Genomic DNA, 1,107,152 nt, shown 5'->3' with positions numbered 1-1,107,152 from the left:
TGACTAAAACTCAACAGTTAACCATTGCACTAAATAGCTTCTGAATTGTGACTTGCTCCTGGGTTGAAGGGACTAAGAGAATCAAGGACTGAATAGAGGGGCCCTCTGGCCTTGAGGTATAGGGTAAGTAGCTTGGTCCTTGCGCCCACTCCTCTAATGGGGAAGAGCTGGCACTGCCGTGTGAAGCCCACACTACCATGTTCACACCTTTGCTTCTTTAAGTGGTCAGTGTGAGTTGCCATTCTGTGTCCCCAAATCCCTCACCCCCAGTTTGGGGACTACGCCCACCCTGAATGGTGTTGAAAGGGTTTGGGTCTGTGATAGGTTCAAGTGGACTCTTGGACAATCACTAGGAATTGGAGGTTACCTACGTGCCGTGGGGGAGGGATATTTTTTTATTCTTGGAAATAAAGGGAAAAGATGCTTCTAAAACATTTTGAAATCAAATACTATTGTAATTAAAAAATTTTAATAAAAACTTCAAACAAAGACCATCCGAAGGTCAAGATTAGAGTGTATGAGCAACTATCTTACTCGGGATTTGCTGTTGTTGTTGAGGCAGCTTGGAGCTCACTGAGAAACCACAGAATTAAATGCTTATCCTGTGCCTTCCTGATTAGGAGCAGGCTGCTCTCTGCCGTTTGATTAGTGTCGCTCGTAGCTACGGGATTACAGCTTATTAAAACTGACAGTGCTGTGTAGGGCAGGGAGCCAGGAAGGTCAAACTTACATGCTGAGCCAGCCGCCAGCAAGGCTTTGCCTTTACCTGAAGGTTTGGTGTAATTGGCATTCATTTTAAAATTCTTTTTCATTTCTTTCCTTTTTTAATTTTTATTTTATTTTTAATTTTTAGGTCTCTTTCTCATTTTACACATATTTTCTCCCTTATTTCTCATGAGTCCCTGATTTATAAACAGATAACAGTGGGCAAAGAAGAAGAGCAAGCTTAGTGTAAGCTACGTGAATTCGAATCACCATACATCCTCACCATCAACAACAACCCTGGTTTACGTCTGTGGTTCAGGCATAATTACTAACAGCACCCCCTTTCACTCTCAAAAGTGCCCTGGTTTGGACAACAAGTTATATGGCCACCTAGTGTGAGTGATAGAGATGGCCAAACAAGAGAGCTCAGGTGTCCATCCAAATCGGACAGCTGCTAGCCCCTTGCTAACTGTTGCTGTGGATCTAAGGCTGCCAGACCTTCTGGTCTCGGAGAAGCCCAAACTCTGGTTTTTCAGGTGAACTCTCACCATTTGTAAGTGCTGGATCAATTTTTAAAAAATATTCTGCTAGCCAAACAAAACCTAGGTGTGCCTAGTTTGCAGCCTTTGGGTTAGAATCTGGAGGGAAGGCATTTTAAAATTCTCAATGACTCATAAAATATACAGAAAAAGGACCTAGAGTTTCTAGCTCCTGCAATCTTATTACAGATTCCCACATGCAAAGATTCTCATGTCCTTCCCAACTTCATGGCACATCCGCACACAACTTCCAGAACCACTCTAACATGCCCAGAGGGGAGGGACGCATCATCTACTTTATGGGTGGGAACTGTTAGGCCTGGGGAAGAAACCCTAGCTGTTGCTGTTTCTCTCCTCTTAGGGAGTCTAAACAGACACACATTTCTTTCCAGTTACCACTTCAGGCTCTGCCATTCCAGGGCCAGCAGTGATTTCCCAGTACTCACTTTCCAGTGATCCTTCTGACTCCCCAAACCGGTTGGTACAAAGGCATAAGGGCTCCCATTGCACCTTCCAGCATTAGTAGCAATAGTCCTCACTGACACAGTGAGAGCTCAATTATGTTTGTCAAGCGAACGAAAATTCTGCGAGCAGCTGAGGCATTAGCTGCAGATTTTCCCCTGCTGAGCGCTGGTTAGAAGTACTCGCACAGCAGTGCTTGGTGAGACCCAGGCTGAATGTCTTGTCAGTGGTGGTTTTCTTTCCTTTATGCTGGGCGAGCTCCCAATGACCTGACATTTTTTTCCCTTCTTTTACTGGGCTCTGCTTTCTGCCATTAGCATCTTCTAGTGCTGGCCTCAAAGCAATTTCCACGCTCTGACAGGAGGAACTCAGAGTGAACTTTTCCTTTGTTCCCATTCCTCGCCATCCACTTTGAGGCCGGCCTGAAGTTGCCAAGGAGTTCAAACGGCCCGAGCTTCCCCGCGTGATTCAGACGGATTAGCGCGTCCTCTGCACACTTTCCCTAATGTTCGCCTCTTTCCCTGAACCGCTGTCCCCTGCTGTCTGCTCCTTTGTCTGCGAAACACATTTTCTCTTATTATCACCTTGTTCCCTGCCTGTTTCAGATGGCTTCAGCTGGCCTCTTAACAAAATCAAGATGTTGCTATTAATGTTCACCTTTCTGTGACGGCTCAGGCTCACCTTCTTTTATTTAGCCCTTTCCGCCTTCCCGCCTGAGCCACGTAATCATCTCTGCTTCAAGTGAAAGCTTCATAACCATTTTATAACGACTTCTTTATAGTTGCTGTCAATAAGGCAGGAGGGGGGAGATAAAAGGGGAGAGAGACTAAAAGGTCAGGGGGTGAGGGGTACTCCAATAATTCAGAAACAGCAAGTATCTTTAGGACTCTTCTTTTATGAAGAAATTAGGCGAGATTAGCCTTCAAGACTGAACGTTAGGAGCCCAGTGGTCCTAGTGAAGTTTTCCTCCAATTTTTATGGATGGAATGGGAGGTGGTCTCCCCTCAGAGGCTAAGCTCTCCCCTCTGAGGGGAGACTATCTTCCAAGTGATTAAAATATTGCTTAGAACCACCCCAGTATCATTTATGTTGGTCATAAATCCTTTCATAGACTCCACTTACATAATAGATATGAGTTTTTCAAGCCACACCTCCAAAAAGCTAAAATATTTATCCATATTTTTCACCATTTTCCATTCCCTACTCTTTTATTTTTGTTTAACAAACATACAACATTTCCATCCCAATTCCATTTATTATTCCCCATAATGGCAGCTGAAGAAAACACAACCTATGCAAATATACTCAGTTCCCCACATAATAATTCCACATCAAAAGAGAAAAGAAGAGAATGACAGAGGATGTTCAATTTTTCCTGTATCTGATTTTGGTTAAACTCTCAAATTTCATGTTGTTTGAGTATTAAAGTCTCTTGCAGTCATGATGAAAAAGTCAGTTCAACTTTACTCTTCTATTTGAACATCCAGCTACCACCACAAATTCAACATGTCATAAAACAAATTTATTATCTATCTTCAATTAAAGTAATTCTTCAACTTCCTTGTGTCTGTCCATGGCACCAGGCTTCCAGTCGTTCCAGCTGGAAAGCTTTTTCATTGGATAAATGAGATAATTTGTAGAAGCAATGAGGATAAGATATTTCAAAGGAGAGGTCAACAAGACTTGATGACCGGATCAGAGGATGCAGTTAAGGCAATTCAAGGACAATTGTGACCCATCCTGCCCTTACTCCCTTCTTGTCCTCTCCCACTCCTTCCTTCCCCCTTTAGTTCTGTACAAGGCTAGCTATCATAGATATTATCTTCATCAGGATACCCCCTACTAAAAACCTCGAACAGCTCCCCAATGCCATCCAGAGCCAGGCTCAACTGGCTGATGAATTTCTAGACCTGGAATAATCTGACCCCATGCAATCGCTTTGGACTTTCCCACTTTTTCCCCAATTTTCATATCTTAATCCTACCATCCCTCAAGTTCCAGTCCAAGAATCAAATCTTCCACAAAAAGTTGGCTTTTCTAGAAACCTAGAGTCTCGGAATTAGAAGAGGAGGGGCTTTTATTCTGGCGTCTGTTGTTCATAAAGGCACCAACAACCAGTGCTCTGGGCATCTGGTTTGCTCAGGCCTCCCATTCTGTCAGCCTCCTCTCCCAAACAAGCTATCGGCTCTGTGAGGGAAGGCTAATTCCTCAATAGTTTCCTTGTCTGCATCCCCACTCCTGCCCCAGCTTGCAATATGTGTCCACTGAAATAATTAAAGGGGAACATGTGACTAGTTTCTATATTATGCCTGTAGTATGACCTCTGCCCCTCTACCTTTTAACACATGGCTGGGCCCATTCCTTGTTTCATTATAAGTTGTTCAATATTTCCTGTACTTTAGCACACTACCTTCTTTTCTGCTCATGGCAATCCTCTGAAGTTGATAGTTTACCATTTACAAGAAAAGGAATGGAGGCTCAGAGAGGTTAAATGACTTCTTTAAGGATACAAAAACAGGAGATCCAGGATTTGAGGTAGGTACTTTGACTCAGAAGCCCAGGATCTTCCCATTTTACTCCCTGACCTCCCTAAATTGTGCTTTTCTTATACAGAGCATCTGCTCTCCTTCAAGAACAAAGGCCAAAGGTTGGTGGGGGCTTGTGGGATCACCTCTCCTGGTTGCCCTCTGGGCCACTCCCATAATTACTCCCTGATAGCTAGGGCTGGTGAGTCAGGATGACTTAATAACTGTTTTCTTTTCCTTTTTTGGTCCCAGAAATCCATAAGTGCATTTTAATTATGACAGGGCTGAGGAGTGACCCAGAGATGGTAATTTTGTTTTGGTCAAAGACTCATACATTTACATATGAATGAAAAGCAAAGGCTTCATCCAGTCCTTTGAGGGCCTGGACAGAAAAAGAAGGTAGAGGAAGGATGAATTTGCTGCTCTCTAGCCTGAGCTGGGACATCTGTTTCCCCTCCATCCCCACCCCAACATCAGTGCTTCTGGTTCTTGAGCTTTGGACTTGAATCAAAGCTTACACCATTGGCTACCTTAGTTTTTGCAGGACTTTGGGTTTGAACTGGAATTACATGACCAGCTTCTGGGCCTCCAGCTTGCAGATGGCAGATCAGATTGTAGGACTTCTTGGCCTCCATAATTGTGTGAGCCAATTCCTGTAAGAAATCTCCTTTTCTCTCTTTCTCTCTCTCTCTCCCTCCCTCCTTCCTTCCCTCCCTCCTTCCTATTAGTTCTGTTTCTCTGGAAAACTCTAATAGACATTATTTTACAACTCTTGCAGTGGCTATATTGCCTTCTCAGCTGCTGGGATAATAGTGATTCTTGAACACAGATGTCATTCTGTTTGTAGATACATTTTTTGGAGGCTTCATTGACCTCATTATGACTGTGGGCATCATGGGAGTTGACAAAAATGTCTCAAGCCCAGTTCAGAAAGATCATATAGACCAAGCCCTTTCCAAAGCATTATGCCATTTATAATCTTCTCTCTGAACTATGCCCCTCCCATAATTATAATGGTCCCCACTGCTTTTTATGGGTTGCTGGTTTGTACCAGGAAAGGGGAAGGATATTGTTCAGTCTTGTGCATCCTTACCATCTCAATTCCTTCAAATACCTAGTATTCATTCATTCATCCATCCAGTCAATAGAAATATACTCACTTCCAACTAAGTGTTAGGCACTCTCAACACTTGGGATTCAATGACAAACATCCCAAAGAGGGCACCTGCCTTCTTGGAACTTACAGATGAGGAGAAAACTCCAAAATTATATTTTACAAAGTAAGAAAGCTTCCACTTGCTCATATAATCTATCAAAATCATATGCCAACCACAAAAGTAGATGATTAATCTGTCCTAAGAGATGAGAGAATGTGGAACATCACTAGATGACAATATCTATAGATGAAGAAAATAAAAATATTAGAGGTTTGTGTTGTTGTGTTTTTTTTTGTTTTTTTTTTACTATTTATAATTGAAGGACTAGGACTGCAGGCCAAAATTGGGAGCTGAGTTTGCCTCTTAGCTGGCTGCCTGGATCAGCTCACACTAATTCAGTTTGAGTGGCCCTCACTTTAAGGCTCCCAACAAATCTATAATTCCAGTTTTCCTCCCTCACTTTACCTCCCTTAGCAAGTCCTGAGCAATTCCTGTCCTCATCTCTACTCTCCTTCCTCTAGCTCAGTCTTCTAGGTGGCTTTGTCTTTATAGTATTTTCAAAAGTGAAATAAGTCATCTAAGGGGACAGCAACATTTTTATCTCATAAAGCACTCCTACTTTCTCAGCCTTACCTCTCACCCCATGTGTGTGGGGGCAGGACAATTCTTGACTTAAAAAACTCAATGCTCAGTGTTCCAGGTTCACAATCCTCTCTGAAGACATTTCTGCTCTACTTCACACTAAGAAATTCCACTCTTGATATTTTCAGGCAACACATCTATGATTAAGCACAAGTAGCAAGTATTCTTGTAGATAGATCATGCTTTCCAATTTATATTTTCCTACACATAATTTTTTTCAACAACTCTGTAAAGTAAATGGGACATTATCCTCATTTTACTCCCAAGGAAGCAAAGGTACATTTACTCCTTAGAATCTGTCAACTGAAGAAGTGGACTTTAATTGATGTTGATAGAACAGGACAGTTAGGAATTGGAAGTCCCCAGCTTTCTTCCCTGGGCTCCACTCATAGACTTCTTTGGGGGAAGGGTGATAGATGAGTGTGCCTGGTACAACACAGGCTTGTTCCAAAGCAAGAATAGAAAGTATTCTTTTTGTTCAACAAAAGCAGAGTCTGGGGGCAGAGAAACCCAAGGGTCTTAACATGGATCCTGGCAGGAAGAAAACAGCCAGAGGGGAAAGGGACAGGAGGAAAGTGGGAGGGGGGAGGACAATAAACAACAGAGAAGGAAAAATGTGTGAAATAATTCACCCCAATCTGTCTTTATGAAAATTTGATATATGAAAATTTCTACTTGAAAATGAGATAAATAAAGAAGTAATTATTTGCATTACAAATTCACTCTCCACTTCAAAAGAGTGTTTACTGCAGGTGTGATTCTGTGATGTGAGACTTTAGAAAGGAATATGACTTGGGGGAGGTGGGAGATTCAAACAATAAAAGCCTGATCATAATGTAATAGGAAATAATCCCGTCATAAAGTCATAAAGGGGGAAGACATCTGAAGCAGGAGGAGCTTGTACAGGGAGCTCTCAGCAGAGCTAAGGGTTTTAAAGGACATGAACAAAAGACAAGCAAGGGGGTTATAGATAAACTTGAACACAAAAGTCTGTCTTGAACCTTCAAGAACAGAATAAAGGAAGCTAATGTCAGGAATAAACCTAGCTTTCCAGAAGTGCTAACAGCTGTTTTAAGAGCCCTAAAGGCTTTGCTTGGGGTAAGGAGGAGCACCAACTGGAGAGACTTGCTCTTTGAGTAGGTAAGGTGGTGAAATGTTAACAGGTAAATAGTTCTTACTTTTTCCTATTGTTTATTTTGCTTCTGTTTTCTCCAACATGCAAAAAGATGCAGAAAATTGTATTTCTCTTAGATAGTATGGAAGGAGTATATTAATATTAACCCACTTGGGCAAAGAACGGACATTCCCAGAGTCTGGGCATCAAAGACAGGAGAAGGCCTGGAAGCCCTCAGGCCCAAACTGGGGAGAAAGATAGTGAGGAGTAGCTATAGGAGAGACACAAACCAAGAAGATGTGATCCGCCCCTCCTCCCTCTCCCGTTCTACTCAGGGTAAATTCCACCAAAACTTATTGTTTCGTGTGAATGGATTTCTTAAGGAAATAAAATATGGACTCAGCTTGGTTTTCTATGGGACATGGGGAAAATGAAAACCAACTTCTAGATGCAGGAGCCAGAGGAAAGAGACACAGGATATACCACCTTTAATTTTCAAAGGAAGGTGAAGTGAGAATTAAAGTCCCACATAGGTGAGAGTGTAAGAAAACATGGAACTTCTCTAAGTGGATTTAGGTTTCTAGAGAAATTAAATGTCAGAAAATTGAAGTAATGTGCAATGCAGAGGGGTTCACAGGGTCTCTATCAGTAATCCACGAAGAATTACGGGCAATGGGAGAAGTGCCTAGAGGCTGAAGGCTTTTCATAAAGGGGAACACATTAGACTCTACCAACTATGGATCAGTAAGCCCTGACATCCCTTCCACAGCAAATGATCCGTCTAGGGCTAAGCCAATCCTGGTTTTCCATTTCCCTTGCCAGGATGGATTTTGCAATGCTACAGTGTCTTAATCCTAGTTAATAATACACAAGGGGAAGTCTGCTGGGGATACGGGGCAGAGAAATGACAGGAGGAGAAGATTGGTTCTGCTACTGCTGTTGGACAATTTTGTATCAGATAAGACTTGGAACTGCTCCATATTACCCTGTACTCATGGAGGTGCCAGTGAGAAGCCAGTTTGAGAGGAAAGACAATATTCTGAGGTTATCAGAGAGGTGAACTGGAAAGAGTCTGAATCCATGATGGCACCCCTAAACCATTGATCTGCCAGCCTGGAGCTCAGACTACCAAAGACTGCTTTATAAGTGATAATAATAAACTTGCTCACAATTTAAGGCAATTTGAGTCCGGGTTTTCTGATATTTGGGGCAAAGAAATCCTAACTGATACACTGATATATATTGAGTTCAAAAAACAGTTCAGATATTTTCATAGTGTCCTTGATATGAAAGTAAACTTGAGGGCCAGGTAATAATAACTGTAAGAATATTTGTGGATGGCTGTGATAATCTGTGCAAGTCCTACACATATTGTTTGACTGTGAGGATGCAAGCTTTCATGGCTTTTTAAAAATATATTTTTATCGACTTTAGAGATAGAAGAAGGGAGAGGAAGAGAGAGAGAGAAAAACATCAATGTGAGAGAGAAACATGGATCTGTTGCCTCCCACACATGCCCCAACTAGGACGGAACCCACAACCCAGGTATGTGCCCTGACCGGGAATCGAACCCATGACCTTTCAGTGGATAGGATGATGCTTAACAACTGTGAAACACCGGCCAGGACTTAGCCTTAATGTTTTATCAAAAACATGACAGCGTTCCATTTGAAGATAATTTAAATCTCAGAGAAAGTCTAATACAGAAGAGAGAATTAAAATTCAACAAGTCAAATAGATGACAAATATGGGATCCAGCACAGGCTCCAAAAATCTACTCCAGAAGTTCAAGATGAGTGAACTTGGCTTAGTAGAATTTTAATGGGAAACACTTGGGAACTTTAGTTGAGCTTGTATAGTGGATGCTATTGTCTGCTTCTTAGATTCCCCTTTCAGGACTAAGGCAATAATACCCCCAGGTGCGGGGGGTGGTGTATTGGTGGCTAATCTGCAGCAGAGAAATATATACCTGGTGAAAAACAGTCCCGAGTGTGCTACTGGTTCTTGGTAGAAATAGAACACTGACCATGGGATACCAAATATCCCTACAGCCAGAATTACCCATCATCAGTTTTGTCAGACCCCCAACAACGATCCTAAGAAAAAAAGTTGTACCTCTGGGATCAGGCAGGAGCAGACCAGAGAGCACAAATGAACTGCAGAGTAGGTGGCCCGGACTTCTATGTCACCTACTATTCTTCCAATGATGCCTCATCCTTAGCTCACACTTATGGGCCCATGGGGTGAGCAAAAAGCTGAGTTTGGTTTATGGATAGATAAGATCAGTACCTGGTTACAAGCCAAAAATAGACTATTGCTGTACTTTGTGGGTGCAGCCCCACTCAGGAATGTCTCTGAAAGTTAAGGATGAGGGGAATTCTTCCTAGTGGACAAAGACTCAGGCAGTATGCTTGTCAAAAGTACTTCAAGGTAAGAATATATATCACTTGTGGGTAGTGGCGAATGACTTGGCCAATAGACTCTGCGTGACCTAGGAAACAATGTCTTAGCTAGTTACTGTCAGCCAACTTCTATTACTGCTGGCATGATAGGCACATTAATGGACTAGCAGATGGGAAAGGGAGTCACTATCCTAGCAGGGCTAATTGACCTTGATCATCAGGAGAAGGTCATTCTGCTCTTACAATAACGGAGGCAGAAAAGAATATTCCCTTACCCCATTTTGTTGGTAATGGGCAAGTACAGCAACCATGGCCTGAGAAATGGTGGCAAGGATGGAGGCTATGCATGGACCCCAAACATGGACTCTCACTTGCTAAGTCTGATATAATTACTGCCACTGTTGAATATCCAGCCTGCCGGCAACAGACACCAGCACTGAGCTCCCAGTATGGCTCCAACTCTTTTTTTAAATATTATGAGTGTTAGCTTTATTTTTTTAATTTAAATTTTATTTTTCAATTACAGTTTATGTTCAATATTATTTTGTATGAGTTTCAGGTGTACAGCATAGTGGTTAGACAGTCATATAATTTACAAAGTGTTCCCTCTGATATTTCCATTGCCCACCTGGCGCCATAACATAGTTATTACAATATTATTGACTATATTTCCTATGCTGTACTTCACATCCCCGTGACTATTTTCTAACTACCAATTTGTACCTCTTAATCCCTTTACCTTTTTCACCCAGTCCCCTAGCCCCCCCCATCTGAACCATCCCTCTGTTCTCTGTATCTATAAGTCTGTTTCTATTTCGTATGTTCATTTATTTTGTACTTTAGATTCCACATATAAGTGGAATCATATGGTATTTGTCTTTCTCTGACTGACTTACTTCACTTCACATAATACACTCTAGGTCCATCCATGTTGTCACAAATTGTAAGATTTCATTCTTCTTTATTGGCTCCAATTCTTGAAGCCACCAATCGTCTTCTTAATGTACAAGTTTATTATAATGGGCCCTTCCATCTTGTGATTCATCTTGATAGGAATTGACTGGAATTTCCAGTATGGACTTACTTTTCCTACTCATACAACTTCAGCCAGACAGTGCTTATGTAGCATTTGATTCATTGGAGTTGAACATTGCCAAACATTGCATCAGACCAAGGTAATTGTTTATATCAACGGAGGTATGGCCGTGTGCACATAACCATGAGATCCACTGCTTCTATCACATATTACACCTCCCAGAAGCTTCCAGCCTAATGGAATGTGTAACAGCTTGTTGGATGCACAATTGAGTCATCAGCTTGGAGATACCTTCTGATGACAGAGTACCAGCCTTCAGACAAGGGTACACTCTAAATCAAAGCCTGCTATATGTTGCTGACCCAATCAGTAGAATACAAGAATCCGGGAAAAAGTAAGTAGAAGTGCCCCTGACCCACTTAAGGAGATTTAGAGGTCCTTGTTCTTTTTTTTTCTTAAAATAACTTTATTGAAGCATACTTTGCATAGCATATAATTCACCTACTTCCAGTGTATAATTCAATAATTTTTAGTAAGTTTACCAAGTTGTACAACAAATCAGTTTTAAAACATTTGTGTCATCTCAATAAGATCCTCACTCCCATTTACAGTTATTCTCCATTCCCAGGCCCTGCCCCAGGCAACCACTAATCTACTTTCTGTCTCTACAGATTTGCCCTTTCTGGACATCTTATCTAATTGGAATCACACAACATGTAGTCTCTTGTGGCTTGCTTCTTTCATTTAGGGCAATGTTTCCAAGATTTGTCTAGCATCTATCTCTAGTTTGTTACTTCTCATTGTTAGATAATATTTTGCTGTATGGATACACCGTAATTTGTCCACCCATTCACCAACTGATGGATATTTGGGGTATTTCCAGCTTTGCACTATTATAGATAATGCTGCAAAGAATAGTGGTGTGCAAGTCTTTGTGTGGGTATTTGTTTTCATTTCTCTTGGGTCAATGCCCAGGAGCAGGATCGCTGGTTGATACCGTGAATTTAGGTTTAACTTTCTGAGGTTGCCAAACCATTTTCCAAAGAGACTGAATCCTTTTACATTCCCATCAACAATGTATGAGGATTCCCATTTCTCTGCATCCTCTCTACATTTGCATTGTCTATCTCGAATGACAAATGATGTTGTGCATCTTTTAAAAAAAGTGTTTGTAAGTAATTTTTATATCTTCTTTAATAAAATGTCCACTAAAATACTTTGCTATTTTTTATTGGACTGGATTGTTTGCCATCTTATTATTGAGTTGTTAGAGTCTTTTGTGTATTCTGGATAAAAGTCCTCTATCAGATACGTGTTTTGTAAATATTTTGCAAGCCAGTCTGTTTCTAAATGATGTCTTTTGAATTGCAAAGTTTTGAGTTTTCAGAAGGTTCAATTTACCATTTTTTTCTTTTTTATGGTACTTTTCGTGTCATAGCTAAGAAATCTTTGACTATTCCAAGGTTGAAAAGGTTTTCACCTATGTTTTCTTCTAAAGGTTTTCTTGTTTAGTGCTTATATTTAATTATATGATTCATTTTGAGTTAATTTTGGGATATGGTGTGAGATATGGGCCTAAATTCATGCTTTTGCATATAACTATCCAATTTTCCTAGCCCCATTTGTTTAAAAGGCTCTCCTTTCCCCAACAGATTGCCTTTGTTAAAAATCAATTGACAATGAATATAAGAATTTGCTTTTAGACTTTTAATTTCATTTTATTGATCTATAGATCTGTATTTATACCATACACTCCATGGTGTGCCACTCAGATCCCCCTTTCAGGATTGAGGAATTTGCTCCCAGTTGTTTAGGAATGTTGACAGCTAAAAGCTTTTCAACTGAAGAGAGCCTCCTTGCCTATGTCACACCTCCTTCCCAGAGGTATCCCACACCCAGTTACCGGCTAGGGTCATAAAGGCCCTGCCCCCTCCAGAACTCCAGTTGGATGGCTGAGTTTTTTGTGTGACTGCATCACAGTTCAACGCCTCCCTCTGCTGAATCCCACTTCCTTCTCGTATAGGTGTTGATCGCTGAGGCCTATTCCATTAAGCTTGTCCATTAGGCATTTGAATCTCCTTAGAGTTTCAGTATAAGCCCCTAGAGTCTATGCAATTTGTGTTGGGTCATTGAACACCAAATATTCCAATCATGTGGAAAAATGAGTCCATGGCACTCTGAACTGGTTAAACAACATTTAAATGACTGTATTCTCATATTTTTAAAAGAAACACTAACAATATGGCTACATCCAAAAGGAAGCAACCAGTGAGAGAAAGCGTTACTTTCGGTAGAGATATAGGGATTGAAACCTTAGAGAACTGTTTTAATTCCACGAAGGCTGTCATTGGGAAGATGAAATAGAGGTTTCTGTGCTGAAGGAGAGAAAAGGGACCAAATGGTGAATTTTATGAGAAGGTGGATTTTGGCTTAAAGGAGGGAGGGATTCTTTTAAGGATAACCCGCCACATGTCTTGGGAAGAAGTGAGCCAGCTCCTTAATACAGCTGGTGACCATGGTCAGAGAGGTTAGAGAGAATTTCTACTAAGGGACTGGGCTCAAGTTCCTTTCAGCTCTCAAATCCCGTGATTATAAGTCGTGATAAATTGCAAGCTTTTTAAAGGTCTTTAATATGGAATCTGCTCAAAGCATAATGAACGACAATTTTACCTGTTTTTCTCAAAGGGGAAAACACTGTCTCCCTCCTTAGTCGGCCCAGAGTGGTGCTACATGGGGTAGGAGAACTACATGGTATTCCCTCTTAGCTTTCCTCAGCCCCAGTGAGTTTGCAGTTGAATTCCACCCCCATCCCCTTTTAAGACACAGAGAAGCAACTAAGATTGCCTTTACAGTTTTTACTTTTATAAGCATGTTTGTAGGTTTTTAGGACTCAAAAAAATGATTTATATCCTTCTAGAATTATTTTTAGCTTGCCTTATCACAGTGTAGGAATCCAGACATCACTCATAAGAAAGCTGAGCTCCAGGAAGTTTACAGGCTGCCAAGGCTGAAATCTGACCTCTGATATTCCCAATGACGTAGCTTTTATACATTTCCCTAACCCGTCAAGTTCCAAGGCCTCTTCTTTTGGACCACTCTCACCGCATTTTATGAATTGACTTGTGTGTCCCAAAAATATGCGTTCAATTGTCCTAACCCCTGGAACCTGGGATGTGACCTTATTTTGAAATAATGTCTTTGCAGATGTAATCAAGTTAAGATGAACTCATGCTGGATTAGGGTGGCACTTAATGCAATGATTTAGAAGAAGATGGAAATTTGGATACAGACACACGGCGAGCACACCATGTGATGATGGAGGCAGAGCTTGGACTTATGCTGCCCCAGGAGAAGGAGCACCAAGGGTTGCCGACAACCACCAGAGGCTAGGAAGAGTCAAAGAAGGACCTTCGCCTACAGTCTTCAGAGAAAGCATGGCCAGGCCAATGCCTTGATTTTGCACTTCTAGTTTCCAGAACCGGGAGAGAATAAGTTTCTGTTGTTCTAAGCCACTCAATTTGTGGCAGTTTATGACAGCAGACCTGGGAAACACACACACTATATCCAATGGACTTTTCTCAGGCAGGAAGAGATGGAATAAGAGGAAAGGGTGTTAGGCTTAGACATGGTGAGAAACGAAGATGGAGGTCTTCAGGAATAGATATGTTCCGCTCCTCATTTCCTGGCCAGGAGAGGAACAGAGGCCCCAAAGTTGCTTTTAGAATCAGGTATCAGCCATCAGCCTGGTGTTAGATCAGTGGGCACTATGTGAACAGAGAAAGGGTGCCCTGTTGGGACTATCCATTTGCCTAACGATCTGACTTACACATTCAGGCAAGTACCTTATTCAAAAGATAAGAGAAAAATCAGATTTCATGTGGGAGGCTAAACAGACTGTACCTAATAACTTGAGACAATTAGAGAATCAGCAAAGAGAAAGAAAGGTGGGCTGTGAACCAGATAGGTAGGATAGAAACAGCTGCTTAGGGAGAAAATAATAATAATAATAATATCAATTATAATAATAATCTCTTATACATGTTAGAGTTTTATGGTTGACAAAATGTCTAGTACATGATGTTACCTAAATTTTAAATGGTTTAGTGAGGAGGGCTAGGTAGGCCTTTAGGTCTCCCATTTTACTAATAAGAAAGTTGAAGTTCATTGAGGTTAAAACACTCCCTCAAGGTCACTTGCTGGTGTTAGCAGCCATTGAATTATTTCTGTCCATTGTATTTCCTATAAGGTGGTTCAGCTCAGCTCCCTCCTGGTGACACATCCATCCTCAGAGACCTACAGTCTCCTCTCCTCCAAGAACCCAGCAGACTTTGCACAGAGCAGGGACTTGATGTGCAATGATGGAGACTGGGTGATTAACTGAAGTGAGGGTGGGTGGAGCAAGAGGTCCCAGGTCTTGGGCTTGGTTCAGTCTCGCAGGTGCCGCTTCTGCCAGTGTGTGATACAGAGCTGAGCTGACATGGGCATCACCCTCAACTGAGTCTCTGTGTCAGGAGGTAGTCATGGAAACTCACTCCCTTCCTGATGAGAAGAGAATTAGGTAGACAGGAGGAATCAAGTTAATTGCCTGTCATCCCCTCTCTGCTCTTTGTGTGTTGATTTAAATTAAGCTTTTTCAGTTGCCTGATGTCAGCAGAGACTAAAGGACCAAAGGATAGGCCTGGGAGTCAGGACCTCGGGGAAAGAGCCAGTTCTGAACAAATCTCTTAAACTTTTTGCCTCTCTGCTTAGTTCCGGTCCACACATTCAGGAAAACAAATCTCTTTGCCTGACCTCCCTCGATTTCAGACCCAAACTCTCAGAACTGCCTTAATTTTAACCCTCTGCCTCAGTTTTCTCATCTGCAAATGGAGTTTATCTTGCTAAGGTTATCATTAGGGTTGAATGACTTGATGCAAAAAGAGGAGAAAAAATATTTGCTATCATTCCTCACAAATGTTAATACTAATGCTGTTTATGTTTCTATCCTAGAACTCTGATTTTGACATGGAATTCAGTGATCTTTTACCCCATTGTCCAACCTGCTTGCTGTTGATTTCACATGGAAAAACTTAGGAATCATATACTTTTACTTCTTCAGATATTTAATTGTCTCAGTGCCCAGTTTTGCTTGCACCATAAACCAGCTGAGTTAAATGGCACAAGGTACAAGACCTAGTGGACAGTCAGAATTTCTTACCAAGTTACAATATAAACATTGTTAAAGATAATAACATTTAAAAAATGCTGGCATTAAAAGCATTTAGGAGAAACAGGTAACTGACTTACTAGGGGTAAATATTATGAATTGTACACCTAGGGGCTAGAGGAATGGGGAAAGGGAAGCCTTGGGTTCCTTGTGAATTTCTTGTGCACTTTAGAGTTTAACAGCATTGCAGCAGGTACGCCATGCCAATGCACTAACAGCTAACAGTAAGTTTATTAAGGTCCAGGATGATAACATTTCATAAATTATCCATAATTGTATGCCAATTCTATAATCAATAAGAAATAGCTTCTGAAGGTGAAAAGGTAAGTGATGAAAATATTCAAGTTCCTTCTAAGTGCAATTTTGAATGACATTTACATTATTTCGATATTCTTTTAATTTCAGTTGTTGGAACGGGGATGTTTAGGATCTGTGCCAGGACTTTACAAAGACTGTTCATGTGATGGCTTTGGAAAGCTACCTTGCCTGGGCTCTCAGTTCTGAGGTCCTCTGGCAATCCAGGTGAGACCCTACCACCCTTAGACAAGTAAATGGGCAAATATAGGAGAAGGTGGTGGGCTTCTTGAGGGCAGGATCTGTCTTATTCAAAATCATATATCCAGAACCTGGGAGGTGACAGGAACTTTGCAGACACTAAATACGTAATGAGTCTTATGGTCTGAAAGTACTGGGTCTCTGTCAAACAGGAGAGGGAGATGTCTGGGAGGAAAACCTTATAGCATGATGAAAAGCATATCTAAGGCGTGTTCTGAACCACAAGATTCAAGAGTGATACTACAGTGGGAATTGTCATTCTTTTTTCACTTAACACCCCCATCTTGAATTACTCTGGAGTTGAGACAGGAATCAAAGGACCTTCTTAGCTAGAGCTAAAACACAGGGGTAGAGAGGTTTGAAAAGAAGCCTAGGTCCCAATGTGGGACAATGTCTCTCCTTCAGGGTGAGTGATGTCCCTCACCAAATGTAGCCAATCAGATTCTATGAAGAGGTAGCAGCATTGGCCTTGCCATTATATTTCAGGATACAATGAATGAAAGAAATAACCAAAAAGGAGTGGGCCCACATCAGTACAAGTTTAGCCTGACAGTTAATTAGAGGTTTGAAGGAAGAGAGGCTGTCTGTTCTGCAAGATGGCTCACTGGCTGAGATTTCAAGGACTCCTGGCAAGTTGAGAATTATGAGATCTGTTCATTTCCCCCTCACTGTAATGAATCATGCTTCTGATGATAGATTTTGTGTATGTGTAGAGTCATGTTTTATCAGCTTCTTTCTGAATTATTGCTTATCACACAGGGGCCCTCCAACCATTTGGAGATTGCCAAGATGAAGTCAGATTTTAGCTGGGGAGGAGGAACATTCTGTTTTGGAGGCAGCAGTTGGTTACACCTGCCACTCAGAGGCACCCTGGCTCCAGCAATCTTCTCCCCGCCACATGCCAGAGGTCATGGCACAGTCTTTATGAGCAGGTGCTGGCCAGTGGCCCAACGGCATGGCAGGTAAGGTGGACACATGAAGTCTTCTCTTCTCTCCTTCAACAAGACAGGATCTTGAGGAAGGCTTTGCGGAACTCGACGTTGAAGGTGGTGTAGATCACAGGGTTGAGGGCGCTGTTCACGTAGCCCAGCCACGTTGTGGCTCTGTAAAGCGCTGGAGACACGTGGCATGCTGGGCAGTGGGTATTGAGAACGTGGGTCAGAAAGAAGGGCAACCAGCAGACAATGAAGGTCCCTAGGTAACAAAGGAAGAGAAACCTGAGTAACAAGTTTGCTTACTCTTTTTGTTATAACATGAAAGTGATCCATGCTTGTTTTCTTTATGCCAGATACTAGGCCCAAATTTTACATACCCATTCAATTTTTAAGCCAACCCTGTGAAGTAGGTGTGATTAGCCACTTATTAGTATTATTTTTTTTGACGAGGAAACATCAAAATGTCTTTTGATTCATTTTAGGCCTTTGTTCCTAAATCAATTTTCTAGTTTGATCTTGAGGTAGTTCTTTATGCTAGTTGTTTTCTACTTCTCAATTTAAAACAAATATTTATGTAATGTTTAGCCATCAAGACATGATCCTAGGCACTGATAGGAAAGAAAACCCTAAAGATACAATTGATGTAATTCCTGCTGTTGAGAAGATTACATCTAGGGGTTCTCATAAAGCCCCTGAGAAGGTGAGGTTTGTCAGTGACAATGAAGAAGATGAATTACCTTCACTAACTCTGTATGGTACCTGTGACTTATTAATTTTTTAATTTAAATAAATTAATATTTGTTAAAGAAGTTATATTTTTTTACTATTAAAAACTAGCTCTGATTTTATACATTATGGAAAATTTGATAAATACAAAAAAATAGAAAAAAGAAAATAACCACCCACCACTCAAAGCCAATCATTTTTGACATTTTGGTGAATTAATTCTCAGGATTTTTTTTTTGGTATTTAAAATAATCTAGATGTTATCATACCACATGACTGTAGTTTTTTGCATCCTTATTTTTTTTACTTAATATTTTAGAGTAAGCATTTATTAAATATCGGGTATGTGCCACACACTTTTACTTAATCATAATCTTATTTATTATTTGATTTATCCATTATTATAAATAAGTCCAGGTGATAGACAACAAACACAGTGGATAAACACAGCTCAACTAGGTGACGTGCTGAGTTTCATATTTCATAAATTTCAGTCTAGGTCCTGCGATTTCCACCAGTTAACATTTACACACAAACCCTTTCGAGTTGTATGATAAACACTTATAAATATTACAGTCATTGGATTTCCAGTTTCTTTCAAATGTGGTTACCTGAACCCTCTGCCAGCTGCCCTGAACTCAACCTAACCCGGCCCAGCTCAACCTGATTCCGACTCACCCAGCACAATGGCCAGCATCTGGGTCGCCTTCTTCTCCCGAAGTGGCACTCCCCGAGGTTGCAAGGGCCCCAGCCTCAGGGATGTCGACAACCTGCCATTGCTGAGTTTTCGAACCTCTAGGCTGAGCTTGGGTGCCATGGTGGGGCTGAGGGAATTCTGAGTGCTCCTCTCCTTTTTCAACTCTTCTTCCCCTTCTTGGAAGCCTGATGGCCCGAAGGCAGTATCCTGGCAGATGCTATAGTAACGCCTCAGCCCCATGTGTGCCCGGCCGGGGGAGAGGGGCTGCGGGTGTGACAAGAAAGAGTCCTGACATTTCTGGGAATATTGTTTATTTTCTGAATGCTCCTGAAAAGAAAAGAGAAAGCAGCCAAGGAAGGGGAATCCATCATTGTGTAAAACCTGCAGAGGGCGCATCTGAGAGTGGTGGGACCATGGAAAGTTAAGGTGAGTGAAATCTGCTTCTGACTTTACACTAAAAAAAGTACCTGCCACATATATAACATTTGAGAATCACAATAATCCCTGGAGGAGGATAGCACCGGAGTATATCCTGGCCTTTCTCAGTTAGATATTGGATAGTCAAAGGAACATGGTAAAATAACATCACTGGATGTAAAGCAACAAAATCTGGAATGTGGTAAACCTTTTAAGAAAAACTACTCAGTTTCTTCAACAAATAAATTGCAATGACAGCAACAACAATAATACTTACCAGTTGCAAAATATGGATCTTATTTGAATTTTGATTCAAATAAACCAACTGTAAAAAATTTATGAGACAATTAAAATTTGCATGTTGAATATTTAATATTAGGGAAATAAGGACATTATTAATTTATTTTGTTTGATATGGTTTTGTGATTATGTCTTTTATAAAAGAGTTCATATTCTTTAGAGAGTATTACAGAAATACTTTTGGTTGAAACGCTATGATGTTTTGGATTTGCTTCATAACAATCCAGTGGGTGTATGTGAATGCAGGTGGGAGTGTAGATGAAATAAGATTGACCATGCCCGGCCTGCGTGACTCAGCGGTTAAACACAGATCTAGGATCCAGGAGATTGAGGTTTGAGTCCCGGTCAGGACACATGCCCGGGTTGTGGGCTCGACCCCCAGTCGGGGCGTGCAGGAAGCAGCCGATCAATGACTCTCTCAACATTGATGTTTCTATCTCTCTCTCTCTCTCTCTCCCTCCCTTTCCTTTCTCTGAAATCAATAAAGACATAAATATATATATATATTAAAAAGGTTGGCCATGAGTTCATAATTATTGAAGCTGGCTGATGGCTAATGAAGGATTTACTACGTTTGTCTTTCTACTTTTTTATTTTTGAAATTTTCCACAATGAAAAGTTAAAAAAATAAAGGAAAACCCAGGATTTTTTTTCTCAGCTTTTCTACTTAGTAGCTGTATCTTTGGACAAGTTAATTAAATGTCTCTAAGCCTCATTTGTAAAACAGAAAAGAAATTGGGAAAAATGGCTTTGGGATGCGTAAACTCAGAGTAGAAAACTGAAGATATATGGATGTCTTGGTATTTGGAGAGAAAGTGTGTGTGCTCAGCATCTGAGCTTTCCATGTTTGAAGAAATAGACACTGTTAATCTTGAGGAGCAGGCAGAACCCCTCAACTCCCATAACTGAAGACGTAACAGTCAGATATTCACTCTCCCCCGCCTCCTCACCTGGCAGCTAGAACTCTGGAACATGAACCAAGCCAGCCAACTGGAGATTCCCACCTAAGGACCTTGAACTAGAGCTCTTAAAGCAGGGAGACTTCAGAATTCATTTAGCAGCGGTGGCATCAATGCCCAGTGTCCTAGGTCTTCTACCCAGATTCTTCCTTAGACAAGAACAGCATCTTCTAAAGCTGTTCTTCTGCCTTCTCATTGAGTCTGAGCTACTGGATATCCTTCCAGTAAATTCCTTTTTCTAGATAAGTTAGTGTCAGCAACCAAGAATCTTCATTATCTCTCCTTAGTTTAAGGAATCACAGTCCTCCAGACATACAGTGCTGGTACACTGTACACACTCAGAAGCGTTGTTGAATGAGTCAATGCGAGGGACCTTCAAGATGGTACACCATTTTTAAATTGTGCTTCACAGAGGTATCCATAGGATTCTAGTATAACACATTTTTAAAAATTTTGGATTTCATTTTGATGGGGTTTTCTACTAATTAAATAAGCATATTGTATTTTATCTGAATGAGGATGATTTTGTTTATGATTGTGCTGGCAACTAGTGATCTTCTAAAAGGGACAATATTTAACTTCTAAAACATTATTTCTGAATCTAGGGGGCTGGGAACAAATTCTTGAAAATGCTTAGGAAATCTCAGATTTGAAAACACTGACCTAGGGTACCTTGTCTCCATTTTACAGATGTGGAAAGTTAGTCCTATAGAAGGAAAGTGATTCTTTTAAGGTGATATATTGGTGAGTGCATTTTTCAGCTCTGCGAACCCTAATCACTACTACCTAGGCTGACACGAGGATTCCTTTGGGTCTGGCTGGCAGAGCTCTCTACTCCCAGATGGCAGGGCAGAACCTGTTTCTGCACATTCCTGGCAATGCCAGACTCTTGGTTTTCTGATATCTCTTTAGAAGTGCAGCAATCAAGTTACCTGAGCATATTGATGCCTCTCTTCTCATAACCTCAAAGGCATTTAATATTTGGGTGCGCAATTGTCTTCACCTCACATTTTACAGCCAAGCAACCAAGTGGATACTCTAATAACCACTTTTTCTCCTTTTGGCCTTGGAGTCTCCTCCAACCTTGGATCTGCTATAGGCAACTTAAACCTCTTATCTCTCTCTATAAAATACATATATAGGTATTTTTTATCATTTACAACAAGAGCCTCTATTCCACCAGGCTTGTGTAAAAAGTGGTTAATTAACTATACAAAGATTGAACAAGGCTCAGACCTTCCTCATGATGGGTTTTTGAAGCTTTATTCCTCATATTTAATTGGCTGTGGAGTTCAGGGAGAGGAATACTGGTCTTATCTTTAACACCTAAGGCTCCACTTGGCACTTGGCTGGCTTAGGGAGGCAGGGCTGGCTTGAATTGGAAGGACAAGGATCAGGGTGACCATGAAATTGTCTTGGTTTTCCCCATATTAAATGGCAAGTAGGGCACTTGAAGTCTCACATTAGCCCCTGCCTTCTCTGCCTTTCTTGGCTCTGCTCATGAATATGTCACGGATGCCCATTCCTTCTAATGCAGGTGGCTCTGCATGGCATCCTCACACCACATCCTAAAGATTTTGGCTCCAGTCATTGGGATCTCACCCAATAGTCACATGCTTTCTGAATGTCATTTGGTGATTCCTGTTCTGAAACTCAAATCAGGCAGGATCTCAGATCTGTTCTGTATCTTAGATACAAGAGTGGGACTGGGGCTAGATTCCATTTGGGATGAAAGTGGAATCAAGTCAGGCCAATGTCTTTGAAAAAAGGTCTTTTATTCTTTTCCTACAATTAAAGACATGGTTTGCTTACCATTTTCCCTGCGGCATCTGATGGAAATCTGGCCCTTAGTGAAAATTGCCGAATGGGGTGCAGCCGAAGACAGGAAGACTAGGGCGGGTTGAAGGAGAAATAGTTTTGGGTTAAGCTCTACACAGTTGAGCCATATACATGACAATTAAATACAATATGTTCGTATCTTCAAAGGCTAGTCCTGACCTCTTATTTCATGAGGACCAATATTCTTGTTCTACGCAAACCTTAAGACTTCAATGCTGAGAGTTTGACTCTCACTCAGATTGATCTAGACATCCAAATGCCTTCAAGCTCAAAATCAGTTCTTACTTTGTCTCTGAACCCCTTTCCTGAGCATATTGATCTCTCTCTTCTCATAGCCTCAAACACATTCAATATTTGGGTGCTCAGTTGTCTCCACCTCATATTTGGCAAACGTCCATTCAGTTTCGGACTGTTCATTAACTTCGGGTGGAAGTGTGCTTTATTTGCTCCATGAAGGCAGCGGCTGAATAATATTCCCACCATCCCTTCCCTAGAAGATTGCAAATGATTGGTATTTATCCATTTATGCTTCAAGTACATTGTGAGTAAACTACTGTGACACTGGACACTGGAATAAGCAGAATTTAAAGCCCTATAAACTGGAAGGTCAGTGCTGAGGCAACAACCTTTTCAGAGCCTAAAAAGACCCAAAAAATGCATCATCAGCATCCCATTCTACCAGCTCATCAATGCCTGGATACAGGGACAGATCTAGTAAGGAAAAGAGATGGATCCAATGATTCTTGGAATGAATGATCTGGCCAAAAAGTTAGTCTTGGGAAACCACCAGCAGTGCATGGTACAATTCTCATATTAAAACTTTAAACCCTCTGTGACATCTGAATTTCTGGCCATTTGGGGACAATGAAAGACTTTGAAGGGAAGCAGAACAAGCCCAGGAACCACCTATCATCTTGACAAGTAAGATGTGCCCTAGGAGAGACGATCAATGAACTTTTTGGATTGGACTTCCTACCTCTAAAGCAGAGCCAATACCAGCAGACTAGAAGGTGGGGGTTAGGTGTGTGTCTCCAACGTGACAGCTCAGGCAAAAACATGCACCGCTGGACACAAGGCTGGGAGGCCGCAGGGCGGGGTGCTGTCTTCCCTCCTCCCCTCCCGCATGCTTACTTGTTGGGGGAAGCTGGGCCTGACACTGATGCACTGACTGTTCTGTCGAGTGAGAATCCGTTTCCGTCTCCTCTGCCTCAGTACCACGTAGATCCTGGCATAGACAAGGACAGTCACTCCAAAGGGCAGGTAGAAGGACACCACTGAAGAGTAGATGACAAAATCAGGGTTGGAGATGGAGCAGACACTGGGGTCTCCTGTGAGGGAGAGAAAAGGAGATAGAGAAGTAGTTTGCCAAATGTGAGACCTCAGTGGGGAGCACAAAATATGGCCCGAAACCACACATGATGTCTCCACTGTCTAATCCACACAGAGCTTTGAGAAGCAAGGATTCCTGGTCCCACCTACGCCTTCATCGTGTCCCAGTTCACAGGCTGCCTCATCCATGGAGGCTTGTTTGAGTTTCTCATTCAGAAGCAGCCCTTTTCTTTTGCCTCTTTTTACAGTTAGCACACACATCCTGATGGTTCAGTTGTGAGGGTGGGGGAATGCGATCTGACACCTGCACTGTCAGCTCGCTGAGGGTAGGAGGTCTCATTCAGCTTTGTGATGCTCACAGTTCACTTAAACAGAGAATTGACCAGCCCTGGCTGGCATGGCTCAGTAGTTAGAGCATCGGCCTGCGCAGCAAAGGGCTTGGGTTTCGATTCCTGGTCAAGGGCAAGTACCTGGGTTGTAGGTTCACTCTCCTCCCTGCCACCCCCCGTTGGGGCACATGCAGGAGGCAACTGTCAATGTGTCTCTCTCACATCAGTGTTTCTCAATCTCTCTCTCTCCCCCTCCCTCCTTCCCTTCCACACTTTCTGAAAAGCAATGGGGGGAAAAAAATCTTCAGGTAAGGATTAACAACAAAAAAGGAAAATTTCCTAATGATTACATGCCAGATACTGGGGCTGCAAAGAGGCATGACACCATGTCTGCCCTTGAAGGAGCTCACAGTCTAGACAGACAGATGACCGCTTCCACATGCTGAGCTAAGTGCCGCAGAGGAGTGCAGCCCTGGAGGCTGGGCGAGGGTCACTGAGTGCAGGCCGGAGGATTGCTGGGGGAGGCAGCCCTGCAATGGGGCCCGCTGAGCCGAGCCTGCGAGGGCTGCTGAGTGCGCTGGGTGGAGGACACCTTCTTTGCTGAGAACTCCAGGTCTCCATACTGAATCCGGGATATGGGCAGGCGGTGGCTGAATATGAGACAGGCATTTGATTTTTCAAGGAATTCCAGCAACAGTCGGGGGGAGATGGGAAGAGGGCCAGTAAGGATATTGTCATTGTGGACAACGTGCTCTATGTCCTGGAGTGCTCTTACCACTCCTTAGGAGGGCCTTGTTGCTGTGTCTTGTCACTAGCAGATGCTGAGTTTCCGCCAATGCCCAGGAGAGGGCCTGGTAACTTGTCCCTCTTGAAAGAGAAACGGGAAGCAAACTAATATCTTCTAGGGCATATGCCAAGGGCTTTATGTACATTATCCTACCTGACCGTTCTGGCAACATTATGTGACACATGTGCCATTGCTGACTCTATTCTCAGATGAGCAGACTAAGTAGGGCTCAGGGAAGTTTAGTAAGTGGCCCAACATCACACAGCCTGAAAGGGGTGGAGCCCGGATACATTCCTCCAGCCGCTCTGACCCCAAAACCAATGTTCTTGCTGTGATTTTAACACCCCACCTCCCTCGACCAGTGGGACGTGGCACATTTGTGCTTTGTTCAGCGCTGTCCGCAACAGCTGTTGGGACACCTGACCAATCTTCATAAAGAAGTGGGGGATTTTCCAACCCAAAATCTCGCCTCAGAAGATGTAGACTCAGGTGTGAGCCGGTGGGGAGAGGGCAGCGGCCACCAGGCCCCTCATTCTGCTTCTCGGTCTCTGAGGGAGAGGCCAGGCAGCCCGAGGACTGAGACCCGGGGTGCCGTTTATTGACTGTGTGATCTTGGGCAAATTACTTAACTAGGCCAAGCCTCAGTTTCATTATCTACGAAAAAGGGATAAAAATGTCATGTCGTGTCGTGTTGAGGAAATGAGAATAAATGGCAGCTGTTATTATTATCTATTCTTTACTATTATTATTTAACTTTTACCTCCTCTGAGCTTTTTGAACTGAAAAGGGATGTGTATATCATTTGGAATGGACATTTGGGGAGAGGCTTACAGGGAACAATATTTGTGGGAGAAGGAAGGGAGTAACAGCTAAGAATGAAAACAAAAGCGCTCAGCGCTCTGTGAGGACTTTAACGACAGCACTGCCACCAGAATCCTCATGAGCTACTCCAAGATTCTCTTGTTCTCTTGGGGAGGAGATAAAATTCAGGTCAAATTAACATCATCCTACCAAAGCCAGTGTCAGCATCCTTCAGGAAACAGCCCCGTAAAGCTTTGAGCAGTGGCCACAAATTGGCATTTTTCCGGTCCCTGAGGGGGACGGGGTTAGAGGTAGGAATAGGGTGGCAGTGGGTGGTCCTTCCGAATCTTTCAGTAGCCATGCTGGCGGTGGTTACCCCTCCCCTGGAATCAGCGCCCCTGTCATCAGCTTCTGACCGTGATTTAAGGGCCTTCTATGCTGTCTATTCTTCTCTACCCTTCTCTGGGTTCTGGGGGGCTGACCTCTAAATTCTACATATTAAATACTACTTTTAAAAAGCCAGGAGCAAAAGTGGGTATAGTATGTTTCTATTTGTGTAAAAATGGATATACACACACACAAACGTGTGTGCCTGCATGCATGCCCCAGTGTACGTACTTGTTTCAAGCATCATTTTTGAATATTAGTGTTTGCTTCTAGGGAGTGGGAAGGAGGAATTAGCAATCAGGGTAGAGGAGAGTGACATATAAGTATGTATATGTCTCCCATTACACCTCATGTTTTATCATGTGCAAATACTTATTTTTCCAGTAAAAATATTGAAAGCATATGTATGAGAAGCAGAGAGCGAAGAGAGACCACATGGTGATTTCAGGATCACTGATCAATGAAGGCCCTTCTATATAATCACTGAACCTACATTGTCATCCTGTCATTTCTCCCCTAAGAAATTGCTGCCTGTCCTTACACCACATTTTCCAGCCTCTCCCAGAATCCTGTGAGGACTGTCAGCCGGCAGAGTGACAGGAGGCAAGTGGCCAGTGAGTGGGGCCCTGCTCCTGTCCCCACTAGGTCTGACCGGGGTGTATGTCCTGTTTGCAGGGCAGAGTGAACCCCACCACACCAGCAATTCTGGAAGCTTCTTTCTACTGAGTCCCGAGGAGGTGAGAGCACTGAGACCCCCACAGGAGCCGAGGCTTCCCCAGGAGATAAGGTACCTTGTCTTAATTATTTAACTGAAATGGTGCTGTGCTGTCAGCCCAAAAGCTATTGAGACAATAGATGGATGATGAATAGATGAGCAAAGAAGACAAATGAGCATTTTACATAAACACATAAACAGTCACTGACTGAAAGATAATGGGGAAGGCCGGGGGGTTACTCATTCTCTGAGACTGAGATGTTTATCCCAACTAATCTCAACATTTGAGGAGGACTCGTCTACTTACTCGACACAATTTTATGGAGCACCTACTGTGTTCAAGGCACTGTGTGGGGTGATAAAGACACTCACTAGCTCTGCTAGGGAGCCTAAGAGGCTTTTGTGGGCTGGCCTGGCACCTTGATCCCACAGTGATGTGAACTGCAAGGCCAGAAGCGGGTTGACTTGAGAGAGAATGAATTTCAAGCTCATTGAAGAATTTGTCCTCAACTTGTTCAGCAATACAGGAGACCCTGATAAATTTGATTTTAGAATGAGCTTATTCTTTTAACTTTGTGCTTCTCAACCAAGATCCCCCCAGCTCCAAGGTTCAGAAGGCCAGTGAGGTGTTCTATTGATAAAATCAAATAAATAGCACTCCTCCATTTCTTTGTTTCGAAGGAAAGTTAACCAGCTGATAGGATTTTCTGAGCTTTAAGTTTTTCCTCCCTTGAAGATTTCTTACACCTTCGTCACCAGCTATTGCTTATTCACTCTAGAATTTTTAAATAATACAATAGCTATCTGATTTAGCAAAAATTGAAATACTTGTTATTTTTCTTATCTGTGAAATGAAAAGAACGGGCTGTTCATTCAGGGATCTTTAAGGTTTTCTCTAGCACCAACACTCCATGCTCCACTGCTGTTAGGGGCTGCTGATAGTGTGATATTTGGCCAGACTTCCGGGCTTCTGCTGGGAGCCGGGGCAACACTGGGCAGCCAGGCCTCACAGCCTTGAAACTCTCTGGGACCTAAGACCCTGCCTTAGGTGTGCACCCAGAAATGCATGTGACCTTTCCTCAGTCAATGAGAGCAACTCCAAAGTTGAAGCTGAGGTTCAACTTTTCACAACCTCATGTTCCCTGACAATTCACAATCCCAGTGGCAATCCATTTCATAAAAAAAATCCCACTCTGTCAGAATGTTCTTTTGTTTTGCACTTCTTAGTGAAAGTTTATTTACTTCCAATATCAGATGCTATTGGCGGTATCCTGCCCCCTTCTCCTTTGCTTTTCACAGAAAAACATGGCTGAGAGAAGTCATTTATATTGTGCTTTTGAATGGACTTGGGAACTTCTGTACAGATGGAAGAGATGCTGGAGGAACCCACATCTATCAAGATAATGATACTGTGAAGGTCAGACTGAGGCAGAGAAGGACACTGGGTCTGTCTGTCTTGAGTTCTGCTCACTAATCCCTGAACTGAGTTCTCAGACGAGACAACTGGTCTCCTCTATGACCAGCAGAACTACAACTGTTTAGATTTTCCTTGGAGCAGGTGCGTAGTTATATTTTAAGGCACAGAAACCTTTCCTAAAACATAACAACAACAATAACAACACCACTACCACCATTGGCTAATGTCTACTATGCTCTTCTATTGGACCTGACACTTTGACACAATATATGAACAGTGGAAGGCTTTCCAACAGTCTTACTGGTAAACTTAAAGGAGAGAGAGAGAGAGAAATTTCTAGAGAAGTGAGAGTGTACACACTAAGTCATAGGCCTTCTTTGCCGTCTCAATTCTATATTTGAAAACCCTTGTGGAAAGGTTTTTCTGAGTTTTGTTTCTGGAACAACAATGATCTCACTGGCGGCAACAGCCCTGCAATGAGCTCATCATTCTTCTTCACTTTAGATGTCGACATTAACTGGGACCTCTAATGTCAGATTTTGAGACAGTTTGAATTCTTAGCAGAGTGTGTGTGTCTGTGTGTGAGATTAAGACCCCTCTGCCAGCCTCCAAGACTATGAAAGAGGGCCCACCTAGTCCTGCAAACGTTGGTGGGGACTTGCTGCTGGCAGCGGTTTAAACAATGCCTCTGTCCAGCAGAGGTAGTGAGTGCCCCATACTATAAATACTAACTTAGAATGCATTTTGGTATAGAAACAAGGATATAGGAGGTGGCTTAGTTATCAGACGTACCCCAAAAGCATACTTAGCACTCATCAAAACTGGTACTTTAGTGCCAGGAAGTCTCTATCATCGTGTTGGGGAATGTTACTTTGGGGGGGGGGGATTGTACATACATACATGTGTGTATAAAGTGTCACTTAGTGAAAATAACAAAGTAACTCATGGTAAAGAGTAATGCAAAGATGATAATAACATCCTACTTTAGGAATACCCTGAGTTAACCACCAAGTCATTTGTTGGATAACTTGGCTACTTAACCTTGAACGTGGCAGAGAAACAAGCCTGGCCTTGAACAGTTGGCAGGTACTGGCACGTCTAAGTATGTTATCCCAATTTAATTCTCATTTAATTGTAAAAAAGTCTATGATGGAAGTAAAGTGGAATTATATCATATGTAGGGTTAAATTCTAAAGTCAATGAATGAGTAAAGTAAAAATTACAGAGTTGAAATTTGCTTTGAAAAATCCCCTGAATCACATATAAAGATATACATATTTGATTACAGCTCTGAAGAGTAATAGATGAATGATACATACAGCAATGTGTCTAACATTATAAAGAGTTCAAACGCAACATGTAATTTTAGAAGTGAAGTTCCCGGGCTTATTTGCAGGGAGTCATATATAAAAACAAATATTGAAAACTTCCTAACTGAATATATAGACTGAATCTACATATTTGAATTTACTCAAGTTTATGCTCCACTATATTATTATCCCCAATTTATCAATAAGAAAACTTAACTTAGAGAAGTTAAGTAACTTATTCCAGGAGACACAGCTGGTAAGCAGTAGAATTGGAGTTTGAATCTAGGTTGTTCTGACAGCCTCTGTCTATCTTCCTAAATGTGTTTTGACTTTTAAATCATCCAACAAATGACTCTTTGAAGACCATAATTTAGAATTTGTCTGTATTTATATGTAATGTAACATAAACACACAGCTAGCTATGTGACTGTAAATATATACTAGAAATCCATGAACTTGGAACATAGTAGAAATTGAATGAACCAATTCAAATGGACAAAACAAGAGATCCAAATTAACACTAGAACAAGAATCCATTAGTTCTCTCTTAGCAAAGACTCAGTATTTATTGCCAATACCTATAACTTTCTACATGTGATAATAGTTTTCATTCAACACATGAAATTTCTGAGGCCCAAAGATGGACACAGAACAGACACAGAAGGCATTTATCCATATAAGGTGTACAATTGGATTGGTGTCTTACGTCTAAAATCCCAAGTATCTCAGATATACACATTGTTCATCCATCCAATAGAAGATGTACCATGTGCCAAACATCATGGCCAGAATTTTTGTATGTTGAAATATAAGAAACACAGCCACCAATAACTTAGAAATGTATACTAGTTCCCAAATGCTAGAAATGATTCTTCCTGAGCAAAAGTTAGAAATGTATATCCTACTTGAAGGCTTAACGATATGTTACTTTGCATTGTAAGTCAATTATGAATTGTAATCTTTTCATTAGCAAATCTCACCTAAATTATTAATATGGTTTAGTTTTTTTAACTGGAACATTTCTTCAAATGAATACAATGACAATTCTTTCAAAATAAGAATAAGCCAGATTTTTCATTAATTGGGGCAGAACTTTATCCCTGTGCCAATAATCAATGAAGTTTGCTTTATATTTTACTATAATCAACAAAGGAGGTCAAAGCGTTGCAGTCTATAGCATCTTCATTTGATTACAAACTACACTGACCAGGGGCTGAGCATCACTTGCAGCCTTTCACATGTGCTCTGAGTCACATGGGTTTGGGAAGTGGGCCCATTATTGTTACCTGTGGTGTTAAAGCCGAAGAGGAGAGGGCAAGACACAGCAAAGGCCAGTACCCAGACGGCTGTGATCATGAGGGCCACACGCCGACAGGAGCTCTGTCCCGTGCCGTGTTGGTAGTGAACTGGCATGACCACTGCAGTGTACCTGTAAAAGAAAGGAGAGAGAGGATAGCCATGGTCAGAAGGGATAGGAGAGACCAGTTGAAGGAGGTTCTAGGGAAATAATCAGGCTGATAAATGTGGCCAGAGAAAAATAATTTTGATGGAGAAAGAGAGAAAAGGTGAAAATAGTGGAAAGGTTGAGATAAGCTAGATGAAGAACTCACTGAGGGGAGTGATCAGAGAAAGGGAGAAAGAATAAAGAAGTTAGCATAGCAGCATTGGGTCGCTGGAGAGCTTTACAGGTCTTGACTGATGGCCCAGCATATCCGAGCCCTGGATTTACCACCCTGAACCCTGAAGGCTCTGGGTGCTGGTGTGTGCTTTATTTTCTCCCACAGTCCTTCAGATAATGACAGAACTGTGCCCAAAGTAGATGTTTATCCCAGCTTGTATTCTAATATAAATTCTAACTCTCACAGTGACAACTATTCCAAATAACAGAGATATTGAAAATAGAGATGAGTACTATCCAATGAAGTAAAATCCAGTTTTCATGCTGACTTAGTCTGTTTGAATGGCTATATAAAAAATACCATAGACTAGTTGGCTTAAACAACAAATCTATTTTTTTACAGCTCAGAAGGCTGGGAAGTCCAAGATGAAGGCACTGGAAGAATCAGTATCTGGCGAGGACCCCCTTCCTGGTTCATGGACAGGTGTCTCCTCAGTGTCCTCACGTGGTAGAAGGGGCGAGGGAGCTTGATGGGGCCTCTTTTATAAGGACACTAATATCAGTCATGAGGTCTGTACCCTCATGACCTAATCACCACCCAAAGCTCCCACACCCTAATACCATCACTTTGGGGCTTAGGATTTCAACATATGAATTTGAGGGGGACACAAACCTTCGGTCTATAGCACCTGCTTTTACATGGTCAAAGCAGTTCTTTATTCTTGTTGGACATTGTTGTCTTTTCTGTGGCAACTCCTCACACACATTTCCAGCTGCATGTTGAACTACCTGGACATTTGTTCCATAGTTATCTCAAGCTCAAGTTATCTAAAATAGATTTGCCTATCTCTCGGAATTCCTTAATCTGGTCCCACTTCCTGCCTCTCTTCAAGACATCTACACCCAATACTCAGGCCTTTGGGCTCTCCCTTGACTTGCCCATATAATTTTCTCACTCATTCATTTAATCTTTCATTCAGTGTTTATTGAGTTCCTATCATATGCCAGACCCTATTCTGGAAATATAGAGATGTGGAAATGGGACATTGTCCCTGTCCTTATAGAACTTGGAAATGAGTGGAGTGGATGGACCAAGAAAATGTTAGTATACAGTGAAGCATATCATGGGCGACATGTTTGAGGATAATGGCAGCTGTAAAGAAGGGGTGAACCAACAGACCGGGCAGGAAAATGAGAGGAGTAAGAGGGACTCAGCCATGGCTTCAGATAGGAGAAAACCATTTCAGACAGAAGGACAAAGGTCTTGCAAGTTTACCCATTATGATATCCCTGTAGAATCTCCTCTCATTAAATGTAGACTGAACATGTAAATATGGTATGTTCTTGTGATTAGATTATGAATCAAGAGACTGAAGTGGTCAAAGGGGAGATTATCCTCAGTGGGCCTGGCCTGATCAGGTAAGTCCTTAAAAAGGACCGGGCCCTTCCTTAATTCAGAGAGATTCTAAAAGCCCGAGAACTTACCCTGCGGGCTGCGAAGGAGCCAACTGTCATGTTTTGGAAAAGATCATTTGGCAGGGAATGGCAAAGGGCCTACAGGAGCTGAGAACAGCTCTTGGTTGACAACCACCAAGAAAGTGGGGACCTCAGAGCTACAACTGCAGGGAAGCTGAGTTCTAGTGACAACCTGAATGAGTTTGGAAGGCGACCCCAGTTCCAGATGAGAACACAACCCACAAGGCTTGGTGTCAGCCTTGTGAGACCCTAAGCAGAGAACCTACCTGTGCTATGCACAGACTTCTGACCTACAGAAACTGTGAGATAAAAAAAAAAGGTATAATTTAAGCCACTACATTTGCGATCATTTGTTCCACAGCAGCAGAAGGGACTGGTGTCTTTGTTCAATCATTATCCCTTCTCCTTGCCTGGGGAGCTGCTTCCTGACCAGCTCCCCAGCAACCTTCCTAGCCCTCTTTGACTTGCAGGGACCTCTAACTTGGAGCACCCTTATGCCGATCAATCATGTTGCTCCTCTGCATGCTCCTGTCTTGCCTTATTACCGAACTTGCCTCATGGCTGGCGATCCCCACATGATTTAAGTTACTTGATGGCTCAAATAATCTTATAGCCTTGATATTCCTCATAGGTCCTTGCACAAAGCGAGTAGTAAGGAGCTATTGATTGACTGCCTCACAGATCCTGAAGGCCTCCTTCTCCATAAGAGAACAATTCTAATCTTAACCAGGCGCAAGGGATCTAATGTGTATAGCCGGGTCTACATAGATGCATTTTTTTCTTTATTTTCTCAGGGAACCTGGAGGCAAGATTGAGACAGGAGGTGCACAGAAGGGCTAAGCAGAAGCCTCCTTAGCCCCTCTGTGAACCTCAAGGCTTGGGGCTGAGGAAGGGAAGGACAGACCCCTGGGCGGAGGGCTGGGATGGTGCTCCCTGATGCTCCTCCTATACGTGCCAGCTCTGCCTGAATCACCTGCCTCTTGTGCATCTGGCCTTAGAGTTCATGTGTCAATATTTGTATTCCCCAAAAGGCAGCTTGAGAGTCAGCTCTGAGGGCTGAGATGGAGGCAGACTCAGCGGGGCTTGACCTTGGCACCATGATGTGTGACAGAGGTGGCTTCTTTCTCAAGAGGGAGAAATGGAGGCCCTTATTTAAAAAGGTCAAATTAAGAGCCCACCACTAACCCTAAGGATGGCCCAGGACAAACCCAGTTCCCTTCTGATGTACACACATTGCAAATCTTCCCTTGAATTCCTAAATGATGATGAAGGAGCAGGGCAAGTAACACCTGGCATTCCTCCAGGCCTTTTACTCCCCTCAGGACTTCAGACCCTGCTGGGGCAGTGAGTTGTGGCTTCAAGTCAAATATGTCTACCTGGGTCTGGCCCTTAGCACTGATCCCTGAGGCACCTTGGAGAAGAGACTGAGCCTTGGGCCCTGCAGATGTCATAGCCAAACAGCTGTCAGGGTTGGGAAGGAAAGATATGACCCGCTTCCTCCTGTCCAGATCTGGGCCCAGGCCTTCCATTTACATAATGTCCTTTGATGTAAAAACCTGACCATCCCATACATTCAGTGGTGTGCTGTTAAATAGCTAGCAACTGGCTCTCTGGGTAAAGAAAGCCATAGTTTTTACCATTTTTCAATTTCCATGGTACAAATACTCCCACCATTGTCCACGTTAAGATACACCGAAGGATTAATAACTGGCTCAAAAAGTTCTTAGAATTTGGCCAATTAGCTCAGCCACCACCAGCTGGTTTCAAGCACACCACTGACAGTCCCACACTTCCCTAAATATACTTTAATGTTCAGCAACTCTGTGCAGGCTCCTGTTAATTTTTAATAAGCCAGCAAGTGTAGGGAACACTGGCTCCATTTTATAAAGTTGGAATCAGAGACACAGAGAAGGTACATGATAAACCCAAGGTCCCACAGCCAGTCGTTGCAGAGCCAGGTCTCCCATCTCCAAGGCCAGTGTCTCTCCTGGGTGCCCCGCTCCCTCTCAAGGGCATCGACAAGTCTCTGAGGCCTTGTGGAGACAAGGGTGTCCTAAGAAAGGTGGCTTAAAGTGTGGTTTGTACTTATGTCCAGAGCTGAGTTTCCCCAATTAACAGGATTCTATTACTTGCCTGGGGAGTTCTGTTAAAATACATATTCTCAGGACACACCCCTGGATACTTTGATAGTTTCTGGAGTGAAACCCAGACATGTGTATTTTTAACAAGCAAGTGCATCTTATGATTAGACGAGTTTGAGAAAGTCTGCACTAGGGAAAATTTCTGTGTCAAAACTTCTTGTTAACTTGTAAGAAGTGAGAGATGAGACTACATTTACCATTGTTACATTACATTCTCTTCTAATTATTTTTAAAACATGATTAAACATTTAGAATAAATGAAGCCCCCGAATTTGCCTCCAGGGTTTTCCTTAGGGACTGAGACATAGAGGCTGTTCCCGAATTAGCCATTGGAGGGCACCATAATGCAGCGAGAACTCTGCCAGTTCTCCGGGTGAGAAGTTCATTGCTCACCTGGGGGCTCTCCAGGCCCAGTGGGAGGCAGGGAGACGGAGCTCAGTCCCCTTGTTCCTAGCACACTGTAGCGACCCTGAATTTCCACCTAACCGGCCGCTCAGCCTCTGATCTCCTCCCAAATCGATCGCAGATGACTGACCGCAGGCTAGGGCAGGGCTGGGCTGGGGAGGGAGAGGGCGGCTAGCCCAGGGCGCCTCTGAACACTGGTCCACCGTGCTCACTGCCCGGCAGGTTCCATGGCCTAGCCTGCCAGAGGACACTGCGTGTCGCCTCTGTCACTCCCTGGCCAGGCGCTCTCCTCTTGTGTTTGGGCTCTTTGCTCTCTGGGCTCTTTCTGGCTTCCCCCAAACACCGGCATTGTGCAAGCAGGGTAAGTTCCTGGGCACCAGAAACAGATCGACTAGCGTCTGAATCCCAGTTCTTCCACTTAACTGTGTGGCCGTGGGCCACAGGTTTGGCGTCTCTGAGACTCATCTTCCTCACCTGTACAATGGTGATCCAGCCCCATAGTGCTTTTATGAATAGTGACTGGGAGCATCTCTCCGAAGTTTTTATTTTATTTATTTTATTTTATTTTATTTTATTTTATTATTTATTTTATTTTATTTTTTATTTTATTTTATTTTAGCACATTGCCTGGTACATATTAAATATTCAAAAAACAGTATTACTATAATTGTCATTATTATTGTGCAAGCCCAAGAGACCTGTGATTGTTCATATCAGTGAATTTATGGGTGTCTGCCCCTTATTCCTGATTATTAGGGAACATTTTATTTATCAGGCAAGTGTATGGCACATTCTATGTGCCAGACAACTGTGTGAAGTGCTCTGCAGATATTAACTCATTTAATCGTCACATCAGCCCTTTTGCTATTATGCTAAAACAGATAAGAAAACTGAGGCCCAGAGAGGTTAACTGACTTGCCCAACGTTGAATTGTTATTAAGTGGTAGAGCGAGGATTTGCAGGCAGGCAGTGTGGCTCCCGAGCTAGGGCCCCACAGTGTGGCTAAGCGCTTCTGCTCAGTGTGCGGAGGAGAAGGCTGACTGAAACCCCTAGTCCTGCACCTGCCGGCTATGAGATCTGGGCAAGCTTATCTACACAGTCCAGCCTCAGCATTAATTGGAAAATGGGGATAATATACCTACCTGGCCGGAGTGTTGTGAGGGTTGGCAATAATGGAGAGCTCTTAGTGCCTGGCATATAGTACAAGCTAAATAAATGGTAACTATTTTTATTGTTGTTGCTTTTATCATCAGGCAAGTTAGGATGAGCACAGAGGTAGCTGGTGCATTAAGGACATAGGAATTGTGCCTTGTTTACTCCAGGGAAATAGCACCTATAGAACTGGCTGCTGGCATGGACAGAGGCCTCTCCCAGGATGCCCCATCCCCACCTCCACCAATGAAAGGTCCAGTCTGTGGAACAGATAGAGTACTGGCAGGGGAATTGGGGCGCTCAGGTTCTAGCCCCAGACCTGAGTAAGAGGCTGCAGGACTCCGTGCAAGCAGGTAACAGTTCTGCACAAATGAGCTAAACTATATGCCCTTTCCGAGTCTCAATTCTGTGACTGGGGTTTGTGGGCTTGTCACTCTACTGAAGGTCTCAAGATCCTCGCAGAATTCGACCTCCACCTAAAATGAAGCCTTGTCCCAGAGTGGGAGGTGTGCGTGGGGGAGCCAAGGATGGTGCTTCTTGAGGAAGTTGGTGATGGGGGTGGTGAGAGGCTGAGCTGGGTGGGAGGGCCTCACTCACGCCTGGGTTTAATGAGCCCCAGAGCTCTGTGAGGGCTGCTTTTCACCACCTTTTATTTCATTGGACAGGGGGCTCAATAAATCTTTAGTTCTGTGGACTCCCCTAGTGGAATTGTTGAAGAAGAAAGCTCCGTGCAAATGATTAGAAAGCCCTTTGCAGATATAAAGTGCTTATTTAGATGCAAACTAAAACTCCAAGGTGCCTGTGACTCATCTGGTACCTATTGTGCTCCTGCGAAGACGCAGAGGCTTGCCTGTGTGATGGGTGCCATTTGAGAGCCACTTAAACAGCTCCCCGGTGAATGAATTTGGTCGCATTATTCCTGGGCTTCTGGAGGAGGCCTTGAATTCTCACCGCTCTCGTCGTGTTCTCCCCTTCTGACACTTTCTCAGCCCTCTCCCCAAGTTTGTTCTGACCCAGTATGTGGCCCCCTGGGGAGGCAAGGCGCCAAGGGGGCGGGGCCTTGTGCTCACCCACTCAGCTTTGTCAAGAAGAAAAGGCTGCTTTAAGCCAATTCTTAGGCATCCAGAGCTACGCCTAAGAACCTAATGACAATGGTATTACTTGCTTTCAAAAACCCTTTCATCATTTCCCTTTCTTTCCTATCTCTCACTCCCCTGTTATTACCGACCAGGGCTTCATGACCAAAAAATGCTGAATCCATTTGGTCAAGTTTGTCAGACTGGTGACTAGCATTGTGTGGAGACCAAAGATCTGCATGAATGACTGCATCTCTAATGAGTCCCCCAGTTCTTTGGCATCGCAGGAACAGAATTTAATGCCATGTACCGCAAACCACTGTGGGTAGTGGAGATAGTTTTTGATCAGAACGAAGGCTGATTTTCATTCCTCAAATAGAAAGGAGGCTCCAATTTGAGGCTTGGTGGAGATTTGTTCATATAGAAGTTGAAGCCCAGAACGGAGCACGTTTCTCCACTGGGGTCTGAGACATAAACTGCTTGTCCCTTCAGGTTTCAGGTAGGTGAGTGCTCTGCATCCTGGGAGTTTTCCTGTATGGGACAGAGGCCGGTTCAAGGCTTATTCTTGTAGGTTGTGCCTTCAGTGGTGAAAATAGAAGTGTGCGTTAAGCGTGGTTGCTGCCAGCGACAGGGTGTTCTGTGCAGATTAGTAAAGGCACCCTCTCCGGGTGGACTCAAGGCTGGGCAGGTGAAGCCCTGCTGGATTCGGTGCCCACACCCTTGCACAGGGCACAGCCTGCGCAGCCTCACCCAGCAGCCGCGAGTGTGAATGTGTGTGGATGGAGTGTACCCGCACATTCTCAACCGGGTAGAGAGGAGGGTCAGGAACTAGGAGGCTGGGAAGGGACTGCCCCAGAGCCTCTTCTAGAAGCTCTCTTTATACAGCGCTTCCCTCCCCCTCCAAGGCTCACCTTTTCCCACTCTCTCACATCCTTTCTGAAGGTGTATATTTGTGATGTTAAGCATTGGCTACCTTGAGGCAGGGACCATTGAATTCAGTTTAATATTCTTTGTTCAAGGCTCTGTAATGGACACAGTAAGACTAATGTAAGAATTTAGGGGGTGGAGGCAATGATATAGCACACCAGATGCTGCCTGTTACCTCTGTAAATAACATATTTATGTAATAAATGTCCAGAAATCACATGGTCACAATTTCCCTTCCATCCCCCCTTTTACCAAAAACAAATAAAATAGTAACAGGAAATTTTCTTCCCGACCCAAATCAGCTCACCTTTCATCCTTGTGACCCACCCCTTCTCCCAATTAGGAGTCACAAAAACCCCAAAGGATGGTGGAAAGCAAAAACAGAATCCTCTTTGGTGACCTGGGGGAAAGGAAAGGCTAGGGAAGCTTATAGAACAATCATGTCTCTCTTGTGACAGGGGGTTCTTTTCACCCACAACCATAGCTTAAAAGAAAAAGAGGAAAGAATGTCCCAGTGGGAAGTTGTACTTCCCTGTGACCCCAGTGCCCTCAGATGCAAAGCCTGTGTCTCAAATACAGCAAGAGCAGATCCCCCACCAGGCCTAGGCCACCCCTGAAGAGGAATCCCAGCCCTACCTGTCGATGCTGATGGCACAGAGGTTCAGGATGCTGGCTGTACACATCATGACATCCAGGGTGACGAAAACATCGCAGCAAAGGCGGCTGAAATTCCAGACTCCACCTGTCACCTGAGCACCAGAGACAAGGATGTTACTGTTCCCCCCAGCAAAGGGACAAGCATCCAATCAACTCTATGCTTTACCTAGGTTGCCCCCTATAGACACTGGCATGCCCTCCCTGTTGGTACATCATAACTACCAAGGGCAGACAGACATCAAGGGAGTGACAGGCTGCCCAAGACTGGTCACACAAAAAAAGAACAAAGTCACAGAATGCTAGAACGTTAGAGCTGGAAGGGATCCTCAAATCAATGAGCTCAGTGTTTCTCAGAGTGTGGTCCACAGTGGGGTACTCATTAAAGATGAAGATTTCTGAACCCTGCCTTAGACCTGGAGCCCCTGAATCTTCACTTAAAAAGAAATACCCCCTCCACCCCCAATCACACTCAGGAGGCAACTAAAGCTCATTGTGGCTAAGTGATAGGCCCATAAATGCATGGCTGGTAGTAAATGAGCCTGAGTTACTGCCAGATGTGTGCACTGTGCCAAAGCTGCCTCTCTCCTGAGCTCTCCATCCAATGGAGAGCTCACCATGGACCCAGAAAATAAGCAGAGAAAATGTTTTTCATAAAACCTACCTCCAAAATGAAATTCTATGTAGCTTCTGGTTTTAAATCTTGGAAGCATCCTGGAACAACATCTCTTAAAACCTATGTGCGATAAGTCTGTGCCAGGGTGCCTGCCTTCAACACCAGATCCCGATCACGAGGAGTCGGGGAGAAAGACAGGGTCTAGGTCATGGGAAACGGGCCCAGGTCCTCTCTACCACTCACAGAATCAGTGAGCATGGTTCTGACCTCATGCATTTACACGTGCTTTTCAAGCTCCAGAGCTTCCAGTAACACTTGAAAAAAGTCAGGATTACAGGTAATTTAACTTATATTCTAGCACATTTCTATTTTATTAAAAATTTTTATATAACCTTATTGTACCAAAGGGATCAGCCAGGGAGACTGTCACTGTCAGAACATCCACACAAGCCATTCTTGGGCCCCAGGCTTTTGTTCCTTTGCCAGCTTCCTGCCTGTGGGGCTGCCATTCTTGGGGATCGTGGTTCTCAAGGACAAACCTGTGAAGCTTCATGTCCCTGGCTGTAGCTGGGCATCCTGGCTGGGCAGGCCCAATGGCTAATTAAGAGGAAGGGAGAGTGAAACAGGTACAGTTGCCTCTAAGTAGCTTCTTAAGGACAAAGAGACATTGTGGAAATGATAGGGCTTAACGATGGTGCTATAGCATTTGATTTTAGCTATATGTGGTCCTCTGCAGACCCTATTTTGAGAAACTCTGACCAAAAATATTTTGTTTAAAAGCAACAATGAGAAGTTCAAACTAGCTCTGATGTCATCATTTTTGCTTATTTGGCTATGGACTTACTTTCTTTTAGTTCAACCATTTGTCTCTATATAAATAAAGGTCTAATATGAATTTGTAGGAATTCTGAGAATAGAAAACTTTTTAATCTTTATTTTATTTTATTTTATTTTTATTCCATCACCATTTACCCTCCTATACCCTCTTCCACCCCCACCCACCCTGAAAAGCTTTTAAAAAGGGAGATGAATAGTCATAATAACACAGTGAATTAAAGGAGCAAGGGGAATAAAAGATGGTCTTGCTCAGTACATAGGATGGTTGTTTGCTGTGAAAGCTTCTTCCAAAAAGTTGAATTTTGTATATGAACTCTCATTTTAATATACATCTACTATGTAATTCCTGTCTTAAGTTGAGGAAAAAACACTTTCCCTTCAAATTGCAAGTGCCTGTTTGTGTCTGTGTGTTGGAGGGGCAAAGTAGATGTTAGAACAACAGAAATTCATTCATTCACTCATTCATTCACTCACTCATTCATTCATTCATTCATTCATTCATTCATTCATTCAAAAGCAAGTAGTTGTGAAGCTCCTAATAGTTCATAGGAGAAGGGTATGGTATGTGTTTTAAGAGGCTTTGCAAAATTTACTTTGGGACTTGTCATTGAAAAACTTATAAGATTATTGGAGAAGCAAGGCATTCTCAAATAAAATAACTAGAGGTCATCGTGAGAGCCTAATATTAATACATTCTAACATTTATTGAGAACTTACTCTATTATTGGGTCAGGGACCCACATGGCCCATTCTAGGATTGCTATAGCTTTAAAACTTCAGATTCTGAAAACAGAATTTGTTTCTTACTGAATGTGCTTCTACAGCTTTTTGAGGACAAAGTACACACTCACTTGATAGGAAATTAAGTGACTATTACTTAACTCCGTAGGAACAGGGACTTGTACTTGTTAGCTGCTGAATCCCTGGCTCCTAGAGCAGTACCTGGTATGCAAGCCTATTCTGAAGGATGAATGGTCTCTGACAGTCTTTATTAATACTAATACTTATTGAATGCTTTTGGAGTCTATTTTTTCTATTTTTTATTGAATTTATTGGGGTGACACTGGTTAATAAAATTATATAGGTTTCAGGTGTTCAATTCTATAATACCTCATCTGTATATTGTATTGTATATTTGTCACCCTAAGTCAAATTTCCTTCCTCCGCCATTTATCCCCCTTAGACCCTTTCTTACATGCCCCCCCCTTTCCCTCTGGTAATCACCATCCTGTTGTCTGCGTCTATGAGGTTTTTTCTTTGCTTAATCCTTTCACCTTTTTCACCCAGTCCCTTAACACCCCTCCCTCTTACAATTGTCAATAAATGTTAGAATGTATTAATATTAGGCACTCACAATGACCTCTGTTCTCTGCATCTATGAGTCTGTTTCTGTTTTGTTAGTTTATTTTGTTCATTAGATTCCACATATAAGTGAAATCATATGGTCCTTGTCTTTCTCTGACTTATTGAGTCTTGATGTTCTGCAAAGCACTTTATACACATGGTCTCCATTGCAGATTATAATCCTATGAGAGAGGACTACTGTCATCTTCATCGCAGAGAAAGAGACGAAAGCTTAGAGAGGTTCAGCACCTTGCCCGAGGTGGCACAGCTCCCAGGGGTAGACAGGGCATTGGAGGGTGGGCTGCTTCATGCCCTGCTATATGGAAGTATCAGGTGAGGAGGGGGCAGCTATTGGAAAGGGGTGGAAATGGGTGCACACCAGGGGAAAGGAGACAACCGTGTGCGCATCAAGGATTTCTGGGTGACAGGCTACATCATCTCCCCTGTAGGGAATGAGATACCCTCCTGATGGCCTCTCTCTCAGGGTTGCAAGAAGCAATGCAAGATACAGTGGTGGCTGCTGACTTTAGGGCCCAGAGAAAGTTCACACCTGGCAGGTTTCTTTGGTACCCTGTTTCTTTAGCTCCTATGGGCCAAAATCCTCAAGCTGTCCTCTGGCTTCCCCCCACTGTGCCACCCATTCTGGCTCTTTACTTTTTTCCTCCAATTCTGCCACCAAAATTTCCATTCTCTCCTTGGGCTCAGCTAAGAGACAGGAAGAAAACAATCTGATTAGCTGATTAAAGTAAGGTGCCATCACCGAACCTTTCCCAGAGTTTACTCATTAAAATGAGTCTCTAATTGGTGGGGTGTGTAATGGAAATACATATATTTTTAACTAGAGTCCTCCCCATCAAGCGAATAATAGTAAGTGATGAATAAAGAGCAGTGAAGGGTCAAGAACATGTAATTCTCATAGCAACCCAATGAGGTAAATATTATTCCCAATTATAGATGTCAAAGTGGCAACTGAGAGGGGCTGAGTAATGTGCCTAAGGATACATAGCTCATAAAAGGAGCTGGCATTTCAAGCCCCCAATATTAACCATGACTTTATTTTGCTTCTCCAAGGTGAGCAGCTTAACACTCTGCTTCTGGGAAGGGTACAATTTCACTCCATTCTAATCGCATAGGAGGAAGAGGAGCTGGCGTTTGTTCATCCATCCACCCATATGCCCAGTGTTTATTGAGTGCCTGTTATATGCCTAATGCTGTGCTTGGATAGGCGCACTGAAATGAATGAAACCTGTTTTTGTCCCCAGGGCCTCAGAATATAGTGTGTGCATGTTAGGGGAGAAATGTGTGAATACGTGTGGGCACATCGAGGGCCCAGGAGATAGGCACTAAGAAAATAGCTATAATACAATGTGATAAGTGCTGACAGTAAGATAAGTAGAAAGTGTTGGAAGAACTCAAAAGATAAAGTGATTTTTGAAATTACAGCAGGAAAAAAAAGGCCAAAAAAAATCTGATTGATTTAAGGCTCTTTAGAGACATGACTCTACCTTTCCCCTAAATTTTAATAAATAACTCACTTCAGAATAATAGAGCAGCCAGGTGTTACGCTCACGTGCTAATGAATGTAACTGTCTCCCTGTGGCAATGCAGGAGGTGGGGTAAGCAAGGAAGTGTCTTCAGGTACAGCAGCTGGCTACTGATTTTCAACAGGCACAGCCAGTGCAGCATTTCCCAAGTCACCCGAGGCTCCAGCTAAAATGATTCTTGGGCCCCACTCAGAATAATAAATCCCTCCAGTGATTCCTCCTGCTCGGAGGTTTGGGAAGTGCCTGTCTGGAGGGGGTGTGTGTATGTATATTTGGGGTGTGTGTGTGTGTGTGTTACATTATCTTTAGAAATGCTTGTCCTAAAGCAGGGCTCCTTAAGCATTCTTTGTTCCATGGGACCCTTTGGCCTCATGGTTTCCTTCTCAGAAGAATGTTTTTATGTGCATACAATAAAGTACAATGGATCGCAAAGGATACAGTTATACTGAAATATAGTTACCGAAGTATTTTAAATATATGTGCTTCTTTAATAATGCATTAAATGACAAGACCTAGCGGCAGGGCCAAAATCCTATAAAATTTTATTTCAAAGTCCTGACGAATGTAAATGGTATTTCAAGGTGTGCACAACTACAATGAGACTTGGAAATATAAATATCTGTGATTTCTACTGGTGACATTAAGGGTTTCTTCTACCGTGGGTTGATGCCTACGTTCATAATTGATGGAAGTACTAAATTTCAGCTTAGTGAAAATAAGGAGGTAATTTTATTTGCAGCCAAGTTGATGGACTCCCTAGATTAAGAATTCTTGCTCTAAGGGATGGATTTTTAGTTGCTTTGGGGGGACAACCAAGGGGCAAAGATGGAATTACTTCTCAGATTAGCCTCTTGATTTCATTTTTGCTTGCCACATTTGGAATTTTTTTTTTTTTTTTTTTTCAGGAGGGGATTGCTGCGGGGTAAGATAGGGGGTTTACTTCTCTGAATTTCAATGTCCTTATTTGTGAAATGGGGTGGTTTTTTGTTTGTTTGTTTGTTTGTTTTTTTGTTGTTGTTTTTTTTTTTTTTTTTTTTTTTTACAGATTAGTGGTTCCTAAATGCTTGTGTGTAGCAAATGGCTGGCTGGCTACACAAATCACTTGGGTGAGAGTAGGGCTGGGATGGGGGGCTGGTTATAGTTGCTATAAACGTCTAAGGCAGCCCTGGAAATTCCAGTTTGGTAGATCTGGGATAAACCCAACAGTGTGTACCTGGAGTGCATAAAAATGACGGAGGAGGCCATTTAAAATGCAGATTCTCCTTTATTTCTAATAATCTATATCATTACAAAGCTCCAAGTCTCCTCTCTCCCCAAACAGTGCTGTTCTTTCCTGTTGTCACCATCTGATCTCAGTCTCTCTCTGTGCTGCATTTCCCTGCCTGAACCCACCCTGCTCTTTTTGGCTTGTCTACATTACTTAACCCTCGAGTCTTTTCTCCTGTCCACACTGGGACCTAAGTACTCTGAGTTTAGTATTCCAAATGCTCCCCTGGCTGCTTAGGTTGCCTTTCTGTCCTGATATAAGTGCATTAAACATCACAAAAGGTGCTTAACTGAGTGGAACAAAATGGGATGGTTGTGCCTGGAGAGGACATCTCCAAACAGACTGTAGCTTTTAAAGCAGGAAATTAAAAGCTTGAGAGGGAATCCGAGATAGAACTATTTGGTGTGGCACAGAAAAGAGTTTGTGAGAAAATGCTGCAAACTGAATTCAAGAGACAGCCAGGCCAGGGCTCTCTGGACTATAACAGTGCTGAGGTCGCCTGCATGGTTTTTGTTTTTTTAAACTATGTCTTTATTGATTTCAGAGAGAGGAAGAGAGAGGGAGAGAGAGAGATAGAAACATCAACGATGAGAGAATCATTAACTGGCTGCCTCCTGCACATCCCCCACTTGGGATCTAGCCCGAAACCGTGCACGTGCCCTGACCAGGAATCAAATGGTGATCTCCTGGGTCCTCGGTAGATGCTCATGCGCTGAGCCGAGGCGGCTGGGCTCGGCATGATTTTTATCATAAACTTCTCTGCTAGGCCTGGGGACAGAGAAACTGAGGAGCGTCAGTGATTGGCTGCTGCTCATTCACCTTTATATACTGCCCGAGCCCCGGCTCCTGTGGGCCTTAATGATGAGAATGGTAACAAGGAAACCATGCGGTGCGTACTTGCTGACAGTCCTCCTACCTCTTTCCAATAGTCCTCGGATTCCACTGGGAATCCATGAGATTCCTGAGCAGTCAACGTGTTCCATGGAAGGAACACTTCTTTGCTAAATCAAAATTTCTATTCAATAATTAGCTCAGAGAAAATCACGTGCTATAAACCAGTCTAATCAAAGTATATATTGATTCATCTACCAGAAATTCGGGGACACAGATTTTCTCTCTTGCTCATGTTGTGCAGATGGGAGTCTTATAGCTTGCCCTTTGCCTATGGATAAAGCCAATATATGGAAAAAGACAGAGCTGAGGGAGTTGTAGAGAAATGGAGATGGGCCCCTGTTCCAGCTGTGCCTGCAGTCCACCTTACCACCAGAAGTTCCCGGTGTGAGAGCCAAAGCATTCTGTTTACTGTTTAAGTCAATTGGAGTTAAATTTCCTTTTACGTACAACTAAAAGTGTCTTAACTGAGATATTTATAGATTACACATTTTAGTTATCAAAACACTTCCTCAGTGGATGACAGTTGAGCCTAACACACATCCTATGAGATAAGAAAAGCATAGTTGTCACCTCCATTTTAATCACTTAATTCCCACATCTTCTAACTCCAATTTCTGAGCCTGTCTCAAAGCATGACTGTGTTAGAATGACATTCATCCCAGTGAATTCCATCAGAAGCACGATGTGATGTGATATGTGACATTTTATTGCCTACCGCACAGCAATTCCTCACCTCCACTTCTTTTTTCTTGTTGTTAATCCTTAACTGAGGATATTTTTTCCATTGATTTTTAGAGAGAATGGAAGGGAGGAAGGGAGAGAGGAGAAGGAGAGGGAGAGAGAGAGAGAGAGGGAGGGAGAGAGAAACATCGATGTGAGAGAGACACATCGACCAGCTACCTCCCGCATGTGCCCTGACTGGGGCTGGGAATCGAACCCGAGACCCTTCTGTGTGGGGGCCGACTCTCTAACCACTGAACAACACCAGCCAGGACTCCACATCTTTTTAAATGAAATCCACATTTTCACTTTCTCTGTTGTCCCTTTCAGCTAAAAGTGGCTTTATGATCCATTTCTGGCCAATTAGACTTAAGTGAAGTCCCTTAGGGAGAAGTTTCGAGACACCAGGGAAATGGCTTTTTTTTTCTGCAGTCCCACCTTTCTTATTTTTTTAAATCCTCACCTGAGGATATGTTTTTGTTGATTTTTTAGAGAGAAAGGAAGGGGGAGAGAGAGAGAGAGAGAGCAAGAGAGCATGGGAGAGAAACATCAATGTTAAGTGAGAAACATCGATCTCCAGTACACACCCCAACTGGAGATCAAACGTGAAACCTTGGTATGTGCCCTGACCAGGAATTAAACTCGCTATCTTTTGGTGCATGGGACAGCACTCCAACCAACTGAGCCACCCATTCAGAGTCCCACCTATCTTATTTTTTAATACGGCTGTGATGCTGAGGCTGTGGCAGCCATCCTGTGAGTAGCATGAAGTAAGCCAGCTTGCCACGGATGGTAAACAGGAAGGTTCTTGATGATACCATGGGGCTGAACCAGCAGCAATTGCCTTCCTCCAGAATGGTTATGTGAGAAAAGTAGCTCTTATTTGTTTAAGCCACAATCAGTCAAAATTTTCAATATTTACAGCCCAAACATTCCTAACTCATACATACTGATGTCTGGCAAAATGAGCCAATTTTTCTTTTAAGGAAGGTATCTGGCAAATATGAGCCAGTATTCCCTTCAAAGAAGATGGATGTATTCAAATCAGAGCACAGGAAGCTGTGAATTGGGCAGCTAATTTGGTCTCCCCTCATAGTGTTCTTCTCATTTCTGTCCTATCATATCGGGGCCCCTCAAGCTTACAGCGGTCTCCGTGGTCCACATGGCATCCTTTCCTCTTTCCAAGGGAGCTCTTAGGTATAATCATGCAATTACTAGACCAACTACTCAAACTGAGCGATCATTAGGACAAGTTAGTGAGAGCACATGGATTTATATATTCACAGTGCTGTTAAGAAGGCCTTTAAGGGCTCAAAGTGCTCTTTTCTCTTGTTAAGGTACTGCATCTGCTCCTGAGGGCTGCAGAAAGCAGGCAGGTATTTAAGACTAAAAAAAGTATATACTGGGGTGGAATAAGGAGACCTGGTCCTTTGGACTAGAACCTTCGACTATATTAACCTGTTAGTGATGTCTACTTTAAGTTATATTCTATCTTTTATTGACATGGCCCCTGAGTGGGCTGTTGGAGGAAGCAATGCGGAGATATTAAGTTGCATTGAGTAGAGCCTTGAAGCAAGTGGGAAAGACCAAATTGAGGTGCTAAAGCCCATTTCTCAGTGGAGAGATGTCTCTGCTGTCTGAAATCTTCTTTATATGATTATTGGACCATGCTCTTGATTATTGAACACCTATACCAAATAACCTGTTGGAAAGAAGGCATATTGGTTCCTATGGGGGGAGACCAAGAGCTCCACCAGAATTCTTCTCAGAGGGGAAAACACGTAGATCCAACCTGCAGAGTGTTCACTGAGACTTTGGCAAGATTTCATGCCTCAGTTGCCCTCATGTTCAGCAGTAGAAGGGGCATTATCTTTTTTGGCAGGTGTGGCTATAAGGGGCTGCCATGGTATCTAATGTGGAAAAGTCACAATGTACATCTCTTATACCAATATATAGAGAGATTTTCCAATATGGCCCATCCGTAGTCCTGGAAGCAATCACAAATGGACAGGCAAAGAGTGCTCCTGAACGACTTTGTTACAGACACAGGAAGCTGGGTTTTATTTCAGGGGCCATTGAAATGCTTATTAGACTGAAAGTCCTCTTCCTGCATTTGTTTCTGACATTCATCTTTCTGGAAGACTTAAGAATCCTTGTAAGGCATAGGGATGGACAGAAACACCTTGGTGGGGGATGGTCGTATTATGAATTATTGACTAATCCATACTAGGTTATAGCACCTAAAGTCTGCCTCACTTTTGAACAGAGATATCACATGCTTTTAACTCCTTTCCAGTCTCATTATTATTGAATGTAAAAGAAATAGTTCATTGTTACAATAGACACAGCAGCAACTGATATAAGCAGGAATTGACCATCTAATGCAGACAATGCAAAACAGGTTCATTTAATCATTCATATAGCAAATATTTATTTAGCACATATTATGTGCCAGCTAGTGTGTTTGGACTACAGGAAAAAAAGAACAAATATATTGTTCCTGACTTCAAGGCTGTCTCAGCCTAATTAGGATGACAGAAAAGTCAAGATAATTACAAGACCCTTTGTCGTCAGGATTATCCTAACTGGAAAGAATAAATGCATATTTTTTCCTCTGAGTATTCCCTTAGCCCAGCAATTTTCAGCTGGTGTGCTGCAAGGATTTTAAAACATGCAATACCAATTTAGCCAGGGGCACTGAACTCTTTTCCCTTAGATTGCCAAATAAAAAAATGACAACAGCCAACACAACAATAGCCATCTGGTGTGAATGTCCTGTCTTGAACCATAAATATAGAGGTCACATCTTATTGGTCATATAACATAATAAAGTTGTGTGTGATTGGTTAATTCTTGGTCCCAGAAATACTTATATACAAGTATAGGCACCTGATTTTTAAAAAAGTCACTTTGGAGCAAAAAGGATAGGTATTTAATATTGGTGGGTTATTTTTTTTGTAAATAAATCAAAATTATGCCTGTTTTTTTTGTCAGATTGGCAAAAATATATTTATTTTGGTGTGCCGCAGAATTTTAGTAATTAGTTTATGTGTGCCATGAGATGAAAGAGGTTGAAAGTGGCTGCCTTAGCCATTAAATCTATTCCTAATCACACCGCTTGTTTTCCATCTTTTCCTTTTCTTCTTTATTTTCTTTCTTCTATGTCTCCCTATTGAGATCATGAGTCTAATTTTAGTTTCCAGTCATTCTTTAATACAAAAACCAGCCTAGGCAGTCTATGTTCGAAGTTTCTGCTCTCCTGTGATATGTCATACTTAATTAACTGTCATCTTGACTATTAATATTAACTGAGATATTAATTTGATGAATTTTAATTTCTCTTAATCATAGCATCATTTTGATCCTTCATTGGATACCTCTTTAGAATGATGCACAGTGCAGAGGAGAAATATTAATAGTATATCAAGATGCCTTAAAAAACTCTTTAGTATATTGCATGTTTTCCCGGTGAGAATATCTGTTTCTTGAACAGGTATAGGCACCCCAATCTCTTTGTTAGCAAGTGGATGTTGTGTCTTGATCACCTCCTGACTCTGCTTTTGCACTTTTGAATGAAAATACTTTCATATTTAAGAAATGTTTCTTCTCCAAAAGAATTCTGCAGGGCCTGCTGCATTATCTGATTGGTGAGGGCTCTGTGCTATTAAGGGAGGCATCAAAAATACAAATTTAGGCCTGTCTGGCGTGGCTCAGCTGGTTGAGCATGGTCCCATGCACCAAAAGCTCACTGGTTCGATTCCTGGTCAGGGCACATGCCCCGGTTTAGGACTTGATCCCTAGTAGGGGGCGTGCAGGAGGCAGCCAGCTGATGTTTCTCTCTCATCGATGTCTCTCTCTCTCTCTCTCTCAAATCAATAAAATCATATTTTTAAAAAAAGAAATACACATATGTAAGTTTGGAGGTTTGGTCTGTTCCTTTGGGAGCAGTCTGTGGAGAGTTGATATCCAGGAGGAAAGAACCAAGTCTGAGGGCAACTGAACCATCTGAAGAAGCCTCATCTGTTTACAGGCTATTCTTTCTCTCCTTTTTCTCTCATTCATTAAATTTTTTTCTATAATCCCTTTTGCTCCCCCCAACCTTGTCCCAAATCCCTCCTGCACGTTCTCAGCCTCATGTGCATTGACACACTGATGAAGGTGCCTGCTGGACTGCCTCCCCCAATTGCTCACGTCTTTGAGACACGCCTGTCACGGAGAGTAAACCTGGTGCATTTTCAGGATGAGCCCCATCACTCAAGTCTGGTTACCTGGATACTGGAGCCCCGGGAACAGAATCATTCCCAGCTCCCTGGATCTGATGTCGGCAAGTGATGCTGGGGAGTGGCTGCTCTCAAGACCTCCCGTCCCTCATGAAAGGGAGGAGGACAGGGGCTGTCCTTCCTTCTCCAGTCCCCAGATCACAGCAGGGAACATTTTGAGCCCAGAAGGCCAGGAGCTCAGGGAACACAAGGACAGGCACAGTCACATGCATAGCCCGAACCTGGGCTCACTCACCTCCAGGTATACCACCCAGGGCATCACCAAGGTGGCCACCAGCAAGTCTGCCACAGCCAGGCTCACTACCAGGTAGTTGGTGGTGGTCTGCAGGGCCCGCTCCCTCAGCACAGCCACACACACCAGACCATTGCCAAAGACAATGGCCAGGATGAGCGAGCAGTAGGACAGCGCATAGTAGGCGTGCGTGCGGGCCCGGCTGGCCCCCGTGGAGTTGTCTGCCCCACAGGTGGAGTTGATGTGGCCACTCAGCTGACTCAGTGGCGCCATAGCCCAGAGGGAGAGGAGTGACCCCAATGGGTGTCCTGGGAGGAGACAGAAAACAACGTCGGTAAAATGCGCCTCTTTGGACCTGGGCTGCTTGCATGCACATTTTGATTTATTGCTTCAACAAATACGTACGTACTGAGCTCTTTCTATATAACAGCACTGTTCTAAGCACTGGAAATACAGCAACGAACAAAAGGAAAATAAAAATTCCTGTCCTCTTGCCCTGGCTGGTGGCTCAGTTTATTGGAGCATCATCCTGTGCACCAAAAGGTTTCAGGTTCGATTCCTAGTCAGGGCACATCCCTAGGTTACGGGTTCGATCTCCCAATGGGGACATGTAAGGGAGGCAACCGGTCTGTGTTTCTCTCTCACAGTGATGTTTCTTTCTCTCTAAAAATCAATAAAAATATATCCTGCCGAAAAAAAAATTCCTGCCGTCTTGAAGACACCATTCAGGAAGAGAAGGCTAATAAACAAGATACACAAAAGATATAGTATGTTTGATGATGATATGTATTTTGGAGAACAATAAATCAGGGAAGGGGGTAAGGAGAGGGAAGGATTGGGGGTGTGTGAGGAGGGTGTCTGAGGCAATTTCTAACTAGAGTAATCAAGCCCTCCTGGGGGAGGTGACAACTGAGTCAAGACCTGGAGGTTCTGAGAAAGCTAACTGTGCAGACTTCTGGGGAAGAGTCGTCCAAGCAGAAGGAACAGCGGCTACAGAGACAACGAGGCTGCTGAACGGGAGGTCAGTGTGGCTGGAGCCACGTGAGGCAGGGGCAGGGTGGGGGGCGTGGGGCTGAGAGGTGCGGGGCTGGTGACAGAACCAGGCTTGGACTCTGAGTAAGATGGGGAGGGGGGCCCGTGCAGAATCGGGATCCCAGCTCTGCCACTGCCTAACTCAGTGACTTCGCCTCTCTGAGCTTCATTTTCCGTCTCTGTAAAAGGGGGACATGATGGAACCCTTCCCATGGGGCTTTTGTGAGGATTAAATGAGCTGCTTTATACGTGAGACATTGAAAGCCATACCTGACACCTAGCAAGCTATGTAAGCATAATCTCTTTTTCTTCCATTGGTCATTTTCTCTGAGTCCCCCCCTCCTGCTTTGTGCCCTCCCTCCCATCCTCTGTTGCACCCGTTGGACTTTTCCTTTGCCTCCCTGTCTCTCGACTCCCTTCAGCCTCCCATTCTCTCTCTTGCATCTTACACAGGGCATGGTAGGGTGGGAGAGACAGTCGCAGGAGTGACAGAGTCTAGAGGCAATAAGTGGTTTTTATATTTAGGGAAAATCCACGTGTGGAATTTCATCTGAAACCTAATTTTTAAAGATTGGCTACCAATTAAAGGAATGGTTAAGGCCTATGAAGTCCTCCCCTGGCCGCCAGTCTCACATCCCTGGGCCCATGACCCCCACCCCACCCGTTTGCACCCTCTGACCTAGTCCAAAGCCCTCACTTTTCAAACAGGGAAATTGAGACCCGGAAGGACGAATGGCATGTCTTGTCACACAGTTTATTAGTGGCAGAACTAGCACATGGGCCTTCTGATCCTCCCAATGTCCTCCTCGGCTCTGAAAGCCATAACAACTGTCATGTCACTGCTCACTGGGAAGAGCCAGTCCTCAAACTGTGGGGACTTTGGACCTAGAGTGGGAAAGGAGCAGAGCCCATCAGCTGCCCCCAGGACACCAGCCTGTTGGGGCCAGCTCTGAAGAAAGGACTATGGGCAACTAGAGCCAAGTTTGTGTGTGTGTGTGTGGGGGGGGGGACGGGGACAAAAGTCACCATATCCTGAAGAAAACTGTGGCAATGCCTGTGTGCCAAGGGTAACAGTGCATTACAGCCAGTGCTGGGGGAAGGCTCTACCTCCTATAGTATGGCCCTGAGACCTGGGCATGAGTGACTCTGGCCCTGGGCTTTGTGCTTTAAAGGACCCTACTCCGGGCCCTATCTGGTCATATCCTCCCTATAGGATGAGGTCATGCCCCCCCATAGCACCAAGGAGCAGGCCCACCAAGAGCTCACACTCCCCTTTTAGAACATGCTCTGGGTACAAAGATCACAGAATTCTCAGCCCAAACTGCTTGGAGCCTGTTTCTAGGGCAGCACCGGTATCGTTCTGAATTTGTCTACCTGAGCCTAGACTGTGCCGTGTGTATGTGGGCTCACTGGGCTCACTGGGCTCACTTGGTAGCTCTTTGGGAGCTCAGATGAATAGCTTGGGTGTAGCCTGAGGTGGGGAGAGAAGAAGACAAAGTCCCTGGGACAGGATGGGAGTTGGGGAGCAGCTTCTCCTGCCCTCTCACATTTTGTATGGCACTCTTAAGGGCTCAGGAATGCTAAATTCAAACCTGGCCTTTCAGAGTAGGAAGATTTATTTGTCAAGGCAAAAGGATTAAACATTTTATTCAATGGTTTGTTGGTTATGGCTAAAATATTTAGATATGGAGCCCATGGGCCTCCATGGGAACTCTCATTCCAGGCCCTGGCAGAGGGAAAGGCTGGCTCGGTGGCCAGGTTTCGCTCTCACTCCTGATACCTGCAGCTCTCCTTTGATTAGGAGATTGGCCTAATCATGGTTGTCATTTCGTACTCTATTTTGAAACATTTCAGCCTGGAATGTGTAAGTGTTAAAATGAACAAATGACTATAAGGGGAGACCGACTTGGATTGAATTCAGAGAATTGTTCAAAGAAATTGTTCTTTATCTTGGCACACTGTTTGCACTCAATATATTTTAAAGCATAATAATAATTTTTGATAATAATTATAATTTCTTCATTATTTGGAGAAGGGCAGCTGCTACCCTGGAGATAACACTGCTGCCGCCAAGAGCTTTTGGAAAAACACAATGCTTGCTGATTGTTCGAGAGTATTTTCACCTTTGATGCAGGCTCAGACCCAGAAGTCGTTTCCCTCTGCAATGGGGCCACCTTGGAAAGCAGCGGTGGGAAATCACTCTTTCCGGGGGTCTGCAGTTGGCCATGTCAGGGAAAGAGGGATGAGGAAACCCTGGGATATTTGTTACCATCTTGCTGGACATTTTGCTCTGCAGAAGTTTGACAGCTAATTAAAAATAGTACAGCTGAATGTCAATGACTAATTATGTGAAGGGAAACCTTCAACTCTGGAAATCAATTCTGAGCCTGATGGTGGAACCACGATTTCATAGATTTCTGATTTATTTACTTATTTGGCGTTGTACTGTCGCAGGCCTTTGATTCTTTACAGCAGCAGGTGGGGGTAAGCCTTGGCTGTCCCGCAGTTCCTGATGAGATGCGGTGTGGGAGATGAAAGCAGAAAACGAGGGAGATGCTAGATTCCTCCCCATCTCTCTGCTAATTGTTTCAACATCCTCTCTCCTTAGATTTTTTTTTTTTTTTTTTTTAAACCAGCATCGCTTATATAACACAGAGCTTGCCTGGATTTTCTCCTTTCTTTCTCCCTCTGATATGCTAACAGATAGTAGTAAACTGGTCTCAGGTAGGAGAAGCGAAGAGACTAGAGAATTCATTAACTTAATAATCACTCTCTACGTAATTCATAATGATAGCCTGGTCTCCTCATCAGCAAAATGAGAATAATCATATCCACTCCACAGGGTTATTATGATAATCAAATAAAATTATAGATGCAAACGCTTGTAACTATTGACAGTTTGTGGTGGGGGGTTGTCCTGTGCATCTGTCGTAGGATGATTAGCAGCTTCCCTGACATCTTTCTACCCAGTAGATGACAGTAGCACTCCCCTTCCCCTAAATTGTGACAACCAAAAAATGTCTCCAGACATTCTCAATTGTCTTTTGTGGGGCAAAATTGCTCTCCCCATTGAGAATCACGGCTCTAGCATAATGTCTGGCAGGTAGCACTTGAAATGTTGCAGCTTTTATTGTTAAAGGAAGTGGGAATAGGTAAAGAGGTCATCAAATAAAGTACAATTGCAGAATGTCTAATGGACTTGGAAAGTAGTAGACTACTGATGACTTCAGCTGAGTGTTAGCAGTTAAGAGTGGATGGGAGGTGAAAAAGTGGAGAAGGCAAGGACTAGAAGATTACTACTGGTTTTGCTCTTTTATTATTTTTTATTTTGTTAATCCTCATCTGAGGATATTTTTTTCCATTGACTTTTAGAGAGGGTGAAAGGGAGGGAGGGATGGGAGAAGGGGGGAGAGAGGAACATCGATTCTCTCTCCTGCATGTGCCCAACCAGGGCTGGGGATCGAACCTGCAACCCAGGTACATGAACTTGACTGAGAATGGAACCCATGGCCCTGCAGTGCATGGGCCGATGCTCTAACCACTGAGCAACACTGGCCAGGGCTGGTTTTACTCTTTTAGATCCCTTATATAGAGCACCAGTTACAAATTTTAATGAGCCTTTGAATTTCTTACAAATGATAGAGACCAAGACTAATCTTGGTCTCTATCATTTATTTTAGCATCTTTTAGAGTGAGAGCATAATCTATTTTGAAAAACAGAGAGACAGAGAGGGGTCAGGCCCCCATCAGCTATGCTATACATCCTGCTTTGCGGATATTCAACACCTCAGTCCTGAACTGCAGTCTGCCTGGAACACGTGTGGGATGCCTCTTTGGCACCTGGTTCCATACCAGGCTCCCCTTGAGTTTGTTAGGAAGATATTTATTAAGTTTTACAGGGTTGTAATTCTTTTTCTTGTTCCTTAAGGATATTGAATTAAGCAAAAAACACAAGCCCCGTCCCCCACAAACACCTTTAGTTCTCAATCTCCTTCTGAAGACAATAGTCACTACCACTTCTGGCTGCTGCTGTGCGCCAAACACTAGTACTTTACACATATTATCACATTTTAATATTTATAGCAGCCCTGAAGACAGATACTGATATCTTCCTTTTATAGATTAAAACAGAGAGAGAGAAAGAGAGAGGTTTTGTAACATTTTCAAGATTACACGATTCAATGTGTAGAGGGCCATGTTGAGGCCACCTTTGATCTTTGGTTTCCTTAAATCTCAGACTTATGACTTCTTTAATGTGTTTATGCTGGGAGGGAAGTCAGTGTGGCAGTCATTTCCAGGTAAAGATGGTTTTTCCTAAACCCGGAACAAAACACTTCGATAGCAGGGTCCCATGACCAAATCACTTGTATCATAGATTCTTGTCTTTTGCCTTCTTTAATCTTTTACTCAGTAATATTATTTTCTTAAGAAATTTTTTATTTATTATTTTTTTTTAGAGAGAGAGAAAGAGAGAGAAACATCGATTTGCTGTCCCACCCACTTATGCACTCATTGGTTGGTTCTTGTATGTGCCCTGACAGGGGATTGAACCCCCAACCTTGGCCCATCGGGACGACATGCCAACCAACTGAGCTACCCAGGCAGGGCCTCAGTTACATTCTGACCTCTAGTCTCCAGAGATTTTCTGGGCTTCAATGCAGACTTGCTATATTACCTGAAAAAATTAATAATTATTGCTAACATTTCTAAGTGTTATCATATTTAAACCACACAACAACCTGATAAAGAAAGTAGGTACTGTTATTACCCCCATTTTCACAGATAAAGAAAGTAAGAAACAGAAAGGTCAAGTATCTCTCTGCAGTTGTACACGAGTAAATGATGGAGCTGATTCAAACCAACAGCTGCCTGTTTCCATAGTTCATGTTCTTAACTACCCCACAATTGGGGCGAGGGAGACAAATCTGAAATGAGGACTAGTTATAAAACCTCCTTTTTAAGAGTACCTTGTGCATACCACCTGACTCAGCTCAGTGAAGTCAATGCAGGTGTGCACTGCACATAGCAACAGTGGGAGTTACATTGTCATTGTTATTAGAGGTAGTCTTTAGCATTTGTATGACATTTTATTCTTGCAGATTGCAGTCTACTTTATTTTCCTAATGAATATTCACAGGTGCATTGAAATACATAGCATGTTTACATATGTGAGCACATTTACATTATTGGCAAATGTACAGAGAAAAACCACAGCTGGTTACTGGGATCCCATAGCTAAGGTAATATGCTTTTTCCCTAATTAAACCTGCTCAGTAAAGCAGAACATCCTCACTTTTCATCACAACCTCTAAGGACTGAACATCCTATCATTCTAATCAGAGATAAAATGGGGAACTCAATGTATCAGTCAATCAATGAGCAAATATTAATTGATGACAAACTTCAATGCATTAGAAGTTGAATTTAATATTGAATAAAATCTTTGGTATTTGCTCCAATTCTTATTTCATAATAGCAGCCATCTGTATCGATGCTTTCATATCAGGTATTCATTGGGATACTGTCAGTATTTTCCTTGTTCAACAACCCTGCACATTGCTAACCACACAAACCCTTGAAAATGTTCAGCTATAAATAAACAAGTGTCTGAGTAAGACTTTCTCATATTGTATCTGCTTCTCTTTGGCTACAAGAGCTCCAACCAATGCTGTGACAAGCAGTGATTCTTTACTTTTATCCAAGGATGGACTTCTTACTGATATTTTAGATTAGTAAGCGAAGGGTTTTACCTATAAAGTACAAACAGGTATGCAGAATAAGTTTAGAATCTAAGTTCCACTTTGCTGTTGCAGCATTATTATTTGTGCATGCATTTTAATAGTATTTGATTAAATGAAATGCATGAACTGGAACAAATGCCTAACTGCAACAACTTCATTGACCCAATAAACTACAGTAAGTAATGAAAGTCCCACAATTAAACAACAACAATACCCCCAAAATTATATGCCATCATTATAGAAAACATACACAATCATCATCTCAAGTACTGCATATCTCTGTTGGGAATAATTGAATTCTGACTTGGAAACAGCCTTGCTTTAAATAGACTATTGAAAGCACTGCCTCTCCAAACCCTCAGTCCTGGATTACCAGGGTGCTGAATTGGGGGAGTTGAAAATAACAGACCCTTACAATTAAGTAACACTGTTAAGAGGAATACAATTGACTTTCATACAAATCCCAGGGATAATAACAGTTTTTTATTTTCCATCTTTTAATTCTGCCTTTGCTTAGCTACGAGATCCCACAAGAATCTAATTTTTAGGAGGGAAAAGAGGCCAGATTTCTATTGCCCCCCTAAAAGAAAACAAAACATCGTTTCTTCAGGATTTCACATTTTTAAGTAAGAGCGGGTATGGAGTTTCAATGCATATTCTTAGAGAACCACAGAACCCCAAACTGATTAAATAAGCTTCGGGGAAAACACTGCGTATTAAAGTAGAAACAAAAAGAAAAATTACTTACCCTGCAAATTTCTTTTGATTTCTGGAGACTGTGAAGTTCAGGCACCTCAACTCCTGTTGCCATTTACTGACAGCGGACATGCCCAAGCAAAGCAAACTTTGCCTTTCCCAAGACCCGGAAACTGTGGAAACGAACAGAAAGAAAATCACCCATTTTTGCCTCTAAGGTGACATCACTTGTGTGCTGCTTTTCCAGCTTCCCTAATAGACCTTACTGCATGTGTCATAGCTGCTTTAGAACGCATCCGTTTTCTGTGGGAGATTTGGGAGGGACCCTAAACGGAATGTTGCTTGGGGCAGCCCTGCAGAGCCTCTGTCCTTGGTGCTGAAAGAGAGGAGTAGTAGGCAGATGAAGGCAGGATCCGTTTTCTACCTTGCTCTACCCTTCCCTCTCTGCTTCTATCTGCTCTGTGCAATGCTCTTTTAGCTCACGTGTGTTTCCCCCTCAGTGCTCTTTTTAATCCCACTTTCCCACTCACTGTCTTTACTTCTATGCTTTAATTTCTTCATCTTCCTTAGTTTAATTGTTCCAGCTTTTGGTGGGTGTGAAGATGATTGGCTCAGCCGAAGGAACAGATCAACAAATTCGTACCACAAGTGGTTAATAGAAATGAGTACAATTTAAAACACAACTGACAGAATAATTGAACTTGGAGGTGTAAGCCTGTGTGGGAAAAGAAGGCTATATATTACAGTGGAAGAAAAACTGAGGCATGGAATAGAACTGGTGATAGAGATGAAATAAACTTAATACTGTGAGACATGTTAAATGTTTCACTTAGCAGCACCCATTGTTTTCAGAGAAATTTACAAAAATATTTTTCAATGAACTCTTATTGCTCTTCTGGGGTATGTATGACTAATTTTTATTAACTCAACTTTAGAATTGGCTAAAGTAAGATGCAACTAAGGACAGCGTAGGTGAGACCCTGTTTCTGAAGCAGCACTAGAGCTTAGGCAGCCTTGATTCATGGTCTGCCGCCTGTTCACAGAACACTTTCCCATGGAATCCTAACAATTCCCTGTTCTCTTGTTTTGATTTCTTCTCCTTCCTTCAGACAGCGTGCTAATTCTTCCACTGCTTTCTCTGCCGACAGTGGATGTGCCTGGCAGCTGCAGTGCAGGCTGTCACGGGGAAGCCAGTCTGAGCCTGACGGCGACGGAGACCTCTGCTGGCTGAGAGAGAGGGAGCAGCAGCAGCAAGGTCTAAATGCTTCTAGCAACCATCGCTTATTGAGCATGTACTATTATCTAGTCATTTTCATGCATTCCCTCTTTTAATAGTTTCAATAACCCTCAAAGGTGGATATTATTTCTACAACCCTAACTTATAGATAGGAAAATTGAGGTTTAGAGAGGTTAAAATGATTTTGGAAGGTCACAGATAGCCAAGATTTGGATCTAGACGTCTTAATTCTGGAGCATGTTCTCTCTTTTTAAATCCTCCCCGCCCGGAGCATATGTTTTTTATTGACTTTAGAGAGAGAGGAAGGAAGAGAGAGAGAAACGTTGACCAGTTGCCTCCCCTACTTGCCCTGACCTGGGATCGAAACTGCAACTTAGGTATGTGCCCTGACTGGGGATTGAACCCAAAGCCTATACGTGTACTGGATGACACTCCAACCAGCTGAGACACCGGGCCAGGGCTTGAGCATGCTCTCTTATCCACTGTGCAATAATTATTTACAAGGTAGAAAATTTATATTTCCCAAGAGACTGACACTATGTCATAGAGATAATTATAATGACAAAAATGATATCAGTAATACAATATTTGTGTGGTGACATAATTTATAAAGCAATTTCTAATTCATGTTCTTGTTTGCATCTTACATAAATCCTCATGATGCCCAATTTTACAGAGGCTGTTATGGATTTAATTATATCCCCTCCCCCAACTTATTTATTGAAGCCTCAACCTCAGAATGTGACTGTATCTGGAGATAATGTTTTTAAAGGGGGTGATTAAGCTAAAATGGAGCCATTGTGGTGTGCCTTCCTTTGATCTGACTGGTGTCTTTATAAGAAGAGAGTAACACCAGGGACGCACATGTAGGGACATAGCATGAAGGGAACCATTTGCAAACCAAGGAGAGAGACCTCAGGAGACACCAAATCTCCTGACATGTTGATCTTGAACTTCTAAACTCCAAAACTTTGAGAAAATTAATTTATGCTGTTTAAACCACCCAATCCGTGGTGTTCTGTTGTCAGCCATAGCAAACTAACACAGAGGCTTAGAGAGTTTAGGTGCCACATTGAAGGTTGGTTGCTCGTTATTTATAGGGTATAAATGCATTGTCATGTGGCATAGCTCTATTGAACACGCCCTAAGACTGGGTGATGGGTGGTGAGGCAAGCGGCCCTTTCTTTCAGGACACCAGTTTAGGCAAAGAGCAACAATTATTTCTTTTAATCTGGCACATTTTATTCATACAACACTGAGCAAGTTTCATTCTTTCAAGTAAACAGAACTCTTATTCATGATTAGCACTGAAGATTTTGAGAACTCCAGGACTCCTACAGAACAAGCATGTTTGGGCAGAAATCAAGAAAAATACAGATTCTTTTCCTCATCTTACTTCCAGGAACCCATCTCAATAGCATGGCTGGAACATTCTCATGTACTAGACAACAGCATTCATCAGGGAAGGCTTTATCTTTTGAATCTGAAGTAGAAGGTGAGTTTTTTTTGTTGTTGTTGTTAATCGTCACCTGAGGATATTTTTTCCACTGATTTTTAGAGAGAGTGGAAGGAAGGTAGTGGGCGGGGGGTGAAGAGAGGGGGAGAGAAAGACACAGAGAGAGAGAGGCATCAATGTGAAAAAGGCACATCCATTGGTTGCTTCCTACGCACACCCTGGGATGGAACCTGCAACCCAGGCATGTGCCCTTGACTGGGGATTGAACCCGGGACCCCTTTGGTGCCTCGGCCTATGCTCTAACCACTGACTCACCCTGGCCAGCACTGAAGTGGAAGGTTCAAAGGTAGAGTTAAGAGGTATTGGTGTCTGATTCATGGGCATGCTCAGTGATTTTATTTGAAAGTAAATTGGTGTGAGCTTGTGGTGAAAAGGTTTCTTTCTAGTCTTTGTAACGCTATTCCAGGGTAGCAATTCTTTGGTTTAATCACAGGAGCCTTGCCATCAGCATCAAACATGGCCACCTCTCTAAAGCTCATACTCAGCAGGACAGTGTGGAGACCAACTGAAGCAGTGTGGGCAGCCAGTTTGCAGGGCCCTGTATAATGGAGGGACATTTGTTTCCATGTCTTACCATAACAAGCATTTGTCACTGTAAATAGGTAGATTGAGATGGATGATCTTAAATTGCATGGATACCTATATCTACTCTAAAGAAGAGCCCCTCAGTGTATTTTTCTTTGGAATTAGACATCAAGGTGTAGAGTATAAATGTAAGTTGGCAAATGCAGTAAGTGAACTAAGCAATACAGTTGCTTCTTCCCAACACCAGCCTTCATTACTCTCCAACGACACGGATGATTTTGCCATAGATGAGAGCTGTCTGAGGGGGCCTTAGATTTTATGTTTGAATTCACTCTGTTGCTGTAAAAATGTATTGAAATAAAAGAATAGCTAAATTCATTTATTATTGCCCAGTACTGGGCTCCAGTCTTGCTTCTTTAAGCCACTTACCTTTAGAGTGATTATGGATAGGTATGTATTTATTACCATTTTATTGTTTATGCTTCTCTGTTTTGTTTCTTCCAAGACCCTTTAACATTTCTTATAATACTGGTTGGGTGGTAATGAACTCCTTTAGTTTTTTCTGGTCTTGGGAGCTTTTTATTTCTCCTTCCATTTTAAAGGATAGATTTGCTGGGTAGAGTAGTCCTGATTGTACATTCTTGCTTTTCATCACTTTGAATATTTCCTGCCAATCCCTTCTTGTCTTAAGTGTTTCTGTTGAGAAACACTCAGGCAACCCCCTCTTCCCAAGGTTTATCTCAAGCCCTGGATGTGAACCTCATTTCTCCTGTGTGCAGACACAGGGCTGGGCCTGATTGGGGAGCAGAAGGTCCAGTGGGCAGAAGCAGCATCGACCGGGGCCAGGCAGAACTTGAGGCCTCCAGATCAGCAGTTGGTCACTGTCATTGCAGAGCTCAACCCAGGACATCGGGGAGCAGTTGGTCAATGGAGACCCCCAGCCCGTCTCCACCAAAAATTTTATGAAACCAAAAAAGACCCCAAATAGCCACGGCAATCTTGAAAAAGAAAATCGAAGTTGGAGGAATCACACTACCTGATACCAAACTATACTACAAGGTCATAGTAATCAAAACAGCATGGTAATGGCATAAAAACAGACATATAAATTAATGAAACAGAATAGAGAGCTCAGAAATAAACCCACACCTTTATGGTCAATTAATGCTTGACAAAGGAGGCAAGAACATACAATGGAGTAAAGACAGTCAATTCAGTAAATGGTGTTGGGAAAACTGGGCAGATACATGCAAAAAAAAAAAATCAAACTAGACCACCTTCTTACCAACAAGAATAAACTAAAAATGAATTAAAGACTTAAGTGTAAGACTGGGAACCATAAAAATCCTAGAAGGAAACATAGGAAGTAAAATCTGGGACATTTCTCATAGCAATATTTTTTCTGATATATTTCCTTGGGCAAGGGAAACAAAGGAAAAAAATAAACAAATGGGACTACATCAAACTAAAAAGTTTTTGCATAGCAAAGGAAACCATCAACAAAATGAAAAGACAACCCACAGAATGGGAGAACATATTCCACAATAATACATCTGATAAGGGGTTAATATCCAAAATTTATAAAGAACTTATAAAACTCAACACCAAAAAAACCAAAACAATCCAATTAAAAAATGGGCAAAGGACTTGAATAGACACTTCTCCAAAGAGAACATACAGATGGCCAATAAACATATGAAAATATGCTCAATGTCACTAATCATCTAAGAAATGCAAATTAAAACCACAATGAGATATCACCACACACATCTCACCATGGCTAAATCAACAAACAACACACATTGGTGAGGGTGTAGAGAAAAGGGAACCCTTGTGAACTGTCGGTGAGAATGCAGATTGGTGCAGCCACTGTGGAAAACGGTATGGAGTTACCTCAGAAGATTGAAAATGGAGCTGCCTCATGGCACAGTGATACCACTTTTGGGAATATATCTGAAGAAACCAGAAATACTAATTCAAAGGGCATACACATCCCTATGTTTATTGCAACATTAGTTACAATAGCCAAAATTTGGAAGCGGCCTAAGTGCCCATTATCAGATGAGTGGATAAAAAAATGTGGTACATTTACACAATGGAATACTACTCAGCCATAAAACAGCAAGAAATCTTACCTTTTGTGACAGCATGGATGGACCTGGAGAATATTATGCTAAGTGAAATAAGCCAGTCAGAGAAAGACCATATGATTTCACTGATATGTGGAATCTAATGAACAAACAAACAAAATAGAAACAGACTTGTAGACACAGAGAACAGACTGACAGCTGTCAGAGGGGAGGGGGTTTGGGACGCTGGGTGAAAAAGGTGAAGGGATTAAGCAAAAAAGAAAACTCATAGACAACAGAATGATGATTACAAGAGGAAAAGGGGAGGCGTAGAAACTTGACTTGTGGTGGTGGACACACAATACAATATACAGATGATGGACTATAGAATTGTACACCTGAAACCTATATAACTTTATTAACCAGTGTCATCTCAATAATATCAATAATAAAAAAGGAGAATGAGTCATGTTGAAAGTGACTTCTCCAATTTCCAATTGAGCTGTCCCATTTGATGCTGTGGAGAACAGAGACAAGCTATCTCTTGAAAGCTCTGCCCAAAGTTTAGATTTATGAGCAAAATAAATGTTTGTATTGTTTTGAGCCAATAATTTTATTGTGTAGCTATAGATAATAGATACACAGAAAGTCAACTTTTCTAGAACTTGTCATATTTAGCGTTCAGAAGAGCACATCTCAAATTCTATCAAATTCTATCACATTTTAAAGCAATTTCCATTTGATTAATTCATGTGCCTTGTTTGAATCTCAGGTGCTTTTTGTCTTACACATTTTTAAAAGCTTCCAACTCAAAGTATGGACTATGGATCAGGACCAGCAGAATTAGCTTCACTTTAGATGTTGTTAGAAATAGAGACTCTAGGGCCCTACCCCAGACTTACTGAAATCAGAATCTGCATTTTAACCATTTGCCCAAGTTTTTTGTTAGAGTTTGAGAAGCACTGGTGTAAAGAACAAATCTGTAAAACAGATGTAGCCATAGACCCTAGACAAAGAATTTCTTGTTTTCCATTTGCTTTTATTGCCCCCCTGGAAATCGAGAGGCAATATGTGTGGGGCCGGAGGATGAAGGAGATGGAGAAGTGTTATGACAGAAGTAGAAATGGCTGGGAAAGCGAGGATCTGGGGGCACAAAGGGACCTAGAGATTCTAGAATGGGTGAGGCATATTTCAACTATTTTACTCTAGTGGGCTAGGGACATTATGGGGAATAAAATAGAGGGTAGAAGGGATAATAACTTTTCATAGTTGACAACATTCTTTTATAGCTTAGGCTGTGCTTTTTTATTTTTGCAAATGTCTAAATATATATGAAAATATGTATGTTTATTTTGTAAAATATAATTTTAAAATGCTTTAGGATTTCCCAGGAGGAAATATTCTCTAAGATTAAAAATAGACTATTATTATTGTTGCCATACTTTGGGGTTTGAGTGTCCACATACCATGCCTCTCTCGGGTAAGTGTCTTTATTATGGTTTGATCTGCCCTAGAGCACAGAGGAGCCCCTTTATCTCTGTATCTGATTTTTCAAGACACTCAGCATGTATAAAGTGTATCTTCAGTCTGTTCTCTATGGGTTACATTTTTCTAATCCTCAAAACCTCAGTTCTCCCCACCAGACAAGACTTTGTAGAACTTTGTATGTTAATGGCAATAACCTTGCAGTCATTGGTAGCTTTTGTTTCCTCTACAGCCTCATTGCAAACTTTTCATTATTGTCCAGATAGCCTACTGCACTGCCACGAAATAAATATGACCACTTACAGAGTAAAGAAAAATGACAGGCTATTACGGAGGAGCTGGTTTGAAAAAAAAGACAAACTCAAGGCATCCAAACAAGGACATTTGGCGTCACGAGAACTTTTGGGGGAGTTAAAAAACTCAGATTTATTGGGATGATATCTTTCTTCCTAGAAATGCCTACTTTCTCCTCTTTCTGATCTTATTTTCTCTTAAGAGATGAGTTCTCTCTCAAACTGGTTCTAACTCTCTTGTGTTTTAAAGGGGCCATATAAAAGTGCTAAAGGCCATCAGGCTGTGGTCATATTAGGGTACGTAGTAGAATCAAAACTCGTAGTTCAGGCAAATGAATTATGCTTATATCCATCCTAACCACACTCCTGAGATGAGACACTTGAGATTTTAAATGTAGTCATGCTGTCTATGCCTCAGGAAGAGGAGAGAGAATGAAAATGTGAAGGTGTGCTGCCCTCTTCATAAAGATACCCAAGTGTGCTTCCAAAACACGGGGAGAATCAAGTTTGTTGTTTTGACTGGGGCTTTTGCAAACAACAGAAAATGGTCTTTTCAACTGAATTTAATGATAAGGTGGTGGTTATCTCGTCTAAGAAGTCCAGAGGTAGATGATTTCATACTAATTCATTAGGGATCATGTCTATCTTTCTGCTCTGCCAATCTCAGCATATATGCCTTATCCTCAGGCTGGCCTCATGGTGAGAAGATGGCTGCAGCAGCTCCGGGTCTTCATATTCTCATGGCAACACCAGAAGGTGGAGAAAGAAACTTGCTTTTAAAATTGAGGAAACTTTTCCCAAGTAGTCCCTTAGCAAATTCTCTTTATATTTCATTTGCTAAATGTACATCATACGTCCATGCTTGAGCCAGTCACTAGCAAAGGAAATGGGGACGCTGGTATTGACCAATTTATTGGGACATTCTCCCTGAGTTTCAAGGGAAAAGCCTGGATAACTGAACAAAATACAGGGTTTTGCTAGCCAGGAAAAAGGTAGGAAGTAGCAAACAGCTGGCCCTGAAATTAAAATGAACCCCCATATTACAGAGAATCATCTAAAATCCTATAAAGAATATTATAACTATATTAAAATGATTTTAAAAAGACTAACAATAATCATGCCAATCGAATTAGCTTCCTTTTACAAATTTCACTCTAGTCTTTATTCACATGCGCATACACTTTTACATAGTTGAAATCTTTTTTTTAAAAATATATCTTTATTGATTTCAGAGACAGAAACATCAATGATGAGAGAGTCATTGATTGACTGCCTCCTGCACGCCCCCGACTGGGGATCAAGCTCGCAACCCGGGCATGTGTCCTGACCGGGAACTGAACCCCGATTGTCTGGATCCTAGGCTGATGCTCAACTGCTGAGCCACGCCCGGCTGGGCCATAGTTGAAATCTTAATATTGTAGTCTATGTTTATCATGTAAAATAATTGTGAATAATATTTGTAGACACTTAACATTATTGTTATCATCTTTAATAATCAAATTCTCTTTCATTGAGTTGACGTAACATTTTAATCCATTCTCTATCATTTAAATTCCCCCCCCCCCCCCGCCATGTGTTAATTACTGCTTTTAATCTCAGTACGAGGAATAAAATTAGTGAAGGAAGATTGGGTACCCTCTAAACTGAGGTTTCTAGGTCTCAGCACTATTGACGTTTTGGAGGGGCCTTTTCTTATTATTAATATCACTGCAATAAACCTTTAAAGGGTTTGAAAAATGATGGCAAGTAGCTGAAAGATCATTAGAGTTGGAGTTGGAGACTAGAGTTTCGTTACCCTCACTCCGTGCTTGTTGTGTGTCCTTGACTGGTTTATCAATCTTTTGGGCCTCGGTTTCCTTACTTGGAAAAGATAAAGTTGAAATAAAATTCTAAGATTATTTCCAGCTCCAACTGTCCACAATTTTGTGAATTCTAAGATCCTTGGAAGAACATAAGTGCTTGGGCCTCAGGCTAGAACACTTAACAGAGGCGCAAAGATTGAACACTGGTGGTAGACACCTTTAGCCAGCACATTTTCATGTAAAGTGAATGCAAATACATTTTTGATGGAGCATGCACTATCCATTTTGGCCACAGTTTTCTCCGCTTTTTGTTGTTTCACACTAGGATCCTTTATACTTTCCTAATACCTATTTTGACCCTGAAGGGCTCCGAGTTTGCATCCTTGGGAAGGAGATGAGACTGTGACAATGAAATGAACACTCACCTGAGCCCAGCACCCGGGTTTCCATGGAAGTCTTCTTTCGGAGGATTGTGAAAGGCAGCCGTATACATTCGCAAGATCTAGTGATGGTTTCCCTGTTATGCACATAAACACCTTGTCAGGCACCAGAGACAGGTTGGAGAGGATGATTGATGGGAGTGGGCTTGTGAAATCACACCTGCTGTCACAGCAGATGGGGAAAAAGTCGGGAATAACCTGTGGAATTGCTGATCCTTTTTGAAAATTCACTCCTGAAAACATTATTTTAGCTTTTTTACATACTTTGGAAAGAGCCAGTATCACAAACCAGACTCTAGGGGAGTGACTACTGAGTTTTCAGGAGTGTAATTTCAATAAAATAGCAAGAAGCCTTCACCAACCAGGTGAACTGGTGCTTATCTCGGGGGTGGTGAAGCAGCTCTTTCTTTGCCAAACAAAAAAATGTCATTCAATCTGCAATTCCTGGCTGGCTGCCCACTGGGCATACAAGCTCGTCCTCAGTAAATGTTACCCCAGTCCATGCACAGCATTACTGTTGCAGCACAGACGGCATCCTGGAGAGGAAAAAAGAGATGAAAAAGGCTTTGTGCAGAGCAAACCGATGAATGGGCCATGGGAAACGGGAGCCACTTACACCAGCAGGGAATCCACATGGAAGTGCTCTGAGGTCTCAGCTTTGGCCTCCTTCCACGTGGGCTCTGTTCTGCACAACCTTCATGCTACCTTAATTCTACCTGATACATATTTTAAAAATTATTCAACAACTAGTTATTGAGTTTCCACTATGCTTACTGCACTGTTTTATGGAAGGTATGGAGTGTGCTTGGGTGGGTGGAAAATGCACATGTGTTAAGCTAAGAATCAAGGGAAGAGTTTAACAGGACTGGGCAGCAGGCTTCAAGGGAATAGTTTCAAGGTTGGCCATGATCAAATCCGAGTGGGCCCTTCAGGCATCGCTGTGTGTGAGGAGAAGGTAAAGGCACAGCCTCTGAGGGGACAGGAAGACTTTCCAGAGAAGCTGGGAATTGATTTGGGCCTTGCAGTGCATAGGAGTTAGGTCTGAGCTAGGGTATGGTAAGGAAGATCAGGTTCCCCTACCAGAGTCCAAAGGCTCAGACAGTTCATTCGTTCATCATTCATTCATTCATTCAACAAATACTTATTGAGCATCGATTCTATGCCAAGCTTGGTTTAGGCCTGAGGATACAGAGTATAATCATGGCAGACGGGTCTCTGCTCTGATAGAAAGAGCTAGAGGGTAAAACCAACTAAGGACGGAAAGTCTGAGGCGGTGAGCGTTATGCAGAGAGGCAGAACTGGGTGACGTGACAGTGATTGGGTGTCAACGGTAGAGTAGGCGCTTTCTTTGCGTCTCTGAGGAGGTGGTGGCTAAGCTCATATCTGAACAACAAAAAGCAGCGAGCCATGCGAAGGTCAGGGGAAGAGCCTTCCCCGCAGAGGGAACAGCTGGCGCGTGTTCCCCGAGATGGGAACATGTTTGGCACATTTGAGAAGGCCGGTGTCATTGGAATGTAGTGGATGACGGGAGAGGTGGAACAAGGTGAGACTGGGGAGGCAACATGCCAGGTGGTATAGGAGTCTGTGTTTTATTCTAAGTGGGATGGGAGCCATTTGAAGGCTTAAGAAGAGAAATGCTACATCTGCTATGCGGATCCCTCTGGCTGCTGTAGGAGACTAGATCACAGCAGGAGTGAGCGAGGGAGCAGCGACCAGTAAAGAGGCCACTGTCGCAATCCAGGAGCACACCGATGATTTTCTGGACTCCAGTGGTGGTACTGGAGGTGGGGGGGAAGGGGGTACATTTGGGTTACATTTTGGATATAGAGTTGACAGCACTTGCCAGTAGATTGGATACGGGCATGAAGAAAACGGAGTTGCTAAAATAGTGACAGAACTGGACTCATTTATTAAGAATGTGCTGGTTTTTCTGAAATGCTTATGGAACCTCTATCACAGCATCGTGCTTTCCAAACTAAAATAAGCACATTGTGGAAATAAACAAAGAACTACTCAATGAGAAAACCGAATGAGCTGACTATAGCAGGGCAGTCAGCCACTGTCACTTGAGGCTCAAGAGCAAGCAGCCCCTTGGTGGAAAAAGAGGCTTCAGGTGGGCCCCAGCCGGAGGCCATTGGCATGGAGAGCTGTAGATGGGCCAGCTAGAAGCGGGGCTTCTTATGTGATGGTTAGAGGTGCTTGTCTGGCTTTCTTTAATTGGCCTTGAGTTGGAAGTGGGGACAAAAATTAGGGAAGCTGTCAGTTATTAATCAAGCTCTGGCCATTTGGGGCTGATTGTTATGTAAGTTGTTTTTTAGCTTCCTGACTGTCACTAGAGACAACAATCTCTGTTTCTGAAAGTCTGACTTATAGCAAGCTGGCTTCCTGGGTTGTTTATTTATAAATAAGGGGTTGGATTCCAGGGCAGGTTGGTGCATATTGTAGGACAAAGTTCTATTTTTACATATGGTCTGGCCTGGCCATTTTATGATTGTATATTCAGTCTCTCAACGTCTTGATATACTTGTTTTTATTTTCAAAGCAGGTTATAAATTTCTATATATTTTGTCAAGCTCCTGTAAGTTTACATCTCCTCATATCTTCATTGTTTCCTGTGTCTGTCTCTGCTCCAACCTCAGTTTTCCTTTGGAGACTAGGCGGTCAGTCCTTCAATGGCTCATACAGTTCTCACCTCTCTTAGGTGACCACTTTATTTATTTAATAATTTAAAAAACTTTTCAATTACAATTGACATACAATATTATATTACTTTCAGGTGTACAACATAGTGATTAGACATTTATATAACTTGTGGAGTCATCCGATAAGCCTAGCATCCATCTGACACGAGGTGACTATTTTATGAAAGATACTAGTTGAGCTTCAATCCTAAGAACCAGGGTTACCTCATGACATTTTTTGAGTTTTTTTTTGTTGTTTTTTTTTTAATTAATCCTCACCTGAGGATATGTTTTCATTGATTTTTGAGAGAGAGGGGTGGAGAGAGAGAAGGAAACATTGGTGTGAGAAAGAAACATCAATCGGTTGCCTCCTATGCACGCCCGCCCGGGGATCAAACCTGCAGCCTCTGGTTTACGGGATAACACTCCAGCCAACTGAGCCACCCAACCAGGGCCCCAATGACACTTTATGTCCATCTACTCCAATTGTCAAAAGAATATTCTCTAGAATTTAAAGTGTGTTTTCCCAAGTGGTGCTGGCAGGCAAACGTTGTTACTGGTCCGAGACAGCAGAAATAAAGAAATTGAGAGTAAACATTGAGAAACATTTATAGTAATGTGACTAAATAATTTTATATCCGTTGAACTTAATATTTAAATTTTAGGCTTACGGGCTCCCCTCCCCCCATTTCATCAATTCAATGTGTGGATTGTAAATAAATAAATAAATAAAGCCTGGACTTTTATAACAGATGGTTTGACAGGTACGATGCTAGATTCCTCACAGCGGCCAGCACTTGAACAACTGCAAGGAGAAGAGGAATTAAGAGGACAGCAAGAAGGGCTGCTTTCCCAGCCTGAAAGGCCCCCTCCGCCCACCTCTCAGAGGGTTGCCCAAGTCAATGAGGTCCACACCCGGCTTCTGTTTTACAAGCTTTGCTGACACAGAGCATCCCTGCTGCATATGAGAGCCTCTTGGCCTGGTGGGCAGAAGTGGGGTGGGGAGGAGGGAGCTGAGGAACACACCTTCCGTGTATTCTAACTGGAATTTTTCTCAAACACTCTCCCCTCCCCTTATTGGGAATGATGTGTTTCTAAATCTTGGCTTCCTTCATCGGTTAAAGACACAGAGGGGCACAATATCAAAGTCTAGAAAAGAAAATCTTAAGCATCTTAAATATTATTTATTCAGTGTTCCTGGGCATAAATGAGCATGTGCACATCGTTCGATAGTGTGAACCTGCTGCAGTTAGCTCGTCTGTGGAGTCCGCCGAGTAGATACAAATTAAGTCCTCTTGTACTATCCCTTTGCCATCATACACGTGGAGAGTCTCCTGGTCAATTCTAATTTAAAACAGTCTGTCCTAACAGTAACTTTGTATCATGTGTTCTGATTTTTGATTCATAAAATATGGTCGAGGTGTCAATCAGCATCCATCTTTCTTCATCCTAGTGACCGAGAAGCACAGCCTAAAGGATATCTCAAAATGGCATAGCCAAAAATTTTTTATGTTTCAGAAGGCACACCCTGGCCGGTCCCTGAATGGAATCCTGAATCCATTGTACTTTCTGTCCTACATGATCTCTACAGATGTGTCGGGAATGCTAGTGTTTCTGATCTTACAAAACCACGCTGCATCCTGTCTTCAGTTTTCCATGTGATGAACTTGGACTTACTACCCGCTTTTCTCTGTTCTTTTGACAGCAAACATGCTGTCTTTTCTCACAAAAGTCATTTCCTACCTTGCCTTCTTCCATAGGAAAGGCTGACAGAGTGTTGGATCATATTGCAAAGAATTTTTTTCTTTTGAAGTCACTCAAGTAAAACAAAGTCTCCTCTTGCTTTCAAGTCGCTTGTCACTTACCTTCAGAGCAAAACGTGCTTCTCTGGTCCTCTACAGTGAAGGAGCAGCAACTTTCCTCAGACGGGGAAAGCTTGTCTGCTGCTCAATACTTAGGCAATTCCCCCAGGCAGGCATCTCCAATCAGCTCTCAGGTACTCATCAATGATTTTCTTTCAAAAGGAACCACTTGAGGCTGAGCCAGACAGAGGCCTGTCAAGTGCTTTGGGCCTTGTGGGGAGCTGGGGGAAGATGAGAAGGGTGGGTGGAGAAGGGGGGAGCTGGAGGAGCTTATGAATCTGCTACTAAATACCAGCAAAGCCTTTTCTAGAAGAAGACCCTGAATTCTAAAGGGAGACTGTTATTTCATGTAAGTTACTTTAGTTTCATTTTTGTCTTATTTGCAGTAACTGGGAAATGCTTTCAGAAATCTCTTACAATGAAGACCAAGTATGTGCAGCCTTGGTCTAGTTAGGAGATGCAAGCTGACTTTGTGCTGGCTCACCAGGCATGTCCAAGGATGACAATGCACCCCTGCAAAAGTGTGAACATGGAAATGAAGCCATGTTAAACATCTGCAATCACAGTCATAAAATCTAACATTATACAGTATTTCAATTATTCACAAGTTAGCTAAGCAAAGTAACTAAGTTCCACAGGGGACTTTGTTACTCGGTAGTAACAGAGACGGGCAAAGGGGGACAATTAAGACATGAAGTACTTTTAAATGTGCCTTGTGGTTAACAATCTAGATAGTTTTATTTTCCAGTTTGAAGTTAATGCAAAGTGGGAAGGGATAGCTAGTATATCACACTGTTAATGCCATTACCAGGAAGAAGATATTCCCTATGTGCTGCAGACTCTCCAGGTCTTTGGAATGTCATTGTGGAACAAGAGCACATTTTGAGCAGATGGCCACGTTGATGGAGGGATTGGTACCCAAGATGGAGAACTAATCTAGTGTTTCTTATGTAAACTATGCTTCATAATCACCCTAAAGTTCTAATGAAAATTGGAGAATAATTGGCAAACTTTACATATAGGTATACCTCGAAGATACTGTGGGTTCATTTCCAGACCACCTCAATAACGTGAATATCATAAAAAGGCAAATACATATCATAAAGTGTGTCATAATCTTTTTGCTGGTGGGGGGGTCTCCCCTTCAAATCGTACAAAATGCAGAATCTGTGAAATACAATATAGGGAAGCATAATAAAATGAGGCATGCCTGTTTTAAAGTGTGGAATTTGATGTTTTTTAAAAAAAACTTGTTTGTTAATCCCCACCTGAGGTTATTTTTTCCATTGATTTTTAGAGAGGGTGGAAGGGAGGGAGGGAGAGTGGGAAAGAAAGAGAGAAAGAGAGAAAGAGAAAGAGAAACATCATTAAGAGAAAGACACATCGATTGGCTGCCTCCAGGAGGAGACTCCGACCTGGGCAGGGAATCGAACCTGCAACCCACGTACATGCCCTTGACCTGGAATTGAACCCACAGCTCTTTGGTGTGCAGGCTGACACTCTAACCACTAAGCCACGCTGGCCAGGGCTGGGATTTGATAAGTTTCATCATAAGTTTGACGCCCTTGAAAACATCACTATGATCAGGATAGTGAACATATTCATCACCCCCCAAAGTTCCCCTGTGCCCGTTTGTGTTGTCTCCCAACCTTCCCTTTTTGTATCTGACTCATCTCCAGGCAACCACTGCTCTGCTTTCTGTCAGTATAAATTAGTTTGCACTGTTAAGAATTTCATTTAAATAGAATCATACAGCATGTACTCTTTTCTGCCTTTCACTTGGCATAGTTATTTTGCATTGTTGTGTGTGTCAATAGTTCATTTTTTAATTTTTATTTATTTATTTGTTTCAATATATCTTTATTGATTTCAGAGAGAGCAAGGGAGAGGGAGAGAGAGAGAGATAGAAACATTAATGATGACAGAGTCATAGATGGGCTGCCTCCTGCATGGCCCGGACCAGGCATGGAGCCTGCAACCCGGGCATGTGCCCTGACTGGGAATCGAACCCCGATCGCCTGGATCCTAGGCTGACGCTCAACGGCTGAGCCATGCCCTGCAGGGCAATAGTTCATTTTTTCAAATGCTGAGTAGTATTCCATTGTTTATCCATTTCCAGTTTTGGCTTATTTCAAATAAAGCATCTAGGAGCACACACCACAAATCTTTGTGTGAACATGTGCTGCTTTTCTTTTGGATAAAGACCTAGGAGAAGTGGAATGACTGGATCGTGTGATATGCATGCCTCTCTTGTCCTAAGTGGTTGTATTTCACACTCCCAACAACAGCGTATGAAAGTTCTAGTCCCCCTACCACCAACTGGTCCTTTTAATATTAGTCATACTAATAGATATGAGGCCATATCTCATTGTGATTTTGTTTCCCTAATGAATAATGTGCTTATTTACCATCTTTATATCTTTGTGTTGGTGGTCTCTTCAAATCCTATCCCCATTTTATGTTGGGTATTTGTTCTTATCGAATTTTGAGAGATCATTACACATTTTGGATACAAGCTCTTTATCTGGAACATGCTTTGAGAATATGTTCTTTCCAGTCTGTATCTGTCTTTTCATTCTCTTAATAGTATCTTTTGAAGAGCAAAGATTTTAAATTTTAGTGAAGTCTAATTTATCAAATTTATCAGTACTTTCTTTTTAATGGATTGTGCTTTGGTGTCTTATATAAGAAACTTTGATCTAATCCAAGGTCACAAAGATTTTCTTCTGTGTGTCCCCCCCCTGAAATTTCATAGTATTAGGTTTTATATTTAGATCTAGGATACATTTTGACTTAATTGTTTATGGTACAAGACATGGGTTGAAATTCATATTTTTACCTAAGGTTATTCAGTTTTTCTACCACAATTTGTTAAAATGTTAATTTTTTCCATTCAATTGCCTTTGTACCTTTGTCAAAAATGAATGTCCATATATGTAAGGTTATTTCTGGACTCTCATTCCATTCATCTGTTTATCTTGACACCAATACTACACAGTCTTGATTCCTGTAGCTATATAAGTCTTGAAATCAGGTAGGTCTGGCACAAAGCTGTTGGCTCTTCTAGGTGCTTTGAATTTCCATGGGAACTTTAAAATTAGCTTGTTCCTTTTTACCCAAAAGCTCTGTAGGGGTTTTGGTTGGGATTGCATTTATTCTATAGATCAAGTTAGGGTCTTCCTTGAAAATCAATATTGAATCTTTCAACAATGGACAAAGGTATATCTCTTCATTTATTTAGGTCTTCCTTAGCTTTTCTTAGCAATATTTTAGTTTTCAGTGTACAGTTCTTTCACTCCTGTCAGATATGTCTCTAAGGATTTCATTTTCTTAATGCTATTATAAATGATATTATCCCATAATTATTCTATAATTTCAATTTCCAATTGTTTGTTGCTAGTATGTAAAAATTCAATTGCTTTTTATATATTGATGTGGTATCATGCAACATCGTACTTATTAGTTCTGGTATTTATTTGCACTTATTAATTTTAGTAGCTTTTTTTTAAAGATTCTTTTGGATTTTATACATAGATGATCATGCCATTTAAAAATAATGACAGTTTTATTTCTTTCCAATTTGGCTGACTTTTCTCTCTCTCTGCCTCTTATATTTAAAAATTCTTACTGCTTCATTTTTGATAGTTTCCGTTTTATGCCAGCTTCACTAATCTTTTCTTCTGCGATGTCTAACCTGACATTAATTCCATCTAACAATATTTCATCTCCCATATTGTAGTTTTTATGTCTAGAAATTCATTTCATTCTATTTTGCATGCCTCAACTTAAATTTCTGAATATTAAGAATGCAGTTGTCATGATGGTTTTAATATCCTTAGCTGCCAAATTTAATATCTGTGTCAGTTCTGGGTTATTTTTGATTGATTTCCCCCCCCTCATTATGAGGAGTTAATAACTATTCAAACTAACCCCAGAATGAAATTAAAAAATTTCTTAGTTGAACAACTGATTAGCAGGCCAAAAATTAAACAGCCCAAATTATAATATAAAATCAGAAGATCCATGAAAAATGTCTTCAAAGAGAGGCATATATATTATGAATTGATCATTAAGAACCTGGAGGTACCAAGTATGTTATTGATGAGAGGAAGGTAAAAAATATCTCTATGAATGAAAAGTTAGAACAGCAACAACAAAGAAATACAATTAGAAATTCAGAGAAAACTAAGTGCATATGAGAAAGTTATGTTATGAAACTGATGAAAATTACACTCTATGATTTGAGCAATTGATGGAAATGGAAAAACAGCATTTAATGAAATAATGAAAAAAATGTCAGACATTTCAGGAAGACGAAGAGGACCAACTATTTTGTATTCGTGTGTAGTCTCTTTGGTCTTGTCATAATTACTAGATTTAATCATATTCCTGTGATGTATTTAGTTTTCCCCTCTTGAAACTAATTTGTCTTTTTTATAGATTATTTTCCCTTTCAGAGCAGCTTGTTCTTATTAATTTACTCCAAAGTTTCAAACTTTGTTTTTTAGTTGTTGTTTTTTTTACATTAAAAAAACCCCAGTTTTTTGTTCTTGCCATTTAGCCTTGGTGGTAGCTTCAGATGCTTGAGAGATGGCCGATGCATTACTTCTCAGAAACTTAAACTGATTCCCATTAAGAAACATTGAAAAACTCTCACATAACCATTTAACCCTCTTAACGTTTTTTCTTAATTTTTTTTTTTACCTCGACGAAAAATTTTTGGATGGAATATTTGTTTTGAAGAAATAGTTTTCTGAAGTTCAGTGATGCTAAGGCTTCCTTTTATTTTCTTTTTCCTGTCATAGTTAAATAAAATGATACCTCATAGCTTTTATTTTTAAAGGAAAGAAGTATATATTGATAACTTCTGGGTTGGGTAAAAAAATTATTATTCATTTACTTCTTCCCTGTCTCTTCTCTCAAGTCCCAGATTTCATTAATAAAATTAGAGATTTTATATACAGATTATTTTTATTATTATCATTTAGACTATTCATCATGTTTCTGACTAAAGAATTACACTTGGAATTGTTATTATTTTTAGAACAGTGAATAGAAATTCTTTTTGATTATAAGGTGTTGTAGGTAGTCTTCCCTGGGAAGCAGAAGTGGAGACACATCACAGTTCAATTTGTCCATCTGTCCACTCTTGTTTCCATGACACTTATTGCTCCTAAGTAGGTTTTCCTAGACCTGCCCTCTTATACTTCTCCCCCAAATGCCACATCATTCCTTTTTCCTCTAATTCCTTTTAATTTTGTTCTTTAGGAGTTTATTTTATTTATTATTTTTTTGCAGTATTCAATCTGCTGTTTCTTTGTTTTATGAGTGTTTTCAATTATCACAATGATTTGCTTATTTTAATTCTTCATGAAATCTTTCCTTCTTTTATATTGCTTCCTCTTTTTATTACTGGTTTTAGCTTCATATATAAAATGTTCTTTCTTGAGGATTATAAAAGAAACAAGAGTATTTTGGAGAAATTTCTCCTTTGAAGAAGACACTTTTTCCTTTGTTAGAGTGATCCTTTCCTTTAGGATTAATTATATATATTTTGAATTATATTTTAATTTGTTTATTGGCTTTTTAGCTATATCTATTTGTATGACATTTTATTGGTTGCTATAGGGTTGCTAATAGGCATCTTTAACTTTTCATTTGCTTCTCAGAGTTAATATTGTCCCGCTTTACACAAAATGTAGAAATCTCACAAATAAAGGTCTATTTATTTCTACCTCTGTCTTTTATGCTATAATTATTGTGTGTATTTCATCCACATACATTATAAACTCCAACAAGGTAACATTACTGTTTTTGCTTTAAACAATTTTATATATTTTAGGAAATTAGCAGGATAAATAGTCCTATGTATTTACCAGGAATTAACCATTTCTGATGTTCTTCATTCCTTGTTGAAGATTTTATTTCCATTTGGTTTCGTTTTTCTCTTAGCCTGAAGAACTTCCTTTATACTTTCTGATATTGCATGCCTATTGGCAATAAGCTCTTTGGTTTTCTATATTTTGCCTTAGTTTTCAAAGGATATTTTTTTCTGGATATAAAATCCAGGATTGACTTTTTTCTTTCAGGACTTTCAAGTGATTTTCTCTTTATCTTTGACAATCAGTGGTTTGACTCTGCTGCTGCTGTTTATTCTGTGACTCTTTGACTATAACGCTTTTTACTATTTATTTTGCCTGGAATTGAATCTGCCTAAAATTGTGTCTGTAAATTTATGTTTTTCACCAAAATTAGAAAAAGTCTGGCCATTATTTTTTCAAATACTTTTTGCCCCCCTTTCACACTTTTCTCCTTCAGAGACTCTAATTATATGTATGTTTGATGTTTTGATATTGTCCCAATTGGTCTCTGAAAGCTCTGTTCATTTTTTCTTCTAATTCTTTTTCTCTTATGCAGATTGGGTAATTTCTATTGACTTATCCTTAAATTAGCTGATTCTTTCCTTTGTCATTTCCATCCCATTGTATGTCCATGAAGTGATTTTTTAAAATGCATAACTTTTTTGTTCTTGAACTTACATTTGTTTTTTAAAATATAGTTTCTACTTCTCTGCTGAGATTTCCTATTATTTAATTCACTGAAAGCATAATTTTTTAACTCATCAATTATAGTTATAATAGCTTCCAATCTGTTAATCCAACATTTGAGTCATCTTGGAGTTGCTCTCCATTAATTTCTTTTTCTCCTGAGAATGTCACATTTTCATGGTTCTTTGTATAGTGAGTGATTTTGCTTTTGATCCTGACATTGTGAATTGTAGGTATGGATTCTGCCATATTCTTCCAATAATTTATTTTGCTTTTGTTGCTTTATTAGACAATTGACTTTATTGCAGTCAAAATGCAAACTTTATCTTTTAGGTGGCAACTCAAATATTAATTCATTTCTTTGATCTTTAGTTGGAGACTTCATCACAGATGTGTGATTCAGAAGTCAACCAGAGGGTTAGGCAGAATCTACACACAGAATTTTGGGGCTCACCCACTGTGGTTCCTTCTCTTCTGGGATTCACCTCTCAATTTCTAGTAGCTGTGGTTCCTCCAATTCTGTTCTCTGGTTTTTCCAACCAGATAGGTTCTATTTTGTTTTATTGCAGTTTTAGGTGCTCTGAGCAGTTACTGACTACAGCCTGCCTTCAAAATGAACACCATAATAAAAAAGGGAAGCTCACCATGTGTTAATTCATTTTTAACAAGTTCCAACTCTTCTCTAGAATCTACCTGCTTTTGTTCACTGTCCAGTACCTTCAGATAGTTTACTTTTACTTTTTGTATTTTGTGCAGTTTATAGCTGTCATATGTAGGAGAATCAGTCTAGTTGGATCTCACTTTGCCTTACTGGGCTAGGAACCAAACTTTTTTCTTTTGAATTACAGAACCTTCAGAAAGATCCAGCAATTTTCCTCTGCTTCCTCATCTTTAGGAAGTCAAGTGATGCTCAACAATTATTAGCTTACTGGAAAATAATAGTTAGAATGGGTTCTTTAAGAGATCGAGGTGGTTCGTTACTCAACCTCTCAGTTGAAAAATGAAGAAAAAATTATAAAGTGAATGTTTACTTAATTTGTAAATCTGTGTTACTAATGTAGAGATGCTGAAGGCTTAAGGGAGTGGAGAAGTAGCTGGAGCCAGGAGAAAACTCTGTAGGGAATTTTGTCTCTGTGCCAAAGGATATCTTTTCGTATTTGGTATGGAATAGCCTTGGCAGTGTCCCTAATTTTTGCCTGGCAGGGCAACCTATGCCAGATGCTATGTTGGAACCAAGCCTCACCTGTGCTCAGCTCAGTATATGAATTACTTTTTAACAATTAGAGCTTGCCAATACTGAGTCTGACCCTTCATAAATAGTGAGTTACTTATCACTAGGATCATTCAAGTGGAAGCTTGATGGCCATTCATACTTGGTTATTATTACCCCTATTCTTATTATGATGGATAGTGGGAGAATATGTTATTGTTTTCTTCTTGGTACACATTAGGCACTCAACAACTAAAGGTTGCATAAACAAGTATTTACTGAACTCATTGCATAAATAAGTTAAAAGAGAGTCTTCTCCATGGTGTGAAAAATGTACCTTTTGCATTCTGAAGAGTGGGAATTGAAGACTAGGGTAAATATGGTTAATATCTTTAGTTTAGAATATTTGGATGTAAGGAGGCATGGATAGGGTATAAAAATATTTTAAAAGAAAAGCAATTATTTGATTATAGTCAGTTAAAGAAAAACAATTAGCATATGAAACTGGCTATTACAATACCTGTTTTAAAATAATATCCTGGAGGAGAAATTTGAACCAGGATGGGATGGTTCACGGCATGCCCCCAGAACTCAGAAGGGTTCATAGCTTCAACACTGCATCTTTCTCTTGCTATTAATTTATGTTCTTAAAGGAAAGCTGTCTGTTGGAGTGTAACACAATTTGAACTCAAACAGGTGTTCCTTTGCCTTCTGGCCTAGCTATCAAATAATCATCACAAACAGTACCAAAATGAGTCTTATTTCCTATTAAGGAGGGTTAGAACAGACTTAGTCTTCATAATTAGTCATACTCAGAAAGCAGTGTGCTTTATTTAAAGATGTCAGCACAGTGACACTGACTTTTCAAAAACATTTGTAACATAGGTGATCTGGATACTAGAAGCTACCTGGAAGATACCAATTGCTCTAAGAATTTCATCTAATTCTTACAGTGACTTCTTCCATGGATATTATCCAATTTACATCACCCTTCCCTGCCCCCACATCTTCAATTGAGTGAAGCAAGATTGTGTAATACGGTACAATAGAATACCATTCACATAATAAATGCCTATTAAGTATTTGAATGGAGAAATGGTTTATTTTATTCACCAAATACCTGGAAACTAGGTAAATAATCCTTCCCTCACTTAAAGTTAATGATTCATTTGTAATGAACAGAATATAGCAAAAAGGATGGGATGGCACTTCTGAGAAGGTTGCAAAAAAATGTGACTTCCATATTGTTTGCTCTCTTTTGTTCTCTGGCTTGTTTGCTCTGAGGGAAGCTGGTTGCCATGCTGTGAGCTATGTGGTGGAGACTCATGTGGCAAGGATCTGAGGGTGGCCTCTGGTCAGCAGCCAGTGAGGAGGTGAGGCCTTTGGTCCAGAGGACAGTGAGGAACTGATTTCTGCCAACAACTATGTGAAGAGCTAGAAGTGGATCCTCCCTCAGTCAAGCCTTTGGACAAGACTGCAGTCCTAGCCAGCACCTCGACTGTAGCCTTGTGAGAGACCTTGAGATACAGGCTTCTGGGCGAGCTGTGCCGATTCTTGATCCACAAAAACTGTGAGATAATAAATGTTTACTGTTTTAAGTTGCTGAATCTTGAGGTAATTTGTTATACAGCAACTTATAATTAACACTCCATGTTTACTGCTCTTTTGGTAAGAACCTCAAATTGGTTTAGATGCCCGGCAAAGGTACTTTGAAAGAAGATAATGGAGTAAATACTCTCTCTGGACTTGTTTGGGCTCAGCAGCCAGGGGCAGCCTAAAAGAATAGCTAAATTGGGGAGTGGGAATAGTCAACCTTTTCGTGGTTGAGAATAGTACACTGAAGATATTCTTGTGTATCAACTTTTTGATGATTCAGTTTCAGCCTACGTTCTGGCCTCCCTTAAGATCATAAAAGAGCTATCTTCTGAGAGATCTTTACCTACTTCCCTGGCTTCTCTTTGTTCTACCACTGGGTGGAAAGATACCAGGGAAAGGAATAGATGGGTTATGATTTCTTCTTACTTTAGCAGTTGTTGGATTTCGACCACAGTGTTTATTTACCAGAGTTGTTCATGTTTTGGGAGAACTGACTCATATAAGGAAGCCAATCCATCATCATCATCATCATCACCACCAACTGTTTATGGTGCTTAAGTATTATGAGCCTCTAGTTCTTAAGTAAACCATAGGGGATTTAAAGAAGCCCTTGAAATTTTAAGCATGATGGTATATGTTTGTGTAAATGTATATTTTTTCTGCCATGAGGGGTATAACTTTCATAGATTCTCAAAGGGATCCTGAAATAGTTAAAAACCAGTGCTTGAATTTGTTTTGTTTTGTTTCAATTAGCATACCTACTCCTGGCCATAACTTTATATCTCTGTCTTGAATCTTAGATCAGAGGGACCTTGATGTCTAGAGCCTCCTGTTGTTTCTCAGATCATCATCGGGCTGAGAGCAGCTCACTTTGGGCCTAAGGAAGCCACAACGTCTAAAGAAACAGTGCCTGGGGTGGCCAGTCACCCTCTTAATGGGACCTCTGGTCCAGCCAGGAGAGTCTTTGTGAATCTCCTCTGTGTTGTTTCTTTTCTCTCTCAGGGCAATTTAAACATACCTGCTAATTCTAAGAAGACACTCTGACAAATTCTAATCTCTTTTCTGGTGTCAGAATAATAAACAATTAGCATTAAATGTAGAAGACCCCTCGCTCAACATCTATTTTATCTTATCACAGTCTCTTGAAACTCTTCAGTGTTGAGGAATTTCTATCACCCTTGGAAAAATCCTATTCCATTGTTGGACAACTTTTGTTGAAAATATCTTCTTTACTTTTAGGTTCTCTGTGTTTTCTGTGACTTCTACCCATAGGTCTTTAGTCTCTCCCTAGGACAATCTGAGGGTACTTTCTTCTCCCACATTGGCAGCAATTCCAATAACTGAAGACAGCTCTCAATGCATTACTTTAAGAGTTGTTCATGTTAGGTTTTTGACCCCTCTCAGCTCATCCAAACCAAGAGCATCTAACTGTCCACAGTTAAGGAGAGTGTTTTTCCCCTTACCTCACATGCTTATTGAAATGAGTTGCATCCATTGAGTCTACCTTTCTCCATGAGTTTATATTGTGATTTATAGGTGGGGGGTCTAGATGCTGAAGGAGATGTTGCTAATGTTATGTTTATACATATACTGTGATATATATAATTACATATTAACATCTAATATAAAACAAGTGTTAACATATAATTTTTCCATCCTATAAAGAGAAGCCAGCACTATAGTAAAGTCTGACTCTACAATCCCTGTCACAAGAGTAGTGGCAGAGGGAGTAAAGAACTTGTATTTTCCAGTCCCATGGTACATGCTTAACCTGAAGGTGTCAATAGAAATGCCTATGCTTGATGTTGATCAGGGTACCCTCAAACTGACTGAAAGTGAACTTTCTACTTGTCAGGTCAGTGGAAGCTTGGGATAGATTTTATGATTAAAGAAATAAGGAGATATAACATTATTTCACACTTGGGTGCTATGGAGTAAAATTCATACCACTAATTATGATTATCCAGTTATATTTTATTTAAGGAGGCTTTCAAAGCAGCTTGTCCAATTGAAGATTTAACATTATACTGAGGAGCTTTTCCATTTCTGACATGAGTCTAAACAGTGGCATTTTTTTTGAGACAGTGTAAAATCTGCATTCCTGTAGCTCCTCCCAGTTTATAAAACATTATTTTTTTGTTTCCTCCAATGATCTAATAAGGCAGGCAGATGTAGAAACAGAGCCTCAGAGAGATCAAGGGAATTTCTAAAAGTCACAGACTTGGTGAGTGGCAGGCAGGGTTTCAGATTCAGGCTCTAAATTCGAAGTCCTGGGTGTGATCTACTATTGTACAGAGTGGGGCATAGGGAACCAGAAATGGAACTTCTGGGCTGCTCTTTCCCAGAAAGGTAGGTTGGAGGTGAGGACTACCAGAATTCTTCTCTTGTGGCCTAGAAGAAATACAGTAGCTTTTTAATAATGAAAGTATAATTTACATGCAGTGATGTGCACAGACACAAAGTGTACAGTTTGATCAGTTTTGGCAAATGCAGACACTCACGGAACCCACGTACGATCAAGACATAGAAAATTTCCATCACTCTGAAATATTTCCATCATATATGTCCCTTCTCAATCAACCTCTTCCCGTCACATTCTTCTGGCTAAATAATCTTAGTTTGAATTTCTGTCCCATAGGCTTGGAGAACTGGTTTATGATGGTTCTATTTTGATCACCTGTGGGAAGGGCTGGGCTGGCAGCAGTGACGGTGTCATCTCTTGTGGTTGTCATAGTCACCTTGAAACTAGGCTCCGAGTGAAGCACTTCCATAGGTCTGCCAGCTTATGTGACTAAAGAGAGGTGGTGTCTCTAACAACAGCTCCTTTCTGCACTCACTAGGCAGCAAGTGACATTTAAGCAGCTTTGAGACCTTGCCTGAGGCTCTTGTTGGCTTACACATAACATATCACTGGAATCAAGTTAATGCTGAGAAAAAATGTCAGCCCCATTCCATCCTACCTCTGCGGAGAGTGGGTTTAAGCTCATGGACATCTGCTCTGGGGATCCCTCTCAAGGGACAGACTCTCCCAGTGCACACAGGGCTGGGAAGACTAAGTCACACTTTAAAACCCATTAGCCAACATCACCATCTTCAGTGGCAACAACCATTACGCCCATGTATCAGTGGTGACTCTGTGGTCATTCTGTCGAGGTGACCTGCATGTGGGGACCACTCCTTTTTTGGGAGGAAAAAAGATTTGGGAAACCAGACTGTAACCAGGAGGTGGCAGGTAAGTGACTGGTCTCAGACGCAGGAGGTGCTTCTAATGAGAGGCCTGGCTGCCCAGTACCTTTTCCTATACCTGAACCCCATTTCTAGCCAAGGAAGCTCTTTCAGGGGTGGGTTCAACCAAAATGAGCCCCTTCCCACCCCACAACTGCCTTCTTGCCAGTTCCTTGAAAGGACATTCCTTGTCTGCCCTCTTCCTTCCTTCACACACACAAAGTAGAGCTCAAGTGAGTCCACTTTGTACTTGGAGCAAGATCAGTTGATGGTTTTCCCATCCTCTGCTGAGATCACTCTCTGCCATGGTCAAGAAAAGAGGGAGGAGAGGCTGGAGTGAGGAGCACACCACCCTGCTGAGCTGAGGACAGCAGCCAGAGGGGACCCTTTCTTTGGAAAGTATCACTACACGCTCTTCTTGGTCATGTTGGTGAAGTGCAGGGGTGGGGACCAGTTCACCTGCACATTCCCGGCCACGAAGGAGAGAATGGATCCAGGCAATAACTTGTTTTCATTTGTGACTGCTCATCGTTGCCTCCACCCGGCAGGCTAGAAAGGAGCTGGCACTCAGCGACAGCAGCAGGGAGCTGTAGCCTTTTCATAAACGCGTGGAGAAACGGGGCACCCACAGGTCCAGGGCACCAGGATTTTATGATGAAAAAAAAGTTCCAGATTCTTCTTTTCTCGTTGCCAACTGATAGTCAATTTTCTCAGCTGTTTCTTTATGGCCCCCATCTTATTCAAAATTGCACAAATTCAAATGGCCCCACTTCATTCAGACAAAACACATAAAAAGACAAGCCAATCAATCAAGATTCTGCTTGATTGCCTTCTTGGGAGACAGCTAACACGAGTCTTCAGGGTGAAAGTAAATGGCGCGGGGCCTGGGATTGGCCCGACGACCTGCCACTGCCTGAGCAAGGAAGGCAACGGGAGGAGTTCGAGCCCTCGCCCCAGTGTGACTACGGTCGTGCCCTTCACAGGACATGGCGGTGTCTTCTGGGCATTTGGCTCTGTGTGCTCTCGGAGCACTCGCACACTCGCACACTCGCACACTCCCGCAGGCAGAGCTGGAGCCGAAATCATCTCAAGTGCGAATTCGTGTGCTGCATTGAAGGGGCCTGTATTTGACAGGTTGCTACCTAGTTATGGACTAAAATCTCACCAGGCGCCCCCCTCCCCCGTAGCTTATCGCCTGTCATTTCAAAACAAAGCCGTCCTGCTTCCCCTTTCTGTGTCACATCTCACTGATTCATTCTCCGCAGAATCTTACTTTCATTACAAGCTCGGCGCCACCTCTCTGACTTTCATCAGATGAGAACTTGAGAAGAAAAAAAAAAAAGAAAAACAAAAAATCCCGTTCCATGTTTTGACTTGGACTCTAGGTGTTGTTCCTCAGTCCAGCTTGAAAGGAAGCAAGCCCGCCCCGCGAGGGGCAGGCCCCGCGCCTGTCGCTGCCTGCGCGGGCTCTGAAGTGTGTGAAGAGGAGGAAGGGACAATTAACACCCAGCGCCGATCTGCATTTCCTTTTTAGCTGCCATTTGCACGCTGCTCAGGTTTTGAAAACCAGCATTTCATGCTGTTCCCTAGAGAGCCAGCACCAGCTTCAGCAGGATCCATCTGCACAGCAGTCACAGTGCTGAAATCTCCAGCCAGCCCAGAATTCATCTATTTATTTTTTGTAAAAGACGAGAGCAAGGAAGAGAGAGAGTGCGATTGAGTGAGTCAGGGAGCTGGGGGAAAAGAATAGACTTGAATCTGGTCCTATTTAAAGCACACCCCTGACCAGTCCTCGAGCTAACCCAGGCAGGGGTGAGTCAGTGGAGTTTTTCTTGGATCTTCTAGGTCAGTGTGAGCGGTGAGTGAGTGAGCAAGAGCCCTGTGACCACGGGGGTGACGGGCTCTGAGACTGGAAGCAGGAAGGACACGCTCGATGAGTTTCTGTGCTGCTCACCAGCGTGTCCCAGCGAGCTCCTGCCAATGGGGAACAGCAGGGAGGAAGCCGTCCCGGGAAGTCGCTGCTGGTATGGGACCTGTGTTGCAAGATGCTTCTCAAGGAGGGGAACGTGTATCATTGGCTCCTCGGGTCCAGCCAACTTGCTTTATTTTCTCCAGCCTCCAAAGGGTTGATAATGGAAGCATAATAGCTTCGATAACCTTTGTTATTTTATCATTATTATTTTTTAAACTGAATTCACCGCCACGGGAGGTCACAGAATCCACGGTCACAGCTGGCTTTTACAAAGGGGTTGAGTCATTTCGTGATTGGTAAAACAGAGACTCAGCCTGAGATGAGGGCAATCAAATTTCCTGCTGCAAAGCATCAGTTGATCACTACAGGGGTCAGAAAGAAGTGTTTTTCTCATGCGAGTCCTGGCATGAATATCTAGGTGAACACAAAAAATTAGCTTTTTTTCTTTTTGTTAATACAGAGAGCAGGCTGGAAGCCCATCCTTACTTCAATAGACCAATGAGGGTTCTGATTCCATCCAGCTCTGCTCAGATGGCAGTTGTGATTACAGACATATTTCTCAACTAAGCAAGGCAAGATGGCACTGTCTGCATGAGCACAGATTTATCCATGAATGGGCACAGGTGTGCTTGGATGGGGAAAATATCACAGGGCAGAGGTAGGAGATGGGGTGAGAACATGGCAGATGGAATAGAAGTTCATGAGTTAAAAAAAAAAGAAGACTCATACAATACCCACAGTGATCTGTAGATATGGCTACATGTCAGGTCAAACCACATGTTTTCAGGATACAAGGCTGTTTTGCATCTTATAGTAACACAGATGTGTGACTTGGGTTTCTGAGCCTGCTAGAGAGGGGGCAAAAATAAGGTTATGATAAACAACTTCTGTTTTTCTGACACTGCCCTTACTGGGTGGGGTGTCCAATTCTTAAAATTCTCAAGTAGTTCTTGGAGTCCCCCTTGACAAGGATGTCCCTCTTCGACCATTCTGACTCAAGGCCACTGGAGTCAGACTGCATGGGTTCAAATCACAAATCCATTCATTCAAAATACACTTAAAATGAGTGGCCACTATGAACCCAACACTATTCTGGATGTTGAAAAGGGAGCAGTTCAAACTCTCATGTGATTTAGGTTCCGCTAAAGGGGGACAAATGTAAATAAATAAGCAACTATATTTATAATATTCCAGATAGAGATAGACACTATGGAAAAAATACATTTGAGGTGGGGATAGGGAGAAGGGGTGGTGGTTTAATGTTAGATCAATCATGCAGTGAAGAGCTCACCTCTGAGGTGATAGTTTAGTGGAGCTGAAAGGAACAAACTATTTTGGGGATTGAATCAAAGAAGAGAGAGAAACAGGCATAAAGCCATGGGGACAGGAGAGGATCCCGGGAACAGCGAAGAGGCCAGTTGACTACATGAGTCTGGATGTCAAAGGGGAGGTCTAGGCTGGAACCGTCACCCAAGGAATGATTGCAGCTAGAGAAGAGAAAAATCTGAAGACTTAAACCCTAGGGGATTCCAACATCTAAATGTTGAGGGAAAGGAGGAGGAACAAACCAAGGGAATGGAGATGGTCACCTGATCAGAGAGTGATGTCCCTGAAGGGAAGGAAACATTTTAAGAAGGAAGGTGTGAGCACCTGAGTCAAATGGTACTGGAAGTTTACCACTAAGAATTTACCATGTTTAGCAATGGATGGTCATTGGTGATTTTAACAAGAGCTGTTTCAGTAGAATGGAGGGAACAAAGGTCTTCTTGGGATGGCTTCAAGGAAAGAAGGACAGAAAAAAATGGAGTGAGTAAACAACCATTTTAAGGAGTTTTGTGATAGGGAAACAGAAATGGGTAAGAGTTTGATTTAGATGTGGAGTGAAAGGAAGTTGTGTTTCTGATCAGAGAAATAACATCATGGTTATGTGCTGATGCAGTAGAGGAGGAAAATTGATCTAAAGCAATGAATGTTCTTGGGTAGGCATGAGGGGAAAAGCTCTCATGCCAAGAGGAGAGGTTGGCTTTAGATAGAAGACGGATAGTCTGTCCACAGCAACAGGAAGGAAGGTAAAGTACATGGACAGAAATGCAGAAAGATGGGTAGATGTGATGCTAGAAACTTGCTCCAGTTTTCTCAGTCAAGTGGGAAGTGAAGTTACCAGCTAAGAGTTCCTGATAGGGAAGAGGTGTTGGAGGTTTGAAGAGAGGGACAGGAGACATAGTCTTGGGAAAGTGTATGGACTAGGGAAATACAATAGGCTGCCAGGCAGCACTGGGGCCTGTGTGAGGTTTGTGATAACGTGGAAGTGGGACTAGTCAGCATGGTGTTTTCTCCAGTCTTGCTTAACTGCTCTGCTACAGGCATGTAGTAAGGGAAGTCTGGCTTAAAGCAGACGTAGGGTTTTTCCAGCTGAGTACAGTGAAGGGAGAGTGGGCTGAAGCAGCTGAAGGTGTACACAGGGAGTAACACAGTGATGGCCCAAAAATCTCAGTTGGGGAAGGAGGATAGGAGGCAAAGCAGGGGTGAGGGACAATAAAAAGGTACTAAGAACAATGGTTAATAGGTCTTGGTGTGGCCCAAGAATTGTTAGAGCTGGAAGACTAGAAAAGATGAGCTGCAAAGAGAGGAGGCCATGGTCGCAGAGGGAGACATTGAAACACTGCAGCTGCAGTTGTAGTTGTTGGTGACATCTAGGCAGGGGCGCCAACATGGCGTGGCTAGCTGAGGTAGGGTGGAACAGAGAGAGGTAGTGCAGTGACTGGGGGCCAGCACTTGGAAGCGAGCCCTTCTCTGTACGGCAGCTACACCTCTGGGGCCACTCCTCCTGTTGTAGTTGACAAGGGTGGCGCCCCCTGGAGCCCAACTCCATCAAGTCTAGTTGGATGTTGAAAGAACCAAGCATTGTGATAGAAGTAGCTTTGGAAAGAGTCTAACTATACCAATATTTTTAAGGAATGAGTGGGAGGAACACAGAGGTCAGTGATAAAAAGGGGGAGGGACAGTAAAGAGGAAGCCTAGCTTACCCCTGGGCCCAGGGGCTAGAGAAGAATTGGAAGTGAAGACAGGCTCCATTTGGGTGTCTGTAGGTTCTCCTTTTGTTAGTTATGTGACTCTGGGAGAATTATTTAACCTCCCTGTGCCTCAGTTTTCCTAAATGTAAAATGAAGATAATAATTGTACCTCCCTCACAGGGTCCTCCTGGAAGAGTCAATGAGATGTGCATGCAGTGTGCTTATCGTAGCACCTGGCCCAGCCTTTTAAAACTTTTTTATTTTATTGAAGCAGTTTTATCAGCTATCTGGGTTACCAGCACCCCGGTATTTTTTAAGGGACAGAGTGAGCCCTTTGGCAAGTGCTGAGTTGTTTGTCAAAGAGGGTGAGGTGCAGGGCCCAGACCAGACAAAGAAGCCGACTTAGCCACAAGAGGTGAGGTTCAGAGAGGAGGGTGAGGAAAGCAGGCCCACAGCCAAGACAGAGCAATTAATATGTACAGGGCTGAGGGGCTTGACAGAAGAAATGGAAGTAAAACATGTTTCTAATCAGAGCCACATCGAGGGCTGCCTGGAGGCTCTATTGGTAATTGATGTGCCTCTGACAATAATTAGAAACAGGTTCTGAGGACTTACCGGATAGAGTCACCTCATGGTATTATTTACCACAGAGAGCAGTGTCTGGGGCGAAAATGGATGTTATTGTTTCCAGCAAACACATTAGAGGTGACTTCATGGTGAATAGATTTTTCAAGATATTTGACATTCGCTAGTCTACTTAACTCCTCTTAGTCACAGAGGCCATTACCGTAACGAAAATACCTGGATTTATCTCTGTTAATGACAGAAGGCCTGTGAGAGATAAATTCTCCCCGTGTGGGCCCCTAACTCAGGAATTTAGCTGCTTTGCCTCCCAGAGCTGCTGAGACACCTAAGGGATTCTGGGAGTGCAGCAGGCCCAGAGCGAAACTTCCAGCTAAGAGTGACTCCCCCACAAAGGCCGAGGGACTGGATTAGCATGAATGGCATTGCCTTTTTCTCACGTGAGCTGTATTTTGTCACTCTGTATTAAGTGAGATAATGTATATAAAGTGCTTGGCACAGTGCCAGCATATAGCAAGCACTCAGAAAGTATTGCTCATTCATTTCCTGGGTTCTTCTGATAAGACTTAAAGGCTGTCCATATTTGGCAAGCTCTAATCCCTAGGAATGGAGTAGAGTTGGGGGTGAATCAATGCCATTATTGGGCCATGGAGCTAGTGGGTTATATTCCCCTTGGGAAGCCCAAGGTTCAGTGGAACGATTTTTTACCTTGGGTTGGCTTTTCTTTGGGCATAAGCCAGACGGCATTTTACCAGCAAGGGTACTACCTAGGGGTTTGAAGTCAAAGCTTTATTGATTAGACAATATGCATTTGCCTTCTGCCCCCTCTGTGCTGGCAGCCGAGTGAGCACTGACGGAAGGAGGCATGGAGTGGGACATCTATCACTGTAACCCGGCCTCCAAGCTAAAGGGGCGAAGGGAGCCCAACAGCTCACCCCATGCTCCAGCCCAGTTCACCCAGGATGGGAAACAATACTAATGATGTATCGAAGTCTAAGCCCTACAGATGGTTCTCAGAAGGAGTGTTACTGGCATTTTGGGAGAGACTATTCTTCACTGGGTGGAGTTGTCCCAAGCAATGCAGGATATACGGCCCCTGGGGCCCCTGCCCACTAAAGGTCAGTAGAGCCTCTCATCTCACAGGTGCTGCAATAACCAAAAAGATCCCACACATTTCTTAACCGCCTCACAGTATGAGGGGCAACATGTCTGGAATGTCCTTCCTACAATACGTCTGCCTACCAGCTAGCTGGCTGGCCTGCTGGCCTCAGCTGGATCACTTCCAGATGCCGGTCTTGAAGGGAGGAGGCTGGCAGAGAGAGCTCTCATACCTGAGTAAGTATTTAAAGACTGCAGATCCTGACTGTCCCCTCCTTGGGGATGTGACCCTCTCGGAAAGGCCTGTTTTAGTCACACTACTCCTGCCATGTGTAAATGTCCCACTCCATCGCGTGCCACCAGCCAAGGGGGACTGACACTAAGGCAATGAAGCTGAAGAGTCAGAGCCTCTTCCAGAGCTCATGTCTGAAAGAAACTTGATAAAATTACCAAAATATGAAACAATCCTAAAATGTTATATGACATGACCAGTAATACCTCCTTGGAGAAGTTTAGCTCTGGAGTAGTATTGGGAATAATTACAAATTATTATGTCTGTGTGTACCAGACACTGTATACCAGGTTCTCTCAGCAGTCCTGTGAGTTTATTGTTTCATTACCTCCATTTTACAATTGAGGAAATTGGGGTACAGAGAGGTGCAATGCCTTGCCTAAGATCACACAGCCAAAGGGGTTAAGAGTCAGGATTGGAATCCCCAAGTTTCTGATCTCAAAGTCCCCATGCTCTGCATTTGGCTACACTGTCTCTCAGGCAGGGAGAGTAATTAATACAAGGGTGTTCCAGTCAAGGAGAGGGGTTTGTGTTGATCCAAAAGTGGGTGTCCTGGGCTTGGCTGACAGCAGAGTCACTAAAAAGATGGGCATTTGTCTGGAAGGGCAGTGGGTGGGAACTGGCTAAGAGGAACAATGGGGGGGTGGCAGCAGCCAGGAGGGAAGTTGAAGAGTTTGACCAGGCCCAACTCAATCTGGAAGTTAGTCTTTTAGAAACAAACAAACAAACAAACAAACAGCAAACAAAAACCAGTGACATTGTCCTCCTCTCACTGACCAGACACCAGCTCTGGAACAGAGGCGCGGGCCAGGCAAACAGACAGAAAAATCAGCAGTAAGCATTTTGCTGAGGGTATTGAGGGAGCGGCCATTTGAGGAGAGTTCAAATACCAGTAAAGACCTGGTATTTGAAGTACATTCTGAATAGTGCTATTTAATAAAGTATATGGATGTATTTTTTAAAAAAGAGTAAAACATAGTGCTCAGTGTTCCTCGTTTCTAGTGTACTAAGACACTTTCACTGTTCCTAAGAATAAAAATATAAAATTTATGAATGGAAAAAAAACATTTTGAAGTAGTAAAGGTACTGAGAACGTACATTTTCAGAAAATCATAAACAAAATCACATATACAAGAAAGATACATCCCAGTGTGGACTCACGTGGGAGCAAGAGCAGTGCCCAGCAGAGAGGAAAATTCTAGAGGGGCCAGGAAGAGACACATGTTCTTACCCACAACAAGCAAAGGTATTTCTGCAGTTCCTTAGGGAGGAAGAGTTTGAAATGTGTGTGAGAAACCCCTTTTATATCACTTATTCAGTGTTGTAGACAATTAAGCTTAAATAAGTTATGTGTGATTTTCATTACATAATGTAGATTCATTATCAACACCATCTCCCCATTTTGCCATCATAAAGTAAAGAGTTACAACCCACTGGGTAATTGGACAATTGGCAAAATGAAAAATGCATATGCTCTGCGAGGCCTTGAAATGTATCTTACAGAACTACTAGCATGGGTACATAAAGATATATGGACAAAGATATTTATTGTAACACCAGTCGAATAAATTGTGGTCCAGCAGACAGTGGGTAAGTATGCAACCATTAAAATAGATGTCATATTAAGTGAAAAAACAATGCACAGAAGTAATCTTATTGTGCAATGTGCAAACAGCCATTATTACTTAGAAAAACACTGTATGTATGTGTGTGTGTGTGTGTGTGTATATATATATATATATACAAATATATACATATTTGTGTAAACATTAAAGGAAAAAAGTCTGAAGGACAGTGGAAACCTTTGAGAGCTAAAGTTAGACATAAGAAGGGATTTTCCGTTTTTACTTTATACCTTTCCCCAAAAGGTGGTAGTGGTGGGATTGTCGGTGATTTTTCTTTTCCTTCTTGTGCCTTTTCTGTATTTTCTTCACATTTCCCATAATGAACCTGTGATGTTTTTATGATCAAGCTTCATTTCTGCCTGAGAAGCAGTGCGGTGTCGAGGCCAAGCATATAGGCCTGGAGTTGGAATGTCTGGGTCCATGTCCCAGCCCTATTGCCCTGCCGTGGATGCCCACCGTGGGGGGGTGACATCACCTCTCTGTGCCACTGTTTCCTCATTTGTAGCAGGGAGATAGTAACAGCCTGTACTCTAAGCAGCGCTGGGGTGAAGTGAGACCCTTCGTGTAAAGGGCGTGGTCAGGATTTGGGAAACTCGGCCATCCCTGTTTGAGTGTGTCTTCCGCACAGCAAAGATTGAGCTCAGGGGCACAGGTAGCCAGGCTGATGCTGAGAAAAGGGCCATGCTTTGCTGTCTTTACCAGGGACTGAGGGACAGAACCCGACTGGAGGCAGAAACAGGTTGATGAGAGAATAGTGGCGGGACCTCACCCAGAGTGCTTTTCCTCTCTCAGTAGAACCACGGGGAAAGGTCCAGAATAACCCTTTGGTTTGGGTTCCTGCCCCCTTTTCTTGTGGCCCAGCAAGGTTTTCCTCCCTCCTGCAGGCCTCACTCTTACCCCATTATCTGGGAATGAAGTCTGAATGTTTCAGTAGAAAGCCTGCCCTCCACCCTACTCCACTGAGAGGCAGGGACAAAGGGAGCCTGCCCTTTTCTCCAAGATTTGTAATCCCCTCAGCAACTCTAGTCAGGCTGAACCAGCCACAGAGTCTTTCCTCAACTTGATTCATTCTGAAGCTTGAACAAATGATCAGACACCAGGAACTGGGTTCTTCCCACAGTGGACATTAGTTTCTCAGAATTGACTGTTGGGCTCTATAGCTGTGGTCGCTGAAAATAACTTGTGGTCCCATTTAGGACTTCTTTTCAGATAAATCATAAGCCAAACAAGTCCAGTGTGTTTGGCTCTTTGACTTGACTGGTTACTGTAACAGAAAGGCCTCTAAGTAACTGAAAATGGTCACCTGGGGGCCATCTAAGGACAACTACACACTTCAAAAAAACTGAGCATGTGGAAGCTCCATGTCTGAGAGCAACCCATTCTCTTACTAGGCGAGGCCACAGCTATGCCAGTTTGCCTCTTGAGATTCCTTACAGCTCTGAGAATGGAGGGGAAAGCACATATGGCCAAGAGTTCTTACAGTCTATTCGCAGTCATTACAGCCAGCCTCACCTCTACCAATGTCGCTTGTCCTATCTCTGCTCTCTGCCCCCTAAGCTATCATGACAGACTTGTTCACCTCTGACACATAGGACGTTTACCTCTCTGAACCAACTCACGCTTGCCCATCCACAGAGATTTTGTGTTGCTTCTCTGATTGACTATTTCCAGTGCCTTCTGAATGACTCAGTTCAACAACAATCTGCTCTTTCTAGAGCCTTCTGTGCAGAATTGACTATCTCTACCTTGGTCTTTCCTAATATTTTGTTCATACTTATCTCTCTTATTTTACTTTTTATTTTACTAATATTTAATGGATTTATTATTTGATTTTATTATCTATACTTATTTCTCCTATTGTGGTATATTATATAGCTAATCAGTAGTCCTCAAACTTCATTGGGCAAAAGGATTTAAAAGCAACAGAAGCCCTGGCTGGTGTGGCTCAGTTGGTTGGTTGTCATCCTCTGCGACAAAAGGTTGCAGGTTCGATTCCCGGTGAGGATTCATGCGTGGATTGCAGGTTTGATCCCTGGTAGGGGGCATGCAGGAGGCAACAGATCCATGTTTTGCTCTCACATCGATGTTTCTTTCTCTCTCCCCCTCTTCCTTCTTCTCTCTCTAAAAATCAATTAAATATTTTTAAAAAATAAAAGCAGCAACAGTAACAGCAATCTATTGAATACCTATGATGTACAGGCCTGGGATTGGAAAAATAGTGGATTCCCAAATAGATGGGGTCCAAGCATGTATTTTATATTATTGAGTTCTCTCTTCCAGGTGAGATCTCTGATTCAGTAGCTCTACCGTGGAGCCTGGGAATCTGTGTGTATTAATTAATTACAACCTTAATTATAACCATGGACCATTCTGATTCAAGGGTCAGAGACACACTCATTGAGTAACAGTGTCGTAGACTTATACCTTATATGAATGTAACAAATATCATTTATAATATTGCTGTAGTATAAATTTGAATGCAAGTGATTTGAGGCTGGTGTGTGAGAACCAGTCACGTAGCTAGTGAGTGAAGCCAATTAACCATGTAGGACACTTGTCTAAATGATAGTTTGTTGTTCCCTGGTCTTTGACTATATGGTGTAGTGGTTCCTAAACAAGTACACTGGGGAACTCGATTGTGCAATACATGAGAAAACATGCGAGGTGCTATCATTGCAGAATAAAGGAAGTAGTATTGGGCGACAGAAGAGGGAGAAATTAATTTTAACTGGGAGAATTAATTTATAGCAAGCAGTTGAATGGAGTGCCAAGAGCAAACACACACAGGTGTTCAAGATTGTTTTTTTTTTACACCATTTGCTATTCATTTGTATGCTGCTCGCTATAAGCAGGATCATGGGTATAACAGATCTGTGAATGCCAATCTTTAAGACAACGAGCTGCCAAGGAGGATTGTAATGTGGTCAAAGAATTTTATTTTGCATTTCAGAAATTTCATCACAATTATACCCTAATAGACAATATTGAGATATATTCAATTCCAAGACGAAGAAAACCGTAACTTGAGGAAGAGGCTTTGCAGAGCTTACACAATAACTTACCTCTATAGAATTTTGACATTCCCCAGAGGAAGTGTGAAATTATGCAATTTTTATGTGATTGACCAAATCTAGAAGAGCCTATTTATTCAAGAAGTGGACTTTTGGCAATTCTCTCTCCCCCTGTAGCAGTGTTTTATTGATTGGCTGAGGGTTTAGTCAGAGGATTTGGGGAAAGACCCTGGGATTTAGCAAGAAAAACCACATTTACATCTGACATTTATGTATTCATTACCCAATCTACAAATAGGCTCACTCTGACCTCACTCTGATGTAGATACAGTCTAGTGGAAGTTATGGAAAAGTAAACAGGTAAGTCTAATACAGTGTGACAAAGTACATTGAAATATAACATATAGCGTGTATGAAGCAAATAAGAGGGGTAGCTATTTACATATGAAGTGATTTATAGAAGTAGCTTCAGCCTTTTTTATAGCCTAAGAAGTAGGGGTAATGAGGAGTTCTTTGGAAGAGTCTATAAACTGGCTCATGGGACAGACAAAGAGGAAGCCAGTCAGTAAACAGGGATAGCAAAAAGGCAGTTAGGGGCAGCAATGTAAGGACTGACCTCTGAGTTACAAATCTTGGGAATGATCCTTTAGTCTTGTGTCCCTAAGGGCTGGACATGGGTTTGCTGTGTGATTTGGTGTCTTAAGGGTGCTGCCTAGGGACCCATTCTCACAGATGTGAATTGGCCCGGGCCCGGAACAGGCCTTCAGGTAGACTGAACAAGTTAATGCCCAGTGCCCCAGAGACTGAAAATTCACTCTTTGAACCTCATATTGGTGGATTCAGCTTCATACAGCAGAAACCACTCTAATGAATTTAAGCAGACATATTATCAGATACTAAGCGGCTACAAAATTATTTGAGGGCCGGAAGAACTGGCTCTAGGTCGAGCTTTCAAGAATACTCCCAGCCCCTGAAGTCATACACACCTAAGCCACGAGACTGCAGGCCCAGTCTGATCCAGACCACGAATCAACCATGGCAGAGACTAACAGGGAGAGGACTCCAGCCTCATCGTTCAGGAGGATTCAAGATGAAAACCAGATGCCCACAGGCCTGGTATGTGGACCACCGTGGATTCATGCCTTTACTCGCTCACTTGGCCGCAGCAGGCACGTGTGCGCTCCACATAGTGACATGAGGGCAAGCAGTCTGAAAGGCGAGTCCGGCTCCCTGACACGGAGAAATGAGGGGAGAGCGAATCTGTAGGGAGAACGGGAAGCGCAGGAGCCCTGTGGCTGAGGTGGAAGTCACCAGAGGCGGTTTGGCTGGGGATGGGGAGGGGCTGGACAAGCAGGGCCATATGGGCCCCATTAGGGACTTTTGCCTTCTCCTGAGGGAAAAGGGAAGCCATTGAAAAGGGTTTTAGGTGGGAGAATCAACAGAATCAGACCAGCGTTTAAAAGAAAGAAGGGGGAGGGGTGGGTGGGAAGAGATTAACCAAAGAATTTATATGCATATATGCATAACCCATGGGCGCAGACAATAGTGCGGTGACGGCCTGAGGGGGTGGGCGGGAGTGGGGTGGAGGGGATTAATGGGGGGGAAAGGGGGAAATCTGTAATATTTTCAACAATAAAGACACATTTTTTAAAAAAGTTGCTCTACAATTTTTCAAACACCCCATGCTTTCTTTCTTTCTTGAAGGATCTCTAGGATGGGGAGGGGCAAAGTAGATGTAGGGAGAGCAGTTGGGAAGCCTTTGCAGCAGCGGTGGAGGTAAGAAATAACAAAAGTCAGACAGAGGGTGGGGTGGCGGTAAAGAAGAAAGGGACAGGACAGACACGTTTAGGGAAGGAAAAAGACAATATGAGAAAGGAGACCAGTATTGTTCTTTTCTCTCTACATCACTTCGAACCCTATTTTCACTTTTAGACTTGGTTTTCTTTTCCCATATTTACCTTTTCAACTTGTATCTTGGTGTAGGAAAATCAAAGGGAATAGATTTATTTAAGCAAAGTCACATCACTATATGGATATGCTTATGTATAGCCTATGCTAAAGACTTTGAAGTGGTACAAAATCTTTATCATACACGGTGCCACAAGAGCACAAATTTTACAAACAAGAGGATTAGCTATTTCACCTTTGTAAGCGTCTATAAAATGGGGGTAAAAATAATACCTAACCGGGTGGGCTGCCCTGAGAATTAAATGTGATAATCCATAAAAGGCCATTATTATAGAGCAGGAGTGGGGAAACATCCAGCCCCAGAGCCATATTCGGCCGAGAAATCATTTGGTCTGGCCCTGCCAAGGCAACTGCAGGTGGGACTCCATAAGTTGATAATTTTATATGGCCCTTGAATGATGTTATAAATATCCAAATGGCCCTTGGCAGGTAAAAGGTTCCCCACCCCCGGTGTAGAGCCTGGCTAGCATAATGAAAATGCTCAGTGAATGTTAAGTAGTATTATTTCTCATAGCTTTTCTCCAGCCATCCTCTACGCGGTTGATTGATGCTCAAGCGGGCTTCGGAGCCAGCACTGGGCACTGTACAAGCAGTTGCTGGATGCCAGGCTCGTGCCCAGATTGCAAAGACTCTGCAAAGGTGGTTCCACATGTTGATTTTAATTTTGCTGTTTTCTCTCCCAGCCAGGTTCTGCCCCTGGGACGGTCAGAAGGTGTCGGAGAAGCTCTGCATGGCGGGGCGGGTGGGGAGTGGGGGCATCAAGGACGGGTGGGGGGCTGTGAAGTAGAGCTCAGGATTTCCGCTCCTGCTGGGCGATTTTCGCAGGAGTTTTGTTGCAGCTCATTTTGTGGTCGGGCTCTGATTGCTTTTCTCATTCCTCATTCAGATATTGAACATTTATCACGTGCCGAGCACTGTTACAGGCACCGGGGTGCAGCCACGAGCAAAGTCCCAGCTTCTGCGGAGCTTAAATGTTGGCAGGCTTATCTCGGGTGCCAGCAAATTTTATTCCCCTGGAAGTCTTAGCTGGCCCTCACTTCTTCCTTATGATAGGAATAGAAGAAGCCAATGGGACACATCGCCTGTTCTAGATCCATACTGAAAAGAAAGCCCTATTGTTTGGAGTTTGGCACTTACTCCTTTTGGGGGAATTCAGTTTGTATTTTGTAAGGGAGGGGAATAATAGAGAAGTTAACGACCCCGATGAACACTCCTCCTATTAGTCCTCAAAGTATCCATAGGGGTAATATATTGCTGTCACAGATGGAGAAACTGAGGCTGAGGGGCTGAGTGGCTTTCCCAAGTGGAGGTGGGACTCGGGGTTTTGACTTGACATCGCATGCTTTCTTTCTTGTAAAAATTGGGCATTATTTGCACAATTGCAAACAAATAATTTAATGGCATTCGCCCAGTTGGCAGTTGACTTGATGTTGGTAGTTGGAATTTCTGGTTAATAGATTTTATAGCGGGTACACTTTCAGATGGACTAATCTTGATGGCATGCAACGTAGCTTCGTGGTTTCCAAATGCTAGTCCCTGGACCGGTGATGGTGTTTGACGAAGTTGTCACCAATCTCAGCAAAGTACAAAATAAAGTGAATTGAAGTCATCATCTGTCTTTCCAGTATTCTACTATGGAATGATAGTGTTAGGAGGAAGTAGTTAGGTTTTCATTTGTTTGTTTATTGTTTTAAAATGTTGTTTTATACCATAAAAATTTGGCAAGCCTATGTCTGTCGACTTTTTTGCATGTGTGGATAAAGCTTACTCTTTGGTAAATTCTAAAGGCTGGGGAAACCTGATATAGGTAATTAAATAAAAAATACAAGTTCTGTTTCTGACAATATGGAATACTATATATTTAAAAAATCCTTCTGGTGCAATGCACCTAAAAAGGAATGTAAAATTGGAAAAATTATATATTTTAAAAAATGCATAGTTGCATTGGCAAGAAAGTAAAATTCCTTGAGGCCCAAAATTACAAGAAAGCACAAGTCAGAGAAAACTATGTTTGGGAGAAAGAAGACAAATCTCAAGGTGTGAGCAAGGTGGGAAATAGGATAAAGGACTCTTGCTTAAAGCTAGTACTCCCCAAAGATGACATCCTTGGTGAAAAGAGAAAATAGGGGGTGAAAAGTGCCCCTTGAAGAAAGCCCAGTAAATACAACTGCCTATCTTAAGCTTGGGATACTAAGAAGGATAAATATCTCCTGAGAAATTCATAACAATGAGTCACTCATTGGATTAAAGGTTGGAATTCCCATTACTAATATGAGCTGAAAAATCCCAAGTTGAGAATTCAAAATAGCTTGAGATAGATTGTGCCTCCAGGTGCTTGATAGGAACACCCGTAAATTTTATCTGAAGGCATGGGTTTTGATTTCCTACAGATATAATTCCAATTAACATTAGCTCATAATTAAAAATCACAAAATACATGAGGAAATAAGATGTTATGGGAAGAAATCAAGAGAAACATCAAGAAGCAGAATAAGAATTTTAAAAACTTCAGATTCTAGAAATATTGAATACAAAATATAAAATAAAATAAGTGTTGAAAATATAAGAAATTAACAATAATATTTTTTTAAAAAGAACCAATTAGAAGTTGTAAAAATGGAAAATATAACTACTGGCATTTAAAAATTTCAGTTAGACGTGAAAATTTAAAGATAGATATGAAATAATCAGAAAGTAATAGAGAAACAGACAAAATATGGGAGGTAAATTAAGAGAAAGAGAAAATGAGAAGATAAAATTTACATCTAATTGGAATTACAGAAAGTAATAACACATAGATAATAGGGGAGATGCATATCCAAGGTTATAAGGAATAGAACAATTTTCAGAATTGATGAAACACAGGAATCCTTAGAGTCATAAATCCTTATGAATACCAAGTATGATAAATTAGCAAGCCACACCTTGATACACCATATAGAAATTATAGACTATCAAAGATGAACAGATCTTTAAAGAAGCTGCAGAGAAAAGAAAAATGACCTATAAAGGGACAATGATAAGCAGATAGCTGACTTTTTAATAGCATCAGTGGACATTAAAGAGAGATACACATTCAAAGTCCTTCACTGAAAAATAGTTAACAAGCCAAATGTAGTATATAAAGAATTACATCTCCAAAAGTGTGAGATTTTATTCGCTTTAAGGAAACACCTTTTCACCTGTAACTGGAATGAACTGGCCCACAAACTTGGAATTTAAATATGGACATTTCCCTCTATTTTTCCAATTAGCCACTTGATTGCTCACTTGTCCTACATGCCTCATCCTGAAACAGCATCTTCTTCTGAGAGTTCTCATGTTCCTTATATTAAACTGTCTAAAAACCTTGGGCACTTACTCCAAAGCCTACTTTGTCTACACTTATGTGACCAGGGAGACTGCTCAGTGGATCTCACAGAAAAGAGACCTCAAGGTGCTATTTTCTCCATTGCTATAGACTGTTTGTGTCTCTCCAGATTTACATGTTGAACCCTTATTCCAATGTGACGGTATCTGGAGGTGAAGTCTTTGGGAGGTGAGTAGGCCATAGGACGGAGCCCTCATGAGTGGGATTAATACCCTTATTTATAAAAGAGACTCCACATGGCTCTCTTATCCCTTCCACCATGTGAGGTCTCAGCGAGAAGATAGGCATCTATGAAGTTTTGGCTCTTAGCAGACGCTGAGCCTGCCAGTGCCTTGACCTTGACTTTTCCCACCTTCAGAACTGTGAAAAAGAAATTTCTGTTATTTATAATCCACCCAGTTTATAGTATTTTGTTATAGCTGCCCAAACTAAGACATTCTCCAAAGCCAGTTAGGTCTTCTTATTTCTCTTGCACAATCCACTTTCAGGAACTGACCCCAAATGGGCAGAATTTACTTTCATCACAACACAGCTGCCAACTTCTCTCTAAAGGAGAATCACACTTACGGAATCCATCTCTTGAAGGGCAACTCTCTCCGGCAAAGTACCACCACTGCAACGCCTGTGGGGTTTTACTTGTGGATTCCAGGTTTGCTCGTGTGCAAATCCTACCCCTTGTCTATTTCTGAGTAGGGAAAATATTTCTCATGGTATATGATTCCGAGTGAAATGATGTTAACAAATACTGTGGGGGAGAACACAGGCAAACCCTAAGGTATAATCAGTGGATGTCAAGCTTGTTTTCCCTTACTGGAAAATTCGCCTGATGGCTCAGCATGAATATTATGTTGGAAAAAAGCAACTGTGCTTTTCTTTATTCAGAATGCTAACATATCTTACGAAGTCTGAAAGTAAATCCAGTATAACCCAACGACGTTCATTCAACAGCCAACATTCACAAATCAGCTGTGTCCAGCAAGTGTGTGTGTGTGTGTGTGTGTGTGTGTGTTTATACACAATACATTGACATTAACAGCTATCAAAGTACTTTCCTTGTGATCAATTCCAAGGAGGTGAAAACCTGACGCAGAACATAAATGCTTGCAAATGAACATTTATAAGTTACTAAGATTTTAAAGAAAATAAATTTTTCACTAAAGAGTGCTTATACTAAACTCTCACTTTTTACATGTATCGTTCTACATATATGTTGACTCATTTTTATTTTTAATTCTGGGGTGACATTGGTTAATAAAATTATATAGGCTTCAAGTGCACAATTCTGTAATACATCATCTATATATTGTACTGTTTGTTCACCACCCAAAGCCGTCTCCTTCCATCACCACTTATCCCCCCTTTGCCTTCTTCTACCTCCACCCCTTCCCCTCTGTTAATCACCATACTGTAGTCTGTGTCTATGAGGTCTTTTGGTTTTTTTGCTTAATCCCTTCACCTTTTTATCCAGCTTCCCAAACCCACTCCCCTCTGACAGATGTCAGTCTGTTCTCTATATCTGTGAGTTTGTTTCTATTTGGTTTGTTAGTTTATTTTGTTCTAGATTCCACATATAAATGAAATCGTATAGTGTTTGTCTTTCTCTGACTGGCTTATTTTACTTAGCATATACTCGCCAGGTCCACCTGTGCTGTCGCAAAAGGTAAGATTTCCTTCTTTTTTTATGGCTGAGCAGTACGTAAATGTCCCACAGCTTTTTATCCACTCACCTACTGATGGGCACTTGGGCTGCTTCCAAATCTTGGCTACAGTAAGTAACGCTGCAGTGAACATAGCGGGGCACATATTCTTTTGAATTAGTGTTTTGGGTTTCTTAGGATATATTCCCAGAAGTGGAATTGCTGGGTCATAAGGCAGCTCCATTTTTAATTTTTGAGGAACCTTCCTACTGTTTTCCACAGTGGCTGCCCCGGTCTGCATTCCCACCAGCAGTGTCCCAGGGCTCCCCTTTCTCCCTCGCCAGGGCTTGTTGTTTGTTGATTTGTTGATGGAGCCATTCTGACAGGTGTGAGGAGATACCTCGTTGTGGTTTTAATTTGCATCACACTGATGATTAGTGACATTGAGTATCTTTTCATATGTCTATTGGCCATCTGTATGTCCTTTTTGGAGAAGTGTCTTTTTGGGGTCTTTGCCCATTTTTTAATTGGATTGTTTGTTTTTTTGGTGTTGAGTTATATAAGTTCTTTATAAATTTTGGTTATAAACCCTTTATCAACTGTATCATCGGTGAATATGTTCTCCCATTCAGTGGGTTATCTTTTCATTTTGTTGATGGTTTCCTTTGCTGTGCAAAAACTTTTTAGTTAATGTAATCTCATTTGTTTATTTTTTCTTTTGTTTCCCTTGCCCAAGAAAATATATCAGAAAAAATATTGCTATGAGAAATGTCTGAGATTTTACTGCCTGTGCTTTTTTCTAGGATTTTTATGGTTTTCAGTCTTTTTTAAGTCTTTAATCCATTTTGAGTTTATTCTTGTGTTTGGTGTAAGAAGGTGGTTTCACTTTTTTGCACATATCTGTATGTTGAGTGATTTTTAAAACTACCTTACCATTTATTAAGTGTGGCTAAATAGCTCTGAATCCTTGATCTAGTTTTTTAAGGCATAATAACACCAGGACTTAAAAAATTCTGTAGAATTCATGCTTTATAAGAAATAATAGCAGTCACTTTTATTCTAAGGTGCCATTTTAATTAAAATGTTTGAAACATTTATTGCCAAAATAATACATGCTCTTTATTTTAAAAAGTACAAATAATACTGAAGTATATAAAGTAAAAACTGAGCATTCCCTGCAATCCTGGTCCATCCCATTCCCCACAGAGAGCCACTGTTGACAGAGCTATGTTCGTCTTTCCAGATCTAGATTTATTATATTCAACGTGCTCTTTTACCTAACACTGTATCTGGGAGATGTTTTAACATCAATACATACAGAGACACTTATTATTTCATAGTATTTTATTGAACAGATGTACCATAATTTATTTTCTTGTCGATGGACATTTTGTTCGTTTTCAATGTTTCATATATAAAAACAAAATTGAAGTGACTGTTTTTGTACACATACCTCTGCACATTTTTGAGAACATTTCTCTAACCTAGATTTCTAGAAATTGAATTAACACATCGAATGTAAAATGTTTTACATTTTAATATGCTGTGTTCATTTCTTTAAATTTAAAAAGCCTCCCAAGTTTTTCATTAGCTTAAGGTAGTTGTATTTTCTTCAGTTTGCTTTAGCTCTAGTTAAACCTTTAGGTAACTGCTGACATGGTTGGGAGAAGCCCCTCTACAGAGGGGGCTAACAAGCTGAGAAACCTCAGAGAAACGAGTTAAGGCTCACCTGGGAAAGCCACGCAGCTACCACCATGCCAACGTCCCTGAGAAAATGAATCGGAAGAAACACGGACATCGAAGTCAAGAAAAAAACGCGGCTGGGTGTTCAAAACAACATGAGGAAAGATTTTAAAAAAATTAAGCCTTAGTCTTCAATGATGCAGGTAGAAAGTGCCATTCATATGTGAGTCCTTACCTCCCAAATAGACAGTAATTTTACAGTATTTTTAATATTCAATAAGCCTGCATATTTTTCACAAAGACTTATGCTCCCCAAGATTAGAAACAATGTTTTGGAACAAAGAGTGCTTTCAATAAATCTGCCCTCAACTGCCCAGCTCTCCTGCCACTAGACAGAAGTGAACATATACATATATGACATCAAAGGGGCGAGGCCCCTTGGCTTTTCAGATGTCCACAAATAGAGAAACATTCAAATTTTCATAGGCTTGGCTTCAGTAAAGTGTGAAAGAAGCTGTGCCTGAATTTTTTTTCTCTTTTCTCTTCTACAGCACTCCCATTCTTGTTCTTTTTACAATACTCCTGAGATGACTTAGTGATGAGGTTTCTTCTAAGTGCACAGCAACCAAGAGGTCTATCTCCTGGATGAAATCTCAGATGCCAACTACGATGTTTCCCGTGGCCAAGTGATTTTCTGCAGTAGTTATATTCAAAAGGTGTTTTCCCGGTATAAGTTCCCTAATGTTGACCGAGGTAGGCCCACTTGCAAAAGGCCTTCCCACCCGTCTTTCTCTGCGGCACTAACTCTCCACGTTGGTGAGGGATGAGCAGCAGCTGAAGGCTCTCCCGTATTCACTGCGTTCACAGGGCTCCTCTCCAGCGTGACTCCTCAAGCGTCAGGGGAAAGAAAAGCTGTCCCTAAAGGCTTGCCCACATTCTTTGCTCTCAAAGGTCTTTTTCTCTAGTGTGGATCTTATTATGTAGGATAAAAGCAGAATGGTAGACAAAGGCCTTCTCACATTCGCTGCACTCACAGGGCTTGTCTCCAGTGTGACTCCTTATGTGTCTCGGGAGGGAGTAGCTGTGCCAAAAACCTTTCCCATGTTCTTTCCACTCACAGGGCTTTTGTGCAGTGTGGGTCATACCATGTTGGAAAAACACAAAGTGGTAAGTGAAGGTCTTTCCACATTCACTGCACTCAGAGGGCATCTCACTAGTGCGAATCTGCTGGTGGCACGTGACATGTGACCCATAGTTAAAGACCTTTCCATACTCTACACACTTATAGGGCTTCTCCCCAGTGTGAATCCTTATTTTTCTAACAAAGTCCACCTTTTCACAAATGGGAAAGGCTTTCTCACACTCCGGGCATTCCCAAGGCTTCACTCCAGTGCGAATCCGGGGATGAGGAACAGGGAGGCAATTCTTGCTAAACGCTTTCCCGTATTCTTTGCATTTGCAGAGGGTCTTCCTTGCATGAACCAAGGTGTCTTTACTTAGTTCATTTTACTTGGTGTCTTTACTTGGTTACCCTGTGAGTCACGTTCATAGAGAGTATCTCCTGCAGAGTCTTGCTTTGGTAAAACCCTCGAGCGCAGGCTAGCCTCTGTCCCTGGACCATTGTGTCCAAGGCTCATGTTCCTAAGGATGGTGTCCTTGTGGGAGAGGGCAGCTGGCCTCAAGTTCCTTCCCTGCATTTCCAACAACCTTTCCTGATCTCTGGCTCTCTGAGTCAGTCTGCCCTGGAGCAAGGCTCCTTAAGACACAGCTGGCAGTCTCGGGTTTTACCTGTCACTGGGAAAGGTGCTTTAGCAAAGGCCTCTCTTCCTTGCCTCTTACTCATTCTTTGGCTGTTTGATCAACTCTGGTTTGGGAACCACAAGCCCCAGTGAGACCAGGAATCTGCAGGCATCCAACGTCACTTCCCAGAACAGGGACCTCTGGACCTGGTCCAGTTGCTCGGACTCCTTCCAATTGAAGGTCATGGACACGCCCAACACCACTGCGCTGCAATTCAGCAACACAAAGGTCCGCAAGGCCCTGGCTTCCGCCTGCCTGTGCTGAGTGAGGGGCTGGAGACTACAGATACCAGAAAACATCACACTCAACTGCCACCAGTGGAACTCCAAGTCCCCAAAGCCTCAGTTTCACTTTTTTTTGTTTTGTTAAATATATGGGAATTAAATTTTCAGTTACCCTGCAAGGAAGTTCACCCATGTGTTTGGAAGTTTACTCCAGTTGTGTCAGTGAGAACCTCCTAAAATGCACATGAATGTGCATGTGAACATGCATGCAAGGAATTTGGTCATGCAGGGTATATGAAAGAGCCCTACTTACTACTTTATTTTTACCTGCCCACCTACATCAAACTGTACCCAGAGGCTGGGTGTTAAAATCAGTCTAGTACAACTGCTGAGTGTTGGAGAAGGCATGGAAATTCAGAATCTCTTTTACATTGCTGATGGTCCTGTCATTAGTAAAACCATATTGAAAAGATTTGCCCTTGCCTCCCTAAAAGTCTTTTCCAAAAAGAAGCTTTCCCACAATTGTCCCAGGAGACATGTACAAGAATATTCACCACAGCAAACCCCTGGGGAGAGGAGAGTCCAGGAAAGAGGATGGGTGAGCAACTTCTCCACAGGATGGACCATTAGTCAGCAGCCCAAGGCTGCTCTAGCCCACTGCTATAGTGGGGGAATCAGAAATGTCACAATTTATGTTGCAGAATCTTCCAGAATTAAGGGCCCAGCAGTGCCAAGTCCCTCTGGAACTGGTGAGGAGGGGAGACCATCATGTGGAGGGTGGTGACATGAGTTTGAGCAGGACCTTGATCCACTGCAAGCTGGAGATGGTTATTAATGTGAAGAGAGGATCTTGGGACTAGAGAAGGAGAGGAAAATCTGAAGGTTCTGGGAAGCAGGGGGAAGAAGAGGGTTGATGGTCATTGACCCTCTGAGTGCTGGGACCTCTGCCTGTCTTTGCTCTTCCTGGAGCTGTATAGAATGCTCTTCTCTGAGAATCTGACCAACTCAGGAGGAGAGAGATGCTGCTGACGTTGCCAGTTTCCCAGGGAACAGGCCCGGCAGGCTGACTTTCAGTGAAACCTTAAACTTTGTTTTACTTTTCTGTCTTCTGTTCTGGCCAGAACCTCCATCTTCAATGTTGATGAAAGGGTATGGCAGAAAATGCTCTTTTCACTTTCCTGATGTAAAAAAATTTCTCCTAATATTTTATAATTGAGAATGCATTTTGTATGGGGATTTTTGTTGCTATTACCTGCTTAATCACTTTCATAATATATATTAATGTTAGTGTCAGAGAAATGAAAGACCAAGCAGGCACATCACCTGGGAAAATCTGACAGTTTCTCACCCAAGGATTTGGTGACTGTCAGTACAGTCAGGATAAAAGGCAAAGAGCTCAGCTTTGTTTTCAGGACAGTAGGACACTCCCCAGGGAGGAGAAGCAGTAGTGGATGGTCATGACTCAGGCAGCTATGCAGGAGCTGGTCTGAATAGGCACTGGACAGTCTTACTTGGGACAAGTGCTCCCATCAGTCTCAGGATGCCTCATATTTTAGACAAAGTTCTCTCTGGCAGTGGTTCCTTAAGTGTAGTCCTTGGTCTCAGTCAAATCCACTTTTAAGAATTCAAGAAAGGCTGATCAGTATACAATGGCATAATAATGTGGGCAATTATATAATGAATTAGATGTGCTTGTTGGAAAAGCCTAATTTTTAAATGCATTTATCTTTTAGCATATGGTTTTAATGATATATGTTTCCAAAATGACCAATGTTTTCTGTAGCAATGCTTTTAAATAACCTGAATAGCTCAGCAGGAAGTTGGCATAAGTTAGGTTACATCGATAGCTATTTTTATTCAGAGTCTGCTCTCTGGGAGTTTTCAGGGGCCTTCTTACAAGGGCTCCTGTGTCAACCTGGGCTACTGCAGGTTGCTATAGAATGCTTTTCGTCCTTGGACATGCTCACGGGCAGAGTGTCTAGCACCATTCCTCTGCCTTCCTTTAGCTATGTAGTCTAAGTGTGAACATAGACTTTTTCTCTAATAGAAGTTCAGTCTGTTAGTTTAACAAGACTTTGCTGATGGCTGGGGATTGCAGAGGGACTTCCACACAGAATAACTTACAGCTGGCTATGAGCTATGGGTGTTCTTAGAACCCTCAGTGTCCAGTCTGTCCTCCTGGGAGCTCCATAGGATTGCCTTTCTGTTCAGAGCCCATTCTTCCCCCTTAAGGAAGAGGCCAGGTTTCCTCTACCACCCAGCAATACCTTAAACGTGCCTCAATTCCCCAGAGTCTAGGCCCAAGTCAAGGTTCAGAGAGAGGAACCCATCTCAGGCCTGTCTTTCCATTTCCTGTTCCCATCTTTAACATTTATGGATGATTGATTGGTGTGGTATCTACTTCTTTTAGTGGAGACTTCATCCCCATTCATACAGTATTGGCCTAACCTTATGTTTCCAATAGTAAATCCCTTTAGGATACAATAGAACAAAATTCCTATTGTTATGGGTTGAAATACATCCCCTTCCCCAAATATGTTGAAGTCCTAACCTCCAGGACCTGTGAATATGATTGTATTTGGAAATACTCTTTGTAGAAGATCAAGTTAAAATGAGGTCATTAAGGCGGGTCCTACTCTAGTATGACTGTGTCCTTATAAAAAAGTTTCAGAAAAAGAAGAAAGCTCCTTTCATTAAAAAGAATGATTATGGAGGGAAAGTGATATTTTTCTCCCCCCAAAAGAATAATACTTTTAATAAAGGGTATTAGGACAACTGAATCCACATGCAAAAGAAAGGTGGATTCTTACTTTACACTAGACACAAAAATTAACTCAAAATGAGTCATAAACCCAAATGTAAGAGCTAAATTTATAAAACTCTTAGAAGAAATCATAGGAGTAAATTTCTGTGCTCTTGAGTTAGGTAATCGTTTTTTAGACATAGCGCTAAAATCATGAGCAACAAAAGAAAAAATAGATGAGTTTGGCTTCAATAAAATTAAAAGTGTTTGTGCTTCAAAGGACACCACTGATGAAGTGAAAAGATAACTCATAGAATAGGGGAAAATATTTGCAAATTATATATTTGAAAAGGATTTGTATCCAGAACATATAAATAAATCTTACAACTCAATAATCAAAAGACAAAAAGCCCAAGTAAAATTGGCTAAGGATTTGTATATATATTTCTACATAAAGGATATATAAGTGGCCAATGGCACATGAAAAGATGCTCAATGTTATTAGCCATTAGGGGAGTGAAAATCAAATCCACAATGAGATAACACTTCACATCCACAGAGATGACTAAAATTAAAAAGACAATAACAAGTATTGGTGAGAATGTGAAGAAACTGGAAACCTCATCACTGGCGGGAATGTAAAATGGTACAGCCATTGTGGAAAGCCATCTGTTAGTTCCTCAAAAATTTAAAGATGGAATTAACATTGGGCCCAGAAAGTTTACTCTTAAAGATATGTACATGAGTGTTTATAACAGCATTATTCATAATAGACAAAAGAGGAAACAACCTAAATGTCCATCAGCTGATAAAAGGGTAAGCAAAATGTGGTGTGTCTGTACAGTGGAATATTATTCAGCCTCAAGGAGTGATATACACATGCTATGGTTTGGAAGAAATTTAAAACCATCATGCTATGTGAAAGAAGCCAGACACAAAAGAATACATGTTGTATGATGCCAACTATATGGCTTGTCTAGAATAGGTAAATTTATGGAGACAGAAAGTAGGGTAGGGGCTGGGAGGAAGGGATGGTGATTGACTGCTAGTGGGTTTGTGGTTTCCTTTGAGAGGGAGGAATCTGTTATAAATCTGTGAATATACTAAGAACCATTGAATTGTACACTTTAAATGGGAAAATTTCATGTATGGCAACTATATCTCAAGTTATTTTAAGAGAACCATATTCAAATTTTCTAAAACAATTTCATTTCAAGCATATAGACAATAATATAATGACCACCCATATACTTACCATGCAGCCTAATAAAGAAAATCCTACAGATGTAATGGAAACCTCTTGTATATTTCTTCCTGATTCAATTAACCTTATGCCACTTCTGGAAGTAACTATATTGTTTACTAGAGGTGATCTTGATATTTATCATTTTTTTAACTGTCCAGAATGTGGAGCATTTTTTATTATTTTATTTAAACTTATCTTTATTGTTGAAAGTATTACAAATATCCCCCTTTCCCCCCCCATTGATCCCCTCCACAGCCCCCCAAGGCCTTCTTGAACGTTTTATGCATTTGCTACATTTATATTTATATATGCATATATATGAAAACATATGTTTATTCATAACATTATATAATATTTATATTCATATATTACCCCCTTTATTTTTAGCTTTTCCAAAGGCTGGTTTGTTCAGTTTTGAATGACACATTGTATGGGATATCCACAGTGTAATCCAGGTTGTGTTTCCATAAGCTCTGTGGGGATCTTCTAGCAGCAGCCCTGAGAGAGGTGAAGATCTTTCTGCCCAGAGACCACAGGATCACACAGGAAACTTAGCTTCTTGGTACCATGGCTGCTCTATTATCTCTACTTCTCTGTGGTCTCCACATCTTTTAGGAAGTGTTTCAATATGGTTAACCGATGAGCTCTGTGTTTCACCTATCCTAAAAGTGTGCTTTTTTTTTGGATCTATTCTGTTGTCAGTTAGTAGAAACAAAATATTTCCATCACTATGTCTTAGAATCTGGTTCCTGAGTCCAGCTATAGAGCAGTGAAGAATCCCGGTTCTGTCACGGAGAAGACCTGGAGCAGGTCATTTCCACCTGGTAATCCCTGAGCATGGCAGGGTGCCTTTGGACTTCTTGCCCACTCAGCAGTGGGTCCTTCCAAGATTCATCTGTGCTGGTAAATCTAAGCCCTTCTCCAAATTTATCCTATATAAACGCTCAGAGAGATCTCCCCTCACAGCACAGACTCCATCTACCGTGAACCTGTGTAAAGCACAGAGGAGGAAGAGGAACTTCCAGTGTGAGCACATCCAGGGCCCTATTGTGGAGCCGCACCCTCCTCTCCCTTTTTCATTGGTGCTGGTTGAGAGGAGGGGAGTAGGGGTGTCAAGAGCAGGTCTGGAAAGTGGCAGAGAACTGGGTGACACTGGCCCTGCTCAGATATTCCCCTCTGCTGCTGCCAACGCCTACACCCAATTGCCCAGTGGGACAGCCGCTCATGCCCTCAGTCACATCCCACAGATATCTTGAATGCAGCAAGTCCCACTCCTTCTACCATAGCAAGACTGGGAAGCTGGCCCTTTAAACGCTTCTGTAAGGACAGAGTGGAAGACAAACTGAAAAATCTGATGGGCCCTGGGCTCTTAGCAACAGGGTCCCATGACATGCAGGCAGGAAAATGAAAGTCAAAATAGTGACTTTTAATAGTGACATGGGTGATATGTTTCAATGCTGCCACATTTTCTGTCTTGGAATGTTTTTAGAGGTGAGTTCAAGCTGCTTTAAGTGCTGGTGGTCTTTCGATTGCCCCCACCCCACTCCCACCCATCCCAGGCTCCTGGAGGAGTGGAGCTCAATGGGAACTTAAGGGTGTATTTAAAGCAAACGGAAACAAAGGAACAATTAAATCTCCCCAGGCACTCTGGTCATCAGCCAGATTCTAGAAACTGTTTAACTCAATGTCCTTTCTTCTCTTGTGGAATAAATCTCTTGAAGTTTCTATCCCTTCCAGGCTCAGTGGGCCTGCGGGTTTTTACCTCTCTGCCTGTGCCTTGCCCCTGCCTGGAATGTTCTATTCTTTCTCTAAATGTCCAAGGCCCAAATAAATGTCATTTCTTCTGAAAACGTGGATTCTCCTTCATTGTCCATGTTAGGAATAAACTCTCCTTTGTATTTCTCTAGTCCCTCACCCTTTCTCATATCATCACTTTCACCTACAGCTTGGTGATACTGCTAATGGTGTGCGCAGCCTGACTCTCTCCAGATCTAGGCTCCTGTTGAATTCATCTTTACATCTCCCAGAGTGAGAAACACTGTGCCTTGCATGTGGTCCATGAGCAAATACATATCTGTCTAATTTGATTCTTCTTATAACTCAGAAAAAGGTGTTTTATACCCTTTTGACTGACTGAGAAGTGCGGGCCAAAGATGAGAATGACCTGACCATGTAGAGGTCTTTCACCACCACTAACTGCTTCAAAAAATATAAAGCCCAGCCCTGGCCAGTTTTGCTCAGTGGTTAGAGCATCAGCAGGAGGACTGAAAGGTCCCTGGCTTGATTCTGGCCAAAGGCATGTACTTCGGTTGCAGGCTTGATCCCGGCTCTGGTCAGGGCGCATGCAGGAGGCAACCGATTGATGTGTCTCCCTCACATAGAAGTTTCTCTCTCTCTCTCCCCCTTTCTTTCTCTCTCTTCTTTCTAGTCTCTCTGAAAAGCAATGAAAAAAAATATCTTCAGGTGAGGATTAGAAAAAAAAGTGGTGAGACTCACCACTGTGTGACAAAAAATATAAAGCCTAACAAATAATAAACAAAAAACCCCAAAACCCCAAACCCAGAACAACTATCCATTGGTTCTCTGTGTGGGGAGCTCACTGCCTTTTGTGGGGGACAGCTCTGTTTCTGCCTCATGAGACCCCTTCACTCTGAACACAAAAGCAAATCGCTTCTGCCACAGTTTTAGGACCAGTTCTTCTTTTTCTGCTTGTGGGAGTCACCTGTGGGCCTTGGCGCTGCTGCAATGAACTCAACACCTGTCTCTCAGATGCCCAGTGGGCTCTGAAGTTCCTCCCCATGGTGGTTGCTGTGGGGAGAATGAGTTTTTGTTTTTCTCAGGAAATATTCTTTCTGACTGGAGGTTTCCCATGTGCTTTTTGTCTATTCTACTTGTCTACCATTTGCTGACAGATTGCCCGACTCCTCAATTATTCATATACAAATAAATAAATGTTTATTTCTTGGCATGTTTCCCATCACCAGGCCAACAGCAGATCCTTCAGAAGGTTGTTAGGAGATGTCAGAGTCTCACTGTAATATGGCACTAAAAAGATTCACGAGTAGGAAACAAAGAGTTTCACTGTGTCTTGGTCTAGGAGTGTTTGGTTATTCAAAGTGGGGAGGCCTACGTTTGAGATAGGACTGACTTGTTAAGCAACCTTGGGAAATTCACACTTCAGTTTCTTTACCTGGAAAATTATCCAAATTATCCAAATCTACAAATTTGCCCCTAACTGTTTTTAGGCTATCTCTGTCTGCAGTGAGAATATAGGATATGGGTCACATAAGTCCAAGAGTGGAAAATTAATAAATCTCAAGGTAGAAAGGGAATATGAAAGAGAAAATGCTGTCAGAGCAGAATTTGTTAATTCATAGAACCATAATTACACTTATAACTCCAATTTGGGATTTAAGGGACAATATCAGATGGACCACTGTGTTCTATTTTAATTCAATAAACCTCAGGATCCCCCACTTCAGAACTCTCAGAGTCCTTGCCAAAGAGTTGGGTCCAGTTTTGGCAGTCTTTAAGCGTCTGGATATGGGTGATTATGCCACCTCTAAGAACTCATTAACTTCTCCCATTTCCATCCTTCCTAGCAAGCCATTCCTAGTCACAGGACATGGGCCAAAGGGAAGAAGGGAGGATCCTGAAGACAGTCCACACTGAAACCCAAGTGGGGGGTCTCCCAAACCATGCCTTCCCATCCTGGGCTGTCCCAGTCCTTGCCCATAGCTTCTTCTTCTTTTCTTGTCTAATTAAAGGCTGTTGCATAATGTTGCCCAAAGCTGCCAATTCGAAGAATTTTATTAGTGGCTGGACATGTGTGGCTGTTACTTTTGAGAACTTAAACCATCTCTATGTAGAGTTTTTGGTCTCCCTTCCACAGGGAGAGTTAACGAAGCTCATCTGAGGATGCCCTAGAGGTTTATTGACCTTCAGTAGAGGTAGGACTGATTACTGTGGTGACAGTCTCTGGTTAGCTTTATTTAGACAGTCTGATTTATCCCAGCCCACTCTCTTTCCCCAGACTCTTCATAAAACAGTATTCAGTTTCATAGGGTTTTTCCCCTTATAAATTCCTCTCTAGGCTTTAATAGAGAATAACCCTTCACCATTCCTACATTCAGAGTACATCCCAAAACCCCAGAGCAGGGCTTTCCTTGGGATGCCCCTCTTCAATATTCTCCATAATAGAGGAGTATATATATATATATATCCTTCAAACTACCCAGCTGGGCTGGTCCCTATGTATTTCTCAAACAGCCCCTTTGATTTATTTATTATAGCTTAACTGATGGACTTTGCCTCTGGCCAAGACAGAATACCTGCTTTCCTCAGTAGTCCTCCCTCTTATAACTAGAAAATTTCCAGACATTGATAGGTGGAACTCTGATAGGTGGAAGCAAAAAGGTGTACAGCTTTGAACCCCAGGACTTGGGAAACAACACCATGGTGAATTCCCTGGGTTTTCCTTTTGATTTCTGTATATCCCAAATTGCAGGATGCGGGAGAACCTGGAAACCCCACCAGGCAAAGACCAAGAAAAAGCCCATCCCCTTCAATTCTTCTCTTTCTAGTGGAAGACCAGGAAAAGAGTAGCCTAAAGAGAACAGAAAATCTTTTTGACAATACCTGGCATACTCTAGCCAAATATCAAAGGAAAAGCAATGATCAATTTGTGGTGACAGACATACAAAGTATAAGAGCAGATGAAGAGAGGCAAGACTGAGGATGTAGGCAGGGCCTATACAGGTGGAGGGTCTTGAGTTCCAGGTGAAACACTATTGTTAAAAATCTTTGGATTCTCGAGGAGAGAAACAAGATGGCGGTGTAGGTAACAGCTGCACCCACCGCCTCCCGCAACCACATCAAAATTACAACTAACATACAGAACCACCATCACTCAAAGTCCCCTGAAATCTGGCTGAACAGAAGCCCTACAACCAGGGAACTGAAGAAGCACTGAGACAGGTAGGAGGGGTGGAGACACGGGCAGATCGGGGCTGAATCAGAGACTCGATGCGGGCCCACACCCCATGCCACGGTTTAAACCCGGGAGGGACATCTCTGTGATGGGGGTTTCCCGGAGGAGTGAGGGGTCCCAGCCCCACAACAGGCCCCTAGCCCATGGCTCCAGGGCCTGGAAGAGATGTCCCCACAACTCCAGGCTGTGAAACCAGCGGGGACTGTGGCTGAGGGTGGCGGAGGCTGCAGGAGCCCCAGCAGCTCCTCTTAAAGGGCCTGCGCATGGACTCACTTGGACATGCTCCCTCTGAGCCCAGCACTGGGCAGCAGCCTGAAAGGGACCTGGGACACTTGGGGAGGAACTAATCTGCCTGAAATTGGGGCGAGAGGTGGAGGGGCAGCTTTCTCCCAGGCAGAAAAACTGGCAGAGGCCATTGCTCCTTTGGCGAGCCCTCCCTGCACACAGCCGGCAGGCTGGCACCATATTTGAATCGCCAGCACCTGACCCACAGCTTTGGCTCCACTCTGGTGATTCCCAGAGACCCCGCCCCTCCTTACCTGCAAGCTCATCCATTTCCAGTGGCTTTTCTGTGCAAGTGGCTTTCCTAAAATCTCTCAAAAAAGCAGCAGTGTGCCCCATATGGCTTGATAAGTGGCCCCAGGCCTGGCACTAGTGGCAACTTCCATTGGTTCATAGCTTGGCCTCTCCTGGACGCCTCCAAACCCAGCACAAGTAGCAGCCAACTACAGTTTGCTGTGTAGCTCATGCTGGGTGGCCCTGGGCAAGGCACTGGCAGAGACTGACTTTGAACCTCTCGGAGGCCCCAGAGACAGTGTACCTGGTGGTCAGACTCAACCACGCTGGATTACAAACCTACCACATCCACAAGTGACACATTCAAGGGGTGCACTTGGTGAACACCAAAGCTCTACTGAAGTGAATCCTGCTCCATAGGGGTGTCTCCAGCACAGCAGCTCTCTGGCTGTAGTTGCAGCTAGTCCTCACAGTCAATTGGCCTGGGGGTCAGTTCCTCTCAATGATGCTAAGAGTAACCAAAGCTCAACTACAATAGGGCAGTGCACACAGCCCACATAGGGGAACACCTAGAAGGCCCAGCTCAGGTGACTGGGGAGGCTGAGCCACTGGACCCTATAGGACACCTACTACACAAAGCCATTCTACAAATTCCAGGAGACATAGCAGCTCTACCTAATACATAGAAACAAACACCTGGAAGCAACCAAAATGTGGAGTTAAAGAAACATGTCACAAAGGAAAGAACAGAAGAAATCTCCAGAAAAGGAACTAAACAAAATAGAACCAAGAAAGCTACTAGATACAGAGTTCAGAATTATAGTTATAAGGATGCTCAAGAATATTAGTAAGATTATTATGAAAACAAGTGAGATCATCAGTGACATAATAAAGAACCAGTCCGAAATGAAGGCTACATGAACTAAAATAAAGAATAATTTACAAGGAACCAACAGTAGAGTAGAGAACGCTGAGAATCAAATCAGCAGTTTGGAATATAAGGAAATAAAAAACACCCAACCAGAAGAGCAAAAAGAAAAAGGAATCCAGAAATATGAAGATAGTATAAGGAGTCTCTGGGACAACTTCAAGATGCCCAACATTTGTATTATTGGGGTACCAGAAGGAGAAGAAAGAGAGCAAGAAATTGAAAACCTATTTGAAAATAATGACAGAAAACTTCCCCTATCTGGGGAAAGAAATAGACTTACAAGTCTAGGAAGCACAGATCGTCCCAAACAAGAGAAACCCAGAGGCCCACAGCAAAATACATCATAATTAAAATGCCAAAGGTTAAGGACAAAGAGAGAATCTTAAAAGCAGCAGGAGAAAAGCATTTAGTTACCTACAAGGGAGCACCCATATGACTGTTAGCTGATTTCTCAACAGAAACCTTGCAGGCCAGAAGGGAATGGCAAGAAATATTCAACGTGATGAAAAACATGGAACTACAACCAAGATTGCTCTAGCCAGCAAAGCTATCATTTAGAATTGAAGGTCAGATAAAGAGCCTCTCAGACAAGGAAAAACTAAAGAATTTCATCACCACCAGACCAGCACTACATGAAATGTTGAAGGGTCTTCTCTAAGAAGAAGCTAATGAACAAAAGAACCTGACAAAAGAAATAGATCCAGAGACTTTAACACATGCAACAGATGATCATATTTCAGAGGGAACAGGGAAGGGGTGGAGGAGGATGGGAAGAGATTAACCAAAGAAGATACATGCATATATGCATAACCCATGGACACAGACAATAACAGGGTGAAGGCCTGGGGAGGTGGTAGGAGTGAGGTGGAGGGGGTCAACTGAGGGGGGAAATGGGACACCTGTAATACTTTCAACAGTAAAGATAAATTAAAAAAAAAATCTTTGGATTCTCTTTTGCAGCTTTAGGGGAACTACAGACATGACTTAAGGAAATAACAACAGGTTCAGATTTGTGTTTTAGGGGAATCATTCCAAGGGCTCATGGGGAGGCAGTTGCAATATTCCAAATGAGAGATGATGAAAGATTCCATTTGGGCAGGGACTTTGGAGATGTGGAAGCGGGGAAAGGTTCCAAAAATTTAAGGACTTGGTAACTGGATGTTGGGTGTGGCAGTGGAGAAAAACTAGGTATCAAGAACAACCTCGGGGTTTCTAACTTGGATTACTGTGTAGATGAGGTGCCACCAACTGAAAAAGAAAGCTCAAGGGAATGAGCAGGTTTGGGGGTGGAAATGTTGAGTTCAGCTTTGAACATGGTGAGTTTGAAGTGTCTGTGGGTTACCCAAATAGAGAATTTCCCCCACATCATCAATTGTACGGGTTTGAAGAGCTCTGTCAGGGTGAAAGAAGTAGATTAGTATCCAATTAGCATGCCACTGACAACCCGGGACTCCTTGTCTTATGCAAATGAGTCTAGGGTACATGGTCCAGACTCACCCTAATGACTCATCCATGCAAATGAGTCTGGGGTGCATGGTCATAACTAGAGCAGTTATTCCTTTCAAGTTTAACCAGGGCCTTTCTGTCATTTTCTTTCCATAGTACTACACATCTAAGAGCCCAGAGTTGTTTTTTAAGACTTGGGCACCCAGTATCTATGTAGTACACTTAATTAGATTAAAGTAAACTACATAGCTCCTGTTTTAACTTGAGCTCTTTGAACAGAGGTAAGGATTTTTTTTAAGACCATTCAAATGGGAATACCTCTCCCCGCCAGTACCCCCGGAGCCCCGCCAGGAGAGGGAAAGAATGAGTCACTGCTGCAACAGCAGGCGTCTAAAATGAGAACTGGAAAGGACACTAGTTTTAGTTTTAGTTGAGTTGAAGAAAGAAGGGAACTTTTGCCAATGAAGAAAAATGGTAGCATTCTACCTGTGCTCACTTCCTCAACCCCACTGCTGTCACCACCTGGGACAGCCAGAAACAGACTTGACAGTGTGCCTTTCTCTGAAGATCCAGATAATCTTAATCCACTTGGATTATGAGGCCTCTCTGTAGAGGCAGCAAGCAGCAGCCAGATCTACAGATGGGCAGACCTCAAGTTAATGTCTCAGGAACTCTGCTCCCAGACCTTTTGGAAACTCCTCTGTGCACAGGAGCAAGGAACATGTGATTCATGCTGAAACCCCTGATAATAAAGGCAGTCACTGGGAAAAGACACAATTGCTGCCCCATGGTCCCACAGAGGTGATGGTGAAATTTAATTAATCGATCATTAATGCTATGCCTTAATCCGGAAAAGAGATAAGGTGGTTGGTTATGAATTATAGAGATGCCTCATGATGAGGAAGAACGGGGTGGGCAGGTTTTAAAATTAAGTTGGCTATTAATGATTTGTTAAGTCCCAGTGGTTTGCTAAGCTCTGCAGTTGGTGCATTAAGAACATGAAGATACATAACACACTGTCCCTACATTCAGAAGGTCTGTAGTGTGGTAGGGAAAGAGATATGTGCCCAGGTGGAGGTGAAGTCTAGAAGTTGCTGTTAAAATTGCTTCTTGTCCTTTGAAGTCACAAAGGAGATATTCAAAGACATAGGATAGTTAGGATACTTACATTTACATAGCAATTCATTTTAAAAGCTTGGTTCTTAAAACAGCCCTTTGAGGTTAGTGCGCAGGTGGTGTAACTCACAATTTACAGATGAAGAAACAATTCAGACGACTCCCAGTGCATGAGGTTACAAGATGTAGAATTGGCAGGCGCTGTGCCACAGCTCCTTGGCTTGCCTCATGGAAGGAGTTTGCTGGTGACACGCAAGGAAGTACCATTGGACCAAAAGAGATGCTGCCCACCCAGGGGATGGGAAAGGGGAGCAAAGCAATGAGAAGGAGCAAAGTGATGAATTTTCTCTTCTTGAGTTTCCCAGGCCTCCTCTGTAGGAACACATGTGTGTCACTCACTGGTGCCCCTAGCTATTGGTGTAGGCCTCCTGCCCCTGGGACATCCTCCTCCTCTAGTGACTTCTTGGAATGCCCCTTTGGTTCCCATGGAGTCTTTATGCCAATGAAAACAGGCATCTCACAGGATACCTTGGAAAAGGGGAAGAATAGCCCCTTTCTCAGTGAAACACTAGTTACAAGGAGGCCTGGAAGTAGGAAGGGGAATAGATCCTTCAGTTTTTATTTGAAGCCCTGTCTCTAACCAGGATCCAGGGTTCAGACTGTGCCTAAGCCAAGGGAGCTCGGATGTATCTGAGAGACACATATCATTCGGGTCTGACAGGATCTGACAGCAGAGATGCTGAGAACTGAGGCCTTGCTTCTCAGTCAGTCTGTCAGTGCCTTGCTCTGCCTTCCTTAGGGAAGTTTCCTTCCTGTACTTTCCAGTCCCTCGAGCAAGTAGGTTTCTGGCAGGCCTGTCCCATCTAATTCAGATATACCCAAATTCCAATTTTTACAATAAAAAATGGAAGGAGAGCAAGTGGAAGGCAAGATACAAACTGGTAGCTCTGAGGTGCAGGAGTGAGAGGTCTGAGCCCAGTAAAATAGCTCAAAGAGGAAAATGAAGGGGATCACGATGAAGAGATGGGGGCATGGAGACTGTGGGAAGTCAGGACTTCCTAGAACCAGGCATAGCAGCCAACTTAGTGAGGAAGCATCCACAGATCCTAGTGTTGGGACCACTTGAAAAGAGTCTGAAAGATTAATTAGGTCAGATGGCAGATCAGGGCCCAAAAGGGACCATTGGGTTCTTATAAACCAGATCTCCCTCCACCAGTCCTCGAGAAGCAGAGAGGAACCCCAAGGGTTGAGAATAACTGTACTGTTTATCAAGCTCTTTCCATCTGGGACAAGATGAAATTTTGTGGATAATATGACTGAATTGTAAACAGTTGTGGCAGTTTTAAAAAAATGGCCCCAAATTCTTTGAGACTCCTTCCATGGAGAGGTGGGGGTCCATGTTACTTCCTCTGGAATCGGGGCAGATTTGTGACTGCTTTGACCAACAGCATGACAGAGGTGGTGCCATGTGACTTTTGAGGCTAGATTTTAAAGGTTTTGCCCAGTTTTCTTGGGGCACCAGCCACCATGTAAAATATCTGATCATCCAGGACAGCCAGGGTGGAGAGGCTGTGTGAAGGCTTCCCTGTGAACAGGCACAGCAGAGCTCAGCTTTCCAGCTGTCCCTATCAACGCACCAGACACATGACTGAAGCCATTTTGGACTCTCCAGATCAGCCCATCTGCCAACTGAGTCCTTCTGAGTGACAACAATGCATGCACAAGGAACAAAAACCTAAATGGTATAGCCTAAATTTTATCCCCTCAAAATGCATATAATGAAATTATAAACCCCTCACGCCCACCCCAACCCAGTACCACAGAATGTGACTGTATTTGGAGATAAAGCTTTTAAAGAGGTTATTATGGTAAAATGAGGTTATATGAGTGGGGCCCTAATCCAATATGATTGGTGTCCTCACAAGAGGAGGAGATTAGGACATACACAGAGGGAAGACCACGTGAAGACTCATGGAGAATATACACAAGCCAAGGAGAATATACACTTTGCAGAGGCCTGTAAAAGAAAAATTTCCACAGACAATTTACTGATCTAGTAGGTTTTTATTTATTGATGCATGAATCAGGCAGCATCCAATCTAGCAGATAGAAAGGGGCTCCAAAAAGTTGTACAAAGCAAGAGGGATTTTCAGGACCAAAATTAGGACAAGGAAGTTTTACAGGGCATTTCCTGATAGGTTAAAGTGGGGTGACTTTGCTTATGTGGAGGGAAGGGAAAGCTTGGAGCCAGGTCAGGTAACTCGTGCTAAGCAGTCAAGCCCTGATCAGCTGACCCAGGAGAGCTGAGTATAGAAACTCACTTAAGTTTTCCTTTGCTGATGTGGGTCTTAGCATGAGTGGCTTCATCTTGGGCCTAATATGATTACTTTAACAGCCCTCGGAAGAGATCAACCCTTCCTGCCAACACCTTGGTCTTAGACTTCTAGCTTCCAGAACTATGAGACAACAGGCTTCTGTTGTTTAAACCGCCCAGTCTGTGGTCCTTGGTTATGGCAGCCCTAGGAAACTAATACACTCACCCAGCCAAGAATTTGTCACCCACACAAATTGTGAAAGATAATAAACGGCTGCTGTTCTAAGTCACTGAGTTTTGGGGTAGTTTGTTCCACAGCAATGGGAATAGGAACAAGCTTGGACTTCTAAAGTTCCTTTTTCTCTAGGGATATCTGATTTTCTATCCACCATGTCCATCTAGGATGGTCCCCGTGGGCAGCTTCAAAGAATTGATTCTACCAGAGAGAGAGGCTGCTGGGGTGAAGGGCCAGAGCTCAGACTTAGGGCTTTTGTGGCTCCTGAGTACCAGGAACTTTCAAAAAGAGGCTTAAAAATGTTTTCTCATTAGTCTAAGAAAACTGGAAAAAACTGCAAATAATGCAGCTTTATGTAGCCATTTTATGGCTATGTGTTTGGCCAGGTGGGATTCCTTGGGAGAGAGAATTACAGAACCAGATTGCAGGCCAAGGGCCCTGGTCTGACCTAGATTCTGGTTTTTTAGAAGAGTGATTATAGCTCTGGAGGCAGGGGTGAGGTCTCCGGGCCCCCACCAGGAAGCGCTTTGCTTAGCCGTGGGGGATATCACATTGCAGCTAATTACAGGCTGTCTGCTAAGGTTTTCTAATTACTTCACTTACATTGTCTTGCTTTCCTAAGGAGCCTGTGAGTTTTCGGAAAGCATCCTGAGGACGGGGCACGCTTTTCTGGGTTTTCTACCCCACAGGAAGCCCACCTCTGTGCCAGCCACTGTGAAGACATCAGACCCTAGAGGTCAGCAGGAGAGCATGAGTTACTGTAAGCAAGGGCTCTGGGGTCAGCCAGGTTGGGTTCAAATCCATAGTTTACTTCTTACTTTATTCAAATTTTATTTTTACTTCAAATTTTATTAGCTATGTGACCTTGGGCAGTATGTCTAACCTTTCCAAACCTGTTTCCTTACCTGCAAGATAGGAATGCTAATAGTACCTACCATATAAAGCAGATAGAATTGTGCCTGGCACCTAGTACATGCTCCATTCACATTAGTGATACTCACATTAATAAACACTTTTTAGCCCAGCTGGGCTTGGCTCAGTGGTTGAGCATCGACCTAGGATCTAGGAGATCACAGTATGATTCCCGGTCAGGGCACATGTCCGGGTTGTGGGCTTGATCTCCAGTCGGGGAGGGTGCAGGAGACAGCCGATCAATGAGGACTCTCTCATCATTGATGTTTCTCTCTCTCTCTTCCTCTCCCTTCCTCTCTCTGAAATCAATAAAGATATATTTAAAGAAATAAATAAATAAAAATAAACACTTTTTACTTTCATATGGCTCTAAAAGTTCAAGAGCTCCTACCTACTCACTGCTGTCAGGTTTGGGGTTTGCATATAGAGAGGGCAGCAGGGAAGCAGAAGCTATTGGAGTTAAGGAGCATGGGTCCTGGAGAGGTTTAAATCCCCAGACCCCTTAGTGTAGGCTGGTGAATCTGCATAAACCCACATATTTGACTTAGGGCCAGGTGGTAGGGACTTCCAAAGCATGGCTTTCCCAGTTTCTCTCTTTCCCTACTCTCATTCCCAAGTGGACAAACCCCAGGTGACCATCTAGCTCCTGTATTAGACCTGGAGGCCACCCCTGCCCCCAAAGCCAGAAGGACTAAAGAATTACCCCAGTTATAGCAGGGGCTTTGAGACATTAAAAGGGAGCAAGTTAATTAGAAAATGCTTAATTAGGAAACCTGTTCCCGAGAAGAAAGGGAATTAACTGAAAAATAGACCTAACCAAGAAGCTTTGGGCACAAAACCCAGGGCTGGAGCTGGTTTGTGTTGGCTTGCCGGAAACGATTGTGCACCCCCCAAACTTCCCGTTCAGTGACATCATGTTGGTAGCTGGAAATCACCACGGTGGGAATATTTAACCACTGACATTGACAAAGGCTACAAACCTGGCACTTTTTTTCCCTTTGAGATCTATTGTTAACTATTTACTGTCAACAACTGCAGAAATCTAGCCTGTGCTCTTGGTCAGTGGGCCCACGTGTCTCTGGGTCTGGAAACTTGCAGTGGAAGCATGGTCCTTGCAGTGCCTCCATTTCTTCAAAGCTGATGTCTCCAAAGTAATCTGCACAAGATGAGTCATTGGGGTGGGTAAAGAAGACCTCACACTTGTTATTTAAATATTTGTCCTAATCTCTAAGTTTTTCTATTCTCAGTTTTTGTTTTATAATGTACAAACTATAACTATAGCCATATGTGTGCATACTTTATATAAATATACACACTTGGGAGGTCACTGCTTAAATTCTTTTTAAATGATGGTGTGTGTATGAAACAAAAAGGAAAAAATGTGGAGACCACTGTTTTTAGAATAAAAGAAGAGAACTGTTTCTAAGAAATTCAGACAGGGTGAATCAAGAGTAGTGTGTGTGTATATGTCGAGGGTGACATTAGAATTAGAGGTGAAGATAAAAGGTAAACTGGTGGCTTCATTGCTGTTTCAAGCTGGGATAGTTTAATTAATATGCAAGAAGGGAGGTGGGCCACTGCAGTGACCAGGCCCTGACAGGCTGCTCCTCGAAGATCTGGAGGGTGAGTCCTTACAGATGGACTTCAGCAACTGCTGGATCACCTGGGGGGCTCCTTACAATGTAGACTTCTGACACCACCTCTCCACCCCTCTCCCCGCCCCCCGGCCCCATCCCCAGAGTTGGATTCAGTAGGTCTGGGATGGGGCCTGGGAATTTGCATTTCTCTCGACTTTTTCAGCAATGTGATGCTGCTGGGCCAGACCCACACTTTGAAAACCAGTGATTTAAAAAAGAGTTTGAAGATAAAAGCAAGAATGCTGATGACAATCCATGAGATTCAAAGGGCAGAATGGGAAAGTTTGGAATGGGCGATGCAGGAAGGGAGGGAAGCTGGGTCAGATCAGAGCCTTAAAGGAAGAGGAGCCCAACCAGTGTGGCTCAGGGGTTGAGCATCGTTCCAGGCACCAAGAGCTCACTGATTCGATTCCCAGTCAGGGCACATGCCCGAGTTGCAGGCTCGATCCCCAGTGGGGAGTGTGCAGGAGGCAGCCGACTGATGTTTCTCTCTTGTTGATGTTTCTATCTCTCTCCCTCTCTCTAAAAAAATCCATAAAACATATTTTGGGGAAAAAAAAAGAAAGAGGAATCCAGGTGAGTGCCCCATCCTGTTTCTGAGGTGTCCCCTAGGGGCCCTTGAATCTGGTGTGTGGGTAAGCATTGGCCCTGTGGCTCTGCCCCGCACTGGCTGCGTGCTGAAGGTTGTTACTGCTTCCACACTGGACCTTATATTGTTCAGGTCTAGTCTCCTTGCTCTGAGATTAGACATCCTTGCTTCATCCACACAGCCACCTCTTTCACCTTATACCTGATACAAATGACTACCCTGCAAATCCTCCTCTGCTCGTCCTAGCTGGTATTTTACAGTATTTTTGTTTGGGTATTAAACTTCCTAATTAGATCAGAAACTCCTTGGGTAAACTTTTTCTTCTTCATATCAACCATCACTCCTCGCATTGCAGTTTTGCAAAATAAGTGCTCAATATTTGTTGACTGATGGACATGGAGAAATGTGTTAGCTGTTAGATTTGTTAGAACAGAGACTCAGGCAGCCTTAGCTCAGGCTAGGAGCTGCACACCCAATACGAGGGATCTGGCTAAATACAGAAAAGCTCCTTTAATTATTACAACATTTCAAATTAATTATATATTTCCAACTGTATTTTTCAGTTGCACGCATAATTTTCATTATGCTAAACAGTATTTATACTTAAATGTTGAGTAGTTCATGTAAGCAACTGAAATTAGTAATGTTTTGCCGCCAAACCAAACTCATTTTTAATCGTTGCCTCCTCACAGCCTTGCTGTTGGCAATTCCTCGGATGCAATGAGCATTCTCACACTAATCGCTCTATATCGTGTTCAGATGTGTTAAAAGACAGAGGTGCTGAAGTGCAATCCTTCAACAGGCAGGGGCCTCCCGCTGAGTCCTCTGTCTTCCTGCTCCTGCATCCTGCCTGGTGCCCTCCTTCCCCCAGCTGCATTTGAACATTTCCTTTCATTTAACTTTGCTTTTTACTATGCAGTTTGAATTTACAGAGAGGTAGAGAGATAATTAATACTCACATTCCCATCATCCAAATTTACCAATCATTTTGCCACCCTTTCTTCTTTATTTTTTTAAGGATTTAAAAAATATGGACATTATGACACTTTACACTTAAAAACTTCAGTAGAAATCTATAAAAATTTATTCCCTACATAAATTGTCATTATCACACTGTATTAATTTTTTAATGCTACTGTAACAAAATAACACAAACTGGGTGGCTTAAATAACCGAAATTTATTGTCTCATATCTCTGGAGGTTGGAAGTCCAAGATCAAGGTGTCAGCAGGATTGATTTCTTCTGGGGCCTCTCTCCTTGGCTTGCAGATGGCCACTTCTCACTTTCTCTTCACTTGCTTGTCCCTCTGCCCGTATGTTAATATCTCTGTGTCCAAATTTCCTCTTCTTTTTTTTTAAAAAAATATATTTTTATTGATTTCAGAGAGAGGAAAGGAGAGGGAGAGAGAGATAGAAACATCAATGATGAGAGAGTCATTGATCAGCTGCCTAGCCCACAACCCAGGCATGTGCCCTGACCGGGAATCGAACCCTGATCGCCTGGATCCTAGGACAATGCTCAACCACCGAGCCATGCCCGGCAGGGCCAAATTTCCTCTTCTTATAAGGACAACAGTCATACTGGATTAGGGCCCACCGTAAAGACCTCATTTTAACTTAATCACCCCTTCAAAGATCTTATCTCCAATTACAGTTACATTCTGAGGTACTAGGAATTAAGACTTCAATGTGTGAATTTGGGGAGGGGAGGGACACAATTCAGGTCATAACACACACTTAACAAAACTAACAATAGTTTATTAATATAATTCATGCTCAGTCCATATTTGATTTCTTACAGTTGTTCCCAAAATGTCTTTGTTTAAACCAAAGGTCAATCAAGGACCATGAATTTCATTTGGCTATTATATCTTCTAAATTTATGTTAATCTAAAACAATCCCCCTCACCTCTTCTCCCCATCCCACCCCAATTGTCTTGTTGAAGCAATTGCCCCCCATTTTGCCTTTTCTCTGCTTTGTAGTGATTTAACTTGTTCACCTATATGCTGTTCGGGATTTCCAATAAACTAGAAGTTAGGCCTAAAGATTCAGGTTAAACATTTTAGGCAAGAAGATTTCGTGGCTAAGACTGTACACTTCATATTGGGTCTCATTAGATAGCATAGTGTATCTGGTTGTTTAAATTTCAGTGATGGTTAGATTTAGTCCCTGGGATAAAGTGGGGACAGCTTCATCCCTCTTTTGAGCAGTTACATGTCCCCCTTTGTGATCAGCAAGTGATCTGTGAGACCTGCCTAGGCACCTTGGAACTCAACTTTGCCATCGCATTTTATGTAATGGTTTTAGTTTCCATTGGTGATTCTTAACTAAATCAACTATTTCATTCCCATTTACCAAATTTATTCTATATTTATTAGCTGAAATTATTCTGCAAAGAAGCAGTTTCCCTCATCAACTGGGGCTATTTAATTATCCTTAAATACAGATCCAAACGGGAAGACAAAATAAATGCTTTTAACTTTAATTACCGATTTTCAGAACAAGGAGTTGGTGTAGTAACTACCTCCAATGGTGACAAATGAGGCTTGGGTTTTTTGGAGGGAGTTTTCTGTTTGGGGAGTGTCATTTATAGATTTATGGCCTTTAATATATTCTTATAGCCATTTTTCTCTTTCACACTTTAATTGGCCCAACTCTGGCCTAATTGTGGCCCCTGCAAATTGGTCTGGTCTTTTTGACATGACCCCATTAATCTTTGAAAGATTCTTTATTTCCTTCGAGAATGAGATGCCCTGCACTTGCCTCGTATATTCCTTGCCCCAAACCTGGAGTCAGCCACTTCTCTCAGCTCTGGTTCCTCAAACACAGAGCAGCTTTAGAAACTGTAATCTCGCTCCTGGAATACCCATTGCTAGTGGAATAGTGTTGATTTTTAGTTCTTTCAATGGGCTTAGCTAGACAATATGACTTTATTAAATCATGGCTTTGTATTGATAGTTCAAATTCAAATTTAGCATTACAGAGTTTTATTTATTTGAATTTACAGTTCTATTTTCTCTTAGCCTGAAGAGCTTGGTTTGAAACAAATTTAATGTTATTACTTATTTGTTGTATTTCAAATAACAATACAGTAGAATGAATAGAATATGTTTTTTGTCCTAAAATATATCCCACCAAGAAAATAAAAGGGTTAAGTTTTAAATTCAGCTGAAATGATTTTCTCTGTGTGATTATTAATTTTATAGGCCATTAGATTTATTTGTTACTTTTTTCTTTTCAATTTTAAGGATGGTGTTGCTTTTGTATTTTTATACAATATGTATGTTTTGAATATGTAAAACTGTTACATATCTTAGAAGTTAAAAGCAATACCCAAATAAGTTTCTCTTCCATCCCAATCCCCTCCTCCTACCCACCCTCCCCCCACCTAACGGTAACCAACTTAAAAAATTAATTTCTGGCCCTGGCTGGGTGGCTCAGTTGATTGGAGCATCTTCCCGTGCACCAAAAAGTTGTGGGTTCAATTCCCTATCAGGGCACATCCCTAGGCTGTGGGTTTGATCCCCAGTCTAGGCGGCTACAGGAGGCAACCAATGGATGTTTCTCTCACATTGATGGTTCTCTCTCTCTCTCTCTCTCCCCTTCTCTCTAAAAAAAAATCAATAAAAACATATCCTTGGGGGAGGATTAAAAAATTCTGATTAATTCTTACAGTGTTTCTTACTATAAATATAAACAAATTTGTACTCCTGTATTTACTCCCGCTTATCCCTTTTCCACAAAGGCGGCCCACGGTAGCATACTTTAGGCACTTTGCTGTTTCATTTAACAAAGTCTCTGGATTTCCCTCCATGTCAACACATTGAGATGCTCTCTTTCTTTGGTTGTCCAGTTTTTCATTATGTGGCCATAACAGAGTTTATTCAGTAAGGGCTGGGTATCATAATTTATCCAACCAGGTCCCTATTGATGGACATTTGAGTTGTTTCATGGTTTTTTGCATATATATATATCTCCTCAATGAGTGACTTTGTGCGTATGTCATTTCATTTTTGTGCACTTATGTCCTTAGAATAGATCTCTAAAAGTGGGACTCCTGGGTCAAAGGGTAAACACACTTGACATCTGAATAGATATTGACAAATTCTCATTAAAAAAAGTTGAATCATCTTGTATTTTTAATATCAATATATGATATCACCAGTTTCTCTGTAGCCTCACCAGTAGAGTATATTGTAAAAATTTTGATTTTTGCTAACTTGGTGGGTGAGGAATGGTTTCACAAGGGAGTTTTATTGCATATCTCTCTGTTATGACTGGGATTGAGGAACTTTCCATATGTTTAAAGAACATTTGTATTTCTTTTTCTATGAATTATCAGTTCACGTATTTTGACCAGTTCAGTGTTCTTGGCCTTTTTCTTCTTGAATTCCAGGGTCTCTTATGTTAAGGAGAAGATCATTTGGTTGTGAAATAAGTTCCAAATATTCTTTTCTAGACCTTTCTGATTGTTTTAAATGCAAAAAGCTTTTTTTTAAAAAAAGAAAAACTTATGTAGTCGAAGTCCTGACAAAATTGTATTTATAATTCTAGATTTTGAATCCTTGTTAAAAAGGCTTTCTTACTTGTAGGTTATAAAGGAAGCCACCTAGGTTTTCTTTTACTTTTTGTATGGGTTCATTTAAAAGTATGTTTGGATAGTTAATTCATTTGAGTATAGTTTTGTTTTGTTTTTTAATATGGCTTTTGCACATTTCTTGTCAAATTTATTCCTAAATATTTTATTTATTTATTTATTTATTTATTTATTTATTTATTTATTTATTTATTTATTTATTGCTGCAGTTGTAAATGGGGATTCTCTTCCAAAATATCTGCTGACTGGTAATGACTGCATATAGGAAGGCTATTTATTTATATTAATTTTATATCCTGCAAATTTTGCAAAATTTTATTTTTGTGTGAGTCCCCCCCCCCATTGATTCTCTTGGGTTTTCCATTCATATAAGCGTCAATAACTAGAAATAGTTTTATATCCTTATTATTTTTTTAATCCTTACCTGAGGATATGTTTTTATTAATTTTAGAAAGGGGGGGGGAGAGAGAGAGACAGGAATGTGAGAGAGAAACATTGGTCGCTTGCCTCCTATAGGTGCCCCAACCAGGGATAGAACCCTAAACCTAGGTATGTGCCCTAACTGGGAAACAAACCAAAACCTTTTGGTGTATGGGACAGCTCTCCAGCCAACTGAGCCACCCAGCCAGGGCTATATCATTATTTTTAGTTCTTATGCCTCTAACTGCTGTTCTTACTTAACTAAATTGGCCAGTACTTCTGAAATGTTAACTTGTTGTGGCGATAGTGAGTGTCCTTGTCTTATTCCTGACTTCCATGGGTATATCTCCAGTGTTTTCCCATCAGAAGAGATGTTGACTTTGGGGCTGGTGTGTGTGTGTGTAATTATGCTAAGACAGAATTTATCAATTTTTATTTTACTGAGTGTTTTTTATTTAATCAGTGATGGGGATTGAATTTTCTTTTCAGCATCAAAGGAAATAACCATATGCTTTTTCTTTGTAGATCCAGTTTTTAATATTAATGGATTTCTTAGCATTGAATCATCCTTGCAATCCTGGAATACATTCTACCTCGTGATTATGTATTTTGCTTAATATGCTATTGGGGTCCTTGTGACAATATTTTATTTAGAATTTTCCACCTCAACATTTTTAAATGAGATTAGAATCTGATTTTTCTTATTGTGTGCAATCTTAATAATTCTCATATCATTTTGCAATTCACTTCATAAAACTAATTTGGAAGTTTTCTTTTATGACTTATGTGTGTATATTTTAACTAATATTGAAGTTATGCAAGTCCTCCTGTGAAGCCATCTAGGCCTGGCATTCTTCTTGGTGGAGGGAGAGCACTTGATGATTGAGAGGTTCTTTGAATGAATGACATGTTCACTTGAACTTCCATCCCAATCCTAGTTGTCCTCAATGCCTAGGGCTTCAGGGAGTAGGAATCAGGAAGCAAGTTTCCAGGGGTAGAGGATACTTTTCCCAAGGCAGATGGGACTAGGGCTGGATTGATAGTATAACCACATCGCCAATGGGGGAGGAATATGAGGGAGTGACGTCGGTGGGTGGGAGGGCTGTGAAAAGGTACAGCAGAGGCCTAAGTTGAGGAGAGATCAGCTGCTTCTTCTCAGAGACTTTTCTTTGGACTCTGCATTCCAACCTCTCCTGGGGGGTCTCTCTCCTGTTTTCACAGCTGGGAAGGCAAAGGAAATTTCCCATAGTCCCCTGAAGTCCTTGGCAGCCTTTGTCAGGGAGGTCCTCAGAGTCACCTCACCCAAGGGAGCTTGGACTCACAGTCAGCACTCCCACCTCCAAATTCTCTCCATTTGCATTCACTGTGAGCCAGTTTCAGCCAGCAAACCCTGAGGCTCACTGACTTATTAAAACGCTTCAGGTGACAGACATTCCTTTCACACTGAGTCTTTGATTTTCTGAGGCAGCTTTCTCCACAAGGGGGCTTCTGAACAACCAACCACCCATTGCTCAGACGGCTGCTCTGTGGGGTGGCTTTGCTATGACAAATGGTAGATGGGGGTGGGGGGGACACAGGGCAGGCTCTTCTGGATGCCTGGGAAGCTGTGTTCTCTTTTCCTTCCAGGTCCCTTCTCCCAGCTCCCACAGCCCTCTGCAGACCTGCAGGCATCAGGGGCCTCCTTGCCCCCTTGGCCACAGACAGCCGGCTGCCAGGAGGTGTTGGGCTCTGAGAGCACTTGGCTGAGGAGGTCACCAGCCCTGTGACTGATGCAAATATGCACTTTATTAGGGGTGGGAAAAGAGGTAGGAGAAAGCTGGGATATCCCTAAAGCTTCCGCCAAGGCTGAGTCAACGAGAAGACTTTGGAGAGGCTGGTGCTCAAAGACACTGATGAGAGTGGTCTGTTTCCTGAGAGAACTCTAGGTAGTGTTTCCTGTGCACAAGTGACAGGTCTTGTAGAAAGTGTGACCACTCTCAGCTCTGTTGACGCAATTCTGTGATCCCTGCCTGGCCACAAGTTTCCAACTGCAGCAAGTGGAGTGGCTGTGGGCTCCGTGGGGCCTGCAGGTGGAGTGGTTGTGGGCAAGGGGAAGGCTGGGCTGTGAAAGGACTTGGGCTGGGAGTGTTTTACCTTGCAGGCCCGCAGTTCTTCTGCTTTCCATGCAGATGGAGTCCCTCCCTCAGTGCCTGCAGCCATCTAGCTGAGTCAAGACTAACCAGGCCTGTTCAGCCCACAACCAGGAGTGAGGGCATGCATGGGACAGACTGACGTATCTCAGTCTATGGTCACAGACAATAGTGTGGTGAAAGCCTGGGGTGGGCGGTAGGGGCTGGGCGGAGGGGATAAAGGGGGGAAAATGGGGGACCTCTGTAATACTGTCAACAATAAAAATATATATATTTAAAAAAATAAAGTGAGGGCAGAAGAACTATGGTGGCTCGTTTCAGAACTTTAAAATGGAAACGTGTGTCAGTGTCTGACCGACCACAGAGGTTCATGCTGTGCTACAGAGGCTGCCAACCGGCCCCAAAGGCCCCAGTGGCCAGGAGCTCTCCGTGCAGACCTGCTCCTCAGAGCTGGGCGCCCAGCTGCTGCTGCAGTCACTGCTGAGCGGTGGCCACATCAGCAAGGTTTCCAGATGGAGTCCCACCCAGTAGGAGGCTCCAAGGGGGACTTCTGGAAGCTTCCCTGGGGATACTCTTCTGTTATTCACCTTCCTCAAAGGCCTCCTTAGGGTCTGGTTGGTACAGTGGCCACTTTTCTGCAGGAACATTTTATCCTCAGATTCTTATATTAGATGCATATGACAGAAAGAAGAGGTTGTGTAGCACCCTAGTCTTGGAGTCCAGAGACCACGGATTTACTCCTGGCAAAATAATACATTACCCAGATAGAGAGAGATACTCTTCTCTGATTTTCCTTTTACTTCCTTAATTAAATTATCAATAAGCCCAGCTGGTGTGGCTCAGTTGGTTGAGCTTCGTCCCATGTACCAAGAGATCACCAGTTTGGTTCCAGGTCAGGGCACATGCCTGGGTTGTGGGCTCCATCTCCAGTAGTGGGCATGCAGGAGGCAGCCAATCGATGATTCTCATAGATGTTTCTATCTCTCTCCCCCTTTCCCTTCCTCTCTATAAAATCAATAAAAGCATATTTTAAAAAATTAAAATATATATATTATTATCAATACTATCATTAAAGTATTGAACCTTCCTGTGTTCCAGGCACTGTGCTAAACACTTTACCAAACATTAGTTCACTGGATCTTCACAATGACCTTATGACGAGTGGGGGGAGGGGATATTATTGTTCTTATTGCTGACGAGGAGACTGAGTCTTAAGGAGGTCGAGTAACTTTCTCAAGGTCACCAAACCAGGGTGAATTTGGATCCTGGTATATCTTACTCTATAGTCTGTTAATCACCACCCTCAATTGTCTCTGAAGAGCACCATTCATCAGAATGAACTCGACTGTGTTCTTCTTTGGAGCGATTGCTTAGAAACAAATAAAACAATTCTTTAACTATTTTTTTTCACCCACTCTAAATTTCTTTGGATTCCTCCTTATATAAGACAGGTCCTGCCTCTATGATTTCCGACCACCCCTGCTACAGAAACACAGTCTGCACATTTACTGTAGCCCGAGCCCCAGCATCCACCTCTCTGTGTGCTCTATCCCCACTGGCTGCTCCTGATTTCCCCACACCTGGCTCCTTTAGCTTGGCAACCAGTTTGGAACCACCCCACAAGTTCAACCTCAACACCTTTCCTTGGACACACCTTAAGTATTATTGCTCCTTTAGCTAAAGGACTGTGATTGTTGAAAAGGGTGGAGTTGATATCTCGATGTGAGCCTTGAAGGACAGGTTGAATTCAGAAAGGCAGAGAGAAGCTGGGGAGGCATATATTGTCTAAGGGGCTGGAGGGGGGGTGAGGTGAATGGCTTATGGTATAGACTTGGGAATAGAACCCAGGGAGGGGAAGAAGCTGGTTTGAGATGAAGCATCGGGGGAGATGGGTGACAGGAGTCTGGATGGTGTGGAATGGTCAGGGTGCTTGGTTGGAATAGAGGGACCACAGTACCAGGCTTCACATGCTCCCCTGGTGGAGCTGCGCATTTTTAGCATATACACCATGGAGCATGCCCAGGGGAGCAGCGGTGAGCCCTGGACGCAGGTGAATGTGGATCTTCCACTTCCTCTCCCCAGAGTGTGGCTTCACCAGAGAGCAAGCTCTGCCTGTGAACCGTCTGAGGGTGGGGCCCTCATTATTTTCCCTGGTGTCTCCAGAGCCTGCAGTCGAGTCTGGTGCTTTGTAGGCACTATGGGCTTTTTAAATGAATGAAGGAAGGGAGATGAGTCAACAGTAGGATCTGATGATGAACTGGGAGCTTCAAGCAAGGGTCAAGCAATCTCTTTCCAGGGTTAGGCAACTGAGGCCCACCCTTCTCCACATTCCCAGTTTTCAAGGGGTTGCCATGCACAAGAAAACTTACTCTTTTGCTCTCCTCTGATGATACTGTGTCATAGAGATTGAGCCAGAATTCAACAAAGTCTCAGTCCAGATAAACAAAACAGAAAATATAAGAGTCAAGAAGAAGACCTCATTCAAGGGAAAGTGGCCGTGTTAGTCCAAGACTTTGTCCCACCCTGGTCATGTCTCCATAGTAACTGCCCCTTAGTCACTGGCTCATTAGATTTCCAGTGCAGATCCTAGCCTCAGAGTGCACAAACTTAACTTTCTCTAATCTCTGCACACATTCTATAGGATGAAGTCAGGGAAAGCCAGGGAACCCCATTGGTAACAGGTTCTATAAAGCTTGGGCATGACACAGATGCCCTGAGCTTGTTAAATAAAGGCTGTTTTGGTGTGTGTGTGTTTTTTTTTAAAAAAGGCAATAAGAGAATTCAAACCAATAGATTGACTAACAGTAATCTAAAGACCAGTGTAGTATACCTCTAACCACATCTATGCTTATTTTTAATGTGTTTCCTTCACGGTCTTTCTTGTGGCTCACCCTATGCAGTTTGTGTACGTGTTGAGAACTCTGTTTGTCTCTGGTTTTGCTGAACTCGGTTTTTCCGAGACCCTCTCTCCTCGTAGGCTCAGTTTCGCCTTGCCACCTGCAGTCGGCCAGTTTCCGTGGCAGAAGAGGCCACATCTGCTTCCTGAGGCCCCCCGGGCAGAAGCATGCAGTGGTGTCTCCTCCTGATCTGGGCCCAGGGGCTGAGGCAGGCTCCCCTCCTGGCTTCAGGTAGGAACAGAAAACCCCAGCCTAGAGCCTGAGGAAGAGGGGGAACAGAGGGGGGAAAGGGGAGGCCGGAGTGAATGCTACCCGTGTCTGCAGGAAGGAAACCACAGTGTTCAGAGCCCTGCGCCCCCCTTTTCTCCTCTGAGAAGAAGGTGCAGGTCTGTTCTGGGCGGCAGATGAAGGGTCGGGGTTTGGGGGAACCTGACTGCCACCCCAGAAAGGAAGCAGGGGGAGAGACAGGCACTAAGAAGGAGGAATGATAAAATAGCTTGTAGAAGTTCACTCATGTTCCGTTGTCCTTTCTTCTGTCCTTGAGGAAACTTCTAGAAAAACATTGTATGATTTCTGTGGATCAAAACGTTTCCTTCAAAACGATTCTAGAGATTCTACCATCATAGATTAAATTTATGTTAAATCCATTTCCTTCTATATTAATAGGGGACACAAATATTTAAAAACTGCAGTATAAATTAGTTTTTATGTTGCTTTCTGAACCATTTGAGGGGTGGTAAGTGCTGAAAGGGTGGCTTTGCCTTGGAGACCCGGTTTCTCTCCAGTGTGCCTGTCGTTTGGAGGTCATGGCTTTCCTGAAGAGTTTTCCAGGCACCCCAAAGGGCAGCCAACCAAACAGACAGATTTTATTTCAAAGGATAATACGTTCAGAACCAAACTGGGGGGCTGGGAGATACAATGAAACAGAAGCAGTGGTTGACAGGGTTGATATTTTAGGTAGGGAGACAAAGTAAGCACATGAAAACCATCCATGAGCTGGTCATGAAACTATAGGACAACCCAATATCCTGAGATGGTGAAGTGCTTCATCCTCCTGGGGGAGTGACAGGGTGGACCGAGGACACTAACGTTCCCAAAACCAATTCTGGCCGCAGAGCCCGTTGGAATTGCTACGGGGAGGTTCAAGGCCAGCTGTTGATGCCTACTTTTCCCCCTTCCCTAGGAGCTGTGGTAACCTTGGGGAACATTTCTGCAGAGGAAGGTGGCTCTGTCGCCTTACAATGCCGCCTCTCCTCCACCACCACCATGGTGACTCAGGTCGACTGGGAGCACCAGCACCAATATCTGGCCACTCATAATGCTGAGTTGGGGTGGTACATCTCCCCAGCCTTCAGGGAGCGAGTGGTCCCTGGGCCTCACCTGGGCCTCACACTCCAGTCGCTGACCAGGAACGACACAGGGGAGTACTCCTGCGTCTATCACACCTTCCCTGAAGGCATTTACAGAGGGAGACTCTTTCTGGAGGTCCTACAAAGCTCAGGTATGTCGTCTGGCGCAGAGCAGCTGACGAACCTCATCCCCTAGGATAGAAAATGCATTCCTGCCAAGCACAGTGGAGCAGGGCCTCCCAACCCCAGCTCCCACTCACAGCACCTGGGGGGTTGTAAATAAGGCAGCGCCCATCCCAGACCAGTTCAGTCGGATTCTCTAGGAGCAGAGCCAGGACATGGTAAGTTCTGCGAGCAACCCTGGCGATTCGAATGTGCAGCCAAGGTTGAGAGCCACACTTGGGGTATAAAAGGACATTTTATGTATATTTACTAAGAAGGCCAGTTGATAAGGTCATCTGGAAAATGTTCTCAGTTATTGGTTTACATGGATCACGCAAATTAGAAGAAGTCCCTATGTTTATAAAGGATTAGAGCTGGTTAAAAACAAAACTGTGCGCTAAGTGTCAATGTACAATTTACATTTAAAAAGTTTAAAATTTTTTTCAATTTCAGTTGACATGCAATTTTATATTGGTTTCTGGTGAACAACATACTGATAGACATTTGGATACCTTACAAATGTGACCAGCCTGATCAGTCTAGTACCACCAGGCATCATACATAGTTATCGCAGTATTATTGACTATATTCCCTGTGCTGTACTTTATATCCCCATGATTGTTTTTATATCTGGCGATTCATACACTTTAGTCCCTTCTCTTTTTTCATCCATCCCCCCACTACCCTCCCATCTGGCAACCATCAGTTTGTTCTCTGTATCTATGAGTTTGTTTCTGTTCTGTTTTTGTCATTACTTTGTTTTTAGGTTCCACATATAAGTGAAATCATATGGTATTTGTCTTTCTCTGACTTATTTCACTTAGCATAATACTCTCTAGGTCCATCCATGTTGTCACAAATGGCTAGACTTCATTCGTTTTTATGGCTGACTAATATCCACTGTGCGTATGTACATCTTCTATATGCATTCATCGATCAATGGACACTTAGGTTGCTTCCATATCTTGGCTATTGTAAATAAGCTGCAATGAACATAAGGGTGCTTATATCTTTTCAAATTAGTGTTTTGGATTTCTTTGGATAAATACCTTGAAGTAGAATTGATGGCTCACAATGCTAGTTCTAGTTTTACTTTATGATAATTTACGTTCCCCCATACTTCACAGTTTCCAAAATAATCTCACATTCATTATCCATCTGGACACTTCAACCAGCTGTCTGGATGGTGGGGAAGGATTCTTATAATATCAGAGAGACAGTGTAGTGGAGTGGTTACAAGCTCAGACTGATGCCAGACAGCCCATGTCCAAATCCTGGTGCCGCTCTTGACCTCAGACAAGTTTACTTAGCTGCTCTGTGCATCGGTTTTCTCATCTGTGAAAAGAAGGTAGATGTAAGACTTTATGAGGTGCTCACATAGGATTAAGTTACTTACTACAAGCAAATGCCTGTAGGACAGCACCTGGAACAGGAACCAAGTAAGTCTTGGCTGTGAATGCAATTCTTATCTGACTGACAGGTGGAAGCTGAGGCGTGGACACGCTCAGAGAGCTAGAGCTGATTTTAGTGCAGGTGTTCTGGTTCCCGAAACTGCACCCTCAGAAGTTTTATGTGCTGATTGTGTTAGAGATTAAACTTTATGAGTTAGCAAAATCTGTGAAACTGTTACCTTAAAGTTTCTTTTTGAAAATTATTTATTTATTTATTTTTGTTCAAAATATTACAGATGTCCCTTTTTCTCCCCAGTGACCCCTTCCACCCCAGTCCCTCTCCACACCATTGTCTGTGTCCTTGGGTTGTGCCTATTTGCATATAAGTTCTTTGGTTACTCTCTCCCCCTCCACCCACCCGCCCTCCTCCATCCCTCTGAGATTCGTCAGTCTGACCCATGCTTCCATGTCAATGAATCTATTCTGTTCACCAGTTTATTAAGTTCTTTAGATTCCACATATAAGCGAGATCATGTGATGTTTCTCTTTCTCTGCCTGGCTTATTTCGCTTAACATAATATTCTCCAGGTCCTTCCATACTGTCACAAATGGTACAGGATCCTTCTTATTTATAGCTGTGTAGTACTCCATGGTGCAAATATCCCACAGCTTTTTTATCCACTCATCTACCGATGGGCACTTGAGCTGTTTCCAGATCTTAGCTATTGTGAACTGTGCTGCTGTGAACATAGGGGTGCATAAACTCTTTCTGATTGGTGTTTCAGGCTTCTTAAAGTTTCTTTTCAAATGCTGCTTCCCCTCTGGCTGCCACATAGGCCAGTGAAGCACACGGACAAGAGCCTGCATCCTTTCTGGTTCTACGGATAGCCCCCCGCAACCCCTCTGGCCTCTCCATGACCTCTTTGCTCCCCATCTGCCCTCTTTTCCCACCTGCGGCCAAAGCAGGGAACTGAAACATGTGCTGGGGATTTGGGTTCCCTCTCCTACCCCTCCTGGTACTGTGTGATGACTGTGGGCACTGCCCTTGTCCTAAGGGATTGCATTCCTTAGCCACCTTCTGGGCAATCTAAGCCCTTAATTGGAGGGAATGGGGCCCAGCCTCTGCTATATCTTTCTCTTTTCTCCCTGGACGCCTGGGTTCTGTCCCTGTTCCTGGAAAGGAGGTGGAGATGAGATGAAGGGAAACCCTTCCAGCCACAGCACAGCACCCATGAGGGCAACTGTCCTGTTTCTCTCACTCTCCTGGGATCTAATATCACTCATCTCTTCAAAATTCCCTTCCTGCCTCTTCATCCTTCCAGTTACATTTTATGTGGATAGAAATTCACTTGTTCATGCTCTAATTCATATGGCAAGTATTGATGGTGCACCTGCTATGTGCCAGGTGCTTAATAAATGTTCGTGAGCCCAGCCGGGCGTGGCTCAGAGGTTGAGCATCGACCTAGGATCCAGGAGATCGGGGTTCGATTCCAAGTAGGGACACATGCCCGGGTTGTGGGCTCGATCCCTGGTAGGGGGCGTGCAGGAGGCAGCTGATCAATGATGACTCTCATCATTGATGTTTCTATCTCTCTCTTTCTCCCTCTCTGAAATAAAGATATATTTAAAAATAAATAAATAAATGTTTGCGATATGAGTGAAAGGAAAACAGTAAAAGATACAGCTCTAGAGCCTTGTTCCCACCGGGTTTCATGGCCCAGGGAAATTAGTGTTAAGGCTTAAAGTGAAAGGTTATGTGCTTTTTTCTTTTATGTAGCTTAACATTAATTTTATTTTAATTTTTAAGTTAATATTTTCTACTACTATGATTATAAATATGAAGTTTAATGAAAGAAAATATTCCTTTTCCATTTTTTTCTGGATGTGATCATTTGTTTCATTTCATGATTATTACCGAAAGTGATGCTGTTGCTCTGGCTAGTGTTGCTCAGTGGTTAGAGCATCAGCCTGTGTACTGAAGGGTTGTGGGTTCGATTCCCAGTCAGGGCACATACCTTGGTTACAGGTTCAATCCCTGGCCCCTGGGGTGTGTGCTACAGGCGATCCATGTGTCTCTCTCATCAGTGTTTCTCTCTCTTTTTCTCTCTCCCTCCCTCTTTCTCCCTCCCCTCCACTCTCTAAAAATTATTGGAAAACATATTCTGGGGTGAAGATTAACAAAATAAATAAATAAATAAAGTGATGGTGCTGAATTGAGGAAGGGAGTATTTAAAAAGGTCCACTCTGATGTGAATGTGTGAGCTACACAACTGTGTGAGGGTCAGTGGTTCAGGATCATCCAGCCGGGCAGATGCTCTGTTGTCCAGTCAGCTGGGCTGCGTAGTCGAGTCCTGTGGTTGGGAAAAGGCCTGGCCAGTCCCCACCTCTGTGCCGAATGCTCAGGCCGCCCTGGGGAAATGGTTGCCCTTTGCTTCTGGCCTTAGCCCATTTCCTTTATTTTGTCGTCCCTCTAGGGGCAGAGCACAGTGCTGGGTTCAAGATCCTATTGCTTGGAGTCATATTGCTGGTGGTCATCTGCTCAGTGGTCACAGTGGTGGTCGCATTGACCAGAAAGGTAAGACTCTGCCACCCCACCCCCATCACCTGCCCTTCCAGATTCTCTTTCTGTCCAGAGAGAGACGGAGATGGGATCTCCCCCATGGCTCTTTGTGCCTTTTTCATGGTCCTTGTTCTGCCTTTTGGGGAAGTTGTTTATATTCTTCTGTCCCTTCCCTTATCTGGGAGCTTCTGAAAGGTTGGACCTGTCTCCTCCCTCCCTTGCTGTCACCTACAATTTCCAGTTCCAGCCTGTCCCTTAAGCAGTGCTCTGGAAGTTTGGTTCAGCTGCTTTGACTGTGATGCATCTTGGGCATCTACTCTGCGAAAGGGATTTTTTGTATACTAGCTCATTTAATTTTAACAACCCTTCAGTAGTGCTGGGCTACCCAGCAATCCTGCAGGGTGAAAAATAAAATATGAGAGACCCCTGTTTTCCGATCAAGGCCCTGGTATAGGAGATTTGCCCAAGCTTAAGATCCAGCCTTCTCTGAAGTTCTGTCTCTTTCTCTCTTTAAAAAAAAATTTTATTTAAATCAGGTAGAACTAGACTTGGATCCACTTGAGTAGCCATGTCACCTGACCTTGCTGAGCCTCAGCTTCCTCACCTGTAAATCAGAAATAATCATGGTGCTGCCCTCATAAAGTTGTGAGAAAATTGAAGTCAAATAATTCAAGTAAGCCACTTGGCATTTTTCCTGGAATGCATTAATAACCATCATTCTTATAAATATATGTTATTATAATTATTATAAATTTTATTTATCATAGAACCTCATAATACTTGGTGCTCAGTAAATATTTATATTGCATGGATCAACTAGACTAAGTGAATGAATATTATTTGCCAAGCAGCTATTGGCAAAAATGCCCCCAGGGGACTGTCTGTGAGGGACAGGAGAGATGGGTGTGTCCAGCTCCAGGACCATGACTACCAGCCCCAGATCCTCTAAGAGGGCAATGCTTGTCCTGCAGGACCCAGCTGCAATCTCAGTAGCTGCCTTTGATCCTTTAGGATGTCAGTGCCTTAATCTCAAACTTGTTTTCTACACTGATCACAATTACAGAGTCCCCCAAACAGGATGCGATGCAAATGGAACAGCTGAAAGACCCACCTCAGGCATATTTCCGATTCCCAGAGGTCTTTTTGAAGCCAGAAGAGCCCTAAGGTTCAAAGGCAAAGATGGTCAGGCTAAGAATTGGAGCAAGAACACACCAGCATGAAAGGTCACATAAGTCCTTTAAGAACGAGTTGGGTATCCATGTTTCAAAAATGGATAGAGTTGCCCTGGCCGGTGTGGCTCAGTTGGCTGAGAGTCGATTCAATTCCCGATCCGGGCACAAGCCTGAGTTGTGGGCTTGATCCCCAGTAAGGGGCATGCAGGAGGCAGCTGGTCTTACACAGATGTTTCTCTCTCCCTCTCCCTTCCTTTCTCTCTACAAATCAATTAAAAAAAATTGATAGGGTTGCACCAAGGTATATAGCACTTCTGTTCAGCCCAGCATCAGCATGACCTCTGATAACTACGCTTTTTCGTCCTACTTTTGGTAGATAAGGGGCAGCCATTTCTCTGAAAAGGAATGAATGAAACACTATGTGGGGAGAGACTTCCTGACTGTGTGTGTTCTTCTGAGGCTATGGTGTCTCTCGAGGTCCAACTCCGCAGGGCCCGCAGTTGTGCATCACTCTGAGTTTTTGTATTTGTTTCTGGTGAACATCCATGCAGCCCTGTTCACCTTCCCGCACAGCCCCCTGCGTGTATTTTGCGCTGTGAGCTTGACGCTAGCTAGTAATGGTGCCACTGTTTCCTATCCTGTGAGCAGTGCAGGGGGAGAGGGTGTGGGCAGAATGAAATCTGGTTTGCTTGTTGAGATTTGCCAAGTCTGTTAGTGACTCAGATCCTGTCCCTCAGACCTACACTGTGGGTGGGTAGCTTGCTTTAGAGAAGTCTCCAGTAAGACCCAGAGGGTGTCATCTTTGCACTGGGTGCCGTTAGGCATTTCTGTTGCCATCCTGTTTGTGTCTGCCGCTTCTGATTTCCTTGCCTGAGCACATCCCTCACCTGTGCCGCCCTCATATGGATATGATGGCTGACTTCACATCTCGATTTTCCCAGACAGATTTCAGTGTTCAGGCCTATGTCCCACAGGTACAACTGTGGTTGCCTGACCATGAGTCCTTACTTTGATTCAGAAAATCTGGTTCTTTTAGGTATGTGGCTGTAGAAGACTGTGTGTGTGCATGTGTGTGTCCTACATGTACTGAGTATCTGTCATGGGCTCTGAGATTACACAGAGGAACACAGCACAGCCCCTTCCCCAGGGACCTCACAGTTTGGGGCCTGGAGAAGACAGGGGGTAAACAGAAGGTCCCAGGCAGCATTCAGAGTTACAGCAGAGAACATCCAGGACCATACTCGAGCACACGGGAGAGTGCGGCTCCCGTGGAAGGGTCAGAGAAGGCTTCTCAGACAACGTGCTGTGGAGCTGCATCTGGAGGGAAGTACGGAGGATGGACAATGGGTGCAACACACGCAAAGCTGGGGAGTCGGGAAGCAGTGCCTGGCATTCTAGAAGCCGCAGATGAGAGGCAGCTTGGTTGAGGAGAAAGAGCCTGGAGTCGGACAAACCCAAGTCAGAATTGGATTTGTCCTTGGGCAAGTGCCCGCACCGGTCTGTGCCCGTGAGCTAATTCACAGGCTTCAGTGGGGTGCTGGTGAGGTTACGCGAGAAGCGAGCCCAGGCCCTGCTCGCGGCACCTCTCCGACATCAGGCCCTGGACCAGAGGCTGGGGTGTTGGTGGGGGAAGCGCTGCAGGAAGCTGGGAAGGCGAGTGTGACCAAGTTACGTGGGACATTTTGGGGGCATCACACAAGCTTCCTGTGGGGGAATTTATGGACTTCCTGGGAGAATGCAACTCAGACCAGGTGTTTTTACATAACTTAAGTGGTTTTATAAATCCCTCGAAGTCCTCTGATGGCTTCTGTAGACAGTGGGAGACATCAAAGGGTTTGGGCAGGGGCGCGCATGACCCAGCTTGCGCTTGTGAAGGCTCACTCCGCTGGCGGCCACGTGGGAGTTGGACTAGAGGCAAGAGGGGCTCTAGAGGCGGGTGAGTGTGGAAGCACAGGCGAGAGATAAGACATGAAGGTGGGGGCAGGAAAGGGAGTAGGTTTCCTAGGACTGGATTTTACGGCCACTTGGAGTTTGACATCAGCCTCCAGGTCTCTCCGCTGGTGCTGTGCACCAGGCTGGAACTGTGGGGGGAGCAGTCTGTGGAGGAGGGCATGTGTTGGGCTCCCCTGAGGCAGGCTGAGCCTGAGCTTGCTGTGGGTCATCCCGTGGCCGTGCCCAGTCAGCAGGCAGTCATCTGGGTCCGGAGCTCAGGGCCACAGCGTGGGCTGGTGAAGATAGAGATCTGGGAATCGTCAGAGGGAAGAGGGTGGTTGTAGATGTGTAGATGTGACACCGAGAAAATGCTGAATGTGAGAAAAAGCAGAGGGCAGAACCCGGGGAAACCCCGTTATAAGGGTAGGTGTGAAAGCAGAGAAAAGAGCAGGGCTGGCTGGCGATGCAGGCGGGGCTCACGGGAGGAGGAGAACCGGGGGACCAATACCATGGAAGCCGGGAGGGAGGACATTTGAAAAAGGAGGACAGTTGAAAAAGTGTGGGGGTGGCAGAGAGAGAGAGGTGGGGTGCAAACTGCCCCACTGGGCTTAGAGAATAGGGAGGAATGGGTTCAGGTGCACTGCGTGTGTAAAAAGTTTTATTTCTGTGGAGTAGTTAGCACTGAAATCCAGCTGTGACAAAGTTGAGAAATTAAGGGTCAAGAAACGGTGTTGGTAAGAACTCAACATTGCCTCTGCGTGTGCGTGTGTGTGTGTGTGTGTGTAAGAAAGGAAGAGAGAGATCATTATAATTATGTATCATGTTGGGGAGTAACTTTGGAATAACACCCCTACATACTCTGTTGTTTGTTTTTAGAAAAAGTTTCTCAGAATCCGCTCTGCAGACAGCAGCCTGGGGAGAGTGCCGCCTGCGCCCGAGGAACGGAGGCCCAGCGTTGCGTCGTCCCCTGGAAGCCGTGTCCCGGCGGAGGCTGCGCCTGGGGGCCTCTGCACAGAGCAGGGGGCAGAGGACAATGCTGAGCCACACGACTACTTCAACGTCCTGAGTTACAGAAGCCTCGCGGACATCAGCTTCCTGGCAGAGACTGGTTAGCGGTCGGAGGCACCTTCCGTGAGACACAGCCCGTCTGTGCCATTGCCAAGGGATGCACGGGGCCTGCACCCTCTGTCACCGAGCCCCCGCGCACATGGTGTGCATGGATGCCACCCTCTTCTGACCTGCATTTCCTCTGCCCTTCCCTTCCACTCTACTGTGGCAGACGAGGGTGAGCAGCTCGAATCTTGATTTTGAATGCAGTGTTAAAAAAAAGTGTGACCTGGTTTTGCATCTGGTAGTTTGAGCCAATTCTGTGGCTCTGAGCAATGCATTTCTCCCAACTGTACTGGGCGGGGGCTCAGGTTGCAGGGTTTTGTGGTGGATGGTGATGAGCTTGTGATCGCAGAGCCACACTCATCTCATTTCTCACTGTCGTTTCCATCAACATTCACACATTCGAAGCATTTTTTTTTTTTTTTAAATATATCTTTATTGATTTCAGAGAGAGGAAAGGAGAGGGACAGAGAGAGAGAAACATCAATGATGAGAGAGTCATTGATCTGCTGCCTCCTGCACACCCCGGACTGGGGATCGAGCCCGCAACCTGGGCATGTGCCCTGACCGGGAATCGAACCCTGATCGCTATGATTCTAGGTCGACGCTCAACCGCTGAGCCATGCCCGGCCAGGATCGAGGCATTTTATGAGAAAGGCTTGGTCCCAGCTTCTGAGAGGAGGTTCAAGGATGGCTAAACCACGGTCTCGAGCCTCAGGCCTTCGAGAACTTCAGGTTAACTGGGGAGATAACATTTCCATGGCAAGGTAGTAAGGAGGTAGAGATAGAAGGCCCAGGTGTTTGGGAAGGTAAGCCGGTTTGGTGCGGGACAGTCAGGATAGGCTGCCTGTGGTGAAGTGGCCTAGGAGGAGGAGGGAACAGAGAGGCTGGGCTGCTGAGAGCAGGAGTTTTGTCCAAGGAACTTGCGGAAACCAAAGTCGGGAGCTGAAGGCCCCACAAGGAAGACCCTGGTACCAAGGGAACCAACAGGACTTGAGATTCTCCTCTCTGGGCAGGAGGTTCAAGCCTCCTCTTGTTGGACATACGCTGCGTGTAGCGATGGACTATGTGGAGGACTCTGAGCTCTTCCCGTCACGCGCTGGGGGAGCCACGGAAATGGCACATGTCCACACGGGGCCTGCGTCTTAGTCCTTGGACCATGACCCACCTTTTCTTTATCAGTCCACCACCGAGCTTTGAAGAAAGAATCTGTTTCCCACTAAAATGAAAACACAGGTTTTTAAAATAAGGACTTCCTGGGAAAAAATAAGAGTGGTAGAGAATTTTTAAAATTTACACTCCAAGCTATCTTCTCTGAACCCTTAAATTCATCCCTGACCTCTTCGTGCTGGGGTTGGGGTGGCATCGGAGCTGCTCATTTCTGTTCAGGTGGCATTTAGGCTTTTGTCTCTAGAGAAATGAGGAAGGAGATTGGTTTACAGGTGAGTGATTTTCTTTCATTGGCACAGGAACCAAGAGAGATTGGGAAGCAAAGCTGTCTCCTGCCAACTGTTAGAATAAAACATTGCCCTGCTCCCCAAGAATCAGGCTAGTTGAAGAATCAGCAAGAAGACAATTCAACTCCTACTGCTCCTTGGACTTCTATTTTTATGTTTCTCACTTTTCGACCAGACAGGTGTGTAGTTCAGAACAATGAGCTGAAATCTGTCCAGAGTGCCCAGCTTTTTGGAAGAAAGAGAGACACATGGAAAAGGCTGTTGTTTGCCATGGCAGTACACAGCATTTTTCTTTCACAACTAGTGCAAATTTGTTGGGAGTAGGACACAATTCACGGGCAGGAAATGAACGAAGATGTAATGACGAAAAGGGAGTGTTGTTTGGATTTCATGGAGGTGTCTATTGAGCCAGGGTAGACTGAGAGTTGGGTGTTATTTAACATGACTGTGGTAACTGGGAAACATTTACAAATACCGTTTGGAGTTGATAAAAAAGGAAAACCACCCAGAAGGACCCAGAGATGTCGTAAGTGGGTCAGGTTACTAAAATGAAATTGAATTCAACAGAAAATAAATAATAAATTTTAAAGTGGAATTCAATAAACTAGATTTTCCTTGGAGAAACAGAGGAGCCAATCTCGTAAAAGCCAGATTACTGGGGCCACGCAAAGTCCAGGCCAGTAGCCACTCTCCACGTGCAGCTACGAGCATGAGACGTGGTTAGTCTGAACTGAGATTGTTGTGAGTGTAAAATACACAATCAGGTTGTGGAGACTTAGTGAGACTAATAAGAATGTAAATGATCACATCAGTCACTTATAGTATTGATTTCATGTCAAAATGATAATATTTTGGATATGTTGGGTTAAATAAAATATATTATTAAAACTGATTTCCCCTTTCTTTATACTCTCTTAATGTGACTACTGGAAAACCTGAAATTGTGTATATGGCTCCCACTGTATTTTTATTGGACCCTGTAGCTCTAGATTCTAAACCGGAGCCGAGCTGGTACCTGGGGGATGGTGTCTATCTCTGACTGATGGTCTCTGTCTCTCATTCAACATAGGGTTTGATTAGACTTTTTTTCCTTTTATTATGTCTTTCTAGAAATATGTAGGGAAAAATCACAAGGGTAGAGTGAGGTCTGGGGCCACTAAGTGCAGACAGGAGAGACCCTGGGCTGTCTTGGATCCCCTCTTGAATTCCTTGACAGGAGGAGAGAATAGAAGGAGAATCATTGAATGATGAGAGTTCAGGGAGAAATAAATTAACTGATTCCCTACCCCTTATCACTCCACATTCTAAGCCTGCGCATACAGAGTTTGACCTATAATCCAAAGACTTATACTGAACAAATATGAATAAGAAATCTGAGTCATGGAGCTTTGAGGTAGAGGATCCTCATGAGTGGACAGGACCTTACCGCGCAATTTTATTTCATGACTTGTCCCTTCTCACCTGATGAGCCCCAGAATTACAATGAATCACCACATAGTCAGGTTCAGACAAGTTCCATCAGCATTGAGCTGGACAGGCAGGGCGGCTGAGCGCTGCCATATATGAATGGCAGTATTTTGGTGGGCAAACTATACCCCACAAAGAGGGAACCAGCAGCACGGCTGTGGCTGTCAGTGAGGGGTATGAGTTTTATTCAGTCTTCTGGTTCTTTCTAGTCCTGCTTCAACACTATAACTAGTGATCCCTCATCTCTACTCCATCGCATACCTGTCAAGAGGCCCAGGGGAGCCCTATGTGTGCAAGAGCTTGAGGTTTCTGGAGGTCAGAAATATATACTTCGATGTTTCAGAGAATTAATTTGCATGAAATAGAGTCTAGGCCAATACTATCCAACAGAACTTTCTGTGATGAAAGTTCTGTGTCTTTGCTGTTCAATGTGGCAGCCACTACCCACATGCAGCTACTGAGCACTTGAAAGGTGGTTAATGTGACAAAGAAATTGAATTTTAAATTGTATTTCATTTTAATTAACTTAAATTCAAATGTAAGTAGTGAGATGTGACTGGTAGCTAGTATATTAAACATTGCAGTTCTAGTAATTGACTTGCATATGGAGAACACACAGAGAGGTGTGTTTATAGGCCGCTGGACGGCTCTACAGATGTTATGCATTTGAAAGAACTATGACCAGGAAGAAACGAGGAAGTTCTCTTCTAGTGTCCTGTATCCCTCCTTTGGTCAAGAGAAAGCATGAGGCCAAAAGCAGGGTGTGAATTTATTTCTTTCAGACTCTTTCCAAAAGACACCGGAGGGAGGTAAGTGGTCCAGTTAACGTGCACAGGGTCAGGGCTGTCAAGAAGTTGCAACTCAGGGGTGTTGTGCAGGAAGAGACTTGCAGCACAGGACTTGTCCTGGTCATTCTGATTTCATGAACGTTGTGAAGAACACCTTCTCTGGGGCCAAAAGTCTGGCTGATTTTACAGTGATCAACAGAGAAGGAGCTATGGTGTCGTGGACTGGGAGTCAAAGCACTTGGTCCGAGCGCTAAGCACTGCTATTTCACTTCATGCCTTTGGAATGAGCACCTGAACTTCCCGATCCTCATTACAAATGTTTCCCTGTTTATACAATGGTAATAATAACATCTCATTTATACTGTTGGTGGGAAGATGCAGTAAGATAAGGCGGTTGACTCTTTATAAGCTGTAAAATGCTGAATTCATATTACTATTCTATCATGTCCCATAAGCATGTGTGCCTGGGACTGCTAATGCCACAGAGGTCCCCAGGGGGGCACCAAATTGTTGGGACAAACCAAGGTATCTGAAATTATCTAACTCTTAAAAACTGGGATTTAAGGAATGCTAAGAACTGCAGATGTGTCCTTGGGGTCTGCAAGTTATTTGTTAAGTATTTTAAGATTTTTGTGTTGTGAGATGATAATCTTTTAAAAAGTCAAACAGACCTGGGATATTGATGACCTTCTTGTAACAGAGTTCTGTCATTATCTTCAGTCCCCATATTTGTGTTTATAATTAAGTTGGCTTCAAGATATGGAGGCTCAATTAATAAATAGTTCATTTGCTCCACGTGGGCAGAATAGGAGAAGATTTTGCAGCAGTCGAAAGACTAGGGAAGTGGTGGAAGTGTCTTCACCTTGCCCACTGCAGTGTAGGGATGCTGCAGGCAGGACACACGCCGGAGCAGGCAGTGTGCCCCACTCAGTGAGCAAAGCGTCATCCAATATAGCAAATCCATGCTGTTATTTTAACCTATCAATTTTATAGCTTTATTAGTATTTTTTACTTGTATTTTTAAAAAATTTACCTTTATTCATTTTATTTTAGTTTTATAATTCTGTAACAGATATAAGGCTTACCTGGTTGCATGTTTGAGCATATTTAAGAAAGATGATAATAAAAATAATTATGCCCTATATTGTTAATTTATTTCTAAACATTATAATAAAAATAATCAGATTCCGCCTATGGGGGGTGGTCTGTGAGAAGCATCTTTTTTTTTTTTTGCTTCTGCCAGGGTATATACATCACTCCAGTTTGAGAAACACTGCGTGGTATACGTGTCGCTGGGTTTCCGAAAACAACTTCAAGTGCTAGTTTATGAATTATTTTATATTGGGAAAAGCACATATTTCCGAACCCGTGTTTCTATACACTGGTAACTTTGGTAACTACTTCACAATGTTTCACAGGGTAATTGCGAGGATGGATGAACTAAATGTAGGAGAACTTTGTAAACTGTTAAGTACCATGTGAATAACCTATGTGCCGCTGACTATTATTGTAGCCTGTATGTAAGCCACATCACAGTGTTTCAACAGGCAGAGAGGAGGCCTCAAGAGTTTGGGGATTGTGCACAGAGGTCAAAGGCTCTGGGTGGAGTCAGCTGGAATCATTAGGATGTTGCCAGGGTTCACAGAAATAAATAGGGACAAATTATGTGTCATGAAAATGTTTTCTTCCCCTTTATTTTCTATTTCATAGACTATCAGGTTGACTTAGGGGTTCAGTGATTGAGCTGCAAGAAGTCAACATTTAAATCCGAAGGGGTCACCTATCAGCCCAGAGTTCTCCTTCAGACTCTTCCCATCCCAAGCCCATGCCCAGGTATCTTTGTGTCCCTCACACTGATGGAAATGTCTGTCCCTGCTCACCTCCCCCAACTCAAAGTCTGCATGTCCCCAAGAATCCCAAACTAGACTGCTTATGTCTTGGATCCTTCCTTGACTTACCCTGTTCATATATCTTTGCTAGTTTATAAACTCCCATGACACTGAGAGTTGAATGGTATAATCTAGGTTTTGATTTTATACGAATCTTTATTTCTAGTGGATGGATTTTAAGGTTTGCCACGGCTGAGATAATGTGCTCTGTGTCCTTCACACACAAGTGGAATAGAGACGCTTTACTGAAGACTTGGTGAACCTAATTCAGTTGGGTTGACTTCCTCAGGTAAAAACCAGATGTAAGTCTCTATTGCACCAGAAATTCCTGCGAGAATGATGAGGTTAAGGAGCCCCATGGGCAGAGTGGCGCCTGAGAAAGGGTCTTTGTAGCAAACGAGTCCCTCAGAGGTCTCCAAAGTCGCCAAATGGGGGCGCATTCTGAGCCATGAACTTTCCCTGGGTAAAAGGATACAGGACAGATGGGCACAGTGTTATAAAGGATTGGTTATTTCCACAATAGGCAGATAGAGACTGATTTCCACGTGAGGAAGGAAAAAAAGGTGAATGATTTAGATAATAGTCAATGAGCCACGTGGTCATTTGTGAGGTTTGGACAGGAGGAGAATGCCCCAATTTGCATTATATTTCCATAAAGTGACCTCAATGTTACCAATCTTGGAATTCCTACCTTTTGTACCAAGAGGACTGACATACTGAGAATTTTTCTGGCCTTTTTAGGGATAGTTCTCATTTTGGAAGATCTCAGACTAGACCTGGATCACAGTATATAGAGGAGTGTGGAGAACTGCCTAAAGCAGAAAAACTGTCACCGTATAAAGAAGACACAGGAGGAAACCAAGAGAAGAGTTTTCTTTTTAATTATTCCTTCATATTCAAACTTCACAAACAGTGTGAACTTGTACAATACCTCGGAAAGTGAAACTTACAAAAAAAGTGCTGGTAACATTTAAAAAAAAACAACAAAAACCCCAAAAAACAAACATCATTCTTAGCAACATCAATTACTCTTCCACACAAAACAGAAACCTTGTAAAATTTATTTTCGTATTTTTAAGGCGTAATACTTCCGTATAAAGTATATGCAAGAGATAAAACTTCACAGTATTCCAAAATGTCACAATAATAATAATATAATAGTATAATGAAGCGCTACAGTTAATTTTTCTTTTTTTGAATGTTTTTTTTTCCTGTTTAAATAACAAATACAAGTCACAGGTAAATATACGTGAGAAAAATACGAGGCTAATATTAAATGGCAGGTAAGGATACTGTCACTGTAAGAAAAAACTGGCAGGATGTGTGTATTTAGTCTATATTTTAAAGCACTTGATAGAAAAGGCGTATGCAAGGTTTTTCAAAACAACTTTTTTGTTTGTTTGATAACTGACAACAATTTAAGAGTATAATGAAGAAAAAAAAAAAAAAAAGGAACAAACTCCATCTCAAAACTATTGACCTGCTCATCCCAAACCACGTATATACGGATGAATGGATGTGTGTTTGTGTTTCCATGGTTTACACGGTACACAGATTGATACAAGCAGTGTTCCACGCCCACCTGCAAAGATCGGAGGCTATCGTCTCTGCAGTCACTGAGCCCAGCTTCCTCTCGGGAAATTATTCTTTTATTTAAAGCTCTCTTTTTCTTGCCTCTCCCTCTTTCCAAACTCTTCCCCAATTCCCAGGTCTTCGGTCTGAAAAGACAAGCTGGTTAGAAAAGTTGCCCTTCCCTCGAAATTCACTGGGAAACAGAAACGGCATAAACAGTGACACCCACACAGACACCGAAAATACCACTTGGATGAATGGATGTGTGTGTGCGCGCGCGTGCGTGTGTACAGTAGCAATTGCAAAAAAGGGACCATATTCCTTTCCGTATGAAGGTACAATGTGATAAGAAACATTTCTGTGCAGGAAGTAGGGTTTCTTCGAATCTTATCACAACACTGTGGCGGGAACATCAGGAAATGGGTTCACCTTTCAGCAGTCACCACAGTAAACTTCATTGAGAACACACCTGCCCAGACGTCCGGCCTGTGCACATGTGAGTGTTAACAGCTAGCCATTCAGCCAACAGGTAACAGAAAGACAGCAGATAGCAAAACACGTCAATAAGGTGCTCAAAGAAAAAAGTGGCGCCCACTCCTCGAATGGATGGCCACATTAAGGTGCTTCAAAAAAGTTTTTTTTTTTCTTTTTTTTTTCTTTCAGGTTTTATTTCAAACATTAAGAGAGTACTGGTTTGCACATGGTAGTTCTGAGCCAGGTCAATGATTTTGAGATTTCTGACATCTTCCATTGAAAAGGGCTTTCACTGTAGTTATTTTATTCCGTTTGTTGTGGGTCACTTGAGTTTAAAAATGTATTTGATAGTAAAAAACTGAAATCAAACCAACATGACTAAGAGAAATAACAGATGAAATGGTATAGAACATTACTGCATTCCCATTGGATCAAGATGGTTTCGCCCATTTTTCCTCTTTCACTAACACTGTTCCTTTTTTTCTTTGTTACAATCCATTCCTTGTGAACATACAGACATGACCAAAGTCACTGCAAGTAGCTGTTTTTATTTTTTGTGATCTGTTGCAAGAGTCCAACCTTGTTTCCTCTGCTGCTGTTTGTGTAGTATCTGGATACAATTGTAATGAGCATCTGGATTTAGACTGAGCATCTGGATTTGTAATGAGCATCTGGATTTGTTGTGTGCATGTGTATATATACGCACATATACACATCTATACATGTATAATATATACACTGTATATATGGATATATAGGACGCGTGTATACATTTATACATAATATAGTGTATATTGTTTCAACTGGAGATAAACTCAACTGGGTTCTGACACTAGCACATGTTTATCTTTCCCCGGCTCCCTTTGCCCATTTTAAATAGGATGGAGCTTCTATTTATTTTTTAAAGTGCATTTTCAATGCAGAATAACTGTAATCCACTGATTCCTTGGAAAACATTTTTAATGAGAAAAATCTGACGGTTCTCAGCCCCAAGCAAGAGAAACCTGGGTTTGGTCGTGCCAGGGGCTGATGTGGCAGTGCCAGGCTTGCGCCTGAGTGATTACTGGGCATTCTGGACTCCGGGCACCTTAGCAGCAGCAGCAGCAGCACCTTTAGGAGGAGGCAGAGACAGAGGGAGAAGGAAGGAAAGCTCAGATGAGGAGGGGTGAGTTTGCGGTGTGTTTACAGGTCGGAATTGTTACTTTGTATGGATTTGTGCAGTTCCTGCTTGGCTCCAGCTAAGAGATGCCACCTCGTCCCCTCCCCACCAACTGACACCGGCCTCCCCACGTGCCTGCACGTTCAAGCATCGCCCATGCGTCCTCACTCCCAAGGCTGACTCCCGTGTCAGGCCCCGTGGGTATGTGAGTGCCAGCACTGAGTAGGAATAAGGCACCAGAGAAATCAAAATGTTACAGAAAGATGCAAAACCCGGTTCAAAGAGCCTCTCCCGTTGTTCCATTAAAATATTGCATGTGATACCATTCATTTGTGTGACTTAAAGTGTGTCAAATGCGGTCTCTGAAAGGAACTTGAGGCCCTTCAGCACCAGAGATCTGTAGGAATGCACCCTTTGTCTAAACACGCCCCCGCCCCCACCCCACCCATGCCACACACAAAAGCACCAGATCGGGAGAACACGGCTGCTTGCCATTGCTCACCTCATTTTTGATAAAAATCAAAGAAGTCCATGAAATAGAATTTTCAGGAACTGCTCTAAGATCAATTGGGTTTGGGCTACCATGTATCTAGTTATGTGATGTTCTAAATGTCCGAAGAGCATTGTGCAGGGGTTCACACGTTTGTGTTCAATGTTTAGGGGGAATGTGCTAAACAAAAATTACTTCTCAAACAATGCCCGAGTCCTCCACTAGCACTTCAACCTCCCCTATTTCTTTTTTTAAACACTGTAAAAGGAAGAGGTTCATCTAGCTCTAGAAGGAAAAAATGAAGGCACATGATTTTATTCGGTCCCAGAAAAATGGCATTTTGCAAGTTTGTGTGTGTGTGTGTGTGGTGTGTGTGCGTGCACACGCATGCATGTGCCTGCACACACACATGACATGGGAGTCCAGGGGCCACTGGGGCAGTCGTCCAAAGGAAGCTGGAAAAGGAGAACAGGAGAATTCAGAGACAGAGAGAAGAAAGGAGGAAGGAGGGAACAGAGGCCTCTCTTCAACTTTCTGTCATTGACAGTCTCAAGATTTTGGCTGCTGTAGGGTCCAGAATGGAATTCATGTATCTTGGTCTAGAAAGTGCCCCCAGTTAAATATCTCCAGTTAATCATGTTACAGCTTTTGGTGGTTCCCTTTTCCCTTCCCTCCAGCCAAATGATTTAAAAAAAAATCACAGTTTTTAAAGATTATTTTTTCAATGTTGAAAAAATATGGAAAAGCTATTGAACAGCCTCAGGGCACCCTGCCTCTCCACCTTCACAGTGAGCAGATGGATGGACAATCCACAGAATCAAAGAGGAGGCAGGAAAGCCCCCTTGTGCTGGATGGTCCCTTGCACTGCCATCCCCAGGGCAGGGCGCGCCTTCTCAGCACCCACGGTCATTTCTTTCAAATGAAGCCCTCCTCCCCCGACCCCATCCACGGAATGTGGGCTACTGGGAAAGGCAAAGCCATTCTGGAAAGCGATGGTAACAGGAGGACCTCAGGAGCTAGAAGCTCTCTCCTCAGGCACCATAAGCAGCGTGCTCTGGGCAGCCCAGCCACAGGATGGGAAAGCGTGGTTGCCCTCTGAGAGGCTGAAGTCCCACTCACATTTGCTTCGTAAAACCTCAGCTCTCGGGCTCACCACCTTTTTGCCTCTCTTTGAGTCAGAGCTGGCCCCAGGCCTTAAGAAGGCACTGGTCCAAGACAGAGAGGCAGAGTCGACTGGCTGTGTCATACAAAAAGGGCTACGGACAGTGGGATTTCAGAAACAAATTTAACTTTGGTTTTTCAGACTTATTCGAACCATAAAAATTAAAGCCGGGCTTCAGAGGCTTTGATCAGCTGACTGATGTTATATTTTTTTCATTTGGCAAGGCTAAGGCCGGGGGAAGGGAAAAGGGGTTCCCATAATTGGTCGAAGACACAGGGTGGTAAAATGCTTCCACACTTAAACTCACAGTCCAGTGTTTTTGACATTTCATAAATAGCTTTTTTTTTTTCTCTAAAAAAAGAATAAAACAAGAACAATCCCTTTACTTACTCATCTGAAACAAAATAAACAGCAGTGGGTACAAACTTCTTCTTGTAACAATTACAAAAAACAACAATATAATCCCAACTTTTAACACGCATCTTGAATCAGTTATTTTTTTAACCTCAAAACTGCAGCATATCCTTAAGGGCAAACTTTTCGATTAGTTTTTTTCTTTTTTTTTTTTTTTAAATAATGTCTTCACCAAAAAAACAGTCTTGTACCAATAAAATGCATTCAAAAATAGAAAATATTACACAACAAAAATATGTATCCTTCCTTTCCAAAAAAGATTCTTCACAAAAAAATGTAGAAAAAATTCCAACAATTTTTTTTCCTCTCCTAAACATTAACTTTCAGTCTAGGGCACAAGTATTTATTGATTTAAATGTCTGTTTTTGCATAAAACATGGAAGATGCAAAACAATTACTGTATTAGGATTGTAAAGTTACATCTACTCCCACCCCTACTCTAAAACAAAACAAAACCAGAAAAACCCAGCAAACACTGAACAAATGGTACAGCCAGTTGGCTAGGAAAACCCTCTCTGTCTTTCCATTTTCTGTGCACTTGTATGTTGTATGGGCTACCTGGCTCTGCTGGGAACTGGGACGACTGAAGCAGCCAGATCAGGTTGGAGTCAAGAGGTTGTTTTGCCACAGCTGTATGTTCTATGAGACATCTACAGTCTCCCACGCTGCAGGCCCACCCGCTGCAAATCCTCACGCAGCATCACGCGAGGTAGGACGTGGGCGGAGGGCTAAGCTCTGTTCATGTGTACGGTACACATACCTCTATATACAAGCCATTTTCTCAACCATAGCAGGTCTCTTTTTTTCCTTTCTCAAAATGGAGCTCAAGCATGGGACACAAGGTGATGGAGAGCTCCAGTGGTAGCAGGAAGACTGGGGTGACTTCCTCCATAGTCACCTCTCCACATTTAACCTGATTGGGCATTAACTGAAACAAACACAAGATCTCCGATCTCAGAAGGAATGCTCTATTTTCCCTATCCCCATTGAGCCTGGGGTTTCTTTTATTTTCAGCATTGTAGCTTAAATGATGTTATTTTTCTTATTTGATGGTATTTCTCTTTTGTGTGGGATGTATTCTGTATGTGTATTCAGTACAAATTGATTTTTTTTTTCATAGCTTTTTTTCCTCCCTGTTGCTTATTGGGTTGCTGGTTTTTTCTTTATGGTTTTTGTTTTGTTTTGTTTCTGATTTTTTAAACAGTGAAATGTGTCCAATTTTATTTCCAGTGCATTAAACAAATTTTAAATTAAAAGAAGAAATAAAACTTTCCCCCCGATCCTTCTAAAGAAAATGACTGATAAAACTACAATATAATAAAATCAGGCATTTCCAAAAATAGCATGATGTGCAACCTCAATTACATAAAAGAAAAACAAACAGACAAACAAGAATTATAGAACATAAGAATGAAGGAGCCAAGACTATATAATCTCAACTATGGTATGATTGGCAAGCACTGGTTAAAAAATGGGTAAGGCTACTCTTAGATTTCTAACTCAACATAGTTAACCACTGCTCTTCTGTCTTTTCCTTCAACTCTTAATCTTTAACTCACTAGTTCTTTATATCTTTAAAATGGACAAATTTGTTTTTATATTTTTGGTCTACAGTAGAATTACATATTAATAATATAATAAAAAGATATTCATGAACAGGTTGGTACTGCATCCATATGGGGAAAATAGAAAAAAGTACTCAAATAGACATAGCAAATGGACTCTAGTCTTATAAAAATAACCACAAATATAATAGAAATTATAACCAGGGCAACAGATTAAACTGAAAACAGGTGTAAAAAGATTTATTTTGGATCATACAAACTCCTGACAAACTATGCCCTAGAACTGCAGCCTCCGAATCTTTCCCATGATTTCCACCTTTCTATAGGACTACTCGAAACTCAAATGGAAATAAAACAAAAATAAAGCAGACAGGTGGTTGAACCAGCCAAAGCTTCCAAGGTATCTTAGTTGACTGGTCAAGGCCAGGTGGACAGCATCTGAGAAACTGGTAGGCTACAGGGGGAGCTGCTGATGGTATCTGGTTTTAATTTTGGAGGAGTTTCCAGCCCACTGATAAAGAGAGAAACCAAGGAATCAGATAACTCTTTCAGTAACGAGATACATGAGATGAAACATAATTGTGATAGAAAGGACATGGCCGTGAAGTGGGAAAGAGAAGAGAGCTGCAACGGGCAAACTTCCCTATTGTTTTCCACTTCCCTTTGTTTTCTTGAACACATTGCTTTCTTTTTCATTCTGAGCATCTTTTAGGATCAGCTATAGGCCCCAAAGTCCTCTGAGCAAATAGTTGTCAGCCCAGCTCTCAATATGACATCTATGCTTATTAGCCTTCCCAAGGGCCAGGTGGCTCTGGAGGATCCCCACCTCCATGTCCCAGCCTTTGATGAGGCAGAGGAGAGATGCAAAACAGTAGAGACAGAGGCCCTTTATGCGAACCATTCCTACCTGATGGTTAATTCATGCTGATGTGTGTGGAAAAGAATTGGTAAGGGTTGAGCTCAGTAATCAACAAGTATGAAGTTTTTCTTTCAGAAAAAAATAAAAGAAGAAGAAAAAAGAAATGGCATCAGTCAGAAAATACTGCTTTTGGTTTCCTTGAACTTCAAACCATCCTTGGTTTTTCTCTCATTCAGTTGCTCCAGTTTAAATAGAGTTTAGAATCTAGTGCAAATATCATCAAATCACAGCATTCCAGGAGCAATGTCCTATCCCTTCATCCTCAGTGAACACTATCCCTTCAGACCTCCTTAGAAGACTGGGGGCAATGATCCAGACAAGCACAACTGAACACATTATTAACACAGTACTCACTACAACAAGAAAGGCACTATCACAACCAGTCAGCCTCAGCACTGCCCTTGTCATGGGCATGGACATTTTAACCACTCTGGCAACCATGGTGAAACCCAGACTGGTTTTTTCAATACTTGAATGCATTGACCTGTTACCTGACTCCCCCACTGGCCATGCGGAGCACTGATCTGCTCTGTGTCCATGTGGCTCCATGTTTCACCAATGACCCTTGCTTGGTTCTGAAATGATTGAGCTCACTCTCTTCCATGGAATTTTTTTTCTCTCCATCAGTCTCCAGGTCATGATTTTATTAAAGACTAGTTTTCAGTGTCAAGTACTATTATTATTTTCCTATTTTTTTAAACCTCTGACCAAACCCTAAGTCTTAAAGATAGTTCAGTAGCTCCTCTAAGAACAAGTCTCCTATAACTATCCCTGTGAACAGAATGAAAACCGGAGTGTCATCCCTTGACCACCAAGGCATATCTCTTGAGCTCGTTGTATTACTTTTGTCTGGGGGAGAGGAGGTCAGGTTCTAGAGATTAAAATCTTTGGTGACAAAACTGCAATGGGTATAAGTTTCAAAGAAGTTGTTTTCTCAAAACCTCCAGAGAAGTATCCTAGGAGAGTTAATGTGAATATATTTTAAAAGGTCAATTACTTCTTTCTATCACTTTGGTTTGGTGCAGTGTCCTTTTGGTGTGTACCCAATGCACATCTCTAAGTACCTGTTAAGAGCTCTGAATTTAGAGTTTCTTATTTAAAATGGAGATAATGCTTTGAGTGCTTAAGGGATTGGTCATGTTAGTTCTGAAAGTTCTAAATGGAGTTCTTCTGACTAGCAAGGCTGACAGCTTCCTTACAATTTTTTAATTTATTTTATTTTTTACCTTGGAATAGTAGACTTGGATGGATCCTAAGGAGGAGAGAGAAAGAGACAGATGTATCAATGTTGTAATCTTAGAAAAGAGGCCTCCACTGACAGTTTTCCAAATTGATATCCCCACACGTGATAGTGTTCAGAGAAATCCAACATTAGCCATTTACATGGGTTGTGATCCTTTCTCACTGAACCAGAACCTTCAGAGCTGTCACCTTGGCTTCTGGAAGAGTCTTCAGCATCCTCACTCTTGTGTTATTATGCCCTATACAACCTATTGCTTTTCCTGTGGTGTAAGATTCTCCCATTAATAGACACTACAGAGCCATAAATTCTAATTCCTTTTAAAATTGAACAAGGCAATAAAAATAAATCCAATAGAAAACTGAAAATAAACCACACACACCCTAACAACTTCAAAACTAAACTTTTAGGCACTATTAAGGTCTTCTGTTTAATAAAAGATAGTCTACGACAGAGCAGCTAGTAAGTAGGTTCTGTTCAGTCCTCCAACCTTCTCTCCAATGTCAAAGTTGGCCTAGCTTGTTTCAAAATAAACCTTTCACCTCACTGGTTCTCAGTGTTTATTGCACTGTTCCCTCACCATCATATTAAAGGATTTTTACAACATGCATGGCCTTCCTCTTTGGTTAGCCTGATCTAGGTTTCACCCACGGATGGAAAAGCATGTGCAGGCTGGAATGATATCTCCAATGTGAACAAGGTTGTGTGTGTTTTTTTGGAAAGGGGGACATTCCCACTGCCCTCTGCCACAAGGAACGTGCATTGGCATGGGCCTCGGTGGTGCAGGGCAAATCAAGGGTCTTCTCATCACCTGGGTTGGCTTCCTTACCACTGCAACGCTTACTGAAAGCTTAGTTGGAAATGACATTGTCCAAACTCCTCCTTAAACGTCTTAAGTTTACTACACAAACCCAGCTTCCTTATATTAGCATGTCAGTTTCTAGGTCTGATCAAGGGTTAGCAGGTTCCACAGATTTTTACCAACCCTGCTATGACCAAGCGTGATGGAAATAACCCTTTATTTTATGATGCTTCTAGTTTCATAACTTTCTTCCTTTGTCATACTTCACACACTCTCTCCCAGCACAAGTAAATACATTTCAGTAGTGCAATGCAGTGCAGTCATATTTAGTGCAAAAAAAAAAAAAAAAAAAAAGCCCTATTACAGACCCAAGCTCAACCCTAAACAGCTCTTACTAAAGGTTACCAGTGCCACAAAGTGAGAAATTCAGTCTCTGCCTCACACTCCTGTTTGTTTCAGCTTAAAGGAGAGAAACAACTCATGCACCTATGTATTATTCTGTAAAATGTTAAGCCGATTGGCAGGAAACAAGGGAAGTCGTTGCGTTGAAACCAGGGGTAGTATTTAGAAGAAGAAGGTAACTAATGCAAAGGTCAGTAGTGGTTTTTATTGAATGGTTTTTGTCATGTCAAATGGCTCTGATGCTACAGGGGATGGGTACAGAAAAAGACAAAGCTTTCCTCTCTCTCAAAACACGGTCCTAAATTGAACAGTGCTGGGCTCTTATTTCTGAATAGTGCAATCAGCTATTCCTCCAGGGCTCGGGCAGCACCTTACCTCACATAAACAGGGACCAGGGGCACTCACTGCCTTACACTGACCACCATCTCCCTCACCTCAGTTTTCTCCTACTTACTTTTTTTTCTAAACACATATAAATACAGCTCTAAATACACAAACACAAAAATTCTCAAGGCCCCTCTCAGGATGATATCTTGAAAACTGGTACAAATAGCTCAGTGACACACACACACACAAAAAGTACAGTTACTAAATCTAAAAGTGAATTATTAAGAGTCTGCATTGTACCTCTTATGGTATTATTCTCTATGAAAAAAACATTCATAGTAGGATGCCTAATGGAGCTTACTTCTTGCTTAGTATTAATCTGGAATTAGTTTGGGATATGACAGAATTGAGTGATTCTGGGGAAATGCTTTGCATTTGATAATCCTCAGGAATATGTTTTTTCAGTCTGTCCGGGTCTTTACTCTCCAAATGTAAATCCACTCGTCTGTTCGTACCCACATGTGCCCAAGGGAAGTCCCAGGAAAATCACTGTGTAGTTCAGAATAGATGATAGAAACAAGGGTGCTTGGCATAGTGGGTTCAGTACACTCAGATGACTTTAAAACAGAGTTGGATTTTCTCAGTTCCACCGTTTTGTCTCTGTTTGCCATGATGAGGATTACTAAGACTGCTTTGCGTACTCTGAAAACCACAATTCTTCCAACAATAGTGCAAAAACAAAATTTAATATTAAGATATAGGAAAGTTACCCTTAATTTATATCTTAACAGTCCCCTCAGGAAAACAGGTTTAAATCAATGGGACTAAGGAAGGAGTTTCCCTGCTGACAACATCCTAGACCAGTTTCTCCTACAGATCGTCACTCAGATGGTTCCAAATCAAAGTTCGTCCCAAGGAGAGCAGGCGCAGAGTAATTGGCCTTATTTTTCAAAGAAGCCCCTGGCAGGGCACATACACAGAGCACTTTAGACTATGTCTAAATCTTGAATCAAATTCGAACCATTATTTTATTTTCAGTCATCTCTCTGCATATGCCCTTGAGAGCTGGTTAAATCTCAGAGCAGTCAAGGGTTTCTACCATTTCTCTATAGGGGCTTGAGAGTATCAGGAGGTCTTAAATCACAAAGAAGTGAGGTTGTCTCACTAATTATCGGGACTGTAATGGTCAGAGATGGGCAAGAATTGCAAGGGGTGAGTGGTGCTAACTTCCTCTGGTAACCCTGAAAACCGGCTTTAGGAAACCAGAACTGTTTCGGATTTAGTCCCATCGCATTGTCCTGTTTTTCCCTTGCTTTTCCTCTGTTCACTTAATTGCAATTATTTTAAAGACCGAGCTAAGAATGAAAATTATAGCACAAAAGGGCAGGTTATAAAAAGGTTGTCAGGCTATCTGCAAATTGAGTTGAAAGCAATATACTTTCAAATGAAACACTACAATTTCCTTTAAAAAAAAGTTTGTACTTTGCCTTCTTCTCGTGTGGTGGTTGGTCTGGGTGGTGAGGCATAGGTCACGCAGCCACCTCCCCCTGTGACTGTCACCTCCACCACCGGGTGGGGGGGTGAGAAGCCATGGAGAAGTGGATGTTTCCCTACTTAAGACCTCATGAGCACATACAGTTTTGAAATGAATGGAAAAGAAGTCTGAACCATTACAGAAATGGACATATAGATCAGCGGATCTTAGCATTTTAGTAGCGTCTTTTCTGTTGCTTTCCCTTTTCTGAGTATTCTTCACAAGATATCAATGCAAAAGACCCAGCGACAATTTTCATTAAATTAATTATTTCCAGCTGCATTTCTAAGATCTGAGGACACAATAAGGATTTGTAGTGTAAAACACATGACCTTCACCGGCAATCAACTCCTATTCTTTGGCCCGAGACCTATTAGTTTAGGTAAATTCAGTTTCTTTCTCATGGAATAGTTTTTTATTTTAACTACTCTATCCTCAAGGTGCAGAGAGAATTTCTCTCCATGGCTCTCAAGCACTACTCGAAAAGGAAGAGAAGATTTTCATGGAGAAAAGACTCCTTAACGGTGCATGGAAGGCTTTTCCTTCTAAGGGGGGAGGGAGGACAGTAGGGCCCACAGTTATCTAACTGCCGCCCACGGCCATCAAATTAAAGCATCAGAATCTTTTACTATTGTGAGAAGAAAGAGGTAAAGGGAAACAAATAAATTAACAAACAAACTTTATGCAAATACACATTCCTCCAGTTTCAGGTTTTCTAAAAAGTAATAATTATGCTTCAATCAAGGTTTAGAGATAGCAAACAACTGTTTTAATGTGTAAAAGTATTATCCCTTGGCTTTACTATGTCAGTTTCACTTTCTTTGAAGGAATTGCGTCTGTCACACGTGTCCTAAAGTCCAGTGCAGAAAATAAACTGGTTTGCTACCAGCCTCAATCTCAGAACACTTCCTAAGCTATACTGGTAAATACTAAAACTATAGACCTGTAAAATGAGATGCAGACTTTCTGAAATGCATTGTGGTGGGGTTTGGCGGAGGAAGCAAGCTTTTTATGGGGAAAAATAGAAAGAAATTCCTTCCTATCCTCCCACATATATATGATAATGTTTCTGACCATGACTTTGCTGCATTAGTTACTGTGAGGGCTGTTGATGCTCCTGAAAGGTGTCAGCTTGGAAAAGCAGGAGGCTCATAAGCAATAAGAAATCCACACCCTGGAGTCTCTAGAATATCAAACAGGATTTGGACATTAATCTAGACTAATGCCGATTGTGGTAAGAAATCCTAGTGTTGGGGTTAGAGTTTTTCTTGGGGGGCTAGAAGGAACAATGCCAAGAAGGTATCCTGCAGAAACCTTTCTGATGAACTGGACCAAATGGGACCTGCCAGAACCTGATCCTCTCCTACTCCATATTATACTTTAAGTGATAGTATTTAGGATTTTAAAGAGAGTTATATTCTTTCGGAAGCCAATGCCTGAGAAGAAGAGCACTTTAGATGCAGAGTACTTTAAAAAAAGATGCTGGGAGTGAGAATGGACAAAAGAAGAGAAGGAGAGAACAATTGGGAGAACATGCTACGGGAAGATCACAGTCCTGAGCTACATAAATTCTGGCTTTAAGAAATGTTGGTTTCCTACCAGACACATGACTCGGGAAAGCTTCTGAACCTGCTCTTTACCGCATCGCTCTCTGTGGTGTGAGGGGATGTTATACACTGGTTTGATTAAGAAAAGAGATGGGTCAAACCAAAAGTCCAATTAAGACTACATTTCTGATATTAAATGTTGATTCTGTTTGTTGACAGGTAAAACAAGGAATGAAGGCATACCCGATGCACTCAAAATCAGGTAACACTCTAAATGTCACAGAGTTTGTCTTCCGAAGAGTGGAGAAGCAAGGTCGTATCATGGGAAGAGTGCTGGACTGGCAGTCGGGGACTGCTGAGCTCACATCGTAAACATCCTGTACCTGGACAGGCCCAGAACAGTGTCAGTCCTTCGGGCAAGGCTCCAGCCACCGGACAGTTGTAACTCATGGAAATGAGATGTAGCTCGATGACCAAATTATAGGGTGAGTGCCTAGGAGCTGGGGAGTGTATTACATGGCCCTTCGAGTACCTCGTCTGCCCTATTATTTTATTTAAACACATATTAAGTTTATGTTTGAAAAATAGCTGGTTGCAAAATAGATACTTTAGAAACTTTTTGAATCTTTTCATTTCTTAGTAAATGACTGCTTAAAGTTCTAAACCAATTAATAATTATTTGCTTCTCCAGAAGATAACAAATGACAAAAATTCTTCCTAATTGTCTTCTACAGTGTGTTTGAATGGAAGTGGCTTTGTTTTTTTTAAAAGAGCTCACTAAGGCTTGAGAATTTGTCAAAATTATTTTGAAATGTTACCTCTTTTGCTGGATTTCTGTAAATCTAATATCTGGTAATATGTCATTTGGCTAAATATAAGCAGGTATTGAAATAGTTAACACTGATATATTTTTTCTCCCTCAGACATGGTCTACTCATATCAGGAAATTGAACACTGTGGTATTTAAAGAAAAAAAAAAATAACAGAAAAAATTTTTCTCTTTATCTTTGGCCAAATGTGAAGGTGAAAGGAATTAATAACCTTAGCTAGTACAGATGACATTTAAAACTGTGACTCAGGCCCTCCTACTCTCAAAAGAACATTGATAACTTTCAGAATCTGAAAGAACAGTGAAGACATGCTTTGCTCTGCCTACCACTCGCAAGTTGATGAACTCATGTCAATGCTCTTTTAAATACCGAAAGCTTAAAGATGGACGTTGACAATGGGGTAGGGAGAAGGGAAATGGGCAGGGGTTCTAATTATTAGAGTTCTTGGGTGGTAATAAGAAGAGGTAATTTAAAGTACTCTTAAAAGAAACAAGAAATAAAGAGAAAGGGTGAGGAAAGCAATGAAGTTGATACAATTTGGGTGTTATGTGATCATTGGAAAAGGAACAGCTTCCCTCTCAATTTACAATCATGTTTGTCTAGTAGAAATATATTTAGTTGAAAAATTTGGAGAGACAGATGAATAATTTTGCTATTAGACTCAATGTTAGCCCTTCAAAGTAGTCTAGAGTAGGCGGTTCCTTAATGAGTACCAGGCTTCATAGCAGAAGGCATTGAGGAGAGCCTGGGTAAAGGGGGTGGGGGAGAATTTATTGGAGGGGCACAGCAGAACAGGATGGGATTTGAAAATAAACATATATTAGAAAAGATGAAAGGAAGAAATTGGTGTTATTCACACTGAGAAGCCTTAATATCGGTCCAGTGTGTGAAGAGCTTTCACGCTGAGTACTATGAACAGCTGTTTTCATTTTGTCCTGAATACAGAACCAAGAGAATGGATTGGTTTCAGACACCCAGGATGGATGTCAAGTTTATCCGACTGTGGAGTTTCCAGGCATTGGGTTGAATAGCTGAAGGAAGCTGAAGAAGCTCTTTTTCAGAAAATAGTACTTGACAATATTTCTGGCTAGGAAGACAGGATGCCGGATTTCTGAAGTTTTCACGATGGCCTGGTTAAGAAGGGAACCAAATCCCCACCTCAACAGACAAATGGAGATACTGAGGGCCAGGTGCCCAAGAGCCATCATTTATTTTATTGATTCTGCAGACTAAAAAATTTATCTATATATAGTTTCTGAGTTCTATTTCTATTAGCCTCTGTCATGAAAAGTTCCTCAAAGTCTGGTTTTATTATTATTTTTAAATCTCCTAGGGAAATGAATATTATACAGCCAAGCTGCCTCCAGGGAAGCATTAAAGACTAGTTAAAATAACTGTAAGCATACTGAAAACAGAAAGTACTCAGTAAAGAACCAATCTTAAAAGTCAATGTTTGAAAACAGAGTTGGAACGACGAGGCATTTCACTGTCTGAGCTTTTCAGATGAGCAGCCAGCCCTTTGAAACGCAGCCTATTAATTGTTGGCAGGTCACATGGAGGTTAAGCAGGTTCTTGGTCATATTTTTAAAAGCAAATCTGGACAGTGACAGTCCTAGAAGGGAAAATCACAGATACATTCATATGCACTTCTTTTGTTCTTTAGATATTGAGAGGGTCAGGGAAACAAGATCACTTTGACTATGAACCTCTTTGTATCAGCCACACCAAAAAAAAAAAAAAGTTTCTTTTTTTTACAAAAAGTTTTCACTTTCCTACATTTGCTAAGTCTGAGCTTAAAAAAATTCTAAAATCCTGTAACGACAATACTGAAGCTGATAATATAAAAAGCAAACTAGAGCAGTAATGATTATTATGAAATGTACCAGATTAACTGCGGCAGGTTGATGGGTAATAAATGCAAAGAAATAACATTTCAATCAACTCATGATCATAGGCAGATTCAAAAGTTAAAATGAATATAATGCAATATATATTTCAATACAGAGTTGTTACATATAGTGTGTATGTTCTAGCTTTCAGGAATACTGCAATGTAGTGTACTGTACGAAGTAAGCATACCTTAATAGGAACTCATTTCTCCACAAAGTCACTAGTACTGTTAATTTAAAAACAAAAACACCTCATTTTTTTCCAGTAAAAAGAAATAACTATGGTTACAGTCACAGACTTCTTTTGGATATAGAAAGACAATATACATTAAAAAAAATAACAACAATGAAAAGATTGCAACTGTAAGTAGCCTTACTTAACAAAAGTCACCAAAATAGAAGAGGAAAGAAAATGTCCTCTGAATTTTGTAAGTTAGCAGAAATAATCTACATGTGATAAAAAATAATGAACCATCTAGTAAAAGAAGGACATGGGAGTGAGAAAATTGAATCTGTTTCCAGGCCACCCTTCACAGTCAGCTACGAGAGCCAGGTCCATTTAGTCAGAATGGTACCTCACTGAATATTGGAGATAGGCAAGAGCCATCAATTCTTAGAACTTACCCAAAATCATTCCCCCGAGAGTCTATTGGTTTGCTAGGCATGGTAAACAACCCACTCCTGGAAAGACTTCGGCAAAGGCCACGCTGGTTCAGGAGACACAGTTTATGATGTCCTGCAGGTGCGGACAGGATTAGGAAGCTTTAGTTTGGGAGTAAAACTTACAAGTGGGTGGGTTTTGTGTGCACACACTGGGTTGCATAGAGGAAAGACACGGAGGCCTTTAAGCCATGGAATGGCTCAGGCCCAAGTTTATATGGGCCTTGCTTGCACGGGCTCGGTGCCCCCTCCTCTCCAGGAGGCCCGGGGAGGTGCCCCAGACTGCCGCTCCCTCTTGTCTACTTGCCAGTTGAGTACTTCTGTTCTACCTTCTTCTGGAGGAAAACAGCCTGTCACTGTGTGTTTGCTGTGGATCCAACAAGCTGCCTTTGTTTCTCCCAACTCTGAAACGCTACAAAAGCAACAGAGTGGGCAGGTGACTGCTTCCCGGGAAGGGAGCCACAAGTCTGAAGCACGACACAACGGTGGGAAGAAGCAACTGTATCTATGCTCCGGGACCTACTGCTGTGTGTGCTTCGTGTGATACACACACACTCTCAGACTACAAGTGTACACACAAACACGCTCACACACACGCCAGGAAATCCAGTAGAAGTGCAGAGGTGGTTAAGTGCACTGTACTACTCCACACAAGCACATTTCAAGTTTCTCATGGAAGGGGCACATGGAGATGACCGATGCTGGGCTCCTGCAGAACGTCCTAAAGCCTTGTCACAGATGGTGGACGGCACTGATACACCCGGTTCGGGCAACAGAAGCAGATATGTGAGGCTCTTGACTAACGAGAAGTTCCAGAATCTATCTTGTCACCGGGAATATGAATTTGGAACACTTTTGTATTGGGAGCATCCCATGCTGGGTGTGTACACGCATAATGTATACTTATTTGCAGACATTTTGGACAGCAGCTGCAACATGCTGGTTGGGTTAAATCCCTTTCATTACTAGAATCTACATATAAAATGCAATGGTTTCGCTGGGCAATAACAAACTTCTGTTGCAACAGTGGTAGAAACAGATGTCTACTACGAGGTTAATTTTTTTTCTTTATCTTGGGTGTATCAGAATCTCACTGAGGCATTTTGAACCAAGGGAACCTCTGAATTTGAAAGAGGGCTAGTACGGACTTTTTACACCCTAATTAGGTATCTCAAAACCCATGACTCCCAGGACTGTGGCTGGATTTTCCCTATGATCTCAGATGAGCCTTCTTCATTGAAGACTTCAAAGTTGTGAGTTTGCATTTAATAAAGAACCACCAGGTAAACCAGATGCCCACTAAAACCGAGAAAAAAAGTTTAGAAATATACACTGTATAGGAAAGAAAGATCTTGTTGAGATTGTGCTCCATCAAGGAAATGATTAAAAATGGAATCCCAGGCCCCTGCAACCCTGTCCTATGGAATTCAGTCTTTAGCTAATATGAGGTCTGTTTCACACCGAGCCCAGACCCATGTCCCAGAAACGGGACAGGAAATAGCAGCCACTTCCTGAGAGCGGCCAGTTCCGGATAGGTTTGGTGCCTCCCCCAAAACTCACTGTTTCCATAGTCTTCAGTCATGAACAGGACTCAATTTTGTGATAATGCAACAATTAAAAAGCAAGAAGCGTCCACCCACATCTCAGCACCCGTCCAATTCTTTCTCTTCTGTCCTATCCCCTGGGCTTTCTGATTTAAGGCAACAATCATTTACTACAAGTGGCATCTGGTGAAAATACCTTAGCTGAGGTCACTTCAGATTAGATTTTAGTCTGAAAGTATTCAGTTTATGGAGCGATAGGCTGGGCCTGGAGAAACCCTGGAATCCAGGTGTTTCAGTCCGTGGTGTGGAAAGATGATATTTCTGGTTTTAACCCAGTTCTGTAAAAGAACCTATGCCATTTTCTGGGATCCACTGATGGACACCAGTGACCACCATGGATTTAGTGTCCACGGAGACAAAAATATTCAGGCTTGGAAAAATCTTTGGAGTTTTTTAGTCAGGCTAATCATCTTAATACATAGTGCTAGAAATGATGCTTTGGGTTAATAATTTCCGCGGTCTGTTCACAGGAACACTGGGTCACCACGGCTTTTCTTCCTGTGGAGGTTTCAGCTGGTTCAGAAATGGCAACTCTACACAGGGGCCCTTGGGAACAGGAAGGTATTCTTTCTCTAAAGCAAGGACACTTCTCTGTCTCTTTTCTGCCTCCATATGCAGCCTGAGCACCGGGGTAGAGATTGCTTTTGAAAGTTTGCCCCCACGTAACCTTATTTCCTGGGCACCTAAGAGAACAGCCCTTGTCTTCATTAAAACAGAGAGAAAGAGCTGTTGCGATCCCAGGCGGGAAGTTCTGTCTAGCCCCAGAAGCCCGGTGGCCTGGTCCACTCAAGCACTCTCTTCAGGCTCTGCAGACGGGGAGGCATTGGGTTGCTTTGCTTTTTCTATGGAATTAGGGAGTCTATTGAAATTCTAGTGCTCCCTTCCTTTTGTCTGTCACCAAGTCACATGGTTCTGTCTTCAGTGTCCTATTTTTCTTTTTTAATTTCTTTTTCTGGGGGACAAAATTAGCCATTTAAATAAAGTTCTTTTCTAGTGAGTAAAGAGGTTTCTCAGAGCCAGAAATCATTCAAAAGAAAGTCTGTTGACCCTATCCATGGAAAAGCCCAGAGATTTCTCTAAATACCTCTTGCCAAACTTCCTTGTACTGTGATTGGACACTTTCTGGTTTTGCATTATTGGGTGCTGAATACCTTTTGCAATTCTTTTGTTCTCTTCCCCAGGGCTTCCATTACCCTGGACTTCAACTCATTCCTAAATTAATGAATTCTTTCAGAAGATTTCTTTTAAGAGGCATGTCACAACAGAAAGGGCACTCTCCCATTCTCCTAAATCCCAAGGGTATCTCAGGTTGTGTTTGCTCTTACGTTGTACCTTCGTTTTGTTTCTTTTTGCTACAGCAGTACACTGGCTGGAGCAGAGGCAGATACGTTATCTAATACCTTTGCTGTAGACTCACATATCCTTTGCTCCCAACCTCCAACTAATTAAATAACATCTATAACAACAGAGGAAGGCTCCAGAACGGGCACGTCTAGTGTGAACCCTGGCCAGATGTATTTCATTGCCCCCTTTCCTAAGGACAACAAGTGTGGGGAGCATTATGGGAGCCACAACTAGGAAGCAACATGAACCTTCACTATGTTCTCTTGGGGATCTGAGGGATTTATAAGGGACACACCTCATTTTGAACTTCTATGCTGAGGGAAAACACTGATTTGGAGCATGGGCTGGGCACATGCTGTTGGTGTGCTTGGAAGATGGAAGTACATGTAGGTCAAGCCACTAGGACTTATGTGAAACAAACCCACCCAGAGGAAACCTCTTCTTTCACATCAGAATGCACAAATTCTAACTCTTCATAGGTTGGGAAAGGGTTTTCTTGGTCCTTGTAGAATATTGGGATGATACAAAATAAAACCCCTATGACTTCTAAACAAAGCAAATCCAAGCCATTCTTTCTAAGACCACAGAGCTAGCCTGACCTCCAAGATGCCCAGGAAGAAGGGATGGACTGCAGCTGGGACAAAAGCAGAAAATTATTCACCAGAGTTTCTTATGGCACAAACAGATTCAGGGCATTAGAAATTTGGGGAAGGAAAAGTCTATAAAACTCTCATTAGGAGCTAAAGTTTTACTCAATTCAAATATATAGAAAAAAACACTTTGATATACTTTTACTTCAGGTTTTTTTTTGGCCTGGCTTATTTCTCAATCAGATCCATGTGTTCCAATTCCTTCCTTTTTTAGGGTTATATTCGACACTTGGGGTTCGGGGAATACAAATATTGGCATTTAATAGGGAAAACTGTCCATTATGCTGAGATGCTACCAAGTTTTTAGTGCTTGAAAATTTTATTCTTCATAAACTGTATCTAAATGCCTTGGGATACATATTCCTCTTGGACATTTTTCCTTACCCTTGCTCAGCTGACCCAGTTTTAAAATCATAAATTGCTAAAAAAAATGTTATTTTCCATACCAGTTCTTGTACTCATCCCATACTTATCCTAAGAGGTGTTAAATCTGGAACACCTGCTTCTATTTTATCTATTTATTTTCCCCTGGCTACTGAAAAAAATTTTCTTAGCACTTATAGCATCCTAGCATGACGTTCTATAAATGCAAGAAGATTGTTGGATTTGAAGTAAAAAAAAATGAAAGGATTCATGCTCATCGTCTATTCCCGAAGCCAAATATGTTTCCTCATTTCCTAAGATGTTTGTGATTATTTAAAAGTAAAGATAGACAACCTGAAAGCATCTCTATCTTTTTAAAATAGGTATGACTGGTTTAGTTTCTAAAATGTAGGTCAGGTTGGAAAGCAGCCTTTTCAAGGCCAGAACATAAGGCAATGGCCCCACAGCAAGTTCATCGCTCCCCCAGGTTAGATCTTCCAGTCTAGCTTCTTCCTCTCTCCTGAGAACAATCTGCCAACAACGACTTTAGGCTGCGAGATGTTTGAGAGGAACAGACACACATGAAAACAGGTAGAAAAAGTCCACAGCTCTGCAAACCTGGATGGTCCATGCTGTCATAATGATCACATCACCTTGCCAAAAATTCTTTAGGGATCCTCTGACATTTTAAAAAAAGACATACTTCCTTTGAAGGAAAGGAATGAATATTAGGTTTTCAAGCCCAACGAGAACTTTTCCCCTACATGTTCTATAACAAAAGATGGATTTTAACTCAATTGTTTAGCTTTTGACATGGCAAATTAGCATTAAGGCAAATGGGTTTCCTTTGAATTTGAGAAACAGATAGGTAAAGGTGGCTCATAATGGCACCCAAGATCAACTTTTCTGGAGGTATTCTGAATTCTGTCTACTTTGCTAAGATTTAAATAAGAACACTGTTTTAAAAGCTACTGTCAAATAATTGAAAAATATTTCAAAGTGGCTTTTGACCTTTATTTGTTTATAAGATATGCTGAGTGATATCATGTCATTTTCGTCTAGACGAAAAAATTTTTTTTCTTAATGTCAATTTTTTCTTTTGTAGGTTGAATGACTTGTTTTCAAAATATCAAAACAATTTCATGACGTGGTTAATTAACTAACGCTCCCTCTGTTGGTATTACATGGAAATATTAGTCTTACAACATTGCTATTTTAAAAAGAAAAATTAGCAAGAGAAAAATGGGCTTTTTCTTATTTTTCAAGTTGTTTTCTACTAACTTTTAAAACAGGTCAATTTGGACATGCAGTTCTTGGCAGGCCTTCTCTTAGAAATCATGATGGGTGATACTCAACAGTCAATTAACCATCCAAGTCTACATTAAAACGTCTAGCAAAATATTTACTGAGTTAAAGACCACAGGACCAAATCAAACTCACATATACTCCAGCTGCACTAACCATACTAACATCACCAAGAAATTATGGATAAAATCTGATTTAACCAAAAGTCTAAAATACATGGGTGAAACCAATTTAGCCATTACAGAGCTGCTTCCCTTGGAAGACTTCTTTGCTATAGTTTTTGAAAATAAGTTGCTGGAAAAAAAATCAGTTAAAATACAAAATAATTTTGAAACTAAAATACTCTATTGTTTTCTCTTTTAAAATTCTAGTTTGGTGTTTCTGCTTTGTTTAAAGTTTTAATTTCCCCCTTAAGAGTGTTAAAAATATGCCCGGCAATGTAATCACCTTTGGCATGTGTTAGGTTTAAGAATTCCTGTACTTGAGTTGGAACCCCTTCAGGACACTGTCTATAAATAGAAAAATCTCTATTATAATACCTTGATCAGGACCGAGGAGAGAAATCTCAATTAGGAAGAGAGAGTGGCACCTTGGATGATGCAATGGGTAGGTGGCCTTTGAATGATGAATGCTGGCATCTGAGAAATGTTACCTTCTTTATAGCCTTTCCAAAAAGCAAGGGTTAATGAATCAGCTAGAGAATGGTCATCTTATTTCACCCTCTCAACCATGGTGGAAATAGTCGGAAGGTGATATCTGGAAGGAAGAAAGTAATTTTGGCATCGAGGCTTCCTGCTCTGTCACAGGCTTCTGCTACTGTTGCTCTCTGTAGCTGTGAAGGGTGAGGAGCTATGGCGGAGTTCTGTGAGCTCCTCCTCCAGGCTGACCACAAAGGGAAAGAACCCATTTGTCAAGACCTCTAAACTACTAGTGTTTCATCAAAGAAAGCAGTCAAGTCCATAGAAATTCTACAATCATAAGATCTCAATGAACTTCTAGAGAACTAAGAAATCTGTTTCTGAAAGTTAAAGTCCCTCCCATGAAAAAGAACAGAATTCTAAATGGATCAGTTGAAAAAAAAAAAAATTCAGTGGAGCAACCTAGGCTTCCTAAAAGTCAAAGAACTACATATCAAAATACAAAGCAGCAGTTCAAATTACAGCAGGGATGGGCGGGCCACAGAGGCCCTCATCAACCCAGGCAATACTTAAAATAATAAAAATTAAGAAAAATTAAAAAAAATATGAAGAAAATATCCTTCCTCTCTTTCAAATATAACTTTAATTGCCTTTTATTCTTTCTATCTGGAAGCAGTATCGCTAACCTTAACAGTCTTGACTTAACAAAAAATATATATATGTGTGTGAAATAAAATAAAAGAGAAGGGATTGGTGGCAGTGTATGCAAAACCAAAATGGAAAAAAAAATTACTTTTAACAATCTCACTTTTTTTTGTTTTTTTTTTACACAAATACTGTTGTAAATATATTAAAAAAATCGGCATTCTATCTGGTAAACGTCACTTTTGCCCCTCTATAAAATTTTGAATTAAAAAAGCCTCAAGAACTTTTTATTGTCCCCCCCCTTTCATTTCTCTTTCTCTTTCTCTTCCACAAGAATATATCCTGACACTTTTTTTTGTAATTTTTTTTTTGCAAAGATTGTTGGAAATAATCCTTCTCTTGTACCTATAGAAACGTAGGTGCAAACCTCTGATATCTTTGTTTTATCTGCATTCCTGCCTTTCATGAAAGTCCCTCTTGATTGAGCTGAGGCTGTGGCTCAGCGAAGACACTGAATAAATACGATAGCCACTGTTGCTTGATGCTCGTCCAAGTCTTCCTGGCTTCTGATGAACGGGGGGCCTGGAGGAGGTGGGCTGGGGTGTGTGGACAAGCAGAATCTGGGGGAGAAGCCTGCCATTCGCCTTCCCCACATCACCAAACCCACTGCCCCTTCCCACCTCCACAGCCCTTTTATGAAATCAGACAACATGGTAGGTGGAAATCAGCAGGGCCTCTCCTCTGGGTTTTCAACCAGAAGTGAGATTCCACAGTTTTAACTGGTTACTGTGAAGTCCAAGTGGCCAGAATTGTGAAAATGTCCACTGAAACACTGCAAGCGGTGTACTTAAAGACAGTCGGCCTTTTAGATTTCGTTATATATTTTTTGTAGTGCTCTTCACAAGTGAGAAAAAAAACTTTTTTTTTTTAACTTTTTTAAAAAGATTTTTTTGTAAAGAAGGGTTGTATTTAGAGGCCAGTAGCTAGAGATCCAACCAGTGGACCTCTTGAAACACTACCAGGCCTTAAGGCCACCATCCGAGGGAGGCTGGGAAAACTATTCTTCACCCGAGCCTCCGGAAATGTAATGTACCAGCAGGCAAAAAACAGTTCTTCATGTAGTACAAAATGAAACGAAACAAAAACAAAAACAAGAAAGTAAAAACGAAACCGAAACATTTCTTAAATTCTAGTGCCATAGCTTTTTTTTGTTTGTTTCTTTTTTGTTGTTTTGTTCATAAGAAAGAGAAAGATATTACTTATCCGTCAGACACGTGCATCCTCATGTGGTCGTTGAACTGCTCGATTTGGTCAAACTTTGCTGGACAGACGGAGCAGACGTAAGTGGTCCCCTCCGTGCAGGCCACCACCCCCGGGGGGCCAGCGCGGGCTCCCGGGGGTGTGCCCGCGGGAGGGGTCCCGTTGCTGGCGCTGTGCAGGGCCACGTGTCGCTCCAGGAGGGTCTTGTGGGAGAACTTCTTTTTGCAGATGTAGCACTCGTAGGACTTCTCCCCCCGGTGGAGGCGCATGTGCACGTTGAGAGAGCTCTTCTGGGTGAAGCGCTTGTTGCAGATGCTACACTGGTACGCCCTCACGCCTGTGTGTGTCACCATGTGCTTGATAAGGTAATCCTTTAAGGAGAAGGAGCGCCAACAGATGCTGCATTGGTGGGGCTTCTCGCCTGGGGATGTGGGAGGAGACAGCGAGCAGGATGGGGCGAGACAGAGCGGGGGAGGGAGGCAGAAACACAAGACAACAAAGAAACAAAAACAAAAACAAATTAAAAAAATAAGGTCTGATTCGTGAATGGGTCACTCTTGATTGGAAAGATCCAGTCCTCCCTGGCCTCTCATGCTGAGAAACCTTGCTTTAAGGTGATGCCAGGGCAGTCTAGCGTTTCTGTGTCCCTGTGTCGGAAATGGCTTCCTTGGAAAGCTACAAGATATTCCCCACTAAAAGTCTTTAAAGGCTACTTTAAGGGGGTCGTTTTCCTTGTCATCACTAGGGGATTTAACTATGTGTTTACCATTAATGTTATCAAACAAATGTAAGAAATAAGAGAGAAGGAAGATCTTTGGAGACATGGGGTTCTCCACAATCTCTGGGAACTAAGCACAGTGATCACGTAGCTTGGCTCCTTGGTGACACTCTCCATTTTCAGTATTCTATCTTGTAAACCCACTCATGTCTTGATTTTAGGTCTGGCAAATACTGGGCAACATAGGAATGAGCCATTCGGAAGAGTGACACTTTCAATTTTATCTACTTTAGACAGAAATCTTCCTAAAATGTAACTTAAGAGTTAATTGGCTATTCTGTTAATTGACTGCACTGAACTGGCCTTGTCTGGTGTGGAGGGTTGAGTAGGTGGCAAACAGCACGGTGCTCTCAAATGGTCCTGTTCCAGTCCAGGCCCCAACATATGGCCCACTACTCTGACAAATCTCCAAAAGCCTCTGATGTATACAGTCCTGTGTACCTCACTGTGCTCGTGTTGACATAAAAAAAAAAACATATGAAATCACTCTGCAGACCACCAAGTGTGGTGTGGGAATACTCGCATGGTATTCCTATTACAACACTATTCCCCCCCCCCCATTAAATGTTTCCATATGCTTTTTTTGACCTCTTGGGTCAATTTTAAAAATAGTTTTCTCCTTTAATCTCAGTCTGTTGGCTGAAACTCTTCTTTCTCCTCAGTTTACTGCTTTGGTTTGCTGTTGACTTAAGAAACCAAGCCATCAAGCTTGTTAAAAGCAGTAAGGTAAGTATGAATATTGTCACTGAATGACCACACGAGGTGCTCTGCTCTAAGTAACATCCATAGGCCTGTGACATCTCTGGATAAACAGAGACTTGTTTTTTGTTGGTGCTGTTTGTTTTCAGCTCTGCTCTTGACAGGTGAGATGAACTACATTAAGGTGCTTCCATCTCCCACCTCATTTCTGATTGGCCACTTCATCAGAAAAGAAAGTCCTAGTTCTATGGACGATTCCACAACCCAGCCTAAAGCCCCCAGGGCCTTTGAAGTTCTCTATGGTAATATTTCAACATCTGGACTATGCATCAAGGTAGGAAATCTATTTCTTAAATTTGAGTTAACTTCAATTAAAATATGCGCCTTCTGTTCCCATTCCCCCCCGCCCCCCCACTACGGAACAGAAGAGGTTTGATGTGTCATAGTAATAATGGCCATGAAAACAGTCACCCTGGATTGAGTGTTTACCATACGCCACACTCAGTGTTGGTGCTTTACGCTCTTGATCTGCTTTATGAAACTTTATCCCATCAGAAAGCTTCCTCATTGTGTTGTAAACAGAAAAGAATATGCTTTGAAGCACACGATTGTGAGAAATGGCTGTTTCGTTCAGGAATCACTCCACAAATTTCCTAATTTCATGGACCTTTGAATTTTCTCCTTTACTTATTCACAAACACTTTGGCCTGCCTCCCGTTCCTCTCAACTCCCTTCTGATTTCCTCTCCCTCATTCCCACTAATGGGATAGTCTGATCCACAGGATCACAAGGTTAGAAGAGAAACATTTATTTCACTTTTACACTAATATGAGGGCGTTTCAGGAAGCCTCCTTCCTAAATGAAGCGTTCAGCCCCTGCATGGTGTTTACATAGATACATTTTTTTGAAATGAGAGACTCTAGGAGAGAGAGTCATGCAAGTTATTTTTAGTTGAAACATTTCTGTCAGCTGTAAACATGTTTGGAACTCAAGCTGGTCTTTGCCATCCTGGTAGTCTGGGTACACTCTCTAAAGGCTACAATAGGCTGGCCAACTATCTTTAAAACATGTCCACCTGTCACCTTTCATGGGAAGCATGCCTTCTTAAGTACCAGATGGTATTTTGGCTGCTAGGGAGTTGAAACATTGTCTATATTAGAGAGATCTCACCCTTTGAAACTTTTACCTTCTCGTGTTTTTTCCCTCCAGGCAAGGTCACTGATGAAGGCTTTTTACTTTCACACCCTTCTCATTTGACTTTAAATTGATTCTTCACAGTTGTCATCTTTCCCTTCATAGCACAGATCTGTATGCGCTTTGCATGCACCAAGTGTTGGTTCGGCCATTAATTATCTGTGCAACCCTGGGCTTTCTACGTGTTCTCATCTCTCTGGGTTTGTTTCCCTTCTGAAAGTGAGCAGGACCGAGCACCTGCCATGGTCCTTTGCAGATTCGGTGGTGTTCTGTCCACCGCGGCCCACGCCCCTGAGGACTCCAGTCCCAGCCTTGTCAGTGTATGACTTGAGGGCAACCTGCTTAAATCACTCAATGCATCCGCAGTCCCACATTTTAAATAGTGCAAAGCATCCTGTTCCATTCCCTGCCATGGAAAATGGTGTGACAATTAATGAGGGAAAATGTTTGCAAAGCAAGCACTTGGGAGCCCCTTAAAGGAAAGTGCTCTCAGTAATTATTAAGGTGCTGTGTTGGTGGAGCACAGGCATTCCAGGACTGTCTTACTAAATGGGGTGTATTTTCAGGGTAGTCAGGTGTCCACAACTTTTATTTCTATGTTTGCATTTGAAACAATATGACTCAGTAGAAACACTGTTAATATTTTTCTTTCCTGTTTTTCCCCCCCTGCATATTACCTATAGCGACCCCCAAAGGGCTTTCAGAATTACACATGGCATGATGTGGTCTGCGGACTTTTGCTCTCCGTGAAGAGAAGATGAAGGTAGTGGATGGTTTTCTAGGTGTGAACTTATGGCCAGAAACGGCAAGCCCAGTTCCTTAGATTCAAAGCAAAAAAGCCCACAAAGTACAAAACAGACACTAGAATTTTAATGTGAGGGGGAAGCTCATATAAGCCCCTTAGCTTTAAAATGATCCGTTTTGGGGCTAATCAGATGCAGGAGTCAGATATGAATTCAATTTCCTTGGCTGAGTGACTTGGGCATGTTACTTAACCTCTCTAAGCCTCAGTTTCCTTATCTGTAACTTGAGAATAATACAGTAAATACCTGTCTTGTGAAGGCATTTTGAAAATTAAAGAGATAAGGCACTTAGCACAGAGTATGTGACCATTTTAAGAAAAACTCAACCGTTCCCTTCGGCACAAAGGAACTGACGATAAATGAAACCAAGGGAGAAATGACTGGTGTGGTGTGGGGAAGCCAACCCAGGATTTGAAAAACAGTAGTTTCAGATGATCGATATAGCCGCTACGTAATTCAGAGATAAGGGTATATAGACTGCTCCCAGTTGTATATGCTAATGGAAGAAGTGGTGCCATGAATAAAATGTCAGCAAATGGCACTGAGGATTTCTTAGCAACAACTGAGCTCTGGGGATGGAGAAAGCAGACAGCATGTGAGGAATCTAGGGGGGCAGTGTCCTTTACTGTTCCAAGGGTGGGGGAGTAGTGGACGCATACACTTTCCTCCATCTTTTGGCTCATGCTCTCTAAAGAGCCGCTTTTCAGCTCCTTCTCCTGTGCCAGCACTACCGTGACGGACAAGTGTGTGGGGGGAGGTTAATAGATGCAGAGAGTCTGCCCGAAGTTCAAGTAAAATACATCCTAATGGGCTAAGCCATCCCGATTCTGAATGGTGACCTCTGTCCTGGGGGCTCAGCAAGAGCCCACTAATCCTGCTGATTCTTTCTCATTCTACCCAGGCTTTTCCTGGGTTGCTGGAAGGACACTGAATGCTGTTACCAGGATGTTTTCTGAGCACTGTTTCCACCTCTCTCCTCCAATTTCTAGGTTTCTCCATCATCCGCTCTAGCACAACACCGTCCTCAGGCGAGGGCCCAGAAGACCCAGCCTGGGCGCGGTGAGGGCAGGCATCTTGGAGGGAAGAGGGGGTGCGGCCTGCGGAAGGTGGCTATGGGCAAGGAAAATAGAAGGGGTCCCTGAAATCGCAGGTGCTCTGAATGGGGAAAATCAAGATTGGAACAGAAAGTGGGAAACGCTCAGTGACAACAACGGAAGGGTGTTCAGATGGCATCAGCCTTCACTGACTGAGGGTCTGCGCTCCGCCAGGGAAGTCCCATGGGTGGGGGGGGGCTGCACACCTGAGATCCGGGTGCTGTCAGCCTTCCTCTCGGTTCCGGGGTGCCAACCCAGAGCCAGCTTGGCCTGTGAGGCCTTCTGGTGGGGGAGGGGGATTGCCTATTGGGGACACACTGCATTCACAAAACATCTCTGGCTTGAATGACAACTAAAATATTTTGGTGTTAAGCAGAATTTCGAAGATCTCGGGGAATTTCACCCTTATTACTCAACTTTTCTTCCAACTTTAGGAGTGGGGTAGATATTAACCTCCCCAGAAGGTGGTATCTCCATTAGAGGGGTACAGTAACATCCTGAAGGGGACTCGGCAAGTCAGTAAGACTGAGAGTATGGCCCCAGGGGACAGGTGATCCCCTCCTTCCCCTGCTAACAATCTCCTGCGCCCTGGGTTATGCTGCAGGATGTCTGATGCTGCTACAACACATAACATGGTTGTTCCTAAATGTCTGGTAATGTTACAGCATTTACAGTTAAGTGTTTTTACATAAATTATATTATTTGGTTCTCAGAGCAACCATGTAAAGTAACTATTATTAAGATCTGTATCTTATGTGGCAAAAAGCTGAGGTTCATATTGATTACAGAATTTACCTAAAGTCACTCAGTCAGAAAGTGGTAAAACTAAGGCTTTCTCATTCATACCTGATACTCACTCATTAGTCCACAGCTTGATATAATTAATAGCCCCGTCTCTATTTGAGAATTATCATATCATCTCGATCTCACTATTATTACTCTATTGATGACATTGTTATGTTACTATCATTGCTATAACTATTTATATCAAATTCATGGCTGAAGTTGCCGAGCTTCTCAAAGTAAACAAAATGATCCTATGTGCAGAGGACACTAATGGGCTAAAAACCACTGAATGGGCTGCTGATAAAATAATTCAGAAAAAGACCCAACCACCTACCATTTGTTGGTGAAGGAAACATAAGTAGGAACACAGACACAATATATTCTCTAGCAAATAAAAATGAAAAAGAAGGAAGGGAAAAGAAACTCAAGTCTTGCTGAGAAAATAATGCATTTATGTATAAGTCCCTTGAATTACATTCTCTTGAAAAGCATGCTCACATTTCTGAATGTTCATTCACTTACTCAACAAATTTTTTTAAGCAACTGCATGCACTAACCTATATTCATTTATAGATTTTAAAGCAAAAAGTCCAAAGATTGGGTTTTAAAGAAAAGTTCCACTGGGATAGCACTGCCAGATAAATGATATGACATCCAGTAAAATCTGAGTATCTGATAAACAATGATTTTTTAGTCTAAGTATGTCACAAATATTGCACAAGACAGACTGAAAAATACTATTTATCCAAAATTCAAATTTAACTGAGTTTCCTGTATTTTTGTTTGCTGAGGTTGATAACCCTAGACCTGGTGGTAAATAAATACCCTAAATAGCATCTTGGTCAATCTTATTATTATGTGTGCAATTTTGTTACATAGAGCAGGGTAAGAACAAATAGAACATGGTATCTAAAGCATGTTCACATCCTTGGAGAAGCACTTAAGGTATAAATGTGCAAAGTATTTTTGCATTATTTCTGTGGAGCTATCTTATACACTAAGTAAACCACTCTGGAAACAGACCACTTTTCCTTCTGGAGAAGAACTGTCAGAGAAGAATTCAGTTCCTTCACTGATCAACATTTGTTGAATGTTTGTTTATAAGGTATTATGCTGGGTATATTTGAAGTATAAGATATATATTATCTATCTTTATGTATCTTTTAAAGATATATAATTATATGTAAAGTTGTTTCTGCTCTCACAGAGTTCTCATTCTAATGGGAAGGTGTAAAGATACCCACATGATGATAATACAGGTCAGTCCTGTTACGTGCCAGAAGGGATACTTGTGCCGTGGCACCTGTGCAGTTTGAGGGACTTAGCTCACGTCTCACACGAGAGATTCTTGCTTCCACAATGAAACCAAGTTGTTATCCATTACTCCGGTATACTTTTTCCAAACACATGGATTCTTATGAGTGGAATTTTAGAGAACAATGCTATGTAACAAAAGCGACCAGATGCCATCTTCCTCCTGATCACCTAGCCGTCTAAGGAGGTGACTCTGAATTTGTGAGGCAGGGCTCGTTAAGACAGACGGCTGGGTTGCACCCCCAGAGGTCCCGATGCAGGGCGGGGTTGGGCCGGAGAACCTGCATGCTGCTGGCATGGGCTCGCACTTCCCGAACCAGTTATCTCTGAGTTTTCCCTATTGCTTCCTTTTCATCCACACTGACACTTATCCTTCCATGTCCTCTGTCTTCTCCTTCCATTCCCACTCCTTTGACTTTTGTTTTTTAATCTTGGGAGGAAGCATAGAGGAGTCCTGCTTTGTCCCACTACAGGATGGTTTGTGTTATCTTTGTTTTTTCTCCGATGCTCTTGTTTTCAAATATCTCCTTAACTCTTGGTTTCCTTTCTTACAAATTTTATAAAGATGCAGTAAAGTGAACTGAGAAACTCCTAGAAGAGATGAAGTCCTACTGTGGTTTGTCTGGCAGAAAAAGAGCAATTAGGTGAGAGATTTTCTTTTACTCTTAAAAAAAAAATACTTAAGGAGTCAGAAGGAAGTTCAAGGGAAACCCAAGGAGTATCACATTGCCTCAGCACTTGAATTCCATAGAGGAAGGAAACATGTCGAGAGCTTATTATTTAGAGATTGGATATAGAGCAAAGAAACCCAATGTCTCCTAGGAGGAGGGGGTACAGTAATGATGATGATAACCTTGTTAAACATTAAGTAGTACTTTACCTTTTATGAAAAGCTCTCCCATTCATCATACCTTTACAGCTACTCAAAAGGCAGGCAAATTATTATTTCCATTTTAAACTCAAAGAACCGGAGGGTTATGAAATTAAGTGACTTGCGTAAGGCCACAATTAGAGGAACCAAACTCAACCCAAATAATATAATTCCAGTACAATCATCTTTCACTTATGTCCCCACTCTACATTTTAGTATTGTAATAGTTTTGGAATATGCTTTATAACCAGGGCTTCCTTGGTTCTCTAAGTTAGAGCTTTGCGCCAAAGTAAATACAATAGTCTACTTATTTGTCTCAAACACTTCCTCTCAATGAATATGTGGATCATTAACATACAGATACATAGAATTTTACTTGGAATCCAATTTCAAAATTGATTTTCTGCAGTTGTTGAAAGCAAGTATCACTTACATGAAACGGAGCTACTGAAATGCTAAGCCAGTGACCATGCATAGCAGCTGTGATGCCAAGGACCCAAATGCCTTCCCTTTGAGCTCTGTTAATATACTTTATTGGTAGGATTCTTTTTGGTTAGACTATAGATAAGAATACTAAATCCATCCCTATTTTTCCAAGTATCCCCAGTACTTTCTAGAGTCTTTTTAGATCAACATTTAGACTTTTTGCTCTAAATTTTTATCATTTCTGCTGGGCTCCTGTAAAGTTGGGAGGCCCTACTTTTGTGATGTTTTCCCAAGAAATTGGTGAGAACTTTGTTTTGAAATGTAGGCCACAGTGAATCCAGGTCCTGCATTACTTCCATATGATCAGGCTGTGTTGCCTTTTGAAAATCTAGACCAGTTGTTCTTAAACATTGTTAGGTTATGGACTCCTTCAGTCAGACAAAGTCTTGATAGGCAGATTGCCCTTCCAAACTGACATGCCAAATAATTCTGGGGCGAAAGAGAAGAGTGTTGTGTCTTTTAAATGAGGTACTAGAGTGATATATGTACATTATTAATAGTTCTCAGATGTGGCTGTGTTATACACACCAATACAAACACCTTCATAATTTACTAAAGATCCTCACAGTTTACTACATATCTGAAGGCTACACTTTAAGCATTACTTAGAATTATAAAATGAATTTACTTGTAGCTTTTGTATCTATGATGCATAAATGTACAAACCCACTGCTGGTTTTCTTATGGGCAAATCTAGTTATTTGTGTTAACCAACAAATCCTCTGGTGAATCCATTGGATAAATGTGCTTATGCACTACAAAGACAAATTTTAGTAGTACACTGAACCTTTTATGTTGCAGATTTAAAGCCTTATTTTAATATGTGATCTACTAGAATGTGTGAATTTCATCTCTGCTAGGTTTACTGGAAGAGATGCACAGAAGGAGAGAATAAAAATGTTTATTCAAGACCAAGAAAGTCAACTTTGGCTAGGAAGACACTTCCACAAATAGTCTCTTTTCTCCCTTGATCCTTAATTTTATGGTTTATAAGACAGCTATTTAGAGGAGGAAAGAACATAAACTGTATGAGAGTACTCTGTAAACTATAAATTGCCACATAAATAAAAATATTACTATTTGATTAATTTACCAAATAATGATGATATCCATACCACATGGAAAATTTCCTTGATTGGTCTCAGGTTATTAGAGCATTCATGTTCACCCCAAGTAAACATAGTGACTCACCACTACCTGATTTTCTTCCTAAATTCTGTAGTGCATCTGTATGCTCTTTTAGAGGTGTGAAAACTGTCACCTTTAAAAACAACTAATTTGCATAAAGGTAAGTACATGGGTTTACATGATGTCTTGACTTCAGCTGAACTGCAAAGAAGGAAAAGCTCACCTTCAGTAATGTTCTAGTGTAGCTGTTTACTTCTACGTTGTGTACTTTGTCTCAGTGTCTGTTGCTCTCCTTCTCTCTCATTCCCTAATTTAAAATTATCTGCTTTATATCCTAGGCCCTGGCTACTCGTGCAAGGTTGCTTTGAGGATTAATTTGATTTCGTGTATTGTAGTTCAAAACGTAACTTTCCCCTGGCAACTTATTTGTCATTTAATAAGGATATTCTGGAATCAGAGGTTTACCAGAAGAGTGACTGTAATAATAGGAATTTCAAATATGGTGATCACTGATGCAATAGGTATTTTCAGGGGCAAGAGACTCCATATGAAATTATTTCACAAATGTGGTCTCTTATATGGAAGAGCATCCATGGAGTTCTTGCTTCTATGTCTGTCCCATTATGGAGCCAGGAAAGAGCACTGGCTGGGAGGTCAGATCTTAGCTCTGGAGTCACAGGATACTGCAGTGAAACACCATCTTTCCCAACTACTCACTTGATGACTGAACCCCTTCTACAACATTCTTAGGAAATGATCATCCATTCTCTTCTTGAACCCCTCTAATTATAGGAACTCGCTCCTTCTGGAGGCTGTCAATCCCATCTTAGAGCATCTCTGACTGTCAACAATCATTTTATTTAGTTGAAAGAGTCTCCTTACTGTTTCCAGTCATGAGTCCAGTTCTACCTTTTGGAACGAGACAAAACAAGCTTACTCTCTTTCCTCCCAACCATTTAAATAATGTTAATAGTGCTAATAATAGCTATCATTTATAGAGTGCTTATGCACTAGGAATTGTTTTAAGAAGTTTATATTTATTAATTCACTTAATCCTCAAAACAGCATTAAATGAAATATCTATCACTATCACCCCCATTATATTGACAAGGAAACGGAAGTATAGAAAGGTTAAGTAATTTCCCCAGGGTGACAAAGTTCAGTAGTCACTAAATCTAAATTCAAACCCAAGCAATCTGGATCCAGAGCTCCTGCTGAACTACTGTTATGCTGTCCCTGAAGCTGGACTCTTGAGTATGGCTTATATGATGCCCCAAGTCTTTTCTGCAATCGGAACATCCCAGGACCTTCAACCATGATTCGTATGCCAAGGCTTTGCTTCCCTTCATCATTCTAGTCACACTCCTCTGAATGTGTCTCAATTAATCTATTGCCCTTTTAAAAGGTATCAGAATAGGCTGTGGTCTCTAGATGTTGAAATGAAGCATAAGCAATAGGAAACAGAGTGAGTCTGTCACTCCTCCTCATTTCAGGGACCATAAGTGCAGCTTAAGCTTGCACCAGCCTTGCTGTGGCCTCTTCGAGCTAATGGTTCGTATAGAACTTACTTCAGACTAACACCCTTCCGTGCTCTGCCTAATGACTTTGGTCTGTAAAATAAGGTAAGTGGAGTATATGATCTCCAAGGACTTTTCCAGTTTTAAACGCCTTGGATCAAAGAACATATTACAAAGTGCAAAGTATTTAAGGGATGTTGTGCCTGTAAATTCTTTATCAGGCTTTTCCCCATTTGGCCCTTCTCCATAAAGGGTTTCTGTGATTTTTGTCTTTTGGTGGCAGGGTGCTTTGCTCCCATGATGGGGACAGTTGGGGCTTCTAAAGGATGGCCTACAGTGGGTTCTCCTTAAAAATCTGAAAAATGACTCTAAACCTTCCCTTCTATCTGCTGTTCTTCCCCTCCCTTCCCACTATCTCCACACCCACCCCAGCTGCCAGACTTGGGGGGGGGGCGCTGCACTCACCTGTGTGTACAAACATGTGCTTGACGTAGTTCTGTTTGGCGGTGAAAGTCTTGTTGCAGAGAGTGCACTCATAAGGCTTTTTTTCGCCCTGCCCACTGGCTGTGCTGTGGCCTGCAGATGGGGCCAGGGGCTGTGGCGCTGGCAGCTGTGCAGTAAAGGTCGACAGGCCGGGCTGGGACACTGTCACAAACTGGGTCTGCTGACCTGCCAGGGGCTGTGGCAGGCTGAAGAGGAAAGGCTTGGGGCCGCTGCCTGCGGGCTGGGTAGTGAAGAGGGCCGGCAGGTAGGTGTTGCCGGCTGTGCCAATGACCTGTGTGTTGCTGGTCAAGGTCAGAGGCATCCTCAAGTTGCTGGTGAGGGTTTCTGTCTGGCGTAAGTAGAGCTGGGTACTTGGCAATGGCTGCCCAATGGACGTGTTGACCGAAGGCTGCTGCAGGGCGCTCTTGTCGGAGCTGTTGCTGACAGTGATGACCGTGTTGTCCATCTCCACCTCGGTGCTTCTTTCTGGAGAGGAGGTACCTGTCTCTAGCTGGTGTGGCTGCGGGGCGCCCTCTGCAGGGGCTTCCGCAGCCTGCTCAGGCTGGGCAGGTTCAGCCTGGCTATCCCGGGCCGCCCCAGGGCCGAACTGCTGCTCCACCGAATCGGGCTCGGTGCCTATGGAGGAGCTGACGCCCGAGTCGAAGCTTTCGCCCTTGGGCTCACTCTCGGTGCCCTCGGCCTGGTCGGTGTCTTCCGTGCACTCCTCGGATTCGTTGCGTTCCAGGATCTGCACCCTTTGCTGCCCGTAGTAGTCATAATCGTCCTCCATCTCCTGCTTGATGTGGATGTTGCCCACCAGGGTCTGGATGCGCACAGGCCGGGGCTGCTTGCGGCAGTGTGTGGTCTCCGGGGTGGTGGACAGGTAGCGCTCCATCTGCTGCGAGCGCTCATGGATGCGCGTGATCCAGCTGGGGTCTTCCATGTGGTGGTCGCGGGGCAGGCCGAGCGCCGTCTCGTGGTGGCTGACCACCGCCCCGCTGTAGAAGGAGCGCTCGCCGCTGCCGTTCTGCATGGAGCAGGCGTAGAGCGCGGAGTAGATCCTGTCCACGCTGTGCTGCGGGTGGCCCTGCAGGTAGCCCGACTCCGTGTCGCTGCTCTGGCCCGAGGTGCCCGACTCGGGAGTGCCCCGCGGCGTGTCCTGGCCCGAGTCCTGGATCCCCGGGAACACATCGCCCACGTTCTGGGACACGATGCGCGTGCACTCATCGATGACTGTTTTGATCTGCAGGATGCTGGCGGCCGTGAGGATCTGCAGGGCTTCCGACTGCGAGACGCGCAGCACGCCACTGTACATGAAGTCAATGAGCTTTTGCACCGACTGCACCGACACCACGGACGGGATCTCGATGTCACTGTAGCCCAGCAGCAGCTTGTCCTGGAAGAAGGGGCTGCCGGCTGCCAGCACGCAGCGGTGTGCGCGCAGCATGCTCCCGTGGATGCGCACCGTCACGTCACAGAAGTGGCCACGGTTGCGCTGCTCGTTGAGGGTCTCGAGCACGGAATTGCTGAAGTTGTGAAGGTTGATGCTGTGAATGCGCTCGGTCATCCCCTTGCAACTGATGTCACCTGCACGGCAAGACAGACACAAAACGGGGCGTGGGTCAGAGCTAGCTGATGGCACTCCTAACACGTAGGTCGCAGGTGGGTAATGCTCATGGCTGTAGACCCACCCGCCCTGCAGACACAAGAGGGCTCGGGGGAGATGGACGGAGTTTGCACAGGGGTCAAGCTGAGGGTATGGTATCCTATGGGAACAAGGCCTCGCATTGTGTCCCAACAGTGTCCCAGCTGTTTTAGGGCAATGAATCCGTATTAATCCCCTAGAGCGTTAGCCAGGGTTGTCAGTCAGAGTAGCCCAATTAGCAGATGGGTCATTTGCCTGCCACTCCTACAACTTCAGTAAATAAGAAGTGAAAGGCAAATGGAAGACTTGTTCTTAAGAAACTCCTTGGGACAGGCCTAAGTCCAGGTCCTTTGGGAAAGCTTACATTTTCCCCAACTTTTTAAAGTTCCTTACTTTATTCATAGCCTGCAACAACATTCATAGTAAAAAATAAATGCCCTTCCTATTAATTTATGTGGCATATTCCCCAAATCCACACCATGTATACAAAAAATTCTTGGAAAAGTCCACCTGGACTAAGATATTCACCAAACAGCTGCTACCACGGTTTCCAGTTGAGGGGCACGTTGTAGAATGCTGCCTGCCAGCTACAGGGGCAGAACATGCTACAGGTAACATTCTTGTCACCTCCGACAATCTGAGAACTTTCTAGGGTGGTTATATATATGTGATGTGGTGATTTTCTGAATTTTCTGAGGCTTAATGAGGAAGAAATGTTAAAAAAGTCAGAGATGGCAGCATTGACCTGGGAGACTGGAGTACACTCAGTGATCATATTTAGCATTCTCACTGGGCACTTTGAGAGAGAAAGGAACACAGTAATTAGTCAGGACAGCAGGACTCAACCAGGAGTGGGACGTACGAGCATCCTAGGCAACTGGGTGCTCCCTGCACTTGCAAGAGGGAAGTATCCCACAGCTCCCAGGAGGAAGGCAATGGTCAGCTACCCACCTTTATGCCCTGGGCTGTGCAGACAAGGGATAACGTTAGTGACATTTAGGTCACAGATTGAAGAAATAAAACAGGTGGCTATAACAATCAGTCTTAGGGCTTCCTTCCTTTTCTGCCTCACCTCTCAAATGGTTCTAAAGAATCCTTCTCTCCAAACCACTCTTCAGTCACATTCCCCACTTTTGCCTTCACGACTGAACAATCACCTTGAGAGAGGGAGGCCAAGTAAGTGGGCTTTCAAAACCAGGTGGCCCAAGTACTAGTGACCGTTGGCTGTGAATGAGCTCTCGGTGCCTTGCTGGAAGGAACCCCGGAGGGAATGGCCTGCAGACGGCTCCTCAGCCCTAGGAGAGAGGACCTGCTCAGGAAAGCCTCGGCTCAGCTAGAATTTCTTCCTTGCTTCACTCAATCTCCTCACGCTGTCGGCTCAGTCGTTGTGACCACGTCATTTCTTCTGTTCCCATTTTTACATTTACTCAGCCTCACATGTAACCACTTAACTTACTAACTGCCTACAGGCTCTGTTCACTTTCAGTGATTTGTACAATTTTTTACATAAGAGAATTTCTTCTTGTTTCAACTTCCACTGGGTCTGTTCCTTGCCTAAAATAGTTCATTAGGCGATTGTTTCTATTTTTTTCACTCACGTAAAACAAATTGTCTTTGCCAGACTAAAGAATCATGGTGAATCCTCTGTAACTGGGTTAATACAAAATATGGCCCCAGAGGAAGGCCCCAATAACCCAGGAAGGAATAGTGAGGAAAGAAGTAGCAGACCAAATTCCAGGTTCTTTCTGAGTCCCCCATGCATTTGTACCATGATAATAATAACAAGACCAAATCTTTTTTTTTTTTTTTTTTTTAGAGCTTACCATGTATCAAATCCTAACTACTGTTAGAAGTGGTCTAACTACTTCATGTACATTACTTCATTTAATCCTCAGAACAACCCTATGATGTAGGTAGTATTATTATTCCCATTTTTCAGATGAGGAAACTGAGGCCAGAGAAATTAAGAAATTTGCTCAAGGCCACACAAGCAGCTGGTGGTAGAGCTGGCATTTGAACCCAGGCAGTCTAGTTCTAGAGTTCACACTCTTATCGCCATCAGTACTTTTGCATGCTTTGCCCCTGAATGAAGTCTGGCCCTTAGGTGCCCATGGGTCTGTGGTAAAGGCGTGTGAAAGGGTTTGTCTAGCATGCCCTCCAGCTACTTCTATACACATACATGAACTAGCATGCTGCTCAACTTTCTAGGTCTTGGGACTTCAACAATAGTCATCTACTAAAGAACATATTTTTTGTTTATAAATGGAACAATAAAAGAGATGAGACAATTTGTCCTGTAGAGTTTTCTATATACAATGTTACCATCCCCTAAGGTCTCTTTCATTTAAGTAAAACCGTAACCACTGAAACTATTGGACTCTGATAAGATCAGCATCTCTGAGGGAAGTGTCAAACAGCTCCCCGTAGGAACAACAACTATGCGAAAGCTGTGGGTAGCCTGACTCACTGCCATATGAAAAATAGTTTTCCCCACAGAGGTGAAAGCACTCTTTAAACACACCCTTGCTCACAGCACCAACCAAAAATGTATCACAAGAGATGTTATATCTGATGAAGAGTTGTCCTCTTTCTGATAATTCTGGGGAGAAGCTCTATCACAATGATCATAATCATTAATATTCGTGTAGTGTTTTACAGCGTACACAACTCTTTCACATGTAGCATCTCAACTACTATTTACAACAGTATTATATGCTTTTAGAACAGGTCCTACAATTACTATTTCATAAAAGAGGCGGTCGAGGTTCTCCAAGTGTCTAAATGACTTGCCCAAAGTTTTACAGAGCTAAGTAAGTGGCAGAGCTGGGATTAGAACCCAGGCATGCCCCTGACACTCTTTTCACTGCGTAACACTGGATTGCTGAGGAACGAGACTCAGATTGCCCAAAGATCTAGGGCCATCCAAGTTCTCAAGACATAGGTGAGGACATTCTTGTTCTCAGGACATAGACATAGAAGAAGAAATAGACACTAAAAATGACGAAGGAGGTTGATTTAGAGATGGAAATGATTGACAGCAAAAACTGTCGTATCACTCACATTCATACACACACAATCTCATGAGGAAAATTTAAACTGCTCGTTTGAATGAAGTGGTTGAGTCTACCTAAACAATCAGGTAGACCCTATAGAGGTAATCACACACACACACAATCTCTTAAATAGTCTCAGTTATGATTACGCAGTAATGGTGTCACCATCTGCCGGGGTCCAGCCCCAGCAGTCCAGGGGTCCCCAAAGGTGTGGACGGCGTCGGCGAAGAATGAAGGACATAGAGACAGCGTTCAGAGCATCAGGACAATCAGCTTCTTCCTTTATTGCCTTGTTACAACTGTATTTATATTATTTGACTTTATTGCTGGTTAAACAACATGACATCATGCTTTGTTCTGGTTTCTGTTTTGGCCTTTCACGGTTAATGAATACACCTTCTTATCTGACCTTTGCTAAAGAATTTACATCTGTTTAGGTGTGTTAATTTTAGTCTTACCTATTGTTTATATTTCTATAGGCTATTCTACTGGTTAATCTCTAGGTTGTTATTTATATTCTGAAATTACTATTGTATTGCTCTACCATATAGCTAAAAGGAGAATAACTGAGCCAGCTTTTCTTATGTAAAGGTGATGCGAGTCCTGAGTGAGGGCTCTGGAGCTTGCGCGTGATTGTTTTTAGCTGTGGTGACTGCCCGCCTGCCTGGCACCTGCCTCAGTCTCCCCGCTTGCATTCCCCACAGCAGTCCGTCCTCAGTGTGATATCCTGTGTATGATTATTCTGTGTATGATAGGGTTCAGGTGCAGATTGAAATAATCTCTTTCCTAGGCTGCTCTTTCCTTGGGGGGATTCCCAGAGTTTTCCATTAATATAAACACCCCCCAGTAATCTATTCCTTAGTGGGAACTCACTGGTGGACTCCCTGTGGATGACCCTGCGTCACCAAGCCAGCAGGGGCCCCAACCCAGGCCTCTTCCCTGGTGGGAAGGTCCCTGGGGTAGTGGGCCTAACAAGTCCTAACTCTTCTGCTGCCACATGATATCTTTGTAATACTTGGGGCTTTTACTGAATCATTGTCTTTTCCAGTTCTGTCCGACTCCCCTGCTAGGGAAAAGTTTCCAGCTGGGGCAAAACCCTTTTCTGGTGCAGTGACTCGGGTAAGGACACAGAGCGTCAGGAAGGGGAACAAGCATAGAAAGAGGGATATGCCACACGCCAAGTCCCATGGAGCTTGGCTGTGCAGATGTCTCCTCCTTGAAGGACTGTGTCAAGCAGCAAGGATGGAACGGCTTCCAGCAACCACCTTTATTAAAAGCCATAGAGACAAACACAAACCTGCACACATGCACAGTCTGACCTGACAAGCCTCAGTGGGTTTTTACAGACGCCCTCTTTTCACATCTCCCGAGTACCCTGGTCCTGCATGGCAGGGAGCAGCCAGGAAGGGCTGAGTCGGTTTTGCTGAAATGGGTACAGATGTGATGGGGACCCTGGCTCTCCATTCAAGCGCGCCTCGTTCTGCCAGCACACAATGCTGAAGCAATTCCTTTCCCAGGCTTTCTTTCATTTTTGAACACGAATACAGTGGGAAAAAGTTTCTGCCACAGCAAAGCAATGTCCAGGCTTTTGTGAAACATGTCCTTTTCACCCAATGGGCAGTAATGTATAGATTCCAATGGAATAAATCTGAAATACTCTACTGTAGGAGATTTGTCCTCATTGAAAACAAATCTTGATTAGATGGTTATTCAGAGACTGTATAGGAAGGAATGGCGTGAAAATGCTGACTCCATTCTTTCCTAGATTGGCACTGAATAGGCATTTGGGCTATTCAAAAAAAAACACACACAAAAAACCAAGGGAAAAAACCTCTCACTCTACAAAACCATACAACTTTACAAAGATGACGTGTATTCAGGAAGGCCACCCCACCTAAAAACCCCCACAGCAGTAAGAACATAGAACTGAGGGCGAAGTGAAAAAAGTGATTAAAAATAGTTCTCTGTGTGTTTTAAAGTACTAACCTATCTCCTTTTCACTGGAGTAAAAATACAGAGGCAGCCTGGGATGGCATCCACTAGAAATGTGAGGAATCTACCGCTGAAAGTGGCCACGCATCCTAAGTGATTACGTTCTTTGAGTGAACACAACATGGACAGGGCTGAGCGGAGTGAGCACCGGCGGGAAAACCTGCTTGTGCTGAAATAGGTGACAGAGGGCCCACCTCTCTGTTTTGTAGGAACCCAGCTGCTCTCTGTCCCTTAAACTGCAGGGGTCCGGGATGGGGTTTAGCATGAGAATAAAAAGCTGCCAGTGCACAAGGGAAAATGAACAAGAAAGGAAACAGCAGGCAATACAATCTCTTTTAATTAGGTGTGAAATCCAGTCCTTCCTCAGTCCGGATGTATAAAATGAGAATAGTGCAAGGGAGAGATGCTGTAGAGGGAGATGGGAATTTGACGTCTCTGTGACTTGGGAGGAAACACCGGCTCTCAAATTAAAACCAACAGGAATTTCGGTCAAGTCAACAGGCCTAAGTCCAATGGCAGGGCCGAAAGCCCTTGAGCTTTCAATCTGGGCCACGGCTCACGTGGGGAAAGTGGGTCAGTACATGAAATAGGGCTAGGGTGGCCAGGTTCCACAACCCAGCCTCTTCCATCACTCTTTTCCACACTGTACCCCGATACCTTCAGCATGCTGAGGTTCCCCTTTCATAGATTAGCTGATTAGTGATGACCTTAAGCTATCACATGTTGGTCACACGAGGAAAGAGCAGTTCCTCTCTGGAAAACACAGGGATGCCTGTGGTAAGTCAGATGCTTTAGTCCCTATATCAACATCTGTTGCCCTGCCCCGGGCGGGACTTTGCCTAAATTCTGAGGGGGACTTGCTGAGCTTATGGACTAGAAGATAAGACACTGGAGGGAGGTTGCTTACTCACAGTTTCCACCATCTAGAGCAGATGGCTCTCAGTTTCTGTCTCACTGGCTTCTTCACAGTGTTTAGAGGGAGGGTGGCTGGCAACACTGGGGAAATCACTTATGTAAGTGGAAAGCAAAAGGCAGAATAAGACTCCTTTCTTCTACTCTGGCTCTATACATCTAGCACGTGGCAGGCACCACTGCCGCTGTGGGTGAACTGAGAGTCATCAGCCTGTGGGAAGGAGAGCAGCCCTGCTTTACTTACCCATTCCTGAGTGGAAAGGGGATGCTGTGGGCCAGCTGCCAGGGACTGTTCTCCTCTATCTTCCAGATTATCTAGGCCCAGGGTACAAGAACCATTAGAGATCATCATGGTTTGGTTTTTTTGGTGTTTTTTTTTTTTTTAAATCATTGGTAATAGAATTCTCATAAAACATAAATAAATTGTTCAACTTTCAGAAAATTGACTTTCAAAGATACTTTCAGAAATATATCACCTATGAAAGTTGGGGACAGCCTGTATATAATTTTGTAGGCAAGGCTTCTTATGTTAGCTGGACAAAGATAATAAAAATTACTAACTTGTTTAAAGTGTTTACAATACCATTCTATCTATGATCTCAATACTGTAATTGAGTGTGTCTTTCATATTACTTAAATTTTCATTCATACGTATAACATTTCTGAAGCACATTTTAAGTATCTATAGGTCCTTAAGAAGTATATGTGGCTTTAGGGGGCATCTACATTTTTTTTTTCATGAATGGACATATTTCTACTTTCATAGGAATAAGGTCAGGCTCTTATTAGAATCTCAAACAGGTCTGTGTTCTCCCAAGTTAAGACCCATGGATTGAGGGATTCGATTCTCTCTTTAAGCAGGTCTTAAAAACTTTCAATAATCAAAGCCTTTGAAACTGATGCAACCTTTATGACTACATCTGATGAATCGGGCCTGTTGAGCTGATGTTTCCCATTTACTTAAGTTGAGCTGATGTCACTTTATATGATAAGCTCAACAACTTTAGCCAAACTGACAGTAGTTACCTTTCCGAAGAGAATGATTTAAAAATAAAAATAGGACTGAAAAGGAAGGGAGAAAAAAAAGAGAAGATAAATGTTGATAATAATAACCCTAGCCAAAATAGGGAGCAATATAACAGAGCCATGTAGTTTTATATTGTTCAAGCCAACTATTAGTTAGAAAAATTTGATCTGAATCAGGTTTTTATCAGGGTGGATCCCCTTTGACAGTTAATACAAATCTAGAGAATAACTTTAACATTTTTTTTACTTTAAAAACTAGATTTTGTGGTATATATGTTGAATAAAAAATAAATACAAACTTAACATGTGATTCTAATCCAGCCAACAAGATAAGAGTTCCCCTGCAAGCTCTGCAGTACTTCAAACAGGCCGTCTGCTCATCTTTTTTTCTCTCTCTCTCCCTTCCTTCCTTCCTCCCTCCCTCTTACCCTCCCCTCCTTCCCTCTTTCCTTCTATTAAACCATTAAGTTTCACTAAGCTTCAAGTATGGGCAACAAGAGGACACAATGGTGAACTAGGACAACATGTCCCATGATCTTCAGGCCCTTCCCCAAATCTGGATTACTTCTCCGTTCCTGACCTCCTTTCCAGTTTTCACTCTAACAAAAAGGAAGAGCTTTAAACTTTGTCTGAAGGATGGGACTAGACTGATATTACTAGTGGGATTTTCAGGTCCAAAAGAAGAACTAATTCTAGGGAAGCCTTTTCACTGAGAGCTCTGGAGGCTCCCAGTGTCCTTCAGTTAGCTCAGGTCTTTGGTTTGCCTGACTTCTAATTAGGTCTGCTGTTGTTTCCTGGAGGACTCCAAGAAACGTCTGACCATGAGTTTAACACTGCAAATACAACTGAATGATGGATGAAGTTGTTTTTGGGGTCACTTGAATTTTCACCAATTTATAAGTGAAACATTTACTGAGAATACCCCAGTGTAAATGGACCCACAAAGCCTGAGACGATCTGAAATCTAAAACAGTGGGAGAAATTCATCCTTAAGACATTTGGTATTTGAAATGTACATTAATAAATCAATTTCTCCCTGAACTCAGTACCCAGGAAAAACTGGTTCTACTTTTATCTTTTTGGACCCTGTGAATATCATAACTGGAGCTCAGAATCAAAATTTAGGCCACATCTGAGCAATTATATAGGACTTCGTGGTATGTAAAATTTATTCCCAGCCTCATTCTAGTGTCAGTTCCTTGTTTTACTTCTATTCTGATTTCTTTTTTAATACTTACATATAAATACATTTTTTAGTGAGTTCCAGTCAAGATGGCAGAGTAGGTAAGTGCTGTGCTCCTCTCCTCCCACAACCACATCAAGATTATAATTTAAATTCTAGAGCAATCAACCTGGAGAACCACCTGAACTCTAGCTGAACAGAACTCCTATAACTAAGGATGTAAAGCACAGGCTACCTCCAGACTAGTAGGAAGGTGGAGAGGTAAAACAGGCTGGTCCCACACCCATGTGTGGCAATTGAGACTTGGGAGAGATATCTCAGCTGCAGAGGTCCCCACCAAGCAACAAGGGGTCTTAGCCCCACACAAGGCTTCCTAGCCCAGGGATCCAATGAGGGGAAGAGCAGTCTCCACAACACCTGGCTGTGAAGATTAGTGGCAATTCTGTCCTGTGAGATGGAGGGTGGCTGGAAAGCCAGGCGCATCCTCTTAAAGGGCCACTTGCTCATAGGCACTCACCCTGAGCTTTAGCAAAGAGACAGCAGCTTGAAGGGTGTCAGAGACATATGCAGAGAGATTGAACTGTGTGGCTTGGGGTGGGGGTGTTAACCATTGTTCTTGTGTTAAGCCCCCCCCCCCCCCCCCCCCCCCCCGCATGCTGCCTGCAGGGGAGGCAGGGCCAAATCTGAATCTGCATTAATTGGGAAAACACTGCTCATCCCACCCTGGTGACTCCATGAGACCTCACCCTACCCAACTCTGCTGGGATCCCCCTTGGTGAGATAGAGGGCTGCTAGAAACCTAGGCACACTCTTAAAGGGTCCATGTACAGATTCAGTTGCTCACAGGCACTCGTTCTGAGCTCTAGTGAAGGGACAACAGCTCAAAAGGCACAGGTAGAAAGTTGTACAGGCAGGAAATGAATTGTGTGGCTTCAGGATGAGGGCTGTCATTGTCCCTGTGTTGAGCCCTTCTCTCACACAGCTTGCAGGGGCAGGTGAGTACCAAATTTGAATCTGTATTAACCTGGTGAATATGGCTTGTCCTGTCCCGGTGACTTCCTGAGGCCATGCTCCACCTAACTCACACACTTCCCTTGGCTCTTTTAGCGGCTGTGCCTCAAAGGCAGCCTCAGTCCTCGCTACAAGTGTTCTTAAGAACTCCCCAAGGTCTGCAGGCCCAGGCAGGTGGTGGCTGGCCTCAGTGTGCATTGCACCTTTTGCTGAGTGGCCTCAGGCCTGGTGTGAGTGGCAGCCAGCTTTGAGTTGCAGCATGACCTCTCCCAAGCATATCCAGGCCCAGCACATGCAGCTGTCAACCATGGATCGCTCAGTAACTTCTACTAGGTGGCCTTGGGTCAGGCACAGGCAGTGGCTGACCTCAGCTTGCAATGAAATCTTTCCCAAGAGGCTACAAAACCAACCACCCAGTGGCCAGTCTCATACCACAACAAAGTACCACCTAAATACCTCCAGAAATGGCACACCCAAAGGGTGATCTTGGCAGGCACCAGATTCCCATTGGGGTGAATCTTGCTCCATGGGGTCAGTACATGCTATGGTAGTGGCTAGTCCTCACAGGCAGTCAGCAGGCAGCAATGAAGCCTAAATTACAACAGGAGGGAACATAAAATCCACACAAGGGATACTCCTAGAGCACCAAACTCATGTGTCCAGGTATCCTGGGCCACTGGGCCCCATAGGACACCTACTACATAAGGCCACCCTGCCAGGACTTGCGAGATGTAGCAGATCTACCTAATATATAGAAACAGACACATAGAGGCAGCCAAAATGAGGAGACAAAAAAACATGTCCCAAATGAAAGAACAGGAGAAAATTCCCCAAAAAGAACTAAACCAAATGAAAGCAAACAATCTACCAGATAAGAGTTCAAAACACTGGTCATAGGATGCTCAATGAACTTAGGAAAATAGATCAACTCAGTGAGAACCTCAACAAAGAGACAGGAAATGTAACAAAAGATGTAGGAACCATCTTTTTAGTAACATGTTATTTAGCCAGTCAGAAATTAAAAATAAAACAACTGAAATAAAGATCATTCTAGAAACACAGGCTATAACAAGAGACAAAGAACACTACATAATGGTAAAGGATTAATCCAATAGGAGGCTATAACCTTTTTAAACATTTACCTACCCAGCATGGAGCACCTAAATATATAAAGCAAATATTGATGGACATAAAGGGAGGGAGTGATAGTAATACAGTCATAGTAGGGGACTTTGACACCCAGACAGAAAATCAAAAAGAAAACAGTGACCTTAAGTGGCATTTTAGACCAGATGGATTTAATTGGTACACTGAAAGCATTTCACAAAGCAGCAGAATATACATTTTCAAGTACACATGGGACATTTTCCAGGATACGCCACATTAGGAAACAAAACAAGTCTCCATAAATTTAAGAAGATTGAAATCCTATCAAGCATCTTCTTCAACCATAATAGTACAAAACTACAAATCCGCTACAAGAAGAAAACTGAAAAACACACAAACACATGGAGGCTATATAACATGTTACTAAACAATGAATGGGCTAACAATGAGTTCAAGGAAGACATCAAAAGATACCTTAAGAAAAAGGAAAATAAAAACACAATAACCCCCAAATCTATGAGACAGTGAAAGCAGTCCTAAGAGGAAAATTCATAGCATTATAGACCTACCTCAAGAAACAAGAAAAAGCTCAAATAAACCATGTAAGCTAACACCTAAAGGAAGTAGAAAAAGAACAACAAACAAAGCCCAAAGTGAGTAGAAGGAAGGAAACAATAAAGATCAGAGTGGAAATAAACAAAACGGAGTTTAAAACAAACAAGCAAGAAAACAAACAAAAACAACAAAACACAATAGAAAAGATCAATGAACACATCTTTGAAAGGATGAACAAACATTTAATCAAACTCACCAAGAAAAAATGAGGACCCAAATAAAGAAAATCAGAAATGAAAGAGGAGAGTGACAACTGACAGCACAAAAATACCAAGGATTATAAGAAAATACTATGAACAACTGATATGCCAACAAATCAGACAATCTGGAAAAAATGGATAAATTTCTAGAAACATACAGTCTTTTAAGATCGAGTCAAGAAGAAACAGAAAATCTGAACAGACCAATAACTACTAACAAAATCAAGTCAGTAATAAACGAAACTCCCAACAAACAAAAGTCCTGGTTTCACAGGTGAAGTTTACCAAATATTCAAAGAAGAATTAACACCTGTCCTTCTTAAACTATTCCAAAACATTCAAAAGGAGGGATGGCTTCCAAGCTCATTTTAAAAGGCGAGTGTTTTCCTGATTCCAAAACCAGAAAGAAACACAACAAAAAGAAAATCTTAGGCCAATACTGCTGATGAACAAAGATGCAAAAATCCTCAACAAAATATTAGCAAACAGAATTCAGGATTACATTAAACTGATCATACACCATGATCAAGTGGGATTTATTCCTGGGATAAACCTTGATTCAATATCCACAAATCAGTTAATGTAATAAACCACATAAACAAAATGAAGGAGCAAAATCATATGATCCTATCACAGATACAGAAAAAGCATTTGACAAAATCCAGCAACCCTTTATAATAAAAACACTCAGCAAAGTGGGAATAGAGGGATTATAACTCAATATAATAAAGGCCATATATGACAAACCCACAGCTAACATCATACTCAGTGGTTAAACGCTGAAAGCAATTTCCTTAAGATCAAGAACAACACAAGAATGTCCACTTTCACCACTCTTATTCAACACAGTACTGGAAGTCCTAGCCACAGTGATCAGAGAAAATAAATAAAAAGGCATCCAAATTGGAAACGAAGAAGTATAACTGTCAATATTAGCAGATGACATACTATAGAGAACTTTATAGATTCCATCAAGAAACTATTAGAACTGATAAATGAGTTCAGTAAATAGCAAGATACAAAATTAATATTCAGCAATCAGTTCCATTTCTATGTACCAATAACGAACTATCAGAAAGAGAAATTAAGAAAACAATCTTAATTACAATTGCATTAAAAAAAAACACCCCACGAAAAGGGTTGGCCGTACATGAAAGGTTGCAGGTTCGATTCCTGGTCAGGGCACATATCTAGGTTTTGGGTTCCCTCCCTGGCTGGGCATGTAGTTTCTCTCTCACATTGATGTTTCTCTCTTTCCTTTCCTCTCTCTCTCTAATCAATAAAAACATACCTTTGGGTGAGGATTAAAAAAAAGTGGGCAGAGAACCCGAATGGACATTTATCCAAAGAGGACATACAGACAGACAATGGGCATATGAGAAGATGCTGAACATCACTAATCACTGGGGAAATGCCAATTAAAACCACAATGAGATATCACCTCCTATCTGTCAGAATGGCTATCATCAATAAATCAACAAACAAGTCATAGTGAGGGTGTGGAGCAAACGGAACCTTCCTGTATTGTTGATGGGATTGCCAACTGGAGCAGCCACTATGAAAAACAGTATGAGGGTCCCTCGGAAAATTAAAACTAGAACTACCACATGACCCAGCAATTCCACTTGTGGCTATTTATCGGAAGAAATCCAAAACACTAATTTCAAAAAGATACGCATCCCTGAGTTCACTGCAGCATTATTTACAATAGCCAAGATACAGAAGCAACCTAAGTGCCCATCAATATACAACTCTATAAAGAAGTGCATATATCAATGGAATATTACTTGGCCATAAAAAACAATGAAATCTTACCATTTGTGAAACATGGATGGACCTAGAGAATACTGTGTTATGTAAAATAAGTCAGACAGAGAAAAACAAGTATCATAATATTTCACGTACACGTGGAATCTAAAGAACAATACAAATGAACAAATAAAACAGAAACAGACTCATGGATACAGAGAACAGACTGATGGTTGCCAGAGGGGAGGTGGGTGGTGGGGATGGGTGAAAAAGGTGAAGGGAGTAAGAAGCACAATTGGTAGTTACAAAAATAGTCGCGGGGATGTGAAGTACAGCACACGGAGTATAGGCAATAATATTGTAGTATTGTAATGGCTATGTATGGTGCCAGGTGGGTATTAGCCTTATAGGGGAAATCACTTCAAAATTATATCAGTGTCTAAACAGATGCTGTGCACCTGAAACTAATATAAAATAATATTGAATGCCAACTGTAACTGAAAAAATAAAAATTTAAAAAATGGTAAAAAAAGAAAAAATAAGTATATTTTCCTAATGTATTGAAGATTCTTTTAAGTTAACTTAAATACCTGTAGTTATGACGTAAGAATACAGTCAATCAATCAGCAAATAATCGACTATCAACTTTATGGAACCAATTCTCAATATTCAGTTTGGGGTATTACCAAGCTACATGCTTTCTGAATTCTATACTTTGAGCATCCAATTCCAGCGGAATAAAACATTGGAAGTTCAAACACCTTCTTTACTCTCCAGTGAAAGCCAAGTTTTAGCTCTGTGAACAAAGGCATTGGATAGCTATAATTCTAGACAACATTCTGAGAGAGACACCTCTGCCCTCATTCTAAAGCTGAAATGAAATGGCTTCTTGAAGAGGGAGGACCTGCTGAGACGAAGGAGAAAAGTCAATGAAATCGGAGGTTGATGCCTTTAAATCCTCTTATATCGTAAACCTTTTGAGACACCTTTTAGGAGTTTGATTTTTTCCCCCCCTAAAGCTCTTTCCTTACAAATATAGCTGCTGCCCTATTGTAACCTTTTCCTTTGTTCACTAAATCTGGGGAACAAAAACACAGAGATGCTACATCTGTGGGTGGGATACAAAAGTGAACAAAAGGATCTACTTAAATTCACAAAGTATGCAGCTTGAACTTGGCTTTGCATAGGCCTTAAAGGAGGATCCATATAGTCAAGTGTACAGTTAATAAGTTCCATCCTTTCTTTTGCCTGAAAAGAAATTATAAATTTAAAAAGTGTTTATATAAAAAACCAGCATCCTCTTATTAACCAGTTCTTCTTTTGATCTCTACATTATCATATACTTCTTTTCAAAGAAAAATAAAATTTTAACTCTAGTGACTCAAGCATAATTCCCAGGAATAGCACTCATTTTTTTAAAATATCATCAATTGGTGATGAAGTATAGTTAGGTAAGAAATTAACTGTTTGACTTAATTGAACTTCAATGAGTGAGAAAACAGAATCCTATAGTGTCATTTAGAAAAAGCTTTTTGACTAAAATAATCAGAGCCTCTCAATTCACAGAGCTTCCTCTTGTCCTCCCTCGGTTGCTGCACAGGTCGGAAATTGTTTTTGCCTGTGTCTTCCTAGAAAAAATAAGTTGCTTCCAAAGTGACAACTGGTTTTCAAGCATAGCTGTTGGTAGGAGGGGCTGCACTATTTCTCTACGGAAGGTGTGGACTTGAGACATGCTGGACTGTTTTGCTGAGGAATGAAGGCTTTATCTATTTTAAGGGAACAAAGAAAAGCTAAGAAGAAAGGCAACTGTTTTGCTGGATGACTAGTTAAGAGGGATGCACGCAGTTAATGTGGCCAGTTTAAGAAAGTAGCTGAAACTATATCTCAATAGCCCACCTAGGGTGATCCATTATAGAACCAGGCACAGGATTTCCTTAAGAAAAAAATACGATGTAAGTTCCTTTTTGGCTCATGCTGGGATGAAGATCCTAAATAAGTGTTGCCAGAACTTAAGGCCTTGGGAGGCACTGGTACATAAGTGAGGGAGAAAGCACAACTGTGTAATTATTCTACTAAGGAGTAAGGTATTTTATTTTTATATTCTCTCTATATGTTTTTATATACTTTATTATATTATTTACATATAGGAAAAAAGATATTAAGCTGTAAGAGTCCTCTGTAGTTACAGGTATTAATCTAATTATGCCATGTTATTTCACTGAAACAAAATCTCCATGCTAATCCAAGAAGCTGGATGTTTTGCCATCCTTTGCAAGTACTGTGTCCATTCTTCCTCCCTTCTGCTGAATTTGTCTTAAGTTCTGAAACTACTGTGCGTTCTCTACTTACCACATCTTATGTACCATTCGAGAAGCCTATTCAAAGTCCTTCTTTCTCTGTGGAGACTTCTTGGATTACTGGAGTCCATCCTGAGTTCTCTTTTCCTAGTTCCCATTGCTTGGTGAAGTAATAAACTGAAACATCAATCTGTGTGTGTGTGTTTACCCCACTGAATTAGAGAACTTATATAATAATAAGGCAATTAAGAAAGACCAAGACTTGTATACAGTTCTGGGCTCCCTTGCCTCTGGGAGATGTGGCTTCAGAACTCAAATCAGAAGTTAAGCCCTAAAACACCTCAAGACAAAGAGCTTTGTTTTTGGAATTCACCTTCTCTAAGGAGAATTATGCTGGGCCCTTTCTGAGGTGAGAAGGGGAAGGCTGATGCTTTTCTTTCTTTCTTTTATTTTTTAAAGATTTTTAAATTGATTTTTAGACAAACAGAAAGGGAAAGGGAGAGAGAAACATCTATGTGAGAGCAACACATCAATCAACTGCCTCCTGCACAGATCGAGCCCGAAACCCGGGCACATGTCCTAACTGGGAATCAAACTGACAACCATTCAGTGCATGGGACATGCCCAACCAACTGAGCCACACCGGCCAGATCATGATGCTTGGGAGTTAGATTGAGGTGGCCTGACAGGAAGAAAAACAACTTTCCCTTGAATGGGGAAGGTGACAAGGTTTGAGGTCTCTGCTTGCACACGACTCCAGTTGGGGTAATTGCATGCCAGTCACACATTTAGAGGCTCAAATGAAAATGCACGGACTTGAGATTAACAGTGATGATCTTGGGGCTGGGCCATGCCCGAGGACCTCCGTGAAGGGCTTCTCTAAAACCAGCGAATGTAGTAGTATCAGGCGCTCAGATGGACAAGGCTCAATGGCGTCTTTGTCCGTGGACAAGCAATGTCAATGATGGAGACCACCGTAGACTAGGAGTCTGACCCCACCCTAGATTTCATGAGTCTTGTAAAGGTCTAGGGAAGGAGAGGGGGCCCTGGAACTTCACTGAATTTCTTGCTAACTTAGTGGCCTTGGGTTTAATTTGCTTTAGAAAAATAAGGAAATGTTTCTTGCACCTGAATTTTGAAGAAAAAATCTGAACTTTTTATGCAAGTAGCACAGTTAGTTCTTAATAATAAATTACTGATTACTGTCTCCACTTTTTTTTTGGTCACCTGTGCTTGTCTTATCTCTATGAGAAGACTGTAAGCTTCCAGAAGGCTAGTGCCTTGCATTGTTATAACTACAACTATGACTACAAATTTTATTTTAAAATTTTACTTTATTTTTTTCCATCACCATTTATCCCTTCTATGCCCTCTTTTACCTCCACCCATACTCCTTATGACTGCAAACTAATGGGTCTCTCACACTGCCCAACACATTTCTTTACATTGACTAGTTCCTATCTGAGTATCGGTTTGGTCAACTCTCCAATGCACTTAACAGACATGCTGACAGTAAGTGGCCACCTCAGGGTGCATTTTTCCTCTGAGAGATGTCTACATGTTGTAGTCCCAGGGGGCCTTTACATCCCTGAAATCCTGTGTAATGTTCTTCTCTTGTCCTTTGTTACTCTACCCCCTCTCATCAGGGAATAGCCACAGTTCTATTTTCAGTATGAATTTAAAGTCTAAGTCAATTGGTTTTTTATGTGTTTGCTGAGTTTCCCATAAACTGTACTCATTTGTGTATGATTTCTGACACAGGCCATGCTGTCCCCATCTTCCAGATTCCACTTCCCCCAAGAGGCACCTCATTGGGTCCTACTGTCAGCTGAGAATTCAGTGGAACTCAAAGCTGAGCCTACCTTGTAACCAACCCTAAGAGAGAAAAAAACAATCTATGATATGTTATAAAAATGCTCGGGCAAAACTCCTACCACTCTGACCACTCTGGCCTACCTTAGGGAAGCTAAACTGCTTCCCTAACTGATAGATGTTACAGAGATATCTATCAATCGGCTTTGATCATGGGTATTTATATCTGCCTAAACAACATCAGGGATTGTTTAGAATATGTTCACTTGGTGGCCACTGGGTGTCCTCATTTACAAAGTAAATATGCAATATTTCGTGTAGGTCACCAGAGAGAAGAAAAGACACTAGTTTTCCTTTTGGACTTTCACATACTGAGTATAAATTTACTGCTGAACTCACAACCAGGTCACATATTAGTACTATTTAAAAACCCTCAGGTCAAACTGTTAAAGTTTATAACCAAAAGTAACTTCTGCAGGTTCCAGACATGAATTTACAAGACTCTTTCCTCAACAGAGGGGACTGTGATCCGGCTATTAGAACGAGCCCTTATTCATCTGAAAATTGGCATGGGATTCTATCTACAGAGAGGGCCAGGAGACAGGAACAGAGAAGGTCTTAATTTACTCTTGAAAGAAAAGAGAACACCAAATATCTCCATGGGATATTTGTTAGATTCTGTTTTTAACTCAACGTTTCTGAAAACCAATTAAAAATAATAATGAGAGGAAAAAATACGTCCTTTCCTTGGGAAACCTGAAATAATGTGAAAAGTAGTACAAGCAGCTGGGTCATATAATGATCAATCATTTCATATTTAAAGACAGAGAATTCAGTGCTTTCTGTGTGGACCAGTTATCCCACCTATAGCATAAAGATGCTGGGGCTTCACAGGGGTGCTGTAGAACAAATAAAATAGAATGTGGAGGCACACAGGGCTACCAGGAAGGGAAACCATACACTAGACTGACTGACGGTACTGCTAACATTCCAACTGTGGTCGCGCCACAGCCGTGTGACTTGTCCCTGACGGCAGATGGGAGTCAAGGACAGAGCTCCTGCAGCGGACACGTATTTCCTGATTCGACCGCTCCAAGCGCCATGCACAACCCACTGCTGAGCAATCACTCTGTGCTCCCTACAGTGAGTTTTGCACGTCTAGGATCGTCAGTGCTTCTGAATTTATATTACATACACATCTGAAGAGATTCTTTCCTTGCACAGCCAAAACGATTTTCACCTTCCCACCGTGTGCATTTCTCAGACTTGAGATACAGAACCACTACTGAGTACACAACAGTACTTGCCTTCCAGTGTCGAGCTTAACCAAGGAGCCAATCTTTTCCAAAGGCAAGCTTAACTTTACTGTAATAATTTTTTCACTAGTGTATGTCTCCCAGCTTAATTAGTATTCTCTGATATGTCCTTTCAGTATATAAATTATTGACATGATTCTGCGCCATAACCAACAATTTATACAGATAACATTAGGGAAACTAAAGGAAGCTCTGTGAGCTATTCACTGCCTTTCGGAGATGTGCTCTGGTCTTATTACCTTCGCCGAACAACCTTTTTTCGGTTGTGCCTCTAGCACACCTCCCTGTAACTCTTCATCAACTGTTTTTAAATCCGCAACAATGCACAACAGCCAGGCCACTTTCACCCCGAGATCCTGCTAGAGGATCACAGTGTACTCAGAGTGTATGCAGAAGCGTCTCCTTTCTTCTAAAGATCCTTAAATTCCTGGGATTTATAGCATTTTCCGACTCTTTAATTAGTAGATTCGTTTTGAACTGCTGTAACCCTGACGACTCACATCTGCAGAGCCCTCCTGGTTGTGTTTTCCTCTAAGCTGTTTCGCCTTTCAGCTTCCTCAGTTTGCTCCTTTAATTTCACTTTCAGAGTTTCTTGAGGCTCGCTGCCTGAACACCACACAGCGCAGGTCTTATCTGATGTGCCGGCGCCTGGTGTGGTCGAAGACACACTGGTGTTTTTGTTCTTGAAGTACAAGACTGATGTTCTGAAATCTAGACTCCAACACAAAGGAGATCATTAGCTCGTTTCAAGTGTCTCTTTTCCTCCCTCCCGGCCTCCTCCTACCCACCCCAATACTTCCTTAGCCCTATGTACTGGCAGCAGATGGTAACCATGTTCCAACGCCAAGTATACAAAAATTGTGCCGTGGAGAACAGCGTGGCTTCAAAGTTAGTCTTCTCTCCATGTAGGATGGCACAGACTCCTGGAGGCGTGAACTCATCTCTCACTCATTTCAACCACTCTTCATTCAGCCAGGAATTTGTTTTCCTAAACATCCCTCTGCCGTCCAGCGAGCTGAGTGAGGTGGGCGTGAGGAACTCTCCGAGGGCCCTTCCAGCAGGAGGGCACTGAGATTCTACACCAGGCTCACCCCCTGGGCCAGCTCTGCCTGCTTGCTGCTGGTCAAATCATGCCATTCCCAGGAGAGAGAAGCTTAAGAGCACCGTGTGGGGGTGGAGAGTTCAAGAACTATCTCCTTGCAAGGCTGACAGTCACATGCTGTATTCTCTAGACAAAGCTGAGACCTGGGAAAAGGGTGAACCCAGGAGGAAGGTGTGGGGTTGCAGAGAGCCGTGCAGGATGGTACAGTTATGGGAGGTGGGAGCGGGGAAACCTTTCCTTGTTGTTGTTTCAAGGTTTGCTGGGGCTTTCGCCTAATCATCTGTTTGAGCATCTTGAAAATAAGTATCTATTTTCATGATATCTATCAAAAACAGGCACCAGATTATACTACAAAGTCGACCTTAACCCTGCCATATTGCTACTAGAATCAAAACATGTAGCAGCCTACATCCAACAGAAAGTGATTCTGTTTTCCCAGCATAAAAGCCAGAGGGTATCTGGGAAGCACTTCATTTTGTAGGTGTGTTGAATGAAGAAAAAAAAAAAAAATCAGTGCCAATACTTTTACAAATGGGTGAAATGCTCACAAACGGACTACACTCTTACCTTTGCTCAGTTCTCCCCACCTCATTCATTCATTCAACACATTTTTGCTGAGCACCTACTATGGCTAAGCACTCTGCGGAGGACTCAGCAGGGAACAAGAGAGACAGGATTTCTGACCTCGCAAATTCTTCCGCCTGGCCAAAGTAAGTATTCAATAATTTAACCACTAGAACGTTATTTGAGGAACAGGAATAATTCATCTTACCTAGTATTTCTTCTGAATCTTCTCAAACATATTTCTTGAAGGTCCAAACTCCTTTAACCAAAAAGTTCTGTCTAAAAGCTCTCTCTTTCCACTGTTATATTCATTCCTTTCTTGGCTACAGTGTTGACAGTTCAGATTGCAACTGCTACCTTTTTTTTTTTACCCCCCCATGGGACTGTAACCCTGAGGATGGAGGATCTTTGCTTTTCCAGCTACACATATATTTTCTCTGTAAATATTGTACCATCTAATTTGTGTCTTTGGATTCCACTGATTAGCCATCAACATATGATTTCAGGAATACTGCATATGAGATGCAGAAATCATGACTCAGTAAGTTATTCTTTTAAAGCTCTCTCTGACTTGGGATTTATACAGACTTGCATACAATCTAGTTGAGCATTTGATCTGCAACTATTACTAAGAGACTTGTACCTCAAGTTTTGTACCCATGTGTCTCTGGAATTCTGTACTCAGTAGCAAAAGTGCTCAGGAGCTAAGAGAAGCAAATGTCTGAAATTATCTCCATGCATTACTCAAAATTATGTGGGCACCATGGGACAGGAAAGACTCACTAGGTACAATGAGCCAACAAGTCTTACTGAATATCTTAATATATTTCTTCAGCTACTACAACCTGCTTCAGAATGGAAGAAGGTAAGTGAGCTGGGTGATTAAGAGCAATCCTCTGTGGTGAAACATTTACTCTCCTAACTCTGCCTCTATTTTGAATTATTTGAAAATACTCTGAAGCCATCGGGCAGACTGTCTTTCAAGAAGGTAAGAGAAGCATTTCTTTGGTTGTTCGTATATCTCTTGGGAAAGGGCTCTGATGTGCAGCACGGCCGTTGCCCATTCTAAGGGCCTGATGTTTTGGCTTCTTCAGGTAGTAGGGCTGGGAGGTGACTACAGTTAAGGGCACCTAAGGGTGCATGGGAGGGGCCTGTACAGGTTCTACCATGTGTTCTGAAATAAGAGAGACACAAATCCATTCTCTGTAACTCAAAAATCTCTCATCGATTAGAATGCACTTGAGGACAAGAAGGAACTTAATAGGTTAATACTATAATATAAATAGTACTCTAAGCCTTCCCTATATCAAGAAGGAAACACTGAGAAAGGCTGATTTTTTTTAACTCCTCTGTGTCACAGTTTCCTAATCAATAAAGTGGGGTGTTTTGTAAGGATGGTGAAATGCATTTGACACAGAGTAAATGCCTAGTGAGTATTAGTCCTCTTGCAGTTTTAGAGAAAAACGAGACAAGCGGGGGAATAAATGAAGGTGAAGGGTAATGGAGAGGTTTCCCTGTCTACCCAGGCCTGACTAAAAAGGGATAAGAAGAGGGGCACTGGCCTTGTCCTGAAGTGCGGAGCGTGACGGTTCCCCACATGCTCTCCTCCCACCGACCTGGGGCTTCTGTTTGTCACTCTCAGAGGGAAGGACAGGCACCTGCCACAACATTCCTTGATGTTGCATCAATTTTAGTAAGTATTTACTTAATAATTTACAACACTTAAACTATAGCTAATGCTCAGATTCACTGAGTGCCTGTCTGGTGCTGTTTCAGGGCTTTACACGCAGCGCTCCATCTGATTCCTATAGAACCCAGGGAGACAGACACTGTTTTCATTCTCATTATGCATATGAGGAAGTGGAAACATGGGGAGGTGAAAGAAAGGCATGCAAATGCATTCACAGGCTGAAGTTCACATTAAAAAGAGCAAATAACTAGACCATGGGGGTGAAAAAACATTTTCTGAGCAACCTATGCTGCAAATTAGTCCATTACCAACATGCTCCAGAAATAGCTTTAGAAGTCTGTTATCATCGCTGCCCTGCCCTGCGGGCCCATGGAAGGGACCCGAAAGAGCTTCAGGAGTCAGTCTGCCTTTGGATGTTCTGGTCGGACTTCTCCTCCTTGCTTCCTAGTTTACTCATGGGGGCCACGTTTGAAGATGCAGATTCTGACTAGGATACATCCTGGGGAAGTGGCTCTTTCATTCTTACACTTCCCTGACCCTAATCTAAGGAAAGTTATGCACGCGTGTCCCAGGACAGCACACACACAAGCATGCACGGGTGTGGGCATGTCTTTGCAGGAAGTTCAGACTCCTAGAGGGAGGCCCAGTCATGCTACCAGTGGAGCCGAAGGCCCCCAGGTTAAGAATGCTCCTCTGAGGGAGGGGTGCCCGCTGCCTAAAGCCTCTGCTGCATCACTGCCCAAGGACACAAGTCTGCTGTGCGTGACTCAACATGCTAGGCTGGGATCCAGTCACCCCTCCTGGGACCTTCAGGTCGGGAATAAAACGGAAAAGGCTAGATTTATGGGGGTTTTCTTAAAATTGGACAAAAGCACCCAGGCCTGCCTGGAGAGACCTACCGAATTTCCCTAAGGAAAGGATATGCGTGCTCTTCCTTGGGGTTAACATCCAATGGCTGAAGTTTGGAATTTGCATGTGTATTTTCCATGAGACATGGAATTAAGCTCTGTAGCTCAAATTTATATACACCTTTCCTCCAGCATCTCTTTTATTTCCAAGCACTCAGTTGAGATATGAGGCAAAGAGATAATAGTTGATTATACAGGACGGGAAGTGATTACAGCAAAAAACTAAATGAAAGCTTGCCACACTAAGCTTTCTTAAAAATTACGCATGGCCTGGAATAATACTGCATGAAATCTTAGAATAAAAGTGGTAAAAGGAACCCACCTAAAACACTGAGAATAAATGAGTAGGAGGGAATTCTTTTTTGGAGTTGGAGAGGACAGGAAAAACTCCTCAAGGTTCATTTTGATGTCAACATTGAATTCATTCTTCCTTGTGAAATTATAAAAACTCATATTCAAAATTGTTATATGCAGTTGTTTATATATCTTACAGTAGCGAAACAAAATGTTCTTATTCGTTTTACAGGTAATTTAATAGCAGAGTAAAGAAACGTGATTTAGTTGGTTCCAGAGCACCATCCTAAAGTAGAAGTAACTGCAGATACTGTGTGTCCAGGTAACAGTGGCCTTAGTTTGGGATGTCTTCGACCATCAAAAAAGCAACACACTGTAAGTAAACACATTTCAAAAAACCCCACAAATAATGAACCTGAGGATGTCTTGTGACAATGGAGCCGTACGTGAGAACAGCACATAGGTTTGTTATTAATTACTACAGAGCCACTTGAATGGGACCTGTCATGAGTTCACAGAATGTGGCATTTAAATAAGATTATGCTTTGAGATAACTTGTTTGAAAAATTTTTAGACAATGTAAATATTCCAAGAATATGACACCTGTCCTCTGCCTAATGCGCAGAGATTGCAGAGGGTGAGTGAATGTTTGTGAAGTCATCTGAAGAAGACAGGTAACAATTCTTTCAAAACACTGGCTCTTATTAGCAAAAAGAAAGAGAAAGCACATGTTGGAAGGAAGTAGAGAAGGAACTAATAGAATAAAATTACTGATTCCTCGGGCTTGGGTAATGACTTTGAATTTCATTTACATGTAGTTATCATTCCTATTGCCCTGCAAAATGGGAGCTCTAATTCTCCCTCACCTTGCTGTTTAATGGCAGTCTCCCTCAGCACTGGGTTTTATTCTGCTTGGGATTCCTGTAGCACAAAAATATTCGCTACCCTGTTTTTGTGTTACCTGTTATTTCTTTTTAAATCATTAAACTTCTTTATAAAGTAGTTCATAACTGTTACTTTACCATTCATCTTGTTTGCTCCTGAACCCCTTTTTGTGGTGTTTCTGGGCTGTATCTGACTGTTGTCTTGACAGCCACCAGGAAGCTACCAATCTCTGGTGCCTGCAGCTCCCCACACTCTGACCTTCTCCCTCCCTGAAGGTCTCTCTCCACTCACCGGGTTCTCCTCCTTTGTCTCAGACCCTCCATTCGTTTCTTCCTTTGATGGTGCTCATTCTCTTTTTAACCAATCATTGTAAATATTCCCCAACGTTCCAGTTTTCTTTCTTCTGCCATCTTTGAATTTACTGCCACATTCATGGCCTAAAGTATTTAGGCCTCTTGGCCAAAGTTATTTGCTAGCCTTAATTTCAAATCTGCTGCTGCACTCCAGTGCCCTATCTGTGACTCAGTGTTAGCCCTCTCCTGGTATCTCATACTCAGCACTGTATAAAATGAAACTGTATTCTTTTCCTCTAAACACTTGTTTTTCATTTTCTCTTGTTGGTATCTTGGCGTAATCTTTGATGATTTCCTCTCCCACTAAACAGCTCCCAGAGCTGTCCACCCTCATTCACAGTCTGTTGACTCGGGCTCCTTCCCACCCCCCTGTCACCAGCCCCCTTCAGGTTACCAATAGTCCCAACTACCCACCAGGCTCCCAGGGCTCTCTCCTCCCTGCAGTCACTGCCTCCCACATCCACGCACACTCCACAAGCTTGATATTAAATCAGATCTTCCCGCAGCGAAGTCCCAACCCTAGCAACCCCTTCTTCAACCCTTCCACAGATCTGCACCAGAATGCAAAATCCTCACACCTTACTCTAATGCCTCACCTCTCATGAAAGTCCACTCATCATTCAAGAGAGCTCAAATGGAACCTTCTCTGATACACTGAACTGGATGTTACCGTTAACTGGATTATAATGTCTTTTATTAACTTTCTAACTTCTCTCTAAGATAATGGTGATTTGCGGACGTGTACTAAATTTTAAGGTTCCTGGTGGCAGAGTCTGCTGGGTCCCGTCTGTGTCCTGTGCCCTAGAGAACCCCGTGTGGTGCCAGGCACACAGACCCGCTCTGCACCTGCCTGCCAAGTGAGAGAATCGCTGCTCTGGAGCGGCCGGCCATGAGCACGCAGCTTCAACCACCACAGGGCGCTGTTGGTGACTGTATCTTCCCTTCTCCGTGAGACTCTAAGTCTGTGAGTGTAGGGCTCCAGCTTCTAGCGTGGTCCTCCACAGCGAAAGCATTCGGGAAACTGATGGGATGAATAGTCCTGACTCCCTTTTTACTCAGAAAACATCATTCTCTTAGAAGCAGACTCAGTAACAGGCAGTATGGTATGAATCCATACTTAACAGCGTTCTCTTTGGGGTCTTCCACACTGCTGGGAACCTTTTGGGGTGATACTTGCCCTCTTTGGGACTTGGTTTCCACATCTGTATAATAATCGGTTTAGACCAGGTAATCTTGACTCTCTTTCAGTGCTGATAAAAAGTTGTAATTGGTATGCAATCCTTAGAAAGAACAAAGGATGTAGAGGCAGAAAAAAAGCAACAAAGTAAGCTGATGGGGTGATGAGGGGTTGGAGTGTATGGTACCTGGTGTGGGGTGACTGGTGGAAGGATCTCACTTAAAATTTCCTTAAAGCAAGAAATGTCTAGAATCTTCATGCATGTTCTCGATTGATCCTAAATGACCCATTTCTGAGGCAGCAGTACTTGTGATTTTTTAAAGTCAGCTGTGAGAAGCCCCGACAGATACGGAGAAACACTAATTTTCTATAATGAAATTTGCCACAAGTGCAGGAAGCACATATGAAACTGTCACTAGCAGCTGCAGATAAGAATTGAAGATGTGCTCCAGCAAGATATGAGATGACAAGATGAAGACTAGAGCCCTGAAAATCAGCAGCCAGTCTCAACAGTTATATGTGGACAATCGCAAGCCCATTCGTGTGATATCTGGGGGAGCAGCGTGCATGGTGTAACTCGAGGCAATGAGCCATGCGGCAGATCTGCCAAAGGAACTGGGGAGGAGTTCACAAGAGGACAGATTGCTAGAATCTGGGAGACTATGAGTCAGGGACAGAGATCCGGCATGACACTTGCAGGTGACTCTGGGGTTCCAAGAATGAATCTTGCTCAGTAAGAAAAGTTACAAAATTTGTCCATCAGTAAGTTGTCACTAGGTCCCTCATAATACTCTCCTGCATCTACTGACTGCATGGAAAGATGGGCACTTCTTCCTATTAGAAAATAAGTGGGTTTCTTGTTTTATTATTTATTTAGAAAGCAAATGTCTCTAAAATGGACATACAATTCAGCTCAGCTGAATTTTGACGACAGATAACTTTACCTAAATACAAACTGTCCCGTGATTAAAATGAGGCATAACAAGGTCTGAGTACTGTAACCAGGCTATTCTGTTTCTGAGAACACCATGCTGTGTCTGTGCCTCTGTGCTTTTGCTTCTGTTCCTTCTGCCTGGAATGCCACTCCCTCCCTCTTCTACTTGCACACACCTACTGCTTCATGATCTACGTCTAATGTCACCTTCCTTGCGAAGCCCTTCCCACTGCTTCAGCTGCCTGCTCAGGATCTTGGGAGCTTTTTATGTCTCTCGAACACTTTAATATGGCATTTGTATGCCCCCTTTACAGGGTTATAGGCTTAGAAAAGTGTTGGGGACACTGTGAGTTCTTAAAGTGAGGGACAGCATCTTGTTTGTATCATCTTCACCCCCGATCTTAGCTAAAGACTTGGCACAGAAGGGGGATCAGTGACATCTGATGAATGACTAAATGAATGAGTGCAGGAAAGCATGAGGCAAGATCAGGGAGCAGAAATCATGGCATTAAGTGACGGCGGAAGACACCCAGTCAAATAAGCGGGGGGGGGGGGGGCGGCAAGTTTTATACAAAGGGGCAATTTTATAAAAAGAAGCAGACTGTGACAGAAACTTCAAGAAGTATGATTTTTAAAATAAATGTGTCCCTAAATATACTAAGAGCAAACGCTAAGAAATTAAAGCTGACGATGTATAAAGGCTGGACTAAGCACTGAAACCTCTAAACAAGAGGTTATCAAAGGGAATAAAAATAATTCCAAGGAGATTAATGTATCAACTAGCTCAGGGGTGGAAAGGTGACTTTTCTTTTTTTTTTTGGTTAATCCTCACCGGAGAATATTTTTTCCATTGCTTTTTAGAGAGAGTGGAAAGGAGGGAGGGAGGGAAGGGAGAGAGTGAAAAAACAACAACATGGATGTGAGAGAGACACGTCAGTCGGCTGCCTCCTGTACTTGACCTGACGGGGCAGGGATCAAACGTGCAACCTAGGTACATGCCCTGGACCGGGAATCGAACCCTCGACCCTTCAGTGCACAGGCCGATGTTCTAACCATTTAGCCACACCTGCCAGGGCAGAAAGGTGACTTTTTAAAAAGGGAAAGACTACCTTTAAAGAAATGAGTCCCTACTTAATAGGCAAGAGGCTTACTTGGTTAATGAAACAGCAGAAAAACCGTTTAAACGGTTGGCAATGAAAAGGTAAATGCATAGCTCTTTACAGGAAGTAGAATAAAGAGGAAGGCGGGGCATTTTGGAGACACCGAGAGCACTCAGTTATACCAAAGATGCTCTATTTACTGTTTAACTGATGGAATCGATTAGAAGTTAACAGCAAGCCATAGGATAATGGGCGTCTGTGGTTGTTTACTCCATCCCATTTTGGCTCCCTTTCCTCTGCAAATCAGTGTGACCCCAAAATGTTTTCAGGATTGTCCAACTTGTCCTACATTCCATAAATACACTCTTTCAGAGGATGCTGTTTTTTGCCATGTCTCTATTACGGTTCTTCACAGATGGACCATTTTTGTCCTTCCAAAGTCTAAGAATAACTCTTTCAGATATCAAGACGTACAAGAATCCAGTTCAGCTGCTCCTGGGGGATTCCAGTTAGTTTAGTCACATCTGCTGAGATACATGCATTTGAATCCAAATGAAGCTTTTGTTTGATTATACATTTTGAGCATTTATGGAGGTTTTTTTCCGGGGGACAAAATGTTTTTCATTTTTTGGCACTGCAAACAGACATCTCTGGTTATAAACACCGCCTTTCTAGCACCTCCAGCCGAAACCCAATCTTTTCATGTGAACAGGTGCCTCTGGAAGTTTTTGGAAGGTTTTACACTGAATCAGCTTTCTGATTGGAAACTTTCTGAGCACGCAGTCAGATGTGCCAAAGAGGCCTTCAAACGTGCTTGAGCGGTTTTCACTCACGCAGACACTCGTTCACACGTACAGACAGCCCGAGTGAAAGCAAATTGGAGCCCTGTGAAACCGAAGTGTCTTTCTCAGAGGTTAACTACCACATGCAACCAAACTGAGCAAAAAGAAACGTTGACAGGAGAGGTAATGAATAAATAGCAAGAACAGAGGCTCAGGCTCTTTGTGGGCTCGTTCCCCTTAAAGTTTTACCTGAGTTCAAGCTGCACATCCTTTTGGTAAAAGTCTATCTCACTCAGTTTCAAGTAAGTGCTCGAGCATCTGCATTTTTCAACACTGCACCTTGGAGTCCTGCTACCCATTCCTTTTACTCTCAAACTTGCTCAAACGGTGATTTGGAAGCACTTCCTTCTCCAACACAAATAGGTCAAGGAGATTCTAATCTAAAGGAAGAACAAAACACTGCTCTCTAAATTGGGGGTTTTTCAGCAAAACCCGTTTCTTACTTGATTCCCTACAATTTTTCTTTTCCAGTTTGAACAGAAACTGCGAAGTTGTTACAGAGTAAAATAACTTCTTCAGCCTGAAGTCTGAGGAGTTATTACAGAGTAAACTCACTCCCCCACTGGGCATGCCCGGAATTCAGGGGGAAATCTGCTTTCAAGTTGTTCTATGGCCCCGGACCAGATGCTCTCAGGTGGCCAGGAACCTTAGTCTACACCCACTTAGCAGATTTCTGGCTCTCTATCAGGGACTAAGAGGTCTATTTGCAGAAATGAATCATTTCCTTCTAAATATCCCTTCCCCTATTTACATGCTTGCATATCCCTTCCATTTTGTTTTCCCCCTACAGCTTTACTAAGGGAATTAATTATCCAGAAGAACAGGAACATACAGTAAGTACATCTGAGATACAGGATGAGACGCAGTATGTCATCTATTAGGCCTGGCTAAGACCAGCAGCTGATGCTAAATGGGAAGGAACATGCACCAAATGTTTTTTAATCACAAAGTTAGTAATTAATTGCTCTTTAAAATACATTTTATGCTTCTTTCTGTCTGTGTACATGAAATGCACATTTATTACATGCCAAAAATTACAACATTATGGTTTAAATGTGACTGGCACGGAAGTCCGGAAATCAGAGTTAATGTTCCCACAGCAACTTTAATTCTGTCCGTGTGCACATGCAGGGCTGTAATAGCCTCCGTTCCAGGATCATGCATATAGATGGTCGGGGAGGGCGGCTAACGACCCATATCCTCAACTGTAGTTACAGGAAGAAAACAAAGGATATAAGCTGTGCTCCTTTCCACGTATGTGGATAAAAACAATGTCCCTGTGCCCAGTGTTGTGTAATCAGGGATGAAAGAATCTGCTGTGAGGCCGGCACTTAGGGGGACAGTTTCTGTTGCTGTGGGAACCTGAACTTTGCATTTCCTGACTTTGGGGTAATTAAAATGTCAGCCTTAATGTGGCATTAATGGAGTTTGCCATAAAAAATCCTCTTTGTTTTGTTCTCTAAAAAAAAATTGCTTAGAAGTTCAAACTGAACCAAGTGTACTAAAAATTTTAATCTCGGGGACTTGGACGGCTGAAGCAAACGGTTGGGGTGGGGGGAGGCCAGCGAAGGTGGATGGCAGGAGAGAGAGAGGGACGAGCCCAGCAGTCTCCTCGCCAGTGCTCAGCCCCAGCAGAGTCATGCTACCTACAGAGCTAAAGTTAAACCCACCCACACAACAGTTTGGTAATGTGTAAAGGTTAAATTAAAAATAAATAAAAACTGTTAACGCGTAAGTGCATCTTGGCAAGGACACGCAAAAATAAGACAGTCTGATGAGACTGGTGCAAAACATGGAAGGTAAGTAACCACGGATGTCGGCTCCCAACGAAAGAAAGACAACGGGATTGGCAAGTCTACAGCCAAAGGCAGGGAGGACTGCCCAAGGGGAAGAGGCGCTCCTCCATTCCCTGCAAGGGAAGGCTTATTCTGGGGGAACTGATATGGGAGAAATCTGCAAGTAGAAGGTCAGGTTGCCTCTGTCACGGGTACGTGGCTGTGATGGGCAATAGCACGAGGTGAGCCTCATCTGCTCTCCTGAGTGGCTTAGTCCTGCTTCAGCATCTGAGGGGACAGCCTGGCTCAGCTCACCCTCAGCCTGTCCAGTGGGGAACTGTCCTGTCAGACACCTCGGGGCTTTGTACCCATTTCAGAACTCATCCCAATGCCTTCCACTGGCATCATCTGAGTCTGTTTGAGGTGACAAGCTAGGAGGTCGTGGGGGAATATTACTAAAAGAAACTGATAGTGTGTGAGCTGCAAAGCAGCACACATCTCTGTAGTGATATCAACCTCATCATCTCACAAAGGAAAGCACTCCTCAACCATAATCCTTCTTGGTTTGAACACTGCTGGGATCTGTGGCTGAATGTGAAGTGGACCCGCAGGTTAAATAGTCAATTGGGAACTCAAGGGGTCTGACTTATCCTCTTTGCTCTATGATTTGGCCTGTCCCCTTCAGAGGCAACAACACTGTGGCTCACCCACCCTTACCAGTTCATATTCAGAGCTGACTTTTCTTCTGTCGGGACATTTATATGTCGTGTTTTATAACCCACTCACCAAAATGAGTAGTTGCACATTTTCAAGATGCCCGTTTACAGCCTGGAATGCCATCTCTGGGCTTGGAATAGAGAATGCGGGCTGCCACAGCGAGAGCAAGGTCACAGACGTCCCTCAGTATCTGAATGCGCTAACTACTGAGAAAGTCATTCATCTACTTGTCAGTTTTCTCATCTGTAAACTGGGAAGAATTATACTGACTGACAGGAAATGGGCATTAAGGCATGATTAAGAATAATTTTGCTAAACACAGGACAAATGAAAAGGTGCTGTAAAAATTCAGGCACTTGTGAGAGCCTTGAAGACAACACCCTGGTGGAAGGTTTCTGAAGGGAAAGAGACTAACAAGTCATGGGCACTGTTTTTAAATGCTCCAAATCTGTTAGTTCTAAATAGGAACTGAATATGTTACCTTAAAGAAATTAGGCTTTTAAATTAATCTATGGTAAGAATGACATTTGAAAGTAAAAAAGAAAAGAAAAAAAATCCTCTTGAATGCAAGAAGAGCATCCAAAAAATTTAACAGCTTAAAATAAACCTCTTTCCTATCTTCTCTTAAGCAGTCTCCAAATGGCCATATTTCTGTGAATCTTTCCTAAAAACAATTCTCTTTTAAGTGTAAGCTCAAATCAGGACAAACCACAATCAGAATATACTTGGAGAAGAGTACAATCAATTTAAACAACAGGTTGGAGCAGAGAAGACTTTCACCTCTTAATGGCAAAATCAAAATGACTTTTGAAACAGCTGGAGATTAGGTTTCCCCTCTCTATCTGGACACCCTGCTGCCTGGCTTCATCACTGAGGAGCGGCGGCACCGTGCTTATATAGTTCCTTGCACATGTTCCATGCTAACGCCAAGGCCTGGTTAGAGGATGCTTATGGTAAAGTACAATCAAGGAAGCCCAGTGCTTCTTCTAGTCAGAAAAACACTTTGCTGCAACAGGGGATTTCTGGGCTAAGGCCATTCTATGTAATCTTCCCCATAAGGTGTGGCAGAAAGCCAGGCGGTGAAGGTCTGCATGCAGGGGCTCCAGGCCCATCTCCACAGGAACAGGCTACTTTCCTGGTAGGAAGGGACAGTGTGCACATGTCTACGGGCACCACGCCACGCTGTTTTCCAATTCTTTCTGTAATTACTATTTGAGCTGGAGACTGCCAGGCAAGAAAGGCCAAGGATGTTCCTATGACAATGGCCCGCAGAACACAGTCCCTGCTCTGACCCCCCAGGTTTCTCCAGAAAAGTAGCAACTTTGTACAAATTACACAAACTGTAGAGATTTGGATCTCCCTATTCTTGTTTCATTTTCTAGGGTCAGCTGGAATGTGGTCTCAGCCCAACCATGAACAGAGCAATCTTCCTTCACCCCAACCCCAACCCTTGGGTCTTGTTCCTCTATCTAGACTATTATGATGAATTGAGGAGGGAATGCAATCTCCCAGACTCATTCACCTCTTTCCCTCTTTGTAGAGTTTTACATTTGTTTTGCCAGAATAACAACACTAGGAAATTTAGAACCTCATTTCCTAATTAATAATTTTTGTCTTTGTGAACAGAATAAATGGAGTCCTTTTTTTTTTTTACATAAAAGTTTTCTTGGTCAGTCTATAGAAGAATATGCCAGCTCTTTACCTGTTACCAGATTTCCTTTACGGAGATGAATTCAGAATAGTTGTTGGGTATCTCAAGACTAAAAGGAATATTCTTTCAGATTGGACCCCAAACTTTTCCCATTCTTTTCCTTTGTTATCACATGTATTTCTTTCTCTCTGAAGTACTGGGTTACGTTTCAGAAAGAGAAAAAGAATCTCCTAAGTGTGATTTATCAACTTCCTTAAAATAGAATTTAAAGAAGTGACTCCCAGATTAGTGGGAAGACAGCAAAAATAAACAGCAATGAAATGATTTCAATAGCGACGATCTCATTAAGCTGCCCATTTCCAAATTTAGCCCGTAGGCAGTTTTTTTAATTAAAAAATATTTTTAACCTGAGTTCTTATTGGCTACGTGAAGTCTGGGTGGCTTCTGAATTCTTGGAAGCCATTCTCTGTTCTTCTGTAAATTTATGCTATCCTTTAACCACTTCAAAATAAATTAAAAACTGGAAAGACAGAAATTCAGCCAAGCTACATGAGACTCCAACAACTAATGCAAAGCTGATCTGTGTTATGTAATTTCAAAACTGGATGCTTCCTAGCATCTAACTGGCCTTATGAGGTCCATATTTGGCTGCTCAATTAAGTCACGGTGGAAGAGCCGTTATTCTGATCATGGGGGCAAAAGAAGGGTTAGAAAGCAGCAATGCAACTTCCCAGATTCTTCTTCTGAGTTAATGTTACGAATGGGAATGTGGTTTTTGTGTCATTAATCAGCCTTTTGAGGCCACGTGCCTGGTCACCTGGTTTTAACACTCCAGCTTTGAAAAGAGAGATGTTGGCTGAATCAAAATGGTGGTGAGTTACTTTTGGCTACTTCAGAAGACAATGGAAACGGCCCGCTCTGGAGGCCAGCAGGCCCGAAGCCGGGGGGAAGCCTGCTCCACGCGGCGCGAAGGCACCGTCACCTCGCTGGTGTACTCACAATCAGATGACCCGGTGTGAGCGTGAGAGTTTGTCAGTGAATGTGTTGAGTGGATGAGGGCTGGGTCTGGAGACAAAACAGCTTCGAAGTTCAGGCAGGGAAGGCCCGGCTTGGCTCTGGGTCCGCCCGGCTGAGTAATCTCATTCTCCTCAGATGCCTTCTGGTTTTCAGCTGTCTTGGGTTTCTTCCTGAAAATAAACAAAGGGCCCTTTGAAGGAACTGACTGCATATTTGGGAAAAGGCATTTTTAGAATCTGTTAAAGATAACTTGATTTTTTTTTTTCTGAGGGGGGATGGGAGGGAGTCCAGTATGTCCCTTGTTTTAAAACAAGCTGATTCTTGTTTTTTTTTTTCCTTTCCCTCCAGTAATGGCCTAACTGGGAACACATGAAAGCATATGGGCCAAGCAAACAGCACCACATTTGGACTCTGTTGGCTGTATAAAAAGACCCTGTCCCAGAACTTTAGACAGCTTGAGCTACGTATGGCTGACATTATCCAAGAAAGCATCCTTTTTCCCCCCTTAAGAGTTTTAACATGGTCTGGAAAAATACTAGTTGAGGTTTACCGTTCTAGCATTTGTCAGGAAGCTTAGAGACAGGACCCGTGGAGTAATGGGAGGAGCACTGGACTGGGAGTCAGGAGACTTGAGCTATGGTACTAGCTGTGCCTCTAACTTGCTGTGTGGCCTTGGGCACCTCACTTCACCTCTCTGGGCTTCAGTTTCCTCATCTGTAAAATAAAGGGCTTGGATTAGAAGGCCTTAAAGGTTCCTTCCAGCTTTAATTTCTGTTCATGGAACACATTATGAACACTCAACTTTCTTGCAGTTTTATTAGATTTTGTTTTTGATCAACACATAATTTCCAATCACCAGTAGGTAGAGGGAAGGTGTCACATAGAGATCCTCTATTCCAAACTCATTACTCATCCAAAGCTTAAGATTTCCTTTGTTGTTTTGATTTAGTGCGTGACTCTCTCAAAAAAAATTTATTGATTTCAGAGAAGGGGAGGAGAGAGAGAGAGAGAGACCGATTTGTTGTTCCACTTATTTATGCATTCACTGGTTGATTCTTGTATGTGCCCTGAGGATTGAACCTGCAAACTTGGCATACTGGGATGACATTCCAACCAGCTGAGCAACCTGGCCAGGGCTTTGTGACTCTTGAGTAGAGGAGTATGACTATGTGTCTGCGATGTGATGAAAAGATAGGCAAAGGGAATCAGAAAGTAATTATTACTATTGTTATTTGGGGTCAAGAATAGGAAGTAAAAGAGCTCAGCTATTGGTCAGGTCCAGTCTTCTCTCCCTTGGACAATACAACTGATATAAATGAATAAATCCTTAGCTTAGACACACGTGCCCGAAGCCTCAGCTGAACTGGATTCTTAATCATACTCTGAAGATTCTTCCCAATTTCCTTGGCTCTGTGACCTTTACTATCATTATACGCACAGTGACCAGAGAAAGTGCTTTATTTTATTTTTTGTTAGAGGATTACGTGTGGGAGACTTTGCCGTAAGTAGATCTGTTTCCATGTTTAGTAATCTGTTTCCATGCCTTCCTTATTTCTATAAGCATGGCGATGGGCTTGTTACTCTGAACACTTTCTATTGGGATTGTTGTTCGGGGTAGTTAAATCTGTCCTCACAGAATGTGGCGTTATAATTAGCATGCCGTGTTTCCGGTCCAATAGGTTATGAAATAAACTCTGCTTTTTCAGAAGGCAGGAGGCAGAGATGGCAGGTAAAGATGAAAAGAGAGGGAAAGCTTTTAAATGGAGGAAGCCAATATAAAAGAAGAAACAAACTGTAATGCTTTACCTACTGTTTGTTGAGCAGGTGACTGTGGAGCTAACCCCCAAATTCTGAGTGTCTACATGGACCTGTAAAGACCTGGTGTCTGGTTTTCAGTTTATTGAGGTCCCCAAGATAAAAATTTCTGGGGCTCAACTCCTTCCCCCCCCACCCTATGAAAACCAGCGCCTCCTCTAAGGTCCTTATTTCTATCACTGTAGTCTGTCACCAGGCTGGAAACCTCAGGGCTACACACCTTCCTCTGCCTTAACGTCAATTCATCAAGTCCCGACAGTTCTGCTTCCTTTATATTTTTCGCATCCATTTTCCTTTCCATTCCATTGCAATCACCTGAACACTTTATTTGGACCGTTGTTGACTTTCTGGCTCTCCATGCACCTTCACTCCTAGTCCCACCTCTTTGCACGCACTAACTCCGAGGCGACCACGTTGGCCCTCAGGTGAGCTCCGCATCTGTTCTAGCTTAGCTTGCATGCCCTGCTTGCTGGCCACCCTGAACTCTCAAATTTCGTGAATATTTCCAGGACATCCTGGGGAATCTTCCATTCTTGCTCAAGTTATTTCTCTTGCTTTGAATGCCCTTTTTTCAACTCCATCTTATAACTGTCTTGATTTCTCTCTGCCAGATAGGACTTCTCTCTCTCAAATTCTCCTCCCTCCCATCTTTCTCTGAAACCCCAAAACACTTTTTCCTTCTTTTCTTTTACTTGCTAAATTTTGTTTCAATGCTGGCTATTTACGTGCTTATCCCTCCTCTAGGACACTAAACTCTCTGAGGGTAAGGAAATGTCCTTGTAATTTTTGAATTCCCTGTGTCCATGCACTCTCCCCTTTCCCTCCCCTCCCACCATTCATTTATTCACGTATTCATTTTCCAAATACTTGTTATGTGGCTCTGGTGTGCGGACAGTAAAACAAGCCCGGCTTCTGCCGTCTAGTGTATTCAGCTACGCCAAACAGCTTAGACATAACTGTCCTTCAATATATGCTTGTTGACAGAATGGCATGGAGCAGAAATTAAAGTATATTTTGAGGATAGTCATAGTCTGAATCCCAATTAAGTTTGCTACTTTTTATGCAGCCGTGAAACCTACCTTGAGTGGCCACTTTTACTTTGAATCCACGAAGGGCACTTGGTAAGAGCAGGGGCATTTTGCTCACTAAAGTCAGGCTGATCCTCATGATTCATTTACATACAGGGATGGGACACTAATGACACATATCACTTAACAGAAAAAAAGTACTTATCTCTGCTGCTCTTAGACATACCCAGGCTAGTTTCAGATGTGCGCCATAGGAAATTAAGGAAGCCCTCTCTCAAACATGAGCGCATGGCCAACATCGCTCTTTTATTTTTACAATGGCACAAACTGTATTGTTCTTTACACAAATGCCCTTGCTTCCTCCCCTAGATTTGATCCTGCGTCCTACATGACCTCTTGCACCACACCCTCCTGCTTGTTAGCTCAGGGGTCACCTTTGGGAACATTCACAGCACAGAGGCATTGGAGACACCTCTAAGAACAGGAAATGCTGACAACTCAACCTTAATTGGTTTGTACCCCCACTTGTCCAATATCACTTTATTTGTCCTTATGTCACTGGGCTGTTTCCCAGCTGCACATATACAGAGAGTCACTCAGTGTTCTTAGAAGCAATTAATTCCCTATCTCACCTTCTCTTTTAGTCCTTTGGACTTCTTTTTCCAGAGTTGAGAAAACGTATAGCCTCAGTCTACGTCTAAAAAGGTACAGCCTCAGTCTCTGTCTACAAGGCACAGATGGGTTATTTGTGACCCCGTTTTTGCAGTTTATAGTTTGTTAAGGAAGAAAGAGCAAGTCCTATAGTAATTAACTGAAAATACCTTCTTTGGTTGTGTAAACAGAATTACACAAAAATGGCACATCTGAGGACCAGTCCCTCCGAGCCTCCGTGGCTGTGCATTGCTCCCTGGGGCCTTTAGAGGGCAGCAGCACACTGGCTGACTCCAGGCAGCATTTCCGAGGCAATCTCCCCACCAGACCAGAACCTTCTTCCTGGTCACCATGCCAAAGGTTGGTTTGCCAAGCTCTGGCCGCTCAGCCTCTTTCTTTCTTTTCAGTCTGTGTTCTCTCTCTCTCTCTCTCTTTCTCTCTCTCTCTTTTTCTCTCCCCACCCCCACTCCCCTTCCCTCCCTCCTTCCCTCTCAGTGTCAAAATTATACACTCTGATGAAGTCGCCCCTCAACCGGAAAATGAAAGCTCCAATGAAAGTTAGACAAGCCAACAACAACAAAGGAAGAAACTGGGAGAAAGGGGAAAGGGGGCTGGTGAGGGGGAAGGATTTAAGAACAAGAAAAGGGCAGATGTTTCGTAAATATATGCAAAGCAAAACTGGGTGTACCCTGAGCACTTCCACCGAGAAACAGACCAATCATTGTGCACTTCCTCCTGCCACACTGGCGGGAGCTCTGCATTCAAAATGGAAAAAAAAAAAGTGTGGCCACAGGCACCTGCCTTTCAACGGTTAGTTCTGACATTCTGACCGAGTGTCTCCCAATTGTCCAACGAGAACAAAACCATTTTCATCTCCCCACTGCAGACATTTCTGTTACGAGAAAGAGACTGCTTCAAGAGCTGGGAAGGCGTTTTAAGGTGACTGGCAGCTGGGTCAGCCAGCGGGACCTTCTGGTTTTTAACTCTCATTGTGCTGGCCCTGGCAACAAGTCTTGGGCTGAAACATAGCAGTGAGAGAGGCTGTGGGTGATGTTGGCTCTTTCCTTCCTAGACCATATTGTACGTGGAAAGAAATATGCATTAAAACACATTGATGAGATGTAGGTATCATGCATGGGAAATGCATGGAAATTAACCAGATCGGTGGCATTTGATGATACATTTCGCACGTCTTTGCACATACTGCACACGTACAGTGATGGTCGTGCTTTCTGCAACATATGGAAAATAAATATTTTATCTGTGTGAGCTCTTATCAGTCTCCAGGGTGTGTGGAGAGGAGAGTGCTCTCTTCTATCTCCCTCTCCCAATTTTCTCTCCTCGCTGGCTCCCCCACTCTCCGGCACATTAGCATGCCTTCCACTCATCAGTCTGCTTGGAGAGGAAAGAATTAGTGAGAACCTCCTTCTGATGAATAATTACTCAGTCATTAGATCATGATAATTTAGGCCAATGATCCCCCCACCCCCAATCTTTTTGAACTGGTAACCATTTCTTTACTCTCCTTCCCAACAGTACATTGGGGATGGGAGCAAAGGGCAGGTGGTTAATAAACCACCCCAACGAGGGCTGGTGGCAGGAGTGAGTTCCACCATCTAGTAGCTGTGTGCTCTAGACAGACCACTCTGCTTCTCTGGGCCTCAGTTTCCTCATCTGTAAAGTAGAAATAGTAATACCTGCCTTCAAGGGCTGATGTGAGAATTAAATGAGATAATTCATTCATGTGACTGGCATAGTCCTGGCACATGGTCAGTGCCCGATGATGGTAGCTCCTTTCACAGAGAGCATAATTTCTGTGGTTTCTGTCAGTTCAGCTATAACTGGGCACTTCCTTTATCTTAGTAATCTTTTTTAATATCTGGATTTGGGCAGAGGCAAACAGACTGTAATTGGAGCAAAGATGGAAAGAATGCTGGGACAAGCAATCTCGTCTTGAGCACTTTGATCTGACTGTATTACCCTCCTGACACCTTCTTTCTGTTCAAGTTTGTCACTGCTGCTGCTACACCAAGAGCTCCTACACTTGGCCTGCAGAAGCCCATCAAACCTGAGCACGACTGTCTATTCATGAAATCCAACCTCAGGAGCTCTCTCTTATCATGAGTTCTTACAATTTATTCTTTCACTACTTGGTCTAATGTTCTCAGATCAATTTAAGATGTTTTTGTGATTAAAACATTTTTACTCTCCCAATTTTTTTTACATTTTTGGCAAGGCTGAGTTATAATGTTTTTCAGTGTGTATCTCCCCCACTGTATCAGTCAGGGTCCTGGCAAGAAACAGATGGCACACTCAAAGGTCTTAGCTGAAGAGTGTCTAATGAAAGGACTGTATACTGAGGTTTAGGTGAGGTTAAGGGGCCCTCAGGGGATGGTGCAGCATCAGGGACTAGCAGCAGTGGAAAGCTGTTAAATCTCAGCTTTGAACTGTTAAACCAAAGGAGCAAGGGAAGGCATGGTGTTTTCTAAGTCAAGTCTGAACTGGAGTTGGGAAGGGGGCTGGAATAATAGATGCTGTGACCTCACTCTCCTCCCACTCTCACATCTCTTGCTGTCGTCTCCTTTAGGCCAGAGTCAAAGGGAAGCCAGAGGAGAAGACAGCTGGGCAACGGAGTCCAGACAGGTCAGCCTCCTGGGCCACAAATCAGGGCAGAGAATGTTCCTGGGGTTTTGTGTGTGTCTGTTGGGGGTGGTAGGAGACTAATAGGAATGTCTATTCTTTCTCTCTCCGTTTCTTCACCCTTTTCCTCTCAAGTTTACTTTTTGGAAGGAAAGACACAGCAAAATAAAATGAAATCAGTTCTCTTTTAGCATCCACATACCTATTTTGTCTACTTGTCATTTATGGAGAAGAAAACCAAATGTAAGCTCCATGAGAGCAGCTGTTTTTGTTTGTTTGCTGCCATAACTCTAGTGGCTAGAAGAGTGCCTGGCACATAGTAGATGTCCAGTAAATTTTAGTTGACCGAGTAAACACACCTCTGCTATGCCAGACACCACATGTACATTCTCTCATTTAATTTTCACAACAGTCCAGGTAAGTGGGCAGGGCCACTGGGCACGGTTGTCCAGGTGGTGTGGGAGTGGGTAGATTTTAAATCTAACACTCGCCCCCTTCCTATAGACCTCTAAGCCTTGAGACCTGGCCAAGGGCATTGTCAACCCACAGAAAGGGACAAAGTTTTATAATCAGTCCATATTTTTATGCTTCAATCACCTTATTGCTTTTTGTACCTAGCAAGTATTTTAAGTTTTATTATTACTTCTCTTTCATATATGAGGGAGCTTAGTTTCTGAAAAGCAGAGGCTGTGAGGATTAGACCCAATCTGTCCATTCTCTAGGCCCTGTGAAATGTGAAAGCAGGCACTGGCTTTCAGCTCAAGTGAAATACTTCCAGTGGCAGAACCAGATGCTCACTTGGGGGCTGCCAGTGATTTTCAGGAAAACTCAGGTCCATATTTCTGGGTCTGGGTTCTCAGCAGCACAGGAAGGTGGGTGTGGTGGACTCTTTCCTCTCCCAAAGGATACAGAAACCTTGAAACCTGTCTGCACCCTAGTACAGCTGTGCCATCTGCACCAGTACAGTTAGTCTGTGATGAAGAAATATTCGAAAATCACCCAGATGTGGGAATTCTAAGGCCTTTGAACTTAAGGATGAATGAAGGTGTTCACACAAGTACGTTCCTTGCACAGGTATGAAATGAAGAAATTCTGCTTGATCTCATGTCATGTCTTCAGTCCCCAGTCACCTGACCCCACTGTACTGTAGAGCCTGTGACAGTTCCTGTCTCCATTCCGGCAGGTCGGCCTGCCTGTCACCTACACATCCACTACCATCCATTACAATTCAGGTGGCAAAGCACTTAAGATAAAAAGCAACACGAAACAAAACAAAAACTCTGGCTTTATCCCTTTGGGTTTGACTTTTGCCAGAATAGTTAAAGACATAGAAAATATAAATGTGAAGGTCCTACCTGAAGCCTAAGATGGGTGTTAGCCTCCCAGGTTTAACATTTTCTAGTAACAGAGATGTCTGGAAATATACTATCCCATTACCTACCTCTTATCAAATAGGAAAACTTATGAATACGACACAAAGAATGAGCTTTTGTTTTAAAATGTGTAATTAAGTTATTTTGCATGCATAGCCTCTAAATAACTTAAATTCCTGGCTTTTCTAGTAAAAAACACACACACCAAAAAACCCTAAATATTCATTTGCCACTTTTAGCAATGATTAATGAATACGTGATCTCAATCTTTCACCAGTGTCTTCCTATAGGCATCCCAGCTCCTACCCCAACTTATTTCTGCACCTTGACTTGCAAAGGTGTACTTCTGCAAAAATGCCTGTTAGGGAGGGAACTAAACCAGACACACAGAGCTAGGCGTTCAGAGGCAGAGCTGAGCTGGATACGGTGGCTGAGAGATGTGGCTGAAGGAGCCCAGAGCCCCACAGGGCTGGTGTTGGTCCCCTAGAGCAGCAAGGAGGCAACAGCACAGGCACAGAGATGCAGCTCAGACAACAGGCAGAAATGGGAGAGGAAAGCAGGCTCCCCGATTTGACCGGGGCGGCATGAAATGACAAGCTCCGGTGAGGTTCAGCAGAGTGGCACAGTGGGGTGATGAGAGGCGAGCAAGCTGGGCAGGAGCTGCCCCTGCTCAGGCAGAGGCGCAGGTGAGCAAGAGGAACAGCGCCTGGGCACGCACGGTGCGCTCCGGCCCAGCCCCGCGCAGCCACCTGGAGGGCAGAGTGTGCAGCGGCTGGAAACTGAGAACCTCTGCGGGCACCTCAGGGCTGCGTCTGATTACCTCGCTGCATCCAACAGATGAAGCCATCTAAAATTTCTTCTGCTTTTACAATTGTGCGGTTGTGTGTGTTTTTTTTTTTAATTAAACAAAGTGAACTAAGAGGACTTTCTTTGGAAGCATAATATACTCACAGTAGTTTCCAAATAAATGGTGTCACTCTTCAGGTAAATCACTCCAAGGCTTGGGCCTAGTGCAGATGTTCATTGGGGCAGGATACAGAGAGCGGCTGCATCTAGAAAACAAACAAAAATCAGGCTGTTAAATAAAGAGGTGACTGAGATTATTTGTTCTGATAGACTCAGAACAGTGGGACTTGGCCGAGAGGCTGGGTGTGCAAGTCTGCACCAGAGGCCGACAAGTCAGGGAAGGGGTCTGGAGAGGACGTTGTCCAGCCTCGGTTTTCAGTGTTTCTACCTGACGGCCTGTCTGGTCCCATAGCATCAGTAGCACCCTGGCAGTGCAGATGGAACTGATTTGTGGTTCTGAGTTGGAAGCCGAGGTGGAGGGTAAGGTGGGGGAAGAAGGGACAGTGTCCTCAACTTTGCCATAGCTGACTCTTCCTCCAGTGTTCTGATTCCACTGCAGTTTCTCCCTCTTTAGTGCTCAGCTCTTACTTACTTTCAAGATGCCCACTGACCTGGCCACGTTACTGAGCTCTTACCTTCTCTACACCCTGCACAACAAAGCCTCCATTTCCTCTAACCTGTGGGGTTCAGCCTTAGGGGCTACAGCACTGACTACCACCTGTCTCAGAGCCTCGTGCTCAGAGGCCTTTTCCCAGGCCTTCCATCTTTGGCCACATTGGGCTTAAGTGATTCCTGAAACTCTCATCCCTTCTCATGGGGACCCTGCATTATTCTGACTTCCCTCCTACCTTCAGTTCTCCCTTCTGCCTCCCTTACTGGCTGGTCTTCTTTCTCCTGTTCCTAAATTTAGATATCCCTCAAGATTCTCTTCTTAGGCTTTGCCTCTACCCACCCTCCACGACCTCAACAATCACTTCTCCATAGAGAACACCCACATTGTTACCTTTGGTGTCTGCTTGTCTACAGAGCTCCAGACCAACCCTCTAAATAACTGCTGGTAATGGGCCCATTCATTCATTCATTCACTCAGTGTTTACACAGGCACTTGGAAAAGATGAATACACCATCATATAGTGCACAGGCATCTTGAATTCAGAAACTTTTAAACAGAACTTACTGCCTCTCCCTCAAAACATGTTCCTTCTGCAGCCTTCCCGTTCCCTGCCATTGGTACCATCTTCACCCAGTTACCTGGGCTTACAGCTGAGGAGTCATCTTTAACTCCTCCTTTTCTTTTGCCCCCCAAATCTAATCAGCTGCCAAGTTCTGTGGTTTTTACTCAGGCTATGCTTCCTGAATCAATACTTGCTTTCTATCACAACACTGATTTATCCGTTTACCGCCTGTTACGAGGATTTCTGTGAGAGCCCCTAACTGCCTTCACTTCCTCTAGATTCTCTTTACCATTGGCCCATCCTTCATAATCAATACTGCATTCATTTTTCTAAAGTACTATTCTCAACATAGCACTTCTTGGCTCTTTTGCTTACTTCTCAGTTTGGCATTCAAAGCGCCTGTAACATAGCCCCAACCTAATTTCCTATCCTTATCTCTGCAGTCCATTCTCCATCTCTGCAAAGTCCCACCCTTCCCCACCACGTGCATGGTGCTGCCTCCCTTTCCCAATGTCTACATATAGCTTCTTCAAGGGCCATCCAAATGCTGCTTCATTTATGCAGCATTTCCCAAAGGAAGGTGCCCTTCTTGAATCCTGAAGCACTTTTGCACTAAGTGCTTTGCATCTTCTATGGACTCTGATAATTATTTGTGTAGTTTATCTCCCCCCATAGGTGCCTTGAAGGCAGAGACAATTTTGACTTTGTATACCCTGTAGTATGCAATGCCCTGCACACAGGTTTGCGCTCAGCTGATGTCTGCTGAACCATATTTAAAAGGAAAAAAAAGATTCTTGCTTAGAGTCAAGGGAAACTGAGACTGAACTGGAAAGACCATAAAGCTCATCTACTCCAACCCCTCGTTTTTCAGATGAGATTAAAGGCACTGACTTGCTCAACGCCACATCCTTGTGACTGGCTGAGCAATGATAATTGATATAAAAACTCACAAATCTCTAACTATCTCTCAGTGCTTGCTCAGCACCAATAGGGCCCAGCAGACCATCAGCATTGACTAGACAAGAGAGAGCGAGGGGCTGGGAATACATCGCCTGCAAGAATATACGAGGTTCCAAAAAATAAGGAATTTTGTTTCACTTAATTCACTTCAATAAATGGAACACATAAATGTCTTTTTATAGTTAAATGATGTTTTAAAAATGAGGTGGATTTAAAGAACAAGGGAGCAAACCTTTCTAACATTACCAGCAGAAATAGTTATGACAATATTGTAAATACCACTGGGTAGTGATAAACTCAGGGTGAAAACCAGAATGAAGGAATTTCTCACGCTTTGCAAAAGCAGCGGGTTCAGCCACAGTTCTTGGTGGGAGCATGCCGCAGTAATTCATGACCTTATAGAAACACAGGCTACCAGCAGTTTTGCTATTAAGCCCCCTCAACACTTTTCAACCTCGCTTTGCCTGGTATTTATAACCTTAAATTTTTACTTACTTTTCTCCCACCAGATCACTAATTTACTTGTAGAAATATATGGATGACTGCTCCCAAGTCTATCTAATTTCCTTCCCTTGTTCTCTTCTTGTGGTAGAAGAAACATTGTTTAATCTCACCTCTATCCTCAAACAGAATCATTTTCTCTCACCCAAAGATGAGAATCTGAACCAAATATGCCGTGGGGGATAAGAGTGTTTACCCAGGTTAGGAAAACAGACTTTTCCAGGAGATCTCAGCAGCTTTTCTTTGGCCACAAAAACTCAGCCTTTCAACGGCAGCCTTCAGTAGCACAAAACTTCCCCTGACTCCCAGGTGAGCCCTCGACTCACTGGTACTCACCAGAAGAAAAACTTGGTACCATTAATTATACTCTTTTCAGCCAGTATGGTGGAGCCACGCTATGCCCTGAAATGTCCATTAACTCTCAACACCCCAGAAGCCACATAAACAGTAAACGAGGCTCAAGAGCTCTTCATGGTTCTGACTAGACCATCACACGCTGGACAGGTTATCAACACTTCACCAGACAGAGCAGCGGCGCCCCTTCTCCCCCGGGCAGCTACATTACAACGATAAAGGAAAGCACAGATCGATATGTCTAGTTCGCTGCAGTGAAACACTGCCTGGCCACCTACACATCCACTGTGTAATTAGATGAGTGTACATTTTAAATATGCCTAGCATTTGATTTGAATTGTGCATTTTATAATTAAATGGAGGCATAATCTCTCTGTCCTCTAATCCAGCTCCTCTTTCCGAGCCCCACATCCTGCTGTTATGATCTTCCTTTCATTTTTTTGGCAAATTGACACCTCTCCCCTTCTTCTTTCCCCTCTGCTGAGCACACACCTGAGGGTCTATTAATCAGAACTGCCGTGTGGCGTGTTATGTTTTATTGCTTAAAGGGTGGTTCTCCTCTTAAGAAAGATTCCATGAAAACGACTTCATGAAGTTTCACATTTATTCTTTTTCAATGACTTCCATATCCAATGTAGTCAGTTTTTAAGTCAAAAGATAATTCTGAGACGCTGCTGGGGCCACACAGTCTTCCCAGACTCAGGAAATACAGCTGTGCTCCCTGCCTCTTACATCATCACTGTAAATAAAGAATCTGCTCTTGGAACCCAGCTGGCAAGGCTCTTGCTGGTGTCAGAGGCAGGGACTGGGGGTCATTTCCATTCCAGCCTGTTTGTCGCTGACATCTCCGCAGCTCTGTCTTGGCTGCCCTTGGAGAGCAGAGCTGTTATGTAACACACTGCCACATATCACTGTGAGGAACTTCCTGCAGAGGTCTTATTTCAGTGTGACCCTTCCCATTCTTCAGAAGCTACACCAAGTCATTCTAAAATGACAGATGGGCCTTCATGACTAGAGCTTACAAAAATGATAATAGTGCCCTGGCCAGTGTGGCTCAGTTGGTTGGGTATTGTCCTGTGCACTGAAGGGTTGTAGGTTTGATTCCTGGTCAGGGCCCGTGCCCAGATTTCGGGCTCGATTCCCTGTAGGGGGCATGCAGGAGACAGCGATCAGTGTTTCCCTCTCCCTTCCTCTTTAAAAATCAATGAAAAAAAATCTTAAAAAAAGATAATAGTAACAATAATAGCTGCCATTTATTAGACCTCTAAATTTTGTCAGGGACTGCAGCAGGTACTTTTATGTAAATACATTCTCATTTAACCCTTACAACGTCATCCTGTAAGTGTTACCATACTCATTTTGATGAGAAAAAGTGAGGCTCAGAGAGCTCAAGTAACCACTCCAAGATTAGAAAGCTGTGGATAGTGAGGGCAGAATTCAAACCCAGGTCTTTCTGACTTTAAATCTTTCTTTTTTTCACTATATAGCAACTGTTCCAATGCAGCATGGACACGTTTCTAGTTATCACCATGATCTCATCGCAAGAAAGATGCTTATGCTGTTTCCATGATGACTCAGAGTCACTGAAGGAACTGAGAGCACAGACCTCAGGCGAAAGGACTCTTTCAGAAACTGTAAATATGTAAGGCTTCTTCCTAGCTCCTTCTTATCTGACGATGAGAACATTTATTAGACCTCTAAATTTATTAGGCCTCTCATCTACCTTACAGTTGCCTTCTCAGACTCTAATGGTCTGGGATGGAGTCTGTGATCCTGCATTTCTACGAGCTCCCAGGTGATGCTGCTGACACTGGTCTGAGTACCACAGGTCTTATGTCTGACTCTCGCCTTCCCACTGAGGGTTGTGTTTGAAGGAGCAGGTCAAGCTGAATAACTTGGCTCATAGCTCACAAGGCTCGACTGGCTTCCGATTCTGGGCCAGTGTGTCAGGTCATCAGGCATTAGACAGAATTCAAGGAGTTTCCGGCATTGAGCACATTATGAAAAAAAATCATTTCTAGGTCCCCCAGGGCTTTCCTCCCCACATGGAAATTAAAATGATAATGTCTCTAACATGTAAAGTTCCTATTTTTTACATTATTGTTATTTTTAACAATAATTATCTGGTAATAATTCAAATAACACCTTTCCTCTGAGAAATTCAATGAGCTTTACTAACCTTAATTGTCTAACAGCAATTCCCAGGTGTAGATAAAGCTGTCTCAACGATCACAGCAAATTTAAAATTGTTCCACTTCCCTCCTCTCTTCATCCCAAATGTACTGATGAATTAGTGGTGAGGGGTTACTAATTGGCAAAGACCTTCTATTTCATAATTTAAGGTATAGGGAATTTCATAAAGCAAGGGTCAGTCCAAGAAATCATCAGCAGAGAAGTTGTGGGAAACAGAATGTTGGTGAGAGGAAAAAGTAAGGAGAGTTAAAAGGAGTAGGTGTTGAAAAAGAAAGTAAAATCACAGAACTAGCAGGATGGTCTTGGGTGAGTCATTCACCTCTAGGTGGCCCCGCTTTTTAATCAGTAGGAAAGGAGGTAGATTTTATGATTTTGAAGGCCCCTTAAAACTCTAATAGTCCCCTGAGCAGAAAGACATGGGAATTAAGTAACTCATCAACCTGTTAAACCATTAAACCTGTTAAAGGAATCTATTTGACTTTTAACTTTTTAACTAATTACCTAAAACGAATCCCCAAGTCTACATCACTAATCCCACCTCTCTGGAAACTGGTGAGAAACACATTTAATGAATAAGGCACCACAGGCATCATGGCCAGACAAACCACTCTGGAGTCCCAACCTCAGCTCTCCAAGGCTATGATAAATGTTTTACTTTCAAAAAACTTTAGCTCCTTAATTAACCACTAGTTAATACCCATGTCCAGAAGAAATACCTCCGATGGCTTGAAGGCCCCTGGGATGGCCCTGCCAATAGAAGGTCCCACTGTTTGTCACATTAAATCTATGTTAATTTTCTCCATAGAGACCTCTGGATTCCTCTTTGACAATTCACAAACTCTGCTAATAAGACTTGCACATCCCAGGAGCCTTAGCGTTATCAGGTACAGTTGGTTCTTGTTTTTGAAATGAGAGCTCTTTGGGATCAGGTGAGCTATATACATATGTCTCAATATATACATACACATGAATATACACATATACGTATACATGTATACACATATGTATACATACGATGATGATGTTTCTGGTTTTAATGAATACCTGATGATAGAAACCCCTCTCTAAGTCATTTGACACTAAATGTTCCTGTTCAGGAAGGCCTGTCACAGGGTCTGGTTATAAAGTCATTTTAAACTGTGATGAGGATTCCAGCACGAGCACGATTTATGGTGCAGCATGTTATTAGTGTGTTATATCACAGGTATGTATATGTATATACGTGTGTGATATCTATCTATCTATCATCTATCATCTATCTATCTATCATCTATCATCATCTGTCTATCATATATCTATATCTATATCTATATCTATATCTATATCTATATCTATATCTATATCTATATCTATATCTATATCTATATCTATCATCTATATCTCTATATACACCTTGCCCCTTGCACTGGAAAAACATGTACCAAGAAGCATCGACATGGCATCACACCGGAGAACACACTGTCACTGTCTCCACAGGGATCGTCACTCCCCCTTTCCCGCTTTATCACACGAATCTGACTGTCATTAACGAAATGCTACTGTGTGGCAAGTATTGTGCTTTATTTCTTATACGCACCCTTTGGGGTGGGAATTATATTCTAATTTTATAAATGAGGAAACGGATGCTTAGGAAAGGTAAAGTTATTAGCCATAGATCACGAAGCCAGATGGTAGGTAGCAAGCAGGGATTAAAGCCAGGCTGTCATCGTAGTGCTCTACGTCTTGACCGACACTGAGCCTGTGGTCACTAAACCCCACGGACCTCCTGCCCTTCTCCTGTTTCTCTTCATTTGAGGCCCTCAGCAGAGGCTCATGCTGGGTTCTCCATCGTGGCCCTTGAATGCCTGCTTGAACCTGTTTCCATCCTTTCCCAAACCTTCTACACTTGCTTTATGTTTTCCCTCTCTGCTTTCATCGATACTCCAATCCAAAGGCACATTTCCATTTTTTTAAAACAGACCTTACACCCACCTGCTCCAGCTACTTCTTAGCCCTCATTTTCATTCCAATTTACTCTCCCAAGACCTCATGTTTGACCTTAAGTGTTCCAACCCCAGCTTGAGAGCCCCTCTTCCTGAATGCCTAAGGAATCTGCTCATTCCACTGGTCCCTGAGTAGGCCCCTGGTGGCTTCACTGGATGTCTCTGTTGAGTCTGACCAACCATTTTAACACTTCTCAATAACCCTCCAGATTTCCTTGATCCCTGACCTTCTATATACATGACCTCTTCTCATGTTCTTCACCCATGAATCCGTATCAAAACTTACCATTCCCTCCCACCCTCAGTACGAAACCCTACACATGCATGCTACCTGAATTCTCATTCCTGCTTGGTGTCGTTTCCAAGTACAAGTCTACACTAGTTTTTCCTTAATATGTCCTATTTCACCAAGTTCCATTCTCTTTTTCAGCTGATGACCTCCCCTCCTCCATTAGTAAGAGGACCTTGACCATCCAGGGTGGTAAACTCATTGGCTCTCATCTCCTTCTCCAATATCTCTGAATTGTCATCATTTTGTTTCCTCAAGATATAGCTATTCCTCTTCCCACATTCTCTTCCTGTCTTGGAGGTTATCTTCTCTACTTCTGACCTTTATCCTGCCCTTTGCTTCCATCAGCGATACCTTCTTCTCTGTAGCTGATGACGTATTCACTCATAATAGGGTGAGATTAATCGTCACAATATAGTGTTTGGCCTTGATCTTCAACGCCTGCCCTTCTAAATCTTTCCAGGTGGTATAGCTCAAAGTTCTATAGAACACTGGAACTTCAAGATGCACATCAAAAATAGTTCCTTGGTAAACAAATACAGGAAACATTACATACTGTATGTCCCTCTTGCAAACTCTTAATGCACATAAGAATATTAAAGGTGCTAAAGACCCTAGCATTGTTCACACTTATTGGATTACAGATCTCTCCCCTCGACCCCCACCCTTTTTAATGGAACTCTTATTAACCTTAGACTATACTTAAAACAAAGATGCTTTAATGGATTTTCCCTGGTTTCAACTCTTTAGCCTGGATATGTAAGTTCATTGAATCGATATCAAATAAGCCCTCCCAGATTTCCTTTCCATCAATACTCCATTTGGTCTAAAGCAGTTAACTTATAGAGCACATTTTATCTCTGAGCCCCTGAACATACTATTTTGGCTGCTTGGAACATCTTTATCACCTTTTTCTCATCTAAGCCTTCCCCCCCCTTCCAGGCCGATATTAAATCATGTATCCCTTATGAAACTGTTTCTTGTGAAAATTGCTTCAGCCCATATAGACATCTGCCACTCATTTAAGCACTTAGATAAATGGCTATAGTTTAATGCCTGTTTTCTCTATCATTGGTGAGACTGTAAATTCTCTAGGGCATGGACCTTGTTTTATAAACTGCAGAAACTCCAGCACCTAAAGCAGCCCTTTATGCATAGTATGGGGCTATAACCATGTTAATGGTTGCCACAGACAGAAATAGGTGACACTGGGCCCTGGTAGATCAGAACTTGCTTTCTGTAGCTATTGGGACAGTTTAGCATGTTGCAGGCTCGGGTGGAAGGTACCACCATATCATTGGGAAGAAACACCACCCACCATTCCCATCATCGCTTCTGCAAATGGTAATGTGTGTGCTTGGGAGAGATGAAGGCTACGTGTAGAAAAGCAAAGGCAGGTCCATTCTCAGGTGAAAATAAGAATTTGCATTAGCTACACCAAGTGGTGAGAAGCGTAGAATAATGTGGGAACATCAAAGGACTCATGAAAGGAACCACTGGAGTACATGTCCCCTGATGATAAGATCACCATTCATGATCACTGTGCCACGGTAACCCGATGAAAGAGCAAAGGCTGTTTTCCCGCGCAAGGAAGTCGGGGGCAGTCTTGTGCGAGGACCCACTGCCTATCCCTGTGCCTGGCACACAGAGGACGCAGCAGCAAGGTGCCGGGTGTGCTCTTGCCGTCCAGTCTGTTCCAGCCTCTGCCTATGGGCCCGTCTGAGAAGTCAAGGCAGCTTGGCCCATAGCACAGCCTGTAACCCCCAGGAGTAAATGTTTCTCTTTCCCGTAAAGCTCTTTAATGGCCACATCACATGAGCACGGAGTAGGTGCATGTCTCAGGTGAGTGTGAAACATGTAGATATTAACAGGCTCTGAGTTTCTCAGATCAGCCGTTATCTGAAGTTGGGACTTAATGGGTTTTCTGAAAGTGAATTTGTAGTGAGGCTAGAACTAGAAATTTAGTGTCTTAATGCCTAGTCAGGGAGCTTTATTATGTGAGAGAACAGAGTATAGCTTTCTTCCTTAAAACTACAAATGATTTTCATGTGTTAGCAGAAGGAAAAATGCATTTCATTCAAGTATAGTCTGTGAAGCATTTTGCTACCTTCCTGGATACAAAGTGGTTCCCAAACAAAAGATTTAATTAAGAATTATTTAAAAATGAGAATGTTTATCGTTACTTGAAACAGGTCTAGACTATATTATGTAATGTGTGAAAATAGTAGAGTAATGGTACAAATTCTGTAATAGAAAATTCTGCATTGATACTTACTTAAAACTCTTGACAATGCAGTAGAGTATTTATTAGTAGCAATAACCAATAAATAAGTATTTTTAAACTGGACTTTTTATTGTGGGGGATTACTGGGTGGGTAAAGCTAAATGGCTTAGTTATTTTTCTGTCATGCTCCTGTTTAGAGTTGCCTGTCGGGACAATTGACATATGTAGGCATGAAAATGAAGGGTGTCCTACCTTTTGGATGTGTTACGGGTCACTGGGTCAGGGTGCTGTTATCTGAGAGCCATGGGCAGTTTTTGCAGTAAAGTAGCTTGGTTTCTTCTTTTTGTAGTAAAAATACATAGTTTACTTTTATGTTCTGAGTGAACTCTGAGCTCTCTCCGTCTCTCTCCTGCGTGTCACCCACGGTGGAGATGGGGCACTATCGGCAACGCTTTACACTGATTTAGACACATTAAAGGCTGTGTGGTACTTTCACAAAGACTCTAAAAATGAGTTCTCCCTTCATGAGGTGCACAGATGAGAAGACTGAGGAGGGGAAGGGAGGTTTCAGTTGCCCAGCGAATGAGCAGAGGAGCTTAGTCTAAAACCAGAGTTTTCAGTAGAAAATCCTGTCTCCCCCCTCCTCCAAATGCCATGGTTGCCAGCAAGCTTTGCTGCAACTCTGAAAAGCAGAGTGCTGGATGGAGAATCACAAGGTCGGCCCTGTCTTCCTGGATCTGGTAAGAACTAGTGTATGATGCTATCAAGTCACTAACTTTTCTGAACCCTACACAATCTCAGGCAAGGAGTCCATGGATGATGTAATTCCCTTCCCACTGTGCAACCCCTCACCAATAAAATGGTATTGGTTAATGATGTATGCCTTGCCCATCTCATAAAGCCACGAGGCTAAAAAAGCTGATGCCCGGGAAAGTGCTTTGCGTTCTGTGAGGTTCTGAACTGATGCAGTCTCAGGAGTGGCTACTGGAGGAGGAGGAAAGAGTTCCCCACATGTGGGACTGACGGCCGGTCCACTTCCACTCAGGTTTTGGAAGAAGCTGTAATAAAGCACTGGCACCAGCTCAAACCCCACTCCGTCCCCTCCTGCCCTCTCTTCTTTCAGCAACGCTGCAGAGCATCCCTGGAGCAAAGTTAGTTGAGTGGCTGAGCCAAACACTCAGGTCCCAGCCTTTCAGAGTAGAAGCTGCAGAGGATTCTGCGCCACAGTGCAGGTGAGCAATACTGTCCCTCCAGGTGTGCCTGACGCACTGGGGACCCGGGGGGCAGGTCAGACAGCGTTGCTCCTGGGGCCCAGTGTTCTCGTGCGCACAGCCTCGGCCCACATGATTTCACCTGGCAGCCCCGGGAGACAGAGAAGCCCCAGAACGAGCAGGAGCCTCCTCTCCTGATCCCTAAGTGCTCTGATTGAAAGGCAGAGGGTATCAGCAGAATGGCTGTACCGAGTCGGCATTGATTTCTCCAGCCTTTGTCTGCGTCTGGTTTCTGTCTCGTTCGGAGGTGGTTACTGTTACTACAAGCAGCATGAATCATGTCTCTGTTAAAAAACAGAGCTTCAATTGTCTTACATAACCCCTGGTAACTGAACGTCTAATAATAGCAAGCCATTTACAGGTAGGGAGTCTGTCTTCCTCCCAGACACACACACACACACACACACACACACACACACACACACACACACACACACACACTCCCCCAATGCCTCACAGTAAAGTGAGACAGACAGGGAGGAGGCAGAGGGAGAAAGGGACCAGCACAATTGATTTTTATTTGGATTTTAAAACATATTGAATAATGATGCATTGCAGGGCCTGATGACCAATATATTTAACTGAACCAGTTTAATAAACTGTAGAAAACAAGCATTCTTCTTCAAAGTATTCTGAATAGCAAAGATTCAAAACATACCAGACAGATACTTTCTGTAACATCCTACTTACTACTATATAAAAATGCCCAAGATGGGAAGGGAGGTGCCGGGGGTTAGGGGTGGGGTAGAAGTTTCGTTAGATTGGCTACTAGCTTACACCAGCTAGGTTTAAGTTTCAAAGGTCCTTTTCGTCTGACCAGAGACAGCTATTCCACAGGTTCCTGGCTACAGTCACTGCACAAAATTCCAGAGAGTGAAAAACCATGAAAACACGGTTGCACTGCCCCACTCCGCAGGCTACACAGTGTCAGGCCCTGTTGCCGGAGCTGCTTTCTTTGGTAGAGAGAGCCCCCCATCCGAAGGCCCGTGCTTTCCCCATGGGCACAATCTCAGCCTTGTGAGGCACGATGAGGTCTTTTCATACATGATCCCCACTCAGCCACCCATTGAGGTGATTACCAAAAAAGCAAAAGAATAGGACAGGCTGAAAAAAAATGGCTGTTAGAAAATTATGAAGGTGAGTTTTTCTTTAGACCACTAATTTGGTTAAAAAGAAAATAAAAGGCTCTAGATAGCAAGTTAAAAGGTGTATGAAGGAAAGAACATACATTTCCTCTCCGCCTCATCAGATCCCACCTAAGAAATATCACGGCAGGCTGTATTTTCTGGGTGTGCATTCCCAGGAGCCCAGGAGGTGTAGCCAGGGGGAGGACTTTATGGAAATTTACAGATGGAGGCTACGCCCTGCCACTCACTGGGGCCAGGACCACAGAAGGAAGACTTGCCTCTCGGTTTCGATTGCTCGACAGAAACAATGAACGACTACTTCAGCAAAGAGTGTCCTAGGACACACCCACTTGGAAGACCAGCCCCTGGGCTCTTCTGCATGCTCTTCACTTGTTTAGAAATAGAAAAGGGCACATGGATATGGTTGTATGTCAAGATGGTTGTGTGTTCCCTCAAATTAGGACTTAGGCTGCCTATTTCCTTTTGGAATAGTCTCCAAATCAATAAGCAAAAGAATCTGGAATAGAAGCAGGAAAGAAGAGAAAGAAAAAGAATTAAAAAAGAAGAGCGAGGAAGGGGAAGGGAGATTATTCACGTCCCATTCTCCCCACCTGCAAACCTGGCTGGAGTCGGTAACAAACCCTTTACCCGGCTCTCCGGTGGTCTCTGCTCCGTGCCGCACAGATGTGGTTTCTGCAGGAAGGGAGTTCTAGGTTTTCCTCACAAATATCCAAATGCACCACAGTGGGGATCTCAACCACTAAATCACCCCACATAACAACAGAACCACAGTGGTGGGATGTGGCCGACGGGGCCAGACTCTTCCGTTTACATCGTTCACTTTGTGAATTAAATTGTTCTTCGAGTCGGAATGCCGGTGGACTGACGGTTTTGATAAAAAACAGCCATCAGATGACACAGCTGTCTTCACAAAAGGCTTTTCTCTCTAAATACTGTGCATATAGTGCCGAATGGTTCCTCTTTCTGCAAGAGTGGGGAATTTATCTTTTCTCCCTGCCTCGGCCTCAAAACCCAGGCTCTTCTATGCATCGGAGGCGGTTACCGTACCTGAAATTTCAGGGCACTGTGTCAGCCCTTCCTTCACAGTGTGTGCCTGGCACCTGAGCAAGGGCTTGGTGGGCCAGACATACTTAAAAGGAAAAACTGGATTATTATATTATCTTGCATTGCAACAATAAGTATTTCTGGGTTTTTGCTGACAAGAAGATTATAACCATGTGTGGTGCAACCAAACACAGGGCATTGCATTGGAAGCTTAGAGTTAACTTGCAAATGAAACAGACTTCTTTGCAAAAGAGCAAGGGTGGATGCTGTTTGCCTCCTTTCAGGAGGCATTTATTGAATGCCTATTGTCAGGGACGGACTCTTCTTTCACAGAAGGGAGCTGGGCTATGCCAGACTCTCACCATGTTCTTCCTCCTCTATCACAAAACAAAATATCAGTAAAACACCAAGCACAGCTTTTTTTGAACGGGATAGGCCATCGGTAGGATAGCAGGAACTGGTGATACCGATGGCAGTGGGAGTGACCTCCTTCCTTACAAAGGCACAGCAGTTAAGAACATCTCAGGCACAGTTCAGAAGTAAGTGAGCAGATCTGGTCTGACCTATTTATGTGTTCCAACAAACGTCTGGAACTACAGAAACCTTGAAAACCCTAACAATACCATCACACCACTTTTATAGGAAGGACAGGATTCTTATGAACAAGAGGCATATAAGTTTAGTTAGTGAGCTTCTCTGTATTTGTAGAATAGTCAGAACATTTCTGAGAACCCATCTTAACTTTTGGAATCATTCATAAGAATCTGACAATTTATCATTCTAAAATAAACTTCAAAGCAATTAATTGAGAAGCTCGCTGACGATGAGGGTACACAAAGCAACGTTGGTGGGATGAGGCAAAGTTGAGAGTTCTCTGCAATGGTTACAGAGAAACTGAAAAGGCAGCAAGGTCTGCTGGAAGGCGTCTGACTGTAAATCAGAAGATCCATGTCCCTGGCCACATGTCACCTGCTGCGTGATGTGACAAATCATCAAACTTCTCCCAAGTCTTGCTTTTCTCATATATAAGATGGGAGTGTTGGGTTAGATGGTCTTTAAGAGTCTTTCTGGTCATAACATTGATGACGGTAAAGTAAGCATCATCAGAGTTTCCCTCCCTACTCCAGTTCGTTCCTGTAAATACGCTGCTTTCTCCTGATCTGCCTATGTGGTTTGCATCCGGTGTTAGGTTTCTGGGTTCTAGAAGCCACACAGTAAATATACAAGTCACTTTTCCTTATATGCATGGGAAAATAATAGGGGAATAATTCTCCCTTTCTTTTTTCTTAAAAAAAATTTTAATTGAATTTATTGGGATGACATTGGTTAATAAAATTATATAGGTTTCAGGTATACAATTCTACAATACATCATCTGTATGTTGTATTGTGTGTTCACCACCCCAAGTCAAGACTCCTTCCATTACTATTTACGCCCCCTTTCTCTCTCCCTTTCTTTCTCTATCAGTGTCTCTTCTGAAATCAGACTTAGATGCCTAAAACAAAAACATGACCATTCTGGTGCTGACAAAGATCCTCCCTCATCCTTGTCACAGGCCCTCATTCATGCTCATGCAAGCTTATCTGATTGAGTTATTTCTATATTTACATCCTGGCTATTTTTTCTCTTCCAACTTGTTTGTGAATTCCCTGGTAAGCATAATGCTGCAAAAACAAAACAAACAAATAAAACAAAACAGCTCTGTTTGAATAATTTACTTCAGTTAAGGCAGTATACGAAGACATTCTAACGCTCATGGAAAAATAAAGCTTTTAAAAATGTTTCTGTAACTTACAAAAAACTGAGCAAAATGTTACTGCTATAATAGTCTAATAGGTTGTTATTGTTTTTCATTTTTAAAGAAAATGATAACATATTGGATTTATAGTCTGGTGTGGATATTTCTCTCAATGTTTCTTAGGCCACTGCATCCTTGAAGCCAAGAATGCCCAGAGCTTTCCGAGCTAGCTTTACATGGATAAAGGTGCCACACAGAAAACCCAGTACCCGGGGCTTATATCATATCCTGACTAGGCACTCCAGTTATTTGGGACTTGTTCTTTTCCATCTTTGTCCTGTTCCGTTGCTGCTTTAATTCCCCTCACCTAGAATGCCCTTTGTTTACCTCTATTTACTGCTTAAAATCCCCCCTATTTTTCAAGACCCACCTAGGTTAAGCCCTATTTCCCAGAAGCAACTTACGTTGACCCAACTTGGGACCCAGTGGTAATTTCCATGACTAGCAAGCGGCAATTAGCCCTTGTGATAACTGGAGTCGCTGAAAACACTTATCTAGATAGTGCTTAGAGGACACCAGAGAAAAAGACTGCTAAGAGTTGCAGGGTCCTCCTAAAAGGCTAAATATGCTGGCTTCGAGAACAGGCCCAACAGAAGAGAAGTGGTACATAAGAGAAAAGTTATAGCCTTGTAAAGAGAAGTTGTAGTCTATATAAATTGTTTAGGAACAGCCTGACTTTATTTTTTTTTAAATAAGGGAAGAAATATTCTTTCTCAAAAGAAGGAGTTAAAATATTGGATACAACAACATAAAGTATCATAGAATTTGACTGTCTTAATTATGAAGCTAAAATGTCAAGATTTTTAATAGGGAGAATATGGGGCATAGCTAAAAATGGCACAGAGGTATGTATATAGAATCTGAATTTCTGTCTCCAGCCCCCCTCAGTCTGAAGGCCACGCCATGCATTATAATAAACCCTGATAGTGCCTGGCTGGGTTTAAGTGATGGGCCGTGATATATTCTGATAGCAAAAGCTAGGCTGAAGCTCCGAAATGCTGGATGCTGTTATATATGTATATGATTTTATTTATGTGTATATTTTTGTATCTATATATATAAACATATATATTTGTATGATGTTTGGCAACCTCACTCGTGGTATTCCTGTGAAGTAGGCATGTGGCAAACATAATTAGCCCATTAAACAGATGGTAGGGCTCTGGCATATCTCACTATATTCTAAAATGGTGAGCTGTGAGCAGGGACTGAAGAGAGAGTGCGGTTTGATATACGGTTAACTGCAAATCTCTGTGAATTGCTACTTTCCTAAAGACAATCTGGGTAGGCTGCATTTGGCTGAGAACTGAGAATGGTTTGGGAAGCTTTAAAAATATACAAGGGGATAACTTTTCACATTCATTCAGATATAGTATCTTCATTTTTACTTACTAGAGGCATTTTTTTTGACAAACAGCTTTTTTTCTTAACTCATCTGTGTTCCAGCAAACTTCCAAATTGCTGAGCACATAAAAAACAAACAAACAAACAAACAAACAGCACCTCCATGCCAAGTAAAATTACTGGGCAAACGTTTTTTTCTTTTCTTTAAATCTTAGAAAAGTACACTATTGAAAAGGAGAGAGTTGAACAGAGGTTTGGTGCTATGAACATAAACACAGAGCAGTCAGTGTAGCATGGTGACCAGATATGCGCAAAAGCCCACGTGATAAACTCTTATCTGAGCTCTGTGGCCGTGGCATCACCACTCCATGCCACAGCTGGCTTCAGAGAGCCTGTGATTAAATATTCTAGCCCAATTCTTTGTCAGTTGGAGTAAGAACTGGCAGAAGTGAAAGAGTTACTCAGAGTTAAGACTTAATTCACAAATGTATTTGAACTGGCTTCAAGAAGACATAAAACATCAATACATCTGGAGAAGAGAACTTGCAATTGACTGTTCTTTACCATCTGGTCTCAAGAACATTTTCTGCTTGGAAGTTGCATAAGCAATGAAAAAACACACAAACAACTTCCTGTAGCATGCTTTTGGTCACTTATAATGACGCATTACAAAGTAAACCAGCTAAATATGAGCAACTGTGCCTTACTCCAGATGGCAACATATATTATATAAATAAGATCAATGACAGAGAACATCTTTATTTTAAGAAATCTGGGCTTATAAAACACTTAAGAATAAATATCCTTCCTTTTAAGGTGTTTGTCTTGAGTAGTTTTGGATAGACTGGTTTTATAATGTCACTACAAAACCATCTCTAATTTTTTCCAAGTTATAAAAGGAATAACAAAAAAAAGCTATATTGGGAGATGAAATGTCCCATATATATATATTTTTAATCCTCACTTGAGGATATGTTTTTATTGATTTTATCAAGAGAGGAAGGGAGAGGGAGAGAGAGAAACAGCGATGTGAGAGGGAAACATTGATCAGTTGCCTCCTGTGCGCACCCTGACCAGGAGTTGAACCCACAACCAGGGCATGTGCCCTGACTGGGAATTGAATCCACTACTTTTCGGTGTATGGGACAATGTTTCAACCAACTGAGCCACTCAACCAGGGGCTATATATATATATATTTATATTTTTTTGTTAACCCTCACCCAAGGATATTTTTTCCATTGATTTCTAGAGAGAGTGGAAGGGAGTGAGGGGAGGAGAGAGAGAAACATAGATGTGAGAGAGACACATGGATTGGTTGCCTCCTCTATGTGCCCTGACCAGGGCCTGGCATTGAATCTGCAACCCAGGTATGGGCCCTTGACAGGGAATTGAGCCTGTGACCCTTTGGTGGGCAGGCTGAAGCTCTAACCTCTGAGCCATGCTGGCCAGGGCCTGTATATATTTTTAATGACATAAATTTGCCTCTTTAAGCAATAAAATATATTTTACATTGTTTTTTAGTAGAAAACTTTTACATGACCCTGTTTTCTATTTTTGTTGTTGTTAATCCTCATTGAAGGATATTTTTTTTCTATTGATTTTTAGAGAGAGTGGAAGGGAGGGGGGAGGGGAGAGAGAGAAAAACATCCATGTGAAAGAGGAACATTGATTGGTTGCCTCCCACACGCACCCTGATGGTGGCCGGGGATTGAACCTGCAAACCAGGTACATGCCCTTGACTGTGCCCTTGACCAAGAATCGAACCCGAGACACTTGGGTGGGTGGATTGATACTCTAACCACTGAGCCATGCTGGCCAGGGCAATATCCCTGTTTTCTTAAATGGAGTATGCTGATATCACTTTTTTTTTCTTATGATACAGGGTCATCCTTATGATACTAATGCTCCTGTTTCTTACGAATACACTGTTATTTCTCTTGAGAACTGGCTTCATCCCTCCCCACTCAGTCTAACGGCCACGGGCTGCACTGCAGCCCACGCTGTCATAGCTCACTGGGGTCACTGTCCCGGCTTTTGAGAGCCATCTCCTTCCAGCCCTCTCTACTAGATGTATTAGCTAGCCTGCTTTGGATTGGGAAATCAGATAAATGGGTGCGATAGGGACAATATTGTTTGACAGTAGAGTTTGGTCAGAGACTTGAGGACACTCATTTGGATGTTCGAAGGTCTTCATTTACTCCTTTGTTCAGGGTTGTAATTCCGAAGCCTGAACTGCCAGAATCAGACTTCGAGGTATTATTGTGCAACACAGAGTGAGAGACATTTATGCTTTTATTGCAAGGGTTCTTATTTTCAAAGGGGTTGCCCAGAAATCCATTCCTTATTACTTTATTTGTAGGTCTCTGATTCATTCCGTTCTACTCCCTTGATTTCTGCAGGCAATGTAATTAACATGATAATGGTGAGAAGTAAAGAAATAGCACATTTTTAAGGATAAGGTGAGAATCTTGGTAATTGACTTTATCATAGGAACAGAAGCAAAAGCAAATAGTCGAGATAGAAAATGTCTCTGAATTTCCAATTTCTCCCTAGTTTTTGAACAGGACTCTGGCATTACTGGACATTAGGAAAACCAAAAAACTGTGAAGCTATTTATATTAAGTGTTTAGAAAAGTAACATCTGATCTTTTCTCCCCTTCCTCCAAAGGAGAAATAAGTATAACTCACAATGTCATAGTTAGGATATGGATTGTGTTGAAATTTACCTATTCCCTACTTCTGAAAATAGGATTGCCAAGCAAACTAATAGTGTTAAGATTGTTGGGAGGAGGGAGAAGGGAAAACCATGTTTACCCTATAGAAGAGGAAAGGAACCTTTTAGTTTAACTTTAAAATACTTACATCTGATGAGCTACTGACAATTCTTCATTTATTTTAAGTCAGTGCTCAAGAAATATGTAACACTTTGAAATCTCAGTTCAGACTACATAAAATATTCCATGATTCATACTTTCAGCTAACTCAGATCGGTTGTCTTTCCCAGTTCGTCTGAACTGGTAGAGTTTTACAAAATAAATATCTTTAGCTTCCTAGAGTTATATTTTTACTTGTTTGATTCATCTGTTAATTTCTGTAATGTGTTTATATGATTAAAAATACCACGTAACAGTTAGGTCTACGCGTTATAGATTATTTTTGGATAAAGAGAGTTGGCAAGAAACTGTCAATTTTACAGCAACCACGTTAGGCAGACGAAAGCAGAAGTTCAGGGACAAACTGGTCTTTTACCAGTTTTCCACAACAGCATCTGAGGACATGGTTAATGAGTTCTGAAATTCATTCACAACACTGCTAATCTTTTAGGAGTCGCATAACCTTGCCTGACCTTGCCATAATCATGACAGAAAAACCTTGACGAATTTAGAACCGGTCATCATGTCCTCCCTTCCTTTCCTCTAATTATTCACTTTCTTTTTTTCCTTTTTGGGATTGGAACACTCAAAAAGCCTCCACGTTTTTAAATTCCATAGAAGACTAACGATCGAATAATTTTCTCACATCTCTGTTTGTACTTTCGCAGTCTGGTTGCATTGATTTGTGTCTGGTAAGTAGACGTTTCCTTTGTTGGTTACAAATCAATGCTACAGAACAAACCTGACAGCACATTGCCACCCCCACCCCCCCAGCCCCATGCAGTCTGAAAAACAAAACCCAGTTTTCCTTTAAAAAATTAATTTCATTGGTGGCTAATGTACTAAAAGAGAAAACCCAGCATTACAAAAACAAACCCATGGGAAAAGGAGCTCCCTCCCTAGCTGGTCCCGGCTCCCTGCGCACTGCCTGAAGTGGAGAAGCACCTAGTGGGAGAGCAGCGCTCCCGGCCCCCTGCTCCTGGTGTGTTCTGTTAACCCAATTAAGGCCCTCGCCTTTACACAGCACAAGGCTGCCCAAAGCACACACTGTGATGTCACAGTCAGATAAGATTTCATGGCAGGAAAAACAAAAAGGCAGAAAAGGCTGAATGTATTCTGCTTTTATTCAAATCTCCTAAGAGGGGGCAACAGGGAAGGTTTTTCTTTTTCCTAAGAGAAAAAGAACACAAGCTTCCTCATGTGAATGTGAAAACTCAGCTCTGCAGACTCCCGGGGGCTTTCACCCCAAGCAGCTAAGCCCGAAGAAAGCAGCACTAAAGAGTACCATCCTCCATCCGAACGCATTGCCTGCACTGAGCTACAGGTGGAAAGCAAGCAGGCACCATCTGATCCACCTAGATTAAAAGAGCAATTTTCCATCCTATTTTTTCCCTTTTAAAAATAGCCAATCGATTTTGACCTAGCTGTTGCTGACTGTACCAAGTCCATTTTCATACACCACTGATTAAGTGGTATGCTCATGGCTGAAGGTCCTACAGCAGGAGCGAGCTGAAGCTGTGAAGGGACAGAGCTGGGAGACCAAAGGCCAGAGCTCCAGAAAGCAGGCGGCGGACACTGTGCTGGGCACTCCATGGAGGGCAGCCACCGGCCCTCTACCAGTGGACTGTCGGCAGCACATTTTAGACTCGAACTGGCTGAAATATAATTCTGGGAGGTTGAAGCCTGGAATTCATTTAAGTTTTTAATTCTGACCTTAAGAATTAAAGAAAAAAAAAATCAAAGTCCTTTGATTTAAAAAAAAAAAAAGTGTATGGGGGAAATATTGTTCTAAATTGCAATGACATCTGAAATGAAGATGGAAAGCAGCTATTTGACTGTATTGTGAGAAAGTTAAATTTCCATTAAGTTACAGAGTCAGAGTCATCTATCCAAAGGGGATCTAGCTGTTTAGAGACCTTGGTTGCTGAAACTGCATGAAAAAAAAAAACAAAACCGAAAGAATGCAGGATTTTTATATAGGGTGACATATGTTGGGATTCATCGGGCAGCCCTCAGAAAAGTGAGATTGCTACTCGTTCTGGGAAATAGCTGTCTTGATTATTATGAAAAAGTACAACCTTAACCAAAGTCTATGTGGCTGGAAAACAAGCTTGGGAGGATTCCTCTCAGGCCACTCAGACCCAACACCCACGACGCTTCTTCAGAAACCAGGCAAAGTGCCACTGACAGGTGAGGCTGCAGTTCAAACAGGGGACCTGAGGACCTGGGAATTGGGTCTGGGAATTAGTGAAATCCAATTTTAAAAAGTAATCCTTTTTTTTCCCCTTTCGCCTACTGCTTCCTCTCTCCCCTCTCTCCCTTTCCCCCTCTCCCATTATTGTTTACTTAATTAGAATCCTGGCCTTAATGGGGACGGAACTGTATCCAGAGGTACTATTAAGATAAGAAATTTCAGGAAGAAAGATTTAATGAGGGGTTTAGGAGTTTTTGGAGGAGGAATAGAAAATTATTTAGAGAGAAACGAGAGGAAAGCGAAGAAGTAAAATATCAGAATGAGCACGGAGGCTGCAGACTAGCTTCTGAGAGACACAGATGGTCTGCATTCCCCAGAACAAAAACAAACAGGAAGTAACAGGGCCAGAGCCCCTCTCCCCTCCGTTGCCTGCAAATTGGAAAAAACTGAAATGTGTTTACATCAAAAAGTTTTCCTCCAAACACTGGAAAGTGACCAAAGTAAAAGAAATAAGAGAGAGCTGGCCTGGCAGGTAAAATGCCAAAGGGACATCGCATTTTGGGGATGGAAGAGAAATCAGGGGTTAAACACGCACACTCTGGAGAAAAGTCGGGCTCTACAGTAACCAGCTGTAAGTGGAGCAGACAGGTGGCAAATCTGAAGTCTGGCGGGCAGGAAGGGCTTCATTTTGGGCAGTGCATTTTCTGGAGGAGGGGTGGGGGGTGCTGGGGCAAGTGATTGCTCTTGGGGTGCAAAGGGAGACAGGTGGCTTAGAGGCGGCAGGGGAGGGAATAAATTAGGGTCGTCTGGGGTCGCACCGAGTCAGTTAGGGTTTCAGTTTGGATGACGACACGCTCTCAGCTTTGACTCATAAAAAACGTTGCTGGAATCGATGGCTATTTCCAGGGTTAAAAACACACTAAAAGCTCTTCCGTTCCCAAATCTGAATGCTAAAGTACCGCCTGGAGCGGCAAACATGTACATGCAGAACATCAAAGGTCCACAAAAATGGGGGTTCAGGGCCAGAGAGGAGGTGCGTGAAATGCGCCGGTCGCCTCCTTCCCCACAGCCCTGAACAGCCCAGAGCTCTGGCAGGGTGACCTCCAGGAAAACCCGAGACTTACAAGCCATCCCACAGAGATAAACCTCCCCAGGTCCCCCTATGACTTGGGGCGGCAGTGAGGACAGTTTTCATGTTCCAAAACTAATTGGACAGTAAGGAGTGTCTGTAAGACTAAAAAGGGGTGGGAGTGGAGAATGGAAATAAAAGGGGGAAAAAAAGTGTCCTTGTTGAAAGTTTTAAATTACAGGCTCAGTAAAAAACTGGCATTCCACCACATCCGGTCTAGTTACCAAATGGAAAAATAGGGTCATTAACATGTTTATTTGAATTACATTAGCCCTTCTCTTTCATATTTAATTTATTCTGTTAGGAAAAAAACACAGCACTCTGCCTGCTGGTGAAAGGCGGGGAGTGTAATGGATCAGGGAACTGAAATGCAATGATCTTTCCCCATTATCCACCCTGCTAAGGCTTTTCAGAGTTTACTGGGATCATTCAGGGATTCTGCCCCTCAGAAGGAAGGGGAGGGCACAGAAAGATGTGAGCTACAGATGCCACTGAGTTATTAAAATGATACTGAAGCACATTTAAATTAAGGAGTGGGAGTGGGATTTTAATTTGGAAAGGAAGTTCAGGAAAAGAAGAAAAGACTGGGATAAACGACCTCTTCTCTGGATTGGCCAAGTCTTCAGGATGATCTCATGAGCCTTGCTCTTGTCCAAAATAATTCAGATCAACTTCAGTACAAGCAGGTATAATGCAGTACATTTAGGGGAAACTGAAGGCATATTTTCAGGATGTGTCTGGGGAAGCCCTGGTTGTCACTGTGGTGGTAGCCTGGAAAGGCCATAAGACTCAGTCTCATGAGACCAGTTCTTGCTCTACCATGTGTAGCCACCCTTTGCACATACTTGGACTTAACCGGTTTTCCTCATTCATGAAATGGGAATGTGAACGGTTACTGTAGAGCCGTTAGGATGCAGTGAGATAATCGATATAAAAGTATTCTCTACAGCACTGCACAAATGTAAGACATTCTTATTTCCTGAAAACTGTGGTGCCAAGTACAGGCCAAACAATGTGCCAAATATCCTTAGAAACTGGATTGGAAACAAAGCAGGAAAGGCTCCAACAAAGCCCAGGAGGACACAGCTCTCGCATCGCAGTGCTAACTGGTTGCATCACTCGCTACCTGCAGGGATTTCTCACCAGGATGCTGACCTCGGGTTCACGGATTGCCTCCACAGTAGGCTGCCACCCACTCGTAACGAGTCACATAAAGTTCAAATCTGACTTCGTGCTAGCAATGCTAACGGAGAGGTAAGCGGTTTTAGGCTCTCAGTCTTCTATTTCTGCTGGCACTGCCACAATGGTAGTCCCCACCTCTCTCTGCAGCACGGGCCAGGCAGCCCAACGGAGGCTTGGTCCTGGGCACCCTCGTTCCAGCTTCATGGGAACAAGCTGGCCAGGGAAGCGCACTACCTTGTACCTCTTTCTAAGGATCTCCGGTGAGAGTAAACGTTTCAGGCTCTACCTTTTCCTCAAGGCTCTCACCTTGCTACAGACAGAATCGCATTTTCTGTTATGATTCTTCCTCTTTGGTCCTGTTTGTTGAACATTTTGCCAGCTGCCCCCACGCTGAACCTTGGCTCAGATACAATCGCATTCACATTAAGATCATTCTGGTTTGAGCCCAGAGCATACTTAGGATGTAATTTCGACAAAGGAAGCGGGGAGTTAAATCACAACAACTCTAGCACAACATAATGGCAGCCTGTGTGGGGGACACTGTTTTTGGATAAAGTACTTCAATAAATAAACAAATAAAGACAGGAGAAAGCTCAGACTCAATGGAAGTAACCATGATATAAGATGAAGATTTCCATTTAGAAAGATCAAATCTAGGAAGGGATATGGTAAATCTCTATTAAGAAAGAAAAACCCCGGGTAGAGTGAGTATGGATTTGTTTATCAAATTCTAGTATATGTTGATAAGAAGTCATCTTATTACTCCTTAGAATAAATAATTTAAGAAAAAGTCAAAAACTACACAGTAGGCAGTAAACTTATAAAATTCATTGAAGGTTGATGACAGAAATAGCATCACAAAGGCTTAGCTAAATTCACGGGTGATAAATACGTCTATAGTTGTTTATTCAGGGAAACGAGGGTGTCTGGAGGAAAGGAACTCTAATTGTTGAAATTAGCAATGAGGACAACTGTGTCTCACATAATGATTTCCTGGCCCTGGGATCAGAAGGTGAAGGTGGGGCTGAAAGGCCCATGGCCTGACCCAGCGGTGCTCCTCTTATAACCACATTGATTATAAAAACTGTAGTGCTGACACTAGACATACTGGGGCTAGAGGTGCCACCAGTTCTCAAACCTACAGTCGCACATGTGGCACTGCGTAAGTCCTGTCATGCCACTCTTTCTCGGCAGCAATCATTATCTCCACGGTACAGATGAGAGCACTAAAGATCAGGAAAGTTCAGAGAGGAAAAGTGACTTAACAAAGGTCACACAGCTGGTAAGTGGCAGACCTGAGATTTGAACTCAGGATTCGCCGCTTCCAAAGCTATGCTACGGTATTGCTGCTGTTTTCTGCCTAGTAACCTGATCCATTAGCAGTTTAAGATGACCAGTGTAACCCGTGAAAGCTGTGGGAAGTCTTGTTCTTTGTTTCCCTCAGTATTTCAGTTGTGTATGCAGCAGCTTCTTGCTATGAAACCATGTGAACATCTACAGCTTTACATTGAGAAGTCTCCGGCTTTCATTAAGAGGGAACACAAGCAAGGAGATTATGAAAGATTATGAGAAGGTGAAGACGTATGGCTAGCAATGCAGGCAGCTACGGATTACTACGGAGTACCTCGGGCCACAATGCAATCCTTTCTTCTCTGTTGACTCATCTAAAGAGTCATTCTTAGTTTTCCTCATCTAAATTCACACATTTCAGTAAAATTAGCATCTCAGAAGTGCAGGAAAGTCACAGATCCGGCAGCCTCATGGTCATGTCCCGGTTATAAAATGGACATTGAGGAAAAATCTGGGTGGTGAGAAGCAGCATGGTGAGGAGGAGAGAAATTAGAGAAAAATCCAGAGTTTACTTTCCCAGACTCTGGGTGATTTCTTTCTTATTTTGAAGAGTTTAAATTAAATACTTTATCTTAATTTCTGCCCTTGTACCATGGGGCCAGTCATTTTTATATATTCAGAATTACTGTATACGTTTATGAGTGAGTACAATATTATTGACGCGTATTACTAAAAACTCAGGTAAAAGTAAAGTCACCTACAATCTTTTTTCCAGGGTTCTCTTCCCGTTCCTGCTTTACATTTCTGGTCCCTTTTCTTTTTTTCCCGGATTTTAGCCACAGATGTAATGGGTTTTGTAACACTGACTGGCAACTCATTGCTTTCACAAATATTCCCTTGGAGATGGACTAGCCAAATGGTGACTGCCCACTGGCCAAGAAAAAACTGGTGTGGCTTGAAATCATTTAGAAAGGACTGAAATAATTTTCTGAGCAGAAATTATTTTATTATTTAAGAACACTTCCTACCTAGAGACTTATTTTCCCTCAGTGCTAATTTGACAATCTCACTGCAAATAAGGCCTGAACCTGGCAAGGCTATGTCACGATGTCATTGTTTAACTCAACTAAAGGGGCTGATGAACTCAAAGAAGAAAGAGTTGAAAATGTCAGGGGTTATTTTCTAAACCCAGAGAGAAACTTGTTCTCAACGAAGATGTTATATGTATTAAAAGATTCACAACATCATGTATTGACTGGGCTTTCCTTTCCTTCCACGTAGCAATCTTAACTATAATACTTAATTTTTATTGCATCTTCCTATTGGGGAAACTCGTACGAAGGCTGGTCAGCTCAGCCCCTTGGATTTCATCCCGACAACGCCAAGTTGCTGAGGTTGATCTCCGCTTGGCTCAGGCCCTTTGACTTGGGCGAGGAGGGGCATGCAGTGGACGGAACATTGGGGCGATGACCAGCAGCTCCGAGCTCTGGCTCTGTTTCTTGATACCAACTAGATGTGTTGAGTTGGACAAAATGACTTAGCTGTGTAGGTGTGAATGTCTTCATCTGTAAAGTGAAGGACTCCTTTCAAGTCTAATGTTCCAGTTTTGTGAGTCTTGCCTGGCTGGTTTTCTTGGTTAGAACATGGGTTCCATGAGGTTAACATCATAAACTCAGTTCTCATAGAAAATAAGATGGCCCTGCTTAGTGGTTCACACATAGTACTTGCTCAATAAATATTTTCCCAATGAATAAATGTTTTTGGTATAAGGAAAAAACTCTATTTCGTAGTTAAGAATTCTAATTTAGGTTAAAATGGAGAGCTGGCAAGAGAGCACAGGGCTTAATACCAATGTATCTGAGCCCCTGGGCAAAATAATTAAAAACTAATGTTGAGCCAATGGCATTGCTATAGCTGTGGTGTAAGAACAAGGTTACCATTTGTTACCCCTCAAATCAGCAGAGGGTGTTCTTCCCAAAAGACATTAATCCAAAGAGAATTCCCTGAATTTAAGACTACATAAAGAGCTCCTCAAATACTCACAACATTCCACTGACGTATGAAAATTACAGATCTGTTTCCCTCCATTTTCACTTGGGAAAAGAGAAAGCTGCTTCCACTGTGGCTCGCCCCAGTTCCTACAGTGGTAGGAAACAAGTTAACCAGTATTAAAACTGGAGCCACTACTACGTCTTTGGAAAATATCTGAGCCTTGATGTTGACTACGTGCAGGGTACCCAGCGATTTAGGAGGATTCACATGCCAGAATTTTGCCTCCGATAATGAGATTCGTGTCATAAAAGAAGATGCAAAAATAAAAATTGAGACAAGAATATCAACCACCTGATCCACGGTCAGATATACCGCATTTTGAATTCTTTAACAATACTTTAAAAAAACCAAAAAGAGGGATTAGAACCCAGAGGATGGAGGGCCAAACGTTAGAACAAGAGGCCTCGGGTCATCAATGTCCTCTGACATCTTCAGTTTGCTTCCAGCATCTAGGGTTTTGTTTTGTTTTCTTTTGTTTTTGGTTCCACGGGCCTATTGTGTTCCCCTTTACCTCTCCCTCGACGGCCTGGCCAAGGACCCCGTCCCAGAGTCCCAGAGAGCTCCTCTTGTGGCCCACGGCACAGGCCCGCCGAGGCTGCCATCTCCCGCCAGCAGTGACCAGCAGACACTGGTTTTATTTCAGCAGCTCCGCTGCAGTTCCATGGCAGCTGTCTTTACTGTACACAAGCAGTCCCTCTTTTCAGGGGATTATAACTCAACCATCAAAATACCAAAATATGCTCTGGTTTGAAACTTGGTGTACGGAGTCCTAAGCTCCAGAATGACTGTGGTTTACTTCCAAATTTAAGAAAATACTGAGTTTTGTAGGTTATTTATTTACTGTTTTCAAATGTGTTTGAAGAGTCTTTTAAACTTTCCATAGGAAAATGTACTAAAAAAGACGCCCCGTTTTAGTACCATTAGTAATGCATTCTGAATCTCAGCACAACACTGAAAGTACCCAATGGTGAAGAAAAAGCGTTTATTTGTTTTATTTCCTTACCAAATGCAGATGTTTTGACCACTCGGGTCCTCATCAGTGTTCAAATATTGGTGTGTTGTAACATAATAAAGTAAAGGCGTCAACTTCTTTGTTTTGTTTCTTGCAGCGATGTGCAGAATGAATTAATGAGTTCTTGTTTTTGGCCCTCGTATAACTCAAAAACTCGTTTCAACTTAAATAAATTAAGTAATTAGTTCATAATATAACCTAATCACCTTTGGTATTTTGAAACAAGCAAAAACACAAAAATGGCTGTTGCACATTTGCACTTAATTACTTCCATATAAAATCCCCATGTGGATTTTATTACAGGTGACATAAATTTCAAATCTAAGCTTTGTTTGCGATAGAGCACCTGGGCTATGGTATTGTGTAGATTCTGTACCCTTCCCTAGTATTGTCCTCAAGGAAGCGTCTGTGACACCACATTTTTGCTCTCTTGTCAAAAAAAAAAAGCAAAAAAGCACTTCATTTAAAAAATCCAGGAGAATAGGTTACTTCCTACAGAGGTTAGAAGGATGTTAATGAAAAAAGAGTATCATTTCTAGAATTCCTGCAATGTTCAGTTTTTGCTCTTGGAGTCTGCACAGTTCTTGTTTGCACACACGTCCATCTGGAGCTTGCTCTTGGTGATTAGGACAGCCTTATAGAAATCCTTCCAGATGACTATACCCAACAGAGAAAAAAAAAAAATCTTGCTACGTCTCTAATGTAAAGGGGGGAGGAAAAGACATTTAAACAACTGTGTAATTATGAGTTTTAGCCTTAAAGGAACTTTCTTGGCTTGAATGCCTTCCACCCTCCCCCTCAGATACTTAATAATCAAAGAATATGCCAAGAAACCAATGATGCAAACCAGACTATTGCACATGAACTTGGACTTCTTTACAACTGTGTAGTGTGACCAAGCCTGGACCCAGAAAGTCAATAACAGAAAATGGACAATAGAACACAGTGTACAGCAAGGTGCCACCCCCCTGGAGAGGCTCGCAGACCCATTTCCTATCCTTTGCAGACGGGTAGAAAGAGCCCCAGGACAGGTTCTGACGCTTCTTGGCGAAGCCGACAACCAGCTGCAAAAGGAAGAAGGATCAGACCTTCATTAGTAAGAAACCAGGTCATTTGCTTGGCATGAGCCCACTGCCGTGTCAGCTGCGCACCTCACTGTTCTCCACGTGATACCTGATACGGCCATGCATTTGTAATACCTCTGATACAGAAACCTAAGCACAAATACACATTTCCCAGCACTGTGACAGCTTTATGGATCTCACTTACTTTAGAGCTCAGACCAACTTTCCTTTGGATGTCTGACCGGGGAGAGCTTCTCCTTTGGCTTTCTGACTCATGCAAACCCATCCAACGCAGTGCTGCCACCCGTCGGGTGGCCATTCATTCACTCAGTGATGCCTTACACACAGTAGGGGCTCAATAAACATTTGCTTTCCAGAATGGAACTAACCTTATTGTAAGGGAAAGGGGAGTACATAATAGAGTTCTAAATGGACTTGAAGGAGGAATAATAGATCTTGAGTACATGTAAAAGAAAAATTCAAGCAGTAAAAACAGTTGGGTTTTGATACAGCTTCCCAAGGGAAGTAGTAGAAGTTTCATTACTCAGGGCATTTTAAACTAGAATAGACAAAACACTAGTGGGGTATGTTGAAATAAAATATGCGTAGTCCGTCTGTGAATTAGTGTTTACTTTCAATATAATTATAAGTGAAGCAACACTGTAATGGGAATTTTTCATACACACGAAAGCTATGGCTACTATGTTTCCACATCGACCATATGTTGCACATATTGGTTGGTGTGGATGTGTATCCTTACTGCCCTCTAGTGGATGAAATGTAGGACCTACCTGATCAGACAGATCTCACGAGCTACTATGGCTCGGGGGTATATCAATCCTTAATCATTTAGGGTAGGAAGAAAATAGCTGTGTTGATGCATTTTCCATCAAATTATAAAATTGAAGGGCATTAAAAACAACAGAGTCAAACTCTGTAATTAAGACTGCTATTTAATGTTTGTTCGCACACGGTATTCATTTCTGTGTATCCCTGCCAAAGGCCCATTGTGTAATGTTGTCCTCACATGACATTAAAAACACCAGTTCCCTGGAAAATGTAAAAAAGAAACCGTGCTGCCTTAAAATACACGGAGTTTACTTTTGGAAACAGAAAATTAATACAGGCGCAGTAAGATAATTTGGAACACAAATAACGGCTAGAAGAAACTTGAAAATCAGGACTGCTCCTTAGATCTGAGCAAGCATATTAGCAATCTAGGGGAGTGCCGGCTGATGCTCAGGGAGGGCAGGCAGAGCGGGCTTCAGGACAGGGAAGCCGACTTGGAAGGGACGGACTAAACACACTCTTACCTACATTAATGGGGCAGGAAAATAATTTTAAACACACGTTTGCCACCCTGGGCATATATTTCAGGCTATCGTATTTAGCCTGCTTTTTAGGTGTAGGATCCAGATGCTCTGGACCACTAAAGAAAGATATAGATCTGCATATAGTTTAGCATTTTGTCATTAGGACACAGGACAAATCTGAAGGCATAATATTATTTTAAAGCATTTAGATTTTTAACCACTCAATTTTAGTCTCAAATTTAGCATGTAAAATAATTCTCCTGAAATACCGAGAGGAAACAACTGCTCAACCTGAGTTTCCAAAAGAACTGCTATACCAGGTAGAGTAAAGGAACCCTGAATGGGGGGAAACACAGCCTGTGCGTGCTGAGTCCACCGGCCAATGGCCACTGGTACAAATGTGGGGAAGGAAGTGAACTAGTTCTTTAAATATCATAAATTATCAGGAGCTGGTGATGTGGGGCTACACGTACATTTGGGAGGAGGGGGATCTGATGGGCATGGAGCCATGTTGCTCCCTTTGTGTGGGTGACAGTTTCTGCAGTTCATCATTTGGTAAAGGATTGATGGTTTAACAGTCAAAGGCAGATTCCAGAGAACTTCTTGTCAGCTTAAAACAAAACAAAACAAAACACAACACAACAGACCCACCTAGACGAAGGTGAAAAACAACCTGAGGTCTCATTACCTGAGTGCCCAGAAGAAGATATGACCCTATAAACACCCTGGAAGCTTGGTTTCAGCTCAACCAGATTTACTGCACAGCAATTAGCGTCTCTGTAGACGGATGACTGGAAGCCCCAGGAGAGCTGGGGGTAAGCAGTAGGGGCCACAGGGAAGAAACGGAGCCAACTTCCTACTTAGCACCACGGACAGAGCTGTCCGCAGACAGAAGCATCCTTGAGGTGATCCTTGGAGTACGAGAAACTCAAAGGAAATCGGTCTGCATCTTAAGGATGCCTCTCGTGGCCAGCGTGACCGGTCCGGGGAACTGTGCCGGGACATGTCGGCGGTTTCCCCACAGCCACTGGAGCGGAACAGGACCGGCTCGGAGTAAGAAGGTGTCCTGCCCACCTGCGCGCACGGAGGGGGGACAGGGGCATCAGGAGAAGAGAAGGATGTCTCCTTTCCCTGGCACTTCTTCGCTTGGGGAAAGTCCTAGTACTCTGAGGAATAATATACAGGCTGCCCCATGACAGGACGAGTCCCCACGCATTTGTCTTAGGGTCTCTAGGGTGCGGAGGCTGGGGGGGTAGATCTAAGGGAGGAGAGCAGACAACTTCAAAAGGAAGCCAAGAGCCTCCGTTCCACCCGTCACAGCAGATCACGAACGAGACCCCCCCTTCCCCTCGGGGCTGGTCTCCGCGGGGCAGAGGTGGTGTTTGACGCTGCAACGGGGTAACAGGACCTGGGAAACGAGTGCCTCTCCTCTCACATTTGAGCTGTGAGTGGGTCCCCTTTGCTGCCCCGCTGCAGAGACCCGGTTTTAGGAGAGAAGGCATCCTGGGCACAAACTGTCCGTCACTCAACTAACTATACTGCCCCTTGCCAAGATTTGGAGTCAGCACTTTCCCGACTTTGATCGTTAAAAAGACACTTATCATTTCTAAAAGAACCTGGTTGTAGGGCACTTTGGGGTGGCAGTTTCAGTCATTTTTTAGGGTTTTCTTTATATCTTTTGTTTCTTAGACCTCTATGCGCCCACAGGGGAGTTGAGGGAGGCTGGAAGGGGAGTCGGAACCTCAGGTTTCTGCCCGCTAACTACGCATGATCAGCAAATGACGAAGTCCTCACTTTAAAGCCCAGCAAGACAAGATAGGCTCTGTTTGCCCAGCAGCCTTTCAGAGGCATTAAGGGTAAGAGAGAAGGTAAGTAATTCACTATGCGTCCCCATTTCTATAATGGGGAAGGACGGCTTGATACATTTACAATACTCCTCTGGGGATATTTCATCAGTTATACCTAAACTCTAATGGACAATAATTGATTTGAACTTTCCACTTAGCAAAGAGCTGTAAACAGCCTCACTGCAGACGGCAGCCACGAGCCGGCGTTTAGTAAAGTGGAGAGAGATTCAGAAAACTTTTGTACTGGGTCAGGCCGTAGCCTAACAGCTTTTGTATCCAGGGAAGAAACAGCTTGTCCTCCTGATTTTAATAGCTGGGCTAATCGAGTTTCAAGCCTGCAGTAGGTATAGGTTATCTTTGGAAGGCGTTCCGTTTTAACCCCTCGCGATCATGATGGGTTTATAACCCAGCCGTAAAAATGCACTCTTGGTTTAGACATACATTAGGACACACTCAAAAACCTAACTTTCAGAACGCTAATTTCCTGAGGAAGGGAATAATAAGACATTAAAGTCACTTAAGACCAGAGCTGTTATTTTTAAAATAAAATTCTCCGTGGTCGGGGAACCTCTCAGGGAAAATAGTCCCTCTCCTTCAATGTCCCTCATCTGGTTGACATCACCTGGTCTCCCCCCGGCCTCCCGCCACCACCTCACTTAGTTTAGGGCCACATCCTCGTGCAATCTCTCACAGAATGACCCTGAGGACTACTCTTCTGCAAGGCACGGGCTGGGCACGAGGGAATCTATTCCACAGCTTCTCCTGTGGCCCCTCGCTAGCCCTGTTGAATGCAGAAGGAGATGACATCTGGAGGACTTCTTAATCTATTGAAATCAGTTTTTCTCTTTCCCCCAGACATGACACAGGGTCAAAAACAAAGAAAAGTGGAAGAGTAATTGCATTTTGCTTAGACCACTGCATCTTTTGCTCACACTGTGGCTTTCCTACCTTGTCCCGGGGATTCTCACAATGGGATTCAGAGTGGACCTGGCAGCCGCTCTGAGATGACAAAGGGCAGAGGTCCCTTTGGTTTGTCGCTGCCTCATCTCTGGTGTCAGAGATCTGCCGATCTGGTGGCAGTGAATCAGGACCTTATATAATCACAGGGAGAGCTTTGTAAAAGCCATTTGCGTCTGACGTGTGAGGAACACACAGCAAGAAGGCACATTTTGTGACTCTGTCACTACCTGTCATTACTCACCTATGTGAGCCTGACACAGACCATGAATTTTCTGGTAATTTAGCTGATGAGACTGCTAGAGCAAAGCATTTCACGGTCAGAAATTAGGTTTACCCTCCACCCTCAGTGGTGGCTCCCTTTCTAGAAATCTACAGGGAAAACAGGACACAATCAGACAGTTTGTAAGATGTTGTCCAGATTCTGAAATGGATTGAAATCAAACTAAACATCACTTGCTCCACTTGGCCTTGAAAACAACACTGCCAATTCCAGACATCAAACCTAGTTCTGGTCTTGAATCTACCACTGATTAGATAGGTAACACTAAGTGAGGTACTTTAACCTGACGGAACCTCAGATTTCCCATTTGAGGAGAACGATATCTGTGCATTCATATATTCATTCATATTCATTTACCGATGAGATGAATGGAATGATAGGATGAGCTACTAGACAAAAGATATATTTAAAGCGAGCCACCTTTAGAGTGGGATGACCAGTGGCTGACAATAGTTGAAGTTCACTGCGTTTATCCCCTCTTGGGTGGAATGCAACACAGATATGGCATTTTCTACTAATCGGCTGTAAGGGCCGAGGCCTACCCATGTCCTTCTCCCGGCAAACCCTTTTCTTCCATGGTCAGAAGGCAACACTTTAAAATCTGATCTCTGAGTCAATCAAGTTCAGCATCCTCAAATTTGGTTTCACCGGTGTTAGAAATTCATCTAGATTTCAGCTGAGTTGCCAAGACCCTCTTCCAGCATCAAGCTTCCATGGAACACTCTTTAGCCACAACATCTCAGATAGTGGTATCCAGCGACTTGAAATTATTTTCTCAGTGATTAACCATTTATCCATTATATGTCTGCAAGGTGTTTATAATCCAGACTGTCACAGTATCAGGTCCAGCTCTCACGAATTTCACTAAACAGAAAATGTGCTTTAAAAATAAAACAATGACAAGTTAACCAAGAAGTGGATAACTTAAATTCACTCCATGTTTTATATCAACCTTGGGATTCAAAGTTCCATAATTAATGGAAACGGGAAAAGCTTAGAGAGGGTTCAGGGCAAAGGCTAAAGAGCTTTCCCTCCTTCCTGGCGCAAAATATTTTAAGAGGTGATGTGATAATGGTTATCAGTAAGATGATGTGTTAATAGATGTTCTTCATCTATAATTCAGATTAAACATTTAAAAAAGGGGGCTTAAGAAGATCAGGATTTGGTTTAGTTATAAAATTCTGACATATTTCAGGAGATGTTAAAGCCTCACTTGAAATACTGTGATGTCCTTTTGTAAGTTCTCTAAAATACATCTGTTCTCCTTTTTTGTCTGTGACAATTTAGGTAAAGTGTTGCTAGAAGACAGAGTGGATGAGCCCAATGTGTTCTAGACCTTGGCTTTTTATAAAAGTTAACAATGAGTCGTATAGTTTATCTGGAAATACGCTTCCACACAAAGCATCTGTGTGGTACAATGCCTTAAACACCCTCCGTGCCAGAATGACTATGGTCATAGGGAACTGATTTCATATGAACCGCTTTCATATGAACCGCTTGGTCCCATTATTGATCAGTCCTTATAAATGCTTCTCAGAGGTCAAGGAAACAAATCCAACACCTATAAAACAAGTAAGAGGTTTCCTTGTTTGCTTTTAAAAATGACATTTGCTGGGGTTTTTTCTTTATAGTACTCAGCTGTATGCAGCCATATTATAATTGTCACATAATAACTTTAATTCAGGGACGCCTCTTTTAAAACAATGCATTATTCAGCAACCTTAGGTAAGCATGCAATTTAGGAGTGGCAAAGATGCACACGGAGACAAGTGATCACAGATTCAAAGCATGGAGAGTCTCTGTGCCACGCACTTCACACCCCAACTCATCTCGCAGGGAAACCGGAGAAGGGGCAGAACCATCTCTATTATGATAATTCACAAAGGGAGGCCATATAGATATGCATGCAAAGTCTCTCCCCACCTCTCCATTTACATGCCAGGATTTCAACTCTGCGACACTGAGTCCCTTCATTTAGCCAATTAGTCTTTCCAGCTTCATGTAACGCACGCCAAGGAGAAGGAGAAATAGAAGTGCTGACGTTCACTGCTTTGAAAGTTGCTATTCTAATGCCAAAGCTGCCTCTTGAGCAATTTCCAGAATGTATTAATATGGGAGCAAAGCTCTGTTCCTGAAGTCATGGATCGCATTATGCAGGGAGCCCCCTTCAACATGTCACAGTCGTACAGATCTCCTCCATCCCGCACAAGGCCTTTGTGGTGGGAGTTAGTGTGGGCTCAGGTTTATGGGCCTTACTCAGGCAAAACCTAGGAGGTCTTCCTGAAGAAAAGGGGCCAATTTAAAAATATTCAGCAGGCAAAGCACGCCATGCTTTCTGGACTATAGCACTGGCCAAGACTTTGCATGGCTGGACTGAAGAAAGCCAGTCAAGGTCCAAAGCAAACCAGCTTTCAGTTCAGGTTAGAATGAAGGATTCTTCAGTTTCAGTCTTTTTTTTTTTTTTTTAACCAACTAAGTCTAGGTTCAATTTAATTATTTTAATTTGACAGGCAGCCCCTAGAATTTTCCGTTGAAAGGAGTTGATATTTAAACAAAATATAAATATGCTTCTTCATTTGTAAAATTGCGTAGCCCTGTGTCTCTTAGTGCCCTTGTACACATGTGGTTCCGGTACTTAGCACGCAATAAGACGTTGCTCTGAAGCACTCAAAGCGATTCATTCCCCTTGTTCCGCTGACCATCCCGGCCACAGCTCAAACAGTGATAGAGATTTTAATACCACCCTCTCCTTTCCTCTCACCGATGGATTTACACATGTCAGTTTGTGTCAGCCGGGCCTACCAGAAATCCAGCCTTTTTTGCTTAACGCATGACATTTGCAAGAGGTAATAAGACAAGTCTTTCACAGGGGCAGCATAGCACAGTGGAAGGAACATTTGATCATGATCAAAGGCCCACATGTCTAAGTCCTGGTTCTTCTACAGACATTCCTGCTTCCTTGGACCACTTCTCTCTTCTTGGCCTTCTTGTCCCCATACACAGATTCTGGGTGTTGGCTGAGATGATTCTACAATATTCCTTCACGTTTGTTGTTACTGTTCTGTAAAAAGCTCCTCAAAATGGTTCTTTCTTTGACTTCAGTTTCTCTAGTTTAAAATCTTGGCTCAATCTTATCCCTTCCATTATTTCCTCAACATTTCTTTACTATCTGTCCCTCAAAAGGCACCATCTTAAGGTCCATAGTTTTTTCTTTTTATATCCATGCAGTTGAGGGGTGGCTACACTCATATACCTTTATCTATAATTCACCTCTCTTAGTTATGCCTAATTAAATTAACTTAGTTAATACTCCCTTTTCAGAATATCTCTGATTAGATGTTCTGCTAGCACCTCAGATTCCATACAGTGCATTCTCTCTTTTTCATTTAAAATCACTCTGCTATCCAAATTCTTATAATCATCTTAACTCAAATAAACATTTTTTTACTATTATCCTTGGCCAGCTCCTGATCGCATTTCACCTAAGATATAAAATTGCCTCCTCACTCCAAACATATTCTCAGTGGATTGACTGTCACAGTTCCCTCTTCAGTCCTCCAGTAGATTTCTATCCTACTTCAGATCAATTGTGAATTCCAAACTCTCGGCACTGAAAGCCTCCTGTAAGGTTGCTCATATAATCTGTAAGAAAATAGTGCCACTAAGGCCCATCCACTAAGCAGATCTCCTCTGCCTCCTAGCTTCATCTCTGAACTTTTCCCACGTAAGCCTGAGTTGGTGGAATAATCCCTCATGCACTAAGGAACATCTTTCCTTCCTTTAAATTATACCTTAACCTTGCTCTGCTAGAGAGATTTCCAAGATTATTATCAGCCAATTACCAACTCCCTAAAACAAGGTAAAAAGCATTCCATTCACCTAACCGTACTTTAAATAAATTTATTGTATTTTAAATGTATATTGTAGTTGCTTATAAATTTCACTGATAGAGGGGAAAATATAGTGGGTACTCAACCAATACAGTTTGATTAATTTATTGCCTTGCAACTTTAGGTTTTGATTTTAAATAGCTATATTAAAGAACAAAACAACTGTGAAATATGAAGCCATTTAAGTCTGATTTTTGAGAACTGTGGACTGCTATGAATGTGGTAGGTATCAGTAGACACTTGTTGAACTGGACTGAGGAGGAATCATCTTAAACAGTTTACTCATGGAGGAGGGAGTAATCAGAAGAAGACTATTAACATAAATATTCCATAACAGCATCGAAGTGTAATAAAAAATAGTACCCAAATGAGAGTTTCTCAGATTTCTCTCATCTGCTTGATTATTTAATATTATATTGATAAAAATATAGTTTTAAAAATAGCTTTGATTTTAAAACACTAAATTTACACACTAAGAATTAGACACTCGCAGAACCTCACAGTCTGATTTATTTCTCTGTAATATATCTGTCTTGAGAACATCAGCAGGAATACACCAAAGAAATATGTCCCTCACGGGATCAACTATATAAAAAGACAGAACACATCATCAGCACAAAAATCATTATCCATCTAATTTCTCCCATTCTAGATGGCTCCGGTGAGCCCCTCCATCATTACTGACTAGGGTTAAGATAGACCTTAATGGATTAATTAAACCAAAGCTGGATTGCACTGCAGACCAAGAAGGAGATCCTGACACAGACAAGGCAACAACTCTGTTCTTTCATTCAGATGTGCAAGACTTGGCAACCCCTAAGTGTTGTACATTTATACTGCAAAGTAGTCTCTAAAAATAAAATTTGGTGTCTGTTGTCTGGGTCTTCCCCTTAGCACTCATCAAAATCTAATACTACTTGGGTGCTTATTAAAATGTATCATGTAAGACATTAAATGTTAAGATTGTCTTTTTCTTGAGAAATGTGGGGAGCATCTGGAACAGAGATGAAGCAATATAGGCAGAGTGGTGATTTTGGTAATCAACAAGCTCCAACTAGGGGAGAGGTGATTGTGCAAATGCCATGTGACTCTGAGAGAGGGCCGGGCACAGAATATTCACAGAGCTGAGCGGAAGAAGTGCCCACAGCCATAAAGTCACCAGGGACACGCCCAAAGGCAGCTGTCCTGATGGAAACCTCGAGAACTGTTCATCTAAGGAGGATTTTAAAGTTGAAATATACAAGTAGATAGTAATGCACAGGACACATTTAAGGTCTTTTTCTTCTTATAAATGGAAGAGAGAAAAAACACACACAACACAACCCAGAAGTACTGTTGCATATGGGCAATTTACTCTCTTTCATGGATCCAAATCAATATATAATGATATGAAAACCTACTTTCCTAATGGGGACAATCAGACTCTATCACACATAACATTAAGTATGCAGGTTATACAATTAAAAGTTACAATAGTAAAAGAAAAAAAACAACAACCCACCAGAAACACCTTGCTCTGGAAATGGTGAGGCTGACTGAGGCAGACTGTCACTAATGCCAAGCACACTCTACAACTCTAGAAAAGCAGACACAAAGCTAGACTGGAACTAGCAGGCCTCAGCTCCACCAAAGAGGACGTGCTCTTAGATTCCCAAAGGGGGGATCTGGGCAGCTTTCAGTCTCCTTTCTGGAATGACAGGAGCAGGGCAGGCTCCTCTGGGGGTCAGGTTGGCACCAGTATGTTGAGTCCCAGTGTCTAAGTAGTAAGTAATCGAATGAAAAGACACCTTTTTCCATGGCTGCCCTGAGTTTTACAAGTAAGTACAAGTTCAAAGCCCCCTGGCAGATTTCATTTGTGAATCTTGAACTAGGGGAAAAACTTACACTTACTTCACACAACAGCCTATCTCTCAAAAACACGTCATTTCTCACAAGAGAGAAAGAGCAGAATTATTGAGTTGGGTTTTCTACCTTAGTGATTGTTTAGTCGTTTTGTAAATGAGGAAACTGAGGACATGCCAATGGTCACAGAGTTAATTTCGCAGCTGACAATTTTATCAGTAATGAATCCATAGGTGGATTACAGAATATCAGTGACCCAATAGAATTGGGTCTTTAAGGCCTTTTATTTGAACAATTATATATGTAAATGTGTATATATATATGTGTGTGTGTATATATATATATGTGTATATAGATATAAACACATGCACATACACAGAGAGGGAGAGATCTATACATAAAAATGTTTAAATAAAATGTATAGCCCTGGCCAGTTTGGCTCAGTGGTTAGAGCGTTGGCCCTCAGACTGAAGGGTCCCCAGTTCAATTCCAGCCAAGGGCACATATCTCGGTTGCAGGCTTGACCCCTGGCCTTAGTCAGGGCGTGTTCAGGAGGCAACCAATTGATGTGTCTCTCTCACATCGATGTTTCTCTCTCTCTCTTTCTCTCTCTCTCTCTTCTACTCTCTAAAAAGCAGTGGAAAAAAAATATCCTCAGGTGAGGATTAAAAAAAAAAAGTACTGCTGAGCAATAAAAATAGGACCCCGTGTTGTACCATTGTCACTGCCATAGTCAAGAAGCCAAGAAGCCACTGGCTACATTCATTTGCTCATTTGACAAACATTTATTGAGTTCCAACTATGTGCAAGTATTACGAAAGTAAAAAGTGTACAATTAGCCATAGTTTGTATTGTTTTAAAGAGTTTTTAATATAGTTGTTTCACATCTGCAACACATACCACCTAAAATAACTGAGTAGCCAAACTCATTGCCCTTGGATGAACAAAAAACATACCTGTGAGTTTTTAAATCAGGAGAGAAGGCATAGACTCTACATTACATTTTAGCCAGAGATGACTGGATATAATCTGGAATGTTTCTGGTGACCCAAATCTAAAGGTCCAGCCATTGATTTGAGCTGCTCTATGCATTTGGACATGTTTTCCCCTTCAGAATCTACCCTCAAATTCACTACCCTAAGTAACTCAGAAAAGGGGCTCTGCTGCTTGGCTTCTGCACAGCCTCTGAGAGGGTACTGAGCACAAGGATGAGGGTGCAGTTGGGGGTGAAGCAAAGAACCCAGCGGAGCCACATCTCTCAGCTCCAACGCACCTTAATCTCGGAGTAATTTCACTTAGAGTTATAATTTAGCATATGGCAGAGCACAGTGATTTCCTTTGAAGTGAATAAAAGTTGAGTGGCTAAAACCTGATTAATATGATATGGAGGAAAAAAATCACGAATATTAAGCTTAAGACCAAAGAAGTGATCATATCACCTGGGCATTTCTCCTGAAAGGAAGGGAGGAGAGAATAACACTGGAGTGCCTACCACGCTCCAGGTACTGCGCTAAGGGATTTACACCTATCATCTCATTTAATCCTCATAAAAACCTTCCAGAGTAGAGATCATCATCCCCACTTCCAAAGATGAAACAACTATGAATGTCGCCGGCACTATTTTTAGTGAGTATCTGCTATATTGTGTGCAGAAGTTCATACAAATATAAACACACATTTTCTGCCACCTTGACATTTAAATATGCTAACATGAACAAACCGATACTGGAACCACCACAAAGAATATTAACGTAGTAAATTCAAATGACTCATGTACAAAGGGCTATTTTTTTTTCCAGTTAGAGAAGACAGTCTACGGGACATTACAAACTTTTGGTACAACTAGTGCTTAAAAACATAAACAATTAAAGGAACCTAAAACTCTTTCAACACACAGAAAAACCATGTACAATCCCCACAAAGACCTTGCACAGTCAATTCTCTATTAATTGCCAATAGGTAGGGATTTACCCTCAAAAAATATTTAAAGTGAGCACACAGCCTGTGCATAAAGGCTTCATTTTCAACCCAGGGGTGACATTCTCACTGCCTCTGCTTACCTTGTCTTCGGTAAAATGTGGGAAGGGAAAAGCTTTGAGCTTGTCTTCACATATGCAGGCTTAGCTGTGGGGAAAGATTGTTTAAATAAAAAGAGTGTGTTTCTTTCCTAGTGGTGGGCTCAGGCATCAGGAGATCCCCCTTCCCTCTGCGCTCCACCATCCACACAGACTCACACCCCGGTTCAAGCTTCCCCACCTAGTTTCCTGCGGGGTAGAAAAGGAAAGGGGGGAGAAGAAAAGTGGGAAACAGAGGAGGAGGAAAGAGGAAGGGATGGGAAAAGTGCCTAAGGAAGTGGTGCGTTCTCCAGGGTGCTCGGGAAAGTGAAAGTATGCAGAGCGAGCTCAGAGAGCAGGGCACCTCCCAGCGCCAGGCTGGCTGTCCCCACCAGCTCCAGAAGGAAAGCCCGCTGTGGCCAGGAGGGTGCTGAAGGAGGGAGGACGCTGGACAGGGGTCGGAGAGGGACCCTACAGAGTCCCTTCTATGCCACACGTAACAACAACTATTCTAGAAATACTGTAACTTCCTGGAATATATTCAAATGCAAGAGAAAGGCGCACTCTAGGTGAAACGTGATGTGAGAATTCTTTATTATTTTTTTTATTACGCTGCAATTACTTATTTATAAGTTTCATCTATCTATCACACTGCAATCTTTCATTGCCACTTGGTAATCAAGAGTTGACGCCACGCCACTTTCATTGCTTTGTTGAAGAAAGAGAAAAGGGCGACCGAGGTGGAGAGAAATTGTATTCCAATAACAGGAACACGTGACCGCCATCCCCAGGGCAACAACAAAAATGTCAACAGTGAGGTCCTGAAATCGTGGGTGTCTGTCTAATTCTCCCACGATCAGAACCAAAGGTGAAATGCGGGCTCGATAGGCCCTCGATGGATGGTATTGACAGGTTACTGCAGTTCAGTCGTTTTTGAAGAAAATTTATGGCTGGGATTCCGAAGATTCACCCATGCTGAAAACAGCATTCGCATTAGCTTTGTGGGCGAGCCGCACACGGGAGGGAAAAAGGAAACATTAGCACCAAAACCCTCCAGCCATCCAGCACCTTGTCACGGGCGAGCTGCAGGCCGCGGAGAGCAGCGGATGCGCAATCATCTCCTTACACAGACGGCGGAGGGGGCGGAAACCACACACTTGTATTTTGCTAATGTAAAAGTCCCAGTGGAAACATTAGCACTCAAAGACATTAATGTGGATTTGGGACACTCCCTGAAGGATTTTGATTCCATTAGAAAAAAAAAAAAAAAGACGGTGACAGATATAATCCTGCTTTGATATGTTTAATGCCATTTAAAGGGAAACGGCACCCATTTACCTCAGGCTGGGGCGCCCAAGAGTTCAAAAAGTGAAGTATCATTTCTCAGTGCAAGGAAAAAGCTTGGAAAATATTATGTGAAAATTAATTTGGCATGCTTCTTTGAAATTTTAGAGTTCTGGGATGAGCAAATGGGTACAGTTTTCTTTTAACTGTTTTTGAACACCATGTGTTGAGAAGAAAACAACAGAATGGCAATTGCTCATCCAAAATGCTAACTTGTGGCATGGCACAGTCAAGATGGCCTGCCACAGCCAGCAAGCAGGTGTGTGCTATGCCTCTCACTTCAGTAGCGTGCGCGCCACATGTCCCCGCATGCGGCAACCTCTTGCGTTTGCTTTTGGAACCTTTCTGCGGGGGACAGCAAACATGACTCAACAGAACGTCTAGCCGAGGAGGGACTGGCTCCCCCCGCTTTCTGCGAGACAATCTCTCTGAGGAAGAACCGAAGGAAAACTGGAATAGTGTATACATTTTGGACTTCCTGGGACCTAGCACGAGAGTGACTGGTTTCAGATCATTTTGTGTGAATGAAATTTAGGCTCTAATCAGGTTGGAGAGTAAGGGTGAAGCTTCTGTGTGGCTGGAGAGGACCTGCTGAATCAGCTGTCTCGTTTGGGCTGAGCACACCGTTTAATGAAGCTGGTACAGATCATAGGCACCTAACCTAAAAGCTCAGAGTAACAAATCCCTCGCCCCGCAGGTCCATGGATAAGCACACAAAAATAGGATGTACAAAATGATTTGGTGCGCTGGGATGCCAAAGCTTCCTCAACCTGACATTATTAATCTGATATTATGTGTGTTCCAGGAATTAGATAATTTTTATGTAGATATAGGTCTCATGCAACTATGTAACAATCCTATGAGAAAGAGGAGGAGACAGGAAAAAAAACACAGATTTTCCTTCAGCCCTGTAAGAGGGCTGATAAAGATGCCAAATTAAATCTCATGACCACATCTAAGTTTAAGCCAAGTGCCACTTAGAGTGAAATCTCAGGCTGTCTGTGTGGCAGGGGTTGACTAGGTCTGAAGGTAAAGCTGTAGATGGGATCAAAATGACTATTTTAATATAAAGACATGTGAAATCACTACTTTAGTCTATGGTTCTAATTAATCAATCAGTAACTATTTATTAAAACCCTACTATATGCAAATACCGTCAACCAAGAGGAGGAAAGAATAAAGTCTATAAACACCAAATTGAAACAAATCCTTAAGGTTTAAAGATATAACTGAGTGCTGCTCTTTTCTGGGTAGGTCTTTATGGAGTTCAAAAAGATAGCTTGTTGCCAAATACTTATATGCTATTGTCATTTCATTCATTAAAATTACAACATTCACTATGTACTTTTTATTTCTGACAGTGTGTTCTAGGTGTTGAAGTGTGTACTGTGTATGAATATAATCTTGTATTTGTGAAGCTTACTATGCAGTGGTGGCAGGAACAAGACCCGTATAAATCTACTCTAGTATGGGACAGGACATAATCAGTGCCACATGAGACACATAAATATGTGCTTTAACACCTCAGAAGAAACAAGGCGTCCTGGCTGTGGAACAACCCTTCTGTAGACTTACTAAAATGGCTCAGTGCACAAAGAGGAAGAGATTTGGACCAAGCTCTCAGTCACCCAGCCATCAGTGTGCACAGGGGTTAGCTAGGCTGTGAGGGGAGGGGCATGTACTCTGTATCCACAACGCCTCTCACACGGAGTTGTCCTGTAATTCGTGTTTACCAAAAGCGTGCGTGGGTGAGAGAGGAGTCCATATGGACGGACCAGCTCAGTGGGTCTGCATTGGGCCTAGACAGGGGGGTGACTATCAGCACCTCGTAGGAAGTTGGTACTATAATGATATCATTTTCTCCCCATACTAGTGTGAAAGGTTCGGTCCTTTATCCACCCCAGAGTGATGGGAGCCATGATTCAGGGCTTCATCGTTCCAAGTGAGGGAAACTCTTTGCCCACCTAAGCTGCCCTTGGCACAGGTATCACAATGTCTTTCAACAGGAACAAATGAATTCCCTGATAGTCCTTAAGGAGGATGCGTCGGAATTCATGCTCCTTAGAAATAACGACATTGGACCTGGGGTGTGGTGGATATGTTGGGATTCATCCGAGAGGGCAGGTTCCCAAACCATAGGAAACAGAATTTGGACATCCTGAGTTCTAGGTCTGGGTCATATCCATACAATCACCTCTTGGACACTCTAGCCCTTTACATCATGAAGAGTGGCCTTCTGTAGTGAGTGTGTGCACGTGTGTGTGTGTGTGTGTGTGTGTGTGTGTCTTTCTAAGAGGGAGGATGGCATTACTGATGTGCTTTTGTAAAGGATTCAAGGTTGTCTGGATGCTCAAAGAATGCAATTTTAAAAAAAATACTGTTTCTTTGATTCAATGGTGCTTACATTTCGGCAGAGTTTTCTTTTTCCATCCTCAAATACAGTATTCGAGACAATCTGCCCACAATGGAAAGCTTTTAGAGCTTCAAAAGTGTAGGCGAACCAAATCAGAACTAATCTCTGTGAAAACGGAGACTCAGACACATGGAAAAAGTTTAGAAGAAATCCGGGCAGAAGGCAACCCCACAGAAAGATGTCTGACATCTCTCCTAATTCCAGGTCAGCTGGGGTGGGACAGGTGAGGAAGGAGCACAGAGAGTTCCAGCTGCCATATGCTCCACTGCCTCACCTCTACCCATATAACGTGGGTCTGTGTCACCAGGGGCCCAGTTGATTTGGTTAAAATGTGTCCTGTGGTCTGACTGCGTGAACCCAGGGGAGGCTAAGAAAGGGAAGTCTAGGCTAACTGGTGTGAAGGTGAACTGGCCAACAGATATTCCCTCAAAAAGGACTGATCAGATCAGTTTGCGGGATATTCATAGCAGTGTTTCCTTTTATTATGACATTAAAAGCTACGCATATTATTGGAAAAAATTAACTCTTAGGAAAAAAAAGCTTTGCAAACCGTACACACAGAAGGGTCGAAAATAACCATGATCACCTCTGAACACTTAGTACATGCCCAGCAGTTTCTCTTTATACGTGGGTTTCTTTACATATGTTATCTCATTTGGTCCTTGCACCAATACAAAAGGCTGATATTTTGCCCATTTTTTATGTGGGGCACCTAAGGTTCAGAGAGGGTAGGTGAATGTCCTCTGGTCACACAGCTCATAGGGGCTAAACTGGGACTCAAATCGGAACGGCAGGACACAAAGCCCATGCTCTTCGCCACGCCTTGTGCTTTTCATGGCATGAAATCAGCGTTGGGGGAACTCTGCCCAGCATCTCTGGTGAGCAGAGCGAATTGCTTTTATCATTTGCCAACATGTCATAGAAAAAAACCAAAACAACACAAAAATTAAAACTGCTGGCTCTGGGAGATTTCCTATCAACCACCTGAAGTTTGTCTGGGTTACATATTATTTAAGTATCTGACAACCGTATAAAAAGTCTAACAAGAATAAAACATTTTTCACGTATGCTAGCTCCTATGTTAGTTAAAAATCTCCTCTTCCTACATAACAATGTGCCTGGGGAACTCTCTCACTGCCAGAAACTCTTCTGAAAACGCTGAAAAGTCAGAATTTGGGGCCTCTACACTGACTAATGTTCCCAGCTGTGCATCGGCTTGAACATCAGTAATGCGATATTTCCCACTACAATTTGATTTGGTTAAAATGTGTTTGAAGTTCACCCTTTTATTAACTGGAATTACCACCTCCTGTAACTGGCTGGTCCCTGAGAGCAGGCTGCTGGTGCAATCCAGCCTCCCACCCACCACTGGAGCATTTCCTGGCAACAAATACTATTAAATTGATAACTCAGAAATAGGTCAAAATGTCTTTTCAATAGTTGCTGATGCTCCCTTAATGCTCCTTCGCCTCCCTTTGATTCTCGTGCTAGCATTTTCTCTCACACTGCAGGAGCAACAACTCCTAAAGAGAACTGACTGGAAGATGGAAACACTGGCTGCAGTGGCTGGAGGTGCTCTCAGGAGTTCCCCTCACTGTTGAATATAAAAGTTACCCCTCCCTGGGGGCCTCAAACCCAGCTCTGCAGGTGAGCTGGGGGACCAGGAAAAAAGCCCTGTCCCATCTGAGCTGTAATACCCTCTTCTGTAAAAAGAGGAAACTCAAAATGACTGATTATTCAAATGTGCAAAATGCTCAGTTTACAGGAGGTAGGAGCCTTGATTTACTGCAAAGCAGCCAGGTTTTAAACTTATTTACATGACTTTCAGAATCATACCCATTAGGACCAAGAGAGTGTCCATGAAAGAACATCCAATAGAAGAGAAAGTCTGGTAAGAGTTTATTGGAGCCAAACTGACAAATGTGGGGAAGCAAAGTCTCAACAGATTGAGAAAATGCTCGGGAGAATGGCAGTTCTACATCTTATTTTACATATTAGAATCAGAAGAGAAGACATAAATTGGGTTACACGAAATCCATTGGTGGTAGATTAAGAAGGTGGAAGAAGGCAAAGTGGGGAAGTCTCTGGGATTGGACTACGAGTAGAATGGAGAGATACACTTCTTTTACATTGCTGGGTACAGGACAGTTAACACAACGTATAGAGATGGTATTGGGAAAACAAGGTAACAATGAGGGGTTCTGTGGTCTCCTGCTCTGGGGAGAGACTGTGCCCTGAGGGGTGTGGGAACAAGGGGATTACTCTGACTTTCCAAAGGTATGCTGTCTTAGATGCAAAAAGATATCAGACAGGCTCACTTAAAGACTGACCTTTGTCAAGGAAGATACTGGCCTAGGATGTGACTACCACCATGACCTGCTTTTAGTTAAGAATTTGTATGTTCAGACTGTTCTATTTTGGTCTCAGAGTTTGTAAGGCCTCCCCTGAGCTTGTCAGGTGTAGTATGTGGCCCCTTTTTTGTCCACACTAGAAACTTATTTTCATATTAAAAGAAATGATACTGTGGCATATTTTTGTGACAGAGACTCTCTGCAATCATCCAGGATTAGATTATTCACTGTGTGAACCGACATTTTCCCCCCCTCTCTCTCTGAGGAAGAAAGTTTGCTTTTCTGAGTTCACATCACATATGTGACCAAAGATAACAAAGCTGGTAGGGTGGGTCCAGCTGCACCAGGACAGGGCTGATTCCATGCAGATGGGTTTGGCTCAGAAGGGGCAGCCATCTACAGTAAGAAAGGAGCACAAGAAGCCCCCTTGCTAATGAAGCACATTTCAATCTCTAACACTCCTTCTGAGATGCAAACATCCGGTAGGGGGCTAAGCCATTCACGCCTCGGTGCTCTAGGTGCTCCGAATCGCTTCCACCCTAAGCCTGTACCGCAGTGTAAAGTTTTAAATTGGAGCTGGGGGAAGGGATAAAGATAATTTTGGAACAGGGGTGGTTGGGAGGGAATCAGAGTAGCACCCGGACTCTGGGCCCTGGAGGCCTAGGAGAGGAGGAAGGGAGTGGCCAGGACTGAAAAGGACTCACTCTCCTTGCAGTTTTTGCCCTGGGCCTGGCGGGGCTGATGACCCACTGAGAATCCCCTGGGAGATGAGCAATGCTTTGACCCTTGTGCTGAGTCATGGCTGCGTTGGCACCAGACAGGAGGTCAGCACTGATTTAAAACCCTGCAAAGTTCAGCCCACCTGGTTTAGGCAGGGACAGGTTATTCTGATGTACGATTTAGACTCACGAAGACTACCCAGCCCGGCACCTCTCGGACAGATTCCTCCTTTCCTTCCTTTCCCAGAGGAGGCAGCGTGGCTGTGTGGAAGAGAGGGAGGTGGGAGAAGCTAACTCTTCCCAAGTGTCTGCTGTGAGCGCAGCTTCGTGTCAGGTGAGCATCCCTCTGGGTCTCCCAACAATCCTGGAGACAGCAGTGGAAGGAAGCATTTTACAGGATCACCTAACTAGCTTAAGGTGGCCAGTCAGGCTCTTTCTTCCACGTGACTCGCCCAGTTCCTGGCTCCTGGAGCGTATCTCCTCCTCTTCCTGGTTACAGGTGATTAACAACTGGCTCATGGGCCAGGCATGCAGAACACATCCCTTAGAAATGTTGAGGATGCCCTGAGTCATACTTGGCTGGGAGTCAGGAGGCCTGGATTCTTCTGGTTAAGGCTTGGTCCTAACAAACTGTCACTGTGGACAGGCCCGTGAACCTTGGTGGGATCTAATCTCGACCTTACAATCCTGTCACTCACACTCACCAAGGTGGCGGAGGGGATAGTGTGTTTGTACAATACAGAACTTAGCAGGAATTATTCTCATTAGATGCCATATGTCGATTAAAGAGAGGAACTCCCTCCCACCATTAGTGTCAATTTTGAATAAGAAGGATGAAAGGATATGTACGAGCTGACGGCAGAAGAGAAAACAGGACATAGGACACACAGCCAGCAGCAGCAATGGGGGCTAGGGGGTGGCCTGAGAGGGACAGGGACCCAGGGCCCTAGCGAGGAGATTGACTTGGTCTTAGAATACACTGTGTTCGATAATGGTTTGGAGGACCTACTCTGAAATAACCTGAGTGTTAGATGTTCTTTTCTAAAATCTCAATTTAATGGTTGAAGCCTATTTTCACTATGCAATAAAAGGCAAAGACTTCACCACCACATGATTTCTCCCAAGTATTAACCTCTAGCAAGAAATACTTGGCTGAGACAACTACAGAGTTTCTGATTACAAATCAAGACCATCTTGATTATAATCATCTCAAGGTGTCTGGAGGAAGGAGAGATGGGTTCTTCTTAACCACACTGAATGGACAGAAATCTTCAGAGTTTAACACAAGAATTAGCTTCTGAGGAATTAAAAGAAGGGGATCATTTTCAGTAGGAAAACACACGCGACTGATACCTTCAGCTGGCATGCCAGGGAAAGATACATCCAGGAAGGGCCAGCTGCATAATTTTGGGGGCTCAAGGCAAAAATGAAACTGTGGAGCCCCTTATTAAAAATTCGTTAGGAATTTTAAGACGGCAACAGCAGAACGTTGAACCAAGCATAGGCCCCTCTAAGTGTGGGGTCCTGGGCAACCACCTGCACAGGTCGTACACCCGAAGGTGGGCCCTGATTCCCGTTATTGTTTTCACCAAGGCATTCCCGTCCCAGAGTTATCAAAACCAAAATTAAGCAAGATGCACCATCCCTCTCAACGCTCTCAGTTAACTCTGTCTTCACAGGGTAAGGGAGCCCCTGGATTCCGCAGCAAGAATTAGAAAAACCTGGGGTCTGCCAACATGCCTGATAGATTGCAACTACACCGGCTTCTGCTACATTTGTCACAGCCACCAATCCCCAGTTCTGTCACAACCGAAAGATGCCTAGGATATCGATGTCTGGGAACTGAAACATATTTTCTAAAAACACAAATATCCCTAAAAAACAGAGCAAGCAGACGCTACTAAAAAGAAGCTGAGCTTCCTGGATGTGAGTCCTGTCCCCGCTTTCTTTCTGGCCTTACCTGGAGCAGGTCTTGGGCATGTGCGCACAGGCTCAGAAGCACAGGTGAATTACCACAATAACTCTTTTCAGGCTGGGAAAAACTAGAGGAAATAGGAGAAGCTGGTCATAGCCCAGCAGAAACTCACTCGTTTCACTAACAGTACGCTCGCTCCCTCCTTATCATGCTAAGTTGGAGCTATGACTTCACTCTCCGTGGAAGCTCAGTTTCTCTTTCATGGATGCTTGGAATGGAGCAGAGAAAAGCTATTAGAGGGTAACAGTCATGTCTAAAAAATCACATTTATTTATCTTCACCTGCCCTCCTCATGTCATTATCATTCCGCTGAGGTCTGTATATAGAAAGCAGAGATCAAGTGGTCAAAATGAACATCAGAAGAGTAACAGCAGTACAAAATAGGTAAGTGTGGCCTCTTTTCCAATGATCTTAGGGCCTTTATATGTACTGAGCCCGATTCACATTGGGACAGACCAAAGCCTGGGCATATGCTGAGAATATTTGCACAGGATGAAGCTTACTCCTTATGATATAACTTTGTCCCGTTTTCTAAAATACAAGTGTCTAATATAGAGAACCAATTCACTCCTATAGTCAGAATTATACTAGACCTTGATTTAGGATTTTTTAAAAAGATATCTATTGGCAAAACTAACCTTTTACTTTGTTTAATAGGTCTGTACTCCCTTGAGTAAGGCCACTAGGGTCCATAAGTAGATAAAAATGTGTTTGAATCTCTATAATCATGCTTAGATTAAAAAAAAAATTCTTCCGTATCACAGAGTTGATACAGGCTCAGTCATTATTTTCAAGTGTTTTAACAATTAGTAATTAGCAGAGGAGGTTTCAAAATTAAAAAGAAAGTGACTGACCTTCAAAACAGATGCATACATAAAATCCGGATTCATTTATTTTTAAACCATCCTCCCCTGCTGTAAGCAGACAGCTATAATATATACATTCACATACGTGTGCACAATCAGCCTTAGCATTACTGCTGTGAAGGAGATGAGGGTAGATGGCTTTCTATTTATTTGACAAACACACTATTACACAGACAGGGTAAGTGATGTGTTCTGTAGGGAAGGGTGGAGCTGGGCAAGCCTGCACATCTGCTCTCCGGTTCTACCACTCTGGACTTGGGGAGCCATTCTTGTTTGCGAGTGACCTGATCTGAGTGTTGGGCCAGGCAATTTCCTGAAAAAAGATTTTATTCTCTCTCCCCCTCTCTTCCTCCCCTCTAGGATGATAAACTATTAATAAATGTTTCTGTTTCTCTCTCTCTCTCTCTCTCATACTTTCTCTCTCCCTCTCTCCTCCTCCCTTCTAAGATGATAAACTATTGATAAACGTTGCTGCTCTAAGTTTATACTTGTTTCCTCATGGGCTCAGATGGGTTTTAGCTCTTAAGAGAGTACAAGAAAAAAAATCACCCCTGAAATGCAAATAACACTGGGACAGTTAGCTTGTCTTGAGGTCACTGTAAAAGTTAGTATCAGTGTATGTGAGGTCTGGGACTCCCTTTTCAGAAGAGCTAGTCCACTGGCTCTGAAGTGATGCAACGTGCAGCAAAAGCTTTTCTGAAGCAGAACTCGCTCAGTGCCCTGCTTTCCCCTGCGGTCGCAGCCAAGGGCCAGGCTTTCTGCTGCACCTTCTGTGAACTGCTTCAGCTTGAACTGTTTTCTCCTGTACAGGAGGCGGCGTCCTCTGCGTTCTTGACCTCAGATAGTCTTTCTCTATTTTGGTACCTATCTGCATGTCCCTTACAGTGCTGTATTTGATTAAAAAAAATGGGCCCAACTGTTATTTGGTCAGGGAAAAATTATTATGGTATTTTTTGTAACGCTGTATTATTTATTTTGTTGATTATTTGTGTGAATAAAAAAACCAACCCAGATTTCTTTCCTCTTGTCATGCCTCTGGGTTATGTTTCCAAACATTATCTGGTAAATGCTTAGGTAACGCAATTTTATTTTAATAAATCCTCGACATCAAATAATTGTGAGAAAACTAATAGAAACATATAATGAATTTTGAAGCTAAATGTAAGTTACTTTACTCTGAAATATCTACCACTCTTACTCATTTATATCAGAATGTAACATTGCCAACAAATTAGCTATCCATACTTAAATTTTCTAAACGAAGGGACAAAATTGTAAGTTTCTTTTCTGATGATAATAAGAACTGTAAGCCTGCAGCATAATAGCCCCTCAATACCGTCTGCTCTGTGAAACGGCCTCAGTGATTTCCCATACAGGAGGCTGTACTCTCAACAAAAGCTGCTTCTGCCCTGGCCGGGGGGCTCAGTTGGTTGGAGCGTCATCCCGCACACCAGAAGGTTGCAGGTTCGACTGGTGGTCAGGGCACATCCCTAGGTTGTGGGTTCGCTCCCCGGTTGCTGTGCGTATGGGAGGCAACCAATAGATGTTCTTTTCTCTCTCTCTTCCCCTTCTGCTCTCTCTAAAATCAATAAGAACATATCCTTAGGTGAGGATTAGAAAGAAAAAAAAATCTGCTTCTGACTAGGACCCAGACTCCACGAGGAATGTCCCAGTACCAGTTTATCCCATCAGGTACCCAGTGTGCACTTGCTACTCAGACGTGTAGCACATGTGTTTGGGGACGACACACAGCGGAATAGGGAAGGGTACAGAGCTCTGTCCTACCAGTATATTTATGGTAAGGAACAAGTTACGCTGCAACTGCTTTGCTCTTTAATATTCTAAGCAACACACCGGTGAATATAATTCATAATGAACATATTCAACATTTTTTTCCATCAGTTCAATACATTATTCATAAATATTAGAGATGGAAAAGATCTGGTAGGTTATACTGAGTCCAAACCTCCTTCCTGCCCTCCCTTTCCCCCAACTGTTGATACCAGCTCAAAAAATCAAAACCAAAAACAATGACAAATCACACTTAGAAAGCAGCAAATTCACGAGTTTTACATATAAAAAGGAGAGCTCCCAAGAAGCCTGTACTGAGCATGGTGGAGACAGAGGGCTTTCCACGCGGCTCGCTGTTGGAGCTCACCGAGGACTAGGACTACTGGCGGCTCTTTGCCATGGAGACAGGCCAAGGGAGAGAAATGCCGACTTCTCTCGAGAATCGTAATTCAAGGTAAAGCCCAAGAGGCAACGCCATGTCCTTGGCCAAGTGCTTGCTACCTGTCTCTACAATCTGGTGCGGACTCAGGCACTCTTCTCTCCAGTTAGAACCTGAGATACTGTCAATAAGGATTTTTTTAAAAAGTATAAATGAATAGAGAGTTAAAACTCCTGGAGAATGCTCCCTGGGATTATCTGTACTATCAAGATAGGAAAACTCTGCAGATGCTACTGTCTCTCTAGAGGAATAAATGCTTGCATGTTAATATTCCCAGCAGCTGGTTCCTGTTGAATGCCATCAGGATGATTCAGCCACCCACCAGGAGCACCAGGAACAGCAAGTGCACACAGAAATCTGCAAAACTTTCTGCTCTCGGTGCCAACACCGTTACTCTGGCAAAGTCAGAACCCTTTATTGAATTACCAGTTTTATTAAATGTGACCTTGTTCCCCTCACAAATACCAGCTCACTAGCAAATAAATGGAACTTCTGGCTGATTAAGATGCAACATTCTTCCTGACTTGAGCACACCCTGCTGTCAGCGTCTCTTTGGCCATGGCCATGTGATCTCCCTTTTTTAGTTTTCTCACTAGTCACTGTAACCTCGAAGGACCAGCGAGGTCCACGTACACACCGAGTCCACCTTATGTGCCGTCCTGCCTACCACGGAACCTGTGCATTTAACGCTGTGTCTCTATCCTGACATGCCTCAAGTTATCTTATCATTTTCACTTTTTAGAAGTTTCCCATTTCCACAGAAATGTGTAGATGAACTGCTCTGACTGTAGACCTCATTAATACAGAATTACCATGCCGTACTCAAGTCAGATAAAAATTCTATACTAGCCCCCCTCTTCAAACGGACCACATTAGACGCAAAAGGGAAGAAATGCCAAAGATGACAGCTAGCTATCAAAAATGTCTCATTGCCTCATTTTCAGGTCCCCAAAGAAAAATCTAAGGACATTCAACACAGATTCAGGTGCTCTCAACAGCCATGAAAATATATGGCTGGAGAGGGAATCTATAAATGTAATGAATACACAATTGGCTTATAACAGATGCAACTAAAATTAAATTCAATATCTTGACCTGCTCTCCAAAGTGAAAGTTTCTAGTTCAGGCTACAGACAGAGATATAACAAGCTCATTAATCACATGGACTAGAACTATAAGCTGACACTTCTAGGGATGCTACAAAGAACAATCTTAAGTGGTTGGAGGGTCTATGGGGAGCCTGCAAGAGAGAAAGAGTGGTACTGACAGTCAACAGGGAGCAATACTGACGTCTTTCATGGTGTACATAGGTCGGCACTGGCCATGACCATGCACTGTTCTAAACTTCCAGGAAAGAATTTAGGGATATTTGTAAGGAAGTTATAGGCTCTATGGCCTTGCATAAAAAGATTGAATGCATTTTTATTCACTTCCTAGTATGTAAAAGTCATTGAGTTTGTTGCCTGAGGAAATACTGACCTCAATAAGATCAATCTATGACCTCAAGAAGAATATTGCTGGGAAAGAACTAGAGGCAAGGGAGTATTAATAACAGCAGTAGTGACACCAACAATACTATTGAGTGATGACCAGCAAGGTAGATATCACTTTCCTATTTACAGATGTGGAAAGTGAGGCCCAGTGAAATTAAATTAAAGACATTGCCCAAAATCACAGAGACAAATTCCTTACATTACAAATAAACACAGAAATGGCTAATTTCTAAGGCAGACTATGACAAGAGCCATTAAAAGACTGAGTATGTAGAAATAAAGGAGGCAGAATTCGCTTCTATTTGGAAACACCAGGGGAAAAGGAATGGGAAGTGTTAGTGTATGTGGTGCGTGCTTAGGAAGCAAGGAGAAGCCTAGTTTATGTGTTTAAACTCATTGAATCAGCACCATCTGATTAGAACTCATACCTTGATAAGATAATACGATACACTGACCTGTATAGGATGATTTCTAAGAATAACTTCTTTCTAAAGGTCATCTCACTACGATTTCTCAAAATTTTTTTTCTTTTCTTTAACTTGTTCTTTCTTTTCTCTTTTTTCAGGGGGTAGGGGGTAGGGGGTAGAGGGAAGAAGAGAAATGAGATACGTTACCTTGGAGGGAGAATGGGGGTCAGGGGAACAGTGTTAACAGCAGAAGGTGTCCAGGGGGTGCATGACCTGGGTGCATTTTCTTTTATTTCCCAAAATGCCTTATCCTTACCACACATATTTGCTTCTACCCTGTCTAATGTGGGGTCATCAGTACAGAAATAGAAACCCCAAGGGCTTGTTCCTTTTCTCTGTTCTTCAATTACTTCTGAAATATCATCCTCTTTTTATTTTTATAAATCTGTTTTAGGGGTCAGGCTCGCGGTGGAATAGTTAGAAAACTTAAAGTGCAGTACAATTTGCCTTTCACGTCTTGAGAAAGTTTTGCTGCTTCTCAGTTTAAATTTTCTGAAGGCAAAGTGAATGTTTTAAGCCCTGAAGCATTTCTTAATCTGTTAACCTGCCCCTTTTGTTGAAAATAAAACCTTGTGCTTTTCTATAAATTCTGCCACTCTTCTTATGTAGAGCTCCTGGAACCCAATGTATAGCACCACCAGTCGGGATGAATTTATGGAGCTTTACTCTAATTTTTAAGCTTCTCTTTTAAATTGTTTCCAAATATAAGTCACTGTAAAATATAAAATACATATATTTTTTTCAAATTCTATATTGTCCTACACCAGATATTCCAATATTCCTTTCTAGAGAGTTTGCTAACCCCTCACCCATATTGAGATATCTAAGGCTCTTTCAAACTCTAAGATGCAATGATTATGATTCTATGATGCTGACATTTGCTTTGTCGATACTTAAAGCAGAGCTTTTCAACTTCAAACAATAGCATAACAGGTTCCTATAACAATTACACTTATATGAATCTTTAAGCCGAGGTGCATAACAGCTCTTTACAATTATTATCACACTGGTCAGTCAAAGCTGTAAGGTTGTTATAATTCTCTGCAAACTGAATTGTACAGTTGATTACATCCTATAGGGAAAAGTACTGTCCTATCTATCTACTTCTAAAATTGATTAACTCTTCTTTTGGGTATCTGTGAATTTTGCCGCCAGCAGTAACCTTTAAACATCTCCAGTAACTTTCATCATTAGCCCCACGGTTCCCATGTCTCACCTTTCTGACCTTGCCCACTGAGTTCACTCTCACTGATGTAATCATACATGCTTTCTGTAGTTACATTCGTCACAGTGCTTATTAGAATTATCATCATTCCTACTGCACCTTAGGTCAACCAAATTAAATGTGCTTATGCAATTTGTTGTCATTTTAATTTTTCAGCTAGCATTTCTTCATCCAGAAGGATAATTTTATTTTATCTGATCAATAAATAGCCCATTACATGACTCTGGAAAAATTGGTAGAACATAGTTCATTGGGCCAAAATCTTAAGTCTAGAGAGGTTTTTATAAGCCTGGACAGTGGCATTTCACTGACCTTGAATCCACAGTTTCAAAATTTATTAGTGTCAACTTCATCTTTCATTCCATTGCAGTAATAAGCATAAAATATGCGTGATTCATATTTATGTGTGTATTGAACTTAATAAATTAGTCAAAAGTCAAGGTATTTTTAAAGAACTATTCAGTCTGTTCCATATTGACTAATTCTCTTTCAGCTATAGCTTAAAATATTCTTTTCCCTTGTAGCTTAAACTTTTTTAAAAAAATATAGAGTTCACAGACTGTGAATGGCAATGTAGTTCACTGTGACATCCCATATATTCCTTAACTTTTGCTGTTTCTATGGTCAAGTTACATACAAATCAATAAATCCACAATAGTTTAAGTCTAGAGATTTTTGTTTGGCTAACCTCTGAAAACATAGCTTGAATAGAGTTGAAAGCTTGGCATCTCAGCATTGCTTGCTATTATAAAGCTTACCATGATACCTTAAAAAAAGGTATATTCGTTTATTTTCATATATTCAATCAGAAATGTAAGGTCTCAGGTCTGGGAATGGATTACAGATCGTTCTCTCCTGGTTAGTTTTGGCTGCAAGTATATTGATCATTTTATCATTTTCTTGTTTTAAACTGCTTTAAACACAGCACAAATGTTATTCTCATCATGCCAGAAATGGGTTTGGAATTGATTTTGAGTTTCCATCAATTTTACTCTTTGCTCTCTGTGAGAAGTTTTTCACTCGGTTAAATTCAAATGGATAGTTTTGTTTAAAAGATGTCAGAATGCAACATGTAGAGATCCCGAGCTGGACAAGAAAATTCAGGTTTTCTGCTTGAGAAATGAATAAAAAAAATTACTGAATTTATTACCATGGACTTTATTGAAATCAGTGAAGAATCATCCATACGAATGCAATGTCAGGGGCTTCCTCCCTCCTTTTCTTCGTGTAAGTGTTTGACAAAGGCATGTATCTTCTGAGAAGCCGGCCTGATTGGTCCAGGTTGGCACAGTTTCAGTGTTTGGCCTACGGCGGCTGCTTAGGAATAATTTTGTCTCATCCTCTCTATTTTCCTGGACCGTATCGGACTCAGCCACGTGGTATGCAAAGGAAATCCAAGTCCTTTAAAAATGCTATTTCTTTTCGTACTAAAGCCAAGCCCAGTTCTACTTTAGCCAAATGGTCTTATCAAGATTTAACAAGAGATATTCAGTAATATCTCCAATCTTTGAGAAGACATTCCACTAAGGAAGATAATTTATTACAGACAGTATACATGTATTTTTTCCTTCTGAAACCAGGGAGGGACCTAATCTAACTTATTCTCTTGGTACTGAGAATAATATAATACAGACACAAATTTCATGGCAATTATTAATTTCAATTAATTAAAAAAATAAACAAGTAGTTCTTTCCATACTAAACCAGATACTGCAGATCTATTTTCAGTTATTGCTTAAAATATTTTGGCTTCCCTAAAGGCACCTTACTAACACAGCTGCTTCGCCCTCCTCTGCACTGTCACAATTCAAAATCCGTAACATTTCAGCCAGGTTCTGGAGACTAATTGGATGAAACAATTGCATTACAGTATTAAGATTCCTTTGCAGAATCAAATGAGAGGAGATCTGCACAGTTCAGATAGTCTGAAAGATTTGCAATGAATAAAACCGGAATATAATATGTTCCATACATTTTTCTACATTTCCAGTAATAATCACTTGAATAATACATGCTAGGATTTTAATACTTAAAGAATATCAACAAACAGGAAGAAATCTAGATATGCAAACTCAATTTCCCACCCTGCCTTTACTTCTCCCCTGCACTGTTTTGTGTTTTAGAACAAAAGCTTCATCTCTTTTGAAAAGTGCCAGGAGATCTCCTCTCTAGCTGCCTTGATTTTACATGTGGAGTAGAACACACCTTAAAACAGAGAGCCCCACAAACTACAGTGGGACGTTAATTTAAACACAGACTTAGGGGGAAGAGCTCCATCTACTGAATCAGTTAGATCATTGTCTGCACCCTATAGTTACCCATTCACTACTTTCACCTCTTAGAGGCTCTGGAGAGAATAGAAAAGTTAGAGACCAAAACCACCCAGCTTTGAGTCTGATGCCACTTTGAATATTTCTCAGGTACCCTGAGCCCCTTTCCTTTGCCTTTCCCAATCTCCAAAGCTTTCCATATATCAATATAAAAGAAAAATGGGATGCTTTGCTGTGTAAACTATCCTTGCAAAGAGGTAGAAAGCCATTGGTTATTGAAGGAAAACCCCCAAATAGCTGAAGGGAAAGCAAGAGAAAGAAAATCACTCCACCTGGCCAGCTGAGCAGCCCAGGTAAGAAGCAAAAAGAGTAGCCTACTTACTCTTCCTGCCCCGCATCACTGCTGGGGAAGCCTGCAGCCACCCAGGGCCCGCTCTCCTGGGCTCTCCCCCGCTGCACCGTGTTGTTGTGGCATTGGGAATTTGCTGTGGCTTCGCAAGATTATGGGGATATGCTTCAGCAAGCCAAAAAAGTCACAAACAAAATTCAGAAAAAGAAAAAAAAAAAGTACGAAAACAGCTGATCTTACTGGAGAAACTCTTGGCATTTTCCTTCATATTGCCACAATTTTCTTTGGTATTTCCTGGTTCTGTGATCAGAAAAATGATCATATCATGTTTATTATTGTTGTTTTTTCAGGGTTGCTGGTGGTGAGGGGCGGTGCAGTGAGAGCAAACAGAACAGGGAGTAGCAAGGTAAAAATTACTTCTCCCACTTGTTTGAAAGCTTTCCAGGAGATTACAAGGTTAAAAAGTTTTTTCTTCAGAATACTGAAGACATATAGAAATCACATACAGGAAAAAATGGCCATAGTTGTTCTAGATTGGGAAAGTAAGAAACTTCTTAACACAGTAACAGATACGGAACAAAGCAAATTGTATCTGAATGAACTTGAACATTAATATAGCTACAGAATATTCAAGAATGTGGAAGACTTATAAAAATATTTTATAAGTTAATATAAATTATTAAAATACAAATAGATATTAATAAGTATATACATATATTAAAAAATCAGATGGAGGCAACAGTTAATTGTATTTTTAAATTACAGAAAAATAAAAATATAATAAATTTATAAACATTTGATTAATGCTATTCCTCTTTTATACAAAAACAGAATTAATATCAATGTAAAGCAGGCTTGTTTCTCTGTGTGTATGTACATGTATATCTGCACCAAGTATTAATGAATGACTTTGAAAGGTGGTATGTTGCACAGAAATCAAAACTTTAAATTATTTTAAACTGGATATTTAAAAACATCAGCATTAACCTGGCAGGTTTCTTTCCTTTTAAAAAAATACATTTAATTTTCAGGTTCTTTTTTAAAGCATGAGAAAAAAACGAATTAGAAAAGCACTACATATCAATATGTATTTTGTAAAAAAAAATTCATTTGCATTTATTAGAATATTTAGTTCTCGAAAAATGGCTAATTGGATTTTCTTCAAGCTTTCGAAAGACAAGTTCAGTTCTGAGTCAAAAATAACTATGAGCAATTTCACCTCAAAATGAAAAATTTTGGATAGTTATAAAGGCCCGAAAAACGAGATTACCTCCACCATAACTACAACAAACAGCTAATGAATAAATATTTTCTGGCAAGAATCGATAAGAATTGCAAAGCCTGAGAGGGTCATCGCATACCTGAGAAAGGTAACCAAGTGAGGAAACATCAAACGGAGTTAATGGAGATAAAGCATTCTGAAAAATGCAAAGTGTTAACAACCACTGACAAGAAAAATATACTTCAACAGCGATGACAACAGCAAAACAAAACAACTGGACATACATCTCTCCAGACGCAGAGTATGACTACTTGTTAAGCAAGAGAGAACCTACTTCTTTGTCATTCCCCTTGGAAGCCTGGCTTTTAAAAAAAAAAAAAAAAAAAAAAAAGGTTGCACAAAAGATACATGTGTTCCTTTTCTGGTATTATTATAGGCCCACCTAGATTTAGCTTTCGATTCCAGATGAGATCAGGCATGTTCAGACTAGCACATCTTTGCTCTGTAGGCACAGAGCTGCTATCATTTCACTGGCAAATACTCGTATCCCCAAATTTATGCACAATAGATGCCCTTAAAAATCTGCAAATTTTCTACTTCAGCCAAATACCTCCTTGAGTTAAATTAAAAAAAAACCCACACTTACTCTGCTAGTAGTAAGCCGAAAAGTTAAGGCAAGCGCCTGCTATAAGAAAGGAAAGTTGATTAATACTTACCCTAAGTATAAAGTGCAAGCCTCACTGGGGGAAGCTACTCCTGTTCTATGATTTTTAGAAGGGAGTCCAGGTCTACACTCAGCTCTTGCCCTTTTCCCTTCTGGAAAACTGAGAAGACTCACTGAAGGTGGCTCTGAGAAAGATCATACAAATCAACAGCCTTACCTGTGGCCATTCAGAAGACTGCACTTTGGTGTGTGTTTAAAACTATGAATAAAGTCAGAGACAGCGCATGCTCAGCAGGCAATTTAAAAATATTTATAACATTGTTGTTTCAAAAACAAATTTCCTCAAACAAAGCAAAACTCACATTTCTGATCCATGCCAAGTTTAACATTCTGTGACAAAGCTGTTTTGGAGTTTTCCGCTGGGGGAAAAAAGGCTTCTAAAATTTTTTGTTGAACGAAAAATAGTTCTCCTTTCCCTTTTGGGTGCTCTTAAAGGGGTGGAATAGATTTTCCTCCAAGTTTCAACAAAATTCACCCCTGGCTAAGAGAAGGCATTAGAAACTTTAGGTCTGAAAAAAATTAATTTAGAGAAAAGTAACAAGGTACTAAAAACTATGGGTTTTAAAGAATGCACTGGCCATCTGAATCTTCAAGGCAGACTTGCTTTTTACTATACAAAAAAAATCCTGATGCAAACAGGATATTATGTACGTATAGAAAAGTTATGTAGCGATAAGAATAATATATAGACAAACATTTACATACACAGGGAAGTTATGTTTTCCTTTTGCTAACTAAAATCTGAACTCTTCAAAACTGAAAAATAAATACATCAAAAATTTAGGAGAAACCCCGTAATAATATCAGTAGAATTCCTCTGCTTTGCACAGCAAGCATGAAGAGGAAGGCATATCAACTGGTTAAATCTCATGTTATATAAAATTTAAAAATGATTAAATATGGTTTTTAAAGTATTAATTGCAGCAGGAAAGCCTGTGTTACCCCTGGCTGGGAATTTCTTTCTCCTCCTTGAGTTCCCCTAAGTATTCCATTTTACCATCTATCACCAAACCAAACCCTGCACGCCCCACAGATCTCACAGATCTTATTTAAATCTCTCACTTAATTCTTAAGTCTCTGAATGACTTTCAGCCCCTGCTCTACTTTCCAGGGGTGCTCAGCTGGCCTCACAAAAGCTCCTCAGACACATCTCTCAGTATCTCTGATGCTTTCAAGCTCAGCAGAGAGTGTCAAAAAAAAAAAAAAAAAAGAAGAAAAATCAATGATTAAAAAAAAGTTTATTAAAGTGAAACTAGGAGTGCAGATTTGAAGAAGTTCTTCTACTTTTATTTCCCTCTCAACTCAGCACAGGTGTTTCCTAACTTACAGTACTGTGCATGCTGCCGAGGGGGAGGGTGACATTCAGGTGAGGGAGTGGGCCAAGGGCCCGACCAGCACGCATTTAGGATTCCCAGCCTCATGTGCTAATGGATGCGCTTAAACATCGACCCCCCAAAAAGCCTAGAATGAGGTTTCTTTTTGGCAAATGATTAAGCCAGTATACTGAAATAATTAAAGCTTTGTCCTTAAATAAAGCATCAGATCAACAGAACAAAAACAAAGATAAAAATTGCACACACATATGCATACGCACACACACTCTCTCAACACAGACAGATACACAAAACTAGCGGGTGAGGGGAGAAGGAAATTAAATAAAAGAAAACAAACAGAGTCCTAACAGGCCATTCTCCGAAAAGGAATCTAAATAAAAAGTCATATGATATCTGATAGTGCAGGACACGTCGCCAAGAACTGGAGCGGATTGCCTACAGGAAGAAAGGGCCAGTGTATTCCAGCTCAAAGAGCTTTTCTTTCCTCCTCCTCTATTTTTTTTCCCTTTTCTCCTCTACTGTGAATGTGTTACTCTCAGGTCAGATCCACGAAGAATCCCAGAATGACAGCTATCACCTTTCACTGTACTCTTGGCGGCACAACCAGCTGATAGGAGCTGACTGAGTTGGGATCAAGAGGGGCGAGTGCAGGTCTCAGTAGCAGCCTTTTACCATAGCCCCTCTGCTCCTTTCAGACATACCTGGGTCACATAAAAAATAGACCTCCCCCCCAAAAAAAACACAAACGTGAAAAACAACACAGAAAACAAAAATGCAAGCACAACAGCCCACAGCAACAAAAGAGTTCAAGGGGAAAAAAATCAGAAACAAGCCAATAGGGGAAAAAAAGCTCTTGCCTTCCATATAAAACTTTTTAAAGACCGAGTTTCTTTTTTCTTATTTTGGTGACTTTCTCTTTAAAGATCTTTTTCTCCTTCAGCACTATTAAAAACATTCAAAATCTCTACAAAAGTATAGAAAAGTCGGAAGGCAATACAAGAATTTTCCTGAAGAAAAAACACATAACTATAAGAAGTGAGTTACCCTTGAACATTTTGGATTTGCCAAAGTTCCCCTGATTCTAATGTCTTTCAGCGAGTTCAAGTGCAAACACTGGCCACCTAGCTCTTGTTTTTTTATTTTTCTCTGAAGGGTCATTACTGAGGTAACACATACACAGTACAGTTTCCCCCAAAAGACTCCTTGTTACCAAGTTACTTCAAACGTAAGGCGCTCACACCTCCCAGCAAGAAAGGCTTACTGACTAGACATCACACTTTGCCCTGATGTGTATTACACCCTTAAGAAGCAATTATATAAATGCATACTAAAAAATATAGGGAAAATGTATATATCTCTATTTTCCCTACAGTTTCCCTCCCCAGGGACAAAAAAATATTTTTCAGTGAGTTAAAAAAAAAAAAAAGAGTTTCTGTCTGAATCTTGAAATCAGTTGTAGCTGGTTCCCACTTACTAAAACAGTTATCTGTAGCTAGGTACTGCACATAACATACACGGATTTTTGTGGTGCTTATAAATTTCCCCCTTGTTCAGTTTTGTGTCTATTATGTACCTTAAAACAATTTCCAAACAACAACAGAAATATAAATGCATTAGGATAACTTTTAGAAAGAAAACCTTTTCTTGGGTTTATAATTCAGCAATCTTAGTATAAAGATATAAACGTACAGCTGATAGAAAAGATGGAATTGTTTACTACATTTTGCACATACAGTTCACAAGCTCATTTCTTTTTCTTTTGTTGGAGCATTAATTTGAAAATGATAAGCACTCTGGAATGTTTTCTACAAACACAAATTCACGGTAAAAATACACATCACAGGCAAAATATCGGATGGAGAACACAAAGCTACATGGCCAGGATCACTGGGAAATCTCAGTTGAACTAATGGATCTCGGATGGGGCAAGTAATCTCTCTGGGGGTTTTGTCATTTAAGTAATTAGACAGAAACAAAAATAAAATACAAATATCTACTCCCTTTGTACCTTTCATAATAACTGACAAGTGACACAAGCCGTACCTTTTAAACAGATGGATGCAAAAACTTGTGAGACCGAATGAAGTACTGTACCCCATCGGCATTTTGGGAACCCAAATTCCACGATTAACTTTTTACCCAAGTGGCAAAAGTAGAAGACGTTCTCAACACTAAATCGATCATTCGGTGGACTCTTGTTCTATCCTCGACAGGATTTGGGGGACCCAGAAAAGGTAAAGAGATGATCTGAGGAGATGCATCCTGAACAACTTTTATTGTGAGTAGAAAAATATAGCATCGAGCGAGCATAAGGACAGTGGGATTTAGAAAGATTAAAAGAGGAGAAAAGAGCAACATACCCAACTTAATTAGTCTTTTGCCTTTTTATTTTTATGTATATATATTGAGGTGATGGGGAAAAAAGATAACTGGGTTTCTTTTGAATGTCTTTGTGTCTTTATAGAGTGAATGTTCTGTTCCCGTCTCTTTCTTTTTAGGCGAAAAACTAATAAAAATAGAAAAACATATATCAGACATTAAGCTGACTCCCCCCCACCCCCCTTCCCTTTGTAAAGAACTCTTTGTTCTCTAGTGAAAATGCTGAAAAATCCCCGGGCAGCTACTCCCTGAAACAAGTGCAAAACACTTAGAGGCTTTTGGGCTGGCTGGGAGCCAGGAACCCTCCCGCTGTCTGGTTAGAGAGGAAAAAAAGAAGAGAGAGGGAGAGGGAGAGAGGGGAAGAGACGTGGGGGGGTGGGTCAGAGAGAGAGGGAGAGAGGGAAGGAGAGAGCGAGAAAGAGAGAGAGAGAGAGGAATCGGAGCTTCCTTTAATAGACATAGGAAGCAGCGTTTTTTTTTTTTTTCTTTTTCTTTTTTTCAAAACTGGCGGTCAAGCGTTAAGTAACTCCCGTCTCAATCCACCTGCTAGAAATGAACTTGGGTAACCCCCCGGGGGTGCACAAAGACGGGGAAGACAGTAACACACTCCATACTCTTTCCCACCTCCGTGTACTGCTTCCATTCTTTCTGCTCCCGTACACAAATGCCCACAGATCTCACGCCACCCTCCTTACCCCCCAACAACAAACACAGCGAAATACATGCTCCCTCGGTCTCCTAAAAAAAAAAAAAAGCCTTTTCCATCTCGGTTGCGACACAGTGATAAGGGGTAGCGAACATCTCATACCTGGTGTGAATGCTAATCAGTCAGGAGTTCTCCTTTTCCCAAGACAGGGAACTGTTTCCTTCCAAATTTATTAGAACCTCCTCCACTGCCTCTTTGAAAAACCTTCTTTGTCACCCTCTCCCAAGTCCCGATACTTCTTTAAAAAAAAAATGGCTTCGGAGCTCCTTCTATTCTTGATATTGATTCTCTCTCTCCCCCCACCCCTCCTCCTCTCTCCTGTCTGTGTCTCTTCTGAGTGGTCTATTGATAAGTCCCTGGAGGCACTGGGTCAGCCTGCCCGTAGGAAACCAGACACAATGCACAAATCTCCGAGTGCCATTCTGCCATCAGCAAGCAGACCACGTTTAGGAGAGAGAGAGAGGGAAAAAAAACAGTAGAGCAAGAGACAGAGAGAGAGACCAACCGAGGGAGGGAGAGACGGAGAGAGAGGAGGGGGGGGGAGAGAGGGAGAGAGAGACACGGAGGGAGAGAGAGAGACACGGAGGGAGAGAGAGTGTGAGAAAAGACTGATTGGAACAGGAGGGAGGGAGAGAGAAAGGGAGAGGGAGAGAGAGCGCGAGAGGGAGAGCGACACTGCCAGTCAGGTTAATCATCCCTACTTTAATTAGCTGTTCGGCTTAGACATAAAACAATTGAATTTGAATGATCTGTCAGCAGGCTCGGCTGAACCAAAGGGGAAAAGCGAATATTACAGAAAGACTGTTGGTGTGTTCTGATAAGCAATACTGCTCGTACTGACAAATCCTCAAAGGGGGAACTATTAAAACTTACAACTAAACAAAAAGTGCAAATACAAATGGCACTAGATGGAGGTCTTCTTAAAAAATGGAGTGTCCTCCCCTAGTTTTCTGAAGGGTGGATATTTACGTGCAGGTGCCAACGTATCGGGGTCTGCGTGTAATGTGTGAAAGTTTATTAACGATGGTCTAGGAGTGTAGCAGACAGATGCTGCAGAGAACAAGACAGGTACAGTCGGATGCCGAGTCTAGATCTTGGAGGGAGATGGATGCTGGAAGGAGAGGCACCGTGGCCAGAGAGCAGCACAGACAAAGTCAGTGGGCAGAGAGGCAGACAGATTTCAGGCACGGCACGATCTCCTCGAAAAAGGCAAAAGTTCTGATGCAATAATAGGTGCAAAACAATCCATCCAGCCTCCTCTCCTGGGAGCACTCCAAGGTACAGTTAAAATGGATTAATCTTTGTGACAAACAGAGCTGGCAAGGCAGACTATGGCAGACACTGAAGGCGATTCGCAGACCCAGAGGATACCAGAGCCGGGAAAAGCCACAGAGATCATTCCCTCTGACACCCGAATGTAGCAGATAAGGAAACTGAGGCCCAGAGACTCAGACTCATAAATCACGGAGGCAATAGCGATGCCGATGCCACCGGAACCCGGGGCTCCAGCAGCCCACCGGGCCAGTGCTCTTTCTAGAATACCAGCTAACCTGCAGCTCTCTCTGAAGATTCTGGCCCAACAGGTATAAAAATCACCCTTGTCTTCCGAATAACAAGATTCCTCCATCCACACAGCTAGTGCACAAATCTCTAATTTTTAAAAATGTCCAAGTAGCAATATTTTTGTCCATTTTGAATTCTAGGGATGCAAGTCCTTAATTTCTTCTCAGAAAAAAGCAAAAAAGCATAACGTGGTAGAGGCCCCGTGTCAGAAAGGTGTAGCTGGTGCCACACTCCAGTCTGATGAAGGCCAGTGCATCGGTCTACAAAGAACTCTCCTAGCATTTGCAATTCTCTCTGTGAATGTTATGTGCTCTGTATCACCATGTAAAAAGAGGTGGTTCTCTCATACAACTCATTTTTAAAATATAGGGACACTGTGGGTGAAAGAGAGTGAGTTTTTCAGCTTACAATGTTGTTTGAAATCACGGCTGAGATGTTCTACCTGAAAGATAAGCTCTGGGTGACTTTTCCTATATATTTCAATTAAAATGAGCTACTAAAATAGAAAGGGGAAACTGTCATATCTGCCCATGTACTCGATGGTATCTTTTCTGGGGACACATATGATCATATTCAGTAAGGATTTCCCTCTTGAAAACAGATAAAGGAAGGTAATTTTTTTTTAAGGGGGAAAGAGGTGCTTATGAAGACAACAGTGCCATCAGATGTTACTAGAGAGATTAAGTCTCTTGTCCTAAAACAAGAATCATGGTGTATAGAAAAGCAAAAACTATCTCTCGGTCATGCTCCAGCAATGATGTTGCTACTTAGGGTGAAAGAAGAAAACTGGAAAATGTCAGACACCTGGGAGCCCACTCAAAGGCAAGTACTCTGAGAGAAGTCACAGCCAGAGTAATTTAGTTTATTTGCACATCGACCTCTTTAACAATGGCTGCTGGACACGTGGTCCACAGTCAATCAGTTCAGAGGGAGGAGGGATTAGTGATTTTGACATCAGTAGGTCCTCCTTCGGGTCTCAAAGCACCTGAGAGGCAAGAGCCCCGAGCAGAGCAGTGAAGTGCTTGGTAAATGCATGCTGGGTGAACAGAGTGAAAAAGGAAATGAGCTTTGGGGTCAAACAGACCTTTATAACATTGCCTAAGTCACAGACACTCTCAGAGACTCAGTTTCCCTATTTGTAAAAGGTGATAAAATTGAGCCCATAAAGTTGTTTTCAGGATGACATGAGCTAACATATATCAAGTCCATGGCTGGTCACTACATGGTGACTGTCACTGAGGAAGGCCTAAAACAAGGGTGTAAATAAACAGAACTGCACACTAAGGGTGTACTGAGTGTGTTCTATTCAAAGCAGCAGGTACAAGGCATGAATGCACATAGCAAAGCAAGGATGTACGACACGACTTTTGTTAGAAAGGGCTGGCAACAGAGACTAAAAGCTTAGAACCCCAAAGGTCTAGAATCTAAACTTCAAGCATCATCTCAGGGTTGTTTGATCTCTTTGTTCCCAGACTTTGGGATATTTCTTGGCTCCTAATAATAACAATAACCGACCTATTACTGAGCACTTGATTTGTACTGAGCACTTTACACATTTTTACTGTACTTTAGGTCACAATGACCCTATCAATTAGGTACTACCAATCTTCATTTCGTAGAAAAGGAAATCAAGGCGTGGAAGGGTTAGGTAACTTGCTCAAAAGCACACAGCTAGTAAGTGTGGAGCTGGAGATGAAATCCAGACAACTATCTTTAAAGTCTCCACCCTCAGCCACGATGCCGGGCTGGCACACAGTAGGTACTGGTAAATTTGAGCTGAATAAGTGAGCAAATACATAAAACACCAGTGTTTTGACTTCAGCAAAAAAAAATAAGTGAAAATCTGTGCACAATCTCTTGAGAGAATCCCCTGCTCAGACTGTACAATCTGCACCTCTTCTCTAGCTCACTTCAGGTGGCAGCCCTTCCCCAGAGGCTGGGGTGAGCCATGTCCCTGTGTGGTGCTGAAAATGGATGAGGTGAAGATCGCTGGCTATGACCACCCAGGGCACTGAAATATCTGATGGCATTTTCGGCACTTTGAGGGTAGTGTTAGCACACGGGTTATTAATTGGCTTAATTCCAGTTCAGATAATTACATCGTGTCTCTTTAATTTTTCCCTGACCATACCATTCTTCACTTCCTGTCACAAATGTGCTCTTTAAAAAAAGCACATGAACGCACACAAACATATAGCTATATTTAAGGTTTGCATAACCCACAAGGTGTTCTTTATTCCTAAATGATTATGATTAGTGTGTAGCAGCCGTGTAATAAATGAATGAATGGGCAAAAGAATGAAACTCATTGAGAAATAAAGATAACTAGTTGAAGCTAAGATTTTCATGTGGCATTGAAATAAACAGATTTTTAAACCATTTCCTTGGTGACAGGATTCCAATCATTTTTTTTTTTTTCTCATGGGCAGACATTTCAAGAGCTGATGACCTGCTCATGATAAGCTCATTTCCTGATACTATGCAGTTTCCAGCATAAAAAAACAGCAATGAAAACTGATCTTTTAAAGTAGAAAGTGCGAACAGGTCCTGAATGGTACAGTATACTAAACTCATGGTTTTTAGAACAGTCATTAATCCAGTTATTAGACCCTGACTTATTTGGCAGGTGTGTTTTTTCTTTGCCAAACGTATCATTAAAATAGTCGTCAACTTATAGAAGAGGAGGACAAGGGATCCCAGTTTAATAGATTTAGTGAAGTTTGTCAGTCATAAACAGACAAATCATTTCTCAGTTTCCCAAAGAATCCTTGGCCTTTGAAATACCTGAAAAGACTGTGTCAACATGATACCAAAGAAAATCTCCTGGAAGCATATATTTTAATTGGGAACACAAAAGGTTAAATGCATCCATGGGAGAGCATGGTTTATGAGGCATTTTCAGAGTACATTTGTATGAACAGGTCACTGAATATAGGATGCAGAGAAAGCAAGAGAATAAAGGGTTAATTTATTTACTATGCATGAGAGTTTCTAGACCTTTGCTTCCTCAGCTTTTAGCTCAAAATTCCATGCATACTCTGCACATAATAATAAATGCCATAATTCAATGTATGCCATAATTTGATTTACTTTCAAGCACCTTTTCTGGTTCAGCTCTCAAACCTTTTCTTCCTATAAACTTCCTCCAAATTATTCTTCGTGGACCTCTGTAAATCATCATTAAAATGGGTGTTTGTGGGATGACTCTAATGCTGTAGAGAGATTTGTATCAAACTAGCCCTATTTCCTTTTGAGAACTGGTGGTCCAGTTCCATGCCAAGTTAAATTAAAAAAAAAAAAGAATAAAATGCCAGCCCTTTCCCACCTCTTTGACCCCGGTAATAGTGACAGCAGTCACTTAGGGACTGTCTTCTAGTTTGTCACTGGTGCCTTGAGACTGAGATTTTCGGGACAAGGTCTTAGCACTCTGCTTAGCGTGTTTAATGTATTGTCTGGTGTCACACCTGGTGGTAGATGATATCTCAGAAAAGCTGGAGGCAACGACTGTTTATTCTCTTAGTTCTTTATATGCAACTGCAATTTATTCTCTGTGCTTCAAGTTTCTAATACGTGAAAGGGGTATATTATTACCCTAAAACTAGTGATTTGATGCTTAAACTAAAGTAGTATCACTGGGTAGGATATTGAAGAATTAGATAGTAAAAAAACACTTATAGTGATGATTTTTATAGCCTCATCACTATTTTAACACAGGATCATGTATTTAGAATTCAAAATTTAAGTGAATTTTGAATTCAAAAGAAAATTCGACAAGATTTATATTGAGTATTAGAGGTAAGCACTTGGTTTTAAATTTAAATGTCATCTAGACACAGCCTGATAGATTTTATTTATTTTGATTTTTAAAAATATGTATTTATTTTATTTTTTTTTCCTATTGATTTCAGAGAAAGGAAGGGAGAGGGAGAGAGATAGAAATATCAATGATGAGAGTCATTGATGGCTGCCTCCTGCAAGGCCCCTATTGGGGATCGAGCCCGCAACCCGGGCATGTGCCCTGACTGGGAATCAAACTGTGACCTCTTGGTTCCTAGGTTGATGCTCAACCACTGAGCCAAGCTGGCAGGGCCAGCCTAATAGATTCTATAGAAGCATAGAAACTTAGACCTAGGAGGTATTAGGAGATTCTCTGGTTCTGTCAATTTATAGAGAAGAGCTAAGTGGCAGATATATTTTATTGAATAAACTTAAGGTCACACAAACTTGGTAGAAGCAAAACTAGCACTGGAATCTGGTTCTTCTGTCTCCTGGTCCCACACCTTCCCCAGTCACACACCCTTGCTTCTCATAGTTATCCTCCTTTAGGACATATTTTAATAAAGAAACTCTTAGATTTTGGTGCTGAGAAAGGGGTACAGTATTCCTACTGTAGTCTGATAAACACACTAAAAGGAACTGTGGTAGGCTGAATAATGACCCTGCAAAAGATATCCATGTCCTACCTCCAGAACCTACGAATGTTACCTTACATGGCAAAGGGATCTTGTGAATTTGATTAAATTAAGGGACTGAGTTGGGTAGATTATCCTGGATTATCTGGGTAGGCTCTAAATGTAATCACTAGGGTTCTTATGAGAGAGGGGCAGGAGGATCAGAGCTAATAGTAGAAGATGTGATGACAGAAGCAAGAGGTTGGAGTTATTCGTAGAAGGGGTCATGAACAAAGGATTACAGATGGCTTTCAGAAGCTAGAAAAGGCAAGGAACTTGATTATCCCCTAGAACCTTCAGAGGAACCAGTCCTACCATCAGCAGCTACCTTAATCTGAACATTATCTCACAACACAGCTGAGATACTTCTTAGCTTTTTAAAAAAGCTGATCTATAACCTGGTTGGCTCAAACTGAATTTGTGATACAAGAACTTCTTACTAGTCTTCAGAAAAATATTGACCAGGATAGGTCAAGAATGGGTCTCTCTCTCCAGCCATTAAGAACTTCCTTCTAGGTTGATATGGAGATGTCTACCTGAAGATTGTCAATTAATGGATCAGTTGTCTATAGATCCATCTAATCATATTTGCCCATGTCCAGTCTTATCGTGGCTCCTTATTGGTGGGCTGGCAATCATACCTCCAAGATAATCTACAACAGTAGTTTCTAGTTAGAAGCAAACTGAAAGGTTTTGCTGATCAATTTTGAGTGCCAGAAGATCTGAACTCATTCTGAATAATGAGATATTCTCTTACTAGCCCCCACCCCACATTTGTTCTGCTCTTTCCTGATGGAGGTCAGAAATAGAGAAAAGCAGCAGCCTAAGGAAGCATCAGGCAAAATAAACTTCCGTCTTGTATGACTATCTTGCCTTAATGTATCATTGCCATTAAGTTATTACATACAATGGGTAAGACAGGGCTCCTAAAAGAGTGGTCTTTGGCAGCATCTGCATTGCCTAGAAATTTGTTAGAACAATAAATCCTTGGGCCCTACTCCAGACTACTAAATCAGACACTTAGAGGTAGATATCCGAGTACCTATATTTGAAAAAGCCCTTTAGGTAATTCTAGAGCCTGGCTGGGAACCACTGTCCTAGAGCAAATTTGAGGTTCTGCAAGGCTACTGAAGTACATGTTGAATTATGAGTAAGATCACCTGCTCACCTGAATATAATTGAGGCTCTGTTGCCAGCTGCTTGATCTTGGATCATGTTTTTGGTCTGTTTATCTCATCTACAAAATGGGAATGATGGTGATAACAACAACAACAACAACAATAATAATCACCCTGTCTAATGCAAAAGGCTAAGGTAGGACCGAATAAAATCATAAATATGAAAATATTTGATAACTGTAGGGTTATTATTATTATGGAAAAAACATTAATTTAGATCGTGAGTGTCCTGAGACCAAGGTGTTAGGGATATTGCCTTGATATTTCATATTAACCAAGGCTCCGAAGTAATAACAGCAAGAGTCAAAAAAACTCAAGATGTCAGGTCCAATTTTTCAAGCCAAACTGAAGGCTGGAAGTCTGTAGACTGCTAAAGGACGTTATGTTGAATGGCAGACCCACTGGCCAATGTTTCTGGAACCAAGTTTCTGGAACTAAGTGCTGAATTTCTTGATTTGAAATTCTACCTTTTTATTCATCCCTCTGCCTTTCCTACTCATCAGGTAGCAAAATTTAGTGACAGCTTTGAATTCTATATTGCCAATGAGAGCCCGTGTCCTGTGGGATTCAGAAGCACACTTCTTTATCCATTCCCAGAGACACTCAGCTTTAGGAAAGTGGCCCATGATCTCCATCATTTCTACACCATATTTTTAAATAAGTAAGAAGCTCCGGGAAGCCAGCTCAAAGGCAACTGATTATATTCACAATTTTTCAACGGAAAAACACACCCCCATAAGTCCCGGGAGGTGGAAAGGACTGTCCAGATCAGGACTGAGACGTCTGCAGATATTAAAGTTCTTAGGGGGCTGAAAAAAACAACGACACACCCAGATTAGACACAACCATGCTTTTCATGGAAAATCACCAGGATTTAATCCAATCTTTAACAAAAATTCACAGTATTTATCAATGGCACTGTGTAAGTGGGGGGAAAAACACCCTATAAAAGATAGCTAACTATACCTTTTCAGTCTTGCATGAAATCGTAGCAGGTATGCCTTTTGGCCTGAGGGCTCGTCGGCCCTCTGAAGACCAGAGCCCACAGCTCCCATTTGGCATCTCTGCTGTGCCTTGCAGCGCGGTTGTGGTGTTGGCAAAGGTCCTGTTTGCCTTGCCGCTTCCTCTGAGCCAGTCACAACGTGTGCATCAGGAGAAGCGGCTGCACCTTTTAAGAGCTCTGTGCTGTTAAGCAATTCATCTGTCCTTTCAAGCTTTATATAGTTTTCATTTGTAAAATGTGGATAATGTTTGCCTTACCAATCTCACAAGTTGTTGACATCACAAGTTGAGGATCAAAAGGGAGTGATGTATCCAAAATGCTTTGTAAGAAAACAATCCCATTTGCTTGGCATTATCGATGTGATTGTTATTTACACTTCAGCAGAAGAGTAAAGGTATGTATAGAAAGATTGGGTATGGCAGCCTGCATATTTTTAAATATTTAAGTTGTACATATTTCCATGGTTTTCCCCTGAATTTACATTAATCTCTCTGTCAGTTTATAACTAAAGTGGTAACTAAAGATTAAGTCCCTGTATGATCTCTGGGTTGGTTCTGATCGGTTTATACACTAAGTAGACACTGCTGCAGAATTTATTATGGTTGTGCTCTGGCCAACTCTGCTTTAAATATATTCCCTAAGTGAAAACAAATTCAGTATTGCAAAATTGAAGAAATCATGGCATCCAAGGCTGGTATCGAGGAGTGAAAATATCTTCAAAGGCCATTCCTTGGTTGCTTAACCTCAAACCTCTACTTAGAAATGTCTATTAGCTCAACGAGCATTCCTGAAGGAAAATTTTAGTAAAGCTACTGGGCATTCAGCATTTAAAAGGAAAGGAACGTGGATTCTGCTACGATGCAAATTATTATTGCTTGAATTGCCCAAACTGTGTTTAAACAAATATATGAGTTGAGTTGAGATGAAGATTTCATGCACCTTTGCTTTTTTAAAAAAAATATGTTTTTATTGATTTCAGAGAGAGGAAGAGAGAGAGAGAGAAACAATGATGAGAGAGAGTCATTGATCGGCTGCCTCCTGCATGCCCCCCACTGGGGATCAAGCCCACAAGCCAGGGATGTGCCCTGACCTGGAATCGAACCATGAACCATGACCTCCTGGTTCATAGGTTGATGCTCAACCATTGAGCCAACACCGGCAGGGCGCACCTTTGCTTTTTAAATAGCTGTAAGTGTATATGGTACCCAGTCAGTGAGTTCTTCCAATGGAAGGGCAATTAACTGTGGTATATTTTAAAATAAATCATTAACACAATTGCGCAGAGAACATGCCTGAATATCTTGTACTGTTACTTAAATCTTCAATTGTTGTATATAATCCCACCTTTTCTGTACTGTACTCTCCTTAACTAGACTATATGCTCCCTGAGGATAAACCCTGACTTATATTTCTCTGAATTTCCCATTGCCTCAAGTACAGTGGTTTACACATAGCATTTGCTTCCAAAATACCTGCTGTTTAATTGGATCCACTTCTTATGGGTATTTCTTGGGGGCAATTAAGGCACATAAAATGCCCATAGATAAATGCATCATTATCACTGAGGTGAAGTTGTGGTTCTTAATTTTTTTTTTAAATTATGCATTGGGCCACTTATTTTTTCCCATGTGACACTTAACCTGACTAATTATAGAAGTGAATAGAAAAACATGATTCTCTTTTAAAAAGCTCACTTTCCATGCAACATTTTAAGAAATTCAGCTAATATGTCAAGCAGAGCCACTCTGCACACCGATGGCGATGGTGAGGCTCTGTGTAATACAGCTTTGATGGAAAATACTTTAAATTAAAGCAAGCTATCCATAAAATTACATAAACATAAATATGCATTCTCCCACCAACATGCATTTGCACATCCTTAAATTTAAATTAATGCAAAGGAAAGATATATTCTTTTGTTCTGGTGGAATGCGAATGATGAAGACTAATAAATGAATAAATAAAGCTCGGAGTAACCAAATCAATGTCTGCTCAATTCTGGTCAAGGAGGTGAAGTGAAGTTTCCCTTAGAGTCAGAGAATGTAGTGGATAAAAAGGACGTGAATAGCCGGGGGGATTTCCTGAGGCCATTGCAGACCAGCTCACACACTGTTAAGAGGCTCATTTTCATGAGACTTTTGGTTGCATTTGTAGCACTTGCTCTGGGTCCCCTAGAGCATTAAGTGCCACATCACAGCACTACAAGAACAGGACTAAATGTGAGAAGGGACACTACAAGGTTCTTTTTCTTTCAGATCCAAATATCCAGGAGTTTGGAGATATTGTCAAGATAGTTTTTTCCTGTGTTTTTCTTTCTCCCCTCACCCCCTACACACTCCTTTCTATAGGACTATGTGGAAAGGACTTTTTGTTTTTAGTAAAAATCTGAATTCTTGTACTTGTAAAAAAATCACCAACTGCAAAACCTGTGGATGAGTACTGTTAAATTATTTCCATAGGTAGAACGTATTTCATTAAAAAAAAGAAAACCTGGGCCTGACCGGTAAGTTTGTTCTAGATTAAGGGTTTAACCAGTTTGGTAATTGCTCTCTTTTAGACTTGGTGCATATTAATTGATCCATAGTTTAACATTTCACCACTGAATTAAATTATTAATAATTTGAAATTATTCGCTGATACTGCCACCATTTTCCTTTTTTTCTGAAGCAGTGCCACCTGTTTCTTCTAAGTTTGGTTCAAAACAAAAAGTCTGGCATTTAATTTGTCAAGAAAACAAAAGTGAAGTTCAGAAAAATAATAGGAATCACTAAAAGAAGGAGATTCCACCTCGAAATGGTCAGGGAGAACAAAAGCGCCCTAACCCTCAAGGCAAGTGTACCAGGCAAGGCCGGCTGGTTTTACAGATGAAGGAGCTGAGGCTCAGCGAGGCCGAGTAACTCCCGCGACGCGCAGTTAAGAGGTGGCAGGGCTGGTGTCAAACCCCTGTCTGTCCTGCAAAGCCTGTTCTCTTTCCTTTTTCATCTTTTTCTTTTTATTAAAGTATAGTTGACATACAATATTATGTTAGTTTCAGGTGCACGACATAGTGATTTGACATTTATGTACCTTATGATGTGATCACGACAAGGCTAGCAACCACCTGTCACAGTGCCCAGTTATTATGATATTATTGACTCTGTTCCCTATGCTGTACATTACATCCATGACTGGGAGTTTGTATCTCTTACTCCCCTTCAACTTTTCCACTCATGTCCCCATCTCCCTCTCCACTGGCCACTATCAGTTTGTTCTCTGGAGGTTCTCTTTTCTTTTACCTGCTCCATCCCCAGACACTTAAGGCCTTTGGCTATCCAGGAGTTTCTTTAGAATCTGCCATCAGGTTCACAAAGTGAAATAACAATTATGACAATTACAGTAATTGTTAAATATATATATGTATTATCTATTAAGTATACACATATATGCTTAATCTACATATTACATATACTATGTGTTTGCCACATATAAATACTTAATAGCTGACACTTAGCACTTACAGTGTGTCAGATGTTACTTTAAGCACTTTATTATTTATTAATTAGTATTTAGTACTAGTTACTCAGTTCTCAGAACATCTCTATAAGGTAGCAATTATTATTGCCATCCAGTTTTACAGGTGAGAAAAGTCAGGCATACAACTTGTAGGTGGCACAGCCCAAGTGACTTTCTATTATCCGATCTCTTTCATAGAACTTTTCCTATTTGTTACCCTGTGAGAACATACTTGACCTCTGGCCTTTACTTTTAAGACTTTATTCCTCTTAGGTGATAGTGAATGAATCTTAGAAGGTGGGGGAAATCAACTATTAACCAGTCAACAGTTTACTTGCTAGGGAACAAAAAAGACACAATTTCGTGGGGAACCCCCATTTGTAAAAGAGAAAGTCCCCAAAGCTAGATCTTATGGTCAGGAAAGCAGGGGAGACACACTGGTTAGGTGAACTTTCTAGGCCTTTCAAATCATAACACATGTACAACCATCAATATATTAACCCAATTTAATTCAATATATATTTAATGAGCACCTGCTATGAACAAAGGACTTTGCTAGGACCTAAGCTCTAGAAAATAACTACAAAGGTAAGAAACCATAAATCTAATGTTTAGAACATGGGAGGAAATAAACACCACGTAACTAAAATACAGTGCCAAATAAAGTGAATGCCACAGAGGGCTGTAAGAAAGCCTGTCAGCGCAGCAGCCCGAGGAACAGCGTTTGGCGACGGACACTGAAAAAAGTTACTTGAAGGAAGTAGTGGCTGCGATGGGCTTTGGAACATGAGAAATGTTCCAACAGAATTTGAAGAGAGAGGTTTTAGGCACAGAAAAAAAGCCTAGGGGTAGGAAAGCACAAAATATATTTGGGGTTGGTTTGATTAGGCTCTAGAGCCCTCCCAGGGTAACGGCAGCGTTTGAGACGCTGTGGGTGGCACATCCAGGTGGAAACGTCGGTCGGCGGCTGGCGACCCGACTGCCTGCAGCCCCGCAGTCTGTGGGCCAGCGCGAGATGCTCACAGCGTCAGGGAGGCGACGCCAACGTGCGGCTGCGGCTGCAGGTTCTGGGACTGCCCACAGCCGGCGAGACCGCAGTGGCCGGAGGGGAAAAGCAAACACGTCCCGTGGGCGGATGAAGGGACAGTAGCTGAGGAGGCAGGACAAGATCATTCGGATGTCCTGAGAGCAGGGGCTGCGGAGCCCAAAGGCGAAGAATGCTCTAGAGAAGCGGAGAGAGGCTGCCAACGGTCAAATCAGGAGCAGTGGAGCTAGTGCTGCCGGGGGAAGGGGCATGTTTAAGAGCCAGAGCCTTCATCACTATACTCATCTCTGAAGAACTGCCTCTTGCTCCTTTCTACTCTTGCCCCAAACTCACACGTGCACTCGGCCACCCCCATCACTCCCCCCATGGCCTTAGTCACTCTGAAGCACTCAAACTTTATCTGGAAGTCTGCTGAGTGAAGTCTGAATTTTATTTGTTTGAGTTTTGTTTAAAGATGACTGATTGTTTCACACGCAGGTCAACTGTTCCTTAATGGAAGTGCAAATTTAGTCATATGTTATTCAGTGAATACTTCTGGGGACCTTCCTATCTGCTGGGCATTGTGCTAAGTGCTGAGATCAGAAGAATTTCCATAAATGCTTCGCAGGCTTTTACCTGTGAGCTTTGCTTCCCAGGTTGGCAAGAAGTTGATGCCTTGTGATGATGAGTTTCAACTCCAGCCCTTAAGAGTTTCTGAGTTCATATTATTAAGTTGCATATTTATGTGTAATTCTTCTGTTTTAAAGATGCTTTTAAGTTTTTTGAATATTTTTTAGTATCAGCAAAAGGTGCCTTAGAAGAAGCCAACTCCAGGCCATCGCAGAAGCTGGCTCTCTTGCTTTGCCATGGTGGTAGTCTACCATGCGGGCAAGCAAGAATGCTTTTCGAGTATTTAAAACACCTATGGAAGTCTTACTCTTGACTGTATCGTCTAAAGAATAAAGGAAGAAGAATAGTCAGCTTTAGATAGAGAATTAAAAAATAGCTTCAGGGTATGTTCCAACTGTTGGGTTAAACGAAGGTAAGGAAGCTATACGGAAGGGGAGCTATAAAAGCTACACTTGGGGCTTATTTAATAACATATATATATATATTTACATATGTACACATTTTTCTAATATTGGCCTGAGACATCATTTGAGCATTTCACTGTATGTACATATATTTTTTTCTCCTACAAAATAGGAATCTTGCTGTATACACTGTTTTCTAACCTGCATTCTTTCAAGATATATATTTTTAACCCCCTACATAGTATTTCATTGCATGGATATATCAACATACATTTAAGCAATCCCCTATTTTTGGACATTTTGGTTACATTTCAATTTTTCTCATTTTCAATAATGCTCTGTTAAGCACCAAGTATGCACAGCCTTTGCTATGCTGTTATTTATTGGGAAGAAATTTTTGGAAGCTTTAAAACTTAATACCACAAGCAAAAACAGCAAGGAAAGATCTACCACAAGACATTAAAGAAAATTCGAATGGCTGTAGGAGCCAGGCTGGTAGAGTGAATGAGTGAAGTGGGTATGGCATGAAATCTGGGGTGATAGAGGCTTTGCAAACTGGAGAGGAAATGGCTTGTCTGAAGAGAACAGCCACTACTCAGTTCCAGAAATTGGTGCCATGTAAAAATGTAGGTCTAATACTGCCAGATCTTCACATTTTCAAGAGAAGCTGAAAAAATCTGGATTTTTTTGTGTGTGTGTGTGTGAGATCTCTTGATCTTTAAAGGTTGGCTCAAACTCTCAAATTATTTCAAAATACTCTTTGGATAAAAAAACAACAAACTTCTATGGGCTAGCTAGATGCAGCTCAAAGGCCACTGGTAATCTTCAAATTAAAGAGAGGGAAGCGTGGTATGTGGAAATATATTTCTAGGTGGTGAGTTAAGCAAATAAAGTTTTGCTTCAAGTTTTTCCTGTAACAAGGGACATGATGTGGAGAAACTGAACCTCAATACACAAATCTTGGAAGATAGGTCACTATTGCTCCCCATTTAATCACCCACGAAAGATCAACTAGAAACTTCCAAAATGTTTCAGACTTATCAAAGAAACATGCTTTAATTACATAAAACATTAACCCAGTGGTCTGTATGATGACATCTAACGATAATTTCCCTTCGATTTCCATCTGAACAAACATTTCCCATTACCATCCACCTGCACTACTTCCGTTTGTAAAGAGGAGGTGGTATTTGGCGATGCTCTGGTTCTGATTCACGAGAAATCAGCCCAAGCCCAACGTTTCTGTTCTTGACAGATTTTGGTTTTTAAATCTGTAGAACACAATGTTTCCCTGGGCTGAGTTCTAGCATGCCAAGTTTTGGCTGGCCACAGACTTTGACATCTGAGTGAAAAATCTTTCAACAATGGCATTTAAACTGAAGAATCAACAGACCTTTAATTATAACACTGCTTGTAATCCCCCTCCTTTTATCATGATGTTCAAATTGCCTCAAATCACTAACTGCACGGACAGCATGTTATTTCATTTGCCAATGGAAATATCATAATTTGGAAACTTGGTGGCTTGAGTATTAATTTTTGAAAAATCCGTATTACTTTATTCACCATAAATTAAAGGGGCATATGGAACGAAGGTCAAAATCACTGATTCATTAGAAATAAAAAACAAAAAACACTCAGCATACAATTTTTCAACTTATCTGAAATGTTCAAGATTTATTTAGATAAAAGAAATGTTTCTACTTGGAAATTAGGCATGAAATATATTGAAATATGGAGTCTCTTTTTTGTCAGGTTTCACTAAGTGTCTCCGTATTTCTCCATAAAATGTTGTGATCATTTTTATGGCTTTTTTTAAAATGAGAAAGCCTCAGATTACCCTATGTTTTCCTTACATAATAACAAAAGACATTTCTATACTGCAAAATACATTAAGGATCCTTTGAATACTTCCTTTTTAGAAATCAATGATGAAAAAAGTACTTAATTTATATCTAACCTGTCTATCTGGATATACGTATTAGACAAATTAGGGTTAAAAATGTAAATATGGAAAATTTTTATTTCCATGTTTTATACTAGCTAAAGTTTTTGTTTGTTTTTAAATAGAGAGCCTGGTCATATGCAAGGTGGGCATAATTTCAGTTCCTTTTCATCCTGAACAGGAACCTGGTTCTAGATTTCCAGGAAATGTATTTATTTAGACCAAACAGTATGCCAACCTTTTATACATAATTTCTATTCTTCATCATATGTGTACGAGGCAGGTATCATTAACCTTAGTAAAATTATTTTTCTGATCCTCAGCTTCCTTATTAGTAACAGATTAATAATAGGGGCTTTGGAGTCTTTTTGTCCGTGGATTTTAAGTGGTGGAGTTTGGATGTAACCCCAGATCTGACTTCAAAGGCTCTGCTTTCTCTTTGGGGGAAGAAAAATACCTCCCTGAAATGCAGACAACTTTTCCCTGCGTAATCGACCTTGCTTTCTCAACACAATGTGTTATCAGTGAGGTCTTATGCTCAGCACAAATTCATCTTCCTCTGGAGTATAAAATTTACACTGTAAGGATAGGTACGGAAACTGTAAGTCTCTGATGGCCTGTAACAGACCTGGTTTCAAATCTTGCCTTTTTTATGCCCACAAATATGCAGTATCTTTAAAGCGATGTCCTGTCTTTGTTCAGAAAACATGGTTTCTATCACTATCTACTTTGTGTGTCAACTGCAGCTGAAAAGGTCAGGTCCAGGAAACTCGTTCTGACTAGCACATAACACCCAAGAATTAGATCCTCCAAGGCAGAACCAGCAGCGGGAATCCAAATCGAAGTTGTTGACAGGAATGGAGGTAAAAAATAACATTAATGATAGTAATGACATGTATTGAACTCTTAACAAAATGTTCCCGATCCTATTTATATATCATATTTAATTCTCCTAATATGCCCATTACATATAGGAAACAGAGGCTTAGAGATGACAAAGAACTCACATGCTGAGTAAGTAGCATCTGCCTCTAGCACCTATGCTCCACTTATTTTACTAAACCACCTCCAAGAGCAGAGGAACAAAATCTAAAGAGGTAAATTTAAAGATGCTTATAAGATTATAAATAGAAGATGGAACCAAGACTTAAGGTTTGGAGTAGGAACAGATTAGGTATGGGCTCAGCATGGTGAGGCCAGCAGGTGTCGGATACACAGGGTTGTCATGTGACATTAATAGTATAGTCATACCCAGAGCTGAGAAAGAGGAGAGAGGAGCGAGGAGTGAGGGAGAGAGAGAAAGAGAGAGAGAGAGAGAGAGAGAAAGAGAGAGAGAGTGAGTCTGTGGGGGATGATAATAAGAGAAATTGGGCTGCTTCACTGATTTCCTATGTTGTTCTCTTTTATGAATGTTCGTAAAGCTTTAGGTGCTTCAGAACAGGGGCAAAAAGGATGTGTCTGAGGATGTTACTATCTGAAGGGGGAAACATACTCAGTTGCCTGTTAAACTTCTTTTTATTTTATTTTTTTCCTATTTTATTTTATTATTTTATTTGTTCCCATCACCATTTATCCCCCATATCCTCTTCTACCTCCACCCCCACCCCCGCAATCACCACACTGTTGTCCATGTCCACGAGTTTTTTCTTTTTTCTCTTTTAAAAAAAAAATTTTTTTTATTGATTTCAGAGAGAGGAAGGGAGAGGGAGAGAGAGATAGAAACATCAACGATGAGACAGAATCACTGATCGGCTGCCTCCTGCACGCCCCCTACTGGGGATCGAGCCCGAAACCTGGGCATGTGCCCTGATCAGGATTTAACCTCGATCTCCTGGATCCTAGGTCGATGCTAAACCGCTGAGCCAGGCCTGGCTCTCCTTGTCTTTTTAGCTTAATCCCTCCACTCCACCCCCAAAACCCACCCAACAGAGCTGTCTTCCTGCTCTCATAACTTCTTTTTAAAAATACAAGTATCTTCAAGAGGGTTAAACCTCATTTACACCTTGGAGTAAATGACTATAAAGAGGTTGGCAGACCACCTGAGCGTAATTAAAGTCATAAAGCCCCAGTTTGACTGTAGAGCCGAAGGGGGAAGAAGGGTAAATGAGGATGAGAGAAGGGTTTTCCTGGGGGAGTGGGAAGGTACCAAATATAATTCTGTGAAAACACTGTTAAGAGCTACATAAATGTAAAGTTATAGCGTCATTATTATCATTGGTCCTACTCTGCACTTATGTCTAGAATTCTGGCAGCAGCCAATGTGCAGTCAGAATCACAACTGGTTGCTAATTTCTGACATAAATAACTGAGCGGAATGCCCTACATATAGCAGCTCCTCGATAAATACTTGTTGAGCAAATAAGATGTGGAAATTAGTTTGGAAGTTGGAAACTTTCAGATTTGCCAAATTCCAGTCTGTCTCTCCAGTCTAGGTTAATCCAGCCCAACCCATCAAGTTCAGCACAGTGTTTCCTTAGTGGGAGGAAGGGAGAAAAAATATAGACAGTGAAGAAAAAATTGAGACATCAGTCCTCTCCTTCCCACTTGGCCCAGGACAGTGTGCCCTAGATTCTGCGGGGCCTTCAGGATGTATCTCCTATGAATGCTGAGGCAATGCTGTAATCATGGAGCTATGTAAAAGTTAAATTATGAACTATGATGAAAAACTAACAAAGAGATATGTTAAAGATGAGCTCGTTAATGAGAATTCTCATCAGCCCTGACTGGGACCTCAATAGGCTCTTTTATTCCATGCTAGATTTGTGCTGGATTTGTGCTATGGTCTGAATGTTTGTGTCCCCCAAATTCACATGTTGGAATCCTAATGCCCAATGAAATAGTGTCAGAAGGTGAGTGGGGCCTTTGGGAGGTGATTAGGTCATAAGAACAGAGACCTTATGAATGGGATTAGTGCTCTTATAAAAGAGGCCCCACAGAGATCCCTAGCCCCTTCTGCTATGTGAGGATACAAAGAGAAGTCTGTGACCTAGAAGAGGGCCCTCATGCGACCATGCTGGCACCTGATCCCGGACTTTCAGCCTCCAAATTCAATAAATTTCTATTGTTTATAAGCCGACCAGTTCATGGTAGTTTGTTAAAGCAGCCTGGATGGACTAAGGCAGCCTGCACAGGTACTTCTGAGATGCTTATGTATACAATCTGACAGGTACAACCAGAGACAGCGTAAGACTCCATGTCTCAGCAAGCACACAGCAGGAGCATTCAAATCAGCTGCAGAGCACAGGCATAGTGAATTCTGGGTCTGGGGCTAGTCCCCAGATGTGGCTGGAGAGGAGCATGCTGTATGTGTGCACAGTCCTACCCTCCCTGGTTTACTTCCCCCTCCACTTTCCCCCATATGATCTTCCACATTTTATAACATCACAGGAGCCTTCTAAATTATAGTGGTTTTCAAATATACTGTATATCTTACTCCCCATTTAAAGGGGAGAGGAGGAGTCATAGACAAACTGAATTGGACAGTAAATTTGTTATTTTGGATATGTTTTCTTATTTTTGAGTTGTGGCAAAAAAGCCCGCATTTTGTCTAAATATCGGTAACACTTTAGAATGTGAAAGCTCGCTTGTTTGCTCAGTGGTTACTAACCTAGGCTGCTGCATATCAGAATCATCTGGGAGGTTTAGAAAATACAGATTCCTGCCTCTTGGCCTCCTCCCCACCCTTCCCAAGTGATGCTGATGTAATGTCAGTTCCAGGTGCTTGCAGCGAGTTATAGAGACCAACGGCCCTATCTTCACTGAACCAAGGAGAGATCTGAGCTCTGTGGTCTCCTGCTCTGGTGGTCTCGTGGCCTGCAGTTGTGCCTTCAAGGGGTCTAGAAAAGAAAATCACTCTGACATTCCAGAGGTATGTTTTCCTAGATGCATAAGAACAATGGACATGGCTCACTGAGGGTAAAGACTGATCTTTGCTGAGGAAGCTATAGGCCTGGGACCTGACTAACTGTCATGACCTGCCCAGTGAGGAATTTTCATGTTCAGACTGTCCTGTGTGGTCACTTTTGGTTACCGAGTTTATAAGGCCTGTCATGCGGGCCTCTCCCTCAGCTTGTCAGGTTTAGTATGTGGCCCCTTCGTTGTTCATGCAGGTATACAGTGAAGGGAAGAATTGCTGGATTCTTTTATCTCTGAGGCCCAGAGAGGTACACTGACTTCCCTATGGTCACTCAGGAATATATTATATGTGAAGATGAAAACTGTGGATATTGTGAAATTGACCTCCTTAGCTATATTCCAAATCACTTCATGACTTTAGACTATATTTTGTGTATTTGCTTGTACAAAACTATAGCTCACTCATCTGCAAGCGACTTATGTGGCATCCCAAATGTGGTTAAGAACAGAAAGAAAGTAAAAAAGACCCTTGAGCATCCCAAACTGGCATCCAGTAGACCCCACCTAAGTCCCTGAAGTCTCTCTGATAAGCTCTGCCTCTGGACTCGGTCCTCTTTGCTTTTGAGACAGAGGTGACCCCAAATCTTCATGTCCAAGCCTGGCCTTTCAGCGGCACCGCAGTCTCGTGTCTCCAAAAGCCCAGCGGGTCTCTCCCGGGTGCCCAGTCAGCACCTTCACTGTGTGCTCAAAATTAAACTTGTGCACCATCCTCCCAAACCTCCTTCTGTTCTGGTGCCCTCTGCTTCTGTTTACGGCCCCACTCAGGCTCGAAACCGTGGCGATATCTTCGATGCCTTTCTCTCCCTTGCTCCCCAAATATAATGAATCCATTCTTACTCTGCCACGTCTCATCAATCAGCTCGCCGGCTCTGCGCGCTCCCTCTGCCCCTGCCCTAGTTGCCTCATCCTGCACCGCTGTGATATTCTCTCACCTGATCTGCGTCCTCTGCTCTCTCCCTGCTCCAATCCATTTTGCTCACTGCTGCCAGATTAATCTTCCTAAGGCACAGCTCTGATGATGTTACTCTCCTACTAAAAACTTTCAAAAGCTCCCCATTGTCCACTGAATAAAGTCCAAGTTCTTTGGCCAGGTAATCAAGTCCTTTCACTTTCTGGTCCCAATCTACTTTTACCACTTTATTTCCCACTACTCGCCTCTACACATTCCATGCTCTAGTTAAAATCAACTACTTCTCAGCAGAGCCTTGGCCTTCTAATTCTTCCAGAACATTCAGAAATGTTCTTTTTCCTACTTTTGTGTGCTCAAGTTCTCCTTGCCTTTCAAGGCCGCAATCCAGTGTTGCCTCTTCCAGTAAAACCCCCAGTTAGCCCTCCTCTGACCTCCAATAATACTGCCTCTGAACTACTTTCGTAGAGCACGTCGCCTTCTACTCTGGATGCTAGCGAAGCAGGCAGATGTCTTAGCTCTGCAGCTGGATTGAAACTGTCCTGAGGGCAGGGCTGGTGTCTTTTCTGTGTACCCTCTCCAGTGCTGAGTACACGGTGCACTGCTCACAGATGCTGGAATGGGTCAAAGCATGGGCTTCATATGCAACCTAGACAATCTGGTTGGTGGTCTTCCTAGTCCAAAGCAGATCAGGAGCAGGGCATGTGAGAAGGGACGAAGATCTTAGAGGCTGGCACAATAAGAAGTAACTTGATAGCTAAAGAAGATAAATAAAAACTCTAAAAAGAAGGCATGAGAACTAAAAATATTAGAGCAGCTTGGCGGTAAATAAGCGCAGCAGCAAATAATCTTATGGACTAAGGACCAAATGGTTACTGACATAATGAACTGCTTGGAAATCACAAGACAATATTCAAACATAGAGCATTATTTTTATACTTCGACACTCCCATCAGCCTCAGTGAAATGTAGCACAATTGTTTAAGATGATGACCCTGAGTTATTCAGAAAAGTTTAAATTATCTAGTAAGTATATTCTAAGAAAGCTAATATGCATATAAATGTAAGAAAATATACATAAAACTTAATATTAATAAAATAAATAGTTAATATAAACAGAAGATAAACTTCTGTTACATGGGATGCTCTGTTACATAAACTGACTTCCATTGTTAAGTCAGATACATGTAAGCTCTCTCTCTTTACATGAGTGCACCTACATATTTTTCTGAATATTAGGGAAATAATTTTTGCATCATTAAAAATAAAATATGCTAATGATATACAGTTTAGGACATATAGGAAAACAGTAAGACAAAATTCTTTTTCAAATCTTAGATTTCCAAGATCCATAAATCTATCATTTAAAAAATAGTTGTGATTAAACAATATGTATAATTATGAAAGCTGCCTTTTAATTAATATGTGGCAAAAAAGCCCAGGTTATTATAAGCTCTTCATAAACATTTTAATGGTTCAAACATTCTATTTAATGGATATGTCATAATACACTTAACCAATCCCCTAGAGTTGAACACAGAGCTCTTTCCAGTTTTATAATATAGTTATGCCTAACAAGATTTGCCATCGGCTGATAATTGTGGAAGGTGAGTGAAGGTTTACTGTGATGTTCTTTCTACTTTTGTATATGTTTGAAATGTCTATGACGAAAAGGTAAAAATATACTTTTATCTATGATAAACATCTGTGTACAATGGTTTCTGTTTGTTTTCATTTTCATTGTTAAAGTTTAAGCACTAGCGGCCTGGTTCAAAGCCTGACTCCCCTGCTGCCTCGTTATGTAACTGTGGGCACACTACTGATGCCCTCGGCTTCACTTCCTCCACCTGAAAAATGGGTACAGCAGTGCTAACTTAAACGGCTGGTGTAAGAATTATATAAAATGATGTGCATCAAATATCTTCCACAGCACCTGGCAGAGTGTTAGAGGGTAGTAAACATCACCTTGAAGAAACAAAACTGTGGTTGCATATTTATATGTGTTGTGGTTATGAAAAATCAGGCTGTATAAACTGAGAAACATGCCAGAAATAGCACACTGAAGAGTACAGCCTCTGCATCTCCAGGGTAGGCTCTCATGCCCAAGGTACTGCCAAAGCTGAAATAATTCAGATTAATAGTTACCATCAGGGAGCACTTTCTATGTGGCCAATACTGGGCTACATGCTTCCCATATATTAGCTCATTTAATCTTTGCAAAAGTTCTCTGAAGCAATCACTATTACAATTGTTATTTTATAGCTAAGAAAACTGGGGCTTAAAGGTTAATTAACTTGCCCCGAAGAACACAGGAACAGGCAGGGCCTGTTGTCGAACACAGGTCTGAACCTCTGGAATTCACCCCTAAGCTACTGGAAATGGCCTTTGGGTCTTCTGCTCTTTTGCATAGACCTCAGCATTTCTCTCCTTTGTCCTTCAGAGGCCAGATCTGAATTTTGGACAGAATTTTGGCCCAATTTTGGAAGTTTAACTGAACCTCTGAATGGAGCATATGCTTCTTTTCTTTCACTTTAATCAGTATTATTTTTAAAAATTTATTCTAGAAAATAATTTTAAGAGAATATAAAGGGGTACTCCATAAAATAAGATGTCCTTTAAGAATGCCTAGCTCATGGTGCAAAAAGATTAATATTCTTCCTTGCTTTACTTACTTATTTATTATTCCCAAATACCTGTCTCTCCTTTGGCAACCAAAAGCTTGTTCTTTATATCTATGGGTTTGATTCTGTTTATTTATTTGCTTTGTTTTTTTTAGATTCCACATATAAGTGAAATCATACAGTATTTATCTTTCTCTACCTGACTTATTTCACTTAGCATAATATCTTCTAGATCCATCCATGTTGTCGTAATGGCACAATTTCATTTTTTTTTTATGGCTGACTAGTCTTCCATTGTATATACCACATCTTTATCTATTCATCCATCAGTGGACACTTAGGTTGCTTCCATGTCTTGGTTACTGTAAGTAGTGCTGCAACGAGCATAGGGGTGCATATATCTTTTCCATCCTTCTTGGTTTTGAACAATGACTTCCCATGGCTTTGCTTATCTTACGTCTACTGTGAAAATAACTCAATATCACAAACATGCACAGGCCACTCTTTAGAAAACCTATGAAGTAGTCTATATTTAAATATTTCATTTAAATATGTAACCTATAAGTGGATGTGCGTATGTGTGTATGTGTAAGACACAGAGAGTGAAAGCTGGAATTTGGAAAATGCTGCAAAAATACGAAAAAGGTGGCTTTTCTACATATATGAAAAATTAAGTCACAGAAGAGCAGAATTGAAAAAAAATCGTCAGATGGCAAATTAAGTCTTTCTTTCTGGGTCTGGGAGGCTACTCCTGTGCAATATACTCGAGTCAAGAAACACCAAAGGGGATGCTGCAATGCCTCAGACTCAGATAGACCACTTAAGCATCTGTATTATAAAAAATGTGACAGCTCTAGCAAGCTCACAGTACTGAGCAAAGTGCTACAGTTAGAGCTAGGGATTTGTCTTTCTGCGCTGGCTCTATTTACTGGTTGTTTTTTTTTTTTTTTGTATGTGTGTCTGTTCCTTCCTGGGGAGGGGGCACAGTGGGGTGTTTTTGTGGGGTGGGGGTTTGAAAGAGGGAGTTTTTGTGAGTTCTATTTTGGATTTTGGTGAATAAGAAAGCAGGGAATTTGCCAGCCTGTTACTCAGTTATACTGAAACATGATGCAAACTGCCTCAATTTGGAGCACAGAAGGTGCTGAAAAATTTTTCTGAGGAGGTCTTGAAATATCTAAGCCTGTCTTCAAGGAAGGACTTGTTTGTCTCAAAAACCACCCTGTAAACAATAGCTATGGTGCCTCTTCTCCCATCCAGGGCCCATCTAACTCACTACCCAGAGTACCACACTCTGGAAGTTGGCAGGACGGTATTTTAAAAATTACTTTGTGTCCTCTGTTCCCAGGAGAATCCTGAGGAGGACAGGCTTGAACGTGGGCTTTCTTTATAAGCTCCTTTCTACACGTGTGCACTGGTCGGCGCGGGCTGTGGGAGCTTGAGCCAGCTGTATCTCCACATCTGCCTTGTCATTTCCACATCTGCCTTGTCATTTCCACATCTGCCTTGTCCAGTCTACGTTCTCATTTTCCTGAATATGCCAGAACATGTGCATCAGTATAAACGTGCAACTGCACGGACATGTCTATGTGTGTTTCCAGATCCATACTATCTTGAACGTGGTCCGGGTTTCTAGAAACACAGCCACATCATTTGTTTTGCTTTGAAAAACTGCTCAGCAAATGCATGCAGGTCATAATGGCGGTAACAGACCATTTATTGAAGTGCTGAAACAAACAGAAAACAAAGCCCAGGACGCCATCCCAGAGCAGTGCTTCCCTTGTGAGATCCTCTCTGCGAAGGGCTAAGTAAGGACTGAGTGAGACAATAAAGCAAATACCCTTCGGCCTTCAAACAGCAACAACTAGCTCAGGGTTAGCAACCTTTCCAGACCTTGACGGTACAATCATGTCCTCAACCTTTGCTTTCAGACAGTAGATCACTGCTTAAGTAGCCTTTATCATTTCCCCCTAATTTTTTGTTGAAGATGCCCTTGGAATTATATCATATTTATTCCTGACAAAGCGTATGCATATTGTGGCATCACTCTAAAACCAACAAATGGTTTTAACTCCACAAAGAAAAAAAATTCCAACAACCTTTCATGCTGAGATTTCTCATGCTAGTTCTCAGCACAGAAGTGATTTTTTTTTTTTTAAGTTGCATAAAGCCTAGCAAGGTTTAAGTTTTCTCAGCAAGGAGAAAGTGTTTTTCAGCTGTTAAATTTTTCAGATGCTTTTTTTGAATTTGGATAAAACTCAAAAACATGTTTGTTTTAAAATGTAAACCTTTTTATGTACAGAGGTTTGCATATAGAGAAATGCTAGTACTATGTTTAAAGATACTCGCTTTTGAAATAAGGAAGTCAGAGGAATTTAAATATAACAGCCTACATGCTGTTTCATGAACATCTCATTAGACACTAATATAAATACGGTGTTTTGGAGGACCACGGGGACACATGATTACTGACAGGACCACTCATGACCTGCTAGTGGACATATTTCTGTGTGTGAGCAGAGGGTGACCAGGTTTGAACTGAAGAGCATCCTTGCAGTCAGCTTTCCAAAGACCTTTACTCCAGTCGCATGGCATTTCTTGGCCCTAAACCTGTTTGATTCCTCAGCTGTTAACAGGGCCAAAGTTGATACAACATATGGTGTTTCAAGCACAAAAATGATGAGGGAACACACTGAGGTCTCAGCAGAGAGGCAGGGATGAGGGGATATCATCAGAAGGCCCATTGCCTGATATTTTTAATGGGTCTTGTCGCTCTTCAGTTTTAAGCAAATTGTAGATATGTTGAATGGGGAAGATACAATCTTGATCTACTGATTCCCTTTTTATTTTTGTTTTCAAATATAAGTTCATGATTCACAGTAGGAAGTATGTTTTACATTGTAATCCCCTGATTGTTTACACACACACGGAAAGTTGAAGATCAAGGTATAGAAATTCAGCACATTTCAAACTTCTAATCCAAGGACTTTACAAATTAAAAAATGTACCTGATCATCTGATTTCATCTTTGAAATGCCAACAAAATTCATTCTTTCCCTTATTCATTCACAATCACTCATTTATTCATTCTCCAAACATTTGTTGATAGCCTACTATCCGCCTTACATTATATACCTGCAATACATTTCTAGGACAATTACTTCATAGTTGTTTTAGGATGTATGGCAGGGTTGGCCAGACGGTTCTTGAAAAGGAAAATCTTCCAGAGGAAAACAACACGTTCACAGTATTTCCTATCTAGCAGCCAACAGTTCTGATAGCATCTCTTCTAACCTCTTATTATGGTTCTAGTATAAAATCATATGTCTGTTTTCATTTACTTTTCATATTTAACCTCAATTAAAAATGTTGAGTGCAACCATGAGATTTAAAAAAATATATTTTTATTGATTTTAGAGAGGAAGGAAGAGGGAGAGAGAAACATCAATGAGAGAGAAACATCGATTGGCTGCCTCTTGCATGCCCTCTACTGGGGATGGAGCCCCAAACTCGGGCAGTGTCCTGACCAGGAATCAAGCGGCGACCTCTAAGTTCATGGGTTGACGGTCAACAAGCTGAGCCACAGGGGCTGGGTGAAACCATATTTTAAATTTCAGAATATTACACAATAATTTTCCCATAATAAGGTTTTCCTCACACCTTACATGACACACAGAGAATATTTATGCAAACTTTCTCAAGCTACAGATAGGCAGAAAATTGACCACTGCCTACTTTACAGTGATTTGTAAAATAAATGAGTTGAAGCATGTGGAGCTCTAAGAAGCAGAGCAAACAGAGCACAGTAGTACCACCAGACCATGTTGTCTGCTCCCTTCTTGATGAGGATGGTATATGTACGGTAAGAAGACAGGCCCTCAATATTCATCACTAACCCTAATTTAGGAGGGCATGTCCTTCTATTCTGGAATTGCAAATGAATTAACTTTATATTTTTGGAATTATGACTTGGGCATTACTAAAACATTATACTTGGACATTGTTTCATAAAAATAATTGTAGGGCCATCTTTTAAAAAAAACTTTTAAAAAATTCAATGTATTGGGGATATTAGTTAATAAGATTATATGTTTCAAGTGTACAATTCTATAATACATCAAATGTATATTGTATTGTGTGCTCACCACCCAAAGTCTAGGTCCCAAAGTTATTCTGTCTTCTAAAGCTTCTTACTCTCTGCACAAATAACAAATTGGCGCATGCACATGGGCGCAAGAAAAGAAGTGACTGCTAAGGTCACATGAGGAGGGATATGGCAGGCACCAGAAACATGGGCAGGCAGCTTCAAACTGTCCTTTTTTAATGTTTCTGCATTGTTTCTATATGGAAAATTACATTTCTCTGGGAGTATATGTGTAAATATGCATCTGCTAGTGTTTTGGCAACTCTAAATTACCTAAGTTAGTTTTGACCAAAACTGTAGAATTTTTAAATCCACCAACATAATAAAAGCAAGTTGCAAAACACACAAACAAACCCTCCAGTACACTGTGTGCTCTGCTGTTCTGAGCCTCAGCTTCAAGACAAAAGGAGAGCGAGACTTTGTCATTCACTAGCTGTTAATAATCAAGAGAAGATCTGCCAGACAAGCTCTTCGAGGCTCTGTCTGTCTGGACCAGGTATATGCTGCTATACACAAAGGGCTGTGCAGGGGAGAGAAATGAGTGTTCATGGACAATGATGCAGCTTTCTTAATTAAGATTTTCATTACTGATACATACATTAAGTTCTGCAACTGCAAGAGCCAAAGCACTGCCATGTGCAGGTAGATGTCCCTGATTCCATCTTCAGGCAGTAAAGCTAAAACATATTAAATGTGCACCCAGCAATGTTGTGGGAGCCAGGAGAGCTCCAGAAATATTACTGTTGGAATTCAGAGAGGCCCCATTAAAAGCAAATTTGTAACGCACCTAATAGGCAGGAGAAAAGCCCACACCAATGGACTGTGCGTGTGCATGTGCACGTGTGTGTGCATGTGTTCCTGTGTGGGGCTGCTTTGAGGTCCTGAGCCACAGACAAAGGTAACTGTAGCTGACCTAGAAATAATCTCTCTATAAATACATCAATAGCTCAGGCCTCAAAAGGAACTTTGATCTTTAAGTTTTCCAATGCCTATTGTTGAGAAAGGAAATAAACGGCCGATTTTGGGTAGCTTTTTGTAAGATGGTGAAGGATCTTGTCCACAGCTGGTACTGACTGTCCCTGTGGGTCACTCAGTCTATTTTCCCTGAATCCTCAGGCTGGTCCACAAGTCAGAGTGGTTGGCCACAGGGTGTACTGTTCCCATGAAATAATATGACTGGGGTGTGGGGAAGTCTTTCTTTTTAGATCAAATTATTTTTACAAAAAGAATTTTGCTAAGACACAAGAAGAAACTAAAACCCTGCACAATCCTAGAAATGGATGAAATCTAGAATGCACTGATTCCATCTTGACTAAAGCCCAACTCATTTTCAGATGGCTGGTGCTGTTAGAACATGGCTCTGTTGTTTTCCTGGCTTCTAGTTGCATCCCTTCCAGTTTCACAGGGATGGTAGCCCACCATCCCTTTGGTGGGCTACCCATAGGACTCCGTCTCCTCTGAAGAAGGCCTCCATCTCCTGGTCATTACTGGAGTGGAGATGAATGCTGGACACTGCACTTCATGAAAGATTATTTTATCACAACAGTAAAAAATTATACATTCATTTCTTATTTGGTAAAAGCACTTATCTGGAATTTAAATGTACCCCCCCATTTTTTTCAGAAGGAATAAACTAGAATCCCAAACCAAAAATGGCTCAAAAGATATCCTTCGAAGTGTTTTGGCTGTACTTCTTTGCTATTTGGGTAAAAGGGAAAATTTCCAAACAATGGTGGCCAATAAGATTTCTCTTGGATTCCTACACCAAGACTCAGGTGTCTGTGGTGGTTTTCTGGACATTAGTGTACATTTCTGAACTCTTCCCTAGGTCTATCAGAGAGCTGGGTGGAGGGGTGAACACTGTGAGGTGCTGGCTTTTGTACCTATCCTAGATGAGTGTTGCTAGTGACCGGCGGTGATTAGATGAAGAAATTGATTCTTTATAAGTAGAGGATAGATAGTGCTTAACACTGTCAACAGACACTTCCTGCATTTGGGCAAAGTAAACACTATTAAGATTCTTCGTAACCTTTCCTACAAAGTGCAGTAGTGAAAATGCTGGAGGAGCAAACCTGTGGGTGAAGAACCAAGAAGTGCATGATATTCAAACACGGTGATGATGGAAAAGAGCAGGGGAAATCCCAGGAAAGGCTTCCAAGAGGAGATTTCCTATTACTTCTCTTATGCATCCTTGACTAGCTTGTAAGGACCAGGCAGACCCAAGGACGTTGTCAAAGAATTTACATGTATCTCTTCCTTGAATTCTGTCACGAGAAACATGCTTCTCTCATCCAAAATACAGGGTTAAATTTAGATTAGAGGGGATAGTTATGTATCATGGACCAAAAAGCCTAGAAACTGACAGGAAGGAACTAAAGGTGGAATCCATTTTAGCCTGTGGAATTGTGAGAGGTGAGGCAGCCCATTCTAAGTAAATATCTGGAAGTGATTTTCTGGGAGAAGGTAGGCATGTCTGATTTGTCCTCAATAACCCCAGGTTGGGAGGAGTGAGGAATAACAGAGAACACAGAAAGAGTGCATAAAAGAAGAATCTAGTGAAAGAAAGAAATCTTAATTTCATCACTGCACAGACCTCTTGTACAAGATGCCTCTGCAAGGGCCCCAGTAGAAAGAGTCCTTGAATAAGGAACACTCACATGACAATTAATAATGTTCAACATTAATCATAATTAATGTGTCCCCACTCGGCCTCCGAATATAGGCTATGGTATGGAGGCAGGTGTATAATATGTGAAGTTCTCTAAGAGCACATTAAGAAAGCCAGACAGCCCTGCCGCTGTGGCTCAGCGGTTGAGCATCGACCCAGGAACCAAGAGGTTCGATTCCCGGTCAGGGCACAAGCCTGGGTTTCGGGCTTGATCCCCAGTAGGGGCGTGCAGGAGGCGGCCAATCGATGATGTTTCTCATCCATGTTTCTATCTATCTATCTATCTATCTATCTATCTATCTATCTATCTATCTATCTATCTATCTATCTATCTATCCCTCTCCCTTCCTCTCTCTCTAAAAATCAATAAAAATATTTTAAAAAAAGAAAAAAATAGTTAAAAAGAAAAAAAAAAGAAAGCCAGACAGCACTGAGCCTGAGGGCACGGATCTGGCTGCGAGGCCTCTAATGGCACGGCGGGCAGCACCGAGGCCTGGAACCACATCCTCACACAGCTCGGTGGAGAACAAGCTGCTTCCCAGGCCTGCTGTCTACCACTCTCCTTGGCTTGTGGTGGCCTAAATGTCTTCTCTACCACCTTTAACATGTTCTGTCTCTCATCTTCTCCCTTTCTGGACATGGCCTATGGCTTTAAGGAACGCACAACCTCAATATACACAGTTTTCCACCAAAGGGGGAGAAAGAATCCCCCAGAGCACATGCCATCCCTTATCATCTGCAAGCGAGCGTGCTCAGGAACGCTCCAATTACCCCTCGGAACAGCTTCACGCGAGCCCTGCCCCTCCGAAAGATGCTCCCCACCCGCAAACCCAGGGCAGGCGTCTGTCACGGTTTATATTGCGGAGGCAGGACTGACGCTGTCAGTGTGACATTTCTGCCTCTCTAGGGTCTTTCACTTTCCCTGAAGTTGCTGGAAAATATCCCATTTCATTAAGTGTGTAGTAATACACATGGGAGCCAGAGAGAGAGGGGGGAAAGGTGGAGGACACTGATGACATGGCCTCTAGCACTTTATTTATGAGAACATCCAGAAATCTCTATCTACATCGGGTAGAAGAATAGTGTCAATTCTGCCCTGGAGACACGGATCAGGCAATATTGCCAGTCTGTATTTCTCCCTTCCCAATAATTTACTGGTTCTGGAGTCTGATGGCAGACTCAGATGATCCTTTTTATATTCGAGTAAGTGAACAATTAGCCTGCCCCTTTGGGGGATGGTGATGCCAAATAAACATAAATATATAAAACCAGGAGAAGTGCTAACTGCCCCCCAACCAGAAACTATGCAAGTGCTGAGATTGGTGCTTTGCTCCGGCAACATTCCCAGGAGGGTAGTGAGGTGGGTTTTGCTATCAGAGCATAGAAAACGGCACTTGAGGTGGTTTCACAGGACTTTGGGGAACACTGCTTTTGCATTAAGGAATAAGACTAAACCACGAAATATGTGTTAGACTGCTCATTTGCTCTGTCCAAATTTTTATTTTGTTAATCACCTTTTCATTGTTGAATTATAACCATTCTTAAAATATTAGTAATATGTCACAAATATATTTCCCAGTTAAAAAAAATATTTTCTACCATAGTGATTTTTTTTTCATGTAATCAAATTTAATATACTTTTCTTTCCATTTTCAAATTTTGGTTTTAAGCTTGGAAAAAAGCATCTCATACCCCCAATATGAAAAATTCACTTACAGGGCAATAACTATAATGAACAATTACAGAATTTGTGAAGATGCAGGGAAATGGGCAGTCTTTTTCTTTGTTGGTGGAGGCAGAAATTGACACAATTTCACTGGAGGACAGTTTATCAACTGATACATTTATCTTTGGCAGCTCCACTAGTAGAAATTTATTCTAATGATGTAATTAGGCAAGTGCATTTTAAAAAATGCATATGTGTATAAAAAGAATTACTGTAACATTGTTCAGTTAGAAAAATTCCAAATATATTAAATATCCATTAGTAAGTAATTGATTCAATAAATTATTCATATACTGGAGTACAATATAGCTGTCAAAAAGATAATGTAGATCTATATTTATTAAATGAAAAATGCCTATTACAATGTTGAGTGAAAAAGCAGATTACAAAACAGTAAGTAGCTTTGCCTTTCATTTTGGAAAGAGAAAGACAAAGAGAAAGAAAAAGAAAGGACAGACAAAGAGGTATGTATGAAAATATATTTGCCAAAGTGTTAATAGTGATTATCTCTGGGAGGTAAGATTTTCAATGAATTTTACCTTCTTTATACATCTGTATTGTAGCGAATTCAAACAAAACTAAATGTATACTTTTTAGAAATAAAAATTAGATCTTTCACTTTTTAAAAAATTTGTATTTTCATTGATTTTAGAGAGAGAAAGTGAGAAGGAGAGAGAGAGAAACATCGATATGACCGAGATGTGAGAGAGAAACATCCTTCTGCTACCTCTTGCACGCCCCCTACTAGGGATGGAGCCCACAACCAGGGCATGTGCCCTGACCAGGAATGAACCGGGGACCTTCTGGTGCATGGCAGGACACCCAACAGGGCAGGTCTTTTACTTTGGGAAGACAAAGAGCCTAGATGAACCCTGCAACAATTACTTAAAGATTCAAAGATGAGCTTCATGATCATTAGCAATTATGACCTCTCTTAACAGGGTGACATCATTGAATGGCCATTTTCTTGATGAGTGACATCACTGCCTGCCTCAATTTTCCTCCAAGTTTGCAATTCAAGTGATGCATTATAGTTCTGACCTTAAAGGACTTTAAAGCTCAAATACTGGAAATAACCCAAATATTTATATTTAGGGCATAGTTAGGTAAATTTGATGGATTTTATATAATAGGAAAGCATTCAGAAATTATAGAGTTTGCAATTATAATGGGAAATACTTATTACATAATATTTAGTTAACATAGGGTACAACTGTATAGATACAATGTATGCTCAATTATGTTAAAATTCAGAGAAGAGGGTAGAGAGTGATTTAAAAAATTGTTAAAGATAGTTGTTTCTGTGTAGTGGGATTTTGGATGTTTTCTCCTTGCCCTATACTTTCTTGATATTTTACAATAAGTGTGAATTATAGAATCATGAAAGAAGTAAATATTTAAAAAAAATACAGCTGCTTTGCTCAACAGCTGCCAAATTTTACCCCGGATGTATCTGCAATTTACTTTTGAGTCGAATGGCCCTAATGTCATTTCCTAAAGGGAATGTAGCAGAATGGAATGTGTTAGAATAAGGGAAAAGCCCTCACTGCCATCACCCTTTCTAAGCCACATTTTATAATGCTTAGGATAAATCCGAGGAAGGAATCCCACTTCTAGTGGAAATTAGAACTTTCCACATTCTTCAGGTCTCCACTTCTTAGAAGCTGGAATTTAATAATCTATAGCACTCTGGAACGTCTCCAGCTCTGGAAGCTGTTTCAGGGGCTGATATTACAGGCCACCATGAGAAATAGAGGCTTGTCTATTCATTTCGAATGGGTTTCCCTGAATCACAGGATGAGCTGCTCCATAAAGTCTATAGATAAATAGCTTGCTTTCCCTTCCACTCTCTTACCTACCCACTCTTCTCTTCACCCGTCTTTTAAGTAAATAGCCTTTCTGTATAGTTAGATCCCACAGCACCAATACCACACTTCAGGAAGCTTATCTAATTACTCCTAAATGATCATATTTTAGCAAAATGATGATGAAATCAGAGCTGTCACTCATATATGTATGATGTGTATGTGGCAGAGGCAATAAGGCATACAGTAGAAAGTTTTTGAGAAAGAAAGAAATAACTGGGTAATGCCAGGATGTGAGGAAGGAATAGGCATTAAAAAAAGGGGGGGTCATCGTGCCTTTTGACAAAGGTTTTCTGACCTAATGGCAACTTTCAAACTTCCCTTGTCTGAGCTATTTGAGGTCAGAGATGGTGCCTTATTCACCTCTGATTTTTCTGTACCAGATACAGTGCCTGGTGCGATGTCAGTGCTCATCAAAGACTTGGAGAATTGAACTGAGCCCATTTACTGCCCTTTCTCTCTGGCCTCAGCTAGGACCAGAAAAGAAGCTAAGCCCCCCTACTGTCTTTTCACACATACTGGCAGAAGCCCATCCTCATTTCAACTCTGAGCTTCTACCTTGGTCACTGAACCACTGGAGAAAAGCACACGAGGAGGCGGGTTGTCAACACTAACCCACCAGACACACCTAGGACTTCCACTCTGCCTGGGAGAATCCTACTGTGCTTCTCTGGTCAACGTGCTGTCCCTTTTCCCCAACAAGCACTTTAAACCTCTCCTTTCCTCAAATCTCATCTCTATTTTTTCTTAGAAGGACCTTGCTCCTTAGGAGCCATCTTTGGGGAAACTTCTCAACCTCTCAGCACCAAATCTGCAGAGGGCTTAGATCTTCCCCTCTCCTTTTTTCTTCTCTCTTTAACAACAGATGAGGTAGGCCTCCTTTTGTTCCTGTGTTCAGCATTCTAGGTCTCAGGCCGTATCAGGAATCTCATACTACCAATATCCATTGTCGTCTCGCCTCTGAACACTGAATCTCTCCTCTGTCTACCGTAATCTTCCCATGAGCATATACAAGCACCAATGTTTCCATTTCTCCCTGACCTTCCAACTTCACTCTCCCTTCCCAGGGTATCACACTCGCTCACTTTCCTTTCCTCTGCAATAAAACAACGAGTTAGCCACACTTGCTGTCTCTATTTCTTCACCTGTCACTTTTTCTTCATCTCATTGCAAACAGGAGACTGCTTCAACCACTTTCAACAAAACAGCTTTGCTAAGGTCAACAACAACTTCCAAATTAACATATTACAAGTGTATTTTTCAGTCCTTACCTTACTTGGCCTCTCAGTGGCACTTCTCACTATTGCCTAAGCTCTTTAAAACACTCTCTTCTCTTGGGTTCTGGGCTGCTGTTTTCTGATTTTGCTACTCTCTCTTTATATGCTCCTTCTGTTCATTTCACAGCCTCACTTTTCTCAACCAGCTGATGAACTATTAAGAGTTATTCAAGTCCCGTTTGGGCCTTCTTCTCAATCTAACCCTGTCCCTGGGCAATATCATCCATGCCAACAGCTTCATTTGCCTTTCCTTTACTTCTGAGTTCCAGATGTATGTATCCAATTGCCTATTTAATATGCCTGCTTATTTCAAAAGCACCTCAGAGTGGGCATCTCAGAAACATCTTATAACCCTCCCTCCACCCAATCTGCCTTTGGTGTTTCATAAAACTGTGACTGGCACTGTCCTCCATATAGTTTTATAGGCATGAAGCCAGTAGTCATAGTGGCCACTTCTTTCTCCTTCATAAGAAAATCCTGTATATTTTATTTCCAACCTGTCAGTTCCATTTATTTTCCTCCATTCCCATTGTCACTGCCCTAGTCCATCTTTTGTCTAGTCTACTACAATAGCCTTCTTACTTTTGCTCCTTCCAAACCATTCACCACAATAAAGCTAGCTTAATCTTTTTAAATTTTTTACTCTCAAGATTATTGTAGTTGCAAGAGATAATACAGCGAGATCTGGCATACCCTTTACCCAGTTTTGCCCAGTAGCAATATCTTGTATAACTACAGTACAATATTACAACCACGAAATTGTCACTGGTACAATCCCTTCACCTTATTCAGATTTTACCAGTTTTATATGCACTCATTTGTGTCTTTGTGTATGTGTGTGTGTAACTAGTTTTGCGCTTTTGTATTGCACGTATAGATTCATGAGACCACCACCACAGTCGAGATACAAAACAGTTCCATCATAAGGCTGTTTCTCACTACAGTTTTATAGCCACAGTCACCTCCATCTTTCCCCTACTCCCTAACCTCTGGCAACCACTAATCTGTTCTCCATCTGCATAATGTTGTCATTTCAAGAATGCTTTATAAATGGAATCATAAAGTAGATGATCTTGAGATTGGCTTTTTTTCACTCAGCGTAATATCTTTGTGGTTAATCTTGTATGTATCAAGATTTCATTACTTTTTAGTGCTGAGAAGTATTCCACAGTATGCATGTACAAGTTCATTTAACCATTCACTCATAGAAGGCAATCCGGGTTGTTTTCCGTTTGGGACTATTACAAGTACAGCTGCTATGAATATTAGTGTATAGGTTTTTGTGTGTATATGTCTCCATTTGTCTGAGATAAACGTCTAAGAGTAGTATATCTTCTTAGAATATAAAATTGATCACACACATTCTTTCTTAAATTTGCTTTCTTGCCCCGCTGAGGAAAGTACCTAACACAGCCTACAAAGATCCCATCATCAGGCCCCACGTATCCCTTCAACCTGGGCTGCTCTTTATCTCAATCTCTCTATCCAGCTGTATTCAGGGGCTTCATCCACGCTATTCCCTGTGCCTGGAAACCTCTTCCACCCCCTAATCTCACTTCTTGTTTTCCTTCTTCCTATGTTAGCTCAAATGCCACTTCCCCAAGGAAAGCTTCTCCTGAACTTCCAGACTCACTTAGATTCTCCTCTTACATTTGCTCTTAGAGCACCTGACACTTTTATTTCATAGTAGTAAGCACAGTATGTAATTATAAGTTTTTTGTGTGACCATTTGATTAATATATGCCTTCCATCCCCCAGATTTTAAACTCTAGTAGGGCAGAGATTATGTCTGCTTTTCTCACCATTACATCTTCAGCATTAAGTAGACACTCATTTTGTGTTTAACAAAATTTGGACAAGATTTTTAAGAAAGATAGTCTTGGATTCGAGTTCTATGTCTATTACTGATTAGGTATTTTTGGAAAATTTAATCAAACATGCAAAATCTCCACTTCATCTTCAAAATTAGGACTATCACAACATCAAATTAATAAGACTAGTTTTAAAGGTTAAATCAGATAGCCATCAAAATTATGCTGTCCAGTGCCTAAAGCAAGGCAAGCACTCAAAAGATGTTATCTCTTATTGTTATTATTAGTTTTACAAAAGGTAAGAGGGGTTTTTTTTTGTTGGTTCCCCCCCCCCCCCAATAAGGCTTTAGTCCCATTATCTTAATTTCTTGCCAGTTCCCTCGGGTTCTGGCCCTGATAACTTTGAGAGTCTGAAAAGGAACCCTTAGCTTAAAACTTCGATAAGGCTATGACTATAGTTCCAACCACAGGTATGTCCCCTTAGACAAACAGAGCCTTGTTTGGCTTCTTGGTTCTGGTTCTCATAGTCAGCTCACTCAGTGCTTCCTCCCCTTGTTCTCCAGCCCATGGGTCACAAGCTGGTAGGATTGCCTCTTCCTGCCTCGTTTTCAGAAGGAAGGTTTCTGAACACACCTGGCCTCTTGCCTCATTCCTTATACTTCCCAATGGAGGAAGATCACCTTGTTGGTGAGACAGCACTTGGTCCATGTTTCTCAGTTAGGTGGAACCAATCTATCAAAATTTATAAGTGCAGAAATGTAGCCTCTTTTTCCTTCCTTTCCCATTGAGACGAGTTGGAGTTAGTGACCTGGAGAACTGTTGCTCTTATGCAGATCTAAATTTTCCCTTGGACAGTCTTTTCCAAGATTTAGATCGAAGGGAAGGGAGTCAGCAAGTCTACTTTACCACTCAGTTTAAGCTACATTCTTCAACCTGGTCTTTATAAAAATTTTGGTTCTCCAGCCATCAGGTCTTTTATTTTCTTTTTCAATGGGCTTAGAATTTGAGTGGGGAGGAGCAATGCTATGTATTGGATCCCATCAATGATTCCAACACTTAGGTTTGTGCTTTTGCTTGGAATATCTTTCTTTTACTCTTCATCTTTTTTACATTCTAGCCATTTTCCAAGACCCAGCTCAATCATATTTTGCATGAAGCTCTCCAGGCCTCAAAATTCTTTCATGAATAAAATCCTATAGTACTTACCGGGCTGTATTATCCCTTTTGGAATTGTCATTTACTGTCTTAGACACCTATGGAACACTCAAAGGTAAAACTTCTTTTCTTTATTCAATTTTAATTTCCTTAAGAGCATGCAAGGACTGTGACCTAGATTTATGTTTTAACTCCCCACGAATCATGATTCTTTCCATATAGTTAGTGCTTAATAATATCTTATGGGATGATTGTGCTTGAGGCTGCCCCACTGACCAGGTTTTGATTTGAAGGCCCAAGTTACAACTGATACGGTTTAGTGGCTGGGTGGTTTGTGAAGGGGTGGTGGCAGTGGCCGAGTGACAACACTAATAGGAGTGCATCCCTGAGATGTGAATCAGTCCAAGTCTGGATATACATACAGGTAGTGGAGCTGTGTTTCCGTCTTAGTAATATACTCCCCCATTTTCTTTATGAAAAGCACATGGAACTCATGGTCTTGGGTAGAAAAGCTGCAAGAAATGTGAGCAGAGGAAGGCGATGCTCCTGGCTGTGGTAGACTGGTCTGCAGAGTGTTTGGATTCTCTAAATTAGCTGACATATTAAAAAAAAAAAAAAAAAAGCCACTACTACCACAAGACAAAAATAAGGAGGGGTCTTGAAAATGGTATCTGAGTAATGAAAGACAGTGAATATTTTAAAGATCACTGAATGTAATTTATTCAACCTAAATGCATAAAAGTACAGGTGGGGACATTATTTATGCAGGTATATGCAAATCACTTTATAAAATAGGCAAAGCCCTTCTGCTTTTTATAAGTTGCCAAGGTGCTTCCTGATATTTTCAAAGCTATGCACCTTTAATGTAATTTCCTGAGAGTTGGAATCCCTCTGTCAGAATCATAGTCATTGTCAGAGCAAGTTGATTTTTTTCCTCTGCTCTGGGACGTTTACAAGGCTCTCATAACCATCACAAAAAGAGTGGTTTCCACAGAGATGTGACTGGAAAAATCCCTTGGAAATTGCTGAGGAGCAAGTCACAATGTTCAAAGCAGAGAACATAGGCTTTGAAAACATGAACCCATCTGACCTCCTGAATTTAGTGCAGTGAATTCCTGAGCTCTGAAACATGGGGCCCGGCTGTGCATGCCATATTGGTGCTATAAGACTGGCAGTAGGTTGGCTGTGGCATGGTCTATTTCAAACTCCTTCACAGTGCCCAGTGTTGCATGTTCCCAGATGACATTTGGTTGGCAGAAGCTGGGCTTCCAAAGCTGGCAGTCTGGAATGCGGCCCACTGTGTTTTGACAAACACATAATTGACCATCTGATCACCAGCCTACATTCTGCACTCAGGTCACTGGAGGGACCTGGGCTTTCAGGAGGTCCCCGTTCCTTGTCTTGTTCATCTCCTCAACCCTTTCTCCAGCAAGCAATATAGAGAAGACTTAAACACACCCACGCATACACTCCCATTTGCAAAAGAGAACGTGGTACATGAAACATAAGCTGTTGAAAATTTCCTTTGAATTGTCCTGGCAGCCCAAAGTGAACAAGAGAAAAGCACACTTATGGTGAACTCTATTCAGAAAGCAGGAATGAATATACGGAATTGTTTCAACACCCGGCTGTGCATAAGTTGGAATTCAGCTCAATGGCTTGAAACTTCTGCTTAGAAAAAGGCAGCAAAGGGAAAATGATAGAAAATTGGGGCACTGATTGACTTTAGGGGGACATTCCTAAGAAACTGTTTCATTTTCAGATGAAGGATGAGAAAAGCAGGGCACTGGGAATGACTTCTCCATATCTACCTGCTCTACCCTCGAGTCCACTATGGGAGAAGGAGACACACATCTCTGGAGACAGTAGGCAGCGGCTCCGAGTGAGATCAGATTCAAATGGAGGTTTCTGGTGAAGCCCCCATAAAGATTTACTTTTATCTGAAGTTTGGCGCCACACAACACATCAGCCTTTCTCCTAGAAGGCAAGGACTTTGCATTGGGCCAGGACATGTTCGCATTATACAACACCAATGTCTATGTCAACACTACCAGACAGCCTCTCCTCTCCACTCCCACCCCCACTGCACGGTTCAGGCTCTTGGTCTTCACCTTTGACCTGGTCTCTGTATTTTCAGTCAGCCAGCTCTACTATTGCCAGAGCTCTCTTTTCCCTTTTTTAAATTTATTTTTTAATTGATTTAGAGAGGGGAAGAGAGGGGGAAAAAGAGAGTGAAAGAGAGAGAGAGAGACATGGATTAGTTGCCTCCCATATGCTCCCTGACTGGGACTGAACTGCAACCTAGGAACGTGCCCTGACCAGGAACTGAACCCACCACCTTTCCGTGCATGGGACAACACTCCAACCAACTGAGCCACACCAGCAAGGGCAGAGAGCTCTTTTTCTAAAACACAAATCTGGCTAAAATCCTTCAAAGCCTCCTCAAGCTTGCAGCATCAAGTCCAAACGCCTTCCTGTGCACAGCATACCAGGCCTCTGTGATTGGCCTCCTACCACCTTCAGCTTCAACACTCAGGCTCCTCTTCCAACCACCGAGCTCCTGCCACACTAGCTACTGTCCTCTGGATCTGGCTGCTGCTCGATGCCTCCTGACTTTGCAAATGCTTTGACTTTTCCTGACTATGATTCCCTTTTGCTTTCCCTTCCTCCACGTCTACCTAGTTAACTGCGATTCATTCCTTGGACTTTAAGGCCCAGCTTGGGCACCTCTTCACATGCAGGCAGGCATTCCTTTCTCATAACCCTCCCTACATCTTGGATATGCCTCCATTCCAGCTCCTACCACATGAGATAGCCTTTGTTTACTATTTATCTCCCTTACCAGACTGTGAGATTTCATTTATCTTGGAGTTCCAGGTACCAAGCATAGTGACTAGCTTTCCATAAATGTTTGTTCACTAAAAACTGAATAAAGAGCTGTGCATGATAATTAATCAGAACCAAACCAAGCAGTAGTATTGGCTTCTCTAAGCATGATAGGAGCCTCTTAGCAACCTAATGAAGGTAGAAGATACCAGAAGTAAGGTACTTTCTGATGGTTATCATAAGGTGAGGGTAAGAGTGAGGGTAAATGGTGCGATAGAAGAATGTCTTGTTAACAAGAGAATGTCACTGAATCAGTGAATTTTCAGCTTTTCAATATCCAAAAGTTTTCAATATCCAAAAGTACTGTCCAGAGAATGGATGAGAGTCTGAACTGTGAAGAGGTCTAACTTATAAGAACTGGTTTCCCAAATAGGGCAAGTCTGTGATACCTGCTTTAAGGCAGCGTGGCAGATTATGGAGGGCTCCTCCTCGGTTCAGCTAAGTAATAATGAAATGAAAAACTCTTGGGGGAATGTCTTGAAGCTATTCAGTTCCTATTGAAATCTGTGTCAAATCCAGAATGGGTCTTTGGACTAAATGCAGTGCCAAGGAGAGAAGGTCAAACAGGCAGAATTCTGCACGTGTCTGAAGGAGGCCATTGAGACACTGGGAGCTAGAAGCACTGGGGAGATAATGTTCTGATCTGTTCCCAAGGGACCTTTCTTTTCCCTTTGATGGGCATCTGGGGCACCACCTCTGGAGCCATCAGCTGTGTCTGTGGGGCACTTGAGGACAGCAGGGCTGTCACAGGCCCTGCCATCCTTGATATAAAGGCAAACCTCAGGATTTGGAACAATCCCAGTGAGCACAAAGCTTGGCCCAGGGGTGGGACAAGGTTAGTGGGTACATGAAGAAGCTATCAGCCCATTACAGGTCATTCTCCCAGCCTTCTTTCCGGTTAAAAAAACTAAGATCTCTCTACAGGCTGCTCGACTGATGGTTGACAAAGCATAGAATCAGTTTCACATTTTCCTATGAGCCAGAGACAGCCTTTCAATTACATTTTTATCTCAAAGGTCTCCCTCTTGCTCTGTAATCTGTGACACAGGTCTCCAGGCCGCTGTACCGCCTGTCTGAGGCTCGCCCCACAGCACTGACGTCATAATAGCCGAGCCGCGCGGGCAGGAGTGCACTGTGCTGACTCATCCCGGTGCTGGGAGGATTAATGCCTCGTCTAACACTCGGCTATTATGTGAACTGTTTTTACACAAAGAACTGTAACAAAAATGACTTGCCAGCCAGAGGACTGGAAATAGGCAGTGCGAGGTAGCTGAGGCAGGGACGCAGAGACAAGAAGCGGGAGCCACAGGCACGCACACTGACACCCTCCGAAGCACTGACAGACCCACTCTGTCAACACCGAGGATGCGAAACAACAAGACTTGTCAGGGGCAGGGAGGACCCACCCCTGCTGCATAAATGCATTACGCGCAGCACCAGTCTTCCGGGGGTTTCATCAATCTCCTTTTGCTGTCAAATAACTGTCACTTTAGACTTTCGCCTGGGCATCCTTTGGAGGATTCTGCTCCCCTAAATATACTTAACTAGCTTCTAAGAATATTAGTGGAAGCCACACATAAGTGAAAGAGCCCTGGGAACCCCCTTTCTGTGCAAATGATGATACACAAGAAATACCTGGGGGTGCGGAGTCAGTGAAGTAGGATAGGATGTTGTGAATAAGGAACCAGTTGTGCTCATGGGAAGGTGAGAAGCAGCTGGAAGGGATCATTTATTTAAGTAAATAAATGATTATTTATCACATTAGGCGATGCCACTACCTGTAGCATCTCTCGGGTGGGGTCCCATGCAGTGACTTGGGTTATTTAGATTCAATGCCTCAGAATCTCTTTCAAGCAGCTCAAGGTAAGATTTATCCAAATCCATTCAGTGCAGCTAGTTTGGGCTCCAAATAATAAATATTCTCTCTTTTCATATAAAATCAAGTATTTTTGTTTTGGTTTGTTTTTCTCTCCAAATGACTTGCATCTTTTCTAAAACAGAATGGTACCTTTTATAAGCCTCCTCGTGCGTGTAATCCTGGAGTTCTCTCTCTACCTTTTTTTTCTCTGGACTTTACAATTTCACACACAATTTTAACCTAAGTGGTGAAGTCTTGTACTTCAGTCTTGTCCTTCTTAACAAAAGGATATTAGAAATTTTGTCAATAAATGAGAGCTCTGATATAGAAGTTGAAATTAAAACCATTGAACCTAGGGATGGGTGTATAACTGAAGAATACATAATTGCCCATTGACTGACAGTGGGGAAATGCCCAACTGTTGCTGGTATCTGGCTGTAGAATGTAAGCTATAGTTCAGAGGATCAGCGACTTTTGCAAACAGCAGCTGTAGCTGAGTGAAAGGCAGTCTTTACAGAAGTCCAGTCACTGGGGCTGCTCGTCTTTTCAGCCCCCTCATGAACGGCAACTACTACCACCACCAACAGCATCGACTCCAAACACAGAACAATCTAATGCATACTGAAGAAGTTCTGGAAACCACGACAAAGTCAACCAGATAACATGCCAACAAAGACCCAGATTTCCCACATCGACACTTTTTTTAAAAGTAAAGAAACCATTATACTTACACAAAGAGAAGGGGCAGGTCACAGACTGATGGTCAAGGAACTGAAAATCAAAGAAAAAACAAGGAATTAAAAATGAACCCAATGATACTATGGGGAAAAGGAAAGCAAATCTAAGCACTGCATCGACAGGGCTGGTTGTTCCCAAAGTATGAGCTGTGGGAGCCCATTTTGTCATCTGTAGCCCGAAGGAAAAGGAGATGCAATCTCACAACATTTTCCGCAGGCGGGACTCCTGCTGTGGGACCAACACACGACTTTCCAGCCCAACAAGTGCCAATCTCGTTTTTGGTCAACTTCATTCTGATCTCAATCATATGAGTATTCTATAGAGCTGTGCTGTACGCTAGAGTAGCCACCAGCCACATTTATTTATTTAAATTTAAATTAATTAAAATTTAATGAAAAATTAAATGTTTAGTTCCTCTGTCACACTAGCGACATTTCAAGTATTCAAGCTGCATGTGGCCCGTGGCTGCCTTATAGGTGGGACACTTTTATTGTTGCACAAATGTCTATTGGGCAGCACTGGCTAAAATAGGTAAAAGCTTTACTGTGTAGTACATGAGACATTTTCGCTAATTTTGACAAAGAAGAGTCAACCTCTTAGAAACTTTGGTTCTTTTAAGGACACATTCAGTTATATTTAGTGCCCAGAAGATCCTCTGGACACATTCACCACCTCTATGCGTTAACCTCAGTTGAGGACCTGGGTTGGTGCTGGCTGAGGCCTTGGTATTGTCGCCTCTACCCCGTCTCACCGGCCTAGCAATGTCTCCTCCAACAAAATGATACTAAGATAAAGCAACTGTCTCCCCAAACCAATCTCTAACGACAGCTTCAGGTTTGGGAGAGTTGACCTTAACAGTTTCTCATTCTATATTTCAAATCTGATAATTCCCCCTTTTAACCTTCAACTCACAAGCCAAATAAGCTATTAAGGGACTTGTCTTCTCACCATTGTTTTGATAGCTTCTCTTATGGAAAAATAAAACTGAAGTAACAGAAGGTCTATGAGAAGTTAACACCCCAGACAAGGATGCTGAGAAAACAAAGCAGGTCTCCCCACCCCCATCCCACTCAAATGTTTTAAGGACTTAACACTGACTGAGTTCTTGTCTCTCTGACACCATGACTTTAACCACGTCACTGAAGGCCTCCAGAAATATGCAAAACGAACCATATTAAAAGGGATCAAGAAGAATCTGATTAAATAACTCAGCATAGAATATAGCTAAAGCAGAAAACTGGCAATAAAGAGGCTTCACTTCTCAGCAAATTTTCTGGACAAATGCACGATTATAGAAGTTCTTTCAAAGGAAGAGTGTCTCCTTTATTTCCAAGGTGAAACCCTGTCCATGCACATGCAGGTGTAAAGGATGGTGGTGTTCTCCTATGGGCAAGAAGAGTCAAGTTGACAATCTGATCATGATGTATGCTAACAGGAGTGGCTGGGGTCTCCAATGCTTTCAAATCATTTCACAAAACTGATGAGCTTAATGAAAAATTTAAACATGATAGATTATTTATGATTCATTGAAAGAACATACAAACCTGAATGGTATATAATATATGACTGACTAGTCTTCAAAGACTTTAAGGTTCTAAGTTTTGCTATATTTTAGTCTCTTCTGCAAGCCAGGATCCTAACCATTGTACTGGTGCATCTTTTAAAATATTTTCCCCTCCCTCCCTCCTTTTCTCCCTCCCTCTAGCCCTTCTCCCTCCCTCCCTCCCTCCCTCCCTCCCTCCCTCCCTCCCTCCCTCCCTCCCTCCCTCCCTCCCTTCTTTCCATTTTCCTCCCTCTCCTACAACTTTTTTGAGCTTGCTTTCTTTCTCAAGCTTTGAAGAGAAAGAGAAAAATATGACCTATGAAATATGCTCACTTATCATTTTTCTATTGCACATTATAAGCTCAATAACTTCCAATGATATATTATGCTATTTTTAAATTATACTTTGTATTTATGTTCTTATATCTAAGCACATAATGTGCCTTTCTAAATTTAAAAGAGCATTTTTTCATAAAAGTTAATCAGTCAAAATTAAATTTTTGATGTGATCAGAAGAGATCAATGTAAATTGTACCCAGATTGACTAATACATCCAAGGCCTGAGATAAAAAAACTATCTTTCTGGATGTCAAATGACACACAGGCTGTCAATGACAGGAATCCAAGATGGAGAGAAAAATCAGTGTGTTATGTCACAGTCTAAGACAAATTCAAGCCAAGTTACATGGAAGGTTTTATTGGATATAATTGTCTTTATATATTAATGAAAAACAATAATACCTATCCCAAATTTAATATTAAGGCTAAATATTTAATCTCATAGTTCTTATACAATTCATAAATGTTCATAAACGTCATAAGGCCCCGACTTCTTGATTGAATTACAATCTGTTAGGCAATTTTGAGAACATGTATTAATCTATACAGGTTTATTTTTGTTCAGTTCAAATTGTTATTTTATTGATATGCATCCTTTCTGCCTAAGTGATATTCACCTTATATGTCTGTTAGTTGTTTTCATCTGAAATGCAAAGAATTACCTATAACAGTTTTGCATAAGATTAAAAACATTTGCATTATGCATGCTAGATTCAAGGCACAGATATCTAGCAAAGTATTTATAATTGCAAAGCCCAGATGAATCAGGACCTTAAAAGATGCTGAAGGAGGCTGAGTAGAGATGGGGAGAAGGGGTGACTTGTGGAACTCTAAACTTAGTTTCATGATTTCTGAGTGGAAATTATTATATACTATCAAACTCCAAGGAACTAAAAGTATTATTAACTGTAACATAAATTTAGTCAATTCTGATTTCAATTCATGTAATGTTTTAGGGCAATAGTGATACAGATCACTATTCCCTGTGAGACTCTTCCCCCCCCCCCCCGCCCCCGAAACTGCTCCCAAACACCAAGTTCCAAGGAGCTCCCGGTCTCCATGGCCATCCAGGAATTCCAGGTTAGTAACCCCTGGCCTAAGGGGAGAGGGAGAAAAAGCTCTTTCAATCCTACTGCTCATCGCCTCTAGGAAGTTTTAACAAGTTGCTATAAGCTGAAGCCAGGAGTAAACAAAGTGTATAAGAAATACCTGGGTGAGTGTCTATGATTAGAGACACACAGACTCCATTAAAGGCTTCCCAGACTCTGACCTTCCTAGTGTTTTATAATTTCTTAAAAAAAAAAGTTCACAGAGCCTTAGGAACAATGAGGCAGAGAAGTAGTGAGCAGAGAAATGATAGCATTACTACTAACCGAGTACCTTCTGTGGCTTCAGGCATCCTGCTAAGTAAATGCCTCTCAAGTTTGATTATGGGAATACCCAGGGAGGTGGAGCAGTGGAACTGAGTACAAAAGCCACAAAATAAATAATGAAGACACGGTTGTCTATTTGGTGGGGCAGGTGTCCTGTGGTTAAGTAATTTAAACCCTTATTTGTACATGTATTCGTTTATCCAATAACTATTTCTTGAATGTCATAGAAGAAATAAAACAGATACTGCTCTTGGCCTCGTGGAACTTCCAGTTTAGTGAAACGAACGAGACTCTATTGAGACACAGAATGCAAAACTCTGTGTGTATTTTCAGGGTAAAATCTGAGACCTCACTGACAAATCTCATATGTGGCAGACTGCTTCAGGCAATGTCCCCAGCACCCTGACTACTGAGTCACTCAGTCTAACGTGAAGATCACCTACGTAGAAGAATTTGAAAAGCCTCATTAACTGTCTATCATTTAATCCTGACTATGCAAGTAAATACCGTTACTTCCAATTCACTAGAGAAAAAAAGGGAGATTTCAGACACTGGGAAACTTACCCCAAATCACACAGCTGCTGGGTTCTGAATAAAGCTGTACCATTCCAAAGTCTACATATTTTTAACCACTAAATTACACTACCTCTAGGTGGTTGCCACTTTATGTTTCCCCTTGAAATCTGGGCTCATTCAGGATTTCATAGGCTGGTTCAAGCTTCGCCTTTGGAAGAAGGCAGGTTTGGCTTGATTTGCATTCTAAATATTTCACAGTGGTAAGGGAAAGCTATTATTATACCCATTTTATGGTGCGGAAGCTGAGCCACTTGCCAGCTGAGGTATCTGGCTGGGTTAAAAACAGAATCCGGCCGTCAGTCTCCCATTCCTCTCGACTAGCTCCAAGCCTAAGTGCTAGTCCTGTCCAAGGCCTTTTCTGCCTGTGGAATTCATGCTGGCCGATAAAGAGTGAGACAAACTTTGCTAAGAGAAAATAACAGTGCAATTAAAAAAAATGGAGAAAAAACTGGTTACTTTTAGCACTGTGAATAGCAAAGGGAGAGCTCATTCATCACAAATGAATCAGAAAATTAGAATGTGTCACAGCACTGATGACAGAACTGAGGAATTCGGATGAACTGAAGTTCAACCTTATCCTTCCATCTGAAGAGGGTAAATGGAGTGACAACAGGACAGAAACAACCTCAGACAGGCCTTTAATCTTTCCAATCTTCTTTCTTCAACTACTCTCTCTAGAAGTTGGGGGGGGGGTTACATCTTTGTTTTCTATGGGTAGAGATAACATTTTAATATCCTTTTAATGTTCTAGAAGTATTGTGTTAGTTAATTAATTCTTATGTGGGAGTCATTCCAAAGAGTAGGATGAAGGTTTTTACCTTATTGATTTTCCTAATACCTTTCGGGCTCCCAGTGTTTTCAAAGGATGGGGCACTATGGGGTTTTTAGATTCATGTGTCTCTCAGAATGAGTGCCAGCTTCATAGGTTCCTGTCAATTGATATTCCATCTTCACTCTGGATACATGATTTCCTTTATCTGACAGATTCAAGAAATTTTATGCTAGATTTAATGACATTTCATGCACCCTGGATGTGGAGGCTTTTAATTCTCTGTTTTCTGTCTGACAAAGGTTTACAAGTTAAAGTCGGATGGAAGGGTTAGTCAGATGTGCACACCGCTCAGGTGCATTTGCCCCCTAGGTACTTTGGGGTTTTCTGCAGACAAGTTTCTTGAAGTATTTTCCTTCCCTTTGGTCAGTCTTAAGAAGGCTGTGAAATGCCGCAAATGGTCATTCATATCTTGGGGCCTGCTTTTCAAGACCATCCATTTTTTGAATCTATCTTGAGAAGAGCTATAAGGAAATCACAGTGATGCCTTCCCTTTCCTTAATAAGCTATGGTATCTCTGAGTGACATCTACCTTCAAAAACTTAGATGATAAAATAATGATCAGTAAAAAGAGAGAATTCAAAAACTAAAGTTCAGTAATTATATCTGGGGCTGTTTCTGGGCCTGAGACATTACTGAGATACAACTTATCACTCCATCCCACCCCATACAAATCCTCCCGAGTCTCTGATTCTTCCTGATTCTTGGGCCTGAGAGATTAGAATGAAGTAAAAGCAGTAGTGCTGGGAGGGGTGGCAGGGACTGAATTCGTTTGTTCCATTTAGGATGATTTCTTACAGCTCCTAAAATAGACCGAACTCTATGGCATGGTGACATTCAGGAGCTCTCTACAATCTGATCCCAAACAACTTTTCCCTCCATACCTCTAACTCCTGAAGTTGTAGCTTTATGGATTCCAAATGGATACAGGGACCTTTTCCTACAGTACACTGATATCCTTTAGGGGGTGCTGAGAAGGTCTGGCATTGGTATCATGTGGTACAATCAATTAGAAACACTTGGTCACAATGCTGCTCACAACCTGCCATTAACGCCATTTGGTACAAAAAAGGTTGTGCCTATTATAGGGCAAGCTCATCCTGAGACTCCTTGGTGTGTCAACACAGAAAGCAACATGTTAGTAGGGCAGACCGCTTTGGAATAAATATGGGCACAGCAGGAAAAAGAAACATCCAGAACAGTGCGAACAGAAGGCTCTCTTTACTCAAATGGTTCATTCAAATGTTTTTTCTTTCTTTTTTTAAATACAAAGAGAAAAATCATGAGACACAATTTATATCAAAAGATACAAATTAATCAAGGAGTTATACCTGATGGTCTGTTAGATACTAAACCAAGAGGACAGTGTGGACAAAGTCTGTGTTTTAAAGTCCTGGAAAGGTCTTTCCATACTATAGATTAAAAAAATGTTACTTTTGTCCTTGTACCACCAACTATTTGTTTAAGAGCATCCAAGGTCTTTCACAATCTGGCCCTGATCCACCTCTCTCAATTTTTTTGGTTTGTTTTGTTTTCTCACCGCTGTTTCCTTACATTCTGTGACAGGCTGTTTGCTCCTCTCCGAACATGCCGAGGACACCTGGGACACCGAGCCTCTGCTCACCGCGCACACTCGAATCTCCCAAGCCTAGCACCGTATCCCAAACACGGCACGGCACTTTGTTTGTTGAATAAATGCTGTCTATCTATTTTAGGAGACAAAGATGATAGAAAAAGCTGCTAAACCAGTAAATAAATAGCATCAGAGAGAGGTCAAGGAAAAGTTAATTTTAGTGAGTTTTAGGAGTGGGGGCAAGACGAGTTTAAAGATTAAGAAAACTGATGCTCTTTATTCTTGGGTCTAGCCTATGCTGTGAGTCAGTTACTTTTTTGGGAACAAGTTTCAGCCTCAAGGTTAAACGAACACAAATGCTCCGTCCATCAGCATATAATGAAAAAGCGGTGGCTATTTCCACATCGGCACGGTCACATTAAACCAGGCAATGCCGCTCTCAGAGGCATCGTATATGACACAGCTCTTTAAAACAGTCCCATTTGCCACTCTCGTACAGAAAAAGCTATAAAAACAGAAGTAAATGTTTAAAAACTGGGATAATTTCACATAGGATAAAAAGAGCTGAGGTGTAGCTTCGTAGTTTGCTGACTATAAGAAGAGTTGTCATAGAGGAAAATGATCGCTATTCTTGTCCTAGGGCAGAATGGTATTAAAGTGGCCCGTGAAGAATTTAAGTTAAGACTTAAAGATGCACAACCTAAATGTACAAGTGGTAAAATAACCAAACAGATTGCTAAGAGCAGTTAAGACATTTCTATGTTTATGTCCGTTTAAAAATAGGAAAGATCCTCCTCTATTTTGGTTGGAATAAATGCAGCTCTGCCTCCACTCAGGAGAGGAATTCAATAACTCCTTTCATCTTGTTTAGCCCTAAATGATTACAAAATCCCGGAACACGAACACGTTGACTCTAAAAGTTATACAGAATCACAACACAGTTGAATAAGATACATTCTACAGTTTGAAAGGTATTAAGCAACACAGAGAGTCTGTAAGTTACTAAATTCAAAATAGTATAAAAAAGTGCTTACGTTTCAATTTGGGAATTATGATTCAATGTGCCAAGTGGAATCACAAACAGAACTGAGGGAAAATGCACTCGAATCTACTATAGTTTTAACATAATAATTAGCTAAAGTAAAACATTCTAACAATTAATTCTTTCACGTCTGAGAAATTCAGCTGAATATTTCATAAACCTGGTATGAATCTGCATACCAACTCAATCTCCAATTTAAAAAAAAGTAAGAAAAAGACCAGCAAATAATATAAGAACTCACTATGATTACTCCCAGGACTACCTTTCGAAGACATCTGTAGAGCAGGGAACGAGTCCTTTTAAGTGACCAAAATGGGTCCCATGTGATTAAGAGCGTAAGTCTAACAACAGACCCAGGAAAAGCTCTAACAGGGGTGGCAGTTACTGGCTTTCTTGTCTTTACCTTGCAGCCTGGAGCTCAGCAGAAGTGTCCATTACATACAGCACACAGGATTAGATGAACAGTTCCAATGACCTTGTCTGAACCAAATTCATTTAAAGCAGTTTGCCACATATCTTAAATAGAAGATGAGCCCATTCTCTCTGTGGCTCAGATTTGGACTGGATCACTGAACTATTGCCCAACTCTTATAAGCAAAGCACTAACGTACCAATCAACAGGCAGCCCATAGCGGAGGCATCAGGAAGGTCAAAATACACACACATAAGAAATTGGCAGTACATTATAGAAGAAAGCTATTTCTAAAGATGGACTTTGGCTGTTGAAGCTTTTAAGTGTTGTTATTCAACCTTTGTTAGGAGGAAAAAAAAAATCAGTCCCCGTGTAACTTGTAAAGATCCAGTTAGAAAAAAAGAGATTGAAAGAGAGAAATGCCGTTTTATTTTGCAGCCCATTATTTTCATAAGAACACGAATAAAAGAGATAAACTATGCCAATTTCTTCATAGCTGACTTGTTATAGGATATTGTTCTAGTCTTCACTAATGACTGCCTGAGATTGGTTATTACTGTGATCAGGAGTTGGGAGGACAGAGGTCTAAGGCCTTTGAAAAGCAACGTTTTGTTCAGTATCACCACAGAAAATAAAGGCAGCATTAAGGGAACTGACAACCTAACTACGACAATGGCTGGCGCATGTGGCCATTGCTTGTGGTGTTTCAGTCTCAGGAATGAATGGAACAGCACAGGCGTCCAGCTAACCAGCAACTTGAACTCTGAAAAAGCTGTGCTATGATACGCTGATAATGTAGGTGGTTAGAATTCATAAACCTTACTCCTGGCCTCCCTCCCTGCCTCGTGTCTCTACATCCATCAGGCCATTGAAGAGGAAGAAACAGGTGCACTGAGACTGCCTCTTTGGGGACACTCCCAGCTCCACCCTCCCAACCCCAGCCTGCTCTCAGCTATCTGCAAATTTATTAATTTAGTTGCTTGACACGTCCTCTTGGGGGAATTTGTGTTTTTTTAACTCTCTCTACTCCAAGATCCAAATGCGAGTTTTTGCACAGGTGATGAGGGACGGGGGAGTATGCGGGGACTGTGTTTGTATGTGGCAGTGGTGGGCTCTGTTATGGACTCTTCCAATGTTTCAGTTTTACTGTCAAGGCGGTCGGTCACCTGCTTCCTCAACTCAAGAAGCCAATGTTACTCACAGTTTAACTGCAAATAAAGACATGCATATACATCATATATATATATATGTATACACACACACATTTTTTTTCTTTCAGAAGTCATAAACATTTAAAAACTTTCTATCCACACACTTTATGAAGTGTCGTTTCCACTGATGTCAGAGTAATTTAGGCAGAAACTTAAGAAAACATAAATACACCGAAACTTTACTAACATTTCTTCATTAGTGATCTCCCCGGGGTTCACCTCCACCAGTTCCTGCCTCTGTTAGCATCCATCCACTCAAGGAGACTTTTTCGCAGCATCTTTCTGCCCTAGAAAACGCTGCCTGTGAGATTTCCTCATAAACACCCGAACTCTCTCCTTCCCCGATTAACAATCTAGGAATTGAGGCTGTTCTGCGTGCGCTCCTTCACCTCCCACTCCACGGAAGGATGAGATTGTAAACAGCCTAGCGGGACCCGTTCAGTGCAAGCCGTGGCTGAGCGCGTCTCAGCGGGCAGGCAACCTGTGGCAGTCCCCGAGCGCAGTTATGAAAATGGAGAAGATTCACCCATACTTGCAGAAGGAAATGATGTTTTCCCAAGGGCAGAGCCAGAAAACAAGGCGCATTAAAAGAAGCCGCGCAAGATATGATTTTAAAAAGAGGCAGCAGAGGTAAATTCCAAAAAGTGCTGGATTTGCCAGGGTTTCCTGACACCGCAGGTCCACTTCCAGTGCCGGCCAGCAGCCTGCACTGGACACTCAAGGGAAGGCCGTTCCACTCTGACCAATGACCCCCAAGTCCTCACTTTCTTGTCTCCAAAGGCGATCAATCTGTGCCCCAGAGTCTGAGGGCTCACAGCTTCCTTTCCACTTTGTCAGTCCGCACACGCATGGTCTCTCCTGCAGGATTCCGTCCTGAGGAAGTGACCCACCCACAACTCCAGAGCTAATTAACCCCATACTGAGCATTTTTTCTCATTTCACACATCCACTCAGCACTTAAACGACCCAGCAGTACCTGAGCAGATGATTTTTTTTTCTTCTCAGTGAGGAGAGCATGGTGGTGGGAGAGTGGGGATGTAGCTGCTCTAATTCAAAACGGTGTTGTGACACTAAAACATTACCAAGTAACATTTTATCCAACGGTGCAGAAATGCCCAAAAATATTTGAATTCAACCCTTTCGTGTTATTCATCCAACTTAACTGATGTTTCTATTTTAGACAACAACTAATACATAATAAATACTGAGGTAGAAAAGTTTGATCTATGTCCAGAAATTTTTTTAAAAAAATCCCATTTTACTGGAAAAAAAATTAATAAGGTCCAGAGCCCCCTTCTTTATGTTTAGCAGTTTCAAGAGAAGGTTCCAATGAGAAGAATGACATAGCTATCTTTTTTCCATTTCAAGGAATAGGCTCATGGTTTTCAAGTTTTTAAAATTTTTGCCAAAGTGAGTGCCTTGAAAACTCTGACGATCACTGTTTTCTAACTTTTCAAGAAAGAAAAAAAAAGTGAACATGATGATGGAGGGTGATTTAATGGAATCAGCTTGTCAACGTGATGAAACGGAAAAAGCTTTTACAGAACATGTCCACATGCTAAAATAAAGAATCTTTAACATAACATATATAGTGCAGAGTGGTTTTTCTCATGGCAAAAGAAAGGAATATCATTAATTTAGACAGTAAGTATGAGATTCTGCTAAAAAGCTGTATGGAAAAATCATAGAACTATACCCTGGCCAGACAAGTGGAGCCAGACAATTTCCAGTTCTTTAGAAGCTATTGGAAGAGCCATCTGATTTTAAGTCTGTCATCTCTGTACATGATGAGAAAAATCCTGGGCTAGTTCCCTCAGCTATACTTGTACTGTGGCTTTGGAGTTTTAAAGAGTTACACATAAATGGATAAGAAAATGACCTCTCCTCTTCCCATCTTAGGCCAACTATCAGATCTCTCTCATTCTCGAAAGTATGTGTGGCAAATTCACCCCTTTTGGTAGCACTTGGTCATAGAGAGTGCAGGTCTGGTTTGAACTTTCGACCTCGCTTTCCTCTGAAAAGCGATTTAAGCTTCTCAAAGGCATGGCTGCCAACTGGGAGTGTCAGGTGGGTAAAACTGGCCCCAAAGGCGAAACATCGGGTACAATGAGGCACAGTTTGTTTTTATTTATACTGGTCAGAAATTTTATATTTGACATGCAGCCTAATTCCAGCACGTCCATCTGTGCCTCCAGCCTTTGGCTAGAAATGACTCATCTGGTCATCATGGTTCAATAGGGTTTTTATGATCCTAAAGACTCCTTCCTGTCCAGCAGACTTTTCCAGGCTCTCTGGTGCTTGGGATCCCAAGTTTTACCATGGTCTTTGAGGCCCAACCCCTCACTACCTTTCTGACCTTATTTCCCATCATTTTTATGCAAAATTATTCCAACTGGCAACAGATATGGTAACCTAAGGGGATGGGGAGGAATAGGAATGTGCATGGGGATTAAAAGGAATAAGTGAATCAATAAAAATTAGGGGCCATGCCCTTATTAAAATGCAGCTCTCTCACTGCAGAGAGAATTGTATTTATAAGTGAGCCTAACAATGTTTCTGGACTTTCCTTGAGAATTGGTTTAGATGAGGGAGAACATGCAAAGCATTGCCCGGATGGAGGGATCTAATAATTTAACGGATATTTTTGGAGTTTATTATTAATTACAGTGCTAATTTGACTTCGCTCCTGCTCTCAAGGATATTCTACTCTAATGTATGTTTTAGAGCGCTTTTGTGTCTCCATGATCACGGACAGATTATCAGTCCACTTAGGTAAGTTGTGATAAATATAACAACCCGCCCATAACAACCTCTCTTCTTATTCCTTACGCACTCTTTTCAGTTGCCCCCGTCACTCATTACGCCCTCGTATATCATCTGACCTTTGTGGCTTCAGCTGATTTTCACTTAGCTAAGAAAACCCTTCTCCACTCTCAACTACTGTTTTTCAAACAGTCAAGAAAATATTATAAAAGTCTTCCTAGAACTATTTCAGTATTTGAAATGGGTCCTTATAATTTTATTTGAAAACACTTTTTTCTTCTTTGTTTTTGGAACGATTAATGGGGCCTCGGCCCCTAGGAAGCATATCTTGAGCTACAGGCAAATTACTAGTCAATGGTCCCCCAGACACAGCACTCATTACTCTTTGGGACAGAACATTTCAGCGCCCAACAGAGGATCATAATCATATGCTAGTCATCTCCGTGTCAGAGAGGAATGAAAGGAGCACATGTCCCTGGTCCCTATGCTCCTTATAAGGAGGTGCCTCTCCGTCTATTTTCATCTTTTCTGAACCTAGCTATCTTAGGTTAATGTCAGTGAACATGGTATAAACCCTCCTCAACTTGTGAAACTTTTTATACCTCCTTATATCCTTTGAAACAAAAATGGAAGAATTTAATGTATGTGCAGAGCAGCAAATCTCTCCTTGTTTCTTTTCAGATATTTCCTTCTTACATAAACAGTGTTGATGGAATTATAAACACCATTGTTCCACCTCCACGTTAATATTCTTATTATCTTGAATAAACAGAAGTAAATAACTACGTACATGACACCAATCAATCCCTCTTTTAAAAAATGCAGGTTTCAGCTTTCTAAACAGTGGAAGGAGAATTAATGATCCAACATGTAGTTTATCTGTTTATATTTTGAATGTTGATAAAATAAAACCAAATTATTGTTAAGTTCTTTTCAAACTCCCATCAGCCATTAACACTCTCCATGCCAGCGTGGCGTTGGGGGAAGGTGGCCCAAGGCCCCAGGGTCAGCGGGTAAGGGGTGCGTAAGGGGCTTGCTTGGCAGGCAGGAGAGGACATTAGGCTGCTAGGGCAGGAGGTTTTGACTCATTGGGTAGGTGAGAGATATTTGCTGGCAGTGAAAGAAAATTTTTTGTAGAACCAATGGCTGGGAAGAGGTCATCTGGGGGCGTTAGAGAGGAATATAAAAATCAAACATCAATGCACCCTGAGGGGCCTGGGGAAAAGGGAAACCTCTTTGTTTTCCCTTTCAGTGCTTTCTCTATGCATCATCACTTCATACTCTTTCCCCCTCCATCCTTCAGGTCTTTGCTCTGCCTCTTTATAACAAAGAAGCATTTAGGAACAATTTAGGGGACAGAGAGACCAAAAAAAGGAACTTAGAGAAGACTTACGATAATACATTGCATATTTATATGTACAAGAGAATACAATCTATATATGATTGACCATGAACTAGAATCTGGGACTTTTAAGATTTAAAAAATTCATGGTATGTCTGGTCATATTAATCTCCAGACCCGTTGGTTTTTAGCATGGCAGGAAAGAGCTGTAAGGGAATCCTGAGCAGGAAAAGAAACGAGGGTGGGGGGAAATGAAATTATGTAAAGATTTATATTTGAAAGGAAAAAGGGAGTTCTTCAAATTGCCCTCCAAATTATTGAAATGCCTGCCAAGTTATTTTTTGAACTTAGATGTAAACAGTACCAAGAGAAGGAGCTTAGGAATTCTCACGGGATTTAGGGAACTACTAACCCCTGTGTATCTTGTTCATCACAGTCATTCACACAAGTAAAGGGTAAGTAGAGCGTGGTATCTGGCAGTGAGTAACATGACTGGTTACTCTGCCACCTGACATGCGGAGGCAGGGCCCACAGGAGCAGGGACCTCCTTGTGAATTCATAAGGGGACACCGTGTTCATGTGAATACAGAGGGCAGGAGGATTAGCCAATGGTGTCGTCTGCGAGGCATGGAAGAGTGTTCCCTAATTAAACATCCACTTGCTAGCCCTGTCTTCCTGGGGAAACATTCCAATACAAAGCTTATGGGAATACTTTATCTGGTCATTGGGTGGGGAAGGTTGCTGGGACATATGACAACATTCAATGCCTAAAAGTCAGGCGGAATTAAGGAGAAGGGTGCCAGCTCTGGGGACTCTCTACCAGAAAAAATAAAGTATCTTAAAGTAAGAGAAATAAAAGAGCCTGCTTTGAGGGAAATATCAGTACACTTTTGCAATCTGAGGAAAGAAGCAAAAAGCATTTGCCTCTGGTCAGTTATCATCCTTGCCTCATGGGAGGCTCCCATTTGTTCTACTTTTACATACACAAGTACATTCTTTTCCCAAGGACCAGCCTTCTGTGCTAATGGTGGTCACGATGGCAGCTTTGAGTTATCGGCAAAGTTGGGAATAAAACCTTGACCTCCAGGCTATGCTCCTGCGTCCAGTCTATGCCCGCCGATGAATTCAGTCTACTTTCTGTAGTTTCCCTGGGACCAACGACAAAAGATCTGAGTGGCAGCAGCAGGCTTCCTTCCAGGGATATATATGCCTCCAGAAAACAAGTACTTTACCTTCTCGCCATGCCTTTTTGATTTTCATTTTTTAATCATTTCTCTTAGACTAGCAATCTCCAATTTCTTCTCTACCAGTCCAGACCCTCATGGTTGTTAACTATAAAGACATCTGCCAGCTCCATCATTTCCCTCATCTATGGTTCTCGACTGTCCCTAGCCAGTTCTTGAGCCCAGATGAACCCTTCATGTATGAGCTCTGCGCCCAGACTGCTGAAAAATGACAAAACTGTACAGCCTGATGCCCCTCCAGAGTCTTGGTTTCCAACTTGAGTTGGGGGTTCAGAACTACTTTACAATTCATTTGTTCCTATTCAGTTTCCTTTTCATTTCTCAGTTTCCATTTATCACTCTAATTAACTCCTTACAACTCACCTCCTGCCCTTCATTCTCAGCTATTTACCTCACCTCTTTTTTCAGAGAAGACAGAGGCCATCTAATGGCATTCCTATCACCCCACCTCTGTCAGAACCCACCCAGAACATTATAAAGACTTTTCTCTCCAGCACCAATGGCCTCCTCCAGGATCTTACTGTATCAATTACTGCTTCTTTCTTCTATATTTTCCATTTTCCTACTGCCTGCCAATATGCTTTAGCAGCTCTCATCTAAAACAAACAAAAGCCATAACTGACACACAAAAGACCACATTCTGTGGACCTGATTTCTCCCTCCTTTGTATCACCTTCATGCTTCCTAAACTGATCTATTCCTCAAAAGAGTAAAATCTGGTTTCTCTAGCTATTTTTAATTATACTGCCAAGGTGACCCCCAAATTTCTGAATTGTTAGTTCCCAAGGTCCATTCTTTAACCTCCCTGTTTTCTTTCTTTTTTTTAAAGGTCAGGTTCATTGATGAGTAATTTATATACACTAAATTCACCCTTTTTATACCCTTCTACAATTCAAGAGGTTTTTGAATTCTGTGCTGGTTCCTTGATGACTGTAAAGTCAAGTCCAAATGCCTCTGATTCCCTTTCAGAATCTCAAGCAGTGCTCCCTACATCACCCATTGTCTGGTGACAACCATTTAACAAAATGTGCTACGTACAGTCATGCCTCTTAGACTTCCTTCATATTTCCTTTTTATAAACACACACGTTTTCAAGTAATATAGTAAATGCTGTTAATATCACCATGTCAGTTTCTATATAGAATCATAAACCTAGGTGTATTTTGAGAAGTTGATGTTTTCAATATAGAAGTTAACTTTAAAAATATTGCTACCTGAAGATCTCCATTATTTTAGTGTCATGAGTTGAATTGTGTCCTTCCCAAATTCATTTGTTGGAGTTCTAGCCTCTAGTAAACACAGAATGTGACCTTATTTGGGAATAGTGTCACTGCAGACGTGATTAAAAAGGTTAAGATGACGTAATCCTGAAGTAGGGTGGGTCCCTACTCCAATATGATGACTGGTGTCCTTATACAAGGGGAAATCTGGACACAGCATGCACTTGGAAAGAATGCCAGGTGAAGATGAAGGCAGAGAACAGGGTGATGTTTCTACAAGCCAAGGAACCCCAAAGATTTCCAGTAAACTACCAGAAGTTAGGAGGGAGGCACGGAACAGATTCTTCTATGAGCCCTCAGAAGAAACCAACCCTGCTGACACTTTGGTGTCTAGCCTCTAGGACTGGGAGAAAATAAATTTGTTGCATAAGACACCCAGTTTTGTGGTATTTTGTTTTGGCAGTCCTGTAAACTAACACAGTAAATAAACCATATTTGAGTATACTGAAATACCAATTAGCTCATTCACTCATCAGATACTTATTAGGTACCTATGATGTGCTAGGCATTGGTCTAGGTAGGATATTAAGATGCCTGGCATATAGGAAAATCTCAAAATATACTTGTTGAATGAATTAATAAGAACATGTTACTGCCTTTTTGGTGCACTAATGAGCAATTAATCTCCCAGTCAACATACGATTGATTGAATGCCTGCCATTTATTTATTCAACCAATATTTACTGAATACCTACTATATGTCAAATGCCACCCTAGACACAGAGAATAGAGTTATTGATAAGTTGTTTACCTTCATGAAGCTTAAATTCTAATGGGGGAAACACACATCAAACAAGAAAACAAGACAATAAATTATGTAATTCCACTTTGCGCCCCACACTGACAGTGATAAGCCTTTATCTTCTAAAGCCTCTAACTCTTGAACAATGCTCAGGGCATTAGTAACGCCTAAAAATACTCCTCAATGCCACACCCCCTTTGTTCTGTTACATTCCTGCAATCTCTATATAAGCCCCCAAATATCCCTAAGATGAGTGAACTTAAGCAGTTCTCTAGACTTTCTGATTTAAGCACGATTTGAGTTCACATGTTTCTTCAGCATCTATTCAATAATGGTCAACGCAATGAGGTCCGAGAGTGGGGCTGGTGTAATGCACAGGGAGGGCACAGGCAGGACAGCCCCAAACTCTGGGTTTCTCAGTCAGTCAGTCAGTCAGTCAGTCAGTCATTGATAGTGTGTTTCTTAAGCACTTACCATGTGCCAGCCCCTTGCTGAAGATAGTACAGCTGTGGACAGAGCAGGCACGGTGCTGAGCCCCGCTGGGCTCATTTCTAAAGGGAAACACCTGAAGAACTGATGTCACAGCCCATTCCTCAGCTGCGACTGCAGCGAGGCCACATGACGAGCGCAGGAGACGGCCGGGGTCAGGGCCCGTGATGACGGCCTTATGAGACGGCTTCCTGAGGAAGCGAGCCCGGGACCGCCTTGGGGCTGGAGCACGGGCCTTTGTTCAAGAGGGTCATGCAGCTCTGTGTTACCTCTTCCCCATCTCTTTTCACCCACGTGCACACATTTCAAATACTTAAAAGTGTTCTTCAAATATACTAAGAACACCAAAACTAAACACAAGAGAAGGACTCTCCAGAGGAAAGGGGCCAAAAATAGAAGGGGAAAAAAAACACCACCCTAATCTCACCATTTGTTTTGAAAACACCCAAAATGATTAAAACATATTATAAACTAAAACATATGAACTAATCACTTGCCAAGTTTCATTTTTAAATCAAAGCCGTTTTTGAGATTCATAAACTGAAAAAAAAATAGTCTTCGAATGTGAACTCGTGTTTTTCTTCTCTTGGCCCTCAGCTGGCTTGAGGCGTTTGCTGTTAGGCTGTGTGAAGGGAGAGGGATCCGGCTGGTCAGACACGTGTGGAGTAGAATGTAAGCTCCATGAGATCAGGGCTTTGTCTGTGTGGAGTTGTATCCCTGATACGCAGAGGAGCGCCTGGGGGACAGCAGGGACTCGGGGAACACCTGGTGAGTGACTAATTGTGTGAACAGTCTGGGCCTTGGAAGGGTTCCTCCGGCTCTCTGTTCTCACTCCCACCACATTGTGCTTCAGGCCAGTAGTTCTTAACCTGGGCAATGTTTGCCCCCATCAGGGGACAATGGTAATGTCTCAAGACAGTTTTTGGTTGTCAGGAGAGGAGAAATTGCCACTGGCACCTAGTAGGCAGAGGCTAGGGATGCTGCTAAGCATCCTGCAGTGACAGAATAGCCCTGCACAACGAAGACATCCCTGACCCCCAAATCCCAACAGGGCCAGTGTTATGAAACCATGCTCCAGGCCCTCTGTTTCTAGGTGCTGTGCTGGGAGTGTGGCCTTCCATCTATTTGGGAGAAAGTTCGGTCCTTGAGGAAACAACCAGAGGAAACTCCTGGCTTCATTCTCATTCCCTTCAGGACCCAGCAGAACTGTCCCCACGCTAAGCCGTGCTCAGAGAGTCCTTCTTCCTTTTGTTCTCACTGGGTCTATAGGGAGATGTTGGGGAAAGCACCTGAAAAAGTCTGTCTGTACAATGTCAGCAAGTGATTTTTATAGCTTACTGGAATTACCCAGAGCTTATCTAAGAATATATCTTAATTTCAGTAAAATTAGCTCGTTTAGAGACTAGTCATGTATCTGTAAGAAGAAGGAAGATCCACCCCTAACTCAACCAGTTTATCCATGTCTAGTCGGGATCTGCACACCAGTCTAGTTTGGTTCGTGATAACATCAACTTCCAGAATTCCACCAAAACACACTATTGTGCCTGTAGAGAGGCTGGGTTTACAGCATTTCCTCTGCTCCCTGCCCTGCCCTGCAGATAAAACAGTAGCGTCTGATTCTAGGTCCAATGGGGAAGCTCCCAAGGTACCAGATAAATGCATGTGCCAATTTCCCCACTACGATGGTTGCTCCTGTCACCTTGGTACTGGCATGTGTCCCACTGCCACAGGGACTGCACACACTAACAGTGTAGCCTTACAATTGGTGGGGAAGACATACTGCAGAAGCTTTTTTTGGAGGAATAAAGATAAGACACTAGAAAGAGAGACTACCAATAAAAAGGCACAGCAGAGAGAAGTCCCTGATAATCCCACATCCTATAAATTTGGAACAACAGAGATGACAACTACTACTATAAAACCAACAAACTTTCCTTGCAAAGGCTGCCTCTGTCAGGAAAATTGCTAGTCCAAGGAGAAAGAACAGGCATAAGGTATTCTAAAATAAAAAAGTACATAAACGAACCTACCAAGGTATAGAGGTGACAAAGTGGTATGGCAAACATGATTTCACTTATATGTGGAATCTAATGAACAAAATAAACTACCAAGTGAATACAGATTCATGGATACAGAGAAAAGACTGACAGCTGTCACAGGGGAGGAGACTGGGGGACGGGTGAGAGGGGAGAAGGGATTGAGCAAAGAAAAGAAAGTCTCGTGGACGCAGACAACAGAACAGTGAGTGCCAGAGGGAAGGGGGCGGGGCAAGTAGAAGACGTAAAGGGGGTTTAAATGGTGATGGAAGGAGACCTGACTTGGGTGATAGACACGCAATACAATATACAGACGATGTGTTGTAGAACTGCACACCTAAATAACCAGTATAATTTTATTAACCAATGTCACCCCAATAAATTCAATAAAAAATAAAAATTAATAAATGATTCCAAGCAAGAAAAAAAAGGCATCTAGGAGAAAAAAAAATTGAAAGCTACATTTCTGTAGGGTGGCTGACTTACAGGGAGGCTGGCCTTCAAGGAATAACTGAGTGCCTGTTTCCTTCCCCGCAAAGAGAGGGACAAGGAACGAAGGGGACTCCCCTCTCGCGTTTTAACAAGGGTCTTCTTAAACATCCCCATGGTTTGACGTTCTAACCTAGGAATGTGATGCACGCCAGTCAAAGGAAATCTGACAAAAACTCTTAGAGAGTACATAAATTATGGAGCACTGCTCACAGAGCCAGCAGGCTCATTCCAGAGTTTCTTAAAATAATGAGAGCTTAGGGTTCACTGACAGTGTGATTTCCAGTACACACTTCTGCTCTGTATACAACTTCGAGGTATATAGTTACCACAGAGATAAAAGCATGTCTGCAGCCTAAAGGTCCAGGTGTTGAATCGTAGACATTTTTAAATAGAAATGAAGGTTGGAGATAGGATGCGGGTTGGTGTAGGGGATGAATGGCAGTGAATTGAAGAGAGAGCCATTCTAGAAAAATGCCCTAGAACCCACTGTAAATTCCTTGATGTCCAGGTCTATATTTGGTAATGTTTTGTTATACATACATTACACATATGTCCACTGCTCATTGAAATCCCTGTCTCCCACTTTTAATTATCATCACCATGTTAATATGTCTAAAATCTATATCTTGAGCCATTAGTTCTCTCCTGACCTCTAGCTCTCTGTATCAGATGACCTAATGGACAACACCAATTGGCTATCTCATATGTCCAAAGTTGAATCACCCACTCCTTTGAAGTTTCTCTTCCTTCTGAGTTCCCTATGTACGCAAACAGCATTATCATTTGCCCATCGCCCAAGCTCCCTACCTGGGAATCATTTGTTGTTCTCCATCACCCCGCAAATAATCACCAGAGCTGTAATTCTAATGGAATTTCTTTTAATAACCAAAGGAGGTTTTGGCATAGAAGCCAATATTTACAGTTAATTGGGTTTTAAACTATTATGTATATCTATCTATACACACATATAATATTCTATTTATTAATCTAATAATTTCTGTATAAAATAAGAAATATCACTTTCAGGAAGGGTGAGGTTACTAGGTGGAAAATTTGGGATCTCAAACTATTTCAATTTTCTATCGGGGGTTGGAAGAATGAGAGTCTGACCTAGAAACATCTTCCAGAATGATTCTGTCAGAGTCACCAATGAACATACCGAGTATTTTCATGATGACTAGAACAATGTGGGGCTCTGAGTCTATATCCCACAAAAAGAATTTTACAACTCATGTCCTTGATGTTCCTCTTACATAATTCTTTTATAGTCACTTTCTGCTTTATAGCATGATAGAGGTAGACACTTTTTTTTTCCCCATCAACCAGGTTTCCTGATTCTAGTGACCTTTCACTATTAATGTTTCTCACATTTCTAGGTCTCTCATTCCCACTGCAACACATTAGCTCGGGCCTCCATTATCCGTCACTTGTAATAGCGTAATAGTACATCCTACTAAGTTCTCTTATGTTTCTGAGCCTTTGCACATGTCACTACTTGTGTCTAAAAGACCCATATTCCCCGATACACATTTACCAAGTGAAGAAGTAATAAATGTTTTAGATGTTGGTGCTTTGGGCTCTGAATAGAAACAGTAGCCTAACTAATATTCTGGATAAGCCTGCATCAAGTGCTCTTACTTTCAAAATTAATTTTGAAGAATCTAAAAATTTTGCCACGGAGAATCATGGGGCCCAAGCCACAATATTAAGTTTTACATTAATAGAAACACCTGCGAACTCAGGGAAAAAGCACTCGTTCTTTTTCTTAATTCACCCAGCAAATATTTACTGAACACCCTTTATGAACCAGGCACTGTTCTAGGCACTGGGGATTTCTTAAAGTATCAAACAGAAAAAACAAACCAACCCCAAACCCCAAACCAAAAAACCAAAACCCTTCCATCATGGGGCTTTATATCCTGGGGTAAAGGGAAATGAGTATGTAAATAAAACATGTATCTGAAGGGAGTACGTCCTATTAAGAAAAATGAATCAGAGGAGGTGGTACAATTTGAAACATGGTGTTATGAAAGGCTTTACTTAGGAGTAAAAATTAAACAAAGATCTGAAGATGGCGAGCAAACACGTTTTGTCTTGGGAAAGCATTGTAGGCAGTGAGAAAAGCAAGTGCAAAGGCCCTGAGGTAAAACAGTATATGGTCGTTAGGAAAGCAAGGGGGGTAATGGACCTTGAGAAGAGGGAGTGAGGGGTAAAGGGCTAAATGAGGACACAGGAGTAACAGGGAAACTGAATGCACAGGGCCTTCTGGACAATGTAAAGGCTTTGGTTTTTCCCCTGAGTAGGTGGGGAGCCATTAGAGAATTCTGAGCAGAGGAGTGACATGGTCTGACTTAAATTACATAATTACAAAGAGTCCCTCTGGCTGCCGTTTTGAGAGTAGACTACAAGCGGCAAGGCCAGAGGCAGGGAAGATAATTAGGAGGCTATGGCAGTAATCCAAGCGAGAGATGGTAACAGTTTGATTCAGGGTAGTAGCAGTGGTGAGAATGAGAAGTGGTTAGTTTCTGCGTGTATTTTGAAGATAGAACTGCAGAATCTGTTGATGGGTTGGATTTATGAGAGAAATAAAAGGCTGGGAAATAAATAAATTTTTAACTGAGCAACTCTAAGGATAGAGATGCTATTTGCCGAGGTGGGGAAGACTGTGTGTCTGTTGGGTAAAATAAGAAATTCCATTTGAGGATGTTAAATTTGTGATAACTATTAGATTTACAGTGAGGTACTGAGTAGGCAGTTGAATATGTGAGCCCAGAATTCAGGGTAAAGGCCTGCATTAGAGCTCCAAGCTTAAACCATACGCTTGAGTGTCATTATTAAGGGAGTGAACTGAAATAAAGAAGATTGATCCCGAGGACTCTCTAGTGTTTGCATATCGGGGAAATGAGACTGTGCCATCGAAGGAGACTGAGAAGAAAGGGTCTGTCATGTAGGAGAAAGTCAAGTGAGTGTGGGGGACTTAGAGCCAAGTAAGAAAGTGTTTTCATGAAGGGATACAGAGCCATATGGAATGCTGTTGAGGGATCAGGAAAGGTGAGGGCTGCAACTTGGTTAATGGATTTAGCAAAATGGAAATCTTAGTGTGAACAGTTTTACTACACTGGTGGGTGCAAAAGATGGAGGAAAATCGAGAGAGACTGAGAAAATAGACTTGGAAAATGTCTACAGCGATTACAGCCATTTCTTGAGGAGTTTTGGTTTAATGGGAATCAAAGAAATGGGACAACAGTGCTGGGGAGTGTGGGCTCAGACAGGAGTATTTTTTAGGATGAGAGAAATTACATGTTTGGAAAGATTTGGTAGATAGGGAAAAACTGCTAAAGTAAGAGAAAGAGGGAAGCTCTTTCGGGAGCACTGTTTATGAGTATGGAGAGGGGGTGGGATCTAAGGCACAACAAGGGGCGGGCTGAGGCAGGGGCTCGCAGATTTCTCCACAGTTATGGGAGAGAAAGCAGAGTGCGTGGCACGGATACAGACGGAGGGCAGGTGTGCAGGAGAGGGAGTGTGTGCAGGTTCTTTCTGGATTGCTTCTATTTTCTCAGTGAAGTAGGAAGAAGGGGTACAAGTTGGGGTAAGAATAGTGGAGGAGATGTTGGGAGTTTGAAAGAGGGGAAGATATGAAATATTCTTGTAGAAATATGGAAAAGTCAATGGACAGGGAAGCATAACCGAACTGCACAGCAGCATTAAGAGCCTCTTTGAGCCTGGCCGGTGTGGCTCAGCAGTTGAGCATCGACCTAGAATCCAGGAGGTCACGGTTCGATTCCCGGTCAGGGCACATGCCCCGGTTGCAGGCTTGATCCTCGGTGGGGGGCGTGCAGGAGGCAGCCGATCAATGACTCTCTCATCATTGATGTTTCTCTCTCTCTCCCTCTCCCTTCCTCTCTCTGAAATCAATAAAGGTATATTTAAAACACACACAAGCACGTAAAACCTTGGAGGCCTCCCTGACTTTTTTTTTTTTTAAGAGCCTCTTTGATTGATGGGGAGTTTAAAGTGAGAGAGGTCAGTTTACTCGTGTTTTTCTCCAGCCGCACTCCGCGGGCAGGCAGGGGTTGCATGACCGCTATAGTTGAGATCCGCCAGGAAAGGACAGCGAAGCCAGAGATCGCGGGAGTTCAGGGTGCATGCAAGGAAATGATTAAAATCATTGTCCACGGACTCTAAGCCCAGTGTGGAAGTGAGAATGTGGGGGGCTCTGGGGAGAATCAATGAATTAGTGGTCCTAGTGGGCTTCAGGAATTATTGTAATACAGGGAACAGAGGGATTGCGCTGTGAAACTATTAGGTGGTGGTTGGAGAGTGAGATGCTTGAAATTAAGTTTATGGATGGAGGGATTGAGCCAAAGAGAGAGAGAGAGAGAGAGAGAGAGGGAGAAACCTCATGGACAAAGACTGCCATGTAGTGACTGCCAGGGGGAGGGGAGGGAGGGGGAGGAGGAGGAGGGCATGGGGGTGGGATAAATGGTGATGGAAGGAGCCTCGATTGGGGGTAGTGAACACACAATTCAGGGTCTGAAACCTGTATAATTTTGTTAACCAGTGTCACCCCAATAAATTCAATAAAAAGGAAATAAAAAAGAAATTAAGTTTATGGAAAAGTTGTAATTGTTAGTAATTTTTAAAAAGGTAAAAAACACAACCATGGGAGTGAGTAGCTGTGGTAGGATAGAGGACAGATCACGAGAGAATGAAGGAATTGAGAGGCGAGGTATTGGAAGGATTATATATTTAGACACAGCCATGACCAAGAATTGTGATGAGCTAGAAATAAAAAAGGGCATTAGTGAGTTAGTGGCTAAAAGCTTTAAGAAACTGGGGATGGCATCCAGGGGTTTATAAAGTACATCGCTGCCACAAGGTGTGGTTATGGGAACAGTGGGCTCTCCTCTCTCACTTTCCATCTGCCCAGTTTATGTGACTGGCATTAGCAAGCTTCTGATTTCTCAGACCAGACAGCTATAAATCATCTGTGATGTCCCTCTGCCCTTTCTATTCGAGTTATCTCCAAGTCCTAAGAATTTCCACTTTCAAATATTTACTCTCTTTTCTCCCCATCTTGGGCCATCACCACTCTTGCCAGCCACTCTTTCCCGTCACTCAGTTTACTGTTTCTCATGGCACTAATCACTACGTGAAACTATCTTTCTCATCTACTTGCTTGCTTTTTGTTGCACGGAGGTTCTATTTTCCCCTCGCTGGAATGTAAATCCTTAAGGGGAAAGAACTTGTCTATTTTGTGCCTGAAACATGATATACTGTCAATAAATAATTCTAGAATGAATGAATGAATGGCCCCCATCACACCTTGGAGGGGATCGGCTTTCACACCTTCTTTCAAACCATCCTGTATATTTAGAATAGTTTCTCAAATAATATAAAATTTATAATATTTATGAATAAATGACACAATGCCAAGATATTCTGTCTCTTCTTTCAAATAACATCTGAAGATACACCTGCACCACTGAGTTCTATATTTAAGATATTGAATAAGTATCCCTCATCCATCTGTTTTCATTCTGTCTTGCATTTTACAGACCTGCTTAAGAGCTGTATTGTGAGGTCTCTGGGGCTGGGGACTGTCTGGTGTAGTTCACAAACTGGCCTCTGCTCTGTGTATTCATGTTTCTTTGACAAATAATAAATAATAATAAGAGCCCACTGTGCATTTCAACATTCCACTCCTAAGCCCCTGGAAAAAGGAAAACTAATAACCAGGGATTATAACAGAAACACTGAAAAAAACTAACATCTTACCAGGTTTTGCTACAGTGACATAGACTTCTATACACCTATATTCTAATAAATAATTACCTACTTAAGTCATTTGTAAATTGTCCTTTTGCCAACATTATGTACCATATTGAATGCCTATGTGGTTTACAGGACAGGGAAAAACAACTAGAATATTACAGCTATGTGGGGGATCAGAGCAAAAGCAGCAAAATAAGAGGTTTACTCTGCTGGGTGCACAGTTTGTAAGAATTAGTCGCACAAGTAGAACTACTTGACAAAATGTGTGCCTGCTCTCCAGCCGCCCCTCCTCCCCTCCCCTTCCCTCCGCCACTCCAGATCTCTTTTCCATAATGGAAGACTTTCTCTCTTTCTTTTCTTTTTTACATTGCAGGTGGGAAGTGTATCACTTTGCATGACAAATCTGTTTTTCCTGTGAATACAACAAATGTTCTGATTTGAAGCTGCACTATGAAAACGGCAGTGTGTCTAATGAAGGAGGAGGGGACTGCAGCTTCATAGGTGCAGCGCCTCCATAGTTACTGCAGATGAGACACAGTTAAACTCCAGGTTTCCCATGAAGGCCAACCTGCTCCGACTGCCTTATTACGGCGGTGGCCACTAGATGGCAGGTCCAAAAATCCGACTGGAGCCTCACAGGAGGGCAATTCCTAGTGGGAAATGGGATGTTCCTTGCACTCAATGCAGCATTAATTCATCAATAAACCTCTGCTGCTTGCCAAAATACTGGGTGGGTCAGACAGTACCCACATCACTTCAGGGGACTGCAGTGAGCAGGAAGCGCTTTGGTGTCTAGGTGTGTAGAGCGCTGTTATCACATACACACCCAGACACGGCTACATCGTTACACTTCCACCAGCTGACATTCTCGGATCTGCCTCTCATATGTTCAGTTGTATTTCATTACCTAGTAGCCTTTGCAATTCCTTGCCATAATCTAAGGGGTATAAAACGTAGTTGTCTAATCTGCCTCTGTAGAAACACATGGCGAAGGCTATCCCACAGGCTGGGGTGAGAGTATGCACAGCTGCATTCTGCGCCACTCAACAACACGTATTTACCAGCACACCTGACCCTTGACAACAGGGGTTTGAACAGCACAGCTTCACTTATATGCAAGTTTTCCCCCCACAAATAAAGTAAATGTATTTTCTCTTCCTTATGATTTTTTTTAATAACTTTTTTCTCTAGCTTACTTTATTGTAAGAATATAGTATATAATACATATCTTTTGCAAAATATGCATGAATCAACTGTTTATATCATTGTCATGTCAATAGTAGGCTATTGGTTACAGTTGATCCCCCACATCTGAAGATTTCCAACCCCAGACCAAAAATACTGTTTTTAGAGCCGCAGTTGGTTGAATCCATGAATGTGAAACCCATGGATACAAAGGACAGACTGTAGTTAAGTTTTTGGAGAGTCAAAGGTTATACTTTTGACTATGTGGGAGGTTGGCATCCTAACCCCCAGAATGTCCAAGGGTCAACTGAAATTCCAATTTAGTGTTTTATAAATATCTATATCTATATACCTACCTATATCTACACAGTTGTCCCTCGGTATCTTTGGAGGATTGATTCCAGGGCTCCTCTCCAGATACCCAAATCCTCAATACCCAAATGCTCAAGTCCCTCATACAAAATGGTGTAAAACAATGCATACGGTCAGCCCTTTCACATCGCAGATTCAATTAACTGAGGACTGAAAACAGTATTTTCAATCTGCAGTTGTCAATCCCTGGATGTGAAAACCGCAGATATGGAGGGCCGATTGTATCTATATTTTCTATACCATATATTGATATTACTTGTTTTGGAAAAGAGAATGTTTACATATAAGAGACCTATTATTAACTATAAAATATAATTTAACCCGATGATTGAAACTGATGTGAGCAAAATTTAGAACAAGTTCTTTGTTGTTCCTGGTGTTACTTCTATTTTCTTGTACTGAGGTGGGAGACTGCTAGAAGTGGATCTTATGAAACTATAAAAGAAGTCATTCTTAGGGAATTAATCTGAAGATAGATTGGATCTCTCCCTTCATAATTTTTTCTTATTTTTGGGTTACTAGATTATCCTGATATAAATAATTTGACTACATGAACAGTGAGTACTTTTCTTTATCTTTTAATTAAAGAACTGACCTTATGATTTTTAAAAGTAAAGAATCACAAGTTTTGAGATAATTTATCATTTTCACATAAGAAAATATGTTCTAAAGTCAAATTTATTTTTGTACAAAAGCTGCGACATGCATTTTGATATACATTTAAGCATCGTGCCAATTAAAATTTTATAACAATAAAAGCAACGCAAACTCAATTACAGACATACAACTCACTCATCACTCACCTTTTGTTCCCTCTTTCTGCTAATATTTAGGTAAAAGAATAGCAGTAAGCATGTTGATTTCATCTACCCTTGCTCTGGTTGTTAAATGTCCACATGAGACATGAGAAGAGGACATGTACAGTGGTCTACAGAATAAAAACAAAATTTAAAAAAATAAGAAATAAATATGGAATATACTGATTACCGCAGAAGAGATTTTACACCCCCTGACTTCCTTTCGTTTTACAGTAGAATTTAAAACACTATGACAGAAACCATTTATGATGAAGCTACATGGTTATTTCTACATACTGTGGTGAGTAGAATTTAACCCCCACCCAATACTAACACTTGTATGTCACAGAAAGAGCACCAGAACGAAGGCTGAGGCCTGGGTTCTGTCCTGGTTTTGACACTGCCTCACAGGGTCCAAGCCAGAGGGCATGGCCCCACCCGGGCCTTCTTCCTCCCCTACAATACGAGGGATTTTAAGGAGAAAGTCTGATTCCTCTTTGCTTTAACATTCAATATCCAGTAAATTGCTTTGTGCTGCAGACTTTTTATTTATTTATTTTTATAACATATCTTTATTGATTTCAGAGAGAGGAAGGGAGAGGGAGAGAGATAGAAACATTAATGATGAGAGAGTCATTGATCAGCTGCCTCCTGCACGGCCCCTACTGGGCATCGAGCCTGAAAAGTGGGCATGTGCCCTGACTGGGAATTGAACCTTGATCTCCTGGATCCTAGGTCGATGCTCAACCATGGAGTCATGCCAGTCCAGCATGTACTGCAGACTTTTTTCTCCCAAATACACTAATCGTCTCAGATGAGGGAACAGTGTTGTTAAGAAGTTTATACCGAAAGCTAACATCCTAACCAATGTTATGACCCTATAGGTGGAGGTGAAGCTGGAATCGACTCTCCTTTCAATCCGTCTGCGCCTTCCCCATTCTGTATGATTCTCCCACGGACTTCCCCATGCTCTGTGAGTCTAAATCTTACCCACAGGCCTTCCCTGGCCCATAGGTAGTGACTGGCTAATTATTCAAAAAAACTACCTTTCCTCTTGGGCACATAGCTAAACTCCATTTCCCAGGCATCCCTGATGATGGCTACAGCCTTGTGACCAAATGCTGGCTAGTGGGATGCCAGCAGAAGGGACATGTGACTTTCCAGGCCTAGTCCGTGAAAAGTTCCCGAGCAATGACTGCTCTCTTTCTCTCCAGATCCGGCTGGCTAGATGTCACACCCAAGGTGACCTTGGAAGTTACGTGCTAAAGATGACAGAGACCCTGCCAACCTGGATCCCTGACATGAGCAAAAGATAAGCCTCCATCACATCAAGCCACTAAGATTTAGAGGTTTATGTGTTATAGAAACTAATATTACCTTAACTAAGAACCCCCTAACCCAGAGATTGGCTGATTCCAGGACTGTATGTGTTTTATACATTTCCTCACCCTCCACAGAACTCTAGCTAGCTGAATGACTGCTGAACAGAACATACCTAATTTGAAAATTATGGAAGGTGGTAAAGAAATTTTGATTAAAAAAAAAATCCTAGCTTTTGTCTTGTCCTGTTTAGGTAGATGGTAGGGATGATGTGTGTGTGTGTGCGCGCACACAGACACGCGCAAGTGAAAGTGTTATTGTGACAACCATAGCCTTTTAATATATTTTGTGTACTGCCTTCCTAATAACCATGCTCTCAAAATACAGTGTAAGTTCAATATTTTGAAAAATTAAAATAGTACCAAAGGGAGGGATAAGTGAAGAGATAAATTGAGAAATATGAGAACTAAGGGATTTTTAAGAAAAATATCTTGAGTTACATGGGGCTTCTGCCACCACTACCACTTATGAAATTATAGCTATAAACCATTATCTCAAATAGATCGCTGCACTTTTGGTACTTTATTCTCAGTGTCAGTATTGACGTCTTATGAGCCGGATTCCTTGGACATTTTCTGTTTTATTTTTAGTTGGCCTCACCACAGTCCCTCCCTGAAACACTTTATCCTTGGTTTCCTCAATACCGGCTTGATTTTCCCATTCTCCATCTCTCGCAATTCTCTCCAGTCTTTTCTTTGGCTCCTTTTTCTTGTGCACTCTTTAAGTACGGGAATTTACTTGTATTCTGCTGGGTTTTTTTCTCTAACAACTTCTCCTCGAGTCATTTCACCCAGTCTCAGGGCTCCACCCTCCACTTCCTCACATAACTAACTCCCGAATCTCTCTCTCCAGCCCAGAACTTTCTTTGGAGATTCAGACCCGTATTGCCTACAGGCTCCTGGACATTTTACCAAAAATCTACACCTCTGGTGGCCACCTTATCTACAAGTGGTCTTAATCAAAAGCATTACTTACCCTTGCTTGGCTAACCTCTTCTTCCTCCCTGAGTCCCCTCCCGTGGTAGATGACATCAAGTTAGTCACATGAAGCTCCCCTGATCCTTCTCTGTCCCGTATCTAAATTAGCTAATTAAAATTTAAACACTATAATGTTTCTACAGCCTTTTTGAAATTTTTAGCCTCAGCTTGAGGACTAGAGAACTGCAAGCAGATTAATACTACTATGAACTTCTTTACACAAACATGTTAAAAAGGCAAGAAGTACACAATGACAAAAGGAAGATTTTCATACCCTCCCGTCTTACCCGGGTTAGAAGGTAAACCAGCAGGGAACTGGGAGAGCTATCCTGAGAGTGAGCACGCTCACATCCTGTTTCTCACAATCAGGGCAGCTTTGAAACAAAACTGAATCAATGGAAAAGAATTTTTGCAGAGGCGACAAGAGCTTTGCTCATGCCTGTCCCTTTGGTAACCTTTTCTTTTTAAAAAAAGTTAAGGAAAATATCCCTAATGGCTAATCCTACAGAAACTCGAGGCTTGTGGTTTTCATTCATTCCTGGGTATAACTGTTAAGCGTTCACATTTATTTTAATTGTTATATTTTTCATTGACATTCAAATAATACTTCCCCTTCATCCAATCAGTTGCTCTGGTTTCTTGGTCTTAAAACTCATTTTCAATGTTTTTCACAATTCTTCAATATTAGTAATAACTTCCTATAGCAACTGTGGTCCTTTTTCTATCCCTGGTGATATATTTATCATCTATTACACAAACTCCTCTTGGCTTCCTCCTTTTGCATCACCAGCTCTAACATCTTAAATTTTCATTTGACATACTGCTTACCTAAATTATTTCATGTGTGTTCCCATCCATGGAAATTCATTTTTGTGTGACATAAATCCCTGCCCTATTCTATTTCACAGTAATAAAACTTTATACTGAATTGCCAAAGAGATAGGTAACCAACCACGCAGTTTAAATTAAGTGCAAGATACACATGTTTGAATATTCTGCTCTCTGTCTAAGCTGGGTAGAGACAGGGCCTGTTTCTGTCTGACTGTTCTGTCATCTTACTCAAACTGTTGGAGCTAAATTATGTAAGAAGGGTTTTCTCATTTAGATTCAAAAGTAACTTCTGCTATGCAAAAAACAACAACAGTAATGAAATAACTTGTGCATTTAAAAGAATCTCTTATAAATAACGATTACGGTCAGGTTCAGTCTATGAAAGAAGCAGCTCCGTGACTTGAGCACATGCCAATGAGATTAAAGCTCACTCAGGGCTGGCATTCTCATTGATTGCTGTCCCTCAGCACCTCCAATGGCTTCTAGTGCTTGTCCACGCTAACCTTTGCTAGTTGTTGTAGCCATGGTAAATATCCTGTTTATTGGATTTTATTAGCATTTTAAATTTTGACATTTGGAAAAGCACAATCCTCCTCTTTTTCATCCTGTCATTTTTAATGAATAAGTGTCCGGGATCTTTCCAATTTTAGTTCTCTCTTAGCTTCAGAAGATTATTTTGAAAAGTCACAATTATTTTGCTAGTATGTGGCTAGAACAGATCAATTCCATATAATAAAAATTTAGTCAGAGACATCTTTCATACTACTTAAGCATCAACGTTTACTTCTGCCACAATTATTTGGCTTTTTTTTGGTGCAATGAGTTTGGGGTTGAATCACCCGTTTAACGATGTTGGTTCTCCGCCACTTTTGGTGATACGATAGTTACAATGCTAGGGGTTTGCATAGCACTATAAAGTTTTCAAAGTGCTGCCAATACATAGCTTTTCATTTGGTTCTCAATATACTTTGTGGCATAAGCAATCAGCTATTACACCCATTATAGAGATAAAGCAAGGAACAGAGGGTGCTGCTCTAGAGAACACAGTGTGAGCAGCAAGGCCACACTGAACTCCTAGTCCAGTGCTCTTTCCGCTGCATCACATTATTATCAATATTTACCCACCATTATGTGCTTACTATTGCTCTTCGAATATCCAACATCACGTCCTCCTCTGTTCTGTACTAATACCATTCCTGCCATATTCTACCTGTTGTCTTCACTAGATGGCACTCCCCCTTTCGGTCCCCCACAGTCCCCCCTAGGCTGTGAGCTCCCCCAGGACAGCGTTTCAGCCACGTTTGTGTCTCCAGCCCCTGGTGAGCTCCTACCACGTGCTTGCCGAGTGACTCCGTGCTATGAATATTCATCTTCTCTTAGTTGTAAACTGTCTTCAACCCACGATTTTTAAGAACGTTTCTGTTATAAACGTTAGTGTGATCTGAGCGGAAGGCATTTCAACCCTGTCACAAGTCGGAGAGTGGAAAAATCAGGAGAGTGAATGGTTTATTTGAGAGTATCTGGTGAGTCAGTGATTGAGACATGAAAAAAGACACACCACACACAACCCACTCAGGAGCCTCATGCTCAGGCTACATCTGCACCACCACAGGCGAGTGTACTGGGGCCTGACAGGCTGGGCGAGTCTGTGGAAGCGGCACGAACAGTTATTCCCACAGCGCCTGTGCAGCTACGATTGTTTAAAATAACCGAGGCAAGCTGGACATTCTGTTCCCTTCTAATTTATCTATGTTCCTGTAGCCATGCCTCCACTTCTAAACACTAATCACTTCTCTAGGTGAGCTTAAGTACCTAATTATTAAGAGCCCTCCAAATTTCTAGTGCCATCTTCACTACAGTTAGTGCCCTTTCTGTCCCATTTGCCCCCCGTGCTTGGTGCTGAATCAGTATCGCAAATATCCCTAATGAAGAGTCATGATACAGGGTTAAATGTACAAATTAAGCAATTCCTTGAATTTTTATGTTGATTTTTTAAATCTTTGAATCCTCACCTTCCATTTGCTTCAAATACATCCTGCTGTGAAACTAAAAAACAAAACAATGCTACTATGACAATTTTAAGAGAACTACTGAAACCTTGACCATGTCCCAGGAGCTCTGGTCACCTGTAAGCTTTTGCTACAGCATCGGCTAACCTAGGCTTCCGGGGACCGGGGGGCCGCGCATTAGCAGATTCAATGTTAATCTCTGGAATCCCAGATTTATTTCCTGTCCAGGTTAAATGCGCTTTTGATTATTATGGCAAAAAATAATACCAAAAAATCAATTACAACCATTAATGGAGGCTTAAAATATTAACTTCCATAGTCTTAACCCAATATCTATACTTAAATGCAAAAAGGCTGAGTCAGTGTAATGTTAAGGTTGAGCCTCTGACTGCACTAAAGTCATGACATGGAAAATGAAGGTTTCTAGTGCCACTCTGTCAGTTTCACAACATTCACATGATTTTCTACAATATATGTTTAATTTAAATGTGTCTGTGACAGAGTTCCTAGGCAAGATTATAAAGCACCACAGATTAGGATTCAATTTACAGATGTTTGCTTAGAGTCTTGCATAATCAACAACACTGGAAAAGCACAATTATTTTTAAATTTCAATGCCCCATTTGAGGTGTTACCCTGCTTCTGTATAGGAATGTGTCCACTTCTCCTATAAGTCCCTTGACCTTCACTTCTTATTACAAACTAGCCATCTTCTGGAGAAGGAAAGGGAACGTACGTAAAAAGAAACAAACAAAACCACCTGTGGGCTGTGACAGTACCTGTGTTCTTTCAACATATGACAAAATGTATTCAGGTGAGACTCCTGCTTAAGGGAGAAACAGAATATTTAGGCTATAACTAGGGTATAACTAGTAGAACAAGCAAAGGCTTTAGAGATGAGTAGACAGGGACTTAATCCTTTTAATGCTACTTAGTAGCCAAGATGACTTTGAGCAATTTTTTTAACCTTTCTGAGTCTTATTATCACAGTAACAATACCTATTTTTTAGGGTTGTTATGAAGATTCAATGAATAATATATGCAACACAGGCTTGGCAAAGCTCTTTTGGAGTTTATAGCACCATATCAACTATTACCATCAAGGCACAAATAACCATCATTTAACCATCATTTGACTGTCCAAAGGTATTTCTGAAACACAAAACAATGACCATTTACATTCATTTTCTTGAAAGGTACAGAGAGGAGTTTTTTTTCCGTAATAGTTTCCTTAGGTTAGGTGCCTGTCTCTGGCTTATTACTAAGCACTGCATACGCTCAATATATGAGACACTGAGGTGTGTCAGCTAACTCCGAGGGCAGGGGAGTCAAGTGAATTCTCAGATATTGTGCTACCATTCCCAACATTTCGTTCAAATTTTATGAAACATTTGTATCTAAATGACGCCATGCCTGAGAAACTCTAGTCCAACATGCAATTTAGAGAGAAAGTTATAAATCATAAATATAAGGGCTTAGAGCGAAAATGCCACCTCAACCATAACAATAACAGAAACTCCTAAGTGCATTCTGGCAGGAACAAATACAAGTGGCAAAGCCTGCTGTGGACCGTGCGGCCCAGGAAGGTAACCAAGTGAGTCTACAGCTAAGGCAGGATTATCCTCATTTGGGAGGAATCCATTCCAGACAGGAATGAAAGGGGAGGGGGAGGGAGGGAGAGTGGAGGTGGGGGGAAGGGCTTTTGCATCTGAAAGCAGCTAAGTTACTTTGTGGAATGAAAAGGAAATTTGTTTTTCCCTGTCAACAGTAATCTCATTTGAGGTCTAGCAGACTGGTACACAAAAGATACATGTGTTCCACCTACTTTACTTGGTTTTTCTCCTCTGGCGGCAAGGGACACAGGCAGGGTTGAGGCGAATCAGACCCATTCAGAACAACATAACCAAATTCCTTTCCAAAGGTATTAATACGATTCTTCAACAGCGTTCTTCAATAGGCCGATAACTTAGTGCACGGTTCTCGGCACATTCTCAGCCGGGGTTGCTGCTGGGAGCACTACAGCGCCACAAATGTGTTTAAAGAAAGGGGGATAGATCTATCCCGAAACCATGACTCATAACTGGTAACAGTTACTGAAACCAAAAAGTCTCATGTACCTACAGTACCCAGAAAAACATAAATAACCAATCATTTCCTGGTCCCTATGTTATCCATGGTTAGAGGGGATTTTGCAGAGAGGAGGAGCTGAGTTCATGAGCACAGCACCACTTACCGTCTCTGACCTCCTGTGATGTGGCCCAACGTGCCTACTTCTTGATACTTTGCTTTCTTAACAACAATTAATAAACGGGCTACAAAACCTTAACTAATATATATTTTATTAGAAAATGGGCTTTGTCCTGAACAAACCAAGGACCCTACCTGTCTACACCCAAAGACTTATATTCCCCAAGTTTTTTAAATAGCATCAGCATATATTTATAAGTATATAGTTTACACATTTAAGACCAAGGAAGAAGTTAAGGTTTCAAAGGCCATAAAAACAAAAATGAAAGCAATGAGTATTTTCTGAGATAGAAAGAGCTCTCTTTATATACTAGTTTAACTCAAATTTTTTTGAAGTTCTTTTCTTTAAAGATTTTCCTGCAAAAATTACCTTTGAGAGTAAACATGAAAAATCTCAAGAAATAAATGGTAGTTTAAACACTTCCTTCCCTGCAGCAGAAAACCTCACAAAACTAAATAACAAATAAATGAGAGGTAATTCATTCATTAATTCATTCAGCAACTATTTATTGAGCATCTACTATGCTCAATACCGTCTCCTATTACCATTAAGGAAAGACTAGCCATAGTTAAGATTAGTGGGTGGTTATAGAGATAAATGAAGTTAAGAAATATTAATCATTTAAGTTTTATTTCATTAAATAACTTTTTAAAAAGTTTATTTATATCATATAAATATTTTTTTACAAATTTGTTCTTGCTAAAATTCTGAGAATTGCCAAACAGAGCCATTTTTGAAATAACCAAAACAAACCAATAAAAAACACAATGGTTTAAGGGAAGAAATTGATTTTACAAAAAAGGCATATAACCTAAGGCCAATAAAATTACGTGAAATGTTCTTAAAAACTAGATTTTCAAATATGTAGGGGGTATCTCTCATGTCAAAAGCTGTGACTCATTCATTCAGTCTGCATTTGCTTAGGATCTAGAATGTGGAAGACAGTATCTCTAGGAGATAATTTTACTCTGTCAATAAATTTAGAAGAATTACTACCTACCTATTTCATGTGATTATCATGAAGAAACCCTGTCAGAAACCTGCAATGAAATGGCTCATGAAGCGGATGCATATATTAAAATGCAAGAATCCTGCTCACACCTCTTCTCTCTCCTTGGGATGGAGTTATCCATGAATGTTCCTGTATATGGAGGAACATTGGTCATGCTTTGGTCATTTGTGCTCCCGGTTAGGCTAGACAAAAGAAATATGGACTCTGTTGTTACTGGATGCTTCTGGATGCCACAGAAGAATAACTTATGGCCTTTTGTATATAACCAAGGGGGCTGCTAAATCTTTAGAGTGTTCAGAATAAAAACCATTTGCTGTCTTTTCAAGATAGTCTGGAAATTATCCTCGGGACTTTCTGTCTCCCACATAAACTACCATTTGCCTACCTCTTTATAGTTTGCAAAAAGCGTTCATGTGCATTGTGTCCTTTAGTTGGAAGGCAGCAGTGGTGGGGATGAAGAGCACTGGCCTTGGCACCAGAGACACCTGGGTGTTTCCCACAACCAACTAGTTATACACCATGGTGCAAGCTGCCTCATCACTTTAGCCTCGATTTTCTTATTTGTAAATTAGAGACAATAATTCCTACCTTGCAGTGAGGCAGAGGGTAGCGATGGTGCAGTTAAAATGTTACCACTGAGAACCCACAGCAGGGACACCAAGGGCTTCTCAATAATCTGCTTCTCTTTTTCAGGGTGGAGCAAGGAGGTCTTCATTGTTAAGACTCCATAATTCAAGCTTCTAATTAAAGTAGTAATCTCTTCAAATCTTAGATCTAAACTGTCTTCATAAAAAGGTTCTGTAATTCATGGCCGTAAGAGACCTTTCCATATATTCTCAAGAGACAGCCCTTCTTTGGGAGCAAGATACAACATTTAATTCTAGGTTTTTTTTAACGCTGAAACTATGTGCCCTGAAGCAAGCCATGTGCTGCCATCAGATTTTATTAGGTGGGCAAAAACTGAGTCAGCAGGAAGGTTTCCTACGTAACAGCTGTCCCTATGGGACCTACAGAGAGTCAGTTAGGATTTTCTAATGAAAGATTTTCAAGATCCATGAGTATAGGACAAATCTTGGTGGCCTCTCCCCCTTCCTGATTCATTGATAATTCTCAAACATTGGGCTGGCACAACTACAGTAAAATAGCACAGTACAGAGTGGTGGGTGTGGATGTTTTTGGAGTCAGTCAGTCTATGGCAGCTGACTGAGTCACACTTGTGCTTTGTTGCCCACTTACATCTTCAGAGAGCAGCCTGGGTGGGGATGCTCATCAGATGTGTTCATTTAAGGACAAACCCATTTGAATATTATGACAACATTTGGCAAACTTCCTCTACAGAATGGCAAGGCTGGCCCACTGCCTCTGAGAACTATTGCTTGTCCAGAAACATAGGTTCTTTGATGTTCTTCCCACGACAGACCATATTCAAGGCCTCCCGATTTAATAAGCTATGCTGGAGTCCTGAGTGCTTCACCTGGTCCGCAAACACTTCCATGCTTCTGGGCTGGATCAGTGGGGTTTGGACAGCCAGTAAGTCTTTTTACAACATACAACTATTTTTTAAATTAAATCGTGAACTAAGAATCCAAATGTTTCATTGAGACCTAGTGGTCATATGCTTCATTAAGTAGTCAGCAAACATTTACTGAAGTTCTACGTGCAGAATGCTGTACCATACTTAAGGAAATGCTTACTGCCTCAAGATGTTTATAATCTTGCTAGGAATGAAGGAGCTGCAAACCCACACAGGCAAAACTGCTTAACACAGATCTACACAGAGTGAGCACACGCAGAGGGTATAAAGACGTCAGGGTAACAAATAGAAGAAAAATAGGATGTGGAAGGGAAGGGAGTCGTAGGTAGACGTCTTCCGAAGTGCAAGAGGGGCGCATCCCAGAGTGGAGACAGTGCATAAATGAGGGCGTGGAGGTGGGAAAGGGCTAATCGGTGAACTTGGCTGAGGTGGAGAAAGCAGGGCGGTCAAGAGCAGGGGGGTCCCTGCAGGTGCATGGAGCTCTATGAGGAACTGACTCAGTTGGCTCATAAAGATTGCCAAGGGGCTAAAACAAAGCCTTGTTCTTTCTACTTTGGGGGAAACAGAAGTTGATGGGGACCTTGGCGCTGGGGAAGAAAGAGAGGCCAAGGGGAATAATGGGTAGTAGAGGAGCTTTGCAGCAGATGAGGAATTTGGATTTTAACCTACAGGTAGAAAAGCAGCAGTGTAGAATCCTAGGCCGAGACACAAGATGAGGAAAATGACAGATGAAGGCAATTATTTTGGGTGCTTAAAAGGACCGTTTTATGAAAACAGTGTGAGGTAAGGGTGGCCTGTTTCCAGTGGTTCAGGCAGGAGACGGGAGGCATCCTTCCCAAGACCTGCTGTGAGATCCTGAAAATAAAGAGAAGAAAGGGAGCAAGGGGAAGATGTTGTTTGCGGATAACCGGCAGAACCTAGAGACTAACAGAACAGAAGCAAAGGGCAAATGAAGAGACTAAAGATCCTAGGGCTGGGGCCTGAGGCAAGGATCCCACGGATGGTAAATAGGAGGAAAAAAAAAGGATGGCTGGAGCGGAAGACACTTTGGGCAGTGATGGGACATCCACATGCTTGGGTGGGGTGTGCGCGTGTATGTGTGCGCCTGAGTGTGCATCATAGGTGTGCAGATGTAGGGGCCAGGGCTCCTTTTCCCTACCGTTAGATAGGAGCTTCCCACATTCATTCCGCTACCCAGCTCTTTATTAAACAGGTATGTATTAAGTGCCTATTGTGTGTGAGGTTTACAATAAGACTCTGTAAGGCTTACAATGAGGAGGCAGAAAGTTCCACCGCTGAGTGGAAAATGGCTTAAACCTTATTGCAACATTACTTAAAGGGCGAATGTTCACTTTTTGTATTAATTTTCTATTGTTTGTAATTTGCAGACCACCGACATAGCAGTGCTTTCATCAGTGATGGATGTGCCATCTCGATACAATTTATAATCAAGTAATTTTTCTTAGTGTACTTGGATAGCATCTTTTTTCTCAAATAGCATTTATGCATTTAAATGAAGCCAGTGGATAAGCTGGCTTTGGGTTCCAGCAGGCTTCAGTTTCCTCTGAGATCAGTCCTGATCGGAAAGCTTGTGGTTCTCTGGAAGGGATACAGGCTGTGTGCATGTTCTATCCTTCACTCAGATTTGACCTTGTAGCCATGGCACTGGAACTGCCATCAATTATATTGTGGATTCCTGTTTGTTTGGGGGTGAGAGGAGAAAGGGAAATTCACACTTATTTTGCACAAAGCACTGTGCAGGAATCCAGTGGCTGTGGCCTCTATTCGCCATCAACTCAGATAAGATAGACACCTGTGGGAGCTGACCTGCAGCAGTGACCTCTTATGTCATCTCTCTTCTCTCATGCAACTGATATCTAAGGAACTGAAAGAGGCTCAGGAGACCAGTCAGGCTCAGAATTGAGTCCGCCTACAAGTGCACTGAAAAGAAATCAAGTTTTAAACACGTGGCTGAATTATTTCTTTAACATTAATTAATACAGGATGTGGCAAAGTAGGTTTATAGCTGTTTTCGTGGAAAATAATGGAGTAATTAATAAATAATATAAGACTCACAACCGTAAACCTACTTTGGCCACCCCCTGTAAAAAGCAAAAGGAATACAGAAAAATGGGTGTAGAAATCTCACTAAGACCTGAAGACCTACTTTGAAGAAAACTAGTCGTGCTTAAGAAAATAACTACTTCATAGTGGTTGAAGGAAAAAAGTATCCAAGAAACAAACAAATACATGAAAGTCTCTTAATATACCAAGGAATCACTATACTTATTTCTGACCTTTGGCCACTGAGAAGATATGAAGGATGGCAGTTCTATAGCTATCCTATAATAATGGCAGACGCTCCTCTCACTCAAGGAAACAAAATCCTTTTATGAAATGTCCAACCAAAGAGCGTTTTATGTGTTCATTTTAGACAGTCTTGTCCACCAGTCCTAACTATAAATGAGACTTTGTCTTAAGTAGGTCACCTGTGTGTTAGGGTGTTAAATACTGTCTCCAAGGTGGATTCAGTGTTAAATTTACAGTACATGACCAATTACAGTGGGACCATTATATACAACAATTCTCAGCCCTATATTTCTACTTCCTTTAGTAAAATTTTATTAAATTAATGGAAAAATCCTGTTAAATATTCAATGTATATCCTCACTGTTGACGTTTTTCAATATGGTACTCTTCCTGGTACCACAATGGTTCCTTGTGTCTTATGCAGTACAATCCATTCTCTACTGTAGCATCATTTTCTTTTTGTAAACAGAAATCTGGCTTTCACATAGCCATCTACACCAAACTATACACACGCTAATGATACCCAATTTAGGACGTAAACAATTTACTGCTGTCCTCCTTTGAGCTTTTCTGTTTTTATTTCTCTCATCATCATCCTAAGAATATTCTCTCCTAGAAAGCTGTGGGCAGGGTAAATTTCATAACAAGTTACAAGTTGACTCCTTTTTAAACTGATGCTGATATTAGACTTTTGGTGAACCTATCAGTCAAGAAGTGTACTTTGTACCTGACATTTTTCGTGGGTGACTGACCCCAACCACTCCATTTGTATTATTTTGCTTTTATCACTGTGCTTCCTCAATTTTCCTTCCATAAAATATTCTTTCTACTTCTATATAACTCTATTTTCTTTATTATTTTCTCCTCACTTACCACATTTGATCCTATTTTTCTTATGCAATGAAAATATTTCCTGAGTACATTTTGGTTCAGTGGTTAGTGGTATTTATATCACTTATTCCACAGTTTGGTTGATGATTGCATAGAACATATACATTTATCAAACTGATTCACATTCTCTGTGAACAGATTGAAGTTTAAATTGCAAGTGGATTTGTCTGTAGCTATCTGTAAGCCTGACGCTGGACAAGACTGCCATTCTTCAGCACTGTTTCCATTTCAGCTATAGAGGAAGCCCTGCAAATAATAGGTGTGCTGTTAGCTTTCTAATTTTTTAGTTTTGGTTGTCTTTAAAAACTTTCATTCAACCTTTAGGAAGAAAATTATAATTTCTTATTTTCTGGTCCCATTGTTGATCTCTTTATTTTCTTCCAGTTGTATATTTGTTCTCTTTTTTAAAAGTCATATTTTATGAGTTATCTTTTGAACATACAGAGTCTAAGATAAATTTTTTAAAAGAGGGTCTGAAGTAGAAGATGCCTGAGTATGTGAAACAAAGGGAGCTGTAGACTCACAAGGATTAAAAAGTATTTTTGTCTTTTTAATTTTGAATACTAGGGATGTTTTTTAAAAAACTAGTCTCTCCTTCTCTAAGTAGCACAAAAAGGTCTCAAAAAAATTTCCTATTTACAATGAAAGAGATTCAATTTGAGTTATATTACATTATATTATGTATTATATATACTATATTATATATTACATATATTATATTATACTATACCATATATTATATACTATATATTATGTACTACATTATATCTTATGTTATATTATAACAGTAAATATTATTTACTGAGAATCTACTCTGTCTAAGACATTATACTGAGAACATTTCTTTCACTTAAAGAATTCACAACTAGCAGAGGCATTAGGCAAATTATAGATGATGATGAAATTAAGCACTAAGGACCATAAAAGAACCACCAGAAGGTTTGGGGGGTGGGGGTGGTCGTCTATAGGGGAAGTCAATGACTTTTGCTGCCTGAGAGGTAAAAAGAAGTAGGCAAGATGGGCTTCCTAAAGGTAGTGGTATTTAAGATGGGCCTGAAGGATAAACAACATTTGACAGATGAAAATAAAGATAAGGGTATATATAAGCACCAAGTAAAGAAAAACAGTGTTTCCAAACACCCCAAAATTAATGGGGGAAATGGTTAAAGTCAAGAGTTTTTTTTCTAAACAATATAGTTATGGTTCACTCCATGGTTCTGACCTGTAGGAGCTCCCCACATAAATGTCTTTGCTGCAGATGTGGTCACTGGCTGCTACATCAGGCAATTCGATCCATGGTTGTTTAAACACACACACACCCTTATATTCGATGTACATAGGGGCTAGGTTTTCCAATATTGTTTTTCAATTTGCTTGTCCATGACCAAGGTGGGAGTCTAGAAGTTTAATGCACGTGGAGATTGTGCCTATTTCCTTGTCTTACATTTTTGCCCTCAGAACTACTGTTTTCACCATTATTTTGTATAAACACAAAAAATATGTCCAAACTGGAGTACTGATGTTGGGTCACTCCAAGAAATGTCCTCAATTTAGCTTAAAAAATTTTCCCTCCTCTCTATAAATGTAGGTTTATTTCATGAAATAGCTATATGGTGTTTTGTCAAGAGAGCAACTGGAAGTAATATCTCATGTTTAATTGGGCATTGAGATTTGAGAAGCAATCCAGTCTAAGACTTTACCATGAGATTGCCAAAGCAACTGGAAATTAGTGACATATGTAAGACTTTAAGATTTTCACCATTTTGTATCCTATATATACCTATGATGTGGTACATAAAGTATTAATCAACACTTCATGAGCACAGTGGCTCAATTTATAACAATTTCTGTCATGTATATTAAGTTACTTTGTAGGAAAAAAATGTGATAAATTAAAGTATAATTTAGGTTCCATTTTCCTAAACACTTGGTCTCTTTTTACCATCCTTCTTAAAGTATTTCTTTGATCCTTGGCAAATCAGTGAAAAGTCAGGATTTTGTGTTTGGTTATATGTGCATTTAAGCTTCCCTTTCCTGATGCTACTAGAGGTGGGTTATGGCTTTTCTAACCCAACCTTTGAATTAGGCTGGTCAAATTTATTAGTTAAAATGAACACCATAAATTCACAGTATACTCTTGTACATTCCTTCTACTTATAGCCCAAAAATGTGCTGTTCAGTACTGAAATGACTCAAATATAATCAGAATTTATCCCTGGGGAAGCAAAATCTACACTTCTATATAAGCCCATCAGCAAATAACTTTGCCCTCATGGAATTAACACAGTGCACAAGTTCAGGAATGGGTACATAAGAAGAGGAAGGGGGAATGAAACTCATTCACTCCCTTGCCAGGTTCTGCAAAACAGCTTCCCTATTCCCACAACGGAACATTTCTCTTCTGTATTTCTAGCAAGGCTAAGTCAGTAGCCCTAAAAATCATCTGCATAGAGGTTTGCACCTTCCCTCCTAAAAAGATAAAGAAGAGCTTGTGATAGAAAGATGAGGTGTCCTGCTAAGTCGCAGTGTCAGAACATCTACTAAGCGACATTCTGAAGAGGCAGCCACACCTTCATACCATCCTTCCATCCTTGTCTGAGTTACAGATTTGAGGCTGGGGGTCACGGCTAGTTTTCCCTTTCGGTCAGAAAGCCTTTCCAGATGAGGTCATCATTCTCATGACGCTGTTTCTTCCTCTCTCACTAGAGTGTCTTTCTAAAGGCAACCGAGGACCTCTTTAGTGAAATATTGAAGGCAGGGGATGTTGGGAATGATTAAAAGAAACGAAGCTCTCCCCGAGTCCATGTCCTTTCCTCTGTAAGGAGATGAGGTAATATATAAGCTCCTTTCTATATTACTACCACAAGGGCAATCTGTGGGAGGAGGAGATGGCTCTCTGGGAGTGAAATACTACTGCACAGCCAGGGCTATTTTCAGAAGGGCTTGTCTTCAATATCCTCATTTCAGAATTGGTCTCTTTCCTCAGAGCAATACTTTGGAAAACACCAAGAACCACCCCCATCTTCAAGGTAAAAGTGAAAGTTGTTGCATTGTTGTTGGAACATAGGATGAAGGAAAAGAAAGATGAAAAAATAAGAGATTCTGCCAATAAGGGTGATGCATATGAATAAACGTCAGAACCTCCTGCAATTCCTCACGTGGTTTGTGTTTGACACTCCTGTCAGCTCTTTCACTCTGGTTTCCACCTATGGGTGACTTGCCTGTGTGATCTGGACAGACAGCCAGTTTGCTTATATATAAATTAAATAGCCCCAAGGGCCAGTAGACCTTTGTATCTTGTTAATGCCCCAATAACTGCTTCAAGAAGGAACAGCTACAGAGAACCTTACCGTAGGATATGGAATTCACACTTCCCAAAGAAATCACTGCACGTGTAAATTAGAAACCAATCATCACTTCCTCCCTGGATACCGTGGCAGCTTTGCCTAAGAGTTTATGTTGAAATATACACTTTTATGAAATATTTCTCACTAGTCAGCATCAATTTAGGCGTATCAAACACCGATTCCCAGTTTCCGCACACCAGAAAACCAGAGAAAAGGAAGAGCTGAAAAGGAGAACTGACAAAGGCCTGCACTTTTCTTACAATTTAAGGAGCTAAATGTATTTGTAAATTCCTGGTGAAAAACCTGATAATTGTCACTGCCAGGCTATTTCTGGGTTTCTTCATCATATATATTTTCCCCTGAAGCCTCTCAAAGAACTGAAGGGCTTCCAGAGATGAAAATGAACTTGACAATCATGCTGCAACTAAAACAGATCCTGATTCTTTTCGTCACTTTTTAATTCACTGCAGACGGTGTAAATGGATGTTTACTGGCTGGCAGGTAATGAGTCTTGTTGTAGATAATACTGATCGACGGAATCTCACGCCTGCTGACAGCCCGGCATCTCAGCAACCGTACACGGCCACCACCCATCGTCCTGTGGCACACACAGTGTCGTGACAGGATGCAAAGTCAAGTCCGCCCACCCCAACGGAAACGAGGCCTGGGACACCCGAATCTCACTGGTTCGAGTGCGCCCTGATTTCGTTCCCACCGTCCACCTGGGGAGACAGTCTAAGATGTGATCTAATGTCTACTGCTCTAAAAGGAAAATGTAATCTGTTTAAACATCCAAACACTCCTCTTCCCAGGTACCGCCATTCATCACAACTGTCAGTGCTTCTGTGGAAGAGTAATGACCCTCAGGCATGAGATAATGCTCCGTAGGGGCCTTATGAATGCCACTGCCAAGCCCGGGAATTGATCGGTTTTCAGTGGGGCTGGTATGTGCATCATGAAAGACCTGCACTTACTCCCTAAATTACAAGTGGCTGTTTACTCCTCATACAATAAAGCCGGGGTTAGGGAGCCACAGACCCCGCTGACTTCAATTGTCCCAAACATGTGAGCACGGGATTTGGACCCATCAGTGAGATAGATTTAAACAGCTTGAAACCGAAAGTTGGATCAGAGTCATTCAAAAATACATTGGAGATAACATAGGTATTGCCTTCCACTCCTTTTCCTTTTCTTTTTTAAATCCTCTCTGTCCATGGAAGGGAACAGCATCCCACCATCCAATATAAACACAACAACAACAAAACCAGAATAGGCGTGCCAGTGGAAAGTTAACTGTTTTCTCCCCATGGGCTTCCCTTCATCGCTGAATTTGTTTGCACACTGTTTCTACAAAGCAGGGTACAGGTGAACAGTCGTTCACAGTACGAACTCGTGATTTTCAAAACATCTTCCAACAGGTCTATTTCCTCCTCTAACCTGTACTGACCTTTTCCTTTAAATCCACCCTTCTCTCCCAATCTCGTCTGCGTTTGCTATCAAATCTCCTTGGGAAATAGGATAACTTGCACTTTATAGACTATTCATACCTTGGTAAATGCTCTATCGCTATGAAAAATTAATCCAAAATATATCTCTTTTTAAAGCCGGATATTCTCTTGTTATTTTTCTTTTGATTCTGCCTCCCTTGGCTCTACTAGTAATGCTATGTCTTCAGGGCTTTTAGATTCTAGAAAAGGTTCCATATTTTTCATATTCCTGTGATGTTACTTCCTAATGTACTTTTGATTTTAAATTTCTGTCCAAGCTTTTTTGTCAGTAACCCCGATAACATTAAACACTTAATGACTACAGCTTATTTTTTAGTAAATAAGTCTTGGAAGTTCTGTTCCTTTACTAGATTATAATATTTTTATGCTTTTCTTTTTTCAAGGGAGTATAGTAGATATAGCCAAAACAGGAGGGAAAATAAGACACCCTTCAGGATGCGGCATCTATATTAAGCCAATAAACGCAAGTTGGTCTCACCTAAGACACTGTTTTCCAACTAGTATGAGTTGATTGGCTCAACATAAATGAAGGGAAATCAAATCTTTTACTCTCATTGACTCATTTCATTTTAAGGAAATTTACTAAGTATGAATTCATGAAATCATTACAGTTAGGAGAGCCCTTTCTATTTGGGAGTTCTCTTTTCCCTTAGCAGTTCAGGGCTGTGCCCAACTGAACTATACTTTTGGTGTTCACAATATTCTGATTATTAATATTTCCAGTGATGGGACTCATGCTTTCCTGGAAAGAGAAACTTACAATTATAGAGATCTTAATAGTTAATGCAATATATGAACGAGACAATGAAATTGGAAGTTCTCAGTATACTGCTAGGGATGAAGAAATCTTTTTGAGAATTAGGAATATACTAGAAGACAATAAAAAAAGATCAGGTAGTGAACTGAGCAAAATGACCTTTGATGTCAACTGCCAGCTAGAGACTTCAATCCAATTCAGGACTGGATACAAAGGGACATTGTGTTACTGAGAAGAGAGGTGTTAAGTTACCTGATTATCTTTTCTGGAAAAATGCATTACAGTTTAGACACTTTTATTACCTGAAAGATGTAGACAAATCAGGGAAGATTAACAACCAGTTTTATTAGAAATAGCAGATGAGTTGGTGTGAATAGTACTGGTTGTTAAAAGTTCTATATTCTCTTCTCAGCTTTGATATGATCTCACATGGGAATAGTCATTATTGAAATTTAGAAAGGATAATTTATATTCTGTTCCCCAGAGAAAGGGCAGTTTGGGAACTGGAGGGAGGGAAGTGTTTAAAACAGTGCAGACCTGGGGTGGCAGAAGGCCAGGTAATTCTATCAGGATTTTTCAACTTTAATTAAAACAATAATAAAAACAACAATAATAATAACCAGTTGTTAAACTAGTTTAAATAAGCTCAGAACATTCAGTATTTGCAATATGTCTTTCATATATAGTACCTAATTTCATATATAGTACCTAATTGTTTTTGGTCCTCGGACTAAGACTATTCCATAATACTATACTATTGGAAATATAATTTGCAAGGTTATTTTAGGAACTGTGATGATAAAAAATCACTCCCAGTCAGTTACCCTTAACTCTAATGTAGTTTTCTCATCTTTTCACAATTACTCTGACTCTGTAACCTATAATCAAATGTCCCTTTGGAAAAGGCTCTTGCCCCTTGCCTTCTAAATGATTTTCTAGATAAATTTTCATACATAATGGCATAGTTTACCAATTTGTATTATTTATGAATATCATTGAGAAATAATTAATTTTGTTTGTTGGTGAAAATAAGTTGTCTAAAAGCTAACTACACTATTTTTATACAGGCCATTATTCCTGGGTGTATTTGTTATGATTTACTGTTTATTAAAGATTTCAATTGGTTGACAAAGTATAAGAGAACTAAACTTTCAAGCAATGTTGGCCATTCACTAAAGCCCCAATACACTGTACTAATATCTACCCCTGGACTTACTCTTTTAATTCTACTGGGAAACATCTATAACATAAAAGGATTTCTTCCTCCTTTCCTGCTGTTCATTCAAATTACAGTACATTTGCTCCCACCCCCTGTGGTGATCTCTGCAGACTACTTTGAGGGGCAAATAGGTGGGAAGAAGCAGGACATTTAAACTTATATTCAAAAGGGGCAAGAGAAGACTTGAGATGATCAGGATCTTAGGCAGACTTCAGGTAACAGAGAAGGCAGACTTGTGATGAGCCTTAGTAAGATGGGGCCAGACTCACAACAGGTCCCTTACCTGAGGTTCCCAGTTGCCAGTGACTTTCTCCGTTAATTTATTAATCCTCTCCCTATCAAATAACTCTGCTTCATTTGCAAACACCATTGGATTGTGATCACATTTCATTTTCCTCTTCCTCTCAGGAAGAACATTTTTGGCCAAAATGATTCTTAATATACCAAAGACATAGGAGGTGCTACACTCCATAAATCAGTTTCTGCTTCTTTGGCAGCTCAAGTCCTCCATGAGGCAACGTATTACACTGTCCTGAGATTCCTTCTTAGCTTCATCTTTGGACATTTTCTTAACATTAGTTGGGATTAATTCTCTTCACTATCCCTTACTCTCCATTCTCTATACAGCAACTACAATGATTTCTTAAAGTGTAGAATTAGATCCTACTACATAAATTTCCAGAGGCGATTAGAATAAAATCCAAATTCACCGCCATGAAACCTGTATAATCTGGTTCTTGACTCCTTTTCTGATCACGTCTCCAATACACTTCTTATTGACTAACCATCTGTCATAATTCACATACTTGGCTCATTTGTTGTCTCAAGAGTCTTTGCAGTTGCTGTTCCAGTCTGCCTGAAATGCTTTTCCTCCAGATCTCCACGAGGCTGGTTTCTAATATCATTCAAGTTTCAGCCAGATGCCATCTCGTTACATGCTGTCTCTATTAGATTACCCTCTTATCTGCTTCATGTTACTCATTGGTGTGTGTTAGTATGTTTACATATTTATTCACTATCTCCTCTAATTAGAATGTTCCATGAGGAAGGAGGACCTTGTGAATCCTACTCACTATTATATTCACAATGCCTAGAACAGTTGGGGCTCAACAAATATTTGCTAAATGAATGAATCAATTAATGGCTAAACAATAAATAAATAAAAACTAAACAAGGGCAATGCCAGTGCTTTTTATCCCAGTGGTTCTTTAAATACACCTCAAAATGTTTTAAAAGCAAAATGTACTTTCTCTGCACATTAGCATCAGAAGTACTGGACCTCTGTATACTAACGACTGGTCCAAAATCATGTGCTAAATAAGTCTTGCACAATTCTTGTCTCAAATCATGTCAGACCAGTCAGTCCTAAAACATTTTCCTTAGAACACAATTATAACCCAGGGATAATTAATCTGAGGTCCACTGATAGGCTGTAGGGGGCCTATGAATTCATTAAAAAGGTACTATGTCTTCTTTTGGGGAGAGGGTCCACAGATTTCATCAGAGTGTCAAGGGAAGCCGTAACTAAAAGACGCTAGGAATCCTTTGAAGCAATACCACACTACCCCATCTTCCTCTGTGGTGGTAGGTAAAGGCTCTTTGGAATACAAACATGCTGGGTAGCAAATTTCAATCACTGTCGCTGTCTGTCTGGCTTATGCTCACTTTACCCAGTAGCTTTCTCCTAACTTTTAAACTGTCACTTTTTGGAATAGCACAAGAGACATATGCCTGCATCCTGAACTCTGCTAAAACACCTATGGCCAATTGGTATTTAATCTCATTTCTACCTGAATATGTTGGATGCAAGCATTTTATTAGCCTATACTGTACCTGACTCTGACATTTATTAATTATATTATACTGGGAATTTTTTTTTAATATATATCTTTATTGATTTCAGAGAGAGGAAGGGGGGGAGAGAGATAGAAACATCAATGATGAGAGAGTCATTGATCGGCTGCCTTTTGTACATCCCCCACTGGGCATTGAGCCTGAAACCGGGAATCGAACCACAATGTCCTGGATCATAGGCTGATGCTCAACCACTGAGCCACACTGGCCAGGCTTGTGGGAAATTTTTTAATCTAACTCCTAGAAAGTTTAAATGAGATAACATTGGGTTTGTTGAACCATATGAAATTGCCATTTTTTGTAGTTCAAAAATGGTCGAATATTCATAAAGTGCAATGTTCAACCTGTGGTAAGTATTCAAATGCTAACTGCTGTCATTGTTAGAGGAATTATTCTCACTCTACGATCCTCCCTTCCTATAAACATTTCTACCCGTGCAGGATGTGTTCCTGGTAAGTGGAGCTGGGGATGGGGTTGAATTTGCCCATGATTTTAATTTATAATACATAGGCTTTCTTAATTCTTAACATATCAGCTACCTCCAAATGACACCACAGAGAAAGCCTAAAGAGTGGGCCTTAGAAAATTAAATTCTTAGAGGCTTGTTTTTCTCATACCTAGGTGCCCTTCTAACTGGAAAACTTCTAAATGGATATAAACTCATGGAGCAGGTTCATGGGGACTGTATTGGTTTCCTATTGCTGCTGTAACAAGTACCACAAATTAATGGCTTAAACAACAGAAATTTATTACAATTGTGAAGATCAGTAGTCCTTAAATGAAGGTGTCAGCCAGGCTCCTTAGAAAGAAAGCAGACTCTAGGGGAGAATTCTTCTGCCTGTCTTTTCCACCAGAGGCAGCCTGCAGTCCTTGGCTCATGGCCCCTTCGTCCATCTTCAAAGCCAAAAGGTAGCATCTTTGAATCTCTCTCTCTCTCTCTCTCTCTCTCTCTCCCTCTCCCTCTCCCTCTCCCTCTCTTGCTCTGATTCTGCTTCCATTATCACATCTCCTACTCTGCCCTCCTGCCTCCTTCTTTCCCTTAAAAGGAACCTTAAAAATCCAAGAAAATCTTCCCTCTTCAAGATTCTTAGCTTTCACTTTCAAAGTCTCTTTTGCCACGTAAGGCAACATATGCACAGGGCCTGAGGATTAGGACATGGACATCTTGGGAGTGGGGGGGTCATTATTCTGTTCATCGCAGGGTTCAAAATATTCTAGGTATCCAAATTTCAAATAGCAAGAAAGACTGCACCTTGTTTCTTTAAAGCTCATGTCATGGCAAGCTGCACAGAGATTTTTAGGTATACCTTCATATAATTTTTAAAGAGATAGTAGCTTACAACTCTCCAGCCTCACTTTTGGCACACATGTACGGAAACCATAATCTTAGTTTTGGTTAGTGGAACCTAATTTTACCCCTTTCCCCAGTTTCAGTTAATCCCACTTATTTATTCTGTGTGTGTGTGTGTCCAGGGGTTATGCATATATGCATACAAGTTCTTTGGGTTAATCTTCCCCCACCCCAGTTAATCATGCTTATATTCCAACTTGTCCTTTTTGCAGAGTTCACACTGTTACCCCAGTCAAAGAATGATTAATAGGGTAAGTTCTTTCCGCTATACCTTCTAACTCTAAGAATAAAAGATACACATCTTTTCAGTCAAGATCCAACCAGGACAGAGCTCTAACACTTCTCACCACACCTTTCTCGTGCCCTTTCCTCACCACCATATACATCCTGTCTCAATAAGCTGACCAGCATTTGCAGGTGTTAACACCAATGACTATACCATGAAAACGTCCTCCCTCATCTCCTTGCTTCGATAAATTTAACTGTCTTCTCTAAAATATCTGCTTCCCTGACCTCCATCTCCCCTGCTCACCATCTCCAGTGAACATGGGTCTTAGAACATTTCAGCCTCATCAGCACAGACCCATCACGGCAGCAGAACATCCGTGTCCTGCTGGAAACGACTCAGCATCCAGAGGACCATCTTTATGCTGATAACACTAAAATATAAAATAATGCCAACAGCTGGTGCTACAAATGGCTTTTAAAAACGATGTTCATTCACTAAAATTCCTCTTGCTACTTTTGACATGAAACACGCAGTCTCTAATTATTCTGATCAAGACGGTGAAATACAAAAACAAACTTTAATTGTGTTTAACAGATATTTAATCAGGACTCAGTGAACTACAGATTAAAGCTGAAATTCATAAACCATAATTACCCGATTGTCGCAATCTTTTGGTCCACATTCTCCTTCCGTCTGGGCGTCTGGCACCTTGCCCCGATTTTCTTTTACTGTCTTCTCAGCTTTGTTACTGTTCATGTTTTCCAGCAGAGATTTAGCACAGATTACAAAATATCTGTTCTTGGCAACTTTCTTCATTAGCTTTTTTCCCCCTTGCAAAGAAGTTTATTCTTTTTTTTTCCCCCTACCAGAGTAGCTGGAACAGGCATAGGTTTAGGGTGCTTTGGTGACACAAACTAATTACATAGTTACCAGGAGAGAGCACGGTAGCGATAACTAGTTACTGTAGTTATCACGTAAGGATCGTGCACTTGCTCCAGTAAGCCACGCGGCGTGTCCCAGTCACCGTGCAATTACCTCGTGTCACTGCTGCACTGCTTCATGGAAAATGCTTAGCTCACCCTAACAAAACCTTTCCCACCACACTGGGGAAAAGATGGGGGTGGGATTCTCAGCTCTCACTTCCAGCTCCGCTCCTTCCGAGGAAGATGCTGTCATGTGAATTTAAGAGAAACACCTGTCCTCTCCTGAAAATTTGCTTTAACACAGAGCAAATGGAGCAACTCTGTTTTGTTTTGCTTCATTCCACCCAGGTGAGTGAAGTAATTACCAAGAATACATATATCTTCTCTTTAAAAAAAAAAAAGCAAAGAAACAAACAAAAAAACACCGGAAAAAACCCCCAAAACCCAACCCAGCTCCACCCTATTTACTTAAGATTCGTTTTGTCTGGCACGTCCCGCCCTACTCTTCTCTTTCAAATCTCAGCCACATTTGTTTTTTCCTAGAATTATGGTGTAAATCATTCTTAACAAGCTCGCTTGAAACTTGTCTCGCTCAGTAGAAACACATAACGCCAGTGTAATTGAAACATAGGACGGGAAGCTTGAAACTCTTTCTATTTTTTCGGGCCACTCTTCAGAGGGACGCGCGGAGTTTCCCTGGCAGTGCTGTGACCCCGTGTCACGCAGCTAGGGTAACATCACAGACCAAGGCACGAGGATGAAGGGGAGGCACTGGCAGAAGAAGAGGTGGGTGGTTCCTTTATTCCCCCCAGTTGGGCAGACAACCCTATGAAGCAAGGACTGCAGTTACTACTTATTTATCTCAAGCTCATGGCTTGAAGTCTGACCTCACTGAGACCTCGAGATATGACATCTCCCCGGAGAGTTCTAGTTTAAAACACGGCACAGATGAAAGCTGTGTCCAATTCTGCTTTTATTAGTCACCTCCCCATCCGATAGCTGCCCATTCAATGGTACACTTAACTCATCATGTTGGGGTAAAAATCACCCCCAGATTTAGAAGGGCTGGAAAAATTGCCATCCCATCCCAGAGTGCTGTTCTTCAATCACACAGTTCCTCTAAATACAGTTGACAGCCTTTGAGATGCAAAATGCATCACTTTAATGTAGTGGAGGTCCCCTTCACTGCATTGCCAAATCTATTTAGCAGAATCTTCTTGGAATAATCTGTCCCTAGGCCTGAGGATGCGCAGTGATTTTAAGCATTTTAAGCTAACGATAATGGTTAGTGCTGAGAACAGATGTACCTGGCTGTGATGTGATCTCCTCCAGTAGGCTTTTATGAGCTGCTCATTCCCATTGACTTAGCATTTTATGTCTGTGCTTTTGCCTGGTGTGATGGTTGCATAGGGGTGTCATGTGTGTATTTTCCTGATGTGTGATGGCTGCACAGGGGGCTCTGTGTATTTTCTCAGTGCAGTGGCTATGCAGGGTGTTGTGTGTGTTTGCCTGGAGTTACAGCTGCACGTGTTATTGTGTGACTCTTCCCCCCATTTGATGCCTGCTTGCAGGGTCCTGGGTGTATCTTTTTCCTAGTGCGATGGTTGCACTCGTTGCTCTGCTAATGATGGACATTTCTAGCAATTATCTATCTACAGGGTCCTGGGGAAAGAAATGTAGTAAAATCAATAAACAGTGCTAGACAGGCCCTTGTAAACACGAAATGACACTCCAGCATATAATGCCTTTTCCTATCATACATGTTAAAATCCAAGTGCTGTTACCTCATTGGCACTGGGATAAAATTTCTATAGTCTCCCCATCTCTTTCACATACTGCAGTCGTTTGGGGGAGTTTGTAATTACTGCTGGTTGGAGGGCTTTTACATAGGAACCTACCTGATGACACTTCTCACTACTTCGTCCTACATATCACCTCACATACTCCATCCTGACTTGCTCTGTATAATAGCTCATATTCTGAAAGTGAATACGTCTTTCATTTATTCCTGCAGCCTCACCAAGCCCTCCCCACAGGCCCCCATACATCACACACACACACACACAGCCCTCCCTTGCCCCTCTCTAGTTCTGCACCCCTCCTGTGTTCACCAAATGGAACTGACAAAGGAAAGAACCAATGGGGTTAAAGTCTTTTGAAACCCCTGGAATACAGATGAGCTGGGAGGCATCTGGAAACAAAACCAGACACTTGAAATCAAAGAGACAAGTAAATTACTATCCTAATCTAGGAAGAATAACTAAAGGTGTCAGTGGGGTTCCATTGATAGCACTTGGCCCTGGGCCAGGATGCCAAGGGTTCAAACTCCACACCAGCTTTGGGCTCAGGCCCAAGACTTGCCACCGCAGGGCTCAGCAGCATGCGCCGCAGTGTTAAAGGTGTCAGCCTTCTGCAGAGAGGTTAAGTCCAAGTCCTTCTGCCTGTGTGTCATTATACCCCAGAGGGATGCAGAGATCTCCCCGGCTTCCTCTCCAGTGCCTTTCTCCACAGCACAGGCTGGGGAGGAGCTAGGGCTCAGGAGCAGTATTTGCTAATATCAGTGTTTTGCAGAATTAGTGAAATGCTTCCTTTCTGATGAGGCTGCTTGAAAAATTAAAGCATGTGCAAGAAAATCGACTTGCCCTTCTTCCCCCACTCAAACCCTGATGTCTGTCCTAAAGATTCCTCTGTCAATGCAGAGAGCTAAGTTTGGAATCCTGAAACCACGTGTCTCAATGAAAGGAAATGTTTTCATTGGAACAGCTTACATGTCTGGTACACTTGCATAAAAACTATTGCGTAGCATTTTAGAGCTAAAATTGCTATAAAATGCTTAATACAGTAAGAATAATTATGAGATTTTGCACGCACAGCTGGTATACAACTAAAGTCTCAGCAACAGATTCAACGGAGCATGGGAAAACCATTTATAAAAATTCCTGGTATGCCAGTTTAAGTCACCGTCAACAGCCCATCAACACTTCCTCCACTCTTTAGGTGGATGGGGAAGATATTTACCTACTAAATGCTTTATTTCCTGTTTCGTGGATGTCACATACTTGATTCAAGGAATTCTTTTCATTACTTGAGAGTAGCAATTTAATTGTAACAGGACACAAATTACCTGAACATAAGGCTTCTCCATTGACTGCAATAGTTACAAATATAGTAAACAGTGAACCAAAAGACCAAATTACTAAGTCTACCTGCAGTACTCTGCCCCTTTTTGCTATTCTTTCATCTCTTCATGTCTCTTCTCTCCTTCTCAAAGGTTCAAATCCTTGAATTACTTCCTGGGTACTCTGGACACCCCCACCCCCCATCCCCTGCCACAGCCAAGCTGGCCTTGCCTAACCCTGGGTAACACCTAAGTGCAGACTCTTCCAACACTTTCTCCTTCCTCAAATTATAACAGTTCTTTCTTCTCCATTCCTTTTAGCTCTAGCTAATAATCACTTGAAAAGGAGCTAAAGTAATTTGGATGAACTGTTAATGGTTAGTAACAATTTAATATAGATTATTTCCTGGTAAAAAAAGGAATTTAAGAGTCAATGAAAGAATCTTTTCATTGTGGCCTTTTAGGCTCTATGGGAAATGCCACAACAGGTGAGATGATTGTAATCAGAGGCACTGCTGGATCTGCCATCGCATTGTCTTGGTAGAGGGAAGAGAAGCCACTGTGGATATGTGGGAACCCCCAAGGGGATAGTTTGAGGACATAAAGGGCAACATTCACAATATCAAATGAACTGGACTAGATTCTGGAAACGAAAGTTTGTGTATCAATAAACTGTACCACCAAGTGTTTGATGAAGTCATTCAGTTCCTTTAGCTGAGAAATGAGGCCCTTGGATTAGAACATCCCTAAGGTCAGTTGGCTCTTGTGGTTCAGGTGCTTCCTCCAGTGAGTAAGAGGCTCTGAATAAAAATGGCTGTTATTCCACACTGAGTCTCCTAACTAAGGGGTAGTGATGCCCATAAGCAAGTTTTAAGCTCTCTGTCTACTATGTGAACACACTACTTTTTTTTTAAATTTTATTTTTTTCCATTGCTTTTCAGAGAGAGTGGAAGGGGAAGGGAGGGAGAGAGAAACATCAATGTGAGAGAGACACATCAATTGGCTGCCTCCCACACATGCCCCGAACCAGGGCAGGGGATCGAGCCTGCAACCAAGGTATGTGTCCTTGGCCGGAATTGAACCTGGGACCCTTCATTCCGTAGGCTGATGCTCTAACCACTGAGAAAAATCAGCCAGGGCACACACACTACTCTTGAGTTGGTTTCTTTATGCTATATAAATATTTTCTCAGCATTCTGTTTCTGCTCATTTCCTTAATTCAGCAAACATCAAATAGCACTTTCTGTATATGAAACACAGAAGTAGTTATTGAACAGTGGGTTGAATAGGACACATCTCAGCTTTCCATGAATCTACTCTTTCTGTCGATTCTATCTCCCCTTCACTTCTATGCATAAACACATAGGCTACTGAAACTATAAAATTAGTATAGAAAAATACAAAGGAGTTAGACGTAACTAATCTGCACCCAATCCAAAGTACTGTTTATCTACAACAAAAGAAATGATAATTTGTACTAGAAATTACAGTCATTCAAATATATACTTCAATAATATAAAGGGAATTTCTCAACATGTTTTTGTTTTCTTAAATACATCTTTATTGATTTCAGAGAGAGGAAGGGGGAGGGAGAGAGAGAGATAGAAACATCAGTGGTGAGAGAGTCATTGATTGGCTGCCTCCTGCACGCCCCCGACTGAGGATTGAGCCCGCAACTTGGGCATGCGCCCTGACCGGGAATCGAACCGTCATCTCCTGGATCCTAGGTCAGTGCTCAACCGCTGAGCCACGCCCGGCTGGGCTCAACATGTATTTTGAGGTCACTGATTTGCACTAAGGACAACAATTTGGGTGGCAGGAAGGCTATACAGGTAAAACAATCCCTTTTGTAGAAATCCCATAAAATTCTATGGTAAAATCTGTGACTCTTGTATATAGCCGTAGGAAAGTGAGATGACGGAATATTTTTTGTTTAGTCTTATTTTCTCTGAAGATTTTGGACTCTTATCGTGCCAAATTTTCTTTCCTGCATTAATAGTAACTGCCATTTATTGAGTACCTACTAAACTCCAGGCACTCTGAGTACACTGTTGCATGTCAGGAAAATGACTCTGCAGTGTTGATATTACCTTCACTTTACAGATGTGAAGGCTGAGGCTCAGAGAGGTGAAATCATTTGTCAATTATTACAGATAATGCAGACAATGTGGAGAGTTGGGACATAAGCTCAGGCCTGTCTTTGTCTATGACACACAGCTTCATAACATTTCTTGGTTCTGCCAAATAGAACTATGTAAAAAATAAGCAATCTAGCTTGAATGCTTTGTTAGCAAACAAAGGAAGCACCCTTCCTAATCTTTGTTTATATTCGTTCATTGCATCACATATAGTACAATGAAAACAGGAGATAGTTAAGATTTTTCTCAGTGGATCTGACTGTCTTTTCATATTTATTTGACCCATGATGAAAAAATTGCATTTGGAGCTCTCAAAGTGAAAGAATGTGCTATTTACTACTTGAATAAGCATTTGCTATTAATTGATCAGACACGGATAAGGTGTGTTATTACAACTGCATTGGTGAGGTATGATTTACGTTGCTCTACTGCCTGTTACTCTGTGCTGTTTTTCATTTTCTTGCACTATGAAACTTCTTGTTTTGTTTTTATGAATTTAGTCACAGTTGGTTGTGTTTTGAACTTTGTAAAAATACAATACTAAGAAAATTTAAAAAAGAAAAAGAAAATATTTTCAAAATGATGTCAAAATCCAATCTCCCCCTCACTAATTTGATTTGTAGGAAATGGAGAACAAGGCAGTGCAAGCAGAATGCTTTCAAATACATCCTAATTACTTCAATGTGCAAACGCACTGACTAAATTGAAGCGTGCATTTAACACTTTGCACTTCAATTGTGCTTACTCATCTATGTTCCATAGAGAGCAATTCCATGGAAAAAGAAGGGATAAACTTCACTATATAGCCAGTCATTCTGCAGTTACGGGGGGGAACCGGTGTTCCAAAGTTCAAGCTTACTTCTCAAGTCAGCTCACTTTTGGACAAATGCAGACGATCATTAGTCAAAATAATACAAAATAACAGATAATTTACTGTAGTTACTCAAGTTTTCCCAATTGACTGTATCTTCCCCATTCTTCTCTGCTTTCGGTCGGGTGGGGCGGGGGTGGGGGCAGCCCAGCCATATAATATTGACTGGGATTCCCGGGGCTGGAGGCCTCGGGCTGGAGGCGATCTGCAATCAAGGCTGCGATGGAGTCACGATTCCAGGGTTAGTAAGAACTTGGTCTGGGATAAGCTACACCAGAATCTCAAGAGGAGCATGTGAAAAGAACACATTTCAGGGTCTCAGCCCAGAGCAAATAAACTGCATGAGTATGTCTTGAGGTGAAACTCAAACAACTACATATTAAAAGAGCTTCCCAAGTAACTCTTACGCTACTGAAGCCTGAGAAGCACTGGTTGCTGCATTAAGCTCTCTAATTCTATGTCCACTGAGAGCCCTGCTGGTATACCCGTATCCTCTGTTGTAGTTGTCAAGATGTGTGTGCAAATATAAGCAGCTTTCCTGGGAGGCATTAATTCTAGTAATAACAGCCCAAGGGCCAAGCCAGGCTGTTTAATATGTGAGATCTCATCCAATCCCCACAGCAAGGACTCCGAGGTAAGTATTATTACTATTCCCATCTTTCAGATGAGGAAATTGAGATTCAAAGAGATTTAGTAACTTGTTATGGGTGTCACACTAATCATCGCAAGAGCTCTTAACAACTACACTGCTTTTACTCATAGCCTTGCAGGAAAATATGTTCTTGGAAGATGTTTACTCCCAAAGATGTTCAGGATTCGGTGATAGCATCCTTGTAAAAAGACCTTGCCTAAATGCTAATAAAATTGGTTATATAATAATACATAGGGTGTGAACATTTGTATCCAAGTAACTTTTTCCTTAGATTATTTTTATAGCTACTAAAATCATCTAAATTAAACAGCTAATCTTTCATTAGATCATTCAGCGATCATGCACTTTGCCAGAACCTGAGGTAACGGAGGCAAACAGGACACAGCCTCTGCCGTCACTGGACTTACAGTTCTGAAAAAGATGAGCTTGTGTCCAAGCGGCTCTGGGCTAACTTGCAGTCAGGGGAGGCCTGAGCTAAAGAAAGGGTGGTTGGTTCTCCTGGCAGAAGAAGGAAAAGAGGGTGCGGTCTGGAAATTTTTAGTTCCCCCAGCACTTTGCCATCGGCTAGTGTAAGGAATTTAGACTTTTAAAAAACATAACATTTTTACTTATACGGTTTGGTTAGAAAAGAGGCAGACTGAGTTAATTGTATATTTTGGGCTGATAAAACTTTATCTGGTTTATTCTTTTTGGCATCCAACTGGGTTTTTTGTTTTGTTTTTTGGCTAAATTCTGGGTACAGAGCCAAGTAAGTTGTTATGTTTATTTTTTTCTTACATAGAGTGGCCAAGATGGGTGCCTGATAGATTTTATCAGTAGTAGTTCTTTCCATCCGATAGAGGTGACTCTATAGTGATATTGGCTGTGCCCTTTACTTCATTTTCATGTTTCAGTTACTCAAAGTTCTATTATTAGATGATGAACTTTTTACACAATGACAAATTTAGAAGTTCAAGCAACTGAAAACATAAGGCGTGATCTCGATTTCTTCCCTTGTGATAATCTCACGTACATGTAAATGTGGTTTGAGCATATTAATGTCAGAACTGACTGATGGACGAAGGAACATGAGGTTCTGGAATCTCCAAGTGCAGGCTGGTAACCTAAGGCAAGTGTGCAGGAATCCAAAAGGGAAAAAAAAAGACTCTGAAAAACACTGGGCAATAGAAACAATGTGATACGATTCAGAAAATATATATCATAGTCAATATGATATGACTCCTAAAATCTCTGTCTTAGATATTTCAAGAGCTTAATAAATAGGGAAAGCACAACATTTGAATCTTTTTAAGAGGTGGCAAATAGTAGACATGCATTCTTTTCTTAAGGTGAATTATTATCAAATTTGGAATTAGATGATTTGATGTTTGTTCATATTTTTATTTTCTTTATTCAGAGTATTTTTTAGGACATTTAGAAAGTTTAAGGAAAAAAAATCACTTAATTCTACCATACAGAGGTAACTATTGTTTAATGTGTTCCTTTTGATTATAACCTAATACTTTCATCTTTCTATTTTGGGATCATATTAGGTATATAGGTTTCTTTTGGATCAGATATTTTTAGTTACATTATTTCATGTGTATTTTCTAGTTTAAAAGGCTTCAAAATATCTTTAATAACTATCTAATTAATAATTATTATATGCAATAATATATATAGATGCTCCAGAAATTGTTTAATAATTTTTCTGATGAAATATTTAAAATTGTTGTTCCCTTATTTCAGTTTTATAAATTACATTGTAATGAATATTTTATGTATAAATACATCTTTGTCTAAATTTTATTTCCTGTAGATAGATTCCTAGAAGTATAATTATTGGGTCAAAGGATACATTAAAAAAAAGGTTCTTGATACTATAGTGCCATATTACTTTACAGGATTTTATGACAATATCCCTATTATATGAATGCCAGTTTTACTGTACTCTCACTAGCATTGAGAATTATTATTTTTATAAATCATGTCTTTGAGAGCTAGTGAGTTAAAATATTTTTCACATGTTTACTAGACATTTATGTTTCCTCTTTCATGATTTTTAACAATCTTTTCAGATGTTCTACTTAACAAATATATATCTCAGTATCTTTATTTCATTTCTTCTGCTTCATCTCTGATGCTATCACTGTGCTCTGGACTCTTCCTGTCTCATCCTGAACTATGGCACAATGGCTACCTGGTCTCTATTCCAGACTGCTTCCGTTCTGACCTTCTGTAGACTGCTATCTAACAGCACTTTAGAAAATGCTGCTTTTATCATGTCAGTCCTGATCAAGAACCCAGACTAGCTCCCAGGTATTTATCAATTGGCTAAATTAAACTGCCTTATTCAGGAAAAATGAATCCCATTCTTGGATATTTCCTTATAAATTCTGTTGGAAAACTTAGGATATTGATGTTTGAAACAATATATGCAGTTAAGTTTATACATGTAGGTATTTATGTATGGGAGAGAGACACACACAATGCCCAATACTAGACATATACACTGTGAGGGGCTTTACAGAGCATCAAACCTACCTCTTCACATGTAACATGAAGAAACTGACTCAGAGTTGAATGAATTACCCGAGGTCATACAGCTAGCTAATGACAGAACCAAGTCTCCTGATTCCAAGTTCAGTGCCTTATAAATAGATAGTAATAAAAATCACTTTTACAATTTAAAGAACAGAAACAGCTAGGAAGACAGTATAATTTTAATCTGTTCTTACATATAAAAGATTGTTAAAATTGTGCCACATGGAAGGCTTGAGAGTTCTTATAAACACAAATAATCTGTACTTCTTATAAATCGACCAAATGTCATTAAAATTTCCATAAAATTTGCACACCGGCAAACGACCTAGTTTATACTTCCTTACTTTTTCTGCTAATCTACATTGTTTTATTAGTACGATTTTCTACAATAGTAGCATCACCATTTTTATTCTACCATGTTGTTGATCATCATTAAGTTTCTTGGTAACACCTAGTGATATTCAATGGAAAATCAAATTTTCTTACTGACTTCTAGAGAGGATTTCCTTTGACTATAACTGGGAATTTTAAGAACTATCCTTAAAAAATAAAACAATAAGAACTACCTCAAAATGCCTCTATTTAAAAAGTTAACAACATGAACTATTCTGGAAGAACATGGGCTGTTAGCAATTGACTATGATCCAACGATTGCTATTTAATCACTATTTCATATTCAAGAATCACACAGTATTTGTCAAATGAAAACTTAACAATAGTCACTGATATGAGACTGAGAGTTGCCAAATATATTTATTATTTGTAGGGATAGGGCAGGGCAGAAGGGGCAAATGTGGAAAGAGCTATGAATGGTACTAACTTGAATAGGGGCTTATTGATCGTAAAGGGTTGTGTTTGCCTGACAGCAAGAGTATTTACTAAATCATATGGCTATTCAACCATTTACAAAATCTGAAGTTTAAGTGAGCAGGTGGGTCATCCAGCAGTAGAGGGACACTCTAAAGAGATCTCAGCTACGCTTTCTTTCTCTGTGTACATGCATGTGCACGCAAAACAGGTCCATTCATTTCACACATAACAAGTATTTACTGAGCACCTACTTTGTGTTAGAAGCTCTCTACTATTTAAAAAAATGCCCCAGCTCTTTGTGATTATCCTCTCCACAGCTGTATCATAAAAATAAATAATAAACTATACATGAGATAAAAATATAATACATTATAACAAAATATGAGAAACTGGGAGGAGAAGGGTGAAGATGCACCCTAAATTTCTCATTTCCTATAGCATACAATTTCATTAATGATGATAATTAATGGAAATAGGCCTAAATTTTTTTTAAATAAAAGCAATCATTACTAGAAGAATTATGCTTTCAAACTTTCAAATTACTAGATTTATAACAAACAAAACTGTCATCTATTGAGAGAGAAAGGGAGAGAGAAACAATGATGCATAAAAACACAGAGATTAAATAAAATTTCTGAGATAGAACCAGATTTATTTTTATAATAAATATTAGTTAATTTAATTAATGTATTAAAAATAAATTCCATAACATAGGTTTAAAAAACTCCACTAAATCTGCCCGTCCGGGAGTGGCTCAGCGGTTGAGCATCGACCTAGGATCCAGGAGACTGAGGTTCGATTCCCGGTCAGGGCACATGCCCGGGTTGCGGGCTCGATCCCCAGTTGGGGGCGTGCAGGAGGCAGCTGATCAATAATTCTCATCATTGATGTTTCTCTCTCTTTCTCTCCCTCTCCCTTCCTCTCTCTGAAATCAATAAAGATATATTTAAAAACAAACAAACAAACAAAAACTCCACAAAATCTAAACATAAGATAGGTACTTTAAGAGCACCGTTTTTGACAGTGGAGAAAACTTAGCTCAAATCTTACTTCTGACATTTACTAGTTATAACCTCTTTTCTAAAGGGGAATTATTTAGCCTATTTGCCTCAATTTCTCAGTTTATAAAATGGGAATAAAAATTACTGATTATAGAGAGAATTGAATAAAATAATATGTATAAAGTTCAGTGACTAGCACAACTAAACATTCAATAACAATAACTATTATATATAATATTTGTTTTAAAATAATGTATCTAAATATTGGAGATGTAAAAAACCAAGAGTATTGTCCAAGATATATTGTTAACTGAAAAAATTGATTCAATACAAAATAAGAAAGCTAAGAGATGGACTGAGACTTTAAAAGATGGTGATCATTTCTGCAAAAAAACTAAGAGCAGCAAAGTGGGCTGAAGCCATAAGCTTGCTGAAATCTGGATCCAGAAGCACACAGAGGTAGCTGAGTTGAGCTCTTTGGAGTAAGCAATGCGGCCAAAGAGGCTCAGTGTGAAATGGTGGACCTGAGCCTGGCTCACTATTTCACCAACAGGCTGTAAAAAATGTGTCCAACTCTGCCTGGGGCAATAGCTTATATAGAGCTGCAGGTACTGAGAGATGAGAGAATTAAAACACAGCTTCATGATCTTATGAAAGGGAAGAAGTTGAAAGCTACCATTCTAAGATTTGGATTGAGACTAGGAACCCAGGAATCCAGATACAGGCAACTGCAAAACCACTAGTTAGAAATGTATGAACAAATAGAAAGAGAGAGAGAGGAGAGAGGGCCGGAGGCAGAAAGAAAGAGAGAAAACCAAACGACAAGACAAAAAAAAGCCTATGACCAATATTAACCTGCAAAAAAAATATTGTGAAACGTAGCAAAAAATGCATTTCCAAACTGGCTTCTTATGCCTTCCCATTATTTCTGTAAGTTTTTGATGTTTTTGCAACATTCTTTTTGGTTTAAATTGCCAGTAAATTTCCATTATTTACAACTAAAGAATCTTAATAGATATAACTTCTCTGAGAATAAAAATACCTACCGCCAACAAAATTAATGAATGGCTACTTATGATAATACGTGAAAAGGACTTAACATCATTCCTGGAATGTAGTAATCACGCAATAAATGTTATAGCTACTATTAGCAAGGGTCTTAAAGATTTCATGGTTTAATTCTGAGAGCAAACTCATGTTTCTAATTTCCAAGTTCTTAGAGTACAACTCGCTGGCACTTGAGTGTACCTCTTATAGAATCAATAATTTGGCAGGTGATTAGATGTGTAGTCATCATAAGAGTAAGTCTTTGAGAAAGGTTCTGGCATTAAAAGAAAGGAAGTAGAAAAAGAAAACCATTTTGGGGGAAAAAATGGGGTTTGTTTTAAATATGTCAAATATTTGATAGAACTCTAACACTATTAATTAGACATGGACAGCAGTGGATTGGAGCATGTGTGATAGAGCTTAATATGTTGATTTGGAACATGGAAAAGAATTAACATGGCAACTAAAATAAGGAACAGGGATAATTCTTCCAAGGTTGGAGAGAAAAGTGGACATCCAAAGGGATTCTTTCATTACAAACAGAAGCCAATTCTGGCTGATTTAAACAAAGAAACAATTTATGGGAGGGCTAATAAAGTAATTCATTAGTAGAAATAGTGAGTAAAAACTGTTCAATTATCTTATCCAATCACTACTGCTAGAATAAATGCATTTCAACCATCTTTTCCCAATCCTGGGTCTTCCACTCAAATTTAAAGGTACAGGAATAGAAGTTCCATAGGTTGGGCTTGAGTCCAAATCTACTGGACCCCACTAAGAGGACAAGACATCAAAATTGACAGTCACACTAAGACTGCATACATTGGAGAGTGGGAAACACAACTATACAGAAGGCAAATGAGAAGCTAGTAGGAAGGAGACATGTATGCTGGTCATCAAAAAAGACCCTGTGAATGTACATTAAAGGAGTCTCCAATTTAGACAGAGGAGCAGGATGGTCTAGTACAAGGGAAGCCAAGGGAGAAGAATTTCAAAGTGTCAAATGCTGCTTAAAGGATAAGAATAGTAAGGTCCAAAGGGGACATACAGATGGCCAACAGACATATGAAAAGATGTTCAGTGTCACTGATCAACAGAGAAATGCAAATTAAAACCAAGAGATATCACCTCACACCTGTCAGAATGGCTATCATAAATAAATCAACAAACAACAAGTGTTGGCAAGGATGCAGAGAAAACATGCACTGTTGGGAGAAATGCAGAATGATGCAGCCACTGTGGAAAACAGTATACACCCCTATGATCACCGCAGTGCTACTTACAATAGCCAAGATCTGGGAGCAGCCCAAGTTCCCATCAGCAGATGACTGGATAAAAAAACTGTGGTGCATTTACACAATGGAATACTACTCAGCCATAAAAAAGAAATCTTACCATGACAGCACAGATGGACCTACAGGGTATTACGCTAAGTGAAATAAACCAGTCAGAGAAAGACAAACACTATATGATTTCACTTATATGTGGAATCTAAGGAACAAAATAAACAAACAAAATAGAAACAGACTCAGATACAGAAAACAGACTGGCAGTTGTCAGAGGGGAAGGATGCTGGGGGGTTGGGTGAATTAGGTGAAGGGATTAAGCAACATAAAAACAACAAAACCCAGAAAAGCCTCCTAGACACAGACAACAGTGCGGTGATTTGCAAAGGGGAGGGGAGGGAGGGGAGCAGGTGGCAGAGGGTAAATGAGGGCGAGATGCTGATGGAAGGAGATCAGACTTTGGAGGCTGAGAGCCCAGTGCAATGTGCAGAGGACGTATTATAGAACTGTACACTTGGAACCTATATAATTTCATTGATCAATGTAACCCCAATACATCCAATAAAACAAGGACAGTAAGGAAAAAAATTTAAAAAAACCACCCACAACAACCAACAAAATTAATCACTGGAACATTCACTTCAGATAGATTTTTATAAAGAATTGCCGACGATGACTTCAACATGAGTATGTTTATATTGCTCAGAAAGAAATAAATTAATCATACTATAAAAGAATAAGAATGATTAAATAAAAACAGACAGCAATAAGATAAGTGAATAAAAAACCAAATAGAAATCTAAAAATAAAAAATGTTTATTGATATAAAAATGTATTAGATAGGATAATTTAAGATTGGGCAATTTCAAGAAGAGTGAGTTAGAAGATAATGTTAAGAAATTTACTCAGGCCCCGTCAATGTGGCTCAGTGGACTGAGCATCGTCCCAGGCACCAAGAGGTCACCGGTTTGATTCCTGGTCAGGGCACATGCCCGGGTTGCAGGCTCAGTCCCCTTTAGGGGGTGTGCAGGAGGCAGCCGACTGAAGTTTCTCTCTCTCCCCTCCTTCACTCGCTCTCTAAATCAATAAAAACATTTTTTTTTTTTTTTAAAAAGATTAATTTGGAATAAAAATCACAGAAAGTAAAATATATTTTTAGAAACTAAAAAAAGCAGTTGAGATAGAATAAATTCCTGGGAAATATCAATATATATCTTATAAGAATCTCAAAAGAAAATGAAGGCAATGACAAAGAAACAATAAAAAAACGATAATAGGTGAGAATTTTCCAGAATTAAGAGTCCTGAGATTAGAAAGTATATCCTGAATTCAAAACTAATAATTAAAACTAATTTCACATCTAAACACATTTCAGAAGAACTATAAGATATTAAAGATAAGATATAGAAAAACTCTTAAAAGTTACTATAGGAAAAAGGTAGATACCTACAAAGAGATGAAAAATAGATGGCAGATTTCTTGTAAGTAATGATAAATGACAGAACCACAGCCTAAGATATAACTGAGTAATACCTTCAAATGCTGAGCAAATATACCCAGATACATTGTTATTTAATATTAGAGATAAAATATAGGTATTTTTAGATATACAAAAAAAGTGTACTACCCAGGCCTCTCCTTAGATAATTACTAAAAAGTGTAATTCCACAAGAAGAAATGAAACCATAGAATCCAAGAATGGTGGGAGCAATGTTAACTGAAATATAGGAGTAAATATAATTAAGTGCTGAGTATAAAAATCAATGACAACTACTTCTGTATATGTTTACAACAAATAGGTAAAACGAAACCTTCATTCAACAGTTACATAACAAAATTGATACTTAGTAAGTAGGTAAAACACGTTAGGCATTTTTTTTTTTTTTTAAACACTGTGGGGAAAGCCAGAAATACTACAAAGTGGAATTTAAAAATCATGTAGTTAGGTATACATATAAAAATGTCAGCAAGATCACTAAAGAAACAGATAAGTCACCTATACATTTCAAGCCCAGCAGTAAAATCCACATACCAGGGTCACAAAAAATATTTTTCCATTTAAAACCATATAAGACAAATCCCATCATAATAATGCAATTTAATTCAGAATCAGGAAGAGAAACAGCAAATAAATGTTTAGAAAGTGAAAACACACACCTCTAAAAAACTCATGCGGTAAAAATGAATCAAAACAGACATTATAAAATATTTAAAACTGAAAAAAACTACATATTAAAATCTGTTATACAGCTAATTAGAAACCTGAAGAATTTAGAGACTAAAATTCATTTTTAAAAATAATAAAAAGTATTGAATATAAATGAGTAATAATTCAAGTCAGAAACCTAGGAAAAGAAAAATCATCTAAATTATAAGGAAGTAGAATGAAGAAAACAGTGTTGACAAAAGCTGAAAGGAATGATATAGAATATAAAAAGACAATAAAATAGATGAGCAAAATCAAAAGCCAGATTTTAAGAAAAGCAAATAAAACAAAATAATGTCTAACAACTAGTAAAGGAAGAGAAAAAGCTCAGATGAATATTAGGAATAAGAGGGGGGCATAAAAATAAAATTAAAAATCATCAGACTGTTATAAACAACTTTATGCAAATAAATGTGAAAGTGCAGATTAACTGTTAATTGTGCACTTTTCTAAAAAATAAAAAAATTCCCCAAAATGACTTAAGAAGAAACAGAACACTTGAATAAATCGATAACCATGGAAGTAAATGAAGAGATAATCAAAATTCACCATATACTATCTACCTCCTGCTGACAGAAAATGCCAGGTCAAGGTGATTTTAGAGGCAAGGTTAACCAAATCTTTAGAATAGATAATCCTTATAATATAAAAATGGTGTCAGAAATAGAAAAGAAAAAAAAAAGAAAGAAAAAATGCTGCTCAACTTATTTTATGAGGCTGATATTACCATGACACCAAAACTCTACAATAACAGTTTAAAAAGGAAAACTAAAAGCAAATCTCCCCATGCAAACATACTACATAAAATATCACCAAATTAAACTCAACAGTGGTTTAAAAAACCCACCGAGACCAAGTAAATTTTTCTCCAGGAATGTAAGAAATGTTTAATATCAGGAAATATATCAACTAATATCATATAAAATATTAACACATTAATGGGAAATATTATTATATTATTGATACAGAAAATGCATTCAATATTTTTATAATTAAAAATGTTAGCAAATTATAAATAGATGGTAAAAATTTCCTTGACACAATAGTTTTGATTTATCAAAACCCTTAAGCAAATATCAAATTTCCAAAACATTTTTATTAAAGAAACAGAATAGATATTCCTAATATCACAGTTTCTATTCAGCACTGCACAGAGGTCTTAGTAATGCAATATGACAGGAAAAAGATACCAAACATTGAACAATTGAAATTTAAGGGAAAAAGCTGTCATTATTTATTGATAGTATATGCATCTATGTAGAAAACCTAAGAGAGTTTCCGGTTTAGCCTTTGAATTAATAAGAGAGTTCAGCAAAGTTGCTAAATATGCACTAATAATAACCAATAAACAATGAAATAAAAACCAATTCTATATATAATAGCAACAAAATCTAAGTTATATGAGAAGACATCTAACAAAACAGGTTCAAGCAAGACCTATAGGGTGAAAACTATAAAAAATCATTAAGGAACATGAAAGAAGATCTGATTCAATAGAGAAAGATAGTGTGTTAATGGGCAGAAAGATACAATGTTATAAACTGTCAATTCTCCCCCAGATTATTCTCTAAAGTTAAGGTAATTACAAATAAAATTCAGCAGGGCTTTTGCCAAACTTGACTAACTACCCCTAACATTCATATTGAATAGCAAAAGGCCAAGAAAAACCATGAGAACTTTAAAGAAAACAATGTAGAGAGATTTACTTCACCAAATAACAAGAATGTTATAAAGCTATGGTAATTAAGGCACTACAGTGTTAGTACAAGAATAGAGAAAAACAGTCCACTGGATGAAATAAAGATCCTAAAAACAGATTTGATGTAGGGGAAAGATGGCATTACCAATTAGTAGTAAGGATGACTAATTTGATAAATGAAGAAGAATTAAAATAGGATGCATATAAGATACCATATACAAAACAAATGTGAAGAAGATTAGAGATCTAGAAAGGCAATGCTTTAAAACTGTTAGAACAAAATATAGGAAGGTTTATAATAACCTTGTCATATGGAAGGATTTCTTAAATGACATAAAAGCACACACCATAAAGGAAAAATACCAATGAACTTAACTGCATTAAAATTAGAAGCTCTTAAAAATAAATACTAGTACAGAAAGAGTTAAAAGAGAACTACAAATAGGGAAGAGATATTTGTATTCTATATTGCCCAAAGGATGGGATTCCAGAATATTAAAACAACAAAAACCAAAACCAAAAGTCATCCAAACAATAGCAAAACAACCCAGTAGGAAGATGGGCAAAGATACAAATAGGCAACACACAAGAGCAAACCTCAATAAATTATAAGCGAAAAAACTTCTAAAAGATACTATTTAATACCCATCTGAGTGACACAAATTTTAAGTCTGCCCATTCCAAAAGCTGTGAAACATATGGAGAAGTTCTCATAGATTGCTCATGAGAATATGTTAGTACTACCACTTTGGAAAGAAATTTTACAATCCCTCGTAAAGTTGAAAATGCATTATTTCTTACAGTTTACCAATTCTTCTCTATGTTTAATCATGTATAAAAATGTTAACTGCAATATTGGTTGTGATTGGGAAACACTGAACACATGTCTAACAATGAGAGACTCAATAAACAAACTTTTGTTTTGCATATAGTAGGATGCATTTTATACAAGCCATCATATATGGCTTATGTAAACTTATTCTTGACAATAGAGGCCAGAATAGTTTTGGTTGTTTTCAACCTTTTGTTAAAGCTTTGGAGAATATCACCTGCAAGGGGAAATGAGGGAACTTTCCTAGGTATGAGGACTGTTTTGTATCTTGGATTAGATGGTGCCACATGGATGTATATTTACATAAAAGCTCATCAAGCTATCTGTGCATTTAATTTGTGCACTTCACTGTATGTGACTTGTAATGGAAAAATAAAAGATAAAAGAGGTTTAGAAATAAATGTTACAAATTAATTAAGATTTGTTTAACCCTACCCCGGGTGCTGAATTCTTGCATATACACATTATTCCTTATACTTTTATGTGTTTGACATATTTTACATTAAAATAATTGATAAGACAAAGGCTACAGCTTTTCCTAACTAGAATTAATCAAGGAACTGTCCTTGACAACAGATTCTAATATTGCAAGAATCAATAACCACTTCATAGTCAAACATACTTACAAAGTGATCATTTTGTTGAATTCAAAAGCAAGATTCAGTTCATTTCTTGACTACCTGTAGAACCTAGGCTTTTTTAAGTGAGTGATCGGCAGTATATATTGTTGATATGATGCTACCAACGCACAAAGAACAACCATCCATTTAGATTTTTCAACTGATGATGTGGGGAATGCACTGCCAAGGACTTGTCTGATGTGAATCAACAGGTGGTTTGGCATCAACATGGCTATTTGTTTGTGGGTTTCACCTCTGGTTTCAGAAAAGAAAAAGAGACAATACCTTTTCAATGCAGTATTTCAAGTCGACCATATGGACAGCAAGGTGTTATTCCAGCCAATTCTCTTTCTCTCAAAACGTGGAGGAAAAGCGCCAGTCACTGCTACTTTCGCCATCAGCCACGGTACAGATGTTTGGAAAATGCAAAAATGGAGAAATGAAACAAAGAGAAAACCCTTAAAAATAAGTTTTGCATAAATGAAAAATAGGGTATATAATTATCATAGCTACAAAAAAGTAAATACATTTTTTATTTATCCCCGTGTGTTAAACCAAAGGAACCAAAACAAACAAAACCATTGATGTTTTGACTTAATCAGTGTTTTGTCAAAACTGACAATTACCAGAACCAACCGAAACACAGCTAAAAGTGTGAATAAAGGACAGATTTCTTTTAATCTAATAAAAGGTCTTTTATCTCCAAGAATGTTAGAATATGACCTTTTTAAATGAGTACTTACTAAGGGAACAGACCCATTAAAAATATATGTTTTCAGGTGCCTAAATGGGAATGGAGTATTCCTTTGAAATCTTGTAACAGAAAAAAATTAATTGAAATTATAACAGTTCCTTACACAACTCAGATAAAATACAGCTTAGGAAGAAATGTCTCTGAACTGTTCAAGTATATATCCCTAAGTTGGCTTAGCCAGTTCACAGCCCCAGTTATTCCAAAAGCAAATATCCTATTAGACTTAAGCACATCAATGTAAATTATTCCAATAAGACTGTCCTGTTTAAAAGAAAGTTTTTACAGTTTTAATGTAATTTCTGAGAGAGTAATGTCTGAATTGAAGGTCAGGTCTTGAGTTAGGTCCAGCCCTACCACAGTCCTATTGCTGGTCTTTGCTTATGTGATTAAACGCCTTGGGGTCTCAGTATCCACATCGTGAAAGTGGGAGTGTGATACAGTCACAGCCCTACCATCAAGCTCCTTTCTTGTCCTAAAGTCTATGAATCTAATGAAATTACTCCAGCATAAGAATTTTTCTTTTCTTCCTTCCTTCCTTTCTTGCTTTCTTAAAATAAAAAGACAACTAAACACTCAAGTAAGTAAATATATATTAAAAACACATACACATACACTAATCAGCTATCCCTCTAAATAGGAAGACAGAACATTTTTTGTTGTTCCCATTATCTATTCCCTAATGTGTATTTAAAAAGAGAGTTCCCATAAAAAAGATTTTTATTTTTTCCCTAAATCAAAAATAGCATATCGTTTCTTTGCCATTTAAGTTCTATTAAAAAAGGAAAACATGAGATCATTACAGAAATCCTATTAGGAACTTTCAAAAGAAAGAAAAAGTCACTAAAACTCCATTTAAAAATCCAAATCATTTGTTTCTATGTTTTCTTTTAGAGAAATATAAGTGCCGCCTCAGACTACTTTCATTTCCTTTTTCAGGGACAATATACTTAACTGTGTAAAACACAGGACCCTCTTCTCACACCCTTCCCACCTGTCTTCTGAGGTAACAAAGCTGAGGTCTAGATTACAGCTAGAGATATTTGGGATGGGAGTAAAACATTTCATCTGGGAGACAGTACTGTGGCCAATTTGCTAAATATAAAAGAAAGTTAAGCCCCATCATTACCTTGGCAAGAAATTTGGGTTCTCATGGCTAAACAATGATAATCGTTTTTACACAAGACTTTAAAAAAATGAAAGCACCTAGGTAGAGCACAAGCCAGAAAATGTCTGAGAATGCAAATGTTTCCCGTCAATATTTAAACCAGATAAGACACTATCAAGCAGCCCTTAAGGAAGGGCCTAAAAAGAATACAGGGCACCTGACACCTTGGTGAATAAGAGAAGCTCAGCTTTGTGAAAAGGCCAGAGTCTTAGGGCAAATGTTCCATTGTTCCAGGGTCTGATATGCCTGTGGCACGGCTGAGGCAGAATACTCAAGCAGCAGGCCAGGCTCCTGTTACAGGCTCCAGCTCGGATCTGTGTGCCGATAAGCCGGAGACCCACCAGTCTGCACACTCTGGGGACACCACCGGTGGGTCTCCAGGGGAGGAAGGCTCCTTACACAGAAAGACAGGAGCCAGAAGTTGCATAGTGTATGAGCACTCCCTGCTGGCAGCCGAGGCTGGAGATGAACCAGTGGTGTCCTGGGGCTCCTGACGGTTTCTGTGGAGGCTGGTATCTCGCTTTTGAGAGGATAAGAGCATGGTTCTGATTAGGTTTAGACAGTTCCAGATGTCATGCTGAATGAGGAGCTGGGGAGAGGCTACTGACAGGAGAAACTGCAAGAACTGGCAAAAAACTACGTGTGAAGCTGGTATATGATTTACATTAACATTTCCAGCTATTAACATCCTATAAAGTATATACACCCCTATGTGTGCGCACGTGTGTGTAGGGTGGAGGGGTGCGGGAGGAAATGCATTTCTGTTCAGTTCCCTTTATCTCAGGAATCCTTGAGATGGTCCAATGTGTTTGTGACATTTACGGTTCTAGGAGGAAATCCCATCCATAACCCTGGGGCAACTGCCTGCGTCCACCACGCCACTGCACCTCCGCCCTGGACAGGTGGTCCGTGTTTATCTGGCAGGCCTGGGGCAACATCACTGGTATTTTCCGCGTGCTCTGCTCGGTTAGGGTTCTTCTGTATAATAAGTGAAGGTCAAAATGGCAGCCCGTTAAAAGCAGCAGTATTTCAGTGGCAGGAATAACTTGCTTGTCATCAACTTGTTAATGCAATAGTCAGGCATTTCTTTGACATGTACAGTATCAGCTAACTTCAGCAGATAAAGGGTCTAGAACAGGAAGATGCTGCAGATGCTTCAGCTCAGGGGAAGGCTTAGCAGAGCCAAAACGTCAGCAGGGTCTGTTTGTTCCATACTTTCCATCGGGCTCCGTGAAAGGAATGTTAGATGACTGCAATGACAAGTTTGTGACAAGCAAGTCATTTGTGCAACTGGTGCGCTCCTGTTTTTATCTGTTTACCATGCAGACTTGTGAATGCCATTTCAAGCACTCGCAGGATTTCTGGCTCTCATCAGGGGGAAATGGTTCCTCCATGTTTAGAATTTTCTGCCTCACAGAGAATCACTAAGCGATTATTTATTCCTGTGGTCACAGTGTCACACAGTGTCCCACTCTTGCATTGGTCGCTGGACGCTGAATCATGAAATGGAGTCCTGGGGACTGGAGAGCTTGGAGCATCAGAAATTTCTCATCCAGTTTATTGGAATGACTACAAAGCAAGCCTGTGAGAGTCAATAAAATTGTGGCCAGCTTAAAATACCTTGCTCTTTTGCCCTGGGATCATATATCAAGGCCATATGCTTCAGGACACATAAATGCACTTGTCATGAGTGGATGCTGAGAAGCCAAGGCCTGACTATGTCACAGACACTGACATGTGACCTCACATATGAGAGTTTCAGTGACAAGGACTGCTTTAACTGTTGAGAAGGGAATTTACAGGGCCCTCTCCCTGTATTCTGAGGGGTAACCAGAGGGCCAATCCAAATCCAGAAAACACTGTAAGCATAAAAAGTATTATAATATAAAATGAACACTTGTGATCATCCCCTCTAGATTGACTTTTTCATAGTAAATGGAGACCCTTGCAGGTCGTCACACTGGATTCTTCATCCAAGATCTAGGAGTGACTTTTGGAGAGTCACTTTTACTCCTTGGGAGGGAAAGATAAAAGAATAACCCCTATTCCTTGTTCACCTGACATAAGTGATCTCAGGGTCAACGTTATACAAGACATTCAGAACTTAAGAACAAGGTTAGCATTTCCTAAAAGTCGTGTATGTGTCTTATCTGTTATTTAAATTTTTGTCTATTGTTGGTATTGATTTTAGAAATAATTCTAGCTTTACCTCTTAAAAAACACAGAAGCATGAGGTTTGGAAGCAGGGAGACAGATGCTCACAGTATTTGGAGAAGCAGAGGGTGAAATGTCAAGAACCAGGCAGAACGTCATGAAGTGAAGTGAGGCAGAGCCTAGTGTGGGTGACAGAATGTTCCAGAAATGGACGACAGTCCTTGCTGAATCAAGATTTTATTGTTAATAATCATTTGCCAGACACTACACGTGTTACACAATTTACATGTGCAATGCAATCTTTACCTAACTCGACGGTGTACGGATTATTACTTTTTCACAGGTTGGAACTAAAAGTCAGAGAAATTGAAATACTTTACCGTAAATCTGTAAGTAGCAGAGTTTTGAAACTAGTTTTCCCTTACTCCCAAGCTCTTACACTCTTAAACAACAGAACAACTAGTCATTTCCACTGCCTTCAGAAGACTTTCCTCTAGACTGACTGGATAACATTTTAATCTGTAAATGTAGACACTCCAGAATTTGATAGAAAAGGGGCAATGAGAACACTCTGGCTCCAGCTGTGTTGCCACCCCTCCGAGGCCTCTGGGAAAGCTGAGCATCAGGATCTCATCGCCTCGGCCCGGGCCTGACCTGCTCCTGCTTTCACACCCTGGGGAGCAGGTGAAACTGCTTCTGACCCAACCCCGCACCTCCGAGCTGTGGATGCGGGGGGTTTGGCCGCGTCTCCTCGTGTCCATGCCAACTCCTTTCTCTCGCTTCTGTGGACAGCCTTTAGTTCACCCTACTCCCAGCTCCCAGGCTACCTCCAGGGATCCTGCTTTTGTCACTTGTCTGCTATTGTTTTCAGGTGGGGGAAGGGGTGGACATTTTTCTTACCATGACAAGGATTACTGAGACAGTCTAAACTTCAAACTTGGCACAGGGTGCGTCCTTTGTTCAGCCCTCTGCTTTGTTCCTCTCTAATGATAGCTTTGCCACAGGTCCCGTCCGTGCGCGGCGCAGAGCTATGCAAACCCAGCTGCCAAGCAAGACTCTGCAGCTCCTCCAGCCCAAGGGGTGCAAGCCCTGAGCGGCCGCCTTCCCAATACCACGGGCCTCATGGCGGCTCTTCTCCACCAGTGGCGGACAATGAGCTCAGCGGGATCTGTCCCGAGATTCCTGGGGCCCTTTCTAGTGCGTGTTCGGAGGAGATCACGAGAGGCTCAGCTCACACAAACGGAACGATATTGTAATGATATTTCTACGTGTGTGTTTAGTTTTGTTTTTACTCGTAGGGGTTTCCCCAAGCACAGGACTCTTACTCGGAAGGATGAAAAAGCGACTCAGAAAGATGCCATGCCTAATGTCGAGTCATTAGGTCACAGGGCAGTGTGCAGAGGACTCAGATCGCCTGGGCTCTGAGTCCCGCTCTGGTGCCTAAGTTTGTGCCTGGGTCCTGCCAGGAGCTTGGGCTCTCAGCCTCGCAGGCAACCCAAATGCCGCTTTAGGACTCTTCTATTTGCACAAAATATTCTTCCTTATATTGAACCTTCACCTGTCTTTCTAAAATTCCCCCTATAGCTTCTAGTTTTTTCTCACCCCATCTTTCAGTCCCAAGAGCTTCAGGGAATTAACAGTTTAACGGCACATTTAATGACAATCCTTGTGCATATCATATACCAACAAGTGTGTTTAGATTGTCCTGCCTTGTCCCTCTCCTTTCACTCCACATGAGTTAAATTTCCATTGCAGCCCTGCCCCCTCCATAAACCTGGGAGAAATGAAAGTCAGTCTACCCAGGTTTTCATTTCCATTTGAGGTAGATGATGTGTGCAGCAAAGCATTCTTAATCTCTTTGATTTTCTGTCCTATCTTATGGAAAATGTTGCTAGACAACCTCAGGCAGACTTGACTGCTATAGCTATTTTAAAGGACCCTATGAATAATTATACCGTGACCACAGACATAACCCAGAAATGTCCTAGGCAAATCTATATAGTACCTTGCACACACCGTTACTGCAATGCCTACTCACTGCACTGCAGTCATCTACCTCCATGTCTGGCTCTCTCACCTGTCTGCGAGCACTCCTCAGTGACGGACACTTACACACCTGCCTACTTCTAGTTCCTAGAAGAGTCCTTGGCAAGTAAAAAGAACTTGGTAGATATATATATTTAACTGAGGGGGTCTTTTTCCCTAATTCCATTCTGTGGGAGTCTCCCCTTATTTTATAACAAATACCAACACATATTGGTTTCTTATTTTTGGAGATGAATCAAAAATATTTCAGCCCTGGAAGGTGTAGCTCAGTTGGTTGGAGCACTGTCCTGTACACCAAAAGGTGGTGGCTTTGATTCCCAATCAGGGCACAAAACCAGGTTGTGTGCACATACTCGAGGCAACCAATCGATGTGTCTCTCTCACATCAATCTCTCTCTCTGTCTTTCTCCTCCCACCCTCTCCCCCTTCCTCTCTCTAAAATCAATAAAAAAGTTAAAAAAATTAAAGAAACTACTTCAGGTAATGCCACAGGAAGGGAATGGTTTAAGTTTAATGGTACTGGGTTTGACTTTGAATATTAACAGCAACAAGAAGAGAGTGATATGTGATAAATTTTCCACTATGTCTACTGCACCTTTTTACAGAATACTGAACAATATGCTCTAATTTTTGTTCACAAGTAAATTTTTTCAGCTGCTATACCCACAATTCCACGTTTGTAGTGAATCAATTATTATATGCAATGAATGTCACATAGTGCGATGGTTACATATGTGATCATATGTAACAAAGGGTAATGTAGTGTGATTCCTGAGAATTCTCCACTAAAATATTGGTGGTGCTTCTATTGCTTAACTCGGCCAAGCACATTTAGAAGTCCTGGTGGCTTCCAGCAGTTTTTGCTTCTAAATAATAGTGGATTTTAGAAAGTAAGAGAAGAAGAAACTCCTGGAAAATGTGAACCACCGAGAGAAGACAGTCCCTTGCTTCTCCTTGACACTTTTAACCCTTCCAGAAAGATGTGAGTCTATTCTAAGTTAAATAGCTTCATAAAGGACAAATCCATAACTTTAGAAGCCGCATTATCAAGAGCCTACCCCATTATCAAACCTAACGATTGTTTATTGCTGTATAAGCATATTTTGTCACTATCAAAGTCAGTGAAGGCAAGAAAGTCTGATTTTTTTACTTCCCATAACTTGCTTAAAAAGTGGTATCAACTTATAATCTCAACCTCCTTTTTTTCTAAGATGAAAAAAATCTCAATGTCTTTGACTTTTTCTTAAAGAACTTTATTTCCCCTCAAAATGTTCAATTCAAATTTTACTGGGAAGAGTTTTATAGCTCTTTCTCTAAAATGTTCATATCCAATTTTAGATTAATTCAGAACGAGCATGATTAGATGTCTGATCTATACTCAAGAAATAGTAGCAAAGTCTGTATTCTGAGTGCTTCTTACACATCCTACTATTTCAGCTATTTTTAAATTTCACTTTTACATTTCACACTCTTGATTAACTTCCTTTGCCTACTTCTAGATGTTATTCTGCCCGCAGAGCTAGTCATTCTTTATTTTCAGTTTATCAATGGCATTTACCAAACCGTAATGGATAATGGAATATCTGAGATTTGCAAGAAGACTCAAAAGAAATGAAGTTATATGCCTCCCCTGACTGACATATAACAAATTTATGGAGAAAGGAGACAAGCCCGCATAAAAGAAGCAAGCCCTCATATTCAGGTATGTGGTTTTAGTTTAGCAGCTATTAACACATGCAAGCTAATACAGCTATATGAAATGTTATCTGTAAGGGATAAGAGACCTGTGGGATGAACTGCCACTTGAGACGTTTGCTTTCTCTCCCGGGGAATGCTAACAACATTCTGCTTATTTTCTGTTTTTACTGAGTGTTCATTTCAAATGATTGTCCTCCCTCTGAAGTGGCAGTTATACCTATGTGTCAAATTGTTGCTATTTGAACACTTTGCATAAAACCACTGTACTTTGAAAACATGTACTTCCTGTCCTCCACATCTAAAATAGTGATTTACAGCTCTTTGCAATCTCTGATACCCTGGTGTTAACTCAATTTTGCATCACTCTTCCCTGACTGCTTCTTAAAGTATAATTTTAAATTAAAATGGATTTTGTTTTGAGATTTGGAAAGGCTACTAGCAATAATTTAGAATACACTGGGTTTGCTAATATTAGAAGACGTGTTCAGGTAATCAAGGTAATAAAAAAACCAGGTTCCAGGACAGACCTCAATGGCATCCCATTTCTCCATAGTGACTCTGATACCCTAATAATCATTTCCTGAGAATTCAGAAGCACTTGGCACCAAATAAATAGATTAGAATTCCCTGGGCTTTTTGTTGTTGTTTCTTTGTCATTTGAGACAAAATTAAAAGCTCTGCTAGTTAAGTGAGTGGTGTTAGATTATAACTGTAACTTTGCCTTAGTTCACCAGAGCTCTCACTGGGCTCAGAAAGAAGACAACGTATGGCACAGCTTCGTGCTGGTCATTACCCTAGTGTCTGGTGTCAGCAAAAGATTGCCAGGTCAGTTTTACCAGGGCTTTCCAAGGTTGTTTCATGACACGGAGATTAGATTTTCATGTCTATAATTTGCAGACAGACGTATTAAAATGGTTATACACAGGTGCAGTTTCCTAAATAGTGAGTTTCATTTTGGCAGAGAAGAGACAATAAAGGCAAATGTGAAAGTTCCATCACCCACAACCAAAAAGCTGAGCTAGAGCCTAACTGCAGCCTCCTGGGTGATCAGCCATAAAGCACCATTTATGTAAAAGTCTGAATGCCTATACTGATCTTATTTTTAAATTACACTGAATATAAATGTAACAATGTTGTTAATAAGCAGCTCATTTACTAAATTTATAGAGAACCTACCTCTGAAATAAATTAATTAGTCCAATGTATTGTTTTGTCCAGTCTATTCTCTATTTGGACCAATCTATGTGTCTTTGTAGAAATTTATTCTATAAAAATCTATATTATATATTTTCTACCAGCATAATCTATTCTTATACTCACCCAATCTATTTTACTCCCAGCATACAATTCCAAGAGATTCACACACATCACTCAACATTCATCACTCAACATTCATTCCTCTGGACACATAAATGATCATTGGGCCCATGACAGCTAGTTAAATTGGTAGCTTCCAGGCCACTATTACATGAGCAGGAACTGAAAAGTATATGCCTTATAATTATTGAGGGAAAAGGACTTTGATTATGGAGTAGCATATAGCTATTTCAACAGCTTATTTTTTCAAGAACAAAGGCAATGGCCCCAATTCTGGTGCATGTACATCAGAAATTCAGTACTAACATTTTTTTAAAAAATTCTCACCTGAGGATATGTTTTTATTGACTTTTAGAGAGAGAGTAAGAGGGAGGGAGAGAGGGAAAGAGAGAGGTTGCCTCCTGTACGTGCCCCGACTGGGGATCAAACCCTAGCGTAGGTATGTGCCCTGACCAGGAATTGAACCCTGCACCTTTTGGTGTGTGGGAAGGCGTTCCAACCAAGTGCACAACCCAGCCAGAGCCAATTTTTTTTTTTAAGTAGATCTTGAGGTGAGTACTAAGAAGCATTCCTTTAGTAGTTACAACACCTCTTATGTGGGATCTTTTGAGTTAAAAGTTAGCAAGTGGACTTTTTAGGAAGGTGGAGGTAGTAATCATTATAAAATAATCCAATTCTTCAAAACTGAAAACAAGAATAACAATTTATTGGCCAAAAAGAGAGGGGACAGATTTCTGAATAAAGGGGCCCCTGTGACTAGGACATAACACAGGCCTGGAACTAGATAGGCCACTTACCTCTGTGTCTTCTGGGTAGAGAGCCTGGGTCTCTATTTGGTGTCTATGACCAAGGCATCACTGGACACCCACAAAGCTCATCTCCACAATAATGGTAGGTTCCACTTTATGATAAGACAGACCCTTTCTTTAAACAACCCCTTCAAGGGTTCTGTTGATTATTAGCCATACAGTCAAGCAGCTCTTTCTTTTCTGGCAGGGCAGCCAAAGCTGAAGACTTTTTATTTGTGCCTCCCTGTTGAGGTGGGATCGGACCCACTCAGTCATCACCTTCATCCTGCTGTTCCCATTTCACTCTATGATCAGTAGTCAAAATATACACTAGAGAAGAAAGAACTGAAGAAATTGCAAGGATTTCTAAGGAGGAGAAACCCAAATCTTGCCCACTTTGGGAAGAGAACATTTTATTATTAATGAAAAGAGATGGTTAAATTGCAGCCCATCAAATTTCAAATACAATTCCAAGGTGTGTCTAAAGTGATCCACCCCCCCCCCCCCCAATTCCTTCTGTTCTTAGCCCTAAATTCTGCAGGCTTATTCTGTGTTCTCATCTCATTCCTGCTTCTTCCTCTGCCCCAGAAAGGATTCGTGTCTAACATTAAACAAACAATATACAATAAAGAACAGGTATAATGTATATTTGTAGAATTCTGAACCCACAGCAAGAGGAGAGTAAATTCTTAGCCTAGCAGATGAGTCTTACTGACGATAATAGAGACATGATTCATCCATGGGAGGTACTGAAAATGTTCTCTATTATATCTGGAGATGAAGTGGCATACTGTGGTTAATGTGGCATATTGTTGGGTTTTTTCCCCTCCTCTCTGGGACCACAAAAACAGATCTAATGATAGATGGAGGCTGGAGAGTGTGTTTACTTCTTCATTAGAAGCTGTACATGTTCCTGTATTCTATTAGAAATGAATTAGTAAGAAAAATGCCACATCCCTTGATGCAGACCATGTACAGATCCTTGTATACCTATAGTTATCTTTTTGCTATTCTCTTAATCATTCTCATGCCCATTTGTCGTTTTTTGAGTTTGAGGCACGCCCTTCCACTGCCAGTTGATTTCTGGGGGTTGGAGCGCTTGTGGCATCCCTTGGTCCGTCCATACTGTCTAGTTCAATACAAACTCTCAACAGCATGTCTCTTACAAAGATGATGACTGATTGAAATTAAAAAATAACTTCTGTATTATGAAGTAAAATCTGGAGGCAGCATTTATAATTGGTCAAATGAACTTTTAACCTTATAAATGACTCATAATTATGAGGTAAATAAATATGCATATTTCACTTTCTGAAGTATAGCTAAAGGCTCTGGAGGTCCCAAGTGTGTCTTCAGTGGCTGTAGTGAAACTGCATCATGAATGATGTTCATCAGGCAGTTCTTTTCTCAGTCCCAATAAGAGCCACTGTAATAGATATGGTGTATAGCAGATCCTGGCAGCCCATGTGAAACCAGGTACTCAAATGTTAGGGACCTGACTTAAAAATCCAGACGGGGAAAGACCCTTGGGTGACATGAAGCTTGGCTGAATTCATTAAACTCAGGAGTTATTGCTGGTCCAGTGGGTTCAAGGAAGAAGCTATTAATGATTCCATCAAGGGGGCATTAAGAGTTCCAGGATAGTCTCTTGGATATCTGGACACCTGGATTATTTAATCTGAGCATGACCCAAAGCTTGGCAAGTTCTTCCATACTTGTCCTAGGTTGAATGCAGATCTCCAAGATAAGACTGGTATCTGGTAAACTCCCACTTTTACCTTGTTTCTTTCTTTAAAGTTCAGATTCCTGATGTATTCTCGTTACAAGACATGGTAAAGGTTACACGTGGGTTGACAACACACACTAGTAGTTCAGTAACTAAAATGCTGCCCTATTGGTTTTCCTTACAAACCTCGAAAGGCCAATATGTCATTATCTGGGGGAAGTTCATGATTCAATTTAGAAATGGGCCGTTTCACCGGCCTAGTGGAGAGGACACTAAGAATCATTTGTAAATGTAAATAGTTCTGTTTCAGAGAACAACCTTGTTTCAACCAACTCATACATAAACTAGGGAAGCTTTACCTAGGAAGTATGTGTGTGTGTGTATATATAATTTCCACCATAAAATAGCAACAATACTTTTGATCCAAATATCATAACCTAAGCAGAAACACTAGAATATAATTTTAAAAATATATTGCCTAGACATGTAGCTATATACTATAAAACCCACCAAATAAAGGCTGTACAATGATTCTGTTTTCTTCAGTTTCATAACAGTATTTTTTTAAGATTCTTATTTTTTACATAGAGGCAAAATAACATCACATAAGTGAATCAGACAAATAGAGAGAGGCAGAGGGTGAATGCAAGATGCCCATGGATACTGTCTACAAAATGTTGCCAGTTGTAGAAGGGTGTGACACGCTAATATCCATTCATTCGATTCCTCACTGAGACACTAAGCGCGCAATGGCTGGCAGACACTGTATTTGAGAGTGGTTACCGAGGCCCCCAAATATTGACAGAGTGCCAGAGTCTAAGACACTATTGATGTACACAGCGGCCACAGCTCCAGACACCTCTCAGACACAGTCTTTAAATGTCACAGATAAATGAATTTTCATGAAATTGGGAGAGAGAAAGGAAGAGCAAGAAGAGAGAAAGAACATGGAATGAGAGGCAGGATAAAGAAAAAAAGAAAGAAGAAAATCACTTCCATACCACTGACATAAAAGCACGTGGCATTTCCTCTCTAAGGCCCCTTACAAAGGATGTGAGGTCAAGCCTGCCGACCGCATTCTGTTCCCAAAGCACTCGAACACCTTTAATAATTTCACTGTGTATTTATGTTTAGGGAGATACATGTTATAGAACAGCTTTAACAAACTATTTCTGAATAAAATATAGTTCAAGCATAAATACTGCAAAAATTCTTTAAAAATTTCAAAATAAAAATAAATTAAGGGAACCACAGGTGCAAATGAACATGAGGAAGTCTCCTACACAGTTCTCCATGTACATTAGAGGTTAAAACTCAAGATGCCAGGAAATCCATTTTTCACCAAGGCACAGATGTGGCCTCTGACAGCTTTCTTGCCAGAGTCCCACTGAAAGCAGTGACACCTAGTGGGTTTAGAACAAGATACTGAGAATTACCTTCGTCTTTCACCTCCCTCTCCCTGCCTTTCCACCGAAAACACCTGCCAGGGGAATATACGAGGTAAATCCATCACTTGACATGTGATAACAGAAACGAGCCATGGTTATAGCCAGAACAACCAAGTGCCCCTTAGAAATCATGTGTAATTCAATATATTTTAAATGTAAATGAAGCTTTTTCACTTGGAAAGTCTTTCATCTGCTCAGGGCACCTTCTCTTGACCTTCACACACTGTGTCATTAAAAGCAACCACGTCTTCAAGGTTAGAATATGGCTTGCGTGTGCATTTACTTTTCTGTATTAGAGCTGTGCAGTGCCTACATTTTACACAGGGCAATCACGCCAATGCCCACAAACAAAATTCTTCCTCCTCTTCAAAAGCACATGGGTTAAAAAAAAAAAAATTTAACCTGCAGCAAAACGGTTTTGAAAAGCCTCAGCTTACTTTTTACTAGCATCACATCAAGCCTTGGTATAAAGTTTTTCTGCATCTGGCTCTTTCTTGGGTACCTGGGACATGAGCAGGTACTTGGAGAATCAAGTTCCAAAGCTCAGTTATTCAAAAGGGATTTTGTTTTTGCATCAGCTTCTCAATGATTCTTAGTACTTTTCTTTTTTATATTAGGAGATACAATGGAAGGATTTAGACTTCCTGCCATGGAAAAAATAATTATTTTCTCTCCTTTTAAAGGCTTTTATTTTGAGGACAAAATCAGTTTTAACTCAAATGGAAATTGCAGTAAAATCTCAGACACTGTAATCAGTGACTGCATTAAAACTTCAAGAAGTATGCCAACTTCCATGTGAGGCCACGATTCAGCCGGGATCACAAAGAGACGCTATTCACTCTGCCTGTGGCCATTCTGACATTTCACAGTGTAAAATTTTTATACTGTAAAATTAAAGATCAAGACACTCATCTCTAATATGTTACACATACATACATATATACATGCATACAATATGTACGTACATGCATACAGTGATCTTTAATTTGTGACCATATAACAAGCAGAGAGGTTCTGGTTTACTCCAGGCTAAGGTCTAGCAAACACATTTTAAAAAAAAGGGCACTGAATTTTTCTGGTTGTAAAATTAAGAATATTTACCAAATATTCAGTGACTATTTAAACAACTGTGGTACAGTTCTATAAGAGATACTGTGAAGTTGCTAAAAAATAAGGTAGATATATGTGCTACACGACAAGATATAAGACATATATAGTACGATCCCTCTCACATGAAAAAAATGAGAACATATATGCGTATAAATATACTCACATATACCTAAAAATGCTTTTTTTCTGAGAGGATATACAAGACACTTTTGATTAGAGGGATGAAAAATATTTACTTTTAATTATATATTTTTCTGTTCTGTTTGAATTTTCCAACTATCTGTTTAAAAAATAATGCCAATAAAGATATCTGAGTGGCAAGGTTATGAGGAAATTTTTTCTCCTTTATTTTTCTCTGTATTAAAAAACTTAATATATGATATTTTAAAAGGAAATACCTCCAAAATAAATGATATAAAAGTAATTCATGATAGTTATAAGAAATCTGAAAGCGCTAGCAAAGCATAAATTAAATTTTAATAAAACCAACTTGTAATTCTCTGACCCAACAATAACTGCTGTTGAATTTTTGGTGGACTGTGTCCAGTTTGCAAAGTCCCTTCACTCCTCTACTTTGAGAGAAGGAAAGATTCTTTTCAGACCTTTAGGTCGGGGGACTCAAAACAGCTGTATGAGCCGTTCTGTTCTGTACCTTCCTGGCCACCCTTCACCACGACGCTGTTTTTGAAAGCCAGGACATTATGGGGGCAGCACAGGCTATCTGTGACACTTCTCAAAAGTATACAGGTCTCCATCTGTATTGCTCCCTGAAAAGCATGATCCCTGTGTCACCTCATAACAGTACATGGCATCTCATGATGAGGCAGAGGAGGCCTCGTGATGCCCCACAATTTTACAGAGTTCACACTGCAATAGTTTTGGGGCACTCAGGAGTGCTCTATTCTTCTGAACACAGGGAGCCTTCCCTGCAAGATACTTAGCCCTAGAACTTCTTCAAAGGCTAAGGAAGCCGAAGAAGAACACAGAGAGGTGACAGACTTGATGTGATTTCTCAGGCAACTGACACAATGATTACAACATCTTTTAATACTTTATTTGTTGAGGGTCATTTTGGGAAGAAGGGTGTTAACCATCTCTTCCATGTAAACACCTAGTGTTTAAGTACCTTATCTCCTTTCAAAATTTAAGACTTTTCTCACCTTTATTGTGCTTTCAGTGAAGATAAGATAGTAATGATAACCATTCATTTTATTATGGCTAATGTCCATTGGGCGGGGAGTTGACTTACACTATGTCCATTTAATTCTCAAAATACTTCCTTTGCTGTTATTATTATGCCAATTTTATAGGTGAGAAAATCCAGACTTAGAAATGTTGAAAAACTTGCCAAATGTCAGACATCTAGTAAGAGGAAGTGAAGGCTGGAATCTAACCTTCCTTAAGATCATCTTCCAGGTTTGGTTTACATGACTCGTTATGCGGAGGGCAAACGATGCCCAGAGCTTTCTTATCTTTCTATGACTCTGAGAGAGAGAGAGAGAGAGAGAGAGATAAAGGGGGGGGGAGGAAGGAGAAACTTAAAACGTTACAAAATTTCTCTAGGACTCCACGTTCCTCACCTCTAAAATGGATGGCACCTACCTCAGAGGTGTATTGTGAGGACCAAATGAGATAATATCAGTGAAAGCACTCAGTACACCTAAAATAAAACATTATCATTATTGCTATACAAGTTTCCCTTCTTTGCATAATGGATGTGTTCTAGAGAAGGTGATTATGAAAATGTATAGGCTTAACTTCTATTATCAAATCACAGAGCAATTACATTATAAAATCATAGGAAAGAGATTCCTAACAGATTGAAACGAAGACTTGATGTACGGCGGAGGCTCAGGTGGAGGCCGGGTCTGCGAGGACTCCCCTGGGAGCAGGCTGAGTGCTGCGGCCCTTCCTCGGTCCTCTTACCTCCCTCTCCTCAGCCTCCTTGGTCTGTCATTCCTGAATCTACTCCAGCTTTTTCCAGAGATGAGTTCCTTCTTTTCCTTTCACCCAATAAAATGTGTATGTAACAACAATACTTCACCTCATGGCCCTATCCCACACTGATACAGAAGAGTTAGAAATTTCCTTTAATCTGAGATTTCCAATCAGGTCAATTCATTAATTAGTGTCCTACTTACTCTGGTTATAAGTTTCTGTTAGATATGTATCAATAATACTTGTATTACCTTCATCATACTCATTATATCAAAGGCTTCTGGGTCAGGAACCCTGTCTTTTGCTTTCTTGGGAACCCTACACTTACAAGTAGTCCTGTAAATAAGATGAAACTTTAAATAGTACTGACTTCACCTTCGACTCATAACTAAACCTGGCTCTGGGCTTGAAGCGCTATTTTCTCCCGCCGGTCTCATCAGACACGAGTGCGTCATGTTCCTTCCGAGGCCCAGCCGTATGCCCCCAGCGCGCACTTCTTCCTAGCAACCAGCCGCATCAGGCTGCTTGCATTTTCTTGTCGTACCGGGACTTCTTCTTAAATTAATGCCTTATTTTTTTTCTCTCACAGGACATCCTTTACTTGTGGAAAATATTCAGAAAGAATGGAATTTTTAAAATAAACCACATGTTACCCAGACCTTGGGAAAAGCAGTGATGTTTGAAAACATCGGAGTCAACTAATCAGCTTTCTTATCTTTAGAGCTCAGGAAGGAAACAAGATCCAATCTCAGCATGCCAACAGGTATAAAGGGAGAGAGGTCAGCATAGTCTATACCCTCATGAGAGAGCTTGGACACATCAGCTAGAAGTATTCTTCATAAATGCTAACGGAGACCACGTTCCCGATTGTTTCACACATGCCAGCTGCCTGGGAAGCCACCACACAGCCTATCTTATTCTGGACCAATTCAAACAAGGTGCACTTATATTTTATTTAATATTTTGTCACAAGAAAACTACAGTATCTACTCAAGACCACCTTTATTTTACTGCTTGTCTGTATCCTCGTATCTGTCCGCTATTTCCCATTTCAGCACTTATTCATTACACAATAATTATCATGTACCTTAGGAGGATGGGTAGATAGATGATAGATAAATAGGTTGATCAATAGATAGACAAATAATAAATAATTGCTAGCTAGATGAAATATGAGTAATGACCTCAATAGAAGGCTAAGGAAGGAGATTCCAGATGAAGAAGCCTTTAAACTAGGTACTGAGGAACAGAAGGGATTCCAAGTACAGAGAGGAAATAGAAATCATTTCAAGCAGAATAAACTGCATAAACAGAAAGGCCACATGCACTGGGAAAAGAAAATCTTTTGGCTTGTGAAAGGGAGTAGCAAGAAGTAAAACTGGTGATTATTAGGTAAATTAGGACTAGATACCAGGGGAATGTGAGTGCCAGCCAAAGAACATTACTGTCAATAATCTAGATCTGAAGAAAGTTCATTAAATCACTCACCAGCATCATAGCTTCAGTAGAGTAATATGTCACAACTCTGAGGCTTTGGGATCCACAGGGAAGGTGCTACATTAGGGACAGAGAAAAGGTCCTTGTGGCAAATGAGTCTCACTCCAGCAGAGATTACCATGCTTCATCTACTGAGGTTAATCATAGTACATGACATGAACAAGACTCTCACCAGCTCTTAATCACATCAGCATTGGTCCTTTATTCTCAGTAACAATTCTATAGTTGCCAAAGGCTGCTGATGAGTCTGGCTCATATGAGAGAGGTGACTATCCTGAGCACGTGTGAGATGTCTGTAGAAAAGTTTGACATATGCTGTCGTCTGACCTTGAACAGAGTCAATATGTTCATGAATGACTGTTTTCTTGTACATGTCTGGTTCTGGTTCTCCCTAGGATATCAAGAGTCATTTCAGTGTATTCGGAATTCCAAGATATCTTTACATATTCTCGAAGGTTCACTGCTAAATGTGTAGGATTCTTGGTTTCAGTCATCATAAGAACACCCCGTTCCTAGCACTTCCTATCCCCACTTTATTGCTCCTACTGCACTTACTGACATCTGATATACTTAATATTTTCTGTGTATTTATTTTCTGCTCTTCCCCTCCAAATATTAGCTCTTTGAAGAAATTTTTGTAGATGTCTGTTTTGTTCACTGCTGTAACCTCAGCATCTAGAACAGATACCTGTTGAAAAACCATTTTTTAAAATGAAAGCAAACTACTGATGAAGGTAAACAAATATGAACTAGAGTGTGGGGGGGAAGCTTTCTACATAAAGCCTCCCTCCAAAACTTCATACAGAATATAACTAAAAACTATCGTCTGCTAGTAACTTCATGAATTAAGTTTCTACAGAACTTAAAGGACTTTTAAAAATGTATCTACTTGCTTTCTTACTTATTGAAATGGTGATCACACTCCTTTCATTTTATAGACATGCTCTGAGGGTACAATAGATGAATTTGGGGCTTCTGACTCCAAGGGCTGGTTTCTATGCACTGTTAGTGATATTTTAGTGCTGAATTGCATAGGATACTAGAATTTGAACCAATAAATAATGCAATTAGCTTATGGCCTCTCTGCTAGCACAGGGCACACTCACAGAAGCAAAGAAACTAATAAAAAACCCAAAACAATCAGCAGTAAAGAGGGAAGGTGAACACCTCCAAAAGCTAAGCATGGTTATTCTTAATTTTAACTTTGAAATCCAGATTGTTCTTTTTCATCATAATGGTTTCACATCCTTCTGGCAGAAAGGAATGAGAGCCAATGTACTGTGCAAATGCTGGTAGGTCAGTCACAGCTCATCAAGCTCTGGGAACATCAGGGCTTCCCTTTCCTCAGATCCCCCTTTATCTTGACAATACCTTATGGATTAAAAACTCATTCAAAGGTTCATATTTTTCAATGTAAAAATCTAAATTATTAAAATGCTAAAAGAAAAAACTGGCAAATCCTTTTATAATCTTAGCATGGGTAAAAACTTTCTACCTATGACTCCATATCTAGAAGCCATAATAGAAAAAGATTGGTAAATCTGATTATATTAAAATCAAACTTCTGTATGGCAAAAAATATATGCACCATAAACAAAGTAATTTAAAAAGTGGAAAACTGGGAACAATGTTTGCAACACATAGAGATGGTTATCTCCTTAATGTATAAATAGCAAGAAACAACATGGCAAAGGACAAGAAACCGAGAGAAAGAAAAGGAGATGAATAGACACCTTGTAGAAAAACAGACACCGAAAGCATACATATCAAAAGATACTCATTTAAAATACAGGGAGATGCCATTTTTTACTCATATGAATGGCGGAAATCCAAAGTCTACAAAACCACTGTTGAGGCTGGGGGTAAAGAGGCACTTTCGTATATTGATAATAGGGCTGCTCAGTAATAAACCCCTGTTGAGATTCATTTGGCAAAATTTAAGACGCAAGTGACCCTTTGACTAACAATTTTACTTCTCAGGATTTATACTCCAGAAAGCCTGCATATCTACGGAGTGATTTATGTACAAGGCTGTTCACTGGAGCATTGTTGTTGGAAATGATAAAAATTGTTTATAAATAGGGGCTGGTAGAATACACTGTGATACATTTACATAATGAAATACTGTGGAACTGGATAAATGATTGAGGTATCTCTCTATGTACTAATATGGAAAGATCTCCAAGATATACCTGGAGAATGCAAGATTGAGAGCTGCACTGAAAATGCACTGAAAAAATGCAAGACTAACTCAAGAACAATCTCGCAGAAAAGTGAAAATGAAAGTGTCACAGAATGATAAAATGCTTTCCAAGTTCCCCATCTTCTGGCCACTGGTACAGCCAGCATTTGGGCAAATGTGGCCAGTATTTGGCATCCTTGGGACTCCATTACCTTGGATCATAAAATGCTTCAGGTTCCTATCTCCCTAGCACGGTAGCATTCTTATGATGTTACTTAACAACTGCTCCTTTCTAAACCCAATGGTGTTAGTAGTAAAATCTAAAATGGCATCAAAACATTGCAACCATGAACTACTTGGGACAAATCCCATTTGAAAGCCTAGGGTTATTCCCGTATGTTCTACTTTTCATGTGTTGGGTGGGGAAGATCTGGTTATCCACCTGCTGCTACATAAGAAGAAAACAAACTTCTCCAAGAGCTTAAATGTATGAGATTATTAAAAATAATGAATATAATATATTCACTTATTAGGTAATATGTATCAGGATTCTAAAGTGCTCAGGTGATGTTTTCAGGATGCATAAGACTGTTAACATGAGGAAAAGAATACAGCATTAGGCTGACGATGCATGTTGAGCACTTGGGGGTTCCTAAAGGAGAAGCCATATATATTTAATAACAAATTGAACAGCAGCAGCCTAATTTTTGTAAGATAAGCAACACATTCATATACTGGTCAGAAATTACAGCATCAATCCAACAAACTGTTCCCCAAAAGTATCCTGATATTTATAGTCAGAGTGCTCCCTGCAACAACCTAGAAGCCACAGAAAAGGGCAGGGGTAGAAGTTCCTAAATATGACTTGCCATTTCCTTTGTCCCATTACTTTTTGGTAAACAGATAACCAATGAGTTGGCCATTCTATGTAAGATTTTCTTCCTCTGGGTTTTGTTATTTATTTCAGGCAATTACTTTAAAATATGGAGCCCTCCCTCCCCCCCCTCCCTCCCTTATTCTTTCTTTCTTTCTTAAACACTCTATACATTCTGGGTATTTTACTATCATTAAAAATACAGAGATAAAAGACACAATCCCTGCCCTCAAATATATTGGTGTATTGGAGAGAAGGAAAAGTAAATATATCCAACTAGTTATAACACAGGATCGTACCTGCTTTAAATGAGTTAAGTATAAATATTGTGGGAGAACAGAGGCATGGGGTGCTGGGTTTTAATGAGGGGTTTATATAACAAGTTTAGAGGTGCTGATGCTTGAGCTGAAACTTGAAGTATGGGACGAATAATCAGGCAAAGACTAGAGAGGATGGAAAGGGACACCAGATAGAGGTAACAGAAAAAAATCACAGAGCAAAGCAGAGTCTAGTCCATTCAGAGAACTGCAGGTGGTTCCAGACAGAGCTCTAGGTGACATTGGGAACAGCAGGAAACAAGGTTTCAGAGGTGGGCAGGGCCCACCCAGGTGGTGATGGAAGCACCACTTTAGATAAGGTGAGCAGGGAAAGCTGAGACCTAAATGAAGAGAGGGGGTGAGCCATGCAGAGCTCAGAGAGAAGAGCCTTCCCTGCAGAGACTGCACCGCACATGCAGGTAAGTCTATTCCAGGGAGTGGTGAAAGAACTGGGGCCACTTACTCCTGGTTGCAGAGATGAGCAGAACTATTCCAGATACTGTTCCCCTGACTATCATCTTATCTGTTTTGTTGTCTCTGGAACCATGGCTCTTTCCCATCAATGAATTCATTCAGTCCCTGTAATCAACTCTGATTAGTGTTGTTTAACATCAATCTTTTCTGCTTTTTTTTCAAAGAAAGACACCAATCAGTCCTGCACACCCCTGCTTGTTAAAAGCAGCACCTCTCCTGCTGACTTACCGTTCTCTTAATCAAAAGGGCAGGAGGAAGCAGTTGGGATTCACTTTTCTTTTTTTTCTTTCAAAGTACACAAATGTCAACTTCCTCAAGGATGTTTGGCATAGCTGAGTTCAGTCATGTAATGTACAAAGTTAGCTTGATCAAAAGGTTGCAGGCTGCCCACTGCTCAAATGGAGGGAGAAAAGGAAACCGAGGGCTTCTCTGAAGTGTGAATGAGTGCACAGGCCACTGCTGTATGTGTTTTCACAGGGAGGACATGCTGAGCTGACAAGCGGCTTTAGGAAATGTGAGCCTCTACCACTGCATTGCTCGATCCTTTCTTTGAAATGGCAGTGGCACTTTCTCTCTTTTTTATTTTTATTGTTGTGCCCAGCCAAGTACTTTCCATATAGCTTTGTAAAAACCCCAAGCCATAGCCATTTATATGTATTTAAAAATTACTTTTACAACCAGTCCCCATACTTTATCTGAAGAGTGCAATTCTCCTTGCCTCCATGGACTTGAAGGTGTTAGCACCTGGTACAGCTACCAGGTAGTCCATTCATTCATTCATTTATTCTCCTACTCCTTTTACAAATCAGTATCCATCATGTGGCTGTCAATATGAAAAGCCCTTGTCAATAATTTCCTTGGAAGATGCTTTTAATAGTAGCAGAAAATACATTTTCCAGAGTTGATCTTAGATTAAACTGTAACTTAACTTGGTTTTGGAAATAAGTAAAAGTCTATAAATAATACCAATGGACATGTCTAAACCTGAACTCACATTCCCATCAAGCACAAAAATCATCATATATGGTAATGATCCCCAAACAAGGCAGGAGAAGCCAGTTAATCTTTGTAACCATGTAGAGCTGGTATGGTTAAAAAAAAAAATGTACAACCTCATTGGTATTCTGATGTGAAATTAAAGTGATAGGAAGGTCTAAGTAACTAGCTCTGCGTTCCAGCCAGAACTAGATCTCAAGCTCCAAATTCCTAATCTAGGGACTTTTATGTGATGAGCATTTATTGGGTAGGGGTAAGGGGTGAGAAAGAGGGAATACAAAATCTTAAGATCACTGATATGGGGGGATAAAGGTGAGGTATGAGAGCTAAAAAATCAACAACACTGGTCTAGAGAAAAATTCTTCTTTTACTCATTTGAAATGCCTCTGAATTATTGGGAAGAGCATAGGAGAAATGTCTATCCACTTTTATATGAAATAAATTTATACAACATTCTCCCTCTTTATGTGATATAAAAAAATCTCTTCAAACAGTTTCCAAAACTTCCCTGATCATAACATTTGACCAGGTTTCTTGTTTCAGATACAAATGCCAAGGTTGCCCCATGGAAGTTTCTGATTCTCTAAGTCTGTGGTGGGGCCCAGAAATGTGCATATTTCGCAGGTGACCCTGTTGATTCTTGGGATCAGGTAACACTGTTCTAGAAAAATCCTTGCCACAGCACCTAAAAAATTCTTCATTCCTAATGAATTGCTCCATTTCAATGTTTCTGTTGTGCCTTTGAAGCTGGTGCAGACTCTCTCATACCAAACATTGACCTCATATGTTCCTTTAAAATAATTTTAGATACATTTAAATTTTAAAGCTTTTAGCAATAGCAAAAAGTCAAATGGAGTCTTCTTTACCTAGCTCCCTCCTGCAAAAGCATCTACTTATACTTTCCAAGTACCGATGCCCAATTTATTTTTTTAAAAAGCCTGTGCTTAGTCAACATACTTTAATTGAATACAGGATTTCTTTTCCCCCCCCACATTTATTTTATTGTCTGCCAATCTGGTTGATCAAATTACTAATTTCTACCCTGGCAAAGGTGATCTTCAGAAAAATCAGTCTGCCTGTGCTGCATCCCAGGGATATTAACAACAAAAACAAGAAGAAAGCATTCCACACAGTAATAAGCAGGGAGAGAAACCAGTCTTCCTTCTGCCTTATACATTTTGACACACAGAAACAAGCCCTTCCATATCATCTCACCTCTTTGATAAGTCAGTCTATTTTCCTTCCAAATTCTGTCTGAGACAAAACTCTACCCTTTTTTTTTTTTTAATCCTCACTTGAGGATATTTTTTCCATTGCTTTTCTGAGAGAGTGGGAGGGAGGGGGGAGGGAGGGAAGGAGAGAGACGGGGGGGGGTAGAGAGAGAGAGAGAGAGAGAGAGAGAGAGAGAGAAACATCGATGCGAGAGGGATACATCAATTGGTTGCCTCCTGCTCGAGCACTGACCAGGCCCGGTGATTAAGGCTGCAACTGAGGTACATGCTCTTGGCCAGAATCGAACCTGGGACCCTTCAGTCCACAGGCAGACGCTCTAACCATTGAGCCAAACCAGCTAGGGTGAAACTCGCCACTCTTTCTCCCATCTTTTAGAAAGGCACAACAGGAAACACTGTCTAATAGGAGTTCTCCAACTCGGGTCTTTCAGTCAGTTTTATTAAATAGATACACACAAACCAACCGGAAAACAAAAGTATTGCTGTTAGGTTTTAGCAATAATTCAAGGATCTTGAGGGAAATTAAATTAGGGGAAAAGAATGGTCCATGCCCTCTTATAAGCATGAGAGGGAGGGACGATAACTGTAAGAAATGTCTGTTAATTGTGCTTGTACTGTAGTTATATTAAGAATTGCACAATTAATTCCCACTATCAAATTAAACTGGTAAACGGGCCTAGATTAAAAACACAAGTCTGCTCAGCTTGTTTTCCTCAGTTATATATGGGCATGGGCAAAAGTAGGTTTATAGTTGTGACTGTATGTGAAACAGAGTTTATTCTTACATTATTATTTATTGATTGATTACTGTATTATTATTTATCATTATTAACCTATTTTTTCCCACCCCTGTACAAAGAAATCACAAATTCAGTTTGCCATCACTAGTATGTTTTACTTTGGGAGTGAAAAAGGTCTTTTTCCTCACAAGGTACATTGTATATTGAGATGAGGAAGGCCAAGGCTAACGATGTATATAGTTGTAAGGGTGTAACTGCTGCAAAAATAAGCACCTAGTTTAGTAGGATGTTTCCCTTAGAAGACTGAGGCATAACAATTTTTTCCTACTGGGAAAGTGTATCTCTTGAGCGGAGTAGAGGCTGAGAGGCAGTGAGGAGTCCAGGCTGTGGCAGGAAATACACCTGACAGGCAGAATCCAGGAGGGTCAGGCAGCCTCAGAGCAGCATCAGGGATGCTGGAGACAGCAGAGATGTGTGGATACTCCAGCCGTAGTCGAAAGATTACAGATGGTAGGTGGCCATGGTTTTAAGTGTCCACTGGCCACAGCATTTGCAGTCCACATTTGCAAAGTCTCTTTAATTATGTCAGTGGTTAGAGCTAGCCTCCCAGGTTAGGCTGGAACAACCACTAACAAGCTGCCCCCAGCCCCCTTCGGGACTCAAATGATGAAGCCACAGCAACCCCAGCAGCAGCAGCAGCAGGAAGAGCATGGCTTCAACCTGTAGTTCTTGCCCATCAAAGAGCTGTGCCCTGTCTGCTCCCACTGACGGGCAGATAAATACGGAGATCTGCTGGCAAGTGCATGTTTAGGTATTTCTACGGCTCCCTCATACAGGCCTACAGAGAACACCTAACAGCTTCCATTGGTGCAACACATTCACCCACTGATGGGGCGAGACCCATTACTCACAAATGGGTGAAAAGAAGCAACAATATGCAGGTCCTAAGCCCGGTTTGTGGGCAGAAACCTGTCATTCCCTTGCAGGCCGACAGGTCTCCTATTCAGACAGTCCTTGTTTAATTTTCCAAACACCCTTCCTCTAAATGGTGCTGCTCTACACTGTGTAGACAGACAGGTTTGACAAGCACAGCCATCAATTTCACATTCCCTATGCCAACTGCCAGGAAAAATTAGGCTAGTGTGTACCTGGGATTGACTGGCTCGGGAGGCAAGTGAGCTTGGCACTTAGGAGGTATTTTCTGCAATCAAGACTCAGATCTCAGGATGGGATACTCAAGGAGGGTTGTTCCTTTTCAAAACTCATGAAATCAGGAGAGTCTGAAAATATGTGTGGTAGCCTTCTGTGGGCATATATTATACTGAATCCAGAAGACAAAGAGAAAAGTAGGGCATGGTTCCAATCTAGAAGGAGCTCGAAGTAGGCAGTAAAAGGCACCCATTCAAGTAACCATAATACAAAATGGGACACTTGCCTTAAGATGTGTACACACAATTATTGGTCAACAGGAAACTGAATATAGATGTGAAATATCAGCCAATTTGTTGTCCTTCAAGAAATGTCAGAACTGTCCAGAGAAAGGCCAACTGGATGCATGATAACAGTGGGTGAACTAGGCACATGGCAAAAAAAAAAGTTAATGAGTGCCGTTTCTCATGACCAAGTCCAAGAATACTCTTGAGATTTCTGAGAATGCCTCAGGGGTAAAGAGCGAGCTTGAGATGGTTTTGAAATCTCTGCGAGCATAGAGTCTCTCTGGAGGTTTCCTTTTGGTGCTGATATGTTTCAACTAGGAAGGAATGGAGAAAATGGAGGAGAAGGGTCTGTCGCTATTCCAGGATTCAGACAGTGAGAATTAAGAACAAAACCAAAGGTAGGAGAACGAAAAATTTAGCTTTAAAATTTTAATGGTAGTCTTGATATGATATAATGAGAATGGCACTTCGCCTCTGTGGTCTTCCTCTCAAAACCCATAACCTCGGGCTACGAGAAAAACATCAGACAAACCCACAATGAGGGACACTCTATAAGATAACTTAACTGATCAGTATTCCTCAATTTTTTAGGTTGTGAAAAACAAGGAAAGTCTGAGAACCTGACAGGCCAGAGGAGCGTAAGGAGACATGACAACTAAATGTAATGGGATCCTGGATGGGGTCCTGTGACAGAAAAAGGGCACTGGGGGAAAACTAGTGATATCTGAATGAAGTGTAAAGTCTAGTTAATATTGAAGTATTTCCCAATGTTGGGTCCTTAGCTATAACAGATGTAGCATAGTAATGTAAAATGTTATCTACAGGGGAATCTGGATGTTATCTACAGGGGAATCTGGAAACTGTGCTAACTCAGCAGATTTTCTATAAATCTGAACGATTCCAAAATAAAGTTAATTAAAAAAGAAAAAGAAAAATGTTAAGAACCTAGAATGTACCCTGAATCTCCTTAAGCTGATCAGTACTGTGACATGTGAGGTTCCCCGAGTCCTGCATATCAGGAATTCATAAATGGAAACCCAGAGGGATCTGTGTGTCCCCCGAGTTTATTCTCAAGCAGTCAAACTTTGAGAGCACATTATGTTGTTCAGGAATATGATATAATAAAGCCCTCACTGGTTGGAGGCTTGAGTGAGCCCTAGAGCTCACTTCCCAACCTGTCCCTACCCTCTAAGCAGTCATAGGCTTCACTAAAATCAAATCAAAAGGCAAAGAGTATCCCACATTTAGGAAATATTTCCAGTTAAAGTTATGGTTAGGAGGGACTAGGGTTACGGTTGGTAGGGAAGAGAAATGGAGAGTGCTGTTAATTTTTTTTTAAAAATACCCTTTTAAAAAATCTCCACAGTCATGATTGTATTTGAGTTTTGAGTGTTCTACATCTGAATGATGGCAATTGCCTCCCAGCTGGCATGAGACTAGTCTCAGCCCCCTCAACTCACCCTGTGCACTGTAGCCAGGTTAACTACTAAAACACTGCTTTTATAATTTGTTTGCATCTCTGACATGTTTCAGTTATATAGCAAACCCTTATCGAGTTCTAACTCTGTGACAGCCATTGTTCTCATCACCCACAAAGAATAAACTCTGGACTCCACCTGACCTTTCCAAATTCATATCCTAACCTTCGCATGTATCTCATCTCTAATTTCATTACTTCCCATGCACACCACCTTCATTCCCACAGCCATGTCTTCTTTCAGGCTGAAATTTTTCTTCATTCTCCCTTCTTCCCTGGTTTCGGATGCCACACCACCATCTTCCACGGCCCCTTCTTTCCGAAAGGCCCCCTTCCTTCACCCTTCAACCCTCAGCTTCTACATCTACAGCGAAAGTTCTCCCTCTATTCTCAAGCCTCCCATGTACCATTAGAGGCCATCCTGATGAGGATTCTTGCAGCAGTGACTGCCTTTCCTTACAGCTCACTTTGGTGCATAATAATAGAATAACAACTTCTACCTAATTAGTTTTAGGATTTAAATACTAATCTCTGCAATAAGATGACACGAACTATAAGCTCCTTGTAAGCAGGTATCTTGTCTCCGTTAACTATTACGATAGATGGTGATTAAAATTAGCTTCATACTTGTTTCTAAATTTAAATTGTATCTTTTCCTCTTTTAAAAAATATTTTTCCTTTTTTTGGGGTAAGAGTCAAACAATAGTGACAACAAAGGTAACACAATAAATACGTCGGCATGTAATGGTCAGTGGCCTTTACTGGGTGCAACGACAGTGCTGCTAGTTCCTCTCCCTTTTATGTATGATGTTGACTATTACACCCACTCTATATAAGCCAACAATGCCCAATTAAATTTTACGATAATTGAGCTCTGATTGTTGTTAGCATCAGCCTAGGGTTAGAGCAGGTATAGGGCAACAGAGACTAAGCTCAGATACAAGATCTCATATTCATCAAGGAGCTATAACAAATAATACAACACATAGTGTGCCCAGCTTGCCGAATGCTGAGTCTTGGAGATAAGGGCTGATGTCAGCTTTCACTTGCTTATTACTGATATAAGCATGCTTTTCTCAAAATACAATAAATATAAATACAATAAATATAATAAATGTATAATGTGATATGGAGATCAAAATCAAGGCTACAACCAAGGGCATCTGATTAAAATGCAAATGGGTAATGAATCACTGGTACGGTTAAAGTTTACAAATTTCAAATGGGAAAACGGCATTGGCTGAGGCATAAAGAACACAAGTGTAGGGGTGGTGTCCATGGTTCCATGAAGGAAAAGACGAAGCAGATAGGAGGACAGGCCTACTATATATAATAACTGGATATCAGTACTGAGAATTTCAAATCAGAGATCCAAATTTTGTGAAAGAAGGCAAAAATAACGAGGAGAGTCTGGACTGGAAGACTGGGAATAATAACTAGGGATAGTGAATATAATAGCCTAGAAAGACAATGAGGTCGGCATTAGCACATCAGGTAAGTAAAGAGGCTGGGATAGGACATTCATTCATTCATTCATTCACCCCACATTTATTTATGGAGCTGGAACTATAATGGTGACTCTATCAATAGATCTGGACTAGACTAAGCATAACAGAATTTATAGTTTAGGAAGGACTTAAGTAATGAGATGAGACAGGACGTAAGTAATGAGATGAGACTCACTAGAGTAAGTATAGGTAATGAGTGAGGTCCAGCAACTGAGTAATTCTGCATTCGGTACTTGAAACCAGTGTTAAGGTTGAACTCAGTACAAAGACCACCTCATCCAAAGCATGGATTCCTCCTGTGTCCTTTGTCTAGAAAGACATTCAGATTAACATGCTGGTGATGCTTAAGCCCACAGCTGGGGCAAGTAAGCATTCCTAGGTGGATGGGGGTTGTGTCTGAGTGTGTGCATATATGTGCATGTGTGTGTGTCTGTGTTTGTGTGTGTGAATGCACACCTGCATGTGTGTAGGTTTTATCTTAACAGGTGCTAACCATGACCCTACAGCACAGCAATAAGTTAGGGTGAGGGAGATAATCATGGTGATTATAACAACAGCTAATGCTTATTGTAGCTCACTATATACCAGATCTTCGTTTAAATATTTTACCTTTATTAGATCATTTACTCCCCACAGTAATTTTATGATGAAGGTATCACCCCCATTTTATAGATTAAGAAATGGAGGCAGTAAAAATAAAAGCTTTCCCAAGGTCACACAGCTAGTGAGTTGTAGAACCCAGGCAGGCTGCACATTTAATCACTCTGCTATGCTGCCTAAATCCAGGAGAGCAAGGGGAGAGGTGTACTACCTCCTGCAGAAGCTTACCTATGTCTACACAGTATCTTCTTTACATTCCTGTTGAGAGAAATGAGTTGAGGCTACTCTTACCAGAGCAGCAGCCCTTCTCAGAAATGTGACAATGGCACATTATGTTGTTCAAGCAGATAATAAAAGCATCATGGTAACAGATGAGAGAAACTTGGCTCTTTTAGACTCTAGATTTCAATTATACTATTTAAGCATTAAAGAAATATTGTGAAGAAGCAGTAGAACAATAGACAGACTAGCATGGAAAGTAAAATTTTAGTCTCTGTCAGCTACTAAATGTAGACCCAGCTCTCTACCTCTCCGCCTTCCATTTCTCTACGGGGTGAAATAAGGGTTAGTAAGATGACTATAAAACATTTACCTTATGAGAAGTCGTAAGTTCTATTACTACTGTGATTTTCTGAACCATGATAATTCTGCTGGGATTTCTCATTAAGACAGCATGTGCACAGATGACTCCCAAGCCCAGGAAAGAGTGACCGAATAAAACATCAGCACCGTAATGACTGAAGAAGTTTGGGCTCTAGCGTCCAATTTTGCACTGCTCACTTTTAACAAAGTTGATTGTTAACACAGTGGCATGAACATGAAATTTTCATTAAAAATCAAGGGGAAATGTACTTAGCTTTGAGTCTTTCCTTGTTGGTCTCCTGGAGTCAATTCCAAAGCATCATCTAATAACTACTATTTAAGAATTTGCAATTTTATATAAATTTATTTTCCTTAGAGTATAAGCATTCAGGTCAATTATTATGGTTTCCAATTTCCAGCTTGACTATATCTCAAGACAGAACGTCCCCTTCAGACATCTAGGAAATGACTTTTTTGGGGAAAGAGTTGGGCAAGGTCTCACGATAAACCCTGCTGTACAGGTAAGTCTAAAGTCCCCACTCTTCTAGCCTCAGCATACTGGGAGACCCTGACCTTAAACTGAGTAGAGAATTCTCCAAGCAGAAAAACAGGAACTCCTCTACTCTGAATTTGTCAGGAGCAGCTGGCCCTTTTGAACATTTGACCTTCAATGAATAATAAAACTGCTTTTGTCCCTTAGCCTGTACCAGCTGCAAAGGTGACAGATACCTGTCATATTTTAGGATAGCTTATCACCTCAGCCTCTGAAGTGATTGAGTATTTATAGAAACATAAAGCACATATGTATAGGCAGGAGTCCCCCGGAGGTGGCGATTAGGACTAGGCAGTAATTTTAGCTTGAAGTTCCTATGACTTAAATAGCCACTTGAGTTCTGCTCTTGCAGTTTACGATGTCAATAGAACCCCTAAATGAAATTACAGCCTTCTGATACGCAGCAGGATATCCTTTCTTTGCCATGCAATGTACACGGCCGGGAGAAATTGCTCTGTATATGGAGTTTCACTAAAGGAGAATTTATCATAAGGCTGCTCTGCTAAAATATAATTATGCTGTTATTCACTGGATAACACATCTAATGACTCGGGGTGCACTTGATAGCCATGTTTCAGCGAACACAGACGCACGCCCTGATGTGAACTGGGCACTCCAGTGCTTCAAAGCGCTATCGATTTCAATTCTACCATAATTTACACCTGGCTTGTTTTGCCAATAGCTTGAACCCATGCTAACACTGGAAAACACACACTCGAGTATTGGAGGAATCAGAAAAGAACTGTACAGCAAAAATGCATGCAGCAAACTTTCTAGGATTCTGCCCTTATAATAATCTCCTTTGATGCTAATTAAATATTCTGCAAGACTTTCTGGTTATGCTTGGGCATTTCCTCTGTTAGCACTGTCCTAGGGTTGGTGGTGATAGTAACAATAACCTCTTATGATTGTACAAACTCCCAGGGCAGCATCTGAGCCCAGTCATCTTGGTCCACCTCCCCCCAGCACAGTGACTGGGACATAATAGTTGCTCATAGTATCTTCTCTAAGGCTCCTCTTCCTCTCTGTATCATCAATGCACTATACCCTTTCACTTTATGGCCACATATTTCCTTGAGAAAAGCTCACTCCACAATTTTAACTACCACCATGATGCTGTTAATTCAGATGACTTTCCGAACTTATCTCTAGCCCTGACTTATTGCCAGCTCTCCTGACCAGATCCAACAGCCTGCCAGATATCAGTCTGAATTCCCCCCCACAACATCTCAAAATTGACACATTCAAAAGCCAATTTATCATCTTCTCCCAGCCTACAAGCCTGCCCCTCCTCCTCATAGCTTGTCTTGCCTCGTTGTATAAGGCAGAATCCTGGGAGCAATCCAGAATTCCTTCTTCTCTCGATGCCCAGCCCAAAGGTTATTAAATTGTGTCCATTCTGTCTCTTATCTCTTGAACATGTCTCCTCCTCTCTATTCCCACAGTTACTGTCCTAGTTCAGGGCTTCATTGTTTCCTGTCTGAACAATTTCAGTGCCTCCTAATTCACTTTCCTGTCTCTATTCTCCCATTCCTCCCATCCACCCTCCACCTTTCCGCCAGGGTGATCTTCTGTAACACAATGTGATAATTAACCTTCTCTACTTAAAATCTTTCAATGGCTCCCCAAATGCCACCAGATGAAGTTAAAACTTCTTTGCATGGAAATCAAGGCCCAACATGATTGTTCCCTGCTTACATCTACAGCATCATTGCTCCCCACTCCTCTACTAAACGTCGGTGATACTGGTCCCCAACTCTGCCATGCTATTTTCTGTTTAAGTGCTTTGCCTCTGCTGGTCCTCGTACTGAATGCTCTTCTTCTTTCTGACTATCCGGGGAAATCCTTCAAGGCCCAGCATGGGTTTATTAGCTCTGCTCTGAAGCTTTCCCCGACCCTCCACTAGAAGGTACCTTCAGATAAACACTCACTATTTTGTGCCTCTGGAGTTCCTTAAACATCCTTTGACTATGATACTTAGCACAGGGCATTATAAAGCTTGTTTTCCTATCTGTCCCTCCTCTAGCAAGCGGAGAGAGGTCATGTCTGATTCACCTTTGCATTGTCAATGGCAAAGCCAGAACCTCCACGACAGCATATCAAACCCTGCGTGCTCGGGCCCCACTGTCTCGCTGCGGCATCTCCTACCACTCTCCCGCTCGCCCACTCTGTTTCTGTCACACAGGCTTCCTTGTTGCCACTCAAACTTGCCACATACATTTTTGTCCAGGGCCTTTTCCTTGGTGGTTCCGATGCCCAAAATGCTCTAACTAGATATCCATAAAACTTGTTTCTTCATCTTTCTCAACTGTTTTCCCTTCAATGAGGCGTTCCCTCTCCATCCAGTTAAAATTGCAGCTTTAACCCTGACATACACACACACATGCTCTCAGTCTTTCTCTCTCTTTCCTTTTTCATTTTCCTCCATAATACTTATCACTGTCTTATGTGCTATATATTTTACATATGTACTTGTTTGTCATCTTCCTCCTCTGCCTAAAATGTAAGCATCACGAGACTGGAGGTGTCTTTGTTTTTTTTACTGTAGTATCCCAGAACTTGGAAGAGTGTTGGGTGCATAGCATGTGCTCCTCAACAAATATCTGTTAATAAATGAATCAGTCTTTCGCTTCTAAAATTATACTTGATGCAGAATATGGGTTTCAAAAACATCCTTTGCATTAATAAATAAAATAGTGAATGAATGAATGAATGTTAAATCTATGTTTAATAAATGCAATGAAGAGAGTCTTTATAATCTGATCCCCATAACAACTCTGGTAAATAAGATGAATGGGTACTATTATCCTCATTAGACGAATGAGGTAGATGAGTCTCAGAAAGGTTAGGAGCCTAAATTAAAGCTACACGGGTAGCTTAATCTTTGCTATTCTTTTCAATTCACTATTAAAAGGTAGAAATGATTCTTTGCACTAGGTTCGGGATGTACCTCTAACAGTTATTACACTATTTTGATTCCTCTTGACTAGGAAGGCAATTATCAGGAGGTGCAAGGTGCTAACACTTTTTATTACAATGTGTGTCTTTCCTTATTAGGTCCTTTTCATAAAACAGATCCTTTTCTTTCATTTTCAAAAGTGGATTAGGCACTCATACAATTTCAGCCCACACAGTGGATTGTACATGACTACCCAAGAGGACATTGTGCTATAAATCCTGCCAGAATGAACCGGAAGGCAAGCGTGGCATTGGTAGCTTGAGGACGCACTGGTTGTCTGGTGCCAAGTCTGTGCTAATGGAGATGTCCTCTATCTGTTAGCACCCAAAGGAGAACAGATTAAACAACAAAACATTTGGGGTTTTGGCATGTCTGCAGAGAGTTAACTTTGCATTGTTCAAGGGTTAATTATCCATTATGTGAATCACTTCTCTCTCTCCCTCTGGTGCTTACCTCTAGGAATTTGGTGTACTAGAGGATAAGTAGGGAAAATAAAAAGATGAAAATGAAACCAGTACATTTCATTTATATATATATTGGAAGCTCTAGAAAAGAATTCTGTGTAGGAGACAGAATAAGATGTAGTTTGGAGATTGCCAAGTTGATTGACCACTGATAACAGATGCCATCAAAGAATATTTTACACAATATTTTGGTTTCTTTTAATTATTGTTCGTTACAGTTGGTTTGTAGTATAGGAAGTTACTCCCTGGACGTGCTTCATGACAGCAGCACACCATTCAGGGTGCTGAAATGGGCCCTGTCCTCCGATGTCCCCAGAGCACTGAAGGTGCCCTAGTGTGCTGTAGCTCAGGGACTAAAGCAGCACCAAGCGGGCCTACCAATTTCTCTACTCATCCATGAGAAACAACTGCACTTGGCTATTTTCAGCTATTACTTGCCTAAAACAGGGCATTTAATTTGTGCTTGTTAAGACAGTAGAAATGACTTGGCTGCCTGTCCACTTGCCCCTCTCTTTATAGTGCTCTCTGTCTGCCCCACCCCGCCTTATCTAGTTCCTGAGGCATTCAGAGCCAAATTCATGCCTTTCCATCGCTGACACAGCCTGAGCTTCTTAGATGCTGAGTTTGAGAAAAAGAAGAACCACTGACTGACTATAAGCAAGCATGGCAAGCTGGAGAGATCTTTGGTCAACATAATACATTGTAGGTGAGCCTTGTCCTTCAGACTGCACAAGCAGACCAAGCTGGGTATCTGGCCACCCTCACGAGTCCTGACTTCCCATGAGGAATCACCCGAGCACTATGGGGATTAGAGAAGCTACCTCCGCAAATGACTGGGAATGCTGCTGGCTAGATAAGAGATCCAATATGTGAGTTTAAGGGGTTCAGATGCAGAAGAATCTACTGATCTGTTTTCTGGACATATTCCTTCCATTATAATAAGCAAGATGTACTCAGTGTCAATGTACTGACATATAGACAGCCATTCATTCATTCATTCATTCATTCATTCACTCATCACCTGTTCATTGATCTTCCATTCAGACTGAGGCAATTTGACATTAAATAAACATAAAATGCAGTACCTGCCCTCTAACCACTTATAGTTTCATACATTAAAAAACCCACTTCAAAGCAGTATATGAGAAGTGACAAATGAAAGCTATAAATTTTTTAAATGCTATCAATGGAGAGGGGAAGGTCACTTTTAGTTTGGTTCACTATGGAAAGCTTCAGAGGAAAAGTGTGACTTGACAAAGATATGACTTGGCTGGGTATCTTGAAAGGTACTGGAAAATTGTAGTTGCTGATATATAAATCAGCATCAAAGTATTTAAAGTACAACTAAATAGCTGAGAAACTAGAATAAACTGGGTCATTTGGACATAAATTCATTCTTACAAAACAAAGCAAATTCATTAAATATATCCTCAATTTTAAGATAATTAATAGCAATTTAATTTCTATTTAATTTTAAACTACTTTATACATATAGCAATGAATACTCTGAAGTTGTGCATAATAGAATTTAGGTTTATAATCTAACATGCATATTTGATAAAGAATAATTACCAATCGTACCAGCTAACCTAATCCTACCTTTCGCAGGTATTGCTCATAAATATTTATGTAAAATTTCTGTTATAAGTGTGATAAAATATCAACTACACTTTAGTTATGGTCAATTTGAAAAATGTTTGATTAATTTCAAAGAAAGTAAACTTAGCTAATATTTGGTCATATTTTAATAGCTGAATATACGTATGTGATTATAAGCATAGATGCTTTTACAAGATAACAAAAATATGTAATCACATGATACAATGAATCAACCCTTTCTTAGGAATCAACTCTTTTAATGGAATCACATAAATAAAAAATCATTTCTATACAAATAAGAAATTTAATTTAAAAATAAGAATTTAATTTTTTTTTAATTGATTTGGGGGTGGGTGAGAGAGGAAAGGAGAGGGATAGAGAAATAGAAACATCAATGAGAGAGAATCATGGATCAGCTGCCTCTTGCACGCACCCTACTGGGGATTGAGCCTGTAACTCCGACATGTGCCCTGAGAGGGAATCAAATCAGTGACCTCTGGGTTCATGCTCAACCACTGAGGAACACCAGCCTGGCAGTAATAATTGCTTATTGGGTTAATCGTAACTTTGTTATTTAGCAATGTCATTTGTGTCTAATTGTGACTGCTTAATTAAATGACTATAACTTATAGGAAGTGCTTAAGCTAATGCGCATTCAAGATAATATACATTTTAAAACATGCATCTTCTGAAATAAAATTAAAATTTTCAAGATGAGCACTGGAAAACTGAATTCTTGATAGTACACTATAAAGATTTAAATATAGGTATTGAAAAAATTAGGTAATATTAACATAAACATTTAGGCAGAAAGAAACAGGTCATTATCTTGCCTTTCTATCAGAGGTGTACTGATCAAATTCTGACTCTAATACTCCAGCTTAGCAATGTAATTCTTCCATGGCCACGTGGAGCTCCAGGTCTTGGCAACAATAATGAAAATCTCCCTGGCAGGTTATATTTGTTAAATGTCATCTCTTAGATATTTGTGTTTACCTATTCTCTGCTTAACAACGCTGACAAAATTTTGTATACAGACATAGAAGATTTCAATAAAAAATGTCCTCCAAGTGTTAGAAATCCAGCTCGCCCTCAACGCAGTCCTAATAGACATCCCTGCCGCAGACTAAAAGACACTTCTCCTGGGAGTCCGTGCAGCCTGAGTAGTAACTGAGGGAGGCACAACCTCTGTGTATGTCTTGGCGGTAATAGGCTAAAAGCTAGTCACATTTTTTACACCACATTTAAACATTTTTAATACCATTTTTCCATTCAACTTCTCCCTTTAGAAAACAAGAAACCTATTGGAAAATCCCCAAGAAACATTATATTTACAAATAGTATGGCTATAACTACCGTGCCCTAACTGAAATAGGCAAATTACATACATTAAACTTATCACTTGCTGGTCCTAATAAAACTCGGAGCCTGCTTCCTGTCACAATGACAGCTAAGGAGTTTGATGTGCTTCTCAAACTATAGGAATTGTGATAGGAAGTGGACTCTTTGTTCAAGACACTGATGAGGCTGCAGCAGGGGGCAGTCTCTGTCGGGAACTGGGTTATATGTGAGCATGCATGAGTTATATGGTTAAGAATCTGAATTGCCGAGAGGAGCAAACAAAATTCCAAAGCTCAGTACCAATGTAATATGTTGGATGGCTCTGCCGGCCTGGACAAGAGTACACACAACACACACATACAATATACATCTGGTTAAATGCAAAATCAACTATTGCTAAAGCATTTTCAACTTTTAGGAGGAATCTACTGGCAATGTGTTAATAGCAAGGAAAACTAAAACAATAAAATAGCATCTCTTTCCAAATATTTAAGAACATCGAGTAAGTGCCCCTTAGGCTGGGTTGTGGTTCCTGGAATCTCAGCCTATGAGAACCATATTGGGGACATCAAAGGCTCCTCCCTCTCTCCAAGAGCAATTCAGTTCAGATGCTGCCACACAGCCAAATGCTTTTATGGCCACCATGTTTTTCTGTTTGTTTGTTTTTTTGTTTTTTCCACTCAATAGTTTGGAACATGCCTGATTCTTGAAATTGGAAAGAAGACAGGAAAACACATAAGATCAAATATTTCTGGGAGAGCAACTGAGTAGAGACCTGATGGGAAAGGACACACACACATTCCAACTGAAATCCCACTTCCGGGGAGAGTGTGAGTTATTAATAAGGACACAGAAGGCACATATTGACTCCAAAAGCTGGTCTCTTGACTCCTCTGTTAGTCTCATATTTGACAGGATGCAACCACCCCCATTCCATTCCTTCGACAACTTCCCAGAGCACATTCAATCAGAGTCTCTTGTATTGAGGACAATACTATATTTGGGTTTAATGCTATGAGGACAGTCATCTAGTTTTCCTATGTCAGGATGATAAATTTCCTTGAAACCAAATAAGGATTCGCATTGCATTCTTCTGCTCGATACCATGAATGCAGAAGAATAAAGAAGAGGGTGTGACAAATAATATTTTCTAAAGGTCGGGTTGGGGGAGGTTCCCTAACTGAAAAGCAACCAGTTTTTAGCAAAGAGATCTTTAGAAGAGCAATATTAACAAAATTCTTTTGCTATGCATCCACTTTTCTTTCTTGCTTAGCTGGGTACATAAGTATTCTGAGCATAATATAAATGTTCAGAACAGAGATGCATGAAAAGTTGGCAGAGAGAAACTTCAAATGCACGATGCGTCCCACTTTCACTTCCCCCTCCTGCCACCCCGAATACTGCCTCCCTCCCCACTCACTCACCTATCTTCCTCCTCCTACCAGCATGTGTGCTAGGCATGTCAAGGCTGACATCCATGTGGGCAGCGTGAAGCCTATGCCTGCAGGCTCCTCCTGAGCAGAGACTCAAAGCTCTGCCACTGTCCATAGAGTGCTCTCGGCCGTGCACACTGAAATCTTCGCCATTTCGTTGGATTGCTTGGTAGCTTTTTTAAAAAATTGTGTTTTTTTTCCTCTCTTTAAAAACACCCGTTATTTCCTGACTGCCTCAGAGACACCAAGAATAGAATCCTTGACACATCAAATTCTGGAACCTCACCACTCACCAAGACTGTGGTTCCTGATCCAAGGAGTGTCGACTGAGAATCAGCACAGTCTCTCGAGAGTGTCCAGGCCTGGCTGCTAAGCTCCCTGCTCTGATTAGCTTGTCGAGTTCACAGTGTTCCAGAGTGCTGAAGCACAGAAATTAGGGAGGGGAGGTGGAAGGAAAATCACTGGAGCCTCTTACGATCTAACTTCCACTAACTGAGAGGAAATGTCTTATAAATAAACAACAGCAACAGAAACAAAAAAAAAACACCATCCCGTCCTGCCAGAGGAATGTACATTATTGTCTCCCGACGGAAAACTTTACACCACACCAGAATGCAGCCATGTCTCCTGAAACTACCTCCCTGGAAACAGAAAGAAAAAGGAGAGTCAAGGAGAAGAGGGGAACAAAAGAAAGAGGTTTTCATCCTCTTGAATTCTGTGGGGAAGTTCATGTGCGTTCCCAGTAGACACACTAAACTAAGCAGTTTCAACAGTGTCACTGTTCCAGGATTTCGTGCGGAGGCTGCTTATTAGCAGAATTTCATTTCTGCCCAGATCATTGCTGTGCCATCCGGACATTTTCAAAAGGGAAGTTCAGGGAAGGGGGGGGGGGAGGGTTTGACTGTGGAGGAGAGGAAGAAGAGAAGACAAAGGAACACTCCTGGGGAACCCGAATGCCCCAGCCACGGCCCTGAGAGAGCCAGCCCCACCCTCCACCCAACTGCTGCTTGTTGAGGACTTGGTGATGCCGTGTGTTTAATCTACTTACTCTTTCTGCTCGGGAGGCTGAGGTTCCTACATTTCCAGCTCATGCTGGACTGTACCGTAAGCAACAAGTGAAATGAGTTCAGTGATCTCATTCTAGTCCTTCGACTCCTGTCCACATCGCTAAGCGACTGCACAGCTTGGCACAGGCCAGGATGAGTCAGCAGTCTCTGGTCATGAGAGGCCAGGCCTGGAATAGCAGGGGGGTTTAGGTCAGGAGCAAAATGAAGCAGAGAGGCAGTCTGGATGGCAGGGCTCAGCTCTGCAATACACGGAGATACTGCAGGTCAAAATGAAAGAGCTTCATCAGCTCCGGGGTGAAGATCGTAGGATTGCAGAAAAAGGGAGCAGCAAGGGAAAAATGTAAAACAGCTGCCTACCAAACACAGCAAGAACAAATTAGAGTACCACCGTCAGAAAAAGAGGGCACTGGTGGAGCCCTGGAGGAGGAGAGATGCTCATTAAGATTTCTGGAATACCTTTTTGTCCATGTGCTCCAGAGCTTGCTGTGAGAAAACAAGTGGTTACCTATATACTATCCTGGTATTCTGGTATTGCCTTCTTGATTTGGTAAGTAGTGAAACAAACAAATAAAAGCAAAGCACTCACTGCAGTTGGGTAGCAAAAAAGAAGGTTCATACTGTATAAAATCATATAAGCAAGAGCCTAATATCTCAAAAAGGTGTATTTGGGTCAACAGTGTCCTTGTATACCCTGCAAAACACTGGTTGCAAGTGGCTAAAGAGAAGCACTCCTCAAACAAAGCTTCAGTGAGGGTGGAGAAGAGCTGAGAGAGAAAAGAACGGCATGGGTTCAGTGATGAAACACTAGGGAAATATGCGGTGCCCACACTTTGACTCAGTGGGGACGGCGCAGACCTCCGTCAGGAAGTGGCACTTCCCACTGCTGGGAGTTTCCAACACCTCTCCTGAGCAGCAGCGCGGCAATGCAGCGAGAGGGGAGGGAAAATAACAGTCAGAGGGGAACACCAGAAGGCGTAAGAAATAAATCAGTAACAGCCATTTTGTTTCGGAGGAGTCAAACTGCTTTGAAGCCAGCTGATGCCGGGAAGTCTTAGTATCTGAAACAAACTTAGAGGAAACATACCTAGATAAGGACTGGAGTGGAGACTGAGAATTAGGCCCAAATAGTAGTGATGGCCCCAAGGCAAGGAAGAAAGCCATCTCAGATGAAATGGTGTGCAGCAAGAACGGTGTGGCAAAGGGAAACACCAGCAAAAGATTTCTCTAGCCTCAGTTTCCTTCTCTCTGAAATGGAACATCATCCCACTCACTGAATTATTGCAAGGGCCGAATCAATGTTTGTCCCTTACCGTGGGAGCACCTGTCACATGGTGAACACTTGATAAATTGCTATCATTTTTATTTGGCTATCGTATCTTCCTCACAAGTGCCCAGTGAAAGAATCACTTCCAGTGTTGTTCCACCCGACTGAGGGGAGCCAATACGAAGGCTCTAGTAAAATCAGTTGAGTAACACTCCTCAGAGAATGCTGCTTTAAAAAGCTTACTTCTGTCTGGGTACGTTAAACACAGAAGATGTTGAAAATCTATTATGTTAAAATCTTGATTTGGGGTATCTGTGTTGTCAAAGCAGCTTGGAGCTTAACAGAGTCCTGTAACTAGAAGTCTCAAAAAAGAAGGGGGATGTTTAGAAGCTTCTCCAAAAGCAACAAGATAAAAGTGCTGTTGGCCTTGACCGCATGATGAGGGCTTTTCACCAAAGGGGGAAACTTAGTCCAGCTGATCATCCCAGCCTAATTGATTAATTGTGGGTCTGACCATCTGGCTGATGAATGCTGACACCCAACAGTGATTGCTGTGTAACACAAATCCGGATGTGCTTTCCCCAATGCCTCCCACAATAATGGCAACTCTGAACTTAAGCTTAGTTTATTCAGGCCTCTTGGCTCAATCTTGTCATGGAACAGTGGTGTGGCAGGGAATATTTTACTAGACCTGGTCAAGCATTATCTTCTCTTATTTCAGTTACCCCTCCTTTCCAGCTCCACGCCTACCCTCTCCCGAACTCTCTCTTGTATATAATCACTTTTCATGCAAAGCATTCCATCTGTAGTTTCCATCATATTGTCTGATTCTCTCATTTCCGGTTGCTCTACTAAGAAAAATATTTGACTGGTCTAAAAAGACCTGTATTGCTATTTCACAAGGACTCCTATTGAGACATTATTATATCTCCTTTGCTACTGGTTTACTTCAAATTGCTTTGTGCTTCCCAATAAAGAAAATTGTTTTACCTAACTCATAAGCCTGATTAAAAGGCCCTCATACATATGGCCAGAGTTCTCCATGAGGTTATCAGAATACAAGGGTTAACAGAAGATATTTCTTACATCTCAAACCTACAGCTGACCCTCGGTTATTAGTGTCCCATGGAGAAGATTCTCCCTACGAGTTCTCTGGAGCACATTTCACTACTAGAGAAAGAAAGTCAAGCTCATGTAGGTTAACAGGGGTGCAATGCCCCTCCCCCCGCCAATCTACACAGAGCTAACCTGTATGTGGCAGAATCCGCTGAGCAAATCAAATCTGAATGCACAGACATAAACCCCGAGCGATTTACATCCCAAATATTCTATTATTTTTTGTGGGAAGGTACAGGAGTAAACCGACACAAACTGTCTGGCACAAGCTTTTCCAAGGAGTCACAACAAAGGAGCATCCTCTACTTCCCCTCTCCTTTCCCCAGACCGATGACCATCTCGAAATTCACCATTTTTCCTGCTCCCCACCGATGCGGAGTTCTGCGTTCCGGGCTGGGTTAGTGTTAACTTTCAGTGAGGGATGGCAGCAGCATGCTGAACTCCAGAGTTCCAGACTGGGAGTTGGGAAATGTTTTTGGCCTGACTCTCAGTAAACAACTATGTGTCTAGGGCAAGTCAAGTCCCTTAACTCCCCATGTCTCAGTCTCTTCATTGAAAAATGATAGGGTAGGACTGCATGAACTCCACGGTCTCTGCCAACACCAGGATTCTACGGTTCTATAGCTCATTTCCTTTTTCTCTCTGGCATCAACTGCTCGACAGCTCTGCTTATAGTCATTTCCCTGCTCTCAGTTCCTGATGGAAAAATATCTTCTTCATTTACAGCCCGGTATTTGGTGTTTGTAACCTTTTTTTGATGCTAGATATTTTGAGTCATAAATATGAACACATCCAGATAGATGCTTTAAATTTGAAGGCGTTTAAGGAGAATAGCTTTCCCATGTAGAACATTTAGTGCAGCTCGGCATGGAGGAAGCCAGCCATCCAAAAGTGGAGCAAAGGGGCCAATTCACAAATGAGAGGAAGCCTTTCATAATAAGAGTCTCCAGACTCTTCAATTTAGATAAAGCTAAATGCTACCAAATTCCAACAACTTTTCTAATCAATCCCAGACACCATCACAGACACTTAGGACTACAAATCTGAGGGCCAGCATTGGCAGTGATGCAGTTCTTATTTCACCTCCACCACGTATTGCCAAGTAGGATTTAGGATGGCATAGTAATAAGAGCCAAGAGGACAATCTGTCATTTATTTTCCTCCAAACTTTTTGAAATTTCCCATTTGAGCTCTGTTTCTCAGTTTTAATTTGGTAACTGCCATTTTTCAGCATTTCTTTTAACAGGTTACTAATAATTTCTGATACAGGATCTCATATTTCATTTTGTGCTGCTAGAACTGCTGTTAATATTTCATCTGCCTTCAATTCAGCTCAGAATAAAGGCTGCTGGGTTTTGATACACGGTTAACACTTTGGTTCTGGGGATTTGATCACAGTGTTCACCCAGCTTGTGCTAATCTTGTTAGGTAAAAGTAATAGACTGCCTGTCTCAGAAAGATCTCAAGGTGTGCTACACATTCTACTTTGGAGTTTCTTGTCCTGGATCTTTGATGAAAACAAGACAATTATTCTGTGTTTGTTTGCCCCGGCTACTTGCTATTTGCTTCAGTATGTAGTATTCCGGGAGCAGAGTGCAATGGTTAAAACCAGGGCTCCCAGGCAGACCTAGGTTCAGATTCTAGCTCTGAAACTTACTACATGTATCATATTAGGCTAGTTCCTTAACCTTCTGAGCCTCTGTTTTCCAATTTGTAAAACAGAAATAATAATAGTATCCACCTCTAATGCTATAAGGATTCAATAAACCAATGTAAAGTGCTGAGGACTTTCTGAGCTCTAAATAAACAATGGGTATCATTATTACCCTAGCATCAATAATCTACAAATTTGCATGAAAGGGTCATTATTTTGCAATATCTTTTTAAGACCAACACATTCCTTTTGAGTCTAGGCTTTTGTTGTTTACTTTATTCTAGTTTACATTTTAAAAAACTTTTGGTGACAGTAAGTAAAATATTTAAAAATTGGACCTTAAAATCATATGGAGAGTTAAAAATAGCATATAGCATCATATTATTATTTCACTCTCCAATCTAGCATTAAATCCTCACAAGTTTTTGTTCAGCTAACAGTCAGGCCTAGATAAGGCACACGGTAGCAATGTTAATCCATTCCATAAAGAGATGGTTTATCATATTTACTTTCCCCTACTCCCCAAGAATATAGATTATTTTAATATTCTTTGGCTATGTATCAGTCAGGGTCCATCAGGAGGAGAGAGAAACCACACAGCAATTTGAACAGGAAAAGTTTAATATAAAGAATTATTAACTATAATAGGGGATTGGAGTAATGAGGGAGCAGCTAGTAAGAAGTAGAGAGAATTCAAAATTATATAAGAATAAGCAAATATAAGGAGCATGACTATTTGTAGGGCTGAGATAGAGTGTCCAAGGAAGAGTCCTCTCCACCCCTAGACTGGGATGCAGACCTTGTTGGAGGAGGCACAGCCATTGAATGAATGAATGGCAGAGAAATGGCTGGGGAGCTGTCAGCAGGACTTGCTGGAAATCTGTACTCCAGGGGGCCAGGAAAGCCGATCACACTAGGTGTCTGATCTGAAGCACGCTACTACCTGAACCAACGGGGGGGGGGCGGGGGGGGGGGAGCGTGTGTGTGGTGAGTGCCTGAGGAAGCTGCTGGCCACCGGGCACTGGAGAAACCACCTGCGCTTCAGCTGCTGGGCACCAAGGCAGCTGAGTGCGCTACAGAAGCCGGCCCTGGAGAAACCTGCAGGAGCCTGACAAAGGAGTACATGGGAACCAGGAACAGAAAGCCTCTTCCTACTCTACTGTCTCTCTGAACCCTCTACTGAAAAGGTGCGCCCAAACCCCGGGGAAAGGAAAAGTATTTAAAGGTCCCAGATACACATTTGTGGAGTAGGCAAGGAAGGGCAAATCTGCATCTGAGAGGTAGTACATTGATTCCTGGCATAGCTATTATTGGTTCATGCACTTCATGAAATAGCTCACTTTGGAGATTACAATCTAGTGTTCTCATTTACTATACTACGGTTTGCCTCTGCTAATAAACTGGCGCTCTGCATAGCTAAATAAATACTGACAGAATTAAGGACAATAAGATTCTATTAAAGAAAAGCAGCGATACTAATATTTGTACAACAATATTCCCCCCAAATACTGCCCACATGTTTAAATTGTTTATAATAGACAGAGTAAGAAAAAGATGTACAGAAATACTAAACTATTGACCTAATTTAGGCATCAGTGATCTCAGTCCAGCGTTTCAACTAAGTAAGTAATCAGGAGAGTCGCTGCAAACAACCTATAGCTTCAAGAGTGGTAAAAGTTGCCGTGGTTATCACTTCCCTTTCTCTCTTTTTATTGTAGAGCCCATATTTGGTGTTCCATGACTGTTAACTGTGGGTTGCTATTTTTCAGAAAAATGTATCACATATTTTGTCAGGAATTTCTCCTGTGATTCCTGTCCTATATTGTTCTACCCACAATGTTAAATACAGAAGCACCAGTGGTTCATTCTTCGAGGTATATACAGTGATCACTGTTAGGACAGTTTTACATATAGATGGGAGGTATGTGTCAAAATACCTCCCTAATTTTTGCCAAATTCGTTAATTCCTTTAAGAAGAGGACAGACCCTTTTATTCTACAATTAGAGGCAGGGTTTTAAAGCAGAAACCTTCGACATTAGAAGAGGCTGTGGTGGTGAGGAGCTGAAAGCACAGAAAGCAGCTGGGTGAGAGGAGGGCCTGTGGGGCAGAGCCTATCACCAGGCTAAGACCACAACGCACTGGTCTCACTCATTTTCCATATCTCCCCGAGCCTGGCCATGTGGGTACTGTCCGTTCTCACCATCATGAAAGGGATCTACTTGTTTCCTCACAGTTGTGTTTTCTGAAAACCAGTGTTATGATCAAGCAAAGCAAGCCTCGCTGGGTTTGCAAAAACATGATTGTCTCACAGTCATATCGTAGGCATTGCTGCCTGCTGTCGGCAGTTGTTTTTAGGATTTTCTTTGGTTTGTATTGTGTTTGAGGACTGAGGAGAAACCTTGCGACCCTACATGCATTTGATCCCCACCTCCCCAGTGAACATAAGCACCCTCCTCCCCCCTGCAATTCCAGAGTTCAAAAGGAGAGGATGACAAAGGAGAGTCGCGGGTCCCTGTGCATCAGGCAGGCAAGTCCGTTTCCTTTCAGTTTGCCCTTCTGTTCAGCTGGCTTTTCTGCTCTGACCCACTATACTTACCCTGTCGGCTGCTCTTACCAGCAACATGCCTTTTTAATCAGCCTTCCTGGGGTCTGCACTTGATTACAGCATTAGTGTTCTATTTTGATTCTTTTGTACTGTGCCCTGTGGTGTTAGCTTGAAAGGTGTTATTTATAAAATGAAATTCTATTGTATTGCCACTTGGATTCAAAGAGGACATATAATATTAATGCAGAATGTATTTAATAATATCTTTAATCTATTAAATCAATTTCTTCCTGAGAACACAGAATGGGAGTGAGGCAAGTGGGCCGGTAACCAGGTAATGTGACCTAAGCATCACCTGAACTTTCCTTCGCAAGGACTCATGAAAGCTGGCAAAGAGCCGTTCTCTTAACGTCAGGGTTTCCAGAAGGAGGAGACTCCTGCCCCTCAGCCAGACCAGTGCAGCGCGCACCTGTTTAAACATTCAATTGTGAAGGCCACACATTTTCCTAGGCCTCAGATGCAAATTTTCGGACTAAGGAAACCATGAAATGAAACACGGATATGACTTTTTTTACTACCTCGGAAGATTTAGGTAAAAAAGGAAGTATAATCGCCTGTTTCCAAGGAGCTGCTTGCAAGATTTGTAAAAGGAAATAAATTTCTCATGTTCCTGACTCCTCTCAAACGCAGGCGAGGAAAATCCTAGTGATGCCAGAGCCGAGGGAGAGTGTCCAGGACAGCATGTTTAGAATGACGTCCTCACCTAGCAAGAGTGCGGGTTTCTTTAACGCTGCTGGGCCTATAGTCAAATGTTTATGGATGAGTCCCCAACTTTATTATGGAGGAGTCCTCCACTGTTCTTCACTTCTAATTTTAATGCAAACCAAAGACTGAAACAGTCTATCGCTGTATCACAACCTGCACAACAAATCTGCTGTTGCACACTTTCCATTCTTCCTCTGCACCTTTTTGTTTCTCCTGCTGATACATCTGAATTCAGCAATAGCTAAGCCGCTGTTTGGACAGAGAGTAAGGATGGATCACGTGTGGAACATGGTTTACCAGTCGGGCTCCCCAGAACTTGCTAAAAGAATCTGTCACACGTAAGGAAGCTGCCTGGGCAGTTCTGGAGTGAGACTTCCTAGATTTTCACTATGCTTACTCACTGGCTCATATCACTCCAGGAAACTTAGGGTCCAGTTATCTAATCACTAAAATGGAAATAACTATATTTATCTTTTCTACATGCACTGAGCTTCTTTAGGGATGAATGAGACTATGGTTCTGGAAAGCTGTACATTTTTTGCACTGAAGGTAGCATACAAAGGCATATTATTAAAATGATAGTTCTAACCCCTTTTTTGGTTTTCCAAATTCAAATATGAGAAACATTAATGAAAGAATGAATTTCTGTCCCTTGGGGAATAAATCATATGCCCTCATTCATAAGTGACATCCCCAAAAGAAGGAGCTAATATGTGTTGAGAAATATACATCTCGATCCTGAATCCATCAAATTATAAGCTATTTGCATGAAAAGATATCATTATTCATCCGTGTATCCATCCAGGTCCTACCATATTGGTTTGCCTTATAAGTATCCCATTAAGATTTGTTGAATTGAGCTGAAAAATGAAATCATACAACTTCAGAGCTGAAATTAGCTAGAGACCATGTAAGGATAGTTACCTCATTTTGCAGATGATAAAACCAATGCCCAGATAAATTGAGTTACTTATCCAAATGCAATATTAATAATGCTACAAGTCTTTAGAGCAGTTGTTAAAGATCTGCCACTGAAAATATATTACTCAATCAATTAAAACAAAATCGATGTTCTTTTGTCAAAATAAGAAGTACTCTTCAGTTCAAATAGTCTCAAGTATTCTAATCTAACCAGGGAGGCTGAAGCTTAAAGTCACAAGGAAATCTCATTAAGTGGCCATAGACCATGAGTGTGCTAGAAATGCCAAGTTACTAAGGGCATACATTTTAACGCTGTATCTATCCCCCAGTCTACTGGCATCTTTTTCAGGTAAAATTAAGGTCATAAAAACAAAAAGTAATGTCAGATCCTTAAAACTATATGAGACTCATGAAGGTCAATTAAAAAATAAAATTACTTTTACTTATTATTTCAGTCTATTATTAAGCTGTATCGTAGACTGTAAGCCAAATTTAAATTCTAGGGTTCAGCAAACAAAATAGGGCAAGACATCTTATCCTTTGTTAAATAAAACATAACCCAGCCTACAGTGATTAAGGCGAAGATTTCCCCTTGGGGAAGTTACTTGTGTGGTACTTGCAGAAAAAAGTTTGACTCTTGGCTACATTGTCTGGTTAAATCAGCACCATAACAATAAAAGCAAGTCAAACTATCCTTTTGACTTTTTTTTTCTCTGAACAGTATCATTATTTTTTTCCTTTTCTTTATCTTAAATCAGTAAAGATACTTAAATTCTTGATTAGAATGTAAACAATTTTTAGTCAAGGTTTGTTTTTTTAAAAATAATCTACTAAAAACTGCAGCAGAGTGACTGGCATAAAAAATGTAAAACTTCAATTATTGTCAAGTAGCTATCTAAGAATCTCCAATGAACTTTTCATTTTTCCAAAGCTCCTTTCACACTGGAAGGTCACAGTGAACAGAACTGGGAGAAAAGGGGAGAAAGTGACAGCAACAGGTTAAATACTTCTAACAGTTGGAAGGCCTATCTTGTGTATTACCAAAATCTGATTCCAGAAACATAATCAGGCTTTCACAGATCAAGTTCAAATTCTTAACTTGGTATTTCAGCCCCTATTTCTCAGTCTACCTTGCTCAGGCATCCTGGGTTCCCATACTTCTGAACAAGTACTCAGGAGTGTATCCAGACTATATTAATGCTTCCTCTCATCCTGGTATTGCCAAGGGAGTCCTAAGTTTTAAATGTTCTGTCCTATTATCCCCATAATATGTTAAATCACGTCTGGACGTCTGGGTTGGAATATTATGAATTAATTTACTATGACTCAATAAGCATCTACTATGTGTGAGATGCTAGGAAAATAAATAAGAATAAGCCTTACTTCCTGCCCTCAAAAAATTAAGGAATTCATCCACAAAGTAGTGGCTACTTTCCATAGACAGCCTGTACATTCCTGACTTTAAGCTTCTCCTCTTTCCTTAAAGGGTCCCACCGCTATGCTTTCATGCCTCTACATAACTGCTTTAGTTATCCTGTAGTTCAGCTTATGTTCATAAATCATTTTTTACTTTTTGTAGTCCACATGAACCTTCTTTTTTTCCTGACTAGTAAAACTGGAGTAGACACTCCTGCCCACCCAATATCCATTCCCCCAGTTCTTCCCAGCTACAGACCCCTATTTTCAGAGTGGCAATGTGCTCAGTCCTACATGATGAGCTATGATATTTCTAAGCCAATTATGACACATCTGTTCCCTAATTTTCTTGCCTCCCTAGCAACCAAGGGTGGCCTTGGGATCCAGTAGTAGTCAGTAAGATCTATGTGGCAATCGGTTTTGAGAGGCTGGTTTCTGAGAAAGCTTCTCCTTTTTTGATAAAGGTAGAGGTAAAAGGCAATCCTTCTCCTTCCCCTTTCTTCCCTCTAGGAACATGGACACGATGCTAGGAGTTGCAGCAGCTCTTTTGTGATCATAAAGCAACCAGCAAGCAAAAAAAAAAAAAAAAAAAGAAGAAAAAAAGGCAAACAGTCCCAGAGGTGTTGGCCCTGACTTTATCCCACACCAGCAACTCCTTATCCGTGGACTTCTTGTTACACGAGAAATACAACCTGTTTGTTTAAGCCACTCAAGTTGGGGTTTCTGCTACTAAACACATTTCTAATAAAAAAATAACTTTTATAATTTGAATGATCCAAACTGTTCTCCCTAACTGGATGGCAAACACTGGCCACATTCTGAGCATTTAATAAATATTCATTTGCTTCATATCTTGATTATATATACTGGACAGTCAATATGTGTAATAAAATCCTCACTCTGAAAGCAAGGGGAAATGTGTATTAAGCTAAGAAAAGAGGGTTAAACTAGGTCAAGAAAGAAACATTTGAGTCTGTAATAAGTTCTATGAGAAGAATTTGTTATAACCTGGCTCAGTTGTTAATACAATAAAAGTAAACTTTTAACAGTTTTCCAAAGTTCGTAGAAATATATTTTAAGAAATAAAACATTAAAAGAATGAGTCCCAAAGGGGTGGCTGTTTGAAAGAAGAGATGATATAAACAGAATTTTTATTAAATATAAAGAAGACAATGCAATGCAATTGCAGCTCTATTTAAACTAAGTGAGGACACAGCACTTGTTAAATATCACTAGCGACAAGACATTTTCTCTGTCCCTTAGGAAGCATGACTGTGACTCACCCAAACGCTCCAGACTCCTTAGCATGCTAATTAGCTTCCAAAATCTTTCACCTGAGGTTTGAACCCACGAGTGAGGAAACTATTATAGCATTTGCTTTTGGAGAAAAGACTACATAAGTTGGGACAGAAGCTATTTTCAAGGCTTCCAAATATTACAAGTACTGAGGAACTGCTGAGGAGAGAAATAAGCAGCTCTGGGTCGTTTTAGGTTAGTGACCTTAAATATAAGGTGTGATTTAATCAGAAGCCAGAGTAATCATGGCAGGAAGTGGGGAAAAAGACTCAGAGCTGCCTGGAGTTCTGGAGGACTCTGGTGGCAGCATTCAGCCTGAGCTAAAGCTGCAGGATTCTGTCAGAGGCTCCACAAACAAAGGGCTGCATTATGTAATGCATCTTGTATTCCTTTGTGAACTATTCCACAACAAAGTTCATTAGTTTCCCCTGTAGACATTTTACCACTTCCAGGCTGCAACTTGTTGTCCAAAAGGGAAACTTTCTATCTCAAATAAAAGTTTAAATTGCAAGGAAATTAACATTTTTTTTTTTACAGAAACCAAACAAAATTAATTTGAACTTTATACTCACTGGGAAAATACTTCTTAAGTTAGATGGACAAAAGTAATCTCATAGGAAGAATTTCAAATAATTCAGCAATAATTAGCAATCATTTCAAACTCTCCCTCAATCTATCATTTTCTGGTAGTGTTGTTAGTCTGTTAAGTGTACTAGTCTTACAGGGTCACCTTTCAGAACAGCGTTTTATATGTGAAATGGAAAGTCAGCAGGTTGCATGGATGGCACACAGCAATACATTCTCATAAACAGTATCTCTTTCCAAAATAAAATTTATTTTTATGCCTGTTATGAGGATATTCTTAGGTGAAGCTCAGTCCTATGCTATCAAATTTAGCTTTGGTGTATAAAAATCTATACTTTCAGCAGTTTAATTCTTTTATCAATTACTAACTTAAAAGCCTTCCATTACATAATATTACTTTGATCAGCTATAAAAATAATTTAAGTACTGAATAGGTTTTTCCCTTTTGTCATGTCAAATGCTGGGTTCATATTTGTCACTTAGACCCCTGTGAAAGTGACTTACGTTTTACTGGGGGATACTGCACAGGACATGTCTTTCGGTCCGAGAATCTAGGTTGTGCATAGACAAAGTTTAGATGGGAGCCTCCGATACCAAGTGGTACACAATATTGGGGGTTGGAATCTCACTCAGCAGGTGGCACTCTTCCTTCTGACTCGCTACTGAATGGATGCCCCAACACTGTCATCTCTTGGGCAAAGCGTGAGACTGAAGCATTCAATAGCGCCCATTGTGCTTAAGAGCCAGCCTCACTGGAACTGTGGAGTTAAGGCAGGTTCTGTGGATTTTCATTCTGCTGGCCTTTTTTATTCAAAACTCAGGGCCTTCAGACTCAGATTTATGTCCTATAAGTTGGATGACCATGTCTTCCAGTTTATCCAGGGTATTTCTAGTTCCAGTTCCAATTGTACAGGCACAATTATTAATGATAATTAATTATTATTAATAGTGGCCACTTTCACACTCAAAAGTGCCCCAGTTTGGTTGACAAATTATAAGAGTCACCCTACATACAAGCTAAAAAAGTTATAACACCATTGTTATGATGATCACTCTCTTTAGGACAAATTAAAACAGTAACTATTGGTCAACATCCGTGAAGAGAAAGATAAAGTAAAAGTGTGCTACTTTAATCTCAATGCTTCAATCAGAGAGATCTTCTCATCTCATCTTTGGATCAGAATTTTGGAAAATTATATTTCTATGAATGACTTAGGATTCCTAATTTTAGGCAGTACTGATTTTTAAAATTCTATTTCACATAAGAAGACATACCTGCCCTTAAAATTTGTTGTACTGAAAAAAGCACAAGATCTGAAATGAAATTCTTGAATTTTGGATTTGAATCCTAATTCAACTATTTGCTCAGCTGGCAAATTCAGATAATCTCTCCGTGAACGTTATTCTTATTAACCCCTTCTAAAATGCCTTTAAGGACATTTAAAGAAAAACAGACACGAACGAGCTATATATACTGTAAAAACCTAACATAATCTCAATGTAGCTATTACTCCTTTTTATTATAAAGACAGATTTTCCCCTTTTCAATTCCTAGACACTTGAATGGACTGCAGAAAACCTGCCCACAGCAGCTAAGGTTGAGCCACGCATGTTGGGGCAGGGCCTCTCACTGGACTCTCCTGTGACACAGCTCTGTGACATTTCTAGGTGGCACCTGCACATGGACACTTACGGCCCACAACAATCTAGGGAGGAGAGACTATGGATCTTGTGCACTGTGGCCAGAAAATGAAAAGGCTGGAGTTTAAAGTATATGACTTCAATAAAAAGTTTTGTTAGTGGTTACATGAGTTTCTGATACAGATAATCTTTCCTCAGAAGGAAAGGAAACTTGGGACTTGGAGGAGCTGGAGTGCAAAGGCTAGTCTGTGGAGCAGAAATATTTTCTTTTTACTTGTCACATTTTTAAATGAGTTCCTGGATCCGTACAGATATTCCCATCTTTCTTCTCATTGATGTTCTCTTTTCTTCCCTGAAATTCTAAATTCTTTGGACCAGAAAAAAATCTGGGTGTCGGGCTTCATTCTCAGTCTACCTGACATCAAAATTATACAGAAAATGTTTTTTTTCTTTTTCACCTATAAGAATGTAATAAAATAACTTTAAAAAAAGGTCTGAGACGTTCCTTCCTCACTATTTAAGAGCCATTTCTTTGGAGCTTTTAGTAACTGTAGAAAAAGCTCTTATAAATTATCCTTCACCCAAATAATTAAACAGGTAAATACACTAAATGGAGAGCTAATCCTGTAATGTATGGCATTTGTGGCTACATCAATTGACGACCCTGAGAACTAGGGCTCTAGCACCTAATTTGAGGCCTCGGGATATTTAGGTTTGTACAAGGTTCTATCAAGCAACTCTCTAAGTAATGATTCTCTATTTTAAATATACCCTACTTGCAAATGTGATAGGATAAAAAGAGGAGAGGCAGCAGAGGGGAAAGGAATGCTAACAGGACTGTGCTTGGTATCCCAGGGCTGAAAAAGAGCGCCAGAGACCTTCCCCACCCCTTGGAGAGAGAAATGTCTCTCACACATTCCATCTATTAGTTCAACTGTGTTTAACAAGCCCCCTTTTTAAAATGCAAATCTGCCTCGTGAACCTGTAAACCTCACTCGCACCTTATTGTTAATTACTTTTATGCTCTAGAATGTGATCAACACTTATCTGATATTGGCAATCTAGGAATGAACAAACAGCTCCGGAGTTTTGTCTAGGAGAGTGGCAATAGCTTGGGTACCACAGAAGGAACACTTTTCTGATTACTAATGTCTGGCTGAGATCAAAACAGGTCTGGAAACCTACAAACGTCAAGTTTTAAGCATTTAGCCATAGCAAGTTAATTGTGTTTAGTCTTTTCTGGAAAGCTTTCTAGCTAATTCTCACTATCTCCACAACTCATCAACCCTGGACTCTAAAGACTCCACTGGTTCAACCTCCCAGGTTTGAAGCTCCGCTCATAAATGAATTTTAAAAACTGCGGTCCATTCCTTTCTCATGTCTCTCTAGTTCTTCGCCTTTTTGGAGACTATGGTATGTAATCCTAGAACATACTGTAAGAAGTTTCAAAACAATATAAGGTGATATATTAATTCTGTATCTATTTTAGCAAGTGCCATTTAATCTAATATCAAAATGTTGGAAAATTTAAATTAGACTTCAGTTGACTTAAGCTACAAGTATTAGCTGGGCAGAAATTCAATGAAAAATATTTTATGACATCTTATAACATTATTAATCACCTCTCCTTTTATATGAAAAATAAATATGCTAAAATCTTCACTGTTAAGAAAAGAGGTCATCTCTCCTGCCAAAGTGGCTAATTTTAGTTTTTATGTGGTTGGATACATTTGTAAACTATTACATGAAAACATATGGTTGGAACATGCGTCTTCCTTCATGAGCATTCCTCGTTTGAGGCTGCGAAATTTTCCTCAGTTGTTGCATGTGCTATTTTGTTGTGCCGATGGCTTCTCATTCTAAATAATTTTCTTCCCTTTCCATTGTTAATGAACTGAAGTCTAACAAGGAAAAAAACAAACACCTCTAATGAAAATCCCTTTCTTGTAGGGCTGGGAACTGGCGTAGGACACAGGGGGACAGCGAACATGATGTTGCGCATCCTTCGATCAATTGATCCCTTTGTGGTTTACTCACCTGAACGCATTTTGACAAGTAGTGAAGCAATGGCAGGAAAGGGATTATCTGTGTGGCTAATTTTCAGTTATCTATGAAGTAGCAGGCACGGTTTTCTTCTTACTAAACATAAATCTACATACTTTTATTTTCCATCAGATCAGTGAATCACCATTTTAAGGCATCTCGCCCATAAGGAGGAGCGAAAAGCCCCAGCAGTACTGAAATTTCACAAAGCCTGACCTTGAAGTTTTGGTCTATGATTCTCAGTTGACCTTGGAGTGTAATAGTCAGCTATTAGGTTGGCATGGTTAAAAGTGTAGTCCTTTCAAATAGAAGGGTAATATAGAACAACTGAGAGTCCCTCCAACTATTTAATTTGAATTTTCACCTTATATTTTGCTCTTCCTTTTCTTACAATACTCCTCCTGTTCCTACATATTTTTACTCTCAGACCTTCCCAATTCTGCTGGGTAGTGAGACTCTACTGTTTGGGCACATGACAGGTTCTCTATAAAGACTTGTTGAATGCAAGAATAACCACCTGGAAGAATTATATAGTAAACCATAGAAAAAAATTTAATTAGGCAATTAATAAATCTCTATCTTTGGGGAAAAGTCCATGACGGTAACAAATGATTAAAAATTCCAAGGATATTTAGGAAAGACAAAGCCTAGAAGGTTAAAAATGAGAAATTCTATAATCAGAAAAGAAAAAATAATACAGCTCAATAGAATTGAAAGCACATGTAGAAGGAAGCTAATCTATTGTTTATTAAAAAGTTAAATGGAAACACTGAAATTGGAATGCTAGTGGGTGTTGCCTTATATCAAATGCAGAAAGTCATGAGCTTCCAGGTTGGCGAACGTGTGAAGATGCACAGAGGGTGGTGTGCCTAGAGAGGGCTTGGGCGCCCTACACCCTTTCCTCATTCCCTGCCCTATGCATCTCTTCCATCTGGCTGTTCTTTGTTATATCCTTTTATGATAAACTCAGTGATCTCTATGCTCTAGGGAGACAAAGACTTCAAAGACCATATCTTACAACAGGAGATTTTGTCCATTGGAAAATAGATCAATTGAAGACACTCTCTAGCCTCCTTGGAAGACACCTTATCAGGTATTATTGACTAATCCATGTGTAGCTAAATTTAAAGGTGTTAACTCATGGATTCACATTTTTCATAAAGGAAAAAAGGGGGGGGGGCTAACTGTGAATCTGCCTGTCTCTGACTTTTACCTCCTCCTACAGCAGACAACAAAGACTCCTAAAGGATGAGAAGCTGCCAACATTAGAGGTAGACAGCTATCCCAAGGCATCGAGAAGGCTGTATACCTACATAATTGGTGCTGAACTTAAAACGTATTTGTTTGATTGTCTTTACCTGCCTGATAATAACAACAACAACACTAGTAAGTGGGAACCCATCTCATGGTAATATTGTGAAAACTGAAAAGGTGTATGATGTGCCCTCAAACTATAAGCAAATGTGATACTAGATACGAAATACAGAAAAGTGAGACAGCAGCAAAACTTGGATCATGACAGCTTGTAGGTTAGAAATGATCCAGTGTGGGGTTTTTCTCAATGAAGGCCCATAAGACCTTACTGCCTCTCATTTACCTGCTTTTCCCTTTTGAGAAAAATTTGGCCGTGATTTCTATCCAAGGTTACAGTCTTGCCCCATCCCCAATGGTTTACCATTTTAACAAGACAAATGATGACAGTAAGACTTCCTAGGAATGAGCCTTCTTAGCACTGTGGGACCATGTTATCCCACCAAAGGTTGGTCTCATCAATGCATCCTTAAGATTGATTTATGATGAAAAGAGGGAGTATGGACAAAAAAGGGGCCACACAGTAAACCTGAGGCCAAAAGCAACCACAAAGGATGGTCTGAACATAAAAATTCCTTACTAAAAGCAGGTCATGACAGGTAGTCACATCCTAGGACTGTAGTCTCCTTGACAAAGGTCAATCTACATAAAGTGAGTCTTTCTATTGTCTTTTTGCACCTCATATAACATACCTTTGAAATGTCAGAGTAATTTCCTTTTCCAGAACCTTCAGGGCACACTCAACGCACTGGAGCAGAGACCACAGAAACCCTCACTGTTATCTTGTTTCCAGAATACCATCTCTGAGTGCTGTAAATGTTAATTCTTAACTGCCCTGTACCCACCAATGTAAAAGAAGCATACATCTTTCCATTTTAATTTTTATCCAATGCCAGAGATTTTCCCAGCTTTGTTTTCTTCCACCCCTTTAATTTACCACCACTGGATTTCATGTAACCCTCTTTATGTCTCCTCCTTTGATTCTAATGTATAAAATAAGCTGTAAAACTGCCATTATCCAGAGCATTTTCTCAACTGTCATCAGTTTGACTCAAACAAACTCATTAAAAAAAAAAAAAAAAAGCAAAAAAGTCATTTCTTTTTGCTCCAACTCTAGATAGAAGAATTCTCTGATGCCACCAATGGCAGAGTAGGGAAAAGTGTTTGAAATTTAAGAGTTGCAGTAGATAAAAAAGTTAGATGTTCAAGATAAGCCACATGGTTTGTTTTGTGTGGTAACCAGCTTCCAAGATGATCCCCTATGATCCCTGCCTCCTGGTAGTCACACCCTTGTACAGTCCTGCCTACATTGTATCAGGGTTGGTCTGTGTGACCAATACAACATGGTACAAGTAATGAGATATGAGTCTCAATGCTAGGTCAGAAAAATCATTACTGCTTTTCCTTACTCTCTGCAACACTCACTCTGAGGAAGCCAGCCCATGTGTTGTGAGGGCACTCAAGCAGCCCTGTGGAAAGGTCCATGTGGCAAGGACCTGGGAGCAGCAGTGAACACTGGCTTGGGAGCCATGTGATCCAGCTTCCTTGGAAGTGAATTTTCTAGTGCCAGCCAAGCCTCTGATGACTGCAACCCCTGCTGACATCTTGATTGCTGCATCCTGAAAGTTCTGAAACCACAACCACCCCACTAAGCTGCTCCTGAATTCCTGATGCTGAGAGTCCTGAGAGAATACATCCTTATTGTTTCAAGTCACTAGGTTCTGAAGTAACTTTTTTTTTTTTTTGTAGCAATAGATAGCTAATATAGTGACCATGGATTTTTTTTTTTTTTTTTGGTACCTCTGGTGCACAGAATTGGATTAATCATGCTAATCGTAATCCTTAGTATTTGATGCATACTTAGTATTAGTCCATGCTTGGCTTGCTTTTATTCACAGTTATTTTTTAGTGAATTAGTAAACACCAGCAAAGCGTCTCTAAAAAAAGAGCTTGGAGCTTTATAATAACCTACGTCTACCCATACAGTTTACCCCATCTCCTTGCTTCTTCCACCTCAGATAACCACCATCCTGATTCTTATGTTTACCATGTCTTTGTTTTTCTATTCATGCTTTATCACATCTTTAGCTATTTGTAAATTTATGTTTGTGAATATATTTATATGTATATATTATGTAGGCAATATGTATGCATGGGTGCTTTTAACTTATAAAATGCTGTCATGCTCTATATAATGATTTTGGGATTTAATTATTTTCAGTTAATATTATACTGTTAGAGTTTATCTATGTTGTTGCATATCACTGCAATTCATTCATTCATTCATGTCTAATTATTGATGTTGCCAAGGTGGTCAGAAAGAAAAGTGAGACTAATAGGCCCTTACATTTCAGAATTATTTAGTTGTGGGTAGTCAGGATTAAGCATATTTAGGATATAATTTAAATGAATTCACTAGCTCTAGAAATTAAAAAAAAACAACAGAAAATTAATTTAAAAATTTAAAAATCTCTTTCCCTATGGATAATGGACATTCAATAGCATATATTTTAGTAAACCATATAGGTTTACTGTTAACATTACAGTTTATTATACACATACATTCGGACACACACAAACCATGGGCCCTACTGATATTTGCTAAAGAGATATTACAAAGCTCAAAGATCTATACAAATTTGGTAAAAGTCGCCTAGATAAAAGTAAAATGTAGTGTTCTAAAGAACCCTTTGTGGAAGGCGACATTATGGGTAAATGAGTACCAAAGGTAATCTACTCTCAACAGTTCATGTAACATTTTAATATTTTTTATGTACAGAGATTTTTCTTTACTACCAACTATTCTCAAACACATATACATTATCAAAGAGTTCATATTAATGCCAATTACTTAATACCCACCTTAAAACTTCATGAATGTAACCTAAAGTATTACTGACACATCTAATTAATTACACATCTAAATGGCGAGGATCTCTCAGCCTCACCTCTCACCTTCCTAGTCACTCCAAGACTATATTCTTTTGTCTCAATAGTACTTTCCGGAAACAGGCCTCATTTGTTAATTCCAGAAATATTTCAACTATATTTGTTTCAGCCAGCTGTTTCCTGATATCTTTCTGGCTGGCATTAGCTTACAATGCATAGCATTGTTGAATGTCAAAGTTATTTTATTTTAATATTATTATTAGTTCCCCTGCATTGCCCCCCCTTCCCCAAAGCCTCAAAGAGGGATGTTGAGTCATGGATATTTAATATGACTCCTTAAGCTAAACAGACTTCTAGTACAAGTAGACCTTTGTTTTGGAGCAGCCAAATTAATGATACCCATTTAATTGGGATTTATTTAGCCATTTGGCTTTACCAAATGGACACAAACACTTCTCTCCAACATGACACAATTACAAAGAATGCATGTGAAAACTATCTAAAAAGCAGGAAATATTTCGTTTTCCTTGGTTTTTCACTAAACAACATGTGCAGGTTTGAAGACCAGAAAGAAAAGAAATATCGATGAGCGACAGCCCTCGGCGAGGGCATAAAGTCCGAAGCCTGGGCCAGGGCAGGGCAGGGCGCAGAGGATTAGGGTGAAATTCCTGAAGGTGATCGGAGTCACCGTCCCCTCCTTAGTCACAAATACCAGGACATAACCATTTTAGGAATATTTTTTCCCCTCAAATTTCTCAGGTGTCAAAAAACCTCGACACATGAAGGAAGGAGTGTATGAAAAGCAGCTAAGCGAGAGAGCTCTGAGCGTGCGGGCCAAGGAGGCCTCTCGGCAGGGCTGTGGGGGGAAGGAGTCTGGGAAACTTTTACGGGGGGATGAGAAGAAGTGGGACCCTAATTTAACAGAGTGAAAGCCACATTTCCTCCCCTGTACCGGAGTTTATATTTGGAGAAGGAGGAATCTACTTCCTTCTAACGAAACGTCTCCTTCCTAACGAAAACCCAGCAGGGGACACGTGCAACAGTCAAGGCACAAGGCACCGCCAGGGCAGAGAGGAGACCAGGTCTGAGGTCTGCTCGGGTCCAACTGACAGCCTGCGGGAGAACAAGCTATGCTGCACAATAAGCCAAAAAAAAAAAAGCATAATCTCTTTCTTCCAGTCTATTGTATAACGGGGAGTTGACTTTTATACCGCAAATGTAAAGAAAACAAAAGTTTCATTCATCTTCCTGTAATGATGCCAGTCTAATTTGCTATTAAATTTCCATTCAAATGCTCTATTTTGTTTGGTTACAAGGGGTTTGGTCCTCTTAAACTTTCCCAGGCAGTTTGTATGAAAGTCAGTTGCTAAGATTATTCCTATGGGGAACCTGCAAAACGTTGCAAGATAAATAACCTCGGTACGATATGCAGCGCAAGTAGAAGGGAAGGTTTAAGAGTTACCTTTAGAAAGGAAAAGATTGAGAATTCTGGGCTAGAGCTGCTGGTTAATCACTGACTGGAAGAAATTTAGTCAAGGTAGTTTTACTCCCCCAAAAGGAGGGCTTTTACATTTTTCCTCTTGGGAATACAGGTAAGCATTATCATGGAGGGAGAGCTGGGGAGCACTCTCCATCACCCCCCCATCTTCTCTTCCTTCCTCCTCTACCTCCACAGCTCTGCCTTCGGCAACCCAGAGATAAGGGGCCTAAGGCAGGAAGCCACAGGTGGCAGCTGGGAGGTCTCAAAGGTCTAAAGTGAGGCTACACTTCTCGGAAACGCTTTTGGCAATTTACTTAGGTTGAGTAAAAGAGGCGACGTGACATGCCAGGAAGGGCATGGGTTTGGAACAGACAGCCATGCATTTAAAACCAAATTCTCCTACTTACCAGCATCATCTTGAGCAAGTTAGCCAGCCTGCTTAAACTTCAGTTTAGTCATCTCTAAACTGATGATTAACTATGAAGCCTGTGTTATATATACAGGGTGGGGCAACAGCAGGTTTACAGTTGTGAGTACACAAAACACAGAGTTTATTCTTGTATTACTATTTATTAGTTATATTTTTCATATAAACAACTGTAAACCTACCTTTGCCCCGGCCTGCATTATACAGCCAGTTAGTAGGTACTCAGTATTTCTCTAGTATCTCTCTAAGCTGGGTCTGGTGTAAGGAGCTAGTAATCGCAACATTTATGGGAGACAAAGAAAAGATATTTGATCCTAGAGCACTATCTGGTGGTAACAATCATTTGACAATTGACCAGTGGTACTTTGTTGACATCTCTTCATTTGTTAATTGATAACCTTAGAAGAAGAAAAAGGATTATTCTCTAACTTCTATCATTAGAAAAAGAAAAAAAAAGATCAGACCTAAGAAACAGAAGACAATACTAGATAATTTTTAAGGTTAATCTTTCAGAGATTTTTTTCACAAACGTATGGTGGTCCAATGTTCCCACATTTTAGAACATGTTCTCTGCCTAACCAGTGGTATGGCTGTCTATTGGAGGAATACAAGGAGGCACCTTAAGGGTACATTGTAACTAAACGTTGTGCTATCTCTGACTAGTTCTTTTGCCTATAGTACTGAATTTGCTATGACATTCTTTCCCCCAGTTAATAAAATATTACTAAGGAACCTATTCATTAACATAATTAATATTTATTACTTATTATATACTAGACATTGTACCCATCACACTATTAGTATTTTAATATCATGAGTAGCTCTAAACATATCACGTATAATAACAATAGGAACCATTTACTGAATGCTTATTGTGTACCACATTTTATGCTAAGCATTTTATATAAATTTTCACCATTAATACTTTCAAAGACCCAATGAGTTAAGTATCGTTAGTTAAATGAGGAGAGACAGGACAAACTTCTCTCTCACCATGTCCAAACCTTCTAAGCCCTGATCGAATAGAATGGCAATATCTTCAATTTAGAAAGTGCCATTCTTAAAAGTATACTGTTAACTACTTCACTAATTTGTACTCTAAGCAACAATAATGTCACATTACACAGGGCTGTGCCCTAAAAGATAGCATTTGATAAATTTTACATAATAATCTACTAGAATAACAATTTAAGAAAGGAACGAAATTTCACCTGAAATAACAGAGAGAATTTAGAAAAATCAAACACATTAGCTTGACTGGAATTCATCCCCATGTATTACGGAGTTCATAAATATACTAGAAAATCATTGACTCTGTCAGGGGATTATCATTAAATTTCAACCCAAAGGCAACAAACTGAAGCAATGCAGATATAGAAAGTAGTGCCTCCTAACATAAAAGTAAAGCGGCAAATATCACAGTTTATTCCAGTTCCTATTCTTTGGACTTACTAGCAGCCTCACAAATTAAATACTTAAAGATTTAAAACTAATACAACTTTTAGACAGTTCACCAATATGTTACTAAATAAAATGATCTTCATTACATCTGAAGTATCTCACAGTTGAAAATTTTAACCTATGCCCATCCATTTCCTTTCTCCCCAAATAATACAGTAACTTAATTACCCAAGAGTTTAATCTGGCAGAGAAGCCAAAGGAGAAAGGATATTCTTTCAATATAAACAATATGGACAACCTTACTTTTGTGTGTGTGTGAACCACAATGGCTTTTACTACTAACTCCGATGCTGACCAAATGCAAAATGTTACCATTCAATCAAATGAATCTTCACAAAGCTGGAAACATTGTTAAGTGAAGTTCATGAAATAAAGAAAATAACTAGACTCTCGAAATTCCAGTTCTTGAGAAGCTGATTACACACAAAAGGGCTTAAAAGTGAAAGCTTTAATAGAAAATCTGTGTTTCTTTACAAAAAGAATGTGGAATTCCCTGAGATTCTTCTGTAAGTAAACTACTAACAATGTTGCTGATCTACAAAACAAAAGGCTCTATAATGGACTCAAGTCTCTGCCTTGTGACTTAGGTACACTTCATCAGGATGTACTTCCTCTGTTAGAGGGTCACACTGAGACAGAAATTCCACATGTGTCATTGGGATAAAATTATTCAACCTCAAGTTCTTATATATAAAAACTAACTGTAATCCAAGCCTTAATGAACTCAGTACTGTTGGTGGTGTTTTGCTTCTAGAATGTCTATTTTTTTTTTTTTTTTTTGCCTCTAGAATATAATTCAAATTACTTAAAATTTACACTAGTAAGTTATACATTTCTCAATTCTTTTATAAAAGGACAGGCTAAATGAAGTAACTTCTAAAGGCTAGTTGGAGATTTCCTTTTAAAAGTAGTAATAACAATAGCAATATTAAGATAATAATTAATAACTAAATACACACTGTATTAGGCACTAACTTAGTGTTTTATACGCATTAATCAATTAATAAAGCAATCAATACTTTTGAGAACCTATCTCAGACTAGGCCTATACAAAATGAATCACACACAAAAGATAGAAGCAATTTTAGTTACGCAACAGAGCTACAAAATACAATGGACAAGAGTATCGTGGAAGATTTGTAAAACTGAATAGGTCCTTTCATATTTCTCCATTGACTCTCTCCAAATACCTCTGTCTGCTTTTAAAAAGAAAAAAAAAAAAAGGTAATTCACAAAGAAAACCCCCACTCTTTTATTTAAAGCACTGATTCTTAACTTATTAAGACACATAGTATTCTCTAATATTTCTGAAAAATCACTGACAAGTAGCCATAAAATTTTAAATAATAACTGAAAATAATCTTCAGGGATCAGTAGGCCAGAAAGAATTCTTAGACTATACACTGGCCTCCACCAATGCCATGCACTTTCATGTGGAAACACTTTCTTCTTTTATGTTTTGTATCCCTAGGTAAGGAATTATCAGCATTTATTTACAGAAATATCCTAAGCGTGGTCCTACAAATACATATTCCTGTGAAGACCAAGAAACCAAGAAGAAAACATGACAATTATAGTATTCTAAGGTCCTTTTAATTTTCTTTTTTCTTATTACTATTACTATTATTAGGCCTACTGCTTATTTCTAATAGGCTGAATCTTTCATAGACCTAAAGTACAGGGCTCTTTATTTATGACTTGAACAAAAATATCAGTTGCTCAATTGTTATTTTCATGGTCATTTTATTTCAACCATAAGTGTTTTAATTCCCTGAATATCCTAAAGCTGTCTCAGTACAAATATACTCCCACCACATTCCTCTGTGCTAACCTGGAAATGCAGTTGAAGTAAAGTTCATTAAAATATGTGAGAGAAATTGGTACATTATGAACATTTAAAAATTAAGCAACATGCATGTTAGTCATAGACCATAAGAGGCAGTCGGGCCTTCAGAACTTCTGAAGCATCACTTTAAAGCACCATTTATCATTGTGATAAGGCTGAGGTCAAGTTTCTAAAAATGCAACTTGTTAAAAGCAGGAATAAATGAATGAGGGATGAGTCAGCTCATTTGATGGAAAGGGTAAAAAAAAAACTTCAAAAGCACACCACATGACTTGGTAAATATTCAGTGTATCAAAATGTAGTTGCCATCTGGCGTTGATAGACTTAGAATATGTGTTAAAAAAAACACACACAAAAACACACACAAAAAAGAAAGGAAATAACTCAGCCAGGTTAATGTGCTCTTGTCTACATTTCATAATTCAGGTATTAAGTGCTTTAATAAATATTCACGACAAAAGAAAGGCTGCATTATAGTCAGATTTGGGCAATATTTGTTGGGGGTGGGTAGAGGAGTAAAATAAGATAAGACCTGATGACACCTCCATAAGCTACAAACAAGAAAAAATGTTTTAGGTAAAGCAGAATTCTCAGTCACATGACAACCCTGCCAGAACACACCAGCTTCACAGCTCAACACGGGGAAGTGGTAAGCCTACATTTAGAAGGAAACGGAAATCTTGCTTATTGTTAGCTTTGAGTATTCAATTATTCTTTTCTTTGCCTATAACTATTTAAAAATATGCAATAAACCCGGAAATAAACAAAACTTTGGTTGGATAGTAGAAAGAAGGAAAAACTAAAAAGCCCTGGCATTCTTTGAAGTTTTAAGCTAAAGTTTGCTATTAATTTTGCAATATGTAATCAAATAAAAAGTAAATGTGAAGGATTTTACCCCTCTTGCTCAAGAACTAAAGCACATTTGGAAAACAATCATACACACACACACACACACACACACAAACTGAACATGAGCAGTGAAAACTTGTCCAAACTATCAATGCCTGTCCAAGGCCATATCTCGACTTGTTATAGGTAATTCTTTCCTTAACCCTGAACATTCCCTGGGTTTCCAAATCTTGACAATTTATGTACCACCAAATCTCTTGGAAATAAGGCAATAGGAAGAAAAGAAAAGTTGTAACAGCTCTGAGGGTTAATTAGGACAGAGTCCAAGGAACTGTTAGCAAAATGGATGAAGCACTTCAGGCAAGAGTTGACTAGGGTCAAGCATACATTTAAAAAAAATTATGGTAAGACTTACATAAAGCAAAATTTACTGATTTTAAAGTGTGCAATAAAAAGAGTTTTGATAAATGCACAGTAGGCTGTCTGTATCCTGAGGTTCCATATCCTCAAGTTCTACATCCATGGGCTCAGCCAAAGTTGGATCAAAAATATTCCCCAAACCAAGGTATGTTGTTGCTGCCACGTGCTGTGTAGTTAGACCTACAATGGTGGTGTCTGTACTAAACATGTACAGACTTTTCTTCTTGTCATTATCCCCTGAACAATACAGTATAACAACTATTTATATAGCATTTACATTGCAGTAGGAATTAACAGTAATCTAGAGATGATTTGGAGTATACGGAAGGATGTGCATAGGCTATATGTAAATACCATGCCATTTTACATAAGAGACTTGAGCGTCCTCAGATTTTGGTATCTGTGGGGGATCCCGGAGCCAATCCCCTGTGGATAAAATGAGGGACAACTGTATACACCTGTGTGATCACCATCCTTAAAAATATATAGAATCTTTCTTTGTGTCCCCTTGCAGTCAATTTTCACCTCTTATAAACAAGCAATATTCTGATTTTTATCACCATAGATTAGTTCTGCCTTCATATCAATGGAATCATACAATGTATAGTCTTTTGGGTCCTGGCTTCTTCTGCTTAAGACATTCTGATATTCATCCATACTGTTGTCTGTATTATAGTCCGTTTTGTTTTGTTTTATTTTGTTTGCTTATTAGCATTCTATTCAATTACGAATAAAGTTACTCTAAATGTTGTTATACAAGTCTTTTTTTTTTAATCCTCACCTGAGAATATTTTTTCCATTGCTTTTCAGAGAGTGGAAGGGACGGAGAGGGGGCAGGAGAGAGAGGGAGAGAGAGAGAAACATCGATGTGAGAGGGACACACTGATTGGTAACAGCCAGGGATAGAACCTGCAACCGAGGTACATGCTCTTGGCCGGAATTGAACCCGGGACCCTTCAGACCAAGGGCGGATACTCTAACCACTAAGTATAACCAACTAGGGTTGTACAAGTGTTTTGAGTGCATAGTTTTTATGTGTTATTGGTAAATACCCAGAAAAGCAATCACAAAATCATAAGGTAGGTATTTGTTTAATTTTTTAAGATACTGACCCAATGTTCCAAAGTGGAACGTTCCCACTAGTAAATGTAAGAATGCTAAGTATTCTATTTACATTCTTGTCAACACTGAATATGTGAGGTTTTTAAAAAGTTTAGTCCTTTTAGTAAGCATGAACTATGATCTTGTGGTTTTATTTTGAATTTCCCTAATAACTAATGATGTTGAATATCTTTTTTGTGAGCTTATTGGCCATCTTTGATCGTCCATTGTGAAATGCCTACTCAAGTCATTCACTCATTTTAAAATTTTGTCTGTCTACTTGTTATTGATTTTTAGGCATTCCTTACATATTCTGGACATGGAGCTCTTCGTTGTTACATGTATCACAAATATTTTCACACAATCTGTTGCTTGCCTTTTCATTTTCTTACTGTCTTGATAATTAGAAGACTTTGATTTGGATGAGGTCTGATTTATCAATTTTTTTTTTATGTATAGGGCTTTCTGTGTCTTCTAAACAATGGTTATGAGATTTTTTTTCCCTATGTGTCATTCCAGAAGCATTACAATCTTAGTTCTTGCAGGTGTTAAGTACATATTAAATTAATTTTCATGTATAGTGTAAGATAGAGGCCAATAAGTAATTTTTTCCATATGTCTATCCAGTTGTTCAAACACCATTTATTAAAAAAATTTTTTCTTCCTCCCAATTAAATTATGTTGTCACAGTTGTTGACATCAATCGAATATATATTTGGAGTTGAAATATGGGCTCTCAATTTTGTTACAATGACTTATTTGTGTTTTTTGGGTGGGGTTAGTATAATCTATCTTTATTACTGTATTTATGGAAAGCCTAGAAATTAGTCTGAATGTCAAAACTTTGTTCTTCTTTTTCTAGGTGATTTGCAATTTGATATGAGTTTTAATACTAACTTGACAATTTCTCTAAAAATTACAAACAAAACACACAAACTGTTGAGATCTTGACTCAGATTGTTGACTTTATAGATCAGTTTGGGAAGAAATGACACTTTTATAACATTGAATGTTCACCCATGAATAATGAGTATTTCCCTAAGGTCTATGTAGTCTGAGTATAGAGGTCTTATCTTTCTTTGTTACACTTATTCTTAAGTATTTTATATGTTTATGCTTTTATAAATCAACTTTAAATTTCATATGTAAATTATTTGTCACTGCTACATAAAAATATAATCAACTTTTGGTATAATGATTCTGTAATCTTCCTAAATGCACTTATTAGCTCCAGTAATTGTTTTGTACATTCCTAACATAAAATATCATGTTATATGTGATAAAGATAGTTTTACTTCCTTTCCCATTTGTATACCTTCAATTTATTTTTCCTGCTTTATTACTCTGGGTAGAATCTTTAGTACAATGTTGAACAGAAATAGTAAGGATAGATTTCCTTGCCTTGTACTAGATCTTAGGCAGAAAGCATTTACTCACTCTTTCATTAACTATGAGACTGATTGCAGGTTTTCATAGAAGCCCTTCATCAGATTAAGGAAATTCCTATCTCCTCCAGTTTTCTGAAAGCTTTTATTATAAATCCCTGTTAAATTATTTCAAATTATATTTTTGCAGAAGATAGTTGAGAAGATAGTTTCCTCTTTCATTCTAATAACATGATGAATATACATCGATATATTTTGAAAGGTTAAACTAAACTTGCACTCCTGAGATAAACTCCAATTGGTCATGAGGTATTCCCCATTTTATTTATTGCTGGACTTTATTTGCTAATATTTTAAAAAGACTATTATGTCCAGACCCATGACACATACTGACCTGTAATTTTCTTATATCTTTTTCAGGTTTTGCTAGTAGGATATAAAACAAGTCGGGAAGTGTTTTCTCCTTCTATATTTTCTGAGAGTTTGTATAGGATTTATATTATTTCCTCCTTAAAAGTTTATATTATAGAGTTCTCCAAGGAAACTATCTGAATCTGGGGTTGTCTTTTGAAGAATGTTTTTGATAAACAAATTAAATTTATTTAATAAATAAAGACTTATTCAGACTTTCTATTTCCTGTGTCAGTTTTGGCAACATGTTTTTCTAAGAAACTTACCTATTTCATTAAAGTTATTGAAATTATTTGCATGAAGTTTTCATAATATTCCCTTGGGATCCTCTCAGTGTCTGTGATGTGTAATGATATCCCCTTTCATTACTGCTGTTGGTAATTTGTATCTTTCATTTTTGATCATTCTCGTTAGAGGCTTATCATTTTTTTAATCTTTTCAAAAAAATCAAGCTTTGCCTCTGTAAATTTTGTTTTCTATATCTTGGATTTTTGTCTTGTTACTTATTTTTTCTTCATCCATTTGGGGTTTAATACGATATTTTTCTTCTTTATTTAAGTGGAAATCTATCACATTGATTTTAAACTTTTCTTCTGATTTAGGAATAAAACCTCTAGGTTTCTGCTAATCCCTTCTTAAACCCATGCTATAAATTATAATATATCACATTTTCAGTATCATTTAATTTAAAGTATTTTATAATTTTCCTCATGAATTTATCCTTTCAACTATGGGATATTTGTAAGTTTGTTGTTCAATTTCATGCTCTTTTCTAGATATTTTATTGTTTTTTGACGTCTGATTTAATTAAATTATGATCAGGGAACATATTCTGAAAATGTCTGAAACTCATCTGATGTCCCAGATTGTGGTCGACCTTGATAAAAGTTCCACGTGCAGCTGTAAAGAACGCATATTTTGCAGATGGAAAGAGTGTTTTGTAAATGTGAAATAGGTCAAGGTGTTTGATCGTGGCTTTTAAAAAAATATGTTTTTATTGACTTTTAGAGAAAGAGGAAGGAAGAGTGATAGAGACAGAAACATCAATGGTGAGAGAGGGTCACCGATCGGCACCTCCTGCACGCCCCTCACTGGGGACTGAGACGCAGCCCGGATGTGTGCCCTGACCGGGAATTGAACTGGTGGCCTCTCGGTTCCTGGGTGACGATGTTCAACTGCTGAGCCACACTGGCCAGGCTGATTATGTTTTTAATATCTTGTATACCCTTAATGATTTTCTGTCTATTTATTCTCTCAAGTACTGCGGTAAAAGTATTAAAATGTCCTATTGATATTATGGATTTGACTAATTTTCTGGGTTTTTTTTTTTCCTATTAGATTCTGTATACATGTTTATTACTTATGTCTTCATGATAATTTGACATATATTATTGTAAAATATCCATTTACCTTCAATAATATTCATTTTCTTAAAGTCTATTCTAATAGTAATATAGTCAATAGAACTTTTTATGTTTACTGCTTATATTATATATTTCTCCTCATTCTTTTACTCTCAAGATAGTACATTCCTTACAGACTGTATATAGTCAAATATTACTATTTTAATCCAGTCTGACAGTCTCTGCTCTTTAATTGTAGTGTTTAGACCATTTATATTAAATAGAATTATTTCTATGGCTGAATTTAGATTTACTATCTTATTATTTGCCTTCTTTCCCCCCTTTTTTTGTTCCTTTGCTTTCCTTTTTCTAATATGTTAAACTGAAAATTTATGATTGCATTTTAAATCCATTATTGACTTTTTAGCTGTACTTTTTTGCATTAGTTTTTAGCAATTGTTCTAGGAATTACAATGTACCACTTTCTACTTAGACTTAATATTGTATCACTTCATGTAAATGTATGAGTTTTACCAGAGTATAATTCTATTTACCACCACTCTGCCCTCTGTAATTTTTTAATGTATTTTAAGTCTATAAATACTATAGACCCATCATTATGGGTCTATATTATATCATTTCATTAGTGTTATAATTTATGTATTAAGCAGTTTTTTAAATAACAAGATAAAAAAGATGTATTACAGGTACTCTGACTTTTGAGTTGACAGTTTTTCTTTTTATTAAAAGGTGGCTTTCTCCTATTTTTAGCCTTCATTGTTGATGACTAGGAATCCGGTGACATTTACTTAATTGTTCCTCTATAGGCAATCTGTTCCCCACATCCCTCTGCCTGCTTTCAAGTTTTTTCTTTATAACTTTGGCTCAAAGAAATTTGAAAACAGTACTACATGTGATTTTCCTTGTATAAATTTGCTTTTTCACCAAATTTTGAATATTTTCAGCTATCATTTCTTTAAATATAATTTTTATCCCATTCTCTCTTCTACCATCTTTAATCTACTTTTAGGCCTCTCCAATGAATTATTTTTATTTCAGGTATTGTACATTAACCCTTTGGTACTTTTAAATAATTCTATTTATTTTCTCTTTTTCTGAGACATTCTAATAATATTAGACTGTCTGATATTGTCCTACAGATCAAAGATACTGCATATATTTTCAGTCATTTTTCTCTTTGTGTTTATATTAATAATTTCTATTGATCTGTATTCAAGTTTAATGATACATTCTTTTGCCATCCCCAATCTGCTTTTAAGTGTCTTCAATTATTTTCTGTTTGTAGGTTTCAGATATTGTACCTTAACTTTTTAGTTCTTTATAAATAATTCCCATTCCTCTGCTTATTTTCTCATCTTTTCCCTCATTATGAGCATATTTTCCGTTAGGTCCTGAATATACTTATATGTTTTGCTGTAAAGTTCTTGTCTGCTGATATAAAAACCTGCATCACCTAGAGATTTGTACCTAAGGACTATTTTGTGTTTTTAAGGTAGAAGTCACATTTTCCTGTTTCCATGTCCAGCCATTACTTAGTGGCATTTGGACTTTGTGTATAACATGTGACAGAGACTCTGGGTTCTGTTACCTTTATCTAAAGAATGAATTTCTATTCTAGCTGGCAATTAAATTACTAGTTCATCACTTTGGCATTGTGGTGACAGTTTGATGCTTCATTAGGTCCTTTCAATGTTGCAGTTTTGTTCTTTTTCTTGAATTAATTTCTCAGACCTTAGTCATCATCTGCATCCCTGAGTTGTGGCCCTACTGGGTTTTAACTAAGCTTCAGACATTTACCAAACCCTTCTAACTTAGTAAAACTCAAAACTTCTAATTTTCTCTCTCCTTCATCAGATGTGTTTACTCAGTCCTTTTAGACTTCTAGTTGTTCCCTCCCCCAAGGTCCTTTTAGCCTCCCCTCCTCAGGCACAGTTCACAAGTCAGCCAAGACAACAGGAGAGTTTATGTGCAGATTTACAGGTCGCCTCCCTCTGTGGCTCCATCTTTTCCAAGATTTTCTCCCTGTTTCAGCCACTCTGCCAACTCCAAACTCCGTTCCCTGACACCTCCACCCAATAAGACTGTGACTAGTTGCTTGAATTCTAACTGTCCCACACCATAGAGACTGGGGAGTTCCGACATGGGAAAGTCTTACAATGTGAATTTGACCCAGTACTGTTCTCTCCAGGTTCTGTCTGCTTTTGGTCATTCTCCAATGCCTTCTAATAACTGTCTGTTAGCTTTTAATTGTAGTTTAGTTGTTTCTAAAAAATCATAAGCAGAATTTGGAATTGGTACCTCCAGGAATATTTGTCCTGGACTAGTACAAGTTACTTCTTTATTATCAAAACCAGAGCTGTCACAAGTGTTGTTTATGGTACGTAGTATTTAAAAATTGATTTGGAAATTTGCATTATAATCAAAGTGTCAATAGGCTTTCCTCTCCTGATGGACTGCTTATTCATTAAGAGAAAATAATATTTTTTTATCTCTTAAAAAATAATTCACAGTGCCTAGGAAAATGGTATATATTCCACTTACTAAATATAACCAATGAATATCTGTATAACTAAATTCAACAGAAAAATCTGTATGAGTGACATGAAAGAGAGTTACAAATAAAGAAAACCACCTAAGGAATATGCTTGGGAGATTAGTGGTATGAGATATTTCCAATTATGACAGGGAATCTGAACACGTGGTATCACTGTGTAGGGTAAATGGGTAACACCATCCTCACCATTTTTAAAGCCTATTCTAAAACAGGCATTTGCGAAGTATTTTATAGAGATGAACTTACAAAGTAGCCCAGTTTGACTCCAGAGTTAACTTCCAACCATCCCCTCTTAATGTCTACTCAGAATTGAGATCAAACTCATTCACACCACTCATCACTTGTTCTAACAATATGCATCTCTCATTAATATTCTTTCCATCTTCTACATTAGCAACTTGCTTCCTATGTAACGTAAATTGCTCTCCATCCTTACCATACAATTCTTGTTCATTTCATGGAACAGCAGTAAAACGGAGGTATCAGCATTGAAGCACTGAACAGTCAAGAAATACCTCAGGAATCAATGAACCTGAAACAACCTGTCCAGCTCTATCTACCCTTCTTATCCTTAGAAATCAGTTTCAAATTCATCTCTCCCAGGGAGCCTCCAATATTTAACCGGGAGCCACCTACCATTCCACCTGACCAAATTACCTTGGCAAATTGATACAACAGGCCAATTATTAATTATTTACTTTTATGTCCCCACCACATTCTAGGTGCTGTGTGGGAAACAAATTAAGAACAAGACAAGGTCCTTAGTCACAAGCACATTACACATTGGTTAGGGAGACTCATCCGTTACACAGGCACCTACAGTGTAACCTTCATCCAGCTTATCAATCTCCGTGTATGCATGTATTTCAACATGTCACTTTTCTTCTTCCTTTTGTGTAATGATTTCATGCAGGACATTCACTTTAAGAACCTCACTGCCTTCCTATTGGTACCCATCCATTTAACCCTAGGAACTGAGGGCTAAGTACAGCCCCGCGGCTCCTATCAGGTCGTTCTAATGGAATTCAGTCCTTGCTGCCTTTTCCAACTTTCCTCACTGAGCTTGTAATTAACTAAATTTTAAAGTCTTTGTACACATTAGGTAATATTTGTCCTCTGTACTCCCAGGGGACTGTGGTAACTGCCCAGCTAGGAAGCCCTACCCTTCATTATTCAGCAACAGCTTGAAGAGTATTCTAACTCTAACCTTCCGCCCTCTGATGGACCAGCTGCATCAAAGGCTATGCTCCCTTATTTGGTGTGTTCCCCCCCCCACCCAAAGCAGAATCACTATTTCGAACTAAGTCATCTTTCAAAAAGTAAAAGATCTGGATCTAAATTTTCAAAACGTGTCTCTTCTTCTGTGAACCACGGCAAATCTAAACTGGATTATGCTTTACATTAGACTCAGGACTCATGTGGTCCCCTTTTCTCTGCCCTGCTGGATCCCTGCATGCTGTTCAGGGGAAGTTGCTGGCTTTTGAACTGACAGTTTGGAAATGAAGGCATTTTTCTTTTAAGGAGAATAGTCCTTCAGTGATTCAAACAACGAGCCTTGTGATCAAAATAATTCATAAAGGAAAAGATTTATGAAGTGACTTCACTCGCACACAATGCATTTTTTAAACTTTGTTTTTAAAATAAATCTGTCAGTACACAAGCCAAGACAACACATCTGAATGCAATATCAGTGGACACACCCTGAATCTCTCCTCCTTTGCTAGTCCAAGACTGTGGCAAAAAAAAAAAAAAAAAAAAAAAGGCAAAGAAAAAGCTTCTCTTTGTCTTTTAAATTTAATCTTAGTTTTTAAAAACATTAAAAATGCTAGTTCTATGAAAAGTCTGAAAAACTGTGCATACTATTGTCTCCTACATAAAACATGCCTTTTAAAAATGCATTTCCCATCTACCACTGTGCTTGTTTAAGAAAATAAAAAATAAAGAAGTCCGACTTATAATGAATCTCTGTGCACAAGGAAGGCTGTTCCAATCTCCCTTTATCGGGTTTGAGTGATAGTTCTGCTCAACGAGTACTGACAGGGCCGTCCTGTTTCTCAGGCTCGTCTCCCTCAGTTGGACAAGGGCACAGTGCATTTTCACATTCTCAAAGTCTGCAGTTGTTTTTATATAAGAAGTAATTTGCTTGGGTCACGTCAGGTCGAATGGGATGCCTGCCCAGCTCTTGGTTTTAAAGGAAAAACATACAGAAAGACACAAAAACACAGCAGTTTCCTTCATTAAATTCCACTCTACCTGCCATGGGCTTCTAGCCACAATGGAATTTCCCACCCTGGCCTAGACTAGCCTAACTTTTATTTTTAGGGATTTTTTTTTCTCCCCTCAAATCTTATGAGCTTTCTTTCAAGTGAAGTTTGAGGTAAGAATTATTAAACGATAGAGTAATTGCCTGGTTTAAAAAGAATCAGACATGAGAAACAAATGCCTGGTGATAGACCATAATATTTTTGGATAAGCAGTCCCTAGATAACAGACTAAAAAAAAACTGTTCATAGTAAGTACAACCAGATCAGTAGTGTAATTCAAAATCAAAACCCGAATCATGAAATGATGAGGGAAACAGCACCTTTTCAGTAATACCCACTTCTTAACCATTACATTGAACAGACAGAATTTCAGAAGTGGGGGGGAAAAAACTGAAAAAACAGGAAAATATATAGACAGAGAAAAAGGAGTAGGGGGTGGGAGGAGAGAGAAAGAGAGAGAGGGAGAGGGGGGGAGGGAGGAGGGATGAGAGAGAGAGAGAGAGAGAGAGGAAAAGGGAGAAAGGCAGGCTACCTTCTGGACCATTTTCTTCTGAAAGCCATTTATGCTTCTGCCCATAGCCTGGGGGTAACTGATTTAATCAGGACTGTTCCTGTGGATTATCTAAACTATGAAAAGCAACAGGGAGAACTTCCCAAGAAATCCAGACTGGCCTGCTGCAAAATACTTGATTTGGGGCCTGGAGCTCAGTAGACTATCCACATTATACTCGGGGCCTAAGGAAAATGGCTCAATGCTTCTATAATTCTTGGTCCCTTTGATCTACCTCACCACTTGGTGTCTCTTGGCAATACAAAAGCTCTCAAAAATGACCCTGCCTAGTTAACGGATTTATAGTCTGGGACCCAAAAAAAAAGATAAAACGGTCTGGTAATGAGGAAGGAAAATGTACCTTTTTGCTATCTTTGCTGAGTTTAGAGACTGAAAGATGCGCTTTTAGGGGATATGAACCTCACTCTCCCCACATTTAGCAATAGCCTGTCAAAGCCAAGGTGAGGCCTTATCTGAATCAACTCTCTTGAAAACATAGGGAGTTGGCCCTCTCATTCATTATTTTCAAGCTGGCTTTTGCATAATCTCCTTCAAAGGATGAAGTTTACTTCTCAGCATGTTATTTGCTCTGAGCATTGTTGTTCTTTGCCCATTTCAGCTTCTTATCCTCAAGCCCGAGCTTCCTTGTTAACGTTGGTTGATAATGCGGCTCCTCCTCGAGCGTCACAGCACATTTGTAAACCAAAGATTAGTTCACTCTCTCTGGCTTCCAACACCATTTGCTGCTTGAGACCATTTCACGAGTGTGTCTACTCGTGTGAATAAACAAAAATTGGTTGGTGATGTGAATTTGGAAAAGGAAAGGGCAGCTACATGGAACAAAGTCTACAGAGGCCAAAATTACTACCACGGGTTTCATGGATGCTTCCCTCTCGTGTTCTACTCCACATGAGCTTTACCTTAAAATTAGGATTTTGCTTTTTAAATGGATGCCATTTTCCTGCAGTAACACCAAGTAGTTTATGCTGACACTAAGTGGTTTAGTGACTTAGAGTTCCTTCTAACTCTAAGGTAGATTTTCATGAGACTAGTGAACTTGTACCTAGACGATTAATCTGAGCGTTCTAGCAGTTCCCTGAGGCTGCATCTGTCCCCTCACAACCCCTTGCAAACCCTGAGATTTTCAACCACTGTCTCTGGTTCACGGCTGCACTGCCAAGGAAGAGAGAGAAGTCATTACTTGTGTTGACTCGCCCTCAAGCCCTGTAGCGAACTGAAGTACAAAGAAACCTTCACTATACTTAAGACAGGACCTTAGGAATCATGCTAAAAACCAAGGAACTAAGAGCTGTAAGCATACCAATCACAAGAAGAGGGATTAAACACTGCTGAAGTTTAGAGACAGAAGGTCGTACAGTGCCAGTATGTTCCTGCGCTGACAATCATTACGCCAAAGCCAACCAAAGGGCAGTCTCAGCGCCAATGAAGATATTTTTGTGTACAGATCTTGAAGCACTACTTGAATTGGGTCTGTAAGAAACAGTTCTCATAGATCTATTATTCACCCTTCTCCCCAACACACACACACACACACACACACACACACACACACACACACACAGTATTAGACTAGGCCTAGTGTTAAATTTGCATATGTGAGCTACTAAGCAGTTGCTTTATATACATTGCAGAAAGAAGAATGTGAGAAAACTGGCACAGCCATGGTTTTTGTGTAATACCGCCAGGAAAGAAAATAGGCTAAGAGCAAGTCCAAGGTAAAAAGGACAGTGGTGAACACAGAGACCACGTTAGGATTCCTTAGGAATTAGTAATAGGACTAACCTTGCCCAAAGCATTTATAAATGACTTGCACACCCCCACCTTTTGCATTAGGCCTGACATAAAGCGGAAGCTCAATTAATTTGTGCAGAATGAATGAATGATCTAAAACAAGGACTGTACCATAAATTACCAATATGTGGCTGGTATTAAACTTTCTGGAGTAGGGCAAAGCTAAGCTGATGGGGCACAGTATTCATCCAGGTAAGCAGAAAGGTGCCTGTATGGACACTGTCAACGGAAGTACTCAAATATACGAAAAGGGAAGTGTTAAGTCTTAACCAGAAAAGGGACTTGGAGGTCACTGGGCTCTTTCCAATAAAAAGCCCTTGAAAATGTTAGCCATTACTAAGAGAAGTAATGAAAATAGCTTTATATTTTTCTTGTACTAAACCCTTTGCACTTCTCTGAAAACATCTGCACACAGAGTACCGTGTTCCTATACATAACACCCCAGAATCTCTTACGCAGGGCAGTCATTAAAGAAGTCAACCTAGATTACTATAATGTAAGCTAGTGAAAAACAAAATATTTTGTGACGTCATAACAATTCACTGACTATGAGAAAAATGCAAACAAACATGGTTGTTAATAAATATTATTTGGCAGACGTCCTATGGACATTTCTTAGTAACTGGCTACCACAGCAGCTTCCTAAATAAGTCTAATTTTCTGCACTCTCTGAGTGTATGAATTAGTGACTTTGTAGCTTTGGGTGTTTACATTTATTTATTCATTCAACACACTTGTATTGACTGCTTCCTCCAGCTATAACAGTCTGGTAAGACCAGACTGGACCCTTTAGGTATTGCAACTATTCTAAATGGGCCCCATACTTCCTTTGTCCCTTGCATTCTCTGATTTTTGCTGGGGTTTACCCCATCACGATCACACATCCAGATCCCTGATCCTAGCTCCTTTCCCACCTATTTTACTTGATTTATTTCCTTTCACCTTGTGTCCATCTTCCTAGGAAGAGCCAAGAGACTACATAGTTCTTAGCAATGGCCATAGTGCTGTCTAGAATGGTATTCCATATTAAATAGGACCCCTTCTTTCCAATCATCTCCCTCCCTTAAATCTGAAAGTTCAATTATTTTCTTCATTTATTCTTTTGGATAAATATTTTGTTCATAGATACTTGAAACCCGCCTCTCAGTTTCTCTTTAAATTCGAAGATATTTTCAAGGACTTAAGGAGAGCATGAACCATGGAGTACTTACTAATTTGGAACTTGCCTCTATCTCTTACAGGCTGTGTGACTTAGAGCAAGCTAAGTTTTCTCCTCTTTGAGAAGAGCATAATAACAGTACCTACCTCCTATAGTTACTATGAGGATTAATGAGTTTGATACAGTCAATATGAGGCTGCTTGTCTGAGTCTTTGGAAGTATTTGAAATCAGGTTAGTTAAGCAAAGCTTTGGTTTCTTTGTTTTGCTAGTGATCTCCAAATATCACTTCTGGCCTCTGACCTTCTAAAATCAGTGGAGTTAAGCCTGGCTTGTGTATTCGCCATCATTCTGCCTTGATGCCAAGATGGTTTTAGTTTTCACTGGATCACTACTAGGGTAAAATATCAACTATTAAACTATTTGAAGGAAGTAAATGTTGAAAGGGGAGTTTAATTAAGTCAATAGCAATTTGCCAGGTTGGTCTGCCTTTCAGAAGATCATTGTAATAAGGAGGTCATAAACAAAAGGAGAAAACAAACATCTATGCAGAATCTTTCTACCCTTTCTCTAACACATAAGCCATTTAAGGAAACTCTGAGTCTTGCCCATGTAATTTGACATCTAAAATAGAACTCATTACAGTTCTATGAAAGAAATGCACAGCTAAGAACTACTGACTTTTTTCAGATCAGATTTTCCTATACTCCATTAAAAACAACAACAAATGAACAACAGTGGTTCTCGTTGCATGTAATGTATACTACTAATCCAGTGGTTCTCAATGGGGAGTAAATTTTGCCCCCTACCCCAAGAGACAATTCATAATGTTGGAGGCAACTTTTTAAAGTCCTCACCCAAGGATATTTTTTCTATTGCTTCTCAGAGAGAATAGAAGGGAGAGAGGGAGAGAGAAACACTGATGTGAGAGATACATTGATTGGTTGCCTCCTGCACACGCCCTGACTGGGGACAGAGACTGAGCCTGCAACTGAGGTCCATGCCCTTGATCAGAATTGAACAGGAGACCCTTCAGTCCATGGGATGACACTCTAACCATTGAGCCAAACCTGCTAGGTCTTGGAGGCAATTTTGATGATCACAATTAAAGGATGCTATCGGCATAGAGTGGGTAGAGGCCAGGAACACTGCTAAATGTCCTACAATGCATAGAACAACACCTACCTGCTGATAACCGGTGCAGAATGTCAACAGTGCTGTTACTGAGGAACCTTGTACTGACTTGGTATCTCCCAGAGACACAGACCTTTAACATCAGCCACATCAACATTTAAGATACTAGGTCTATGAGACAGTCTAAGAGTTGAAGAATACAGTAGAAGGAACACCATTTCAAATATGTATATAACCTGACAAATCTGGATACATTGCTAAGGAAAGAAGTGGTAAAGCAAGTAGTTATTTGGTAGCTAATTATGCCAAATATTATAAACAGATCAGTTTACCTGACTGAGTCATGTAATTTTACATCACCCAAACTAATAACCTTTTTTTCATTCCAGGAGGTTCAAAAATATGAAGTTATAGACTATGCAACATTATACTGACACAGAGATATTTTGAAATGGCTTATAAAAAGCAGTGAAAACACTGAAAAAAAAAAAAGCCTAAATGAGGTATGAAAGTTAGGAGTCATTTTCTCCAGACAGATTTGTTTCTACACATAGTCTTTTCCATGTGTATTGCAAGCATTCGCTTGTGCCGATTAGAGCAAGACACTTCTGACACTACTTCTCTCTACAGACAAATCAGGCTAAAGCTACAAGTGTAAGAACCCTTTTTGTATAGAGTCATTTTCAGCTAAGGGAGCACAACATAAGCTCGAAGGTAGGTGTGAAATTTATTTTTTAAATAAGCCACAACTATTCTGCAAATATTTAACTCAGCACTACACCACTGCTAAAGAATGTTGATTACATGTGAAAGGAAGAACCAATATAAATGAGTTCTGAAAGTGAAGAAAATAAACTATGTGACAATTATTTTTAATATGGCTAAAATGCAAACATGTGACATTTAATTTTTTAAGGGTGTCCTTGTCAAAGGCAACACATCTTTTTGTGATGGAAGAGGAGCCTGGCACTGACATTGAGGTGAGCATCTGGACACTGCCTGTGTGTGATGCTGCACGATTCACTCACCTCTTGCTTCTGAATGCTATTTTGGTTAGTGGTCATGGGAGTTAAAATGCATTGAGGGCCTCAGGAAAAATTGGTTTGTGGTGCTTCCCTCATAGGACCCCGAGAAGCCGCTTCCTAGTCAGGCACTTCTCACTGAGAGAAGGAAATAAGAGGTGAAATAACTGGCTTAGCTGCACAGAGAATGGAAACTCACTAATTTCTAAGCTTTTCCTCTCCTTTTTCCCATTTTAATTTCTAGATTTAGCTCCGAACATCTGCTCTTTCTCCCTCACGGGGAAGTTCTAGGGTCAGAAGGACAGTAGAGGGGAGAGGAGAGATGGTTTCAGGTTTTCATAGCAGTTCAATTCAAAATTATTACCAAGAGACGACCACTAAAATTTCCTTCTAAAAGTACACAATACAATATATGGATGATGTATTGTAGAACTGTGTATCTGAAATCTGTATGACTTTATTAACTAATGTCACCCCCCCTGGAAAAATAAAAATAATACAAGGCAAAGGGACAGATTTAAATAAGGAAATAAACAGGAAGGAAACAGCAATGTTCTGGCACTATAAAAGATTCAGAAAAAAATCTGACTTCTGCTTTCAAGATGCTTGCAATATTGTTCTAGAGAAAAAGACGAATCCACTTAGCTGAAGAACAGTGAGAAACAGCATAATTAAGTGTAAAAATGGGTGGTAGAAACAAAATGCTGTGGGGAAACCATGTCTCTTCCATCTTTTCCAACTTGAAGAAGAGATGTCGACAATGGGTCAGATGCAACCTACTCTAGTTTCTGATATTAGTTTCATAATACAGCCATAATCCCATTATAAAGAACTTCAAGGAACTGTTGACATTTTTTGCTGTCCTGTAGTTTATTATCTCAAGTATTGCTCGAAATACCAAGCTACATGCAGGGATGTTTGTTCTAATGGCATTTGTTGACCTGCATTAAATTAGGGTTAGCCTGGATAAACGGAGATGAACACTACGGGGAACCAGTTAGCCAGACTGTTGCATTATTTTTATAATGTTTTATTACTTTTAACCTAAAGACTAGACATTTAAAGTAGAGCATTATCCTCAAATAATCTTGTTATTAGATGAAACAATAAAATTTATTAAGATGCCTCTGTAAAGCCCTAAATGGGGACATGCATTAGTGGATTCACTGTGAATTTAATAGAGCTTAAACTTCAGGGCCCCTCACTTGTATGGACCCTTTGGAGGCCTGCAGTTAATTTGTAATCATAATTTTGTATTGTTTTTCTTCAAGAGGATCCCCCAAATAGTTTAAGCTTCTACCAAAATCTTGATCCACCCTGGGTATAAAGTAATCTCGAAGGGATCAAACCTGACAGTTCTGAGAGGCCAATGCTGAGAAGGATACAAAAGGCGCTTCTACAAGGATGTCATACCTGACACCATGTATCCTCGCTGCTGTCGCCGCCCTCCACCCTGCCTAAGAATAAATGCCATCTCGCCCCATTGAAACAAGGTCACTGGATCCTCTGAAATAAAATCTGTCTGTTCAATGACTGGGAATAATCACCGTGTTGTTGCTGCTGTTGTTTTTTTAAGATAAAAAATTCAGAGGCAGAAGATAATTTCTAAAAATAAAAAGGTACATGAGAGAGACTCACAAAAATTTTCACTGAAACAATAATAATTATTACTCATAGCTAAGGAATACATGCATTTGAGAAAAGAAGGACATGGAAATTCTCTTAATACAATTTACACTAGTACCCACTGCAAGCACGGTGAGTTTATGCAGAGTGTGGGAATTTTTACCATGAGTAACATCACGTGCTTGTGTTTCTGGTTTCTGAAAACCCCAAGGAAATCCCACAAGCACCTCTAAACCCCGCCGTGGAATTCTAACCCTTGGAGTAAGAACTTCAGAACATAATAAAAGCTTTGGATGCACTGTGTCTGTCTGCAGTTTTTCCTATAATGCCTTGTCCCAGTTTTTTTGAAGAAAACGGAATAAAAATTAATTCAAGACAAAAAATGAATAAAATAACCCCAAATGGAATACTAAATTGAAAAATAATAGTTAAATTGTTCATAACCATTTCCTGTTATATTTTTTTCCCTCTCTCTCTCTCTCTCTCTCTCTCAGAAATGGAGAAAGAAGCTTCAAATAAAAAATGTAAAACCCATCCCATTCCATAAAGGGCCCACTCACGTAAACAGGAAGCTTATTAAAGGAGCTTTTCTTGGTTTCCTGGCAAAACCCACTTTTTATTTTGGTGGCAGCACCTATTAAGGAGAGGGCTCTTTGTGGGCAGAGTGAAGAATTAAACACTGCAAATCTCTGAGGCACCCTCTGCGTTAGTTAGCTGACGGACTCGCAGGCTGCGGGCACCCAGGTGGCACTGAGGCCAAGGAACAGGCTTCCTTAGGTCTAGGCTGCCCCACAGACGGCCCTCCCCGTCCAGGCACCAAGTGAAAGGAGCCAGGAGGTGCCAGTCCACAACAGAGCAAAGCGTCTCTCCTGCACATGGAGCTATTGTCTCCTTCCTTTACATTCCAATCCTGTTTACTGTATGCCTCTGTTTCCCTTTTTGGGAAGCACTGCTGCATAATAAAAGGAATGCAGGTTTTGGAATCTGAGAACTTGGGTTTTAGTACAGGCTCTGCCAAGTCCTGTGACACACTGCTTTCCTGGGCCATCAGTTTCTGATGTGTAGAAGAGGGACCAATAATTCTTCCTTCTCACCTCAAGTTTCTCAAAGCGTGGTCAGCCTCACCTGCCTCACAGTCGCCCAGGGTGAAAATATAAATTCCAGGCCCTTTTCTGACTAAGTTAGGCTCTCTGAATGAGAAAGCCTCGGAATCTCCCTTTGAAACCCACTTCCCAAATAATTTCTGTACACATGCAAGTCGCAGGACAACACCCTAACTTGTCTTGAGTCATGATTAAATTAAACTACGCAGGTGGAATTTATCTGTGAACTGCAAATCAAGGCATAGATTCTTAGCTTCTCCCATTAGTGATGTTCTCCAGGGTAGCTCAAAACACCAAGGAAAAAAATACAGGACCAGTTTCCCAGCGATCTTGCTTGGAGCCATCCCTTGCCATGCCCACAGCATTCTGCTCTCTCTCTGTCTAGGCAGGCAGGTTCACTGTGGGCTGGGAGAGTGCAGCTCAGAGCTGTGACACAGGCGGGACTTCTGTGGAATTTCATTTACGGGTCTGTACCTACCCCACAGGGCAATATAAGGATTAATTCCTATTTGGTAATTTACTGTGTGTAAAATGCCTTGAGCCCCTTGGAGGAAAGTGCTCTATAAATGTAAAATAATAATTACAATAATAATAACCTTGACTATTTAACTGATCAGTGAATTAGCCAGGAGATTTAGGCTGCCAAGGGACAGGCTGAGACCATTATAAGCAGAAACACTTTACATCATCGTATCTCATAACTGTTATCACAAAAAGGGGAAACAAAGGGTGAAAATGAAGATAAATCCGTGTTCTCCACTGATTTAAATGACAGAGGATCAGTAGTTATGTTTCATAAAAGCCAAGACACACAAAAATGACAGCTACGTTGTAATTCTAACTCAGGCAAATATCCTGAGGTTACATACACTTTCATCTGTTTGTGGTTTTTTTTGGTATAAAAAATATCTCACCAGTGCAACATCTAAAATTCAGCATTATTACGTACCTATGCTTTTGCTTAGATGGAATATGCTCATAATTCACCCTTATTGGTAGGTAATGACTTTTCTATCTGAAAAGTATTGATGTTATTCTATGAAGTTTCAGGTACAATTTGGATCAGTTGTTTACAATCAATTTGACTTCTGTGTATCTTCCAAAAAAAACTAGGGTGCATTTCTGTATCTGAATTTAGGAAACTAAAACATACAACAGATACATTTTTTCTCCATAAAGAAAATATTTGGGTGCATAAACTCACATGAGTTCAACCGCCCTCAGGTCTTACATTTATTTGTCTTATTTACTAGATTCAAGGAGACCCTTCCACCAAAAACTCAAGGGGCTGAGCCCAGAACTTCATATACTGAACATGAATCACTTCTTAAAGCACAAAAAGCAAAAGAAAAGGCTATAGAAATCTTAATGGGCAAGCTTCAGATGCTCAGAAGCAATTGTTTGGTTACTCTACTTAGTTATGCATCATTCAAAACACTTTCCAAATCAGGCAAGAAAGGTTCTTTTGTGAAGAACAGGCTTTGGGGCCTTAGACATGTTTTAATTCTAGCTGTTTTATAGCTCATACACAAAGTAGTTTCGATGTGTATGTAAAGAGGTACTGTACTTCCATGCAATAAAGTCTGTAGTTGAGTATTTTGAAAGGGAAAGAAAGCAAGCAAGCAAGGAGAGGAATGAGCACGTGGTACCTTTCTCTATTTTTAATTATTAACTCCTAGCTCAAAGATTTACATCTTAAAATAATTCAATACTGAGCGAGTAAAAACAGGTGTAGACTAAGGTGAGTGAGTACCAGAAAATAAAGTTAATGAGTATAACTCAAATTACCTTGTTATCTTGTAAGTGCTGAAATTAAGCTTTACTCTGTCTATAAGGTGAGGGCGGGGGAGAGACAGACAGACAGACAGACAGACAGACAGACAAAGGAGGAGAAAGGAAATAAGGAGGAAGGGAAGCAAAAATAAGAATCCAGAGTTATAACTGATTTTCTTTTCATGAAGTAGTGAATATTAGAAATGCCTTTGATTTATAAAAAGTCATATGACGCATACTACCCAACACTGCAAAATATTCCACTTAATGCGTACATACATTAAGCACACACACATCAAAAATATGGGTGTTCTGGTACAGCTTTCTGGCTTCAAAGGGCCTCTGAAAAGGGCAGGAGAAAACAAATGTCTGATAAACTGCTTCTGCTGGGGTCACTAGCAGAGAGCAGAACCGGTCAAATGCTGCCAATAATCATGTTATTACAAATGTTTTTTAAAACCCATCTTTCCTTGACAGCCACTGTTCCTTTGGTACAGCAAAGATGGTAGCCAATGGCCTGGACCTCTAGTCACATTGGAATTTCTTGCCCTTGCCTTGCAAGCCCAGCTGTACTCGTCAAAGTGGAAAAACTGACAGCATTGTCTGAGAGACACAGCTTGGGATAGCTGCTCCTTGTAGTGCTTCTGTAAATGAAAATTATCATATTCTTCTCACGAATAAGGTTACTGTACTTTTTTTTTTTTTGCATTTCTAAACACTAGCTGCTAAGCACATTACTGTTCCTTTAATGAAATGGACAATACATGACAGGGTGAGCTGTGGCTTAGCGTTCCCAAGGTTCTGTTTTAAAGCCTCTGTGTGCATACTTTTAAAAATAATCTTTATATGTCCCCAGGAAGTAAAAATGACACTAATTTTTTACTTGATATTATTTTCTTAAGAAGGCTAATGGAGAATATCAGTGGACAGGCACAAAACAAAGACAAACACCGGAGGGTAGCGGGCACACTCTCTTACTGCGTTTCTTTCACCCCCATCTACGATGAGCCCTCTGACATGGGGTGCTTTCACCTCCTATCCTGTGAGGCTGAAGCACAGTCTTGGGCTGAAGGAGAAAAACCATGGTTTAAGTCTTCTAATGACCTACACCTTTGAAATACTAGCTTCTCTACATTTTAAATACTAACTCTAAAGAGGAAGGAAAAAATGTCAAAGTACGGGTGTCACTACTAACAACGCCAGCAGCAATAATAACGATATTAACGTCTGCTAAGGCATACTGAAGTCTTAGATGTCCCAGGCACCACTGGAATCACACACATGGCCTCATTGAATCTTCATAACAACTCTACCAGGTAATCCTATTATCACTCCCATTTCACAGATGGGGAAATATTGGCACAGAGAGTTTAAGAACTGGCCCAAGATCACACAGCCAGTATGTAGAGGAGTCAAGATTCAAACCTAGGGATCCAGATTCTGCCACATGATGAACATTTGGTCCCATAAGACCGAGTCCTCCTAACCTCCTGAAGCTCTTCCCCAACTGACCAGCTCTCAGCCCTCATCCTCTCTTCTGAACAGTTACACACTTGTTTGCACAGAGCCTGTTTTGAATAACATGGTAGTTAAAGCTCAGGATCTGAAGTCAGATAAAGGGTGAACCCTAGATATCAGTAGTGCTTAACTCTGATACCTATGCCTCGGTTTCCTCCTGAGTAAAATAGAAATAATGACGCCAACTTCACATAGTTGTTGTGAGGGCGAAACTGGGTAATGCACATTAGAGCTCAGTGGAGGGCCGATGCTTAATAAATGTTAGCTTCACTGCTACCTATTTTTATCTCTTAACACACATGATCCCTTTCCCCATTTAGATTGTATTTCTTTTCAGAGAAATTATCAATATGCATCCTCATTGTTTTGGGTAGAGCTTTCCAGATATTTAATGTATGTTGTTGAACTCTTGGATGTTTTAGATGCCTCTATAATAATATGTATTAATTTATTATATCTTCATAACAATTCTATCAGATAATATATTTATTTCTAATATTATAAGTAACATAACAGGTGACTGAATGGGGGTGGAAATGGAAGAGGGCATAGGGAGGATAAGTGGTGATTGGAAAAAAAATAAATAAAGTTTAGTGAGCACTTATTATGTGCCAGGAAACTCACGTGCATTCCCCCCATAAGCCTGTGAATTAAGGACTTTCATAGGAGAAAAGTGAAGCTCAGGAAGGTCACACAACTAAGTGTTTAAGAACGTGAGCCTTCAACCACAACCCTATCTTACTTGCTAAAGGATGAATTTAAGATAGGTGTTCAATAAATATTAGGTCTTGATGATAAATCAATCAAATTCTTAATTATTGCTGTTATCAGAAACCTTGTGCTTATAACAAACTAATGTGGCCTTATTCAGTAAACTCCGAAAAAAAATATTGTGTGCGAGGCACATGCCAGTTACTGGTAAAAAAAAACACACGAAAAACAGGATCTAAAATATTCTTGTCAAAAACAATTAAAGATTTAATGCCACTTCACTTACCACCATTTTCTATGTCTACTTGTGTAAAAATCAAACTTTTTCGTCTCTCCTCTCTCCTTTTCTCTCCCTGCCCACTCTTCTTATTCCTTCTTTTAAATCTAAGTTTCATAATATTAAATTTATACAGATTTTTGCCCATAAGAAGCTTATATGTCAAGGCAAAGAACCATTTTAATTATATTTACTCTTTATTTTGATTATATTTCTTTTTCATATCTGACAAAGACTTTTGAAGTGACTAAAGAAAGGCAAAGCAACCTGATTTAAAAAAATTCTTTCATGTACAATCTTTTGTCTGTAATATTCTCATAATGGCTTAGAAATTTTGAAAGAAGGGTTTAGCTGTTTTTGTTCTTTTCAAATTGGCAAAATTTGATTTTTTTCCCTTCACATGTTTAGATTGGCTTTAAAATCAACAAACAAAAAAATAAGAACATATTCAACTTAAAAAATACACTTTTCATTGGTGCATTGGCGTCATTAACTAATATCAGCATTGCTCTGAAAACTCTGTTCTTATTCTTTAAAAAACAAAAACAAAAACAGTTGAAAAATGCACACAAAAAACTCACTCAAAACAAGCCTGCTGTCTTAAATAGAGAACACATTTAAGGGCAATGGAAGACCGTAATGATTGCTGTAGCAAACTCTCCGATCAGTTAGAGGTCTTGTCAAAATTTCCTTCACCTCCACACTGAAAGTATGGGTGGCATTTTGTCTATTATTTTATTTTATTTTTAAAAAATATATCTTTATTGATTTCAGAGAGAGGAAGAGAGAGAGTTGCATCATCAATAATGAGAAAGTTGTCATTGATCAGCTGCCTCCTGCACCCCCCAACTGGGGATCGAACCTGCAACCTGGGCATGTGCCCCAACTGGGAATTGAACTTCGATCTCCTAGATCCTAGGTCAATGCTCAACTGCTGAGCCACGCCTGGCCGGGCTGTCCATTATTTTAAACAACATCTATTTAAGGGTTTGAATTGGATAATTCTAAAGTTAGTAGTTTTGAGGTATACTTTACAGCATTATTAAATGCCGTCTTTAGAAGGTTAAATACTCAGAAACCTAAGCATATATGTTCTTTTTTACAGGCTAAAGGAAAGAAACCATTATTTATACAGTTGACCCTGGAAAATATATGGAGTTTGTATGATGCTGTCTTTTAAATGCCGTCTTTTAAAGGTTAAATATGACTTTAAGTTGTACTGAGTTCATGATTTCAAAGAGAGGGATTTTCAATGAAAGAAAGCCCACCTAAAACTCTGTCATTAAATGGTCAATTATGGAGAATTACTTAAAATGTAATGACAAAGAAGAGAGTTTTATATTTATCTAGAGTATATAAGCATAAGAGTAACTTAGGAAGTTAATAATTTATTAATTCATTAAAGATACATTTGCTGTGTACCTACTATGTGCTAAGCATTATAATCCACAATAAATATATAAAAAGCAAACATCTTGATTGGAAAAATAGTAGTGGGAATATAGATGGGGCTGATAAAAAAACAAAAAATAGAGGTGAGATAATACAGTGACTATAGTTAGAGCTGCCATAGCTGAGGGCCTATCATGTAGGGGAGCAATATACTAGGTGCTTTATATGAACCACTTCACACCAAACCTGCAGGATAGGGATCATGATCTCACAAATGAGAAAGCCAAAGGGTTGACTGATTATATAAGACACTGTAATGGCATACAACAAAGTTTAGATGTGATTTTACTTTGAGTTACTGCAAATCTTTATTCTATGTGGAAGATTTTATTTTATAAGTAATGTGGGAGCATTTTCAAGTTGAGGAATGATATGATCGAATTTTTGTTTTAGAAAGGTAACTTTGGTGTTGCATCCATTTTTTATATAGTGAATCCTACAAAGATATGATTTTTTTTTTTTTTTGGTGGAACTGTATGATTCTCTGACTGACCCAAGGTTCATAACCAATGGAGCCCACTATGAGTTAAGTAACATAATATCTGGCTTCTGAAAAACACAGATTGGATGTCACTATTCATTATTTTCTGAAAAAATTACCTTTGATGTTTCCTATTAACTAACCAACAGAACTTCATTCTGAGACATCCACGATCTGCTCCTGAAAACTGTTCAGCCCCATCAGCACTAGCTTCCATAATGCCCTAAGGCCTGGCCATTCTAGTCTCCTTGCCATTTCTGAAACACACCAAGTTCCACCGTGGCTTCCTGCCTTCGTTCTCCTGATAGTTCATCGCCCTAGATGCCTGATTCCTTTCTTCTAGCAGGTGAAATCCTCATTCATTCTCCACCATCTGCTTGAAAGATACCTTCCTTTCCAAAGTTTGTCTTCTCATCCACCTTGGAATCAACCGGTTGCTCTGGTTTCCCACAGCTCCTTGCCTCTTCTAACAGCAACTTTTTCATCTACTTTATATTGCAGCTCTTTGTTTCTAAGTCTCTCTCCCTCTAGTATCTAGATAGTATTGGCCTTAAATCTTTCAGAGAAGTTTTACAAATGAAAAAGGGAAAAAAGAACTGTATTGATATACTTAGTGAAGTAATGATGCCCAAATGCTACACTACATAACCAACGCTCAACAACTGTTAGATGAGTAAGTTAGTCATTCGTTAAATTATTCACTCACATTTTCATTCATTCAGTAATTCTATATGCTCAAATGGAAGGAACTAAAGGCTGCTTTATAAAACTGTTTTCTGTTTATTTGAATAAAAATGCATTACAAATCAAAAGGCTAAGAAGAAGTCTGTTATATAATAAATACTGTTATTGAATCAAACAAATAATGGGTACATCTAAAGAGTATATGCCAAGATAGAGTCAGGAAAACTGGTGGTAAACTGGAGAAAACAGAGAACTGCACCACCAGCTTACCATATAACATCATTGCCATCCTATAGCCTATAGATATTTATTGACTGTCACACTAATGTGTGAGAGCTTATGCTATCAGCAAAAGGATATGAATGATCTTCTCTGAGATACCAGTTGTTAAAACAAATAAAACAACAAAGCAATACAACGGAGAAAAGTCTAGCATTCACAAAGCCATTTATTGACTAGGCACAGTAACAGGCTCTAAAGATATATTATCTCATTTACTTCCTCATAAAAACACTAATGCTAAGATGGCTAGTATTTATCCATTTTAAATAAAAACATAACTGAGTGTGAGAATCTTAACTAAATTCCCAGAGGCCACATTATTAGGAAGCCAAGGAGCCAGAATTAAAAAGCTTAGAGAACTTTTCCATTTATATTACATTACTTCTTCTTAGAAGCCACTTTCAAACCAAAGAAGTTGGAATTAAAATGGATTTATATTTTAATGGGAGAAATCATGGAAGAGTGGGACTTTAGTACAGTTATTGAAAGATAGAAAATACTAGCTAATATTTATTGAGTACTTATTACTGTTCTAAACATTTTGGATGTATTCACTTATTTAATCCTTACAACAACTTTTGTACTGTTACCACTTTATTTATTAAAATTTTTTTAAATCCTCACCCATAGATATATTTTTATTGATTTTTAGAGAGAGAAGAAGGGAGAAGGAGCGAGCGAGCGAGAAACATCGATGTGAGAGAGAAACATCGATCAGTTGCCTCCCACATGCATCCCAACTGGGGACCAAACCCACAACCTGGGCATGTGCCCTGACTGGGTATTGAACCCTCAACCATTCAGTGAACAGAACAATGCTCCAACCAATTGAGCCACATCAGGCAGGGCTTATTGTTACCGCTTTAAAGTATGGAACCTGAGTCAAAGAGGAGATAACAAACTTTCACAAAGTCACAAAGTGGCTATGTAGTCAGATTTCCCTGCCTACAGCCCACAGAATTCTATCATGCTACAAGGCTTATTGTGCTGAAAGATTATTAAATGAGATGGCCTAAATAAAGTTCCAGGCATAGGATATGGCACAGAGCAGGCCTTTATTAAATTTTAGTTACTTTTTCTTTTATTTAATTTCTAAAATTCTCTAATTGTAATAATAATATCTTTATTTTTAAAGTACATTCTGCTTTTTAAAGACTTTATAACATCTAATTTCACAAAAATAGGATAGTAAATGTAGAACATAGGAAGCTAATAGTAAAACGGTGTTGGGGAGTATTTAACAATATAGAATGTTATTCATAACACAGATTGAAGAGATAAAGTGGGATACAAAACAGCATGCACAGTATTTTACCAAAAATAAAAAGGCACAGAAAAAAAATGACTAGAAAGGTATATCCTCAAAGTCTGAAAGGAGATTATTTCTGGATGATTGTGGGTGATTTTAATTGTCCTCTTGTAGTTTAGTCTATATAGTCTCCAATGCCAATGTATGCTTTCATAATTAAAAAAACACAAAATAGAGTAGCTGGGACAGGAACATTTCTATTTTAGAGGTAATAATACTAAGCAGCAACATTAGAACTGTGTGAGATTCCACACGTATTTAGAGATGGAGCTTGAATAGAACCCAAGGCTCCTCATTTCTAACCTAGTGTGTTTTCTCTGACATCCCATTCTCTATTCAGTGGTTATCATTATTGAGGAATTCAAAAGTGATCTATAAAGAAGACCTCTGGAGGGTGGTTAGAAATACTGTGATTGCAAACGTGCTATCAGCACACACACATACAAAGTCCCTCAGACCACATCAGGCTTCTTAAATTGCTTATGCAACTATGTAAGTCATTTTGTTTCTGAGTCCAAAGTAATGCTTTATGTGGTAGAGGGATTTTCCCTAATTCTTCACACCATCTCTATAATATAACTGGTATATCCATACACTTCACCATCTGCTTTTACTGTAAGTCTCATACAGTGTGTATTAATTTGGGGAGTGGGGCATATATCTCTGCCCCTTGGCTTTGAGTTTGGTTAAATGGCTTGCTTTGACCAATTAGAATGTTAGCAGACATGCCATGAGTAGAGATTTAATTTTGATTGTGTGATTTGGTTTGGCCTCTTGTGCCCTTGGAATTTGCAATAAGAAAACTTTGTCCCAGGCTTCAGGTCCCTTCATCCTGGGTCTCAGAATGGGGAGCATACAGAGAAGATATGAACCCAAACATAGTCTGAAACAGAGATACCCAGTTGCTACACAGATCCATAAGTGAGAAATAAATAAAGTTATAAGCCACTTAAGTTTGGGGTTGTTTGTTATGCAGCATTATCACAGCAATAACTAATACACCAACAGCTGTTAATGCTACCTGTGGTGGCACATTGTCTATACTTTTGCTTATATGTATTTAATAAATAGACACATACTTTTCATTTATTTTAAAAGGTAGTCAGTTGAAAGTTCATAAGTGGAGAAGCTGCTACTATGCATTTTAGTCAGAGACGTATATGCTTCTGACATTTTCCTGATTAGACAAATAATGTGGGATCTTATTAAAATGCATATTCTCTTTCAGTAGGTCTGAGGTGGGGCCTCAGATTCTGTAGTTCCAACAAGTTCCCAGGTGATACTAATAGGACTAATACCACTACACTCTGAGAGGCAAAGGCAGAGCACAGATAACGGCAGCCATGCAGACACAAGTGAGCTGAACGGAGGCGAACACAAAAGGAAAGGTAAAGGGAGCTGTAGCCTCTGGTGATGTGACTAGCTAGTTTTTGCAAGAAACCACCACAAGGAGGGAAGACAGTTTGGAACAAAGCAAATACGAATGCAAATCATTTTGATTAAAATTTGTATTAAATTTATCTGATAATTAAACAACTCAGGTAAGAGGCAGAAGACACAAAGGAAATAGGCCCTGCAAACAGATCAAATGGCAGCCCTCATGCTAATGATGCATGTATGTTCCCAATCACATACATACACACACCTGTTAATGACTAGGACTAGAGTCCCCTCAAACAGTGCTACTAGCATCCCAGTGCACTCTCTGTGAACGTTTATACTGAAAAACTTGTGACCCCGCAGCACTCACATGGAAAACTCTTTCATATAAGTTCACTTTCTGTAATGCAGTTTTCTGACAGCAAACTTATCTTTGCCTGTTTTGTCTTTTTAATATTTCATTTACTCTTAACTGAAATCCGTTAGACTAGGTGTCGTAGCTGGCTCAAGCCCATCATAAACATACACCATAAACTGGGTAGTTTAAACATGAGAACTGTATTCCTCCCAGTTCTGGAGGGGGAGGAGTCCAAGATCAAGGTGTCAGCAGGGTTGAGTTCTGGTGAGAGCCCTGCCACCTTCCTACTGTCCTCACATGGTCAAGAGAGAGGAAGTTTTGGTCTCCCTTACTCTTTTTATAAGGGCACTGACCCACCATGGGGGAATACCCCATTACCTCATCTAAAGCTAATCACCTCCCAAAGGCTCCACTTGCTAATATCATTGCATTGGGATTAGGGTTTCTACATATGAATTTTGGGGGGACACAAACATCCAGCCTATAACACTAGTGCTTCCCAAACTTTTTCAAGTCATGGCTCACATACGAAAGGCTGTATTTGCCCTGCTCGATGGGACAGAGTGGGAGGGATCTGAGCATTAGAGGAGGCTCTGCTTGGCAGATAAGACTAACCCTTGGGGCTCTAGCTGCCACTAGGCCTCCCTGAGGGGATCAACAGCCATCCCCAGAGTTTGGCAAAGTAAACAATGGGCACAATTACAAAATCTTCAGAGCAAAGAGCATCAACCATTATAATCAGTGTCTCCGACTCTCATTTTGAATCTTTCAAGGTTAAGCTGATATTTCCAGAAAACACTAACGTGGAAAGGGATTTCCTAGGAAGCTGATCAATAACCACTGTAGAAAGATGAGTGTGTTTCAAAAATTATGCTGGAACGCATCGTACAAATTCCAGATAAGTCCGTTTTAGAAAACAGCAGATGGAGAGTTGATTTTTCTTAAAAAGAATGTTTCTGAATACTTATAATTTTAAAGTTTTCCAGGTAAATGCTAAGAAAGTAAAAAAGAAATCATTTCTTCCTGAATTTTTTGGACAAATTCAGCAATTATCAATAGTTTATCTTCCTAGGCTATAAGTTAAAATCATTTTCTAAAAGTAGGAAAGAAAACATCCTTCCACCCAAAGGGAACATAGTTAACATGCAACATCAAGTACATTTGTACTCAGTCAGAGCCAAAGTAAACGATCTGGAAAACAAAGGTGCCTTTTCCTGGAGTTTTCCTCATCCTCTGTGTTCTTCAGTCTACACTTGAACATCGGTTAAGAAGGGGAGTATTGTGGAGTTAGGCTGATCATACTGGTCAACACACCCTGGAATAACTTTAAAATATCCACGTCTCAGACACAGATGCAGAGAGTTTCGAACTCTCTCTAGCATTGTTGCTTGTGTTCCGGAGCTCATTAACCTCTCACAGAATGTGGACTCTTCCCTGGTGCTGATCATACATAGGGTAGATCTCATATTTCTGTCTAGAAAACAGGCACAGTCAAGACGTCACCATGTCTCATTCTAGAATGGCTTCACATGATCAGAGCCACAAATATCCCAAAACAAGGGTCATTCAAAAACCTGTTGAATTTGACCAGATACTTCACAGGATGGCAGTCCAATCCCCATTTTCTTCAACTTAATAAAGCATATTAGAAAATACAAGTGTATGAGTATAACTTTATTAGAGGGACAATCTTGTGTTTGTTTTAATTTCTTAAAAAGTTAATCATATATACATGTACTTCATAAATTTATATTCATAACAAATTTGTTGTAACATATCATTAAACACACTAGTATTTCTTATTTCTGCCAATAAAAGTCATTGGTATATATTATGCACTTATTCACTCTTCCAAGAAACATCAATTGAGCACCTACTATGTACAAGGGAAGTGGTAGATATAGGAGACCACAGATAAATAAAACAATGTCACTCTCTCCAAATGTTACAATCTATTGATGTGAGCAATCAGGCTTCTATCCACCTTTCAGAACCAAGCTATGAACATGCAACAATTCACTGTGTGTAGTAGACAGTAGAGAAGAAGATGCTATAAACTGACTGATGAAAGCAACAACAAATCTGAGGACTTGCCTAGTCTTGGGTTCACTCCAAAGAAAAGAGTCTGAGACGAGAACTTGGGTACAGGTAGCAATTTGGAAGGTGACCTCAGAGGCAGGAGTGACAGAGTGGTGCGAGTGAGTCAGAGGAAAGGACAAGGCCATAACTATGTGTCCAAGAGGCTACCAGTTTGGCAACTGAAGCGCAAATCTACCAGGATCTATGAGACTTGTACATTGTGCCTCCCAAGGTATCCATCTGAAATAAACAGGCTGGAACATTTTTTTCTCCAGCTCTATTCTTCCTTTGGTTGAGTCACTCTCAGGGCATTAAGCTGCCAACCAATCCCCCATTACTAAACCAATGTAGATTTACTGAGCTCTCCCAGCACTGGAAAAGGTCCTGGGGCGGAATGCAGAAAAGCACTCCCGAGGTGGGAGTCTGGGCTAACACAGAACTGCTTTGGGTGTGAAATCAGAGGCGAGCTTAGGGACCATGGCAGAGTGCCAGACACATTTGGGGCTTGGACATAATATACAGTGCAATAGAATTTAGCAGCCCCTAAAGCATGGTCTGGGGAAAGGTTGGACTGACATCTTTTTTACTAAATTATATTCCACATAAGTGTCTCTGATTCCTGCAAGAACTCTAACTTTGGGCCAGTAAATCCTGACACTGTCCATCTGAGAAACAGAAAAATGATGATTTGCTAATCGACTCACCTGATTCTCTGGCTATGATGTCAAGATCCAACTCTCAGCAGTTCTCATGAAAATCCTGACACTCGTTCATCAGTTATCCTCTAGAAGTTGATATGTATTGATCTCCCTGTGTTTCAGGGAAGAAATCTTTGAACTGCTTTAGGGAGCTTTTCTAAAAATGGTGATACACTTTTGAATTATTTTGTCATGACTGGGCCTACTGAAAAATTTCCTCACATTCTGAATTCATGGCAGTAATATCTGTTATTGTAATTGGTTTGTATTTTTTTGTTTTGTATTAAAGTAGAGAAGAAATGGGGGGAAATTAAAGATTGCACCTAAATGTATTAAGCTTGAAGGCTTTCAACATAAATGAGATTTACAGAAAGTTATTAAGACCTTTAGCTTCTATAAACATTTCATCAATGCTGACAATAACTACTTGATCTAACCCTGCCCAAGGAGTTCCTGCGTTGTTCTATGGCTGAAGGTAAAATTTTGAAATTCACCAAGCAGCGTAGGAGTTTTCTGGATAATTTTGTTTTGGGGGCCAGAGTGTAAGATTAAACAATAGATACTTGTGTGGTTACAGGAGAAGACTTGATAAACTCTCCATTCTTCTATTATAACGTATAAAGGAAACAACTGTATCTCTAATCCCTAGGAAATGCAGTGGCACTGGTGGTGGGTAGGTTATGGTCCCTTTTGTAAACATATGTGGTTTCCCTTTGACAGTGAGTGGGCAAGTCTCTAAAAAATTCTGAAAAAGAAAAACAAAAGACTCTGGGATCATTTAAGCTCTGTCAGTGAGGCCCATCATCCTGAGACATCAAGCCCAGTCACACAGAAACGGGTATTTACAAAGCTCTTTCCATCTAGGATCCCGCTTCCTTTTTTAATGCCCCCCCCCCTTTCCTTCCTCCCTACTCCCTTGAGCCTCTGCCTCACTCTTTACCCCATTTGCTCTCATTTTCCCCACCCCCATTACTCAGTCCACAATCTGTTCATCCTGAAATAGGCTTCAGTGATGGAAAAGAAAAGGCCTCACACAAAGCCCTCTTGCAAAACAGGGAGCTCCAGAGGGTGGTGGGTGGTGATTGGGGCAAAGCCCGAGGAGGGAGAGTGCTCACTGCTCTGAGGCTCTGAACCCAACGAGCCATTAGGCTTCCGCAGACTTGATAGCTGTATCAAGCCTCGTGATTTCAAAGCTTACACGGGCTGACAAGGACTTGCTAATTTCAAACTTTCTAACCAATTACAATCACAAAGGACTCAGGACAATAATCAGTGAGCAAAATGAAACTGCTGGAGTGAAGCTGCCCTGGGCAGGTTTCACTCCTGTGGTTTTGCATGCAATGTGCAGCTGGGACTCTGCTTCAATAAGTAAATAAAAATACATTACAAAACACAAACACGCACAATGGCTCCCTCCTGATGTCTTGTTCCCAATAGTGGGGTATGTAGGAACCCTGTCCTGCACTGAGCCCATTAATTTCTGATGGTGTTAATTAAAAACTTTTGATTCTGGTTTGAATGGAAAATACCTCAAACTGTGTTTCCTTTATTGAAACACCAAGTTCCAAGTCTTGGATTATAAGGGAGAGCTCTGTCAGCAGTGAGACGAACAAAAACGCTTTTCATACCATCCACTTTGACAATAATAATAATAACAACAACAATAACAACAATAATGTTAAATAAATGGAAAGGAAGAAGAGAAACTGTTTAGGTTGAAACTCTCTTATTTCAACCTATGTTTAAAGACTTAATTAAAAATCTGGGTCTCTAAATGTAGAACATATGATTTAAAAAAATCTTTTTTTTCAAATCCTTACAGAACATTCAAATCACCCAATGTTCCAGGACCTGAATTTTTTATATTTTAAGATGGGGAAAGCTGCTTAAAATAAGTGAATCAGCTGCTAAGTGATTTCTCTCTGTCTTTTCCCCTACTCTCTTTTTTGAAGGGCTGAAAAAATGCTTAAAATGGTATATGCAATTGATATGTGCCATTGAAGAAGCTTAATATGATTACAGAGGACTCAGACTTTCTGTTTAAAAATAAGACAGCTAGGGCAATAGAATCTATGAACTGTGAGTATTCATTCCTTGTGATATGTGGGAAATATTCCCAAATGTTTAATCCACTGAGCAAGTAAGGGGTGCAGAGCAGTTATTCACAGATTTCTCTATCCTCCTGGAAACCTAACAAACCTGGGAAACCTAGAGAGCATGTCTGGGGATGGTGTGACAGACACTGTGCAGGAAGTGAGCAAATAAAAAATATCCATCTCTGCAATCCAACACTTGTGAAATACTAAGCAAACAACCCAAACATTCTGATTGGTTTCTAAGACTCTTCTCCAATTTTTTTTTTAAATTATTTTATTTTTTAATAAAGTATAGTTGACACACAATGTTATATTAGTTTCAAGTGCACAACATAGTGACTTGACATTTATATGCCTCATTATGTGATCACCATGGTAAGTCTAGTAACCATCTGTCATCAAAGTTACTGTCATATTACTGACTATATTCCTTGTACTGTACATTAAATGGCCATGACTTATTTTATAACTGGAAATTTGTTCCTCTTATTCCCCATCACCTTTTTTACCCTTCCTCTCACCCACCTCTTTTATGGCAACCATCAGTTTGTTCTCTGTATATACGAGTCTGCTTTTGTTTTGTTTTGTTTTGTTTGTTTAGATTCCACATATAAGTGAAATCATATGGTATTTGTCTTTCTCTGTCTGACTTATTTCATTTAGCATAATGCCCAGTAGATCCATTCATGTTGTGGCAAATCTCAAGATTTCTTTCTTTTTTATGACTGAGTATTATTCCTTTATATATATCATCTTCTTTATCCATTCATTTGTCAATGGACACCTAGGTTGCTTCCATACCTTGGCTACTATAATAATGATATAATGAACATATGGATTCATATATCTTTTGAATTATTGTTTTCATTTTCTTGGGAAAAATATACAGAAGTTGAATTGCTGGGTGGTATGGTAGATCTTTTTAAAAAATTTTTGAGGAACCTCCGTGATGTTTTCCATAGCGGCTGTACCAACTTACACTGCTACCAACGATTTACCAGGGTTTGCTTTTCGCCGCATCCTCGCCAACTCTTGTTAGGTTGACCCTTTTATAATAACTGTTTGACAAGTGTGAGGTGATAGCTAATTGTGGTTTTGTTTTGCATTTCCCTGATGATTAGGGATGTGAGCACTTTTTCATGTCTACTGTCCATCTGTATGTCTATTTTTTAATAGGCAGAGGCCCTGAATAGACATTTTAGGTTGGTTGTTGTTGTTTTTTGATGTTGAGAAATATCAGTTCTTTATATAGTTCGGATGTTAACCCCTTGTTGGATATATCATTTGCAAATATCTGCTCTCATTGAGTAGGTTGTCTTTTTATTTGTTGATGGTTTCCTTCACTGTGAAATACCTTTTTAGCTTGATATTTTTTATCTTTAACTTTTTCAACTTCAAATATAATGTCTTGGTTTGGATCTCTTTGGGTTCATCTCTGTGCTTCTTAAATCTAAATATATGGTTCCTTTCTCAGGTTAGGGAAGTTTTCAGCCATTATTCTTCAAATACATTTTCTGTCCCTTCCTCTCTCTTTTCCTTCTGGGACCCCTATAATTCAAATGTTAATATTCTTGATGTTGTCCCAAAGGGCCCTTAAACTATGTTTGTTTTTTCAATTCTTTTTTTCTTTTTGCTATTCTGATTAGGTGATTATGACTATTCTGTTTTTCAGGTATCTAGTCCATCCTTCTGTATTAATTAACTAATGTTGATTCCCTCTAGAGTATTTTTTTCATTTCAGTTATTGTATTCTTCAGTTCTGACTGGTTCATTTTTATATTTTCTAATACTTTATCACTGTGGTCCTCTATTCTTTTCCCAAGTTCATGAGTATCCTATTGACCATTACTTCAAATTTTTTATTTTTACTTATCTCCATTCCATTGAAGGATTTTCATGGGGGGACAGGGTTATTTTTTCATTTGGAACATATTTCTTTACCTCTTCCTTTTTTGGGGGGGCCTTTTTGTGTTTGTTTCTATGAATGAGATAAAACAACTATCTTTCCCGATCTTGAAAGAGTGGCTTTGTGTAGAAGCAACCTCTGTGTAGAATGTATGTACAGTGACATATATGTAGAATATATGTATTGGGCCAACTGGCTGAATCTGAGGTGCGTACTAGGTGTGGTGTCCCTGGGTTCATGTCTCTGGGGATACCTTGGCAGGCTGGCTGGGGGAATCTGAGGCAGACACAAATTGAGGTGTCCCAGGGCATGCAGCTCTGAGTGCACCCTGGAAGGCTAGCTGGCTGGAGGCAGGGTGGGTGCTGGCCAAGATGGCCCAGGGCACAATGTGGCAGCCTTATAGGACAGATAGAATGCTTGGACCAAGTTCCTACCTCCACTATATAGGTGGAAAGTGAATGTAAACAATGGTGTTCCCTGGCACCTCTGATCCTAGAGCATTTCCATAGATCCAGAGAATTCCTGCAGTTCCTCACCTGTTTGGCAGATGCTTTGGGATCAGTAAATGGATCTTTCTCACATAAAGTCTAAGTGTCCTTTATATTTTATTTATTTTTATCTTTTAAATTATAGTTGACATACAATATTATGTTTAAGGTATACAACATAGTAATTAGACGTATATATAACTTACAAAATGATGACCATGATAAATCTAGTCATCCTCTGCTAGGTGCCCTTTAAATGGCTGTTTTTTCACTGTGCCCCAGGGCAGGCAAATCTGCAGGGGAGCCTCCATGACATCACTCCACACTGAAGGTGGCCCTGCTGGGTTTCTCCTACCCTTCTTCACGTGGTGCCTCTCGTTTATTATACAGAAGCTGTTCTATCAGCCCTCAGTTGTTCTTTAGGAGGAACTGCTCCATCTATCAGTGTGTATTAGGTGTATCTGTGGAAGGAGGTGAGCTCAGGGTTTTCCTGCACCCTCATCTTAGACCCATTTCTTTCCAATTTTATTTTATTTTATTTTTTAGATATGTCTTTATTGATTTCAGAGAGGAAGGGAGAGGGAGAGACAGAGAAAGAAACATCAATGATGAGAGAGAGTCATTGATCAGCTGCCTCCTGCTCGTCCCCCCTTGGGGATCCAGCCCTCGATCCGGGCATGTGCCCTGACCAGGAATTGAACCTCAATCTCCTGGATCCTATGTCGATGCTCAACCACTGAGCCATGCCAGCCGGACTCTGATTTTATTTTTAATGATTCTTCCCTCTTGTACAAGAGCCTGAAGCCTACCCAGTCTGAGAGACCCCCAAAATGTTATCTCATTGATACCCTTTCCTCTTCTGTGTTTTACGACATCTAGCTTTCTCTGTGTCACACCCTGGTTACTCATGCGGTCTGTGACACCATTTGATTCCTTGAAAGACCACAAGACTTTTCTTTTGTAACCTGAAGGTCTTCATCACTTTTATTCCTGTTTTGATTTACATATTTCAAAAGAGGGTGAAGTGCTCCACAAAGGCTAAGCATTTGGCAAATCTTCTTTCCTTCTCTCCCTAACAGCAGGCTGCACTGACCTCACCCTTTTGGGATAGTTGGCAGAATGGGCCTCCCAGCCTAAAGTGACATGATAGTGATCATTTAACAATAACGACAACAACAATAACAAAAACCCTCACTGTAAAGCACGTGAGGAAAATATGTAGAGCAACACTACTAACACTCCAAAAGGGTAGCAGACTTGAGCAAAGCACAACATGAGTCTATTTGTCCACAAAATTTATAAATTTTCCCCAGAGTAAATCGATAGGTGATATTTTCTACAACAGACTAATAAATGTAAATTAACTAATAGATATGTAGCAAATGAGTGGATTTAAAGATGATTTCCATCTGAAATGATTTTTTCTTTCCTAGAGACCAAGTTTTTGTTAAACTTAATCCTTACTCTTTTCCCGTTCCAGCAGCAGAAACATCTGGTCGGTTTTAGATTCCCCTTGGATTTCTAACTTCAAAGGGAATTATAAAGAATAACAAATTCATGTACCGGCACTAAAAAAGAAATTAGAGCAGCAGGAGAGAATGGCAAAATTGTCCTTATTTGACTGCTAGTGACAGGCGCCACAGGCAGAACCATGAGAAAAGACAAAGGCAAGATCGCTGGTTGACAACCAGAATTCCTGGAAGGGATGGAACTTTGGCTACATGCAAATATGCATAGGGCCCTAAGCAATCTATAAGGAGATCTGTCCTTGCTTAAATACAAAAATAAATAAATAAGTAAAATGAGTTAGAAGGTAATAAAAAGAAATGGGTTCCTATTTACTTGTCACATAGTAAGCGTCTTGGACAAAAGTTTGTTGAAAGAATGACCTGGAGAAAATCTTAAAGATTCACTTAGCCTCTGGGTTTTTATTTGATCTGCAGAAAACTGTGTGAGTTCTGATTTTACCCAGGGCTGGATAAGCCATCCCAGAATTAACTCAGGCTTCTAAGAATCCACTAAACCCATCATGTCCTCATAAAAGATTAGACCTCCAAGGGTCTCAAAAGTAGTCTCTGTTTTTTTCCTTGTTTTGGATCCTTATTATCAAAGGATGGCCGGAAATCAAAGTCCTCCAGGAGTGGAGGAATAGGGTTTGAATGAAATATTGATATTTGCAGTTGTGCCAAGTTGTGCTTGACATCGCTTTATAGAACTAGATTTATCTTTCTCCTCTATCATTTTTCTAGCAAAACAAAAACACACTTCGTGGAGTGCAGGTCTTGATGTAATCAAACATTAGAAAATGAGAACAGTTAGAGAAAGTACAATTTTGCCATTGCAATTACCTCTCACAAACAGCCCTTCCTCTTTCCTGTTTTATGTGTAATGTGTACAGCAACAACAATAAAAATAAACAAAGACATGATTAACAAATCAACTTGTTTGTGCACAAAGAGCAAGAAAGAGTTAAGGGCTAAACTGTCTTTAAATAATGAATTATAAAAGTCTTTAATCTTAGTATTCAGAGGTTACAGATCCCCATGCCACAAATACACAGTTGATTCACAGAGTGGCCATCAAAAACCCAGAAAGCAAATTACGTTTGACCAAAAGTATACATCAACAGCACATTAACAATATTTCATAGAGTGGGATAGAACAATTCTCTATGGAACCTAGCATGGTTTGCTAATGGAGCAGTCCCCCAAAGAGAAGACCATATCCAAAGGCTCTTTGTATCAGAGATACTTTGCATCAGTATTTCCAAAGTAAAAAAGTGCTGAGCTGGCTACAAAATCATCTCCTGGAATATCTTTACTTTGAGAGGGGTTTCCATCCTTCCCTCATGAGTTCAGGTGAAAAGGAATCACCAAAGTTATCTCAGTAAGAAAATCCAAAATTCCCATCTTTATGATAGTTGTGGGTGATGGTGTGTTACATATCAATAAAGTTTATGCAGAAAATATGCCAACTTTATGAAACATGGATCTGATGATATGAACAAACCATTTTTTCTTTTGTAACTATCTATGGGGTATGTCTTTAGGTCTAAATGAAAATCTTGGCTTGATGGTGGTATCTGTGAAGGATTCCCTGCCCTACACAAGGAGAATCATTCAACCATGACTCTGAACTTGACTAGGGAGAAGGGGATAGAAGATATAGAATACAGTACTACTTTATTCCAAGAAATGTTGTATTATACTGGAGAATACATAAGGTCACAAATGTAACAGAAATTAAACAAACACCAGACCCGAAGACTAAAAATATAAGGAAATGCCACATAGGTACACCAAAAAGCAAATACTATCATTAATTATTGATGATAGTATTTGTAGTAGTACTACTACTACTATTATTACTAGTAGTAGTAGTAAGAATAGTATACTATTATCATGATGAGGCATTGATGATTCACCTGGGTATAATGTAGAAAACATTAGCTAGAAAGAACCATGGGTAAACTTACTATTCTCTTTAAAAGGCAGTTTATATTCTAGGTTTATACGACATGAACTACATAATTCAAAACCACATGTAAGAAAAAAGTGCAGAAAGAAGTGAAGATTTATGCCTTTATTTCAGTTTTGTGTTGTCAATATCAATCTTAAGATGATGATGGAAAGGTTGCCTGTTTTAAAATGTGGAGATATGGGTTTTGGTAAAATATCCTTATAGCTTTAAAATACTATAGTGGCTAGCTCCTACCTATCTCCTCTTGGAATGCCTGCATCAACGTCAAGCCATTAGATTCATTCCTGACCTTTTAAGGATATTTTAATGGTGATAATGACAGGCCAGGGTAAGGGACAGACAGAATTGATCAGAAGACTGAGGGGACAAAAAAATAAGACAGAAAGAAAAAAAGAGTTTGCATTGTTTACACCATCCACTCTGGCAAATTTTACAGATGCTTTCTGTTTGCTCGGGATAGTTTATTGCTTATGTTATTTCTTTCCTTTCTTTTTTTTCCCATGTGCTTGCCTCTACCAAATTTGGCTGAAAATATTTTGTATGTGTCTGCACTGTAAACCCTCATATTTTTCTAGAGATTTAGTGTGGTGGAGAAGCTTCTTTTTTTTCCTTCCCCAAGGGTTAGACACATCAATATTCTAGCTACTCACTTTCGAGGCCAATGGAAAATGTGTTCCTAAGATTAAATAGACTTCAGTAACACATAAATTCAGTTTATACTGATGCAGTAAGTTACATGGTTACTCACATCCTGAATTTCTGATGAGTGGAATACACCTGTTGGATGACACATGTTACTGAATAGTCACTGACCTGCAATTTGAGGCAGAGAGACAGGAGGAAACCCTAACTTTAGGCTCTCTGTTGAGAGCCTAACTTGCATAGAGCATTCCTCATCTGTGGATTTGTGAGTGCAAAGGATCCAGTCTAGCCATAGAAAGCTGGCTCATAGAGGGTTCTTGAAATCTTAGAAAAAACTAGAGCAGTATATACAGGTATAGAGGGAAGGCCTGTTGCCCTGCAATACACCATCTCCCTCTACTCCCACTTCCCAAACATAGCACTTAAAAAAATTATCCAGACTATTAACGTATAATTCCTCCCTTATCAGACTTCATAAGTTCTCACTTAGGAAAAAATCTTCCATTTCTGCCAATAAACCTTTAAAAATTATAAACTTTTAAATCCAGTGTTACATTTGGTTTAAGGAGGTTTAACATATTTACCCAGTATGGGTTCGCCGAAGTCACACTGCACTTCTAAGTAGTCAGAGGATTATGTTTTCCTTTCACTTCAGATACAGAATTGCATGTAACACAGCATACACCTAATCATGAGTATAAACAATGTGGCATTGATTTGGTGTGCAAATTACCATCCTAAATTTGAGTCAAGTAAAGAAAGTGTCCCTTCTCCCCCAACATAATAGTTCCTCCAAGAAACCTAGCCAAATCTGTGAAATGTCTCTCTAGTAAACCAAATTGCCCTTTGGCTTACAGATATGCTGAAGAATATTATGAAACACACTAATGAGATTTTATGATCAATTGTTACATTTCAGAAAATATGATGAAAGTATACTCAGAAGAAAAATACTCCTATATACAATGATTACAACTATTTATCTGAATGTTTTTAACATTAACATATTAAAAAGTCCTGATGGGCCTGAAATATTGATGGACTAAATGTTATGATGTCTGGGGTTTGCTTCCAAATAACGGTGGTAGCACAGGAAAATGATAGATCATGAGTTAATTATTGTGCAGGCTGGGTGATCAGTACATTAGAGTTCAATACAGACAGATTAATGTATTAAAAATTTTTCATAACAAACATTTTAAAAATATATACCGATTTGAACTTTCATTTGTTTACTCAATATTTATTGGTTGATTCATTTACTCTTTATATGCAAGATATTGTGGAAATGTAATAAGTGGAAAAAAAAAGACAAAAAAACAAAACAATGCTCTTATTGGACATCTGGGTTAAGTAAGGTATTCCTCTTCATGAACAGTATATGTTGATTTAAAATGATATTTATAAAAACTGTAATTACATGTAGAATTCTTAGGTTAAATTTTGAAAGCAGGACACAAAATTATATAGAAAGTATGATTACAGTGTGTTTTAAAAAAATATGTCCTCAGGGGAAAATGAGAGGAAGGAAATAAATATATCAAATGGTTATTAATGATTGGATTTAAATTATAGAAATAATTACTTTAATTTTTCTTCATTTTACTCTTATGTGTTTTTCCAAATTATTTTTAATGAGCATGTATCATTTTAAAATGAAAATAAATATTTATTCATTAGTGGGTAAGATGCGCTCTCCTTTCCCAAGGAGCTTTTCATCTACGAAAACAGAGAAACTGCAAACACACAGCACTGCCCTGATAGTTTAAATCTTCGTACCTAGAAGGGAAGTACACCCACAGGAAAAGAAACGTCAGTACAGATTTTATCTGATCACAGAAACATAAAGGGCTTTCTGTGTGTTGGACAGAATCAGGGGAGGGCCTGGCTTCCCTGCAAGCCAGAAAGAGTGTGAAATTCAGGCCACTTTGTGATGAGATCATTTTGCAAAGAATGCAATGGCAGCCACAAATTAAAGTTACCAAATAAGCCTGTTCCTGAACTGCTGACGCTCCCACTGATAGGAGTTTCTTTTCGGGCAGTGTAACAAATAAAGCCTGGGAGTGCGGAGGGAGGGCGAGTTACAACTCTAAAGGCTTGTGGCCTTCGCTGGTGAGATGGATGTGTTCAGAGACAGGGAGATGTGCAACAGAATTAGAGACAAAAATACAGTGACCACTATGGGCTATGTGCAATGGCTATGGAAAGTCCCTGTTAGAAAGCAAACTTTATTACCCCAAGAGTTTATTTTCTTCATTTTATGCACATTCATATAAAGTGAAGTCAAGAGTATAGCTTTTAAAGGTTTGCGTGAGTATGATGTTCATGACTGAACAGGCCAGGCTGGAGCCAGGCAGAATCCTGTGAGAGGCCAGGCAGGGCAGGGCGCCGGCCCGCTCCTCTCTCCAGCCCGCTCACCAGTGCATCTCCGTGCAGGCCGACCTCTAGCCAGCGCAGCTCTTTCGGCCTCTGTCTGACTACAGGACGATCTACCAGCCAACACACCCACAGTCCCGACGACCTGTACCCTCCCTTCCAGCCACTGACATCTCAAGAATTCTAGAAGGCCATGATGCCAACCTTTTTAAAACTTCACAAATTCTCACTAAGGATACAGAGACCTCAAAGTTTCAAACTTAGTCTCACTTGTGGCCCTGGTCTTGGTCCTTTTACTTACAAGACTGGTAAAGGCAGGGCCAGGGGGTTTCATGATCCTAAAGGACATGTTCCCTGCTGCTTGTCCGTATGCATAAGAGCAGGCTTAGCTGAGTTTAAAAGTGATATAAGTGAAGCAAGCACGTTCCACATTCGCAGCACATCACAGAATAATAGGCATTTCAAAGCATCACAAAATACTGTTAGTGGGTTTTTTTTTTGTTTGCTTAATGCCAAAGCATCTAGTAATGTTCCACATGGGAAACATCAGCGCCAGCTTCACCATATGACCTCTCTTGTCCACACAGGTGAAGCCTTTGGAAAACATACTGTGATCTTTGGAGAGTCTTCCAAACAAATCCTTTGACTACTTCCACCTCAGTGTGGCAAAGTCATTGTAAAACATTTGTCGAAATCTGTGATGACAAGTTCTTGGGATCATAGTTTCTCACGATTCTAAATGCTGGTATTTCAAATGAAGAAATAGGGTATGAAATATATACCCTTTACCAAGGTCAAAATACATTCTGCTCAAATTTTGTACTTGAGGAAGTGGACTTGCCACGCCTTTAGGTCTGATTCTTTCCGAGACTGGGAGAAATATACTAGACTTCTTTTCACAATATTTTGAACTGCCGTTTAGAAATAATGGAATAACTTACCAGGCAGCAATGTCTTGCGAGGAATATTCAGTTAGTGATGGTGAAACATCCTGAAATGAAAAGAGAACCATAAATGACAGGTATTTAATAAAAATATGACAACATGGCGATCACTGAAAAGAACCCATTTACTTCTCACTTGGGGACACCGACTTGCTGATACTATAACAAGTAAAGGATGCTTCCTTTTGAGAATAAAAATATAACTGTGCCCGAGAAAGTGGCTTTTGAACTGCCTGCATGTTTAACTTTAAGGGCTCTAACTGGTCGTGACTGACTTGCTGCCTGCTTCTGCAATTCACTGTGACTTGTGTTGAGAAAGTTATGTTTTATGGTTAATTATCCATGGTCTGTTTAAAAAAATAAATCAAACCATTGTGAACCACCAGGATTTGCAGCTCCATTTGAACTTCACTGTACTTTTGGTTAAACGTTTTGTAAATAAAAACAGACTGGTTTTTCCTTGTTTTTGGTTGTTTGTTATTTGTGTTCTGGATGTAAATATTGTGGCATTGGTTGGACAACAAGCTATGGATTATTTACCCCTCGTTTCATGAGTTGTGAGTTACTGGTCTTATCCCCCTTCATGAGTTTAAGTAAATGTACAGTATTATATTCCTAGTCCTGTGACACAAATGGAATGAGTGAACTGAAACCTTTTGAAACCAAAACCTTTTATGCTAAGTCACAGAGCAACAAAACAAGCCCCAAATTAACATTTAAAAAGCTTCTACTGTAGAGCAACAAAATCCCCAAATATTATATAATCTGCATTTAAAAAATTGCTTGCCTACCAAGCAGCAGTCTGTCAATAATTCCACATGCTTGTCTTTTCACTGCTTTATAATTTAGAAGCCATAGGTGGTTTTTACCGGAGATCACCTCCCACCCCCAATATCACCACCAGAATGAAACCTTGACAATAACCAGCATAAGTAATTTAAGTCAAAACTGATTTAGAAAAATCAGGAATTATTGTAGCTAAAAGTAATAAAACACAGCATAAAAGAAGAACTCCATATGAAATTTGTCTATAGTCATAATCCTAGGACCTATATAAATAAAATAAGTCTAAAATATAAGTGACCAGAGGAAAATGAGAAAAGCCAAGATTCAAAGGACCCTGTGGCTGCATACAAAGGGAATATATTTGAAACCCAGAATCATAAGTACCTAATACATTTGCACATGAAACTTAATGAGGATCACCAAAGTAGCTTGCCAAAAATTATGTTTTTTAAATGATCCCATGGTCTATGCAGCACTGAGGACCTCTAGGAAAAATATAAAATTGCCTTCTGCAATTTGCTACTTTTATAAAGACAGAGACAGGATAATAAGAGTTTCTTATAAAACGTTCTGCCCATTTCTGAAGTTTGAAGAGCTCTATATTCTCTTTCATCTTGCCCTTGCATTACTCACATGGCTTACTGCTTACCTGCATAAGCACTAGGAGGGAATGGACACAGCAGTTTCCCTCACCAGCTCACCAAAATATGGTAAAATATCTGTGAAGCAGCTACTATGTGCCAGGCACAACTGGAGCGATTCTGTTGGAGAGGGTAAGTCAGTGACTGAGGTTCTTGTTGCAACATTTAAAAGTATCTATTACTACTGCCAACAGCAACTCCAAGCAAGGTTGAAATAGTTGTGAAGGACTTTTGAAAAATTGGAAAATATTTAAAACTCTCCCTAGCTTCTTGCGTGCCCAGGAAATAGAAAGTTTAGGCCTGCCAGTCCTTCCTAAGCCTGGATCCCAAATTGCAAAAGAAAAACCACAAGTAGCCTATATGCTCCCTGAGCCATGGTTACAACTGAAAATGAGGGCTGAAATAAATTAGTTGGCATCCATTGGATTGTGAAAGGTCAACTCTGTCCTAAGTATGGCTCAGAGAGTATAAAAATCCACCAAGATGAAAACGGAAGCTATTCTGACAAACTGAGGCAGAAAAAAAAATTCAGAAATGTTTATCAAAGACACTTTCCTCTATTTCTTTCACAACCAGATGCCTCCACCTATTTGAAAATCAGGGTACTCTAAATGACTTGCTATGTACAGAACTACACACCAAAAGTAAGTGCTTGGTTACAGATGATTAATCATGTTAAAATTATATTATAAAGAATATAATTTATTACATGGTTTAGAATTCATTTTGATAATCAGAAACACACATACAAAACTGCATACTGGAATACAAACTAAGCTATAACCCATGTAGAAGGATACTTAAAAAATATATGCCAGTGAATATGATTTTCTGGTTCAAGAGTAGAACACTATGACCAATTTTCATTATTTTCCCACAAACAAATTTCTCTGAGATACAGATTATTTTAAGGAAGAAAGGCAGAAAGAAAATGTATTTATAAAGTACTTAAAAGATATACTTGGTAGTAATTATTTATTGAAGACAACAGATGATGTCTCCATGTCATCAGAAATACAGAGACACCATAATCCCAATGATCTTGATTATGCCGTTGTTAACAACAGAGAGCCACACGTTCAGACACCAGAGCCTGAAACCCGACAAAACTCTCCTGGCTTCGATTTTTATCTTTATGCACCATATTTTTCCATACAAAAGGCATCCTACATTCTAACACATAAGAGAAAGTTAAACAAACTAGGAAAGAACCTGATTGCTTTTTTTAAAAAAAAGGAAAGGAAAAGTCACCTCTCACTTTGAGTAAAATCAAGCAAGCCAATTTCATAGGACCTTACCAGCCAGAAACCAAGCATGACCTACAGGAAGGCTGCCCGGCCCAAGCGCATGGAGGGGAGGCGGCCCGCCGCTCCTGCTCAGAGCCGCCCTCTCCTGCGGACTCCTAACGGCACTGAGAGCGCTCCCAGCCACCAGCACCGCTCACACCCTTCTAACTTTCTTCCAGCAGATACCTAGTCATGCCTAGCGCTGTGCCCTCTATCATTCTGTATCCATTTGGTAACCATTTATAGGCAGATGCTAAAACGGAAGAACAAAACAAATCCAAAAATCCCTCCAACCTCCCCGATCAGAAAAATGCTTGGTTCCCAGAGGACGTCAGTCAGTTATGTGAAACAAAATATTGTAACTGGGAAGGAAGACTGATCAATCTCACACAAATCTCTCTGTGCTTCTAGTTAAGCTGGGAAGGGAATCGCTCCAATGAAAAAGTTGGGGGTGTAGGAAAGGAGTGAAGGGCTACAAAGGGAGAGAGAGAGAAAAAAACATTTATTATACGTTTGGGACTTAAAGGCAGTACAATGAACCAAATGGTGTTCTGGGGAATAGTGTGACAAAAAGTTCTAAATGAGAAATCCAGAAGCTACAGCTTCTTCAGTGCAACTACTGTTCAGGGGATGAAGTCTATAGGAAGTTTGAATTAAGTGTCTCTGCTGTAGCATCTAGATGTTTTCTCTTTCATTATGACTTTGGGTTTGAATATACTTTGTCATGAGGAAAAAACAAAACAAAATATTAGGCTCTGTACAGCCCCCAAAGTAAAAAGCAAAAGACAGGGTTTATATAACCGGCTTTTTACATAAATATTGCATCAGGATACATTTCAAATGAAAACACACGCACACAGCTGTCTTCCTATGCTCTTTCTATTTCAAAATTCATTTCATACTTTAAATGTTGTTGATTTTTCATAAAATCAGTAAAAACCAAGTCAGCATTAAACACCTCATAATAATTTTAGTCTTATTATGACCTGGAAAAGGCGCCATGCCACTGAGGGTCACACAACCCTGTTCTGAAGCCAGTTAGGGACTGGCAATTATGGGATGTTTTGCTGCAGCCAAGGGCAACTAGAAATGGCCATGGATATTAACGAACTCCCTTTCCACCAGTCTGAGAAAAGGGGGAAAAAAACCTGTAAGTTTCCCCATCTGTTATTTCCTTTTTGGCTGTGGAAAAGTAAAATTATGCAAGAGCATTTGAATGTAAAGGCTGTGTGTGCTTTTTCCCTTTTTGTCTCTGTGTACCGGTTATGTGGTGTTGCGTAACTGAGTACAGAGTAGGCGGTTAGAGTTTACTATTGATTTACACTATGCCATCTAATGAATTCAGAACACTGAAAAGAAAGGAGTGGGAGGGGGAGGGAGGAAAAAAGAGAAAGAGAGGAGCAGGCAGAGAAAAAAGGGGGAACAGAGGGGCGAGAGAAAGAGCTTATTTAGAGAAACAGTTCTAATGCCTGGAACAGTTTCATTCCTTTCCTTTAGCTCTGATTTTTGGTTATTGTTCAGGCCTCAGAAAAATGGGCTTGAGTTAGTGACCCCAATATTCCAATCTTATATCTAGTGAGGATTACTGGCAGGTGAATGTCTGAAAGTACTAATGTGTCAAATTACTTGATAGCAATTCCACTAAACTGTCAGACTTCTCCATACACACCTATTTATCATTCTCTCTATGCATTTATAAATCTGCACCTATGAGAGCCAATGTTATGGTCCAACTAGTTTACCAAGTGACAATTATTATTTTGCAAGGCACACATCAGGACAAAGAGCAATATGTTCTATTTTACCCATTTCCTTTAAAAATGCACAAAGGATACATTTAGAAATCTCTGAATAGGTCACTATTTTAGCTTGGAAGAAGAAATGTCACAAATTATTTGGTTAAACAGAACAGCCTGATATGAGATAATGAAAGAGAAATGGGCAAAAAGAGGAAAGATTCTAAACTGATGAACAATACTTGTAAAGGAAATTTAAATAACTTCTTAAATTATGCCTATGGAGAACACTTGGATTTTAACTTTGATCTGGATGATTATAGACATTCCCAGTTCTCCGAGGCTGCTCGGTTCTTCCTATGCCGTACAACCAGTTCCCACAGCTCAGGCCAGAAAGCAAGGGTGACGCTGACTGCGCTGCCGGGCACAGGACCTTCCTGTACCTGAGTGCCCTCCTATGGCTGAAAACAACCACTGAGGCGAGGAAGAGAAATAGAAGTTCTCCTTATTAGCAGCCAGCTAGACAGCAAGACAGGTAGCTTGTTTCCTTCCTGGATGTAGGTTTGTAAATGGTGACTGGGAAAAATCACAGGTCATTCAAAGGAAAGAACAAAAATCTGGGGTTTCATTTCTGATTGTCCAATGATGTCTTTTTACCCACTTTAGCTCAGAAAATATTAAAGAGATGCCTACTCCATCCACTTGTCGGGATTGTTTTAATGACCCATGACTATGTGTCTATGGTTTATACCTAGCACCTAGCACAGTGCTTGGCACACTCTCTATGCTCAGCAATTATTTGTGGAAACAGTAAAATGATTACGAGATACACATCTCTGTAGGAGAGGTGTACTAGAAAAGCTCAGGAAAATATATGCCAGTGACTCACAGGAAATCTTAGGCTGGACTTAGGCGTCAGATACAAAATAATGGTAGAGAGGGGAGGAGTACCAGTTGTTTAGGGGTCAGTTAACTTCAGTTCCATTTTATTAGGGAAAAAGCTTAAATAAAATTATAATACCGATAACATCAGCAAAGTTTTGTATTCATTTCCACCAGCCTTTTTGGGCTATTTTTCACTTCAGTCTTGGGCACAGAAAAGTCCATTTTAATTTTCATGGACACATTCTAAAGGAAAAGTCATGGGATATCAACATAATTCATCTTTAAAAAAATACTGAGAGAATGTAGCCACTTAGTAATAGGAGAGAATATAGCTTTTTATTGAAGGGCAGGCAAGGCAGGTTGAGTTTTGATTAGGTTATGCAAATTTAAATTAATAGAAGGACAACCAAGAATGTACTGATTTCCATTTTCTTGGTTAAACAGGAGTTTTAGGAGAAAAAAATCCTGGATTAGAAAATCATAAATGCCCATCTTTCAGTTAATTGGAGAATAAGACCTTTAGAGAGAGTTGCAAGTATAATCTCTCAGAAAATTCCAGTTGAAAACTCAGCTGAAAGCAAGCTCAGCAATGGCAGCCATAGCAGCTTTCTACAAGGCGGTGCGACCATCTTCTTAACTCCCATAGAACGAAGCGTGCACCTTTCAATCAAAACCTTCAAAAAGGTTTTTTGTGTTTTTTTTTAAACTGGTCATTGGTATAATCTAATCAATATGGGCAACTTTCTTCAATAAGCATCCTAGCAGCATGTCAACAAGACCATCCCGAGTGCTTTTTCATTTCCCAGGTCCTTAAAAGTGGGTAAGAACTTTCTGGCCTCCTCATTTTATAAACGAAGATTCTGAAGTTCAGAAAGTAATTTCCACAAGGGTATATATTTGAGACAGACTGAGGACTAGTATTTAAAGCTCATAAATCATTTCTCCGCAGCACAGAATAAGCGAACGTTGTATAAATTGAATCTCATTTTAAATGCCATAGAGAAAAATTTCAAAAGATTCTTTTATAAGATAAGGATCCTTATGTCATGTAAAACAGTCACCTCAGAGCTATCTTATACTTAATTTTTTATCTTTAATCCAGGTCTCCTCTTCCTCCTCATGTCCTTTCTCTCCCATTCTTTGGATGAGTGAGGAGGATCACGATTCTGGTTTCTACCTCATTTATGCCCATTCCTGACCTCAAATTCTTCCTATTCTCCCACTTTTCATCTGTGTCTTCAACTTCTATTTACTACTCCTCCTAGTAAAAATATTTTTTTTGTTGTTAATGTGCTTTGAGATCCTCAGAACTAATAAGGGAAGAAAAATTGTAAATTTAGTATTATACAATAAATAGGCCTTTGGTATGTACTTAAATTTAAAAAAATAATAAAGAAAACTGCAACAAGACACTGATAACCCGAGGGTAACCTACGCCTACAGGCTGAGCCATGAGGTCACCACTGTCCAGACCTCTGCACTGTCAGTAAGAGGGCAGGGCCTAGTGTTACAAGGACTCTCGTCACAGATGGAGAGCGAAGGCTCCCGATCTCCAGGCCACCCGTTTCCCATTACATCAGACCACCTTTCTTTTTCCTTTCTTTCTTTCCATTCCATAGATACAACTATATTGAGACTAATTATGGCACAGCAGGAAGAGACACAGAGAGGTCCTAGTGACTTAATGTGGCTTAATGATACTGGCCAAACTCTCAATTCCAAAAACAAAAGTCTGAAAGAATTGCATAGTAAAATTGTAGATATGCAGAAGGTGAAGGCCGAGGAAGTTAAAAGAGAACTGGTAACAGGAACATGGATGCCTGAATCAATGTCATTACGACCGTGTCACTGTTTCCTTTCTAAACCTTAACTCTTATCAGGTTTACAATTCAGTTAAAATGATCGACTCTAGGCTGAAACACAGCTCCAGATATCTTAGAATGAGAGGTACTTTTTTCTTCTTATTCCTTAAAAAACAAAATATACAGTAACTATTCAGCAACTTCAATGCCATTTGAATTCTGACAGCACACTTCTTCCTAAAAAATTGTAGGTGTTAATTAAGGAGCCTAATCCACAGTAAGCTAAAGTGAGCAACATACGATGTGGAATGAAGGACATTAACTTGGTATATAAATGGGCAATGAAAGGATGTTCTATTATTTGAAACGGCTTAATGCACGTCACTTGGATGGATATTTCATTCCACTTTATTGATGTGAATAGAATTTCAGCAACACTGTGTGGAAAATTTTCCCACTCCTGTTGACTAGAAAGCATTGCAATTACAGGAGGCAGGAATCCCCTTTGGTTTCCTTATATCTTTTTCCTCTTAGACCCATCCTCAGGGTGCTTATTAGATAATTAATAAAGTTAAGACCCCTTGCTCCTATTTTTCTAGCATTGGCTATAAGGTCTAATGGGTACAGTATTGTGCTATGCCATGCAGTGGTGAGGAAGGATAAGAGGAGGACATCACAGACATCAATTAAAGTTAATAGGTCAGAAAAAACTAGCATTTACTGAGTACATATTACATGCCACATACTTCATTAATATTATACTAGTTAATACTAACCCTTGTGAAGTAAGATTGGCCTAAATTTCATAGATTAGCAACCTAGTTACAGAGCCATTAGCTAACCTTCTTAAGGACACAGAGCTAATTAAAAAGTTGGGCAGGTGAGGATCGGGATCATGTATTCCCAGGCCCACACGTACTGTAATATACCACAAAGCCAGCGCAGAATATGAAGCGATCTAACGGGGAAAAAATTCTCCACGCCAGTCGTGAGAGTCACCACATGCTCCAGATAGAGTTGGGAAGGGTAAATGACTCCTAAAAAGAAACAGGTCCTTACTTTGTTCCTGGCTCTGATAAGTTCCTATTTTCCAAATGCATATTTGGAAAATGTTCTTTGTCATAGGTAAGGAAATGTACAGTCTCCCAGGAACCTTTAAATCAGACCAGATATATGAATGTTTATAAAAATTCCTTTACAGATTTATATTAGCTAAAAGTTTAAAAAATAGAATGCGTTTAAAATCAGATGATTCATACATTAACAATCTAATGTGTGTGCATGTGTGTCTATGTGTGTATGTGTGTGTATACAAATTTTTCTCCTTGCAAACATTTTTGCTAATTACTATAAAGTACTTGCCAAATTCTAAACAGCAAATATGTTAAGGCAGGAGAAAAGGAAAGGAACAAAGAACAAGAGAAGAGGAATGTGTGTGTACATAACTTCCCTGAGAATTTTAATTCTAAAATATTTCTTAAGCTAAATAGGTCATAGTGACTTAAGTCTAGATTGTGTGTGTGTGCGCGCGCACGCGTGCGCATGTATGTAATGATAAAGAAGTTTTACTATGTTAATTTGGAAAATGATTATTTTTTAAAAGTCTACTGAATCTTTTATATGCAAATATTTTATAATCTTATACAGAAACACTTGTTGAAGATAATAGAACTCATCAGATAAATAGTAACAGTTTTGAAAAGACTACGGTTTGAACTATTTTAGAGTTTACCAACTTTATACATTGCCATGGAGCATTCTTTCAAGATAATTTCTAAAGAGGAAAGTATAGTCCATTTTCTCATATAATACAGTTTTTCTTAACAAATATTTTACAACTTTATTATTGTGTGCGTGTCCGTGTGTGCGTGTGTGTGTGTGACATAGTATTCTAAAGACCACTCGGACACTTTTTAAAATACTGTTTAAAATCATAATTTGCTGAAGAAGTTAACAACAAAGTAAAAGTAGCCACACACATCTGAAAGGAAGAATTCACCGTTTTTTAGGGAGCGCTAATTTACCCCACAACTTTTGATGGGTCCTGTTGCTCTGTCTTTACCTCCCCCTCTTCCTCAAGTCTCAACTTGACCAGGAGCAGGAAGGAAGAGACACCGACACTGTTTAAAGAAGCACAAAAGAGGAGAGAACCGGATCATCTTCCTGGCCTCCTTTTCTCGTCCTTGTAAGGAAAGGCAACAGTAAACTAAACAACAGAGAAAGCAACAACAACTCTGGCAGTTGTTGTATTAGGCAAAAGAAGAATTTGTATCTGCACAACTTCAGGGGCTTCCTTCAAATTTAAGCTTCTCTGGACGTTCTTACAATAAAGCTGGAGAGATGCAGCCTGTTTAGGGAAATGGATGCGATCTGGGGACAAGTGGAGACACTCCCTATTTTCATGAAAATGACCAAGAAATACTTACAACATTAAAAAGCATTGACACAGTTAACTTGAATCTGCTAAAATTAACTCACAATATCTTCCTCACTAAAACAAAACAAAATAAAGCAAAAACTTACAACCAATTATACTGACTGCAGAAATCAGTAGCACGAAGGTAGCAGATGGAAGCCCAGTTTTACTCACACAACATACCCACGAAAATAACTTAACAGTGGTGACTTTGGCCTCGTGCTTCAAGACACCTCCTTTAGGAGGGTTTCCTTAAAGACTTCAGAGCGCTCGTGAAAAATAACGTAGAATAAAACCAAGTTATCTGCCCATACCTAGAAACAGGAGGGAGCTGCCAATCCTAGACTGCGAATAAAAGAGATCTTGTCTCCTTTGTCAGGTCCTTTCTCAGGACTGGAACAGGCCCTTTACGTATTGTTTTTTTGTCATCTGGTAGTAGTTTAAGGAAAGGTGACATATCTTAAAAACACCATACTACATAGCATCTAAAAACTTTCATAAATCAAATAATTAAAAGTAATACATCTTCCTGCTAATTGCTCCTCAAAGTTGAGAGAAAGGTTATTTTCTTACCTTACACCATGCCTTCTGATCTGACACTGTCATTCAATCAATAATTTCAATGTCAGTTACTAATTTTCAGCTCTTTTATTAAAAAGACTTCAAGCACTGAGGAGATGGTGCTGATCTGTTTGCTTTCACTCTATATAACATCTATATTTATATGCTTTGCTTCTATTTGAATCTATATTTATCTGCTTTATCTGCCTACAGCGCATCTGTTTCTCATACACACAGACATATATTTATATATATACACACATACTGTATATATATAGGTTATATATAAACACACATACCCACAAAAATGTATGAATGCATGCTAGTGTTCTTACTTTAACAAGCAGGCAGGTGCAAAAATACTCAGACACATGACAAATATACAAAAACCATAGATGTACATGTAAACATAGCTGCACAGAGAAAAGTGCATCTTAACAACAGGCCTGTCTAGGATACTTGGCTGTTGGCCTCTGAGACCTGCACACTGCTGAGTGACAGCTATCGACAACTCTAGGAAGGAGAAAACCTGAAGGCAAAATTCTAGGACTAAATAGAGATCATGCATTCCAACTTACTCATTTTAAAAATGAGGAAACTCAGACACTGAGAGGCTAAGAGCAAAGACGCTACATGTGGCAGGGCTGGAAGTAGAACCCAGGTCCCTGCCTTCTAGACAAACACTCTTTCTGCAATGCTGAACTGAAATGATGAAAACATTTTTCTCAAACCCAATTATCATCTTCTAATTTCCACTCTTTCCTATTTTTTCCTTTCCTTACTGCATGAAATGTAAGCAACCAACATTCCCTGAGGGTCAGGCACTGTTCTGAATGTTTTAAATGTGCAAGCTCATTCTGCACAATCTAAACTAGGTATTATTATTCATGTCCACTTTACAGATGGAAAATCTGAGGCTTGCTGAGACAAATAACTCACCCAGAGCTGCACAGCTAGTAAGAAGAAGAGCTGAGCTTTTGGGTTACTCCAGGGCCCACATTTCCCCTACTAGATCATGATGTTTTCCTTAATACACATCTGAATGTCCCAGGAAATCCCACCACCACCACAGCCTAACCATCATAAATATCTAATAACCGGTCTGTTTCAGGATCTGTCACAAGCCCAAAGCAGAGATTCTCCCAGAAAGAAAGAAAAGAAAGAAAGGAAGAAACAGATGGAGGGAGGGAGGGAGGGGGCAAAGGAAGGGGAGTGGGCCAGGTATAAGTTACACATCCTAGTACACAGCGCACACCCTGAACCAGGAAACTGAAATATGCAAAGTTCAGGCCAAAAAAATAACAATAACCCCAAGAGTAGTCTTATGGGAATTAAAGCCCTAATAATTTCTAGTCTGGACATTTTATATCTTTTTCATCAAAGGATTATAGCAAACTGATAAAACTGAATCAGATGAGAAAGAGGCAGGAGAAGGCAAAGGGAGGCGAGCAAAAGGAGGAAAGAACCCCTCCCTGTTCTTCTCCCTCTTTGGGGCAACACTTCCAAAAACAAACATCTAGGAAAAGTACAAAGCCAGTATCTCAAACCGGTGTTTCACCCCCAACTCAAGTGCTAGGAACATATTCAGGAAAGAAACTACGTCTACATATGGTAAGGTAATTTTACACAAATTCCCTCAGATTGTCACCAGTTGTGAGCTACTGCAGCACACAGGAGTTTTATACTTTGTGCAGCTTACACAGAATGCAGTGCTAGGAGACGCCATGTGGATTTGTGAAACTCCCTGAGGCATTCTGCATCCATAAACCAAGAAACAGAAATGACGCCGAGCCATACACGCAGCTCTTGATCTGTGACATATTGATAATTTCTCTTTATTTGTGAATTGAATCCAAGTTATAAAAACAAGTTTCAGACACTTGTCACAAACAGGTTACATTTTACTGAACTCTTTGAGGACACCATCTAGATACTGGCTACGGGAAATGGGAGCCATCACAGGACAGGGCCTGATACTGTGGATAGATTTTGGCCTTGAGAGAAAGGCTGACCTGAGTTTAATCCCAGCTCTTTCACTTATTAACAATGTAGATTTAGGCATCACCTGTGAAATGAAGAATAAGATCACATATTTTGCAGATACATTTTGAGGATTAGAGATAGTAGCAGAGATGTCCCCCTCATAAAGGGACCCTTAAATTTTTATGTCATCTTGTTCCATGCTTCCATATCTCTGACAGATATCAGAGGGAAGGTGGGAGGGTAGCGGTGGTGGGGGGCAACAATAGTGCAGTGAAGGCTTGGGGGTGCAAAGGGGGAAAATGGGGGCATCTATAATACTCTCAACAATAAAAAGAAATTTTAAAAAAGTATTATGCTTAAGAAGGCCTTTTTGCTGTGACTTTCTATATAAATGATACAGAATTCTCCTGGGAGTAAAAGAAGATATGAGGTACTTTATATGCTGGTTTAATCAAAGGCAAACTGTTTGGTGATCAGGTATGTTTGAAATAATGATCGATATAAAAGCATGTTATGATGTAACATTTTCACTGGAAGATCTTAAAGCATTTAATAACCCTCAACTTTCATGATTGCTGGTGCTCTCATTTAAGAATTGGGCAAAATGAAGCCTAGAAATACATCCCCCAAGTGAATAATACTTTTTAAAAAATCACCAGCAACAGTGAGTAGAATTTCTGTCTAAACCCCATAGTGTCCAGCTGAGTAATGAGTACTGCAAGGTCACAGACACAAAGGACCATGCTTTCCCCAAGCTCTTTGAGATCATTCACTCAGTCCAAAAACATTAGGTAATGCTGTGTACATCTGCTGAGATAAGAAGGGTGAGTCAGGGTTAGGTCAGGGTTTCAGGTTATAGGGGTGGAGTGCAGAGTGGCTTTCTGATCAAATGATGAGAGCAGTTTAATTTTTGCAGAGAACAAGCCATACAGTATTCAATATAAGAGGAAAGAAAAGGGGAGACAACCAGCACAGTCAAGAGAAGGTGGGTGGGAACACAGACCCTCTGGGGCTCAAAAGAGTAAGGGTAACAGTGCTCAGAGAGGAAACCTTCCCACGTTCACACCCACAGAGAAGCGAACAAAAAAAGCCCGGGGTGCAGCATAAATCTGGCTATCCCCATAACACACACAGATGTTCCACCATTGTTTTCTTTTATGCACATTTTAATTAAGAGATCAGAATCAAGCATTAAAATGTTATTAAATGGCTTGTTTACATTTTCACTATACGTCATTTGTTATGCATTTTCTAAATGTGTGCATATCTATTCAGAAGGGCTATTTGGAATTTTTATGTAACTGTTACAATTGTCCCACTAATTCATGCCAGTTTTAGTTAAACAAGTAACTGTCGGAAAGTCTTTCCAGGCCCAGCAGTGGGATAGGGACTCTCACTTCTTTAATCCTCAACTGAGTAATCCCCACTCCCCCATCACACCTCCTGGCAGATGACAAGCTGCACTATAGAACTCCAATACTACAGGGGGTTCCAGGTCCACAACCACTTTCTGATTATTCCTGAAAGGCCCAACTTCAAATACTGTCCCATTGTCATCAAAGAAAATAGCCATACCTCCCCTAAGCATTTTTAAAACCTCAGCTGCTCACAGCTACCACATGGAGGACTGGCCTTCTACCAGTGGCACAGAGTTCCCCGGAGGAGACCCAATAGGTGAAGTGAGAATGAGTCCATTTTTTCTCTCCTCATCACCATCACCTCTTTCTAGCCCACCACTTATCTGACTATACACCTGCAGGAGTTCCTTCAGTTTCCTATATTATTCTAGAGTGGAAACAGACCCAAATGTCCTCTTCTCCCAGAATCTACAGACATTAAGACTTACACAGTCCCCCTGCAAATGTGGACCACATGTGTCCTGCAGATTGCCTGTACCATATGGTTCAAGCACTTTAGCAATAGGGCACTGTCCTAGAAGCCCACTATTCATATTGCACCTTATGAATCATGGCAAATGGAATTGTAGTGTTTCAGAAGGCAGGAATCATATCTCTTGCATGTTTAATTCAGTACCTAGCATATTGTGAGTGCTCAGTCCAAGTAAACAAGCTAAGTTTCATTTCTCCCTCCCTCCCCCAATTCCTTCTTCCCTTCCTGTTCAGCTACTGCTCCCTCCTCTCTCTTTCCTTTTCTTTCCTTCCCCCTTCCCTTCCCTTCCCTTCCCTTCCCTTCCCTTCCCTTCCCTTCCCTTCCCTTCCCTTCCCTTCCCTTCCCTTCCCTTCCCTTCCCTTCCCACCCTACCCTACCCTTCCCTACCCTACCCTACCCTACAGAAGTAGGGAGAAAATGGAGGAGTCATGACAGCCCACATGTGTTCCTGAGTTATGAACAGTAAAACAATAGGTAGTCTATTAGTACTAAAAAAAGAATTAGGCAGAGATGTGAATAGAAGTTGAGCCATGATACCTACTCCACTACAGTAAAGTTCCATGAACTCCTGCCACAAAGGTCCCTGGGGCAGTCCTGGGTCTGGAAGAACCTCATCAGAATCTCCCATTAAAATTCCTTTACTGTGCCACATATATCTCAGAAACATTTCCCCAACACTTGAGCAAGCTGAGTGAGTCTCTGTTCCTTTAAATAATAATAATAATAATGAATAATAATAATAATAATAATGATAATAATAATGGCATCTGATACCCAAACTTTAGACGCTAAAACACAGACTTTTAAAAAAACTCAGCTTTTTATTTTACCATGGAAATTTTAAATACCTCAAGTGGAGCATCACAAGTTTACATGTCAGGTGTATGGGATTATAAATTTAAGTGTCCATAATATACAACAATGTAGCAACAATTTAACAAAGGCAGGGATTTACTCTTGAAACCAATGTGCATGCTTCTGAGTTCCTACTGGATAATGGCAGCAAACCAAATTTGAACCCTCCAATACCCTTTAAAAGGAATGTAGATCAACAGGGAGAGAAAATAAAAACCACAACTTATGTCTATAACACAACTAAAGATAGAGAAAGCTACAGACTTTAATTTCTGTGTAAGTAAGGAAAAAATATTCCAAAACAAGTAGAGCCCACTTGGGACCCCACACTAGAATGGCGACTGGAGACAACTCTACCCGGAGTCCAGAAGGACAATTAACCCTAGTAAATAATCACAGCTTTTGGAAGGAGGTGTGTTCTGGAACAAGCTCCCTGTAAAAAAAAAAATATATATATATATATATATATATATATATATATATATATATATATATATATACACACACACACATACAAGTTCCAGGGCCTTCTAAGACCTACGGAATCAGATTTCCAGAAGTGATATGCAGGCATCCACATCTTTAAGCTCCAAAAGTGATTCTGAAATATGCCAGAGATGAGGACCAGTGTGCTACTGGGTAAGTTCAACCAACACAAATCCATCTACCCTTAACTTGCCAAACACAAAAATTCTGCCCCTGCCATGCCAATATCCTTGTTCTCTACCCTTGGTCCCTGCAAGGAGAAAGTTAATTTATGACTTTCTGTGTCTGTTCCTGACTTCTCCCTCTTTGGGATGACCTGCCTGCTCCTTAGTGCTTGCTCTAATCTTCCCACTTCCAAACTCAGGTTCCAGTTTTACCTCCCTCCTTCTGACTCGCACTGATTCTACCCAGATTAATAAACTACAGAGTATGTGCTTTCCCTTCTGTCTTATCTCAAGATAGAAACAATAATCATGTTTGTCTTATATTTCAGTGGGATCATAAACCATATGTATCTTCAGGAAGTGTCCATATGGCTTTGGTACCTCTTTGCTATATACGTCCAAGGACGGCAGAATGAATGAGAGTAGCATTTGTATATTCATCATCAGATAACACAGGGTCTGCATTTTTACCTCCAGAACTTCTGAGTCCATTCCTTGTACCCTGTAGGCTTACACGCTAAGGGAAACACATAGGTAAAAATGAAAAGAAAGAAAAAGGAACAGTTTGCATCTCCAGCCCTAATCCCTCCTCTGAGCTGCTGAATCATAAATCCAAATGCCCACTCAATTTCTTCACTTGGATGGGAATCTCGAAGTCAATGTGCCCCCAAATTTAGTCATAATTATCTCTTCCCCTAAACCTGCACCTTCCTCCATATGCCCCATAGCTCCCAGCTCCATGAGTTAATGATTTGACACTCACCCAGTTCCTCAGGCCAAACGCCGGGGACTCACGGCGCCCAGCGGCTCTCCCTGGTGGCCCCCACGTCAGGCCCCTCCGATGCTGCCTTAAAACGACCTTCAGGTTGCTCAGAATCGCACCACTTCTCTCCTTCACCGCCGCTGCCCACTGTGTACTGGGCGACCGCGGTAACTCCCATCTGGGCGTCCCGCTCTGCCCTCGATACCTGTCATCTGTTCTCCACAGAGTAGCCACGATGTCTTTTCATCTGTAAGTTGGATCACGGTCCCCCCTGAAACCTCCCTCCTGGCTTCCCGTCCCGATCGCAGCGTGGCCTGTGCGGCCGGGCCCTGCCTGCCCACCCGCTCATTCCCGCTTCACTCCACTGAAGCCCTACGTTTCTTCCCGGGCTTCCCGGAGTGTTTCTAGCTGTTCTTAACTTACTCCACCCGTCTATCCCCTCCGCCTAGAGCCCTCTCCATCCTAATCACCGTATACTGAGCTCCTTCTCGTTATTTAAATCTTGGCTAAAATGTCTCCTGCTCAGCGAGACCTTCCCTACATACCTTATTTCGAACAGCACTTTCTCCATCATCTGTCCCTATATTCTACCCCCTTATCCTGCATTGTTTTCTTCCAAGAGTTTATCATTATTTAAAATGATATATTTTGTGTTTACTTAATTATTGGCTCCTTTTTCCTTCCGCTATAAAGTAAGTTTTATAGGGGGCTTTAAGTTCTCACTATATTCCCAGTAATAAGAACAATGCCTGAAACATTATAGGTGGTTGACAGATATTAAAAGACTGAATGAATAAATGGAGAAACAGTGTTTCAGTGCTTATAAATCTTATCCCAGTCACATGAACGTTAAGTGGAAGATCTATATTCTGCATGGTACAGGGGCTACTCTGGATTGTCCCAGAGGCAACCAGCTACAAGGTAGAGCTCGGGACTTAGCAAGTTCTTGGGAGAAGTAAACTCAAATTAGGTAGTTAATTAAAAATAATGTCTCCTTTGAGTGTATAGAGGAAACGTTTTCCCAGCCCAACTAGTCCTGGTGACAGGACCAGCATGGCTGCCGATGTGGCAATCCTGTGCTTGAGGACTCCCAGTGTAGGGAAGGGGTGAAGTATCTTTTCATACGTTTTGTTCTGTAAAAGTCTGTATCCACAGCGTTCAGAACATTGCTGAACAGATAGCAGAGTTTCAATCAATGTTCATTAAACAAATGAACAAAGTGATCCATGAAACAAACAATAACAGAATTTTAAGTGCTCTTCTCTTTGTCTAAGCTTTGTGATAGTGTTAACTAATCTCAGTGACTAAAGCAGTTGCCGCAGTTAGACATGTGCTACATAAAATTCACTCGTGCAACTTTTCTCCTTCATAGATTAGATGGAAAAACTCACTGCTAAGGAACATGTTTTAGCCACCTTGTATGCCCAGCTCTTAGAGCGGTGTCTGGCTGTAAAAGGAGAAAAGCTCCAAAGCAAAGGACAGAGAAGTTAGCAGTTCTGGCGGGAACCAGTGAGTATTAAAGAATGCCAGTCTGACATGATTGTCAGATGTTAGGTGATGAAAATCATGCCAACTAACATATGGATTCCTAGCCTGTCTCTATGGAAGACTTGAGCTCGAAAATTATTTCCTGAAACAGGGGGATGAGAGCTGATGCTGATTGTTTACTAGGAAACTGCTACTTTCAGGACTACTGCTGGTCAAAGTTCTAGACACTCAGTTCATGAAAATCTACACACCTCCTTACTCAACTCTATTTACAGTTAGGTAAAATGCTTTAGTAAATAAATGTTATCAAAAAGGGTTCCTAACAGCAGGTTTTGGTTGTTTTTACTAAATATGAAAGCTTCTTCAAATATAAGATGAAATATAGAATGAAACTATTAAATCAATATGCCTTGTGAGTATCCGTCATGGTTTAGGGTAACCAACTGCCTTGGACTGCCTGAGACTGAGGAGATTCCTGGGATGTGGGGCTTTTAGTGTTAAAACAGGGAAAATTCTGGGCTAGTCATGATGAATTGGTCAACCTAGTCACAGTATAACCTGCTAATTCAATTATCATATTTTCATATGTATTTATTTGTAGGATTTATATATAGATGCAGAATATATGACAGACAAGTAGGCTACAAGTGCAAGAAGACTAAGAATTAGTCTTGCCCTAGGATACCAGATGAAACACAAATCCCTTCTTTCATTTCCTCTCCACTCCCCCACTATTTGGATCTTTTCCTTAGACTTTAAAACTGTATGCTTGTGTTGATTTTATTACAGTCAAGGGACATTAATCTGGGGTGTTGGGGCAATTTCCTTTTCTTCAGAAGAAAGGGAAAAGTGAGAATTAGCAATGGAGACTGGTCTCAATTGACGCATGGGCTCATCTGTTTTCTACAACCCTAAATGTGGTAATTTATGATGGTGACGTCACTGTGGGGAATTAAAATTTTCCTAACCCAGAATGCGTGTTTTCTACATATTCCAGAACTGAGCACATGAAGGTTAAGTTCCAAAATCCAAGGTGAGGTCTACAAAACTACCCTGGCCCGAGTTCTGCTGAGGTGTTTGCTCTAAGACACAGTGGGACAGTCCCCGTGGGCTCCTCCCTCACAAGCACCGTCTCGCTTTAAGCAGCCTCCAAAAGAGTAGTTGGTCTTTGGGCACAGAACAGCCATCAGAACCTGGATTATTCTGAGAAATAATGCCTTTTCCAGAATTTACAATGTCAGCCTTTAAATATTGAAGGGCAATGTCTTGTTCCTAAATATCTCTGGTCAGTCTTAGCAACTAGACCTACCTTTGAGGTTCCATTTCTTTTATGTCTTTTAAATTTAATGATAAAAAAAGAAGTATCTAAATTTATAATACACATGAAACAGTAAAATTAGGGGAAAAATTCTATTTGATGTGAATCTTTTTTTTTAAGCTCCCATGACTAAAAAGATCAACAGTTACCTACATTTGTAATATTTATGCCTCCCAGACTCAGTGTAATGAGTTTCATCTCTGATTGAATTTTTATAACTAACTTTCATTTACCTGTGAAATAGAAAGCCAGGGTAGGCTCTTGCCCTAAAGAATCAGATACAAAAGTTCGTTCTATTGCCAGAAAAAGAGGGGGGGAAATCATTATCTTAATATGTTACTACAGTATTCCTCTGCTTTTTGCATGAAAGGAATGCTATGGCCCTAGATATGAATACAGAGGTAAGTGAAGTACAGAAGACGGATTAATCTAAACCTGAAAATCACAGCCTTCAGTTCTCCTCCATGAAACCCTGGTATGTCCTCTTAACTTTAGCCAAGTGCCCCAGTTAAGAGACTTCTTCCCCAAGGTGGGCATGTTTCAGAGCAAACCCCTATCCCACCTGATGGATTAAAAAAGCCACCCCCGCATTCTGCTCGGGGTTTGGTTCAGCAGGTACGTCAAAGCAGGGGCTCGCGACTTCCTCCATTAGACCGGCGGGAGCCCAGGTTACACCGATTCAGCCTAAATAGAAAACCTCTGCTTTTCAATCCCTTTGTTCTCTTGGATGTCACAGCTCCCTGCTCTATTCGCTTCCTTTTATAGTCTTTCCTCACCAGGCATTTCAGGAAGAAAAAAAAAAAAAGAGAAAGAAAAAAGCTAAATAAAGATCACAGCCTGCTCCATTGTGTTCTCCTCTTCTTCATCATCTTCTTTTCCATTCGCGCAATGTTGTGGCGCCTAATAACTACCAGTGTTTCCAGAATGACATTATACAAGGTGCGGGCTGTACCACTGTGCCCTAAAAATATCAACAACTGCATTAGTCTCACAATAATTAATGGCAGGCATTATGCAAATGACAACTTTTTCGCTGCAAAATAATGACATTTCTTCATTTTGAGCAGAGTTATGCAAAACAATGAATTTAGGATGATAAATCACACAGGAGAATTAAGAAAGCCATAACATTCCTGCCCAGGCAGGCAGAAAGATAGACAGACCAACAATTTAGAAGACATTGTTTGTTCTCACACCACTATAAAAAATCATAGCCAGTCGGCCATTAATGTGTGTGGGTTTTTTTCCGTCTCCCCTTTAGGCTACAATGCATAAGGGGATGCTAAATTCTAGCAATTGGATCATTACAAGTCACAAGCAAATTTTTCTTTATTAACCTTAATAAGTCATTCACTCAGAGACTATAGTCATCAGGCAAATAAAAAGTATCACATGCCATTCTGCTACACATTAACTAATTCCTTATGCAAACATCACAACATATAGCAATTACTGCCGCTCAAAAAAACAAAGTCATTTTCAATTTATTTTATTGCTTTTATACTTGGCCATTTCCTGTAGCACATTATCGTTTCTTTCCATAACAACCCGAGGTGGAACGGAGAAGAATTTAAGTAGCAATGAGCACTTCCTTTAGCCACCTTTGTCATACCTTTTTCCCTTCCCAGGGCTGCTCAGGAAGGTTAAAATAGGGCACGTGCTTCTTTACAGTAAATCTCCAACAAGCTCTAACTGGAATGGCACAGTCAGCCCCTCTCCCTGTGGCAAAGAGGGTAGGGGGGAGGCAGAAAGACAGGTCTGTTTCCCACATTTTCTACCATAATGCTGACAGTTTTCCTTGATTCTGTAAAACGAGGTAAAAGTGCAGGTTTAGATTTGCCACAAACAGGTGAACGTTAAAGTCAATATATTCTGTGTGAACCCGAGAGGTGCCCATTACGGTTAATGAGGATTATGGGGCTAGTCTGTCACGCTTCACTCGCTGTACGACCTGTCCTTTCAAGAGTCCTAAGTGAAGAGCAGTAATAAATGTTGAAACCCCAACCCTGTGTTAAATAGGCCTCTTTGTGATTTTTGTTTTATTTCTCAGCATCCTTTTTCAAGGCTCCCACGATGGTAACAAACACTAAGTAAACCTTTGCTTGGCCAGTAGATTTTTTTTAGCCCATTTTACAGACTGACAAATTGATTCTGAACAACTAGGGACTTTCCACTAACTTGGATGATGAAAGAGGTCAGATCCGACGAACTGTCCAATGTTCTAACCTCTGAGGCCCGAGTACTCTTCCCTGCTGGTAAACAATTACACTCCAAACAGCCTGTGCATGTCTCTGATCACACAATAGGATCATCGTCTCCCTCTTGTGCTCCTAAATCCACAACCCATTCCCCCCTTTTTAAGGTAGAACACTCCCAAAATACACCAGGGAAAAGCTCCCTTTTCAGTTTCTCTTCCTGAAGGTAATAACATTTTGCAGTTCTCCTTAAATAAAATCCAGCCCATGCTGGATCAATAAGAATGATGCCCATTTCCCTAATGGCAGCCGATTGCCATTTGCTATTCAAATCAGACTAGATAAATTACAGTACATGCCAGGGAACAGGCCAGTGAATTAAGACAGGCCTCCAGAGGACCAGCGATATTATTAATCTTTTAAGACACTATCATATTTCTTCTTGACAGTGTGCGTAGACTCACAGACACACTGCACCCAGATTGAAATATCAGCTGCTGAAAAAAATCAATAGTGTTAGAAACACTATAATTTTTGGTCTGCAGGGCCTACATTGAGGAACACATGTACCCCTCTGTGGCACCTCTTCTCTTGCTTTGCATTTGCCATCTCCCCCTCCTACCTTCTTGCTTTTCCATTTCCATTCTCTGGTTTTAAAAGCTTGTAAGCCCAAATGACAAGACGTTACAAAGGCGTTTTGACTGCTAACACTGGCCATTGTGGTCAGAGCCTTGATTTTCCATGGGCTGTTTGAAACGCAGTTTCACTAGACTGGTAAAGTGCTTTGGGGTGGGATTGTTCTTCCTACGCACTTAATACTTCCTGGGCACTTGGTTCTGTTTTACGAAGAAATGCAGATATTTAGGGAGGCAGCCATACCCAGAAAGTCCCGGGGAAAGTGGAATGGAAAGAAAAATAATGGAAACCTGGACCAGAAATGGAAAAAAAAAAAAAAAAGGAATTCACTGGAGAGTAAGGGGAATAAACAAGACCCAACAAAAGGCTACCGGGGAGGTGGACGGGGAGTTCTGTTTAGTGGGGAGAACCTTCGAATTATATTCCGGAATTTTGGGTCTAAGCTCTGCCTCTGCTGTCTGCACACTTTATGATTCTGCCAGTTACTTAATCCTTTAGAGCCTTGGTTTCCTTATCTGTGAAATACAACCACCTCAGAGCACTCCCGTGGTGGCTAACTAACGAGATGTATGTGCCTCCTAAAGAGCGCAATGGTTGCTAGGTGGTCAAACATGATATGAATTTTATTTCTGCTAGAAAGAGATTTCTGAAACAGTCTGTTATTTTTTCCTTCATAGAACTAGAGTATTATAAATGGACTTTAGATGTTATCAATAAGTAACCAGACTTTTAGTCACAGAAATGTTATTTAGGGTAATTTTACCAGTAGCTCCTAGAACTTGAACTAGAACCAAGATCTGTTGAATCTTCGCCAATATCTTCTACACCTTACCAGACTGGTGGTGCCTTTTCCATATCTTTTTTTGTGTTCTACTCTGAAGCTCTGATTCTTGTTTGTGTTATTTTTCAACTGGGAAAGCAGGATAAACAAACAAAAAAACACCAAACAAGACAAAAGACTACCGTGCTTGGCAAGTCTTTAGGATAGCCTCTTGATCCTGAGTTGCTCTCCAGTTGCTTCCCATCCCTCTTCCTTTCCCAGTGAATGTATTGAAAGCACTGTCTATGTTAACTACTCCCATATCTTCGCTTTCGAGTCTTTCTTCAACCTATTCCAATGAAGCTTTACCCATTTCACTCTACCGTATCTGCAGCTGCCAAGCCCAATGGTCACATTTTTATTCTCATCTTACTCAGCTTCTCAGCAACAATTTAACATGGTTAACCACTTCCCCTATTTGAAACACTGGCTATCTTCTGGGACACCTCTCTTTCTAGTTTTTCCTACTACCCTATTGGGCATTTAAAACCTATTTAAGTCTCATCAAATATGACATCTGTTACTAGTAATTCCATCTCAAATTACTTCTGATTTAGAATAAACACAGCATTTTTGGCAAAACAATGAACCCTTAGAAGGTGCTTCTGAGGTATCCAGGTTTTGAATGTCTGGCTTTATGAGTTTGAAATGAGAATAGAGCAGAAAATTTAGTTCTTGGTTTGGCTTGAAAATTGTTTATTCTTATAGCAGAAATTATTAGGAACTAACTTTTGGATAACCATAAATGATCCTTTAACTAGAGAGTCACTGAATGGACAGGTTTCTACATAGAGGCAATACACAGAGTATCTTCAATGGCCCAGAGTTTCAGAGACCTCCGTATTAAACATGAAAGTCACATCTACGCAACAACTCATAGTTCTGCCAGATTCACGTAATTCCTCCACACAGTTTCTTCCAACGATTGTTCCTCAAGGCCTACATCGCAAGAAACAAAGATGAAACCTATTCCCAAATAAACCATCATAGCCTGAATAGGGTTTCAGTGCTGGGCTGTACCACTGAATCCTAAGAAAAGCACAAGGATTTCTTTCTAGAGCACAGGTGGTACTCTCGCAATCATCAGCTGGAGCCTGCATTTGTCTTTGTCTCAGAAAAGGAAACAGTCCTTCCTGACTTACCAGTCTGGCTGGAGGGCAATAGATGAAGAGTGGCTCGCGCCCCATGTCTGCTGTGTCGTAACACATAAGGTCACTGACATGATAAAATAGCAAAAGATAGTACAAGGCTGATCAAAGCCAAAAATTATCCAAAATATATTATTTGGAGAAAAACCCCAACAATGCAATATTACCAACAGTAAGAACAAAGGGCATTTTCTTAAGTAAAAAAGAGATGTTCCCATTATTTGCCTGTCGCTTGCCACCTAGGAGAAGTTGGCTCATCTTTCTGCTTAAATTCTCCGGTAGTCAGCTCATCTGGCCTATAACCAAGGTCTTTCTTTTATCTAGACTAGAGCAAATATTCCATTTCAAGTCATGAGAACACATCAGCAAAATTCCCAGAGTTAATACTTTTATTTAATTATATACATATATATTTACTTTTTTATGAGCTGTTCCACTAAGTTAAACTATAACCATATTAATGCAGGGGGGAAAAATCCCTGATTATCAACCAACAATTTTGTAAACAGTTATCTCACAAGTTAAATATTAACTTGAAAAATTTAACTCAAAACTCCAAACAAGCAGGAGGAGCAGGAGGCCAGCAGAAAGGAGTAAAGATTTCACTGCCTCTGATGTATCGGGTTCCCTTGGGGAGAGTGACACAGTAAGGCGAGGGAGTACTTTGGTGGCAGCTGGATTATGTGTAGGAATGAGGGCTGGGTGTGTGGGTGGAGGAGCAGCAAAAAAGCCTGGAAGACACCTGCTACTTACTACCAAAATCTCAAAACTTAGCGCAATGAGGTCAGACCTCACGAAAAAGAAAATTCATGGGAATGTGAATCCACTGATAATATCCATTGGAATTCACGATGTGCTTCAAGATATGGACACCTTTTTTTTTTTTTTTTTTTTTTTTAACCAACATAGGTAAGATATCCAAGACAAGGTTGGCTGGCCCACATTGCCTGCCTGTTACGGAACTCGTGTGAAGTATTTTGGGACCACTCTCCCACGAGAAAAAGTGAAATGAGGACTGATCTGTTTGTCCAGGTTCCATTTAATAGTAATAAAACACAGCTGAAATGTCTCCCTGCAGTACTCAGTTGTTAGGGACTGTGATTTCAAGTTCTAAGCCATCATCAAACCATCCATTAATTCACCCTCTGATTAACAGAAACACATCGCCTAAGAAAAAAATTTGACCGAGGCAGTATACCAAGGTCTGAATGGTATTACCATCACTATTGTCTTATGGTTAAGTTTTTGATTAAAAAATTTCAAGAAAATCCACGTGGCCAGATAATTTGCATAATCTTGATCTCTGTGGTACAGGATAAAGTTGATTTATTTTAAATGATCTTTTAGGAATGGTTAGGAACTGTTAAGATTTTTCCTTTCAGTTTGTTTAAGATCAGTTGTGCTGGATGATTTTTTTTTAATCATTTAAAAAACTCTTCCCAGTGAAGGTCTTTTAAGGAAGACTCCCATTTGCCCTATAGATGCAAAGAGTAAGGCCAAATAAAATAAGTTGCTCAAGAGAGGGGTTGGACTAAATGGAAAAAAGGGAAAGATACATGAATGTAGAAGGAATAATCTTTTGCTACACATGTGTATCTTATTTACATTAAAAAAATATGATACAGCCCATCAGATCTTACTTTTGATATTTTTAAGTATGCATTTAATGCATGAATACATGCTTACTAAAAAACCTTTAGATACTGGAGAATATAACTTGTAGAGTCTTTTACAGTTTATAAAATACTTTCACATCAATCATCTTTTGCATTCCCGACAACTCCAAAAAGTAAAAAGAGTAGGTTCTGTCATCTCTGTTCTATAGATGAGCGCGTGTCACTCTAACATTGATATAGTTGGTAGAGTGTGACCTAAAACAGAAGAAGCAGGACCATTAGCAGCCTGGCTGTTCACATGAACAGGATGAGTGAGGGGACACCATGAGAGCAGTAGAACAGAAGGATTATGTAAGCGAGTGATCAGAGGAGGGGATTAAAGAGGGAGCAATGAAAAATATTCAAAAGGAAGTATAGACAAGCACTAGGAGTAAAAAGCAAAATTCAGGGTGACTTGTGGCAACGAAAAGTGGTTAGAGCAAGGAAGTCCCACCTTCAGACCATTTATTCATTTGGCATATATTAATTATATCGCTACTATGTTTGAGTTTCTCTGGACGCCACTGGGTAAACAGTAATGTGCATTGAAGACCAACCTATGCCTGAGGTACTTAATATCTAGTTATTGAGATAACATCCCCAAATAATTGCAATTCAGATATTTAGAACAGGGGTTTAGAGAAAATGATCTCTTATAGGTAGTTTGAATGGAAAGTTTCACTACAATGAAGGAATATAGTTGAACATTAAAAAAATGCGTAAGATTTCGGAAGTGATAAGAAAATTCAGGTTATATGAAGGGCATGAGAACAAGCACGGAAGCAGATCATTGAAAACTATATTTGCAGTAGCAAATAAACAAGTTAGCTGGAATTATAATAGGAAATAATGTTGAAAAGAGAGGTTGAGTTTGGAATGTGAATGTTGGGCTGAGTAATTCACTTTATTCTGTGGGCAAAAGAGGTCTATTAAAGGCTTGTAAGTAGGGAACTGGCATCACTACAGTGGTATTTTAGTATAAGTAATTAGGAATGATGAGCAGAATAAATTGAAACAGGGAGAGCCCAGAGGCACTAAGGGAAAGAGTGAGAAAGAGAGAGGCCAAGAGAGAAATCCATCGTAAAAACCCAGGTACCATCTGCTTTCTATAGTGTCACCCTAGAAATGGAAAAGAAATAAAATACTCTATAGACACTATGAACAAAGATGTGATAATTAATATTTATAAAAGCTTTACTATGTGCCAGGCACTGAACTACGTGCTTTACTGAGGTTAACCCATGTAATCCGCATGCCAGCTCTAAATGGCAAGTAACTCGATTGTTTCTATTTTACAGATGAGGGTCAAGCAACTTGATCCAGTTTATACAGTTAATAAGTAATAAACCAGGATTCAAACCCAGGTCATCTGACTCCAGAGCCCGTCTGCTTAGCCTCCAAGCTTTCTGCTTCTCCTAGGCTTAGGGATCGTGGTGGTGAACCACTCGTGACAAAATACTGAACTTGATGAATGATTGTATACGAGTTATAAGACCCTGTGATTCTTGGGAATCTTGATTCTGAGATTTTTGGGGGATGGGTATAATGGTAATACTATGAATAAAAGCAAGGAAATAAAATAGACCTTCTAGACTTCATATTTTACATTCGTTCTTAATGGTCCAATTGACTTTTGGAATTAAACTGTCAGTTCATAAAAATGTCAGAAAAGAAACTGAACCACCAAACTTACAAGTTCTTTGAAGATATATATGAGCTGATTTTTCCTTTCTAATTTCACTAATGTAAATGTAAAGTATAGCACAGATCTTGGTATATAGATGCTCAGCACTAATGTGTTAAATGAACCAATTGGAGAAGTATTAATCATAAATAAGTGAGAATACAGGGAGGGAGAGGACGGCAGAATCAAAAGAGCATGACCCACAGTCAGACAAATCTTGGTTCAAATCGTGGCTTAGCAACTTTCCAACTATAGGATCTAAAGCAGGTTATTTCAAATATCTTGTATCATATGGAGTAATAATTCATGGGAAAGCCACGTATCTTTCTGGATTCAGGGCTCCTATGTAAGTAAGCCTATGAAAACCTAGACGGCAATGCCCCAAAGGCCATTATCTGTGACAAAAGAAAATCTGCAACCCTATTCTCTTATTGAGTTGCATTTATAAAAATTACATTGAGACCTACACAAACACACACAAAAATCTGCCAACTAATTGCCTGTTTTAAAAGAAAAATAGATTATTTTCGGAGAAGTAAAAACTATAGCAATTCAGCTGAAAGGAAGATTTTAATTGCAGGAAGACCTATCAGCTGAATGGTGTAGCTTAGACTTGTGGGATCAGTAGCAGCCAGTGAGATAAATATTAAAGAAAAACTAAGTTTAATTAGCCTTAAGATTTTATACAGCTTGGGTTCTTCCCTCCCACACCTAGCCTGAATCCATCAGGTCAATCTCTTTTTCAATCACGCTCTCTCCCATCCTTTCTCAGTTGCTGTCATGACAAGGCAATGAGAGAATGACATACAGATGAAAACAAGGTTTGAATAATTACTGCACTGAGGCTGGTTGTTGTTTGAGCATCATTTTATTTCTTCCAATCACACAGGTCCTTGGACTTCACAGCCCCGTTTTCAGATGGGGGTGATGCTGATTATATTATGACATTACCACAAAGACAGGCAGATCAGACAAAGTGAATTTCACTCAGTAATTAAACTGCACTATCTTTCGTCTAAAGTCCAGGGCAGGATTAATCGGAAGGTAGCTCTTTATCATTTCGATTAGTACTGGGATTTGAAGAGTGAGCTCTGATTTGATAGCTAGCCTGGATCGGGCTGACTGGTAGCCCCATATCTGTCTAACTTGCAAAAATAATATCAGATCAAGAAACATTTGCAGATTATACCCTTCCCTTTTATTTTTATCTAAAGAAAATGTACATAGATTCAAATATGCTGCCATTTCCATTATGCTGACTTCTATTACAAAAATGTCAATTAAAAAAAAAAATCTCTTCCAAACGCCAATGCATTCATAAATGTTTTTCCTATCATTCCACTTAGCACCTGCTCTAATGGCTTCTTATCTCTTGCCTTTTCATTATCTGACACTCAAATCTGAATATTTGGATGGCCCAAGCAACAGCTTCTCAAACTGCTCACGGTTCCACATTTATTTCAAAGGACTACTGTAGGATGTACGAAGAAATTTTGCTTCCTTCAATTGGTTCTCTAATGTATGATATATTTCCAAATTCTATATCAGGCAATGAACTGCATGCATCGCTGATTCTCCACTCTGGATGCCTACAGAAGCACCTGTGAGATTCTGTAAACAATCATCCATCTAGCCCCCACTCCAGACCCCATGATTCAGGATCTGTAGGAATAGACTCAACTTCTGTATATTTTTGAAAGTCTGTAGGTGATTTGAGTGTGCTGCCAGGGTTGAGAACCACTGAGTCAGCTCTACAGTGTATCAGCTATATTTACAAAAGATTTATCAAAACAAGCCATTGTTGAGGGAAATGAAGCTGCCTGATACTATTGTGGAAATTCTCTTAATGTAATGATAAAAAGCTTTTCCTAGTTGTATAGAATAATACATATTAAATCTCTTAAGGGCAATGGAAGATGAGGAAGACTAAACAGGCAGGCTTATGTTGAAGATGCTTCCATTGATCCACCTAATAACATTGAAGGTGATGGCTTACTGATTAAGCTCATCACATGATAACACTATAGCTACCAGTCACGTAATTTAAGATGACTGTTGACTAATATAAAATCTCAGAGTTTGGACATAAACTTGGAAATAACTACTGTCTTTACTACTCAGCTCTCTTTTTAAAAAGAAAGTCAGGATTGAAAAGATATGATTTCAAATTCTGACTCAGCCCTGTTTTAGAGTTTAAAAACACACATTCTACAGTTAAGCTGAATCCAATTATTAGTTGGGTGGCCTTCAGAAAGGTATTTACTTCTCTAAGCCTCAATTACCACATCTCTAAAATGGGGCCAAATATACTTATCTCCAAAAGCCATTTGTGTTTATATTGATTAATCTAGATAACAGTGACTGGCAAACAAAGGTATTGGAACTAGCCCTGCCTGGAGTGGCTCAGTTGGTTGGAGCGTTTTCCTGTGCAGCAAAGGGTCGTGGGTTTGATTCCCAGTCAGGGCACATACCGAGGCTGCAAGTTCGGGGTGTGCTCAGGAGGCAACCAATTGATGTTTTTCTCTCATATCGATGTCTCTCTCTCCTTTTCCCTTCCTCTCTCTAGAATCAATGAAAAACATTTCCTTGGATGAGGGTTAAAAGATAAAAAAGTATCAGAACAAAATGAAAGCCTGTTGAAGGTTGTCACTGAACCTCTGTGTCTAAAAACCCTCAGTTTTGAGACTCAAAGATCAATTTTCTGGAAAACTTGATCCACTATGGAAAAGAGGATGAGTCTAAATAGCAATGGCTTTCAGACTGCACTGTGCATGAGCACCGCCTAGAAGAGGCTGCTAAAATGAAATTTGCTGGGCTCTCCTCCCAGGGATTCTGATTCAGTACAGAGGGGTGGAATCCAGGAACATGCATTTTAGCAACCATCAGGTGATTCTGACTCAAAGTTGAGGATCCTCACTTTGGTAAAATAGCTATACAAGGAACAGAAATTAGTCAAACGCTTATCCCCCAAAATACCACCCGGTGTGGGCTGAGCTAGAAGAGGGCAAGCATCTGTTTCTTAGGTCAGAATTCAGTTAGATGAATTTCAGTTATGCACAAACAGAACATGTTCACAGGTATGATTATGTTCACAGAGTAAAAAAAAAATCTATTAATTCTGCAATTAAATACACTTTCTGAATGTTTATTACATAGACACCAATATTATCTTCAGTTTTTTCATCATTAATAGGTACATGTAAGTATATAGACATGGGTCAAATTAATTATCAACTCCTCCCTTTTCTTACAAAATAATAAAATAACTTTCTGAAAATTGGTAGATTCTTTAAATAAACCAAATAACTATTTCCTTCTTAAATACATTATAGAATAAAGTATTTTTAAAATTCGTTAATCAAAACTGATGATAAAAATCAATGAACAATTGTGACTTAAATATTTTAACACAACTGATCAATTACTTTGCTAAACGGAAGATACCCAACTGATAAATAGAGACTGTTCTGGATCTAAGGGGAAATTTTAACCGTTTCCACTTTCCAGATTTTCCTAAGGAAAAGACAATGGGACAAATAACAGAAATGTATTTTGAATTCGGACTACAATATGCCTACAGATGCGCATGAACTCTCTATATTCTAAAAGTTATTATTACAAGACAACAAGTGAATTATGGTCTCTCATTACAATGGAGCATACAGTTGAGCTGGAGAGAAAAAAAAAAAGATACCAGTAAGAGAAAAGTGTATCAACATTACAAGACAATATAGCCTAGTGGTCAAGTGTGAGGCCAAAGAAGAATCTTCTTTAACACATACTGTGTGAGCTAGAGTTAGCTACTTAGGATCTCAGAAGTTCAGGCACAGCGCTTCTCCGAGAGGGCTGTGGTGACCACACTGGGTATTGAATAAATGCAAGCTATTGTTTATTGTAATAGCTGACAGTTTATTACACAAGATATGTCACAGGTAAGGCTTAAATGAATGATACAGACACTGTAAGCTATAGAAAACCAAAATGAAGAGAATGTCATCATGACTGGTAAGGCTTTTGCAAGGAGTGGGATTTGAGTTGGATAATTCACAATAAACAAGCTTAGGCTAGACAGAGAGACAAAGATCATTTTAGGCTGGGGGGTGGGGTGTTGATGAACCATAGGTCAGAGGTTTAGGATAAAACTGTGAAAGATAATTTGTGGTGAAACAGTAGAGGGTTCTGAATTCCAAAAGTCAGCTTTGTTTTCTTGATAAAAATTTTAATTGCCCAAATATTTTCTCAGTGTAATTTGACATCTCTTTAGAACAGCGGTTCTCAAATGTAAGTAGTATGCATCAGAATCACTTAGAGGGCTTGTTCAAAACAAATTGCTATACTCCACCCCAAAGTATCTGACTCAGTAGGTCGGGGTGAGGCCTGAGAGCTTGTGTTTACAGCATATTCCAAGGTGATGCTAGTGCTGCTAGTCCCTTTGAGAAGATGAGAAGACAGCGTTGGATGGAGGAGGTTTTCCCTAAAAGAAATGATTCAATAACTGAATAGCCCTCTTTATTTCCTATAAAGTTCCATTCCCATTTAATACCCAGTCACAGAAGAACCTAGATGGAGATTATCTATGGAGAAAGATGCTTACCCGGAGCCCCTAATCTCTCTACTGGGTTCAAGTCCTTAACTACGGGAATAGGAGACCCATGATCCAAAGAAGCCCAAGCCAACCAGCCTGGAACTTAAAGAAGACTTAATCAGCATTAAGGATATTCAGGAATTGAAAATGATAGAGCCAAATGACTGAAGAAGGTGAGTGGACATTTTATTTCAAAGAGTTTCTATCGGTCCATGGCTGACATTTTGTATTTGGGCTATACTTAACTGCCTGTCCCTGATCCAGAGGCTGTTTCCAGCTCACCTTCACTCACCCTTTTCTTTGCTTCAGGCAACCAGGAGCGAGCAGGGGAGCAACACATCCCCACCCAGGCCTGGGTTACTGTTTAAGGGTCTCTACTTCCTGCTTTGAAATCTTTCTCCAAAACGAACTTCCACTATGTAGCAACTATATACTTTAAGAAATATTTCAAAAAGCAGAGGGAGAGCATGAAAGGCTCTGAGAAGCTATTTACTCAAGCATGTCTCCAAGGGCACTACCTCACAAGGTAGTACTTTTGGTCAATGGAAGACCAAAAAAAAGTGTGTTTCAAAATTTGTTTTGTGAAAAAAGGCCAATAGTAGATTTAAAATGTTCGAAACTCCCAAATCTCTCAATAACAGAAGCTTGTTTATTTCCTAGTCATTTAATCTTTCCTTAAAATAATAAGCTATATAATTACAAAGCATAATTAATAATAATAACAATAATTACCAGCAGAACAACAGAAATAATGATACTAAGCACCATGGGCTTAGATCCCGTAGTTACAAAGAATAAGAATTTGTCTTAGTATTTTCAAGAACAGACAGCAACCCAAGAATATAGGGTGTAAAAAACAGGAATGGGAAAAAAAAAATCCTTCCTATGCTCCCTGGAAAACATCACAGAAAAACAGACAATAAACTTGAATACCTGTTGTTAAGGATCTTCATTGTACAGATCAGTTCAGGCACTTTATATAGACAACATGAAGCCTCTGACGTCTCTTAGGAAACAGTATCAACATTAATTCCTGGCTGATCCCAATTCCATTTCTAGTGTAGCAGCCAGCCCCACCCACTCATAAAAAGAAAGAAACACCATTTGTATGGTATGGTCTTACAGTTGATAAAAGCACTTTCACAAACATCATATTATTTGCTTGTCTCAACAATCCTATGGGATAGGTAAGTAGGGAAAGTACTAACATTATACCCATCAGAAGGTGAGAAAATTAAGGATCAGAGAAGAAGGAAATAAATTAATCTTTAGTGAGTATCTACATTGGGTCAGACTGCAGATCTGAAAAGAAGCCCAAATGCAGAGTTTGTATAACATGAAACAGGCTCAGAGAATCTGATTCCTCCCCAAAGTCACAGATGGCAGAGCCAGGACCTGAAAGCAAATAATCTACCATAAGACGCCATGCTTCTTCCACTGAACTGTGATTCTCAGTTGTACACATCAGTGCAGTCAGCAACTGTCCTGTCACGAGGTGGCTTGTTCAATTGCCAAGTGCTACCACCACTATTCGTGTTCAGAGTTTTTGTTTGCTTTTAGTTAGCCTGGCAAAAAAAGAGATAAGCATTTCTTGAGAAGATGTGCATCTTTATAATATTGCTCAGTCTATCAAGAGAAAAAGCAGAGAATGTATCATTTCAATGACAGAGAATAATGACTTTTAAAAGTCACTCAAATTACCCATGGACACAAGAGACAACGCAGCCCCATTTCCATCAAAATCCTCCTTACAAAAAAGGCAAACCAAAGGACTAACCAACCTCAGAGGCTAGATTCTGGCAAAGATTCAACTTTAAAATACTAGTTTCTAAATAAGGGGCCAATACATATGTATATTAAAGAATAACAGCAAAGGGTGTAGGAACAAAATAATTCATTCACTGCTCTGAACTCAAATATCTGAGCTATAGATTCAGACTTTGAAACCTTTTGACAAAATTACCATACATCTTTTAATTTTTATTTTTTATTACATTCATTTACTTTTAAATTGATATAAAAATTTACTTTCTTACACACATTTACTTGTACAACTTGTCCATTTTGTTTTCTGCTTTAAGATAGTTATATTCTCTCTCCACTTATATATGCACAACTTCTGACTTAGAGCGTTGAAAGACTGGGCAAAGCAATGTCTTCCCACAACAGAGACAAAGGTTTCACCTTGAAGGCATCTTGGAAATTTGGGCTGCAGAGGTTAAGGGAGGTCTAGTATAGAAGTAAGTATTTGCAAATTTAGACTGCATTTTTGAATATTAAATGAAAACATTTACTGAAAGAAGATTGCTGTATGTGCTGAACAACTAATTTGCTACTGAGCATTTTCAGAAAATTGCAGAATTTCAGAGTTGATGCTATACTAGGGATTTTATTTTTATGATGACAGAATACTAGTGTTAGTGGAGTTCATTAAAGTTATATATTACAATCTACTGTCTAAGGTTTGAACACCCTATAAAACATCTCTGTAAAGTGGCTGTCCATACTTAAATACCTTGGACTTAGGAAATTAATATTTGTTGATATTAGGGGCTGTAATGAACTCAATGTCTCCCCTCCCCAACCCACATTATATGTTGAAGCCCTAACCCCTAATGTGGAAGTATTTGGTGATAAGGCTTTTAAAGGGGTTATAAGGTTAATTGAGGTCATAAGGGTGGTGCTCTAATCCAATAGAACTGGAGTCTTTATGAAAAGAGGAAGAGACAGCAAAGAGAAGCACACACAAATAAAAGGCCATGGCAGGAAAGGCATTGAGAAGGTTATCTGAAAACCAAGGAGAGGGGTCTCATTAGAAACCAACCCTGCTGTTACCTGGATCCTGGACTTCTAGCCTCCAAAACTGAGAAATAAATTTCTGTTTAAACCTCCTAGTCTGCGGTACTACTTTCTTATGGCTGTTCCAGCAAATTATAGGCACTAGAGTACTCACAACTTGCAATGTAAAATTGATTAAGTCTACTTTACAGGTACAGAAACAGATTATGGGAGATTTGACAAATGTCTCAAGAGACAGAATCAAAAGGGCATAACCAAGATTCAATTTTTTTACAGACCAATATTTTTCTTCCTTCTCTGTTTTTCACCTTTGAGCACATAAGGTTGACAAAAAGTTAAGTTTCTGTATTGACCTGAATATTTTATTCCTGTATTTTTCATCACTGGCTTGTGTTCTACTTGTTGGAAACAAAGAAAACAACCTAATGTATCCTCTGTGATAGTCCTTAATATTCTTAAACACAGTTATCATACTTCTTCTTCATGAATTTCCAAACAATCCCAGTTCCTTTAACCATTCCTCATATCACATGTTTCGTTTCCCTAACATCCTGGTCACAGACCCCTGAAGATGTTCCTGTTTATTCAGATTTCATGTACTGGCCTGTTAAGCCACATCTTCCCTGTGCCATTCATGAATAGTCTTCTAAAAATATAAAGACAAAGTCTTGTATTTCTCCATTTTCGAAATTCCATCTGGTTAGATGTAGCCCATTATTTAGTCCTTCAAGATGTCTGTGGAACTCGATTACTTCATTCAACGACTTTTCTATGTATTTGGATTCATGTCACCTACAACTCTGATGAACATGCTTTCATCTAAGACATTGAAAAAGAATGGCAGCCAAGATAAGCCTTAGGATATTCCCGCAATAGGCCATAGGAATCCCTTCTACTCTGACACTGAGCCATTTGTTTGCACTTAACAGTGTGGTCATTCAACCAGTTAGAAATCTACCTACTTAGATTAGTTACTAATCTACCTGTGCATCTAACCCAGGTGAGATTAGATCATACACTGTCGACCTGCTTTCATAAAGCCATCCTGGTTCCTCGCAGGCACCACTTCTTTCAGGGGATTATAAACCATTGCTTTATGCTTTATTGTTTTAATAACACATTCTAGGCTCTTGTTCAGGACTGACAACAAGGTGTTTGTTCTTGTAAACAGCCTCTTACATTTTCTGAAAATCAGAACATTTTTCACACTTCCAGTTGCCTAAGACTTTTTGTTTTCACCTCAGATATGAATGGCAGTGAGTGATGATCTCACTGACAGATCCTCCCACTAGCCAATGGTTCTCTAACCCTGTTTCCTGGCTCACGTCCTTTTTGTTTTTCCTGCTTCCTTCCAAGGAATAGAGTCACTCATGTGCAATCACAGACTGTATCCAGCGATGGTATCATGGTCAGACATAGATTTGAAGCTGGAAGAACAGAAAGGACCTATTTGAGGTGCTGCCCTTGGGTCCCTGACTGTGCTGGCAGAGCCGAACAGGCTATGACTATGTAGGCCTTTGCTTTCATCTCAGCACATGGCTCTTCCTGTCTTCTGGTTTTCACTTCTAGCTGTGCACCTGGACAGGGTTACATCCTTTATTCTATTCACTCTGGATGATTTCCTTTGCCAAAGATTCAGGACAGCTTTGCATTTTTCAGTCTTTAGCTGAGAAAGGTTGTATGTATAATGCTTTTATTTTCTCATGAAGACTTTCTCTGAGGCAGGCATGTACCCCGACCCTTACCTAATCAAGAAAAGTTGTTTGGGGATGGAAGATGGGGAGGCAGGTTGGACTTTAAATGAACAAATCAGTTATAATAAAAACACTGAGATTCAGGTGCCTGAGGTTAGAAATACTGGAGGGAATTCAATTACACTAATTAATATTTAAGAAGGGCTAGAGATCACATACTGAATGTGGGAAACTAGGCCAGTCAGACATGAACATATGGGGAGGGCAAGATCAACTGATAAAAGTAACAAACAAATCATACATAAATGCTCCAACAGGAATGAAATAGAGAACATAAATAAATGTTCCAACAGACACAGAATAAGAGGTAAAGTAAATGGCCTACCGGACATAAAAGCAAAATGTTCTAACACAACAAGACATTGGTTTTACGTAAACACATATATTATAAAAAGATTTTTTTCCAAATAGATTAGTGGGAAATGTTTCCCATTTATATATAAAAAAAAAACAAGAGACTTAGTTAGGGTTCTGTGGACTCACAGCATACTATAATTGCTTTCATTTCCTCACTGGCTTATCAAGTAATAGTTTCAATATGGCTTGACTTTCATAATAGGTAGGCCCCTAATGGCTAAGCCTACCTGGATAACCAAAGCCTGATGGAAGGCTGAAAAGCAGCAGTGCACCCTGGATTCCACACAGTTCTTCCAGTTCTGGCTCTGATGTCGTTTGGTTGGTATCACAGTTTATATCACATTCTCTCTTTGGACTTGATTTTCCCCCCATTTTTGGCCCAGAGAGCCAATTCTGATTTTTGGTCATTCTTTTGTACACTACAAAACTTTCTACAGAAAGCACTAATCGTACCAGAACTACCTTGCTTCTACCATGTAACAGTTCTTTCTTCTTCTGCACTAGTTTTTACCCACCCTTTTTACTTCTTTACTAAACCCTCTCCTCCTCCTTCTCTTTGCTCTAGTTCATCAGAAGTGATGTCCCTGAACCTTGTCCTACTACTCTATCAATCTTATTCTTTCAGAGTCCCAGCCTCCGAAAACCACCATTTATTAATTCATAGCCCCATCTTGGGAACTCTGAACACTGGAAGCCCAGGGGATTCTCTGGATTGCTTTTGCTGCCAACAGCATCCTGCAGGAGCAGAAGCAGTGATACCGAGGAGGAGGTGAGTAGGTCAGACTGAGCTCTGGGCTCCTCTTCCAAATTCTCTGGTGAACGCCTATGGCAACCAAATGCATCTGGACGAACTCTATGTCTATGTACAATGTGTAATACTAGGCTTGCAGAGCAGACAAAGCAAAAAGAAAAAATACTCGCCCTTCAAGAGTTTAACCTCTAGTTGAAGAAACAATTCAAATACAGTAGTCCTCTCTTATCTGCAGTGTATATGTTCCAAGCCCCCCAGGGGATACCTAAAACCACAGATAGTACCAAACACAATATATGTACTATGTTTTATCCTATACATACATACATTTTCACTTGAAGCACTTCATGGCTTCTGTTTGGTTTATCGGAATTGCCAACATAACTACTCTTGCTCTTTGGTGCCATCAGTAAGTAAAATACTCGAACGCAAGCTTACGTGAACACAAGCACTGTGCGACCACAACAGCCAATCTGATAAGCAGGATGGCTCAGTGACTAACAGGTGGGCAGCACACACAGCCTGGAAGTGCTGGACAAAGGGGGATTCCCAGTCAGGTGAGACAGAGGGTTGATGAGAGAGTTCATCACGCCACACAGAATGGTGTACAATTTTAAATGTATGACTGGTTTTCATACAGGACTTAAATTAAGGCCCTGAGATTGAAAGGCAGGCTATTTAAAAAACAAACAAATATACCAACCAACAAACAACAAAAAACTGTTACTATATGCAACTACTTACCTATGTCTTAGGATTTTCTTGACACTATATAGTGCTCTATTCCGCAAACAAAAATACACTAAAGGCTTAAGCCAATATAATAATCTAATTCCAAGTTTCTATTTCTTTGTATATTTGCCATTATATTCTTATAAATATATGATAAGTAACTTGAATTTGTAAAATGTGTTTATTTCAATAAAATACTACTCATTATTTTGTGTAGAGGCTCCAAAAGATTTATTTTGAAAAGAGGGTTCTGTGGTTTAAAAATATATGTATATGAAAATTATCTGGATCAAATAATTTGTATGAACCCTCCCACTCAAGAGATTTTGATTCTCATATTCTGGCTCCAGGAGGCTCAGTTGCTGAATTTATCGACTTGCTGGTTCAGGCCATTGTATACAGCAGATATATTGGGCCCAAACTGAATTTCATATGTTGGTTACCATTCCTTCAAGCTTAAGAAAGATGATATTTTTACACTGAGGAATAGATTATTTATCATAAAATCATTACACATCAAAAAAGGTCATCTTGTCTTAAATTTATCCAGTACATGAAATTTATCAGATATTTTTAGAATGCCAGATTATCAGAATTTAATATATTAGCTTAAAATTTAACCAGTAGTAACCATGAAATAAGTCAATGGAAACTTCTTTAATTATCTAAGAAGCATTGCTTATATTAATTATGTAATAGATAGACATTTATTCATTTATTTTACATTTACTCAAAATATATTATATTAAAAGCTTCCAAAGGATTTTTTCCTAATGTTAATCAGCCATTTTGTATAGTTAGGGAAAGACCGAACCAAAAATGACTTTTCCTCACTATAGGGAATGAAACTAACAAACCTGAGGAAAAATGCATTTTCTGAAACCTGAACTCTGCTTACTATGGAAACATTTTGAACTTTTAGAACAGTGAAGTATAAATCAAGAATAAATTGAGCCCTGGCCAGGGGGCTGAGTTGGTTGGAGCGTCATCCTGTGCACCAAAAAAGTTGCGGGTTCGATTCCCAGTCAGGGCACATACCTAGGTTGCAGGTTCAATTCCTGGTGGGGCACATATAGGAGGCATCCAACCAATGTTCCTCTCTCACATGGATGTTTCCCTCTCTCTCTCTCTTTTGCTCTCTCTAAAATCAATAAACATATTCGAAGGTGAGGATTAAAAAAATAAATAAATTGACTTGAAGTCTTTCATGGTCTCTATACAGAGTAGTCAAGCAAGAATTACGTATATATCTGTTTTTAAAAAGCTGTCACATGAAAGGTAACACAATGTAAAAGCTAAAGAGTTTCTTTTCTGGCTCCACAGTCCCAGCTATGTGACCTTGGGCAAATTACTTAAGCTGTCAAAGCCTCAGTTTTCACTTCTGTAAAATGGAGGAAATGAAAACAAAACAAATCTAGCCTCATAGATTTGTAGAAAAAATAAATATATAAATAAAATAACAAATAAAAGTTGCTTAGCATGTTGCCTAGCACATAAAAGAATCTCAATAAATATTATTAACTATACTTTTAAAATTGCTAAACACCTAAAAACCAGTTTTTTTCTTCTGGCTCTTTTTTTTTATGACTTAATTTTACTCATAATTTATTGACTACATGTTTTTCCCTTCTGAAATAATGTTCTATTTAGATTTCTTTTTCTTTATTTCCAGAAAGTTCTCTGGCTGGTATCTCTTCACCTCCACACCTCAATCATCAGACAGGATTGCTGCCCTTCATTTTGGTAGTTCTGTACTTGCTTTTTTGGTCACTGCTTGTGTTATTTTCTTGCTCCTACTCAGTGGTATAGAAAGTAAAACTGAAGGAAGAACTAAAGATTATAAGGAATTTATTGAGACCAATTGTCATCAACATTAGGCAAAAAGGGATGTTATAAAATACAGGGTGGGGCAAAAGTAGGTTTACAGCTGTTTGTATGGAAAATAATACAATAATTAACAGATAATAATACACGAATAAACTTTGTTTTGTGTAGTCACAACTGTAAACCTACTTTTGTCCCACCCTGTATAAATCACAGCAAGGGAGGGCAGCTGATGGCAGCAACTGTGAAATGGTGGGAATCCGTGGGCCCCAAAGAAACGAAAGGAAAAGAAATGGAAGGCCATGAAACTTACATGACTCATAAGGGAAGCCGGCCTCTGAAGATCAGAGGGGCCAGGAAAGTCACCTCTGCATGAATATTTGGACAAGACAGTAACACTGAAGGGACGGAAGTTCTCTGATCAAATGGGAATAACTTGTAAGAACAGAATGAGAAATAAGACAAGTAGAAAATTTTATTGTATTAGATTTCTTTACTGCAAAACCTACATTGAGGGACAACACCCTTGTGAATACAAATATGGATGGGATGCTTAAAGAATGCTTGGTGCTGATGGCAATAGCAATGGGGATGATATATTTTTAAGAGCCAAAGTTAGAAATTCATTGACAAGATAAATTAAAATTATAGTACATGTTGGCAGACATTGGTATACGGTATCCTATGACACAAAAGCTTTTCTTAAATAGCACTCTAAGGATTTTGTAGTTTGAAAAATATTTCATGTAGGCAACAAAAAAATCAAATAGTTGAATTACTGCAAAGATGCAAGCAGATGCGTGACTTTTTGCCTTGCGCCTGAATATGAACCTGCCTCTCAACTTCCACAAGCACTAAATTCAGTTAAAAACTAAAAACAAAGATACTGCCAAGGAAATTGAGAAGGCAATATAACATCACACCTGAGAGAATAAACTATCAAGACAGAATGAACAAAACCAACTGAAATGGAACAAGCAAGCTTAACACAAGTCAGGGAAGCTTTGTATAATGTTAAAATAGAAACATACTAAACAGAACCAATCTTGCTATCCATGGAAATGGCAAGTGACGAATTTTTCTCAAAATTTATGTGGATAACTCCTAGGTGATTATTCCAAATGTGGGAAATTTTTTCAGAACTGCCTTTGTTTCCAAATTAAATTTTAAGACCTTCCTTGAAACAAATGAAACTTTATCAGAAATAAAACCTTTCAATGACTCAAAACAAAAGGCTAGCCTACTTAGGAAATCAGTGCTCAAGTCTGTCACAAATATTGTGCAACTCTGACGTAGGAAGACACAGTTAGAAATATGTCCATTAAAGCCCTGATATCTTCCCTTCTTGGGAAGAACTCAGTCTATGCTGCTGTAAATCTGGATGTCGCTAGAAACCAGTAGTCAACATATATTCATTTGAAATCTCCATTTAGGTAAAAATACAATACATCCATTCCCATTTCAACATGAACTATATTAACTTCTAAAATTATCTTAAAGAGAAAAATATCACTCTTTCTTCTAATGAAGTGTTCTTTCTTTTCCTAGTAGTGGGTATTTGGAAAAGAATAATATGCGAGAATATTATAGAGCCACCTGGCCAATATCATAATTTAATGTATTACTTTAAAAGTGAGCTTTTCTTTTATGCTACTATTCTATAAATAATTATTTTTCCATGGTTAAAATATATTTTCATTAAATTTGATATAAACACACCAAGTATGGTAAATATATTTCTGAATTAAAATGAACAATGCAAATTTTATGATAAAGACTATGTCATTTTCCCATTTTTATTTTGACAAAATCTCTTTTTTTAAGTGATATTATTTCTTGTTAGGCTTTTGTGTGCTGCTCAATATTATAATTAATAATTCATATTTCTGTCTTTCCCCTCTCACTCTGACAACTTTTATTTTTAATCGGTGGGCATGTGCCAAATTGGTTTGTTATTTATTTATAATGTAAAATGACAAGGGAATTGAATATGTGGAATAAGATAGATTTTTCTTCCATATGACAAAATTTTCTTAGTAATGGGGATATTTCTTGCTTATCCTTATGGACTCAAAGATTTTAGAGAGGTTAGATCAGATGGCATTAGTACCTCATATGACAATAGGTGATAAATATATTAAATGGAACTGTTGAGTTGTGCTTTTAAAATTCATGTTAGTATTGTGAAGACAGCTGGGCACATGTATAAAAAGGGGACAAAAAAAATACCAAAATGTGTCAAAGAATTCCTAAACTGATAGATTCTATAGTGCCAATTAAGTAAAAATTCTGACCAAACAAATCCACTTGTATTCTTTCCTAAATGATAAACCATGCAAATTTAGGAGGAACAAACAGAAAATTTCAAAGATACTGAATTTCCATTGAAACAAATGAAAAGTTCTGTCTGAAGGGGCTTTACAAAGCATTAAGTAACCCCTTCGGTGCTTCCCATAACCAGAAACCACATACCTGAAGGCTAGAGCACTGAACAGCTCTGACAAAAAAATTCAAGGACATCAGCAACCAAATCGCGAGGGAATTGGTTAGAATGAAGAATCACAGGCCCACCCAAGATCTACCATGGAATCAGAACCTGCGGGATAGGGCTACAACTGCACTTTAAGTTAGCTAGTGGGGTACAACTAAGTATGAGAACAGTCTTAGGGCAAAATCCCTGTATCTCACAATAGATTCCTAGTCAGATAAACCCTTCCAATTGATCCTTTGTGTCAAACAGTAGAGAATTCGAGACTTCACACATTTGATTAGGTTACATGCTTCTCCAAAGATCCCAGTGTCTTTGATTTCTTCTAGTCATTTAAAAACCCTAGTCCACTCTGGAAGAGGTTAGCCAAAGAACATGTAGGCATGTATGCATAGTCCATGGACACAGACAGTAGTGTGGGGAAGGGGGGCTGGGTGGAGGTGGGCAAAAGGGGAAAAATGGGGGACATCTGTAATAGTGTCAACAATAAAAAAATAAAATAAATTTATAAACAAGCATCTCAGTCCACTGTCAGGGGCCTCGCATAGCCAGCCTCTTCTCTCTGGCACTATGCTCACTGTCAACTGTGCAAATCTTTGAGACTCTGACATCATTCCACTTGTCTACAACATTTGGAACAAGGAAACTTTTCTCAACAATTTGGTCCCAATTCCCATTTAAAATGTGACCTTTGACAGACTATATTTGCATATAACATTAAGCACTTCAAAGTAATTTTAAGGCCTTAATTATTTTGAAGATTATTAAAATATAGGAAGCTTTAGGTTGACATTGGGCCAAATGTGGAGCTGATGCACACAAAAGTTAAGTCCTTTAACCATATATGGTTAACTCATTAAGTGGCAGAAGTCTGAACTAGAGCATGGGCATTCTGACGTTATACCACCCTGCCTTTCAATGGGCTCCTTGAGTAAGCTTCCCCCGCCTTTATGGACGATGCCCATGTTAGGGGGTCTGTATCTCTGAGATGTTTCATATATACTAATGTGTACATGGTGTTTATCTTTCAAAAATGGACTAGAAAAAACTAATTTTATTGTGTTCAAATAGGATTATGCAATCTGGGGTGGTCCAGTTTGAAATGGCAATTTTGATTATTAATAATGATATTAATATCAGTCTTGTGAGGTACTATTTCTGACCTGGTAATAGCTAGATTTTTTAAAAACTTATCATTCTGAATTTTCAAAATTCACTTTAAGGTTTGGTGCTAGTATGGATATGAGACAGAAAATATAACTGCTGCCACACTGAACGTATATAAAAAAATTACTAATAGCTATGACTACTACTTGGTTAGCTCTCTTTCATTATTCGAATGTAACAATGAAAAGTGATATCTAGGATCTCATGCATAATAACTGCCATATAATATGAAAATAGAAACTATTAGCATAGAGATAATGCTAACGAACTGGTGACTTTTCAACAGAGCTCTATTGGATGAGATCATTCCAAAAATGTTCCCTGCAGGTAGGACATACACACAGGGCACATAAACACAAGCATACATCAAAATGTTCATAATTAAGTTTTTAGGGAAGAGTACCAATAGATCTGATTAAGCACTTTTACTTGGCATTATAGAATCGTTCAGAAATGGGAGCTGATTTAGATTTCAGCATTTGTGGTCCTCCGGGGTAGAGCAGGAGTGGGTAAAGGAAGAGAAGTAGGTGGAGGATGAGTGAGTGTGTGTGTGTGTGTGTGTGTGTGTGTGTGTGTGTGCATGCACTTGTGTGAATTTAACCACTCTGAATTTAATGAAGAAAAATGCCATTATTTTGTTTATATATATTTCTGTGAAACAAGTACTTTTCTCCTATGGGGCTGACCTAGGCTCTATCATAACACCCTGTGAAAATTCCATTAAACATCAAAGTGGATTTTTCCAAATAAAAACGTCCATGATTTAGCTTTATTAACATCTGAATGAATGTTTCCATTGAGTTTTCCAGAAGAGGGAACTAAGTATGGTTTAGAGAGCAATCTTTTTCATGATGATCAGTAGCAATGTTTCTCTTCTGTCAGAAGGCAGGCTATAGAAATACAAAGCATTAGATATACACCTAGATAAAAATAATATTGTAGAATCCAACTGGTATCTGAGAGGGGAGGACAAGCTGAGATGGACTCCTTGGCTTCCTTCTGTCCAAAAATTTTCTGTTTCCCTATTTCCTATGGTTACCACCATGGAACATGTTAAAATCTCAGTAGGGACTCTGTTTCAACTTTTCCTTTCAAAACACAGTGAAAAAGCTTAATGGAAAAAAATGTCCTTCCTATCTCCATGCCAGGCACAGTGTAAGATCCACAAACTTAAAAGCCAGGCAAATAGTCTTTTATGTGCCCCAAAGCTCGGCAAGTGACCTAGTGCTACAAAAATTCCCAAATAGGCATGTGACCTGACTAATGTGTGCTGTAAGATGAGTCAAGGAAAATGGAACCATCTGTACTTTTATTGGGCAGTCAAATAATTCCTTTCTGTCCATCCAAAGACATAATTTGTATACTTTAAAGGCAATATAAGAGGAATTATTTCAAAAAAGATCTATTTTAAAAATTGACAATATAAAGTGATCTAAAAAGTATAAGCTAGTAAACATAGGCAAATGGGCTTAGAAAACCATGGCTGCCTTAAGGAATAGTGACTGCTCATCTGTGCACTAAGGCTTCTTCAGGGCTTATAGGAGGAAATGAAGGGAAATAATAAGCTGCAACAATCTTCATGAAGTGGGGTGGGGACACCCTTCCTCCTCCGTGATGAAAGCTACCAATGATTGAACTCTTAGAATGGTGATGGCAGAAAAATAGCAATTGACTGAGGAGCCATGCTAGTTTTTGTAGATGTTTACAAAGCTTTGCCATCTGTTTCTTAATCCTATATGTCAACCAGACATCCTACCTCCATTACCCCCTATGGGAATTTCAGTGGGGTGGTGCTATTTTTCAAGTTTTCAATCTTAATGGGAAGAAGGAGGGCAGAGTAGCAATAAAAATTGGTAAACCATGGTGATACATGTTGAGTCTGTCAAAGACTGCACCTAAAAAATATGTCTATCTAGGAAGGGCAAGGGCAAGTCGGAACTGAGCGGGACACTGTGGATAAGGGGACAGACAAGCATCTACAGAGAATCTCAGGATACTTGCCCTCCGCCTCACAAGTGAAAGTGCCCCACTCACTTTACAGATAAGGAAGCCAAATGTACATGACAACAGGAGCAGCAGCTAGCATGCAATAGAGCCACACTGCAAGCCAGGAACTACGTTAAACGTGGAAAGATATAATCTCATGTAGTTCTCACAAATACCCTACAAGGCAGGTGTTATTGTTGTATTTTACAAATGAGAAAACCACAGCTGAGAGAGATTAAATAACTTGTTCAGGGTGCACAGTTAAGTGGATGAGCCAAGATATAAACTCAGATATGTATGATTTCAAAATCCAGGCTCTTAACCAGTAGTAGGCCAGTAGTTCTTGACTCAGACTGTACATTAGAATCACCTGGGAAAAGCTACTGACGCTCATTCCTTACCCCTAGAACAATTAATCAGAATTTTCTGCGCATGGGCCCCAGACCTGGGTGTTTGTTTCATAGCTCCCTGGGCGATTCCAGCAAGCGGCCTGGGCTGCCAATCGCTGCACTATGCTGTCTGCCTCCCATGAAAGTCGGTAGACCTGTGCTAGGTAAGACAGCACACGAAACCAAGTGTCCTCAACTCTTTGCAGGGGCTTTTCCGCTGCCCCACCGTGTACTCCTTGCCCCGTTTGTTTGCCATGACTATCTGTAGAAGGAATATACATGTGGGAATTTTTACAAAGCACTGTCACAGGGGTATAGGTCACAAGTCCACCTAAGAGAACCTGTTCATACCTACCTACAGGCTGTGATGGACAAACACAAAGAAGGCTCACATTTATTACTCTCATTCCCACAAGGGAAGTAAAGGCTGGCCTTAAAAGCCCTTCGTACCAAAGCTAACCACTAACATTTGGAATGGCCTGCTCCTCTCCTTTCCCAAATCCAGTAAGAGTAGTTACAAGATCCAAGGGGAGAAAGATCCAATTCCCACTCCTTTACAATAGTATTTTACTCAGGATCTCAAGGGAACCAAAGTCATTCAAAGCATAAAAGCAGTAGAAGGAAAAAATGTGGGTAGTAGAAAGACCGTAAGGTTTTATCTGAGATGCCCTAGGTTTCCATCTGCACTCTGCCACTTTACTGCCACGACTGAGGCCACTGTCAGCCTGTTTCCTTTTCTGTACTTAAGCCACATCTCTCTTACTGCAGTGACTTTAAAAGTGTCCTACCCACCAGCATTACCTGGAAACTTGTTAGAAATGCAAATTAACAGTCTCTACCCTAGACTCAGAATCAGAAACTCTGGGGTGGGGCCCAGCAATCTGTGTTGTAACAAATCCACCAAGTGACCGCTCATCTCCAGATGATTCCAATGGACCTGCTTAGTTAAAGTTGTTGTCTAAGGATATAAGGAGCTTGGGCATAGAATAGTTTTTGTTACCATCTGCTTAAGTCAAAATCTAAAATTCTCAAAATAATGTTTTAGCCTACATCAGTTAGATTAATAACCTCATTTCTAAATTTTACTTTGAATGTGTAGACGAGGCACAAGTCAACCAGAGGTTATGCAATTAGCTTGGAGTCAAAGAGAAAGTGAGGAGTAAAGCTGAGAAGGAAACCCCAGAGTGAACTTGATTTTAATTCAGTCAAACTGTTAAGGTACCAACCACGCACTTTCATCTATAATCACAATGAACCTTTTTATAAACAAGTCTCTATCTTCTTAGCCTAAAAGATATAACAGTGACTTTTTGGATTTTAAAAAGAACTGACTTACATAATTCTGAGCTACAGGCAGCTCAAGAAGCAATAAGAAATTACAAGCTTTCTACAGTGAGTAGATGCAATTGCCCAGGAGTCTCTATATGTGAGGTGCAGACAGTACTCCCCTTGCTCACCTCACATTTCTGAGTATTGCAACGGTGGAAATCATGATAAATAAGTGTGCAGACATTGTGCTTTCACTATATATATATGTGTGCGTGTGTGTATACACACATATATTTATGTAATATTATTATCTGGATACTATAAAATATAAACTGGATTTTAGGAGATGCTTGGGGACTTTTTCTCCACCCTCCTGTCAGCAGCACTCGATCTTTTTACTGTAATTTAGCTGAAATAGCTGCTAAGACCCTTGATACTTTTACATGAAGGGTGCAGAAAAACAAAGAGCGAGGGAATGGGTTGCTAATGAAATTCTCTGATTGTAGAAAGCACTTTGGAATGATCAGGTGGTAAATAATCATAAGAGGAAATAACATAAAGTGCCTGGATGCTACTGCAATAGTCATTCTATAAATGCAGAAGAGACCAGACATGAATAGAATTTTCATTTTATGCAGCCGCTGTGTGTATATAGAATATACAGTTGCTAGTATTTCAATAACACTGGTAAAATATTGCTCAAAATCTGTTCTTGGTATCTTACCACTTTAAAAGGCATCATATAGGAACACCCAATTGTTCTAGTAAAATGGAGACTGTATGCAAAGAGGCTAGAGAAAAGAGCTTTTTTGTACACATGAGAAAAAGAAAGAGCTCGAATAACAGGAGAGAATGAAGAGGAGAAAATACCAACACTATTAGAAGAGCTAAGGAGATGCACACGAAGGTGAGCTCTGAGAAACATGAGGAACAGATCACTCTGTTAATGTGTGGCAGAGGAACTGCAATGAAGATACACGGTCACACACCCAAAATACAGACATATGCATTTTCTCTTTGCTAGGCTATTTTTATAGCGGTGGCTGTTTTTAAATGGAATCAGGGAGAAAGGAGTGAGAAGCATGGTTTTTCTATTGTTGTTTCTGGTGCTGTTTACTTTGCCTGTAACTCTAACAGCAACTCCATACCCGATTCTTCCAGGACCTCAGTGCTTATCATGAATTTGCCTTCAATTTGCTTGTTTCCTCTCCCTTGGTACTTGTTCACATTCCAGTGCCCATTCGTCAAGTATACTAGTTCATGGTTACTCTACTTTTGAAGAGATGGAGAAGATGCAAAGAGTTGGGAACATTCTCTTCATCAGAGGGGAAGAGTCTGATCAGGATTCTAAGAGAGCAGAGACCTTAATAAAAATACCACTATCCAAACAATACTGAGCACTGAAGGCTGAATCAGACAAAATTCTCTCCCTCCCTTTGTGGAATAAAAGATTACTTTATACTGTATTAATTTTGATAAGCATTGGTAAGGGGGAAAGTCACTGTTATTCTAATAATTTTTTTAAACACGTAAAAAAAAGATTGTTTTTAGGAACTTTTCTATCCACGATCATTAAAAAGCAGGACTGGACCTGCGCATCCATACAGCTATATTTCAGAGTGTCTCAAATTTCCAACTTGGAAGAAGACACAACCTTTCTCAGAGAAATCAACTCTGCATATTCACAAAACTTTCACTTATTTCTACAATAGGAAAATGGAGAGATAAGTTACAACATAAGAAAGTAGTAGTAATAATATTAGTAACAATGATATTAATACCAATACTTTGGATTCCAGAGCATGATTTATCCCAAAGATTCACCTGTTGTAAGGGAGACTCCAGGGCAAGGAGGTCATTAAGGCTATATTTCTATCTTCAGGATTCAGCCAAAGTCAGACTCTCTGGAAAGCTGTAAATGCTCTCAGAACAGACTTTAGCAGTGAGATTGGAATGAACGCTGGGACCGTGGCATAAAAGCATCTCCCTGTCCCTTGTTCTAAAAGTTAACTATTAAACCATATGTTGTTCATCCTGATTTGGTTTATTCAGTTCTGGAAACAAGGACATACTGATCAGATTGCCCTGGGCCATTGAGAACCTACTGAAGCCTTGGTGAAGACAGTGTCCTTCCCACCAACCTTACCCAAAGGGCTTCTTTATCAGACTGTCAATCCCGTTACTGGTGATGGATGGAAAATATCTTCTTTGAAGAACTCGTACTTTCTTTCCCTGGGTTTTCTGGTTTTGGTACACTCAATAGTTTTAAGTGCCCAATCTCCTCCCCCAACCCCTCAATTCCCTTCTTCTACTCTAGTTTATTCTTTTAATTATTTACAGACTTGCTTGTCTGGACACTTTGTTCTAGTAGAAGTTAGCTGGTTTTTTTCAACACCTTTTGGTGGAATGCAATAATAGATACATAGAGAGGGAACTGGTCTTTAAGGTATTTTTAGGTTGCATCTGTGACAGATAGAGATCTTTTCCTTTTATTGATTTTTCCTGTGTACTGTCCACTCTACAGCTTGAAATGGCTACAGCAGTGTTTGAAAAATTGGTTGTTAGTCACTGTTCAAATCATTTTTCAAAGCAGTTCTTGCAAGCCCCATTTCACTCTCTGTTTTAAGGAGGTTTTTGCTAGGGCTGGTTTCATTTTCTTTGTGGAGTCATGCTGGCAGAGAAACACAGTCTAGAACATTGCTTTTAAATGCGGTATGATTGGGATTATAACCATATTGAATCTGTATTCAAAATTTATTAGATCGAGCCATGTGCAGCTAAAAAGAAAAAGAGGTCATAAGTCTTAAATGCTTCATAAACAGGAACACCAAAGAATGCAAATGTTAAAATTCACCAAGCACAACGTGGCATCACACTGTTGGAAAGATTTTCTCATGTCCAACATTCACAGTGAAGAGGGAAGGTGGGTATTTACATGCAGGATTTTCCTTCATATTTTTGCTAATGAGCCTCTGTGAATATGCCTTAATATCTACATAATTTACATTTGTGAAAAGAATACACTCTGTAGGTTACAAACAGCATGATAGGAAGTCCATTTTTAAATACATCTAAGAACAGCAAACTTTCCAGTGATAATCATCTAGAACTCTTAATTTTTACTTGTATTTCCAGGACTCAATAATTCAGAGAGGAAAAAAGAGTTGAAGAAATTTGAGATTAAGAGAAAGGGTGAATATAGCTAATGGTATTCAGATTTTAAGAAAATGGCAATATTTATTTAAAAAACAGGATTTCGGGCCAAGTTCTACAGTGATTTTTTTGATAAATACACAATAAAACTTTCTGAGTCTTCAAAAAGTGAAAGAGGGAAAAGTCTACCCATTTTAAATTTAGAGTAATAACTTCATGAAGATACATAACAAAATTGGCAATGGACAGGCTCTGAAAGAAACTGAACGTTTGTTGCGAACAGAGGAAGGGTGAGCAGGAAGGATGCAGCTCAGGAAAAAGACTCATTATGTGTAATTCAAAACCCAACATCATACAGTAAAGTTTTTATAATTTTTTTCAGGAGAATATTTGAAGAAATATGGTTCCAGTACTTTTTGTTGTTGTTTCTTTTCTTTTATCTTTCTTTTTTAATATAGCTAGAATCTCACTCTAACTTCTAGGGAAATTTCAGGAGCATCTCTTAGAGGTTCTGAACCAACTTAAGTGGTTGGGGAAAAGTGATAAAGCCAATCCACACTAACCCCCAAATCCTTGCTCAAAGCAAGGTCCAACTGCACAAGGGCATATTGGAAATCCAGGCCTGAGGACTGCCCTAGAAAATAAACATCCTTGATATGAAGGCTACTCCTACCACCACTCTACTCTGTGAAAATTGTGGCTAACTATACACCTCTACTTTTGGTGAGCTTGAGGAAAAGACAATGTGTTGTTTTCTTGGTGTGTATTTTTCAAAATGTTAAACTGTGAAGTTCTATGTAAAAGGAAAGCGATGCTAGTATCTCATAAGAGAAACACAAAGATTGATGAGGAATAGATTGAAAACATATTGTGTTTGCTTTGTAAATGTACTGATTACTACCATTAATACTAAGTGTTCAGAAATTTGGTGAAGACGTCTCCAGAATATGTTTGATGAAAATAATCAGCAAATTTTAATTTTGGAGAAAAAGACTAGGACAAGTCACAGGAGGCTTTTGATGGAAAGTCAGAAACCCTTGTCTAAAATGGAACCCACTGTGAGTTCCATTTTATTCTGAACTGGTAATAACCTGTCTCCTGAAACCGAAGGGAGCAGTAAAGAAAGCTGTCTACACTCGTGTGCGTCACCCTTCTGGAGATTTAATGAATCCATAGCCTTGGGTTCTTATTTCTACAAAAATAACACAGTAAATCTTATCACTTTGTCCGCTCTGATGAAATTGGTTATGCCTCCAATGAAATGATATGACAAACTTCTTTCCCATTACCAATAATGTAAATAAAGAACCAAACACAGCATGCAGTAATGAAGAAAGGACGAGTTTTAGTCTTAGAACCTTACATTTGTATCTCTTCCCACCCCTTAACAAGTCATTTAAACTCTCTAGGTCAAAGTTTTCTCATCCATTAAATGAAGATAATGGTAACTATCTCACCGGATTGTTTCAAATATTAAATGTAAAATGGTGGGTGCAGAGAGAGGTCACTCCATAAATGGCAGCCAAATCACTGCCCGCAGTGAAATCCAGATAAAACACATTTAGCCAGGACAGTTGCTCTGTGAGGTAGGTCTGTTAACCATGCTACAAAATCCATTAAGTCGAAATAATTTGGTCATTTTAACAATACTCTTTAGAAGTTTTTAATGACATTTCCCAAAACACAAGCTAGTTTATGGTTATATGGAATTCCTGTATTTAAAAGGGAGCTTTACTGAGTTCATAAAATAGTGTATCTAGTCTTGTTCCCCAAATCCAGGATCAAAAAGACCTTCCACCGTCAAGGATAAGAAAGAGTGACATTTAGAAAACCAGATGTTAAATAACTACAGTAGGAAATGCATATAGGTTTTCAGGATGACAGGAAGTGCCCCAACTCACAGCAACATAGAGAACTGTGCCCTGTAGAAACATCCTGCAGATGAAAACCGAAGGGCTTTAACCACTAGAGAGAAATGGAGGACTAGAGAGCAGTATAAAGCCCTAAAAGACTGGAGATTAAAAAGTGATCAAAACCTACTCTAAGGTGAGAGGCAAAAAAAGATTCAAGAATACACATCTGTGGGAAGAAAATCACTGAGAGCCAAATTCCTAGGGCCTGAAGAGTATTCAGGAATAAAATCCTTACGTGGTATGATCCAAGGTGGGGCCAGCTTCAGAAAATACAAATATTGATGGGTTAAATCAGGACTGAGGAAAATATAAAGCCAAATATGGGCAGCTCTAAGGGGAAAAAATAGGCAGCTTGGGACTCAACTGTCATCACAATTCATTTGTGTTTCACATCCCACTGTTTGTGACATTAACAGAATTTGGAATTTAGCAATGAACTATTTTTGTATTGTGAATCTCTGCAACCATTTTCCATATGTAGCTACCACTGCAATTAGAAATAATAGCCTTTTTGATCTTTAGAAAACTTCCAATTAATACTATTCAAATTTGGGGCCACTTAAGAGTTTCTCAAGTTAATTCACTTTTTTTACCATTGGAAGTGCAGTGTTACCCTTGCTCTTTATTTGAATAAAATCTAAATTATTTGACTATTTTAGTAACAAGTCCATTGGTGGTGTTTGCTTTTATTGTCATTTTTCAAAATATAGTTTTAGATTTTTGAATTCTATTTTCATTTAACTAGAATAACTAAAGCAAATCTTTTTGTGAAGGCATTTAAATAAGAAAAATTTACACACAGAATTCCTATTGTGTTAAACACTAAGCAAGGCAATTTTAAGTATTAATAGTATTTATATATTAATATATATGAGTCATATATATACTATATATAATGAGCTTATGTTCATTGTACACATGGCTTTTATGTATTATTCTTGTTAATGCTGTTAGTGAATATCACTTATTGAGTGCCTTTTATGTTTCAAGAACTCTTCAATGCACTATGCACACATACCATTCAATGCAGCCATTATTGCTCCGTTTTCCATTTGAGGACTTAGACACTAAAGACAGCATGTCCATGATCATATAGTAATTTGTAAATACAGAAGCGATAACCAAATACATGGCTGTGCAACTAGAGAGTCTACGTTATTTTCACTCTATAGTTCGCCTTGCCTTTCATATTGAGGCAAGCCTACAGTTTTAAAAGTTAACGTAATGTGTCGTCAAGTTCCACACAATTGCTCTTTTCCTAATATGTTGTCAGTCCATTGAATCAACATTCTCTTCAAATCGTTTACATTTCTACAGAATATCTGCACTGATGTTTACATACCTTTTCTTATAAAATGTAATTCAGAACTAAGCAATTCTTTAAGCACCTACTATGTGGCACCTGTTGGGCTACATATTTGTTCACGATCATGCTAACATACAGAACTTGACAATGTGGAATCCTCTCCTTCCTGAAGATGCCTCTTTAGGTAAAATTGTATTTCTACTCATTTTTAGTCACTGATGGTATAAAGAAATGTAGCGCTATGTGAAAAGCATTAGGGATTTGGGTTTAAAAATTCCTTTTAATGAAACAAACCTAGTTAGTCACAAATTGTTGAAACAAAATCTGTAACGTGAAGGGCATTTCGGGCAGATGTAAACATCATTTCTACCTAGAAACAGAAAATTAGTCTGCATAATGTCATTTATCTAGTGAGCTAAATTATATTATAATTTTCATCTATAAACTCAGATTCTTAATGTGTGTTGCAAAGATGATATCTCTGACCCACCCTCAGTAAGAAATGTGTGTTGAGTTGCTTGTCAGAAGTGATAATGGAGTGGCACTGGACAAAATATATTTTTGGCTAGCTTCCTTGGTAATGAAAATAACTGTAATAGTAATAGTAATAATAATAATCAGCATCAAAATAATGACAGCATTTATTAAATACTTTACTATGTGCCAAGTACTGTGATTACCACTTTACATGCATTACCTTACTCATTTTTCACAATATCATGAAGTATGTACTGTTGATAATCCAGTTTAACAGAGAAGAGTACTGAGACACAGAAAAGTCAGAAAGCCTGCCCAAGATCACACAGATACAGAAGCAGAGCCAATGAGTCTGACCCTCATGCAACACGAGGTGGGGGTTCTAGCAGGCTCGATGGTGTGAATGCAGAAGAGCACTGCATTTGTGTTCTGTCTACATAAACTAGGTTTGGGACCCAGCTGGCTTGTGAGTCCAAATCTGAAGACAGCTAATGAGAGTTAAGGTTTGAGCTGCTAATTCATACTGCCGCTAATTAAAATGCTCCTTTCTGAGAAGACAGTGTGTCTGGATAATCCTAGAATGTAGTACATGCTTAAGAAAAAGTCTGATGAGTGTTAACAACGGTTTCTCTAAGTGCTGAGTTAACAGGTGATTTCCATGGCCCACTCCCTTTAAAAATATATGTTGCCCTATTGTTTAAAATACTTTCACCGAAGGCACGTATTACTTAGGTGATCAGCTGAAAAATTAGAACTTTAAAAAATTCTTTTTGTTGTTTTTTTTTCTTATTAGGTCGTTAGTCTCAGTTAAAACAACTCCCTCTGAGAAACCTTTCCTGCTCCTCTATACTCTCTGATCTGTCCTAGGACAGCACAGTATGCCTTATTCTATTCTCCATGGAACCTTATCAAAGCCACATACTATTGTTCATTGTCTCCTCTACTTTATCTATAGTCCCTTGAAAACTGACTCCATAATTTATCTACCTCTTAGACCCACAGGAATCCTAAACTCTAGCATTCAATTTAAAACAAAACAAAGCACTGACCAACAAACAAACCACAACATACACACCAGAACAAGCAAAGAAAAAGAATGATCTTGTGGCTGACTGTGCACACTTTTTGGCCCTTTAAGATGGCTTGTTTCTCCCCTTACATTATGTATGGGTCACAGGTCTTCATGAAAAAGAGCTTCCAATGACAGAGGGTAGTCTGAATTGACTGATATGTTCCCCAGGAAAGTTTATTAATGCATCAAGGAATATATATATTTATACACACACACACATATATTATGCAGCAACATGGATATAATTGGAAGTAAGGGAGAAAGCAGTAGGCAATGTCTCCAAAATAAAGCTTATTGTATTTATATTACTTTACATATTATATTTAGTAATTTTATTCCCTCTCTACCCCTAATATGTTATATGCCCTAATATATTTTATACCTAATGTATATTATGAAAGTAGAAACTTTATTTTACTCACCACTGTATCCCTAGTTCCTAGAAGAGAGCATGGTACTAAATACTCAATAAATATGTATTGAAAAGAAGGGAAGGGAAAAAAAAAGGCATAGAAGTTCTTACAATATTCCTCATATTGTTCTGGAAATAATAGAAGGCGTGGGTGTCTCCAGTACTTTCCCAGGAAAACATGAAACACCAATGAAATTTCAAGCTCTCATCCTATTCCTTAGACCAGCAACCAAGTTCCTTCGTGCACAGTATGTCCCTTCTAGCCTGTCCAAACCCAATTTCTTGCACTGCTGAGACTTGGGAGCAGAGTACTAGGCAGAAGCAGCCCGAGACCCTCCCCGTTTCTCTCTCTCTCTCCCTCTCCTTTGCTCTCTCTAAAATCAATAAAAACATATATATATATTTTTTAAGAATACTGGTAACAAATCTCTCATTGATGATGAAAGTAATGAAATTAGAAGGTCCCATGATACATCCCATCCCAGTTGTGGCAGATACTGTCCTCTGGAGGGGAAAAAGGAGGACCCTATGAGGGTTTATTATGTTTTGAAGCTTCCAAACTGTAGCAGAGTCCTACTATATGAGGCTATCAATAAATGTATACCAATAAAATACAATGGAAATCTTGAGTTTCACTCAAGAGGAGATTATGTAGCCGTTCATCCTAGTTTGGGAGAAGATAATGCCCTAGTAATAAGAAATTATCCTAAACTATCAGCTTTTCTCAGACAAGAGTCTGACTTGTTCTTTTTCATCTTTGTATCTCCATCCCCAGCCCCCACATGACTTAGCACACAGTAGTTTTCAATAAATTAGAGCTAAAGAAATTAAAGAATGTTTTCTACAATGGTGAGATATGGCTTTAGGTTTCAAACACACTCAGAGTATTTTCCTAAGCTTGATTTTTCCAGTTTTATTAGCAGGCAATCATCAGTTATTATTGAACATGAATTTGTGTCTTGGTCAGTATTAATATAATTAATCCTCACCAACTGTGGCATGCAAATCCTACCATTTTATGTTCACATACTAGAAATTTTAAAGTCACAATCTTGAAAGAGTGGGTTTCAAACAAGTGTGCGTAACTAACCTGGGTAGCTTCCTAGACTACAGATGCCCTGGCTCTATCTTCAGAACTTCTAATTCAGAAATTCTGGAATGGGTCCAGGAATCTCCCTTTTGACAACCACCCTAGGTAATTCTGACACGGGTGATCCTTGGACTACTTACTATGGATTGGGCTATGAAAAGAAATCTTTATGCTTCACATTTTCAATGCGGAGAAAAGTCTAGCTTATTCAGTGTGACTTAACCATTAAAATTACGTGTGAAAAGACCATGCACTTTGCTAAGACTTTTGAAAATGAACCAAGAGAAGATGCAGGGGCAAGAAACTGTACATTTCCAGCCAGGAGGGGCTCTTTTTAAAATTTCACAAAGAATGCCCGGCCAGTGTTGCTCAGTGGTTGAGTGTCGACCCACGCACCAAGAGGTCGCTGGTTCAATGCCTGGTTAGGGTCAGGGCACATGCCCCGGTTTCAGGCTCGATCCCCAGCACGGGGCGTGCAGGAGGCAGCCAATCCAAGCTGATGTTTCTCTCTCATGGATGTTTCTATCTCTCTCTCCCTCTCCCTTCCTCTCTCTAAAAATATAAATAAAACATATATTTAAAATAAAAAATAAAACTTCACAAAGACTGACTGTGTTTAAAGTAAAAGTGGGAGAAGAATGGCAGCCGTGCAGCAATGTTTCACGAACAACTTAGGGAAGCAATGTTGATTCAACAGGTATATTTGATAAAATGTGTTTCAGTGGCTATTATAAAAGTGGATGCTTTCTAAATCTCTGATGTACTATAAAATATGTATGTATATATTTATAAGAAATAATTTTTAAAAATCCCTCTCTAACTTCCTATTTTTCATAGAATCTTGGCCTTGCCAATATCATTGCTTCGCCCACCCCCTGAAACTTATCCCCTGGGCCTGACAGTCTGCTCCTCCACATATGACCCAGGGAAGGTATTTTTTCTGCTTGGCCAGACCTTTAGGTCTCTGCAGCCTATAATTGTTTTCCATGGAAGTTGTCTCAGCACTGACTTCTCTAAAATCGGAGTCCGTCATTTTTCAAGAGTCCTAGTTAATGAATGATGGAAATTATTTTATTATTCTTACGAATGTTGTAAACTGCAAAACTTGTCATAATTTTCTCTTTGACTTGGCTGCAAGAAAGCTTAAAGGCAATGTATAGCCCTTGGCGGAATGTAGTTTGCGTGCTGACTTCGGTCCCGGCTCCATTTTCATATCCTTGCCCTTGTTTACTGTTTTGTTTTATTGTTTATCTTTCTTACCTACTTCAGATTCAAGTGTTTTACTGTATTATCTGTTTCTTTTTCTTTGTCAGCCATTTTAATTACCTTCTTAGAACAGTGTGGCTGAAAGAAATGAAAATAAAACAAAAAGTATGTGTGTGCATGTGTGTGGATTAGGTATATATCAAACACAACCAAAATAAAAAATAAAAACCAACCTCCTCAAATAATGGAGATATTTTGTAGTCTTTGGGCTATTAGACTCACTTGATTATTAGTAGGATTACAATTGAAAGAGGCATAAAATTAAATACCTCTATGACGAGACCCATATGAAACTGGACAAAGGTATTGTCAGCACCAGATCGTTATTCTGACATCCTTATGTTTTGAAAGCCAACTACAGCTGTGTTAAAAGCTGTGTGTTCAGTCTCTAGACTGACTGTACAAAAAAGTCCAGAGGCTTAATAAGCCAAAGTGTACAACTCTGAAATATTTCTTTTAAAAAATTATATGTAATAATATATGTACATATTACTTATATGTATTTTAAATATGTACATGCCTTTTTTTACTTAGAATCGTCAAACCAAACACTTCAGTCCTTTGCCTCCGTTATGATTCTCTTTTAATTAAATAATTTTCATTAAGCAACAAATAGTGATAGGTAATTTCAACACTGAAAGTTGATCAGGCTAGGTTTAGTTTATTCTCTGCATCTCTGCTGCTAATGACCCAGCTAGTCTAATTCTGGTTCTCATAAAACTCAGGTAAGTTAGAAGAACTGTAGCTGGGCACCTGACATCTTAACAATGATACTCATCTTGCTTTGTCTTTATCTGACCACTCTGGGCTGAAATATTATTATGTTTCAGACCTAAATATGATTTTTTTTGCTCTAGTGCGAATTTCTGGATCTCACATCCTTCCCGATACCAAAGGCACACAGCACCTCTCTATAACAATGCCAAGTGGTGCTCACTTTTGCTTTGTTTGTTCTGCCCCAGCATGGGCCACCAATAGCTGATCACACTTCCATTACGTCACAGTTGGATTACAGAAGTGCTTTTTGTCTGACCTCCGCATGTCTCTTGCAACTCATTTGTAGATAGTCCAGAGCAAGCAGCTGGACTTCATTTTTGTTCCAGCAGTCACCATTTTACAATGTTTCTCCAATTTGCTGCGAGTTTCACTATTGACAAGTAAATCCCAAACTCCGAAAGGTATTTAAATTTAGTGTGTCAAATAACAGAGGAAATATTGTCATTAACTTGCCATAGGTTTATGTCACTCAGCTACACTTTACTACTCATTCCCCATATATCAACAGGGCGTAATGATAGTATTCTACCACAGCGGACTAATGAAGTACTTAGCAAAAGTAAGTGGTTACAAAACACTTTTTAAAATCAAAGTGCTGTGTGTTTTTTAATCTTGCACAGAACTCTGGTTCAATTGTTGAGCCTTTCCAAGTCCTCATAATTTTGTGGTATTCATAATAAAGCAGGCAGATGGCTTAGTCTCCGAACATATGCTTTAAATGCCCCCTCTGCTATTTCAAAATAATGAACCAAATTGTGCCCTCAAATAGCCACCAGAAACTTTAAGGAGGCTGCCTCTTGAAATCTGAGGACAAAATGCTGTCCAGTGGGAATTAAACCTTAAAAAATATATTTTCTAAACTTTCCTATAAGTCCTAGTCTACATACTAAGGCAAACTATATTATTTTAGTAAAATAGGATAGAGTAAGGCAGAATCTTAACCAGCACAATACTGCAAGGTTCAAGAAATATACTAGAAGGTAAAATATAAAATTTTATATTTTAAAATTCTGATTCTCTAAAACCTAATGAGAGCCATCGGATTTAATTTCTGGGTGATTGCCAGATTTTCATTTTTATTATTATTCCTATCCCTATTACTATCATGTAGATGCTTTATTGTTAAAGCACTTTGCAATTATTAATTAATTTAGTTTAAATTATGTTTTTGCATTTGTTTTAAATCCATGTTATTCATAGTTATTACAACCCTAAAATGCTATTTCGCCAGCCAATTATTCTCATTTGAAAAACAGTTTGTTGTCGATGAAAGCACATTTTACAGGTTTGCACAGGATATGAAATTCATCCTCAGTGGATATATGTGTTTTGATAATGCTGTTCACATAATCTAGCTATACTTAGGAGAGTATCTCTGTTTCTTAATGTCTATATTGTATACATAGAATGAGACTTTATTTCTGTGCTTACTGTATTTTTATATACTTAAACTTGATTTGGAAAAGCCTGTAAACTAGTTTCACTTATCTCACAATATCTACAAAACTTAGCAGTCTGATCAACATTTCAGATAAAAAGATCACACAATTGACAATAAGGACACTTTGGTTGTTACAGAAGCCTGAAGTTTAAGTAACTACGTATTCCAAAACTGTAATGTCCCATTCAAAATTCTGAACAAGGACTAGCTTGGTGCTAATGTAAAACAGAATTTACTTTCAAAAATAAATGCAAGAGTTGTACCCAAATGTGTCTGCGACACTGTTAAGACAGGTCATTATTAACAAGGTCGAGAATAAACTCAAAAGCCTTAAATCAAACGATAATTTTATACATGTATCCACAAATATCTGAGCAAAGTTTATAACTAGTATTGGGGCACAACATTAACATATTCTTCTGCTGATAAAGACATAAAGTAACTCTGAGAAAACCCTCCCTCCTTCTCATTTCTCTAACTTTCACAACAAACGCAGCACTGAAACTAAATTCTCAGTCCACTTAGAAATACGCCGAGCAGTATTCCAATAAACAACAAATGGATTTTTAAAAACTCACCATATTAAAAATGTCCTCACCCTTCCCTTGCTTCCCCTTGCCCTTTCACTTTCCATGCACACACAATCACACTTACCTGCACAAGTCTGAAACATCAGTCTATGTATATTTTTTAAAATGCACTCTGTACCGATGCATTTTTCTGTTTCTTTCTAACCCTCGGGAATGTTAAGAATTTAGGAAGAGAGCCACAGCTTAAGAGAGCAATTATTTGCCAGTAAATACTCAATTTGCTTGTCCTGTGATTTTTCTTCTAACTTGAATATTCAATAATCCGTCCCTGACTGCGTCACGAGCACAAAAAGTCTTTTCTCCAAAGGAGAACACTTTCGCCAATCAACCTTCAGCCATGCCAGGGCACAGCTCGTCAGGGTGATTTGTTAGCTTTAATTAATAATTCCTCACGCTGGCCATTTTAACAAATAACGCAGTGAGCCTGGGACGCTGGATGCCTATGATTCAGGCAGATAAAACTACAGTGGAAAGGGGGTGGGGAGAGGGGTGTGGGGGGAAATTCAGATGCCGTTTATAAACACCTCTAATCATACTCTTTCAGCTTACAATATAAGGACACCTCTTCTGAATTACCACGCTATGCCCACCAATTTGTATTCAGATGGGAGCCATATGTTCCTCCACTTTATCTGCTAAGGCTTCCTCGGTGCCAACGCAGTCATCGGGCAGACAACATTTACAAAAGAGGTCTCTAGCCTCCAGATTGCAAAAGTTTACTGCAGGGTGAAGTTGAGAAATCAGAAATATACAGCACTTCTGAGTGAGCCTGAGTAACAGCCTAGAAACAGAGGTAAGAATTGGGAGTGTCAGGTTTACTCTTCTTAGCCTGCTGTCTGATACCGAGCATTTCATCTAGTCTTTTTTATTTATTTTTTTAAATCTCATACCTCATCTCAAAACAGATAACAATAATGGCTGACTTGTTCAGGCAGTCCACAGACATTTATTGAATCCAACTATATGCCAAGCACTGTATTAAACACTGGGAATTTTTTGAAAGTAAGACTTTTCCAGTTAACTGACACAATCCATGTATTTTTTCGAACATACAGATAATGTGCTTGAACAAAGCCACCAAACAGGTGGCACACGAATAAAAATAAAGATTCATAACACTATCTGTGTGGTTCAAGCAAGTAATCAGTACCAGAGAACACACTTGAGTTCATGTGCAAAAGTAATGCTCAAAGTGAAAACAAAGACTGCAAACAGATTAAACATTTTTTTTAATTAGTAAAATTTCCTGCAAAATGTCTAGAGCACAAGCACTTGGGGAACATGCTAATACTTGGGAAATTTTATTCATGTGCTTAATGTGTGTGTGCATGTGTGTGTGACTGCAAGTTCATTAGTTTATTGGAAACATATTTATTGAGCACCTACTCTCTAGTAGGAACGGAATAATACCAGGTATTAAGGGAAAAACAAAGCACAGCCTTTTGAGGAGCTCACAATTTAATCACTGGACTCTAAAAGAGAGCATACACATCCAAACAGAAAACTGTAATACTATATAGCAAGAGCAAAGACACAAATATGCCTAAAAGTATAAGGCAGAGCTCCTAGAAGTAATACATGGACTGTTTCTAAAGGCAGAGTTAGAACATTCTAAAGGCAGAGTAGGAAGAACATTCTAGGAAGAGGCAAACATTTGAACCCTTTCTAAAACTCTTACTAGAGTGAGATTACCATTTAGAAACTACGGTATTTAAAGTGTGATAATTTCAGATACCTAATGGTAAACATTTTTGGATTTTAAAATAAATTGCTTATAAATAAAAGGTTCCCCCAGACTAGAATACCTTGACATGATCAGAGAGGTATGCAGCCCCTCCAGGATGGGCACAAACAGTGACCAATGTATGTCTGTCTTGCTTTCAGTGTGTCTCAGTTGTCTTGGGCAAATAGAAAGCATTTGTGACACACGCTGTCTTTTTGCTTTTTACAGTCCATTTATCTTCTTTTGCTATATACATACTTGTACAGCTTCTGTTTTCATTGTACTGTAAGATAAATCATATCCGTATGACCATTAGGACGGGGAAAATCTATATCCATTTAGTGATCACACATACAACTCTAGCCAGAGAGTTCACTCTGCTTGGTACTAAGGTTGAAACGTTGAATCAAAGAAATGATACCTCCAATCAATCCCCCCAAAGGCGGCTCTTTCAGAGTCAGTAAATGCTCCTGCAATGCACACCCCCACAGAACCACATGCTATGGCAGCCCCCTTCCCCTTACGAAAACTGCACAGACTCTTAGAAGGTAATTCAAAATCTTCTACATCTTCAGAAGCAGCATGCGATAGTGGTTTAAAGGGGGGGGGGCGGACTTTGAGTCAGAAAGGCTCAGGTTTGAATCCTAGCTTGTCCACTTACTATCTGTATGTCCTTGGTCAAATTAATTAGGTTCTCTGAGGCCCAACTGTCTGATATCTAAACTGGCTTGTTGTGAAAATGAAAGCAGCAAATGTGTGTAAGGTACACAGCATAGAAACTAGCCCAGAAAAGGTACACAATATATGGTGTCTGAAGTATTCAGAGTTAAAGCTCATCACATACAACTAAGATTTACTATTTCTGGACCAAATGGCACATATATTATCTCAGCCTGCCTTAGACAATAAATGTAAATAAGTCTTAGCTAAAGCAAATTGCACTTGGTAGTCTGGTAGAATTGCCTTTGAGAATGTTAATAATATAGCTGAAATGGTTGTGTTTGTAGAAAACAGAGCTGACAGACAAAATAGAGATAGATGACACAGGAATTTACCAGTTAATAATAGAAAAAACCCTTACTTTTCCACGCGATTAATACAACATTACATTTTACTTAATGGAGATGGAAAAGCTTATTTGGAGCTCACTAGGAAAGCCACCACTCGCTCTCCTCAGATAATCCTCTGCTGCTAACTTTCCTAACTACCAGCTAACTACCAGCATCCTCCAACTCCAGGCTCTCGGATGCCCTCTTCGCACACTCTCCTCTCTCTTGACCTTAATTAAATGCAGCCATCTCCAGTTCTTGACCTAAAGTACGGAACAACGTTAGTGGAACGCACATTTAGTGATGTTGGCAAAGTCGGTTCTAGGTGAAATGGGGCATTTCTTCATGGAGGAGTCCCTGGGGGGGCTTTGAAAAGGCTCATTTCCTTGCATGTGCATGCGAAGTTTCTCCTTTGGGGATTCCTTCGGGAGGAGGGACTGCTTGTGCCCTCCATTACTGGCTCCTACTTCATTGCCTCTGGCTGAGATCAGGTTTGCATGGGAAACCAGAAGTTGAGTTAATGAGCATAGGGACTGTCCGAGCCATACTAACCTGGGTGGGACATCTTGGGCCGTCACAGCTTTCTAGAATCTGCTTATTTCCCAACAGCAAATCATAATTGGTAGGAAGGAAAAGTATGGAAGACGACTTCATGTACTTTTAGCCCGAAATACCTGTATTAGTAAGAACTTAGTAAACTTTTGGCCTGGTTAGGTCCCTGCTTCCTTATTAACTAATGGTCTCCAGCCTTATATAGGAAAATTTCCTCTTCTGGTTAAAAATGATGACAAGCAGAAGTTACTACAGAAACATTTCAAAGTAGATGCTATTTTTATAAACTTTTCCCAAATAAATTCCATGTACCAATTTCCAAACTCAGGCATTTTAACATACATATATTAATACTTAATTCCTAAGTGTTTTACTAAATGTTAACTAGATAATGCAGAAGAAACAAGGTCATGAAATTGCAGTTTCAAATTTAGATGCTGTCTAAACAAGAATTTTAGAAATCTAATATTCTGAAATGGTTAGGTGGTGATTGATACGTTGGGCTGCACTAGGTTGAGGTTAAAAACCTTAAATTTTCTCAAAAGTTCCCTGTCCCTTGAGGCATTCTTTCTCAGTGAAGGTCTCCAGCTTTCACAACTGTGAAAACTGGGATTTCTTGAAGGGGAAAAATGTTTCTTGTCAGAAAACCAGCCGTGGCTAGTTCACAGAGTGAAGCAGTGCAGGATCGTATCAGCTTTCCTGTGACCTTGCCTTATGATTTGCTACAAGTCATTTAACATCCCCATATGTCTCAGTTTTCTGTCCTTTTATCTATGATACCTAAATGGCATTAAGATAGTGTGGAGCAAGTTTCATATCACAGAGCATGTGCTAAAGCCCTAAATCCCACAGCATCCAAATGATACCACCAGTATCAAATTGGTAGAATGAGACTAACACCCAGTACCATATTAAAGAACATATTTAGCACCTCAGTGTCTCTACTTTTTCAGCTATAAAATGGGTATGGTTATGTTTACATTTTTTATCAAATAGTGAGTATATTAAAATGCAGATACTACTGCAAAATCTATTAAAATTTTTCAACAAAAATTTTATGCGATGTAAAAAAATTTGGCCAATATAATCAAGCCACTAAAGTTGATGATTTTCAAATATAGTAGAGGAATTGGTTTTAAAATATTGAGGCATGAGATGAAGTAAATATTTCCAAGTATATTCAGATACTTATGAAAAAAGACTATTAAAAGACAGGGGACAATCCTGCCTTTTATTTGTATTGCTGGCTGCATTTTAGGGTGGATCCAAGACCCCAGTAATGAGAAAACAAAATCAGGAAATACGATTTTTAGCAGACTGTTGCGTGATATAGAAACTAAAGTGTATTCACTAATGGGTGGCAGAAATGTTACACGTGTACTTTTAGAACCGGAACTAATCAAGCAGCTTTTCATACTTGGCAGAGTTGTGTTCCTGAAGTGTCACCTCACTTCAGAGGTGACACCTCTCATTTTTTTGTTCTATTGTGCCAGGTGGGAGTAATGACCAAAGGGGAGGGGCAAAACAAACATGGGCACTCACTCTGGCAGGAGCCACTCAAAAGGATCAAAGAGCCGATTTGACTGCGCCTGCCAAAATGGAACCACAGTGGGTGGCTCATCAGCATGGTGCCCTGAGAGCCACATGGGCCACTCCTAGTAGGTCAGCACCCTCATCCTACTCAGGAGGACTACCTGAAAGGAACTAAATGTGCACATTTCCTTACCCACTCACACCATTTGATTTCAACACAATTCTGTACTAGTATTATGGTTATTGAATGATTTCAGTTTGATAGACACTATACAAGTCACACAAAAGCATAGTTCCTATCTACTCAAATTTCATACCTTACAGGATTATAAGGAGAACTCTGATTTCCCTACCTTGATGAGTAAAATCTGGGGCAACTAACAGATAAGATAATTCAATTTCTAATATTTTTATCAAATGTATTTCTTTAGTGTTAATATCTGTCATGGGAAAATAAGACATTAATACCTCAATTATCATCATTCTCCAATGTCCTAATAGGCCAATCTTGATTTAACATGGTCAAGAATCCAGAAAAGAGAAAATATAGTCCTTGGGAAACAAAGCTTCCAAAAAGTACATGCAATTGCCCAAACTCATCTTTATTTATCAGTGGGACTTTAACTGGGAACCAATATATTCTTCTTTAATGCACAATAACATCAGTTACTTGGACCACCCCTTCATGTTAGATGAGAAGATGGGACACTCCAAAAAAAAATCACAATGACAACTATATGAAATAACCTGCATTTCTGAATGACAAGGAGGCACAGTGGATAGGGGAGGGATGAAGTATCCAAGGCTGAGAACTACATACAGCTTACAGACATGTCCATAACTAAGTCCCCCAGAAATCAGTATGGTAGAGTTCTAAACAAAAAATAATGTTCATAATTTTTATGGTTTGAATTGTGTTCCCTCAAAATTCATATGTTGAAGTTCTATCCCCCAGTACTTCAGACTGGGGCCTTATCTGGAAATAGGGTCATTGCAGGTATAATTAGATAAGATGGACTCATACTGGAATAGGATGGGCACCTAATCCAATGTAACTCTGTCCTTATAAAAAGCGAGGATTTGCACACAGACAGGAACATAGGGAGAATACTATGTGAAGGTGAAGGCAGAGATCAGGGAGATACCTCTACCAGCCACAGAACACCAAGATTGCCAGTGAACCATCAGAAGTTAGATGAGAGGCATGGAACATAGTCAGTCTTACATCCCTCAAAAGAAACCAACCTTGTGACACCTTGATCTCTGACACAATACATTCTGTTGTTTAAGCACCCGGTTTGTGGTCCTTTGTTATAGCAGCGCTAGAAAACTAGCACAATAATGTAAAGTTTAAATCATGTTCAGAATACTTTAAGAGGCTTCACTGCAGAAAAAGTATCATTAATATGCTTTAAATAAATAAGCCAGTTGAGGTTTGAGTGGCATCTAGGAGACATCAAAGAAAGAGTCCACAACCTCTAAGTAGCATTTTGACTAGCAAAGTTGATAAATGTGAATTTATTTTTAATTGTTTAAAATACAGAGCCTAATGAGTGTGGAATAGTTACCAAGAGAAATTATTGGTAGAAAAGAGGCTGCCTATGTAGAAAAGAACTATTAAGGAATGGAGTTTTAGCCCAGCCAGGCGTGGCTCAGCGGTTGAGCTTCGACCTAGGATCCAGGCGATCGGGGTTCGATTCCCGGCCGGGGCACATGCCCGGGTTGCGGGCTCGAGGCAGCTGATCAATGACTCTCTCATCATTGATGTTTCTATCTCTCTCTCCCTCTCCTTCCCTCTCTCTGAAATCAATAAAGATATATTTAAAAAAGAAATGGAATTTTAGTCTAGATCAGGGGCTGGGAACCTTTTTTCTGCCAAGGGCCATTTGGATACTTATAACAGCACTCGAGAGCCACACAAAACTACCAACAAAAATTACAAAAATTAGCTATGAAAAAAACTCCTAGATTTATTGAATTTCAAGTCCTGCTTGCAGTTGCCTTGGCAGGGCCAGACCAAATGATTTATCGGACCTTATAAGGTCCGGACGTTCCCCATCCCTGGTCTAAATCAAAATTCAGCGGCACCCACCTAGATGAGAAGTTACAGAGGATTCTGAGTGTGGGGAATTCTGGGGGAAAGTAAGTAAACTGAGGCAAAGCAAGGGTAAGAGGAAAGGTGTGGAAACAGTAGAAGAGGCAATATGAGAAGGTAGCTGGTATTGAGAGTGAAACAATCTGAAATGGGCACAGAAAATAATGAGTGTGCAGGCTCTAAGAAAGATAAGACTAGAGACAAGAGAGGCTAGCATTCCTGTATTCTGAACGAGAGCAAAGTAAAAACACCTAGTGCAAGAATCTCTCTTTAAAACTAGTGCTTTGAATGCTTTTGTGTGAAAAAGAAAGACTGTACCTTGGTTTTTCTTTGGAAGGATTCAATAGCAGAATGGAAACTTTTTCTCCTTAAGTGAAAGCTAAGCAGTTATGGCAGGTAGGTCAAGGAAGAAATACTTCATGCAACAGGAAGCTGTAACTTTACACAATGTGTTCCCTGGAGAAGTTAAACAAAAAATAGCCCCATAAAGTTTGTTTGTTGTATTAAATAGCTTTAAAATCCTACCTCTCCTAATCGTTCTCAACATTTTATTCAGCCAATTATCAACTTAATCTGTGGAAAGAAAAATCAACTTGACTTTTTGACAGCCAAGTCAATCCAGATGGGAAATTCAAATCCTACAAGAACAGGGCATAGGGGAAACTGCAGAGCAACATTCTAAACTACCGACAGAAATCCATAATAACACAGTCATCTTTTTCTTGCTTTCCCTAAATCATTCTCTCTAAAAAAAAATAAAAATAAATTAATAGTAAGTACAAAGATATTCTTGGATGAAACGCAAGTGTGAAGAGAGTTCTTCACTCTTTATGGTAATATGAAGTTTTTGCTCAAGACAGTCAAAACTAATCTTTTTCTATTCTTCATAGAAGTTGGAGATGCCCTGCCCACATCTCTAAAAATAACTCAATTATACCACTAAATAGAATTACAGTGTAATTTCTTCTATTTCTATGTTAATTCAAATCGATTTAATTATTTGTTTTATTTATTAATTGGGGGAAAGTTTAGCATACATGATAATGTTAAAGTAGAAAACCAAAATGTTGAAAAGGAAGACGAGAGGGATTTGTATATGGATATTACCTCATTACCGCATTTTTAAAAAATGGGCAGGGTCCTTACTCAAAATAACCTTTGCTTAAACTTTCTTCTCTGAAGAGTAATTGAAAAGAAAAGGGAAAAAAAGAAGGAATGGGGGAAAGGGGAAGGAGGGGAGGAAAGGAAAGTGTGTAACAGAAATTACAACCTAGTAAATTTACCTGAATTTCTCTTTAATACCCAAAGCAACCCTTACTTCACAAACATTAGAACCCACCTTGAGTAAAACTGTGACATGTAAGATAACTTTGTCCCTAGTTCCTCTCCCTTATCTCCCTTTGACCTTGTTTCCTTCTGACTTTCTTAGCCCTTTCTTCAACCTTATCAAAAGACTTATTTCTGGTCCTTTGTCCCTGGGGTACTTGAACATTTCTCTTTAATCTCAGTTGTAAACTAAATGAGGTCCTTATTCAACTTGGATTCCTACTACAGCATCCTTAATGCACCGTGCCAAGGCCTGAATCAAAATGCTGCCTCTACCGGACCAATTCCACTACGGCTGGTGTCATGCTTTCACTTACCAGATCACACTCTCCTAGATACCAGTGAAAGACTGGAGATTTCCCTATTTTTGGCCAAGCTATAACTGCATTTATCTCAAACCTCCATGTAAGTCATCTCCGCTAATATTTTAGTAATCCCATTTCTGGTTCACTCAATCTTACTTCCATTTTCCAGTTGGGCTACCACTATGGTTTCTAGCATGCTTTGTGGAGAATACAGGGGTGTTGAGGGCTAAAACTTGTACCATTAATCAGAAAATCTCCAGTCTGGCTCAGGCCATATTGATCAGCTTGGTTTATCTTGTGTCCTAGTTGTTCTATTTATCAAGTGAGAAAAAACCACTTCAAGCTCAATGAGATATAGAAGGATAAATGTTTAAATTCTTAGGACAAGACCTACCAATAGATTTTGTATTCAGACTAAGTATTTTCTTCTACTTCCACAGGAAAAAAAAAAATCAGAATACTCTAGAAATATATAATGGCGGTGACCAAATCTTCTCGAATTCATCTGTGGTAGGCAAAGTAATTGCATCCCAAAAATGTTCACTCTCTAATGCCAAGAACCTCCATTACATAGCAAAATATTATGTTACATGGAAAGGGGGCTTTGTAGGTGTAATTAAGATTACAGACTTTAAAATAGGGAGAGGATCCTAGGTTATCCAGGTGGGCCCAATCTATTTACCTTAAAAGTAGAGAACTTTTTCTGGCTGAGATTTGGAAAAGAGATGTTGTAGAGGGGAAGTCAGAGAGATTCCGAGTGTGATAATAATCCAAAGCACTCTTGCTGGCTCTGAGATACGGGCCCAGAACTCTATAAGCCAAGGATGGCCTCCAGCTGACAGCCATCAAAGAAATGGAGATCTTGGTCCCATAACCATGAGGACTGAATGAGCTTGGAAGCAGATTCTTCCCAGAGCCCCCAATTAATAACCCAAACATCTGACATCTTGATTTTGGTCTTATAAAACCGGGATCAGAGAAACTGGGTGAGCCAGCACAAACTTCTGATCTGCAGAATTATGAAATACTGTAATAAATTTGTAATGTTACAAGCTGATAAGTTTGTGGTCACTGTTATAGCAGCAATAGAAAAGTAACAGACCATTCTAGTTCAATGGCCAATGGATACAATAGTTTAAAATTACATAGTAAAGGATTGGAACAGAAACTACTATTAACCAATGTCACCCCAATTAATTTAATTAAAAAACAAACAAACAAACAGAGTTCTTGGTACTACAAACACTTCTTTCCCCTTGATTTTCCTTTGTTCCATGGAGAAAGTGAAATAATACAGAACTGAAGGAAAAACAAAGATCATGAGGAGTGCAGAGTGTCCTCAACAAGTTGTTTCACAAATATGCCTTTTCCTCACAGGCAAGAACACTATATTTATGGTGCTACATTGCTCACATCACCTAAATCCACTGTCTTGAAAATGGAAAAGAAAATTCTGACAATAGTTCAAAGAATTATAAAGACTGATGATAACAACCATTGAAGAAATAAAGAAAACAAGACAAAGAAAATCCAAGCAATCGTATTCAAAACTCACAGATCATATGTGTACTAGGTGTCCTTTCACCACTACACAGGTTGTCTAACCACCATACACTTAAAAGAAATTATTTGCAAAACTACAATTATGTATTTTTATATGGCATCACCACAGCTATCTTTCAAATATACCTTACAAAATGAATTTTCTTTCTCATTCACATTTTTCACAAAGCCAGATTCTGGTCTTGACAGAACAAAAGAATATTGGAAGGAAGACAACAATTTCCAGTGATTTTTTTCAGCATGGAAGGTTTAGAGAACTTGACCTTTTAAGAATTACTCAATTTTAGAACCTAAAACTTTTAGAGGTATAACAGCAACATGCTGAAAGCACATGTTTTGTCACCAACTGGAAATCATTCTCACATTAAAGGGTAAATTCTCAGCAGGTTATATATATTCTACTTTATAATGATATCACAGTATGAAGTAATACAAAAGAAAATAGAAGGAAAAACAAATATAGTGATTAAAAATTCTTGTAGAAACAGGATAAATGCAGTTAATACATTTTTTTTTTTTTCTGTAGAGATAGGAAATACATTGAGGTAAAAATGACTAACACCACACCTTGCAGCTTTCCTTCTGTATTCCATGAGGCCAGAACACGAAGCATGGTTCTACCAGACTGGTTAAGAGCAGTGTGGGAAGGAGAAGGCCACTTGAGAAAAAAACAGTCACCTTTCTCTTCTGAACACCACATTCTGCTTTCTACAGGTCGCTGAAAACTTGTTAAAAACTCTGGTCATTTTATAAAGAGATATCATAATTTTGAGGGACTTTGAGGTTCAGGAACAGCAAATTAATCCCCATTTTATGTCCATTCCAATTTAATATTTCTAAAGGGAGTGGATAATAATAAATCCCGCCAACTCTCTTTTTCAGGACTATTCAGATACTAAGTAAACCAAGAATATTTTAAAATGCAATCTCATAAAAATCTGGTTTGCTTAACCTTCTCTCCCTCTTTAAAAAATAAGAAAGGCATGATGTTCTTTTTTTTTTTGTTGTTAATTAATTCATTTTAGACAATTCCTTAAATTTTCATTTTAATAAATTTTTGTGTGGGTGCATTAATTACTTTCAAAGGTGCTTTACAACTGTTACCTATTAAAAGCCTTTGTTAGTGAATAAAAAAAAAGAGAAAAAGAAAAAACTTCCAGCATGCCCCCTCCCTTCTCCATTCTGAGCAGGTCTCTGCTATCAACTGCTAGAGTATGCTCGCTTTGCACCTAGAGCTATAATTATTTTGCTTTAATTTTACAAAACCTTTTGTTCCATTCCCACGAGCCCACCTGATCCTTATATTACACCAGCTCTATTAAAACACTCATGCAGAACAAAGCATGGCTGTACTGATTCATAAATAACTTTTTTTTCTTAGTAAAATGCCACTGGCTAGGGTTCGAGACATAGTCCTGGGCTTCACCCTCCCCTACCGATTTTCATGTGTTAGAGCAAAAAAAAACATGTTGTTTCAGAGTGCTGTATTCTTGCCCAACAACCTTCCTTTGCAACGCTGTATTTTGTGTTTTAAAAAAATATTTTGTTATACTTAATTTTACTCTGCTAAATTCATAAGTGATACAATGTCGAAGATGGTGGGTATATTAAAGGATTGTAATCATGTTGAAATCTTTTATTCTTATGGTTAAGATCTTTTTAAAATCACTTTTGTTGCCTTCTTTAATTTTCCTTCTCTCTTCTCACTCCACCCCTTTTCCTTGAGATCTTGCAACACATGTGGGCTTTTGGCAGAAGAAAATTGCAGTGACTCATCAAGAGAATTGTTTGTTTGCTCTGAGGAGCACCCTGAGGACCCTCTGGGCTGCTCACGGAGCCCTTTGATCCTAAGAAATTTATTTCTTCCAGATGTTTTCCCCACAGCCACCTTCCTGCAATGTCCCTCTTCATTATGTAGCATAAGAATAAATACTCAAGACCCACTACTTTGGCATACAGTTTTCCTGAATGGAGTGTGACAGGGAGTTGACATTTGATTGAGCCATTGGGTTCTCCTTGCCTTAGGCACAATGATAAAGGTTAACAGTGAGGAAAGCAGAACTGGGTTTCTTTAGGCAAGTGTCCTCAGAATTAGGATAGAAATTATGTGAGCCAGGCCAAAGAAAATATACAAATCTGCAGACCATTGCTCATGGACGAGCCTTATACAATCTTATAAAGTTTAATGCTTGGACCTGTTATGTCACTTGTCCAATTGTTCCATCTAAAGTAAAAAGAGTGCACAGGAAAAGAAAGTCTTTGGGCATTTCTCGTATTTTCTTGGTTTGGCTGAGAGTGCTAGCAGAAATGACAAAGAAGGGCAGAGCAGGCGATGGAGAGTAGGTGCACAGGTTCCAGTGGTGTATCGGGCTGAACACTGTTCCCTCCCAATGATATCTGCACCCTGATCCCTCGAACCTATGAATGTTGCCTTACATGGCAGAAAAGGACTTTGCAGATGCAATGAAGTTAAGGATTTTGAGATGAGGTGATTATCCTGGATTATCTAGGTGGGTCCTACATGTAATCACATGTATCTTTATAAGAGGGAGACTTCACCCAGACACAGGACAAGTCAATGTGATCATGGAAGCAGAGAATGAAGTGATGCAGCCACAAGCCAACAAATGCTGGCAGTCACCCAAAAGCTGGAAAAAGCAAGGAAACACATTCTCCCCTAGAGCCTCCAGAAGAAACACAGCCCTGCCAACATTTTGATTTCAGCCCAGGGATACTGATTTTGAACCTCTGGCCTCCAGAATTGTGAGAAAATAAATTTCTGATAGTTTAAATCAATAAGTTTGTAATAATTTATTACAGCAGCCATGGAAAACTAATACAGATCATGTTTCAAGACTCCGTTGTTCAGTATATTCCTGAAAGCATCAGTCCTAAGTTGGTGGAATGGAAAGGAAGAGTGGAAAATAGGCTCCCAAGATTAAAGACAAAGTTCTCTGTGGAGATGCAGAAGTTCTTATGGACCTTGTGATCTACAGCAAGATGAGAATGAAAATAAATAGGGCAAAGAGAGTACATGAGGGCATTTAATAGATTATTCAGATTGTAAATGGAAATGTTCTAATTTTCTAAGACTCGTTTGCATATTTTATCCAGTAGGACAAATCTATCATATTTTCCCTTGGAAATAAATGTTTACATATAATATATTGCTAGTCATGGTACTCAACCCAATAATTCTTAAATAGATGTATTAAAACAATAACTTAAATCTGGAAAGTACAAAATAGCAAAATGACTATTATGTGATCAAATTGCCCAGTTTATCACTTTCTCTAGTTTATCATTAAAAATCTATAGCAGTTACTTCATATAAAAGAATAAGGAAGACTTCTCAATTTCCATAATTCTTTTACGCTATTGGGTTTTTCAACAACCAAACCATTAATCTGCGTGATCATCATGAGGAGAGTAGACCTAGACCACTGACACAGAGCAGTTCTATAGCCCAGTTCTGGAGAGCCAAATGGATTCTGGATTAACCAGCAAGTATGCTGACTCTAGTCTCTAGAAATGGAGTCTACCTTTGAAAAGTTAATAGAGACTGAGTTTTCCTTTTGAAGATACACTCCAATGACAGGATATGTAAAAGATAGTCATTTATTTTTTGCTACTTTCATATTATTAACACTGAGTATTCATTTGACAGTAGGTTTAATAACAGAAAGAACACAATACTCTTATTTTTAACAAAATAAACAAATGAGAAACTGATGATTAATGCAACTATTATACAGAAGAAATATATCCCAGGGCATTCAAACTGGCAGTTGTTCCCATGCACCTACATTTAGAAAAGCACGTATAATAAAAATCTAAGTGCACTGCCTTTTCCGTTTGTTACCACTGCCAGCTGTATCCTGACTGAAGGTCATTCAAGGGTGCAGGACTTCAGACTCACTCTCTGAAGTGAAGAGCAGTCAATACAAAGTCCACCTGTATATTCCAGTGTCTCGTTGTTTTATCTGCTTAAACACCATGTACACCTTATCTTTGGAAAGACAAAATACATATCTTTGAGTGTGGTATAGGTTTTCACAGTACCATATAATTACATTTTTCTTTACTTACTTATTAACCCTTCCAACAATCCAGAAGGCAATGTTGACTTTCCAATTTATTTACCATCCCATTTGTTTCTATGAGTTCCTAGATAGCAGGGAACATGTTGTTGTTTTTAAATAGCTCCCCTTAGCTTTATGACACCCCGTAAGTTTTTAAGGAGTAACTAGCTGACGTATAATTCAAGGCCCAGGAGAATGGGTAGCCAGGATAAGTGGAAATTGGCCCATTTAGCTCTATAAACATTGTAATAACACATTGAGTGCTGAAGAGATAAAATATAAAATAATTTTTTAACATCATAATACAAAAGTGCTTTAACTCTTTTAGCATAGATTATGATCCTGAAAGCTAATAATCGGTCCTGTTCCATAACAAATATAGGAAGATGAGTTTACATGAGTGTGTTGTGAGGGAGAAAAGGTTACGGTGAATGTGGCATTAGAAATCAAGAATCAAGAACATTTGCAAAAATATGTATTTGCGCACCTTTCAAATGAACAAGGATTTGTCTCTAGCATTTTAGTCATCATGTTTCTGAAACCTGCATTAATCAAAATCCCAGGTTATCAGTTAGTATAAATTTTCCAATAAACACCCCTTGATTATACACTTAGATCTTCAAAGTGGGTAGATTTGTACAGCCCTTCCACGCTGGCAAATTACATACACAAAAAATGTAAAGTTACTATCTTCTCCTTTTAAGAAATTTAGTGAATTTTTTTAAAAAGTCTGTAATGAATAAAACCAGACTTTAAATTCTAGATAAAAATGTTCTACATCAATGACTGTTGTGATGTGTGTTGGTTACAGATTACTGTATATATTTTTTCTTAATAAAAATGGGATCTTCATCAAATATATAGATAGGTCATAGACTCTTTCCATAGGGACTTTAAGATCATCCAATCCAATCTCTCATTTCACTGATGAAGAAACAATATGTGAGTGTTTTAATAAAGCTTACTTGAAGATTTGCATTGAGACAAAATGACTGTTACAAGAAGAGAGAAACAGAAAAGGATTTTAGAGTAGAAGGCTGGTGCAGGAGAGAGAAAAAATAAAAGAGAAAGGCTTTTCCACTGGAGGGAGGTCACTAAGCTAAGATGTGTTCTCTAATATGAATACATGTCTCTGCTTAAATATTACAAAGATGGTAGCATCCATTTTTTTAAAAAAGAACTGCTTAGATTATTAACATATAAACAGTTTGGACAGATTTGCCTGTAGGGAATTACATATCATACCACCTCTCAGTTCCCCAGCATATGCAAATTGAAGGGAAACACAAGGGCCATTGTTAAAATCTCTTTCAAAATAAAAATTATTCCATAAAAACAGAGAAAATGTGAATACATTTTAGATGTATATAAAGATAAATTAAAATCTGGCAACTTGCTACTAAAGAGTATGTAAACTTATTGAAAGTGCAGGCTCTGGAATCAGACTTCCTGGGACTGAATCTTGGCTCTGTCACCTACTTAACCTTGGGTAAATTTATTCTTCTCTGTGCCTCAGTTTTCTCACCAGTAAAATTAGGATAACAATAGTAACTATATAAAAGAGCTGTAGTGGGGATAGAATGACAGAATTTTACATATAAATCTCTTAGAACAGGGACTGGCACATAGTAATACTCAATAAATGCTAGCTGCTACTACTAATATGTACAAACCTATTAAACATTTTCAGGAGTAAGGATATAAATATAAACATCTCATTAATGAGACTTGTTCCAGTAGTCTTTCAATTTGTTGCCTCGTGTAATTCATGCCCATATTTCATCTCAGTATGAATAATGAAACAGTATGAAGAAAGGCCTCAGTATGGTTTGCTGAGATGTATTTATCATCCTTTTTAAAGGAATAAACTACAAGATGGCACTTAGTTCTGGCTAAAAGCAACTGAGAGGTGACCCTTAAAAGGCGAAGGAGAAAAGAAGGGAGCAGGTGAGGCTTAGCAGGATGCATATACCTTCTGATGTTGTGGGGGACATGAGAGGACACTCACAGAGGGAAAGGAGAGGTGTTGGCTCTTCAGCCAGCAAATGCCCCACTGAACGACCTCACGGTATCTCCTTCACGTCTCAAAGTAATGAACCTTCTACTATGTCATTATCTCTTGGCATATGCTTTCTCCTATTACACAGTGATCACTTGAGGATCAAAAACTGTTCTATTCATTGTTGTTCAATAGTTGCTCAGTAAAATATTTACTGAATGAATGACTTACTAGTGAATTAATAACAGCGACTACAATGGGAGAGGCTAGACAGCAATTCCCAAAGGGAGCGCTAAGACTCTCATAGGCACTCCTACACAACAGAGGGCAGTGCTGAGGGAGAAGTGACTGGCCATGAAGGTACAGGTAATGGATCTCTGAGCTCTGTCCTGGGGATAAATTCACTCAGTAAGCATAAAATATTTTTGAAGTGTAGACGTGTAAGTTTTGTGAAGTTTTTTAAATCAACTTTCTTTTTTTAAAAAAAAATCACAAATATTTGAGAATCTACTACGTAACATTTTATAAGGCGGAGGAACTGACTCTTTAAAAGACTAAGTGTAATATGGGGTACAAATATAAACAGACTAATAAACCATGGCGTAAATCTGAAAGTAAATTCAGTAAGAGAGTCCTTAATAATGCGTATGGGATATTAAAGAATAAGTAATTACTTACAGCTGGGGAATCAAAGTAATTTTAGCAGAGAGGTAACATTTGAGCTGAATGTTGATATAAATAATCTAAATCTGTGAAGATAGAGTATTATACCATAATTTGGAAATTGATTGATGGGTAGACATAAGTAGAAATATCTATGAAAGGTGACATAAACATTAAAAGCATTCCCAACTCAGAGTATTAATATATATGAAAAGCTGGCTATTAGTTGATAAACTGTGCCTGTAATGGCAATCGGTCCAACAAAGCAGAAAAGAATGCCCCTTAGAAAAATTCACCCATTCGTTTTTTTTCAAATTAATATTAGGATCTATTGACTGTGTATAGGATTCTGAACTGTGCTGAGTACATTGGATATCATGGTGATCAAGACAGAATAAGCTCTCTGCTCAAGAAGAAGGTTCAGATAATTAATTTAATAATTACATTGTGATATATTCCATGTTAGGTGAAATACTAGATGTCACGGGAACACATGCTGGTAAGCTATTTATATTTTAACTCATTCTGGAAATATGGCAGAACTATATTTGGACAATACAAGTGCTAGTGGCTTTTATTGACCTTGAATTTCTTCTCATTTGGTCTTGTTTATCTACAGAGTAGATTGCCATATGTGCGTCTTATATATACTGTTTGCTATTTAAAATCTTTCCTTTTGAACTACCTATCTAATTATGGATACATCAAGCACACAAAAAATTGCATTTATTTTGTTAACTTTTTAAAGACTAAATATGGCAGCAATTTTCCTACCTCATTATATCTTTTTCTGTTAAGGGACATCTTTTATAATAAATGACAGCAACCTCAGGAAGATATGATGATGACAGATGAAACAGATAAAATATGCTCTCTTTTGTAAGATTATATCTACAGGGCTGAGAAAAGTAAAATCTTGTTTGGACCAGTAAATTGAACAAACACATCATAGGAGCCACAGAGGAAGCAATTATAGGCAACACCAATTCCTATCATTTTAATAAGTAAAGGTTTGTGTTTATCTTGTTGTGGTGGTTCTTCTTCAAATACGAACTATAGTCTATGTCCTTATAGCAAATATTTCCTCAAAATTGTACACCACACAGTAAGTCTGCTTTAGAAACTAAACTTCTGGATTTATTAATGAAGAAAGTGTGCTATCCTCCTTCAATTCAACTCTTAGGGAGAAATAAAACTGTCTTTTTTTTCTTCTTTTCACGAAAAAGTGTAGTTACCTAGAGCTGCCAAGGCCAGAAGATGAACAGGCTAAAATATTAAATGATCCAATATGTAGGACATTCATCTCAGTGGATTTCATCTAGTTCAGGACCATGGCTCTGCAGTTTAAACAGGAGATGAAGGGCATCAACAAATTGAGCAAATAATGTTTTATGTGATGTGAATTGCACAGAAAACAATGAACAGAAATACAATACTTTTCCATTGCACAGGACACAATTAAGTATAATTATTAAAAGTAACAACAAAACCAGCAGCTGACTCTGCCCCATCACTGAAAGAAAGGTGATCAGTTCAGGTCGTGTTAAATATGGTGAAAATGTCCACAGGACATACAGGATGAGAAAACAAAAGGGTCTTACTCTCACCTGGGGGACTCACGCCAGGTGTGCTGCGTGGTTGTCATTTATGTGCTGTGTGTTTAAGTTTCCCATCAATATTATAAATTATGCATGCATGTTTGTATTTTAGAAGGACATACTATTTTGGATTAACTCATGGAGCTAAGTAAAGAAGAATGAACAAATTATGGGCAAAAATGAGAATGTGATTGAATGCCAATTCTTCTGCAAACTTGAGATGAGATACCCTCATTTAATTTATAAGAAAATGAGAATAGATCAAATGTGGATTAATTTCTTCTTTTTAGAGTAGTCTACTAATTAAACACACTGACACTAATTATAATAATAACTAATAATTATTGAGCACTAACCATGTGCAAGGCCCTATTACAATCATTTCATATATATTATGTCGCTTAAGGTTCACAAAAATACTAGGTTACAAACAAGGAAATTGAGGAAAAGAAAAGTTAAGTGACTTGCTCAAGGTCAACAGGCGAGTAAAAGGAGATTCAGGATTCGAACTAGATACTGCAGAGCCCATACAAGATTAGAATATTCTGATGCAAAAAGATGAGAGATCTAACTAATGCCTTGGGAACATCATTCAGAGTTTCTGGACTTTAGGTCCTTCATCTAAAACGGAGGTCCGCAAATTTTTTCTATTAAGAACCAGATCATAAATATTTTAGGCTTTGTGGGTCAAGGGCCAAAATCAGGAATGTATATTATGTAGGTGCTTATATAACAAAAGGGGGGGGGAAAATCACATTATACTTTCTGAGATAGAATTATTTAATTTAAAAATATTAATTTTTAAAAAAGTATTTAAAATAAATCACATTGCTATTTCATTAATAAAAGTTAAAAATAATAATTAAGCATACAGGTCTACTAATAAAAACAGAATTCTTTTTTAGAGGATAACATTTTGCTTAATTGGTGTTCAAAGATAGTGTTCCTATCATGAAAGGAATTGCAAATGTTCATCTGTAAAAAACCATTCTTACCTCATAGATCAGACGAAAACAAACAGCAAGTTAGATTGGGCCCATGGGCCACAATTCATCAACCTCTGATCTAGAAAACTAAGTACTTTATTAGATGATTTCTGAGAACTCTTCCAACTTGAAGATTTTGTGCTACTATCTTACTTTGTAAGCATAATAATTTTGGTTTTCCAATGCCTTCAGTACATTTAAATAAAAAGTAAAATCTGTAAACCCTATACTCCATATATTCTAATAATTAAGTGAATGGATGAATGTAGCTATAGCATCAAATATTTATATCTGCCTAGCAGATTACTGTGTTCTTAATTTTCTTAGGAAAATTTAGATTTGATTGCCTTTCCACAGGCCTCTTTAAATGTCATCACAGAGGAACAGGCTTTCTGTTGAAAATGCATTTGAGTGGTATGTTAGAGACAGGGAGAAAATTGGCATAATACTGCAGTGAAACAAGGAAAGAGTAAATACAACATACAGATAGTTTTCCTACTGAAGGAATCTTTATATAATTCAATTCTATATTGCTATGCTAATACTTAGTACCTTAAATTAATTAAATTCACATAAATTAGTGATGTATTTGCAAACTTTGGCTTTTATATTGCTTTACTGTTGTTGTTATTATTATTATTGTTGTTATTATTATTAAAACTCCTACAGTTAATCATGGGAATTTCTCAAGAAGCTTCCAGACTCACTGACAGTTTTCATAGGAGATAGTAAAAGAGGTGACCTCCAGCATTTATAGAATCTTTTCAAAACACAAGAAAAGAAGTAGAACTCTCTTACCCTTACTTAGAGTAAAAATATTAAGAACTTACAGGGATACATTCGTTTATACTCAACTGCCTTTTTTCAAAAAGAATTTAAAAAGTTGATCTATGACATTTGAGGCCAAATGTCATTTGATTTATCAAGTATTTAAAGTATAACTGAACAGGTATAATTTGTAACTATCAAAGAAATAGAAAATTAACAATTCTGGATGACTTTATAGAAAAATAAATGGTTCTAAATAAGGTTGGCCCTCGTAAAATTAAGTCTTCAAGAATCCTCCCTTTTTCCAAATTCTATTTTATATTTTTCCAATACACTACACTTTATCTTCCAAGGTAAGCACAAATCAACAAATCACTTCATGCTGTTTTGAACATAGTTCCTAATGGTTCTTCCAAGTGACATCTTTAATTTTGACAAGAGCTTTTTTAACTTCCAAATTTGTTTAATTCAAGAATACTGAAAACTGCCCCTCCTGCACACATACACAAATTCAAGTATTTAAAAAAATTGAAAACAATCCTACAACTAAAAATAAATTCTAACAAGAGGTGAAAGTACCACCCTATGTCCCTATAATCTTCCTCAGTCACCCCCTAAGATAACCACTTTGAAGCACTCTTCCCATTTCACTCCATATCAGTTTAAGAGAATTACCTCTAGTAACCTACAACTTCCTATTTAAACTTAAAATATACTATGGGAATCTTTTCAGAGCAGTATATATGGATCTATTTTATGCTTTGTATTAGCCAACTATAGTCTAATGTAACAGTGTATTTAACCACTGGAAACCTAGTATGCTTTGAAATTTTTGCTATTTTGAATAAAGCTGCAATAAAAATTGTTGTAATGTATGTGCAAGTACTTCTTATAGAAAGATTACTAAAAGTAAATTATCAGGTCTTAAGATATATTCTTTAAATATTTTTTGAAGATAAGAATTCTTTAAACATTTAAAACATGAAGTAATTTTGTTAATGAAACAATTACTATTACTTAGCACCTAATATTCTAGGTAGTGTAATATGCTTTTTAAATACATTAATACATTTCAATGTACAAGAGTTATTATATATAGAAATTCTGATGGCCCAATGATGAAAGGCTTAATTGTCACTCTTAGGAGTTGGATTGCACTTCTAAGAGCAATGAAGAGTCATTTAAAGTTTCTGAGTAGGGACTTGCCCATCTTCATTCAGGATAAATCATTTCTAGTAAGAGAAGAGAGGAAAGACCAACTGAGCTGCGGGAGACAAACGGTATCCGGAGGGCGTGGAACCAGACAATGGAGGGCAATACTTGCAAAGGGCGAACTTTGGGAAGCCTTAACACAGAGCCAGCTTCTTCTGTACCCCAAACTGAGACATGGGCAGCCTTAGGACATAAGCCTCTCTTTTCAAGTATTATCTGTCAGACAGACAATGGCAACCAGCTCAGAGCAAGAGCAGAATGAGGGTACTCTTTCCCATATTGCTTACTGTTTCCAGTGGCCTCTATATAGTCAGTATTAAATTGGAGAAGGTGGGGATGGGAAAACCATCACAGTTAAAAAATAAACACAGTTTTCAGGTTTTACAACCATGCCTGCTTAAGAATTGTTGCTGTGATTACTCACATACGGAAATGACCTGAAACAAATGGCTCAGAAGCCAACTAAGTTTTTGAGGAAACTGTATTGCCAAAGATATAAGAAGAAGAAAAGAGATGAGACAGAGCATAGTGGAACAGGCCTCTTCCAGCAGGACGGTGCTATTCACAGAGACGGGCTGGGGATCAAAAATTTAAGGTAGTGAATGTCCAATAAAGACATCAAATAAATGGTTATATTTATTAAGTCTGGAACTCAGGTGATAGGTTAAGGTTGAACTTGAGAAAAATCTGAGGGTCATCACCATATAACTAGTATTTAAAGCTACTGGATTGAATGAGCTCATCTAAGGTATACAATGGAGTAGAGAACGGGGAGCTAACCTTTTAAAAGGACAATTAAGTAAGGTAGGAGGAAAATCAGGAGAATATGAGGTCACAGAAGACAAGGGATGACATTATTACAAAAAATAAAATAAATAAAGGATCAGATCACGTTTTGAAATGTTTCCGAGAGGTTGAGATGATATCGAATGTAAAATATAACTTAAAAATAAAAAAATGTTTAAAAGGCGATAACAGACCTCTGTCTCAGGGTGCTGACAATGTCCAATGGCAAAGAGGAATAATCAAATTAGTTAATTATGTTATGATGCAAAGTCAAATATTTGTTAAAAATAAGAAAAACATCACCTTTCTTAACCATCATTGGTAGCTAGATGAAAACCCTGGAAACATACCATGTAAGTTTAAATTTTTAAGCTGGAGGAAAATTTAGAGATCAACTAGACCAACTTTACAATTTCATGGACAAGGAAACAAATTCAGAAAGGTGAAATAACTTGCTTGAACTCCAATGCTACAAAATGGCAGAAGTGGGGCTGTAACTCCCAGAACAAGGCTCTTTTCTCTAAAAGAAAATGTGCATTCATTGACATAAATTTGTTTTCAGTTTTCCAAAATGTTATTTTAAAGTAGAGACCAAGATCCATTCAACACCTGATGTGTTGATCTCAAATAATTTTTTTTAGCAACCACATTCTCAGTATAATTTGCCTTAACATTAGAAGTGCAAACAGAACTATAATTTAATATTTTTCAGATTTCCCTTTCCTATTGTACCATATATTTTTCACCCAACTGTCTGAGATATAGCAAACATTCAACAAAACATACTGAATGAGTACACTGATTTTCTTAAACTTGTTATTTAGCATTTATATCAGTACATACACTATTTTAAGCTACATTGGAATTTAGATATAGAGAAGGGTTTTTTTTTAGATCTTCAAGAAGGAAATTTCTGAAAACTTAAATGAATGCATTATCCAGAAATATAAAAATAATAGACCACTTTTTTTGCATAATAGAATACATGTAAAATTGGAGTCAGAAAAGATTATGGCCTCAGAATCACATTATCATCTGTAGCTTTTAAAAAGGTAGTTAAAAGAAAAAATGTTTCCACTACATACCTATTATAATTACTAAAATAAAAAATGTTGACAATATCAAGTGTTGACAAGGATGTGGAACAATAGGAACTCATACATTCCTGGTAGAAATGCAAAATGTCACAGCCACTCACCAAAACACTGTCAGTATCTTATAAAACTAAACATACATATAGCATCTGACTCAGCAATCTAGCAGCTGGGTATTTATCCTAGAAAATGAAAACTAATGTTCACACAAAATCATGTACACAACTATTTACAGCAGTTCTATTCATAATTGCTACAAGCTAGGGAAAAAAACTAAATGTTTTTCAATGGGTGAATGGATAAACCATCTGTGGTACATCCACACAAAGGAATACAACTCAGCAATAGAAAGAAACAAGCCTTTGACACATAAAACAACATGGATGAATCTTAAATGCATTATGCTGAGTGAAAGAAGCCAGCCTCAAAAGGTTACATACTATATGACTTCACTTATATGACAATTCTTAAAAAGACAAAACTGTAGTGATAAATAAGAGATCAGTAGTCACCAGAGGTTGGTAGTTGTGGAGAGATAATGAGATAGCATAAAGAAGTAAGTTCTTTTGGGTGATGGAACTGCTCTGTATCCTGTCTTTGAAATCAACACATCAGGTGTTACAAAAATCTATATATGTGTTCAAATTCATAGGACTATAAACAAAGAACTTTATAAAAGTCAATAAAAATGTTCAACATTTTCAGGAAAGAAAGGGAAGCAACAGGCTTGCATATCGAATTATTGAAAAATATGGATTCATACAAAAACCACTGCTTCTCCTACCAAGAAGATAATTTGGTAAGAGATATATTGTTGGTGAAAAAGAAACCTGCAGTTCTGCCTCTGCCATCAGTTGACCAAAATGAGAATTCTAATATAGCAACAAGCGTTTTATAATAATCGTGTTTATTTAAAATTTGTTCTCTGTAGTTTATTACAGTCATTACTGCTTGTGAATCAAGAATAATACCAGTGCTTAAATTTCATAAGTATAAGCCTCAACAGCAAAGTAAAGAGTATTACTTGAACTAATACATTATAATATTTAACAAAGCCTTAATGATTCTGTGAATAGACTACTCAGTTCAATTGTGCCTCTGAACCCTTAAAGTGCAATTCAGTTTCACTGAAATGTCTTAAAAGTTTTCAAATGTACGTTCCTTTTTTATTGTGGTAAATATACATAACATAAATTTTTACCATTTTAACCATTTTTAGACGTACAGTTCAGTCACATTCATTCTACTACTGTCTGGTTTGTTTCCACCACCTTTAGAATATCAATTGTACATCTCTGTGAGCATGTTGTCTGCCACCAATATTTTCCCCACAAATCAGACCCAAGCCACAGTCTTTATATATACATATATGTAATTTTTGAAATTTATTGGGGTGACATTGGTTAATAAGATTATATAGGTTTCAAGTGTACATTTCTATGATACATGACTGGTATGTTATTGCATTGTGTGCCCACCACCCAAAGTCAAATAATCTTCCATCACCATATATTTGCCCCCTTTACCCTTAACTGCCTCCGCACCCCTCTTCCTTCTGGTAACCATCATACTATTTTCTGGGTCTATTAGTTTTTGTTTGTATTTCTTATTTATTCATTTGTTGCTTTCATTTTTATATCCCACATATGAGTGAAATCATATGATTCTCAACTTTTTCTGTCCATTTATATTTAGGGTAATTATTGAAGTATGAGGATTTCCTATAGACATTTTATAATTTGTTTTCTGGTAGCTTTACATTGGATCTTTTCATTTGTGCTTCTGTCTGTTGTTTTTGTTTGGTGGTGTTTCACACATTTTCCCTTTGTTTCCTCTTTTTGTAAGTGCTTGGTTACCATTAGCTTTATGTAAAAGAAAGTTTCATATATACAGTAGTCCTTTTTCTTTTAAATCTCCATCTCCCTTTGTAAATTCAGACCTTAACTCTCTTTCCTTTGATGTTTTTGTTGATCACAAATTATCTCTATGTTGTGAGTTTGTTGGTGAGTTTACTCATAGTTTTGTGACCTTTTGATCTTTCTTTCAGATAGCCTTGAGTATTTCCTGCAATGGGGGGATACCGGTGGTAAATTCCCTGTTTCTGTCTGTCTGGAAAAGCCTTTATTTCTCCTTCATATCTAAAAGATAATTTTGCTGGATATATTATTCTTGGCTGGTAATTTCTCTCTTCCAGTAGTTTGAATATTTGATTCCATTCTCTTCTAGCTTGTAGGGTTTCTGTTGAGTAGTCTAATGATAATTTAAAGGCCTTCTCCAAGGCATACTGTATTAAAACTGTCAAAAATTAATGACAAAGAAAGAATTCTCAAAGAAAGAATCCAGGGAAAAGAAGAAAGTGATCTATAAAGGAAAGCCTATTAGATTATCACTGAACTTATAAGTCATATTCTAATATCCTTTAGCAATGCAGGACACTTCATTTACAAGAGTCAGGTTTAAGGAGGACTTTTAGTATTTGGTCAGTTATGCTTAGTTTCTAATCAATTACTATAGTAATAGCAATTCAATGTTTATCAAATATTTGTTCAAGTTTGGTCATTAGTTAATGTGTATGTTTGTGTATTTGTGTGTGTGTGTTTGTCACATGATACATAGAGCTGTATTATGCATAATGTTAAAAATTTATTATTGTCTGGTTAGGAAGTTAATCATTGTCCAGAAAAAATGATTTGCTATTGTGAAGCAGCCTCTTAAACTGAATTGAAAATTTTAAGACGAAATAAGAGTTTGGTTCCCATAAGGGTATAGCATGCAGCTAACTTCTATGCCTGATTAATTAAAAGAATATTTAGGGTGGAGCCAATGCACTTGTATTTAAAAGAACACAAAACTTTATAGGTGATTTTAATGCGCATCCAGGATTAGGAATATGAGCTACAGGAAGAGATCCCGAGTTAGGGAGAGCTAAGGTAAACAAGTGAAAGTAACTTAAAAGGCAATTAGGGCCTGGAGTATACAGAGATGAAGAGAAGAGAAATTCACTTATTTATTTGTTTGTTTGTTTTTAAATATATCTTTCTTGATTACAGAGAAAGGAAGGCAGAGGGAGAGAGAGAAACAGAAACATCAATGATGAGAGAGTTATCATTGATCGGCTGCCTCTTGCACAACCCCAACTGGGGATCAAGCCCGCAACCAGGACATGTGCTCTAATCGGAAATCGAACCATGATCTCCTGGATCCTAAGTCGATGTTCAACAGCTGAGCCATTCCCGGCTGAGCGAGAAGAGAAATTTAAAATGGTAAATGCAGAGGAACCATTCATGCTGAAAGAAATTAAGTAGCTTTTTAGTTAAAAGCAGAAGAGGTGTCAGTTACCAGGATACCTCATTCTACTGTGCTTCACTTTATTTCACTTCACAGGTGTGGTTTTTACAAATTAAAGGCAAGACCCTCAACTTTACTTTACTGTGGTGGTCTGGACCCAAACCCACATTGTCTCCAAGGTTTGCCTGTATAGGGATAATTAACATCTAGATTCTAAAGACCTGCATAACCTACAACATAAACCATGAAGATGGTTTGAGGAGCTTATAAGGAGAGAATAAGATAAATAGGTAAATATTTAGAGGGGAAAAATTATAGAGTTTTGGAAATACCAAGTTTCTTGACTGTATATAGTTTTGGTTCCATTTAAATGTTTATACTAACACAGTTTTATAAGTGGAATGCAAAGTAATTCATCATCTAAGTAAATACTTATTTTATATACAAAAGCACAGCTTGAATATATCCACTGACCTACCTTGCTTCTCTCAGCTATTCATACCTGAAGTGACAAGATCTCTGTTTGAGCCACATGAATCCATCATTAGTAATTAAATAATGAACCATCTACTTTGCAAGCCTATTTCCACAATCATTCCAGCAGAGCTGAAGGACTGCATAATCATTAAAAATGACTAGAACACCACACCATTGTAGCAGTCTATAAAGAAAAAAATTCTCAGCAAGAATACCATATCATGGGGCTTCTGGTCAAGATGGGAGAGTAGGAAAACACTGTGCTCTCCTCCTTCCACAACTACATCAAAATTACAACTAAATTATAGAACCATCACCTTTGAGAACCGCCTGAAAACCAGCTGAACAGAACTCTGATAACCAAGAATAAAAAGCTTATAACCAAGAACATAAAGAAGAAGCCACACTGAGACTGGTTAGGAGGGGCAGGGACATGAAAAGAGTTAGTCCCACACCTTCGTGTGGTGGTTAAAAATTGGGAGGGATATCTAGACTACAGGTCCCCCCTAAGGAGCAAGGGGTCCCAGTCTCACATCATGCTCCCAAGCCTGGACCACCAGTGCCTGGAAGAGTAGTCCCTACACGTCTGGCTGTGAAAATCAGCAAGCATTTTATCCGGATGAAACAGAGGTTTGCTTGAGTTCCAGACATTCCTCTTAAAGGGCCCATGCACAGACTTACTCATTGACAGATGCACTTGTTCTGGGCTCCAGAACTGGGAAGCGGCTTGAAAGCTCCAGGGACATACAGGGAGGAACTGAACTGTCTGGCATCAGGGTGGTGGCTGGAGAGGCAGTTCTCTTGCCATTTTCTTTGTTTGTTGAGTCTTCCTAGGCAACTGAGCCCAAAGGCTCCATTCTTCCTTTGCTGAGCCCTCCCCCAACCTAGCCTACAGGCACAGACAGGTGTTAAATCTGAGTCTCCATCAAACTAGCCCAGTCTTGGTTACTCCTTGAGAATATGCCTCACCCTACGAGTGCACAGACTGGAATCATTTTCCGTGGCTGTTACAAGTGGCTGGCCTTGCCTCAGCCCCTGCTATGGACTTCCCTAAAATCTTGCACAGGCCAATAAACCCCAAACAAATAGCAGTTGGCCTAAGTATGCCTTGTACCTCTTGCTAAGTGGCTCCCAGTCTGGCACGAGTGGCAGCCAGCCTTGGTTCATAGCATAGCCTCTCCCAGATGCCTCCAAGCCCAGTACAGTCAGCTAGAAAACTCAGATCACTTTGTCGCTACCAAGTGGCCTCAGGCCAGGCATGGGCAGTGGCTGATCTGTACCTGAACCAGATCTCCTCCCAGAGGTCTTGGAATCAACATACCTGGTAACTGACTTCAGACAAAGACCAGAGAACCACCCAACTAGCTACATAAACAACAAACCCAAAGGGTGGACACAGCAGGCACCAGAGCCCTACTACAGTGAATCCCACTCAATGAGGTCAGCCGCTACACAACAGCTCACTCACTGTAGTATTGACAGTCCTCACAGCCAGTCAGCCTGAAGGTGAATTCCACCAATGTTTAAATACAACACAAATACAACAGGAGGGCACATACAACTCACACAGAGATACCCTTGGAGCACATGGCTCAAGAGATCTGGGAGACTGCACCACTGGGCCCCACAGGATGCCTATTAGATAAGGCCACCATGACAAAACTGGGAGATGCAGCAGATCTACCTAATATGTAGAAAAAAACACAGGGGGTCAGCCAAAATAAAGAGACAAAGAAATACATCCCAAATGAAAGAACAGGACAAAATTCCAAAAAAAGAACTAATCAAAATGGAAACAAGCAACCTACCAGATACAGAGTTCAAAACACTAGTTACAAGTATGCTCAAAAAACTTAGAAGAAAAAAACTCAGTGAGAACTTCAATAAAGAGATACAAATGTAATGACATAGAAACAATAAAAGAGGACCAGTCAGAAATGAAAAATACATTAACTGAAATGAAGAATACATTAGATGAAATCAACAGCAGAGTAGATGAAGCAGAGGACTGAATCAGCAATTTGGAAGATGAGGAAGCAGAAAACACCTAACTGGAAGAACAAAAAGAAAAAGAAAAAAATTTTTCAATGAGGACAGTTAAGAGACCTCTATGACAACACCAAATGTAACAACATTTGCATCTTAGGGATACCAGAAGACAAGAGAGAGAGGAAGGTATTGAAAACCTATTTGAAGAAATAATAACTAAAATCTTCCCTACCCTGTCCAAGGAAATATACATACAAGTTCGGGAAGCACAGAGTCCTCAACAAGATGAACCTAAAGAGACCCACACCAAGACACATCATAATTAAAATGGCACAAGTGCCAGGCCGGGCGTGGCTCTGGGGTTGAGTGTCGATCTAGGATCCAGGTGATTGGGGTTCAATTCCCAGTCAGGGCACATGCCCGGGTTGTGGGCTCCATCAATGACTCTCTCATCATTGATGTTTCTATCTCTCTCTCTTTCTCTCCTTTCCTCTCTCTGAAATCAATAAAGATATATTTTAAAAAAATAAATTAATTAAAAAATAAATAAAATGGCAAAAGTTAAAGAAAGAGCAAGAATCTTAAAAGCAGCAAGAGAAAACCAGTTAGTTTACCTACAAGGCAGCACCCATAAGACTGTAAATTGATTTCTCAACAGAAACTTTGCAGGCCAGAAGGAATTGGCATGAAATATACCAAGTGATGTAAAGCAAAGACCTACAACCAAGATCATTCTACCCTGTAAGGCTATCCTTTAGAATCTAAAGAGAGATAAAGAGCTTCCCAGACGAGGAAAAGCTAAAGGAATTCAGTGACACCAAACCAGTATTACAAGAAATGTCAAAGGGACTTGAAGGAGAATAAGATGGAGGAGGAGGTGGTGGAGGAGGAGGAGGGAGGAAGAAGAAAAAGATTAAAAATATAAATAATACAACAGAAATAACTACAGACCTATCAATAATTAAATGTAAATGGATTAAGTGTTCTAATCAAAAGATTCAAAAGATGAGTGGCTGAATGAATAAGAAAACAAGACCTATACCTATGCTGCATACAAGAGACTTCAGAACAAAACAGACACACAGACTAAAAGTAAAGGGAGAAAAAAAAGATACGTCATGTAAATAAAAATGAAAAGAAAAAAAAAAAGAGCTAGGGTAGTAATACTGATAACAGACAAAATAGACTTTAAAACAAAAGTTTTAACAAGAGACAAAGAAACAGAAGGCTGGGTGCCTTTCTATTTCTGCATATTTATTCAAAGAAACCCAAAACGCTTATTCAAAAAGACCTAAGCATTCCTATGTTCAATGCAGCAATATTTACAATAACCGAGATATGTAACCAATCTGTATCCACCGATAGATGAATGGATAAAGAAAACGTGGCACATCTATACAATGGAACATTACTCAGCCACAAAAACAAGCGTGAAATCTTGCCATTTGTGACAACATGGCTGGACCTAGAGGCTATTATGCTAAGTGAAAGAAGTCAGATCGAGAAAGACATAGAACATATAGATTTCACTTACATATGGATTGTAAAAAACATAATAAATGGACAAACAAAACAGAAACAAACACATGGATAAAGAGAACAAACTGATGGAAGGGGGGTTACGGGAGATAAGTGAAAAAGATTAAAGGATTAAGAAGCACATATTGGCACGTACAAAATAGTCATGGGATCTAAAATCCAGCATAGGGAATATAGTCAGTTATACTGCAATAACTATATATGATATAGCGGGTACTAGATTTATCACTTCATAAGTTATATAAATGTCTAGTTGTTATGTTGTACACTTGAAACTAATATAATATTGAATGTCAACTGCAATTAAAAAAATTAAATATCATATCATTCAAACTTGAGGTGAAATCTCGTCATTTTAACAGATGCCACCATTAAATTAATTCATTGATCAAAATGAACCAACCAACCAAACAAACAAAAATAACAAAACAGAAAGGAAGGACATCCCAGTAGTACCTTTCCTTTTCTTTTTTCTTTCTTTTGGAAAATGAAAAGCATGGAAGAGAAATGAGCCATAAACACCCAGAAATAAATGCTTAATATTTTATATAAGTTTTGTATCTTGCTTTTTTTGGTTAACATTATATAAGCATTTTTATCTCATTAAAATCTCTTAATAAACATTATTTGTTTCTCTAACCACACCGCTGTTCTTTGACATTTTTCTAGCTAGAGTTGACTGTTCTCAACAGGCTACTGGGGCACAGAAAGGAGACATGAAATAAACAAGAATTTATGTTCTTTTTATGCATAAATCTCTTAAACTGAGGGCACAGGGCAGAGAAGGGGACCTACATCTTTGTGCAAGCTTGCCATGATCAGCTGTGTATTGACTTCTTCAGCCCCCTGGAGTTAAGAGCAACAAACATAATTGTGAGCATATTTTAAAGAGTTTCCAACAACTGTAAGTGGTTCACTCTGAGTCAGCACTCTCTAAATGGAAGGAGAGGACAGCTGGCTAGCTGGAAATGCCAAACAGACCCAGCCCACCCAGGGTAGGACTCATGAGGGACCAGGAAAGACTTGTGCAGTTGTAAAGAGAGGACTGGGGTGTCAAAATAACATTTTATGTTTTTCCTCATGCTTTCTTACTCCCCTAACCAAACACCTCCTTGCACTCTTCCACCCTCTCCCCTTTTTAATTTGAGAGGAGCGATTCTCCTTCTCTCTCCCCTTTCTCTTTTCCCTCCTTGGCTCCCTCTCCTTCTCTCCTTCCTTTTTCTTAAAGTCTCTCTCATAACTGGCTATATCATGAAGTAAGGTATATCTGTTCGTCATTAGTTATGGTTATCATACTACAACTTTCCTGTCTTTTATTTATTTTATTTTTAATCCTCACCCAAGGATATATTTTTGTATGTTTTTATTGATTCTAGAGAGAAGAAGGGAGAAAGAAGGAGGGAGGGAGGGAGGGAGGGAGGGAGGGAGGGAGGGAGGGAGGGAGGGAGGGAGGGAGGGAGGGAGGGAGGGAGGGAAAAATAGAGAAAGATTGAAAGAGAGAAAGAAACATCCATGTGAGAGAAACACCCATCAATGTAGAGATGAAAGACAAATGTTAGGAATTAGACTAACCTTCCGTGCTCCTCAATTCTCAAAGAAGGAAACATATAGGTGGCAGGGTATTTATTTCAGGACCAGATGATATACCTTAATTATAAAAGCACCCTCTCAATACACTCTCTTTCTTCTAGGGATGTCTATGAGAGCATGTGTTACAATTCTTTGGCAGATAAGGAGCCAAGGTGTGCAGCCCATAGAAGACTAACTAGCATCCAGGAGAAGAGCGGACTGGGAAGGGGCGTGGGAGGGGGGAGGTATATGAGAAGAATACTTGGGGTCAAAGAGATACGTGTTTGAAATCTGGCTTAGGCTTTTACTAAAATGTGGGGGGCAATTTAATTTCACTGAAGCCTCAGTTTCCTAAATTGTAAACTAAGGATTATAACATTTATCTTGAGATACTGTTGTGAGAATTAAATGAAAAGACCTTTATGCAGAGAGGGAACCTGCGAAATGTAACTCTTTTCCTTACTACTTTTTTCCAAGTTTTCCAGACATTTGCACTATTAGAGAACTAATGACCTCTGTGACCACGAGCTAAGGTGGTAACAAAATGCAATAGATAAAAACACCAAGCAGGAGATAGTACAGAATTTGAATCAGTTGGGTATGGCATCAATACAGACTCACTGGCTTTGCGATCTTGAATGTTACTTAATCTTTCTGGAGCTTGTATTCTGATTACAAAACAGAAATGATTCCTACTTTGTGGAATGGTTGCTGAGTGTGGTAGCAAGTATTAAAACAACTTTTATGAAGCATCTGGTACATGAAGTAAACAGATTGTGAATAATACATATTGTTCAGATTTTTATTAATTAAAGCTTGTCTGTAGACTCATCTCCTGTAGTAAATATTCCCTTTTCTACCAGGGTTATGGCGGAGGCCTTGATCACAGGTTAGCTGGTTTGGCTGTGTTAATCTAGCTCCTAAGAACCGGAGTTCCAGTTCCAGCCCTAAGACTGAAACCTCTGAGTTAGATAAGAATTCTAGGCTGAATTTTGTTTACCGCCATGATGAGGAGGCTGGAATAAATAATTCCTAAGGTTCTCTGTAGCTATAATATGTTATGATTCTACTGCCTTTTTCCTGAGTTACAGCAGATAACTCCTCAAATGTTTAGAGCTTAACCTACTTCTCTGTGGTTTAATTTTCACATTATCTTTATTTCTTCTTTAATTGCAAAAGTGGATAATTTCCATCATTTTGCAAAAATACCAATATCTCTATTCTCACTGAGTAGCATTCCAGGATATTAATGCATGGATTATTTTTAATCCAGAAATTCAGGAACATTGTAGGTAGTAATAATGAGGACTCATATTCAAGGCTTTCTATGCCTCCAGGCCCTTGGTCACTGCGTATGATAAAATACACCAAAATTAAACATAAGATTAAGGTTTAACAGTTAAAAATACATTCTAGGGGTAAAACACATTTTTGGTACTCATTCCTGCCTTACACAATGAACATTAAAAAATAAACAAAAATAAAAGATCCATTAACCAACAACAGAATTTTAATAATTAACTAGAAAGGAAATAAAATTAACCTGACCTTAACTTAGAAGGTTGTCAGAGATCTACTCTGGTCATGCGGATGGGAAATATGTTGTGAATTATTAGACCTCAGTTTCAGAAGTTCAAGCTCTCCTCAAAATTAGAAGTAAACCTCCAGTGAGAATTCAAAATAAATGTGTGGATGCTATGAGCTTGTGCATACTATTTAGGTTTGAATTATTTTGATCTTTTTTCATTCTTGAGTTATCCTTAAACATATATATCACACACACACCACCCCCCATATCTACTGTGTGCTTTTTTGAGTGTGTTCAATCTAAATTGTATTCTGGCCACTTCTCTGACTTCACCTCCAGTCATTCTCCTTTGCTCACTCTGCCCCAGCCGCTCTTGAATCCTTTTATTTCCTTGAATGAACAGTTAGTCTCTGCCCTGGGGTTTTGTCCATGCTGCCCCTGCCTAGAGCTCTCTTTACCTCACATGCTTCTATCCCCACCCCAAATTTTTCACCTGGCTGGACTGCCTGGCCCTCAACTCTCAACTTAAATAAGACTTTCTCTGAAAATTGCTTCCTGAGCACTCAATGGACAGTACAGTAGATTTCCCCCATCCACTGTTGTCTTGCATACCTATTATCTCTTTTCATGGACTACAATTTATAATGTGTAATTATTTGTTTATGTATTTAATGTCTGATTCCCTTAGGGGACTATAAATTCCATGAGAGTCAAAAGGGTCGTTTCTATATTACTCATGTTAAATTAAGCATGATTGAATAACGAATTAATGATCTATTGTGGTATTTCTGCAGGGTTTAGACATGTTAATTAGATATGGACTCTATCTGTAAAGAATTTATTTTCAGGTAAAAGGATAAGGTATACACATAAATATTGCTTTAAAATGTAGAAAGTAATTCATGTATCAAAACCAGTGTAGGTAAGTGCTGTATTAGTTTCTTAGGCTACTGTAACAAGTTACTACAAACTTGTTGACTTAAAACAACAAAAATTTATTCTCTCCCAGGTTTGAAGGCTAGAAGTCCAAAATCAAATTGTTGGCAGGGCGACTACAGGTGCTGAGCTTGGTGAGTTAGGGGAGAGTGGATTATTTTTTTTATTTTTTTAAAAATATGTTTTTATTGATTTCAGGGAGAAGAAGGGAGAGGGGGAGAGAGAAAGAAACACCAATGATGAGAGAGTCATTGATCGGCTGCCTCCTGCATGCCCCGCACTGGGGATTGGGCCCGCAACTGGGGCATGTTCCCTGACCTGGAATCGAACTGTGACTGCCTGGTCCATAGGTCAACGCTCAACCGCTGAGCCAACACCGGCCAGGCAAGAGAGTGGATTATTTCTGACCAGGTCAAGGAAGGAAAGTTTCAGGGAATTAGTAGAAACAAAACTAATGAAGGTGGGTGAGGGAAGTGACCATAAGATTAGGTCAGAAATGGGGTTAGAATTAGGTTTTACAATATCACAAATATTGCTTAGGAATTTTTTAGTAATTAATATAGAATTATTAAAGTTTTGTTAGAACAATGGAGATATGATCTTGGGCTCCTGCTTCTGGAAATCTATTGGGGCAACAGTGTTTAGGATAAGCTGGTCTCCCTTCCGTCTCTCCCAGTTAGGAGACTATTATAGGCAAGAGACGATGAAAGCCTGACTAGGACAGAGGTACCAAGGAATGAAAATTAACAAGACTGGACACTCACTGGACACCTGAGCGGCTGGGGGAGGTAGGACAGGAAAACAAATAGTATATTCTGATCTAAGAGACCCGGGGAATTGGGGTGACGAAAATCAGGATAGTCAAAAGGAGGATGATTTTTAACTAGGAGGATACATTCAGTGTTGATACACTGACTCTGAGAGACTAGTATGATATTCAGTGGAAGATTTAAGTAAGGATATTGTAGCTGTAGTTTGGGACTAGAGATACAAATGTGTGAGTTATCAGACGTGAAATAATTGAAGTCATGCAACTCTGAAAAGCAGTGTCAAATCATGGGGAGAGAATGAATGCAGAGCTTGACAGATATATTCACATCCTACCTCTACCATTTACCTATTGTATGAACTGGAGAAATTGCTTAATCCCTCCATCTTCTCAAATATAAAAAGGCAAAAACTAGTATTTTCCCTTAGTGAGGATTATATGAATTGAGTATTTAAAATACCTATCATCTTTGGATCTGCTTTCATATTTTGGTGGTGTGAGTCCCAGTAAGAAATACTATATTTATTTTGTAGTCATTGTCTTAAAAATATGTAACACAGTTTTTATAAATTATGTTTTCTTCGATTCTGTTTCATTAAACGCATGTTGACTCTGATCCTTTAAACTGATTTCATGACCTGAGAATGGGTCACACTTTGGAAAACACTGGCCACAACCAGCATCTTATACTCCAGTCACACCAGCACTACTCACTGCTCCCTCCACTTTCATTTCCGTTACTCTCTCAGCTTGGGCTGCTTGTTACTTATCATGTTGCTCCTGACGGTCCCAAAGAAATAATAACCATTTACTTCCTCTACTCAACCCATATTACACTTGTCTATAAAAAGGTTTTCCTATTGCTCAAATAGATTATAAACTTTTTAAAAAATTTATCTTTATTGTTAAAAGTATTACAAATGTTCCTTTTTTACCCCATAGACCCCTCCTCCCCGCTCCTGCTCCTCCCCAGGCCTTCAACACACTACAGTCTGTCCATGGGTTATGCACACATGCATATATATTATTTGGTTAATCTCCCCCCGAAATTCATCAGTCTGTTTGCATGCTTCAGTTCTAAGCTTCTTGATGATAGGAAACAGGTGTTATTTATCTATGGAGAAATGGTTTGTTCATAAGAGATACAGGATAAATGCTAATTTATCATTATAGAGAAAAGAGAGGAGAGATCTGAGGAGAGACCCTTGCCGAGTATCTACTTCTAAGGCCCTGTTCTGGCATCCTCATGCTCCAATTCTCCCTTCATCTCTACGTGCCAAAGCTGCCATGGAAATCTTCAAGGCAGAACATTGTGTCTCCTTGTTTGGGACACAAAGACTTAGGCCACTAATTTTTTGGACACAGTGACCTGAACTTGTTCATGGTGGGGGTGAAAAGGTCTGGAGGAGATAAAATAAATTTGAGGAAGAAACTAAGACGTACCTAGGACTTAGCTCTTGGTAAAATAATAGAAACATTCCTACACTGGTCTCTTTGGATTGCTAAATGACAGAATCCAATAAAGGAAACCCGAAATAAATTACCAGAGCAAGTATTTCATTTTAAATTATTAAAGTTTATTTCATTTTTTTCAGGCCCTAAGAAACTTTTCTCTGACGGAAATGACCCCTGGCAACAGTGACATTCTGCCACCACGCATGATACGCACTCTTGTGAAGTCTGAATCCCATGCCGCGACGGCTCTGTTCTGATTACTGGTTCCACCATGCCTCCCAGCCCAATTAAACTAAACTACTGAAGTTTCTAATGGTCGTCTGTCCACTTTGTAAAGCATCATAAACAATATTAAGTCAACCAAATAAATTTGCTTCTGTGACTTGTTGCACAATCCGAGGCATGATATAAAAATGTATAGCAAAAAAACACCCCTTTATATATGAATTTTGGACTACATGGTGGAGGGAAATACAGTTCAATTGGTTTCATAAAATAAGCCAAAGGCAATTTATTCCTCAGGAAACACTGCTCAGTCCCTGAGTATAAAGGAGACAGCAAAGCCCCAGAGTCTAAATGTGGATCTACTCTCAGGCCTAGATGGCTAAGGATGATCTGAACTGGTGACCAGTGTGTTTGGGTAATCTGCATGCCTGACACTGGGCCTCAATTTACTTAATTTAAAATGAGATGATTAAACTTTTATTTCTTATATCCTGTCTACCTATAATGTTTGATGATTCTCTGCTCTTAAATCCTTTTCATTTCAATTTTTTAACCTTAAAAAAATGTGAAATATGTTTATAAAGTTCTTTGATATCCTTCAATGTTATTCAACATGATAACAGTACTATTCACCAAACCTGAATTTTATCATTTTAGTTTTGCCTCAGAGGCTAAGTTTTATGAGAGCCTTAATTTGCATCACCAGAAGCTAATTTAATAAAAATAAAGGAACCCCTTTTGGAAATAAATTAAAATTGGCGGGGGGGTGGGGGTGGGGGTGGGGACAGAGCACCATATGCAAAAAAACCCAAAAACATAAACAAAAAACAACATCAACAAACATCAACAACCAGGAGGCTAAAGGTAGAAAAAGTCAAAGAGTTCTGAGTTCTAAAGAATGCTGTGGTCTTATTAGTGCAAGAACCTGGTCCTGGCATTTTATGCACTGAAAGTAGAAGTTTCTAATGGCAAATTCTCAAATCCCTGGCCTCTTTACCCAATATCTATTGTACCATTTGCCCTATTTCCTTGAAGCACAATCCACTGCATGGCAATTAGACAAATCGGTGCAGAATATCATCCATCCTGATTCAGGGAGATTTATCTTTGGAGACAACTCCAGTGTATGGGATGCAAGACATACAGCTTAGAAAACTACTGAACAGCATTTCACAGACAGAAAAATATGGTATGAATGGGCACATATCATTTTGGTCAGGAGAAATTAATGTAAAGTCAAAAAGGAGAAAAACTGGGAGGCAGGTGCCTAATGTGATATTTTAAAGAGTAGGTTTGTTTTGGACAAATTCCTTTATAATTATCTTCCTGTCAATAACTTTTTTCAACCCCTCTTCACAATAAATATTTTCTGACAGAATGAATCCTAAAACTCTGACTTTTAATAAACTCTGTAATTGTACAAATAACAACAGCTATTTCTTGATTACTATTATTATGCCCAGCACTGGGGATTACAAAAATGAATAAGAAATAGACCCTGCTTTTGGAGCCCTTACCATCTATGGGTTTGAACTGCTGTAGTTATGACAAAAATAACAACAAGCATCATTTATCCACTCATACCAGCCAGGCACTGAGCTCAGTGGGCAACATGCATAAGCTGCCAAAGTTCCTCTGGATACCCTGACAGTGAGGTGCTCTTGCTCTGTCCACGCATCATCTCCCAAAAATAAAAAGGACCTAGCAGGGATTCAAACAATAGGCAGAGATCTTTAACAACTTGAGGACTGTCTATAGTCAACACGTAAGAATTATAGTCAATAATGAAAGAGTGCTGTGAACCAGCATTGAAAATAGAAGCAATCGTGTGAGTCACCTTCAGTGTCCTCTGTAGGACAGGTACTGGGACACTCTGAAATCCACGACGCAGTATCCACCACATCTAGCATCCCAACAATGACTCAAACAGATGAAAGTTATTTAAGTGTTTTAAGATTTTTTAGCAAAAGACCTTGCAATACATTAAACTGTAAAACTAAAGAAGACATCATAACCTTCTGGATATCATTACCAAAATGTACATTTTGATCTAAATTTAAAAAAAACACAGGTTGATCTTCCTTGGAGTATTTCACAACCTTTGAGTACAGCGTTAAAATGCTTCTCTTTTTTCCCCCCACCAATGATAAGCTTCTGTTTTCTTACCCTGGGCGTCTGAATCTTTTATATGCTCGGGTTCTATTCACTGCCTGCTATTCAGACACTGAAATCCCAAATGTTAATTGTTCTTCCAAGTACATTGACAAAACAGCAGCTAACTAAGGGTAGACCAGACTGTGGTAGACTCTGACATGCATTTATGGAACAATGGGGCTCTGAGAGACAGCCTTGTAGCTCACGGAAAGACATAAGATGTGCTATTTTGACTACTTCATAGCAGAATGGGGAACACACGCACACAAGGGAATTATGCATTTTTCTTAGTTTTGCCCAAAGTCCTCCAGGCAACAGAATCTTGTGATGTCATCATGAACTTTCTCTCCATTTCCACTGACACAAAGGCTAAACATTTCTAATGACATCACAAAGAAAAACGGAATTTACTTTGATTCCGTAAGAAATCTGTTACCCTCAATGAGACTTGTACAAAAAATGCAAGAATCCTTCCTGACAGGGTGAATGTCACTGTGCTGATGCACAGTGGGTGACACCCTCCCTAATGCAATTCAAACCAGCCAAAAGAAAGGATTCACAATTTAGGCTGGATAAAAAAGACACACTGAATACTGAGCCCAACAAATTTCCTTTTTTTAAAGAAGAAGATCATTTAAACATATATTTCTTCAGAGGCATTCAAATTTTTACTCATGTCTGGTTACGACATTACCAATATTTTTGTCCTTTATTGAGCTGGTCACCAAAACACAGAGGAAGGTACAGGAAGCTTTCACTTACAGGAATGCAGTGCAGCTCAATCTTTTGTTTTTAAGGTGCAGTGATTTCAGTCTCTGAATGTAACTTCAGGCAGCCTGAAAAGAAACAGGTTAAAATCTCTTTCAGTTATAATTGGTATTTCAGATTTAATTAAAAATTAAACTTTCATAATGTTTCACCATCCAAAGCAATGCATTATCAGTCAAGCGTGGCTTTTTTTTTTTCTGTTAAAAAAAAAAAAAAAAAAAAAAAAAACCTCTTCCCAGAGTAGTTTTTTAATGAAAAGAAAAGGATCTAAAGAGGAAGGAGAAAAAAAAAAAAGCAATTCTGAAAAACAAAATATGCCTCCATGTTAAGGACTTCATAATGATATGACTAGAAGCTCAATGCCTCTGAATTTTCACAATATTCTATCTGATTTTAAAAAACTCCTAAACAATTTCACAGCCTAAAGATTACATAAAATGTTAATTTCAGAGAATAGAGAAGAAAATCTATGATGGCATGTTAAAGGGAAATCGTGACTTTAAATAGAATTGGGAAAAAATGTTACATCCACTACTTTCATATAAGTGAATTGGTGGTGGGGCAGATGGTGACGTGAAGGTGAAGGGACACATTTAGCAACATGAAATGCCCACTGCAGTGCATTGTGGGTTTAGCGTGCCCCTTACCACATCGTATTGTATATCCTGTCACATGCAGCCACTGCTGTTTGAAGCAGCACGGGAAGACCATCAGGGTTTGAACCAGACCTCCTTGTTTAAATAACTGTAATCACGTTTTTAATATGTGCTTTTAATCTTCAAATTAAGAGTCCAAGCATTAAAATCTCCAAGTATGCCATAAATATTTGGGCTTTAAATGCCATACTATTTTTTCAAGCCTTTCTTCATACAATACCCTCTCTAAAAAAGATAATAGTTTTTTGTTTTTGTTTTAAAAAAAACAGGCTGGATGAAGTCATCCCTATTTTTAGCTTCAACTAGCTGACATGACATGATTTAGAAAAATATAGTTTTAAAATGTAAAATGTAGACAATACAATTATCTTCCTTTTACTTTACAGCATGGCAGTGCATTTTTTATATACTTGTAAAACTAAAGTGGTATGTTTATGTCCACCTTCACATTAGTGCAAGGTAATATATTAATAGCTCCACATATGAGAGCATGATCATAAATCACCCCTGAAATTGCATCTATTATTAGAAAATGCATCTAGTTCTCACTTGTAAATTCTGTTTTCTTTTTCCCCTGAAGCATATGGAGGAATATTTTGAGTATTGTGTCTATTTGATGTATATAGATTTTAAATGCAAATTGGTTTAGATTCACTAAATCTATCCATGAATGGATCCAAAAAAAAAAAAAAAAATCACTGACATTGACTAAACTTTTCCCCTGTTTCTCACATGCCTGAATTAGACTAAAAATGTACCAGTGTAAAGAGAGAAATTATGGAGGCGTCACCAGGGACAACTGAATGAGAGGAGGGGAGTGTGTATATTTCCATATAAGGCAACAAAACATTCATAAAAGAACCTGACAAAAATAACTCAGGCTCAGAAATTATATGGAATAACAATAATCTCCAATAACTAATTCAGAAATGTAAAAACTGCCCACCTCTACATAAATCTGAATCACCAATTGGTATTACTCTGCTCACCGCTCAAATATGGTTAGTGAAACTGATTCACTGTTTCAGACAAGAAAAGGTGATGGAAACTAGACTGTATATTTATATATAAACGATTTAACTGACAACTAGCAGTTCAATTTAATCAGTCAGATTTCCTTTTTCTTAATTCACCAGATGTGGAGTGAACTGAACTAACACTTCAAAATAATAAAGCCGTTTCTATGAAAAGACAGTCTAATATTCTCTACCCCTCTTCACAGCATTCCTCCTTCTCTGGCCTTTCTCTTCACTTCTGCTTCTGCCTTTCTTCCTTACTTTCACTTTCTTATTTATTTTTTCCCTCTCTCTTTTTTTTTCCCCTTCGTGAGGGTAATGAAGCTCAAAAATAACATCTTGTATCCTGTTGAGGGAAACTTGGTCACAACTCTCCTTCCAGATGACAAACTCATTCTTAAATGTCTGTTTCCCAATCCAAAGAAAACAGAGCAATTGAGAAAATAGAGACACAACATCACTTACCACTACCAGCACCACCACTTTTAATTCCCATGCTACGTTCATCACAAGGAGGACTGAAGTTTATTTACATTATCCCCTAACCTCAAATAGGACCACAAATAAGACTAATAACAGGACCATTTTGTGGCACTCAGGCAAACGGCTGGGCAAAACAGATGGATCTTACTTTGCGCCAGGACTCAAAAAATACAGTCGCCAACTCACTGTTGGCGACTACATATCTTGGCCCAAAGATGGACCTGGAAGTGAGACCAGTTGTCTTTGAATGCTGTTCCTATTCATATCTGTCTCATGAGAAAATCATTAACTCTGTCACTATGTAGTGGGGTTAAGTATTGGGTAGAAACTGCTTGGAAGAATGGTCATCAAAGAAATGAAATATTCTGAAGGCAGTCAGATTAGATTAAGGAACAGAAAGTTAGAACTAGTACCTTATTTTTGGCACTACTGTCTACTTTTCAACTTCCTGGGTTTTTTTTTTCAAGTTCAGTACTATTCGATGAATCCACCTTTTAAAAAAATTTCCAGAGTATGTGTCACCAGAAAGAATAACTTACTCCTGACATTCCAGGTTCCAAAATCTGTTAAATTTTTTTCAAGTCACCCAGATCAATCTCAGTCGTTATAATACTGACCACCAGTGTCAGATTTCCTTAGTTAGGACCAAACTATGTCAGGCTTTGTAGATTACAGTCAACACCCAGTGATGCACTGGGATATAGCTCAGTAATCAATGCAAATTACAAAGCCCAGAAGAATGCTTCTCTTGGCAGAGACCCTTTAGCAAAAGAACTGTATATTCTGCACTAGTTAAAGATTTTAAATGGCTTTCCAGAAAAGTAACAAATGCTTTATATTACAGTAACCTATCTTGTAAGTCACGGGGACAAAAAAAATAGTCCCCAAACAAAAAAACAAAAAAAGAAGGGGGATGAGGAGCTATAGATCTTAACATCAACTGGGAACAAAGAACTGCTCTGACCACACCCTACTTCGTAAAATCCTGACATAGATAGGAGGTCTATCCTAATTCGGGCACTTCTCTTAATGCTCTCCCATCTATTCACCATCTATTGTATCTTGCTCAGATTATTTTTGAGAGTTCACTCACCTCTCTATGATTTATTCATTCTGACACTGTTCAGACTTGATTTTGTCAGAGAGAAACATCGATGTGAGAGTGAAACATTGATCGGATGCCTCTCGTACATGCCTGGACCAGGGTCTGAACCCACAAGCTAAGTATGTGCCCTGACGGGGAATCAAACCCTCAGCCTTTTGGCATAAGGGACGATGCTCCAACCAACTGAGCACCCAGCCAGGGCCAGATTTGAATTTTAAGAGACAAATCTTTTTCTGTGGTCAGCATATAAAGTGAATTATACTATTTTAATTATTTCTCTTATTCTTTTTTTCTTTTCACTTAAAATTTTTTATTATAAGAAATCTCAAACATATGCAAGAATAGAGAGCATAGTAAAATGAACTCCCATGTACTCATCACCCATAGTCAATGTTAATTGATCAAAAATGTAAACATTAATTTTCTGAACTCACAATTACGTTCCATTGATCTGTATGCCAGTACTATACTCTCTTCTCTATTACAGTTTCTGTAGTAAGTTTTAAGACCAAAAGTTTAAGTCATCTAACTTTGTCTCCCTTTTCAAAATTATCTTACTATTCTGGGTCCTTTGTATTTTCATATAAATTTTAAGATCAGCTTGTCAGTTTCTACAAAAATGCCTTTATTCTTTTTTAAATACATCTTTATTGATTTCAGAGAGAGGAAAGGAGAGTGAGAGAGAGATAGAAACATCAATGATGAGAGAGTCACTGATCTGGGGATCGAGCCCGCAACCCGGGCATGTGCCCTGACCGGGAATCGAACCCCGATCGCCTGGATCCTAGATCGATGCTCAACCGCTGAGCATTCTTTTTGATGTTATAGTGAATAGGATTGTCACTTAATTTTGTTTCATGCTAGTATATGTAAATACAATTGATATTGTATAATGCTCTTGTATCCAGTGAACTTGCTGAACCCATTTATTAGTTCTCTGTGTGTGTATAAATGTGTGTGAGTGCATTCCTTAAGTTTTTCTACATACTATATTTTCTGCAAATAAAGTTTTATTTCGTTACCTTTCAATCTTTGATTTCTTTCTTTTTTGACTGTGTTTTCCCCTTTTCTTTCATTTTCTTTTTCTTTACTTCTTTTTCTAGCTTTCTGAACATAAACTCCAGTACAATGTTGAATAGAAGAGATGAGACATAACAACCCTGCCTTGCTCCTAATCTTAGAGTTAAACTAGTCAGTCTTGCACCAGTAGGTATGATGTTAGTTGTAGGTTTTTCACAGATGCCCTTTATCAGGTTGCTGAAGTTCTCTTCTATTCCTACTTTACTGAAAGTTACTGTCACAAATAGATATTGGATTTTCTCAAATGTTTTCTGTGTGTCTATCGAGATAGTCATGTTGTTCTCTTACTTATTTTACTAATATGGTATATTACATTAACTGATTCCTGGATGTTAAACCGACCTTGCATTCCTGGACTAAATCCTACATGTCTGGGTGTTATAATACTTTTACAGATCGCTGTATTTGGTTTATAAATATTTTGTTGAGGATGTTTTTGTCTATATTCATGAGGGATATTGTTTTGTTTTTTTCTTAGATGTTTTTGTCTGGCTTTGGTCTCAGGGTAATATTATTTTCATAGAATGAACTGAAAAGTGTTCCTTCTTCCCCAGTTTTTTGGAAAAATTTGTGAAAGATTGGTAGTATTTATTCTATACATATTGGATTGGAAGCAGTGAAGCAATCTGCATCCAAAGTTTTCTTTGTGGGTGACTTAATTTTATCTCTACTGTTGTAGGTCTACTCAGATTTTCTATTTCTTCTTGAATCAGTTTGGTAATTTGTGCATTTTTAAAAATCAGACCAATTTATGTAAGTTGTCCAATTTCTTATAATGTATTTGTCCACAGTATTACCTTTTAACTTTTTTAATTTCTATGGAATTTAATTCCTGATTTTGGTAATCTGTTATCTTCTCTCCTTTTTCTTTGGTCAGTCTAGCTAAAGGTCCGTTGCTCTTCTGAAAGAATCAACTTTTGGTTTCATTGATGTTTATTATTTTCTATTTCACTGATTTTGGCTCTCATCTTTATTATTTCCTTTCTTTGAGTTTCATTATATGTTTATACTATATTCATTTTTACCTACAAAATTAAATTATCAGTGCTATTTATTTCTTTGGGTGGATTTTAGTTATTTCTTGTTGTCATTTCCTTTCAATCTGAAAAATTTCCTTCAGTATTTCTTATAAGGCCAGTCTACTAGCCTCAAATTACCTCAGGCTTTGTTTATCTTGGAATATATCTTTACCTTCATTTTTGAAGAACAGTTTTGATGGATATAAAACTCTTGAGTGTCACAATCTTTTTTCATTACTTTCCTTCAGCACTTTGAATATGTTATCCCTCTGCTTTCTGAGTTTGTTTTTGATGAGAAATCAATTGTTAATCATAGTATTGAATGAGTCTTTTTTCTCCTCCTTCTGTCAAGAATTTCTCTTTTTCTTTGGATTTCAGTGTTTGACTATATTGTCTCTATGTTTGGATCCCTTTGTGTTTTTTATATTTGGGGTTTGTTGGGCTTCTTAAATGTGTAGATTAATGTTAGTCATCACATCTGGCAAGTTTTGGGTCATTTTTTTCCTGCCCTTTCTTCCTTTCCTCCCTTACTTCTCTCCCATTACACATATGTTAGTATACTTGATGGTATCTCATGGATCTCTGAAGTTCTGTTCACTTTCTTCATTATTTTATTTTCTGTTCTTCATAAAATTGGGTAATTTCTGCAAATTTATCAAACTCCCTGACTCTTCTGACATATAAAATTTGCTCCTCAGTCCCTTTGGAATATTTTTTTCATTTTAGTGGTTGTACTTTTCAACTCCAGAATTTTAATTTGTTTCTTTTAAAAAAATTCTATCATTACACTGATACTCTTTATTTAAAGAATACTTATAGTAATATATATTTAATTACTTAACAAGGTTTTCTTTAGTTATTTGAACATATTTATACTGGTTGCTTTCAAGTGTTTGTGTGCTAAATTCAACACCTGCTCTCCGCCCTGAGACCCAAAGACAGTTTCTCTTGACTACTTTTTTTAACTGGGTATGGGTCACAATCCTGTTTCTTTGCATGTCTCACAATTTTTTTCTTGAAAACTGACATTCTGTATAATGTATTATAGTGATTCTGGCTTCTTATTATCCCTCCGGGGGGGGGGGGGGGTAGCTTTATTGCTATTTATTTGTTTGTATGTTTGTTTGTTTAGTGATTTATCAGTCTAATTCTTTGGGGTCAGTCTTCCTTATCCTGTGCAGCCACTCATGTCTCTTGCCAGTTTTATAATTCTTATTTTCAGTTTTTAGTTAAGACTTGCCCCTGTGTCAGCACAGTTTGTTGTTTATATCCAATGATTAGTCAGAAGTTGTACTTAAACACCTTGGGCCAATAAGCTAACAACCTTTGCAGATGGATGTATATGGGTTTAGGAAAGCATTCAAAGTTCAAGCAATTTACAAGTCTTTGGCTGTTACTTTCCATTGGGTTCTCTCATATCTCCTCTTTGCACAAAGCCTTAGGGTCAGCCTGGGGTATGTGGATATCTTGGACCCTCTCTAGCCTTTCCTGAAATATGTGTGCTGCCTTCCAAACCACCAGTGATATGTCTTAGCTTTGACTGGCCCACTATACCAGTCTCCTTATCCAATTCTCCTTGTTATATTTCTGGCTAATATGCCAGTCTATTGCCTATCTCGACATGAACTGCAACCTCGTGCTAGCTATGGTGTTTACATTCCTTGTTTGTTTACCGCTGAGATTACTACTGTTTCTGAAAGCTCCTAGGGACATGTGGTTTTTCATGATCTATTCCATCAAGTCAACCCCTTTCAGCAGTGAAGTTGTGGGTTTTCATGGCTTGCCCTGCCCTGGTATAACTATTATGTCAAGGGAGTTTGGGAAGGGTGAGAGGTGAGGGTAGTCCACTTATGCCTGTTGTCTCACCATAATATGTAATGTGGCCGCTTTTACTTTCAGAAGTATCCAATTTGGGTGATACAATTTGTTATCTACTTCTATAAAGTGAGCATAAATAATTTATGGCATTCCTAATTCTTTTCTTTTTAATGCTAGAATCAGAGACCCAACTACAGTTTGTGTGTGGGTGAGTGGGTGGGTGAAGAGGTCCAAGTACCACTGAATTAAAGTTTCTGTGATGGTTGCATATGTATAGGAAGTTCTCAACTGCCTGTTCCACTGTGTCTCTAGAAACTCTAAAAGTCTGCAGGATTAAGAATGTCTGCCACCTGGCTGGCTTGGTTCAGTGGTTGAGCATGGACCCATGAACCAGGAGGCCATGGTTCGATTCCAGGTCAAGGAACATGCCCAGGTTGTGGGCTCGATCCCATAGGGGACATGCAGGAGGAAACCAATCAATGCCTCTCTCTCATCATTGATGTTTCTTTCTTTCCCTCTCCCTTCCTTTCCCTTTTGAAAAATAAAAACGTATTTTAAAAAAGAATTATTAAAAAAAAAAAAGTTTGCCAACCCTGAAAATCCTTACTTAGTTTGGGCCATGAGGACTAGGAGTTGGATGGAGGATGAAGATTAGGGCACCAAATTTATCCCATGGGAGACACAGAATTTCACCTCACTTTACAGAGCATTCAATGGGAAGAGCTAGAATTACAGGGTTCATAATGAATTTCTAGGAAATATGGAGCTAGACTGGGCTGGAATAAACCTATTCCAAGCAATTGTGGAGAACATGTCATCTAGACTTAATCTCATACAAAACAGTAGCTCAGAGATCTCTCTGAAGTGGTCCAAATACTTAGTTGGAACAGGTTAGTTTTACCAACTTATTTCTTCAATTTCCTGCCCCACCCAGGTTATATCTCCTCAGTAACATTCTAAGGGAATATGCTCCTCTGGGACCTTAAATAACTCTGGTAAATCAGAAAGTTCCCCTACAGAAATAGGGAGTAATATACACGTTAAAAGTGATTTTTGCTTTACATGATAATCCACAATAAAATTCCTTTGAGAATAGATTCTCCTAGAGCATTTAAATTATGAATAGATTTACAAAATCACTCCTATCACATAAAATGAGATAAACATGTAGTGTCCACTTCCAGCAATTTTCAAACCTTTTTTTTCTTCAAAGAGACTGAAAGAAATGGAAAAATTAGCAAACTCTATGCAGTAGAAGTTCAGAGTGTTTAATGCATTAACTTTGAATATCTTACTGATGTTTCTGGATCAATATTAATACTTCACATTTATAAAGTGTCAAAGAACTCAAAGTGTTCACCAAACTTCACCTCACTAAAATGTCATCATAATTCACCTTTTACCCAGGAGACAGTAATAGTATATATCACTACTTCTATTTGGAAAACAAGGAATCTAATCCATAAAACAAAGCACAGAAACATCACATAAATTGCTTAGGAAAATGAGTAAGTCTGGTGATGAAGTATGCGATAAAAATGCATTACTTTGTACTATGAGATTACCAGTTTGGCAATATTCAAGCTATAACAAAGAAGAAACTTGGAGTCCCCATCTCCCATTTGTCTGTATTACAGCAAAATAAAAATAAATGTTTAGAGATTTTTTGGTCCTAAAATCTCAGGTAAAGTGGGTGGACGTTTTTTATCTGTGTGTTTTTGTTAGACTTTGCAACTTCTGTAAGAGAATTTCAACCCACCTCCTAACTTCATTAGTACTTCTGCTATTGATCAAAAAAGAATAGCTGTATTCCAAGTGTTTTCCAATAATACAATCTAGAATTCACTGTCATCTAATAACAATTAAAGGTGTAACTTAGAGAAATAGTACATATAGAAAATTGTCTAAAGGATGTACAATCCTTTCATTGGAGTTTAGCGTCTAGATATATTACAAAAATTTCCTTGGAATTACACAAGAATGGAGTGCTATCTACCTGGTATGTATCTTATAAGACTGGGAAAACTAAGTTGCACATTACTAAGATGTTATCAATCTATATGGAGGGTACAACAGAAGTGTACCAATAAAATATTCTTTGTTTCTCATAGAGTGAATATTGATCATGATATTCATAACATAATAAAGTTATCCCTTTATATACTGAGGATATCATAGGAAGCTATTTCTTCCTAGTCTTAGTATCAGCAATGTATTTCTTCAAACATATGGTAGAAAAACAATTTGTATGTGCTTATAAGATTCTATAAAGGATGCTTTTTTACATAGGTCTAATTCCTGTCCCTTTTCTCATGTTTGTCCCTTGTTTACCCATTTTAGTTTACATTTCCTTCATTTATATTATATAATTCATTTATAATTTGTTTATTTTTATTTATATCTACATATATACATATATACATATATATATATACACACACACACACACACACACACACACACACACACACACACATATACTTTCATGATATATCTATGTATCCCTTTAAATCATCTTTATTTCTTTTGGAACAAAGAATGTCCATCTGTCTCTCTGTCTTTTTATCTACCCTTCCATATATCAAGTCATCTAAAATCACTCTAGGATACCCCAAAACTTTAGATGCAACTTTAAAATGTCAATTTAGATCTTCTAGGAGCTGAATTTGATAAACTCATCTATGCTTTTGTAGTGACTTTATTTCATTTTCTTCTACCCTCAATACTATTCAAACCAGATGTCTGAGGCAAAGTAACAAACTTGTACCATCAGGGTCCAAGACTAACTTAAAGCTCAGATAAGCATCTTTTTGTGAAGTTGCCTGAGGGCTGTTCTTGGCTTTCTGTGCAAGAACAGAACCGTATGGAACCTATGGAGCAACAGCAGCTATTTTCAGATAATTAATAAAGCATGTAACCTAGGGCAGCCATAACTGATTGCGCAGGTTCTGCCCTGCACAAGGGCACCCAGTCCAGAGGTGTGCTCCGGTCTAGACCCATGCTTCCAGGCCTAAGCAGCATCAGCTGAAGGAAAGGATTTCTTATAATAATCTACACAAAAGCTGTACTAAACCTCTATATAAGCAACAGAGGCCCTTCATAAAATGTTTCTATAGTATTTCTAACAAAATATAATTAATTGCATCGGTATTTAGCTGGTTCTTTAGCTGTTACACATTACATAAATATTCGGATAAGCCTCCTAGTAATGACCTCATCCCATGAGCTTGAGTCTCCATGACTTGCAATAAACAATGCTTTAAAAACAGAATGTTAGTTACATAAACAGTCCTCAGAGAGACTGACTTCGAAAGGGAATAGGAGGAAAAGAATGCTCCTAATAACATCTTTCTCCATAGATGACAACATATCTTATCTCAGATCAGATTCTCAACGCACTAAAGGCTTTTCTTCTTAAGTATAGTTAAAAATGGGTGCAGAGCAAAATGCTATTCATATTATTATTCTCCATGATTAAGTGGCCTCCAGGTTGGGATTTTAAAGCAATAAGGAAAGTGACAGCAAAACTTTAGTAAGTCCTGAGACAGCAGATTATTTGTATAAAGCAACGCACTGCCCTTAAATTTAGCTCCTGGCTTCCACTCTCCCCAGGAGATTTTATACAGTTAACTCTCAATAAATTATTTGCAAGTGGTCTATTCCTAACACATTTTTACATTAACTTTTCTTGACAAGAAACTCAACACATGCCCATTGCAAAAATATTGGCAAATACAGAAAAGTATAAGAAAAAAATTATAAATACCAAAAGTCCGATCACACAGAGACAACCGACCACTACTGGCACCTCAGCATTTCATTCAGACATGACAAATTTTAATCCTGGTTTGGCTTCCTCTTTTTCTCCTGCATATCACTCAGTTGTGTCCTATTCTGACTATTTGATGTGTACTCAAGCAACTGTAACTATTTTCTACAGATTAATTTAATAATTAATAAAGTATTATTGTACTTCATAGGTCTCTACTGATTACTTTTATTATCATTATTCATTATTATTGCTACTTATTACATGAGTTAGGTTTTATCTGATCATACTTTATGAAGATTATCTATTATATATAACAAAGTACTATGACATGACACAAGTGTTAGATCATTTCTGTTTCATAATATGGAGGTGACAAATAGATTCATAACCCATAGAAAACAAAAATAAAATGGTAAACCTGATACTAAAACATTTTGTATACAAGAAAACATATTCTATACAAAGGCCAAAAACTATTTTAGATAGCACTCTTGTTTTTTTATTTTTATTTTTAACTGTCTTGACCACAACACCACAATATTCATATGGAAAAGTGAGATTTAGCTATGCTTACAAAGGTAAAGTGCCAAAAAAGCCCCAATGCATATCTCTCAAGGATCTCAACCAATTCTATCTGAGGAGCTATCCTCTTTCTGTGAACTCTTGTCATGTAGAATTACATCATCTCCCATGGCTCATATTATCTCCAATTCATAAAATGCTTTAACAAAAACTGTTATGAAGTGGGTTCTGTTATATATTCATATAACTTCCTCCTTAGTTTGGTTTAGCACGGAAATACACAATACATCAATATGTGTTTCATTAAGACAGTTGTTTCGATATAGTAACAAGCTGGGCAAATAGAGGAAGTGAGCTGGGTGTAATTTATTTACATTTTAATAAGACCTCAAATGAATGATACCACACAGGAAGCTCATAGTGAGGTTAGGGAGAAATGGTGGCTGAAAAATGCCTTGAAGTTTAGAAGCTGTTAAGTATTACTTAATCAATAGTATTGCTTCTGAATTAAGATAGGATAACAGTTCCACAGGGATAGGTATTGTGGTCCATGACAAACATTATTCAATGCAAGCATTAAAAATTGAGGGAGGGATATAAATTTTCCAATATATAATAAATTTTTAAGGTTATAAATCAGAACATTTATCAAATGCTAAAAGTTTAAAATGAGTGGCCCTGCGATAGAAAAATCTCATAAAAGCCTCTTTTTTCCTAATGTATACCAAAGCTTACTGCTAAATTTCTCTTTCAGTAGAGATGCTATTTCATATAAGCATTTGGATTTCTCCTACTTACATATTAATTCTTTTGTGAATGATTCTAAAAATCAGGGCAAGCTCTCTAAAGAAATAAGAAACTCAGAAAGCAATGATTTTTAGTCTACAATTACAGTAGCCTGAACTATATCTGTTTCCAAACTCTAAGCAGGGTCAACTTGGTGTGAGACAAATGATTGCTGTTAATATTTCAGAGATTAATGTGCATTACATTTGTCTATCCTGTGTTGTTCTAAAGATAATTGGGGGGGGGGAAAACTTGCAAAAGTAAATACAATTTTTAAGCAGCAAGTGAAGAAATAATAGTAAAGATACAATATCAATAGGAAAACTATGAAGAGGCCAAAGTGAGTTCAATACACATAAGTATGCTGTGCATCCTAACACACTTGCTTAAATATAGAACAAGAATATGAGTGTATTTATGTTAGCCACTATAAAGAACAAACATTTCACTAGAATTCGTTATTTTGCATTTTTTTTTCTTATTTGTATCTTATCTACCAACTAGAAAGTAAGTTCCTTGAAAGTATGTGATTTATGCTTTTCTGTACTGTAATTCATAGTAACAAGCATGACTGAGTAGAAAATTGATTCTCGATCAATATTTGTTGATTTGATTTGTGTGAAATATAAAGAATCTGGCCAAGAGGGTATAGTTTAAAAATATCAGATGTTCATTCATGCATACTGAATAAAAGAACAAAATAAAGGATTTTGAAAAATAGAATAAAGTATAGCACTAGATGGGGAAAACTATAAATTATGCTAAACTACACTGATGCAATAAAATCATTACCCAAAAAACTTCAATTGAAAGTAAATCAATGTAAATGCATACTTAAATTCTACAGATAATTCAGAAGACTCCCAGAGAAATGAAAATACAATCATGGCATCAAGAAAGTAATTTGTCCCAATATTACACATCATTTCTATCATACTATATAAAAAGTAATAAAGTATGATTAGAAATTCCAATTTCCTGATTATATAGAATACATACAATCTATATTATAGAGGTCTATAAATTTTCAGAGACATAATCAAGTTTTACATATGTTCTTGATTAGAAAAGAACACTATTATCACAAATCGTAATTTTGCATTTAGCAATTTTTAAAATTCAAGTTCTGACATGGTATACTATTAGGTAGCCTTCAAAGTTTTCATAATAAAATTCTAGCTGCAGAGTTTTTCTAGAAATGCAGGGGCAATTTAATAATGGGAAACCAATTACTATAAATCCCTTGCTTAATTATTCTGTTCCAAAATATCCTATAATGTTTTTAAGGAAAGGAGCTACGCATCTGAATTCCAATGCCTACTGAGCAATTTCTGACAGGTTGTAAGAGCTGAATAAATGTGTGTTTGAATTGATTTGAATTGAAAAAGACATCACAAGAAAAGTCTATGTCCATCAACTAATTTTTGACAACTTTTATCCAAAAAGGTATGCAATATATATACTTTGACACTCATTCCTAATAAACAGTTAAAAAATAGTATTCTAACCCACCTTACCAATATAACAAAAAAAATATGTCTTACATCAACAACTAATATTGAGCTTAACTAGGGAAAAAACTAGAGATATCACCATATAGTCAAGAACAAGAATGTCCCCTATCACTATGATCATTTAACTGTTTTTGGAAATTCTAGTCAATGAAATAGGACATTAAATAGAAATAAGAGGGGAAAAAGAAGATAAAGTCCTCACTGTTTGCAGAAAAGTTATGACCTTGAAAACTCAAGAGAACTTACTAAATTATTAGGAAAGTTGAATACAATAGCTAGCTGATAAATATAAAGGAGAAAATACGGCTTTTCTACTGAACGACCGGAAACTGGAACGTAAGCATTCAAGGACAGCAGCAAGAACACGGCATGTTTATACTTAAGTATAATAAGGAATTTGGGGCCTGCCTGAATAGAAAGACACCATTTACTTATGCGTGAAATAGTTCATAAGTAGAAACATACAATATTTTTAAATGTGAAGGCTGAATATTTCAGACACCAATACTGCATTATAGGTGTAATCAAATTCCAATGAAACATTTTTATGAATCAGATTCAGGAAATTAGTGTAGAAGAATAAGGAAGTGACAACAGCCAAATTATTTCTGGAAAATGAAAAATAAGGAAAGATTTGACTTAACAAATGCGTAAACTTACTTTGAAGCTCTAATGGAAATACTATGGAACCAATAAAAAAAAAAAATGAAAAAACCAGTAGCCCAAAAATAGGTTCTAATGTTGATAAAAATTAGTAAGCAATAAAGATGGCACCAAAATCAGTGGGAAAATAATGCTGGGACAATTAATTATTAAAAAACAAACTAAGGACACTTATCTTATAGCTTAAGGCTAAAATAAATCCTGGAAGGAAAAGAATTAAAAAAACAAAATAAAACCATTGATGATACTAGAAAAATGGTGAATATTTATCAGACTTCAAGCTGTTAAAAAGACGATAATAGCAAAGGCCACAGCCGTAAAGCAAAAAATACAACAGAATTAATCACTCAAATATTTAAAATTTTGTCACATAAACAGCAGCAAAAACAAGTTAATGGCATATGAAAACTGGAAGAAACATGTTGGGAACACGTTTGACAAAATTAGTGACTTAACATTTTTAAAAATCTTACAAATCATCAAGACTACAAGAGTAGAGGAGATGACCAAACAATTCATAAAAAGAAGAGAATAGCAAATAAGCATATAAAAACATTTCAGCTCTATATAAATAAAATCAATGCAAATTAAAACAAAATAAACTACCTTTTTACCAGCCAATTGGAAATACATATAAAATGGTACTATTCAAAGCAGACAAAAATATAATTTTAAAAAGTACTATCACATATAATTTGAAAAGGATTACCAAGAGAACTTTGAGAAGTTTATATCCTCTAACCCAGAAATCAGCCTTTAAAAAATATATGCTGAAACCATAATCCAAGATGCAGATAAAAAGTTACATATAAGAATGGTCCACAGAGTAATAGGAATAATGCTGAAAAATAACCTAAATATCAAATATGTAGTTTAAAAATTTGGGGTATATAAGTAAGGTACAATAAGATACAGCCATTAAAAATGAGTATTTCTTTGACCAAGAACTAATAATGTAATCAATGTTAATTAAAAAAATAATATGGACTATATGATCCAAATTTTTATTTAAAAAATATACATACATACATATAAAAAACACACAAATACACTTAGAAACATACATAAAATTGGAAGGAGGCAGAGAAAAATCTTAGAATTGTTCATCCCTAATTTAAATATATGTATTTATATTTACATAATATAATCAATGAGCATACTTTACTTCTTAATCTGAAATAAATGATTTTAAACCTAAAATAAATTTATATGTGTTCAGAATCTACTCAAGGGAAACAAAATCAAAACCAATAAAAATTGCTTTTCCTCTACATGTGGAATTACTATGCTCATTCATCTGTGAATCTCCGTAATTTTGTGTATAAAGAACATCTATTAAGATATTTGATTCTCTTATTTTTATTTCTGAAGTATATAATACATTTCCTGAATTAAAAACCAAAGAAAATAAAGTCACTCTTACGTACCATATTTGACCCCAATATTCTTCCAGTGCTCTGATGACCCTTCTTCTACTACTTCTAGATAAAGTTTGCCTATTTTGTTAATAACTATTTTGGAACCATGTTCAGCAATTATTCAGTCTGAGAACGTTTATTTGGCCCATTTAACCAACACCAAAGAAGTCACCTTCAACCAACTGTGACCAGCATGGTGAACAGTACATTTGATTTTCACACTTCTTTTGCCTGGAACACCAACCATGCTGAGTGTTCTTAGAGTAACAATGACGAGGACTTGAACTTTTTTTATCAGTGCTTAAAAAATAGCTTCCAAAGTCAAGACATGCAATAACCTTCTAAGTAAGTTTGCCGGCTCCATATTGTGTTTGAAGGCACACCCCCTCCAAAAGTCTGCACTCACCATCTGCTACTCAACCGCAGAATAATGCGCTCGAGTCTGGTGTCGCTTGGCATACGCAAAGACAGTCAATGTCCAACTCCATTCAGACATGTGCACCATATCAGGAACCTTATGACACAGTCCTCAACATCAACGCAGCACTTTCAAGCCCCACTGCACATCAATCAAGTATGTATGACAGTCCAGCTGATAGACAAAACCTAAGCCAACCCTAAACACCTACTGTGCACGGATCTCTCCAGTTTGCCTGCAGCTCACCTTCTATTAAGATGATAGCTTTGGCCTAGTCTTCCATGCCAAAACAAGTCCATGGAGTCACTCTGGCAGGAAGAAGGGTCTATATCAATGTCAACAAACAAGTTCCTTGCTGCCTATCCTACCATCTGTCCTCCTGCTTCCTACCTACCTTACTTTACATAGACCTTGATGAATGGGATTCTAATAGTCCCAGATTCTAGTTTAGCCAGCCTTGGCAGATGGGGTCAACATACTGCCCTCTGGCCAAACACCCAAGGTGACTTAGTGGAAGGGTTACTTAGGGAGCGCCTTTTTGCAAATTTGATGTTAGAAAGACAAAGAAATTCCTACCAGTTTTTGAATTTCGAGTTTGTGGGAAAAAAAGCGGTGTGTTTAGTGCTTAACATGAAGATGGTTTCCCTTTAAATTCTTTGAAAATGTTAAAAATTAGGCCTAAGAAGGGGTAAACTGCATTTCAATACTATGAGGGGGAATAAGATGAATAAGTACAAATAAAAATAAGGTTGTTTTAAAGTATTTACAAAGTAGGTTTGAGAGAAAGACTTGAAAAAAAAAAAATCTCAGAAATATGTAGAAATAAGACTTCACAGTGCAACGTTAATGTAGTCGTAGAACATTTTACTCTGCATTAGATGCAACAATATTAGAAAACACTACACATGCTAAACGGAGAATATAAGCTCTCCGGCCAGCGTTCCAGGAGTTGTAGAGAACTTAAATGGACTCCCTGGTAGTGGTGGAATTTGATATAATCTTAAGTGTAATAGAAATTAATTTTTTCTCAGAGAAATCAATTTTTGGATCTTAAAAAAGACTACATAAAATACAATAACTCAATATTGCCTTAAAAGAAGTAAATAAAATTATTTTTGTGAACATGTTGACAAACTTTTTAATTGGGTCATTAAAAATACATTTAGACTGAGCCTCATGGCATATAAAACAAACAAAATTTTAGGAAATGCTACTGGTGCCAACCCAAGTCAATTTACTATGATGATACAATGATATAACTTTTTTGTTCAAAAAATGCTGAATGTATTTCTAGAATGGTCTCTGGACTCATCGAAAACAAAACAAATTCAAAATATAGCATTATCTGAAACTCTCTGCAATTTAAATAAGTAATAATTATAAGGGAAATTTTTACCACACAAATGAGATAATGAATGTGAAAATATGTTATACACCATAAAGCATCATACACAGAATTATTCAGAGCATCTATCAGTGCCTTGTGCACATAGTACTTACTAATGTTTGTAGAATTGATTAGAATTTAATTGAAAAGAGATGTATAATGAGACTTCTATAAGTAGAATTCAAATCCTTTCAAGATCATGGGAAAAAACTCAATCAACTTATACTACTAGGTATATCAGTTGTCTTTGATGTTATGAATCAAGATGAGCTCCTATTGTATCTAAAGAGAATTTCTGTGGGATTCTATTTGGAAAAATTACAGTGGAATAAAAAAACATGATTATTTTTAATTTCTAAATATCTCCAAAATTTCTACCATTCTTTGTTCAAGTAAGATAATGCTATAGAAATCTTACATAAAACCCAAACTCACAATGTCCTGGCCTAATCATCTGTATAATCTCTTTGAGTTTTCCTAAAATATGCTCCCATCCCATTTTCTATGGGAATTCTCCCACCGATTAACACAGAGAATGAGAATTTGGCCTGTGCTCTATAGACACCATTGAAATGTGGCCACCTGAGGCATGTAGGGAGGGCATCCAGCTGGCACGCCACATGTTGCCCTGGAGTGGTGTACAATGAGAGGGATATTTTGGCTAAGAATACCTGGACGATCCTTACAAAGGCCCTGATTATGAAAAGGACTTCAGTATCATCTTTGTCTCTAGAGTGTAATATGAGCCAGGGAAACTTCTTTTTCTAAGTTTATGTATTTTACGAAAAAAAAAGCACTTAAAGAAAAATCAAAGAAAGCTGGGCCATTGATACTAGGATTTGAGCAATATTCATATCACTGGGGCAAACTTTTTTGAGAAGCCCAGACTTTTTAAAATTGATACTACATATTACAAAATTGACCATAAACTAAAACATAATACACTGTAAAACATGGGATGCAAAAACACAAGATGAAAGTTTATGTCTGTAGCGCAGTTGTTAGATATTATGAAAATCAAGTTCACATACTACTCATTTAGGAAATATTTGTTTATTTTACTTTTACTTTATGCAACTTGTGAGGAAGAAAAGCATGCACTTGAACTGCAATGCCAATAGAACAATTTTGTCAATTTTAAATCTATTTTTTCAAAACACCATACGTGACTAGAACACATAATGCACTAGTATTTTTGCCAATTTTTGTTTTAAAACCAAAGCTGTTTTGGTATTACATAAGCACGAAAATCAGAATTTCAAAATCAGCAAACATATTTAGGGGTGAATTTTAAAATAAGCCCACTTGATTCTTTGTTAGATCCACTTTGAGTGCCAGGAACATTTTTGTAAAATTCCACTGGGGTAAATAGGGTAGCTAGGAAACGCTCCTCATGGTGAGAAAGCAGCATATGCATTATTTTCAAGTTTTGTATAGAGTTTTCATTTTCCTACGAAATGGTTCTGGTGATATTTACAATGAAATATGAATATAAATCTTAAGAAATTTACGATGTCACCAAATGCTGAGAAACAATTACAGCTGGGATTTACATTTGTGTTTATGTGTTATTTTGCCTATAGATTCCAAAAACCAATGATGAGAAACTTTGATACAAAACACATCCTGGAACTAAAAGGCAGATTCCATCTATCAGTATAACCAGTTGATGGTATTTCTAAGAGTTTGACAGTAAGTGAAACAAACAAACATAATGATTTAAATATGCCACTTCAGCCACTAGAGCTGTCATTCAAAACACTTTTTTGATTCATTAATTCAATGCCACACAAATAGAATTCTTACTTTTCAATAAATTTTGGTGACGACTTGTTTACAAAAAGGAAACCAATCCCTATAGGGAAACTTCTAATTTGTCATAATTTGTTTGATCTTACTTAAAATATTATAACTATGGCTTAATTTACACCTATTTTTTCCTAACAGCTCAAGAAAATCTCAATGATCACAGTGTTTTTAAAACTATGAGTCTCTATTCATGTCAGAGAAAAGAGAAGCTCAGAGAGAGACAAGTGTTGGCAACGATCATACTGCAAGACCAGCAATATCCGCAGTGCAGTCACTTGCAATCCTAATAAAACCATAAAAATTATCATTTTCCATTTTTCCATTAACTTGTCAATTTACTTAATTCAAAATATTGTGCAGATAAGTTTTATTGCTGGCTTAAGTAACTGAAAATTTTTATTAATTTCATTACTTTTTTTTTAACTTGTGACCAATAAGGTTTGGCTTACATCTTGCCTTTTTCTTCAGGAATTTAGGGACTTCACAATCTTAATATCCTGATGGCTTATTTGAGTCCTAAGAGGCTAGAAAATACTGAGATTGAAGTTGGCCCCTCTTCCAGCGTTTTTTGACAGAAATCCTAAGTGCCAAAAACCAGCGCTGCTGGTTGCCAATCATCATATCTAAATATTGATTCTTCTAAAAGTTGTTTGTTGAGACTTTCTTCATTTCAGAATCACAGGTGGAAAGTAACTTCTCTTTGACATTAACGGCATGCAATAAAGAAGGAGGCAGCCCGCACAGTAAATGTGTAGGGAACGGCTTTCCACCTCTGCACGCTGCAGAAAATCCCACTGAGTTAAGTAGGGTTCCACCAAGGCCACTTAAACATATTAGCCTATTATGCTCCACATTTCTTTGTTATTCTCAAAAAGCTAATGAAACGTTCCAGTGTGATGTTTATGCTGGAGCACTTTTAAAGGCGTTTTAGAAGTGATGTTTCTCTCCTAACTCCAGAAGGGGGTTCTTCTTCCTAGAAGTATTCAGTAGGCCATGCAGAGACGTGCAGTCCCCTTCCTAACACCGTTTAGCTGCATAGCTGGAGAAAATCCTCAAACATAATCACTTACGCGTTTCAGTGTGGGCTTTAACATCACTGTAAAGCGACAAGAACGACAAAACTGGCGGGCTTACGTGGCATTCTGTGCTACTGAGTAAACAGGTTTAAAATACCGTGTATCGTTTATTTGTAGATAACATTGACTTATATGATCGATGTATTGGTTCAGGATATTGATGTAAAATTAAACAATCAATCATTCCTCCAGATTCAACTATCTTTAGAAAAATAAGGAAATACAGCATCGCTGAAATTCATAATGTTGAATAAAACTCAATCAGGTATCTTCCCTGTTGGGATGTCAGTTTCTTCATTTGTAAGATGAAGGAATCAGACCTGTCAGTATCTATGATCACGTCCAATATTTTCTGGGTTTATGATTCTAAATACCAGCACTGTGTGTTGAGGAATAAAAAAATAGGCAAAGAACAAGGAATAAAATTTCATTAAATTACTAACTTTACAGCAAAATTGAAGTTACATAATTAATTGTGAGTTGTCATATACAACCACCTTGCCTACTAAACATCATCAATAACATGAAAGAAAGGCTGAATATTAGGTTACATGTAGTAATACTAATAGTAAAGCCACAACTAAGAATATGATAATAAATTGAGAAATGAATTATAAAATTCTACTGAACTGATATGTAATATGCCTTTACAAATGGCCCTGTCTTATGCAATCATTCTCTATTAAAACAACTTGGAGAGACTTTAGAGTTTTTTGTTTTTATTTTTCAAGAAATCAGACTATAACCCTAAAAAAGTATTACATAGTTTATAGCTTTGACTGGATAATCCTGAGTGTCAGGCTCTTTTTTTTAATATTAGATATTAACCTTCAATACAGATATTGCACTTAATTAATGCCAGTATGTTTCACATGCTTTATCTGCATTCATCCATGTAGTCCTTCCATCAACACTAGGAGGTAAGTACTGATAGAACACAGAATCATAAGGGTGGTTAGCAGTAATGCTAGAATATTAAACTGACTTATGGGCCCTCCCCCCATTTTTTTCATTGTGCAAAGTTAATAGTATGATACAGTGTTTCAATAATAAATATGACTCTTACCAAATAATTATTTTTCTATTCTTCCTAATAGTAACCATTTATTCTACCATACATGAAAGTAGAGCTAGAAAAAAGATGAAATGAAAAGGTACACACTTTTTTCTCACTGTAAGTGTGAAGACATATCTATAAATTATTAGAGGCATAAAAACCAAAAACCAGTGAGAGTGAAACTGTTTGAAATTATATTGTGAGCTCTTTAATAAGTGAATTCTTACAGCATAATGAACACCAGAATGGGTAAAAGGGACCTACATTATAATCCTGAAGCTGTCACTATCCAATTGTATCATCACAGGCAAGTTACTTAACATTTAGGTGTATCAGGTTTTTGGTTTTTGATTTCCTGAAATGGGGATATTTAGATCTCAAAGGTTCCTTCCAATAACAGCATTCTATAACAAGCTACCTACAAAGTCAAGTAATGATTTACCTTGTTTCATTTATTATGTAACAGTTACCAATCTAAATGAGTGGTATTATACTCACAGCTTTAACTAATTTACAGCAAAGATCAGGCCTGCTTTGTAGTCATCTCTCTAACTGCAGCTCTGATATAATAAGGTGCTATCTTGAACATTGTGGGATATGTCATTTTCATTTCTGCTCAAGATCTAAGTGAAAATATATTTCACTTGCAGGAATCAGATAATATAAAAACTCAGAAGTACATAAATACTAGGACTTAATTTTCTTGGCCCTCTCCTATAACTTTTGACCTCTACTTAAAATCTCAGCCTGTAACTCTTGACTTCTAATATTGTCAAGGACTAAAATATTTCCTGAATGTACTGTACGTGAGGCCATGAGTGACCGACATGAAAAAAGGTGGAGGGTGGAGCAAGAGTATTATAATTCAGTAACACATTTCTCATGCTTCTCATTATTTCTTTAGTTATATTAGTTCCAGAAACTATTTTAACACATGACTACAGTAGAAATTTTGTATGGTTGGCTGTTATTGTCAGTTAAAACAAAGAATCATGGAAACAGTAGAGTATCCGGTACTAGCAGTGAAGCATTTCCACCACTAGAGAAACTTGACCACCTTCTCTGTGATCTGGAAATTGTTTTAACATAAAGCCAGACACTAAAAACCCCGCTTCTATTTTTGGGGTAATCAAAGGTCATTTGAAAGCGAGAGAGCCTAGGCCAAGAGCAACTCCCTTAAACCTACTCCAGAACTTTCACTAGAGGGTGCTCTTGGGCTTTTATGGGTTGTCAATAATGCTTAAAACTATATATTCTGCTTTAGCATAAGTCGGACTCCGTGATGGAACCCATGGCCAAAGCTTCAATATAGATGTAAGAATAACTGAAGCAGACCTGGGCCTGGTTCTTATTTTCCTTCCTTATTCCCTTGTTTCTACTGGTAGGACACTTGTAGGCTTCACAAATGTAAACCCACAAGAGATCTTAGAGGTCTCCAAAAGTCTACATTCTAATAGGTAACTACAGAAATTTCCAGACATGTCCAAGTGAGATTAAGTGGGTTCAACTGAGCCTTAGCTGGTTTTGCTCAGTGGGTAGAACGTCAGTCCTCGGACTGGAGGGTCCCGGGTTTGATTCTCACCAAGGGTTGAAGGCTTGATCCCCAGCCCTGGGGCACCTGCTGGAGGCAACCAATTGATGTCTTTCTCTCTCTCTTCCTTCCACACTCTCTGAAAAGCATATCCTGGAAAAAATATCCTCAGGTGAGGATTAAAAACAAACAAAAACAAAAATGGGTTCAACTGATGAAACTATTGTCATTATCCTGTAGGACCCGTGCAGGTGATCTTATTGTCACATAGACTCAATCTCAAACAAGTATTATATATTTATCATTCATATTTTTAATGACATCAAATATTGAGCACTGAATAAGTACTCAATAATTATTTCTGGATCTTTTACTGCACAAAGAAATTTCTGTACTACGTTTCTGATAGGATGACATATAATTAAATCTTAATCTCTACTCCATATGTTAGAAATTTTTTCTGTAACTGTAGTTTCACCTTTCTGGAATTTATATGAAATGACTTATTCTAATTATTCCTGATATTTGCTGCTTTCTATATGCTTCCTGTTTTTGCTACATTTTTAAGACAAAATGGAACACGGAAATTGTTTTGTTATGTGATTAACTACTTACTGTTTATTTTTTATTTATTAGGAAAACTGAGCAGGTTTTTTGTTTGCCTACATGTTAAAAATTGGCAATGGCATATAACCAGACATAGCAATGTTCTTTTAAAAATCAAAATAAAAGACTAAGTAAAATTGTTTTCACCTTCAGAATGTAAAGTTTTGTGAACCACTGGTGGCCACTGGCCATTATGCCCGGCATCATGGTGACCTTTTCATCTCAGATGCCTGCAATCTTGATGGCTTTAGCATCTTTAGGGTTGACGGAATAATTCTGAAAATAATCGTGGAAGACTAAGGCTTTGTCTGCATTTCTAATTTGGTTAAACTTGAAGTTTCATTGTTCCTTAATTGAATTAAGTTTAACAGTTTCTCTTAAAAATCCGCTTGAAGTTTTTGACAATAAGAAATTCAGGGCTGAATAGTAGCCCTTTATAATGCATAAAGCTGTATAAAAATGTGTTTTAAATTATCACTTGATAAAAGATAAGCCAGTGTCATTTATGAGTTCGGGCTCCTTTCACATTCCTGCAAGGAGCAGGAAAAGTAGGGAAAATTCTAAGTGGATTCAAGCTCTTGTGAAGTAGTCACCTGAGCTCTTAAGGGGCCGTCTTTGAGAGGCGCCAGTTAGTTTAAGCATCCACATCTGACGCATGCTATTCCCCCATTCCACTTGCAGGGGACAGTCACCAGCCTACAATCAAAGTGTACTTCATCCAAGTTGGTTATAAATAAGCTTAAAGCACTCAATAAAGAATTGGCAAAATTCCCATGGATACTGTGAAGATAAAGGGAATCAATAAAAATATATAATTATTTTAGCTTTAGCTTTAGATATAATTAATTTATGAGTGAGTTTATTTTCTCTCAAATACATTCAAGTTTCTCCAAACACAGGTCAACGCTGGCCGGCTGATGAGAGAAAAACCGATTGGGTTTCAGTCTGCCCATGTTCATATTCATTTCTATGTCATGGTAAAATAAAATGTCACATAAATCTTCACATCTGCAAAAGAGGGTTCAAGCTGGGGCAGAGTGACAAGGATTGTTGACTAGGAATAAGAAAACCTTTTAACTATTTTTAAGTGTTCTTTTTAAATTTCCTGTCCTATTCCTTTTATTGGAAAAAAAGAGAGACAAAATAGTTTCACCTCATTTTATGCATCAAATGCACGAAAATATTTGGCTAGAGTTACATAAAAGATCTAAGTCTAACCTAATTATTTTATAATCAGGACACTAAGAAAAAAATAAGTGGCATCCTCTCCCATGCCATGCAGTAAGCACGTGGCAGGTCTTATGCAGAGCTCCTTCTATTGCACAGCTTCGCAATGCTGTTTGGTTTTTCTAGAAGGGTCTATGTAGCACGTCATCATTTCATGTCGATTTCCATTGAAATTTCAGAGAGATAAGGAAAATTACTCTTAATTAACCAACTCTTCAACTGAGGCACTGTTCCTATGTTCAGTGGTCTAGTGGCTGACTGACCTACGTGAGCTGGCATACCTATAAAAATGTATGCATCACAAAGTAGGGTTAAGGTTCACACTGACTGCAGAGCTCTGGCATGTTGCAGCAGTTACCCATCCTATGCCATCCTGAGTCCAAGAGGCGCCCTGTATTTCCCTGAAAGTCAGCCCAGCACAAAAACACTGTCTACCTTGTGGGAATAAGTGCAGGTGTACTCTTTGCTGTAAGAAGATTCAATAAGCCAAATTCTGAACTTACCAAACAGATCAATTAGGGGGTGATTATTCACATTATAAAAGGATTCACCACAGGGTGCTTTTAAATCATAAGCTGCTCTAGTGCATGTTAAATAAGTTGATTTACAAAGCTTCCTCGATAAGCAAGTCTCACAATCCAGAGTCCATGGCCCCTTATCCGAAGGTAGGAGAGATCAGTGGGCATAAAGTCCTACCACTTATTATCTGCTAAGCCAAGCTATCTTTTCCATAGGAATGAGTAATTACCACTGGGGTCTGTTTTTGAAAAGTTAATGAATCTCTCACTCCTGAAAAAAGTACTATCGTTTGAGCACTTACTATGCGCCTGGCACAGAGCTAAGCATTTTACATAAATTTCTTATTTATTTCTCCTTATCACAACTCTAGAGGATTAATACAATTATCCCAATTACAGGTGAAGAAACTGGGACTCAAAGAAGTTAGAGTTAAATAACTCGACTAAATTCATGCGACTATTAAATGATGGTGCCAGAATTAAAAGCCAGAACTGTTTAGCACTCTTGCCCTTACATACCTTACAATACTGTTTCAGGTGAAATTTAATGTCTTTCCCTACCTCTCACCTAAGTGTGGTTGTACTCGAGTGCACTATCCCACTGCAGCGATCCTGTCTACAGCAACAGGGACCAGCCATGCAACCTAGATACACAGAGACAGGGAACTCGCTAACAAGGCAGCCTGTTCTATGACTGCACTGCAATATGAAGCCAGAGCCTATCTTCCTATAACTCCCACTCGTTGCTCCTGGCTTTGCTCTATTGTCATTGAAAACAATTACAACCCCATTTCCCCATAGCTATCAAATTTCTCTCCTGGTTTCTTCCTTCTAGGTAAAATTCTCCAGTTCTCCCAAATATATGTAAATCTCCTATTTACATATATTTTAGTCTTTCCTGAAGCTCAGGCTTCTGAAGCACTGAGAACTTATTCATGCCATTTCTGAGCAGGTACGCAATTAAAACATGCTTGAAAAGCCACATAGCACAGTGGTTAACTCTGGAACCCAGACTGCCTGGATGCCCACCCAAGCTCTACCACTTAGTGGGTCTGTTTCCCTGGTGGATGCACTTCATCTCCTGTGGGTCAGTGTTCATCTTTCAGTTATGAAATGAAGATGCAACAGAACCTACCTCATACCACTCTTAAGAAGATCTAAAAGAGAAACTGTAAGTAAAACAACCAGGGGCCTGCCTAGCAGGGAGGTAAGGGCTATAAATGTTTGCCATTATTATGGATGATATAGGAGTAGACATATACTTAACTTCCTAGAAAAAAATATGACCTATATAGTCCTATCAGATTGACTTTATTGTCCAGATATAAAGAAGTCAAGCTCTGTTAGAAAGAGTACTCAACTGGAGACCAGAGAAGCCTGCTTCTGAGGGAGGGGGGAACGGGGACGCTGGATCTTCCACGCCCCCTGACTCAGAGATCTAGTCATTCTACCTACTTCATCTGTTACACAGAGGAACAGGACTATTGTTCTGCCTCTAAAATGATAGGGTTTTATTCTAGGATACTATGATCCTATTCTCACAGGCTCTGCTTAAATTTTATTACTAATTATGTTTGAAGACTACCATTAAAATACTAACTTTTTATCTGAACATTTATATTAATCTGTTGAGATTTCAAGCAGCTTAACAGCATTATTTCCAAGTAAGAGAATAAGCCCCTTAGATTCTATAGACAAGTCTCCCAGAAAATGAAAGATGTTATAATCGCACAGAAAGGAATGTAGTGTTACTTTGGAGGCGATAACCCAGCACCCTGTTCTGGCAGGTCAGCAGAATCCTGCCCTCCTTCTACCCCACGTGATCCAGTCCATTCTCAGGGATTTCGCTGAATCTCAGAGCAGCCCTTTGGATAAACACAAATTCCAAGTTTGGATGGAATGCCAGGTTAACAAAACAATCACTAAGTGTTCTTTTCCACAAAAGTGCATCCAGGTTAAACTACTTCTTTCCTATCAAAAATTACTTTCTTCTGTGATATATATCATGTTCAGCGAATTTTATTATGGCTAAAAGTGCCAGTGCTATTCATATGTCTTATTGTTCAACTCTAGATTTAATAAAGGCATGGTGACTGGTGTCAATATCAAAGCAATTGTCTTCAAAGATTGTGACAATCTATTCTATTTTTTTATTTTTATTTTCTATTTCTTAATCCTCACCCAAGGACATGCTGAGAGAGAGAGAAAGAGAGAGAGAGATCAATGTGAGAGAGAAACATCTATCGGTTGCCTTCTGTATGCTTACCAACTGGGGATCAAACCTGCAACCCAGGTATGTGCCCTGACCGTGAAGCAAACCAGTCACTTTTGGTGCTCAACCAACTGAGCCACTGAGGCCAGGTGACAATCTATTCTAACAAAGCAAATTCCACAAGGGGGCAAAGGGACAATCACCCTAAATTCACAAATGATAAAATCTTGGACATTTTATAACTAAGCATAATAAATGTTTCTATAAATAAAAATGACATCATTGTATTCCTAAAAGCTATAAAACATTAACTTTTCTATTTCTAAAATTTTCGATGTTCAAAGTCAACATGTAAGTTTAATTAAGTGTTCTTAATTGCATGGACAGCCATGATGTTTCAAATCTTAGATACTAAATCTGTGCATTGCATGAACCTCCCCTCCTCCACTTAGATATGCCATTCCCATTTCTACATAAAAACTGATGAATATTTTAGGCCAGTGTTCTATTTTGATAATTGACTTGTAGCATCTGTGTGAACAGGTGAAAGGGTGACAACTTATTTCAGGATATATACAATTCATAAAATTAATATGGCCTTTAAATAATTCTGCTTAAATAACATTTGTCTCAATGTATCTGTAGCCCTTGCATTGTGAAGAGAAGCTTGATGTAAAGATTTTAGTAAAATGGATATGAGCTTAATATTCTGGAAGGTATAAATCTCAGAAAAAAAAAGAAATTAAATTAGAACATAGTCTGGCCCATATATTGATTTATTGAAAAACCACCTCAATATTGCTCGGATTGTCTAATACTAACATTGCTATACCAGCTTTGTTTTGGTTAATGTTTGCATGATAACTCTGGTTGTGTTAGAGCAAAATGCTCAGCAGAAACAGTTGTTTTTACATATATTATATTACATATGCACAAAGTTGTCCCTTAATATGCAGCACTGTTGCGTTTGAGAAACAGAATTTATATAATATTCATTAAAAGGTTTAAATCAACATTTTTATAGCACTTTAAGCTTCCCTAAGAACTTTGTTATTTCGCTGAATGGTGAGAGAACCTTATAGACAGGTATTGTTAACCTCACTTTACAAATAAATAATTAATAAGGCACAGAAAGTTTAAAATGAGCTGCATAGGTTAAAACACCCTGCAAGTGGAATTAAGCCGGAATCTGAACTTAGACCTTCTGTATTGGAATCTCAGTGCTCTTTCTGTGATTCCCAAAGCAACCCTGCAAAGTACGTATTAGCTGTGTTGACATACTAAGGAAAAAGGAAACCCATCACCCGGGTATACGCTATTGCCCCTCGAAAATACAGAACGCTACTAAAAACACCATCCCATCAAAGATCTCAGCTACACTCCAAAGTATTAAATCTTAAAAAGCTAAAGAATAATAGCGCTTAATTTGTGTCCCTTCAAATTTGCTAACCTTTTGAAATTTAAAATGAATTTCTGACTCCTGACTTGTATCTTACCCTGAAGAAGGAAACACATAAAATCAGAGACAAGCCCTTCCAGCAGTGCCTAGGACTCCATGGATATACAAATCTGCCCCATTTTACAGTACACAAAGAAGACTGGAATTCAGCTGTTATTAAAGATATAATAATAAACTTCTGCTGGTGAGTCAGTCTCTTAGCCTCAGATTTACATTCCCACTGTCAGCAAGAGTTTTTAAGTTAAACATTTTTTAAAAGTGAAAATTCAATAAACTACATTTATATTACCAACAGAATGTGTTTTCATTGCTTTGGTGCTAAAATATCTGATTCTTTCAGGCTCTGCTCTCTCCTTCCCTTTCTCCATCTCTCAGCTCCTCCCTGCAGCCCTGCGCTTCCCCACACTCGCTCTCCCCGAGGCTTCGGGGAGGTGGGCTGCCTGGGCCTTCGCGCTTCTGAGGCCAACCCAGGCCCACCCATGGCACGGGTCCCATTCTTTGTCTGAAGCCAGCATCTGACTGAGTCAGATATGGAGTTATATGTTATCAATTGAACAGCAAGCCTAGATTTTTTACTGTTAGCATAAAAATGCATTATATTTGTACATCTGTATTAAAATGTCCATCTAATAGCCCCCCCCCCCCAAAAAGTCTCAGTATATTTTCACGTTATTTTCTCATTCCACTCTTAAAGCCACAGTGAAAGGAAAATTGTTGTGGTCACGCCAAAATATTCTTTCCATTTCCGGTTAAGGTCTAGTTTGGACAAAGCTAAGCAATAAGTTTTAGTTTGTACTTAAGGATGCTGGTTATCATTTACCTATAGGTATTACTTGGACTAATGAAGGGGAGAGTCCTTGCAGTGATATCTAAAGCTTACCATTTCACTGGCACTATGTTGTAGGTGTCAGGGTTTTGTTTTGTTTTTGAAAGCTAATTTTCTCCCAATACTGTTTTATTCCCACAGGGAGTGAGCAAAATGGAAGGGTTCTTTTTCCTCAAAATAAGGCTTATAGCATTGACCAGGGCATTTACATGTATCTTCACAATTCTTAACTTGATCTCCCAGGAACAGCTTTTATAGATTTAGATATTTTTTGTCATAAAGAATTCTATTTATTTCTCAGCAGCTGGTGTCAAAAAAGTTGTTGTTGTGTTTTTTTAATATTCCTTTTAAATAAATAAAATCTGTTTTCATATTGTGTAAAATTAGTTTTGCCTGCTGTGAGTTTGTGGCATTATGAAGTGATCATTTCTTCCCATGAATTATTTAAAGTGAGGATATCAAAACCTGACGGAACAATACAATGCACTATATAATACAATTTAATTTTATAATATACCAGCTCACAAGTATCTCCCAGTACACAGCAGTTACAATACATTGGCTCAGAATTAGCTGATCAAGTCTATGACTCTCAGTTTCATATTTTAGTATCTGAGAGTCAATTCTAAATTTTTCAGTGGGCTAGAGAATCACTCCATATTTGAAGTATCTAGAGATATTTTACATAAATTATCTAAAGATATTTTTGCTAACTACTCATGCAGGGCACTGATGTTCAACTAGCCTAGATAATATTTACCTTTTTTTTAAGTCTTTGAGACATTGATTTTGACAGTTGTTCACCCTCTCATGACAAAATGCTGTTGGCATTATTAGCATTTTCTCTGTAATTCTTGGATCACTTTGTCTTATGGGACAAATGCAGCTATGTAACCATAATTATTCTCACTACTTATTCTCATTACTTATTGCAGAAGGGAAACAATGATCCACTCAAATTACCCACTGCACTCACAGGACTTAGAGCAATGCTGCTACAAACTTTTAAGGTGAGTGGGGTGCCATGAATGAATTACTAATGACTACAGAAAGGCATGATTAGAAGCTATAACAAAGTCTGAATTGAGGAGAGAGCAAAGGTTATCTTGTATTTGATATTTGTTATAATAAATGATAACCAAAATACTACACTGATTTTTTCCCCTCAGTGGATTCTGCAGTCCTCTTTAAGAGAAATTATATCTGATTAACTCACTATATTGAAAGGATGGAGCCAATGTATCTTTTTAAGCATTCATATAGTCTCTGACAAAATTCCACCATAAAGATTTTTTAAAAAATAAAATTCATGAGGAAACAAGATATATGGGATGTTCAAGGTGGTTTTCCAAAGCAAGAAACTTGGTCAAAGCATTGAAGAGAGATTAATGGGTGTTTCTCTTGATATTTCTACATACTACAGACTAATATAAAACATTCAAAACAAAACTCCTGATTCCATAGCACCCACATCACCATCTCCATCAAACTGCATTTCTTCCCTCTCAGTGAAAGGTGTCACAAGCAGCTCAGTTTATCAAGTCAAACATTAGGAGCTTCCAGATTCCTCTTGCTTCATCTAAAAACATCCAATCCATCAATAATCCCCATTAACTCAACCCCAAAAGTATAATCTAAGCCCAACCATTTCTGCTATCACCAATCTAAATCACAATTATCTCTTATTTGATCTCTTAATTAATTTCTCTGCTTCCATTCTTGCCTCTTACAATCCATTTTCTAAAGAGAAGCCAGAGGGTCTTGAAATGCAAGGCAGATCATATCATTCCCTTACATAAAATCTACAATGTATATATGTTGCAATAAGAATGAAATTTCAAAATCAAAGCCATAACCAAAAAGTCCCTCCATTTTCTGTTCTGGCCCACCTCTCTGATCTCATCTCCTACTCTTCCCTTACTCATTGTGCTTCTGCCTCGGTGGCCCATTATGTCCTTCAAACCAAGCAAGTGGATTTCTACCATCCCTAGGCTGGTTCTCTCCTCTGCCTCTACTGTCCTGCCCCTGCCATCTTCACATGACTGGCTCCTCATTACTCTCACCTGAAACAATGCCTTCATGATATTTGAGGATGGCCACAGGAAGGGAAACTGGATGTCTTTCAACCTATTACTGAAGTCTCTATTTGCAACCAAATCAGCAAGATGGGCCACAGCTTTAGTTAAGCCACTCCAAAAGCTCGAACAGCATCCCTATAAGAATATCATCATTCTTGTCCTATTAGTAACAGAATGACTGACACTCACTGTTCTCCTGCTGGTCCTGATGGAGAATCAGCATTAACCGGCCACTGCACTTTGACTACTGAGTATGCCAACAATGTATTTACTGTTTTGAGAGCAAAAGAGTTCCTACAATACCCAGCGTAGTGGGCTGAATGGTCGCCCCCTAAAAGATATGCCCACATCTTAATCTCCAGAAGCTGTGAATGTGACCTTACTTAGAAAAAAGGGTCTTTGCAGAACTATCTACCCAGAAGTAATATACTAACATCCCCAAACAAGTAATTGTTTCGCAGAGAGGTAATGGTATGGAGTAGAAAGAACATTTAAGCAAGACACATTCAGATTTAAACCTGGGCTTTATACAAATTGTGTGAAATGAAAAATCAAACTACTTTACATCTCTGATCTCAGGTCCTCATTAGTAAAATGTTGGTAAGTAAAGTACCTCACTCTAAGCATTCCAACAGCAGAATATTATTCTGTTCAATATTCAATACTCAATTAACCTGTTAATAAACTCAAAAGTGTAACACATATCTATAAAAGTTAAAAACTGTTGTTTTCCTTGAGAATCAACATTTTAGGAAGGTATTAACTAGAGCATAAGGGATTGATTAATGTGGAAACTGGGTGCACCATACCAAATGTTTTGACAATCTTTATTTCAAACTGACTATTCATGCCGTTTTAAGCAGTGGCACCATAGTCAGACTGGGTTCCTTTACTGTCTCATTTTTAATATCCTCTCTAGTTTCTTATAGACAAATAGTGAAAAAAGTAATGCCAGAGTATTACTAAAAAATATCTGCATCTTGCTTGAACTTATGACAGGTAGATAGAGAGGCAAAGACTGCGATAATAGAATTTTCCTAAATGTTAGTCTAAGAAAGTTGACAAAAGTATAACAATCTCTTGGACAAAGTTGTCAAATTCATACCAATCACAGACATCTTTGGTTATCCCTGGCGTTAAGGCAGAAAAAATAAAACAAAAGAAGCTCTAACAATAATTTCCTAGAGGAAAAAATATAGGAGTCATGAATTTCAGGTACTTCACATTCTGTAATAGCTCCTTAATACCAGAAAATTGAGACTCTACTGAGAGCTATTCAAAATATAACATATAACGAAAGTAAAATATATTTTCAATAATGGCTGTTTTTTACTTTTCTAAGGACAAACTGGGAAAATATTGCAAAAAATAAAAAGTGAAAGTGAAAAAATGTAATATATTAGCTATAATAATATTTGTGGCTATTAAAATTTATGTATTTATTCATTCACTTGACAAATATTTATTAAATGCCTAGTCAATACTAGGCATTGTGTTAGGCACTAGAAATACAGCCTTGAATGAGATATACTATTCTCCATCTTAAAAGAGATTTAGGCAAAAAATCAATTAAAAAAAAAAAAAAAAAGGCATAAAAAAAAAAGGCATACAGTGGGGTTCCTTTGTATTTTGAGGTTGATTTCTTTTGCAGTGCAGAAGCTTTTTAGTTTGATGCAGTCCCATTTGTTTATTTTTTCCTTTGGCTCTCTTGCCCTAGGAGATGTATTGGTGAAAATTCCACTACATGAGATGTCTGTGACTAAAGGATTATGCAAAACACACACACACACACACACACACACAAAACCCTCATAGACACATCTGGTATGATGATTATCAGAGGGAAAGAGAGGTAGAGGAGGGTAAAGGGAGATAAATGATGATGGAAGGAGTCTTGATTTGGGTGGTGAGCACGCAATACAATATACAGATTATGTATTATAGAATTGTACACATGAAAGCTATGTAATTTTATTAACCACTGTCACCCCAATAAATTCAATAAATAAATATATATGTATATGTGTGTGTGTATACAAAAAAAAAGGCATAGATTTTCAGTGTACAATGTAAAGCAATTCTAATCAGTCAGGGAATTAGGAAAGGCATCTAGGAAAAACGAACTTTAAGTTGAGACTTGCTAAGTTATTTCAGCGTATCTGAGCAGAAAGGGAAAGGAGGGGAAAATAGAGAGGTATTCCAAACAAAGAAGGGGAGAAATGCAAAGATCAGAAATGAGGGTGAGTGTGGTGAACTGAGGGTACAAAAGAAAAGAACGCTAGGACAAAAGTAATATAAGTCAGGTTAGAAGAGGAGACAGGGGCCAGGTTGTAAGATTATTATTAAGGAGATCAGGAGAATGCAGCAATAATTTAGGTGAGGCAAGATGGGACCACCCACTGGAGGGGTAGCTTTGACATGGAACAAGATCAAAAGATGTAGGAGACTGAATCATGCATGACAGCAGGGAATATGAGTAAGGTAAAAATAACGCCAGATTTCTAACATAGGCTCTTACGTGGTGACATGGGAAGCAAGAGCATGTTTATAGGGAAGATTATGAGTTTAGTTTAGGACATACTGAGCTTGGGGTATCTATGGCTCATTCAAGAAAGGAGATCTAGAAGGCAGTGCTCAGAGATGTCTGAGCTGAAGGAAATAATGAGGTGGTTATCCATATGAAGGTACTAATCAAAACTGCAGAAGTAGATGAGGTTGACCAGGAGGACTATCCAAAGTGAGGAGAGAGCCGAGAGAGTTGTGAGAACATCAATGTTTGATACTGTTAAGGTTAAGACTGCCTTTACAGGACTTTTTAACCCCCTTCATAACAAACCTTTACATTTCTACAGCAATTCAACACTTACTCTTAACATCCATCTGTCTTTTGGCTCTCAAACAAGATTATGGGATAAGCAGCTGGGCAATATAACTCTTTACAGATCATAATCTAAGTTCCAAAATGTTAGGCCTGAGGTCATTGCACATCAGTGCTAAGACTGGAACTTGGGCCTCCAGCTTAGTTTCTTTCCATGCACTGCTCTACTCTCATGCATCAGCTGCTTACAGCTTCTTCCTTAGTGTTAGCCTGGGCAATACCCTATGTGTCATCTGTGAAGGTATTAATCCTCGTGCACATATCATATGAAAAACTTCACCACCTAGAACTGCTCCAAGGACAGAAGAGCTAACCTGAGGCAAAACTACGAAATGGGAGAACTGTTTCTAAGAGCTTAGAGCTTCCTACCATTCCCATCTCTGTTCTCCTCTTCTCAAAAAACATTTGTTCATTCACTCAACAATGAGTTATTAAGCTGGATACTTTGTGAATACAGGAGTTCACAAGTTACACCCAGTTTATCCCTACAGTTTTGAGTTTTGAAAGTTCTTTATATTTTCTGGACACAAGACTTCATGAGATACATCCTTTGCAATTATTTTCTTACAGTCTGGGGCCTATCTTTTAATTTTTTTTATTTTCTTGATAATGTTTTCAAAGAGCAGACATTTTTAATTTTGATGAAGTCCAATTTATTCTTTTATGGATCATGCATAAATGGATTGTGCACTTATCTCCTAAAGTACTTCATGATTGACTTATCTTCTCTGATGGATCTCAAGTGTCTAGAATGGTATCTGATACACAGTAGGTATTTAATAAATATCTGATGGATAAATAAAAGTTTCACATAGTGAAATGCAAATTGTGGAAACAGTTTGTAGGCAACTAGAAAATAAAGTAGTCTTAAATGCAGAGGCATGCTCAACTTTTGTTATCTGACCTAATATAAACGTTTATTGATATAAGGACCCAAATGTATCAAATTCTCTCTGTTAAAGAACCTGGAGCTCTTTTCCTGGAGACCATTCTTTTCTCCCAAAACTATGAGTTTGAAATTCTGTAGAACTTCAATGTAAAGCCATCAGCCTTACCCGCCTCCGTTCCCCATCTCCTCAATAATTCAAATCCTATATGAACCCCTGTAAATAAATCAAAGCTGCTGAATTCTCGAAAACTCTAATTGTGCCAATTACAAATAAGCCTCAGGATGGATTGCAACCAGCAGCGTCCCCAAAACCATTATCTGCAACTATAATCCATTATTTTTTCTTTCATAATTAATTTTTCTAAGTAGGTCAGTACTATTCGTTTTATTTAAGTGCTGTTCCAGCAATCCCATTTCCCCAACAAACAAAGTTAACTGTAACTATATACATATTTTCTATTAAATACACCAAAACATTTTTATATTATGCAAAACACTAAATTAGACAGTGAAAGGGTTTTCTAATAAGTAATAAAGGAATGTACTATATTGGTCTTCAATTCCACATGTCTCAACCACATGGTCTGGTGGGATCTTACAAGCACCTTGGACTTCCAGATATGAGGGTGCTCAAACAGATACTCCCCCCACCAAATAAAAGTGCTTATTATCACAGATTTTAGCATCTAAATCACTAGGAACAATTACCAGAGATGGAGATAGGTGGGTAGACAGATAAACACAATATTATAAATATATGTATTATATAGCATATAATACGTGTTGCATGTATAGCTATATAGACCTACATTGTGTGTGAGTGTTATTTGTATGTGTATATATGAAATAAAAACTCAATCCCCTGGAACACAGGAAGTAAAACAGTCAAGCCACCAAGAGATTTCAGCACACCGATGCACTTCACCCTGAAGAGAGCCCCTCAAGCCCTACCCAGAGCCTCCACAGTCTCCATTTAGACACAATTCTAAAACCTTTGGGCATCGGTCTCCTCATCCACACAGGAAATGTTGATAATTCACGAGTGTAGGTGAGCTTGTGGTTGATACTGGCTATAAGCAGCCTGATGTAGGGAGAAATGAGAGCTACGATAGGGCCCATGTACGTACTTTCCTAGTAGCCCCAGCTGGGGGCTCCAAGGCCGGTTAAGAGGAGGCCTAGTGGACACAGGCACCATTTCTTGGATGGAGGGTAATTAATGTGGGCCTAGTTCCTTTGAATGAAACCTCTGAGAGTTCACTAACAAGGGGATATGGACCTCACAGGAGAATAATGGTGAACATGAATGCATTATTTTGTTACATAATGGTAATTGATTTTTAAATGATTCCTTGCTTCCCTATGAATTTTTACCCTCAGGTATTTGTGAACCATTCTGAGGGAATTCAACACTGTGTAATTTTTTTTAACCATTTTTGACACTATAAATTCACCAAGTGTTTCTAATGAGAAGATAAGGCCTTGCATTTCTCATGAAGGAAATACCACCACCACAAGTATACCTCAGTAGTCTGCAACACCCCCAAGCTGTCACTAGAGTTTTTAATTAAAACATATGCTCTTGACCTAAAAATTACACTAGTTAAAGAAACTGAATGATTACCCCACAGTTGAAAGCATATTTAGCGATGTGAGATAGGAGAAGCTTCATTTCACTCAAGCTAATAAATGGTTTCGGCATTCCCACCAAAGGATAGCTTCTTCACGTGGGAGCCATCATTACAAAGGAATCTGACTGAATTTTCTAAACAAGTATATTGTAACAGAGACCTCTAATGAGGGCTGTTTTTTCATAGTGGTCATCTGGTAGAAACTTACCCCAGGGATACTGTCATTACTTAAAAGTTGAAGCATTGCCTTTGGAAGCAGTAGTTCACAAGAAAAATCAGTCTTTTTGCTTTAGTTGCCCTTCCCCTACCACCACATGTCCCAGATTACCCTATTTGAATGTGCCTCATTTGCACTGATTAATGCAAGCTGCCTCCTAGAGATTGGTATCATGCCCTATTTATCCTGGGCTTTGCTGGGATGGCGGTTGGAGAGGGTTTAGGGGAATTAAGAGAGTCTATTTTTGACCACTACATCTGTGAGGCACAGCAAACTCCTTTGGCCAAAAAAACAACAAGATAAAACTAAGATTACCAAGTGACCCTTCTTGGGACGAGTAAATGGGGAAAATTCTCAGTAACCAAATAGAGGACTTTAAAAAACTGTACTCTTCTGAGGTTTGAGTGTGTGTTGTGAGCTTGGCTCTTAATGAAACTGCACTTCCAGCATCTATGGCAGCCCTTTGGTACCTGGAACCCAAGGGAAATCTCCAAGCTCAGCCCTGCAGTAACACAGCATATAAAGAACGGTGAGTGAAGTTTAAGCACCTAGTCTAGGGTTCTGTGTACACTGTGGGCTTTCAGTAGGCATTTGCTGATTGACCAAATGTCTGACTCACTATCGATGTGAATAAACCACATGCATCTTGCCATTAAAATAAAACAATCAAACCATATGATTTCACTCATATGTGGGATATAAAGCTAAATGAAACAAATAAACAAACAAGAAAAGTAAACAAACAAAATCTCATAGACACAGACAACAGTACTGTGGTTACCAGAGGGAAGGAGGAGTGAGAAGGGTAGTAAATTGTAAAGGGAGTCAAATATAGGGTGACCCAAGAAGATTTGACTTTGGGCAGTGAGCACACCATACAATATGCAGATGATGTATCACAGAAATGTACACTTCAAACCTATATAATTTTATTAACCAATGTCACCTCAATAAATTGAATTAAAAAGAAAAAAATAAATAAATAAATAAAACAATTGACACGAATACTTTCTAACTTCATAGAAGTAAAGTATTGAATTAGCAGAACCACTCTTACCCTTCCTAATCCCCATTTGCTCCAAACCAATTCAAAGAAAGAGAAAGAACATGAAGAGAAAATGAACATAAGAAAAACAATTAGCCATTGCACTCTGCAAAGTCTGTAACATGAACTAGAATGACAGCATAGCCACTGTTCAGGCTGCCAGAGCCCTGCATGTCTGCTAGCTCACAGAGGTCCTGCGGGAATAATAAACTAAGCAGATCAGATGTATCCTGATGCCTCCACGCCACCTCCACCTCACACAACACACACACTGTTCTCAGTGTCTGGGCACATGCAGGCAGGTAGGCCCAGAGAATGGGCACTCCGTGTTGGCGGGAGGGAGAGAGGCTGCCAACAAACAAGGCCTGTTTATTATTTAACAGTTGGTACTGCTAGAGGCCTGGCACTCTATACAGCATCCTCGTTTTCAGTGCAAGTCCGCCTGATTATGAGAGCTTGTGAGCCAAATCGTGTTTACTATAGTCTGTGAGAACCTCGGTGCCCTCAACAGACACAGAAATTCTTATAATAGCTCTGGTCCAAACACAGAAAATCATTCCTAAGATGGAGGTAAAGGCCTCCATGTGCTTAAATCTTGTCTGTTCACCTGCTCAGTGTCTCTACCTGTTCTACTTGCTTTTCTCCTGCTCAAGACCAGTCATTCCTCTCTAATGATATAATTTTACTCCTCTGCTTTTAGTTACTTTACTTCAGTACCTAAATCAACCAAATAATATTGTCCAACTAATATTGTCCATGCTGCCCTGCATGCTCTGGCTTTCCAGCAAAAGAACCTACTGCCCAGGATGGCCACCTCCTACTTCGCCAGGGCTGCCTCTGCATTAAGTCTCCTCTGCCAATGTGGGCCACAGGTGGACGCCTTCTTACAAATCCAATCATCAGGATAATGTGCTGCTATCAGAAGAGTGGACCTTAATGACAAAGGGCCCAACTTGCACAGTCACCCCATTAACCGTGATTTGATTGTTATATCCCAACAGAACACTTTCTTCACAACCAGGGACAGCACCAGCACAACCTAAAACCTGTAGAGAAAGTGGTCATTTTCAAAATATTAAATTTGATATAAAAACATAAAAATGAGTTATTATTGTGATAGTTCCTGGCTTCCTAAAAAAGAATTAACTGTGTTTTTAAAAAAATAAGCTAACATCGGAGCACATGAGACAATTGTGATAACCAGGCAATGCAGATAATCTAATCATTTCCTTTGAAATTCAACATAAATCAACATTTCTTTTAAGTGTTAAGAACCCTGGCTTTTATCTTCCACATATAAGCAAGGTAGCCTTTGATACTTTATGTGACTCCATACAACTGTTTATAAATTTGAGACAAAATTGGCTCATATAAGCTAATCCAATATTTTGAAACCTTAATTGTATGTTGGATACATTTTATGAACATAAGCATATTACCAAAATACTTTCTTCCAATGAAGAAAAAGGCACAGCAAACTATATATATTAATTTTTGTATTTTTGTTTTCTAATTGACAGTTGATACTTATATGCTGAAATATCAACATACTGTTTGTTTTTCATTAATAATCTCTCAACTTTAAATACCACTGAAAGAGAACAACATATGCTGAGTATAGATAAATAAAATCATGATTTTATATTTTTCATTTCATTTTATTGTGGTTTTTAAAGAAAGTAGTTGTCTGTGAGTCATAGATTATACATGCACATACATAACAAATAAAAACAGAGAAAGTATAAAAAATAATTTCCTATTCAGGATGCAGTTAATCCCTAGTTTAATCACTTCCTCTACTGATCTGAGATGCTTAATAAACAGCCAAAAGTAAAGAAGTTAACGATAAAATCAAGAGGCTTCTTCCAAAGCATCCTGCATATAAGGACACTCATAAGTACTAGTTAACAGCAAAGCAATGGATCCTATCATAGGTTCACAAGGGGAAAGGTGCTATTTTAGCCATGACCAAAATGTGAACAAGGATGTTTCACAACAAGTAGATTAAAGTGCTTAACTCTGTGCTAAGATATTTCACAGCTAGAAGGAGATACCAGTCACTGTTCACACTTGTGAAGAGGTTACTGTGTTCCAGGCACTTTTCTAATAGCTTTATATGTTTGTATTCACTTAATCCTCAGAACAACCCTACAAAGTAAGTGATATTATTTTCTCCATTTTACAGGTGAGAAAACTGAGACACAGAAAGGTTAAGTAACTTGCCAAAGTCAGAGTATAATGGTCATCACCATGTTCCACTTTTCTCAGTAATGATCATTCCATCTGAGGTCTGCATTTAATTTAAAGCTCTGTGGAGCCTGAGGTTGTTAAAATGTTAGAGGTGAAGCAATATAAAATTATCTAGCACATGGCTCTAGAACTCCATTCGAGAGAGGTTCGGGAAGACTGTGAAGCCTCGAAATTTTATGGATAGGTAAGCTTTTCTGGGACATGAATATGAACCATAACTGTAGTCCAAATATCTCAGTTGAGAGATTCTTAATTCATCATTAAACATATTTTTTGTTTTGCTTTGTTTCTTTACTAGAATAGTTTATGGTGTTATAGTCCCTGAGTTCTTGCATTTTAAAATTTGAGGCAAATTCAATCCCTCCCTTTTTTGATATTTTTTCCTGTATTACTTCCAGGTTTCTTTCTTCAGCCTTGAAGTTCTGTAACTTCACCAAGATAGATTATCGCTCAGCACCATGATTTTCCTGGGATATGGTCCCTTTTCAATATAAAGATACAGGAATATCTTTATGCCAGAAAATATCTTTCTCTATTCCACATCATTTTTTTGCCATTTGTGCTCTTCTTTTTTTCCTTCACAGATATCAGTTGTTTTTATATTTTCTTTGCTTTCCAAAGGTATAATACAGCATTTTATTTATTAAATTTTAATAGATAACATGCTTACATGATTCCAGAATACAAACTATGAAACGATATAGAATAAAAGAGTCTCTCTTTCACCCTGTTTTCCATCCACCCAGTTTTTACACTATTCTCTAACAGGTAATCATTGCTATTTGTTTGTTTGCATATCCCAATAAAAATATATTCTTCATGTATATATTTCTATATTATACACACTGCTCCATATCTTGTATTTTTCTTTTTTTAAAAAAATATATTTTTATTGATTCAGAGAGAGGAAGGGAGAGGGAGAGAGAGAGATAGAAGCATCAATGATGAGAGTCACTGATCAGCTGCCTCCTGCATGACCCCTACTGGGGAATCAAGCCTGCAACCCAGGTTTTTTCAATTAAAATATATATACTGATGGATATACAATAGGTAGTTAATCTAATCTTATCCCCTAATGACAAATATTTAGATTGTTTCCAATACTGCCAACAACAAACAATGCTGCAGTGAGTAATCTTGCGCATATATTATTTTACTCATGTGGATTAAGTTCTTAAAACCAGAATATATGGCCAAAGAGCATACAGCATGGAGCAAAAGTAGGTTTACACTTGAGAGTACACAAAAGAGTTTAGTCTTATATTATTATTTATTAATTGTTGTATTATTTTCCATATGAACAAATATAAACCTACTTCTGTTCCCACCCTGTATATACTTGTTATTTCCATAGATATTACAAAATGTATCTCAATTTGAAGTTATTTTTGGCATTTTGATGGATAAAAATACATCTTAGTGTATTTCAAATTTGTTTTTATTTTATCATGCATATTTTAATCTTTATTTCTCTTATCTATGTGTTGAATATCTATTAATACGTTTAAAAGCCATTTGAACGTTCTGTGCCAGATTTCCTATTGAGTTGTTTGTCTTCGTATTTTCAGCAGCTCCAATTCATTAGGGAGATATTTTTATCTGAGATATAAGTTGCCAACCATAATTATCATTTTCTCACATCATTTTAAAACTATTTTTAATTTTTTAATTTTGTTTGAGTTTTCTCATCCATAACTCTGGTGGCATTATTAGTTCTTTCCTTTTGCTACTTTCTAGATCTCTAATGGCTTTACTTTTCTCTTCCACTTCTTTCCTGTTCTCCCACAGCTCATTTTATTTCTCTTTTTGTTGTCTTATCTCTTTGGTCTTGTATATATAATTTGACCTCTTACTTTAAAGAGGTCACAGTTTCTTCTATTTCTTTTTTACTACAAAAATATATATGTTATTTTCTGGCATCTATATTGGTCTGCTTTTCCTTATGTTACCTTTGTTTTATAGTTAGCTAAGTATAGGCCCCTTCTGATTACCCCTTCTCTTTTGGATCAGCTGCTTGCTGACTAGAAGAGGCGGGGTAGTGAACCGGGGCAGCAGGGAGCCTCACTTTGGTGCCGTGTCTGCTGGCACCCTACCTCCACATCGCTCAAGGGACGTGCTTCTGCTCCTGACTTCCGCACCCGGGACAGTGGGAGCCCTAAAGGACTTGCATGTCCTGTAAGTTACACATCTTATGGGTAATGATTTAATATTTCTTTTTCTTTTCCTGAATGAGGTCAATCTGGCAAAAGCAGATGTTGTTTATTATCTCCACCTTTCCATCCTCACATCCTGCTTCTGGTCCACGTGTGAGGCAGGTGTTATTCCTAATTCACTGCCAGGTCCTCTGTTAAGCTCTGTTGTCAAATAGGGTCAGGGGTGCTTCCATAGACCACCCATGGCCTCAGACTTTCCTGTACCAAGTAGGTAATTGTAGCATGAGTCCCTCGGGCTCATTCCATCTATTTTGGGAGGTTCTGCCTACGGCGTATGTTTAACATATTCTCAGCATCCCCCTTTGGCTTTTAAAAAATTTCATAATATTGCAGGGTTTGTGATTTGGGATATGGTTGCCTTCTAAAGAAAGGGGAGTTTTATGTGTCTCGTTTATGTTTGTTTGTTTTTCACATAAGAAGATATAACATAGAATTGCATTTATTTTCATCTATGCCTCTTAATTGGCAAAAACAGAACTTCACTTAATAGCCTCTCTCTAACCCTTCTCTCAGTTAAGAGTTTGGATCCCTGTTCCCAAAACTGGACTAATCCATGTAAAGTGTCAACTAAGTATTTACACGAGTTGACCATTGTATGTCCCCCTTCATAAGCACACCTGTATTTAAAGAGGGGGCTTCAAATCTTGGACTAAACGTTGGACTTCCACATGAAGCTATGAAATGAAACTAGGGCTGTAGAACGGCAAGTAACCCAGGCATGGGAAGGAAGTTAGAGGCCCTATGAGTATCGGTAAGTCACTCACGTGGATGAGTGACAGAGTCATGTTTGAGCTGCTTTAACCTCAAGAATTTGTCTCATTTTTTCTATAATGGGAGAATAATAGGAGGAAGTAAGTAAAATTTCTAGTTAACTATTTAAACTATTATCTTTTAAACATTAAGGTGGAAAGCTCTATAATCATTTCTTACTTTATAAAACAAAGAAATGACTTGATATAGTGACAGTACACTGAAGTAAGAAGTTTGAGATTCTTAAGCTCTGTCTGCCATTTATTTATAAAATGTTAGTAAATCGTTTAACCTATCTAAGCCTTGGTTTTCCAATTTGTATAATGGGAACAGCAATACTTCTTTTCTTACCTAGAGGTATTCCGTGAGTGGCAAATAAAAGATTATATATATATATATGTATATATATATTTGACATATTGACATATATATCATAAATATATATGTTTGACATATATGTGTGTATATATATGCTGTGTAAATTAATAAACAACCAGAAATGCATAAGGATCTAATAATAAAAGGCAATCTAGATCAAAATAAGGTACGACGATTCCGTCAGCGATAATACAGGTATACAGGGCAGTTTATCTGACACAATGTGATACACTTTTGTGAGTCCTTTGTGTGCTTCTTCCAGTTTTCGGCTACGCCCTGAACTGCTGTTTCACTTCTCACTGCTCTCAGTGAGCCCACCTCCAGGAACACCACTTCCTCTCTTCCTGCTCCCTCTTCCCCAGGACATTTGTATAGCTCCTGCGTGTTATGCTATCTCCTGCTTTATGTCTTCTGTGGAAGGTAGGACAGAGCAATGAAAAGAAAAAGACGCTTTGTGTCAGACTTGGTTTGACCATGCTCTCTGCCCCTGTGCTCATCATTTAACATCCCAAAATTTGTTTCCTCATCTGTAAAGTGAATGTTATGCAGGGGAAAATTACATCCTTTCTACATGAAGTCTGGTACATAGTATGGGCTCAATAAATGGATTTCAAAATCAAAGAGACCCTGAAGAGCTATATAATATGTAAAGCTCTTAGATTTTATCAACCTCATTTGCCTTCTTCAAAGCACATTTTGCTTATTTCCATTGGGGTTTCATGACCCTGGACAACTCATATATTGTTATACTTTGATCAATAGTTTTTTTATTCATGAACCATTTCATTTTTTCTAACTACCACCATAGAATCTACTTTTCCTTAAAATCTACTTTTTGTTGATGTCCATGACTAATCTTATAATTTCAACAGTTTCTCTATTTCAATTAAGTTTTTTTCTTAATTAACTTCTTTTTTCTCTTTTAAAATAATATATCCTAATCTTAAACCTTTAGGACAGAGACCATATTGCCTCTGTTTATAATACACTATGGATTATAATGGATTCCACAAGATGAGCTCTGCCTAAGCTCATTCATAGAAGATCACAGAATATTATTATATAAAATTTACATAATCCTTTATCATTTTGCAAACATTTCATAATGGTGTAACGGAAGTCTTCAAAACACTAATATAGACTGATCTTGTTATTAGAGTTGGCAAGAAGAGGAAACAGAGATGGAATGGTGAAAACCTGTCAGATATCACATCCCATGCCACCGGTAAAAACAGCCTCTTATTCTCTGATCTGCTGACATTTTGTTGAGCTATAGTTATCTTAGCATCAGAATAAGAAACATATCTACTCATTTCCAAGTACTATTATTTGGAGAAGGCCTGTTTGGTATTAAAGAGGAGGTTCTCTTTATTTTCAAAATAAGTAAAAAGCAAATCCCGGTGATTCCTGGAACTTGGAGGTAGGAAGGGGGCAGGAAAACTGCAGGCTAGGGCCGGAGAGCAGGAAAGAGGTAAAGGAGATAAAAACGGTGGTGCGTGAATCCTCACTCATCTTTATACAGAAGAAGTATTTAAAAAGCAAGGCCACTGTCCTCCCTCCTCTGAGGCTTCCTCTAGAACCCTGTAGGAGAGGAAGACACACTGCTGAGTCTTCATTTGGGGAGCAGCAGGACAAAGCAGTATCTCCTTAGCCAAATGGACCCTTTTCTGACAGCTGTGAGGATATGTGTTTGTGCCACCAGGCCCTTTAGAAAATTATCCCTAAAAATCACTAATGTTTGGTCAGTCAAAACAAATCCCTGCATCAAAGGGAAAACAACATGGAGAGAGTAAATAATGTGCCAAACCGATGTGACCTTCCAAGCATTTTTGTGAAAAACGCCCTGAGTTGGAGTTTAAGAGTCTTGATTTTAGTGACAGCAGTTTAACTGTCTAACTGTGTGACCTCAGACAAGTGGCTTAACCTCTCTGGACCTCTGATCCTTCCTAGTTAATATGAGGGGATTGGTTACTAAGTGATGTCCAAGAACTCTTTTAGAAATAAAAATTCTCCAGTTTATGACAGTAATAATTAACATTTGATGGCGCTTTACCATCCACAAATGGCTTCCACGTACATTATCTCATTTGGTCCTCATGCCAGTTCTGAGGTAGCATTATTATGACTGTGCCCATTTCTAGAGGAGACATTTAGAAACCACAAAATGGCAGAGCTGGCATTGGACAGATGTTCCCCAGAGGAAACTACCCCTTCGGTTAAAGAAGCAGCTGATGCTAACAAGGGTAAGTAACAGCAGACAACCGAGCTCTCATTTAGGGGTGCAACAAAATTTCTGGATGCTGCAGTGGGGTGATGCTAATGCGCCATGTGCAATGTTATCTTATGATGTATTTATCAAAAAAAACTAATAAAAAGAAAATTAAAAAAAGATACAATAATTGTTACTGCACTACACCCTAATGAATTATTGTGTTCAAGGTTCCTACAAAAAAAAAGTAATATTATACTCGGCTTATGTTTTAATTGATTTATTAATATTTTATCACAGGAATGTAATTTAAGCTCCTCATGATTTAGATCTCATAAACCTTTAGCATTTTGCAAATTCAAATTCCAATTTAAAGCCAGGGCGAGCAATTAACTTTTCTATCATCTTGTCAGGGGAGAAGGTTCGTGTTTAATTTGAGACAAAGTGACAGAAATATATATACACTGTATGTATTACTCCAATTTAATTTATGAGTCAGCACCATCCACCTTCAAAATGTAGATTTAATAGAAGGGGAGGAAGAAAAGGCCATGCTGTCATGATAGGGCTGTGATATCTGCCCTGAATTTCTTATATATAAAAAAAAAAAGTCCCTGGCTTGTTGAGATACCAGGCTAGATTGATTGCAGCCCTCTTTCCAATTCTTTTGTTTTAAATCCATTTACTAATCGCTCATATAGCATACCACCTCATGGGTGTCACAGCGAGTTTCTACCCCCACTTCTACCTCTACTCCTGCCCCCTCCTCCTTCCTCAGTTTTATGTGGAGCTGCCTGCCACCCCAGGTTAATCCCGAATCTAAACAAGTAAGATCCACTATGGAAAATAATGCCTTCAGATCATTTCTTGATTCCCTTTCTCATTTTCCAAAGCAATCATTTAAATGCTCCCTACCTAAAACAAACAAGCAAGCCAAAACCCTCCCTAAAACTTGCTATTTTAATTCACGGGATACACTTGGCAAGTTAAAACAGTGGCACTTTACAGTGATCCTCTACGAAATATTTAGGGACAGGATCAGGAGCAACGAGCTCAAACCACAGAAGTCAGGTGAAGGAAAGGGACGTGCCTCCCCTCTGTGGTTATTAAACATGGGAACAGGGCTGCAGAGAGAGGTTAAGGAATCCTTCTCGGCTCTGTTATCCTATAATTCACCAAAGGCGCACAATGCTCTATGCTGATGAGATGAGTTACATGACATCTCCTCCCTGGTTCAATCAAAGGGAAGCAATTTACATCTCAAACCAGTTCTCTCATCAGTGGGACATAAAAACTGCAGAACGGAGGCACAGCAAACGTGCTTATTTATACAGCATCAACTCGGTTGCCTCTGCTCTTTATTATTTTCCTTCACTCCCCCTCCCCGGCTTGGTGGCCATTTTGAAAAGGGTGCTTTAAATTCTAAAGTGACAAAAACCACAGGACGAAGAACAATTCAGGACCAAAATCCACTAAGGCTTTCCGTGCTTCTCACAATCACTGGCCCTCGTGGTGCTCCGCTAATCCCTTTGTTCCACTTAAAAATAAAATCAGATTCCCTTTGCAGACCACGAGGAGGGAGTTAGAAGGCGGTTAATGGAAAGCTCTGGAAGGTAGCCTGACAAGGGTCTGTTCCCTTTGCGGGCACACGGCGCCGTGCGACATTAGTGAGCGCAGCGCGTTTGTCAGGGCGGCTACGTTGAACGAGTGTGAGGTCTTCATTCATGAAACAGGCTTATTTTACTAACAGTCTCTCTTAATGTCAGCTTAATCACGCCAGACATTTTGCATTTGCACACAACAGTGAAAAACCACCAACAATGCATTTACTGCACCTGCTTAAATGCAGTCGCATCCCTAAAAACTGTTGCAGGGAAGGGGTGGGGGGAGGCCCCCGCAAACATGGCTTTTAGGCAGAATGCGGGATTACGGCAGAGGGGTTTAAATACATGAGGTAAAATGGTAATCACGAATTCATCAAGTACACAAAGAAGTAAAAACAAGAAGCTCTAGATAATTCTTTTTAGTGGACTCACTAAAATAACAATAACAGCTTGATGAAGAGAACATGATTGTCGAAAGCCTGTCCATTTTACATTTTCTCTTTACATAGTGCAATAAAGAGGGAGCACCTGCAGTTTCTACTCGTGGGGTTTTTTTTCTTCGTCTTCTGATGTTAAAAGAAATCATGGGACATCATACTTGCTTTAGGAGCTCTGAGTCTAATCTCAAGCGCACTCCCGACCGTAAAGCTCCATCTGAGCCCCTCGGAATACCTGTGCGGGGCGGGGGTTCTGCAGCTCGAAAAGGACAGTCTTTGCTTCACACCCCTTTTCCTCATTCAAACACATCAGCCCTTTATCACTCTGGACATTCAGCTAAAACAGACTTCTCTGTCATGATCCTTTTTAGACCAATTACACCAAAACATCATGGAATTTCATTACTTGGTGGCATCTACTATACTACAGACACCAGCCACTGCAGCACCACTGTTGCGGTGTCCTAATACGTATCTAAAACATACTATTAACTATACATGGTAGATAGCTGAAGTGCATAAGAAAGCCATAAACTTAATTACAGTGGAGAACTGGTGTGATCTCACGTGAAATTTGAGCTATCATTAAAAACAGAAATTGCATTTACTTAAGTCTTCTTACAGTAAACCAGTCGGTTTTAAACTTTCAAAGTTGTATAATGAGACAAAACTATTTTAAAAAAAAAACAGAAAATATATGAAGAATTTAACAGAAGCATTCCCCCTTCCTTTTCTTTCCTCTGTCCCTCCCTCTCTCCTCCCTCTCCCCCCACACCCCCCTCTCTTTTCCTTAAATTTGGGGGAGAGGGTGATAAACTTTTAGAAAGAAAATAACATTTGTGTGTCAGAATCCATGTGCTTTTATTCCTCAAAGTGCTGATTTAGGGGGAAAGTTTGGATGACTTCTTATGATATTTTTTTCTTTCTTCAAGTCTTTATCTCCTTCAGGGATCAAGCTATCTCCAAATATTCTTATCATGGCCTTCAATACCTCACACAACAGTTTGCGATGTACACCAGACACAGGCAGTCTTTTATACAAGACTGCAATAGCTAGTGAACAACAATCTTTTCAGTTACTTTTGTAAAGGAAGAGTTAATGACAGGGGAGTATGTGCATAAATAAAACAAGGGTTCAAGCTGCACTTTAGAAGGACAATGTCCCTAACAGACATCATCCCCCCAGTTGTTCTACATGCTAGAGTTGCATCTGAGGTTTTGAGGAATCTTTTACAGGCAAACAGGGTAAGGGCCTAACTCATCTTTCATGTTCTAGTACCAAAGAAGGTACTAGAGAATAATCTGTTTCTACAAGTGTCTGTCACTATGAACACCCCAAATACAAAATTCTGAAATAGGATCTCACTATGTGGTTTACAAAATAATTTGCCATTGGCCTCCTTTGAGAAGATAACTCCAAGTATGTTTAAAATCGTGGTTTAATTTTTTAAAAATCTTCATGCACTTTTAAGAAAGGTTGCTGTAATATAAGAAATGTCAGTATTTTCAGAAGAATCAGAACTTTCCAGAGGCAGAACATCATTATGGATTATAGCATGACAACAGACAACCCTCATACTCATGCATCTAACAAGATCAGCTAAGCCAATGGGTAGGAGATGTCTACATGTGATTATGAGGGCAGATGCTTTCTTCGTGAAGAAAGGCTGAAAATAAAGTCACACCCACAGTGCTGTGCTTTCACCTTTCTTCTCACCCTCACGGTCACCCTGCCTCTCTCACTGGTGTGCTCTGTCTCATGGCATCCTTCTCAAAGCACTTTCGGAAGAATACAGTTCAGGTCTCATCAGAACAGATTTTGTCCTATGCCACTTGACTGAATGCAGTCAGCCCTTTAATGGTTTTACTAAAATCAAAGCATCATGAAGACATCTTAAAATCTAAGACTGTAAATCATGTTTTAAGGATGCCTTAATGTCCTCCAGGCCTATAGATTGTATATGGCAAATAATTATAGATCATATGGGCCAGTTTCTACCTGATTCTTCATAATTTTAAAGATTGCCAAAATTCAAAAAGTATCCCTTCTTCCCTGGGACACACCAAGCTAAGTTCCAGTTCAGAGTGTGAGGACTTCTTTCTACCACTGCCTAGAATGTTCTGCCGTCAGAGTTTGGCACGTTCAATCTTTCTTTGTTCTGGTCTCTATTCAAATATCACCTTTTCAAGAGACCTACATTCATCATCATATCTAAAATAGCTTGTCACCTTCACCCTGCCCTACCTTGCTTTGTTTTCTTCGTAGTATTCTTTCTTGAAATTATATATTTATTTGCCTATTACCTGTCTTCCTTACTAAAATATAAGCTTTGCCCTGGCCGGGAAGCTCAGTTGGTTAGAGCATCATCCTGATACACCAAGGTTGCAGGTTTGATCCCCGGTCAGGGCATATAACAAGAATCAACCAATGATGCATAAGTAAGTGAAAAGACAAAATTTTTTCTCTCTCTCCTTCCTCTCTAAAGAAACAATAAATAAAAAGTAAAAATAAAATAAAATGAAATATTAAGCTTTGTGAGCCGAAGACTTTGTATCACTAATGTCCAGAACAGTGCCTAATATATGGTAGGTGTTACTATATATTTGTCAAATAAATGAAACTTAGGGCTAAGATACTCTTGCTTAAATTTTACAATTAAAATACTTCATCTTCTGCTTAGAAGAGGAGGTATCACATGCAACAGCCTTCACACACTAGACAATATATAAAGTCAGTATGGAAGAAAGACCGTTCTAGGAAGAGTGTGTTCAGACCTGGTTCGAAATCATAGCCGGTTGCTGTGGATCATTTATGGTCTGCCGTTTTAGCTAAACCACTGGGTAGATAGAGTTAACCAAAGTGCTGACAAGACATACACACAAAAACCTCTCCTTACTGTGAGATTTGGAGTGCACTGCTACTTTACTTCAAGCCAACTGCAGCTAAAGAAGAGAGAGGCAAACATCTGAAGACCTTTGGAAGCCATTTCACCAGAGCCGCCACCTGTCACATGCAAGAAGAGGCAATCGTCCATCTGTCCGAACTGGGGGATCATGAGGTCTTAAATGCCGTTTCCTTACCCCAAACTAGTGATTGCTTAGACATTTTCATAACATAATAATGAAATGACAGGACTTTTATTTGTTTTTCCTTTAGATACACACTGAACATTTTCTTTAAGGTGGCATACAACTTTTAAAATACAAACACCAATTAACTGAGGTATTTTTTGATAGAGAAAAAATGTCTATCATAATTTTAGTGGCAATAATAGCTCTGTACATTTCTCTTAGCAATCTTAACCTCAGATTTCTAAGTACTATGCAAACATTAATTTACTAGGTTCTGCTGTGTTCTCTGTGTGCATTAGAATATTATCATATCTTCATTATTTTCAAGTGAGAATCACATGGAAGGGCCCATGACTTGCCAAGACCACACAGCAAGATTATTAAAGAGATGAAAGAGAGAGAGGGAGGGAGGGAGAGAAGGAAGGAGTGTGTGTGGGGGGGGGGGGAGAGAGAGAGATCCTTCCTTTTTGAAAGCGGGTGCCCAGTAAAGATTAATGGAATAAGGTAAGAATATAACTAAAATAGCACCTGTTTTTTCCTATTTGTTTTGGAGAATTAAATAAGCTGAGAACTCAGTACAGAGGCTAAGAGCTCTGAATTAAACATCCCTGAAAATACTACGGTCAATATTTAAGAGAAGCAGTTAGCATTACTGCGCATTCACTCTGTGCCAGGCACTGTTCTAAGAGCTCTCAGGAATGGGGACTTTGTGTCTTGTCCATCACTGGATCCCCAGAGCCTAGAACTGTGCCTGGGCCAGAATGAATATTGAATCAGTACTTATTGTAATAAATGTATGAATGAGAGAAGCAGTCTTGGTTCCAAATGACTAAACTGTCTGAATTTTTAAACACAATCTGTTTTGTAAATTGGGAACAGCCTATATAAATGCCTGCTCTTTGAAGTAGAGGAGAGAGGAAAAGATTTGATTTGAACCAGTGTGTAACTAAATCTAGGGTAATGGAGAGTCTCTTTATAATAGAGTTTATTTACTTAACGAATATTTATTGAATATACATATATGCCAGGTATTGTAAGAGGTTCTAGGAATAAAGACAAAGTCTTTGTTGATGCAGAGCTTAAATTATTGTTTATGTGTCTGAGAGGAGGATGGTTTTATATATAAAGTAATTATGAGGTAAAAATTTTTCTGTAAACCAGTGATTCTTGTTTGCTTGTTTTTACCATCCTAATTTGCTAATGCTTTGACAATTCAGTCTTTTTTCTGGATGTCCATGAGGAAACTATAGTGAAATGTCAGTGTACTGACTGATTAAAACATATACTCATAAAGAGGAGTGGCTATCCGACAATTACTACCTAGAAAATCTGTTGAATGCACCAGAAGTTAATTTATGCATCAGGGTAAGTTCTGAAAGGTCTGAGTTATCTATTTCAGTTATCCATATTGTCAATTCTCAACTTCACCTACACTAACACACTCTAGAGCTTCATTTCGACTGCCTCAAACTGGAATCTTGATGCAGTTCAAGAATGAAGCCATTTCACTCTGGCTGATGTGCTCAGTTGGTTGAGCATCATCTGTCCCATGCACTGAAAGGTCACTGGTTCGATTCTAGGGCGGGGCACATGCCCAGATTGCAGGTTCGATCCCCAGTAAAAACCAATTGATGTTTCTCTCTCATGTCAATGTTTCTCTCTCTCTTTTTCTCTCTCTCTCCCCCCTTCTCTCTCTCTCTAAAATGAACAAAAACATTTTTTTAAAAAGAATAAGGCCATTTCAATGAAAAGAAATAAAGAAATGCACAAAATACTGGAAGATAATAAGGTCTTACAAATTCCCTATCACATACAGGCTGATTAGAAAACTTACTGATACAAAGTCTGGCAATCTCATCTGTAGTCACCCTAGGGGATTCTATGATGTGCTACCTCTGTTGACTACACAAATCCTCTCCAGGCATAACTGACCAAAGCATAGCTTGTTGAGGAGCATGCATAATTGACTTTATTTCTTCTGATAATCCACTTGAGATGTTTAGTTTTTCGAAAACAGCCTCAGTTCATTTGGCTTCACTCTTAGGACATGAAATCAAGCTTTTGTAAATATTTTTGTTTGTAAACTGATTCTTCAAGTATTCTATGGAAGCTTAGCTCTATAAGAAAGCCAAGGAGGCCAAGGCAACCTAAATTTGATGTTTAACCATTGCTAGAAGTCCACTTGAGGTTTATGCCTCTTCTAAATATTATGCCGAAATCTTTTAGCTGGGAATTCAGCAATGCTGGGAAACCATTCTAAACACTTGTTGGCAAAGGAAGAAAAGAAAAAAATGATACGGATGTATTTGATTTTCAAGAACACTGAAATCAAGAACTAGATACAGGTGACAGGTCTGCTTCAACCTGCTGGCTCTGTGCATTTGTAAAGCCGAAATTTGATATCTAAAATCACTATTCAGAATTATTCAGCATTCCTTTTCTGTTTATACATGTTCATGTCAATGATACAACAGCCCTAGGCAGTCCACTACCAATCTCCTTGAACATGCCCATTGACATTGTCTCTATCAAATCCAGTGAAACTGAATGGAGTTAAATAAAACAGTCTGCATGAACCTCAGTATTTCTCTTCTCTTACTGTATTTTACTCCTTATCAGTTCTTATTTATTTAGCCAAGGTAAAAAGGTTTCCAGATTCAATTACATTTTCCCTCTTAGTCTCCTATTTCTTAAGTATGTTTTTCTCTTTGAAAAAATTTTGTTCATGTCAACTGCCCGAAAAACAGAGGTAAGCCTTGTAAATCTACGAAAATAATAAGGGTATAATAAAGTAACAGCTATCATATAGCAGAGAGAACATTTCTATCTGACGTTTACCATAAAATTTTCATCTGATTCCAACAGTTTTCACATAACATCCGTAACTATTGCCTATTTTGAGAAGATTCCAAATTGTAGCAGGCAGATGGGTGGTAGTAACTCAGGGAGAAACTTGGTAAGGAAGACAGGTTTCTAGCTATGCCTTCAGAAATTAAAATTCAAAAGGAATTAAGAAGGACACAGAAGTGTTGAGGATAATATACAACTGGCTTATGATTTCTCTTGCTACTTTCAGGCAAGAGAGTAACCCTACATATCTCCCCTTCATTTCCACATTCCCTTCGACCTGCACATGGATTTTACATTTCACCTTCAAGGTTGCCCTTAATATTAATTTTAACCTGATTTCATGTATATGTAAACAATTTGGGTGAAAGGGGAGTAAGACACTACATGATTTTCTCTAGAGTTCAATTTCCATAAACAACAGCCAGATGACAACCAACCTCTCATTAATCTCTTGGGGGGGGGGGAATCAGTAGTTCTTATGTCCTTCAAACAGAATTGCTTTTTATTACAAATTGTGCTAAAAGACCCCACACACAGCAACTGAAGCATGTGGCGTTTAATCCAACACACAGAAGGATCAAGGATTAAATCAGCACTTCTAGGGTTTCTACCCCACCCCAGCCAAGCATTTCCATGGTGCCATTTCCATGGTGTTTAGACCTTCAAACACATACATTTGTCTGAAAACAAATACATATGTAGGAAAACAGTTCTCCAGGGCGAGAGCCTTTTTAGCAGCTTTTGGTTGACAGATGAGAAGTCAGATATAACATTCTTAAATTCTGAATCTTTTTGTCTTATGTACTGGCGGAAATATTTGGTCCCAGGCAATGGACCCTACATGGCTTCTGTTAAATGGGCAAAAAGAGGCCCTAGTGTTTTCAGCCTGTAATAGACTCCTCCTTGGCTTCCTTCTACCTCCCAACCACTGGTTTTAACTTCATTTTGAGGATATATACAATTATTCTGAATAAAAAGCATTATTTTTATTCTCTCTCAAAAACTGTTTCCTAAGAAATGTATTTCAAAATGAGGCTATCTGTAGCTTTAAGTATATGTTAATATGCTTTCAATACTTCTCTAGATTTCAAAAGTCTTACTTACCCATCCCAGTACCAACTGATATAATTTGAGGAAAACTGAGGAAATATCTCCTCTACAGCCTTCCTGTGCTTGAAATTTTGTCTCTTAAAATTCACAGATGATGGCGGTATTGCTAAAAATCCTTCCATTCTATGTTACTCTGGGAAGGGTACTATTTTACTCCTATTAGAGATGAGGAAACTAAGGTACAGAGAAGTTAAATAACTTTCCTAAAGTCTCCAGGTAAAGAGCCAAGATTTAAACCCATGGAATCTAATACCAGAGCCTTAACCATGATATTATAGGCTTCCCTGTGAAGTAGACATTAGTAAAGAGGGTGATTAAATGCATAATTTTGGAGTCAGACAGTATAAGTTCAAATCTTAATTTCACAACTTAGTAGCTGTGTGGCTTTGGGCAAGAATCTTAACCTCTAGGAACCTTTATTCCTTATGCGTATAAAAAGTCGAGAGCCTTCATTGAGTATTAAGCAATCTTCCAATCACCAAAGTTAAGAATTTTACATATATTATTTAATTCCACAATAATTTAGCATGGTATCTAGTACTATTACACCCAATTTAGAGATGAGAAAAATGAGATGAAGTAATTTACCTATTAACAGTGGAGATAGAATTTGAATAAGGGCAATCCCACTCCACAAACCGTATGTGTAGTCATTGAATGTGGTAATAATAACCAACAATATCTACCTCATAGGGGCTTTGGCTGTGTTTTGGTCAGGATTAAATTAGGTAAAGCATGTATATGATCTTTTATGTGTCAGCTTGACTGGGCCACAGGGTGCCGAGATATTCAGTCAAACATTATTCTAGATGTCTGTGAGGGTGTTTGGGGATGAGAGTAACATTTGAATTGGTAGACTGAATAAAGCAGATTGCCTTTCTAATGTGGGTGGGCCGCACTGAGTCAGTTGAAGGCCTGCGTGGAACAAAAAGGCAGATCTACTGGGAGTAATAAGGAATTCCTCCTGACTGGGACATCTGGTTTTTCTCCTGCCTTTGGACTCAAACTAAAACCTTGGCTTTTCCTGAGTTGAGCTTACCAGCTTTTAGACAGGATCTACACCATCAACTCCCCTGGTTCTCAGACCATCAGACTTAGACTGGAACTATATTACTGGTTCTCTTGGGTCACCAGCTTGCCATCTGCAGATCTTGGAACTATGTGAGCCAGTTCTTATAATAAATCTCTCTCTTTCCCTCAGTCTCTCTCCTCTTCTCTTCCTCTTCCCCATCCCCTCTTCTTTCTCTCTTCTAATCTCTCTCTCTCTCTCAAAACTTGACCAGTATCGCATGTGAAGTACATAGTGTCTGACATACAGAAATAGTCAATAAATGATCCAACAGAAAGGAATTCCAGGATGGCAAAGCCTCTTTGATTAATGAGAACAAAGGTAGGTCCAGAGGAGGAGAATGAATATAATCTGTGGGCACAGGGCTCTTAAGAAAGGAGGCAAATTTTAAAACGAAATCTGCAGCTAGGTCAGATGATTAGCTTCTTTATGTAAAATAAAAGAAGGCAGTAAAACTAGTTTGCTCTGGGCATCAGAATAAAAGCTACTCCTATCCTCCCCTACGTTGACCTGGAAGGGAATTTTGGTCTTGATTGCAAGGTCAGTTGGAATACAGATGTGACCTTCCCTTTGAGAGGTAAGAAGTTACAGGGAAAGTGGAAGAATTAACAGAAAAAGGTCCATTTTTTTTAATACCTAATTTAAAGTGCACTAATCCAACCAGTCCAACTCCTAACAAGTGCATTTTCTTTCCTGCTAAAAAGTATAGTGAATAACACTTCTCTATGGAACAGGTTAGGTCCCAAAGGTTTTCAGCTGAAAATATCATGAAGATGGCAAATTTAAATTTCTTAATGCATGTGATTTACATTGACATCCTTGAAATACTGATTCTGTTACCCCACTCTCTGTGTTCATCACCCAGAAACACCACTCCCTGACAGATCTCCTTCCAAATATCATTATTCAGTTAGGGTTAGTCAGTATCTTACTTCAAGGTATTCACATTGGAAGAGAATAAGTGAACTTTCCTTCTGGCCTCAGTGAACATGTGTTTCTCTCATCATCCAAGATAAAAACCAAGAAAGCTACAACAGCTGGGAAAGGAAGAAAAAGCAAATTGATTTTTAAAGAAAATAAAAGCAATTCGTCCAATTCCAATGTGTGGCATCTATGCTGATTTTTCTCAGGGAAAAGTGCTTATTGTCGCCAAAATCCCCAGAGTAACCACAGCTGACATATTTCTCAGCATTAGAGCACTTGGCAACTGGCAATAAGGCCTGCTCCTTTCCCAAGCAGATGAAAAGCTAGGCACTCCCCAAACAAAACCAATGCAGCTTTTCTTCAGCTCCCTTTATGTCTCCTGAGCATTTGTCCTGTGCAATGGGAAGCCCAGGGAACAAATCTATTTCACCCAAAGCATCAAAACCAATACAATTAGTTTTTATATTCTTCTAGCTACATTGACTGAAGAACCTAAACTCCGGATAACTCATATGCTGCCACTGCTAATGTATACATTATAAATATACAAAGTTCTGAGGAGTACTGTCAATAAACAGAAAAATAAGTCCTGCTAGAGAATATCTAAACATGCAAAGGAATGCAAATATAAGTCCTCTACCATACACAAGATCTTTGTTTATACCAGTTGAACATGATCAATGGAAGAAGGCATTCAAAACACTTTTTATTAAACAAATTGTCATCTTGCATTAGCTTATACCAATAGAATTCTTCCAAATATTTTTTTCATAATAAAATGTGTATAGATTGGTTTGATTATTTTTCAGAGGGAAAAAAATTCCTCTTACATGCAAGCAGGAAGCTAACTTCAAGGGCTACCATTTTAATAGCAAATGCCTCCATTTATATTTTTATTTTTTTTAAAAGCCTATTTCCTTATTAAGTTCTATGTAAGTCTTCCCACTTTTCTCACAATAAACTTTATGTGTAAAATTCCATGAGTGTTACTACCAATATTTATTCCTGATGGCCACAGCTTTTCTAATCTTTGTGTAGTCATGTGCTTAATGTTACATAATCCAGTGGGAATTCCATTTTTAAAAATAATAAAAGAGATGTAGATTTATGAAATTGCATTTTTTTAATGCAAAAAATATAAAACAAAACGAAAGTTTCCAACGTGGACATTAGCTAATGTATAAAATCCACTCTATAAAAAATGTGTTGTGTCAGGAAGTCTTCACACAGTCATTGAAATCCCAGCCCTGGGGTGGCAGCAAGTTCCCGAGCACATTCCCATATGGTAGTGGTGGTTGGTCAATCTCACAGAGAATAATTTCATGACTCAACATTTACCCTGGCTAAACTTAAATTCCTAAATAACAACATTGACTAATTGTGTGTGTTTTTTAATGTTTACTTGCTAACATTTCTTATAGGGATCTTGATTATTGACTACTCCTCTGACAATTATTCTGAAACATAGTAATGCCTGAAAAGAAGAGTTCTTTCCTCTGAATCTAAGCATAAATTTGTTGTGATTAACATGAAATTGCTTTGCTGATCTGAACCCTAACAAGTTAAAGAAAATCAATTAAGATCAGCATGTAGGTGAAATGCCCTAGAAATCAGGCCATCTTCAGGGGAGCACTGTCTACTATGAATCATACCATACATACTGATTGGGCATCATCCCTCCACTTCTATATTTTTATAGAGTTAAACTTAACATCCAGAACAGCTGATAATAAGAGCATAAATCACAGAAAAAATCTATAGACTATTTATATGAAACACTGGAACAATTTTAAACTTCACTTTTTCATTGTGTTGTGTTGGTTCTGGTGGTGAAAATGTGGGAACGAAGTTGAGTCCTAGGTTAAATCTAATTTTGATCTAAAGAAATAGCAGCCAAGAAAAAAAAACCCTACATATATGTATGTATAGATAGGTAGGGTAGATAGATAGATGACATATTAGATAGATATAGATAGATGATAGATAGATAGATAGATGATAGATAGATAGATAGATAGATAGATGATAGACAGATAGATAGATAGATAGATAGATAGATAGATAGATAGATAGATAGATAGATAGACAGACAGATAGATGATAGATATACAATTTTTCTTTAGTTTCTAAAGAAATGCCAAAAGAGGGGGAGGGAAGAATCCCTTTTGTCTGTCTTGGACACATTGAATATAGACGGCAAAATCTCTCTCTGCTCTTATTTTCGCCTCCCAGCCAAAATGTCTCTCCATCCCATCCCTTGCAAGCATTCTACCCCCACCCCATTTATTTTTTTCCTATCACTATTCTTTTCCTCTTACTCTAGTAAGATTCTGGCACTTTATGATGAGTAACCCCTACCCTTCCCCCAGGCCATGGTCACTTTTCCAGTTCTGTTTCCCATTCCCCTGATTCTATGTTATCAAAGTCCTGACACCCAGCTGGCATGACTGAGCTCTTAGAAGGAAAGAAAGGAGGGAGAACTGGGAAGAATTCTCTTCTGTGATAGAAAAAAGAGGGTTATGAACACTTACATGAAAATACTTTTATACCAGCCACATGCATGAGGACCTCAAAGCTTTGCAAACCACTGGCCAGTGCTCTCTTATGATCCTCTCTGTACATCTCCTCTCCCCTCCCCCCAGTCTCATATTGTAGTTACTTATTAACATTAGGTGATACCTTTCAACATCTGGGGTAGAAAAATTAGGGTACTACATGGTCTTTTATTTTCTTCTTGTCTATGTCCATCCCCCAAATGCAAAGCTCTGCCAAATCTATTTTTCAGTATCTCTGACTCCTTGGATAGTTTGAGTCATAGTCTTACTTTTACTTTTAGAGGTCCTTTTCATCTCCTTTGGGTCAGAACAATATTGCTTTTATTTATCTTGCTTTTCTTCCCAAATATCCTACCACTGGCTGAAGCTAAATGTGCTACCAGTACAAAATTCATCTTTCTCATCAAAAAAGACCAATCATCTTCAACTTCTGGGATACAAAGCATCCAACCGAAGAGCTCTCTTTAATTATAATCAATAAAAGTGCCTTAAATTCTTGTAAGTTTAAATGAGAGGTAGCAAGTAATATTAAAGAATACATGACTCAGGAAGATGAAGTAAATCGTCTAAGGTCATATAGCAAATGTGGAGTAGAGCTTGGATTCAGACTTGGACCTTCCTTCTGACATGACTCTTCGTTGTCCTCTTTCCTGTCTTCATTGGCTGGTAAATCTTACCATTTTTTTCTTCATTAAAAAAATAGCTAATGTCCATGTTGTTGCAACACAATGTTCTCCTTACCACAAATACACATGTATTCTGGAAAGCTTGGGTTATTCAGACAAGACTCTAATCAGCTCATAGGTCCTTCATAATATGCTGCCAATCTACCTTCCTAGTCTCCCTTTATGTCACCTAATCCCCTGCCTTCCAGTTACCAATCAACTTTTTGTACAAATGAGCTCTTATCTCCACCTAGAGTTCATTTTCTCTTCCCTTTTTCCACAAGGAAAAATATATTTTAAGAACTTTTTTAAAGGTCAAATTCAAACATTATTTTCTCCAGGAAGTCTTCCCAATACCTGGTCCATGAAGCTTTCAACATCTTCACTTCCCCACCGGTACATCCTATGTGCTACTACTTTAAACTTCTTGTCCCTTGCTAGATTGTGGGATTTCACTGGTAGAGTACATGCTAAATATTAGGAACACAGAGGTTAATTAAGGACACTATCCTTGCCCTCAAGAAGTTTCCAGTATAGTCAGGAGGTCAAAACCATAAGCAACTATAGCCCAGCTCTGACACAGACAGCATATTTTTATGTAATTGACTTGAATTATAGTTGCACACATATTTTTGTTGTAATTAAGGCTATGTTACATATGGTGAAAATAAGTAGCTAAAAATGGACTAAGAATAAGCAGGAAGTGGCCAAAGTACACAAATAAGAGAACAAAGAGAAATAATCTATAAAAATGTAACGAGAAAAAAAAAATACTGAGTTAATTGAAGTACAGGCTTAATGCAAGAAAAAGCAGCTTGGGGAGAAGAAGTTGAATTAGTTCAAGATATTTTTGGTAGCGAGAGCCAGAAAGGCTACAGTTGCCAGAAATGAAAAAGGGACTGACAATGGAGCAAAGCTATCCTCTAGCGTGCCACTGGGCATTGAGTTCAGTGATTTATACAGTTTATTTCAACTAATGCTCACAACCACCCTGTGCAGCAGGAACTATGAGGAAACAGAGGCTCAAAGCAGTCATGACTTGCTCTCTAACAACTGAAGAGCCAGGATTCAAACTCAGAACTAATTCAAAAGTCTACCCTTTTATACATTCAATGCTGGCCTAAATCTAAGGAAGTTGTGTCAACAAAATTAGCCGAAAATTAATTTATTTCCTCAAAGATCAAAGTCTAAGAGAGGCTTTGTATGCTCCTAAGGTTCTGTACATGTAATAAAGAGTACATTTATTTTATAGCATCACCAGCTAATAAACTCTAGCATAGCTTGAGATGGAGATACCTTGGAAACCATCTAGCTTAACCTCTTCTTGCAAATATTAAAAACACTAAGGCCAACTAGTTGAATCATAGATTACTGAGGAAAAAGGTTCTAAGGTGAAATAAAGTACAAAATCATTGTCCTTAAGGTTAAAGATCATGAGCAAAATACCACCTCATCCTGTGTAGGTGAGCTCCAGAATGCCAGGCATCATGTGTCTTTTTGGCCAACTATATCTCCGTTATCTAGGCCAGTAAATGGTACTGTTACTAAAACATAGTACACACTTTATGAAAGAAGGTGCCCAGATAATATTTGTTTCATGAAGGGATAAACGGGTCTGTGTATGGGAGTTGTGTGGTGTGGGTGCAAGGAGACCAGCCATATTAGTTAGATGTTACTAAATTAATTTTTATTTGTCACTTGAATAACATCATTTTCTCCTTAAAACATTCCAGTGACATTTTAAATGGTTTCAAATGCCTTAATCAGGAACTGAGAGTTTAGTGTACCATCAATGAATGGAATTTGCAAGGTGTCCTTTGGGTAGAATCATTAAAAAATAATTTAAACATACTAAGAAAGAACTCAAAAGATTTTGATTAGTAAAGTGGCAATATGAACACTTCATTCTCATCTTAGTTTTGGGGGGTGGGGAGCACAGAAGCAGCATTTTATTTCTAAAACCATGCTCCCATGAAGCTGAGCAGAAGGACTGCTTATAACAGAATTTCCCAGCCAAATTCTCAAAGGGCCCCCAACAGGCTTTCTCAATTCGTGGGCACTGTCCTCTAACAATCTATTTCTTTCCAGATTCTCCTTGGAAACCAAAGATTTATGTCATTCTCTTCATATTTTGAAACGAAAACGGTCCTGGTTAAAATAAAAATGAGAACTGAGAGTGTGCCTTTACTCCAAGTACCAATGCTACCTGGACAAATACTTCTTTAGTACAGGCACCACCAGTGACTTTGCAGCATTCTTAACATAATTTGGACATTTCCAGAAATCAAGCTCACTACAGGCGTTTGTAAGGATGAGCTGTGCTTACACATAGGCCTAAAAAGGGATGGTAAGTAAACACTCTGTCAGGTTATAAAAGGAAAAGCAGACTCTCCTTTTTATAAATGATTTATAAATCTCCTATTCAAATTCCAGAGTTAAGGAATAGTCACATGAACTGAAAACACTTTAAATGAATATTCACATAGTAGTCCTGAAATGCTTTCTGCTCTTTGAATACATTCAAACAAGTAGGTATCGCAGCATTTCATTGATAGCTTATCAGACCACAGAATAGAACAGAAGGACCGAATAGAAAGGGCTTTCCTAGGGGAGTTCCACGGTCATTGTTCTATAAAAACATATGAACATATTACTATAAACTCATCTTCACAGGAAGTCACCCAGCTTAATAAGCACAGACCTGCAAGTTAATATTAAAATCCACTTTGATTTCAGCAGGAACAAAGCTGATCCAACTAGGAGCTATTACATAAACCCCTTATTGTCATATTTGTCATCATCACTACTCTCAATAGAGACCACTGCCAGGGCCAAGAAGTCCTCAGTTCACCTCAGAAAATATGCTACAGAGAGGACCATCCCAGTAACAGTACAGTGGTGAGATGGCCCTGTTGATTTTATCAGAATGGCAGTCCCTTAATTTTTCAGTTCAATTTATTGATGTCCTCTCTCATGTATAGGTCTATTAGATTCTACTTCCTCTACTGTCCTCCCAGGAATTGGTGCTTGCCAACTACAATAAGTTGTTTTGACAACTTGTCTAGCTATACAATACTCTGTTTCTTTCCCTCCGCAGTCTTTTTGGCTTCAAATGAGTGCCTTCGAAATATAGCAGAGACTACCCAACCCAACTAAGCAACAGGGGGAAAAACAGCTTTCTATGCGTAAGCACCGTCCTGCCAAAGCCTCACTCCTTCCTGTGCTCATAGATCTCTTTCCTTTCCTCCTTATTTTTATGGATAAATCCCTCTTGCTATCTTGTCTCCTCCTATCTTAATAAGGAATGACTGCCGTGACTACCCCCATCCAGCTACGCCATTCACCGCCAGCACCTCTGCTCTCCTCGTGTGCTTCAAGAAGAACTGATTAGCACTTTGCATAATTAACCTGATTAGCACTGTGCATAATCAAACTGATTAGCACTTTGCATAATTAAAAAGAAATAATAATAATAACAATAATAAGCACTAAGTAATATCAAAAGCTGTTAGTCCCACAGCCCTTTGGTTACCTTCAAGATAAGTTCAGTGCAGCCTATTTTGCATCTTCACATTGAAATCTTTTCTTTAACTCAAAAGTCAAGAAAATAAATTAAAATACTTTCAATCCATAGGCCCATTATGATTTTCATATCCTTATCAGTTACCAAAATAAGCTCTTCTTGCCCATGCTTGCAAATTAAACCATGCCAAATGGAGAAAATGTGGCTATAAAACCAAATCAGTGAAAATATTTGGAATAAAATTAGAACCAAGATGTATGCTGCTGCTATAGAAATATAATTATCCCGTGCATTGTTTCAGGATGATAATGAGGTATATGAAAAGAAATACACAACCTGCCAGGAAAACCTAGCTCTGACATTTACTGTATGACCTTAGGTAAGTCATTTAACTTCTCAGACCTTGTTCTCTCACCTGTACAATGGAAATAATATCAATTCTGCAACCTCAAAGATTGCTGGGAAAATAAAGTAGTAACTTAGAAAGATACTTTGTAAACTGTAAGGTACTGCACATGTATGACTATTCCATTCTAGGTCCCTAAACTTCTTATCCCCTAAATTTTATTTCATACCATAGACAATCTTACACATTATGAAAAATAATAAAAATTTATCTTTCTAATGCCTTAGAATTGAAACGTTATAAAGTCATTTTGCATACTTTACCTTATTTCCTATTCAATGACTGAATGTGATTAAAATTTTGACTTGGAGTTATAATTTAACTCTAGTCATTATTGTATCCATCACAGCCCTCATTTATGTTTCCACAGAGGTTAAAATCAAGCAATTGCTGGAAACTCATAAGAGAATATAAAAAAATCTAGCATATTTCTATTAACTGGGGATTGCAACTTAGCAAATTCTGTAACTCCACCCCACCATAGCCAACCATCTGCTCCTTGCTACCATGGCTTAGTTCAGTTTAATTTCCTTCAAAAAACCATCTCAGACACTCTTTAAACAGAATTTCTCTCTCACGATCCCATAATATCTTACCTGTAACTTTACTTTGTACCATTGCTATGTATTAAGTATGTGTGTGTGATTCCTCGGGAAGACTAGGAGCTCCTAGGGAGAAACTACTATGCCTACTCTCTATCCTACAATAGCTGCCACAGTGAGTGATGCACATGCTGAGCAGTCAACACTTTGTTAAAATTGACTTGAGAAAACTCCACAGCAACATATTTTTTTCATTATGCATTTATCATATGACTGCTATCTGCAAACCTGAAGAATTGCTCCACTGTTTGCTGGGAACTATAATGGTATTTGACATACCCATAACTACTTAACTTACCCTTAAAATGTTTAATGTATGTAAAATTGTTTCATTTATTTATTCATTCAATCATTCACTTACTCAAAATTAAATGTGAGTGCCTAGGAAGTGCTATGCATTGTGCTCAACATTTAATACAGCTTTGATGAAGCTCAAAAGGAACTGTTCGTTCCCCTCAAGAAGCTTACAGTCTACATATCTTTTAAGAGGCCCACAGTAGTCTTTGAGAGGCTGGGGTGAAGCAGTGTGGAAGGGGAACCTTAAAGTAATCAAGATGATCAATTGCAAGGTACCCAATATGGAGCCACTAAGCTTCTACTGACCTAAAGGAGAGGAACACAAATTAGCAGTCAGTGTTCCTGGACCAATCATCCATTTTACAATTCATTTAATTCAAGAAAGAAAATGCTGCTGTGGAGATTATTCAAGTCCAAATGTTCCTGGTGAAGGTGCTTCCAGTAATTCTGGGAAAGAAGCCAATCCCCTAGTTTTATATGTAAATATTTAAAAAACACACACATATATATAAGCACAAAGGAAAGGTCAGGAAGATGTAAGCCTTTTTAGAATCTATTTTAATAATTTTTTCTGAAACTGTCCACAAAAGTTTGGGCTTTTTTGTAGCCTTACATTTTCTTTCACACAATACACCTGCTTTTTTTTCCTAAACTAAATATTTCTTCCATCTAATGACTCTCTTTATTAGACAGCATCTAATTTGCATACATTTACATACAATTTAACTGCTAGCTTAGAGAACAAAGAAATGGCTCTGTATTGTACTGAAGGACAATACTCAGTAAAGGAAGGTATAAAAACCAACCAGCTCAGTGACTGTGTAAGCTCTTTGTTTCAGATATACCCAGCTCTATTTTTTTTAACATACCAGTTAAAAGGGGCAAAAATTATTTCATCAAAAAATGAACGAAAGATACAGCACTACTTTGTTTAACTGCCCATTTCCTCTCCAGTTTGGTTACTATAATTCAGGGATCCAAGTTCCCTGAATCTATTACAATTTCCTTGTTAGATTTGATGGATTGAATCCCTTCACATAATTTTGTTTGGAGTCTAATTCCTAAAACCACCTCGGGTTCCACTGTGATAAAACTGTTCTGATGCTAATTTGTGCCGCCACCCACCTTGTTCCCAGAACAGAAAGGGTAGAATAGTGCACTCTGTTCTCCAGTGACAACGCTTATACCTCACCTTAGCCAGTTAATAGATTTCACTGAGACTCCTGGTCTTTGTGTGATGAACCAGCTCTTCAAAAAAATGGTTTTCAGCATCCACGGGGGAGCAGATGGGGAAAGAAGACTTAAAGATACACAGGGAGTAGAGGGTGAAAGAGAAGATGGAGGTAAAAGACTACTTGAATCAACCGTTTCTCCACTTACCAATGCTATACCTTTGTAAGTCTCCAAACCTAAAAGACTTGGAAGATAAAAAAAAAAGACCTGAAAACCAGCCAGGGGCCCTCTATTCATTTGAAAGTGAATTCACATACTCCCTGACGTGGGGTAAGTCACTGACTCTTCTCCGTTCCTCTCATCCTTGACGCATGGAGAAGGAGATTATGCGAAGGAATCTTGAAGAGTTTGTTCAGTGTTTTGTAAATATTCACTATTAAAAACACACGAAATAAGTAATAAAGCTGCGGTCACAAGCAACTGAAAATAAACACTAGAGGGATTCAAGTTTCTGAAATGCCATGTGTAAAATATTACAAAAAATGAAACAGGATACACAAAAATGCTTCAAAATTATAACAAGTGATATAAATATAAGGCAGGATACTGGGACACACTGAAAAACACAATGCCACATATGAATTGGCCCCCACAGGCTGGATGGAAATATCATCTGTGACTGGGTGCTGAAAGTGGTCATGGGAGACGCACTTCCTTGGAAATGCATTTAATATCATTAATTTGGCCTGTTTTCTTCATCTGATAATCCAGATTTACAATTTTAATGACCAAAAGAGGTGTGAACTTGTGAGTGAGGAGTGAAGAAATTCTACCACTCTGTGGGGCTGCAGAATGCCCACATGATTTGGAACCTTCGGCAGCCAAACAGATTGCATGATCTCTACCAGCGATCTTGAAACATGTCTGATTTCCCACCTGGTGAGAAGAAGATGGAGTTAGAGACTTGTGTTAAAGCTGGAGAGCTGGCATAGATCAAGTCTGCCAACTTCTTACCCCACAGCCATTATCAATAATGATCAAAAATAGCACTTCAAAGGATTAGACACTGTCTTTTAAAAAAGACTCTAGGACTCACTGTCATCTAGCCACTAGAATGAGTAGGCAGGAGGGAAGTGAAAACACCTCTGAAAACCAGGGTGTAACTCTAAAAACATCCTAAAATTCCAGGGGCCCTGACCCCATGCTCAATGGGGGAATGAGATAATGACCTAGTGAATGATTGTTATAAAGTTTTACTGTCCTTTCAGAGATTATAAGTTTTATGTAAAAGATCTCTTTCTAAGGCTCATTAATCTCTCTTGTTAATATAATTTTGAGGTGGCACTGTACTTATTTTCATGTCATAGAATATTATCTGTTGGTAGCCGGTATCAGACCTATTTTCTACACTCTAACATATTAAATTCTGCCTTGTTTGTTTGTAAAGCATCTCTTAATACTAACTCAGCCAACATCACCTGTGCTGGAGGTGGTTAAGATCCACCTCCCCAAAGCATGTTACCACGGTGACAAAGTAGTGACCTAATTTGCACACACCTGCTGGGTTAATTGGGCCAAAATGAAAGATGATATATATGCTCAAAATCCAAAACTGATTTTTTTCCTCAAAATTAAATATTTGATTTTTTTAAATTAGCAGTTTCTAAAGCTAAGTAACATACCCCAGGTGTGCATTTGCCAGTTAATATACCCTGAATGTTTCATGACACTTGAGTAACAAAATATATTGAGTGATGAATACAAATCTTTTATGTATTTTCTGTGTGCAATGATTAGTTGGAGTAAGTAGTCTCAATCACTGAATACATGGGGTGTGCTTCAAGGGTCAAGCCACTGCCTCAAAGCAAATCGGGACATTTCAACTGTGCCAAGTCAACATGCAGAGTCTGAGCCACCTCTGAAGTGGAAGTTTGCTTTGGAGAAAGCTGCTCTGCACAGCCTGTGGCAGCCTGGAACATCTCTTAGACGAAACCATCACTCCCTGTGCTTGATTTCTCCCCACCTCTGTGTCCCCATCCTTCCCAGACCACAATAGCTCTTCTCTGAGCCATATCATGCTATACACCAAGAACAGATGAGGACATGAGAAAACAGGAACTTTCAGAGACTGCTGATGAAGCTACAGGAAGGTGGAGGTGGTATAGCTAAACACATCCAAAGCTTGAAAAAACACACCATATCTTGAACTCAGTTATTCTACTTATACTAATTTATCTTAAGACCAAAATCAGTATTGTTCATAAAAATGTGTTCACAATGATATTCATCATAGGTTATTTTTATTAGAGAAGACTGGAATAGAAGGAACATACCTCAATGTAATAAAGACCATATCTGAAAAACCTACAGCCAACATCATACTCAATGGGCAAATATTAAAAGTGTTTCCTTAAGATCAGGAACAAGACAGGAATGTATGCTTTCACCACTCTTATTCAACATAGTACTGAAAGTGCTAGCCACAGTCATCAGACAGGAAGAAGACATAAAAAGCATCCAAATTGAAAAGAAAATGTAAAATTGCCATTATTTACAGATGACATAATACTGTATATAGAGAACCCTAAAGATTCCATCAAAAAACTACTAGAACTGTCTGGCCAGGGGTGGCTCAGTGGCTGCGCATCGACCTACGATCTAGAAGGTCGCGGTTCGATTCCCGGTGAGGGCACATGCCCGGGTTGCTGGCTCGATCCCCAGTCAGGGGCGTGCAGGAGGCAGCCGATCAATGACTCTCTCATCATTGATGTTTCTATCTCTCTCTCTCTCTCTCTCTCTCTCCCTCTCCTTTCCTATCTCTGAAATCAATAAAGATATATTTTTAAAAAAAATACTACTAGAACTAATAAATGAATTCATTAAAGTAGCAGGATACAAAATAAATATTTAGAAATCAGGAAAACTAAAAGAAACCCAAAGCAATCCCATTCACAATTGCTTCAAAAGGAATAAAATACCAAGGAATAAATTTAACCAAGGATGTAAAAGACCTGTATTCGAAAATCATAAGAAATTGAAGGAGGAAAACCATCCTGAAAACCAACTGAAGACGAGCTGGAGAGCACCCTCATAACCAAAGAGGAAAAGTGGAGACTGCAAGGAGACTGGTAGGAAGTACGGACTCGAGAGGGCTGGCTGGGCTCCCACAGGCAGCAGCTGAAGGTCCAGAGGGATATCTCAGCTGTGGGGGGTTCCCACTGAGGACTCTGGGGCCTAAACCCCAGGCTGGGCTTCCCAGCCAAGAGCATCAGAACTAAGAAAGGTGCCCACATAATATCTGGCTGTGAAAAGCAGCCGGGTTTCTGTCTGCCAGGGAGAGGCAGCTGGAACTGTAGGCACCCTCTTAAAGAGCCACTGAACAACCTTTTGTGTGCAGTCACTCACCTTGGGCTCCGGTGGAGGGAGAGTGAAGTGGACTGGAGCTGTGTGGGGAGAGTCTGGGGAGAGTCATTCCCCTAGACTGTGGGGGACATCTTTCTTGCGAGGCAAACTTTCAGCTTTTGCCTGAGTGGGTAAGCAATTGTCCCACCCTGCTGGAGAGCCTCTTGCCCTGCCCAGAGGAGTTTCTACAGCTTGAGGCTTGTTAAGAGACTGATGACAACTAGCCGCCCCACCCTGTGGAGCTTCTACACCCTGAAGCTCGTTAAGAGGATCAGATTAACAAATCTGAACACTGAGGAAGACCTCAGGGTGCTTTGAGTTTTTGCCTGATCTATTTTGGGACACGGGCCTTAGAAAAGCAGACTTTGGTGCGCATCTTGCTCCTGTCCAAACACATCCAGCCCCAGCAGTGGAGACCTCAAGCCTGGGGTTGTTGATAGCCCAAACAGGGTACTCAGAGCCATGCACAAACCGTGTCTGACATTGGCTTATACCAGAGACCCTCCAAAAAGATTGAGAATCCTAGTAGATCTACCTAACATTAGGCAAAATGGGGAGACCAAAAAACAAGCCCCAAATGAAAGAACAAGAGAAGTCTCCAGAAAAAGAGCCAAATGAAACAGAGATAAGCAACCTCTCAGATATAGAGTTTAGAATACTGATTGTAAGGATGCTCAACAGCATGAAAAAGATTTGGAAACTATGAAAAATGACTAGTCAGAAATGAAGAATGACATAGCAGAAATAAAGAATACATTAGAAGGAATAAAAGCAGATTAGAAGAAGCTGAGGATTGGATCAGTGAATTAGAAGACATGGTAGAAAAAAATCACTCAATCAGAGACCCAAAAACAAAAAAACAATTAAAAAACAGGAGGACAGTCTAAAGGAGCTGCGGGACAGCATAAAACGTAACAATATTTGTATTATAGGTGTGCCAGAAGAGGTTGAAAGTAAGCAGGGGTTAGAGAACCTGTTTGATGAAATAATGGCAGAAAACTTCCCTAACCTGGTCAAGGAAAAAGGCATACAGGTTCTGGAGGCACAGAGAGTCCCAAGCAAGAAGAATCCAAAGAGGCCCACACCCAGATATATCATAATTAAAATGTCAAAAATCCAAGACAAAGAGAATCTTAAAGGAAGCTAGAGAAAAGCAAACTGTTACCTACAAAGGAGCTCCCATAAGGTTGTCCTCTGATTTCTCATCGGATACTCTACAGGCCAGAAAGGAATGGCATGAAGAATTCAAGGTAATGCAAAAAAAGGATCTGAAACCAAGACTACTCTATCCAGCAAGATTATCAATCAAATTGGATGGTGAAATAAAGAGCTTCCAAGACAAAAAAAGGTTAAAAGACTTTATCACTACAATACCAGCATTACAGGAAATGTTAAAGAGACTGCTATAATTAGACATAGAAATAAAGAGAATGAGAAACATCTATAAAGTAACAAAATGTCAGTAGATAAGTATCTTTCAATAATAACCTTAAATGTAAATGGATGAAGTGCCCCAATAAAGAGATATAGGGTTGCTGAATGGACAAGAAAACATGACCCAACTATATGCTATCTACAAGAGACCCACTTCAGAACAAAAGATTCATACAGGGATGAGAGTGAAGGAATGGAAAAAATTTTTCCATGCAAATGGAAATGAAAAAAAAGCTGGGGTAGCAATATTCATATCAGGAAAAACAGACTTCAAAATAAAGACCATAACGAGAGACAAGAAAGGTCATTACATAATACTAAAGGGATCAATCCAGCAAGAGGATATAACCCTGATAAACATATATGCACCCAATAAAGAAGCACCTAAATTTATAAAAAAAAATTTAGAGGACTTTAAGGGAGAGATGGACAACAATACAGTAATAATCAGGGACATTAACACCCTATTGACTTCACTGGATAGGTCTTCCAGACAAAAAAATCAACAAGGAAACAGCGACACTAAATGACACACTAGATCAGATGGGTTTAATCAACATTTACAGAATATTCTACCCCAAAGCTGCAAAATATACATTCTTCTCAAGTGCACATGGGACATTCTCAAAGATAGACCACATGTTAGGACACAAAACAAGTCTCTATAAGTTCAAGAAGACTGAAATCATATCAAGCATCTTCTTCGATCACAATGGCATGAAACTAAAAATCAGCTACAATAAAAACACTAAAAGACATTTAAACACATGGAGACTGAAAAGCATGTTTTTAAACAATGAATGGGTTACCAAAGAGATCAAGAAAGATATAAAAAACTTCCTGGAAACAAATGAAAATGAACACACAACAACTCCAAATCTATGGGACACAATGAAAGCAGTCCTGAAAGGAAGGTTATAGCACTACAAGCCTACCACAAAAAGTAAGAAAAACTTCTAATAGACTCTTTAACCCTACAACTCAAAAACTTAGAAAATGAACAATAAAAGCCGAGAGTAAGTAGAAGGAAAGAAATAATAAAGATCAGAGCAGAAATAAATGACATAGAGACTAAAAAAACAATATAAAAGATCAATCAAACCAAGAGCTGGTTCTTTAAAAAGATAAACAAGATTGATGAACCTTTAGCCAGACTCCTCAAGAAATAAGGAGAGAGGATCCAAATAAACAAAATCAGAAATGAAAGAGGTGAAATAACAACTGACCCAACAGAAATACAAAGGATTGTAAGAAAATACTATGAACCACTATATGCCACCAAGCTGGACAACCTGGATGAAATGGATGAATTCCTAGAAAAATACAACCTTTCAAAACTCAATCAGGAAGAGTCAGAAAGTTTAAATAGGCCGATAACTGCTGATGAAGTTGAAGCAGTAATCAAAGGGCTCCCAGCACACAAAACCCCTGGCACGGACGGCTTCACAGGGGAGTTTTACCAAACATTCAAAGAAAAATTAATACCTATCCTCCTCAAACTATTTCAAAAAATCCAAAAGGAAGAAACACTTCCAAACTCTTTTTACGAGGCCAGCATTAGCTTAATTCCAAAACCAGATAAAGACACTACAAAGAAAGAGAATTACAGGGCAATATCCCTGATGAACATAGACGGTAAAATCCTCAACAAAATATTTGCAAATAGGATCCAGCAATACACCATGACCAAGTGGGATTTATTCCAGGGATGCAAGGTTGGTACAATATTCGCAAATCAATAAACGTGATACATCACATAAACAAACTGAAAGATAAAAATCACATGATCATATCAATAGATGCAGAAAAAGCATTCATTAAAATCCAACACCCATTTTTGATAAAAACTCTCAGCAAAGTGGAATAGAGGGAATCTTACTTCAACATAATAAAGGCCATATATGACAAACCTACAGCCAACATCATACTCAATGGGCAAAAACTAAAACCATTTCCCCTAAGAACAGGAACAAGACAGGGTTGTCCACTTTCACTACTCTTATTCAACATAGTACTGAAGGTCTTAGCCACAGATATTAGACAAGAAGAAAACATAAAAGGCATCCAAATTGGAAAGGAGGAAACAAAACTGTCATTATTTGCAGATGACATGATATTGTACATAGAGAATCCTAAAGACTCCACCAGAAAACTACTAGATTTAATAAATGAATTCAGCAAGGTAGCATGATATAAAATTAACACCCAGAAATTGATGGCATTTTTATACACCAATAATGAACTCTCAGAAACAGAAACTAAAAAAACAATCCCATTTACCATTGCAACTAAAAAAATAAGATATCTAGGAATAAACTTAACCAAAGATGTAAAAGACCTTTACTCAGAAAACTACAAGACACTGAAAAAAGAAATAGACGAAGATATAAACAAATGAAAAAATATACCATGTTCATGAACTGGAAGAATTAACATCATTAAAATGTCACATTACCCAAAGCAATCTATAAATTCAATGCAATTCCTATTAAAATACCAACAGCATATTTCACAGATCTAGAAAAAACATTTCGGAAATTTATCTGGAGCCAAAAAACACCCCAAATAGCCAGGGCAATCTTGAGAAAGAATAACAAAGTTGGGGGGATCACAATACCAGGTGTCAAGTTATACTACAAAGCCACTGTAATAAAAACAGCCTGGGACTGGCACAAGAACAGACATATTGATCAGTGGAACAGAACAGAGAACACAGAAATTGACCCATGCCATCATGGTCAATTCATATTTGACAAAGGAGGCAAGAACATACAATGGAGTAAAGACAGTCTTTTCAATAAATGGTGGAAAAATTGGACAGATACATGCAAAAATGAAATTGGACCAACAACTTACACTATACACAAAAGTAAATTCAAAATGGATAAAAGACTTAAATGTAAGGCATGAAACCATAAAAATCCAAGAGGAAAACATAGGCAATAAAATCTCAGACATCTCTCATAGCAATATGTTTGCTGATACATCTCCTAGGGCAAGAGAAACTAAGGAGGAAATAACAAATGGGACTGCATCAAAATAAAAAGCTTCTGCACAGCAAAGGAAACCATCAACAAAACGAAAAGGGAGCCCACTGTATGGGAGAACATATTTGCCAATGACACACTGGATAACGGGTTAATATCCAAAACATATAAGGAACTTAATACAACTTAATAAAAGGAAGACAAACAATCCAATTAAAAAATGGGCGATGGACCTAAACAGACACTTCTCCAAAGAGGACATACAAATGGCTAAGAGACATATGAAAAAAATGCTCAATGTCACTAATCATCAGAGAGATGCAAATTAAAACCACAATGAGGTATCACTTCACACTTGTCAGAATGGCTACCATCAACAAGTCAACGAACTACAAGTGCCGGCAAGGGTGTGCAGAAAAGGGCACCCTAGTACACTGCTGATGGGAATGCAGACCGGTGCGACCACTATGGAAAGCCGTATAGAGTTTCCTCAAAAGATTAAAAACTGGCCTGCCATTTGACCCAGTGATCCCACTTCTAGGAATATATCCTAAGGAACCCCAAACACCAATCACAAAGAACTTATGCACCCCTATGTTCATAGCAGCGTAATTCACTATAGCTAAGATTTAGAACCAGCCCAAGTGCCCATCAGTAGATAAGTAGATAAAAAAGGTGTGGCACATTTACACCGTGGAGTACTATGTGGTTATGAAGAGGAAGGACCTTTGGCCTTTGGCACAGCATGGAGGGAACTAGAGAGTGTTATGCTAAGTGAAATGACCAGTCGGAGAAGGACAAGTACCAAATGATCTCACTTATATGTGGAATGTAATAACAAAATAAACTGATGAGCAAAGTGGATCCAGTAACATAGAAGCTTGGAACAAACTGAGGGATCTCAGAGGGAAGGCGAGGAGGGGGGTGTGGGTGGGGAGAGATTAATTAGGGAACCTGTATGTTTAAGGGACGTGGACATTGGTGTGAGGAGGGCCTGGGGATGGGATGCATGTGGGGTGGAGGGGATCAGTGGGGTTAAAAGGGGTATATCTGTAATGGTCTCAACATTAAAGATAAAGAAACATTAAAAAAAATAAGGAAAGAAACTGAAGAAGACACAAATAAATGAAGCACATACCATGTTCATGGATAGGAAGATTTAACATCATTAAAATGTCCATACCACTCAAAGAAATCTTTCTATCAAGATACCAATGGCATATTTCACAGATCTAGAACAAATATTCCAAAAATTTATATGGAACCACAAAAGACCCCAAATAGCCTCAACAATCATGAGAAAGAAGAGCAAAGTTAGAGGAATCACAGTACCTGATATCAAACTATACTACAAGGCCATAGTAATCAAAACGGCATGGTACAGACATTAAAAACAAACATATGGATCAATGGAAAAGAATAAAGAGCCTAGAAATAAATCCAGCCTTGAGAGTCAATTAATATTTGACAAAGGAGGCAAAAATATACAATGGGATAAAGAGTCTATTCAATAAATGTTGTTGGGAAAATTGGACAATATGTGCAAAAAAAAAAACCAAAAAACGAGACCACCTTCTTACACAATACTCAAGCATAAACTCAAAATGAATTAAAGACTTAAATGTAGGACTCAAAAACCATAAAAATCTTAGAAGAAAACATAAACATAAGCAGTAAAATTTTAAACATTTCTTATAACAATATTTTTCATTTCAGGCAATGAAAACAAAAGAAAAAAATAAACAAATGGGACCATATCAAACTAAAAAGGTTTTGCACAGCAAAAAAAAAACCATCAGCAAAATGAAAAGACAACCAACTGAATGGAAGAACATATTCACCAAAAATACATCTGATAAGTGTGTTAATATCCAACATTTATAAAGAACTTATCTAACTCAATACCAAAAAAACAAACAATCCAATTAAGAAATGGGCAAAGGACTTGAATAGACAGACACTTCTCCAAAGAGGACATACAGATGGCCAACAGACATATGTAAAGATGCTCAACGTCACTAATCATCAGAGAAATGAAAATTAAAACCACAATGAGATATAATCTCACACTTGTCAGAATGGCTATCCTCAATACATCAACAAAAAACAAGTGTTGGTGAAGATAGGGAGAAAAAGGAATCCTCATACGCTGCTGGTGGAAGGCAGACTGGTGCAGCCACTGTGGAAAACAGTATGAAGTTTCCTCAAAAAATTAAAAATGGAACTGCCTTATGACCCAGCTATTCCACTTCTAGGAATATATCTGAAGAAACCCAAAACACTGATTCGAAAGAATATATGCACCCCTATGTTCACTGCAGTTTTATAATAGCCAAGATTTAGAAGCAGCCCAAATGCCCATCAGTAGATGAGTAGATAAAACAGTTGTGGTACATTTACATAATGGAATACTACTGTAAAAAAGAAGGAAATCTTAACTTTTGGGACAGCATAGATGGACCTGAAGAGTATTATGCTAAGCAAAATAAGCCAGAGATAGACAAATATCATATGATTTCACTTATATGTGAAATCTAATGAACAAAATAAACAGCAAAATAGAAACAGACTCATAGATACAAAACATAGACTGACAGTTGTTAGCGGAGAGGCGTGTTGGGGCGCTGGCTGAAAAAGGTAAACGGATTAAGCAAATAAAACAAAACCTCATAGACACAGACAACACTATGGTGATTAACAGAGGGAAAGGAGGGTGGAGGAGGTAGGAGAAGGTATAGGAGGGATAAATGGTGACGGAAGGGGACTTGACTTTGGGTGGTGAACACACAATATAATATACAGATGACATATTACAGAATTGCACATCTGAAACATATATAATTTAATTAACCAATGTCAGCCCAATAAATTCAATAATTTTTTTTAAAAGACTGGCTAAATTATTATAACAAATCTATTGTATGGAATACTATATAATCAATAGAAATCATGTTAAGAAAAGTTATTTCTTAACAGAAACAAATGTTCATAATATAGTGTAGTCGAAAAATCAGAATCTACAGTCATGTTGAGTATAATCCTATGGTTTTGCATGCACACATACATACACACATCAAAATGTTGATAATGACTTTTTTCTAAGTGGTAACAGAAATATCAAGGGTGATTTTATTGTCTTCTTTCGGCCTTTTTGTGTTTTCCAAATAGTTTTAACATGATGGTTTATTACTTTTCTAATAGAAAAAAAAAGAATATTCTATTAAAAATAAATTAAAAGGCGTAAGGAAAAAGTTAAATTGCATTTACTGACTCCTCTCCCCCACTTAGCTTTCACATTTCATCTGTCTTTACTTCTCTCCTTGTCAATTCCAGTCATAAATATAATAGATCTTAAACTCAATAATGTTTTTATTGTTAAATATTCAAGATTTCTAAGTGAATGGATCATTTACTTATTTACAAATCTTACAAAGACGTCGGCCATCAGAATCCTTAGAGTCTCCAAGCTGCTTTTTAAGTTTAGAAAAACCATATGAAGTAATTGCCTTTTTACTTAGTAATGATGACAACTTGAAGTGAACTTTTCAAGATACAAATATACTTATTCATCACCTGACTACAGCATCCTGCTTAAATTACAATGTTCACATTTTGAGTTTAGTTGTACAGTTATAGCTACTTACTGATAAGTAAGAACTCTTAAGTAAAATTAACTTTAGTACATGAACTGGGATTGCTGTTAATAGTATCTTGCTAGGGGTTTCATTTATTCAATGATGCTTTCACTGATTTAATCATTACTTAGATTATTAAAACATAATAATTTATTCTCATAAGTGAAAAAGTTTCTTGGAATATTTCTGTCATAAACAATAGACATTATTGATTGATAAATTAAAATGGCCATTTTGACAATTTACTTCTACTTCTAGCACTTCATTTTTACCTAAGAGCTGATCTCCGCCTTCCTAAGGAATTCACGGGATTTAAAAAGTGATTTTTTTAATTTCAAGGGATAAAATGAAATATTTTATTTTCATTTCCAAAAATAAAAGTTAATAAATTTTATATTTATATATATATATATATATATATATATCATAAAAAATAAATTTTTGTTGAATTACAGATGTAAATATTAAAAGACTAAATCACAAATGTACTAGTAGAAAATATGGGTGATTTTTTTATATGAGTTTTCTATACCGTAAAGGAAATGATTGATACATGCAGCCATATAAAAAGAGTAGAGTAAAAGTCAAAAAGCAAATTTAAAACTGAGAGATATTTTAACACCTATTACAGGAAAAGTGCTATTTTTCATAATATACAAAGAGGTTATGCAAATTAATAAAAGATTTTTTAAATTTTATTAAAAAAATGAAAAAGTATTTACAGCCACTTCAAGGAAAAGTAAATACAAATGGCCAATAAAATTTTAAAATGTTGTTTAATCTAACTCATAAGTATTCAAATAAAAACAATAATGAAATATCATTTTTACTTTTCAGAGTAGAAAAAAAACTAAAACCCAGTATTGGTGAGACTGTGGGAAAGCAGGAATTCTCATACATTGCTGCTAGATGTATATATTAGAACTATGCTTTTGAAGGGAAATTTTTAATAGCTAACAAAATTTTAATTATACAAATATATCTAGGAAATTATACTATGTATATATTTAAATAAGCACACAATATATTTAGAAAGTTGTTTATTGCAATATTTTCTGAATAGAAAACAAATTAGAAATAACCAAATGTCAATAAGTTAGGTAGTAAATACATATTGTTACATCCATAAAATTGGAATACTAGGCACCAATAAAAAGGAGATGAGATAGCATAATATATACTATATATTAAACACTATAAAAATCTCTAAGATGTACTATTAAGAATAAAGTAGCAAAATACAAAGAAAAATAGTACGATTCCCACTGTTTGTAAAATAAAGCTATATAGGTATATTTCTGCACATGAATACACTTGAAACTATCTCTGGTAATAGCACTATAAGTGGTAAAGATATACTTTTCATTTTATATCCTGTGTATTATTTTATTTTTTATTTTTTATCATGTGCATGTATTTTTAAAATAAAAATAGCAAAAGAAACTGTTCAGTGTAGTGGTAAATGGTGAAAAGTATACTAAATGGAAATAAGAAGCCCTACAGTGCTCAGTTCCTCCCTCTGTAATTGTCTACACCTATTCAATAGTGTTTCCATTTCCCCACCTATAAAATAATTGAATTAGACTTAAAAGATAATATGTAAATTACCTTATAGCTCTAACAGTTTATATTTCATGTCTTAATAATCCAACACAGAATAGTGGCAAAATATGCTTGAGACTTAAATATTTATTTTCAGCATCTACAGTTACTACAATTAACAAATCTCTATTTGATACTTTATAGACAGACTGTAGTCATGTCTTTACGACAATAGAAAGCAACATATACGCTGAAAATTTTGACAAACTGAATAAACTAAACATTATCTTAAATACTATACTCACTATATGAATAGTGTTTCTGGGTCTCAGCTGTTTAATTCTGCCAAGGTGTTGAAATATGTCAAACAAGATTGATCAGAAATGTATTTCTTATATACTCACTGATAACTTCTAGCCTTGGCCAGGAGTTTTCTTGAATCTATTCTTGATATGTGCTCTCAAATATACAGCTTGAGTAGAACAAAATATCAAAACTGGTTTATAATTGAGGTATATATCGCCACGAGCACTCTTTAAACATCTGTAATATTCTATAACGTTATAGTGCATGCTCACAAGTTATAATGAGAGTACTCTGTATCTTTTTAATACATATTTGAGGCTTTGGTATGATAATGGACTGCTTCTATTGTGAGTTAATATTCTTGTCACTTGAATAGTTGTTTTTAAAAGCAAAATCTCTCAGTTATGGTTTGGAGGACAAATAATATGGTCACCTAAGTTACACAGTGGAAATTGTATGCTGTGGTATTTCTGAGAAAGAAAGAAATTCTTTCCTCCATTTCTGGTTCCCATGATTGTGATAAGAACAGAATCATGGAAATTTCCTTGGTAAGATTCAATGGTACAGATGATAACAATATTATGTTATCAATCACACCATAATTTGGTTTATAAATTAGGATGTAGGTAAAGCCTATCAACATTATATTGATACATTTTTAGTCTCTCCAGTGGAAAAAAAAAAGTTAAACCCTCTCACCTAAAACAACCATTTCTGCAAATGTTATTTGTCTGTTTTTTCAAATGCTCACTATAGACTGTCTACTTCCTTGTGCATTTTTTTCATATAGTATCAGCCTGGGTCATGGTAATACTGTCATCTGTTACAGCAGCAGCCAATGGGAAAATAATGATGCTTCGAGTGCAATGTTGATTAGGCACATTAAACTAGGAAAATTCAATCAAATCTCATCAATTTCAATAATTTACCACCACATGTCCTTGTCTAGTTATGGATAAACAATTTAATTTTGAATGAAGCATTTGGAGAAATATCTGCTTCAGAATGAAAGTAAGATGAGAAGAACAGATTTCCTGTGCTCAACTCAAATGGAAAGATAACTATATAGTCCTAAAAAGCTCAGTGTTAAATCGTGGCCTACTATAAGACTAACACTTTAAAAAATCAAATCTAAGGATATTCAGTTTGACCTTCCATTTTCATTCACAGCCTTGATATACAGAAAAAAAGATTAGATGATACTACTATAAAAGACAATTTGTCAAAGGGAGAAATGATAGTTCAAGAATCACTGTGGCTCCTCTACCAATCCCTGGCACCAGAGTGGGCAATGGAACTAATTGATAAGAATAGCTAAGAGTAGCAATGAATTCAGTCCCTCTCTGTGGTCAACTAACTTTGGCTTTTACAAATAACAGTCTGTAAAATTTTAGGGAGATATATTTAAGCATCTTTAATCAATTCCTAAATGCTTACTATTGCCATGTTTACTCTCAGGACAAAGAGAAAGGTCAACTGGCCGGCCCTGAAGCAGACCTCCTAATTGTATGTTAATAGCTAACAGGACGTGCATGCCTTTGCCCCTCTACTGTAATTCACACACACCTTGAGCAGCCTGTAAGAATATAGAAATCAAATTTCCTGTATTCCAGATCTTCCCTTGACTGACTCCTTCATATTATTCAGCTCTTAGTTCCAGCATTATTTCCTCAGAATGCTTACTTCTAAATTTTTGTATCCTATGAGCACACAATTATGAGCTATCCAGAACAGAAGTGCACCAGAAGACCTGCAACTTAAAAGAACTGTTCAGTAGGTAAGACCTGTCATAGTTCATATAAACACTCTATTAATTATCTACTTTTAAAATTCATACAGTTGGTTTATTGAGTATTCTTAAAGGAAACACACCTGGAATATCCCACAATCATGAGGTGGGAAGGACCGACAAATGCTTCTAGTTCTATTCCAATTGTTTTAGGAATGGGTTACTTTACTCTGTCCACCCTCACCCTAATATTAGTCTACTCTTTATTTACAGAAAAAGGAAATGTTTCCATTAGCTTGAGAATCAATTTGGGAGGAGCAGAAAGAGGGCGGGTGTTTCAGTGGGCACAGCTGCGTTTAAATTCTGTCTTAGCCACTTACTGGCTACAGAAAGTTAGAAACTGACCTCTCTGAGCCGAGCCTTGCTCTTTCAGTCTGGTCCTGGACACTCATCACCTCCAGTTATCACTTAATGTATGTGTATTTCTTATATATAGCCAGATTCATAATTCTCTAAGAGAGACCTTGCCTATGCTAAATATAGAGTGATTAGATTATCTCACGATTTCAATAAGCAATCACCTAGCACAATGCTTTTTGTCACTTTAGGACACTAAATTTCCGGTGCTTACAGTATCTGGAGATCATTATGAAAATCTTTTCTGTAACTCATGATTTAGATCATCAGTAAAGTTATTTGAAAGTAATATGGACTAAGAATGTATATTTGCTATCTCAGCACACATGGATTCACAGAAGACCTCGGTGATATCAACGATAGTTTTCAATTTTGCACTGCACTTTGTGGAGTAAGGGTAACCCTGTTGATTATCTCTTCTATGACTCAAGTTTAGCATCTATAATGAAGAGAAATTTCAGTAGTTTAAAAGAGTAAGAAAGAGAATGACTCATAATTCAATTAAATCCATTAAAAATATGAAGGTGCCAAGTCAATAAGTATTCTATAAATGCTGAACAGATGAACTTAGTCAACCACAGAAAACAGAAAGGATTAATGTATGAGTAAGTAAATAAGCCTTCCAGAGATATTTACTACAGTAAAATAAAGTTACTCTCTATAGTACATGATTAATAGAAAAGTTATTCTTAAAATCACTTAATTAAACATAATTTAAATCAATTGTCAAATGAAAAAGTATGTTGTTTAAGAACAGGATTTAGAAAGTAAGTATACCTATTTTGATCAATGAAAATATAAATATAATATCAAATGACATATTTAGAGGAGAAAGAAAATCAACTTTCTTTTGGCTTAGGGTATATCCTATCCTGACACTAGCATAGGCTCTAATAAGTATACATTGCCTAGCTTGAGGCATCAGACCAGCACGATTAAAGATTATGTTTGAACTGTCTCCAAATATCCAAAATTAACCATTTCTTAAAGCAATACTGAACTCAGCTGTCCTGTTTGCAACATAAAATTAAGACATTATAAAAGCAAGATTTCTAGTTAATTTTCAGTTTGCCCATTTTTCTGTATATATCATCATGTACTTATTTAAATCTGAAAATTCAGAAGATCCTAACTCATTTACATTTTTTTATTTTTAAAAAGTCACGACCTACAGTACAATCTTGTTTTGATGTTCTTAACATAAAAGAGAATAATAAATAGTGTGAAAAATTCAAATACTTTAAGAAAATACATTTTGAGGGATGAAAGATCTATTCACACATTTAAACCCTAAATATACAGAAATGCATATATTTAGAAAATTATAATTTTTTTTCATATATTCCCTTAAAGATCCTCAAAATCATAAGGATGACACATGTAGCTATTGATCATTAAATATTATATGTTCAAAGCAGAAGTATTTTTCTAAGAAACAGAAAATATCAATTACAGTATTATTACTTTTTTTAACTTAAGAGATGTGCACTAATCACTGACTATTAGTAAATATAATTGTTTCTATAGTTAATAAATTTTGGTTAGCCAACACTCTGATCAACCTTCTAGTCACCAAATATTCCAAAGGTGGGAATAAATGATTCTTACAACTCAGAGATGAACCTATTTGTATTTGAATTGTTTTTAGAGACACGGGTCTCCACACACTACATAAGCTCAGCATGATACAGACAATTAAGGTATTTATATAATCAGGAGGAAGGTAAATACAGATATATAAACTGCTAGAATACCCATTGAATGAATGAATGAATGAATGAATGAATGAATAAAACATTAAAAAGACAATGTTTAAATAGGATCACTATAAAACAGATACCTTAAATTTATAAATTATTAATATTAAATAGTTATATTACAAATGAGAGAGAATTGTTATTGAGGAGCCAATGATTCAAAAGTAATATTAGTAATGACTAGGTTATGGAGTTTTTCTTAAATTCTTGCATCTTTTTAGATAAGTGCAGTGTTCCATTCAAAGTGCACAATAAACCTGTGAGAGCTAGAGCAAATAATGAAAGTGGTGGGAAAAAAGGACCTATAGAGTAGACCATGTTAAACATTTTATTACATGGTTTCAAGGTAGAATTACAATATGATAATGAAGGAAGAGGAGGAGGGGGGAGAGCAGCAGGGGAGGGGAGGGGAGGGGAGGGGAGGGGAGGGGAGGGGAGGGGAGGGGAGGGGAGGGGAGGGGAGGGGAGGGGAGGGGAGGGGAGGGGAGGGGAGGGGAGGGGAGGGGAGGGGAGAAGGAGGGGAGGGGAGGGGAGAAGGAGGGGAAAGAAGAAAAAAGGCTCATTTTAATATCAAAGTGCTTTGCTATATTTGCTATATCGTCACATCTAATTTACAGATTAGCAAACTGAGCCTAAAAAGCACAAGAGGGATTGCCTGATATCTCATAGCCAATAAGTGACAGTGCAGACACTTGAATCCAGATCTTTTATTTCTAAAACCCCATATTCGTTCCACAATAATATACTGCCTCTTTGATCCTGGAAACCAGAAATATGTAGTAAAATTCTTAAATACCTGGTTAAAATAGAAATTCCCCCAAGCGTGTTGAGAGTGTCAGAATTATAAAAATTAAAATCATCTTTTTAAAAATTATTGTTATATAAGTTTATGGAGGACAAAAATCACCTTTGAATCCCCTCAATTTTTAATATAGAATCTTGGCAGTGAGAAGGTGCTCCCAAAGCTTCAGGTGAATTGTATACTATGAAGGAAAAAATAACCTAGAGAAACATATGAAAGATCTACCTCAGATAGGAGGAGTCAGTGAATTTCCCTCTGAGGAGGTATTTTATAATAAATTATAATATAATACTTCACAGGTTTATAGTCTAGCAGAAAAGAAAAACATTAAAGCAAAAATTACATCACCACTTATCTATTTACAACTGAGGTCTACTCACAATCCCTCCTGCAAATACCATGTAATTCCAAACTTAACTCATTTGTGGATGTTACTCCTCAGCCTGAAAATGATCTCCTTTCTCATTTCTACTTGCCTAAGTCCTAGGTTTTATATTTTTTTCAAGGCCTATCTCAAGTCCTATTTCTTACTTACAGCTCACCAAGCCCTCTACCTCCCCTGAATACCTTGAGCACGTGATGACTTTTTCAGTCATGGAAAATGGGTTTCAACCTTAAATCCTAATTCCATCAGTTGGTAATGGTTATCTAAAGCATTGTCTTCAGCAGGATTTTAAGGTTAAATTTCAGTTTAGCAGCAAAGAGAACCATGGTGGATTAGTGACGATCTTCACAAACAATGAAGGGGAGGGGAGACATCAGGTCCAGAACATTTATTTGACAAAAGTGCATGACCTTTTTTAACTTTTATAGTATTCATTTGATACCAAATACAGGTCTAGAGCATGCATTTAACACTAAGAGTAATATATAGATATATATAGATATACAGAGATATACTTAATGTCTATAACATCTCTTCAAGTGTGCCATAAGATTCTTGTAGGCAAGGATCATATATGCTTCTTTATGTCACAGCAACTAGCCATGCCTTGCAAAATAGGAATCTGCTAATGAGATGACATTTTTAGAATTCACTGTTACTACTATTATTCACAAACTCCATTTATCTCTTTGCTTCTCTCAAAAGATTATCAATATTAAACCTATTTTGAAGGAAATGTGTAACATAAACTAGAAAAGAAGTAAATACATTGTCTTTAATTTTTTTACTTATTGCTTGAGAGGGAGGGGGGGGGGGGAGGTAGGAACATTGATTTGTGTCCTACTTATCTGTGCCCTCACTGGTTGCTTCTTTTATGTGCCCCGACCAGAGATTGAACCTGCAACCTTGGCGTATCAGAACGATGCTCTAACCAACTGAGCTACGTGGCCAGGGCATAAATATGTTGTCTTTATCACCTCCAGGTTTGAATTAAGCATTAGAAAATTAGTAATATTTAAGAATTAAATATATGCCTGCCAAATAATATAGCAGAGCAAAGGAAAGATAAGGTAAACGAGCATTTTAAATGAAATTAAACCTTAAAAAAGTCCCAAACTTATATCTTTTAAAACATACTTTATATTTATTATGCCCTAAAATTTTTATCCATTTTTTTAATAGACTGCACCTTCTTGCACGTAGTAGGTGTTGAAGAAATCCATGTTGCCCTGGCTGGTTTGGCTCTGTAGTTAGAGCATAGGCCCACCGACCAAAGGGTTGTGAGCTCGATTCCAGGTCAAGGGCATGTATCTCAGTTGCAGGTTCCCCACCCCTGTTCAAGCGCGTGCAGGAGAAAACCAATCCATGTGTCTCTCCCACATTGGTGTTTTTCTCTCTCTTTCACTCTTTCTTCCCCTCCTCCTCCCTCCCTTCCACTCTCTCTAGAAATCTATGGAGAAAATGTCCTTGGGTAAAAATTAAAAAAGAAAAAAAGAAAGAAAAAAAGAAATCCATGTTGATTATGTTAGAGTTATACTAGAGATATAGTTCAATTTTGCATTCCCCCTGTTAAGCAAATGTATTTATCATATTCCACAACAGCTCACAGTTTGTTATACATTAACTGCTCATTCTCTGTGCCAATAAGACTGTGCTGGAACAGCAAATAAATTTGGTGCGTTCATTTAAATGATTCTGCACACCACAGGCTACCCAGTTGTCTAATGATAAGAGAGCCCCAAAGCCACCTGATCACCATTATACTCCCTTATTTTTTTGGACTAGCATGGTCAGTACTGTCAGGATGTCAATACTGAGAAGAATGAGAAGGAAAAGTACACCTCAGCCATAATCATGAAAAGGGTTTTTATTAATTCAGGCACCAGTGATGATGTGGCTGGATTGGAAGGAGAATGGAATATAGGGTCTGAAGTGCTTTATCTGCTCCAAGACCAATGCTGGTTTTGGCACTTCCCTCACTCTAGTGAGTTGCAAAAAAACAAGCAGGTGCTAGCAATCTGAGAGACCACATGCCAGCTACAGCTGCTTCAAAATGATTCAATTACATCTGCCTGAATAGTCCCAGGACATCAAAACAGTTGAAGAGATCCATAGGTTGCAAGGAGACTAGTCTATCCTGGAACAACCACCTGCAAATCTCCAGGTTTGGATATAAGTGATCATTCTATCCCTAGTCACAGGAAAAAAAAGATGGAAAAAAATGTAATTTTAATTCACTTTGAAATTAAAAATTGGTTGGAGAGAGCACAAATGGTCCCTTTGAATTTTCATGTTTAAAATCTGACGGTAGCAGAGGTCTTAAGGATATCTTGAAACAGTTTGAATTTGTAAGAACATTTCCCAAATCACTGGGTACAGCACATTTACAGAACATGCTCTTGGGATCCGGACTTCGCTCCAAACCTTGTTTGTACAAAAAGGGGCCAAGCAGCTGGGAAATTCTGGAGTGGAGTGTGTCCTCATTAGTTCCCATCTGCCACCAGAACTCAGCTCATGGCAAGTTTGGCTAAGTCCTGGTGTACTCAGGTCCAAATGTGGGTCAGTTTTAATTACACTATACAGAATTCAGTGTGCAGTTTTTAAATCCTTATTATACAGCACAGAGGAATGGGCAGCTCTCCAGCTAATCAATTTTTTAAAAGTACATATATAAAAATTTTAAACCAGGCTAGACAGACAGTGGGTGGAAAAAAAATCTTATAAATGAGTACAAGGGTTACTTAAGAGAATTATTAGCAAAAATGGGTCATGAACAAGTTCTGCTTTAAAACGTCAAAGTAAGAAACAAACTATTTCATTGGCGAGATAGGAAAGTTAAGTAAGGTACACAGCACCCCTCTGCTCTTTAGTGTGAATGAGGAACAACAAGGGTGTGGCCAGTTTGTAGCAAACACCTACAGGAGCACTGGCTTTCAACTAAGCAGAGGCAGGCCCGGTTTTGTCATTCTTCATTCCTAGCTGCTTCAATGTTTATCACTCATCGCAGGATTATAAAAACGAAGAAGAAATCACAAACTACCTGTTAAAAGTAGAAAACAAAGGTGAGGGAGTGGAAAGAGAGAGAGAAAAGGGGAGCAGCGTGCACATGTGCTTGGTAGCGGACCCGAGCATGACTTAGCTCTTCACACCATTCACACAACCTGAGTCGGGAATCAACCACCAGCCTATGTTCAGAATTCTTCCCGTCCAAAAGCTCCATCAGGTGCAGGAGAGCTAAAAAACACTAAGCCTTCAAGACAAAGGTCAGCAAAAAATCGGGAGTGAACGCACTGCCAGGTTGCTCAGTTGGTTGGAGCATCATCCCTTATACACCAAAAAGGTTGCAGGTTCGATCCCCGGTCAGGGCACATATGAGACGTAACTGATGGATGTTTCTCTCTCACATCAATATTTCTCTCTGTCTCCCTCTCTCTCTAAAATCAATAAACATATCCTTGGGTGAGGATTTAAAAGAAAAATCAAAAGTGGAGATGTAGGCAGTCAATGTTCAGCACTTATGCAATGGTATAATGTACCATTTTTGATGGATAAAATGTCCTCTGGCACAAACACTAATGACTTGATATATATATATAGGCTGAATTGTTATGCAGCTTATCCATTAAAAACGGGGCAAGGAATTCTGGGTTTAAACACTAGCTGTGTGATCTTGAATAAATTGCTTATTCTCTTTGAGTTTCACTTTTCTCACCTGTAAAATGGGGAAAATCACATCTACCTAATAGAGTTTTGTAAGAATTATCAATAATATATGTTGAACAACTGAACTATGAAAGTCATTCAATCAATGTTAACTACTACTAATGCAACTGCTAAGAGTTGAATTGTGACCCCTCCCCGAAAAAAAGGATATGTTGGATTCCTAACCCCAAGTACCTCAAAATGTGACCTTATTTGGAGAAATGGTCTTTAGAGAGGTAATCAAATTAAAAATGAGATCATTAGAGAGGATCCTAATCCAATAGGACTGGCATCCTTACTTTTTTTTGAAAAAGGGCAATCTGGACACAGAGACATATACACATAGAGGGAAGGTGATGTGAAGAGACACAGAGAGAAGATGTCTATAAGTCAAGGAGGGAGGCCTGGAACAGACCTTTCCCTCACAGCCCTAGAAGGAACCAACCTTGCCAAAACATTGATTGCAGACTCCCTGACTGTGACAAAACAAATTTCTCTAGTTTAAGCTACCCAGTTTGTTATACTTTGTTACGGCAGCCCTAGCAAACTAAGACTCAACTAAATAAAAATTTCATTGATCAATATTTACTTCGCCTCCTCACGGTCAGAACTGTACACTTGACTTTAGGCAAGTCAACTTTATCAACTCTACTAAGTAATGGTCTATCTATAAATTATTTAGTGCTTTTCCCTTGTTTTCTGATTGCTGTTCAGGAATATACTGCTGCATTATAAACAGCCTGGCAGGAAATAAATAAATAAAATAAAACTAGCTTGCTATAATTAAGATCATCTAGTTTTTATTAAATACAATTAGGGAAAATCACACATACAGATTTACAAATCTACTTTTCTACTGTTGAGGGAATTTCCCTAGGAGAATATCAGGTCATTTTACTACACTAATTTCCTTCTCAAGAAAAAAAGACAGCCATCTACTAAATGCCAACTATGACCACTAAACCTAGGGCTGCTTAGAATGTGACAACCTTGCCTACTGAACCACCTTCAGTTCATTAGGATGCATGTAAGAGTATATGTTTTAATTGGCATGTATGGATTCTTCATTGTTTGCAAAAGATTTGTTTTAAGGGTGTCTGACTTTCAGAAGATAGTTGGGAGTTGTACCAATAGCCCTTCCATCTCAAAGTGCACTTCTGAAATCAATGGACCTTCTAGTGCATGTGATTATCCTCATCTTAAATGTTTCTTTAAACCAGGGGTGGGGAAACGTCAGGCCAGCGAAATCATTTGATCTGGCCCTGCCAAGGCAAATGCAGGTGGGACTCGAAATTCAATACATCTAGGAGCTTTTTCCATAGCTAATTTTTAAATTGATAATTTTGTATGGCCCTCGAATGATGTTATAAATATCCAAATGGCCCCTGGCAGAAAAAAGTTTCCCAACACCTGCTTTAAATAAACCCAGCCTTCTATAGAAAGTAGTATGCATAGCTAGAAATGGTGAGTTTAACCAGAATGAACTGAGATACTCAACTGCTATCATCAAAGACATAACTTTGCCAAAATTAACTTTCTTAATGGGTGAATCTCACACTTCCTCCAAATTCTTCCAGTGCCCATCATAGCAACCTTTATATTTTAACATGAGAGAGGAGAAAAGTAATATGTAGGCAATACTAGTGGATGTCATACACTAAATATTTTGTATACTTAATCTACTTTAATCCTTATATCCATTGTTTAAAAGGTAGACATTGTTACAGTCATATTCTGGATAAGAAAACTCTAGGCTTAGTACAGTTAGGTAACCTTGACTGGGTCACATAGCTACTGCATTGTGGAACTAGGGTTTCAGTGCACATCATTTGGACCTCAAAGATCCTAAATTCAAACTCAGACAAGAGATTTCAGAGTTCAGAGATCCTTGGCTTCAAGATGCTTACTTACGGTATGCAGGCTCCTTGAAAGCATCTGAAGTCACTTAGATAGCAATATCCTGCTAACCCTGACTCAGTTATTCTTATGAAGAAACTACTTATTCACAAACTACTTATTCACAAACACAAACTAAGAGGCTTCAATCAATTTATATCAAAATAATTCCATTATAAGAATACCTGAAGGTCTTTTAGGTTCACTACATTGATACCTTGTCATATGGTTAATGTTCCAGCAACTTGGCATAGTCCATTTACTTCCTGGACATAAGCAATCAATTCTCCAATTACTAGTAGAAAAAAAATTTAACTCTAATATGTTTACACATGAGGTATCTCACACTAGACCAAGAATCAAGAGCTCTGGTTCAAATTCTACATATCTCACCTATTAGACTGTATAACCCTGACAAGTACATAAAACTTTTCTGAGCTTTTTTTTTTTACAATGGATGAAATGAAAATGTTAGACAGACGATCATTAAAGTCCCTTCAAATTCTAACACTGTATGATTTTTAGAATCTCTTTTCAAGCCCTAGAACTTTGGATAGAACTTTTAAGACAATCTATATGACAGTGCCAGACCAGGATCCCTGCTCTCAGGCAATTAGATGGTCTTTCTTAAGTATCTAAGTTGTAGTAGTGATAACAGTGGTGATAGAAATAATAGTGTCACTAAGATTTATTGAGTACTTGCAATGTGCCAAACACCAAACTAAGAATTTTACGTGTATTGTGTTATATCCAACTCAACACAATATATGAGGTAGATACTACTATTTCTCCAATTTTAAAAACGGAGCAATAAAGGAACACAAAGATTAGGTAACTTGACTGGGTCTATACTAATAAGTGGTGAAGCCAAAATGAGCTCTATTGACATACCTTTGTCTCCTACTAGCCTGTGTGCTCTCTGAAGGTAAGGACTTTGTTTCATTTACTTATTTATTTTTATTGATTTTAGAGATAGAAAGAGAGAGAAAAAGAGAGAGAGAGAGAAGCACTGATGTATCATTCTCTTTATTTGTGTATTCATCGGATGACTTTTATATGTGCCCTGACCGGGGATCAAACCCACAACGTTGGAGTATCAGGATGACGCTCTAAACAACTTAGCTACCCAGCCAGGGCCGGCAAGGACTTTGTTTTATTCTTAGCCTAGCACAGTGTCAGGCAAATAGTAGGGATCCATTTATTATGTGGAATAAAATGAATGAAGGAAATGAGGAGGGGAGGAGGGGGAGAAAGGGAAGAATGAAAGAAATTATATCTAGACATGCTATGTTCTAAATAAATGTTGATTTTCTTCCTTTATTTTTTTAACCCTGAAATCACACACAAAATCTGCAACTGTGCCCAGGAAGTCACTGAAGAAGCTGTTATTACTGGTTTAGTATTCTAGTTAATACATGTCCTTGGCTCATTTCTTAATTTCTAATGTTGAGACCAACAAAGGAATACAGTTTAATCTACAACACTAAGGTTCCAAAAATAATAAAAATAATGTCCTTTATATTGGCCTCTCACCCATTGGTGTAAACTAAGGACAAAGAAAAATTGGTCCCAGTGGAAAGGTCCTTCCAAGCCTAGCAGCATCCCTGAATATCATCAACCAGTGGCACCAAATTTGAGAAGCCTAAACAAAATGGTTTGGAACAGCCTCTGCCATTCTTATGTGACTGACTTATGCTCCCAAAATGGAACTGTACAGTGCCTATCTAAAGCAGGTCTAAATCGCCCTATTTTCACTCTACCTCTACTTGGCTTTATCTCTGCTTATTTACTGTTAAAATTTAGTAAATAATAGAAGCCATAATTCTAAACCTGTATACAGTAAACACAGGGCTCATTACTTCTGTTTACCAAAATAGTTACAGATTTTTAATGTCATCTGATCTTACTTGACCTGAAGAAAGTCAACATACTTTTTTGTGTGTGTTTCCGTGAGCTAGAGATAGGGGTGAGTTGGGGAGAAAGAAGAAGGGGGCTACAGAGAGAGGTCAAAGAGAACAAGAGATTGCTCAGGAAACTTACAGCATTAACCCTATAACACAGAAGATTCGTTTATTCTTATGCTGCAAAGTATTTCCCAAGGCGACGAGTTCCATTTAACTTAGTCATTAAATATCTCAGCACTGTGTGTAAAATAAAGATAATATAAAGAGTTTCCTCATAGTCAGCAAAAATGAATATAAAGCTTACTGAAAATAGTGTGATGTTAATTCTTGGTTATAATGAGGATCAATTCTTACATATTCGTTTCTCATTTTAAGGAAAGAATTTATCAGTAGTCTTCATCTCTGTCTAATCAGCATTATGAGAACTAAAGGAACTCCATAAAGATCCATCCAAAATATTTAATGAGGAACACATTTCTAGGATTCTCTAGTTCTTCCCTATTTTTCATATAATCCCAGGCATGTTTTATTCATATACATATTCATTTATCATTTATTGACCACCTACTTTATACAAGGCATTTGTATTAAGGGACTGTGGACAATCTCTACTTCTCTCGGCACCTATGTTTCCTCCTTCCAAAGATGATGTTAAATTTATATTGTGGTGACTTATTTTTAAAAAACACATTTAAATAGATCAATAAATGGAGAAGATACACCAGTTCTAAGACTTTATGTTACTAAATACTGACAGAAACTCCTTAGCATTTTAATATGTTAATGAGAACAACACCAGTCATTTGAATACATTTTCAATATGCGGAATTTGGGATTACCAAATAAATTATTTAACTACACACTTTTTATATTGAGTTGCAGCTTTTTATATTGCATTTAGAGAACTTAACTAGTGTAAGATACAGTCTATAATAGCTTGTGTATATTAAAAATATAGATATTTGTCTGAAAATATACAGAGCTGCTAACTAAAAGAAACATCACTGACAGCAACACTTAGAAAATACCAGGTGCCTAGAATTGGATGAAAGTAAAAGATAATATTCCAGCCTTAAAAACTACATCTGGATTGTATCCCCTTTTCTAAGATTGCTATTTAATTTTCACTTTTTCTTCTTTCTTACTTACACCAAACTGCAACAGAAACACATGCCCAAATCTAGAATTCATCTTATACCCTTAAATTTCCCGAATATGCCCCATGTGTCCACTAATAATAGCCAAATGCTTTCAAATCTGTTCAGCTAAATGGATCAATAGCTACATCCAGCCTCACATAGTGGGGTTGCCAACATGGTGAAATTAAGCCAAACACAAAATGTGTCTACCATGACAAAAATTATTATCAACCCACTTATCTGAAGAGATCTACATTCCCCAGGTATCCCTTAGAAAAGTTAACATACATATTACCTAGGACAGTTAACTAAAAAATATTTGAGACTCTGAATGAAGGATTTGAGAAAATATTTAGGAGCTAAAATCAGTGAGTTTTACAATTAATCAATGTAACAATAGTTCGAGGTCGACATCAAGTAAGAATCTTCCAGACTCAGAGTACACAGAATACGTAACAGCACAAGCAAACTGCTAACATGCCTCTCCGTGAGCTCACTCATATGACACAGCTGCAAGCAACAATTGGGCAGGTGCAACCAAGCTTTTGAGAATTCCTGCCTGTTGCCCAGGAACCACAACACCGCACGGTGGAGATTTTAAACAGGTGCAAACATTTTTTTTCCATTTCTCTACTGCTTGAGACAGTGCAGCAGACAGTACATCTGCAACCACTCCTTACCTACAGCAACGACCACAGAAAATAAACTCTAAAGCAGAAAAAAAAGTTTGAAAGTAAAGCAATAATGTCAAAAACTGGTTTTGCAATAATTTGACCCCGTATCAGCAGTCCTGTTAATTGTACAGTTCCATGAAACATTGTCTAATGTTTTACCAGTTGAATGCTTTGTAATTAAAATTATTCTGCCTCATCAAATCTTAGAAAAGGTTTCTTTGATTCTTACAAGAGAGTGAAATGTAAGGTATGTATAAAATGTACTGTCTTTGGAAACTGTCAATATGTACAAGTATCAAAAATTAACATTTTCACATTATGAAACCTGTAAGCAATTTTAATACACAAAAATGTAATAACATGTCAGTTAACACAAAGATTTAGGTAAGTATAGGTAATTCATATACATACCTGTGCAGCTATCGGGCACAGACAGAGAAGATTTATCAGGTACCTGAAATGAAAAACAAATATAGAAGTAAAAATTAATTTTCTAAATAGAACCAGTATTATGCTGAGACAATTTCTGCAGAGAAGCAGGAAAGAATGCAGTTTTTAAAGAGGTGAGTTATTTTATACCTATATTTTCCCCAGAGGATATTTCAAATCACCTTAAATTCATGTGTGTGAATATACATACACATAGAGGCCCCTCGCAGCGTTATCAAAACAAGTACCAGCAAGGGACTAAGACTCACCGTGGCCTCTGAAACGAAAATGCTTTCACTAGAGAACGAGGCAAACACTTTAAAATGATTTTTTTTTTTTTTTTTTTTGGTACTCTTCCAAGACTATTGCCTTCCTAATACACATATGACTACTAATCTCTAAAATGAAACCACTCAGATTCATCTGCACTCAGTTTAGTATATTGGTGTGGAAGAAAGTTGCTTTTGTAGAGCAGTCCACACAAAAATGCATAAATAAATAAAGTAAATTTTGAATGTTCATTAACTTTAGTCACAACAGCAAATAGAAATGAGACTAATTGCTACAAGAGGGAATGGTAAAGCCACATATAATGCTTCACCCAAACACTTTCGGAAAACTGACAACGAAGTAGGTGTCCATACAGAGGACAACATAAGTTCAGCTTAAGCAAAAGTATGCAGAGTTTATAATTAAATCTAAAATACATTTGCATGTGGATGGAAACTATATTGTAACATGCAGCCTCCACACTGCCTTGACCCTTAAAAATATTTCATAATTCTTTCTGAAAGCAAATTGAAGTGTTTAATTTATACACTTTTTCTAAGCATAGTGGATGACAGTAATATATTAAAATCAGTAGGTCTATATAACATTTGCTTAGGAGTGTACAGAGGTAATAATCAATTTTGATGATGGTTCAATAAAACACCCTTTTCACACACTTGCGATGAGTGTGTAAATTGCTAACATGTTTCTGGAAAACTATTGGGTAATTTGTATCAAGAACTTAAAGTTCAAAATCTGTACTCACTAATTAGTTCTAGAAATCTATCTTACATAACTGAAAACAAACAGAGATTTATGTTAAAAGGATCATTTTTATGATAGAGAAAAATTAAAAGCAACCTAAATGCCCAACAGTAGAAAAATAATTAAGTAAAGCATAGCTCATCAATGTAAAGAAATGTTTTGTAACAACCCACAAGGTACCTGGTGGTACTATCATGTTATATAAACATATAGGGTAACAACTGCATGGACATGATGAAATTGCTTGGAAGATTAAAAAAAAGAAAAGAACACAAAAATATTGAATGATTATATCTAGATAATAGGGTTATCAATGATTTTAATTTTTCTTTTTATTTTCATATGTAGGTAATTTCTACAATAAACATTACTTTATTATAGGGGAAAATTATTAGTTGGCAGGATAAGAGTAAGAGAGAGAAGTTACAGAGTGCCATATGGAAATCATAAACCTAACCTTCCTAAGGGAAGTCCATTAATTCAGTTACACATAAAATCCACCACGTATACCCCACAGTGAGACAGTCATCCTCACTGCTTCCTCACAGGGGCCCAGCCACGGTCTCTCATCCCACTGCTTTAGAACCTATACCAGTAATTCAATAACACATTTTTAATCATTTTTGTAAAGCGTCTTTAATTATGCAGAGTGAAATGATGGCAAGAACAATTTAGGACTGCAAATCTGTTCAACCTAATACAGACTAATATATTCACTAAGTAAACAATATTAAGTGAGCATCTATTACATGCAAAGCATGGTGCTCGGCGCTACGATATGCTAAAAGATAAATTGGAATACATCTTACCCTCATAGAGCTAACAATTTTAAAATGCCCAAAAACGGTAAATATACCTTCCTATTAATTTTACTGTAAACCCAAAACTGCTCTAAAAATGTCTCAAAAAACAAACAAACCAAAAAAAACACCCTAAGAAACAAAACAGATTTTAAAAATGCACATACAGCTCACATAAAGATGCAAACATACTATGGTTTAAGGCATTTGTGACAGAATCTGTTACACTTTACAGCAAGAAAACATAGGTCAGGTTTATTCTTTTATATTATTAAGCAAAAGCTGGTATTTAGGTAATAGTCATTAAAAAGTTACGAGTACATGAGTGTGTATGATTTATAAAAATGCCCTAGTAAATTACATTGGGTGTTTTTTTTCCTGATTTGATCTGCTTTTTGTTAATAGAGAGTTATATAACAGGAGACCAGGTATGAAGGGCCATTGATCCAATATCAAATGCCAGATTTGTAAAGTTATCTCAGATTATCTAAGGCTACATAAAACATGCACAATTATTAACAGGCTACAGTTATTTATTGGCAACCAAAGTAAATAAGTGAGCTGCTTGCTAATCCTGCCAAAGACATTGCTATTACCCCACCACCAGGGAAAGAAAGGGAGGGCAGGAACGGATAGATGAGTGCTGAGGGAATCCCTAACACCCAAAAGGTAGGGGGGTACCATTTGTGTTGTGCAGATAAAGTGATGCAGCGTAGAGTTTCTCTCAATAACAGTTCTGTTTCCTTGTGACCTGTAACCATAATGGTCACTGGGCCCTTCTGAAGCTAGTGCCACACGATGGTTCTGAGGTTCTGTCAGCGGGGCCAACCTGTGTGAAGTGGAACCAAGCAGTAGGACAGGCTAGTCACGTCACCAATGACCTGTAGATCGGGGCATCACAGAGTTCTGGGCAGCAACAGTTCCGTGAGGCAGGATGGTGGTTAAGTGACTAGCTCTTGCTGTCAGACAAACCTGGAATCGAATTCCAGCTCCCTCCTCTCTTCAATTGTGTGATATTGAGCAAGTGGCAAGTTACATCTTCCCTGTCTGTAAAATGACAATCATGGTCCCTACCCTACAGGACTATTTGTGGGTATTATGTTATAGGCATGTAAAAGATCTAGCACGTGCGTGCTATAAGCAAGCATTGCTAAATGGAAGCTATTAGTACTGTCCTAGTCGTATGAGAATAGGAGGGGATGTCAGTCCCTTTAAGATACGGGGCCAAGCTAAGCAGGGAGGAGGGAGACAGAAAAATGGTTTTCTTGAGATATCTCGTATTCCACAATGCATCCAAGAGCCAGTCATGTGCTGGGTGTTCACAGACCGTCTCTGAATCAGGATGCTATAATATTAATAGCCACAATAAGCAACGCCAAACAGCCTTTTTAACCACCATCCTTGTTACTAAAGAGGAAGATAGTAGGATCTAAGTACTAACATGTGCAGCAATAATGCCCATTTTTCTGGGTGAAAAATGAAGGATCATTTTCCATATTTACCTGAAACAACAGGATATGAAAAATAAGGACAAGATGAATGTAATATCCAGCTGGAATCAGGCCAAGGTGTTGTGGGCTCCTTAACAATCACTCGACGGCAGAATGCATACTGCTGTTGTTCTAGTCCTATTTCTGCTTTGATTTGGAGGCCAGCACAGGTCCAGAATTGTTAAATGGTGTCTGCAGAATCCCATGCAGTTACCTCATCTCTAAAATTGTTTGGTTCACGTGAGGGTGAAGTTACTGTCAGAATAATTCCAAATGGAGACACAATGTAGAGGGTTTTTTGTAAGTACTTTTTATTTCCAGGTTGGTACAGCGGGAACTGAATAGGTCCAACACTATGCTGTGAATTTCAGGACAGTTTATGTCTCCTCCACACTGGCTAGGCCTGGCTAGACATGAAAGAGGTTCTTAATGGTGCCTCTTCAGCCATTTATAAATCTTATAGCTAATTCACTTAGGACACTGAAAAAGGCCTTGGCAGGTCTGTAAGGCCAGTGGCTCCATAAATGGGCTCTGAACCTAAATTTAGACTAAAAACATTTCCCTTATGACTGAATAAGCATCCTCATGAACATTTTAAGTGCTTTACATTTTAAATTTGACTTACTTTGAGAAAAGACACTGTAATCCTGAATACTTTAATTTTATTTAATATATATTTACTTCTTCTAGACCCATTACTGAGATGGGTGTTCTATCATTATTATAGTGTTATTATAAAATATAGACTTTAATCACCAATAAAGCCAATTTAATGTTTAAAAATAGAAGTGCCCTAACTTCTGTGATTTATCTAAACAGAGAGACTATAAAGAACAAGAGGAATTGTAATTTTAAAAATAGACTTGAAAAACTTATTAATTATGCTTAATTTTGTAAATTATTGAAACTTAGCCCTTTATGCTTAAAAATCTTTCTATCAGAAAAAGGAAGTAAGAGAAGAAACAGTTACCTATTTATCAACTCTGTGAATTAACTGGAAACAGATAAAGAAAGCACAATAAGGAAGGAAGAAGGAAATCATACAAAAAACACCCCTTAGACCTTAGGTCAGACCAGCTCTAATAAACTACAAAATGTATGAAAAACTAAGTTTATAAAAAATGTCATATTTGAATTTTCTAGCATTAATAGCTACCACTTAAAATGAAACAATTTAATATCAAATTTTATATGTAAACATAATGAATTTGAACTCTCAAGTAGAAACCTGATCTACAAAACACTAAATGTTAATAACTCTATTTACTTGTAATCCACACTTCACAGTGTATTAAAGGAGAAAATAGGTTTTGTTAATTAGATGATTTTTTAAAACTGAACTTCTTACATGAAAATTTAAGAGGTAGTCAAGAAAATGAACAAAACCAGAATTTAGATAAACATTAAGAATTGTATTTTCAAAATACTCTCAACTGGAAGTTATAACTATGGAAAGGAATCACTTGTTCTTGGGGAATGTGAAAATTCTACTGCCCTGCTTGTACACATACATCTCTGGGGTCTTTGTTTAGGTATGATCTCCTCCAGAATCTCATGTTCTGTGCTTAATCTTGTCCTAATTATCACCACACTGCATTGCACCTGTCCTCATAAGGCTGTAAACATGGGGACAGCCGTTTTGTCTTACTAGCCATTACATCTCTAGTCCTTACCACAGTGCCTAATCAACAGTAGGTACGGCTTAAAAAGAGGTTAAAGGGATTTTGAATGAATTGCGTTACCATCTATTTCTGATTAAGAAAATTCACACTGCATGAAAATTAGGGAATGGCATTCCCAACCAAATTGCTTTTCAACCTTTGAAAGACCTATCTTCCAACCTCTTTCACTTTCCCTTCCTTCTTTTCCTCTTCATCATTATAAAACTAAACGATGAGAATGTGAGTCTCAAATGTGGACAACAGACTAGAAAGCCTGCTTGGTTTGGCCCCAGGGCGGGGAGAAGTGAGCAATCCAAATCCCACTTAACAGACGCCTCGTGTGACAGAAGTTGAGACCCAGCGTTCTCTGAGTGAGTTCTGCAGTTCGTAACCAACTGTTTGGTTCTTCTGTTCTCCCTGAGAGGCCGCCTTTAGCTATTGGCTATCGTTCCTGAGACAGATCCCTCCATTATTTTATTATTTTGGGCATCTATGCAGTTTGAACCACTCATGTGATTATTGGTACATGTGTTCATTCTCTCCCTCCACCACTAGGTTGTATGCCTTATGGAGGTCATGTTATTTTGCTTGGCACTCTGTGTTCAGGGTCTACCCTAGTGCCTGACACACAATAAACACTCCATAAGTATTTGTCAGATATAGAAATATGAGGTTTGGAGCAGGAGCTTTCAATCAAGAGACTAAAATTAGGTAGTTTCAGCCATTCCTGCCCTTGGTTTTGCTACATTCCAACTCTATCTACCACATGGAAGCCTTGATACTGTAGGTACTCTTACTGTAAACTCCATTCAGTCAGTAGCAAGTCGGGAACTGTTCAGAGCAATTCTAGGTGGGCTGGAGGTAGAATGCCTGCAAGAAGCAATGGAATTATGAGGACAGCTACCACTTCCAATTAGAAGTCTAGGGTTTGAATCCCAGTTTACATGTGTGTATCCTAGGGGAAACTTACATAAACTCTCTAATATTCAGTTTAATCTTAAATAAAATGTGAGGATTTTATCTAACACCGCAGTTTTGAACGGTAATTGAATGAGGGTGTATATATGAAAGCAGCTGCTGGTATAATTCACAGCATTTAGGAGAAGGGTTCACGACAAATTAGTTCCTGTACATTGGCCAGCCACTGTCTGCAGAAAGATAGATATGATTTGACTAAAAGCTCAGGAGCAGGCATTTTAGGTAGAAAAAAATGGAAGAAACAGGGCTCAAAGGTAGAAAAAAAGTAAGTAGGTATTAGGGACAATAAGTTAAAAAAAAAAAAAAGAGTAGTAGAAATATAACAGCAGTTAGAAATGAAAGAGATTTTAACATGGTAGAAAAAATTGCCAAGAAATCTATTAGCTTTTCCCTTAGGTGACACAACCTTCCCTCATACAAATAAAATAATTGCTACTATTATAGTTAGGAGAAAAACCAACTGAAATGTACATTAAACACATATTAGAGATTTAACATTCTTCACATGATTTCTCATGCTGGAAACTCAGCCTGTGTAAATATAGCCATGAACTTTATTATTTACTATGATAAAGTAACAGCATATCCTGCTCTATGTACTGCCTGCAGAGTTATAAAAGGCAAATGTCTACTTGCTCTTTAGGTACAATTACAAGGCAGCAGAAATGTAGAGCTCGGCCCTTTCTTTGCACTGTGTGCTTGTCAGACAGCAGCTACCAACATGGGAACAGAAACTTGGTATCATGAGAACTTCACTGAAATTATTTTTTCACATGTAGTTGCTTACATTTTCTCACTACTTTAGTCAAACTTAAGTCGACTTCCTCAATAAAATTATTTAGTCTAAGCCATTATCTGTCCAGTCTGTTTGTGTGTGTGTAAGGTGGAGCGTGTGCGGTGTGCACTCTTTCCTTTGTTCTTAAAGAAAGGGGGTGAGACGTGTTAGATGCTCTCCTACCAAAGTAACCACTACGTCTCCGTACTTTTCTTCAGGAGTCGGTCACCTGGTACCAATAACTTCAGCAAAAAAGTCATTTGAATTCACAGCCTCTGTGCACCTGCACCGATAAACTGCTTTGGTAATGGTCTGTGTTCTCTATAAGCCTGTCACCTTCGTGAGGGCTGGAATCTCGTCTGTCTTTCTTTCGTATCATCATCGCCTAGTTCAGGGACAGGCACACAGTACTGCCACTGTGTATTTCATTCATTTATTAAACCAATACTTGCTGAGTACTTACTATGTGCCAGACATTGTTCTAGGTGGTGAAAATATACGAGTAAACAAAGCAGATGAAAATTTCTGGTCCCACGGAGATTATATTTTTGTGTGGGCAACTGATAATAAGAAAGACAGACAAGTTAAATATACAAAATAAGACAATGGTCTGTCTATGCTAAGGAATTAAAATAAATCAAGGAAGGGGGGAAAATGCTGGGGTGGGAGAGCTGGAGTTGAAATTTTAGATAGGGGGCCAGTGATAATATCACTGAAAGATCACATTCAGGTAAAGGCCTAAAATAAATGAGGGAATGAGATAGAAAGATATCCTTGGAGAAAAGGCATTCAAGCCAAAGGAGTGGAAAATGCAAAGGGCGCCTCATAGGACTATTCTCTTCTGTTTTCTATTAAAATGTCAAGCTAGATTCTCACAGAAATTCTCCTGCTAAAACATAGTGGCGCTTTTATTTAAAAGAGAAAACACACACACACATACATGGTGCGACAAAAATAGGCTTACAGTTGTGAGTATGCGAAAAAATTTATTCTTGTATTATTATTTATTAATTATTGTATTATTTTCCATACAAACTGTAAACCTACTCTTGCCCCACCCTGTACATATATCACATTTTCTTTATTCATTCATCTATGTATGGAAAATTAGGTTGCTTCCATATTTTGGCTATTGAAAATAATGCTGCAATGAACACAGAAGTGCATATATCTTTTTGAATTTGTTTCTGTTTTCTTTGTATAAATACCTAGAAATGGTATTTCTGAGTCATTTGGCAGCTCTATTTTTAATTTTTTGAGGATTCTCCATGCTGTTTCCCATAATGGCTGCACCATTTACAATTCCATCAACAGTGTACAAAGGTTCCCTTTTCTCCACATTCTTGCCAGTACTTGTTATTTGTTGATTTTTGATGATTGCCATTCTGACAGGTGTGAGGTGATATCTCATTGTAGTTTTGATTTGCATTTCTCTGATGATTAGTAATGTTGAACATCTTTTTATATGTCTGTTGGACATCTGTATGTCCTCTTTGGAGAAATGTATTTTCAGGTTCTCTGCCCATTTTTATTTTTATTTTTTTTTAAATATATTTTTATTGATTTCAGAGAGTGAGGGAGAGGGAGAGAGAGAAAAACATCAACAGTGAGAGAGAGTCACTGATCAGCTGCCTCCTACACATCCTCTGCTGGGGATCGAGCCCGCAACCCGCGCACGTGGCCTGACTCGGAAGCAAACACGATCTCCTGGATTATAAGTCGACGCTCAACCACTGGGCCACGCCTGCCAAGCTCTCTACACATTTTTAAATTCGATTGTTTATCTTTGTTGTTAAGTTGCATGAGTTCCTTATGTATTTTGGATATTGGCCCCTTATTGGAATATCTTCTTCCATTCAGTAGATTGTCTTTTTGTTTTGTTGATGGTTTCCTTCACCATGCAAAATTTTTTAGTTTGATGTAGAGCAAGGGCAACAAAAGCAAAAATTAACAAATGGGCTAAACGTTGCCTTTAAATGTATTAGGGCTAGGGTAAGTGTGTAAGAGTGAGTGAGTGTGCGTGCTTATATAGATTTTTAATCACTTATGTAATGTTTTTATTTGTAACAATCTATTCAGATTTACCAGTTCCTTTCAAGTCAGTTATATGTTTCTATAAAATTGCCCATTTAATCTAAGTTTTAAAGTAGCTTGAATATTTAGTTCAAATAAACAGCATGAATTTATTCATAGTCTTTAGAAATTATTTAAAATCTCCAAACAAATTTGTCTTTTTTCTTTTTAATGCTGTTTACTTGTACCTTCTCCTTTTTTATGATAAAACTTCCCAGAATTTGTCTATCATATTTGTCTTTTCAAAGAACCAATGTTTTTATTTTAACTGTCTTTATGACTTTTTCATTTCACTTATTTCTGATATTATTTTGCTATCTCCCTAACTTTACATTTTTTTGGTCTTACACTATTGTATCTTTACTAACTTAATAAGTTATAGTCTTTTTTACATATAAACTTAAAGCTATACATTTTCCCCTATTAACTGCTTTAGCTGCATCCTTTGAGTTTTTGTATGTATTGCGTTCATTGTCACCGAGTCCTACATATAAAACTCAGCTGTAAAAAAAGAACGAAATCCTGCCATTTGCAGCAACATGGATGGACCTAGAAGGTATTATGTTAAATGAAATTGGTCAGACAAAGAAAGACAAATACCATATGATTTCGCTTATATGTGGCATGCAAAGAACATAAACAAAAATAAATACAACAAAACAGACTCATAGGTACAGAGGACAAACTGATGGTTGCCAAAGGGGAGGAATGTGAGAAAGGACAAAATGGGTAAAGGGGGTCAAATAAAAGTTAAAATTTAAAAAATGATAATATAAAGAAGAAACACCTTTAAACATATTAAGAAATTTCCTTTCTATCCCGAGTTTGTTTAAAAAAAAAGAAATAAAGGTAACTATAATAAACTCTCCTCACATATTTTTATTCATGTCTGACAGTTGAAGTAAAATTTATAAAGTGACTTTATGTGGTACTTACTATAGGTAGAGGAAATACTTAACACTATTATATTTAAAAGTGGGGAGAGGGAAAGGGACTCAAGGGACATAAAGTTTCTTCACTTCATTTGAAATGGTAAATTATCATTACCAATAAAAGAAGAACAAAAAAATCCACAGATAACTTTATGTTCAATGGTGAAAGATTAAAATTTTATGTCTAAAATCAGAAACAAAAAAAACCATTTTTTAAAATAAAGGTCACATTTAATAAACCTTCAAAAACCAGTTGAGGTCTATGTTATAAAAACTGAACCATAGGGAAAAAGAAAGCACCTAAACTCATTGCATAAGGCCATTAAACACTGATATCGCCCGGCCAGGCGTGGCTCAGTGGTTGAGCGTCAACCTAGGATCCAGGCGATTGGGGTTTGATTCCCGATTAGGGCAAATGCCTGGGTTGTGGGCTCAATCCCCAGTCGGGGGTGTGCAGGAGGCAGCAGATCAATGACTCTCTCATCATTGATGTTTCTATCTCTCTCTCTCCCTCTCCTTTCCTCTCTCTGAAATCAATAAAGATATATTAAAAATAAATAAATAAAATAAACACTGATATCAAAACTAGATAGACGACTTATGAGAAAGGAAAATTATTTGCAATAATTAGACTAAGAGGTAAAACCAAGCAAAGAACACTGAGGGGGGAAAAAGGTAACGTAACAATAGCTATCATTTATTTAGGTCCTATTAAGTGCTTTGCCAAGAGTTTTGCATATATTATTTAATTTAATCTGTACATCAACCATATGAGGTAGTCTTATTTTTATCACCATTCTATAAAGGAAATAATTGATTCTTAAAGAAAATAACTGGATCAAAGTCACAGAACTAATAGCTAGCGGAGTTTAATGTTATGAGACTATAACCTGTTACTTAAACACTAGCTTCTAATGTTTCTTCATCTTTTTAAAAGTATATTCAAATAGAACATAATAATCTCTCCATAAAACTAAATCCAATTTTGAATGCAATATTATTTTTGGCTTTCAGCAGTTTTACTATGATATTCCAAGCCATTATTTTCTTCAAACTTACTGTGTTTCAGGTTTGCTAAACTTCTTAAATCTATATATGTCTTCCACAAAATTTGGAAAGCTTTAACCTTTATTCTTATTCTCATGTAAATATTTTTTCTACTCCATTTTTGTTCAATGATCTATATGCTACATCTTTTAAAACTGTCCTTCAGGCTTCTGGGTTCTGCTTATTTACCCACTCTTTTTCTCCACACTCCTTTCTAGATGGATGATTTCTATTGATCTTCAAGTTTACTGACTTTTCCTTCTGCCACTACCATTATGTTATTAAGCTAATTCAGTGATTTGTTTCAGGTAATGTACTTTTCTGTTCTAAAATTTCCATTTCGTTATATACATATGTATATGTATGTAACTAACACATATATAACAGAGGTGTACATAAAACATATAAGTAAATAACATAACATATATATATTCACTTCTCCATTGAGATTTCCTATTTTTGTGTGCATTTCAACCTTTATTTTCTTTTCCTCATTCGGAATAGTTGTAATAGCTGCTTTAACGTTCTTGCCTGATACTTCCAACATCCGGGTTATTTTAAGATTGTCATCTGTTCATTTTCTTTTTCTTTGAGAAAGGGTTACAGTTTACTATTTGTTTGAGGTTTTTAAAAAACTAATTTTGGGTTTTATCTCAGACATTGTCAGTGATAATTGTGGATATTCTGGATTGAGTTATATAAAGCCAGACAATGCTGATATTTTTGTTTTAGCAGGCTATTAACTTGGCTAGTTTGAAACTTTAAACTCTGTCCTGTTCAGTCTGCCCTGTACCTGTGCGGTTCCAGGGTCAGCCAAAGACGTAGACAGAATTTACATACAGAATTTGAGGTTTCCCATCTCTGTCTCTTTCCTTTCCTGTGCTCATTCTCTGGTATCCCTGCTCTTACCCAGGGTTCCTCTAGTCAGAAAGCGGTGGGCTTTCTTCCGAAGTTTACTCCCCCTATGGTGCCGCTACAACTTCAGATACTCTCAGAGATTCACTTCACCCCATGTCAGTTGCTTTATCCAAGTTTCATTCCCCTCTAAAATCTTCCTACTATTGCTCATCCTGTAAAACCTTCAGGTTAGTGTATTATCTTTTGTTTTGTTTTCCTTCTTGCCCACTTTCTGGTTGTTGTTTGCTGGTAGGCTGTTTGATTAAAAGTTTATTTCTCCACACCAGAACCAAAACTCTTGTATTATGGTTAATTCTAGGAACAGAAAGCTCTAAAAAGGGACAAAGCCCGGCCGGGCGTGGCTCAGGGGTTGAGCGTCGACCTAGAATCCAGGCGATCTGGGTTTGATTCCCGGTCAGGGTACATGCCCGGGTTGCGGGCTCGATCAATGACTCTCTCATCATTGATGTTTCCATCTCTCTCTCTCCCTCTCCTTTCCTCTTTCTGAAATCAATAAAGATATATATTTTTTAAAAATTTAAAAAAAAATAAAAAGGGACCAAGAAGTACAGAAAAGAACTGGAGTCAATGGGCTAGAAATATGTCACTTGCTTCTTAGAAGAAAAAGGACAAGGGAACAGGCAATAAACTTAAAGGAATATGTGCTGCAAATCAGGTAAGCAAGCAAGTGACATTTATGTACATCAGATTCTCAAAAGTTTTGGAAGTGAAAAAAAGGTCAGCCAAATGTTTCAAGAACAATACTTATCAGATCCCAGAACCAAAGTAGGAGAATAAATTTATGAAAAGAATCTCTGTCTGAAGTTTCTTTGCCAAGATTCACAGTGACACACAACACATCTCAAAGCTTAAAAAACTATCTCAAGAACTAGCAGTGATTAAGCTCCCAACTAAATGATATTTTCTACATTAAAAACGAGCACACACTCAAGTGTAAAATTTTTAAAAAATAAGCTAAAGCACATTCACTTTATAGATGAAAATGGAGCCCATTCATCTCGATCATTACAAGATCTGCTTTTAGACTTGATGCATTATAGGACATGGTAACATCAGGTAGTAGAAGAAAAGGTCTCATTTAAAACTCAGCAAGAATCTAATCTATGCTAGACAGCTATCATTTGAAATAATCTCATTATATTTTTTTCTCCTTTGGTATATCTCTGGATCTAATTCTATTATGTTACAGTAAAAAATTATGCCCCCATTCCCCCCATCAGCCATCAGAAGATATGGCTTCACCATTAAGCATCATGGGGATGTTGGACAAGTCCCTTCACCTATCAAGGCTTCAGTTCACTCATGTGAAATGTGATGCCAGAACAGATGGTTTCTACTTTTCAATTGTCCCATTCTATGACTATAAATTGCCTTATTTCTGAATTCTTCAATTTCTGAGGTCTTCTTGTATGATTTCTACAAAACAGGTCTGGCAAATTCCTCAGATCTCAGGCCCATGAAAAAATATTCAGGAGAGACAGTTTATCCTTTCCAGAAAATGAGGGAAGAAAAATGCAGTTCCCACATACAGTCTCAAATATATCACCAACTGGCATATGAAGTTGTGATACCTATGGAGATAAGAAGCTTGTTTACATCAGTACTTCAGGTGAGTGAGGTAATTTCGTAAATGGTGTGTTAAAAATAATTTTAAATTTGAAGACTAAGTAATTGGATATTTGTTATGAATTTCAAGAAAAAGATGTTATAATATCAAGATTCTGAGAACTTGAGATCTATCACCTTATAAAAAACTCTGCTTAGAAACAAAAAAAAAGAAAACAGGGTAAGCAGTACAATGCTGTTTACAATGGCCTGGATTACATTCATTCAAATAACCGTAATAAACACACACTGTACACCTTGTTGGTACAGGTGCTGTACTGTCCACTGCGAGACACAGACATATAAGAATTTCCTATTTGCCTTTAGGGAAGTTATAATCTACAAGAAGCAACACATACTAGAAGACATACATACATAAATAATAACAGAGCATAGCAAGAAGTAAAAATACTATGAGCAAAAATGGAGAGAGAACCCTGTGTCTCAAGCTTTGCTCCCTGCAGGGAACTAAGCCAGTAGGACTCACACGAGGACCAGCAGTCAGTTGAAGATCTAATGGGTGCTCACCTGGAAAATAGGATCTAATTCCTGGGCAGAAGGCCAGGAATCGAGGATGATTCTCTGCAACAGGGAGTTGAGAAAAAAGAGCAATCGAGTAAATACTGTTATGGGAAGAAGGGCATTCCAAGTTGAAGAAATACCAAGAGCAAACTGCTAAGACAAGGGAAGGAATTTTGAAATGTTTTTGTTTTCTACCTCGTAAACAGATCACTCTAAGCAGAAATTATCTGAAAAAGTAACAATTTCTATCAGTTTGCAAATTCTGGCAGGCTAAATTACAGGAGGGGATTAGGGCAAAATTACCTTCAAGTTCCTGTTTACAACTTCCCACCCCCTAAAAGGCTATTTATATAACTCATACGTGCAACTGAGTTGCACCCTTTCTAAATCATTCTGTTTAAGTGTGAAATGGCTGGATCAATATCACTCGTCTTCATTTTGTTTTGAAAGGGCAGTAAGAATGAATTAATCTATAATCACACTAATGACAAGATTAAGAATTTTAACTCCTTCCTTTGAAAGGGAGACACACATACATCAGCCAAGAGCTTCCAAGCTTAATTTACAATTCACAAAAAGCCACAAGCAAATTATATAGTGAAAATGTCCCTTATTCTTACTTGAATGTAACTGTAATCTGTTGAATATCAGTTTTAACAAAATGAGTAAGAGTACAACAGAGTTCAAATGAAGCTTATTTCTTGCCAAAATCTATGTGAATGCCAAATACCTTCCAAGCAGACTATTTGGCTACTTAGTCAAATGAATCCTCTTGCCTTGCATTTAAACTTAAAAAAACATTGCCTCAGACTGGGCACTAAGTTGCAGTGGTCCTAGACAGTGGTTAGTAATGAACGAAATTAAGGGAGGCAGAGGAAACGCTTTGGCCACTTGAGTACTAGACGGTAGATCACATGGTCTACGCTCCTTCAGAAACAAACTACAACAGTAGAAAAAGACGGTGTGTTACTGTGGAAAACAGTATGGAGGTTCCTCAAAAAATTAAAAATGGAGCTGCCGTTTGACCCAGTGATTCCACTCCTAGGAATGTATCCTAAGAATCCTGAAACATTCATCAGAAAGGATATATGCACCCCGATGTTCATAGCAGCACAGTTTACAATAGCTAAGATCTGGAAACAGCCCAAGTGCCCATCAGTAGATGAGTGGATGACAAAAGCTGTGGGACATTTACACCATGGAACACTATGCAGCTGTAAAGAAGAAGAATCTCGTACCCTTTGGGACAGTATAGATGGTCCTGGAGAATATTATGCTAAGTGAAATAAGCCAGGCAGCGAAAGACAAGTATCACATGATCTTGCTTATACGTGGAATCTAAAGAACTTAATAAACTGATGAACAGAATAGATTCAATGACATGGAAGCATAGATGAGACTGATGAATGTCAGAGGGATGGAGGAGGGCAGGTGGGTGGAGGGGGAGAGAGTGACCAAAGAATTTATATACATATATACACAACCCAAGGACACGGACAATGGTGGGAAGAGGGACTGGGGAGGGGGGAAGGAATGGGGTGGAACGGGTCATTGGGGAGAAAAAGGGACATCTGTAATATTTTAAACAATAATAAAATTTAAAAAAAAAAGAAAGAAAAAGACGGTGTGTTATGCTTTGCCTATGAATCCTGGTTTACAGGATGAGGAAAGGAAAAATGGAAGGAAGGGAATTAATATTCAGTTATGCCCTATTTTGGGCTAGACACTCAGCAAGTGTTTTACTATTTAATCTCATCACAATCAAATGAGGTATTCATGCCATGTAATACAAGAAAGGAGTGAGGTTCAAAAAGGCTAAATTACTTTTGCAACTCCATGTATCACCTATGTGGTGATACCATTATTGATCCCAGTCTGACTCAGAAGCTTCTATTCTTGCCCATATATATTTTTGTTCACCACCCAGTTTTAAAAAGTAGCATACTTCCTTAGCATTGCAACTTCAGCAGGCAGGAGATTCCCCTCTAGCTGTTTTTGGGCAACTTCGTTTCCCAGGTGTTGCACACTGATTGTGGGCACCTCACCTCCTCTCCAGATCTAGTGTCACTGATCATCTGTAACATAGCTGAAGGAGTATTGCCTAATATACAACCAGAGAATTGATTTCAAAAGTGGTGACCCTTACTACCAAGGCGGTGGCAGCAGCCTGTCCAGAGGCCAATGGATGAAATCTTGTCTTTGCTCCACTGATTTTTGCTCCTTGGAGTCCCCAAGATACACTCTGCCACTGCTGGACCTACCACCATAGTCTCCTTTCCCTGCAGGCTTCTCTCCCGGCCAAGTTTATCAGGTTTGATATCACAGATATTGTCAAGCCCTCTGCCTCTGGAGTTTTCTGCTCTTTTAATCCCTTTTACGTTGTTTTTCTCACCAGCCTAAACCCAAGGCCCATTAATTTATTCTTCTGCTAATATTTTCAATTCACTTCCTGGTTTTCCTCTGTCTCCTTACCAAGGTCTCTTGGTTAAGATCCTGAGACAAGAATTTGAGTGTTAAGTAGTTTACCCAGGAGACGACCCCAGGAAACACTGGTAAGGGAGAAAGAAAGTGAGGCAGAGAAGAGAAATAGTCTGCAAAGATAACCATCAATAGTTCCCAGATCCCTGTTGTCACCAGTTGCCCCTTCCATCAGGGGGCAGTTTATTTCCCCCCATCTTGAATCTGGGCTGCCTAGTACCTTGTTTTGACGAATAGATTGCAGCAGAAGTCACACTGTGCCAATTCTGAGCTGCAGCCGGAAGAATCCTGACAGCCTCCTGTTTTGTTTTCTTGGAATACAAGACAACATGTAAAGAAGCTCTAACTAGATTAGTGGGTAATAAGAAACCATGTGGAGAAAAGAGGCCAAGACAGTCCCTGGCCATTTCACCCATCGCACTGAGGCCCCAGACACGTAAGTAACCCACCGTGACATTCCTGACCCAGACAGGCAAGTGCAGCTACATGACCGACCTCTGGCATTACTAGCCAGAGCAGGACTCCGCAGCTAAGCCCTGCTACCCCACAGACTTGTTAGAAATAATAAATCCTTGTTATTTTAAGCAACTAAATTTTGGGGTAGTTTGTTACACAGCCATAAATGAAACAGGTAGAAAGTCAATAAGGGATGCATTTATTAAGCAACTTCCCTGCTGCGGTAAACTGGACTTAGATCCTCCTGGGATATTCTGGGAAACTGTAGAATATTCCAAAACATTACCCCATGTGAAGGACAACGATGCTAGGGTATTTATTTATTGACTAACTTGCCACCAGTTATTTACCCCTAAGTGTCTTCTTCTAGAGACATCAACTCTTTAACACTTGAAGCCTGTCCAACACTTGAGCAAAACTTGCACAATGCCTAGAAAAAAAGTCTTCGGTGACAAGAGATAAGTGTTGGGGAGAAATGGAAAGAGCGCCACTGTCAGTGAAAATCCATTCCCTGGAGCAGTCCAGCTACCTGCCCTCTCCACCCCTAGATTTCAGAAGCTAAACATGGTCTCCCAAACTCAAAGATTATATAAACACTACTCATCCACTGCTTCCATATGTAGCTAGGCCCTAAATGTTGCTTAATAATTCTCCCAAGTTTCCTTAATCAGCTCCCACTCTATTTTTGTATTTGACATCCATTGCCAAGTGTCCCTCTTTCCTGAAATCGACTCCACTCTCCCCCTTCAGTATCTGCAAAGAAATCTGCCATCTCAATGAGAAGAAAAAGCCATTCAATCAACTTTTTGCTGCCTCACTTACAGACAAGTGCATTCATACCCATTCATTCCTCAGGCCCTACTAACAGCACGGGACAGGATCAACCTTAATCCACTGTTAATGCATCTACCTCTCCATCCCTGCAATATCCCCCACCTGAGGGGTTTTGCCCCTCCTATGTAATTGCCCCTGTCTGTCTCTCTGAACACATAAACCTGATGAAGCCACTGATCTATTGAAATACTACATACTGTTCCTATTACCTAAAATGTACTATTTTCTTCCTCGCCCATCCCGCCACCTTCCTCTTCTTCCCTGGCAAACTCCTCTTCATCAATAGCTATCACCTCATCAGGAAAGCCTTCTCTAACTTAGCAAAAAATAAAAGAGCAAAATGCACTTGCCTTAGGAGCTTAGGAATTCATTGTCAACTTGGAACTTTTTGTCATGTTAGAGTGCTATGGCAAAACAAACTTCAACAGTGGCTTCTAAAATGGATTTTGTATTTCTCATCACCAAAAATTCAGAATGTATTAAATTTTAAAAGGATTTTCATAGCAATAATGTGTACTTGTATGTCCACAGTGAGCTTGTTTAGGAAAATTTTTCTAGAAATGTGAAATAACCATTTTTTTGTAGTCAGATTGACCAGCCTATCGACATCAGATTTTATGGGTATCATTTTTACTTTCATAAAGAATGAGCTGTGAACCTAAGAGAAATGAAAAAAAAATCATTTGGGGTTTATGTTCACTTCTGACCCCTACTAACCAGTCCTAGAGTCTTTTCTTAAACCATAGGCTGAATTTCCTGGGAAAGGATTTAGAACAAAGAATATATATCTGCCTCCTCCCCAGCACATTGTCGAAACTGGAGAATGTGGTACATTTTAAGTATTTAATATAATATTAATCCTACTGCCTTAGAATATCTAAAATCTACTCAGAGTGCTTCCCACCTTCAACTTCCCCACCTTGGAAGAGGTGGGAGAGGTGAGGTGGCTTTTTAAAGGTTGGTCTTCAGGGATAGAAGGACAATAAAATTCCCCACCAATTGTTTTTTATTTCCTGCTACCTCAAAACCTGAATACGTATGATATTATGAAGTCTTTATGAATTTTTCACTAAAAGCATCCTTCCAGTTAAGATTTTTTTAAATGTAGATTAAAGTCAAAATGCAGAAAAGGGTGAAGTCAGATTAGCAAACCTTCTGAAAAGCATTGTCTTTTATAAAATTTGGTAAAATGCAGTAAGAAGCATGTTTCCCAGTCTGTTTTCTTGGTCTGTGGATACCTGGGACATAATTTAGTTTTCCGTCCCCTGTTCCCAGATCAGCTCACTCTTTGTTCAGCTCTTTCTTCAGTCTGGCATATAATTACTTCTTCAGCTCCTGTGCTATTTGGTTTTAAGCACCTCTTACCCCCAAGGCTTCATGGCTCTAAGGGCTTGTTGAATTTAAACAAGCACATTTAAATCTTTGTCTTTAAATGAGTAAAATAAAACCCTTAACACCTAACACACAGTACTTTTCTATCCACCTACACTCTAAATGTGCATGTTTTAATTGTCTACCAGATCATAATGAGCATCTATCCATCCTCAAAATCAGAGAAAGCAAGACTCATTCTAGAGGTAAATTTACAATAAATGGTTTTATTCTTGATTAGCTATGTGAGTTTGGGAACATGGAGATTGGTACATGCATAATTTAACTACCTAAAAAGTATCAGATGATCAGGAACACCTTGGAAATAAAGGTGGGAAAAAGATAGAGAAGGAAAAACAAAGGAGGAAAGCAAGATACTAACAGAAAAAAATATACGACAACTAAACAAAGAAATTTAAGCCTTACGTCTCACCCAAAAATCTCTGCACTTACACACATCCTCATACTCATGTATGTGTATGCAGACACACACACACACACACACACACACACACACACACACACTTTAATTACAGAAATGTTACAACTATATGGCTTTCTTAAGAGACATACAGGAGGCCTGGATTCTACTACTGTTGATGCTGGCAAATCATAAATAGCATCAATGGTTTTAGTTTATCCTTGAATAAACAACTGATCATGATATTTTCCTATATTCTTATTTTACCCCACATACTAGTAAGTGAATACTGAATGAGACCCTCATTCAAATACATTATCAAAAATGCCACAAAAAAGAATTATTATAACTATGAATTAGAAGAAAAGTTTTCTAGTAAAAAAAAAGGATGAATTTTAATAGATCAAATGGAAAAGATGTTGAACCTCCTGAAGGAAACAGGAATTTTAAAAGCAGAATACCATCCTTTCACTTATCAAATCAATGAAAGTTAAAGGAAGGAACAAAAAGTCCAGTGTCAAAAATCTGCACTCCAGTGGGGATATAACTTGGCACAAAGTTGTGGAAAGAAATCAGGCACTGTATTTCAAGAGCAATTGCATGAGTCTGGGTCCTCTGGTGACAAGAGCAATTGGGGGTGTGAGATATTTATTGGGGGAATAACCTGTGAATGATGATGGGGGCAAGGGTTAGGCAGGGAGAGAGCTCAGACCATGATGCAAGCCTGACGCGCATGAAAGGAGATAGGAAAGGAAGGGTTTCTTCACACACACAGAGCAGTTCTGAGAACCTCTCGGCCAAGCTGGTGGGCAGTCCTTGAGCCAAAGTTGCTCCTTAGAATAAGCTCGAGTTGTACAGGAACGTGTCAGCTGTAATACCCCCAACATGCTCAGTCACTGGCTGGGAGCAGCCCTAGAGAAGCACAGCCTCAGTGTGGATGCCTGAATGCCTTGGTGGTCCAAAGGGGTAGTCACTGGAGCCTGTCAATTATCTATGCTCTCCTCATGAGCTTCTCTTGAAAGAAAACCTAAGAAAGGCACCTCCATGGCCATCACATATGGGTTTTTTTCCAAATCTAGGAATCTATCCCAAGGAAATAATCTAAATACTAGAAAAAAAAATTTTATGCACAAAGTTCATCACAGTCTTTAAAAAAAATAACTGAAAGCTGGAAGCAATTTAAATGTCCAAGCATAAGGATTCAGTAAGTTAACTATGGTTTATCTACTCAATAGAATATGCTATACCTATTAAAATGGAAAAGGTTCTCATTTTAAGTAAAATTAAAAATTAAAATACAACATAGTATAATAATTAAGATTATTATACATTTGAAAATATACATTTTAAGACTGAAAAAAAGTAAACCAATACAGTAATAGGAATATTAGGAATATTAGGAAAAGAAAATAGGAATATTTTCTTTTTCTTTCTTTTTTTTAAATTTTCTAATTTTTCTTTAATAAAGTACATGATTTTTATTTTGGGGAATAAAGTAAGAAAAGTGAAAGAAAAATTGTACAATATTTTAAAAGATTTAGAATGGAAAGTAAGGAAAACGGAGATATGGTAGAAAAACCAAAGGGAAAAAAAAATTTGAAGACTACTTTAAGAATTTTGGAAAACTCATGAATCCTATACATCATTAAACAAAGCCAAAGATAGGATGGGGAAGTTTTTTATTTTAACCATGGTATTAGGTTTTTGAATGAAAATTGATGTTTCATTGATGTTTCATACCCTCTCCTATGACTATTCAGTATAGGTATTCTACCATCATCCCAAGGGGTGTTGTCTGTGTGTGTGTGTGTGTGTGTGTGTGTTCCTTAGTGCATTCATTCTTCATCATACAACTGAATAAACTTTTGAGAGCCACTTGCCAGGTACTGACCATATTTTAGTCCTGTATTCTAAAATTGTTTATAGGAAGTACACATGTCTGTGTCCTAGTACTATCTGTCCACTGAGTACAGTACATTTCACTGCTTTTCATTCTGTCTTCAATATGCACATCAGTGAGAGACTCTGATTACAACTTGATTAATTCATATGAATGAAGAATGGAGGACATTATCCGTTCATTTCTGACACTCTTTGGACCATGGAAAGTATCCTGAATCCTGCTATATTGTGCCAAACGCTCTCAGAGTAGAACTCTATTTATTCACAAGCACTGGTTTCATAGATTCCTGCCATACTCTCTAATTAGAAAAACATGGTTTCCAGGTCTATCTGAATGACACCTCTGATGTAATGCATACCTGTCTTCTTACTCAGCTTATGCATACTTCTTTTTTCATTTAAAATCCATCACTTAATGATCTGTGATCTTTAAATAATTAATTTAGTGATTACATGAATTAAAATAATGCATACCCCTTTAAAGGAGTTAATATTTTCTTGATCATGTTACAAAATTGGCCATGAGTGAATACCATCCATCCTCTGAATTTCATAATGGTTCAAGGATAAACTGTTTCCCCTTTGTAATTCAGGAAGTTTGCTCCAAAGGACCCTATTGCTTCTCCATTCAACAATGAGTGAAATACATTCGGGAATCTTAGGGGGCCTATTCTTAATAAGATAAAATCCTGTCCCTGTTTGTTAAATTCACTGAATTTATAACTCATTGTTACTGACAAAGAAATTATTCCAAGCTTGTTACTGGATTGATCTCCTAAAATCCACAGAGCAAATTTGGTGCCATTTTTAAAAACAAAAATATAAAGGATACTATTAAGTTACATATAGGAAGGAAGACTTCATATTTATCATCAGGGAAACTAGAGAAATTTGTATCAAAACAATTTTAAGCTACTGAGCAGTGCTATAGTAATCCAGTATCATCAGTACCAATAGTGATAATAGTATCAATCTCGTCCACTTACATAATAGTTTTACTTTGAGAAAAAACTTCATATACATCATTTCATTTGGTCCTCATAATGACTCTCTCAGAATCTAAGGTAAATGCTTTACAATGTCTCACTTTAATAAGGAGGAAATTAGAGACCAGAGAAGAAAAGAGACTTGCCTGATAGCAACATGTAACTGGCACTAGGTTATTGGCCAAGAGACTCCTACTTCAGGGTTTTTCAATACTTTCAAATCAAAGGAAATCATGATTTGCAATGGCTTTCTATATTTTATACAAACCATTCAGAGCCATAAATTTCTATCAGCCATAGCAGTTGACAGTAAAGAAACAAAGTAGTTAACTTCTACCTCCCCCCTCCCCAAATAACCTGCTAATCAAATTAGCATACAAAGAGGACCCCCAGTTCCACCATGATAAAGTGGCCAGTATCAAAACACTGATACTGGCATGGCTCAGTGGTTGAGCATGGACCTATGAACCATGAGGTGACAGTTCGATTCCAGGTCAGGGCACATGCCCTGGTCGCAGGTGCGATCCCCAGGAGGGGGCGTGCAAGAAGCAGCCCATAGGTATTTCTCATCGGTGTTTCTATCTCTCTATCCCTCTCCCTTCTTATCTCTCTAAAATCATTAAAAACATTAAAATGAACATACGGACAAGTGAAAAGACTGTATATGTTTTCAAAAACTGAATATTTAATTTAAAACCTTTCCGTAAGGCAAACTTTTGGCCTGAATAGCTTAACAGGTAAATTCTTTCAAATATCTAAAGGGAATAAAAATAACACCAATCATACACTAACTCTTCCAAAGGTAGGAAAAAAAAATACTTTCCAACTCATTGTTTACAAAGAGTAGAACTATGCAACCAAAACCTGATAAGGACCTTAAAAATAATATTACAGGCCAATCTATCTTTTGAATGTACACATAAATATCTTAAAGAAAATATTAGCAAACTCAATCCAGTTCCCCATTTTTTTAAAAAAGGATAACACATCAACACCAAGTTGGGTTTATTCTAGGAATGCAAAAGTGGATTAACATTTAAAAGTAAATAATTGAATTTATCATATTAATATATTAAAGGAAAATTTTCTATGATTTCAATGGATCTGTTAAAGTATGGGATAAAATTTAATACCCCTTCATGATTTAAACATACACATACAATCAACTGAGTAAACTGAGGAACCAAGAGACACTTCTTCAGTATGATAGAGGGCATTTACAATTTAAAAGAAAAAAATATGATTTTATTCAATACTGCATTAGAGGTCCTACATAATATAATAAGTCAAGAAATAAAAATTAAAGTTATACAGAGGGCACAAACTTCTAGTTATAAAATAAGTTATGGGGATGTAATAGAACAATACTGTATAGTATACTTAAAAGTTGCTAAGGGAGATCTTACATTTTCTCACCAAAAAAAAGAGAAAAAAGAAATAGTAATTATGTGAGGTGATGAAGGTATTAACTAACCCTGCTATAGTAATCATTTCACAACATACAAGGATATTAAATCATTACATTATACACCTACACTTACACAATTTTATATGTCAAATATATCTCACTAAAGCTATAAAAAATAAAGGTATATGGCATAGAAAGTTAGACATAAAACTGTAATTATTCAAAGAAAACATGATCGTGTTCCTAAAAACTCCAAAAACCCCCTACAGAATCTAATAAACTAAATGAATTTAGCAAGATCCCTGGCTACAAGGTGAATAAATAAATATATATAAATGAGTTGTTTTCTTATATACTAGCAACAGGCATTTAAAAAATTGAAACTTAAAACAATACACTTTACAAGATCATAAAATAAAATTGAATACCAGAAATAAATCTAACAAAAGTATGCAAGTCCCCTGCACAAAAATCTATAAAACAATACTGAGAGAAATTAAAGAAAGCTAAAATAAATGGTAAATATAATGCATTTATAGATTGGACATCAGGTTTTCCAAAATAAAATTGCATTCAAAATCCCAGAAAATTCCATTTTGTGGATACTGGCAAGTAAATTCCAAATTATTATGGAAACAAAAAACCAAGACTTAACCAAAACAATCTAAAAGAAGAACATATCTAAACAATCTCAAGCAACTTACAATACCAGATACAACACTTCTAAATCTACATTAATTAGCAGTATATTATTGATAAAAACCAATGAGACTGAATAGACTCCAGAAATAATTAAATATGAAAGGACTTGAATTACGATAAAAATACTCCTGAAGTACCTGGGGAAAGGCCAACTTTTTCAACAAACAGTGCTTGATCAATTAAATACCCCATCAAAAATAAACAAACAAACAAATAAATAAAATGAATCTTGTCCACCCTAATCCTCACCTCACATCTTACATACAAACACACACACACACACGCACGCACGCATGCACACAAATGAATTCTGGTTAAAATGCAGACCTAAATGTTAATGCAAACAATAAAACTTCAAGAAGATGACAAAAAAATGTCTTCATCATCTTGTGGTAGATAGAGGTTTTTCTTTTTTAAACAGGATATAAAAAACACTAACTATAAAATAAGAGACTGATAAAGTTCATAAACGTGAAAAAATTGTTTATCAAAAGACTTATACAAGAATGAAAAGACAAGTCTTAGAATAAGAGAAGATAGCTATAATATGTATACCTGACAAAGGACACACATTTATACTATGTAAAGAAACACCTACAACTCAATAACAGAAATAGTAACAAACCCAACAGTAAAGTGAACAATAAACTTCAACAAATGCATTATAATAAAGGATATCTAAATAGAAAGTAAACACATGAAAAGATGCTGAATTCCACCAGTCATTAGAAAAATGCAAACTAAAATCATAATGGGCTACTATGCCACATATACCAGAAAAGCTAAAATTAAAAAGAAAAGAGGGCATATGTAATACTTTGAACAATAAATGTAAATCTAAAAAAAAAAAAGCTAATACTAAGTGTTGTCAAGGATTAGAGCAATTGACAATCTCATATATTCATACTGACAGTAGTAATTGGTATAATCATTTTGGAAACTTTTGGCAATATCTACTAAAGCTGAACATAAGCATACTGTCAGTGGGACCTTTTTGTATATATCCAACAGAAATACTTAGACATGTACAACAAAACTTGCACTAGAATGTCCACTATTCACAATGGCCCTAAATTGTAAACATCTACTGGAGAATAGCTTATAATAAAATTGTGATATATTCATACACAGGAATACTATAAAGCAACAAAATGTATTTTAAAATATGCAACTACACACAGATGTAATACAACATGAATAAATCTCACAAACATAAGCAAAAGAAGATATATCACATGATTTAATTTATATATTGTTCAAAAGTCAGAACCTACCTATTGTATTAGAAGTCATGCTAGTGTTATCCTGGGGTAGTAGGAGTGGAAGGAGAGATGACGGGACCTCTGTGGTAAGTAATGCTTTGTTTCTTGGTCTGGGTGCTGCTTACATGGGTATGTTGACTTTTGGAAAATTCACCTAGGTGTATACTTAAGATTTCTGCCCTTTTTTATATGTATGTTTTATAGCAGTAAAACATTTCATTTTAAAAAAGCTTAAAACATAGTTGTGGTCCTAAGAGGATTAGTGAACTCTCATTGCTTTCATTTTTCTCTCTCTGTCCCTTCACAACTTGGCCCATGGGCACAGTCACAGAAATGTGCATCAGAGTGCAATAAATTAAGCCTCAGCTCCCTGGCTGGAGGATGACAAAGGAAAGCTCTAGGGAACAAAAAAATACCAGTGATATTATGGGGAGAAAAGAGCTTACGAAAGGAACCCTATAAAGTTATGAAATTCTGGGCTCACCCTGAGCTGCACATACATGGATCTGATTTTAATTAGTGTGCAAAAGAAGTTGAGAACTAAATTAAGAGACCAATGCCTGGGTCCAAGACTGGCCATTGATATACATGCAGGAGAGATCTGAAAAAACTGAAAATAAAATTGGCTTTGGAATCACAGAAGACAGGTTGTGACTTACAACCTAAACCTAACCAAATCAATTGACTGCCAAAACAACAATAACATTCTCCACAGAATCTAAATAAGACTCAAAATCTCATAACATAATATTAAAAATGTCCAGGTAACAACCAAAATTGCTAGGCATATGCAGAACCAGGAAAACTCAACTCACATGAGAAAAGATAATTAACACTCACAAACACTGAAATGAGACTGATGTTGAAATTATGTGACAAAGACTTTAAATTCGCTATTATAAAATTGTCCCAACAAAGAACAGTCTTGAAACAGAAAAATAAAATAAACAACAGCAACAAATCAGTGTGTGCTCTAAATAACAATGACGATGCCAGAGAAAAGAGTCACTGAACTGTATGATAGATCAACTGAAATTATCCAGTATGAACAAAGAGGAAAAATAAAAATGGGCTCAGAGACTTGTGGGACAAGAACATGAAGTCTAGCATTCATGTCCTCAGAGTATCAAAAGGAAAGCAAAAAGAATACATTGCTGAAAAAATATCTGAAGAAATAATGGCTGAAAAGTTCCCAAATTTTGTAATATACATACACCTATGGATTCAGAAGTATAGCAAACTCCAAACAGGGTAAAAACAAAAACAACCATGTCCGAATACATCAAGAATAAGCTGTGGAAACTAAAGGTAAGGAATATCTTAAAAGCATCCAGAGGAAATCACACGTCAGAGGAACAATGATTCAAATGACTGTGGCTTTGTCCTCAGAAACCAGAGAAGCCAGAAGAAAATGACACACCTTTTTTAAAGTGCTGAAAGAAAAGAACTGTCAACATAGAATTCTATATCCAGTAAAAATATCTTTACAGAACAACGTGAAATAAAGACCTTGTCAGATAAAAAAAAGAACGAATAAAATAAAAACCTGTTGCCAGGAGAACTTCTCTAAAAGAATGCTAAAGGAAGTTCTCCAGACAGAAGGAAAATGATACCAGAAGGAAATGTTATACATCAAAAATAAAGAAAAAACAACAGAAATAATAAGCATATGAGTAAACATAATAAACTATTCTCCTCTTGAGTTTTTAAAAATGTTTGACAGATGGAAGCAAAAATTATAATATATGGTAGGTTTTCAATGTATGTAGATATATGACAAAAATAATGCAAAACTGGGAGAACAAAAAAACTTATATGGTGGCAAGAGTTTTACATTCTACTTGAAGTGATAAAATATTGATTCTGAAAATACTATGAAAAGTTATGTATATTGTAAACCTCATAATAACCCCTAAAAAACAATCCAAAAATATATAGTCAAAAGCACAGTAGACAAATCTTTTAAATGTTCAAATAACTTCAAAACAAGGCAGGAATGGGAAACAGGAATGGAAAACATGGGGAACAAACAGGAAACAAAATATAAATGGTAGACAAATCTGAACATATCAATAATTACACTACATGTAAATGTAATTACTGATACACACACACACTCTTACAAGTTCCTAGAGTCATGCGTGCTAAGGAAGAAGTAAACACAATACAGTGGTATGGATTAACAGGAGGGTCCTATCTTAGAATGATCTGAAAAAGCTGATTTATAGAGGTATCCCTTAAGCTGAGACTATAGATGAGAAGGACCCACCCAATCAAAGAGAGAGTTTACGTGCCAGTTCCAGCACACTTAATGAGAACAATGAAAGTGAAAGTTGAATAGTCAAAGGTCTCTTCCAAAGAGATTTGTGGTACCTCAAGGGCACTCACCAGCAAATATACCATTAGAAACCAATCACTCCCTGGGGGAAATAACAGAGGAATAGAAAACTTCACTGGGTTCTGACTGGAACAGCATCTTGTGAGCTGCATAGATCCCACACTGCCCTGGCTGACACTGGGAAACGGGAAACAAAGGTTCCTTCACTTGCAGCTGCCATTTCTGCTGACAAACCTCCGCTACCACAGAAGGGCTCGTCGTCATTCCTTAGGAAGCCACTTTTACCGTAGCTGCCAAGTGGGAGTCTGAGACTCCACTTCATCCCACAGCTATGCCACCAGAGCAGGTGGCTCCTGATGTGAACAGTACTACTGCCACTATGGTTACTTGGAAGGTGGAGATGAAGCATTCAGCCCCTCACCAGCCCAGGATAACCGACACAATGAGCCACCCCATGACTGTGAATTAATTCTACAGCTCCAGCTCCAGAGACTCCTAGGCAAGTTCCTAAATCGCAGTAGCCAGAGACAGGATAGCTGTGCCTCCTGCTATCTACCTGGACACTCTAACTAAAAGTCAGACATATCTATTCATGTACCAAGTGATTGAGGACCAATATAAACAAGATACAGTTTCCTGAGTTCTGCTCACAGAGCTCAGCCAGACTCATTTCTTTTTCTCTCCATGTGGCTGTGCTTCATTCCCTACCCTTGATTTGAGCTCACTTGTTAGTTGCACTTTGAACTTGTCTTTTGATCTTGGCCTTCACTGACTTAATGAAAATCAATCTTTAAGGACTCTGACCAAAAAAAACCCAAAAAACCCACGACTGTTTCTTTTCACACTGTTCAACTCAAGCAGGACAATTCTTCATCATTTTAACTCTTATACTTAACCCTGAAATAATCTGCAGAGACGTCTTCCAGCTAAAGCTTGTAACACTGTAAGGGAAGTTTAGGGTGCTGATAAGTCACCATAGTCAAATAAGAAATGATGGCTCCAAAAGAGAAAAGACGAAAACAATTGCTACTCCATCACCCCATCTCTGACTTTGGCTTTCTAGGAAATCTGTTTATCTGGGTAAATTAGACACACAAAAAATTGAGGGGAAAGGGATACATTTATTTAGCTTTGTTTGTAAGGAAAGAAGCCTATTTCCATAAATGGAAAAACATGAGTGGAAAATAACTGGAGAGGGTTCTAGTAAAAGTGAAACAGGAAAGGGCAAAATTTTGTGGCATACTAAGTCTAATTGTTTAAATCCATTTTAAAGTTTGGTGGCAAATAGTGTTGGCTTTATTTTATTGACAGATCTAAGACATCCATTCATCATGCTAAAGATTTAATACTAAATGTGGTCTACTACTGGAAATAACACCAATGTCTCTGAACAACCAGCCATATTGACAAAAGTGTGCATAAATGCTAATCAAACTCAGCTAGAAGGAAGGGGAGATGGTTGTAATCTCTCATCCCCCAAATATAAATCTCTAATTCTTTACCCAGGTCATTCTGCCATTGTCACTGGGTCAACAAAACAAATGCAATGAATGAAGGTAAATCTGGGCCTTTTCAGTCAAGCAGGTGGATACATACTCATGAAAATAACACATGGACCAAGAAGATGACAACAGAAAACTGACCATGCTCAGCTCACCTCTATGTTACTAAAGCCTGTGCTGAAGGTTTTCTGATTTAAGATAGAAGGGTAGGTGTCTAGAAATAACCACATAATGATCCTCTACTAGGAAGACATACTGAAAGCACTAGGGAAGCATTTTTTCAAATTAACCTTTCCCTCCCTTGGCCAAGAATGGATTTAACTGTCATAATAATTTCAGGTGAAGGGCAGGAAGAAAGTTAAGGTATAGTGGTAGGCTTGCTATCAACAACTATGCCCTTAAAAGTACTCTGCACAGTCAATATCCTGAAAATATTCTGAGAAGCCAAGAATCTTGATTAACTTTATACAACTATGATAAATTGGACACTGCACCAAAATACACAAGCTACTTAACTTTGCATCTGCCTCAATCAACAGCATGCAAGGGAGAGACCCAATATGCCAAGTCACCATCTCACAGCTTAGGGAAAACTCACTTTGATAGGATGAGCAGAGTGTTTTGCTCTCATCTCATTGAACTTGTTCATTTTAACATAACACCACATGGTTCCTAATATGCACTAGAGGTAACTGTGTCTTTGGATCCAAATGTTGTGAGTGAGCTGGGATAGTGTTCTCTGTTTCTCTTTCTTCGTTGGCATGGCAACAAAGGGCAAGGGTGGTGGTCAGACTTTATACCTGGACTGCTGACATCAGAGCCCAAGGCCTTTCCCAAAAAGAAATTTGGACCATAGTCACACATGGAAGTTGTGAGCTCTGCTTAGGGTTAAAGGAAACTAAGTCATATCAGAGGCAACTAACTCTTCAGTTATTTTGTCTTTTATCCTGTACTCATCAGGAAATTTCAAGATCTCTAAAATACTGCTTTTCAAACTACAGGTTATACTATTATCGGCCTTAAAATTAAGATAGTGGGTTGTAGGCTTTAAAAGAAAAATAAAAGGATAAGGTGGAGTATGATAAGATGGGATAGAATTAGATAAAATCAGATAGAATAAAAAATATTTGTAGGGATCACACATAGGAAGAGTCATTATTGTCTTGTGAAATTTTGGTTTCAGTTTCTTATCTCTGCTTGAGTATACGAGGCCATGATTTAAATGGAGTTCTTTCTGTGAGTTATTATGAAAATGTGTTTGAAAACTACTGCCATAAAGGATACCTATATTGCATATATAGCATTTCTCTACAAGAATACTATTGTCTTTGGGACCTGGTAAAGTCCCTTTTCTAAGTAATCAGACAACATACTGGAGAACTTAAAGTCATCTCTTTCCCCTATCCACTACATTCCAATTGTGCTTTTTGGTCACTGCAACAACCACGCACTTTCAAATGCTACCTGGGAGATGACATCACCCTCTATAATGAAAATGGATCCACAGACATAAGGTCACTAGCTCAATTTATACCCGACCAGAAGCAAGTGGTTCCAAGTATCCTTGTGTATCCAGAGCTTGACCTTCAATGGAAATTGCTTTCTAGGCCCTGATTTCTGATGTATGCACTCCTCTTCTCTGTTAACTACTTATTCTGCAAATTAAGTTTTCTGTTCTGAGCACCCATCAATCTGATAATAAATTCATTAGAAAAATGAAATGAAAAGAACACAACATACATTGCTATTAATGGAGTTCCAGGCATGTCACTCCCCACACAATGTACTAAAAATGGACTCATCTTTATTTGAGTGTCTCCACACAAATATTTGTGCTTTTCAATAAATAGCATTTCAGGAGTGAGGTTTTCCTTAAAGCTGCAAAGATAATTATAAAGCTCTCCTTTAAAGGGCAACCATTAGGAATTTTCACCATCAATTTATATTGATTGAGTATTTTACTCTTTGGAGGATCCTCTATTCTACAGACAAGATCAAAAAAGAAAACCACAGTTTCTGGTCTAAAGAATTTATATTGTAATATTTTTAAAGTTTAGCTATTTCTTACGTCCTGTGATTTACTGTGTGTGATAGTGAGAAACAGCTCATAATGCTTCATTGGCCATCCTTAGCCACAGAACCTAGGAACAGCATAATATATAAAATTTTTAAAATGAAGATAAAATCAGCTGGTAGCTTTCTATTGGCACACAATATTTACATTTCCAATTGAGTGGGGGAATTTTTCTTATTCAGAGAATAATAAAGTCTTTACCCTACAGATTCTTAAAACTTGGTTATCTTTTCCAAGTTTGAAATAATAAACATTTTAAAGATATAAAGAGAAATAGTCTGAATTATCCAGAAATGATAACACTGCACTTGAATTTTTCACAAACTCTACCATTTCGGGCTAGCATGGGACCAAACCATGTGGAACCAAGAATTAAGGAGACCAAAACCTAGAAATCACCAATACTCTGAATTACTCACGTATTTTCCTTCCAAAACTCCAGAGGAAGTGAACTGATCTCTCATTTCCCCTAATGAGCACTAATGGACAATTAGAGATGGACAAGCAAACCTTAAAGGAGTATTTTTAAAACAGAAAATGGCACAGGTTGCTCAAGGCTTACCTTTAAACATTGTATTGGATAAAATGTCAAGAATAAAAACATTAACAAAAAGGAAGAGAAAAGTGGAAATGGGGAATATCATATTGTAGGTTTAAATGATAAAGTGAGCAAAGAAATCTGAGAGAAAAGCCCCCCTTTTTTTAATGAAAAGAAAAAAGATTGCTCAAATGAGTAAAGGAAGGCCATCTAGTAGAAGACCTGGGGTGGTGGGGAGTGAGGGGGAGGAAATAAGGTAGGTTGTACATTGCAAGTGTTCAGTAAAGATTATCCAGAGAGAAAGGAAATCCATTAGATATTGGGTAAGGTACATAAATAAGAACACCGAGGCCCAATTTTTAAGGGATACCAACATCAACAGCAAGGTTTCTTTTTTAATTGTTGTTTTGTTTTGTTTGTTTTTTGTATATCACTGGGATATCAACTAGTAATAAGTAGGAAAATTTAAGGATTAGCTTTACCGAACTAATAATGAAAAATATGTATGTATGCACACATACACACACCATATATATATATATATCTATATATATATATGTGTATGTATATATATATACACACACACACACATACACACACACACACACACACGGAACACTTTAAGGAGATTTCCATGCTTTAAATATACTTTGAAGCACACAAATCAGGAGGCTGTAGATTCAAAGTAATGACAAAGACAATGGTCATTCTAAAATTAATAAGCTAGATGTAGAGTAAGCACTAGCATCAAATTGGTGCTGATTAAGAATAAAACTGTGCCCCGAATATCTAATTAACCTGTCCTTAAAGTGGCCATTTTCACAGAGTGCTGAAAGTACACCGGCAATGTGACCCATCACCAAAAAGGTTTAGAAGCAGCTTGGTAACCAACGACAAATAAAGGGAATATGTACAAAAGGATAAGATTTCTGAACAACAGAAGCCCCACATGGTTAATTACATCTGGGCTTCTTGTGGGGTTAAATAAGCATCTGTAATTGCAGTAACCAGAATACAAAAAAAAGCTTTCTCATAAAATTTCATAGCAAAAATTGTGCAAAGAAATTTTAAGTAAACATGGAATTAGGAATGCATACTTCCACAATCATAGAATTTTCTTAGCTATAAGGAAGCAAAGTGTGAAGTGCACTTGGGCTATTTCCAGATCTTAGCTATTATGAATTGTGCTACGAACATAGGGGTGCATAAGTTCTTTCTGGCACGTGTTTTGGGTTTCTTAGGATATATTCCTAGAAGTGGGATCACTGGGTCAAAAGGCAGCTCCATTTTTAATTTTTTGAGGAACCTCCATACTGTTTCCACAGTGGCCGCCCCAGTGTGCATTCCCACCAGCAGTGTCCCAGGGCTCCCCTTTCTCCACATCCTCGCCAGCACGGGTCATTTGTTGATTTGTTGATGGAGCCATTGTGACAGGTGTGAAGTGATACCTCATTGTGGTTTTAATTTGCACAATATTTGGTCATCTGTATGTCCTCTTTGGAGAAGTGTCTATTCAGGTCCTTAGCCCATTAGTAGATGAGTGGATAAAAAAGCTGCTACACCACGGAATACTATGCAGCTGTAAAGAAGAAGGATCTTGTACCCTTTGGGACAGCATGGATGGGCCTGGAGAGTATTATGCTAAGTGAAATAAGCCAGGCAGAGAAAGAAAAATATCACATGATCTCACTCATATGTGGACTCTAAAGAACAAAATAAACTTATGAACAAAATAGATCCAGTGACATAGAAACATGGAATAGACTGACGAATCTCAGAGGAAAAGTGGGGGGAGGGGGGATTAACCAAAGAATTTATATGCATAAATGCATAACCCATGGACACAGACAATAGTGTGGTGAAGGCCTAGGTAGAAGGGGTCAATGGGGAAGAAAAAGGTACATCTGTAGTTCTTTCAACAATAAAGATAAATTTTTAAAAAAAGAAGGAGGGAGGGAGGGAGGGGAAAAACAAAAAACTAAGTGTTAGTTGCAGATGTGGAAAAGACAAGTAAACGTTTTTATAAACTTTGACTATGGAATTCAAAGTGTCATCTGCACAGCCTTTAGATTTCACTATCCTCTTGAGGTAGTAAAATATCAAACACAGCATCATGGAATCCTGAAGAGCTAGATGACTACCCATATACTAAATATTAATAAACAGATTCAAGGAGGATTAATAATTGCCCAAGGTTAAAACATAAACATCAGAAATATTTTATAAGATGTTCAAATTAGAACCAAAGTTACCATATGAGTTCCCCTGTAGGCATGTGTTGAGTATTAAAAATCACTAGTAATAAAGAATATTTAAGAGTAGGTATTCATATATCACTTTGAACATGGTCCTCCAAAAAAAGAACCTTGAAAGAATTATAACATGTCAATTGCTGTGGCTACAAAGATGTCCAAAATGCTGAAGTACTTTGGATCTAGCCTTGAGGATCTTCAACATTTAGTAGCCTAATATGGGAGAATATGCTTGCAAAGAATTTATCAGGGGAATAGCAAGGGGACTAGGAAGAGAATCAGGAGAGGAGGATTCCATGGAAAATAAGGGCAGAAAACATTTCAAAACGGAAGAAGTGGTCAGCAAGATCAAAAACGCTCAATGAGATCTCATTTAGAGTTAGTTTGGTAAAGGGATAGAGGTCTCAAAAGCAGACTGAGTAAATTGATGAATGGATTGGTGAGGAAATGGAAACAATGCATGAACTTGTCTTTGGAGAAATTTGAGTAGGCTGGGAAAAGAGAGAGGACAGTAGCTAGTAGCATTTTCTAACTTTTGTAAATGACACTAAAACTCACTAGGAAGCTGACTCATTCAAGACGCCTCCATCATCTTTCATACCCATTTGATCTCTATGTAGCGGAGGTTATATCTTTACACTCACATATATCATCTTACATTCATCTTTCAATGATTCACCAACAGGGATAGGATAAGATCCAATTTCCTTAGTATAGGATTCACGGCTCTTATCATCTGACCAGCATTGCCATCTAGCTTTACTTCTTACTTCCACCTTAAGATGCAGCTATACTGAGCCAGTTACCACTGCTGAATGAGCCAGGCTTTCTCATTCTCCTGGGCCTTCATGCACACTGCTGCTTTTTTCTCGAATGTTCTTCCCCGATGCAATCACCTCCCTACCTCTCCTTCACTTACCAACTCCTACTCCTATTTCAACTCTCCATTCAAGTATTATTTTTAATAATTCTTTCTTGATTTCCAAAGTAGATTCCTGTTACTACTATAACTTTTTTTTAGGCCCCTCTTAAGGTATTAATACTTACAGAATTCTTTGGTGTTTGAGACCCCAACAGCCCATTGGTCTCTTGAGAGCAGACATCCTACATTTTCATTTGTATATCTCTATGCTTCACATATAGTTAGCACTAATAAATGTTTTTTAAGTGACTAAAAGGATGGATTTGTTACTAAAGGTATGGTACAAACCCAAAGTATAACCAGCTTTAGATTGGGGTCATAGATGGGGTACACATAATCGGATACTAAGTGAAACTAGTGATTTGTGAGTCACAGGTGAATTTCTTTCCTTGAAAATTTTATGTACTTCAAAATTAAGACGAATCACATTCTGATGTAAAAAAAGTTCATGGAACTACCTTTCAATTTGGTGGCTCTCCTCACTGACCTCAGCTTGTCCAAATTTAAAACTAGAATAACCTAAAAAATGTACTGCATACCTGTAATATCCAAAGCACTAAAGAGGATATAAAGTTATAAATGATCCCTGCTCCCACAGTTTATAATCTGGTGGGGGATTTAAGACGTGGAAATATATACTGCTTTCAACCACCTTCAAGTGCTATTTGGGTGATAAGTGACATATAAGTAACAAGAAAAGGTATACAGGGTGACCCTGGATTAAATGATGATTTGGTTAATGCCCCTAAAATGAGAAGACACTTCATCCTGAACTTCAAAGCCAAAGTATCTCTCCTACTTTAAATAAGTTTTTAGTGTCCCCATACTTAGAGACAGTCGAATGGCCACAGGTAAAATGACTTTGCATCCAATTAAAAATGTATAATAGAAAATATTAGAAATTTAAAATAAACAGGCAAGTAAATAAATTATTTTTAAAGGATTCAGTTTAAGTATTTTAAGGTACAAAACAGTTTTGTCCTTTCTTATTGCTATACAGGATAAATGGGTGATTAAGGGGAGTTTAATGATTTTTCAAGGCTCATTCAAAAATCTTGGCTTGCTTTGACATGTGTTTAAACTACAAACTTGGCAGCCTTTTTTCTTCCTGAGGGGCTTATATGTTATTTGGGGTGTTAGTGTGTTTTTTTCACTGAACCCCAAAACTCAGTGTCTGTTAACATAAAACAGGAAGCTATGATGGGGATAGGAGAAAATCCTGTTATTATAAAATCTCTATTCTTTTTTCTACATTTAAACTTTAAAAGATTAAAAGTAGCTAAAGTATCCCTTGGCCAAACTGTGTCTATTATCTTTGGCTCTTAGACAAACATCTACATAAATAAGTATCAACGTGGGGGACGATAGTTTGAAAAGACCCCACAGGTGGTCATTTTAATCTCATTTTCTCCACTTCTGGAATCACGGTTCTCCTTACTTAAGCAGCTGTACTGCCTAGTGACTCACCTATTTTTTTTTTCAATAGTATTGTTTTTATTCTTTGGGCTTCAAATTTTATTCCAAGCTATAGAAAATACACGACAAATGGTCAGTCTCTGAAAGTATAGGCCCTGTGATTTTAAGAAGAAATTCAATATTCCCCACAATCATGCTTTTATCACCATAATTCCCAGTCAGACCTGTTACAAGCCTGGAAGAAGATCTCAAAAGAACTTACTAAGAACTGAGCTCTTTCAGGACGAAAAATAAGAGGCATCGGGCTATAGACCTTGTGAGGCTTCTGCATTTTGGTTTAATCAGAGACTTTCCAGAAGTCTAGAGATTATACATCTCAACAAACAAACAAATAAACAAACAAAAACAGAAGAGAAACTTACAGCTAACTAGTTCTGTAAACCAAGGGAAACACAATTAATTATCTTAAGAGATGCCTTATGGGGTCACTGTTTCACATGATAAAACAAGGAGACTATGAGGACAAGTCTGGTTAGCGGTATTGGATCACTGTAATTGTTCTAACTCATGAATCTTCTTCAAGGAAAAAGTCAGCTCCATTTCTGTTTTTAGAAATCCAGTGTCTGTAATAGTGCAACTGATGACAGCCTTCCCGTTACCCTCACTAAAGAGGGAACCCTATAATAAGAGCTTCCCAAAATGTCAAATACTTGTCTCATAACAGGGCTCCTTTGTTCATTTACCATGTCTCTTTTGATATGCACAGATAATAAAAGTTCATGTAAAACTAAAGGTAATATAGAGCAGAAGCCAACACTAATTCTGTATAAATATGTCTGATTAATAAGAGTGCCATTGTCATGGTTATTTCATAATGTCACGACTGTTACGAGAACAGAGGATAGTAAAGTACTCTTACTCGAACTGTTTTTACTCATCCTCTGTCATCCAACCAGTTTTCAAATTTTTGTTCAATGGAGGAGACGAAGGATAGATTTTTGTCCATTAATTATTTCTTTTTCATTAGTTCATCTTATGAGCTGTGAAACTAGCTTTAAATTCAGGGGGGAAAAATTAAGGGTTTTATTCTAAAATTAAACCTCACATCCATTAAATAAAACTAAATACATGTTCCAGGCTTAATTTCTAGGCTCGCTTTTCCACATGCACAACTACCATATTACCCTGGTGCTCATGAGCACCTGAAAGATAAAATTTAGCATCACAGCACTACGCAACCTGGTTAGGAGCCTAACATGTTTAAACTAAACTATGGTTCAATACAACAAAACGTAAGTAAGGTTGTATGTGGGAGTCCGCTGCAAAACGTAGAACCCCACCCTGGAGTAATAAGGAAATCCAGAAATGAGTATATGGTTGTTGTTTTTTAAATATTTTTATTGATTTCAGAGAGAGGAAGGAAGAGGGAGAGAGAGAGAGAAACATCAATGATGAGTCACTGATCAGCTGCCTCCTGCACGCCCCCTACTGGGGATCGAGCCCGCAACCCGACTGGGAATCGAACCGTGACCGCCTGGTCCATAGGTCGATGCTCAACCACTGAGCCAACACTGGCTGGGTGGCTATTTTAAAAGTATACTTTGTATTTATGTTCTTATATCTAAGCATATAACATGCCTTTCTAGGGCAACGCTCAACCACTGAACCACACCAGCTGGACTATATGGTTTCTTATTGGAAAGGAAATAGAAAACAAGTAATAGATAACAACATATATTCAGGGTGAATAGACAGGCTGATAGATTTTGAAGACAGTTCTAAAGCTGGTAGATAAGTTTGTATTGTCATTACTCTGCTTTTCTCTTTAAATTCTTATCTCCCAGATCCTGGCCTCCCCCCTTGGGGCAGCAGTATAACATAAAAACTTAACAGTAGATCTTAAATTTAGCTGACATTTTTATATCTTTCACAACATACTCTTTAGATTGCACCCAAGAAGGAGATTATTAAAGAGTAGCGGGAGACCAGTTACCAGACCATTTTGACTGAACAAAAAACAGCACTGTACCTTCTGACTGACAAATCAAACATTTGTACAATCATCATAATCTATTTCATAAATAAAGGGCTATTAATGACTGGGGGGGGGAAGGAAAGAGATTCTCTTTCTCCCAAGCCCCTTCATCATCTCAAACCCCAGGTTAGTTTGAGCAGTGGAGGAAGCTACGCTGAGAAAAGTGGACCCTGGTGACATGCAGTCTCCTGTGAAGCAGTCTGTCAGTCAGAAGGCAAGGACACAGTCCTGTGATCATTTCAGCCTATTTTTTTTTTTTGTAGTAATTAGCCAGAGTTCCATTTTGCTAGGGTTGGCATCACTCACAGCTCACTTTTTTTTTTCTTTTTTAATTTAGGCTTTTCTTTCCTTTCCATAAAGTAAATTTACATATTTTCAGTCTCTCGATCCCTTCTATGTTTTATTTATGAATACAACCCTTCTTGATGGTAACTTTAATGTGAAAGAGGTAGTAATTAATGTCCCAATCTGCTAGGTTAATCCCTCTCCACTCTCTCTACAGAGAAGTTTAAGGTAAGTAACAGTTTACAGTCAATATTAGGTTTAATTACGCTTAATGAGAGTTAGTTTCTCTGTTTACTAACTGCATTTAGGTGTGTGGGTCCTGGCTGAGTTTTCCCTTGGCCTCATTCTGATCTGTTAATAGGGCCACAGTGTACCGTATACTTAGTGCTTAAACCTATAAACTGCTCCTGGTGAACAAAGCAAGTAAGGCACCTGTTTCAGTTGAGACACCATTAAGCAAGTGCAGCCTTCACACAACTGTATCTTTCTTTGGGAAGAGAGCTATTATTTTATACTGCTTTCCAAACAGATCCATTTGAGAGGCTAATTATTGCCTAAATTTCAGATCTCGGGTAAGTCTACACAGAAAAAGCTATTTCAATCTAAGTATAATCATCAATAGTAGTTTGCATAAAATTAGAGTATCTAACACTTCTAAGACTTTCAGTATTAATCCTTCAATGTTATCATTTTGAGTGTTAAGATCTAAAACTATGTTGACAAGTCACTGGTTTTGGTTTTGGGTTTTTCCCCCTGAAAATTTCTTTTTCTTAAAATTGTATTTAACCTTATTATAGTATATAGGGAAAAGCTTCTGTTTCCTTACTGAGCTATAAAAATAAGCACCAAAACAAATACCCAGACCTACGGGAAATCATGTAGTGACCCAAAGGAAATTTAGTACACATAATTTTTAAAGGATCCTTTTTTGCTGTTTGTGTTGTAGATAAATTCTGAGTATAACTGATAGATATAGTTCCTCTAAGTCTGATAGGCTAGTCAATACAATAAACATTTACTGAGAAGCTGGTCTGATCTAAACACAAAATGAAGAAGGTATATTCCCTCCCCTCAAGAAGCTTACCATCTGGGAAAGGACGTAGGCGTAAGTAAAAACTATGGCACAACATGGTAAGTGTTATACTCGTGTGCATAAATGTGAAGGAGATCCTAAGGAAGCATGTGATGATTCTGCAGTGGGGGACAAACAGGCCCCGCGACAGACACAGCACTTCTCTGGGTTACAGAAAGGCCACAGCAGGCCGAGTGAACATGAAGAACAAAGGCACAAAGCACGGCAGGACACAGTATTAAGGCACCAAGCAGTGCAGTGTGCGCAGAAAGGATTGTGAGCTGAGGGAAAGGACGTAGGTGAGATAGGAAGAGTGGAAGGGAAGTTTCCAAGTTAGATGCTCCAAAAAGTAGGTTAGGAGCACATTTTTTAAAATTTCAATGTCTGTCCTGGCCATTTAGCTCATCTGCTTAGAGGATCGTCCCGATATGCCAAGGTTGTGGGTTCGATCTCCAGTCAGGGCACATAACAAGAAACAACCAATGAATGTGTGAATGGGCGGAACAACGAATCGATGTTTCTCTTTCTCTCTCTATCTCTCTCTCAAGGAAAAAAATCAATAAATAAATTTTTAATAAAAATTTCAATATCATCCTATATTAGCTATTAAGTAATATGAGAAATAGGAAAAGGTGAAGAAATATACTTACCAAACAAAAATGAGATCATTATAAACCTTGAAAATTAAAAAGAACTTTTCTAAGCCTATTGATCTCTGAAAACTATTTTCATATTTCAAAATCCCCGTAATGTATTTACAAGTTCTTATGTTCAGTTCAAAGATTTGTTTTTTGCCATGGGAAAATAAAATTCCTAAAATGTTATCTACCTAAAAGATTGGATGATTACATATTAACAGAAGCTAGTGGGGAGAGAAGCTGGTAGACCCATATCTCAGGGCATTCTGGGAAATCTAAACATGATCTAATGTAGTTGGTGGACTAGAAAGTGTTCACAATTAGTTTCAAAAACTTTTTTGCCTTTTGAAAATTTTACCTTTAGTTAGTATATCCTGACTTTGCTTTTAGAAAAAGAAAAAAAAGGAGGTAAACATTTCCTTAAAAACCACAAACTAGTGGGTCTAAAAGAAAAATTGTGCAATACAAACTATGTACTTAATCAGAAAAGATCCACACATCTGGATGTCTTTCCTCACTTAGCTAAACTGAGCTTTCTGCTATGTCCTTCCCATCGCAGTTTATAGTCTCCCCTTCCATGCTACTTTGAACCACCCTGACAACTTTCATTACTGTCAGACACTGGGCATTCATAGGCACCTACTTCCCCATCCCTGCTCAAGGGAAAGAAAAGAAAAAAGCCTAGATTCAAATGGTAATGAAGTCTCTATCATCATGATAAACATATTTAAAAGTCAGTCTCATCCTGATAACCAGTTATATAAAATAAGTATAATCTTTGTGTAACTCATAAGTTATTATATTAAAATTTCTATAGGTATGTATAACAGACTTAATGTACTGCTAGAAATATGCATAAATATATTTCAATATAGCATACATATCCAAGCCAGCTATTTATTATATTTCAATATACATACTTTTATATATATTTACATTTCAGCCTTTATTCTTGAAAGTTAAAGGAAAAATACTCAAGCTGTTTTCATAACACCAATTCTAAATGAAATAAAATGTCCTTTAAAAACTATAATTAATGGCTGCTGTGTCAAACAGTGAACCAAAGGGTCAAACCTTATAATTCACAGTTTGAGAGGTCATAGCTCAAATTATAACTTTAAAAAACTGATTATCTGTGAGTAATTTGACAAATCCATCTAATATACTCTGAATGAATATAAAATCTTTTTGAGAGTAAAAAGAATGTATGTCCAAGTGGACAGCTGATGGAGGAAATGGCCTTTTTACTGAACAAGGCTGAAGTCCAGCATAATGACTTGGAATGCCTTTGAATGGGCATGCAAGGCAGGAAGGCCAAACAGGACACACATCCAAAGAGAACATAATGAACAATCTGATCAGAACACAAAAATATTCCTCACACGTGTCCAAAGAGAAGAAGAAATAAATATACATTTCCATCACCTGCTCTTCCATCACTGTTACTACAACCCGATTCACAGAACTATTAATAAAAAATATTTAAAAGAAATATATTTTTTGTAATCTAAAAAATGTTAGAAATTATTACTATGATTTTTCAATTTGACATGTGAAAATACATACTGAGGTTATCTATATCATAAATAGTAAGCCAAGGTTTACAAAACTTTTCTTTATCATTCACCTTGAAAGCAAATATCACTTCACCAATCATCCAAGGCCACATGTACCTTAAAACATAATCTGAATTAATTTGGCCTGCCTGCTTCTTTGAAATCTAGAAGTGATCTACTATTAATAAGGCAGGCCATTGAAGATAATTCTTCCACTGTAGACCAAATTCCCTAACCTGTGCCAGAATTGAGAAGTCCAGCAAATTTTAATTTTTTAATTTAATTTTATATCTATATTTGTAATGTTTATGAGTTTATTATATTTTCCTATCAGACTGTAAGCTCCACAAGGTTAAGGACTATGTCTTTTTTGTTCAACAGTTATATATAACAAGTAGGAAGTTCCTGGCACAGAGCAGAAATTCAATATACACTTGCTGGAGGGTAGAAAGAAGGGATGGCGTTAAGGAAGGTGGGAGGCCTGTGGTTAGCTAATATCCTCTAGCATTATTTCTGTGATTATGGGGAGAAATTTTTTTAAAATGTACACTCTACTTAGCTTACCTACCCAACAATTCACTGATTCATCCACCTATCTTAGAAACCAAAAAGATTTAAACAACATTAAAAAATAAAATAGATGAAAAGTGAAAAAGATAGAAATTAGAATAGGAAACAAAATGTTCATATATGTATACATGTAAAGACAAATCACAGGAAACTTGCTTTCTTAATTTCTTTAGGTTAATCTTATTATAACCACTATTACAATGCTTTTATTATAACAAAACACTAAGAATATTTACCACTTCCTCACCTGGCCATGCACTACAGCCGCTACATAACCAGGTTCCTTGTATCATGAGTCATAGACTCTACTGGAGGAAACAAGTATTCAATTATAATAAAATGTAATAAATAAGTTAAAATAGTAATAAAATAGGTTTCTGTGAGAGAACAAAGCAGGATTCTTCTCTGAACCAGCAAAAATGCTTACATAGTAATTGCTGTACTTTGATGCCACTATGTCCTGTTCCAAGGGACTTTTCTGATACATGTAAACATTGTTGGCTCTTGATGCACAGGGAAATATTACTAAGTACAATTGAGATCTGAACATGTAAATCATTCTATCATAAGAAGACACATTTGAAAAATGGGGTTTTTCTTATAAGTGAAAGCCTAACTGATTCCACTTAGCCTGGTAATATGTTTCCATCATTCCGTTGGACCAGCCCACACATATTGGGCTCTTGATAGGTCCTGGGCTCGACCATCTGGCCCTTTATTTACTTTATTCTTTTTTAATACTGACAAGTGTATTAGTAACACTTCCATGATCACTGGTAAATATAGAGCCAATGCACACAACCAAGATTTTCCCTAATTCTGAAAGTCACTAATTAGTTGTGGGTAGGGGTTGGGGAGTATTACAAAGATATGTTGAGCGGTACTACAATAAGTAATCTAATTCCCAAGAAGAAAGCATGTTAATCTGCTTCCCACCTCATTAGAGGAATAAAAAACATCTTGTCATCACTAAAGGATATAAAGAGAGACCTGAATATTGGAGGAAATGGTAGATAGAGAGGAAGAATTAATGCAGCATTCAGGCAGGAAACACAAATCCCCTACATATCGTGGACAATGTTCATGGTTTCTCTGGATATCTTTTGATTGCTCTATTTATCAGTGTTTTTCATGAGCATAGTTTATTCAATTAATAAACACAAGCTTCCAAAGAAAACAAATCAGGTAAATGAATCCTACTTAAATGAACTGATCGTTCCTCTGGTACTTAAGGTATACATTAGGCAACTTTGAAAGCTGCATTAATCTTTTCAAACCAGCAAGGTCTCATTTACTTGAGCTTCACAATAAAATACAGTAGGCTTAAAAGAGAGAACACAGTTTCCAAAGGTGCTAAAAAGTCATTTAGAGAAAAGATATGGTCTAATTTAAGTCTGAAACTTGGAATTCAGGCATTTTAAGTCTATTAAAGAACATTTATTTTACTTTTTTACGATATTAGTTTTGTTTTTTAATGAGATATAGTCTAATACTTTAATTTTCCATGAGATTTAGATTCCTCAAAGAACCTCAACTGATTGTTGTGTGTGTTAATTCAAGCATCAAGTTTAAAGTATTATAACTCATCCCTGAAACTAATGATTTTGAGTAAGATGGAGTCCATTGTCCTCATTTCTAAGATCAAACAATGGAATACCAAGCAAAAGCCTTTTAGAGATTATTTTTGGTTTCAGTCTATCTCCTTTTTTCATAGACACTTTGGGAAAAGGATGACATTCAATTATAGTACTTACCCCAAACAACTAGAATCTCAGCTAAAAACTTATAAAGCTGTGGATTGTGAAGTAAATATTAGTATTTCCTTAATTAAATTCTGTAACTAATAAATAAAAGTTAATTGGTTCACATGTGAAAGAAAACTGATGAAAGGTTGAAAAACAGAATAAACAAGGGGAGGAAAAAAGCACACTGTTTAATATCTAATTTAAGAACTGTCAAAGAAGTGGGGCATGTCTTATTTACTGGTATGTGAAAAATAAAGACTGGATGCTTTTGCACACAAATAAATGCAGATAGAGAAACACAATAGAAGCTTTGTGTTACAATGGAACTTAAACTCCGCTGGGCAGTGATCAGCTAAGAAGGAACAGAGACAGCTACAATGCAATGATTAACGAGCTGACAAATCTATTATTCATGACAGGTATGTAAGCAGTCAGGGCAGCAGTGCTGGTGTCCTCTCCTCACCAAGCAGCTTTGCCAGTACAGACTGGATGCCTGGAACCAGGCATGACACAAAACAATACAGCCGATAGCCAGCTACGGGGAGATTCAGCACAATCCAACTCCGGTTCTCAACAGTACTAGAAATCTCTATTGAATAATGATTGTGATTGGTGTATATTGTATTTACAGTATGTTGCCCAGCACTTACCTCTATTTATCTTACTGTGCAGAGCAACTTGCCTGAAACACCTACCTGGAAATTCTCAGTATATTACAGGGGGGGAAAAAGTGACTTTATCAGTTGGCAAAAAATGTCAGTTGATAGGTATGACCATCATGTCATTACATGAACAGATGGTCAAAGTGAGTTCATTTCACTGACAGTATATTATTGGGTCTTTTTATCCCTGAACAACCAAACCAAACAAAAGTACGACACAGAAAAGGCCATTACGCCTTTCCGCCTTTGGTTGGCAGCTTTATCTGTGAAATATGAAAATAAAAAACCAACACAGACTGTGATCCTGCATAGTACCATTTCCACATAACATTTAATTGAATATGTAAGTATTCATATTCAAAAATCATCTTGATATTTGTGAATATAAAAAAATACAGGGGATTTCTTTTTTATCTTTCAACTCCATGATCTCCAGTAAAAGGAGAAAAATAAAAGTTATATTTCTTATTCTTCAGTTTTGTTTTTTATGTAAGCAACAGTTTACAGGGGGGGGGAAAGCGAGTTATAATTCTTTCTTGTTATTCAGGTATTTTAATAAAAATGTTAGAAAAAATATATTAAAAAAAGCAATCCTCATATTAAAGTCTATTTCTCTTTGAAAGGCTATGCTCTCTCTGTGTATATATTATTTTTACTGAATAATTTTAAATGTAAAGGCTGAAATATTCATAAACAAATGAATGGTCTAGCAGGTATCCAATCACCAATTACTATGTTTTACACCTTGAGATCTCTTGAAACACACACACACACTGCTATATAGACTCAGTATGATAGCTTCATCTCTATAGTCAACCCAAAATATAAAATATTATCTTGATTTTGTGAAATAAAAAATGTTATGGGGTAAAGGAGAGATAAAAATTAATAATATATTTCTATCTATAATGGCTAATAGTAAAAACAGATGAAAATGTATTGCTAAAATGCATCTACATATATGGTTATGAAAACTTAGGTGCAAGGAGAATACTGGTTGCCTACCTTCAATAAGAGCTAATGAAGTATGAGCTTTAAGATACATCTTTAGTACTTCTGTGCCTTAAAATATTGCTGGGTATTAATTTTTCATCAAGTTGTCATTTTCTCTGACATTTGGTTTTATTAATCAAGGCATTTATCATTAATTTGTAGAAAATATCGTAATTAAGCCAAATAAAATAAAATCCTTAAAAGGTTAAAATTAGAAAGCAGGTGAATTAGAACTTTGACATTACCCTGTTGACATACAGGAGCTTTTTGAAACTACGGAAATCAAGTTTTTGCAGTTAGTTTGGTGCCTCAATCTTGGGGCCGGGTAGGTTTTTTATATGTTATAAAGATTTGATTTAAAGCTCTCTGACAGTTTTGACATTCAGGTGAAAGTACTGCTGCTGCATTTGGAACAATTTGCATATCCCACTGCTAAATAGAATGTTTGAGGTGTGCACTGGTGTAAAGAAATTAAAAACAAGCTATCACACATGCTTAAGTGTATGTATTCAAAAAACTGATGGTTGGATCACACCGTCCCATCCCCCTCCAATGTAATCTGTGATTTACTGTTCTATAATAAATTACCCTACCATGTTATTCTCACTGGAAGATCTAACCATGCATGTAAGAAGCAAAGTAATTACAACCCCCTCTTGTCTAAGAAACCTTCTTCAATCCCTATGAGCTCTTTATACACAATGAAGAGACACAAGTTGATTGTAAACTTCTTGCCTGAAATTCTGGACTTTAGTAGCCATGAAATCTCATCTGAACGGTTTTGGTGTTCCCAACAAATGCATTTTTATTTTTTAGAGTCTTTTACAAAGCTCATTCTGATGAGGAATAGGTACTGACTTTTTGGCTTTGAGCCAATATGTCTATTTAAGAAAAGGGAAAGGTATAAAATTAGAAGAGTTCCAAACTGATTTTACCAAGGGGAGGGGCCATAATACATTCCCATAGATGGAGGAAGGGGTACAGCAACATCAAATTAGGCTGAGATTTTCTCAGATGACACAAGCTTTCTTCTTTTTTGACTTATAATTTCAGATTATTTTTTAGGCAGACATAGAAAAGGATATTTAATGTGTTAAAGGGTAATAAAGGAAAGACTTAAGTTAGTAAACCCAAACACTTAAATATTATAAAACTTTTCAAGAAGATAAAACCCATTCAAATATCATTGGACATTACCTTCAGCCTTCAGAGTCTCAAAGGGCAAGTTTTAACACTTCTTTTGTGTAACTGTAAAAAGAAATACTTAGAATTAGAAGTCTGCCAAAGAAACAATTTAGATTTCCATAAAATCTCTATGAGTAGTTTTGAGAATTAGATAGCTGAGTTTGTGTACGTCAACTAATATCTATAGTGTTTCTTAAAAGAGCTAACATGTTCATTTGTGTATGTGCAGAACAAGTACTCAGTAAAATGTGACAAAAATATATAATGTAAACCACTGTATGTATAGGACTCATATGGAGGACAGGTTATTTATATAGTATTATTAAAAGATTTCTTAATTTACACAAATAAAGGCTTTTACATTTATATTTTTACAATTTTAAAAAAACTAATACCAAATAGTCTTTATCCCATTTATTTGTTTATTCTTAAGTATCAGAGATTTTGCAAAGGTCTACTATGCCCAATATACTGGTAAACACTGGTGAGTTAGGAAGTATACATGTAAGAAAGACACAGGTCTAACCTCAAAACAGTGAGTGAGGTCGAAGAGATATGCATAAAAAAAGATAATCCAAAAAGAATTAAAAGTACATGAGTGGAAAGAAATAGGGAACAGAGAGTAACATGTTCAAAATAGCTGGAACTGGTCTACAATACCTAATACATGGACATGAGGAAGTGACTTTAAGTTTTCAGGTCCTAGCAAGCAAAGCTAAGAGTAGGGTCCTACTCAGATCTGGAGGGAGGGATGTCAAACAAATGGAGATGATAGAATCAAAGTTGGGACTTGGAGCAGTTAAATAGGCAGGATGCTGAGGTGCCTTTGAAGCCAATTCTGTGAATTTGAACATGAAAATATTTAACTAGAAGCAACTCCCCTATTAAAAATTGAGCTTGATATTGTATATCCTTGGAACATGATCCAAATTTGCTGTGAAATCTCAATGATGACCTTAAGGTCATATTTACTAATAACCTCCACAGAGATTCAGTTATTTAAAGTCTCAAAAGCAGTTTTACTCATGGAAATGCATATAAAAGCATAACCCAATCCTGTAAAACAGAACATCTACAGTGAAAGACCTACTAAAACGAAAAGAAGTCTCAGAACTTTAATTGATTGGATCTTTAATATGCATAAACAATATTTTAAAAAGGGCAAACAATAGTCAAGCAACAAACCACACCAGGAAGCCAAAAGAAGTCAGAGTTTGGGATTTACTGATAAACAGGATCCAGGAAAGGAAGGTGACAGCCCTATTATATTCAGGCCACATGAGTAATATCACACCTATTCTGCAACACCAAACTTTCCAAGAGGCACTAAAAATTAGAATTTCTTAGGAGAACTGAGATAAGAACCATTATTCATGAATAAACAGAGGATAACTAGAAATGGAAAAGAAAAAAAAAGTTCAGATTGTAGGGATGAGGTAGGAAAGGACACCTGGGAGAAAATTAATTTGGCTACTACATGATATGTTATAAAATTAATTTTTATTTATTTATTGTCTGTCTCCCTCACTAGAATGAAAGTGTCATAAGATCAGAACTATCTTTTTCACTATATTACCCCATTTTCATGAATGGTGTCTGCCAGAGAGAGTAGATCAATGAATATTTATTGAATAAAAGAATGAACAGGCTAACCAGCCTATGAAACAGGCACTAAGTCTACATCTATTTACAGATGAAGAAATTTATGCTTGAAGAAGTGAAATGTTATTAATTAAATTAAACTTTGCCCTTTGCAACCCCAAACCACTATAACCCATTGTTTATAGTCTTCCACTCAATATTCATTCTAGCAGGGAAACAAACAATAAGCAAATAAACTGTTAGACCTATAATGTTATCTAATCAGTACTTTGAGGGCAAACAAAACAAGGTAACAGCACCGAGAGTTACATGGGCTGATATTTTAGATGGGTTTGAATAGGAAAGCTTCTCAGAGGAGATGGTAATAAGAAAAGGCCTCAGTGAAGTGAGGAAGGCAGTCAAAAAATATCTGGTAGACCATATGAGTTCTTATAAGGATTATATATGATACATATCAGCTTTCTCATGAAATGGCTAGCACACAGCAAACAGTATTCTCAAAGATCATTATTTTATGTTGCTATTATTTTTATAAATGGTAAATTCCCCCAGTAGACTACAAATTTGTCATTCATTTTTACTTCCCTACCGCTCCTTAAATAGTGTCTAGCAAGAATTCAGTAAACATTTATAGAACTGAAAATAGAAATACACATTACCAGTTCATTAATTAGAAAAAGTAAACAGACTATATGAATATGAAAAAGTTACCATATTTAATATGCTGGAGTCAATTTAATTCTGTTAAATCAATGTTGCTTAATAATTAATCATTTATGGATTAAAAAGAAAGAAAAAAGGGAAAATATATATAAAATAGCTACATGCAGTAAATCATAGATTAAAGAAAGTAATAAGGAAGAATCAGAAAAAATGTTTTCAATATTAGTACGCTGTCTTGACCATTTACATGCTCTGCCTGCCTGCATCAGATTAATACATTTTCTAGTGCAAGGAGTCTACTACACAGGTGTCTGATTCATTTATGTGTTCCTATTATGAGCACAGGGCCTGAAATATAGCAAACAGTCAATAAATCTTTGTTGAACTGAATTGAACTAAAATGATGTTTAGTAATTCTGATGCTTTGAAGTCAGTTCAAATTTTAAAAAATACAACAAAATAGGAGATCACAACAGAAAAAAATATCAAGTGTTAGGTTTTGGCCCTGTAGAAAAGGAGTAGCGAACGAAGTTAGTTTTTAACAAAGACTGAATTATATATAACAGTGTGATACTGGCAGTAGAGGAGACAAGTAAGTAGAACAGGCCATAGGAACTCAGTATGGGGTAAATGTTACAGGTAGCATTTCCAGTGTTGAGATAATTGACTAATTTATGTGAGAAAAAACAATTTTTGTTTCCTACCTCTTACCAGACATCAAAATGTAAATCGGATTAATATATTTGAATATAAGTAAAATAATCAAAGAGCTTTAAGAACAAATATGTATATAATTTTCTGAACTCCAAGGTGAGGCCTTTTGAGGCCCAAGGCAGTAGTATAGACCTAAGCAAAAGATTTATGAATCTCACTACTTAAAATAAAACATTTTTACAAATCCAAAAATATCTTCAACAAAATTAAGAATCCAACAACAAATAAAAATAAATATTTTTAATGTGTATGATATGCATAGGGTTAATAACCTTTACCTGTAAATAAATGAAACAAATCTCATTTTTTCAAATGAGCATGCAATTGGTAATAGAAGAAACACAAACTAAGATATATATGAAATAATATTAATTTGTAATAACAATGAAAGAAATGTAAACTAAAATAACCTAAATATTCCATAGTAGTGAGCTGGTTAAATTAAATGTGATATAATGATAAGCTTTCATTAAATATGACAAGTGAAAATTTATAGTATGTCATTCAGCTTAAAAAGCCAGTTAAAAAATGATAATAATAAGATACCAATTTTAATAATTTGTACATAATATATAAATAAACATATATATATAGAGAGAGAGATTATGTACAATGTTTGGTCATATGTATATATGTAGTTCTGTATGTATGTGTGTGTGTATATATTAGAAAAAATGTGTATGTATTAGTAAAAGCATGTAAGGACTAATAGGCAAAATTATTCCTGTTACTTATCTCAGACACTATGATTTTGGCAGATATTTTTCTTCTTAAAATTTCTTTTCAGTTTCTACAATAAACACAAATTACTTTTGTTTTTTAATCCTCACCCAAGGATACATTTTTATTGATTTCACAGAGAGAGAAACATCAATCGGTTGGTCCCTGTGTGTGCCCTGACCAGGAATTGAACTCGCAACCTAGGTATGCGCCCCGACCAGGAATTGAATCCGCAACCTTTTGGTGCACAGGAGAACACGCTAACTAACCGAGCCACCCAGCCAGGGCACAAATGACCTTTTATAAACAAAAAAGCACTGACACAAGACACTTGCTCTATGTTTCTCTCTCACACACACATACGCACACACAAATTAGATGATATATTATTAGATTTCTTGAATGTGAAGAAAGCCATTTGAAAATGTCTATCTGTCCCTATTTCTGGGAAAGGTCACCTTTGTTAACTGCATAGATTCAATTTTTAAAAAAGAAGAAGGAAGGAAGGAAAGAAGATGGAGTGAGGAAGAAGGAGAACAACAAAAAAAGAAAAAGAGCCATGGCTGGTGTGGCTCAGCTGGTTGGAGCATCGTCCAGTACACCCAAAGGTGGTGGGTTCGATTCCCGGCAGGATATATATCCAGGTTGCAGATCGATCCCTGGACAGGGTATATGTGGAAGCGGCTGATCGATGTTTCTCTCTCACATTGATGTTCCTCTCCCTCTCTCTCTCTCTCTCTCTCTCCCCCTTTCCCTCTCTTCCTCTTTCTAAATATCAATTTTTTTAAAAAAGAATACAGAAACAAATAAGATTTGTAAAAAAAAATCAACTACCTATAATAATATCAGATTCCTAAAAGCTAAATTTTAATTGATCACATCTTCAATTAAACTTTCAAAAAAAAGGCACAGCCTAGAATATATAAAACTTAAGAAGTTTGAGGTTATATTTATATAGTAAGCATACTATTATAAGAGAAACCAGATAAAACAAGCATCAACTTAACAGGATCACTATAAAGAGACAAATTATGCCATGAGAAAGAATAGATGAAGCTACATCAAATCAGTTTTGAAAGTAGGAGGAGCCTAATTTCAAATAAGTAAAAATTCAAAGTAAGCAAATGACACCTAGGACAAAATAAATTGAAATTCCTAAAGGCTGTTTCTTCTCTATCAGTAATTAGATAAAACAAAGTCTTCTTTATTAAATAAAAATTAAAATACTAAGTTTGGTTGTATCTCATCAAAATTGGCAAATAAAATTTATAATCCTTAAAAAACATCAGAAAGAACCTGTACACACATGGTGAAGAGGACAAGATGCATTCCCTCTAAGTCTGGAAAAGACTAATTTAGTTCTAGTGGAGGTATTCATTCTGGCTTTGGGTATTATTACAGTTTTTAAAACACCAGAATAACCTAACAAGTTCTATGGCAGACACCCTCCAAGAATCTGTAAAAGTGACCTGGCTATCCCCCATACTAAAGCCATCTAAATCAAATCAAATTCCATTGCGCACAGCTCTAGGGCAACAACAAAAGACCATTCACTTGACTCAATTATACGTGCTGTTAGGTATTTCAGTTTCCCTTCCAAACAGAGGGAAAAAGTTCAGAAAGATTATGTACTAAATACTGCATTTTAACCCGAAAATACAATCAATTTCTTTTTTTCTCACTTGTCTCTTTAAAAGTAACCCAAGCCCATCCCTTTATTACGTGCAGCTTTACTCTGTTTATTTTTACTTCCCAAATGCAGAATGCCTTAAATAAATTCTTAAAAACCAACACACCAACAAATAAATAAATTAAAACTCAATGACTATACAAAGTACACAGTCCAGCCTGCTTAATTTTTAACAGGTAAACAGAATGCACTTCTAAATTATTTACTTAATCTTCCTCAACTAAAGCTTTAACGTTTTTGAGCTTGGAATGAGTACTCTTTCTAAGGATCCACAAGACAATTACTCTTAAATATTCTATTAAGACATTTTAATAAAAGCAATTAAAAAACACCAAAGTGAATGTGAATTTAAACCAGGTGCATAAGTACTTAAGAAATGCAAAACATTTTTAAAATTTCAGAGGTCAGTGAAATTCCCTTCATGCCAATGCTCCCTTGCCCTCTTTCAGATATTTTATTCCACAATACCTTTGGACGGAATGAGTAGAAATTCTCTGTACTAAATTATATTAATGAGGTTGATATAATAATGGTTTTGGAGGAAGCATTTATAGAACGCTCTTAATTCTTAAGCATATCATAAGAAATATACAATTATGAAACAATGGAAAATGTTAATAATTCTGAAACTAGAAGGACAAAAAGAAAGAATGAACAGTAACCAAATACCAGCTCAGCTAATATATTCAAGAATGATTGTGCTTGATGCAAGTAAACATCGATTACCTGGAGTGCTGGGTAATTAAATTTTTTGGCTAGCTACTGGTGAATAAAGTTTTTGTTTTGATTCTTTTAAATAAAAACCTAAGATATACTAGGTTTGTTATGCCTTGGTAAATGGCTTATAACTTTATCTTCATTAAAGATGAAAATTTTATACTATCTTAGAGGCTGGCTCTTAAACTTTCGGGGGGTCATTGGTCCCACTGAGAAGATAACAAAAAACAAGGATCTCCTTCTCTAGAAAAGTATACATGTTCACAAAATTTTGTGTAATATTTCCAGAAGCCAGGGACCCCCATAAAGACCACTTATTTAATTTTACAGAATTCTAAATATGTATACATAGGAGATTATACTGACGACACAGTGATCTCAGGACATAACAAGGATTTTAAAGTTGTTTTATTAAGACAACCCTAATAATGAACCATTTTCTCATGATTTGTCCCCTTTTTTCTAAAAGGGGACTATGAAAACAATTGTGCTTAATTCAGTCTTGGTGAAAGGTTAAATGTGCTCTCGTTTTAGGACAATTGCACTATCAGTGCTTTGAGCTTTAAAACAAAATAGTACTGTTTTCAAATCAGTCCACATTCTAGAAGTGGCAACAATTTTCTTATATTTTTATAACTCTCAGAGGAGGCAATGTCCGAGAAAGCTACTTAACTTTCCTCTTTAATTCTAAAGATTATAAGATAATAGCAACTACATAAGCATTTCCTATATTCAGGTTGTGTGCTAAGTGCTTTTATGTATACTTACTTATTTAAACCTCACAAAAATTCTAGGAGGTAGGTACCTTGATATCAGATTATCCCCATTTTACTGATGTGTAAACTGAGGCACAGAGATTAAGTGATTTGTCAAAGATCACCTCTCTGCTGAGTGACAAAACCAGGATTCACGCCCAGTCTGGCTGCAGAATCTGCACTCCTACAAACCACACTACAGTTCTAGTTCCAACTGGTCATGAGCTGATGGGTTTTCTAGTGTGGTTTTATATTTAACACAAGTCCACCTCTTTACTGCCATGTAAGAAACAGTCATACAGTTTTGATCAGACATACCCATTTGGGGAGTTGTTCATAGGCTGCTGACAAAACTGGCAGCACCTTTGTGAAGCAGACAATTATATACTATTATAAACTCCCCAGAGTTGAATGCCAAGATTGAAAAATAAGACACCACGATCTCAGTAAATGTGGAACCCTACAATAAAAGCTGACCCGTCATTTCCTTTCTGGAAATAGTTCCGATGAGTTATAAAATTGAATGATTATATATTCGACGGGCCAACCAAGACAAGACAAATGGAGCATGTTATCATAACAGTACCCAAAGGTGAGAATGTCTGCTATTCCTAATTTGTCTAAAGAGAGGAACGAACCAGATTATTTAATTTTTACTTTGTAGTCTTAAATAGAGTCTATGAATTAAAATGTTAAAATAAAATGCACATTTAGCAAGGGCAGGCAAGTTGCTTCCGTGGCCAAAGCTGCAACAACATAAAAATTTTCTTGGCACATTCTTCTCACTGACAGATTGAGTGTTCCCAGGGATAACAACCAATTTGTATCTCAGAGTTTGCTTTTAGTGTACCAACCTTTATATTTTGAGTGATCTCACAAAGAACAAAGGATGAAAATAAAACAAAAAAAGAAGACAAAAAGAAAAGATTTCCATCCTTACAGTTTGTACAGAAAAGTTTTAAGTTATACATTTATTCCATTTTCTTTTTATTTAATTACTTCCTACATACAAATGCAATCAAGCAAGTACCAGTGAGACACAAACAATAAGAGCAAAATAAGGCAGAATGTTGAGAGCCCTGAAACATGGTTAAAGATCAGATACCCAATAAAAAAGTACAGTGTAAGAGCAATAGCAATGCAGATGCAAGGATACGTATCAAGAAGCCCTGGCCAGGCTGCTCAATTGGTTAGAGCTTCGTCCCAATAGCCAAGGTTGCTAGTTCGATACCTGGTCAGGGCACATTCAAGAATCCACCAATGAATACATAAATAAGTAGAACAACAAATCAATCTCCCTCTCCATCTCTCTCTCTCTCTCTAAGAAATAAATAAATAAAATTTTAAAGCATACATAAAAAGAAAGAACTTTGGTAACTGACGGAACTTTTCTTCATTAGACCCAGGAACTTTTACAGAGTAATTGATTCCTACGCTGCCAAGTCAGCTGAGAATGAAAACTTGGTTAAAATAGAAAGTACGCCTGGAATAAAATACCATCCTCAGCTCCTTCTGTCTCTAAATCATCCCACATACCATAGTAAAACAAATATGTGGAAATCAACCTTATTCTTTATAATGATTCTAATCACAATATTGAATCCTACGTACCTGGTTTTCAAAGTCCTCCATAATCTGGTTCCATTATGTAACCTCTCTTCCACATGCAGAAACTGTAGCCTCCAATCCAATTTTATATGATTTTAAACTAATAGACATTGACTCAGCAAACATTTAGTAAAGCCTACAATGTGTCAAGGGGTGTTCACATACCTAAAATCTACATGGTCTTGGAGCTAAAGAACCAAGCACTAACCTCCAGTTTCTCCAAAACACTCAGTATATCAATGCTTTCTCCCTCTTACTCATCTCATTCCTATCCAGACACTATTCATGGCATTCTCTTGGATTCAGCAAAAACTAATTCAGATACAATCAATTCAATCACTCGCATTTTAGCTCAGACACCTACATTTATCTTTAGAAAATACTGACCATTTGGACACTTTAGAAAAAATACAGAAGGCTTAACCTTATGCCCTGTTCCCAATACTCTCATACAGGCACAAAACATCCTGGATCCTAAATTAACACAACACAAACACTTACACACAAACTCTTTTACTAGACTGCAGACACAGTGGTCTTCTTTATACAGGGATGGGCAAAAGGAGGTTTACAGTTTTGAGTATGCAAAATAGTTTACTCTTTTATTACTATTTATTAATTATTGTATTAGTTTCCATAGAACAACTGTAAACCTATTTTTGCCCCAGCCTGTATTCCTTTATCAGACCACACTTGTTTGGGGCTTTTGAGTTTGTATGCCTGGCACATAGTAAGCACTCAAATACCTGAAGAATGAATAATTAAATAAATGAAATAATTATGAAGTTAATATTTAAGCCATAAATATTTATCAAGCACCTACAATGAACATGGTGATATTTTTTACTAGAATCCCTGGCCGAAATCCCTGCCCCTAACATAAGTATATTTGGGAGCACACTCCAAGATAAATTTGATGAGACTTATTTTTAAAAAAGTGCTAAACAAAAAAGATTGTCACAGAACAAGATCTAAAAGGTCTTGATACTTAAGACTAACAACATTGTTTTTCTCAGCCACAGTTCCCCTTATATTTCCCCATTAAACTTACTGATATGTCGTCATCAACTTTTAAGATTTCACGAACAGTTGGGTGGAACTGAATGAAGGCAATAACAGTGTCACATATCACATTTTGGATCTTTATTGCCAAAATTGATGTTTTAGTCCCCATGAAACATGGAAGATTCAGGGTAAGACTAAACTGTAACTGTAGGAACATGTACAAATTCACTCCCTCCATGACAGATGTACTCACAATGTACCTATGCCCACACATCACAATAATTCTAATGTTTCTAAAAGTAAAACATATAAATAATTTATTTAAACCAGGGATTAGTAAATTTTCTGTTAAAAGGCCAAATGATAACTACTTTAGGCTTTGTAGGTCATACAGTTTTTGTCTCAACCATTCAACTCTACCACACCATGAAAGCAACCATAAGCAATAAACATATAAACAAAAAAGCAAGCTTATATTTCAACAAAAATTTATTTACAAAAACAGAAAGTGAGATCATCAGGGAAATGCAAATCAAAACCTCCATGTGATCTCTCTTCATACCTGTTAAAATAACCACTATTTTTAAAAAGACAAGAAGAAACAAGTGTTGGCAAGAATATGGAGAAAAGGGAACCTTTGTGCACTGTTGGTGGGAACGTAAATTGGTGTAGCCACTATGGAAAACAGTATGGAGGTTCCTCAAAAAATCAAGGAACAGTATGAGCCAGAAACTCCACTTCTGGGTATTTATCCAAAGGAATTGAAAACACTAACTCAAAAAGATATCTGCTTCTTTTTTTTTCTTGTTTGCTTATTTGTTGCTTTCAGTTTTATAGTCCACATATGAGTGAAATCTTGACTTTTTCTGTCTGACTTATTTCATTTAGCATGATATTCTCAAGATCCATTCATGTTGTCACGAATGGCAGTATTTCATCTTTTCTTATGGCTGAGTAGTATTCCATGAAACCTACATAATTTTATTAACCAATGTCACCCCGATAAACTTAGTTTATAAAAAGATATCTGCACCTCCATATCCACTGTAGCATTATCTACAATAGCCAAGACATTAAAACAACCTAAGTGTCCATCGATGAATGAATGGGTAAAGTAGTGCGCATACACACAACAGAACCTCATTCGGCCATAAAAAAGGAGAAAATCCTGCCATTTGCAACAGCATAGATGGACCTTGAGGGTATTATGCTAAATGAAATAAGTCAGTCAAAGAAAGACAAATAGCATATAATCTCATTTCTATCTAATGGAATCTTAGGAAATCTAAACAACAAACTGAACTCATATATAAAGAAGACAGACTGGTGGGGGGGTGGATGGATGAAGGTGGTCTAAATGTACAAACTTCCACTTATAAAATAAATAAATCTTGGGGATGAAATGTACATCATGGTGACGACAGTTATTAATGCTGTATTGTATATTTCAAAATTGCTAAAAGAATGTATCTTAAAAGTTCTCATTACAAGAAAAAAATTATAACCGTGTGGTGCTAGTTGTTAACTAGAGTTATTATGATGATCACTCCACAATATATACATGAATTGAATCATTATGTTGTATACTTGAAACTATATAATGTTACATGTCAATTATATGTTTTAAAAAAAAGAGAGAGAGTGGGAAAAATTTATTGACCCATTAATGAAGTCTAGAGAAATTCTATATGGGGAGACTTAGCAACAAAATCTGATTAGAAGGGGTGTTAGGAAGGACTTATATTAGAAGCTTCCTTTGTGTGATATGCATGTTTTTACATAAATTGTATAAGTATTAAGGGACTGATGAAGATTAGAGAAGACCGAAACCCCTCAGATCACCCTCGCTGCTGCCATCCAATACTACAATCAATTTTGGGATATTTTGGGCATTACATTTGGCCTTAGGTAGATGTATCTTCTTTCCATTAATATTCAATCTATCACATTATATGTAACCCTATTTTAAAATTATTTTTTAAAAAGCCAAAAAAATACTTAGTTGAAGTTTAAAAAATAAATTCCCTTTCCTCATGCTACTTCTGCAATTCTATTTTAAACAACTATTAATTTTGTCAGACATGATTTGTTTGTAATAAACTTATCTTGTTCATTGCTCATGATTCCTTTGTCTTCACAATGTTTACTGATTTCTCTTCCAGTGTTTTATTGAAAATGTCAGGCCATTACAAGTTACATTTCATTACATCTATTATAAGAATTGTTTCTTCCTCAAACTCTTTTAGGTCTTCTAAATTTCCAATTAGAATATACCTTCATATATCCAAAGTACTAAATACTCCTTACCAGATTCTAGTTGATAACTATTTTCACATATTTTAAACTAATTTTATGCTTCTCAAAATTGTATTCCAACACCAAAATAGCTAAACAATTAAATTAAAACTTGGTTGGTGAAGATTCTAAATGATAGTACATTCATCCACATTGTTGCGAGACGTGTTATTTATTAATTAGTAACACTATCATTTTCTATTCTCCATCTTACGGTTATAATAAATTCTACTGCCAATCAGCTTTCATTAAGCAATCAGCCCTTCTATCTGTGATAACCAATAAATTGTACTCTACTTTTCTGACATCCAATTCTGCTCTATCTGTTCTGGCTACATAAATCTCTAGAGCCTATGGTGATGTCAAAGCGTTTTTTTAGCTTCAGCTAGCTTTTTGCAGAAACACTAAAACTGTAACGTTTAAATGTAAAGTTTACCATTAAGTTACATCAGCATGTCATACAACCACAAATTTTAAAATAAAGTGAGAAAAATATAAGGTTTTAGATGCTATTCTAAAAGCTGCTTCAGCTGGATTCTGTACTCAGTAAATGAAAAGATTTGAGAATCTTAGTAAAAGTAAACCTTGAGAAGGTTGAAATAGCCATTCTAAATAATGGGAACATTTAGGTAATTGTCTGTACAAAACAAGGATCAGGCTTTTTGAGGTCATAAAATGTTTGACCTTCCCGGGTAAGATGAATGCCGAAAGCTTACTATGAAATTACACAATCGGGGTGAGCTTGTTGAATCGATCTTTTAAAAAATATGGTTGTCAAAAGCTCCATAAAGTAACTGATTCATTAAAGAAATAATTGGAAAGATTCTTTCTCTTTCCTGCTATGAAGAAGAATCAAAACGGTGCAATATTTACAAAAGAGGCTGAAGTGTTCATGGCTCACTTGTGAGACTTGAATACCTTTTTTACCTGTTTTCTCGCTATGTATTGAGAATGTTGAAGAAAAGCAGTTCCCAAAGAACACAAGGTTGCTGATCCTGAGTTCCTGTTAACATCACATGATAGAATAGGAGCTTTCACATACAATCAAGCTGACAGTCACTTACTCTGTACTCAGAGGGACCAATTTTCCCCTGTAGTCATGAGAACAGCACAAATCACAAAGTGCCAAAAATTGAGTGTAAATGCAAACCTCTCAACTTCACTCAGGTATCAGCAAAAAGCACCAGTTTAGGTTCCTGTGAAAAAAAGGGCCAAGGAGTTGCAGGGGAGGGAAGACTGGAATTAGAAGGAATTAGAATAATTTATTTGTTTCTGCTACAGTTCATCTGCCTCATTGAAAAGAATTAAACCAACCTTGCCAAAGATTTGTCTTGTTGAGGTACAGGCTGTCTTATCAATGCATTCTCACCCACGCCTCATCCTCTCCCTCTCTCTCCTCTTCTCCTAAACTACCTTTTTCTTCATAATAGTCTCTCTTTCCACCTAAACTCTTTAACCTCTCTCTTTCTTTCCCTCTCCCTCCTTCACACTACACACACACACACACACACACACACACACACACACACACACACACACAGAGGGATGGCAGCCCAGAAGTATGTCAGCTACTGCAGAATTAGGGCAATATAATCCAAATCAAGTGCTAAATACATTAATATTCTTATTGCGCATCTTCTATAAGGGGATTACCATGCTGTAAACAAACTTTATAAAGATTCACATAAAGATCCTAATGGACCTACTAGAAGTGAAGACAAGTTATTATGAAATGCTAATAATTGCAATGAATGTCAGATTTTATCTCTCTTTCACTTCAAATACTCAGATATTTAGGATAATTTTGATAGTTAAACACTGAGCCATGTTAGGATGAAATATGGAAAAGAAAATCTCAGTGTCAGAAAAGAAGAGAGAAATTAAATCAGAGCCAAGGGCGGGGCTGAAGACTTGTTGGACCCTCGAGCATCAATACACATGAATATCTAGATATTTGGGATGGTGTAGGGAGTACTAGCACCAACGTGTGGACAACAGACAATACCTAAGCCAGTAAGATGGGTGGAGCTGCGATTGAGACAAGCTTCTTAATGGATGCCCTGCCCATAAGAGTAAGAGAGAAAAGTTCTACAGGCTAGCATGGAGAAGCAGTATGAAAACCTGAACTATTCTTAGGGCTCAGAGTGGTAAAAAGTCACACACAAAAAAATATAAAACCCAGATATGTTCCATGGGCCCCTTAGAAATCAGCATTTTCCCTATATTTTTGAAATAGAAAATCCAAGTTTAAAAATTAACACAAAAACAATCACTTTATGGGCAAGGACTGGGTCATAGGACAGAAAGAAATGCTAAATCACTTCAGAAGAACCCACAAAACTCTCACAGAAAACTACCTCCTTCAACTGAAAATGAGCTTACCATAGTATTAAAACTTGCCATTCTTTTGTTTATTCATTCAGCAACTACATATTAAGTGCCTGTTTAGGCGGGTTCTGTTTTAGACCGGGAAGACACAGTAGTGAATAAAGTGCAGTTCCTGCCTTCAGCAAGCTTATGTTCTGGTGAGGAAGACAATGAACACATATGTACATAAAATATAATGTCCAGTACTAATAATGTCACAGGGAAATAGCAGGATAAGGAAAGAGAGTGATGATATGGAGAAGCGGATAATTTAGACAGAATGCTGACAGAAAGTTTTTTTCAGAAGGTGAAATTCCAGCAGAACAATAAACAAAGTGAAAGAGTGAATCATGAGGCATAAGATGCTTCAACAGTATCTTCAGAAGATACTTTCATTTTTACTAAAAAATTAGTAAAAGAACAGACAATTTAAACAATGTAATTAATAATTTTCAACTAACCTATGTATAGAAACTTTCTTCTCAAGGATTGCATGTCCTTTCCAAACCAATGTGTAGAATTTATAAAATTCAACATTATTGATCCATTAAAAGAAGTCTTAACAAACACCAAAGGATTTATATCATACAAACCATGTTATCTGACCACAAGGCAATAAAATCAGAAATTAGGATGAAAAGACAGATTAAAAATCCCTATATATTTGGAAACTAAAAAACACATTTATAAATAATCCATGAACCAAAGGAAAAAATCATAATGGAAATATTAAATATTTAAAACTGAAAAATAAAGACACTACATATCAAAACCTGTGGGATGCAGCTAAAGTGGCACTTAGTGGAAAATTTATGGCCTTAAATGCATACATTAGATGTTAAAAAGTTGTAAAATTAATTAGTTGAGGATCTAACTTAGCAAGTTAAAAATAAAAGCATAATAAATCCAAAGAGGGAGAAGGAAATTAATAAGATTAGAAGAAAAATTAGTGGCATAGAATGAATATACAATAGAGAGTGAAAACTGGTTCTTTAAAAAGACAAAACTGACAATAGTGTGGTAAAGTAAGACAGAAAAAGTCAAGAACCATATGATTTCACTCATGTGTGGGATATAAAACTGAAAACAACAAATTAACAAACAAGAAAAAACAAAAACTCATTGACACAGACAATAGCCTCTGGTGGTTATCAGAGGCAAGAGGGGTGGGGGGTAGTAAAGGTAAAGGGGGTCAAATATATGGTGATGAAAGAAGATTTGATTTTGGGTGGTAAACACAACGCAACATACAGATCATGTATCATAAAATTGTATACTTGAAACATATAATTTTGTTAACCAATGGCACCCCAATAAATTTAATTTTAAAAAAAGAAAAAACAGAACTTAGATGCAACATTCCAAGAGCAAACCAAGTAAAACAATGTGTGTGTGCATATGTATATACATACACATACAGATAATAATTATAGAGAATTTATCACAGGAATGTAAGAATCATTCAACACTTAGAAAATACATTGTGAGACATGCCATATTTAGAGATTAAATTAGAAAGACTATTGTTCTCTCAATATGAGCAAAACAAAACGGAACAAAAAAAACAAACACTATTAACATGGATAAAAGACAAACTAAGAGACTAGGAGAAGATATTTGCAATATACATAATCAGCAAAGCATTCCTATCTACAATATATAACAAGCTACAACAAATCAATAAGAAAAAACATAAACCTTATAATTTTAAAAACTGCTGAAAATACAAACTAAAACATCAGAGAAAATAAAACCTGGTTGGCCAATAAGAATATAAAGAGAAACTCAACTTTACCTAAAAGAAATAAAACTAAAGTATTTTACTGCTCTCTTTTTATCAAAGAAAGAATGAAGGGAGGAAGGGAGGGAGGAAGGAAGGGAGAAAGAAAAAGAGAAAACTGAAGGAAGGAAGACAACAGGAAGGAATGGAGGGAGGAGGGAGAAAGAAAGGCGGGAGGGAGAAAGGATGGGAGAGCATAACGGAAAGAGTGAAGGTGCCCAGCTGGGCGTGGCTCAGCGGTTGAGTGTCGAACTAGGATCCTAGGTGATCGGGGTTCGATTCCCAGTCAGGGCACATGCCCGGGTTGTGGGCTCGATCCCCAGACCAATGACTCTCTCATCATTGATGTTTCTGTCTCTCTCTCCCTCTCCTTTCCTATCTCTGAAATCAATAAAGATATATTTTAAAAATTTTTAAAAAAAAAGAAAGAAAGAAAGAAAGAGTGAAGGTGAGGGGAGTGAAGGAAAAGGCAAGGGAAGAAACCCAAATGTGCATCAATAAGAAATGGATAAATCGTGGCCCAGCCCCACAATGAAATACTACACAGCACTATATACAGTGGCTAAAATGCCTTGGGTTTGCAGATACCAACATAGATAACTATGAAGAAACACAATGTCAAGTGAAACTAAAATATGTTGCAGAATGATACAAAATTTCTCAGTTCACAAGTGCATTCAATGTCTCATTATTACTTTTTTTAGAGCTCTTAGTGTCTTAGTAATGTTTTTACAGTAAACTTAGCCTAAAAAGTACTGAACAGATCCATTTATGGAGTAGTTTAGTTCTCAACAACTCAACTTTTTATGTCCTAGAAACTTAGTGGTTATATAAAAATTAATAAACATAAATTGAAAGGAAATATTATTTTAATTCCATTCATATATATAACGATTCTGAAATTACTTATTATTGGGACGTGTGTGCCTAATAAGCACTGCACAACTTCTCAAACTGAAAATTAGATTGGATACTAACACTCAAAAACCACATACTGTTATTGATAGTCTCTCAGTATCTGCTTTCTATGACAGAAACTGCCAATAATCCAGCTTCTCAAAGATATGACACCATCAAGAAGAATGTACTAAAATTAAATGTTGAGACTGTGAACTATCACCAGCCAATGGTCGACCTGGCATCTGACAAATGTTGACTATTGCCACATTCCTCTTGAAAACTTAAAACATCCTGAAGCATACCTATGTGCTCACTGTGGCACTCCAGGAGCACTTTGGGACCTAGATAAGATATGATTTACGTAATTTTTTTAAATAGACAAAACTACACCAAGTGTTCATGGGCACACGAACACAAACACATGTAACATAAAATATAAAAATACTAAAAGTATGCATTGAAAGCATATACATTAACCTCAGGAGAGTGGTTATCATTGGGGGAAAAAGATAGAGAAATGTAAACAGAAGGATAATGTAAAGATTAATTTCTATAAGAATTTTCTCAAGCAAATATGGTAAATGCTAACATTCTTAAAATGACGGATGGATATTTGGTATTTATATTAATTATGTGCTTTATGATATTTTTGAGATAGTTCATAAAAGAAAATAAGAAATGACAAGGATTGTAAGTTTTCAAAAGCTTTGTACAGGCTGCTACTTTTAGCCTATGATTCTAAATCAAAGGACATCTGGTTACTGTTAGACTTGCTTTTCCACAGTTTCCATTTAGAATCATTAAACCATCCACTGGGAGTAGCCTAACATTTAAAGGAAAAAAAAAATTAAGTGCAAAGACCTCTATTTCCTTAGCTCCACCCTGTCACAAATGTTTGCTTTTATTTAGTAATTTTGGAAAAACTCTCAGCAGAAATGCGATATAAGCATTTTTTTATCTTATGCCTTTGAAATATAATTACTTGCTCATTTTACTTATTGAAAATAATGTCACAGCATAACATTTATTCATTTAATGCTATCACAAACCCCACAAATATTTGGCCCACTGCAAGAGATAGGCCTATTTCCCGCCTTAGTCTTTTTTTAAAAATAAATTTTATTAAAGTATAGTTGACATACAATATTATATTAGTTTCAGGTGTACAACATAGTGATTTGACATTTAGATACCTTATGATGTAAACACTATGGTAAGTCTAGTAACCATCTGCCATCTGCCACCATAGAAAGTTATTACAATATCACTGACTGCATTACCTGCACTGTACCTTGCATACCATGGCTTAATTATTTTATAACTGAAGATTTGTGCCTCTTATTCCCCTGCACCTTTTCACCCATCCATCCACCCCACTCCCCTCTGACAACCATCAGCTTTTTCTGTCTCGATGAGTCTGTTTCTGTTTTGTTGGTTTTATTTCTTTCAATTTCACATATAAGTGAAATCATGTGGTATTTGTCTTTCTCTGTCTGGCTTATTCACTTAGCATAATACGCTCTAGTCCATCCATGTTGTCACTAATGTTGAGATTTCAATTTTTTATTGCTGAGTAATATCCCATTGTCTTCTTTATCCGCTCATCCACTCATGGACACTTAAGTTACTTCCATATCTTGGCTACTGTAAATAATGCTGCAATGAACACATAGCAAGGCAACTATATTTTCAAGTTAGTGTTTTCATTTTCTTCTGGTAAAGAAGATATGCAGGTGGCGAGCAGACATATGAAAAGATGCTCAACATCACTAACTACTGAGGAAATGCAAATCAAAATCACAATGAGATATCACTTCACACCTTTCAGAATGGCTACTATAAAAAAGTCAACAAATAACAAGTGTTGGCGAGAATGTAAAGAAAACCCTATGTTGGTGAGACTGTAAACTGATGAAGCCACTGTGAAAAACTATATGGATGTTCCTCAAAAAATTAAAAATAGAACTACCATAGGATCTAAACCTTAACCTTAATTTATTTTTTAGGATACTAGCAAATTCAGAAGTACAACTTCAGTGAATCATGCTCCTTCCCACTGACCCAAATTAGTTGAAACATATATTCACACAAAAACCCACACATGAGTGTTTATAATAGATTTATTTATAACTGCAAAACATTGGAAGCAACCAAGGTGTCTATTGTTCAATAGGTGAAAGAATAAACAAACTGTGGTACATCCATACAGTGGAGTTTTATCATCACTAAAAAGAAATGAGCTATGGCACCGGCTGGTGTAGCTCTATTGGCTGGAGCATCATCCTTTATACTGAAGGGTGGTGGGTGGGATTCTCTGTGTTTTGGTTTTGGGTTCAGTCCCTGGTTGGGGTGCCTGCAGGAGGCAGCCAATGATGTTTCTCTCTCACATCGACGTCTCTCTCTCTCTCTCTCTAAAAATCAATTTAACGATAAAAAAGAAAAGAAATGAGATGTCAACCCACAAAAAATATGGAGGAATCTTAAATGCACATTACCAAGTGAAAGAAGCCAGACAGAAAGTCTATATACTGTACAATTCCAACTATATGACATCTTGGAAAAGGTAAAACTATAAAAATAGTAAAAAGGTTGCCAGAGGTTTGCAGGCAGGGGAGAGAGGAGGAATGCAGGTAGAGAGATAAAAAGGTACAGCAAACAGAATTTTCAAGTCAGTGAAACTATTCTATATGATACAGTAACAGTGGAAACGTGACATTATGCATTTGTCAAAACCCATAATGCTATACAACACAGAACCAATGTAAACTATGCATCTTCATTAATAATAATCAATAATGGTTCAATAATTGCAACAAATATACCATGGCAATGCATGAGTTAGTTAATAATTGGGAAAACTGAAATGAGGAAATATCTCCCAAGGTGACTACTTTGCAAAAAATGATACTCATTTGGATGCATAAAAATCCATTTCATCACAGCCAGTTGAAAGTGTTTTATAATATGGAGTTGATTCTTGTTATATATTAAATAAGTATAAATCAAATTTTGTAAATAAATTATACCTTTAAAATATTTTGCAAACCATAATTCTTATATGTAGCAAACCATCATTACTTAATTTATCTCTTTTGCAAATCCTACATTTTCATAAATTAGGTTTTTAAAAATGGAGATCACTTGAGTTATTATGTGGGCAGATTCTAATCTTTGGGACAAATGTCTCAACTTTTACTCAAAATATTTCGAATAATGTGTCTTAAAGGCCAAAATACTGCTATTATTCAGAAAAAAAAGTTTCAAAATGGAATGAATTACTGAAATAATCATACTAGGGTCTAAATTGAATATTTGTTTTGAACTGAAAGTCCAGCCACTTTCAAAATGTCTCTCCTCAGATTTAACTTTATGAGAACAGCATTCTCCGTGCAAATGTGTAAAATATTCTAACATATTTAATTTAACAAAGATACAAACATTCCACCGTTAGATACACCTGTATCGTGATGGTGACTGACTTTTTTGAGTATGGAGGAGAGTAGACTGTTTGAATCGTAAAAATAGAACTTCTTGATGACAGAACAACAAAGACAATGGCATTATCCCTTTTAGAGACCTCAGTTTACACAGCAGAACACATGCAAATATGTTTATTTTAACAGGGATTCATGTCTGGACAGTGACTCCAAGTACATTCATTATATTAAAACTTTTAGACAAATTTTCACAATAGAGGATATCACTGTAAAGAACAGCTTTGTTACCTATAAATTTTATTTAGCAATATTTTTAATGCTGTGTAAGTGTAGCATTTTTAAAAAGAACTTTAAATTTTATTTTTCAATTACAGTTTACACTCATTATTTTGTATTAGTTTCAGGTGCACAGCATAGTGGTTAGATAATCATATACCTTACAAAGTGTTCCCCCCGATATTTCCAGTACCCACCTGGCACCACACATAGTTACTACAATATTATTGACTATCTTCCCTATGCTGTGCTTTACATCCTGGTAACTATTCTGTAACTACCAATTTGTACTTCTTAATCCCTTCACCTTTTTCACTCAACCCCTCAACTTCCCTCCCCTCTGGCAACCACCACTCCACTCTCTGTGTCTATGAGTCTGTTTTAACTTTGTTGGTTTATTTTGTTCTTTAAGGTGTAGTGTTTTTTTACAGAAAAACTTTCTGTGTGTGTGTGTACACATATATGCTATATATACAAAACACTGAAAAATATATATACTGTCCCCATCTTTATAGTAAAGTTGGTAGAAAATGACAGTAATTTTTCAGTAGGTAAGGTTGCTTTTGTCTTTGCTGCTAAACTTCATAGGTTTAGCCCTAATTTCAATGAGAAATCAGGATGATTATATCTAAAATTCAAACATCAAGTTCTATGTGCCCATGTGAGTCATTATCCAGGAAAAGAACAGTTAAAGAGTGCCTTAAAAAATGCTCTAGCCCAGCCTGCATGACTCAGCTGTTGAGCATCGATCTATAATCCAGGAGATCGAGGTTCAATTCCCGGTCCGGGCACATGCCCAGGTTGTGGGCTTGATCCCTAGTTGGGGTTGTGCAGGAGGCAGCTGATCAATGACTCTCTCATCATTGATGTTTCTATTTCTCCCTCTCTGAAATCAATAAAGATATATATTTTTAAAAAATACTCTAAATTAAAAATTGCATTCCAAATATGAGGGGAAAAACAAATAGCACACAATATAAAAAGTTGACTTTTGTCACAATATAAAAATTGCCCACTAATGTAGAGTACAAACTATAGAAATAATTAAGGGATGAAAAATTTGAAGTCCATGACTGCATCGTGCCCTTTACTCCACCTAACAGCCTGCAAATTTTTCAATTAACTAAGTTCTAGAACCAATAGGATATCCAATCATACAAAGTTATACTGTAGCAATAATGTTCTGCTTAATTCTAGTATTAAAAGACACTTTCACTTAATAGAAGGAAAGTCCTTCATTTGTAATAAAACTATCTAATGTAAAATCAATCCACCCAAAATGAATATTTCAATAAATGTTTTAAAAGACCTACTATATGAGCATAAATGGAAGAGAATATGCATGGATGCGCATGTGCACATCCATGTACATATAGAAAGAATATATATTATACATAGAATACATGTTTATTTAAAGACGAAGATGAATAAATGTGAAAAGGCAAAACAGGCTTACATGTAAGGCAGAAGAGAATATAATGATTATAATATAATATATCTAGATTTTATCTTTTCTTTATCACCCTCAAAAAAGACAAATGTTTTCAAAAGAAAAAGGAAAGAAAATATTTCTTTGTTGAACTGCTTTTAAGATTTCTTTCTCAAAATTAAAGACTATGGCTGCCATCAACTAGTGGGTCATTATTTATCTAAATCTGTCCAGACCTGATTGTCATTATGTCTCCAAAGTTATTATCATTTGCAAAGATCTGAAACCTTTGTCACTGAAACCACTTTCATGAGATATTTAAGGGTTTTTTTAAAAAATACCGAGACTGAACTGACTCTGTTGATTGATTGACTGGTATTGGTATGACTTTTGGTAACCCACAAGTGTAGCATAACCATGCTCACACACATATCAATTTTAAAATATAATTTGTCTTTCTTGTATAAGCCATAAAACACTAACGGCAAAGTATTACATAAGACTTGGGGTAATTCGTGTGGCTGAAGACACTTGGCTTTCAGCCTTTTATTTCAAAATACATTTGAGAAAGTGCAACTAATCCTAGTGCAGAGTTGTGTTACTTAGGAATGTCTTGCCCTGCACCTCTTACAGGAAAAAGCAAGTACTTCATTTCCAATCGGGTTATCTGCTTCTTGCACATACAATTTTAAAATCCTTTTCTGTCATCTGGACTGCTCTGCATTGAAATCCCCTGAATTTTTGTTTCGCCCATTTCTGTTGAGGCATTTTATTTCTTCTCTAATTATTTCTAACTTCTCTCTTCATTTTCTTATTTGCTCAGTTTTTCCTTTTACTGCTTCACTGCCACCTCTTCAGAGCTTTCTGTCCAACCAGAAATTTTTTTTTGCTATTTTATATTACCGCATTGACTCTTTCTGTTGCTTTTGAATGCCTAGACCTTAGTAGGAAGAGACTGCATTTTGTTCCATAAATGTTCCTCAAACATCTTCCACCTGTATTCAGTGTAAATCCAGACTCTATTTCACATTCCTTCAAATTCCCTTTCCGCTCTCAGTCCATTAATTTTGTAATATAACTTTTATAAGAAACAAATGTTTCTAGGCACATGGAGACTAAAAGAATAAATAAGCTACACAGATATCCTCTAATTTTTCATGAGTCTAATGTTAACATTGAGACCATTGTGATTTCCATTAAATCGGTAACTTGTTTTTATTCTAAGTACAGTATGAATTTGCTGCTTGAAAAACTAAAACACATTTAGGGCATGTACTAAACGCCATAGGGCACTCCATATTACATAACTCAGTTGATTATTCCCCAAGCAATTCTCAGCCTTTATTTTGTTTAAAATGCATTCATTTCTTTTGGTGCCTTATCATTCTCTTTTTATTTCAAATACAACCCCTGAGTAAGATCATTAACGATTCATCAACAAACTATTTATGTTCAAAATTAATCCATCCCAAATTGTTTCTTCTGTCAAGGAGAAAAATGGATTTAAACTGCTATCTAAATAGATAGAGCAAACAAAAGCACTGGGGAGAATTAGATTTTCCTTTCTTTGTGGCAGTACTTACAAAATGTTTAGGTAGGATGGGTGAACTTACATAAGTGAGTAAACTGCTGAAGTCCAAACTAACTCTAATTTGACCTCAGCTCAAAAGCCACGCAGTATGGAGGGGAGAAAAGTTAACACTGCACTAAAATTGTCAAGCAACTTCTAAACTAGATCAATTGACTTCATAACATTCTCAGAACGAAATGTTCTCTAAGAGTAGATCTGATATGAAGAGCCAAAAATTGGAAAACATTCGCTACCAATTTACTGCAGTCACCTATAAACTATTACAAGAACATTATGTATCAGGGTTCAAGCCAGCAAACTATTAAAGCGGACTGCCGTGGTGTCTTTTCATTATACTTTAATGCTACCGAAGCATTAATAGGTCCTGGGAGAACTGTAGTTATGTTGAAACAGTCTTATCATGTAATCAATTTTTCAAATATTCTAAGTCTTTTAAGGTGAGCTGTGTTTCTTTTCTGCTTCTTGTTGGTCAATGTTATTCCACCTTCACAAATGCTATCACTATTTTTTGTTTGTCTGGCCCAAGTCTGCTTTCATCTTGGAAATATATCAATCTAAACAGTGCTAATTGCCATAGTTAATGAGTGCCAAGACATCTAGGACCCTTGGCCCCATTGCTACTTTATGTGTTTCTGCTCATGTAGAGATCAAAGAACAAATGATGGAAAGAATTATCTTCAAAAACTAAGAAGATACCACGTATATACCTTTTTGACTTTGTTTTAAACTTTGATTGAGAGCATAAATAATCCTGCTAAAATTACTTTCCTTTATAGTCCCTGGTTAATTTAAACTTGCTAAAAATTTTCTAACTTAATTTTTTTTCATATTTAAAGGATAGTAATAGTCTGGCAGAACATGATTTACCCAGTGATCTAATGCTTTTAACTGACTATTTACTGTTTTCCATTGTAGAATAAATTCCAAGCAACTGAGGCATCTTTCATTATATTGTACTAATGAAAAATATTAGAAAATATAAACTTCCTACAAAGTAAGAAGTCTCAGTAATGTTCATGTATACAAACCAGCAATGATTCAATTTGTAATTGAAACTGTAAGGCAAAAAAAAACTTTAGGCATAAACAGGCTTAAATTTTTAAAAAGTCATTGAAATATAAATCTCTATATACTGGATATTTCTTGCTAGCACAAACTAACCACAATTTAGTAGCATTATCTGAAAGTAAATATTTATATATTTGTGTGATTGTTTAATATGTTTCTGTGTGGGAGTGTGTATGAGTTTGTGTGTATATAAATATATCTATTTCAATTAGTCTGTAAGACCCATGAACCATGCTTCATTTAATCACCACAGTATCTCCAAATTCCAGCACAATGCCTATAACATATTTACTCAATATGTATTTGTTGAAGAAAATATAAGAAGGGGATAACACAAACACAACAGTACACAATGTACGATTTTAAAATCCTTAATAAAAGAAATCCTGGGAAAGTATTAGTGACAATATACTTCTTCAAGAGGTAGTTCAATTTACATCTCTGTGACAGCTCATTGTTTTCTTTTTCTTGGCCTACTGCAATGAAGATTGCTATCTTAAACTATTAATTTATACCATAAGCTTTTCTTAAAGATATTTATTGGCAAGTCAGTCCAAAATAACTTTATCAACCCTATCACACGGTAATGAAACAGTATGTTCCTTCATTTGTGCACAAACCATACTTTATTTTTACTTCATACTGCTTATCTTAATTAGCAGATCTAGAATATCCTGTTATGTTCCCCGTATAACTCTCTTATGTAATTAGTCACATTCCAATCAAACTTACATTAAAAAAACAAGCAATGATTTCTACCTACAATAGCGTATAGGGCACCTGAGACTCATCACACAGCCTGTAAGCAAACAAAGCTTCAGCTAAACTTCTCCCCACTCCTTCTGTGTTATGTCCCTCATAGAAGAACTACAAGATGTGATGTCATTAAAACAGCCAGTACGACTTTGGTCTCCATTGAAACTGTTTCCTCAGGCTCTTATAAAGTGACAGAAACTTTATAAGTTTATAAGTGAAGCCACACAGTGAAGAGCAATTTTGATTTGTTTTGTTTCACCAGACTTCTTGACAAGATACTTAAGCCAATGTTTTAACAAGAAATGTTTTAAGCCTCAAATGCAAAAAAAATTAAACAGATACAAAAAACACAAAGACACCAAGAACCATTCTTCGATAAACAAACGGTCTGAACTTTAGAGCCACCTCTCAAAGTTCAACACTGGACTGTAAGCCCCAGGAGAGCACCTTTTTGGTTCACTGCAATATCTGCAATACCTAGGAAGCCATGTGATTCACACTGAAACCTCTAAAAATATTTATTTAATTGAATTACTTTGCATACATACTTTGATGACAAAAAATACAACAGACTAGGGCCAAAAAGAGGCAAGCAGTTTGAAGATAGAAATGCTCTCTGGTCCTCTACCTTTCAGGGTATTCTGATTAGATAAAGTTATAAAATGGGCTACAGATGAATCCAATTAGGTAATCTAACTTAAAGAAAGCCAACGAGTTTCTCCAGCCTGGCCGGCATGGCTCAGCAGCTGAGCATCGACCTAGAATCCAGGAGATGGTGGTTCGATTCCTGGTCAGGGCACATGCCCAGGTTTCGGGCTTGACCCCTGCTCGGGGCGCACAGGAAGCAGCCGATCAATGACCCTCTCATCACTGATGTTTCTATCTCTCTCTCCCTCTCCCACTCTCTGAAATAAACCAAAAAATATTACCAAAAAAAAGTTTCTCTAGGAACCCCTTTTTAGGGCAAGGAAAAAAGTTTAAAAACTATAGCTGAAATACACTGGATTTGCTTCAAAATAATTGAGCATAGATGTGGTTTACTGGCCATTTACTGATAATTATTGAAGCTATGTGATAGACTCATAGGGATTTATTATATCATTCTCATTTCTTTTGTGTGAATTTGAGATTTTCCATAATTTTTTAAATGAGATTACACACACATGCATTATGTGTTTTACTAACTTCAAAATAAAGCAAAATAAATTTGGAGGCTTCTGACAGAACTTTTCTCACCTATCACCCCTGGGCCCCCTCACAAAAAATGTTCCTAGCAATAATTAATAAAAGAAAGATAAAGAAAGGGACACAACTTCCTTCCATCATTTTTGAAAAACAGCAGCGAAGATAAGAGAGACAACTGATATAACTCCTAATTTGCAACATTCTCTCTCACCAGACAGTGTTTGTTTGTCTGTTTGTTTGTTTTAACAGAATGGACAAAATACTAAAAAAAGAACACAACCATTTACTAATAGCCTCCAATTTGGAGAAATACTTACTGAGAATTGTGACAACCTTAAGATGAGAGTAGGAGTTATTAGAGAGAGAGAGAGGGAGGGAGGGAGGGAGGGAGGGAAATGGTCAGTGCTCACTATTGTCTTTTCTTTACTGGAGGAAAGCATAAAAGGGAAAATAAAACCATGATAATTTCCCAAAGAACATTATTTTTTGTAATAAATAGGCACTTAAGAGAAAGTAAAGAAAAAGAGACAAATAAATAATTCAGCATTCTGAGGCCAGAGAATGGAAGGAAGAGCCGCACGAACAGGCACAAAGACAGGCCCTAACTGCTGGCTTTGGACTGTTACAGACTCAGTGTCTGCATCCCCCCAATTCAAATACTGAAATCACAACCCCCAACATAACAGTATTAGAAGGTGAGGACGTTGGAAAGTTATTAGGTCATCAGGGAGGAGCCTTCAAGAATGGGATCGGTGCCCTTATAAAGTGACGCCAAAGGGCCAGCTTGCTCTCCCTGCCATGTGAGAACACAATGAGGAGTCGGAACCTGGCTGCGCTGGCACCGTGAGCTCAGACTGCCAGCCTCCAGAACTATGAGAAATAGATTTCTGTTGTTGATAAGCCACTCTTACAAATGCTCCATTTATAGTATTTTTCATAGCAAGCCCAAGCTACTAACACATAATCTAACACTGTAATAGCAAAACCCAATAACTTTTACCTGACTTGCCCTCGGTGCCAGAAAAAAGGATGAGAAAGTATGGCATGGAAAACAGATAAACAGGAAAACGTAAGTACCTGGCCTGACTGCCTCTGTTAAGGTAAAATTTTAATCATCAAACAAAAACTCAGAAGATAAGTCAATAACTTTGGATTCAAGTAGGGTGGGAAGAGTATTAAGAAGTGTTTACTCACACAAGTTTCAAGCAGATTAAGGGCTATATAGTGATTTATACATTTCATAATAAATGAAACAACTCTGTAAAAATAGTACAGAAAGGGAGTATGGAGCATGAAAAAATATATATATCTGAATATTCTAGAAGAAAATCTAACCCAAGAAGCAAAAGAAAACTCAAGAATGAGAAATTACAAATAACCCAATAAAAATTATCAAAGGACATGAATATATGATTAATTGAAAAAATATATAAATGTCCAATCTTATATACACACATACCATTTCCATTATCAGACTGGCAAACTGCTTAAAATTGGATAATATTCAGAATTGGTGGCCTTATAGGAAAGAGATAGCATACATGGTGGGTGGGAGAGTAAATAGTGTATATTTTTGGAAGGATATTTCGAAATAACCCCCAAATTTTTAAAGCAGGGTAAATCCCACTAGCAGAAATTTACATTACATATATACTTCGTTTAGACTCTGCCTCCCCTATACTTTTATGCCCTGATTTATCCCCTATCAAAAAAAAAAAAAAATGTTTGGCATCACATACATTGGGGGCAAAGAGAAATTAGTTATTCCTAATACCAAAGAGATACAACAATTACAGAAGTGAATCTAGATTTTAATCCATTTTCTTTCATTAACTTGTCTTTATATTAGATATTCACTACCCCTCCCTTCATATATAAGATTAATCTTTGAGATTTTTTAAATGTTCAGGATACTTTCACCCTCTTAAATGTCCAATGTTACTTCCAAAGAAGTGTCCTTTGTATTTTTCCTACTCATTATCAGGAGCATTTTCTTGGCTATGTTTCCAATATTGGTGGGGTACTGATGATACATTTCCTCTGATAAAGACATACATTCTTTCCTAGTCCTGGCTTTAACCCCGGCCTACAGATCTACAGGGCAGCTGCAGAGGAATAAAGGAAAGGACTTGAAATCAAGGTTCTTTTGGACCATCCTGGCGGATGAGGGTCCCATTCAAAAAGATGGGAAGGACAGGAGAAGTATACTTTCAGAGTGAGGGTAAAATTTGCAGATGCTAAGCCTCACAGGCTGTGGGCAATCAGCTGAGGATTCCAGGCCGGCTGTACCGTAAGTCTGCAGAGGGAGAGCTGAAACACGTGCTGGAGCTACAGAGCTGAGTCTCCAAAACAGACACGAAGGCCGATTCACAAAGATGTGAATGTCACTACCCAAGAAGAGGTGAGACGTGACAGCAAAAGTGATGGAGAGGAGGAGGAGGAAGGAGAAAGAGGAGGAAGGAGGAGGGAGGAGGAAGAGGAAGGAGAGGAGGCAAAGGAATTGGGAGAGGAAGGAGGGAGGAGGAGAAAGAGGAGGAGGGAGGAGGAGGAAGGAGGAGGGAGGAGGAGGAAGGAGGAGGAGGAAGAAGAGGAGGAGGAAGAAGAGGAGGAAGAGAAGGAGGAGGAAGGAGAGGAAGAAGAAGAAGGAGGAGGGAGAGGAAGGAAGGAGAAGGAGGGAGGAGGAGGAGGAAGAGGAGGAGGCCGAGGAAGAGGAAGGAGGAGGAAGAGGAAGGAGGACCGAGGAGGAGAAAGAAGAAACATATGGGGCAGGAAGAAGAAGCCTGAAAAGGAAACTCGAGAGGACAGAGTCAGGATAAAACCAAAAAGTATCATGAAACCAACGGGAGGACAGACTTTCAAAAGACAGGTGTTGTCAGAAATATTAAAAACATCCGAGAAATAAGGTAAGCTCAAAACTGAATATATTCTATTGGATTTGACAATTTGTCATCTTGACGGAAATAAATTACATTTTAAGCACAGAAGTACATTTTAAATGGGCTATAGAGAGGATGAGAGGTGAAGAAGTAAAAATTTATTCCAGAAATTTTGAAGAGAGAAGAAAGTTGTAACAGAGTAAATCTTCAAAAAAAAAAAAAAAAAGTCTTTCTGTTTTTGTTGTTTGTATATTTTTTTTGTATAGTTTTGATGAGAGATCAAATTCTTGCCCAGGTATACGCTAAGAAGAAAGAGCTAACAAAGAAGAAAAGGTTGAGTACATAGCTGAGAAAAAGGGCTAGTGACAGAACACATAGGAAGTGCTGAGGAAGTATTCACCATGCAGCTAACTGCGAGAGCAAAGGCCTGGGCGGTGACCGTGTGATGGCATTCAGGACACAAACAGTGTACTTTATTTTAAACAGCCTCTAACTTTCTTTTCATTCCTTCTCTTTCTCTTTATTTTCCTTTTCTTTCTTTTCTTTTTTTTGACTTCAGAAAATGGTATTCCCACATTATTAAAAATTAGTAGGCATTTGGTAAATTAAATGATGAAATACTTACAGTAAAAATATATCCAGAAGTTGACTTCATAAATGATATTTCACTTTATGTTATTGATAAAACTGATGTTTTTCTGAGGAATCAGATTTTTACTTAAAACATTAAACTGATTATGATATGAATACAGTCAGAAAATAGAACTGTCACAATAAGAAATGAAAACAACCATAGATGGAAACATTTTGCAGAAAAATTCCAAATACTCTTACCCTCATCATTACAAACTGCTGTATTAATTCAGGAAAAAGTCACCTTAATTGAGTTTCTAAATAAAAAGAAACAACTAAGTTAGGTTAAACTGGAAAAGTTCAAATGAATCTAAGGGTATAAATAGTGAAAATTCAACAGACAGGAGACCCTTGGAATTTATTAATAACTAAAACTCTAAACATAAATATCAGACTAGTAAAACAAACTAAAAATTAGATGGTTGCCTTGAAAGGTACTTAGTTCCTTGAGCCTGGTGATGTCCAAGCATAGTCTCCAAGGCCACTTGGTGGACAATCTGTAGAGGAGGCTCAGGGTCCAGGAAGGTGACGGGATAGATAGTATTTAAGGTGCCCTCCAGCTCCTTAAGCATTTTATGATTCTTTGAGATATTTTGCTAGAACATAAAGCCACAATATATTTTGGGTTGGCAGAAAGATGACAGGTACTGAGCAAGGAATAATATTCAAAGGAAATAAAAGATGTGCCACCATTTTACATATTCCAAACTTTACTACAGGACAACAGAAATAGGCAAAGTGTTAAAGAACAAAATATACACTGCCAAGCGGGCAAATTTTATGAGTACATCTAAGTAACATGAAAACATATTAAAATGAAGAAAGTATTTATTTATTCAGTCATTTAGTCATCTGGCAAATATTTACTGAGTGCCTACAGTGCCTACACTGTATAAGGGTAACAAATAAAATAGAATAGTTCTGTCCTTGTACAGATTTCAGTGCACTGTGGAGAGAGAAAAGGATAGAAAAACAAACAAAATGCTTAATTACAAAATAAGAAGGTCCTCTGACAATAACTAACAAAGATCCAGGGAAAGGGTCCTGGCCAGTCTGGCTCAGTGGTTAGAATGTCGGCCCGCAGACTGAAGGGTCCCAGGTTTGGTTCAGGCCAGTGGCACAATGGCACACACCTCAGTAGCGGGCTCCATCCCCAGTGGGGGTGCGCGCAGGAAGCAACCAATTGATGTTCCTCTCTTTCTCTCCCTCCCTTCCACTTTCTCTGAAAGCAACAGAAAAAATATCCCTGGGTGAGGATTAGAAAGAAAAAAAAAAAGATCCAGGTAAAAGATCCAGGGTAATTGTTTTAAGAGGGGTATTATTTCAGTTGAGACTTCAAGGATGGAAGTACCTGATGGTGCAGAAAGCCAGGGCGGGAAGCAGCACGTATAAATGCTCCAAGGAAGAAAAGCACTTGACATCGACTAAAAACAAAACACAAAAATCAGTGTGGCTAGACTGTTGTGAGCTAAAAGGAGAGTTCATTTGAGATGACATAAAGAGAACGTGGGACCTAAAACCAAAACTAATGGACAAACACAATAGTATGGTGGTTGCCAGAAGGAAGGGGTAGGGCAGTAAAGGGTAAAGGGGCCAAATATATGGTGACGGAAGGCGACTGGCTTTGGGCGGTGGGCACACAAGGCAATATACATCATGTATCGCAGAAATGTACACTTAAAACTTATATGATCTTATTAACCAATGTTACCTCAATAAATGTAATAAAAAATTAAAGAATAAACAAAAGAGAGAATGTTGAGATAAATCTTACATTATTTTATTCTAAGTGAAATGGGAAGCCGCTGACATATGACATAATTCAAGAATAAACCAGCTTCTCACGCAGAATGGATAGGAGGCAGTAAGGCAGATAGAGAGGAGACCAGTTAGGAGTCTAATTTAATGGTCCAGAATGGAGATCATGGTGACCTCTACTAAGAAGGTAGCAATAGAGAGAGAAGTAGACAGAGATTTGTAGCTAGATCCTGAATCATCTTAGTAGTTACCTACTCTCTCTGAGCTCATCTTGATTTCATCTTCTAAAAACTGGGGTTAGTTCGATTAATGCTGAGAGATTTTCGAAGCATTATGTGAGACAAAACATAAGTACTGGCATAAGAAATTCTGCAATAAATCTCAGTTCTTTACAAATAGTTATTTAAAAATGATGTTCACTCCAAGTTAGAAATAATGATAGTAACTAAATATCCACTCAGATATGAACTCTTTGGCTTTCACACATGTATGTGTATTTAATTTTTGAGATAACAAAGGAAAATATTTAGATTTTTTTATTCATAAAATACATAAAATTGTATACACATTTTAAATAATTATTCATTCCAATGGATTAAATCTGGAAAGAAAGAAACATTGGAATTAATAATTATTTGAAGTGTGTATACATTTTTGGGGGACACCCTATATTTGGGGCTTTACAAAAGTTATACAGATATTAATTAAATGCTTAATTGATAACAACAAAAAGTAAACCAGAAAGGGGAAAATTTCTATTCAAATTCATTTCAAGTACATTGTATCAAACCTTTCAAAATGTATTAATTTAGCCCTAGCCGATTTGACTCAGTGGTTAGAGCATCGGCCCAAGGACTGAATGGTCCCAGGTTTGATTCTGACCAAGGGCAGGTACCTGGGTTGCAGCCTCAATCCCTGGCCCTGGTCAGGGTGCATGGGGGAGCCAACTAATTAATGTATCTCACATCAATGTTTCTCTCTCTCCCTCCCTTCCACTCTCTCTGAAAAGCAATGGAAAAAATATCCTTGGGTGAGGATTAAATTTTTAAAAAAGAAAGGAAAAAAATGTATTAAAAACAAATTCTTTAGAATAAAATCCCTCACTCTAGAAAAGAGCCTGTTGGCCTGAATGCAATGACTGCCCACTTTCCCTCTGTCTCTGTTTCTTTTATCAAAACACACACACACTCACAATCACACACACACAAACACACAATCACAGAGTTTTAGCAACCATTTTAACATTTGCAAAGAAAGAGCTGACACGAAGGAAGAGAAGTAAATAAGTGTGTTGCATGAGTTGTATATAATTGAACATTCTTCAAATTCTTTAAACAGAAATTTCAGTACCATGGCAATCCTTGAAATGAAGATAGATAAATGCAACCAATTATAGCCAAATATCTCTTGCCAAAAATTTAGAGAAATCTTCCATAAAAATGATAAGTAAATAAAATTTCACTTTGAAATTATATTACAAAGGTGTCCTTCAGTTCAAGAAATATTATACCCTTTAAAATGGAGCAAAAGAAAAACTGGCTGTGTTCTGTGTGAGAAAAATACACAGAATCTTCATCTCTGAACAAAGAAAGGGATGGCACCCAAGGAAGAGCACCGTGGCAAATAAAAGACCCTCTTGTTTTTTGTCTTTCCTTTATTCATGTATAACACTGAAAAAAAAGAAAGGAAGCACAAACCCCCAGGCTTATTACACTACACAGAAACTTGTTTCTGAGGGTTAGTGTCAAATCGTGTCAAATAGTTCCAAATAGCTATGTTCCAATAAAATTTATATACCCTGCTTCCTGAAAGAGAAGGAGAAGAGAGAGAAAGGAAAAGAACAAATATAAGACAATCACAAAATACTTCCATATAATGGAGTGGTCAGTCCTGCATACACAGAGATTATAGGTAAGGCAAGTTTTTAGTCATTTTAAACCATGGTAATGCTGAATATATAAATATAGTCTGCCACACTCTTTTCAGGACCTAATGTGCATGTTTTCGAGGTAGATGATCTATGTTGAGTTGTACTTAGGGAAAACTGTACAGTTTAGTTTCCTTGTTGGCCAAGTAGAGACTAAACCGGTGAACATATTCAACCCCAAGTTCTTATGACAGTAGAGATCAAAATTCTGCAGAGTCCCAGTACTAGAGTAGGTTGCTTGAAAATTACTGGAGATCACTGCCTTCATCTTATCAGCAGCATTATTTTTTAAATGAGCATAATCCTAAATAAAAAGACAAACCTTTAAAAAAATTTACAGATAACCTTAATCCTTTGGCTACATCAATACAACAATGAAGAAATAATGTTGATATGTTTTCTAGTTTTTTTTAATTTATATTGATTTCCAAAAGGTTTGTTTTTACTATTGAAATTTAAACCATCTAGTTGTTTACAATGAGTAAAGTTTACTAGTTATTTATCTTTAATGCCATTAGACAGAAAATAGAGAAAAGGAGGAAAGAATTATCTTTTATCTGATGGCTGAAAATACTTCTAATAGGCAAACCCAAACTTGGGTAAACATTTACAATATGGCACTTTGTACTCCTTTCCTTTTAAATTTTTCTTCTCTTTCACTTCATTTCTTTGTACTATCTAAAAATTTTAAGTTTTTGCTTTTCCCTTTTTCTTTCTCCCCTTCCTGATTTTTACATTACACTGCTGATGGACACAGAGGAGGAAAAAATGTGCTAAAATAAAGCAAATGTTCTTTTTCATCAGAACATTACTAAACAGTACTTCCAAGCATTGCTAGTTCAATCACGCAAGTTCAGTTAAGATTTTAATGATGATTCCACATTATATCTCTTTTCTAAATAAAATATTAAATGACAAGTAGTTTGGAGATGAAAGTATTTTATTAAATTATTTTTTAAAGAAAACTAGTATTTTTATTTGCTACCTACATCCTGTTTCCCAACTATGCTACACAGTTTAATTTGAGTATATAGAAAGTTTCTGTAGCTCTGCACTTTGTCAGGTCTAAATCAAAGGGCTATTTATTGTCGGCAGAAGGCAAAGTTGGTCAAGGCAAAGAAAAGAAAAAAAGGACCTGGTAGTGTTTGTCTTCAGACTCTTACCTTTTCTTCCTTGTGATAAACCTGATCATCTAGATTCCCTCTTTTTCCTTTTTCACTCCATAAATATTCACTGACCTTAACTATGTGTAAGAAACTATATAGTAAGTGCTATTGATAACAAGATGAATTAGGCCTTCTCTTACACGGAAAAGTTTACAACTTAGGCAGAGAGGCAGGAACACAACTGTAATATAATTCAAAAAGGCCCCTAATGGAAGTAAGAACAGAATGCTACCCTCTTTCCCATCTGGCTACTCAGAGCCCTCTGCTTTATTTCTTGGATTTTCTGTTCTTTCTGCCCTCCTCAGTAAAACCTGCCTGTTAGTTAAGCCCATTTTCCTTCAAGGCACACCTCATGCCCAGGTGTTTTGGGAAAACAATCTTGCAAATTAATTCACAATATATATTAAAAGGATAAAGTGTGTACATTACATCTCTCTTGTATTTTAACAAGTCACTCCATTTGAAAAGAACTAGTTGCTAATGGTGGCGATTTCCAGAACTGTATAGTAAGTAAGCTGTTGAGAGAGAAATGTTAGTAAGTTCTTCCTCATACACCTCAATCACAACAGCGAGCAGTTAACTCTTCCACATAAAACTTCCATTTATATGCCTTGACATTATTGCTTTTTAAACAACACAGCATGCTTCGTACTTATTCACTTAGGAAGTACAATTTAATCTAATCTAATACAATTCCATCAACTGCTACTGTTAGAAACTACTACTACTAAAATAGGAATTATACTGATTTAAAATTATAAAACTTTGGCTTTACTCTTTGGTGTTAATTATGAAGGTTTACCTCAGATACACAAAAATAACCCATGATTGTTTTCTAATTGGAAATGCATGATTCCCACAATAATAGAAATAAAACAAAATCATACATTTTTTAATATATGAAGAATATGATTCATAGAATCACATAATCAAAAGTGTACCTACTGAGGAAAACAGAGATTAATATAATGTTTATAAAAAATAATTTAACATCTGTGGAGCTGGGTTCCTCCCTATAAAACAAAGGGCTTAAATCAGAGTAAACTCTATGTTTGCTTTCCAGGGTTTATAAATATGTGATTGGTCTGCATAAATATTTCCCAATTCTCCTATGACATGAAATTTTGCAGATTTTATAATATCATAATTAAAGAGTCTGCACAGCCCTGGCCAGTGTGGCTCAGCTGGTTGGGCATCGTCCCATGCTCCAAAAGGTTGCCAGTTCAAGTCCCCATCAGAGCACATGCCTGGGTTTTGGGTTCAATCCCTGGTAGGAGGTGTGCACAAGGCAGCTGATCTATGTTGTGCTCTCACATCAATGTTTCTCTCTTCTCCCTTCCTCTCTCTCTAAAAAAATCCATAAACTATTCTTAAAAACAAACAAACAAAAAGACTCTGCACAAATAACAGAAACCTCTTTTATATTTGTGTCCCCAAATACTAACTGAATCCCTAACCCAAAATAAGCGGCTTAAAAAAATTTAGCTGGACAGGGAGCAACGTGGAGGGGGTCAATGGGGAGAAAATGGGACATCTGTAATACTTTTAACAATAAAGAAAAATTTTTAAAAATTTAGCTGGACAGAATGAAGATTAGGTAAATAGGAAAACACATTGATGTAAATTAAAAATGAATGTTGCAAAGTCTGGGGTATATCTAAATATCTGAAGACATTTAATGAGAGACACAGAAGATTCAGGAATGAGTATTTTTACAGATTTCAAAGCTCTGTGGATAGTTTAATAAATTACTAACACTTAGTTCTGGTGGGAGGCAAAGCAGGAAAATAAAAAATGAAGAAAATGGAAGTTAAATAGGGTCCATTTTGACTTGGACTGTTTATGACCTTTCCCCTCCTCCACTTTCTGCATGTTCACTGTACTGTGCTTACTGACAATCTATCCCAAACGACTCCTGGTAGTTTGAAATCATTGCATCTACAATATATAAATGCCTCGCTTACTTCGATTGTACAAATTCCAGCTCTCATCTTACCAAAGTTTTATGAAAATAATTATTCTTCACCTAACATCTTTAAAACTAAATTTCCTTATCTGCAGAACAACATCTATGTCATGGAGTTACTGTGATAATCAGGTGGACTCACTGCACGTCATAGATTCATTTAGTTATCTTCAAGCTCACTATCATTATCTTTCCATTTAAGGCCAACCCTTCCACTTTACACTTGATTTTTGTAATCTAAAATCTCTAGGACTTCGCTCTATCACTTATCACTTCTCTCTCTTTATCTTCAATGTTTTCTTTCTCCACTGGCTCTTTACTTTTCAGAGCAGTAAATCACCCTCATCCTAATACAAATCTTCCTTGACCCTGTGCCGCCCTTTAACAAGAATTCTCTCTCCTCTTCTCACCTCTGTTCAGTCAATAAATAAACAACAAAGGACTTACTTTTTAATATGAAAAGCATATGTGGGTTTTTAAAAAGGAAAATATAGGGAATAAAAAGCAATAATAACAACAGCGAAAAACAAAAACAAATCATTAAACACCTACTGTTAAATATAGGCACTCTTTCCAGGTAAAATAAATATATAGTTACATATAACTAAATTGAACCTGTCATCTAAAACTGAACCTGTTATCTAAAGTTTTGAATTTCAGCATTTCCAGCTAATCAGCCCATGTCAATTCTCCCCAAAATAATTCATAAATTTAATTAAAACTCTATCAGAGGGCCAATGAAATTGAAGGCTGGACAGGAAGTGGGGTTGATTAAATTATTTTAAAGCACTTACAGAAGGTTAACTGGAAAAGAATATTCAGTAATATTTTAAAATAAAAATAATAAAAGAAAACTCTTATTAACAAGTTTAAACTGTATTGTAAAAGCCACAATAATTAAAATAGCATAGTCCAAGTAAAGAATAAAGAAACTGGTAGAACTAAAGAGAAAAAATAAAAAGGCTAGAAATCAAATAGGAAGGCATGAAACAAACCCATTTGTAAATTAAGTATTTAGCATATGATAAATAATGCATTTCAAATCAACAGGGAAAACAGAGATTTTTAGATTGATGATGCTGGGACAACTGGTTAAATATTTAGAACAGAGTAAATTTAGAGCCTATCTCACACTGTATATCAAAATAAAATTCCAGATGGTTTAAAGAGTTTTATGTAAACAATAAAACCATGAAAAACTAGAAGCAAATATAGAATTTTTAATCCAAGTTGAAGTTCTTTGTAAGCATAAAAGCAAAGGCAGAAGCCATAAAGAAAAGTAATCGATTTTTTTAAATAGTAGATTTGAACACATAAAGAAATAAAAACGTCTACATAACAAAAATAAGCAAAAATAAAAGACAACAATAAATTCAGAAAAATTATTTGAAACATGACAGAGTACCACGTAGCAATTTAAAAAAAATTTTCTATGAAAAATAATTAAGAACCTGAGAAAAATGATCAACATATGCTGTTAAATGGAGAAAGCATTACAAAACAGTATATATGTCCTGATCCAAACTTTGTCAAATACATGCATGTGTAGGTATAATGGCTTCCCACACACATTATGTTGTTTGTAATCTCCGTGCTTTTATTCATGCAGTTCCCTCTGACCAAAAGGATCTTCCCTCCCTCATTGTCTAAGTCATCTACTATTCATTTTCCAAGGATCATTTCAAACATCTCTTCAGACATCAATGATTTTTTAATGAATTACTGGGCTGAACTAAATAGGTACCTTTGTTTGCTCATAGCACAATGTTGCACACCATCGAATTAGTGTATATACTATTAACGTGATATATACTTATATATCACGCCACTCTTATTATTAAAGTTCCTCAATGAATAAAAACTGGATTTACTTCTCGCCGTATACCCAGTGCCTACTACTATATCTATTATGTAGTACACATTCAAAAAATATTAGTTTGAATTATTGCTGAAACGTCTTCTAATCAGGATTATTCCAAAATGAAGCTAATGTCAGTAGGGAGCCAAATAGTATACAAAGAATCAAATAGTATAAGAAGGCTGAGAGGAAATAAAAATAAAAGACACAGCCGCTTAATGAGAATTCGTTTTGTACTCCTTTCCAAGACACACCTGTAGCTTCCTTCAGGGTACAACTCAATGATTCATCCGAGAGTATTCCAGGTATATATTGATCTTTTCAAAAATCTAAAGACATTTATCACTCTGTCCCACAATTTATCATTTAAAGTTAAGTGTTACTTAATTATATCTCATTTATGGATCTTTTCTTTCTCATCAGATTTTGAGTTCTATTATGGAAAGAAGCCATGACTTATTCTAGTTAGGTATCCTACAATGTATTTGGCTAAACAGCTTAGTGCTTTAATAAAAATCAAATATATAGGGATTTATAGCTTTGAATAATTTCTATGTTTTTATATACATACTTTTTGTCATAATTCTCTAGGACAGGGAGAATCAACTGCAATTTCTTTCTTTCTCTATCACTATCCGAACAGTAGATGTATACTGGGTATTATAGAAATAGTCGTACTTGCTAAGTAAACCTGATATTATTAAATCAGAACAGCTTCAGCTATGTTTCTGCTAGCTGTGCCAGGCCACAAAGCTTTCCTAATTTTCATGAATTAGTGGAGGTAAGGTTGTACCACTTTTCTAGTAGAGTATATGAGGATATTTAAATAAGTTCATCTCTCTACAATAGAAAAATTTTTATTAATAAGTATTCAATAGTAGATCTTCCTGAGCTAAATCCTAAAAGGTGGTACTAGTAAGGATTTTCTTGTTAGTCAAAACGTTTTTTCTACATATAGCTTAGAACATACAATGTCTCAAAACACACATCTTATTTGCAGCTAAAGTCAATTTTCTACCACACTGCTTAATATATTCCTAAGTTTTTCAATAAGCTCTCTGACTTCCTATAGACTGAAAATAAAATCATTAGATTTAAATTATTTAATGCCAAGGAAAAAAGTCCTCTTTTTCTCCTTCTTATGTCTTTGTTTCAGAACATTATTATCAGACAGGCCATGCAAATAACTAAAAACAAAAAATTATATGGTGTCGTTAATTGAAAAAACGCTTTTGCTGCACACAGAAATTGACACTAAGTGCTGTATTAACAGGAAATCAGTGATTTTCAATTGACATTGCACAGGAAATCGTTTAGTGTCAATTGATATTAAATGGGCAAAATTGTACTGAATTAGTAGAAAATGATTTGGTGGAAAGAAATGTGCTTCCATTAGGTGACTTGATATTAAGTGGGCTCAAATGTAATAAGTTTTAGAGGTCACTAGTCAACAAAAATTAGGGCATGCTATCCAACCCTGAGTACATTAGACTGGTTGCTTTTAACATCTTTATCAAAAGATAAGTTAGTGTCATATTATCAAACAAAATTTTCTTCCTATGAGCTTTCAAAAGAAGTAGGAAAATTCAAATTAAATGTTTAAATGAGATAAATTAATCAGTGGTGAGAATCATTATTTCTTGGGCCTGTCTGATTGTCCTAATCCTTTAAAATTCATATATATTCAGTATATATTTAGGATGAAATAAAAGACAATATGACAGTATCATTTTATATAATATGATGCAGATTGAGTTCTTACTATATAATGACCTTGACAGTAAACACACAGTAAATTATTGTTTAAATGAGTAATATCATTGGATATTATGAAGAAATAATTTTATAGGTCTATGTTTTTAAACCCGAGTAATGGGGAAAGGGAAAGGTATAGATATAGGAGATACGAAGAGGGGGAAGAGGCAGGGGGGAATAAGTTATACAGTCACTACAAAGAGAACAAATTACATAAAATATTTTAGATATTTCCTGACGGTAAAAATGGGGATTTTTAAAGCATAAAAAACTATAAAAATCACTTGTTATTAGTAATACAAAAACAATTATGGGGCAATGGACATATACAGATCAGTCTACTCAACCACAACAGATTATAATTTTTCTCAAGGGCACATGATATATTTTCCAGGATAGGCCAGTTGTTAGGCCACAAATTAATTCTCAATATATTTAAAAAGATAAATATCACACAAGGTATCTTTTCTGACCACAACGCAATAAAGTTAGAAATCAACAACATAAGGAAAATAGGAAAACACACAAATTTTTGGAAGTTAAAAAACACAGTTAAACAACCAATGAATCAAAGAAGAAATCACAGAGAAACTAAAAATTACTCAGAAATGAATGAAAATTAAAATATAACTTACCAAAAGTTGAGAGTTTATAGCTACAAATACTTACACTACACACAAAAATTCTCAAATTAACAACCTAACTTTACAATGTAAAGATAGAAATAGAAGAATAAATTAAACCTAAAATTAGCAGAAGAAAGTAATAAAGATTAGAAATAAAATAGAGAATGGAAAAATAATAGAGAAAAATCAACAAAACCAAAAGTTGGTTCTTCAAAACAATCAACAAAATTGACAAATCTTTAGGTAGATGGACTAAGAAGAGAAGACTCAAATTACTAAAATCAGACATCAAAGTGGGGGCATTTCTACTGATTCTACAGAAATAAAAATAATTATAACACAGTTCTATGAGCAATTGTATGCCAACAAATTAACATAGATAAAATCGACAAATTTCTAGAAACACAAAACCTACCAAGATGAAACCATAATTATTTATTAAGAACATTGAATCATTAATTAAAAATCTCCCAACAAAGAAAATCCCTGGATCTGATGGCTTCACTGGTGAATTCAACCAAACATTTAAAAAACTAACATCAATCCTTCTCAAACTTTTCCAAAAGGGCAGAAGAGTAGGGAACACTCCCAATTCATTCTATGACACCAGCATTACTAATACCAAAGCCAGACAATGACACTACAAAAAAAGAAAACTATAGACTAATGTCTTTTATGAGCAATGATGCAAAATTCCTCAACAGAAGACAAGCAAACTGAATTTGGCAGTATATTAAAAGGATTACACATCATGGCCAAGTTGAGATATATTCCTGGAATGCCAGAATGGTTCATGTATGAAAATAATTGATGTACTACACCACATTAACAGAATGAAGGGGGTAAAAACACCACATGATCATCTCTGTTGATGTAAAAAAGGCATTTGATAAAATTCAACACCCTTTCATGATTTAAAAAAAATAAATAAAGCTCAACAAATTTGGAATAGAACTTATTCAACATAATAAAAGCCATGAATGAAAAACTCAGTTAATATAATATTGAAAGACTTGAAGTTTTCCTCTAAGAGTAGGAACAAGCAAGGATGTCAGTTTTTGCCACTCCTATTCAACAGAGTACTGGAAGTCCTTGCCAGCACAATTAGGCAAGAAAAATAAATTTAAATATCAAAATTGGAAAGGAAAGAGTAAAATTATCTCTGTCCACAGGTGATATAATCTTACACATAGAAAACCCTAAAGATTCCACACAAAAACTGTTAGAACTAATAAATGAATTCACCAAAGTAGCAACATACAAAGTCAACCATAAAAATTAGTTTTATTCCTATACACTAAGAAGGAACAATCCAAAAATAAATTAAGAATACAATTCCATTTACAAAAACATCAAAAAAGAATAAAATTCTTAGGAATTAACTTAACCAAGAAGGTAAAAGACTTGTACAATAAAAACTACAAAACATTTCAAAAGAAATAAAGAAGACATAAATAAATGGAAAGAGTTCCATGTTCATGGACCGGAAAATTTAATATTGTTAAGATGCCAATATTCTTCAATGTGATCTATATATTTAAAGCAATCCCTATAAAAATCCCAATGATGGTTTTTGCAAAACTAGAAAAACCTATCCTAAAATTCGTATGGGCTCTCAAGGGACCTCAAATAGTTAAAAGAGTCCTGAAAAACAAGAAAGCTGGAGGACTCATAGAGTTGCTGCTTAATAAGTATAGAGTTTCAGTTTTTCAAAAATAAAAGAGTTCTGGAGATGAATGGTGGTGATGGTTGCACAATATGAGAGTCTCTTAAAAATGATTAAGATAACTATGTTATGGGTATTTTATCACAATTTTTAAAAATGAAAACTGGTAGTAACACTTTGTAACTTTTTACTTGCCCTTTTCCCACCAAACAAAAAACAAAAACAAAAAATAAATTTTTGGAGAACTTACCTGGTAAGCATTGGTATGAAGAAATAGTAATGATTTTCTTTTGCTAATTTGACGAGAAAATGAAAAAAAAAAAAAAATCCTCTGGAAGAACTCTAAGCCCTCAAAGAACTTACAAAAAATGTGCAAAAAGTAAACTAAGAACACTCCCTAGGATTAACAGAAAGCAATCCCAGATAAAATTCAGCTTCATCCCTGAAGGAACTTTACAGTGAAACTAGAACTGCATTCAGAACAAACTTAAAGGGACAGGGGAATTACTGATTTAAATGGATAACACGGAGAAATTTTATTGGATAGTGATATACAGTTATGATAATTACTCTTTACTGAGTTCTTACTAATGGCAAGCACAATGTGCAGCATTCTTTATAAAATATCATAATTTTTTCTCTTAACAACATAAGTTTCATTTATTTAGAAACAAAGATCTTGAGCTCAAGAATACTAACCAAAGTCACAAAAAGAGTGATTGTGAAACCTACATCTATCTGATTCCAAACTCAAGGATTTTAACTAGGTAAATAGGACTTTCAAAACTGAGGCATAGTTGGTAATTTAAAATAAAAGTCTTCTTGCGAGAATACCTGAAGCTAAAGTGATCTAAAGAACTACTGGAGCTAAGCTGCATAGAAGCTCGTAGGCTGTTAGTAGAAATACAAATATATTAAATGACTGTCTGGTGTGAGGAGGAGATGGGTTTAAACAGAGATTGATAAGAGACTATTAGTATAGAAAACACATAACTGTGCCCTGGCCACATAGCTCAGTTGGTTAGAGAGTTGTCCCGACAAGCCAGAGCTATGGGTTCAATCCCCGGTCAGGGCACATACAAGAATAAACCAACTAATGCATAAGTAAGTGGAACAACAAATCAATCTCTTTCCCTCTCTCTCTTTTCCCCCTCTTTTTCTCTCCCCTCTCTCTCTCTTTCTCAAATAAATTAAAAACAAACAAATGAAAATAACTGTATACCTAGATGTGGCTATTCCTTTAAACCTGGCTTTGAATGTTAGTTTTTAAATAAATAGAGGTTAATCAAAAAACTTATATGCTTATATGCATAGCCTAAGGACACAGACATTGGCCTGGGGTGAGGTGGATTCAGGGTGGAGGGGATCAATGGGAAAAAAAGGGGACATCTGTAATACTTTCAACAATAAAGATAAATTAAATAAATCAATCAATCCACTAGAAAACATTGTCATTTTAATACACAGAGAACTCTCTCTTAATTTCTAAATAGCACAAATTGAGAATCATAATTAAATAATTAAGTCACTATCCTAACTATAGAAAACTTAGCTATATTCGAACACTGAAGTTTCACATAGGTGCCACCACTACCTACATAAGGCATGCATTACCAAGTTTCGGTCAGTGTACAAAAAGAAATAAGCATCTTTTCAGGGTTAGACTTCCAATCCAGCATCTAAGCCTACGCATGATGACAAATGTCACGGGTTCAAAGACTTACAAGGAAAATTTATGTAAGCTTTAAGGTGGGTTAACTAGTGCATATTTAATCCAAAATGTATTTGTTAAGAGCAAGGCTAGTACTATACATCCTACATACTGGAGGTACTCACAAACCCAGCTAACAATCTTCAATAACAAAGCTTGTTCCTTGTGCACATAACACCATAAAACACTATAAGAGCAAATACAACACAAGAAGAAAACTGACTTGTCTATACAAGTTTTACAATCTAAATAAGAAGTTTAAAAATCTCAAATAAGTAGATGGAAATGCAACCAGTCACATCAGTAAGTATACTCCATGTACTAATTCAGTAAATTACTAAGTATTCAAGAAAGTAAGGAATGAAAATAACATCCATTAATTGTTCAATGAACTAAACTTATCCCAGTGAAGTTTTCTTATATTTTTTTGCTATGTAAATCATATGTTTTCTTGAATTTCTATTATAAAATCTAACCTAAGGTATATTTTCCTGAAACAAGTTTATCTCTAAATATAAAGAATGCATCCAACCTTAAAGAAATGACAAATTTCATAAAAATAAATGTTTTGGATAAACTACACAATACATTACAATACAATATAACACACTGTATGATATTTGAGAAATGCTAAAAATATTGAAATTTATATTTTATTATAGTTCTAACACCTGTAATATTGTCAACATTTGTGTAACATGTCTGCAATATGAAAGCTGCAAAATCTAAAGGTTTAGCATTTTAACATAACATTTTCAATGGCTTTTGGTCATTGTATCATGTTTATATTTAATTCACATAATTTTCACCATTCTGTTTAAAATGTTCTTTCTTTTCTTGGATTCTCTCTCTCTACTAAGATTAAAGGCTTCTTCTCTGAAATCATTATTAGGTAATATCTCAGTGACCTGTTACTGTATCCTTGGAAAGGAAGAGATAGTATCTCCAGTAAGGTCAGCTTGAGTCAACTGTGTGATATGAACATTAAAAGAAATCAGATTAAATCTTAAACTGTGCTAACAGAATAACAGTATCCAGAATGAAGGAGATAACAGTCCCACTCTCGTCAGCAATGGTCAGATGACATGATCAATATTGTGATACAGAATGACCCAGGATCACTATAACATTTTAAGAAAGGGGACAAGGAAAGGTACAAGACTGAAATCATAACAGGCAAGGAATGGTTGAAAGAATCAAGGGTATTCACGTTACTATTTATGGGGCTGGGGGAATAATTAGAGAGGAAAGGTTTCAAGACTGAAACCTTCCAATTAGATTTACTGTGAAAACTTCCTACTAGATTTACTCTGCATCGTCTCAAGGGATATACTAAAATAATGGATTGAGGATACTAGATATAGATTTTCACTCAGAGTAAATAAGAGCATATTAACATCAGAATTGTTCACAGATTATATGATATCTCACCCAAGATATAAGTGAGCATAAGGAGACTGAAGGTGTTTATTTTAAATGTGGAGAATTAGACTAGATTACTCACTCTGAAGAGCAAATTTACCATATGATTGTAAGATTCTTCTCAAAGCTAAGAACTAAAATATTTAATCCTGCTGAGATGTGGATGTTTTTCTGATAGTGCCTGGAATCTGCAGTTATCAGTCTACTATTATCTGATTTTGAATAGCAAAATATGAAAAGTTGTTTTTTGGCAATTTAATAAGTAGTTTCTACAATGGTGACTGCTTTTCAAAAATTGGGGGGGTTTTGGGGTTTTTTACTTCAAGTCACATGGCCTGACAAAGTGTTAAATGTCTGAATCATTCAGTCATTCATTTAACACATATTTATTCAGAGCCTGATATGTTCCAAAGACTTTGAGGTGGCAGACAAAAAGAACAAGTTAGGGCCTTGTTAAGTAATCCATTAAGGTAAGTAGACACACACAAAAATCATTTGCTAAAGTACTGGGTCTTATTCTAGAAGCATGTGCTCTGGGAGCATACTAAATGGTGTTTACTTTTTCCAGGAGAGTCAAGGAAGACTTCACAGAGGAGGTGATATTTAAGCTGGGTTTTAAAAGATGACTAGGATGTCACTAGATAGTAAGGGGGAGAGAATGTCATTTTAGGCAGAGGAAGCGTCATGTTCTCTGAGGCATATAAGTAAGTGTTGTGTTTAGGTGAAATGGCCAAAACTATATATATACATGGCAAGGCTGAAATGTATGACATAGAGTGAGGAGAGAATTTTAAAAAAAAGGATTGATGAAGTAGTTTAAGATTAAATACCTTAGGAGAATATCAAGGATTTGGGTTAACCTTGAGCACAAAGGGAAGATGTTTCTAGGTAGAAAGATGGCATGATCAGGTTTGAATTTTAGAAAATTTATGAGCATCAGTCTGAAAATTTAATTTTTTTTTTTTGAGAAATTAATTTTTTTTCAAAGATTAGTTTTTGCTTTGAAATATTATTTCGGGGCGGGGTTGAGTCCTCCGACTATTAGCACCAGCAAGGGTAAGTTAATAGGCACCAGATGGCAGCACAGAGCACCCAATTCTTTATAATATCAGTTATTATTTCTGAGCCTGTATTTTTTCCTTTATTCAGAAGTTCCATTAAATGAGTGAACATTATTTGGACTGACTGGTACAAAGTAGACTGCTGTACAGGGAATAACCGTATTTCAAGAGTTAAAGACCATGTTGGTACATAACAGGGGAAAAGGCAGTTAACTCAAGAGAATAAAAGTATTTAGAGCAAATCAAGAGTGAAGCCTGGAGTCCACTGGGCTTTTCAATTTCTCTTGCAGAAGCTGCCATTTGTGTGGGTTTTTTATTTTTTATTTTTTTTAATTTTATCTTTATTGTTGAAAGTATTACAGATGTCCCTTTTTCCCCCATTGATCCCCTCCACCCCGCATCCACCCCCCCCCCCAACTAGGCCTTCCCCATACCAATGTCTGTGTCCATGGGTTATGCTTATAAATATATAAGCCCTTTGATTAATCTCCATGCTTCTATGTCTCTGGATCTATTTTGTTCATCAGTTTATTTTGTTTATTACATTCCACATATGAGTGAGATCATGTGGTGCTTGTCTTTCTCTGACTGGCTTATTTCACTTAGCATAATACTCTCCAGTTGCATCCATGCTGGGCCAAAGGGTAAGAGATCCTTCTTTTTTACAGCTGCACAGTGTTCCATGGTATAAATGGACCACAGTTTTTTTATCCACTCATCTACTGATGAGCATTTGGGCTGTTTCCAGATCTTAGCTATTGCAAATTGTGCTGCTATGAACATAGGGGTGCATAAGTTCTTTCTAATTGGTGTTTTCTGTTTCTTAGGATATATTCCTATAAGTGGGATCACTGGGTCAGATGGCAGTTCAATTTTTAATACTTTGAGGAAACTCCATACTGCTTTCCATAGTGACTGCACCAGTCTGCATTCCCACCAGCAGTGTAACTAGGGTGCCCTTTTTTCTACACTCTCGCCAGCACCTGTCGTTCATTGATTTGTTGATGGTAGCCGTTCTGGCAGGTGTGAAATACCTCATTGTGGTTTTAATTTGCATCTCTCTGATGACCAGTGACTTTGAGCATTTTTTCATATGTCTTTTGGCCATCTGTATGTCCACTATGGAGAAGTGTCTATTTAGGTTCTTTGCCCATTTTTAAATTGGAATGTCTGTCTTCCTTTTGTTAAATTGTATGAGTTCCTTATATATTTTGGATATTAACCCTTTATTAGATGTATCATTGGTAAATATGTCCTCCCATACAGTGGGCTCCTTTTTCATTTTGTTGATGGTTTCTTTTGCTATGCAGAAGCTTTTTATTTTGATGTAGTCCCATTTGTTTATTTTCTCCTTTGTTTCTCGCCATTTATTTTTAAATAATAATAATAATATATGTCCATACCACATAAAAATTTTAAAGCCTTTTTATTCTCAGCACCTCCTTTCTCTTCCTTGATCCCACCATGACTATATGAACCAACATTACTATTCCCATTTTACCAGAAATGAACCTGAGGCTCATATAAACTAAATTACTTTCCCAGTTCATATGTTACAATTAATAAATGATAGTGCCAAAACCAAACCTCTAGTCCAGTCCTTGGTTCCCTTTGTCATATTTCACAACTGGAAACAGTTGAGAACTAGGACAAGGTTAAGATAAGGAGATGACAGAACCGAATGAGTCTATGTAATTTTGTGGGAAATGAAGAGAAAGTGAATGCAAATACTATGAATTGGTTGCATGCTTTTCTGAGAATTATTTTGGAAGATTTGCATGTCACAGAAAATGATGACCAATATTTAGTGCCACCAGGGAACATACATTAGAGAATATCTACATTTTTTTGGTTGGAGATGATCATTTGTTGATAAGATAATTAGCAAAAAAGAGGAGTTATTTGTAATTTAGGACCAAAAAATTTTAAGTGACTAAACATTCCTTATGTAGACAGTTCTACTTCCTGCGTCATACCTTTAAAATTAGGCATAAAAGTTTAAAGACTTAACAGTGAAATTGTTTAGTAGTTATTGGAAGTCTCTCTATATTTCCTAAGGAAAAGAAGCTATAATAAGTCTTCCTAGATTAAAAGAATAAATAGTTTTTCTTTTTCCAGAGAGTTTATTCTAATAGAGAGGTAACTTTTTTTTTTTTTTTGAAAATTTGAAAAATGTCCATGAGATCTATAACAAGAAGCTACATCTTTCCCATACTTTATCATCATACTCCATTTTTGCAACCAAAGTTATACAAACAACATTAGAAACTAACATCTTTGATCGGTAAGAGTTGTAATCCAAAGTTAAATCTAATTTTAAATTTTAACACAAAGGGAGAAAATAATTCATTGATATATGTCATTTGAAAATTTTTCACGAACTTTTATCTGAAATTCTGGTTTTCCCAGTTTCTATCTGCATCTTTCTGAAAATATACATCATTTTTCTTGCCTTACCCTGAAAATGTTCTCTACCCATAAAGTCTCATGTTGACAATGTTTCAAATATTGACATAAATTCTCCATGATATCAGAAGGAATCAGCACATTTCATATGCAGTAAATTTAAAAACAAATATTTTAACTCTGAAAACATATTCTTTGAAAGAATGTGTAACATTGTTAAATGAATTATAAGAATGTAGTTCAAACCAGAAAAGAAGAGGTCAACTACACTGGAGTAGTTTAGAGATATTGTCTTACTTTACATTTTATTTTTCTCTTTATTCCTCCTCTATTACTTCTACTTTCTTGAATTTATAAGCCCTATTTTCAGGATTTAATCTCCAAAAGGTTTCAAATCATATAAAACTAAACATTAGCATGTTGCTGCCAGCCAGCCTAGGTTCACCCTCTTTTATTCCTCAGTGAGAGGAAAAAAAATCATTTAAACCATAAATCTGGTTTTGATTTGTAGAGGCAAACAGTCATTTAATTTCTTGGTATCACACATGCTTATCTCTAAGTTTCAGACCTTAAATTTAAAAAAGCCTAATGTGGCTCAGTCCTATTACCTAGTTAATCTAAAAGACATTTTTTTAAAATTTTAAGTATATTTTTAAGACAGCTAAAACAAGGATGTTGGTTTGTGGACTTTAGTGAGTATATGTTAAAATTGTGCAAAAAAATGAAATTACTTTGGTCATTATCTATGTCAGTGATTTCCAATCTTGACTAACCATAAGAATCACTTGTAACCTTTTTAAACATACCAATGCCAGAGCTCCAAGACTTCCAGTCAAAATGGCAGAGCAGATAAATACTGCGCTTTCCTCCTCCACAACCACACCAAAATTACAACTAATCTACAGAACAACCATCATAGAAAACCGCCTGAAGACTAGCTAAACTGAAGTCCTATAACTAAGGATATACAGAAGAATATATGTTGAGACTTGCAGGAGGGTTGGAGATGTGGAACAGGCTGGTCCCACATCCAGTGTAGCAGTTCAGAAACAGGAGGGATATAAGCTGTGGAGGTCCCTCTTAGAAACAAGGGGTCCCAGTCCCATATAAGTGTCCCCAGCCCAGTGCTGGGAAGAGAAGTCTCCATAACTTCTGGCTGTGAAAACCAGCAGGGATTGTGGGTGAGTGAGACAGACAGCTGCTAGAGTCCCAAAGGTTCCTCTTAAAGGGACTCATGCATGAATTAACTTGCTGACAGACTCACTCATTCTGAGCTCCAGCATCAGCTTAAAAAGCACCAGACACATATGGGAGGAACTAAATTGCCTGGCTTTGGGGCAAGGGCTAGTGGGGCAGCTTTCTCTCAGAGAGAAGTGCTGGCAGAGGCCCCTGTTCCTTTATTGAGCACTCCGCCCATCTATAGGATCAGGTGGTCACCAAGTCTCAGTTTCCATCAATCTGGCTAACGCCATTCACCCCACTCTGATTCCTTGAGATGCCATCCTACCTAACTTGTGAATCCACCCAAGCCGCTTCCACTGGCTTTTCCATACAAACAGCTTGTCTTGCCTTATACTGTGGAGTGTCCTAAAATCTCTCAAAGACTCACAAAACCCAAACAAGCAGTATCTGGCCTCAGCATGCCAGCACCTCTTGCTAAGCAGCCCCAACCCTGGCACATGTGGCAGCAACACCCACTTTGCAGCTTAGCCTCTCAGGCATCTCCAAGCTCAGCACAAGTGGCAACCATCTGAAGATCACTCTGTAGCTCATACCAGGTGGCCCCAGGCTGGGCACAGGCAACAGCTGACCTTGGCCTACACCAGAGCCCCTCCTCAGAGGCTCCAGTACCAACACACATGGTGACAAGTTTCAGACCAAACAGAGCAACACCCAACCACATCCACAAACAACACACCCAAGGGTGAACATGGAAGGCCACCAAGCCCCACTAACATGAATCCTTCTCCATGGGGCCAATCCCTTCATAATAGCTCCTCTGCTATAGTCACTACCATTCCTCACAGCCAATAAGCCTAAGGGTCAATCCCTCCCACTGATTGGCCAACAGCAATCAAGGAGAGCACACAAAACCCACACAAGGTACACACCCGGAGCAGTTAGCTCAGATGACCACAAAGACTGTGCCACAAAGCCCCACAGGACAACTACTACATAAGGCTACTCTGCCATGACCAGGAGATGTAGCAGATCTACCAAATATACAGAAACAAACACAGGGAGTCATCCAAAAAGAGCATACAAATAAATGTGTCCCAAAATAAAGAACAGAATAAAATCCCAGAAAAAAAAATAAACAAAATATAGATAAGCAATCAACCAGATGCAGAATTCAAAATACTGATTATAAGAATGCTCAATGAATTTAGGGGACAAGTAGGTGAGAACTTTAACAAAGAGATTGGAAACATAAAAATGGAGGGGGGGGACATAAAAAGGAGAACCAGTCAAAAATTTAAAAATAATAACTGAAATAAAGAATACATTAGAGGGGATTAAGAGTAGATGAAGCAGAGGAATAAATTATCGATTTGGAAGACAAGGTAGTGGAAAACACCGAATCAGAACAGCTAAAATAAGGCAAGCATACAAACATTCACATCATAGGGGATCCAGAAGGAGAAGAAAAAAGCAAGGAAGTGAAAGCCTATTTGAAGTATTTGAAGAAAGAATGACTGAAAACTCCCTTCCCCTGGCAAAGGAAATAGACATACAAGTCCAATAAGCAAAGACAATCCCAAACAAGATGAACCTCAAAGACCCACATCAAGAACTATCATAATTAAAATCGCAAAAGTTAAAGACAAAGAGTGAATCTTCAAAGCAGCAAGAAAAAAGCAGTTAGTTACCTACAAGGGAGCTCCCATAAGACTGTCAGCTGATTTCTCAACAGAATCTTTGCATGTCAGAAAAGACTGGCATGAAATATTCAGTGATGAAAAGCAAGGACCTACAACCAAATTACCCAGGAAGGTATTTAGAATTGGAAAACAAATAAAGAGCTCCCAGGCAAGAAAAAGCTAAAGGAGTTGATCTCCACCAATCCATTATTACAAGAAATGTTAAAGAAACTGTTTTTCAAACTGTTAACATCTGCTAGGTCTCTTGATGAGAGTTGAACAAACATATAGACCACCAATTTCAGGTGGAAAAATGGTATCTTTTGCAATCTTTCATCAAGGTATCTTTATCTGCCGTAATGACAAGTTGTTTAAACCATTGTACAAGTAACTTTATAAACAAGTTTTTAAATTTTTTTCAACTAGTCAGAGAATTATTATTTATAGTTATAGGTTTTGGGGGTTAATAGCAAGTTAGTGGTGGCTCTGTCGGGTAGTTCTGGATAATTTGTAATAACCATTAAACCTGAGGTTATGAACTTCGGTTTGATAAGTCAACAATTACTCAAATCTCAAAAGCTGAAGCTTTCAACTTGTAATATTGAGAAGAATGAATTCTTAATCCATCCTTTAGCGTTGCAATTTTCAACTGATGTGCAACAAGAATTTTTAAAACATGTAATGCATGACTATTTAGTCAGGGGTACTGACCTCTTTCCCTTAGATTAATAAATTTTTAAAAAATGACAACAGCCAATACAACAATAGCCGTCCTGTGTGAATGAATCAAAAGTATACCTTTTTTATTGTGAGATCGGCAAAATATATATTTTTTGGTGTTCGGCAGAGTTTTAGTCATTACTTTACATGTGCCATGAGATGAAAAAAGTTGAAAGTCACTGCTTTAGCACATTAAAAATGTAGTGTAGATCTCTTGCCCCCAAAACACAAGAAGATATCAAATGCTGGGTAAGAGTCATATTCTCAGTGGTCATGGAGTCATTTGCCAACAGGGTTTGTATTGTAAAAAACGATGGCTTTCTTATCTCAGCTAAAAATTATGTGACCTTAAATTAATAAGTTAAGGCTATTTAAGAACTGATATATACAACTTGGCACTTCTTGCACTTACAGGAATAGTTTTTATAGGCATTATAAGTATTGTGAAAATACATTATTTCTCTCATCTCTCATTCATACTAGCTAATGTAGTTTATGGATTGTCTTTCAAGAGAAACCACTTTGATTCACATATAGAAAAACCCTACCTCACTATGGGTAAGACTGGTGGTTCTCCATACTATAAAAATGACAGTTTTCTAGTCAACATCACAGCTCAGAAAGTAATTATTAAAAACAAACAAATACAAATCTATATTGTAGAGTATGTGTTTTTAGTGATAAGCAGAACAAAAAGTCATCAAGCACTTCTCTCTCAGATATTCTCAGCACAAATGCCAAGAGCTGAATTAGACCTTCTAACTTAAAATTTAATTATCTGCTAGCCCATATATTAGATGGTATCTATTTTTCCACAATGCATTAATGTGTTGATATAATCCAAAATCAAACAATGTAGTTTGATAAAGAAATTTTATCAACAGTTTCTTGTACCTTATCTCTAAGCCTATTTGTCACTAACTTTGAGGTAGATTTATCCGTTTTAAAACAATCCTGTGCATTACTTGTATCTGTTTTTGCTTTGAGGAATACAACTCAGAATTAAGCCTTTGTAGTTTTGATCTTTTCACTTTTGGCAACAAAAGTCATCAAATTTTGTATCAGAAAGTACTGAAAATGACAAGAAGGCTTCAATGGCTTCCTTTAATTATTTGACAAAGTTCGAGAAAAGACAGCACTAGGAACTAAGAGGAAACAGAACTGCTGGTATTCATCATTGGGCTTTTCTATTTGTGCTTTTAATGCTTGTATGAAATTGTCACAACTGCATATTCACTTTTCGCAGCATATACTCAATATGTGTTCTAGATTGCTCCAGAATATTCACTACTTATGTTTATAATATTATTGTGAATACTTCATTTAAATTTTTCACTAATACTTTTGTAGTCAAGGAACCTATTTTTCACTACTAATACATTTTTGTGAATTAGGACTATAAAGAAAAGTAACAACGCAAAATTTAGTGCATGTAAACAATATGTAAGTTATAGAAAGACATATTAGCCAAAGACATATCATACACTGTATTCAAGCAGCTGATTATTGGTTGAGATAAACTTTTTGCAATATATACGTGAACTTGAAGTATAAAAGTTTATGAAAATATTTCTTACGTTGTAAAATACATGTGAACAAAATTATTTCATTTCTTCTTTTTCTCTAAAACTACCAAAATTCACATCCCCTTGATAAACTGCCAGGTCCACAGGTAACAAATTAGAGAAACACTGTTATAAAGGGCAAAAAACAGAAGTCTGAATTAAGATAGGTGATGCAGCAAAGACAGATTTTTACTACATATAAGAAAACTACTCTAAGTAGTTGAGCAACTTTCAAGAATAGCAACCCATGCACATCATAAGCAATGCTCCTTGCCTTTATCTGTGACTGAAAAATATGCTTCATCCAAATACCTTATTATGAATCATTGTGAAAGAAAACACCAGCCATAATCGCAACCAATGAAGCTCTTGAAGAATAAAACTCAGATGGACTGTCTAGCCTGTACCTAAGTGAGCTTCCTTGATATGAAATGGTTTGGATGGCATCTGAAAAGGATCTTCTTTTGAGCAATAGCTCAAACAAGCAAACCAGAATACCACATTGTAAGTATAATTTCAGTAGATTTTCTTTCTCAATGTTCATTTTATTTTTACAGCAAGCTCATGCATGTGTGCAGCACATGAAGATACAAATCCTTATGTAAATTTCCACCTTCTAATGGCCACACACATCAGTCATAGTAACATGACTTCTAAAAACATTGCAAAATGAGAGGCCAAGAGGGTATGGCCACAGAACCAAAAGCAATGAAGATTATGATATGCAGTGCAGGTTCTTTCAAAGCCAAATGTTACTTTCTTTCTCCCTTGGTGTCATCTTTCATTGATTGTTCTTTTTTTTTCCTACTGCAGTACCTGAAGTGGTAATAACTGTTTCTATGCATTAAAGGAACAGTGTAAGAGGTTTTGCTTGTGGTGATACCAGACATTTTTGCCCTAAATATGGATCTTCTATAGGCTTGTATGGTGGACAAATATGATATGGAGAAGCTACCTCCTGCTCTTCTTCTGCCTGAGTTTGCTTACTCTACACATGCTGCAACCAAATTTTCCTTAGGAAAGAAGATGTACTCAATAGTACAGACTCTGACTTATTTCTCTAGTTATTAAATTCTGTGTTTTCTGGTATATGGTTGGAATTATTATTTTGCAAGAAACACAAAGAATCTGAAGCTATGTCAGAATCTTGTCACAATTTACTCAACACAAATAAATCACGATTTAATTGATGGCAAACAGCTTGCTCTCATACATAAATGTACCTCATGCATGGTGGAATTGAGTGTTTATAAAGCCCGTTCCTTATGCAATTATCTGGAATTGTGGTACTGTCCTCTCAGTGATGTTGGAACGAACAAAACTATTAATTACCAATAGCTGATAAATTTTTCTATATCAAATACCAATTATCTTTTTACTTGAAGTATATCTACGCACACAAGAAAAATCTACTATTTTTATTTAATGCAATTAGCCTTTTATTCCTGAATTATTTTGGCTAAGATAGAAAAGTTCTCACACAAGCCTGTGCAACATGCTATTTCTACACCATCTCAAAGCTGGCCTACTTACTGTGGGTTTAAATCCTATGCCAAAGTCAGGATCTTGGGATCCTGATTTATATTAGTAAATCATGATGATAATTATAATAATATGCCAACCAAAGTGTCTTTCTTTTCAGGTAAGATAAATAATCTGGCTGAATTAAAACAAATGTGGAGATAATTATTACTGTTTACATTTCAAAGCAACCATGAGCTTCACAAAATGAATCAAACTCAAAGTGCTACTCTCACAGAGCTTATGGATGAAGGATTGCTATGAAAGGTCATCCATCAGTCTTTTCTCACACACACAGAAAGTGAAACCAATGATTTGTCTTTTGTTTATAAAGATGTGACCATTTTTGCATTTTGTTTACATTTTAATTAAGCATATCTTAAATACTTCTGCCTTAAAACAGTACTTTTTAGATGATCTACAAAAGAGTATGTATTCAAGATTATTATCTAAAAAGGCATTTATAATAATCTGCACATATTCTAGTTTACCTGTACAACTTCACCTTTAACAGATCCACTCTTACCTGCAAATTTCACTCCAGGCTTATTTAAGTATTTGCACACCCATGAACCTGTCACACACTTTTTTTTTTAAATCTCCAGGCTTTAGGACAAGCAGTTTCCTCTTTTTACAATACCCTTAAGACTTCTACCTCTGGCTGATTCCTACTCACTTTTTCTGTGCTATAGGAAGCTTCCCTGGCTTTGGTTAAGTATCCCTCCTATATGCCTCTACAACCAGACAAATAGTAGGTATTAACCAAATACAGTATAGTATTTTAGAATATAATGCAAACTGTTTACTCAATATTATTTCACAGAAGAGAGGCTCCATGTCTTGGAGCACACTCCCAATTATTTAATTTTAAACAATAAAGTACTACTTGGGAAGGATTTATTAGTTTGAAATGACTTCAATCAGTATTGGCTTTGGATGGTCTTACCGGTCATTCTGACAGAATAATTAAAAATGGAAGCAAAAACATTTAATACAAGATACTAATTCAGTGAATATTATGATCCTATTATATTTTAGGTATTGTTAGTACCTAGAATGACAGTAAGAAGAAAAAAGACACAATCCCTGTTTTCATTTAACTAATGTGCAGTGGAAGCCAGACATTAATCAATAATCATATAATTGATCACATAATTATCAGCAGAAAGAACGTTTTGGAGAGGGGAAAAAAGAGATTTTATTATATGATTTGAGAAAGGAATGTGACATATGATCAAGAAGATGCCCTTGAATGATGTTTAAGCTGAAATATGATGGATGGGTAAGAGTTTGAAAGCTAGTGAGCTAAAGCTGGTAGGGGCCAGGATAAAGATTTAAAGGTTTTTTTCTTAACTGAATTTATAGGCTAATAAGAGCTGTTATTTAATTGTTAGAATAGAAATTAATGTTGCTAAAATAATATCTTAAAGATAATTTGTTCTCCTGAGGTTAAAAATTATTCTAGTAATGTTCGTCATAATCTCAATGTGTTTCACAAACCCATTTTTTCAAAAGAAATTTCAGCAAGTCCTTTTTCCAATTATCACAAATTCAGAATTAGCAATATCTTAATGCAAGAGGCCTAATCAGAATTTAATAATACCAAAGCTTTCTAAAGATGAAAGTGCCTAGACCACAGTAGTGTCTTGTATACTAAAGAAATATGAAAGCCCAGGTGGGGTAGCTCAGTTGGTTAGAGAGTCGTCCCAATACGTCAAGGTCGGGACACATACAAGAATCAAACCAATGAATGCATAAATAACTGGAACAACAAATTGATGTTTCTCTCTCTCTCGCTCACTCTTGCTCTCCCCCTTCCCTGCTCTCTCTAAAATCAATAAACAACAACAAAAAACTTTTTTAAGAAATATGAAGTCAAAGAGATAAAATTAGAATTAGGTTGTATTATTAAAAGGGAATTCATCATCTTTCCTCCTGCAAAGTTTGTAACAGAAATTCAAACTTTCTCTTTGGAAAAAGCTGTCAAGCTTTCATTTCTACCACTGATTATCTGATACAAGCAAACAAACAAAAGAAAACCTAATTCAATTTAGAAATTCATAAATTTAAATTTCTAAGAGTTTTATTATAATTTTTGAAGTATATTTTATTTTCTATTAGAAAACTATAAATACTTTAGTAAGAAATTTTAAAAATGGTTTTTAAAACATAGAAATTTCGCCTGGCCGGCATGGCTTAGCAACTGAGCACTGACCTAAGATCCAGGAGATCGAGGTTGAATTCCTGGTCAATTCCCAGTTAGAGCACATGCCAGTATTGTGGGCTTGACCCCCAGTGAGAGGCATGCAGGAGGCAGCCAATCAATGACTCTCTCATCATTGATGTTTCTATCTCTCTCTCTCTTCCTCTCCCTTCCTCTCTCTGAAATCAATAAAGATTTTTTTATTTTTTTTTTAAAGTAGAAATTTCAGAAGAAATAACTTCAGAATCCCACCACTGAAAAACAAGCGCTGTAAGCTTTTGGTGTTTAAATTGTTTTTAGTTACTATTAACAATAAGTTTCATTTTTTAATCAGGTTTTTAATTAAATTTAAAATATTTATAATTAATCTTATTAGTTATTTAATTTTTATTACACTGTAGTAAAATCTACAGTAAAGAGCACACTAAATACTGAAATCAGTGCCCATCATTCTCCCAGCTGGGTAGCCACTTTGGCACTCTTTTCAAAAATAGTGATTTTTGCCTAAAATAAATTTTGTGAATACAGATAAACAAGTATGAAACAAAACCTATGTGTGTTTTTTTATGTGAATCCAAACAAGAGAAATACTACTCTAAATCATTTGAGCTACCGCTTTAAAAGATGGAGCACACTAGAGGTTATACACCTCTCTCAATAAATCTAACCAGCCTTTTTCCCTTCATCAGTAGAACTGTTTTTCTGCTGTTTTGCTTGTTTGTTTGTTTTTGTTTTCCTTTCAGTTCAGCACCATAGAAAGTAGTTGAATTGATTTCAGGGACTATGCAGGATTTATTTAAGTGTCATCAAATATTAGAATAATTCAGAATGGGAAGATGCTCACATGAGAAGGATGCAGGGTTCAACCATGTCTCTTGTCTCATTCTGAGAGTGATGAGCCCACTAATGAGCAAGAGCTCATTTCACAGGAATATGTATCGAGTACCTGCACAATAATCATATATTTTTCTTTTAATTAATGCATTTGATTAAATTTACGTAAATTAAATATGCTTATATTAACATATTTATTAATAAGATTTCACTGTATCTCATTCTAACTTGCATTGTAATATATATTCATTCTATAATTCAGGAATTTCAATATTGAAAGCTGAGAATAATTTTTTCTTTACTTAAATTATCTCAATGCCCTGTGCATCATACTTATATTCTGAATCAAACTTCTAGGAGATACAACATGGTAACACTCACAGAAACAAATGTAAAAAGGTATGAAAACTGACTCTAATAAAATGTATGGTTATCAGAATATGTTGCAAAGTTTTTATTTGGTGTAGTTTGTGATTGATTTGGCACTATAGCACACAAAAAATCTTCATCTCTACCACAAAAACTACTAATGATTATAATTTCAATTAAATTGGGCTTTCATGTTCAATTGTTTAAATTATTTACTCTGCAGGAACAACCATAGCCAACTGTCTCCCATTAGTCAGTATCTGCTTTGAAAAAATAAAAATTCACAATTTTAACATATGAGGCATTGAAATATACATTTTTTACATATACAAGACAGAAAAAAACTGATGAAAAAATAAACTATAGAGAAATAGCTGTGAAGGAAAACATCTCTTATTAAGATATCAAATAATCTGTTCATAATGAGCAATAAAAGACACTATTCCAACTTTCAGTACAGGTTGTTCTTTTTTTCCAAGGAAAGGCTGAAATAACCAGTAAGAGTCATACAGTTTAACTCTTCTTTAAACTTTGTTAATTTAGGTTCAACAACTGGAATCATAGCAAATTTGAGAATTTCTCACTCAACTCCTAATTTTAAAAATAAAGAATTTAGGTTGAGAAATTATATTAATTGCAGCATCAGATTTTTCAGTTAATTGGTAGCCGCTTTAGAACCCAAACCCGAATCTTTTCCCAGTTCAGTGTTCTCTTAGAACACTATTCCTGTTCTGTGTTTAGTCTCTCTAAGCTAAATCTACACAACTCAAGCACAAATTAACAAATTACTTATTTGCCAAAACAGGAATAGTATTTGAAGTTATCCCTTATCTGCAAGCAACAAATAGTTGGATAATACGTAATTGGTTGATTTGACATTCTGATCTACACAAAACTTAAACAATAACAAAAACAAACCAACCACACAAATAAAAAACTAGAATTGGCTCCCAGGTTGACCCCTACAGGAATTACTGTCACTACAATTATTCCTAAAAGTAACACAGTCTTGTTGAATTTTCTTAGCACCTTTTCACACTCAATAATCTTATAATGCTTTATAGGCATTGGGAAAATGTAGAAACTAATTATAAGAACTATTAGGACCTGCCTCCAGTTCTCATGCTAGATCATGTTGAAGGTTTTCAGCCTCAAGTCAGAGTTGTAGAAGTCAGAATTTTTACGTAGTTCATGTTTTCCTGATAACACAAACATTCCAGAGGCTCCCTGAAACCAGAGCCACATACAATGTAAGTCTCAGCTTTTTGGCTTTCTTTTGCTATCACTAATATACACAGCCACAAAGCAATTTTAACTACCACAAACTTTTAAGCTTTCTCTCTCTTTTGCTCTCTCTCTCTCTCTCTGCCTGTCTCTGCCCCTCTCTCTCTCTCTCTCTCTCTCTTCCCTTCCCTTCCCTTCCCTTCCTCCCTTCTACTCTCTCTAAAATCAATGGAAAAATATTCTCAGGTGAAGATTAACAAATAAATAAATAAATAAATAAATAAATAAATAATCACACAGTACGAAAAGAATCATCTACAATGATACACATATATCCTTGAAAAACTAATATGTCTCTTCTATTGCTAAGATTTTTGGTTTCGGGTGGGGTATTTTTGGTTAATCCTCACCTGATGGTATTTTTTCCATTGATTTTTAGAGAGAGTGGAGAGGAGGGAGGGAGGGGGTAGAGAGAGAGAGAAAGAGAGGAACATCGATGTAAGAAAAACACATCGATTGGTTGCTTTCTGCAGGTGCCCCAACCAGGACAGGGATCAAGCCAGAAATCCAGGTAGGTGCCTTAACTGGGAATGGAACCCGTGACCCTTGGTGTCCAGGGAAGATGCTCTAATCACTAAGCAACACCAGCCAGGGCGCTAAGATTTCTTAAAACTAATGTACAGAATATGTATTACATATTGCCATTCTGTTTCTTAAAGTGTCTTCTCTTCAAAATTATAAAAAAGATACAAAGAACTATAAATAACCTTCTCCAATGAGAGTATTCAGGGGATACCCAGCTTATATCCAGATAACTAAATCATACAGCTATCTAACTTTCATAGCGAAATCCTTCCTTCTCAACTTTATGGCATATCATTTACACCAGTAGTTACCAATATTTACTTAGACAGTATTTGGGCTTAATATGAGAAGAGAAGGAGAAAAATATTTTTTCCTCTTTTATTTCACAATACAATTTGAAATGAGAAGTAGCTGCATAACAATAGGTTGTGCCTAATTAGTACCTCAAAGAGTCTGATTTATTCTGTTGGAGCAGTCTTTAAGCTTATCTATTCCAGGGTATATACTCATATAAATTCTCTAGTGAGAACAAAATAATCATCATATTCCAATTACTTATACATAATTTTCAAAATTATCATAGAGTCACAGAATTAAACATCATCTCATCACCCTTCCGCCTTCTCCAACACCTCTGGTGGATGAGCTTGCCATTGCAACTTCATTCATCTTCAGTAGGACAAGCATCTCTCTTGACCAGGACAACATATTTCTTTTTATGTGCCCTAAGATTGGAATCATTTTTTTTAAATCCACTTAATTGACATATACATTACATACAATATAATGGACACAATTTGAGTGCATAATTTTCTTCATTTTGACAAATGTGTATGCCCATTTAACTACCACCACAATCAAGATACAGAACATCTTAATGTGCCCCTTCCCATTCAATACTCCATCCCCACTCATGGCCCTAGGCAACCACTGATATGCTTCCTGTCACTCAAGATTGGTTTTGCCTGTTATAAATATCATGTAAATTGAATTAATACAGTATGGACTCTTTGGGCCTAGCTTCTTTTTCTCAGTATAATGTTTTTAAATTCCATGCATATTTACTGGAAGTCCTAGCCACAGCAATCAGACAAGAAGAAGAAATAAAAGGCATCCAAATTGAAAAGATAGAGAGCAGGCTCACAGCTGTCAGAGGAAGGGCTGGATGGGGAGTGGGATGGAAGGATTGAGCAATAAAAAGAGAAAAAAAACCATGGACTCGGACAAGTGTGGTGATTGCCAGCGGGAGGAGAGGGAGGTAGAGGAAGGCATAGGGGTGATAAATGGTGATGGAAGGAGACTTGACTTTGGGTGGTGAACATACAATACAGTGTACAGATGATGTGTTGTAGAACTGTGCACCTGAAACCTGTATAATTTTGTTAACCAGTGTCATCTCAACAAATTCAATTAAAAGAAAAAAAATTAAAAATTATAGTAAATAAAATAAAATCCGTGCATTATAGTTTATTTATTTTTATTGCTGAGTAGTATTCCATTGCATAAATATGCCACAATTTTTGTCCAATAGACTGATGTAGAATATTTGGGCTATTGTCCATTTTAGGCTATTAAGAATAAAGCAGCTACCGCCCGACCAGCATGGCTTAGTCGTTGAGCATCGACCTGTGATCCAATAGATCAAGGTTCAATTCCTGGTCAGGGCACATGCCCGGGTTGTGGGCTATATCCCCAGTAGGGGGCGTGCAGGAGGCAGCCGATCAATGACTCTCTCATCATTGATGTTTTTATCTCTCCCTCTCTCTTCCTCTCTCTAAAAATCAATAAAACCATATTTTTTAAAAAAAAAAAAAGAATAAAGCAGCTATGCACATTCATTTACAAGTCTTTCAGGTGGACACATTAATTTCCCTTGGGTAAACACTTAGGAGAAGAATTGCTGGACTATATGGTGAGTGTATGGTAAAACTTTATAAAAAATAGTCCAACAGTTTTCCAAAGTGGTTCAAACATTTTATATTTTTCACCAGCAATAAATGAGAATTCCAGTTTCTCCATACCCTTACCATATATGATATCGTCAAAGTTTTTCATTTCAGCTATTCTATTAAATTTGTAGTGGTCTCTCCTTATGGCTTTAATTTGCAATTTTCTGATAACTAAAAATGCTGAGCATATGTTCATGTACTTATTGACCATTCTTATATCTTATTTAGTGAAGGATCCAAATATTTTGTTCACTTTTTTAATGCACTGTTTTTCTTATTTATTGGGAGAAAGTGTTTTTAAGCATTCTGAGTACAAATACATTGTTAGATATGAGTACTGCAAATATTTTCCTGTACTAGATATGGCTTACCTTTTCATTTTTCAAAGAGCCAATTTTTAATTTTTTTATTGTGATAAAGCTTATTTTATCTTTTATGTTCTTTTATGGTTCATGCTTTCAGTATCCTGTTTCAGAAAGCTTTGCCTACATTTTCTCTTCTTCTAGAAAATGTTTAGATTTAACCAGTTGTACTAGCATCATTTGTTAGGGAGATTTTCTCTCCCTACAGAATTATCTTGGCACCTTTGTCAAAAATCTACTAGCCACGTATGTGTGAGTCTGTTTATGGGTACTCTATTCTTATGTATTGACCTATATGTCTATCTTCATGCAAAAAACAGCCTCTTAGATTACTGCTGCTTTACAGTAAGTTTTGAAATCAGGTAACACAAGTCCTTCTACTTTGTTCTTCATTTATAAAAATTATCCCAACTACTCTGGGTCATTTACATTTCCTAATAAATTTTAGAAATACCTTATCGATTTTTATAAAAAGCTTGCTTTAATTTTAACTAGGATTGCACTGATTCTACAGATTGCATCAAGAAAAATTAACATTATATAGAATATTGAGTTTTGGGATCCATGAACATGGTTTATCATTCCTTTTTTTAGGTATATTTATTTTCTCTGAGTAATGTTTTGTTAGTTTTCAATGTATAAGTCACATATATCTATGTTTGTATCCTATCCATCTATACAGAGAATTCTATACCTAAATATATCTGATTTTTATGCTATTATAAATGGTACTTTATATTTTCTTGTCTAATCGTTTGCTGTTAACATGCAATATAATTGATCTTTTTATGTTATCTTGTACTCTACAATTATGGTAAATTATCTTACTAGTTCTGTTAGCTTTTGTAGATTCATAGGATTTGATATAAATTCTTGTTTATAAGAACAAGATCACATCATTTGTGAATGAATAAAGTTTACTTCTTCCTTTCCAACAGTTACACTTTTCTTTTTCTTGCTTTATTGCACTTGTGGATCTCCAAAAAATGTCAAATAGAAGTGTTTGGAGTAAATATGATTACCTTGTTATTGATATTCATAGGAAAGTATTTAATCTTCCATCATTAAGTATTATGTTAGCTGTGTCTTTCAGGGAATTTGTCCATTTCATTTAAGTTGCTGAATTACTAACATATAAATGATCACAATGTTCTCTTATTATTCATCTAATATCTATAAGATTTGTAGTTATTTCGCTCTTTCATTATCAATATTGACAATTTTTATCTTCTTCTTTCATGATCAGAGTACCTAAAAGTGTATCAATGCTATTCATAATTTCAAAGTAAGAGCTATGTTTCATTTATTTTTTCTTCTTTTTATATATTTTTATTTCTTTTATTCCTAGCCTTATTATTTCCTCACTGCTACTTACTTTGTGTTCAATTTGCCATTTTTATCTAACTCTTAAGGCAGAAGCTTAGGTCACTGGTTGTAGATCTTTCTCATTTCTAATATAATAATTTAAAACTATAATTTTTCTTCTAACCACTGCATTAGCTGCATCCCAAAATATTTGTTTTCATTATAATTTAGTTAAGAATATTTTTAAACTTCCCTGATGTGGTTTGTTGAATGATAGTCCCAAAGATATGTCCACATCCTAATTCCTGAAATCTGTTAATATTACCTGATATGGCAGAAGAGTGATTCTTTTAGGTTCTCATTCCCCACACTATTAACAAGGTCTCTCTACTTTGAACAAAACTAGGTATCTCCAATCCTTGTATAAGCTCTGGGAGTGGTTCATCTTTCAGCTCTCTGGTTGTTCTTTGCCCAGCCTCCTAGAGGTTCACCCAAAGTATGGACAGTTTAGTATTTAGCAAGAGAGTCATGGCAATGCCTTTGCAGATTTCTGCAGCTCTTTCTCTTTATGCCTCCCTTCCCTCCAGTACTCAACCCTAATTCCACTTCCTCAGTCTCCCTGACCTTCAATTTCTGTCTTCTCAACTCAGTGTGATCACTGTGCTCTTTTTTGGTTCTCCTTCTCTGCATTATGGTCAGCAAAGTATATCCAGGCACAAAACATATAATTATTTCAATGCAGCAGAAGATGGCATTAGTTTTTTTAAGAATCCACCTGTCCCTACTCTCTCATACAAATTTCAGGGCTTATTTTCAAGAACTGTGTATTTTATGTAACGCCTATATTATTAATATTTTGAAACAAAATACAGAAATTATATTTTTTCCTATTAAAGTTCATCTTTGAATAATTTTGAAGTTTTACAGAAATTTCTCATCCTTTCATCCAAATCACCAATATATAAAATAATGTTGATGCCCAGCCAGGCGTGGGTCAGCGGTTGAGCATCGACCTAGGATCCAGGCAATCAAGGTTTGATTCCCGGTCAGGGCACATGCCCGGGTTGTGGGCTGCAGCCGATCAATGACTCTCTCATCATTGATGTTTCTATCTCTCTCTCTCCCTCTCCCTTCCTCTCTCTGAAATCAATAAAGATATGTTTAAAAAATAATAATAATGAAATAACGTTGATGACAAAAAAGTCAAAGACATTACTTGATGTCTTCCTCTAGGCATACTTACATTCTAGCCATACTGAATTATGTATCATTACTTAAACAGCCTTCTTTTAACACCCATTTTCTTGATTTTATTTCCTAAGAGTACAGCTCTAGAGTAAACTGCTGAAGATCAAATCCTGATTCCAACAGTTTACAGAGCAAGTTATACTTAAATGGTCTGTAGTTTTAGTATTACCATTTTAAAAATAGGAATAATGATGCAGAATCTACCTCAAAAAGATTCTTGTGAAGAATAAATAGAACAGAGCATACAGTCAATATATGTGAGCGAATGTTATTACTTGCAAACCTTTTCCCTATTTCTTAATACAAATCCTATTTATAATTCAAGGTCCAGTTAAAATGCCACCTCTACAGTAAATCCTTCTCCTAAATCCAAGTTAAGAGTATGTTTTCTTAAATAGGTAATTAATAAATATTTACCAAAAACAAATAAAAACAAATATGACTACCTGAGTAAAGTTTTTCAAATAGCTTATGAATCCACCTAAATCTACTGCCATCATTTTGTCAAATCCCCTGCTTACTCCAAGATACAAATGTCTGCAAGATGTTCTTATCTGATAACCTAGTTAACTTTATCAAAAAAGGGAAATGAGATTAGTATGACAACTTGCTCTTGGTGAAATCATGATGTGGCTCTTTGTAATCACCTTGGTTTCTACATGATTACAAATAATCTATTCAATATTTCATTTTAGAATTTTGCCAAAGATAGATAAACTCTGTAGATTACAAAATGTATCTTTATTTTATTTTTAAGATTTTACACATTTGCTTATATCCAGTATTATATATCTTCCAACTCTCCAAGTGTAATCATATCGGAAAGTTATGAATTTCAGTGGAAAAATCATAGGCTTTGGAGCAAAGTCCTTAGGTTTGGATTCCAGGTGCTCTGATGGGCAGCTGTGTGGTTTGAAGAAATTATTTAATTTCAGTAAAAACATCTATAAATGGAGATAATAGCATCTTCTTGGGCATAGTGAATAATAAATGAGATTAAGTGGAAAAGTCTGACCTGGGGCCCACTATTCAAAATTCTTTAGTTGCTTGCTTTTCTCTTTCCTCACCTATAAAATGGGAATAATCATAACTTGTTAATTCCCAGGATCATCATAAGGATTCAGTAAAGATAGATATTGACAATGCTTTGAAAAACACACATTATATAAATGTGCAGGGTTTTAAAATATATATATATGGTTATCATTCTAAAATGTATCAAATTCTGTGAAATTTTTATTTTGCCAAAATGGCCTCTTACTAACCAATTAAATCACTGATTTCCATTCCCTCCTTCCAATATGAAGATTATTCCTCTGTGCAGAAAAAAATATAAGCAAAATAAACTTTCATTATCTCTTCCTTCTCTACATCACCTCCTAACATTATGCCATATTCTTCCAAGTAATGACCCTATCTATTCAGTATGAGGCCATTTTTCATATCCCTTCTGAAAGTCTGATTCTAAAAGAATAGAGTGTCATTGAACATATAGAAGGGAGCTAAAAAACTGAAACAGATTTTCACAAGTAACAGAAAACTTTAATTAGAATATCCTAAAAAATCAATAATAAAGTATTATGAACAGTAAAATTAATTATTTTATGATAGAACTATTTCAGTGTAGTTATATCTGAGTATACACTGATTTTTTTCCCAGGCCATAAACATTAGTCCCTCTACTAACCACTAAACAAAAACTAAATAATATGCACTCTATGCCACAGAAAGAAAATATAAAAATACATATTTCATCTCTATTAATTGACCAGAAAGTACTTTCTGACCCTGAACTTAGACTGACCATAATACAGAATCTGTCATTAAATGTTCAGTTCACACACACACACTCCAAACTAGTCCAACAACTTCTATTATGCCAGTTACCAGCATTGCCAGCCCCTTTGCCCTTCACTGCCTGGAGAACATCCATCAGAAACAGGGAAGCGGAGCAAGCTGCCACAATGCACCATTGATGTTTGAGCAAGGCTGCCCAAGCAGCTGCAACAACAGGGCAACTCTTCAAAGTGTCAGCATTGAAACTTAGAATTCTCCCTCCCATACAACTATCAATGAAAACCTTTATAAGCTACAATCAATTACAAAATAAATCTTTGAGACAAATCATGTTCTTTCTTCATTTCTCCTCTCCTCCTCCTCTCAACACCAAATGTCCTTGGTTTAAAAAAAAAAATTCAAGGAGAAATTCCCTCCTTTTCTACCTCAGTCTCTGTCTCTGCCCCTCTTATGTTGTAAAAATTCTCTTAAGGAGGTTTAAGGATGTCTGCTAAACACTTTTGTTTACAAGACATGTTCAGGGGGTTTTTGTTCGTTTGTTGTTGAATTTTTGTTGTCGGAGTTTTTTATTTTAAAACTTCAAAAGCACTTGATATTTTGAGCACACTCATACTGGATTTTTTGGCAAAGGATGTTTTTGATTATTGAAAGATAATCTAAATTCTAAACTGCATGCACTGAATCACATAACCTCCATATTTTTGAAACCACAACAAAAGTGGTTTTACATTAGCTATAGATGAATAGGTAATGAGTCAGTGAACAGTTAAAAGCATTCCATGAGAATGCATAAACTAGCCATGTGAAGTTTTTGATCTTAAGTATTCAGACATTATTTAGAATGAGGGGAAGCTAGTCTTTGTTTAACAAGTGAACTATGTTTAATTTGTCTTATATGACTATACCTACGAAGTTAAATGAAAGTTTACTCGTGTGTTTTTTTATTTCTCCTTAGCCATCAGTAGTTAACTTGGCTTTTATTTGGAACACATATTTAAGGTATGAAAGTTGTAGCAACAACTTTTAGATTTTTTTTTTTAATATGTCTTTATTGATTTCAGAGAGAAGAAAGGAGAAGGAGAGAGAGAGAGAGAGAGAGAAACATCAATGAGAAGAGAGTCCTGCTGCCTCCTGCACTCCCCCTGCTGGGCATCGAGCCACAACCCGGGCATGTGCCCTGACAGGGAATCAAACCTTGATCTCCTGGATCATAGGTCAATGCTCAACCTCTGGGCAACGCCTAGTTTTTTCACCATAACTTTTACCATGCAAACAACATGTGTACTGACAGGGATAAGAAAATACCCTTGCAAATAACATTTATTCTCAAGAGACTGAATGTCCAAATTTCTGAAATACCAGAGTATAAACCATTGAATTCCTTCAGATAAGTCACATCAATAGTTACTCTTCTATCTGAAAAATCAAAATCCAAAATACTTATATTCCTAATCTGTTATAATTTTTAAATTATCATTTATCATTTTCTAAGCAATACAACTGCATAGTTTACTATTTAAATAGTACCACAATATTTATTTTAAAAAAACAAAAACAGTTTCACAGCAAGCTCCCAGGAGACAGACTTTAGGTATTATTTTTTGAAAGGACAGCAAATAAAAGACACTCTCCAACCTCATTGGAAGGGACCTTATCAGGCACCTAGCCACAAAAGGACACCTAACGTTTCTGATACTTGCCTCTGCTTACAATGGTCATCAAAGTCCTCAAGGATGAGACACTGATGACTTCAGAGGTAGACAGCTATCCAAAGACATTAACAAGGCCTGTATATGGATATTAAACTCAGAAACCAATTGTTTATCTTTACCTGTCTGCTACTAATATTACTCATAATAATAGCTATACTTGTTCTTTGGGTTTTTCTATATAGTCCAACTGTTTCTGATTACTGAACATGAATAAGATAACTGTTAATACTCTTCTTATAGCTTATGTAAATGTTATTTTAGATGCCAAATACAGAAAAATGAGACAGAAGGCAAAACCGGGATCATGAAAGTTCACAGGATAGACATGCATGACCCAGAGTGTTTTTTCACAATGAAGGCCACAACACTTGACTTCCTTCTTTTTACCTGCCCTTCAGGTTTAGGGAAAATTCAGCCTCAACTGAAATCCCATGGTTACAGTATTCCCCCATCCCCAATGGTCAACAAGATGATGTCTATACTGAGAGTACCTAGGAATGAGCCTTCTGAGCACTGTGAGACCACACTATCCTACCAAAAGGTTAGTCATCAATGCATCATTCAGACTGGTTTATGATCAAAAGTGGGGACTGTGGACAAAAAAAAGGGGTGGGGGGGGTCCTACGAAAAATAACCTCACAGCATGATCAGATCATAAATTCCTAACTGGGAAAGTCATGGTGGGCAGTCATGCCCTAGGCATATAACTTCTTTAGCAAACGTTTTTGTCTTTGTCTTACATAAACCCTGTCCACTGTTTCTGTGCATCTAAATTAACACACATTATTTGAAATAAACTTGAGAGCACATAATCTTGTTAACTATTACATAATCTAATCTTCTATTTGCTTTTGCCCACCTTCCGGTAATCTTCCGTAAATTCCCTCCTTAATTTTAAATGCATAAAAGGAGTTGCAAACCCATTACTCTCTGGAGCATTTGAGATCTTGTTCCCCATACAGAGTCAGTTTGGTTCAAATAAACTCATAAAAGAAAAACAAACAAACAAACAAAACCAGCAGCCCATATTCTAATCTTTAAGGCGCTCCCCCAAATTCTTCCCAGTAGTTATCTCTTTATTTCTATAAGCATATTTTTATGCTTATATTCTTACTTTTTATTTGTAAATTGTACACATAATCCATTCATTTCCTATCACGGAAGGTAAAGAGTTAGCTCTTGACCACCCACTTCCTTTCTTTTACCCTCCTACTATCCAGCCAACTAGTGTATTTTTAATGCTTTTCCTTCCTTGAGTAACAGTTTTCCTTATAGACTTAATAATTCCATTTTCGTGCCCAATTCCCAAGCTATGCAACAGAAATGTAAAACCTCTCTGAATATATTTCACACTCTTTCTTAAATTTAATTTAATTTTTCAATTACAGCTTGCATTCAACATCATTTTGTATTAGTTTCAGGTGTACAGCATAGTTGTAGACAATCATCTACGTTACAAAGCGTTCCCCCGATATTTCAGGTACCCGCCTGGCACCACACATAGTTATTACAATATTGTTGACTATATTCCCTGTGCTTTCCATCTCCTGTGACTCTTTTGTAACTATGAATCAGTACTTCTCATCCCTTCTATTTCACACTCTTAACCATGAAGCATTCTATTAATTCCAACTCTTCCTTTTAAACACATCTCTTTCTGGGTTTTTCCATCTTCCTGCTCAACTAAGAAGTGATTACTCTAAAGATCAATGCGCAGCTGCTGTCCAGCAACTTCCCTTCCCTTCACCCTTATCTCATTCTCATCACTTATTTCCTAAAAACTGTTTTCCTCTTTTCTCCTCTTAATCCTCATTTGCATGTAAAAAGATTCCTGAGGAAGTAACCAAAGAAGATACATTTAGAGAATCGTGCATCTAAAAATGTCTTTTTTTCCTACCCTCACAACCTGATTAATAGTTTGGTTAGGTGTGATCAAGTTAAAAGTAATTTCCCTCAGAATTTTAAGGCCACATCTTCTAGCTTTAATTATTGCCATTAAGCGATCAAATACCATGCTGATTCTTGAGCAAATGTGTATGTAGTTTATATTTTCTCTCTAGAAGCTTCTATTATTATCTCTATATTGCTAGCATTCTAAAATAATACAGTTCTGTACTTGGTATAGATCTGCTTTTTTTTTTAAACATGAGCCCAGCAAAACTCTTCAGTTCTGAAAATTTTTATAATATAATTTTATGATAATCTCTACTCTATCATTTTATTTGGTCTCCCCTGTTTTCTGGAACTTCTAATAATCATATTTTTGACTTATACTGTTTGTCTGATTTTGTCTTTTCTCTCCCATTTTCCATTTATTTCACTTTTTGCTTTATTTTTAGGAAAATTTCAATACTTCTATTAAAGTTATTTCAGCTATTATAATTGGTTATTCTCTGATTATTCCTTTTCTATCATCCTGACATATTTCATGAAAGTACTATCTTACCCTGTCTCTCTGAGTGCATTAATTATATTTTTACTACAGTTATTGTCTTCCATAGGAAGTACTGTCTCCAGTTCTTGAGCCAGATCTGAAGCATGTCTGGCTTGCTTTCTCATTGGCACAATACTCTCCAGGCACTTGTATGCAGCTTTCTCAGTTCTACTGATGCCTCCATTCACTTTACATTTTCCAAAAATGGTATCTCTTTCATATGTTGCTTCCTCTTCCTTATGCCTGTGAATTCATATATATTTTTTAGACTTTTATTCACACTTTTAATCCCTTCCTAGAAGGGAATGAGACAAAACATGTGTTCAATCACCAGGTTTAACTGAAAGTCTGTTTAAGTTTCTGAAGAGGTCAGTCCTCCAGGTATAATCATGTTACTCGCATCATCATAAAATCATAGGGTTTTTACTATTAAAAAGCCTTCTCAGAGATCATCAATTCAACCCTCCTATTTTAGAGGTGAGCAAATGGAAACCCAAAAAGGTTAAGTGGTTTACACAAGGTTATTTAACTACCCATTCATACAGCTGGTACTTGAACTTGCCTCATTAACATGCTGCCTCATCACATATATAACTCCTTAAAGTAGCTACTCTCCAAGGACTCCCAGACACATCAGAAAGTTAAAGCATTCACATAAGCCAGTCTAGTTTTGGTTAAGTAAATGGGGGAAAGCTGCCATTAAAGAAAATCTGGAAAACAATGACGCCAAGAATAAATATCTGACTCCCGACTTTCTCTTTTCCACTAAAATTTCCCAATCAGTCCTATCTGATGAAACTCACTCTCCTTAGCCTGCTTCAACATACCAGAGTTACCTTAATTTTTACTTTCAGGACACAGGATCCCACCAAGTCTTCTCAAAGCAAAGTAATGTTTGAAATTCAAATGAATTATTTATATCCTTCCTTACCTCCCCCTCTCACTCTCCCTGACCTCAAGCTAGTCAGCAACCTGCTTTTACTAAAATCCTTTCCTCCATGAATAGCACCATCTAGGTACTCAAGGAAAAATCTTTAGAGTCATCCTAAACTTCTCTTTTCTTAACAGCACCCACCTCCACTCCTCTATCTAGGTGGTCCCCAAATCTTAACAATTCTACCTCCAAAAAATCTCAAATCCATCCCTTGTGATGTTCCTCACAGCTTCACAGCTACTATTTCAATTTTAGCCTTAACTGTATTTCATCCTGATTACCATTGTCTTCCAACTGGTCTCACAGACCAGTCTCTTCTCTTTACACCCCTTCTTCCTCACTCAACTGCTGAGATGTTTTTTCTCAATATAACTCAGAAGTCATTTTCCTTAGCATGGCACATAAGATACTTCATATAAGACACCTATGCACTCTCCATCTTCATCTCCTGTGGCTCATAAGCTTGCACTTTATTGAACAAGAAACCAGGTAAAAACCAAAAGGCTTTTGTTGGGTTTTCTACACATAATGGATTTTCATTACCAAGTGCCAACTGTCCTTTCCCATCTCTTCTCCTAGATAAAGAAGGAATCAGATGAAAGGGAAGAGGGAGATATGATTAAAACCTAGCATTAGCCTTATAAAAAGTATTTTATGAAGTTCAGTTTACCATAATATTTTGCATTCACATTTATATTTTAGGTTATCTTTTAGGGGTTATAATCTGTTTAAATGTATTGGCAGTACATTAAATTCAGTATCCAGAACACTGAAGATGCAAATTACATATGTGATCATAACAATAATAATTGGAACTTTTGGATGTGAAATAATTAAAGGATCAACACATTATTATGGTAAAGGCCAAATCTAAGAATGTTTTATACAATAGCCACTAGATTACAAATTTTAATAGGTAGGGGCTATGTCTTAATCACCTTGAATTCCCTACAGTTACAAATACAGTCCCCAACATAATAGGTGCCCAGTGGATGAATGAATGAGTGGTTAAATGAAATTATTGATAGCATCAGGCCAACAAAACCCAGGCAACAGCTTATCTACTATTTGATAAGCCAGATAATTCAATGGAACTTATTATTATAGTTGATCAACTTGTTCAAAATGGCATGAAAATGTATTTTTTAAAAGTGTGTATATATTCAGCAGACAACTATATGGACCATCAGTCTGGTCTTTATTTAGGCATTTGTTAAATCATTCAATGAGTAACAGCAAAAATTTTCAACATAACAAAACACTACACTATTTGAAACAAGATTAGGAATAAAAAAAAAAAAAGATGATCCCATTGTTAGTATTATCTTAAGATTGGCCAACATACATTTCTCCAACACAAAGAAATGAGAACTTTCTCAGGCAGAACTTTAAGTTACTGCCTTGCATATTACTGCAATGATATCCAAATTGCCCTTTAAGCAAAATAGCAACAGCACCATTGTATATGCACATATACCTAACTGATCATTTCTTCTATCAAATCTACCTCGAGTTCCATGATATTCTGACCACTATTATGAACTAAAGCCAACTTGCTTGCCTACCTCAATTTTATTGTCCGCAGCAAAGCACTGCTGGTGAGGTATTAACCCATCATCAAGTTTGGTAATGCATCATCCCAGGCCAGTTATAGAAATGCCTTAATCCACAACCTAAATTTAAAATATCAAGGGACTGGGCCCCAGGAATCTGCGTCAAGAACAGAGCACTCTGAACATCAGACTGAGATTGGCTCCTTTCTCTGCCTGGAAATGCCCTTAGCAAGGGGTTTTTAATATTGTGTTGACTAATAGAAATTTCATATGAAGAAGAAAATGCCCTTGAATCCTACCTCCTTAAAAATGCCTTGTATAACCTAAGGATATAGTGGGTAGATCCTCGGTGGGTATAAGCCTGAATATCTAGCCAACTGTAACTTCAATATCCCAGCTATTTCCTGGGATACTACCCAAGTTTTAGAAGTTCCACCATTGTAGGCTTGATCCCCAGTCGGGGGCGTGCAGGAGGCAGCCAATCAACGACCACTCTCTCATCACTGATGTTTCTCTCTCTTTCTCACTCTCCCTGCATCTCTTTGAAATCAATAAAGATATATATATATTTTTTAAAGATTATATTTTCTTTTCCTTTGTTCCCTATTTACAATTGTGAGAGAATTATGTGAAACTTAGTTTTCACTGAAGTGACAAACACCTTGGCTAGATAACTCCGCTCATTGTGGATAGGTGCCCTGTAAGCTCTCCACACAACGCCACCAGGACACCTTAATCTCTCTGTATCTCAATCCTTTTGATAGTCTTCAGCTGAGACTACACTCTAGCCCTTTCACTTATGTCTCAAATACATTTTCAGGTCTCAGCAATTCCCGAAAACAGGTAGTTATAGTCAAACTTCCTCTTCTCAGAAATCCTGAAAAAAGGGGTGGGGTGGGAGTAGGAAATAAGAGTTTTGTTGCCAACCCAAACAGAACTATTAAGCTTTGCTAATAAAATATATCAATAGCTGGTAGTAGCGATCCAGAAGATTATGTTTGTTATATAAGTGTACATAAGCCTAACTGCAGATAATCTCAAATGCTGCTGCTGCTGTTGATGACGATGAAGGTGAGGGTGATGATAATAGCTAACATGTTCAGTACTGGTGCCAGGCATTTTTCTAGGTGTTATGCATGTATTATCATTTAATCCTCAGGCACTCAAAAAAAAAAAAAGTCCTTGTTTGGTAAAATTATTTTCATCTTCATTTTACACAGGATACTGAGAAACAGAAAGAAGCTAGTTAACGCAATTTTAACGTATTTAGCTATTTAAAGTTAAAACATGTTGAGGATGGTGGAGGGGGGATAAATGGTGATGAAAAAAAAAGAAAACAGAAAGAAAGTTAAAATATAAAATTTACACCTAATTGACCAACCGTTTGATGTAGGACCAAGGGCTGTCACTGAATCTTGATTTGCTAAGTCCCATTATTCTTCTTGCTTAAACTGTAACCACAATGTATCATTTATTTAAAGTCAGTGAGAGTTTAAAGGTTTTGGGTTTCTTAAAATCATAAGTGCTTAAAGGGACTTGGAAAGCAAGTTGAATGCAGGATCTTTCCAGAGTTTTTACCTTCATCCTTTACCCCCACCCCAGGCAGTATTTCCAGACTGTCCAGTGCACACATATTTAGACTGTAATTTGTTTTAGTGATTCACCTTTAAAAAGTCTTCCAAAGCATTCAACTTAAATTCCATTAAATCAACAACCCTTTATACTTTTTACTCATATTTCATCAGTTTGCATAATTAAATTGCAATTGCACATTTGTCTGGAATAAAGAAAGTTGAAAGCACACACAAATGGCTCTAGGTAAGCATACCAGCAGGTAAGCTGATAAACGGAATGCACCATTTTTCAGAAGGTATCCCATTGGCCTGAAGCAGCAATTGGTTAAGAGGATTTCTACTGTATTCATAGCTTCCCTAATTCACAAAGAATACTATTTAATAGGTATATTACCTTTCTTGCAGAGTTAATGCACAGCTGAAAAATACAATCAGCCCTAGCTGGTTTTGCTCAGTGCGTTAGCCTGTCAGCCTGTAGACTGAAGGGTCCCGGGTTTGATTCCAGCCAAGGTCACGTACCTCAGTTACAGGCTTGCCCCAGTCAGGGTGCATGCAGGAAGCAACCAATCGATGTGTCTCTCTCACATGGATGTTTCTTTCTCTCTCTCTTTTTCCTTCCACTCTCTCTCTCTGAAAACACAATGGAAAAAATATCCTCAGGTTAGGATTAAAAAAGAAATAAAGAAAAAGAAAAACACAACCAGATTTGAATAGAGGTTTATAACACCAAAGTTCTATACTAAAAAGGTAACATACTTCTTATCTTTCTCAATTTGAAACCCTAGGAGACTCCTACATGGATAAAAACTAAGTTCACAAATTTCCATCCCAAACTAAATTAAGTATAAGGAAGCCCCTTCCCAAAGCATGAACATCCACAATCAGACCACAGAAAAAGTTATAATTAATAAATGAAGAACATTAGGCTTTAACAAAGAAACTTCCTACCAAAGGAAACCATCACCTTATGGGAAAGCCTGAATTTAAAGCTCAGGTTCAGCCACTTACTACTTGTTTCATGTGGGGTATGTTACTTCACCTGCTTGAGCTGCAGTACCCTTATTTAAATATGAAGACAATAGTCTGGCTGGGCGTGGCTCAGGAGATCACGGTTCGATTCCCAGTCAGGGGTGTGCAGGAGGCAGCGGATCAATGAGGACTCTCTCATCATTGATGTTTCTCTCTCTCTCCCTCAATCTGAAATCAATAAAGATATATTTTTTAAAAAATGAAGACAATAATACCTGTCCCCATCTCACAGAACTATGGTCAAAATTACATAAAATAAAATACATGAAAACACTCTGAAAACTATCAACCATCATTCAAGTTATTATTATTGGAAATCCTACTTTGTATTTTGGACAGAACTTAAGAGTCAAGGGAGGTCATTTCACAAACGACAAGGCTGAAAGCCAAGAGCCTAAATTACTTTTCTACTTACAGTAGCATGGATGATAGAACAGAAATAGAGAATTCTTGATTAACCAGAAAAAGAATATCACAGTCAAGGGAGTGGGATTGATTGGAGATTCAAGGAAACCAAAGTCCCCAGAATGAACTAATACTGCAGCGTAAACTGTCATCAGAAATAAAATTTTAAAGGCTGAGCAGTTTTATACAATAAGTCCTGGCAGTGACTTTGGTGAAGATATTAGAGAAGAGATTTAAAACATCAACCAAAAAAAAGTTCAACTATACCAAATACAGATTATTATTCATCTTATACAACAAAATTTTGATGCCTTTTCAAACTAAAAAAAAAGGAGTGAATTTGAGATAATTCTCTTATTTATGCTATTACTTTCTACTGGTCAGAATAATTAACCATAGGTTAGGAAGTTAAGAAAACAATAGGATGGACGTCAGTAAAGTTCAAGTACTTTAATTGGATTCCTTTGGGTACAGTTTGTTTCTGTTTTTTTCTGGCCATTAATCCAGCAGGGGAAAATGATCTAACACAGCACCAGTGCATGAAGGGACAGACCCTGAGAGCCTGTCTCTCTATGATGACTGTTCTTGTGCATCCAGGCCGCCTATTGAAACTAACAATGCCTGCTGCTGCTGCCGAAGAGGATCATCCAAACTCTGAAAATGAAACACATCACACAAAGGGATGAAAGAACTCTTATTCCACAGGGTTTAGCTTGCAGCTGGTCATGCATGCCAGAGGGATGTGCCATGAGGATGAGAAAGAAGCTTCCAAAGAGAATGGCTGAGGCAGCCAACTGGACATTTTGAAACACTTAGGGAACTGTTCTTTTCAAACTAAGGGGAATAACTAGACTTCTTTATAGCGGAACTTGGGAGAATCAGGGTTTTTCCATCTCTGCAATTCATCCAGGTGTAAGTATTCTTGTGATTAAAAGAAACTCAGAAAATTCCTAATTGGTTATACTCATTTGGGGTTCCCCATTTATAGCAAGAGATCATATTATATAACTGATTTTTCTCCCCTCCAGGCTACAGCTCAATGTTACTTTGAGGCTTAAAACTGTACACAGGAATAGATGTTGTTTTCTGCCATTGATTCAAGTACACTGAATATGTTTGTTATACAAAACAGCACACTGGTTAAGACCACAGATGCTCAGGACAGATCAGCAGTGAAACTAAAACAACACTCATCACATGGCATCAGGTTCAATGGGCTCTAACAGTCTGGAATAGCCGTACTGAGTAAGTCTGCCTGCAAAAGGTGCTCCAAAGAGAGTTAAAAGTTATAAGAACCTTCCCTGCAGTCACCATTGCCCCTGCTCCTCAACTGGTCCCAGCAAGACATAATGCAGTTTTTCAGCTCCCCTGGACATTGGTCTCTAAAGGAGGGCCAAAGCCGCACCTGGAGCTTTGGAAAGGCATGCCACAGGGAAGCATCAGCCTTCTATTTTCTAATGAACTTACTTGTGCCTGTTAGAACTACGGACATTTGCCCTCCCTCCCTAGCCCTTTCCCCCTCCTGTTCCAAAAAGCTCGTCTTTCTCTGTTTACTACAATAAAGTGAGAAACTCCTTTCATTGCACATAATGGCACACACGTTAGACTCAGAAATCCATTTTTACCTATTATACCGATTCCGAATAACTCTGCCATAACTAGATGTGTAGCCTTATGGAAGTTATTTAATCTAATTCTGCCTTAGATTCCTTGTTGATAAAATGTAAATAATGTCTGTCTTATGAGACTGTTGTGAAGAATAAGAGGATAATATTACCTCGTAGTGCAGTTACCAGCACAAAGGGCGATTCAATGTATGGTAGTCACTGTGGGTGTCATTCTAGAACAGGAGTAACAAATAGTTCGCCTAAGAAACTAAAATGAGAAATGGGACATAATATAAAAAATATTCTCCTACCTTGTCAGCATGCTATTGTTGATTCAAACATTGTGTCATTTTTCTCAGGTTAGATCACACTTTACAAGAAGCATTACTTCCTTGAGGATTATGCCAAAGTGAACAGAACTCATTGGAGAAATATTTCCGTTGCACATATTCAATCCATTAGTTCTAATTAATGTCCTTCAGACCACTGTAAACAAGTTCTTGGTACAAGTATTTTAACTTTTCAAAGAGCTGCTATTATATTTTATACAGAAATGTTTGGCACTAGAGGGTATCCATAATTGTTCTAATGTTTCTCTTGCCCCCACTTCCACTACCACTTCTACTCTTTCAGTAGCTCTTAAAACTTCTCTCAAAAAGAAGACAATCTGGATGGAAACTGACACTACAAAACCAAAGTTAAAATATATTTGTGAAAAATTAATTCTCACTCTAAGTCATTTTACAGGTACTATCCCATTCAATTGCACAAAATGAACTTTTAGCCCTGAGTCCATTACCAACATATTCTGAAAACTAAAAGAAGCAAATCTTTCAGAAAAAAATAAAAACAGGGAAAGAAAAAATATGTATATATATATATATATATATATATATATATATATATATATATAGTATCCAAATAAAGAGAATATAATAAAAAATGTATATAAAGAGAGGCAATGATGTTTGTAGTACAATAGAAAATTATCCATACATGACAAAATAAAATCCATAATTCATTTCATATGAAATATTTTAAAATCAAGCTTTAGTCCAATAAAAACACTAAAACAGGATTTAGATATATCTCTACCATTAATTACTTGTTTACATCGTGAAATTTTACTATCAAATTTTCATAATAAAATCCTTCAAAAGAGGATAAAAACCTAATATTTCATTCTAAAGGAATAGATCAACTACTTGTGAAAATCTGGCTCACCATTTTCCTCACAATCCCTTTTATTAGCACCCATCCAAATAATCACCAGATCCTGTCAATGCTCCTTTTCTATTCCCATTTGTATTGCCCAAAAATCTTAAATATGTAGTTTAATTATTTTGAACTACTAACCTCTGTCATTCACCTTTATGCTTCTCGAGTTATCTTCAAAGAAATAAAAATAAAAAAGCTCATGGAGTTTTCCTTACCCCCTCAAAAATCCTGAGTGGTTTACTGATTAAAATTCAAACTCTAGCTTAGCATTTAAAGTCTTACAATTCAAATATAAAAGATATTAACTACCTGCTATGTTCCAGATTCTAAACAGAGTAATGGGCTGGTGGTAGGGATAAAAATGAACCAGACATAGCCCTCATTCCCAAAGAAGCCAGTGTAGTGGGGAGGCAGATAAGTCAACCAAAACTTGTAATGTAGTGGATACAAGAAAGGGTAACTAACTACAGGATGCTAACAGAATTAGATGGCAAATCCTAAGCTCAATGAGGAGAAACGTAAAAGTAATATGTTGGTATTCTGCTTCCAAAAATGATGGAGTAAGAGACACAGGACTTAGCCTCCTGCCTTAAACAACTAAAAACCAGACAAAATAATGGTTTACAGACATTGGACAAGAGGCAGCACACGACAAGGTCAGCCTCGAGAGTTACCAGACCAGGATTCAGAGAGGGAGAACCCAGACACACCCTGCCTTGCCCAGGGCCACACAGCTAATAAGGAGTGGAGCTGGCCTTCAGAAAGGAGTCTGGCTACAAAGTCCCCAGAAGTTTCAATTTTTACTTTTCTACCATCTTTATATCTTTGCTTAGACTATACCCTCAGCCTAGCAGTCAGCTCACTTCTACTTTTGTGCTCTTCCTTGCTCTACAGAAATTATGCTTCAAGGTTTCAGTTTAAACATTACTTCATCCAATAATGCTCCCCTAATTCCACTGCCCCGAGACACAGTAAAAATTAGCATTACCTTACTCTCTAATACAGTACTACTTTTTTTTTTATTGTTTTATGGTATTAATCTTATTCTGCTTTATCTAATAATAATATTAATGTTAATTAACATTTATTGAGTGTTCACTACATTATTGCTTTAAATGTTGTATATGTATTAAATCATTTAATCCTCTGAACAATCCTATGCAGTAAACATTATTTTATAGGTAATAAATGGAAACACAGAGAGATAAAATAACATGCCTAAACTTACACAACTAGTAAGTTTCAGAGCAGGGATTCAGACCAAATAATCTGGCTCCAAAGTCTGTAGACATTACCCAGTTTTTTGCTGTCTGAATCGTCTACTAGACTTCTTGAATAGAGACAGTTCATCTAATTAATCTTGCTATTTGTATATCTCATACAACCCAGAACAGCGTTTTATACCTAACAGATACTCTATGTCATTTTCCATATGAATGAATGAACAAAGGAACACTGTGAGGCTGTGGAGGAGTAATTACACTAAGTGGTAAACCAGAACACTGGGAAACTAAACTATGGACAACATGTACCTATGATTCTTTGAGAGAAAGTATTTTTCATCCTTGCAGCTCCTCAGAAGTTTCATCCATAAACAATTAAAGCTCTCACATGCTCCAATGATGGAGTCTTACTTCACCCTTAGCTAGTTTTAATACTGGCAAATAATAGATATATAATTGTATGTTTATTTTTAATGACCATTATGAGATATATTTCATACATTTATTGTAAGCATCGAAAAATATTACTAATAAGAATATATATAGGTGAAAAATATGTGTGGGGGTGAGAATGAAGAACTAGCAAATGTAATAATAAAATAACAGCAATAAAAACAATGATTTTCCAGCACTTACCATGAGCCAAGCACCTGCATTATCATTATTAATGGTATATTCTATATCTCATTTAACCCTCACAACAACGATGAGGAGGAGTGAGATGAGCCTTGAATTTCTGGCATTCCCATTTTTTAACAACAGATTTTTTTCAGGCAAATTAAAAGAGCAATTTGCAACATTAGTATCAATTTTATTAAATTAGAGTAGAAGCTTAAAAGTCATAGGACTACAACACTGGATTATACTTTTTATCAATTATTATTTTTCATCAACTTTATCAGAACTCTTAAGTAATGGGTTGGCAAGCACTACTATTTTGCTTACCTCAATACCATCATGAGTTCATATATGTTCAATATTTACTCCACGAGGGCTCATTTGCAAGTCAGTACATTGTTTACCAAGAAGGGATTTACAAGTACAAATCAGTCGTAGCCCAAGGACACAGACAATAAACTGATGAAGGCCTGGGATGGGGTAGGAGATGGGTGGAGGGGGGCAAATGAAAAACGGGGGACATCTGTAATACTTCCAAAAATAAAGTAAATTTAAAAAGAAAATGTAGTAAAGTTGCCAGAGTCTTGAGGTTGAACATAATGGTTACAGGACTTTAAATGAGATACATTCAATACTCACATAGTTAACAAGTGCTAAAATCAATACACTCTATGAATTGCTTTGTATAATCACTCTAGTTTAGGTGATCAAGAAGTTATCTCTACTTATTCTCCAGAACTAAAGAGTCTTGAATATAATAATTATAATTAAAACAGAAGTAATGGAAATACATGTGCACAGCTACAAAATATCCTAATCTCAGAGTTAATCTGCAGTGCAAGTATCTTAAATAAAAGGTTTACCAGGAAGTTTAAGTTTTTTTGTTTCTTTAATTCACTCCATTCTTGCAGTAAAAACCTTGATTTAATAAATTTTCAATAATCCAATAGCATAATAGTAATACTTTAAGAATAATAATGATGACAACATTATATTACATCATTTCATATCACATTATATTACATTATTTAATAAATACCAGTAGCCAAGTGCTTCCTATGTGCTAGGGAAAATGGTAGGTGCTTTACTATATGACCTCATTTATTCTCCATCACTCTGGGAGTCTGATTTTCTTATTTGCACTTTACATATGAGAAATGGCCCAGAATAACTTGTCCATGGTCTCAAAGATACCAAGCACTGTGCTAGAATGGGAGCGCAAACCTACCTCAAGTACCACCACCAACAAAATTTGGCAAAGTGGGAATCTGCAAAATTAACCTACAAAAATCAATAGCTTTCCTACACAAAAACAAAAGGCCAGTTAGAAAACATATGGAAGAGAAGACTGTTTAGGATATAAATGTGCAAAAAGGTAAGCAGGTAAATAAATAAATGAGTAGAACACCAAGGAACAAACTTAGTAACAAGGGTTGAAAACCTCAATAAGGAAAACTATACATTTCTAAAAGATAGAAAATTTACTGAGCAAATGGGGGGAAAGCAGATTCTTAGATAAGAAAATTCCACCTCACAAAGATATTAATTATTCTTTTGTTATTTCCTATTTTATCATGATTCCAATAAAAATACCATCAGGTTTGTTTGTTTTTTTACCTCAAGGTCTGCAATGGCAGGGTGGCGTAGGTTAACACTTCAGTTATTAAAACATATTCTAAAGCCCCTATAATAAAAACAATGTGATAATGACATATAGACAGACCAATTGGACAGATCAGAAAATATTAAAATATGTATGACTGCATAGAAAGCGTATAATAGGAAACCATGCAAGTACTTCAAGAAAACATAAATAAATTCCCTTACGAACTGCAAGTGGGAAAATTTTGCCTAATTATGCCGCAAATGACATAAGACCCAACGAAGTTAACTAAACAGCATTAAAGGCCAATGCTTCTTTTAGTCAGACACTCATCATTCTCATGGATTCTATGGGAAGAAAAATCCAATACACCTCTGGGAACCACAGAAATCGTGGACTTATTCAGTAGAACAAACTCCAACACATTCACCTTCTTCATCATCATTTTTAAACACCAGAAGAAAGATTGTAGAAATATGACCCAAACCTAGGAGAACCTAAACCACATCTGTATGATTTTGTTAGAAATAAACAACACTACCTCATAGTCCAGTTCTTCATTTCCAAGACTTCTCTTTGCATTCCAGTACTATGCGTACTTTAAAAGGGATTACAATCTTTGAATATCTTAATCCACTATTTATATTAAAAAATGCATAAGGGATTTCTATGTGCTACAGGGCAAGAAGACCCTTAATAGACATTTAGATTTATCCTATAATTAAAAAATAATAATAATGCAAATGTATGCAAACTCTCTGTAAACAATATTTTCAAAAACTTTGTTGTGGAGAAGGACCTCTGGTGTCCAGCTGGATTCAAGCCAGTCTATAGTGGCTATTGACTGCCTAGCATTTGAATTAACGATAACACAGCATCTTTGCTTGCTCTGAGGGTATTGTACTTCACCATAAAAGATGTCAAGCCTCTAAAATTTGTAAAGATTATATTTAAGCAGAAAAATCTTAGTTGTTTTACAATTTTCCCAATAAATATTTCAAGAAGCGTGATATAAATTCTTTGGACACTGAATACACCATCACTGACGGGCAGGAATATATCTCAGACACAATAGTTACAGTGTCTGATTGGTGTCTCTGAACATGTAGATAACATCTACATTTATAAAAATGAATAGTGTCTCCACAAGTAGCTTCTGAAAAAGCTTTCTAAGAAACAACATGAAATGGCACATTGGCAAAAGACATGATCACAGCCTTGCTGTACACTAACATTGCCTTGCAAATGAAAACCTGCACTATTCCTTATGATCAGGGTTTCACCCATTTATTTGGTTAATCATTCAAATGGCTAAACAGACCTCTAATTTGAAAATAAAAACCAATTGATGCAATCACAAACAAGTTCTAAAATTGCGGTTTATAAAAATTGAAATCTTGTTCTAAGCCAAAACACACACACAGTTACCTTTTCCTAATCAGAGCATTCATTTCTCCTCATTATGATCTCACAAGCACATTAAAATCTTATTAACATTAATTACTTCTGAGCGCCTATGCATGAGCAGTGACAGTCGTGAGCGTGCGCGTGTCTGGATCATATCTACATTTATATACCTTGCTGCACTTTGCTTATAAAACATGTGAAAATATTTCTGCTAACACCAATTAGCTAATTTCACACACACACACACACACACACACACACACACACACAGATAGTAAACTGCTGTCTCACTGCACACACAGCCTATCAGAGGCCAGTAAACATATGGACAAACGGACGGAAAAGAAAGCAGAAACACCTCTTGAATGTGAGAACTAAAACACCTATACTTGAGCCTTAATTCTTGAGGTGAAAACAAATTGGGAGAACAGAGTAACAAAAAAATAAAAATCATAAAAAATTAGAAAACCAAACATTCTCTTTTCTACACAGATGGGTTCAAAGATAAAAATGATAGAGACAAAGAAAAACTGGCAAGCAAAAAGCAGCAGGCACAGGAGAGGGAGAAAGAGACAGATAAACAAAGAGACAGAAATGAAAGGGTCCTTCTTTACAAGTGTATACATGCACGTAAACACAACATACACACACACACACATCTGCCCCACATAATTATATTCAGATTATAAAGTGAGTGAAAACAATATAAACTTTACTCTGGCCATAAGTTAAGAATAATAGCAAACCACACCTCAAAATCAAACGGGTCTATCTTTACATGTAAATAAAATTCCTGCTCAGTCTCAATGATTTATGGATTCTGTTTATACAAACAACATTACATATAGGAGCCATTCATCCCTACAACAGAAACTCAATGTGAATGTAGAAAACTAGGCAGTTACAGCCACAAAACTACATATGTATAATCCTTCTCCCTTTTTTTCACACTCTCCTCTCAGCATCCAACTATTTCACCATCCACACACACACTGCATTGAATTATGTCCTTCGTTCCATCATCGTCTTTCCTTTGATAGGAATATTCATAAAGAATTAAGTCTTGGCCACTACATCCCCATTCTCTGATTTGACCCATCTTCTCCTCACAGCCTGCGGTTTATACTAAAACCAGAGACCCATGAAACACCACTGTAAGTCTATATTCACACATTGTCCTGGGTATTTCTGCCATCTTTAATTTCTGTTGTCATTGACCACTATCTCAGCTATCTCACTATATTGTTTTCTCGAAAAAAATACTTCAAAAATTGCTATAGGAAATACCAGGGCATCAGGCCAAAAAAAAAAAAAAAAAAAAGAGTTTGTGTTTAGTTCCATAATAACTTTTTCAGTGAAAAAAACACTTAATTTCATCAGGTCCCAATGCCTATGTTTGTAGAAACAAGGAAATAATATAACTTAATCCTAGGAGCATTTTAACAATTTATTGCACTCATTAAATGGTTTTAGAATACTTGACTAAGAACGAAATGTAGAAAAAATACGAGACAGTCAACCTCCAGCATAATTAACGCTCAAGTTGATTTAAGCAATTATAGCTCATTCTATAATTCCAATGTTCTACCTATTGTCCATCAGTCTCATCAGCCTATAGTATGGGGGTCAAACACCTTATGTTTTAAAAATATATCCATTTTTAAATAGTAAACACTTAAATATTTGTTTGTAGGTCATTAATAGCTTAAGAGAAACTAGGAATCAAAAATTAAAGTATTAGCAACCACTGTCAAATGAAGATCATTTTTACTTTATTTTTAAATCTCTTAATTTACAGATGAGTGGAAAAAGATGAGATTTCTCAAAAAATCAATATCGACATTTTCACGAATATATTGCATAAAGACAGATCTCTAATGATCAGAGAAGTATGAAAAAAGAGGAGGCAGAAAAAAAAATCTTAGGTAAACATCAAAAGAACCACAGTGCTATATTATCAGTCTGCTGTGTTGCAGATAGCTTCCCAAGAATCCATTGACATGTGACCATGGCAGAACTAGCAAAAAATGCAAAAACAGGTTAAGACTTAGAACCACCTTCCCTCTCATATGTCCCACATCACAAAATGTAATGATTAGATGGCCAAATTTCAATATCAATGGTACACTGGGCATTTGAACCAGATCTAAGAATCATGGTCTTTGTTTTCCAGTAAAAGCTAATAAGCTGAGGTTTACTTAACTCTTTTCCTGTTTGGGGCGGGTGGGGTGGCTTCTCAAAGCTTGCTGAAATTGGAGACTACATATGAAAAAGATAGTTCACCATTTCCAAAAAAGATATTCATCCAGATTGTCCTCCAATCCGTGAAATCTGAGATGCCTAAGGAGTCTTCTTTGTGAAAGCCTTACAAATATATCCAAAGATGGTGAGTCCCATATGGCTCTGATAAATGAAACCCATTATTGTGAATTTCAAGCTCTTCTTTAAAACAAAACACTATTGGGTGAATTTGGTGTTCATGAAATAAAGCACTAATTGCGTGGCCTAACAACACTCTGAATCCTCTCCCTAGCAGACATTTTAAGTTGTGCCAAATTGGTTTTGGGATGTGAACAAATATCCTGGAGCCAGACTCTCACATGCACAGCAGTATTCCCTGGAAGTAAGTTGGACACTCTTGGAAACTGCATTAACTCTTTCAGGCCACCAGGGAACCTAAATCTCACTAAAAGAAAGTCCTCTTTTAAGATGAAAACAAGTCATTCCATTTAAAGTCAAACCCAAGTAAAAGGTAAAATAGCAAAAACTGATTTTTGGCTAGCTCAGCACTAAAGTATCCATAGATATTAGATAGCCCCTATACCCCAAAGGATACTTATTCAAATGCATCCAGAAATTTTTATTCCTCTTTTCCTATTGTGCATAATTTCCAAGACCTTAATAAGAGGTGTGTGCATTCAGGAGAGGAGAATTCATTTTAAGCTTAATATGCTACATTTGCCTCAGGCAGAGTGATAAGAAACTTTTGTTTCTTTGGTAACCACTTTCACCTTATTATAACAGGAAACTTCTTGAATTTTTGTTTCACCACATAAGATATAATTTCCACACTAAAATTTTTTCTATGGTCTTTCCAGCCTGGTTCAGAAAGATGCCTACAACCCTGGAACTGCGTATTTAAATGGCAATTAATCTAATCCCATCTCCCTCATACTCAAATTTAAGAATAAAAGCAATTTTTTAAAGTAACTAAATGTAAGAAAAAAATTATAACTGCCAGCTTCTTCTTTCTTCCTTTTTTCTTTTTCCCAGTCTTAATTTCTTCAAAACAAAGTAATTTCTTTGGAACAAGTTGTTACTTTTTTTTTTAATCCTTGCCCAAGGATATAGTTTTATTGATTTTAGAGAGGAAGGGTGAGAGAGAGAAACATCAATGTGGGAGAGAAACATCTATAGGTTGCCTCCCACTGCGCCCCACCCCACGTCCCAACCAGGGACAGAACTGTTAGTCTTTTGATGTATGGGACGATGTTCAAAGCAGTTGAGACACCGGGCCAGAGCCAAGCTGTTACTTCTTAAGAGAATTTTAATGAGGCATTCTATTTGTAGTATGCTGTAAGTAGTATTTCCTCTTTTAGCTCACTGATAAATATCCTGGATTATATTTGTTCTCAAGATTACTCAAACTCCACTAACTATAATTTTTCACTTTTAAGTCATTGCCATTCTACAGCTCTCCTCTTTCATCTTAAAGGCTTAATAAAGATATAGATTTGTAAAAATTACTTGTTTGGGGAGGAAATAACTAAATGCCTATGTAGAGGGTTTTGTTTTGTTTTTAACCACTTCTAGTTTAAGCCTTCTGCAATATATTTCTTAGAGAATCATATCTAATTTCCTGCCAATTGGTGTGAATTTAAGAGTATTACCAGAAGCCTATGTTCCATTTCTATCAAAGCCTTATATTCTAACAATTAGCCTGTGTGTGCTGTTACACAAAAAACAAGCACCACCCCCTCAGACCCTAAAAGGAAAAGCGCCGCTATTTGCAAGTTGATAGGACACATTTGGTGAATCAAATATGTAGCTGCTTCTGACCTCAATTAATTCAAACTGCAATTCTCAGAATAGAAACCAAGTCTGCAGATGTGTCAACACGAGGACATATACCTGGATTTCATTGGGGTTTTGAAGCTCTGAATAACTCTTAAATATTTCCTAATAAAAATGTAGAGGGTACGTTGGTACACTGCGACCTGTTCATGCCATGTCTGAAATGATGGCATCACTTCTAAGTTAGTTGCTGGTTACCAAATAAAGCTCATATTGTAGTTGAGGTTGTTTGGTATCTAGAACAGTACTAATGGCATTAGAGGTAAATGGCAATACTCTCCAGGCACCTCAACACAAAAAATGTTTTGCCTATTTTTTAAAGAAAATATTTATTGTATCAGTGAGAAATTAACTCAATATATACTCACAACTCTGACAGAGTGATACTAGGACCAAGAAACAATTTTCCCATGAGGTCCAAACAGAGGAGATATTTGGGGCAGTTACAAACCCTTTAAGGAAGACTGAAGTTCTGATTCATATTTCTATCATAGTCCCTTATCCACCTTAAAGCCATATAATGACATCAATTTAGGAGAAAAAGTCTCATTTCAAAATCTTCTGATCAACTATAATTAGAACTTTTTAAAAATAGCCTATCCTTTATTAGGTGCCCACCACACTGTCCATGTGTATGGCTCTATCATGAGCTCAGACCCAAAATGCAAAGCCATTTTTATTTTTTGCTTCCATGTTCATTTCTTACATAATCCCAATAAAAGAGGCAGAAGGCTTAACATGATGCACACAGTCCTCACAGCTCAGCTACCTATATATGGCCTAATAGTAAAAACATATAGGATGTCCCCCAAAAATGTACATGCACTTTGAATAATTATTAAATCCCATGGGTTAAATCTGAAAAGGAATATCAATTGAGCTATCAGAAAAAAGTGTGCATACATTTTTTGCACACTGTATTTGTTCATCCAGCTTCTAAGCCTGAAATTATAAGTAGAATAGTTTTTAGATGTTAAAAGACAGTAGGAAAAAAAAGAAAAGGAAAGGAAAGAGAGCAGGTCAGGGATATTAGAAGGGCATCTTGATCAAAAAAGAAACTGGACTGTCCAATTGGTGTGTTGAAACAATGAGTAACCCAGTTTCTAGGGCCAATCCCCACACTGTAATCTATGGTGAAACTTTAGGCAGGTTTTCACCTTCTACTGACTTTTAATTCTTAATCTGTAGAGTAGGGGTAAGTTTCAGAGACCAACCGCTTTATGCATCCCTACACTGCCTAGGATCTTTTAAAATTTATTCCGTGAGCCAAAACCTCACCCACAGGCCATCAGTTATTTTCCCTCCTTTTTCCTGTCTCCTTTGCCTCTGCAGAGAAATAAAATTAGCAGTCAAAGTTAAACAAGCCCAGTGGGCAAGACGGGCTTTGGTTTAAGGAATGGGATGGAGTAAGTTGTGTTAAAGTGCTTATTTGGCCCCAAAAGGTTCATTGTTGGGATACTACCTCCCACAACTAGCCCTACAGGAATTTTTCTCAGGAAAATGGAGAACTGTTTTAAGATAGACATGCCCTTTAAGCTGGTCTCAAATCAAAATAAATTTAGGATATTCAAAAACACCCTACAGGATTTTCCCTGTGGAGCCTAAATAAATCACTGACCAAATTTTCCAACTTATACTCTGCTGCTAAATGGAACTTTATTTTTAAAATCATGTTTTAATTTCTACATCTGAAAAAGGAGTAAAGGTAAAGTTCTTCACTTTATATTTTTACCTTTCTTGCTTTGTGGTAGCATTCATTCACTCAATAAAATTTAAAAGAATGCCATCTGGGAAAAGACCACCCTTAGAGAAGAAAGTTGAAACAGAACTGAAATTTCCAATAAACTTGAAATTTCCAATAAACTTGCTAACGACAACACTAAATCCTCTGGTTAGTGACTTTGTGGGCCTTTTTAAAAATTATCTTTTAACATAACTATAGAGGCATTAAGAATATCTCCAAAATATGTGCATATTAAAATTTATAAGACCATGATTATCTTCACACCTAAAAGACACATTTCAGGGTTCCTTTAAATTGTCAACACCCTTATTGTATTTAGAGTATTATTAAATCTATAAAAACATATAAACCTAATGATTTTAGCAATTCATGTAATGGGTAAATGAGAAATCGTATTAGCTTGTATACTATACTGTGTACACCGGCTGTCATTTTATACTGTGAGGCATTTTTAAAAAAACATCAGAAATGCTCAGGAATCAGTTTTTAGATTTTATGAAGCACTGCCGCATTGCATCTACTAATACTGTCATTGGATTTTAAATGCAAATCAATTATTTTAAGACCACTAACAATGGCTATACCATGAAATTGTTGTGCTTCATGTCATGTCACAATAGGTAAGACTGAAATTTTCGTTCAAATATATCTACCCCATCAAAGGCTTTAAAATCTCAAATAAAGGCATAAACAAAAGATTGTTCATGTCAACTGACTCCTCTAAAGCATTAGTCATTTTAACGCCAAACTTTACAGACAAAAAAAAAATTTACTGGACTGATTCAGTGTGGCAAACTAGTTTGTTCCCCACAAAGGAAATGAACTTAAATCCCACAAAGTTTAATTAGCTTTTAGTGGCTTGTACTTTTGGAGGAACAGCCTGGCTCTGGAGGTTAACTGTAAAGCAGAGTCAGAAATTACATATACAGTTAAGAGCACTAACTTTGCTGTCAGAGTTAGATTGAACCAAAGTTCAAACCTGGTTGGTGCCACTTACTAAATCTGCAATCTTGGGTAAGTCATTTAACTATCCCATTTCTGGCTTTATCTATAAACCTCATAGCAAAGGCATGGGGGTTAAAAGATCCATTAGACAATGTTCTTTAACAGTTCAATAATTATGATTACTATTACCACTTAGAACCCTGACAGCTCACAAAACTTGAATTCTACCTACAGCTAGAAATTATTTCTCAATGGAAACTTCTTTCAATTTATTTTACATGGTGTAAGCAATAATTGTTATACCATGTCAGTGATGCACTTTGAGACCCTCAAAGCTATACACTATCATTCAACATAATAGGAACCTGGTAACGCTTTAGTGAGTCAGGGAAAAAATAATATGATGTAGTAGAAAGAGTACAGGCTCTGAATCCTGGCTTTGACACTTAACAGCTATGTGAACTTTGCAATTGACTCTATGAGCTTCAGTTTTTTTCTTTTTGGCCTATAACACAGGCAGGGGATCAGGGTATAAAATAGAGTTTTTGTAAAGATTAAATTAAGCAATTTATCAAAAGGTGCTTAGTAATTTTTCTTTTCCTTGATTTGGGGGTTATAGTGGTAATTGCTGTTTTTCAAGCCTAAACTTTTCTTACATAGCAGTTTCAACTTTGCTCCCTTCTAGGTAAAGTGAGTTTATGTTTAGTTTAAAAACAATATAAACAATGGAGATGAATTCAGGTGCAATAATAAATGTATTTTAACAATATACCCTAAAAACAAGAGCAGTATTAAAAGTTTATGACGTAGTTTTTGTAAAATATAGATGCCCGAATACCAGTCTAAACATTTTGATTTAGAATATCTGGGAGTAGAACCTAGAAATCTAAATTTTAAAAGCCCCCAAGTGATTATGATGTACAATAGCTAAGGAAAGTAGCACTTTCTAACAGTTTTGGACCAACTAGAACTCAGGACTCCTGAGTTCCAAAACTCCAGACCTATTAGGGATGGAGCTCAGAAATTTGAATTGTAACAAACACCCTAGGCAATTCTTTTTCTTTTTTTCTTTAAATATATCTTTATTGATTTCAGAGAGAGGAAGGGAGAGGGGGAGAGAGAGAGAAACATTAATGATGAGAGAGTCATTGATTGGCTGCCTCCTGCACGCCCCCGACTGGGGATCAAGCCCGCAACCCAGGCGTGTGCCGTGACCAGGAATCGAACCTCGATCTCCTGGATTCTAGGTTGATGCTCAAGTGCTGAGCCACACCCAGCTGGGCTAGGCAATTCTTAATACACTGAAGTTTAAGAACTGGACTAGAGTCCAAAGCTACAAATAAAAATGGTATATACAATTTACTTCTTCATATTTTGTTATTTTAAATTTATTACCTTCTATTTTAATAAATATCACTGTCAAAATTAATTTATGAATGAAGGGTAAAAAATGTATCTAAAGAAAACACTAATTTTAGACTCATAATCATTATCATTATTATTATTATTACAGATTTTCAACCAAAACATAGAAAACTGGGCAAACATATCAAGTCATCTCCAGAAAACCTATCACCACTAGAAGCATCCAACTAAGAAATGCCATGAGTTTCAGTGTTTTTTTAAATGTCTGTGTGTTTTGCTTTGACATAGGTTTCTATTATCTATTCCTTTTTAATTAGAGCAGTAATAACAATAAATGTTATTAAATTAGTATAGGGCTTTACTATTTTAAAGAAATTCCATATACATTAACTCATTTAATCCTCATAATAACCTTGTGAGGCAGACAAGAAGAGTAACATTTATTATTACTTTTCTGCTAATCAGAAAACTGAGCTTAAAAAGCTTAAGCAACTTGCCCAAAATCATACAGTTTGGTGGTGTTTATGGTAATATATGGACTGAAAACTACAGATGTAAATTCTATGCAAAATAGAAATCTGAAATTTAAAACGTAGCACTCATTTTTAAGTGTTATTAAAAAATTCAAAATAGCATGGAAGAGTCTAAATTGCAAGTAAGTCTACAGTCCTACACCAAAGCATGGGATCATCTTGCTGTTTAAATTTGTCATTTATTTATTTTATGGTGAAAGGAAAGAAGGAAAATGGAGATCAATTAATCATAATCAAACAAAAAAAATAAATAAAATAAAACAAGGAATTGGAATACCCATCAGGTATAATACTATTTACCCTGTTCATTTGCAGTTCAGCAGTCTGTAAGAAAAGTCCCTGTGCCTCAGTTTCCTCTTTTAAACCATGGGATAACAAATAGTACTTTCAAAGACTGGCAATTTGATTTTAAGCTGTCATGGTACTTTAAAAACTGTTAAACCAAATATACAACTAGAATAATACTAATGTGCCCAATCCCTACAAAAAAAAACCCACAACATAAAACCTTTAGTCAAAAGTACTTTAAGATTTACTAGTCCAGCCTGCTCATTTTATATTTTATGCATGAGAAACAGACCTAGAAATGTTAAATATCTCACCCAAGATAACACAGTATATTTCTTGTAATGCTAGAACTAGAAATAATGTATCTTCACCCCAAAGTCAACAAAAATAATTGCACTTGTGAAATGGCAATACATTGTTTTCATAATCAAAAAGAGAGACAGTCATTTTAACGTGAGACAAAGTAAATTTATAAAGGGATGTTTGGAAAGGAGGTGGCATCAGAAGGTGTTTTTCCAAAGAAAAAATGCTCTAAAATTATTTAAAACTCAAAAATAAAGCAAATGAGACATTATAAACCAGCCTGATATAATCATTCATTCAAACTTCAAACATTTGAATGCCTCAGGCTAAATGCCATAGAAAGTTCTGGAAGCAGAAGGATGAATAAGACGCAGACACCATCTTCAATCTGCTTACAAACAATGGCAATACAGTGTGAAAAGTGAAAGTACCAAGGTATGCATATTAAAGTTTTTCTGAAAATATGCAGGAAGGAGCCCCTCACTGTCTGAAACGATTGAGCTGAGGCTTTGTAAGTGGTAAGAAGTAAGTGAATATTTGCAACAATCCCTGCCTTCATCATCCCCAAATCTAAATTGAACACACCCCTGTTTGTGCCTGGAATTTTTATTTTTAACATACACTTGGCATGAGAGAAGGAGTAGAGTGCACACATCCTAACTTCTCCTTGGGTAGTAAAAATTGTCAAACATAGATTTTTGTGCAGCTACTACAAAATCAGAACTTGAAACAACTTGCCAAATTTTTGCAAATGTCCTGTTCTTTCCTTTTCACAGGCTCAGGCATCAGTTAATCTCACAGCAACAGGGACACAAGGTGGCACTGTGGTGCTGACATTCATTTCAGGGTCCTTTCTAAATGGACAAATTGGAAAGAGGTTAAAGGCCCTATTTTGACGACTAAAACCAGAGTTTTAACGCTGGCCTTCTCCTGGGTCTGTCAGCATTAATCGTAGCCGAAGAAGGAGCAAAACATTTTGCATTTCACGAATATCGCATCCTGCCTGTACAGAGACCTATTCTCTGTTGGTTTCTGCAAAATGTCATGTGTGTTCATAGAAATGTCCAAAGGCATATAGGGTAGCTTTGCGCGTAGAAAGTTAGAAGTGAGCTAGCTGTTTACCGCGTGCAAGGCCGTGGACATGAACCGCCTCTCCATCTAGTGGCCGGTGGGGAGGAAGAGCCATAGTAACCACACTGTGCTTCACTCCGTTAAAAGCAACCCTCTTATCAAACCACACGTAGGCAAATACTTTACTTTGTCTTACAAATGAGAATTTGGGGGTTACTGCACTCATAGAATCATTAAATAGACCCAATAATATATTGTGCTATCTATTTAAGCCGAGGACAACCACCACCAAAAAATTAAAGTATGCACTGCTTTCTCAGATCACCTAAATTCCCTTTGTCCTTCCATCATTACCAACCTATGTGTTTCTCCACACCGGAAGAAAATAATTTACAGGTAGAAAATGCAAGCAGAATTAACTGCCTATATACCTACTTAAAATAAAATTACACATTCTTTAAAATAAAAGAAAATCTAACAAGGAACTTTTCCCTTCATTTTATAGGCAAGAAAACTGAGGATAGAGAGATTATGATTTATTCAAAATCTCATACTGTAGTCAGGACTAAAAACCAGGCCTCCAGATTTAACCACTTTAAATCCTTTTTAGCATTAATTAATGCCTCCTGCTCTCCAAAGTAGTGCTTCGGTGTTTTTTGTTTTTTTAATTTTTTTCTTACCACACCATAGGGTTTCTCTCAACATACTAGGAAAATAATTATTTTCTAAAACTTTTATGCACATTTTTCATGCTGAGTTGACAGGATTGAAACTATTGTATGTAAGTCCTAGCATATCTTCATATTTATGGTCATATTCTGAGCCTGTTATAAAAACATGCTTCTTTTTTTAAAAAAAAAACAAACTAACAAATTATTCACATTCATCAACATTTAGAAAGCAAACCAGCAAGTGGGCAAAGTATGATGTAGAATGTGCTGGTCAAAACCACTATACAAAAATGGTTTCAGAAAGCCGTTTTGTAAAAAGAAAACTGAATCCATTTAGACTGACAGGAAGTTTAGAGTTGTTCTTTGTTTTGTTTTATATAAAAAGTATTTTACTTTAAGAGAGGAAACACACACACACAAATTTATTCATTCGATCACTTCAGTTTAATTAAACTCATGATGCTGCTCTGCGACATGCCTTGGGACTGCCTTGTTGGGAAGGTGTCTTATCAAAACAAATAAAATCTGTCTACAACTATGAAAATCTGCTCACAACTCCAAACCCAGGGCTTAAAAGGCAAAAGGTATGAAGAACACCTGGCAGTGAATGTATTAGAAATGTGAGATGTTATGACTCTCTCTTCTATTTTCTTTTGGTGGTACCACTGGAATCTGTCTTGGAGTGGAGAAGGAATTTAGGCTGAACTGCTTTGGGCAGGCATAGGGAGAAGATAGTGTCAGTTAGGTCAGATGGCTTTTATGGAGGGTTGGGAGAAAGTCTTTTTTTTCACTACACTGATAAATTTAGAAGCTTCAAAAGCACCCACCCCCTCCACCTTCAGCGCTACTTATATTCTCATCTCCATTTGGTTCTTGGTTGTCTCTGTTCTTCTCCCCTCCAGAGATGAGGTGAGGAGAAAAAGGATCATTTTTGATGTGAAGAACTATAAAAAGTAAAAACAATTCCAGTTCTTTTTGCCCAACCCAAAGCCTGGGTGATGGGTGCAAATAACCAAGAAGATGGAGACATCAGTAAATATGTGCAGAACCAAAGTGCATTTATTGGGCTGAAAAGAATTTTAGTGTGTCCAGAGTTTAAAAAATATATATAATAAAGAAAAAGAAAGAAACCCAAGAACAAAAAGAAACCCAACAGCATAAAGCCACCCGTGCACCCATGTGATTATATTTGCCTAGTTCGTATTTAAACAGTAACAGAGAGGACCATATTCTCACTGTTTAAATGTCTTGGTGTCTAAATAAGGGGCTTTGTTTGTTTACAATAATAGACATACAGTTTTCATATACATGCATACATCTATAAAAAATATATATAGCCTAAAACACTGAGTTTTCTGCTAGTAATAGTTTTTTTTCACTAAGTTTTAATTTGGTACCTGAGCAAACTGACATTACCTTATTTTCTTCCAGCTGCATTTCATTTACTGGAAAGAATTTCATACTATAAAAGGAATTTGCCAACAACAAATCACAATTTGATTACAACAGTAATTCACAGAACATTTCTGAAAGAAAAGGTAAAAATAGCAAATATCCAGGCTCATTCAGTAAAAACAAATTAAAGCCTTCTAAAGATTAGAAATATATAAAATTTAAATAATTTAAATTGAAACACGGTTATAAAAAAGTTTAGATTAAGAATTTCCGAAGAACTAAATAACGCTACTACACATGAGTTGTAATTACTCCCATTTTTAGTTTCAATTTATTGGATATCTTTTTAATTTTCAAAAGCCCCAAACTCCATTATGCAGTGTTATATTTATTAAATGCAAATCCTTACGTTAGTTATTTAATGGAAAATTTTCAAATAAATTCTTAACATTGTAAATGCATACTATGTAATATGTATGTTAAATTTCTACCTTGAGACATAGAAGTATTCAGTGCCAAAATGACTTCTAATGTCAAGAAGGTAAACACATTATGCTCTAATCGCCACGCTCTCCAACAACATTTCAAAGGTAAGACTGAATATTAAGAAATTAATAATATCTTCAGTTCCCATCCAGTAACTAGATGGGTCAATTAAACTCAACCCTGGCTCCTTATCTCAGTATTCTCACTGGGAAGTCAGCAGCTGACTTTCCCTAAGTTAAAGCAGTTATATAAGATTTACATTGGTTAACTGAACTACAAAGCACCCTGGGCTGCAGTTTCAGTTGAGTGTCAAAAGATTCCAGAAAGGCAAGCTCCATGTCCTCAAGCTGATTACTTTCAAGTGAACTGTAGAATCACCAAAAGGCTTGATCCTGGAGTAGAAGAGAGGTTATGAAGCCAAAGTCAAGCATAATTTTTCCACAGTTTAGTGCAGAAATAGCATGCTACTTATTCATTATTACAGCTGAACAGCTAGAGTGTCAGAAAAGCCCTTTTTCTTATAGGCCCTTGAAAGCTGTTTCCAACATCTGCTGTAGTGGTTACACATACATGATAGTAATAATTGATGGCATTATTTCTTCCCACAGCCTCAAAAGTTTGCCTATGTTGAAACTACAAGTAAAAGAGCTCGAGAAATACATATTTTAATACATTAAACATAATGTCATCAGTGTTTTTTGATGATTAAATATATAGTATCCATGTTACAGGAAAACATATGAATCCTGGCATTCCCTAGAATTTCTAGGATATAGATACGGCTCTTGGGTTTTTGGTAAAGAATTAAATGGATTTTGCTAGTTATTTGACATTGGCTATAGTCCCTGAGGATTCTACAAAATGCTTGAAAATACTGAAGCAATGCAAATGCATGAAACATGGGTTTTCAAGAAAATTACAAGTTTAAAGTTTTGCCAAATACCCAGGAATCCTATATGTGATTTGAAAGTTTGGAGCAAAGAATCAAATGCCCAATGCTGACTCTAGTAGCACTGTAAATAATACCAAGTACTTGTATAAGATAACCACTGGCTTATACGAGAAAAATCATTTAAAAGGGCTGTTTTTTAATTTAATAACTGTTGCATGTACACTTGCTCAACTACTACTGTTTATTATCCCCAATGCAGGCTGTACTGTTCCTATGTAATAGTTGATTTCTATAATTTGCTTGCGATAGTTACAGTCGTACAAATGAAAATATTTAGATTTTCTTTTCTGTGCTATGTGGCTTTTCGTGCTTATTAGATCCTCACTGATTAAGAAACTTAGGAGGCATACTATTTTACTTCTTTTATAGAAGTTCAGTAGAGTAAAGTATATTTTCTACTGAAAAATATAGTTTGTTAAAATATATTTCTAAAGTGGTCTCCAAAACTAGTCTGGTCCAATATTCATTTATTAACTTTTAGACCTAAACAGGCCACCCTTGGGACTGAAGAATGGAACTAGCGGCATTCAAAGAATGTCAACATCAGTCCTTCCTTTGCCAGAAAGGATCGCTCACCAGTTAGCAGTATCAGCCAGATGCTGCTCCCCTATACCTTGCCAGACCCTGGAGCAACACATTTGCTCAGGGTCTGAACCTGGCTTCCTATGTGGCAGCAATGACCAGCCGCTACTGAGGCTGGGCAAGTCCATAAACATGTCCACTGATAATCCTTATATTTATAGAAGGCCAGAACATGTGTAGATAATCACACAATTGGATATTTATGAAGTGCCAGATTTTATGAATACAGGAATTTGTTAATTAGCACAAGAACTAATCATTAAAATTCAAAAATAGATAAACAGGGATGCCATTTATTTGTTCACATTTCAGGGGGAAGTATGCAGCTGCTATCCTTTTGATGAATGGCTTCTGGAGAAAAATGTGAAAAAGAAAAGTATTCGCAAGTTCTGAAATCTTAATGAGCAAAATCCAGAAATTACTAATCTTTATAGTTTAAAAAAATCATAGTGATTCTCCCCTTACTTTAAAAAAAAAAAAAAGTTTAAACAAACATGTGAATTATACTGCCTTGTATTCTACTGTTTGGTCCTTCTTCTGGAGCCAATGCTGATTTTCATCAGATAGGAGTTAAAAAACACACACGTCATTCAATACCAAATTGTTTTAGCTACAGGGCATGGCAGAGCATGAAATAACTGCTTTAGAGCACTTCCTCATGTGGGTGTGTTAGATAACTGTCTGCTCCAACATTAAAATGAAACACTCTGTGACCTGACCAAGACTTCAGGGTTCTCAACAGGCACACCTCATGTGCTGATAGGAAGAGCCCACCATAACCAGCAAGGCCAGTTAATGAATTTTTCTGGCACTCTATAGCCCTCCTATGACTCAAGCCTTTCAGCTTTCCAAACCCCTATACAGCAGAGCACATTGGTTTTAAGTTTACTTATACACATTTTACAATGTCCTGCTGTATTTAGATTATGACAGTACTTCCCAGAAAATGCTGAGATTATTTTTCATGCTAAAAATATTTTAGATCTACTGAAGGCTAAGAATTATAATTCAGAAGAACACATATACACATTCTAAAACTCAAGCCAACCATAAAAATCATTAAATTTTTACTTTCTTTTATATTCTTTCTAGAAGGTTAAAAGAAATTTTCACCTTCCCTTAAAAGCATCTCCATTTAAGGGAAGGTTAAAATAAATATGCTTAACATGAAATTAAAATGTCATATCTGAAAAAAAATCTGATTCCTTCATCCATACATGTATGAGAATATCTACATAAATGCACATATAAGTACACAGATATCTCCATATAAGTGTACAGAAAAAGAGAATTGTTGATCAAGAGAAATACAAAAATTTTCTTTTGAAAAAGGCATAGAATTTTAGATAGTACTCATGTTAATGTAGAAAATGACAGGTGCATGACACATGCACGCTCTTGGCATGTTACTTTTAAAACAAATTTTTGGTTCAAGAATCTGAAATGAAAAAAAATCATATATGAAACACTATATACTATGTACCCCCTCTTAACATACACTTTCAACTGACTCCCCTAGAAGTTCCCCTTTAAGAAAAATATCTCTGACAGGACCTGAGTATACATAGTATTTGTACTACTTTTGGTCAAAGCTGGCCTTTCCAGCTTAGAAGACAATTTAGGCAACATAAGCAAATTAAAAGTCTCTGAATAAATTTTTTAAAAAGAAAGGAAAAAAGACTTTTAACAGCAAAAGTTTGCCACCCACTTGGAATAATGGATTTTTAATAAACATTTTACTAGGTTGGAACCTTGAGAATGTGTTTGCGAATCTGCTCTGTGTCCCAGGTGGGTTAAGAATATTGCTTTATGGACTTCTTTGTGTTGTCAGAGAGGCCTAATGGAATTTTTTAAAAAGAAAAGAAAAAGTCTGCCATTTCTATTAAATAAATAATTTATTATGAAAAAGGTGATTTGTTATTATCAAAGATCTCTATAGATCAGCATCCATTTTCTACCGTTGCTCATGTATATGCTGAAAACATTTCTGTATCTTACTATCTGACCTAATTTTTATCAAATGAATAGCAGTTTACTTTTGAACAAATCAGAATAAAACTCAATTGAGAAGTCCATTTCAAATGGACCTATTTAACTACTCTTTTGAATTTCGAAGAACTCTGTTCTGGGAAAACTCCTCAACAATGTCAGCTAGTGTGAAACGCAACTTTTCCCACCATAAAAAAGAAAAAATATAAAAGGGAAAAAAGCACCTCAAAACTATGTTTGAAATAATAAATACATTATTTACAGTCCCCAAAATGTTAAAAGAATACTTACAGTTGTTGCACAAGATGGCCTGATACACTTCATAGCTTCTACTTTGTAAAAAGATGGCCAGCCCCCTACTCCTCCCTCCCCAAGCATAAATAAACAGTAACATACTAAAAGGAAACTGTCCTAGGATAAAAACTGCTTGTTGAAAAAGTTTGCATTCTTACTAACCACAGAGATATCCCTATAAAAGTCCATCTGCAAAATAAAAGTTACAAAACAGAGTACCTTATTCCTTTCTAAATATATCCCCCAGATGTAATATAGAACAGTATGTGATGATAAAATAATAACTAGATTCTCACCCACCCTCGGTGACTACCCCTCATCTTATGGCCAATGCCATCAAATAAATATGCTGGCAAAAAAGTATTCAACCTGCTTCAAGGATTTAAACTGTAAATATGGACTTTAAACTTCAATGTAAAACAAAGAACAAGAGTCTCACTTTAGTAATACCCACACTGGCACTGCAGTGAAAACTCATTGGCACATAACTAACAAAACCCAGTTAGCAATAAATAAGGACAACATGATATATAGACAGACAGATGGAATTGCATAAACAGACAAGAAAAGCAAAGAGACTAACAAACATACGGAGAGGTCTGTTTTAAATGAGTGAAAGATACTGATTTATTTGGTACTTTAGTGAGAAAAATAGGTTTGTTTGTAATTATTTTTAAAGTAATTAAACTGAATCACAAGGGCACACCCTTAAATAAGTAGGAAGAAAATTAGCAAAGGGCAGGCCTCCTATAGATGTTCCAAATTTTAAGCTAGCAACAGCTCTGTGAAACTTAAATCTGAAAATTAAAATCCAAGGGAGAAAGAATAAAAGCATTGGGGGCTAAAGGAGATGATAGGTAGAGGGGGGAATTGAGGAAGCAGGATTTTTTTTATGAAAGTTGTCTGCCCTACCTTCTTCCCCAGCGCTGAGTTTCTCTTCTCATAATCGGTGTCTCCCTGGAAGTACAGTGTGAGTGGTAATGACTGCCTGCCTCCCTAATGAGTCCATTTTCCTGCTCTTGATGTTGTGTATATACACACACTGCAACCTACCTTACAAACCACAGAGACGGGAAGAGAAAGAGAGCAAGAGAGGGAGGGAGAGGGGGGGCCAGAGAGGGAGAGAGAGACAGAGACAGAGCAAGCGAGTGAGAGAGAGAGAGAGAAGAGGAGAGAGAGAAAGAAAAACAGAAAGAAACAGAGAGAGAAAGGCACAGACAAAGCCCTCCTACCAGACAGCAGTCAGCCTTCCTTCCCCTATCCAGCAAAATGCAACTCGTCTAATGCAGCAACAGGTTCAGTAATGCCAGACTAACAGAGTGAAAAAAGGTATATTCTCTATATCATTACTGCTTGCAAATAAACAGTTTAAGAGCAGCTGGCTCCACCTTCTTTATTTATGCTCCATTATGAGGAATGTATTGTTTCAATTCTGGCACACAGTACATGTAATTATCATAAATATATTTTTTGCATATTAGCAGGAAATAGTGAAATGCACAGCCTATTTGTGCAATCTTTTAAATTTATTCTTTTAATGTGAGGAGACTGTCAACAAATCTGCTCTGACAAAAGCCTAGTAATGATTTTAAAGTCAGAGCAGTCTTAAAGGAGGCTCTGAAAGAAACAGATTCCATACAATAGGAAAACTGATCTCAGACAAAACTGATAACTGCAAAGAAGAAATCAATGCTCAGTAAATAAGTCAAGACCATATGCAAAATTGCGGACCAAAACAGAATTAAGTTTAATTAAATACCTAATAGAAAAGTACTTTAGAAGGCAGATTGGATTCTTATTTGGAGCACCTATCTGTACAAACATCACAATGCAATGTACTCTGTGTGAACAGGTGCAATGCATATAGTACCTAGTGTTACAACAACAGAAATAAATTCCATAGGAAGCTTCCATCACAAGCAGGACAAGATTTCATAGATTATGGGTCTGAAACCATAATAGAAACCCCTTGTTCTTTTATCAGGAAGTAAAAATAAAAATAATCAAAATGCTTATAAATAAACCATCCTTAAAGGGGAAAAAAATGCTTTTCTTTGAGCGATACCTCTAACCAATTTCATTCACATGCTAGAATCAAAATAATGATATTACACTCCTCACCCCATGATGCGCTCCCCACCCCTTTTCTCCACTCCCAGGTGCCTTTTCTCCTGTAAGTGATATATTTGCAGCTATAGAATTACAAACATAAGAAAACAGCACTAGTTTTAGGGCTTTCCCTTGTCCCCCAATTTTTTAAGACTAGACTCTGCTTGTTTACCTAGACAGCACCTTCCTTAAAATATTTCGATGCAGTTTGGCTGTAAGCCATTTAGACGGGACTTAGAAACATTAAAATAGAAGTTAAATATTCTTTTAAAAACTTAAATAAAAAATATGAGTGGACCTAACCTACTCAAACCCTGCATTTGGGCATCAATAATTAATTGTATATTAAGAATATTAATTATAAAGCCATCCTTTTATACGCCTTAGTGTTTCATCATGCTTCAAAAATTGGAACGTGGCCCAGCCAGCATGTCTTAGTGGTCGAGCATAGACCTATGATCCTAGGGATCCCAATTCAAGTCCCAGCCAGGGCACATGCCCGGGTTGCGGGCTCGGTACTTAGTGGGGGCATGCGGGAGGCAGCTCTCATCATTGATGTTTCTCTCTCTCTCTTCCTTTATCTCTTTGAAATCAATAAAAATGTATTTTTTTAAAAAAAGAAAATTAGAATGTGTTCCTTTGCATAAACAAAAGTACTTTACTATATGAGCATCAATTCCTTCGTTTAAAAGTAAGTTTTCAGTTAATAATGTAAATAACTTAATTACTTCAATATATAACTTATAGATCAATTATATCTTTACCTAATTCACAAAAAGTTTTTAGAATGTCAGTAAAATCTTGGGTCATGTTCAGAACAGAGATCAATACTGTTTTAGCTATTTAAAGGGTAATGTATAGCACAGAAATTAGAAGGCAATGTCCAGCCACACATTATGCAAATTGTCCTGGGAAAATTCTGTCAAGAAACCAAGAGTCCAGCCCTAGCCAGAGTGGCTCAATTAGTTGAGCGGAGTCCCACAGACCATCCTATGCACAGAGAGGTCGCTGTTTGATTCCCAGTCAGGGCACACGCCTGGGTTGCAGGCTCAATCCCCAACAGGGGGTGTGCAGGAGGCAGCCCATATATGTTTCTCTTTCTCATAGGTGTTTCTCTCTCTCTCCCTCCCTCTTCCTTCCTCTCTCTAAAATCAATAAAGGCATACCTTTTAAAAAAAGAAGAAAAAAAAGAAGAAACAAAGAGTCAGGCCCCCCCTCTCATTGTAAGCCACCAATTCGAATTCTCTGGTGCTCCAGTTGTGTTTTACCCCTCTCCAGGGTGGGTACTTAATAAAGTGGGGACAGAAACACATGAAAGGGGATGTAACTGACCCCTACCTTGGGTCACATCTTAAAAAAAACAACTTTCTAAAATACACTCAGTGTGCCTAAGGTACCAGCATGCATCTCGCTCCTTACTGCTCAGCCTAGTTCTGGTTTTCTACTACTGCCCTATTATTTTTCTGAAGCTTTATTGAAATGTATGAAGAAAAATGTCACTTAAAAAGGCACATGAGCCTCACAGTTTGATAGGCTGATTCAAATTAGATTAGTATGCCATGACTTTTTAAAATGAGGTTCTAGGTATTTTTGTTTTGTTTTAACCCAAGGAAAATAAGAAGTATTTGATTTCTACCAGCAGGAGCCAAAAGGAATGTAAAGGACCATAAGACTATTCACCTTTTCTAAAGAACAACTAGCTAGTTGAAAAATGCACAACATCTCAACACTTTCTCCATATCTGCACACTTTACTAGATTCCAAGCACAATAAGTGGCACATTCTTAGTACTTTCTGGAGTTCAAGATACACTCTCCCTGCTGGGACTGAGACCCATGTATTGAATTAATCATAGCACCACGTGATATCATCATCTTAGTTGACTATCAGACTCTGGATGCTATAAAGTTATTAAATTGTCTAGTATGTTGATATGCCATGAGGCAATTTCATGCTGTAGAAAAATTGATCCTAAAGTGAAAGTTAAAAACTGGTTTTGTTGCCTGACTGGGCGTGGCTCAGCGATTGAGCATCGACCTAGGATCCAGGAGACGGTGGTTGGATTCCAGGGCAAGGCACATGCCTGGGTTGCAGGCTCGATCCCCAGTTGGGGGTGTGCAGGAGGCAGCTGGTAGGTGAGGACTCTCTCATCATTGATGTTTCTCTCTCTCTTTCTCCCTCTCCCTTCCTCCCTCTGAAATCAATAAAGATATGTTTTTTTAAAAAACAAACAAAAAAAACCTGGTTTTGTTCTCAGCATCACCCCAACTAGTCTGCATACCCTGAGCAAGGGATGTAATCATCCTCAGCTTCCATTTCTTTTTTTCAGGCAAAATGAAGCTTGATTTTAGAAACTGACTCACTTTGAACTGTTTGGTGTGTTTTTTAGTTATCTTTATTGCTGAAAGTATTACAGATGTCTCCTTTTCTTTATATAAAAAAAAAACAATAAAGTTAAATTTTAAAGGAAGGAATTTAACTGGATAACATAATAATTATGATGATGATAGCTAGTGTTTAGGTGCTTACCATGTGCCAGGTACTCTTCTAAGTACTTTCCATTTATTAACTCATTAAATCCTAATAATAACCCTATAAGGTAGATTATTTTTAGTTGCATTTTCCAAGTGATGAAACAAGAGAGGTTAAATGAGTTGTCTAAGATCACATAGTATAGGAGTAATAGGATTTGAAACCACCTGCCTGGTTTAGAGCTCATGTCATACTGTCTCCCAACATCTAATAATAACTAAGGCCCCATCCAGCCATAAGATTCTGTGGATATTAGTCAAATTCAACATATCCTGATGATTCCTCACCATCCCTTGATTACTAATACAGCATAGTGCAAATATGTCCTTATAAATTTATATCCAGAGCTCTCAATACATTGGTTTGAGTCTAGCAATAATATTTAAAAGTTTACATTATACATTCAATCACTTATCTTTATTACCAAATATCTACAAATATGTGCTTCCATTTGCTTGAACTGGAAAATAACCTATAATCAATAAAGTAATCAATTTATAAAGCCTACTTGCATTATATATAGTTCCCATAGACTGCTCTTCTGAATACTGAGTTAAGGGGGGGAAAAACCTCTATATAGTTATTTAAAGTTCCTTCATTCAAGTACAAGAGCTAATACTAATACAAATAATTATTTAAAGAACTAAATAAATATTAAATAAAATACAATTTAAAGTGTCCTGTTTCTCACAGCCTGAAACAGGCATAGAATAATCAAGGACTCAATTATAAATGATTTGTAAGAGATGGTGAATAATACCATCATGTGATTTTATACAGCTGGTTTTAACTTTGAATTATTAAGAGATTTTGAAGATTTTGATAAGATTCATTCAGCAAGAAAGAATTTACCCTTGCTTTGATCGTTGTGCATTAACTATGCATTGCATGCCCACTATGTGCCATACACTATACTTTGGGGTGAAAAGATAAAATGTATGATGTAGTTTCTGCTTTTGCAAACTTCACAGGCTGATGGGGGACAGGAATGTAAATAATTTTAGTGCAAGCAAATAATCTTGCCACTACATAATGTAATACCCCATGTAATGCAGTGCCTTTAAATTTTGTGCCCCTCCCTCAAAAAGCCAAAAATAAAATTCAAAAAAATAGAAATATCTAAATTTAAAATGTGGCTTATGAAAGAGGTATGTGGGGGTGCATGTGCACACATGCATCTATTCCTGGAGCAGGGGAGGTATTGAAGTTTGTTTGGAGATAGTTTATTCTCTAATAGTTTATAGACCCTTTGAGTAAATTTTATCCACTGTCCCTAGTAAAGTGTCTTCTATAAGTACACAGTACATGTTCTTCTTAAATGATTGTAGAAACCAGTGATAGCTATTACCCTGGAGCATAAAATTTCATTAATTTTAGAGTTATCATTTATCCATCTGCACTTTGACCAGAGACTGTTATCTTGGCAAATGAATACTTCCAAAAGTACTTAATGGGTAAGACATTTTTTGAATTTTGAAAAGGAAAGAAAGTCAACTAACTTTCAAAAGTATTTGCCACTATCCCAAGTATACTTTTGCCAATTCCTTTCTCAGGTATCATTAATGGTTTTATATTACCTGAGGCTAAACAGGAGAAAATGCTAGGATAGTTTAAGACTGTTCACAAGAATATTCCCAAAAGATATTTTTACTGCCCAGATTAAAAATGAAGAGTAAAAATAAGAGTATGTTGCAACGATGGACAGAACAAAAGTTTTTAGCTCTAGTAAATGGGTGGAAAAGTCTGGGATTAGTGGAACAAAATGAAGTACTGGCTTTGTCACTGAGGCCACCATCATAAAGTCAATTTTCTGTGGCCTAATTAGATAATAACCCCTAATCTTGGTCATATGTTTTAAAAGTGTATCCCATCAGTCCCCCCAAAAAACTAGGAGTGTAGATAAATCACAGTTTACTAAGTATAGAAGGCCAGTAATATGATCCTTATGTAGGAAGAGATGCACGTCTAATTTCAATTCTAGTCAACAAATGTTTAAGTTTAAAACAAAAACAAAGCATTTCATATAAACTACATCACTAGGAGCACATTTACTATGCCTTTTGCAGTGCTGAAGTCATTTTTCATTTCTCCACTGGACTGAGGAAGAGGCTCTACTCATTAAGCTTTGTCAGCCTAACACCTTGCAAAACACCTGAAATACAGTTGAAGCTCCATAAAGTTTTCTTGAATGAATGGATGAAAGAACAAATGAACAAAGCAACAATACATGGTATTTATAAATCTTGGTTAATTAAAACTTTAATAAATTTGAATTCTAAGAATGATATAAACAACCTGTAAATAGCATTTTTAAAATGTATTAAACAGCATATAACAGTCTTACTCTAATATCTCGTGAAAAACAAAAAATGGTTATATAGGGATAAAAGTAATACTCAACTTTGCTTTTTTTTTTAAAATGCCACAATAAAATGATGAATAAAAATAGTACGGCCCTATCACTAGCAGAATTTTAATTCACATTATCTCTGAGAAGAAAATTCAGCTTGCCTTTACATTTCATTTATCTATTATTTCTTTCATATATCCAATGTTAAGTGTTCAAGTGTATGTCTGAAGTTGACCTCAGTGTTCCTCATAGGAAAGGAAGCATCTCCTTTGAGAACCCGTTGGTAAGCTGGTTGCGGTCAGGGAGTGGGGCTGGAATAATTCCTCTTGTGGGGTTAAAGTAAGTTGCATAAGAAATAACAATTTCAAAGTAGGGGCGCATAGAGATGAAGGAAACGAGAGGAGAATGACAGGAAAGAAAGGTGGGCAGTGAGAAATTCCCAATGTCAAGGTGGCCAAAAGAGTTTTTTCAAAGAGTGATGCCTAATATTAAACTCTAAGAAGTTTGCATTTTGCAATGCAAATATTCTACTCTCCAAACCTTATAATAGCTTGATATATTCTACAGCCTTGCTCAGTAGTGTAATGAGGAAGAGAAGGGTAGAAAATGAAGGTGCTGCCATACTTTCACACCTTTGCGAACAGAGAAGCTCCGCAATGAGAAAGTACTACAGGAGTTCCAAGGAGTAACCGGTGGCACTATGAATAGTGGCCAGTAAGTGGCGAATAGTCAAGAGTAAAAAGTCAAAGCGTATTTCACATAGAATCACTCAGATATGATTATGAGTCAATCACCTTTCCCACAAAGATATGGGAGAAATATGGCCAAGTAAAGAAGAGGCATAGAGATTAATGTCTGAATTACATGATTATTATGGTTATTGTTGTTGTTACTACCCCTATAAACTGATCTTAAATGATAATCAGAAATTTTGGGGGTGAAAGTACTTTATGACACAATCAATAAATTTTGAATTAAAGGATTAAAAAACATAAAAGTGGCATTTGTAATAAAACAAATGTGTTAGATGTATCTATTACATGAACTCTTTCAGCTCCCTGCCCAATCCTCTCTCCTAAACAATCTAGGTCAGTGTTTGCTAGCAACTGTCTTTAAAGTTTCAATACTTACATAATAATTTATTCATATGTAGATTATTTTAAATATGGTAGCAACAATAAACAGAAACTACAGAGAGTATAACATAGGAAAATTAAAAGTCACATAGATGATATAAAAGAGGCATCTTAATTGTAGTTGTTGTTTGTCCAGCAGATTGGTGAAATCACCATTGTCCTGCCTGGTGACTCTACATTGAAAAACCCAGTCTTCACATTCTTTTAATCTACGAAAGCTTTTACTATTAGTAAGCAAAGTTATCACTACTATATGTGTCAGAAACTGTGCTTAGGGTCTACATACACTGAACTGTGCTTAGTGCGACACACACTACCTCCTTTAATCCTCCCAACAGCATTATAAGAAAGGCAATGTTTTCATTTATAAATAAGGAAACTAAGGTCCAAAGTCACATAACTAAGAAGTGGTAGAGGTCAGGCTTAAATTCAATTCAAATGAAATTGTGAGGAATGGAGGGAGGGACTTGACAAAATTACTCCAAAATTTTTCTAGAATAACTGGTAACAATTGGAAGAAATTTTGGAAGAAGACTAATGATGGCGAATAGGTTTGAAAGCATTCCCCAGATAATTTCAATACTTATTTTTTTATATCTATATTTTAAAAGTATATTGTGTCTCAGTGTAAAATTTAAAGAAAGGATAATGAAGAAAGGCAGTGTATAAATAAATAAACAACTTTCAAAAGTGACAAAAGAAACATACCATGAACCAGTTTGATTAAAGGGTTGGAAACATTAATAACAATCTGTCCAGTAATTTTGAAGCCAGTTATTAATAATAGAGTCAGCATGATAGCAGCTTGCTAACTCCTCTGAGGCAACAGGCCATCGGGATGATTCAAACTGGATAGAAACCGTATTTTAATTCTGTTTAAGAAAGCTCATTTAACCTCAATAAGTTATAGGGTCGCAACCATAACCTTTTAAATATACATGGTCATATCAATTTTTTAAAAGGAATCTATATAAAAATTTCTATCTTAACAAATACAGAAAAACTTCATTGAGAGTATATACATTCATAATGTATAATATATTAGATATATTTTACAAGATTCTTGTGATATAGAAAATTGTTAATGAATTACATTAAATTAAATTTTATATTAACAACTACATTGGGTATTTCAAAATTACAAATTACCAAGTAAACAAATTCAACTTCAGGATGTCCTACTCTACTTCAAGCTGATGACATTTCAAAACTGAAAATGTAATAACTGGTACTTCCAGAATACAAAAATATACTCCCGACATCATTTAAGCCTATGTAAAATATAAACATAAAACAAGTATCTCACCAGTTGAGGAAATAGTTTTATTAATAATCAATAAGAGAAGAACACTGCCCATAATTAAATCTGTATTAATTATGAAAAAGGCTATGAAAGAATAAATCATCATTGTGAAGTTCATTTTATAAATTTAATGGTCTTAGATTCTAATACTACACACTTAACGTTGTCATATCTAAGTCTGCAATGGAAATAAACTGAAAATGACTCTAAGTGAACAATTTAATAAAATTCATGTGGTTTTGTCTAAAATAATTAAACTTCTCCACCTAAACTCCCTCCACCAATAAATGCATTTAGTTCAATATGCCATTCAATAATTAATTTGTGCTTTAGCAGTTTAATCAGATGTTTAAAATACGTTTACAATAAAATAGTATAAAATAGTTTATATTATAAAATAAAATATCAGATGCTATAAAGCAAATTCTGAAGTTTTCCAGGTGCTACATTTTCACTATTATTTTAAAAGTTAAATTAATATAGAAATAAATAATAAATCAGAGCAGTTTTTAGGCAGTGGTGGGTAAGGGCAAAATATTTATAGCTGATAAGGCATGTGCATAGACCCATAAGAAATGTTACTACAACTAATCAAAACAGATAGTGACTGCAAATAAACGATATATTACCAATGTGTACTTCTTGAATAACAACCAGAATCTGACTTCTAAAACAAGTTTAATAAACTTTGAAGTAAAATAGTTTTACTATTGAGCTACTTCCCTATACTCTAGAGCAATGGATTCTTCAATTTTCAAAAATTATATACTCCATTAGTAAAAATATTTTGAACTCTATGTAGATCATTTGTCTGTTGATTCTCAACTTCATTCCCACTCCTTCCATGCTCTCTTCTGTGGTGGAACCTGAAAACTACATTTCCCAGATTGCTTTTCCAAAATGGGAAGCACTGGCAGAAGATCAGAGAGAGAATTTTCCCCCCCTTAAGGCTTTTGACACTAGAAATCTCAGCAATGGTGCTTCAGCAGCCTCTGCAGCACAGAACTGTTGGGATCTGGCCCTCAGGACTGCTACTGCAGCAATGGTACTACAGTTATAGAACAGCAGCAGCCACCACAGGAGACTGGAAGCTTTAGCAAGCTGATAAGCCCCACAGCTTCAGTGGAACAGTGGACTCCTGGGCTCTTGGTATCAGTAGATGTGCAGGTACTGAAATGCGGTGGTAGTGGTGACTCCAGCAGCTATAGCAGCAGCAGAGCTCCAGCTGTCTGCACAGCAGTGCTGTTGTAAGCTCTGGGTAACAAAACTTACCCTTGCTTTCTACAGGTACTCATTGCTAAATAACAGCACCACCTTTTTTTCCTCCCACCAGACTTTCCAACACTTTGGTAACAAATTCCCTGGATTAAAGTCACTCTGTTTTGAATCATATCTGTTTTACTGACTGGACACTGATTAATATAAACATATATAAGTTACAGACATATACCACTATATTACAAACAGAATATATTAAGTAATAGGCATGTTAAAGGATGAGATAAATAAGGATTAAACAATACTCAAAATAAATTTTAATTTTGCTGTATTTATCAACAATTTTAAAACATTTTTGCTCTCACTAAAAAAAAAAACAAAAAAAAAAACCAAAATATTTAGACAGAGTAATTTGATTAAATAGTTGCCATTCTTTATATCTTGGCTTGGTTTTACACTTTGCAAAACAGTCATTTAAAAATCTGGTACTATGTTCAGGTTATTGTGATACTTAGCTATCATGGTTGTCATGGCGGGGGGAAGGGGAGCTCACAAAATAGTAGATCCAATTGGAAGAAGAGGATCATTGGCTGTGCTTATTAAATCACAATACTCAATTTCCATTCCCAACCACCAATTATGTAAAAGATTTTGCTGAAATTTGGCTAGTAAGTTTCAACCTTCCCAGATGTCAATCAGTCATTCTTATAAACTAAGAGGTATATGTAGCATTTTATTTTTTAACAAAAGAATTTTTAAACCCATTTAAAAATTTCATTTGGAAGATTTTAAAACAAGTTATAAAATTCTGCTCCAAGTGTTCAGGTACAGGTTTGTACAGTTTTTAAATTATACAGAAACTAGAGTTTTACAGTAACAGTGGTTTTTAGCAACAAAATTACATTATAATGAAAATAATTACAAGGAGGGATAGGGAGGTGGCAGAGGGTATGGGGGAATAGAAGGCGATGGATGGGGATTTGACTTGGGGTGGTAAACACATAATACAGTGTACAGATGATGTGTTGTAGAACTGTGTGCCTGAAACCTGGATAATTTTGTCAACCACTATCACCACAATAAATAAAATAAAAAGGAAAGAACACATAAAATAAAATAATTACAAACATTCAATATGAAAACATTCTCTCCATAACATGGGTCTTTCAAAAAGTAGTTACCTTCTCATTCATTGTAGGTATCATTACTTTAAAAATAGAGATAATGTATGTTTTGTATTTTGTTTTTTGTTGTTTTTTCTTCAAAAATATGTGTATGTTGTAGGGCATAGTAATGCCAACCACCTGTCATCACTGAAGAGGGCAGTAAAATAGAATTCTTTGTCATTGTGTAAAAGAAAAATGCACAACTGCCATAAATTTGATATTGCTTCTCAACTGCCTGCCACTGACTAAACAGTGAACCTGATGTACAAACAACATTCGTGGCCATTTTGTTCTTCCAAATTTTATTGTTTTCTACCAAATTTTATTATTTTTTAAAACCACACAACAAATTAACCACATCAATGACATCCTACAGCACTTGTTTATACTTTTGACTTCAATTGATTTGCTGAAATAGCTTACTTAGTGAGTGAATTTCATGTGTAGAAGCAGCTCTGTAATGTTATCTGGAAATCTTTTTTCCACTCCTACCAAACCAACCACTGCAACACTCCAAAACTATGTTAACATAGTTTTCATAGAAAGCATTGTTTTACTTAAAATTTTGATGCTTAGCTGGTATCTTCTCCAGTAATCCTTTTGGTGATTTGTAAAAATGTAGTTCTTTGTATTACTTAAATTAAACCTAACAAGTACCATTGGCTGAAATATTACAAGTATTGGTACTTTAACTATATAGTAAACCTTTCAAACTGTATAATTTGTTCAACTAATTATTTCTTTAAATCTTCAGGACTGCTTCCACACATCTTCTAACAGCATTTGCTGACAAATAAACACGATATAGTTTGTTGGCATATTATTTTTCATGCAGTACTTCAGCCGTTTTTGCTATTGAGGGAAGAACAGTGTTTCCAATGATATATGTGTTTGTGTTTTCCTATTCAGTTAAGGAAAATCCCCAAAAGTCTTCTAAACAGTAACTTAATGACTTTGAAAAGTCTGAACTGAGAATCATGTGACATTAAACATTGCTTGTTTCATGATCTGCATATTTAGATCTTAATGCCTTACCAGGGAGATGGCCTTCCACCATCTCATTTTCTATACTTCAAGGTACACCATACACCAAGGATGAGGTTCACCCTTAATGAGAGTGAATATAAATCCACATTTCAAATAGACTTCTCGATCATTCTTTTTGGATCATTTATTATCTAACGATTAAATTGGCATTGTTTTTACTTTGTAATGTAGCTGACAAAATGTTCATAATATGAACATTAGAGAGATTCTTGTTCAAATGTACTTGGATTATTAGTATTATCGTTATTTTGCTATTTTTTTAGTTGTCTGTTTTCTAAGTGTTGGTTTAGTCAAAAGCAGACAATGTAATCTGTGACTCCTTATAACAAGGCACAGATAAAATTCAGTACCTCCAAATCTTTAAGAAAAGCATCTCCCACCCTCCCCTCAAGATGGTTTGTATAACTTACAATGCATGTAAATAATACTTTGACATTACCAGCAACAATCTACATATTAAATATTAGTCAACTTTAATTTCTTAGGTATTTAAAATAAAATATATACATAAAACGTGATAGCTTCTCAAACCATAAATGTCATCTTGCATATTTCCTAGAGTGCATATATACTACTTTGATACTACTGTTCTACAGCATGGGCTGTGGACTCAGATCTGAATAATATTTACTGGCTATGTATCCTTAAGCAAGTTATTTATCGAGGTCTCATATAGCTCATCTATAAAATGAGAATAAGAATAGCTATCTCATAGAGTTGTTTTGATGATTATGTTAGATTGATAATAACAGATAATATTCGTTAAGTGCTTACAAAGTGCAAGGCACTATTCAAAGCACAATAAATGTATTAATTTTTGGAGTATAATGTCTACAAATAATAAACACTCAATAAAAATTAGTTTTCTTTCCCAGGAAAGAAAGAGTAACTGCACAAAATCAGGAACATTTATTAGGGCAAATACAGTTGGTTGTTTACATGCCTGTCTCTTCCATGAAACTTCAAGGTTCCTGGAGGCAAAGTCATGTTGTAGCCATCCCTGTATCTTAACAGAGTGCAAAGTACCATGCTTTGAATGTATTAAGTGCTGAATAATTAAACAAATGATTTTTAAGGAATGTACATAGGATGCCACCAAAACTTCCGGCAACTCCATTATTGACAGGAATAATCAATTAATTGCACAAGCATTGCAAAATATGCTCTTGTTTTTATACATATCCTATTATACCTTTGCAGGAAGCATAACACTCTCTAGAGCTTTTGAAAATACAATACCCTTGATTATCTGTGATAACAGATGGAAAGGTATGGAAAATCAAAAAATAATTTCTACTTGGATTTTTAAATGTTTCCATATCTATATCTGAGTATTGAGCTGCACTATGAAAATAAGCTGCACTATGAAAAGCTGACTTAAAAATTAGTTGAACGTAATTTTGTTTCTGTGATTTTTTTCTCTTTAATTAACTCTTCTGTGTAACCTACACCACTTTGATTAGTCAAACTCCATGGAACTTGCCTTTTCTCAAACCCTCCCCAAATATAAGAAATGTTTAAATGCTGGTTTCCACAGTAATATTTTCTGCATAAAGTAGGAAATTCTAATCAATGAATTTGAAATAATTATTACCTAAATATTACAAAAAATTCATTTGAAATATATTATAATATATCCCATTTGATTCACTAAAATTAAGAATTTTGATTTGTTACACAGTATTTTTTATTAATTTGTGGAATGCTTTACGAACCATAAATGTTCTTCATGACTTTTTTTCAGATAAATGACCTGAGGTCACTTGTGATATATAATATTTAGTGACTTAGTCACATCTGAAATCTCACAATTTTCTACCCAACTCATACTGCTATTAAAAAGAAAAATAAGTAAATCATTCTGAAATATTTACAGAAAGTAAAAGAGGGAATAAAAAATGTAAGGCACCATTGTATCTTAATGAGAAGCTAACAGATTAGCTTTTCCTCTCTCTCAATTATTCATGGATGGTACACTCCTTCTCTAGGTGTATGAGAAGCGGAGTGTTTTCATAGAAAGAACATGGACTTTAAAGTCAAACAAGCCCAGATATGAATCAATCTTCTACATTCGCTAGTTGTGACGTCAAACAAGTTACTCGTTTTTCCCTGAATTTCAGTTTTCTCATTAGGAAAAATGGGACAAAAGTATCCAATGAAAACAGATATAAAGTGTTTGACCCATAGCACAAATTCATTAAATGATAATCCATTTCTTCCTTTTCTTCCTAAACCAGAGGGTTCTCAATTTATGGATGTCTTCATCAACAATTTGTATTTGTCTGCCATATAACAGCTTACAAAATTTCTTCACATCAACTACTGAATGTAATCCTTACTGCCAATCTAGAAAGTAATTTGACATTATTCTAATTTTTTTCATCAATAAATTGAGCCTCAGAGAAAGAAAATAATTTTTGTAAGATCTTACAAGTAGTAAGTTACAAAATTGAACTTCCACCTATCATTCCATTAAGCCTGGTTCCCCAACTACTAAAAAATAGTCTTAGCCAGAACTAAATAAACAGAATGGTTTATACTAAGGAAGTAACATCTAATGATAATGAATTTAGTAAACTATTTACTTAGCCCTAAAGTGAAGTAAGGACATATTCACATTACTATCACTTGTGGTTCTAGGACCTGAGAATTTAGTTGGTACAGCCAAATGATTTTGTAATACTTTCCTAGAAAATAGCTTTTATGAAAAAACATTGAGTTAAGGAAGATATGCCCATATGAAAACTTCTAATAGCCAGTACGGTTGTTCAAGGTGGGGAATAACTTTCAAATAAAATTTAGCGTGTAATTTTATATTCTTCAGTAATACAGCAAATTTCCTCAGTAATCAATTTATTTCTTCCCTAATGATACTATAAAATGAATAAGTTCTGGGGGTCTAATATACAGATGGTTGGTGATTATAGTTAATAATACTGTACTGTATACTTGTAATCTGCTGAGAATAGATCTTAAGTGTTCTCACCACAAAGGGAAAAAATGGTAACTATGTGAGGTGATATAGATGTGTTAATTAACTGTTAATAATTTCACAATATGTATGTATATTAAATCATGTTGTTACCCCTTTAAAAAAAAATCATGTTGTAAAACCTAAGTATATACAATTTTTATTTGTCAATTATACCTCAATAAAACCGGGGAAACTTTTTTTAGAATAAAAAAGTGTACATAATCTTTTAGAAAAACCAGCTGTCTCTAAGTACTAGAAACATACATTTTATTTTTGGGCACTTTTCAATACTTTCTATATAATTATATGTTAATTTATAGTTATAAAAATATCTTAATAAAATAGTTACCTAATCATAAAAAATAAAAAAATAATATTGGTAAAATAGGTATGTCTAAAATATTGAATGGTCCACTAAAATAAGATCACCATTTCATCTAAACAACTCTCAGAGAACAAGTGATTAATCACTTGCATGAGCACAAGAATTTCAAGACCACACTGAGAGAAACTTTTCTTTGAGTCCTTAGCTTCTCTTATATCTGTCTCTTATTAATTAGGAGGATATAGAGCATAAAAATTAAAGGTGTGTGGGGGTTCTAGACTGAGTCAAATCTTGGCCCAACTGCTTTAGACAAATCCCTTAATATCATTAAGGTGTTTTTCCTCATCTTTAAAATGGGTGAAATAAAAGTACCTATAGACCAGAGCTTTTGTGATGACTAAATGTGATAATTCAAGCATTGATAATAACTAGCATTTATCAAGCATTTGACCATATGGTGGACTCTGATAAAAATTGTATACATATTATCTCATTTAATCATCACAAAATTCTATTAATTATTATTATTATACCTTTTACAGTCAAGAAAAGTGAGCCAAGGTCCCATAACTAACACACCAGAACCAGGATTTAAATCCAACAGACTAATTCAAAAGTATGAACCAACAGGCTCTATGCCAGGCACCCAGGACACACTTCATAAACCTTAGCTTATGGGTTTTTTTGTATTTAATTCTACTTTACCTACATGTCAACTTCTTATTTAATAGTTCCAAGGCAAATGAAGTAGTTCCCAAATATTTCAGTTTCATTCTAAAAGAGGGGGGGAAAACAAGAACAGAGAAAACACGAGCACTAAATTATGAATTACTTATTTATGGTTATGAATAAGGATCAGATTTCTATATGGTACTTAACTAATAAAATTCAATGTGGAACCTTATGGTTCCACATATAAGGAGCTTAGAAGTCCTAACAACAAGTAAAAAGCTGAAGAGACTGAAAAATCAACAATTCTTCTAGGATCTGTATGAGGGGAGAAAACAAGGCAACCCGTTGCCCCCAAGATGGGAGAGAAACAGGCAAATATAGGGAGTCACAGCTTTCAGGAACAGTGTCTCACGAGTGGAAATTGTTACTGGAACCAGTGTTGGGGTAGGAAAACCTGAACTGCAATTGACCAGTTGTTAGAGGCTCAGCATAGACAACTCTGAGAGTTAAAAATTCCAGGGAATCCTGTCATAGAGAGGTCTCCAAGTCCCCACAGTAAGCCAATAAGCTTAGTTCATTAAAATTTAAAAATTCTGTTCTATAAAAGACATTATCAAGAGAAAATATTTGCAAAAGATACATCTGATAAAGGATTGTTATCCAAAATATACAAAGAACTCTTAAAACTCTACAAGAAAACAAACAACCTGACCAAAGACCTTAAAAGACACCTCACTAAAGAAAATATACAGATGGCAAATAAGCATATGAAAAGATGCTCTACATTATGTGTCATCAGGGAAACGCAAATTAAATAACAGCAATGAGATACCACTACACACCTATGAGAATGGTGAAATCCAGAACACTGACTTCGACTCAGCATGGTGAAGGGCAGAGCAATAGGAGCTCTCACATACCGGGCATGCACAGCAGTAGAGACACTGGAAGGCAGTTTGGCAGTTCCTTATAAGATTAAACATACTCTTACCATACAATCCAGCAATCATGCTCCTTGGTATTTACCCAAAGGAGCTGAAAACTCAGGTCCACAAAAAACCTGCACGAGGATGTTTACGGCAGTTTTATTCATAATTGCCAAAGCCCGGAAGCAACCGATGTCCTTTAGTAGATAAATGAATAGGTAACTATGGTACATCCAGACAATGGAATATGACTCAGTGCCATAAAGAAATAAGCTATCAAGCCATGGAAAGACACAGAGGAAACTTAAATGCATATTATTACATGAAAGAAGTAAATCAGAAAAGGTTATCTACTATATGATTCCAACTAAATAATCTGAAAAAGGTAAAATTATGGAGATAGTAAAGTAAAGCAGTGGTTTCCAGGGGTGGAGATGGAAGAAGAGATAAACAGAGGCAGAGCAAAGAGGATTTTTAAGGCAGTGAGAATATTCTATATGATATTATAATAATGGATATCAGACATTGGACATTTGTCCAAACCCACAGAATGTACAATATCAAGAGTGAATCTAAAGACAAAAAAAATGGACTTTGGGTGATTATGATTAATGTAGTTCCATCATTGGGAAAAAATGTACTATTCTGGTGAGTGATGTTGATAATAGCGAAGGCTATGCATGTGGGGGGAAGGGATATATGGGAAATCTCTGTACCTTCTTCTCAATTTTATTGTAAACTTAAAACTGCTCTAAAAATATACTTTTTTAAAAAATTTTTTTGTAAATATATCTTTATTGATTTCAGCAAGAGGAAAGGAGGGGGAGAGAGAGAGATAGAAACATCAATGATGAGACAGTCATTGATCGAGCCCGCAACCTGGGCATGTGCCCTGACCGGGAATCTAACCCCGATCACCTGGATCCTGGATCCACTGAGCCATGCCCGGCCAGGCTAAAAGTATACTCTTTAAATGAAATTTAGTATCCTGGATGAGATCCTAGAACAGAAAAAGACATTATGGAAAAACTAAGGAAATCAGGTTAAACTGGTTCATTAATTGTGACAAATGTACCATACTGATACAAAATACTAATAATAAAAAAACTGGGTGTGTGATATATGAAAACTTTCTGTACTATGTTCTCAATTTTTTGCAAATCTAAAGTAGTTCTTAAAAATAACCTATTTGAAAAACTTCAATTTAAAAAAATAAGTAGTTGTTTTGGGATGCAAACATACAAGGTAAAAACTTGAGGGAGATGAGACCCTCAGGATGCATTTAAGTCAGACGGGACAAATGACAAAGTCTCACAGTGCCTTTATCTAGGAAGTTTTGGTGTGTTTTTTTTTTAATAACTTTGAATGGTTAAAATCCCCAAATGAGAAATTGAAGAAAATTTCAGATTAGAAGGTTTTAAGGAGTGAAATAATTGCCCAGAGTCATCAAGCTAGTTCATGAGAAAGCCAGGACTAAAAACTCATTACTCCCAATCCAGTGCTCTTTCTATTATAACAGATTGTCGCAAAAGAACATATTTGATTCCAGGCCGTAAGTACACAGGGAAAAGAAAAAGAAAAGAAAAAAGGGACAAAATGGAAGATCTCTGAGGTACAATCAAGTATTCTAGTCAGTGTGGTAAAGAACATCTACGATTTCAAAATGGCTTTAACCAAAAGAGAAATAGAGATTTGAAAAGGGATGAAAGTGATGACAGTCTTCCCTGTTTGGCAGTTTCAGATCTGAGCTTTTGCATTTGAGGTAATAATTCAAAGTGCTTTAAAGCCTGGACTAAATAACATAAAGCACTAAATGACAACATTATAAATTGTTGAGATAAGATCAATTTTATAGTCTGTGCCCTGAATTCATATCTAGTTATAACTGGGCAACAAATCCATCTGTTGGTTGGGTTATTTTATTTTTCTGAATGCAATTTAAAAATGGTTTTATTATGAAAATTTTCAAGTATACAAAAATAGTGTATAATGAATGTTATCTTATATCCATTATCCAATTTCAATAATTCTCAACATTTTACGTTTCATATTTTACCTATTGCCACCACAACCCTTTTTTCTGGATGAATGAACTGATTTAAGATAAAGAAGTGAACTATCTTTAGGAAAAGGAAAAAGAAAGGATGGAAGGAATATTTTCAGTCTGTTATCTATTGATACTTGAACCAGAAAGATTCTAGACTGTGAGGCAAATAAATATGAGTCAGGAATAAAAAAGTGAAAGGCTGTTAGGAGAATAGTCTAGATATGTTATTTGACAATAAACAGAACTACTGTCTATGGTGAAGGAAGGAATTTTAAAGAATTATTTCCAACTTTTTTTAGTTTGACACAAAGAAGTGGGACAAGAAAGACTGTAAAGCTTCATTGAGGTTATAGTGTTTAAAGATTGGCTATGTTTGAGCAACATTAGGATTACTTTCATCATCTTTAAATTCACATAATAACCAACCAACCATAGTCCAATAAGCACCTAAAAAAAGAACAGTTTGCACTATTTAAAATTTCAGTATCACTAAGTCCCAGTTTATTTTTACAGCTCAAAGTTTATTTTTACAATATAAATAAGAGCTTATTTCCCATGAAGTCTCATGTATTTGAGAAAGTTTTCCCATTTTTTGATTTTGAAAATTTAAGTTAGAATATAAAGTGACTTTGTCAAGTCCAGTGGTCTTTCTTGTAATCTTAATAAAACTACATTATTCCTAAACCTTAAAGGATTCTCCTTAGCATTTAGAATTTCACTTTGGTTTCCTGTCTAAATGTTGACGGCAGAGACTATTAGAAACTGGCTATGCAGCAAATGTAAGCCTATCTAAAATATCTTCATTGAAAAGAAAATCTGAACAATGTCATGCTGAACTGTCTCAATTTTAACCTTGAAACAAAAGGCAAAAATTAGGTAGAGATGAGAGATGATGGGGAGAGGAGATGTTAAAAAAATTGCAAGGCCCAACTGAAATTTTAAAGCATGAATCTAAATATCAAGATAACAGTTCTTTTTCTCAAATCTGGGACCTCCCAATTGACTTTTTTTTATTGTTTATACTACTACAGATGTCCTTCATTTCCCCCAGCTTTGCCCACCCACCCAGCCTTCACCACACTGTTTGTGTCAATGGGCTATGCATCTAGACTGCAAATGAGAAGAACCGAAATTGTCTTAATTCTCTCCTCTATTTTCATTGGCAAAATGTTAGTATATAGTTATCTCTTACTCTCTGTTCTCCCTTAAATGTAAGAAATAAAAATAAAAAATAAAATCCTCCATCAAAAATACTCCTTCCTGTTTTATGTAAATCAAGTTAAATTATATCTCTGTACAATCTTATACCTCTGAGGAGAGCCTTGGTTCTCCATAGGTTTTAATTCATTCAAAAGATGCCACAATCCCATAATGCCTTTATGTGCCCTGCTTCTCCATAAAGTCTAATCTCGTATTTTTCCAGTGAGTGTCTATAAAGACCATCTACACACATCCTAATCTTTGTTCTTTCTGACCACACATTCCTACAATTGCTGTACATTCTGACTAATATATTCCTATCCCTTACAGGATATATCCCATTTTAAGTATTACCTCAGTGTCCATTGCCTAGAGTCCAGGACCTAGACAACTACCTTTCCACAAGCCTACATTCATGTAGCAAGCTTACTTTCCAATTACTATTTACCCCTCCAAGTTCTGCCTTCTCTACACATTAATTTCCAATATCAAATATCCACTCTTGAGGCAAAAATTTATCAATTAAAAAGTCAGAGTTGCTCTGGCCGAGTGGGTCAGTTGGTTGAAGATCATCCTGTACACCAAAAGGTTGAAGGTTCAATCCCAGTTACGGCGCATACGAGAAGCAACCGATCCATGTTTCTCTCTCACATCAATGTTTTTCTCTCTCCCCAACACCCCCCTTCCTCTTTCTCTAAAATCAATTTAAAAAACAACAACATATCCTCAGGTGGGGATTAATAAAAACAGGTCATGTCTAGTAATTTACCTTAAAACTCCAATTACTGTGAAAAACATGCATGATTTTCCATCAATGTCTAACTCTTGCTCCTTTCCAAACGATCCGTCACAAGTTAGCTGCATGTGCTGTGTCATCATACATCTCTCCAGGTCAGTGAAAGTTCTTTCCTCTACTTTCTTAAATCTACATTTATGAGTTGGAGTCTGATAAATCAGCTCTTTGTCACTGTATCTTAATATCTTTGTGGGCACCTATTTTCATTCCATCCCACAGAAACTTCTTTCTTAACTCTGCCTTTCACATAATTTAACAAATAATGCCTAGAATAGCAGATTAATAGTTGAATATGTTTTAATATGAGTTATTAATAAAACATAATTATTTACTATCTGATTATACATTTTATTTTAAAAATCAAAGTAGACACAGAGAATAGGAAACAAAAGAAGCAAGCATTCTAGAAACACAAAGGATTAAGAATGGAGGCAGATTAAATTGTCAAAGACTGACTTTACCAGAAACATTAAGCAAGATACCTGTCAATCCTCCGACAAATATACCACTATTTAAGCTCTGGACATCTGAGAAGATGAAAGATCAAATAAAAGATCAAATGAGTGAGGAAGGTTCCACCAGCCAAAGCAAAATATGACCTGAGACCTGATGCCATGTCACATATACAATCATGATTTTTTATTAAAAATAACGAATGAAGAATGAAATAAAGAGTATAGTAAATGGAACAAGTAAACATTTGTATTCAGTCAAGTTAAAACTTAGTTTGGGAAAAAGAAAAAAAGAAAAAAAAACTAAGCAGAAAAAAACAAAATCATGGTCTGAGCATCCGTGACTCAAGAAATTCAGCCTTGGAGGAGAAGCTAAATAAACAGGCCTGATCACTGAATTGGGATGATTGGTGCCATTATTTTGGAAAGTTCATTACAGTGTTAAGAAATAATGATTTGGTTTCAGCCCATTCCAAAGTGAAGCTGACAATACTGATAAAAGATTCTGGGATTCAAGGTTTACTCTGAAGTGAAAGAAACTTTTCCTGAGTTACAAGAGGCTTAAAGAATATTGCAAATTAAGGGAAGATCACTTAAGTTTCTTAAGGATCAGAATAAACAGATTACTTAAAGATTTCCTTGCTGTTCTCTATCAAACTACAACTTCCATTTGGGAGAGCAATCATTGATAAGTAGAAATTTTCTTGAAAGGAGGCAGAAAAAGAACAGAATTAAAAGATGACTGGCAATGACACATACATCCAAGAATGAAGACAGCATATTCTGAAAAGTCCTTCTACTGCTCTAATAACACTAGCACTGCTAAGCAAGAGTGAAGAAATATATTAAAAAAATATATCAATACTGCTGTTAATTTCATACTTAATAAAGATAATCAATACACAAATAATATGTGCAACTATGCCTGATCAAATGATTTTATTAAGTGAAATACAAAATATCAAAGAAAATCAATTCAGGCAGTATTTACTAGTAGCCTTGGGTAAGGTCTATTTAAAGAAATGCAGAGAGACTCTCTCTTTCAAGATCTATCTTTTCAACTTTCTTATAACATTGTCTCCATTGCTAGAGGAACAGTAGAGAAACCGAAGAAAATCAGACTAGTGAAGTACCAAGAATATTTATGGAGAAAGTAAAAACCAAATTATTGAGGCAAGAAAACTTGTTTGTTTGTTCATTCTTACCAAGGACATTTTCTTCCATTGCTTTTCAGAGAGAGTGTAGAAGGGAGAGAAGGAGGAGAGGTGGGGGGTGGAGAGAGAGAAAGAAATATTGATGTGAGAAAGACATATCTACTAGCTGCCTCCCACACGTGCACCAATGGGGGCAGGGAGTAAAGCCGAAACCCAGGTACTTGCCCTTGACTGGGAATTGAATTGAACCCGCAACCCTTTGGTGCGTGGCAAACACTCAAACCATTAAGCTACAATGGCCAGGTAGGTGCAAGAAAACTTTAAAATGAAGATGTAAATACATAAATAAGTTAATTAATTTAATTTAATGAGCATGTATTCTTGAAGAGAGTCAGATACAATTTATTTACACCTAGAGAAACACGTTCATTCATTCCATTTTTTCCAAACCAAAATCTAGGCATCTTTAATAACATAGTATAGACTCTAGTGTATGAAGATTATATCTATTTTTCCATAAGAAAAGAATGTAAATGTATTTATTCTTTTGTAGTATTATTTTTAACCAATAAATCATAATGTAGGTATTTCTCGATAGTTGCAGCGCCCCCTCCCCTCAATACCCAATGGCAAATTTGGTGTCTGGTTACTAAAAGACAAAGATTTTACTAAAGTATTCAAGCTACAGTCACTATTAACTGCAGCTACAAATTACAGGGAGAATTTCTAACGAAATATAACAACAGATTACACAACTGTGCTTAGTTGTCCAAGGCCATTTAGTAAGTTGAAACAAAATTCAACATTATCATTTCATCCAGATGTGATAAAAGCCCAAACAAGAGGTCATCAAGAGATACACCAGAATAAAGAATTTCCCTTAATGACCATGGAAATAAATTCTACAGACTCTTCTTGGACTTCAAGCAATTAAATGTGTTCATACCTTCCATGGATTCCACCATTTTGTCTTTTCGAAACTTTGATACCTTCATCAGTAATATGTTCTATTATTATATGTGAAGAGGCTTAACATCAAACATGCAATATTTATCAAACTTGAAATATTTATATAAAATAAAATACATGACCATTCAGTGTAAAACATGACGGCCTTCAGATTTTCATTATCATCATCATTCTTTGCACAAAGCTTCATGTTTTTCGAAGCACTTAGACATTTGTTACTTCACTTGTCCCTCACAAAGAATTCTGTGAAATAAGTGAGAAAAATATACTCTTAAGATTCTGAGACACAGATGTCAAGGGATTAGTCTAAAATCATGATATGCTGACTTCTAGTTTTATTCTTAAATATTCTTAAATGTTTTCACTTCTATATTGTTACCTTGTTGAAATCAGTATGTTACCTAAAATTATGTCAAATCAACAGTATTTATTAAGCAACTTCTGTATGCAAGTCTTCAATTCATACCTAAGTTTTATCAAAGGATATCAGCTGCATATCAGCCCTGAGATGGGTATGACCCAGAGTTTGACTTGATCTCAAACTGTAAATCAGTTGTAGAAAAGTTGATTTGGCCTGAAATGTATAAATCAGTAAACCCTTTCAATCCACGGACTCTGATCTTTCTTAATCTCAGGGACATTTTCTTCTATTATTTAATTATACCTCTCCTCTACTTGTTTTTATTGCTCCCTCTGTAACTTCTATTATTCACGTTTTGATTTCTAATCCATCCTCCAAGACTCATCCTTTTTATGCAAGATTTTCATCATGTTTTGTTTTTGTTCTATGTGCTTTGATATATTCCTTGCACTTGTTCTTTCAGTTCACTGATTCATGTTTCAACAGTGATAATGTTCTCCTTTGATTTTTCCACTGAGTTGTTCAGCTGAGATGTTTTTCTTAGTACCTAAAATTCTTTTTGCTCTGCATTTGAATTTCTTCAAATGCTTTTTTTTTTTCTTTTTCAAATTCAGGTTTCATTTATTTTTGCCAGTAACACGAGCTGCTTAGGGTATCTCTGTCCTCCTCTCTCATTACTTCTTTGCAACCTCAGAGACAGAGAAGTCTCAGCCAGCATATTCAGCTACTTTGGCTTTTTCGCTAGGTGAGGAGAGACTTGGATACTTAAAATAGGTGAATGTTGATCTTCTCCCACAGTGGTTCACAGACCTCTGAAGCTCACGGCCTTCTTCCCATTGTCTCCTGTTTTCTGATCTTTATCTCTGGACGCTAGTACTGTTCTCTGGTTGCTTGCCCAACCTAAGGCAGAGAAGTTTCAAAGCAGCATTTTTCTGCCCAAGATGTCATGACAGTTGTTTACAGATCTCAGCAGCGATTTGATTCAGAAAAGCAGCAGAAATTGAAAATGAAGGGAAAGATAGCCACACATAGGTCACCTGGTTTTCAGAATTCTTAATTTTAAAAACATTAAGGGAGGAAGGTATATGAGTCTGCAGTATGTCTGGGACTTCATTATAATTATTCCCAAGAATTAATACTTTTCTCAGAAAACATATTCCTGAATATATGAAAATGACAATAGGTTCTCTTTATGCTCTTAGATACAGATCCCAAAATATACTACAGCTATTAATCACTTGTAGTAAGTTTTAATGCAATCCCAGTTTTAATTATTCCAGGACATAATTATCTTTTGTTTGGAAACAATTTCAAATCAATTTGCTGTAGTTTCAGTTAGTAGAAAGACAAATTATGACTTTGGCCAATCTTGTAAGTTTCCCAATGTCTAACCAGCACGTCTTACAAAAATGAAAAAGCATGTCAGCCATTATATAGGAATTAAACATGCGTCCCAGATGGTGGCTTACATGACATTACCCTCCATGTTGTTCACAGCCCAACTACCTTTTTCGCTTTCTAGAAGAGCTAAGGATGTAATATCACCCAACATTAAAGTGTTTCACCAGACTAGACTTCTAAACAACTTCGATGATAAGTTAAAATAAGCTAAAACTCTGTTCTTCAGTTGTGTGCAACTTTATGAACTTTACTTTTTTTTAAGAATTAGAAAGATCATACAGAATGTTCCAAATCTCAATTGCAATCTATTAAGTGCAAAAAATACCATGGGTTGTTTGTCCTACTATCCAGATAGGAATCACATAGGATATGAAATTTTGGTTTCTTCCTTGAATCACTAGGTAGTGTAATTCTGTGTACTCTATTCAACACAATATCCTGAATTGATTGTAGATTTGCTTTACTGCTGATGGACAATATCTGATATATTTCTTTTCTGAATCACGGTAAATATAATTTTTTATGGAAACTTCTGCCATGATAGAATTTCATTAAGTATCCAAAAAGAGAAAAGACCATCAGCATGTGTAAAAATGTTCAGGAGTTAGAAAAGTACAGAGAAAGCCTATAATAGGTAATAATGGTAACAATGCTAAATTTGAGCCAGTCAAAAGAAAATGAGGGACTGGGTAGCCTGGTAAGCAAGGATCAAAGTAATCTTCCTATGACAACTACAAAAGAGCCTGATCAACACTGAATCCCTCCAGTGTGCCAGGTACTTTGCTAAACACTAAGGTTTTAAAGATTAATAAAAAAACATGGTACCTACCCTTAAGGAACTGCAGTTCAGTGTAGTATAATTCTAAATGTTACTTTTCCTGAGTGATGAATGTGAAAGAATTTGAGGCAGGAGTTAAACTTCATATAAAACACCAAACCGAATCAAATCATTTTACACTGAATGCACCCATTTTTACATAATAAAACTCACCATTACACAAATAATAGATAGAAGTGGACCTATGCATAAAAGAAAATTACAGAAAAACAACCACCATTTATTTTTGGCTTTTATACACTTTGGCAATTCACTTTATAACAAATGTTGAGACTATAATGTAGAATATCTGCATCAGAAGGGTCTGGACTTCTGTTCATTTTTTTCATACTGTTTTTCAGCTCAAATCACACCCTGAACATAGCACTGCCTTGTTCTACCCTTTAGTAAAACAAGAAAAATTTTTGAGAGCATGAGTTTTCAAAGGTATTTCTCTAAAAATCAGATATATAAAGGAAAGTAAGATGCAAACAACATAGCTGTTTAAAAACTAGGAACTACAAGACGTCAAAGAAACAAGAGCAAAAGAGTTACAATGACAATGAACATGAAGGGGAAAGGTATGCATAAACTGAACACTGATCACCCTTCTAACTTCACAGTATGTTTTTCTTAGTGATGTGTCCATTTGAAACACAAAATTATTATTGCACCATATTTCCTAATGCACTAAAAGTCAGTCTGAAAAAAAATCAGATATTACCATAAGGAAAAGTAAAGTCACAAAAGTGATGGTATAGCACTTTCATCTTTCCTGCTTCTTTTACTCCATTCAGATAATCCAATTCATATATATGCATATATATATATATATATATCAGATATATATATATCTCAACAATGAATATTATCTCTTAAAAACTTTTGAAGTCCCCAATACCTTGTTTAATGGGGTGTTTATATGTGTACATGGCACACACATCAATTTGTACTTGGTTTGATGTCATTAAAATTATTTGAAATAAAAATTCACTTTAAAGTTTCTATAATTCCCTTTCCACTAACTCATGCTGGCTATCCTAAATATAATTCAAACTCAAATAAACTGACTTTACCTGGGCTGCTGATTTGAGCTTAATACTCTGACAGAAATGTATTTATCCTATCAAATAAAAATAAACCTTTCTTTCAGTATGGTGACTAAGGAAAAGTTAAAGTTACATAAGAGAAGTAGACTCTATTTCACATTGAGCCTGGTGTATGTAGCCTGGTTTAAAACTCCATGAATGTGTGGAGGAGACCAGAGACTAAATTACATAATGAAATGAAATAAAATTAATGAATTCTTTATTTCACCCATCAAATCCTCAGAAAAGCTAACAGGTGTTTTCTTATATTTGACAACTGGACAGTAGATAGGAACTTATAAATCCCCCCAGAATCAGTGATTTCATAACTGAATGGTACACAGTAGGTACTTAATAAATAACAGCTATTCTCAGGTTTACCACATACATTTTTGTACTAAATTGCATTTCTCTGTAATATGCTTATGCTTAAATTAGTATTAGTGATCATGTTTCTTTGTGTCAAAACCACAGCAGTCTTTCTATCCCAAACTCTAGGTGGCCCCTATTTAAGCCAGCTGTTGGTTTCTGAAACAAATATAAGGGCACAAACAACAAGTAAATGTAAGGGATTTCCAGTCTGAAGGATCTGCCACAGTTTTTGATCTACTGTGTTTCCGTTCTGCTTCACCACTTTTTTTGTGATCCCTAGTTCTTAGTTCTCAATCTACTTAGGTTTAGTTCTTTTTTACCTTTACCTTCCCAGTCCTCCAAGCCCTACCTACCATTACCTCCAAGTAGCTAATGCTTCCTTTGACCTGCTCCTACTCAGGATTTCCCTGGACTGCTTTAACAAATGCTAGTGATCTCTGGGGCTGTTCAGTGAACCGAACAAAGCAGGCAGCAGCTACCCAATCCACCCACTGTAAAACTTTTAGACATATTCTCTCTCAGCATTTGTTATTCTAGACTGAAGAGTTAAATTTTAAAAACAGACTCTACCATAACAACCATTTCTCCCACTTATACCTTTCACCTTGTGCCCTTCTCCAAATCCACTATAACTTTCTTAAAATAAAATTACCAGTACTAATATGGGCAAACACTGAGTGAAAATGGTCCCAGAATAGAAGCATGATGGGGTGGTGATTAAGAGCTTTAGGTTCTCTAAAGTTGAACTTGAGTTTGAATTCCCAGCTGTTATATACTAGCTGTGTGGCTTTGAACAAGTTACTTAACCTTTCTGAGCCTTAGCGTCTCTTTTAAAATGGCATAATAAAAGAACCTGTCTCATATGATTATGGAATTATCTGAGAAAATGTAAATATAACCAACGCCTGGTACAGAATAAAATCTCAATAAATACTGGCTGCTCTTGCTATTATTATTGTTATTTAGTACAAGGGCAGAATGTACTTTATTTTCTTTTCGCTATGCTTCCCACCAATATTTTTACTAGTTTTTTTTGGCACCAATGTTTTTAGAAAAGAATCTACATTAATTCCTCAATACATGTGCTGGGCATAAGCTAAGTCTAAACTCAGCTTCCCTTTTAAATATCACTTAGAATATTTTTTTTTCTTTTCTTGCACACATTTAAACATTCATACCACCTTTTGTGTCCAATGGTTGATCTAATATTCCGGCCATTTCTATCAACTAGACATTTAGAAGGCCATAATAAATTACCCTTACCCAATATACAGGGTGGGGTAAAAGTAGGTTTACAGTTGTTCATATGGAAACTAATAGATTAATAAATAAGAATAAACTCTGTGTTTCAAGTACTTACAACTGTAAACCTACTTTTGCTCCACCCTGTGCATTCTATCTGTGAGGTGATTTATAAAATGTTATTACCAGTAGTACCAGGAACATCTAGAGCTGTGGGTGGGTCTAGGGAAGGGGGAGGATCCAGAGATAGAATAGCTTTCTCCAGGCTGCTGTTTCCATTTGTGAACAGGTAAAGTGTTTGATGGTTTTGAGCCTCTCACTACCATTCGGAGCAGCCAAAGGAATATGAATCAACCAAAAAGAAACTGAGTCAACTTTTATTTTCAATTTTAAATGAAAACTTTGAGGTTATATATATATTTTAAATGTTTTTATTGATTTTTAGAGAGAGAGGGAGAGATAGAAACCAATGCAAGATCGATCGGCTGCCTCCTGCAGGCCCCCTACTGGGGATCGAGCCCACAACCGGGCATGTGCCCTGACCAGGAATCGAACCAGCAACCTCTTGGTCCATGGGTCGACACTCAACCACTGAGCCACACCTGCCAGGGGAGGTTATATTTAAATGAATACCTATCAAGTAGGTACACATGAATCATGTGCAGGTGCTTCTTTCTTTATCTGACAGTGAAGTACTTGTAAAGTCTTTTCTAATACAGATTCTTTCCACTATCTTCATCAAAATAGTCAACTTCCTTTTGCTGTCTTATCAGCCCTCTTAGGTAAATCTATCCCTGATGGGTATAATGTTATACTGATCAAAAATCAAATGCAATAGTTAACAATTACCAATTTTATAATATCTATATAGAAAGGGCTCCTGATTTTTTGCTTAGAGAGGCACAAAAACCAAGTTTACCTTTTCACTTTGAAAGAAACATATCTATTTACATAACTATATTATTTTACAGAATTAGAAAATGATTGTGAGTTAATGTTACTACCTGTCTTCCCCAGTTAATCAAGTTTATGTAGAGTGAAATGCAAAAATTCATGTTTATAAATTCTATTACCAATATATCTTCATGAGTGTAGGTGAGTTGGTAAAAAAAAAGTTTACTCATGTAAACTAAAGAATACATTATAATTACCAACTATAAAAGATTGTAAGTACTTAATATTAATTACTTATACATAATATTACATATCTGTACTGATACTACTATGACATACTTGAAAAGAAGTATCATTAAAAAGAAAGTTTTATCAGGGACTAAAAATAAAAAGCAAAGTTAAATATTTTACATATACTCTTTCCTGGTACCTTAAACATCACTTCCAGTAACATTATCTGAAGCTAAAATATTCAATTGTTGAAAGAAACATACTCATATTATTAGAGCTAAAAGGGACCCTGAAGATGAAGCCAACTGATAAATACAAACAGATTATATGACATGTCCAAGATCATACAACTAGACCTAGGATAGTGGCAACACTAGACTTAGGATAACTCTACATTTGAGACTTTTGATAATGTATAGTAAAACGAAACAGTTAAATATATGGGGGATTGGTTGAAAAGTTAGATGTTGTCCCTTTAAGTTAAAACTTTCAAATTTAATGATTTCTACTACCTTGATTTTATATTCCTAGGAAAGTAAGTTTAAAATATCATAAAATTCAAAAAGCTAACTAGAAGTAATTAAAACAACAAAGGAAATGTATGCATTTCCTTAAATCAAAACCATGAAGGATGCTTTTTAATGTCTAAAGGAAGCCAGAGATTTATTGGGGGGGGTGTGTATGTATGGTAGCAATGGTTTTTGTTTCACTTTGTATTGTTTTTTAACATGCACACTTAACTATAAATAAATAAGTCTCTAGAATCTTACTAATCACAGTAAAATAGATACCAAGAATGTCAAAACTAAAAATCCAAGTCGTTTTAATATTGTGTGAATTAAAAATAAAGAACATCTTAAAAACAGTCAAAAGTAATTGAAAAAGATTAAATCAGTACACCCAATTCTCTAAATTGTATATTTTTCCTGAAGTGCATATTCATGAGCTGACAGTGGAGACAGGCTGGCTGCTTTGTTTGACTATACTTCTGTTTACCTCATACTGTCAGAAATGGATTTTGACACTCACAGCATTAATATTGCTATTTTTATTGATATAATTAGCACTGCTATAAATAATTTCTCAGCCTGCCATATCTAAGTATATCATTACAATCAGCATTATTGGGGCTTCTTTTTCTTATATGATGCCTTGGTAACAGACTGCTGGCCCAAAGAAACAGTGACCTCATGGTGTGGAAATTACTGGAAAAAAAAAAAATGTTGCCCTGTCAATAGAGACTACTGTTTTGTGTATGACTTCACTGAACAAACTAGTTTATATTTGTTTGAAACTAAAGTTTCTCACCAATCTGCTGTTTCAATTTCACATCACACCATATTGTACCTAAAACAGGCAATCTGGATTCCTGTTGCTACTTCCCCCCTCCACCAAACAGCTCAGGAATGGGTTTGAAATACAAGGCTTGAATATATAAAGCAAAAGAATTAAGACACCCAAAATTCAAATTGGGCTGGTGAAAATAAGTGTGCTTGCGGGTGGCCCATTTATGAATTTATCATTACATGAAAACAAAATCAAAACATATTTTATCTTGCCTCTAGATCACATCAGATGTGACAATAACCTCATCCAGACCTTGAATAGTTTGTTCATAAAACAAAGTGGGGTGACTGACCCGATGCATATTCAACACAGAGTATGAAGGCCAAAACAAAATGACAATACAATTCAAAACAAGTTTGTGGAAATTTTAGACTAGTTTATTAAACCTTTCTTTGTCTCTATCACTTGACAGATGGTTAGCCCTCACACAGCCTAGTATCTCTGGCAAAAAAATGTCTATGTCTAGCCAATAACACCCCAAATTTTGACTTAAAATGCACTGTACACATACTTACACTTACCTAAAAATATGAATATTAATAGAATTAGTCATGCTTACTTTAATACTATAAAAATTTGACAGATGTCAAGATTTTATCTTTTGCCCTATGAATACCTGTTTTTGAAACTCTCAACTGTCTTATTATATGGAGTCAGAGTTTTAAGACTCTTCACTTTAGATTTTATTCATTTTATGAGCTGCTTGGTAATCATGCTTTTAAAAAAACTTCCAAAATGTTTTTTAATCCAAAATTTACAAAGATTTAATCAGCTTGTTTCATGTTGCTCACAGCAAACTTTTGGTAACTAACAAAGTGAGTTACACAAAATCACCTGAGAACTTTAATGTCTTCCATGTCAAGGGCCTTATGCAGGGCTGGAATTATTTATCCAGTATTGAAATATGTTTTTATTCAAAAATTACTCATATATAAATATATACTCACATGCACATAAACACACATACATCAACCATCCTCACTAAAATTAGGAAAAGTTCTTAGTTTTTAACATTCTATCAAACATTCTTCCACCTTGCTCATTAAAAAAGATTTCAGCTAAATAATATATTACATAAGTTACAGTCTGTGCTTTTCTTTCTAGATTTTCCTATTTATAGTTTTCAGATGCTGGCAGGTCTGTATACAAATAGTGAGAGGCAACCTCAATGTTCTCTAAAGTTCATTAATATGTACCCTCTTTGGAAGAGGTGATTATGCTACAAATTAGCATAAATAGAGATCTGATGTAGGCATAGAAATACAAGCCCTTCACAGCAGGGGATAGGAAGACCAGAGAGGTCTGCGGGGACTGTGTAAAAAGAGTTACCCTTTTTAAGAAAAGAACTCATATTTGGTTAACAATATAAGACTGACCATGACAAAGAAAAATGAAGAAAATCACAACCTGTTATTTGAGGACTATGGACTAGGTTTTTGAAAGGAGAGACACCCACTACTTGAAGCAACAAACTCACTGTTAAATCATATACACCCTTAACCAGGCACCAAGCTTCCTTCCGTTAGAAATTTAGGATTTTTACACCTACAGACTAAATGATTAGATTTAAAGTAATGCTAAAATCTTCTGTAATGTTCCTCTTGCATTACAAATGGTCTATTAAATCAGAGAAGTGCCAATCAAATGCTTTTGTAGTTTGAAAGAAAGGTTTAAATAACAAAGCTTTTTTTTTTTTTGCAGGCCTCTCTCTTTAATGTCACCTGTAAATTAATTACAACAAATTTCCATCTTCTCTTGATAAAACCACAAGTGAAAAAAACGTAGGCACTTGATTTTCAGACCTATTCCTAAATCAAATTCATTCTAACTAAAACATTTCAGATATTCTAGCTTATGTTCTATCACAATTTGCTAACCAAAGTTCCAAAGGTATTTTACAGTTAATTTCAAGACACAGATTTTTTTTTTAAACATAAAGTAACATTTTATTTCAAAGGCATGCTTAAAATTATTAAAAAATAAATAAAACCCGTGTTCTGTTAAAAAATAAAGATCTACCCTAATGTATGGAGAACATTTCATGACAATAACAAAGGGTAAAAATAAGAAATAAAATAAGCTTTTCCTTTCTTATCATTGGCAATAGGTAAACACCTCCTTGCCCCTCAAACTCTGTGAGCTCTTTCAGAATGTATTCCCTAAAACGAGAAAACTGATAGGTTTTAAAGTTTCATCCAAAACTCTCTCCTCCTAACAATCTGAAGCACGTAAAGTATATGTTTACATTAGAATGGAACTTGACAATGCAGGTAAGTTTATTTCTTGTTCTCCTTACTTCCCAAGTGTCTAGAATAGTGTCTAGAACAAGTTGTTGGAATTAAACAACATTTCAGAAAAAGGATTATTTCAGAGAATAAAGCAGAGCTAATCAAGCTCTACTTTTTCACTCCAAATGTTTTATGTATCTACTTAATACTCATTCTAAAATATTCAGAATAATTTGTAATTCATTTATAAATGTTAGATCCTTTAAAGGAAATTAGTTCTACCTTTTATTGCTCTTCCAAAATGACCTAATTATTCAGTATAGCCTTTTTTCCTAGGAAGTCAAATTTGGTCAGAGAAAGTCTTCTGAAGACTTTCACGTCTGAGATTAAAAACAATTATTTAAAATGGATTTTTTCTTAGATTTTTATTCCTATACCAAGTTTGTATTAGTTTGAAAGCAAAAGTAGTTGTATGTTTGTGGGTCTCAAAAACTTTCTGATTTAACTGATAGGAAACTGGTGTCACATCAACTAAGCATACACATGCACCCCAAATTAGAACCCTCACATTAAAGTTCTTTTTTCCTCTAGTATTCCTTTTAAATTCATATTGTCTTTCAATGGCTAGTCAGTGTACACATGAATTATAACTGTATTTTCTTGGTGCAGTAGTAATCTCAAAATACTGGCATCTTACCTGGGCTAGACAGGTAAGCATAAAGACTTCTTCCTGAAAATGAATAAAATTTGACAATTTTAATCTTAAACTTCTTTCTTTAGTCTGTTAAAATCAGGAGCTCACCATGAAAGGGCATATTGCTTTGGAGGCTGGTAGCCAGTTAACTTGCCACCTGATCTTCATATGCAAAAAGCCTGTATTTCATGGTCTGTGAGATTTGAAATCACAAAACCAAACAACCCAACGGCTTGCCTCACTGAGCAGCTAAATTTCTAGAAAACTCACTTTTCTTCTTCTCTCCTCTGTTTGAGTACGATGTATTCTCAAGGCTAAAGCCCTCCAAAATTGAGCTAAATGGAACTCACGACCCCAGTTTTAGGAACTGAATCTGGAGCTCTGAACAATGAGTAACTTCAGCAGTTCTTCAAGCACAATTTCAAAAGCTTTCTTGAGAGAAGCCTATTTCAAGGGAGCACAATGATACCCATGCACTGTACGTGCATGGACAACTTTGATACAGTCTGAATAAAAATAACAGCCAGCAAACAAAGGGATGAAAAATCAGTGTGAAATTGTTTTGAGGGGGCTTTGTTCTTTTCCTAGAAACACAGAAACACCAAACTGTAAAGCATAAATGCATAAAGTAGCCAAATCTGGGCTGGTCAAATTTACAGGTGCATGTTGGGGGAAGGGAGGAAGGGTGCATTTTAACTACTTCCACATGATAGCAAAGGGTACTTGGGATTAGGAGCAACAGGTAGGAGAGTAAACTGTTTATGAATTTAACAACTTATTAAATAGTGTTTACCTATAGAATTTATTTACAAAATGGTCGTTATAATTTAGGTTTCAAAATTTTCAAAAGCAACAAGTTACTACAGTAACTTTAGATTTGAGTTCAGTTGAAAACACTGAGGAAAAAACTGGCCTCTGCTCATTTTATTAGCTGAAATTTACACATACCAGACTACGCAGTGAGCAAACTTTCGCCTTTAGCAACCTTTTGGTATTCTTAATGGTAAATAAATGAAGGCGATTTCCACAAGTCCAGAAAGTGAACATGTTCAATTTAGCTTGGGCCAATGCTGAGTCTGAGGGCAGTGCTTAAGCCACAGGCTGCCAGATTACTTCCGGTTTCATTCGGATTTTTAATTGGAAAACTATCATCCTGCCACTGACCCCATTCAACCGGGTTGTTAAGAGATCAGCGGATAACAGCGCTAGGTAGTAGCTGTGCGCCATATTGTGTTTTTAGCTAATGTTTATAGTTTATGTGTGTGCCTAGCATATGTTGTGCAAGTATGTTTATCAATAGAACTTTTAGAAAATTCCTGCCTCCTGCCTCTTCGGCGTCCTTAAAACGATAACAGCTTCGCAGAGGTAGGAGGCGCGGGGGGTGTGGTGGGAGACGACCGAAAGCCACCCAGATAGTAATGTATCGAACAATGTAACAGCGAGTGCGTTTCTTTTAAACTTTCAAAAAGCTTCCAGCTGTTTTTATCTCAGCTACTGAAAAAGAGTCGACATGTTTTAATGCTTCCTAAGGAGGAGAGAAAAAAGGAAAGGTGTGTCTTCCTTTTCCAAGCCCCCTCCTCTCTAGTCGTAGCAGCGAAGCGGGCGGGGGCCGGTAGCTCCGAGGTCTGGAGGGGCATCCAGCGGCTCTGGGGCCAGGACATCTCCCGCCCCCCCGTTCTCTGTAGACGCTCCAGAGACCGCGAAAGCCAAGGCAAGAAAGGGAGGGTCAGGAGGGAGGGGGGCGGAAGACAAGCGGACGCTTTTAGCAGCTCCGGAGCCCAGGCTAGTCGCCCTCAGCTCCTCTTCTTGGAAGCGGCAGCTGCAGGCGCAGGGAGTAGAAAGAAGTAGGTAGAAGACACGTTTCCAGCTGCAGGACGCCCCGCCCGCTCCTGGAACCCGAGACCCTCCCGCGCTCCCTTCCTCCCAGCCGGGTCGGGTGAGGACGTCGCCGCCGCCGGACGCGAGGAGGGGCGCCCGGGGAGAGGAGGCGCGAGCGGGGCGGAGCGCAGGGACGCGCGCTCTCTGCCGGCCGACGGCCCGCGGGCTTGCCGCTCCAGCTCGCTCCCCAACCAACCCCGTCCCGCTCCCCTCCTTTCCCGGCCCGCCGCCCCCGACTCCCAGCGCCTCGCAGACGCCTCATCCCCCTCTGCACGCACACACCCCTCCCTCCCGCCCGCCCTACAACAAATTAGAGTTTTTGGCGTTACCTCCTTGCGCTCTTTAATCTTCTTTCCTCAACTCCTAAACTTCCCCGCCCTTACTTCTTCAGCAGAAGGTCCACATTGGGCGCCTCACGCCGCGAACCCTCTATCTTTCCCCACTATTGGGTTACTCTTGTGCCACTCGGAGCCTCAGTGAGCCTATAAGAATGGGACGCTCCTCGTGAGGTTGCCGCCCATAAACAAAATGCACTCTTTCTCCTCCCCCTCCCTGTCCCCGCCCCCTTCTTCCTCTTTCCTCATCTCTACCACCGTCGATTGGGCTAGAAGAAGCCCAATCCGCTATCTCAAACACCTATTGGGGCGTGGAAACTTCGCTCAGAGGATTGTTAACAGGCAATTGGTCGACACTCTTCCCCACTCCGCCCCCCTCTGCCGCACCTTCGCCCAGTGTGGAGGGGTCGGTCGTATCTCGTCGTTCAGTGATCCGAGAGGTGAGAGGCTATTGGTTGAGAGGGCCTGTCAGACCGGACTGGAGTGAGCCGTGATTGGCCAAGACAGACACAACCAAGTTTGGTTGTCTACTCCTCCGCTCCTCCTCTCCTTTTTTCCTCCACGCCCCCGCCCCCTCCCGACTGCTTTTACTTTCTACGCATTTCTATTTCCTCCTTTATTTATTTATTTGTGATAAACTTAAATGACCCGGCGACGGAGGCGGGACTCCACGAGAGGCCGAGGATGACGAAGGGCTGCCTGGGGCCAATTGCCGAGGGGGCCGCGGGGTGAGGGGCAGCAGCGGTGACCAGTGAGAGACAGGTGTCTGGAGCGTGCTAGGCCTATGGAGCCGGGATGCCCCAGCGGAGGCGGCGGTTACCCGCTGTCTGGCGCAGCGAGCTCGCGGGGGAGCCGCGGGAAGGGAGGAGGCGGTGTCGCTGTCGCCGACCGCTGAGGCTGCTGGTTGGAAGCTCGATCCAGGGCGATGGGAGGGAAAGCGGAGAGAGAGTCTGGCGAGGCGGCGGCGCGCAAGGCCATGCTGGGTCAGGCTTGATTCCTGCGGAGTGGGGCGCAGGTTGCCAAGCCGGGAGGTCACCAGAGGCCGCTGAGGCAATGCCAGAGCTCGCAGGGAAAATGTGTTCGTTCTGGAGGTTTAGAAAAATGCTATGTAAAACAGTCCGGAATAAGCCGCCGTTAATGTAAATGAGGATATTATCCTAACGGGAAAAGCAGATTATGTTTCTTATTACTAAACGCCTGAAGTACCAACGACCCAACTGGAGCCCACAAAATTCAATATCCTGAGGGCTAAGGAACAAATAAAGCAACACGGAAAATTAAATGCGGTTCAGATGCTTCAATAAAACCTTCATCCTCATCTATTTGTCACTCAACATAGCACTCCCCAGAGCCAAATTCTTACCAAGTGTTGGTCCAGTCCTCAGGCGGGGGGCGGGGGGAGGGGTGTTGAGGCTCAAGGCCAGCGGGAAGCTGAGAGAAGATTCCTAAAAAGGATTCCTAAAAAGGGCTAAGAAAGAAAAAAAGAAGTTTCTCCTTTCACTATGCAAAGAAAAAAATTCCGCCAAAATTAAAAGTTGGACATTTTAGGGAACTAGGAGAGCAGGAACATATCACAAAATAAGGGACTTTATGGCAGAAGGAAAGGGGGTGGGGCGGGGGGGGATGGGGACAGCGAGCTTCGCTTGCGGCGGTGGGCACACAGTGCTGGGTGCAGATGATGTTTTATTGAGTTGTACACTTGAAACCTGTATGGTTTTGTGAACCAATGTCACCCGGATAAGTTCAATTTTAAAAAATAGCGTGCATACCAAGAATATACCGTATTTGCAATTTTAAAACAATATTCTTAAAGGACATGCATTTGATGTATAGCTTTCAAAAGATTTGTGCTAAGGCCTCTGAATTTTATCCTAGGCTTCCTTGGATACAGCATGCATTAGAGAAATTATTGGTGGCACTTGTTAAAGATGGTTAGGCAAACTTTATTCAGGACCACCAATAGGGACCAGTGCCGCTAGAATTTTGTAGTGGGGGAGAGAGATTGTGCTGGACTCCAAATACAGTATGGGCAAGTGGAAATTTTAGCCAAGGAGCAGGGGCAGGGGAGGGAGTGGTCAGTGGATGGAAAATTACCAAGGAAACATTAGAAGTAAGGAAGGGAGTGGGTGGAATTCTGGCTAAACCAACCTAACAGGATTCTTGCTGAGGACAGGTTGGAGTGATTAGACATCACCTGAGGGAAGGTGGAGCATGAGGAACCTGATGATATATACAGGATGGTCATATGTGGGGTTGGGGTGAAGGGTGGTTTTACGAAACTGATTTAGCAGGGTTCTTGCTAAAATTGGATTTTACAAGGAAGCGCCAGATGCCTGGCTTTGATTAGGGATTTTTGGCAGAACTTAAACAAAATAAATTGGCCCTAGTGAAAAAATATGTACAAGGCCTTAACCTCATAAATACTATTAGATCTATTTTTTGTGGAATATGTGTATGAGGATCTCAGAACTTACAAAATTATTGCATCAGCTGTCAAATTTGAAGTCCAGTAAAATGTTCAAATTGCTATTGAGTCTGTAAGATGAAACATTTTAGAACTTATATATAAATCTTAGCTAAAATGTGATGTCACTGCATCACTTATGCAGTGCTAAAGTATTCCATACACAATCAGTTACAAATTAGAAAATTAAGTAAAACTTAATAAAAATGTCTAGTAATTCCCATAATACTTTCAAGGGCCAGTAGTGACTCCCTCTAAGTACTACTTAAAAGTCACCCTTTTCAACAAATTTTTAAAAGTATTATTCAATGCATTTCCATGAGAATTGTTAGGATTATAATAATAAGGCATTAAGAAAGCAGTGTAAAATATTCTAATTCAAATATTGGTGATCAGGTGAGGCCTTGAACATTACTGCCCCGGTAAAAGATGGTGGTTATATCCAGTTCTCCTAATGTTAGAATCTGGGTTAGAATGCTCTGTCTATAGGAGTCCCTCAGTCTTTATTTTTACATTACATACACACATACCTCGGCCATCAACCCCACAAAAACAAATACAAATATCGCAAAAGTTGTAGCAAGAATTCCACAATTACGTTGAGGCAAAAGACATATTTTCTTGGTTAGCCATTAGCAGAATTAAGGAAAAAGATACAATAAGAATGATTTAATAAAGCTTAGGAAAGTGATAAAGGCATGATTAATAGAAAATGAAAATAAAAGTGATTGCTTAGAAAAGGACTTTACAAGGAATTCCTGCTAGTCGCCTAACCTAGCACCTTCACAGATCCTAAATAGTTTACAGTCCCTAAAGCTTCAAAAAAGGCCAAACCAGTAATAAATGTACTTTTTCTATTTTACAAATGAGACATTTTGACTTTAAATGTCACAAGTGGCAGACCTTATTTTTAAACTCAAGTCTGTCTGCCTATTTTCACTATGCTATATACTCATTCATTCAACTACTATTAAGTGCATATTATTCATACTGGATATATTTGTTGCACATTTAAAAGTGCTAAGAACTTAGGAACTAAAGATAGATAAGATTTGGCATTTTTCTGCAAAGATGTCATTGTATTTTGGGAGAGAAAGGGATAAAATATGCTTTTTACATATGTGGTATGTATAGCATGAGAATGTAGAAAAGAGAATGCCTAACTCAAGAACTTAGGAATATGTGTTAGATTCAAAAGTTAATCAAATCAGCTTTCAATTTTGCTCTCAAGGGGCTCGGATTCTAATAAGAGCACTAATTAGACATATACATGAAAAAAAAATCCCTATTACTAGTCAAAATGAGAAGAATCTTAAAGATGGAATAAATAAAGTGTTACGGGAGATCAGAAAAGAAATATTATTTACGCCTTAAGGAGTAAAGGATAGGAAATCATGGAAATCTTAATGGGAGGCTTGACTTTTGAGATGGTCTTTGAAGGATATATTAGAGATCTTGCTACCCTTATTCATGCACAACATATATGAAATACACACTATTTGATATTTTTTGCCATTTACTGGAAAACAGGTACAACTTTTCTATACATGTTCTTACCAAAAGTCTGAGCAGATAATAGCCAATAAAAGAATATTAAAGAAAAGTCTTCCTTTCATACTGAAATAAAACTAAGTTAAACATCAAAATGTGTTAGGACAACATGCCAATAATTAAGGTTAGACAATTGCATCTAATGCAGCAAAAGGGAGATTTCTATAAATCCACCTGTAACCCAAATGTGACATAAGTTTTTCTGTCCCTGGAGACATAAAATTTGCCTTGAACCCCCAAATGCACAATATGGCAGAAGTCTAAAGCCCTTTATGATTTACTGGATTTGCAGGGGTAAGCTGAATTTGCTAACTACTTTTTCCTAGGGGAGTATCTGTTGAGTCTGTGCATGTTCTGATCCTCTGGCATTTTGATTCATCAATTCCTCTTTGTGACCACAAGTCTGGTGTTTTCAATAGTTTTTGTAATTTATCTGATTTTTTTTTTTTTTTTTCCAAATTCAAATGGAGTCATGGTATGTTACTATCTTCTCCATCCTGTCTGGAGGCAAAAGTTTCACATATTGAAGTATTAATTTCAGATATAGTATTTTTCAGTTGTAGAATTTCTGTTTGATTCCTGTTGATGGAGTCATGTCTGTGCTAAAATTCTCCATCTTTTCCTCTTATTCTAAACATATTAAGTATGCTTATTTAGTATTAAGTACTTATTTACATAAAACTCCCATACCTGTGGACCTATTTCTATTGTTTTTCTCCTTGAACCACTCATTTCTGGTTTTGAGCATGTCTCATAATTTTATACTGAATCCTGGATTTTTAATGAACATTTATGGCAATTAAGTTTTCTTTGGGGAGACACACAGTGTGCAAGCAGATCACAGTGATCCTAAGGCATTAGTGTCTAATCAGGCAAGTCTGTTCTAGGCAGATTTATTTCCATAGGAATAGCTTTCTAGGGTCTCAAATGAAAGCCTGGGTGTTTATAAATTCTCCTCTATTTTAGCCATCTCTAAATTCCATCTTCTGTCTTCCATAGCAAGAAATTTCTGCTCAGCCCTAGCCTCATGAAGCTGCTGTTTTCTGATGGCTTTGTTGGTGTTACTCTGTGCATATACAGCTCAAAGTTCACAAACTTCTCAAGGGAAAATCAAATGCAGCTTTGGGCTTACTTATCTGTCCTTTCTTTCTGAAATTTTGCCCATCAAATTTCAACCATTTTGACGGAGTCAAACCATATCCTCTCTTGCCTCTACCCAGTGAGCCTGTAGCTTTTTACTCAAAGTCTATTTCCTCATTTTGTGAATTAGGAAATGCCTCAGGGAAAAGGCCAGATTGACTTTAAAGCTCTCCTTGTGATGCTTTCCTTCTATCAGGAATCAAACCCCCTCAAACTCTGCACCAGGTGTCTTCAAACAAATGTTTTTATATATTTATATTTTATTCAGCTTTTATAGTTGTTTCTGACATAAAATTAGTCTGATATAAGCTACTTCATTATGACTGGAACCTCTATGAATGAATATATATCACCAAGTTGAGCACACAAAACCAAGTCACATATCTTTTAATATTCAAGTTAAAAATTTCCAACCATCATCAAATAGAGCAAGGATGTCTCATCCCAACTCAGGATGTCCCAATGAAAGTGGAAGATTCTCAGAGATGCTTACTAAGTCCAAGGTGTCATTTCTACTTATTGTATCATGACCAGAATATCTGGTTTATTCACCTGGGCGGACTTCTATTGGTATCGTTGCTTCTATCCAGGGTTGCTTTGAAAACGGATGGGTCTCTCTCTAAGGTAAATAGTGCTCTAGTGCCTGATTCATATGTCACTATAAATGGTCCCACCCTGATTTATTAGAGGTGGTGAAGAAACCCCCTCTCCCTGCCTCAGTATAATTTATAGTTATTTCATTATAGAGATCTTTCAGGGAGGAGAAAAAAAAAAAGACAGAGAGAGATAGAGAAATAGTTTACTCCTGGTATTCATGTAATGGGTGGGTGGTTGCATCAGAAAGATTTCTTCCCTTAATCACATGCTGGGCCAGAACAAGCCTTTTCATGTAAACTTTGTTTCCTAATCCTCAAATAATGATGGAATTTTTTCCCTCATTGCCCTAAAGTTTGCTGCAGTTTCTGTCACTGGATCAATCACATTTCAGCTGGGGGAAAATGTACAATTATATCAAAGAGCAATCATCTAAATGTGATTCACCCAGCAATGTTCTCCCTCTCTGTGGCTCTGTTGTTCAGTGAATGCCTAATAGGACCACTTTTAGTGTTAAAGAATTGTCCATAGACCTGATATACCTTGGAAAGTTATTAGAGAAGTTGTATTAGTTTCCTATTGCTGTTGTAACAAATTATGACATATTTAGTGACTTAACACAAATTTATTATCTTGCAGTTCCAGACATCAGAAATCCAAAGTTAATCTCAGTGGGGTAAATTAAAGGTGTCACCTGACTGAGTTTCTTCTGGAGGTTTCAGGGGAGAATCCATTTCCTTACCTTTTCTAGTTCCTGGAGGCCACCTGCATTCCTTAGTTCACGGTCCCCTCCTCTATCTTCAAAGCCAACAGCATATCCCCTGCTCACCCACCCCCATTATTGTCTAACTTTTTTTTCTAACTCCAACCCTCCTGCCTCCCTCTTATGAGGATCCTTTTGATTATGTTGGGCTACCTAGATAACCCAGGATAATCTCCCCATCTCAAAATCTTAATCACATCTGAAAAGTCCCGTTTGCTATATAACACATTCACAGGTTCTGAGGATTAGAATATGGACATCTCTGGGGACAACTATTCATCCTATCACAGAAGGTTTCTTGCCATTGTCATCATTATACTCCCCAAAAAACTCAAGGAATATAAAGCTCTAATTTTTAAAATTAAATTTAATATTCTATACATAACTCTCTAGGTTTTAACAACAATTCTTGAGTAGATTTTTCATAAATAGCAATTCTATAACATAAGGACTAAACCACTCTGTGGCTCAGGGATTTCTGGACTATTTTCTAACATGTAGACCTTTGGAGAGGCGGGGTTAGGGTGGATGAAGTAGAGATGGCATGTAGGATTTCCACATTGCTAAATGTTTTGTAGAGAACAGCCTAGAATCTGTTCTTTTAAGATCTTTCAAAATCATGCAACAAGCTTCAGTTTCAAAATAGTTCAGTTTATCAAAGATTAATTTTGTATCTCTCACAGGCCAATAGAAAATGCAATAGCATCTAATCAAGAATCACAGTCAGGAAGCCAGAGTCAGAGGAAAGGCCACAAACTCCGCGAAGATCCTTCTTTGTCTTCTTCCACAAACCAAGTAAGCCCATTTTCTAATAGAGAGCTGTTTTATTTTGTGTCTATTTGTGATTGGCAAAAAGAAACAAAAGGACCTTTGGTGACTTGACTTGTTTTTTCTTGAAGAGTATGACTTTACATGATGACAGATGTAGCTAGCTAGCTTGGTGAACTCCGCCACAAGCGGCTCATGTCTGTAGGTAAAGAAACACTAAAGATCATCACCTGGTAGGGAAAAACATAATGGAAATTGGAGAGATTAGTTTCTTTTCTCAAACTGTGCATCCCTAAACTATTTGTGCAGAAAGTTAATCTGCTCTGTATTAAATCTTCAGAGAAGATTTATTTAAAAGCTCTTTTAGTAACTCCAGTGTTCTTCAACATTTTAGTTAGAATTTTAATGTTTCTAGATTTTAAAATGCACCTAAATGAATGACATTTTAAATGCCAAGGAAATTTTATATGTTTTTATTGATTTTAGAGAGAGAGAGGAAAGAAAAGGGAGAGAGAAACATTGATTGGCCTCCTACTGGGAATCAAGCCCCAAACCGAGGCATATGCCCTGATCAGGAATCGCACAGGCAACCTCTAGGTGCATGGGACGACACTCAGCCAACTGAGCTGCACCAGCCAGGGCTGCCAAGGACAGTTTAAGTTTCAAAACAGGATGCCTTTTTGAGATTAAAATTTTAAAAATTATCCTCATAAAAATCATTGGAAAGTACAAAAGCCATGGGGGGGAGGGTGAGGGATGATAAACTTTTAAGTATTGAGGATAGATATTGGGGGGGGGGGTGGAGCCTATTTTCAGCACCTTTTACAATTATACAATAAATTTTGTTCTTAAAGAACATGCAGGTATATTATGTTTAACTTGATTTTCTTGGCCTATTTAGAGACCATAACCCTCCTCCCCCTTGCCAAAAATAAATAAATAAATAAGGTTTTTTTCCCCTAGTTTTTAAACAAGTCATCATGAAAAATGTTTTTCTTGCCTTCTAATTTTAGCATTTCCTTCAAACCTTCATCAACTATCCACTTTGCAAATAATGTTCAAAACTGAGACGACAGTACTATCATTCTGAATGAATTCTTTATTGGATCCATACACATCTGTCATTAGGGCAGGTACTGATAAGCTCACTATAGGGCAGAAGGCTGGTTTGGGAGCCAAGAGCTTTAAAAACGTTCAAGGATTTGGTTGAAAGATGGGTACTATTGAAAGTACATAAGGCTAAGCACAATAGGTGGTTTTATTTTCAGGAAACTGGGATGATTTAGATTTGGGGGACAGGGAAAGGAGTGGTTCCTTATAAATAATTGAGGCCCGTGAGCCTATGATTACAACCCTTGTGTGCGGACAGAGCTGAACCTGTCTTGAAAATCTGTCTCCATGGTGAAGCTAACCTTCAGCTTAACTTCTCCATGAAAGAGCCTGGACCTCTGACCTCCTCTTCTCCCCCCGGGTGGACTCTGAAATGTGTACAGAAGTTTTAGGCTAGTCATGAAGTTTCCATTACTCCTTCCTCTGGGGCAAGGAGCCCTAGATGTTATCTATCTCTTAGCTCACCCTGGCGCCAGGGCCTGTCAGTATTTGGCTTCTTGGCCTCCCCCTGACTGCCCATGTGCTCCTTTTCCAGCACGTAGGCCCGTTTCTAAGGGGAGCTGAAAGGTGAAAGATGTGGAGATCAGAAGGTCCTGTGGCTACCTAGGTCCCATTTCTGTACGGAAGTTCCCTGTTAAACACATTCATGGACAAGCTGGACTTGTCTGCCTGGTTCTTTGGTCTCTGGCCTCCTTCAGCATTTGTGGACTGCTTTTGCATACATGGCCTTTTCGCTGAACATCTTGCTAGCTCTTCTACTTCTTGTCAATCCTCAGACATTTTAGTGCTTCCCTATATCAGTAGTTTAAGAGGCGTGTTATATATGCCTGATATAAATTTGCATTCCTTCCTAGAGGAAAAGAAGAACAAGTGAAAGGGAAGAAAATACACTTAGACCTATCTCCTGATTCTGATCCTGAACACCCTGATTTACTTTAATCTATGTGTCCTAGAAGAGTGCTTGCTTTCTTTGTAGTCTCTACTACCTACCCTGCAAATTCAGAGATAGTATAAAATTAAATTTGGAAGGAATGCAAAGCACATATCTTGAAAATTATCACATTATTACATTATTATTTATATTTGTTTATAGTGATTTAAATATGGTTTGTATATGTCTTAAAAAGTTTTATGAAAAGTTGCTTTCCCATTCTCCCTCATAGCGAATAGAAGTTTTGAACTCTAAGCATTTAGATATTTATGTATTGGACATATGTTTATTGAGAACTTCTTAATTTTGCTAAATATTGATGCATAAATATAAATCAGTCAGGGTCCTACCCTCCTACCCTCACAAATCACACAGTCCCCTAAAAGACATGTGATAATTCTATCACAGTTTAATACAGGCCATGGTAGAGATATGTTTTTTTACCTAACACTTACTGTGTGCCTAGTGTCTATATGTATAGTTAATTTTTTCAAAAGTTTTATGAGTTAAGTACAATTATTGTATCCATTAGTACATATTAGGAACTGAGGTTTGGCAAAATTCATAGCAGAGTAAATTCAGGGAATGTCAAGTAGTTTACTCTGACTGACAGGTTATAGTTGAGGTATCCCTTATTTGGGGATAGAATTGATTTATGAGATTTTTTTTTTTTTGATAAGCTGGTTGAAATATTATCTAATACAGCTCTGCTCTTTCTTTCAACCTCTATTTTAACCACCAAACTTATGTCCTGCTTATTTGACTTCCCTGATGTTCTGTCCATTTATCAGGGCCTAAGAGTAATAGTGGTAGAAAAGACCTTGGAAAAATGGGCCAAAATTCCTACCAATAATAGTTGCATGGGAGAAGGAAAAAACCCAGAATAGGATCCCCACTCCATAAAGACAGCATCAAAAGAAAGTTTTTGAAGACTGTAGAGAGAAGAACGAAGCCATAGAGATGTGAAACCTCTTTTGTCATATTGGAAGTGTTAGCACTGGAGTACAGCAGTGCTCCTGGCCTTGATCCACGTAATCTTTCTTTAGCTTTGGTGGTGATGTTGGAGAGAGGAAGCCTTGAATCTTTTTTGGAGTCTGGAATGTGATATAGATAATAAGAACCATCCAATGGGAGTATATAAAATAGACACTTAACCAGGTATTGAGAGGGTGATGGAATTTATCTAAGCCATTTTTTTTTTTAACTTTTTCTGTATTTTTTAGCCAATACTATCCTTTAAAGCAGCAAATTGGTGATCTGTCTGAATAATAAATTAAAGTTTTCTGACTGTTGGTTATATTATACTTAACTTAGTTCTGAAAGATTATGATATTTCTTTCTTTGTTTTGTTTTGAAATCTGGTTCTTATAATGGTTCTTTCAATGGGAGAATAATCTAGTCTTGGAACCGTAAGCTGTACAAACCAGAAACACTGCTGGATTGGTCAGGATTTCACATTTAAAGATAGAAGAAACCCAACTCACACTGACTTAAATAAGACAGGATACTGTATTAATTTGCATATGAAGAAGGAACCTCAAGTGAAGTGACCAGCAATCAGTCTCTCCTCCATGCTTTCCTGGCTCTACTTTTCTCCACTTTGACTTTGTGCTCAGGTGGGCTATCTCCAGGTAATGGCATCAGTCATAGATGATAGCATAAACTGGTTTAAATAATAAATGTACCGGCTCACATAAGAGAAGTCCAGATGTAGTGCAGTGGTTTGGATGCACTTGGATGCAATTTGATCAAAGTCTCTGGGATTCTCTTAGCCCTTCTTTGTATGTCAGCTGGTCCTAGGCCTCACAGATGCACACCACATCAATCACAGCAAGAGAACAAATCTGTTTCCTCAGTTATTTTATTCTGTGAGGACCAACTTAGGTTGTTGCCCATCCTGGAACCAATATCTAGGGCAAGAGGGACAGGAACTCTACTGATTGGCTGTTACTCATCAGAACCCACCTCTGGAATTGGGGGTTGTATCAGTCCAACCCAAGCCATATAAGGGGAAACAGGTGAGATAGATACTGGACAAAATAATACTCACATTCACAGAAGGACAGAATGCATATTTCTCTACTATTCCAGCAAAAGGCCTGGGGGAGGGGGAAGTTTCCATTGGGAGAATTCCATTGGCTGATATAAGTCTCAGGCTCATCTAGGGCTCATTGAAGTAAAAGTGTAGAATGAGTGGGTCTCCATAGGCAGAGAGGAGTTTGGGGAGTAGGCCAAGCAATAGTTATGTATTATAATATACTTTTAGATCACATCTCCAGTTACTCTGTTTTATATTCTGGGTGGAAGTTAGTCTTGTCTGCTGCCATGGACACACAGACTAGAAAAATTACATTTTAGAATTATTGAACACTAACAGCTGAATTTTTATTTAGAGTATGAAAAGATTAGATAATATTTTCCAGTAAGAGGGGAAAATTGAGATTTATAGCAATAGCGTTTCTTACACAGAAAGAAGCAATATCTGTTTTTCTGGAAATGAAAGCTGCAAGAGAATGAATCATATTTTAGGAGAAATTGGTAGAAAAAGTTTCTCCTAATTCTTTTATAAAATGTAAGAATTAGCATGACTTTCATAGGATAGAAATGTGTGGCTGATACAGGGACTTAATACTAATGAAAGGAGACACAGATAGTCTCTGGTATTAGGAAGAATATTTTTGCAATTTTTTTCTTTATTAGAAAAAAACAGAACAAGTAATTTGGTCCTGAATACATTTTAAAAATATATTACTGCCTTTTTTGCATCTTTATTGAGTATTTTTAAAGTTGAAGCTTTAAAATTTTGTAAAAGTTTCAGATTTAAGTATAGACTTCCAGGGAAGGATCAAAGTTATGAGATGTAATTTAAAAATATTGCTAAATAAAATACTTCCAAGGTAACCTGCCTTTGATTTATCTTTTCTATTAAAGATTAATAGTTTGAAATGTCAAAACATCACAGACTTGAGAAAAACTTAAGCCTTGTAGAGTTACTCTGTATACTTATATATGATGAGCCCCCAGTGTGCTGTCAGAATGCAGTGTGGAGATGAAGGCTGAGAGATAATACTCCACTGCCCTGCTTCTATTTCCCAAGGTGGGTGTAGCTAGTGGTGGGGAGTTCAAACAGCCAACAGTACACTTACCTGATATTTTCTGGCTGCCATCATTTCTCACTTGCCTCTCCATAGTATTTTTTCACCTCCAGGTATGATTTTTATTTATGCAGAGAATCCAGGGATGAAAGTTTTACCAGCAGACATTTGATTCTGTGAATACATAGTAGTGATTTAAGGAACTTGCTGGCTGATTCTCTATCTGTAGTGGAGGTAAATTAAATGCAGGAGAAAATAATAGATTAGATAAACTGTTCTGTTCTATCTACTGTCTGGGAAGAAATCTTGTAGGACATCCCACATCTGAAAGAATTCAGCTGTCATCATTTAAAATGGCATATAACAAATACATTTGGGATAATTTTTAAATTGGTTATAGAAAAAATACTGGGATTGGATGTCACTACAATTTAATATGTTCTTCATGAAGATCTCAATGTGTGGGAAGACTATGCTAGCTCCTTTGGGAAGATACATAATATTTCTGCCTTCAAAGAGCTGATAATCTCAGTAAATAGTCAGGCATGCAACATGCAACAAAAGACAACAGGGGACATAATAAATGGCTAGTGTTTTGCTAGTTATTTTCATTTCCAGTCATAGAGACTCACTGGGGGTTTTCATTAGAATTTATGTAATAATAAGAGACATGGGATGTGACGGAGCTTTAGGATAAAGATCCATGCCATGGCATTTTAGGGAGATAAGAGTGGAGGCTTGTCCTGGATTCCAGGCAGCTGGTAGGACCCTGCACCAATAGCTCTACCATTAATGTGATAATGGCTACTCTCTGGGTTTATTATTTTTCTCTGTCTTCCTCTCTGCCTCTCTCCCTTCTAGAGTTCAAGTTTAAATTCTGAGAGTCTATTTGACTTAGCTAATTATTCAAACCTCATTTACCCTGAGCTTTTCTCACCCAGCCATTAGTGAAAGGGTAAATAAGCTGGCTGTTGGAGATGGGGCTAGAAGGGGGGGGAGGGGGGCCAATAATCTGTGATGAAGGACACTGCTTCCTTGGTCTGCCTCTTCTACAAGGTTTTTGGCTATGTGGCAAAAGACACCATAACTATCATGAAAATGGCAGTAAGCATATTGCTAGTAAATGCTCTGGGACAGTGATGTCCAACAGGTGTGCCACAAACATTTTTAAAACATGCAATACCTGACTATTTAGCCAGGGGCACTGACCTCTTTTTCTTTAGATTGTCCAATAAAAAAATGACAACAGCCAACACAACAGTAGCTGTTTGGTGTGAATGAATCAAAATTATACCTATGTTTTTGGTCAGATGGGGAAAAAAATATATTTCTTGGTGTGCTGCAGAATTTTAGTAATTAGTTCATGTGTGCCATGATGTGAACAAGGTTGAAAATCACTGCTCTGGGAGATCAAAGAAGGGAATACTTAATGTGGAATTGTTAACTGTTGAAACTTCATGGCAAAGAGGGATTTGAACTGTGTCCTGAATGGTGAGCAAGAATCTAGTTTTAGAGAACAAGCAGGGAGGGATTCTAATATAAAAGTGTTGTGCTACCTGAACAATGGCTACAAAACACTTCTTATCTTTACCCTTAGTAACTGAAAAAATTTTAATGTAACTTTTAAAAATTTGACTTTGAGCCCCCAAACACTTATAGCATTTAATTAGTTTGATTAAGGACTAGTTTTCTAGTTGTGGAGGTGAAGCCAGGAGCAGTTTTTGCCCCCATTAATTGAGTGGGTCTTTATTGCAGAGATGTAATCTCAAAGTGGAGATAAGCATACACTGAATCCTCACGAGAACTAGAAGGGAAGAAAGGGGAGAATCGCTAGCAAAGACGAAGAGTTAGGAAGTGCAGTTTCTAACCATTGCAGGAAAGGTGTGGATCAATTTCCTTTGCTTCCCCATCCAATGGTCGAAACCACATTTGTCAACAGCTTTGTACTTGCCTATTATGGGTCGTCTAAGCACCTAGATAGAAACAATTCTTTTTATACCCCTGATACAAAATTTTCAGGATAAGAACTTACTTGCTTAGCCAGGACTAGTGTCCACCCCAGAACAAATCAACTGTGGCCTGGAGATGGGTCACATTAATGAGACATCTCTCTCTGCAAATTTATGGTTAGGGAGTTGAGTGAAGCAATACTTGGAAAAGGGGTGCTGAACAGACACAACAAAAATTGTTCAATTTAGTGACCTATTTTATACCAAGAAATGTCAAGCTTCCCCTCTCCTATGGGGCTTAGTTTCGACTTTCATTCCTTCAAAATTTGGACTCCTGATGTGATTAGCTTAGAGTTTTCTAGAATTTAATACTGAAGAAAGTTTGTGAGGAAACTTAGATTGTAATTCTGTTTGGTCTTCCACATTGGTCAAGATTGTAGGATCCCCTAGACACCATAAAGAACTACTACATACCTTCCTTCCAAAAGATCTTTCAATGATCTTTGGTAGATATGGGAAACTGGTCAAGATTTTGTACCATCCTGGGCACTTCTTCAAGGGAGGCATGACTTCTAATATGAGGAAAGGGACCTATTATCTGTATAGATTCCTGTCTTTTTCTTTGGTCTTTATAGTTTGCCAGAGAGAACCATGGGCTCTTAAAGAGGAAAGTAACCAAAACCAAACATTAAGTTTCCCTTGAAAACCTTTTGTTCCTCAGTTGTAGGTCTACTTCCTCATACCTGCTGTGAGACCACATAAGAGTAATAATAATAAAAATAACTAGGACTTACTGAGCACTTATTATGTGTCAGGCACTTTCTTTTTTAAAAAAATTATTTTCTCTTCTTTATGGGTTTTTTAAAAAAATTTTTTTATTGATTTCAGAGAAAGGAAGGGAGAGGGAGAGAGATAGAAACATCAATGGTGAGAGAGAGTCATTGATCGGCTGCCTCCTGCACACCGCCCACTGGGGACTGAGCCGGCAAATCCAGGCATGTGCCTTAACGAGGAATCGAACCTCAACCTCCTGGTTCATAGGTTGACGCCCAACCACTAAGCCACGCTGGCCGGGCATGTCAGGCACTTTCTAAGCACCTGCTGGGCCAACTACTACAGATTGGCCTAGGTCAAATTCAGCCTGTCACCTGTTTTTGTAAATAAAGTTTTACTGGAACACAGCCACTCCCACTTGTTTGCATAGTATTGTCCTCCACTGCTTTTGCCCTACAGCTGAGAAGTTGCAACACTGGCCCTACGGCCTAGAAGAATCTAAAAAATTTACTATCTGGCCCTTTTTAAAAGAAGTTTGCTGATCCCTGTTTCAAACACATGATATGTATCTAATCCAACTCTCATAACCATCTCATGAGGTAGATACTGTTTTCTTCACTGCTATTTTACAGATGAGATAACAACCACAGAAAAGTTGAAAACTTCTGCAGGGTCACATAGCTAGTGTGTGTTATGTCTTCTATTCTCAGAATTTTGAAACACTAGTCAGAGTTAACAAACATCAAAATCCTGACAATAGTTACCGTTAATAAAGAACATATAATGAGGGCTGAGGTTAGTAGAGTTCAGTGGTTCTCAACCACGGGCAATTTTGACCTGTGGGGTCATTTGGTAATGTCTAGAGACATTTTTGGTTGTCACACCTGGGGAGGCCAAGTTACTGGCATCTAGAGGGTAGAGGCCAGGAATACTGCAAAACATCCTACAATACATAGGCAAACCCCCTACGACAAATAATTACCTGGCTCAAAATGTCAATAATGTCACTGTTGAGGACCTTGATATGCTCTAGTCATTATAAGGTAGATTAGGCCCTTTGAATTATAATAAACACTAAGTTTACCTCAGTTAATTAACTTATAAGTATATATAAGGAACAGAAAAATTAGGGATAAGTGAAGGTAATGCTGGTGGCTAAAGAGATAGACCTTTGAGAACTGGGAGATCCTTTAAGAGTTTAGAGTACTTCTACTGGAAGCAGAAGTCTATTCCTTCTAACTTTAATGTTCCATTATGGAGAAGACTGAACTACTCCCTCTCTTAGCTACTGCCATTTCTATGGTGACTACTGGTGCCAGTTAATGGATTCTCCTCATCTGTACTCCCTTCTACCATATGGCTTTACTCACAGCTTCTGCATTAGTTACCTATTGATGCTGTAACAAATTTCCATACATTTAATGGCTTAAAACAATGACTTTATTCTCTTCTAGCTCTGGAGGTCAGAAGTCTGAAATCAATAGGCTACATCAAGGTATTGGTTGGCTCCTTCTGGAAGCTCTCAGGGGAGAATACATTTTCTTGGCCTTTTCAGCTTCTAGTGGCTGCCTGTATTTTTTTCATCTTGAAAGCACATCACTCTAATCTCTGCTTCTGTCATCACAGACTCTAACTTCTGAATCCTTCTTATAAGGACCCATTGTGATAGCATCAGACCCACCTGAATAATCCAGGATAATCTCCCCATCTTAAAATCCTTAACTTAATCACACCTGCAAAGTTCCTTTTGCCAGATAAAATAACATTCACAGGTTCCAGGGGTTAGGATGTGGACATCCTTGTGGGCCATTGTTCAGCCTACCACAGCTTCCAAAGCCTGATATCTCCCACTCATTGCCTTCATTCTCTGTATTGTTCAGTTTCTGCTCAGTTCAGTTGTCCATGTCCCTCTATGTATGTTTCAAATTTCCCCCCAGGAAAATATCTAATTGTATTAGCTCGTTATTATTCAACAAAAAGTTCTCTCATTGATCAGAACTCTTGTATCAGGCTATCTCAAGTTGATACACACAAGAGATGGCTGCTGTTGATCAGTTGCTAATTCCTAATTTAGTGGTGCAAAGGTAATGTGATCCTGGGGTTTATGGGAAGGTAATTTATGTGTAAGTAAAAGCTGTGGCAATGTGGTAGATTGCATTAATGGCTATAGTTCTTTACCCTTCCCTGTATCCATGCTGTTTACCATAAGACTCCACGTTTTTCCTGGTGAAGAGGCAAGATATATTGCCACATTTTGGGCTTGGTCATGCGACATACGGCCAATAGTATGAGAGAGAAATGGCAATATCCCAGTGCTGAGCCAAGGGCAAAAGGACTTGCATGTTTTTTCTTATCTTTGTGCACTTCTGCCATTGACATAGGTAGAGCAGGCCTGGGACAGCCTGCTGGACCCAGGAAAGGAATGAGAGACATGCAGAGTATAAGTGCTCCAACTGGATAACTCCCATTGTTCCCTTTTAGATTAGCCAACCTTTAGTCAACCCACTGATACATGAGCTAAATAAATGCCATTCAGGTTAAAAGGTTCTTTGTCACACAGCAAGAGCTAACTGACAGATTTCTTCAACACAAGTCTGTAGATGGCATAGCTTTTACCAGAATGGGGTTATATAAGGGAATGACAGGCACACAAAATGCCACAGATTTCCCTGCAGCAAAGAGGTGGTTCCCTTGAAGCTCAAGACAGAGAGAATGCAAACAATTCAAAAGACTGATCACACAAAAACTCTGGTAAGGAGACTGTGTCTCCTTGTGTGAGTACATATACAAAATCTCAACCCTTGGTGCTCTAGGCTCTGAATATGGCTGATAAATTCAACGTAATATTATAAAACCAAGCAGTATATCCACAAGGGAAGGAGTCTCCAGCATCTATTGGAAGGGCAAATCTATTGGGAGCTGAGAATTTCATACCTTTTCATCATGTTAAGCAACACTTGTGGAGAGCTGTGGACAATGCAGGACAATGCAGATATTTGACAGGAAGAGGAGGTGCATATTGAGTTTCAGGTGTGACTAGAGCCAGAAACCCAAGATACATGAACAGGACTTTCTCTGGGGAGGGATCTTGGTTTTGTGAGACTGGCCAGGAATGTCAGTGTAGTTGCTATAGCATCCTGAAGAAGGCTGAGACTACACAGACTTCATATCCACCACTTCTCATGGCACAGGGCAAGAATGATGAATCACCACCACTAGTATGTTTGGGGCATTTGTGAGTATGATAGCCATGACTGCAATTTGCCTCTCAAGCTATTTAATAATTTTAGCTTAGTTTTATTTAAATAATTTCTGCTGGCACTCTATGGTTAATGTGTTTTCAAAGAAAAGGGAGAAGTGCACGTGAAGCTTCCTGAAATGTAGAATAGATGTTCTCAGGCTTAAGGTATTGCACAAGCATGAAGAAGTATGTGACACATAGAGATATAAAGAGCAATGCACAACATAATCTCCATCCTCTATGTGTTTACTCTCTGGTTGAGAAGACAAAATTTTGCATATAAGAATGACTATTAACTATGAAAAAATATTAACTGTCTGAGGAACTTTCTGGCAAATACTCTACAAAATCTTTTAGGTTAATATTTAGCATCGTACAGGTAAGGTTGTTAAATAGAACTTAATTTTTTCTCTTTCTAAATTGGTAAATATGTTAGATACAGTAAACTATGTTATAGTCTAGGACAAACTGTACTCTTAATTCTTTAAAAGCCTTTTAATTTATGAGTAGGCTCTGGCAATCTGATTAAATAAATGAAGACTCATATATGTATTATCAGACAATCAAACATTATTATTCTTAATCTACCGTACTTTTATAACATACATGTAATTTTACTTAAAAATGTTAAACTCATAGTACAGAAAGGACTTCATCCTTAAGATGTTGATTGTGAAAATTTTAAGCTTTAAGAACCAATTCTGGCATTTATGAAATAGATAAGTTTTCTTGATTCTTTCCATATTGTTAATATATGTAGTATAATGTAGCACTACAGAAGTGTCTCTTCTTCAGACATATAAATAACAACAACTACTGCTATAATAACCACCTTGAAATGAGTTTTTAATTGGTTTGATGACTATAGTAGCAACTCCAAAAATATGCTAGTTCTGTTTACTTTCAATTTTATTCAGCATATGGGCATAGGAAAGCATTAGCATTTTCAAGTCCAAGGACGAATGTGTTTAATGTTAAAATAACTCAGAACAGTTTTCTGTTTTTCATCATGAAGTTCAAGCAAGAAATATAAATATGGAAACTTGGGTCTACTGCTGTTATTCTCTAGAAATTTGGTCAAGCTGTCAAAGATATGATCGTAGAGATCTTGTGGATCACTATTTGGGCTTCTTTTAACCACCAACTCAATTGAATACATGATACAGTATTATTTCCACCAATAAGCCAGTTATTTGAAAACATTCATATTGTGTAGACATGTTTTTACCTTAGTTTTCTCCATCATCAATTCTGAAAATGCTTTTCATCCAGGGTAGAAGCTGTAGCGATTGGTGACATACCTGGGAGTACAGTATCAAAAAATGACAGGCATTTAAGTTTGAGACTCAGTCCACTCAGCCAGCTTGCAAGAAATATAACTTTCATCTCTTATTTCTCAATTGAACTTAATTTCAACTTCGAGATCCCATTCTGCTGAGTGGCGGAAACTCAATCACTTTGGAGTCACACCCCTGTACTCCCAGTGTTGATTCTAAGATTCATGGGACTTATAAAATGCCAAGGCATGGTGGGGGTGGAAATGAGGGAGAATTCAGCATAGGTTGTCATCTGTCATTCCTGGTATATTCAAGGACAGTTCCTCTTCAGATCTTTAGTTGTCTATCAACACAGAACACATCTGAGTTTTTATTTTTCTGGACAATAGGTTGTTTCAAGTTTTCCCCATAAACTTGTCAAGCACTGTTTTCAAAGCCATGCAGAGCGGAAGCTGTAAAGCTGATCTCTTCTCCACTCAATCTTCAGGGGTAAATTTCCTCGGGCGAGGGCTACTATAGGCACAGAAGCGTATCTGTGGCTTCTTGTAGAAATTAAATTGTCCTTTTCCCTGTGCTGTTTCACCTCAGCCCTGGCTTGACTAAGGCTGTGCTGCATGGAGAGGGAGATGCTGCCACAAAGTTAGAGAGATCTGTCCCCTGACCATTCTTTGGAGTGCCACCCGGTGTGGTTTTACCCTTGGGCAGGGCTTTTGCTCTGCACATTCATAGAGATGCATACAAGTGTTTCTGCCAAGCACCACACACCTTAGAGAATGCAGCCTTAGGCAGTGTTTGGGCCTGAAGCCAGGTGTCTTGTGATTGTTATTTTTGTGTATGTAACTCAATGAAGGGTGGGGAGGGTGAGATAGCATGAGTGGGACGAAGGTTTGGTACTGGAGACAGAGGAGATAAACAGATATTTTTCTAATATGATAGGGAAAATTGAGCCAATTACAGCTACTGTCTGTGTTGTATATAAATTAAGAAAACTGCCTGGAGTGCATGATGCTGGATAGGGTATAATGAAGCTGGCTCTGTTATAAAATAAGGGTGAAGTTATAACCAAATTAACTCCGATATCCATCAAGAGCCTTAAAAATAGCCAGAAATTCCACTTCCATTAATTGTTCTTGAAAGACATGTAAAATGGTGAAAAATTTATGCACAACCATGTTTGTTGCAAGATTACTTTTAACAGGAAAAGACTGAGGAGAATATAAATGTCCAAGAATTACGGAGGTGGTGGGAATGGTTACAATATGGTTACAATATGCTGACACACGTGAGCCACCACTCACCACGCAACAGCCAGGAAGTTGATTGACAGGGAGTTGGGGCAAGGAAAGCAACTTTACTCAGAAAGCCAAGCTGAGATGATGAGGGCCTCATGTCCTAAAGAACCATTTTGAGAAAACACAGAATTCAGGCTTTTCTTGCATCAAGGAAAGGGAGAAATGGGAGGGGCAAGACTTCTGGCCGCCAGCAGGGTCCAGGAAAGATTGTGCTTTGTTCTTAGTCTGATGACGCTAGTTGAGTGAGTCCAGTCACGAGCTTCCTATAAATCTTTGATAAACAATCATTACTTTTGTACATACTTCCCTTATCTCCTCAGGAGAGGCACTTTCTGGTAAGGAGTTGTTTTTGTAGAACTCAAGCCGCAAGCAGAATTCCTCTAATAATTAGTATGTCTATACGCAGGACTAAGCAGTAGGCAATGAGAACAAAGCAGGCTTGAAACAAGATGAAGTCAGAGGGACCAGGCGTTTCACTCTATCACACACGTATATAATAGACTATTACGCATCCATTAAAAATGATAACAGACAGTTTTTAGTAAAAAGTGGAGTGATTCTGATCACTAAGCTTAAAAAGTATATTACAAAATCAACTATATAAAAATATGCATTAAAAATACAGGAATTAGCCCTGGCGGGATAGCTCAATTGGTTAGTGCATTGTCCTGATAGGCCAAGATTTCCAGTTTGATCCCCGGTCAGGGCATATATAAGAGTCAACCAGTGAATCCATAGATGAATGAGATGGCAAATCGATGTCTGTCTGTCTGTCTCTCTCTCTCTCTCCCTCTCTCCCTTCCTCTCTCTAAAATCAATCAATAAATAAAAAGACTGTGGTATTAAAAATAATAATAATAAAAATACAGGAATAACGTCAAGATGAAAGCATTGTTTGCCTCTGAGTTGTGGGTGCTTCTTCTCCCACCATCTCATACTAATGTTAGCACATTTTTAGCCTGTGACCCTGTGCAGGATGTATTTCCTCTCACTATACTAGGTGGTGATAATTGAACCAGGTAAGTCACCATATAGTCTTACTTCTTACCCATCCAACCTTTTTTCCTGCGTGTTTATGTTAAGAAAAAGCTTATTTTAACTCTGTTTTTATTTTTATTTTTTATTTTATTTTATTTTTTTAATAATTTTTATTTTTGTTTAAAGTATTACAGATGTCCCTTTTTCTCCCCAATGACCCTTCCCCCCCCCCCCCCGTTCCTTCCCCCTCCCCAGTCGCTCTCCCCACCATTGTCCTTGTCCTTGGGTTGTGCATATATGCATATAAATTCTTTGGTTACTCTCTCCCCCTCCACCCCTTAACTCTGTTTTTAAATGTTACAAAAACAACACAGAAGAAATGATGAAAGCCTAGAATAAGGATTCCTTAGTAAACAATGTTCCTTAGACTAGCAGCATCAGTCAGCCTCACCAGGAAACTTGTTAGAAATACAGATTCTTGAGCACCTTCAGAGACCTGCCACCAATTCAGAAACTCTGGAGGTGAGTCCTGGAAGCCTGTGCTTTCCCAAGCACTCCAGGTGATGCTGATGCATGCTCAAGTGTAAGAGCCACTGGCCTAAAAGCAAGGGTGGGCAAACTATGGCCAAAGGCCACATTGCCCACGTGTTGTGTAAGATTGTTATTGGAGCACAACCTTGTTCATTGTATATTGCTGCTGTGGGCTATAATAGAAGACTTAAGGAGTTTTAATAGAGACCTTAAAGCCCACAAAGCCAAAATTATTTACTGTCTTATGCTTTACCGAAAGTTTCCGTACCCATGATCTAGACTAGAATATAGAAACCTATTGAATTTTAGCTCATACATATTTTTCCCCATTGGAGGTATAGAGTCTATCTTAAGCATTTACCCCATGCTTAAGCATTTACCCCATAGAACACCATGATAGGTGTTCTATGACAAAGTGTCTGTGAATTCACAACTTTATTGTAACATGCTGATGTAGATTTTATTAATGTAGATTTTTTTTGAAATGTGTACTGACCATTCTTGCCTACTATCATTAACTTCTGGTTTAGAAATAAAAATTATATCAAAGAAATACAATTTTTAAATTGAAAGAAAATCACAAAAGCTTACACTGTATGTTGCTATGTGAAACTAGGAGACAAAATAAATCTAAAGGGTTCCACCTGCTGGTAGAAATAATAAATAACTGCAAATTAAAATACACACTTTAAAAATTATAGAAGTCAAAAGTGATAGTCACAGAAGTTTAGTCTAAAAGGACAATCCTGTAATTTTTTATTTAAAAAAAGGATTGGATATTGAATATTAAAATAAAATTATAATCCACTTTTAAGTAGATTATTCAAAACATACAGATAATAAACAGATTTTTAGACCATAAATTTTGTATATGTGCTGCCGAAGTGAGCACAGGACCATAAATTTTGTAAAGATGGGGGCTATGTCAATCTTGTTCACCAGGATATTCCCATCACTAAGTAAGGTGCTGGGTAAATATGTATAAAGAATTTTGTTATATGATTTCGAGTTGCGTGAAACACTTAATTGTTATAGAAAGTTATATATATGTTCACCCAAGGGTATGTTTTTATTGATTTTATAGAAATAAAGGACATAGAGACTAAAATAAAATACAAAAGATTAATGAAACCAAGAGCTGGTTCTTTGAAAAGATAAACAAGATTGATGAACCTTTAGCCAGACTCATCAAGAAACAAAGAGAGAGGACCCAAATAAACAAAATCAGAAATGAAAGAGGTGAAGTAACAACTGACCCAACAGAAATACAAAGGATTGTGAGAAAATACTATGAACAACTATATGCCACCAAGCTGTACAACCTGGACAAAATGGGCAAATTCCTAAAAAAATACCTTTCAAAACTCAATCAGGAAGAGTCAGAAAACCTGAATAGGCCAATGACTACTGATGAAGTTGAAGCAGTAATAAAAAAAAACTCCCAGCACACGAAAGCCCTGGTGCAGACAACTTCACAGGAAAGTTTTACCAAACATTCAAAGAACTAACACCTGTCCTCCTCACTATTCCAAAAAATCCAAGAGGAAGGAACATTTCTAATCTCTTTTTACGAGGCCAGCATTAGCTTAATTTCAAAACCAGATAGAGACACTACAAAGAAAGAGAATTACAGGCCAATATCCCTGATGAACATAGATACTAAAATCCTCAACAAAATATTAGCAAATTGGATCTAGCAATATATTAAAAAGATCATACACCATGACCAAACGGGATTTATTCCAGGGATGCAAGGCTGGTACTATATTTGCAAATCAATAAACGTGATACATCACATAAAAAAATTAAAAGACAAAAACCACATGATCATATCAATACATGCAGAAAAAGCATTCGACAAAATCCAACACTCATTTTTGATAAAAACTCTCAGCAAAGTGGGAATAGAGGGATCACACCTCAACATAATAAAGGCCATATATTTCAAACCTACAGCCAACATTATACTCAGTGGACAAAAACTAAAACCATTTCCCCTAAGAACAGAAATAAGACAGGGCTGTCCGCTTTTACCATTCCTATTCAACATAGTACTGGAAGTCTTAGCCACAGCAGACAAGAAGAATTGATAAAAGGCAATTGGAAATGAGGAAGTAAAACTGGCATCATTCGCAGATGACATGATACTGTACATAGAGAATCCTAAAGACTCCACCAAAAATCTACTAGATTTAATAAATGAATTCAGCAAGGTAGCAGGATACAAAATTAAAACCCAGAAATTGATGGTATTTTTATACACCAATAATGAACTCACAGAAAAAGAAACTAAAAAAACCAGACATATAGAACAATGGAACAGAACAGAGAACCCAGAAATCAACCCAAGCGTTTATGCTCAATTAATATTTGACAGAGGAGGTGAGAGCATACAATGGAGTAAAGACAGTCTCTTCAATAAATGGTGCCGGGAAAATTGGACAGGTACATTCAAAAAAATGAAGCTATACCACCAACTCACACTATATAAAAGATTAAACTCAAAATGGATAAAAGACTTAAATGCAAGTCCTGAAACCATAAAAATCCTAGAAGAAAACATAGACAGCCAAATCTCAGATGTCTCTGTTAGCAATATGTTTGCAAATACATCTCCTAGGGCAAGGGAAACAAAGGAGAAAAGAAACAAATGGGACTGCATCAAAATAAAAAGCTTCTGCACAGCAAAAGGAACCATCAACAAAACAAAAAGGGAGCCCATTGTATGGGAGAACATACTTGCCAATGATATACCTGATAAGGGGTTAATTTCCAAAATATATAAGGAACTCATAAAACTTAACAAAAAGAAGACAAACGATCCAATTAAAAAATGGGCAAACGACCTAAATAGACGCTTCTCCAAAGTGGACATACACATGGCCAAGAGACATAGGAAAAAATACTCAAAGTCATTAATCATCAGAGAGATGCAAATTAAGGCGACAATGAGATATAACCTCACACCTGTCAGAATGGCTACCATCATGTGATGGGACACAATGAAAACAGTCCTGAGAGGGAAGTTTATAGCATTACAGGCCTACCTCAGAAAACAAGCCAGGTGACCAAGGTCGACATTAACAGTGAGGACATATTCATAGTGTGTGCCCTTTATATGATGTGATGAGTATAACACTTTAGTTCTATGGTATTCCTTCTCAGAACACATTAGCCCACTCTAATCATAAGGAAAAAACAAACCAAAAAACATCAGACAAAAGAATATCTGCATCCCTGTGTTCATTGTAGCATTATTTACAATTAGCCAACATCTGGAAACAGCCCAAGTGCCCATCAGTAGATGAGCGGATAAAAAGGTGGTGGTACATTTACACCATGGAATACTATGCAGCTGTAAAAAAGAAGGGAATCTTACCTTTTGCGATACACCGAGGGACCTGGAGATTATCATGCTTAGTGAAATAAGCCAGTCACGGAAAGACAAATACCATATGATCTCATTTATAGGTGGAATCTAACGAACAAAATAAACTGACCAACAAAGTTAAAACAAAAACAACAACAACAACAACAAGCCATTAGACAGATTCCAATCAAGAGACATTCTACAAAATACCTGATCAGTATCCTCAACACTGCCAAGGTCATCAAAATTCAAGGCAAGTTTGAGAAACTATCACAACTAAGAGGAGCCTAAGGAGACGTGACTACTGAATATAATGTATCCTGGAACAGAAAAAAAGACATTAGGTAAAAGTGAAGAAAATCTGAATAAAGTATGAGCTTTAGTTAATGCTAATGTATTAGTATCCATTCATTAATTGTGACAAATGTATCACACTAATATAAGATGACAATAATAGAGGAAACTGGTCAAAAGGAACTCTATTAGCTTTGCAACTAACAATTTAAACGTAAAACTTCTCTAAAATAAAATGGTTTATTATAAAGTCTAAGGGGAGAAAGATCTCATTTTGAATAGCAACAAAACTTTGAAATTTCTAGAAATAAAAGATTTGAATAATGGAGAACATGTCATACACCTGGATCAGAGGGCCAAATATTATAAAGTACTCCTTTCTGCCCACATTTATTTATAGTTTCAAAGTCATTCAAAATATACCAATCTTATTTCTCCTTGAACTGGACAAAATGCCTTTCTGTTAAAATAAATAAACAGCCCTGGCTGGGTGGCTCAGTTGGTTGATCTTCCCATACACCAGAAGGCTATGGGTTCAATTCCCAGTCTGGGCACATACCTAGGTTTGCAGGTTTGATCTCCAGTAGGTCGGGGTGTGTACAGAGAGGCAACTGATCGATTATTTCTCTCTTGCATCAATGTTTCTGTCTCTCCCTGTCTCTCCTTCTGTTCCTTTCTCTCTAAAATATCAATAAACATATTCTTGAGTGAGGCTAATAAAAATAAAAATAAATAAATAAATGAACAAAGATACTCAAACTACACTTTAAAAATAAAATAAATTTGGTGATATATTCAACCAGATACTAAAACATATAATAAAGCTATATTATTAAAATAGTGTAGCCCTGGTGAAATAATACATTTTCCTTTTTTTCTTTTAATACATATTATTTATCACTTTGGTAGCCACTAAAAATATAGTGTTCAGGAAGTCATGCATTCTCTCTGCCTTCATGGAGCTTACAATCTGTAGGAGAAGGTAGCTATTGTTTACAACAATTACAGTGCAAATGTACTGTGTAAATTAGGAGAGGTTTACAGGAGGAAAATGTGTTTCAGTTAAGACCTAGATTTTAGCAACCTAGGTATAGAGGGGAAATGAGTTAAAAGACCATGAAACAGTCCATGTAAAGGCACCTGTGGAAAAATGTTCAGCAGACTATAAATAGAAAACAAAGGGAAGAATTTTGAGACAAGAAGGTAGAGAATTAGTGAAGTGCCATATTGCATAAAGGTTTTGATTTTTACCCTGAAGACAGTGGGAAGTCATTGGGGATTTTTAAACTGGGGAAAGATCCAGTCAGATTAAAGATTACTTTGATTTCTCTGAGAGCAATAATGAGAGTAGAGCCAGAATGCATACTGGGAGATAAGAAGCTATTACAACAGATGAGATTATGAAGGTTTAAATATAAAGGTAAGACTAGAAAGATGATGGAGATGTGAGTGAGATTAAAGAGAAATGGACAAATAAGAGAGGTACTTAGGAAAATATATTATTGGCCTGCTTATTAGTAATAGAAAGACTTTCTAAATATTATAGCAATAAAAACCCCCAAATAATTGATTTGACTACATTAAAATTTATTTTTACTTTTGTACATAAAAAATTTCAGGCTTATGGTAAAGAGTTGAAAGAAAGGAGTTAATATGTGTAATAAAATTAGAAAAAGATGACTACTTTAATGAAAAATTAGCAAAGAACATTAACAGGCATTTTGTAAAATGAGATTTATAAGTAGTTGAGGAACATAAAATATTAAAATTCAGCAATGATCATTGCTGTCTTCAATAATCAAAGAAATTTATGTTTACAAATAATGTAGTGCTAATTTTAATTTTCTGTAATAGGCAAGTTAAAAACTGATAATACGCAGTGTTGGTGAGGTAAAACAGTCATATCACAATTGAGATGTGAGTTCTGATGAAACTTTAAATCAGAACCCATTTTATAGACAACAGATTGGCCATATATATGTACAAAGAGATTTTAAAAACAATCATTCCATCCTGGCCGGTGTGCTCCATTGGTTGAGCATCGTCCTGGGCATCAAAAAGTCGCTGGTTCGATCCCTGGTCAGGGCACATACCCAGGTTGCCAGTTGGGTCCCCAGTCGGGGTGTGTGCAGGAGGCAACCAGTCAATTTTTCTCTCTCTCCCTCTACCTTACCCTCTCTCTCAAATCAATAAAAACATTTTAAAAATAAAAGAAAATATTTAAAAAAATAAAAACAATCGTACCTTTGAACTCCAAATAATTCTGGGAATTTAATCCGATGAATTAATCTGTGATGTGAGCAAGTATTATATAAATACATTATTTTCGCCAGAACCTTACTTATAATGGCAAAAACAATTTTAACAACATAAGTTCCTAACAATAAGAAAATGTTTAAATAATGGCAAGCAGGAAATTACTTGGAGTCATTAAAAATAGTATTTTTGAAAAATATTAATGACATGGGAAATACTTATGACTTAATTTTAAAAGAATAAAGAAAAGTATAACAATGTTTATACAATAATATCAAATATACAATAATATACTTAAAAATATTTATTTTATACAAAATTAATACACACTTATTATAGAAATTTTGAAAATATAGAAAATCCTTAAAAAGAGAAATAAATAATTTATATTTGCAGCACCCATGAATAGTGCTACTAATATTTGAGGGACAATTTTGAATTTTCTTCTTAAATTTTCTGGGCATGCTTTTAAGGCTCCAAGACCCATTTTTTCCCCAGTCTGTAAAGTGGGAGATAATAAGGCTTACCTTGCAGAGCTGGTGCAAGAATTAATGATTGAATTATTTAGAATTATTTTGGTATGACAGAATCGTAGCACAAACTATATTAAACAAATGAGAATTTATTGACTCATGTAACAGGGGAAAAATCACATACAAAACACCAGGGAGTAACAGAGTCTAACTTTAGACACAGGTGGATCCAAGCTGGATCACATCCTCAGCAAAGCTTTTCTCCATCTTTGTTTTCCTCCGTGTTGATTTCATTCTCATGCAGCTTTTGCCAAGTCGGACCTTGGAGTTTCAGGTTTACAATTGATAAGCCTCTTTCCCAATAGTTATAACAAAAGTCCAGAGATGAACTCTAATCCATGCTGCAGGGCCCCATCCCTGAATCAATTATGTAGCCTGAGAGGATATACTTTATTGACACACAGCAGGAATCAGCTTCATTTGTATCAGATCAACTGAGAGTTGAAGAGGGAAGGCTTACCAAATCAAAATTAGGTGCTGTAACCAGAATAAAAAGGAATTCATAGTGGGTTTGCAAAAACAAGAGACCCACTACAAAGATAATGTTAATAGTTCCTTGCCCAACATACACTAGAATTCCTCAAAGTGACACATATTTGTAGAACTTTTAGATTCACTAGCTCCTGCAATTAATTTTTGTGAGGACTGTTAAACTACAAGTTCTTGAAACAGGTTTTAAGAAGTCATTTTTTTTAATGCTTTATTGCTTATATTCTAGCTATAGTACAATTCCCTTTCTAGCTCTTCATTCTTTTATCCAATCATGTGGCAATTATCAATAGTTATATGCCATAACTATTGTTAAAAGGCTAAGGGAGACTGAAAGCTGTTTTAGGACTTACTGTTTAGTAAGAGTGATATGGGTACCTATTATGTATTAGAAGTTTTTAACAATTACAAATAAGGCTCAGAGAATATGCTTTGGGCATTAGAGATTGCTTCCTGCTTGGGTCTGAGTTAGGAAGATCTTCATGGGCTAGTTTATATCATAAAAAATGAAAGAACTTGGACAAGTGGAGATGAGAATTTTAAACACTCCTGTGTTCAAGTGAGCACCTTGAGCAAAAAACATAGAAGCTGGAAAGTGCAGAATGTATTCTGAGTGTGGAGAACAGTTTATTTTGCTGGATGGAGTATGAAGAGACCTAGTGGGAAAAGATTATAAAATGATAGCTGTTCTGATAGTGAAGACCACCCCATGAGAACATACCTCTGGCTGGATTGCTCAATCCACTTTGGAGAAGTAAAGGAAACATGAGAAGTACTTGAAGCTGAATTCTAACTCCTCCTGGCTGCCACAAAACGAAAGGAAAATCAGCCAGAGGGACTTTAGTTTATTTCACGAATGTGTGGCATTGCTTTGGGATGACTAATCTGACAACAGCGAGCAAAGCTGAGAGATGGAAAACAAACAGTAGAGAGAGCAAGGAAGCCAATATTAAGAAGATGATGACTGGTGGTTGAACTGGGGTAATGTTGATGAGAATAAAGAGAAAGTTTGTGTTACAGATATTAAGGTCAATAGGATTTAGCAATTGGATCTATAGAAAAGGGAACTGGAGGGATTTTTTTGAAAGGCTATTAGAATGGTGATGTCTTAGTCCCTTCAGGCTGGTATCACAAAATACAGTAGGCTGGGTGACTATTATACAACAGACATTTATTTCTCACAGTTCTGGAGGCTGGGAAGTCCAAGATCAAGGTGCCAGCAGTTTCAGTGTCTGGCAAGAGCCTTCTTCCTGGCTCATAGACCACTGTCTTCTCACTGTAACCTTACATGCAGGAAAGTGACAAAGCAACTCTCTGGGGTATCTTTTAAAAGGGCACTAATCCCACTTTGAGGGCTTGCACTCCATACCTCATTATATTCGAAAAGCCCCACCTATCATCATTTCCCCAAATATTGTCACATTGGGGATTAGATTTCAATATTTGGATTTGGGGGAAACACAAACATTCAGTCTATGGCTGATGATATTACCATACATGGAAATGGAGAAATTAGGCTTTTTATGAGGGAAGTTGATGAATACTCCTTTAGACATTTTGAGTTAGATGTAGAACACCAAGTGGAGATCTCCAATATGCAGTTAGATATTTAGGCTTGGAGCTATGAGACAAGTGGGGCCAGAAATAGAGGTATTTTGCCTTTCCTCCCAACCTACCATGACCACTTAGTGGTGCCAATAAAAGTCCTGCAAGGGGTTAGAGTGAGCAAAGGAGTCAGCACGGAAGAACAAACTGATACCAGAACCTATGAAATTCATCATATTTACAGGGAAGAAGGAAAACAGAAGCAGAAATGAAAGGAGATCCAGAAACTTAGGCAACTCAAGTAAGGGAAAAATTGTATCTGAGTGTGAACCTCAGTATACAACATTTAGAATTTGGGTCTAGTTAGACCAAGGAATTAAAAAAGAAAAATGGAAAAATAAATAAGAACTTCATGTAATTTTAGGCAAACTATGATGGTGACTAAGATATAGGATGAAAACAAAGAGTAGACAGCAGGCCTTCTAAAACTTGTTATTAAAGAAATACACCAATAATTAAACTTTTATATTTTCCTACAATTTTTAGTTTTTCTCCTTTATCATACAAGTTATTTTCTTAATATTAGTCAATAGCGTGTACCTTAAATTTATTTTTTTCTAAAAGAACAAAAGAATATGCTGTTTTAAAAGTGTATTTTCTAATGCCAGGAGGCAAATGTATTATAAAGGTAAATATCAGCCTTATCTAGCTAATTTATTATATCTGTAAAGGGGATAATAATACTTGTCATCAGCTGACCTCAGAGAACTGTTATGTGACTTAATTGAAAAGAACTATGCAGCAGCATCCTACAGATGTAAAAGCTACAGTAGTGTCCAATATAACTAATATTTAGGGATTTTTAAAGGGACCTTATGCTGGTAAAATTGTCATTAAGCAAGCCATAAATATCTATTTTTTTGCTCTACATTCAGGAAAACAAATGTTCTCATCTTTCTTACACTTACAAATTTACTGTAATTTTGCCTTCTGTGAGATGTTTGCATTTATCTTATTTTTGCCCACTTCTGCTCTGGCAAATATGTGCCAAACAAAATGTTAGTATCAGCAAACAAACATTTTTGTTGGGTGTGCCCTCACTATCCAAATGTTTCTTTTTAGCCAGAGCTATTTGTTTCAAAAGCTTTTATTAAACACGCATTTGTTTTTGAACCAACCCACCACCTCAAATAGTCCTGTCTGCATTTCCTTAGGTCCCCTTCTATGCAGTACTTCTTTCTTATGAATTCTCCTGTTGGCCAGAACTTTTTTCTGAGGCTTCAGTAGTTGCCTAGTAGGAATGCTTGTAAAAACATTTGTGGATAGCCCAAACATTCTCAATAACATTTGCTTGGAAAAATTTTACTGGCAGTCAGGACACATTATTTAAACATATTTCAAAATATTTATGCATCCCTGCAATACTTTGGCGGAGTCTGTATGCAAGGCTGAATTGATGGGTTTCTAGTTAAGACTTTTTGTTTGTTTGTTTTTGGTCATTCATAATGGTTGATTGATGAGTGTTTGATAGAATTTCCATGCAGTTGATTTGATTAACTCAATAGTAAGGTGTCTGTAACAACCAGGGGGTTCTGAACTTTTTTCCTTCTCAGAGAAGGGAACTTAATAAGCAAATTAGATTAACTTTACCATAATCTCTTCAGATGCTTGATTCTCAGTTGCTATTTTACCTTTTGCCTTCATCACCTTCCCAACAGCAATTCAGAAAATGGTAGATTTGTTAGGATCATTTTGGCATTAGGATTTAGCAAAAGAAATAGCTTTAGTGAGAACTGTGGTTCTCTCTATTGGGCTTACGTCATTTTTCAAAGTTATTTTTCATATTCTAATGATTATGTCTAAATGAAAAAAGAAAATGGATAAATTATTTGTGCATTTACGTGGAATCGCTAAAATAAGAATTTAATTTGTGCATGTTTTATTAACAGGGTTCATTTTTGTATTTTTCTAAATAAAGAGGGAAATCTAAGTGTGATTATAATCTGGTTCTTTCTTTTATTTATTTTTTAATTGATTTTAGAGAGAGGGAGGGAGAGGGAGAGAGAGAGAAACATGGATCACTTATGCACCCTGACTGGGGATGTAACCCGAAACCTGGGCATGTGCCCTGACTGGGAATCAAACCCACAACCTTTCAGTGTACCAAGTCACACTGGCCAGGGCTGGCTCTTGCTTTTAGATGATCTGATGTGCAGAGGAAAGAGCAAGAAATATAACCTTAACTTTGGCTACCAGGGATAAGGCCACATAAAGTTAAAGGACCTTTAAAAAAACCCCATATTACAGGGTTTTAATTCATTAAAGGCTCATCTGATTCTGCCTGTTCTCATGTTGCTAAGTCTGCATGTCTTTTCTTGCATTTCTCTTTCCTGTATCTTTGGGCATAATTTTTTTCTCTATATGTTTGTGCTGTTGTTTTTCATATGACTTTCTATATACCACTATGTATATACATCTGATTATGTGTCATGCACGTGTGCCTTTTCATGTGCTTTCGATCTGTTTTTCCTTTGGGTGTCACTATTTACTTTTGATCCCTGTTTATGTCTTTTCAGTGCATGTCTCTGTGTGTCTGCGTCTGTCTCTGTAGATGTGTATGAGTTCTGTGTTCTCTATGTCTATGTCCATTTCAGTCTATCCCTCCACTTACATTGACTTTGCTCTTTTCTCTCTGTCTTTCTTTCTGCATTTTATTTGGCTTTCTGCATTTTAAATGGCTTTCTCAATTTCTATTTGATTTCATTTCTCTAGGAATGTCTTTCTTCTTTGATGGTTGCAAAATAATGGAGTTTCTGTGGTGTTGTATTTACTAGTTGGAATTTAAAATGTCCTGTTCCATTCCATTAGAAAAATGAATTAAAGATCATGAACAGACAAAATTCATAAAAAAGATATACACATAGGCTAATAAATTTATAAAATAGATATATTTACACTAGTAATTATATACATGTAATTAAAATAAAATAATGAGATTATATTTATTAATTATCAGATTGACAAAGATATCCATTGTGGGAAAATAGTTATAAATTATAAAGGTATTGAGTCAGCATTTCAGGAGGACAGCATGTATTACAGTTTTAGTTTTGACTCAGTGATTCCACTTTAGGAATTTGTCCCAAAAGATAACCAAATAATTGTACAAATCTTTATTTCAGAATTGTCTTTAGTAGTATAAAATTGAAAGTAAATGACCATTAGTAGGGTATTGGTTAAATGAATTATGATACATAAAATACAATAGACTATTAGATTTCTATTGTTACAGAAAAATTATGTGGTATATTGATAACTAGAAATTAATCCAATTTCAAGAAACTATGTAAAAATGTACATATTGTATATGCCATTTATTCATTCAAACTGTATAGTGTACCTTCTAAGAGCTAAGCACAGTAGAGTCACTATAGAGATACCCATATTGTTTTATATGGGGTGTAAGATAATAGAACTTCCATGTTCTCTTTTTAGTGAATTTAACAAGCATGTATTGTGAAAAATGATAAAGTTGCATCAAACAAAATAGATTTCTTAAATCTTAAAACATACATATTTTTCTATTTTAAAATATTACACTGGTCTCTCCTTTTGTGGTTTTTCTTTCCTTTCTCTCTCTCTCCCCTACACTGCAGGTCAGTGATCCTCTATTAATAGTGATTCCCTATAGTCAGTAATATTTTAATAACTATGTATGGTGTCAGATGGGTATGAGATTTATCAGAATAATCACTTACTAAGTTATATAATGTCTAATCACTCGGGTGTACACCTAAAACTAATATAGTAATGTATGTCAACTGTAATTGAAAATAAAAAATGATAAAAGTGATTCCTGATCCTGGCTAAGGCAATATTTTAGATGTTCTGGAAATGCTGCACCTTAGTACATACTGTCTTAATGGGTTGTCAAAAAGAAATATTTATTTGAAGCCTTTGGGAAAATTTAAAAAAAAAAGCCCTGTACTTGTCAAAATGTCATTCCGATATGAAGCATGGAGAGTGTGAGCAAATACAATATGAAACAGTAACGGTGAATACTTGGCTCAGTCATTGCAAATTGACACTAATGTTAATGGAAAACCAAACTTGAAAATTTAATTTTTAGTGCAGTAATTCTCAAACTTTACTGTGATAAGACTCACCTAAGGAACTATTTTTAAATGTAGATTCTTGGACCCCACCCTCAGAGATTCTGATTTGGAAGGTCTGGAGTGGATCATAGATTCTGTATTTAATATGTGTTCCAGATAATTCTAATATGAGGTCACATTTAAAGAAACAGTGCTAATGAGTAAGTTTCAATAGCTAACCTACTTTAAAAATTTGAAAGATTTTCTTTAAATCATGGCTGCTAGATACATTTCTAGGAGAATTCTTTGGACAAGATTATTTAAGGAATCAGGGAAGTTATTTAGGGGGATTGTGAGTTCACAGGCAGATTACATTCCATTTCAAGACCTGTTGGTTTTCTGGACCACAATTCTGAACCACAATTTTCATGTCTACTTTCATCATCTAAAAATTGTCATGCCTTTTCCTGAAACAATGGTGTTAATATTTATAAGTTTCCTTTCATTCTTATTATTTTATAATAGGTAGGTAGTATGAACTCTCAAGAATATTGCCATAAGAAGTATAAATAATAAAACTATAAATAATAAAACACTACAAATACAGAATTCTGATCAATGAAAGCAGCTATGCAGTATAAATAAAAGACTACTTTAGAGCACTTTGACCCAATAAGAATATCATATCTCTAAGTCTTAAAACATTGAATGATATACAATAAATATATCAATCACCAGAGTAGAAGTTTACCTCAAAAGTAAGCCTGAACTTTCTGGAAAGAAGGGTCATACAATGTACTGCAAGTTTACAACATTTCTACCTACCTGCGTGTAACCAAGGTGTACACTAAGCATACAATTTAACTATTTTGTGATCATTTAATACAAAATTATTTACAATTCTATTTTAAATGAAGTTTATATAGGTAGGAATCCAAAGAGCCTTTCACAATGTAGCTGACATATAACCCCTGACCATTCAGACAATCAGAGTTTTATGGCTGGAAAACCATTTAGTTCAGTGTTTCTCAAATTTTAATGTGCATATAAATCACTTGGGGATCTTGTTAAAATGAAAATGTTGATAGATGGTCTAGAGCATGTGACCTGAGATTCTCATTTCAAACAAGCTGTTGGTCCAAGGACCACACTTTGTATAGTAAGGATTTATGTCAACCCTTTGTTTAATAGATGAGGGAATTGAATGTGGGAAGGACATAACTTTGCAGGGCATTACTGTGACTCCGGTGGACTTAAGGTCATTAGAGCTGAATGGTATTAATAGCGGTACCTCAAACTCTTATCACTAAGGCCTCTGGTGAGGCCTTGGTTGCTGCCCTTCCTGAGTTGAGACTTTCAACTTTTTCTTTTATTCTGTGAGAGAACTGAAAGATGCTTTTCAATAAATTTCTTTCTTTTGCTAGAGCTATTCAGAAACAGTTTCTGATGCCTGCAATCAGAAGAACATAATAACTAACACAGGCTCCATGTTGGAACTTGCACTGCAAAGAAATATACCATATTTACAACACAAGGAAATAAATCCTGTCCCTGTAACAGAGTAATAAATATATTTCCGTAAAAGTCTACAGGAGTCCACTGGTGACTCCCATCTACCTCTCTCCAGTGTGACTCTCCCCTCATCTTCCCGGCTCTATCCAGTTTCCTATTTGATATTGTTATCTAAACGTCTAAAAGGCATCTCAAGCTTAACACATTCAAAATCCAAAACTGAACCTCCTACACTGGATGTTTCTTTAGCATATAACACATCTTTTTATTCTGTTGCTCAGGTAAAAACCTATGAATGTTCCCTAATTTCTCTTTTTCCCTCCCCACTTTCCCTTTCAACTGCCCCGTTCTAATCTAAACCACCACCATCTCTACCTTGGACAACAGCAATAGCTTCCTAATCCTTTTTGCTCCCACTCCAGCTTTCCCACATGGCAGCCAGAGTGATTCTTTTAAAACGTAAACCAGCCCTGGCCTGCGTGGCTCAGGTGGTTGGAGCATTGTCCGTACACCAGTAAGTGGAGGGTTTGATCCCCAGTCAGGGCACCTACCCAGGTTACAGGCGTGTGCGGGAGGCAACCAACCGATGGATGCTTCTTTCTCTCTCTCTCCCCCTTCCTCTCTCTGACATCAACAAAAAGTAATAATAATAAAAAGAGAGAAATAAGAGCTTTCTCTTTTTCTCTCTGCTCTCCACCTTGTGAGGACACAAAGAGAAGAGAGCCATCTACAAACCAGGAAGCCAGCTCGCACCAGAACTGAATCTGCCTACACCTTGATCTTAGACTCCCCAGCCTCCAGACTGTGAGAAACGAATGTTTTCGTGTAAGCTACCCAGTCTATGGTAATTTGTTACAGCAGCCTGAGCTGACCAAGATACTTGCCGTTACTACAGATAGTTTGTGTGTCTTTAGTAAGGAAGTAAAGTGGATACCGTGCAGTATATCAATTAACCGAATGAGTTCTTGTCATTCATTTTTAAGCCTATTTTCAGGAGAGTGATAGAGACACAAAATATTCATAAAAACTTTATACAAGGGAGTTGTAGCTGAAAAATATTATTATTAAAAAGGGTGTGGGCGTATTCCCAAGGACATAGGAATAAACAATGAACAGAGGTTTAAAAAAAAATTTTTTTTTATCACTCAGCACACTTCTGCCATGGAAAGAAGGCATTCTAGTTTTTATGAACTAGTATCTATGAGTATTGCATGTGTTGACCTAAGAAACGTTTATACCTGTAAGAAATTTTTATAAATATTTGAGCCAAAGGATGTACATGGAAACAAGATCTCAACAGACTAAGATAAATGCTTAAGAGAATGACAATTTGAAGTTTCTTTTGTGCATTTGAGATTAAGGAGGGAAGATAAGGAAGATTGCATGAAGGTGGGAGGAAAGTGGGATGGGATTACAGAATTGTTAAGATTATGTGCTTGGAGTTGATCTGGTGGAGGTTGGATTACAGGGCCCTTAAGATTATGAGCTCTCTTGAGAGTGGTTATAGTTTATTTCAGTAGTGAGTTAAAGTAGATGTATAGAACAGTGGACAGGGCTTGCTTAAGGCAAAGATAAACCTCTCACTAAAAAGTTATAAGCCTGAGACATGACTACTCACCATGACCTACCTAGTTAGGAATTTATGACCAGATCACCCCTTGAGTTTACTTTCCATAGAACACTTTTTTTTTTTGGTCCATGTTGCTCAGGAATATATATTATTTAGTTATTGTTTTCCTAGCCTTGTCCAAATGCAAGCTCCAATAATCTTTCTCCTATAGGCTCAATTCTGCAACTACCTGAACCAATAATTTTAATTGCCCAAATTAACAAGTAGATAGGACCCACAAATAGTCTGTGGCCTCTAGTCTGAGTCTGAGTTTTAGTGTCATGTGCAGAGCTCTTTGCCACTTGCTTTTGCAGTGAGGGGCAATCTGCCCCGTAATGCTCCACATTTGTAACTAGTCCATGTACCAGGTTTTCTCCTTCCTTTCTGTTGTGCAGTACAGCTTCCTGCTGGGACTGTAGCCTTGAGTTAACCTCTGTACCATTTACCAGGTGCTCTGATCATTTTTTTTCTGTTAATGTGCTTTCCCTGGAGGGATGGGCCTTACTTTCAAGCCTTCTTTCAAATGGGACTAACCTAACTGCAACCAAAATATTTGCCCAACAGAATACAGCTACTCTCCAGAGACTCTTCATATAGTGCCCTGTCTTCTTAGAAATCCCTTGAATATCAGCATCAGCCTGGGCTGGGTTCAAATTTACACTCCTCTTTAGGGACCAGCCCTACTGCCAAGTTAACTCCCTTTGCCCCAATTCTGCTGGTCTGGCTAACTCTTTCATTCCTTTTTTTCTGCTACTGACAGCATGGCATGTCTGAGCAGAGTCTATATGGGCTGGGACACATTCCTGAAGGTCTAAGAAAGAAGGAGATAATGGAGATACTTGTGAATGCTGCTGTGTTGTGGGGTTTTAACCTGTTACACAATTCTGTGTTCTGGGGAAGGAGGTAGAATGTTGGTGGAAGTAAAGTTTCATATGGCTCTGTGAGGACTTCCACAAGTCCAAGTATTTACCTTGGATAGTTATAGTAGAGACAGGATCTCTATTCTCAAATGTATAGAATAATGCTCATTTATGGAAGGGCTAGGAATTCCCTACTTGGAATTAACCCATTACTTTTTCTCTCAAAGTTGAAATCCCTGATATTCATAGAAAGATGACTACTTCTAATACCCACTTTAAGATTAATCAAAAGCTTTGAACCTAGTACATTCTTTGTGCCCTCTACCTAGGACTTCTCTCAGTTGGAAACGACAGGATTGGAATCTTGTTCCAGTGAACTCAGGCTCACTAATTTACTACCAACATTAACAAAACTGAAATGATAGAAAGGACAGAGACAGACATTTGTCTTGGAAAGAAAGACTGCTAATTGTCTCCTACTACGTGGACAATCCCAGGGTGCCTGTGAGAACTGCATGGATTAACACCAGCAAAGGATAAATTTAATAATGCAAATGGAAATAATTAGCTGATTAGACAATACAGCATTCCTCAGTGGATTACTTGGCCAAAGGGCATGTACTTTTCCTATTTTGATAGAAATGTTCAAATGTTCTCCATAAAGGAAAATGATCTTTTAATATTAGATTTTAAGAAATTACTGTCATCAGGGAGTATCTATTACTGCTGAACAAAAATTAAGGGCAGTTTGGGAGGCTATGTCTACTCTGGAGTAATCACAAGTGGAAGACGTTAGTGTACAGGAGAATTTTTTTCCAAAATATTGCCTAAGGATTTGAGAAGATGACAATGACCAACACTTTGTTTTAAGCCAGAAAAGGTGAAAACATGTAATCTGGTTACTAAAAGGAAGAATATCTATCTCTGGGATATCATAGTTGTATAAATTGTATACATTTTATGGGATTTAGGTCAAAAGGTGTTCTGTGCTGTGACTAAGGTTTGCTTCCTTCTTTATCAGAAAGTGGAGTGAGCACAAAGAGAAGAATATTCCAACAAGCTACGTAACCCTAGTTGTTCAAAAATGTTTTAACAGGTTTGCGCACTCATTCATTCATTCATTCATTCATTCATTCATTCATTCATTCAACAGTATGGATAGGGTTACTCACTACCAGGAGCTGTATAAGACACTATATACAAAGGAAAATAAAACAGTCATGGTTCCTGCCCGGGCCGGTGTGGCTCAGTTGGTGAGGCACCATCCTGTGCACTGAAAGGTTGCCGGTTTGATTCCCAGTCAGGGCACATGCCTAGGTTTCGGGCTCAATCTCTGATAGGGGGTGTGCAGGAGGCAACCAATGGATGTTTCACTCTCACATTGATGTTCCTCTCTCTCTCTCCCTCTCCCTTCCTCTCTCTTTAAAAGTTAATAAAAAGATTTTTAAAAAATAGTCATGGCAGTTTACTGATTATAATCTAGTGGGACATTTAACACACAATAAAAGATTAATAATTATAATAATTAAAATTGTGAGTAGTGCTAAGAGGTTAAGAAAACAGGATCTATTATAAAAACAGTGAGATGCTTATAACCAATTTTGTGGGGTAAGGGGACCAAGGAAAGCCTCTTTAAGGAAGGGACATTTAAGCTAATAGCCAAAGGAAGTAGAAATTATCCAAAGAGTGAAGACGGGAGGAATTCAGGCAGAAATATCAGCATAGATAAAAGCTCTGAGGCAGGGGAAAGAGCTTAGTATATTCTAGGAACTGAAAGGTCAGTGTGGTTAAGACAGAGTGTGAGGATGATAACGGTTCCAAATACAGTCACGTATCACTTGACGAGGGGGATGCATTCTGAGAAATGTATCATTACGTAATTTTGTCAGTGTGCGAACATCATAGAGTGCACTTACACAAACCTAGATGGCATTGCCTATTATACACGTAGGCTATATGATATAGCCTATTGCTTCTCTGCTACAAACCTGTGCAACATGTTACTGTACTGACTACTATAGGCAATTGTAACAAAATCCTAAGTATTTGTGTATCTAAGCATATATCTAAACATAGAACAGGTATAGTAAAGATAGGGTATAAAAGATAAACATGATACATCTGTACAGGGCACTTACCATGAATGGAGCTTACAAGGCTGGGAGTTGCTCTGGGTGAGTCAGTGAGTGAGTGCAGAGTGAATGTGAAGGCCAAGGGCATTGCTGTGCACTACTGTAGGCTTTATAAACACAGTACACTTAGGCTATACTAAATCTATAAAAAATATTTGTCTTTCCTTAACAATATATTAAACTTAGCTCACTAGCTTTTCTACTTTATAAACTTTTTAATTTTTTAATTTTTTTAAATTTTTTAAAACTCTTTGACTCTTTTGTAATAACACTTAGCTTGAGACACATTGTATAGCTGTATACAATATTTTCTTTATATCCTGATTCTATAAGCTTTCTCTATTGTTCAAATATTTATTTATTTTTACTTTTGAACTTTTTTGTTAAAAATCTAAGACACAAACACACACATTGGCTTAGGCCTACACAGGGTCAGGATCATTAATATCGCTGTCTTCCACCTCCACATCTTATTTTACTGGAAGCTCTTCAGGGGCAATAACACACATGGAGCTGACATCTCCTATGATGACAATTCTTTCTTCTGGAAAAAACTCCCAAAGGACCTGCCTGAGGCTCTTTTTGAGGATGTGTCACTCTTTTCAGAAATGTGTCCATGATGATTTGGCTGATTTGTTTATTGTTGTTTTTTCATCATAGATTTGCTTATAAGCAGATAATGCACCATAAACATTCCTCTCTATTAATGAAAACATTTTGGTGTTGGGGTCCATGTTTTCAGACTCTAAAAAAAAAATGTTTTTATGGATTTTAGAGACAAGAAGAAGGGAGAGAGAGTGTGAGAGAGAAACATCGATCAGCTGCCTCCCACATGCATCCCGACTGGAGATCGAGCCTGCACCCTGGACATGTGCCAGCGACCTTTTGGTGCATTGTCAACACTCAACCAACTGAGCCACACTGACCAGGGAAGTTTTCAGACTTTTAAAGGAGCTTTTTGAGGCCTGAAAAAGCTTCACTAAACTCTTCACTGTGAATTTTTTTTAGAGGTTCTTTTTCTTTTGCAGTTCCCTTTTCTCCTGACTCTTCTTCAGCTATGTGTTCCTGTTCCAGCTCCAACAACTCCTTATTCCTCAGTAACCACCTTGAGGGACTCCTCAATGTCACCCTTATCCACATGCAGGTTAAAGTTGTTTGTCATCTCAACCACCTCCTTGTTGATTTTGTAACCTCCTCATTCTTGGCAAATCCTTTGAAGTCATGGACAAATTTCATGAGTATCTTTTTCCAGATACCACACTCCGTGGTGACATCACCTCAAATGCAAGCAAGGTTCTTGACGCAGTCATAGATGTAATCATTGCAGAATTGCATCAGTGTCTTCCTCAGTTGCAGCAATAGCCTGGGCAAAGGTACTTCATGGGTAGTAGGCCTTAAAAGCTGCTATAAGTCCTTGATCCATCGATTGGATCAAAGAGGTGGCTTTTGGAAGGGGAAATACCACTTTGGTATTGGAATGAAGATCACCAATAAAAGAATGGCCAGGAGCATTATCAACAATAAGTAAAATCTTGAAAGGTCTGCTTTTCTTCAAACAGTGCTTTTCCATTTTACTGGCATAGCAATTCAGGAGGGCATTTTAGAGGAGGATCTGGGTCATTTATGACTTCTTACTGCTCCTGTAGTGCACTGGCAGTGTGTGCTTACTGACATGCTTGAGGCCCTGGGGTTCTCACTGTGCCACATCACAAAGGGTTTCCGTTTGCAGCCTGCAACGTTGTCCCCAAGCAAGACTGTTCTGTTATCCTGTCCTTAAACATCTTGAAACCTGGCATTCACTTGGCCTCCTTATGGAAAAAAGTCCTTTCAGGCATCCATTTCCAGAATAGGGAGTTTTCATTTATATTGAATATTTGCTCTGGCAAGTAATTTTCCTCCACAATCAACTTGTCTAGAGTTTTAAAAAATTCTTCAGTTGCCTTCACATCAGTACTTGCAGACTCACCACTCACTTTCACATTATGCAATGAATAAGAATTCTTGAATTGTTTAAACCACCCAGAACCAGCAGTAAATTCAACATCATAGCTGGGCTCAACCTTTTTTTTCCAACGTCACAAACAAACATTTTGCTTTGGCTGTAATCATTATGTTGCTGAAAGGAATACACTTCTGTGTCTGGTCTTCAACCCAGGTCTTTAGAATTTCTCCATGTCTGACATAGGCCCTTCTTTAATTTGTTAGTTCCTTGCATTCAGTGCAGCCAATCCTCTAGGAGCTTCCATCACTTTGTTCTTGCTGTTCAATATCATTGCTACAGTGGGATGGGACATGCCTGATTGGCGAGCGATAGCCACCACTGATTTTCCACCTTTGTAGTCCTTAATCATTTTTCGTTTTGTTTCCAGGTCAGCCACTTGACGTAGCCTCTCCTTGGAAACAGTAGCAGTGTGTTTTGTATGCTTAGGAGTCACGATGAACAAAACAACATGAGATTAAATCAAGCACAAGAGAAAATAATGCAGCCAAGAGACACAGTAAACAGATATTTGAGGCTGCTTCCGGCATAACATGGCATGTTGCTTCACGGCAAACTTTTTATCATTATTTTAGAGTCTATTCTTTCTACCTATATTAGAAAAAGTATAGTAAATACATAAACCAGTAAAGTAGCCAGTTGTGATCATTATCAAGTATTATGTACTGTACATACTTGTACATGTTATACTTTTATATGACTGGCAGCACAATAGGTTTGTTTACACGAATATGTAATGCATTGCATTCTGATGTTAGGAAGGCTAGGATGTTACCATGGCTACAACACCACTAAGTTATAGAAATTTTTCAGCTCCATTATAATCTTATGGATTATAATCTTATATTCATTCCATTGTTGACTGAAACAGGCAGGGACCTGATTCTTTCAGAGCCTTGTGGTTCTAAGTGTATGTTTTAAACACAATTGGAAACTAATAAAAGAAAGACTGATTTGTGATGGGGGATCATACAGACATTATTCCTCTACAATAGGTGCTACCAAAAAATAAAGGGCAGATTAATTTAGAGTGGGATGGGTTTATTGATGTGTAAACTAAAGATCCAAGTAGACCAATGTTCTATATAGTATGTCCTGCTTTTTCTTGTTTTCCTTCTAGTTACTGGTTTCCCATTATTTTTGGTATTAGATCTACATAGTAGGCATTTCCGAATATATATATGGCAGTATGTTCATCTGGTTCTCTAAGGCAAAGATGCCAAGAAAGGATTAATTAAATGTACGTAATGAGGAAAATTGCTGATGGGATAAAATGATGAGGAAGCCTTCATACTACATGCGCGTCAACTGAGTTAAAGAGAAAGTGAAGAAATTTGGGGTGGAAGCATCCTAAACTGCAGAACAGCCGAAGGAGGAGCCACCATTGGCCTTCAGAGGCATCTGGCAGCTCCTAGGAACAGGCCTTTGTGTACACAAAAACTATATTAAGAAATCACTAAAGAACATGAAGTGCAATAAAACAAGGTAAATATCCTATTTTGCAGATGAGAAAAGCAAGGTCCAGAAAAATGAGTAACTTGTCTGAGATCACCAGGAAGTAACACTGGAGTTTGTACTCAGGCAGTCTGGCTCTAGGACCAGCTTCTGAAACAATGGGCTATCCTGCTGCCCACTGTGCCCTTTATCACCCTTTTATAATAAGCTGGTAAAAATAAGTCATCTGTTTTCCTGAGTTCTGTGAGCCGCTCTGACAAATTAATGAAACCCAAGGAGAGGTTCTAGAAACCTTCAATTTGTAGCAACCTGAACATGGGATTGGCGTCCTAAATTGGAGGGAGTCTTTGGAATCTCCAATTTGTAGCTGGCCGTTCAGAAGCACAGGTAACAACCTGGGCTTGTGACTGGCTTCTGAAGTGTGGGGGGTAGTTGGGGGGTAGGGGAAGGGTAGGGGGGCTCTGTGCATGCAGGCAGGGGCAGTCTTGTAGGACTGAACTCTTAATCTATGGAATCTGATGCTATATCCAGGTAGACAGTGTCAGAATTGGGTTGAATGGTTGGATACCCAGCTTGTGGTATGGGGATTCCCTACCCCCCCCTCCACACCCTTGACATTGGAGTTGGGTCCAGGCACCTAAAAGATGTTGTTTCAGAGGAGTAGAAGGGAAGACAGCAGTGCTTAAAAGGTCATTGGGAGAAGGTTGGCCCCCGGGAGAACAGCTGGGATGCCGCTGGGGAAATGAGCATAGTTGCAGTACAGGTTAAAGCCAAGGGAGGCAATACTGACAGAGACACAGCCATGAAAGAGGCCAGAGGGTGGAGTTGCTTGGCCCATTTCTACTCACGGTGACTTTACCTGTGTAAGTTATTCAGGAATGATTTCTGACCCCATCTGGAAGGGAACTGGGGAAGGCTCTTCCATGGATGATGTTAAAAGGGCCTGAGTCAGGAAGCAGGTTATGATTGCTGTCATGACCACATACATTAATTTAGAAAAACATCTTTTCAGATCAATAGACCTGAGACAGCATCTGTTATGTGTTTATAGTTCTTTCGAAGACCCTCTCCAAAATGTTTGTCATTTGATGGTTAATCCAGGCTCTTACTCTTTCTCTAAGTAGTTTGTTATTAAGTAGGCTTTTACTTCCTTTACAAACATAGAACAAAGATTTTCTTGGTTTTAGGTTGCGAAAAATGACTGCTTCTTTCCATCCCATCTTTGTGGATTCTATCTTTATTTCTAGCATGTTTACCTTAAAATTCTAGTTCATTTTATGTATTATGTATGTATGGTGTGTCACTATCATCCTCTTGCTCAAAATTGATAATTACATCATTGACACAAAAATGTATGACTTTCCCCTAACTTATTTCTGGAGTCTAAACACAGGAAAGATATCCTTTCTTTACTTGAAGGTGTCTTTGTTGAGCGTTTCATCTCACATCTTGGTTTTTACTCTGGCAGCTTGCTTAACACACCTCTTTATTCCCACTGCCATTGATTTATTTCAAGACCCTATTATTTTCTGCTGGGACTATTACAAGTTTCTACACCTCTGGCTTTACCCACACTTATAACCTATACTGTAGCAGGGATGACTTTTCAAACTCAGAAACCTAATTATATTACTTTGTTCCTCTCAATGGCTTAACAAGACTTATAAGATAATGCCCAAACGCCTCAGGGTGAGAACCAAGTCTTTTGTGATCTGCACCTACCTGGTGCCTAATCTCATCTTCTTGCCTCTTCTCAATAAATTCTGCATTTAAGCAATGCTAAACTACTTGCAGTTGCTGGCCTCTGCGCTTTTGTACAAACTGTTTATTCTTTATTTCGGACCTTGTCAGTCAGGTCCCCATCTGTGTGCTGCAAAGCACCACATTCATGTCTCTGCTATAGTATCTAGTCGTGTGGACAGCTGCAAACAACGCAATGTCTGCTTGAATTATGAACTTCTGGAAGGCTGGAATTATATAGAGTTATCTTTGTTTATTAAATGAAATATTCAATCTCTAGCTGGAACGAATGGTGATTTGGTATATATCTCATATTGTTAATGTTTCTTTCTCCTTTTAAATTGTGCATGTTTACTTTGATACTAAAAGTATGGCCCATGGACCATCATCCAGGTGTAGGCATCACCCAGGAGCTCCGTAGAAATTCAGAATCTCAGACTCCAGACTTAATGAGTCAGGATCTTCACTGTAACAAGATCCCCATGTGGTTCATATTTACAATAAAGTTTGAGAAGCATTGATGTAGGAGATATTTCACCTAATAAAGAGTTCCTTTTGCATTCAAGACCCATGGACACCCCTTCCCAGAATCTCAGATACATACTTTAATGGGTGTACAGCTTTAGGAATTGGTAAGCTTTCCCCACCAGCCAGGAAAACATTGCCTTACATGATAAAGTCAGTTTCTCTGAAGAAACTTAATTGTCATTATCTGTTAAAAGACATTTATGTACCTGGATCTAGGTAGGATTCAAATGGATTCTCCAAAGCAACCACCCTCCATCTGGGAGTTGGCCTCACTCGTCACAGCTCTGACCTTTCCTGTGGACAGTTCTGGCATTTGCATTGGCCTCTCAGCCTTCCCCAGGTGAAAATACCTGCCTTGTTTGTTATCTGTTCTTTTCTACAAGGATACTTATCTTGGGCTGCTTCTTCCTGTTACTCTTATTGTCTTTGAAAGGTAACTTTAATTTCCCATTTTCTGCTCTCACATTTCTTCTTGGCAATTATACTCATCCATTACTCTGTCCTTACCATAGTTTAATCTTAGTTTTACTCTGCTCTTGTCTCAAGAATATTGATGAGATAAATATGAAAGGCTCCATATCAACAATTCCATAGTCCTTTGTTTATTCTGTAGTTCTATTCGGTTATCTCAGAGTCTTAAACAGTGAAAAGCATCTTTATATTTCTCCTGACCCCTCTTAATACCTTTTCATATATGCATTATTACTAAATATTTACATCTGGGCATCAATGTATTTTCTGGGCCTGTGCCCGCCGTGTTCCTCCTTGCTGTGAGGACGTGATTATTCTAGAAAAGCAGACTTACACTTGAGGTCTGGGCTCTTAGCCTTTCTTAATGCTTAAAATATTCCACAGATTTTTTTCTTGAATAGCATCATCTCCAGTTCTTCTTCTTTTTCTTTTTTTCTTTTTTTAATAGCAATTGGTTTTCATTGTTCTACTTTGCTTCTGAAAATTAAATAATGACCTCCTTCCTTTTTAAATATCATTTCCTTGCTGTATCTTTCGACACAGGCCAAACCATTTTTGTTTGCTCTCACTACCACAATTTTCCTCCAGTGTGTCAAAGGACATGTCCTGTTCACAGAGCTAACCAGGCAGTCGCAAAGGGCTTGCCATCTCCCCAGAGTCCTTTCCTTAAAACTTCATGGTCCAACAACACAATGTGGTTAAGCGTGGTGAAAAAAAGGCAGGGGAGAAAACAGGAAATTATACTATCACAGGAAATTGTAGTAATAAAGTGAAAAGCCAAGGAAGCAACTGGCCAGCAAGTCATAAAATTCTAATCATGCAACAGGGATAAACTGAACCTCTACTCAATGACTGGCAGAACTTTGAATTGTTCTCTTAGTCTTTATTCACATCTAGATGCTGACCTTTGTGACTTGAAGGCCATGTGGTCATTTTACAGTTGAAGTAACTAAGACGAAGAGGCATTTAATGATGTACTTACGTGTTCACTATAATGGCTGGTAGGACCAGTCTAGGCTTTGGTTCCTCAGACTCCTAGAGCAGGATATTTTCCCTAACAATTTTTAGCATTTCCTAAATTAATAAATTTATTAAAGGATCAACAAGTTGCCAGGTTCTGTCCTCTTCATACTTTAATGTAGCAAATCCTTCTCACAAAGCCATGAAGCCCATACCCCATTTTGCAGATGAGAAATAGGAGACTGTGGGAGGTACATACGAGGTTCTTCACTACGGAAGTGCTCTCCTTCACCCCAGAAGGTAGGTTCTCATGCTTAAAATGACTTTCCCAAGTGGGCAATAGTAACGTGCTGCTCGAGAGGGGCAGGACGATGAACAAACTTTCTCAAGGAGGGTAAGTGCCCCGTAGTTGCTATAGCAACTAAGAACTGATGCAGAGGCATTCCTGCTAGAGAATTTCCATTTTGGAAGGTGTCTTCCTGTCTGACCAGTCACCTGAAGAGTTTGATTAGCTTTGTTAATTAAATCAGAGGTAGCCCAAATCGGGGCCATGCACCCTAAGAAATGCAAGTGGGTTTAAAAAATGTATTGTTTAAAAATCTTTTAAAATGAGTTATACTGTATACAGATAAGTTCACATATCATAAATACATAGCTTATTGAATTTTCTTAAACTGCAGACTTGCGTGGCCAGCATCAAGATCAAGAAACATTAGTAACATCCTAGAAGTCACTCATATTCTTCCCTCTAGTCAATACTCCCCCAAAGGTGATCACTATCCTGACTCCTAATGTTATACATTAGTTTTATCTGTTTTCAAGTTTTATCTTAATGGAATCATATGTTATGCACTCTTTTGTGTCTAGTTTATTTCACTCAATGTTATGTCTGTGTGCAGTGTAACTAAGTTCTTCATTTTGTTTAATTTTTATTATTTGTGTATTTTTATTCTTATTATTCTTATTATTTTAAAATATTTTTTCCATTGCTTTTCAGAGAGAGTGGAAGAGGGAGAGAGAGAGAGACAGAAATGTCCATGTTAGAGAGACACATTGATTGGTTGCCTCCTGCAAGTGTCCCTCAGACTGGGGATTGAGCCTGCAACTGAGTTACATGCCCTTGGCTGGAATCGAACCTGAGATCCTCAGTCCTCGGGCTGACACTCTAACCACTGAGCAAAACTGGCTGGGTCTATTATTTGTGTATTTTTAATGTATATAACATTAATAGTCAATTATAGGTCTATATAATCTATAAATAAGCATAACATTTATTGAGGATGTATGCTCAAAAAGTTTAGAGTTCCTAGATTAAAGTATGACATCATTTATGTGAATATCCTGACTTTAAACCCCAGAAGGACTCACTAGCTTTCCTCAGAGAAAACTATTCATAACTAGACTATGATCTGGACCTCAGCTAGACATTTGCTTTCAATAAACATGTATTTTTTGAGCAACCACTATGCACAAGGCTTTGTAGGTACTGTGTATACTTACACGGGCAAAAAAAGACATGGTTCAGGATCTCTAGAAGTCTATCACTAAGAGGTTATAGGGGGGATAAATGTTGATGGAAGACTTGACTTGGGGTGGTGAACACACAATACAATATACAGATGATGTGTTATAGAATTATATACCTGAAACCTATCTAATTTTATTAACCAATGTCACCCCAATAAATTCAATAAAAAAGAAAAAAGTCTATCACTATTGGGAGAAACAGCAATAAACTAAAATGATTATTCCAGGCAGAATTAAGAGTCAATGAAAGAGGTACAACTAAAGTGAGGTAGGAGGCTGGATGAAGAATGACCACTCTTCCAGGAAGCTAGGAAAATTCCATGAAGAGTTTTACTAGATAAACTTTGAGCCCTTTCAGCTTTCCAATTTCCAAGGTTTAATCAGATTTTTCATTATAGAAATGGGATCTTGAGTCTATTCATTGCATTATGTTTCAGGTTTAAAGCAGTCTAGTATATAGCTCTTAACAGTCAAAAGGGGGCAGCATTCACCCTTTTTCTGAAAATCAGAAAACCCTTTGGCTATATCCCTTTCTTTCTAGGAAAAGAATACTTTTATCAGTTAGCATTTTAGAACATATATATATATATACATATATATATATATATACACACATATATATTAAGCCCCCTGTTTTAATTGTTCATTTATAAAGATAGCAACTGATTTGCACCTTCATGTCACTGAGACCAGTATATTAGACATCTGTCAATAATATCAGGCTGTCTCCATGCCCAGAGTTCTCCTGTATTTGCCTTTGTCCCATGACTGGGCGTGGCAGCCTTGCTCAGACTGAAGGGTGGTGGCTGGAATGAACAAAAGGAATCAGACCTCTACTTTTATCCTGAGAACAAGATTGCCAGGGGGACCCTGGGGAGAAAGAAGAATGCTGTGTGCCTCCATTAATGTTTGAATTACAAGTGCTTTTTTCCCCCCTTCTTCTGAATTTTTGACCTTCAAAAATCTCTATTTATAAGCATAAAGATTGTATTAAAGCCCCTTAAGTAAGATATGTGCACTCTGGGCTAGATGACTGCACTCAATCTTAGGGGCATTCTTCTCTTTATTAGCCAAGTAACCTTTAGAGTCTTAGTAATACAGAGTTGCCTGCAGTTCTTTTCTTGCTGATGCAGTAGCGGAGGGTGTGGTGGTGGAAAATGAGATAGGTTTTAATGCTAAAGCTGTCAGACTGTGTATCTCCATGACCTCTAACCACCAGAACACCAGAGGACTGATTCCGTTTTGTTAGTCAAAACACTGTTTTTAATGACTGACTTATATCGCCTTTATGTTCTACTTGATTGGTTTTGAGGAAATCGATGTTGATGGCCAAAATTCAAAATTAACTATCCCATTCTAGATTTCATCATACTGTATAGGGCTCTAAGCAGCTTTCTGAATGACTTCTTTTTTTTTTTTTTAATTTAAAGAGTAGACCTTAACCAAATGTCCCTGAATGATAAAGGAGAGTTGCCCACCCCATAATTAGCTTTTGTAAATATCAAGCCAAAGGTCGGAGCAAAGGTCATCTGATCTCTTTCTTTTGTGAAGAAAACAAGGGTTTTAGTCACTATGACTGATTTTAGAATAGTAGCTAAGGATGAGGTCATTGCTTCCTTTTTAAGCAGAGACTAGAAAGGCATGAATTTAGAAGTGTCACAGAAATAATTACATTAATATTAATATCAAATAACAGCTAATAGTTTTTGCAGCATTTAGAATTACCCGTGACCCTTATTTTAGATTTTGTGAAGTGCTTTGCACTGGCAGATGAATGATGCTGGGAAAGCAACTCTTGAGAAGTTCACTGATGGCATCATGTCACTGTACTTTGCCACTTTTGAAAGATGTCATGCCACATAAAGTTGCTATGCCACACTCAGTCAAAACAAGAAGTTTGGTGTAACCAGAATTTCACAAGGCAAAAAAACCCCTCAACCTTCAACTCTATTAACATTCACTTACCTAAATTAACAAACATCAAACAATATAAAAGGACTATAAAGCTCATGTGAGAAATTAGACAAAAATATTTGTACTTCTGTTGACATTAAACATCATGAAGTTGAGACTATTACCATTTAAGCCAAACAGTGAATTTAAATATGTGTGCATCAAGTGATGAGTTAGGACTTTCTCATGAGCAAGAGAGAGAGTTGGGTGACTAGCTATCTTAGGTTGCCAGGGACTGAGAAGGTCTCAAGGATGTGAGGCTTTCAGTTTTAAAATCAAGACCATCTCAGGCAAACTGGAAAAAGTTGGTCACCCTAGCTGGAGGCAATCTTTGAAGCTATCTAGTCCCCAATCCTTATTTTGCAGTTGAGGCAGATGAGGCCTATGGAAACTAAAAGACCTACCTAACATGTCTGCAGAATCATTTTTCTCCTTATTCTTGTCAATGTCTTGTTTCTGTCAGTTTCTCAGGTCACATTAAATTTAGACCATAGGATTATGCAATAAAAACAAGTGTCCTTTTTCATCAGATGGTTCTAGTATGGGCTGAGTATGGAGTTGAGTGACGCAAAGAGTAGCCATTCTTCTTAAAGGTCACTTGGCTGGCTGTGGGCATGCCTGGCTGCTCTTCCATATGAGTGGAGAACACCCTTATCAACAGCGCAAACACTGTTCTGCACCTTTGGGTGATACTACAAAGTACCAAAGACAGAAGTGACGTGCCCTGGCTGGTGTTGCTCAGTGGTTAGAGCATCAGCCTGCACACCAAAGGGTCAAGGGCACATACCTGAGTTGCAAGTTCAATCCCTGACCTGTAGGGGTGGGTGCAAGAGGCAACCAATTGGTGTGTCTCTCTCACGTCAATGTTTCTTTCTCTCTCTCTCTCTCTGTCTCTCCCCCCCTCCCTATCGCCCTTCACTATCTCTAAATATCATTGGAAAAAACATCCTCTAGTGAAGATTAACCAAACAAACAAACAAAAAAGTGAAGCATTCACAGTCACAGAAGGGGAAAACTTGGGTCAGGAATTACTACACCAGGAATTCACAGTGTTTCAACAGGGAGACAGTTTGCTGACACTTGTTCATTTGGGCCATAAGGAAAGCAGAAAATGTAATTAGATCATTCAGCCTGATTTAGGGGCTTCATTTATAGTCACTCCTAGAGGATTTGCCTTTCCAAATGAGGACCATGGAGGGTAGTAATTACTTAAATGAATGAAGGGGCTGAGTGGGAGGTATTACATAGCAGTGTGTTGATGAGTTAGGCAGTGAAATGGGATAAAGACTGCTTTCAGCATTTTCTTCAAGTCATTCCACAGAGATGACTGCCTGTACCAGAAAGAATATGAGAACTACTAACTACTTAATTTCCATTCATCAAGGAGAATATTATAGAACTGAGGAAGAAAGAAGAAACATAGTAAAAATATGGTAAGACACGCTCAAAATAGGACAGATAGAGGCAAGGGTAGTCACAGCCATTCAGAACCCTGGTACAAGATCTTTCTTCCACTGAAATAGAGACCTGTTTCTTCCATCCTTATTTTACTTGCCAAACACATTACCCCATCTAATGTCGCTGGACTCTCCTGTACTCATCTTTAGTCTCAACCTGAATATCACTCCTTAGGGAAACCTCCCCAAACCCCCTGATTCTATTTTAGGTTCCCCTGATAAATGCCTTTATAACATTCTGTACTTTCATTTATTGCAATTTGATATAAAAATGAAACTTAGCATACATTAAATTATAATAATTAAGTTATATACATTATATATATAATTATATATATATACACACATATATAATACATTAAATTATAATAATTTAATGTCTGTATCCCTGCCAGACTCTAAATTCCTTGTAGGCAGACACTTTATCTTTCTTAGTCATTGTTGATTGAGGCCCCTGACACATAGTAAGCACTCAATAAGTGTTATTTGCTAGGTTAATGAACCAATCATTTAGCATAAGTTCAGGTTTTCAGATTTTGTATAGACTTCCTATTATATAGATCTGTAATATGTAGAAAAATCAGTAAAATTTATTATGCGCAAAAACATTTCCAATGTATGTGTATATTTGCTATTATTAGAACTGGCACTGTAGAAAAATGACTGGATCAAAAATTTGGCTCTCAAACTGCCTCTGGACAGTTACTCTGAAGAAGCCTCATTTCTGTCATTCTGAAAAATGGGGACGATTGTGTCTACTTCAAAAGTTTCCTCTAAGGATTAAATGAAATAATACAGGACAGACATTAAGCACAGTGCCTGAAACATGATATATTTTCCATAATTATTAGGTTATTAATTTGAGTAATTATAAATATAAACACAGGCAAATGCTCCAAATTTCTCAAGATAGTGGAAAATGTAATGGGCTATATGTCTAGAAACAAGGATTTAATTCTAGTTTTTCCATTGAGTCAGCATATGACTTTACGCAAATTACAAATATCTCTATGCCTAAGTTTCTGCAAAATGAGAGATTTAAATTCTTCTCTTAGGGGCCATGGTGAGAATCAGAGTGCTGTGACTATCCCAAATTTATATGAACTTGAATGTTTATGTGGTCATTTTGAAAAGCATACCTATATCTTTTATTAGATTTTGAAGAGACTGTGTTGCAAGTCAGGTTCCTAGGAAGCAGACTCTGAGATGTAGATTAGTGTGCAGGTAATATACAAGGAGGTATTCTCAGCAATAACACCTTTTGGGGGAGGGAAAGAAACAGGATTGGGCAGAGGAACAAGTAAGCAAGCAATCAAAACAAAGTCTTTGGCCAAAACTTCTATGGAGGATATCTTGATAGATTCTGTTGGATATGTTGATAGATTCTGTAGGATTACCAATATGACAATTGTCATGACTTAAGCATTTTTATGATTTAGAAGAGAGCATGATGGGCAGCATTAGTACTATCTTCCTAGCCTCCCTCCACTATGAACTACTCCTTCTCTCATTCCAACCCTGCAGTTTACAGGGTAGATGCCATGTTCTTACAGACTCTGCCACCTAGCCACTGTTGATTTCTCCAGGGTTGAGTACCTAGCTGAAACTGAGTTAATTTTTGAGTTTACCTGGGAAAGATAGTCAATCTGTGGTGAAAGGGGACAAAATGTGAAACTCAGGACCTGGCATTGCTCATGACTTCTGTGGGTGAGGGAGTCATGATGGACTTCAAAACCTAGCCATGCATACTATATAATGATAAAAATTTCAGTCTCTAAGGAGTCATAACATAATTTTAGAATCCTCGCTGATTTTCACAGTCAGATGTTATGTGGGTTCCTCTTCCCAGCTCTGGTGCCCTGGGCTGGGGAGCCCAGCATGGGACTGAGACCCCATGCTCCTCAGGGGGACTTTTGCAGCTGAGATATCCCTCTAGATTCTCAACTGCTGCCCACCCAAGGGTGCGGGGCCAGCCTTTTGCATCTCTTCCTTTCCTACCAGTGTCAATGTGGCTTCTTCTGTAAATCCTTGTTTATAAGACTTATGTTCAGCTAGTTGTCAATTGGTTATTCAGGTTGATTTGTCTGTATTTTAGTTGTCACTCCAGTTTGGTTTGGGGAGGAAGTGAGTGTAGCTTCCACCTACTCCACCTCTATCTTGGATCCCCCCTAAAAATGTAATTTCAAATTACATGAAGCAAAAATTGGTAAAACTGGAAACAGATAGGTAAATCCACAATTATAGCTGGAGAATTTAATACTCAGTAATTGAAAGAACAAGAAGGCATAAAATCAGTAAGGCTGTAGAAGATGTGAATACTATCAACCAACTCGAACTAGTTGACATTTATAAAACATTCAACCCAACAACAAAAGAATATATACACTGTTTAAATATATATTGAACATTCATTGAGGTAGACCATGTTCTGGGTTATAAAACAAACCTAAAGAAATTTAAAAGATTGAAATTATACATAATATGTTCTTTGACCAGATGGAATTAAGCTAGGAATCCATAAAAGGAAGATATGTGGATAATCCACACGCATTTTGGAAAGTAAACAACACAACAACTTTCTAAATAATCCATGTGTTAAAGAGGAAGTCACAAAGGAAATTAGGAAACATTTTGAATTGAATACAAATAAGAATGAAGCCCTGGCTGAGTGGCTCTGTTGGTTGGAGCATTGTCCTGTACACCAAAAGGTTGCAGGTTCAGTCCCTGGTCAGAGCACATACCTAGGTCGCTAGTTTGGTCCCCAGTTGGGGCGAGTATGGGAGGCAACTGATTGATGTTTCTCTCTTACATGATGTGCTCTCTCTCTCTCTCTCTCTCTCTCTCTCTCTCTCTCTCTCTCCTCCTTCCTTCTCTCTCTCTAAAATCAATACACATGTCCTCTGGTGAGGATAAAAATATAATAAGAAGAATGCAACACATGAAAATTTGTGGGACTCACCTAAAGCAATGCTTTATATACAATTTATAGAATTTAATGCTTATGTTAAAAAAGAAGAAAGGCCTCAGACCCATAATCTAAGCTGTAAGACTCTAGAAAAAAAGGAACAAATTAAACCTTAGAACAAACAAAATGAGGCTAACAATAAAGAGTAGAAATCAAAAAAATTAAAAACAAGAAAATAGAAAAAAATAAATGAAACAAAAGGCTGGTATTTTAAAGATCAATATAACTGATAAACTTCCACCCAGACTGAGCAAGGGGAAAAAAAGAGAGACAAAAAATGAGTAATTTCAGAAATGAAAGATGGGATATTACTATTGATTTTACAGATATTAAAAGGATAAGAGATTACGAAGAACTCTGTGTCTATACATGCAATAATTTTGATGATACAGATAAATTACTTGAAAGACAAAAACTATCAAACAGGACATGCAAGATTAGATAACCTGAATAATCATGTATTTATTAAGGAAATTAGTATTTCTTATTAAACATTTAGAAAAGAAATAACACTGTCTACACAAACACTTCCAGGAAGCAGAGGGAACACTTGTCAACTCATTTTACCTTGTTATCAAAACCAGACAAAAATATTACAAATAAAGAAAACTAAAAATCAATGTCCCTCATGAATAGATGCTAAAATTGTCATCAAAATGTTAGAAAGTTGAATCCAACAATTTGTAAAAAGGATAATACATTATGACTAAGTGGAGTTTATCCTGGAAATATAAGGCTGGTTCAACATTCAAAAATCAGTGTAATTCACCATATCAGCAGAGTAATGGACAAAAATCATATAATATTGACAATAGATGCAAAAAAGAGCATTTTATAAAGTATCCATTTATGGTTTAAAACAAAAACAATATTAGCTACTCTCAGTAAACTAGGAATAGAAGGAGACTTCACATCCAGATAAAGGGCACATACAAAAAATGTATAGCTAACATCACACTTAATAGTGAATTACTGAATGCTTTCCCTCTAAGAACGGGAAAAAAAGCAATGATGTCCACTCACACCACTCCTGTTCAACATCACACTGAAGGTCCTGGTTAATATAATAAGGCAAGATCAAGTAACTATTGATACATTCAAAACCATTGATGAATCTCAAATACAAGTACCCTCAGTGAAGGAAGTAAGACTCAAAAGGCTACATACTGATTTCATGTGACATCCTGGAAAATACAAAATTATAGGGACAGAAAACAGATCAGTGGTCACCAGGTACTGAGGTTGCAGGGGAAATTTGATTACAAAGGGTACGGGGAAGTTTTGGAGGGTGATAAAAATCATTCTACATCTTGTTTGTAATGGTGGTTTCATAAATGTCTGTGTTTGCCACAACTCATAGAGTTTATACAAATAGGGTATATTTTACTACATGTAAATTTTATCTCAATACACTCCACAGAGAAAAGAAAACCTACCCACAGAAAAACTATGATGCAGGTTTACCTTTGGAACAAAATTCTGGTGGTGTTTTTTTTGTCTGTGGTTGGGATGGTTTCAGAAGTTGAGATGTATTTCTTGTCTTTTTAGAGTTTGGTTGTTTGTGTATTCTATGGATTACATGAGTGACCCAAAATACTTCCAATTTAATCTCCATATTTTTGCCCAAGTAAGTTCAAATTAGGTTTCTATTACCTGCAACAGACAGTCCTGTGTAATGCATGGAAATAGACAGTTGTCCAAGCAATTATTTTATGAAAATGTGTGAGAAGTGCTATGGTAGAGGTAAAAATTATATGGGAGCAAAGAATAGAAAGTGATTGAGGCTGACTGGGGATATCAAGAATAGATACTAATTGAGTTGGTCTTGAAAACTTCGCAGGTGGAGTCACGGGAAGCATGTCCCAGTTTGAGGGAACAGCAGGAGCACATGCAGAGGATGTGATTAAACAGATGAATGAGAATGTATAGTGTCTTCAAGGATAAGAGGTGAGGTAGGGCTGAAATGTAGAGACCATGGGACCAGGCAAATGGTGGAAGATGAACTTGGAAAGGTAGACTTTTACCAGATAGCAGAGAAACCTTTTTATGTGCAAGTGTTTGAACTTTATAGAGATCTATGAAGAGTAGGGGAGTAGCATACTTGGATAAAAATTTTTTTTTATTCTAACCCAAAGACATGCTTATTGATTAGAGGGAAGGAGAGAGAGAGAGAGAGAGAGAGAGAGAGAGAGAGAGAGAGAGAGAGAAAGAAATATCCATGTGAGAAACATCAATCTGTTGCCCCTTGTGTGTGCCCCAACCAGGGACTGAAGCTGCAACCTTTCCTTAATGTACAGGACAATGCTCCAACCAACTGAGCCACCCAGCCAGGGCTCAGATAAGAATTTTTGAAAGGTAATTTAGATGCAGTTTGAAGAATTATCCCGCAGGATTAGGGATAAGCCTGTTGGGAGGCAGTTGTTCTAGACTGGAAGGCCTACAGATAGCTAGAGAAGGTGTGACGATGTGGATCTTGTCCTTGTTATAGCAATTACCATTTATTCAACACTTCCTAAGAGCCAGGCAGGCATGCATTGTGCTAAAATGCTTTAAATACAGTAATCTCATTAGTAAGATCGATAAGGTAGATATCATTATCATTATGTCAATGTAGTAGTCCATGATTTTTCACTTAAACCATGTATGTGGGTCTGAACCCATGGCCTTCACACCTTCCCAGAGGGGGGCATTAGGGATGGCCACATGTCCCTGGGCATCTAACAAGCATATTCTTTTTCCCCCCCTGGCCACAGCAAATGGTGAGGGACAGGCATATACCTCATTTTATTTATTTAGATTAGTCCCATGACTTTGGTAGAAATTATCAATAAGAGAAGATGAATTTCATCTGCTTTGATAAAGGATAGAACAGAGCTACCTGAAGCCATTTGTTAATTGATATTAATTTTCCAGCCCTGTGTTTCCGGATAATTTTTCTTTGAACTTTAGTTCTAGGAAATGCTCTGTGACATAGTGTTCTATTTTACACAGGGACCTTGTTTATGTTTACACATGAACACTGCATACTATACCATATATCCTCCTCAGAACTTAAAGGTTCTAGAAATCCTGCAGCAAAGAATCCTATTTGCCTTTGCTTAATTCAGCTTCCTCAAAGGTACGCAATGCAAGTGCCCTCTTCACACACTTACTGCTTACTATCTACCATGTTTTGGGAAATACAACTCTAGGCATCTATCTGCCTAACTGTAGTTAAACCGTTCAAGATTTTAATGGCAGGATAAAAGGCAGTGTTCAACTTATCTCCTATATCTTTTGAGGCTGGATTTCTTAGCCTTTCCCCTCTAACACTTTAAAAGGTGCAGATCATGATCTAAAAAGAAATTATAAAATGTAAGAGACAGGGGCATGTTTTGGTTGATTTGAACTTATATGACCCCGTACAACGCCTTTCTGCTGACTTTAGGGGACCCTGGAATTCATCACTTGACAACCGTGGAGAATACAGTGTTGCATTTGGCTTATAATTGTTCTTGAGACTCCTCCCAAGGGAGAGACTTAAAATAGGTTAAGAAAAGGAATGATAGTATGAAGTAGAAGTAGAATGTGAATTCTCAGGAGCCTAGTCACCCAAGGTCTCATTATTTTGTTTTTAATATATCTTTATTGATTTCAGAGAGAGGAAGGGAAAGAGAGAGAGTTGAAACATCAATGATGAGAGAGTTGCCATTGATCAGCTGCCTTCTGCACACCTCTGACTGGGGATTGAGCCCGAAACACTGCATGTGCCCTGACCGGGAATTAAGCAGCGATCTCCTAGATCCTAGGTCGATGCTCAACTGCTGAGCCACGCCCGGCCGGGCCCAAGGTCTCATTTTTGAATCTGGAATGTGAAATAGGCTTAAAGAGTAATTGAGAAAATGCCCGGGGTGCCTGACATAGTGCGGGGTGTGGCCAATTCAGCAGTAAATAGGTCTGACCGTTGTTATCTTCATGGAACATTCTTATAGTTAAGTGATGTCTCTGAGAAACATTCCATCAACTTATAATTCATGTCAAACTCCCTTCCTTATAACATTTGATGAAGTGATACATAATATGCAATAAATGTGAGAAAAGGAAGAGCAACATTTTTTCTGAAAGAGAAAAAAGCATTTTATAAGATATAAATGAAATCAGATTCATAGAAAAGGTCATGAGTGGGGCACCTGTGACTAAGATGGGATCTAAAATAATATCAATGATAATTAAAAACATTTCTTTCTGAGGAATTTAAATGCAAAGGAACTCTCCTCTCCTCAGGAAACTTCACAGTGTTTTGCTGATGACAAACTGGTGTAATAAAAATAAAGACACATTGAAATGGAATTTTTACAATTGTGATTCTTAAACACTTAGCACTGCTATGGAAAAAAAAATACAATGCGCTTTTGTATATCCAAGTTATCTTATTTTAGCACTATTTTGCAAACAATTGAGAAGACTTAACAATCAATTCATGTTAAAATTAGCTCAAAACATACACTCTCTGAATGAATTCCCTTGAACATGCTCAGGGAATCTAAGACAATTTTAGTTTTTTATTTAGAAAAACCCCCAACTGGTGTTTCTCATTACCTTGTTTAACAGCTTTTTGCCTACAGAAGGTTTGAAAATTATAATAGAAATTTCTAGAAGATATACATGCCTTAGAGATGATGGTGATTTTGAAGATGAAACAATATGGAAGACCAAAAACAACAATGGGCAGTGTTTCAGGGGAAGATATCATCTCTGCTCTGAAAGAGTTTATAAATTATTGGGTGGGAAACACATGTATACAACTGAATACAATTAAGAGCATTATGGAGAATAGAAACTATCCACACAGTTTTTTTCTACACTGACCTGACTTTGCGCTTCACTGTTGCCTTCAATATAACATTGTCATTCCTGTGTTGGGTGGGAAAAAACTTTTTCCCTCTGCCCTCCTGTTTCTCCAAAAGGGACCCCATAAATTAGACTGACAAGAGACATATTAGTGAGAGAAAAACAAACAGAAGTTATTAAGCATGTGCATCCCACTTGCAAAAGTGAATGTTCAGAGATGGGTAACTCAAAGGGGTGTTAGGATTTGGGCTTATATAGCATCTTAACAAAACAACAACAAATTTTTAGAGAATTGGTAAGACAGAGGAAAGGACTTTGAGATTCTAGGGGTGGCAAATTGTGGGAAGGCAAATATATGGAGGGATTAATGGAAGATAAGGGCTAGTTAGTAAAGTTACATAGATTCCTCTGGTGCCATCTCTGGGCTGATAAGGGTCTAGAGTTTTTCCTGGTAACTTCTGTCTGCCTAGTAGAGGGGAGGTGGGACACCTTTATACATTTATGTCCTGCTTTTAGGTAAATAGGGGCAGGGAAGAGAGGTTTTTATTGTTGTTGTTGTTTGCTTTTTAAATCTGCTACATCTCAATTGCCTTCAGCTCAAAATTATCCTTATGCCAAACTGGCATATTTTGGGGTGGCATATTCTGCTACTCTCCACTGGGATGCTCTTGCCTTAGAAGACAAGTTATAAATAACTTTATGGTTTATTCCAGGAACTTCCTGAAAGACCCATCAACTCTTTCATAAAAAGTATCACAGACAGTGATACTCAGTTGCAGGCTTGATCCCTGGCCCAGGTCAGGGTGTGTGCCGGAGGCAACCAATCCCTGTTTCTCTCTCACATCGATGTTTCCCTCTCTCTCTCTCTCTCTTCTTCTCTTCCACTCTCTTTTAAAAGCGATGGGAAAAATATCCTCAGGTGAGGATTAAAAATAAATAAATAAATAAATAAATAAATAAATAAATAAATAAATAAATAAATATGGAATGATCGGCCTCGTCATTTCCTGCTTTGCCCTTCCCCTCCCTGGGGAGATTGTTTTTTGTCCTATGGGTTAGAAAGATGAAAACCTTAAACCCTTTCCTACAGGGATAATAACAAGTGGCCAACAAGAGTTGCTGGGTGTATGGTGGTGGAGAGTGTTGTTTCTTAGTCTGCTCAGGCTTCCGTAACAAAATATCCTAGACTGAGTGGCTTAAAGAACAGAAATTTATTTTCTCACAGTCTGGAGACTTGAAGTTTGAGATCAGGGCACCAGCATGGTTGGGTTTTGGTGAAGACCCTCTTCCTGGCTTGCAGGTGGCTGCCTTCTTGCTGGGGGTGGGAGTGGATAGTGGTGGGGGCTGGGAGGAGGGTAGAGAGCAAGCTCTCTGATCTCTTCTAAGAAGGACACTAATCCCATCATGGAGATCTCACCCTTAGGAGCTCATCTCAACCTAGTTATTTCCTAAAAGCCCCATCTGTAAATACCATCAGGTTGGGGGTTGGGGCTTCAACATGAATTTTAGGTGAGACACAATTTAGACCGTAGCAGTCTGTAATAAAGAATAATTGTGTTCTCCTGGTTTCTCCTTCACCAATCCATCCCTGTACCCTCCTTCATATCCCTAGTGACTTCCAGCACAATGATCTCACTGACCCAATTCTCAGGCCTCACTAGATACTAGGTAGTTGTTAGCTGCATAGTCTGGGGCTTTGGTGGCCACAAACACTAAGATCCCTGGGACACGTTTTTAGGGAAGGGGAAGTGGTAGTGGTAAGATCACTTTGCTAAAAGGTAAACCAAGAAGGAAAGAACTAGTTTCAAATGCTTGGGAAGGCACAGGTAGTCTTAGCTCTAAGAATGGAAAATAGAAGAAGATATAGGACTTGCAAGAGTTTCAGGGAGTCAGAACTATTAGGAAGTAAGTCATTTTAGCTAACAGGTTTGCCTGCTTAAAGTTTTATTTAAAATTTAAGGCATTTATTAAGGATATATTTCTAAAATGGATTGCACACTTTCCTGCCTTCTTAATTAAAGAAAGTTGAACATTATTTAACTTATTCTTGATGACTTAAGGTTATCATTGCACACATAAGTGATTATTCTGTAAAACAATGATGCCCTCAAAGGCCATCAGGGTATCCAGGGCTGATCACTTCTATATTACTCTTCCTAGATTGCTATGATTTTTTAGTTTGTATGTACATTGACTTTAATATTGCAGGCTCTACACAGGTACCTTTTCTCACTACTATCAATGTACAGTATACCTGATTAAATAAGTCCTTTCCGTATTAAAAACGTGTTGCTTATAGTCCGCTGTGATCTTGAAATCCATAAAGACAAGCCTTGTGTACAAACTGAACGTGATAAGGTTCTGATCAGCATGGCAGACTGAATGAGTGCTCTGGCTCAAGGGATTTGATGACATTGACTTTGGCTGCTCTTTTTTCTCTGTACATACCAACCCCACTCAGATTCCAGTTAGGTTAAAAAAAAAAATAGCTGGAAAAAAATAGCTGATATTATGCTCCTGATAGGTGAGGTGCTATTGAAATAGGGAAAAAACATAGAAAAATTGCACTGTGATTATCAGTTCATTAGCAACATCATGGCCATCCTGAAAGATGAGCACTTACCTGCTGCTCTATGCGGGGTGTCATGCACCAATTTGGATAAGAGCCCAGCATTCTTCGCTTGAACTGTTAGCCTAAGTTTCCATTTTAGTCTGTGATTTAAACAAAATTTTTCTTTAATTTTGAAGAAGATAAAAATGATGGTAGCAAATGTGTTAATTTGGCACTATTATTAGCACTTCAATAGCAATTCCTCCTTTTTTGAGCCGTTTCAGTTTCCAGAGTATTTTCCCGTGCATGCTCTTGATTGTCACCACTACCTTCTGCAGTAGAATTGCCCACAACCTGACATTCACTTGGAGCTATTTATTTTCCAACAGGCAGGCTGTACAGATTCCCTCTTAAGCTCAATCTTTTTGATATGCTTCTCGCATGTCAATAAGGCAGCCTTGCAAGCAGTTCTAGCAATTGTCTCACTCAGAGGTAACAGATACGCTAATTAAAAAATTGCTGAGGAAAAGGCCACAAACCTTGAAAGCTTCCATCAAAAATAAATAATTAAATAATGCAAAATTACTGTGCATACTTGTTTACAAGTCTCTGGAGAATTCTCAATGAATGAATATCTCACAGCAGCCTAGCTATATTCTTGAGTGAGATTTTAAATAATCTTCTGCCTAAAGGTCATAAAAAGCAAGGAACATTTATTTTCAAGAAGGAAAACCATTTTTACTTTAGTGGGGTTTTCAGTTCAACCTTTAACCTTCACTTCTGCAATGCAGCACATCTGTTTAGCTTATGACTGCCTTCTCTTGTGTGAAGGACCTTTTTTTTTTTTTTTCCATTTTAAATAGTACAAGTGAGAACACAAGAGGAGCTGTAGATCTTGCACTAAGGCAGCTTGCCATGTTCAAAATCCTCTTCATTTGAAGTAGCTATATACACAGTCAACACATTTCTTGAGCTCTTACAATGGTCCAGGCACTATTCTAGGTGATGGGGCTATAGCATTAAACCAAAGATGAAGGCTGGAAAGGCTAACAGATTCTCCTGACTTGCATTGTATGGATTAGTTTATAGACACCTTCAGACATGTAGTAGTAGTAACAGGCAAAAGTACCCAAGAACCAAAACAGCTTACTGCTTTTTTTTTGTCTGTGATTCCACATTTGTGTAGGAGAGCCTGGGAGATGGAATAATTTAAGATTTTACTTATTTCAATGAGTAGCAGTATTTGGTTCTTGCTCCCTCCTGCATCTGCAGTAATGATAATTAGAGTCAGCATACCAGGGTGGAGTATCAGACTTGGAAGACAGAGTGATTTGGGGCAAAGATTGCATGCAATCTTTGGGGTCAGACAGCTTTTATTTGTATCCAGGCTCTCCAATTTCCTAGCTGGGTGACCAAATTTTTTAAATACTTTGAATCTTGGTGTCTTCATCTACAAAATGGGTATTATAATACCTAGTAGGACTGTGAATATTAAATGAGATTTATATTAATGGGTCCAGTTCTAGCTCAATAAATATTAGTTCTTTTTATTTTGTTTTTGTTACTAACTAGCTGTATGATATGTGTGTGTACATATATATGTGAAAGCCAACTTGAAATTCTTTTAATATCTCTGGGAATTAAGATGCTGGCTAGAAATTCCTTCCAGCATTGTCAGTCTGTGACTATGGCAGCACAGCCTATTATTTTCATAGAGGTGTCATCTGTTGTGTAAGCCAAGTGGTTTAGAGGTGCCATCTTTGAATTAATTTGTACTGTGGAAATTCATGTAAATTTGTACTGTTTAGGTTGAGTAAAGATTATAGGAAGTGCAGATATACTGTTTAGTAATTTTTTATTATTTTTTTTACTTTGATGATGATAAAATGCTGTGCTATAAATACTCTGTTGTGTCTGTTTCTTCTACATAAAATTTATGTTATTCTTTTTGGGGAAAAGTGGTCAAAATAAATTGTCTTCTCAATGGGGATATGGAAATACATATTACGGTTTTTCATTGTTGAATTGAAGTCACAAGTGTAAGTAACAGCATGGATTGGACTACTTAAAATTTTTAAATGGTTATAAATAATGAATGGATATGTTGTACTTAAGCTTAAGCCAAGAGGGTACTCAGTAATTTAAGGCATCATCAATACCCTAACAGTGTTTATTAGCAATAAAAGTTTCTCTCATCCTTTTCTTTTAAAATACAATCCATGAAAAATTAAGCTATTGCTTTATGAGAGATGGAAGCACTTATTAAATACTGTAGAGCTATATGCATAGCTATTTTGAAGCAAACACAAGGTTCAAGAAGAGAGGGAGCAAATTGGGATGTGATTCAAGGGGCAATCCTGAATCAAGGATTCAGTAGCGTGAGGAGAGTGTGGCAGAGGAGAGGGGGTAATTTATTTGCCTCTCCCTTTCCCTGGCTGGTGAGGCCTGGTGGAGAGGAGCTGGGTGTGCTTACAGTAATGAGTAAGGAGTAGAGATGTGTCGGTTCAGGTTAGAGCAGTGGTTCTTAACTTTCACTGCACTAGGCAGTTGGGAAAGGGGAGGATGTTGGAGTAGTGTTCTGGATCTGGCAGAGCAGATTGTTAAATTTCCGGGAACCTTGTAAGCCAACTGTTACACAGCCATTATTAAAAATTGTTATTTCTAAACATGCAATTAAATAAATAAATTACATGAAAACAAAGTCAATAAATACAGTTCATCACTACATTTTACTTTATGTGATTATTTACTTCTAGTGTATTAGTATGGTGAGAACATTATGTAATAGTGTGCTACTGCGCATCTCTTCCCAACTCTGAATTCAATGGTATTATGTTTATAATTTGAAATTGGCCATGGTAGTATTTACACTGCGGAAATTGGCAAATGTTACAAATCAGAGCTATTTTCCCCTCCAAAGATGTTGGTCATTAAACACCAGTACACCACTGGATATGGGTGAGTGAAGTTTCAGGTTGGATTGAACTAAGTTTAGAAAAAAATGTACATTATTAGTAAAATTTCAAATATACACAAAAAAGAAAGAATAATATTAAGGATATCCTTGTACCCATTCTCCAAATTTAATAATTATTAACATTTTGTCTGGACTATTATAAATCCAATCCAATATATCATGTAATTTTAGTCTGAAAACACCTCTGTGTATAGCTCTAAAGCTTAAACACTTTAAAAAGGTATAACCACAGTTTCATTACACCAAATAATACTAACAATAATTTCATGATCTTCTTTAATACCAGCCCATATTCAAAGTTCCTGATTGCTTTAAAGATGTGTTTTTACAGTTGATTTGTTTGAATCAGGAGCCAAACAAATGAACTGGTCTTTTTAATAACTGAAAGAGACCGGAAAGCTATGAGATCTGTCTGAGATGTCATTAAAAAGCAGGAAAAGATTTGACAGAACATAGTTCAAAGTAAGGATTAGAGAAAAATAAAACTGTTTCATGTTTATTCCCCACTGGGATCAGACTCTTCAATAAACCGGTTATACAAAAAAGCACACAATATGTTCTGTGCCCTTAAAAAGTTCATGGTTTAGGGCAGTCACGATATTTAACTTTTTTGGAATCATAGACACTTCTGAAAGCAGATGAAAATTACCTACATGTGTGTAGCCACACTTACACACAGAATTATACATGCTATTTGAATGAGCATGGAACCTCCAAAACTCATCCTGGAGCCAATGGGACCAGAGTTAAGACCTAGGGTTTAGAAGGCAGGGGGAAGACATGTATATAAATAACTACAATACAAAGCAATAATGTTAGAACCAAACATATACCAAGTGCTATTGGAACACAGAGCAAAAAAGTGGCTAATTTCTCTTACGGCACAGGGAAATTGACACTGAACATGGAGTTTGACCTTTTGAATAAGGGTTTCTCATTCAGAGATGGTGACTAGGGCTGGTGTGCTAAAGTTGGGGTTAACAAGAGATGATGCTAAACAGGCAGCTTGGTTAGGGGGTCAAGCCACAAAAAGACATATGAAGAAATTTGAATTTGAATTTCTCAGTCATTGCAAGATTTTAAACTGGGGAGCAACATGGTCAGATTTGCATATGAGAAAGTTCAATGCAGCAACAGTTGGGCATGGGGGGAATTCCAAGTAGAGAGACTGGACACAAAGAGGCCTGGTAGTAGCTGTTATCGTAGTTGAAGTAAAAGATGACAGGCTCTGGACTATGGCACAATCAATGAGGCCAGAGAAGAGGCAAAGGTTTAAGAGGTATTTAGGACATAGAATGAATCAATACACAGATGTATATGGTAAAGAAAAAGGGGAGATCTAGGAGAGCAAAGATCCCCAGCTTTATGTGTCTGGTAAAGAAGACAATGTTAATCACCAAAATAAAGAATATGGAATGCATAGCTGTGGTCATGGAGGGAGAGGGGACAGAAAAAGGCCATTGTTTTGGGGCATGTGGAATTTGAAGCACCTATGGAACACGCAGGAAAGGGTTCCTAGGGGAAGCTAGAAAGCAGAGAGCCCCTCTAGGAGCTGGCCTAACGCTTTGAGTGCAGAAGGAGCATGAGCAGGCCAAGTCTAATCGGGGTCACTTCTGGTTTGAAGTTGTTTCTGGTCACAGATGGACCACAATTAGTTATGGGACCCAGTGAACCTTCAGGGTTTCTCCACAGTCAAAGTTTTATCTTCTAGAAATTTACCCAAGAAGACTTAGATGAAAAGGACTGTTAATCTCACTATATATTCCTTTTTGGCTTTCAATCCAATCTTATCTCCAAACTGCAGATCTTTCCAAATGCAAATCTAATCATATTCTTTTCTTGCTTAGAATCTTTAAATAGATCCCCGTTTTGAGGAGAAAGTCAAACTCCTTCTTATCTCCTCCTACTTATTATTACTTTGATGATTTTTCAATGTGGATATGAATTCTTCCAGTGGACATTTCCTAGACCCTCAGGGCTGTGTCTCAGTGAAACAAAAAGTATTCAACTTTCTGTTTTACTTATCTACAGTACCCGCTACTAAGCAACTTGACAGAAACCAGCATCGCTAACTGAATTAGAAGAAGGTGGTTCTGTGGAATAGAATTGAAGGCCTACTATGTACCAGGCAATTTGAAAGACGTTGAAACTACAATGGTCAAGCAACTGAAGTACAAGGTCCAAATTGCTTTGTCTCAGTAATGTATTGTATCCTCAAGGGATTAAAATGCTAAGCTTAGTTTCTAGGCATGCTTCTGACAGTTTTTCTTGGGTTGAGCGCAGGATTTTCTGTAACTGTACAACTGGACCCTGTTTGTTGGGCAGTTTCTGCCCTCTTCTCTCTCCCAACAAGAGTATTCTTTAACTTGTCCTCAATTTGATTTCTTATCCAAGAATGAGAAATGAGACTTTAAGAGTCTAAGAGGAAGGTGAGAAAGAAGGCATAGAAGCTGGGTAAGAGAAAAACAAAACAAAAACATGTCTAATTTTTGCCTTGGAAAGACAGTGAGTGAAATGAGCAAAAAAATAGGCTATTTGATTCATGTTAAATTCTGTCCTGTGCTCTGTAAATATGTCATGAGAAAAGTGTTAATCTAATGCTAAGCACCCTATGAAAACCTGTCAGTTTCCAAACTATGTTCCATTTTCAAGAGACTAGAGCTTTGCATTTCTTGGAAGCATTGATCAGTGTAAGTGCAGGTCGATCAAGGCTTTTGTGTTTGCATTTAAATGTTAATCAATCACATTTTATTAAAAATTTAAGGCAAGAGTGGGAATGAAAAAGTGTATGCTTCTGTGCTTATGACAAAGAAGTCAAGTTGAGATGCATTCTGAAATGACCTGAGAATTTCATAATGTGTGGAATGTTAGGGACCCATCTGGACAACAGATATTGGTGGTAATAACAGTGGGCTGGGTTGGGGGGTGGGATTAATGAATATTTATTGACAATCTCTACTTTGCAAGATGAGAAACAAAGTGCCTTCCATAACATCTGGAGAAGTCAACAGTGTATCTAAGCATTACATTAATCATTCCACAAAGAGTTATGGTAATAATTATTATCATTTTTAGTGTTTTGAATAATGCCATTTAAAAATATATACTTTTATTGGGATAACATATACATAACATAAAATTTTCCGTTTTAATTATTTTAAGTATATACAGTTCTGTGGCATTAAGTACATTCATATTGTTCTGCAACCCTCATGACCATCACCATCCATATCTGGAACTTCTACATCTTTTCAAACTGAAACTCAACACCCGTGATACAGTAAATCTCCATTATGTCCTCCCCTGAGCCCCTGGCAACCACCATTTTCCTTTCATTTTTAAATTTTCTCTATGAATTTGACTTCTCTAAGTATCTCATATAAATGTCCTTTTGTGATTGGCTGATCTCACGTATGTCCTCAAGGTTCACCTGTACTGTAGAATGTGTCAGAATTTTCTTTTAAAAGCTGATGTTTAGCCATTTATTCATCAATAGATATCTGGTTTGTTTCCATATTTTGACTACTGTGAATAATGCTGCTGTGAACAGGGCTGTACAAATATCCATTCAAGTCCCTACTTTCAATTCTTTTGGGTATATACACCCATAAGTGGAATTGCTGGATCACATGGTTATTCTATGTTTAGTTTTTTGAGAAGTTACCATACTGTTCCTCACAGTGTTGGCATCATTATACATTCCCACCAGCAATGCACAAGATTTCCTAAAAAGATATTTTTAAAACTGAACGTCAAGAGGGAAAACATTACAAAACTTTTGGAAGCAAAGTTGGGGTACAAAAAGCCAAGTGGAAAAAAGTTAACCTGTTTTGCTCTCCCTTTTTAATGCTATAAACCAAAAGAGCTTTTCAACTGATGAGCCTCAAAAGAACTTCAGATATGTCTTGATGTTGCTTCCCTAAGCTCTGGGGAAAGGGGGTAGGTATACTGTGCAGAATGGGGTCCTGGGACATCAGTCAGGGTGTGGGGCTGATAGCCCATAGTCTGCAGCAGCCTCTCCCATTTACGCCATGTTCCTTACAAATATTATCATTTCTATGCAGGCTAGTATAAGGAAAAAATTAGGAAACACTGCTCTAAACCAATGAACTATAAGATTAAAGCCAGGATTAAAATCAGAAGTAAGCCCTGGCTGGTGTGGCTCAGTGGTAAGAGCATTGCCTGTGCATGGAAGGGTCACAGCTCAATTCCCGGTCTAGGGCACTTACATGGGTTGCAGGTTGGCTTCTGGCCTATTCAGGGTGAGTGCAGGAAACAACCAATTGATGTGACTCTCTCACATTGATGTTTCTCTTTTTTTCTCTGCCTCTCTCTCCACCCTCTTCCACTCTCCCCCCTGCCACTCTCTCTAAAAGAAATTGATGGAAAAAATATCCTCAGGTAAGGATTAATAACAACAACAATAACAACAACAAAAATCAGGAGATAATGCAAAAGCATAAAAGATTCATTCACCAAAGTATCTGTTGAGCACCTTTTCTGTTTCAGGGCGTAGGTAAGGCAGTAAGGATACCTAGAAGATACAGAAACATACTTTCAAAGAGCTGGGTCTCTTGAGGATAAGGGATAAGTAAGTAAACAGTTATGATACAGTTTGTAAAGTAATCTGCTGGGGGCAGAGGTGTGCCAGTGGAGGAGGTACTATACACACACACACACACATATATGTGTGTATGTATCCCCCAACTACCAGTTCCAGCCCATTCAGATCTTGAGATTTAAAGGGAGATCTCTCTGAACGCCTCTCATTTTCCCTGTCCCTGCCACAGGAGGCCAAATGTAATATCTGCCTCTTATTTTGTGGAGTGCGGATGCTCAAGGTAACCTGAACATGTCTGGAGGCAAATGAACTGTCTGGACTGAATAGAGCTGCTTGTTAAAAATTTTAGAAGTAGTGTGATGGATAAAGAGTCATGATTTAAGAAAATCATTTGCATTACAACGGAAAAAAGAATTGTAAAAACTCAAGGCAGTCACCCCTGAGAATTTCTTTGCACATCTCAGCTCTAGGGTGAGTTGAGCTCTGGTTCTCCTTGCGTTCAGCACCCTGGATTTATTTCTTATGAGAGTACTCATCACATAGTACTACTGTGGCTGTCTAATTATTTACCTAACTCTCCCATTTGACTCTGAGTGTCACGGAAGTAGGGATCCTACCCAGAAATGTTTGTTGGATGAATAAGTGAGCAGAAAGAGAACTACAAAATAACTGGGACCATTTATGTGAAGCGGCCAGGATACCCACAGTACCTTGGAGAGATTGCTCTTGCAAAGTAGGCATGAAATCTCCATTGCTGGGAATTCTGACTGTAGAATGGTGCCATGGCTCTACCACAGAACTATTGCGGCACAGAACTTTCTGAAATATCCTCTTAGGCCTCTTAGAGTTCTCCCCTCCCCCACCACCCAGATAGTCAATATATGACTGAATGTCTATATAGATTGCAATTGTCTGAGTTCACTGTGTCACTGTATTTTTTGCTAAATGGGTATAATTGAGCAAATGAAACACAGAAATACTGGCACACTTTCTCTGGAGTCACCTTAAGAGACTACGATTACAGTTAGCACAATCATTTTTGTTTCCCATTTGATTGCTTATATTGTACATATCTTTGATTTGAGGTAGATGGGTGATAGAAGGGTCTCATTTTAGTTTTTACAACTTTAACCAGAAATGAGATTATTTCTAAAATGTTGAAAAAGAAATCCCAGAGGAACTGAGGAAATATGAGATGAGGACTTTGGTAAGAAAGTACTTTGGTGATAAACATTTTGATCTGAAATGTTATAAGAGCATATATATCCTGATGGGAAGAGGATAAGTAATGATTTTTTAACTCAGAGCAACGATATTCCAATCTGGGTGAAACTCTGGGGAGCTCTGGAAATCCCAGAAGCAAAGTACCAGGTGTCATTTCTGGATCCCGAATACATGAGCTTGGTTGCTAAGAAGTCGATGCCGTCTCCCCTTTGCCACAGTCAGCTGACGCCCAAGCGACAGGGAATTGATGTAAGCAGAGCAGGGATCTAACAATGTCAACTGTGCTGACATCATCCTCGCTGTGCAGGGCTGATGGGAATTCAGAATATCAAACACCGTATCAAGGGCAGTGACCAGGTGTCACTTGTTTCCCTGGAGAAGCAGGAGAGAGGAAGGGAGAGGGCAGGATCATCTCACACCAGCGCGCACAGCCTTTCAGACTGAGCTATTTGACTGGCTTGTTTAAAAGAAGCAAAACACTGTTCTCTCTCTCTCATTTTTCTACCGGCATCACTTTGTATTCCAGTCCTGTGTGTCTCAGTATAGAATTGAGCATCTCAACATTCTAATATATCAAAATAGCCGTTCCTGAGGGTCATTACTTTTCATATCACGTAAGCCCGACCATGGGAACAATTCAGACCAGGAACTTTGCTTTTCTCTGTTTTCCCTTCAGGCACCACCTGGCGAACTGCTCAGATGTGACTGAATCGAAAAGGAGCTGAACACAAGAGCATGCTGTAGGGCTGGAGACATCGCTTTGGGGTTGCTAAAGGAGAGGGCGCTTCAGCGTTGCCGCAGAGGACGCTGCTTGGTGCAGGGGGAGGGCTGCGCAGAGGGTGCTTCTCAGATGAACGCTGCAAAAAGGCCTGTCGTGTGTGAGCGGGGTGTGAGTACATGGGCTCCCAGCTACTTTATGGAGTACTTATCAGTCGCCTCTAAGCTGTAATGAGCAGTGAGACCAGGTATCGCCCTCATTTCCGTGTTAATGAAGGTACTGGTTACGCAAAACTCTCTTGTCCACTTGGAACATTGTATTAGGACGATTGGGTTAGGGCAACTGAGTCAAAGGGAGTGTACATCAAAGCAGTCAAAACACCTTCTCCTTCCAAAGGTTTAGTGTTTATTCTCCTTTCAAAGACTTAGTGTTTAGTGGCAATGCAAGAGGGACGGTGAACTGACTCATGGTTGTATGCTCTTCAAAACCATCCCAGTGTGTCTTGTCACTCTGCGGAGTGCTAATTTATCTATGTCTTGTGTCAGCCATAGCGTGAGGAACTGAAAAACAAGGATTATTGTTCTTTTGTATTCAAAGCTTAAAAAAATAGTGCCACTTATACTTCCATTCACTGTGAATGTTTAGTAAAATGGCACATGCATGACACATTGTGAAACGTTGGAATCTGTGTGTGTCAGTTGTGATCGGTGTAGATCGGACAGCACAGAAACAGAACGGTGCGTTTCAGATCAGCCTGTAGGATGGTACTTGTATAATACAGATGGTATTGGGGGCAATGGGAGGGGAGAGTGTGAAAAGGGAGGAGTGGCTTCTTTAGAATGATAAATAGAATGACGTTAAACTCCAGGTTGTTGTTATGAGATATTAAGCAAGTTGAGAAGAAAGATAAAAGCATGTTGGCATGTTCCTAGAAGGCATCTTAAATCTCTGGAGCAGATGTTGAGAAATGTAGAACAAATTTACATTTCATTTACTCTTCTTTGAAAGTTACTGGGTAAGGGATTTCTCCGTCTGTCTCCAATCACAATCCCTAATACAGGGAGATTAAAATACACACAGTTGTTGACAGTAATGTTTGATGATGATGATGATGGCATGAGCCTGTGCACCCTAGAGAAATGGTCCTCAAACTGGCTCTTAGGATCCTATATCCCAGGAGAGTGTCTCCAACTACCTGAAGAATTTCCATCACAATATTCCCTGGGTCAAAAATGCTAATAAAGTCCCCTCAGATTTTCTCCTTCCACTTCCAGAAGTACCTACCCAATAGTTGTCATGAATCCCCTTTAGGGTGACATGATGTACCTTCTAGGAAGGAAGTAGAAAGGGTAAAAAGAGATGTGGATTTATTATTCTTGAGACAGAATATTACTTCAGGTGAGAGTATATGGTTAACACTATTTATAAACCATGCAAACTACAGGGTATCTTTTCCCTCTGTACCCCACAAAGAGAAAATAGCATCCCTTATTACCAATGGACAGAACAACACTGCAGCATATTTCCTTTTGGTGGGTGGGTGGGTGGGGTTGTCAGTCGTAATACTCAGTCTGAGATGTAAAGGAACAATTTATAAGCTATAATGGGGCAATTTTCATAATTGCTCAGCAAATGTCTCTCTCAGGTTCTGTTTAGAAAATGTATGCTTACATTTCTTTTTGTTGTTGAAGGGAGACATAGCAGTTTTTCTTTTCAGAAAATCACATTTAGTGAAGAAAACTCCTGTGCAATTTTGCCACCATAGAATACTGAGTTACATCAGATGTAAAGGAGAACTATGGGGTTCTTGAAAACTTACTGAGCTTGAAATGCAAAAGAGATATCAAAACAGTTATAAGCAGTGTTGCTTGTTTCTTTGTTGACCACAGAGGGTTCTACAACTATTATTTGTCCCCTTCCAGGTCCTTTATAATAGAATTGTGTAATCAAGCATTATTAGCAGAGTTGAACTTATTTGTCTATGAGATTTGGGGAGCCTATATGAAATAAAAAGGGAGGTGAATGTTCTGTACACACACTAAAACTGCTGTCACAAACAGAGAACAAAAGTCAGTGATTTAAACCAGACAGAGTTTATTTCTCTTATAATATTGTCTCCTATAATTTCTTTGTAATAGTCCAGAATCGTAAGGTGGCTCTGCCAATCTCAACTTGAAGCTTTCATCTCTGGGTCCAAGAGCAGGTCCATTTCTATCCATCTTTCAGGCCGTAAATGGGAAAAAAGAAGGTGTCAGGGGAGTGCATGTCCAATTGTTTAAAAAATAAGATCTGGAAGAGACACATATCACTTCCTCTCATGTCGTACTGGTCAGGGATAGTAACATGGACATACGCCCTTGCAGTGAGTAAGGTCTTTCATTAGTAGTCATGTACTCAAGTAAACCTATTGCTATGGAATAAAGGGAGAGCAGATGTCAAGGACAATTAACATTTGGCCACAAGGCCTTGTTGCCACATCCAAGGTCCCTGGGTTTGGAAGGTGCTGAGAGGTAGTAAGGAACTCTACTATAGTGTCCCTCAAGACACAGTTATAGCCTAGAGCAATCACTCTAACCTAAAGGAGAATAGTAGGTTTGTGCCTGTTTCAGTATCCAGAGTAGGAGGTGGTAATGTGGTACCAGGAGGAACTGTTTCATCTGCTGACTCCAATGAGAATGATTGTGAAATGTGTCTCCCAAATTCCCTTAGAATGCTTAGCAGGGACATGCATGTTCTTAAGAGAGGCTCGGGAAACCTAAACTTTACCCAGAAAATGTTAACAGGGAAAGCCAATAGACTTGGAAGCTGAGTAATGAGGAGAAGGGAAACTTTGGGAATGTTAATGTGAGAGGCTAATGAACAGAAGTGTGTACTATAGAATATAAAAGCCTTGGGGACATTGGTCTGCACCCTGAGGAATCTGAAGTCAAGAATGCTGGAAGTTCTATTTGGAAGCTTCCATAAAGCAAGAAACTAGAAGAAACTAGTAATATCCAAGGCTCTATAAACAGGATGGAGAACTACCAGATTGGGCAAAAGGCTTTTACTTGAAGCCACACAGATTCTTTCTGCTTTGTGAGTTGCTACCTTAACGAGAAAAGGGCATGTTAATCCCCTTAAGGGAAGCTGTAGTTGGCTTTTATAGAAACTACTTGGTGGAGGGTATGGTGACTTCCCACTAGTAATATGTTCATTGAAGTCATAGGAATATTACACCTTCAGTGATTGAGGTTTTGGAATATAATCCACATATAAGATAATTGGCAGGGAAAGTTGTACCAGAAAGTAGATGCAATTATATGATTCTTTAGAAAAAGCTAAATTAAGTAGAGGCATGTTGCTAGCTAATGTGACTGGTTCCTAAGGGGTCACACTGTTGCAAAGGAGACTGTCATATATTCTGCATAATTTAAAGATATGGGTTTGCCACAATGGTTTTAGTTAAAAAACATGGTGTTGTGAAAAATTACAGGGCTCCACTAACCTCAGAAAGGTCAAAGGTCCATGCCTACAAACATGAGTTGGTGGTGGTGGTTGGTAAAGCAGGGTATAAATTTAAAGAGACGTTAAGGGTAATACACACAGAACCCTCAGTTAATCCAGAAGATTCTCCCTGTTCAAGTGGCCACAGGCCCTCCAGGAATCACTTTACACTGTTAGAGGTCAGTGAGTCTCCAAAAATTGTGAGGAGTGAGTTTTGACATTGATATTAAAATAGATCCCTTGATCATGGCCTGTTCCTAATCTGAACTTGGATATGGTTTTTGGTCTCATGGCCATAGCCAAAAGAGTGCTCCCAGCAGTCTACACTTTGTAAAGATGCAGAGAAAAAACAGTTCCCCATTTAGATAGAAACTCTTTAATATATATGTCCACTAGCTTCATTGCTAAGACTATAGTAAACTCAACCTACAATTCCTAGAGTATTTATAAATATTTGCTCAAATGTTGACAGGATAGCTTCATTTTTGTGGCAGTAATTATATCAAAATGGTATGCAAATGACTGCTGGTGAGGGGCAAAAAGGAGGAAAACGGAGGACATCTGTAATCCTGACAACAATAAAAACAACAACAAAAAACAATGAAGAAAAAAAAAAGGTATGATAGGCTGGGTGTGGTTCAGCGGTTGAGCATTGACCTAGGATCCAGGAGATCATGGTTGGATTCCCCGTCAGGGCACATGCCTGGGTTGTGGGCTCAATCCCCAATTGGGGGTGTGCAGGAGGCAGCCAATCAATGATGACTCTCTCATCACTGATGTTTCTATCTCTCTTTCTCTCTCCCATCCTCTCTCTAAAGTCAATAAAATATATATTTTTAAAAAGTTAGTATTATGATTGTATTTGACCAAACTTTAGATCTAAACTCCAATGCAGAACTTTGGTGCATTTAGCTAGACTCTGGGGAGAAGTCCTTCAGGTAAGCAATGTATATTGAATGGCCTAAACCCAAAGAGGCTGAAAGGCCCAGTTGCCTCATTTTCACCTCGCAGCTAAAACCTGCGCTTGGGTATTATGACTCAGGCCTCATATACCATTGAGAAGCAGAAGGGAATGCAGGGTTGAGAGATCTAAGATAGTAAATTAAGGTGAATAAAGGTATGAATATTTAAATGGTATCTTAAATTTCCAAATTCCTAGGGACAATAAGCATCCAAAGAAGAACCCGAAGGCATTCCCAATTGATTGTGAAAACTGCAACACATGGAGCTGAGGCCCAGTGTGTACACGCTTATTTGACCAATTTAGATCGGCCTATCTCCTGTTTGAAGATGTGGAGGAAGGCGGGCAATGGAGGGGCTGTAGGAAGGGAGGGGCTATCCATGCATTTCCATTAACCAAGAAGCTCTTGGAGGAGGCCAATAGTTACCTCATTTTCTCCAGGAATTTTACGTTGTGCTTGGCATGATGGGAATTTGAGAAACAGGCTATATTTGTTTGGTACTCCCAGTTGAGAATCTGCTATTAGTGTTGATGCTTTCAGCTTTACCTGGGCTCATTATGGCATAGATTCAGTGGATGAATGTTGAGAAGGGGTGAATGGAAAGTACTTGGGACCCCACCAACAGACACAGTCTGTGACTCAGATTCTCAGAGCACTGTCAATGGCGTTACGTGAAGTAGAACCCAGAACTTGCATGATTATAGTCATTGCCCTGGGACCAGATCGAGCTGTTCTTCTTTTGAAGAAATACTGCTTGGGGTGAGTTCTGTACCTATGCTTTAAATAGCTCATTATTTTCTCACAGGACCCCTTAAGTTATTTAGATATTATTTCCCTGATATATTTTTCAATCTTTTCTATATTTTACAACATTAATTTTGTTTTAAATCCAATATTGTCTGAAGTACACCTTTTTCTTGCCTGGGGATGTAGTTTTCTATTTAGCACTTCCATTTTGATCGAAGGATCGAACAATAAAGGCTTATCTTTGTACAAAGGACAATTTATTATTTATGCAAGTCAGAGACATGTATAGCTTTTAGCAGTGTGAGGGAGTGAATATCCAACCCATCTAATTGATAGTTATATTAAAGGTTGTAGTCACTTAAATAAGTCCCTTTGGATTGATAAGAGCCTTATATTTTCCTTGAAATATTATTTCAGTAAATTTTTGGTATATATATTTTACTGCTTGTCTTGTTGTATTTTTCAACTGTCCACCAAAGAATCACAATAGGAATATTGTTGTTTTTGTAAAATTATTTATTGATTTTTAGAGAGAGAGAGGAAGAGAGAATGAGAGAGAGAAAGACTGATTTATTGTTCCACTTATTTATGCATTTATTGGTTGATACTTGTATGTGCCCTGACTTGGTATTGATCCTGCAACCTTGGCATATAGGTAAAACACTCTAACCACTTGAGCTACCTGGCCAGGGCCAGGAATATTGTTGTAAAATGTTAATTCTGTGTTTTGAAAAATAATATTTAAAAAAACTATATTTTTGAAAAATGTGTGCTTTCTAAAACTAAATATTGACATTTAACACATTGATCTTTCTCCAGTGACTGAAAAAAACCCCTTCAGGCAATATTATTTAACATAATTAGTTTCTTGCATACTGAGAGATGAGAAACAATGTAATCTAGTATTCCTATTTGGAACTGGAATGGTCATACAGACAAAGGCCAACCTATGATTTCCTCTATGTCAAGGACTGATACATTTTTCTAGGTTGAATAGTAATAATAATAATAATGAATATAATGATGAATAATAATAATAATAATGAATATTATTGTTTTATGTACCTTTGAATACCACTCCATCATTGGTTATTAGAGGATACTTTCTATTTATTGATTTGAGAGGGAGAAGCATCAATTTGTTTTTCCACTATTTTTGTATTCGTTGGTTGATTCTTATATGTGTCCTGACTGGGGACTGAACCCACAACCTTGCTGCATCGGTATGATACTCTAACCAATTGGACTACCCAGCCGGGGCCTGTTTCAACTATTCTTAATTTCTTCTATTGAATAATATCTAGATACTCAAAGTAACCAGTTTTATTCACTATCAACATTCATACCCTTTAAAAATTCCTGAGTCTTCAAATTCACATTGAAATATTAATAAGTTACCTTTACAACATTAAAACTATTTTGTAATATACTCTTAAAAAATCAAATCAAATGGGCCATTGGAGGTATCTTTAAAATGCTTATGTGACTGGTGGTTTTCACAGTGTCCAGTCCTATGTAAATACAAGTGCTGAGGACTTCACCCTGTACACTGCTGCCAATTAGCTTTTGGGTATCATGCTGCACACCAGTTATTTCAGGGGCTTACAAGTGTTCTGGAGATGTCCATGCCTAAAAGTTCATGTGGAAATCAGTTAAGTCTTAAGTTAAGGTTAGATATGAGCACAATTCAGGATGTCATGCAGGACCTCACTTGACAGCATGAGCGGAATATCCAACTTAGACTTTAGCACATGTGTTTTGCTCAGTTGAATGGCCACAGGTAATCTGCAGATGTGGGTTTGGCTCCCATGTGGATTCCCTTTACAGGTGGGCTGTATACATCTTCCTGTTGTAGTTCAGCTTTGATTGCTGTTGGCATGTCAATGGAAAGGATTTACCCCTATGCCAATCAGAATCAACTGTGCAGGGATCCACCCAATGGAGCAGGACTTACTTCAGTGGAACTCTCGTGCCCGCTGAGTCCCACCTTGAATGTTCACTTGTGGAGGTGAGTGGATGGTGCTTCAACATGGTCTGAAGCTGTCCACTGAGGGTGTCGGCTCTGAGGCTTCCCAGGAGGTGCAGGCCAAGGTCAGCCTCCACCTGTGCTCTTCCCAGGGCCACCAGGCATGAGCTACAAAGCTATCTGCAGATGGCTGCTACTTGTGCTGGGCTTGGAGGTGCCCAGGTGAGGCCAAGTTGTGAACCAAGGCCGGCTGCTGCTAGGGCTGGGCCTGGGGTCACTTAGTGAGAGGTGAGGGTGATTTGTATGGAAAAGTCCCTGGAAACAGCTTGAGTGGGTCCACGAGTTGGGTGGGGCAGGGTTTCAGGGAATCACCAGGGTGGTATTCCTTTTTTCACCACTTTTTATAAGTGTGTATTTATCTTATGTATTTATCTTGTATTTAAAAATAAAGAACAAGTATCATTTAGAATCAAAGGAAATATAAAAAGCTTCCCAGACAAGATAAAACTAAAGGAGTTCATTACCACCAAACCAGTATCACATGAAGTGTTAAAGAGTCTTGTTTAAGGAGAAGGAGGAAAAAAATATGAACAATAAAGTGGTAATAAATACATATTAATCAATGATTGAATCTTAAAAAACAAAATGAATGAATAAGCAGAACAGAAACAGACTCATAGATACAGAGAACATTTTGATGGTTGACAAATGGGAGGGGATTTGGGGGGCTGGGTGAAAAAGGTGACGTGAGTAAGAAGTACAAATTGGTGGTTACAGAACAGTCATGGGGATGTTAAGTACAGCAGAGGGAATATAATTAATAATACTCTAATAACTATGTATAGTGTCAGAAGGGTGTGAGATTTATCAGGATGATCACTTAGTAAGTTATTTAATGTCTAATCATTGGGATGTACACCTGAAACTAATATAATATTATATGTGAACTATAATTAAAAAATGATTTAAATGAAAAACAAAACAACAAGATTAGTACAGTTTGAAAATATTTATTATTTTATAATCTTTATTATAGATTTGTATTGAGAATATTGAGAAGAGATCTATTATTTTGATTTTCTAATCTATAATCCAATCAATAGAAGGTTTGTTGGACACTTGGGATGTGAAAAAAATTCATGTTTACTTTATTAGATTCATACAATATAATTTATCCTTATTTATAATGAAAGGCTATTATAATCAATGTATAACTCTCCGAGTATAAACTCCCTGAGGACAGGGTCTTACAGATTTTTTTGGACTTCTTCAGGATTTTGCACATATGCTGAAAATGAGCTGAATGAAAATATCTACTAAATTATACTTTTCTTTTTATTTATCATGTTCCTTTTAGACTTCACCAAAAGAATAAAATAAATTTAATTGCATTTGAAAAATTGACAATTGCTGCCTGGATTTAAACATCACTGTTTGATGCACCCAACTTGAATCAAAGGCTGCTTCAGATCTCAGGAGGCTGGAAATAAATACGCTCAAGGCTTTGAGAGGATCTCTTGAGGGAGTTCAGAATGAGTCAGCCTCTCAGCTTTACTTCAGGATTTTAACTATCAATTGAAGTAAAGTAAGACCATCTTATAACTAAATGATGATTCCTGAGGCAATCTATGAATTAATTTTAGTCACCAATTTTAAATAAACTTTATCTTAATACATTTAAATGATTTCTGTGAAATGTGTATATTGTCAAGTTTTAAAGGAAGCGTGATGTCTCATATAGCATAATGATCCAGAGTGTGGGCTGTTTTCCAGGCTGCCTGGATGCAAAACCAGCTCTGCCAACTTCTAGCTCAGAAACCTAGAGCAAGTTACTAACTCTGTGTGCCTCGGTGGTCTCTTCTGTAAAATGGGGATAATGAGAGTACCCATATCCTAGGGCTGTTGGGAAGATCTTAGAACAGTTTCTGGTCCATAGGAATGCTGAACAAATGATAGTCACCAATATTTATCATATGTTTGATAATTAGGATTGCAAAAATACCTAGAGATTATGGCTCACATATCAGAAACATGCACAGAAACCTGGATACTGAAAATAATCTTTCACTCATGGTCTCTAGCAACAGAAACATCTTGCATATACAACTCAGGTGTTCAAGTTTTAGAAGTCTTCTCTCTCTTTTTATTACTTCCTGTTTTTTGCTTCATCTTCTCCTCAAACCCAGTGGAAGTTTTTTGGACTTTCTTATGCTCATATTTACAGCTACCAGTATGGGCCTGTGTGTGTATTAGTTTCGTATTGCTTTGTAATAAGTTTTCATAAAAATTAGAGTCTTAAAAAAACAATAGACATATATTATCTCACTCAGTTTCTATGGGTCAGGAATTCTGAAGCAACTTAGCTAGGTGATTCTATCTCAGGGTTTCTCAGGAGAGTAAAGTCAAGATGTTGGCAGGAGCTGTAGTCATCTGAAAACTTGACGATTCACTGCCAAGGTGGCTCACTCATGTAGAAGACAACTGGGTGCTGGTTGCTGGCAGGAAGCTTTGGTTTTCCAACATGTGACCATCCCATAGGGCTGCCTGAACATCCTCATGACTTGGTTGCTCCCTTCCCCAAGAGCAGGTGATAGAAGAGAGCACAAGGTGAAAGCCATAATACCTTTTATTATTATTTTTTAAAGACTTTGTTTAGAGCAGTTTTAGGTTCATAGCAAAATTGAGGGGAAAATACACCTCCTACCCTAACACATGCATTGCCTCATTTATTATTAGCATCCCTCACCAGAGTGGTACATTGTTACAGCTGATGAACCTATATTGACACTTCGTAATCACCCAAAGTCCACGTTACGGCCACTCTTGGTATTCACAATATTGTTTATGATTTCATCTTGGAAGTCACAACCTGTCATTTCTATAATATCTTATTGGTTATTAAGTGCAAGAGGGAACTACACAAGGGCATGAATACCAGGAGGCAGTGGCCCTTAGGGCTCATCTTGGATCCTTTCTATCACAGTATTTTACTCATTTCATGTATATCGTGTATTCAGTTAGTAGATCTGTGTGGTCTCTTACAGCCAAGGTACTAGGCCAGGCGCTGTATTAGGCTAAAGATGTGTAAATTGCGAGCTCTGCCCCTTAAAAGCTGAGTGCTAGGAGGGGAGGGCAAAATCCCACTGGCATAGTTAGCACAAGGCACCATGGGGCAAGAATTAAGGAAACAGTGATATCAGTAAGCTCCCTAGGTTTTCAGAGCAAGAGGAGTAATTTCTGTTGGATTTTCAAAAAAAAAAAGAATGTAATATGGGTCTTTAAGAATGAAAAGAATTACTGTGGGTGGAAACAAAGGGACATGCATCTCATGCAGGGTAAACAATCTGACCAGGATCACTGCGTTGAGAAAGCAAGCTGAGTTCAGTAGCCAGCCATCAGGACACTTTAGGGAGGTAAAGGGAAGGAAAAGTAGACAGAAGCCAGTTTACCGAAGCCCTTAAAAGCCATGTTAAAATGGTTTTTTATAACCCATTCAGTAAACAATGGAAGCAGATAAAGGTGGGGTGTTTTGTTTTTTTTCTTACCTGTTAAGTAATGTGATAAAAAGGATCTTTTAGGTTACTTCCTAGGAGAAATGAGGGAGGGAGAGATCAGAGACAGAGAAACTGGTTAAGAAGAGCTTATACTAACCCCAAGGAGATCAGGTAACACAACAAATGCTGTATGAAGTAGGACAAGAAAGTAACACACAGGAGTATATTGAAGGGAAGATGTACAGAGTTTAACAACTGGTTGTGTTAGCTTAGGCAGCTGGGAGTTTACAAAAGAGAAGGGAGCTAGACTGGCTGAACCTGATTAAATCTGGAAGTTACAGCTTTCAGACACCCCCAGGAGAAAGCCACATCCTCTGCCAAAAGGATTGACCTATGAACCAGGTGGTCATGGTTCAATTCCCTGTCAGGGTATAAGCCCGGGTTGTGGCCTCCATCCTCAGTAGGGGACTTGCGTAAGCTGATCAATGACTCTCTCGTCATTGATGTTTCTCTTTCTCTCCCCCTCTCCCTTCCTCTCTCTGAAATCAATTAAAAAAAAAAAATTTTTTTTAAAGGGACTTAATCCCAGGAAGATCAGCTATCCAATTTCCTGGGTTACAAATGGCCTGGTACCAGAATTATCTGGGGGAAGAACAGGGAAAATTTCTTTGTTAGGGATGTGTGCAATAGAAGGGAAGGGGGGGGAGCACATGTGCAGTAGAAACTAGATGAGGCCGCAGAACTTTGAGGCATGCGCAGTAGGAGCCAAGATGGCAACCATGAAGAGGAGGTATCATGCCTGGGAAAGGACCAAATTGGATAAGGGACACAGAAATCCTGCAAGATTTAGGAAAGGGATTGGATGGGGGAAGACCCAGAACAGCCCATGAAGTATTGGGAAAGTGACTGGTTAGTTTGAAAGAAAGTTTGCCCCTTCCCAAGCCCTAGGTGATATAACCAAAGCTTAACAAAGACCTGTCTGTCCGGTTAGCATGCAGTCACCGGCTCATTCACACACATTGCCTCTGTAGCAGCCCAGGCCCAAGAGCAGGCCAGGGAACAGCAATTCAGTGCCGGCCAGAGTGCAGCCAGGAACAGAGACTAAGCTAGCTGTATGGGGACAGAGACTGAGCTGGACTAAGCTTTGGCATGGACTGAACTGAGCTATGCCCTGCCAATGCCAGGCCAATGGCACAGAATTTCTGGACCCTGGCCCTTCTGGGCTTGGTGAGGACAAGGCTGGACTTCTTCCATAGTGGGATGGAGCTGAGCCATCTGGTCCTGGATGAAATGCTGAACACCTGGGGGCAGTCATTTATTTCTACCCCAATAAATCTTACCACTATACCTCATCCTCTCATGCATGGGTTCCCAGAAATGCTTTTCTTGTGACTCCATGAAAGAACCCCATTTTTGCTGGCAACAGTTAGATACTTCATTTGAAAAAGCTGTCCCAATAACTGGAGATTTGTCCTTGCTTTTGACGAAGAGTTGGTTTAAAGAGGAAGATGATTCATTTGTAATAGGACATGTGAGTTACAGAGGGCTAGAGGACTCCTTGTATGCTCTCTTTCCTTTTCCCACACTCAGGCTGAGCCTCCTTGAGTAGTTGCTTCCCGGCATGGCTTAAATCTTCAAACTTTGGGGCAGTTGGTGAATCCTAGCATTGAGGTAAGCAAAGAGGGCCATGTGAGCAGAGCAGGGCTGGAACCACAGGAAACTGAGTTGAGTTAGTTTCTTTAGGATTCTATTGAGCTCAACTGGTAACCATGATGATAGGCAAAGGATAAGAAAATGAGAAGACTGTAGGCTGAAAATAATATAGTTGAGGTCACAGGTTTGGGATTATATAGACATGGTTTCAAATCTAGCTCTTTTATTCTAGCCAAACTTTGGCTAAATTGTTTAATTTGCATAAACCTCAGTTTTCTAATTTTTAATGGAATTCATAATAAGGTTTTGTGAAGTCTCAATAAAATGTTTGGCATGTAAAGCTCTTGGCATGGTGGCTGGCAGATAGTAAACATTCTGTAACAAACAACAGATTTATTGAGATGGTGAGCTTTAGGCTATTGCAATAGGAGATTGATATTGTCCCAGAATCTTTCAGACCAAATGAGCAGAATTGCTGATCTCTTTTGGAATTTGATTAGTCACTTACCGTGCATAGTTGGGGGAGATGAGTACTCACATGTGCTTATATCAGGAGATATCAATAAATAAACATACCCTATAATATCCTAATGATTATCTTTTCTCTCTATTAACAAAGGTTAATGGAAGGAAAATTTGTATCCTTTGAGATAATTCAAATATAGAGACAAGTTTGTCAGGATTCTTTGAGTTGCTAGTGACAACCCAGTTCAAGCTGGGTTAAGAAGAAGGGGAACTTACTGATTCAAGTAATTGGGAATACCAAGGGGGATGGCTTTGAGAAAGGTGGATCTAATGGCTCAAACAACAACTTCAGAGTTCTTTCTTGGTTCTGCTTGTCTCTGGATTGGGTCTTTTTCAGGCATCTCTTTCTTTTAATGGTAATATGGTTTCCAGCAGCTTTCATTCCTTAATCTATGCTCTCAGAAACTTCCTCAGAGAGCTAGCATCTCTCTTCTGGTGGTTCTGGAAAATGGCCTCAGGGTTAGCTTAGATTGGCCCTGATATTATCATGTGCCTTTCCCAGAACCAGTCACTGTAGCTAGGGGACTGCCATGCTCTGATCACCTTAGCTTGCATCACGTACCTTCCCTTGTTACTGGTGATGGAATCAATTTTAATGAATATCATGAATTGAAAGTAGGAAGGGTTGTTTCCCAAAGAAAATCAATACCCTGTTACCAGGATATGAGAATGGATCCTCTGAAGCCAAAAACTTTCCACAAAAATTTTCTATAATTCATAAGCTAAGTTGTTAGTCAAGATTCAGGCATAAAAGAAAATCAAGTACAATGGGTGAGAGAGCCTTAATCACAATCCTCTCTGTAAGTTTTCTGCTTTTTAGCCTGCTAACTCTGTGATAACACATCCTAGGCAGTCAATCAATACTTGAGTTGAATTGAGTTGAACCTGATTCAGACTCATGATTTCTCTCAGGGTTGAATGTTTCAGGTTTGTTCCCATTACTCATTCTATTTAATTTTCAGAACTATGTCTACAGATCTGTGACATAGAGCAGGAAGCCAGGAGTTCTGAAAACAAAACTTCACAGTTTTTGCAGGTCAACCCTACATTCCCCTCTTTCTGCTCTTCAAGCCTCTCAAAGTTTTTTCTCAGAAAAGGAAAAGTAAATGTCTCTGAATGACTGCTGGTTTTCTAAGAGGAAGCCCTGGTGGAAAGTTGGAAAAACTGTACCAGATGTAGGAAATTAATAGATAAGTGGAAAAACTTAAAATGCTCTGGGTGAGGGAGAGGAAGGCATCTTTTTCCAAGTGCTCTGGAGGGGCAGCTCAAAGCACTTTAATCTTTGATGAATGTGATTGAACCCTTTTTGCTACTCAAGGGAAGACAGAAGTGCTCACAAGGGCTCATCTTGTGTTGGCTCCCTGCCACCATAAACCTTTCTACTACATAAATATCAGGCCTTTAATTTTTCCCTGCTCCTACTATTTTAAAATTCCTCTTTCAGACAAGAAAATACAATAGAGGAGATACATGTGACAAATGGAAACCAGGTATTACAATAAGAGAGCACCAAAACGGGAACCAGGAATTTAGGTTGGGGTGCTACATTAAAGGACATTGAACAGCTGTAAGTTTTCAATGTCTTTTCTATTCTTTCATCTAATATGACCTCCACTCTAAGAGTGCCTCCTAGCCACACTGTTTCAGGTGTTATGAAGGATGTGCATGGACAGAGATGCTGTGGCATCCAGTGATGCAAGGGTGAAAACCAAGAGATAAAACACATCCTCTGGGTCAACATGCAAGATATTTGTTAATTACAATATTACATCTCTTAATTGATGGTAAAAATACTAATGAGTATACTGGAAAGAATGAAAACACAGCTCAATCACACACCAAGACTGATACATACACATTAATGCTTATATCTGGGAATACTCCTTACTACTATTACACAGATAGAATTGGATTGAAACAAACAAAAAAACCAACACATAAATCAGCAAATCAACAAAATGATGGCAGATCCAGACCAGAAAAGACCTAAAGAAAGGTACCCACCAATCACCAGAATTGTGTGCCTATCACAAATCCAAGGTATTCTTCTGTTTGCTGTAGAAGTCTATGTCTTGACTGAAACCTACAATTTTCCAGCAATCCATCTATGTGCATTCTGAGAGAGCATCCAGAAATGAATTGGACATCAGAATAAGAAGTATTTGTGCCCTGGCTGGTGTGGCTAAGTGGTTAGAGTGTTGGCCTGGGCACCACAAGGTCAAGGGCTCAATTCCTGGTCATGGGCACATACCTGGGTTGTAGGTTGATCCCAGGCCCTGTTGGGCCACATGCAGAAGGCAACAATCGATGTGTCTCTCTCACATTGGTGTCTCTCTGTCTCCCCCTTCTCTTCCTTGTCTCCACTCTTTCTAAAAATCAATGGAAAAAATATCTGCACGTGAGGATTAGAAAAAAAAAAAAAAAAAGAATAGAATAGAATAAGAAGTATTTGCATGTGTGTGCAAGTGCATGTGTGTTATAGACAAATATTGCATATTCCATCACGGAAGATGTGCTCCTTAAAGGAATGTAGGAAGAATCTGTGTAGCAGTATATTCTGAGAATTCCCATTTCCCTTATAGTTTCTCGATTCAGACAATCAGAGACAAAATATGAATGTGACAGATGTTGCCACCTTACTGAAGGAGAGAAGCTTCCCCAGAAATGAGGAATGAGACATTTTAGCTGTGACTTAAAGTTGTAATTCTGAGAAAAGACTTTGTCTATGTTTGCATTTCTTTATTTTTCAAAATTTCTAAAATCAGGAAAACATTGTATTAAAAAAAAATAAATTCCTGTTGGTTCTGCACTTTGCAATTTATAAAGCATATTTTATATTCATTTCTTTTGATTCCTTAAATAATCCTGTAAGTTAGTCATGATAGATGTTATTCTACACATAGAGATGCCAAGGCCCAGGGAAGTTTTATCTCATTTACCTTGTAAAAAGGGAATGGAAATCAAACGTTCTCACTCAAGCCCAGTTACCTTTCCATGAAATATCATGTAAACTTCCCATCAAACTAGTAGCTCCCTTAACCCACCAACCAACAACAACAAAGACAAACAAAGGGTTAAACCAAGACCCACCAGAAATATGTGGAACCCCAAACAGAGTGAATGATGGTAGATGGCTATCTTGTAAATGCAATCTATATGTCAATGTAAGACAATGCTGTGGACACAGTGAAATAGGAAGTAGAAACAAGGGTGAAATGAGGAAGTTGGAAAAGACGGTGTTGTGGATCACCTTTGTTGTTACTGTCATTGGTATTGCCACTCTTTGTTTTTAACTTTTCAAACCTCATGTGTGACACAGTATTTTTTCTTGAAATTATGATACTCTTTTAAAACAATTGACATTGTCTCTTGGTTTCTCTGGTGGTTTAAAAATAAGTATATTAAGCTTTCCTTGCTACCCAGGCACCTCTACATTCATAATCAGAAACTCCCAAACTTTTCTGTTGGTTTTGCTGGAATACTTGTAACTACCTCCCAGCAATGTCTGACTAATTCAAGTTGCAAACCCATAGGACAAGCACAGAGAACAGTTCTCAATTCTGTAGCTTACTTTGAACAGACTTACAGAATACCAAGCCTGGCTTTGCCCCCTTTACCCTTCCTGCCTTTATATTCTGGTCCCTTGTTAGTATAGCACTCTGCATCTTACTGGGAAAGTCACACTACAGCCAAACAGGTGAACATGGAGTTTTATCGAGGAGGGGCTTCTGCTTTAACATCTTAGTGCCCAATTTCTTTATTCTATAGCTCTGCAAACCTATGTCTCAAACATGTGCTCTCCTGACACCAAAAGTAAGTGAAGATCATTAAGTCATGCCTGTGCTGTTATTGATCTTCACCCCAAATCTCAGGAAACAAAGCCAGGCATGGTATCCTCAGCTTTAATCTTGTCTAGGCCCAGGAAGTTGCAGAGAGGATGCATCTAAAATTGGAGTTTAGGAGAAACTCCTAAAGGGTTTCAAAGAGTTTTTACTAGATAGGAAATGCCACATCTTAAAGGGTAACCATGTGCTCCTATAGCAGGTACCGACATCTGAAGTCATTTAAAACCAGCGTGAAAGATAAGCAATCTTTTGGCCTATACATTTACAGGATAGAAGAAAGAGTTGGCAATGATTTGGTTTGTGTATCCAAACTGTAAAGAATCAATTAAAACAGATAATTCAGGATCTTTTGGACTGAGTTTGCCGGCTTACCACAGCAGAAATGAATCACAAAGGTCATTATTTCTATTACTTTAAATATATAGCTGCAGATATAACTTCTGAAATGTTGAATGGAAAAATGAGGATGTAAGGTTTGGTCAGTACAGAGTAAGCCTTTGCAGTTGGCACGCCTGTGATCTGGGCTTCTTTTCCTGGCACAGCACTAAAATGGCACATACATCTTTCTTCAGTGCTGGTATGTTCTCATTTAGCATTTAGGAAACACAGTGAATAGCAATTATCAGCCAAATGGCTGGGAAGTGAAAATGACCTAGTAATCAGAGTAAATATACATTATGCTGTCATATGACAGTGTGCAAATATCGGCGAGAAAGCAGAGCATGGACATGCAGGACCTTTTGAAGGCTTGTATAAACGCAAGTCCTGTCTTGGCTCTCTAGCATGCTTCTTGGATAACAGCTACTAACCATGCCGATTGGGTGAACAGTAGGTCATCCTCCTCATTTGCTCACTTACAGGTATTATGACCAGAAAAGGCATTACCCTGAGTTTTGTAAATCCTAAACTTGGCTCCTAATGACCAGGAGACATATGGAGAGGTGATGGCAGCTTGGTGGGAGTTTAGACATTATAAACCTTGCACAGCCAGTCGTTTAGTTCCTTATTTCAATCCAACTGTATATTATTATCATAGAATCCTCCTTCTTTTGTTAAGCTTGGAAAATATTAAAAGCTGCCAATATTATTTTTGCTTCTCATCTTTCAGGCAAATCAGATGGGGATTGTATCAATGCTGCAAAATGTTGCTAAACTGAGCACTTGGATTATATGCTGTGATACACAGGACAGAAGATTATGCAGAATCTTTATTTTAGAAGCTTATGTGAATATAGTATACTGGTGGGACAAGTTCATTAGAAAGGTTCTAAACAGCAGGCACACATACTTTCCTCACTTTTTCTGTAAGTATTAACAGATAAATAGGTCTAATATTGCCTCTACAGCAGAAAAAAAGGGGTGATGTTTATAGTGGATATTTGTTGTTTTGGATGGAGGCACCCAATATCTTTCCCCATTGCTTAAAGCTTCATGATTTCTTTTGGGAGGTAGGAGGGGGTGGATTCTTTCTCCCTACATTGGGTGGAATCTTGGTGAGTTGGTGAATCTGGGTGTCTGTCCTATCTATGGAAACATGGGTTTCCCTGGAGGTTCCTTCTGCCAGATTCTCTTTCTAGGACAGCCAACTAGTAAGCCTGTGCCCTAATCTTGGCTAATCACTCTCTCTTAAAAAAAAAAAAGAGTCCACTCATTCTAGCTGAAGAGCATTTACTAAGATTCTGCTTAAAACTTTGGAAGCTACCTGGTTCTTGATTGCAGAGGTCTTCAGCCTTTTTTTTTTTATTGTATGCATTGCCCAGTAGCTTTCCAATAACACTTTCTCAAGTTAACCGGAGTGGTTTCTGATGCTAGCAACCAAGGAACCCTAATTAATAGTGGTCGTTTTTGTTTGTTTGTTTTTTTAAATATATTTTTATTGATTTCAGAGAGAGGAATGGAGAGGGAGAGAGAGAGATAGAAACATGAATGATGAGAGTCATTGATTGGCTGCCTCTTGCACGCCCCCTACTGGGGATCCAGCCCACAACCCAGGCATGTGCCCTGACCGGGAATCGAACCCCGATGGCCTGGATCCTAGGTCGACGCTCAACCGCTGAGCCACGCCTGGCCAGGCTTTTGGGTTTTTTTAACCTTAAATCTGGTAATGACCACTTCTTACAAGAGCAGAGGGTCAGAAGGGTCACCCAAACTGGGATGGACTTTGGTAGTAACAGAGTCCATTTAAATACAGAATTGTATTATCTAAATCACAGGGACAATCTTAATACTTGAAAATGTTTCTAGGTCTTTCTCTATTCATCTTGTCATTCCTTGATTGATTAGGATAAAGTTGAGCTGTTTGTACCTTTTGGCCCTAATAAGACCCATATAAATAAGCTAAAATTACTAGAGTGATCTTAAGTCAATGTATACCTCAAACACTGTTCATATGCAGTCAGCAATGTTGCAAAGAAAACTGTACCCACTGTGCCCAGATGGAATAGTTTCCTTTGTCTGTATCTCAGCAGCAGTCAGGAAGTATTTTTATTATTATTTTTGTCCTTAGAGAACTCTAAAATCAAAATATTTGTTGACAAGACCATACAAGTTATTTGTCTTAGCTGCTATAAGGAAAGCAAACATAAGGTACAATTTCTGCCCACAGAGAGAATGTAACCTTTTTGAAGAGGTTGCCAGATAAATAGACTTGAAAGTTTTATGAGAAAAAAAGGTAAATCTTTAAGCTGGAGAGAGAAGAAAAGACTTCGTGGAGAAAAGCAGAATTCTGTTCATTGTGAATTACTGCTGACTTTCAGCTACCAGCTGATTTCCCAGGATTTCCCAGTCCAAGCTAGACTTGGACAGTGTCACTGTTTGTCAGGCCAGTCATGCAGTTGATTTTACCCTGGATGATCTCTATGAAAGAGGACTTGGGATGGTGATAACTAAGTGATTTTAGTCTTAGGGGTGGGTGTTTGTGTGTGTGTGTGTGTGTGTGTATGTGTGTCTATGTGTGTGTAAGAGAGTGGCAAATAGAAACTTATCTGTTTGCTGTCTCCCATGAGCTTCCTTGAAAGCAGAAATCAAAGGCAAAGTATATCTCAAAGCAATTTATTTACCAGTTTTGTAAATTGTTGTGAAGTGGGAATTTGTAAAAAATCAACAGCAATTTACAAATACAAACAAAATATTTGAAATGACGCTCAGAGGATGAGCACCCCTCTCTATCCTCTTGTTCTTTGTGGCCAAACAGGTCTCAGTTCTTTTAGAATGGGCTGTTTGCTAGAATGCTTAATCTCTGACACTTGTTAGATTATTTGCTCACGATTAAATCAGGCTGTATTGATTATATTTAATTGCTTTTATTTTGTGGAAAAAAGACATGGGAAATACTAAGTGAATGAGATGTATTAAGGTTATTGAAAAGACTCAATTTGATAAGATGTTAATTCTCCCAAAATTAATCTGTAAATGCAATTTTAAGTAAAATCTCAATTGGGATTCATCTGTCCTTGATGATATTTAAAGTGTTTGTGAGAATCTGTTATATTAGACTTGTGAAAAACATAATCAAGATTGTATTAAAAGCCAGTATAATTAAAAAAAATTTTTTTAGTCTTCACCTGAGGATATGTTTTTATTGATTTTAGAGAAAGAGGAAGGGAGATGGAGAGAAACATTGATGTGAGAGAAATATCAATCGGTTGCCTCCCACACATGCCTTGACCTGCGATCAAACCTGCAACATAGGCATGTGTCCTGACCGGGAATTGAACCTGCAACCTTTTGGCGTGTGGGAAGATGCTCCAACAAACAGCCACACTGGCCAGAGCCAGTACAATAAACACACACACACACACACACACACACACACACACACACACACACAGAAAGACTGAGAAATTGCCCTTCTTATTTTAAAACTAAAGGAAAAAAAAGAAAAAAATCCACAGAAGCAGTATTTACAGGTTCCCATTCTGAGACAGCTAGTGAAAGAATTAGGGTTCATTATAATATTTAAGACTTTTACTAACCTTCACTATAACACAGCATAGGAGGCAGAAACTGTTCTCTGTTTTTTTCAAATGGGGGGAAACTGAGGAACTTTCCATATATTACTCAAGGGAAAATTTGAAATGGAAGTTCAGTTTTCTGACTTCAAAACAGTTTGATTCACTAGTACATATTGCTTCCTTTTGAGCATAAAATAAAAATAGCTCACCTTAATCAAACTATGTTTGCCAAGTTTCAGTCTATAGGGAAATTTTATTTTTATAGCCAAGAGAAACACACACTTTATACTAAAAAATTTTAATGGCAGTATTGGGATAACCTATACTATAGCTTCACAAATGGAGTACAAAAGCCTGTGGGTATATTTACCTATTAAAGGTGGAGTTAGAGAAGGAGAGCAGTCCACTAAGATAAGTGCACGACCACTTCACCCAGTTGGGAAAAGTCTCTTTTTTAATTCTGAAACTGAAATATTATTTGCAATGCTTTCCTTCCCCTACCAGTCTTTTCTACCTTAGGAAATTATGACTCCTACCAGTCAAGGCCTACATCTTATCTCTGCCTCTCTGAGATCAATGTTTGTTGAATGAATGAAGAAATTAATAAATAAAATTAATGAACAATTTTTAAAAATTGTTAAAATAATCTTTTATATCTCTCTGAGTAGGAAGCAATATATAAAATCAAACTATAATGTAATAATATTTGTTGAATGCCAGGCACTGTACTAGGTGTTTTACATATATTAGTTCATTTAATTATTGAAAAAATTGATGAAGTAGGTATTATCATTAGCTTCATCTCAAAGATGTGAAAAAATGTGGTCAGCATGATCATGTCATGTACTACTTATTGTTTCAAAGCTAGTAAAGTGAGGAAGAAAATTTTGACTCCAAAGTGGGCACTTCTGTAATTCCTTACAGTTTGGTCCACAAATAGCCATTGTAAATTCCAGAGTATGAGTCTTCCAGCGAAGCTGCTCCCACTGACTACTGCGTAGGTGAACCCTTAACTCGACTATCCACACCTTGTCACAAGGCAGGTTTCTTTTCTAGAGGAGCATTGATATTATTTAGAACATGAAAAAAATATTGACAAGTCAACAATTAAGCAGTCTGTATACATATTATAGAATTTCAGAGAAAACTTTGCAAATGTGAGCATTCCAATAGCACATTTTCTGCAGAAGTTTTAATTCATATTTTCTTGGCTCCTCTAGGGTCAGAATAGAAATGGGGGAGCCTCATTCAGAGGTGGGTTCATTATAAAATGCAAACTTTTTTTTTTTTCTGAATGACTGTTTACCCTGGGTTACAGGATAGTCCTCAACTCTTGGTCTAATGTCATCCTGACCTTGGAGTCCTAACCTCACAACAAAAAACAAAGTGAAAACAAACAAACAAAACAATGGGCTGGAGGGTCTTTCCTCAAGGATTTCCTGTCACATTAGCTTAGTGAGACTCTAATTTTACCTGCCTCTCCCCTTCTCCAACCTTTATTCTAAATAATGGGATCGAAGAATAAAATAACCTAGGATTCACAGCGAAAAGAAGGGTCACCTCCATTTCTCTCCTATCACTGGTAAAGTTGTATTCTCTGAACTACAGTTTGTTCTGGAGCCCGGCTTCATTCTTCAAAGTGTGACCCCTGAGGTAAGAAAGGGCACATGAGAACACAGAAGCTTTCTTTTCCAAGTATCTTGTTTGATACTTGAAAAAGATCAATTTAAAGTTTGATGTAATTCGGCTTTTGGTTTAGGAAAACACTTTTTTTAATACTTTTTTGTTTGTCAGTACACACGGAAACCTTTCTGAAAGTTACTAGTCAACTTTATCTTGCCATAGCAACTGTGACTCAGGACAAAAATCCCAAGAAAATGTCATTGTGCCACATAACATGGTATGATGAGGGCACCAAGATCAGGAGGTGAAGAGGAACCCTGGGAGGAAGGGAGGGTGGCGAGAGAGCAAAGATGATCCAGTAGGTCCCAGAGACTAGAGCTGCGGTGTATTGATTCTGCTCTGGTATCCAGCCATTTGTGGAAGCCACAGGCTGGATGTAAATCTGTTCATTCTTATCATTTTGTGTTTTAAAAAAAAATTAGGATGGGCCTGCAGCTCCACCATGAGCACTTCCCACAGAGCACTACACAGTCCATCACTGGTGCAATTCCAGAAACGTGTGATCCTTCCCGCTGCTTCTAACTTGACAAGTGTGATCCATAAATCTCCGCTCTGCTAAATATTCAAGAGAGTGTGTGACAGAGTGAAGGAAGGGAAATTAGCAGAGACAAAAAGAGCCGGGGAAGAGAAATAACGGTTATCGGAATGTACAAAATAGGAAGGAACTTTTACAAAACAAAGATTTTATTGAGAAAAATGAATCTACCATATCAATGATTAACATTTTAACCATTATTTCTACTAGGCTATCATATTTTAGAAAAAAGGATAGTCAGCTTATGACAGCATGGTTCCCTTACAATTCCTTTTATTTTATTTTATCTAAAACAGTTTTTGGATAAGTTATTTGCAGAAAGTATCCTGTTTCCCAGTGAGAGGAATACCCCACCCCTTTTTACATGGTGTGATGATTCTAGTCCAAATGCAATGAGTTTCTGGAAATGGCAAGTGAAACACTTGTTGCCATGGTGATTGCTAATAGTTCTGACTCAGATGTAGTGTTGCTATAGCAACTGCATGAAGCCCTTGGGAGGTGGTGCAGTCTTTTTTTTTTTTTTTTTTTAATCAGCAGAAAGAGGCCAGGAAGAACCATTTTAGTAGCTTCTTACTGCACTGCAGTGACAAAGCTTTCAAGGCTGTTTCATCCAGATGAAAGATTGTCCTGTTCCTGTACTGATGAAGCAGATATGTTACACTGCAGGATGAATATAGTCCCATATATCATAGTAGCAAGCACATTATCTGCCTGTTAATGATTTCTAATTTTCTGACTATATTGGTTTCTAATAACAGCGGTAGTTTCAAGTGAATATTTTGAAGAATCCTTAATGTCACTCGCAGTAGGAGAAAGCCAAAGGTCAAAGATCAAAATGCCAAAATCATTGAGATGTAGACTATTTCAGTTTAGATGCATCCCTACAAGAGTGGAACACATGGCTTACGAAGCATTTGGAAGATGTTTTGGGATGGTTCTGGTTTGGCCCTCTAGCTTGTATACATCTATCTTACATATACCCAGTTGTATATCATCTTACATATACCCAGTTTTTAAAATAGTGATGGGCATATAGAAGGTCTTCAACAAATATTATGAATGAGTAAATGAATCAACTTAACAGGCAATGGAAATAGTATTTACCTTTCCCTAAGACCATTCATATAATTTTGCATCATTGCAAGCTCTTTGTTACATTCTGTTGTGCTTAGAGATGAATGTGGCAGACAGATCTATGTTCTTATAAAACTGATAAGTGAGTGCAATTCTCTTACCTTAAAACTTATTTCCCCTTTCCAAGTGTTAATTATCCAGGATTAGATGTTTCTACTGCCCTCAAGCTTTAATATAGATGTGTGAGGTAGCTGGAATGGAATTTAAAAACAACCCGTCTGTGTAGCTTCTTCTCCAGTCAGTAGAAAAGAACAAGCTTCCTCACTGCTGAACCAGGATTTGAAAGTGATGAGACACCACTGGCTGGACCCTGAGATCTCCTCACAGTTTAGTCCACTATCAGCTGACTCTATTTGTTGTTTCCTCCCATAGACTCTTGGGTTAAGGTGAGGTCCCCCTTCCACTATAAAACTTCCTTGAGGTCTAGAATAGTGCCTTGTTTATCTGTGCACCTACATGGTGGTTTTATATGGTAGGAGCCCAATAAAACCAAGTTAAATTAAAAAAAAAAGAAAATTAAATGGCTCCTTCTACTGCAGTTTGCCTTCTGATTGGATTCCTTCTTCCTGCCTCTGAAGGTAGCATCTGGTTAGTATGAGAAAAGAATAAGTGGTAACTTGTAGGGTTGGGAACATTGGCCTTCAAAAGAAAGGAAGGAGAGAGGAAGGGCCCTGAGTAATACAAAGAAGCATTGAAATCTCTGTTATCACACACCACCGCAGCAGCTGCTATTCTGCTCATTTAAGATCTAGACTTAGTTCTGTATATATAGTATTTAAGGAATGAATAATTATCTTTTTCTGGAGTCCACAGGTTTTACACACAGATTGATGATTCCAGAGGGCAGTGGGCTGTCTTACTTTTGTCTTCTTAGTGTTGCTGCACAGCTAGAAACTGTAACGGAATATTGGCTATATGCTAATGGCAATGTACCCCTCATTTTGCTGGTAGTGAAGAGTTAAATAAAAATCCCTTTGCAACCAGCTTACCAGGATAGCTCTTTGTAATATCTTCTTTTCCCATGTTATTGGACTGTGTTTTAAATGTTTGAAAATACCTGGAAACTCTCATTTCCCATCTTGATAGTTCATAGCTTCTCCTACTCTTTTCCTAATCAGTTTCTTGATCTTTTGTATTGTTTTTTCAGTCTCTATGTTATTTATTTCTGCTCTGATCTTTATTATTTCTTTCCTTCTACTTTAGGCTTTTCTTGCTCCCTTTCTAAGTTTTTGAGTTGTAGGGTTAAAGAGTGTTAGAAGTTTTTCTTGTTTTTTGAGATAGGCTTGTAGTGCTATAAACTTCCCTCTCAGGACTGCTTTCATTGTGTCACATAGATTTGGAGTTGTTTTGTGTTCATTTTCATTTGCTTCCAGGAAGTTTTTTATTCCTTTATTGATCTCTTTGATAACCCATTCATTGCTTAAAAACATGCTTTTCAGTCTCCGTGTGTTTAAATGTCTTTTAGTGTTTTTATTGTAGTTGATTTCTAGTTTCATGCCATCATGATCCGAGAAGATGCTTGATATGATTTCAGTCTTCTTGAACTTATAGAGACTTGTTTCGTGTCCTAACATGTGGTCTATCTTTGAGAATGTCCCATGTGCACTTGAGAAGAATGTATATTCTGCAGCTTTGGGGTAGAACCTTCTGTAAATGTCGATTAAATCCATCTGATCTAGTGTGTCCTTTAGGGTCGCTGTTTCCTTGTTGATTTTTGTCTGGAAGACCTATCCAGTGAAGTCATGGGGTGTTAAATTCCCCAAGTATGACTGTATTGCTGTCTATCTCTCCCTTAAAGTCCTCTAGAAGCTTTTTTTATAAATTTAGGTGCTTCTATATTGGGTGCATATATGTTTATCAGGGTTATATCCTCTTGCTGGATTGATCCCTTTAGTATTATGTAATGACCTTTCTTGTCTCTCATTATGGTCTTCATTTTGAAGTCTATTTTGTCTGATATGAGTATTGCTACCCCAGCTTTTTTTTCATTTCCATTTGCATGGAAAAATTTTTTCCATCCCTTCACTCTCATCCTGTATGAGTCTTTTGTTCTGAGGTGGGTCTCTTGTGGACAGCATATAGTTGGGTCATGTTTTCTTATCCATTCAGTCACCCTGTATCTTTTTATTGGGGCATTTAAACCATTTACATTTAAAGTTATTATTGAAAGATACTTATCTACTGACATTTTGTTTCTTTATAGCTGTTTCTCATTCTCTTTATTTCTATGTCTAATTATAGCAGTCCCTTTAACATTTCCTGTAATGCTGGTTTTGTAGTGATAAAATCTTTTAACCTTTTTTTTGTCTTGGAAGCTCTTTATTTCACCATCCAGCTTGATTGATAATCTTGCTGGATAAAGTAGTGTTGGTTTCAGATCATTCTTTTGCATTATCTTGAATACTTTATGCCATTCCCTTCTGGCCTGTAGAGTATCCGATGAGAAATCAGAGGACAGCCTTATGGGAGCTCCTTTGTAGGTAACAGTTTGCTTTTCTCTAGCTTCCTTTAAGATTCTCTCTTTGTCTTGGATTTTTGACATTTTAATTATGATATGTCTGGGCATGGGCCTCTTTGGATTCTTCTTGCTTGGGACTCTCTGTGCCTCCAGAACCTGTGTGCCTTTTTCCTTGACCAGGTTAGGGACGTTTTCTGCCATTAATTCATCAAACAAGTTCTCTAACCCCTGCTTACTTTCAACCTCTTCTGGCACTCTTATAATACAAATATTGTTACATTTTATGCTGTCCCACAGCTCCTTTAGACTGTCCTCCTGTTTTTTAATTGTTTTTGGTTTTTGGGTCTCTGACTGATTTTTTCTACCCTGTCTTCTAATTTACTGATCCGATGCTCAGCTTCTTCTAATCTGCTGTTTATTCCTTCTAATGTATTCTTTATTTCTGCTATGTCATTCTTCATTTCTGACTAGTCATTTTTCATAGTTTCCAAATCTTTTTTCATGCTGTTGAGCAGCCTTACAATCAGTATTCTAAACCCTATATCTGAGAGGTTGCTTATCTCTGTTTCATTTGGCTCTTTTTCTGGAGACTTTTCTTGTTCTTTCATTTGGGGCTTGTTTTTTGGTCTCCCCATTTTGGCTAAATGTTAGGTAGATCTGCTAGGATTCTCAGTCTTTTTGGAGGGTCTGTGGTATAGGCCAATGTCAGACGCAGTTTGTGACTGGCCCTGAGTATGCTGTTTGGGGCTATCAACAACCCCAGGCTTGAGGTCTCCACTGCTGGGGCTGGATGCATTTGGACAGGATCAAGACACACACCAAAGTTTGCTTTTCTAAGGCCCGTGTCCCAAAACAGATCAGGCAAAAACTCAAAGCATCCTGAGGTCTGCCTCAGTCTGCAGACTTGTTAATCTGATCCTCTTGATGAGCCTCAGGCTGTAGAAGCTCCACAGGGTGGGGTGGCTAGTTATCAGTCTCTTAACAAGCCTCAGGCTGTAGAAACTCCTCTGCGCAGGGCAAGAGGCTCTCCAGTAGGGTGCGGCAATTGCTTCCTCACTAAGGCAAAAGCCAAAAGTTTGCCACCTCCCAAGAAAGATGTCCCTCACAGTCTGGGGGAATGACTCTCCCCAGACTCTCTCCACACAGCTCCAGTCCAGTCCTCTTCCCCTCCACCGGAGCCCAAGGTGAGTGACTGCACACAAAATGTTGGGCAGTAGCTCTTTAAGAGGGTGCCTGCAATTCCAGCTGCCTCTTCCCGGCAGACAGAAACCCGGCTGCTTTTCACAGCCAGATATTATGTGGGCACCTTTCTCAGTTTTGGTGCTCTTGGCTGGGAAGCCCAGCCTGGGGTTTAGGCCCCAGAGTCCTCAGTGGGAACCCCCCCCCCCAGATGAGATATCCCTCTGGACCTTCAGCTGCTGCCTGTGGGAGCCCAGCCAGCCCTCTCGAGTCTGCACTGCCTACCAGTCTCCTTGCAGTCTCCACTTTTACTCTGGTTATGAGGGTGCTCTCCAGCTCGCCTGCAGTTGGTTTTCAGGATGGTTTTTTCTGTGTTTTAGTTATAAATCCAGGTTAGTCCCAGGAGAGTTTCAGTGTAGCTTCCAGTTAGTCTGCTGCCATCTTGGATCTCCCCTCTAATCAGTTTCTAAATTTTTCAAAAACTTTGTATTATGTTGCCTTTTTCTTTTCCTTAGTTGAAAACCTGTAAGTAAGATAAATAAATCAAACAGTTGATTAACTGAGCTTTCTTTTAAATTGGGCTTCTCATATAAAAGACCTTGATAGTGGCTCCTAGTAAGGTTCTGTGGCGTCTTCCTGCAAATATACCTATGAAGGTGAGAAAAAGGTGAAAATTTTCATTGACACTGAAAACAATGGCAATCAATTTATTGCTGAAATCTGAGGGAATTTTCACTACCTACAAGGTCTTTGGTTCTAGATTGAGAAACACAATTAATGGCTTACCTTTATTATGCTTAACTGAAAGCGTTTAAGAACACCTTGTCTCTTTCCTCACACCCCATGGTCTGCCCTTGGTTCACAAAAGCTAGATTTGTTTCAAATAAAAACTTGGGAAGGTACCCCTCTACCATTTGTCTGCTGCTTTTGGGGTATCCATTGTGTTGTCTTCTCCCTTTTTCTTTCCTTTTCCTTGTTCCCAAGCAGGAGCATACACACTCTCAGTTTTTAAAAAATTTTGTTTTTTTTAAGAGAAGAAGGGAGAGAGAGAGAGAGAGACATTGACTTGTTCCACCTATCTATGCACTCCTTGGTTGACTCCTTTATGTGCCCGAATCAGGGATTGAACACACAACACTGGCACATGGGGATGATGCTCCAACCTAATGAGCTACTCAGCCGGGGCTAATATATGTATGTGTTTTATTATGGTAAAACTCCCATAACATAAACGTTACCATCTTAACCATTTTTCAAGTGTACAGTTCAGTGTTAAGAAGCATATTCATATTGTGAGGACCCCTCTTTTTATACTCAGAACCCACATCACCAGAAAAGAAGGAGTTTAGTAACTAGGAGGTGGGGTGTGTGTGGGGAGCATTGCATCATGGAAGTGTAGTCTTCACCCATAAAATATACAGTAGTTTAGAAAAGAGATGGGGCAAATGCTGGCTGGTATATATATATATATAAACTCCATCTGTTCAGAGTGTCAGAAAGCCAGAAAGTGGGCCATATACAATTCCATATAAATCCAAGTTGTTGACATCAACCCAGATCAGTTGTATATCTGAGAAGAATACAGTGCAGGGAGGAAGTAGGAGCTAACATGGGAGTAGGAAGTAACTCTGAAAAATAAAGGGAATAAAGTTATTATGGAAACTAAAACCAAATCAAAACAAAACAAAAATCTTTTGAAAAGGATTTTTTCTTTTTGAAAAGATATAGAAGAAAATTTTAGAAAATTGCCTTTTCCAAGAGGATACAAGACTACATAAAGTCTAGGAAAGAGAACCAGAAATCTGAAAGCATCACAGGATAGAATGCAAAGGCAGATAGGTAACATAACAGTTAATGTGTCCATCACTGTGCTCAACCCTATGCACTGGTATAAATCACCTGAACCTAAGAAACTGTTAAATATTAATACATTAAAGAATGCACAGAAATGAAGACAATATACAATAGCCTGTTGATTGAGGGCCCAAGTAAATGATATAGATCTCCTGTGCCCTGGGAAGTCAGGAAGAGACAAGATCAATGTTGGCTGGAATTATTGAAGAGAGCTGAAAGGATTTGGCTCAGTAGAAGAGAAGCAAGAATAGAATTCCAGAAAGGGGCAGTGACATGCCATCTTCCTCAAACTATCCCTAGGTAGTCTCATTCTCACAATTTTTTTTCCATTTATTTTAACATTTCAAAATCTGATACCACTTTCTGGTCAATATTATTTTACCTTGGCCTCTTTTGAGCATTTAAGATAAGGTTTAGTTCACCCATCTATTTCCAGGTCATGGACTTCTCTTAGGCAAGATTATCAACCATCTAATGTCTCAATAACATGCTGATTTTTCTAATTTAAGTTGGATCAGACATTTTCAGGCAATCTCCTTTCAATAATTTTGTATGGTAGTCAGGATTAATGATGATCATCCCATTTATAGGTGAGAATATTAAAAAGTTCAAGGACTTTTCTAGACTTTCCTTCTATAGAGTACAAAAATGGTTAGGACTTCAATCCAGATTTTTTTTATTCCTAGTCTCATGCTATTTATGATAACATACATCACTAAGTAGCAAGGGAAGAGAAAGGTGGTGGATATGAGCAAGTAAAGATGTTTTATTTAATTATTTTTTAAAGATAAGATTAGGACTATGAATGTTTGAAGGGACTGGGGAGACTTCTCTCCCCAACAACAGACTTATCTATCCCAACTACTTATTTTGCTATAGAATAATGGCTATTAGGATTAGACTGTCCTTTTTGAGGGAAAAATGTTAAGTCGTAGAGGATACGGGCCTGGGAAGAAGGGAGAGTCAGTCTGGACAGGTGCTAGGGCTGTTCACCATGTTCTGGAGAAGCAGAAGTGTGAATATAAAATTTACTTGATTTAGAAAGTGAATGCACTAATGGAAGTGAGGGAGAAGCAAAGAACAGAAAGGGAAGACCAAGAGCTGGAGAAAAATAAAGAGGGATGATGATCCAGGGAAGAGCATAACGTCAGTAGCAGATATTCCAGACAACAGAATGTCACATCACCAGAACTGTGATGCAAGTTTGGTAACTATCACTTGATAACTGATAGGAAAGAATATCCTAACATATTTATTTATTTTATTTATTTATTTTTTAAAGTCAGTAAACTTTCTTTTATATATCTTTGTTGATTTCAGAGAGAGGAAAGGAGAGGGAGAGAGAGAGATAGAAACATCAATGATGAGAGAGTCATTGATTGAGCCCACAACCCGGGCATGTGCCCAGACCTGGAATCGAACCCCGATCTCCTGGATCCTAGGTTGATGCTCAACCGCTGAGCCATGCCTGGCAGGGCAACATATTTATTTTTAAGGCAGGACAGAGTATGCCCCTTATCACTGCTTTCCACAGGGCTACTGACCATGGTCTACATAATGGAACAGTGGTCCTGTCTTATTGACAGTACAGAGCTGTTCTGAGAAAGCAAGATTCTGGGATGCCTGGAGGGATGGCTGGTGGTATGAAGTTTTCACACAACAATGGAGTAGTTCAGTGTAGTCAGACTGGTCTAACCATCTGATGTCACATTCATTTCATGTAATTGTATGTGACTGTTCTTGTACCTTCTTGATGCCTACACTTTTGACTGTCGAACGCATTTTTCATTCCTTCAAATGGTGGTCTTCTTTTCCTGTTTGGAGTGTTTTCTAGCTTTAGGAATCATCATATGTTCTTTGTCCTCCATGTACTCTTATACACATTTAATTTTTTCATTTAATCTACAATTTTGATAATCCCAGTTGTCACTTCTCCCTCTTTGAAAGATGTGTGAGGACTCATATATAGAGAGATAAGGCCATAGGTCCTGTGAAAACAAACATGGTAGCTCTTTATTCATTACCCTTGCAAACTTACAGAGTTTAAATCAGTCACGTTTTTCAAAAAAAGTTGTTAAAAACACCCATGCATTTTAATTTTATTTTGTTTTACTCAGAGAATTACCATTCAAGCTGCAGGAACTCACATTCTCGGCAGTATTTTAGACCCAGAGAAAACCATGCTGCTGGATGAGCCTGACTTTTCAGGCTTATCTCACCCTCCACCTTGCCTGACCTGTTTGCTGCCAGAAATATAATTCTGAACCCTGGAAGCACTTGGTAGCCCACTCATTATTCTAATGTGTTTTGGATATACATAATAAAATGTCTGACTTTCTTCTTTTCTTTTCCATTTAATTAACACTAATTGACAGTCACTCTCTTGTTGTTGGTTCCCTGTCTGCCCTGCCCCTAATTCTCTCTAATTTCTAGACCCTCAGTAGAGAAAGCCATCTTACCTGACAAGTAGACATGGGCCCCTTTTCTTGAGGACCACTGTAACTGCCTTGGAGCTATATTAGTTTTCTAGGGCTGCCATAACAAAGTACCACAAGTTGGGTGGTTGAAACAGCAGAACTTAATTGTCTCACAGTTGTGGGGGCTAGGAGTCCAAAATCAATGTATCGTCATGGTTGCTTCCTTCTAAGGACTATGAGGAAGAATACGTTTCATGCTTTTCTCTTAGCTTCTGGTGGTTTGCTGGTAATCTTTGGCTAGTAGAAGCATGACCCTGGTTTCTACCTTTATCTTTATATGATGTTCTCCTTGCGTGCATGTAATTTCCCCCTTTTAAAAATATACCAGTCATCCTGGACTAGAATCCATCCTAATGACTTAATTTTAACTTGATTACTTTTGTAAAGATCCTATCTCCAAATAAGGTCACTTTGTGAGTTACTGGAGATTAGGAATTGAGCATGTGAATTTGGGGGGGAGATACAAGATAGTCTTTCTTCATCAGAAAACATAAGAAGACAAAATATATTTAAAGGTTTACCATTGAATCAGTTCTTTACTTATTTGGCTTCTTCATTTGATTTTTTTTTTAATTTTAATTTTTTATTGTTGACACTATTATTTGGTCTTTATCTTTCTCTACTGTTCTTCAGTCCTTTCTTGTCCAAGGCCCTCCCTTAGAAATCTTTTTTCCTTTCATTCTAATTATCTCCTTCAAGGTCTTTGTTGTTTCATATGTTTTTCCCCCTTGCTTATTTCCACTTTTCACTGTGTGTACCTGCTTCTGCTTCTTTTATTCAAAAGAAGGGTTAACATCTCTCTGAATCAGTGCTTATCAACCATAGAGATGAAATACCCTAGTGAATCCCAGGATTATAAGATAGGTTCAGATAATTTATTCCTTATAATTGGTAAAATACCCAATTCTACCAATGATTTGCTTTTTAAAAATAAGTATTTCAGCATAAACTCTTAATAGTCACCCATTCATTTGCATTCTGATATGCTCTCTTAAAGCAGGAAGAAAGGGAAGTTGTAACTACCGTGTGGGAATTTGTATGTAATGGATAGACCACCATACCTGTGCCCATTGAATGTGTCACATATGTGACTCTCATCCATCATGGGTGTTGAGGCAGAAAAAATGATGAGAGCCATTCCTTCAGACCCAGAGCTGTTGGGTACCAGAGGCCTCCTTTAGGAAGGTAAAGAACAATCTGATTTCAGTCTAGACATGTCCTATTTAAGTTTAAATCATATATTTTATACATATTCTCAATTAAGACAAAGCTAATTTTGTCATATGTGACAAAATATAACTGACTGGCTTTACCTTTATACTTTGATATTCAATAACCTTTTGTGTATTAGTAAATTAGTAAACAGGGAGTTTTGAAATTTGGATTTAGTCATGATGCAGACACTAACAATTTACTGTCACTTGGGAAGTCACTTAGATTCAGTAGGCTCTAACTTCTCTATGTGTGAGTTATAATGTTTACATTAGTAGCTGCCAATTATTGTTTTATAAGTTTTAAGGGATAATTTTTAAATGTAAAATTATGAATCTCATACTAATATAAAATGAACACATGTCAAAGACTTGAACTCCTTAAACCATGAGGGAACCAGTAAGATCTGACAACTAGTTCCCAAGATAATTCAAACAACACACACATATAGGTAATAATAAATAAGTTTACAAACAGATGCCAAACTGGTCAATATTTACATGGCAATATTTCACCAGAAAAAAATTATTTGCCTTTCTATGGATAAGAATTATTCACATGTAAAAAGATGGTCTAGTTGCTTTCTTTTTTTTTTTTTTTTACATGTATCATTCTTACACCATATGCAAGAATAAACTCAAAATAGGTTAAAAGGCTTAAATGTAAGACTCAAATCCATGTAAAACTATTAGAAGAACACATACGCAGTAAAATCTCAAACATTTTTCTTAACAATATTTTTTTTGATATATCAGCTTGGGTATGGGAAACAAAAGAAAAAATAAACAAATGGTACTACATCAAACTAAAAAGTTTTTGCATAGCAAAGGAAACCATCAACAAAATTAAAAATCAGCCTACTGACTGAAAGAAGATTTTTGCCAGTGATACATCTGATAAAGGGTTACTATCCAAAATTATAAAGAACTCAGACAACACCAGAAAAACAAACAATCCAGTTAAAAAGTAGACAGAAGACCTGAATAGACACTTCTCCAAGAAAGACATACAGCTGGCCAATAGACATGAAAAGTTGTTCAACATCACTAATCATCAGATAAATGAAAATCAAAACTGTAATGAAACACCACCTCACACCTGTCAGAATGGCTACCATCAATAAATCTACAAACAACAGGTAAGTGATGACGAGGGTTTGGAGAAAGGGGAACCTTAGTTCACTGTAGGTGGGCATGAAGATTGGTGCGACCACCATGGAAAACAGCGTGAAGTTTCCTCAAAAAATTGATAATGGAATTGCCTTATGATCCAGCAATTTCACTTCTAAGAATATATCCAAAGAAACTTGAAACACTAATTCGAAAGAATATATGTACCCCTATGTTCATTGCAGCATTATTTACAATGGCTAACACATGGAAGCAACCCAAGTGCCCAATGATTGGATAAAAAGCGTTGGTACATTTATAAAATGGAATACTACTCGGCTATAAAAAAGAATGAAATATTACTTTTTGCAACAGCATGGATGGACCTAGAGGGTATTATGCTAAGTAAAATAAGGATGACAGAGAAAGATAAATACCATATGATTTCACTTGTACATGGAATCTAGTGAACAAAGTAAACAAGCAAAACAGAAACAGACTCAGATACAGAGAAAAGACTGATGTTTCAGGGCTGAGTGAAACAGGCGAAGGGATTAAGCAGTACAAATTGATAATTACAGAATAGTCACAGAGATGTAAAGTACAGCATAGGGGATACAGTCAATAATATCATGATAACTATGTATGGGGCCAGGTGGTTACTTGAAGCAGCAGGGGGACCACTTTGTAAAGTACATGATTTTCTAACCACTTTGATGTACATCTTAAACTAATATAGAATAATATTGAATGTAAATTGTAATATATAAGTTTTTTTAAAGTAACTAAAAAAGAATCATTTGCATTACTGAGAGTATTCTATAATTCATATAGTTGTAAAATACCTCAAAGACAATAAAAGGTGCAGGCTTCTCCAAATTAAATAAACTGAAAGGAACTACAACTGGATACTCAGTAATCAAATTTTTGTCCATCTTGAAATCCTTTACAATTTTTCTGAGATAAATATTGGAGTCCTTTGTTTTCAAACAAAATGTTCTATGAAATCAATCTCAATTTATAACACACATAAAAAGCAGAATCACTTTGGTTGAAATGAGTTTCAGGGCTTCTGACTAAGCTTTCTCCTTAGATTAGTCACTGAGACCCCAAGACAGTTATTGGATCTGTGTAAATCACAGTTTGGAAACCACTAGGTGATTTCAGTAATTAACAGTTAGCTTTATATTCAGTCCTTCAACTTTTATTTCATAGTCCCTATGTCCACATATTTCACTCATGCCTCTCCCTGCTGCCTACCACGTGCCTACGCGTGCGCGCGCACACACACACACACACACACACACACACACACACACACACACACAGAGCGAGAGCGAGAGCGAGAGAGAGCGAGAGAGAGAGAGAGATACTTTGCTATATCAAGGGATAAAGGTATCTTCCTTAAGGTCTTTACATAGCCTTACAAATTTGAAATTCCAAAACTGAATTTCATAGGATAATTGCAAGTTACTTGACAAAACACTTCTCATGTGACTAAATAACCTGCACCCTAAGAGCCTTAGAGTATTCTTGAAAATTATTTACAAATATATCAGTTGGGTTTTAGTGTGATAGCATCTTTATCATTAATGTATTCAGTTTATTTTCTTGATTCAGAAAAACAAGACCATATTTTTTAAATGCCTCTGGGCACATGTACCAAAATATCTCTATAAATTCTGCAATTATGCTGTCCTGTTCTTTATTTCTATTTCAAGTTACAGGGATTAGAAAGCCTGCTGTCATGTGAAGACTGTGAAGGACTTCCTTTGCAAACTGGGCAATTTCCTCACTGCCCATACTAGTCTTAAATGTTTCCCCCTCTGTCCAGTCTGTAGACTTTACAATACTCTGGCCTAGTCCTGGTCCTGGTGGGGGTTATGTGTGTGGAATCCTTGCCTTGGTATCAATGGTGAGTTCACTTCTTAGAACCCAGGCCCCTTGTTTGTAGTCGCCATCATACGATCCAATGTCTTATTGTCTCAGCTCCTTAGGGTGAGACTCAGATCCTTCAATTAATTTCCCAATTTGTACTACTTATTCTTCCAGCTGCACCCTCCACTCCATTCACCTATATTGACTCATCTCCTAGACTTGACTCTTTCCCTGCCTGAACCCAAGACACTTTCCAATTTCCCTTGTTGTTGTTTTTGTGTGTGTTTTTTCTTATCTAAGAATATCTCTATACGCTGTACTCCTGTGTCATTTTAGCTAGACTTTTCTGTCCTACCCTGCCATTTAGCTGCCCAAATCCTGCCTTGACTTTGTTCCTTTCTGTATCATCTCAGGGTTTTAAGAGACCAAGATACTAAAATAAACTTATATTACCTAGAAAAATCCCAGAACTCGCTTTTATTTATTTATTTATTTATTTATTTATTTATTTATTTATTTATTTATTGTCATAAAACTATCCTCCTCCTCCCCCATCCCAACATCCATCACAGCGATATGTTCATAAGAGACCAGTATTTTCTTAAAGCAGCATTAAATGAAATCACTGTTTCAGTTCTACTAGGTCCACTGTCTGGAAAATTATCTGAGTTCCCTCCTTTCTAACCCTTATCTCTTCACTAGGGAAGAAACATAGACCACATACTAGGTGTTATGCTAAATATTTCTAAAATCTTATTAATTATGCATGAGATCTTTCTAAAGAGATACTATTACTATCCTGATTTTATAGGTGAGGAAAGTTCCCAGGTCCCCCAACTAATATCTTTTATAGCCAGGGCTCAAATTCAAGCCTTCCTGACTCCAAAGTCACTCAGGTCTGCATCCTCCCAGGATAACACACTGACATCAAAATCTGCTACCAAATGAGTGGCAATCTAGACTTATTTTCATTCATTTATGGTAAAAATGTTCAGGGAAAAATCTGTTAGCCAGGGAGAAAAATCTCAGAAAAAGAGAAGTCTCAGCACAGGTTAGTAGGTTAAGGTTCTAGTCCTAGCTCTTGGGCAAGAAGCTCTGAGTTACTTTTTCTCATTTGTAAAATTAGACTTTTGTACTAAATAGTCTCTAATGTTTCTTCCAAATGTGTAACTATTTGCTTCCCGAGAGCCCTAAAAAATGCCCAGACAGTATGTCAGTCTCTGCAGCTGAAAGAGAGCTATCACAGCACTCTTTGGCATGGGTTAGGCTTGCATGGTGAGGTTAATTATGCACATCAGTCCAGCTCACCTGTTGGTCTTGTCCTCTCTTGCTCTGTATCAAGGCAACTGCTGAGTGAGTCAAGTGAGAATCAGTCAAGTATGGGCGGCAGTGGTACTTCCCAGGACAGCTGTCACCGAAGTGGCAGGTCAGATCACCAACTGGGAGTGGAAATGCATTCTACCTTAAAGTCAGTCTCTCAGCATGGAAGAGCCATTTCTACCCAAGGACACCGAGAAAGGGGGAGGTATAAGAGAAGTTTCCATAGCAGATGATATGTTGTAAGAGAAAGCATAAGACTAAAAGATGAAAATCTAGAAAACAGGCTGTACAGATTTCTTGAAACACAGCTTGAAGGAGGGAAGACTGACTGAGTACTGTTGAGCAACAAGAACAGTAGACAGCTCACTGATGTGCAGTAATCAAGAATGAGGGTGTTGGATCATCTGTTATTTTGTCTTCCTGGCTCCCCTTCCTCTTGGAAACTGCTCCTCTACCCCCCCCAAGCAGTTCTGATGTGGCTGTCTTTCCTGCCACAGGGGTTAACAAATGACTCAAGGGGGTCAGCCAGAGCATCTCACTTCCCAGGGCCCAGATATTGATCAACCAATGTGGTATGAGATCTAAATAGGGGGGTTTGCTGTTGTTACAGGAAGAACAAAAACTCATTTGTTTTGAGTTTATAAACTGTAAAGATCATTGTAATATGGGAGCAACTGGTAGGCCCTACCACTTAGAGAGAATAAGCCAACATGGAGGAAGGAAGGGCAAGAAGGAATGACATATGGCTAATGACATTGCTTATGCACTCAGCCCCAAATATGCTTGAAACCAGAGAACACCCACACTTCTTAAATATATGAGCCAGTAAAAAACCTCTCCCTCTTTTGGGACAGGTTTATTGGGGTATAATTTACATGCAGTAAAATTCACTCTGTTAAAATGAATAGTTCCATGAATTTTGATAGATGGATAAAGATTGTATCATCACCACACGATCAAGACATAGAATATTTCTTTCAACCCAGAAAGCTGCATCATGCTCCTATATAGTCAATCTCCTGCTACCCTGCCCTCGGCAGCCATTAATCCTAAAGTTTGCCTTTTCCAGTACCTTATGTAAATGGAATCATAAAGCATGTAGCCTTTTGAGTATTGCTTCTTTCATTGCACTTAATGGGCTTGAGATTCATCCACATTATTGCAAGTATCAGTAATTTGTTTCTTTTTATTAAGTTGTATTTCATTATATGAATATACCACAGTTTATTTATTCTTTTGCCTGTTCATGGGCATGTGGAGTGTTTCCAGCTTTTGGTGATTATGAAGAAAGCCATAATAAATAATTGCATATAGGTTTTTGTCTAAACACATTTTCATTTCTCTTGGGTAATACCTAAGTATAGGAGCTCTGAGTTTTATGGTAAATATATTTTTAATGTTACAAGAAACTTCCAAACTGTATTCCAAAGTAGCTGTACCATTTTGCATTACCACCAGCAATGAGAAATCCCATTGCTAGTATTTAATATATTTTTTCCTTTCTTTTTTTAACTTTGAAGAATTCTAATAGTGTGCAGTGGCATCTCATTGTGGTTTCAGTGAAGAAAAAAATATGATGATGTTAAGTATCTTTTCATATGTATATTAGCCATCCATATATCTTTAGTGAAGTGTCCTTCAAAATTTTTTTAAAAATTAGAATGTGAAACATTTTAAGAAGAAATTTATTTAGTGGAGATGTATTTCTAGATGATATGTTGATTCTTTCCAAAATCAATTAAATTTTGATAAAAACCCCGCTAAGATTTATTTATTTCAATTTGACAAAGTAAATACTTAACCTGGAAGAATTAATGGGTGAGAATAGTAATAAATATTATAAAGAAATAAAGAGACTTGGGTTATAAGGTAATATAACATACAATAAACCACAATAATCAAATCAGTGTTATGCTGGTATAGGAACCAGTGGACAAAACATTGAAATGAAATAGAGAGCCTAGACACAGGCCTAGCATATATGTTTTATATTAATATATAATAAAGATTGAATATTTTAATTGGAGGGTTTATGAATTCCTTGGTTTCTCAAATGCAGCCAAAACTAACCTGAATCAGACTCACTTGGTGTTTTTTTAAAACGTGGGCATTCCTGGACTTTATCTGGACCTACTCCAATCACAAATGCTGGAGCCTGGAACTCTGCCTTTGTTGAAAAGCACCTGAGCTGATTCATTGGCATCCTAAATTTTAAGAACTATAGCACTATCATGAATTTTTCAATGAATGGTGCTGGGAAAATTAATTTAAAGTAAATAATTTCCTTCACTGACATCAAAGTCCAAGTAAAATTGAAGTATGACAAACTAAAACATTTAGAGGAAAACAGTATAAAAATGGCAATCCTGAGCTGGTACCTTCTGGGTCTTTTCTCAAACCAACCTTGCTCTTTTTGAGTGATATAGCTGGATTGCATGACTGCCCATATAGTCTGCATCTCATTTCACTGAACCCAGGTCATGCAGGAATATAGATTGTATGGTCATCTCTGTTGCAAGTGCAAGTACTTTGTTTTGATGCACAATATTATCTATTTTTGTCTATTACTCATCAGAAACATTTGTATTCAAGCAAGATTAGTGAATATATTTCCCCTACCAAACTAAATATGGTTTCTTATATACTCCAGCAGGAGCACTTTATAATTAACTCTAAGGGTGTGGAGTCTAGGGGCAAAACAGAGGGGCTGGATTGACAGTAGTGTTCCCTGTGAAGTGAAGCCACATTTTTCTTCTCTTCAGAGATGCTCCAGCCTGGGGGATTAATGTTTACCTTGATTTAATATCTCAGCAGAAGCATAACAGCTTGGCTGCAGCAGGAATAAATGAAGCATGGCTGCTTCTTCAAGAGAGACTTAAACCTCCAGCCTTCAGCCCCAGAGGGGAGGGGCAGGAGATGAAGAGAGAACAAATATCTATTGAACTACCAACAACAAAGCGAAAATGAAAAATTTAACCCCCTTCACTGCAGGCAAAATTTAGGGGCTAGATGAGGTTTGTATTCAAGAAGTCCAGGAGTTAATCTAGGAGGTGCTAGGTTTATAGAATGCTGCTCTGAGAGTCCATGGAGCTGCTCAACTTCTCCCAGGCCACTCCTACCCCACACCTCACTAAGCAAGTGACCTTGAGACAGAGATAAACAGGGAGAAAGAAACAGAGATTATTTTCAGTGTTTGGATATTGAATCCAAGCCTCGTCAGGACAAATTCTGTGAGAGCAGCATATTCTTTATCCCAGAAGCAAGCAAATGACCATAGGAGATGCTAAACTAGGGCAGAGTGAGGGCCAGCCTGCCTAGAATTCTGACTCTGGCCAAGACCCAGGGAAGGGCTGTGGGAATTGAGCATTATGGGTTTCTCTTTCTGCTTCCGACCCCAAATTTTCTTGGTTTCTTCACCAAACTATTAAGGATCCAGTACTCATGAAATTGTTTCTTGTGACTTGTATTTTTAGGCAGTACTATCTCAATAGGATGAGTTCTTTAAATTCACTCAATGCTGCATGGAGTTGATTATTTTAATTATTTCTCTTTATTCTTTCCTTTCTAGCACACTTTCTTTTTGTCTCTGTCTCTATCTCTTCATTTCTTACTTAGGTGTACTAAGGAGAATTATACATGGTAGGCCTTTGGGCCATGCCCTTTCTTCAAACAGTCACATTATTACTTCTATTTTGGTCAATGCTTAAACCTATAAGAGGTGATAAACCTGCAAAAAACATGGGTTTAAGAGTTAGACAGACCTGGGATCAAACTTCTCCATGTCATTTACTACCTGTATGACCTTGAGTAACTGAGCTTCAGCTTTTTAAAAAATATGAGAAGAATACACATATCTTAATGAGTCATTGTGAAAATTAAATTATTTGAAAAACTTTGGGCATGTAGTTCAATATTATTATAATAAAATTAACTATTTTTTAAACAAATCAATGAAAGTCTCAAGACAGAGTCCAACATTATTTTTCTTCCTTAAAGGGCAATCTTGGCAGAAAATAATTTTTTCTTTCACAATAAGTTAATGTCTTTAAAAACATTCTAGTGTTTTCTGTCTCTTTTCCTACCTTTTTAATAAGATAAAATTGCAATGTGCATTGCTTATTGCTATGTAACAAAACACTCCAAAATTTAGTGGCTTAAAATAATGATTTAGTGTTTCTCAAAATACTGGGTGATTCTTCTTCTGGTCTTGCCTAAGGTCACTCATGCAGCTGCAGTCATGTCCTCTCTCAGTCATGGATAGGACTATTGTCTCACTCACATGTCTGAATCTTGATGGTGGCTGTTGGCTGCATCTCTCTCTCTCTCTCTCTCTCTCTCTCTCTCTCTCTCTCTCTCTCTCTCTCTCTCTCTCTCCTTGTGACCTCACATTTAGTAGCTGTATTTTTACATGGAAGTGGAGAGTTTTAAGAGGCAGACATAGAAATTATGGCCCAGACATCAGAATTGGTTATATTCTATTGGTCAAAGAAAATTGTAAGAATAGTCAGATCCAAAGAGTGGGAAAATAGACTCTACTTTTTGATGGTAAGAGCTGTAAAATATTGTAGCTCTGTTTTTCAATCTACTATAGTCTGTTTTCTGGCTTCCAAATGTAAAATGTGCTCATCCGCTCCCCTCAAAGTCATACCCATTATAACATCACTATCAGGTTTGAAGTTCACAATCTCAATGTAATTGGGAACAGAACTAGATGATATTTTCACCACCATAGATGTGGTTGTGCTAAAGATATCTGCCATCTAAGAACTGCCCTTCTTAGAAGGGAAATTTTTTTGATATCCTCAATAACACAATCATTGCCCAATCTCTGCATTGGAGATGGCTGATTTCCCTGGAGGACTTAAGAAAAGATTTTTAGATCTGCTGTAAAATAAAGACTGTAGGCATAACTCACACCCTACCTTATTAAACACCAGGGCACATTATTATAGAAAACCAGGCCTGTTAAAGTCAAATTAAATTCTGAGTTTGATCAGTCTATGTGGCAAATAAATCTTTCAGATGGTTCCTTCCATAAGTAAATCTTATTTAAGCCCAACATTGGAAGAGGATTGTTTCTCAAATATACCTTGAAAACTATAGCTCTTTAAGAAAAAGCTGGGGCTGGGGACTTATTATTTTTTTAAACTCTCAAAGCATGCTAGACCATCTAAACTTATCCAAATCTATTGTGGAAAAGTGTGCTTATGAGAGAGGCATCTCAGAATTTCTCCTGACTCCATCTAGCTTTTGGGAGTCAGGAACCATTAAAACACTAAAGACAGCTATGAAAAATAATCATACACTCAGGATTTGGGGATTCGTGAATCCCTAGAAATCTTTCATGATAGTGCTATAGTTCTTAAAATTTAGGTTGCTTATGAATCAGCTCAGGTGCTTTTCAACAAAGGCAGAGTCCTAGGCTCCAGCATTTGTGACTGAACTAGGCAAATAAAGTCCAAGAATGCCCATGTTTTACAAAAACACCAAGTGAGTCTGATTCAGGTTAGTTTTGGCTGCATTTGAGAAACCGAGGAGTTCATGAACCCTCCAATTAAAACCTTTGGTCTTTATTGTATATATGTATATCTCCATCTCTATACAGTCATTTTCTATCTCTAAATGTATATATATACACACAACCATACACACACACACACAGGTACATACATATAAAAAACTAAAAACAGAAAATCGATTTTTTTTTTCTTTCCTCTGTCCCAAGTTCACTTCATAAGAATTTCAGTGATTCAGCTATTGTATCTGGGTCAGCTAATGAAAACACTGGAGAGGACTTCAGTTGGATAAAGTTGCCTCATCATAGGTATAAAAATATAGTATGGACTTCTTGGTTACTTAGTTTTAAAATCTTGATGCCTTGGACATACCCCAAACTGCTATTGAAAACTATGTGCCAACTATTTGCATTCTCCAAATGATCTAATTGCCATTAATTTGAACATATTCATTTTCACATATTTGGAATCAGTGGGGTGATCTACTTGTTTCTCATAACATTTTCCGTATACAGGGCTGTGGTTATTTCCATGTACCAACATTATTTGCATACTTATTTTATATAGTCATGCTATTCCACTGTGCAAATGTGCTATAATGTGTTTATTTCTCATTGCTAGGCTTTGAGGTGTAGATTCTCCTTATCATCAGCTGTATGCCATGGTGCCTCTTTTTACAAATGGTTATTGTGATCAGGAATTATCAAGTGAAAACAAATCTTAAAAGACACTTAGGCCTTAGATTGACACATAATTATCCCCCACCCCCAAATGGGTAATAATTGAATCCAATATGCTATCAAGAAGGTAAACAGAATTTTAAGCATTACTAAGTGTGATGTTATTAGATCAAACAGAAATATAGCAACTAGAAAAATATTTTTTAAAAAGAAGTGAAGGGAATCTGCCCATAGAAAAAATATACCAACTGTTTGCAAATTTATAAACTTGAGATCGAAAGCATGGCAGAGGGTAATTGAATGGCACAGAGAGAAAAGTAAATTAAAATGATATTGTGTGATGTTTCACAGACATCCCAAACAGACAAAATATGCATCTATATGGCAGATTCCAAAGAAATATATTGGTGTTTCAGGAGACTTTAGCTCTCTCGAAATCTGTTGGAAGTCTAATTTGGCCAAAAGGAGGGCATTTGATAAATTTTTGACTACCAGATTATTTTATTACTGAGAAAGTAAGAGATTTAATATAAGCACATATCATCTTGGATTTGATTTTAACTAAGAAAGAAAAACTGATTACTAATGTAACAGTAAGTGCCTAATATCAAAGAAAAGGAGAACTGAGCTCAGTTATTCATGTGCCCTACACCTAAAAAGCCAATTGTTAAAATTCTTTCAGACTCTGAAAGGGAAAATAAGTGATGACACGTGGAAAGTTCTATAAATGTGATTCAGGCTATGCAAGTTTAGAAAAGTTCAATGAGAAAGGCAAAAGGAATGACATCTAACAAAAATGATGTGGTTGCATAGGGATTTCGTTCTCAGTCCCAGTTCATAAAAGACTTTTACAAAAGATCTAAAGAGAGACATATAATAAAAGATGAATATAAAAGAAAAGCACTCAGAAGGCTAACGCAAAGGTGAAGGGAATAGAGTAAGCGTTAGAGAAAGAGAGAAAAAAATGACCAAGGTGATTATTCTAACTATGTAGAGTACGAGTAAGCTATAGTTCCATGGCAATAAAGAGAGGGACAATGAACCTCAGACTTGCATACTCTATTCCACTTTTTACAGTGAGACATGTTAATGCCAGAACGTATGAACCGAACAACTGAATTTTAATTTATATCAGCAATTGGGATTAAGTTTTTAAATAGAAGGCTTCTGAATCTTTAGAAAAGATCACGTTGATCACTAGGAACCAATATGCATTCACCAAGCATGAGTAAAGCCAAATTGATTTTATATCATTTTAAAGTAGTGATTGACTGCTAATTGAGAAAAGTATCATCAACGTGGTGCCTATTGATTTCAGTGAAGGATTCGATCATTTTTCCTTCATGTTATTTAGGGTAAAATGGTAAAACACTCCATGGATTATTAAATTAATTAATAACTTGTCCAATAGCTGCTGTTTAATATTTAAGGAGGGAGGTTTTTCTTTGACTAGAAAATGGCTCTGTCCTTGGCAGTTTAAAATTTATACCAGTGACCTGAATGAAGAAATACATCAGGTAACATATAGCACACGTGAATTTTAGATAAAAAGAAATCTCACCCAAACAATTTTGTGTAGGATTGTCCTCACTCAGATTTGACTCATGGACACCACAAGTGAATCTGAATCAGGTGTAGCCACATTGGACTATAAGATGACAAAAAGGATTTGCTGGCTGGTCCTGACTAACTTTCAGTCTTTGAAAAGAACTGTTGAGAATTCACCCCACTGTGGAAGGTTGAGTGATGGCCCTCAAAGATATCTAAGCCTTAATCCTTGGAACCTGTCAATGGTACCTCACATGGTAAAAGGCACTTTGCAAATTTGATTAAACTAAGAATATAGAAATTGGGAGATCGTCCTGTCTTGCCTCAATGTGCTCAATGTAATCACAAATGTCCTTATAAGGACCCAGGAGGGACAGAGTCAGACGGGGATGTGAAGACAGGAGCACAGGTTGAAGTATGCGGGGGGCCTCTAAAAGCAAGAAAAGCAAGGAAATGGAGTGTCTCCTACAGCTCCCAGAAAGGATGCAGCCCCTGACCTCTGACCTCCAGAACGGTGAGACAATACATTTAGGTTGTAGGTCACCAAGTTTGTGTAATGTGTTGCAGCATCAAATGGAAACTCACACACACATTCAGAGAAAACTAATGGATATATGATGAGATTTAATATAAATTTCCCGTTTCTCTGCAGGGAGGGACAAATGATAACCATTTACTAGTGGGGCTAAAATAATTGTCGTCATCTAATTTGGACCCAGTTATACATATCCTACATTGCTTTGGATCCATTTTGTCTTACCATGGTGTGACTGCTGACTCAGTGCCCTTGTTCCTTGGCACCGTGCTGAATTTTCGTTGGTGGAAACATAGCCTCTTTTTTTCTTATGGACTACAATTCTAGCTTTTATTAATATTTTCACCTAACAGATATTATAAACATTTTGTGAAAATTTTCAAAACATACATTTTACACTGTTAGGATGTTAGCTAATCATTTACATTCTTTCCCCCCAGATTTATTGAGATAGGATCAACATATAACAATTTTTAAGTTTAAGGTATGCAATGTGATGGTTTGATGCACATATATATTAATATTATGAAATATTTACCACAGTAAGGTTAGTTAATTAGTAACCTTCATGTAAAATAATCACCATTTTGTTCATGTGTTGTTATGGTGAGAACATTAAAGCTTTACCCTCATAGTAACTTTCAAGTATACAATGCTGTACATTAAATCCCTGGAACTTATTCATCTTCTAACTGAAAGTTTGTATCCTTTGACCAACATGTCTTCATTTCCCCCATCTTTCAGGAACTGGCAACTACCATTCTATTCTCTGGTTTTATGTATTTGACTTTTATTTTGTTTTTAGAGTTTACATATAAGTGATGCCATACTGTATTTGTCTTTCTCTGTCTGGCTTATTTAACTAGCATAACGACCCCAAGTTTCATCCATGTCGTCCCAAATGGCAAGATTTCATTCTTTTTTATGACTGAATAATAGTCCAGTATGTGTGTGTCTGTGTATCATATATCACCGTTTCTTTATCTCACGATGGACACTTAAGAGTTTCCCTATCTTGGCTGCTGTGAATAATGCTACAATGAACATGAGAGCACAGATACCACTTCAAGAAAGTGATTTCATTTCCTTTAAATGCATACTCAGAAGTGGGATTGTTGAATCATATGGTAGTTCTATTTTTAACTTTCTGAAGAACCTTCATACCGTTTTCCATAGTGTCTGCACCAATTACTTTCATGCCGACAGTGCACCAGGGTCCCCTTTTCTGCACATCCTCGCCAGCATTTGCTCTCTCTCGTTTTGGTCATTCTGCTGCAGTTCTAAGGACCTCTCAACATTAAGTGAGGACTTACTGTGCTTGTTGGCTATTTGCATGTCTTCTTTGGGAAAATGTCTGTTCAAATCTTCTCCCATTTTTAACTTAGATTGTTCCATTTTTTGTTATCGAGTTATATGAGTCCCTTATTTGATTTGAGTATTAATCTCTTATCAGATGCATGGTTTGCAAATGTTTTCTCCCATTCTGTAGTTGCCTTTTCATTTTGTTGATTGTATCTTTTGCTGTGCAGAAGCTTTTTAGGTTGAGGTCATTCTCCTTGTTTATTTTTGCTTTTGTAACCTATGCTTAGGGTGTCATATAAAAAAGAAATTATTGCCAAGACTGATGCCAAGGAGCCTTCCCCTATGTTTTCTTCTAAGAGTGTTATGGTTTCAGGTGGTAGGTTTAAGTCTTTAATCCATTTGAAGTTAATTTTCATAAGTGGCATTAGATAGGGGTTCAATTTCATATTCTTGCATGTGCTGACCAGTTTTCCCAATACCATTTTTTGAAGACATTATCCTTTCCCCATTTACGATTCTAGGTTCCCTTGTATTAGTTGACCATATATGTGTGAATTTATTTCTGGGCTCTTGAGTGTGTTTCATTGGTCTGTGTGTCTGTTTTTATGACAGCGCCATATTGTTTTGATCACTGTAGCTTTGCAACAGATTGAAATAAAGAAGTGTGATGTTTTGTTTGTCAAGATTGCTTTGACTATTCTGGATTGTTTGTGCTTTTATACAAATTTTAGAACTATTTTTTCTATTTCTGTGGAAAACGCTAATGGAATGGAAAGGGATTGCATTGACTTTATGGATGGCTTTGGGAAATATGGACATCTTAGCAATATTAACTCCTCCAATTCATGAACATGAGCTATCTTTCATTTATTAGTGTCTTCTTCAATTAGTTTCATCAGTGTCTTATATTTTTTGGTGTATAGATCTTTCACTTCCTTGGTTAAATTTATTCCTAGATACCTTATTGTTTTGATGTTATTGTAAGTGGGATTATTTTCTCTATTCCTTTATTCAGGTAATTTATTGTTAGTGTATAGAAATGCAACTGATTTTTGAATGTTAATTTGGTATCCTGAAACTACTGAATTTTTTGATTAGTTCTTATAGTTCTTTTAATGAAATCTTTAGGATTTTCTATATATGATATCACGTCATCAGCAGAGACTTTACCTCTCCCTTTCCAATTTGGATGCCTTTTATTTCTTTCTCTTGCATGATTGCTCTGGATAGGACTTCAAGTATTATATTGAATAACAATGGTGAAAGTAGGCTTACTTGTCTTGTTCCTGATCTTAGATGAATAGTTTTCAACCTTTCACTGTTGAGTATGATCTTAATTGTAGGTTTGTCATATATGTCCTTTATTATGTTGAGGTGTGTTCCTTCTGTACCCAGTTTGTTGAGAGTTTTTATCATTAACAAATGTTGAATTTTATCAAATGCTTTTTCTGCATCTATTGAGATGATCATATGATTTCTGTCTTTTATTCTACTAATATGGTACATTACACTAATTGTTTTTCATATGTTGAGGCAATGGAGGCTGCACAGTTCCCCTACAGGAGTGTGCATTGCAATGGAAGCTAGTGATGGAGGTTGGGCCAGGAGCATGCAGTTGGACAGCTGGGCTTGTTGCAGGTAAGCCCAGTAGTGCAGGCCAGTGACAGGTGATATGGGCTGAATCAGGGCCCCCAAAAGGCTGTGGGGACCTTGGCTATGAATGTGCACTTTTGTGGCTACAGGGTCTTGCCAAGGGCAGAACATAACAATGGGGGTCAGTCACTAGGGTCTAGGCTACTGGGACCTAGGTTGTTGGGGTCTTGGCTGTCCTCTTGCACTCAGGCAGCTGCAGAGGCTTGGACTGACTGCTGGTATAGGTTCTGGGCTCCAAATGGGGTGGTGGCTGGCACCAGCAAACGTGAATATCTGATGTGCAACCTACCCACATGTGAAATCTGCAGGAGATCCCCAGCAGCTGTGCTGGCCTTTGGTTTCTTCAGTGGTAAAAGTTACTGGGGTTGTCTGCAGAGCTGGTCACTGGAAAGCACATTTACTTCTGTGTGGGTGATATTGGTAGCTCCTGGTTTTCCTCCTTGTCCTTAGCTGTCTATTTGTCTCAGCTTTGCCTGTCTCTGGTTGGGGGAAAAACAAAGTAGGGTCTTTGGTACCTGGAAAGTTTTGGGAACCTGGGTGCTCACCCTGCTCTTCATTTCCTGGTCAGAGGAACGCTCTCTAGCTTGGAAGTTCTCTCTTGTTGATGAGCAATGCTGGTTTGGGGGATGGGATGATATAGGCAAAATAAAGCTTTTCTTCTTTCCCTTGTTGTGCAGTTTATATTCAAGTTTTTCGTTCCACTGCATTGTTGAAGTTTCTTAAATGGACTCTGGAGCCCTCCCTGAGCTGTTTTTGTTCCTGTATAGCTGTCTAATTGTTGATCTTTGTTGGGGGACAGAAGCTGGGATCTCCTACTCTGCCATTTGGTGGCATCACTATGGAAACATAGCCTTTCAGTGTTGGCTCTTCATCAGATAATTTCACTGAAGATTTTGTTTCCTCCAAATGCTGGCCCTGTCTGTAAGGTCTTGTAGCTCTGCCTGCCCAATCCAAATGCTCTGCATTGCTGTTTTTTGGTTGTAATAAGTGCCCTCTGACTTGGTGCCAGGATCCTCGGTGCACTATGTCAATAAGAGGGGACTTTTTGAAATCCCAGAAGGCACAGAGTTAAAAACAAATCCTAATCATAGTGGTTTCAGGGGATGTCTGGATGGAAGAAATTACATTAGTAAAATGTGGAGGTTTCAGGTCAACTGATAATAAAAAAGTAGTGAAGAGGGCAGTAAGGACCAATTCTTCTTATAATAAATCACACAAACAACAAGGTCATCCTTAATAGTTCAGATGAAGGGATGACAGATCTCCACACAGAGGTAAAGGGGAAAAGGAGCTGTTCTGTCTTAGAACCATCCCCTTCATTGATACTTTATGGGGTTGGCAACATATTGCAGGACTCACTGCCAACTTTAACTGGCTTAGTCTAGTCCTCCAAGTTTGAATCAAAAGATGACACCTTCACTAAAGACAGAAGTTGTAGCAAAGGCATGTTTTACATGCAGTTAGCAAATCAATGGGTAATCACTACCAGTGTTCCCATAAAAAAAAGAAATAATTCCTTCTTTGTGAGAAAAGAAATAAAACCGTCAGATTTCTCCCAACACCACACTCTTGATAATCATCAATACAACATAAACAGACCATGAAAGGGCAATAGAACCATACACCAGCATAAAAATGATTTAGCTTTGAAAGCAACCATAGAACAGAAAATGCAGGCATAATGTGAGATAAACTTTAGTCCTATAGATCTTTGGTTATACTACAGATAATTTTACAACAATATTTAGCTTTTTACAACATAAAATATATGTATAGTTTAAAAGGAGTATTGTAAAATGATTTTTAAAAGTATTCAAAAATAAGATTGGAGCTATTATACAAAAATAATATTTTGCACAAATAAATATTCAGCCCAATTAATGGTTAGCACCAAAGATACGAGGTCAATCAGGAGTGTTTCAAGAAATAGGGTGAATTGGCTAAACTGGAAATGAAAATACCTGACCAGTGAATGACATTAGGATTGACCTAGTTCCCACCACTGCCAAAACCCACCATGGTACCTAGTTAGTCTTCATCAGCATTCTTAACTCTGCTCCAGTTCAGTTTATATTATTACTAAAGGGAATTATATGAAACTATAGGCCAGTTATAAAAAAAAGTATGTATCAAGAAAAATGTTAAAGACAGTTCTGCAGTGAAAAACCTGCCTGGTCTTATCAAGAAAAGACAGTGTCAAAAAGGCCTTTCTGGCCTGACCAGTGTGACTCAGTTGTTGAGTGTCAGCCCATGCACCAAGAGGTCACTGGTTTGATTCTGGGTCAGGGCACATGCCAAGGTTGTGGGCTCGATCCCCAGTAGATGGCAAGCAAAAGGCAGCCCTTGGATGTTTCTCACATTGATGTTTCTGTCTCTCTCTCCCTCTCCCTTCCTCTCTCTCTAAAAATCAATAAAAACGTTAAAAACAAGAGAAAACATAAAGTGTGTTTACTTAGCATGTGAACTAATAGGCATCAAATACTGATAAAGTTATTTAAAAATAAGACTGCTAAGTACTTTATTACTGGGGAGTATGGGGAAAAGAACCCTTCCAAAATTTGTAGAAAATGTTCTTTGAATGCCTTGTAATTGAGCAGTCCCCTGCCACAGTGTTCTCACCTGCAGATGCTCCAATGTCCACATTAATTACTTATCTTGATAGTTACCTGCAAGAATGCCTATCTGATCTCTTCCTCACCAGTCCTGTTAGTCCTTCAAGACCCAGCTGAGATGTTAGAACCTCTGAGAAGACAAGACTTCCTGGTCTGGGCTAGATGTTTCCTCTTAAGAGCTCCTATAGGATGCTGTAATCTTTCTTTCTCTCTAGTAGCATTGCCAATTTGTCATCTCACCCTTGGGATTAAGCCATTTAAGGGAAGGGGCTATCACTTTTATGAATAAATCCATTCAAGGGAAGAGGCTGTCATTTTAATGAATGAATCCATAGCAAATTCTGATACATTGTAGATGCACAATGATGTGTTGAGTGAATGAATATTAGTGTGTGTGTTATTTCTTCATAAACCACAGTACAGCAGACTTCTAAAAGGGCAAATTTAGCAAAAGTCTCTAAAGTTAGGACACTAGAGCATAACAGTCTCTACTAAAATGTAAGTGTCATGAAGGCAATGACTCAGATGGCTGTAGTTACTACTGTGTCTCTAGCACCAAGAACAGTGTCTAATAGACAATACTCAGTAAGTATTAAATGAATGATGAAATGGAAACCAATAAACAGAGGGTCATTTGAAATAAAACCCTGTTTCAAAGATATATATGGGAGGAGTCTCAAAGGTAACCATAATTATAACTAGAATAGTACTTCACAGTTCACAAAACATGCTTATTTCATTTAATTCTCTAAACAACATTGCTTTTTAGATTTTCTTATAACCACCTCCATTATGCAGATGAAAAAACTTGAACTGAGAAAATGGCACAGTCAGAACTGAAATCCTGGTTCTAGGATGACAAATTCTAGGATCTTTTCACTACCCTGAACTTTCTCAATCCATGATATTAAATGGTTAGGAACCCCTTTGCAGAGGTAACACAGCTTTGTTTCAAAAATAGACATTGGAAATATCTAAACATGAAGTTGTTAGAAATAACAATAAATTTTTATGGTTTCCTGAATAACATAAAAGAAAGATGGTACAAGATACTATGTTAAGGGTACAATTCTCCTTTCTAAAAATAGAAAATCTTCCTATTAAAATACCAATGGAATTTTTCACAAAAGAGGAACAAGCAATTTTAAAATTTATGTGGAACCATGAAACACCTAAAATAGCCAAAGCAATCTTGGTAAAGAAGATTAAAGCTGGAAATATTATGCTTCTTGATTTCCAACTCTACTACAAAACTATAGTATTCAAAACAGCATTTTACTGCCACAAAAATAAACACAGGTCATGGAACAGAATAGAAAGCCCAGAAATTAACCAACACTTCTATGGTCAATTAATATACCACAAAGGATCCAGGAATACATAATAGGGAAAATGACAGTCTCTTTAGTAAATAGTGTTGGGAAAACTGAACAGATACATGCAAAAAAAAAAAAAATGAAGCTGGACCACTTTCTTATACCATATACAAATATGAATTAAAGAATTAAATGTAGAACCTTAAACCATAAGACTCCTAGAAGAAAACATAGGCTCTTTGACATTGGTCTTAGCAATATTTTTTTGAATATGTCTCTCTAGGCAAGTGCAACAATAGCAAAATTAGACAAATAGGTCTATTTCAGACTAAAAAGCTTCTGCACAGAGAGGGAAACCATCAACAAAACAAAAAGACAACCTACTGAATGGGAGAAGATTTATGCAAATAATGTATTTGATAAGGGGTTAATATCCAAAATATATAAAGAACTCATACACCTCAACATAAAAAAAACATACCACACAATCCAACTGAATGGGCAGAGGACTTCCAAAGAAGAAATATAGATGGCCAACAGACATATGAACATCAATAATCATCAGGGAAATGCCCATCAAAACCAAAACGAGAAATCACTTTACACCTGTCAGAATGGCTATTGTAAAAAGGTCCACAGATAACAAGTGATGGTGGAGAAAAGGGAGCCCTCATGCAGTGCTGGTGGGAGTGTGAAATGGTGCAGCCACTGTGGAAAACAATATGAATGTTTCTCAAAAAGTTAAAAATAGAACTGCCATATGACCCAGCAGTTCCACTTCCTGGTATTAATCTGAAGAAAATGAAAACACTGATTTGAAAAGATATATTCACCCTTGTGTTAACTGCAACATTACTGGGAGCAATGTAGGTGGCTTAATCTATCCATGGATAAAGAAGTATTTGATTTTTATCTCTTTAAGTGAAACTGTTAACATGTATGCCTTCAGTGACCCGCAGCTGATGAGTCTGTAATAATCCAGAAAGAATACATTATTTGTAGGAGTTAATATAAGCACTAATTATTTGTAACTGTGCTCTAGATAATAAATAGTAATAACAGGTTGAGAAAAACATTAAAAACATTATACTGTACTGTATCAAGGGAAGATGATATCAGTTCAACTGCTAGATATACAAAGAGATGATTGGAGTTAGATTTGTAATCCAACCCTAGGTCTCTTCATCCAATCAGTAATATGTTTAGAAAGACTGCCCAAAATACTTATTGTATGAATGTGGTAGGCTGAAGAATGCCCTTCCCCAAAAGATATTCACATCTTAATCCCTAAAACAGGGGAATTTTACCTTACATGACCAAAAAACCCCCACAAAATTTAAAAAAAAATAAAATGCTCTGCATATGTGATTAAATTACGAATTTTAAGATGGGGAGATTATTTTGGATTATACAGGTGGGCCCTGAGTGCAATCACATGTATAAAAGGACATAGAGAAATTCCCTCATCCAGAAGGAGATTTCACAGACAGAAGGAAGGGCAATGTGACAGTGGAGACAGACATTGGAGTGATGCATCCACAAACCAAGGAATTCTGGCAGCCAGCAGAAGTTGGAAGAGGCAAGGAATGGATTCTTCCCAATGGCATTAGGAGGGAGGGTGGCCCTGTCAACACCTTGATACTGGCTCAATGAAAAAGATTTCAGACTCCAGAACTAGAAAAGAATACATTTCTATTCCTTTTTCTTTTTTTTAGTTCTCACTAGAGGATATTTTTCCATTGCTTTTTCAGAGAGAGTGGAGGGGAAGAGAGAGAGAAACAATGATGTGAGACATATTGATTGGTTTCCTCCTGGGGCTGGGAGTTGAACCGGCAACCAAAGCACATGCCCTTGGCTGGAATCAAATCCGGGACCCTTCAGTCTGTGGGCTGAAGCCATAACCACTGAGCCAAACTGGCTAGGGCTAAATTTCTATTTCTTAACCCACCAAGTCTGAGGTAATTTGGTATAGCTGTCATGGGAAATGAATATACTAACTACACATATAGTACCAGCAGCTAGTTTTGCTAAAGTACTGCCTTGATTTAGTTGAGGGGTCTTGATAAAATCAATAGGGAACAAGTGTCTACTGAATTTTACTCTAGTCCTAAAAGTGGGGAATCACCTGCTTGATACTGGAAAAGGACTCTGTTATTTCTCTTCACTAAAGAGTTCAAATTGGATTTGAACTTAGTTTGGGTTAACACATGGAAGCAGCCAAATGGAAAGCCTGATGGAGAGAATGGTCTTATGTTGAATGATATTCACTGGGAAGCTGAGAAATGACTTAGTTTTTTAGCAAGTAGATAATATGCAGGAGGCTGTTGGAGAAATTTGAGGTAGTGCAGGCAAAGGTAGAAATTGAGAGTTCCACTTTGGACACATTAAATTTAGCCTCTCATTCAGATACCTAAGTGCACATGTCAAGTAGGCAAGCAAGCATCTTGATTTAAGGCTCAGGGGACAGGTCAAAGCAAGAGACAAATATTTTAAATTAATCAGCAGAACAGAGTTAAAGGGAGAGTAAATGTTAGGAATCTGACAAACTTTTTCTGCGTTTCTAATATACTGATGCTTATTTCATTGATCAGAGGACTCATTTTTAAAGAGGTTATTCCTTGCCATTTTCAACTGTTTTCATAAAATAAGACTATACAAAATTTAATTAACCCCTCATTCCATTCTTTAAAAACTATAATGCTCAATGAAGTCATTTCTCTATGCATAAATGACATGTAATAAAATCTATTCACACTAGGTAGATTATTCTCAGTAGAGGTGACAGAGATCAGAACATTTCATTTTTAACAGCTTTATTTTTTATCAGAAGTGAGTACAGACTGACCCCTTAGTAAAATAATTATAGAAATCAGAAAAAGAATATTATTATGTTCCTCATAGTTCTGGATGAAATTACATATATTTTTTTACTTTAGAAAGTTAAATATATTTCAGAGCTAACTCTTGTAAGGATAACTTGCTATGTGAACTACTAAGGATATTGTGGAATTATTTTTGTGTAAACTGAATATTTTTAAAAATTATGTATAAATACTCTCATAGAAACTCTTTATGATAATCTCACTAAAAATTACCTGGTCTGCAGGCAATATGAACTGTGCTATAGTTGTCGTATACACAAATATGGTCACATAATTTTATATATAAAACATACATATATGTATATATTAATCCTCACCCAAGGATATGTGTTTTTTTTTATATTTTAGATAGACGAAGCAGTAGAGAGACAAGGAGAGATAGAAACATCCATGTGAAGGAGAAATATTGATTGGTTGCCTCCCAGACACACCCCGACTGGGGATCAAACCTGTATCCTAAGTATGTGCCCTGACTGGGAATCGAGCCACAATCTTTTGTTATATGGAATGACGCTCCAACCAACTGAGCCACCTGGCTAGGGCTCACATAATTTTAAATTTTAAATTAACTACTTGAGCATCCACCTTTGCTTTTAGTAAGAAAACAATACCTCTTGACATGTCCAGGAATCATAAAGACTTACTGTTATAATCTTCTTACATAGTCCCAAAGAGGAGCTGGCCGACCACTGTCTCATGGAAAGAGAGTGAGTGAGAGCTTCTTTAGTCCACTGTCGGTGTTGCTTCTTACTGCCACATGACCGGGCAAGTACTGTTGGGGAGATATAAACTGAGCAATTCCAGGAGATCACAGAACAGAGACACTTCCAATTTTCAATCAGTCAGAGCAATGACTCTTTGTTGACTAACCAAGGTGTTCAGTGAGACCCCAAAAGAGTTGCACCTTAGTAGTTAAACAAGCCTTCGAGTAAAGGGTACCTCCCCATTGTTAAAAAGCTTCAAAAGGATCAAGCTGATCTACAAATTTAATGCCTTCCAGAACAAAATTCAACACTCTTTAATACAAAATTCAGCACTCTTTAACACTCTTTAAAATCCAGGCACTAAACAACGTGAAACACAGTGTCTAGCATCCAATAAAAAATTAGAAGATATAATACATAGCAGAAAAACTGACCCATTACCAGGAGAAAAATAGATACAGAATGGATCAGAAAGAGAGAATTTGCAGAGGAAAACTCTAAAGAAGTTGTAAACACACACATGGATTAAGTAAAGACAAAAAATCATGAACATAAAAAGAAGAGAATGAGAGAACATAAGAAACTATAAGCTTTTTCCTCTGTTTAAGATACAGAAAGCTGCAAGAAAATTTTACCTCCACCCTGTAGAAGGCTGAATAATGGCCCCCTAATGAGGTCCAAGTCTCAATATTAATAAAATTGATCTATGGATTCAATGGAATCCCAATAAAAATTACAGCAGACTTTTTTTTTTTTTAGAGCTCAACAGTCTAATTATAATGTTGCCATGGAAATGAAAAGGATCTGAAGTAGTCAAAACTGTTTTTTTTAAAGTAACAATGTGACAGGGATTTTATTTCTTGAATGAAATGCTTACCATCAATTTATAGTAACCAATTGTATAATATTGTGTAGGGATAAATATATAGGTCAGAAGACTAGAAATAGACTCATACATATGTTCAATAGATTTTCCACAAAGATGATAAAGCAACTCAATGGCGTAAAGTACTCTTTTAAACGTATGGTGCTGAAAAAACTGGATGTATATTTGGGAATAAAATTGATCTTCACTCATATAATACACAAAAATTTCATCCAAATTTATTACAGATCTAAACATAAAGCTGAAGCCATAGCACTTCTAGAACTAAAGTCAAATTTATAATACTACAAAATGATTTTTTGACCTTGTAAAATTGATTCGATCTCCCTGGCTTTAGTTTTTTTAATCTATAGAATGAGAATAAAATTCAACTTCATTACTTCAGAGGCTATCATGAGAATGAAATGAGACAATGTTCGTGAAAGTGAATTCTGAACTTGTAAGTTCAATATAAATGTCAATTATCATTGTTGTTTACCTTGCTATTATCAGACCCCATAGATTGTATCTGCCTCTGGGTCTAATATTTGCAATGTCTCCTATCATGGCTCAGTTATATTCCCACTACCAATAATGATCTTTGAAAAGGAGGGGGAATTGAGGTCTCCTTACATCTATTCTTTTAAATAGTTGGTGTATCAATGAATTAGTGGATTCTTGTTTACAAGATACAATAAAAAAAATTAATGTTAGGCTCTTCTTGATTGCTCTTAGAAAACTAATCAACACTTCCTTGTTTTCAGTCTACCCAGCCACACATATAGACTTTTATTTATATGTTGGAAGACTTTCATTTAATATGTTAATTCCATTAATTTAAATATTAAAAATAATAAAAGTAAAATGTATTAGTATGTTATCTCTCATCATTTACCTGTAACTGGAAAATAATTATATAGCTTGGCCGGGAGTGGCTCAGTGGTTGAGCATCGACCTAGGATCCGGGTTTGATCAGGGTTTGATTCCCAGTCAGGGCACATGCCCAGGTTGTGGGCTCGATCCCCAGTCGGGGGCATGCAGGGGGCAGCTGATCAATGACTCTCTCATCATTGATGTTCCTATCTCTCTCTCTCCCCCTTCTTTCCTCTGAAGTCAGTAAAGATATGTTTAAAAAAAAAGAAAAAAAAATTATATAAAAATGCAATGACATAAATACAAGGAATGAGTACTTTTTATATACTAACTGTCACACCCCAAATTTGGTCTTTATAGCACACATCTTTTTCCTGAAAGATGCTGCATGCACTTAATTTCACTTTCAGGTTGTTCATCAATAGTGTGTTAGAATACAATTGATTTGCATATATTGATCTTTTATCCTGAAACATTGCTGATATAATTTATTAGTTCTAATAGAGTTTTGGTGGATACTCTAGGATTTTCTATGTATTAGGTCACGTCACCTACAAATAGAGATAGTTTTGCTCCTTTTTTTCCAATCTGCATGCCTCTTATTTCTGTTTCTTGCTTAGTTTCCTGTCTAGAACCTCCAGTACAATGTTGACTAGAAGTAGCAAGAGTGTATAGACTTGTCTTATTCCTTATATTAGGCTGAAAACATTATTTCTACTCACCATTAAGTACGATATTACTTAATATGATATTAGCTGTGGGTTTTTTATAGATGTCTTTTATCAGGTTGAAAAAGTTCCTTTGTATTCCTGGGTTAAGTGTTTTTGTCATACTAGGTTGTTGAATTTTGTCAAATGACTTTTCTGTGCCTACTGAGATGATCATATGGTTTGGGCCTTGTTTTCTATTAATGTGATCCGCTGATTTATTTTCATATGTTGTAGAAATCTTCCATTTTTAGGATAAATACACCTTGTTTGTGGTGTATAACACTCTTATTTGTTATTTGATTCAGTTTACTAGTGTTTTGTTGTGGATTTTCATTATCTATATTTATATGGGATATTGGTGCGCATTTTTCTTGTGATATCATTGGGTTTTGGTGTCAAGGTAGTGCTTCACTTTTAAGCAAGAGAATGATGCTGAAGCTTAATTCAGTCAGCAGTAAAATAATTTTTCAAGGAGATCGCTCCAGAGCATGGTGAGTGGATTGGAAGGTGTGAGGATGGGAGAGGTGAGACTTGGAGTGCTGGAGACCACTGAGGAGTTAATTAAATTATGCAAATTGGAAACAATGAGGTCCTGAATCAAGGTTGTTGGCACAAAGATTGAGAGAAAGTGCTAAATACACAATGTTGGTGGAGAAGTATATGAGAAATATCACTTTTATATTCTCTAACCTATCTTTTCTTGATGTTCAAAGGATAGATATACATGCCCTGGGGTTCTTTTATTTATTTCTGCTGACACTGCTGCTCTCCCTTTCCTTATGAAACAAGCATTGGGAATATTAGTCTCTGCCTTTAGAAAGCTGAAATCAGATGAATTTTTGAAAAGGAACTTTTCTAAAAGACCCAGGGTAAAACAAGAGGAACAAGAAGAGAAAGCATGCAAATATACACAAATGTGCCTCAAAACACCATGAGACAAACATACTATAGATTTCAGACTCTTCAATAGCTAATTCTTAGCAGGTAAGCAAGCCCAGTTTTAGCCCATACCCTATGGAAGACAAATCGTCTTTTCCCTTCCCTGCCATGCCCCCTCTAACAGAGTCCATATTCAAGCAGTACAGATTACCTGTAGAAATCAACGGATATCACAGGTACTTGAGGCATCCTTGGTAAAATCATAAAACTTTCTTTAAGAGTCCATCGCCACAGAGAGAAATCGTGTAGAGAGAGAGATTCATGTTTTTGTCTCCTTCAAAGGGTAAGGTCACTGAGGGAGATTTTCCTTTCCTCTGTGGCAAAATTCAACCCCAGACATTCTTGATAGAGATAACAGTTTTCCCTTGTGTCTCCCAAAGGGCATAGAAGAGCATTTACTCATCCATTCATTAAACTAACTTTTTCTGACAGCTCCTTGTGCATCAGTCAGTAACTTGCTGGGCCCTGGATTCACAGCAATAAAAGGACCCATCCATTGTCCCCAAGAGGCAGGAGCTGAGGAGAGCAGTGCAAGCATCTAAAGAGCCATTGTAGGACAGCATGGTAAGAATAAAAGTTAGCAGGAAGAGCACAAAAGAACAGCATCTCAGCTGAACTTGAGGTAAAGGAAGAGTGTCTGGGAAGGCTTCTTGGAAGTGGCAGTGATTTGTGTTTAGACAATGAGTAGTGCTTAGCCAGGAGAGCAAAAAGGGGGATATTAGCCTTAGGAAAAACATTAAATCATAAAATAAAAAACTACCTGGATTTTGCATGTATTTGCTTTCACAATACACTCAACTCCTAGAAGTTTCCAAAATAGTAAATTAACTGGTCATCTGAATAGATTAACTAGCACACTGGAATAAAGCTCACAGATTGCTTATTAAAATGAACTCTTGCTTTATCTCCCTAAGCCTTAATTACTTTGAAGAGAAAGAAGCCAGACTCCATGAACTTTACTGGCCTTATATTGTATGCTCTTCCTGAGAGGAAAACTTTTGTCTCTGGAAAGTTAGTAGAGATATCCAGAAGGGACTTTTTGGAATCCTGGCATGATTGGAGAGGTTTTTGGTGTGGAGCAGTTGAGTGGACTGGGAAATTAGGTAGATTGAAAGGCTGTACTATGGCTTCAGCTCCACCTTATTTGGGAGTGGATCAGGGGAGGGAAAGACTGAAGAGATGGTTGTAATGCACTTGGGTTGTAGGAGATTCAGAAATGAATTTGAAAGGCTTAGTAATAAAAGATACTTACTATCCATTGGATCTACTTCTGTTTGTTGTACACATAGTTTTTTGTGTGCCATTCTGGAATTCAGAAACTGTGGTTGTGTACAGCTGTAGTATAGTGTGCTGCATGCATCTACACAAAGGACCTATGGCCCAGCAATTAATTTTACCTTCCTTCCTTCCCTCCCTCCCTCCTTCCTTCTTTCCTTCCCTCCCCCCTCCTTCCTCCCTTCCTACCTTCCTTCCTGCCTTCCCTTCCTTTCTTCTTTTCCTTCCCTTTTTTCCCTCCCCTCCCTTTCCCTTCTTTCTTTCCTCCCTTCCTTTCCCTCCCTCCTTTCCCTCCCTCCCTCCTTTCCCTTCCTCTTCCTTCCTTCCTTCCTTCCTTCCTTCCTTCCTTCCTTCCTTCCTTCCTTCCTTCCTTCCTTCCTTCCTTCCTTCTTCATAATTAATTCTTTATCTTGTCACTCCTAATAGTTTTCCAGAAAGAAGATGCAGAAAGTACTGACTGAAGACATATTCTTGAGAAAGATCCCTTTATTAAAGTGTACTAAATACCAGAAACACAAACTAGTGTCCTCTGAGCTGAATGCTGGACATGTTTGGACCATAAAAAATGTTTAAAGATCATGAGTCATAAAACCAAAATTTTATATATAAATTTGAATGCCTCGCTTCCATTATAAAGTCATGAGATTTGACAACATTAGAACATTAATCTTATTGTCAACAATTAGTTGGGCTTGAGTAGTAGACATCCCCTTTATATGCTTGCAACTTAAATGCTTGAGTTTCAGTTTTCCTACCTTTAAGTTGGGGGATACTAAGGGAACCTAACTCCTTGAGTGGTTTTTAGGGTTAAACATGTGTAAAGCTCTTCAACCTGTGCCTGGTTTAAGGTAAGTGCTATCTCAATATTTGCTATTCCTTCCCAGTGAAACACGCTCACTGCCATCTGTTAGTGTCTTACATTCATCTCGAGTTATCATTTGTGTTTCTTACTTGGCTCCTGTCAACATTTGTGTTTTGATCCCTGGTGTAGGCTTTTGACATTTGTGATTATAACCACTTTAAAGCTACCCAAATATCCATGACTTACTGCAAGTTGCTATGCTGTTCAAGCAAAATTAGAATCACTTATCCTGAAAGCCTGGTTGGATGAAGCAAACCACTTAGCCAGGGAGTGGGCTCAGCTCAGCATCCACGTTTCCTGCGGTGCTACTATTCTCCTGTTCTGTGCAGTGACTGTCCCGAGGGGCTGCCTAGAAGGCAACATCTATTGTCACATTCACTGGGCCATCAACACTTGCCTTCTGTGCACCTCAGGATCTGTGGTCTGCCTCTTTTACTTTGATACAATGTTATCCCTGTTTCCATAATAAACACTCAAATAAAATGTTATTCTATGGCTCAGGAGGTTGGAACACTTGAAAAATGAAATTCTCAATACAATTGTAAATAATATCTATGAGTAAGAAAAGAGGGGATCTAGTCCGAAACTATAGAAAGTAAAGTGGCTGCACAGAGAGCCCCAGCCAGCTCAGCTTTTCATCAAGATGAAAAAAAGAGCATCAAAAAATGAATGGAAAAAAACTGTCAGGGGCCTGGAACAATGGCTGAGGAAAGCAAAAATCCAGTGGGATCCCATTTTTGATAAAACACACACACACAAAAACCAATTAAGAATAATAAAAGGGCTTGGGTTGAAAGAAAAAGTACTGTCAAAGTCTGATGCTGCAGAAAGATAAATGTGATATTAAGAGGTAAGGGGAGATAGAAGGCAGAACTTTCTAACGCAGATCTTGTAATCATCCTTCCTGGTAACCAGAGGTTTCTAGCAATAAAATAGCTTGCCTGGCAAAGCTGTAATTTTTTTAGACACTTAGAGGGTTCAAGCAACAGCTGGAAAATCACTGGTCAGGGATGCAGTGCCACCTGGCCCTTCCTCCTAGAAGTCCCTCTGCTTAGGTAGATCAGGGCGTGAGTTCTACACCAAGGCCCTGAATCCCTCGCCTGCACTGAAGTGCCTTAGGATGGACCCCACTTTCTTGGTTCTATCTTGTTTCTACTTCTCTTCCCAGCTCCTTGGGACTGAAGTTTTATTTGATTGGCTCGTAATTTTGATTTCACCATGTGATACGATATTTCAGAAGTGTCTTAGGCATGTTTGACCCACCTGGGGTCCAGCCCAGACTCCTAATTCTTTCCTGCAGTCTGGAACTGCCAGTCTAGGAGAAAAATTAGAGGTTTTATTATCAAAAATCTAGTGACCAAATGAAGGAATTCACTTTCTTCATTTTTTATGGTCTACTTTTCTATTTGATCAGATTCCACTCTCAGTAAGATATTAGACTAAATTACCTTTGTAGGTAAGTTCATGCAGTTGGAAGATTGTATGATTTTACAGTATTTGGAGAAAACAGACACATATTTTCCTAATAAGGTCTAGAGAAAGAATATGGTGACTACAGAAACTACAAAGAGATCGGAAAAAAGTTATTTTTCTTTTGTCGCTTTCTCCTTCTACTGGAGTTAAGTTTCTTCCTGTTAGTGAAGGCATGCTGCCCTGCCTCCATTCCCGTCCCATGTCTTCAAAGGGCAGGAAGGACTCTTACATCTGACCACAGCATTTATGTTGTAGCTGCATTCAGGATTCCTGATGGTGCTGCTGTTACATTCCTCTTTGGCTTTACAGGCCGGAGTACAAAGTAGAAACTGGCCCTTAGCTAAATATAGCCACTGATACTGATTGCCCAATTCTTGGCTCTCCTAAAAGGGACCGTTGCTTGATCACAAGAATATAATTAATGTGCCTCTCTTCCCCAGCGGCAGAAATTACCTTTAAAGAATTGGTAAAATATTTCCCTTCTGCAAGTCCCAATTCCCTCATCAGAAAGTCATGAAATTCATTAAAAATATTAGAATTATCATAATAGGTTACTTGTCATATGTGTGCTTTCAAGATACAGAGAAATATTATTGAAATTTTACCGTGGGGAGGAGGCATGGCAGGATAGATGGAGAGGGAGAAAAAGCAGATAAAAGTTTTTTGGTTTTTTTTCTGTTCTAAAAAAATGGAAACTATTTCTAGGGCATGATGTTTCATGGAACATGCTGAAAAGACAGTCTCGTGAAACCCAGAAGCTAGCAGTGGAGTTTTGCCCCACCGAGCTGGCACTGTGTATACTCTCTCTGCTTCTTTCTCTGTTTTTGAACCTCTGCTACCATCTACTTCTTAGTCAGTTTGTTTCTCTTTCTCTTCTCCCCTTCTGTATCCTGTAAATTAACACCGTTGCTTCATTTTGTCTCTCTCCCATTCACTCTCACATTGGTTCTCTCCTCTGCCTTTTCTGTGCTTATGGCCACCCCCACTTGTCCTCAGGTGTTGACTCATGATGTTGACATTCTTTCCCACACACCTGTGCCCACAGACTTCCTGTACTTCTTGGCTTCCACTGCGCTCGCCGGTGTCCTTTGTTGCCAGCACTGACTCAGTGGGGCTGCCTCTGGAATTCTGTGTTGGTATCTGTTTGGATCACTGTCATCCTACTCTGACATGCAAACAAAACACTACTCAAAGTTGTCCCTGCGTTACCATGGCAACTGGCTAGTTGCTATTAATCACAGGAAGAGAGCACAGGGGAGGCCAGATATTATAAGTATGGTCATCTGGGCAGCTTCACCAGGAAGCTGCAATATCACACTCCCCAGGGAACCACCTGTCCATTCCCTGAAGATCACTGGGAGGAGGACCAGACAAAGGGAAAGATGAGCTCAAGTGCAGTGAAGTTGGGGTGATGTAGGTAAGGGGCTTGTCTGTCAGTCTAACCTCTGAACAAAGACCATTGGCTAGGAGGGTGGACCCCAAATGCAAGCCCATGAAAATTTGGGAATACATAATCCCCAGACAAAGGAATTGCCCTGTGGACCCCACGAGCAATGGACTGCATCTGGGAACACAAGCTAACCTAGCCAGGTGCTGGACTGAACTGTACTTCAATATAGAATGGCAGCTCTGGGCAGTGGCTTTGATTCTAGCTCTACTGAAGAATGGGACTTTTTCCATGGCAGAATACAGGTAAATGAGACCTTGAAAACTCAAGGGTTCAATTCCACAGAAATAAACTTTCCACAATATCTCATCCTCCTGTGAGGGCCTCAGGAAATTCTTATTCCTATGGCACCTCAAGAATCCCGCTCCTACTAGGAACAGATGATATCACAGAGAACACTACACCAATAACACCTGAAGAGCAGAAAGCATGGGAAATGGTCCTGGGACGAAGGCCATGTCACCTGACTCTAAACTCAACAGAAAGCCCTTCCTTTGACATAGATAGAACATTCTTAGGTCACGCAATTCCAGGCCAGAGAAAGAGTTGTATTATCTGAGGTGGAGGTTCAGAAATAGAGGGATCACATAAGCAAGAATTAGTATCCAGAACCCTTACAATGAGTCTATATAGTACTGCTTGTTAAGGAATATAATTTTTCCCTACATGGGAGCATATGTTGTTTCTGGGCCGTTCCCACAGAGAGTAGATAAAATCTGGGAGACTCCTTTTCAGGCATTCTGATCTGGCTGGTTCCTTTTCATACACTGACTACGTTCTATCACTGCCACCCTAGACACCCCACCCCCAAGAAACAGAAGAGGGCCCCTGGAGAGCTCCGTGCACTCTGATGCAACCCTTTGTCTCTGTGATTCTGATATCGTTTGGATGTTTGAGATAGTTTGGGCACAGAATTGGTGGTATCCATAACTTTTTTTCTTCAATTTCTCAAATCCAGAACTTATCTTTTTACATCTGGATCTAAGATAGAATTTTATGAATAGATTTGCCATAAAATCATAATTTTGTGTTTTATTTCCCACTCACAGGTTCTGCCCACACTGAAGGAGAGGGGATTACACAGAGAGTGCACATCAGCAGATGGAAATCCTTCCTCATCAAATTTTTAGGTGCTTTTTTCCCCCTTCTTTCTGAGACTAAAGTTGATGATGATATTATGTATTGCGCCATCAACAAATACTTATTGATCTGTACTCAAGGCTTATACTAATGTACAAAGTATGATTCCTTGCCCTAAGGAATTAGTTATAACCATGTTAGGAAAAAAAAAAATTAGATGGGGGAAGGGATGCAGGTAATCTATATGAGCTATATGATACATACAAGGACTGTAAAAAGTAATGTGTGAGGTGAGTGCAGGAATAGTATAGACAGTTTCATGAAAAAGGTAGGTATAAATAATGGACAGAAGCAGATATTGACCTGTGTCGTGGTCTTATTCCTTCGCTGGTTACTGACTGCAGATACCCACAACAAATAGCATAAACAGAAGAATGGCAGACAGTACAACATAATTCATCTGCTTAAGAGAACTAGGACTAGATAGCCAGGGTGAAAGAACACAGGTGTGGAGGAAGGGCTTGGCAGGCATACGGAGGCTGCTGTCCAAGGTGCCGAAGCACAGTTGGTTAGTTTTCCTAATGCTGGCTGATTGACTCAACCTCTAAGGAATGCTGAACCATGTATGGTCAGAAGTTTTGATGGGAGATATGGGGGAAGGGGAAAGAAAAGAGAAAGAGGAAAGTAAGAGATTGTTCCAGTGGTACAGCCATTGAGAGCTATCACAATTTTCAAACACTTGCAGATATAGGAAAGAAACCATAAGTAATCTCAGACAAAATAATTAAAATTTTATAAAGCACTATATACTGACTGAATATATTTAAAAGAAAATATATTTTGAAACCTGTTCTGCTATGAACAGAGATAACATATCTTTTTACTATGCTGTTGGTTGTTTTTTTAAACATGTTTTTATTGATTTTTAAAGAGAGAGAAAGGGAGAGAGATAGAGAGATAGAAACATCGATGAAAAACATCATCAATCAGATGCCTCCTGCACGCCTCCTATTGGAGATCAAGCCCACAACCCAGGCCTGTGTCCTGACCTGGAATCAAACTGTGACCTCTTGGTTCCTGGGTCCACGTTCAACCACTGAGCCACACTTGGCCTGGCTATGCTGTTGGTTTTATTTATTTATTTAGAATTTTCTAGGGTCTTTATTGTTTATTATTTTTTCAAATTTTATTTTTGTTTAAAATTTTACAGATGTCCCTTTTTCTCCCCAATGACCCTTTCCATCCCTTCCCATCCCTCTCCCCAGTCCCTCTCCCTACCATTGTCCCTGTCCTTGGGTTGTGCATATATGCATATAAATTCTTTGGTTACTCTCTCCCCCTCCACCCATCTGCCCTCCTCCATCCCTCTGACATTTCTCAGTCTCATCTATGCTTCCATGTCATTGAATTTATTCTGTTCATCAGTTTATTAAGTACTTTAGATTCCACGTATAAGCGAGATCATATGATGTTTGTCTTTCGCTGCCTGTTTTATTTCACTTAGCATAATTTTCTCTAGGTCCATCCATACTGTCCCAAAGGGTATAAGATTCTTCTTCTTTACAGCTGCGTAGTATTCCATGGTGTAAATGTCCCACAGCTTTTTTATCCACTCATCTACTGATGGGCACTTGGACTGTTTTCAGATCTTAGCTATTGTAAACAGTGCTGCTATGAACATCGGGGTACATATATTCTTCCTGATTAATGTTTCAGGATTCTTAGGATACATTCCTAGGAGTGGAATCACTGGGTCAAAAGGCAGCTCCATTCCTAATTTTTTGAGGAACCTCCATACTGTTTTCCACAGTGGCTGCACCAGTCTGTATTCCAACCAGCAGTGTATTAGGGTTTCCCTTTCTCCACACCCTCGCCAGCACATGACATGCCATTTGTTGACTTGTTGATGGAGCCATTCTGACAGGTGTGAAGTGATACCTCATTGTGGTTTTAATTTGCATCTCTCTGATGATTAGCGACGTCGAGCATTTTCTCATGTGTCTCTTGGCCATCTGTATGTCCTCTTGGGAGAAGTGTCTATTCAAGTCCTTTGCCCATTTCTTAATTGGGTTGTTTGTCTTCCTCTTGCTGAATAATATGAGTTCTTTGTAAACTTTGGAAATTAGCCCCTTATCAGATACATCCTTGGCAAATATGTTTTCCCAGACCATGGGGTTCCTTTATATTTTGAGGCTGTTTTCTTTTGCTGTGCAGAAGCTTTTTAGTTTGATGTAGTCCCATATGTTTATTTTTTCTTTTGTTTCTCTTGCCTTAGGAGATGTATCAGTGAAAAGTCCACTACGTGGGATGTCTGTGACTTTACTGCCTATGTTTTCTTCCAGGATTTTTATATTTTTGTGACTTACATTTAAGTCTTTTATCCATTTTGAGTTTATTTTTGTGTATGGTGAAAGTTGGTGGTATAGTTTCATTTTTTTGCATGTAGCTGTCCAATTTTCCCAGCACCACTTATTGAAGAAACTGTCTTTACTCCTTTGGATACTCCTGTCTCCTTTGTCAAATATTAACTGACCATAATGGCGCAGGTCTATTTCTGGGGTCTCTGTTCTGTTACATTGATCTATATGCCTGTTGTTGTACCAATACCAGGCTGTTTTGATTACAATGGCTTTGTAATACAGTTTGAAGTCCAGTAATGTGATCCCTCCCACTCTGTTCTTTTTTCTCAAGGTGGCTGCAGCTATTTGGCATCTTTTTTGGTTCCATATAAATTTTTGAAATATCTGTTCTAGGTCTGTGTAATATGCTGTTGGTATTTTAATAGGAATTGCATTGAATTTATAAATTGCTTTGGGTAGTATGGACATTTTAATGATATTAATTCTTCCAATTCATGAGCATGGTATATTCTTCCACTTGTTTAAATCTTCCTCTATTTCTTTTTTCAGTGTCAGGTAGTTTTCCGAGTATAGGTCTTTTACATCCTTGGTTAAGTTTATTCCTAGGTATCTTATTTTTTTAGTTGCAATGGTAAATGGTACTGCTTTTTTAGTTTCTCTCTCTGAAAGTTCACTGTTGGTGTATAAGAATGCCATTGATTTCCAGATGTTGATTTTGTATCCAGCTACCTTGCCAAATTCGTTTATCAAATCTAGCAGTACTTTGATGGAGCCTTTAGGGTTTTCTATGTACAATATCATGTACAAATAATGACAGTTTTACTTCCTCCTTTCCAATTTGGATACCTTTTATGTTTACTTCCTGTCTGATGGCTATGGCGAGGACTTCCAGTACTATGTTGAATAAGAGTGGTGAAAGTGGACATCCCTGTCTTGTTCTGGTTTTTAATGGAAATGGTTTTAGTTTTTGCCCATTGAGTATGGTGTTGGCTGTAGGTCTGTCATATATGGCCTTTATTATGTTGAGGTATGATTCCTCTATTCCCACTTTGCTGAGAGTTTTGATCAGAAATGGGTGCTGGATTTTGTTGAATGCTTTTTCTGCATCTGTTGATATGGTCATATGATTTTTGTCCTTCATTTTGTTTATGTGATGCATCACATTTATTGATTTGCGGATGTTGTACCAGCCTTGCATCCCCGGAATAAACCCCACTTGGTCATGATGTATGATCTTTTTAATGTATTGCTGGATCTGGTTTGCTAGTATTTTGGCGAGGATTTTAGCATCTATGTTCATCAGGGATATTGGCCTGTAATTTTCTTTCTTTGTAGCATCTTTATCTGGTTTTGGGATTAGGATGATGATGGCCTCATAGAAAGTTTGGGAGTTTTCCCTCCTCTTGAATTTTCTGGAATAGTTTGAAAAGAATAGGTGTTAATTCTTCTTTGAATGTTTGGTAAAACTTGCCTGTAAATCCATCTGGTCCAGGACTTTTGTTTGCTGGGAGTTTTTTGGTTACTGTTTCAATTTCATTAGTTGTTATCAGCCTATTCAGGTTTTCTGCCTCTTCTTGATTCAGCTTTGGAAGGTTGTATGCTTCTAAGAATTTGTCCATTCCCCGCATGTTGTCCAATTTGTTGGCATATAGTTGCTCATAATATTTTCTTACAATCCTTTGTATTTCTGTTGGGTCAGTTGTTATATCGCCTCTTTCATTTCTGATTTTACTTATTTGGGTCCTCTCTCTTTGTTTCTTAGTGAGTCTGGCTAAAGGTACATCAATTTTATTTACCTTTTCAAAGAGCCAGCTCTTGGTTTCATTGATTTTTTTGTATTGTTTTTTTCAGTCTCTGTGTCATTAATTTCTGCTCTGATCTTTATTATTTCCTTCCTTCTACTTCCTCAGGGCTTTTCTTGCTGTTCTCGTTCTAGTTCTTTTAGTTGGTGTGTCAGATGGTTCAATAGATCTTTTTCTTGTTTCTTGAGATAGGCCTGTAATGTTATGAATTTTCCTCTCAGGACTGCTTTTGCCGTGCCCCATAGGTTTTGGGTTGTTGTCTGTTCATTTTCGTTACTTTCCATAAAGTTTTTGACTTCTTCCTTGATCTCATTGGTAACCCATTCATTGTTTAATAACATGCTATTTAGCCTCCATGTGTTTGAATATTTTTGAGTTTTTTTATAGTGGTTGATTTCTAGTTTCATGGCCTTGTGATCCAAGAAGATGCTTGATATGATTTCAATCTTCTTATATTTGTAGAGACTTGTCTTGTGCCCTCACATGTGGTCTATTTTTGAGAATGTTCCATGTGCACTTGAGAAGAATGTGTATTCTGCTGCTTTGGGGTGAAATGTTCTGTAAATGTCAATTAAATCCATTAGGTCTAGTGATTCATTTAAGGTCTGTGTTTCCTTGTTGATTTTTTGTCTTGATGATCTGTCCAATGCTGACAGTGGGGTGTTAAAGTCCCCCACTATGGCTGTGTTGCTGTCAATCTCCCCTTTAAAGTCCCCCAAGAAATTTTTTATATATTTAGGAGCTCCTATATTGGGTGCATAAATGTTTATAAGGGTTATTTCCTCCTCTTGGATTGATCCTTTTAGTAATATGTAGTGACCGTCTTTGTCTCTTGTTATGGTCTTTATTTTGAAGTCTGTTTTGTCAGAAATAAGAATCGCTACCCCAGCTTTCTTTTCCTTTCCATTTGCATGGAATATTTTACTCCATCCCTTCACTTTTAGCCTGTGTGAGTCTTTTGCTCTCAGGTGGGTCTCTTGTAGACAGCATATATTTGGGTCCTTTTTCTTATCCATTCAGCTACACTTTGTCTTTTGATTGGACCATTTATTCTGTTTACATTTAAGGTTATTATTGATATCAACTTACTTAATGCCATTTTCCCCCTTTATGCTGATGTACCTTTTTCTCACTATTCCTTCTTTTTCTTAAAGCAGTCCTTTCAGCACTTCTTGCAATGCTGGTTTAGTGGTGCTGAACTCCTTTAGCCTTTTTTTGTCTGGGAAGCTCTTTATTTCACCTTCAATTTTAAATGAAAACCTTGCTGGATAAAGCAATCTTGGTTGCATGTTCTTGCTTTTCATTACTTGGAGAACTTCATGCCACTCCCTTCTGGCCTGAAGAGTCTCTGTTGAGAAATCAGCTGTCAGCCTTATGGGGGTTTCCTTGTAGGTCACTGCTTGTCTCTCTCTTGCAGCCCTTAATATTTTCTCTTTGTCCTTGACATTTGCCATTTTAATTATGATGTGTCTTGGAGTGGGTCTCTTTGGGTCCCTCTTGTTTGGAACCCCCTGTGCTTCCCAAACTTGTGTGGCTTTCTCCTTCGCCAGCCTAGGGAAGTTTTCTATTATTATTTCCTCCACCAAGTTCTCTATCCCTTGCTCTCTTTCCTGCCCCTCTGGCACTCCTATAATGCTAATGTTTCACTTTATATTGTCCCAAAGCTCCCTTAGAATGTCCTCATGCTTTTTAAGTGTTTTTTCTTTTTGCTGCTCTGATTGTGTAATTTTTTTCTACCTTGTCTTCTAAGTCACTTATTCTATCCTCTGCTTCATTGAGCCTGCTTTTAATTCCTTTCAGTGCATTCTTGATATCAGATACAGCATTCTTTATCTCTGAGTTTTGTTTATGGTATGTATCTCTTTTTTCATGTTTTCACTAAGGTCTTTGATCTTATCATCTAGTGTCTTCTTAAGTTCCTCGAACATCTTCATCATCCATACTCTGAACTCTGTTTCTGATAACTTGCTTAACTCCATCTCATCAAAGTCTTTTCCTGACAATTTTTTCTTTTCTTTAATTTGGGGGTTATTTCTTTGTCTCCCCATTTTGGTAGGTCTTAGTGTTTGTATCTATATATTTGATATATTTGCTATCTCCCAGTCTTGTGGGATGGGGTTTTGTCTTGTGGGTCCAGTAGAGCCCAGAGGTGTGTTTTCCTTATACTTCTGAGCTCTTTGCTCTAGGCATGTCCCTCTTGTGAGTGTCCCTTTTGTGGTTTCTTTATGTTCTCCTGTTGTAGTTGGGTCTAGATTGTCATTGATCAGTCCTTGGGAGGACCATCCTCTCAGGTTGGCTAACTGTGTCTTAGCCCCAATCTTATTGTGTAAGCTGTTGTACGGGTGTTGGCAAGGCAGGCCAATGCACAACTAAAATTCCAGGAAACAAGAGGTATCTTACAAAATATCTTGACAGTCACAATGAAAACAACCCACGTGAAAATAGAACTGGGAGAGTGAAGGGAGAACACACACACACACACAAATGCTTAAAAAAAAAAGAAAGAGAGAAAGGAAAGTAATGCTTAGAGAGAGAGAGATGTATATTACTGTTAATACTGGTGAAAATTTAGAAAATAATAAAAAAATGTAAAAAATAGAGAAGCTACTGGGAGTAACAGAAGCAGAGAAAAGATTCTGAAAGAAGGGCCAGCAAAAAATTCAGGGAGAGAATAGGAATAGGATAATAGTTGAAAATGAGAAAACAAAAATACAATAAAGAGAATAAGAGAAACTAACAATTGAACAAAAAGACAGGAAGACAGAAGGGAGGATAATGAAAGAATGAAAGAAAAGTAGAAAAAGAAAAAAGAAAAAGAAAAAAAGTTATTCCAATGGATCGAGAGGAGAGAGAGAGAGATATAGCCCAGGCAGGGAGGGAGACTGGTAAGAGATTTGGGGGAAACTATAGAGGAAAGTTGTAAACTTGGTTATAATGATAAAATCCCAGTTGCTAAGCCAGGATATCAAGAAAGTCTTGATATTAGAAGCAAGGATAAAACAAAACAAAGCAAATAACCAAAACAAAACTACAAGCAAGCTAAGCAAGGCACAATACTTTTATAAAAAAGAGGAAAAAAAATTTAGTTAAAAAAATGTTTAAAAAAAAATTTTTTTTAAATTATTATAAAATTTAAAAAAGAAGAAAAAAACAAATTTTCTCCCCTTTCTCTTCTTTCTAAGGAAAAAAGAGAAAAAATAAACAAACCCTCAAATAAAAATCAAACAAAAAAAACCAGAAACCAAAAAACCCAAAACCAAAACCAAACAAAACAAAAAAACAGAAGAAAAAAGGTAGTCAATCAGGTGAGTTTCTTCTGGGCAGCTTGTGTTGTCTGAGGGTCACTGTTTTGTGTGCTGATTTCAGTTCTCCTGGGAGGTGCTTGTGTATCAGCCAATGTGAGGAGCCGTCTAGGTTTGGCTCTGGTGTCCTTAGGTCGATGGTTGATCTGAGGCTCTCCGTGGACCACCTCCTCTTGTCAGCTATTTTGCAACCTTGTAGTTGCCTGGTCTTGCTCCAGAGTCTTCTGTAGAGTCTTTAGGGTGCAGGGTGGCTAGTGTAGCTCAGGGTATCACTGCCCTTAGAGGTGTCGCTGTCAGGCGCTCACCCTGCGGGAGTCAGTCTCTGCTCCACCGCCCACTCCTCAGTCCCTACCCTGTCCTCTGATTCTAGTTCCCCAGGCTCTGTCCTGCTGCAGCTTCAGATTGATTTCAGCCTGTTGCCTTTTCTGTTTGGGCCATTTCAGCATCCTGGGCTCAGTGGGTTCGATTGAAAACACGTTCTGGTGAGCCCTCTGCCTGCCCAGCCCCCAGCAGGGGTTTTCAGCCTTTCCTCCAGTTCCCAAACAACAGTCCCCGAGAGTCTTATTCGTGGGCTCCTCCCCTTCCTGCTCAGCTCTGGTTGGCTGGTCGCACCAGGCCCGCCCCTCAGACTGTCTACTGTGCAGACGCCAGTCCCAGCCTGCGCTGGTCTGTCCTCGCAGTGCATGCCGGGAAGGTGGGAGCGAGTTCCGCGACCAAATTTGCAAACTCACAAAGCAACACACAGGCAGAAAGCCCGCCCTGCAAGGTCCCTCTGCCTGCGCACCAAGTCACCCAGAGGGAGGGGACGCAAAGTCAGCTCCACGAGGCTCCCCACACCACTGGTCTCAGCAAAGCTGGGGTGGCTTCACGCGCCACCACGGCGCCCCTCAGGGCTGGTCACAGATCCCAGCCTCCCGGCACCGGGAGCTCAGGGCGGGAGGGCTCCTCCCCTCCCCCCAGCACGCAGATTCAGTGCTTTCTGGGGCTCAACACAGTGCCCCACAGGGAGGCAGAGGGTCCCCATGTGCCCATCCACCATTAGAGGCTTTGTTTCCTAGGAAGGCCCCGTCCCCTCTGGGACTCACCGCTCCCCTGGCCCCCTCTGCCTTGTGCGCGGGGCGCTCCTTCCCCTCTCGTCGCTCCGGGTATGGGATCCCCGCTTTTGGAGGCCGTCCGCACTCCCGAGGGGAGGGAGCTTTGCAGCCTCCATGCCTCCGGGCTCGGCGCCCAGCACAGGCTTCAGGGGGACTCCCCCTGCTACGCCCCCGTCTCTTACCGGACTCCGTGATGTGTCTTCAGTGCTCCCCACTCGCACTCCGTGCACTCAGGTATGTTTCTCTGGTTTTTCAAGCTGGTTACGTAGGATTTTAGGAGTAAATCGAATCCCTGGCTGGGAGCGGGGGCGCTCTGCCGCTTCTCACAGCGCCGCCATCTTCCTCCTCCTATGCTGTTGGTTTTAAATTAAACTTCCTAATGCATAATAAATTTTCAATGGATAAAAAAATAATTGGTAATTGTATTGGTTTTCTATTGCTGTTCAACAAATTTCCCACAAACGTAGACACTTATAAACAGCATAAACTTATTATCTCACCATTTTTGAAGGTCAGGAATCTGGGCGTAGATTAGCCAGGTCTTTCTCAGGATCTCATGAGGCAAATATCAAGCTATTGACTGGGTTGCCTGGAGCGTGGAGTCTTCTTTCAAGCTCATGTGGTTTTCGACAGCATTTAACCCTGTGGTTCATTGTGGGTGTAGGACTGAGGCTCCCACATTCTTTCTGGTTCTTAGGCGGGGCCACTCATAGATCCTTGTCACATGCCCCTGCTCTATAGGCCCATCAACTCTATAACTTCAGAAAGGGGCCAGTCTCCGATTCAGTTAGCCCATCCGCATAATCTCTGATTTGATTTATTTAAGGTCATAGGAATGATATCCTACCGTATTCACAAATCCTACCTCTATTCAAGGGAAGGGAATTATAGAGGGAGTGCAAATTAGAGTGTGGAAATCTTGGGAGCCATTTTAGAATTTTGCCTACTACTAATGAGCAAAGGAAAAATAAAATTGAGTAGCAATTTCTATATTAAGGTTCTTTTGATGGCAAGTATCTATATAGATTTTAAATAACGTAAGCTAAAAAAGGAACTCACTGGACACATATTAGGCTATTTGCAGATTCCAAGGAAGAATTAAACAACCAGCCATTGAGAGAAATGTGTTCTGGAGAAGCTCTAGAAATCACAGTTAATGGATCACCTCTTCAAAGCATCAGTAGTTGGGCCAAAGTAATTATGTTTCTTAGTTCAAAAGTATGAATTCCTGGGAGAGAATTTTGAGTAGGTGTCCACCCTAGATCTGTCAAATACAATTGGGGATAAGATCTCATAGTATAGACAGTTTACACAACCTATTCCTGGATATTATGTCTAGTTATCAGAGAACTAGTAATCACTTCAAACAGTGCAGCTACCCTACAAGTGAGGCAAGATGATATAGTGCTGATATATAACAACAAACACTCCAGCATGAAAAATGTCAGCCAGGTAGAAATGGTATCATTAAAGTGTTGTTATTGGTTAAGTTACATTAAAATAATTTTTAAAAATTTAGTATTATGCATTTTTCTATTTTAATTAAACTGCATTTTTAATTGATGCAATTTAAATAGTTTATATAATTGTATTTATTTTTAATAGTTTTAATGTGTTTTTAATAATTAGGATGCCCACCCTTTTAACCTTGGAAATTTAGAAGTGGGCGAGAAATGCTCCCTGCTCCCCAGGTACTCTCACACCATGTCACACTTGTGAGATGGAAAGGAATGGTTAGACCTGTGAAAGTAATCTGAGAAAAGTTTGGCATTGTGTGCTCACTGCACCTGTCATTGGAAACACCCCCTTTGCCACCATGCTTCAGTCTTTGACATGGGTGGGTTTGACATTGCAGTTTCTGATATTCATAAGCAATACTGAAAAATTACATATATTGTACTATATGTAATTGAAGCCATGTGTGCTGGGAGACTGAGATGGAGTAGTAAGACACTTTGCTAGTGAGTGAGCATAGCTGACCACACAGATCCTGAAAGTCTTATTTTAAACATTTATTTTGTCTCTACTGCTATTGCACATTTTATAAGATGGCAGGAATTAAAGGCAATAGTGGTAGTCACCTTGGTGTTATTAAAGTTCCAGGGTGTATTTGTTTTTTTAATATAGTGGATTTATGTGTAGCTTAATATTTATATAATACTTAACAGGTTATAAATCACTTTTCTACATATAATCTCTCTTGATTCTCACCCAAACCCTCTGAAGTAGTCAGGTAAACCCTATTCAGGGGGAAGAACTCAGAAAGGTTTCCAAAAGAATGTTTCAGATTCTGGAGCAGAATCCTAGGTCTTTTGACTTTTACCCCTCTGCATTTTTCCTTAACAGAAAAGTGCCTTTGTTTCTGTCTGAAGTTGTGACTGCCAGTGAAAATAACAAAAGCTCAACATTAGCATACCTGTGAGGCCTTAATAAATATTCATTGTGATGTTTAGGCCTTTTTCTCAATTGGGAGTCCACAGATCTCTTAGTTAAATGTGGAATCGTCCTAGTAAGGTTCATTCTCTATGGGCTTTGTTCCTAGAAACCCTTTGAAGCACAAACAAAATAGACTCATCCATTATAATTATTTTTAAATTTCTTTCCGATATAGGCATCAGGAAGAAAAGACACTGAGCAGAGAAAAGAAGTGGTACTGAGCTAGTGACAGGCTGGGCCTTGGGGAATCCCTGGGTGTCCAACAATGCAAGACAGCAGTCTTAATTAACAGAGAAGTGAGTCGTACACTGTCGTACACACAGTTTAGTTATGTCTTCTGTTTCTTTGTTAAGTGAAACAACAAAAAATACTGGACATGAGTGTATGTGTCGGGGGGAGTGATGTTTGTGACAATGTGGGCAGGAGAGGGAAGCAATGATAGATGATAGTTCCTATATTGCCTTTTTTTACCTTAACAGTCTTTTGGGCCAGTGGTTAGTCTTTTGACTCACAGCTGTGTTCTTTTGCTAGTTGGTTAATGTGCCAGGTACCTTTTGTAAGAGAAAGACAAAATGAAATATGAACACATCTCTGTTTTGTACTGCTTAAAGATACGGTGATGACCCTTTAACTGTAATGTTGCCCTAGGGCTTGGCATTGTCCTGCAAGTCTGCAGTATTCAAGATGTGTATAAACCTGAAGGCAATATTGCATGATTAGAAAAAAGATTTGTGCCCGGTGATAAACATAGGCTCTGATGTCTTTGCATTGCCAAATCCTTTATTAATGTTCCTTCCCTCATCTCCTCCCTTTACCACCTTTGATTTTGGTTTCGAAGAAAAGAACTGTCTTCTCCAGGTGATTTTGTGATTTAGGGAAAATGTATCTTTGGTTCTTTTCCTCTCTATTTTTTAATGTTCATTCTTTCAATTTAGGGTCTCTCCTTTTCTACCAGAACAATCATTTCCCCAACATCTATTGAAGAGAAAGATTATCTTGTAAATTAAATTGTAATGAAGTAATAGTTATTTCAGCTTAATTTGCATTTAAAAGGGAAGTTCAAACAACCAACTTTTCTTTTCTAAAAATTTTATTTTTCAGCTACAATTTATATTCAACACTATTCTTTATTAGTTTCAGGTGTACAGCATAGTGGTTAGACAATCATATACTTTACAATGTATTCCCCCCAATATTTCCAGTACCCACCTGGCATCACACATAGTTATTACAGTATTATTGACTATATTCCCTATGCTGTACTTTTACATCACAGTAACTATTTTGTAGCTACCAATTTGCATTTCTTAATCCTTTCACCTCTTACATCCATCCCCCCCAAACCCCTTCTCCTCTGGTAACCATCAGTCTATTTTCTGTATCTGTAAGTCTAACAACCAACTTTTCATGATCACTAGGTTGTCTTTTCACAGGTAAAGTGGGCTCAAAGGAGGTCAAGAACTTGCCCGGTTAGTAAAGGGTGCAGGTGAGATTCATTTGCCTCCAAAGCCTGATCTAATTCCTTGCCTAGCAATGCTACCACAAAAGAAAACATTTCCTATAGAGGGAATTTTTAATTATGGAATTATAGAATTTCAATAGACAGGGTCATGAGGTCTTACAAAGAATTCTCAGACCTTATTGTATTTACTTAATTCTGCTCAAGGAAAACCCTACTGCCCGGAACAAACTTTTGTAAAAAGTAAATCCTACTGCACTCTCTTTGTTCGGGTGGGATCAGTGAGGGGGTAAAAAAAGCAGTGAGCAGGAAGTAGGGCAGCACCAGTTCTGTGCTGTCATGAGGTCCTCAGGTTTCTCCCTGCACAGGTGCTGTGGGTCTAAGTTTACTACAGCTCGGCATGGTGATATATAAAGTAATCTACCATTTACCTTTCTGAGGGAAGTAGAATTGCTCTTTTCTTGCCCGTGAGCATGGTTAGGGATCAGTAGGGAGGCATGGTGGGGATGAAGCTATGTGCACAATGCTTAAGAGTGTGAGGTCAGGTACCAGCCAGACCAGGTTTGTGCCCTGACTTTGCCATTTATTAACTATGGGACTTCAAGCAAATTAATTACTGTCTTCACTCATAAGATGAGATCATATTAAAGCCTACCTCATGGGCTTGTTGGGTGGATTAAGTGAGATAATATAGTGTGCCTGACATAGAGGATATGTTTAATAAATGTTGGCAAATTTAAAAATGCTTATTTAAATAACTCCGGCGTAACCTCCTTATAATTGTTCCTTTCAGCCATTAGGTGTGGCTTGCTTCTAAATGATAAGCCCTGATGGGGAAGAGAGAACAAAAGAAGGGGAGTGTGTAGAAGAGAGGGGCTCATGTCTGGCTAGATAACACAGAGATGCTAATATAACCAGTGGCCTCAGAAGAGCCCAGATAGCCTTCTCTGGAAACACAACCTATGCAAGAAGTTCTGCTCCGCTCTGCTCTGGAAAGCTGTATCTGCTCTTTCCTGCAGTCCTGGCTATGTGCTTTGTGTTGCAGGGTTAGCTCAGCCCCCACTTTGCCTGTCTCTGCAGAGCTGTCATTGTGTGATTCATAGCTCAATATTAACCGCAGATGAGGGAGGAGTGGATAGGGGAATTTTCTTTCATGTGACATAAAGTAACTGGGATCAGGGCTTTTCTATAGAAGCATTAATTACCCTTGTCAGTCTAACCAAGAACAAATTCTACTTCAACCAAGGATCATGGTGTTTCATTGGCATCCAGTGAATGTGCAATGAAGGCTTTGCCATTTATCCATGAGTATAATAAATTTAGAGTCTCTCGTAATTTATGTTTTTCCCCTTTCTTTTTAAACTAGTATGCTACCTATTAATAATAAGCACACAAATTCTGGAGTGTGAGACAGGAGGAAGGTTATTGGTGATAAAACTAGATTATCAGTGTGTACGTAAGGTTTTTCAGACTTCTCAATTCGTTGCCTCTCTTACCCTTTTTCTTCTCTCTACTTTTCCCTTTATTGACTGTGAAAACTAATTGAATACTAGATTTGAAAAGGCCCTAAGAGATCATTTAACCTATTATAAGAAAAACTTATAAAAGATTAAAATTTGCTGGGTACCCTGACTAGTTCTTGTATTTATTGAGGATATTTTACAATTTTGCCAAGATTAAAGTTAACTTATCAAAGCCTGATAATAATACAAAGAATGATTATGATAGAGTGGAATTGATTATTACCTTATGGATATAGATCAGTTGTACTACTTTTATATTTGTAAATTCAGCATTCCTTATCTGACTACAATTCTTTACCTGGCTATTGTAATATCTTATTGGTTCTTTCATTAAAATTTGGGATGTGCTCATTTGACATTGGTATGAGTGATATAGTTTTACCTCTTAAAAACTGTTGCTTTAACAATACAGATGATGAAATAAAAAATAGGAAGTGAATTGCCTAGCCGACTTTGCTCAGCAGTAGAGCGTCAACCTATGATCCAGGAGATGGTGGTTTGAATCCCAGTCAAGGCACAAGTCTGGGTTTTGGGCTCAATCCCCAGTAGGGGGTGTGCAGGAGGCAACTGATCAATGACTCTCGTCATTGATGTTTCTATCTCTCTCTCCCTCTCCCTTCTTCTCTCTGAAATCAATAAAAAGAAAGTAAATTATACATACTCAGCCATAAAAAGGAAGAAAATGCTACCCTTTTCAACTGTATGGGTGGACCTGTAGAACATTATGCTAAGTGAAATAAGCCAGTCAGAGAAAGACAAGTACCATATAATTTCACTCATATGTGGAATCTAATTAACAAACTGAACTACCAAGCAAAATAGAGACAGCCTCATAGATAGAGAGCAGGCTGGCAGCTCTGGTGGTGGTGGTGGTGGGGAGTGCTGGAGGGTGGTGAAGGGATTGAACAAAAAAGAAAAAAAAAGAGAAAAAACTCACGGACACAAAAAACAATGTGGTGACTGTGCAGTGGTGGTGGTGGAAGGAGGTGGGTGGAGTTGGAAGAGGGTATAGGAGGGATAAATGGCAATGGAAAAATATAAAGGGAAAGAAAAAAACAAAGAAGAGTGTGCATACACACACACACACACACAAAGAGAAAAAGTGAATTATAGAAACTTTTTGTCAGAGTTAGACTTGAATCCATGTCTCATGACCCTGACCCCAGAACCACCATGGATTCTTCCTCAGTCTACTGGACTGTATTTCACACTTCCTCAAGTTTTCTTGGTCCTCAAAACCAGACCATTTCTCCATAGTACAATGAATTGACAGCTTTAATATCTATATTATATGTGCTATCTTTCCCCCCAATCAGATATGTAGAGATTACTTTGCAAAAGGTGGGGAAGGTAGCTGACTATGGTGAGTGCTTTGAGGAGGTCTTGTCCTCTCTGCTTTCTTTTCTCACTCCTTTCCCAGACCACTCAAAATGAGTCTCCTCATCTGACTCCCATTGACACTTTGGCCGGTACCAACAGAACATCCTTTATTTGGCCAGAGGGACTGCCCCTAAATAAAATAAAAGTACTCTTGGGAAGAGTAAATATAGTGTACAATACAGATGGTTCATTGAATTTATTTCCAGTTTGAACTCTAGAGGTTGATAAAAGGGAAGACTGGTTTAAAGGATGTGGACAGTTGATGTTTCGGGTTAGAGGCTTATTCTGTCACACCTGTCATCTCATGATGTCTGTGTTGTAATTTTGATATTTGAGAGAACTGACTTCTACTCTCATGACTCTTGATCCCTTAATCATTGTGCCTCTACTTTATGTATATTTCTGTCTTCACACAGGCTAAACTTAATGGTGAGAGCTTTCTTAAGACTGAAGGTGATGCTGTTGGAACCTCTCAGATTTATACCTGGGAATTCCAATTGCAAAATCATATTTTTATACCAGCTTACAGGGGTTATAATTTTTTGAATTATCTTCACCCATTCAGTATTAACACATTCTTATACTCATTTGTTTAACTTTGGTGCCCAGTTCTCTCTGATAAGCTTTCCTGACAGGTCAGGCAATAATACATCACCATTTCTCTAAATGTCAGGTTTCTGTCTCATCATCGAAACACATATCTACCTGGTTATTTAAATTCAGTATAACCATCTCTAGTCATACTAGTGAATACTAATGAAGCTTTAAACATTATGGTTTACATATTATACAGCACCCTTTGGGGATGCTTAATTTGTGCAGACTCTGATTTTCGAAACATTCTTATATTCCAAGGAATACCTACTTTTCCCTATCCCAGAGGCATCCTTAAGTTTCTTAATTAATTTTCTCCTAGTTCTTCCTCCCTTCTTCCCTCCCTTCCTTTCCTCGCTGAGTATTTACTGATTTCCTAATGTGTGTTCAGCACTTTGCTAGGCACCATGGAATATATTGTATTATCCAAATTAAACATGTTTAAGTTTTTGAGGTTACATAGGCTTAGAACGTACAGAAAGCCCAATTTTACCTAGACATGATTTTTTTCTGTTTTTGTTAGTAAACCTGGGGAACATTGTTTGAAATGCCTACCATTTAGAAAATTTAGATAGAAAGACTATTTTTAGGTTGGATCATGACAAAATGTAATATTTCAACATGGTTATTAATGACTAATAGTTTGGGTATATTTTTTTTAAATTCTAATAACTATGGTGATAGTAAGAATTGTATACACTTTAAGGATTTTGTGAAAGAACCTCTGAGATTGATACTTAGACAAGATGTTCTCCAGGCCAGAACTCAAACTGGCCAAATATCAGCTACATTGAACTCTTCTTTTTATTTTCCTTTTTAATTCTGGAGAAAATTACCAGTGCTGTAAATTAGCCTTTGGAATACCTTCCCTGAACTTCACATCTGTGTGAAACTCCCTTTTAAAAAACTATTTCATGTGAAACACAGAAGCATGAAACAGACTGAGGAATCTCAGAGGGAAGGGGGTAGGAGGATGGGGAAAGACTAACCAAAGAACTTATATGCATAAATACATAACCCACAGACACAGAAAATAGTGTGGGGAAGGCCTGGGGGTGGCGCAGATGTGGGGTGGAAGGGTCAATGGAGGAAAAGGGGGGGACATCTGTAATACTTTCAACAATAAAGATAAATTTTAAAAAAAGATGTGTGTCCTGCGGGATGTGGAAAAATTGAGAACTCTCATACATAGCTGGTGTGAATGGGACATTGTGAATTTGGAAAACAGTTTGTCAGTTCCTCAAAATGTTAAGCATAGAGTTACCACATGACCCAATTCTACTCCTAGGTCTATACCCAAGAGAAATGAAAACATGTTTACATAAAACTTGTACATAATGTTCACAGCAGTATTATTTATAGTAGCCATAAAGTGGTAACAACCAAAATGTCCATCAAGTGATGGATGGACAGATACAATGGAATATGTCCATATAATGGAATATTGTTCAACAATAAAAAGAAATGAATTCTTGACACATGCTACAATATGAATGAATCTTGAAACTATTATGCTAAGTGAAAGAAGCCAGTTATCAAAGACTGCATATTGCATAATCCCATCTATATGAAAAAACCCAGAATAAGCAAATCCATAGAAAGAGAAAATAGACTAGTAGTTGCCTAGCGCTGGGGAAATGGGGGATGGTGGGTAAGATTTTTTTGGGGGGTGATGAAAATAATCTGGGATTAGGTTGTGATAATGGTTGCACAGTTCTGTTAATATACTAAACCCACAGAATTGTGTACATTAAGTGGTGAATTTTATGGTATGTAAACTATATCTCAACAAAGCTTTGCTTTTGTGTTTTTGTTGTTTTTTTAAAAAAGCGTTCAGACTTAAATGTAAAAAAAAAATGAAACCACACACAAACAAACCTGTAATATATGAATTCCTTTCTATACCAGGGCCAAAAATAGCATGGTATATAAAGGAAACAGAATAAATATTATTGGTCTAGCTGGCCGAAAGTTTGAATTTGAGGTCCAAAATATTCTAAGTGGTTATTTTCAAGAGAATTTGGAATATTCAATAAGGGCTGTGGCATTAAGGTCAGGAGTTTACTTCTCCCATTATCAGTTACTGGCTGTAACTGCTGAATTTTTTTTTTTGTTCTTTGAAAAATGACAGTAATAATGTCTCACAGTGGTGTGTGTGTGTGTGTGTGTGAGAGAGAGAGAGAGAGAGAGAGAGAGAGAGAGAGGAAAAGAGAGAGGGTGAGAGAGAGTGAGCCTGACACATAGAAGGTACATTATGATTTTATTAATAGTGTTAATATTAATAACAATATTAATATTATTACCTTTATCTAGGAGAGAGAGCACAGGTTCATTGCCAGATGTAGTACTTAGAATTTGTGTTTAGGGTAAGAAATAAGTTAAAACAGCCATAGAGACCCTTCACTTTCAGCTCTGGTGTGTTTAAAAAAATGATCTTCTTTGTCTAGGCAGATTATTACTTTAGGGAAGTAAATTTTTTCTTTCTGAATTTGCAAAGTATAAATTTTTTACACTATAACACTTTGCAATGAAATGACTCTTTCTATAGGAAAATCTCTTTTTAATTGAGAGCTACTGAAGAAAAGTACAAAATTAATTGAGAGCTATGTGAATTAAAAAGCAACTAAATTCATTTATTTCTTAAGATAAAGAATTATCAGTTTAGAAGCAAAGAACAAAGATCTACTTAAATAATGCAACAGTGGTAAAAATATCTCTCTGAGATGGAAAGAATTTAGGAACTTAGTGAAGGAGACAGGTGTAAAAGGAGAGAATGAGAGGTTAAAAAGGGTAGAGAGAAAGGCAGAGAATAACACCAATACTTCCAAAAATTCTGAGTGTTTAAAAATGTAGCACATTTGCCTGGCTGGGCGTGGCTTAGCAGTTGAGCATCCACCTAGGATCCAGGAGATTTCTGTTCAATTCCCATCAGGACATATGCCCAGGTTGTGGGCTCGATCCCCAGCAGGGGGCGTGCAGAAGGCAACTGATTAATGACTCTCATCATTGATGTTTCTATCTCCCTCCCTCCCTCTCCCTTCCTCTCTCTGAAATCAATAAAGATATATTTTTTTTTTAAAAAAAATACCCTATTCAAGAATATAGTAGCTATTGCAACTCATAATTTTGGCAGACTATAGACACAAGTGCATTTATCTTGTTTTCTACATCAGAAGGCTAAATTTCTATTTTAAATTATATGGTATACATATTTTATATTATAATATTTCTGAAATTTAAAAAGAGTCATGTAGGAAAATTGTAGAAATTTTCTCTCTTTATTTTCCTTTTTCCCTTTTTCCTTCTGAAAAGCTGCTATCAGATCAAGGGTACTATTCAATGGTGTCAGAGAATTAAGGAAATTGGTGAATAAGGTGTTAAATTCTGGCTAAAGAATGAAAGTTTCCCACAATAAAGCTAAACTTCTATCCATTCCTAGTCCATTTCTGTGTCATTAGACAAAAAAATGTACTAGAAATATGGACCATCACAAGTCAGGAAGCTATATTGTGCTAGCACCATGGCAGCACAGTGGGGTGTGCTTAATGGCAAAACACTTGAATGCATTTAATGCCCATTCACGTTCTGAAACACTGTATGTGGCTACTTAAATTTAAATTAATTGCAATTAAATAAATTTAACATTTAGTCCCTCAGTCATACCAGTTACATGTGATTAGTTGCTTTTATGTTCAACAGTGTGGACATAGAACATTTAAATAATCTCAGAAGGCTCTGTTGGGTACTTATATACAAAACTACAAAAAATATACTTGTTGCTGACAGACTGACAATATCTAAGTTTATTGGTTGAGGTTACTAATAAGGCAGAGTTTTGACAGTAACATAAGGCACCAATTTCGCATAGAATTTTCTTTCTGTGGCCATAGAGATGTCCTCAAGCTTACCTAGAGACATCACAGATGTATTAGTAGATTCAGGGACTGCATGAGACACTATAAAAGAATCATTTAATCACTCATTCATTTAGCAAATACTCATTGAGCACCTACTATGGTCTAGGTACTATGTTCACTCATGCTAGATGCACATGGTACAGAGAAGACGCTGTCCTTAACCTGAAGAAACTGTATCAGAGCAGACAGAACTAAGTAAGGCTAATAGTAGAAGTAGGTTCTGTGGGAACACTATGAAAGGAGTGGTTTATTATGAAATTGGGTAGAAAGGGGGAATAATCGAGAACCCTTTATTTTTGTTCTGTGTTTCTGATACTTAATAAGCAGGTGGGCTCCTTGATGATGGGGAGAGGAATCACATGGCATACTTTTCCTTTATTTCCACAGAATCTAGCATAATCTTAAACTCATAATAGATGGTCAGTGTATCAACAGAATAATTTAGCAAATACTGATCACTTACATTTTTAGATCTTGAGAGGATTTTTCTTAAAGTAGCTGTCTCTCTTTTTAAGAAAGATTTTTAAAAAATAAATAAACAATGAGTCAGGATAACTCCTAGAAGCTCAGGGTGGTTGTGTGAGCAAAAATTAAGGCAAATAATTTTCTTAATGTAGCATTTTTAATCTACCTTTATTTTAATGTCAACCCAAAGGGCTTTAAACATGTCAACTACAAAGATTCATTTTCTTTTTGCTAATTTTATGATGAACTATAGATGACTGACAGGGAATATAATAGATCTGAATCTACTTGCCAGGTTTAAAGTGGTTTGGACTTAGTAATAGTGAGATCCTGTTAAAAAAAAAGAATAAGTCAGGAACCAGGAGGATGCAATGTAGGGTAAGACAGTTGCAGTGAACATGAGGGTGGGCATCAGCTCTCCTGAAAGTATTTATGAGTTGGGCAGTTCCAAACTACCCTTTTATTCTCTTAGTTCTTACCAGATGGGTTGTCCAGTTCTTTCTACTCTGTATTAAACAACACTAATAAATATTCAACACTTAACACATGCAAACTGCACTTGTTGAGCCTCCCAAACAGCCCCTAATGAGGACATTAGCTTTCAATTAACTACACAAAGCTTTGGGTTTGGACTCGAACATTCATTCAGCACAAGTATCAATTTGTACATCATTATAGGACATTGGTTGGTTGCTAGACGACCACATATCCTGGAAGATTTTAGGATGAGCTCCAATGATAAGCAAGCATCAGATATTTCAACTCTTAAATTATGTCTTATTATCTCCTCTACCTGAACTATTCTAACAAATCTACAAGTCTCACTACAAGGCAGAAATTTGGGAAACAGCTACTAAGTTCAAATGATGAGGTAAAATATGAAAAAGTAGAATATCTGTCTTGAATGCAGAGATAGAAATGTTAGTGTGGCTTGAGGCTGGTGACAATTTTAGTCAACCTGCTTTAACTGCCTTATGGGGCAGATAAATCTCCTCATATGTTACCAGCTATGATTTTATAGTTTCATTGTCTTTAAATTTACTAGAGTTTCATGATTATTTTACTATAGTTTTAATAAAAATTTTCTGTGAGCAATATGATTTACAACTATTTTCTGTAGTTATTATTTTTATTTTATTATATACAAGTCTTTTCCATAAATGTGTCTGTGATATTACAACAGAATCAGTGTGAAAAATAGAATATACTATAAATATTACTCTGCTAAATTGCTCTACCTTGATGTATTTAGTTAAGTGTTTCTCCAAGTAAACTTTAATAAGCAGATCTCCCAGATTGGGTAAACTGGCCACACGACAGAATTGACAAGTTGGAAAGTACTAAATGACTCATTTTGTATTACTTATACATCTGAGTCAGGTTTGCAAATTTTGTGAGGCTTATCTGTGGAGTGCCAGTCATGGTTGTGGCCCCTCGGGTGGTTCTCCAGCCTATTATATTCATCCCATTAAGCAGGATATAGACCCTGTCTATTCCTTCCCTATTGTAATGAGTTGAATGACACCCTCCAATTCGTATATTGAAGTTATAACCTCCACTACCTCAGAATGTGACCTTATTCGACAATAGGGTTGTTGCAGATGTAATTAGTTAACATAAGGTCATATTAGAGAAGGATAGGACCCTAACAAACTATAACTGGTGTCCTTATAAAACGGGGAAATATGGACACAGGCTGCACACAGGGAGAGCACCATGTGAAGATGAAGGAAGAAATCAGGGTGATGCTTCTGTAAGTTAAGGAATGCCAAAGATTGCCAGCAAATCACCAGAAGCTAGGAGAGAGGCATGGAACAGAATCTCACAGCCCTCAGAAGGAAGCAACCCTGCCCACATGCGTTGGTTTTCGTCTCATCTCCAAAACTGTGAGAAGTAAATTTCTGTTGTTTAAGCCACTCAGTTTGTGGTACTTTCTTGTGGCAGCCCTAGCAAATCAATACACCCGTCGTAATAAAGTGAGCAGATGCCCCTACGTTTTCTGCTCAGTTAGTTCTCCCGAATGTTGTGCACAGAGGTAAAGCTTTGGGCTACTGGCCACACAACACTTTCAAAATGTAGATAGGATAGAATCAATAGGCTTAGATGCTACTACGAATTCATTTGTGTCATCCATCAGTAATACAGCCCTCATGGCCGATCCATATCAAATTCATTCCAGCAAGTGATTTTCAATGATATCAAAAGAAGGCACCCCCTCTATTCATTTTCGGAAGCATGTGTCAGCACTCCCTAAAACAGGCATTGATCTCACTCTATAGCCTCCTCCACTTTGAGGAAGTAGGGAAGGGCCTGATAAAAGCCCAATTAAAGAGATTTGCCATTGACCAGGGCACTTTTCCAGATATAACTAAAAGCACCTGATACATCTTCAGTCCATTAGGGTAAGCCACACCTGCCAGAGGCTCATTAGCAATTACAAGTTACAAGACACCGAATGTCCCCAGTGGGTCTTGTATAGGTGAGCAATAAACACACACTGAACTGGAAAATGTGATGTATTACGATGCACTTCACATTGGGTTCAAGGCCCTGGTTGAGCTCCATGGCTGTTTATTGCCAGGAGTATTTCTATCTGAGACTGGTTCCCTTTCACACATAGTACCTGCTTAGTAACATTCATTAACAGAATCAGTGGATGGATAAATAAACAGAACTAAGTCCTTAGAAGTGGGTTCTGGATTCACCCCTCAGCTCTGCCTCTGTTCCTTTCCAAGAGCTCTTAATTGAGCATTAGCACTGTGTCACTGACCCCGTTATCTTCTACACACAAAATAAATTTCTTAGATATTCCAGTAAACAGTCTCTATGCGCCACACGCTTGACTTAATGCTGTACCTACCTCTTAGTTGGCACCAAATTGTACCTTATTCCTCCAAATGTGTCCAAATCTGCCTAGCTCAATGGACTATTTGACAGATATTACTGATGGGTGTGTTTACTTAGTGGTAAAAATAAGATTTATACACTGATAAAAATTTGGTGGACACAAACTGCAGCACAGATTGAGGACCACTGATTTACTGTTCATTGGGATACAGTTACATTTAATCTCCCCTGAAGGTGCCCTAGAACCCTTTTGGTTTATGGTACCAATTAACCACTCTAATCATGGCCATATGTGTTTCCAGATATCAGCATCAACACCCCCCCACTGCAACATTCTCTACACTAAAGCAGCAGCAATGGAAACTGGAGCTCAGGACTCATGACTCTGATCCCCAGTCAAAAGCGAATTAGCAGAAACACAAGGCCGGCAAGTTCTGGCTGATTAGTCTTCTACTAAGAAGACTACGATTAGTCAAAATGCACATGGCTATTTCCTCTCCTGATCTATACAGCTGGAATCCTTATCATTCCCTTCTCTGGCCTAGTAAATGACAGTGCCTGACATTTAAAGGATAGGGAGTGACACAGATTTATGGAAATAAAGAGGTCAGGTTGTGTTAGCTTTTGAGCACAACAACGATGGCACTGATGACCCATCATCAATATATGTGTTTAGCCTTGTTTATCCTGTGGTCAGGATGGGTTTCTATTCATCTGGTTCACACAGTCTCATTTGGTATCTTTAAAAACCACACTTTGGATGTGTAAGGCTCTAGCTGGAAGCTGGAGGGTGGAGGAGAGAATGCTATGGTCTGGGCTAAAGCAGATTCAAAGTAATAACCTCATGGATTTGGTCATCTGAGAGAAGTATGGAAAGTGACAAACCCATGATTCTGAGTCAGACACACCTAAATTAGAATGCCATTTCTGCTGCTCCCAAGCTACACCTCACTGAAAAACTTACTCAAGCTCTCTGTTACTCAGTTTCCTGTGATTTAACCTAAGGATGGTAATAGCACCCTCCTCCCATGTGTGTGTATGTGTGTATGTGTATGTGTGTATGCATGTGTGTGTGTGTGTGTGTGTATGTGTGAAGATTCTGAGACAGCGTATGTTAAATAAGATCATATATTGCAAATACCTGCCACAATGCCTGGCACCAAGCAGGTGTTCAATTGCTAATCCCTTTTCTTCCTTTTTTTTTTCTTTAATATATCTATATTGATTTCAGAGAGAGGAAAGGAGAGGGAGAGAGAGAGATAGAAACATCAATGGTGAGAGAGTCATTGATTGGCTGCCTCCTGCACGCCCCCAACTGGGTATCAAGCCTGCAACCCAGGCATGTGCCCTGACTGGGAATCGAACCCCAATCGCCTTATCCTAGTTCGACGCTCAACCACTGAGCCACACCCGGTGGACCCTTTTCTTTATAACCAAACCAGGATGCTGGAAATGTTCTGTCTGACTCATTCAGTCCTGCTTGCAAAACACTGTCCCCTTTAAATCAGAAACACATAAACAAATGAAAATCCAGTTTGGACAAATCTGCATGTTCTTTTTAAATTGATAAAATAAACTTCACATTTCTGGGATCTTTAGCTACTCAACAACAAAGACCCAGTTGTTTTTTAGCCACTGCATAATTGCTACAGTGTGATCTGGGAGAGGTAGATATTTTGCCAAAACACAAATGTAGATGCCTTGAGCACATGAATAATGCATATCCAGTTACCACCTGTGTACTAGAAAAATGTTATTTTTAAGGCGAGGATCTGGGGAATAATTAGAAGATATAGGCATTGATAACAAGTAAACTTCATCCCAATTCCAAGTATATCATGTTATGTTCCCTTTAACGCAATGTTATGCATTTTCTTTGTTAACAAAATAAAGATCACTTTATAGGTAGTAATATTAACACAGGTGTTTGTCAAGAGAAGGAACTTGCTTATAGCTCTTTTGTCTGTATTTAGACAGAAGGTCCTCAAGGATCTTGTGCTCTTTAAAAGAATCTTTCCTCTCATCTAGCACAGTGCTGGCCACATGGGAAGTAAATTCTCACTGATTAGAATTGAATGAGTCAGAAAATAATGTATGACCAAGAATAAAAGAGCAGATGAGTCAGAGAGGAATGAGGGGGGCCAGGGTTTGAATGGAAGAGTAGGAGGAAGAGAAAGGAGAGATTACTGTGTGGAGAAAGCAACTGCTCTCTAGGTGCGGGGGCTGTTTAGAGATGCAGGCCTACTAATATTCAACAATCCTTGTCTGAAACATTAGCCCCAAAAGATCCTATTTTATACTGTCCTGTGAAAGTAGAGAGGGACCTAATTGTATTTAGCTATTTATATTAGCCTCTTGACCTCCTGGTCTTTGCTTAATTGTCAACTTACCAATGATGCTTTTTTCTCTGAAAACCCTACTTAAATCCCTTCCCTACCACCAAATTCTTTCTTACAAATAACATTTTTATTTTTTCCTCTATAGCACATATCATTATCTAACATACTATATATTATTTATACCTCTTTTATAACATAGGTTCTATAACTGTAGGATTTATTTTTCATTGCTATATGTCTAACACACAAAACAGTGTCTGGCACCTAGTAGATGCTCAACATGTATTGAGCCAGAGAGCAAATGAACTAATGAAGGGATGGATGAATTGAGTGTCTACCGCATCCCCGGTACTGTACTAAGTGGGTACTGGGCATGTAAAGACAATAATGCAGGCTTCCTGCCCAGAAGTGTTTATAAAGACAGTCAAGTAAAAGAGTAGTCTCCAAAAATTATGATCCGTGTCCTGAGCATTATGGTGGAGGTGAGTGTGTGCTTGTGGGAACACACAGGAGGGACCTCTCACCTTCGCTATGTTAGGACATTGGAGGCTCCAGGAAGTCTTCCTCAAAGGAGTGAAGTCTGAGCTGGGACCTGGAGAATGGGTAGAAGTTAGCCATATACTAAGGAAAGAAAAAGCCCTAATCCAGGAATAGATGTTTGGGTGTGAACAGTTGCACTCTGAGAGATTAAATACAGTAATTAACCGGAAGTATACACCTAACTGGTTTATGCATATCTCTGACCATGCAGGCTGTAATTGTCAAGGAGGGAGCTGTGACAGAATGGTGACTTCTGAAGGTGAAGCCTGAGATCAGGCTCTCAAAAACTGAGGCATCTGCCCAAAGGCAATAAGAAGAAATGGAAGAACATAGGAGGAATTCCATTTTCTTTCTTAAAGAATACATTAGGTGTATTTACACTGAAATGAAGAGATTATCAAATTAGTTTAGAAACAGAAAATCTGTGCAGTTTTTGATGTCCAAGACTGTAAAGATACCAGCTATGTCAGAAAAAAGCATAACCTATTTTGAGCCCATCGTGTGCTGGAGTCAGCTGTTCTGGTTCATGAGAGCTAATTCTTAAAGTTTAGAAATCCTGTGAGCTGGTGGTTAAACATCCATTAGTAAAAATTAAATTATATAAACATTCCATTAAATAAATTATATTAAAACAAAGATCGTAAGTACTCCAAACTTATCATTTCCTAATTATCTTACTGCATTTTTACTATTTCTGCTCTTGAGACTATTTCTGTTTATTCTACTTGTCTGGTGGAAATGCTGCGGAATGGAGAGAGCTACGCATGGCTCCCCAGACCTGAATGCACGCCACTGCTTTGAACCCAAAGATGTAGTAGTTTGAGGTCTGAAGGCTGAGATGGTCAGATTCAGCCCACAAAGTAGACCTGTGGCATAACTGTGGTTTCTCAACACTTCTTAAATTCTTTTCTTGCATTTTGGGAATTTCCCATATTAGAGTCCTAAAAGCTTCTTCCAGGCTCCTTTGCCACTAGGCACCTAACCCAAGCATATGACCTAAGAAGGGGTGCTGCTTGGGATCCCTGTCATTGGCAGGGTTGGTGGAGTGTGGTAGAAGGGCAAGGAGAGCTGGGGCAGTGGTGAAGCTGGTCCTACGGCAGCCTCCGTGACTCCTGTGCTGTGAGAACTGTGCTGGCTGCTTGTGCCCTGTGGTGGGTGGATCACACCGTCAGGGAACTGACAGAGTGATCTGCCTTATTCAGGGCTAATCAGCCTCAGACTTGAACTTCAGCCTGATTTCCTGGCTGTGAGTTTCTAGAGATCCTGTGATCTTTCCCTTTAATCAATTTATCTTCTGCTTGAAATAGCTAGATAGGTTCTGAGGTTTGAAACAAGAACCTGGATTAACACAGAAGCTTCTTTCTGTTTTAGCACACCATAAATGAAACTATAATGGTTTAAACTCTAACAATGTAGAACAGAAAAACAATTATATTGCATAAGTTTCTTTACGTCCAATTTATTTATACTTTCATAATAAGCTTTGGAAATATAGTAGTATTTATTACCTATGACTCACCACTGCTAACATTTAATATTTCTTCCTTTCTCTTTTTGTATGAAGCATATATTTTAATAAGAGCCAGCTCATACTACTTATACTGCATTGAATTGTACTGTGCTGGTGGCATTAGTTATATATTTTTAACAAGCTTATGTGAGGACTTTCATTTGAATCTGTTTCTTGTGAAGCTTTGTTGCGTTTTTTATTTCTGGAGAGACAGTCTGGTGTCCTGGAATAAACACGGTCTTGGGAACTTATTTATGCATTAATTTATTTAACAAATGATTATTGAGTATTTGCCATGTGCAAGGAACTGCTAAGTGCTGGAGATATATGGACAAAAATCCTTGCTCTTAAGGAGCCTATACTTTGATGGGGGGGACAAACATTACCACTAATGAGTAAGAGTTAGGTAAAGGTGATAAGGTACTATGGAGAAAAGTAAAGCTGGGCTGGGAAGACAGGAAGTTTTGGGATGGGGAAAGTGCTTACAATTCTAAACAGAGTGGTTAGAGTGGGATTCACTGATAAGGTGACAATTGAGCCAGGACTTAAAGGTGATTGAAGTTTGCTGGGGAAGAGCTTTCCAGGCAGAGAGTGGAACAAGAGGCAGGGTCTTGGGTGTAGTATCTGAGGAGCACTGAGAAGGCCAGTGTGGTTGAAACGGAATGAGCAAGGGCAAGAGTGGTAGTTGATGACAGTAAAAGAAGGAGAATTTGGATCATTTAGGATTGTTGGCCACTCACGGAGTACAGCTTTTACACTGAGTAAAGTAGTAAGCCATTGGATTATTTTGAGCATAAAAGAAATATGATTTCATTTTTGTTTTAAAGGTATCAATCTGACTTCTGCTTTTCAAAGTGTTGTCTATAAACCAGGAATATCAGCATCTCCTGGAACATATTAGAAATGTAGACTCTCAGGTCCAACCCATATATACTAAACCAGAATCTGTCTTTGGCAAGATTCCCAGGTGATATGTATGCATAATTCAGTCTGAGAAACAGTAGGACAGGCTGAAGAAGAGGGGAAGTGAAAAAGCCAGAGAACAGTAAAGAGGCTCTTGCTCTACTCCTGGTAGGAGATGATGATAACATGGGCCAGGGCAGTGCCAGTGGAAGTGGGAGACAAAGAAGTAAATGCAGAGTGTAAAACAAAGAACAAACCAAGAACGACTCCATGGTTTTTGGCCTAAGCAAATGGAAAGATGGAGTTCTCATTAACTGAGTTGGGGAAAGAAAATGGGTGGAGCAGATTTGGCCAAATTATTTTTGAGATGTGTAATCTTTAATTTCATGTGTCAGCTTGGAGGGTGTTTTTGGATGAGATTAACATTGAAAGTGGTGAACTTTGGGGAAAGCAGATTGCCCTCCATAATGTAAGTGGGATTTATCCAATCAGTTGAAGGCCTGAATAGAATAAAAGGACCAGCGTTCCTGAGCAGGAGGAATTTTCCAGCAGAATGCCTTTGGACTTCATCTTCATCTGCACCATTGGTTCTCCTCAGTTTCCACCTACCAGCCCACACTGCAGACTTGAATTTACCATCTTCTATAATCATGTGAGCCAATTCCATATATATGTATATATATCCTAATATCAAACTGGTCTGTTTAACTAAATTTAAAGTCCTTGGATTAAATAAATTTACTAAGAATGTAAGGTAGATAGAGAAGTGGGGAAACCAAAAGGACTAAGCTCTGGGACCTTCTAATGTTAAGAGGTCAAAATAAAAAGAAGAAACCAGCAAAGGCTGAAAAGGAGGGATCAGGGAAAAGATGAAAGAAACAAGTGAATGTAATACCTAGAAGCCAAATGAGGAAGTGTTCCAACAAAGAAGTTGTGATTGATGTGTCTAATGTTATTGATAAGTTGGGTAAGATGAGGACTGAGAATTGGATGTAACAATATGGAAGTCTTGGATGACCTTGATAAGGTTAATGTCCATGGATAGGTAGGACCATGGGAAACCTGATTGGAGTGAATTTAGAGAAGAATGGGAGGTGAGTGATTGGAAGTTAAATGTATATGTGTGAATCTTTTATTTATTTATTTATAAATTTTTTCCATTTTATGTTTACAGAAAAATTGGGCAGAAAGTACAGAGAGTTCCAATATATTTCTTACCCATCACAGTTGTCCCTATTATTAACATTTTGAATAAATGTGGTATGTTTATTACAATTGATGAACCAATATTAATACATTATTAACTGAAGTCCATAGTTTACAATACTTTCTGTATTGTACACTTCCATGGGTTTTAATAAATTCATAATGTCATGTATCCACCTTTACAGTTAAATTTTCCAATCACAGATCAAACCACTTGCTAGCTGTGTGACCTTGAAAATTTACTTCAAATTGAATCTCTGTAAATTGTTATGGCTAAATAAGATAATATAGATGAAAATGTCTAGCATAATTACTGGCATCTACTAAATGCTAATCTCCTTCCACTCTCTTTTGAGTGGAAGCCAAAAGGTATAACCCAATACTATTAGTTTAATTATAATGCAACTTTAATTTTTCAATAACTTAAATGGTATCAGATAAATGTGACTTTTTAAATTCTAATTTTAGGACATATATCTTCCCCCAAATAACTGTATTACTACCATAATTTGTTAGTATTTGATCCAGATGACTCTGTGAGTTCAGGGTGATAAAGAGGCCAAGTCATCAGTTGATCTCTATATGGGTCAGTTAGTTCTACAATAAGAAAAATGGTTATATCACCAAAGATAACACATTTTAGCCACCCTGGCCATCCATCTCTCAGATAGACTGAAAGAGGTCTCAGCCTGAGTGTGCTGACAACCCAGTGCAATTTCATTTATTTTTAGAAAAACACTAAATGCTAGAATGCTTTCAAGTGGTATAACACATTTTTAGGTGAAAGCCATTTCCATGTAGAGTTTTTGGTAGAAGGAGTTTAAACATTGCATGGGAGGCTAATTAGACAACCTTTAAGAACCCTTTCAAACTGACACCTTCATAAAATTTATTTAAGGGCTAGTAAAATAAGTGTGAGATTCTGGAATCAGAGAACTGCTTGTAAGGAAGAAAAAATTGACCGTTGAAAGGAAATCTATTTGAAATCTTCAAGTTTTTGATGGAGTTCATAGAGCAGAAGAAAGGTAAATATTTCTTTAGGCCCTCCTAGAGGGCAATTTTTCTTTGGTGGTTCTGGAAGCTGTAATGATCTTTTATTTCATGGAATCAAATCTTTTTTGATAAGAAACATAGTATTTGGGGAACCTATTTAGTCTGTAGAATGATGCAGCTAATGACTAGGCTGAGCTCAACTGGATTAGTTTAATAAAAATATAGAATATGAAAACAAATGGTTTTCTCAGATTTTCTGAAAAATACATTAACTATAACCTAGCTTTTTGGATCTTGAGTGGTACTTGAATATTCAGAAACTCATGAAGATGTTACACAAATTACTGACTAATTGGAAACTTAACCCTGTGAAGGCCATAAAGAGTTACCCGGTAGATAGCTCTACCCTGGAAACCTAGGCAACAAGTCAAAATGAAAAAACTTGGTTCTGCCAGAAGGTCTTGTCTTGCCTTGAGTTCTCTTTGGCATCTCTTTGGTCTTGCTCTTCCTGACTTCTATGGCCCTGATCTGGTTAACCTGACCTGTATCTTGTCTGCTTTTTATCTAATCCACATTGCTATGAAACCTGTGCCCACTTTAATTCTCCCTTATATTCAAGTAGCTATTAATATAATATAGCTACTTAATATAGACTGACTTTTTAGAACCTTATATAAACCTGTTTTAAAAGGAAACTTTTTAATCACCAGTTTAAAATGGAAGACCTTTACTATAAAAAAGGTAACCATAAAAATAAACATAATAGAAACTAAACAATGTTAATTAACTTGTAATTAATTATTTTTACCTGCACTTTTATCAGACTCTGATATTGATATCTACTTCCTCTTTATTAAATGGGAAATTTCCTTAGTGTTGGATCACTGGTAGAAGTCCCAAATTGATTTTTTTTTTAAAAATGTATCTTTATTGTTGAAAGTATTACAGATCGAGTCTCCGTCTCTGCTCAGGGAGCTGAAGGAAAACAGAAAAAGACATAACTTTTTCACTATATGATTCATTGTTATTTATTACCCAGTCTATGTGAAACCTCAGAAACCACCCAAATCATCTCATTTACCACTCAAAATCACTTTAAAGGTCACATTTGGGGAATACTACTCTAGAATAAAATTTTTTAAATCTGGGGTAACAATTTCCAAACTTTTATGTGTAGACTTTTGCTAACCCATGAAAGTGTTGCTGCTGGTCCATATTGAAATAAAATATAAGAACAATATGTAATTTTTTCTTAATGCTAATTTCATTCAACTTATGATTATTATGAGATCATATCTTATTTTTTAATGTTAAAGTTTTTACTCATATGAAATGAAAATGAAGATGTATATTTTTCTAATTTTATATTTTTAACCATACAAAGGCTTGTCCTTCCCTATTTTGAGAAAAAAAATTTTTAAATGACTGATTAACACCACAATTTTGGAAACCCTTGGTCTAGACTTTAAACCTTGAAATACTGCAGACTCTCTTATTCCTGTGCCCTTTTTGCCATCCTAGAATGTGATTTCTAACCTCAAGATTATCTTCTAGTTTAAAATGGTAGCTATAGCCCAGCCAGCATAGCTCAGCGGTTAAGCATCGACCTATGATCCAGGAGGTCACGGTTCCATTCCAGGTCAGGGCACATACGCAGGTTGCAGGCTTGATCCCCAGTAGGGGGCATGCAAGAGGCAGCTGATCAATAACTCGTCATTGATATTTCTGTCTCTTTCTCTCCTTCTCCCTTCTTCTCTCTGAAATCAATGAAGACATTTTTAAATAAAATAAAATATAAAATAAAATAATAAAATAAAATAAAATAAATAAAAAAATAAAATAAAATAAAATAAAATAAAATGGCTGCTATAGGTTAGCCATCATGGTAAAGTTTCAGGTCAGAGAAATAAGGAAAGGTAACGGTATAAAAACTGGTGCCTCTTCTTGCTGATTCTTGTCATTTTAAGCAGCTTTTCTGGTTGTCTACATAATACTTATATCTTATTGATTAAAACCTAATCACATGGCTACAACCCGGTCTATTGTATGCTGGGAAATGTAACCTATTGACTTGGTATCCATATAAATATAATTAGTTTTTTGCTTTTTTAAATTTCTTACTAAAAATAAAGAGGAATATATGTATTGAGTCATAACTGGTATTTCTATCGAACCATCTTTCAATCCTAGCTCAAGTTCCAAGTTTCTTTCCCTGAAGCACAATCTATTGAGATTCTCTCACCTGAAATAACCTTTATTCTGTAGAATTCATTTGGCCTTTATCACATTTTACTTTGCTTGCCTTCTTGTCTTTTCTATCCTGCTGCTACATAATAAGCTCTCTAGGTGCAGAGGTTCTTTTTACACCTCTTGAGATCTACATGCAGTATCTAGCACAACATGTAGTTTATGCTTAATAAACTTTTATAAATTATCCCATTAGGGTATCAAGAATGAATAAAGTGTGGTAATGGCAGACTGGAAGATACTAAGGTAAACTTCACCTCATGAATCACCATACCTGTCCTCTTCCCCAAGTTTTTCTAGGGTTCACCTAGCTTATACTTCTTAAATCATCTGGTAAGCCCTCATTTCTATTCATGCCATTGGTAACTTTTGCCAGGGCTACTTTCTTTCATGTGAAACTTCCTTTCAAACTTCCTTTCGCATGGTCCATGACTGAGAGGAAACTTCCCAGGAGTGTAGATGATTCTCTGTGAAGCAGGAGTTGGTAGCCATCCAGCTTCCCTGGGCAGACATCCACGACACAGAGTGTGGCTGTCCAAGTTGGCAAGAATTCTCTGGATTCAGCAGAAAGGACACTACCTGAACAGATAGCAGAATTTCAAGTCCAAATTGCCTTTTCTGGCTTGAGTAACTCCCTAAAACTCCTTGCCAGGCAGGATGAGCCCTATATGTCCAACTAACTTCTAGACCCTTGATGTCCTGGGCTTTCCAATACAGGAAGGATTAGCCTGGGTTCTTCTCTGAGGGTTATATTTTGGAGAAGAAAGTTAAGAAGAGGGTCTATGTTTCTCTATTACCTGCAAGTATCACTACAGTCTAAGAGAAGAACATGGCTGAGATTATTTTTAATAGTGTCATCATTGATTTCTGATTCCGACGTGTTTTCTTTGGAAATTTCAGCTATCTCTTGGAAGTTCTGAAAGGGGTATTACTTGGTTACCCTGGATTTTATTTTATTTTATTCCATGACTTTATTTCACTGTGACCTTCACAGATCCATATATTTAGCTGACAAGCTCCTTTTTTTCAGCTATTCCTTCCAAGTAACAGGCTAACTGGGTTAAAATGTTTAGAGGTGAAGACTCCCTCAAAGTCACGAATAATTTACCAGATGTATTTAGCATACTGACTTGTATACATGCAGCCTCACTCTTAAGCCTGACATTGTTCTTTAATGTATGTACATCTATTGTGATAATTACAGGAAAGTAGCATTTTGGAAATGTAGTCATTGTGGTATAAGCAGTAATTCCTGACCTGAGAGGCTGTGTAAACTGCACTTTCCTAACTGCCTAAACTAAGATTAGAGTGTTTGAAATGCAAGGAGATCATTTTTGCTAAATCTTGACCTCAGGAGAGGATTGAAAACAATTTTCAAGTAAACACTCTCTTAACTCTTTAGGCTTTGGTTTCCTCGCCTGTAAAATGAGGAAATTGGACCAGGATATCTGTGAGGGTTATTTCAGCTCCATGATTTTATTGTCCTACATAATCAGTTGATTGGACATATCACGGTGAACTGACTTCAAGAAAGGTTGATGAAATTTCTGACACCCTTAGTAAGGCTTTCCTACCTGAACCAACATAATCACATCAAACACTGACTATATTAGATTTCCTACCCTTCTCCATTTCTTCATAAATATGAGTTGTTGCAAACAATTTGCCTAAGGTTTGGGCTGTGGTTTGGTTGAATTCTTACGGACTCATTTGGATACTGTATCATTATCTAATTTTGTTCATTGCTCGCTTAATCCAGGGCTTCTATGGAATGATGTTCTCCAGAATGTAAAAAGCAAATTACTAGCCAGGGTAAGAAGTGGAAACAGGTGCACTGTGCTCAGCCCTGCTAACTTAATACAGCAGAAAACTGGAATAATGATACTGGGGGGCACCCAGCCCTACCTGTCACAACCTGGGCAAAGTTATTGCCTCTGCCTCGTAACTATATCATGTGCCTTCATTTTCAATATAGTATATGAAACAATAACAACATCAGTACCATCTCCCCCTCAGGCTACTACAACACCCATAACTTGCATTTTTTGATTGCTTCAGACTTCAGTGAAAAGAGGTCACAAATTACTTTCTTAGTGCCCCCTCCTTCTCTCTTCCACCTCCTTCACAAGAAAGCTGTGACTTTCTCTTTAATTAACAAAAAAGCAAGCAATCTTCAATGGCTTCACTCCCTTCATCTACTTTTCTTATTTCTCCCACTGATTTAATTCCTTTTAATCAGTGAAGGTAGGTTCATAATCTTCTTTTACAGACATCTTTCCAACTGTGCAGAAATTCAATGAACAAATATTTGTCAAGCACGTACCATATGCTAAGCACAAGGGGTGCTAAAAAAAATAAATTATGTTCCCATAAAGAGCTCACTATCTAGGGGGACTGGTACACATGTAAACTAATGAATATAAATTACATGGGCTCTGTCAGAGGTGAGTAGGGGATGTACAGAAGCAAGTTAGAGAGAAGCACTTCAGGCAGAGAGAACAGTAAGAAAGGGTCAAAGAAAGCTTCTCCAAGGAGAGAACACCAGCAGTGGGTTTTGAAGGCCAATTGTGACTTAGGCATTGAAATAGAGGAAATGGGCATTCCAGACAGAGAGAGAAACTGGAACCTATGCCAAGAGATGAGGAGGAGCATGGAGCAGTGGAGGAATTGCAAATGACTGAATATTGCTAGAAAATCAAGTGGGAGTAGAGGTAAGAGGGAATGCCAAGAAATGACAGTGATAAGGTAGACAGAGGCCAAGATGTGGGACCCTAGTAAACTATGCTTTTACATAAGAAAGTTTAGGTGTTACATAAGAACTCTAGACACTGGATAATTTTTCTCCCCTGATACTAGAAACTGAAACAAGAGAATCACATGATCAATCTGAATTTTAGTAGGATCACACTGAATGCAAGGTAAGGTCCAGAACCAAGAGCAAGTACTAAGCACATAGTATGTCCCTGGGAAGTTTTTCTTGAATGAGTGAATAAATGAATGGTGTTAGGACAAGAATGGATTGAGCATAGACAAATGGCATAAGGAATCCTGGTGAAAGACTTGAAATCATTTTAAATAATATTAATAATAAATTATTAATGATAACATTAATAATGTTGCTGATGGGATGAAGAGAATGTATTTGAAAGCAATTAATAAAGTACAATTGCTAAAAATTTTTTTAAAAAAAATAGGCAAAAGGGAAATGAGGAATCCAAGGTGACTATCAAGTTTATGAATTACAGAAATGGGTAGAGAGGGTGACGTTCACTTAGGTACAAAATGCAGAAAACGGAATGTAATAGAGGAAAGGATGTAGGTGAACTATTCGAATTTGGACAAGTTGAATTTGAGACGTAGTGAGGCATACGAACTGAAATATCCAGAAGGGTGTTTAAATCAGGAACTCAGGAGAGAAGTACAGGTTGAAGGTAAAGATTTGAGAGTCATCAGTGAATAAGTAGGAATTAAAGTCATTGGGGCAGGTGAGCTCAGTCACAGAGCCTGAGCGGAATAACAGGAGGGCCCGAGAGAAAGCCGGGCCAAAGATGGAGACGAGAATACCAGCCACTCCGGTGGATTTCTCTCCTCCCCCATTAGCTGGGAATTGCTCTCCTGTCCTCTGGGTTATCTAAAACACGCTGCTGAAAATTTGGATTTCTAAGTGTGACTTTTATAATAAACCTAACTAGCAACGGAACACGAAGAAAAGAGTCAATGCACATGATAATAATCTGTACATGTGAGTAGGATGACAATGACTGTGGTGGGTGATTTAAGTAAGACAGTTGACTCAAGGGAGACTTGTTAAAAAGATTTTGGGTTATGAAACTCAGGGGAACATGTAACTCGAGGCTCAGTTGTCACTGGAGACTGGAATTTTGCCTGGAGCATAACCAGATGTGGTATCCCTGAGAACCCAGGCTAGGAATTGGCTAACTAGCCTGAGGATGAAGGAGATTGGATTTATAAAATTCACACTGTGCTGACTTAGGCTTTGTTAAACTAGATGCAATGATTTAGCTGGACACTATGGTTAATTTACTTATGTGACATCCCTCACTCTATAGGAAGGCAGACTTTCTGTATAACATGGTTAAATGAGAAAGCCACATGCTAACACACTATTTCAGAGTCTGTAGGATATGAAATAAGACTGTGACCCAAAAGTAAATTTGCTTCGTTGGATATTTGTGGCAGAATTCACCCGAAAGTTTCCTGGATAGTTTTGATATAGTAATATTGTCTAGAGTTTTACTAATATTTAAGGTAAGAGATTCTTTCAAATTTCTGTCACTTTGATTAATACTAAAGTTTATTACCACTTTTTTTTTTTTCTTAATGGGGACAGAAAAGAACCACCCACCACCAGCCCTACATAATCCAATAATATTTTAAAGACTAATTAAGTTTTCCTGTATATATTTTTTCTTTAAAACATATAATCTCAGCTCCTTTGGGATTTCATACTGCTACTCATTCCTCTAATCTGGAGTCATTTTTGTTTCTGTCATCTTTAATTTCTCCAAGGATCTCACGTCGCACTTCATTTGTGGTGCAAAAATTTGGACAGTTCTACTAATGACTGACAAATATTAAAAGTAGAGAGGAGATTCAAATCCAATCCAATATACAATGCTCTGGTCTTTGAAAGGCTCGTATTTTTTGTTCACAGCATCCCCTTGCTGAATCGTAGTTAGCTTGTGCTGACGATAGCATTCTAATCTAGTCGGCAGACTTGAGAGTTACAACCTTGTTCTCATGGCATCAAATCCTACCTATTTTTGATATCACTTTTGTGTTAAGAATAGAAAAAAAATGACAAAAGAAATTAAGAGGTAGAAGTATTAAGATTTAAAATACATAATTGTATTTGAAGTACCACTTTTTTTAAAAAGATAAAACCTCACAATAGGGAAATTTTTATTATAAGTATAAAAGAGGCAGGGAAATTTGAAGGCGTTGCGAAGTTGGGAAAATGAAAGCAATTTTAACCAACTTTAGCCATTTTCTGCTGCCTCAGTTCCTCCTCAGGGAAGCTTTTCAGTGCTCCAGTTTCCCTTTTCTTTCCTGTGCTCCCCATTCCCCTTTCCCTTTCCTTCTCCCCTCCATTTTTCTTTCTCTGACCGTCATCCTTCCTCTCTTTCCTTTCTACTCCTTTCCCTCATGACTGAGCTCTGCAATAGGAAATTCAGAAATCATCCAGTCTACATGCCAGTGTAAGGGATAAGTAAAGACAAGGTTAAATATGAGCTAGAATAACTGGGAAACATGCCAAATAAATTCCACTATTCAATACAGCTTAATTCATGTCAACAATAATTTATAAAGCACCTCCTGCATGCAAGACATCATAGGAAGCACCGGGGACACAAGGATGGCATTAACATGTCATTGTATTACAGGATACTTCAGTATATTTAATTCAGAAATTCACTGACCACTTTTTTTTTTTCTGAAGAGACTTGTCATCTTTTTCACTTTTCACCTACTGTTTACCAATGAGTTTATGTTACAGCATTTGAAGACCACATAATTAAGAGCTGGGCAAGGATATTTGCTGTTTCGTTGCCTGGGACAATACAGAGTTTTTTAGGTGCCCAGTACAACCTTGATATTTAAGACTCTAGCATTATACTATTATATAATTGTATCCACTTAGATCCAAGAGCAGAAAGATGAAACTAAGTCAGTCCAAGGCTTCCCTTCTTGTCTTTATTTTAACTGTATGTCAAAAATATCTCACAGTGAAGATCTTAAACTGAAAGTTCCGGGGTGGCTTTGCTGTGTGTGGGCACCTTTCCTCCTCACCAAAGGGGGGAGGTGGTGATGGTGGCAGTGCTAACCAGAGGTTTCTTTCCTCAGTGCTTCGTTCTTTCCTTCCTTCTTTCCATTTCTTTATTAAGCATCTATTGACTCTCTACTGCAAGCTAGGCACATAGTGTTCCCTTACTCTGCTCTTTCTAAGGTCATCTCGAGGGCCATCAATAGCACCTGAAGGCAAAGAGTATATGAATTATGTAAGTTACACATTGTTTATTAACTTACACATACAATTTAAAATTTTTCTTTAATCAAAGTTAAACATGAACTTTGTTTCAGGTGCGAGAAGACTATAACATAAAATAAATAAATATATGAATAAATAAATAAACAAACAGCACTCTGTATCCTGATTTCCTGCTATGCACAGGCAAATTCTTTCAATACTTTTAAGTCTTTCTTTCAAAAAATACTTCCATATTTTTAACATGCCTAAAATGCTGCTACAGTTTTTCAGGCGTTATCTATTGATGGAACACTTTGTAATATGCCTGCAGCTCTCTTTTATCACTGCGCCTTGCCATCCTTTGTAGTTTTGGAATGGATGATGGTGTAATACTTACAGTGGAGACTGAGGAGAAATCTGCTGGGGGGTGTGTTAGACATTATAGGTCCTACCTCTCATGCTCTCAGCCCAGCTCTGTGCCCTGCCCATTGATATAACAAGCAGGTGTCCATCCAGATGCTGCCTATAGCACTTTGTGAGTTTCTTGCTTGCTGCCTTGGACCATCTCTGTACCTCTTTGTGGGGCGCCTTAAGAATATGCTCAGGAATATTCATGTGTTCATAGAGCTGGAAGCGCAACAAAGTCAACTTCCGTGGGTAAACCCTTGTCTAATGGGGGACAGGAGCAAGACTGACAAGCCTGCAGGGCAGTCTACATGGATCTTCAGAGGACTCCAGCGAAACCCAGCCACAATTGCCTATGGCGGGAGCCAGCTTAAAAATTCACCTCTGCATTGACCCCGCCCACTTGTTTCACACATCTCAGTCTATCCCTCATAAATAATTACCTCCATGCAGGTTTTTACTTTAGGCTTAATTTTTCTTTTTTTGGAAACAAGCCACAACCAGTGCTTTTGGGAAAGATGATTCTACACGATTAAAAAGGGAATGATGCTTAAGGAGAAAAGTCTGCCCTTTTTTTCATGCTTTTGTACATTGTGCTGAGAATATGATGCTTGGAACCATGAAAGAGAGGCCAGAGAATCACAAAAGAGGGAATCTACAAAGAATCATAAAGGGGGAAACTTGACATTATTAAGCTGCCTAATTAACCAATTCTGGAACTGTTTCTTTGGAATTCTTGTAATATAAAATAATGATGCTTTAAAATGTCACTAGGAATTTTTTTTAAAAAATATATTTTTATTGATTTCAAAGAAAGGAAAGGAGAGGGAGAGAGAGAGGAAAAAAACATCAATGATGAGAGAGCCATTGATCAGCCGCCTCCTGCATGCCCCCAACTGGGGATCAAGCCCGCAAGCTGGGCATGTGCCCTGACTGGGAATCGAACCCCGATCGCCTAGATCCCAGGTCGACGCTCAACCGCTGAGCCATGCCCGGCTGGGCCCTAGGAATTTCTTAATCGTAGCTGAAACTGTACCATCACACACTGTCACCTGCCTTGGCTTTATGCCTGTCCTGGTGGAGACTGAAACAACCTCCTCTCATGTCCTAGCATTTGATCCTGCTATTCCTTCTACCTGGGATGGCCTCCTGTTTCCTGGCTTTTCTACCTATTCTCATTCTTCTCAGCTAACTCTCTTCTTTCAAGATTCAACTCAAACTCCACATTTAATTTGGAATAAATCTTCCTCTTCCATGCTTGCCTAATGCTCTGTGCATACCTCCATCAGTACACCAAAACCAGTGTCTTATAACCTGCCATTTGTCTTTGTGTCCTTATAGATTGTAATATCACTGAAGATAGGAACTCCATTTTCAGGGACTAGCACAATGCCTAACATTTAGTTACATGTTTGCTGAATGACTGGGTGTGCTTGGTGGGCGAGATGTTGGCAGAGTGATAATTGAGACAAACCACATGTTAGACAGAGTCAAGGTCAATTGGTTCAGCACTCCTATTTCATAGCAAACAAAATAGGCTGCATATGGATGGTGAAGGATTCCTACTGTATAAAAATTGCTAAGATACTCTATAAAACAATGGACAGGACTAGATGATCTTCACGATTCCTTCCAAAACAACAAAACATTTATATTATTTCTTAAAGTTTTTGGTTTTTTTTCAATACCAGATAGTGGCAGAGCAAGTCTTAGAGTCAAAGTTTCTTAATATTTATTTAGTCTTTTTAAAAATACTCCTACCTGGACAGACGTGGCTCGGCAGTTGGGCGACAACCTAGGATCCAGGTGATCAGGGTTCGATTCCCGGTTGGGGCACATGCCTGGGTTGCAGGCTCAATCCTCAGTTGGGGGCGTGCAGGAGGCAGCCGATCAATGACAACTCTCTCATCATTCATGTTTCTATCTCTCTCTCCGTCTCCCTTCCTCTCTCTGAGATTAATAACGATATATTAAAAAACAAAACACAAAACACAAAAACTCCTTTGGTGCCTAGTTCAATGGATATATGAATAAATATCATTGTTGAACTTGGCCCAAGACGACTTTGAGCAGAATTATGGGTAAATAACAGACTATTAAAGACAAAATAGTGTGCTGGATATGAAGTTATTATTTTTCTGAGTCAAACTTACTCTCTTATACTCTGCTCTCCGATGCTCTGTCTGGGACCCTGTAGACCATGCTCCTGCTTTGCCAGCTGGCCCCCTTGAGGTTCTGCCAATAGAGCACAGTGCAGGGAGAGTGAAAGGCAGGAAGAGGAAAAGAAAAGTGTCAAGCTTCTTCCTGTTTGTTGGCTTCTTGCCCCCATCACTGTCACACCAGCAATGATGCTTTGCCCCAGCAGCAGTGGCTAGTTTCAGTAGCAGTTTGTTTCGGTTCTCAGTTTTTCTCCATACTCTATACTCAACCTTATTCTTCGCAAGTCTCTGTACCAGCTGAGTCCCAGCCCCGTAGGGACCCTCTGAGCACCCAAGTCATTAGCACCTGCTGGGCAGTGTCTCTTCCTCAGAATTCTGGGCCTCAGCTCCATGGGGTCATCCTCCAAATTTCTTTGTTTTAATAACCCATTTCCCTTTGTTAGCCCAGCCCGAGGGGTGGTAGCTGCATTCTGCAGTCACTGTCTCTGTTATCTCAAGGGTTCTCTTTTGCCTTTTTCTACTTCGACAAAACCTCTTTAAGTAAATCCCTCTATTAAATTTCTCTATTAAAATAACTGGCCTCACCCAGCCAGGCGTGCCTCAGTGGTTGAGCATTGACCTAGGATCCAAGACATCGTGGTTCGATTCCCGGTCAGGGCACATGCCTGGGTTGCGGGCTCGATCCCCAGTCGGGGGCGTGCAGGAGGCAGCCGATTAGTGACTCTCTCATCATTGATGTTTCTATTTCGCTCACTGTCTCTCTCCCTTTTTCTCTCTGAAATCAACAAAGATATATTTAAAAGTAATAAATAAATAAAGTAAAATAAAAAAATAAAATAACTGTCATGGTTTCTATTATCTAACCAGACCCATGGTATGAGACATAAACGAGTCTACTATAAAAGGCATATACATATATATTACCTAAATTTAATTCTATACATTAATAGAAAGTAAATGTCTTAATTAACGTCTGTTAACATTTTTTTTTCTTTATGGTAAATCAGTGTGAGCTCTCATGAGCTCCTTGAAAACAGTGATAATCTTACTAATTTGTGTATTCCCTGACCTAGTGCAGTGCCTGAGCCGTAGTAAATAGGTTGTTGAATGAATGAGTGATCATCTCTGGTTAAAATGCTGCCCATTCAAAAGAAGGACTAGCACCTGAAGCCATGACTAACTCAGCAGGAGCTTAGCCTTAGCTGTTGCAAAGCAAAGGATCATTTCTGAGGGAAAGGAACTGTGGTATTATCTCTAACATAACCCTTTGAATTTTATATCACTTTGGAAGATAGGTTTATTTATGACTCAAGGAAGCTAAACTTGGAAACAAATTTCTGGCCACAGGGGGCTGGAATATGCCAAGATTATAAGAGTCACAGCCATCCCTTATGTCCCCACTCTGTGCTTGTATGGTGCTATTTTGAACGTATTATCTCTAATTCCCCCAGAATATCTTAGCAGTTAGTAATATAGTACTCACTTTAAAAATTAAGAAATAGGCTCTTATAGTTTAAGTAAATTATCAGTGATCAAATAGCTAGTTAATAGCTAAGCTATGATTTAAACCAGGTTTTTATTTCAAATGACTTTTATTTTTTATTTTTTATTTTTTATTTTTGCTGTGTCTTTGCAGGGCCTAAGATTTGGGCTTATTAAATTGAGATAGAGACAGACATGCTTGTATTTAGTGTTTTCATATCAAGAACAATGTGCTCTAATAAGCACTTGAACTTCTTGGCCAGTATGAGAAATAGCAGTTGTAAAACAACTGAAAATTTAAAGTTTTTTTCTGTGGAAAGAAATGCCTGTAAGAAAATAGTACTTTTCTTACACTTTCTTAATGATTGTCAGGCACAGTTTAATTTACACCTGACTCAGCGATAGGCTTTGGTCAGAGTGTTCCCTGAATCTAAATCTAGTTCCTTGTTGAAACCTGATTGAGATTTAGCTTTGATTACCTCGGTGCCAAAGGTCCTTGGGACTTTTTCTTTTAGGGGCCAGTGGCTTTACCTTCTCTGTCTCTAAGTTGATGAACTCTTTGTCAGCATTAGAGAGTCAGCATTACCTCTATTAGTGATTGACCTCATTGTTCAATCATCGATCTTGGTTTTTTATTTTTCTAGTTCTCTCCTCCTGGCCAAAGGCCAATTCACTTTGTGAGATGAATCAGGCACAACTACTGATCTTGCCTGGACTAAAACCCCAGTCTTGCCAATGCCAGGGGGAATTTCCCAGTACGCTTTTCTCCTGAATTTATTTCTTTTCCTTTGCAACCTTTAACAGAGCAGAACAGCCTTCCTATCCTTCACTGAACATGTAAAAATGTATTCACATATAATGATGGAAAGGCCATTATACCAGGTTGTTGCTGCCAGCCGCTGGTTGCACAGTTACACGGCTACAGCTCAAGGGCCCTGTGTCTTACACAGAATATTTTGAAGAAGAAAATTAAACAGAATTTTTGAAATAAGATTTCCATGGACAGAAGTAAATTTTGACAATACTGAAGGGGGGGGGGGGGTGGATACATGTTGAGCATGGACCATGGACATGGTTTGAGTGAGCTGACATTATAGAGAAACTGGGAAGCAAAAGGAAATTTTAACACCTTCCCTGGGAATTCCTTGGGGGATGCTATTGGAAAGGTAAATGGGGTTAAGTTTCAAGGCAAGTTTTATTTACCTTCCAATTTTTCCTAGGACTAGCTCTGTCAGCAATCTTTCTTTCTAGAATGGTGCTAAGCATAAGGATTTCTTGTTTCAAAAATACAGATGCAAAGCTACATGACATCCACATAGTTACTCTATTTCTTATAGTTCAAACAGGAAAAGGGGTGCTGGTGGTTTGTGGAGAAAAAAAGTGAGAAAAAAAAGATTAAAGATAGATATTGCTACAAAGATTAAAACAACCATACTGGAGAAGATCCTGTGATCCAGTATTATGATTTAGTACATATTCTCTTCTTTTTTTTTTTTTTTAAAAAAATAGTGTTTTATTTTTTAATTACAGTCAAAGTACAATATTATATGTTTCAGGTGTACAACTGTGTGATTAGACATTTATATAATTTACAAAGTGATCACTCTGATAAATCTAGTACCCATCTGACACCATATACAGTTATTACAATATTATCGACCATATTACCTATGATGTACTTTACATCCCATGCCATTCTGTAACTCCTAATTTGTACTTCTCAATCCCTTCACTTTTTCACCCATCCCCTAACCCCCTCCCATCTAGCAACCATCAAAATGTTCTCTGTATCTATGAGTTTGTTTCTGTTCTGCCTGTTTGTTTATTTTTTTAATAGATTCCACATATAAGTGAAATCATCTGGCATTTGTCTTTCTATCTGACTTATTTCACTCAGCACAATACCCTCTAGCTTTATCCATGTTATTGCAAATGGCAAGATTTCATTCTTCTTTATGGATGAATCATGTTCTATTGTAAGTGATGGATAAAATGGCAGTGGTACGTTTACACTATGGAATACTACTCAGCCATAAAAAAGAAGGCAATCTTACCTTTTGCAACAGCATGGGGGGACCTGGAGAGTAATAAGCTAAGTGAAATAAACCAGTCAGAGAAAGACAAATACCATATGATTTTGTAACCAGACCTTGGTTCTTGCCTCTTGAAGGAAAAATTTCAATCAAGAGACGAAGTATAGCAAAGTAGGTAAGAATTTACTGGCTGCAGCAAAAATGTACTTAGGACAGTGAAACAAGGAAGGGCATAGAAAAAGCAACAGGAGAGCCTAAGCTAGGCTGCTATGACTCACTGGAAAGTCAGAAGAAAAGGAGGCCTTGGAGACAGGTTCAGGAGATTAGCCCCGGTTGAGCTGCCACTGTCTGTTGCTCCCTAGGTTGCAAGTCTTGTGGGGTCCCTTAGAAGGAAGAAGGGGGAAGGGAATGGTGCAGGTGTGCTCCCTGGGGATGACATGCATTGGGTCCTTCATCCCCAGCATATTTATCTCTCTTGCAGGTGGAAATCTTAGGGGAGGTCTAGGGGAGGGTCTCATTAGAATATTCATCAGCTTCCCAGGTATGCTCTTTCAGAGTAGTGGTCTCCCCTGATTGGTGGGTGCCAGGGCAGGGGTCATTAGTCAGTGTAGCTGGTCCTGAGGCAGCCACTGCATTACTTGTCTGGTTTTGCTGCTTTTCTGGGCCTGGAGCTGAAATACAACTGAGGCCTAGATGTTATCTTTAGGGAGGAAAAGACCAGAGAGGTCTAAATGGCATGCTAGGGGAGGATAGGTTACCCCGGGGTGAGGTTCTTGTTTTCCCAGTTTTGCCTTTTGTTAGGCATCCAGGACTTTTTGCCCTGGTGAGTCTCTGTACCTGGCCTGTCTTCATTGCTCTGCTTGTCTGTCTAACTTCCTATAACAATTTCACTTATATATAGAAGCTCAACAACACAATAAACTAACAAACAAAATTGAAACAGACTCATAGATACAGAGAACAGACTGACAGCTGTTAGAGTGGAAGAGGTTCGGGGTTGGGGTAAAATAGGTGAAGGGATTAAGAAAAGAAAATCATAGACAGAAAACAGAGGGAAAGGAGAGTGGGGGAATAAATAGTGATGGAAGGAGACTTGACTTTGCTTGGCAAATACACAATACAATATACAGATGATGAATTATACAGATGATGAATTATAGAATTGTACAACTGAAACCTATATAATTTTATTAACCAATGTCATCCCAATAATCTAATTAAAAAGATAAAGTCCAGAAATACAGCCAAATAGATATATGTTTTTGGTTTACTATAAAAATCTAGAATTAGTATGAAAGAGATAAAATATTAAAAAATGATGAAAAGAAATATGGTGGAGGGGAAAAGCTGAAATCTCATCTTATTATTTATATCAAAATAAGTGGTAAATGAAGCCCAAATTCTAAAGAAAACAAAACAAAACCTTAAAGGTATTAGAATAAGATAAAGACCTATTTTGAAATAGTACAAATAAAACAAATAGAACGATTAGAACAAATAAAACTTTATAATCCTGACATAAAACCCAAAAACTATATATTTTTAAAAAATAGATAAATTTAACAATATGCAAATTAAAACTATTGGGTAAAAAATACCATTAAAATTTTTTAAAAAATCAGGCTACAAACAGGCATAAATATTTGCTATCTTGTCTTCTGGATACCATCTTTATGTGCTGTAAAAGTTCATTGTTAACTTTCCTTTACCCACCAATGTAAAAGAAGTATGTGTCTCTGCATTTTACTTTTTATCCAATCTCAGAGATTTCCCCCACTTTGCGTTCTTTCAACTCCCTAATCTACCACCAATGGATTTCATGTAACCTATGGATGAAAAGGGGCCACATACTAAACCTGACAAGCTCAGGGGAGGCCTTCATGGCAGCCTTACAAACTCAGAGACCTAAAGTAATCACATAGGACGGTGTGAAATTAAAACTCTCTAACTAAAAGCAAGTCATGGCTGGTAGTCATGTCCTAAGACAGTATCTTTGCTGACAAAGGTCAATCTTTACTTTAACTGAGGTTGTCTGTTATGTTTTTGCATCTAAAATAACATTCCTTTAAGATGTCAGGGTAATTTCCTTTATTCTGGACCCCTCACTGCACCAGAAAAGAGATTACAAAACCCCTCATTGTCATAAAACCCCTTATTTTATACATTAAGGTGCAAAACTGCCATTCTCTGGAGCATTTTCTCAATCCATTGAGATTTTGCTTTCCAGAAATTGTCATCAGTTTGCTCAAATAAACAGATAAAAACTCTCTACAGTTTAAATGTTTCTTACCTTGACAAACCCCTTTATCTCTTCTCCTTTGATTCTGATATATAAAATAAGTGGTAAAACGGCCATTTTTCAGAGCACTTTTGAAATCCCTTGAGATTTTGCTTCCCAGCAACTGTCATCAGTTTGGCTCAAATAAACTCTTACAAGACTTTTTCTTAGACTGAACGTTATTTCATCAACTATTGCTATAGTCTCAACTTCTAGTAGGGTGCCTGGTACATAGTAAGTGCTCAGTAAATATTTGTTGCATGACTGAGTGAATTACAAGCAATATCAAAAAGAACTAGGTCTACATGTTGACTCATTTCGCCTAGAATATCAATTGGGGTTCTGCAACTTGGAAACTTGGCCTCATTTTCTTTGCTTTTTTTTTTTTTAATACAACATACAGTGAGTATCTGCTCTATAGAAGAGCTATGAGCTGTGACGAGTAACAAAATCATGCCTATCTTGTCCTCAAGCTTAAAATCAGTGGACAGAGACACAGGCCATTTCTAGTCAGCCAGCCATCTTCTGAGGGATATCTGAACCAGGAGAAACCAGGTGGGGTGAGGGTGAGAGGAGTGGGTTTTGTCTCAGTAGCCAGTGGGATACAGAGGAGCTTCTGCTCCCTGGAAGATAAGGGTCCTGGAAACCACTATCTATTGAATCTCCTGGGATTTACCTCATGTGGCGATGATTCTGATCTGCTATCCCTCCTCTGCCAGTGTTTCTCACACATATGGTTTCTATGGTTCCCCTGAATCTCTGATGCTTGGGAGGACCCCCTGCCATGTATGCCAGCTGGCTTGTGGGGCCTGTTTTCTCACCTCATTTCTGCCAACCCTGTTTTGGAGAGCTGGGCTTGAGTCCCACTTTATCGAGCCTTATCTCAGAGAGCATTTCCTGAACACAATCATCCTCAGAATGGGAAAAGAAATATAATCAGGATACAACAGCTTTTCAATACTCATTGGATCCTCTGCCTAGGAGGATCCAATTTCCACTATTAAGAACTCATGTTTTGAGTTAATACATTAGCCTCTTTTGGAATACAAATGCCTCTGGAAACAAACATGGGCACATTAAAATATTAAAAAAATAAAGAATAAAGCAAAACTATTAAAACCTTAGTATGAAAATGTGAATCAGGCATTTGGCGTTTGGATAGATTGTGTTAACAAGGGAAAGGCAATATATACATTATTAAATATTATATATATACACACACATTTAATCTATCCCTCTTGTTTTTCCAGAATGATGACAATGAGCCCTAGAAAAGCACAGTGGCTTGTTTAAGATCACAACCAAGTTTCCTGAATTCCTGCCTCTTTGGAATTTGAGGGGCAGATTTTGTCGAGTGTTAGGTGGGGACCTTTGGCTGGCAGCAACAGGCTGAGACTGCGAGCACCTAGGTTAATATAAAGAATCACGTTTCTGAAGGCCCTTTTCAGTTGTGTGTGTGTTTAAAGCCTTGGGTTCTGGTTAGAGCAACATAGATGTAACTTTTGCTTTGCTATGTAAATTGCACACGTAATAAAATATTTAAGATGTATTTTATTCACCTCTAAGAGACAGATGGTGATAGTTTCTGTTTCCCGAAATTTTTATAAAGATTAAATGAGCTAAAGAAGATAAAGCACTAGCAAAGTCCTTGCTCATAGTATGTACTTGATAAATATGGCTGTAAATGTGAGTTATTAACGACAAAGTTTACCTACTTCAGAGTGTTGTGAAGGGCTCTCCCAATGTCTGGGAGGTCGCTCCAGCCAGCTACCCTCTCACCCCTCTGTTTCTCTGCCTTTCAGTTTTCATAGCTTCCAAGTGGAGTAGATGACTCATTTTACCTACCTTTTTTGCAAGAATATCTCATATCTTTTATGAAACAGTTAATTTTAGATGGGACAGTATGTCCTTGGGAATCTTCAAAGAACCGTGTTTTTGGAACCTGTGAAAGGACCAGGGAAGGTAGAAAAAGCAATGGAAATGGTAGGGTTTTGTGATAAAGTTACCAACTACCTGCTTCCCCCTGAGATGGCATGGGTTTCCATGGGCTGAAATGCAGCATGGATCAGAACCTGAATATTTGAAAGGCCACTGTGGTCCCTGGAAACTCTATCATGAAATTTGGAGGTTAGGGGAAGGGAGTAGGAGGTTCTAACATATTCTGTCCAATTTACCTAATTTGTATCAAAGACTCAAGAGAGTTCAGGATTTGTCTACCTGGTTTACCCAACAGAGGACATAGGCTCAAAGCTTACCCTGAAGAAGCCAACTTCTCATTAAAAAAAAAAAAAATCCATACTCTCAGATAAAAAGTAGCCTAGGAAGCTCAAGTGAAAAGAATTTTTCATGATAATAAGTCATCTTTGTGGTTTTCACTGTCACTTATTTCATTCATAACAGCCCAGATCCTGTGAGATTCATGGAATCATCAGGAGTTTTAAAATGCAGATTCCTAAGCTCTATTTTCAGTGTTTGATTTAGGAGGTTTGGAATGGGGCCTTGGATTAAGACTTTTTAATGAGCACCCAAACCTGATTCAGACCTAGAGGGGTCAATTGAACCACACTATTTAGGAAAATGTCAAAACCCACAGAAGCCAAATTGAAAGGGCTTCCACTTACCAAATTTGAGATACCTCGAACAGCAAGATAAATAATAGCAGGAATGAATTATAACGCTTACTTTAAAAACTCCATGAAGCCAAAATGGTACCAAAAACAATGAGAGTAAATGGAAAGAATAAAAGAAAGCTCATCTCTAAAGAAAATAGCACTATAAATGTAAAAAAATAAAAAATGATGATTTTTCTAAGGCTGTCAATCACTATTGTAATTATTGATTCAAGCAAAAATCACCAAAGCATGCTAAAACTGCAATGTAAAATGTTGGTCTTTATAATCACCCAGTTTGAGAACTATTTATTAATTACAGAGGGAACATGGTACATTTACAGTGGAGAAATTCTGCAGCATCACCTTAATCAAATGATCAAACTTACTGTCACCCAATTTGAAAAACACTGACAATTGTCTCTTGATGTGATGCACTAAGAAGGACACATCCTGCCAAAAATGTTTAACCTTATTCTAATCATGAGGAAGCAGTCGGAAAAATCTAAATTGAGAAGCAGTCTGTAAAACAATTGGTCTGGATCCTCCAAAATGTCAATGTCTTAAAAGTTAAAAAAAAAATTAGGCACGGTTCTAGAATACAAATTACTAAAGAGACGTGATGACAATAAACAATGCATAATTCTTGATTGGATTGTGGATTTTTAAAGTTATAAAAGACATTATTAGAACAATTTAGAAAATTGGAACATGAAATGCTTATTATATAATATTGTATGTCAATGCTAAAATTTTCTGAAAATGATAAATTCCATTGTGTATATTTAGGAGAATGACTTTGTTCTCAGGAGATACATACTATGCATGTAGGGCTGAAACATTTTGATGTGTGCCATTTAACAGTTCACCAAAAAAGAGAGAGAGAGATGGAGAAAGAGAGAGAAGGAAAATGAGAAGAAGCAAATGTGGGAAAATATTGACATTGATGAATCTTGCAAAAATAGCATCTCATTTTATTACTAGTGCAACTTTTCTGTAGGTTTGAAATTTTTCAAAATAAAAAGTTGGAGGCTAGGGAAGGGACAAAAAGTGAAGGTAGTATTGGTTGCCGGAATGGTGTGATGTGCTTCCCCACTTGTCACATACTGGGCTGGGCATGAGCCTGCTAAGAGCCAGATTCATTAATTCAATTCCCTCTTCAGGCTGGCTTTCTCCCTTCCTCCTCCCATCACCAGGAGGTGCTTAGGTGCAATAGTGAGGAGAGGAGGAGTAGTATGGGGAGTGCTCTCTGTATTACTGTCTCAGAGGGATAGTCCCACTTCAAGCACCTCTCCAGAGGGCTAATGAACTACAAAACCTTATTACCATCCTGGGATAAGTTCAATATTTTCTTTTTATGATAGCAATTTATTACACCAGTTTGCCACTTGCCTGCTGCTTCCTTGTTAATCCAATAATCTATATGAGAAAAGCAATTTGAAGTACCTCCTTCCCATCTGCTGCCCATCATCTAATCTATATCTTAACTATCAGTGATTTATTAATGGTGTCTGCATTAAGCACATCTCCGCTCCATTGGCGCCCTCCTTCCCGGCCTCCCACTTAGATAGACTCTCTGGGTGTGTTAGAAGGCAAACTCAGCATGGAGATGAACAGCAACAATGAAATAATCAGCTGAGCTTCAGTTCCAAGAGTCGCTCCTTTCAAACAATTAGCATTTATGCACACCCATGCACTAAGCAGATCCATTTCAGAGCCAGTCTTGAGAAATGTGAGAAACTAGGATATTTCCTGTTATGCTTTTTACCATTCCTCAAACTTGATTTTCTTAGCTGGTTGAAACTAGTCATTGGAACCTGTAAATAGGCGGCGGTGTCACCGCCCCTGAGCCCCAACTAAGGGTTGCAGTCCTCGCCCCCAACCTCCTGGATGTCCATCCACTTGAACTGAAGGCCAGCGTGAGCCTGGGACCCTGGTCTCTTCCCTGCAGAGACCAGAGGGGTAGGTAGCCATTGACTAGAGGTACTGAAGCAGCTCTGAAGAAAGGACTTTGTTCTTGAGGTTGTGAACCTGGTTCTCTGCACATCAGGGCATTGCTTGTGATTCCCAAGCTTCATTTTTCTCAAGTCACGCTGGCCTACCCAGAAGAAAAAGGCCCTAAAGGAACACTCACAGAGGAGGGATAGAATAGAGATGGGTGGGTAGAAAATGACAGTGTCTAACGGTGTCTGCGGTCTGCTCTGAGCCGAATGTGCCATTCACTTAGACTCTGAGCTGTTCATTGCCTATAGAAGCTTGACACGCATGGCCCCGCTTAAAACCTATGGTAAGAGAAGAAACGTGGGCATAGGATGGAAATCTTAAAAATCCATTGCTACCAGTATCTATTTGTAGTTTCCACATAGGGGGAGTCCATATGTGTAGTGGTTAGCTCATCAGCTGATATGTGAATTCTAGTTCTGCAACTTCCTATCTCTCCACTCTGTAAGTTTAGAAACCTGTTCAAGTCTCAATTACTTCTGTAAAATGGGCCTATTTTCTCTGCCTCATAAGGTGGTGATCGAGAATAATAATGATTAATCAGTAAATTGTTTTTATTCTCCATTTCTCATCAAATGTGGTCTGATTTTTAATTCTGTCCTGTAATGACTCCCCCCACCCCCAGTTAGGTGCCCCATGAATATTAGTTGCACTGGCTTTCCTTTCCTTGGTTCTATTTGCTTTGGATTGTCTTTGACCTGGCTTGTTTGGCTGCTCTGAGGCTTGTATTGCCTGATGTTCCTTATATTTCCATTCCAGATTTTGGCTTTGAACTTTCTGCTGAGTGAAAGACATATAGCTCTTGTTGTGAGTGAGCTTCCAATAAACAGAGGGGAACTTTCCTGAGCTTATGGGTTTTAAGGAAAGAAGAGGGAAAAGACAATCAACTTGATTCCACCTTTAACATTCCTTCCCTTCCAAAGTCAAGAGTGGCATTCATCTTAAGCTGACATCCTTTAAACTCACCTACCACTGTGCCTTGTAAGGAACAGTTCTGAACAGCTGGTCTATTCCATTTCGCAAGGGACTGAAACTTATGATTTTGCATAGCAGTTGTTGTATAAATATTTTACCCTCGCAACGAAATGCCAGTGGCCTAAGGGTAGGAGCTGCCTGATTTCATTTTTCTTCCCCCCATAGAACCCAGCACAGTGCATTGTACTCTGTAAGTGCTGGGTAAATGCTTGAGGAGCAAGTGACTACGGTTTCAACTTTGTGAACAGAATGATAATATATTTTACTATGATCTCTTTTCCAAAACTCTATTACAAAACTTTATTCTTCTCTCCAAGAGTTGCTTTTCTTTCCAAAGAAAACATCCCCCTCCATCTTTTCTTAATTAACAGCCTTTTCCAGTACTTTAAAAAATCTTTCTCTGTGACAGTTTCCCACTATTGTCTGTTTGCAGCTGTTACTTGGTTGAGAAACGGAGTAGACATGCTAATGAATGCCTGGTGTGTGGGAGAAGCACCTCTAAATTCTCTTGGACTGGCCAAGCAGCAGGATCCTGCTTACTCTTTCTAAAATAAGCCTCTAGTTGGCAGCCTGAGGATGGGTTATTTGCAGTTTCTTTCTGTGGAGGAAGTTCTTGCTTGGACTAGCTGGGTTTCTATTTAAGCACAAATAAACATGTTGCTGCTCCCAAACTCCCTAGGTCTACGCCACACTTCAAATCGCCTGATCCAGTCATGTTCACAAGTGCTTCTAAATGACTGGAAACCAGCTGTGGTTGATGTGTTTATTTCAATTAATCAGTTAATTTAGCAAATTATCTTGTATGTGTGCTTTTTTCTTTTGTCCACACCCAGTCTGTTCCTACATTGATCTTAAATGTATTCTCTAGAAAATTAAGAGACATTGTGTCACCGAATGAATTTTGGTCCTTGTAATTGTCTTCAAAACTGTTGTAGCTGAAATCGATAACTTCCATCAGGGAATTTTGAGCACTTTGCTGTTTATTTATTCTTCCCAGGATTTTTGAGAAAATGATATTGATAGCTTGTTTTCTGAGAGAGGTTACACAGGTGTCTGAATTTCCAAGTGCCTGGGATTATGACCCGTAACACTAATCTGAGATTCTCATTCTGAGTCATGTATTTCAACCAGTAGGATGGAATCAAGCTAGTTAATTCCCCTTCGGTATGTTTTGCAGCTGTTCAGATTCTATGACCTTTACGCAAAGACACAGAGAATCTCACTGATCAGAGAGCAAGCTGGAGGGGACAGGCTGGGGGCCTGGAGAGAAGGCAGGCTTTGAAGGAGGCATAGGGTGGTTGCCAACCATCTTGTTAACACGGGCATTCTCTCAATGATAAAGATACGTCTGCTTTCCACTCTAGCCTAAGAGCATTTGTCTTTTCCCATGGAGTTTCTAAGATGACCTGTAAAAATTTTTTTTGTTTAAATAAAAGAAAGCCTACCATGGCTATGCATAAAAACTGGGAGACCATATGGAAAATGTTGGACCTGTGAGGTTTCTTTGACAAGTCCTCTACCCTTCTGTCCGCTGAGCATAGAAGGAAACTGTGGAAAAACAAAAACACCTCATCTGTACCATTTTCTTTCTCTGAGGAGGTAGGAATAAGGGTGAGACAATATTAGAGTGTATATTCTTGTGAAGGGGGAGCCTTATTCATCTTTCTGTTCTACTTCCTTACCAGTGTGTTCTCCTCAGTCCTACTTCTCCAGAACATACACAATAAATCCGATAGCACTTGGTATTTTCCAAAGGAATCACATGTACATACACATACACATACACATACACTTACATATACACATACACATATACATATACAGCTCATGTAACAGTAATGGCTTCCAATTTGAAATTAGCTCCAACTTCATTTACAAGTGCCAGAAGCTATGGACTTCCTCAGAGCCTCAAAATACAGCAGGACAGTTCCTTCCCTGAACTCTATCCCCTGGCTCAGTTCTGCTACTCTAAACAAGTATTTAGGTTAAATTGTTGGTGGGCGTTTATTATTTACTCATCATTTGTCTCAGCTTGGCAAGTTCTTTATTGAAAGAGTCAACATAAAAAGTCACTCTCACAGCTGGAGAAGTTGAAAACATGTGATGAGATAATCAGACTAATTGGCCAGGTCTGGTAATCAGTAGGTAACCCAAAGATTTTGACATAGAAAATAAACAAGAGATTGAGTGGAGTAGGTTGATTTTTCCAACTAAGAAGAAAACATTCCTTTAAGATAGGGAGACTCTTCTGGCTAGGGATACTAGGGTATTTTAATTTCTTTGTATTAGATATTGATTTTACTCACAGACTGTGAAATGAGGTACAGATGGTTGGCTGAATAAGAATTGCAGTATATCTATGATTCAGGCTAATGCGGAGAAACTACGGAGGAAGAAAACTTGAGAATATATATCAAACCAGCCCATAATGGACACTTGTGCTTAATCCAATGAGAGTGTGAATACACTGGCACTACTATCACCAACAATAAAATGAAGGCAGAAATATCAACACACTCCCTCCCCTCTGTTCCTGCCATATCTCTTTAGCTGCGGTCCAGTGTCTCTCAGATCAATTATCAAAACAAGAAGCCATAGAAGGGGTTCTCCATGTGTGGTCCCACATACCAGCAGCATCAGCATCTCTCCGGGACCTTCTTAGAAATGCAGATTCTCAGGCCCCACTCCAAACTTACTGAATCAGACACTTTGGGAATGGGGTCCAGAAATCTGCCCCCCCAGGTGATCCTGATACATACTAATGTTTGAGAACCACTGGTCCACAACCTTGCTACTCAGAGCATGGTCTGCAGCCAGCACTCAGGGGATCATTGAAAACTTATAAAAATGAAGAACCTTGAGCCCCTCCTCACAGTTTGCATTTTTAGCCAAATCCCCAGGTGATTAGGATGCCCATGATAGTTCCTGAAGTACTGGCCATTATTCCTACTTTTCTGCCACTCCATGCCTATGAAAGGGCTCTCAGTGTGACCAATGACTCCTAATCATGATATTCAATGATCATTATTTTTTGTCAGTCCTCCTATTTTATTTCTCTGCTGCATTTTACAGAAATGCTCATTCCACCCTTTGGATTATGGCACAGCATATTCTCCTGAAAACTGACTATTGCCTCTACGGCTCCTTAGTAGGCTTTCTTGTTTGTTTGTTTTGAGCCTTTTATATGTTGGCAACTTCCTCCCATCCTGCTATCAACCAGGTTTCCATCCTTAGCTCACAGTTCTCATTCTATATTCTCTTTCTGGGTCATCTTATCTCGTATATTGATGACATCTGAATCTAACTCTGGGCCATTCTTCAGCATCTAATTGCTTGTGAGGTATTTCTATTTGCATGTCTTGCAGTCACTGCAAACTCAACATTCAAAAAATGAACTCATCATTGAGTTCAACTTTCTCCTACTTTTACAGTCTCTCATTCTGTTGGTGTCACTATCTTCCCACTCAATCTAGAAACTTATAATTTATCTATGATTCTTACTTTTCTTTATTCCCTAATAGAGAGTGCAAGTTGCTATTCAATATCTACTCTTCTCCTCTTTAATGAAGAACCAAAATATTTATTCTGGTACTTGGGATAAAGGTTATGTTTTTCAGCCTACGTTGCAACTAGGCTTTTGTGTCTGAGTTTTGATCACTAAAATGTAGGCAGAAGTGTTCTAGGAAGTTCTCTCTAAAACAAGGAAGCATGCACTAGTTTTGCGCTTCCTCCATTCTTCTGCTGTAACATAGAGGTGATGATTCTGGCTCTAGCAGCCAACTTTGATCATAAGGAAAAGTCCACATCAAGGATGACATAATGGGCAGCTGGAAGGAGCTGGGTTCCTGAGGAAAATGGAGCCAGTCTTAGACTGACTTCTATTACATAAGAGTGAAATAAACTTTCTTCTGTATAACTGCTTATTTTTTAAGTCTCTGTTTTCACGCTGAACTTTATCTTCAGTGATATAAAGCCCATATCTAGTTATCACCAAGACTTGCTCATTTAACCTCAAAATAGGTTCTAAGTATGTCTCTTTTTCTCCATATCCTGTAACTCACACTTGTTAGGCCCTAATCATCTCTTACCCAAATTACTAAAATACTTCCCAAGTTCAAATCTCCAGTTCTTTATCCTTCAAATTCCTTCTTTATTGATATGAATAATTTAATTAAAATGAAAATCTCATCTTGCCATTCCTTTGCTTATAACTCTATCAATACCCCCCTTTCCCAATAGAATAGCTTTTCAATTTTTTTCCTATTGATTCTGTATGCTCACATAATGCCCAAGCATAAGAAATGGATCCATGCTGTCACTTTCGTTCTGAAATGCCCTGTCCCACTTCTGAGTGGAAGGAGCATTTTTAGTTACCCTCCAAGACACAGCTCAAGGCCCTAATCCCCTAGGTGATGTTTTAGTTGTGTACCACATGAGACAAAAATTTAGAGCATTCAACCCAAATTTAGGTATGCTACTTTATATATTCAAAAATATATACAAAAATATATACAATATATTGTATATATTTTTATATACATACATCGCAAAACCTACACAAAAACATAAATTAAAAATGGTTGGAAGTTTTCTAGTTTTATTTTCATTCCCATGGACTGGCTTCTGTCTACAGGGGTAAGAGCACTGAATTTGGAAGACCTGTTTCTCTATTGTACAATGTTTTCTATGATGGTCCCATGAGAGCAGAATTGACCATGCTTTCCTTTCTGTTGTGCCTCCGTAGCATTATATTATTTGTTGACCTGTTTTGCCTTCTAATTCATGAGATCCTTAAAGCAGGTACTGTATCTTATTCATTTGTATATTACTACTACCTATGTTTGGCCAGTATTCACTTATTTTTTAATTCATTCAATCAAATACCAATCAATACTTATTGAATGTCTACCACATACTAAGTAGGTCATTTCTGTGACCTGCTTTTTGTTCCTATGACCTTCAGGCCCTGAGCTCCTCTTCCAAGTTCTGCTCTAGTCTCACATGCCTCTTTCTCTAGCCTATAATGCACAGTGGGTCATTTCAATTATGTAACTGCTACCATTATAGAATCTCTTCCTTTCTGCACTTTACAACATATATATATATATTTTAATTAATTAATTTATTTATTTTTAAATTTATCTTTATTGTTGAAACTATTACAAATGTCCTCTTTTTTCCCCATTGACCCCTTTTATCCCATACCTACCCCCCACCCCAGGCCTTCACCACACTATTGTTTGTGTCCATGGGTTATGCATATAAGCATATAAATTCTTTGGTTAATCTCTCTCCACCCACCCCCACCTTCCCTCTGAGATTTGTCAGTGTGTTCCATGCTTATTTGTCACGGAATCTATTTTGTTAATCAGATTATTGTGTTCTTTAGATTCCACATATAAGTGAGACTATTTGATATTTGTCTTTCTCTGTCTGATTTATTTCACTTAGCATAATACTTTCCAGATTTGTCCATGCTGCCCCAAAGAGTAAGAGATCCTTCTTTTTTGCAGCTGCATAGTATTCCATGGTATAAATGTCTCATAGCTTTTCTATCCACTCATATACTGATGGGCACTTGGGCTGTTTCCAGATTTTATCTACTTCCAGATCTTAGCTATCAGCAACCCCAGAAACTTACCTACGCCATTATGGTCAATTAATATTTCACAAAGGAGGCAAGAACATACAATGGGATAAACACAGCCTCTTCAATAAATGGTGCTGGGAAAATTGGACAGGTACATGCAAAGAAATGAAGCTAGATCACCAACTTACTCCACACACAAGATTAAATTCAAAATGGATAAAAGGCTTAAGTATAAGTTGTGAAACCATAAAAACCCTGGAAGAAAACATAGGCAGTAAAGTCATAGATATTTCATGTAGTAGAATTTTCACAGATACATCTCCTAGAGCAAGAGAAAACAAAGGAAAAACACACACAAATGGGACTACATCAAACTGAAAAGCAACATTTCTAATGCTTTTTCTTCTATTTTTCCAAAGACTCACTCACAGCAAGTGACATCCTCTTTAGTATCTATTTTACAGTCCCCTTCTTCTTTTGGTCCCATTTCTGAAGAGAAGGTGCTGGCCTTTTTCCTGCTGAAACCATTCAACCTAGCCCTTGGCCTTCAGCTCTAGCCTCACAAGGGCTAGAAGTTCAGGCCTGTTGTGGAAACAGATATATGTCCTTGGGCAACTTGTTTAATCCCCTTGCACCTTAGATTTTCATCTTTAACAGAAAATAATAATAACTTTCTCACAGTGTTGACATGATAACTAAATAATAAAACATAAATGTATCTTACATAGTGTTGGGACAAAGTAGACACAGGGTAAATGTTAATTTATTCCTTTCCCCTGGTGCTGGGTTAATAATTCTTACCCTGATTTTACTTTTTATGTAAGCTCTCTAGTTTCTTTTCCTCTGTGTACACCTGTGCTTATACCTGCCCTAATCTAAACAAGCCTTCCTCCATCACTAAGTAGTAAATCCCATGGTCTTAGTTCTAGACCACCTTGATCTCTAAGTCTCACTGATGCTATTGACTATACTTTTTTTTCTTGAAACTGTTATCTCCATTGGTTTTTATAAGTTGCTATCCTACCTCTAATGACTTTTTCTTTTCTTTTCTTTGCTTCTTTTTCCTGCTGTTCCTAACAAAAAATATCCCCCTAAGGTAAGACCCCACTTTCTACCTTTTTTTCTATAGTCCCTGTTCCCCCCCCCTCCCCATTGTGCTGATTCCCCTCCCATGGCCACATTTTCACCTTTAAAATGACTTCTACCAAACCTCTCCCAAGGTCCAATCACAGATTTTCACCCACTCATCTCCACCTGCGTGTCCTAGAGATACTGTAATATTTATAAAGCAGAACTCTTCATTTCCTCTTCTTAATAGCTCCCTCAAAAGGTACCATTAATTGTGTCATCGCAAGTTTGTGTTTCTCTTTAAAAAGTATTGTTCCCAGTGCCATCACTGTACTTAGCAGACTTTCATTACCTGTCCTCTTTACATTAGAGGTATATTCCTAGTGCACGTCCCATCTTAGGACTGTTTCTCCCCTATCCTTCTTAGAAACACTTAAAGACATTTCCCAGTTCAAAACCCTTTGAATGCCCTCCAGCATTCCAGGTTATTCATAATGTTTTCCTGCCCTATTTATCATTACCTAACTTATTTATCATTGCCTTATGCCTAATAACCTGCATTTTAACCAAACTGGAGTATTTGCCCGTCTTCAAACAGGCCTTACTTTGTCCTGCGTTCAATAATATATTTATAGTGCTTCTTTGGCCTGAGATGCCTTCTGGTTCTCGTTTTACATTTTGACATCCTACCCTGCTTTCAAGCCTCATCTCAAATCTTTCCTCTTCCCTGAATTCACTTATGTTCCTTATCTACACTTCTCTTAATTTTAATAAATTTCTCTTTTCTTTGAGAGAGAAGTATAATTCTCATATTACAGCGATCTGTGTACTTCTCTGCTATACTACATTGTATGTTGTCTAAGAGCAAAGATAGCGTTTTACTCTTCTTTTCCCATTTTGTGCTTAATACATTATCCTGCTAATAATATGTGTTGGAATTGACTTAAATCAGTAGTACCAACTGGTTTATTATGTGTGAATCAAACTCCAACTTGTAAAAAGTTTATTAACACAGAAAGTCTATTTTTAACCAAGACTGAACAATTAGGTAACATGCAGTAGAGCAAGAGGAAGAGGAAGACTATTTAGGACTTGATTTCTAATGAATTGTCTCAGAAACACATACACACATACACCCACAAAATCACTTGGTTTGGTAAATTGGCTCCATTTTGTAGAGGACTCAGTTTAGCATGTGAAAGGCGACAGGTTTTTGTTCGGCCTCTTACAGTCATTTCTAGGGTGACAGTTATAAAAATAATAAACTTGAAAGTCTGTGCTAGTAACACATATAGACAAAGGTTAAAAAAATTAAATGTATTTACTGTTTGGCCCTCAGTGAATTTGGTAGTGTGTGTTACTTGTCTGTTCCTCAATTCATTTATTTTTTCAAATGTCACCTCCTCGGAGAGGTCCTCCTTGACCCCTCTACCTAAATAGCATGTCTCTATCATATGACTGTCAGTCCTTTTATCTTCCTTTGTTTTCTTCATAACACTTACATTACCCATCTGTCTTCTTCACTGGAATGTAACCACCATGGTGGCAGGCACTTTGCTATTTTGTTCTCTGCAGTATCTCCACTCTAGTCTAGAAAGCCTGCTATATGGTGAGAGCTTAATACATCGATAATTTTTAATGAATTAAAATTCCCCAAATAATTTACTCTTCTATGACATGTCTGTTACAATACCCAGTTGTTTGATAGGATGTTATTTAACTTGGTTCCCCTCAGGTCTTGTTCACCGGGACAATATAATTGTGAAGCTCTCTAATCCTTTCTAGAAACCCTTTTTCATAAATTGACCAACCTACTCTCTCCTTTCTCTTTCCATGATTTACCCTGCTCTTTCTGTGAGGGAAGTTGACTTAAATTTCCTCAGTAAGTGGAAATGGGTTTCTAATTCAGGCTTTCACCCCTTATCCTTTCCTTTTAATTCACGGTCATTCTTGTGCCTAGCTGGTCTCTGTTGACCTACTCAGAATCATTACTGGGAACCAGAAGATGGTATGTAATTGAATTGGTATCGCTGCTGTCACCATCAATTTGTGTAGGAAAAAAGGCTGAGGAAACACAAAGGCAGAAACTATAATTGAATTTGGTTACTCCAAAGGTAAAACACAGTTGCAATTTTCAGAGAGCATGGCAGGTCAGATGGTGAACGGGAAGGGGCTGAGTGAGATGGATTGTCCCTAGGGGATATGAAAACCGAAGAGAGGGACTTTGGCTGAAATGGATGGGCAGAAGCCACTAAACCCACATCTTTTTCAAGGTCAGTTCTTTCTCTAGGCATTCAAGTACAATTAACACTGGATTATGAGGTGAGTGGAGGGTCAGAAGTGAGTTCTAGTTCCAATTTCTCCAGTAAAGGTAAAACAATAAGCAGATTATTTCACTGCCCTGAGTCACAGTCATCTCACTTATAAAATCGGCACAACAATATAATTTCTGACTCTCAGGGCTGCTATGAGGACCAAATAACATATCTTGAATTGCTTTTGAGTAGTGCTTCATGCTATTTGGAAGCCAAGTCTTATTATTATTACATGATCAATGCCTTATTTCTACAATGACTAGTCATTTCAGTTAGCTTTTAATCCATTACAGAAAGCATACCACAGAGAATTGGCTTGCTCAAATTATACTTATTTAAGTTCCAACCTCCCATTAATATGTGTTACCATGGCTGGAAATTTAACAGCCTGTAAGCCAGGGAACATGGAACTGATACCTGCATCGCATCCTTATATTTCAGCGCTTCTCTTGTCACAGTGAGAAATGATGCTTACTTTGGTAATATTTTATCAAAGTCATCTGCTTACTCTGTTGCCTGAACTATTACTTTTGTGATTTTCTTATAAATACTATTTTTTATGGCATCATGAGACTAGCTGTTACCCCCATTATGGGTCACTTCTCTATCTTCTTCTTTTCCACCCCAAATTTTCCCCTACCACTTTTTTTTTTTTTTTTAATTTCTTTAATCACTGCATTTGGTAATATTCTAGAGCTCATTTAATGTCTTACTCTAATTATGGCCTCCATTAGCCATTAAACAGAAAGAGTGTGAACTTCTTAAATTTTGTTCCTCTGTTTCATACATCTCTGAAAATGTTTATTTCCTTTAGCGTTATCGATGACTCTTAGACATTGGCTATTTGAAATCCTCATGAGGATCTAGAAACTGTTCATCTATGAAGGACAGGGTCACCCTACAACCCAGTATGCCCAAAGGGTTCTGTTTTTTACCTGATGTCTAGGAATAATTATTAATAGTACTCCCTTTCACTTACAACATGTCTTGTTTAGGCAATAAATAAAGTTACCACCCTATTGTAGACAATATATGCAAAGTGCCTTTCTACTCTTGGAACTGCGGATTATTAGAAGAAGAAAGGTCTTTAGAGTCATCTGCCAATCTCTAACCACATAGACACTGATAAAGAGCTTCAGTAGTTCTGGTCAGCCCGATAACTTAGTTTTGCCAAAAACTAGCCATATAACTTTTGATGAACCATAATCTGTCTCTGACTTAGAGTTTTAGTTCTAAAATGATAGCATTGGCCTAGAACCTATATGGTCTCCTTCCCTCTCGGTATCTCTCTCTCCTTCATCTATATTGATATTTTCTGATTACAAAATTAATACATAACCTTTAAAAATTAAATCATTAGGAACCATGCAATAATTAGAAATAAAAAGTGCCCTCAGAAGGCTATTCTCTAGAGATAACCAATATTAAATATATTTAACATATATTTAAGGTTCTTTTAAGTTTTTTTCTTGTGTTAAAGATCTAAGAAAAGTTGTTTCTTGGAAGAGTTTTAGAGATTTTTTAAAATATATATTTTTATTGAATTCATTAGAGTTACATTGGTCAATAAAATTATATAGGTTTCAAGTATACAATTCTATAATACATCATCTGTATATTATATTGTGTGTTCATCACCCTAAGTCTAGTCTCCTTTTGTCACCATTTATCGCCCCTTTCCCCTCTTCTACCTGCCTCCACCCCCCTTTCCCTCTGGTATTCATCATACTTTTGTCTGTGTCTATGAGTTTTGTTTTTTTCTTAATCCCTTTACCTATTTCACTGAGCCCCCCAACACTCTTCTCCTCTGACAGCTGTATCAATGAGTCTGTTTCTCTCTTGTTTGTTGATTTTGTTCATTAGATTCCATATCTGAGTGAAATTCTGTGGTATTTGTCTTTCTCTGACTGGCTTATTTCACTTAGCATAATACCCTGTAGGCTCATAAATGCTGTTGCAAAAGGTAAGATTTCCTTTTTTCACAGCCAAGTAGTATTCCATTGTGTAAATTTACCACGGCTTTTTTGTTCACTCATATACTGATGGGCACTTGGGCTGTTTTCAAATCTTGGCTAGTATAAATAGCACTGCAATGAACATAACAGTGACTATTTCTTTTGAATCAGGATTTCTTCAGATATTTCCCCAGAAGTAGAATCATTGGGTCATAAAGCAGTTCTGTTTTTAACTTTTTGATGAAACTCCATACTGTTTTCCACAGTGGCAGCACCAATCTGCATTCCCACTAACAGTATACCAGGGTTCCCTTTTCTCCACATCCTTGGCAATACTTGTTTGTTGGTTTATTGATGATAGCCATTCTGACAGGTATGAAGTGATATCTCATTGTGGTTTTAATTTGCATTTCCCTGATGACTAGTGACGTTGAGCACCTTTTCATATATCTATTGGCCATTTGTCTTCTTTGGAGAAGGTCTGTTCAGGTCCTTTGCCCATTTTTTAATTGGATTATTTGTTTCTTTGGTGTTGAGTTGTATAAGTAATTTATAAATTTTGTATATTAACCCCATATCAGCTGTATTATTGGCAAATATGTTCTCCCATTCAGTGAGTTGTCTTTTCATTTTGTTGATGGTTTCCTTTGCTGTGCAAAAACTTTTTAGTTTGATATAATCCCATTTGTTTATTTTTTCTTTTGTTTTCCTTGCCCAAAGAGATATATCAGAAAAAATATTGCTATGAGAAATATCTGAGATTTCCCTGTCTCTGTTTTCTTTGATGATTTTTATGGTTTGAGTCTAACATTCAAGTCTTTAATCCATTTTGAATTTAGTCTTGTGTATGATGTAAAGAAGTGGTCTAGTTTCATTTTTTAACATGTATCTGTCCAATTTTCCCATTACCATTTATTGAATTGACTGTCTTTACTCCATTGTATGTTCTTGCCTCCTTTGTCAAATATTAATTGACCATAAAGATGTGGGCTTATTTCTGGGCTCTCTATTCTGTTCCATTGATCTATATGTCTGCTTTTAAGCCAGAATCATGCTGTTTTAATGCTGGCTTTGTAGTATAGTTTGATGTCAGGTAACATGATACAGCCAACTTTTTTCTTCTTTCTCAAGATTGCTGAGGACATTTGGTGTCTTTTGTGGTTCCTGATACATTTTTATTCCAGTTCTGTGAAATATGCCATTGGTAGGAAAATGTGATAGGAATTGCATTGAATCTATAGATTGCTTTGGGTAATATTGACATTTTAATGATGTTAGTTCTTCTTATCCATGAACATGATATATGCTTCCACTTATTTCTTTATTCAGTATCTTATAATTTTCCAAATACAGGTTTTTTACCCTCTTGGTTAAATTTATTCCTAGGTATCTTACTTTGTTTTTGCTGCAATTGTAAGTGGGATTTTTTTTTTTAGTTTCTCTTTCTGATAATTCATTATTGATGTATAAAAATGCCACCAATTTCTGAATATTAATATTGTATCCTGTTACAATATTGAATCTATATATCATTTCTAGTAGTTTTTTGGTAGAGTTTAGTGTTTTCTATTTGCAGTATCTGCAACTAATTACAGTTTTACTTTTTTCTTTCCAATTTGGATACCTTTTATTTCATCTTCTTCTCTGATTGCTATGGCTACGACTTCCAGGAGTATGTTGAATAAGAGTGGTGAAAGCGAACATCTCTGTCTTGTTCCTGATCTTAAGGAGAACACTTTTAGATTTTGCCCATTCAGCATAATGTTGGCTGTGGGTTTGTCATGTATGACCTTTACTATGTTAAGATATGTTCCCTCTATTCCCAGTTTGCTGAGAGTTTTCATCATAAATGGGTGCTGGATTTTATCAAATTCTTTTTCTGAATTTATTGATATGATCATGAGGTTTTTATCCTTCATTTTGCTTACATGGTGTATAATGTTTATTGATTTGCAAATATTGTACCAATTTTGCATTTCAGAATAAATCCCACTTGATTACGGTGTATGATCTTTTCAATGTATTGCTGGATCCAATTTGCTAATATTTTGTTGAGGATTTTAATGTCTATTATTCATCAAGGATTTTGGCCTATAATTTTCTTTCTTTGTAGTGTCTTCATCTGGAATTAGGATAATCCTGGCCTTATAAAATGAGCCTGGGAGTCTTTACTCCTCTTTAATTTTTTGGAATAGTTTGAGGATAGGTGTCAGTTCTACTTTGAATGTTTGGTAAAATTCACCTGTGAAGCTATCCGGTCCAGACTTTTGTTTGCTGGGAGTTTTTTTAGTACTACTTTGATTTTATTAGTTTTTTTTTTTTTTTTTTAATATATCTTTATTGATTTCAGAGAGAGGAAAGGAGAGGGAGAGAGAGAGATAGAAACATTAATGATGAGAGAGTCATTGATCGACTCACAACCTGGGCATGTACGCTGACAGGGAATCGAACCCTGATCTCCTGGATCCCAGGTCGACGCTCAACCACTGAACCACGCCCGGCCAGGCTGATTTTATTAGTTTTAATCTATCTACTCAGATTCTCTGATTCTTCCTGATTCAATTTTAAAATATTGTGTTTCTAGGAACTTAGTCATTTCATCCATGTTTCTCACTTTGTTGGCAGAGAGATATTTTTAAAGGCAATAGGAATCATACTGAGTGGTCAAGAAGCTGATGACTATTTAAATTGATTTTTCTAGAAATCAGTCTTACTTAGTGGCTCATAAAATAACAACGAGATTAGGGCAGCTTTTCTCCCCTTTATGCTTCCCTGTCTTTGCATCAAGACCTGTCATTTGATTGTGCAAAAGCCCACTGATGAAAGGTAGCATGCTCTATTTTGGCTGATTCAGTGTTCAATGAATTACCTGGTGGTTATATTGTGACTCCTGGACTGGAACACTAATGGTCCTCTTTGGCTTCTATGGCTGTATTTAGTTGCAGTGATTTGACTGAATTGATGAATGATGACAGGAGGCAGATGTCCTGAGAGTCCTCATTTCCCAGGATGAACTGTCATGGTGGACAGACTTTCCTCTGTGCATCGAGTGTAGTTTGGGTACCAAAAGCACATGTCAAAAGTGAAACTCTTGACTTTCTGTTATAATGAAACCAATGCTATGGAACTAATTAGTAAACCTGGATCCTATGCTTGCCTATGTAGCTTTTGTCACTAATTAATGTGACAGTAAGGGAAAAGAGATAACACGGCAGAATGGATATAATAATACTGTTATACTTGTCTCAGTTACAGAAAGAAGCCAAGTGGTCCACAAAAGTATTTTAAAGAATTACACAAATGTTAGGTATAATTAAGTTTATTATACTTGCTTTGTGGTATTTAGGTGTGGATATTCTGGATACTTCTGGTATCATATCCTGCCTAAAAATATTATTGCAGTTATGCCATTTAGGCCCCATTGGGTACAGTTAAGGTATACCTTAGAGCTCTAGGGTATCCCAGGCAGGGGGATTTTAATACTGGTTCCTCCAGTTTTATGATCATATATACATTTGGTATGATGTAAAAAATGTTTTATCTCTTGGGTTTATTAATCAGGTAATGATGTTATGCCACTTAATTCTTTATCAAATGGCAATTTGCATAGAAATCATCCTTAAATTATTTCTCACATTGAATTAATTCTGCCAGTGTAAGAAATGTCCAAACCTGCAAGAATTTTTATGAGTTTATTTGAGCCAAACTGATGACAGTTGCCAGGAAGCAAAATCTCAAGGGATTGAGAAAATGGCCTGGAGAATGTCAGTTTTACCACTTATTTTATACATCAGAATGAAAGGGAAAGATGGGGAGAGGAGGTAAGGGGGTTATGTAAAATCCATTGGTGATAGATTAGGGAGGCAAGAGAAAGCAAAGTGGGGAAATCTCTGGGACTGGATAAAAAGTAAGAATTTATATGCATATATGCATAAGCCATGGATACAGACAATAGTGTGGAGAAGGTGGGGGGGTAGGTGGGGGCAGATGCCAGGTGGAGGGGATCAATGGGGGGGAAAAGAGGGAACGTCTGTAATACTTTCAACAATAAAGATAAATTAAAACACAAAGTAAAAGGAATAGACACATACTTCTTTTACATAGGTGGGTATAGGATAGTTAACAGTTAAAATTAACATGATAAGAATAATGAGGGGATTTGTGGTTTCTATTCTGATGTGGTGGTTGTACTTTGTGGGTGGGGCGGATTAGAAATTACTTTGATATTCCAAAAATATGTTTTGAGGTATGCTATCTTAGGTGCAAAAAATACAACAGATAGGCTCAGTTCTGGTGAAGACTGACCTTTGTTAGGGAAACATAGTGCCCTAGGATATGACTACTGGCCTTGAACTGCTTTCAGTTAAAAAGTTTTAATTTCACACCATTTTATGTGGTTACGTTAAGTTTCTGAGTTTGTGAAGCCACCATGCAGGCCTCTCCTGAGCTTGTCGGGTTTAATATGTGGTTCCTTTTTCACCCACAATTCAAAAGTAGGCTTCTTGGTGCTTCTCTACTACTTCTCTCCCATTGTCCAGTTTCTTAATTCCTCATTTTTTAATGCTGAGGACTTCCACTCCCTTGGGTGCCTGACCTCTGCTCTATTTTAAGCCCACCTGTATTCTGAACTTTAAAATCAGGGACCCACTGCTAAGATGATGCTGGCACTATCTTTTGAGCTCCACAGAGATGTGTAATTAATGCTAACAATGGAAATAATTTCATGCAAAGCATATTTTTGGAACCTGCTAACATTATAAAAACAAAAATAATAACAGGCTGATGATATTTTTATGATTATCCAGTTCCACCTGGCTTTGGTTTGATAGCCTGTTTGATAATTGACAACAGAAATGACAATAGAAGATGGAGGTGTTTGAGAAAATCACAGAGCATAGGATTATGCCAGCTAGTCTGAGCCAGCTCCTTCTGCTAATCAAATCGATGATGCAATCTTCTTCATTTCATAGGAGGCACCTCTCTTCAGAATGACAGAGAATACATTTGAAGCTTTTTACTCTGCCCTAGATCCACAACCCCGTGCCCCTTTGAACAGTCACTGCTGCTAAGGAATCCAGTGACCCCCTGGCTTTCAGCCTCAGCCCAGTAGCCCATCCTATTTCTCCCCCTTGCTGAATTGAATTGCAAATCTAGGCATCCCTCAGTGAAAACACTTACATTGCTGATTCCCCTCCTCCTCTGGGATAGCAAACCC

The 1,107,152-nt window shown here is 38.7% G+C and overlaps 3 protein-coding genes across 24 annotated transcripts; 1 reads left to right on the top strand and 2 right to left on the bottom strand.

Annotated features, from left to right (window-relative positions):
* Nucleotides 1-15,670: 15,670 nt before the first annotated feature.
* Nucleotides 15,671-58,426, bottom strand: DRD3 (dopamine receptor D3). 4 transcript variants are annotated; one of them, XM_081137952.1, is made up of 9 exons: nt 58,210-58,389; nt 57,996-58,116; nt 50,478-50,782; nt 38,723-38,835; nt 30,578-30,720; nt 23,348-23,544; nt 22,190-22,267; nt 18,683-18,965; nt 15,671-17,537 (listed from the first exon to the last, which is right to left on the bottom strand). In XM_081137952.1, the coding sequence occupies exons 3-9, from the start codon at nt 50,745-50,747 to the stop codon at nt 17,341-17,343; spliced, it is 1,281 nt and encodes a 426-aa protein (XP_080994078.1). In that variant the 5' UTR covers nt 50,748-50,782; nt 57,996-58,116; nt 58,210-58,389; the 3' UTR covers nt 15,671-17,340. The 4 variants fall into 4 exon arrangements, with proteins under 4 accessions (XP_080994078.1, XP_080994075.1, XP_080994077.1 ...); XM_081137950.1 differs by having other exon boundaries at nt 15,672-17,537; nt 18,683-19,028; XM_081137949.1 differs by having other exon boundaries at nt 18,683-19,028; nt 57,996-58,426.
* Nucleotides 58,427-135,594: 77,168 nt separating this feature from the next.
* On the top strand, nt 135,595-145,427 carry TIGIT (T cell immunoreceptor with Ig and ITIM domains; the record flags this gene model as incomplete). The annotated part of the gene is made up of 4 exons (XM_081138879.1): nt 135,595-135,658; nt 136,611-136,928; nt 140,804-140,904; nt 144,870-145,427. The coding sequence occupies 4 exons, from the start codon at nt 135,595-135,597 to the stop codon at nt 145,104-145,106; spliced, it is 720 nt and encodes a 239-aa protein (XP_080995005.1). The 3' UTR covers nt 145,107-145,427.
* Nucleotides 145,428-172,758: 27,331 nt separating this feature from the next.
* Nucleotides 172,759-899,479, bottom strand: ZBTB20 (zinc finger and BTB domain containing 20). 19 transcript variants are annotated; one of them, XM_081138868.1, is made up of 14 exons: nt 899,349-899,429; nt 897,145-897,177; nt 819,253-819,354; nt 760,162-760,212; nt 712,693-712,735; nt 617,765-617,838; nt 516,941-516,990; nt 426,754-426,819; nt 409,407-409,506; nt 338,517-338,556; nt 230,038-230,138; nt 221,562-221,749; nt 186,635-188,239; nt 172,759-175,920 (listed from the first exon to the last, which is right to left on the bottom strand). In XM_081138868.1, exons 13-14 carry the CDS (start codon nt 188,217-188,219, stop codon nt 175,499-175,501), a joined length of 2,007 nt encoding a protein of 668 aa, XP_080994994.1. In that variant the 5' UTR covers nt 188,220-188,239; nt 221,562-221,749; nt 230,038-230,138; nt 338,517-338,556; nt 409,407-409,506; nt 426,754-426,819; nt 516,941-516,990; nt 617,765-617,838; nt 712,693-712,735; nt 760,162-760,212; nt 819,253-819,354; nt 897,145-897,177; nt 899,349-899,429; the 3' UTR covers nt 172,759-175,498. The 19 variants fall into 19 exon arrangements, with proteins under 19 accessions (XP_080994994.1, XP_080995000.1, XP_080994986.1 ...); XM_081138874.1 differs by lacking the exon at nt 426,754-426,819 and adding an exon at nt 222,130-222,293; XM_081138860.1 differs by lacking the exons at nt 426,754-426,819; nt 819,253-819,354 and adding an exon at nt 222,130-222,293 and having other exon boundaries at nt 899,349-899,460.
* Between the last annotated feature and the right edge of the window lie 207,673 nt (nt 899,480-1,107,152).

This window comes from Miniopterus schreibersii (assembly GCF_964146895.1).
Source record: "Miniopterus schreibersii genome assembly, chromosome: 5".
NCBI lineage: Eukaryota > Metazoa > Chordata > Mammalia > Chiroptera > Miniopteridae > Miniopterus > Miniopterus schreibersii.
The sequence above is the reverse complement of the archived record's forward strand: the minus strand, read 5'-3'. Positions and strand labels throughout refer to the sequence as shown.

Excerpts from the sequence above, each read along its gene's own strand:
- DRD3 (XM_081137949.1), bottom strand. The coding sequence starts at position 50,747 with ATGGCGCCACTGAGTCAGCTGAGTGGCCACATCAACTCCACCTGTGGG. Across the intron at positions 23,545-30,577 it reads CTTCGGCTTTAACACCACAG|GAGACCCCAGTGTCTGCTCC; the intron begins GTAACAATAATG and ends TCTCCCTCACAG. Across the intron at positions 19,029-22,189 it reads CAGATGCCGCAGGGAAAATG|GAGCATTCAGAAAATAAACA; the intron begins GTAAGCAAACCA and ends TTTTCTTTTCAG.
- ZBTB20 (XM_081138873.1), bottom strand. Across the intron at positions 188,240-221,561 it reads TCACACCGGGTCATCTGATT|GTGACATCAGTTGCAAGGGG; the intron begins GTGAGTACACCA and ends CTTGCCGTGCAG. Across the intron at positions 175,921-186,634 it reads GCACATGTTTGTACACACAG|GCGAGAAGCCCCACCAATGC; the intron begins GTGAGTGCAGCG and ends CCACATCCCCAG.